Source organism: Lepidochelys kempii, chromosome 10 (genome assembly GCF_965140285.1).
Source record: "Lepidochelys kempii isolate rLepKem1 chromosome 10, rLepKem1.hap1, whole genome shotgun sequence".
Taxonomy (NCBI): Eukaryota; Metazoa; Chordata; order Testudines; family Cheloniidae; genus Lepidochelys; species Lepidochelys kempii.
Window position 1 is genome coordinate 43,710,249 of NC_136389.1, and position 962,827 is coordinate 44,673,075.

Consider the following 962,827-nt stretch of genomic DNA (forward strand, 5'->3'; position numbering starts at 1 on the left):
CCCCCAAAACAGACTGGCCCCCCACCCCCTCCCACTTCCCGCCCCCTGACTGCCTCCCTCAGAGCCCAGCCCACCCGCTCCTTGTCCCCTGATTGCCTCCTGCCAGGACCTCCCCCCCTGCTGTCCCCCCTTGGACCCCCCCCACCTGCCCCCCCCACTCCCTGACCCTGACTGCCCCGACCCCTATCCACACCCCCACCACCTGATAGGCCCCCGGGACGCCCACCCCCTATTCAACCTCCCCTTTCCCCATCCCCTGACCGCCCCACCCCCAAACCTCCACCCCATCCAACCGCCCCCCGACTGCCTCCCAGGACCCCCTGCCCCTTATCCAACCCCCCTGCTCTCTGCCCCTTACCATGCCACTCAGAGTGGCAGGACTGGCTTATTAGAAAGGTGGGAGGTGGGCGGGCGCCAGCCGCACTGCCCGGCAGGAGCGGCTGGCCAGAGTGGTCCCCGCACGGCGGTGTGGCTGCGGGGGAGGGGCCGGGGCGAGCCTCCCCGGCCGGGAGCTCAGGGGCCAGGCAGGACAGTCCCACGGGCCGTAGTTTGCCCACCTCTGCCTTAGTGGCTGCTGCTGTGCCATTCACTCTGTACAGCTGCCCACTGCCACCACTGCCCTGCCGGGCCCTGCGCTGTCAGCCGCTCCACAGCCACCGACTCCACCACTGCCCTCTAGTGCAACCTCTGGGATGTTCTGAGGTCCCACCGCTTAACACAGCTCTCAGTGATTTCAACAGTTAGAGGGGGAGCCTCACTGCAGACTGGGCAGTTTTTTTCACCAGATACTGTCCCCATAGCAGGCCTAAAGCTTAGCACTTAGACCTGACTAACACTGATTTCAGATTCAGTGATCCACAAGAGCTTCTCAATTAAATCTTAATCAGTTCTATTATTAAACAAGAAAAAATCAAATAGCAGATAGGACCCTTAAAGTAAAGTGAGTGCATGCATGCATGCGTACATGCATGCATACTCCCTGCCTCATCTCCACTGGCCTCTGGCACCCCGTCCCCTGCTTAGCAAGTGCAGTTCAGTTGGGGGTGAACCTCTGATTCAGGACATGCCAAGCTCAGTTCTGCTCCCCGTCATTCACAAAAGGATAACAACCCCTGAACCCAATAACAAAGGGACTTGCCATCCAACCCCAGCCAAAAGTGATCATTTGGGCCAAGCGGCTCCATCATGCTGCGCACCTAGGCAGAGTGGGCATGTCTATGCATACAAGGGTGGTTCCTGAGGTCTTCTCCCCCAGCTCATCACTAGATGTCAGGAGAAAGCTCATTCAGACCCTGCTTACAGAGCGAAATGCTGAGAGTGCATTCATAGGATGAAAATGCAGGACAGCAGCGTAGCCTTTTGGTGAATGACTCAGTTCTAAGAGCAAGGACTGTGCTGTGATTGGTTCCTGCAGTTCTTCACAAACCAGCTCCGCACTGCCCACAAAACCTTACTGCAGGGGAGGGGCTTTCCAAGGGCACATTTGGCCTACCCTGATCACAGTCTGTCCCTGCAATATCATAGAATCATAGAATCATAGAATATCAGGGTTGGAAGGGACCTCAGGAGGTCATCTAGTCCAACACCCTGCTCAAAGCAGGACCAATCCCCAATTAAATCATCCCAGCCAGGGCTTTGTCAAGCCTGACCTTAAAAACTTCTAAGGAAGGAGATTCTACCACCTCCCTAGGTAACGCATTCCAGTGTTTCACCACCCTCCTAGTGAAAAAGTTTTTCCTAATATCCAACCTAAACCTCCCCCACTGCAACTTGAGACCATTACTCCTTGTCCTGTCGTCTTCTACCAATGAGAATAGTCTAGAACCATCCTCTCTGGAACCACCTCTCAGGTAGTTGAAAGCAGCTATCAAATCCCCCCTCATTCTTCTCTTCTGCAGACTAAACAATCCCAGTTCCCTCAGCCTCTCCTCATAAGTCATGTGTTCCAAACCCCTAATCATTTTTGTTGCCCTTCGCTGGACTCTCTCCAATTTATCCACATCCTTCTTCTAGTGTGGGGCCCAAAACTGGACACAGTACTCCAGATGAGACCTCACCAATGTCGAATAGAGGGGGACGATCACGTCCCTCGATCTGCTCGCTATGCCCCTACTTATACATCCCAAAATGCCATTGGCCTTCTTGGCAACAAGGGCACACTGCTGGCTCATATCCAGCTTCTCGTCCACTGTCACCCCTAGGTCCTTTTCCGCAGAACTGCTGCCTAGCCGTTCGGTCCCTAGTCTGTAGCTGTGCATTGGGCTCTTCCGTCCTAAGTGCAGGACCCTGCACTTATCCTTATTGAACCTCATCAGATTTCTTTTGGCCCAATCCTCCAATTTGTCTAGGTCCCTCTGTATCCTATCCCTGCCCTCCAGCGTATTTACCACTCCTCCCAGTTTAGTATCATCCGCAAATTTGCTGAGAGTGCAATCCACACCATCCTCCAGATCATTTATGAAGATATTGAACAAAACCGGCCCCAGGACCGACCCTTGGGGCACTCCACTTGACACCGGCTGCCAACTAGACATGGAGCAATTGATCACTACCCGTTGAGCCAGACAATCTAACCAACTTACTACCCACCTTATAGTCCATTCATCCAGCCCATATGTCTTTAACTTGCTGACAAGAATACTGTGGGAGACCGTGTCAAAAGCTTTGCTAAAGTCAAGAAACAATACATCCACTGCTTTCCCTTCATCCACAGAACCAGTAATCTCATCATAGAAGGTGATTAGATTAGTCAGGCATGACCTTCCCTTGGTGAATCCATGCTGACTGTTCCTGATCACTTTCCTCTCATGTAAGTGCTTCAGGATTGATTCTTTGAGGACCTGCTCCATGATTTTTCTGGGGACTGAGGTGAGGCTGACTGGCCTGTTGTTCCCAGGATCCTCCTTCTTCCCTTTTTTAAAGATTGGCACTACATTAGCCTTTTTCCAGTCATCTGGGACTTCCGCCATTCGCCACGAGTTTTCAAAGATAATGGCCAATGGCTCTGCAATCACAGCCGCCAATTCCTTCAGCACTCTCGGATGCAACTCATCCGGCCCCATGGACTTGTGCACGTCCAGCTTTTCTAAATAGTCCCTAACCACCTCTTTCTCCACAGAGGGCTGGCCATCTATTCCCCATGTTATGATGCCCAGCGCAGCAGTCTGGGAGCTGACCTTGTTAGTGAAGACAGAGGCAAAAAAAGCATTGAGTACATTAGCTTTTTCCACATCCTCTGTCACTAGGTTGCCTCCCTCATTCATTAAGGGGCCCACACTTTCCTTGGCTTTCTTCTTGTTGCCAACATACCTGAAGAAACCCTTCTTGTTACTCTTGACATCTCTCACTAGCTGCAGCTCCAGGTGCGATTTGGCCCTCCTGATTTCATTCCTACATGCCCGAGCAATATTTTTATACTCTTCCCTGGACATATGTCCAACCTTCCACTTCTTGTAAGCTTCTTTTTTATGTTTAAGATCCGCTAGGATTTCACCGTTAAGCCAAGCTGGTCGCCTGCCATATTTACTATTCTTTCGACACATCGGGATGGTTTGTCCCTGTAACCTCAACAGGGATTCCTTGAAATACAGCCAGCTCTCCTGGACTCCTTTCCCCTTCATGTTAGTCCCCCAGGGGATCCTACCCATCCGTTCCCTGAGGGAGTCGAAGTCTGCTTTCCTGAAGTCCAGGGTCCGTATCCTGCTGCTTACCTTTCTTCCCTGTGTCAGGATCCTGAACTCAACCAACTCATGGTCACTGCCTCCCAGATTCCCATCCACTTTTGCTTCCCCTACTAATTCTTCCTGGTTTGTGAGCAGCAGGTCAAGAAAAGCTCCCCCCCTAGTTGGGCTACCCTGTCCTTTGGGCTGCACATTTCGACATAGGCCTGACAGACAGAGTTCTGGTTTTTAGTTTATACTTTTTCTATCTCCTTTAATTGGTGTTGGATCAGATTAGCAACAGGTACCAAAACTGTCCAGCAGTGATGGAAACATGCACAAGGTGTGAGCAGTCCACCAATGTCCCAAGCATTACAGCAGGGGCTCCCACTGCTTCTTCCACTGGGGGGGGTGAGGGCCAGCATGAGCAAGCAGCATCATAGAATCATCTAGTCCAATCCCCTGCTCAAAGCAGGACCAATCCCCAACTAAATCATCCCAGCCAGGGCTTTGTCAAGCCGGGCCTTAAAAACCTCTAAGGAAGGCGATTCCACCACCTCCCTAGGTAACGCATTCCAGTGTTTCACCACCCGCCTAGTGAAAATGTTTTTTCTAATATCCAACCTAAACCTCCCCCGCTGCAACTTGAGACCGTTACTCCTTGTCCTGTCATCTGCTTCCACTGAGAACAGTCTAGATCCATCCTCTTTGGAACCCCCTTTCAGATAGTTGAAAGCAGCTATCAAATCCCCCCTCATTCTTCTCTTCTGCAGACTAAACAATCCCAGTTCCCTCATCCTCTTCTCATAAGTCGTGCTCCAGCCCCCTAATAATTTTTCTTGCCCTCCACTAGACTCTTTTCAATTTTTCCACATCCTTCATGCAGTGTGGGACCCAAAACTGGACACAGTACTCCAGATGAGGCCTCACCAATGCCGAGTAGAGGGGAATGATCACATTCCTTGATCTGCTGGCAATGCTCCTATTTATACAGTCCAAAATACCGTTAGCCTTCTTGGCAACAAGGGCACACTGTTGACTCATAGCCAGCTTCTCATCCACTGTAACCCCTAGGTCCTTTTCTGCAGAACTGCTGCCTAGCCATTCGGTCCCTAGTCTGTAGCGGTGCATGGGATTCTTCCGTCCTAAGTGCAGGACTCTGCACTTGTCCTTGTTGAACCTCATCAGATTTCTTTTGGCCCAATCCTCTTTTTTGTCTAGGTCCCTCTGTATCCTATCCCTACCCTCCAGCGTATCTACCACTCCTCCCAGTTTAGTGTCATCTGCAAACTTGCTGAGGGTGCTATCCACACTGTCCTCCAGACCATTAATGAAGATATTGAACAAAACCGGCCCCAGGACCGACCCTTGGGGCACTCCGCTTGATACCGGCTGCCAACTAGACATCACCCCCGGAGCTGCCCTGTGTCTGCCCTGGCTGGGCACCACCCCCACACGGCAGGAAGGTGCAGGTGGGAATCCAATGCATCCAGCAATGAAGATGGCGCCTTGCAGCCAGTGGGGAGCAAGAAGCTGGAACTGCGGTGTCCAGCCGATACAGAGTCTGCCAGTCCAGGTGGATGTTATCCTCTCTCCTGGGTCGGATCAGCCACTCCTCGGGGGGCAGTTGGAGGTTAGCATCCATCACCACCCGAGCACCCACATGTAGTAGCGTGGGGGGGGGGTAGGCAGAAATGTGTAGGAGCAGGGGCTAAGGCTGCAGCAAGTGCCTACAGTCAAACCTGACTTTAAGGGGCTGGCTACACTGACGCCTTAGCCCCCGCTCCTACACATTTCTGCCTCCCCCACACACACACGCTACTACATGTGTGTGCACATGCCCATGGCCACCCCTGCCCGGCATGTGCTTACTTAGGGCGAGTCTACACTGGGAACATTAAAGTGCTGCCTTGTGTAGTCACGGCAGAGCGCTGGCAGAGCTCTCCCAGCACTCTAAAAACCACCTCCACGAGAGGCACGGCTCCCAGCGCCTGGGCACGGCTCCCAGCGCCCGGGCACGGCTCCCAGCGCCCGGGCACGGCTCCCAGTGCCCAGGCACGGCTCCCAGCGCCCGGGCACTGTCTACACTGGCGCTTGACAGCGCTGAAACTTGCTGCACTTGTGGGGGGGTGTTTTTTCATACCCCTAAGCGAGAAAATTGCAGCGCTGTAAAGTGCCCGTGTAGACAAGCCCTTATACTTTGAAGCCATGCATGTTTGGATGGGTGTAAGAACCCAGGCTCTGCTTCAGCTTGGGCTGCAACCCACCCACTCTGCAGTGAGGATGCAGGCAAAATCAGTGGAGTGATCACACTGTCACAGTGCCCCCAGGGCAGCCGGTTCTCCTGGAGATGGCAGGGAAAGGACCCTGGAGTGGTACAGCACAGAGACCCCTGGGCCAGGGGGAAACATAACCACCATTTCCACCACAGCCTTCAGCTGGTGATTCTTGAAGGCTGGTAGGGTAGGTGGTGTGGAAGGAGCCATGTTCCCTCGAGCAAAGGATGCTGTAGGGTACAGGTGGCCAAAGAGCAGCCTGCATGTGTCGCACCACTGTGCCCATCTGAGTGGCAGTGAAGTGAAGTGAGCTGTAGCTCACGAAAGCTTATGCTCAAATAAATTTGTTAGTCTCTAAGGTGCCACAAGTACTCCTTTTTTAGATTATCCTGAAAGCATTCCCAGGCACTCCAGTTAAAAGATAGGAAACAAAGTGTAGGAATAAATGGTCCATTTTCAGAATGGAGAGAAGTAAATAGTGGTGTTCTCCACCACCATCACTTGGCCCTGAAGGGCTTATACTGGTCTGGGACCAATGCTGTTCAGATTCATAAATCATCTGCAAAAAGGGTAAACAGTGAGGTGGCAAAGTTTGCAGATGATACAGAATTATTCAAGGTAGTTAAGTCCAAACCAGACTGCAAAGAGTTACAAAGGGATCTCACAAAACTGGGTGACTTGGCAACAGAATGGCAGATGAAATTCAATGTTAAATGCAAAGCAATGCACATGGCAAAATATAATCCCAACAACACATATAAAATGATGGTGCCTAAATAAGCTGTTACCCATCAAGAAAGAGATCTTGGAGTCATTTGTGGTACTCTGGAAGCGCTATGTTTCCAGAGCTCTGCAAATTCATAAGAATCCTTCTTACTCTGCCTGTATCACCCTGAATTGTAGCATGCTCACTCTCCTGCTTCAAAAGATTTAAAAATTCTCTCCAGTCATCAGGGAGACACACACAACTGAATAATGTAGCTGTCCTTAACGTGCACCAAAATAATACCAGGGAACCTAGATGTCAATAAGGTTGCTGAGAGTTTCATCCAGAAAACTACAGTGAGACATTATGTCTTTAAAGTGGGACGTTCGTGAAGACAGCTTGTGATTGCAATGATCTTAATATACTGTAATTCATGATAATGTAATTATGTAGTTCATATCAATTTAATCATTATTAAAATAGTAAAGATACCAGTGATAGACATATTCAATAACTAGAATATGAAAGAGGTATATAAATATGCTGAAAATAGCCTCCCCGCAAAACTGGCAGAGTGCCCCCCCAAACACACACACCTCTTCAAAAGCACCCACCAGCAAAAACAAAAGTCAACACCTATGAGCGGGATCCCTAGTGTGCGATGTGACTCGTGCCAGGGAATTTAATGGGACGGTTCAAGTGCTTAAAGCTTCACACGCCGGCTGAACTGGGACCCTAGGGAAGGCCTGGGCACAGGGCTGTGTGTTTGCCTAAGGTGGGGCAGGGGCTGAAGCTCTGGGACTTGCTGATGCTGCCAGGAGCTGACTAGTTTCAAAGCTGCCCGTGCCTCTGGCGGCCCGTGCGATGGGTGCATGTTAGAGCTTTGCAGACGAAAGCCATTCTTCCTCTCCTAGCCTGCAGGGCCATGCTAGCTCTGGAGAGGCCTTCCCACCGGGGACATCCTTGCCAGAGCAGGCAGCCCTCACTCAGTGCTGGTGGGCCTGAGTGGAAGAGTCCAGCTCGATGCTGCCCCAGTGCCTCTGCTTCTTGCGTCCGTCTCAACACCAGGGCAAAGCAGGGGCAAGCAGTCAACACTCTGCACTGACGTCAGTGGGGCAGTGGGGAAGCTGGCTGGTGGGGATTGTGGTTATGGCCCTCGCCAAAGTCACTGCAGGGTTTGTAAATGGAACACATTCTGTAGCACAGCCACAGAGCAAAGAGAGCCCCTGAGGCACCATTGCAGAGCCGCCTTGCGCTCCCATCAAAGTGCCTGGCTGCACTACCAAGGCACAGGCATTGCCCCAGGGATGTTCCCCTGGCGATTGCTTGGCCACTCTCCAAGCAGCATGGCCTGGGGCTTAGAGTCTCTGATGCTGGTGCTGCTGATATGGCTGGCACACGATCAGTGGCACTTTCCTCAATCATGACTGCCCCCTGGGAGGCTGACAGAGTCTGGCTGAATAACAAACAGCTCAGCCTTCCTGGCTATGGCTTGACCATTCTTGGTGCCCCTTGGGCAGAGAGCTGGGCTCACAGCTCATCATAACTTGTGGCTGGCACTGCTGTGCCACAGAAGTCTCACTGCACTGTCCCAGCAAGGCTCTGTTGAATGGATGAGCCACCGAGCAAAGCCACTGAACCTACTGCAGCTGTTCCTCTGATCAGACCAATCGGCACCGCACCACCCTGCTACTTACAGTGACACAACCAGCCCCTGGGTTCAAACGCCAGTGTAACCACCCCCGCTGCACTTCAGAAGCACAGGAGCTTCCACACTGAAGCTCAGCCTGCTACCACTGGAACTAAACCAGCAAAGCCACTAACTGGCTGCAGTAGTAGGCTGTTACCTCTGTATGGCCCAACCACTCATGGTGGCCACAACATTCACATCAGAGGCCCATTCACAAAGGCAGAGTCGGGGACAGTTTTTTAAAGAACTTTAATAAGCTAAAACCTTTTTTTTTTTTGCTTTGTTTTTATTGTTGTTAAAAATGTCATTGCTGTAAACTTGAGAACGGCCACGTGCCCAGGGGCAACGCCCAGGTCCAAGGGCAGGCACATGAGGCAGGACGTGCCCATGGCTCCTGCTCAGTGCTGGGATACAGGGAGATCAGGGCAGGGGGAGAATGGGAAAATATCAACAAACCCGCCCTGGCTGCGTCCTCTGCTATACATCTATGCACAGACAGGAGGGAACCAGCTGGGAAACCTGACCCACAGTCGCACCTCTGCTTCCCAGATGTGGCAACGGAGCCATTGTCCTCCAGATGTGGTGCTGGCTGAAGCGGCAGAGTCCTGCTCCCAGGAGGATGCTGAGGCCCTCACTCCACCCCCACACCTGTCTGTTTCCTTCCTGAAGCCAGTGTTTTCATTGCTCCTTTTGGCAGCCTCGGACACCCGGCTCCTCTCTGCCTGTGCCAGGGGGAGCGGCTCCCTGTGCGAATAGCGTGGGCTCCGCAGGTGCCCCTCAGTTTGTGTAGACCTGAGTTCCAATCACGCGCATGATTTCCTTCTGGATCTTGGGGTCCTGAGTGTTTATATTGGCGTCTCCTACTTGTCCATCTTCGTACCTGGGAGGGGCGAGGCAGGGAAAGCACTATGAGGGGGGACTCAGAGGTTACCCAGAGCTTCCCAGAGTGTCCATTGCCAGCATGTCCCTGCTCCAGCAATAACACCCCCACCCCCAGCTCTGTCCTCCCAGGGCCACGCCCCCATCAAGGGGAGCAGAGCTGGGGTCTCCAGGCCCTCGGACAGAGGGGGAGGTCTCTGATTGCAAAGATAGGCACTTCACTCTGTATCTGGGCGAGGGGCTGGCAGGAGGGAAATGGGCCCCTAGTCCCAGCGCTGGGAGCCCCAGCTAAACCACCCAGGTTTGCCAGTGGGGCCACAGACTGGGAGCCATTCCATTGCTAACACCCCTCCCAGAGCAGAGCCAGGCTGCAGGCACCAGCGGCCTGGGTGTCAGTGTCTGGCCGTAGCTCTCTGCTCTGAGACGGGTCTGTCTCGGCAGGGCTGGCCCCCTGGTGACAGAGTGCAGACCCCTCTACTGTGATGCTGGTGCTGAGCACTGGGCCAGGGGCTCTGCCTGCCAGCACCTTCCTACCCAGCGCCCCCTTGTGCTCCCGGCTGGCAGGCACCAGGCCCTGAGCTGTGCAGAGCCAAGGGGAGCAGGCTCTGGGGCTCACCTTCCTCCCACTGCTGATGGCTGCATGCCAGTGCCGCTCTGGCTGGCTGGGGCAGGGGATCCCATCGGGAGAGGAAACGGTAATGAACAGGGGGCCTGGCGTGGAAGGAGGGGGCAGTGGGGCTGGAGGCTGCACTCGAGCATCCATTTGGTGGCACACAAGATGCTGCTGGGCCCTGGCAACCTCCCTGGGGGGCAGGGGCAGTGAGGGGCACTGTGCTCTCCTCTCTTCTCCCCTCCCGCATGGGACTGAGTCGAGATGCTGACTAATGGTTCGCGATGCTCTTGCTGTTTGGGCTGTCCTGGTGCTGTTTGGGCCGTCCCATCCCCAAAGAGGGAGCTGCCCCCACCACATGAGCAGGGCCCCTCCCCACTCACGCCCCGGCACTCACACAAAGAAGAAGCGGGTGCAGACATGGTCCGAGACCGGGCACACCCAGATGTTCCCGTGCTTCTGGAGATCCTTCGAGGTGATCACTGCAAAGGGAGGAGGCGTCAGAAGGCGCCAGCGGCCCTTGCGGCTCACACACAAAGCTGGGGCCCTGCCTTGGGTGCCAGTCCCATGGGGCTGTCCCTGGGCATGTCTGTCCTGCCACACCAGGCTGTGGGGGGGGAAGGGCTGCTTCCCCAGGCCAGACAGGAGTGCTGGGAGAGGCACAGCCACCAAGGGATAATGGGGTGACCATGCCAAGGACACCCATGGTGCTGTGGAATGGCACAGGGAACTGCACCGTTATCTACCCACTGTCCTGTTAACACCTGTTACTGCAGCCTGGCTGCGCTCCCATCAGTCACCTCATTTAACTAAGCCATTGAAGTGGGCCCACTCAACAGGAGTAACGGGGTGAGATTTATTATGCAGGAGGTTCTCCATCTTTTTCATTCCACAACATGCTATAAAAACTCCACAGCCCACCTGTGCCACAACAACTGGTTTCCTGCATATCCAGTAGATTAAAAGCCAGGGCCAACATTACGGGGTAGCAAGCAGGGCAATTTCCCTAGGCCCCATGCCACACAGGGCCCCACAAAGCTAAGTTGTTCGGGCTTCAGCTTCAGCCCCGGGTAGCTCGGGCTTTGGCTCTCTGCCCTGAGCCCCAGCAAATCTAAAGCCGGCCCAGCTCTCTGGTTTATTTGGCAGACCCCACTGAAACCTGCTCAAGGCCCCCCAGGGGGCCCCAGGTCCCTGGTTGAGAACCGCTGGACAACATGATCTAATGGTCTGGCCTTAAAAACTCTAGGAATCATTAGGATCAAAACAAGGGACCTGCCTATACAATTATGTTTCAAAACACACAAAAAGGAGTTGACTAACATCAACTGAATATCGTAATTATTATTTGTACTGTTGGATCATCTAGGAGCCCACGCTGAGATCAAGACCCCGTTGTGCTAGGAACTGTATAAACACGCAGCAAGAGACAGGCCCTGCTCCAAAGAGAGTGCAGTCCAGCCAGACAAGCGAGGAAAGAGCTGATGGAAATGGAGTTAGGCTACAAGCAAAGAGCCTAGAGCTGGCTGGGATTGATTCAGTTCAACATTCTTTGTCAAAAATAAATAAATAAAATGCAGAATCATTGAAACCGAAACTTCTGGTGGGAAAGTTTGGACAAATGTTTCAACTCCAAAGCATATTTGGAAAAACCGTTTCTGAACGGTCAGAATGCCCATTTTGACATTTCTCAGAACAAAATATTCTGGTTCCTCCAGTTGGAAAGTCCTGTCCATTTCAAAACTCAAGCCAGCTAGAGTAAAAAATCAAAAAAGAAAAGTGGGCAAAATGGTTTGACTTAATGCAATGAAACGTTCGACTGAGTCAAACCAAAATGCTTTCGGATTTCTGATGCATAACTTTTTCGAGTTTTGACTTTTCATCCCAATTTAGAACTGGAAGACATTTCTAAGGCCAAAGTTTCACAGGACAAGAAAACTGTTTCCTGCCCAATGTGAAGATCAAAACCCTTCACCCCCACCCCCCATCCACCAACCCCAGGAGGGGACAGGCAGGCATCACACCAGCCCCAGGAGTCAGTGGGCTCAGACCCAGTAGAGGGCATAAGCCAATTCCAAAGCATAGGGGCCCAGCACTGGAAATGCCCAGGCAGGGTGTCTGGCTCTGGGGAGAGTTCACAAGAGCAAATCTGCTGATCTCAACTATTACATGGGGGCCTGGGGAGGAGGCAGGATCCCAGCCAGGCAGTCCCACCAGGCAGGGCTTTAAAAAGCCAGTATCAGCCACTGGAGCTGTGCCCAGAAGCCACCAGGGATCCACCCAGATCCCATGGGCAGGCCCCATCCATGCCAGAGCCCAACCATCAGCTGACCGAGAGTGAGCCCCAGCCAGAGCACCATTCCCCAAGCCCTTTCCCCAGCCAGGCTCTGAGAAAAGCAAAGACACTGAACCCACTGGGCTCAGCACAGAAGAGACCAAGACCTACCTGTCAGACGCAGCTCACGGTGGCTCACTGCCCCCTACAGCCTCACAGCCATGCTGAAAGGGGGGGATGTGATGTAGCAGAGCCCCTGCAACCCTCACTGCTACCGGGGAAAGCTGCTGGGGAGGAGCCAGGGCTAACACCATCCTTCTGGGTCTCCAGGAGAAGACGCCTGAGTGAGTGACGCCAGCTAAAGCTCCACCAGAGACAATGTGGTATGGGTCCCCTCCAGCCATGGACCAGCCCCCAGACCGGCCCAGATACTCCTACATAGAGGGAGGAACAATGCCCACCACAGCACAAGGCCTGGGACACACAGTGTCACAGCCATGTGTGTGGCAGAGAGGGGACACCAGCATATGGACAGCCAAGGTGGTGAATGGGCAGCGCATCCCACGAGGGCATGGAGCGAGCAGGCCACAAGCTGCAAAACCCAGCAGGAAGGGATGGCACACTGCGACAGTCTGAGCTCAGAGAACAGGCAATAGGCAGCCTGGTTTCTGGCACCCACCACTCCAACCCCACCTTGTTCCAGTGCCATTCCTGGGGTCCCAGGGCCCTCAAGGCGGTGCGTGAGGACACCCCTTCCTCTACCTCTTACCTTCACAAAGTGCTATACAGTTTAGATTCCGACTCTGCAGGAACCGGGACTGGATGGATCGAGTCTGCAAACAAACCACAAAGTCTGGGTTACCATGATCTGCCTGGCATCCCACTCAGGTTGTGTCACCACTCTGCCTTTGAAGGGGCCAGCCCTGTCCCTTTCATAGTCCAAACTCCGTAGGAGCAGCCAATCACAGTGAAGAATACTGACCATGTCAGAGGTATAAACACTGATAACCCAACCGAGGCTGGACCCCAGCCCTGCTTTCTTCATTTGTTGTTCTCAGTAATTTGTTGAGTTCTGGGCTCTGTGGCCCAGCCCACATCTGAGGGTGGGATCCCAAGAGCCCCTCAATGCCCCCTGGCAGAGGGCCCACTACACCGTAAATTGTATCAGGCCTGACACACTCACCACCCCAACATGCTGTTGTCCTAACATGTCTCTAAAAGGTATCACGTAAGGTATCATACGTAAACTGGTAACATGTTGGTCCTGAAAGTCATTACATGATGCATGTACAGGTAGGGTACAAAGAGTTGTATATGTGTGCTGGAAATGTGTTTGGGAGACAGAGCATGACCCCAGCCTGCCCTAGGCAAAGGAATGTTTGACCGGCTTGATGATCAGCAGAGGACAATGAAAGTACATTTACATATCAGGTGAACAAAGCCATCAAGCTAACAGGCAATGGAGGAAGGCGCTCAGTGAGTTCACCGGGGCTCCAAGTCTGCACACCCAGGAAGTCTTTCTGGCTCTTGAGACAAAGACAATAGACTTTGGAAATTGTAAGAGGCAGCACAAAGACATTATAAGTATCTATCACTTAAACGAGGACAGAGCCCTGGAAATCTGTGAAAGGTGGATCTTCAGCCATGGGGGTTGAAGTCTCTGAGAAGAGATTATAAGTGAGAAATTGCCTGAGACCAAGCTTGTGATCTGTTATGCTTTCAACCCTAGAAAGCGGGTTTTATTTTTGTTTCGCTTGTAACCAGACAAGCCTCTTGCTTAGTATCACTTAAATCTCTGTTCTGTATTAATCAACATATTCTTGTTTTCTTACCAAACCATCTCAGTGCTGTGCATGGAAGTGAAGGGCGAGTCTTCAGCTAAACTAACCAACTGGTGTGCACACTGTCTCTTTGGAGGCAGCAAATGCAAGTGTCCAGTGAGAGGGGCTGACACTGCAGGGAGATGACTCCAGGGAGCACGACAACTGGGGCTCACTGATGGGTCCCAGCAAGGCAAGGCTTACATGGGCAGAGCCTTGAGGAGTGTGTGGTGAGGTGGGCAGGCTGGGTGGCAGGGAGCTGACTCACAGTTTAAGCTCCAGCACAGTTCTCACTTGCGGAGGCAGCGGGTTAACACTTAGCTTTTTAGGACTGTAACCTACCTTTGCATAACTGTATTTTCATACTTTAATATTAGATGGCAAATCTTGAACTTCCTCTTTGAACAGAATGTTTCATGTTGCTGTAAAGTCTGCCGGATCTATTGCAGATCTCAAAAGGTCCACAGAAATAATGCTCCCAATGAAAAGTGAATGTAGTGTGCATGTGGGGCATTGATATTACAGTAACTCCTTTGGAATTCAAAGTGTCTTGGAGCGTAGATGTAGCAAAGGGCCTTGTGAGTTTACAGTTCTACCTGGCCCACAGTTCCTTCAGTGCCCTAGAGAGTTAAGAGCTAAGACCTTTGTCTCCTTTTGTTCCCCTGTGCCTTCTTATTGAAATGTATATTCTTGCTTGGTTGGTTTTTGGCCAATGAAACTTCCTGTCCATGGGGCTGGAAGTGTTTTGTGGAGCAGAACCAAGGAATCCTGTTACCACTGTTCTCCTGCTGTCATAGGAAACAGTTGTACAAACTGTTTGGAGAGAGTGCGTAAAATATGGAGTTTTATCCGGATAAAAGAAAAGTGTGTTGCATGCCTTCTAGTGGCTGGTCCTCAAAACTGAATATTTTCACTTGATTGCTGAAGGGCTACATATGGTCAGCTCTCCTGTATGGATGTGAGAGCTGGACACTTACAAAGGACACAGATCAAACTCAGAACATTTGAATTCTGGTTTTCTAGAAGAATGTTTAGTTAGTTGGATAATGAAACCTATGAACAAAGAGGTGATGAGAAAGATTAACTTAAAGGGAGCACAGTGACTTGAGATCCTAAGTAAAGGAACATCTTTTTGTGGACACATAGCTTGCTGATCCCCAAGTGACTCACTTCCAACACTCTGACTCTCATGCAAAATCGCAGGCAGAGGAAAAAGACAATTATATCAGAGATATCACCAGATGGACTGGCCACTCAAAAGAGGGTGGAAGGTAGATGAGGTAATATCTTTTATTGGACCAATTTCTGTTGGTGGAAGGGAGAAGCTTGTGTCTTTCATGTCCTGAGACCAACACGGCTACAACAACACTGCAAAGAAGAAAAATGGACAAGCAACAAGGAAGGGGCAGTGGCTCAGGAACACACCTATCTGCAGCTTAAAACAGAAAATGGAGATTTGTTGAGGGGTCTTGGGAGTGGAGGAAACTGAGGAGTTGCTGAAACAAGATGTGCTGTGTTTAAAACTTTTTTCCTGGGGGGAGAGTTTTATTGATACCCAGTGTATTTCTACTCAGGGCTTATCTACATTACCCATAGGATCGACGGGCAGCGATCGACCCAGCGGGGGTCAACTTATTGCATCTAGTCGTGATAAATCGACTGCCGAGCACTCTCCCGTCAACTCCGGTACTCCACCGAAGCAAGAGGTGCTGGTGGAGTCGACGGGAGAGTGTCAGCTGTTGACTCACTGCAGTGAAGACGCCAAGGTGAGTAGATCTAAGTACATCAACTTTAGCTACGTTATTCACGTAGCTGAAGTTGCATAACTTAGGTCGATTTCCCTCCCCCCGCCAGTGTAGACCAGGCCTCAGTGTTTCACAGGGATGAATTAGGTATTTGGGGCAAAGGGAGGTACAGATCTGTGTTGGGGGTGTGGATCCCCTCCCAGAGCCATGCTTGCACAGCTCTCAAGGCTTCCCTCCTATCTTAACGCAGGTCCAACCTGTGTAAAACACCACCCTGGACATGTGTCTGGGCCCACCCATATCCCCCAGCATGCAGGTGTGACATCAGGTACTTGTATATTACAGAAAAAGCTAGGTCCAACTCTACATGGCTTTTGGCCTTTCTCACTTTATCACTACATGTTCTGACCTCAATAAGGTAGCTTTCCTTGCAGATCCCTCCCATCTTCCACTCCTTGTAGGCTTTCTGCTTGTTCTTAATCACCTCTCTGAGATGCTTGCTCATCCAGCTTGGTCTACAACTCCTGCCTATGAATTTTTTCCCCTTTCTTGGGATGTAGGCTTCTGATAGTTTCTGCAACTTTGACTTGAAGTAATTCCAGGCCTCCTCCGCCTTTAGATCCACAAGTTCTTCAGTCCAATCCACTTCCCTAACTAATTTCCTTAATTTTTGAAAGTTAGCCCTTTTGAAATCAAAAACCCTAGTCACAGATCTATTTTTGTTTATCCTTCCATTTAGTTTGAACTGAATTAGCTCATGATCGCTCGAACCAAGTTTGTCCCCTACAACCATTTCTTCTATGAGGTCCTCACTACTCACCAAAACCAAATCTAAAATGGCAACCCCCCTGGCCGGTTCAGCAACTACTTGGTGAAGGAATCCATCAACTATCACATCCAGGAAAATCTGAGCCCTATTATTATTACTAGCACTTGTCTTCCAGTCTATATCCGGGAAGTTAAAGTCTCCCATGATCACACAATTCCCATTAGTATTTACTTCATTAAAAAAAATTAAAGAGGCCTCTATCCATATCCAAATCGGATCCCAGTGGAGCACACCCCAAGCACTATCCCAAGGGAGGCTCTAGTAGCTTTCTTCCCCAATGTGATTTTTGCACACACACACACACACACACACACACACACACGCTCACACGCACACAGCTCTGCCAATGCAGCCCAGCCTTGTCTCACAGCTCCTGCTGTCCCAAGCCTGGTCCTTCCCCCGGAGGCTGCTAATTAGGCCAAACACAAGCACCAACTTTTGTCAGGGCCGGAGAGTGCTTGCGCCCCCGCCCCCACTCCCTGCCCTTATTGGATCCCTCCCAAATCCCCGCCTCCTCCCCTAAGCTTGCCGCGTACCCCCTCCTCCCCCCTCGCTCCCAGGCTTGCTGCGCAAAACAGCTATTTTGCGGCACAAGCGCTGGGAGGAAAGGGGGAGAAGCAGGACCCAGCGGTGTACTCAGGGGAGGCGGCGGAGTGGAGGCAGAGGTGAGCTGGGGCGGGGTGGTGGGGTGGGGAGCTGCCAGTGAGTGCAGAGTACCCACCAATTTTTCCCAGTGGGTGCTCCAGGTCCAGAGCACCCACGGAGTCGGCACTTATGGGGCCAAATTGTCTCAGGACACATGATCAGCTTCATGCTTTGCGAAAATGGTCACTAGGAGCTAGAATAAATCCCACCAAACATCTGTGATAGATGTAGAAAGCCAGGTCTCCAGATGTGGAAGTCCAGGGAGGTAGGTGAGGCTGACTATACACATTTTATAGATGTGTACACATTTTATAGATGGGTAAACTGAGGCACAGAAGGTGGGGTTTTCAGAAGTTGACCGCCCATTGACATCAATGGGACCAGAGTTGGGCCAATACTAAGCAGTTATGGCCCTTACCAAAAGACCAACAGAACAGCAAACAAATCCTAGGAGCCCTGAGCCCCAGTCGCCTGCTCTAACCACTTGGCAACATTCCCTCCCCTCAGGCACAGAAAAACAGTGATTGCACAAACACATCTCAGATATGACACAAGCCAGTCTTGCACATACCCCTGTGGCTGATGTGAGGGTAGAAGGACAAACAGAGGCTGTGCATGGCTGGGGTTCCAGGGACAAGGCCCAGCAAGCAATACCGCCGGTTACCTGAGGGATGGTGTTCATTCGGTTATATCTCTGGACGAGCTCATCCTTTGAGGGCATCCTGTGCTGTCCTTTCCCCATCCCTGTTGGACAATAAAGGAAGAACAACAGCACAGGTCAGCAGTTACTGGGGAAAGGCCGCCCTCCTCTCACTAAATCCTGTGTCCAGGATGCTCCACAAGGCATAGCTGCTTGCTGAAGGAGGCGAAAGGATGAGGCCAGCTCTCCATGCAGATCAATACTGCCCTCATAGGCGCCGACTCTGTGGGTGCTCCAGGGCTGGAGCACCCACGGGGAAAAATTGGTGGGTGCTCTGCACCCACCGGCAGTCAAACTTCCCTACTCCCCTGCCCCACCTCCTCCTCCTCCACCTCCTCCCCTGAGTGCACCGCCTCCCCGCTCCTCCGCCTACCTCCCAGTGCTTCCTGCCCGGCTGCCATCAAACAGCTGTTTGGCCGCTCTGGGGGGGCGGGGAGAGGAGCAGGAATGTGGCACGCTCAGGAAAGGAGGCGGGGCCCGAGTGGGGATTTGGGGAAGGAGTCGGAATAGGGGCAGGGAGGGGGCAGAGTTGGGGCAGGGACTTTGGGGAAGCGGTCAGAATGGGGGCTGGGCAGGGCCGGGGCCTCATGGAAGGGGTGGAGCCGGGGCAGGGCCGGGGGTAGAGTGGGGTCGAGCACCCACCAGCGGGAGCAGAAGTTGGCGCCTATGATTGCCCTGGCAATGCACTGCCACACCCAAGGGTGTGCCATGACCCAAGCAGACATTCCCATGAAGAACATTCGATGGTGCAGAAACCCTCTCGTATACAGGAGCACAAACGGATGTGTGCACGTGGGAACTACCATGCAGTGGGCTAACTTGGATTTGGTGAGTGTAGCCACAAAGGGCCATGTGTCCCTGGAGATCATTTGGGCAAGAGCTGAGACGACCATCTTCAGTCTGCTGTCTACCTTTTAGGAGGCAAGGCTGAGCGAGGTATGTAACATGGCCCCACAGCACCACAGCCACTCATGGATTTAGCCCCAGTGGGAGGACTGGCCCCACTCTTTCAGCTCGGGAACTGGGAAACAGGGTAGATCACATGATTTGCCTAAAGCCACAGGCATTTGCAGCTGAGCTGGGAATTGACCCCATGTCTCCAGAGCTACAGCCCGGCACACAGCTCCACCAGGCCAGGTGTCTTACCCTGCGTATGTACCTCACTGGCTACATCAGCAGTTCTCGAATTTTGCTACTGGTGACTCCTTTCAAATAGCAAGCCTCCGAGTGTGACCCCCCCCTTATAAATTAAAAACACTTTTTTACCATATTTAACACCATTATAAATGCTGGATGCAAAGCAGGGTTTGGGCTGGAGGCTGACAGCTAGCGACCCCCCCATGTAATAACCTCCCAACCCCCCGTTTGAGAACCCCTGGGTTACATGATAGACCCTGTAGCTTAACAATCAGAGGTGTTCAGGGAGGAGGAGACTAATAATAATAATAGTAATAAAGTGCTCCTGAAAGGGCCATGCACTGTGGAACAACAGAGCCCCGCAGCTGCCACCACCTGGGGCCATTGTGAAGGACAAGGGTAGGGAGTGAGTGATGCTGCTGAAGGTGGGGTCTGAGTCTTGTTAACAGGAGTTGCTGTGGTTCCCTGTTAGTCTGGAGTTTAACAGGATCTGCAGCTCAAATTCTGTCTCCCCCCAGCCCCCTCAAACTGCCATGGGGCAGCTTCAATCCACAGAAACCAGATGAACCCCAGAGCAGCCAGTTGTCTCCCTAGGTGCTTGTGGCTGAAGCAGGGGCACCCTGACTTTCTCTGCCATCCCGCTGGCCTGGTCTGGGCCCCCCAGACGTGCATTGTCACTGAATGCTCCAGGTGAAGATCCAACCCGACTGGGAAGCATCCATGGCTCAGGGCCCTTGACAGACGACGTAGCAATGAGTCTGACTTTCCGGAGCTAAGGGGCAAGGCCTGCAGCAGTGTGATGTGTGTCAGGGATGCTCAAGCTGGAGGGGGGTTAAACAGACACGGCTTCTGCTGCCCTCGTTTGCTTCCTGATATGCCCTAAGAGACATCAGCCCACTGGCCCCAGATCCCCAGAGTGAGTAGTGTAAAAGGGCCCTGGGAATCAGAAAGCTCCCCACGTTCACCTCCCAGTGGACAGGGGAATAAATAGGGACCAGGAGTCTGCAAGTCCCCCAGCTCTCTGGCCTGGGTTAGACAGGAGGCCAGATTAGGGATCATGGCAGTCCCTTCTGGCCTTCGAATCTGTGAATCCATGGGACCAAGAGAAGGGCTAGCAGAAGCCCTGGAGGGGATCTGCGTGGACTCTCCCTCCAACCCCACTGGCCACGGCAGCACTGTCTGGCCAGTAGCCGTGATGCCGGCGACTGTGCTGAGACTGCTCCAGGAGGGAGATCTATGGCTTCCAGCAGCTTTGGCTGCAGCTCTTTAGCAATGCCTGGAGCTGCGATGACCTACCACTCAGGGCAGCTCCTCTGCTGGCCACATCCCTGCTGCTTGTGTGGCCAATGAGCCATGTGGAAGCTGTGCAGAGGGGACAGAGCTGGCTGCCTGGATGAGCGGCCAGGCTTTCCCTCCACATGGCCCTGCTGCAGCTCCCAGGCTAGCTGGCTTGGCTCCCCTTTGTGTCCCACTGCAGCAGGAAGGGGAGGCAAAGCATTTGCCAATGGAAACTCAAGAGGAAACATCCCCTGTTCACCAGGTGAGCGGAGTGGAGAGGAGAGAAGGAGGGCAAGGCAGGGAGGGCAAGTAACAGATCCACCATGCCAGTGCTTCACAGCCTTCCCCAGAGCAGGACACACACACCTCATCTACCAATGCAGCTTGGTCACTGACCCTGACACCGGCGTGTGACCCTCCCCAGAGCCATGACCCCAGGCTACCCCCGCTCTAGGTGTTCATACCATGCCTATCACCAAGACATGACAGCACCCTCGAGGCACTACAGTCATTCATTCCCCAGGCAGGACGGCTCTCTAGACAGTGCAGCCAGGGGCTTTCAAGAGGCACTGCTCTATAATGCACGGGCAGCAGCTGATATAATGCTAGGCTGGACTAGACACAAGGGACTTACCACAGGGGCCAATCTCACCAGGGCTCCTGGGAAATGCAGGGGGACAATCGACTGGCCTTTTCCCGCTTACCGGGGCTGGAAGGGTGCTCTGACCAGAATTTCCAACACCACTCCCAGGGAGGCACCAAAATGAGTGGCTTGATTTGCTTAAGGGCTCCGCCCACTGAGTACGGTCGGTGCAGGGCTCTCTGGGAAATCTGGCCCCAGTGAAGGGTGCCAAGCACTAGAAATCTAGGCCTGAGCTCTTTTGAAGAGATAAAGCCAGATTTTCAGAATTCCTATGGAGAGTCTTTTGCAGACCAAATAAACCAAGCCAGCCCCAGCATGGGAACGGCCTGAGAGGTGAGGGGCTAAGAGACGAGGGCCCTAGTCCTGGGTTCCTGGTGGAAGTAAAACTCCCTGAAGCCAATAAAAGCTTCAGATATGCAAGAGAGGCAGGAGTGGGCTCCCAGTTTGCGACAGGTTTCTCACTGTGCCGATTCAGTGGCTGAGGGAACTGGGCCAGCCAGGAAGCCGGGCGCCCTGGCAGACACATCGGGGGAAGTGTGTTAATTAAAGCTCGTTGGAAAGCAGGTTATTTTTCTATGGCAAATTTCTACACAAATTAAACAAGTCATTTTTGTCCAAATTTTCCATGGGAAATGTTGATATTTCTCTGAAAAATGGGAACCTGAAAACGAACAAGCTCAGTGTGGACATGCTGCGGTGGTGCCCATAGCAGCTGTAGTCCAGGTGCTCCACGTTCTCTCAAGCGGAGTACAGAGTCTGGTCCAAAAGGTGACCGCTGCTGAACCGCTCAGTGCTAGCGGCCCCAGTGTAATATCCTCAAAGTGCCTCAGAAACCCATCACAGTCGCCTTTCATGTCCAAAAGGGGAACCCCACACAAAAAGGAGGAGGTTCATTAAATGGACATTAAAAGGGACAGTCTCAAGGGGGGAAATTCCTGCAAACTTCATAGACACTATTTTAAAACACCACAACAGTGGTTCAAACTAAATGTACACCGCAGAGATAATACAACAGAACAGTGAGAGAACCAAAACACATGCTGTGATGGCTGAAGAGCTGAGTAAAAGAGGTGGTTAGAGGTAAAAAGGTATCTTTTAAAAACTGAAAGTCAAATCCTAGTGAGGAAAATAAAACAGAGCATAAACTCTGGCAAGCCAAGTGTAAAAGTGTACTAAGGCAGACCAAGAAAGACTGAAGAGCAACTAGCTAAAGACACAAAAACTAACAGCAATTGTTTTAAGCACCTCAGAAGCAGGAAGCCCATCTGCCAAATAATCAATGAGGGCACTGGATGTTTGAGGTCATGAATGAGCACTCAAGGAAGACAAGGCCATTATGGAGAAGCTACACGAATTCTTTGCATCAGTCTTCACTGCAGAGGATGTGAGGGAGATCCTCACACCTGAGCCATTCTGAGGAACCGTCTCAGACTGAGGTGTCAATAGAGGAGGTTTTGGAATAAATAGCTAAAACAAACAGTAATAAGTCACCAGGACCAGCTGGCATTCACCCAAGAGTTCTGAAAGGAACTCAAATGTGAAATCACAGAACTAATAACTGTGGTATGTAACCTATTGCTTAAATCAGCCTCTGTACCAGATGACTGGTGCATAGCTAATGTAATGCTGATTTTTTTTAAAAAGCCCCAGAGGTGATCCTGACAATTACAGGCTGGTAAGCTCAACTTCAGTACCAGACAAACTGGTTGAAACTGTAGTAAAGAAGAGAATTATCAGGTACATAAACATGATAAATTGGGGGAAAGTCAACACAATTTTTGTAGAAGGAAATCATGCCTCACCAATCTATTACAATTCTTTGAGGGGGGGTCAACAAGTATATGATCCAGTCGGTACAGTTTTCTTGGACTTTCAGAAAGTCTTTGACAAGGTCCCACACCAAAGGCTGTTAGGCAAACTAAGCAGTCATGGGATAAGAGGGAAGGTCCTTTCATGGATCAGTAACTGGTTAAAAGATAAGAAACAAAGGGTAGGAATAAATAGTCAGTTTTCAGAATGGAGAGAGTGGTGTCCCCCAGGGATCTGTACTGGGACCAGTGCTGTTCAACATATTCATAAATGATCTGGAAAAAGGGGTAAACAGTGAGGTGGCACAATTTGCAGATGATACAAAATTACTTGAGAGTTAAGTCCAAAGCTGATTGCAAAGAGTTACAAAAAGATCTCACAAAACTGGGGGATTGAGTAACAAAATGGCAGATGAAATTCAATATTGATAAGTGTGAAGTAATGTACATTGGAAAAAAATAATCCCAACTGTGGATACAAAAATGCCGGGGTCTAAATTAGTTGTTACCACTCAAGACAGATCTTGGCGTTATTGTGGACAGTTGTCTGAAAACATTTGTTCAACATGCAGTGGCAGTCACAAAAGCTAACCCAATGTTAGGAGCTATTACAAAAGGGAGAGATAAAAACAGAAAATATCATAATGCCACTATATAAATCCATGGTACACCCACACCGTGAATACTGCTTGCAGTTCTAGTCACCCCATCTCAAACAAGGGGTATTAGAATTGGGAATGGTACAGAGAAGGGCAACAAAAATTATTAGGGGTGTGGACAAGCTTCCATTTGAGGAGAGAGTAAAAAAACGGGACTCAAACTTAGAAAAGAGACTACTAAGGGAGGATATGATAGAGTCTACAAAATCATGACTGCTGTGGAGAAAGCGAATAGGGAAGTGTTATTTACCCCATCACATAACTCACAAACCAATGAAATTAATAGGTAGTAGGTTTAAAACAAACATAAGGAAGTATTTCTTCACGCAATGCACAGCCAGCCTGTGGATCTCATTACCAGGGGATGTTGTGAAGGCTAAAACAATAACTGGATTCAGAAAAGAATTAGACATGTTCATGGAGGACAGGTCTCTCAATGGCTATCAGCCAAGATGGCCAGAGACTCAACCCCACGCTCTGGGCATCCTTAAACCTCTGACTGCCAGAAGCTGGGACTGGACGACAGGGGATGGATCACTTGATAATTGCTCTGTTCTGTTCATTCCCTCTGGGGCACCTGGCACACAGTAAGACAGGATATTGGGTGAGATGGACATTTGGTCTGACCCAGTATGGTCATACTTATGTTCTATGGGCTAAACCCCCTGGTCAGACTACATCTCCCATTGTTCACCACGGTCTCCCCTCTTGGAGAGGTGGGTGATGCATCATGAGAAATAAAATCTGTCTGGGGAGCCTGGTCCAGAGAGGAGAAAGGGGACACGAGGTGCCTGAACTAGAGCTTCCAGGAGGTATTTGGGTTTTGGATGAAAAATCAAAGCTTTCCCCAGGAAGCAGACGCTTTGCAGAGAGCCATTCATTGTCCATCCGTTCCCGAGACACGGACGGCACCTTCCCATGGCAGACATGGGAGGCTGCTGCCCAAAATCAGTGCCATGCAATGCTGGAGAAGAACCAGGACCCCCCACAGGCTGGCAGAGTTGCCTTCCCGACTGTACCAGGCTGTGACAGCAGATACCCATGTAGCCAGGGACTTCCCATCAGAGAAGACCCATCACCCCGTCAGACCGAGGCAAGATCTGGCACTCCCAGCCAATGGCTGTGGGATATCCCAGAGCATGTTACAGAGGTGGGGAGGGGAGAATAAGGGAGCAGTGCGATGTGTGGGGACTGCCATGGCCGAGACGGGCACACACACAAACACACCACAAAGCAGGCATGCTGGCACCACCAAGCAGGCATGTCTCTGAGAAGGGAGGCCATGAGCAAGGGTTAATCCCAGGAGGCCACAGGACCAGCTCCCCCACAGGTTAAACCTGCCTCCATGCCACCAGCACACCCTGCCCAGCCACCCTGGACAGAGCTGCTCTTAGCAACAGCCCTGAGGGGGACAGCCTGGAGCACAGCGGTGATGGAGGAGCAGGGCCTGGGGGTACTCATGCCAATCACACACAGCTCTGGCTGGAAGCAACATGTGCAGATAGGCCTCGCATCAAGCAGATGCGACCAGAGACCAGACCAGACCAGAGTCCTGAAGGGCAGGCTGTGCAGGGTCACCCATCTGGGAAACCCCGCTCAGGTGTCCCTGGGAGCTGCATTCTCCTTCTCTAATACACATGGCTTCTGGAAAATGCTGTTTGCACGTGCTTCTCCCAGCCTGAGCGGTGTGCAAATGGCACGAGCCATTTACCCAGGGAGCCCAGAAGTGCCCCAGCCCAGCAGTGTCCCTCCCAGGCTGGGTTTGCAACAGGGCATGGAGGGGAACGTGTAGCTCTCCAGGGCCATTGGGTGCACAGACAGACAGGGAGAGAGGAGAGCCTCTTACCTGAGTATCCAAAGGAAATACTGGAGATGGGGCTCAGATAGATGCCTTTGCCATAGGCTGCTCCATGCAGCTTGCAGGAAAACACCAGCGTGAGCAACACAGGCAGACGGTGCGAGCCTGTACCCAGGAGGCGCTGCATCCGCCAGCCCAGGGCCAGGGCAGGGAGAAACCAACAGGGCACAGACTGGCTGGACTGCAGGCCCCTCCCCCGCTTGTCAGTCTGTCCATCCACCCCATGCTGCAGACCCCTCCCCTGCCTGTCGGTCTGTCCATCTGTCTCACGCTGCAGACTCCTCCCCCACCTGTCAGTCTGTCCATCTGCCTCATGCTGCAGGCCCTGCCCCCGCCTGTTGGTCTGTCCATCCACCCCACACTGCAGGTCCTTCCCACCGCTGTCAGTCTGTCCATCTGCCCCATGCTGCAGGCCCCTCCCCTGCATGTTGTCTATCCATCTTCCCACCCATCCCCCGCCAGTCAGTCTGTCCAACTACTTTTCTGTCTGCTTGTCCAACTCAGGAGCAGCTGAGCCTGCAGAGCCAGTGCCTGGGCACTGCTGGGAGCGGGGTGGGTTTGGGAGAGTTGGCTGCTGGGAGCTGAGCTGCAGTGGAAAGAGGAGAGGGCATGGCCTTGGGCATGGGACCCTCCCCATGAGGGCTGTGAGTGAAAATCCAGGTCTCCCCCAGGCACAACCCGCTAATGGGAGACTCTGCTGCTGGTGCTCACTGCAGCCCAGCACTGCTCTTGCCCCACAAAGCTGGGCTCTCTTCTAATGCCAGCCAGGCCAGAGCCCGGATCTCAGACCCACTGGCTCCCTCAATGCCCAGGACAGCCTAGGTCACCTGCACGTGGCCACACCCAGCCCATGAGGTCAGAGGGCTGGCAGAGGGTGGGCACCAGACCATTACCTGCAGTTTGGTGTAGGACGCATTGACCAGCCCGTTGCGTAGGATGGAATGCCAGTTCTCAATGTGAGATCCACTGTAAGAGCAAGGAACCAGCACATCAGGCACACAGCCCAGCCGAGTGCTGCCATCCTGCGTGCACACCCTGCTCATACCTGTCCCCTCACGCACCCGCCCTCCACTCCTTCACTGGCACCTAGCACACATACAGCCAGCCACTCCCTTGCTACCAGAGCAGCACCCGGGGCCTCCCTCTCTCCCATACACCCACATCCAGGATGGCAAAGCCAGAGGTGGAACTTCCAGCTGGAACAGATGCACCCATGAGAGCGCTAAACGGTGCCGTGTCTGCAGCGGTGCGGGCACCAAAAGAGGCTGGCCACCCCGAGGACAATCCCAGGGGATAGCCTAGCCTCATCCCCAAGGCAGCTAGCCCCTCCCGCTACGCCCGACTATGTCCATGCCAGCTGGGACTCACACCTCCTGCTCCAGGGCAGTCAGACCCACAGACACACCCTCCCCTAGGGCTGACACGGCTTTGTAAAGTCTCAAGAGCTCTCTCCTCTGCTGGGCCATGCCCAGCCTCCCCTTCTGAATGGCCCTGAGCCTTGGGCAGGATGGCGGGCCAGGCTGAATGGAGACAGAGCTTCGGCAGACCCAGCCATCAGCCTTCCCAAGGAGCTCCCTACTCACACACCCTGGGGATGCAGGCAGCCTCCCAGTGCTACCTCATCAGCCCCACAATGCCCCAGAATGCCCAGCTGTGCCATGCCACACAACACGGACTTAGCCGGGCAGCCACAGGAAGGTCCCACTTAGTGCAGGTAAGTTTGGATCCTTCTGCACCTCTGGGCTTTGAGGCAGCAGGCTGGGATTCTGAGAAGAGCAGCCCCCACTGTTCCATCTGGGCCTGGCCACGCCTCTGCCCACCCAGGGTAAGAAAATAATGCAAGTTAGCTGGTCCCTGTCAGCTGCCAGCTCCTTTGGGGCTGGAGTCCCTGTTCTGGCAATGGATCAAGCTGGTTCTGATCTGACACAGAGGGTCCTTCCCCTCCCTAGCACACAGCACCACCATTCCACTGCCAGGTGGGCTCACAGGGTCTGATCCAAAGCCCAATGGGGGTCTTTCCATTGACTCCAATGGACTTTGGATCAGGCCCTAAGTTTCCTTATCTAGAAGCAACCCCATTGCCCCAGCCTGCCTGTAGCCAGAGCTCTCCCCCAGGTACACTCAGACCCTCTTGCCTGGCTGGGTACCTTGCTCAGCTGCTGAAGCAAGGGCCTTGGATCGCTCTCTCTGGGCACTAGCTCTGCCAGGGCATCGCTACCAGAGCAGGGACAGGCCCCACTGCGGGGATTCTTCTGACATGCAGCAGCAAAGGGAAACCCAGGGGCAGCAGTGCCAGCCGGTCTGGAGCCCCCAGGAAGAAGCAGTGGGGAGCTGCCCCAAGGGGAAGGGCCCCGTCCCACCATGGACTCACTGAAAAGCGAAGGTGCTCCCGTAGAGTTTCTTGGCTGTGCGGAACCGGGCTTCCTTGGCCGGGGGGCTGCTCAGCAGAAGGAACTGGTGTGAGGTGTGCATGAATTTCAGCTGCTACCAAGGGAAACAGACCAGCAAAAAGGGGAGGGAGCAAGCGACCGAGCAGGAGAGAGATAAAAGAGAGAGATCATGCAGGGAAGTCCATCCCCGCGCTGAACCCCCATCCCAACCCCACCACCATCTCCAGGAGCCAGCACAGGGCCCAATGGTGCAGACCTCTCTACACCTCAGGGACACTGGGTGCCAAGCAGTGACTGGTGGGGTGGAAGCAAACCAAGGCTGCTCCCTGCATGGCTAGTGTCAGCAATGGCCACAGATGGAGCCTTTCACCTTCCCAGTCCTGCCCCTCTCGGCAGGGCCTGCAGGCTGTTACCAGTGACCTAGGAGTGAGTGAGCTATACTCAGAGTCCCACTGGATGGGATTCCCCACCCCAGAGCCCCAGCCCCCATGTGCAGGCAGAGCCTTAGGGAACAAGACACATTCGGGGCACGGGGACCTTGTATCAGAGGACTGCAGGCCCCAGGATGGGAAGGGAGCCCACCTGACGCAAGGCTGAGTCACACTCACGGTAAGGGCTGCTCATGGGCAGAGCTGGGGGGTTGCTGGTAGGTGAGGCTTCGGAGCGTCAAAGAGGCCGAGGAGCTCCCAGTGGTGGAGAGAGGGGAGGGGTTGGGTGGTTACAGGTCTGAGGACCAGCTGAGCTTGTAGAGGGAAGGGAACTTACGGCTTCCCATTGCTGAAGTTACCACTGAGGGGAAGTGGGAGGGGGGGGCTTCCTTTGCTTCCTGCCACATGGCAGATCTCCTGCCATCTGCACACAGGCTCCCTCTTGGGAAGCAGGCTCTGTGCATTCTGCATCATGCTTGGCCTTGGTCCTCTGAGCCCCACAGCAGGTGGCTCCAGCCACGTGGGCCGGGGAGCTGTGCTGGGAATGGGGGTTAGGGAAGCTCCGGCCCACTGTGGCAATACGGAGCAGGGCTGCGCTCACTGGGCATGCAGGAGGGAGCGGGATGGTGGCACGCAGCCAGCCTGACCCAAAAGGAAAGAGATCGTACCCTGAAAGGGGAGCGGCCACGTACCCTGCTGAGAGGCAGCTTGACAATGTGAGATCTGTTACTGGAGATTATCCTAGGGAGGAGAAAGAGGCCGTTAGAACTGCGGGGTTAGGACATGTTAGATCAGACCAGTCCACACTCTTCACATCACTTCATCAATGAAGTGAGCTGTAGCTCACGAAAACTTATGCTCAAATAAATTGGTTAGTCTCTAAGGTGCCACAAGTACTCCTTTTCTTTTTGCAAATACAGACTAACACGGCTGCTACTCTTCACATATTGAATCAGACCCCAGCTCATCCAGCATGGTGTACGGCCGCCTGCCCTGGCAAGTCAGATCCCAGCCCATCCAGCGTGGCGTCCCGCCCCCTGCCCCGACAGGTCAGACCCCCAGCCCATCCAGCGTGGCGCCCCTCCCCCTGCCCCGACAGGTCAGACCCCCAGCCCATCCAGCATGGCGTCCCACCCCCTGCCCTGGCAGGTCAGACCCCCGCCCATCCAGGATGGTGTCCCACCCCCTGCCCTGGCAGGTCAGACCCCCGCCCATCCAGTGGGGTATCCTGAAATCTTCAGAAAAAAGAAAAATGAACCAGCCATGCCACATGATCTCAGGGGGAACAGTGTTTCCTCTCAACTGTTGCCTTTCAAGGCTCACTAGCAATTCAAACCAGCACCCAACCCACAGATAGCATGGCTCCAGTCCTGCAGGATTGGTGCCTCTGTTTCTGGCAATGGGCCGGAGACGATGACAAATTTCCAGCCCATCTGCCCACCGTGGGACCCATGCTGCCCTAGTGGGCCAAGCAGGGGCTGTTTGTGTGAGAAGCAGCACAGCTTTTAGCCACTCATGGTGGCATGGGAGAACCAGAGGCTGGGCAGTACATCTGATATTGGCCCAGAGAGAGAGTCATGCTTCTACAACATCACTAACTATGGGGTCTGACGCTCCGTGCCCTGGGGACTTTGCCTCTATGCTGCCTGGGAAGCTCAAACCCTCATTGTTCCCAGATTGCTCATCCCAGGGGCAGTGTCACTGGGTCCCCTCGGTGAGCTGGTGCTTTTACCCCCTGGCATTTCATCCATCCTATGAGCCCCTCGCCGATCTCTGCCCACACTCTCCCACAGCCCAGCAGGACATGGAGCACTGACCATTGCAGGAGAGGGTGTGCCAGAGGGTCCAGTTTGTCCATCTGCTTCTTGATTTCCAGATACGAGCCCTGCAAAGAACAGGGCAGCGCTAACGCTGGGGCCTGGCACAGGACACCAAGGAGCGCATCTCAGTCAGAAAGTCACATAACTAAGTCGGAGCGCCAAGGCCACTGGGTTTTCTGTCACCAGCGTCTGCAGCCCACATCCTTCCATGGGGAGAGGAGGGTGACAAAGTAAAGTGAACCTGGCTCACCAGTAGTGCCCCGTGGCTAGGACACTGGCTCCCTAGGGGTTGGGACGCTGGCCTGGGGCTCAGGAGAAGCAGGCTGTACTCCCAGCCCTGCCCCTGACCTTGGAGAGGTCATGTCTCTTTGGGAAAGAGCCTAGTTCTTTCTCTGGGGCTGTGCATCGCATAGCACGCTGAGGCCTGGATCTCAGTTGGGACCTCTAGTGCTGCGGGCCTAGGAGTAATAATGAACATCAAGAATGTCACCTCCTCTGCAGCAAGGGGACACAAGCAGCCGCCCCGTTGGGTGAGGGTTGAGGGGCAGGATGGGCTGAGAGAATCAGAGAGGGGCCTGGATTTTGGGTCTATCCTGAGGCCAGGCCCAGTGTTGGTAGCACCAGCTACCATACCTGGGTCATTTCCCGGATTGACATCACGCTGTCCAGGGCCTTCTGCAGACGCTCATAGTTCTTCTTCTGCAGTGTGGGAAGGGAAAGAGACAGCTGTCAGGCACAGCACACACGGGCACGTACCCAGCCTGTCCTCCTTGCCCCCAGCCTGATGCCAGGGGTCAGAGCTCCCTGGGGACCCTGGAGTCCTGTCAAGGGAACCCCTGGCCTCATCGCCCAGTTGCACCAGTGCAAATCGTAGCTGCACTGCAGCCACAGGGTGAGTGGGAGGCGGATCAGACGCAATCCCCGCCCATTCACACGGGGATGCTCCGGAGTCTGGCTTTGGGCCACAGCAGGTTGGTAGCATGGATGCCGGTGGCTGTCAGCAGGAGCTTAGACTCTGTTGAGATCTGCTCTGGCAATTCCTACGTCCCTCTGTCCAACTCCTGCACCCGGGCAGAGTCGCCCCACTCCCTGAACCCAATGGGAGTGTGGGAGGAGGACCTCTGTCTCCTAGCTCTGGTAACATCTCCTCCCCCTGGAGCGTAGTCACACCTGGAAATGTCTGGGTATAAATGGCCTGTGGTCACCACTGCCTTCTTGACTGACAGCAAAACGAGGCCCTGCCGAGCCAGCCCAGCTCCAGGAGAGCGACTGGCATCTCCCCAGCCTCAGGCGGCAGCAGCTGGGTCTGTAGTGAGAAGGGACAGGCCGCCACACCCCGGCTCAGTGACCCTCCCAAGTGGGAGTCGCGCCCCCAGCTGGAGCTCGCCGCCGTGGTCTTAGGAGCAGCCCAGGGCCCCGCTCGCAGCGGTGGGATGAGGCGCTTACCTTGGGGTTAAAGGCAAGTGTTTTGGGGTCGCTGGGGTCCACCACGGAGGGATACGGTTCGAAGATGATGCTTTTGCGTGGGGACTCCAGGGCAGCCCGACACATAGCCACAAGCAGATCCACCACCTGGGCCGGGGAGAGCGCGACTGAGAGGAGGAGGAAGGTGGGAAGGAAGCACCACTGCCCCAGTGCGAGATCAGGCCCTGATGCGAGATCCAGCCCTGCCAGGAAGCAGGGCCCTGATCGGGTGCGGAGAGGTATCCGCTATAGCCGAGGCGGGGCGAGATGCTCAGCTCAGCACCCCTCTGGGCTGGGGTTGTCAGGGGAGCAGGCACGCCGAGGGACTCTCACCTGCCATGGCATTGCTGTGACACCATCACTCTGCTCCTTCCCTAACAGCTCTCCCCCGGGCGCAGGGCTCCCCGCCCCCCAACTCTCTGCCTGTGCCCTTGCTGATGTCCTCTGCTCAGTGCTGGTACCTCTGCTCCCGTGGCCACCTCCTCCGCTGCACCAGACATCACCCCCAGGGTGTAGAAGGAGAAGACGCACAGCTCCCGCGTGCACACAGCCGGCTGCAGGGAGACGAGAGCGACACGGGGGGTCAGAGAGAGCCCCATGCCCCAGCCTCCCACACTGAGCCCAGCACTGGAGTCATTCACCATTGGCCAGGAGCGGGTACCGCAGGGAGCAAGCCTGCCCCAGCCCCAGGCATCCTAGCAACCCAGATGGGTTGGCACTGCAGCATTTGCCCCCTGGAACCGGTTCCCATAGAGACCCTGGTGCATTTTGGGAATATTTTTTGTTTCTGTTAAAGCCGGCCATGCAGCTCCTGCACCGCTCCGAGGCTCCTGGACACAGAAGCAGCTACAGCTACATGTCACAACAACAGGCCACCTCCCTGCTCCAGCACCAGCCATCCAAGGCGCTCAGCACACATTCCCTCATTAGCACTCACACTCCCCGGGAGGCGCCATCCCCTTATGACAGGTGGGGAAACTGAGGCTTGGGTACAGTTGAGGCCAGCGTTCTCAAGAATGCCCTCTAACTTTGAGTGATCAGTTGCTAAGTCCTCAGGCTGAGGTTCTTTGGGCTGGATTTTCAGAGATACAGGGCAACCAATCTTTCAGTTCAGCTGGAGGTGGGGGTGCTCAGCACCCCAAGATGCAGGCCTAAGGGACGCAGGCTGGGCACCCAAAAACTGAAGCACCTAAACTCAGAGGCCACTTTTGAAAAGTCTGCTAGAAGAGACTGGCCCAGGTCACACAGCCATTTGCGGCAGAGACAGGATTAGAACCCAGGGCCCCGACTCCCCGTCCTACGCTCTGCCTTCTTGTCAGCTGGGTGGGGCCAAGTGGCATGTGGTTAATGCTCCCATGCTAGTTAGGAGTCAGCCAGCAGGGGGCAGCAGCAGAACAGGCTCTGCTCCCCCGCACACACATCACCACCACAATGCAGCTGCTGCACTCCAGGGGGGAGGGGCAGCAAAGCCCGCACACACACACCCCATAGCCTGGCTATTGGCGAAGAGGGTCCTGTGGGTGCGAGATGCTGGGCAGGGAGCAATGCTGAACTTACCCGCTAGAATCCCAGCATGTGGGGACAGTCTCTCTCTGACTGGGGGGTTTCCCAGGGGACAGTTGGGCTGGGCAGGGGAGGCCAATGAGGCCGGCCCAGCTGGCTCCTGGTAGCACCCCTGTGATCATAGACTGGGATCAAACCCACCTGCATCGCTGGTTGTGCCCCTGGCACATAGCAGCCCATGGAGTGAGGGAAGATAGCACTGCCAAAGGGCTGCCACCAGCTACAGCCACTCTGAACCATGGCAAACCTCCCTCAGTGGGGTGGGGTGCGTGTTGGCACAATTTAAAGGGCCCTGGCTCCTCCCACATCCCCTTCCACCAATCACTGCACTTCTCTTCGCCTGCCTCATTACCCCGCCTCCAAGTTACCAGTTTCCATCCTTTACTGGGGCAGGTTAGTAAAAGCCCCAGCTGCCAGGGCTTCACCCTTTGCTGCCTCCAGCAGCACAAAGGGGCAACGAGGAGCGCTCCCAGTGCCAGCCAATCCAAAGGACATCAGCACTTGACCTGCCTCCACCTGTCCGCATGGCCCCTCTTGGTGACCAGCCCTACCACAAACGTGCTCCAGGGGATGCTGGCCTGGAGGTCTCTGTACCTTGAGCATGGATCCATTCTGGAAGACGTGCTGCTCGTCGCATACCACGCAGTATTCGTTCAGGGTGGGGATCCGCTGCTCTGCATACTTCATTATCTGTGCAGCGAGGCCGTAGTGAGCCAGGACCATCCACGCACCCCAGCACAAGCCACCCTCTCCACACTGAGCCACAGGATGAGCATACTCCAAGCCAGGCAACACTTCCCATCCCGGGGCAAACGGCGGGTCCAGGCCATTTATTAGCACTGAGCTGTCTCTGTCCTGTCCCACCTGCTGACCTGGGCTCCTGCCTGGGCAGAATTCACCACCTCCCATGGAGCTACCCCCAGGATGTGCCTCTATCTGAGCTAGGACCAGACCACTTCTCAACTCAAGGGGCAGGATCAGAACAGGTGTGGGCGGGCGCAAAACAGCAGAGCTGGCCCTGCTTAGGCAGGGCCATGTCTCGGCTCCCTGGAGGTGTGTACCACACGGGGCAGGGCTGAACACGTGGCCAGCTCGCTCCCTGGAGGCTGCGTGTCAGGCCAGATACCTGTGTTAATGTGGGAACCATGGCTCAGGCGGAGAGTTCCCAGCAGCCAGCACTGGGTAGAAGAATGCTGACCAGTGCGCCCTTCCCCAGGCCTCAAACGGTCAGCTAGGAAATGCTCAGCTCTGCTGGCTCAGCTCCGAGGAACAAAGCCCCCCATGCTGCCAGCCCACAGCAGGGTGGAGAGCTGCCCTGCAACCCACAGATCTGGGGGGAGCGCTAGGGGTTCAGAGATGGGACCTTTGAGGATTCTGACCCAGCGCACTGGGAAGAGCCGCTCCAGGCTCTGGGGTCATGTTACCTAACGGGTCATGTTACCTAACGTGTTACAAACACCTCTTTTCTCCTGGTGAGACAAGGCCTGGCAGGGGAATCCCTTATTGGCTGAGGGAATCCTGTCCTGTGACGGTAACACCATCACAGACACCGGGGAGGAGTGCAAACAGACCACGCTATGGCCTTGCGGATGGGGCTCTGTCCCCAAAGACAGAAGCCTGTGGGCTGCCCATGTGCCAGGAACATCCATGAGAGTAGGACTGTAGCCTTGCAAAGCCAGGACTGGCCCCATGGAGGGGGGTTAATCAAAGATTTTTCCCTATTGACTGACACCCCGGAGGTTGAATTCCTCCACCAGAACAGACCCTTCCTCCACCGGAGAGGGCCCTCGCCCTCCAACCCAGCCTGAGGCCTGGTCTCACCTGGGAGCTCAGCTGAGTTTAGGTCGAGTGGAGAAATGGAGCTCAAGGCATTAACCTGCATCCACACAAGGGAAAGGCAATGAAGTGAGGCTGGCCCAGCTGGCTCCTGGTAGCTAAGCCTGACCCTGCTCCTAGCCAAGACAAGCGTCGAGAGCAAGAAGGCCCTGTCTCCAGGGCCTAGCACACCTGGGCCTCTCCCAGCAGGCAGCAGCCGCCTATGAAAGGGGCCAGGCTGGAGGGGGGCAAGCAGGAGGAGAGGCCAGGCGAGGAGTTCTCAGGGGCCCCCAGTTAGCGACCGTGGTTTACCTGGACGAGAAATCCATATTCCAGTGTGGGGATGTTCTTGCAATGGCCGCCGACCTGCAGAGGGCACACAAACCCGACCCAGCCACGTTACCCTCCATTCCTGGCCCATGGGCCATCGTGCCCCTCAGTGTAGGCTGGCAGAGGGGGGAGCAGCCCAGAGGGCTCTGCGCTCACCCTCCCCTTTGCCGCATGGGATCTCATGCAAGATGGCTGAGGATGTTGGGCTCTGCTCCTCATCTACCCCAGTACCTTACTGCACCCTTCCAAGGGGTGATATTCACCTGGGGTGGTTCAGCAGGCACTGTGCCAGGGTGCACTGAGACCCCATCCCGGGGCAGAGCTCTTCTGCTAACTGCCCCTGCTTCTCGCCACCCTCGGCAGAAAGGAGGGGGGAGTGGCTCCCGGGCCAAGGGAACTAGGGAGCTAAGCCAGAGGAGGTCCTGGCGCATAGGCACTAACTCTCTGGATGCTACGGAGCTGAAGCATCCAGAAAAAAAATTAGTGGGTGCTCAGCACTATCAGCACCGATCAGCTGTTTGGTGGGGCCTCCAACCAGCTGTTCAGCCGCTGGCAGAGGCCCTTGGGGGAGGGCAGAGAGCAGCAAGCAGCGGGGGCCTCGGGGGAAAGGATGGAGAGGGGGCAGGAAGACGTGGGGCGAGGGCAGGGCCTTGGGGAAAGGGGTGGAGTGGGGGCAGGGCCAGGGGCGAAGCAAGGGTGGAGCATCCCCCGGGGGAAAATAAAAGCCAGCGCCTGTGTCCCGGGGGAAGAAGGGCCACGCTCCAGGAGGCGGCTTCGGCTGAGGGGCCCGTCATATCATTGCTGCTGAGTTCCCAGTGAAGACATGCCCCAGGAAAAGGGTGCATTAGGACACTGACTCAGGGCCTGGCTGCTCCGCTGGCAAGAAGGGAGGGCTCCCAGCTCCCAGACGGCGGGGTGCTGACAAGCAATAGCACGTGCTATCACAGCCCGAGTGCAGCCACACGTCCCCAGGAGAGCAGCCCCATCCGGGAGAGATGGAGGAATGGTACGCATGGAATGAGGCGGCGCAGGTGCCAGGCCAAACCAGGTTGCTGTTATCCCTGTTGGCCCCAGGATCTGCTGGAGCTGCCAGGCTGCTTCCCAGCAGGGCCAGGAGCTCTGCTGCCACGCACAGTGTATTCTGAACAGGCCTCGTTTCAACAGGCTGCCTGGTGACCATGGCGGGGGAGCCGGCCTGTGCCCCGGGGAACCCCCCAGATGCTGAAGTGAGGAAGAGTGGGAGGCAAACCTGCATGACCATTAGCAGGGGGAGCACGCTCCAGATCAGTGTGAGCAAAACCCACCCAGAGCCAAGGCAGGGGGACGCAGAGGAAACCCACCAGGATGTTGAATGGGGCGACACCTGCCTGGGTGCTGGGGGGGTAGCCGAACACCTCCACCTTAGGGTTCTTCATGGTGCAGGAGATGGAACGGTTCATAAGGCGATTGACGCGGAGCTCTGGCACCCCCAGCTTGCCCTTCAGCATGGAGTCCTGGATGATGGGGAAGCTGGGAGACCTGGGGAGACAGAGGGAGCCATGAGCCAGCCAGGGGGCCAGCCAGCGCACAGGGAGAAGGCGGGGTGGGGAGTAACGCAGTATGGGCAAGGGGAGAGCAGCGCGGCGTCTGGAGGCCTGTGCCAGTCCGGCGCAGACAGAGCCAGCGGCACAGCTCAGGGGTCATAAAGTGCTGGCTCGGGGGGGAGAGCAGCAAGAAGGGGTGCCAGCCCCAGGGCCTGGTGATCAGTGCCCCCTGCATGCCTGTGGAGGCCTGAGCATGCTCCCAGTGTCAGTCACTTGCTCCCGGGCCAAGAGGAGCTGGGAGTGCTACCGAGGCAGCCTGTGCCTACCCCTCTTGCAAGACTCACCAGCTGCGGGGTCCGGAGAGCCACTGGTGAGCTCTACCCACCCCCCAGCAATAAGGAGGGGATGGCTGAGCATTGTCCACAGTTCGCTGGCCTTTAGCGCCCTGGCGCAGCCTGCCTGGCACAGGACATCCCAAAGAGCAGAGCAGAGGCAGGCCTGACACCGTCAGGGACAGCACCAACGAACGCACTGACACAGCACCAGCCCAGCCAGCACCCCGGCACAGGTGGGCAAACTGCAGCACAGAGCATGGCAGTGACTCCTGTCTGGCACAGCGCCCAGGGAGGCTCCTGGGCTGACGAGGCAGCAAATGAAATCTCCCCCGGCAGCCTGTGGGCGTGGCAGAGGGCCAGGCAGCATGTGAGTCCCACCACACGCACACTGACAGACTAAACGCAGAGTAGGAACTGACGGGGGTAGGGGACGACCCTGGGATCACAGTTCAGAGAGAGCCGTGCTCAGGGAGGGAGCTGGGCCGGAGACAGTCCCAGGTCAGCAGCGGGAGCCTTACTTGGGGATGGGAGAGAAGATGCTGAGGCCCGCTCGGAATTTCTTGATAGTGCCACTCGACTTGAACCAGCTGTGCCGCTTCTCCTGCTGGGTCTTCAGGAAATCGTTGCTGAGGTGTTTCCATTGCTGGGATGTGAACATTCCCAGGATCCTGGGGGGAAGAGCCAGAGGTGACTTCCCAGGCCGGATGAGGTCAGCCAGCCAGCGCTCGGATTATAGGGAAGGGCACGAACGCCACACCTGGAACATTACTAGGGGTCAGGTCTGATGGGGATCAGGGACCTCCTCTAATTCAGGGACCTCATTTAAAGCAGTGACTGGAGCTCACCAGCTCACTTTGCATGGCTCTCCACCAGATGGTGACAGTCTCCACTCAGCGTGGGCTGGAGCACGGACAGGTGCATGGCACCACAGCCCTTTGCCAATCCCCTGTGCCATCCATCCCCTGGCGAATCGCTCTGGTCACAGCACAGCGCCATGGTTCCCGCCCAGCAAACCCCTCAGCAATCCAAAGGAACCCTAGTGCCCTGGGCTTTGTGCTCATGTCTGTCTCCTGTGGAACATTCTGGCCTCAGGGAGTGTCATAAATATAAAGGGAAGGGTAAACCCCTTTAAAATCCCTCCTGGCCAGAGGAAAAATCCTCTCACCTGTAAAGGGTTAAGAAGCTAAAGGTAACCTCGCTGGCACCTGACCAAAATGACCAATGAGGAGACAAGATACTTTCAAAAGCTGGGAGGAGGGAGAGAAACAAAGGGTCTGTGTCTGTGTCTGTCTGTCTGCTGCTTTTGCTGGGGATAGACCAGGAATGGAGTCTTAGAACTTTAGTAAGTAATCTAGCTAGGTATGCGTTAGATTATGATTTCTTTAAATGGCTGAGAAAAGAATTGTGCTGAATAGAATGACTATTCCTGTCTGTGTGTCTTTTTTGTAACTTAAAGTTTTGCCTAGAGGGATTCTCTATGTTTTGAATCTAATTACCCTGTAAGGTATCTACCATCCTGATTTTACAGAGGTGATTCCTTTATTTCTATTTACTTCTATTAAAAGTCTTCTTGTAAGAAAACTGAATGCTTTTTCATTGTTCTCAGATCCAAGGGTTTGGGTCTGTGGTCACCTATGCAAATTGGTGAGGATTTTTATCAAACCTTTCCCAGGAAGTGGGGTGTAAGGGTTGGGAGGATTTTGGGGGGGAAAGACGTGTCCAAACTACGTTTCCCAGTAAACCCAGTTAGAGTTTGGTGGTGGCAGTGGATATTCCAGGGGCAAAGGATAAAATTAATTTGTACCTTGGGGAAGTTTTAACCTAAGCTGGTGAAAGTAAGCTTGGGAGGTTTTCATGCAGGTCCCCACATCTGTACCCTAGAGTTCAGAGTGGGGGAGGAAACTTGACAGGGAGTCATTGAGAGATGGGAGCCCAAGAGTCCAGATCCCATGGCATTTCAGCCCTGGCTAGGGCTCCTCACTGCATTAAAAAGGCCTGTGAGAAATTCAGACCAATAAACATAAATACAACCTGCCAACCCTGTATCCTGCCTGGCTGCCCCTTCTGCACTAACAGGCACTCACAGAGTCCAGCATCCTAAAGCCAGAAGGGACCGTTGTGATCATCTTGCCGGGTCTCCCTTACAACCCAGGCCAGGGGACATCCCTGATACCCCCTGTGTGAACCAGAGCAGGGCTGGTAGACAAACAGCCAGTCTTGGTTTACAAATGGCCAGGGATGGAGAATCCACCATGACCCTGGGTAAATTGTTCCAACAGTTCATTCCCTCACTGTTAGAAACGTACATCTTATTTCCAGGCTGTACCTGTCTGGCTTCAACTTCCAGCCATTGGATCTTGTTACACCTTTCTCTGCTCGACTGTAAAAGCCTTTAGCCAGTATTTGTTCCTGTGTAGGTCCTTTAGCCTGTCATCAAGTCACCCTTCAACATTCTCTTTATTAAGCTAAATCGATGGAGCTCTTGGAGTCTGTCACTATTATTTAATCCTTCTCGTGGCTCTTCTCTGACCCCTCTCCAATGTATCACCATCCTTCTTGAACTGTGGGCACAGAACTGGACACAGGATTCCAGCAGCACTCACACCAGTGCCAGATACAGAGGTAAGGTAACCTCTCTGCTCCTACTCGTGGTTCCCCTGTTTATACAGCCCAAGATCGTGTTAGCCCTTCTGGCCCCAGCATCGCACTGGCCTAGGGGAAGACGCCCCAACTGTATGTCCTGGTGACAAGCTCACTGGCCTTACTTTTTCAGCTGAAGACCCAATCCGAACCCCTCCTTATTAGACGGCTGGAAAACCTCGATCGATGGCTCTGCAGAGAGATCAGTCAGCTGACATCAATACCAAGCTCCCCTCCTCCCGGGGCACTTTACCCACAGGCAGGAATCCCTTCACCCGGCCCGTTGAGTAGAGCATGGCAGCTGCTTGACCATGCACACCCACACTGAGCCGTGTAGGGCACTTGCAGAACAGGCCATAAACACAAGTAGGCCCCCCACACCTCTGCAGGCAACTAGCCCAGGGCTGACTCAGGGAACAGAATGTTGCCCACTGAATCACCAGCAGCCCATGGCTCCTCCCAAGTGGTCTCCCAGTCAAAGGACTGGCTAAGGCACCCCTCTCCTTGATTTCAAACACTCTGATCGCTGAGCTACAGAGCTCCTGGAGTCCACACACCTTGGTAGCTGAGTGTTAACTAGGCCAGATCGCACTCTGTGGTGCCGCAAATAGGGAGGGGAAAGCCAAATCGCTGCCCAAGTTTAGACAGATTGAATGGATTCCCTCCACAAAGGCTCTGACCCTGTCCAACCTGTCATCCTGGAGGATACACCCACTGGCTGCTCCACATGAGGGCAATTTCCAGGTCAAGAACCCCCGCAACGCCTCGGAAGTGCTGCACAATTTCCAGGGGACTTGGAGGAGTGGAAGCACAGACACCCCCACCCCTAGGGAATCCAACCCCTGCGACTCCCAGGCCAGGGAGAAGGGCTGGCAGGTACCATGGGGGCTGTTTCTCATCATCCCCTTGGAGAGCCTGGGAACGGGGAAGTCCTGAAGCCCTGGATGGTCATTGCAAACCAGGGGATTGGGTCGATATCCATGCAATGGGTCCAGGTGCCTCTCCACAGAGTCCCAATAGCCACTGGGAATGCCATAGTCCAGGGAGGTTTGCAAAGGCCACCCCCACCACAGATGGACCACGCTACCCCTGGAGCCTGCAGAATTGTGCCAGGGATAATTGTGGCCCACAGATCACGTGGTTAATTATTCCCAGTGGATTCTGCAGTGTAGTGATAATAAAACTGAGCTCTTACAGAGCATCTTTCCTCAGTCAATCGCAAAGCACATTACAACGGAGGGCAGCCTCATTATCCCTGTTTTACAAGATGGGGAAACTGATGCACAGAACGAGGACGTGACCTGCCCAAGGTCACCCAGCAGGCCAGAGCTCAGAATAGAGCCCAGGTCTCCCAAGGCCCAGTCCAGTGCTCTAGTCACTAGCCCACACTGCCTCCAGAATACCCATTTCTTTGGCCGGGATGCTGGACAGGCTATTTGTGGCTGTTCATGTTGCCATGACTATTCAGCACATGATGCAAGGCTCCCTTTCCCTGAGCCAGTCTGACTCAGCATGCTCCATGCTTTTCCCTACAGAGCAGGGATGAAGGGGTGTCCGAACAATCACCCTCTGCCCTAGCTTGCCCTCTGCTTGTGGGCAGGGCAGGGGACAGAATCCTGGGCAGCAGATGAATTGCTGAGGCCAAGGTGTGGTGCTGCCCTGCTGTCGCTCTCTCTGTCCCCCCAGTGTAGGCTGGCACTCACCGGGTCCATCCAGGTACTGGGAGAGGGAGAACCGCAGCCTCAGGACAATGGGTTCGGTCCGTAGTACCTTCCAGGCCGTCGACACCTCCTCCTGCAGAGAGAGCAGAGCTGGGGAAGGGCAGTGAGAGCTGAGGGCTCCCGCTCTTTACTGGAGGGCAGCCGAAGGAGGGCCTGATCCTGGGAAGGGCTGAGTGCTCATAGCCCATCAGCACGATCACTCAGCAGCAGCATCGGCGTGCGTCCGGTATCTGGCCACAGTACTGGTGGCCACTGCCAGGGGCCTGCGACTGTTCCTGTCATTGCTCCAGGGCGATGGTTTGGCTTCTCTGGCAGGAGAGCTCCCACGTCTCCCTGCTGCTATGGCTGAGCGCTCCCCAGCAGCCCTTCTGCACTGAGCTATGTCAGACCTCAAAGCGTCCCCACCCCCACCTCTGGGATCCCACTTCTACGCGCCCCCAAACCTCCGGGTAACTCGCAAAACCTGCCACTAACTGCCCATTATCTACCTCTGCCTGCGCTGTGACCCTGAGCCAAGAGTGTCCACAGGGAACGGACATCTACACCCACCGAGTAAAGCAGGAGCAAACGCTGAGTAGGCACAGCTGGATTCAGCCCAGGAACTCTAACGATCTAAGACCGAGCGTGTTTGTATTTCCCAAGCTTTTTGCAAACACAAATCCTCTGGAGACGGGGCACTTTCATCCTGACCAGCGGGCAGGTTTGTACAGGGACAGGTAGAGCTTTATCAGATCTCTGCGGCCACGGGGGAATGCGAGACCCTCTTGGAACCCGAGAGGGAGCTGTCCGTCCGGCGGCAGCGGGTCTGACTGCCAGCTCCTACCCACACGGGAGGGTCGTGCATGGGACCGTCCAACTACTGGGAACGAGCCGCGGGAGCACATGTAACCGCCCGCGGAGAGCCCCAGCACCACTTACATCCAGGAAGCTGATATTGACATGGAGGTCGATGTCCACGTCATCAATGGTCCCATATTCTCTGCAAAGAGACACGGCAAGATTAGAGGCTGGGCCAGAGCCACACACTCAGCTCTGTTGGGATCAGCGTTTCCTTGGGGCGGATCCACCAGCCAGCGCCCAGGAGCATCGAGAGCCCGCCTCTCCTGGTAGGGGATTTATAAACCAGTTGTACAAATGTGGGTGTTCACAGGCATACCAAAAACACCCCACAGCTCCCCCATGGCACAGACACCCACCACAGAACCCCTACAGCACACACACACACCACAGCCCCTCATGGCACAACTCCCCCCCCCCCCCCAACAACCCCCCAATAGCACAGACACCCACCACAGCCCCACTACAGTACACATACTCCACAGTCCCACCACAGCACACACCCCACAGCCCCCCCATGGCGCACATGCCCTACTGCCCCCCACGGCACACACCCTCCCACAGCCCCACCATGGCAAACAGGCCCTGCAGCCCCCCCACAGAACACTCACACCACGTTTGGTATGTGGGAAAATGATGCAATGATCTCTCACTGAGATGAGCAGCAAACATCTGCACTCCGCGCCGAGGCCCAGCCTGACCCATGCAGCAGGAAATCACAAGTCATAGCTCTTTGGGGAAGAGTCTGTCCATTGGTTCTCTCTGTACAGCACCTAGCACCCTGGGGCTCTCTGCCAGGCCTGGGCCGCTAGGTGCTCCCAATAAGTAATAATGATCACAAAGCCCTTCCACTGATCCCTGATGCGAGCAACCAGTTACTCACCTCCATAGAGTGCCTGCTGGCCCACAACCCCCCACAATCCTCTCGGGCACAGCTGGCCAGGCCCCCGTTGGCTGATCCCGGCCATGCTCCCATGGGACACAATCCCATCCTGGATTGCTGGTGTTATTTGCATGGCAGTAGGACCTAGGAGCCCCACTCAGGGATCAGAGCCATCTTGCACTACAGACACGTCAGGAAAAGGCAGCTCCTGCTCCAGACAGCTCCCATGGGCAGGGGCATGTTCCTGGGCCAGGGGCTCTCCAGGCTAGACTGATACGGGAGAGTCAACCTCTCCCACCAGAGGCAAACACGTTCACTCAGGATGGAGGAGAACTGGAATGGTGGGTCCGAAACCCCCCTCCCCCTGCCAAGCTCCTAGATCTGGATCCAGATGGCTCTATTAGAGATGGGGGCAGGGTGCAAACTCCACAGCCACACCCGAAGAAAGCCCAGGTGTCTCAGTGCAGGCCCACCTCCAATCTCTATATTGGGAAAAACCACAACCCTCACCCAGGCACCCCAAACTCAGATCTGTGCTGGCCCCCAAACGTCCTGGCTGAGGCCCGGCCCTCCTCATGAAATCCCAGTCCAGCAGAGATGCCTGTTCCTGAAGGACCCATACCCCTTGGAGGTTTCCAGGTCTCAGACAAGGGGCTAGGGACAGCCACAGGACCAGAGCTTGCCTTGCCTTGATCATGCCTGCAGGGGGACCAAAGCACCTCCCTTCCTTACTGGCCCAGACAAGGGGCTTCACGCAATCAGGGCCCGGTGCCCCATGCTCCCCAAAGCCACCCAGCCAATTCCCAGGGGCAGGGGAGTGAGTCCGAGGGGATCGATGGCCGTTGGCGCTCCTGGGCCTCTGCGTTCGCCCAGCCCCCCAGCACATCAGTCACACTCGGCTAGACTCCCCAGCCTGGGTCAGGCGTAACGCCTGCCTCCCCAACACCCCAGCACAGAGCCAGGCCCCACCTGCGCCATGCGGCACTTAGGCCAGCAAAAGGTGTGGGAAGGTTCTAGGCAGAGACAGGACTGGCTCTTTGTAACGGCCGTTCCCCGGGGCACACAGCTTTCATCGCCTCTGCCCCCTCCCCCCACAGGGGAGACACGCCATGTATACTCTAGCAAGTCTGGAAGAAAATCTCGCAGAATCGGGGGCCTCTGGCCCAGCCACACATATCATAAAATCATAGAATATCCGGGTTGGAAGGGACCTCAGGGGGTCATCTAGTCCAACCCCCTGCTCAAAGCAGGACCAAGCCCCAACTAAATCACAGTCCTGACGGATCCCCCTGCTCGGCTCTGAGAGCCCAGCCCCTGGGTTAGATGCATTTGAGAAGCGTCTGGTCCTCTCCCCGGGTAAATGGCCCTGTCTTCCGTAGCTAACTGCTGTTCTGCTTCACCAGGGGAAGAACAGCAGGCTCCCCCAGGCCACCACAATGCCTCCCAAGTCTAGTCCCTCCCTCCTCCCCTTTTCCAGACTTCCCGGCTCCTGCTGCTCAGAGCAGGGGAGCAAGAGCCCCTGCATCTTTCCCTGTATTTAGGCAGGAGGCGAGTCGGGGGGGCCCCACTCAGCAGCTTTCCCATCTCCCCAGACGTGCTTGCCCCTCTCAGGGAGGGGGCTACACTCTGTTCTCAGGACCAGCTCCTGCCCACGCAGGCCCATGGCACCAGAGGGTGCTGGCTGATTCAGCCCCACTGCACAGCCAGGGACAGGATTCAGGCAGATGGCTCTGAGAATCACTGCCCTGGGAGTGAAATTCAGTTCAGGCAAACCTCGACCATCCCTGACGGGTTTCTCCAGCCTGGTCTTACAAAGCTCCAGCACTTAACTACCCTTAGAAAGCTCTTCCTAATATCTAACCTATATCTCGCTGCAGATTAAGCCCATTTCTTCTTGTCTTACCTTGAGCAGACACGAAGAACAACTGATCACCCTCCTCTTTATAACCTTCAACATATCTGAAGACTGTTCATGGCTGTGACTCTTTTCCCTCTGACTAGAGAGAGGTCCAGACCAACCCCGCATCCAAATGCAGCCTGGACCTGTCTCTACTTCTGATTGGGTCATTCATACCCTCACGAAGAGGACATGGTTCACAGCAAAGCTGGCACCATCTCCGCCCTTTGCAACAAGCTCCCACATAAGCCTGGGGTGCAGATCCCAGCGCCAATCAGCACTTTAGGTGGGTTTTCTGCACCTCCCCATCCTAGCAGCTCAGATTCTTGTCCCAGTGTGAATCCTCTTCCTCTCCCCATCTCTGACGCATAAGCAGGGGCTCTGGGTATTCCCCATCCTGGCATCCCAGTGAGGAGATGCAGGGAATGTGCTGCCCTCAATGGACAAGCTGTGATCTCCGCTCACCAGTGCAGGGAGGAGAGCGGCTCAGTCAGTGCAGCCCCCATGGGGCAACCAGGAGGAAGCTGCTGCCCGGGGCTGAGTCCCGTCCGCCCTACGCACCTGACAGACACAGAGTTCTCACTGTAGATCTCCTTCACCGCCTCAATGTCAGCATCCAGCTGTGGGTGTCGATACAGATCCGCCGCGCAGGTCCCCTGCAACACACCGCAAGAGCGAGGAGGGGAGGGAGTTCAGACAGGGGCTACAGCCAGCATCAGTGCACTGGGCCCCAGCTAGGCATATAGCAGTGGGGGCTGCAGGTCAGGACTGAGGTGCACTGACAAAGGTGGGGGCTGGGACAGGGGCCAGGGTTTAGCTCAGGCTTCAGATGCACTGGCAGAGGCCCAGGATTTCCTGGCAGTGGGAGCTGCGGGGGAGGACTGAGGGGCATCGCCACACCTGCCTCCCAGCCATGCAGTGAGACTGTCACAGCTCCAGACACTGACCTCCACTGCAATCAGAACAAGTTCCCCATGCCAATCCCACTGGATACGCTGCCCTGGCACACAGCAGAGGGCCTCGAACACCGCCACGCCAGTTTCAGCACCACACCGTGGCCCCCAGGGGCAGCCAGCCGATCACCCAGCTCCTTACCTGGACTCCATAGAGGAATTCTTCTGACTCATTGTCTCCATCCGAATCATCGTCAGTCCAGTACTGGCCTTTGATGTCCTGTGAGAAGAGGCTGTTAGTGTTTATAAGCCACAGCCAGAGCCTTGGGCCATGGCCACCTCACTCACACCCAGCTCAGAGCAGAAGGGTCAGTTTGCCAGGCCAGGGCAGAGGGGACCAAAGTGTCTGGTATGGCCTTCATCTCCAGAGCACCTCAGAGCCATTCATGGGGTCTCGCATCAGCCCCTTGGAGGAGGGGCTATTACCGCCAGGTTACAGTTCATAGACTAACAGACTTTAAGGTCAAAAAGAACCATCATGAATGATCATCTAGTCTGACCTCCTGCACAACACAGGCCCCAGCATCTCACCCACTCACTCCTGTGACAGACCTCTAACCTCTGGCTGAGTTACTGAAGTCCTCAAATCATGATATAAAGACTCCAAGTTAAAGAGAATCCACCATTTACACTAGTATAAACCTGCAAGTGACCCATGCTGCAGAGGAAGGCAAAAAAACTCCCGGGTCTCAGCCAATCTGACTGGGGGGAAATTCCTTCCTGACCCCAAACATGGTGATCAGCTGAAGCCTGAGCATGTGGTCAAGACCCACCAGCCAGACTTTAGTAACTCAGAGCCCTGCCCATCTAGTGTCCCATCACCAGCCATTGGGGATATTTGCTGCTAGCAGCCACCAATGGGCCACATGCCATTGTAGGCAGTCCCATCATACCAGCCCCTCCATAAACTTATCAAGCTCAGTCTTGAAGCCAGTTAGGTTTTTTGCCCCCATTGCTCCCCTTGGCAGGCTGTTCCAGAACTTCACTCCTCTGAGAGTTAGAAACCTTCATCTAATTTCAAGCCTAAACTTGTTGCTGGCCAGTTTATAGCCATTTGTTCTTGTGTCAGCACTGGCATTTAACTTAAATAACTCCTCCCTCCCTGGTATTTATCCTCTGATGTATTTATAGGGAGCAATCCTATCTCCCCTCAGCCTTCATTTGGTCAGGCTAAACAAGCCAAGCTCTTTGAGTCTCCTCTCCTAAGGTAAGTTTTCCATTCCTCACAACATCCTAGTAGCCCTTCTCTGCACCTGTTCCAGTTTGAATTCATCTTCCCTAAGCCTGAGAGACCAGAATTGCACACAGTATTCCAGATGAGGTCTCACCAGTGCCTTGTATAACAATACAGTACTAACACTTCCCTGTCTCTACTGGAAATACCTCGCCTGATGCGTCCTAGGACTGCATTAGCCTTTTTCACGGCTGCATCACATTGACAGCTCACAGTCATCCTGTGATCAACCAGTGCATCCAATGAAGTGGGTTTTAGCCCACGAAAGCTTATGCTCAAATAAATTTGTTAGTCCCTAAGGTGCCACAAGTACTCCTGTTCTTTTTGCGGATACAGACTAACATGGCTGCTACTCTGAAACAATACACCCAAGTATTTTTCCTCCTCTATCACTTCCAACTGATATATCCCCAGCTTCTAGCAAACCCCAGGATTGGGGAGAGGAAGAGGTTTGCCCAGTGTCACTTGTGGCTGAACAGGAAACTGAATGCAGGTCTGCTGAGTTCCCCTCCGGTGCCCTGCCCACTGGGCACAGCTCTGACCTGGTCCCACTGGCCAACCGGTGATAGCACTTCCCCTCCACACACTTGTCCAGACCAGATCAGTTACCAAGGGGCCTGTGCCCTTTCCTGACCCTTCTCAGTGGATACAGGCGGCCGGAATTGTGGCTTGTTTTCCATAAGGAGAGAGAGAGGGTCTCAGGAATGGCCTGCCGTATTTTCCCTATAGGGCAGGAGGTCCCTCTGTGTGGAGCCAGAGATGGGGACTGGGAACTCACTCAGCCCTTAGCTAGATGGGGCTGCTGGACCTTTAACAAAAGAGCTTTTCTCCCACCAGTTTGTCAGGTGTTTGAGTGAATTGAGAGTTAACAAAAGACCCAGCATTTGAAACCAAAGGTTCTCTCCAGTTTTCCCACTGTGGGCCAAATGCTAATACTGTTCCATTCTAGTTCTTCCACTGTGCTCATCCCTCATTATCCCCCATGAGACTATCACACAGACACTCCCCACAGCCCAGCCCAGCTCCCAGGCCCCTGGCAGCTACAACATTCACTAACATGGAAGAATGACATTAGGGAAGCATTCAATATATTTTTAGCTTCTTTTGATGCAATTTATCTGCTGGAAGTAGCAAGGAGGAACCAGCATCGTGGGACCAGCCAGCTCTCCACACACCACCAGCGAATGCTCAGCAAACTATTGGCATTAAATTAACTTCCCCTCTCCATTAATTGGGGGCAGGAGCAACATTTTTAAAGCATCTGTGTCACCTGAGAACCTACACCCCATTCAAATCAATGGAACTGAGGCTCCTAAGTCACCTAGGTGCATTTGAAAATGTTGCCAGGTGTCTGTAATGTCACCTGCCAGTCAAAGATTCCAAGCCCAGAACGGACCACTGTGATCAGCCAGTCTGACCTCCCGTATAGCACAAGCCAGAGAACTGCCCCCAAAATAATGCCTAGAATCCACTACGACCCTTATTCCTAGAATCCACCACGACCCCCAGTGGTTAATTCCCCTCACTGTTACAAATTTACCCTTTATTGCCAGTCTGAATTTGTCTCGCCTCAACTTCCAGCCATTGGATCGTGTTAGACCTACCTCTGCTAGACCAAAGAGCCCATTATTAAATATTTGTTCCCCATATAGGCTGTAATCAAGCCACCTTTTAACTTTCTCTTTGTTAAGCTATATGAGAGACAAGATGGGTGAGGTAATATCTTTCACTGTACCCACTTATTCTTTGTTATCCATAGACAAAGCTTTGAAAATAGCAAAACCAAGCAGCGAAAAAGTGTAAAAGAATAAAATGAACTTTGGGGCCATGTGGATGCACCACATAGGAGCCAAAAATGACACAAGCCACACTGCTTGTGCGAGTCTCCTTTAAAAAAATGGCTGCTTTGTTTTCCTTCTCAAGTACATACAACAATGACACCCTCCCGCACCTTGTGTCTACCCTGTTGACAGAGATTGTACACTCTCCATGGCTGGGACCACCTCTTACTCTCTGTACTTCAGTGCCAAGCACAATGGGGCCCTGCTCTCAGCTGCCATCTTTAGATGCTACTTATTAGAAATGTGTTATTAATTAACAATACAGTGATGGACCAGGGAAGCAGAAAAAAGCCATGCCAATTATTTTATTATTATTTCCCGAAGCCCCTAGAGCTCTAGGCATGAAGCATCATGCTAGGTCCCGTACAAACACAGAACAGACCAATTGTATTTAGAGGGGGGGAAAACAGGCTTGGGAGTAGTGCAGAGCAGAATCGGGCCCTTCATATCTTCAGAGCTAGGAGCCCCCGTCCAAGTGCTCTGGGACATTTGCAAACCCACCAGTCCCTCCCTACATTGGGGTACTCTTCTTCCCATGGCGACTGCTAGAGGCCCTGTGGTTAGGAGCCAGGTCTAAGCCCAGTTTCTCTAGGGAGAAATTCCAAGAGCCAGATTCCCAAAGCCACAGAGATAACAGTCAGTTTAGGAGAAAAGAAGGAAGGACAAAAAGGGGAAAGGAAAACAGAGTGGGGGACAGAGAACAGGTGGCAAGGGAGGAGTGAGATGGACCTGCTTTGGCCACTGAGCAACGAAAACAAGAAAGATGGAAAACAGTCAGAAAGATAAAGAGATAGGCAAGAAAAGACAGGATGGAAGAGGCCATGAGGGAGGAGGGAGGGAGGAACGAGAGGGAGCGAGTACAAAGAAGCCACACCCCAAATGGCAAGCCATGCCCATCTGTGTGACTGGTGTGCAGCCGGCCTGCTATCCTTTGCCAAGCTAGCCACTCTCTGGGAACCCCTGATCTCGTGCTCTGGACCCCGACAGCCTCACTTGTCCACACCACCCCTGACTGTGCCCCCCCCACTCCCCCACCTCAGCGCCATCTCTCCACGCTGGGAGGCTGGGGGAGCCAGAGCATCATGAGCCTTGGGTTGACCCCCTCCCCACATTCGCCCCTTGTTTCCCTCCATGCTGCTTTCCCACACCCCACGCCCGCACCCCTGGGCTTTCCCCCGTAGCAGCAGCCCGGTGGCCGTGGCTACGCTGGGCTGGGGCTCCTGCTTGCCTGCCCGTCCCTCTGCCACACCCCACTCACCATTTGCTTTGTGGTTCCCGGGCACTCCTCTGTCAGGCTAGGCCTCTCCCCTCCATGACACCAGGCGGCCTGGAAAGAGCGAGCCAGGCATCCAGGCAGCGTCAGGCCTTGACGTCAGGGCTGAGATCCGGGCTGGAGAGTATCTTCTGCTGTTTCCAGGCAACCGAGTCCCTGGCCTCTAAAAGGCAGCCAGCACCGTGGTTACGTCAGCGCTGTGCAGCAGGGGCTTGGGTGCTGCTCCAAACACTGCCGGCCCTGCACGGCAAACGCAGGTATTGCAGACAGAGAGGAGAGACCAGGGACATGGCATAGGTGCCTCGGCCCCCAGGCAGAACCACTGGCACCCCTCGCACCTGGGATCCTGCCTTCACCCTCCTGCGTCGCAAGCCAGGAACGAATCCTGCTTCACTCCCATGCCCGGGGGAGAGAGGGCTCGCTTTCACATGGCAGGAACATAGGCCCATGCCGCCCCACTGTGCCCGGGGAACACACACAGGGCAAAGCGGGTGCAGCAGGACAAGCGCCCAGCCCCTTGCAGGGCGCTGGGCTGGTACCTTGGGCAACTGGGAGGCAGGGGAACCTTTCCTCTGGAGTATTTAACCTTCCTCGTCCCCACGGAGTGAGTGTGACACATGGCATGGCCCAGGCGGCAGGGGTCAGGGGCCCTGCACTGGCCAGTCCACACGAGGGTGTGACAGCAGCTAGGGCAGCGGTTCTCAGCCTATCTGCAAACCTGGATGGCTTGTCATGCCCCAGAGACACCCCCCCCGAGATGCCCCCAGACCCGATGCACACCAGAGGTCCATCCAAGGGGGCTCGGAGGAAAGATTCTAGATGCTCTGGCCAGATATGAACAGGGGGACCACCCCACACATCTGCAACTGGAGAGAGAGGCAAGTCAAGACACCCCAAAACAAACAGCCCCCCAGCTCATGGAGGGCAGAGGATAAGGGCTAGGGGGGATTTGAGGGCCTGGAAGTGGAATGGAGAGATTGAGGGGTGCAGTGAGGAAGGAATTAAGGGTTCTGGGAAGGCTGGGGAAGGAACTGGGGGGCGGAGGGATATAGGGGTATGGTGAGGGACTGGGGGAAGGATCTGGGGGCAGAGGGGTGGCAAGCTGATTGTTCCCCAAAAAGCAGAACCTCCCACACATGGCTCCTGGGTTGGGGGCAGTTTAAGTCCTGGGGGAAAAGTGAGGGGCTGGGAGGAGTTGGGGGGCTGAAGAGGCTGGGGTGCAGTGGGGGAGGAGCCTGGCTGTGCAGCGGGGGGAACATCGGGGTGCCCAGGCTGGGGGGACAGGACAGCGCATATGGAAGATGGGGTGTCACCAAGCTGCAGGGCAGGGGGAACACCAAAGGGCCGATACATACTGGGGAACATGACACCAACCGCTCCCTCCTGGCCCAGCCCATGGAGCTGGCATAGCTCGGCTCCCCGCTCTGGGCGTGCGAGCTCCAAGGCCGCAGCACTGCTAAATTTTGGCTCAGCCGTGGGCGGCGTTGCAACCTGGCGAAGGGGTGGCAGTGGCACTCCCTCACACTTGGCCCAGATGGCCCTCCCCACCACCAGGACGGAGTGGTGGCCAGGCCAAACCTGAGCAGCCTTGTGACCCCGCGCACCAGGCTGCAAGGCCCAGAGTTGGGAGCCGAACCCAACCAGCCCCACAGCCCTGGGACGCTCTCTGGAGAGCTGATGTTGAGTGGTGAGGCCAGGGTAAGAACACCTGGGCGAGAGGCTGGCTGTATGTAGACGGGCCAGGCTGGTTCCACAGACCTGGAGGGAAGGGTTGGCCAGCCTATTGAGTGAGAGGCTGGAAAAGGGTGTTGGAACCCACCATTCGTTAGACCGCGACTAAGCAGGCCGCAATAGCCTCCTCCTGCTTTCCCCTGTAACACCCAGCCCAACCAGCAGGGGGCACACGCAGCCACTCCTCCCCAGGGGCAGTGGCCACTGCACCTGGACTATGGAGATTGCCCAGTTTAGCAGAGTGCAGGAGCACCCAGCCGCAGCAATGCTACAGCGCTGGGGTATTCCAGCCCCAGTGCTGCAGTAAGAGTCCTGACAATATGGTAATATTGGTAAACAATTCCAGTCCCATCTGCTGAAATGCAGCCACCTCTGGGGCAGAGCATGCCAGCTGTTTAATGGCACACAGTAACAGCACACAGCAGTTTGAAATCCCGCAGCCAGCTGAAACTACAGGACCAACCGGGAATCTAGACAAGGACCAATATTCCTTCCATGGCAAAGAATGCCCAAACAACAGGCCCACAAGCCACCTACTCCAACAGGCCCACACCCACCTATCACCCTACTACCCAACATGCCCAGTCACCCAACCACCCGACTCGCCCACACCTGCCAGTTACCCAATCACCTGACTTGCCCAAACCCACCAGTCACCCATCCACCTGACACACCCACACCTGCCAGTCACCCAACCACCCAACTCACCCGCAACTGCCAGTCACCCAAACACCCAACATAACTGCACCCACCAAAGGGCTCCCTTCATAGCCACTGCACCCCGAAGGCCCACGGCATCACCCCTGGGGACAGCTCCCATGGCACATCCTGCACTAGTGGCGTGCAGCTCCATGTCCCCCCCTAGTGGCCAGACCCCTGCAGCTCACCCAGACCCAAACACTGGGTTCCACACCGGTCCAAGACTGCTGCCACTTCACTCCTCTGGCCCCTGCCCCTAACCTGCCTCGTTGGCTCTCAGAACCCCGTCAGCAGCCTCCAGGCCAGATGGGTAGGGGAGAAATCCGTGGCCTTACAGCGTCAGGTACCTTTTCTCTTCGCGCGCCTGGCACCCTGTGTTATAGCATGCCAACAGGTGACCAGAATGTGGTCCCGGCAAGGCCCGTGGAGCTGGACTGAAAGTGTTGTCTCATCTCTGGCTCATGCCCCAGGTGAGACTGTCACCTGATCATATTGGCCCAAGAGCAAAGCCAGGGCTGTGTTGCTACGCTGTGAGCTTCTGGGAGAGGCTGGCAGCAGGGTAGCTGTGGGTGCTGCCCACAACCCATGCTCCTGCTATTGGAAGTGACAGCTGTGAATACCACAGAGCTGGGCCATAGATCAACCTCTGAGGGGGGGAGCCTGGAACTTAAGTCCAGCATTGTGTTGGGGACACTGGGGCATAGCCACTAGGTAACTCGAGGGGATGGAAGACCACGAGTGTCGATGAAGCCCCCTCGCACTAGGCCCAGGTGTCCTTGGCCCCCCACCCCCGCCTGCAGGCACTCGCAGCAGCTCTGCGTACTAGGCCCAAGTGTCCTTGGCCCCCCCGCCTGGAGGCACACACAGCAGTTATGCTGAGGATCTGCAACAATATGTTGCAGAGTCAGACTGCCTGAAACTAAGCAAGGCCAAACAGGGCAGATATGGAAGAACAATGCTGAATAAAGCAGCTTTATGTATAGTTTAACAAATGATACAGAGAATCAGGGAACTAGCTGGGAACTGGATTGGCTGGCTATATGGATACTTGGGGCAGCTTGCTATTGGATAAGTATGCTGGGAAAAAGGATGTATAAAAGCCTGTGTAACTTCCTGCTCTGTGTACAGGATTTGAGATTTTATTCTCCCTGTACCTTTTTGCAGCTGCAAATAAACTTTTCTGCTTCCCCACCCCGTTGTGATTATTGGGTGTAGCACACCGGGTCGCGAACCAACTCAAGCTGTTGTTCAGCCTCTCAACACCGGGTGCCAATAGAGGCTGCGAAGGCCGGGGTGGGAGACCCCTGGCCAGCGGGGGCAGGAGCAGCTCTGATGGCTCGTGGCAGGAGCTGTCGCACTGCACTCAGCTGGAGAGGCATGGCCCCTCAATGGAACAGTATGGCTGGGGGAATCTGCAGGGCCCTACCAGAGCAGTGGGGCTGGGCCGGGGGGTGAGAGCAAGGGACCAACCAGGATTTCTTCTAAATCCTTGGCAAGGCTGAGCCAAGCCCATGGGGACCCCCCCCCACCAGCAGGCGGGGCCTTTCACCCTTTCAGAACTCACGCAGCCAGCAGGTAGCAGCATATCCCCAGGGGCTCTTGCCACCTCCACGGGGGAGAGTTAAGGTGATGGGCGGGGGCTGGTGTGCCCCCGAACTCTGTCTCTCCACTTTGCAGAGGGTTAGGTTCATGGACACTCGGTGTCCTGGCAAGGCAGGAGCCACTGTCCGTCAGCCTCAGCTCTGCACCAACACAGCTTTGGGGCAGTGATGATGCAGAAAGCTCATGAGCGCTAACACCACCCTGAGAGCCCAGCTCCACGTACACATGGCTGAAAGCAGAGACCACAGTGAGCACCACTAGAGGGTTCACAGGCTATTTAAAGGGATACCACCCAAGTCCCATAAGGACACAGTGTCACTGGGTAAAGCCAGCTTGGCCCGCCCTGGGAGGAGCACACCAGCATGAGAGGGATCCTCCAGGGGCATGGAGCCTTTATGCCACACACCACACGACATGCAAACAGGGGCATGGCCGAGGGGGAGAGGGCAAGGCTTCGCATGCAGCCCCTTGTGGGTATGACAGCTCTCCAGTGGCTGGCCAGGGACTGGCCCGCCCAGAGCTGCAGCAGGATGGTGCTATATTGTCCCTCTCAACAGAGGAAAGATGGTGAGTGTATTAAAGGGGTTCTTTACTGGGGCTGCTCGGCACAGACCACTGCAGCTCCTAGTCAGCATGCTGCCATGGTACTGCACAGGGCCTGGTGTCTAAGTGCTGGCTGGGAGCATGTCATGAAGAAGGGCTCGCTGACTAGATACTTCCCCACCCACCCCAGCATTGGGGCTCCTTTCAGCCCAGCCCTAGGGAGGGGAGCCTGCTGCTGCTGTCCAGCCCTTCTCAAAACCCATTTCTCCCCGCTGTGGCTGGACAGAAGAAGAGGCCTTATTGGGAAGGGCGTTGACCAGGGCCTCCAGAGCAGTGCTGCCAACCCCCATGATTTTAGGGTGAGGCTCGGGATCTTTGGTGGTTTTCATAGAGCCCCAACTCCTGGCCTCACAGTTTGAGAATCTGGGCTTTCAGGTACATCCAAGAGTTTCTAGCCCTGGGGGTTGCTGAGAGAAGCTGGAAAACGTGTCCCAAGTGCAGGAACCAGGAGGCAAAGAGAGACCCCAGCATGGATTATTCTAAGACAATCTCCTGTCTTGGTGATGCTCCAAGAGACCTGGGCACAACTCCCAGCTCTGCCACAGATTCCCTGTGAGCCCCCGGGCATATCACTTCATCTTCATTTAAGTGTTTCCTAACAACCTGGGCCAGGAGCAGTTTCCCTGTGACAGGGGAGAGCCCCGGGCAGAGGATCCCCACCAGGCAGGGCAGAAGCAGACAGAGTGCGCACCCAGCCACCAGGAACTTAACTGGCCCCACCAGTCATTTCCCAGGAACCCAACCACCATCTGATGGGCACAATGGTCCGGCACCGCTGAGCAGCAATAGACAAATCCTGGTGACCTCATTTAGTCAAGAGATTGCACAGGGATTCCAGCTGCTCTCAGAACTGGGCTCCAGACCCTCTGCCTGTGGCTGGGGGCTAGCGCCACCCTGGCTACCCTGATGCAGGTGGGCTGGTTCCTTCCACTCCCTGTCCCACCCCCATAAGGCTGTCTTTCAACCAGGGTGGGCAAAGTGGGGCCTGGCCTATGGAGCAGCCTCCTCTTAACAGACCAGGGTGTGTGGAAACAACAAGTCCCGGGGCAATGCTCCAACTTGTTTTGCTCAGAGCGTGTTGGGACCTGGAATCTCTGCAGGGTGCCCCTCTGGTGTAAACATGAGGGCCCCTGCCATCCAAAAGGCAGTGTGGGCTGGTGGTCAAGGACCTGGGCTAGGAGACAAGTGACTCCCATCTCCCAGTGCAGTGCTCTAACCACCAGACCACAACATGTCTGATTGCAGGTGCCCTCATAGTTAATAGAGAAGCACAACCTGCAGAGACTTCATGACCCAGCATGCAATGCTGTGGCACCCTAGGAAACCCACTTCCTCTCTGTTTCCCGTCCCACCCTTTGTCTTGCCTATTCCGATTGGGCAGAGACTGTCTGTTGCTCTGTGTCTGTGCAGCTGGTAGCACAGATCCAGGAGAATCCCAACTTTCTGTTCAAATACAGGAAGTTTCTAGCCCTTATGGTTGCAGAGAAAAGCTTGAAAACATGAAGCAAGTGCAGCCTAAAGGCTCAGAATGGAGAAGGCAAACTAAAAAGAACCCCTGCTGTATTGTTTTAAAGGACTCGTGATTTTTAAGCTCATCTCATAATTTTTGGAGGTCTGACTTGTGATTTTTGAATGCTTAGAGCTCGCCAGACTGCAGCACTGCCCTTGGACAAGCAAAGGTTAAATCCTCAAAGGTCTTTTGCCACTTAATTCCCCATAAAGTCAATGCGAGTTTGGTGCCAAAATACCTTTACGGATCTAGGCCCAGGGCTTTAACTCCAGCACCAATGTGGGGTACAGCAGAGAAAACATATATGTATGTCAAGCTGCGTACAAGTCTCACAGACATATCTGAATCCTAAGGGAAACCCCTTCCTGTCTGACACCCAGGTGTAACCCCAGGACATCCTGCCCTCACCAAGCTATCAGTTAAGGCCTGGAGTGAATCCAAGGGACATTAGAATAAGCTGCCAGATTTTAGCAGCTATTTCTGTGTGAGGCCCAGGCTTTTCCTAGCTGAGAGAACTGCCCTCTGAGCTCCTGTGTGGCAGGGCAGCCAGGATGACAGTTACCTGGCCCAGCCTTCGCCGACCCCAAACACCATGCAGGATGGTACAGCAGGGCCAGCCGGAGGGAAGCACCCGCTTTTGTTCTCCAGAAGGCTGGTGTCTCCCTGGGGCTCTCCCCCTCTGCCCTGTCTGGGAGAAGGGAGAGGCTGGAAGAGTGAGATAACTGGCCTTTGATGGCCCACCAGTGGGCAGATAATTATACTGAGACTTCTTGACATCTTGGGATTTTAGCAAGGCTTTGACTCAGTCCCACATCACATTCTCATAAGCAAACTAGGGAAATGCGGCCATTATACTTTCCCCGGAAACCCCGAGATGAAGCCCAGAGACTTTAGTCTCCTGAGAGCTGAAATGCTTTAGTCCAGCTGACCTGTTTTGTGCCACAGGCAGAGAACAGGAGGAATGGAAGGGCCACCTCTGCCCCAGGCCCCTGCAATGGCAGGGTACTGATTAGGTGAGACATGCCCAGCTGATCGCAGCAGCCAACCAGCACCCCGTGCTATAGAGGAAGAGAAGACTCCCTCCCCAGGTTCCTGCTAATCAGCCCTGGGGAAAAAACCCTTTCTGACTCCAAATCTGGCAATCAGTTGGACCCTGAGCATGTCAGCAGGATGTACTAGCCCAGCATGTAAGACAGAGGCATCACACAGCAGTGGTCCACCCCAACCAGCACCCCATCTCGAGATGTGGCCAATCTCTGATGCTTCAGAAGGCAAAAGAACCCAAACAGAACACAATTGTTAAATTGCGCATCAGGGCGGGGGGAGGGGAGGAATCCTTCCTGACCTCTGCAGGCAGCCAGGCGTGAAGCATGAGATTTCATAGAATCATATAATATCAGGGTTGGAAGGGACCTCAGGAGATCATCTAGTCCAACCCCCTGCTCAAAGCAGGACCAATTCCCAAATTTGGTTATGCTCATCATCCTAATGCACAGCAGCAAGTGTTGGGAGCACGTTAAGGCCAGTATGGGCAATCCTATTCTCCCCGTGGCCCATGAAGGAAGGGGATGAACAGGAAATCACAGATTCCAACCAGAAGAGACCCCAGACCCTCCAGCCCCATGCTCACACATACAAGCCGCAGAATTTTGCCAAGAAGACGGATTAAAGCATGTCTTTTGAAAACACAGCTAATCTTGTCTGAACCACTCCAAGTCTACCACCATCCCAGGAAGTTGTTTAAAGCTGCAGCTACCAGGCCTTTCTTCTATTTCTGGGGGTGGGGGGAAGTTCCCTAGAATGACCCCTTCCTGCCCAGAGACACAGATGTTGCCCAGAGATGTACCAAGCCCTGTACCCCACAGCCCCTGGCTAGGAATCTCTGCAGTAGGAAAGCAGGCCTCTCCTGCCTCTCTCTCCCCTTTGTCAGCCTCTGAGTGTTTTTCCAAGAAGCCATTATGAAAAGCTCCGGCAGAAAGGGACACCTGGAAAAGCAGGAGCTGGATCTACTGCTCTGGCAGGATCCCAGGAAGGTGAGGGCAGCCCAGTGCAATGACCCAACCACCACTTCCAGGCTCTGGGCTGGGCGGAGGGAGTATAAAACTCTCCCACACACAAGGGTTGAAGGAGCAGGAAGTTGCTAAGGTGGTGAAGGGGCCCAAGCCCCAGCTCTGCCAGTGCTTTAATCCCCCCAGCATGGAACAATACAGTGCGTGGTATGAGGGGCCCTGGCAGAGGGGCCCAGCCCAATGCAAGTTCACTTCATTTTCCCTCAGCAGCCAGCGCAATCACTAACCCCTGATTAGTGCCGGACAGGTTGGCTCTGTAGGGGCAGCTCACCACTAAAGTGGGGCAAACTCTTGCCCAGTGGGCACTCCTGAGCCGCTGCCTGCTGGCATTAGGCAGGCAGGGCTGGCACATAACAGAAAGTAGGGCTCCCCTCGCTGAATCTCTGTCACGCAAGCCACAGCCAGGGCAACTCCACCTGTAGGCGAGGGGGACTCTGCTCACAACCCTTCACAGCCAGTGCTCCTGCACTGTGCCCTGCAGCGCCTCCTGCTGGGAGAGGCAGGGTTGGATAACTTCCCTCCAGCAGCTGGGATGCTTGCCCAGCAGAATCATGGATTTAGTGAAGTTTTGGCTCTCCTTTGCTCTGTAGGGTCTCTCCCTCTCCCCCTCCTTCCCCAGCCCGGAGCAGCGCAGCATCGCCCCACTGCGGTGAGGCAGGCAGTGGGGATCAAGACAAAACCAAAGAGGATGTCTCTGCACTTCCGTCAGACAGGAGTCACGCTCTGGCCTCAGCAGTGTCTCCGGCCTGCCTAGGGACATAACCCAGAAGGCTTTGGCCCTGCTCCAAACCCTGCCTCACTGGTACAATAGGACTCCATGGGAACAGATCCCCTCCTGGGATTATATCGCCAAGTGTGGCAGCGTCCCTTAAACAGCACCCAGGCAGTGCCACAGCAACTCTGTCTCAGACACTGACAGAGCTCAGTGAGGGACCTGGGCCTGCTCCCCACTGCCAGCAATGCCAGGGGCTGCAGGCTGTCCACCTTTGCTCCTGGGAATAGGCAGAATACCCGCACGGGATCCTTCTGCCTGTGCACGGCCTGCTCCGCTCTGAAACGCCCACCTCGGGCAGATCCTGGCCACAGGAACAGAAGACCCTGAATGGGGTTCCTGTGCCTGGGTGGAACAGCCCTAGGGTGGAACTGAACTTTCCAGGATCTCTGGGCCCACCTGGAACAGACCTGTGAGCAGGCGGCTGGGGGGAACAGAGCCTGAACAGGACTGCTGGGCCCGCCTGGACGCACCCCGCTGCAGCCCCTGGGAGCAGAAGAACCTGAGCTGAACCCCCATGCCCACCAGCAACAGCCTGGTGGCACAACACCGGCCCACCCCAGGCCTGCCGCCCCAAAGAGACACCCTGCTGGCAGGACTCTGATCACTTCCCCTGATCACAGCCCTGCCCCTTTGCTGCCCTTGGCTATACACCAGGGTCCCCCACAGCGTGACTAGGACTCAAGCGCCTCACAAAGGCCTATGTGGGCAGAAGGCGTTGAGGTGGGGGGGGAATGAGCAGGAAACCCCCCCCCCTTCCTCCCAGCTGGCTCCTGCCCCCTCCCAGCCCCAGCACAACAGGCAGTGTCCTGAGTGGAAGGGCTTGTCCATTTAGCAGCACCTGCCAGAGCCAGGAGGGCTGGGCAGGACCTTCCACACCTGTGGCTACTTCCCCCTCCTCCCTGCCCCGCTCAGTGACAGGCAGTGTGGCTCACTCTCCCACCTACCCAGCCCCAGCTCCGGCCACTGCCAGGCCTCGATACTCACGGTGATTCCTTTGGCCAAGTCCCCGCAACCACAAAGGCCCTGGGAGGCTGCCAGGCTGGTCCAGGCTGGGGAGGAAGTGCTGCTGGGTGCCAGGGATCAGGGCTAGGGATGGCTGGCCTCTCTCCACAGGGGAGCAGACAAAAAGGGGGACCAAGGATGCTCAGTGGAAAAAAACAAAAGGGTTGTCGGCTGGCTGCCCCTCCTGGCTTTGTTGTTTCATTTAGCACACAGCACAGTGAGCCAGATGGCTTCGCCCATGCTCAGTGCCACTCCAGGCTGGAGTCATGTGATGCTCTCGGCTCAGTGAGCAGGAGAGTGCTGCTGGGCTGGAGGCAGGGAAGCACAAAGCTCACACACGTACACACACGCGCGTCTAGTGCACCAGCCATCCATGCATCCGTAGGCCGAGCCCCCCACATACCATCTCGATGCAGCACAGAAAGCCCACAAGCTTTCTGACCCTGGTGCAGCATAAGACACAGGAGATGACCCAGATCGCTACCCCGAGGTCTGTCCTGCAGACCCACTGTGCTGCCTTGCCCTGGGGCTGGGTGTCAGATCTCTTGAGGGGAGAGCACTGCACTGCTGGCGGCAATTATACCCGTTTCTCACCCTTGAGGAGGATTCCTAAATGTCCTTTCCCTCTCTGCCACCCTCACAGTTCACCCGCCTGCCCAGCTGTGGCCTGGTGACTTTTGAAGGCCCTGTGCTGTGGTGATGATGATGAAGAAGGCAAAGAAAGTCTTTGTTTCTTCCACCCAACTACCACAAAGTTCCCAGTCAGAAGGCTTGTTCCAGGGGGTGAGGTGACCCAGCCCAGCCTGCCTCCCCTTGGGAACCAAGGCAGCATGTCCTCGCTTGGAGGAATTTCCTGATTGCTTTGTCGAGAAGGTTGCTCAGGTTCAGACCAGATTGTCCAATTTCTAGCAGAAAGCAAATGCTATTTCCCCCACCCTGGGCCAGTTTTATTGGGGCAGATCCAGGAGGTAATTGGAGGTCTACAGCCTCCAGCCTGTGGGATGGATAATTGCCCCCACTAGCTAGTTAAGTGGTGAGGCAAGGGCAGAGCAGATCTTTGCTGGTAAACACTTATCACCTCTGCCCAGGAGGGCCAGGTGTTAGGGGGCTTATTCCTTCACCCGCTTACTTCCCTGGTCCTTCTCGCATGAACAGAGAGCAACAATATCCAAAGTCCAAAGGTACAAACAATTCGATGTTTATTGGGGTGAACTTCCAGCAAGCATGATTCCAGTTTCCTTCCTTAGTGTCCCCCTTCCCAGCTCTGACACCACAGAGTCTTACTTGTGTCCCTATTCCCATTTCCCCCCTTAGCAAAAGGTGATTGCAATTGCCCCACCCCCATTACCTGTTTCTGTTCCTATTCCCCCCCACACACACACTTCCTGATTGACTGCAGACTATATAGTAAAACTTGAGTTCTGCTTAGCTAAACCTTAACCAATCATTTTACTGAAATTTAACTAACCAATCCTGACATAGTGTAACATGATTATTTAACCAATTATATCCCACCATGTTAATTAGTTTACACCCAGCAAACTTAATTATACAGCAGACAGAAACAATCACAGAACCAGACAGAGACCATGCAAATAAACAATAGCAAAGTGGGAACTATCATGACAAAACAATACAGAAGTGAGGATTTCACAACTACATCTATAAAGACATAAGGGTTTCCCAGCTGTGTCTATTGATAAGTGAGTTCTTACCGAACAGAAAACTATCAAACTAAATTTCCTTTTACATCCTGTAGGCTCTTCCCTTTCTCTGGAGGTGATAGATCAGATCACCTTTCTAACAGTCCCAGATTGCCTTATTTCAGTGTGACTAGTTTGGAATGTGAGGATGTGACAGGTCGCTTCCCAGCTATTTAGACCACACCTGAGGGGAATTCGGTGGCCTATCAGGTTAATCAACCTACTTTAACCTGCTTTACCTTGTGCAGGGGGGGACACCCCCTCACAAAGACCCTTCAGACACTTCCCCCACTCTTAGCCCAGTGGTGATGCCCAGCGTCAGTGGTGCTCTGCGCTCTTGATGCAGATTGCGCTAACTCCCTGTTTGTTTCTGGCAGTGTCAGCTTCAAGCTAGCTGGAGTTCCCTTCCCCCATTAGCCTGCCAAGACCTGTTTATTTCTGGTATGGTCTGGCCCCCAGACCTGTAGTTCTGAGCACTTCACAATCTTTAATGTAGAAGCTACGATCCTCATTTTACAGACTGGGAACTAAGACATGGAGAGGCTAGATGACTTGCCCCAGATCACACAGGGAGTCTGTGACTCACCAGAGACTTGAGCCCAGGTCTCCAAGTCCAAGGCTAGTGGCCTAACCACAGGTCCACCCAATCTGTGACTTTCAGGCCACGTGGCAAGGTTTTTCCTCTTCACGCCGGCTCATTTTCAAAAGCAGCCACTGAGTTTGGGTGCCAGCTTGAGACACCAGGAGCCTGATTGTCCAAGGGGCCGAGCACATCTGAAAATCAGAGCCAAGGAGTCACATGCTGCAATCCCAAAAATGAAGCAGTGACTGCTTTTGTAAATGGTGGCGTCTGGCTTTTGCCTGAGGGAGGCCAGGTGCCTCCTCTGGACTGGGAAGGCAGGTGGGGGATGCGCTTTTGGGGCTGACTTTTGCTGTCTTCTAATTTGGAAGTTTGGTGGGCTGAGATCCGTTACTGGCGGACAGGGGAGGCTCAGACTGCAGTGCAGTTCTGGAACCCCCCAGAGCCTAGCGAATGCACTGGATGATTCAATTAGAAATGCTCCTGCCTTCCTTTCCAGGAAGCGGTGACTGGCATTCAGACCCCCATAGCCCTGCATCAGCCCCCACTAACTCAGTGGGTAGGCTGCTGAGTCATGACAACAACATTTCAGGATGCCTGGGAAGGGAGAAGAGGACTAAGCCATATTTCCTCAAGGAGACGACTCCTTCCCACACCCACTGCTCCCCATCTCAGACTGATGAGGGAGGCATGACAGGAAATAATTGAGGGGAGGAATGTGGGGGGCAATGACGTTTCCAGCTGGTGACAGATGTCAGCCTATTTGGTGGGTGGAGCCAAAGAAAATGAAAGGCCCACCCCTATCAGGTGTGGGTGGGGCCACACAATATAGATAACAAGTGAGTACATTTTGACAGCCCTGGAGACCTCTTTATATGCAGAGTAGGAACAGCTCAGTGCAAGCTTCTCCAGCCACATGCCTCTGTCCTGAGCGGGAGTGTGGGAACCACCCCCATGGAAGAGAGGGCAGTGCAGCGCAGCCTCCATGGCCTCTCCAGTGCCTGACCTTGCTGCTGAGGATGCCAGCTAGTGCCAATCACAGTGAAGGTTTTGTCAAGTGTCCCCGGGAGCTGGACTGAGACCCAGCAAACTAATTTCACGCAGGCCACTGAATCACCCCCAGATGGGAACAGCTAGACAAGTTTGTGAGGGGGTGCTTGTGATGGTAGGGGCAGGGCTTGGCAGCCCTTGGATTCCCTTCTGGTGGATGTCTGATGTTCCATGCTTCAGAGCTTTAGCAGCTCACCTGCAGACATCAGGACTGGATTCCCCTCAGTGTATTCTGGCATTTTTTGGTCTCCTTCCTCTGAAACATGAGGGATGGCCACAGCTGCAGAGGGGACTTTGGGCGGGGTGGGCCAGGCTGTGAGGTGGCACTGAGCACTGTCTCTCTTGGGTGCTTGGCTGGCTGGTTCTTCCCACATGCTCAGGGTCTCACTGATCACCATATGGGGGTCAGGAAGGAATTTTTCCCCAGGGCCAGTAGGCACAGACCTGGGGGGCTTTCACCTTCCTCTGCAGCGTGTGAGTGCAGGTCACTTGCCAGGATTACCTGGGTATATCTCATTAACCATTTCCATGCCGCTCGGTCCCTCCTAGCACTCCCTGTGGCAAAGAACAGTCTAGGCTCCTGTGGGCTGACCCTTTACTCTCGGTTCTGTTGGTGGGTTTAGCATGCGGGTGCTGGTGACCTGTGATATACAGGAGGTCAGACTGGGTGATCTGAGCCTTTCTAGCCTTAAACTCTCTGACTCTTTGAGTTGTTGCACCCAACAGGGCAGCCTACAGTGTTGAGGATGAGCATGCAGGCGGGCAACTCCTCTGTCCGGGCATTACCAGGATGCTTCTTCAGACTCTGTGCCTTAGCCTGCATCCTGACCATGGGGATCCAAGAGGTGTTGTGGGAGCGGGGGGTAGCTGCAGGGGGCAGTAGGAATGTCCCACAGAATTTCTCCTGTGCTGGGGACTTCTTCAGGAGGCTGGGGAGTCTTCTTCTGGAGGCCTGGCAGCCTTCTGGCCACAGCACCCTGTGAGTTGCCCCTCTCGTCCAGTAATCTCCTTTGTCAGCAGGTTCAGGACTCAGTGTGTGTGACCCTGACAGCCTGGAGCGTTCCAGCCTCCCCATGGGCACAATTAACGCTCAGTTCCGCAGGAAGGGTGGCACAGCGAGATGTGGGCTGGCACTGGGAGCTGAGTCTGGCTCACAGCTCTTCAGTTATTCCAGACTTGCCCTGCGGTGGCTGGAAACAGCCTTGGCCACTTCCCCTCGCCACCCCTCCCAGAAGGAGCTCTCACCATGGCATTGGGCCCTCACAGACAGCCAAGAGGTGAAGGGCATCGCCTGACGCTGGGGCTTGTTAGGAGGGTGTTGATTAGGAACCCGAGTTGCAGAGGCCGTGGGTGGGTGAGGGGTGATGTAAACAATGGAGGGTGTGTGGCTGTAGCAGCGGCACTGCCTCCAGAGCACCCCCTCATGGCAGGAAAGTGCCCCTGCAGCCTCAGTTGCCCCCTCCCCAAAGACTCTTTTGGGCTGAGAACCCCCTTGTCACAGGGTAGTTTATTATTGTGCACATCTCAAATGTGTCAGCTTCCATCCCATCTCTGCTGCCTTTTGTCACCTCGATTCTTCTTCAGTGCCCAAGAAGGGGTGGGGTTCCTGGGCTTCTCCCCATCATCCCCAGCTCCCTGCCCCTTGCACAGGGCCATGGCCGCAGGGCACTCCCTGGACTTCCTTCACCCCAGCAATCTCAGAGACTGGCAGGACACTTCCCCTTGGCTTCCTTCAGCTGCCGTTCTCTCTGGGTTCCCTGCTCCTCACACCCAACAGGGGCACAGGGACCTCCCTGGACTGTCCTCTGGCTCCAGAGTCTCCACCCCCCAGGCCTCACCCTTATCTATCCCAGAGGCCTGGTGGGACATATGTCCCCTCTTTATTTTTCCCTACCTGGGAAGAGGAGTTCACCATGGCACAGGCAGGGTTGAGACCCATTTCCTGTGACCCACAACCACCCTGTGATGGTGTTACTGACAGCAGAGGTAGTGGACTCCTCCTACCACAGTCTGTCCCCAGAGCACACCAGCCAGACTTGGGTCAGCTGGAATACAGACACAACAATCATGAGTTTCAATTGACTTAATCACCAAAGAATCACACTCTGGCTCCAGGGATGGGTGTGTGCACATGTATGTTCACTGGGTAACAGAAGGTGGCCTTCCCCTGCTCACTGTCTTAGATGACCCCCCAGTGTCATGAGATGGGCATGACCACAGAGGAAGGGCTGGCTGTGAGGCTGGCTCTATGGCAGTAATGGAAGGTCACCATGCTGTGGGTCCTACCTCTGTTTCTGCTTTGTCAAGCATCCAAAAGTCCTGCCCTGAACACACACAACATGTACCAGAGAATAACACGGCCACCATGCCGGCTGCCAATCCACAGGGCCAGCTCTGCCTCCTATACCCCCTGCCTCCTCCTGGGGCACAAACTGTATCAAACTACCCCCAGCCCCTGAGGAGGAGCAACTGTGAAAGGAATGAAATAGGAAACCAAGGTGCTGGCCACCTGTGGGCATTAAAGATCCCAAGTCCCTTTCTATAAGTTCAGTAGTGTTAGCCAGATGCCCTGGTGTAGTGGAGTGCCCCCTGGTCAAGTGTGTGCATGCCTGCAGTTCTCAATTTCTCAGCTCATGGTGCCCCCAGGCAGCCACTGTGCTTGTCAGGTGGGTCTTCGGTGACACAGCACAGTCCATGTGCAAACAAACAAAACAAACCCCTTCTGGGGTAGGCTGTCCAACCAGGCCAATCTCAAAGACTTGGGTAATATCCTGTAGCCCTCCCCAGGCTCAGTTCCTTCACAGTTCAAGAGGACCCATCACAGCAGCCCACCTGCTGGCAACGTCTCTGTCACCCTCCCCAGGCTCTAGTCTTCAGTCTGACCAAGAGGGCCTATCTCAGTACCCTAGTTGGCCAGCTTGCGTGAGAAGGTGCCTGCTCTGGCATGGAGCAGCACCCCCCAGGGCTTTCTCCCTGGAGGCTCTTAGCCTGCCCTTTAGTCCTCTGACACCAACTCTCTAGCTGGGTCAGTCTCAGTTCAGACCCCTTCCAGGGGATAGCCGGTCCAAGTACAGTCCCTTTCCTGGGCCTGTCTAAACTCCTTTCTCTCAGGGCACACCACTACCCCAAATGGCTGCTGGTGGCAGAGGGAGACCCACACCCACCCACTACTCCAGGTCCCAGCCCAGGGACCCTCTAAGTAGCAGCCACACACCCCATGCCTTTAACAAACTGCTTTTCCCTGGGCCACTTCCCCGTAGCCCAGTGGTGAGCAACCCACGGGCTGCACGCAGCCTATCTGGGTAACCAAGCAGCTTGTGGCCACCAGAACCTTTGTTTACATTTGTACAGCTGCCCGCTGTTCCCAGTGGCCACAGTTTGCCATTCCTGGCCAACGGGAGCTGTGGAAATCGGTGTGGGCCTGATGAGCTGCAGGCAGCCATGCAAATATAAATAAATGCTCTGGTGGCCCACCAGCTGCTTGCTTACCCTGACGGGCCATGTGCAGCCTACAGGTTGCCCACCACTGCCATAGCCTGTCTTAATTGAGTCCTGGCAGCCAGCCAGAAGCTATTCCCTCACTTTCCCAGGCCCTGCCAACAACTACCAGCCTCAGCCCTTGCAATCCCTGCAGCCAGCCAGGAGCACCACTTGCTCACCAGTGCCTGCAAACAGACTGATCTAGCCAGTCCTTTCAGCTCCAGCAGCCAGCCAGGAGCACCTCTTACATCCCCAGGCCCTGCAAACAGACTGAACTCTGCCCCTGCAGCTCCTTTCATATGAGCCTGCTGGGCCCTCATTGGCTGCTCCCTGCAACCTCTCAGATTGGCGGCTTCCCCTGCAGCCACTCTAGCCTGCTTGGAGGACCTCTCCACTGCTCCTTTCCTGGGATGGGTGTGGCAGGACCCTGAGTCTCCAGTCCACTCTTTCACATCTGGACAATTTCTAACTCAGGTAACTACACTCAGCCAAGGAAACCCTCCAGAGATTCATTTTTCTCCTTCACTTCCTATCCTAAACCATGTTGCTGGGTGCTGTTAAACAGCTGTCAGGTTCTGCCCCAGAGGGGCTGCACTTCAGTGGTCGGTGAAATTATACATATAAAGGAGATTAATATTAGCCTTGGGATCCTTCTGGATAAAAGGTGCTATATATTTGTGCCACTAGCATTTAGACAGATTTGCCATAATCATAATTAATAATAACCACTTAGCTCCATTTCAATGCAGCAATGTTGGACACAGGATTCTCCTTCACTTCCTACCCTGATCTGTTCGGTAGCATTGCTGTGTGCTGGTAAACAGCTGCAAGGCTACTCCTCAGCTGCAGCTGCGTTTCGGAGGTATGTGAAGCACTGTATGTAGAGTCAGTACAAGTCATGTCGTCAAGGGCTTATGAATCTTTGGCATGCTGTGCAGCTGACAGTTGTTGTCACGATTATCCTCCACTTCACTTGTAGATGGGCACATGAGGTAAACCAAGTGGAAAGGAAATCTTGTTTGCCTGCAGAAGTGCTGCTGGGGCTGGCTCAGGGATTCAAAATACAGAGTGGGAAGCAAATTATCCTGTGCCATGATGAGCAAAGGTACTTGCCTTAAGAGACATCTTCCTGGATTATGCCGTACCAAGGAACAGCATGGGCTTAGTGCTCCTCTCAGTTACACTGGTATAAATCAGGAATAAGTGTTGCCAACTCTCCTGATTCTGTTGCGAGTCTCATGACCCTTGGGGTTTTGCTGAAAGCCCCAGCTCCTGGAGTCACATGAATACACCAGAATCTGAACTTCCAAATCAGTACAAAATTGAGTTCCTAACACCTATGATTCCAGAGAAAAGCTTGAAAAAGTAACCCCCTAAAGAATCAAAGGCCAGACAGCAAATAAAAAGCACTCTGAGTGTATCGTCATTAATATATTGTGATTTTTAAGACAATCTCATGATTTTGGGAAAGGGGGACATTAGGTAGGTATTTAAAGGGCCAGCAGCCAGTTGTTCCCACTGGGTGGCCCCAAGGAAATGAGTTGGAGGACTGTCATGCTTTTGGAAAGCGTGGGGTCAGCACTGACAACGCACTGCAGCCAGTGACATTCTGCCCGCAAGAAACCTGCTTACGCCCCAACAAGTTGCCTTCCAAGGGGCCCAGCCGGCAAGCTCCTGGTGTGGGGATCCCTAGGGTCAAGTGCTCCAACTCCTCCTTGGACCTATGGACTACAAGATTCTGTTTCAGACAGACTGAAACATAGACCAGTTTTTCATGACAATTTGCAGAAACCCCAGAGGGTCCAGCAGGGTCTTTTCATTCACCACAGGGACAGTGGGGCTGGTCCAGGACCCCAGGTTCCAGAACCTGTGGGCACTAGGAAAGTACCTCTGGGGACACAGCTAACTAGGACACAGGGAGGGCAAATGTTTTCCCCACTCCTGGGACAGATTTTCCTCATGACACACCAGCTCCAGCACGGGGCCAAGCTCATGCAGAAACCAGCAGCTCCTGAAAGAGATGAAGACAGTCCTGGTTCAGGAAGTTGAAGAAATGTTGATATGGGGGGTAATCGAGGAATCCCATAGCCCCGCGGTGTAGTCTTGGGTCCCAAACCCAAAGGGGCTGTCTGGGTCACTGTAGACTTCAGACAGGTCGATGCCAGTCCATGCCCCAGGTGGATGATTTACCACATTGCCTCAGCCAAGCCCAATATAGCACCATGTTGCTCTGACAAGGGCCTATTGGCAGGTTCCTCTTTCTCCCGACTCCCAGAAAAAAACAGCATTTGCTAGCCTGGTAGGCTTGTTCCACACCATCACAATGGCTTTGGGGTTACGTGGGGCCCTGGCTGCCTTCCATAGGTTGATGGACTGGGTGTTACGACCTCAGTATTGCTACATGGTGCCATGGCTCAAGGATGCTGTCATCTGCTGCCGAGACAGGTTTACTCACCGTCAGAATCTGGCTGCAGTCCTACAGTCCACACGAGAGACCCATCTCACAGCAAACCGTAGGGAGCCTCAGGAGGGCCAGGTAGGCAAGCGAGAAACAAAGGATTTGGGATCTCTAATGGGTACAATCCCTCATCAATAAGGCAGAGGCAAATAGAAAACAGTTGTGGGGTCTAGAAAGCTGTTACCTGTGGTCTGTGTCAGATTTTGTTTCCCTGGCAGCACCCCTCATGGACCCCATCAAAAAGTCAGCAAGTCCCCTGCTCCCACACAGTGTGACCAGGCCCTCCGAGAGCTAAAGCAGATTCTCTGTAGTAAGTCCCTTTGCCCAGCCCAGATTTCACATATTTTATGGACAGATGCTTCACACCAGGGAATCGGGAGGAACGCCGTTGAGATGAATGGCGCAGCACTGGGGTGCAACTGGGGCGGGGAGGCAGGGAGGGGAAACAGGTCTAGTGTCACTATTCAACCGGTAAACAGCAGCTTCCACGAGAGAGATGCTCGCTGTTCTGGAAAAATGGCAAGTGTAATAGATATTTCCTAAAAAACATTATTTGGGGATTTCAGTGAACTATCTGCCCATGGCCAGGTGCACCCCAGGATCCTTCAGGGGGTTAATTTATTTGTCATTTCTTTCTGTCTCTCCGCTGTGCTGTGCGTATTTGTTCCTGAAGCAAAGTCCGCAGAGCCTCTGCAGGAGCCATTGCGGGCCTGACGCTGCAGAAAGGGACAGCTCCTACACCTAACTACCAGCCATTGGCACAGACAAGAGTCCATCTGGGAGCAGCAATCCCATGCCCAGGGTCATTGTGTCATGGCAGGACACTGACTCTCCAGCCAGCCCAGCCCAGCGCATGCACTCACCTCTCACACAGACAGATGGACACAGAGCCAGACAGAAAAGGGCAAAAGCACATTAATAACTATACTTAACTGGGCTAATACTAGAGACAGCTCTTGCTAATAAGGAGAATTCTAATAATAAGTAGCTGAGACTAATAAATAGTTAATAGTAAATACAACTCATAGAGTCAAATAATAATTACTATTTAATGTACTTATCGGTAATAAATCATTATTAATCATAAAAATGCAGTAATCCTAAATAGTTAATAATAATAGATAACAATAAGAACTAGCTATTTCTAGTCGCTATTAAGAATCCAGTCTCTGAGCCCTATCGAATATCAACCCCAGCTCCAGTCCCTCTCTGTCCTGTCTCTCTCTGGAGGGCACTGGCTCTGTGCTCCATGGGGCGGGGGCTTGCTGCAGGGGCTCCTACCCTCCAGTGCGATCTCCCACAGACCTAGGTAGGAAGCAAAGCCAGACCCTGACTCAGATGCTCCGGGCAACCTTGGGCTCTCATCTCCCCCTCGCTACAGCCTGAGGAACTCATGCCCCAACATGCTGATTTAAAGGGACCCCAGAAACAGGCCCCTCTGCAGTTGCACTGGCCCCTAGGGGTAATGGGCCCTCAGGCATCAGGGCATAAGTCGATTCCCACAGGGGTCAGGAAAGGTCCCCCCCTCCTCACAGCTGCATCATGAGCTCCCCTCACCTGGCGCAGGGGGCTCAGCTAGGGGCAGGATCCCAGCCTGAGGGACCCTTGATCCAGCCTGTGATGGCCAATGCTGTGTCCCTGCAGCGGGCCGGCAACACCCCACTCCTCCCCCCTCCCCGTGATTTCCTTCCAAACACATCGCTCTCCCCAGGGCCCCCAGAGCCCAGCCCTGAGGGGCACACGAGTTCCAGCCCCACTCAGCACAGAGGAGCTGGGAGAGGCAGACTCAGGCTGGGCCTCCGTCCCCAGTTGTTCCAGCTCCCCCTCTGCTCACCATGGCTTGGGCCATGGGGGGAGCTGGGAGCCTTTATTTCTCCTCCATTACCATTTAAGGGGAAGGCATATGCTTCCACTCCCCATCCTGGTCTCTTTCCCACTGTCCTGCTTCTCCAGGGGGCTTTGGTGAAACAGGCCTGCCCCTCCCGCACATCCACAGCACCTTTGGGGGTGAGTTCCTGCCCCCACCCTATTCTGCAGCGGCAGACCCAGCCCCCCTGCTGCCTCGCCCGGACTCTTTTCCCCGCTTTCCCTCCCCCCCGAGGCCCCTTGCTAACCGCCTGGCATTGGGTATTTTAGGAAAGAGCCACCCAGCTCAAGCGATCGGCCAGAGCAGGCACAGTGAACAGAGAAACCCCCAGCTGGGAGCCAGGGATGAAATAACAAGGGTCCTGCTGGGGCCAGAGCCGCTACAGCTGGGGAGGATCCAGCTGAGGCTGGGGAGGTGGGGGACCAGGAGCAGAAGTAACCGCACCCCAGATGGTAGCCACACAAGGCCAGTGCGGCTGGGGGGCCAACACAGGGGCCTCCCATCATGTCTCCATAGGGCCCTGGGGAGAGCACTCCTGGGACACGGCACTTGGCTCTGGGCCCCCCACCCATGGATGATGGCGGCAAAGGGCTGGGGAGCAAAGAAGGGGATGGAGTGCCAGACTAACAAGGAGAGAGCAAATGAGCCCCTGGGTCTCTGAGGCTGAGCAATGGCTCAGTGGGGATTCCAAGGGGGAGAACTCAGAGGATGGGAATGAAGGAAGCAAAGGCAAAGTGACGGCTCTCCCTGCTGGTGAGATCTGTGGGCCTGTGGCAAAGTCTCTAGAGGGAGGCACCAGGAGCCATGGCAAGGGATTGAAAATGGGGCTGGAGGAACCAACGGCCAATCCCCTGTGTCAAGACCCTGGGGAGAGGGATCCCCCAGGGCCTGACAGGCCTTTGAAGTGTTCTGGCTCCCATTGAGTTCTTGGGAAATGGAGGCAGGATCTATGCGCTTCTTTATGGGTGTGACCCATGGCTAGAAAGGGTTAAACATCCTGCAAAATAAATAACCCTCAAAAGAAAATTTTTCCCTGGAAAAATCATGGAGCAGGTCCTCAAGGAATCAATTCTGAAGCACTTAGAGGAGAAGAAAGTAATCAGGAACAGTCAGCATGGATTCACCAAGGGCAAGTCATGCCTGACTAATCTAATTGCCTTCTATGATGAGATAACTGGCTCTGTGGATGAGGGGAAAGCGGTGGATGTGTTGTTCCTTGACTTTAGCAAAGCTTTTGACACGGTCTCCCACAGTATTCTTGCTAGCAAGTTAAAGAAGTATGGGCTGGATGAATGGACGATAAGGTGGATAGAAAGTTGGCTAGATTGTCGGGCTCAACAGGTAGTGATCAATGGCTCCATGTCTAGTTGGCAGCCGGTATCAAGTGGAGTGCCCCAAGGGTCGGTCCTCGGGCCGGTTTTGTTCAATATCTTCATAAATGATCTGGAGGATGGTGTGGATTGCACCCTCAGCAAGTTTGCAGATGACACTAAACTGGGAGGAGAGGTAGATATGCTGGAGGGCAGGGATAGGATACAGAGGGACCTAGACAAATTAGAGGATTGGGCCAAAAGAAATCTGATGAGGTTCAACAAGGACAAGTGCAGAGTCCTGCACTTAGGACGGAAGAATCCCATGCACCGCTACAGACTAGGGACCGAATGGCTAGGCAGCAGTTCAGCAGAAAAGGACCTAGGGGTTACAGTAGATGAGAAGCTGGATATGAGTCAACAGTGTGCCCTTGTTGCCAAGAAGGCCAATGGCATTTTGGGATGTATACGTAGGGGCATTGCCAGCAGATCGAGAGATGTGATCGTTCCCCTCTATTCGACATTGGTGAGGCCTCATCTGGAGTACTGTGTCCAGTTTTGGGGCCCACACTACAAGAAGGATGTGGAAAAATTGGAAAACGTCCAGCGGAGGGCAACAAAAATGATTAGGGGACTGGAACATATGACTTATGAGGAGAGGCTGAGGGAACTGGGATTGTTTAATCTGCGGAAGAGAAGAATGAGGGGGGATTTGATAGCTGCTTTCAACTACCTGAAAGGGGGTTCCTAAGAGGATGGATCTAGACTGTTCTCAGTGGTAGCAGATGACAGAACAAGGAGTAATGGTCTCAAGTTGCAGTGGGGGAGGTTTAGGTTGGATATTAGGAAAAACTTTTTCACTACGAGGGTGGTGAAACCCTGGAATGCGTTACCTAGGGAAGTGGTGGAATCTCCTTCCTTAGATATTTTTAAGGTCAGGCTTGACAAAGCCCTGGCTGGGATGATTTAGTTGGGGATTGGTCCTGCTTTGAGCAGGGGGTTGGACTAGATGACCTCCTGAGGTCCCTTCCAACCCTGAGATTCTATGATTCTATGACATGTGGGGAGATAATATCTGTGTTTTTGTGTATTTACATATGTATGAGTAGGGTCAACAATGTAATCAACAGTCCCTGTCTATGCTGTATTCTGATAGTTCAGAGATCAAAAGGACATCCTAGCATTTAGATGAATTGTAAAGATGGGATATCTCCATATTCATCTCTCTTTGACATGTACTGTGAATGGTGGAGGAACAAGCAAATGGCCTTATGTTAATTTGTATAGCTAAGTACCAGTGATGGACCTCCTTCAAAGTCATCCTAATTATCTTTTGTTCCATGAGGAACTCCCAACTTCTCAAAGAGAACATGAAACTGTATAAAAGATCCTTGAGTCCTGATTCTATCATCTCAGATCTGCTTAGGCTTCATCAGGGAAGTCTGAGTCGCAAGACTGAGGTCCCAGTTATTATGGTATGCCCTAAATACGAGATTTGGACATTGAACTATAACCTATGAACTATTTCTGAAAGAACTCTTTGCAATTACAGAGCTCACCATCTCTGCTATGAATCTGTACCTCAATGAATTGAACTCTATGTCTGTATGTATATTGATGTTTTAACCGTACTCCCTCTCTTTTATTTTTTAATAAATTTTAGTTTAGTTAATAAGAATTGGCTGTAGCGTGTATTTGGGTAAGATCTGAATCATTCATTAACCTGGGAGGTAATGTGTCCAGTCATATGGGACTGGTAGAACCTTTTCTTTTATATGATGAAATAAGATTTACAGAAATTTTCATCATATTTGATGTGGATACCTGGATGCGCACCTGAGTCTGGATCACTTTAAGGGAACTGTGTTGTTTGGACTTCTGAGTAACCAGTAAGGTAATAAAGAAGCTGGTTTGTGCTGGTTTGGTGAATCTAAGTACTGGAATATCCACCAGCTTTCTGGGGGTTGTCTGCCCCATTCTTTGCAGTTCACACTAATTGAGTGACCACAGCTGGCTCCCCACATGGACCTTAATCACAATGGGGTTTTCTGTGGGAGGGGGCCAGGACTGCACACTGATCCAATGTGACAGCTCCCCCCAGCCTCCCATTGTGACCCTGGGAGCCCCTGAGTGCCAACGGGCAGAGGGCACAATATACCGTAATGCACATCAGGCCTGACACACTCATTGCCCCAACACACTGTTGTTACAATCTGTATCTAGAGGGTATCGTGTGAGGTCTCATACACCAGCTGGTAACATGCTGGTCATTAATATCACCATGTGATGTACGGATGAGCAGTGTAGAAAGCATTAGATATGGGTGATGGAAATACATTCTTACAAGGTTTTTTGCAAGCAGGGCATAAGTCCAGCCTGTCCCAGACAAAGGAATGTTGTTTCACCTGTTTCCTGTGTCTCCAATGTAAATTGAGCCAGGTAATACCTCAGAAGACAATGAAAATAAATCTACATATAAGGTAAATAAACCCATCAAGCTAAATGAGCAGGGAAGATCCTTAATGATCATGGGGAGGGGTGGAGCCTGCACCCCCAGGAAGCGTTCCTGCTGCTTGAAACAAAGACAGACTTTGGGAGATACAAGCAAAGGGAGAAAGCTATTTTGGCCTCCATCACCTAGGAGGCAAAGGGGGAGTAGCATAGCCTAGAGTAGCTGGAACTGACTACAGGTGAGAAACCTGCTGAGATAATAATTGTAACTTGCTGAAGTTAAATTCTGGTCACTAGAAAGCTGGTTTGTTTTGTCTTAATCATAACCGTATCAGTGTCATCTAGTCTCACTTTTCATCACTGAACGAGCTGTTCTTCGTTAATGAACTTAGTCTTCTTTTCCTACACAACCCCTCAGTGCTACTGCTACTGTATTAAACTGAAGGGTGAAGTCCTCAGCTAACCTATCAGTCTGGTGTGGGCTCTGTCTCTTTGGAGGGAGCCACTTAACTTCTGTGAGGGACTGGGCATGGCTGGGGAGACAGTCTGGGGAGACTAAGGCTGGAAGGGCTTGGGGGGGTCACCCTGCAAGGAGTAACCTGGCTGCTGGAAGCCAGGGGGAGGCCATCGTGCTGTGAGCAGGCTGCTGGTGTCAGGGCGCTGAGCCACACCTGCACTCACTGATGTGCCCAGGGTTACAGGGCAGGTGGTGACGTGACCCCTCACTGGCCTGGGTGACCTACAGGCCTTTGTGTTCTTCTGGCTCCCCCTGAGTTCACCGGGAAATGGAAGCAGGGCCAGACCCTCTATGTGCGTCTTTGCGGTGGGTTCTGTGGGAGGGGCCGGGCCCACGCCCTGACCCAGGGTGAGAGCCACCATCCCCAGAGCTGCCAGCTCCCCTGATTCCTTCCCCAGCCACACCGTTAGGCAGGGTTGGAGGAGCCCATCTCCCTGCCAGGAGTGGGAGGGTCTAGCCCAATTGGGAATTTCATCTCTTTCCTAAGGGAAAAATCCCATCCAATTGGCTGCCTTCTCCACTGCCCCATCTCCTGGAGAAGAGCAGCCAATCAGCACCATTGTGGAAGCAAGCAGATCTCTCCTCCTATCACCTCCTGACCCTGCTTTTCCAGTGAGGAGCCCAGCAATTCAAGGTTTTCTGGTGTTCTGGTTTTCTGGAATTAGAAAGTTGGCAATCCTAGACCATCCTGATATTAGGGGATTTGTCTGATATAGGTAACTACCCCATCACCACCCCCAAAAAAGTGTCCTGATTTTTTATACTTCCTATCTGGTCACCCTATCCCCCACCCCCTGCAGCACCTGGCCTGGGAAGGGGCAGAGGGGGGGCGAAGGGCCCCTGGAGCTACCCCCACAGCCTGGAAGGGGAAAGGGGACCCTGCTGCAGTGCCCACCGCCCGCCCCCCCGGTACCTGGAAGATGGGGGTGAAGAGTCCCAGGAGGAGCAGGGATGGGACAAGAGGGACAGAATTAATTGCTAGGCAGAGGGAGGGTGGATGTAGGCTGAGAGCAGGGCCAGTTCTAGGGGCGGGTGAGCAAGGAAGTTGCTCTGGGTACCAGCTTCCAGGGGCTGCTGAACAGCTGTGCTGCTTTTTTTTATTTTGGTGTTTGCCCTGGCTGGCAAAACAGCTAGGGCTGCTCCTGGGGGAGCACTTCTGCAGGGGTCCCACATCCCCTTGCTGCATTTGGGACCACTGGCAGCACTGACTGTCACCCGCCCGGCGGGGTGGGGAGATGGGGGGAGTTCACAAAACAAAAGCCAGGCCAAACCACAGTCTAGTTTTTGTTCAAAGCTCTTGTGGTTTGCTGGGGTCTGATTCCTGCTTGGTGAACCACTGGGGTGGACAAGGCTGCAGTGCAACACGAGCGCTTGCTGTGGCTTCTCTTCTCCCACCTCCTTCTTGGAGCCTTTCTGAGAATCCAGGGCTAAGGCTGCTCTAGAAATGCCCTGCTTTCCCCCTTTAAACCTCTGCCCCGCCCCAGCCACCCTGGCTGGACAGCGCACCGTAGGAGCCCTTCATCCTCCCCCCCCCCCCCCTCGCTACCCCTTTTTGTTTTAAGGCCTCAGTGTACCAGCAGGATCCAGCTACCACAGCCTGACAAGAACTCAGGGCTCGGGGCCTGCAGGCAGCACATGCCTCCCCCATCTGTACATTATAGCACAGCAGCGCAACTGCGAAAGCATAGCACAGCGCCTCCTCTTTCCTCGCCTGGTAGAGAAATTAAAACCCCACGAAACTCAAACAGGAGGTGGTAGTTAAATCCGACGGACCGTATGGCAGGAACCAAACCGGTCCCACCTCCGACCGGGTCACAAGACGATCCAGGTGTAGAGCTGAGTCGTTCCAGTTGTTTGTATGCACTACAGAGTGGCTCTGCAGCCCTCATTTGAAACAAGTGACAAGCTGAAAGTTCCCCCAGGAACCGGTCACTGTGACATTTAAGGGACAGTGGCTTGGTTACTTCATAGATCAGCCTTGGTGGTGCCCTGTAACAAGCAATCCTGGCAACCCTCAGGGAAAAGTCCTGAGTCCCATGTTAAATGAATCAGGTCCCTCATCTCCTTTCAGCCTCCTCACAAAACCAGCAGGGTTTTGCCACAACTGGCATCTCTGCTTTCGAGAGCCCCAGGAGGCAGCAACCAGCGGGTCAGGCTTCAGGTGCAATCGCCAAGCTGTGTAGGGGTGCACAGGGCAGAACCCCACAGAGATCAGCAGGTACACCTTAATCCTGAATTGCAACCCCACTTGCTAGTCCATATAACAAAAATACCCCACCGCAGTACTATGGCCTGCTTCTCCTATGAACTCAGCACCTAGCAACTCCCATTGCACTCAGTGAAGAAGGAAATTGTCCATTCTTCTCAGTGGAAGCTGCATGCTGAGTGCCTGGGAAAATTGGGCCCTTGCTGGCAGCAAACTGAGCAGAGGGGCCAAAGACTGAGTGGAGAATTTCTTATTAGTTATGATTGCTGCCCCTTTTTGACCCAAATGGCTAGTCAAAGTTTGGGACCCTGTGCATGCTCCTGTTGGGAGTGGAAACTGGAGATAGCCAGGTATTTCTTTGACGTGGTTTTGTTTATTTACAAAGAATGTACCAAGTCTCTGAATGCGGAGGACTCAAACCACAGGAATTAGGAAATGGTTTCTTTTGCTCACAGCACCAAAAGCGCCCTGACCCAAAAACGTCTTCCCAGCTTTCTTGCAGGGTCAGCCACCATGCTTTCAGCTGCTCCTCCTTCAGGCTCTCTCTCTCTCTCCCTCAGTTTCTGTGAGACCTCTCTTCACGCTCACACACACAAAACAATATTCATCCAAAAGCTCTTGGGTGGGTTCACACACACCTTTGGTCTTAGGTGGGGCTTATGCTTACAGTTGTGTTAAATTAAAGAGTGAGTTGACACCTGCCAGTCTACATGGGGTTTTAACTCAAGCCATAATAATGACAGGTTTCAGAGTAACAGCCGTGTTAGTCTGTATTCGCAAAAAGAAAAGGAGTACTTGTGGCACCTTAGAGACTAACCAATTAAGCTCACGAAAGCTTATGCTCAATTAATTGGTTAGTCTCTAAGGTGCCACAAGTACTCCTTTTCTTCAAGCCATAATAATGTTTCACCCAGCTCATAATATTATTATTTATTTTTATTATTTAGCACTGGGAGCTCCAGTCATAGAATCACAGGACTGGAAGGGACCTCAAGAGGGCATCTAATCTAGTCCCCTGCACTCAAGGCAAGACTGGGATGATTTAGTTGGGGATTGGTCCTGCTTTAAGCAGGGGGTTGGACTAGATGACCTCCTGAGGTCCCTTCCAACCCTGATATTCTATGATTCTATGAAGACCAGTGCTCCTTTGCACTAGGCGCTGTACAGACACCGAACAGCCAGTTTCAGCTCCAGAGAGCTTACAATCTAAGTGCTCCTAGGCAGAGCAGTGTGGGAAGAGCTGATTTTGTGTGTGTGTCCCTCCTTCCATGTTGTTCTGAGGATAGAGGTCTTTGGCCATGCTAGTCTTGTACCTTTCCCACACAATGAAGTACCTAAAACCCACTGCCCAAAGGGACTCCATATGGAGGAGGCCCTGAAGCAAAGCAAGAGCTGCAGATGAGGCAGCAATCCTTCATTTTCTGGAGGCAGGTCTCTGTTCTAACCCCACACTCTCATTCAGCATTTCTGGTGTGAGTGAAGGATGATACTAAACCCAGAACACGCTGTTCAGGACAGACGGATACCTGAGTCCGTCCGTCAGGTTCTCACAATTCGATCACAGATGGAAGCGTTGAACCCTCTTGATCATGATGGGTTTCACATCCAGCCAGGAAGGGATTTTAACCTTTTCAGCAGAGTTAATATGAAGAGCAGAATAACTGGTGGGGGATGAAGCTGGACACTCTCCCTTCCAGCCCCCTTTCTGTCACCAGGGGTGTCTTCTGCTGCTGCTGGGCAGTGAAGTACGTCTGATGAGCAGGATCCAGAGACAGATCAGTTAATACACCCCCTATGGGATCAAAGGAGACGAACGCTCTTAATTCAGCACATGAGCCAGCCACTAACTGCTGAGAGTTAGGGAGAAGCTGCCTTTTGGGCAGTTTACACAATTGTCTTCTCCGGGGTTTCTTCCCACCACCTGCTCTGAAGGATCTGGCCCTGGGGCAAGGGGCTGGGTGGCTTTTAGATCTTTTCCTCAGCATCATGAAGATCAGTGGTGCCTTCCTCCCTATGGCCAATGCAGGTCTGTGGGTGTCAGCACTCACCTGCACACCTTGCCCCACAGCAAATGGCAGAGGCACATCCCACCCCGGCAGTACAACCCCCCTGACCCCACGCACAGCTCACAAACCCTGCCCATCCTATAGCCCCCACCCCTTACTGGCTCCTCCTACCTCCCTCTGAGCCTTGACCCACAAAATGGCCAAAAATATCATCCTTGTTAGCCCTTTTGTGAGTCATGAACTAGAAGGCTGAGAACCACTGGGCTGGAGGGCTGGGCTGTGGAGAAAGCTTTTTCCTAAAGATGCCTCCCCCCCCCCCGACTAGGCAGGAACTGGAGGGATTGTGTTTCGTGGTGTGCCCAAGTGCCTTTGGCATAGGCTGAGGGGGAACAGAATGAGGCTTTTGTTGTCGTCTCATTATGAATTTAGTGCCACTGCAAGGTGAGGTATGGCCCTGGAGGCAGGAATCTGGCATTCCTCCACCCAGCAGGGACATCAAGAGTAGCAGCAGGGCCAGTGTCCCCCCGACTAGAGGGGCTGCTTTCCTAGGAGAAGCAGACACAGGACCTCACAATGACTCAGCTCATCCAGAGTCTGCTGAAAAATAACTAAATAAATAAACTCTTCCTCAGCCCGTGTCCTCAGGCCGCAGCCCTGGCCTTAATGGAGAGATGAAGTCAATAAATAACAGCGGAGGGAGGGGGCAATGTAGAGGGATAAGCCAGGGAGGGAGAACACACTTTCTAATAGGATCTGAAAAGAGATGGAGTCAGGGAGGCCAACAATGACTGTTCAGTCCTGGCCCTGCCACCAAGGACTACTGGTCACTCGCAGCCTGCGGCTGGGTTTGCACCCTGGATAGACAGGTGAAAGGCTGCACATCCTGCCGTGCTGAGCCACCAATGTCCCCAGGTGCCCTGTGGGGGTGCTGTGTGCAGGGGTCCCACCGTCTCCTCTCCTTTGTACCTCACTGCCCCACCTCAAGATGCAATGCACAGTCAGAGCCACGCTCTGCCTGAGGTGCAGCCGGGTTTGATTTTCCTCGGCTACAAAACAACGAGGACAATACTCAATTAAATAATTGATTTGTATATCAGTAGCCCCTGCAGGCTGACCCATAATCGGGGCCCATTGTGCTAACACTACACAAAAAGTGAGACACAGCCCTGCCCTGAGGAGCTGCCAGTCTGAACACTCAAGGCAGACACGGGGTGGGAGGGGACACTGAGGCAGCAAGCAGGGAAGTTACTTTCTCAGGGTTTATGGCAGAGCCAGGACTAGACCCTGGCTCACCTGACTCCTGTTCATGCCCCTCTCTCACACCAACAAAGGGTTACATTATAAAAAGAAAATTGTTTGGAACAAGATTGATGCTGATTCCTCTGCAGCTCACAATCATTCCATGCCAAAGACTGGAGCTAGGAACCAAATCCTCAGCTGGTGTAAATCAGCAGAGTCCTATTGACTGATTTACACCAGCTGAGACAATCTGGCTTTAGAATTATAAGCATCCTTGGCACAAAGAGACCCATCTCAAACCCCATTTAGCTACTCTCCTGCCCTTTGGACGTCTCCTTTCCCATTATTGCTGTTTCTGTGTCCACTCTCCTTTCCTCTCAGCTTCCTCCTCCTGGGATGTCTCAGCTTCCTGCTCGCCCTCCAATATCCCCCCCACCCCCGCATTCAAATCAATAACAATATCTTTCTCTAGAGGAGAGGACCAGGCCTAGGATGTGCATGGGTTCAAATCTGGACTCTGCTGGCTCCATCCTAGGTTAATATACCTAAACCCTGACCTCCAGCAACCCTGCTATTCCAGACCTCGCCTCCCCTACAATGTGATTGAACCTGGGACAGCAATACTCCCTCTTATTCCAGTCCTGGGTCCCCCCACAGTTTTCTCAATATATCTCAGTCCTGTCCTGTCCTGTATCACTCCCTGCTACTCTCATTCTGTTGATTGAGAATCTCTTACTCATTTCACAAAGGCTACTGCACAGCCATCAGATGTCAGGTCGCTGCCGACTTGCACCGGATCCAGACACGTGACCTAAAGCCGCAGCACATCAAAACCCCTTGCCAGCCCCCCGAGCTATCTAGTCTCTCTGCGAGCATGCACTGCTGAACACTCTAGCAAGCTGCAGACTGTGGGCATTAATAAACAGACAATTATTCCAAATGTGCACAAACAAAGCCAGGATTTTGCAGGAAGCCCCATGCAGCAAGATGGGGGAGGACAATGCTGTCTGTGGAATGGAGTGGGAGGGGGTTATACAAAGCACACGGTCTCGGGAACCTACCGAATGTTCCACTGCAGAGACAACAGCTGATGAAAATGCAGAGTCCATCAGCCAGAGCGCTTCCACGCAGCTGACCTCAGCCGATGAGCCTCATATGAGGCTGGCATGTGATCCTGTAGAGCTGAGTGGAGGAGAGCCTGGAGAGTCACTCACCATCACGATCCCCTCTCAGGACACATACCCCATGGCCTGCAGCGGGCACCTGTCCAAGCAGCCCCTAAGATTCTCAGGTGCAGAGGGCTCATTAAGTTTGTGCCATTTGTGCCAGGCTTCAAGGCTGCCCTACAACACTTTCCCCTGGAATACGCCTGCCGTATTGCAGTGCACAGATAGCTCAGTGTAGGCAGCTGCTTCTGGTGGACACAAAATACCCAGTCAAGTTCTTCTGTTGTTTGTAAAAGTGGAAAAGTTTGAGGTGGGTTTGCTGATTGTCCTTTTCAAGTGAATGGTCACTGGTAGCCAACTGAGCCCTGGAGACCAGAGTAGAGCCCTCTGTTTACAAAGCCAAACAGGTGCAGCCTAGACAGCAGCAGTGCCAGCTGTCCCACATTGCCCGCCAATCTGCAGAGACTGCCTCTCGGTGGAGGAACTCAGCTGAGTCCCCACAGCCCATTCTGTCCATGCTGAGAAGAGGCCCGACTCTGCTGATGGGGTCACCTGTCCACTGGGCAATGAACTGAAGCCTCCAACTCACTTCACCCAATCAGCCATCGGATGGGAATGACTTCCAGTTACTACCGGCCTGCACTAGATCCAGGCCAGTGACCTAGGGGTAAAGGGCCTGCACCCCATCTGCACTGTCTCACCTAGACTCTAACTGTAATAACTAGGAAATGCCAGGTGGGCCCAAGCAGGGCAGTAGGTGCTTTGGCAATACCTCCGCTGTCACGGTTTCGATTTATAATTGTAACACACACTGCTGGGTAGGACACTGGCGCCAGGTTCAGTCCCTGAATCAAGCAGCATGAGCCCCTGTGGCCTGAGCTAAAAGCTCCACCTCTGTTAGCCAAGGCTGTAGCTGGCTCATCAGCCACTATAGAAGGCCTAGCCACCATCAGTGGTGATCAGAGTGCCACTCCAAGTGGGTGTGGGTGGCACAGTTATCAGGTGGGGCCTCCCAGGGTTAGACTAAGGGGTCCCAGGTCCCAGCCATGTGCCTCAGCACACACACCAACCCTTACTCCGAGGGGGTTGCAGTTAAGCCCTGGAACATGCCCCACACTTAACAAGAGAACAATTCATTTATCTAACCCAGGCAAAGCCAGGAGCAGACCCAGACTAGGATCTCTAGCAAGGATTGCACAGACTCCCGTGCCCCCGGCACAGCCTGTAGCAAAACAGCTTCCCCCCACCCCACGTCACACCTGGCTAGATATGCACAGGCTCTCTGCCCTATGCCCATGCACTCCTCCCTCCACGTGGGACGTCCTATTTATCCATGTGCTCTGCTCCACTGCTGGCATGTGATATGAGCTCAGAATGGTGTGTCAGTTACGTGGTCTCAGCTGTCCTGTCAGCTCCAGGCTGAGAGTTTACAAGAGTTCCCTTTTGCCAGCAGCTGGCTCTCCTCCCAGCAACTTTCTCTCTGCCCTAGCTCCAGGCTTCTTGCTTCTCCTTTGTTGCACAATCCAAGGGCAAAACCACCCCTGGCGCTGGTTTTGGATTCAGAGCCTAACCCCTTCCTAGCAGGGTAATACAAGTGAGGGTATTGGATTTCCAAGCAGCAGCAGCCACCAATGAAATGTAATTCAAGAAAGGGACTAGGAGGCAAAGTGTGAATTAAATACAACCAGAAGGGAGAAAAGAAACAGCAGATCCATAGACACTAACAGCCAAGGGTCTGGAATCAGTGCAGCTATCAGCAGCAGGACTAGTGGCAACCTAGACAGACCATTTTTGACAGATCCTTGTGGCCTCGGGGGTGGGGGTGGGGTGGGGGGAGAGACAAAGAAGTGGGTGGTGCAGAAGGGACAATGGAGCTGAATGACACTCAGTGGGCAGTGATGGTTGTGTAATCTTCAGTTTGATGGCTTAGTTCTACACCTGTGGGTCCATGCTTGGATGCTGTGAATTGCTTTTCAGCTCAAGGCAAGTCTTGCTTTTTCATTATCTCTGCATGGCGTCGCCAAGACAACCTTTGCTGCAATACACTTGCTGGTTGACGCCTGGTATTGGGTGCAGTAACCTGCAATATGCTGACAGAAGGCAGGAGCTATGTGGGCAGAAGAGAGAGCTGGATCTAGCCTAAATGGCTGCAGGATCAGTACATCTTGCTTCCAATAATCAAACTCACCCAGTGGGAAGGGAGTTCTTCCTTGGTACTTTTAAAGGAATCTGTAGTGGATTCTAGGGCACAGTTTCCAGGTCTGGCCAAGATTTTCAGAAGTGACCAGTGTCTCAATTTGAGGGCCCAACTGGAGACACATTAAAGGGGATCTGATCTTCAGAAAGTGCTGAGCTGCCACCCGCTGAAAATCAGGCCCCTTTAAAGTGTCAAGTCAGTCACCCAAAATCCCTGGTCACTTTTGAAAATCTTGGCTTAGGTATTTTGTGCTTGTTACGGAAAAATTCATCAGCATGAAGCCTCTGCACCACTTACACCTCCAAACCAGGCTTACACAGGCTTGAGGAGCATAGGTCTTGTGTGATCTCCCTGCTGAGCATGAAGATCATATAAAACAATGAGCATGGCCAGCATAGAACACAGCTCCCGGGCACATAAAACTGTGTGAAGGAGGGACTCTTCTCATAATCATTATTGTCTAGCCTGTGTCATCAGTCGATCTCAAAGCACACTTACAAAGAAGGCCAGCATCATTATCCCAATTTCATAGACAGGGAAACTGAGGCACTGAGTGGGGATGTGCCTTGTGCAAGGTCACCCAGCAGGCCCATGGCAGAGCCGGGACTACAGCCCAGCTCTACTGAGTACTAAGCTGGCACTCAATCCAACAGGCCACACTAGAGAATCAGACCCTAAGTATCCAGAAACCTTGTGCTTTGGAAACTCTCTACGTGGCTCATCTCACTGTCTTTCTTAGTGCTAGGGAACATTTTGTGAGTGTTCCTGCCAAAGGTCATAGCCACCTTTGGATGAGGATTTCCTTGTGCATTTGACTGGAGAGATATGAGATTGGGTTTTTTGCCTCCTTTTCCTCCCGTTGCATTTTTTTTATGCTGAGCTACATTTATTCCTGTCCTTGTTGGAGCATGTTGGCTAATGAAGCCGCTGCATTCCTGCCCAGACTAGGCACTTCAGCTCATAGAAACTGCACATGCATATACATTCTATGGCTGGATTTCACCTGCTCATGAACATACTTTCCAGGGTCATCACGGGGTCTGTGCTGGCTTCCACCCATGCAGAAAATCAGCAGAGGACCTCGTTGATAGAAAGTCCACAAAGGAGAGGTAACTGCACCAGCGAGCAGCTGCAACATCCTCTGGATGCCTACAAGTGGCCAGGGCTGACCCAGAAAAGGGTGATATTGGCTAGGAAGCAGGCAGTGGCGATAGCATGCAGTGACTCAATGGCTGGGGAAAGACTGGTAAAAAATGGGGCCCGCAGAATGTCTGTGAAGAGCAACATTATTATTACCATCCTGGGTAAAGAATCCCCAGCCAAAAAGCCCATCAGTAATGGGAACAGAGGGGTCAGATTCCATGGGTTGTTTGCATCCCCCATCCAGCATCCTCAACACCCACATCCTACTTCCCTCCAGCCTCCAACCCACCGCTCCAGATTTCCAGTTCTACCCCTTCCAAGCAATCCTTCCAGGCAGCTCCCCTGGCATTGGGCCCCCCACTTCATTTACCTGCTAGACCCTAATCCTTAAATCTACCCGCTTGCTATGCTGCAAAACCCCTCACCCAGAGCAACTGACGGTGGTCCTTCCTCTAGCCAGAGGGAGAGGACTGCCTTTTCCCCTGTTAACCAGGGTGGGAACACCCCTACGTTCGCAGGAGCAGACAGCAGGTGGCTTCACAGCTATTTTGACATCAGAAACAGGGGGTAAACAGGCCCAGTTCCTTTGCAATGTCTATTATCCAACACACCGAGGCTGGAAATGTACCTTCTGCTTTATAGAAAGGAGACAAGCTCCCTGCCAAACAGGTCTGCAGTCGAAGGCAAGTACTGCAGACATGTAGACTATTGATGATGGACTGAAAGACTGAACTGTTGTCCTATGTCTTTTATTTGGGGTATGTTTTGTCTTATCTGGTCTCTGTTACCAAGTGCCTCACAATCTTTAATGCATTTAAATTCACAACCCCCCTGTCAGGTAGGTTAATACTATTATCCCCCAGGCACTGAGAGATTATGTGACTTCAAGGCCACCCCATAAGTCTGTGGTTCCTCCTAGACCCAGCAATTGTTTTAAGTCACAGCCTAACTCTTGCTTCAGCACCTGCCCTCTCAAAGGCAAGGCTGGAAGTCTCATTCACTAATGGGACTAACGCTTCCCCCACTTGATTTTACCATCCGACAAAGGCATGGCCCCAAACTACAAATCCTAACCCAAAGCTCCCGCAAAGCTTCCAGAGTGAGTGACCCTGACCAAGCAGAGATGACACAGCCCTTTCCTCCACCAGTCACAGTTCTGCCACTGAGGGAACAGACAACCTGGTCCTGATCGGAGAAACCTTCTTGCCAAAGCAATTAAAAAATCCTCAGGTCATGAAAGGCTGCACTGTGCTGCCAATGGGTGTCACTAGGCTGCATCCCACCTGGAAGCACTGCACTGGCTGGAGTGCTGCACCGCCCAAACAGCAGCCCCATCAAATGTCACATTCTCTGTGCTGCAATCAGTCAGGCTTGGACTCTAGCCATCTTCTCTGACGGTTCAACTGTCACAGGCCGTCAGTATAGCACAGCAACCTGTGAGAAAGAAGCAGGGGCAGATGGGTCGACAGTTGATGACAGAAGATGACTCATCTGTCCTTCCAGGCCACTGATGGAGTTGGTCTGCCACTTGCTCACTGTTCATCCTGTGAGCCATCTGAAACTGCGTGTAAGAAACCATTTGTTTTCTTGTAACCAGGAAGGTCATTTGACACTACTCCACTCTGTCTCAGCTTTTCATATAGGGCCTATCACGATAACATATAAGGGCTGTGAAAGGCCATGGACATGTGCAATCTTATGGGCAGGGACTTGACTTCTGTTACTACCTGTCTGGAAAGTGCCGACCACACTACTGGGGTTGTAAAAATGAAATGTGATTAACTTCATCATGACGCACCCTACCCACGCAAAACACAACAGTCTCCTGCACTCCTTACCACCCTCCCTTCCCTGGCAATGCTGCTGATAATGCGCTCCACCATTCCAGAAGGCTTTCCCTTCCTTCTCCAACATACTGAAAAGCAATGAGTTCCCCACCTTCACCAAACACACACTACAGCACAAAAATTTAACTGCAATCTACCATATTCTTGCATCAACAGATCAGTACATCCTGATCTGACTGTCACAAATTCCATGAATTCAGGAAGTTATTCTGCCCTCACTTTACTTAGGTTGATGTTAAAGTTTTGGTATCGAAAGTGAGTTTGATGAGCCCTTAATCCTCCCTTTAGCTTAGTTGAAAAAGACTGTTCCTGTAAAAATGCTTAAAATATTGCAGGAGCGGGGGAAGTAGTCTGATTGAGGCAGCTGCGCCCTTTATTCGGCTGTGAGCTCTGGGTGACAGGATAGTGTCCACACAGCCAGGGGATGGTGATGTTATCTTTGTAACCAAGATTAAAGCAGGTACAGGCCTAGGTTGTGTCAATATCTGGCAGCAGAGATAAAGCCTGCCATCTGTGTGAAACACCCTGTGGGCCCTGTCTGTTGGTAAAGACCTGGGACCAGAAGGAAGGGTGGATCTGAGGATGGGTCTAATCAATGATAAGATGCTAGCATGGGCTACTTTCTAAATCTTCCCCTCCTGTCTCCCTCTTACTCCTCCACTCTTCCTCTCCTACTCTGCCTCCCAGTGCTTTCCCCTCTCCAGCTATGGGGACATAGAATTCTCCTCTTGAGGAGAGGAGGCAGGTGGGGACTTCCAGTCAGAATGTCTCTTCATTTCCTGCCAAGTACTGCTGCTGCTCTTCCACTTGCTGCAGGAAAGCTGGGAGACCCACAAAATCCCCACCCAGGCCAGGCTCCTCCTGCAGATCCCACTTCACAGCCTTCTGCCTGGAGAGTCCTCACTTCGCCAGAGAGGGAAGAGATGGCAGGAGGGTGAGCCCTCGGGGAAAGGCTCCCCCAAGCCAAGGAAAGAGAGATAAATATAAGAGGGGCCCTTCATTGGCTTTTAGCAGGGGAAGAGGGACCAGGCACCCATGTACTTTAATCCCTGCACATCAACTCCTCATAGGGGAAGCACCTTCCTGATCTCCCTTCCTGGTGGTTGGCTCATGCTCTATAGCAGGGGTGGGCAAACTTTTTGGCCCGAGGGCCACATCTGAGTGTGGAAATTGTATGGCGGGCCATAAATGCTCACAGTTCCCAGCCAATGGGAGCTGCGGGGGCGGCGCTTGGGGTGGAGCAGCGTGCAGAGCCCCCTGGCTGCCCCTACGTGTAGGAGCCAGAGGAGGAACATGCCCCTACTTCCGGGAGCCACGCAGAGTCATGGCACATGTGGAGCAGGGCAAGTCCTGGACCCCGCTCCCTGTTGGAAGCTCAAGGGCCAGATTAAAGCATCTGAAGGGCTGGATGCAGCCCCCAGGCCGTAGTTTTTCCACCCCTGCTCTATAGCACAAGGGTTCATATCTCTTATCCATTTTTATGCTATTTAAAGTAACTGCAGATGTTGTCAACATTGTAGTCTGAGGGATACTGGAATGAAAGGGGCAAGGCCACAGAGTCTTAAGAATCTAGCCGGACCCTGATTCCCCACCATTCCGATAAAGAAACATTTTGTCTCACTTTTCAGTCTCCCAGCCTCTCGCAAACCACGCCCAGCTGTAACCAACCCAGCTGCTGGGGGAAGGAAAGAATATTAACATAATCATATACATTTCTACATAACAAAATCATATGAATCATATAAATCAAGTGTTTTGATTGCTACCAAGTTCTTGGCTTCCATGAAATCCTGTAGCAGTGAGTTCCACTGGCTAATTATCTATTATATGAAAAACTATTCCTTTCTATCAGGTTTAAATATGTTATCCTTCCATTTCATTAGAGAGCCCTTTCTTCTTGTGTTATGAGGAAGAGGAATTAGAAGCACCCGATTCAAACTTCTCTGAACCATTCATCAGTTTCTACACTTTTGCCGTGTTCCTTTATGCACCAACAGACTGAGACGTAAGCCTTCTGTTCAACATGGAGTGATATTCAGGGCTCCTAGTCATGTAGGGCTTGATTATTTCTGACCAACAAATATTTATGGCTTAGGACACAGGGTCCACAGGGGCTCAGAGTACCAAGGTTTTTAAAAATAGGAGCCTAATGTTTCTAAATCCGTGTTCAGGCTCCTAAATAAGTGGCCTGATTTTAAGAAGTGCTGAGTACCTAGCAGCTACCACTGAAGTCAATAGTTGCTCAGCATTGTTGACAATCAGAGCATTTATTTAGGTGTCTAACATAAGACTCCTATTTTTGAAAATATCAACACAAGTCCTCAGTTTATGACCACAACTGGATAACCCCAAGAAAGCGGGAATTAGGAGGCAGTTAAATCACTAGTCTAGGACTGAGGAGATCTGGTATCTATTCCTGACTCTGCCAATGACCCGCTCGGTGATCTTGGGCATGTCACCTAACGGCTCCCCATCTGTAAAATGGAGATAATGATATTTCCCCCTCTTTGTGAAGCACTTTGAGATCTACTGATGTAAAGTGCTATATGATAGCTAGGTAAAATTATTGTTTAAGCATGTTGCTTTAAAATAATACCTAGAGCACTTTTTATCTATTGATACCATTATCCACATTTTTCAGATGGGGAAACAGAGGAAGGGATTTACCCAAGGTAACCCAGTATGTGTCACTTTCATTTCTCTAGTGAGGAACCTATGCTGCCCCAGGTGCTTTGTGGTCTAGAACCCCTGAGTTGTGGGGTGACTCATGTCAGCCCTTAACTGGGCACATGGGTTTATACTCTGAGAAAAAATAACCCATCTCTTCTTGCTCTCATAATGTGTCTTACTGTGGTATTCAGAGATCCCAGCCCAATGAATATGTGGTGATATGATGAACAGGAAGGAGCAGTCTGCTGTAGGAAGTGGGTGTGCTCCATTACTCAGCATGGTATGTGAATTATTTCCAGTTCAGGGAAAAGACAATGTGACCTTAAAACCAGAGCAGATGAGTCACAAGCTGCTGCTGCTGGGTGCTCCATCACTGCAAACTCATCCTCTGAGTCTGCTGGGCAGAATGACACACTCATTCTTGCTGATAACAGCCATTATCAGGGCTAGCCTCCCACCTGGCAGGGCCCGAAGCTCCTAGGACAAGGGGAAATTGGGGGATGCCCCTGGTAGTCTCAGCAACCCAGAGCCCAATTCCCCACTCTTTAGTCTTTGGGGAACCCTCAAAGGTAGCTTTTGGCTCAGCTTCCCGTCTCCTTGGAGCCCGGCTGTAACCACCTATGGGGAGGGAAACTGGCCATGCATGGGGACCTCAAGCGTTCATTTGTCATGCTTGGTTTTCAGCTTGCTCCCTCCTCCCTTTGTCACTAGAGTGAGAAAGCAACAATGGGGAACAGAAAGATCTTTGTAAACGGTTTCTAGGGCCCTGAAAGACAGGGGGAGGGGCAGGAGGTATTCAGGACAGGCTTCCAGCTGGGATGTAGGGCAGCCTAGCCTCTGAGCAGGCACATGGGGGATGGGCAATGGGGTGCTGTCCCGTGGCAATGAGGCATAGCACCGACGCTACCGGGAGCCCAGGCCGTGGCAGAATGCAGGGTCCCACATGGAGCTCTCTCTTGGCTGGCACACCCCGTGATAAGAGATTCTGCTGCTGCTGCTGCAGGGGAAGGGGAAGGGAAAGGGAAATGAAATGAGGCTGCTGCACGGGGAACTAAGGGGCGTGGACCCCTTTAACAGATGTTACAGCATGGGGGGGGTGAGGCCTGCAGTCCCCTTCAGAGCTCCTGCTGCATGGGGGTTGTAAGGGATGCGGCCCCTTTAAGAGATGATACTGCTGCATGGAGGGAGGTAAGGAATGCTGCCCCTTTAATTGCAGCCACCGCTGCCTCTGTCACTCGCAGCCCGTGTGCCGAGCGCCTTGGGCGCCTCTCCATTGGCCAGCTATCCGCGTGAAGTCGAACTACCTTTTCCCACCGCAGCTTGTGCCTCCGCTAGTGAAAAAAAATCCGTCCGCCCCGCCTCCCCTAGCGAGCCAGGCGCGGGCGGCGGAGGGATCCGTAGGGCGGCGGCATTCACCTTGAGGAGCGGCGGCTGGGGCTGCAGAGAAGCTGAGGCTCTTGGGGAGAACGGACGCGGCGAGGAGCAGCAGGTACCCGGGTGGGGGGAGGGAGATCGGTTGGCCAGCCAGCCAGCCAGCCAGCCAGGTGCCGCCACTCCCTGGGGCGGAGCGGGTCCTTCCCAGGGAGCCTCCTCCATCCCCCCGCGCTGAGGGGCCCAGGATGCCAGCCGATCCTGGCCGGCGTGGCCACTCTACTGAGGCCGAACGAAGGGCGCGCGCTGCTGCGAGTCGGGGATGCTCGGGCGGGGGCGCCGAAGCTCGTCCCTTCCCAGCGGAGCGCGCAGCCACCGCTGCCTCGCGCAGAGCGAGTCTGGCCGTTGGTGGCGCGCGGGGGCACGTGCGTGGTCCGAGCTCAAGCTGTCCCGTCGGGAGCACGTGGGGAGCCGTCCTCGCACGTGGGAGGCTGCCGAAGCTCCACTGCGCCAGGCTGTTACAGATGCGGCGGGGGTGCAACCCATTGCCCTAGCCTGTTGTTGGGAGGGGGGCTCCAAGAGCCAGATGAGACCATCTGATGCACCACACTAACATAGCAAAGAGCCGCGTCCTGAGGCGGGACAAGCCCAGCTTCTGTTGTCAGATTCTTGCTTGTACTAATTCTGTACAATTTGACCTATAGAAAATGCGATGTTACTCTTAAAGGCTCCGGTGAAACTCAATCCTTTTAACCTTCATTGCTTCAGTGATGCAGGGGAATCCACACCAGGGGTGACTTTCAGTAGAAGAGGAAAGGGCAGACTTAACATATGATGCAAAATAGAAAGTGAGGCAATTAAGTACCTTTCAAAAGGTTTTAAATCAAAGTTTAAACCTCTGTCCCTTCATCCTGTGTTCGAGATGTCTTCCTCCTACAGTGAGCTGTTAAACTAGGTTAGCTATCCTTAGGTTAACTTTTGAATGGCTCTTGTAGCATTGGTTAGCCTTGTGAGACAGGGATTATGTTGCATTGCATACCAAGTCTAGTCAAATGTGATCTGATTGCCAATAGGAAGGGTTCTTCCATCTGCTGCAGTCCTGTAATGATCTGCATTTCAGAGCTGATGCCATTTTGTGTAGTTGCAAGGGAGGATCTTTATAAAACATTGCTATTAAGTTAACTGTGAGGTCAGTGTAAGGGGGTGATGCTAGATCAGTAGTTCTCAAACTTTTGTACTGGTGACCCTTTTCACATAGCAAGCCTCTGAGTGTGATTTTCCCCCCTTTATAGATTAAAAACATGTTTTAATATATTTAACACCATTATAAATTCTGGAGGCAAAGTGGAGTTTCTGGTGGAGGCTGACAGCTCGTGACCCTTCCCCCCCCCCGCATGTAATAACCTCATGACCTCCTGAGGGGTCCTGACCCCCAGTTTGAGAATCCCTGTGCTAGATTCTATCCCAGCTTTCCCTTTTATAGGGAGGTCTGAATCACAAATGCCCCCAATGGTATCCTGAGACTGTATGTGTGAAACAAAACTGGCCCTCCCCCAAGCAGATCGCTTATGCATACTATTGTCAAAATGGCAAGGATCAAACTTTCCTACCCCTGGTGGGTCTGTTGGCCAAACATAACTGACAAGAAACTACTTTGTGGGCAAACCTGATGGGTCAGGTTGCTGCAGCACCATGCAGGGGGACACGTGTCTGCTGGGATTGTTCAATGGAGTGCGGGTACCACTGCTGTCGCAACCCCTTGTGATTGGCTCTGATGCTGCAGCCTCAGAGGTGGTCATCTAATGTGCCACAGCACAGGACTGCAATATAACCGCTGATGTATAGTGCAGGAAAAGAAATGTGGAAGAGAGTTGTTCCTAAATTGTTGCCCTGGATTGAACCTCCGCTTTTCATCTTAATATCTGTTTTTTAGGTGGGTGATGTGTAAAAGTAAACTGAACATGCAAGTATCCCTCAAAAGAGGGAATTAAATACACCCCAGCTAATGGTATTCTTTAAACAGAATTCCAGTGTTGGTAAATTTGAAACTATTACCCTATTGATGGATGCTGAACTTTGTAGTGTACTATGTCTCTAAGGTAGAATTAGCTAGAACACCGTACTATGTACTGCCTTATTCTATACTTCCTACTTTTATTCAGATTAATACCAAACACCTCTGGAAAACAATCCTTGGTTTTGGTTCAGATACATGGGTTTTAATATACTACTGTTAGAGCCATGTCTTAAGAGGTGTGGTTATTACTAGCTATTTCTCTGATCTTCTCCCCTCAAATGCAAGAGTAATTGAGTAATCAAACTGGGTTGATATGGCACTGAAGTAACTGAGCTACTAAAAGGGGGAAGTGATTAAGCAAATTACATTTATTTCTGGTTGCAGCTACATGCCATAGAATTTGCAGAAAGAAGCTTGGATTCAGAGTTGCAAGGTATTTCAGTTTAGTGTTTCCTGGGGTTCAGTGGGCCAATCAGACTGGGAGTATTTGCCACTTCCCCCTCCTCCCACGCCAAGAAAGCTGGCAGTATCCTAAAGGATGCTAACTTAGATCAGTATATGGCTCAATAAATTTGTTAGTGACTTAGTCATCTCTTCATCGCACAGGCAAGCGAAGGCCCCTTTTGAATGTCTCCTGTATTTTTTCCTGTATTATGTCTGTGCAAACATGTCCAATTTTGATGATCATCTGTACTTCACTAAAGACTGGTTTTCTTAAAAAAAAAAAAAAAAAAAATCTTTGAACTGCTCTTTTTAGAGTCAGATTTGCATGAATGGTGCTTTTGTTACTACGCAGTGGAAACTTAATTGCTGTCATCTCAGGTTAATAAAAGTAGAGTAGATTTTTTTTTTAAATGGTCATGGCTCTGGCATTTCAGCTATTTTGGGATGGAGCACAGCATAACAGAAAATGCTGCTTATGTTTGTACAGAGTTTTGAATCTGTTAAGTAATACAACCCACTAATGTTTGCACAATCCCTCAAGTATTTTGTGACTCCTTATTCACTGAAATTGCTCCTATAAACTGCAGCCTTATTTTTATTTGTATCACTGAAATCTAGCAGAACAATTATAACTTCATCCAGCTTCAAGAATCTTAGACTTGTATCTGGTTATCTACAGCTATACATCAAGGGAAATTGAAGTATAGTTAGCCTTTTGAAATCAAGAGCTTTTATAAACAGAGCTGGCCACTCCCCACCTTTCTTCCTGTTCCTCTAACTCCTCCCCCCCCAAATAGTGTCTGGGCCATGCTAGGGTTATCAAGATAATCCTTCACTAGAGAATTGGAAAGTTTTAGAAAGGTTCTAACATGGTTTGAGAACAGATTTGGGGGTGAGGCATAATGCATTTTGTGGCTAACAGTTATAACTCGTTTCAGAGTAGCAGCCATGTTAGTCTGTATTTGCAAAAAGAAAGGGAGGACTTGTGGCACCTCAGACTCACAAATTTGAGTATAAGCTTTCGTGAGCTACGGCTCATCCGATGAAGTGAGCTGTAGCTCACGAAAGCTTATTCTCAAATAAATTTGTTAGTCTCTAAGGTGCCACAAGTCCTCCTTTTCTTTTTAGTTATAACTAGTTCTCACTCCCACTCTTCTGTTGTGGCTAGATAACTGAAACAAACTCAAGTTCTTCCAGCAGAAAAGTAAACATACTGTGAAATCATAAGATACTTGGGGCTGAATGTTTTATGTCTAAAAAAGATCCTTCTGAATTTTCTAGAGATGAAATTACAAATTCTAGTGAAAAGCTGGTGGTAAATAAGGCAGTCAGTTTGATATTGCATTGACTGTACATTGAGGCGATCTAACATCTAAGAATGCAGTTAGTCTACATCTATGTGCCTCCACTCCTGGGTAAAACACTTAGAATTTTTATCACCTATTTAGTATATAAATAAGACCATCTGCTACCAGCAAGGTAGGAAAGAGGCCAATCTTGATTACATAAAATCCAAAGCTGAATCCATTTTGCTGAAGCTGTAAATGGCCAGGACAAATCACGTGGGTGTGTCCTCTTTCCTGTCCTCTGGCTTTAGACAGCAGCCTGTTCCTATTCCTAGGAGAGGCTATATAGCCCCACCTCCTCTGGCAGCAGAGCTTAGCTGCAGTGTTGTGTGATGGATAGCACGTAGGGAAAAAAATAGGACCGACAGCAGTAGCAGCTAACCGCCGCTACTGAATGATGTGTGCAGAAATGCTTTATCTAGGAGGTATTTCAGTTGTGTGCTGTTCTGACTCATCTATAAATCAAGGTAGGGCTCAAATCTTCACTCTACCAATGAATCTGCTTCCTTTCCTCCGAAAGAGATCACTAGCCTTGTTTGCTGATAGCACAGGGGAGAGAACTCTTGGATTTTTCTGGAATTTTGCTTAACTGTAGTTGCTTTGGTAACACATGCAATACAGATAAGTGTGGCTAGCATGTTATGCCTGCACCCTGATCTCTAATTCTTTTTGGAGGGGTTATATGATCTCGTTATCAGCATCAATCTGACTCCTTAATCAAACATGTGGTGAGCTTGATTTCTTCAGGGAGGTGCAGACTGAACTAGATCATGTTAATCTGACTGCTAATTCATTCTCATCTAGGAAAAGTATTGATGTCACAAACACAGCACCAGTGTGGCCCTCCCACCTATCCTTTCTAATCCAGTTAATTTGTGCTCTGAAAATCCAAGAAACATTAGCATCCCAAAAGCTGCTGTCTGAATGTCTGTCTCTGAAGATACAGGTTTAGAATCTGCAATTTGATGGTATCTGAGAGAGGTGTTCTAAATCAATTGGGTGAAGCAGAAATTGCCATGTGGTCCTGAATAATCTGCAGTATCTGTCATGCTGTCTGGAGTGGTTCATGACTGAGTGCCAACCTCAGGGTAGAATGTCAAAAAGTAGGACAGACACCCCAAACTGGTGCTGTGTTCTAGAATTAGATTTCACCAGTCCAATAACAAATGTGAATGCCTGGATCATTATAACAGTCTTACCATAGTCACAGACTAGAGTGCCCAAGCAGATTTTCTGTCTTGCCACCCAGGCAAGCTGGATAAATGGTCACTTACGGTTAAGATGACAAAATATTCAGGTTACTCCCAGTCACTTACCCTCAGATCAATTTGTACCTTAGATGTCACACCAAAGACAATCCTATAATTAACTAAGGATTTATTAGCAAGGAAAAAGATGAGGCTGTCTACGCTACAGCACTTAGTGGCGCAACTGCATCACTGTAGCGCTTGTGGTAGAGAAGCTCTAAGCCAATGGCCTGTCAGCTTAAAGCTCCCACCTCTTGCAGAGGCAGGACATGCCTGTGATCACTGTTTCTCTGACTTTTGAGTTGCATTGGAAAAGATGGTAGTTAATGGGATTTTGACTTCAAATGAAACTCTTTTAAAAAGCCGTGATCTTATCACAGAATGAGTGTGAAATACAGAAATTTAAATTAGAGTAGTTTGTAGATGACTGTTAGGGGTTTCTCCTCCCCCCCCCCTTTTTTTTTTTTGAAAAGCTTGTGACTCAGTAATAGCCTGATAGCCAGTGGACTGTCAGTTTCCATCTCAATTGCTCATCCCTTGTACAGAACCAAATGAGATGAGATGCTTCAAATAGTGCATGTTTTGACTTATTGATGTCAGTGGGCATGGGGAGAACTTTTGCTGCTACAGTTCCTTCTCATTCATTTATGAGAATATACATTATACTACTCCCTAATGCATTCAGCAATTTAGACTATACACGGTGCTACATAATATAAAGGTTTTGCTTGAACTCTTCAGAGGCTTTGCACCTGAAATCTAGGCTATGATGACTGGCTGTGGGAACTGTTCCCCTTCTGCAAAATCCATCTTTCTTCTTAGTAAGATCTGAGAATTGCTCCCCTCTCCAGAAGTTATTTCTTATTTTAAAGTCAGGCCAACCAGAAGGAAATAACTAAACAAATCCATCAGAGGACCAAAAGCAGCCTAATCGGTTGCAGGATCTGGAAGCCTGACACTGTGTTCATGTGTGAAATTGCCTTTTCAGGGAACTGCTTTGTTTTTAATATCTAAAAAACTCTTACGTAAGAATGGGGAGGAAGTGGCTTGATATGAAGGAGCTAAGGTCTCTCCTTCTGTACCACCGCCTCATGCTGCTGGGAAACATAAAGCTATGTATGCTGGAATAGCTATGTATCATAATGTAACCTTGCAATGTTTCTAATATGGGCAGACTTTCATGTGCCTTCATTTTTATGCATCCAGTGAAGTGAGCTGTAGCTCACAAAAACTTATGCTCAAATTTGTTAGTCTCTAAGGTGCCACAAGTCCTCCTTTTCTTATTTCTAACTCAGTGAGTCAGCACTTTCCTATGGGGCTGGATAAGAGACTACTTGCCAGGGTATACTGAGGTTTTCAGTAGCCTGTGTCATTGCAGTACTTCTCTATATCATAATGAGGATGTAGTGAGTCAGAGCTGCCTTGCATGAGAAACTGCACGTAGATGCAGAGAAATTGGAAGGCTTGACTGGCAGAGGTGGGTGAGGGAGGAGCTAAGCTTTCTGAGTGAACCATCTTAAAATAGCATGTGCTCTCCTGTGACAGCAATGCTTAATACGTTGTGGTTGGATCATAGTGGATATCTCTTCTGCAAAGGACTGTAGGTGAAGTCATAATGCCAATTGCAAAGTTGTTTTATGTCCATATTATCCAAACTCTTAACTGACAGTTGGGACTCTAAATCTCTTAGCCTTAATGACTGATAAAGCGGAATATCCTGATCTAGCTAACAGGTACAACTAACACTATCATTTGACTGTTACAGTAACTTTGATCTAACAAGCAATGTTACTGGTTTTACAGTAAGTTCTGCCTGCTTTTTCCCCAGTGTCCATGATGTAGGATAAGTTCAGGTTGCTGCTATAAATGCTAATTAGAGGGGGAAGTTGGGAATGTGTTTATCTTAGTTATTTTAATAGGCAATGGTTCAGAATAATCTATGAATCCAGATACACACAAGTACCATGTGGAGCAGTATGGTCTCAAATTCACCAGTAATATTTTTGGCTCTGCAGGAGTTAATAGGCAGAATTCACTGGCAGGCCTGTCTTATGCAGAAAATCAGACTAGATGATCATAATTGGTCCTCCTTCATTGGTTGAGCATGCTACATTCAACATGATTTTTGTCTTATGTAATGCAATAACACTGGAACATTGCATCCAACCAATTCCAACGCTTTGGGGAATGTTTTAGGCCTTAATGGCCAGAGCTTTACATTGGGGGGGGGGGGGGATAAATGGGAGACATGGGAATACCTGTTACCTTTTCAGCACAGCCACAAGCACTTCTGCAATAGTGTATCGATCAAACTGGTTGTCACCTACTAATGCCTTCTAGCATAACAATACCACCCCCCCCCGCTCATCCTTCTAATAGTTTGTTCACACACTGAAGGACTATCAATCTCCCAGACCGTTAATGGAATGGGGCAACCTGGAATGAGGGTGGTAGGCCTACATTGGGGGACCCTGGTGTTGCAGTATATGTAGGAGGCAAACAGCCCCTGTCAGGGAGGAAGATTGAGGGGAGTTACAGGAAGTCCCTGCCAGAGAGGGAGATGGGAGAATAGCACCCAGGAATTTCTGGCCTGGAAGGCAGGGAGTCCCTGGTGTGTGCAGGAAGTTCACCCTACAGACACTATGAAGTGTGATTTCTGCCACACCCCCCCAGATCTGATTAAAAAAAACAGATGGCCTAACTTGCTGTCAGACTGCATTCCAAAAAAGCTACTTATCTAGGTGAAGGTGGCAGATTACTCAAATTATATAAAGAAAAGGAGGATTTGTGGCACCTAGAGATTAACAAATTTATTTGAGCATAAACTTTCGTGAGCGACAGCTCACTTCATCAGATGCATTCAATGGAAAATATCTCCCCACTGTATTTTTCCACTGAATGCATCCGATGAAGTGAGCTGTAGCTCACAAAAGTTTATGCTCAAATAAATTTGTTAATCTCTAGGTGCCACAAATCCTCCTCCTTCTTTTTACTGTGTTCTTTGTGACTGTGGAGCGCATCCACATTAGCAGCTCTTGCAACTGTAAAGAGCAGTGAATTGTGGTGGCTATCCAACTGTGTAACTGACCACAGGCTGCTTTGGGAAGAGTTTGCAATGCCTCATGGGGCAGGCACAGCATCACATGATGCAGGTTTCCCAATCCCATTGTTCCATGGGCATCATGCTACATTGCCAGCTGCTTTTCAACTGAAATAGGCAGGGGAGGGCAGAGTGACAGGGAGTGTGTGTGTATGGGGTGGAGATGGTGTGTTTCGGGGTACAGTGTGTGTCAGCATGCGGTCTTGTAAGTTCAGACAGCATCAGGAAGCAACCAGTCCTGGGGGGAGGGGGAAACCCCGACATCCGCTCCCAGCTCTCTGCACAGCGGTCTCTCTCACACATGCACCACATGCACGCCTGTGTTCAACAGCAGGACCATTCCACATTAATGGTTTGCTTTGTATCCTGGAGCAGATCAGCACAGCATGCAATGTCTGTCAGAAATGGAGCTTTGAAAAGGAGGGGAGCACTTGTCTCCAGGGTAGTAGAGTTCAAAACAATGAGAAGAGCAGCCACTTGAGGGATTATGGATCACTTCCGGAGGCCAGTTGATTGCTTTCTGTGCTGTAAGATGTTTACACTGTCAATACAGTGCTGGAGCCCTCTATGCTTTAAGGCTTATGAGGTGTGGTGTTTTTGGGGGGGTTTTCTGCAACACTGCAGCTGAGGAGTTTCTGCGCACAAAGTGGCTTGGCTGTGTGTACAAGTCAGGAGTTACACTGCAGAAAGCTGCTTTACTGCACAGTAACTTGCCAGTATAGACAAGGCCTTGGCTCTTCTCTGAACCCTCTCCAATTTATCAACATCCTTCTTGAATTGTGAGCTCTGGAACTGGATGCAGTATTCCAGCAGCACTCACCCTAGTGCCAAATAGAGGTAAAATAACCTCTCTAATCCTACTTGAGAGTCCCTTTTTTATGCATCCCAGGATCTCACTAGCTCTTGGCCACTGCCTCTCACTGGGATCTCATGTTCAGCTGATTAGCCACAATGACCCCTGCATTCTTTTGTATCACTACTTCCCAGGATAGAATCCCCAATCATGTAGATATGGCCTACATTCTTTGGTTCTAGATGCATACATTTACATTAGCTGAATTAAAATGCATATTGTTTCTTGTACCCAGTCTACCAAGTGATCGAGTTTGCTCTGAATCAGTGACCTGCCCTCTTCCCTATTTATCACCCTCCCAATTGTTGTATTGTCTGCAGACTTTATAAGTGGTGGTTTTGTTGGCTTCCAGGTCACTGATAAAAACGTTAAATGACATAGGAATGAAAGTTGTTCCCTGTAAGACCCCTGTAGAAACACACGCTTGATGACTGTTGCCCTTCTACAATTAATTACATTTCGAAGCCAGTCAGTTAGCCAGTTTTTACCCATTTAATGTGTGCCATGCTAACTTTATATTTTTTTAAATCAAAATGTCTTTAATAGGAATCTTCTTGGGTTGCATATGAATTCAGTGGGGATGGGGAGGCTGGAGTGGTGCTGATATTGAAAGAGCTGAGGAATAAGCATTTCAGCTGGGAATATCTATTGACAAGCAAAGTGAAGTTTCTCAATTCAGTGTCCTTCACTGGCACCTTTCATACAACTTGGTGTTGCACATACCTGATTCCTTGTTTCTCTGTTCTTAGTAATGACTAGCTCCAGCATCAGGTGGAAGTGTTGCCTTCCAGCTCACCTTTGGCAGCCTTAGGCAGTAAACTGAACCCTTGCTTGAGACTAACCAGGCCCAGGCTTTTCTCTCAGACCTGTCTGATTAGAACCTCGTGGTAAAGCAATTCAAACAACTTGTGTCTTAAGGCTTGTCTACACTGGCACTTTACAGCACTGCAACGTTCTCGCTCAGGGGTATGAACACACACACATGCGCGCGCGCCCCTGAGCACAGCAAGTTTCAGTGCTGTGAAGTGCCAGTGTAAACAGTGCCCTGGCGCTGGGAGCCATGCCCCTCGTGGAGGTTTTTTGTTTGGTTTGTTTTGATTTTTTTTTTTTAAATCGAGCTCTTCCAGCACTCTGCCACGGCTGCACAAACCACGTTAAAGCCACGTTTAACATTGCCAGTGTAGACTAGTCCTTAGCTGGTGTTACGAAAAGGGTTAATCTGTTCTAGGATTATTAGTCTCAACATAGACTGGCTGGCCTCAAGAACTGAGGGGGGTGCAATTTCCTCTTATTTAGGTCTCCAGAAAAGATCAAAATCGGGAGATTTATCTGATTCCATAGTATAATTCTGTCCAAGTTTATTACAGTGCTATTCTAATGGTCAGGTAGTGTCTCCTTCAGACACCCTCAGCTTGAAGAGGTTTTATTCAAGTTTAAGCCTGTTGAGTTGTTCCGACTTAAAGGGTTGGTTTTAAACTTCTCCTACAGGATTAATCCATAATGTTGATTAGGCACTTGGGTATAGAAGAGACTTCAGCTCAGAAATGAACCTGTTAAATTGTACATCAGTGTGCATATTTTCTGTAACAAGACTTTGGTACTATAATGTTCACAATGGTATAACTACTATAGTCTGTAGATACTTCAGGGCAGAGAATGGAAACAGGTTAAGGGAGTAAGGATGAGGGAGCAGCACAAATTATGGATGTATTTTGGACTAACTGTAGGAAAACTACAGTAGTGGTCAGTTTTGCTGTTGCCTGAGTCCTCAACTGGTCACAACTGGAGGAAGTGTTCCTACGCTTAACCCCAAAGTGTAAGCATTCCTGGAACTCTGGAGTACGGTGACAATACCTGTGCACTTTCATAGTAGCACACTTGAAGACTGGCCTACAGGGAGGGGTGTGAATTGTAGAGTGCTCCAACTGCCGATGTAGACCCTGCTGGCATAAACTAAAAAGGTACCCAGTGCATGTTGATGTAGTCCACAGGACAACACACACTGGTACCTTTTTTGTTTACGCCAGCAGGGTCTACATGGGGCAGTTAGAGCACTCTACAGTACAGTTCAGACCCCTCTAGTATGGACTGGAGCATCATGTAGACAGGCCCTCAGGAAGTCCAGCGTTCTGAGATGATCGGTTCAGGCAGTGTTTGCTTATTATACAAGAGTCTGGCATATCTACCTGAGGTGCCATATAAACAAGCCCTTAAACAATCTTTACAATGGTATTAAGCAAATTTGGTTCCTGATCTGATCAGTTAGGGGCTTCCCTTGGGCCTATGTTACATTAAGGCCTACATTGGGCCTTGGGTTACATTAATATGTCTGCAAATCCATACACTTGTCCATTAAAAAATACCCTCTAAAATCACTACAAGGAGACCAAATAAACTAGCTGTAGAAGACATTAATATTTCACTTCATAACCACTACCTCCCAGCAATTTACCAGGCACTCTTCCTAATCTTTGGTTTCTAGTATTAGGGCTTCACATCAATAGTTTGATTCAATAACTAACACCAGTCTGTGCTGAGATTACCCAAGAAATGATGTAAAATGGAATGTATATAACTTAAACACTCATGCAGAGTTGCTTACTGAGATTTGTTTTTAATCTCAACCAGCTCAATTTTCAGTGTACTAGTGTATGAGAACTGCTAAACAAATAGATTTACCTGCCAGTCTAAAATAACTCTAACCTCTCTCCTAGGTAAAGAATCCCAGCAACCATGTCTAAGCACCACGATGCTTTCATCCAGACCCAGCAGCTACATGCTGCCATGGCAGACACTTTTCTGGAGCATATGTGCCGCCTGGACATTGATTCTGAGCCAATCACGGCACGAAACACCGGCATTATCTGCACTATTGGTATGTGACTCTTAACACGTTGGGGGAGGTGGGTAATTGCAGCTGTCTCCTAATATAAAATTTAAGAACAGCCCCAAAGACTTCAGTGTTCTCAAAGATCTGTAGAGTGGATTGAGGAAAAATGCAAATATTTAACTTCACTACCTCTCTGTAACATGAGGAGCATGGGTGAACTCATGAGTATTGCAACCGTATCCTTTTCTCAAGTTTGCATGAATCCTGGCTTCAGAAGTAAGAGAGCCTATCCACTACTACAAAATATAAAATTGTGATTAGCTACGAAGTACACCATTCCTACTTTGGAGACTGAAGCAAAAATAAACCGTTGATCTCTGCACCAGTCTTCCTGCATGCTGCACAATGATAGTTAAAGTAGCTTGAAATACAAACTTGTACCCAAAGTAAGAGATGGATAGGAGTTGCTTCTATTAATGGCAGAGAATTGTCTGCTTTCATGTGCAGCTAGGGAATTGACTGCTAGTTTGAATTTGTGTTTCAAAGTGAAATGCTCTTCTAGCTATTGCAGACAGTTTTCTTTGCAGCATCATTATCCCTTTTTCCCCACTAAATCTAAACTGGCAGATTGAAAATGCAGTAGTAAAGATCTAGTGTAATGCTGTATGCAGCAGACTTTGGCTATGGGAGTAACATACAGCCAGGGTTGAAGAATTCTTTTAATACTTGGGAATTGCATTTGTGAGTTACAAGGGCCCTTAATTGGAGTGCAGTCAGTCTTTACAGATATACAAACTAAGATATAGATGGAGACATCTGAACTAGTTTGAGGGCATGCACGCAATTTCCAGAAGCCCAGCAAGCAGAGACATGTCACTTCAGATATTCAAGTCCCTTTACGTCGTCTAGGGATATGTGGTTTACCCCTTCCTACCTTGTGAAATAGCCCACAAACCTAGAACAGTTTCTGGTTTTGCTATCTTTGCCTTTAAAAGTCTGTAACAAACTTAATCAATTGGTAATAACTGTGGTTCCTTCTAGGCCCAGCCTCCCGCTCAGTGGAAATGCTGAGAGAAATGATTAAATCTGGAATGAATGTTGCCCGTCTCAACTTCTCTCATGGAACTCATGAGGTAAGGGCAGAGAGTCTGCTGGATCAGGACAATGTTTAATCAAAAGCGCTTTCATGGGGCAAGATACTTGGTCCAAGGTGTGTGTGTGCTGCTTCAAGCTTCCAGCCGTAGGCAGTGGGAAGATGATACTTAATCACAAATTAACTTGTCTTTTGAAAGAATGCATAACATCCATATCCTGTATGTGCAGGTTCCTTAATGCACTTGGTAAGGTGTCTTGCCATCAGTAACTTTAGAGTCAAAACATGCACAACTGGCCATGCTAAGCAAAGGAACAATATTAGGGTGATCTCTCTCTCTCTCCCTGTACATGTCTCTGCCCTGCAAAAAATCTCATGCTAGAATCTTCTTTACCCAAACTGTCATCCTTAGACACTTGCAGGAGAGGTTTGTTCAGGCCTAATCTTAAAGTATGACCTGAGCCCACCCATCCTGAGGGGGTTGAGTTGTTTTCAGACCCAAACTGACACTTCCTCCTGAGCCTGGGTCAGTAGTGTCATCTGTAGCATATCCATTGGTCTGCACAGCCTCATTTCGGCTGGCTGCCGCCAGCTGGTCTCTGCTGTAGAGAGAGAGGTATGCTGCACTGAAACGCCTCAGCACGCTCAATCCAGCACAGCAAGGTGGCAGTGGCTGACAGGAGCAGGGCATGCAGCTGCTGCTGCACGTACCCCACAGGCAGGAGAAGGTGAGCAGAGATGATCTGAGCCATGCAAGTTGTTTTTTTCTTCACCTGAACCTGACACTTGTAGTTAGGTCCCATGGTGTTCAGGTCCCATTGCAGGTCTCAAGCTTACAGTTCACTGGAGGCTGATTAACCTTGGTATTTGCCACTTATGACAGTTTACTACACGTGGGCATACTTTCCTAGTTAAACAACTACTAAATCTCTCTGATTCTTCCCCAGCTTGTCATAAAGCACCACTATATCAAGAGGGCTCTGTTCTTGCACTCCACTGAAGGCGCTTCTAAGTATGCAGGAGTATGAGGTCCCCTGCTCTAAAGAATTTTCTGGCTAAATTGAATCAACCTATTTGAGCTGCAGCCTCTTGTAGTAATAGGCATAAATGAAAGCTGCTGGGAAAGCGGGTATGTGTATGTATGTGTGCACGCTTCCTTACGATCCCTTAAGTGTGTTAGCAAATGCTAGCCTGTAAAACCTTTTTCTAAGGGTATTCTGTTTGCTGCAGAGTCTGGATTTCACTACTAAACTAATAGGTCACTGACACAGCTGGCATACAGGTGACCAGTTTCAAGATCCTTGAAGCATGGACTTTGCCTCTTCGTTGCCTCTGAAGGAAGTCCTTTTTTGAAAAAAACAAACATGAAACCTAAATCATTTGACTCGTGTTACTATGTATCCTTTAAGTCCTTCCAACTACCATTTAGAATTAGGTTGGGTAGGAATAAAAACAAACATAGGAACAGCCATACTGGGTCAGACCAAGAGTCCATCTGGCCCAGTATCCTGTCTTCCGACAATAGCCAGAGCCAGATGCTTCAGAGGGAATGAACAGAACCAGCAATCACTGAGTGATCATCTCTTGTCATCCACTCCCCACTTCTGGTAGTCAGAGGTTTTGGACGCCCAGAGAATGGGGTTGGATTCCTGCCCATCTTGGCTAATAACTAGTGATGGACCTATCCTCCAGGAATTGATCTAATTCTTTTTTTGAACCCAGTTATAGTTTTGGCCTTCACAACATCCCCTGGCAAAGAGTTCCACAGGCTTACTGCATTGTATGAAGAAGTACTTACTCTTGTTTTTAAACCTGCTTCCTATTAATTTCATTAGGTGACCCGTGGTTCTTGTGATATGCAAAGGAGTAAATAACACTTCCTTATTCACTTTCTCCACACTATTCATGATTTTATAAACCTCTGTCATATTCCCCATAGTCCTCTCTCTTCCAAGCTGAGAAGTCCTAGTCTTTTTACTCTCTCCTCATGTGGAAGCTGTTCCATACCCCTAATTTTTGTTGCCTTTCTCTTCCAATTCTAATCTTTTTTTTTTTTTTTTGAGATGGGATGACCAGAACTGCATACAGTATTCAAGGTGTGGATGTACCATGGATTTATGTAGTGTTTTCATATTTTCTGTCTATCCCTTTCCTAATGGTTCCTAACATTCTCTTGGCTTTTTTGACTGCTTAGTTCTAATAACCTAACTACTTCCGAGTCAGTATAGAGGTCTGCTGGAGTGGAATGAAATTCCATTTCTTCCTCAGCCACTGGTTTGCTGTTAACATGTGAACTTTATTCAGCAAACACTGATCTACTACTACAGAAATAAACAGAGTGCTATTAAAGTTATACATTTTGTTGTAGGCCATGCAACTTGCTGACTAGTACAATTCCATGTCTCAGAAGCAAACTCTTAACTACTTCAAATAAGTCCTGGGTCTCTGTTGCTTGGCTTGCTAGTTTGCAGAGGTATGTTCCCTGACCGTTATGGACATCATGCTCTGGCATTTGAAAGCACTATGTTAAATTTATGTGAGGAATAAGATCATAAGAAATGCAAACCATTTGTTGTCAAAGACAAGCCCCCTCAGTTTATATAAATAGACTAGATTCCTCTTTGTGACCTGAGATGTGGAAGTGATCCCATTCCCAAATATGGCTTCCCTTGCAGTGATGCCCAGGGCCTCCATGTTGCCTGTCCTTTAGCCTTCAAAATGTCAGGGGCTGTAGTTTCTATAGGACACAAAGTAAGCACCTCAAGCTATGTTACAACTTGGCCTCTTGCCCTCCCCTGAACTTTAAAGGGCACAGGTCATTAAAATGAACGCACACACTGCAGAAACCACAAACATGCTGACCTTTAAAGTTACGGAAAACTGGAAAAATCTAACCATTGGAATAGTGTCAGTGGCTGGGCTTCTGACCGTGGCCAGAGCCAGAAGCTGCTCATGTGTATGGCAAGAAGTATGCCTTGACTTATTTTTCTCCTTTCATAATCTCAGCACTTTCAACTGTTATCTGTCCCTTGGGAATGCTGTACTCCTAACTTGGATGGATGAATATATAGGGTAATGCAGAGATTCCAGTCTTATGTATAGCAAAGTTTCTTGACCCCCTCAGGCCACAACAGGCTGTTCAACTTTAACTTCTCCCCACACTAATCCTTCAGCTATTTCCTGGACTCCCATTTAATGGTTCCCCCCCACTCTCCTGCTGGTAATAGCTCACTTTAAGTGATCACTCTCATTAGTGTGTATGGTAACACCCATTGTTTCTTGTTCTCTATGTATATAAATCTCCCCACTGTATTTTCCACTGAATGCATCCAATGAAGTGAGTTGTAGCTCACAAAAACTTATGCTCAAATAAACTTGTTAGTCCCTAAGGTGCCACAAGTACTCCTTTTCTTTTTACAATTGTCAGGAATATTCATTAGGTTTATATACCTCCGTTCCTGTGACCAACTTGACACCTTATGTGTGATTTGAGTTACTCCCAAAAACTGAGGTTCACAAGGTTTACATACTCCTGAAAACTTGATTGTATTGCTGCCTTCCAAGTTTGCCTACATACAGTCTAAAAACTGATGCTACTTTCCTGGCACTTTTTTCACTGCATAGTCTGCAGACCTGTTTCTGTTTCAATTCTTATTTAATCTGGAGGTCACTGATACTTGCTTGAATACTTAACCTTTTGCTTTCTCCATGCTTGTCTACCATATCTATTTTCAGGATCAAATGTCACACCCTTTCTAATTTGCATCTCTTTTCCTATCCCATTGTTTGTACAAGAGTGCAAGAAACTGTAACCATACTAGTGGCTGAAATAAAAATGAGTAGACCAAAAACCAGATCCCAGTTATACCAAACCATACATTGCAAAAGCATGATGAGTAAAAGGTCTAAAGCTTTATGGGATGTTGGATAGACTTCCTCCAGCAGCTTCCAATAAAAGCCTTTGATGGAGTGTGGAACTTCATATAAACTTGGTAGTAACATCACTGTTACAACAGTGATCAAATGAGCTGGATTGTGCCAGCTCAGGTTGTCCACCTCCTTTTTTAATTAACAAATTCGTTTCCCTCTAGTTCAGGGGTGGGCAAATAGTTTTGCACCCAATGTGGCCCTCGGGCCAAAAAGTGTATGGAGAGCTGGGTAGGGAGGGCTGTGCAACAGCCTGTCCCCCTCCCACTTCCAACCCTCCCCTGCTCCTCGTCACCTGACTGCCCCCGACAGGTTCCCCAAGACTCCCACGCCTATCCAACTGCCTCCTGCCCCTTATCCAACCCCCCCACCCCTTTACCATGCTGCTCAGAGCACCAGGACTGGCAACTGAGAGTAGCACATTCCTGCGGGGAGCAATTTAATACACTATACTAGCCCTCCATACACTTTCAGAACCCTGATGTGGCCCTCAGGCCAAAAATTTTGCCCACCCCTGGCCTATGTAATACTGTGCCAAGCTGGACCTGAATTCTGTAGCAGCAGCTTCAGACTCAACCTGCAGTTTTGTACAACGTGTTCTGTCCAGCTTTATGCTCTCCTAAACTGTCTCTTCAGACCTTGCCATTTTTGTTCTGGAGCACTGCTGAAATTGTCAGTAGAAAGCTGGAGGTTCTTACATGTGGGTAGGCAGCATCCAGATCTTTTGGCCTCCGGCTGGTGTGAAAAACAGTCTGGGGTTGTGGCACTCAGAAGGCAGTTTGGGCTTTTGGTACCAGAGAGTGAGTGTGTGTGTGTTTCCAGTGCTATGAGGAGGGGAGTGCTAGTTCTTCACCCTGGCAATTCTTGGCAGCTGAGCAGTCCACTGCATCCAAAGGTAAAGCATACTGGCTAAAAACTTCTGTTAAAAAAATTAATAACAAAATAATATTGATGCTTTAAACCAGCACTGGGCTTCCATGTTAGTACCCACTGAGAGAAAGTGAATTACTTGCACTTGCCTGCCATTGGTTTTGGCTGTCTTTGCACACTTGACAGAACTGAATTTACTTAGGCTGGTCTATAAACAGCTTTTGTATGAATATAGCTATATTTAGGGCTGTGACTTTGCCAAAATATTTCTACTAATACAATCCTAGTATGGACTGTTACCCACACCACACACAGCAAGGTGCCTCTTACCAGATAGCTTCCTGACTGGAAGGGAAATACTGGTATAAGTACCCAACATAACTGTACCCACCCTAAGGGAATTGTACCACTTGAACTATACTGATAGTTAACTCTTGTAAGACCTGGTCCATACACATGGCCTTCATAACAATGAGTAATCTTCATTAACTGAAAGCTTAAATTCTGCACTGTATTCCACTCTGATGGAGTAACTCGGCATGGGGGAAGGGGACAGCAGTCTTTTACTGTAGGCTCATAGTGTCCAGGACAGCAAATGAAAAGAAGTGGGCTGAAAGTACTTCCTTTTTTTTCTTCCCCCACCCCCTCCCTCCTTGCCAGTACCATGAAGGAACAATCCGGAATGTGCGAGAAGCTACAGAGAGCTTTGCTTCTGATCCCATCACCTACAGACCTGTGGCTGTAGCACTGGATACCAAGGGACCTGAAATCCGAACTGGACTTATCAAGGGAGTAAGTTTGTTCTATATGATCAGTAATTATACAAGCTTTCATTCTACATGGAAAAAATTCCTCTAAGGAACTAGATAGTCTTGTGGCTGTAATACTAGCTCTGCTTCTGGACCAAGGGTTAGTGTTAACAAACCTCTGAATGAAAGAATGAAGCTGGACCATTTTCAGCCACTTCAAGTTCAGGGGGCTGAGTATTGCACAGTGTGGATGAATTGAGTGTCCACTGTGCGAAACAGGAGTGTGACCATAATGAGCATGCTTACTGTGATGGAACACGTCACATGCAGGAAAGTAACCTTGCCAGTTTGACTATTCTTTTCCATTGTTGGCTCTGGGGTGGGGCTGTGTGCACAGAATACACTGTAGGTGTGAGAGACCTACTTCTAGCTTTGTGATGGCAACTTCTGCTATAAGTCACAACTGCTATCCTGAGGGAAGTGGATATTAAAGTCGTCTTAAAACCAGAAGGGACTACCAGATCATCTAGTCTGACCTCCTGTATATCACAGGCTATCAACACTTGCATGCTAATCCCAACACCCCACATGCTATTCTGTTACTAAAGTTTCCATTGTTGCACACAGAGTGGCACAGCAGAGGTGGAACTTAAGAAGGGAGGAACTCTCAAAGTGACCTTGGACAATGCCTTCATGGAGAAATGTGATGAAAATGTACTGTGGCTGGATTACAAGAACCTCCCCCATGTTGTGGATGTGGGCAGCAAAATCTATATAGATGATGGCCTCATCTCCCTGCAGGTTAAGGGGAAAGGTATGTAATAATCAAGGGATTCCAATACCGTGAACCCTGCACTCATGTTGATCTGTCCCTTCACATCTAAGTATTAACTTGTGGTAATGTTTCACTTTGCAATAACAATTCCATTTAGTCTATCTTCAATAGCTAGCTGAGCTTACTTGGTACTTTACTGGTGAGTGGCCACCCATTTTCACTTCCAGATTTGACCTAACATAATGGGGATGGACTTCTGATTTTGGTAAATGCAGTAAAACCACATCTAATTCCTTACCGTTAAAACCATGATTCCAGTAACTGAGTGATGACTTAAGCCAGATTTCACTAGGCTGTACATGTTATCCTAAACCAGGGGTAGGCAAACTACTGCCCGCAGGCCGCATCCAGCCCCTCAGACCTTTAACCACCCCTCCTTCTACCCCCCAGGAGCAGGGTCAGGGGCTTGCCCCACTCTGCCCGCCCGACACTCCCACATGTTCAGGTGGGACCTGCATGAGGACGCACATGTTTTTGGCTGCACAACCCAATTACCAAATGCACCTCATACGCTATCAAAGCCTGGAATGTGCAAGCCCGTGTGCCTGCTACTTGTTCTCTTAGCTGACTTTGCTGTTTTAGTAGTGTTAATTTTCCATTGCTGATAAAACAGAGTAGTTGGCCAGGACATGCCAACTGTATTGCTCACATTAAAGAGGGCATGGAAAGGAGGTAAGTTTGGTTTAATTATTGTAATACTTTATTATGATGTTTAATTTTTATTTCCACTAAAATGTATCTTTATTAAATAAAGCTTTATTTAAATCTCTGAAATTTTAATTTCATAAGCATTCATGGCCCTCCATACAATTTCCACACCCAGATGTGGCCCTCAGGCCAAAAAGTTTGCACATCCCTGTCCTAAACCCTTCATTGCTAGCTGCTCTGATAAAGCACAGGTCAAATTTTTGGTCATTAACTACTTGACAATTTCTGCCACTTACGGGGAAAGCTGGCTACCTCCAACTAGTTGAGTATCCCATGAACTTAGAGTATTAGCATGCCATGGTCTGTGCACAGACCAAGGCATATTAACTGAGTTCTGAAAGTGATGCAGAAACCAATGGGTAGGGAACTTTGAGTAAAAAACCTAACCATTTAAAAATCACTGGTTTCGGTATAAATAAACTGTTCTGGCAAATAGCGAGAACTATGCCTCCTGGCAAACTACTGTCTGCTCTCTAAATAGCTTCTCTGCAATCCTCAGATACCAGCACAATAAATCTGCATCAGTGGACAGAGTTGCTGATTCTTGTATAGAATACCTAATCTTTCTGATCTGGGGTGCTTATCTCCCTTCTGAAAGGGGAGTAGTATGGGACTGGGATAGGGAGACTTTGAGTACTCAACCTATCTGCCCTCTTGCTGCACCATGCCAATTCCTGTTTGTAAAATTAGATCATATAGCTAATGTGGGACTAGTCTTACTGGGAAGTGAAGTACCAACAGTTCTGTTCTGTGTTTTTTTTTTTTTTTTTTTTAAGCTATCTGCTTTCATGGTAGAATGCCCTGAACTGTGGCTGGTGAAATGCATCCTCCAGGGCTCCCCCTCTTTCAGTGGTACTTATACTTGCGAGTGTCCTGGAACAAGTGAACAGCCTGTCTCGAAGTCACCAAATTGCATTTCTGTAGTTCAGCAATCATACTCGCAAGTCTATAATGAATAGATATCTTCCCTTTTCAGGAATGGTGGTGGAGGTGAATCTAGACTGACAGAATTTATTCACAGGAGCAGGATTTATCAGACCAATGCAAAATGCGGGTGCTCCCAACCAGCCTGTGCCTAAGGGATTATCATAACATGATTGTCTATTGCAAAGGCAAAAGACAATCTAACTGTGCTGTCTGTTGGGCAAAGCAGCTCTGGTTGTGAAAGTGCTCAGTCACCTGCTCTTCTCCAGTAGAAAGAGGAGATTGTACTGGTCACTTCCTACTGAATAATGGTGAACTGGTGGGGAAGCAAGCAACAGACTATATGAAAGTAAGATGCTGACTTAAACTCATCCAATTTAATTCAGGTGCAGACTATGTTCTCACTGAAGTTGAGAATGGTGGTATGCTTGGTAGCAAGAAGGGTGTAAATCTGCCTGGTGCTGCAGTGGACCTTCCTGCAGTCTCTGAGAAGGACATTCAAGATCTGAAATTTGGTGTGGAGCAGGATGTGGACATGGTGTTTGCTTCCTTCATCCGCAAGGCAGCTGATGTCCATGCTGTCAGGCAAGTGCTGGGAGAAAAGGGGAAGAATATCAAGATCATCAGCAAGATTGAGAACCATGAGGGTGTGCGCAGGTGAGCTTTCCCAAGCATGGCTTGTACAAGTAACAGTAAAGACTCTCACAGGTATGGGGAGGGGGGGAAAAGACACTGGGAGCACAAATTTTATTTTGCTGAACTGCAGCTTGTCCTTTTGGTTCTTATCCCACTTCTCCGCAGAAATGAGTCACTACTATACTACTGCCTTCATTGCAAAACTGGTTAGCAGTTATTGCTGTATATCTATCAACATACTGTAACATACAAATGGGTACTTTTTTTTTTATTTTTTTTAATCCGTCTTATGTACCTCACCTCATCAGCTCAAACTTCAGTAATTTGCTGTGGATCGCCTGGTACTTAATGCTAATTAGCAAGGCCTCTACTTTTTTCCCTGTACAAAAACTTAATCTCCAATTCTAATAGCAGCCAGTGACACTAAAGTATTGACCATTTATTTATCAAGTGATTCAACAGATATGTCAACGCTGCACCCAAAAACAAAACAAAAAAACCCACCTGAAGCAGCAAGTCTCAGACCCCCAGGTCAGCTGACTTTGTCTGCGGCTAAAAATAGTGTAGATGTACCCAGTGTCACAATACTTGCTCCTTGTTCAATTTAGAAAACTGGAATCTGATTAGCTACCAAAATGATAATCTCTTCTCTCCTCCTTAGATACACCTGGTAGTGTAATTACCTTTCACATAACACAAGTAGGCTTTGAATGAGAGTAGATTTTTATCAGTGAATGTCAATTTCATCCTCTACACACTTTTTTATCAATAATTAAAATTTTCCAATAGGAGAAGTGAGAGAAACGCTGCTTGATAATTTAGTCAAAATCCAGTGATTTAGACTTGTTACAAATGGACTAATGAATGAATAGTAAAATGACTTGTACATTTTAAGGATAGTTGCTTTGTGTATTTTGACTTGTTGACAGCCTGTGTTTTAACATCTTGGAAAGCTTTTTGAATGCCATTATCTGTCATTAAATAACTGACCCCAGTTTCACACAATTGTGAAAATGTAAATTGATTTAAAAAGTTTAAAAATAAGCATCATACTATCCATTTAAATTATATATTAAGTGGAATAGCTTATGGGAACACAATATTTGTAACTATACACAATCTAAGCAATAAACTTGTACTAATAGAAAAGTATCTGGTGGAGAGAGTGACTTCCACCTTTTCCCTGTAGTTCCTAGAACTGAAAGGTGTCTTGCAGATGGAGGAAAGAATAAAACAAATGTTTTGTTTTTTGGCCATGAGGTTTGATGAGATTCTGGAGGCCAGTGATGGCATCATGGTGGCCCGTGGTGACTTGGGTATTGAGATCCCAGCTGAAAAAGTCTTTCTAGCCCAGAAGATGATGATTGGACGTTGCAACAGGGCTGGGAAGCCCATTATCTGTGCTACTCAGGTACTTCAAATATCATTAGCTTTCGTAATCGGAGTCTTTATCATATAACTTCTCTAGTAGTACTTGAGATTCACTATGTCCATTACACACTTAGGGATATCTTGAAACAATGTCTATCAGAGCATGAAGCTAACACACAGAGCAGGGCTGCAAAGTACAGTGACTCAGCAGCTTTTCTGTCTTCGTGAATAAGACGCAAGCAAACTGAGATTTCTATACTTGCTTATCCCAAGTTAGTCGTAAACACCTCGTACCTCTGTTCAAACAAAGAGTAATTTGGGTGTGGGAAGAGATGCCATCCAAACGTTCTTGTGACTGGACATCTTGCATGGTTTGGAATGAATTATATATAATATAAAAAAAGGTTAAGCCCTAAAATATAGGGCCTAGAAACATTTCATCCAAGTGAAGAAACCTTTTATGGATTGGCCAATCTCCCCTCATTTTCCTTTCCTCTTGTGTTCACTGGCCTGTCTCTCTGCATTTAATGGAGGCAGAAGGTTCAGTTTCCAACACAGAAGTTAAATTTCATTTTATAAGGGTAGCTGGCATTAGTGATAGTGGATTAACTCTCTCCCCATGTAAAGGAGTCCATTCTTCATTTCCTTTCTGTTATGACTTCAAAAGCAATTACAATTGTGCAGGGTTTTATGTAAACTATTCTGCAGAAGGGCTCTTGTCTGAGTATATTCAGATAGAGTTAAAGCAAGTAACTCAAAGCCCAGAGAATGGAGCAGTGCCTTGTATGGAAAATCTCCAGAACTCTGCAGCAGCACTACAGCCTCAGTTGTAGGGACTAGAGGAGGCGCACAAATAAAATTTCTAAGTTGTTACTAATGGCAACTGAGATCCTCTTCTTCCCCAATACTTCTCCTTTTGCTTCACTCTTGGAGAGTGAGCTTTAAATGAGTTGATGGTGAGTAGGCAGATTACTCCTGGGGACATTCTGCACCAAAAAAATTAAATTCTGCACACAACACTTCCAGTTCTGCGTATTTGTCAAATTAACACAGTATTATCACACTAGTTTCCATGATTTTTGGTCACTTATTTCAAAATATCTGTCAGCAAGTACGTCTGTAACAATACAGCAACAAAAAATTCAGGAAATGTTTTTTGACAAATTCCTTACAAGGCATATTAATACAGAACTCTGAGTAATACATTTAAACTACAATACCATATTTCCCACACCCCTCTGAAGCAGTGCAAAGGCTTGGGGGAGTCAGGGTAATGGAGGAGTTGAGGGAGAGAAGTGATTGCTGGGATGGAGCCTGGGTGTGAACTTGGAGGGTTGTTGGGTATGGGTCAGAAAAGTATATGGAACAGACTTTTTTGGGAGGGAGGCGGGGGGGATTGTTAGGGAGCTTCCCCCATGCTGACCCCTAGCATCCCATTCAGTCAGACACATCTGACTTGCACCCCTTGTCCACATGTCTCCCCCATTTCCATGTGGCCCTGCACGCCCTGCCCCGTCACCATGTGGCCCTGCACCTCCACTTCCATTCAGCCTCTGCCCCAGTCTGTCCTCCCCCACTAGCCCTTGTTTGACTCCCCAGCAGCCCCATGCTGTGTCTCCCCTTAGTCCCTGTCTCCTGACCTGGCCCAACAGGTGCTATGAAGATGGTAGGCTCTTTCTCTTCCCTAGTTGGCCAGGAGCTGCTGCTCTGTTCTAGCACCACAGCACCCTCTGGTGGGCAAAAAGCAGAGCAGCCGCAACTTTCAAGCCAAAGCTTTTTTCTGTGAAAAATTAAAAATATGCATGGCTCATTATGCCTGTGTGTAGTGGTGCAGAATTCCCACAGGAGTAACTTCTTGCAGGATTTTTATAAGCAGCCTTCTGGTACTGGAAGGATCATCTTCTTAGTATCTCTGCAGCTGGTGTTTCAAGAATAGCCTGGTTTCCATTAGTAGGATATTTAAAGGACCATATGGCTCTGGACACTAGCCAGTTGGGCCTCTTGGTGTTTACCACAATGCACACCAACTCCTGGCACTGTCCAACTGAGACCTCCTCACTGGAAAAGTCCCTAAATTTAAGTCACAGGTGGAGTAGTAAGTGGGGGAGACTGGGAGAAGGACCAAGACAAAACTATATTATGGGGACTGAAAGGTGGGAAAAGATGGTGCAGAAGGGATGAAGGAGAACATAAGTTGGTGGGTTTTGGTTTTTGTTGGCTGGTTGGTTTTTTTTTGTTTTGTGTTTTTAAAACACCCGCAGCCTCATTGGCAAAGTACTAAAATGCTACTTTGGCTGTAGTTTGTAGGCACTTCAGCCTCAACTTGCTTTCTGAACTGGTGTCTGTCAATTCTATTTCACATCTTCCTCTTCATAAAGAGTCAAAATAAACTGCTGAGAAGGCAGCGAAGCATTTTGGTGGGGAGGAAGGACTGTTTGAATAGTCAGCAAACAGTAGAAGTTTGAACTACCCAGTTCAAAATAGAGAAGGTGTTTGTACAACCTTTCCACCACTATTTTACTAAATGATTACATAAAGGAAAGATGTCATATAAACCTGAAAAGTCTCCTTTTTAAAAGGAAGTGGGCAACTAATGAGCCAGACTGTAATAGCAACAAGCCACAACGGTGTGCATTAGTTGGCTATTGATGTATTAATTTCTCTGATACATGCCTGGTTGTGGATTATGTGAACCTAAACCTCTCTCATCCTCATATTCAGCTCTTACCTTGCTGCTGATTAACTAGTAGTTGAATATTAATGGTACACGGCTGTCTTAAATAAATGCCAATTGTAGCATCAATTCATTTTTAATAATTTGTATGTAGCAGGTTTCTTGGTGAAATCTGCTGTAATGCTGTTCTAGAGTTCTGTCGCAAGGTTTGGCATATCAGCATTCATACTTCAGTATGTCATCAGCTCTGTTTCCATGCATAACACTCTTGTTCTGGTGGCCAGACAAAACATACTTGTTTCAAATAGTCTAGTCAGACTTACTGATACTTAACTTTGTGCTGTACCCTACAGTATAAAATGCTTTAAAACACATTCCAGTGCTTACATAGATGTACTAGAAAAGTAGTTGGTCTCCTTCATAGTAGGCTGAGTAAATTAACACCCCAACTTCTCCTTTTCCAGATGTTGGAGAGTATGATTAAGAAACCTCGGCCAACCCGTGCTGAGGGCAGTGACGTTGCTAATGCTGTCTTGGATGGAGCAGACTGCATCATGCTGTCTGGGGAGACTGCCAAAGGAGATTACCCTCTTGAGGCTGTCCGTATGCAGCACGCTGTGAGTAGTGCCTTTGCTTTAAAGGGTAGAATTACATAGTCCAAAATTGGAAATTTTCCAAAGAGGTAAAGGTAGCATATATCCCACTTCCTGCTTTTCACTTCATCCAGATGTCTGGTTGTCCAAATGCATTCAGAGTCAAGTAGCAATACCTAGCAGTTCTATAATGGCAGCTCCTTGTCCATGCTCCCACTAACCCCTGCTTTCTGAAAAAGTAAATCTGTTCTTCCTTCTATTTCTTCCTCCCATTCATCTTCCTAACCTACACTTACATGGAGCATGGACTTGTAAGCCCACTGTAGCCTGACAAGGAGCAGGTCAGTGTGGCACTGCCCTCTGCCACTAGATCATCTATGAGAAATGGTTTCCTTTACATGCCAGACATGCAAATGTCACTTGCCATGTGCTTTGTACTCATCACTTAGAGGCAGAGCCAAGAATTGAAGTGCAGTGCTGAGATGTCCACTTCAGTGGACTGTAAGAAACCGTAACTTATATTTATGTGGCAAGGTTGAGCTTTCTTCGTTACCCTGGTGTTGATTTCCTTGAGTCCACGGCTCTAACCTCTAACTCAAGCTGCGGAGCTGCTCCAAGGATCATTTTGGCCTTTGAGCTCAACTCCAGATACTGAAAAACCATTCAAATTTAAATAAATGAACTTGTGTGGTAAGGGAATGGGATGGTTTAATGGGGTGCTTGTTCCAGGTTTACTGTCCTGTTGCCTTCAACAGCTCTGCATTTGGCTACTGTTTATGGGGATGTTTCTTGCATGATGACTGACAGGACTTTTTTTTTTTTTTTTTTTTTTACATGTTTAAACTGCCAGAAACCTCTCTGCTCTGCCTTGAGTTCACCCAGCTCATCTTCCCATTAATTTAAGTTTAATGCTAAGTGTCTAGAAGTACTGATGATCTCCGGGTAACTGCTGTGAATTACAGCATTTACAATGCACTAGTTTGTCAGTTGCAGTTCAGGTTATATAGATTAATAAACATAGCTACTAATGTGCATTTACAATTCCTTACATAAGTATACTTTCTTCTCACTGTTAATTGTATTTGATTTATGTGCACTGGAACTTTTGTTCACTTAGGGAACAGATGATGAAACCAGACTGTGGGCCAATGATCTTAAAGCATGTGATAGCTCTGCACTGTAAACTACTCACTAACTGCCTGCCTAAAGCTTCTCCTACTAGGAAATCTTGAGGGTTGACCCTGATACCTAAATCTGGAAACTTGCTGCAGTAAAACTTAATTTCAGAAATGAACTCTTGTGATCCAGTTTAGTTTCAGATAATCTAGTTCGACTAGCAGAAGTTCTTTAGATCTGGCTACTAGATAGTATGTGGGTACTGGTGATCTCAAGTGTTTGACCTTCCTTTTTTTTTTTAGTTACTGTAGGTAGGTCAACAGATTAATACAAGTGGTTCTAGGCTGTATTTTTCACGTAAGGCAAAATACTGCCTTTCTTAATGGATGGTGGCTTTTATTGATGTAGTCTTGAACTTCCATATTATAGCTCATCGTACCTACACTGCATTTATGCAAGGTTCTTAATTACCAGGTTAAGTTCTGAACACTTGGTTTCATAGTGGCAAAACATATTGGAGAATTGAACCTCCAAGCATGAGGGGAAAATAAACCAGGGCACGCAGCTAAGGTGAAACTGAAGCTTCTGATGTAATGCAAAATGGATGTGCCTACTGGCTTCAGAATCATAACCATCAAAGGTTTTGTCCCCACCTTTCCTTAAACTTGGGCTATCCCCTAATCAAACCCTGCCTGTGGAGGCATTTAGTACCGCTGCAACGTTACTAGGAGTAGCTAGACACTTGTGGTTTTTTCCTAAAGTGAATGCTATTAGAATAGGCCAGGTTACAACCTCAGAGCACCAACTTCTGCTTATCCCTTTTTACCATGATGCAATGAGTAGTTAATATTGGCACACATGGACTAAGGCTTGTCTGCACAAAAGTGCACTAAATCCCCAGGCTCAGCCGAGGGCAGTTCAAAACATTGAGGCTTTCTGTTGCCTTTAGGGTGCGGGGAGGGGAAAATCTCACGAATCTCTCTAGAGTATCTGGGGTCAAAACCTCCAATTATGGAATCTGGCTTCTGTAAAATAAGGCCGTGAGGCTCAGTCTCTACCTTTCCAGACTAAGCCATATAAAATGGCAGTGTGACAGCTTACCAGCACTGCAAGCATTGACCACTGTAAAACTAACTGAAAGGAGCTGCTCTTCTTTCTAGAAGAAAACAGTTTATCCTAAACCTTACAGCGGGTAAGGAATCTGACATGACAGTGACACTATAGAAATGTCTAAACAGTTCAAACAAATTCAGGTTCCCCAAGCACTTACGCAGTCCCATTACCTGCAGCTCCATTTACCAGAACTGCTCTTCCTAGAAGTAGGGTCTTAATACTGGGTTGGTAAGTTTGTTTTTTCTCACTTCTAGAGCACAGTTTTCTCCCTTTCCAGGAGCATGAGGGTTTTACATGCAGGTGTATGGTGACTGCATAATCCTCCTGGGTTGCTCCTGCTTTCTTCCCAGGTAACTTTGCCAGTGGTAAGACTGCCCAATTGCAGTGACAGCAAAATGAGCATGGACCACTTTTATTGATGCTTTCTTGGTCTAAAAGTCAAGTCAGCTGATAAGAGTAGGACCCTTATGTTCCTGCTTTCCAGCTTCTGTTATGAAAAATGTATTTCACATTTTAGCATCTTTTATAAATGTGAAGACTGGTTCTTCACACCTAAGCTGAAAACAATGAGATGCTCTAGCTAGGTGCACTCCCTCCCTATAGCTTCTAGGAATGTTAGGGTGTTTCAGAATCTGGAAGTACTTTATGTACCAATCTAAAAGAATTTATCCTCTAGGAATGGGGGAGAAAGCCTGTTTAAACTTGGTGCCAGAAGTTTCTCCAGTATACTTGATACGTCCTTTCTACACCCAATGAATCTCTCTGACCTGACAGATGTGTTGGTAGAATGTAATAATTACCACTTGCTGACAACTCTCTAATTTCCACTGGATATCAAAAATTGACTCTAGTGGTAATCCTAATGTCCCCAAAAGATGAGGCACAGTCCTCTAGGAGTTCAGTAGCAAGTTTCCAGATGTTGGACAGGATACCTCTCCCTGGGAAGGAAGCAGCTCCCAAAATTTCCATTCGTCCTGTCAGTTTAAAAAGTTGGCAACTAATTTGACCGGTGGGAAAAGCAAGTCTTGAAACTCTGCCCTTGCCTGTTTGTCTAAAGAGCTGAATGAAATTCAAAGAAAGTAGGACATGTCTATACTCCACTGCAGTTTGGACTATAGGATGTTAATAGCACATACCAAAGTGCTTTGCAGTAACTCTACCATGTGTATGCTGCAGGTGCATACTAAGATTTCTAGTTCACGTTAATGTAATCCATTTTCCAAACTGAAGGGCAGTGTAGACAAACCCTAAGGGCAGGTCTACTCTACAGACTTGCATCAGCAAAGCTGCAGCACATCTGGTGAAGATACTCTAAGCTAACAGAGCTCTTTCCCGTTGGCTGAATTGTGACCGCTTCTCACAGAGGTGGAGTTACGTCAGTGGGAGAATTTCTGCTGCTGACATAGCGCTGCCTACACAGGGGGTTACTGTCAGTGTAGCTATGTCACTCAAGGGCAGGGGTCTCAAACACAAATGACCACAAGGGCCACATGAGGACTAGCTCATTGGCCTGAGGACCACATTACTGACCCCCCCCCACCCCTTTCAGAGGCTCCGCCCCTGCCCTGCCTCTTCCCACCCCTTCCCTGCCCCCAGGGGGTGGAGGAGGGGTGTGGGGTGTGGTGGGGATTTAGTGCACAGGGGGTTGGGGTGCGGCAGGGGGCTCAGGGCAGGGCATCAGGATGCAGGGTGCAGCAGCAGATTCAGGGCGGGGGTGTGGGGTGCAGCAGGGAGCTCAGGGCAGAGATGCAGGGGGACCGCAGGGAGCTGGCGGGCCACAGGAAATAGCACGTGGGCCATGTGTTTGAGACCCCTGCTCAAGGGTATGGATTTCTTTCACACCTCTGAGTGATGCAGCTATACCGAAGTAAGTATGTAGTTTAAACTAAGGGCTTGTCTACACTGGCAATTTACAGCACTGCAACTTTCTCACTCAGGGGTATGGAAAAACACCCCCCTGAGCACAGCAAATTTCAGTGCTGTAAAGCGCCAGTGTAAACAGCGCACCAGCGCTGGGAGCTGTGGCTCTGCCATGACTACACAAGCCATGTTAAAGCGCTGCCTTGGCTTTTATATGCAGACAAACAGTTGTTGCACAGGTGGGCCATGGCGTTTTCATAACATGTTGGGGGTGTGACAGGGGAGCCTCAGAAAGGTTAAGGTTGAGAACACCTGATTTAGGTGTCTCAGTCTGAATTATTGTTACAAAGGATCTGGTGGCTGGAGACCAGGAGTCAGAATTTCCGCATCCTCTGGGATATCTAGACAAGCTGCTGAACTTGTAACTTAAATAAAGAAAATTATAAGGTGGGCATAACAGTGACAATTCATTAACATTTGTAATATGCTTGTCCTCACCTGGAAAGTCCCATAGGGTGAAGTATCTCTATTTAGATGGATTTAGTCTGTCTGAAGCCTCCATTTGTCTTGCTTGCTATAAATAACTTCAGCTAGTAATCTCTTCAAGAGTATCAACTTTTCTGCATGCTTTTTTAGTAAACTCTGCAAGCCTTCTTTATGTGGTTGTGAAGGGCTAGCATTGCCTAGTCAGACAAGAATTCTTGTCCTAAAAATGCTTTGTTAGGCATACCTACTGATCTGTATAAAATTCCTAGATTCTATACAAACTCACTTGGAATATCCATGGACTGTCTGTAAGCTGGATGTTGAAGCTTCTCATGACGCCTTCATTCTATGAACAAAAACTAGAAGCATCTTCTGTAGTTGTACACTTGACTAAGTAGAGTAAATACAAATATTAAATGAGGATTTCTGTACACTACATTTTTTTGAGAAAACAACCATATAAGGAAGACTTGTAATACTGTTCACAGTATAGAAACTAAAGGGTAGGGTGGTGCAACTGTAAAGATTAAGTTTCTTGGCTTGTCTTTAAGGTAACAGCCAAACCATAAAATGAGCCCGCCTTCTTTGCTTGCAAAGAATGAGATGGAAGGTGGTGGCATTGTTAACAATTGGACTCTTCTTCTATAGAAGATTATTCTAACAGTGCTCTGGGCCATTAGAAGGATGGGGTGAACACATATGCATCCCTGAAGCAACATATACCTTGCATTCTACTACTATGTGTTCTCTGGCACACCTAAAAGTTGAGCCCCTGGTAGAGTGCAGAAGCAGGACCCACAGTAAGCTGACACTTTAAGGCTTGTCTACACACTATGGGAGTGTGATTTCTAAAGTGCACTGTTGTACATTAATTGGTGCACTTAACATAGTACTGGTTTAAAAAAAAACTACATAAAATTGCACCGAGGAACTTATAGTGTGCACCAGCAGTGTCTAATCGACCAATTAATGTGCCACACATAAATGTGCTTTAGAAATCCTACCCCATAAAGTGCATTACCCCACCATGTAGATATGCCCTTAGCATATAATTAGATGAGCAGTTTTCGTAAGGAAGTGAGGGGCCCCCCACCTTCCTTAGCCTAAACAAATACAGACAACTCAAAAAATTTAGCCTGACTTCAGGCCCTGGGGCGGCTTGACTGTAAAGCTATCTGTACTTGAGATTTTTTGAGAGCAGCTATCAGAATAATGTAGCAGAAAAGGTCCCATTCTGAAAACACATGATCTGATGTACAAACTAGCTGTAAGAAATGGCACTGAATGTCCACTAGCCTTGGCAATGTTAGAATTCTAACCGTGTTTGTCTATATTAAATCTTAACCTCCAAGCCAAAGGAAGTTTCACAACCCTACCTCTAATAATCTTTGCCTGCATGACTATGACAATTAAGCAAATTAACTCAATATCACATTACTCTCTGGTGTATCTTTCCTTCTTTCTGTCACTTCTTTCTTCTCCCTCCCTCTTACCCCGGCCTGCAGATCGCTCGCGAGGCTGAGGCCGCAATTTTTCACCGTCAGCTGTTTGAAGAACTTTTCCGCGTCACTGCTAACAACAGGGACCCTGCTGATGCCATGGCTGTAGGCGCTGTGGAGGCCTCTTTTAAGTGCTTAGCTCCAGCTCTGATAGTTCTGACCGAGTCTGGCAGGTAGGGCTCAGAAAGGGCAAGAAAGACTTAGGCTCTAAAGATAAATAAGCATTTTCACTCCACAGAGCGTGCGTTAGAGATGCTCTAACAAAGACAAACTTCTTGTGCTTCAGGCCATGTTTCGATGGGTAGAAACGCATTCCACTATAACACAATAGTACACACCGTGTGAGCAGCTCTTTGTAGTTCAAAACTTCAGCTTGGCATACACTAGCAGAATCTGAGTTTACATCATCCTTATAGTACAGCAGGATTGGAGGTAGGTAGAAGCAGAGCAAGAGTGCCTGGCAGTTGGGCATGGATGTGAAGAGTGTGCTGGCCAGGCAGGGTGGGGTGATTTGGCAGGTCTCACTTGAATTCAGAAGAGAAACCTCTTTATCAATTATCTGGTGGGTGAATGTTTATTAAATAGCATACCCTGATTGCTAATTTGAGGTTGCACAAGCAGTGTGCTTGGCTAAACAGATGACCGCCACCAGCATGGTACCATACATTAATCTGGACTTGCTAGTATAAAACTGATTGGTAAATCTTCTGAATATCAAAATAAAGGTTATGCTATTGGCATCCTGCTGGGCATGGCACCTCACCTTACCCTGTCACCTGAGCGCTGACTGACACGAATGTCGTCTTCCCCGAATGCGTGTTGCTCTTATAGATTGCTCGTGAGGCCGAAGCCGCCATCTTTCACAGGCAATTGTTTGAGGAACTACGTCGGCTGGCCCCTCTGAACCGTGACCCTACGGAGGCCGCCGCTGTTGGCGCTGTAGAAGCTTCCTTCAAGTGCTGCAGTGGGGCTATTATCGTCCTCACCAAGTCTGGAAGGTAGGAGGTGAAAGGTTCCCTCAAGTCAAATGGACTTCAGTGACCGGGGTGGGGGTAAAGGACACCTTCAAAAGTGTGTTTTTAAGAACGAATGAAATGGTGACACTGAAGCAGCTAGAAAACCAGGCAACTTCCAAGCTAAGGTCATCAGTCTGCAATACCCAGTTTCACTAAGAAGATGGACAAACATTTCAGAAATCTGCAGATATTTAGTCTTAATTCAGTTCTTCAGCGTTCCTCAACCATTTTGGCATCAGCACCAAGCATGTAGAATTTTTTTTTTCTGCTGATAAAATTGCATCTTTGTTGCCAGTAAAGCTGGCTGGAAAACTTTGACAGGAAACAACTTTTGAAAGTTTGTGTTTAGTCACTTTAACCAGAGAAATCTTGGATTTTGACAGTAGGTCTGAAGTTCACTGGATGCAGAATCTAGCTTTTTGAATAAGGCAGTACCTTTCAGCCTACATTTTCCAGCTGAGTTGACTACAGTAACAGCAAAAGTAAAGACCTGCCTGACATGGCATCACTGGCTAAACCATTATTAGAATATTGACTCCTCCTGTTTTCTAGTCCTATGACCATACAGCAGACTTCAAGCACAGGACTACTGGGCCTGGCTTAAAGAGAGGCTTGTTTAAACAGGAGGCTAAAAATACAGAAGTTTGTTCCCTTTTGTAGGTTAACACTTCTTAATGTCTGTCCTGCTTAGGTGTACAGTCTAAGATCAGTTATTGAAGACAATAAAGCAAGGCCTAAAGTATCCAACAGACAAATCTGTGGAATATGCCTCTAATACTAGGTTCACCCAATGCCTGTTTCCTGCACCAGCTTCCACTGCTTAGTGCCAACAGCGTGCAAGGCACTAGTTCATGGAACAACACCCTGGAGTGTTTTGGGATTATGACAAATGTTAATGCTATTATGGTCGCCTGTGGCTAGAAAATACAGGAAAGCACAGTAAGGGGCCTTAAACCAGCTCATCAGCTTCTAGTTTCTCCAAACTGAGAACTGAGTTGCTCCTCTCAAAGCAAGTTTTGGCTAACGATAAGTTGTAGGTGGTTTTTGTTTTGATTTGATTTTTTTGCTTGTTTTGTGCCTCCCTTCCTCCCCCATCCCCTCCCCCCAAAAAAAACAAACAAACCAACCTGATGAGCATTATGAATCTTCACCCTGAATCTGGACCCTGCAGGTAATGGTACAACTGACATGTCATTTAAACATACTCAGCACCTATTCTGGATGAAGAACTGTGCCAGTTGTGAATTCTTCACTTTAAAGAAATTTTCAAGCTGGTGCTTGCTTTATTGCTACAGAACAGGGAATAATAGCTGTAAGCATGAGAGCTTGTGTTCTTCTTGTGCTTGTGCTTCCAATGTTTCTGTATAAAGGGTTCCAGCCAGCCTTACACTTGACCTTTCTGAAGAGATCTGAACTTTGATATTTGAATATTTTTAGCTCTGGATTCTGTTACAGCCTCTGAATACCTGGATCTCCTTGAGCCACTGGAAGGCTTTTCTGACAGTAGAAAGGGTTTGTCAGAGTGGCTGGGTTGATGAAATTGGAACTGCTGTCTTTTAATCAACAAAAACTTTGACTGGAAATCTTTAGTATTAAGCATCTTTGAAGTTTGATTCATTAGAACTGGACCATAAGAATCTAGTTGAAACAAGTGTATAATTCTGTTCTATGATACATTTTGAGCAGTAAAATATAACTATAAATATCGTGGCCTTTTGCAGTTCCTGACAGAGTCTGTTTAATCCCTGAGCATGCACCACCTTCCAGAATTTAACTTCCCTCCCAGTAGGAAGGGGTGGCACCTGTACCAGTACTAGCTTCTGCTGCTAGAGACTTTGAGACTCTGAATAGGCATCATTTGTGCCTACCATCCCATATTCACTAGATGTCCCACGTAAATATTTCCATTTTACCATATTTGCTTCCAGACCCTTGCATAAAAACCAAGTTGGGCAACAGATCATAGCAGGATAGGCCTATTATGTTATCTGCATTCATCTTTAAGCAGGTGAAAAGGGGATTTCTCCCTATGTATCTGACCTGAGCTGTGTGTGGTTAATAAAAAAACAAAACACTGATTCAAAGAACCTTAGAGTTCCCTATGTTTTTCCCTACAGTTTCCCTCTAATAGTGGCTCCCAGTGACTGCCTTGAAAATAGCCTGCTCTAGCAAGTCTCCTGTTAACACTTCAGTGACTGCGCACAGGGTATGATGCAGCAGAGGTCATTCCTTCTACCTGCCCTCCCCGCCCCCCTTTTTCAAGGGAAAGGATTCTAGATCCTTCAGAAGAATTTGATTTCTTGTGACTGCAATTCTGCCACAACTCTCCCCGGCAAATTATTTGAACTTTGTGGATGCTCTGGAAATGCCAGTGACTCCCCCAAAATGGTGTGGGTTTTTTGGTTTTGTTGTGGCTTTTTGCAACATTGCATTCCTTCTCCCACACCAGGGACTGAATATTGCCTTTGCCAGCCATGGGAGCAAGGGACTCCACCTAACCCTGTGATCAGATATGCTTAAATGAAAAATAGACTGAAACCAGCAAGCAAACTCCGCACTCCTATCTGGCAAGCTGTCACCACTACTTACATCCCCTTGCACAGTTTATTTGCAGTGATTATTTTCTCCTTTCTCGCCCCCCCCCCCCCCAATAGCACAGTGGTGGTATTAGGAAATAAAGTCTTCCATTCTCCTGCCCATGAAAAGAGGAGCACTCAGGCCAAACCTTCACTGTTTTGCTCTGAAGAGAACAGGATTCATGCATGCTGCCTGAAGTACCAAAGGGTCAAAACCACATGACTATGACGCACAGAAGGGCAGCAAAATAAAAGCCACACAATATCTGCCCACCTTGACATTACTGCCAGCAGAGCTACAACACCCAATGCAGGAAACATCCACCTTAAGTGTAGAGTGAAGTTTCCTAAACTCTTTGGTTTCGAAAAACTGAAGTGGGATGACACCAGGTTTGTAGAGAAGGGGGAAGAGACTCCCTGTTCCAACAGATGGTTTGCTATGCCCTAAAGCAAGAGAGATCATGTGGACCTGAGGCAGTCCTTCCAGGAAAGGATGCTGTGTATCATGTCCTCTATTGTAGGTCGGGGGACAAAGGACCAGCCTGGCCTTCAAACTAAACTTGATGTAAACCTTGATTCTCTTGCATGATTTTTATTGCAAGTAGTCTTCCTGGCCAATGTGTGCAAAATATCCAAGCAGTGGTTACCATTAGCTGTTTCCACGCCACTCAGTCTCCACATAAGTGAAGATAGCACCTACTTATAAGAAGTGCCATGATCATTTCTCTGATCTTGTCTTCTGTTCACTGTGCTTGCTGTGAACACTTGAAGTTTCTCAAACTCTTGTTGGGCTGCCATATATGGGATGCTTTTGGAGGTTAATTCTACCTTCAATTTTGTTCTCCCTCCTATTAGATCTGCTCACCTGGTGTCCAGGTTCCGCCCACGTGCTCCTATCATTGCTGTGACTCGTAATGGACAGACAGCACGCCAGGCCCATCTGTACCGTGGCATCTTCCCTGTGTTGTGCAAAGAACCCACCCATGATGCATGGGCTGAGGATGTGGATCTCAGAGTTAACCTTGGCATGAATGTTGGTGAGTTATGTTGCTTTATCTTTACTCTGGTCAGGTAACTGATAGCTTATGGAAGAACCACCCCTTGGGGCATCTTTTGCCATCTGGCAGAGCCTTAAGGCTGTTAGTTAGAAGAAATACTGCTTGTGACCAACGAATGGGCCTCCTACAATCACACCTCCTTAGCCAGATCTGGTGCTCCGACTGATAACTTCATACTGAAAACCACTCCCCTTCACAACAGGCCTTGATTTTTAATAGCGCTAATGGAAAGTTGTACAGACAAATGCTTATTGGTCTGTCTGGTGAGTGGCCACCTTGTTTTTTTTTAAAAAAAAAACAAAAAAAAAACCAACCTTGGGCTGCGGTAAAGGGTACTCCTCCCACTGTTACGGTGCACTTTGCATTAACTGACAAAGGCCCAACACCAAAGTTCACTATGGGCTGTATGAACTGGAATTTCACCTAGCGGCGGCACCTGTAGCTGAGTTTAAGGTCTCAACATGGAACAAATGGTGTAGGACAGAGGTGAGGTGTCCTGTCTTTTTTTTGTGGTAGATCAAACCATGTTTGAAGTGCTCTTACTGCTAGGACAACCGAGTCCTTTAGCCTGGTGTAATGATGTCATCTCGTGGCATGAAGGGGGTATGGGAACAAGAACTAGGTGAAGCCCTTAGCCATAGTAGCTGCTCTTTACATTCTAAATGAGGTCCAAGAGAGCTACTAAATCCATGTGGTAGCTCTGGTAACCCCCCTCTATTACATTTGGACTTACAAGAAAGAAATGGTATTCCTTGTCTCTGGATGCAGACCTGTTGTGGAAGACATGCTAAAACCTAATAATACTGAGTCTACTGTATATTATGGCATCTAATGGAACAGTTGACATGAGCTTGGTTTGCAGATATTCACAAATCTTTCTCTTCCAGGCAAAGCACGTGGCTTCTTCAAGACTGGCGATCTTGTCATTGTACTTACAGGATGGCGCCCTGGGTCCGGCTACACCAACACCATGCGTGTGGTGCCAGTTCCATGAACACCATCTCTCAAACTCTCCCCAGCAACACCTTCCCTCTTCCCCCACTTTCTTCTCCTCTGCTCTACCCCCTTGCCTTAGGCTGGCAATTGCTTGCAGTGTTATCCGTGTGTAGAGTGGATATAGGTTGCTAAACACCATCAAATGCAGCAGCGGGGGAAGGAGGACCTTTGTCACTCTAAAAATACTTGAAATGTTTTAGTTTTTGAAAAGTAAATGACCTTTTTTTTTCCCTAAGGTGATTCTGCCCTGAGGTAGTTGGGAGTTGGTGTAGGAAATTCCTGAATGGTGACCGAACTTGTGCTGCTCATCCCCCTCTTTGTAGACTGGATACTGTCTTAAGGGTGAATACTGTGTCTTTCCCTGCACCTTTCTCAGGAGTGCAGGGGAAGGAGGCAATAACAAGGTGATCGTCTGAGTTCCAGTGTTAACACTCTGCAACAGGCAGAATACAGCTCTGTACCCTGTAGGTTCAGATAATCATCAGCTTAATTCAATGCCTCTCTTCTCTGCCATGTCCTCCTAATTACTCCCCCACTGCAAACTTGTACTGTCACCAATGCACTCCAGTTTAGGAGCTGTGGTAGATTAAGGCATGGATCTATGTAGCCACACTTGAACACACTTGCAGTATGTAAACTAGTCTTCTTGTCTCCCCCTCTGGATTTACAGTGGCTCTCTGCACTCCATAGTTTAAACTCCACTACAGATACATCCAGTATCTAACACACCAATGGATGTTGATGAAAGAGTAAGATGTGCTTAACCCTTTAAGTCCTAAAATGTCAACTTTCATGAGACAGATTACTGTGTATCCCCCTCCCAGTGCAAATGGAGATAACTACTTCAGGGTTCCAGTATACCTGGAAAGCAGTGATAGAAACCTCCAGCACAGACCAAAGTCTAAGATGCAGGGTTCCTTCTAAGTCAGTTAGTCATTTCTGGGCAGCAGGGAGAAATAGAACAAGGATAAAACCAGGGTTTTGCTCTTAAAGGGTTAAGTGTTGCATTTCCATTTCCTGTGCTGCTGAGCTCCTTGTGCTCCTCCTGCAATGTTGCATATCTGTCTGAGTTGAGTAGTCACGTTTCCTGAGAGCATTCTCCTATGTTGTAAATCTGGACAAGTTATTTACTGTAACAGGTGTATTGGGTGGTAGAGCACAACTATGTACATCAATAAAGAAAAGCTGAAGCACCCATCAGACTTCTGCTCTTGCTTGGTTTTTCCATTGGCAAGGTGGAGTCCTTTGCGAAGAAAAGGTGACTAAGCTGACCAGCTGAAACACATCAATGCTTACAAATAATATCTGAAAACTAAAGGAGGAAAAACCTATTTTCCATATTAGTTGAAAGCTATTTTATCCTTGGTTGTGGAAGGAATTCTCAATACTGTAGTTGTTGCATGGCAGCTAGATGGTAGAGCCCTCAGATGTGCCAAATCTATTGTAACTTCAGACATAGCTGTCTCTTGTGCAGACATAAAGATCACTTACCAGCTACATCACTTCCCAATCCAGTGTGGTAACTAGAGCAAAGCAGCTGTCATCTACCCACCAATTTGCATCACAGTGCAGCTGGATGCTACACATGTGGTAACTTACTCCAGTTTCTAAAACTTTCTAGTGTGAGTCTTCAAGTACCACATGTCTTGATACGGGAATGAGTCTTGCTCTGTGGGCTTCTGCTGTTCTGCCCTAACAAAACAAGGGCTGCCAAATTTTAAAAATAGTACATCAGAATGTGCCGCTAGTACTCCTTTTTACATCAGAATGTAGTAATTGGTATATCTAGTAATCTAGACTTCTGCTTCATTGTTCAGAAGCACCCTTTGATACAAAACCCAAACTTGCTGCTACTCAAGTTGCACTTGATTTGCCAGGGCTAAATGTGTTCGAGGGAGGAGGGGAGCATCAAAAAAAGAGGCCTTGCAGGGAAAACATGGCTAAATATTCTCTACACCAGTGGTTCTCAACCTGGGGTACACAAGTCTTCCAAGGGGTACATCAGCTCGTCTAGATATTTGCCTAGTTTTACAACAGGCTACATAAAAAGCACTGGAGAAGTCAGTTAAAACTAAAATTTCATATAGACAATCTTATATTGATCTAGATATTATGCACTGAAATGAAGTACAATATTTGTATGCCAATTGATTTTTTTATAATTTTATAGTAAAAATGAGAAAGTAAGCACTTATTCAGTAGTAATGTGCTGTGACACTTACAAAATCAGACAAAATACGTAAGCAAGTCGTTTGAGGTGCAATGTGGGGGTATGCAAGACCAATCAGACTCCTGAAGGGGTAGAGTAATCTGGAAAGGCTTAGAGCCACTAATCTACACTACTAGCTTATTCCTAGAAATAGACAACATGGAGCTGTTTCACTTAAATTCCCCTTTCCTCCTCACCCCTGCTCTTAATAAGCTGTGAACTTTGAATACTCTTCTTCTCTGGGCAAATGTTTCGTACCTGACTTAATACAAGCAATATATATGGAGAGCAAACAAATTTTTGTGGGTGTAGAGGGCTTAAGCATCTACAGATAAATAAGGCAAGGGGAGGAGTAGGTGTTCAGGGCCTTAATCAGACATCAAGGACCTCGCTTACAGCCTATGGCAGGATGGGATCAGTTGAGCTGGCCACCATAAAAAGGGTAGAGCTCTCCTGAAAGGGCTAGTGCTGGCCCGCACTTGGACTAGGGTAATAGAATGCTGCCCTTCCACTCCTTAATGCTTTCCAAGTGTAGGGAGAGGGAAGGGTGAACCAGCTGCCTTTGGGTTGCAAGGTTCCAGATTAAGGCGATAACTGTAGATGTGCAAAACTACTTAAGTGAGAAGTTTCACAAACCACTAGCTGGCATAGCTGTTTTGGTGTGAATAGTCTCTTGGGGCCAGACATAGTAGCCTCTTATATCTGAAAGGCATCCTTTTTGAAACCCACAGCCTGGTATATGACTAGGAGACAGGCTGTCTGCCTCAGAGGCTATCCATTAGAATCTTGCCTAGTCAAGCTGGAGCCCATGTCTGGCAAGTTTGTCTCTAGACTCTTCTTTCCCTTACTGAGCTGGAACTCTTATCTTGAGGCCTAGTCCTACATCTTTTGCATTCCATTCTCTGGCTATGCTAAGTGTGAGGGCTCTGGCTGGGGGTGAGGGCTGGGGCAGATGGTTGGAGAGGGTGAGGGGTCCACGGTGCAGGAGGGGTCTCAGGGCTGGATTGCGGGGGGGGGGGGGGGGGAAGAGGTCTACTACCCCTTCCCCCCCACCTACCCTCTTCCTGCAGCAGCACTGTGCCGGGGGAGAGGTGCACAGCTTAGCAGGAATTTGGGCCTAGAGTAACTTGCTGTGCTACAGCACACTTCACCACTTCTGAAGAAGCTTACAACAGCACTGGCCAAGGCATTTTTTTAAAGTGAAACAGTATTACAGAACATCCTTCTTTGCTGTTAGAAAATGACCAGTGGATAACCTGTATCCCTGTTCCTTTGGGAAGGGGTCATCACTAGAGACCAGCTCACTAACTCTGGGAAGTTGGGGTATGTCTACCTTGCAGTTAAGACACCTGAGGCTGGCCTGGGTCAGCTAACTTGGGCTTTGGGGCTGTTTAATTGCATTGTAGATATTTTGCCTCCTCTGAACTATGTGCCTCGCCCCACAGTTAAAAACTCTCTACAGTTCACGCAGAAAACTGAACTACACGCACAACAATGTGTGCAGACTAATGCTTGTTTATCTGCACTGGTCAGCTCAAGGGGAGGGGGTAGAAGAGAGTCCTCAAAAGCAACTGGAGGGTTCAGAAGACTGCTGGTGGATGACTGAAAATACCTCAGATCACTGCTTTGAGTCCACCTGTACTGACAAGTGAGATCATTAGCATGAGATGACCTCAAGAGTTGGTGGTCTTGGTTGGTAGGGAGTAGATGTCTCCAGTATGTTGACAGTCTCATCAGGGCTGAGGAGTGAATAGGTGCAAAGGCTGAACAGTGCCCCCCGCACCCCCATTCCTAGGCACTCTGTCTGCATGTGCATATACATGCAGAGTGCTGTATGTACCAGTGAGGCAGTATCCACAACACAGTTACACAGGCAATGTTTGGGCTTATCACTGCTGCAGTGTGAACAGGACTTTAGGAAAAGAGTGACTGATAGTGGGGACCCTCCCCTCACATTTCATGTCCCTGGCCCCATTCTAGGACAGTGGTTCGGCAGTGACAGGGAACAGTGTCACCTCTTAGAATGGCCCTGCCTGTTCCTTGAATGTCTCTGATCCAAACACTGAATAGGTTTGACCCTGCTTATCTTGAGAGCACAGTAGGAGACTGCCATAAAACAATGGATTCAATCGTAGGAGTTAAAATGTGGAAGCGCTGGATTTATAGTTCACAGGCCCTCAGGTGCTCATGGTGAATTGATTAGGATGGTCCTAATTTTAGATAACACTTTAACAACATAAAGGGGGGGGTCTATTCTGGGGCCAAAAATAGCTGAAATGTCAAGTCTCAAATTGTTTTATTTTGAAGAACCAAAAATGAGACAATAAAATGGGAGCATGCCCTTCTGAATTGTCCCAGCAGGTGGTGAGCTTTCACTGATGTTATCAAGTTAGACTGGAGCCAGATTTGTATTTGTCCCAGATTTAGCATCCTTCTGCTTTTTATTGCTATTCCTGTACTCTTTTTGTAATGCAAATTTATTAATTCATACAGTCCATGTGCCATGGCCATTACAGTAATGGTCAGCCTTTAAGTACATGTGTGGTTTTTATCTAATCTACAAAAAGCAAAGTCTTCAACCTTAGATTTAAAAAGAGACTAAATCTGTAGTCCAGTTCCACAGGGACGGGAAGTTAGGACCATCTGATAGCTATTTGCTAACCTAAATGAAATGTGTTTAATGGGGTTCAGATTAATTTCCTGGGTCTTGTCTACTCATACATCTATTCTTGAACAGTGATAAAGGTGCTAGATAGCACCTTTATAAATGTGCATTTTAGTGGTCGTATCATAACTATCACTAAAAATCACACCCCTAACCAATGTATTTATGGAGGCACAAAAAGTGTGTGTAATAGGCTTTAGGGGTCTACAGTACACAGGTCCTAGTCCTGCTGGCAGGCACAATAATGAGACAGAGCTTAACTACTCAGGCAGAGAATTGGCCATAAGAATGGCCATAGCGGGTCAGACTAATGGTCCATTTACCCCAGTATCCTGCCTTCTGACAGTGGACAGTGCCAGGTGCCCCAGAGGGAATGAACAGAACAGGTAATCATCAAGAAATCCATCCCCTGTTGCCTATTCCCAGTATCTGGTCCCTCTGGAACATGGCTATTTGGGGGATTGGTGGGGGGAGCTCACACTGTTAGAGCACCCCTAGCCCTGCAGAAAAGGAGTGGGCATTGCAGCTGCCCATCCAACTTTCACTCAAAAAATTAAACTTTTTTCCTTACAAAGAATAGGGGAGAAAATCAGCCAGGAGTGGGGGGGGTGTCAGAGGGAAGGCAAGCAGCAAAGGGATGGATTGCTGCTAAACACGCAGAGCTGGGCAGGGCTTATACCCATAGTTATTTGCTTCTGTGAGATGGTGGGATTAGAAGCCTGACGAACACATGGGCAAAAGGTTCTCTTCCCTTAAAGTTCCAGCAACTGCGTTTAAAGCCATTGAGATGAGCAGAGTAGGCTGTTCTTGTTTGTTTCCTCATGGGGTTACAAATTTGTCTTTGTGCCTTGCTTTCCCCATCTATAAGGTGGGGGTAATAATACCTACTTCCCACAAGGGGTGAGGCCAGCAGCTCTTCGAGATCCCCAGATGACAGGCATTTAGCATGATGATAATGATTTCAACTAACTAGGGTGTGGTTTCCTAGGAGTTTGACACAAATGACCAGAGGGCTGTGTGAGGTTGAAAGAGCTCTATCCACCTAGACTGGACTAGAGACAACAAAGCTGGGTACATGAGCACCCTCTACAAATAACCCCCAGCATAGGGAGCAATTGTTCTATCTGGAACAAAGAAAAGGGACCAGCAAGCGGCTGTTAGTATGGACTGCAGTGCAAACAATACATCAGAACAAAAGAGGGGCTAGGTTTTGTCTGACTAGCTGAATGTGATGCTGCATTTAGACCATTATGCTGAGAGTGCTAGGAGAATCAAATGCTGATTACACTTAACAAGGTTCAGGCCTGAGTCCATTTGGTTCTGGGGATTGTCACAATCCTGCTATCTATAACTTTCTTTTCAGGTACAGCTCAGAGGTATTGGTGCCTGTACTAGTGTGAATACAACTTGACAGAGCCGCACATTTAAATAAAGCAGCTCTGACTCCTCATCCCTTCCCTCGAGCTGTTCTCTCGCCTCCACTAGGTTGTTGCATTGGTGCTAATTAAAGAGCGTGTGTAAATAGCCTTCTGTGTGTGCCTCTCAATCTCTCTCTTGTTCCTCTGGAACTCAGTCCTTTAGCAGGATTAGTGGGCTGATTTCCCAAAGTACACAGTGGCTTGTACTTCTCACTAAAGCTGTGACCAGCTCAGTGCAGATGGGCTGGAATGTCTGGTAAAGCCCTTCAGTCACACACCCTCACCCTGTGTGCTGGTCTGAACCACACGCATTCTGCATCCCATTAGCCAGCTAAGTCTATTCATTAGCAGCACGGACAGACTCTACTGGGGCTTAGAGAGATCTCCGAAAAGAGCCAGGTTTCTCACTAAAAGCCCTGGGCTTTGGCCATGGCTGGGATGCTGAGGAGGAGAAGACAGTACCTCCATTTTGGAATTCTATAGACAAACTCTCACTGCAATTGCCATGCTAGTCAGGTATTTCACAAAGCAACAATCAGTAAAAGGCTTAGTTAGAAAGATCTAGACAGATGTACTGGGGAGACAGTGAATGAGTCGAGCTCTGAAGGACTTACTGTGAGAGACTAAAGAGGACTCAAAATATTTAGATTATCAGTGGCTCTCAACCTTTCCAGACTACTGTACGCCTTTCAGGAGCCTGATTTGTCTTGCATTACCCCCAAATTTCACTTAAGTTAAAAACTACTTGCTTACAAAATCAGACATAAAACTACAAAAGTGTTAGCACACTGTTACTGAAATACTGCTTTCTCATTTTTACCATATAATTATAAATCAATTGAAATACACTGTATTTGCACTTGTGTTCAGTACATAGAGCAGTATAAACAACTCATATGAAATTCTTGTTTGAACTGACTTTGCTAGTGCTTTTTATGTAGCCTGTTGTAAAACTAGGCAAATATCTAGATGAGTTGATGTACCCCTGGTAGACCTCTGTGTATTCCCAGGGGTATGCATACCCCTGCTTGAGAACCACTGATCTAAGGCAAGGTTAATAGGTGATTTGATTTCAGCTTACAAGTCCCTACATGGAGAAGCCATTTCTGTCAGTCTACTATCAGACTCTTTAAACTAGCAGAAAAAGGCATGAGATCCAGTGGTTGGAAGCTGAAGCTAGACAAATTCAGCTTAGAAATAAAGACTACAAAAATGGTGAGGCTAGTTCACCATTGGAACAACTAACCTAGGGATAGGATGGATTCTCCGTCACTGGAAGTGTTTTAGAAAGCTGCCCATCTAATCTTAAAGACCTGCTCTAGCTCAGCTGGAAGTGATGGGCTGGATGCAGGAATCACTAGAGGTAGTTCTCTAGCCTTTGTTATACAGGAGGTCAGACTAGGTCAGAGGTGGGCAAACTATGGCCTGTGGGACCATTCTGCCATGCCCCTGAGCTCCTGGCCTGGGAGGCTTGCCCCCAGCCCCTCCCCTGCTGTCCCCTCTCCCCCTCAGCCTCAGCTCACTGCGCCGCCGGTGCAATGCTCTGGGTGGTGAGCTCCTGGGGCAGCGCAGCTGCAGAGCCCAGCCTGACCCGGTGCTCTGTGCTGCGCGGCACATGGCTGGCTCCAGCCGGGCAGTGCGGCTGCCAGCCACTGGTGCTCCAGGAAGCACGGTACGGGAGCAGGGAGTGGGGTTGGATAGAGGGCAGGGGAGTTTGGGGGGTGGTCAGGGGTGTGGATAAGGGTCAGGGTGGTCAGAAGGCGGGGAACAGGGAGGTTGAATGTGAGGCAGGGGTTCCAGGGGCAGTCAGGAAGTAGAAAGGGGGTTGGATGGGTCAGCAGGAGGCAGTTGGGGCAGGGGGTAGTCAGGGGACAGAGAGCAAGGGGGGTGGATAGGGCAGGAGTCCTGGAGGGGTCTGTCAGGGAACAGGGGGATTGGATGGGACAGGAGTCCCAGCGGGGGGGGGGGGATATCAGGGGGTGAGAAGCAAGGGGGGTTGGATAGGGGGTGGGGGCCGGACCACACCTGGCTGTTTGGGGAGGCACAGCCTCTCATAACTGGCCCTCCATACAATTTCTGAAACCCTATACGGCCCTCAGGCCAAAAAGTTTGTCCATCCCTGAACTATGTGATCATTGGGGCTGCTGAAGCCTGAAGACATGATTTTGTGGTGAGCTACTCTGGATAGCCTTTTCCCTTCTGTCTCCCCAAGGTCCAGTGGGGACCTGTCCCTCCTAGTTCTTAAGAGCTCTAACTTACTGTCCCCTTCCTTTAAAAGGAGATGAATGAATGAGATTGATTACTTTATTGCTGCATGAAGTGTTCTCCAACTTCAATCTCTCTGGTCACTTGATTAGAGACCTAAAAGTGACAGTTCTTCCACCAAAAAACTTCAAAATCAGACTCCAACGAGAGACTGCTGAATTGGAATTAATTTGCAAACTGGATACAATTAACTTAGGCTTGAATAGAGACTGGGAGTGGATGGGTCATTACACAAAGTAAAACTATTTCCTCCCCCCACCCCCACTGTTCCTCAGACATTCTTGTCAACTGCTGGAAATGGCCCACCTTGATTGTCACTACAAAAGGTTTTCTTCCCCCCCCCCCCACCCCACCCCCGGCTCTCCTGCTGGTATTAGCTCATCTTAAGTGATCGCTCTCCTTACAGTGTGTATGGTAACACCCATTGTTTCATGTTCTCTGTGTATATAAATCTCCCCACTGTATTTTCCACTGAATGCATCCAATGAAGTGAGCTGTAGCTCACTAAAGCTTATGCTCAAATAAATTGGTTAGTCTCTAAGGTGCCACAAGTCCTCCTTTTCTTTTTGTGAATACAGACTAACATGGCTGCTACTCTGAAACCTGTCATTAACAGGCTAGAATCCAAGAGTCGTGGCTCCCAGTCCCCAGCTCTGGCCGTTAGCCCACCCTGAGAATACAGTAGCAGCAGCAGCAGAATTTGGAGCACTTTATAGTTTGCTTTTTCAAACAGGTTCTCGCTCACTCAAGCCCCCATCTCACACGCTCCACTCCCACTGGATGACACAAACAGTGACCACAGTGGTGCTAAGGGAGCCCATACGCGCTGCTCCCTGCAGCTTGTGGAAATTAGCACGCTCTGTTCGTTCTTCTGGCCTCCCTCCAAGCCATATTCTGGGAAGTTGTGGGGAGGGATAGCTCAGTGGTTTGAGCATTGGCCTGCTAAACCCAGGGTTGTGAGTTCAATCCTTGAGGGGGCCATTTAGGGATCTGGGGCAAAAATTGGGGATTGGTCCTGCTTTGAGCGGGGGGCTGGACTAGATGACCTCCTGAGGTCCCTTCCAACCCTGATATTCTATGATTCTAAGTCAGTCGAGCTAACGCTGTCCACGGTGGTGACCTCTTTGGCAGGAAGCAGCTGGGGATTTACTCTTCTAAGCTGAAATCCTCTTACCCAGACCAAAATGTTCTTGTAATGACCAAAAATCCTCAGTGCATGATAGTGGGCCTGATTTTCCACTCTAGCACCTTGTGGAGTTGTTTACAGCAGGGTAAAGTGGGTGTAAAAGGCTGCTCTACTGTGCTGATCGTGGAACATTTGACACCTGTTCACGATAGAGGGTGTAACGGTGATGGAAGGCGCAGGGGGAATCAGTGCCAAACCTGTATGAGTGTAGGTGACTAAGTACAATGCCCTGGGGAGTGTTACTAGTCCCTTGCTGTGCCTGATCCATAGAGGATATGAGGCTGTTGCAGCCTCATTGAAGTAGGGTTGGGATTTTACTTCAAGCTGCAACAGCTCATGCTCTTACCCCTGGACAGCCCTGGTTCAATCGCCAAGATGGCGGCTGTGACACAAGCTTGAAAACATTCACCATCATTCTGGATGCTCTCCTGGGCCTAGATCCACAGTGGGTGTAAACTGACACAGCTCCACCGAAATCAATGGACTGTGATTCACACTAACCAAGGATTTGGCCCAGCGTGTTCACCGGGATTCTGGGGGGCAACATACTGTGACTACACAGGGGTCATTGCATACAAGGACAGATGAGTGCTGCCCAATCCCCATCCTTTTCCTGCCTTTCTAATGGGGCAGACTTCAACATGGCGCCATTCCTTTGCTTCCTTGTTGGTGCCGTAGTTTGACAGCCAATGCCGTTGGGAACATGCCTGGCTCTCCAGGCTCTGTGTATACTTGTCACTGCACAGCCAGCGTGCACGTGGCTTTTTGGTGTCCCCAGCAGTGAAGGAAACAATTATTCACCATTTGAAGGTGCTGGAATACAGCACTTACATTGCATTTGGGATCAACAGTGCTTGTCAGCAGGTCTGATCTCAGCTTCACCAGTGTAAATCCAGAGTAACCCCAGTGCAGTCAGTGGAGCAACTCCAGGTTTACACCGGTATAAGGGAAATCACAATAGAAGTGATTCATTAAGAGGCAGCATGCCTCTTGTCACTCTGTCCTCTCTGAGAGAAGGGTGTCTTCTTTCTCCTTTGCCTCCTACCAGAACAACCCAATTACAGTGACACTGCTTATTGCATTAGCTCCCAGCACGCTTCTCTTCAGTGAATGTGGTTAGAACCATTGGGCCAGCTGACCTAAACTGGCAACTGGGGATCTGCCCCATTGACTCCGATGGTGTTATCCTGATTTACATCAATGTAAAGGAGAGGAGAATTATTATTTGTATGTCTGTAGTACCTCTGACTCATTGTCATGGACCAGGATTGCACCATGCTAGGAGCTGTACAGACACTTCAGAATGAGACCCGCAGATTTCATTGGAGTTACTCCTGATTCACAGTGGGGTAACGGAGAGCAGAATATGGCCGTTGCACAAAAGGGAACACCGTAAGGAGATCATCGTCTCCTCTTGCTGCAGAGAAGCCAAGGTGAGCTGAGCTGTTTGTTCTCACGCAGGGGTTCTCACAGAGGCTGATCCTGTAACTGTATCCCGAGTGTCTGTCACAGAGCTCTTGATGCAAATATGGGGAGCTCTTCACAGCTGTTTGTTAGTTGGTGTAAAGGTGACACCTTGTAATTCCATATGTTCACCCTCTCTCTCTCTCAAAGGAAAGATGGTCTGGTGCAGGGGTGGGCAAACCTTTTGGCCCTAGGGCCACATCGGGTACAGAAATTGTATGGAGGGCTGGGTAGGGAAAGCTGCAGGAAGCTATGCCTCCCCAAACAGTGAGGCGTGGCCTGGCTCCCGCCCCCATTCCAGCTCCCCGGAACTCCCACCCCCATCCAACCCCCCCTGCTCCCCACCCCTGACTGCCCCCGGGACTCCTGCATCCTGTCCAAACACTCCTGCTCTCTGCCCCCTGACCACCCCCAGGACCCCTGTCCCATCCAATCTCCCCTGCTTCCCACCCCCTTACTGTCCCCCTGGGGCGCCCCTGCCCCCTATCCAACCCTCCCTGTTCTCCCTGCCCCACATTACCTGTGGGGTGGGGGAAAGGGGGGCTCAGTCCTTTTCCTGTGTGTTTCCCCTGCTCATTTGGCTGCTCTCCCTGGCAGTCGGCCAGGGCTTGCTCCCTGTCTGGGCTTGGCTGCTGGGGACAGGGGCCAAGCATGCTGGAGGTGGAGGGGGGCCCTGGTTTGCTCTGTCCCTGTCCCCGGCAGCAGGGCCCAGGCCCCTTGACCACCCCTCTGCGATCCCCCCTGCTCCTCGCCTCCCCCCTGGAACTCCCCCTGACCGCGCCACAATGCCAGGTTTACAATGGCACCAGTGGCTCCATGCTCAGAAAGGGCCCTGGCCTGCTCTGCTTGGACTGCACCCCGAGACCCCGCCAGCCCCCTTGGCTCCCCCCCGCCCATCACTTGTTCCTCAGGCCAAGGGCTCCTCTCCACTCCCTGGCCCCACCTCCCTGGCCCTCTCCGCCCCCTGGCCAGACCCCAGTGCACCTCTCTGCTTCCCATCACCTGTGGGGCACCGTCTGTCTCCCCAGAGCTGAGCTGTCTGGGACTGGTGCAGAAGCCTGGCCAGTCTCAGACGGGGCAGGTGACAGTGTGGGGAGCTTGCCTGGGCCCCTCCAGGCAAGTGCGTCTTGAGAGAGCCCGGCTGGGGCAGGCCCTGGCCTGGCTTATCGTGCCACTCCCGAGGGGCCAGAATGATTCCCGGCCCTGGGATCAGCAGCCCAGCAGACACAGCCACCTCCCAGCAGGGCTGCTGAGTGTGGCCGGGAGTCAGGGGTTGGGGAGTGGGTCTCTGCGGGGTGATGGGCTGTGAGGCGGCAGGGAAGATCTGTGTGTTGAGGCACTAGGGAGTGGGGGTTCTGTGGGGGGTGCTGGGCAGTTGTGGTGGGGCTGTGGGCAGGGGGGCACTGGGCAAGGGTGGGGTTGTGCAGGGTGCTGTGGATATGTTGGGGGGTGCTGGGCATAGCAGGTCCGTGGGGGCTCTGGCCACAGGGAATCGGGGGGAGGGGTTCCGGTGTTGGGTGGGAGGGGGCTGTGTTGCATGGCATGGGCCCACCCCCTAGGGGAAGGAGCATGCTGGCAGCACAGGTCCGGCTGGGCCACTGTGTGTCTGGCAACTGCTGGTTTGTAAATAGTGCCCTCGCACTGGGCTGGGTGGAATGGGGCCGCCCCTGTCATGCCATGCCCCATTGCCTCTGGCTGGCCCCTCGCTCTGGGGACTGACGTCCCCATAACATGCTCCTTTGCCTTCATGGGGGCCCACAAATATATTTGGTGCCGGGCCCAGAAAAGGTTAATCTGGCCCTGCTGCGCCGCCCTGGAGCACCAGGTCTGGCCATGCTATAGCCGTGCCACGTGGCCGGAGAGGCAGCCACGCTGCCAGGTGCTGGGGGAACTGTGACTGCGAGGGAGGGAGGGGAGCAGAAGGGGAGGGGCCAGGGGCTAGCCTCCGCCCCACTCACTACGCTGCTGCCGGGGACTTGGGCTGGCTCCTCTACAAGCCTGTCCTGACCCAGCTCCCTGGCAGGAGCTCGGGGGCTGGAGGGAAGGGTCCTGCAGGCCAGATGTGGCCCGCGGGCCGCAGTTTGCCCCCCCTCTGGTCTGGTGGGCAGTGCAGCAGAGTGGAGTCAGGAGACCTGAGCTCAAGGTCTGGCTATGTCAGGGACTTGCAGTGTGGCTATAGATGAGCCATTTGGCTTCTCTGCCCCTCTATTCCTTGTCCATGAAATGAGGAGAGTAACATTTCTTGGGAGTGCAGCCTGAGGGTAAGACTCCTGCATCCATTTACACTGACAGCATTCTTTGAGACCCTTGGCTGGAAGGCAGCAGAGGCGGGTGCAAGGCTGTTGCCAAAGGTAGTTATCAGCTGGGTTCTGCTCTCAAGCCACAAAGGCCAATGTTGCAAACTGTGCCTGGGATCTGACAAACGGGCTGGGGTCTTGCTGCCTCCTCCACCGTCGCCAGTGGTAAAGATCCTATAGTCAGAACTCTGGTGACAACCACTCGGCCTGCCTGAGAGTCACTAACCATCAGAACAAATCACCAAGGGCTGAGGTGGGTTCTCCATTGACAGTTCTGCAACCAAGGCTGGATGTTTTTCTAAAAGGTCTCCTCCGGGAATTATTGTGGGGCCGTTCTCTGGGCTGGGGTAGACAGGAGGTCAGTCTAGAGCAGGGGGCGGCAACCTTCCAGAAGTGGTGGGCCGAGTCTTCATTTATTCACTTTAATTTAAGGTTTTGTGTGCCAGAAATACTTTTTAACGTTTTTTAGAGGGTCTCTCTCTGTAAGTCTATGTGTTATATAACTAAACTATTGTCGTATGTAAGGTAAACAAGGTTTTCAAAATGTTTAAGAAGCGTCATTTAAAATTAAATTAAAATGCTGATCTTACGCTGCCGGCCCGCTCAGCCCGCTGCCGGCCTGGGGTTCCGTTCGCCTAGGCCATCAGCAGGCTGAACAGTGCGGCCGGGACCCCGGCTGGCAAGGGGCCGGCAGCCAGAAGCCCAGACTGGCAGTGGGCTGAGCGGGGCCGGTGGCTGGGACCCCAGACCAGCAGTGGGCTGAGCGGCTCAGCCCACTGCCACTCAACTCGCTGCCTGTCTGGGGTTCCGTCCGCCGGCTCCTGCCAGCCAGGATCCCGGCTCCCGGCCCCGCTCAGCCCACTGCCGGTCTGGAGTCCCGGCCCTGTCCACATACAGTAGGTACCTACCTTCTCCCTGGTTCTAGCACACTCTCTTCCTCTCTCTGCACTGAGATGAGGGTGGGAGTATGCTGAGAACAGGGCTGGGGGTGAAGGAGCAGACTGGGGGTTGGGGTGCAGGGTTTGGCCAGGAGCTAGAATGAGGGAGGGGGCTCAGGGTTGGGGCAGGAGGTTTGGGTGTGGAGCGCTTACCTGGGCAGCTCCCATTTGGTGTGAGGGGTGCAGGTGGGAATGTGGGAGTGTGTGTGTGTGCAGGAGCTCCCATTTGGTGCTCAAGGTGGGAGTGGGGGGTGCAAGAGTTAGGGCATGGGGTGTGGGGGGGTGGGTATATGTGGGGGGCACAGGAGTCAGGGCAGGGGGTTGGGGGTGTGTGAGGGTGCAGGAGTCAGGGCATGGGTTGTGGGGGGGGGGTGCAGGGGTCAAGGCAGAGGGCTGGGGGTGTGGGCTGGGGTTGTAGGTGCTACCAGCCCCCTGCCCTGAGCAGCTCATGGCAGGAGGCTGGAGGGGATATGCCCTGATTCCACCCCCTTCCCCAAGGTCCCCGGAGCAGAGAGCGTGCTGCGGATCCGCTTTTCCCTTTCCCGCTCCGTAGCAAGGGCCATCAGCTGATCGGCCGCAGGGAGGGAGAGAAGGAGGGGCAGGAACCCAGTACCCTGGGGGAAGAGGCGGGGGAGGGGGAAGCTTGCCTGCCCTGCAAGGAGAGAGCGGTGGGCAGGGGGTGGAAAAGAGCGGGCCGGGCCAGGCAGGATTTTTAGTGGTATGCTGTGTCTGCCAGAGTCCGGCAGACAGCAGCCTGCCATTAAAAATTGGCTCGCGTGCCGTGTTTGGCACACGTGCCATAGGTTGCTGACCCCTGGTCTAGATGATCGCTATGGTCCATTCTGGCCTGGGAATCTCGGAATCCTGCTAATGATCCAGGGCAGAGCTGGGCTCCTGCATGGGCTGTGTCGTGCCAGGAAAAGGGAAATGAGTTTTGTGTTGGTAAAGTCGGCAGCTGCTCCCAGGGAACACACCAGGCGCAGAGATGGGGAGTACAAAGAGGCACTTGTATTGTACACAGTCACTTAACTGACCATAACTACAGTCCGAACAGATAGATTAATAGGAGGAGGGAGTCTAATAATCAGGGATCAAGATCTATAACTGTAACTGGCTGAAAGTGTTCTGTACTTTGGGGGCTGGTTTTTAGAGGCACCACATAGTCACAGCACAACATTTGGCTCAAGGGTGTCTCAAGATGCCAGAATTACTGACCACTTTGTAAAACTGCAGGCCCTTTTTATAAAAAATTGATTCCTGATTGACTTCAGCTCCATTCTTTGTAAAACTTTCCCCAGTAAGCATGGGTCAGCCAGCCAGTAATCAGAACCATCCAGTAATGTCGCTGGCTCAGAGCCACCCCTCTAGCAATCCTGTCCGCACAGATTCCATTTAATCCGGCTGAGCATTTTAGCAGCTTTGATAATATTTCCAGAATTCTTGCCTTTTCCAAACCAAACTTCCCTACTTCCATTCCTGATCCCCAAACAGAAACAAACAATGCAATCAAAGGAGAAGCTTGTTTGCAACGCACAGACTAACCCAGAGAAAAAGGAAAACATGATGGGTTACTTCCTGGTCTGTGAATCACAGGGTAATCATAAAAAGAAAAGGAGTACTTGTGGCACCTTAGAGACTAACCAATTTATTTGAGCATAAGCTTTCGTGAGCTACAGCTCACTTCATCGGTAATCATAGATGCAGTAGTAGCGAAGGCTGTAGCTATGATGAATACTATGATAAAGCAAGGATATGCCGTGTAGTTTATGCCCTGGGTTTGTTTACCAACCAAACAGGACCGGATAGAGAGCTGCCCTACAGAAAGAGACTCAGAGGAGAATGAAGCCTTAGCTGGGAGGACACATAAAGACCTTTACAAAGGAATCCAAGTAAGACACGGAGAGAGAGGGGATGTAGCTGCCGGGACCTCTACCTGATTCCACAGAAGCAGCTCTAGCTTCCCTGAGCACCTCCACGGAGGTGAAAGTCACTGTTGCTTTTTCACTGTGCTAGAATGCTGAGCTGAGAAGCCCACCCCCCCTTTCTCTCCTGAACATTCGTGTTACTATAATAATCCTGCTGAGCATGTGTATGTTGAGCTTAAGAACATAGAAGTGGAAGGGCCCTCCTGGACCAGAGACTCCAGTCCCTGGCTATTGCAAGCAGCCCTGTCACATGATCCCATTCATAAACTCATCACCTCCATCTTAAAACCAGGTAGGTGTCTTGCTCCAATTGCTCCTATTGGGAGGCTGTTCCAAAACTTCCCTCATCTGGTGTTAGAACCTTCTTTGCATTTCCAGCCTGAACTTACTCAGACTTCTCATCCACAGATCTGCGGGTGCTTTGCAAAGGGGGTTCAGCATCAGCACATGAGCAGGGACTGTGGGGAAATTGAGGCAGGGAATAATTACAGGCTTAATGTTCAGAGGATCTCTTTCTCCAGCTCTGGGTGCTGCAGGGAACCCAGGGCCTTAGGTGCTGAACCGGGCAGCTGCAGCAGCTCCTGTGCAGGTTCTGTGCAGGCGCTGAGAGCTGAGCTGGAGGCTGAAGTTGCTGGTGTCTGTCTGCTCCACTGCTGGGCATCGTGGAGCAGGGAGGGGCACTGTTCAGTGGGGATCCAGGAACAGAGGGGTGGACTGGCCAGGCAAAATTTGAGTGTTGTGATCCCGCGCTCTGGGTCCAGTTGTCAACCAGCAGCATTTTGCAAAGGGAAGTGCTGGAGCGCTACTCCATCCCGGATTTCGGGTGCCAGCAGCACTACACCCCGGTAGAAATGTGGGGAAAAGGCATATGGATTGAGTACAGAACAAGCAATTTCTTATTTAATCCTTGTAATACAGTACTGTTGGCGCGCTGCCCTGAATGTCAGTGACAGAGGGTGGAATAGAGCCCAGGGCTCCTGGTTCCCTGTCCTCCATTTCACCTGGGGCCCAGGACAGGTACCTGGGATTGGCTGCGGACTCTAAGCCCTGGTCTACACTAGGACTTTAGGTCGAATTTAGCAGCGTTAAATCGATTTAAACCTGCACCCGTCCACACAATGAAGCCCTTTATTTCGACTTAAAGGGCTCTTAAAATCGATTTCCTTACTCCACCCCTGACAAGTGGATTAGCACTTAAATCGACGTTGCCGGCTCGAATTTGGGGTACTGTGGACACAATTCGATGGTATTGGCCTCCGGGAGCTATCCCAGAGTGCTCCATTCTGACCGCTCTGGACAGCACTCTCAACTCAGATGCACTGGCCAGGTAGACAGGAAAAGAACCGCGAACTTTTGAATCTCATTTCCTGTTTGTCCAGCGTGGCAAGCTGCAGGTGACCATGCAGAGCTCATCAGCACAGGTGACCATGATGGAGTCCCAGAATCGCAAAAGAGCTCCAGCATGGACCGAACGGGAGGTACGGGATCTGATCGCTGTTTGGGGAGAGGAATCCGTGCTATCAGAACTCCGTTCCAGTTTTCGAAATGCCAAAACCTTTGTCAAAATCTCCCAGGGCATGAAGGACAGAGGCCATAACAGGGACCCGAAGCAGTGCCGCGTGAAACTGAAGGAGCTGAGGCAAGCCTACCAGAAAACCAGAGAGGCAAACAGTCACTCTGGGTCAGAGCCCCAAACATGCTGCTTCTATGATGAGCTGCATGCCATTTTAGGGGGTTCAGCCACCACTACCCCAGCCGTGTTGTTTGACTCCTTCAATGGAGATGGAGGCAATACGGAAGTAGGTTTTGGGGACGAAGAAGATGATGATGAGGAGGAGGTTGTAGATAGCTCACAGCAAGCAAGCGGAGAAACCGGTTTTCCCGACAGCCAGGAACTGTTTCTCACCCTAGACCTGGAGCCAGTACCCCCCGAACCCACCCAAGGCTGCCTCCTGGACCCAGCAGGCGGAGAAGGGACCTCTGGTGAGTGTACCTTTTAAAATGCTATACATGGTTTAAAAGCAAGCATGTGAAAGGATTACTTTGCCCTGACATTTGCGGTTCTCCTAGATGTAGTCCTAAAGCCTTTGCAAAAGGTTTCTGGGGAGGGCAGCCTTATTTCGTCCTTCATGGTAGGACACTTTACCACTCCAGGCCAGTAACACGTACTCGGGAATCACTGTAGAACAAAGCATTGCAGTGTATGTTTGCTGGCATTCAACCAAAATCCGTTCTTTATCTCTCTGTGTTATCCTCAGGAGAGTGAGATATAATTCATGGTCACCTGGTTGAAATAGAGTGCTTTTCTTCAGGGGACACTCAGAGGAGCCCATTCCTGCTGGGCTGTTTGCCTGTGGCTAAACAGAAATGTTCCCCGCTGTTAGCCACAGGGAGGGGGGAAGGTTGAGGGGGTAGTCACGCGGTGGGAGGAGGCAAAATGTGACCTTGTAACGAAAGCACATGTGCTATGTATGTAATGTTAACAGCAAGGTTTACCCTGAAAGAGTGTAGCCACTGTTTTATAAAATGTGTCTTTTTAAATACCGCTGTCCCTTTTTTTTCTCCACCAGCTGCATGTGTTTCAATGATCACAGGATCTTCTCCTTTCCAGAGGCTAGTGAAGCTTAGAAAGAAAAAAAAACGCACTCGCGATGAAATGTTCTCCGAGCTCATGCTGTCCTCCCACACTGACAGAGCACAGACGAATGCGTGGAGGCAAATAATGTCAGAGTGCAGGAAAGCACAAAATGACCGGGAGGAGAGGTGGAGGGCTGAAGAGAGTAAGTGGCGGGCTGAAGAGAGTAAGTGGCGGGCTGAAGACAGGGCTGAAGCTCAAATGTGGCGGCAGCGTGATGAGAGGAGGCAGGATTCAATGCTGAGGCTGCTGCAGGACCAAACCAGTATGCTCCAGTGTATGGTTGAGCTGCAGCAAAGGCAGCTGGAGCACAGACTGCCACTGCTGCCCCTCTGTAACCAACCGCCCTCCTCCCCAAGTTCCATAGTCTCCACACCCAGACGCCCAAGAACGCAGTGGGGGGGCCTCCGGCCAACCAGCCACTCCACCACAGAGGATTGCCCAAAAAAAAGAAGGCTGGCATTCAATAAATTTTAAAGTTGTAAACTTTTAAAGTGCTGTGCTTAAAGTGCTGTGTGGCATTTTCCTTCCCTCCTCCACCACCCCTCCTGGGATACCTTGGTAGTCATCTCCCTATTTGTGTGATGAATGAATAACGAATGCAGGACTGTGAAGCAGCAATGACTTTATTGCCTCTGCAAGCAATGATTAAAGGGAGGAGGGGAGGGTGGTTAGCTTACAGGGAAGTAGAGTGAACCAAGGGGCGGGGGGTTTCATCAAGGAGAAACAAACAGAACTTTCACACCGTAGCCTGGCCAGTCATGAAACTGGTTTTCAAAGCTTCTCTGATGCGTACCGCGCCCTCCTGTGCTCTTCTAACCGCCCTGGTGTCTGGCTGCGCGTAACCAGCAGCTAGGCGATTTGCCTCAGCCTCCCACCCCGCCATAAACGTCTCCCCCTTACTCTCACAGATATTGTGGAGCACACAGCAAGCAGTAATAACAGTGGGAATATTGGTTTCGCTGAGGTCTAAGCGAGTCAGTAAACTGCGCCAGCGCGCCTTTAAACGTCCAAATGCACATTCTACCACCATTCTGCACTTGCTCAGCCTGTAGTTGAACAGCTCCTGACTACTATCCAGGCTGCCTGTGTACGGCTTCATGAGCCATGGCATTAAGGGGTAGGCTGGGTCCCCAAGGATACATATAGGCATTTCAACATCCCCAACAGTTATTTTCTGGTCTGGGAATAAAGTCCCTTCCTGCAGCTTTTGAAACAGACCAGAGTTCCTGAAGATGCGAGCATCATGCACCTTTCCCGGCCATCCCACGTTGATGTTGGTGAAACGTCCCTTGTGATCCACCAGAGCTTGCAGCACTATCGAAAAGTACCCCTTGCGGTTTATGTACTCGGGGCTTGGTGCTCCGGTGCCAAGATAGGGATATGGGTTCGGTCTATAGCCCCACCACAGTTAGGGAATCCCATTGCAGCAAAGCCATCCACTATGACCTGCACATTTCCCAGGGTCACTACCCTTGATATCAGCAGATCTTTGATTGCGTGAGCTACTTGCATCACAGCAGCCCCCACAGTAGATTTGCCCACTCCAAATTGATTCCCAACTGACCGATAGCTGTCTGGCGTTGCAAGCTTCCACAGGGCTATCGCCACTCGCTTCTCAACTGTGAGGGCTGCTCTCATCTTGGTATTCATGTGCTTCAGGGCAGGGGAAAGCAAGTCACAAAGTTCCATGAAAGTGCCCCTACGCATGCGAAAGTTTCGCAGCCACTGGGAATCGTCCCAGACCTGCAACACTATACGGTCCCACCAGTCTGTGCTTGTTTCCCGAGCCCAGAATCGGCGTTCCACAGCATGAACCTGCCCCATTAGCACCATGATGCATGCATTGTCAGGGCCCATGCTTTCAGAGAAATCTGTGTCCATGTCCTGATCACTCACGGGACCGCGCTGACGTCGCCTCCTCGCCCGGTATCGCGTTGCCATGTTCTGGTGCTGCATATACTGCTGGATAATGTGTGTGGTGGTTAATGTGCTCCTAATTGCCAAAATGAGCTCAGCGGCCTCCATGCTTGCCTTGGTATGGCGTCCGCACAGAAAAAAGGCGCGGAACGATTGTCTGCCGTTGCTCTGACGGAGGGAGGGGCGACTGACGACACGGCTTACAGGGTTGGCTTCAGGGAGCTAAAATCAACAAAGGCTGTGCCTGTACATCAAGGAGTATTTCAGGCAGGACTGCACGGAGGGTTCCAATAAGAAATGGTGCACCTAAGTTATCGTTGTTATTGGAACAAGGAGGTTAGCCTGGCCTCTGATTGATACATGGCTAGATTTACCTCGCTGCACCTTCTCTGTGAGTGACTGCAGTGTGATCTAGACAGGGGAGGAGGCAAATGAGTACAAAACAAATCTGGTCTATTTCTTGTTCTGACCCACTCCATCTATCTTTTACATCTTTGGCTGGCAGCAGACGGTGCAGAAGGACTGCATGCCATCCACATCTCATGGCTGCTCGGCAGAAGATGGTACAATATGACTGCTAGCAATCCTCATCTCTTGCCTGCCTGGCAGAAGATGGTACAGTACGACTGCTAGCAGTCCGTATCGCCTGCCCGCTCACCATAAGACGGTTCAATAGGACTGACTGCAGGACTGAAGAAAATGACCTGGTCAGGTCACTCCAAATTTAGTCCCTGCGCCCATGTCTGCCCAGGCGCTCCCAGCCGACGTGGCCAGGAGCACCTCGGACACGACGAGGATGACTACCAATCGTATTGCACCATCTGCTACCAGAAGGCAATGGGTTGCTGCTACTGTGCAGCAAAGCCGTACCGCCTCTGCCAGCACCCAGGAGACATAGGGTGACGGTTACCTGAGCTGGCTCCATGCTTGCCGTGGTATGGCGTCTGCACAGGTAACTCATGAAAAAAGGTGCGAAATGATTGTCTGCCCTTGCTTTCACGGAGGGAGGGAGGGAACGGGGGCCTGACGATATGTACCCAGAACCACCCGCGACAATGTTTTAGCCCCATCAGAGTGCTCCATTGTGAGTGCTCTGGACAGCACTCTCAGATGCCCGATTGTTTGCCATTGCTCTGACGCTGGGAGGGGTGCTTACAGGGTTGGCTTCAGGGAGCTAAAATCAGCAAAGGGGGTGGCTTTACATCAAGGAGTATTTCAGGCAGGACTTCACGGAGGGTTCCAATAAGAAATGGTGCACCTAAGTTATTGTCCTTATTGGAACAAGTAGGTTAGCCTGGCCTCTGATTGATACATGGCTAGATTTACCTCGCTGCACCTTCTCTGTAAGTGACTGCAGTGTGATCTAGAAGAATGAGTCCCCTAGACAGGGGAGGGGGGGAAGCAAATGAGTACAAAACAAATCTGGTCTATTTCTTGTTTTGATCCACTCCATCTATCTTTTACATCTTTGGCTGGCAGCAGACGGTGCAGAAGGACTGCATGCCATCCACATCTCATGGCTGCTCGGCAGAAGATGGTACAGTACGACTGCTAGCAGTCCGTATCGCCTGCCCGCTCACCATAAGATGGTTCAATAGGACTGACTGCAGGACTAAAGAGAATGACCTGCTCAAGTCACTCCAAATTTAGTCCCTGCGCCCATGTCTGCCCAGGCGCTCCTGATCGACCTCACAGAGGCGACCAGGAGCACCTCAGACATGACGATGACGGCTACCAGTCGTACTGTACCGTCTGCTGCCACAAGGCAAGGGGTTGCTGCTACTGTGTAGCAATGCCGTACCGCATCTGCCAGCACCCAGGAGACATAGGGTGACGGTTACCTGAGCGGGCTCCATGCTTGCCGTGGTATGGCGTCTGCACAGGTAACTCAGGAAAAAAGGCGCGAAATGATTGTCTGCCCTTGCTTTCACGGAGGGAGGGAGGGAACGGGGGCCTGACGATATGTACCCAGAACCACCCGCGACAATGTTTTAGCCCCATCAGGCATTGGGATCTCAACCCAGAATTCCAATGGGCAGCGGAGACTGCGGGAACTGTGGGATAGCTACCCACAGTGCAACGCTCCGGAAGTCGACGCTTGCCTCGGTACTGTGGAAGCGCTCCGCCGAGTTAATGCACTTAATGCACTTAGAGCATTTTCTGTGGGGACACACACACTCGAATATATAAAACCGATTTCTAAAAAACCGACTTCTATAAATTCGACCTAATTTCGTAGTGTAGACATACCCTAAGTGATTTAAGAGGCTGAGATAAAGGAGCAGTTCCCCTGTCTGACAGCAGGGGCGGCTTTGGTAGCCAACACTTCACATGGGAAGCCTCTGATTGGATTTCTGCCCCTACCTCCCCACTTCCTCTTCCTTCATTGCCTTCTCCTGGCTAACCCAGCAGGTTGCACCTTGTCCTGGGAGGGGCCCACAGGCAGCGAATGTGGCTGCTGATCAGACTGGCAGCAGGTTGGAAATCTGTGAGCCAGACTCAGACTGTGAAAACAAAAGAGATGGAGTGGATTGAGCTGTTGTGTAACCTCAAGCTGTGGGGGGCTGGGTGTCTGACGGCACTTACACCTCTGTAACCCCCTGGCTCAAGGAGACCAGAGACCAACCCCACAGTGCTGACAGGCCAGGCAGTCTGGTCGGCAGCACTCGGCATACTGGGGCCCAGCTCAGGCTTGGGGGAAGCAGCTGCACCTCCTGTGGAGTTCTCTGGGCCATATTCACCAGGAACATAAATGGGGGTATCAGCCACACAGAGTGGGTAGGTGTGAAGGAGTGGGTGTGAGTCTATAGTATAACATGCACCCATTTGGGTTTGGCGGGTGTGCAGACTGGGTGTAACCTACACACTGAGGGGTGAAATGGAGGCTGAGTAGCAGGAAAAGCAGCTAACAGGAGAGATTCAGGGGGTGCTGCCCACTTCCTTACACATTACTGTAAGTTGCTTTCCCATCACCACCCTTTGCCTCCTGCACCCCCAAACATGTAAATAGCACTCACTATGCACAGGGCCTGTCGTAAAAATAAAGGGAAGGGTAACCACCTTTCCATATACAGTGCTATAAAATCTCTCCTGGCCAGAGGCAAAACCCTTTCACCTGTTGTCAAGGTTCCTTCCCCACTCTGAACTCTAGGGTACAGACATGGGGACCTGCATGAAAGACCCCCTAAGCTTATTCTTACCAGCTTAGGTTAAACACTGCCACCACTAAAGTGTTACACAAAGAACAGGGGAAGTGCCCACTTGGAAACGTCTCCCCCCCAAAATATCCCCCCAAGCCCTACACCCCCTTTCCTGGGGAAGGCTTGATAAAAATCCTCACCAATTTGCATACGTGAACACAGACCCAAACCCTTGGATCTTAAGAACAAAGTAAAGCAATCAGGTTCTTAAAAGAAGAATTTTATTAAAGAACAGTAAAAGAATCACCTCTGTAAAATCAGGATGGTAAATACCTTACAGGGTAATCCGATTCAAAACATAGACAATCCCTGTAGGCAAAACCTTAAATTACAAAAAGATACAAAAACAGGAATATACATTCCATTCAGCACAACTTATTTTATCAGCCATTTAAACAAAACAGAATCTAACGCATATCTAACTAGATTGCTTACTAACTCTTTACAAAAGGAAAAGGAGTACTTGTGGCACCTTAGAGACTAACAAATTTATTTGAGCATAAGCTTTCGCGAGCTACAGCTCACTTCATCGGATGCATTCAGTGGAAAATACAAGTGGGGAGGTTTATATACATAGAGAACATGAAACAATGAGTGTTACCATACACACTGTAATGAGAGCGATCACTTAAGGTGAGCTATTACCAGCAGGAGAGCTGGGGTGGGGGGGACCTTTTGTAGTGATAATCAAGGTGGGCCATTTCCAGCAGTTGACAAGAACGTCTGAGGAACGGTGGGGGGGAATAAACAAGGGAAACAGTTTTACTTTGTGTAATGACCCATCCACTCCCAGTCTCTATTCAAGCCTAAGTTAATTGTATCCAGTTTGCAAATTAATTCCAATTCAGCAGTCTCTCACTGGAGTCTGTTTTTGAAGTTTTTTTGTTGAAGAATTGCAACCTTTAGGTCTGTAATCGAGTGACCAAAGAGATCGAAATGTTCTCCGACTGGTTTTTGAATGTTATAATTCTTGACATCTGATTTGTGTCCATTTATTCTTTTACGTAGAGACTGTCCAGTTTGACCAATGTACATGGCAGAGGGGCACTGCTGGCACATGATGGCATATATGACATTGGTAGATGTGCAGGTGAACAAGCCTCTGATAGTGTGGCTGATATGATTAGGCCCTATGATGGTGTCCCCTGAATAGATATGTGGACACAGTTGGCAACGGGCTTTGTTGCAAGGATAGGTTCCTGGGTTAGTGGTTCTGTTGTGTGGTTTGTGGTTGCTGGTGAGTATTTGCTTCAGGTTAGGGGGCTGTCTGTAAGCAAGGACTGGCCTGTCTCCCAAGATCTGTGAGAGTGATGTATGGTAACACCCATTGTTTCATGTTCTCTATGTATATAAATCTCCCACTGTATTTTCCACTGAATGCATCGGATGAAGTGAGCTGTAGCTCACGAAAGCTTATGCTCAAATAAATGTGTTAGTCTCTAAGGTGCCACAAGTACTCCTTTTCTTTTTGCAAATACAGACTAACATGGCTGCTACTCTGAAACCTAACTCTTTACAGGAGTTCTGACCTGCATTCCTGCTCTGGTCCTGGCAAAAGCATCACACAGACAGAGAGAACCTTTGTTTCCCCCCACTCCAGCTTTGAAAGTATCTTGTCTCCTCATTGGTCATTTTGGTCAGGTGCCAGCGAGGTTATCTTAGCTTCTTAACCTTTACAGGTGAAAGGGTTTTTCCTCTGGCCAGGAGGATTTAAAGGTGTTTACCCTTCCTTTTATATTTATGACACCTGTAAAGGGTTAAGAAGCTAAGATAACCTCGCTGGCACCTGACCCAAAATGACCAATGAGGGGACAAGATACTTTCAAATCTGGAGAGGGGGGAACAAAGGGATCATCTGTCTGTGATGCTTTTGCTGGGAACAGATCAGGAACGCAGCCTTCCAACTCCTATTAAGGTAGTAAGTAATCTAGCTGGAAATGCATTAGATTTCCTTTTGTTTAATAGCTGGTAAAATAAGCTGTCCTGGATGGAATGTATATTCCTGTTTGTGTCTTTTTGTAACTTAAGGTTTTTCCTAGAGAGATTCTCTATGTTTTGAATCTGATTACCCAGTAAGGTATTTACCATCCTGATTTTACAGAGGTGATTCGTTTATCTTTTCTTTAATTAAAATTATTCTTTTAAGAACCTGATTGATTTTTTCATTGTTCTTAAGATCCAAGGGTTTGGGTCTGTGTTCACCTGTATAAATTGGTGAGGATTCTTATCAAGCCTTCCCCAGGAAAGGGGGTGTAGGGCTTGGGGGAAGACGTCTCTAAGTGGGCTCTTTCCCTGTTCTTTGTTTAAAATGCCTGGTGGTAGCAGCATACAGTTCAAGGACAAGGAAAAGTTTGTACCTTGGGGAAGTTTTTAACCTAAGCTGGTAAGAATAAGCTTAGGGGGTCTTTCATGCGGGTCCCCACATCTGTACCCTAGAGTTCAGAGTGGGGAAGGAACCTTGACATGGTGGCAGAGCGGTGGGATCATTTTGAACCAGAGATTATTTTGAACCAGAAGCACAGCAGGATTTTAAAAGGTTTTGAAAAGGTGATTGCAGCTGTAGATTCTGTCTCTCTGCCTGGGGGACAGAGCAGCAGGCATAACAAAAGGATTTTTCTGTAGGATGAGAACAGCTATCAGAAAAAGAGGTATCAGGTTATAGCACAGCAAAATTTTACAAGCCAGTTTTTTTTGTTTGTTTGTTTTTCTTTCTAACTCTCGGGTGTAAAGTTAGTTAAAAACAGAGAGGTTAGGATGACAGACTGCACTGTTCAACAGAAGCTGGAATTAGCCAGTTTTCAGGCTGAGGAAAAACAAAAGGAAAATGAAAGACGGGTAGAACTCAGACAGATGGAAATGGAGGCAAAAGAAAAAGAAATGGCAGCCACAGAAAAAGAAAGGGAGGCTGCCCACAGGAGAGAAATGGAGGCAAAGGAAAAAGAGAGGAAGCATGCTGAGGAGGCAAAGGCTAAAGAAATGGAGGAGAAGGAGAAAGAGAGGAAGCATGCTTTGGAGATGGAGAAGGCAAAGGCTCAGTAGAATACACCGAATAACCCTAACAATCCTTCCCCAACAATCCACAAATGGGTGACTATGTATGATGTATGGGAGTGACAGTATGATGAATCTAGTGACCACAGATGCGTCCGAGCGTGGTGTGGGAGCAGTCTTAATGCAGGAAAGACCGAATCAAGAGTTCCATCCTGTTGTGTTTCTCAGCAAGAAGCTGTATGAGAGGGAAAGCCACTGGTCAATCAGTGAAAAGGAATGTTATGCCATTGTCTATGCTCTGGAAAAGCTACGCCCATAAGTTTGGGGACGGCGTTTCCACCTGCAAACCTACCATGCTGTGCTACAGTGGCTTCATACCACCACGGGAAATAACAAAAGACTTATTCGGTGGAGTTTAGCTCTCTAAGACTTTGATTTCAACATCCAACACATCTCAGGAGCTTCTAACAAAGTGGCTGATGCACTCTCCCATGAAAGTTTCCCATAATCAACTGGTTAAAATCGTCCTTGAGATGTGGAAAATATTGTTAGTCTTTATACAGTTAGTAGTATATTTAGAGATGTATGTGTCTTATTAACTGTGTTTTCTCCTAGAGCTCCAGGAAGAAATCACAGCCAGTGTTCCACCCTATCTGTGATTTGGGGGGGCGTGTCATAAATATAAAGGGAAGGGTATCCACCTTTCTGTATACAGTGCTATAAAATCCCTCTTGGCCAGAGGCAAAACCTTTCACCTGTAAAGGGTTAAGAAGCTAAGATAACCTCGCTGGCACCTGACCCAAAATGACCAATGAGGGGACAAGATACTGTCAAAGCTGGAGGGGGGGAACAAAGGGTTCATCTGTCTGTGTGATGCTTTTGCCGGGAACAGATCAGGAATGCAGCCTTCCAACTCCTGTTAAGTTAATAAGTAATCTAGCTAGAAATGCGTTAAATTTCCTTTTGTTTAATGGCTGGTAAAATAAGCTGTCCTGGATGGAATGTATATTCCTGTTTTTGTGTCTTTTTGTAACTTAAGGTTTTTCCTAGAGGGATTCTCTATGTTTTGAATCTGATTACCCTGTAAGGTATTTACCATCCTGATTTTACAGAGGTGATTTTTTTTATCTTTTCTTTAATTAAAATTCTTCTTTTAAGAACCTGATTGATTTTTCATTGTTCTTAAGATCCAAGGGTTTGGGTCTGTGTTCACCTATGCCAATTGGTGAGGATTCTTATCAAGCCTTCCCCAGGAAAGGGGGTGTAGGGCTTGGGGGGGATATTTTGGGGGAAGATGTCTCCAAGTGGGCTCTTCCCCTGTTCTTTGTTTAAAACACTTGGTGGTGGCAGCATATGGTTCAAGGACAAGGCAAAAGTTTGTACCTTGGGGAAGCTTTTAACCTAAGCTGGTAAGAATAAGCTAAGGGGGTCTTTCATGCGGGTCCCCACATCTGTACCCCAGAGTTCAAAGGGGGGAAGGAACCTTGACAGGGCTGAATTAATACAGGGGCTTTAGGGGCTGCAGCCCAGGCCCACAGGTCAAGGGGAACCCTTTAGGCCCATGTATCGGATGTAGCCCACTGCTTCTTTTCATCCAGCCCATGGGCCAGACACTGGTCCCCGAGCCTCAGCACCACCCCAGCACTGGAGCTGTGAGTGCTGGCTCGCCAATGTGCTCCAGCAGCCCCTAGGCAAGAGGCATTCAGGGAATCTCTGTGCACTGCCCCTGCCCCCAGCACCAGCTCTGCAGCTCTCATTGGCCAGGTATCTTGGCCAATGGTTGCCTGTGCCCACAGACGCCACCCCTGCAGCTATGTACACCGCGCAGAGCTGCCCGGCTCCTCTGCCTAGGGGCCCGACATGACAGCCCCCTTGGGGAGCAGAGCAGTGCGGAGCCAGGGCAGGAAGGGATCCTGCCTTAGCCCTGCTGCGCCGCTGACCAGGAGCCACCTGAGGTAAGTGCCTCCTGGCTGGAACCAGCACCCCTCGTCCCCTCCTGCACCCAAATTCCCTCCCAGACTCTGCACTCCGACCTGCACCCCAACCCCCTGTCCCAGCCCTGAGCCCCCTGCTGCACGCAAACTCCCACCCAGAACCTGCATCCCGAACTGCCTGCTGCACCCCAACCCTCTCTCCCATCCCAGGCCCCACCCCAGAGCCCACCCCCCACGATGAAGCTGCACCCCCTCCTGCACCCCAATCACCTGCCCCATCCCTGAGCCCACTTCAAACCCCCAGGGGTCCCACAAAATTTAATAGCCCTGGGCCCAAAGGAGAGTTAGTCTAGCCCTGGTTATGCGCACCCACTAAATGCCACCTCAGTGAAACTGAAACTGTTGTGCCACTCACACCCAGCTGGCAGCCTAGCCCAGCAGGCCAGGGTGAGCCAGGCATTTGGGACCACTTCACTGGATCATTGAGATTTACAACTAGGGACGAAGCCAAACAGCCTGAAGAAGCTGCAACACAAGCTGGTCAAAAATCTTCTGAGAAACCATTTTTGTCAGAGAATGTGGTTTTGTCAAAGTTGAATTATTCCATGGGAAATGTCAGTTCTGATCACACATGCCACACCCTCTCACTCACACACACACACACACACACACACACACACACAAATTATCACCAGAAATGTTTCATTTTGAAATCACAATTTTGAAACCAAGTATTTTGGTTCAGATAAATAGTTTGTTTTGTCGTTTCCAAATGTTCAACGTTTTTGAGATATTTAATTCCATGGAAAATGTTGCTGTTTAATTATTTTGTCTGTATTGAGGATGAAAACAAACATTGAAATAGCAGAATATGCCCTAGGGTAGAAATTCCATTCCCCCCCTAGCTCCAGTCCAGCTAGTACAAAATGCAGCAGCTCTTCTGCTGAATACAGGTCACTGTGAACGCATCACCCTGGTGCCCTGCTTCCTGCATTGGCTCCCACTCAACAGAGTCCAATTCAAGGTCTCTGTCCTAGTACTCCAAGGCCCCTTGTGGTTAGCTCTATGGGTACCTGCAGCATTGTCTCTTCTGCCATGATCACAATCTCCTGAGATAGCTATGACACACTGGGACAGTAAAACTTTCCCCCATGAGCAGGACCTAGTCTGTGGAGCCTGCTGCAGGACCCACCAGCCTGGGAGAGGGGGATGAAGAGCCCCAGGGGAAGCAGAAGTGAGGTTGGAGGGCTGAACTTGGGTGAAGGGAGCGCGGCGGGCGGGGAGGGCAGACAGAACTGATTAACTGCTGAGCAGGTGTTGGGCAGACGTGGGGTGAGACTTCCAGCAGTGGCGGCCAATGTCACCTCACCCCATACATTTGGGAGCATTGGCAACATGAATCGTCACCCACACCCTGTGGAGGGGCAGGGGGAGCTCAACCACCTAAAGACAGACCAAAAACCCAGTGCAAACTCTGTACACACCTCTCCTGATGTTTGGGGTCTGACTCGTGATTTTTAGTCTCTTGAAGCTGGAAGTGCTCCTGGAGGCAGAGCAAGCACCAGGACAACATACAGACATGGAAACTACCCCTGTCATTTGCAAAGTGCTCCCTCAGGTGGAGATCCTGCCTGCATAATCACAGCAAGTGAGCTGCAGCATTAATGAAGTGGAGAATAATTCTACTAAGTGACAAGATCTGCTCTAGCTCAACCACAAGGCATGGGCTTGTGCAGGACTCCCTGGGTGGGTTCTATACCCTGTGTTCAGCGGAGGCTCAGGCGAGATGATCCTTTTGACCTTAACGTCTATAGATCTAGGAGTCTTTGCTTCTCTGGAGGGAGTCCTGGCTTCCTGCCCAGATCTGTGAACAGCCCTTATGCAGCTATCTCGCTAGCCATGCTGTGAAGAGTGACTGGCTGCGATGCTGAGGCTGTGACTCTATGGTTCAGTAATGGAACTGGGACCTCAGGGCTCATGGCTTGGCGAGAGAAAGGGAAGAGGCGAATTTGTGAGGAAGCAGTTCAGCCCGCCCCGAAGAGCGGCCTTGGCCAGGGTTTAGCTAACAAGAAGTATTCCTGAGATCTACGGCTGGACTGGACACTCCTTGGGCAGTGCGGGAGTGAGACTGGCTGGGGCTCATCTGAGCTGCCTGCCTTTAGTGCTTCATCCCCCCCCCCATGCCCTAGGGGCAGCGGATTCTTCTCACAGTCTGCCCAGCTGACTGGGCCCAACTTCCATAAGGGACACGCATAAGCAGCTGGGGCGCTCCAGAGGAGCCTGTGGGAATGAACCTCCTGCTGAGTGGTGCTGAGCACTCACAACTCCCACTACCCCAATGAGAGTCTTAAGCTGGAGGGGTGGAGTAAAGCAGATGCATCTTGGGTTCAGAGTGAGAGGCCCCGGATGCAGCCTTGGGGCACTGTCCTCAGCTGCACTGCAGCAGAGTCTGGCATGGCTGAATGAGGGGAGGAAAAGGGGGCTCTTAGCCTCGCCCAGTCCTGCCACCAGCCTGGGATCAAAGAGCTCCTGGGTGCTGAGGGCTGCTGTAACTTCCACCTGCTTGGACTAGCCCCTAGGGACCATGATCCACATGAAGCTTAGTGGAGCACCATCAAGAGAGTTCGCTATACCCCCTCCAAGCAGCTGCACAGACTGTTGGGGAGGGGGACTTAGAGGCTGCCACTCACCTATCCAATGCGATGCATCCAAGTCAGGGCACCAAGATGTTAGGGGGCTTATTCCTTCACCCACTTACTTCCCTGGTCCTTCCCACATGAACAGAGAGCAACAATACCCAAAGTCCAAAGGTGCAAACAATTCAATGTTTTTTGGGGTGAATTTCCAGCAAACATGATTCCAGTTTCCTTCCTTAGTGTCCCCCTTCCCAGCTGTGACACCACAGAGCCTTACCTGTGTCCCATTTTCCCCCACTTAGCAAAACATGATTCCAATTTCCCTTTCCCATTCCCATTCCCCTCCCTTACTTCATGATTGACTGCAGACTATATAGTAAAACTTGAGTTCCGCTTAAGTATACCTGAACCAATCATTTTACTGAAATTTAACTAACCAATCCTAACATATTGTAACATGATTATTTAACCAATTATATCCCACCACCTTAATTAGTTTACACCCAGCAAAATTAATTATACAGCAGACAGAAACAATCACAGAACCAGACAGAGATTATACAGACAAACAATAGGGAAATGGGGACTACAATGATAGAACAACACAAATGAGGACTTCACATCCCAGCTATTGGTAAGTGAGTTCTTGCCAGACAGGATGCTATCAGACTAAGTTTCCTTTTATATTTTCTAGGCAGTTCCCTTTCTCTGGAGGTGATAGGCATTATCAGGACAGGATTGTATTCCTAACAGCCTTATTTCAATGTGACTGGTTTGGAATGTGAGGATGTGACCGGTCGCTTCCCAGTTTATGGCTGCCTCTGCTGCTTAGCCAAAGGCCTTAGCCTAAGAACAGGGCCTCAAACTGTCACAGTGAGAGAAGGCCCTTACACCGGCAGACAGTGATTTTGATTCTTTCTTTCATACCTCTTTAACTAGCTAAGTGATAAGAATACACCTACATTCTTAGCGTATAGGCCTTTACAGACAGGCCTGAATATCTATATCCTAACAGTTTGCACAGCGGGCCTTGCTCTCAGTTGTATCGGCTTCACCCCTGTGTTACTCCACTTTGGCCTTAGGAGACACTCTGGATTTACACTAAGTGAGACTGGAATCAGGCCCAATAGAATTAGAACAGTGTGAGAACAGTGTGACCAGGTCAGAATCAGGCTGATTGACTCCTTACTGGCCCCGGTGTAAGAGAGAAAGGAGAGTTGGGCCCTGGTAGTTGTAAACTGGTAATTGAACCATGATTTTGGAGCTGATTAATCAGCAAAGGCAAGGTAAATGTGTGCGAACCAAGATTTTTAATCAGTTTACAGAGCTATGTAAACAGTCTAATCTCTGGCCGGAGTCACTAATGTTCATACAATCAGCACAACATTCACCTTGCCTTGTCTGGCAAGTCCTGAGCCGTGTCCAGCACTTGTGTCCGCACACAGGGCCACAGGAGTATTTATTCACTCAAAGGAGGAGTGTAAATTGGAGAGTGCTGTCCCATCCCCGCTAGTTTGCACAAGCAGGGAACCACAGGCCTGTCTGCTCTCCCAGCCCTCGGTCTGAGGCGAGCAGCACAGGTCAGTGGCTAACAGTACTTCTGTTATGGGTAGGTATTTTCAAGGCCTCAGCGCTGGCCTGGGAGACTCTGCTCTGGGCTGAAATATCCTGCAAGCTCTTCTCTCCCCAGCATGGCCCCCTTCTGGTCTGCACCCTTGATTTCTGATTGCTGCATAGGCAGATCACAGAGCTGGCTCAGAGCAGCCAGCAAGACCCAGCCATGCCCAGAGAAGAGCTTTTCTCTGCCTGACTAGTTTCAGAGTAACAGCCATGTTAGTCTGTATTCGCAAAAAGAAAAGGAGTACTTGTGGCACCTTAGAGACTAACCAATTTATTTGAGCATAAGCTTTCGTGAGCTACAGCTGTAGACTGGTTAGTCTCTAAAGTGCCACAAGTACTCCTTTTCTTTCTGCCTGACTAGTACATGCAGGGCTGGATCCTGCACAGTGCTGAGTCCCCAGGAGCGACTCTCTGCCCTTCTCAGGAGGAGTTTGGCAGCACACAGGCTTACGTTCCTGACAGAGGGAATGAATGGTTCTAGCAGGTGGCTGAGCCCCACAGTGAAGCTGAGGCATTTGCTTACTGCCCAGCCTGCGTGCTGGGAGGGTAACCACACGCCAGCCCTGTGATCGGATGAGACGCCAACACACTGCGTGCACCACAAGGTGCGGAAAGGCAAACGGGAGACTTTCCTGCTTTCAGAGGGTTTGAAAGTTCTGTGTGGCTGCTGGCTCAGACTTTCCATTGATGTCATGTGGAGGCGGGTGTGGTGGAACTGTTTGAGGGCTGGGCTTGGAAAGCAAAAGGGACAAAACCACCCCCAGACTAACTCCACCAACTTCCCCTAGGGGTGGGACTGGCCCAGGGGCCTCATCGCTTGGAGGGAGGGACCGGGGCGGGGGGGCATTCGGCACAGGACAGAGGCAATGACAGCATGGAGCACAGTACCACTTGCGAGAGGCTGAGGTTTGACTGGCTGCTGAATAAGTACCAATTCTCCCCTTAGAGCCTGAATCCTTTGGGATTGACAAGGGAACCTACAGGAGTTAAGTAACCAGAGACTCCAGTGACAGTCCATGGGAGTTGGGCACCTTGTTGCTTTTGGCTCCTTGAAAAATCCCAGCCTTCGTTATGTGCTACGATTAGCACAGAGGGCCAAGAGTAGTGACGTGGTTGAAACAGAACTGTCCAGGCAAATGAACCTGATCTCTGAGCGCCTGCCCTGGTCTTTGTGCGTATTTCACACTCTTAGCGACAGTGTGTGCCCATGCCACAGTCTGCCACGTGTGCAAAGGGGCAGGGGCAATGCCACAAAGGCACTTTATTGAGCTGTGGACCTTCCCAAATGTACTATTAGTCATCATGCTAATTATTACAGATTTGTATTATGATGGTACCTACATTCCCCAACTGAGACTGGGGTCTCATTGTGCTGGGTGCTGTACAAACACCTCGTGAGAGACAGTCCCTGCCCAGAAGAGCTGGCAGACAAGACAAGGTAGTGATAATAATCCCTAGTTCTTAGTGCGCATCTTTCCTCAGTTGATCTCAAAGCACTTCACAAAGGACGGCAGTATCATTAACCTCATTTTAGAGATGGGGAAACTGAGGCACGGGGCAAGGAAGTGACGTGCCTGAGGTCAGGCACAGTTTGGGGTGCTCAGTTCTTCTGAAGATCAGACCTGAGGCATCTCAAAATCGAGTGCCCAAAAATGGAGGCATTCAGACTCGGTGATCACTTTGGAAAACTTTGGCCTGAATGGTTTACTGCCCTTGGTGGCTGCCAGGCTTGCTGCAGCTAGCTCTATGCCAGCCACCAGGCGGCTCACTATTTTCCCTAGGATATCCCTGGTGGTTAAGTGCCAGCAGGTACCTGATTCCCTTGGATGGCGGGGATATACACCTAAGAGAGTGTGCTGGACCCTGAACGGGTGAGATGGGCATGCTCATTAGCCAGTATCAAACTTCAGGAAATCAGCCCCTCCCTGATGGAGGCTATATGGGTGAATTCTGCCCCCACTGCAGAAACCCCAGAGTGGCCAGGATTTCACCCTGCATGAGGGACTGGCTCCTCAGCGGAAATAATTCAGTGTAGCTCCAGGGTAGTCAATGGAGCTACACTGTATGGTGTTGGGGACTGTGCCTTTAAGGGCTGAGCTTCCCAGCTCTGGTTGTGGTTATGCCCAGCCAGTTGGAAGCTGGAACTGACTTAGCATAAAGCAGGGCCTGGATCCTCCAGGGTATTTAGGCACCAAACTCCCATTGATTTCAGGGAAAATTAGGAATAGAAATACCTTTGAGGATGTGGGCAATCACTGAGTGCCACACACTGATTCACACCAGAAGAGGAGTGGTGCAGATTCTTTTCCCCTAGTGCAACTGCCAGTGCTAGCTACAGTGATCAAAGCATGGGAAGATTTTCTTGCTCTTCAGTTTTGAGTGCATTGCTACAGCTCAGGAGCCATGAATTTGCTGCAGCGGTGCAGCCAGAACGCATTGTCTCAGCGCCTTTTTCCGCAAAGCCACCATCCGTTGTCAGCCTGAAGGCTCCCAAAGAACTCCTGTACAAAACCTCAGGGCTACAGCCTGCAGTCCCCACTTGGGCAAAATGCTGCAGCCATTTCTGAGGTGGAACGTGGCACCTATTGAACAGCACACAGTAACAAGTAATTTTTGCAGCAGAGTATTTTTGTTCCCTTTCTTAGGAAGAGACGGGATTATTAACTTCCTGATTTGAAACTCTAGGGAACGTCGACTGGCAGAGTGTTTCCAGGTTGGTACAACATAATTAGGCATGTTAGAAGTTGGCCAGGGCCGTAGGGACAGCACCTACTCTTGCAAAGAGTGCCAAGGGATCTTTTAATGATTCAGGTGTCTGCTTTGCTATTTCCTGCAATACTGCCAGGCTCTCACAAAGGCAGCTGCCTCTTGTAGCTTAGAAAGGACTTTGTGCTGCAAAATGAGGGATGGGGAAAGCATTCATGGCATGGACAGCTCCACTGTTTGGTTCTGGTGCAGTATTGTATGTTACTCCAGGCACTGGCTTGGGCCATGATATCACCTCAGGAAAAAACACAGAAGTTTATTGCCTCTACCTGTGAAGTGCCTCACATGGCTCCTCCATTACCTTGATAGGTGTGGTAGGCAGTGTGGCCTAGTGGCTAGTGCACTAGGCAGGGATTTAGGAGTCCTAGGTTCTAATCCCAGCTCTACTACTGGCTGGCTGAGTGACCAAGGGCAAATCATGTTCTTGCTCTGTCCCTCAGTTTCCCCACCTGTAAAAATGGGGATAATTGTACTGCCCTCCTTTGTGGAGAGTCAACCTGTGGAACTCCTTGCCTCAGGAGGTTGTGAAGGCTAGGACTATAACAGGGTTTAAAAGAGAACTAGATAAATTCACGGCAGTTAATTCCATTCATGGCTATTAGCCTGGATGGGTAAGGAATGGTGACCCTAGCCTCTGTTTGTCAGAGGGTGGAGATGGATGGCAGGAGAGAGATCACTTGATCATTACCTGTTAGGTTCACTCCCTCTGGGGCACCTGGCATTGGCCACTGTCAGCAGACAGGATACTGGGTTGGATGGACCTTTGATCTGACCCAATATGGCCATTCTTATGTTCTAGAGCTCTGAAATTGGCTGATGAAAAGCATTAGATAAGAGCCACGGATGGGGGGTGGTCTCTCCTATAATACCACCTATGCTGGGTATTTTCTGAAGGAGTGGCTGCTTTTCAGCCCTGCTACAGGCAAAGGGCCCAGAACCTGGGCTTTTGCTTGCAGTGTTGGAATCTGAGCTCCCCATGTGACAGGTTTGGTCACAGACACCCCCTTGGGACTGTCACCTGATGTGCTGACACTACCTCTGAGCCCGTTTTCTCTGATGGCTTGGGAGTCCAGAGCCCTGTCTTGTTGAGCCAGACATGCTCGCCTACTGCAACACAGACCCAGGGTTTGAACCACGCCCCCAAAGCTGCAGATTTAACTGAAAACAGCTCAGCAAGTACTCCTGTCTCCAGCACCCAGACACCCAGCTCCCACTGGGATCCAAACCCCAAATAAATCCGTTTTACTCTGTATAAAGCTTATACAGGGTAAACTCATATATTCTCCACCCTCTATAACACTGATAGAGAAATATGCACAGCTGTTTGCTCCCCCAGGTATTAATCACTTACTCCAGGTTAATTAATAAACAAAAGTGATTTTATTTAGTATAAAAAGTAGGATTTAAGTGGTTTCAAGTAATAACAGACAGAACAAAGTAAGTTACTGAGCAAAATAAAACAAAACATGCAAGTCTAAGCCTAATACATTAAGAAACTGAATACAGGTAAATCTCACCCTCAGAGATGTTCCAATAAGCTTCTTTCACAGACTAGACTCCTTCCTAGTCTGGGCCCAATCCTTTCCCCTGGTACAGTTCTTGTTAGTTCCAGCTCAGGTAGTTACTGGGGGATTTCTCATGACTGGCCCCTTTTGTTCTGTTCCACCCCCTTATATATCTTTGGCATAAGGCAGGAATCTTGTGTGTCTCTGGGTCCATACTCCTCCTTCTAAATGGAAAAGCACCCGGTTTAAGATGGATTCCAGTATCATGTGACATTCTTCCAGGGCTGGTCCGCACATACCCAGGAAGGTTTGCAAGTAAACAGAAAGAAAAGGAGGACTTGTGGCACCTTAGAGACTAACCAATTTATTTGCGCATAAGCTTTCGTGAGCTACAGCTCCCTTCATCGGATGCACCCCCCCCCCCCCAACACACAAAGAGCCCACCACTGGGCTGGGGAAGAAAGAGCTAAATTAAAGAGAGAGGCAGCCAGGCTGAGCTATTGCTGAGACACACTGGCCGGTTGTCTCGACCCCCACCACAAGCCAGATGTCTCCTCTCAGGGGGATCCTGGCACTCGGTACAAATCTGTGGAGGGCACTGCAAGATCCATGGAATAAGTAAGAAAATGAAAGTGATGCTGGTTCTCTGGCTTTATGAAAAGTTGTGCTACAGCATGTAATTTAGCGCCTGGGCCCTGTGCTGACTGGCATCCTATAAATAGCTTGCATGAGGGTGTTTCACAATCAGCCTGGATGTTGGCATGCTAAGTGCAAGGCTGATCTTTTCTGCCAGGCCTGTCGGGAGGCAGCTGGTTGAGGGGTGCAGGGGTTTCATTATGGTGGAGGGGGGTTACTGGATCCCCTGGGCCAGTGCACACCCAGGTAGATAGCATCAGAGCTAAGTGTACATCCTACCATGGGATGCTGTGGGCAGAATTCACTGATGCAAAGGGTGCCCAGAGCATAGGATGGGCACTTGTTTATGCTTTATTAATCAAAATAAATACCTTAATGACATATTGGAAAAGCGGGCCAGAGCCTCCACCCTGTGTCTTGTGTTCCTGAACTCAGAGGGTGTCAAACAGGGCCCAGTCCAGTTGGTATTGTTTGACACCCACAGTGAAAATGACTACACACAGAGTAAGGCAGTGAGGAATCGGGACTAGTGAATCTGACCCTGCTCTCATGATACCAGTGCTGCCATCCTGGTGGAAAGGAGAGACCCAATCTTCATTAATCTAATCAGCCCTGCTGGGCTCAGGTTAGAGAGTGTGGGGCAGCACACACCCCTTCGTGCAGGGACTTATTCTGCTCTTGGCTGGCCCCATGTCAGGCTTGGATCAGCCAGCCAACACCTCATGAAAAGGGGAGGGGGCTATGAGGGGAGGGGGAGCTGGGCAAGGGAAGGAGGAAGATATCTGTGGGGAGGGGGAGGGCTATGAGAGGAAGGGTGGGAAATGCCCAGGGCAGGGGAGGGGGAAGATGCATGGGGCTGGGCAAGGGGAGAGGGGAGATGCGAGAGGGAGATGCAGGGGGGGCTATGAGGTGAGGGGGGAGATGACTGGGGGGGCTATGAGGGGCGGGGTGAGAGATGCCCTTGAGGGGGGCTGGGCAAGGGGTGGGGGAGATGCGCGAGGCAGGGGGGGAGGTGCTGGGAGGGGCTAGGAAGGAGGAGGGGGAAGATGCCTGTGTCTGGGGCGGGAAATGCCCGGGGCGGGGGTCTGGGCAAGAGGAGCAGGGCTATCACCGGGGGGTCAGATGTCCCCGCCAGGCCCCGCCCCTCACCTGAGCACGGGGCGGTGCTCTGGGGACGAGGCCTGAAGCAGCCAATGAGCGAATCCGGAGGAAGTTGAGCGCTCTAGGGGCGGGGCTCCCGGCAGCCAATGGGAGGTCGCTGGGTGGGAACTGAGAGCGGGCGGCCGGCGCTGGAACTGGAGCGAGTCGCTGGGTGACGGCGCCGAGCCGGGGGCAGAGCGCGGGGCTGCCGCCGCCCAGGTACCGGGGCCGGGCAGGGGGCGGGACTGGGGGGCGGAGGGATCAGGCTGTGCAGGAGGATGGTGGGGGGGCCAGGCAGGCGGTACAGACTGGGGAGCAGAGGGGGTAGATGGGGCAGGGGCGCAGGCTGGTGGCTGGGTCCGGCAGGGAGCCCAGGGTGGGCCCTGGGGAGCAGAGGGGGTGGATCGGGCAGGGGCGCAGGCTGGGTGGCTGGGTCCGGCAGGGAGCCCAGGGTGGGCCCTGGGGAGCAGAGGGGGTGGATCGGGCAGGGGCGCAGGCTGGGTGGCTGAGTCCGGCAGGGAGCCCAGGGTGGGCCCTGGGGAGCAGAGGGGGTGGATCGGGCAGGGGCGCAGGCTGGGTGGCTGGGTCCGGCAGGGAGCCCAGGGTGGGCCCTGGGGAGCAGAGGGGGTGGATCGGGCAGGGGCGCAGGCTGGTGGCTGGGTCCGGCAGGGGGCTTAGGGTGGGCCCTGGGGAGCAGAGGGGGTGGATCAGGCAAGGGCGCAGGCTGGGTGTGATAAGAGGGAAGTGGGGAGATAGTATAGCCAGGCCTCAGGGAGCAGCATATTTGGGCTGCTGTGTTGTGTGCCAGGGGACTGAAGGGAAGTTTCCTCCAGGCAATGCCAGGAATGCTCCCTTTGTACTGTCAGACTCCACTTGGACTTCCTGGCACATGTCCCGGGGGGTTTGCTGGCAGGGACCCACTCTTCCATTTATGCTCCTTTTACAGCAGTGACAGAGATGGATCTTGTTACTGTGTAGGGGGCCTTCAGCCCAGATGGCATCTGCTGGCTTATGGGGGGGGGGGCCGTTGGATGGTGAGGTGGTGTCGGTTGTAGCTGATCTGTAGTGCGGACGGACTCTGCCATACCTAGCAGTGTGCCTGCTCGGTATGAGTTTGCTCCCTTCTACGGCAGAGTCTGTAGTTGAGTGTCCCCGATCCTCCTAGGTTGGAATCTCCAAGGCTGATCGCTCTGTCCACACGCACGAGGATACTGTGAGGTTAACTCAGGATCTGTAGCTCTCATGGCACATGTGTCACCTAGTTATTGCTGTGCTGGGGCAGGGAAGTGAGGTCACACCCTGCCACTGACTTGCTGTTGCTGTTTGATTTGAGGCTGAGGCGAAGGGCCTGTTTTCTTGGTTTGCTCTCTGAAATTAATGGAACGAGTCTGAGGAAGCCGGTACGCAGCCTGCTAGGACCATATCTTCCTCTCTTACCTGCTGCTATCCATACAGTAGCGGCTAAATACCCTGTTCACCCAGAGTGAGGTGGTGCTGACCTCTGACAGATGAAGCAGGAGGGAAGAGGCTCTTGTGCTAGTTGCAGAAGTGTCTCTCCAAGCCTGACTGAACACAGGGCTTTTGCAGTTCCAGCCCGGAGCTGTGCAGGAGGTGAAGAGGGGGGTTCCTCTGCTACAGCCTCTGGAGATTTCCGATCTCTAGAACTGCTCTGGGCTTCACAAGCTGGTTAATCTAGGCTCTTTGCAGCTGTAATAGAGATAAAGGTTGCCTGCAGCTAGGAGTTCTCCAAATGCTTTGCCATGAAGACTGCTTGAGGAGGACAGAGTTGTCTATCTGTCTGAGAGCAGAGTTGTGTCTCTGGCTGAGGGCCAAACAATGAATTTTTCTGCTTGAGTTTCAGCCAGGGGTTGCTTGCTGAGGTTCTGGAGGCCCTGTGGAACTGGGATGTAAACCACAAGTCCTAGGTCAATGTCCCTTCTGGCTGGTGAAAATCACTTGGAAAGCGTTGGGACCATTATTGGAGCTCATTGTCAACACCTCTTTTCAGGAGGAAGAGATGCCTGCTTCTCTTAAAGATCCTTCCTCACTGAACCCTTTTGATGGTGCCCAGCTCTCTAACTATTGCTGTGTCCTGAGTTCCCTGTTATTAATTAAGTGGTGGCAAGGCAGCTCTGTCAGGACCTGGATCCTCAGGTCTCCTGGACTCCAGTCAGTCTGGGGTTCGGAGATGGCAGTGATTGGTATTTAGGAGTGATTCCCCTCCTGGTGATCCCTTCCTTTAGAGTGATTAGCTACCTTCCCTATGTATGGTGACTCTAATAGGGGGCAGATGAAGTCACTGAGTGATTCTGCTCCTTTCTTACTGAGGGACCCCAGAGATTACTGGGCAATTGCTCCTATGCCCTAAGGGCTACTTCAGGCTTGGTTTCCTGTAGTTTAATTGTGAGTAGAATATTTACAGTAAGGTTGGGCCCTTTGACTTTGGAATTCACTTCCCTCTTGGTTCAGTGGCACACTCTGGGTATGCTGCAAGACTGGTCTTTTTTGCCAGTTTTTCAAACGGGGGAGATTAGTGTGGGTATAGGTAGGTTTGAAGTGGGGGCAATGGCTGCGACTCCTTGATAGGGTGGAGAGAGTCCACCATCTGTTGCTTTTATTTTCAAGATTTCCAGCCGCTTTAATGCAGGTGCCCCCTTGAATAACAGAGTGGGCACAAAACCCAGGCAGGTCTTAGAAAGGGCTGCATAGCACTGGGTTTTGGTGCAGCTGGTTCTGTAAATCCAGAGAGCAAGAGAGGGAATGAGGAGTTTTCCCTTGCCAGTGCAGATGGCCACGAGCAATTCCACACAGGTCTTGGTGCCAGCACCAAAGCTTGCATCAGACAGAAATGAATTACTGGGAAGGAGGAGGAGGGCAGTCAGTGAGAACTTGTGGTTTCTTCTAACTTCTCCCTACACAGTTCTTGCTTTGTGAGCAGCAGTTGAGCCTTAGTCCTGGAGAGCAGGACTGCGGAAGCCTGTCTCTGCCATGTTCGCAGCTCTGCAACTCTAAACAGGGCTGGACACGTTGGCAGATTAGCAGGCAGTATTCTGCTGCTGACACGTTCAGGCTTTTTGTGTGCGAATGTTTCCAGGCAGGTGTTAGAAACTCTGTTTTTGATGAGCTTCGTAGGTCCCTTTGTAAACTGGGTTGCGGAGCATAGGGTTATACGCTGGGAAAGCAGAGGGAAAAGCAGGCTTTTATTTAGCTGGGGCAAAAAGTTTTCCCCACACTTTCTCTTTTCTCCATTTTATTGCCTCTCATCAGCCATGCTACTGCATCGTTCGCCAGGCTGCTGGCGCTTTCTCCATATGCTAATGAACTAATGAAGCTCCGTACTGTTTCTTGTTGGGAAACGGGGTTGGTGTTTCCAGTAAAGCAAGGCCAGGCCTGCCTTTGAATCTCAGCACTAACAGGATCTGCACTGTTTGTTTTGCTTTATTACATTTCATTCTTTGTTTTTTAGTATGAGCATCTGAATAACGCCCTCCCCCCGCCCTGGTGCATGTTAATTCTTTCAGCAGGCTGAGCAGTCTCTTGGATTGGGAATGTTTATTTGCGTTGGTAGATATATATGTGTATATATATATGTACGTATATATATATGTACGTGTATATATATATGTACGTATATATATATGTACGTGTATATATATATGTACGTATATATATATGTACGTGTATATATATATGTACGTGTATATATATATGTACGTATATATATATGTATGTATAGGGATGCTGGTGCTGCTGCATTGGGCTTGGATTTCTGAGATGCGCTCTGACTGCCTGGCTTCACTTCTTCCAAACACGTGGCATCTTTCCTAGCTATCTAGACTTCACCTTTTTCAGTGCCTTTAATCCTACTGCCTGACACTTAGAACATGGCTAGCAGGGAAGATGAGAGCCCACTGTGCCTCACCCTGTTCACAGGGAACACAGGGAAGAGACGGCTTCATTCTGTATTGTTTGTGTGTCCTTGGTCTTGCTGCTTAGATTGCCAGTATGGACACGTGGCCACTAGGAACCGGACCCACAGCATGCAGGCTACCAAACAGCCAGCAGATGATAATTACTTGTGATTGTTACTGACCTTCTTGAGACTGTGGCCAACCAGCTAGAGCTGCCTGACTCAACCAGTCCCTAATCCAGGGCGTCTGCTGGATTCTTGTGATTTAAAGAAACAGGGCAGTGGGCTCAGCCCATAACCAGAGAGCTATCTCTGAAACACTGGGCTGAACAACTCCTGAGCATTCTCTTGTTTTTGGGATCTCCCTTCCTGAAATGTAACTTCCTTAACCCAGCCCCAAGCTGAGTGTTCACATCTTGGTGATTGTCATAGAAATGTCTAACCCTTACTGTTGGTGATTCTCACGTCCCCACTCCCTGGTGATTGTAGCAGCAATCTGGCTAGACGTGGCGCAATGAGCATGTGACGGAGCTTAGACATTTACGTTTTGTTTCCTATTTCTAGGCTGTTATATGGATGCCTGGGGACACTTGTTAAGTAAAGGGGGAGAAAGTAGGGTTGGCGTTTTGTTTGGCTGGTGAGTGAGGACACTGCATGGGGACCAGACAGGGGACTTGAGACCCTTTGCCAAAGGGAAAGGACCTGATTTCAGAATTGAGGTTTTGCTTTCCTGACTCCAGGTCAGCATGCTCCGCTGTTGTTTCTTGGAAGAGAAACACGGACACTGCACTCCTAATTATGCTCCTCTTTGGCACTGCGCCTTTGTCAGCTGGTTAGACTGAAGGCCTGGCGCATCTGAGCACCATGCAACCTGGTCCTGTAACCTAGTTTTCTGAGCACCTAGTGCTGTTTCAGGCAATCAGGGCAGAGGTTACAGTGGGGAACTGCATTTGATTGATTTACTCTTGCCCTGGTGTGTGTGTGTGTGGGGGAGCTGTGTTTTGGATGCTGTAGCCCCCTTTGGCTGGGTTTTTATGGTGTGGAAATCGGATTGGGGGGGGGTCCATTTGAGCAGAGCAACGAGGTGGAGAATTTAGAACAGCGCCTGCGCAGGACACGACATGAGGTGTGGGAAGAGCTGGTGGCAAATGACAAACTGAGCATGGAAATCGCGCTGGGTGAAACTTGCTCTGCTTTCATGAGCCTGAGTTCACCTGGCCTTCACTGGGAATCCAGCCACAGCTGCTGCCTGTGGGGTGCTTACACAGAGTTTGAGGGTCAGCAGCTCAGCCCAATCCCAAACCTTGTAGTACCACCCTTCAGTGGCCCACTTGGGGGCAGTGCAGAAGCTGTGGCAATTCCTCTCCAGCGTCCTCACCCATAGCCTTCCCCTCTCCCCAGAGGATAAATGGGCAGCCTTTACATTGTGCAAACCCTCTGTACTGGAATACACCTTATCTTCTGCATGGTGATCACCCAGAATCAGCCTGTCCTTGGGCTGGGGAGGCTATGTGACCAGGTGTACTGGTGTGAGGAGTGGGCAGTGTGTGCGTGGCTTTCCACAGGAACGCTGGCTCCTGGCAGGCGCCACAGTGCAGTGACTGTGAGACTGGCTGGAGCAAAGGCTGATGCACTGTCCCAGTGCTTCAGGAGAGCTAGGAGCTTTCTGACCTCCAGTGGTACATGGATGACCCGGGGACACTGGCTCTGCTGTTTTTGTGGGACAAGCCATGAGGAAACTGCCTCCCAAACTGTCCCCAGGATGCTTCTGCCTCAGAGCCGCATGCCAGTGTGTTTAACACACATAATAAAATCTCCATTTGGGCAGTGGGAGAAGGGAGCCCCGCTTTTGACCCGTCTCCTGGTGCTAGGGCTTTCATGGGGTCCAGAGATCTAGTATCTGTGGTGGCTGCAAACAGCCTGAGACAAATGTCCCAGCTTCACAATGGGCCATGCTCTTTCCCAGTGCTCACTCTTGATTTTCTTCTGCTCAGTCCGTGGGCTTCCCACCTGGGATGGCCACTTCCTCCAAATGGCAGGAATCTGGCTTTCTACCTGCACTGGCTCCTGGCATCCTCTGTACCTGTCTGGCTGCCCTGATGCTCCCATCGTGTGTGAGCCTCAGGATTGCCAGTCCCCCTGCAGGTCTAGAGCACGACATGTCTGTTGAAGGATGCATGGTGCAATCGCCACTGTGATGCCTTGTCTCCATCAGTGTGGGGTGTTTAGTGGCAGGATGGGTCTTTGATCAGGATGTGCCCCAGGAGAGCTAGGAGTTGAGCCTCCTGAACAGCAGTGGGGATAAATACCCCCCTAAACCGCCTTTGCTGAGCCCTACTTTCATGAGCGTTTGTGTTACTGTTGCCTGGGCTGGGTGAGCATGGCAGGCAACTCCTGCCTGGCCTCTGGCTTAATGTGGGTTGGCTCTCAGGGCAGAGTGTGTGGCCAGTGGTGCAAGAGTTCACGTAGCTGTGAGTTTTCCATCCTCCCCATGCATTCCCACCTCATGCTAATGAGCCTGATAAGGGCTTCCTGTTGCGTGCTGTCAGCGGCACTGGGGTCCCTGCAGCCAGCAGGTTGTGCGTTGTGATAGGCCTGCCCTTGGGTTACTCCTCACGCTGTGTGTGTTCTGCCCTGGCTGCAGCGTGTTTTTATGGCATGTTTCTCTCTAGTCATGAGGAACTAGCTGAAGCAACCTTGCAGTCCTTAGCAATTATCTTTGAGAACTACTGGAGGATGGGAGAGCTCCCAGAAGCCTGGAGAAGAGAAAACATATGCTGACTTTTTAAAGATAGGTACTAACTTCAGTTCCTGGAAAGATACTAGAGCAACTTATCAAACAATCAGTTTGTGAGCACCTGGAGGATAATAGGGTTATAAGGAATAGTCAGCATGGATTTGTCAAGAACAAATCATGCCAAAGTAACTGAATTTCCTCCTTTGATAGGATTGCTGACCTGCTGGGTAGCGGGGAAGAAGTAGATGTGATATACCTTGATTTTTGGTAAGGCTTTTGACTCAGTTCTGCACGACATTCTCCTAAGCAAACTAGGGAAATGTATGTAGTCTAAATAAAATTTCTATAAGGTGGATGCACAACTGGTTGAAAGACTATACTCAAAGTATAGTTCTCAATTGTACCTAGAGGGGATGAGCGAAATTCTGTCACGATCACTAATCTGGAGTATGACTAATACAGAGGTAGATCTCAGGTATTCATTATATTCACTGTTAATACTATGCGTGGCAGAATAGGATTTTGATCTTTTCATACTTCGATATCCAGAGACTGTTTGTTTATCGATTTTAAATTTACACAGTTGCACAAAATTCTGGGCTTTAGGCATTTTTCCTATTTTTATTAATTTTAAATTTTCACAGTTGCAGGAAACGAAGGGGCGGTGAGGCGATAACGATGTAATGACATTTGAAGTGTTCTCCTGGTTAACACACAAATTGTCAACATCCCATGTCAAAATACACAAAGTAAAGAGCCTTCAGTCAAACATTAACAGCTTCTCAAACAGCGTTTTTCTTTCTTTTCCTAGCTGTACATTTTGATTATTGATGCAAATATTTTCCTATTGGTTTGTGTGTGTATGGTGAAATTGACACTTACCGATTAAAAAATCGAATCCTTCCAAGCCTAGTTAACAGTGTGACTAGCCCTGGACTGAACATGGGCGTGGGTGCGGAAGAGAGGAGAAGTATCTTTGTGTAAGATACTACTTCTGCTGAGGTGGCCACATCCCTGCCCTGGGATGGTAGGAGCCCCCTATGCAAGCAGGAACTTGACAGCAGAACTGGAATTTGAGTGAGAGCCGACTGACATAAATTCCCTGGCTACTTGCCTGGTCTTGGTCAGTCAAGAGCCTCGGGGTAGAATTGGCTGAGCAGACTTGGGGCAGTGATGGTGCTCTGCTTCGCGGGCTGCTGGGCTCTGTTGACCGTGAGAGCGACATGCTGATGGGTTCCGAAGTACGAGGCGAACAGCTGTTGCCCTACTAATCTGGATGATATTTCAGTTCTTGGGAAATGTGGGGCTTAGTTTAAGCCTCATCCTTCCCTCTTCAGTGTTCTAGGAATACATGGCACTCAGTTCTGACTGGACTTGGGGACTGATGACATCAGATGGTGGTATGCTTAATTCTCAGGTTGGGAAAGCCTTCCTGCATATCTTTGTATGCAGTGTTGATGTAGCCATGTCAGTCCAGGATATGGAGGAAGACAAGGGGGGTAAGAGAATATCTTTTGTTGGAGCAACATCTGTTGCGGTAGAGAGACAAGCTTTTGAGCCATGCAGAGCTCAAGATATTCCCTCACCCCCCTTGTCTTTCTTCATATTGTAAGTATATCCTCCGAGTGGAGTGCCCCCCGCAGTGACCTGGCTTGTCCAAGCAGTGAATAGCTACATGCAATTGGTTTGGAGATCTGTGCCTCCTCTCTTGGGGGTAATGTGCTTCTGGATGGGGACAGGGAGAAGACAGAGCCTTAATGCAACTGTCCTACTCCAATGTATTCCACTTGTCCTGCCTTGGAGGCATCTCCAAGCCCAGGCACGAATCCTGCCCAGCTGAGGAGGGACCGTGACCCTTCTGTGGCATGGCCTCGTCTTGCTCCATGTCAGCTACCACGTGGGATCTAGAGTGGCTTGGCAGGTGTTGTATACAGAAGTGGAGCGCCTCTTTCCAGCAATGCCTGGAGTCCCTGGCTGAGTTTTCCCCTGCAAACAGCCAACTCAGGCCCAGCCTTATTGGAAACGGTGCCTGTATAAAGGGAGGTGGGAGGAGAAGGGATCTGAGGTCCTGCCTTTTACATGTTGTCATATTCGAGTGGAACCCCAGCTGTAAGGGTTTTTTCCTGCCGCCCTGGACGTGAGTGTTTGGGAGCAAAGGGTCCCTTGTAGGTTTCCCTGACACTGTGTTTCCGGTGGCTGTGGTACCCTGGATCCTGAAGAGGGGGGAATGCTGCAGAGGATGGGCCAGCTGAGTTAGTGGTGTAACTCCAGTGGGGCCAGCAAGGCCTTACACCACGTGGGCATGTGGCTGGGTGTATTCAGGATTAAAGCAAATTCCTGGCTGCTGCCACTGGTTGTGCTGAGGGAGGAGAGAGCCGTGGGTGAGGACAGCTGCCACCGGGCCCTCTGGGTGCTCCTGCTACCCAGGCACGTGGCGCTCGGCTGAAGGCAGTCTGCGCCTCTCTACCCATGTGTTTGGTGCTTGTTACCCCCGTTGGCCAGATCTTCCTGCCAAATCGACTGTCACGTGTGACAGGGAGGAGGGGGCTCAAAGCTGAGGGCTGGGCCAGTCATGTGTTACAGTAGCACCCAGAGGGCCTAAGTGAGAACAGGGCTCCACTGTGGTCACATTGCAAGAGACTGTCTCTGCCCCGGAGAGCTTGCAATCGAAAAAGCCAAGGCAGGCAAAGGGTGGGAGGGGAAACTGAAGCACAGTATGGGGCGGGGACTTGCCCAGTGCCACGCAGCAGGTCAGAAGCAGAGCTGGGACTAGAGGACATGGCTGCTGAGCAGTGCCCTCTCTCTGGATCGTGATGCCCCTTGAACATACGCACTAAGATCTAAGAGGAAAGCTCCGTTGCTGGCAAAATGTCAGGGGAATAGTTGGCTCAGCTGCTGCTTGCTGTGAACGTGGCAGCTGCTTTGTTAGACTCTTGTTTGCAGAATTACAAATAGTAAACCCAGAGCCAGTCTGGTCTCCTAACGAGACAAACACGCCAGGCTGCGCTCAGCGGCAGCCGGAGAGGGACCAGTGCACAGAGGGAGGCAGAGCGTAGGGGTGCCTGAGAGCAGCTCTGGAGGCTCGCTGTGCTTTTAACACCAGGATGCAGGTTCTCCCTTTGATACTGCCCCCTTGGCTGTCAGACAGGTGGCAAGGGACCCCCCCCCCTCTTGCTTCCATTCCTCTTCCTGAAGGACTATGGAGGCTGGGTGGGGTTGTGGTCTCTGAACTCATGTGAACGGAGAAGTCCTCCTGCCCCAGTAAAGTGTTGGCTGCCCCTCTCATTGCCTTACTTTACTGCCGTGGCAAAGACATGTGGAGCATAAGCTAGGGGGCGCGTTGATCGATTCCTGGCCCAGAGGCCCCATAGCTTTAGTGCTGTATCTCCAGGCATGTTACTGTCCTGGCAGGATGGATGCAGTAATCACCTGGAAATGACAATTAGTTACAGAGGTGGCCTGGGGCCATAATGAATTCTTAGCTGCTGCAGAAGTGCTGAAACAGATCTTTGGAAATTTGCAACCCTGCCCCCGAAGGCATAAGTGACTCGGCAATTCATCAGCTCTTTGCCTCCTGGCAGACCGTGGAAATTCTGGGAAGCTGGTTAACTCAGTTGCTGCCCCTGTGCAGTGCTTGGGGTGTCCATCCCTCCCCTGCTCCCCCACCCCCATGTAGGATTCTCCCACCTTATTGCAAGGTGTGGCTGAGCAGTTAGAGCAGGAACTGGGAGTCTCACTCTCTTCCTTTGCTCCATCACGGACTGGCTGTGTGGCCTTGGAGACGTCCCCTCCTGATTGTGTGTCTTGATTTCCTTACTGGTATGTTGTGGAGGATGGTCTCCAAAACCCCCTGTAGAATTGGGCCGAGGTTCCTCAGAGGGAGCGGGGCGACCCTCCCCTGACATTCCTTTTTTCAAATTTCAAAGCCAGAAGCTAGTGAGAGCCAGAGATGGGCATTCCTGGCTCCAGGGCCAAGGCCTTGGAACTTGGCGTTTAGCACCCAAGAAGCTAAGGGACCGCAAACCTGGCCCCTCTTCTGAACTCCATCACCTCTTCGGCCTGGCGCTCCACAGCCACAACAGGAAAGCTGAGGAGCAGGGAACTTTTTGTTTAAAGCCTTAATGGCCCTGAGGAAAGTGGGAAGTGAAATTCTGACCCCTGTCCTCTTGCGGGTTCATGGCTGATTCTTCTGGGAGGTGCCCAATGATGGCCCCATTGTCCAAATGGAGAGAGATGGTAGTGCCCTATTGCTGGGTGGGCTCCTGGGGTGGGGGACAAGTTGCATGTAACATGCTTGGTCACTCCTTCCTGGCTGAATCCCGGTCATTGCCTCTTGGCGAGGGCCACCTCATGCTTCTAACCGAGCTTTGTTCACGAGCCCAGTGGTGATCGCTCTAGGCAAAGGCAGCACAAGTTGCTGCTGGAGGGGGCTGCTGATCTCCTGGGGGTCAGCACCCTAGTTACTGGCCCCTGGGACTCTCAAATGACTCTTGAACTTGTCCAGGAGCTAAAAGGGCCTCATCAGTGAAAGAGTCGAGCATGGGATCCTGTTGCTGGCATGCAAGACCCAGTCTGGCAGCGAGAGCAACTGCTTCTCTGCCTGCTCCCCCCGCACATCACTGACTGCCTGGGAATCGGTTACCTGCCTTGTATGAAACCCGCCATGCCCGATGGCAGAGCTCCTCCAGATTGAAGGCTCTACCTGTGGATATGCCCACTCTGTAGCCCCAGTTCCCCTGGACTGGGATAACTTCCTGAAACCGCCTGGCCCGGCCTTGCTTTGAGTGACTGGGCTGAGGTGTGCAAAGGTTAACTCAGGCTGCGCTCTCCCACCAGACGGAGATTAGGGGCTTGCAGGACACGTTACTAGTTGAGGATGGCCTGTATTAGAGCAGGGCCCAGAGCCCTGGTCAGGATTGGGACCCCACTGTGCTGGGAAAGGGCCCTGCTCCAAGGAGTTTGCAATCAGTCCTCTCTCAGCATTTCGTCCTTTGCAGTGTGCGGCTTCCTTCCTCTCGCTGCCTTCAGAGATGTGCTTCCTGGCATTCAGGAATCGGGGCTCTGTGTCCGTCCGTTTCCCCCCCCCCCCCGACCCGGCCCTCCATCCCCATCTCTCGTGGCACTTACTGGCCGCTGACTGTGTCCGTGAGCTGCATCCGTGGCAGGGGAAGGGGTGTTTCCTGGCTGGAGAAGGGAAGTGACAATGAGGCACCTAGGGGAAGGGTGGGGGCTGCCACATGGGAGAGAGTTAAGACTTGGGCTTCCTCGGTCTGCAGAAGGGACCGATGTAGTACTGAGCTGTATCAAGCAGGCCGATGGCTGCCCCCTGCTGGCGATAGTGAGACCTGCTCCCTCTGTCGAGGGCACATCCATTGATTGTTAGCGACGTCTGCAGGTTGAGATGGGGACACTGTGACTATCCAGCTGCTCCTTGGTTCTCGGCAGTAGCCATAGATGCTTCCTTCCCCTCTTGCTGTCTGGAGGGCTCTGCTCACCACCGGGCTCCAGGCTATTGGAACTTACTCTGCTCGTGGCGGTCATGTGGTCTGTGCCATAGACTCTGCCCAGGCTGCAATTCCAGGTGTTGGCTTTGAGCTGGAAAGCCTTTAAGGCTCTGTCTATTTAAGACGTTTTCGCCTTGCGCTTCATCTCAGCAGCTGATTGTGCTCCGGTCCCGGGAGGAGGCATTCAGCAGCAGCACCCACCTACAGAATTCGGTCTATCAGGCTGGCTTAAAGAAAACGTTTCAATTCTAGCGTGTCTGCTCCAGCTGCAGCCAGTCCATGGAAGGCTGGTTGTGGTCTGTGGAGGTAGCAGCCGAGCTCCTTAAAGCCAGGAGAGGGAAGTACATGGAGCGCTCTAGCCCGTGGGAGAGACAAGTAAGATTAAAAAAAATCAACTTCCTTTCTTGCGAGAGTGCAAGAGAATGTGAGCCGTTTAGAGAGAGCCGGCCAAGGTTACTAGGCAGTAGACACTGGTCTACAAGGAACACTCCGCTTCCAATCCCCAGCATCCTGATTCCAAGAATGGTTCTTTTGTAACTGGCTCTGCTGCCATCTGAAACTTTTGGGCTAGAGAAAAACCAGTGAGTTTAAACTCTGGAGAACCAGGGCACGTCATTGGCAGTGGCATGCGACTCATCTTACCCCCCTGTAAGAGATACTCCAAAAGAACATGGCTGTATGGGGCAACTAGACAAGAACCATCAATCTGTGGCACTTGTAAGCTTGTCTGTAGTGTGTGAGATGCTGAGGGGCTCAGCAACTAGAGTGGCTGCTGCAGAGATGGTAGTAAGAGGGTGTTAAGTGTCCGTAGTAACAAAAATTATTTAAAAACAAGCCCAGTGTGTTGCTGAAAATGCAGCACTGGCTGCAAGGTGCTTCTCCGGTTATATTTTTATTGGAGTTGGTGAGAGACGGGACATAGGATCAAGATTCTAGGTAGCCTCTAAAATGGGTGGGCAAAGTTTTTGGCCTGAGGGCCACATCTGGATATGGAAATTGTATAGTGGGCCATGAATGCTCATGGAATTGGGGGTTAGAGTACAGGGGTGTGTGTGTGAGGGCTCCAGCTGGGGGTGAGGGCTTTGGGGTGGGGCTGAGGATAAGGGGTTGGAGGTGCAGGAGGACTGGGACCAAGAGGTTTGGAGGGTGGGAGGGGGATCAGGGCTGGGACAGGGGGTTGGGGTGCGGAAAGGGATCAGGGGTGCAGGCTCTGGGCGGTGCTTACCTCAAGGAGCTCCTGGAAGCAGCAGCATGTCCCCACCTCTGGCTCCTACGCAGAGGTGCGGCCAGGCGGCTCTGTGCACTGCCCCGTCTGCAGGCACTGCCCCTGCAGCTCCCATTGGCCATGGTTCCTGGCTAATAGGAGATGCGGGGGTGGCACTTGGGTGGGGGCATCATGCGGAGCTCCTTGGCCAGTGTTTTCCTCAGGAGTTGAAATGGGGGGGAAGGGGGGTCAGGACCGATGAGGGGTGAGAGTGGGCTGTTTGGCACCATAGTAAAAACTGAAAAATGTTTCATGACCATTCTGTTAGATTGAATTCATGTTTTAAAATCATCACACAAATTAAATTTGGTTTCAGAGTAGCAGCCGTGTTAGTCTGTATTTGTAAAAAGAAAAGGAGTACTTGTGGCACCTTAGAGACTAACACATTTATTTGAGCATAAGCTTTCATGAGCTACAGCTCACTTCATCAGATGCATTCAGTTGAAAATACAGTGGGAAGATTTTATATACACAGTCTTTTTATTCAAGCCTAACTTTACACAAAGTAAAACTAACTTAGGCTTGAATAAAGTCTGGGAGTGGATGTGTCATTACACAAAGTAAAACTATTTCCCCATGTTTATTCCCCCTTCCCTCTCCCCCCCCCCCCCACTGTTCCTCACACGTTCTTGTCAACTGCTGGAAACGGCCCACCTTGATTATCACTACAAAAGGTTTTTTTCTCTCCTGCTCGTAATAGTTCACCTTCCCTGATCACTCTCGGTACAGTGTGTATGGAAACACCCATTGTTTCATGTTCTCTGTGTATATAAAATCTCCCCACTGTATTTTCCACTGCATGCATCCGATGAAGTGAGCTGTAGCTCACAAAAGCTTATGCTCAAATAAATTTGTTAGTCTCTAAGGTGCCACAAGTTCTCCTCTTCTTTTTAAATTAAAGTTGGCTACTCAAGCCTTCTATGAAGCACTGCATCTACATCCTTCTTGGTTTCTTGTTATAATTTTGCACAACTCTGTTAATGAACTTCTTGAATGCAATGAATTCATCTTTGATGGCTTCTCATGTGTCCAGTGCTTCCATTCCTTCAATTGATATGCTCATTAGTTCATTCACATGATCAGGCAGAAGGCGACTTCTTTCAGAACACAAAATTCTGTTCAATGAGGAAAAAGAACGCTCAACTGTAGCTGTTGTGACTGGGAGTAGCAAGAGATGAATTCCTACTTCTTTCAGTCCAGGAAACATAGCACAAAGATCAGGTCGAGCCACTAGTGACAATAAAAAAAAGTAGTAGTGAAATCTTCATTCATTCGTCGTAGGATATTCCGCTCTGTGTTCGAATTTTCTATTCTGTCCTGATCCCATGGCAGCCCCATTGCTGGTAGTGTCTCACTCCGCTCAGCTGTTGGTGTTTTATAGGACAGGGATCTGTAAAAGCTACACAGAGGCTGAGTAGAATCTAGAAGTCACTGTTGTAGATTTTTAAGAATCAAGTCTGTGTATTTTTTCAGTTGCCTTAACAAACACTTCTTGTCCTCTTCACTTAAGGCATTTATATTGAATCCTTCATTAGTCAACTTCTGGACTGAAGTTTTTGCTTCTTCCAGTACTTTTTCAATGGATAGCTCTCTGACTGATCCAAATGTAGCTTCTATTGCTAGACAAAGATCTACTACTGTTGTAGCGGATGCCTGGATGACATTGTTTAATAACCCAAGTGGTTTCAATGGTAGACTTACGAGAGAGAGAATAGCAATAATTTTCTCTGAAGTAGTAGCAAAAGTAATCTACCAGCCTCACTACTTAGATCCATCCCATCTTAGTAGATACTTTCAAAAGCCAGTAATAATGGCTGGAGTAATTTTAAGACAACAGCCAAGGATTGCTCATGAGAGTGTGAGCAGGTTTTCCCAGGTTGGACTAATTTGAACTTCAGTTCCAGTGTGTCTTCTGTATTTTCCAAGATATTCAGTCTTTTTGGACTCTTGCTGAAAAAATATAATGAAGACATTAAATTTACAGCTTTTTAAAATGTTTTTTAAAGCGTCTTCAACTTGTACTAGTGCTAGTTGGAGTAGATGGCCTCTGCAGTGTGTATAGGAGAGATATTAGGGTTATACTTTTCTCTGAACAAAGCTTGTACTCCACCATGTCTTCCAGAGAAGTTTGCAGCTTCATCAAATGCACAAGCAGCCGTCTGTCTGGGGTCCAACTGAAAAGCATTTAACTCTTCTAAGATGTGGGTTGTCAGAAATGCAGCCAATGTGTCTTCTATAATTTGAACATCTAGAAATGCATCTACTGGCCTACCACTGACATCAAGATAATGTACACAATGACTTAATACTTGATGCCCATTTGCATTGATGCATTCATCAGCCGTGTATGCAAATTTTTTTGAATGTGGTGAGAGTTCTTCACTTTTTCAGCTGGTGAGTCTTTTTGTTGCACCACATACATCTAGCCAGTCAGAAAGGTAGTGAGCATTTGCTGGTCTTGTTCAGAACCAGTGTTCAACTTCAGCATGAACAAGTGACAATGCACTTAACATTGACCTCCAGTCTGTAGTGTGTGGTATCTCTTGCTTAAATAGAAAGTACGATGCCACAGCCATGTTTGTTTGCATGAACTGTGTTGTGTCTCCAGCATTCTTAACAGCCTCATTAAGTACTTCTAAAATTGGCTTTGAAAGTGGGCTTATAAGGCTTTCTGCATGCTGACGCAGTCCAGAGGTGTGGTGTTTTGCAGCCTTTCCCATAGTTTGTCAGTATTGGCTTTGCTGATTGGTCTGACAAACCAAGCTCCTCCGCTTTTACCAGTTATAGCATTGGAAAGCTTTTTTTCAAGAGGTACACCAGTAGCCATCTTTTATAACTTCAATAAATGGGAACACTTTGACCAACAAATATTGGGAACTGCCTTTAGGTTTTGGAGACACTGTTTCTTCAGTAAGTAGCTATATTTGTGCTTCGGGCTGGTTGGATGTAGATGCACCACTTGAACCTTCAGATGACATGTTGATATATTCTTGGATTTTGACGTGTTCTTCAACTTGGTTGGTTTTTGAGGCCTTTGAGTGGAAAAATTGTTGCATTGTTTTTTGTCTTTTCATTTTCACTTTGACCTGCAACGTATAAAAGGGATATGAATAAATTAAATGTTTTGTTAGGATAATGCAAATTTAACATAAGGATAATGCAAATTACACCAAAACACATAACGCGTTCTAGATTTCTAAAAGAAATATAATTTTTTAAAAATTTTTTATTTAATTTAAATTTACTTTTGAAAAGTAAGCCATCATGGGATAAGAGGAAAGGTTCTCTCCTGGATTAGTGACTGGTTAAAAGATGGGAAACAAAGGGTAGGAATAAATTATCAGTCTTCAGATTGGAGAGAGATAAATAGTGGTATCCCTGAGGGGTCGGTACTGGGACCATTAATGTTCAGCATATTCATGAATGATCTGGAAAAATGGGTAAACAGTGAGGTGGCAAGATTTGCAGATGATACAAAACTATTCAAGATAGTTAAGTCCAATGCAGACTGTGAAGAGTTGCAAAGGGATCTCACAAAACTGGGTGACTGGGCAACAAAATGGCAGATGAAATTCAATGTTGATAAATGCAAAGTAGTGTACATTGGAAAACAATCTCAACTATTCATATAAAATGATGGGGTCTAAATTTAGCTGTTAACACTCAAGAAAGAGAAGTTGGAGTCATTGAGTGGATATTTTCAGGGAACCATCCACAATGTGCAGCGGCAGCCAAAAAAGCAAACAGAATGTTGGGAATCATTAAGAAAGGGATAGATAAGACAGAAAATATCATATTGCTTCTATATAAATCCATGGTACGCTCACATCTTGAATACCGCGTGCAGATGTGGTCGCCCCATCTCAAAAAAGGTATATTGGACTTGGAAAAGGTACAGAGATGGGCAACTAAAATGCTTAGGGGTATGAAACAGGAGGAGAGATTAAAATGACTGGGAATTTTCAGCTTAGGAAAGAGGCGACTAAGGGGATATGATAGAGGTCTATAAAATCTTGACTGGTGTGAAGAAAGTGAATAAGGAAAGGTTATTTAATCCTTCACATAACACAAGAACTAGCAGTCACCCAATGAAATTAATAGACAGCAGGTTTAAAAAAAAAACCAAAAGGAAGTACTTCTTCACACAACATGGAACTCTTTGCCAGGGGATGCTGTGAAGACCAAAACTATAACAGGAATAAAAGAACTAAATACATTCCTGGAGAATAGGTCCATCAGTGGCTATTAGCCAGGATGGGGAGGGATGCAACACCATGCTCTGAGTGTCCCTAGCCTGTTTGCCAGAAGCCGGGAATGGGCAACAGGGGATGGATCACCTGTTGTGTTCATTCCCTCTGAAGCACCTTGCCTTGACCACTGTCGAAAGACAGGATACTGGGCTATATGGACCATTGGTCTGACCCAGTATGGCCACTCTTACAAAAAAATTAATTATAATAAAAATGTTTAGTACAGAAACTCCCCCAACATAATGACCTCTCAAGATAACAATGATGTGAGATAACAACCTTGGCAAATAATGCATTTTAAAACTCTTGGACTACTAGGAAACATATTTATATAAGGTTTCAGAGTAACAGCCGTGTTAGTCTGTATTCGCAAAAAGAAAAGGAGTACTTGTGGCACCTTAGAGACTAACCAATTTATTTGAGCATAAGCTTTCGTGAGCTACAGCTCACTTCATCGGTTTCCATTCCCAGTCACAAATCTAGCATTCTGGAGCAAAGTCACTAAAATATAGTCCAACAAACAAATGTTTATTTAACATGCCCATCACTTTTCCCTCCACCGCACCCCACTTCACTGGTGTTGTCCTTGGTCAGTGGAGTCTTAGAGTTCAGAGGTGCCTTCACATGAGTTCACCTCCCAGGTGGGGGACAAGAAGGCACCTTGCTCGTTCCTCCAGCTGCTCACTGTTCGCTCTGGCCACTGTTGTTCGTTGTGCCACCATTCACTCCATCGCTCTGTTGCCAATGACCCTGCACCATCACCTGCTGCTGCCACTGTGACCTCTGTGAGTTGCTCTCTTGAGGTTCCACCCAGCTCTCAGTGATTTTCAGCTGAGATTTCAGTGGGGGAACCTTGCTGCTAGTGTAGGCTGGGCTGTCTTTTCCACAGAAACACTGTCCCACAGCAGGTCTAAGCACTTAGACCTGATTATCCATGATTTCAGCTCTAGTGGTCACTTAACAAAACAAAAGACTGTGGAGCCTAATCAGCTCTGTCTTTAAACAGTGGAGAGGGGCAGTGCAGACCATTAAGCAAAACACCTGTCCCCACCCTCTCTCTTGATGCCCTCAATCAGCACAGACTAAGTATGGTTCTACTGCCCTTTACTCATACAATAAGAAAAGCAACATTTCATTACCCCCCTCATTCAAGTGATTTGTAACCCAGCCCCAGGCAAAATCTATCACTTGGGCAACGCAACTCTGTTTGCTGGATACCTATGTATATTAGGTGTGAGTGTAAATACAATCTGGTCCTGAAGCCTTTCCCCCCAGCTCATCATTGGCTGTCAGGGAGAGCTCATTTAGAGTTTGCTTATGAATCATAATTTGAAATTATTAGGTTGGCCAACATCACTGAAATGAAGGCACTGACATTTTCTTAAAAAACAACAGCTGTACAAGGAAGCTAGTCTATGTTCATACTTTTCAAATCTATTATACTTTTTCAGATACATGTATTTTATTTCATGTATATGCTTTTAAAGTGTGTATTAATGTTTCAATTTCAATTCAAATTTCCAATCACTAAATTGGCAACACTGCATGTAACTAGTTCACAAAACTGGGGAGAGTGTTGGGGAAATTCAGGGTGGGGTCTAGGGAAATCCCTGCCCTTGGCTGTCTCTGCGCGTAGGAGCCAGAGGGGGGACATGCTGCTGCTTTTGGGAGCCACGCAGAGCTATGGCACATGCAAAGCAGGGCAAGCCCCCATCCCCCTCCCTGGCTGGAGCGCTGGAACAGTGCAAGCCTCAGACCCCACTCCCCGGCAGGAGCTTGAGGGCTGGATTAAAACATCTGAAGGGCCAGATGCGGCCCCCGGCCCATAGTTTGCCCACCCCTGCTCTAAAAGCAGGTACAGATGCAAAGTCCACCCCAGGGTGCTCACACTGTCGTGTCTTCTCCTGCATGCGTGTAGAAGGTCGTGTTTGTTAGATGCTGGAGTGATAGAAATGACACAAGTGCAAGTTGTGTACCCTGAATGAGGGAGTGGGGAGCACCCACTGGGTGTAGCACTGAGCTGTTACTGCACCTCGCGTTCAGTTGCAAACCTATTCCCTGCAGGAGTCCCACAAATGACTGCTGTGAAATGCATCGTCTGGCTGGATAAGAAAATCTTCCTTTTTTATCCCCTTTTGAGACATCCCAGCTTAAAATGTGCTAAACCCAAGTTTGCCTTGTCTGAGGGAGGGAGAAATCCTCTTAAAAGATCCCATCTCCTGCTGCTGCTCACCAGGCATGGGGATTGTTTGGTAGCATCCAACCAGCACTAATAACTAGCTTCCAGACTAAGGGCTTGATTGTTTTTCAGAGGTGCTGAACAACCCCGACTCCCACTGAAAGCAGAGCAGCTGCAGGTGTAAGTCAGGCCACCCGTTCCTGGATTTCTTTAACACAAAAATATAGCCAAAATGCTGTAAGGGGCAGGACCTGACCAGATTTCACTACTCTGGGCCCCTCGTGCCCCCTTTGCCTTTGTGTTGGGCCCTGCAGAGTCAGTGCCATGCAGGATCACACTGAGCTCCTATGTCCGGCTCGCCAGAGCCACGGGACTTGGGGCTGGGTCAGGCTGCCTGGAGGAATAAGCCCAGTGCTGCGGGGGTCGAATACGTCAGGCTGTGAGGAGGCGAGGCTGGATTTGGCTCAGTCGGCTGCGGTGGTGTGTTGAGCTGTGGGGAATTACGGCTGGACTGGGTTTATGGTCCATGCCATCTGTAGGCCAGTGTCTGCCTGGTAACCATGCAGACAGTCAGTGGTTGGAGGGGGAGTTGCACGGAGCAAACACCCTGCATCGCTGGTGCAGTTGGAGAGTGCCAGAAAGGCAGGCTGGAGCCACTGGCCCTGGGAGATCATGAAGGCGGCTGTGAAACAATCGTATCAGGGAGCTGCTGTTCCAGGGAAGGATTGCCCATAGCATAGAGCAGACGTCAGACTCTTCTCCGTGCCAGTGCTTGGCATTTAGATCCCAGGCTTCGTCCTTCCCTTCCAGTGACCCTGCCTGCCTGCCATTGAGGGGTATGTTAGGACAGATGGCTGCTCAGTCTTCTCCCACTCTTCCCTCACCGGGAGTTCAGGGCAGGGTGTCTAAGTGCAGCTGCTGCAGTGTCGCGGTGGAGGCTTTTGCATATGATGCCCAGCTGCGCAATGGGGCCCGATCCTAATGGGAACCTTGGATCCTACTGTAACACAACCAATAATTCCAGACACACAAAATGGTGCATCCTTTGTAATGGCTATTGATTTCTCTTGTAGGGCAAGCTTCTTTGTGTCCTACCTAAATCTATTGCAATAGGGTCCCGTGTGTTCATAGAATCATAGAATATTAGGGTTGGAAGAGACCTCAGGAGGTCATCTAGTCCAACCCCCTGCTCAAAGCAGGACCAACCCCAACTAAATCATCCCTCCCAGCCAGGGCTTTGTCAAGCTGGGCCTTAAAAACCTCTAAGGATGGAGATTCCTCCCTAGGTAACCCATTTCAGTGCTTCGCCACCCTCCTAGTGAAACAGTATTTCCTAATATCCAACCTAGACCTCCCCCATTGCAACTTGAGACCATTGCTTCTTGTTCTGTCCTCTGTCACCACTGAGAACAGCTGAGCTCCATCCTCTTTGGAACCCTCCTTCAGGTAGTTAAAGGCTGCTATCAAATCCCCCCTCACTCTTCTCTTCTGGGGACTAAACAAGCTCAGTTCCCTCAGCCTTCCTTCGTACATCATGTGCCCCAGCCCCCTGATAATTTTTGTTGCCCTCTGCTGGACTCTCTCCCATTTGTCCACATCCCTTCTGTAGTAGGGAGACCAAAACCCCTGGATGCAATACTCCAGGTGTGGCCTCACCAGTGCTGAATAGAGGGAATAATCACTTCCCTCGATCTGTTGGCAACGCTCCCCCTAATGCAGCCCAACATGCCATTGGCCTTCTTGGCAACGAGGGCACACTGCTGACTCATATCCAGCTTCTCATCCACTGTAATCCCCAGGTCCTTTTCTGCAGAACTGCTGCTTAGCCAGTCGGTCCCCAGCCTGTAGCGGTGCATGGGATTCTTCCATCCTAAGTGCAGAACTCTGCACTTGTCCTTTTTTATCCTCATCAGATTTCTTTTGGCCCAATCCTCCAATTTGTCTAGGTCACTCTGGACCCTATCCCTACTCTCCAGAGTATCTACCTCTGCCCCCAGCTTAGTGTCATCTGCAAATTTGCTGAGGGTGCAATCCATCCCATCCTCCAGATCATTAAGGGGGTTCTGAGCTGGAGACGCGTTTTCCTTCTGCTTCATGCGTGTGTGAAACCGTCTGCGTTTTTAAACCCTTTTTTTGGTACATGTTCCTGTCCCAGCGATGACGCCCAGAGTGTAATCGTTTCCTTAAACAGTCCTTGCCTCTTGCTGTGCTCTAAAAATGCCTAATTATTTTCCAACAATAAATACAAAGTTGAAAAGACTTTGCAAGCAGAAAATAATGGTAATAAAAGGACCCTTCCTCCATCCCAGGACATCAGAGTGTTTTGCAAACATGAACCCTCTCATTCCCCTTCCAAGGTGGAGGTTAATGCTCACCCTGCTTTTACAGATGGGGAACTTGGGGCAGGGAGAGGTGCTGGGAATAGATCACAGGAGTCAGAGAGCTTAAGGCCAGAAGGCACTGCCAGAGTGGACAGATGGGGAAGGGGATCTGAGTAATTGTGTAAAGAGTTGTCACTTTGGATGGGCTATCACCAGCAGGAGAGTGAATTTGTGTGTGTGTGTGGGGGTGGAGGGTGAGAGAACCTGGATTTGTGCTGGAAATGGCCCAACCTGATGATCACTTTAGATAAGCTATTACCAGCAGGACAGTGGGGTGGGAGGAGGTATTGTTTCATATTCTCTGTGTGTATAGAACGTCTGCTGCAGTTTCCACGGTATGCATCCGATGAAGTGAGCTGTAGCTCACGAAAGCTCATGCTCAAATAAATTGGTTAGTCTCTAAGGTGCCACAAGTCCTCCTTTTCTTTTTGCGAATACAGACTAACACGGCTGCTACTCTGAAATGAGTAATAGCTGCGGCTCTTGGGGTTCGGGTCCATGGTGGTTCTGGTTCTGCTTGGGGGATACAGCAGTGCTCTTCATCCCATGGAATAGGTGTTGAGTCTGGCCAGCCTTCGCTGCTGTCTGCCCTGAAGTGTGAGAACTAAGTACTCTTTTTGTTCTGCTGAGCAGTCACTTGCAAACTTAGCCACATGCTCCCCTTCATGGAACCTAGGAATTGCCACGCTGGCTCAGACAGGTGCTTTGCCACCTACAGTGACCAAAGGAAGAAGATGCAAGAAACCCCACAGGGAGACATTTATGGGATAACCTGCACCAGGGAAATTTCCTCCTGACCCCTATAGATAGAAGCTGGCTTAAGCCCTGAAGCAGGAAGGTTTGTCCCTTCCAAAGCTGGGTAGATAAACTAGAATAACTCTGGACATTCTTGTTACGCATATAAATATCTAATCCCTTTCTGAAGCCTACTAAACGCTTGGCTTCAGCATCATCTTGTGGCATTGAGTTCCACATGCTAATCATGCATAATGTAAAAAGCCTTTCCTGTTCAGTTTTGAATTTGGCCTCTTTCCATTTCGTTCAGTGTCCCCTTGTTCTTGTGCTATGAGAGGGCATGATCTGCTTTCTGTGTGTAGGCTGTACCCAGCCCAGAGGGATGCCATTGTGTGGCTCACAGAGAACTTGTGTGAGTTTTACTAAATCCTTTCTAGATAGGCTGTGTGCGCTCTGGAGCTTGGCTTAAATAATCTCCGGTCTCACAAAGGTTTTGGACTCTAGAAACGAGTGATTTCCTCGGTGATGGAGAAATGAGGTGCCATGGATTCAGCATATCCTTTCTAAATCCTGCTGTTGCTTCGAGTGAGGTCCCTAAAAGTAACTACACAGCTACCACGGTCAGATCTACAAACACTCGCTCTGTGTCCAAGATCTCAGCTGTAATAAAGTGTGTGTGTGTGTGTGTGTGTGTGTGTGCGCACACACATCCCTTCTGTAACAATGTGTGTCTGGACTGTTGGTCGAACTCCAAGCCGGTGGTGCATGTCACTCCACTTGGTGGGCCTGATTCTCCGCAGCCCTGCAACTTGTGCCGTCATTTGCACGAATAACGGAGTAGAATGGTGACGTAAGTGACTATACAGGGTGCAAGGCCAGGAAGAATCCCATCCTGAATGTCATCTAGTGCTGGGCATGTGGGCTGCCAACCTCCGTCCAGCTGCTCCCCATCACAAAGGGAGTCCTTTTAGAATTCAGCTAACTTCCCTCTTAAGCACAAGTGCTGAAGCTTACTCCCATCAGCTGTTCTCCCTTAAACAGTGAGCCATTGAACCTCTTAACCTCGCCTGTTGATTCCCATTGTGGTCTTTGTTTCAGTAGCTTTATGGCTTTTGTGTCATTACCAGTCTTGCCTCACAAGGAATCAAGATACTTTTAAAATGCTGTATATTTCTGATGCAGAGAAAAGCGGTTTTAACTAGCAGTCCTGGCTGAGAATTTGGAGAATAATTGTAGTGGTTTAATATGGCAACCAGTCGACCTGAAATGTTCTCTGTCTGACCAAGAAGCTGCCCCCCTTACCCGTCCCCCCCGGGTGCCCTCGCAGCAGTATCCTGTACAGGGAGATTTTCTCACTGAGCTGTCCTGATAGGGCATGTAATTGAAATGATCAATTCATAAGGAGCCTCCATAGAGCTAAGAGGGGGTGAGGTTGGCCACCCAGCTGCTGTAGGATTGTAAGCCGGCTTCTGTTCTGTTGCAGTGTTGGCTTGGAGATCTCCAAGAAGAACTTGAGTGGTTAGTGTTTAAACAATAAAGCAAACCTCTTGTTGGTTAAACTAGAGCTATAGGTGGCTAGGAGCTGGCTTCACAGTAACTTTTTAAGACCAGGTTGGGCAAACACCTGTCAGGGCTGGTCTAGCTTTACTTGGTCCTGCCTCAGTCCAGGGGGCTGGACTAGATGACCTCCCAAGGTGCCTTCCCGCCCCACATTTCTACGATTACTTGACTCTGGACTTTCCAGTGTTGCCCCTTTCCAGGAGGGTTGGTGCAAGCAGGCTCAAATGTGCCTCTTTTTTAGTTCTCCTGAAAGACCAACTTCCATGGCAGGGCCACCAAACTCCAGCTACTTCTTTGCTGTTCAGTTTTGTACATGTCAAGTGTCAAATGAATGTGCATTAAGACTAGCAAAACTGGGGTGGGGGTCAGACAACTTTTTAGTGCAGCAGCTCCAATAGGTGAGGTACTTGGATACTAAAAGCCTCATCTGCCTTAGGATTACAGCTGTGCCAAGGGGCTCTGTTACAATGTGGCTGTCTCTGGCCTGGCTACAACACAGTTGCATTTTGTAGTGTAGATGAGACCTTACTGATATTCTGTGACCAGGCAAAGCCTTGGGCATGTCTAAGACAGGACCAACGTTTAGGGACACCACTAAAACATGGTTTGATCTATCGCTGGTCGAAAACCGATGACTTCTTTCATGACACTTTTTGTCAATCTTGAAAATTTGAAAAATGTATCCTAGCTTTATTTCGGTCCTGTCTATGCTGTCATAATCGTTCCTAGCTTTTCTCTAGTGCTTTTCATCAGTATGGCTCAAAGCACTATTACAACTGGATCGGGGAGATCAACTTTAGTTAGCGAGACTTCTGACGCTGTTGGGGAAAATGCAGATGCCCAGCGCATGGGAGATTGTCGCTCATGCACCTGTAAAAGGCTTGATCCAGGATGCCGGCTTTGGGTGTGCATGCAGGGTGTAGTTTAAAAGGGTCTTGACTTTTTTGGACTCATTTCAGAGTGTTCTGTTTTCTGATAGTGCCCCTCTTCTGGCCAAGTCAGGCCCAGATATGTGTGGGTTTGCAGATCCTTTAATGATCTGCATTGTTCTCTCTGCTCCCCCGTTGGGGATGTCTTTCCTCAGGGAGCCTGAGAACCACAAGAACAAACTAGAACATGTTAACGCTTCTCTGAGCAGGTGGTTGCAGCTAATAGGGTTTCTGGAAGAAGTCTGCAAGAGGATTCCAGGCATGGGGGCTGTGTGGAAGGCCAAGGCTGCTGGGGAAGGGCAGGAAGGGACAATTTTGCTCAAGGCCCCTTGTTTCAGAGGGCTCCCAAACTGAATGGCGTTGCAACCTGGTGCATGAGTACACAGTGCCATGCAGATTTGGCCTAACTGCTGCTCTGTCATGACTGCGGGCGGCTGGACCAAACCTGAGTAGCACTGTTACCCCATGCACCAGGTAGTCATGCCTGGAGTGGGGAGCTGGGCCCAGCCCCATGGGACAGGAGCCGCCACTGCGGGGTGAGTGCGATGCAGGGTCACTCTCCAGTCCTCCCCCACTCCCCTTGCTAGCCTCCCCTCGGGGTAAAATTCTTGGAAGCATGGGGGGGCCTCCGTTTCAGATTTTGCCCCAGGCCCCCCAAAACTCTGCACAGCTCTGTGGAAGGCAGCCAGCAGCAGAGCGAGAGCAGGGTGCACCAGGCCATCGAGTGCTGTGGCTTGTGGGATCGGAACGTGAAGAGACGTAGCAGGGAGTCGGTTTGCAGGGCCTTGAAGTAAGGGGCAGCCAACACCACAGAGACTCAAAAAGAAGCTAATAGATTTTGTGGAAGAAAGATGAACCCAGGCTGCTTATGCCTTAGTAAGGGTGTCTCTCCTAGTTCCTGGATCTTTGGCCTGCTTCTGCTGCTTCCCACCTTTAGCAGCATCCTGGTGGCAGTCCGTGAGATCCTTGTGTCTCCCCTGATTTGTAATGAATCAGGCTCATTGAGGAAGAGGTGCCTGTCTGGACACGCGAGATGGCTCGGACGAGTGTAGATAATACATCAGAAGAGAAAAAGCCACCGAGCGATCTGAAATAACTGGGCAGAACAAAGAAAAGACGCAATTTCACTGTATTGTGATGACATTGCAGAAAGGATTAGGGCTTCGAGTTGGAGGGGAGTGGAGGAGGGGAGGAAGCAAGAATGAGCCTGTTCCTGAGTGAATGCCAGAGGGGCTGGAGGATGAGCTCTGGGGACTGTGCGTGGGCGATTGGCTTAACATTAAATCTTCTGGGCAGCAGCTGCCGGTGGCTTGGTCAATGGTGCATCCGATGAAGTGAGCTGTAGCTCACGAAAGCTCATGCTCAAATAAATTTGTTAGTCTCTAAGGTGCCACAAGTACTCCTTTTTCTTTTTGCGAATACAGACTAACACGGCTGTTACTCTGAAACCAGGCATGTAGCACTTTCCCTTGTCCTCTTCTGCTCTGTTCTGGGGCAGACAGGGCCCTGTGCCCAAGCAGGATTCTTGCAGACTCTGGGGCTGTTCATGTGATCAGAGCTGAGGGACTGGAGGAGACTGGTCTAGGTAAGGGGTTATCCAGAGAAGGGGCAGAGATTGCTCCCTGGATTTCTGAAGAATCAGCTTCCCTCTCCCTGCTCAAGAAAAGAGAGATGGCGGCGGGAGCAATCTGTTCATTTCAGGTAACTTCTGGGTGCCTCAGACTTGGCAGTGTCCCTGAGTCAGTGGTGTAAGTTTCCCCCACTCTGAGCAGGTCTAGCTGGAGATCCTACTGTAGGCGGCTCGTCCCTGTTACTGCTTGTGTGCATGTCTCTCTGTAGCAGCATCGGGAACAAACCCGTACACCAGCTTTCCTGGTACATCTGATCAGAAACTAACCCCAGACTACTTCTACGAATCGCCTCTTGGGAGCAACCCTGTATCTCTGCAAAATCCGCCCTGCCAGAGGAAGCAGCACAGTGGCTTCAGCGCTTAAAGGGTCATGTGATGGTGGGAGGAAGTCAGGCGCATCCATGGCACCTTAACCATTCAGGGCCAGTGGTGGTACAAGCCATTAGCTTGTCTCTGCTTCAGCTTCTCTTGGGGTTGGAAGGCCTGTTTCTCGCTGAGACGTCTGACTGTTCTAACCACCAGGAATCCATGCTGCTCAAGGATTCTGCAGCTTGTAGGCTTGTTGTCTTGAGCTCCTCTTACCTCTTACCTCCTCTTACCCAGCCAGTCACTGGGTTATTGCCCCGGGTCTGGTGAGTGCCTGTCTTAGTCCTGATCCTATGCACAGGGACTGAGAGAATCTTGCCAACCGGTGACACCAATGTTATTACTTTGGCCAAATTGGGGGTTCCCCGGCAATGGGATTTCGTACAAGCTGCAAACCATGGAAGTGTAGATAGAGCTGCTCAGCCACACACCCACCCCCTTTGAATCACCGTCTTCCGTGTCCCCCAGACTGTGGACCAGGCCAGCTGGAGAGACCTAGGTCCGAAAACCTCCTTCCATCTTGAGCTGAGTTTAGCCGAGCACATTGTTAAATCACTCTACATTGATTGCAAGCTCAGAAGTTAACTGTAACCCTGAGGGGCTTTGTAACTCCTTTCATACTGCACATCTCGCTGAGCTGTTCGATTCTGGGTTTCAGTCAGCCTCTGCTTGCCAGTCTCATGGGGCACGTTTGCTGCAATGACAGGCCATTGCATTTACTGGCTTCACTGGCCGTTCTTGCTACTGAGTTTTTGCAGGGCAGGAGGCATTTTCTGAGGAGGTGTGCGGACTTCTAACCCATCCCAAACCACGTGTTGGTGGAATGTAGTTAAAAGTGTTTGTTTTTCTGTTGTCTAGGATTAGCAAGTGGTTTATTTTTTCTGTTCCAGTTTGCTTCCTGAAACGCCAGTCAGCTGGCTGCCTTGATTTCTCACCTAGCACAGAGCTGCGCTGCTTTGCTTTGTGGCAAGAGGCTGAGGTCTCCTGAGGGTCTGCAGCAAAACGTTTTGTAGGAGTTTGCAGGCAAAGTGAGAGGCTTCTAAGTGAAGCAGAAGAAGCTTTCATGCAACTCTTCTCTGTCTGAATTCCTGCTGTGGAGCTTGTGCTGTCCAGTTTTTGTAGCCTTGTGTAAAGTCCTTAAACGAGTGTATTGATTTAATTCTTTTTGAAGATTAATTCCTTTTCTTTTCCTGCCAGCAAATAATACTGACCTTAGAGGTAAGTGGCCTTCTTTTAAAGGTAATGTTAGCAATTTGAAAACCTCTGCATGGAAATGAGAAACATTCTTGGGATTTGTTTTTATCCGAGCATCCAGAAAGCAAAAACAGGGAAGTTCTGATTCTTACTGTGTGAGAACTCTGTTCCCTAGAGAGAGAATCTTAGATGCTCGTTACCCAGGGGTTCAAGGAGCTTGTTCTAAGAACGGGAGCCATCTGATTTGTGCTAGACATGGTTGCTGGTTCCTTTTATGTATTGAATGGGAGAGTAAAAGTGTGTGTGTGTGTATGTACCCATCCCCTCCCTCATCTATCACACACATTGATCAGACTCCTCTGCCACACACATTAAAGTCACCCTGAGACCTCACCTGGGGAATGCGAATCTGCCATACAGATGGCTGGAACTGCTGGAAAATCCAGCTGTGCTCCCTTGACCTGCAGCTAAGTGTAGGCTTGGCAGCCGAAGGAGAACACAGGCCTGATCAGCTCAGATGATAAATGGGATATTTGCATGGGAACACAGAGATTGCGGGTAGAGTGTGCCAAATGGCCCCCAGCCTATCTCTGCCCTGCCTTGCAGGAGCTGTGTGGACCCCTCTGCCCTGCAAACATGGTTGGCCCTTCCCCTGTGAGGTGCAGCCATCTTTAATGTTTAAGCGTTTTTAAAAAAACATGGCCAGGGTCGCTGTGGTGCTGCAGAACATGCAGTTCCCTACTGCTGCAGCCACAGGCCTGGAAAGGCTGAAAATGTGGGGTTCTCCGGGCCTAGCCCATCGCCTTAAATCAATTCATCCTACTCCCCAGCTCCCTCCTCCTGGGTACATGTGCCCCACCTGCCCGTGGGCCCAGCCAAAGACTCTCCTTTCTAGCACTAGTCCCTATTCTCGTGTGACCCCTTGAACTGTGCTAGGTGGACAGGACTTGCTAAACCTTGAAAAGGCTTGGAGGCCTGCATGCCCAAGCACTGCTCCGTGCTGCATAAAGTCCCTTTGGTTTCGATCCCACTCGGGGCAGATTTCGCCAAGCTGCGTGACAGCTCGGTTTCCCTGGATAGCAGCTACTAGACTTGCATGGAATGAGAGAGCTTTGGCACTGCTGTCTGCGTCTGTGCACTGCTCTGAGTTACCCTCTCCTGGGAGGCTGAAGGCTTCCCGTAAAGCTCCGGATGGGTGTCGGGGGAGGGAGTTTGTGCTGCGAGCCAGAGGAGGCAATAATCTTAGGGTCAGTCTTCAGAGCAGGGACAGCTTGGCTGATCGGCACTCAGGTTAACCTAGCCCAGCCTCTGCAGAGCCTTGCCCAAGTGACTGTGTCCTCGCCGTGCTGTGCTTGCCTGTGGACTTCTGGGGGCATAGCCCATGGTTCTTTGTGCTGCAGCGAACTGAACGGCTCTGTGGTTCTTTCCCAATGAATTGTGGGAGAACTTACCCAGAAGGATGGACATGTGCAGGAGGGGGGATTTTTGGAGGCATTGGAGGACTGTCAGCACTTGGGTAGTTTAGCCTGCATCCTCACAGCAAAGTGGGTGGGTTACCAGCCCAAGTTAAAGCAGCACCTGCTCTCTAACCCACCACCAGCCAGGCCAGATAGCCCAGGGTGAAAGTGGGTGTGGTGTTCTGTGCCATCTAGTGGCACCGAGACCACTTAGAGAGAGAGAGAGCTAAGGCTGTAGAGCAGACTCATTTTAACAACCAGTTGGCTTTTAGCTCATGGGGTAGAGGCTCATGCACTGAGCTCCAGAGGCCCCAGGTTCGATCCCACCTGCCAACGATCGGGGTCTGTCGGCATTACAAAAGCATCACTAACCTCAGGTGAGAGCGTTTCATGGGTGGACAGGAGGGTGGTTGGGTATAAGACCCTGGCTAACTCTGCGGGGTAAGACCTACCCTAAGACCCTACTGATCTCAGGCTCTTGTGACTGTGAGTAATCACTCTGAATCCGTTTTCTTCTGAACTCAGCTCCTGTGACTTTCCTTATTTAAAATCCCTAGGGGCTGGATTCTTTCAGCCAACTCTCTGGAAACTCTTTCCCTTCCCCGAGTTGGCAGGATGTAGTTATTTTGAGGCTGACCGTGGTATGGAGCCCGAGCTCAGCCATTTCCTTATGCGCTCGACCCACGCCAGTTACTTCCTTTCAGTTACAATGTGTGGGTGAATATAGTGCTGATTAAGGGCCCTGCAGATTGGAGGTGGCCGCATGTGCCCAGAGCGGCGTGTCACAGCCATGTTCCTCCAGCGACACGACACACCCCTGCTCTAGAGGGACCACGTGGAGGAGGGACCGAGAAATTCAGTCTTGTGGCAGTCCTAGCAGCCAATTAGTGCCAGTTGCAATGTGGGCAGCTGTTTGGTAGGAGGCATCCCAAAGTGCTGTTGACTGTATGTGGCGAAAGCTGTTTGCATTCATTACAGGCTTGAACTGTTTGTTTTCTGTAGACCTTTTATTCTGTTTCCATCCTTTGTTTGCTAGCAGAGCTATGTGATCTCAGCTGGCCGCCTTCTATAGAGCCTCCAGCAGAACTGCTCAGGCTATTGTATACCTTGTTAACTCAGAGTGCCTGCATGCCATCCAGCTGGCTAATGCCTTGTCATTTGCAGTTATACATTAAGGATCTGTGTGGGGTTACCCGTTGTCTCCATGTCAAAGAGAAGTGGCATGAAGGGGGGAGGGATAGCTCAGTGGTTTGAGCATTGGCCTGCTAAACCCAGGGTTGTGAGCTCAGTCCTTGAGGGATCCATTTAGGGATCGGGGCAAAAACTGGGGATTGGTCCTGCTTTGAGCGGGGGGGTTGGACTAGATGACCTCCTGAGGTCCCTTCCAACCCTGATATTCTATGATTCTATGACTCCCCGGGCAGTAAAAGTTTCCAGTCTGTGGCAGTGGCTCCTCTGAGGTTCTCTGGTTGTTTTCCTTTGCTGTGAGAGTAAGTATGACATTCCCCTGGTGTTATGTGGACAGGTGATCTGCTAAGTCACTCCAGTCCTTGACTCTGGGAGCCAGCCTTACCCAGCTCCACTGTGAGAACCCCCACTCCTGGGCTGTTCACGCACAGCCTCTAGCACACGGGTGAGCAAACTTTTTGGCCTGAGGGCCACATCAGGGTTGCAAAACTATATGGAGGGCCGGGTAGGGAAGGCTGTGCCTCCCCAAACAGCCTGGCCCCTGCTCCCTATCTGCCCCCTGCCACTTTCCACCCCCTGACTGCCCCCCCTCAGAATCCTTGACCCATCCAACCCCCCCCACTCCTTATCCCCTAACCGCCCTCTGGGACCCCACCCCCTATCCAATGCCCCCTTCTCCCTGTCCCCTGACTGCCCCAACCCCTATCCACACCCCTGACAGGCCCCCTGGGGCTCCCACGTTCTATCCAACCCCCCCGTTACCCATCCCCTGACCGCCCCCTGTCTCCTGACTGTCGCCCTGGGACACCCCTGCTCCCAACCCCCTTACCATGCTGGAGCTAGTTATGCTGCTGCACGGCACGCTCAGGCTGCAGGGGAGGGGGGATAGTGGGGGAGGGGTCAGGGGCGAGCCTCCCCGGATGGAGCTCAAGGGCTGGGCAGGACGGTCCTGTGGGCTGTAGTTTGCCCACATCTGCTCTAGCATGTAAGCTGCTCACAGAACATGAGTGAGAACTTTTGGCCAGCTGCTGCTTTGACTGTGTAACCGAATGACACTAGCTAACATCTCTGGTCCCAGACACAACCCTAGGAACCTCCATCTTGCAGTGTCCACTTATGCCTGCTGGACAACCTTGTGGGAAGGGATAGCTCAGTGGTTTGAGCATTGGCCTGCTAAACCCAGGGTTGTGAGTTCAATCCTTGAGGGGGCCGTTTAGGGATCTGGGCCAAAAATTGGGGATTGGTCTTGCTTTGAGGAGGGGGTTGGACTAGATGACCTCCTGAGGTCCCTTCCAACCTTGATATTCTATGATTCTATGAGTTTGTCAGTTTAACAAATTGATATGTACCAGGCTTGTCACCCCAAGGGCAGTCTCTGACAGGCTTCAAACCAAATGCACATCTTCAGGTAGAATAAACAAACACGTTTATTAACTACAAAAGATAGATTTTAAGTGATTATAAGTCAAAGCACAAGAAGTCAGATTTGGTCAAATGAAATAAAAGCAAAATGCATTCTAAACTGATCTTAACACTTTCAATGCCCTTACAGACTTAGTTGTTTTTCACCACAGGCTGGCTGGTTGCCCTTCAGCCAGGCTCTCCCCTTTGATCAGAGCTTCAGTCGCTTGGTGGTGGTGTCTGTAGATGGAGGTGGAGGAGAGGAGAGGAAGAGCATGGCAAATGTCTCTCCCTTTTATCATGTTCTTTCTTCCCTCTTGGCTTTGCCCCCCCCTTCAGGGTCAGGTGAGCATTACCTCATCGCAGTCCCAAAATGACCAAGAGAAGGGGGGTGACTTACTTGAGAGTCCAACAGATCCTTTGTTGCTGCCTAGGCCAGCGTCCTTTGTTCCTGTGGGGCTGGGCTGGGTTTGTCCCATACATGCCCTGATGAGGTGTGAACTGCCCCTCTGTTCCTGGAGAGTTTTGCCTGGGCTTGTTTAAGCCATGAGGACACATTTTCAGCCTCATAACTATATAAATTAAATTACAACCTATAACTGGGGTGGGCAAACTTTTTGGCCCAAGGGCCACATCGGGGTTGTGAAACTGTATGGAGGGCCCGGTAGGGAAGGCTGTGCCTCCCCAAACAGCCTAGCCCCTTCCCCCTATCCGCCCCCTCCCACCCCACCCACAGGACTGTCCTGCCCAGCCCTTGAGCTCCATCCGGGGAGGCTCGCCCCTGGCCCCTCCCCCACTATCCCCCCTCCCCTGCAGCCTGAGCGTGCCGTGCAGCAGCATAACTAGCTCCAGCATGGTAAGGGGGTTGGGAGCAGGGGTGTCCCAGGGCGACAGTCAGGAGACAGGGGGCGGTCAGGGGATGGGTAACGGGGGGTTGGATAGAACGTGGGAGCCCCAGGGGGCCTGTCAGGGGTGTGGATAGGGGTTGGGGCAGTCAGGGGACAGGGAGAAGGGGGCATTGGATAGGGGGTGGGGTCCCAGAGGGCGGTTAGGGGACAAGGAGTGGGGGGGGTTGGATGGGTCAAGGATTCTGAGGGGGGGCAGTCAGGGGGTGGAAAGTGGCAGGGGGCAGATAGGGAGCAGGGGCCAGGCTGTTTGGGGAGGCACAGCCTTCCCTACCCGGCCCTCCATATAGTTTTGCAACCCTGATGTGGCCCTCAGGCCAAAAAGTTTGCTCACCCGTGTGCTAGAGGCTGTGCGTGAACAGCCCAGGAGTGGGGGTTCTCACAGTGGAGCTGGGTAAGGCTGGCTCCCCGCCCCCTGACTGCCCCCCTCAGAATTCCCGACCCATCCAACCCCCCCTGCTCCTTGTCCCCTGACCGCCCCCTCCGGAACTCATCTGGCCTTTCCGGGCAGGGTCCTGCTGACATGTGACCTGAAGCGGGTGGGTTTTTTCCCACTTCTCGATGCAGTTAAAGCAACAAAACAAAAACAAACGAACAAAAAGGAGAAATTGAGCAATGTGGAATAAAAATCGGCCATTTTCGAAATGTTGAACTGTAAAGAGACTAATTCCTCATTATCCAGAAAGGGGAAAAATCCCTCTGTCATCTGTGTGTGATAGCTGGGTTGCCTGTCACATACATTCCCAGAAAAGATTAGGAACAGATGTTATTGAATGAACAAGCCACTCTTGTGCCCTAGTGTGAGAAGGTCTGCTGAGCGAGTTCAATGCTGCCCAGCTGGGTGACCAGTGGGTAGGTGGGGTCTCAGCACTGTCTGAGGCGCAGCCAGTCTCTCCAGAACAGGGCTATCCCTGCTCGGAGAGGAGACCTCACTCAGGACTCTTTGTGACAGTGCAGGAACTCAGGTAACTGCATCATGCAGACAATTGTAACCTTGCCCTGGCTCCCACTAACTCAGGGTTTGGAAGAGCGAGGTGGTGAATGAGAAGGTTATTTATCCTCTGAGACCAGCTTAGGGACCTAATGGCCTAATGACCTAATGACCTAATGGCCAGGGTCCACTTGACAAAAAACAAGGAAGAATCCAGGCTCTGCAGTGTATAATCCTGCAGCGTGTTCAGTGCTGTGTTGCATCAGAGGGGAAAGACTGGGAATCAGTCATGGTAATGGCCCCTAATAAGGGCTGCTGCCCCACCCAGAAGCTGATGTTTAATGCATCCATCTTCCCCCTCTCTCTCCTGCCCAGCACTCTCGCAGCAGACCAAGGTCTGGATCAGCTTCCAGTCCCAGGCTTTAATCTGCTGCCGTGTTCTCAGAGCTGTAAGCTGAATTGTTCAGAGCTTCCCTCGGCAACCTGCAAGCAGTGTTTCCTTTTGCTCACTGCTTACATGTTACTGAGTTTCCCAGTTCTCTGCTGCTAAGATCCTTAGCCCTTTGGGGTGAGTTCTCTTCTTTCCAAAGAAACCACTCCACTAGCTTTGTGTGTGTGTGTGTGTGTGGGGGGGGGCTTTAGAGCCACTCTAACCACCTCCTATCCAGCCTCTCTGACGCTCAGCTTTTCATCTTATCCCACTGTCAGCTGCTAAAATGATCTCCTCCCTCCTGCTGCTCTGGCCATGTCCCGTCCCCCTCCTGTAATCCCTTCGCTGGCTTTATCTGCAAACTCCTTGCCGTCCTTCCCGCAGGACTGCACTGCCTTGCCCCTGGTTTCTGCCTGCTTTACCAGTCCTCCCCACAGGGCTGTTCCCATTGGCTCATCTCTCTCATGCTTCTGCCTTTGCCTCCTGCTCCCTGGGAGCCTGGGTGACTGACGTCCCCTCCTTGTAGTCCTAGAGTTCAAGGGCACAAGGGACCACCTGATCTCCTGTATATCACAGGCACCAACACCAACCTGCACCCACACACCAAGCCAAGTAATCCGAATGAGACCACAGTATTCCAGCCTTCTGCAGACTACACAATGGAGTGCTTCTCTGCCACACCCCACCTTTCTTCTCCAGTGCTCGCTGCTTCTGCCCAGTCTGGTCTCCGATTCAGACTTAACGTGGATATTGGCCACTCACAAGCTTCATCCGCACCCTGCTGCGAATTGCCTTTTCCTTAGAACTCCTCCCCACGTGCCTGCCTCTCTCTGCCTCTTGACTGGAGAGTGCAAGCTCTGTGGGGCAGGGTGTAGGCAGTTGGGTTCAGTGGTTAGAGCTAGAGGCAGTCAGGCCTGAGGAATTAAGCCGGAATTGGTAGCCGCAGTCCAGAGCCCAGGGTTGGGCTAGAATCAGTAGCCAGGAACCGCAGGGCAGGGCAGGGTGCGGAAGTGGGGACCAGGAGCAAGGCAAGGGCCATCCTGGCACTCCCTCCAGGCTCACAAGGGGTCACAAGGTTATTGTGTGGGGTGGGGGGTCTGCGCTGTTGCTGCTGGCGGCACTGCCTCCGAGCCTGGCAGCTGGAGAACGGTGGCTGCTGGCCAGGAGCCCAGCTTTGAAGGCAGCACAGAAGGAAGGATGGCATGGTGTGGTATTGCCACCCTTCCTTCTGCCCTGCTGCCTGCAGAGCTGGGCCCTCAGTCAGCAGCTGCCCCTCTCCAGCTGCCCAGCTCTGGAGGCAGAGCAGAAGTAAGGGTGGCAATACCGCAACCTCCCCCTCAAATAACCTTGTGACTCCCCTGCAATCCCCTTTTCGGTCAGGACCAGACATGCCAACCCCGCGGAAAAAACACAGAAATTGGGCTTGTTTTTGGCTTAATTGGCTTGTGAGTTGCTTGTTGGCTAGTTTTTGGCTTGTTGTAGCTTGTTGCTGCTTTTATTTTGATCAGCTCCCGGCAAGGGGGGACAAGGGGGGCAAGCAGGAGCAAGGGGCAAGCAGGGGAGAGAGTCGGGTGCACAGCAGGCCCACCACAGTCCAACTGCACACTGGGGGGATCTAGTCCCATAGAGTGTTGAGGTTCTTAGGGATTGGCTTGTTTTGGCCTTGTTTTGAAATGGGATTAGCTTGAATTTTGGCTTATTGTGAAAGTCCGGGTGCTTATTTACTGCATGAAAGTTGACAACTGTGGTCAGGACCCCCAATTTGAGAAACGCTTGTGTCCCCTGTGAAATTTGTGTAGTGTAGGGGAAAAGCACACACATAACCAGATTTCACAGAGGGAGACCAGATTTTACAGTCCGTGACGTGTTTTTCCTGGCCATGAATTTGGTAGGGCCCTAATTATTGGCTGGCTTAGCTGCTGCGATGCCAACCACATCAGTGAAAATGAGGGCAAGTTTAGTCTGCCGTCAAGTCAGCCAGTCATCGTTAAACTCTGTGGGGACCTAATGATCACAACCGTGGGCAGTGGTGAACCCCTGTTTTGTGGAGGCTAGCCTGCCGGCCCCGCCCCTTTCCCCAAGGGCCCCCGCCCCACATGCCAGAGCCCTGAAATCCTACCTCCCTAACAGGAGAAGCCCTGAGGGGCCCCCCCACAACCAGAGGAGCCCTGGCCCAGCCACATGGGTCCAAGCCACCGGCCCCCCCAACATACTACTACCAGGCCGCCGGGCTGATCTGCCAGCCCCCCCAAGTGCCAGGCCGGCCTCAGCACCACACCGAGCCACCAGCCCCCATACCCCTGACGACCCACACAGCTGAGCCACCGGCCCCCCCACCAGCACTGGCCTGAGCCACCAACCCCCCAAGTGCCAGGCCAGCCCCCCCCACCCAGCGCCGGCCCAAGCCGCCAGCCCCCACCCCAAGCCACTGGGCCCCCGGCCAAACCACTGGCTCTCCGCGTCCCTCCTCACTCCCCCCGCCCTGAGGAGGAGGAGGGACATGACAAGAGCAGTGGGGACCTCCGGAGGTGGGGGTGGAGTGGAGGAGGTGCAGGCAGTGGAGGCCTCGGTGAAGGGGTGGGGCTACTGCAGCCCAGGTGTCTTGTGGCGGGTGGGCAGCAGTGCCAAGTCTTCCCTGGCCTATTCTACCCACTGCCTATGATCACAACTGGATTTTGTGGTGCAGACACACACCTAAATTGCCTGACAGCGTCCTTCCTCAGCATTGCCCCGAACCGAACCGCTGTCTCCCCAGCTCCACTTTGTTAGTCCTCGTCCCAATCTCGGTGTCTTTAATTAGTCATTCACTTCCGTGCTGCTTCCTTCTGTTCCCCTGTTGTGTGTGTGGTCCCTTTTAGCCTCTGTCTGGTTGATTTCCTTGTCGCAGCTAGGAACCCAGACTCCACTGTAGTATCCAGCCGTACAAAGAGGAAGTGTCATTTCTGTGGCCTCAGGTGATAACCCTCTGCGGGCAGCCCTGGGATCGTGTTTGCTTTTGGTTTGGTAACTGCTTCATGCTGCGGCACTTCTGCCTGATAAGCCTGGTTGTAGCAGATAAGAAACTTGAATGGGAGGCAGCTGCTGCTTCCGGCAGAGGGTGGGTGGTGTTGGAAAGGGTGTCTGGGAAATGGTGTCTGTTTTACTTTATGTTCGGCCTGAGGCCGGAGTCATGGAACAGTAGGTGGGGCTGATATCGCTAGTGGTTTGGGTGATTTATAGGAGCTCACACCTGGATGACAAACTCATCCCCAAAGGAAACCTTGCATTCAAGCAGAAATGTGTGCATCACAGCCACTCCTTATTGCATCAGAGTGTCCCTCAGTTCTCTGGTCAAACAGACGTGCTTCCTCCACCTCTGTCGTGTCAATAAAATGCAAAAAACCTTAAAAATAGGCAGTGGGAGGAGGGGTAAATCTCAGCCTTTCCTCTGCTACCAAGTGAATTGACCGCTTGGATAGCAGTTGGGCTGACTGGAAAGAGCTGTAAAAGTGACCCAGCTATCTGTGAAACAGGCTAGATCCTCAGCTGGCGTGAGCCAGCGTAGCTTCAGTGACTCCTGTTGAACAATGCTTGCTTATTGACACCTGGGGAGCTGGCCCATAGCATTTCTCTCAAATGTCATTTCCCTCCAATAAGAGCCAAATGTTAAGTCTCCACTGAGCTCCAAAGCAAGGTGCCTGGTGCGGTCTCTGTCGCCCTGAGCTGTTGTTTCATATTGTAGTTTTAAAGACCATCTCTACATAAGCTTTTCTACAAGTTCAAACACTCTCCTAACAGCCAGCTCGCTTCCTCCAGCCCTTTTCCCTCTCCTGCTATTTGTTTTAGCAAGCCAGCAGGAAGAAAAGGAGTACTTGTGGCACCTTAGAGACTAACAAATTTATTTGAGCATAAGCTTTCGTGAGCTACAGCTCAGGGTAAGAGATTTCACAGGCCTGCTGAAAATGTATAGAAAGTCCATGGCTTGGGTCTGTCAGCAGCCTTAATTCTTCTGCCTATAATTCCATCAGCAGCTGCATGCAGCAGAGCAAAATACTTCGGCTGCCAATGGAAGTGGTTCGAAATGCTGAGGATTTCAAAGCCATGGAATTAGAGGCCTGTCTGCCATAGCTAATGCCGCTGCCCCCCCAACCCCCCTCGCTGGTGAACTAACAGACTTCCTGTTTTATTGTATGTCTGCAGCACAAAGCCGGTGCATGAAAAAGCAGCTTCCCTGAAGAGCTCTGAGCTCATGCACAGCCAGGAGAAACTGGAGGCGCCTCATAAGGAGAAGAGCTTGGATGCCCTGGATGGCAGGTGAGCTCTGAAATGGTTTGGATTTGTAGGGTCTGATGACAGATTAAAGTCTGAAACCATGTTGGTTGTGATCAGCTAATTAGTTCTCTGACACGCACAGGGTGGGGTTTTATTTTAAGTACTGGTTGTGAACAGCTTCCCCTGAGATGTGCTGGCCCTCTCAGTGCAGCATACCTCCCAGGGTGTGACCACATAACCTCTTCTGATCTCTTCCTCTCCCAGGGATGCAGCCACGTTCCTGCATGTTACAGCAGCAGCAGGGTCAGTGAAGGAGCTTTCTCCTGACATTCATAACTGGAGTAGGGCCTTCTAAATACACTTTTTGCATGACTCCAGTGTGCTCTGTGGGAGATCAGTGAAGGGCTGAGAAATCCTATTAAACTAGGCCGGGCCTGGCGTTTCCTGCCAAACATTTGCCCTTCTCCTTGTGTGCCAAGTTCTATCAACAACCGTAGCTGGCCCTGGCATGTGAAATGAAACCCAGCAGGTAGGAAGCTCTTGCCAGCCTTTCACAGGAGAATCCCACATTAGCAGTTAAGGGTTGGATGCTAAACATACCAAGTAATTCGCTTGACCTGTTGCTGGGTCCCTTGCTGTGATCTAGAGTAGGGTCCCAAGGCCACTCGTAGTTTTCAGTCCCCGAAGTGGGGTGAATATAAAGATTTGTATCCCATCGCACAGAGGGTCCATCTACTCCAGTGTCCTGTCTGGCGGTGGCCAGTGCTGGATGGTTCATACCTGCTACCTGGCATAACACCTTAAATTGTCCACTACTTAACCATGAGAGGAAGATTCCTACCTGACTCCAGCTAGCGTTCAGCTTATATCCTGAAATGCAAGAATTTACACCCATTATATCTTTTACCCTGGCTAGCGTCACTGCAGATGACTCATATATATGTCCAATTCTATTCCCCTGAGCTACTTGTTTGTCTCCTGCAGCAGCTAGTTTCACAGGTTAATTATACTGTGTGCACAAGGGACCAGGGGCCTGGGGCGGGGGGGGGGGGGGTAGGAAGCTCCTATCGCACGGGTATTTCCTCACTTTTAATTTCAAGGGCTCTCTTATTAACTGCCCCAGGCTGAGTTCTCAGCACCATTCATTATGTTGTATACCTCTGTTGTATCTGCTCTGGGGAGAGGAGTGGGGGTGTCCAATGGATGGCTTTTCACTTAACTAGGATCTCTCTCTCTCTCTCTCTCTCTCTTGCAGTTTGCATCTGAATGAAGCTCTGAAGGATGAAGAAATAAAGAAATGTCTCAGAGAAGCGGTGAGTCGGGGGCGAAACACTGCCCGTGGTGCATTTGAACCATTACTTCAGCCTCCCAGGTGATGGCTGCCATGCGATGGGTGGCCATGTGAAGATAAGTGTTTACTGTCTTGTTGCCAGTCTGGGTCAGTGTTGGGCAAAGGCACCTTTGTGTGACTGACCAAGAGGCTCTGCAGTGCCTATAGCTGGGTGTTGACCGCTGAACAGGAACTCCTGCCCTGTGAGTGCCATACAGGGAGCAGGGTCTAGGGCCAATCCTGCTACGCATGGGGATGCTGTCTTTAGAGGTTTTGCTGCTCCCCTGAGGCCCAACCCTGCCATCTGCTGCACTTCCTGGATTCCATGGTCTCAGCCCCAGTTGGGACTCTCATCCTTCCACAACTTCTTTTGCTGCACCTGCCGCGTCCTTTCCCTTGGCATGAGCAGGATCAGGTGTATGTGCTCTTCTTCTCCCCCATGCCTGCTTGTATCTTCCGCCTTTACAAATCCAGGAGGCTATGTATTTACACTGCCAGTCCCTTTTCCTGCCACTACCAATTTCTGCACATGGGGAGAAGAGAGAATGAGGATTAGAGGCCTAAAAGTCATTCAAGTGGCTGCTCCGCTAGGGCATGCAGAATACTGTCTGACGATAAGACTGTGAGCTAGTCTGTGTGCACTGGCAGCCTTGTCTATCACAGAGCCCTCGTTGTGCCCATGATAGCCCAGTGCACCATAGCCCACTTCCGAGAGACCACAGCCATCTCTGGGCCTGGAGCTGGTGGACCTTCCTCTGCAGCCCCTGTCAGTAACGTGACCTCTCTCCAAGAGTGCGGGAGCTGCCTCCAGTCGGCTGGACACCCAGTTCAGTTTCATTGCAGCACAGTCTAACATTGGCAGTGTTACAGAGCACGAGAGCTGGAAAGTCAGAGACGCATTTCTGCCTGAATGAGAATATACTATGGAAAGCATCATCACTTGGCTGTCCATCTCTTAGCTATGGAATATGTGTCACACTGTAACACAGGGGTCTAACCCCTATCAAAACAGCAGTGTGACTGGCTCCTGAGGGGAAAAGCCTCTGGACAGAGGGTCTGTGTGTAGCCCCTGCCCTGTAATTAGCGGGTCTCCTGCTCGCATACAGCTGTCTGCCTTTCTCAGTGATGTCTGCTTTTTGACATGATGCTCACTTGTTAGCATGGAGTCACAGTATATTTAGTTTGTGATTTATAAGTTTACCCTGTATGGGGGGGGGTGTACGTGTACATACAGAGCCATTTGAGAAATTCTGTTGCCTGTGTAGGACGGGGAAACAAATCCCTACCAATGCCCTGAGCTACTCTGCTGTAGCTTAATGAGTCTAAAGACCTGCAGTAGCACTTCATCTCCATGCGCACAAATGGCCCTATACCTGAACCGTGGCTCAAGGTGGGGAATCCGCTCCATAAAGCATAGCTCCAGAACGTGAGTTATTTACATCCACAGCATTTGGACAGCACTTGGAACTCCTGTTGAGCAAGGTGGACGTTCGTAAGAGACCATGATGCTTTGATATCATTGAGGCATTGTATATATTGCCTCGGAGACCACAGGTGGTTCACCTTTGGCCTCTCCTCAGCCACATTTTAGCCACTCAAAGCAGGTTATTTCTGCATACTCAAGAAGAGGAAGCAATACACTCATATGTAGGGAAATCCCAGTGGGAGCAGGAAGTGTTTTAAGGCAGTGTGTCGGTCACAGCTCCTCCTTATGCCTTTTAATCTTCTTCCAGGCCCGGTCTGTGGTGGGTAAATGGCTGGGTGTATGTCTACACTGCAATAAAAAACCCACTGCACCAACTCTGAGCCCAGGTCAGCTGCTAAAAAGAGCAGTGTAAACGTTTGAGCGTGGGCTGGAGCCTGGGCTCTGAGACCCTCCCCCGCTTGAGGGGCTTTAGAGCCCAGACTCCAGCCCAAGGCTGAACGTCTCCACTGTGATTTTTAGCCCAATGGCTGGAGCCACACAAGCCACAGTCAGTTGACCCGAGCCAGCCATGCCGCTGGTCTTTTACTGCAACGTAGACACATTGTAAGTGTTAACTCCTCTCTCCCCAGTGCTCCATTTTAAGCCGGTATAGTATCCGTTGATTAAATAAAGTGGTGATAAAATTGCACTAAATCTGAGATAATTGTATTGGCTCAAAGGGCAATGAGACCTGGCGAGAGTCCATCTCAGACGGCTGCTTGGTAGGTTATATCCCGCCTCTGTGAACAGTCTAGTCTGTCCCATTAGAAAACATACATGATGGTGTGTCGCTGGCACAGTGTGTGGATAAACTTTGAGCCACGTCTTCCAAGGCAGAGTTGTTGGATCAAGCTAACCTAGGTTCCTGCTCTAGCTCACCCCACAGCACTGTGGGGTCAAACACCATGGGCCTCGTGGCTCCCCACCTATCCCTCATAACTTGCTGACCTCATTGCTGAACTTATCCTCCTCAATACTAAAGGGAATAGTTTAAAAAAGCTGCTCATTAGTCTGAACCCACAATGTATAGTGAATGTAACTGACACCAAGATGTTGCTTGATAGAGGAGAGATACCAGCTGATACAATGCTGTGATACGAATAGCTGAGTTAGCTAACAGGCTTGCATGTGGAGTTGTGAGAGAACAAGCAGGGGTGTTAAGTCACTGCAGGTAACGAAAGCATGTGAGGGTGATCTCTGCAGTTCGCCTCTCCTGTAGATTGGAGAGGAGAAGTAAAGGGATAAGAAGGAAGGTGGAGGGAAAGGTGTCAGCAGTTAATAGTACTGAGTCGTTCTTAAGAGTGTAATGTGGTAGGAGATTCGTGAAGCCAAGGTTCTATGGGATGTAAGCTTTCTCCAGCATCTCTAAAGGTAAAGGATTCTTTATATAAGCAGAGCTTTTGAACAGGAGTTGTAGCCAGAAATGGGTCAGGTCCCCTCCAGCGATGCATTGTGGCCTCTCTAGTCCAAAATAGAGATCCCCTAGTTAGCAGTTTGCCTCAGTCCCAGTCGAAGGAAGCTCATGGCAAGCGTACTGCAAGTCAGAATCTTCATGGCATGAGATGTTGCCAGACCACATGGCAGAAGGAACCTTGTGATAACTACATTTAGAGGCAGCCAGAGGCTGAGCTGGGAACTCTCCTGGCACACACGCTCAGCACTATATAGGCTCTATCTAATAGCAGACTTGGGCGTTGTGAAGAATGGTTAGCGTTCATTAGTGAGGCTGCTGAAATGCAGACAGTGCTGATGTAACTGTGCCTTAAAGTAGCATTGGAATGTTGTAGTATGTTAACTCCTTGATGGCGCTTTCCTCATCACCCTGGATATCTGGCAGTGTGGCCTGACAGTAGTGATCCTCTGGCTGAGAGCTGCCTTTTGTCTGCTGCAGGGCAGCTACCTTTCTTATGGAGAAGGCAGATGAATGTTGGGCCATACGTGTGCAGGTTAATGCTGCTGTCTTTCCATTGATGTGGGAACATGCCTTGTAACTGCTGGTGTTGGAATAGTGTTTGTTGACAGCTATTCCTTAGTGCTGCTAAATAATACATGACAAGTGAGGTCCTTGGAGTGCCACATTGCTCAGTAAATGTGTTACCAACGTTGGCTGACTGATTCCAAATGTGTTTGTTAATAAACTGCACATCTCAGCCTTGTGCCAACAGAGCAGGGAGCATGGCACGCACAGCCCTTAATCGCACCATTTTCTCTCCCCTTTTCGTTCAGTCTTATACTGAAGTGTCATTTTAGGACTTTTTTCCATATTGTTCAAGCTTCATAACCACCGGTGGTGTTTATTCTCTGAATTCTCTGGCCAAAAGCTTTTCTGGTTGAGGTGAGCCTGTATTGCCATTTTAACACAGTATGAATCAAATAATTGCTCTCCACTTTCTCATCTAGATCAGGTACAGCATGGTCTGTGATCTGGGCATCCTTATTTGTCAGAGGTAGTGCGCAGCTGAATGCTCACAAGACCACGTGAGGGACAGGTGATGCCTCCTTCCGGCAGGTTGTCTTACATGCCGCAGTGATTGACCTCTGGGACTGTATGTGAAAAGGAGCTTTCTTCAGGAAGATGGGAGTGTTTGTGTGTGTCGTGTCCACATTGGGTGCTCAATGGCACTTCAGGCTTGGCCATGAGTTACTGCTGTGGCTTTTCTTGTTCGCTTTTGTAAAGGCAGATGAATGCTGGACAGGGCAGGCAGAGGGAAGGAGTCCTGTGGTGGAAGGCATGTCCCAGGACATGACAAGGAAGAGAGAAGAGAAAGGAAGCCCCTCATCTGATGGAAGGAGGGGCCTCTCCTCCAGGCTAAGTTCAGCGCTGGTGTGGGCAGGTCTCAGGTGGTTGAAGTCGGCGGCATTGCACCAGCTGACTCTATGGGGACCCACCTGTCTGCCGGGGTGGAGCCTGCCTGAAGAGTGACCCTCCCTGGTGCCACTGCACTTTAATCCCTCTTTAGAAAGAGGAATTACGGGTGATTCCTCATTCTGAAATAAATCTGGTCTTGTTAAAAATTAACTCCTTTGGCCTCCCTCAGGACGTGTCCTGGTTTGAATGGGCTTTCCCACTCAAATGCCGCTCTGTGTTTGGCTGAGCGTGACGGCGTACCTGGGTTTGCTCAGCCCTTGGTAAGCACACAGGTTTTCTTGCTGCTTCTGCTTTCCAGTAACTATAGAACAGTCCCAACAACTATCTCAACAGCAGCTGAGAACGAGTGAATGGAATTCAGCAGTTTGCTGAGAGAGCTTTGCCTCTGTTCCCATGTGCATCTGCGCTCGGTTTTCTTTTTTATTGAAATTCTAGCTACTGTTTGACTTTTTCCCGGTTTTTTTGTTCTCTGGACCACTCAAGTCCATGGAAATACTGATTATATTAATAAAATCCAGTGTGTTACTTAAGGTAGAGGTGTTTTATGTAAACAATAAATTAGACTGAGTGTAAATGCGAGGCTGTCTGCTAGAGTAAGGCAATGTAATGAAAAAAGAAAAGGAGTACTTGTGGCACCTTAGAGACTAACCAGTTTATTTGAGCATGAGCTTTCGTGAGCTGAAGTGAGCTGTAGCTCACGAAAGCTTATGCTCAAATAAATTGGTTAGTCTCTAAGGTGCCACTAGTACTCCTTTTCTTTTTGCGAATACAGACTAACACGGCTGTTACTCTGAAACCTGTCAAAATGTAATGAAAGATACACCCGCACGGACCTGTACATCTGTGCTTGCGTCCTTACAGAAAAGTGCCAGAACTGCCTGGACGTGGCTCCCGGCTCTGGAAGGAGAGCTTGCGCTCATTGACCTGGCCGGGACAGGGAACCTAGCTGCCATCTCTCCCTCTAGAGTAGGCCCGGGAGCGGAAGAGATGGAGGAGGCAGCACAAGGAGCTGGTGCCTTTGCTCCTTCCACCTCTCTCATTTCTGGGCCCACTTCTCACGCGCGGTTGCTTTTCATTTTGTCCTCTCATCCCAAGTATTAACCCTGATATTTGCCCAGAAATCTAGGAACTTAATTTTTGGCACCAATTTTCACCATTTTTTCAAATGTTTGCAATAAACACAGATACATTCCTTGGAAATTTTAAACAAAATACAAACAGCAGAAGAAGGGCCTTGATTGCGGGAGGTTTTCATTACATGATCCTAGACCCCTGAGCAATGTGACCTCTGCAGACCTGATGCAGCTGGGCTGGCTTGTGGAGACAGAAATATTTATAAAAATAAGCTGAAGAGCATTCAGAGTATGCATCGGTGTCTAGAAGGGTTACAGGCAAGGGGCAGGGAAGGCATGCCGTTGGAACCTCCCACCCGTTGAGGTGGAACCATACAGGAAAATAATAAGATGACAGTAATAAGCAAGCAGTTTGCTTGGCATGGTAGCTCTCTGGGGCAGGGACTGTGGTTTTCCTGTTTCTGTGATGGACCTACCATGCCTTTTGTGGGGGAAAAAACAGACAGAATCTATCCTTAATTACAAGTAGTTCTACACTGGGGATGTGTAGCCAGGACTTGCTTAGTCTGACTTAGGGCCCTGGTGCTGCCTCAGTTTACCTTCCAATCACACTTTAAACCAGCCACCACATCAAAATACTGCTCCCCTTCTGGATGTGGTTAATTACTAAAGAATACCAGGCAGAACCCCCTTCCCCAGGCCCAGCAAGCCCTTCAGCAGCCATGTAGTCCTCCCTCTAGCTCAAAAGTCTTTCCAGTTGCTGATAGCCCCCTCTCCAGGTTCTCTGCCCTCTAGCTGGAGCTTCCTGCTCCTAACAGGTGTCTCTCACAGGCTGCCTGTCTGGAAGCTGTGGAGAGTTGTCGCCAGCCCTTGTCCCAGCAGCACCTCTCTGAGTGAACTCAGGCTGACCTCATATTCTCCAGCAGGCCTGATGTCTAGTCACATGCTCCTGTCCTGGTGTCATTTCCTTCACCTGGAGAGGTGAGCTAACCTTGGCACAGGCGATGCTGAGCCCCAGCTCTCTGAAAGGGCCAGCTTACCTTGTGTCTGGTGCCTGGGGTTAAGGTTGCTGTGGTCGTATGCCAAACCCAGGGCATGTAGAGCTCCTTGCAAGGGCTCCTTGTGAGTGGTTCCCAGGTCGGGTGGCTCTGGTTCAGACTCCTCTACCTGTCTCCGTGGTGGCAGGCTCTGTCAGAGGGCGTCTTCTCTGCTGGAATTCCAGCTGGTGCTACAGCCTGCCGCTTCGATCCAGGCATTCGTTGGCTGAGTGCAGATTAGCAAGGGCTGTTGGTGGAGGAGATGGCCCATGGCTGCCTGAGGGAGGGCAGGGTTCCCCCTGCGCCTTGACAAGCGAATATCATAGAATCATAGAATCATAGAATATCGGGGTTGGAAGGGACCCCAGAAGGTCATCTAGTCCAACCCCCTGCTCAAAGCAGGACCAATTCCCAGTTAAATCATCCCAGCCAGGGCTTTGTCAAGCCTGACCTTAAAAACCTCTAAGGAAGGAGATTCTACCACCTCCCTAGGTAACGCATTCCAGTGTTTCACCACCCTCTTAGTGAAAAAGTTTTTCCTAATATCCAATCTAAACCTCCCCCACTGCAACTTGAGACCATTACTCCTCGTTCTGTCATCTGCTACCATTGAGAACAGTCTAGAGCCATCCTCTTTGGAACCCCCTTTCAGGTAGTTGAAAGCAGCTATCAAATCCCCCCTCATTCTTCTCTTCTGCAGGCTAAACAATCCCAGCTCCCTCAGCCTCTCCTCATAACTCATGTGTTCCAGTCCCCTAATCATTTTTGTTGCCCTTCGCTGGACTCTCTCCAATTTATCCACATCCTTCTTGAAGTGTGGGGCCCAAAACTGGACACAGTACTCCAGATGAGGCCTCACCAATGTCGAGTAGAGGGGGACGATCACGTCCCTCGATCTGCTCGCTATGCCCCTACTTATACATCCCAAAATGCCATTGGCCTTCTTGGCAACAAGGGCACACTGCTGACTCATATCCAGCTTCTCGTCCACTGTCACCCCTAGGTCCTTTTCCGCAGAACTGCTGCCTAGCCATTCGGTCCCTAGTCTGTAGCTGTGCATTGGGTTCTTCCGTCCTAAGTGCAGGACCCTGCACTTATCCTTATTGAACCTCATCAGATTCCTTTTGGCCCAATCTTCCAATTGGTCTAGGTCCTTCTGTATCCTATCCCTCCCCTCCAGCGTATCTACCACTCCTCCCAGTTTAGTATCATCCGCAAATTTGCTGAGAGTGCAATCCACACCATCCTCCAGATCATTTATGAAGATATTGAATAAAACCAGCCCCAGGACCGACCCTTGGGGCACTCCACTTGATACCGGCTGCCAACTAGACATGGAGCCATTGATCACTACCCGTTGAGCCCGACAATCTAGCCAGCTTTCTACCCACCTTATAGTGCATTCATCCAGCCCATACTTCTTTAACTTGCTGACAAGAATACTATGGGAGACCGTGTCAAAAGCTTTGCTAAAGTCAAGAAACAATACATCCACTGCTTTCCCTTCATCCACAGAACCAGTAATCTCATCATAAAAGGCGATTAGATTAGTCAGGCATGACCTTCCCTTGGTGAATCCATGCTGGCTGTTCCTGATCACTTTCCTCTCATGCAAGTGCTTCAGGATTGATTCTTTGAGGACCTGCTCCATGATTTTTCCAGGGACTGAGGTGAGGCTGACTGGCCTGTAGTTCCCAGGATCTTCCTTCTTCCCTTTTTTAAAGATTGGCACTACATTAGCCTTTTTCCAGTCATCCGGGACTTCCCCGGTTCGCCACGAGTTTTCAAAGATAATGGCCAGTGGCTCTGCAATCACAGCCGCCAATTCCTTCAGCACTCTCCCTGCGCCTTGACAAGCGAATATCAGTCCCAGTGTGGAATGAAACAGGAAGTGAGGGGGAGCTGTTTCATTACATTGCCAAAGAGCCCATGGGGGAGCAATTCTGTTCACCAATCCAGGGAAAGAAGGGGGAGCTCCCCTCATCCTGTCACTTTAACCCTTGCTTGGACCCTTGCTGAAGACACCATATCTTGATGCAAACAGTGCGTCTGGGTCTTGCCACGTCTCATGTCTAATGTTCAGGGGTAGATCATTCTGGCAGGTTGCAGCGGCTCCTACAAAAGCTGGATTCCTTCCACTACTGCTGCCAGTCCGTGTGGCTGTAGGCCAGGGCCCGGTATGGGATGGTGGTGGTGGGTGTGTTCTCCTAGCAGTGGATGAAGGGCAGGTATTTCTGCAGATTCTTGGTTCTCTCTGCTGCCTTTGAGCCCATTGACCAGGAAGTGGCATTGGCCAACTATAGACCCTAGCCAGGCAGGTGGAGTTGCTTGTGAGTGGCTCAGTTTATTTCTTCTTAATAAATCCTAGAGGGTGGCATTGTGCAAATGGCTCATCTGCTTTGAGGGAGTTCCCATGGGTTACCACGTGGTTTCCCAGTTTCTGTATGTTGTGGTGGTGCCTAGGGATCCCAGTCATAGACTATGGCCCTGTTGTGCTTGGCTCAGTACAAACCCAACACAAAAGACAGCCCCTGCCCTGCGGAATTGACTGTCTAAGTAGTGTCCTGATGTCACTCCTCTTGTGTGTGGGTTATTGTGTCCCGGTATCTTGCTGCACCCAGCTCTGTATTTCTGTCAGGTTTGACCCTGTCAGTGCAGTGGAGCAATCTGCTCGGTTGACAGACATTGGCACATGGGTAAGATGCAGCCCAGACAAAACTGAGAGCCTGCTTCTCAGGTCTTCAAGGGATTTAATCTAAGGAGTAAAATCTTTTTTGTTGTACAGCCTCAGGAGGTTTTCTCTGCACCAGATTCACTAAGAGAGCAGTGAGCTACTTGCACATAGTTCCATTTTAAACTTTGGAATTGCATAAATATGGTGCCAGGGTGCTAATGGGCCCAGCTGTGTGATCCAGAGACATGGCCAGCACCTTTCCACCTTTGCTGCTGCTCTTCAATTCTGCTTCAATTGTCACATAGTGCTTAAAAAGCCACCAAAAATATATTGCTCAGTGTATGTCCTGAAGAGTTTAATTTTCTTGATTAATTGCCCATCACGTTGACCAATATTGTCTCACTGCATCCTTGTACTTCCCCGTGTCTCTGTAGCCAGCTCTCATCTCTAGTATGGGCTTGTCTACACATAGCCACTGTAGCGCTTAGTGAAGACACTGCTTAGATTGCTCTGCCCTGAGGAATTTACAATGTAGCTATAACAACATAAGCTTGCAGTGTAGACCAAGCTTACAACTGTCAGTTCTTTAAGGCAGGGCCCGTCTTTTTGTTCTGTGTTTGCACAGCGCCCAGCACGATGGGGTTCTGGTCTGTGTCTCCTACGCACTATGGAAATATAAATAATAAATACTATTCATTAATAATGGAGGAAGATAAAGTGTTGGGCCAAACATTTGCTTCCTGGTTGGCTTGGTGTCTAAATTGTTTCAACACACGAATGTTCAGACAGTCCTCTTCTAGATGAACTAAATATTATGGGGAACTTGCTAGTGTAAGTGTGCACCATTGCTCTCTACTGGCTGAAATTGGAACTGCCCCACTGTGTCATAGACCCTGTACCTCTCACCGCAATTCTTCTTTAGCTCTAGTGGCAGGGCCCCAGGCTTCTGGAGCAGGAGGATCTGGGTGGGTCCCATTCAGGGGTAGACAGGGAAGCTGAATCTCTGTTTACAGGATGTTTCTTGATGTCTGTGTATCTGTCAGGTCACCAGGTAGCTTTTCTGACCACCTGACTGTCTTTTTAATTTCTAGACACCAAATAAATACAACTCGCAGTACCACAAGCTGTTCAAGGACATCCCCACAGAGGAGAGTGTCTTGAAAGGTGAGTGGTGGAGACAGTCTTGAGGGAGTAAAGAGACACCCAGGCCTCTGTACAGAACCTCGGTGCTGCACTGGTGTCAGACCAGCGGCCCTCCCCGTTCCACCAATGACCAGACAGCGGCTGAGACCAGAGGCTGAGGAAGGCGACAAATGCAGAACCCAACGGGGTTCCCATATACTATAGTGGATTAACACACAAGCTTTTGCATGCTGGAGACCACAGTCTTTGAGTCCCGGCTGGAGGTCAGGAGCCAAGGAGTTTGATCGTCGTAACCTAGGCTCTGTTGGGAGTTTGTCAACCTCGTGCCACGCACTTTAATTGTGAGGGACAGTGCTTAGCACAGTGGGATTGGTTCCTTACTTTTATGAACATCAGATGTCCCTGGAAAGAGAAAATCTCTGTCTGGATGCCCAGGCCACTGTAACTAGCAGCATCTCAGGGCAGGTGACTGGCAACGTGCTGGAGTCCCCAGGCACGGCATCAGCACAGGGCTCTGTGGGTTTTGCTGTGGGGCTGGATCCGAGGTCTGTGGGTTCCTCTCCCCTCCCCATGCTACCTCTGTGTGTGTGTGTGTGTGTGTGTGTGTGTTTTACAGTCTGCTCCTGTGCGCTCCAGAGAGACATCCTCATCCAGGGGCGGCTCTACATCTCCCCCAACTGGCTCTGCTTCTATGCAAAACTCTTCGGGAAGGACATCAAGGTAACACAGCACAGTTGCTCTCCACCACACTTCGCTTTGGGAAGAGGCCTGACGTCTGATCCCAAAACACCAGCGCCAGCATACAGCGGTGATCTCCCTTCCCCGTCACTGCCTAGCACTGACCTCTGTCCCATGTGGGCCTAATGAACCCTTATCTCATTCTGTCACATACGCCAGCAGCGCTGACTCAGAGAGAGATTTTATTGTTCTTAGGATTTATTGCTCTTAGACAGGAGCCCCTGCACCATTCCTTTCCCCCTGGCCCAGGTTCTATCTTAGCAGGATGCAATGCGACTCCTAGCGCCCAGTGAAGGGTTACTTTGACGGATGTTCTCCTAAGTGATGCATTTTCCCTTCAGCCCTAAGCCGTTAAATAATGCTGTAGGGCCAAAATCAGCCCTCCATAAGCGGGGGGGGGATTTTCATGCACTGCTGGGGGAGCCATCTACGTATCTGGTAACCTCCGAGTCGTCTTAATAGAAATATTGTTTATTTGTGTTGCTTTTTTAATTCCACACTGCAATTATTTGTAGAGGCTCAAACTGTCAGTGCCTCAAGATCAAAGGCTCCTAGAGGATTCTGAAACAGATCTGAATCTTCCTTTCAACTCTCTGCTTGAGTTGTAATTTGACATTTTCCTATTAATGCTGTAGCTGACGGGTAGCTTTTTCGTGTGTAGGGTTTATGTTCTGTTTTTTTAAGAACTGACTTCCTTTAAAACCAGTGCTGAACCGCTGAATTATTTATACCAGCGGATAGTCCTATTTAAACAGATCTCTGATAGAAAGAATGCTAGTCAGCTCCCAAAGTTGAGCATGTTTCAGTGAAGTTATTCTGCTATGAAACCACATCCTGGTTTATTTTTAACTGTGCCCTTGAGTGCAAGGACTCTTATCTAGGTCCCTAGACAAAGATCTGCTCTGTAGGTATTGGACATTGGCCTCTTTTTGTGTTCATTATATTGAAAATGTATAAACTAAAAACCTTTTCAAACCAAGGTTAATACACAGAGTATGGTGATCCTGCTCGGTAAATATAAAGATGTCCCCAGCCAATGATTGCTACCCAGGTTACTATCATGTACAGGATGCAATTAGACATCTGTGTAATGGAGATTGGATCACCGTATTTCTAAAGAAATTCCACACAGAACTATGTTAAAAACCCATCACTAAGGTTGCAAAGTCAAGCATTCAGAAGTTAGGAAATGCGAGAACTAAGGTTTTCCATCACACACTGTTGTTTTCCCACAGCACCCATATCATTCAGTGCACTGGGTGCACAGAGCTCCGTTAACAGTTAGCTGTTTCGTATTATGTTTAATTCTCATTGGCCAGTGTGGGTATTGGCAGTCTACACTGAGGGGGTGGAGAAATACCCACAGCACTGAGTTTCAGAGCCTGTTTCAGCTGACTCGGGCTTGTGGGCTGCAGGGCCGTAAAATTGTAGTGTAGATGTTCAGGCTGGAGCCTCAGCTCTGACACCCTGCTCCCCTTGCAGATCTTTTATTGCAGCATAAATATACCCTGCATGACCCCATGCCTTACTGACTGCATAGTCTCCAGTTCCTGCATGGAACACAGAACTGCCAGCTCCCTCGTGGGCTTTTCTGTGGCGCTCGCTCCTCCCTGTTGGATCCCCATCTATAGTACGTGTGCGTTTACCTGGTGTTTGTTTTACATTTCAGGTGGTTATCCCGGTGGTCTCAGTTCAATTGATAAAAAAGCACAAAACGGCCCGGCTGCTGCCCAATGGGCTGGCTATCACCACCAATGCCAGCAGAAAGGTAACTGATTGGAGGTCTTATTTCTACTCAGCTGCTGTGCTGTGGTCTCATGTGTGAGTCTAATCCAACAGGAGGCCCCTAGGTGCTCCCCTGCATCTCACAGCTACCATTGTGATGTGACGGAGCATGCATGCTCTGCCCCACTCAGCCTCGGGGTAGCTGCTCTGTGTCACGTTGCTGAGATGACTGGCAACTCGTCTAGTATTCTAACCCCAAGTGTACATAGCCTCTCTCATTCCAGTCCATCCCCAAATGCTTAGCAAACATGGGCCCAATCGTGCACTTCATACTTAAGGGAAAACACCCATTAAAGGCAATGAGCATTGGTGTGAGTAAGGTATGAAGGATGGGCCTTAATTGGTGCAGCCACTTCTGTGGTGGAGCATGGCAGATGTTTAACTGCTTACAAAAACAACGAGGAGGTTTATGCCCGAATAAATCTGTTAGCCTTTAAGGTGCCATCGGACTCCTTGTTGTTTTTGTGGATACAGACTAACGGAGTTACCTCTCTGATACTTGGCACCATAACTGCTTACAGTAACACTGCACAATTTAGGCCAGGAAATGAAGAGAAGATTCGCATCCCTGACTGGAACCACAGGGGATGTGTGCGGAGGCAGAATGTCATTCGCATAGTGGAATTTGGCTAGGGCCTGAGGGCAGACACTACAGCTGGGAGAATCTTTGCTTTCAGTTCACCCCCTCTCCCCTGCCCGTGAACTATGTTTTGTTGTTGTGACGAACACAAAGTGAAACCCAGCTGAACCTGGTTACCTTCCTCTTGGCTTCCAGGCAACCCCATTAGCCCAACACCCAAGAGAAACGGGGAGACTTATCCAGGTTTGTCCCCAGCGTCTTGTGTTATGTGAGTTTTGTTCAGATCTAGCTAATGCTCCTTCTGCAAAGGATCCCATGGAATATTAAAGAGCGCAGATGATGAGGCCCTTGGTACGATGTCTCCTCTCAGCTGGCCCCTTGGCAGCCGTGGCCCCATGCTGGGATTTTGAAACACTGCTGAACTGAAGGGACAAGCACCATGTCCTATGCCCCAGCACTGCTTTAGCCAGCTCTTCCCCACGGCTTCCAAAGGCCCAAACCAGCACAACTTGAGAGCAGAGTTGTGCAAATGATTGACCTTTCAGTCCGGTGGCTGAATCGAAACAGTTAACAATGCTGGGGGTTGAACAGAACATTTTGCTTTCAAGTTTATCCTTTTCAAAATCAAACTGAAGTAAAATTCAAACCAAGCAATTGTTTTGAATTGAAAAATTGAAACCTTACGATGTTTTTAAATTTGATTTTGGGGTGGGGGTCTGGAAAGGATGGTGGAGAGCCATTGAACCAGGGGGATTCTTCTGCAGAACGGTTGAATCTGAACATTTAAAAAGAACGCTGTGTGCCAGCCCCTCTGGTTGTGAGTCCTTTCACACTGTCAAGTCTCTGTGTATTAGTCCTCTGAACTCGGCATCCTGAAATAATAACATCAAGAGGCATGTGACCTGCCCGCATGCTCAGCCAGTTCATCTGAACTTGTGAGCAGAATTCTCTAATGCTTCTGCTTAAATCCAGCCACTTCTCTTCTGAATGACCGATCAGATATAGCCTGCAGATGCTCTTGTCCTGGACACGGTATCCCATAGGGAATGGCAGCTGGAAGAGAATGGGAGGCTGAGACTTAAAAACCTGGTTTGGAATGTTAATGTGCTTCAAAAAATGAAATCCCCACTTAATCAGCAAACAAGTCGCTGTTTGTGCAAGGGATGCGGAGTGCAGAGGAGGACACATCTATAATAGAACAGACACTTTGAAGTGAGTGTTAGCTTCATCTGTAGCAAAACTCATCAGCTTGAAGGAACTTCTGGAGACAGCCAGCCTTCTGTACACCCCTCCTCCTAACACTAAAATGTGAGAGCAAAGCTAAGCAGCATGGAAAACAGCCCCTTGTTGGGAAATCCCAGCTTGGCAGTGACATCTTTAACAGTGGGAGATAAAAGACTTTAAGCTGGGCTCTCTGGGGGAAAATGGTATTGTCACTTACTTATTTTCCCACTGATTATGTGCACGCACCAGACACTTTTCCCCATCCATGCTCTGTTCTGCTGTGCAGTCGAGCAAACTTCGCAAGAACCCTGCTTTCTAAAAGGGTCGTGTAAATTTCCGTGCGCTGCTCTCTCACAGGAACAGGGCTCCTCACTTGGAGGGTAACCATGCAGAATACAAGCGGGTGGCCAGCGATGTGTCCTGCTGTTGATGGTAGGAAATAGTGAAGTAGATGGAACTCTTCCTATGCAGGCTGCAGTACTGCTAATGGCCCACACAACGCTGGGGCCTTGCGATGCTGGAGCCTCTGCCTTTGGGGAAAAATTTAACACCAAAACTCTGACTGTTCTGACCATAGGCGCCAACTCTGTGGGTGCTCCAGGGCTGGAGCACCCACGGAAAAAAATTAGCAGGTGCATAGCACCCACCGGCAGCCAGCTCCCCCCCTTACTCCCCATTCCCACCCACCTGCAGCCCCCGCTGATCAACTCCTCCCCCTCCCTCCCGATGCCTCCTGTACACCACAGAACAGCTGTTCAGCGGCATGCAGGAGGCGCTGGGAAGGAGGGGGAGGAGTGGGGATGAGGCGCGCTCAATGAAAAGGGCAGAACAGGGCGAGGGTGGAGTGAGGGTGGGAAGAGGCGGAGCAGAGGAAGGGCCTGGGAAAGAGGTGGATGGGGTCGGGGATGGGGGTAGAGCAGGGACGGGAAGAAGCGAGGCAAGAGTGGGAGTTTGGGAGAAGGGGTGGGGTGGGGTGGGGGGTGGGGTCTGGGGCTGAGTGGGGGTTGAGCACCTACAGGGAAAATTAGAAGCCCGCACTTGTGGTTCCAACTAATTAATTATCTCACTTTTCTCCTTGAGTTAGAGACCAGCCCCAGCGTCCTGGCTGGAGTCCCAGCTCTTACCTGTCTAATGTCCTCCCTAGTTGCAAGTGAAATAGTCATTCTTCATTTCCTTTCCTACATTATATTCAGTGCAATAAAGACAAATGCAAAGTACTTCACTTAGGAAGGAACAATCATTTGCACACATACAAAATGGGAAATGACTGCCTAGGAAGGAGTACTGCAGAAAGGAATCTGGAAGAAATAGCGGCTCACAAGCTAAATATGAGTCAACAGTGTAACACTGGTGCAAAAAAAGCAAACATCACTCTGGGATGTGTTAGGAGTGTTGTAAACAAGACACAAGAAGTAATTCTTCTACTCTGCACTGATCAGGCCTCAACTGGACTATTGTGTCCAGTTCTGGGCACCACATTTCAGGAAAGATGTGGATAAATTGGAGACAGTCCAGAGAAGAGAAACAAAAATGATTAAAGGTCTAGAAAACATGACCTATGAGAGAAGATTGAAAAAATTGGGTTTGTTTAGTCTGGAAAAGAGAAGACTGAGGGGGACACACTAACAGTTTTCAAGCACATAAAAGGTTGTTACAAGATGACGGAGAAAAATTGTTCTTCTTAACCTCTGAGGATAGGACAAGAAGCAATGGGCTTAAATCACAGCAAGGAAAAACTCCCTGTCAGGGTGGTTAAGCCCTGGAATAAATTGCTTAGGGAAGTTGTGGAATCTCCATCATTGACGATTTTTAAGAGCAGGTTAGACAAACACCTGTCATGGATGGTCTAGATAATACGTAGTCCTGCCATGAGTGCAGGGGACTGGATTAAAAGACCTCTCGAGGTCCCTTCCAGTTCAAATTCTATGATTAGTGAGTACTAGTACTGATAATCCAATATACCACCCCAGAGGTGGCTGCATTTTAGTGCTGGTTGAAGACACGCTCTCTAGAACCCATTAGAGTTGAGCACTTGCTGAAAGCCACTCTACAGTACATAGAAGCAAAGTCCTATGGGTCTTAAACCTTACATTTGCTTTGTTAGTGACCTGAAAGGTGGGTTTTTCAAGGTACCCACTGTTGGCCTAATTGCTCCCACTGAAGTCGGTGACAAAACTGCCTCTGGTGGGAGTGGGAGGAGAGTTTTGTCTCCCCTCTGGGAGTGGAATGTCGCTGGTCCTGGTGTTCTGCACGGAACCATAATGCCATTGCGGGTGGCTTTTCTGTTCGCAAAACGAGCTGTTGCCATGTCCATCAGCATGACGCTAAACTGAGTGTGCCACACGACAGGCTGCAGCACCAGCTCCTTGTAACCTGCCCCTGTGCATCTCAACAGAGCGCTTAGCGTGGTGGTGAGCATTTAAATGCTCACACTGTGAAACCGGAACCAGAACTCCAGTGTGCTCTTGGCTCTAACTGAGCATCCCAGCGGGGAGAGGAGCCTGTGTCTCCGGGCCGATGTCGTGTGTTGAACGGGGATCGCCTCTCACTGCTGCCTCTCTCTCTGTTTGTTTTCAGTACATCTTTGTGTCCTTGATCTCCCGAGACAGCGTGTACGATGTGCTGAGGAGAGTCTGCACGCACCTACAGGTACCCTTCTAGTTCATCACAAACCCAGTAGCTCCTGCCAGCTGGTTGGAGGGAGGCTGAGGTGTGTGCCCTGAGAGCACTGTGCTTGGACGGTGGCAGCACTGTTTCCGTTGCTCACATGCATTGTGTGACGTGTCCCCTCTCTGGGATGGTGGAAGGTTCTGCATTTTCCCTGTGTGTCCCCTGGGAACCGCTGTCCTGGACGCTGCTGCAGAGCGGACTCTGGAGGGTTTGCCTGACGGATCAAACATTGCAGCCTCATGTCTCAAAGTTGCATGGCTTTGTTTGTTCACCGGTCTGCGACTCCCCCGCCCAGTGGCGCAGATGCAGGCAGGGTGATCTGGACAACCACCGCCGGTGATGGAGGAGCAGCTCGAACGGGCACGGGAGCAAGAGCATCTTCCCCTGTGACTTTGTGCGACCCAGCTTCAAATGCCTGTTACTAATGGTTCCTGGATTAGCGATGAGAGAGGAGCATTGGGCTGTCCCTGCATGATAGGAACCAACGGATGCCCCCAACAGAGCCGTAGGGCTTAGATGCGTTGATAGTGCTGGAGGAGCTGTCTCAAATGCTGGACAGCGGGAGCAGAGGGGATGCCATGGTCCCCATTGGGGAGCATCATGGGCCAGCATCTGTGGCTGAGAGACTCCCCAGGGACAGGCCCTAAGGGAGGGACATGCGGGAGGCTGATCTACTGCCCTCTGCTGGCAAATGGCAGTACTGCCAAAGACAGGCATTCAGAAATCAGGGCCATAATAAATCCATGAGATTATCTCCACCTGGAAAGGCTTCCAGGACATCGGTCCCACGGCACAGGCCCCAGTGCCAGGCAGGCACTGCCCTCCCTGAATAGGGGGGGGAGCTGGCAGCACCCCTTTTCTGCAACCGTGCCTTGGAGCAAATGATCGTATCAAGCTGGGTCTATGCCCTAGCTATCAGTCAGCTCCTCGAACCTCCCCAAAGTTCTCCAGAATGCTCGTGTGGCTCCGACTATGCCTAGATACGGCCTAGGGTGAGAGAGCATGTTCCTGGCTGCTGAGGTTAGTTTCCTCTAGGTGGAATCTTCCGTTAGATCAACCAGCCCTCCCCAGCTACCTTAATTTAGATAGGCCCCATGCAGGGAATGCTAGTACCTCAATGTTTCCATTCATAATAAATGAGTCCAGGCCATTGGGGATAAACCTGCTGTTCAGATTCTCGTTCACAGTTCGGGGAGCAGAACGGCTGAGCTGTTCTTGCCCTTAACACAGACAAATCCCCTCTCCTATTAAGCCAGTGCCTACATAGATGGCTGCTGCGTAAACCTCTGTCTGAGTGCTGTGCGTTCTGCCGCAGTGCAGAGCTCACCAAATGTTTCATTCTTGGGCAGTCACTGAAGTGATTCCGCTGGAGAGTGGGATGATGTCTGAGCCAGATCATAGCCGTGGGCAGGATGTTCCAATAAGGCTTTTCCATCTGTCGCCCTCAAATAAACGAATACAGGAAACGTGACTTAACTCGGCCTCGGCACGTCTGTGGGGTCGGTCAGCAATATCGTACGGAGGAGGAAGCTGAGGTGTGGCAAGCCTAAGAGACTTGGGGTCATATGGGAATCTGTGGCAGCTGGGAATAAAAGCATCAGGCAGTCAGTCCTGCACTTCAGCAACAAGACCACCCTCCTTGGATCTAACACTGACATGAGCTTGCACTTCTCTGTGCCCGGTTCACCGTCTGTAAAATAGGGATCATGCATGGGGCGGGAGTGAGAATTTGTTAAAGTGCTTTGAAGATGGAAAGTTTTGTATGCTTAATATAAGGAAATACATGTGTCCGGGTAATTTGCCTCCTACCTGCACACACACACAGTAGTGCAGTGTTGCTACTGGACTTCTCAGTGGGAGTTAAATCACATATCCTAACTTGTGCTGTTAAACTGCCCATGGTTCTATACAGTGGTGGTGTAGCCATGTTGGTCCCAGCATATTAGACAGACAAGGTGATACCTTTTATTGCTATCATGCTGAGAGACGCAGCCTTTGGAGTAGACCGGAGGAAGAGCTCGAAAGCTTGTCTCTCTCACCAACAGCAGTTGGTCCAGTACACCCACCTTGTGTCTCTCTCATGTCATACACTGCATTTTATAAAGCACCCATTTGCCTTTCTTAACTTTAAAACATACTCACTTCTGGGGTTGGGTTTTAATTTTTTTTTATTCTTCTTTTGCAGGGGTGGGGGGGATAGGTTCAAACCCCACCTGGATGAACATTATGGATGCTGCATTTGCTTGAGCTGTCCGAGCCATCCTCTAACCTTGCCTTCACCGTCCCTAATTCAGTTTACACCTGGAGGTGAAGATGGTCTTTGTCAAGTGGCAGCTCACATTGTGGAAAATCCACTTGGCGGCTAATGTCATAACATTGGGATTGATCCTATTTCCATTGTCTTCTCCGGGAGCAGAATCTGGCCCGTGATACATAATTCACATGTCGCATCACAAGAGAGCCTGAATTTCTGCTGCCGCCAGTTACAGCAGTTTCTGGGTCACTGATAAATTAGGCTGAATCCAAGGGAATTTCTTTGCTCTAATGGTGTGCATGTGCATTATTTATAACCTCAGCATAAGAACACTGGCTCTGCCAGGATTTGTGTTCTTACACTCTCTTTACAGGGCTTTTAAATATTGGAATAAAAACCCTGGTACAAATTAGATCCTAGGGGAAATTTAAAAAAAAAAGTCTGAGGGGAAGAAATCCATCAGTCCTTAAGCTGGTGGTGAGGATAAACAGCCTCCAAAGAACCACCTTATTTTTGATGTCTTTATTCTGAGCCATCTGGGTGTGTAGTCTAATTCAGACATACACTTAATCCAGAAAAGTGCCTCTGGCATGTAACAGGCTGTAAGGAGCTAGGATCGTCCATGGACTTGCAGAGTTCTTCTGCTGATTCATCCTGACGGCCAAATTCGATGGAACCCAATAACTCTGCCTCAGGAGTTTTTGCTTCCCCCCCCAGACAGTGTTACCTGTTTTACAGGGAGGAGAAACTGAGGCACAGAGAGGGGAAATGACTTACCCAAAGCCTGGTCATGGGTCTGGCTCGCTGGGACTCAAAGCTGGGAGCTCCTGACATCCTCTCCAAGCCCAGACTGTTGCCAAAGTGTCTTTACATTATGTTGGTTTTGTTCAGTCTTGGAAATGAGAACAAACACTTGCATGCTGCTGACTCCTCATTCATCTCTTCTCCAGCCCAGTCTAGCCTGAGCACTCTGTCTCCATTGGAATAACCCATTGCCAGAAACCCTTCTCCAGAAGTCACATGTACAGGAGCGGCAACCCCTAAGGGTTTGCACATGGCAAGTTTGTCTGCAGGCAGTGTTCTTAACAGGCTCGCCAGCAGCTTTGGAACCCAGAGTTACTATAACTTTCTGCTGGGGGAGAGAGGGGCAGCGGAGTGTCCTAGTCAGGATGCTCCATTCAGTGCCTTCCAGCAGAGAAGTGGAGATCCCCTGGTGATGAGTCGGTAACATCTGCTCCTCCCTCTCTTCCAGGTTTCAAGTAAGAAGAGTTTGAGTTTGAAAGAATTCACAGACGAACCTGATTCTGTATCCCTGGTAAGAGCCATATTTGCAAACAAGGAATCAATAACAACAATAGAATATCACAGAATGCCCCTGGTAAAATGCCTCTGCAGTGACCATACGGGCACTAATGCTGCAGGCTGTGAAGCATCTGTTTGAAGTTTAATAAAATCCCCATGCACTTTGAACCTGCCAAAAGCAGCACTGGAGTGTGGTGAACACCAGCTCCTCTGCCTGCTTCCTCCCACAGCCAAAATCATGTTTAACGTTGGTTGTTAGGGAAGGTCATGGTTATGCTCCATTTTTTAGCATGGCCTGCAGGATCTTTTGACAGAATCCAGCGTGACTTGACAGAAATGGATATTAATGGTGTGAAGGGGATCATTTGGAAAACCTTGTGTTGATGCCTGAATTGAAGGCTCATGTTCAAGTGTCTAGTCCAGGTTAATAGACATAAAATCTGCTTGACATTCAAACAGCTTCTTCGTTGCTGGTTAGAGTGGAGATCTTCAAATTGAATAAAGCGGCCTGAGTCCTAAATACTCATAACGTGCGGGGAACATGATTAAATGAGCAAAAATCCCAATAGATTAAAAACTTCTTCTCTTCTTAAACTTTCTGTTCAACCATTTCACCAACGGATCAGACTCAAAGATCAGCTTTTATTTTTATTATTTGTATTTGCAGGGAAAATAACTCTACATGAAAATCCCAGCACACCAGAAAGCACAAAGATGTTGGCAGCAGTAGGGCTGGCTGGAAAATAAGAATTCCATTTTGTGACAAATTTTGTGGCTTCAAAATTTGACTTCATTCTGCATTGGAACAAAAACTGGAGCTTTTCAGATTTTTCATGGAAATAATGAGCGAGAGAGAGAGCGAGCAAATGAGAGCCACCCCATAATACCCCATAGCCTAGTGGCAAGGGCACTCCCCTGGGATGTCAGTGCTCTGCCCAGGATGCTATTGACTATTCTGGGGTGGTGGGTCTCTCTCTTTCACCTGGACCTGAAAAACCTTCCCAAAGAAAGTTTAGTTGCAACTGATCTTTTTCTGTGACATTTCCTTTCCACTAATTGGAATTTTCCAATGGAAAAAACATGGTGTTAAAAAATTCCCGACCAGCTCTGCCTTTAGGGCAGGTAACTGTGCTGCTCCCAGAGTGAAATCCCTATGGCAGCTGCACGGCTTGAGACCTTACAAGCACTGTTGGAACGTCCCAGTTGTTGCTGGTTGAACAGCAAGTGTCTTGTAGGAAATTGTCAAAGATGTGTCCCGAGTTTTGAAATAAATCAGTCTGGTCAAGACACGTTTTCACTGAGATGTATCAAGTTTTCGATACAGACACCTCCTGAGCCGTGGTGAGGAAAGTCGGAGAATGGTGGTAGAACACCCAGTAGTGTTCTAGGAAGACCAAAGGGCTTCCGATCTGTGTTACATTCGCGTGATGTTGATTAACTGCTGGAAGGACCTGGGGCTCAGCGAGCTGAGGGCTACAGCAGTACAAGCACAAGTTACTCCGATAAGGTGTGTGTACCACTTGGTGGTTGTACAGGTGTTTGTTTTAATCAGAGAGAGACTGACATACACGAACAATGCTGTTGGTATGCAAGTCACTGCAGAGGAAATGAGTCTCCAGCAGGGGTTAACTGGGGCTAGGACAACAGCTTTTAAGTGTTGGATTTTTTTGACCACTGGACTTCTCTTGTAATGGCCTGATTCTGAAGCTCGTGACCGCACGGTAGCTGTGTGCCCCAGAGAAGCTGTGTTTCTGCTTCTCTGTGTTGTGCAAGGAGCACTGAGATGCACCGGTCTCTCAGAAATCCTCGTTTTCTGCAGCTGCTGTCACACAAGGCTGCGTCACTTTCAGAAACAGCAGCTTCCGAAGTAAAGCTCTCACAGCCTTCATGAAATGGAGACCTGTCTCTCTGTGTGCACTGCGGGGGAATGGCTGCCCCGTGGAAGGGAGCAGTCAGATAATCTCTGCAGACTGCTAAAGGGGAAAGTATCCCATCTGCTCAGCCCAGGCTGGCGCCTTCCAAAGCCCTTCAGCTCCCCATCCTGCTGCAAAGTCTCTCTAGTGACCGGGAGAGTAAATGTCTGTCTATGGCCAGCTGAGTGCTCTAGCCCCTGGGGTCCCCACCTTAATGGGATCCTGTTGTAACAATGGGATGACTTTTCTCTCCTGGGGCCTTTTTTTAAAAAGCCTTGTCCCACAGTGAGGGCTCTGTGCCCTGAATGAGAAAACCTAGAGCCTTGGCTACTGTGATTCGTGGGCCCAAGCTGGCTCAGCTGTGTCTGCTTCATCCACTCAGAGCAGGATCCACGTACGTTTCCTTTCCATGCCTGCCCCTGTAGATGTAGCAAAGGGGACGTGCACTCTCGTTGCTGGCTGTGACAGTGTCAGGGAAGCCCTGGCGCGGTTGTCAGTGGCTCAAAATCCATTCTGAAAGCTGTTCCAGCATTGGGGTAGGTTTTCTCACCTGGATCTCAGGGAGGCAGCTCACTGAGGTGATCTAGCCAGTGTCTCTGTTCATGTGAGCAGACATTGCCCTGTTTCTGCTCACCTCTCCTTATGTTACATGGCCTGTCATGTGGTCTCATGCCACGCTGCAGAGGCCCTTTCAGTGATTAATAATCCTTTTGCAGCTCTTGTATTGGTTTTACAACTGTGTTGATAATCATCTTTTATCACGGCCAGTTATTTTCTACTTTGCCAAGTAACTGGTTATTATCTGTTAACCATTTCCCTAATGCACCATAAAGTGCTCAGAGTTTCCAGGAGTCAGGCCTCCCATGAGGGACAGCTGCTCTGGCCTATAGATAACGTTAATGGTGAGTGTGAACAAGGCAAGATTATGGGTAATAACATAGGAACTGCTGGTTAAAAGGTCCTATTGTAGCTGAAGCCCTTAACAGCCCGAGTGAAGCTACCTGCCTCCAACAAGGATCTGTAAGACCAATTGCACGCTTAGTATTTGCAATGCACCTTCTTGTGTGCCACAGAGATGCTTTGCTCCCCAGGCTGGAATTCCCAGAGCACAAATCCCACCTTGTTTTCTAGCCTGGGATTTGAAGTAGAGCAGCACATCCAGCAGAGCTTCCAGGGAGGCTGGGGGTTAAGGCGCCAACTTGAAGAAGCTGGCAGCATCTTACCTGAGACCATATTCTATGTTATGCTTTAGGGACAGCATATTTAGGGACAGCATATGTATTGTTGGCAGCTGGCCGGAAGTTCAGGTCGTGTAGTGCTGCTGAGCGTGAGGAATCCATCCTGACAGCTTTCTCCGCAACCCATTGTGGACATGGTTTCTGGGAATCACTCAGTGCTCATGTGTGAGTGCTTTGCACCAAGATGCCTCTCGTGTAGATCCTTCGAGTGGGGCTTTTGCTCCCTGGCCTAACGGAACAGCCGCCTCCTGCCATGGGGCAGGAAGGAAGGACTAACAGGAGCCGTGCTGGACTCTGCAGGGAGCACATCCAATCTCCAGGGCAGAGAGAAGCCCGGAGGCAGAGGACGATGAATCGGTGGGGTAGGAAGAGGAGTCTCCAGAGAAGACCCCTCGTTTGAAGACAATGATTTGATTCATCCTCCTAGAACACACACCAGTGCAGGGGTTGGTTGGCTTATTGGAAGCTGACCAGTGACCTGACCAGTTCAGGAGGAGGTGGAGGAAAGGACAAGCTATCCCATGAGTCCCTCTCCCTGCGGATCAGTCTATAGCTCTAACTGCTTGGTGCAGTTGCTACTCCCCCTCCTCACTACTGTGTCAAGGGGAATGCAGCAGACCTCTTGTCTGAGGAGCTGTTGGCAGGGCTCTGAGCGTCCCTCTCACCTCTGGATCTCTGGCACATGGAAGAAGCATTTGTAAAACCCTAGCCTGGGCTGACTTCACCCACACAGCTGCGTGAGCTCTGTATTCTCCAGTCTCGGCACAGAAAGGGGAGCCGAGAGGGGCTGGAAAACAAGGGAGCAGGGCTTGTGGTGTTTCCAGTTGGCTGCTGGGGTGAGGCACGGGGGTAGCTGGGCTGACACAGGGCACACACCAGGACCCTGCCTCTACCCTCCAGGTGCCCAGGGCAGTCGGATTTATGCTCAGCGCAGCTTGCTGTGGCTCAGCACACATCCGCAGTGAGGCCTAGACACTCGCCCCTCCCCACAAACACTCGCGGGAGCTGATGACCAGGATGGGGAGAGCGGAGCAGAACAGCCTCGTGTCCAAACCCCATTGTGTGGCACCTCGGAGTGGCTGTCAACCGCTCCACGTCAGGACTGGACAGGGGCCAGTTTATTCCTAGCAAGGAGCGGCTGTGTGAACTCCCCATCTCCCAGCCAGCACACACCAGGCACTGCAAGGGCCCAATCCTGCCAGTGCTTCACCCACCACCCACCCACTGGGGCCCCTACGTGGTTCAGCACAGAGATGGCTCTTTGCCTCTCCCAGCCACTGCATGGGGCTCCTCAAACCCAAAGGGGGTGGAGAGCAGACTTCCCAAGGAGGAAGGGCTGCCCTCCACATCTGAGAGCTACCAACTGGAAACAACGCAAGACCAGCATAGTTTCTCTTGTTTTCCAGCAGTGTGAGATTTGAATCTCCTTTTAAATTTCTACTTCCAGAATTAAGGAAGTAAAAGCAGTATTTTTAAGTTGGCTAGTGAGCATGAGAACTGGGAAGTGTTTTAGTCAGGTCCCCTCCATAGCCCCCAAATAGCAGAAATCTGCGTGGGGTGAAGGGAGGCCCACCTCTCCAGATGCTGATAGGCTACTGCAGCTGTAGAATTAATGTAAGCAAACCAAGCAGAAGGTACAGATCAGCAGCGCAGCCACTTAGCCAAAGAAAAACACGACACATTGGTCTGATCGCTGACCCTCTGCAGTACTTCTGGTTCTTGCTCACCATTCAACGCTGTACACTCAGCCTGACGTCTCGGTACCTCAGCTCCCCAGAGAGGCCTCCATAGGCTCCAGCATAAGGCCGTGCATCTGCCAAGGAAGGATTCAAAGGCGCACACTCACTGCAGGCGACTGGCAGGCAAGATGCAGAGTGTAGAGTTTGCAGTTGTGAAAAAGGGGGTGTGCGCTGATTTGATTGCTTGCACCTTGGTAGTGCAAGGCTGGGGTAACATCTGAAAGGGACAAAGCGTTTAAACCCCAGCAAGAAATCTGGCTCAGGCTCTAGCATTGTTTGACTAGGAAGAGTTTTATAGTGAGCTCCAGAAATAAGTTGTGCAATATATAATTTATCTGTCAAAATATTTATAAAACAACTGCATCTGCCCAGGGCTGCTGTAGCGTAGCTAGGTTTGAAATCGCATAGGAGGGGGTGGTAGCAGTGCTACAAATTGTACATGCTGAAAGATTTTTAAATTCACTCTTTTGTTTATGCTTCGTGGAGGCTGTAGGGGAGATTTTTAATGCTGAGGGTAATTAACTGTTGGGCAACTTTACCAGGGATATGGCAGATTCTCCGTCACTTGGGAGTCTTTTAAAGCAAGATTGGCCGTGTGCCTGAAAGATAAGCCCAGTAACTTGCAGCCGAGCTAGAGCGTGGCGGCCGTGGGGCTGAGCTGTGAGGGTTTGTGCCTCTTGTATCTGACCTGGTTATTGCGCTAGGAACTGCAGCGCTACCTGGGCTATTGGAATGGTCCCGGTAGTGGCCTAGCCACCTCGTCCCCGAATAGTCGAGAGACAGGGCGGGTGGGGCAAGATCTTTTACTGGACCAGCGTCTCTTGGTGAGAGAGACAGAGCGGCTTTGAGCTACGCAGAGCTCTTCTTCGCACTGTTGTTTTAAAACCCTGTTTCTCTTATGCATTGCTGTGTCCCTGCTGTTAAGATGGAACAATGCTCGAAGAGAACTCTCTGGTCCCTGCATTCACCCCGTCACAGGGCGACATGCAGGTGCCACGCCCAGTCAGACCTGCTGAGCACTCAAGGCTGGGGAACAGGGCGCTGCAGTCCAAGACCCAGGCTGAGAGCGGGAAACGAGTGGGAGTCCACCCCAGGGAGGTGCAGGCACAAGGCTTGAGACTGCAGGGGTGTCCTGGGAGAGAGTCGAGGGGGGTCAGAAGTGCTGCTAGCCAGGATGGAGAGTGCAACAAGGTATCCTGGGTCAGGTTCTCTGGCCTGTGTTGTGCAGCAGGTCAGACCCGCTGATCAGAATGGTCCCTTCCTTCCATTAAGATTAATGGAGATCTGTCTAAACCCTGAGGTTGCTCTGAAAATCTCACCGAGTATTTCCACCATGGACCTGCTCTCCGAGCCCTGCCTGCTCTGGGAAGGACGCCCTCCTGCCCCCCACCATGGTGCTTTTCTATCCTGGCACGAATCCAGCTCCAACACTTGATAAAGAATCTGTATTGTGCTTCTAGTGTCTCTGAGGCTGCTAATCCAAGCAATGAGAATGTGACTGGTAGTGGCAGCCCAGGCAGGCCCTTGAGGGGGCCTCGCAGCTGTGCAGAACAGGCTGGAGACAGCTGCCCAGCAGATACGAGCCTCACAGAGTGAGAACCCTGGGCTTAGATCCTCTCCTAGAAACTGCTTCCTGTGTTGGATGGTCTGTGCTGGAGGCCCAGGCTCTCTCGGATGCCTGCCGGCAGTGGGGGTGGCGGTGTGTGGTGCTAATGTTCAGTGTCTTCCACAGGAGGTGATCGTCCCAGAAGTGAAGTGGAGGAAGGTTTCCCCAGCATCTCTCTCCCTATCTCTCCCAGATGCAGACTACCAGTGCATCCACCGAGCGTCCATCAGCAGCCTCAGCACCAAGGAGAGCTCTTTTAATTCCGAGGAGCCCCTGGTATCAGGTGAGGGATGCTGGGGACAGAGGGTTAGAGCTAGTAACCACCTCCGGCAGTGTATTTACGTTCACTGCTGTGATTGGCCTTTGGGGACGTTTCTCTGGCCATTGTGCTCCTTTTGACTGTTTGCTTGGCTTATTGCACTGAAAACATTTTACAGATGGGGAAATAGAGGCACAAGAGCGACGTCATTTGGTTAAGGACACAACGAATACAGATCAGCGCTGGGATTAAAACTCAGCATTCCTAGATCTCACAGCCCAATAGAGCAAACCTCTGCCAGGTGCTGCATAACTGAGAATGCATTCCTCTGGCTCCTGTGTAGCCCTGGTGCCCGTCTGTGGGTGGAGGACACGAAAACAGTGTCCAGGAGATGGGAGCACTGACCTCCAAGGAAGGAGAAAGTAGTATCTGCTGCCTCTTGTGTGAAGAAATGTCCCTTTGGGAATCCTGGCCATGTGATGGAGGAATATTCCCACTGGAGCTCTGGAGAGAGTGTATACAAAGGGTGTGCTCAGGTCAGAGTGGTTTCGTGGGCTCTGTGGAACGTAACTCTCATTCACCAACGGCGAAGGTGCATGTGGGGCTGCTGTGCATTACTCTGCAGCTGTATCCCCTGTGGAGCACTCAGGGAGAGGACCCCATGACCTCTCCCTAGATCAGGAGGCCTAGCCAAGACCACAGCTGAAGTGGACTGTCCAACAGAGCCGCCTCCTTGGGAGAGGAGATCCCTGTTTGAATACAACTCTTGCCCTGTACGTGTCTGAGGCAGAAAGAGCACAGAAAGCTGCCAGCAGATTTCTTTGCAGACTCCTCAGATCCAGCTCTGATGAGAGAAGAGAAATGCTGAGCCTGGGGCGTAATTAGCATGTCTAAGAGCTTAGCTCTGGTTGGATTGCCCTGTTGAAGACCTTGCTGTGGAAGCCGTGTTCCCCTTGACTGTGAGAGGGGTTTGGCCAGTCCGTCCTGAAATGTGGGTCAGGAAATCTACAGAAGGTGCCCAGACAGCCTTGCTTTTGAAAGGGATGTTTCTCTCCTTGATGTGCATGGCTGCCATGAGTCTTAGCAGGATTTGCCCTTTGGGAAGGTACCTTCGTGCCTGAACCGGGTAGCAAAGGATTAAAGGCATTTACTTTGTAAGTATCATTTTCCTCTCGAAGGAGATATGCCCAGCACAACTGAGCTCCCTCAGGTGATGTGGTGAGTATCGAACAGGTTCTTAGTATAATGGAATTGAAGCAGAGAAACTCATTTAAAGGGTGGGGGATTAGAAATGCATTTCCCTAGGGACAGAGCTGTAGTGAATGATCAGGAGTGCAGGGTATATCAGGGTTTTGTAGCTGTTCAAGGCTGGTTCAGAGAATTGAATAGGGTCCTTAAGCTGGATTAACCATCAATCTGTCAGTTTCGTTTAGGCGTGTCTTTGCTTTTGTTTCAGAAAGTGCAATAAACACAGAAGAGGAGGAATTGGAGGAGGAACCAAACTATGTAGCAGAGCTGAGACCGTCTGATTATCAGCTCTTGAAAATCTTCATTGTACTGTAAGCATGCAGTCAGCATACAGATAGCTACGTGGGACCAGAGTGGGGAACCAAGTGCACTGGCTGCAATCTTTTTCCCTAGGGCTCACTGGTCCAGTCACACCCAAGTTAATAGCAACTGAAAGTCGTTACCATCTGACAGTCCTGTAGTGGTCTGTGAGAGATCATGTGGGCTCAGTCGAGTACCTAGACAAAGATCCACCTCACAGTTGGCATCAGCAGCGGAGAAGGCCTGGGATTGAGCCACCTTCTCGGCAACACAGCCACGTTGGCAGTGGAGGGGGAGAGAAAACCAGCGAGGAAGCTTCCTCCACTGTTAAAAAGGGATTGCAGGCAGTGGTGGATTAGCCAATGGGGCCCAGAAAAATGGGCACACCCACTTCCCCCATCTGCCCGGCGCTCCTGCAAGGGAGCAAGGGAAGTCCCCATGCCCCAACCCCACTCCCTGGCAGGAGTGCCAGGAGGGGCAGGGGGGACTGCAGGTGGAAGGGGTGGGGAGAGGCCCCCACTTGCTCTGGCCCAGGGCCCCATAAAATCCTAGTTTGCCTCTGATTGCAGGCATTCTGTTCCACACTGCACACGACCATATCCATGTTCTTTGCTGCTCTCTATCATGCCCTACTGAAAAGCTCTGTAGCTCAGGTTGGGTTCGGATGCAGATCCTCGCAGGAATTCTCAAAGCTGCTGCCTTTGCTGCATCCGCGGAGCTCTGCTGCCCCCAGCACAGCTCCAGTGTGTTGCGCTGGAGGGTCAGGCTAGCATCAGTGCGGGATGGGAGTGGCAGCGTTAGCCAGCTCCGCTGATTGCAAAGAGGAGAGGAGTAAAGGCGGGGCGGGGGAGAGGAGAAAGCACGTGGTCAGAGGAATTCAGCAGAAGGTTGGAAGTAGCCCTGTGGCTGCAGAGCCTAGCAGGGATGTTGAATACCTCACAGCTGAGCTAGCATGGCCTGTTTCAGGATTTATTATCTAAGCCACTCTGCAATCACACTGGGCTGAAACTTACGAGAGCAGGGTTGGCAAGGTGGCTGCATTGTGAAAATGATTTAGATCCGTAGAAGGTGAGAGGCCCCCAAAACGCTCCTCTTATCCATGGGCTGCTCAGCTTGCGTTAGCCACGCTCTGCCCTGGAACGACTTGGACTGTGGAGGGTGTTTGTGCTCCCCTCGCGAGTGCTGAGCCATCTGTACGAAGCTCTCTTACTAGCTTGTCCCATGCCCCAGGCCTGGGAACTCCGATCTTAATGCTTCCCCAGCTGGAAGGTGCCCACCCAGGGGTACTGGACCGTTAGCCATTTGTGCACTTCATGGGGATTGCTCTGTTAGCTTCCATTAGTCCAGTCTCCTCCAGCCTCTTGCTGCAGAGCGGCAAGGGGGCAGAGCCTGCACTGCTACTGCCTGTTCTGTGGCTTTAGAGAACTTCTGTTCTTTGGGGCTCCGCTTCCAGCCCCTTTTCACCTGCACTGATGCCGTTTAAGGGAAATCTCCATCACATCCCTGGCTGTATTCTGAGTCTGAACGGCTGGGTGCTGCGTTACGTAGCTGCTGCTTTATGGGCCTGATTCCCATTTACACTGAAGCTCCTTTACACCACTTTGGCACTGTAAAACGGGCCTTATGGTTGGTAGAAGTGATTTTGTGACCACTTTAAGGCCTATTGCTGCTGCCAGAAAGGGGCCTTGAGATCTTGGTACAACTGAGAATCGGTCCCTTGTGCCCACTGGAATTGCTAACACCTGTCTAGCCCCAGGTGCTGGCTTTCTGAGCACTGACTGTATATCCAGCATGCAGCCCAGGAGTTTAGACTCCCAGCTCTGGTGGGTAACGTGCTGCATATGGCGGCCCCGTGGAGAGATAGAGAGGTGCCGTATATCTCATGCTGTCTCAAGGAATGACGCTCTGTAAAGACACAAACTAAATAAAGAAATGTGTCTCCAATAGAGAAACCTCCCCCTTGGTTTTAGTCCCTTCCTCCTCTCTCGGGCCACATCCTCTGGCCAGGAAAACACAGCCTCTGCTATAGGCAAAGCTTTAGCCTCCAAGGCTTTCAGTCCTAACCCGCAGCTCCTGTCTGTCTTTGCTCCCAGGATCTGCCTCCTGGTTGTGTCTTCGTCATATCTGGCATTCCGGATCTTCCGTCTGGAGCAGCAACTCTGCTCTCTGAATCGGGACTACCTCTCACGCGGGCACCGGAGGTAGGGGAGTGCTCAGCTCTGGGACCCTTGGGTTACAAATAGGGGGTCCACAGGGCCATTTTTGTACAGACTTTGTTTTTGGGCAGTGCCTAAACAATAAAATCAAGGGCCCTGCTTATGGGCTGTGGACAGTAAAGATCCTATTGTGCATTACAGAATAGATGCAGTGTCCTGCCCACATCCCATATATCCCCCTGCCCACAACCTCCCTCTCTGGTGCGTCGTCAGCATGACAGTTGCCTTCCACCTGAAGCTGGTGGCATTTCCGCAGTGCTCTCTGTGGACCATCTGTAATGCACTTGGGCTCCTTCCCACCGTGCAGAGGTCACTTTATTCATTGCACGTCCATGTGGAAGTGCACCTGTGGTTTGTGCAGCGAGGCATCTGACTTCAGCTCCGCAGAATGGATTTTATTTCAAGGGACCCAGGGAAGGTCCCATTGCTGTCGCTGGGACTGGTTCTTTGGCAGTGGGACAGTTCTGAGGAGCAGCGGCTGCTGCTTCCCAGCCAAGGGAGCCAGTGAGAGGCATTCTTGCCATTGGCCTGAGGCTAGCACCAACCTCTGGGCTGGGTGCTGTTCCCAGCATTGGCAGGGAAACAAACGTGAGCAACCTTCTCACCCAGATCCAGCATATCTAATTACTCCTCAGGGCATTCTGTGCCAAAAAGTTATAAATTCTGCACACAATATTTTAAAATTCTGCAAGTTTTATTTGTCAATAAACAAATGCAGAGCTCCAGCATGGCAGTGGGGAGCACAGGCCACTGGCTGCACAGAGGTGGGAGATCACCCTGCAGCCTCCCCACCCCTGGGACACAGAGTCAGTGGTGAGGCTGCACCCAACCCTGACACAGCACAAGGCCTGGGCCTGCCCCAGAAACACTCTTGGGCCCTGCCCCTCTGCGCCAGGCACACCAGGTGTAAGGCAGGCAGGCTCATCCAGGCAGGATCCAAGTGTGAAGGGGCTCAGTATGGGTGGGATCCAGGTGTGGGGTGAGTCTGTGTGCAGGCAGCTCAGTGGGGGGGGGGGTCCCAGATGTGGGGGGATCTGGATGCACACAGACTCATTTGGGGGGGGGGTTCCAGGTGCAGGGGCAATGAGACTGCAGGGTGAAAGTGGTTGGGGCTCAGTGGAGGGGTCTGAGTGTGGGGGTCTCAGCAAGGAGGTCTGGGTGCTGGGGGTTTGGGGCTTGGTGGGGTGAGGGTCTGGGTGCAGCTAGTTGGGGGTCAGTGGCATGGGGATCTGGATGTGGTAGCTCAGGTTGGTGCAGGAGGGTGGGGGCTTATCAGGGTGTGGGGTTGAGTCCAGGGAGCTCAGTGGGGGATGGTCTGGGTGGAGGTCCTGAGGCAGGGGGTCTGGGTGCAGGGTGCTCCAGATGCAGGGGTTGAGGTTTAATGGGGTGGGGTTCAGGTATGGAGGACTAGGGGGTTTCTGGGTGAGGCTTGGCAGTGGTGTCTAAGTATGGGAGATCCGGATGCATGGGGGTTGGTTGGATGCAGGAGCAGCTCCCAGTACAGTGACCCCTCCCCCTGCAGCTGAGGCGCAATGGGGGCAGGACACAGGGGAGGATGCTGAGTTTCCTGCAGCTGGGGGCGGTTTCTGGGGGTGGGGTCTGACATAGCCCTAGCCATTCCCTGTAGGGGAAGAGGAAATCCCATCCTCTCCTGCCTCCAGCCCAGCTGGGATTAGCAGCTGATCCCAGCTTAGGGTAGGAGCCACTGGCTGCGGTGTCCCCAGCCCTGCAATGATGTACCTCTCTGGCGGCTGCTTCAGGTGCCTGAAACAATGTACCTGTGCAGCTAGGGAGTGGCACTTGACTGCTCTTGCAGCTTCCCTTTGCTTCTCCATCAGAAAGTCATTTTTCTGCTGGGAAGCAAAGAAATCTGTGGGGGACATGAATTCTGCACAAGTGCAGTGGTGCAAAATTCCCCCAGGAGTAGTATCTGGTGCTGCTTCCCCTGGTAGCATGAGACCAAGCACTGAAGAGCAGTCAGACTTGCACTGGCAGGAGATGCTGGATGGGTGAGAAGTAGATGGGTCATTCCCCCTGTAGCGCTCATGATTGTGGTCAGATATAGCATCGCTCCAAGTGCCTGTGTCATGCCTGCCCTCTCTTGTCCTCCAGCACAACACTAGTGGATCAGCATCTCCCTGGCTATGGGAGAACATTTCTAGTGCAGTTACAACACGTCCCTGCTGTTTGCTCCAGCGGACCCGTCAGGACTACCTTACGGTCTGATCTTCCTGCAGTGACTCCAGCGGGAGCAGGACCTGACCTGTAGTTTCCATGACTCCAGATCAGCGTCCTGGCAGCATAGAGTCAGTGGCGGAGTGCTGGACGGGGACCTGCTGCAGTGCAGGGAAATGGCACCTGTGGATTGCCCCCTACAGGATGTGATAGGTCTTTTAAGAGAGAGGATCAGCCCCCCATCACCCCTTCCTCGCACAATGCCAGGAATAAGTTCCTTGGGCGGTCTGGAGTGAAGGCAGGGCCCCGTATGGGGTTGCTTGCCTTCATCTTCCTCTGTGTGTCTGTTTGCAGGTGACTGTCGCCCTGGAGCTGTGGCTCACAATGGACCTTGACAGGAAAATAGCACTTTGTGTACAGATCTCCAGGGAGTCCTGCTGGTGAGCGTGGCTGCAATATCGAGAGAGTCTGAGCCAAGGATTGCTCAGTCTTTTATTCTGCGTTATTTCTGGCTCGCAACGCCTCCCTTTGCAATGGCAAACCCCCATGTCCCTCCCTCCCTTGGCCTGTTGCGCTGTGGGATTGGACTGGAGCCCAGCAGGCCATCCATGCAGTCACTTCTTCCAAACGACAGCCACCCGTTTGTACCAAACCCGCTCCCAAGCCTTGACTGTTTATCAGAGCCTTGGGTGCAGCTTCATTGGACAGCGGCTCGAGCTGCATCTGCAGTCGGATTCTGAGCAAGTAAGAACAGTTAGTAGCTTGATGGTCCAGGAATCGCCTCTGTTGAGCATAGAAGGTGCTGCGCCCTTGATCAGCACAATTAGGACCAAATACTGTTGTTTTCCTACCAGCAGAGACTCCTGCTCAAGCAGGGACAGACTGTCCGTATAACCCTAGCTGCTGCCAGCAGGACTCCCCTTCTTTTCATTTGGCGAGAGCCCGGTGCTAGTGAAGCTACATGTTCTTCCAGGGGCCTTGGCTTTGGCCTAGACGCACGGTCCCCAGAGCCGCGTCCCCACGGTAGCAGGAGACTCTAGCGCTATGACACCAGCATTGGGCCATCGTCGCATCCATCGAACGGTGGCACACCAGACTACAGGTGACTGGGCTGTTCTGGTGGGACACCGCTGGGCCAACTCCTATGATGACTCAGTGTTCAAGTTACCATCATTTTTATTCCTAATTCTGCTTTGTTTTCTTTTTCAAGGACAACCGTGGATCTCAGTAAGTGAGAAGCCCCGGAAGCAGAGACTGACCCTCCCTACGGAGCTCAGGATTGGGGACACAGCTGAGGCATGTTCTGTTCTCCCAGAACACACCTCCCACACTCAGCTAGTTCTCCTCAGGACGGATTTCCTCTTGCCCTTTGGGGTTTCCACATTACCCTTCCACACTGGGCCTTGGCCTAGCCGGGTCCTGAAATGCATCTCTGCTTAGGTGCCAGTGTTCATACGCGGGCAATAGTTCAGTTACAGTAGTTGTCATAACAACTTTCAGTGTAAAAGTTACAGCTCCAGCGAAATGCCAGACAGGAGTTAGTGCTCCTGGCCCGATACCTGCTGAAGTCAGGTTCTTTAGGTGGCAATAGCAGACTGTTAGTCACGGGGATTCTTGTGCAACTCTCATCCCCTGTGAGGCTAGTGTGCGCAGCATAGATCATGTTTAACTGCCCCATGTCCCTTCCAAAACGTACCCCGGTCCCTGTGCCAGCGTTCCTTCAGGGCAGAAGAGAGGTGAAAATAAAGGGATGAGGTGGCTCCCTAACCCCAAAGCCCAGCCCCACCCAGCGCTGTGCAGAGTACATGCCATGCTGTAATAATGCACTCTGCCGCGCTGGGCAATCCAGAGAAAGGGCAGCCCGCCTGTCCGCAAGCGGATGCAAAGCAAGGCCGACCTGCACTGGGTAGGGTTCGGCAGTGGGGAGATGAACAGGCTAGAATAAGACCCCCTCATTTGGCTCCTTGAGGAGGCCAGAGGAAAAGTTTTGAGCAAGATTCAGGAGGGCTGTTTGAAAGGCATCTGCACTTTACAGGCAATACGGAATTTGGCCAGCAACCAGCAGTGCTGAATCCGAACTTGGAGTGACAGTTGTCTGATGGCGGTGCCAGGCACACTATGCTCTCCACACGGGGCTCCTCAGCACCCCAAGTTTCTAACCACAGGAGAAGGCTGTATGGGAGCACCCCCAAAGGAGAGTTGAGAGCTGGGCCTGGTCTGTAGTAGGATGTAGCCCTGCTGCGATCAGGAGCCAGCGAACACCTTAGATGGAGCAGGAGGAATAGCTGTGTCTGTGTTCCCCTGGAAGCTCTGTGTCGTCAATATCTAAATGAAACTTCCAGTGCTCTTTGGCCTGACGCAGCGCCGTCCCTGGGGAGTGTGGGGACTGAGCAGAAACCCTGCTGCGCATGGGGGACAATGGAGCTGAGGGGGATGGGATGGGAGTCATGAGTGCAATGCTGGAAGAGGCTGAGCTCATGAATATTCAAAAGCCTGCCTGGGCTGATGCATATTAAGAGTCCAGCCTGCTTAGCGTTCTAGAAGCACCTCTCACACAGCCACTGTAACCGTGCACTTTAGGACCCTGATCCAAAGTCAGTGGAAAGATTCGCATTGGGTCCAGCAGGCTTTGGATCAGCCCCTCATTCCCCTCACACTAAATAAAGCTGTCTCTGTGTGTGAAGCGCTTTGGGATCACATGGAGCGAAAGGTGGGAGACAGACACAATACGGTGCAAGCAGCACCAGGATGCGGCACTCCCCTCACACCAGCAAGCAGCTCGTGTAACTCTGGCGTCAGGGTGCCCGGGACTCCCTCAGTGAGTCGTTCCAGAAGGGATGTGCCCAGCAGTTGTGCGTAGGCTGCTGGAGAGTGGCCGTGCTGCCGGCAATACTCACCAATCCCCTCTTCTCCGGTGTGTGTGTGTGCATCAGGCATCCGGTCTTTGGGTTGATTGTGTTTGAAAGCGCTGCTAAAACAAAGTGCCACGTCACCTGTGAGCTGTGCAGGGAGCTGTGTCCTGCCTTCGCTCTCCTCCCCTCTCCCCCCACTTCCCATCCTGCCCCGGCAGCCAATCTTACAGAGGAGAGGAACACAGCTAGCAAGGAGGGCGTGAGGACTGGCCGGAGCGCAACAAAGTGCCAGGAAATGCTGCTTTATGCCCGGGATCATTTCTGGGGGGTATGGTCTGACTCACTCTCTTGCACAAATGACAACTCAGCTTTTCGGAGTACGAATCTCTTTCAGTGTTTAACAAAGAAACCTCCAGTGACGTTAACCCACGCTCCTGGGGATGAGGTCCCAGCGAGCGGTGGGGAGTGGGCTCGCTTTGCAGATAGCACTCTGCTCCTCCATCGCTGGAACTTTTTGCCTGCGGATTGGCCATCACAGTTGTTCTTGCACATTTGCCTGGCTCAGGACTGCTCCCGGCTTTCACCCCATCCCCTATAAACACTGACATCGGGACCCCTGCAGCTGGCGGAGGTGCACATTGACCATGTTAGCCACAGCTCTTGAAATGCGTCGATAGTACTGGCAGCTTCCTGACAGCAGCAGGATGCCTGGGGGAGAGACAGGGCTGCAGTGGATGTAGCCGTGTCTGCTGTGTTGCATGGTGCCATGAGGGAGGAGAACTGTGATGCGGACTCCTGCTTCAAAGCACAGCGCTTGCAGAGCGGTGAAGGGGGCTTTGCAGGCGGCGGCAGGACTTGCAGAAAAAGAACGACATGCTCCATGGCCTAACCTCTGTGTGTCTGGGCTGAGCTCATTCAACTGCCATTAACCTCACAACTGCTGCAGGGTCAGCAGCTGCTTCTGCTCCATTGCCATCAGCTCCAGGGCTAAGCAGGGCTCCCGCAGCAGGATTCGAACACTCCCCTCTGGAGGGGTAGGACCATATGACGAGCTTATTGAAGACTTGGGATCTGTTTGAGTAGCATGCTCGTCCCAAGGCCTTTGTTAGGGGTGGGCAGTGCAGTGCAGAACTAGGGGTGCCATCATGTGTTCCTGTCACGGCTAGCTGGGGGCTAGCGTGATGGGTGGGGCTGGGACTCCACTCGTCACTGCGCAGAGAGAGGTTTCCAAGCACTAGCATTTGGAGGTAACTGAGGATTTGGGATCTCTCCTGATCCCCCTCCCATTGCAGCTGTTTTCCACTGAAAGCACCGATAATGTAGTATCCGATATAGGTTTTTATACCCCACTCCTCACCATAGTCTGTGGGCACCTTCCAGTTGGGCATTAAGCAATGTGACTATGCATCTGTCCCGTGTTTGTTCTCCTATCCTCGTCCCAGAGGGAGCGGCACGTGCAGGGGAGTGTCTTGTTTTGGTAGGGGTGTTTTTAATCTTATTTTTATTAAATAAAGTCACCATTGCAGAATGGACATCAAAGAAACGCACCTTGCACTTGGAGCAGAGAGTGGCGAGGTTTGTGGTAGCCCTTTGTCCCTGGCTGGGGGAGTTCATTGCACAGGCTCAGACTGCAAAGATGACCTTTACTCTTGTTATGGTTCCATTGTGACAGAGGAGCAAAGTTGTCAACCAAGGTCTTCATCCCAGAGCTTAAATGGTCTTTTAGATACCCTGGCACAGTCCGTGGAATGTTTTGAAGATAAGGACTCAGCCTTGAACTTGAGTGGAAATGCTAGGGGAGCCAGGGTAGAGAGGAGAGGAAAGGTGCTCGCAGCAGCTGTGGTGCTGAGATGTGCTGCAGTGTTCTGTACTTGTCGGAGTTCCCTAAGCACTGCAGGTTTCATGCCCAGGTGTATTGCATTGCTGCAGGCCAGCTGAGCGGTGACGAAGGGGTGAATAACTGAGGCCAGGACTGATGGGATGGTGTGTCCTAGCCAGCCGGAGGTGGTGGAAAGCGTTACAACCATTGTGACATGCGAGCTTGTTGTCCAGTGAGGAATCCAGGAGTACTCCTAAGTCGATGGACTGAAATTGACCAATTGTGGGTGTGAACTTCAGCCAAAGGAGACTCCACCATGGCTGAAAACTCTTCAAAATACATTCCCCCACCCTCCAGCATCACCTCTCTTTTTCTTGGGTTTAGCATCAACCAGCTGTTCTTCATCCATGAGCTGATTTCATCAAAGCATTGGGTCATCTTGGTGGTAGGCGTGTGGTCGTATGTACTGAACAATAGGTAGAGCTGTGTGCCATTGGCATATTGTTGGCACTTGAGTCCATGTCATCCGAGCAGTAGGATATAGATGCCAAAAGGGACCAGTGAGGGAATTGATCCTTGTGAAAACCCAAAGTGAGGAGTCTAGTGATAGAGGTGCAGTTGCCCATTTCTGCTCTTTGGGTGTGTTTGTACAGGAAGGACTCAGGCCATTTTACCTCATTACCCTGGACTACTGTCCTCTCTTTCAGGCCAGACAGCATATCTCATGGTCATCTGTGTTGAACACTGTAGAGAGGCCCAGGAGGAGGAGAATGGCTTTCTGCCCACTGACAGCAGGAGATCACCCATCAGTGCCACTAGGCCAGTTTCATTTCCGTGTCCTGGCCTGAATCCACATTGTGCAAGGTCTAGAATGTTAACTTCAGTTAGACGATCTTGTAATTTGGCCTTTTGCTAGCTTCTCTGCGAGCTCAGGAACAGGAGGTTTGACACTGGGCTGGGACTGAACTAAATTCAGACTGGAGACTTTTCTAGCTGCAATTTAGCCTTCAGTTGTCATCCAATCATTCCATTTTTTACTTTTGGCATTCATTTATTTTACTTTTCTAGGTGCAATTTTTTGTCCTTCTCCCCTCCAGTCTTGTTGTCACTAAAATGGAGAACTCTAAGCTGGGATGCCAGAGCTATTCCAGCAGGAGAACAGGACTTTATTTCCTCTTTTTACATCCCTTTCTGCAACCCGCTCCAGTATACCTCTGAATGCCACATGCTAGCTGCCAGTCACAAGTTTGCTCAGATCCTCTGGGAGATGGGATGTGAGCACACAATCCTTTAGAATTTTATAACGGTATTTATTATCTTTAAAGAGCCGGGAAATGTATCCCAAGGCAATAACCCAGAGATGAGCAAATATTAAAGCTCTCAGTGATGAGCCAGTAACTTCCCAAGACCTCATCTTCCTGAGCTGGGATGCAAGGAGGAGAATAGGGACCATCCCATGAGCTATGTGATTGGGAGACGAGAGAGCTCTGCTGGGGCCCTTTGAACAGTCCTCATAGCTGCATGTTCACGCCCTATCTCCTAGTGACTGGCTTGCACACTCAAGTAGCTAGTCTCTGAGGGTGTCTCTACACTGCAATTAATCCACAGCTGCCCTGTGACTCAGGCTTTGGGGCTGTTTAATTGTGGTGTAGATGTCCAGGCTCATGCTGCAGCCTGAGGGTCCAAGAGCCTGGGCTGCACCCTGAGCCTGAAGGTCTACATGGCAATTAAACAGGCCTGCAGCTGAGCCTCAGGAGCCCAAGTTGGCAGGCACAGGTCAGCTGCAGGTGTCGAATGGCAGTGTGGACACACCCTGAAAGGCTCAGCAGGCGGATCAGCCATTGTGTGGGGCAGCAATAGCTTTGTAGTGGATAAATAGGGTGTGGGCACTGAGGTGTTCACAGTGTGTGCGCTGGCTAACCGATTCTGCCACTTGCTTTAGCTTTGCACCAAGCAGCCGTTCTTCGCCCCTTTTCAGACTTGCTGAACCTGATCCTGTTTTGATGTCTACCCATTGCCGATGTTAAACACTCTGGTTAGTGAAGGACCCGTGCAAATTGGCCAGGTGCAATAGTAGGTGGGTTTGCCATCCTCTGACGCACAAGGAATCTTGGCTGCTCGTGGAGACAGGATACTGGACTCTGATCTAATCCTGTGTCCCTAAGGAAGCTCTTGGTCCTGCTGTTGCCCTCTGTGTCTTGGGTGTTTTGTTTTGGGGAGGAGGAGAATGTTTGCAAATGTTTCACACTAGTGAAATGAGTGTCCCTGATCTGCCATGATGCACTTCTTACCCTGAGTTGCGTCCTCTAACCAGCAGCTGCAAGGCATTGCAGACATAAGAGCAGCCTGGTTTCTGTAAGCTCCCAGATAGATCACAGTGAAATCACTCAAACAGGCATTTTACCTGCCTCCACCACCTGAGACTGGCCCTCTCCCACTGAAGTATTAATGTCAATGAGTGCAGCAGCAGGCAGTCAGACGGGCTGTAACCTCAGCCAAGGAGGAAATGCCCTTTAGCACTGCCAGCGTGGTCAGGCTGAAGTGAAAGTGACAAGACCTGGGGTAGGAATGGCCCAGTAGATGTCACAATCTTGTAGCATGGGGGAGGATTCCATTCAGACACACCATTCTCCCTCCTAGGAGGCTGGGGACAAAGGCTGGACCCACTCTTGGTCCTTGTGGCCAAAGGAAGGGGAGGAGCCAGGGCGGAGCTAATGATGCAGTCATGAAGCTCCTTTTGAGGAGCTGGGATCTGTCCCTGGTCTGGAGCCACATCTTGCTGCGCCAGTCACTTGTACAGTATTTTTGTGAGTCACGTGCAATCTCGGTGCGATTTTTACCCTTACTCTTCACTCCAGCCTGCCCGAGGAGTGTGTGCTGACGCAGCACCACAGCTGGGAACTCTAAGTACTGATGCATCAATGACTGGGGAAGGCAGCTGAAGTCGGTGCATGCACAGCCCAGCCTTGCTGCTTCTATCTTTATCTCTTTTGTAATCCAGAAGTCTTTATATAGATCCATGAATGGTTCATGTCCTTTCTGCCCCCACTCTCAGTTGTATAACTACACCTGTTGGCCAGCGGGTGACATCTGGGGCATAGATGCTGTCTTGCTGTAGCCTGTGAACATATTTTAAATAAAAACCAACATTTTCTAATGTGCCAGTGTCTGAGAAGTGGTTACTGTCTTTCTGCACATGGAGAACCCAAGCAGGGGAAAATACGTAGAAGCAAATCTGAGTTTCGCTGCCCTATTGTCTCATACTGTCATCCTGTAGGTTACAAACCAAGCAGGGCATGGGCAAAGCATGGATGGGAAGTCTCAAGGAAGACGCCGACATGGCAGGGAGTGGTGATGGTGGCTCAGTGAGTAGGGCCCTTCTTGCTCTGGGTCTGTACTGAACCACGGCTGGGCTGCTGCAGGAGGCCCTGGCCATTCATTACTGGAAGCCCTGCAGTGCTCATGTCTCATGGGTCGTGCCTGGGATCCTAGCTGCTACGGTGATGCCGATAATAACAATTAGCTCCCAGCGTAGCAGGCAGCACGGCTGGGGCCAGGGGCCCGGAACACACGAGTTCCAGTCCTGGCTCAGTCAGTGCTGTGCTGTGTGTCCAGTAGGCGTAGAGCCGGCAGTGTAGCTGGCCACTGTATCTCCCTCACTGCACCCCTGGGCTGATGGAGGAGGGGGTGGCTGCCACTGCGATCCTGAGCTTGGCTGGAGCACCTGGGAACTGCAACTGGTGGTTGATTCTTGGCTTCTTCTACCCCCTAGGCTACCCTCTCTTTTGGGCTGCCTGGACGTGAGCTAGGGTAGCCAACCTTGCCAGAGACTTCCCCAGGCTCAGGCAGAGCCAGAAGATCACCGGGGCTCCCACCATCCAGTAGGGAAGAAGGCAAAGGAGCAGAGCTCCTGTACTACAGCTGGTGGCTGCGGGGGAGCTGCTGAGCAGCAGCGGGGAAGAGAAGCAGCTGCTGGGAGTGCTCCTGGCTCACGTCCTGGGGCTGCAGTGGAGGTGGCAGCATCCCCTTCCTGGCTGCCAGGCCTGATTCTTCTGGTTAAGAACAACAGGTCACAGCTCAGGGACACATAGTCATAATCAACTGCACGTTTTCTTCTTAGCACGGTTGGCCAGACAGCCCCAGGCCGGGGCCGGAGAGGTGGTATGGCTATGGTGCTTTGGCTCTATAAATCCTCGCCCTTAATGGGAGGAGGTACAGGCGTGAGGGAACATTCATTGGAAGGAATGCAGCGTCCAGGCTCTGAGCGCAGAACCACCCTCCCATTGATAAGGAAAGGAAACTAGCTTATTTCTTGTAATGCAGACAAGAAAGGAAGTGTTTGTCGAATGCCTGGGAGATTTGCTGGTTAGCCATTGGCTTCTCCCCTGGTGCCATGATACTGAATAGCCCATGAAAGCTTATGCCCAAATAAATTTCTTAGTCTCTAAGGTGCCACAAGGACTTCTCATTGTTTTTGCTGATACAGACTAACACGGCTATCACTCTGAAACCAGTAGCTGAATAATAGCTGGGATGAGAGCAGAGGCAGGTTTGCAGGCAGTGAGGATGGGAACTCCCACAGTGTGGGGTGTAGTCTTTTATTTTAGTTCAAGTGTATTTCGTAATGGTGTGTTACACCACAGTGGGTTCGGCTCTGGTGGCTACTGGCTCAAGCTCAGTGGAGTGAAAGTCACCTCTGCTACTTGTTCCAGATCTAGAGCCTCAATGATCACATGAAGACCAGACAGTCACAAGAACAATGTCTAATATCCTTTATCAAGTTTATTAAAGTTACCAACAAAGTTATGATTATCCACGCATAGATAAATCCTACACATAATTATAGCAATCATAATACTCTCATCCTCCTAGATCAGGGGTGGACAAACTTTTTGGCCCGAGGGCCACATCTGGGTATAGAATTGTATGGCGGGCCATGAATGCTCATGAAATTGGGGTTGGGATGCAGGAGGGGGTGAGGGCTCTGGCTGGGGGTGCAGGCTTTTGGGTGTGGCTGAGGATGAGGGGTTTGGGGTGCAGGAGGGTGCTCCAGGCTGAGACCAAGGGGTTCAGAGGGTGGGAGGGGGATCAGGGGCATGGAGTGGTGTCTCAGGGGTGCAGGTTCTGGGCAGCACTTACCTCAAGCAGCTCCCGGAAGCATGTTCCCCCTCTGGCTCCTACGCAGAGGTGCGGCCAGGAGGCTCTGCTGCGCACTGCCCTGTCTGCAGGTGCCATCCCTGCAGCTCCCATTGGCCATGGTTCCTGGCCAATCAGAGTTGCAGGGGTGGCACTTGGGGCAGCGTGTGGGCTGGAGCCCCCTGGCTGCCTCTATGTGTAGGAGCCAGGGGGACATGCCTCTGCTTCGTGTGGAACAGCCATTCCCCCTCCCTCCCCCCCCGACCATGCTCCCCGGCTGGAGCACCAGGCAGGGCAAGCTCCAGACCCTGCTCCCCAGTGGGAGCTCAAGGGCTGGATTAAAACAGCTGGTGGGCCAGATGCGGCCCGTGAGCCATAGTTTGCCCACCCTGCTCCTAGATAGTCTTAGAGTCTGATGCGGCTCTTCTGGCATGATCATCAGTAGAGGGATGGTTCCTGGTGGAGGTTTTCCCATAGGGAACTCAGTTTTCCAAATCTGGGCACCCACTTTTATAATAAGAAAAGGAGTACTTGTGGCACCTTAGAGACTAACCAATTTATTTGAGCATGAGCTTTCGTGCTCATGCTCAAATAAATTGGTTAGTCTCTAAGGTGCCACAAGTACTCCTTTTCTTTTTGCGAATACAGACTAACACGGCTGTTACTCTGAAACCACTTTTATAATGTGATTCTGACTCTACCTCATACCCTGTGCCTGTGTGTGAAAGTGTCAACCCTCTTTTTTCTTATTTGTATTGTGCTCCCAAAGAAGATCGGGGTACTCCGTTTTCTTTGACTTGTGCCTAGTTCCTTATATTCTCATTAGCACTGATGCACAGCCTGTGTCCTGCAGTTAAGGCCCGTGTTAGAAAAAAATATACTTTTAGGGCATTTTGCGATCTAAAATTAATCTTACGGGCTAACTTTTCACAATACAGGAAAAGATGTACCAATGAATGGTAATCTTGGGTCATTCTTTGGTCACTTACTTATGTCAAGCATTTCTTAACTCTAAGGCCTAGTATGGCTAAGCTAAAATCTTACACGCCTCAGCCTGCAGGCCTTGCGTTTCAACCCTACTTAGATACTTATCCCTTCTAACCTACCCATCAGTCTTTTTCAGGATAGGCCCTGCATGGGGAGTGGCAGGAAATTAGGCATTTCTTAGGTGCTTTTTCATTTAATTTTTTAAAATGTCTGCCCCTGCACAACTCTAAATTTGCTCCTCTTTGCTTGCTGACAGACCTTGCACGCTGGATGCTGCAGGATTGTGTTTTTGTCCTCATCAGAGCCCTGAAGGTGCTTCATTTCCCTCACTTAATAAGCCAGACAAATAAACTGGCTGGAGGTCTGTTCCATGTCTTGATTGCATTAAAGACCATCTTATTAGTGCCAAAGCACGGGTAGCTATAGTAAAATGTCACTTTTGCTGGTTTATTGCTTGGATTCTCACTCACTGCTCTGCAGAGACAGTCCATGCCCATCCCTGCCAAGTGCCTGGGGAGGCAGAGTAAAACGAAACATTTGTCTCCGACATGCTTATTAAAAGACTAGTTTAAAATCCCAGGTTGACTCAGGGCCGTGTGAGAGCACTGAAGGAATCGGGGGAGCTGCAGGGCTGCACACAACATGGCATAGCCTTGGCTCCAGAGGAAATTTTACAGAGACAGATCCCTGCACCTCTTTCCCCGTGTGACCGCTGGCTCGGCTGAGCCGCTGCTCAGGGCATGAGTGCAGGTCCCATGTCTACACTACGAAATTAGGTCGATTTTATAGAAGTCAATTTTTAGAATTTGATTTTATACAGTCAATTGCGTATGTCCACATTAAGCGCATTAAGTCGGTGGAGTGCGTCCTCACTACTGTGGTTAGCATCGACTTACAGAGCGGTGCACTGTGGGTTACTATCCTACAGTTCCCACAGTCTCCGCTGCCCATTGGAATTCTGGGAATTAAGCTCCCAAATCCTGATGGGGCAAAAACTTTGTCGCGGGTGGTTTTGGGTACATGTCGTCAGGTCCCACTCCAACAAAAATGTTAATTTATCAGAGCAGCTGAAAGGGTAAGGAACCCAGGCCTATAACTTAGAGAGAGCTTCCATATTATTTAACTCATAATTGATATAATTCAAAGTAAAATTTCACAACGCGGTCTGTTCTAAGACTAAAAATGCAGGAGGGGAGTCAGAAAAGGGAACAGTGACCTGTTTCTGCCCAGTTTCAAACCGGGGACTTTTTGTGTGTTAGGTGAATGTGATAATCACTACCCTATGGAAACCCAGCTTGAATGTAGCCCTCACATGGTCCCTATTCTACTTTATGTAATGTGTGGTTATGTATTATTAATAGTTTGGTGTGTCACAGGGCTTCTCTTTTTTTGCCACGACTTTGCCGAATGCACAGGAATGTTTTCTCTAGCTACAGAAGCTACCTAATGCAATGTCTATATCTATGGCCTTCCTGCTCACAAAGCAGTCATGCCCCCGCCCAAGGCTGACACAGCACGGAGTGCATATGACACAGCGACCTGGCTCGGGCAGGATCGCTAGCAAGGCATGATACTTTTGCTGTTAAGCAAACGCAGCAATTCTTTCCTGGCCTCTGCCACTGAATGCCTCCATCCATTAAGCTGTGCGGGAGGACTGCATGACCTCAGAAAACACGTCAGCGTGAGTGCGTTTTTTCTGCCTTCTAATCTGCGATAACCTCAGGGATGGAGATGATAGGGGGAGCGTAGAAACATTCTGGGGGGACTGCATGGTCACCTGTGCTGCTGAGTTTGCCACGCTGGCCAAACAGAAAATTAAATTCAAAAGTTCCCGGGGCTTTTCCTGTGTACCTGGCTAGTGCATCGGAGTTCAAAGTGCTGTCCAGAGCGGTCACAATGGAGCTCCCGGAGGCCAATACTGTCGAATTGCGTCCACACTACCCCAGATTCGACCAAGCGATTCCCCGACTCCTCCTCGTCGGGGAGGAGTACAGAAATTGATTTTAAGAGCCCTTTGAGTCGACAGAAATGGCTTTGTCATGTGGATGGGTGCAGGGTTAAATTGATCTAATGCTGCTAAATTCGACCTAAACTCGTAGTGTAGACCAGGGCAAAGTCTTGCGATTCTTCTCTGCAACTGGCAGTGCTGTTTTGGCTGGAGCGTGGCTGGCAGTGACAGCGAATTTGATTCCCTCTGTTTGGCAGCCCACCTCGCTTGCCTGCCTCCTGGGGCTGTGCAACTAACCAGGGCTGCTCCAGCCAGAGCTTGCACTCTTTCTCGTCCTCCCTCAACAATCCAAAGCCGTTCTCCCAGGACGGGTGGGGGAGCTAAAGAGCCCAGTAGCTGCCCCCTCTTCTTCCTCCCTTGCAGCACCCGGGGGGGGAGGGGGGGGAGGGAAGAGCCCCTGGAGCAGAGGTGAGGCTGCTGCAGTGTTCCCACTTTCACAGTTTAAGTGATAACCGATCAAACCTGTTGTGAGTCACATGAGAGTACAGCGCGAGGCACAGTGACTAATGGGCGATCAGGGCGATGGTTCGAGTGATCCTACAACACCCTCCGAAAATAAAGCTCAATCAGAAACTGCACATTCAATAACCACTGGCTACATGAAACCAACTCCGAAGACTGGCTGGCAAAATGTGCTGATAAGACAAACAGCGGTTTATCAGTCTTATCTATTGGTGTTCTCTCTCTAGATCCTATAAGTGGCTATTGGGGGGGGGAGGGTTGCCTTGTGGTTGGGCTTTGGGGTTGCGGTAGGCTTGCCTTCTAGGGCTTTGCCTATTTTTTGAATGTCAAAGGTGGTAACCCTAGCCCTGGAGGAGGGGCTGGAGCAGCTGCCATATGGCTGGCTGCAGCCATCTGGGCTGGTGTGCAGGGCTGGTACAGGGGTAGCACATTCAAGGGCAGGATACTGTTCGTGTGACTCATTGGGAGCTGGGTCTGCCTTCCAGCCACCAGGAGACCCCCACCTGCAGGAGGGGCAGGAGCACTTGTGCCAGCCACCAACGTGAGGCAGGGGCGCCAGCTCACAGGGCGCCAGCCACCAATGATGTGCCATAGGAGTGGCAATAGGCCTAGCCAGGAATGCCCCTTGAGCTGGCTCCCCTCGAGTCTCAGTAGCTCCCCTCACTTCCTCGCCTATCCCGCTGCCCTGCCCATTCACTGTGAGCTTCCATCGCCCTACCCCACCTCAGATAACACCCTCCCATTCCTCTCAATGGGGCCCTTACTCTGCGGAGTGTAACTATAACCCTTCTGCCAGGTGGAGCCAGCAGCAACAAGGGCCAGGTTCAGTGTCTAGGGGTTCCTTTTCACTAACACAACACAAAACTGGCTCAAGCCCCCACCCAGTGACCTAGACAATTACACACCACCTTCTAGGAGCCTCTAAGAGGCAATACTTCCCCTCTTGCAAGCACAGCATCTGAGTGTAGCAAAAACTTTTAATAAAAGGAGGGAAGTAACTCAGCATTAATTTGGGAAAACACCGCAACTAGGGTTCATAAACATAAACCATGAGCAAAAGACACACACCCCCCCGCAAGTAAGTTGGGCAGTGTCCTTTTCCCCTCAGGTTCTTAAGTCCCGCAACTCAAAAGTCTCTTTAATGTGCTGCTGAACATTTTAGTGGCATAGCATAGCATCTCTTCCCCCTCTTCCCTCTGCACAAACCAAGGACACTGGCACTGTGTCCTGGCTGCAGAGCGGTGTGCACAGGGGAACATAGATCACATCCTCCCACCACCCTTTGTGGAGAAGGAAAAAGGGTCAGTCCCTAGCAAAGCAAACCACTCGGGAAAGTAACTGCACCTGAGTCATGATTTTGGAAGGCCTGGGAAGAACAGCTCCAGCAAGTCAAATGCCTGCTTGGCGGTCACCATGTGGTATGCTCCTGGCCTGCTTTGCAGCAGCCGGGCTGAGCAGCCCCAACCTTTGCTGAGCCAATGGGCCATTCATTGCAAGGGGGACACTGGACAGAGGCTCTGTCCACACTGGCAAAAAGAGGACCCTGTTATTTCTCCCTAGTTCCCTGGCAGTAGCAATTGTGTGGACTCTGGTATAGCTGGGCCTTGGGTGTTTTCACGATCCTGCCCTCTACACTCACTGGGTCCCCCCACAGCCCTGAGATGTTTGCATTGGGTCTTGCTTGAAAGAGGAGACCATGTATAAAAAGCCCACCACTTTCAGTGCTTTCTTTTATTAGTGGTTCAGAGTGGAGATGGGCCTGAATCAAACCCCTCAGGTCCAAGCACCCTCAGGTCCAATTCACCCTTTGGGGAACTTTCAGTCAGGGCCTGGAGCTTGCACCCTGGACCCATCTCTGGTCCCAGCGTTAGTGTTTGAGTGAGTGTGGCTCTCCTCCTAGGCTGGGACATCCAGCTCCTGCTGCGAGGCCTTCAGCCTCTTCTAACAGCAAGAACTAACGCCTCATTCACCACCAAATTAAATGGAGAGCGGTGGCACAGGCGGTTCCCTAAGTCCAGCCCTTTAACATTAAAGCGTTAGCACAGCTGGCAGCATACATTGTGGCAGGCCAGCGTGTCTGAATCTGATTTGTACAACGGTCCCATGTTAACTGTTCTTCCAAGTGATTGGTTATTGCTAACAACCGCTAACCTCACTGAGTCAGAGCCCTGGCTTCCCCACAATAGCAGCATCAGTCATTTAAAAGCAACCAACCAACCCTCCCCCCACAGGCCTGCTACTTGGGAGAAGAGAAGAATGTGCTTGGAGGTGCTCAGCTACCAGTGTGACAAGAGCCATATAAGTTTCTAGATGAATGGATGGATTTAAAAGAGAAATGTTCTTGATAAAACTATAGGTTTCTCTGCAGTGTCTTGGATTATTTGTTCACTAGTGACAAAAGCCTGAAAAGTAAGGAGGCTTTAGTGTCATGTAAACAGGAGATTTACACACTAGATGGCAGTAAAGAACACAAAATCCACAGGTTGACTTCAAAGAAAACAAGTTGCCCTAAATGGACCTGCTGGTGATTCTTTTATCTATCTAAACTGTTTTTTAATTGGTTTTCTTGTGTTAATTTAGTGCAGAGATGCAAAGAATAACAGTACTGGGATGGGTGTGTGGTTAAAACATTGGCTTGGGACCCAAGAGAACTGGGGTCTGTTCCTGACCGACTCTATGAGCTGTGCTTCTCTTTGCCTCAGTTTCTCATTCTACAAAACTGGGATAATATTTCTCTGGATGCAAGAGTCAATTCATTATTTGCAAAGTGCTCATACACTATGATTAGGGCCCTATCAAATTCACAGCCATGAAAAACATGTCAAGGACTGTGAAATCTGGTCTCCCCCGTGAAATCTGGTCATTTGTGTACTTTTACCCTATACTATACAGATTTCACGGGGGAGACCAGCGTTTCTCAAACTGGGGGTCCTGACCTAAAAGGGGGCTGTCGGGGGGATTGCAAGGTTATTGTAGGGGGTCATAGTATTGCCACCCTTATGTTTGTGCTGCCTTCAGGGCTGGGTGGCCGGAGAGCAGCAGCCGCTGGCCAGGCACCCAGCTCTGAAGGCAGTGCCCCACCAGCAGCAGCACAGAAGTAAAGGTGGCAGCACCCTACCATGCCACCCTTACTTCTGGACCTCTGCCTTCACAGCTGGGCGGCCAGAGAGCGGAGGCCCAGCTCTGAAGGTGGCAGCACACAAGTAAGGGTAGCAATACTGTGACCCCCCCTAAAATAACCTTGCAACCCCCACCCAGCCCCTTTTTGGATCAGGACCCCTACAGTTACACCATCATGAAATTTCAGATTTAAATATCTGAAATAATGAAATTTACGATTTTTTAAATCCTGCAGCTGTGAAATTGACCAAAATGGTCCCTGAATTTAGTAGAGCCCTAACTATGATTGTCATACAAAGGACAATTAACCAGTTATTTAGGAAATGTGCAGCAGGGGCAGAGGTAAAGCAAACTTCCTCACACACTGCATCCTGCCATCGTGCCTCAGCTATTTCATGACTGGACACCTGTTATGGTGTGGGAGTGATTTTATCTTTGTAGCCCATTCAGTTATTGGTGTCTGCTGAGACTGCCAGTAAGGGACTCAGCTGCCATGTGGACACTACTGTGGTATGTAGCCTACTGTTTAAATCTACCTCTGTACCAAATGACTGGAGGATAGCTAATGGAATGCCAATTTTTAAAAAAGGCTACAGAGTCAATTCCGGCAATTACAGACCGGTAAGCCTAACTTCAGTACCTGGTAAATTGGTTCAAACTATAGTAAAGAACAGCATTAACAGACACATAGATGAACATGATACTTTGGGAAAGAAATCATGCCTCACTAATATATTAGAATTCTTTGAGGGGGTCAACAGATATAGACAAGGTTGAGCCAGTGTACTTGGACTTTCAGAAAGCCTTTGACAAGATCCCTCACCAAAAGCTTTTAAGCAAAGTAAGCTGTCATGGGATAAGCAGAAAAATTCTCTCCTGGATCAGTAACTGGTTAAAAGATAGGAAACAAAGGGTAGGAATAAATGATCAGTTTTCACAATGGAGAAAGGTAAATAGCGGGGGACCTCAAGGCTCTGTACTGGGACCAGTGCTGTTCAACATATTCATAAATTATCTGGAAAAGGGGTAAACAGTGAGGTGGAAAAGTTTGCAGATGGTAAGAATTACTCAAGATAGTTAAGTTCAAAGCTGACTGTGAAGAGTCTCACAAAACTAGGTGACTGGACAACAAAATGGCAGATGAAATACATTGATAAATGCTAAGTAATGCACATTGGAAAACATAATCCCAAACATATGTACAAAATGATCGGGTCTAAATTAGCTGTTACCACTCAAAAAAGAGATCTTGGCTTCATTGTGGATATTTTTCTGAAAAGATCCACTCAGTGTGCAGTGGCAGTCAAAAAAACTAAGATAATGTTAAGAACGATTAGGAAAGAGACAGCAGAAAATAGCATAATGCCACTATTTAAATCCACGGTATGCACACACCTTGAATATTGCATGCAGTTCCAGTCACCCTATCTCAGAAAAGATACGTTAGAATTGGAAAAAGTACAGAGAAGGGCAATAAAAATTATTAAAGGGATGGAACAGCTTCCATATGAGGAGTGATTACAAAGATTGGCACTGTTCAGCTTGGAAAAGAGACAGCTAAGGGGGGGGATAGGATAGAGGTCTATAAAATCATGAATGGTATGGAAAAAGCGAATAAGTAAGTATTATTTACCCCTTCACATAACACATGAACCAGAGGGTCACTCAATTAAATTAATAGGCAGCAGGTTTAAAACAACAATAAGGAAGTATTTCTTCACGCAAAGCATAGTCAGTCTGTGGAACTCCTTGTCAAGGGATGCTGTAAATGTAGATCACGTTATCAAGAGGGAGAATCTGGAATGGACTCTACAAGCCCAGGCCCACCATTATAAAAAAGGAGCCTGGAAAAGAGTCTACCAAACAGGTGACCAAGTCTTGTTGCTGTTGCCAAGTAGTGACAATATGCCGTTGGTCAAGTGGCAGGAACCCTAGGAGATCATTTGCCAAAGGGGAAATGTGCACTATGACAGCAGTTCTCAACCAGGGGTCTGGGGTCTCCTGGGGGGCTGCGAGAAGGTTTCAGGGGGGTCCACCAAGCAGGGCCAGTGTTAGACTTGATGGGGCCCAGGGCAGAAAGCTGAAGCCCCACCACAGGAGGCTGAAGCCTGGAGCCCCAAGGCCTGCCACCCAGGGCTGAAGGTGAAGCCCGTGTAACTTAGCTTCACAGGCCCCCCTGTGGCATGGGGCCCTGGACAGTTGCCTTGCTTGCTACCCCATAATGCTGGTCCTGATTTTTATATGCAGAAAAACAGTTGTTGTGGCACAAGGGGGACGTGGAGTTTTAATAGGGTGTGGGGGGGCCTCAGAAAGAAAAATTTTGAGAACCCCTGGACTATGAGATCCGTTGCCTGGATAAGAAAAAGGAAAAACAAATTTTCCATGTGAACTAGTTAAAGGCTTGGAAAGCACAGGAGGGCCTATTTATAGATCCCGAGACCTGCCAGATGACTTGGGGCCAGAAGCGCAGCCTCCAACAGGACCTGCAGACATTCCCATAGCAGAGAGCCTCCCTACACTCCTGCGACGGCATGCTAGGAACCTGCTGGGATACTTTAGTGATCTCTTCTCTCTCAACTGCGTCAAACCCACCTCCTCACCCACCACATCCAGATAAACCTGGGGGGCCAAACCTAAACATAGGACCCACAGAGTTCCAGAGAAACTCTGAGTAGTTCTAGAACAGGAGGTTCGGGTAGTGCTAGAACTGGGCATCACTGAAGAGTCCCAAAGTCCTTGGTGCAGTGTGGTGCTACTGGTGCCCAGACCAGATGGCACAACCTGGTTCTGTGTGGATTTCAGGGCCTTGAGTGCAGCCTCACAATTTGATGCTTATCCTGTGCCCCAAGTTGATGAACTCTTGGATTGGCTTGGAAAAACCAAGTATATTATGACGTTGGATTTGACCCAGGGATACTGGCAAATACCCCTTAGAGCTGACTCCCTGCTTTGCCATCCCTTTAGGGCTGTTCTATTTTATAACCATGCCCTTTGGATTGCATAGGGTGCTGCCCACCTTTCAAAGCCTAATGGATCATATACTTCACCACAGGCACTCTGCAGCTGCCTATCTAGATAATGTAAGGGTCTTCAGTGAAGACTGGCAATCATATTTAGTGCATGAAACAATGGTTCTGCAATCACTGAAGAAGGCTGGGCTCCCCATGCCCCTGAAGAAATGTAAATTTTGCCTGCAGGAGACTTAATATCTGGGGGATCTTGTAGGGAATGGGAAAATGCAGCCCCTGCAAGATAAAACAGAGGCATTGGGAAAAACTCCCATCCCCCAAACAAAAAAATATGTGTGGGCCTTTTTAGACCTGGCCAACTATTATTGTCTGTTTATTCCCCATGTTGCAGAATTAGCCACACCATTGATGGATCTTACCAGGACGTCTGCACCGAAAAAAGTATGGCAGACATGGGACCATCACAGTGTTTTAAAAAATAAAAGACATTTTGGGGCAGCAACCTGTGCTCTGGTGCCAAGATTCTTTGCTACCTTTTATTTTATACACAGACGACTCCACCATAAGTTTGGGGGCCGTACTGCCTCAAAATTTTCAAAGAACAGAGCATCCAATCATCTGCTTAAGCAGGAAGCTTCAGCAACATGAAACTAAGTACTCCACCATAGAAAGGGAATGCTCGGCCATTTGCGGGGCAGTAGCAGCACTGCGCGGTTATCTCCTCGGAGTCCCGTTCAAACTACTAACAGCCCCTGCTCCCTTCAAATGGACACAAGCAATGAAAGATACTAACCCATGAATTACATGGGAATATCTGGCACTACAACTTTACACCTTTACAAAAAGGCAGTGCCCAGAGTCCCAGCATGAGAACGTCTACTTCTTTTCCCGAACAGAGGGAGATCTTGTTCTTGGGAAGAAGCCCTATCCTGAATCCTTTCTGGAGGGGGAGGTATGTGATGGGGCCCCATGCTGGAGGGGGTCCTACTACACCTCACCCCAGGAAAAGAGCAGTGAAGTGGGTCCTCCAGCCTGCCTAAAATGAGCCCAGCAGGCTCAGCTAAAAAGAGTTGCAGGGCCTTACCAGGTCAATTCCTGCCTGAGACCCGAAAGGTGAAGGAGGGTGTGCCTCTCTGGCCAAAGGAGCTCAATAGGCTGCATTTACTGGACCTGGAAGAGAGAGGACTTGAGAATTGTAACCCTAAGGTAATGGGTGAAGATAAAAGGACCAAGTGGAAACAGGCCCAGAGAAAACAGCAGCAACTAATTAAAGGAAGCTATTCATGATTGTTGTGGATAGGATCTGTTGATCACTTGTATTGTCAATTGCTTGACCACACTTTAGTTTGTTATTTTGTTACAAAATATACTCAAGAAGAGACCAAATAACCAGTGTCAGTCAGGAAACAGATTCCATATGATAGCAGTCTCCAAAGAGCAGTCCTGTGCAGCAATGTTACATTTACCTTAAGCAGAAGGTGTGCTTCCCCAAAGTTCCATCCCTAAAGCCATCTTTTTATACATCTCTTGTACATCAGTAAAAAGTCACCTGAAACTGGATTCAATTAATTAGTTTTTTACCATGTTTGTTTCTGGTACCATTGTGTAACCATTTATCTCTTGTTCTGAACCCATGCCTTCCGGGTCATGATCCACCCTTATCTTTGTTCTGGGTACATGCATTTCAGGTACGAAGGGGTGTGAGACACCTCCTTGGTCTGTACCAGGATAAATAAGTTTGTGAAGGTAACACCCTTTGTGTTGCTATGCAGAAACAATTATATGTCCTGATATTGACAGTTTTCCTTTCTACTTGAGCCTAAGCTTACTTCCTATAATGGTAGAGGTTATGGGATACTTAGGATAAGTGAACAGGCTTATGATAAAGGTATAGGCCACTTTGTGCTATATAACTGCTACATTAATCCTTAATAATATGTATACTTATTTTATGCTTGGAATGCATACATTACAGATATTATTATCAGCATAATATATATGTATGCTAGTCAGCACATATTAGTCAACAGGTCTCTGGGCTGGAACCTGGAGTAGCGAGTGGGCCTGGGTTCCCCCACCAGCCACTGGCAAAGCACCCTAAACCCTGAGCGAAGGTCTGGATTTAAAGGGGCCAGCGATGGGGCTGAAGACCCTGGCGGGGACAGACAATTTGGTAAACACTTTGCTATCCTGGAAGGGGTTCGTGTATGTGACTTGGCCAGAGGGCTAAGCCACTGAAGACCAACCTAGCGAGGTCTGCAACTTATAGGGACCGTTAGGAGTGGAGAACAGATTGCAGTATCTCACCAAGCCAGTAGGAAGTATTCAAGGGGTGAGTGCCACCCCGTCACACACAATCTTTCTTTTGGTGATTTTATCTCAAAGGATATGGAAGTAGCACATTACAATGCCTGGTGTAGCAGCAGCCACAGTTCTACTCATTTCACTCAGCAGAGGGCAATATTGACTAAGAAAAGCAAGCAGCAAGTATTTGATGTATAGCTGTGAATGCCCAAGTAAAATGTTTGAAAAGTTACTTCTTTGCGAACTGTGATTTTTAATTTGGCAGTGAATCTTTGTAACATAAAACAGACTGAGCAGTGAGCGGCCTCTTACTTTTTTTACTTTCTGGGCTCTCTGAGAATTAGATTAAGGATTCAATCCAGTTAACCTTGACACATGAGTAACCTTAGTTACATGATTAGTTCCACTCACTTCAGTGCACTCAATTACCCACATGCTTAAGTATTTGCAGAATCAGGCTCTACACGTGTTCAGTGATCTTAGCAAAATGATATGAGTTGTGGATATGCAAATCTAGGATAACTTCAACTGTATGCCTGGGCAGAATGCCATTAACATGCAGGCAGGGTTGTATTAGAATGGAGGTATCTTTCCTCAACACGTTTTTTCTTCAAGGTTAGGATGTTGATAGATGCAAGATGACTTGCATTCGGTGTATCTTACAAGTTTCTAGTAAGCCGCATGAACACTACTCTGATGTAGAAATTGGGCTGGAAATTCCATGGAAAAGACTTTCCTAGAAGCTAGCCCGTACTTTGTTTCAGAGTAGCAGCCATGTTAGTCTGTATCCGCAAAAAGAAAAGGAGGACTTGTGGCACCTTAGAGACTAACAAATTTATTTGAGCATAAGCTTTTGTGAGCTACAGCTCACTTCATCGGATGCAGGTGCCACAAGTCCTCCTTTTCTTTTTGCCAGTACTTTGTGTGTCAAGAAATACAGCACATATTTCAGAAATAGCCTCTCAGAATGCAGAGAAGCAGCTAAATTATTTTTAGAGAACATTATTCAGTAAGATTATTTCATCTTCAAAAGTGCGTGAGTTTAAGGTGAACTGTAGATCTAGAGTCTTTTGAACTGCACTTGCACACAATTCTATCTCTGTGGATACCTGAAATACACTCCCTAGATGCACCCACAATCTGATGGCTTCAGGCGTCTCCTACAGAGATAGCTAACCAAACTCTGACAAACTAAACCCTTGTATTCTTTATTTCTTTCTCTTCATTACTTAAGGGGTGTGTGTGGATACACACATGCTCACACAGATATTAGACAATCTCTCCTTTCAAGTGAGAGAACAGAAAAGACACTAGGTAAATCCTCCCCTGAGTGGAAGTCTGTCCTGAACTAACCTGAAATAGAAAACATGTACATAGGACCTAGGTGCCCTAGTCATGGACCAAAGTAATTGAATGTTCATGGACCTGGAATCTCTCTCCCTAAGCTCCATTTGCTGTCCTGAAAAACAAACTTCTGGAGGCCATTCTCGGTTAGTGGTTCTCACCCCTCCTTGTATCATTGACCCCTACCTAAGACAGCAATCCCCCCTGAACACTACCCTTGCTTAAACTCTACAATACTTACCCACGGTGGGAGGACAGGACAGGTTTTTCTTGTGCAGCAAGTATATTGTAATTGAGTGTTTGAGGCTAGACAAAGCATTATGTAAAGATCACAAGTGACACCATATCTGGTGTTGATTACAGATTGGGCCTTAACAACCTACTGAGAAAATCAGCACTGGGCAAGGGTTGGGTGAACCTCTCTGCAGTTTTCTGCAAGGAACTAATGCTTCACGAAACAGCTTCCTGCACAGATCAGAGAAAAGGTGGGAGAGCTTCTCCAGTAGGGGAACAGTTGCCATATGGTATGAGAGCTGACAAATGTTTACAAACTGAAGGAAGCTCTCAGTGCATTTATGAAACCCATCCACTGAGGAGTGGCTGCCAGGTTTTTAGGCCCCCAGTGACTCTATGCAAAATCAAATAGCTAAATTAACATATGGAGGCAAGAGATTCCAGGCTCCTCCCTAGGCTTCTCTGCATTAGGAAAGGTTTCCCTGCAGCGCTCATCTGCACTCCTGCCATCTACAAACCACGGGACAGAACTAGACGTTTTTTCAAACATATACTGGTGCACAGCAGGGCAGCCCTTTTAAAAATTAGATTTGTTCCACTAAAATTACCATCTTTACTCTATGTCCCATCTAAACCTGTGATTCATTGCTCCCTATAACTGCTTCTGCTCCCATCCATGGAGGGTAATCCATCATTACCCCATACACCATTAGGGAGCTCCCTACTTGTGCTGCTACAAATGCAGCTAATTTGGTAGGTGAACAAATCCTCTCAGAAAGCAGCCCAGGCCTGCAGCTCTCTCCTGCTGAGCTGAACTCTGCTGTAACCACATTGTTTTGCCTTGTTCAGAATTCTGGGCTGCCTCTCACAATTCAGGCAAGAGGTGCAGCTGCAAAGGCACCTTTGAATTTTTGGTAGAGGTTTGTGTGTGGGGGCAGGGTTGTTTAAATGGTTAAAAACAGCATTTGTATTTCTGATATAAAACAAGGCACAGACAGAAAGCTCAGATTAGACCCCTCCTGTCAGGTTGGGTGCCAGCTCATTGCCTACCTGGGGCTTGCAGGTTGCCAGCATGTTACACAGGAAGCTTTGAGGAAGATAAAGGGGCAAATAGCCCAAGGTGGGTTCATACCTTTCTTTGAGCTGTGACACAGTTACACTGCCTGTTAGGTTTGTTTATCAGCAGGGAAGTATTTGTCTAACTCCCCCTTCACACTGTTTATTCTTACTGAGCCTGTTGCCGCCCTTGGTACTTCAATGTATTTGCTTTTCCTTGTGTAAAGAAATTCCACCTTAAGGGCTTCAGTGCTTAACACTTCCTCCACTGCTCCCTTCCCACCAGCTCAGGCAGTCTGAGCAAGAGCCATGAAGCAATTTCAGTGCCTGAACTCCAGAGTTAGGTGCCTTCGTCTTCGACACGGCACCACTGCGAGGCATGCAACCCTGCTTAACTGCAGGCACCTAAACTCACCCGGTGCCTAACTTTTCACTGTAAAAGTTTCACAGGCACCAAATTTTAGACCCCAGGGCATGCATGTTACTACTTCCCTCTCTAGACATCCAGATGTCTCTCTCTCACCCCAGACTCATTGAGATTCATGAAGCAGGGGCAGGCAGCTAGGTGTTCAGCTGCCTAGATTGGGACCCAAGCCAATCGACAGCTTCTGAGCATGCTGACCACATCAGGTACCATTCAAAACCCATGAGGAAGAGGTGCCCACCTTATAACTTTTAGCCTAGTGGTTAGAGCAACTGCCTGGGGATGTGGGAGATCCACATTCAATTCCTCCTCTCTGCTAGAAGGAGAAAAAGGATTCAAACTGGACTCTCTCACTTCTCAGGAAAGCGCAATAACCAATGAGCTATGAGATACTTGAATGGGGGATGGGGGCCTCCCTCAGCTGAGGCTGTTTTAGTGTGGATAAATAATGAAAGCACAGCCAAATGACCATTCCACTGAAATACTTTTAGTGGAAATTGAGGGCACACAGAACCTTGTAGGATCGGGCCTTTATCCTGTAGAGCTGGGTTCAGCTGAACCACAAATCTAGGCCACCTAGCTATTTTATAGCTCTGCTAAATAACAAGTATTGACCAAAAACTTCTCCTCCCATCCCCAAGCAGCAATGCATCCCCCCTCCCATTTCAAACATTAGTTCGATCTCATGACCAATCTTTACTCATTTATGAGAAACTGTCCTGCAGCTGTCTTTTGCTGTGCAGCAGCCATTGAGCATAAGGGATGCAAAGAAGAGACAATAAAGCCTGAAAATATTTTCCCCCCTGCTATATCATACATGGTTTAACAGGAGTTAATTTCCATGCCTCCTGATTTTTGCTGGATTTTTTTTATGGCCATCCCCTTAATCTATTCCATTTACTAAACTTCAGGTCTGTTCCAACTTTCCGTGACACATGGCTCACCATCTCCTCATGGTGCCAAAACGTAGTATGAATCTGCTTGTGAATCATGCAGTCAACTGTAAAAGAGAAACTATCCAATAAACAGAAATTATGTTGCTTTTGGGCTGCTTAGCAAAGGGTGGCAACAGCAACTTCTCCTCTCTCTATGCTAAAAGAAAAGGAGTACTTGTGGCACCTTAGAGACTAACCAATTTATTTGAGCATAAGCTTTCGTGAGCTACAGCTCACTTCATCGCTTATGCTCAAATAAATTGGTTAGTCTCTAAGGTGCCACAAGTACTCCTTTTCTTTTTGCGAATACAGACTAACACGGCTGTTACTCTGAAATCTCTCTATGCTGTAATCCCATTACTCTGATGAAAAGAGCTAGATAAGAGGAAGGCATTATTATTACTGGATAACATGATGTAGGAACACCCTCCCTCCCCTTGCTCCTCACCCCAATCATTTTGAAAATGTAACCCATCAAACAACAAACCCCAATTCTACAAAACAGAAAACACTTGCTTTTTTAATTGGTATCTTTCTTTATTCTTGGTACTGGATTCTCCAAGTGACACATCTGCCTGGGAGGAGGGAGTCGGAGGTGGATTGATTTATTTCCCCCTTCTATCATATACTGTAATGATCAAAGCTGGAAAAGCATTCTCCCTGGCCTAATGCTGATATCACATCACAGACAGAAGTATTTCTCTGTATTAACTGAGCAGCTAATCTGCAATGGATATTAGAAGTAAGTGTCTGCACCTCAGTGCTGCAGGGCAAATGAGTGGGGATGTGTGTGTTAGTTACTTCTTGGTAGCAGCAGGGGCAACAAATAGGAATGGGGAGAAAAACAAGCAAATTACAGTACCTTATAGTGACCAACCCACTGTCCTGCCTCTGACCCACAGTGGGAGGCTGTCCAAGCAGTGCAGAATGTTGTGTTCAGCTGGGCAATGCACTTAGCATAAAGTGACTCAACAACCCTATTTTGTCAGACAGCTCCAAGGATTTCAGACACAGGTCAGTGGAACTGACTTTTCCCATGTACTCAAGAAGATAAAGAGAAAGCAGAGAGCCAGAGACAAATCCTCCCTTCTGTCAGCACTGGAAAGTCTAACAAGGATCATTACATTACGATCTTTAACTCCCCTCCTCCCAATCCCACAATCACTTCTGTTTATTTGACTGGGCATTTTGGAAGAATTGATTGGGCCAGATGCTCATTTGGTATGAATCAGGGTTGTGCTGTTGAAATCAATGGAGCTGTGCTGTTTTACAAAGGCTAAGGATCTGGCCCACTGTCTCCAGTGAGGCTGTTGGTTACATATTCATACTACTTCATTTTACACTGACATCTCACTCTTCCATCAACATCCCCTTCTCCTGACAATGGGCCCTACTTTCTTGGATCCAGATGTAATCCAGTGCTGCAGCAAAAGCTTTTCTATTTTGAATTCAGAGTCATAGAATATCATGGTTGGAAGGGACCCCAGGAGGTCATCTAGTCCAACCCTCTGTTCAAAGCAGGACCAATCCCCAACTAAATCATCCCAGCCAGGGCTTTGTCAAGCCTGACTTTAAAAATCTCTAAGGAAGGAGATTCCACCACCTTTCTAGGTAACCCATTCCAGTGCTTCGCCACTTTCCTAGTGAAAAAGTTTTTCCTAAACCTCCCAAACTGCAACTTGAGACCATTACTCCTTGTTCTGTCATCTACTACTGCTGAGAACAGTCTAGAGCCATCCTCTTTGGAACCTCCTTTCAGGTAGTTGAAAGCAGCTATCAAATCCCCCCTCGTTCTTAACCACTTATATTTGGTATGATAGACAAGTATACTAAGGATTAACAGCTTGATTTTTCAGAAGAGTTGCAGCTACCATTGATGTCAGCACCACTGAAAAATCAGACACTATACTTTTTTTCCCCCGTACTGATTTTTATTATATATGAGAAAGTCAAAGGCTTTTTTCTTTTTTACATTAGAAATATCAGAAATGTAAAGTCTGTTTTTGGGGGTTTTGCGAGAGAAGTTGTTGGCAGTCTCATGCGTATTCTGAGTTGTCTTAAAACTTGACTGGAAGGGTAGAGGTTTGGAATCGGAGGCTTTCCCCCAACTTTTTGTATGATATTTGTACAAAGTATGTGTTGATGAAAATAACCTTTATTCACTGTTTAAAACACTTTCCACCTCAATCAGGTTTCACGTTCTTAGTACTTGTTTTGTCATTCTTCTACTATCTTGAAAACTATCCAGTGGTTCAATCATCCAGGATATAAAAAAAAGTGTATTTCTAATATAAAAACAAGAAAAATTCAGGCCTTCGTTATACAGGATGTAAAGCAGCAAAAGAGAGCAAAAATAACTTTTCTGCGTCTTACCCTTTGAAGCACCTTTAAATAACCTACACCATTACTTCTGATTTTGCACTCTCAGATCACAAGATATGGATATCTCAATATCAAATTTTTGGGCAGAATTGTGTAGCTAGACCCCTAAATCCTATAACTTGGAACCACAATTAAAGGCAGGGACAAATCAGAGGTGTCTTTTTAAAATTAGGCCTGTGTATGTAAGATGGATATCACTGAACCAGATTAGATTTAGACTAGCAATGTCCATAGAAAATTAAAAATCATACAGTGAGGGCTCATTGCTTACTGTGGGGGTGAGAGGAATCTTCACCAACCTAGTTTGTTATAGCCAGAAAAGTGCTTGAAGTAATAAAACTTCCTTTAAGAAGGTTCTGCTGAACACAAAAAGTGATGTTACCAGTACTTAAGTCTGAAGGCTAGTGGGTTGTAGAGGAAACTAAGGCTTTTCAGCTGGGGTAGTGCAGGGTGTAGCCATGCTGGAGGGGTTACATTCTTTCTGTGGAGAAATCCTGTTCATGGATATCTTCCCTCAGGCACTGGGGGTGGAGACTAGAGGACTGGACAGGTAGTTGTTCGAAGCAGGGACAATTACATTTAAGTCATTTGCGTGCAAGTTTGGCAATGAGAGCTTTCCATTCTGCCCTCTTCCGTGTGATATAAGGAGGAGTGAGGAGCTGCAGTACTGGTTCCTGCTGTCCCCTAAAATATCCCTGACACAGAGCCTCTGTGTTACAGATCACATACATTCCACAGTCATAGCTGTTCTGCTGTGCAGGGGCCTTCTCCTCTATGAAGGCCACTTTGTCTCCGCTTTTTCCCAGAAATGCCTCTAGCTTTCCTGCCACCAGCTTGGCATGGGCAGAGTTGCTCTTACTGTGGGAGTCATAATGAGCAAAGCAGTTTTTGTCCCGGAAGTAAACCAAGAGGCTCCAATGGGTGCCCCCAGCAGCCTGGTTGGAGTTATCATTGATGGCCAGGAACACAACCTCCTTGTGCGGGAGGCCCAGCGGCTTCAGGAACATGGCTACCTCCTCCTGGCTGGTGGCACACTTGATGAACTGAGCCACTTCAGGGCTGACAAAGCATACTTGTTCGGAAAAGTCTTGGAACTGGTTACTAGAAAAGTACTCAAAGGCAAACCCAATGATGTGGTCATTAAGCCAGCTGGGGGGATCCAGCAAGGAAACATCCGACTGCCTCAGCAAACTGTCCACATAACTCAGAACAACAGGGTCCATTCTGCACAGGCAGGGGCCACAGCACTCCAAGAAAGGTCAAAAGCTAAGATAAACCAAAGGGGATAAGATAAGTTACTATGCAAATAGACTTCACATAGGCTTTTATACTGTGAAGAAGCAACTATATCTGACATTGAGTCGTGAAAACTAAGGGATTTTCCCCACCTGTAATTAAGGAACAAGGGTTAAACAATCTATCACATTTCAAGAAATGTAAAAAGGGAGAGAGAAGGGTGGTTTGCAAGTACATTCCCCCTACCCAGTGATGTGTGATGGAGACTGCATGGGGCCTCCTGGATCCCCAGGCTAATGCTAGAAACTGCATTGCTGTGTTCTCAATAATACATTGGAGAGGAAAGATGGTTCAATGGTTGGAATGCTAGTCTGGGCTGGGGGGGAAGTGGGTTCAATTCCTGCTTTGCCACAAGGACTCTGTGTAATCTTGGGCAAATCACTTGGTCGCTCTCTACCTCACCTGTAAAATGGGGATAAACAGTAATTCTCTACCTCCCAGGGCTGTTGTGAGAATAAACACATTCAAGATCATGAGGTGATTGGACACTATGGTGATGGGACCAGATAGGTACCTAAGATAGACAGATGGATGCATGGCTCATCATATCAGAAGAACCACTTGATCCACACAAAAATGCTGGTCTTCCAGCATGATGGAAAGGCAGCTGCCTATAATGGTAGGAATACACTAAAGAAAAACAAGATTACTAACATGATAAAACTCCCCCACATGAAAGCACTCCTTAGGACCCAATTTAGCAACTTTGTTAACTTCCTGGACTGTGTAAATCTATATCAAGTATGTATGTGCATTAACCCCAGCTGAAATCCTCGCTTGACAAACTTCTGCTCAAAGAGAAAGGATTTAGTAGTTATACTGTTTACTGGCCTCCTGACTAATCATAAGGAAGAGGTGTTGCAAAAAAAATTAAGGATGGTTGCTCTAAAGAGTGGCCTACCTCAACAGTTAGCTCATGTTGAGATTCTTCTCTGGACAGTTCTAGGTATCTATTTACCCCTCCTTGCTTCAGCAGGCAAATAAAAACAATTGAATAACCCTACACTGCCCCCAAATACCTGACCTAAAAAGAGATTCAGGTCCCAAATGAAGATTTTATTTAAAAAAAAATGGAATTCAACAGCTGTTTGGGGATTTAAATTTCCCCCGTAATGTTGGAAACCTAAACACAAAAGCATTGTGTACATGTATGTATTCTCACCATGGGGTGAATCACAACTGAGCAGGTAGTTATGACCACCCCACCCTTCCCTTATTGCAAAATAGGAAGGAGATACTGGGTTAGTCCTGGTACAGAAAAAGATTGAGAACCTCTGGGTTAGAGCATAAGAACTGAGGTGTGAAACTGACTAACAAAGGTGAAATTGACCAATCTAATGTCCAAGGTAAGTGAAATGCACATTAGACAGTATACTTAATAAAAATGAAGTCAGACTTTAAAATCAGATTTTTAAAACTCTGTATTTTTAAAAATATTTTTAAAAAAGTATCAAACACAAGGACGGAAAAGAGCTAGTTAATAGTAAATAAGCAGCACTGGCTGCACTTTCAAGCCCAGATTAGGATTTGCCCAGTAGAAGATTCCCCATGCTGAGGGAAATTGTTCAGTAGTATGGGGCTGACAGTGACTTCTATGCCTCTGTATTTCCTCCCCTGGCCCAAGCATCTCCATGCCTGGTGATCCTCAACTGCTGGAGGAAAACATGCTGGAGTCCACAGGCTGCTCTGAAGCTGCTCTACGTAATGCTGGGTACTAGGCTGACAGATTGATGGCCCCAGAATCAGGGAATTGTAAAGGTGACTTTAAATCTCTTTTGCCCCCACATGCTCCTGAGCCATGCCATGTGCAGCACGGAAGCAAGCCAGCATCTGGCCCTATACTTCCAATGTGCTGTGTAAAAATTAACAATAGGTTTCAGAGTAGCATCCCTGTTACTCTGTATTTGCAAAAAGAAAAGGAGGACTTGTGGCACCTTAGAGACTAACAAATTTATTTGAGCATAAACTTTCATGAGCTAAATTTGTTAGTCTCAAAAATTAGTAAGTATCACTTTAGTATGATTCACTGTAACCAAGGCAACACCTATCCATTATGATAGAAAACAGCTGGAGCATGGTTTGTTTACACATTAGGAAGGAATGGATTTGGACTCTTCCTCATGGCAACAAAACAAGCCTTTCCTAGGCTAGATACATGTAAATTAAGATAAGCCTAAAATTAATCTATCAAATCTTGGCAGGGTCCCTTTAACATGTGACTTTGCCAAAGAAAGCTTGTTAAATAGGATAACAATGACATGCATGTCAAATGTGTAATATACCGGAAGGAAGATCCAAGGTAACCTGTATGAAACAGGTTGGATGTGTAATATATAGGAAGGAAGGCCCAAGATGAAATATCTTACCTTTAAAAGCTCATAACTACTAATGTGCCACTGACAGCTCCAACACAGGTCAAATAGAAATAGTCATTAAAAAGGAAAGGGAGCAGCCATTATTATTTCTACCGAGCCAGACACAATGGTATCTGGGACCATTTCACATGTTAGTTTGGACTCAGATCCATTATTTCCAAATGTAAGGAGCAAGTACAATGGAACAACCTGGAGCTTAGGACAGTAGAGAAAACATGGAGAATGCATTAAGTCTCCAAAACTCCCAAACTCTCACTTAGCTGAAATTCTGGAAAAACAGGTTTATACCTCGCAATACAGTCTAAAAGTGGGATGTCTTGGGCCAGTCTCCTAATGAGAAACTTCTCAGATGTGTGCTTCATCTTTTCCCAGAGACATGCAGATTAGAACAGCAAACTTGCCAATCAAGCCTTGCAAGGATTAATGGTTGCATGATGAAGCTTGCATTCTGAACTTTGTTCTTTTTCCTCCCAGTGAAACTTGGCTTTCCTTTTTTTTTTTTAAAGTAAATAATTTGGTGGCTTCCCACAAGCACTCTCTCTTCCTGATTATAATGAACAACACTTAATTGCTACTAGCTACTACTTTTAATTTTATTGCCATCTGGAGCTGCTTGTAAGAGCTGCATGAAGACTCACCAGATGTATTGCAGAGCTTAAAGAACACTTCACAGACTCACATTCATTCCAGAGCCACTCAGCATAAGTGGTACATACTGCACCACAAATAGTAGAGCCAGATTGGAAAGTGCAGTTTTTCCTCTGTGAAACAGAACCTTCCAATTAAAACTAAAGATGAACTCTGTGTGAAGTTTGGATTTGGATTCAAACTTCTTCAAGTCCAAGTCACAAAATTCCAATCAGAACTTCCCCCATATCTTAAGGGGAGTCTTTTTGAACTCTCAGTTACAGATCTGACTTACTCTTTGTAGAGAATCTCTAGCACACCTCATCCAAAACCCCTAATATTTTAGAAGAAACACTGATTGGCTACAACGAGGACTACAGCAGTAATCAAGATTATGAACAAGAGTAATGCTATTTGTTTTTTTGTCAAGTAGCTGGCTGAACTTGTGAAAGCAAAATATACTTCTTTGCCTCCCTGCTGGATAAAGGAACTAGGTATTGGTTTTGAAACAATGGCAGATGGGCATGCCTTCTTTCTGAGTGGAAGTTGAAGATCCAGAGTATTTGGGGACAGAGGAAAGTAATTTAAATAGAAATTTGACTTTTATATTAGTACGTGGGTTTATTCTATCAAGTCCCACTTCTGAAGTTGTCCAGATGGTTCAGTAATTTAAAAGGTTACTGTGGTACCTTGCATTAAGATGACTGAATTACCACATTCATATGCTATGTTCTTTTTTTCTGTCACATCTCAGTTATTGCAATCTTAAGTGCTACTAATAACAAGTAAAAAACTAAGACAAAGTGTGATTCTTAAGTTAATGGTGTCCCTTTGAAGCCAAAATTTAGGGTGGTGGTGATGTTTTACTAACATTTTGCAAAACCTGAATTATTTTCATGAAACATAAATGAAGTCTTTTTGAAGTTGTGAACACAAACTGTGCCACACTGTGCTAGTGCATGAGAACCAGGAAGTGAAACTGACTACAAACTGACACAGAAAAAGTGAAAGTTTGTTTTTATCATCTAACCTCAGCAAAAAAGAACAAATGGTGAAGAGTGAATCAGATTTTGTTACACTTCTGTTTTAATAATATGTTAAGAACATATGGACAGAATATTTTAAAATATGTTGTTTATTGTGCCCCTTTAACAAATCTACAAAATTTGGAGAAAGCCCAAAAGCCAGCGGAGGAAGATATTATCCAAACATTAGAAACACTGAGGAACAGAGATGGAAAATGATTTGTCCAAGGTCGTATAGGAAGTCTTTGGCAGAGATGGGAATCTAAACCCTCCCCTCAGCCCCACAATTTAACCACAGTGCCATCCTTCTAAATGATGTAGTTTTTGATAGCGTGTCAGTGCTTTTTCATAGATTCCAGGCCCAGAAGAGACCATTGAGGGTCATCTACACTTCAGTACAAAACTTATGGCACTAAGCCCTGGTCTACACTGGAGGATCGGGGGGGGGGGGGGGAAATTGATCTAAGTTACCCAGCTTCAGCTACGTGAATAACATAGCTGAAGTCGACGTATTTAGATCAACTTACCATGCTGTCTTCACCACCGTGAGTAGACTGCTGCTGCTCCCCCGTCGACTCTGCCTGCGCCTCTTGCGGAGCTGGAGTACAGGAGTCAATGGGAGAGCGCTCAGGGATTGATTCATCGTGTCTAGACTAGATGTGATAAATTGATCCCGGCTGGATTGATCGCTACCCATCTATCTGACAGGTAGTGAAGACATACCCTAAGTCTCAGAGCTGAGGTCAACTGACTGGAGCTCATAGGGCTCAGACTGTGGGGCTAAAAATAGCAGTGTAGACACTAGGGCCTGGACTGGAGCCTGGGCTTTAAGACCTACTCCCCTCACAGGATTTAAGAGGCCAAGCTCCAGCCCACATCTGAATAACTACATTGCCATTTTTAACCCTGCTGCCTAAGTCCCACAAGGGCTAGCTATAGCCATGCCACAGGTCTTTTTATTGAGGTTTAGATGTACCCTGTGATCATTTAGTTCAGGGGTGGGCAAACTTTTTGGCCTGAGGGCCACATCTGGGTATGGAAACTGTATGGTGGGTCATGAATGCTCATGAAATTGGGGGTTGGGGTGTGGGAGGAGGTGAGGGTTCTGGCTGGGAGTACGGGCTCTGGGGTGGGGCCAGAAATGAGTTCAAGGTGCAGGAGGGGGCTCCAGGCAGGGGTGCAGGCAGTGGTGGTGTGAGGGATCCAGCTAGGGGTGTGAGTTTGTTTGGGGGTGGAGCTGGGGATGAGGAGTTGGGGATGCAGGAGGATGCTCCGGGCTGGGACCGAGGAGTGTGGAGGGGGGGGAATCAGGGCTGTGGCAGGGGGTTGGGTGCAGCCTCCGGCCGGTGCTTACTTCAAGCAGCTCCTGGAAGCAGCAGCATGTCCCCCCTCATAGAATCATAGGGTTGGAAGGGACCTCAGGAGGTCATCTAGTCCAACCCCCTGCTCAAAGCAGGACCAATCCCCAATTTTTGCCCCATATCCCTAAATGGCCCCCTCAAGGATTGAGCTCACTACCCTGGGTTTAGCAGGCCAAAGCTCAAACCACTGAGCTATCCCTCCCCCTCTCCATCTCCTACGCAGAGCACGGACAGGAGGCTATGCTGTGCACTCCCCCGTCCATGGGCACCACCCCTGCAGCTCCTATTGGCTGCAGTTCCTGGCCAATGGGAGCTGTGGGAGTGGCACTTAGGGTGGGAACAGTGGGCAGAGCCCCCCTGGCTGCCCCACTGTTTAGGAGCTTGAGGGTGGACATGCTGCTGCTTCCGGGAGCTGCACGGAGTGGGGCAAGCCCTGGACCCCGCTCCCCAGCAGGAGCTCAAGTGCCGGATTAAAATGTCTGAAAGGCTGGAAGCAGCCCCTGGGCCGTAGTTTGCCCACCCCGATCGAGTCTGACCTCTTATATGACTCAGGCCAGAAGACTTCCTCAAAATAATTCCTACATCAGATTTTTTAGAAAATCGTCCAATCTTGATTTAAAATGGAGATTCCACCACATTGTTCCAATGGTTAATTTATCTGTTAAAAATGTGCCTTATTTCCCATCTTAATTTGTCTAGCTTCATCTTTCAGCTATTGGATTGTGTTATACCTTTCTCTGCTAGACTGAGGAGCTCATCATTAACATTTGTTCACCATAAGTACTTATGGTCTGTAATCAAGTCACCCCTCAACCTTCTCTTTATGCTAGATAGACTCAAGGAGCTCAACCTATCACTATAAGGCGTGTGATTAGAGGATTAGAAAGCATTCTCGTGGCTCTTCTATGAACCCTCTCCAATCTGTCAACATCATTCTTGAACTGTTGGCACCAGAACTGGACAGTATTCCAGCAGCAGTCACACAAGTGCTTTACAGAAGTAAAGTAACCTCTCTAATCCCACTAAACATTTCCTTGTTTATACATCCAAGAATTGCATTCTCTCTTTTGGGCATAGCATCACACTGGGCTCTCATGTTCAACTGACTATCCACCATGACCCGCAAATCAAAGTCACTGCTTCCCTGGATGGAGTCCCCTAGCCTGTAAGTATGGCCTACATTCTTTGTTCCTTGATGTATACGCATTAAAATGCATATTGTTTTCCTGTGTCTGGTTTACCAGGCAATCCAGATCTCTCTGTATCAGTGACTTGTCTTCATTAATTATCACTCCCCCCAATTTCTGTGTCATCTGCAAACTTACAGTGATTGTTTTCTTCCAGGTCATTAACGTTAAATAGCATAGGACCAAGAACAAATCCCTGCAGGATTTCACCAGAGGAACACATCCATTCAATGATGATTCCTCATTTACAATTACATTTGATAAAATGGATTAAAAACTAGCTAACTGATGTAATTGTAATGTGTCATGTTCATTTGAGATCTCTTTCTGATTTTTTTAAATCTAAATGTCATGCACTACCAAGTCAAAGTCTAATTTTCAATGGTATTGAAATCTGATGGGATATTGATTTCTACTTTGTCATTGATTGTCCTGGACTACTAGCATGACTAACACCAAACTGTTGTTTGCAGAACACTGTTAATTTAATCTACATCTTCATATATGTCAGAGCTGCCTACTATGTTCTATTATTTAATTCCAGCACAATAAAACATCCTTCCAAAGTTATGAAAACTTACCAGCCGAAGCACAAGGTTTACTCATCCTCCCCTTACAAGAAGTATGATTATTATTTACCAAAAACTAATAACTAACTTGTCAATTAAAGGTTATGCACTGCAGGCTAAGTCGAATGTTGCAGGGCTTCAGTTAGGTTCTAGATGGTAGAAGTTGTGAGAACTGTTAAAATTTTTCTCATGCCTACATTCAGAAAAGACTGCATCCACAGACAATGCCTAAGCCTTCCAGTTTGTTATCAAAGCTCAGAGATCAGCCCACTCCAGCTGCAAGATGGAATAGCATTTTTGGTATTTACATATCAATTAAGCAAGCCTTAGAATTCTACTTCGCTTCAAAAGCTTATATGGCAATAAAAAGCCTTTGAACCTAAATAAAATTTACACAGGCTAGGACTGCAGCCATGGGCTTATATTTGACTCAAGGGTGGGGGGCAGGGAGAAGGATGTGAGATCAGCGGAGTACAGCAATCTGATCTGGTGGAGATGAAGCTTTGGGGAAAAAGGGGAAGAGAAGGGGGAAAAAAATCACTTCAGATAAAATAAGAATCTGGAACTTAAGTATAAAAATCAGAAAGCAAAGTGGATCACTATTCACTTATTTTTCAAGCAGCATTTATTCAAAAGGCCTAAATCAAGAACATACTTAAAACCAAAGTGTGCATCTTCCTCCTGAAAAAAAAATACCATTCCGTATGGTGGAATTCAGTCATAAGAATTGCTTTGGGCACTATGTTGTCTGATCTTTTAAAAATAGTATCCACTGTAACTGACATGATAACATAGCTATCAGGTGACATAGCTGATCTCAGTGTTTTTAGATGGTATACTCTGACCATTTACAAATGTAGTTATATAATATTAGACGATAAGAGACTGTCACAGGATTGCTGTACCTCTCTGACTGGGTATGCTGCTATGCCTCAGTTTCCCTTCTTTTGAAGAATCAAATGCCACACAATTGGTGTTTTAAATATGTCTCCTCTTCTGAGGTCTGAAGGCCATTCAGCTCTTCACCCTTGTGTGTGGAGTCCCCAAATCCTTTCTGGCCCTCTTCCTGGGGCTTCATAGATAAACTTGTATCACAGCTTTGCTATGCCTCCCTAACAAGACTTAAAAATAATCTTGTTTCTGCCCCAACTCCCTCTATAACAGGAGCTCTACTGATCCATCCCTTCCGTGAGGTGGCAAATTCCTGTTCACTTCTCCTTGTCAGGCAGAGGAGGGGCTTAAGCCTGGGGTCTACCACATGCATCCCCACGTGAATGCTCGAAGTTTAACCACTGCGCTAAAGATGATAAAACAGCTGCTCCTCCTCTCCCATCCAGCTGTTTTGTGGAGTTAAGTGTTGGGCTGCATAAGCGGCTTGTGTGGCCTTATCACAAGGCAGGTGTGGTCACAAGCTGCCTATATCCCCCTAGCTGGTAACTCACCAGCAGATAGGGGCCAAACCCTAAGAGAATGGGGTTCCTCACACTCCCCTCGCCCTACATCTCCTACGAGCTAACGCGGGCAGATCCCCCTTTGAACTGAAAGAACCCGAAGCTGTAGACTGCGGGCGGGTCATGCTGCAAAGCCCGCGGGGAAGGCTCAGGCAGGGCACACAGGGGTGTGGCAGGGCTAGCTAGTTTATGGGGTAACGGAGACGGGGGTGCTTCTCGCTCGAAGATGCTCCTGGGAGGACAGAAACACGCGCGGTCTGTCCAAGGCAGGCAGCTCTCCCCGCGGGGTGCAGCAGGCACCGGCCCCTCCTGCCCGCGCGGCCCGCACAAGCGCTTCTCCGCGAGGCAGCGTGGGGAACCCCCCACCCGGCTCAGCTGCTGCGGTGGCGAGCAGTGCGCAGACCCGAGGGGATGACGGGGGCTCCAGCAGGAGGGCGGGCTTTACCCCCTGAAGACAATGTGTGGGGCTCGAACCCCCGGTGAGGAGCCAGAGCGGGCCCGACCCACGCCAGGGAGGAACCCTCCCCACACCGCCGCGCCTCACCTGCCACCTCATAGCTCGGGCGCCAGCTAACCGAGACAGTCCCCCGCCAGCCGGCCCCTGTCAATTTGGTTGCTAATAACAGCCGCAAAGGTAGAAAATACACTGTCGTAAACCGGCATTGCGATGTACAACGCCCGAAGTGTGGACACGGGAAGGAGGGGTCAAACTAGCCCCGCCCCCAAAGGGTGCTAATTAGCATAGGGCTCCAAATGAGGTAACGAAAGCGACGCATTAAGCTACTGCGCAGGCGCAGAAAGAGAGCGCGGAAGCCGCAGATGGCTAGAGAGGAGCGTGACTGAAGAGCGGGACCTGAGCTGGTAGGGGGCGTGTTCTCTCGAGGCTCTGGGGGAGTGTCGGATCCAGTGGCCTCAGGGGAGTGTCGGGGGCGCGGCCGGGGGCGTGTCTGAGTAGCGTGGCCGCGCGGGCTGGGCGCGGGTCCGCGCATCTGCCGGGAACGCGCGCGGTGTGTATCGCGCGCAGGCCAGTTGGGCAGTGCGAGACGCGCAGTATCTGTGCGAGCCAGGGCGGGCGGGAGCCGGTGGCGGAGGAGCCGGGAGAGCGACCTCCCTGCCAGTGTCTCCGAGCGAGCGGCTAGGGCAGCGGGGAGCTGCCCGCTCGGCGGGGTGTGAGCTGAGGGATGCGCCGCGTCCCCGACACCCAGGTGAGAGATGGCCACCGTTGAGGGGACCTAAGAAACCTTCCCCCCCCCACATCCCGCGCGGGGCACGCCCCGCCGTTGCCCCCCCCGGGGCCCGCCCAGCTTTCTCTTTCCTGCGTCCCTGGCGGGGGGCAGCCCCGCCCCTGCATCCCACCCCCCCCGGGTGGGGGAGGACAGCCCCACCATGCCCCCTCCCCCGCAGCCCCTCCCCGGGTGGGGGAGGACAGCTCCGCTGCCGTCCCCTCGTCCCTGTGTCCCCCCGGGTGCGGGGATCTACCCCTGACACTGCCGTTCCTTTCGTCCCGTTCCTGCATCCCACAATGGGAGCGGGGAACCTGACCTACCACTGCGCCCCCTGTCTCTTTCTCCCTTAGGCGGGTTTTTCAGCTTCTGTGTTCCTCCTCTCTTCAGTCCTCTTTTATAATATCGACCATTGCCACACCGATAAGTGTAGTGTCTTTAGCTGCACCCTTGATGTTGCTGGGTCTCTTGCATGCATGCCTTGTGACTCCCCCAGACAGAGCAGACCAGTCTTTATTGGGGTGGAGTGAATAAGACTATGCATTTCAGAAGGGTGGGGTTATGCCCTGTGTGTTTTCTTTGCTCCCTTCTCCCCCACCCCATTGTCCTGTGTTGGTGGCATTGGCAGCTTTTATTAGGGGAGGAGTATGTTGGGGCTCAGGGCCTCTGATGGGGAAGGGAGTGTAAGATGCCTGAAAATAGTGAACTGGGCACAGAGGCCAAGATTTTTGAAGTTGGGTGTCTAAAGTTAGACACCTAAATCAATATTTAGCTAAGTAAATACTTTAGAAATAGGTACCTAAATAAATGTTCTGATTTTCAGAGGTTCTGAGTACCCTCACCTTCTGCTAACTGCAAAGCTTTCCATTGAAGACAGTGAGATTTGCAGGTGCTCAGCACCTGTAAAAATCTGCCGTTTATATAGGTGCAGATTTGCATCTTGTCTTAGGTATCTGTAGTGCTTGGTTTTGTGAGCACTAAATTGCTTTGTATTAAGTTTTTCTTAATGTATCTTTTCATTTGGTTATTGTTACAAAAGGTCGTATGGCCTTGTAAAGCAAAACACTCAGCGTTGTGGCACCATATGCACTATAAAATCCACCATATTAGACACCTGGTTACAACATTTTGATCTTCCAACACGGTTAATACAAGGTTTGGGCTTGCAACCTAGCTAAGACTGACAGATATTTTAACTGTTCCCAAATTGTGCTACAGCTTTAGACAAATCATACCTCTGTAAGAGGATGATAATGCTGCTGCTCAGTTGTGAATCTGTGCTGAAAAGAGCAAAATTAAAGAGTGAAGCGGGGAAGCTGTTTTCAACTGGTAATCTACAGAAGAGGTCTCATTGTTTTTCCATATGTCTTTTATTAGAGTTGGATAGATTTCTTGTTGCATTTAGGATTTTCTCAGAGCATTTGGTTTCTTTTATTATCATTTTATACTGGATAGGAAATAAGGTAAGTTCCTTTTTGAAATGTCAGAATAGTAGCAGGATTTGTTGTAATACCTAAACACCTATGATTCATGGTCAGTGTTGTGGTGATATATTTGTTTGTGCTGATGCTTCATTCTGTCTGTGTTGCTCAAAGGGGAAAGTGGAGAAGACTGCAGTGTAGACTACTATCTATTAGCAAGTTAGCAACATTAGTGTCCTCAGTACAAGGCTTGGAAATCACTCCAGGCAATAAATGCTTCAAATGATATTCCAAATGGTTATTAAAGGATGCAGTATCCTGATTAATTTTTCATAGGAATACTTTAAACTATTGCATAGTTTGCATAATATACAGTGGACAATATGTTACCTCTTTATTTATAATCAATTATTTTATTTTGAGTCTTCATTGAGTGTTGTAGTTTTTGTGAAGCAAGCTTATGTGATGTTTAAGGTAAAATGACTATGCAGACTGTAAAATAAGCTATCTTTTTGCCTTTAATGCCTTATCAAAATATTAGTCTTCTCAACCGTAATTAAGGGTGGGAGGAGGATTCAGTGTTTCTTTTTTTCTCTGACTTAACATTAGTGTTTACATAATGTATTTTCATTAGGGCATGGTTAGTATAGAGGTGTTCTGTGATTTAAACTTTTTTTAAGAGTAAATAGAGGTGTAGAATGTATTCTCAACGAAAAAAGAGTCGAGGACTTTTCAACACTAGTGTTTTTTTTTTTTTTTTTTTTGAGGTGTGTGTTGAGTAAGGAGAATTTCCCATGATTGATAACACTAATAGGAAAAAAGAAAAGGAGTACTTGTGGCACCTTAGAGACTAACAAATTTATTTGAGCATGAGCTTTCGTGAGCTACAGCCCACTTCACTTCACTGCCACTCAGATGGGCACAGTGGTGCGACACATGCAGGCTGCTCTTTGGCCACCTGTACCCTACAGCATCCTTTGCTCGAGGGAACATGGCTCCTTCCACACCACCTACCCTACCAGCCTTCAAGAATCACCAGCTGAAGGCTGTGGTGGAAATGGTGGTTATGTTTCCCCCTGGCCCTTCAGGCATCGCACTGTTGGACACAATTAGCCTCATGTGCTGGAACAGGCACCAAGGCTCCTTAGCGAGATGCAGACCAACTCTCAGCCACCCCAAACCCTTTGCTCACCGTCACGCACCGTAGAGCAATAGCGAGCAGCGGTGCTGTCTAAAGAAACCCACCACGCAGCGCTCGAATGGGAGCTCCTATTCCTAGAGTGTTTATGAAGGGGTGGAAGTCCCCAGCAGAGTTCTCCATCCCTGGAATCAATGCACCTCCCATCACCCAAAAAGGCTAAGCAGCTTGCAAGGTTATCGGTGGTTGGGCTCCTCCAGCCAGCCCCCAGCCCAACCGTATCTCCATCCATCCATATGGAAACACTCAAGTCTCTGCCCATGCTGCTTCCTCTAAAACAAGGAAGGCATCCGATGAAGTGGGCTGTAGCTCACGAAAGCTTATGCTCAAATAAATGTGTTAGTCTCTAAGGTGCCACAAGTCCTCCTTTTGTTTTTGAGAATACAGACTAACACAGCTGCTACTCTGAAACTAATAGGAAAGCTAGCATAGACAAGGAATCAGGTGAATGTTGGTATTGTAAATACTGTGTCAGAACTGTTTTGAATAGGGTTCGATAAGATATTAAACACTATTGCCTGTGGGGAGTCTTGTCCTAGGGTAGGGGTTCTCAAACTGGGGGTCAGGACCCCTCAGGGGGTCATGAGGTTATTACACGGTGTTGCGAGCTGTCATCCTCCACCCCAAACCCCGCTTTTCCTCCAGCATTTATAATGGTGTTAACTATATAAAAAAAGTGTTTTTAATTTCTCACTCAGAGGCTTGCTATGTGAAAGGGGTCACCAGTACGAAAGTTTGAGAACCACTGTCCTAGGGTTTCCAGTGTTGCTGCCACCAATAGATCTGTATAATAACAGCAATGGGGGAAATTTTTGTAAAACTTCTAGCATAGACATAGCTCTGGTGTCAAACTTAGATAGTACATATTGTGATGGCCTTTGCTATTATTCAGTTTAATTATTTAGCAATTGCAATAAAAATAGACTGTAATGCTAGTAAATAAGAGCTGCATGTAAACCTCTTTTAGCCTCTAATTTAGGTGAAATATCCTGATTTTCAATAAATGCAATATTCTTAATGTACAGTACTTAACTTCTAGCATGAAAGGTACCTTAATACTTCACCAGAGTTTTGAGTACTGTTCTTCTAGGTTAAAAAAAGCTATTTTCTTCATTATTCTAGCATGGGGTAGGCAACCTGTGGCACACATGTCAAAGGCGGCATGCCAGCTGATTTTCAGTGGCACTCACACTGCCTGGGTCCTGGCCACCAGACCGGGGGGCTCTGCATTTTAATTTAATTTTAAATGAAGCTTCTTAAACGTTTTAAAAACCTTATTTACTTTACATACAACAATAGTTTAGTTGTATATTAAAGACTTATAGAAAGAGACCTTCTAAAAACTTGAAAATTATTACTGGCGTGCAAAACCTTAAATTAGAGTGAATAAATGGTGTGCTGAGTCTTCACTTCTGAAAGGTTGCTGACCCCGTTCTAGAATTTTTCTTGTTTGTAGAAAAATGTCTACTTTGCTTTAGGAAAAAAAGAATCCCCAAACAAGTTAGACTGACACTACAGCAAATCCTAAGTGATATAGAGAAGTTTTTACAGTATCTAGCTGTCCTTGTCCTTTTATTGTTGGAACGGGCTTGCTTATGAATGTTTTGGCAGCCCTCATTTCATATAGTTACATTTCATACCCTGAGGTCATGTTGAGACTAGTAATTTAGAATATGACCACAAGTAATCATGGCTTTCGGATGGTTTGCTGTAGCGTATGTTATTGTGACTGTCAGACTAGCAGGCAGTGTCTGCTCTATACTGGTACTACACAATAGAGCAGGGGTGGCCAAACTTACTGACTCTCCAAGCCACATACAATAATCTTCAGAAGTTTGAGAGCAAGACATGCACAACCTGCCCCATGGAGCCTGGAGGCTCCCCTCCCTGCAGGGCAGAAGCCCTTATCTCCATCACCCTGCCGGAGGGCAGAAGGCCCAAGTTCCCCCACAAAGTCTGGTAGGTCGAGAATAGGGAAGAAGCATGGTGGGGATCCGCAAGCTACTCTTTAACTGTGAAAGAACCTCATGCGGCTCACAAGTCATGGTTTGGCCACACCTAGAGGATAGGAGCAAGCCTAGTGAAGAATTATTATGTAAAGATAAGTATTGGAGAAAGTGAATTGAAGCTCAGTTATAAGAAGAAAATTTAGTGCTCTACGTTGACTTGTGAAGTTGATTACTGAAAGTCACGGTCTACAGTTAAGTTCAGTGATGTAATTAGGAGATTGTAAAACTTTATATTTCAAAATATAGTTTAAACCTTTGTTTCAGCTTTCCCAGTGAAGTGCTAGGAATTGGATTGTGAATCTTTTCTTCCTCTCAACTCCAGCAAATTTTATATAGCAAAAGGGTTTTGCACAGCCTCAAGATGATGACTGGAGTAGACTAAGGCACCAATCCTGCAAACACTTAAACAGACTACGTGCCTGTAATTAAACAGGTGTGTATGTCAATGAGGCTGCACCATCACTCTGTACTCAACTGCAGAGCATCCCTCCTTTAGTGTTCGAGTATAGAGTTAGATAACTAAAATTTCCTTTAGAGATCATAAATGTATGTATTTATTAATCTTGCTTACCATGTCTTTTTTTTTTTTCACTTGAGAATTAAGTTTGCACTTATCCATAGGGACTATTGCTGTGTCAGGGTATATGAACCCTACTCTGGGCTGTCCTTCCACAGGTCCTATTGTAGAAGGCATGCAGAACAGCCTCTTCCAAGGTTTCTCCCAGTATTCTCTTCTCCAGACTAAACAAACCCAATTTTTAAAATCTTTCCTCAGAGGTCACGTTTTAATAATTTTTGTTGCTCTCCTCTGGATTCTCCAATTTGTCCACGTCTTTCTTGAAGTGTGGCGCCTGGTATTGGACACAGTGCTCCAGCTGAGACTTTACCAGTGCTGAGTAGAGTAGAAGAATTACTTCGTGTCTTGCCTATAAAACTCCTACTAATATATCCCAGACTGATGTTCACTTTTTTTTTGCAACAGTATTACATTACTGACCCATATTTACTTTGTGATCCACTATACCCCTTAGATCCTTTTCTGCACTACTCCTTCCACGCAGTCATTTCCCATTTTGTATTTGTGCAATCGATTATTCCTTCCTAAGTACAGTACTTTGCATTTGTCCTTATTGAATTTCAGACTATTTATTTCAGACCATTTCTCATTTGTTAAGATCAGGATTAGAATTCAAAATGTCCTCCAAAGCACTTGCAACCCCTCCCAGCTTGATATTATCTGCAAACTTTATAAGTGTACCCTCTATGCCATTATTCAAATCATTTATGAAGATATTGAATAGAACTGGACCCAGGACAGATTCTTGCGGGACCCCACTAGATATGCCCCTTGAACTTGATTGCGAACCATTAACAACTGCTCTGTGAGTACGGTTTTCCAGCCAGTTGTGTATCCACCTTATAGTAGGTTTGTCTAGGCCAGAGGTGGGCAAACTACGGCCTGATCCTGCTGGGCCCCTGAGCTCCCGGCCTGGGAGGCTAGCCCTGCTGTTCTCCCTCCCAGGCAGCGAGCTCCTGCCGCTCTGAGCGGCATGGTAAGGGGGCGGCGGTGGCGCGCGTGGCGGTGGGGGGATAGGGTCGAGAGTCCTGGGGGCCAGGCAGGGAGCAGGGGGCGGTTGGATGGGGTGGTCAGGGGTTGGGGAATGGGGGTGGGGGTTGGATATGGCATGGGAGTCCCGGGAGGCTTGTCAGGGGGCGGGGGTGTGGATAGGGGTCAGAGCAGTCAGGGAACAGGGAGCGGGGGGGGGTTGGATGGGTCAGGGGTTCAGAGGGAGGTGGGAAGTGGGAGGGGGTGAACAGGGGCGGGGGCCAGGCTGTTTGCGGGGCACAGTCTTCCCTACCCTCCATACAGTTTTGTACCCCGATGTGGCCCTCGGGCCAAAAAGCTTGCCCACCCCTGGTCTAGGCTATGTTTCTCCAGTTCATTTATGAAAAAGTCATGTGAGACCGTATCAAAAGCTTTACTAAAGTTGAGATGTATGACATCTACTGTGTCCCTCCATTCACAAGACTTGTTACCCTGTCAGAGAAGAATAGTAGTTAGTATCTTAATTCTTGGGCTTAAATATATTCTGTATGTACTAGTGTTTTCATAAATGTTTGTTGCTTATTTTCAGTAAGGGCAGGTGCATAATTTATGAACTTTGAGACCCAGCTAATAAACCTATATCCCTCTAGTTTTTTTCAGTGTTATAGTGATAGTGGTCACAATGGAAGTACAGTAAAATCTTTTTATCCAGCATGTTGAGGGAATGTGGGGGTGCCGGTAAGTGAAAACTTCTGGTTAACTAAGTTTTAACCAGAAGGGCTGGGGGTTAGGGCGTGGGAGGGAGTTTGGGTGAGGGCGGGGGGTTGGGGCGTGTAAGGGGTTTCTGGGTGCCGTATCCCAGGGGCGCACACCTTGGGTAGCTCCCCGCAAGGGGCAACCTGTCCCTGCTTCTCCTAGCTGGATGCACGGTTAGGAGGCTCTGCGTGCTGCCCCTCCCCTGAGTGCTGGCTCCACAGCTTCCATTGGTCGGGAACCACAGCCAGTGGGAGCTGTGGGGGCGGTGCCTGTGGGTGGAGGCAGTGCGCAGAGCTGCCTAGTCACACATCAGCCTAGGAGCAGCAGGGACAGATCATCGTTTGCGGGGAGCCTCCCGAGGTGAGGATTGCCTGGATCCGGCACCCTGAGCCCCCTCCTGTACCCCACCTCCCTGCCCCGAACCCCCTCCTGCACCCAAACTCCCTCCCAGAGCCCATGCCCGCATCCCCTCCCACGCCCGAACCCCCAGTCCTGCTTCCCCTCCTACACTCCAAACCACTTGTGGCTATTCCTCCACCTAGGAGCAGCAGGGACATGTTGCCACTTCCAGGGAGTCCCCTGGAGTCAGGTAGGGAGCCTGCTGGCTCAGCATCAACCGGATTATAATCTGGATTTTCTATGAAAATTAGAAATTTTGGTTTATAGAGCTTTCCGGTTGGTACAGAGCCAGATAACAGTTTTACTGTATAAGACTAAATTAATGCCATTTAATAAAGATGATTCATGTGTGAGGCCTGGATCCCATCAATCAAAAATAGCAACTTTGAAACAGCTTTCAAGTAAACTGAATCAAAACTCAGTTTCAGCATGGGTCATTTGAGTCTGTTATTAAAATAGATGATCAAAAATTTATATTATGTAATGTATAGTTAATTACGTTACTCATTATTGTATGTAATTAAAAAGTACAGTACATTTTAGTTGTTTTTCCCTTTGGAACAGTATTGCAATTATGGCTTATAGAGTTTTATTTTTCAGTCCTTCATTTACACCAAAAAAACAGCTCTTTGTAATTTGAAGAGGTCAGCAGGAAATTAATACAAACAATAGACCAGTTTCTGGTAAAATCTGAACGTGCTGACATCTATACGTACCAGCTAAAACTTCAGTAAGTAGGGATATTAGAAAAATTTTTGCTAAACTTTCCAGATTGGATTGACAAATATAATTGTTGTGCGTCTAAATTATTTTTTAGTCTAGGATAATTACGATAATTTTAGTCAATATAAATCATAATTACACACAAACTATTAAAAGAATGTTAAGGTTGCAAAGTCAAGCACTCAAAAGTTAAGAAATGTGAGAATTAAGGTAGCCTGTGCTATCTTAATTCATCTCCCTTGGGGGTATATGCATTATGATGTCATGTAATTAAAGACTCTCATACAATTTTTTTTTTTTACACAGGACCACTTTCCTTGCCCCAATCTGGATCTTGTTCCCTCTGCATTCAAGTCAGGGATGAGTCCTCCTCCATGCTAACGGGGTGCCAGCAGGGATAGCATTGAGAGCACAGGGGAGACAGTCTCCATGTCTGGCACCACAGCAGCTCCTGGCAGCTATGAGGAGTAATTGCAGAGAAAGTCCTGTTGAATCCTTACACCCCTGGGCTAGAACATACCCAGTACAGAATAATCTTCACGGACTTTAGCTGCTAAACTCTAACAATTCTTTGTTGGGCATATGTGAACTGAGACTTTTAACTTGGCCAACTTGGATTTTTTTTAATGGGAACAACAAAAGGCATGTCTTGATGCAAAGGCCATCCCTTGCGAAACTTCAAGTCCCTGCTGCAAAATATGGAGGCACAAGAATTTTTTAATGAAAGAGTCTTAAGAACTTGTTTTTAACATGGGCAAAGGAAAATAGTTTGCCTGAACTTGTTCTCAAAAACAGCTGAAATATTTTTGCTGAAATTCCCCCCCCCCCCCCCCCCCAAAAAAAAAAAAATCAGTCAGAGGCAGACACTGTGGCATGGAAAATTTCAGCTAAAATGGTAAGAATCTGGCAAAGTTAGAAGCAACTGAAATGAAAATTGGGTCTTATAGGATGAAAGTGTTAGGCGATCTTAACTGTCATCCCCTCTACCCAAGCTACCTATTATTCCCTTTCTAAATGAGCTGGAATTATAATTAAATATGAAATATTTTAAAGCATAAATAAATGAAGTCTTTTTTAGTGCTTTGGGAGAAACAGCTGTCTGATAAAACTATCGGAGAGAAATTTGTTTGCTCTTGCATGTGATTATGGTGTATCTAAGCATTGAAACACTTATTTGGTATATGGTTTGCGTGTCTTGCATGTTTCTTTCCAAAAGTTAATCTTCCAAATGGTGCAGATTTCAACCTCTGAAAGCCAGACCTTTATTTTGCTTAAAAATAAAAAGCCTTATTCCTGCAAACATGTATTTGCATAGCTTTGTGCATGTGACCACTTCCTCTGCAGTGAATGGGACTACTCCTGCGGCTAAAATAAATATGTGCATATGTATTTGAATTAGGGCTTAAAATTTCAATTTTGTGATTTCTCCTGGTTTTCCTCTAGGGAAAAACAAAATGATAGGTTCTGATTTTAAGCAGATGGTTAATGAACTCTGAGATAAAACTTGTTAATTGTGTGATCTTCCTGTTACATGTGGTTTAAAAATGCATAGTTGTAATTTTCAGGTTAGGTGACTCTGGGGTTATCACAGTTCATTACACTAGTGTCAGGGGTGAGTGAGTTTCTTATTGTGCTATTAGAGTAATACTTCTAAGCACACGTATATAGAATATCAGAAACAATGTGATGGAATTGTTTCCAGATTGAGCTAATTTTTATGGTCAGTCTTTTTTCTTATTTATGCTAGATTTTTTCCACAGACTTCATATATATTGTATTTTATAAGAACAAGTGTTCAGGATTTAGATTCCAATAAATAAATAAATTTTATTTATTTAAATAAAATAAACATGCACAGCTCATGCCAGATGATGAAGAGGGGAGGAAAAAAGGGAAATTGAATAGTCTTTTATAAAGGATCTCTGTATATCTTAATATTGACAAGTAATATAGTAATAAGATAGCTGAATATCTTGGTGTACTTATAAATTAAGCATTGTATTAATATTTCAAGTTTATATTTTAGGAATCTTTGATATAGGTCAAATTAAAATAAACTCAGATACTTCAGATGGGTGGCTTTGTTGAAAATATCAAATTATTAGATCTTATATGAATATTGAATTGTGACTGAGATTATTAGGAACAGATGTAATACTGCTGGTTTAATAAGTGTAAACACTTTTTAAGAGCTATGTTTCTCTATGTATTTGAAATGCAAATTATTCTGTTAAAATTTTTTGTAGTGGGGAGGGATTATCTGACAGGTAGCCATAAAGCAGTTTTATAAGTAAAATGAGAACTGGCTGTCCTTGCCACAGATACCTTTTAAAACAAACAAAACAAAACAAAAAAAATAGCTTATCCTTTATTACTATCCAGTATCAAAATTCCACCTCTGGTTTTTTTTTTTTTTACCTTAGGTTTTTTAATTTTATTTTCAGGGAAGATAGCTTTATTAAGACGACATTACTAGATTCAAACACCTAGTATAATGCTTATTTGCCTTTCAAGCAGGTTATCAGACTTCCTTTAGTCTCAGCAGGGTTGCATTCTCCCCCTTTAATCCTTTCCATCATGATTTTACCGTACAGGTACCATCATTCTGGCTGAAGATACCTCAGTGGGACTTCCTTTAGACTCTTGTTAATGCTGCTCCTTTGCCAGCCAGAGGTGTTGCTATGAACATTATGAGGCTCTCTTTCCCCTACAGGGACTAAGAGAGTTGCCTTTGTGCCAACCTCATCTCCTGCAGGCTTGAGGAGCAAGAGACAGAGACCGGAAACAGAATCCAAATTTCCCACATTTCTGGTAGTGCAGAACATTATAATTAATCATCAGGTCAGGCCCTTTTAATTAAGTGCATTTAACTTCAAAGGAATCTGAGGATGTACAATGTCTGTCATTAGCACCACACAGAACCTATTTTGGTAGTCCTTGTGACTCAGATACTGTTAATATATTTAACTATAGGGGAAGCTGTTAGTGAACTCTATATTTAGGTTGTCTGACACCTTCCATTATGAAAGATTCTTGTGAGATACTTTTTGAGAATCTGTAACATCTCCATTGTTTGCAGCAGGTCTTTGAGATTCAGCAGGGAGAAAACCGTAGGGTCAGCGAAATGCCTTTTCTTTGTCCCTTGAAATTTTATTGAGATTTAGGTGAATTATGAACTGTTAAAAATCACAGTTGTCCTGCTGTGATATGCATTTGTCAGGAAAACTGTACACTTAAATTCTAAAGAGCTGGGCCCCTGCTGCTGCCTCTACAGCAGCAGTGCATATTACACTGGGAATGCTTCGGAGGGTGTGTTGGAGCAAGCTACTCTTGCTCCAACGTGGCAGGACTGGGCCATGTTCTTCCCCTTGATCTGATGCATGGCCAAATGTCCTATCCCACCTCAGGGGACACCACCTCGGGTAAGAGCCCCCACCTCCTTCATGGTAGTGTGTGAAGAGGGGGGTGGTACTCTTGATCACCTCCTGCACCTAGCACACGGCACCAGCAGTTTATCTTCCCCCTCCTCTGGGATAACAGCTTTCTTCTGCCAGCTAATGTAATTAGTCCCTTAGTTCAAGTCGTAAAAGTCTCTTCTGCGGTCCTGAAGAAACAGGATTCAGATCCTGATAGTGCACGATGTGATCAGTGATCATGTAGTCCATCATTCCCTGTGAACTGGGGAAGACACACTTTATGTTCTCAGGTGTGTAGCTGTTGTATAAGAATGCAAATTAATAAATTGTATATAGATTACAATATAGTTACTTTATGTTGATTGTTATAAAAATTAAGCAAATGGTTCAGATGTTCTCTGTGCAACTTATCAGTAAAGTAAGGTTCTTGAAACATGAGGTTTGGAATGTGGGAAGGGAAAGGAAGGGAGGTGTGTGTGAGAGAAATAAGAAAGTCTTCCAAAGATTGCATTCAATTTTATTTCTAGCTCTGATATATAGGGAATACAGTTTTCAAAGAGAGATGCTTTCTGCTTACTCATTCCCTTTGTGTTGTGTTCTTCTTCACTGTCTGGCAATGGCTAAAAACCACAGTTTTTCAATGCACTGGATGTTACCAGTTAATATAGGCTGAGTAACAACCCCCATCTTTCAAACTGGGAAATAGCAACTGCAACTACAGGATTTTAGGGATGGTCAGGCCACCTCTCCTATTTGCCCCTCTTTCCGTCTCTCCCCAGTTTTACTTTCTGCCTTTGTAAACGGAAGGATGATGTTGCACTAACTGCATTCTTTGTCGCATTAATTCTTTAAAGCCAGATACTTTGAGCGTTAAGACCTCTATAATATTTTAATCTGTTTTGATTTATTTTCTTCTGTTCTGGAGATGGACCCGAAACCTTATAAAAGGAGAGTAATGACTGTAAATGCCCTTCTTAAAGGCACAGTGTTGCCTAGGTCTCAGGCTTTTTCTGCCCAACTTCCTCAAAACCCCCAAACTCATGTGAGCAGGTAGTGGCTTCCAGCAGTCCTTCAAAGTCTGAGAGTGGTTTCCTCTCTCTGCAGCTCCCTGCCAAGGTCTATACTGATGGACATTTATAATATTTTATTTTGATTTGTATAAAAGTATCCTTCCATTACTCAGTGTGCTTTCAAACAGTTAAAATACACTACAAAATATATAATCATATGTATAGCTCTCCACAATAATAATCATAACTTAATTGTGACTTATTTTCCATCCTACTTGCTTCATCACGACCTCTACCAAAATATGGAAAAAAGATGGTATTCACATTGTGTCTTGAAGGCTCACAATTCTAGGCTCTGGGCCAAAGAGAGGTAGGGATTGAGCTCAGAAGTCAAAGGTGTGCAACAGAAATGGTCCCTGTGGTTTAAAATAGAGAAGGTCAAGCTCCTCTGAGGATCACAAATGCAGAAGGAAAGATGTTATCTTGAAGATAACCTGGTCCCTTATTATTCATTGTTGTGTTGTATTAGTACTCAGAAACCCTAATCAGGATTGGGGCCCCTATTATGCTGGATGTTGTACACACACATTAAAAGACCCGAAGAACTTATCTAAATAAAGACATGCTGTAATAAGTGAGTATAATAGAGTGTAAAGGGGAGGGTGGATGAGGAGAGCAGTGATAGGAACATTTGGTTACATATACTAGCCAGGTGGTAATAAGCAGGTTTCAAATCCAATTTTTTTAAAATAGAGAAATTGAAGATATTGATGTCAGTAATCCCTACTGACCACCTGCCTCGTTGTTCTTTGCTGGCAACATAGTTTGCCTTTTGATATAAGTGCGACTCAAATAGAGGGTTGAAGGATGATTTTAGTAGCTTTATAAATTACTTCAGGTAGTGCATTCCACAAAGCATGGCAGGAAAAATTGTGAGGGTATTTGTTGGAGAAGTGGGCAGGTAGATGGTGCAGGTTGGTGGTGGTAGTGGGATAGTCAGGGTGAAGGGTCATGTATGGTTTTTATAGATTAAAACCAACATCTTAAATTCTGTCTGGAAACTAACAGGTTGTCAGGGCAGATAGTGGAGTCACCAAGGGAATATGGTCTTGGTCAATGCATTAGTCTTTAGTTTCAGCTTCCAAGGAGTATCAAATTCCAGGCCCACGGCAAACATGTTAATCACCTAATCTTTAGTTTGACTATGTTTTGATCACTCCACCAACATGAGTATGGAGGAACAGTCTAGCATCAACAGCCCATATTTCAAAGTGACTGCACTTCCTTAATCAGGGTTGCTGACCTAATTTTTCTGATTTTTTTTTTTCTTCCAGCCTATCAACGTTACCGTACTCTTATCTTGATTTGAGATTAAGTCTCACCCAAACTCTAGTCCTATACAGACACTCTTTCATTTGCTCTGCTGCACCCAGGGGATCAGACATAAGAGACATAGAGCAACGTATTGACATATTGAAGCCATTGCTCATGTTTCTTCACTAGCCCTTCCAATGGATTTATATACACACTGAATGGGCCTCTTCTAATTCCTTCTTCTGGAATAAGAATTATGGAAAAGAGTCCTAATTATAGTTTTTTCTCTCATTTCACTAATCTGGTAAAAGGGAGAATTTAATGTTTACTAGAAGTTTGGATTTTGAAAAAAATGACCATTGACTTCTCTGAATTCTGAAAGGAAGCTGTATTTCACAAAATGTTCCTTTCCCCTCACACAAACATAATTTTTTCAGTACCAGTCTTTAGAGAGAATTTTTTTTGCAAGTAGTGCATCTGCTCTTTTAGATGCGAGCCATCCTCAAAGTGCTAAAGGAACAGGAATTCTCAGAAGTGAACTCCCAACTGTTCCCTATCCCCCAAGAGATCAGAGAGCATTTAATTGTTCTTAGATCAGAAGTGGCTGTATCTATTCATTTTTACACTAAATTCAGCACAGGGTTATTCAAATCCATGCTTGCAATTATGACAAAAGTTGCCTTTTTAGCATCTGTGGACATGCAAGACACTTCACTATTTACCTGTGACATCAGAGGTGCTTATGTTTCCTGCTGGGCCCTCTTTATTTTCAATAATTTTTACTTCCTTTTAAGTCTACTTATTCAGGGATAAGAAGTTCATTCTGGTCTGATGAGGCTACATATAAATGTACATCACAGTTTTACAAAAAGAAAAGGAGTACTTGTGGCACCTTAGAGACTAACCAATTTATCAGAGCATAAGCTTTCGTGAGCTACAGCTCACTTCATCAGATGCATATCGTGGAAACTGCAGCAGACTTTATATATACACAGAGAATATGAAACAATACCTCCTCCCACCCCACTGTCCTGCTGGTAATAGCTTATCTAAAGTGATCATCAGGTGGGCTTAATAGTAAGATAGCGACCTTCATACAAATCAGATGTCAAGAATTATAACATTCATAAACCAGTCGGAGAACACTTCAATCTCTCTGGTCACGCAATCACAGACATGAAGGTCGCTATCTTAAAACAAAAAAACTTCAAATCCAGACTCCAGCGAGAAACTGCTGAATTGGAATTCATTTGCAAATTGGATACTATTAATTTAGGCTTAAATAGAGACTGGGAGTGGCTAAGTCATTATGCAAGGTAGCCTATTTCCTCTTGTTTTTTCCTACCCCCCCCCCCAAGATGTTCTGGTTTAACTTGGATTTAAACTCGAAGAGTGGTCAGTTTAGATGAGCTATTACCAGCAGGAGAGTGAGTTTGTGTGTGTATGGGGGTTGGGGGGGATGTGAGAGAACCTGGATTTGTGCAGGAAATAGCCCAACTTGATTGTCATGCACATTGTGTAAAGAGTTGTCACTTTGGATGGGCTATCGCCAGCAGGAGAGTGAATTTGTGTGGGGGGGTGGAGGGTGAGAAAACCTGGATTTGTGCTGGAAATGGCCCACCTGATGATCACTTTAGATAAGCTATTACCAGCAGGACAGTGGGGTGGGAGGAGGTATTGTTTCATATTCTCTGTGTATATATAAAGTCTGCTGCAGTTTCCATGATATGCATCTGATGAAGTGAGCTGTAGCTCACGAAAGCTTATGCTCAAATAAATTGGTTAGTCTCTAAGGTGCCACAAGTACTCCTTTTCTTTTTGCGAATACAGACTAACACGGCTGTTACTCTGAAACCTATCACAGTTTTAGAAATCCTTGTGTTCAGACCATCTTAACTGAATCTTCAGCTTCCAAACTTTTTTAAAATGAATTATTTTGGAGTGTTCAGCTTCTCAGAGGGCCATAATCTTTTTTTCCCCAAAGTGTATATGATGACTAGCTTGTTCAGTATCTCTGTTGCTTCTTTCTCTCCATTTCACTAGAGTTCTCAGGAACTTCTGCAGACATGTGGTAGAGATGATGTTTAAACAAACATTAGTTCTTTGACAAATGGTCTGCAAATTCCATTTTTGCCTATGAAGAGACATCATAAATTTAAATCTTTAAATCTTCTGCTTTTGAAGTATTTTTAACTTTCTAAACTTTCATATAACATCTAAGGTTACTGTAAGTGAAAGACCAGAGAACTCTCTCTTTTTCTAGTGTCCTCTATATGTGGGGATTTTTCATTCCTAAACAGAAGAGAGAAATGTTTTTAAAAATATGATTGTAAAACTACAAAAATTTGCAGGGAACTCAGGAGCAAGTATAATATCTAAAATCACTTCTAATTCAGCTGTGAACATGACTTGATTTCGAGTTGACGCCATACCTTAAAGTGAAAGCTTGATCTGGTAAAATTTCATGATGTACAGTCAACTGCTATTCAACATCTCTACCTTTCCACCTGTTTGGGCCTTTTATATAGGGTGCCAGCCTAAAGATCTTATGGTGATGTAGACAATCCGTGTTTGCTTGTGACTCAGTGGTACATTAATTAATATGAGAACTGATGTAATGTTTGACCAAACAAATGCATTCATTTTCACCAAACTTGGATTTTATTTGCTGATAACACACTTAACTTGAATCATTAACTGTGGATTTGCAATGCTATTGCTGTTTAGCAGGTCTGTGTGTGTGTTCAGGATCTGTTTGCTTTCATCCATCAAACCCTGGCTATTTAGAAAAAGTCCTTATTTTAAAAAAGCAACAAATAACCTATCTTCCCCCAAACCATCTGCAGTTATGTTAAGGCTCGTTTTTTAAAGGGGCCTAAGAGGGTTGGGTGCCCAGTTTCCATTGAACTTCAATGGAATTGAATCCCTACATTTGGAAAAAACCCATCCTCAGCATAAACAAGTGTTTGTTCTAAATGCTTTTTTGCATGTTGCCAATATTGTTAATTATATCCTGTATATACGCACATACTGCATGTGTGTGTATATACTGTTTTATATTGAACACTCATTTAAATTATTGTTTTATGAGTTCATTAGGAGTTGTGGTTGTAGATGTATCTATTCTTTGTAGATTTTTGTCTAGATATTCATATGAAGTATCTCAGAAACATTAATGATTTATCCTCAACAGTGCTATGAGGTAGGAAATATTTCAATGGTTTGTATGTATTGGGTGCATACCACAGGACTTCAACTGCAAGGAGTAGTGGATGATGTAATCATTAATGAATGTGGTCCCATTACTGCAGAAAAACTTAAAGTGCAAGTAGGATATGCAGCAAGTAATTAGAAATACATTATTAATACTTTTAAATGTTGGATATTATAGTACTAAGTGGCTTCCTATGGTTTCTTTTGACAGTTAACTGCAGTATTGAATTAAAAAAAAAACCAGTCTGCTAACAACTAAAATGTAGTTTCCACACAAATCAAGCATGTGTGGAAATATGAAACTTGCTATTATAATATGCAATTTTTAATCTTACACCTCTACCCCGAAATAATGCAACCTGATATAACACGAATTCGGACATAACGCAGTAAAGCAGCACTCCGGGGGGGCTGGAGCTGGAGCTGCGCGCTCTGGTGGATCAAAGCAAGTTCGATATAACGTGGTTTCACCTATAATGCGGTAAGATTTTTTGGCTCCCGGGGACAGTGTTATATTGGCTTAGAGGTGTGTGTGCAAAATTCAAAGCTGAAACCACTTGATAGAACCCTTCCCCAAAAGCAGATTTTATTTCATTTATACAAATTTGTCAGTAAGTTGGTATTCATACGAATGAACAAAATTTAAAATGCTGTGTTACTGGACAGTGCTGGGAATTGGTAATAAGGTACAGTGTCGTTTTCCTGCTGTTCTTTGAAGCTAGTAAATTTTCACCCATTTTACATGAGTTGAATTTTGCCCATTATCATTTGGATGTTTAGTGACCTGTGGGTAATGAATTGATATTAACAAGTGTAAGAGGCTGTTGTGAGGGCCACATCACAAAGAAAAAGGTACTTCTAGACAGCGATCAAGTAATTTTTTTAACCTTCTATTGAATAGTCTAAATCGACTGAACTTTTTTAGTCACTATAAGACAGGTTTTCCAGACCTTAAACCATTCTTGTAGTTCTTTTCTGAACCCTTTCCAGTATAACATCTTTTTTTAAAGTATGACTACAAGTACTGGACACAGAATACCAGTAATGGTCTCATCAATGTTGTATGCAGAAGTAATGATACTTCCTGCTCCTACTCAATATTCCCCTGTTTGTTCATACAAGGATCACATTAGTGCTGAACCACCACATCACACTGAGACCTCATGATTAGTTGGCTATCCACCCTGACCCTTAGGTCCCTTTCATAGTCGCTGCTTTCAGGAATATCGTTCCCCATCCTGTAAGTCTGACCTATGTTCTTTGTTCCTACATATACAGCCTTGCATTTGGCTGTATTAGAATGCACGTTGTTCAAATAAGTCTGCCTTACTAAGCAATCCAGATCACTCTGGAAACTGACCATTCCTTATAATTATTTGCCACTTTACCATTTTTTTGTCATTTGCAAACTTTACTAGAAAAGATTATAGTGGAGTGGCAGTTCTGTACAGTGAAGGTCGAGTGTTGCTTACTGTTTAAAAGATGACTATGGTAGGTGCTCTAAAATATATATGCTTACTCAGATTGTCTTGAAATTTGATGTGCTTCTTAAGGGTTTATAGTAGGGGGATTGGTACAATTTTGGGGGTCATTTAAGTTAACCTTTCCTGAGATGCAACCCTTCTAAAAATATAATTTGTTTCCTAAATCAGCTGGTTCTTACATTTTTGCACACACTTAGGGCTCAAACTATGGCTCTCATCCTCCACAAAATGATCTCACTGCTCAGGATTCATCTCAGCTAGTGTCACTTTGTGGAAGCAATATTTAAAATGCTACCAAGGGTTAAGTTTAAAACTCAGGCTCAGGTTGAATCAAACTCATGAGCCAAAGACTGTGAAATGCACATGTGTGGCAAGACAAGAGCTTTGCTGGTAGATGGATTGCAGGCAGGCAATAGCTGTTATAGCTTAGGTGGCTGGCTTAGGTGACATGTTGTGGCTGTTGAACCTGATCAACACCCATGTATTCCTATCCTTAGCAGCTTTCTGGGAATCTGTTCTCTCCCTGAATTACTCACGCCTTTTGGAAGTTTTGCCCTGAAACTAAAGGTTTTGGTTTGAGACAATATTTTAAAGTGCTCTAAAATCCACATACAGGCTCTGATTTTAATCTTATGGTATGGTCAATGACATTAAAGACTCTAGTAAGTAGTTAGGGTGATGTAATCATGACTCCTGCTCCTCAGTCATTTCCTAAACAATGGAACTGAGTGTGATTAAAGGAAAGCAAGTCACGGTGTCCTTAAGTTAACAGGTTAACTAAAACACAGCTACCTAACGTGAGTTGCTTATAACATCTTAAGATTGTTATAACTTCTGGTGCAGATATAGGGAATGTGGGTGGTGATGGAGCAGTACATAGGGTGTGGGGATTGGGAGGGTGCCGGGAAGGGGTTCTACCTCTTTGACAAACATCACCCTTTAGGACTGTATTCTGGTAGAACTACTTAGGGCTTAGCAAACCTCTAGATAGTCCTTATTAGTGTAAAGGATCATCCAAACACAGTTCTTGAAAACCCAGTGTGATGATTAGAGTTATAATGAAGAACTGCATTTCCAAAAATGTAGTTTTTCCTATGATCCCTCAACAAATAAGGGATTGTGATCAAGGGGACCTTTGCTCTCTGGTAGATCAGAGCCACTGACAGAGCAGAACAATTGGAGGGAGAGGGAAATCTGATATTATGGGGATGGTGTGTACTTGAATTCTGTATTTCCTAGTTTTCCAACATTTGAGTGTAGCTGAACTCATGTTCTGCAAAAGCATGAGGCACCACTAGGCAGCCTTAACTCTGTGTTAATGATATTTTTTGGCAGCCAAATTTATATTTTCTTCTGTCATTGGTAAAGGTTGAATAGCATTGGCCGAGAACTGATCTTTGTGGGATCCCAGTAGAAATACACATGCTGGATGATGGTTCCTCATTGACAATTACTTTTTATGATCCATTAGTTAGCCACTTTTTTATCCATTTAATATGTGCCACATTGAAAAATTATCACAACACAAAAATCAATCAAATGACGTGGTTCTAAGTGAGGTGCCTTACAGAAGTCTAAGTACATTATGACAACATAGTTTCCTTTAACAACCAAACTTGTGATGGCATCAAACCAATATCAGATATGACCAGACCTATTTTCCAGAAACCCCGGTTGATTGGCATTAAGTATATTGCCAATTATAATGCCATCTTTTAATTCTTTACTGATTCCATATTGTATCAGCCTTTCCATGATTTTTGTCCAGGACCAGTATTGGACTGACTAGCCTGTAGTTACCCGGGTCGTCCTATTTACCCTTTTAAAATATTGGCACAGTGTCCTTTTTTTCACATCCTCTGGAACATCCTTAGTATAGCAAGATTTTTTTTTTTTAAATTAACATACAGGATTCAGAGATCTCATTGGCCAGTTCTTTTAAAACTCCTGGATGCAGGTTATCCAATCCTGTAGATTTTAAATTTTTAACTTAGTGTAGTTACTGTTTAACATCCTCCTGGGTTACTGTTGGAATAGAAAGTAATGAACCTATATCATTGCTAGGATTTCTTTTTTCTAATTATATTAAAAAAAATCTGTCTGGTTATCCATATCCCCACTGATTATAGATTTTTTTTTTCCATTGACCACGTTAGCTTCTTTTATCAATTGGCTGCATTCCAAAGCTAATCATTTATAGTCATTGCTATCAATTTCCCCCTTTTTCTTTATATTTTATATATATATTATTACTGCTTTCTCTTCCCTCTGAGCCAGGAAAGATTTTAACCAAAAGTCTTCTTGCTCAGTTGTCGAACTGTTATTTTTTGGACATTTAGTAAAATATTCTTAAATGACTCCCAATTATCTTTCACATTTTTTTATTTTTTTCCCTCCCATTAAATTTTGGGCTAGTTACAACTTTGCTAGACCCTAAAAATCATGGTCTTAATGAAGCCACTGGATTTATGGGTTTATTACAACAATCTGTAATTCACTACCCCTCCAGCCCCTTTTGTCCTGTGACTACAGGCATGTTAACTGGCTACTTCACCTTGAATTGTCCTATGGAATATTTGCTAACTTCTTATGCTAAACTATCTGTTCAACCTTTTATTTAGCTGTGACACTCTTGAGTACCTTTCCCAGATCTGAGCAAGAGCTTTGTGTAGTTTGAAAGCCTCTCTCTCTCACCAACAGAATTTGATTCAAGAAAAGATACTACCTTATCCACCTTGTCTCTTTGATATTCTATAGGAGGAAGCCAATGGAAAGAGCAGAGGACAGGTCTGATATGCTTGCACTAGTTATGTGGCTGAAGAACGACAGTGCACTGTTTTGTACTAGTTGGAGTTTCCTAAGGGCTGATGTCTTCATTCTCAAGTATGTTGCACTGATGTAGTCCAGCTGTGAGGTGATAAAACCATGTATAATTGAGGCCAGGTCATCATTCACCAGGATGAGATGGAGTCTTGTAGCCAGCCAGAAATAGCAGAAAGTATTACTCATGGATGCTGCTATGTGAGTGCTTAGCATCAGCAAGAAATTCAGGAGCATTCTTAAGCTATGGACTGAATTGACCAACCGTGGGTGTGTACCTTCAGCCCAATGAGACAGTACCGTGATTGCAAACTCTTCATTTGCCCACCAGCATAAGTTTTGTGTTGCTTAGGTTCATTTTTACCCAGGTATTCTTCATTCCTGAGCTGATCTTGTCCAGACACAGGGGTCATATGCAGCAAAGGATAAATAGAACTGTGTATTTTCAGTGCTATATCCAGTCATTTGGATCAAGAAACTTCCATTAACACTGAGAGCTGAGCAGTAAAATATTTTTCACAGAATTGATATTGTCTCTCAGAAATTCAGTTATCAAGGAAGATAACTTGATAGTACCCCTCCACACCCCTTGCCAATTTCCCCCCTGCTTTCCTTTCTGATATGTTATGGAAAGGACATTATAGTGAACATTTACTTGTTTTACACTTAAATTTACTATTTTGTATTATAGTAAAATAGTTGAAAGTCATTCCCATTTAAAAAAAAAGTTTTAGTAGTATATTAAGAAATTATATACTTTCTGCTTTTTTCCTCATTCATAAATAGTGTACACTTAACTCCAGGGCAGTTGTTACTCAGCTGCAAGAAACAATTCAATAACTAATAAAGAAACAAACTGTTAAATTAACACTTCTGAGGATTGGGGAACATCATAATCATCTTTAACAAAAATGAATGCAGAAGTACCTTTGCTATAATACTGAGAAACTTTCATTGTGTCTAAAATTACTTGCCTCAGGTAAACGAGACTCAAACTGAAATTGAGGAAAGTGTTGCATAAGAAGTTTTTTCTTCTATCTTGTATACTTCTAAAAGAGTTCTGGATCAAACCGCTTTCTGGCACCTTCAGTGTACGAATTCATTGATAGTTTGTTCCAAGTGGCAGAGCCAATTATGACTTCGGTTTTTTGACAACTTTTCCTTCACTCTCTGTCTGTGATTTCATTTCTCTTATTGTTTTCTGCCTTAAAGCTAGGACAATTTGCAGTGAAGCAAAGTTCTTGCCACCTTCACTTTATCTTTAATTCAGGAACTTCTGTGACTTTTAAATTTAATGCTTCAAGAAAATGTATGCTTCCGGTATACTCTTCCTTCATGTTCTTTCTCAAAGAGGGATTGATATCTCTTCAAAAAGTATGGCCAATAACAAAACTGTGATGTGAGCCCTCTGGCTCTACAGCTGGGCTGAAACTTCTTCTGCTCAAGTTTTAAAAACTTTTTTTTCACGAGAAACTACTTGAACTCCCTAACCAAGTCCTCAGTGATACAGATTACAAGTCTTTGCTGTCTTCCTTTCAAAAGACCACCTCACCTCTTTGATTCCATACAGGGGACATAATTCTTTTCAGAAGTGTCTTTTGAGGACTTTTGGTCCAGGAATAAATAGAGCCAGCTGTTGGGCATATTTGCTATTAGTATTTGTGGATGGGCTGCATACCAGCGTAGGCAATTTAATCATATTCGTATTGATATTTAATCATATTCATATTGTGTTCGGTCAGTATTTCTGGTCTGTCTTTGGGGGGGGGGGAACATACGATGTAGTGATATATCCTATGATGATGCTCTTTCCATTTTACTAGTATCTCAGGAAGATGTTAAACAGCAGCTAGTAAAGTTAAACGCTTCTAAATCAGCATCCAAGAGTTTTAAAAGAGTTGGCAGATGAGTTCACTGGGTTGTTAATGTTGATATTTCAATAAGACTTAGAACACTGGGGAAGTTCCAAAAGACTAGAAGAAAGCTGCTGATGTGTCAATATTTTAAAAGGCTAAACAGGATGACCTGGGTAATTATAGGCCTATCAGTCTCACATTGATTCCAGGCAAGAAAATGGATGGCTAATTCAGGACTTGATAAATAAAGAATTCAAGAATGATAATGTAATTAATGCCAATCAGCATGGGTTTATGGCAAGTAGACTCTGTCAAACTAACGTGATTTTTTTGGGATGAGATTATAAGTTTGGGTGACAAATTTAATAGTGTTGAAGTAATATAGTTAGGGTTCTGTAAAGCATTTGGATTGGTATCACATGACATTTTGATTAAAACTGGGAAGATATAAAATGAACATGGCCCAGGTTAAATGGATTAAAAATTGGATAAGTAAGAGGTCTAAAAATTGTCACTGTAAACAGTAAATCATCATTGAATGGTGTGTTTCTAGTGGGGTTCCGTAGGATCAGTAGTTGGCCTTTGCTATTTAGTATCTTTATTAATGACTCTGGAAAAAATACATAAAATCATCACTGATAAAATTTGACACAAATGGGGAGTGTTAAATAATGAAGAGGACACGTCATTAATATAGAACAATCTGGTTTGCTTGGTAAATTGGGTGCAGGCAAACCATATACATTTTAATATGGTCAAATGTATACCTCTAGTAACAAAGAATGTAGGCCATATTTATAAGATGGGGGACCCTATCCCAGGAAGCAGTGACCCTGAAAAAGATTTGGGGGTCATGGTGGTTAATCAGCTCAGCATCAGCTCCCAGATCGTCCAAAATGACTAACACAGTCCATGGTTGCATAAACAGGGGAATCATGAGTATCAGTAAAGAGGTTATTTTGACTCTGTATTTGGCACTAGTGCAACTGCAGATGGGAATAGTGTCTAATTCTTGTGCCCTTAATTCAAGAAGGTTGTTAATAAATTGAAGAGTCTTCAGAGAAGAGCCATGAAAATGATTATGGATTAGAAAACATACCTTAGTGTTAGACTCAAGGAGCACCCTCTGTTTAGCTTAACAAAGAGTAGGTTAAGGGGTGACTTGATTACAGTCTATAAGTACCCACATGCAAACAAATGTTTAATAATGGGCTCTTCAGTGAAGCAGGGAAAAGTATAGTACAAGCCAACAGCTGGAAGTTTCCACTAGAGTGAATTGTACACAAGTGTAGTTATACCACTTATACATTTTCTTGACGTAGACAAGCTCTAAATATTTTTCTGTAATAATTCTTGTGAATAAACAGAAGCAAAATGTGAAATAGCTCAGTTTTCTAGATTTATATTTCACAAAATGTGTTATTGTCTACTCCATCCCCAGAAATAGCAGAAGAAACACATTTGCCTTTGACAATCCTCAGACTCTCAGTTACGAAGTAGTTAATCCTGAAGTACATGCTGATGTGGGGAAACAATATGAGCCAGTTGCTGTGGCTGGTAGGGTGTGGTTCAAAAAAGACCAGTTTCTGATGCTGTTTACTGGCTGAGCTAGAAAGGGCTAATTATAGAGACAAACTAGGGAAGGAAGAGAACAGGGTCAATTAGAGCATCCAGCACTGTTTCCTTTAAATTAGTAGTTGGGTTGAATAGATAAAAATAATAAAAAAGCAGTGAGTGAATTTTCAAATTTACTGACTTAGAATTGTGCCAGTGGCTATAGTAAATGAAATCTTGTAACTTGTTGCACATTGATTTTTAAGCAAATAGTGTTATCAAATTTGTAGTTTTATTTGCCAGTACATCCAAATTTAGTTTAAAAGAAGACAGCAAGGGTGTTATCGCTTCCCTTTTTCTTGTGATTCCTCTTTTTGAGTATCTTCTATTGAATGTCAGTAAGTCAAAGGAGTGTGGTCTATGACAAGAACCAACATAACATCCTTTGACATTATTTATCAAAATGGATCTTTGACACGAAAGAGTAATTGAGCAACTATTTTAAAACTTCATTGATATAAAGATATTAAAAGAAGCATCTTGAGTGTATAATCTATATGGTACATATTATATAAGTAGAAATATCAAACCATTTTGGCCATGTTTTTGTCCCTGTTTTGGGGATGATCATTTTCTTCAGTATATATAAAGGTTTGAAGTTAAGCTTTTCTGGATTTCTTTCCCCTACTTTGAATTAGCTAATGTTTTAAAACTCTATGAAGAGATGCTTAAGTGCAGAGTATTTCCGGATCTCAATTCCATTGAAATAGAAGTCAAAATAATAAACTCATATGCAGACAAGAGTGGTTAGCAGCCAATCATTTATTTGGTGCCAGTTGAGCTCCTCCTCTTATCTCAGTTTTTTGCCTGTCTTTCTGGTAAAAGGTAGCATTCTGCAGACTTTGCCTTTTTGGAAGTAAGTTTTTGATTTTCTTTTCTGTCTTCCAGAATGTCCATAACTTGGAAGCTTTTTGTACAAATGAAGGAGAAAAAGGAGAGGGGAGAAAGCCCACAGTTGCAGTCAACTGAGCCCATACTGGCAGGTTCCTTCTGCCAGTCCTGTGACTCAGCCCTAGGCTTGCTTGCTTCCTTGTGGCAGCTTCTGGCAGCGTATCAAAGGAGCGTCCTGTGCTTTCAAGCCATGGCTGAAAGAGGACTTTGCTAGAGTGCAAGCTGAATCTGTGGGATATTTTCTCCTTAGGAATCTTCCGTGTCCGCACCCCTGTAAAGTGCACCATTTCCCCTCACAAAATCTGCTACTCCTGTGGCAGAGAATGTTTTTTCTCCGTGTTATTTTAGCAAACCACCTATTCCTTTAAAGTAGTGGTTTTCAAACTAGGGGACGCGAGCTCTCGTCAGGGGCATGTGAGAAAAATCCTGTAATGGCAAATAACGCATTTTATTTAGTAAGACTTGGCAATGTAATCATAGGTATATTATGACCCTAACTCAGATGGGGTATGCAGTAGACTACATTATTTGGAACGGGTGCACAAGCTAAAAAGGTTGAAAACCACTGCTTTAAAGGATCATGCCTGTCTGGGGATAAATTAGATAGAGCCCTTGAAGATATTTCAGATCACAAAACTGTTCTGTTGGGGTGGTTCACCCTCTAGTTCTTTGTGCTACTGTATTTCTTCTAACGAAGGGTCTGCCCTTCCCTTCAGGTTTAGTATTTCAATTTTGGAAATCCCTGGTTAAATACTGAGAATTCCAGTCTGTCTATCAGAATTGGCTATTTTGTAATCAAACATCCAGACCGTGTCAGAATAAAGATCAGGATAAACCTTCCCTCTGATGGTGTCTGTTCTCCCTGCTTAATGGGGCAGGTTGGGATACAAGTGAGCTGTAGCTCACAAAAGCTTTATGCTCAAATAAATTGGTTAGTCTCTAAGGTGCCACAAGTACTCCTTTTCTTTTTGCAAATACAGACTAACACGGCTGTTACTCTGAAACATGGGAAGGGAGGATTTCCTTGTTTTTCTAAGGAGTGGACAGCAATTACTTGAGGTCTTGCTAGAAGACAGCTTGCTTCAGAAGATAGAACTGTCCTGTGGGGAAATGGGATGGGGGATGGAATTTTATAAAATCACCAGGTGACGTGACTCAAGTATCTCCTCTGTATATGATTTGTTTTGACCTGTTCTTTGTTTCATGTGCTTATCAGGACTCTGTTCACTTTTTTTTAACACAAACTCAAAAAAGCAAGTGAGGGAATGTGGCTCTTCCGTGTTACTAGTAGGGCTGTGAAGAAATTAAAAAAATTAATCTTGATTAATTGCACTGTTAAAACAATAGAATACCATTCATTTAAATATTTTTGGATGTTTTCTACATTTTCAAATATATTGATTTCAGGTACAACACATAATACCAAGTGTATGGGGGTGATTACTTTATATTTATTTTTTATTACAAATATTTACACTGTACAAAACAAAAGAAATAGTATTTTTCAATTCACCTAATACAAGTACCGTAGTGCAATCTCTTTATCATGAAAGTTGAACTTACAAATGTAGAATTATGTACAAAAATAACTGCATTCAAAGATAAAACAATGTAAAACTTTAGAGCCTACAAGTCCACTCAGACCTATTTTTTGTTCAGCCAATCGCTCAGACAGACGAGTTTGTTTATATTTGCAGGAGATAATGCTGCCTGCTTCTTGTTCAGTGTCAGCTGAAAGTGAGAACAGGGGTTCACATGGCACTGTTGTAGCCAGTGTCGCAAGATATTTACATGCCAGATATGCTAAAGATTCATATGTCCCTTCATGCTTCATCCACCATTCCAGAGGACATGCATCCATGCTGATGACGGGTTCTGCTTGATAACAATCTAAAGCAGTGCGGCCCGACATGTTCATTTTTATCATTTGAGTCAGATGCCACCAGCAGAAGGTTAATTTTCTTTTTTGGTGGTTTGGGTTCTGTAGTTTCTGCATCGGAATGTTGTGCTTTAAAGGCTTCTGAAAGTAGGCGCCACACCTCGTCCCTCTCAGATTTTGGAAGGCACTTCAGATTCTTAAACCTTGGGTCGAGTGCTGTAGCTATCCTTAGAAATCTCACATTGGTACCTTTTGTGTTTTGTCAAATCTGCAGCAAAGGTGTTCTTAAAATGAACAACATGTGCTGAGTCATCCGAGACTACTACAATATGAAGTATATGGCAGAATGCGGGTAAAATAGAGCCAGAGACATACAATTCTTCCTCAAGGAGTTGAGTCACAAATCTAACGCTACAAAAGTCCCATGCGAATACCTGTTCTCCCTCTCTGGTGACATTGTAAATAAGAAGTGGGCAGCATTATCTCCCATAAATGTAAACAAACTTGTTTGTCTTAGCGATTGGCTGAACGAGAAGTAGGATGGAGTGGACTTGTAGGCTCTAAAGTTTTGCATTGTTTTGTTTTTGAGTGCAGTTATGTAACCAAAAAAAAATAATAAATCTACATTTGTACTTGCATGATAGAGATTGCACTACAGTACTTGTATGAGGTGGCTTGAAAAATAGTTTCATTTTTACAGTGCAAGTATTTGTAATAAAAATTAATATAAAGTGAATAGTGTACACTTTGTATTCGGTGTTGTAATTGAAATCAATTTTTTTAAAAATGTAGAAAAACATCCAAAAATATTTAATACATTTCAATGGTATGCTATTGTTTAACAATGCGATTAAAACTGAGATTAATCGTGATTAATTTTTTTAATTGCAATTAATTTTTTTTAATTAGTCGTGTGAGTTAACTGCGATTAATCGACAGCCCTAGTTACTAGATTTAAAATGGTTGAGTTGTTCTCTCCAGTGTTCAATTCAAAATTAAATCCTTCAGGTCAACTATGGCAGCCCTCAGCCTGAGTGATTTTCTGGCATCAGTAAACATGCAGGCTGTTTGTGCATTCCCATGTACTCAAGTCAATAGAATTTTTCGAAATTTATAGTTGGATGCCACAGATTCCAACCAGTCCATGTCTTTGACTTGGCAAACCCACCAAGTTTTTTCAACAAAGGATTAATGATGGCAGCCCTCTGGAAGGAGGGGAATCACCGTCCATGATCCCCTTCCTTAACGACTGGGCTCAGGCTGCACAGAATAGTAGTTATTCCATTTTCTGGGATTGACTGCCAACAAAGAGAAAAGCTTTCTAGTTCTGGCTTAACACACTTCATATCTGGGAGCACTTGTGGACTGTCTGCACGGGTGGAGATCTCTCGAGGTATGAAACTGTGAAGGCTCTTATTCTGTTAGTATTCAGTCAGGAGACATTCCTGGCAAGAATTCTTGCATATTTCTGGTAGTCTTGTCAGGCTTTATTCCCCGGGCTTGAATACACCTGTGAACTTTGCAGCAGTTTCTTCTGACTTCAGGGAGCAATTCAGTAAGTTGGAGGAAATATTTTGATCCCTAGTTGCAGTAAAGGCTCTTCCCCTTCATTTGTGAATGATCAGGTAAAACCCTCTTAGGGGGGATGTCCTATCAACTTCTTAGTACTCTGAGAGTAATGGAATCTGGGGGCTTGTGTACACGGAGATGACAAAGATACCTACTTTGCATGACATGAATCCGAACTAGGTACATTTTAGAGTGCACCAACAGGATGTACATGGGACAGTTAGAGCACAACACATTAGTGAGCTTTACAGATCACACTCTTCTGGTGTGCTTTGCTGCACTGTGCAGACAAGCCCTGGGACCCAGAAAGTAAGGAAACAAAAAAGTTTTCCTTTCTTTCCAGATATTAATTGCACTTTCTCCTACATTTGGCTACCTTCATACATACCTGTTTATAGTGTGAAGTTAGAGAATGCTTATCTTAGTGCTATACAGGGTCACAGACAGTGATGTTCAGATGTTGCTGTGGTTTATTCCTGAAATATCTCTGTTCTGTCTGATTGTAAGTGAATGCATGTCATTTCTTAGTAAGAGAAGAGGAAACTTCCACTTTGTACATATTTGTAAGAGGCTCAGAAAGGCCAAAGTAGAATAGATTCAATTTCTAGAATTGGTAGGTATCTCCCTCGTCTCTCCAGCCCTTCCTCTTACTTTGTGGAGTACACCACCATCTTGCCACCCACCTAGGCCCATAATCTGAGTACCATCTTTGTTTGACTCAGCCTTTTCCTCAGACCTACACCCTCTAGGCTGTGTGTAAGTCTTGCCACAAGTACTCCTGTTCTTTTTGCGGATGCAGACTAACACGGCTGCTACTCTGAAACCAATTCTTCCTGTGCAACATCTCCAAAACCCAGGTTTTCCTCTTGTGCTCACCAGCAAGACCGTCCTCCAACCATCCATTTTGTACCTTAATTACTGTAACCTCATCTTTGGTTTTGCCTCCTCAAATGCATTCAAAATGCTGCTGCTGCTGCTGAACCATTTGTCGCTTTGCTTCTCCATGGCGTGAAACAAGTTTTTGTTCTTACCTTTTAAGGCTCACCTCCTGCAGTTGTTTCATCTATCTATTGCAGCGGTTCTCAAACTGTGGGTCGGGACCCCAAAGTGGGTCGCAACTCCATTTCAATGGAGTCACCAGGACTGGTGTTAGACTTGCTGGGCCTCCGGGGCCATGGCCTGAGCCCCACCACCTGGGGCCGAAGCCCAAGGGCTTCAGCCCTGTGTAGTAGGGCTCAGGCTTCGGCTTTACCTCTGGATGGCAGGTATCAGGTTACAGGCCACCTGCCCAGGGCTGAAGATCTTAAGCTTTGACTTTGCCCTCCTGCCCCGTCTGGGGCAGTGGGGCTTCGGCTTTGGACCCCCCCACCCGGGGCAGTAAGGCTCAGGCAAGCTCAGGCTTTAGTCCCCCCTTCTGGGGTCATGTAGTAATTTTTGTTGTCAAAAAAGGGTCGCCGTGCAATGAAGTTTGAGAACCGCTGACCTATTGTAACTTGGATCATAAGCTCTTTAAGGTAGAGATGGTCTCTTAAATATCTGAGAAGTGCTAAGCACAATGGGGCCCCAATATTCCTTGGAACTTTTGTGTGTGCACAAATAATAGGAATCAATTTTTGTAAACTGTTTGACAGAAATGAGGGATGAAAATTTGTTTATTCCTCAGGGATGTTTTAGAGTAGATAGGACTGTTTTTACACTAAGACACTAAATTATTTTCTATAAAGTCATTACCAGTTCAAGTATGTGCCTGCTGTCCATATAAAACAGCCTAATGCTTGGATTGGCTGATTTCTAAGAAAATTGGCAATGATGGCACTGTTTGATTATATTTATCTTGCATTTGTTGTAGATTTTGATCATTCAGCGCAACTGATGGACAGTATTTAAGCCAGTGAAATTTCACAGCATTGCTCTTAGTAAAATTATTTTTACACTGACTGTAGCAAGTGGTTAAGTACAGCATTCACGCTTATTTGTAAACTTTAAAATGGAACTCAGGGTTGCTTTCACCCTGATGCATGTGTGAGTTGATATATACACTTAAAACAAAATAAAAAACCAAAACACAAATTTTATAGAGTTCTGTTATAGAATACCACTTCCTAGAAGTAATTTGAATACTACCATATAATTCACTAATAAAGTGAATTAGAAAAGTACACACTTTCTGCCTTAAAGTTTTTGGCCCTTTTAAAATATCAGGTTAGAATTAGCCATTCAACTGCAAGTATTTCATTGAAAGTCATTGGGATCTGTAGGTGATAAGGACCTCTGAAAGTCAGACCAATTTCATCTGGGGATCTAAACAAGGATTTAGTTGCCTAACTCCAGACATTGTAAATATGAAGATTGTACCCAAGTGTGCAAAATGTCTATAACTAGATTCTGAACAGAGCACAGAATGGGGATAATTTTGATAAGGATTTGTCATTTTTACACGTTGATAAGGATTTGTCATATTTAGTTTATACAAGTTTAGCGTAATTTTGTGTAATCTTCACACAACTGTAATATTTAACCACAACTGACACGAAGATAGTTTCATCTACTATGTGTTTAGCCTAGTAAAAAATTTCAAAACCTGCTTTAACTTTCTCCACCACCTATAATTCTCAGTAAACTTTGTATTCAGGGAATTATGTTGGTTTCCTGTGGACTATTTCTAGTTTCTCTTGGCTGAGAAAATTGCAAAGATAACTGCATTGAAATAAAATAATAATGATTAAAAAGGCCCACCAAGTTGAAAAGATTAAATTTTCCTTCCCTAGGATCAGAATTAATTAATTGTGTTATAGTACCCTAAGGCCAATGTGAAGTAAGTAATTTTATTCTGATTCTTGCCACTGTTGCAGAGTGCTGTGGTTAGTCTTCTTTGGTTGACAATAATGCAGGTGGACTGGTGATCAATGGGATTGCACAGGTCCCATGATCTTCAGCTGATCAGATTCCTTTTTTACATGGAACAGGTTTGCTTCCTGCTCCTGACGAGGAAAGTCAGAACACAAGTGATAGTCTGTGTTGTTTAATTGCTAGGTTAGCTTATTTTGGTTCTCTTTTAAAATACCTGCTTTGATTCTTTTCTAGTTTAAGGAGCTAGAGATGGAACCAGAGAGGAAAAGCTTGTAATATTCTATCTGCGGCAGCTCTTAAGGTGTCCGCTGCCAAATCTATATGTGCAGCCTGTTCAGCCTGGGAACATGCTCATTGAGGCAGTAGCTTCTCTTATTCCTGCAGCTGACCTGCTAGCAGCAATCTGCACTTTGGCTGATGTTCAGCCACATGCCATCCTTCACTCAGCAGCATACTCTGGACAGGAAATAAAAGGATGAAGTATTTCAGGGCTCGTGGATTGATGCAAAAGGTAAAGAACGATAGCTATGTTAGTCACTAAATAAGGTACAAGTGTAAATGGAAGAAGACTGTCACAGTTCAGAGATAGCTGCCCCTTAATGTTCTAGTCTCTCTGGGCATTCCTGTTAGTGTGATTCTCCCAGTCTTAGCCAGGGACTGGGGCACTCTTAGACAGGACTCTGTGTGCCAACTATGAATGGTCATTATGTCCGACTGGGTTTGGCTACCTGCAAGTTTTCCCTTTGAGATCTTTAGCTAGTGGTGAATACAGTGACTCAAAACAGCCTTTTCAAAACAAAGTATTGTTTAATTTTAACAGCAGGAACACAGAATAATAAGAGAAAAGGTTTTTAACACTAACAGGTTTACACACACATGAGTCTTACTGTTTTAGCAGTCAGTAAGATGGACCTTGCGTAGGGTTAGTTTATCTGGTTGGCTTTCTGTGCTATGAAAAGAGTTCTATAACTTAAAGAAGTCGCCTGCAGTAAGGATCAGAGAGAATCTTTATAGCTAGCTCCATGTCTGAACAGCTTTTATAATTTAGGTTTTATTATTTATTTTGAGCACTAACAGTGTATTGAAGACTATGTAGAATGTAGGGTTTACATAGTTTCTGTACTTTGATGATAATAATAAAAACTCAATTTGATTCTTTTCAATCACCTTGACCTGTTTTGAAATTTTTTCCATGTTTTCTGAGAACTGAAGGTTTCTCAGTGTGTTTCACATATTGTCTGTTTGCAACAAACAAAAATGTTTTATGGTAAAAATATGGTAGTGTACTTGCACAAACTGATCATCTTTGGTCTGACCTATTTCTTCTGTTTAGTACCAGCTCAGATAAGGTTTTTAAAAATATTTTCAGGGACCTACAATTTGTTGTACAGCTTAGGAATGGTAACATGAATCGTATTTTGCTTTATTTGCCGCCTTATTTTTGAGGCTGCAGAAGTACAACTGTTAATTTGATACCAGTAAATAATTTTAGATTTTATTGTTGTCCCAGATAAAAATGACTTACTCTTGAACATATTTGTCTTTGGTAGGGATATGTTCTCATCTCAGTGGGAGGGGATTTATTTACCTAGTTTCCTTGACAATATATTATTTCTCTACATAGAGTGTCTATCCTGGGAAATGGAGACTCTGAAAACTGGATAATCAGCTGAACATGAGCTCCCTGTGTGACACTGTGGCCAAAACAGCTAATGTGATCCTTAGGTGTATAAACAAGGGAATCCCTGAGTAGGAGCAGGGAGGTTCTGTTACCCCTTTATTTGTCACAGGTGAGACTACTGCTGGAATATTGTGTCCGGTTCTTGTGTCAGTAATTCAAGAAGGATGTTGATAAATTGGAGAGAGTTCCGAGAAAAGCTTTGAGAACGATTAAAGGATAAGAAAATATGCCTTATAGCGATAAACTCAAGGAGCTCTATTTAGCTTAACAAAGAGGAGGTTATAGGGTGACTTGATAAGTCTATATAGTACTACATGGAGAATAAATATTTTGATAATGGCCTCTTCAATGTAGCAGAGAAAGGTATAAAAAAGATCCAGTGGTCAGATGTTGAAGCTAGACAAACTGACTAGAAATAGGGCACAAATGTTTCCAGCAGTGAGAGTAATTAACCATTTAAATACCTCACCCTGGATTGTGGTAGATTTTTCCATCACTGGCAATTTTAAATCAAGATTGGATCCACTCTAGTTCGAGCAGGAATTAATTAAAGGAAGTCCTATGGCCTGTGTCATACAGAAGGTCAGACTAGATGATCGGCGGTCCCTTCTGGCTTTATAATTTAATAATCTGTACATGCTCTTTTACGTTTTAGACTTACAGTGTAGACAGTCCACCCAACTTGCAGAATGGTGTACCAGAAATATTACCTCAGGTTTTCCTCCCCAGGTATCCTAGACACAAGCTGTCTCAAGTCTAAACTCAAATAAGGGGGGAGATAGTGGAAATAATTACAGACCCAAAAAAGTTTTAACTGATAACAGGAGCTGAAAAAGAAAATGGAAACATTTACAAGGGAAGAACATATTACTCCAAAAAGTATTTCCAAATGTTAAATCTCATCCTCAATTAATACATAACCATATTATAGTGTTCTCTATGTTGTGAATATGCCAAAGGAACATTATATAAAATGGTTGATAAAGCAACAATGTCTTGCTTAGAGTACCTTTCTGGGTCCTGGATCCTTGCGCTACCCCTGCTTTCAAATGCTGTATTGAGGTGTCTCAAAGTACTTCTGTTGTCAGTTGTAACCTACAGGTTTGATATTGATCGTCTGATTTAGAGTGGTTTCAGAGGAACAGCCGTGTTAGTCTGTATTCGCAAAAAGAAAAGGAGTACTTGTGGCACCTTAGAGACTAACCAATTTATTTGAGCATGAGCTTTCGTGAGCTACAGCTCACTTCATCAGATGTTTACCGTGGAACATCTGATGTTTCCACGGTAAACATCTGATGAAGTGAGCTGTAGCTCACGAAAGCTCATGCTCAAATAAATTGGTTAGTCTCTAAGGTGCCACAAGTACTCCTTTTCTTTTTGATTTAGAGTGGTGTGAGGACATTCCTGGAGGGCCCATCTAAGCAGTTCTGGAGCTGGTCTTACATTTTGCACTGGATCCTTTTATAAAACTGATTCTAAATGGGTTGTTTTATTTTACAGTAAATTACTTTTTGTAAATCTGCTTTTTGTGCACCTGTTAAGATTGTTGTGAGTAAAATACTGTTTTAGTATTTCACTATATTCTACCTCTAACTTGGTTCTCAGCAAACCCTTCTCTTCTTACATACTTTACTTGGATACATTTTCTTCACTGTTCTTCCTGGAAGCAGCACATCTGCTCTGACAGTCTGAGATCACCAACCCTTCAAAATTCCTCTCAATATAGAGCCTTCTCTTTTTCAGCCATTGATGTCTACGGCCACGTCTACACTAGAAAGTTTGGTCCATGCAAGTTACATTGGTGTATAGCCGATGAAGTTTGTGTATTGCTCAGGTGCATGCAACACTGGGATGCTTCTGTTGTTACTGTGCGCACTCACCAGGAGTACTTGCATCAATGTAACATGCAGTGCACCATGGGTAGTCTGACAGGTTGCACACCTTCAAGATGCCACCTGATGTACTGGGATACCACTGAGCCTGTCTGTTCTGCCATCCTGGGCACCCTTTTTACCTGTCTTGCTGAGTCAGGCTAATACACCTCCTCCAGCACACACACAGGCAGGGCCATACCCAACTGCAGAATGAAACAGACACTGAGATCAGTTCTGGGAAGACTCATCTTAAGGGACTTGCCCCAGCACTCGGGTGTCCACCTCCCTTGGAATGCAGACCCAAAGGTATATTGTCCGCCTCCTCCCTCAGTGTGGAGGAAGGTATGCATAGCCTCTCTTTTCCCCCTGCACCCCAATTATGAATTGCACAAATGGGGTTATATTTTAAACAAGAAATAAGTTTAACAACTACAAAAGGTGAATTTTAAGTGGTTAAAGAGAGCAAACAGAAGAAAGCAGATTACTAAGCAAATAAAACAAAACATGCAAACTAAGCTTGTTTAATTAAAGAAAATGGTTACAAATAGTAATTTCTTACCCTATATATTGTTGCAGCCAGATTACAGAAAGTCACCTGCACTAGTCTCCAGCTTGAGACCTCAGGTATTATTACTCACAAGCTAGATGCCCTTCCAGCTTGGGCTCAATCCTTCTCCCCCCAGTTCAGGTCTTGCTTCCAGGTGTTTTTCAGTGTCTCTTGGGGTGGAGAGGCAGAGGAGAACCTCAATGATGTCACTCCCTTGCCTTATATAGCTCTTGTGTAAGGTGGGAACTCTGTCTTCCAGTGGGAAAACACTGGCATTCCAAAAGGGGAAGAGGGGTGTCCAGTACCAGGTGACGCAGACCCATGTCTCTGCAAGGCTGTGGCAGCCATTATTCATAGGCTGTCTCCAGCTTCCACAGAAAGACTAAGCTCTTTTACAGTCCATTATCTTTGCTAATGGGCATTAGCCCTTTCTGGCTTTCTCAGTGTTGTATCTGAAGGGCTAGTTGGGGATGACCCCCAAAGTAACCCATTTGAAATACAGATACATAGTCAGTATTCTTAACTTCCGATACAGAAATAATACAGGCATATAAATTGGATAATCACATCCAGTAAACCATAACCTTTCCAAGACCCATCTTCCATAAAGTAAATCTCGGTTATGTCATATCCATATCATAAGCATATTTCCGTAAATAATATGGAGGTCACAGTTAGGTATCCCAGTGTGTTGCCATCTGGCTCTGTGTCTTGTGAGAGATTTTTGTAGTGTTTTGTGGGCTACTGCCTCATTCAGGATTCCAGTGAGGAAGAGACAGAGATATTAGAGCTCAACGGCTGGATGCTGATGGTCATAGTAAAGTCATTGCTGGTATTCACTGAACAACTCCCCATGGAGGATTGCTGTCTCTGGGCCTGAGAAACTAGCACTGATTGGTGTGATTTCATCGTAATGCGGGTTTGGGATTTTGGATGCAAAAAGCCATGCTCCTTGATCTGTGTGCCAAGCTCGGCTCAGAGCAGCAGTGCAGGGACATGAGAACAAGAGCTGCCCTGATGGTGGAAAAGCAAAGGGTGATTGCACTCTGGAAACCTGCAGTGCTGAATGGCTGTTGGTCAGTGGGCAATCAGTGGAAAATCCACTGGGGGTCATTGACATCCAAGAGTGTAAGGCCATTAAGTGTTTCCTGCTACACAGCACTCTAATGCTGGATAATGTACAGAACATTAGTGGATGAATTTGCAGCAGTGGGAGGCGATAGGGGGCATGCATATCCCTATTCTAACAATAGCTCACCTTGCCAGAGAGTAAATCAACAGAAAGGGATACTTTCTCTTGGTTATGCATGTGCTAGTTGATCACTGGGGACGCTTCACTGAGATCATGAGGGAAAGTGCATGATGCTTGCATCTTTAAGAATATGGGACTTTTCAAAAAGCTGCAAGCAAGGACATTCTTCCCCAACTGGTGGATAACTACTGGCAATGATGAAATGCCAGCAGTGATTCTGGTGGATTCAGACTATCCCTTGCTCCTCTGACTCGTGAAGCTGTAAACTGGAAACCTGGACAGCACTAAGGAAAGATTCAGTTACTGGCTCAGCAGGTGCAGAATGACTGTTGAATATGCTTTTGGTAAATTGAAGGGACGCTGGTAGTGTTTACTCACTGGATTAGATCTCAGCAAGAAAAACATTCCCATGGTTATAGCTGACTGTTATGTACTGCATAATATCTGTGAGGTGAAGGGGAGAAAAGCTGCCACCAGGGTTTAAGGGGTGAGGTGGACCAGCTGTCTGCTGACTTTGAGCAGCCAGATGTGAAGTCTATTAAAGAGTTAACTTGAAGGTGAGGGAAGGTGAGCAGCCAGATGCGAAGACTATTAGAAGAGCTAACTTGCAGGTGAGGGAAGCCTTAGAAGACCATTTTAACTATCATCCACAGTAGTGTTGTCTATTAAGTCTGGTTGGGTCTTTGTCTCCTACTTTGAATTCTGTAATGTTTCATGAAAACTGATAAATATATCCTGAGTTTCCAAAAATTGAACTTTATTGTGATCAAAGAAGCATGGAACAAAATTAAAATACAAACAAACACGCGGTTACAAACTTCTACCAACACTTACATATTGAACCATACTTTAAAATCCAGAATGAAAATGGAAGTAAACAGTCAACATTTATGCCCATATATCTAAAACCTACTACAGTGTAGTGGATTACATATCCACTGATCTGTAGCTTTTACAGATCTGTGCATATGTGGCTATTGTTCTCCTTGTCCAGTGTGGAGTGGTGGGGTAAGGATGCACACCATGGTTCCATGTGGTATATTTGGGGAGTAGCGGGTATGAAGCCGCGATCTTGGAGTTTTCCAAGAACTGGAGAAACTGCTGAGTCTGGGATCTTTGTGCATGCAGAACACCACTGCTCTACAACTTTTAAGTTTGTTACCTGAGCAAACCACTTGCGTCCTGGTGCATTTCCTGATGCACCTGTCCGTTCTTTTGTCTCTCCTGCAGTAACTGTTCTCTCCATCTGTAGTCCTTCTCTATGGCCATGTTCAGATGAGCCCATCAAGCCCTGTGTTTGTGGATCATGGCTGTAGTGGATTGGAGGATCTTACAGAACATATCTTCCCTAGTCCTCTTCTTACTGTTCCTGTTCAGGGTCAGATGTTCAGCAGATCTTCAGATTAAAATGGAGAGATACTCTTTTAGATTTACAGTCACAATGGAAAGGGAAAGATAAGTCTCAAAACTCCCTTACATTAGCCCCATATGTACCTTTTATTTAAAAAAAAAAAAAAAAAAAAAGGCTGACCCTTTAGTTTTGGGGCGCATCGCTACAGCACCACTGCACAGCTCAAATCATGGTCAGAAGGCCTAGCAAGGATGTGGGGCTTCTGTTCTGTTTCATGGAAGCATTAAACATTGGATGCCCCTCCCTGGGTATGGGTATAGGGAAAGTGCAGTGAATATTGGCACTATTTTCACAGGCAGTGGTGATTTTGACTAATATCTCACTCCTGAAGGTGACAAAGGCATAGAAGACCCAGTTACTGCTGCTATCCTGAGTCTGCCTGGGCCCCTATGCCACAATCCGGTATAGGGCAATGGTGACAGCTGAAATCACAGAGTGATGTGAGAATCTTCTATTGTGGTGGAAGAAATGAGGCAGGCTGACTTTTTTAGAAATCTGCATGAGAGGATTGCAGAGTACCTCCATGAAAGTTTCATCAAGATCTCTTGAGGACAAAAGGATCATCCCTATTCAGAAAAACAAAATTCTCTGTATGGCCCTCCCTGCCTACCCCAATAAACCAAAGAAATTAAAATTGGATGCTGACTCTACCTCTGTTTTCTCTCTCCATACCTGAGCACAGGACACGGATGTGGACTGTGTAATCAGACTTCCACTCTACACTTCTTTAATTTATTTCCTAACATTTTATTTTGTAAAATCATACCAGTAGAGCAGTCAAAACTCCAATACCTCTGTTCTCTAAACTTGCTGATGGAATGGACACCATTTTTTAAATGGGGAAGAAGGGAAGAGAGTGGGAGAAATGAGGTTTCAGGGAAATTAAGAAAGGGGGGGGGAACACCCCTATAAAGAGTAATTCATGTATACGCTTACCTGAGTGCCCTTTCCCTTCATTAGTTGGCTCATCTTCTGGGACTCGCTTGACACTGGCAGAGTTTCAGACAGTTCCTGATTTGTGGCATAGTTTGTCACCTGCTGCGTCTTGCCCTGCTTCCTCCTTGCTGTTCATGGCAGGGGTCTCCACTTGGGGTTCCTTCATAGTGTCGTCTGTGAAGTATGGCATGCAATATGTTGTAAAAGTGGCAGGTGTGTGAGGCAGCACCACATTTCTGGTTGCTCTCCCTCACCTTGTGGTATGCCTGGAAAGTTCTTCACTTTCATGTGGCACTGCTGTTCAGCCCTGTCGTGCCCCTGTTGCAGCATCCTCTATGGCTGTTCCATAACAGTGCTTGGACAACCCAGCCTCTTCACTCCACAGGGCGAGGCTATCCATGACTTCTTGCCTGCTCCAGGCAGAGTGCATCTAGTACAGAGGGGGGCAAATGATGCCCCCTGCCGTGCAGCTTTGGCTCACTGCTCCGCCTGCGCAGTGGTCTGGGCGGCGGGGCTGTGAGCTCTTGCCAGGCAGCGCAGCTCTGCTGTGCTGTGCGGTGGCGTGGCTGGCTGCAGCCGGGCGGCACAGCTGCCGGTCCTGGTGCTCTGGGCGGTGAGGCTGTAGCGCTGCCAGCCAGTGGTGCTCCAGGCAGCACGCTAAGGGGGCAGGGAGCAGTGGGGGTTGGATAGAGGGTAGGGGAGTTTGGGGTGGTGGTCAGGGGGCGGGAGTGTGGATAGGGGTTGGGACAGTCAGAGGGCGGGGAACAGGGGGGCTGAATGGGGGCAGGGGTCCCGGGAGGGCGGTCAGGAATGAGAGGAGGGGTTGGATGGGGTGGTGGCAGGCAGTCAGGGGTGGAGGATCTGGGGGCGGTCAGGGAACAGGGAGGTGTGGATGGGGCAGGGGTTCTAGAGGGGCCATCAGGGAACTGGGGGGTTGGATGGGGCAGGAGTTGGGGGGGGCTGTCAGGGAGTGAGAAGCAGTGGGGGTTGGATAGGGGGCGCGGGCCGGGCCACGCCTGGCTGTTTGGGGCGGCACAGCCCTCCATACAATTTCGGAAACCTGTTGTGGCTCTCAGGCCAAAAAGTTTGTCCGTCCTGATCTAGTAGTTCTGTGTGTGGAGATGTTCGGATGCACACAGCAAAGGTGAGCTGGTGCATATCCTTGTCAAGGTGGGAAATCAGAAAAAGGCATTTCAAAAACATGTGGAAGGCTTTCGGAGGGAGAAGGGAACAGTGAGCCTCTAGTCTCTGTGATCCCTGGGTAGTGGTGTTCAAAATTATGATTTGACCTGTCGTTGACACTGGGACCAGGGCATTGTGGGACAGATGCTACAGGACTGTTATGGTCATCACACCTATTACTCCTGAGGGCATTCTGCGCCAAAAAAAATAAAAATTCTGCACACTATTTTAAAATTCTGCAAATTTTGTGTGTCAAATAAATGTGGAGACTCCAGCCTGGCATTGGGGAACACAAACCACTGGCTGCAGAGGTGGGAGATTGCTTTGCAGCTTCCCCCTAGGATGTGGACTCAGCGGTGAGGCTGCACCCAACCATGACATAGTGCAAGGACCGGGCCTGCCCCAGAAACACCCCAGGGCCTTGCCCCTCTCTGCCAGGTGCACCAGATGTGGGCAAGCAGGCTCAGCAATGCAGGATCCAAGTGTGGAGGGGCTCTGTGTTGGACAATCTGGGTGTGGGTGGCTCAGTGGGGGATCTGGATGCACGGGGGCTTGTGGGGGGGATTCTGGGTGCACTGGTAATGGCAGGGGAGTCTAGGTGAACGTGGTTGGGGCTCAGCACAGGGGGGGTCTGGGTGTCGGGCGGTGGCTAGAACTCAGCGGGGAGGCTCCAGATGAGGGGGGAATGGGTCTTAGTGGCTTGGGGATCTGGGTGTGGGTGGCTTGTCGGGGTGGTTCAGGTGCATGGGGCTCTTCCGGGGTAGTGGGTGGGGGTGGGTTCTGGGTGCGTGGGAGTGAAGCTTGGCGGGAGGGTCTGAGTATGAGGGCGTCTGAATGCATGGCGGGGTTGCGTGGATGAGGGAGCAGCACCATGTGCAGTTGAATGATCCCTCCCTCTGCAGTTTAGAAGCAGTGGGTGCAGGAAGCGTGGCAGGGGGGTAGAGGATGGGAAGAGTTTGCAGACCTTCCTACAGCCTGGGGAGAAATTTGAAGGTGAGTCTGACACAGCCCCAGATGCTGTGCAGAGGAAGAGGAAGTCCCGTCCTCCCCACCCAACTGGGACTAGGAGCTGAGCCCGGCGCAGTGTAAGAGCCACCAGCTGGGTCTTCTCCAGTTGTGCCCCTTCCCCACCCCACAGTAATTTACCTCTTTGCTGTCTGCCCTGAGCGCCTGAAACATACTGCTGGGGAGGATTGTAGGACTGCTCTTGTGGCTTCCCTTTGCTTCCCCAAAAGTCATTTTTCTGCGGGGAAGTAAAGAAATCTATGGGGGACATAAATTCTGCGCAGGACTAGTGGCACAATTTCCCCAGGAGTAAACTATGCAGCATCTACCCTTGAACTGTGTTGAATTAGGTAACACAATTCTCTGGTTATGAATAAGGCAGTGTCTGTTATGTAATTTTCAAGCCTCCTATTTTTGATCAGATTTGGGAGCTGCCTTGCTGTCCCCTAGATCGGGAGTACAAATACGGTCTGCTGCCTGCTTTCCTCTAAGAGCGCCCCCCACCCCAGCCATTTCCTTTCCCTGTCTTGATGAGCCCTGCTGGAAACTTCATATCTGAGCAGGTTCTCGGGGGGTGGTACAGGCCCTATATCTGGCTCCTTCTGCAGGGAGTTAATCCCCTTGATTCCTTATGTAGTGCATTAAAAATATAAATAGTACTTGGGCTGAAGACACATAATAAATAACACAAATGTAAAGTGCTGTGGTTGGAGTGCTCTGAGTGCTTGCACTAGGAACTCTTTTTCTGACCAGTTGGACCACCAGTCTCCACATCTGGAGTTCTGTTTGGCTCATGTCCTATCATGGAATTGAGAGAGATGACTGACTAGGTCATTCTGTCCATCCTCTGACAAACAGATGGACAGAATTCAGGCTCTGACTGTCTGCTGAGAAACAGAGGAGGGAGTGCCAGAAGAAGCAGAAGGCAATACTGCCTTTTGAAATGATGAATTTTTGCTATATGTGGCACAAAACAGCACAAATAATATACTTTCATGAGAACAAGTCTTGAATACTTAAAAAGCATGTTAAAAATAATAATACTCAATGGTCTAAATTACAGCGGATAGCAAAATGGCCTTTTATGCCAAGATTTGCAAAAGTGGTTAGTGACTTTGGTTGCTTACAATTTTTCATGTCCAACTTGAAGTCCTTAGGTCTGTACACACCTGCCCTGATCAAGAAGCACTATCAGCCACAGCAGGTACACCGATATTTTGATCCTTGTTTTTGGCAGGACCTGTCAACAAAGAGATCCATGAGTTATAGGCATAGGACTTCCCCAGCTACTCCTTCGGCTCTGGCTCTTGGCCTCTCAAAGCACCTGGGAACTGTAAAACAGGAGTTTTGATGGGTCAGTCCAGGTCAACATACCAGTCTCCATCTCTCCAGACCCAAACCCCCTCATTTGTGCAAACTGTGTGCCCTTCTTTCTCATTGCTTGATCCTGGTTTACTTTGGACCAGTGGACCTTGAACACTGTGGGAGTGGAATATACTTTCCAGTGTGCTTCTACTCCTCCCTACTGCCTGTCCATCTTAAGGGACCACTGTCACAAGAAACTCTTGATCCAGGAAGTTCAATCAGTCTTTCACTTGGGAGCCACAGAAGAGGTTCCATTTGGTCTTAGAGGGAAGGGGTTTTATTCTCCATATTTCCTAATCCCAAAAGCAAAGGGGGTTTCAGACCAACTTTAGACCTGTGTCAACTCAACAAAATCTTAAAAAGGATAAAGTTTCACACCATCATCCTAGCTTCTGTTATCCCTTCCCTGGATCCTCGGGACTATTATGCTACCTTCGACTTAAAAGATGCCTACTTCAATGTGACAATCAAACAAGTTCACAGGAAGTATCTCTGATTTCTGTTAAGTCAAAATCATGACCAGTTCGCTGTACTACCTTTCAGCCTGTCAGCAGTTCCCAAGTTATTTAAAAAGGTTATGGTGGTGGTAGCTCAGGGATGCAAACTTTTTGGCCTGAAGGCCACATCTGGTTATGGAAATTGTATGGCAGGCCATGAATGCTCATGAAATTAACAATTCGGAGATATTCAAATAAACTTTATTTAATAAAGATACATTTTAGTGGAAATAAACATTAAACCTTACTTACTATTATAAATATACATCATAACAAAGTATTACAATTAAACTAAACTTACCTCCTTTCTACGCCCTCTTTGATTAATGTGGACAATGCAGCTGGCACTTTTTGGCCAACTACTCTGTTTTATCCTCAACAATGGAAAATTAACACTACTAAAACAGCAGAGTCACCTAAGAGAACAAACAGCAGGGACGTGGGCTTGCATGTTCCAGGCTCTGATGGCGTGTGAGGCACATTTGGTAATTGGGTTGTACAGCCACAGGAACATGTGTACCCTCACGCAGGTCCCACCTGAACATGTGGGAGCATCAGGCAGGCAGAGCAGGGCAAGCCCCCCACCCTGCTCCTCGGCCACAGCGGGGCAAGCTCCACACACCACTCCCTGGCTGGATCACTGCAGTGGGGTAAGCCGCCGACCCCGCTCCCAGGGGGCCGGTTAAAAGGTCTGAGGGGCCGGATGTGGCCCGCAGGCCGTAGTTTGCCTACCTCTGTAGTAGCTGCATTTCTTCAAAGGTCAAGAGTTCCAGTTTATCCTTACCTAGATGATTGGCTTGTCAAAGACCAGTCCAAACTTCAAGTGTAGAGCAGTGTTTTGATCCAGTCAATGTTCAGTGCTCTGGGACTGTTAATTAACCCAGAAAAATCTCTCCGGGCCCTGGTCCAAAGAGCAGGGTTTATAGGGGCTGTATTGGACTCGTCTCAAGACAGAACCTTTCTACTGCACTCCAGGTTCCAGGCAATTTGATCTATTGTTATTGATTTGAAGGCTTGCCCAATCACAACATTAAACTGTTTGAGGTTTCTGGGTCACATGGCCTCTTGTGCCCACATGGTTCAATACTCGAGACTGCAATTCAGAACTCTGCAGCGCTGGCTGACAGTCTACTTGCCAAGATGCTGTCAGTTAGATTCAGTGGTAAGAGTGCCCTCTTATGTCTCAGTGTATGTGTAGGCGTTCCGTTTGCCCACCCACAACTGACTCTCTCAGTAGTAACAGATGCTTTGGCTCTGGGACGGGGAACCCACCTGGGTTCTCTACAATGCGGGGTCTGTGGTCCTCAGAGGATTTAGCTTTACACATCAATATCAGAGAACTGAAAGCTGTCAGACTGGCATGCAAAGTATTCCTATTGCAGATTAGGGGAAGCAGCCTGTTAGTCTTCACAGACAACACAGTGGCAATATTTTACCTCAACAAGTGGGGGGAGACTGCTCTTCTCCTGTCTGTCAAGAAGTGTCTCGACTATGGGAGCTCCGTATTGCCAGCTCAATAGATATTGAAACATCTTACCTGCCAGGCGTATAGAACAACCTAGCAGACCACCTGAGTAGATTTATGGATCACTGCATGTGCAGATATAGCCAGATGCATCTTCCAGCCATGGGGGTTTCCCCAAGTGTAGCCATCTGCGACAAAGTCCAACAGAAAGTGTCAGCAGTTCCTCTCCTTGGCGGGGGGAGGGGAGTCACAGCCCAGGGTCTGTAACAGATGCCTTTTTACTGACATGGTCAGGCAGATTTCTCTAAGCTTTTCCACCAATCTTACTCATTCACAGGGTATTACTAAAGACAAGACAGGACCAGGCCAGAGTCATACTTACAGCCCCAGTATGGGCCCATCAGCACTGGTTCTCCAGTGTCCTGGTGCGGTCAGTGAAACCTCCATCTTCACTTCCACTAATTAGAATTCCACTAATTAGTCTGCCCTAATCTCCCAGGCTTATGGTCACTTACTCCATTCAAGCATACAATCTCTTCACTTAGCTGTATGGATGTGCCACGGCTAGATGCTAGAGCGCATGCTTGCTTGAAAAACATACAAGACATCTTGCTAAATAGCAAAAAGCCTTCTACAAGAGCTATTTCCCTTGCTAAATGGAGGAGTTTTTCTATCTGGTCTCACCAGTATGGGGTCTCACCAGCCAGTTCTTCAGTTCAATGTATTCTGGACTACTTATTATACCTGAAACACCAAGTTTGTCAGGTCCATTAAAGTACATCTGGCTGCTCCTGCAGCGTTCCATCTTAAAGTGAACAATTGTTCTATTTTCTCCGATGGTCCATAAGGTCTTTAAAGAGCTTAGTCAAATTATACCCTCCATTGCAAGACCCCGTTCCCCCATGGGATCTAAACTTAGTATTGTCAAGACTTTTGGGTCCGCATTTTAACCGTTGGCTACCTGCCTGCTGCTGCATCTGTCACGGAAAGTGGCATTATTGGTGGCCATTACCTCGTCCAGAAGAATAGGGGAACTGAGGGCATTAATGTTGGGACCTCCATATACAATTTTTTAAAGGATAAGGTTTAACCTGCGTCCTCATCTGAAGTTTGTCCCAAAGGTGGTTTCCTCTTTCCACATCAACAAGCCAATTTATTTGCCTGTATTCTATCCAAAACCACATACAACCAGGGAAGAAGAACTTTTGCATACCTTGGACGTCAGAGGAGCTTTGGTGTTTTGGACAGAACCAGACACTTTCAAAAATCCTCCCAGCTGTTTGTAGCAGAGGCAGAAAAAGTAAGAGGTCAATCCGTCTCCACCCAGATAATTTCTTCTTGGACGTATCCTGTATACCCATGTGCTATGACTTGGCTAATGTTGCTCCACCTGACAGTCACAGCTCATTCAACAAGGTCACAATCAGTGTTCATGCCTTACACCCCCATGCAGTGGTGCACAGCAGCAGTGGGAGCTCGAGCCACCCATGGGTACCACTGAGGAAAAAAATTTTCGATGGCTATAAGGTGGGGACACCAACACTGAGTGGAACTGACATGCAACACATGTCAAAGAACAACAGTTACAGACATGTTAGTAACCATTTTTTCCTGTGGTTCACTGGGGGAAGAAGACCCAAAGCCCTGAGGTAGGTGGGGAAGCAGGATACCGGGAGGGAGCAGGAGCGTGTGAGAGGGGAGGGCTCCTGCCTCATACTGAGAATGAGGGGCGATCAGTGGGTTATCTCAAGTGCCTATATACAAATGCACAAAGCCTGGGAAACAAGCAGGAAGAACTGGAGGTCCTGGCAAAGTCAGGGAATTATGATGTGATTGGAATAACAGAAACTTGGTGGGATAACTTACACGACTGGAGTACTGTCATGGATGGGTAAAAACTGTTTAAGAAGGACAGGGAGGCCAGAAAAGGTGGGGGAGTTCCACTGTATGTAAGGGAACAGTATGACTGCTCAGAGCTCAAGTATGAAACTGCAGAAAAACCTGAGAGTCTCTGGATTAAGTTTAGAAGCATGAGCAACAAGGGTCATGTCGTGGTGGGAGTCTGCTATAGACCACCGGACCAGGGGGATGAGGTGGACGAGGCTTTCTTCCGGCAACTCGCACAAGCTACTAGATCGCACGCCCTGGTTCTCATGGGCGACTTCAATCATCCTGATATCTGCTGGGAGAGGAATACAGCGGTGCACAGACAATCCAGGAAGTTTTTGGAAACTGTAGGGGACAATTTCCTGGTGCAAGTGCTGGAGGAGCCAACTGGGGGGGAGCTTTTCTTGACCTGCTGCTCACAAACCAGGAAGAATTAGTAGGGGAAGCAAAGGTGGATGGGAACCTGGGGGGCAGTGACCATGAGATGAAGGATCCTGACACAAGGAAGAAAGGAAAGCAGCAGAATATGGACCCAGGACTTCAGAAAAGCAGACTTTGACTCCCTCCGGGAACTGATGGACAGGATCCCCTGGGAGAATAACGTGAGGGGGAAAGGGAGTCCAGGAGAGCTGGCTGTATTTTAAAGAATCCTTATTGTGGTTACAGGGACAAACCATCCCGATGTGTAGAAAGAATAGTAAATATGGCAGGCGACCAGCTTGGCTTAACAGTGAAATCCTTGCTGATCTTAAACACAAAAAAGAGGCTCACAAGAAGTGGAAGACTGGACAAATGACCAGGGATGAGTATAAAAATATTGCGCGGGCATGTAGGAGTGAAATCTGGAAGGCTGAATCACACCTGGGGTTGCAGCTAGCGAGAGATGTTTAGAGTAACAAGAAGGGTTTCTTCAGGTATGTTGGCAAAAAGAAGAAAGTGAAGGAAAGTGTGGGCCCCTTACTGAATGAGGGAGGCAACCTAATGACAGAGGATGTGGAAAAAGCTAATGTTCTCAATGCTTTTTTTGCCTCTGTCTTCATGAACAAGGTCAGCTCCCAGACTACTGTACTGGGCAACACAGCATGGGGAGGAGGTGGCCAGCCCTCTGTGGAGAAAGAAGTGGTTAGGGACTATTTAGAAAAGCTGGACGTGCACAAGTCCATGGGGCCGGATATGTTGCATCCGAGAGTGCTAAAGGAATTGGCGGATGTGATTGCAGAGCCATTGGCCATTGTCTTTGAAAACTCATGGCGATCGGGGGAAGTCCCGGAAGACTGGAAAAAGGCTAATGTAGTGCCAATCTTTCAAAAAGGGAAGGAGGAGGATCCTGGGAACTGCAAGCCAGTCAGCCTCACCTCAGTCCCTGGAAAAATCATGGAGCAGGTCCTCAAGGAATCACTTGAAGCACTTAGAGGAGAGGAAAGTGATCAGGAACAGTCAGCATGGATTCACCAAGGGCAAGTCATGCCTGACTAATCTAATTGCCTTCTATGATGAGATAACTGGTTCTGTGGATGAAGGGAAAGCAGTGGATGTGTTATTCCTTGACTTTAGGAAAACTTTGATACGGTCTCCCACAGTATTCTTGTCAGCAAGTTAAAGTAGTATTGCCTGGATGGATGCACTACAAGGTGGGTAGAAAGTTGGCTAGATTGTCGGGCTCAACGGGTAGTGATCAATGGCTCCATGTCTAGTTGGCAGCCGGTATCTAGCGGAGTGCCCCAAGGGTCGGTCTTGGGGCTGGTTTTGTTCAATATCTTCATAAATGATCTGGAGGATGGTGTGGATTGCACCCTCAGCAAGTTTGCAGATGACACTAAACTGGGAGGAGTGGTAGATATGCTGGAGGGTAGGGATAGGATATAGAGGGCCCTAGACAAATTGGAGGATTGGGCCAAAAGAAATCTGATGAGGTTCAACAAGGACAAGTGCAGAGTCCTGCACTTAGGACGGAAGAATCCAATGCACCACTACAGACTAAGCACCGAATGGCTAGGCAGCAGTTCTGCAGAGAAGGACCTAGGGGTGATAGTGGACGAGAAGCTGGATATGAGTCAACAGTGTGCCCTTGTTGCCAAGAAGGCCAATGGCATTTTGGGATGTATAAGTAGGGGCATTGCCAGCAGATCGAGAGACGTGATCGTTCCCCTCTATTCAACATTGGTGAGGCCTCATCTGGAGCACTGTGTCCAGTTTTGGGCCCCACACTACAAGAAGGATGTGGAGAAATTGGAGAGAGTCCAGCAAAGGGCAACAAAAATGATTAGGGGTCTGGAACATATAACTTATGAGGAGAGGCTGAGGGAACTGGGATTGTTTAGTCTGCAGAAGAGAAGAATGAGGGGGCATTTGATAGCTGCTTTCAACTACCTGAAAGGTGGATCCAAAGAGGATGGATCTAGACTATTCTCAGTGATCGCAGATGACAGGACAAGGAGTAATGGTCTCAAGTTGCAGTGGGGGAGATTTAGGTTGGATATTAGGAAAAACTTTTTCACTGGGAGGGTGGTGAAACACTGGAATGCGTTACCTAGGGAGGTGGCGGAATCCCCTTCCTTAGAAGTTTTTAAGGTCAGGCTTGACAAAGGCTTGGTCGTGCTTTGAGCAGGGGGTTGGACTAGATGACCTCCAGAGGTCCCTTCCAATTCTGATATTCTATGATTCTATGATCTCATCTTTCATTTAAATACAAAATATACCAAATCTAGAGATGTAAATAACGTGTAAAAACAGTAACCGTGTAACCAATTAAAATTCTATCGGTTTCACAGTTAAACATTCAGCAGGTTGGCAGCCTGGAGGGACCCTGGGTGAGCTGGGATCCTGGGGGCCAGCAGTCCCAAACGACCCCGGGCATACTGGGATGCCGGATGGCAGCAGCGCCCCAGCACGGAATGGCAGCTGGGATGGCGAGTGTGCCGGGATGTTGGACGGCAGCAGAGCCCCAGGTGTGGCGGCAGCCTGGAGGGACCCTGGCCGCGTGGGGCTGGCAGCTGGGACTCTGGGCAGAGTTTAATCATTAACTGAAACCGATAAGCATCAAGCTTATTGGTTAACCGGTTAAACTCTTACATCCCTAGTATAATCCTCATGATGTGGAGAAATGCTGGAAAATAAGACCAGTGTGTGCTCTGAAGATCAAACCCCTGAAGAACAAAAACCAGATGGCAAACAATGAACCCCCTTTAAAAATAACAAAAAACCCTCATGATTTTTGAAGCCAATCCCATGACTTTTTGGAGCTGCACTCATGACTTTTAATTGCTGGGGATTTGGTGATGATGTGTTGCTAAATTTGACCATGTAAGTTTCAGTGAATTGTGTGTGGAAGCCTTATTGAAAGAATTCCAGGGGAGAGTAAAAAAGCAATTCTGCTGGGAACAATAAGAATTAAGTGAGATGTTCTCAAAGTTTCTGCTTGAATGGTTCAGAATTAACAGGAAAAACAAATCTATTATGCAGACTCCAAATTTGAAATACTCACAACTTTAAAACTACTAAACTAATTTTCTTAAATGAGTGTGATCATTTAGATCACTCTCGAAAGCCAGGTTTGAACTTTCTCCATGCAACTGAGTTTCAGATAACTAAAAAATGGTTGAAACATGTTTTCCAAAAAACCCCCACCTTTGTGCTGAGACCAAGCATAGAAAAATTCATCACCAAAGGATTTTATTTGTGAAAGTTGAGTGGAGCTGTTTTGCCATGTCAGATATTCCAGAATTTCCTGCTGTATTCAGGACTCAGATGACTTCTTTACGCTGCTAGGGCCTCTTGTGGAGGGGAGAGGAGGACAGAGAAATAGTAGAGCAGTACAGATTCTTTCTGAAAAAGTCATTTGAATCAGAAATCTAATGGTGCTCTTTCTCCATAAAGAGTCACTATATCCGGCTGCATATGTTTATAGTCATTTGTACAGGTGTGGAAATCTTTCATCTTTTCTCTTTCCTTGCCTTTTTGGAAAATTAACCAAACATGTAAATTGCAGCGTAAATTCAGAAGCAATCACATCTTAATCTAGAAGTATTTGAGAAATAGCATGTGTGTAATTTATTGGTACCTTTTGGATTATTTATTAGCATCTGTTTTTTAATACACTTACGCTCAGTAGAAAGTGGAAATATCTTGGATATGACAGTTACATTTCTTGGAAATAGTAATCCAAAGGTCTTTGGAGATACACAACTGCACAGTATTCCATCCTCCGTTTCAAATACCCTTGTTAGGAGCAATCTTTGAGCTTTTTTGTAAAACTGACAAATACCAAATAGTCGTGCATCTGATTGAAGCTGAGAGATAACATCTGCTCCGCGACTGACTTATTACTGTACTGTGACCTGAGCAGGCTGCAAGTTGAATGGATGGTTTGTTACATGTTATGGCCTCAGGCAGCTGCCTGTTGTGTCGAGTGCTGCTGTCCTAATGTTTCTAATTCTGCCAGTGAAATGGAGTACAAATAATTTAAAAAATCAATAGGTTAAATCTCTGAATGCCTTCTTTTTCTCCCCCATGCTGCTGTTTTCCCTATCATTTCATAATGAACTTGCTGTGCCTCAAGGGGCAAAAAATGAGCTAATTTTGTTTGCTCATCTTACTTAATACTTGTGTTGCTGGATGCCCCTGATATTTCTTGGACATGGAAGTTCTGTCACTTGTTTATCTGAATGGCTAATGTGGTCATATGTAATCTGAAAGTAGTTTTCAGTTTTAATTTTTAGGTACCCTTTTTTTCCTCACCCTTCCACTTAAATTCCATTTTAAAATGAAATGATTGTTTCAGATTAAAAGCAGGGATCTTGATTTAATTGAACAAGTAAATATTTAAAATGAGATTTGTATTACTGTAATGAATAGGAGCTCTACTCATGGACCAGCAACCCATTGTGGTAAGCGCTGTACAAATACAGAACAAAGATGGTCCTTGCCTGAAGGAGCTTGCAATGGAGGAGTACAACAAAGCAATGAGACATTAGTCACAGCACAGCAGCAGCCCCTAACTGTTGTAAAGCTTTCAGAGTAATAGCCGTGTTAGTCTGTATTCGCAAAAAGAAAAGGAGTACTTGTGGCACCTCAGAGACTAACCAATTTATTTGAGCATAAGCTTTCGTGAGCTACAGCTCACTTCATCGGATGCATACTGTGGAAACTGTTGTAAAGTACATTTTTGTAGGCATCGCCCCAAAGGAGGAGGCATTTGCAAATGGATGATGAGGGATTTTTGTGGTTGTTTATGGCAGCAGTTCTCAAGCCCGGGATCCGAGGCCCCCTGGGGGGTCACAAGCAGGTTTCAGGGGCTCTGCTAAGCTTGGATGGCATTAGACTCACTGAAGCCCACAGAAGAAAGCCGAAGTCCTGCTGACCCAAGCCCTGCCAGCTGGGACTGAAGCTGAAACCTGAGCAACATAGCTTTGCAGGGCCTGCTGTGATGTGGGGCCCTGGGCAATTGCCCTGCTTGCTATCCCGTAATGCCAGCCCTGACTTTTATACAGGGGTGCTGGAACAATTTGTGTAGTGGGGGTGCTGAGAGCTATTGAACCAAACTGTCAACCGTGTATACCACTTCAGGGTTGGAAACCACTTCAAGTCAGGGGGTGTGACTGCACCCCTACTTCTGGCACCTATGCTTTTATATGCAGAAAAACAACTGTTGTGGCACAGGTGGGCCATGGACTTTTTATAGCATGCTGGGGGGCAGTGGCTCGGAAAGAAAAAGGCTGAGAACCCCTGGCTTATGAGGAACACCTCCCAATCGTGAGGAACCTTGAATTTATATGCATTATTGAAACTTATGCTGCCGAAGGAAAAAAATTCTAAATATGTAACACTGAATGTGTATCTACATTAAATAGTGAACAGGACTCAAGCAACTAAAGAAATTTAAGTTATTTATCTAGGACCCTTGTGAAAAGTTGCTCTGTTTTATCTCTGATGGCTGTCCAGAAAATTTACAATCCTGTGACACTTATTGAAAATGACAAGGAATATATAATCCCTCTTTCATAGTGAATATTTCATCTTTATAAAACAAGTTCTAACATTTATAGGTGAATTTGAGCTATTCTGAAGAGAAAGATACTGTACTATTTTAGGTCCCATTCTTCAGATGGGCAAAATTATCTTTGTTGATACCCAGAGCTGGCCGACAGGATATCAGGGAATGGTTCATGACTCCCTTCTGAATTACGTTTTGCTCAAATCAAAATAGAAAAAGATTAATCCATTCTGCTATTCTATATAGGTTCTTATACCGCACTCATCAAGTACCTTCAATTAGTGCGTTCAGCAATGTGATTGACACCTATCATGGTGTTTGTTCCCTTTTCCTCTCTCCAAGGGGAGAAATGTGTGCAGTTGAGCATCTTGTTTTGGGAGGATTTTTAAAAATATAGATGTTGCTATGTATTAGAGAAGGCAGGTTAAAGAAATGACTTGCACTTGGACCGGAAGCTGGTGAGGTTTTTGATAGTCCTTAGTTCCTGGGGTATTCATTCCATAGCCTTGAACCAGACCTTGAGAAAGTACTGTTTCCCACGCAGATGAGCTTTACCCTTATTATAGGAAGTCGCACTGTGCCAGAGGAGTGAAGTTATTGACCATGGTCTTCATCCTGGAGCTTTAGGCAATCTTTTAGATAACCAGGACCTCAAAGCCTGTGCAACAGTATGTAACGATCAAGGTATCAGTCTTCGTATAGAAGATATTCAATGGGGGGACCAACTTAACAGGAAAGGGCTTGAATTACGTTCTGATGGTTGAAGGCCCAAACTTATCTTTACAGAGGTAGATTCAAGCAGAGAAATTAGAATAAAGGAGGAGTCTCTTTTACAGTGGCAGCCCCATGTTTCTGTAATGGCTGCACGTTCTTTCCCAAGCCCTTCTCTTGGGTACTTGGAAGTAGGAGAAATATGATCTGAACAGTTTCAAATTTATGGAAGATTTTTTAAAAATACACCTTAAAGAACAAACTAAAAACATTTTATTCTGATAATCAAAACTAAGCTACAATAGTTTGTCAGAAAGTTCACCTTTGGAGGAATATACTTGTTTTAGAAAAAAAATGTGATTTTAGTACAACTTTGTTACCCATTTAAGATTTTATCTGCAATTAATTGTAGCGCTTTCTCTATGATTATTAGGAATCATTGCTGTTATCTTTTATAAAGAAATGTGTTACCAAAGGGAAGCTTTTAATGGTCTCAGTGGATTTAGGAACTGGTGAATGCTGATCTTGTAACAGTCTTTTAGTAGAGTAGTCTGCCTTATTTACTTTGGCCAACAGCATATTTTACCTTTCTGATTCTACCTTTGATAGCAAAGCCTGCAGTCCAAAAATTTTTCTTTTCCCACAGGATATATAACAGTATTTGTTTAAAATGTGGAATATGTAAAGCTACACTCCTGTTAGTTCATCTGTGCAGCCAAATTCACAAAATGTAGTAAAACCTGCAGATTAAACAGGAAACGTGTAAGGACAACAGTCTATGCCTTCTCATTGGGAAATCCAGATAGAATAGGTATGTAATTTAAAAAAAAGTAATGTCAATATAAATTTAATTTTTATATCATTTGAATATGGCAAGAAATGCTGTTTTAGGAGCTACAAATTAAATTTTGTTCAGGTGTTTTTTCAAAACTGTTTTAGTAATGGGACCTGTATGCGATGGCTAAAATCAAGGTGTGACACAGATGTATTTCAACCTCTGTGAAAGTAGTAGTATTGATCACCTGTTGTACTGTTGCTGTGGAGGCACTGGGATAGTTTGTAATATACAACTCCTGGCATTGGAGTGGGGAAGGGGGGGATCCTGGTGTGAGTGAAGGGAGCAGTTGGGGGGCTACATGGAATTCCTAGCATGAGGGTTGTGTATGTTGCATAGGGTTCCTGAAATAGAAGGGGATGGGAATGTGGCTCAGAAGGATCTTGGGGTGGAGGGAGAAGGGAATGGAGGAATCCAATGTCCTCAGCCTAAGGAAGGAACAAAGTGCAGTAATTTTTCCTTACTAGACGACTGAAATAGAACACTAAAGTTGAGACTGCAGTCATGGATGTGGATTGAACTTGAGCTCACCTATCCGAGCTAACTTGGGTCCTGGAACAGTGAAGCAAGATGTGACAGCACAAACTTGAGCAAGGGCTAGCCCTATGAGTAACCAGCCTGGGTTCCAGGTGAGCTTTTACAGCTTGTGCTGCCAGGACTTCACTGTTCCGGGACCCAGGCTAGCTAGATTAAAGTTTAGCTCAGATATGATTTCTCAAGCTGCAGTCACACCCAGTGCATGCAATCTAGATGTACCCTAAGACTTCTGATGATGAAATACCCTTGCCTATAATGGTCTAATAATTTTTCGGCCTTGATTTGAAGGCTTCAGAAATAGTTGACACTATGCTTCAATAACTGTTAACAAATAACTTCTTAAAATCCATGGCAACCTGAACAAACTGAGGACTCTTCACTGAAATGTTCTGTAATAAGACAGACACCCAAATCTTACATGGAGAATGTTTGGACTTGTGTGGAAGATCTCAAAGAAAAAAATTAACAGATAAGGAAAAATTCTTGTATACAGTTCAAAAGTTGGCACCTACCAAAGAAATGAGTCGCTGTAGTATGGGCATCCATACTACTGCCTGAAGTACTTTCTGCAAATGTCTCAGCTGAATATTCTTGTGCAAATCTATCCTTCAGTGGTTAACAAATGCACGAGCAGAAGCCCAGGAAGTGGCTTTGAAAATATCATTTAAAGATGCTTCTCTTCTTTCTGCCCTTGAAGGTCCTATTGAGCATACAGAGTGAGCTTAATAGTTTCTATTTTTTTTTTCTTTTGCTGCAACATAAACCTCTCTGACCACTTCCTGAAGCCATCTAACAATGGCGGATCTAGAGGCTGTTTGACCTTTAAGTAAAGTAATGGTGCTGGCTGAAAAGTCTTACTGCCTAAACTGATATCTTTGTATGCAAAGTCTGTAGGGCCCTGTGGACATCCAGGCAATGTAGGCTTCTTGGGTTTGAGACAGAATATGGATAGTGTGATTTCTAGGTTCAGGTAAAAGACCATTTTGGGGGCCCTGAATTCTAGCACAATCCTTAGCCTGACCTTCCTCTGGGAAAAAATCATATGTCTGGGTATGGGAAAGGACTTATAATTCTCCTATTCTCGTTGCTGAATATACTCCACTAGAAGATCCAGGGCAACTTTTTTCTCTGAAGTTCAAATGAGGGAACTATAAGAACATTCAGCATCAAGTTCAAGGCCCGTTTGTGAACCAGGGAACTAGTTATAGTCTCCGCTTAACTTCTGCTTCTAGAGGCCTGGAAACATCAGGCTGCCAGTCTGAGACTGTCCGTGGAGCCTCTGAATGCTGCAATTGTTGCTGCTTGAACTTTAATAGAACTAGCACTCAGGTCTAAGATGAGATCATCTTGCTGAAAATCTGGTATGACTTGCACCATGTCCTTGATCAGCTTTATCCTCACTTTGTCACACCAGCTTACAAAGGTTTTCGAAACCCTAAAGTTTGCTTTGGAAGTGATTGGCTTACTTGACAACAGCATCATAATAGAGATCCTTTCATCTGGTAAGCCTCTTTTCAGGCTCATGCACTTTACCGCAAGGCCAAGAACATGCAAGCCATGCTGGATCCTACCTTGTATGAACAGGTATCAACTTAATAGCCTGAGACCTGGGGCCACAGGCTATGATCACTAGTTCTGGGTACCATGGCCGCCTTGGCGAGTCTGGAGGTATAAGTATGAAGGCTCCTTTTGACTAGGGAGGTGGTGTGGATAGACCACTGAACTGGGACTCAAAAAACCTGGGTTCTATTCATGGTTCAGCCCCTGCTGGGTGACTTTGGGCAAGTTACTTCACCTCTCTGTGCCTCTACTTCCCCATCTATACGTTAGGAATATTAAATCTGACTTCCCTTTGTAAAGTAAAGGTCTGCTGATAAAAAGCCTTATAAAAGAGCTGTTGGTATTATTATTTGGCAGTGTTCTTTAGAATATGGATGGGAGTGAGCGTACATGAATTTGGATGCTCTAGAAATTCTATAGATCTTGTTCTGCATGTAGCTGCTGAAGAATTTTGATTTTCTTTAATGCCTGGTTAGATGGCAACCTTAATTCTGGCACTTCCTGAAAGTTGGGTGCACTTAAGGATTCACGGCTACTCATGCTTTGAACAGAAGAAAGACCACTTGTGCAAAGCAAAGCAGTCTCACTGACCCATAGTGTCTTGTCTTAATCCTTGTCTCTAGTGCTCTAGTCTAGGGTATGTCTACACAGGGATTAAAGCCCTCTAGCATCGCTGTGGCTGGCCTCGGTCAGCTGACTCAGGCTGCAGGGCTAAAAATTGCTGGGTAGATCTTTCGGCTTGGGCTGGAGTCCGAGTTATGGGACATTCCACCCTTAAAGTCGTCTTTACAGCCGTTCTATCAGGACTTAACAGCCATCCCCAGCTGAGGCTTTTCCCTAGCTGTCTTCTGGTCCCTGCAAGTGTCTACCTCTCATGCCTTCTGCTGGACAGGTGTTGAGAGTGCCTTCCTCACCCTACTCCCGTCTGCTTTTCTGCCTAAGAGTGTGTTGACAGAGTAAAGAAAACACAGCAAAGGGTCAGCTGACTCAAGGTGTGGGTCTGTTTCACTGCTCTGTAGACATCTTGGCTCAGGCTGGAGCCTAGGATCCTGCAGAGTGGGAGGGTCCCAGAGCCCAAGCCTGAAAGTCTATACAGCAATGGAACAGCCCCACAGCTCAAGCCCTGTGAGCCTGAGTTGGTTAGCATGGGCCAACCACGGGTGTCTAGGTGCGGTGTAGACCAGTGTTTCCCAAATTTTTCCTCTCGCACCTCTGCTTACCGGTAATGGAATGTGCCCACGTGCTTCCCCCCTTCCCCGCCACCCCAAGCCAGGAGCTGGGCTTGGGCAGGGACCAAGTCGGGAGCGGGGCTGCAGAGCAGTGCTGTGGGCCAGGGCCAGAGTCAGGAGCAGGGCTGGGTGATACTCCTGGACGTTTCTCCACGCCCCCTAGGGGCAGAGGTGGATTAGCCACTGGGCCAACTGGGCCCATGCCCAGAGGCCCCAGCCAGTTGGGGGCCCCCTGGAAAAATGGGCACCCTGGTGCTCCGAACCCATTCCGCCTGCCCGGTGCTTCTGCCAGGGAGCGGGCTCGGGGCATGGGGGCTTCCCGCACTCCCCAGCAGGAGTGGTTGATGGGGCAAGGCAAGCCCCCGTGCCCTGACCCCATTTTCCCGGTAGGAGTGGGGGGAAGGGAAGGATTGCAGGCGGAAGGGTTGGGGATGGGCCCCCGCTTCCCCTGCCCCAAGGCCCCACAAATCCCTAATCAGTCTCTGCCTAGGGGGTGCACCCCAGTTTGGAGTCCCCACCGGAGTCCCGGTACTGAGGAAGGTCTCCTCCAAGGAGCACTGGCGCCGCTCTCCAGCCCATAAGGCCAGTGCCACCAGGTGACACTGTTGGGAGTCCCTGGTGCCGCATAAGCGAAAGGCAGACAGGGGACGTTTCCCTGTCAAGAAGCTGCGAGGGGATTCCAGTGGGGTGTGTCGTCTGGTGGGACACCCACCGTCTGGACCTCAAGAACTGGTGCCGTTGACTCCGGCCCTAAGTAGACACACACACAGAGAGTCAGGAGGCTTTATTTACAATTTCCTGTAGAGACATGACTGGTAGCAGGCATGTGACCTACTATTACAGCTCCTTGTTTTAAATGCCCAAAAGACCTGGGACAAGCACATGTACCCTAAAGCCCAGTGCCCGTTACAGGCCCCCTTGTACATATGCATTACGATACAGCCTTCAGTTACATGATCACATGCTCTTTTTCCAGAAGAACACGCAGATGAAGTGTCAGGGGGTCCTTCTGACCCCACATAGCAATTTACTAGCGTCAGCCTGTCCAGACATTGGTCAGCGTATGAAGCTTCACCAAGAAAGGTAATGACAAATAACATAACAGATGACTAGTAGGAGAGAGAGGAAGTATTGCCCATTGGTTACTGCACTGATTTAGAATGTGAGAGACCTGGGTTCAATTATCTGTTCCACACTGGAATTCCTGTGTGACCTTGAGCAAGTCACTTAGTCTCTCTGTGCCTTAGGTCCCCATCTGTAAAATGAGGATAATAATGGTTCTCTATCTCTCAGAGGTGTTATGAGGATAAATACATTAAAGATTGTGAAGTGCTTTGAGATCTACTGATGAGAAGCCCACCTTGATTATCACTACAAAAGGTTTTTTTCTCTTTTGCTGGTAATAGCTCACCTTACCTGATCACTCTCGTTACAGTGTGTATGGTAACACCCATTGTTTCATGTTCTCTGTGTATATAAAATCTCCCCAGTGTATTTTCCACTGCATGCATCCGATGAAGTGAGCTGTAGCTCACGAAAGCTTATGCTCAAATAAATTTGTTAGTCTCTAAGGTGCCACAAGTACTCCTTTTTTTTTTTTTTTTTTGCAGATACAGACTAACTCGGCTGCTACTCTGAAAGCTATATAAGAAGTAGGCATTGTTGTTGTTTACTAAATTCAGTGGGAGTTGGGTGCCTAACTCCTCGAAAATCCCAGTCTTCATTATTTGTGACAGTATTCACATAACATGAAAAGACTATCAGAGATTATTTTGGGATGTTGTCACTGATCTTCTATAAGATTTTCTAGAACTCCTCTCAAAAACCACCTGGGGATTTTTCTTGCTCTTTTCACCTACTCTTCTCTAGAGGGCAACCATTGCTATGGTATATTGGTGTCTCAAAATCAGTTTTAAATTAAACAAATCCAAAAATGAGTCATCCAAAGGGATGACCCAATAACTATATGCGACCTAGGCTTTGCTGCATGTAATGAACTAGTTAATTAAAAGTGTAAGAGGTGAGCCTTTCATAGGGCCCTGAAGATGGTCAAGCTCTAACAGAGCATTGGATTGAGTTGGCTTCCCAAGCAAGAGCAGTCTGGTAAAAATTCCGAATCATAATCTGGAAAATTCAGTTTCTAGAAGTGAAAGCGTGCCCCAGCTGTCATGATGGTTGTGAGAGAGTGTAAGGCAATGTCTCAAACAGCAGACCACCTCGTCCATATAATCCCAGACATGTGCAATGATATTCATACCTAAAGTGGAGAGGGCTTTTGATAAGGGCTTTTTCTTTTCATTCTCCAGATAATTTCAACCTTTATGATGTGCTGGGGGTCGTCATGCTGGATGACAAATCCCACGGTCATTTAATCTCCTACCTAAAAGCATTGCTTAAAGGATTAGGATGTTTGTATTTTGAGCAATGTGTCTCTGAATGCATCCGATGAAGTGAGCTGTAGCTCACGAAAGCTTATGCTCAAATAAATTTGTTAGTCTCTATGGTGCCACAAGTACTCCTTTTCTTTCTTCTGTGTCAGTTTCCCCCAGTGTGTTCTTTGAGATTCAGTTTCTAAACATTAGATACTACGCTGCTTTATGGCTTTTTGTGTGCATGTGTCAAATATCATTCATCAAACAATCTACTGTTTCCGTGCTTTCTATTCTACTGTGTATGTACACATACCACTCCTATGAGAACTAGCTAAACATTCTCAGTGCAAGTGTTCTGTAAAGCTATTAGAATGTTAGTGTAGATATGAGTCAGATACCTTTTCTTCCATTTTTTTATGTAACCGTCCCATGTCTTTCCCTTTTTCTTCTCTCTTCATTTCCTGTCTGAAAGGGGTGCCTTTGAAGAATAGCAGCAGCAGTAGCTTTGATAGCAAGTAGATTTTAAAAAATGTGTGCATTTTATGACTACGCACATCTTAAGTGTCTTTATCAAGGATGTATTCTGGATGGCCGACTGCCTTTCCCTGCTGCTGGTTGGCATCCACTAATCTGTGGTTTCACTAGTGAGCGCTAGTCCTATTCTGTTTTACACTTTGCAGACAATGTGCATAAAGTGTGTCAGTAAAAAGGCATAGCACTATTCTCTTTCTCTAAGTCCTGATATGAACAGATATGTGTATTTTTATGGTGAAATATGTTTAACTCCCTTTATTGGATTATAGTAATGCCATTAATGTTATTCAAACCATACAAAATACGTTATTTGTTAGAAAGAAACAGAAAACATTAAACAGGTTGTAATTAAATTGTAATTCATATGAATATAGAGGAATGGAGGAAAGAGAAAGGTGATGGTCCAAAAACATTTTCCCTTAACTTTTGTATGCATTCTGGCAAACAGAAACTACATTTAGTGGCAGTTAAGGTTGTGACAGCACACAGTGCATCCACCCAAAACCTTAAACAAATGGAAATAAGTCAGGAGGATTTATGCATTCCTTTCCACCTTCATGCTGCCTGTAAAGCTATAGATAATGTATGCCACGACCCCATAAGGCTTTTATTTCCAACTACAACAGCTCCCAACACCCCCCGCTCCCCCAAAAAACCAACATACCAGAACTTCATCAAACTTGCACTCTAATGCAAAACTTTAAAGCGTGTGCACTGATTTTTTTTATCCTTGTGAGTGATGGTGTTCCTACTGCAACAGAGAGATCATCAAATTTGGTGGGTTTGCCTTGATGTACATGTTTTCTGTGCCATTATGGGAAACATTTTATAAAATGCTCTGTAGACAAACACTACCTGTTGTGTACAGCCAATATTGTTGCTTCTCATGTGCTGATTTCTAGAATATCAAGATACCCCAAAAGGTGTTAGATTTTTTCCAAAAGGGGTATAAAGAAAAGGTTTTGCTTATCTGGGACTGGGCAGTTGGTGCTGTAGTACAGGGGGTTTGCAAGATAATTAGTATTTATAGAATGAACATAGCTGGATCAGGAATGAAATTAGCAATATTAACATTTAAATTGTCACCTGTAGATTTCAGACTCAACCCTCTATTGAAATCAGTGGAGCAACACATCTCTGTTATTGTTTCAGACTCTGAGCAGACCCAGGAAGTCAATGCTGCATCAGTTTGCACTCAGGTCACATTGTCAATTTTCTAGAATTAGCTAGTAATTTTTTTTAATGAAAGCAAAGATACTGGAGCAGATTCCTGTTGCAAGTTGTGAATTCTGGAGTTAAGTGGCTCTGGTTACAACCATTTCTATTATGCACTATATGGTATATAATAAAGTTTGTGTGGTTGCAGTCTATACTCATGCTTTTATGCTCAATTTCCACATGCAGGATAGCTCAAAGATAGATAGATCTTTTATTGTGTTACTACTACTAATAGAAGTGAGTGAAGTGTAGCAGGAGGAGGGTCTTTTCTCATTTTTGAGATCAGATTGTTCTTTCTACTAGATGATTGTGTATTGCTATAACAATTATATTTAATATTTTTCCATATGCAAACATAAAAAGGGGAGATGGGGGCAAGTATTACATTTTCCTTTCATATTTTGCCTACCTGTCCAGCTTAATAATAGTGACAATTTACTTATTATTCTCTGAGACTGAATGCTTTCCAGGAAGACTTGATTTTTAATTTGTTTTGTTTTTTGTTTTTATATCATTGCTGTAGGATGAGTTAATACATAAAAAGGTAAATAAACCCAGTCATGCAGGGCAAATATTAAATAAGCATAAATAAACATAAGCCGTTTCCACCCTATGAATGACATTTTAAAGTAGGAACTTGTTTTTCTAAATCTGTCTGTCTATCTATCTCTGAGTTCTCAGTCTAATGTTTTGTTGGATTTAGTGTTAATCTTTATAGGTATTTGAATATTTCCCTAGTCAAATTTCTCAACTAGACTTGTAACTTAAAGATAATGTAGGCTTCTTTCTGTCAAGTCATCTGTTACCTATTTTATGAGTGCTAAAGAACCTTCTTAGATGTTTGTTTTTGTTCACCCTGGAGCTCTTTGCATGAGTAAGGATCGCATCTATGTTTATAATGCCACTTTCAGAAAATATTCCTACCAATTTTATTTCTCAGAATTAGCATAGATCAATTAAAAGAAAAAAAACTTTAATTGACTGTAATGATGCACTTGATTTTTGCTGAGGTGCAAAAAGCATTTCCCCCCTCTTCCAGGTAAAATTTAGTGCTTGTGTAATATGCTAGAATGACATCACTATACCTCGAAGTCTGTGCTTTACATAGTAGGTGCAGGTGAGCAGTGGAAGTTCCCAGTACTGTCCTACCAGTCTGCCTCCACTCAGTTCTGGGAGGACCACTAATGATTGAGAGTAATGGAATATTCATGGCCTATGCAATCCTTGGCCGCTCTGCTAAAACAGCTAACAAGGCCATTTTGCTCTGGCAATAATGATTTTTAGCGAGGTTGGCATCTGTGGTACTTCAGGGAGTTTCTAGCTTTTTGGGGTGCTAGAAAAAGTCTGACTTTAGCCTCATACTTTACCATGCATCAAGGCACAGTACTTCAGAGTTTAATAGACACCATGTTGTGGCATGGTGCTTGCTTACTTGACAGTGTCTTTTTAAGGTTGCACGGTTTTTCCTTGACATGCTTGGATTTATCACAAAAGATGTATTTAATCCACTGTTTGTGCCACTCATTGTATATCATCATACAACCCTGTATTTAGAAGATTTTTTTTTCCTGCAAGTGCCAGATTTAGCAAAAGTATCTGGCTTCTGTGCCACACTGCCAACTTTTTTTCCAGTGTCTTCAGCCATATGGGTTAGCTAGATGCATTATTTTTTGCTGAATTGGGCCATAAGTGCATAGAATGTTTTGGCAATAAATTCTAAATGATTTTTTCTTAAGTTTGACAGTTTAATATCTTAAAACATTCAGACTCGTTCATAGTAGAGAGATTGACTTGAAAACCCTTCCTTCTGATCTGGTTTATTATATTCTAGTCTAGAAGCTCCCTCCCACTCTTACAAGAATGTGGAATAGTTACTGTTCTCAATCATGGACTAGATGCTGCCCTGGGATTTCTTGAAGTGAGCTTCATACTGGTCCTCATAGTGGGCTAGGTACCTCTCCCCTCTTCTCACTGTAATAATGAGCTGGTTACTGTTGTACTATCTGAAGTACCTGTGTTGCAATTTTAGCTAAACAAGAACTTTTCTACATGGTCAGTGAAAGCATGAGCCATTCAGTGTGGTTCTACTCTGAATAGAGACTGTAAAAATGATATTGTGAGATTCCATGTTTGTGTGTGCTCAGTTTACAAGTAGCAGTATGTTTTGTTATGTTTTTAAATTGCCTGCTAATGTTTTATTACCAGTCAAAAAGATTCTGCAGGCCAGATTCTGTCCTCAGCTCTTCACAACTGTGTTTTCTTCATTGAGGTAGTACAGCTATAAAATAGGCTAGAATTTGACTTTCAACTGGAATTTAGTTAACTATTTTTAATTTATGTGTAATAAGGAAATTAGAATCCAGATTGCTTTGTTGGCTGTCTAGTCCATTCAGGGAAAACTTATTTTTGTCTTTAAAGTTAGCATATATGGCTGAATATAATCAGGGATCAGAATTAATTACTAAGAAATTGCTATTTCTACATAGTTACTTTCCAGAATAGAAATATACTTTAAATTTGTATTAATTTTCAAGGTTTGATGGTTTTTGTAAACTTTTGTTTTGGAGGAAAAGGTTAGAAGGTAGAACCTGCCTCTATTTCTCAATGCATTTTATGTTGTCCCTCTATGTAGATTATAATCTCCTTGGTGAAGTCCCAGATTGTTTTGTGTCTTGTACAGCACTAAACTCAATGTCTTTCAATAAATAACCTTTTTCAAGTGCATTTTTTAAAGTTGCCTTTGGTTTGTAAAAAATTAAAACAAACTGTGGGCTCTTAACCAGGAAGATGTTGGTTTTTTTTTATTTGAATTCATATCTGAGAAATTTTGGGGGATAAACTCTCTAAAATGTAAATAACTGGTGCTATGCCTTAATTTATAGGTTAACTGATCATCTGATATGTTTAATCCATTCCAGAATTAACTAGTTGTGAAATCTGCCATGAAGTAAACTACAATTTAAAGCATTTTGAAAGCCCCTCTCAAAAAGGAGGTAGATTCTGTTGGACGGCTTGCTGAAACAGATAATCTGTTCTAAGAGGATGAGTAACGTTGCAATTTGTTTGCATTTGATTACGAATTGTAACCAACGTTTGTTCCATTTGTTCACTTGGCATAAAGGGAGCTGTGGAAAGCATGCAACCATGTGTATCATACCCCACTTAATAGCCTTTGTGTGGAGCTATGCAAAAGTTAAGGGTGAGGTTTTGGGAAATAAAAGAGAATTACCAGTTTAAAAGTTTCCAGGAAAGCTTGGCTCATGATAGTGAGTGAACCTCTGGAATCTTTTTTTATAAGCCACCTTCCCCATCCCCCCATATAACAAACTGCTTTGGGATTGTTGCTTTTCCTTATTCTTTAGGGGTTTGAAGTTGCTTAATAAGTATTTAAAAGTGGTTAAATTAAGACTTGTAGGTTGGGAGGTATTGAGCACATGTAGTTTTGCAGAAACGTCTTAGGTATATATGTTTAATGTTAAGAAAATTGTTCTAATTCACTTAATACACTAAAATTTAGAGCATCACCTGGGTGTTTCCTTGCAAAGCAATTTTCTATAATTTTTTTAAATCTTATTTTATTGTACACTGTCAACGGTGTAGAAATACACTATGCGATTTATGGTACTGAGCTCGGGTGAAGTGGGTGGATCTTGCTAGGAAGAAAGGATAGTGCATGATGTCATCTCCTCCTTCCTTTCAGTATAAGATTCTACTACAGCCTTGAGCAGCTGGCAAGGCTGCGCAGCTATTTAATGGAACACGCTGCTGAGCGCTGATTTGCCTTTGTTTTTTTTTCTGTGATACTGTTTCATGAAATAATTTGCCTTCCTATTTCGATCTACAGCACAAGCTAGAGAGAGCAGAAAGTGATAGTGAGACTGGGGCAAAAACGCACGTTTGTTTCACAGTTAATTGAGAGCTGCCTTCAGTGGTAATGTGCAGATGTTGAAATCTATATGAACAGCTGAAGGATTTAAAAAAAAAAAAGCTGCATTGTGCTGTAGCTGAGTTGGTGCATGTTGTGGAAGTAAGAAGTGTCATAACAGAGGCCGAACTTGGAACTGGCATTTGCAAAGAAGTTGAAAAGAAGAAAAGCTTTATACACAAAATTGCTGCTGGGGTTGCTGATCCTGCGCTTTTTTTTTTTTTTTGGGGTGAAAGTTATCAGTGTCTGAGAGTCCACAAGGAAAATATAGCTGCATCTTCATTGATGGGAGTGGAGCGAATTTCACTGCATGGTGAAGACTGGGAAATGATCAGGACAGAGACAGAAGACTTGGAGGGTACTGTAAGAGTATACATTCATTTAACTGATTATTTTTACCATACAGATGTTAAAGAAATAGGAAAGTGGCACTCAGAGAATATGGTACAAGAAAAGTGTTTTGTAGAGCTAGCTGTTTTGTAAGCTAGATACGCAGAATGATGTGTTAACGTGTCCGTATTGCGAGCCCCAAATGTTCAAAAAAACGTGAGTCAGGCTCCAAAAAATTACAATTGACTTAAAAATAATGTGTTTTTTAAATTACATTTGGGATGTTTTTATTTGCTTTGTGGTGTTCTAGCCTTTGGGGGTACAGGTTTTCATGCTTTTATCCACATCCATGAGGGCTAGAAACATACTTTAAGAATGAAAGCTGAGATTTTCATGTATTCACATAACTCCAGGGAGCTGGGGGTTTAAAAATAGCACCAATTATTGCAAGATGCAATAAAATCACGAGTTGGGAGCACTGAAATATTTTATTCAAATCTAGTAATGATTGTAACAAAGATGCAGTTTAGAGAACTTTATCATTAGAGAGGTTTGAAAATGTTCCCTTTTCACAATTGGATTATAATTGAGAAACATTTGTATTACCAGGGTAAATGAGAGAGCACCTATTTTACAGTGAAATAGTTTGATCTTGTCCAAGCACTGCCCAATTCCACTGGTGAATTTTTCAGTTATATCAAAGATCCTAGTTAAAGGATTTGAAATTAACAAGAGATCACGTGACCTGATTTCTTAAATCTCAGTAACCTTTTGTGGAGTAAATTTTGTGTAGCAGTTTATGTATAGTTTCACCATTTGTAGGGTTGTTTGATTATTTTTTTTTAATAATTATTGCTATAGTTCTTTGCGGACAATACAAGAAAACCAATAGGTTGTTTATTTGTGTATATAAAATAGATTGAATTATCCTAGGACAGTAACCTGCATACTGAGAATCAGGCTAATGAAAAAATGTAAATAATAGAAATTTTGGAACTGAGTAAAATTGTTGTAGAAAAGACTCACTTCATCGGATGCTGTAGCTCACGAAAGCTTATGCTCAAATAAATTTGTTAGTCTCTAAGGTGCCACAAGTACTCCTTTTCTTTTTGTGAATACAGATTAACACGGCTGCTACTCTGAAACCTGTCAGTATTTGCCTAGTATGTTAATTCTTAACATACACATTAGGGGCTTGTCTTCACTTAAAATGCTGCAGTGGCTCCACTGTAGCACTTCAGTTGAAAACATTACCTACACTGACAGGAGGGGTTCTTCCATCAACATAGGTATTCCACCTCCCCAAGAGAGGGTAGGTAGGTTGATGGGAGAATCATAGAATATCAGGGTTGGAAGGGACCTCAGGAGGTCATCTAGTCCAACCCCCTGCTCAAAGCAGGACCAATCCCCAATTAAATCATCCCAGCCAGGGCTTTGTCAAGCCTGACCTTAAAAACTTCTAAGGAAGGAGATTCCACCACCTCCCTAGGTAACGCATTCCAGTGTTTCACCACCCTCCTAGTGAAAAAGTTTTTCCTAATATCCAACCTAAACCTCCCCACTGCAACTTGAGACCATTACTCCTTGTCCTGTCCTCTTCTACCACTGAGAATAGTCTAGAACCATCCTCTCTGGAACCACATCTCAGGTAGTTGAAAGCAGCTATCAAATCCCCCCTCATTCTTCTCTTCTGCAGACTAAAGAATCCCAGTTCCCTCAGCCTCTCCTCATAAGTCATGTGTTCCAGACCCCTAATCATTTTTGTTGCCCTTCGCTGGACTCTCTCCAATTTCTCCACATCCTTCTTGTAGTGTGGGGCCCAAAACTGGACACAGTACTCCAGATGAGGCCTCACCAATGTCGAATAGAGGGGAACGATCACGTCCCTATTGACCTAGTCTCCTTTTGACCTAGTACTCTCTATGCCCGGGGGCTAGGTCATTTTAAACATGTGCTTTGAATAGGAATGGACTGTGGAATAAGGCCCAAATAGATTTGTAAAGGTTGTTGTACTGCCAAGAGGGTGAGCTGAAGATCGTTTAGAAAGATTCTTCAAAACACAATAGAGAACATTCATTTTTATAAAGATCCTTCACTCTGACTATAGATGAGAGGTACTGTTATCAAAAAGCAGATTCTACTTTAGTTACCAGCAGCTGTTCAATTAGTCAGAGGGTTGAAATTCACATTGCAGAAATAAACAAAATTAAAATTCCATTAAGTCATTACTTCATTGAAAAACTACATGTAGCACCAACCTTATAGTACAAAAATATAATGTTGAATGTGTAAGATTTATTTTAAACCCTTTACTTTTTCAGGCAATAAGTAGTATGGATTTGTGTGGAGTCCATGATTCTGAAGTAAAATGACAGTAGACATTTATAAGATAATAGGGAAGTATCCTTTCAGACTACTAATTTTACCACTGAATCAGAAATATTTCTGAAGTGTGATTATGGAAACCATTAAATGGGAGATATTTTCTGGAACTACTGTAGCTTCCTTCACAATGCATTCTTCCTTTCAGTCTGTGTGAGCTCTTTTATTAGACCCATTTTGTCCTGCCCTGGAGGTGAAGATAAAGGAAAGGTGTATATATAGTTGTCTTTAACTTTAAAATAAGTATCTCCACTCTCCACCCATGGCTGGGATCTCTCTTCCCACTTTTGAAGTCATCTGCTGGAGAGGTTCATACAGAGGACTCTGTCTTATTTCATTCTTTGAGGTTCACAGGTCTCAATTCTTAAATGTTTATGCAAGGAGTTTTTCCTCCATAATTTTTTTTTATCCTCTGTGGAACTGAACATCCGTATCAGACACTGGGATAAACCTTCTTCATTACAATTATATATCGCCTAAACTACATTAAAAGAACATTAAGGTTATAAAGTCAAGCACTCAAAAGTTAGAAAACATCAAAATTTTTTTCCATTGAATGCATCCGATGAAGTGAGTTGTAGCTCACAAAAGCTTATGCTCAAATAAATTTGTTAGTCTCTAAGGTGCCACAAGTACTCCTTTTCTTTTATCAAAATTAAGGTGGCCATGCAACTTAATTCATCCCCTTGTGTGTGTATATATTGTAAATCTAAAATGACATGATCATATTCAGTTTTTTCCACAGGACCTCTGCCTCATTAAGTATACGAGATGGGCAGTGTTCACTGAATGAGCAGCTATTCAATATTTTATGTTATCCTCATCATTCCGTGTTTGTGGTCCCATGCGTTATTCACTGCACACCATCCAAATCCTGCCTGCACTGAATAAAGAATTATTAATTTTCTCTTTGGCTTTTTTTATGCATCTTACTTCACTGCAAACGTTAATGATTTCATCATCTCTACACCCTGGTGGGGCAAGATGATTGTGTTATCCTCCTTTTACGTAGGCAAATGGAGGCACAGAGATTAAAACCAACATTGATTCAAATTGGGCACCCAAAATTAGTTAACACTTTTGACATTTTGGCCCTGATTTTTCAGAGTACTTGGGATTTACAGCACTTACATGTTTTAGAGCAGAGCTCCCATTGATCTCTATTGCATTTGTGATTTCTCAGAACTTCTGAGGTCTGATTTGCATGTATCTCTCACGCTAATACCGAGAAAATGAGGAAGACACAGTGGCCACTTGAGCACATTTTGGTTTGTGACTTGCCCAGCATCACACAGGAACTCTGGCAGAGGCAAGGATAGAAACCAGTAATCTCTGATGGCATTCAAACTACCCTGATCACAAAACCAGCCTTTCTCCTCCTGCAATCCCCTGCCTCATTCATCACACACCTTCCAACTTTGAGTCAGGAGTCCTACAGATAAATGACATTCACTACACAATCCTGATTCATTCCCAGAGCACCATCCATCCTGTGCACTTTTTGAAGCAGGGAAAAAAAGTTTGTGATTGTCTGATTAAAGATTGTATCACAATTTATATGCGCAGGGAGGCTGAATTAAGATTGCACAGCCAATCCAAAAAGCCTCTGACTTTTTTTTTGAAAAGTGAGAGAGTGTAATACTTTGACTTCCCCTCAGTGGGGGAAAAATAGTGAGAGTAGACTTTTTTCTTCTGCTTCCTCTTACTTTTTGTCCACTGGAAAAAGTGTAGGATAGGAAGTGAAATGGTAGGGCTTTTTCCAGTTTGCTTTTTTAAAATTTTTTTTTAAACATACATGCATCCTCCTTTCTCTTCTCCTGCCCCCTCCCCCCCCACGGGGAAAACTTTTATCAAACTATTACGAATATGGTTAAAAAACTGAAGAAAATCAAAACATTTGCGCAAACATTTTCACATATAAAAAAAGACCAGTTTTGTACACCTCTACTGGAGACCAATTTGGAACAGGCCAAGACAGAGTGGTCAGTCTCTCTCGGGGCAGGAAAAAGGGCTTCTTACAGTAAAGCCCATGGCTGCTCACTGGGAGGCTATAGAAACTTTTAGTTACAGTTTTCAGGGGGTGATTCCATCACCCTTTGCTAACTAGATCCTTGCTGATCAGCCAGTGTTAGGAACTCAGGATTTTTTTGTGCTCTCTTCATGCTCAGGGCAGATAGCATGTTTTTTCGTCTCTTGAGCCCTACTACTGTGACCCTACTCTCATCAGCACTCTCTCTGCAGATTTGGTGGGCTTTGGGAGGGGGAAGGGTGAGGGGGCTGTGCTGTTGGGCAGCGTGTTAGACTTCAGCACTCTGCCTGTTCAGGGTGATGGGGGCTAAAGAAGTGATCAGAAAAATCTATGTTGGAACGCCACAGCACTCAGCAGTGGGAAACCCATTGGTCCAGATGAATGCTTTGTTGTACAAACCTGATTGATTTACATGTATGGAAAATCTCTTCTCAGTCCCTTACTATGGGCAAAGTTGGTGCAGATGTTACTGCTCTTATCAGTGATGTTGCTAGCTGTGCTGTGAAACAGTCTAAAAATGTAACTCTTTTGAGGGATGATATTATGACCTTTAAATTATGCTCACAAGTTTTTATGTATTTCTAGTCAGTTACGTGCACTATTTGCAGGGTTTTGGATTCTGTGTGATATCTCAGTGGTTAGACTCAATGCCATATCTCATTTCTGCCATATCTCACTTCACTCTCAAAGCTGTGTTTGAAAGCAGTGAAATAGGTGTTTTTAAATAAAACCAAATACAAGTCCAACATGGATTAGTTGGAGTAGTATTTTAAAGTATTGAGAAAGAGATGTGCTATATGTTTTGTGTTTTTTTTAAAGTTAAGCAAGTAATGAGTATACTAGACTGAAATCCCACAAACAAACACAAATTTCACTGAAAGTAAGAATAAACGGACCCATTGAGGGTTCTCCTGACAAATTATGAGTAACACAAGCATTTAAACACTTTTTTTATGGTTTGACATGGTTTGGGTCCTGCAATGGAATTTCAGCCTTAGTACATACTGTTGAGGGTGCATAATTCTATATATTCTTAGGGTCCCAAAGTGATTGATGTGTTACTCTTGCTGTTATATTTTTAAAGGTCAAATATTTTAGTCATTTGTTTACATCATCAATGGGACTATTGTGTTCATATGGAGCATTTTTTCAAGAGACAATGCTGAAGTCTTCAAGAGGAATTAATATGGCAAAAATGTATTTGCTGCTTATATTAGCATACATTGTGTTAGATTTGGAATACAGAAAATACCATACTGTTGTCCTTCCATACCCCACCCCCAATCATTAATTACTTTTAAAAGGCCTAATCCTGCCTCTCTACAAGGGGATCGACTAGATGAACTCTTGAGATCCCTTTGTTTCTGTGATTTTTACATAGGCAGTCTTTCTGGTTACATTTTCACAGCAGGACACTGGATTTTATGTGCATTGCTTTAATTGATGTTAATAATAGTAATTCTTCTTTGAGTGCTGGTCCCTATGTATATTCCATTGTGGAGTATGCACGTGCCCAAAGCTGGAGAATTTTGAAAGCAGCGTCCTGTGGTCTGCACATGTGTGCTTGTTCACCTCGTGCCTCCAACTGAGGAGATAAAAGGTGGGGTAGACCGACCACATTTCTAGTTCCTTCTCACCGCCAGATAGTCCAGGTAGGAACCTTCAGTGTCCAAAGCGTTGGCTTTCTTCCGTTATCTGTGAACATATATTTAGGTCTGTGTAAATAGTTTGTAAAAGTTTTTGAGTTAAAATTTTTTTATCTAATTGTTTTTTAGTGTTTTATAGTTAGCCTCCTCGGCATGGGGAGCCCTCCCTCATTCCCACTACATGCCCCGTTTTGGGGACTATGCCCAGGACTTTGGGCTTCAAGTTTGTGTTTACTACTTGAGATCCTTCTTGGTCAGCAATGACCACCGGTGCTGCCTGTATCGCCTCAGGGATTCCCACGTGTGGTAAGGGGCAGTATCTGCTATTTGTTCCCTGGTAGTATCTGGGAAGGGTGGGAACTTCACCTTAGGAAACACCTAATGGAATAGGCCTTGAGGTTGCAATCAGACCTGGGCTGGGAGACTTCCATGACTCAGCAAGGATTGTGCCATCCCAAAAGGTCCAACTCGGGAGCAAGAGACAGTACCTCCACAGATCCCTCGGTAGCGTCTGGTCTGGAGAGCAAGGAACATGCTCATAAGCATGAGACTAAATCTTCCTCCAAATCCACTTTGTAGAATATGGATTCAAGCCCTGCCTAAATTGAACAAGTCTCTAACATCAGACATAGTATGTTCTAAGTCTCAGCTGCGTGATAAAAAAGCTCACAAGTCTAGGGCTCCACCAGCACTGGATATCAATTCGCCAGCACATGTGCTTCTAGTTCAGGGGTCGGCAACCTTTCAGAAGTGGTGTGCCGAGTCCTCATTTATTCACTCTAATTTAAGGTTTCGCTTGCCAGTAATATGTTTTAACATTTTTAGAAGGTCTCTTTCTATAAGTTTATAATATATAACTAAACTATTGTATGTAAAGTAAATAAGGTTTTTTAAAATGTTTAAGAAGCTTCATTTAAAATTAAAGTGCAGAGCCCCCCAGACGGGTGGCCAGGATCCGGGCAGCATGAGTGCCACTGGCAATCAGCTCACGTGCTGCCTTTGGCATGCATGCCACAGGTTTCCTACCCCTGTTCTAGTTCATCCCAAACACAAACCTTGGGATCTGCCATCACCAACGAAGACCGATCACTGAGAGCCTCTGTTATCCCCAGTATTGTCTTTGTCTTCAGTGGCTGTTGCTCACAGGCTGTCTCGACTGAGGGTTGGGTGGACAGAATCCCTCTCACTTCAGGATGAGCCAAGACATGTGCTCTACCTGAGGACATCTTTGCTGTCCCAGATCTGGAGTTCTTACTCAGTTGGATCCCTCCCTCTACCAGGAGAGCCAGCCTTTGGGAGGAGTCTGTCTCCCATTCTACTCCCCTCCAATGGCATTGTCGATGTCGCTACTGGACCCAGAATCAGTTTTCTCCTTATTGGGAGATTTTGAACTGCCCAATGAACCATTACTACCTCCTCCAAGACACACCTTCCTGGTCAGAAGGCCTGAACCAGCTTGGGACCAACCTACACCTCGGTACCTTGGAACTGTTGGTCCCCATGGAATGGGGACCTCCACAACCACCATTCAGTTCATTCTGTTGGCCATATTGGGGGCCATGGAACCAGTTCCATCCTCAAAGTTGGTCCAGTCTGCTAGGGAGTTGCCCATTCCCATGCATTTAAGAGAGTAACTGGAACTGCTCCTTGATCCAACTGAGGAGGAGAAGGAATACACACTGGATCCAGTGGTTTCATTAGAACCGATGATGTTGCCATCTTTGTCTCCAGATAAGACATTGACTCCAGTATCTCCACCCATGCTCCTCCACCCCCCCCATGACGACAAGCAATTCCAAGAATGTCTTAGCAGAATTGCAGGGGAACTGCAGATTCCTCTTGAAGAGATTCAGGATCCTCATAACAAGCTCCTGGACATACTTCAGTCTAATAGCGCTCCCTGTTAACGAAGCCATCCTGGAGCCAGCTAGAGCATTCTGGCATACTGCAGCTTACCTGTGCCCGTACCCATAAGAGGGCAGAGAATTGGTACTATGTCCTAGCCAAAGGGGTGGGATTTCTGTTGTCTCACTCTGTCCCTAACTCTTTAGTGGTCCAGGCTGTCATGGAAAGCTCTAGCCAACAATACTCTCTATCTACCATGACTGATAAGGAGGGCAAGTGTCTCGATTTATTGGGAAGGGAAGGTCTTTTCTTCTAATTTCTAGTTCAGAATAGCCAACTACGTATGACTTCCTGAACTATTCAAAATTCATGGTGGGCTCCAACCACTTTCAATATAGAGTATTCCCTTTTGGCATTGTTACTATGCCCCAAGTCTTTATCCAGGTGTTCTCTGTAGTAGCAGCTTCTATCCGATTCTGTGGTTTCATCATTTTCCCCTACATTGATGATTGGTCATCTGGTCATACCAAGAGGCCTATGCATCGACTTTGACAATGGTGCAACTCCTCTCTTTTTTGGGGATCAGCATAAATGCTGAAAAATCCATCCTTACCCTGACACAGGCTTTAAACTTCATGGGGGAGTCTTTAAATTCACTCATGGCAAGGGCTTACCTACTGACGGAAAGGTTTCGGAGTATGAACAATCTCCGAGATCAGGTCATAAGCAGCCCCAGAGTACCTGTCAACATTTGTCTCTCTCTCCTCAGTCATATGGCTCCATGCACTTACGTCATGCCATTCCAAGACGCCACCTTCATTGCCTACAAGTGTGGCTTCAAACAGTGTACTTGCCAAACTGGCAGTCCACGAAAACACTAGTGACTGTTCCTGCCAAAGAGGTATCATCCCTGTTATGGTGGAAGAATCTCCATGTGTCAACATTCCCTTTCTCACCTCTGCTTCAGACAGTGTTAGGTTGGGGAACTCACAAGGACAACCATACAGCACAGGGCATCTGGACATCGGAGTTGGGAGCAGTTTGAAGGGCTTGTGAAACCTTTTCTCCCATTCATTCAAGGTCCCCCTGTCCTCATAATGTCAGACAACATCATGACTATCTCTTACATCAGCAAACAGGGAGGAGCGAGTTCTGTCCCCCTGTGTGCAGAAGCAGTCAGTCAGTAGAACTGGTGAATTGGCAATCAATTGCCCTGTTGGCAGACAATCTCCTAGGAAACCAGAATGTGCTAGTCGACTCAGCAAACGCTTCTCTGTCTATTAAAAGTGGGAACTACACAGTGAACTGTTTTTGCTCTCTGGGGGACCCACTACCACTGTTTGCCTCCCAAACAAGCAGGAAATGCTACATACACTGTTCCAGAGGAGCCCTAGGTTGCCACGCACAGAGCCACACTCTACTTTTTACATAGTCAGCCCACCTGAACTGCATCTTCCCTCCACTCCCACTCCTGCCTCAAGTTTTACACAAGACTTGGCAGGACAGAACACTAATCATTCTCATTGCTCCAGTACAGTTTTGGTTCCTCAACCTCCTATGCATGTCATCTTGAACATAGATTGTTATTCAATGTTTCCCAATCTCCTGACCCAGGAAAATGCCAAGATCAAGCATCCCAACCCACAGCCGCTTCATCTCAGAGCTTGGTTTTTGGATGGGCATTGTCCTTTGACCGATCATGTTCTGAAGCTGTACAGAACCTCCTTTCTAATAGTATGATGGATTCCACTAGAAAATGTTACCTAGCCAAGTGATTTGTTTTTCTCTGTTGGCTCATCAAAGACGTATACCCCCAGAAGCTGCTGATATTCCTCTCACTCTTGACTATATTCTTTCCTTAAAGACAGCAGTTTTGTCTGTCAGTGTCTTATGGGTCCATTTGGCAGCAGTCAGTGCATACCATCCACCTTCACAGGGCTATTCAGTCTTCACACACCCACCAACTGACAGATTCTGATTATGCCTTTCCAGAATTTTTCCACCTCTGAAAAAGCTTGCTCCTCAATGGGACTTGAGTCTTGTTATCTCTGTACTCACTGAGCCTCCTTTTGAATCGTTAGCTTCTTGCTCCATGTCTCTCCTATCCACATTCCTCGTAGCCATCGCCTCAGAAAGGTTGTTGAGCTTGGAGTGCTGATGGCAGATCCTCCTTAAGCTATATTCCATAAGGACAAAGTTTCATTACGTTAATGCCCTAAATTCACCCCCAAAATAGTCTGTTCCACCTGAACCAGTCAGTTCACTTACCTGTGTTCTTCTTCAAACCACATGCATCCTCAGAAGAAAGGCGGTTCCATTCCCTCAGTGTTTGGTTAGCCTTGACCTTTTTACCTGCGGAGAATGGCAACAAACAGTCTGGGAGATTTTCTGATTGGTTTTGAAGTGGAAAGAGTCAGGGGTCAGGCTCTATCCTCTCAAAGAATTTCAAATTGGATCTCTGGCTGTATTTTGCTCTCAGCTGTCTAATTTCCCCACTTCTCATAGATAAGAACTCGTTCCACAAGAGCTCAAGCAATGTATATGGCATTAAGTTACTGCAATCTTTATGTATAGAAAGCTCAAATTGATATTACTGTGTCCTGATATTTCAATGCAGGGTGGAGGTGGGCAATTTTCTACCTAAACCCTGCTGTGGTAGACTTGAGGTAGAATTGAGCAGTCTTGGTCTCGTTGTGGGGCACAGATCACTTGTAGGTTTAAACTAGGGTAAATGGTGGATTCTCTGAAATTTGAAGTGTTTTAATCCAGGGCCCCGCTGCCGCAGGGGAGAGGAAGTGACTTCCATGACCTCAGTGAATGATTCACAGCCTTACTTATGAGGTGCTTGAGTTTGAAACAGTAAGAGATGAAAATAATAAATACAAGTATATAAAAATATGTTGTACAAATATAATTGATACCTGCTTGGCTCAGTTGTAATAAGCAGAAGTTTGAAATCCAAATGGTGCCATCAGTCATCTAGAAAAGGTGGATAGAAGTATAATTATTTTATTTTGAAGTTCCTTTTGTTAAAAGCTTTTCATTTTTATTACGTTAGTTATAATTGTGGGAATCCTGACCCCAAGCAGTTATAGTGAATACTACCAGAATAGGAACTTTTTGTATTAAGCTTGTTGCTTTCATTATGCCTGTTTTCTTACACAATGAAAACAGTCATAATGGACCCAAATGAAAGCTTTTGTGCATGTGAATGAATCATCAGCAGTGAGTTACAAGGAAACAATTCCTTCAGGGGAATGCTAGGTAACTTTATATATCACCAGAGTAAAATTTGGTTGCTCTGTCTCACCAGAACCTCGAGATGGAATTAATTCTTTGTAGCCCTCTGCAGATGCTTTGTAGCTTAGCGTCGAAGGCTATTTTTAAAGTTTGTGAAGACTTCTAAATAACCAAAACTTATGTCAGTGCAGCAACTGTTAGAAATCACTAGAACTGTCGAGCAAAAAGACGATACAGTATGGATTGTATTAAAATTAATTCATTGCCTTGTGCTGGCAATATTAGCTGAGAATTAATGCAATACTTTTTCCTCTCTGGAGTCTTAGTGGAATTATATAAATGTTTAAAAGTTCTATTGTGGTTAGTTAGCATTTGGAATTCACTGTTAAATTATTCAAATTCATATCTGCAGATGATGCAATATTCATGGCTGAGATTTCTTTTCCTCCTGGCTTCTCACCTGACTTATGCGTTGTAATCAAATAGTTATTGGAAGAAGTAAAACAACTTTTGTCACTCACATCAGTTTTTTTTAACTAAAAAAAACCCCAGCCACCTACCACTTAGACCATAATATTTGTACTTTACAATTTATATTAAGAAATCACATTATCTTCCATTGGAAATGCAGCATTCTAGGATGAAGCACAGCAGCTGCTTTAAAAGTGCTTTATGTAAATTGAGAAAAGCAAGTGATGACCTATTTGTATGCATTTGAAACTGCAGTAGTTCATAGATTCCAAGGCAAGAAGGGACCACTGTGATAATCTTATCTGATCTCTTGTATAACACAGGCCATAGAACTTCCCCAAAATATCCAATTTTGATTTAAAAATGGTCAGTGATAGAGAATCCACCACAAACTTTGGTAAATTGTTCCAATGGTTAATTATTCTCACTGTCAAAAATGTACGCCTTATTTCTAGTCTAAATTTGTCTATCTTCAACTTCCAGCCATTTAATCATATTATACCTTTCTCTACTCAGTTGAAGAGCCCAGTATTAAATATTTGTTCCTCAGTGTTTAAAGTTAAAATGTAAAACTGAGATTGAGAATTATAACTAATGTATCAAAATTAATTTTAAAAACCCCATCAATTTTCACCTTCTGAAGAGCAAAAAAATTCTCAGGATTAAAAGAAAAAGTTTACTTGAGGATTAGATTACCAGTACTGCCTTTAAAACAAACATCCCTGCTCTGGATTATTATATTGCTATTCACAGTTGACATGTTGTTCAACAAAACTCCAATAAGCATGTGAGTCTGTGGTCACCAATAAAATGCAACATGAATTCAGATTCATATGCTATGGCAAAAAGTAACAAATTGGCTTAGTCAGCACTACCTGTTAACTGTCATGATTATCCTAGAACCAGGGGTGAAAGTAAGTAAAAGGATTTACTGGTATGCTGGAGTTCTGAGCATGGGGCGTGGCCTCAACCGGAATAGGTGTGGCCTCAACCGGAAGAGGCAGGCCCTTAAATCCCTGGGCCCTTTAAATCCCTGGGCCCTTTAAATCTCGATTTAAAGGGCCCGGGGCTCCAGCTGTGGTAGTGGCAGCTGGGAGCCCCAGGCCCTTTAAATCACCCGCAAGCTACCAGCTGCAGAGGCGGCTGGGAGCCCTGGGGCTTGGGGGTGATCGGGGGGGAGGGATAGCTCAGTGGTTTGAGCATTGGCCTGCTAAACCCAGGGTTGTGAGTTCAATCCTTGAGGGGGCCATTTAGGGATCTGGGGCAAAAATTGGGGATTGGTCCTGCTTCAAGCAGGGGGTTGGACTAGATGACCTCCTGAGGTCCCTTCCAACCCTAGCCTTCTTATGATTCTATGATTTAAAGGGCCCAGGCTCAAGCTGCCGCTACTGCAGTGGAGCCCCGGACTCTTTAAATCACTGAGGAGCCTTGGGGACTCCTGGCTGCCACTGTTACCCCGGGGCACTGGGCTCTGGCAGAGCTTTAAAAGACCTAGGGCTCCGCTGTGGTAGCAGCTGCCGGAGCTCCAAGCCCATAAAATCCCCGTCTGAGCCCTGCTGCCCGAGCCCTGGGGTAGTGGCGGTGGGGCTCCGGCAGCAATTTAAAGGGACCTCAGGTGGTAGCAGGGGCTGAAGCCTCGGGGCCCTTTAAATGCCCGCTGGAGCCCCGCCACTGGTACCCCAGGGCTCGGGCAGCAGGGCTCAGGCAGGGATTTAAAGGGCTCGGGGCTCTAGCAGCCGCTACTGCTCCGGCCCTTTAAATTCCCGCCAGAGCCCCGCTGCCACTACCCCAGGGCTTTGGCGGGGATTTAAACGGCCTTGGGGCAGTAGCGGCAGCTAGAGCTCCGGAGCCCTTTAAATCCCCACTGGAGCCCTGCTGCCGCTACCCCAGGGCTTTAAATTGCTGTCTGGGAAAGCCGGTCCCGGTACGGCGCACTGGCTCTTTCTGGTACACCGTACCGGGGCGTACCGACTTACTTTCACCTCTGCCTAGAACTAATATGTTTTCCCACATGACTATGCTTGCCCACTTAAGGGAAAAATAGTGTTTAACATGGTTTTAGTTAGCGTGTAACTTTATGCATTTTCCTTGTGTAGACATTCTCCAAATGAACTGTAACAGTTTATAGCAGATCTTGGAAGGAGAGAGAGGTAAAATATGTAGTATCTGAAGATTCATGAGGAAAGTACCAATGTTTTGTTTTCCTGAAGTCTAGATTTTTTTTTTCCCTCCTGCATTAGCAAATGAGCAAGGAGATGAATCCCATGATCTGTGAGGACTGTTAGGAGCCACTAGCATTAGCAATCCTCAAACTGTCTTTACCTTTCTCAGAACCCTTGGAGAAACCAGGAGAAAGGGGAACAAAGTATAAAATGGTGCCCTGATCATCGGATAGACCATGTATCTGCTGCCCAGGCATGGAGGTTTCTGAATATGGTGCAGATTTTCTGGCAAATTTTTGGTCCTTTGAAAAGGCAGCAGAGATTCACTTCAAGGCTCCCTCAGATTGAGCCATGACTGTCCTGGTCAGGGACCACTGACTGGGACTGATGGTTTCACTCAGCAGTTTGCCTGTAAATTGAAGATTCTTGCCATGTGAGTTACTTTTTAGGCCCAAATCCTTTTCCACCCATTCTAAAAGAGCACTCAATTGTGTAGTGCTGTATGTGGACTCCTCTTTTTCCTCCTGGTCATTGGTATGAGACCACAACTGCTTTCTCACTGCTCTGGGCTTGAGGATGTTGATATGCTTTCTTTTCTTTTTCTGGACCATGTCTCTTGAGGATTTCTGGAGAAAAATAGTGGTCTCTACATCCCCAAGGCTGCTGCTATTGAGGACTTTTCATAGTTATTCTTGCAAAGTCATGTCATTCAGTAGATTTGGTTGGAATTTCTATCCACTGAGGAGCCTGTCTAATAGCTGCACTGAGAAGAATGGATGCCTGAAGCTCATCTCTGAGGCTCAGTTAAGTCCGGAAAGCTCTTGTGATGATGGGAGTGCTCTCTGGTCCACTGCACAACTCATTCATACAGGTTGTGATTTTCAGTAGCTGAAGCACTTGTCTGGCTGAGGTCTGCATTTCCCTGAGCTGCTTCAGAAGGTTGATTGGCTTCTTCCACACTCTAAAAAGGGTAAGATTCACCCAATGATGGTGTGAAAGCAGGCTCATGGATTAATAATTTGGTTGTTTGGAATTAATTCACTTTTGTCCTGGTTGAAAAAGCAGACGAGGTGCTGCTGCTTATCTTCAAACAGGAGACACATACACCATTTTATATCAAGAGTTCACATAGCAATATTGAAATTTTATATTTTTCATTGGTGGTTTTAGTGATTGGTGTTTCTCCTGTTACACACACAAGAAATATTAAAAAAAAATAGTACATATCTCTGATGCTAAAGAACTATAATTCCAGTGACCTCTTAGCTCTCTCTAATTTAGCCAAGACTGGTACTGTTCAACATTTTCATTACTGTTAGTTTAAACCAATTGAAAAGGAGATTTAGTTGAAATGGTAATAAATGCTACCAGCCAAGGAAATCTTATTTATATTACAGCTCCCACTGTTGCTAACACTGGTTCAACCAATAGGATTTTAAAAAAATTCCTATTGTAGACAAGGTTGCATTCTTGCTACAGTCCTCCAACAAAGAGATGAATATAAAATGTAAACAAATAAAAATGGAAATGTCTGAGACCATCACACACTGTAAAGGACAAAACCCCAAATATTTCACTTTTTTACGGTTCACATAACTCCTGCAGTTATCAGAAATAACATGTAGGCAACTGCTGCATTTATGAACAAAACTTTCAATATCAAATTTCAGTGTGTCTGAATGTTTAGATCTTAATTCATGTTTTCTTGTTATACATAAATAGCTATCTTTTAAATTACTTGAGTTGAGTAAGCCTTCAGAAAAAGGGGTACATCTTATTCTAATAATGCAGCTTTGTTAATTATTTAAGAAGTTAAAGTGTCTTGATAGTAGAATTGATATTAATAGGATGTATTACCTAAGAAGCTCTTAAATGCTGTATTAAATTAGCACAGCTTTTTAAAAGCTCTTTTTGAGTCTGGGTTTTTTGTCTTAGATATTATAATGTAGTTAATAGTTAATAGCTTCATACAAATTGGTCCGCTTAGTTGCATTTGTCAACATGTCAGTCCTCTTCTGGAAACTGTAGACAAGATTCTGGAACAAGGCTGTTGTTATAATGGCCCAGAACAGTTGCTTCTGGTTAAAAAGCTAACAGGCTAGAAAGTGGTGCTTTGTTGCTCCCTAACAAGAAGCAGCAGCCCAGATTCCATTGTAATTGTGGTTTTTGTAAAAAACCAAAACAAAAAAACCCACAATGCAATTTACAAAACACAACCAAAATCTCCTTTTCTGTTACTGTAGGAAATCAGGAGCATGATTATTTGAGTAGACTACTGCCCCATTTCTTTTTGAAAAAAAAGTACTGTCCTATTAAATGGTGCAGATCATCCATAGAAGTATTTATATGAAAAAACAATAAGTATTAACTTGGGTTAAGATATTTTTAAAGTTATTAGTTTTGAGTGGCTTAGATCTTGGGAGTGCAAATCTTGATGCATGTTGAAAGCACCTGACTTTGAATGATTGTCTATACTTCGGAAAGTCAGACCCCTTCAAGGTAGTTACTTTTAGAAGTCTTAGTTTTTTAGGTTAAGTTATTAAAAGTTTGTCTGTCACATTAATGTACATCTTATTCATGGATGTGTGGTTAGATTGAAAGTTTAGTTTTTGGCTATAAAACTGAGCAAAACTGTTCCTGGAATAGAGCATGTGTTAGACCAGGGGTGGGCAAACTACAGCCTGAGGGTCACATCTGGCCCTTCAGATGTTTTAATCTGGCCCTCGAGCTCCAGCCAGGTGTGGGGTCTGGGGCTTGCTGCACTCCGCACAACTCCTGGAATCAGTGGCATGTCCTCTGGCTCCTATGTGTTGGGGCAGCCAAATGGCTCTGTACGCTGCACCTGCACCAAATGCAGCCCCTGCAGCTCCCATTGGCTGGGAACCGCGGCCAATAGGAGCTGCAGGAGTGTTGCCCATAGGAGCTGGAAGGGGGACATGCTGCTGCTTCCGGGAGCGGCTTAAAGTAAGTGCCACCCGGAGCCTGCAGCTGACCCCCTCGGACGCCCTGATCCCCCTGCCACAGCCCTGATCCCCCTCCTGCTCTCCACACTCCTCGGTCCCAGCCCAGAGCTCCCTCCTGCACCCCCAACCCTTCATCCTGAGCCCCACCCCAGAGCTCGCACCCCCAGCTGGATCCCTCACTCTCCCCAACCCTGTCCCCCTGCCCCAGCCCCCTCCTGCACCCTGAACTCCTCATTTCTGGCCCCACCCCAGGGCCCGTACCCGCAGCCAGAGCTCTCACCCCCTCCCACACCTCAGCCCCCAATTCCATGAGCATTCATGGCCCACCATACCATTTCCATACTCAGATGTAGCCCTCGGGCCAAAAAGTTTGCCCACCCCTGTGTTAGACAAAACTTGGCATGAGACCTGTAATAAGACCATGATGCCTTTCTCTGCTTTCATCATTGGTGGGAAATAGCTGAGGGGACTGAAATAATGGCTAATTGGAGATTAATAATAAATTGAGAAAGGATTGGTCTGATTATTTTTGCATTCAAAAACACTCATTGCGGCATTTGTTTTCATCTTAAGGATTCCTCTCAAGAACAAACTCTGCAACATTTCTGAATTAGCATTTGCATAATTACTGAATGGTAAACATTTTAAAAGGCTTTGATATGGCTTTGTTTCTCTGTTTTACTGATTTTGTATTATGTAGTCACGGTTTTTATATTGTTTCAGAAATATATAACTTGGGTATAAAATTCACTCTTTTTGAAGGGAAAAGATTGACTTATTTTGTTAAGAATGTAGCCTTTTAAAATGTGAATGTACTAAATGGCTAGACTGTTTTCTAGTGAGTTGTTCTTGTACAAAACTTGATCTGAGGGCTTGTTTTGGTGCATTGGCTTGCACCAGATGGAGTGTAAATCCTAGTGTGCACCAGTGTGATATGCACTAATTGTGCAGACCCTGCTGCCCCACATTAAAAGTTCCTGATTGCGCATTAACATAGGACTGTTTGAAATGGCACTATGTCTGTGTGTACTTGGGAATGTAAGAACTTTTAGTGTGCATCAGCAGTGTCCACACAGACAATTAGCGCATGACACTCTGGTGTCCACTAGAATTTATACCCTGCTGGTGTGCGCTAACGCACCATGTAGACAAGCCCTAGATATTCCATGTTCTTGCCCAGACTCTAGCGAGAAGGGAATACCTCAGACTTATGAACACCTTGGAAATGGACGTTGTTCATAACTCTGAACAAAACATTATGGTGGTCGTTTCAAAAGTTTTCAGCTGAATGTTGACTTAATACAGCTTTGAAACTTTACTATGCGGAAGAAAAATGTTGCTTTTAACCATCTTAATTTAAATGAAACAAGCACAGAAACAGTTTCCTTACCTGGTGAAATCGTTTTTAAATTTTCCTTTATTTTTTAATAGTTTACACTGAACACAGTAATGTGCTATATTTGCTTTTGTGTGTGTGTGTGTCTGCTGCTGCCTAATTGCAAACTTCTGGTTCCAAATGAGTTGCGTGGTTGACCGGTCAGTTCATAACTCTGAGGTGCTACTGTAAATTAGCCTCTGACTTCTAGAAGCTGGTACTGGATGATAGGGGATGGATGGATCACTGAAAAATTGCCCTGTTCTGTTTGTTCCCTCTGAAGCCTCTGGCTCTGGGTGATGTTGGAAGACAGGTTACTGGGTTCGATGGATAATTGGTTTGACCCAGTATAGCCATTCTTATGTTACCAATTAAGCCGAGTAATCTGGCATTAGTAGTAGGCTATTATCCTTATGTGGACCAGTCACTAGAACTGAAAGGGATACACATTTTTGGCAATGGTATTCACAGCTATTGACTGGACAACAGAGGAATATTGAAACTCTAGAATCCTGGGTTTGGTTCATCGTTCTGGAATTGAGTATGCTATAGTGGTATAGCTCCTTCTACCTAGATGTAGATAGAAATATTACCTTGGACTTTTCTTTGTCATTTGTGTGGCAGCAGAATGGTTGTGTCAACACAGAGTGCAAGTGTTGGATTACTGATTTTATTGGCATGTTACACAGTTCAAATAAACTGTATATTCTACATACTCATCTTATCACACTCATTGTTTTCTGTAGGACATGTCAGAATGTAAACACATTGTGATGCAGTTTTAGATTATTCAGTTAACTGTTGAAAGGTATATACAGGTGCATCTGGCACACCTGTCCTGTTCTGTTCCTTTTAACACGTTTGGTCCCAGCCCATCTATTTTTTGTATTTCTTTGATTTTATTCCATCAGAAATTGTTGCTGAAGCCTACGCTCTGAACAGATGCAAGCGATTTGACATAAACTAGACTTAAAGTAATTGATTTCACTCTTTTTGAGGATGGGATTATTTATTAGCAGTTTCAAGATACATTACTGACTTTGAAATACCTTTCCACTTTAAAGTTGTATCTGCAAACAATACATTATGTGTAAGTACAGCAATAACATTTATGTATTCCTGGGCTTTTTAAACAGAAGAAACTTGAGATGTACAAAATATAGATTGATGTACGAATGTATGCCCTCACCTTGAATGCAATATTCAGTTCTGTTCACTGCATCTCACAAAGGACATAGAAATGGGAAAAAGTCCATAGAAGGACAACAGAAATTAAAGTAATAAAAAAACTTCCAATGAGAAGAGATAAAAACTTGGTCTAAAATATATGTTTATCCAGCTTACTGTGGACTTGAATAGGTGCGAACATGTTATAGAGAAAGTAAATTAGAATAATAGAAATGTAGGGTTGGAAGGGACCTCAGTAAGTCATGTAATCCAGTCTTCGGTGCTGAGGCAGGACTAAGTGTTATCTAGACAAGCGTTTCTCAACCTTTTTGGTAACAGGGTCTAGTTTGCTGCTTTCCTAAACTGTTCCAGGGAGATTTCAGGGACCGGTGCTGGTTCACGGGCCAATCGTTGAGAAACACTGATCTAGACCATCCCTGACAGATGTTTCTCTAACCTGTTCTTACAAACAAACATTGGGTGCTTTTTTTACTTGTAATTCTAGAGTAAAGGTGAGTCCAGAGAAATTAAAAAGAACAGTTTTAAAATGAATAAAAGGTAATACCCAAAGTGAACCATTTCAAATTAGATTAATTTTAGGAGAAGTGTTGCCAGTTGTAAATTTCTGAAAACAAAGGTTGTAATGAAAACCCTGACAGATGCTTAATTTCAATAGTATTAGTGCCGTTAGAATAATAGGTTAAGGAGAACAACATGGTGAACACTAGGAAAAAAAATGGGTACACAACAAAAACATGAGTACACCCAAAAAATATGGATACACAACAAAAACAGCATGCAAATTATTAAACTAAGTGTCTTGTAAGCAAGGCTGTGCATAATCATACTCTAGTATATTGAAACCTGACACTTGCTAGTTCTCATGGGCTTCCTTGTGGATAGAGTAAGTAACCTTTCCTTGCCTAAAGAAGAGAGAAACAATGACACAGGAAAAGCTATGCTATTTACCAGCAAACGGCTCAATCTAGCAACAGCTTTGATAGTAAAAGGTTGGGTTTTTTCCTCCTTAGACTTGAGGCAACAGCAGAGATGGGTTCAGCAATGTTTGCATTTGTGTTATATTATATCACAAAATATTGGGGGGGGAAATTTCCTAAACTAATGTAAAGTAGAGCAGCAAAATTTGTTTATGGTAACAAATTTCTTTCTTGGTTTTTATAAGTGTTTGTTTGAATTTTCATGGCAACCATGTAACATTTTCTATTAAGCTTTAAGGAATTATTTATCCTAACCTATTCCTGTTCTATCAGTCAGAGCAGCTGGTGTAACATATTGGTGGATAAGTGTTCTGGACTCCCATTAAATTTAATGTAGGTGAGAGGTTCAATAATGGGAGGATTTTATATTTTTTCTTCGAGGGAAGTTGTTTTACTAGTTTCTTTGCTTAATTGACCCTTCCTCCCTTTTGTCACGTCATATATTTTAAGCACTGTCTACGCTGGGTCTTAGGCTGGCATAGCTACATCTTTCAGGGGGTGTGGATTTTTCACACCCCTGAGAGACGTAGCTATTCCAATGTAAGTTTTCAGTGTAGACCAGCCCTAAGTTAATCGAGTAAAGAGAGCTTCTCTTCCAGCACTCTTCCTTCATCAGCCTCAATCTTTACATTAGTCTCTTCTACTTTTTTAGCCATCCAGTGTTTGTCAACCTAGCTACCACCTCTCGAGGAGGTGGATTTGCTACAGTACTGCAGCTGTGCTACAGTTTTAAGTGTAGATGTAGCCTAGCTCTGGTGACTTGAAGCTGCAGCTGTCAAAATTGAAGAGGAAAGGGGTCCCTCATGAACGAACATGGAATGGTGTCTTCAGTGGCCAGCTCTTTTTGTTATTTGTGCCATTTGAAGCCCTCTTCATCCCTGGAGAAAAGTCTGAAACTTCTCTTTCTGGCTGGGCAGTAGGCAGGCAGCGTGAAAAAAGGGTGATATCTGGGCCTCAGCCTTAAGCCTGGTGGAAGCTACAGTGCAGCAAGGGTAATCAGAAGTCTCCTAGAATCTTCACCATCCTATTTATCTCCTTTTGGGAGGGGGGGTGTCTTCCTGCAATTTCCCCACATCTGGGGAGGATTTTAATGTGGCTTCCTTTGGAGCCCATCAGTGCTGCTCTGTTGAATAGCTAAAGTGGTCTTTGCAGAGTGATGAGTGAGAGACTTCCCCTGAGGGTCAAGCATACTACCGCTGCAATGCTCCCACCCCATGGTGTGTGAGGGATATAACTTATAATGTCCAGTTAATGCTAATTAGTAACAGGGCTTGGCTTACCATCTTCAGAAAATTATGTAGCTCTGGGGTGTAACTTAAAATTTTAACCAAGCCATATTTAGCTTACAACAGGTAATGGTCAAAATAATGAGTGTCCTACATCACTCTTTTTTTAAGAATACTTGATTAAAAATTTTGCTCTTCCTACAACAGAAACATTTAGTACATACATTCAGTAATGTCAGCATTTTTATTGTTTGAAAAATTTCATTGCCTACCAGGGTTTAAAAATGGAAAAGCTTGTCAGCTATTAAAGCTTATGGTAGAATATGTCTGTAAACTCCGATACTATTTACATACCAAAATAGATGCATCTAATAGATATGCATTCCTGTCTGAAAAAAGAACTCTCATACATGGAGAAACTTTCACAGATTCTAAAGCCAGAAGGGACCATTGTGATCATCTAGTCTAACCTCCTGTATAAACGAGGCCATAGAACTTTTCTAAAATAATTCCAAGAGCATATCTTAAAAAAAAAAAAATCTAATCTTCAAGTCTAATCTTTAAGTGTGGGAGGGAGGCTCTGGGCTGGGCCTGGGGCAGTGGATTGGGGTGCAGGAGGGGGTGAGGGGTGTAAGCTCTGGGAGGGAGTTTGAGTGCAGGAGGGAGCTCCGGGCTGGGTCAGGGTGTTGGGGTGCAGGAGGGAGTATGGGGTGCTGGGTCTGGGCGGTGGGGGCAGGGGGTACAGGGTGTAGGAGGGGGCTGGGGGTTGGGGTGTGGGCTCCTGCCGGGCGGCACTTACCTTGGGCGGCTCCCAGTCGTCGTCGTCGCCGCAGGGCTACTCGCTGCCTGCCCTGGCCCCACGCCGCTCCTGGAAGGGGCCAACGCACCCCAGCGGCCCCTGGGGGCACACATGACTCTGCGCACTGCCCCTCTCTGCAGGCACCACCCCCACAGCTCCCATTGGCCACAGTTCCCCATTCCTGGGAAATGGGAGCTGCAGGGGCAGTGCTTGCAGGCAGGAGTAGCCTGTGGAGACCTCTGCCCCACCCCCTTTCCTGGGGCAGTGCTGGCTGCTTCTGGGAGCGACGTGGAGCTGGGGCAGGCAGGGATCCTGCCTTAGTGGCAGCCACGCTGCAGCTGGAGATCGTGATCGACGGGGATAGTCTCCAGGATTGACCAGTAGATCGATTGGTTGGTGACCACTGCTCTAGAGGATTACTGCTATGCCTTTAAACTTGGGAAAGTAATTACTATTTTCCTTTGCATGGATTACTCACATTTTATCATAGTATTCCTTCTAGTATACTTTGGAAAAATGGTGTTTTTAAAATCCAGAGACCAAACATTGAGAGGTATTTTGCACGGTATAGTTAAACTTCATTGATGTTATAATAATAATAATAATATATATTAATATTAATATATATATTAATAATATAATAATAACTTAATATTGCAAACAGTCCACTGACCTAAAATGATACATCCCTAAAACATTTCTGGCACTATTTCCAAATATTAAACTCACTCATCTGATAGAACATGAGTGCATATATCTGATGTTACTTCTGAGGTTTGTGCAGTTCTGTCACTTTAAAAGTGTTGCAAACCAGTTGGCTTTTCTCTGGTATTTTCCTAAATTAGAATTTCATTGGATGCTTCTAGCTTTAAAAGTAGCACAGTGAAATGGACTGTGCTAAGGTACAATTCCAAGGTTACTGGTATTATTGCAGTCCACAAGATCAGTTCTTTTCTCTGTAGTCTGCCAAACTTCTCAGGTTCTGATACTGTAGCTCAGTTATGCAGCTCTTTGTTGTGACATGCTACTGTGTCAAAATAACACAGGTTCCTAAATTCATTCATGGATTCCAAGGGACCACTGTGATCTAGTCTGACCTCTTGTATAACAGAAGTCATAAAACTTCCCCAAAATAATTTCTTTTGAGCTAGAGCATATTTTTTTAAAAAAATCCAATCTTGATTTAATAATGGCCAGTGATGGAATAACGCATATCTAAAAGTGGACAAAAGTTGTCTGGGGCCAGCAAGGGGAGGATGAGACCTCTTACAGACTTTTACAGATTATGTGGAATTTGTCAAGCTTCTAAGGTCTTGTCTTCATTAAGAAGAAAGGTGTGTTAACTTGAGGTAAAATCCTAGTGAAGACAAGTCAGTTTGTTTTCACATGAGTTAACAAGTCAAGTTAAACCCTAGGCTTCCCCACCCTTAACATGACCTGCTAGCTGGTGTGGAAACAATAGCTGCCTTGTCTTCACTAGGATTTTAGCTTGATTTACTTATCTTGAGTTAGGTAATGTAAAAACACACTCTCCCCCCAACCCCCCAGTAGCAGATATTACAGTCAGTGGAGAGTTTAAAAACAAACTATTTACAAAGTTACCACTGGCTAGTGTGTGTGTGTGTGTATATATATATATATATATTTTTAAATTAGCGCTAGCCAAGGAATCCAGCAGTGTGTACTTTCTAGTTCAGAGTGTGTCCTGAAGCAATGTGTACAGCTCTCATAGCATATTGTTTGATTCCTTGCCAAGTATGTTTCATGGGAACAAACTGATTTATTCTGTTCTTCAAGCACATATCTAGGAGTGTACACTTGTTGAAATATTTGACTAGAGATGAATAAGTAGATACAGCATAAAATACTTTGCATTTCATAAAATACTTTGCATTTCATAAAATACTTTGCATTTCATAAAATACTTTCCATCAGAGGATCTCAAAAACCTTTCACAAACTTTAGTACATTAAACACCCAAACACCAATGCGAGCTAGGTGATTTCCCTGTTTTACACAGTGATAAACTGAGGCATAGGTTGTAACTTGCCCAAGCTCATAGGTCAAGTCATTGGCAAAGTTGGAAATAGACACTGTGGTTGATATTCTCACCTCTGCTTTGGCCTCTTCATACTGGGTAAAAGGGCTGGAGTGGTGTAGAGAGGCTCTTTTTAGCTTCAAATCCAATAGGTTAGGATTCCCCTGGTGCAGGAATGGAGGAAGACAGTCATAGAAATGTCTTCTTAAGAACCTTTACGAATCCTGATGTAGAGGGTATGCCAGGAGCAGGTATATGAGTGGGAGTGGCATGTCATGGCAGGGCTGCAGCACATAGGACTGTGGAAGTTCTGAGCAGTGCTGCAACCCAGAGGCAGTGAGGTGTACAGGCTGATGTAGTTCGGACAAGCCCCTAAGGTCATCTGTTATACCAGGACCTGCAGAGCAGCCCAGAATTGGGAGGGCACAAAGGTTGCTTAAAGCTACCATCCTCCCACCAGCGCCTGGGTTGTGATTTTTGTATTGCACCTCTTTAGAAGTGCAGAACAAAATCTCAGTCTGTGTCATCTGGCTGACTATGGCCCATATCACATAACATTGTGACTATCTTGGGTGGTGCTGAAAGGAAATGTAGGAATGAGTAGATGACTTGATTACGCTTCCGGTAGTATGCCACAAACTCAGGAATTATTTTTATCTTTGGCAATATTTTGTTTTCCTTGAAATCAGCTAGTGTGTACAATACATAAATTCCCATAGAATTAGAATCTGCACAGCACATAGTACTTAGAGTTAAGCTCTGTTAATACTGTAAATAAATTGGAGAATGAAAGGATTTTAGAATGCATTTTATAGATAATTAAAATCTCTAACATACACCCACTCAACCGCTGTCAGCTTGCAATCTCACCCATTTTCTGTCTGGAAAAAGTCACAATAAGAAATTGTCAGTATCTATGCTGTCGGTGCGAATAATTTGGTTGTATATCCAGTGCGCAGTAAAAGGGTTGAGCTAGCTTTATGAACTTTGGTAACTCTCTGCACTGTTTGAAGCAATTTATGAGGGAAAATGGACACCATGATGAGAGTGCTCAGGGCTAGAACTTTAAAAAAACAAACATTTTACATGATAGTGAAACTGTTCGTGGTCTGGATTTTTACTCAGTTTACATGAGTCCCTTCTGCCCCCCCCCCTTTTTTTGTTTTGTTTTTGTTTTAAAGGGTGTGGCAGTGAGGTAGGCTGAGAACTGGATTCTAGCTGTAATTGGCCCCAGCTGAGAATTCCATGTGGGAATTGCTTTGAAGATGTAGCACAGCTGTCTGAAGCTGCCTCCTGCACCAGCCACTGGCTACCTCACCTGGGAATAGGTGTATCAAGGGCAGGGAGGGGGTATGGTGAATTCTTCTCCACTGACAGTCTTACCTGTTTGTAAAGCACCTAGCATACTGTTGGCTACTATATACAAATTAATATAATTGGATTTTTAACCAAAATCAGCATTTCTGGGCATCTTATGGCAAGTCACTGTATTGCTAAACTGACACCATTTGCCGTAGTAGCGGTGTATTTGCATAATGTCAGAAATAGTAAGCTAGCTTTCATTTTGCTTTGGTACTGCATTAATAGTCTCAACTGTAAAAATTTCAGTATTTGTTTTTGAGTGAAATTAGACCTCATGAAAAATGCGGAATTAAATTCTTTTAAATAATCTTATGAACAACCCATCAGTGTCCAGAATACCTAAACATTATGAAATACTCTTATTTTGCTTTGAATGCTGCCTTGTGAATTGTGGGTTGGGGAAAACCTCTGTACTGATGAGGAAAATGGTTTCTTTTCTGGTTAGAATATTCCTTTATTGCGGATATTTGAAGGCATTGTTTAATTTTTAAAATAATAATAATGCTGTGTTATAGTGACAGTTGCCCAAAATCTCAAGGCTTAACAGATATTAAGTGTCATAACGAGGCAGATATTTTTATGAGGCAGATATTTTTAAATGCATTTTACGTATGGGTAAACTGATGCACAGATAGTTGTGAGCTGGAAAAAACATTAAATGACATTGCCTCTGTTTGCTTTAAATATCTAAAAATGAAAATGCAGGAAGTACAAACTCTCAAAAGCAAATTAATCTGTAAAATTAAACTCTTTTATAGAATGAGTTGTTTTGGGCATGAGTGCATCACAGTTGCTCAGGTTAATTCAGTAGCTATACCACTCAAAATACACAACTTTCTTCACTGACTACATAATAGAATGCATTAATTTAAAACTAGAGATCTAATTTCAAATCCCTGATACCTTAGAATCGTGGTAGTTACTGCAAAAGTCTGAAATGATCGATCCCTGAATTTATCAGATTAGAATGGAGTCTGAAATTGTTACCGTTAACACAGTAAAGGTCTTCTAGCTGTAGTTTTCTTGAAAGCATCATATTTAAAACTGCTTTCTTTCCAAATGTCAAACTTCGAAATAATCAGTTACCTTTTGCAAACTTTTAATATGATTGAGGGTGGCATTTAGCTGTTAGATTGCTTTACCTTTTCATATAGTATGCGTAAATATTTTTAAAATACCTGTTACTAAAAGGAACCCTGAGTCTAAAATGTTTCTGTCTTTGATTTTTGTAGTGTTGATGTCATGACGGCATACTGGACCATTCTAAAGATGCACTGCAGGTACTGATGGGAAGGGGTTCAATATGAATATAAATGATGTTGGAGGAAGACGACGCTTTGAGGACAGCGAGTTTACACTACACGTATACCCTGGGAGCATTGCTGAAGGGACCATCTATTGCCCCATTACTGCCAGAAAAACATCAACAGCTGCTGAGGTAATAGACTCTCTCATTAATAAACTCCAACTAGACAAAACAAAATGTTATGTCCTAGCAGAGGTGAAGGAGTTTGGTGGGGAGGAATGGATTCTCAACCCTACAGACTGCCCTGTCCAGCGCATGATGTTGTGGCCCCGCATGGCCCTCGAGAACCGATTGAGTGGGGAAGACTATCGCTTTCTTCTGAGGGAGAAGAATCTAGATGGGTCTATTCATTATGGAAGTCTCCAGTCCTGGTTACAGGTGACAGAAGAGCGTCGCAGGATGATGGAACGTGGATTCCTTCCTCAGCCACAGCAGAAGGACTACGATGATTTGTGCAGTTTACCAGATTTAAATGAGAAAACACTCCTGGAAAATCTCAGAAACCGCTTTAAGCAGGAAAAAATTTATACCTATGTAGGCAGCATTCTGATAGTCATTAATCCATTCAAATTTCTCCCCATTTACAATCCTAAGTATGTCAAAATGTATGATAATCATCAGCTGGGAAAGCTGGAGCCCCATATTTATGCTGTGGCTGATGTGGCCTACCATGCTATGCTTCAGCGCAGGAAGAACCAGTGCATTGTGATTTCAGGAGAAAGTGGGTCAGGGAAAACACAGAGCACAAACTTTCTGATTCATCACCTCACTGCTCTCAGCCAGAAGGGATTTGTTAGTGGAGTGGAACAGATTATTCTTGGAGCTGGACCAGTGCTTGAGGTAAGATTAAAATGATAGTAGCGATGCTACTATTTTCTGATGTGTAATAAAACAAATAGTCCTGATTTTATATTGCCAGTCTGGGGGTATCTGCTAAATGATAATAGTAAGCAAGACTATAATATTAACAATAATATGATTTAGGTGTGTGTCGTCTTAAAGACAATACAATTTTAACTTCCTTGAAAAAATTCAGTGAACAGTTATTTTATGAATTTATTAATAACATGCTTTTTCACTTTGGCATGCTTTAGCAGTGCTATAAAATAGTGAATTTTATTTTATAAAACACCTTAGAGATCCCAAAATAATTTCTTTGAATTAACAAACTTAACTACTAGAAAATTTAAAAATGGAGTTTACTGCACCTAGTGCATTGGTATTGTTGCTTTCAAAATACTGTCCGTGTTAGTTAACTTTATTGGGGTTTTTTGATTTAAAAAAAAAAGCTAATTTGTACTAAGATTTTGACAAGCTTTAGGTTGGAAACCTTGCTCCTCCTTTCCCATCTGTCAGAAAAAATAACGTATACTAGAAAATCTGCACGTGTAGTCGGTTGCCAGATGAGAATTTGTGTAAAGAAAAAAGTTAGGTGAGCTGGTCAAGTAGTTCTTCAGGTGATTGCACATGTCCCCGTTCCACTTCAGGTGTGTGCATGACCATAGATGGAAATTCATCCCTAAGGTCTGGACTACAGAGTTAGGTTGACATAAGGTAGTTTACGTTGACCTAACTATGGAAGTGTCTACGCTTAAATTTCACTCCCATTGAAGTAACTGCCTGTGACATTACCCAAGATACAATCTGGACAGCTGAACAACTGTGACCGCTCAATTCTCCAGCTTGGGGTGCCTCTTACACTGCTTTGCAGTGAGAGCTACCACGCCTGGTCTGCTCTCACACAGCCTCCAGCATGTAAATCACTCCCAGCTATATTGTATGAGTGCTATAGCCACCCACCCATGAATTACATTACATGCAGCACCAGCAGTTTCCAGTCCCAGACTTTCCCCTAGAAATGTTCGTCTTGTACTGCCCAGCACCCTCCTGGACAGCACAAGCTCATATAAACTCTGTCATTTCATGAACAGAAAATATGTACAAAACTTGTTACCCCAAATGAAGTTTCCCAAACACTTCAATCCAAACACACATTGGTTTAGATAAAATAATAAAACAAGTTTAACAACTATGGAAAAATAGATTTTAATTAGTTACAAGTAACAAGCCATAAAGGTCAGAATTGGTTACAAAGAAATAAAAGGTAAAACACAACTAATATCTAACTTAATGAGCTAAATGCATTCTAGGAAAGGTTTCTTTCACCACATACTTATAGCAATCTGGATACCTTTCAGCCAGGACCCGTCCCCAAGTTAGGCCTAGAATCTCCAACCGTTTCTTTGACAAAATGTAAATTTCTCGCTCACACTTTTTCCTGCCAAAGAATGGCCACTTAACCAGGTGATAGTCCATTTGATTTTGTTAATACCTGACTGAGGCATCAGTTTGCCTTTTGTCTCTGAGGAACTGGTTTTTGTGTGCTTTCCTAGACTTGGAGCATGCCTCAGTAAAGTCAGACAGTAGAATCTTAACTTTACATACAAAGTTGCCACACACATCTTACCAGGACAGTAATGATCAGCAAATTATGAGTTTTCAAATGATACCTCACAAGGCAAATTTTGTACAAAATACATTATAATTTTGTAAAAAGGGTGAACATGAGGATACAGACTGTCACACTTCCTCACTACAATGACTTTATAACTCCATCTCTACAAGTGGTGTAGAGTCTAGGTCAATGCAGTCTCAGTGTAGATACTGCGTTTCTTACATGAACTTTTACTGGCTTTCAGGAGCGATCCAGCTATGCCCCACACTAACAGTACAATTGATACAAGTGCTCCTGGTGAGGATGCAAACTGCTGACACAAGGAACACAAAGCGTAGATACGCACAAGTGATATAATTACTGTGGCGGCTGTATGCCAATGTAAATTAGGTTGACTTAATTTTGTAGCATACGCATGGCTTAAGCGTTATCCATTGGAGCGTGAGTGCCCTCTCCAGTCTTGTGCTTCTGCACAGTGCTGTCAAGGGAGGAGCCAACCTGGAACCCCGTAGTTCCTTCTTACTCCTGTGATCTGTAGTCAGAGTCTCGGTAGGTCTGGATAGGTTATATCCCCAGGTCATGGATCCCATTTCTCCCTAGGACTTGAATCTTGTGCTGGCAGTGTTCATGAGTTGATTTTCTGAGCCAATAGCTACCTCCCTTACTGCACCTGTTTATAGAAGTAGCATTTTTGGTAGCTATTACATCCATGAAAAGGGTGGAGGAGTAACAGGCATTTGTAGCTGACCATCCTGCCATGATTTTTTTCTAAGGACAATCCTTAATATCCACATCCTATATTCCTGTCTAAAGTAGTACTGGAATTCCACCTCAAGAGAGCCATATACTTACTGATATTCTTTCTTAAGCCCCATTCTCATAATGATAAAGAGAGACTCTCCATAAATTGGATGTTTGATGGGCTTTGGCCTTTTACTTGGATAGAAGTAGGCAGTTTAGATCATCATCCCAGCTGTGCATTTCATTTGTCAACGGGCCTTCCATTCTCGATGTAGGGCATTTGTCCTGGATTTTATCCTGCACATGTCTATGCCATGACATTGCCAAGAAACCACCTCTGACTGGGTTATAGCACACGCTACAAGATGTCAAGTAGCTTCTGCATCTTTTTTGGCCCACATGTCTACAACAGACATTTGTAGAGCTGCAGCTTAGTCATTGGTGCATACCTTTTCAACTCATCATGCTATGTTTCAGCATTCCAGAGATGATGCAAAGTCACTGTTCAGGTAGACTTAGAAATCCAACTCCTGTTTGAACTGCTTGAGGATCACTTGAAGTGGAATGGATGTGTGCAGCCACTTGAAGAAAAAAAGGTTACTGATCTGTTCTGTAACTTTTCTTTGAGATGTTTTGCACATGTCCATTCCATGACCCACCCCTCCTTCCCTTCTATATCAGAGGTTGTCCTGTAAGAAGAAACCGAGGAGGGTCCAAGGTGGCTCCACCATTTATACCATTGTGTAGCAGCACGAATGTGCTGCTGTGACAGGTATCGCTCTAGGAAAAATCTCCAATTCTGGTGCGCAGTGCATGCACACACCTGAAGTGGAATGGACATGTGCAACACATCTTTAAGAATTATTGCTATAGGGCATATTAGTAACCGTTTTTCCCCCACAGAAATTGAACTGAGAACATGGAATACAATTGTTCACTTTTTGAAAAGTGTCCTGATGCTTTTTTGTCATATCGAATTTTAAAAACAGCCTTCCTTACAAACTTGAATTTTGTTTGTGTGATAGGAGGATAGGAATTTTGTTTCTGTAAAAACCTTCTGGACCCAAGGGGCCTGCATCCGAGTTTTCATAATAAAGGGAAGAGATAACATCTCCCTGGGAGTTGGGAAGCTAGGACTCAGAAGTGTTCCTTCAGGAGCTCAAGAGAAGGCAGGATACTACACCCAAGTTTTCAAATATGTTTGTTTGCTAGGAAGAGTGCTACTTCTGGGTGGAGAAAACTGGCTTCAAGTCCTTGAAAGAGTACTTCAAAATGTATTACTTCTGTTTGCTTTTGTGAACTGTTTTGAATGTGTATCCAGATTGCTGTTTTTTCTGTCACAGCGTCTTGTACTGCCTCCAATCACAGTGCAAGATTGGCAATAATGAAGTGACTAGTGGATTTCATGGAGTCCTTGTCTCTTCTCCTTTTTCAGATTATAAAAAGCTCTGTTTGGAGTAAGGTTTTTCCTTAAGAGGAAAAAATGGGGGTGACTATGTTGTTTGTTTAGTTCTAGTTTTTTCAAGTTAGGGAGATTTTGTAGTGTTTCCCAAAGGCTATTCTAGATTCACCCCCCCCCCCCCACTTTGGAAACTTGTTCTGTAGCTGGTCCCTTCATCTCTTCATCTGAGAATGCTTGGTTCCTGGTTGTCATGGGCTTCAGATCAGGTTTTGTGATCTGTCTCTTCCCTGAATAGAGCAACAGTTTTGGCATTTGGCTGTATTTCAAGGAATCCCTGTTGAGGTTACAGGGACAAACCATCCCAATGAGTCGAAAGAATAGTAAATATGGCAGGCGACCAGCTTGGCTTAATGATGAAATCCTAGCGGATCTTGAACATAAAAAAGAAGCTTACAAGAAGTGGAAGGTTGGACATATGACCAGGGAAGAGTATAAAAATATTGCTCGGGCATGTAGGAATGATATCAGGAGGGCCAAATCGCACCTGGAGCTGCAGCTAGCCAGAGATGTTAAGAGTAACAAGAAGGGTTTCTTCAGGTATGTTGGCAACAAGAAGAAAGCCAAGGAAAATGTGGGCCCCTTACTGAATGAGGGAGGCAACCTAGTGACAGAGGATGTGGAAAAAGCTAATGTACTCAATGCTTTTTTTGCCTCTGTTTTCACTAACAAGGTCAGCTCCCAGACTGCTGCGCTGGGCATCACAAAATGGGGAAGAGATGGCCAGCCCTCTGTGGAGATAGAGGTGGTTAGGGACTATTTAGAAAAGCTGGACGTGCACAAGTCCATGGGGCCGGACGAGTTGCATCCGAGAGTGCTAAAGGAATTGGCGGCTGTGATTGCAGAGCCATTGGCCATTATCTTTGAAAACTCGTGGCGAACCGGGGAAGTCCCGGATGACTGGAAAAAGGCTAATGTAGTGCCAATCTTTAAAAAAGGGAAGAAGGAGGATCCTGGGAACTACAGGCCAGTCAGCCTCACCTCAGTCCCCAGAAAAATCATGGAGCAGGTCCTCAAACAATCAATCCTGAAGCACTTGCATGAGAGGAAAGTGATCAGGAACAGCCAGCATGGATTCACCAAGGGAAGGTCATGCCTGACTAATCTAATCGCCTTTTATGATGAGATTATTGGTTCTGTGGATGAAGGGAAAGCAGTGGATGTATTGTTTCTTGACTTTAGCAAAGCTTTTGACACGGTCTCCCACAGTATTCTTGTCAGCAAGTTAAGGAAGTATGGGCTGGATGAATGCACTATAAAGTGGGTAGAAAGCTGGCTAGATTGTCGGGCTCAATGGGTAGTGATCAATGGCTCCATGTCTAGTTGGCAGCCGGTATCAAGTGGAGTGCCCCAAGGGTCGGTCCTGGGGCCGGTTTTGTTCAATATCTTCATAAATGATCTGGAGGATGGTGTGGATTTCACTCTCAGCAAATTTGCGGATGATACTAAACTGGGAGGAGTGGTAGATATGCTGGAGGGGAGGGATAGGATACAGAAGGACCTAGACAAATTGGAGGATTGGGCCAAAAGAAATCTGATGAGGTTCAATAAGGATAAGTGCAGGGTCCTGCACTTAGGATGGAAGAACCCAATGCACAGCTACAGACTAGGGACCGAATGGCTAGGCAACAGTTCTGCGGAAAAGGACCTAGGGGTGACAGTGGACGAGAAGCTGGATATGAGTCAGCAGTGTGCCCTTGTTGCCAAGAAGGCCAATGGCATTTTGGGATGTATAAGTAGGGGCATAGCAAGCAGATCGAGGGACGTGATCGTTCCCCTCTATTCAACATTGGTGAGGCCTCATCTGGAGTACTGTGTCCAGTTTTGGGCCCCACACTACAAGAAGGATGTGGATAAATTAGAGAGAGTCCAGCGAAGGGCAACAAAAATGATTAGGGGACTGGAACACATGAGTTATGAGGAGAGGCTGAGGGAGCTGGGATTGTTTAGCCTGCAGAAGAGAAGAATGAGGGGGGATTTGATAGCTGCTTTCAACTACCTGAAAGGGGGTTCCAAAGAGGATGGCTCTAGACTGTTCTCAATGGTAGCAGATGACAGAACGAGGAGTAATGGTCTCAAGTTGCAGTGGGGGAGGTTTAGATTGGATATTAGGAAAAACTTTTTCACTACGAGGGTGGTGAAACACTGGAATGCGTTACCTAGGGAGGTGGTAGAATCTCCTTCCTTAGAGGTTTTTAAGGTCAGGCTTGACAAAGCCCTGGCTGGGATGATTTAACTGGGAATTGGTCCTGCTTCGAGCAGGGGGTTGGACTAGATGACCTTCTGGGGTCCCTTCCAACCCTGATATCCTATGATTTCATAGGAGATATTTACCAATGTAGCTGGGACCTGTTCTATTAATGACTTCAAGAATTAGGATCAAGGCAACAAGTTGGTAACAAAGGAGGACTAGGAGTCTGAGGGACTGGAGCACCGGCTTTATGTGCTCATAGCTGCCTAAATAATGGAGGAGAAAAACAGCTGCATTTTCAAGTAGCTGATGTCTTTGCTTTCTGTTCATATTCAGCTTCAGATTCTTAGTATTGGAGTAATCTGGTCTGGAGGTGAAAAATTCATGCATCGCTTTGGACCAGTCTTCCTCTGGGAAGAAGGGGCAAAGTTTCCAACTATCTGGACTTGAAGGAAGACATCTCACTGATGTGGGGGTCTTTATGCAGATGCAACCTTCACAGAAAAATGAATAAGAATAAATAACCAGGAGTTTTCACAAATTGTTATTTATTCTAAAGTGTTTGTTGCTGCTTATGGGAAGGACTGTGGAATTGGGCTCTCCGTGAAGTCCAGTACATATTGTCACATTTACCAAGCTAACTGCACCTTTGGCTCCCTTCTGATCTCTTCAAGTACACCCTGTTCAGCCTCAAGCTGTCATCTCTTTTGGGGTGGAATCACACAATTCTCCCACTCTCAGATCAGGCCCTGGGCTGCCAGGCCCCTGTGTTCAACTGAGAGTAACTTAGTAGGCCTGACTTATCTTGAAGTGTCTGCAGTTCTGTTCCCACTGGGAACAATGTCAGTGGTGACCAGACAAACTTCTTAAAGGAAAGTATGAGCCAAGGCATTTTAAGAGAAACCAGATAATAAAACAATAAACCAGTCTGTATACATGCCTGCCTCTCCCTATGGCTTACCATTCCCTGGGGAAGGCCCAACTTTTTCAGACTCACTCCTTCCAGAATCTGTTTCTGTGCGCTGTTCTCCTGGACAGCTTCTGAAAATTGACCATCCCCTTTCCTCCCTTCTGACTTTTAACTGTTTCAAAAACATTTAATCAATTAATTCCCATCCTGACAAAACAGCTGTCACTTCAGGCTGGAGCCTGGAAGTATTCCACTGCCCTGTAATTGGCCTCCAGTGCTGGTTGGGAAGGTTTGTTTATCCATAGCTATTAGTTTTCCCCATAACACCCTTATTAAGCAAGATCAGTTCATTTTTACAGGAAAGTCTTATAACCCAATATGCAATAACTTCACCTCACTGACCAGGTTGCACACAATGTTCATAAAATGATTACATGTCAATATTCTTAGATTATTACAAAGTAGCTCCATGTCAGTCACATGTAGGATTAATTCTGAGAAGTTAGGGTGCCTATTTTTGAAGTTACTGATCTTATATGTTTACTCTCAGTTCCTATTGGACTCTGTAAACTTCACCAGACCTCTGGTGGACTTCATAAAGTTTATCAGATCCTATGTATGCTTTATATTGTCTGTCACACCTTGTAGGACCAAAGCTTCACTTATAGTTCATAGAATCATAGAATATCAGGGTTGGAAGGGACCTCAGGAGGTCATCTAGTCCAACCCTCTGCTCAAAGCAGGACCAATCCCCAATTGTTTAAGCAGTGCAGGAGCAGAGGTTTAGGTGATCCTGAGAGCTTGGATCTCCAAAGGATGGTAGAAGAGCGAGACTGTGGGAGAGGTAGCTTCTGGGATAGGTTGTCTCTAAAATTCCATTTTTGCGGCGTGTAGGTGCAATGGAAGTGCACAGCTGCAGAATGCATGAGCATCATGGACTGAAAGTCCACTAATCCAGTGCTCTTAAATCTTGCAGGAGTAGAGTTTCTGGCCCCCACACGATAACTATTTAATCTTTCAAATGTTTATTTTTTCAAATATAACCTTCCCTAAGGGTACATCTACAGTATGAAATTATTTAGAAATTATTCTATTCAAATTTTTGGAAGATATTTTATACGTTCGATCTTCTGTGTCCCCACTAAAGTACGTGAATTCGGCAGATTACGTCCACAGTACCAAGGCTAGCATCGAATGTCGGAGCGATGCACTGTGAGTAGCTTTCCCGCAGTCCCTGCCGCCCATTGAAATTCTGGGTTAAGCTCCCAGTGCATGATGGGGCAAAAACATTCTCGTGGGTGTTTCTGTGTGTGTGTGTCAGGAAGCTACGGCAGACAGTCGTTTCGCTCCTTTTTGGCGTGCAGATGCCATACTGCTTTCAGCAGATGGTGCACCGGTGCTCTCCTGATACTATGAATCCACTTCTCCAACTCAACTCTGCTCTGCCATTGTGAACTGAGCAGCACAGCTTCCGCTGCCAACTCTGCTCTCCCACTATTGCCATGCTTCCGAGCTTCTCCATGTTGTCTGTCCTGGGCTCCCACCTCCGTGAAAGCCACAGAAGACAACCGTTTTCAGCCGTTGTTTGGCTACCATGAACCAAATAGCACAGCTTCCGCTGCTACTCCTACGTTTCGCGCCCTTTTTCCAGGATTACCTGTGCAGGTGCCATAGCCATGGAGCCTGATCAGATCTCTGCTGCCGTTTTGACCATTGTAAATACCTTGTGCGTTATTCAGCAGTATGTGCAGTACCTACAAAACTGGGTGAGGAAGCGACGACAGCGCGATTACTATACTGATGAGGACATGGACACAGACGGCACGGCATGTGGCGATTGGGAGATCATGGTGCTGTTGGGCCAGGTTCATGCTGTGAAACGCTGATTCTGGGCCTGGGAAACAAGCACAGACTGGTGGGACCGCATAGTGTTGCAGGTATGGGATGATTCCAAGTGGCTGAGAAACTTTCGTACATGTAGAGCCACTTTCATGGAACTTTGTGACTTGCTGTCCCCTGCCCTGAAGCGCAAAGACATCAAAATGAGAGCAGCCCTCACAGTTGAGAAGCAAGTGGCCATAGCCCTGTGGAAGCTTGCAGTGCCTGACAGCTACAGGTCAGTTGGGAATCGGTTTGGAGTGGGGAAATCTACTGTGGGGGCTGCTGTGCTGCAAGTAGCCAATGCAATCATTGACCAGCTGCTATCAAGGGTAGTGACTTTGGGAAATGTGCAGACCATTGTGGATGGCTTTAATGCGCTGGGGTTCCCTAACTGCAGCAGGGTGATAGACGGAACACATATCCCTATCTTGGCCCTGAAACACCAGGGTGGCCAGTACATAAACTGCAAGGGGTACTTTTCCATGATGCTGCAAGCACTGGTGGATCACAAGGGACGTTTCACCAATATCAACTTGGGATGGTTGGGAAAGGTGCATGACGCTCGCATCTTCAGGAACTCTGGCCTGTTTGAACAGCTGCAGGAAGGAACTTACTTCTGAGACCAGAAAATTTCTGTTGGGGATGTTGAAATGCCTATAGTTATCCTCGAGGACCCAGCCTACCCCTTAATGCCATGGCTCATGAAGCCGTACACAGGCACCCTGGACAGTAGTAAGGAGCAGTTCAACTATAGGCTGAGCAAGTGCAGAATAGTGGTAGAATGTGCGTTTGGACGTTTGAAAGCGCGCTGGCGCAGTTTACTGACTCAGTTAGATCTCAGCACAACCAATATTCCAACTGTAATTGCTGCTTGTTGTGTGCTCCACAATATCTGTAAGAGTAAGGGGGAGATGTTTATGGCGGGTGGGAGGTTGAGGCAAATCGCCTGGCGGCCAGTTTCGCACAGCCAGACAACAGGGCGATTAGAAGAGCGCAGCAGGGCGTGCTGCACATCAGAGAAGCTTTGAAAGCCAGTTTCATGATTGGCCAGGGTATGGTGTGAGAGTTGTTTGCTTCTCTTAGTTACTATCGATCTATCGGAAATAAAGTCACAATTGTTTAAAAACTGTTCTTTATTATTTGTTGCACAAAACATTGAGAGAAATCAGAAGCTAGATGGGGGAGGGGGAGTATTGGGTTAGGGAGGTGGAGGAGGAGGGAAGGGCAAGTCCAGAAACCAAATCAGAATTTAGGATATGCCAGCTTTCTGCTGCTTGTGCAATCCTCTGGGGTTGACTGTGTGGGTCCCTGTAGCCTCCCTTCCACCCCATGTTCTTGGGTGTTTGGGTGAGGAGGCTATGGAACTTGGGGAGGAGGGAGGGCGGTTATTCAGGGGCTGCAGTGGCAGTCTGTGGTCTTGCTGCTTTTCCCGCATTAGATCCACCATACAGCGGAGCATGTCAGTTTGCTCCCCCATGAGCTTGACCATAGCATCCTAGTTGCTCTCATCGCGCATGTCCCTCCTCTCTTCGTATTTATGTAACGCTTTACGTGACTCCACAATTGTTTGCCTCCACACATCAACTGGGCCCTATCAGTGTGGGAGGACTGCATGAGCTTGGCAAACATGTCATCCCGAGTTCGTTTTTTCCACCTTCTAATCTGGACCAGCCTCTGGGACGGAGTAGATAGGGGCCGCATTGAAACATTTGCACATGCTGCAGGAGGAGAAAAAGGGAGGGGGTAGTATTTTAAAAGATACATTTTAGAGAACAAAGGGGACACTGTTTCTCAGTGAAAAAGGCAATTCATAGTACACGGCACATGTTCTTTCTGTACAAGGTCTCATTTTGCCTCTTATACTGAAGTGCCTGCCACTTTGGTGTGAGTAAGCCATCACATGCGGCCAAGCAACAGAATTCAGCTTGCAGGCAGCCTGGGATGATCGCTTCACACAACATCATTCTCCTCCCCCCCCCACCCAGCCACACACACGCACACCGTGGGGCTCCAATGAGGCTCTGAGCAGGGATGAGCCCTTTAAGCTAAACGCGAACAGCCCAGTGTGGCTGGGTTTCTACCCACCACGTGGCTCTGATCAAGCTCTTACTCACCAGAAGTGCCTTCTCCAGGGTCATGGTCTGGGAGCATGCTTTGGGAGTAGGGGGAGGCTATTGGCTCCAGCGTTAATAGTTCCTGGCTTGCGGGGAAACAGATTCCACACTTGCCGCCTGTGCACTGTCCTCCTCTTCCTCCTCCTCCAAAAACTCCTCCTCCATGCTCCGTGATACTCCCCCCTTGCAGGTGTCCACGAACAGTGGTGGGGTAGTGGTGTTGTCACCCCCCATAATTGCATGCAGCTCACAGTAGAAGTGGCATGTATGGGGCTTGTGACCGAGTGCCTGTTCGCCTCCCTGGCTTTTTGGTATGCTTGCCTGAGCTCCTTGATTTTTGTACGACACTGTTCTGTGTCCCTGGAGTAGCCTCTTTCTGTCATGGCCCTGGAGACTTTAGCGGACGTATTTGCGTTCCTTTTTTTTTTTTTTGGAACATAGTTCTGCCATAACAGATTCGTCTTCCCAACATGCAATGAGATCCAGTACCTCTCGTTCGGACCATGCTGGAGCTTGTCTGTGAATCCGGGACTGCGTGGTCTCTTGAGATGGTGGACTCTGCATGGTCGCCTGTGCTGATGGTGACCAAACAGGAAATTCAAAAGTTCCCTGGGCTTTTACTGCCTACCTGGCTAGTGCATTGGAGTTCAGAGTGTTGTCCAGAGTGGTCACAAGGGAGCATTCTGCGATAGCTCCCGGAGGCCAGTATCGTTGAATTGCATCCACAGTACCTGTAACCCGGAACTGCGATCTCGATTTTAGTGCTACTCGCTGAGGTGGAGTACAGAAATTGGAGTAAAGAGCCCTTTAAATAAAAAAACTGGTTTGGTCTTCTGGACGGAACTAGTTTTATTTCGAGGTAACTCAGCTAATTCTGAAATAACTGCGTACTGTAGACGAGGCCTTAGAATTTCCTGGTTTTAAGAGTTGGCTGTTTTTAAGCTATTTTAATTCTAGCTTAATCACATTTTGTGTGTGGGGTATAAATGTTCGAATCCCCCTCCCAAGTGTGTGTGTGCGTGCATGTGTGCACACACTCTCTCTCTCTCTAATATAAAACCTATCAAAATACGTACAACAGAACCAAGATGCAAACCGTGTCCATATTACCCAACATAAAACATATACAAGGATTTACAAAGTCCACGCAAGCACATGCTAGCCATATTTTTAAAAAATATAGAGAAATACTTTCCAACATATTCCAGACCCTTAAATTGTGCACACAGAGTATAAATAATGGATCTCTGAATCTCAATTGCTGCTTTTCCTTATCCCTTTGCTCTTTCTGCTGATAAATAAGTGGTTTATATTACTGTATAAGCAGGGAACACACAAACCATTTTAGTGTTGCTGTGATCTAGAGGCTCTTTATTTACAGGGGTTATGGTGGTATCTCAGGATCTAGCTTCTCAGACCTATCCTCTTTGCTGTTAGTGTCTCCATAAATAAACTATTTAAGGAAATTATTACTGTAGAAACTGAAGAATTTGTCATCTGTTTTCATGCTGCTTCACTCTAGGGTCTCTTCCATGTGTTGGGATTAAAAATAGAGTTGCCGGGTGTCCGGTTTTCGACCAGAATACCCAGTCGAAAAGGGACCCTGGTGGTTTCAGTCTGCACCGCTGACCAGGCTGTTAAAAGTCCGGTTGGTGCGAGGTTGGCAGGCTCCCCTCACGGCTTCTGGGAAGTGGTTGGCATGTCCCTTTGGCTCCTATGCGTAGGGGCGGCCACAGGGGCTTTGCTTGCTACCCCTTCCCCGAGCGCTGGCTCTGCAGCTTCCATTGGCTGGGAGCTGCGGGAGCAGGGCCTGCGGGCAGGGGCAGTGCACAAAGCCTCCTGGCTGTCCCTTCCCCTAGGAGCTTGAGGGGCATGCTGGCTGCTTCCTGGGAGCTCCCTGAGGTAAGCACCACATGGAGCCTGCATCCCTCACCCCCTCCTGGACACCGACCCCCTGCCCCAGCCCTGAGCTCCTTCCCCTACCCAAACTCCCTCTCGCAACCCGCACCTCCTCCCACGCCCCAACCCCCTGCCCCATCCCGGAGCCCCCACCCACACTCTGAACCCCTCAGCCCCAGCCCAGAGCTCCCTCCTGCATCCCAGCCCTACCCCAGAGCTTGCACCCCCAGCTGGAGCACTTACCCCATTCTGCACCCTGAATCCCTCATTTTTGGCCCCAACCTGGAGCCCACACCCCCAGCCCAGTGTCCATACTCACCCACACCTCAACCCCCTGCCTCAGCCTGGAGCCCCCTGCTGCACCCCAAACCCCTTGGAGCCCCTACCCCCAGCCACAGCCCTCAGTGCCCTGCGCGCCACCTCCCCCCCTCCCTGCGTACACTCCGAACCTCTCATCCCCAGCCTGGAGCTCACTCCTGAATCCCAAACCCCTCATCCCCAATCCTACCCCAGAGCCTGCACCCCCAGCCAGAGCACGCACCCACTCCCGTACCCCTGCCCCACCCTAGAGCTCCCTCCTGCACCCTGAACCCCTCATTTCTGGCCCCTACCCCTTTCCTCAGCCCGGAGCCCCCTCCCACACTCCAAACCCCTTGGCCCCACCCCCCAGCCTGTAACCCCGTCCTGCAGTCCAAACCCCTCATCCCACACTCTGCACCCCCAGCCGGAGCCCTTATCCCCTCCCTCACTCCAACCCCCTGCTCCAGCCCAGATCTCCCTCCCACATCCTGAACCGCTCATTTCTGGCTGCACCCCCAGCCGGAGCCTGCACCTCAACCTAGAGCCCCAGCCTAGAGAAGATGTGCAAGTGAGGGTGGGGGAGAGTGCGCGACGGAGGGAGGGGGAATGGAGTGAGCAGGGGCGGGGCCTCAGAGAAGGGGTGGGGCGGGGCCTTGGGGCAGCAGGCACGCGCAAGGGTGTTCAGTTTTCTGCAGTTAGAAAGTTGGCAAAATCCTAAAAGTACAGGGGAGAGGGAATGGTGCTCTGTCCAATCTCACCTCACTGGATTTGCTGGTGTCTCAAACTATTTCATGTGAGGCATTGTGAATTTCACAGAATCATGTACTCCCCTGCCCCCACCAGCAGCAGCTTTTGGCAGGAGTGTGTGTTCCATGTTTTGGCAGCCCTGTGGCTGTGCATGCACTTTTCTAACTGCCTTTAGATCTCTCTCCCATAGTGTAGTTACTCCAGAATTTCTTCTGGCCACCAATCCAATTCATAATCACAAAAACAAACCATGCTAAATTTAAGAGGTGCACACCTCTGTTTCTCTCATTCATTCTTAGAATTTGTGGGACAAGATCATCAGCTGGAGTTAATTTATTGTAGTCGGAGTTAAACTGATATCCATTTAGGATCTGATCTTTGTTTGTTTCCCTGTATTTTTACCAGTTTACATTTTTGCTATTTTTACTTATTTGGCCTAGTCTTTCTCATTCATTTTTCTGTGAAGCTTGCTTCCTCACTTATGCATTTCTCTCCCCTATTCCTTCTTTTGTTCCCATCTTTCCCTCTTATCCTTTACTGCTAAACACCCGTGTCCTGAATTATGATCACGCTCCTCTTCACCAAAAGGCAAGGGATGGAGGGTTTGCTGGTCACAACTTGCTTTGGAGTTCAACCTTGTCCCTTTAGTCAGCCATAGGAGATACTAGACTGTGATGTATTTCTTTTGTTTCAACCTTTGCATTAGGGGAATGTTGCTGGATTTGCTCCACACTAGATCACTAGGACACCCATTCTTTCTGTATTTATATCTTCCTTTCCATCCTCTCACCTCTCTGCAAAGTCCTTCAAATAGCAGGGAAAAATGGAGCTATCTGTTTGCAAGTGATGCATTCGCAATGATGCCAGCATGGGTCGAGTGAAAGTGCAGAATACTAAGATTTTATGCAGTTTCATAAGACTCCTGTGCAGGGACGGCTCCAGGCACCAGCGAAGGAAGCAGGTGCCTGGGGCGGCCAATAGAAAGGGGCAGCACGTCTGGGTCTTCGGTGGCAAGTCCTTCATTCCCTCTCTTCCTTTTCCGCGGCACTTCGGCGGCGGCTCAATCAGGTTTTTCTTTTTTTTCTTCGCTGCTTGGGGTGGCAAAAAAGCTGGAGCCGGCCCTGCTCCTGAGACACCTTTATAATGCACTTTGCGCAACAGCACACAGCAACCATCTCCATGAGATTCCCCCTCAGGGATAAGTCTGCTGCTAACCTCACAGTCCACCCACCTTATCTTGGAGGGAAGTTTTGATGCAAATATCCAAGGGACTGGTACTCTTCTCCCAAAGTCCACAAGAAGGCAGAAAATATAGCTGGTAGGAGGCTCGGGCATCAGCAGGATTAGGGGAGAAGAACCTCCATAGCCTTCCTACTAATCCCTAGGTCCCATGTAGGGAATTGGAGTGAGTGAAGAACCCTTCCTTGCTTCCCCTGTTGTCTCCTACTGCTTTCTGGGCCTCCTGTAAGTTTTCCTGGTAAGTAAGGGTTCCCTTTCTTCACCCCCAACACCTTTCTCTCCCCGCTAGCCTTAGAAGGCTCCTCAGCTCCCTGACATCCATCAGCCTCTACCTCTTGTGAGCCTTAGGCTTGTCAGAGCCTCGCAAACTCCAGCCACTTCAAGCTTTAGGAAGCTCAACGTAGTGCCCCTTGTGAACCTTAGAAGGTTTGTGGCATTCCCCAGTCCCATGCGTTTTGAAGTCCATCTTAGCTTCCCCTAACTTAAATAGTGTTATGGGTTAGGTAAACCTCATAAAAACTGGTGGGTTTAACAGCTGCCCTTTATTGATAAAAGGAAGAAACAAGCTTCTTTATGAAACCAAATAGTTGAAACAAAGGTGCATGTGGGCAGAGGGGTTTGGCTGGATACTGTTTTGTGAGGGCGAGTGTGTGAGTGTTTGTCTGTTTCTTTCTCTCCATGAAAGAAGTGAGAGAGAGCAGAAAGCTAAGGGCACAGCCTGAATAAGAATTGGGAATGTAGCCCTGAGAATAGCCTGAAGAGAACTTTTGAGGCTGAGGGCTGGCTGAAAGAGGCTTGGAACTGTGAGCAATTAGACAATCTTCTCTTTGATGTTCCAAAACTGGCTCCTGGAACTCTAAAGAGCCAAAAAAGGGTTATTTGTCTCGGAAATGCCTAAGTGTTGGGAAGTGGGGCAGCCATTAAACTTATAAGGGGCACTGGGAGTTCTCCATTCTGTAAGATTTCAGTAAGTCTCCCTGATATTTCTCCAGCCCTCTTTTCTCTCTCTCTCCTTCTGTCTAGATATCTTATGATTTGCAGGAACCAGAGTTCCTTCCTGTGGAGCTCACCAGGTCCACAGAGTGGGGAGAAACTTTACAATTTGGATGTGGAATTCTCAATTTCCCAATTTTTCATTATTTATTCCTTTAGAGATTGAGTTGGCTGACATATCCTGGTATTTTTCACGTACACCAGCATAGGGACATTGTCATGCTGTACACAGCTGTAGAAGTCATGTCCACTTTACTCAATCTGCTATATAGACTTATGCTTGGAAGGATTAGATTTTTATCAGTAAATGTTGATTTCATTGTATACACACAAACTGATGAAAAATATTTACATGGATAATCAAAATTTACAGATAGGCAAAGTAAGAAAAATGCTGCTTGAACTTATTAGAGTTTAAGGATATTTATTTTGTATGTTTTGTCATGTGATATTGACAATTTGTGTTTTAAAGCTTATAAAGCTGTAACTTTGAGTCTCAACATCTACTGTCATAATTATTGCCTGACTTCCCTGTAGTTTTACGCACCTGTGAAACTATAGATACAAATAAAAAAGCTTAAAAATAAACATTGATAACTGTCAAAATTATATAAAAAGATTCTACAAAGACAATATAGAGGAATGGGATATGAGAAACTTTTTCATTCTTTGTAACAGAGGCAAATGTGAGTACATGTATTAGACTTCATTATGTTGATGCTAAATTGTTTCCTTTTATTTATTCCTGTTTGTATCTCACTATATTGCTGTCTCTCAGCAAGTAACCAATACCTCTTTTTAAAAAGGAAAAACAGTGATTTTCTACTTTAAGAGTTGTCCCAAATCTCCCCACAAAGATACTATGTGTGCATATATTTGGAGGAGCGCCCCCAAGCTGCCCCCCAGACAAGAGGATTTGGAGGGCTCATATGTGTGGAATTCTTAAGGGTTTGCTTCAGGTCTTCTGACTCTCCATAATGTCCTCCATGTCCTGGCCTTGTTAGGAAGCCCTGTAATGGCAGCAGTCCATTTTCAGACAGCCAGTCTATGATGTTTACTTACTAAAACATAAACTTTGAATCCAGATAAATGTAAAATACAGGCAGAAAGTTTCAGTGGTGGTAGCTGATGGAGGCTGCTGTTCCTGCCAGTCAGAGCTGATATGAAGACCTAAATTTGCATACTGATGTACAAAAAATTAGTCACCATGGTTCTTGTCGCAGTTCAGGACAACTGCACTTGTACCTCCTCTCAGTGGTCCAGCAAGGGTACCCACTCTCAGGGACCTCATCCAGTTCCTTAGCCATGGCCTTTTTTGAATGGAGACCCATGTCTCTCTCCCTTCTGAACAGGGTACAGTAGAACCTCAGGTTTCAGAGTGGCAGCCGTGTTAGTCTGTATCAGCAAAAAGAACGAGGAGTACTAGTGGCACCTTAGAGACTAACAAATTTATTTGAGCCTAAGCTTTAGTGAGCTAAAACCCACTTCATCGGATGCATGCAGTGGAAAATACAGTAGGTAGGTAGATAGATAAATAGATATACACACACACAAAGAACCTCCGTTCCAAACACCTTGGGAATGGAGGTTGTTCATAGGTCTGAACTGTTTTTACTCTGAACAAAGCGTAATGGTTGTTCTTACAACTGAACATTGGCTTAATACAACTTTGAAACTTTACTATACAGCTTTTAACAATCTTCATTTAATTGAAACAAGCACAGAAACATCTTTCCTTACCTTGTCATATCTTTTTTTAAACCTCCCCTTTGTTTTTTAGTAGTTTATATTTAACACAGTACTGTACTATGTTTACTTCTTTTTTTTTTTGTCTGCTGCTGCTGCCTGATTGCGTACTTCCGGTTCCAAAAGAGATGTGCGGTTGACTGATCAGTTTGTAACTCTGGTGTTCGTAACTCTGAGGTTCTGTTGTGTTTCCAGGCTGCACAGTTCTCTGCATTCACTGTATTATTCTCAGCAGACTGCCAGGATGGATAAAAATCAATGATTTAAAAAATAAATAAATAAATTTGGATTTTTTTAATTTAAATAGCATTTTTTTGGTAAAATGCTTTTTGAGGGAAAAAACCTATCTAAAGATAGTTTTAATTAAGATACATTATAGCTCAAAGATATCTCATCATGGAACAGGGATTATAAATTCTAATTCTATAGTATGAGACAAATGTATTCATGTTCTGTTTTAGAAATGAGTTCCAATAGTTCATGGATTAGGGACCCAGTCTTATGGGGTTCCAGGGGCTTCTGTATAGATTATTTAGGTTTATCTTTCTATCTACCCAATGGGACTCAGTGCTCAGTCTAGAAGATACCATCAGAGGTGCTTAGTTTTGCAGTTCTCAAACCGTGGATTTGTGTCTCCAGAGATAACATGCTTGTTAACAGCAATTTTTTTTAAAATAAATATATAGAAGTGATAAATAACAGACCTCAACCCTTTTGTCTCTCTGCACATTTGTATACACAGTCAATCCCTTACCTCTCTCTACAAGTGAAAAGTTTCAAAAAGTTCAATGAATAGAAGATTGTTGGGGGTGGAATAGATCTGGACAAGAAGAAGAAGTCTGGAGATAAATGTGAGAAGGGTGGGACAGGCATTAGAAACGAAAGTGAAACGGTTTGAGCAGCATATTCCAAAGTCTTGAGGTCTTTCTGAGTGTAACCTTCATTGATTTGAGATCTACCATACCATTCTCTTACTAGAAGGGGAAACCTATAATGGCAGCAGGCTGTAAAAGAGACCCAGTTGGGGAATAAGAACCATTCAAGAAATATACGTTTGCTGACGATGTTTTAAAGAAAGTGACACCAGTGAACTGGTGGAAGTCACTTAAGCACTTGGATTCAGAGACTGTTGAAGTGATGATCTCACTTTTAACAACAGTAGCTTCTTCTGCCGGCGTAGAAAGAATATTTTCTTCCTTTGGACTAATTCATCCCAAACTGAGAAATTGTCTGGGACCTGAAAAAGCAGGAAAGCTTGTTTTTCTTTTCCAGATTATGAACAAACAGGAAAACGAAGGTGAAGACGACAGCGTTAGCTGCAGAAGCCAATATTTTAAGTTTCTCATTTTGACCTGGCTGACTTAGTCAATTTAATTTTTTTTTAAATATTTCATTTAACTACTTTAGTTAAAACAATTTTAACAAAAACAAACCTGATTTTAAAAAACTTGAATATTTAACTAAATTCAAATTTCATATGCTTGTTTTGTTAAATTATTATATGCTTGCTGTTGAAGAAAATCCAGAATACAGAACGTTGTTGTTTTAACTAAAACAATTTAAATGTCTGTCTGTCTGATGTTCTCCTCCTAATACAGCATGGCAAGAAAATCCTCCAAATATTAATGATTAACCTGTTGAATTGGAGATAGTTCACCTCCCCATGACTTCATAAATATCTGCTTCAATTACCTTTGGTAAATGAAATGACCAAACAATCATTCATTTTGTGATATAGCTGTAAAACTAATCTGAAAAATTTTCAAAATAAATCACTTAAAAATGTATAGTGTGTACCTTCTAAAAATGAAACCTACATCTGTCTCTGAGTTGTGAAGAATATGTATTAAGGTTATAACAACCAACAAAAATGCACTTTTATGTAGAAATCCATGATTAAATCAAGTCTTCCTGACTAGTGATTTCAACATTTTATAGTAGCTGAGATACTTCACTATTTCCCAATTGACACCTACTTAGGCAATCTTACAACCAGCTACAACAGTACTGGAATGATCTGTCTGCAGATTCAGAAAGAATATCACTTCAGCAGTGTATATTTAGTTCACATTTGGAACTTATTGTTTCAACCATAAGGACTAGAAATTGTTAAATTTTCCCGAGAAAGTTTCCTACTCATTACTGGCAAGTGGATTTGTCATGCCCTTTGAAGAAATGCAAAAGGAACACCGAAGAGAGATTTTATTTGAACGCTCAAGACAACTGTCATAGTAATTAGGGCACTGTTGCCTGTCTTTTTACAGTAAGTTGAACTGGAAGGACTGCTTGAGATTTCAGAAGGTAGGGAATCTGACTGCTCTTATGCATAAGAGGAAACAAAAAGTTTCACTGTTTGTATTTTTTATAGTAGGTGCTGCCCAGTGCTTTAAAGTTAAATGACGAGCTGCTGACCTGGGGCTAGGGGTCAATTAACTGGAATAATTAGACATGTATGGGGCTTTCAATACATAAGTGGCATAAACAATATGAAGTTTTCATTTTAAGCTAAATATGCATACCTTTTTATAGAAAAAGTCAGCCATCTGTAGCACTTTGTTGAAGCCGTCTGGGATGGTGAACACCCACATCCCCATCCAAGTATTTCCAGGTAGGGTGTAATTCTCTTGCTAAATTCCGTTGTGTTAACTCTTTTGATGCTTAGACCAATTGACAGAATGTCCTTTTCTGTTGGCAGATTAATGATATTATAACTTTCCTTTTGGAATATAAAGTTCAAATAAAAGCCAATTGTGCTCATAGAACATACATACTTGAAACAGAAAAACTTCAAAACCAGACTCCAGCGAGAGACTGTTGAATTGGAATTCATTTGCAAATTGGATACAATTAACTTAGGCTTGAATAGAGACTGGGAGTGGCTAAGTCATTATGCAAGGTAACCTATTTCCCCTTGTTTTTTCCTACACCGCCCCCCCCCCCCAGATGTTCTTGTTAAACCCTGGATTTGTGCTGGAAATGGCCCACCTTGATTATCATACACATTGTAAGGAGAGTGATCACTTTAGATAAGCTATTACCAGCAGGAGAGTGGGGTGGGGGGAGAGAAAACCTTTTGTAGTGGTAAACACCCATTTTTTCATGCTTTGTGTATATAAAAAGATCTTCTGTACTTTCCACAGTATGTATCCGATGAAGTGAGCTATAGCTCACGAAAGCTTATGCTCAAATAAATTGGTTAGTCTCTAACGTGCCACAAGTACTCCTTTTCTTTATACATGTGTACTTCCATGTATGTTTGAACAATACCACTTGGCAATAAACTTAAGGAATGCTGAGCTATGTTCTGTTATACACGCATCAACTATGCATGTTAACTTGGCAACAGTATTTAAAATATGCTGTATGAGCATTTAAACTATAGATGGACTTGGACCTTCCCTTCAGGTACTAACCTAATCTGCTTCTAAACTTTTGGGCTCAGGATCCAAATCTTGAGCACATCTCTGGTATTTTAGTGTCCCATTATTGAAACAACTTTTACTGCACTCTTTTGAGACTATATTTTGGGACTTCTAAATATGAAATCTCAGTGGGAAATTTATCATTGAGGAAATCATTGCTGCTGGTATCATGTGCATTTGAAATCAGTTGCTACCTTCTGACAAATTTGAGTGTGTAATATACACACCCATGCTGATATATTATAAGTGTGTGTGTGTTTTATACTTAAACCCCAAGATGTCTTAGATGTTTTCCAATCTTTGCTCATCAGCATGTTTGTGTGAAAATAGGAACCATCAACTTTGTAATTTGCCTGCTCTTTTTGCCTGTTTTATTCATCCTAGAAGTGATGGTGATTTTAAAAAGACTAGATTTTAATGTTGTTGAATGATTCAAGCAGGCTCACTGGAGAGCAGAAGAGTGCATTATCACACGAAGGGATATAATTTTTCAAGATGGATTTTCTTTCTAATTTTGGACGCAGAATCAGGTGTGGTCATGGGCTGAGTCTTACTTACCCCTGTTTTGAAAAGCCACCAAATTGTGTTCTTGCCGCCAGAGTGCAAAAGAACACGATCCAGGCCATAAGAGCATAGGAATTGCCATAATATCTCAGACCAGTGGTCCATTTAGTCTAAGTTTGTCTCCAACAGTGTCTAGTACTTGATTCTTTATTGGAAGGTGCAAGAATCCAGGTGATGGGCAGTTGTGAAATAATCTGCCCATCGGGAAATTTGCTTCCTAACCCTTACCAATTAGCAGTTGACTTATTCCCGGAGGCATATCGATTTATATCTTAAACTTGATCAGTCTTTCTTTTTTTCATCTAATATAGCTCAGAGAACTTATCTGAGTAGAGATGCCTCAAAAACTTTGTCCCCTATGTTAGTGCTGTATGAAAATTTAATTAACTTTAAAATACATTAAAATGATTTCCCCCCTGAAAATCTTATTTTTAAATTTAAATCGACTTTAAAATGTTGGATTTCAAATGCTTTGTGATTTGTGATATTGCCAGTAATTTAGTTTGCAGATCAAAACCTGGTTGAAAGTCTGGGAATACTTTACATAGGAGAAGTCAATGCAATAGAACTGTGCTTATCTAATTTGCTTGTAAAAGAAAAGAGTTAATTAAATTTCCTTAGTAAAATTCGTTAAGGACTGTTACACTTTTAACTGAGGCAGTCTGTTCTGTATATAAACATAGCTATACAAAATAAGAGGAGCTGTTTCATGTTATAAACTCAGTAAAATATATTCTGGGTAAATTAAATGATCAATATATTTTTTCTTAAAAAAGAATCATAGAATCATAGAATATCAGGGTTGGAAGGGACCTCAGGAGGTCATCTAGTCCAACCCCCTGCTCAAAGCAGGACCAATCCCCAATTAAATCATCCCAGCCAGGGCTTTGTCAAGCCTGACCTTAAAAACTTCTAAGGAAGGAGATTCCACCACCTCCCTAGGCAACGCATTTCAGTGTTTCACCACCCTCCTAGTGAAAAAGTTTTTCCTAATATCCAACCTAAACCTCCCCCACTGCAACTTGAGACCATTACTCCTTGTCCTGTCCTCTTCTACCACTGAGAATAGTCTAGAACCATCCTCTCTGGAACCACCTCTCAGGTAGTTGAAAGCAGCTATCAAATCCCCCCTCATTCTTCTTTTGTGCAGACTAAATAATTCTAGTTCCCTCAGCCTCTCCTCATAAGTCATGTGTTCCAGACCCCTAATCATTTTTGTTGCCCTTCGCTGGACTCTTTCCAATTTCTCCACATCCTTCTTGTAGTGTGGGGCCCAAAACTGGACACAGTACTCCAGATGAGGCCTCACCAATGTCGAATAGAGGGGGACAATCACGTCCCTCGATCTGCTCGCTATGCCCCTACTTATACATCCCAAAATGCCATTGGCCTTCTTGGCAACAAGGGCACACTGCTGACTCATATCCAGCTTCTCGTCCACTGTCACCCCTAGGTTCTTTTCCGCAGAACTGCTGCCTAGCCATTCGGTCCCTAGTCTGTAGTTGTGCATTGGGTTCTTCCATCCTAAGTGCAGGACCCTGCACTTATCCTTATTGAACCTCATCAGATTTCTTTTGGCCCAATCCTCCAAGAAGCAGGTTACACTCAAAGAGAATAAGGGAATAGGATTCTCCGTACCTGAGGAAAGATGATGCACGTTTAACAGTCGAATTGGTGCAGTGCTCTGGGTCCCTTTACACAGAAAAATGGAGGGATTTTCCACACCCCTGAGTGATGTAATTATACAGACATAAGTTTGTAGTGTAGCCCAAGCCAGTGTTCCCAATCGCTTGTATGTTGTATCTCTTTGCCGATATTGTCTAATTAGATTGTAAACATTCTGTGCAGGGTTTGTCTGTTACTGGGTGTTTGTTTCTGCCGTTATGTGTGGAATGGGGTCCTGATTTCAGCTGCAGTCTTTTGGTTCTACTATAATGCAATTAAGTAGGGGGTTCGCTGCATTATTCTGTGTTGCATTCATTCGCTCAAAGTTCTCAGAATGCTGTGATTCTGTAGCTTGTCTATATTAATTTATTTCAAATCAGTATCAGACTACATGCCAAAATATTAAGAAATGTTTGTTACTCCTAGCTTTAAAATATTCAGTCTGTTTCCTTTGCAAGTTCATAAGTGTATTTGGTATCTCCCCAGAATATTAGCAAATGATAAAATCAATCTGGAGTCTGAGACATTTTTTTGCATTGTAATAAACACGAATAAGACTATTAAATTTTTGGCAGCTCTAATAAACATTCCATTACACTACTTTTAAATTCCAGTTTCCTTATAACATCTGAATGTGAGAAATTGTCTATGCTTCTGACCCAAGACTATTTTCTGTGGAGAAAAAAAAAAATACAAAAAGTTTTAAAAATAGATTTACCAGTAGCTGATACTTTTTTCCACTGTAAAACATAAGCAACCATCATATTTCCATTGTGGAAAGGCTGACTGAAGGCCCACCCTTATTTCTTCGACAGTGCTACTCCCAGTAAGAAAGGATACAGGGCTAATGAAGTGAAATGAAGAACTTCCGCTTTTAACTTAGTATTTGGGTTCTCCATAGTTGAATACCTGGCCTCTTGTCTGAGCTTTTTTTCTCATTCTCCCCCTCCGTCCCCACACTCCTAAATCTTAGACTTCTCTTGTTCACCCCTGCCCGTATCTCCGTTGTTGTTGTTATCCATCACCAGATCTCTGACCATTTCTTTTCTTTCCATGCCCCATATCCCCCAGTGTTTTGGATATATGTATCAGTTGCCTCATGTCTGCAACTTCACTCAAAGATACTTTTAACATTGCTGGAATATCGTTGTATGTACTAGTAAGTCAACATGTGGTCCCACTATTTATGTAGAGAATTATTTTGGAGATTTTGAGTTTCCTGGACCGTTGAAGTCAACATTGCTGTATCATTTTTTTTTAAAAAAAATTTGTCTACTTTGGTGAGAATGAACATCTAGGTTGACAAGAAATTCTATTGAAATTATTGTGCAAGTATAGCAGCTCTCAGTTCACTTTAAATGTGTCTACACCCTCAGGGTTTTTCCAGTGCTCTATGAAGTAAAGGTTGACTCTTAAGTGGTTCATAATATAAAGCTAAAGTCCTATACTGAAATGTTCATAATGCTTTCTGCAGCTTGGAAATGCTAAATGGTTACAGAAGCAAGAGATGTACCTTCTCTCTCTCCAACCCCCCCCCCCCCCCCGGACTCATCAAACTCTATAAACATACATGTTTCGTTGATAGTCAAGTCTGTGTCAAAACCCTTCTTATGAGGGTGATGCAGGGGAGGATTTGCACCCCACACAGCGGTGTAGCTTGCCAATGCAACAGGAGCGATAGGTGCAAACGGTGTCCTTTTTTACATTTATTTGGGTGTATTTTGCTGCCTCCTACTATATCATGATCTTGTCTTTATTTTCTATTTAATATCTCTTCTCTCCCTCCCACTTTTTTCCTTTTGGTTTGTTCTTTTTCTCCATGTTCTTTCATGATGATTCTTTCATATTTTCAGTCACATCCTCCTCACCTTCATAAATTTTTCTATATTCTGTTCCTTCCAATTTTAACCTCATTTGGTTTTTCTCATTCTTTTTGTAACTTTTCTTCTCTCAATATCTTGCTCCACTTTCTCCATTGACATACGTGTCTGCACAGCTGTCACTAACTCCAGCTACAAATCCACATGCAACCACACTCATAGTCTGTCCATACAGATTATAGTGTATAGATCTCTCCATCAGAATATTAATCTCACAAGCTACTTTAGAATTGTTTAGGTATAGTGCTACTTCCCTACCTTTGCAGCATAAACTGACGTTCTTGTATAGTTTATAGCCAGGTATTGGAGCATCCTGTTGATTTTTGTCATTCATTCTTCCATTTTTATATCTATTATATCAAGGTACTCTTCCGTTGCTAAGCATTTTAGTTCCCCTGTTTTTGCCTTTAAGCTTCTTGCATTTATATATATTGTCTGAAGCCAAAGATGACACCTTGTCAGAAAAAAGGAGCTATGCTTTTATTTATTTTTATCCACACCAGTTACACAGGTATCAAACAGAATGACAATTAGGGTTGTCAAGCGATTAAAAAAAATTAACCGCGATTAATTGTGCAATTAATCACGCTGTTAAACAATAATAGAATGCCATTTATTTAAATATTTTTGGATGTTTTCTACATTTTCAAATATATTGATTTCAATTACAAAACAGAATACAAAATGTACAGTGCTCACTTTATATTTTTGATTACAAATATTTGCACTGTAAAAAACAAAGTATTTTTCAATTCCCCCATTACAAGTACTGTAGTGCAATCTCTTTATCATGAAAGTTGAACTTGCAAATGTAGAATTGTGTACCAAAAACCCTGCATTAAAAACCAAAACAATGTAAAACTTTAGAGCTTTCAAGTCCCCTCGGTTCTACTTCTTGTTCAGCCAATCACTCAGACAAACAAGTTTGTTTACATTTGCAGGAGATAATAATTTCCGCTTCTTGTTTGTCATCACCTGAAAGTGAGAACAGGTGTTCGCATTGCGCTGTCATAGCTGGCGTCGCAAATTATTTATGTGCCAGATGCACTAAATAGTCATGTCCCATCATGCTTCAGCCACCATTTCAGAGGATGTGTCCATGCTGATGAGTGGTTCTGCTCAATAACGATTCAAAACAGTGTGGTCCAGTGTATGTTCATTTTCATCATCTGAGTCAGATGCCACCAGCAGAAAACTGATTTTTCTTTTTTGGTGGTTCGAATTCTGTAGTTTCCGCATCGGAGTGTTGCTCTTTTAAGACTTCTGAAAGCATGCGCCACACCTCGTCCCTCTCAGAGTTTGGAAGCCAGTTCAGATTTTTACAGCACTCGACCCAAGCTATATCTATCCTTAGAAATCTCACATTGGTACCTTCTTTGTGTTTTGTCAAATCTGCAGTGAAAGCATTCTTAAAATGAACAACATGTGCTGGGTCATCATCCGAGACTGCTATAACATGAAATATATGGCAAAATGCGGGTAAAACAGAGCAGGAGGCATGCAATTCTCCTACCTGTTCAGTCACAAATTTAATTGACATTTATTTTTTAATGAGCATCATCAGCATGGAAGCATGTCCTCTGGAATGTGGCCGAAGCATGAAGGGGCATATGGATATTTATCGTATCTGGCATGTAAATATCTTGCAATGGCTACAAAAGTGCCATGCAACCACCTGTTCTCACTTCCAGGTGACACTGTAAATAAGAAGTGGGCAGCATTATTTCCTGCAAATATAAACAAACTTGTTTGTCTTAGCGGTTGGCTGAACAAGAAGTAGGACTAAGTGGATTTGTAGGCGCTAAAGTTTTACACTGTTTTGTTTTTGAGTACAGTTATGTAACCCCAAAAAAATCTAGATTTGTAAATTGCACTTTAACAATAAAGAGATTGCACTACCGTATTTGTATGAGGTGAATTGAAAAATACTATTTCTTTTGTTAATCATTTTTACAGTGCAAGTATTTGTAATAAAAATTAAAAAATAATAGTGAGCACTGTACACTTTGTATATGTGCTGTAATTGAAGTCAATATATTTGAAAATGTAGAAAATATTAAATTTCAATTGGGATTCTATTGTTTAACAGTGTAATTAAAACTGCGATTAATCGCGATTCAATTGTTTTGAGTGGGAGTTAACTGTGATTAATTGCCAGGCCTAATGACAGTGCATGAATCTGATTATTATAATCAACATTTTAGTTCCAGGGCTTGATGGGGTTAGCCACTGCTCTACCAGGGGGCTTCTATAGAGAGTTGATGTTGATAGCTGAAGGGCAATAACCCTTCATCCTGCCGTGATGATTTGTGCAGTGACAATGTGGATTTTGAAAGAATAGTATTTTGTGGCTGTACAGAATGAGAAATTGGTGCTTTTTTTGGCAATTACTCTTGCAAAATATCTCCTGAAAAGAAAATAAACAACGTATAGTAAGGTCAGTGTGGAATTGTGCTTTATAAATCATTTTAGTGAGACTTTAGAATACCTTTAGGAAGTGTTGCATCTATTAAATATCACATTTTCATAATTTTAACATACTGTATCAAAATTATAGTTTTGAAACCTAAATCCAAATCCTAACAAGATACTGTTCTTTACATTAAAAACTCAGGAGTTGTCATCAATTATGAAACAGTAGTATCTCAGGTTAGCTGAGTTTTTCTCTGTATGTAGAATAGGACAGTGGTTCTCAACCTTTCCAGAATACTGTACCCCTTTCAGGAGTTTGATTTGTCTTGTGCACCCCAAGTTTCATCTCACTTAAAAACTACTTGCTTTCAAAATCAGACATAAAATATCCAAAAGTATAGCAGCACACTATTGCTGAAAAATTGCTTGCTTTCTCATTTTTACAATAAAATTATAATATAAATCAATTGGAATATAAATATTGTAGTTACATTTCAGTGTATTGTATATAGAGCAGCAGAAACAAGTTGTATGAAATTTTAGTTTGCACTGAGCTAGTGCTTTTTATGCAGCCTGTTGTAAAACTAGGCAAATATCTAGATGAGCTGATGTACATTCTCAAAGACCTCTGTGTACCCTCAGGGGTACGCGTACTCCTGATTCAGAACCACTGGAATAAGATGTATCTGTAGTAATTATGGCAACAATTGACAATTTTTACTTTTTAATGGCTTCTGCTGTATAAATCTGTCATGTTAGACAGCATTGCAAGAGTGTTGCCCAGGGATGTTTTAGAATGAATTGTTTTTTGTATGCTAGATATTAATCTTCTCAGAAAGATAATGTAGAATTTGAAACTGCTTACAGTTCATTCAGTCAGTTTTTTCAAGGACTTAAGCTACAAAATCCTAAAATTCTGCATTTAATTCTGGTAACTTAAGAACTAGTATTCTTTCTTGTCCACATAATTATTTGGAGTTTCTATCTTGGTGAACTGTGAGAACTGGAACAAATTGCCCTCTGAGACAGCAAATCTAGTTTTTGAATATCTGACTTCCTTTAAATAACTTTCTTTAAATGTGGATAGCGTTCCCTATTGATATCTGTTATATAAAGTTTCTGCTATTCTATTTAGGTGCTGCTACCACTTTATAGAATGGAGGTATTGAAAGCAGTAAGCTAGTCTTTTAAAATTATTCTAAGATTATGGTGACATTTATAAGCATTTTAAAGTCAGAGAGAGGCTGGCACTTGGGAAACCTGAGTTCAGTTCACTTTCTGCCACTCTTTCCTGTGTCCATGAACAAGTCACTAAGGGCTTGTCTACACTATTGCTTAAGTCAATGTAAGTTACGTTACTCAGGGGTGTGAAAAAGCCACCCCCCTGGGTGACTTAAATTACATAGATTTAGCACGTGGTGTGGACACTGCTTTATGTCAGTGAGAAATGCTCTCCCGCTGACATAGCATAAGCCTTTTGGTGAGGTGGAGTAATTATGTCGACAGGAGAGTGCTTTTCTGTTGGCATAGTGCATCGTCACCACACACACCACAGTGGTCTACAGTGCCATTGTAGTGCGATAGTGCAGACTAGCTGTTAGTCTCTCTGTGCTTTGGCTCCCCATCTGTAAAATGGGGATTATAGCACTTCCTTGCCTCCTAGTGTGGTGTGAGGATAAATACATAGCATATTGTGGGATGCCCATTAGTATTGTAATGGGGGGTGAGGCGCATAGAAGTACTTGAGAGAGCGAGAGAGATAATAAACGCCATTTCAGCAAGCATTACCAGGATAGATGGCGTTTATTGTACAGGGTGTACAAATCTAAAGACACTATATATGTCCATTATTGCTGGTGCAGAATACTCAAAAGTTCGATGTAGAAGCTCTCTGCACTATAGAGAAGAGGTAGAGCTGTAAAGGGAGTTTTTATATTCATAACTCCTACACAATGAAACCTGTTTTAATCCACTGCACCAAAGACTGACATAAAGTATTTGCTTAATGGAGGTAGTTGCCTTATCAAGATGGAACAAGATTGTACTCTGTGCATTTGGAGATCCTTTTAGTTAACTTCTTAAAATAGGACGTGGTCTAATAAGGGGTCTCCTGTACCAGTTTTGGTGTAACCGTTCATTTTTAATTTAAAATTAGATTTTATGTAAATTGAAAATGTATCCTATGCTCACATACTCCGAGCAATAATGGGTCACGCAAGGAAATTAATTATAAATCGTGTGTAGATTAGTTTGAAATGTTAAAACTGAGAATAAAGTTAAGTATGCTACAAATGTTTGAGCACAACTGTGTTCCTGCAGAATGAATGTGAGAGAGTGGGTCCCTTTTAGTATTAGTATTGGCAAACATTATACCGATACTATAGAACGGAAGTGTTGTTACACTATCCTTTTGGATAGTCATACATCTACCAAGTGTCATTTTTTTGGCAACAGTATTTTATTTGCTGTTGTTGAAATGTAATATATCCATTGTTCAGATTGGTGCTATGTCTGTGATGATGCTGCAGTTTTCCTCTCAGTGAAAAGCGTATTCCTGTTTAACTGCACTCCACATTTGTAGGTCAGAATGGTCCTGCTATTTGGAGGCCCCTAGCATAGATGTAAACTTGCCAGCAGTTTGTAAATTTTAGCCAGACTTTTTAACTTAATCAGAAAATGTGCGTTTGAATTTTATATAGGGGATCAGTCTAGGATGGGGTCGGCAACCTTTCAGAAGTGGTGTGCTGAATCTTCATTTATTCACTCTAATTGAAGGTTTCCTGTGCCAGTAATACATTTTAACATTTTTAGAAGGTCTCTTTCTATAAGTCTTTAATAAAATACTAAACTATTGTTGTATGTAAAATAAAAGGTTTTAAAAATGTTTAAGAAGCTTCATTTAAAATTAAATTAAAATGCAGAGCCCCCCGGACCAGTGGCCAGGACCCAGGCAGTGAGAGTGCCACTGAAAATCAGCTGGTGTGCCGCCTTTGGCACATGTGCCCTAGGTTGCCTACCCTGGTCTAGGATTTACAGTGATCTAATACCAGTGCACTGCCAACTGTAACATGTACTTTTACTTTTTTTATTGCTCTTATATTTTAATGTTCTTTGCTTCAGATACGTCTTTTTCTGTATCATTCTTAGCACTGTTAATCACTAGTGGATAAATGCATTCAGCAATCCTGTGAAATGGCCCTCAGCTGTAATACATTAAATTGAATAACAGTAACAAGCAGCACAGTAAGTAGAAGGAAAGCAGTTCCCGAGCTCTAGTGTGGAAACACAAAGTTGCTCTTCCTATATATATTACATAATTGATATGCGGTTTGGAAGAATTTACTTTTGAGGAAAAATTAAAAGGAGTAAATAGTTTTAACTTGCCCAAATGATGACCAGAGGGGAGTGCAATAATGTTCTAGAAGTATTTAAAGGTTGTATATACCAAGTAAGAAGAGTTGGCGTTAAAGGTGGCATCAGGGAGGAATAAAAAAGTAATAGGATACAATTGAATAAAGGAAAACTTGGCTAGGATATCAGGAAACATTTCATAAGTGATATCTGTAAGTGAAATGGTCGGAGTCCATTTACAAATAGCCTGGCCAGGTAATTGAAGAATATACTGTAGGTAGGGCCCTTCGTTTTTGGTTTTTATTTAATTTAATTTTTCCTAGGAAACAACAAATAGGTGAAAATCGATGGAAAAAACTTTTTTTCTGGTAATTATAGCGGTTTATTTTGGTGGGCAGAAGGATGGGAAAAAAATGTTCAATAGATGAATGCATTGATTAATGGAATTCAGTGTGGTTTGCTGCAGAACTAAAACAGAACTCAAAATAAATGCCACCTCTGAGTTATTTTGAATATATTTGAATGATACAAAAGTAGGATGAGAATTGGGGGGGAAAAACAAATACTTTTTGTAAACCCAGAATTTTTTTGGTAAAAATTGGTTTAAATTGAAAACGAAAGGGGCTTAACTGCAAATTTCTATTGAATAACCCTGTTCTTATTGATTCAACAGCCTCAAACAGACTTTTCTCCATGCTTCATTTTGTGAACTATATGAATTAACACACTGTAATTTATGTTCAGTGACATTTCCTGAAAGTGCACATACTTGTGTATGTGTATACCTTGATGTTCTAACTATAGCAAGTGGGCATCCAAGGACCAGTAAGCCTGGAATAATGCTGGGCTTGGGCTCTTGCAAAAGGTATTGCAAACCATAATGTTGGCATTAATGCTACAGGATCTAAGTCAAGCTATCTAGACTGCTTGTGCAGCAGAATGAAAACTTAGCTAAAACCTTTAACTCGTATGCTTTTTACTCTACTAGCTTATGAAAGGGAAAACTACATTTTCTAGTATTACATCACAATTATAATATTTGTAATAATACAGATGCAATATACAAAACTTTATGGCACAAGTAAAATATATGCTTAATGAATGGGTGTAACCAGGTTATTGGTTTCTTGGTTTTTCATTCTAGCTCATGTAACCTCTTCTCTATGTAACATCTGGTTTTCATTATTGATAGGAAAACTGAGTAAGTCCAATAAAATGGATAGAAAGCATAGCGATTTGCAACAAATACAAATTGATATACATTTCAGCATTTGTTCATTGAACTGGGGGTTTTATGGGAGGTTCTTATGGAAGAGAAATGTGACAACTGAATGATTTTCTGTATTAGTACCATATATGTGCTGTTGACAGATTGGCCAGTTATCTGGAAGGGTAAATGTCTTCAAATGTGCTATGAGCTTTGCATTTCATGATTCACATATCTTTAAATACGCTTACAGCTACAGAAGTGAACAGATAGCTTAGATTTTGAATATTTAGAATTTTGGTGAACCCCACATGGCTTTGATTGAGCAAAGTACTTGAGCACATTTATAACTTAAACAGGCAAGTAGTCTTATGTGGACTACTACAATTTATCAAGTTTATTTGTTTGATTCTTCCACTTATACTAGTGTTTAGAGCATGCAATATATTTACAATTAGGGATCAATTACCTTCTCGTGTTTTTAAAACTAGCAAAAAGTATGGAAAAACTGTGTAAATAGGTATTCTCATTAAAATATCTAGATTCTCTATCCCTGTTAGGTATCCTCCACCTATATCATTGGAAAATATTCAGTTTGAACCATACATTAATTGACATGATTGAAAGAATTGGCACAGCATCCAGGAGGCTTCATAGGCTATTAGCCAGAACTCCAAACACTATTCATTATGAAAAGTTATGAGTGTCTGTTCCCAGACCGTAATGTTGTTTAAAAGTTATTATTAACTGACAGGTTATTTACAGTTTATTAACAACTGTTCTGTTAGCCACCTAGATACTGTGATGATCACTCTAGAAATATCTAGATCAAAAATTTCCAAATGGTAGTCCACAATGCCTTTGCTGGTGGTCCTTAGAGAGGTATCAGGTCACACTGAGCTTGTTCCTCCTCCTTTAGCTGTTAGATTTCATTAAAAGACAACTAAAATTTCACAATATTTTTACTTCTCCATGTAAACAATTACGGCTTTTCAACAGGGATATTACGCAATTGTGAATGGGAGGGGTGGTGGTCAATGAAACCATCTCTGAATGAAAAGATGACTAGCACTATGAAAGTTTGAAACCAATTTTAGGTAGTTAGATTGTTAGAATTGTTAGCATTTTATGACAGTAGTTGCAGTGTAACCAGGGTTTTGACTTCTGTGCAATTTAGAAATTACCACTATAATGTTGTATTAATAGTTTTTAAAAATAATTTTCTGGTTTTAAATAAGAAACAGAAAAGTGAAAACTGGTATTTTTCATTATAGCGAGACATTATCAGATTTATAATAGAAAAGTTTGACCCTTTCCTTCCCCAGTTCCACCAAAACTATTCAGCTTCATATTAAATTTTCCTTGTGAGCTGTTGCAAGATTAGAATTTGTTTGGAAATTTGTATATAAAGTAGACAAGGTAGTTGAGATGGATACAAGTTTTAAAAATTATATGTATTCACTTCTAGTAAAGTTTCCTTTTTGGGTTCATATTTTATTCCTCAAAATCATTTCGCTAGAAACTTCAGTTCTGTTTCATTCTGTTATCCTCACTGAGAACTGGTGTTTTAATCTAGTTTAGGAAAGTTAATAGCTTGCTTAATTCATGCATAAACCTATGGGATGATCCAATAAAAAGTATTTTAATGCCTGCTTTCACCTTTTTTCCTAACCTAAGAATTTATTAAAGTTTCTATTACTGTAGTAATTGTAAGGGAAATTTCATGTACAATTTGAGAGCTGCTTCTAGAGGTAGCATCAGTTATACTTAACTTTCATTAACAACGTTCAGCAAAAGAATTTTAAGAAAAATATCCTTAGTACCCCTTCTTCTGTATGTCCCAGAGGAATATGGAAGCTGAAAGCAATTGGCAATGTTCTCTGTTCACTCAATCTTTTCTCCAAGAAGTGAGGAGAAAACTGGCTATACAAATAATCAGTTGTCTAATTCAAAAGCTTAAATTCATCTTCATGTTTTAAAATCCAAGAGATTTGTTAATAATCAAACTCACCTTTTTGCCAATTCATTTTGTTTCTTGATACAGGATGTCTAGCAATAACACCAGCCTTCTTTATGAATATCTTTAAATGATTAACAAGGAATATAAAATAGTCTGTAAAGCCCTCACTACTGTTACACTAGCTCCACTAGCCTTTTAATTTGATTCTTGGCAGAAACCTTCTGATAGGTTGAGAAACATTTTCATCTCGATTTTATAATCTGAACCTCTTTTTGCATAAATCAACAGAGGTATATCAGACCTCTCTTCTCATGATGCCTGCAAAAAAAGTAACAACAGTTAAGCTGTTGGTGTGCTGAGACCTCTGCCTATCATGCTGACCAATTTGTCTTATTGTTTACTTGTAGTCCCCCATCTGTTGTCTCTTATGTAGATTGTAGCTCCTTAGGGCAGGGACCATCTTTTTGTCCTGTTTGAATGCACCTAGCACAGTGGGGTCCTGGTACATTGCTAGGGCTCCTAGGCACTAATAATAATATCAGGTGAAGCTACTCTTGTGAACATCATCTCAAAACTTTTGAACCTTGTTACTGATGACTGTGCTGGCAGTTTAGGCTAGTTGCCTTTTGTTTCCTCCGATTTATCAAAGCAAAATGATTTTTTTGATATTTCAGTTCAGGTGCTATGTAAGAATTTGGGCTCAAAGTTGTGTTTGGACTCTCCTCCTGTGTATATAGTTCACTTCCACCTCCACCCACTAATGAGGTTTAACAAAAGTTTCTTAAATAAAATTTAGCTTTAAAACATCGTGGGAGCAATATCTTTGTTTATCTTTTTTTCCTTTCTTTAGCCATAAGGTGTAATTATTCTTTTAAAAAAATTAGTTGTAACTTTTTTTTTGGAAGACAGTAAAGTGAGCTTCACCACTAAAGAGGTATACTGTATGAGGGTGCTTAGCTTAAGCTAAAAAAAAGTTTGCTAGCAGACTGAGGACAATGGTTCTCCTTTGTACTGGACTTCAGGAGCCAGATTCATTTTAGTTATGTTTTTGAAAACGATCAAAATAAACAAAAAAAATCTGTTATGTTTCCAACTGCTGAAGAATGGATCACCTGGGTGATTTGCTAGGGAAAAAAATGTTTTCCCATCTGCCGGAAGTGAACACCATTTCCTGCGCTCAATAAAGGTACGCACAGGCAGCAAACATGCCACTTTTTTCTTAACCGCTTTGCCTTAGAATTTAAGGAATAATTTTTTTGGCAACAGTATCCTTACTCAATACAAGCAATTGATATGCAATATACTTATATGTAAAACTGTCTCTAAGACAGGAGTACTTAATATGGGGGGGAAACACAGTTCTACTTTAATTTAAAAATAATTCCATCTCAGGTGAAGGCTGATATTGTTAATTTTTCATATAAAAGCTTGAAGACACTTGAGTTAAAACTAGGGCTGTTGATTAATCACAGTTAACTCAAGTGATTAACTTAAAAAAATTGATGGCGATTAATCGCAGTTTTAATCATACTGTTAAACAATAGACTACCAATTGAAAGTTATTAAATATTTTTGATGTTTTTCTACATTTTCAAGTATATTGATTTCAATTACAACACAGAATATAAAGTGTCCACTGCTCACTTTATATTAATTACAAATATTTGCACTGTAAAATTGATAAAATAAATAGTTCACCTCATACAAGTACTGTATTGCAATCTCTTTATTGTGAAAGTGCAACTTACAAATGTAGATTTTTTTTGTTTTGTTACATACCTGCACTCAAAAACAAAACCAATGTAAAACTGTAGAGCATACACGTCCACTCAGTCCTACTTCTTGTTCAACCAATCACTCAGACAGACACGTTTGTTTACATTTACAGGAGATAATGCTGCCCACTCCTTATTTACAATGTCGCCAGAAAGTGAGAACAGGTGTTCGCATGGCACTTTTGTAGCCGGCATTGCAAGGTATTTACATGCCAGATGTGCTAAACCATCATATGCCCCTTCAGGCTTCAGCCACCATTCCAGAGGACATGCTTCCATGCTGATGACACTTGTTAAAAAAATGTGTGACTTATAAAAATAAATTTATAAAAATAAATTTGTGACTGAACTCCTTGTGGGAGAATTGTATGTCTCTGGCTCTGTTTTTCCCACATTGTACCATTTATTTCATGTGCTGAGTCATCATCCGAGACTACTATAACCAGTAGCTTAGCTAGCGGGGGGAGTGGGAAGCAGCCGCTCCCCCACCGAGCACAAGTGGTGCCTTTTTAATGTATTGGCGCCTTTTTAATTTTTACTCACCCAGCGGCGCTCCGGGTCTTCAGTGGCGGGTGAGGCGGCACTCTGGGTTTTCAGCGATCCTTCGGCATCGGGTCCTTCGCTCGCTCCAGTCTTCGGTGGCACTTTGGTGGGGGGTGGGGAGAGAGTCCTTCAGTGCTGCCGAAGACCGGAGTGAGTGAAGGACGCGACGCCGAAGTGCCTCTGAAGACCCGGAGCGCCGCCGGGTGAGTACAAGTGGGTGGCGCCTTTTCTAATCTCCGCTCCCCCTGTTTTCTCCACCTGGCTACGCCACTGACTATAACATGTTCATTTTAAGAACACTTTTGCTGCAGATTTGACAAAACATAATGAGATTTCTAAAGATAGCTACAGCCCTCGACACAAGGTTTAAGAATCTGAAGTGCCTTCCAAAATCTGAGAGGGATGAGGTGTGGCGCAGGCTTTCAGAAGTCTCAAAAGAGCAACACTCCAATGGAGAAATTACAAAACCTGAACTACCAAAAAAGAAAATCAACCTTCTGCTGGTGGCTTCTGATTCAGATAATGAAAATGAACATGCGTTGGGCCACGCTGCTTTGGATTGTTGTTGAGCATGTCATCAGCATGGACTCATGTCCTCTGGAGTGGTGGTTGAAGCATGAAGGGACATATGAATCTTTAGCGCATCTGGCATGTAAATATCGTGTGATGCCAGCTGCAACAGTGCCATGTGAACTCCTGTTCTCACGTTCAGGTGACATTTGTGAACAAGAAGTAGTCAGCATTATCTCCTGCAAATGTAAACAAGCTTGTTTGTCTGGGTGATTGGTTGAACAAGAAATAGGACTGAGTGTACTTGTAGACTCTAAAGTTTTACATTGTTTTGTTTTTTAATGCAGTTATTTTTATACGTAATTTTACATTTGGAGATTCAACTTTCATGATAGAGATTGCACTACAGTACTTGTTATAGGTGAATTGAAAAATACTATTTTGTTTTTTACAGTGCAAATATTTATAATAAAAAAAATAAAGTGAGCACTGTACACTTCGTATTCTGTGTTGTAATTGAAATCATTATGTTAAAAAATGTAGAAAACATCCCAAATTATTTAAATAAATGGTATTCTATTATTGTTTAACACTGCGATTAATTCCGCAATTAATCGCGGTTAATTTTTTAATCACTTGACAGCCCTAGTTAAAACCTATATCCAGTAAAACTTCACAAATTCACATTAATAACTGTGACCTATTGCACATCACGGAATTTTATGAAATAGTAAATGAACAAGCAAAATAACAAATACTGACTTTAAAAAATGCTTGTAGAGGTCACTTCCCCTTTCTGAAACATGGAAGTGAAAGAGATTTTAAAAACACCCCCCCCCCCCAAGGTTGGAATTATTTAACATTAGCAAAACTACCTATTTCCCCCAACCTTATTTTCAAAAACAGCTAAGCATTTTGCTGATATTTTATTTAAAAATAAAGAAGGAATTAAGCTTGAAAAATTTGTCTGAATTGTAAGTTTCGCATAGTTATAAGCATCTTAAACAGAAGCTCGTAATCAGAAGTGTTACGCAACCTTATCTATAGGTATCACTGCCAGCTTTGCTTTATAAAGGACGTTATGATTGATTGGTGAAACTTGACATTTAAAAGTACTGTGATGCTTATTTGCATCTTTCCATCAAAAGACATTTGTTGGGCACCCTAAAGATCAAATGGTGATGCACCATGTCGGGTTGGCAGTTGGGGTACTAGTTTAGTACCTTGCTCTAGGGCCAACAGAGACTGAGAATGGTGATAGGCAACTTATTAGGCCCTTTGGGAGATGAGTGCCTTGTATGGGCTGCAGTGGGAGTCATTTTCAGCCCTCCTGTGCTGGAGTAAAGGATGGCATTAAGCAGAGTTTGGCAGAGTGGGAGTCTGGCTGGTACGGGAGGGGGTTGCTAGTACTCAGTCAAGTAATTGTAATTACTATTGGCTTTTCATTATTTCTAATGGTATGTGAAAGCTGATAAAATAATCTGTGTTTAATTTGTCACAAGAATGAGGAATATCATGGGAACATGAAAATTGCTGATGACAAACACAAGGTAGTATACATCAGAAGGAATAATTTGAACAACTCATATTCTGGTTTTAAATTAACCTGAACAACTCAGGGAAAAGATGTGGACAACATTGTGTGGAAATCTTCATTGCACTTGAATGCAGCAGCAGTCAAAAAAAAGCAAACAAAATAATGCAATCATAGAAACGTAGGGCTGGAAGGACCTTGAAAGGTCATCTAGTCTAGCCCCCGCGCTGAGTCAGGACCAAGTAAACCTAGACCTCCCCTGACAGGTGTTTGTCCAACCTGTTCTTAAATACCTCCAGTGACAGGGATTCCACAACCTCCCTTGGAAGCCTATTCCAGCATTTAACTTTCTAACTACGTTTTTCCGAATGCCTAATCTAAATCTCTCTTGCTGCAGATTGAGCCTATTGTTGTTTGCCCTACCTTCAGTGGACATAGAGAACAATTGATCACTGTCCTCTTTATGACAGCCCTTAACATATTTGAAGACAGTTATCAGATTCCCCCTCAATTCTTCTTTTCTCAAGATTAAACATACCCATTTTTTAAAATCTTTCCCCATAGGCCAGGTTTTCTAAATCTTTTATCATTTTTGTTGCTCTTCTCTGAATTCTTCCTTGTTTGTTCATATCTTTCTTAAAATGGTGCTCAGAACTGAACAAAGTAATCCACCTGAGGCTTCAGCAATGTCTAGTAGAGCGGGACAATTACCACCTGCGTCATATGACACTACTGTTAATACACCCCAGAATAACATTAGCCTTTTTCACAACTGTATCACATCGTTGACTCTCGTTCAATTTGTGATCCACTATAACTCCCAGATCTTTTCCAGCAGTATTGCTGCCTAGCCAGTTATTCCTCTTTTGTGGTTGTGATTTGATTTTTAACTTCCTAAGTGCAGTACTTTGCTCTTGTCTTTATTATATTTCATCATGTTGATTTCAGACCAATTCTTCAGTCTGTCAGTCATTTTGAATTCTAATCCTATCCTCCAAATTGCTACAACTCCTCCCATCTTGATGTCATCCACAAATTTTATAAACACGCTCTCCACTCTGTCGTTAATGAAAATGTTGAATAATTGCAGACCTGTGCAAGACTCCCCCTACATGTCCCCCCCAGTTTGACAGTGAAACATGGATAACTGCTCTTTGAGTATGATCTTTAAACCAGTTGTGCACTCACCTTATCGTAATTTCAGCCAGACCACATTTCCTTAATTTTTTTGAGAATGTCACATGTCATGGTGTTAAAAGCCTTACTAAAATCAAGATACATCATGTTTACTGCTACTCCCCATCCAGTAAATGAAATAAATTAGATTGGTTTGGCATGATTTGTTCTTGACAGATCCATGGGTTATAACTAAGGCTACGTTTTAGTCACTGGTATTTTTAGTAAAAGTGATTGACGGGTCATGGGCAGTAAACAAAAATTCATGGCCCGTGACCTGTCCATGACTTCTACTATATACCCCTGACTAAATCTTGGCGGGGGGCGGCCTGGGACCCCTGCTGGTGCTGGGGGAGGGGTGGCAGGGCTAGCAGGCACCCTACCTGGCTCTGCACCTCCCTGGAAGCTGCGAAATCCCCCTCACTCAGCTCCTAGGTGGAGGTGTGGCCAGGCAGCTCTGCATGCTGCCTCCACCTGAAGACACCGCCCCCGCAGCTCCCATTGGCCATGGTTCACAGACAATTGGAGCTGCGCAACTGGCGCTCAGGGCGGAGCTGAGTGAGGGGGGTTGTCACTGCTTCTGGGAACCTCCCCCACCCCCAGAGGTAAGTGCTGCCCAGAGCCCACCTCACCCTGTCCCATGCCCCAACCCACTGCCTCCTCCCACACCCAAACTCCTGCTGCTGCTGCTGGGGAGGGAGGAGTGCTGTGGCCCGAGACTGCCCCAGCAGCGGCTGGTGTGACTGGCCCAGGGGCTGCCTGAGGTGCTCAGGAAGCCCCTGAGCTAGGCACACCAGTCGCTGCAGAAGTCACGGAGGTTACAGAAGGTCACAGAATTCAGGACCTCCATGACAAACTCGCAGCCTTACTTATAACCCTATTATCTTCTAAGTGCTTAGAAATTGTTTAATAGTTTGTTCCAATATCCTTCCAGGTATTGAAGTTAGGCTGACTGGTCTATAAGTCCCCAGGTTCTCTTTGTTACCTTTTTAAAAGATAGGTATTATGTGTTAGTCTCCCCTCTTCTGGGATCTCACCCATTCTCCATGAGTTCTCAAAGATAATTGCTTCAGCTAGTTCCTTAGTTACCCTAGGGTGAATGAGTAACAGCCGTGTTAGTCTGTATTCGCAAAAAGAAAAGGAGTACTTGTGGCACCTTAGAGACTAACCAATTTATTTGAGCATGAGCTTTCGTGAGCTACAGCTCACTTATCATAGAATCATAGAATATGAGGGTTGGAAGGGACCCCAGAAGGTCATCTAGTCCAACCCCCTGCTCGAAGCAGGACCAATTCCCAGTTAAATCATCCCAGCCAGGGCTTTGTCAAGCCTGACCTTTAAAAACCTCTAAGGAAGGAGATTCTACCACCTCCCTAGGTAACGCATTCCAGTGTTTCACCACCCTCATAGTGAAAAAGTTTTTCCTAATATCCAATCTAAACCTCCCCCCCTGCAACTTGAGACCATTACTCCTCGTTCTGTCATCTGCTACCATTGAGAACAGTCTAGAGCCATTCACCCTAGGAATGAGCTTTCGTGAGCTACAGCTCACTTCATCGGATGCATACCGTGGAAACTGCAGAAGACATTATATACACACAGAGACCATGAAACAATGTCTCCTCCCGTCCCACTGTCCTGCTGGTAATAGCTTATCTAAAGTGATCATCAAGTTGGGCCATTTCCAGCACAAATCCAGGTTTTCTCACCCTCCCCCCCCCACACACACAAACTCACTCTCCTGCTGGTAATGATCCTTCTTGATTATCATACACATTGTGAAGAGAGTGGTCCCTTTGGATGGGCTATTACCAGCAGGAGAGTGAGTTTGTGTGTGTGGGGGGGGGGCGGAGGGTGAGAAAACCTGGATTTGTGCTGGAAATGGCCCAACTTGATGATCACTTTAGATAAGCTATTACCAGCAGGACAGTGGGACGGGAGGAGGTATTGTTTCATGGTCTCTGTGTGTATATAATGTCTTCTGCAGTTTCCACGGTATGCATCCGATGAAGTGAGCTGTAGCTCACGAAAGCTCATGCTCAAATAAATTGGTTAGTTTCTAAGGTGCCACAAGTACTCCTTTTCTTTTTCCTAGGGTGAATGTCATCAGGGCCTGCCAACTTGAATACGTCTAACTTATCTAAATATTCTTTAATCTATTCTTTCTCTCTTCTGGGTTGTGTTCCTGCCCCTTGTTGTTAATGTTAATTTTGTTAAGCATCTGGTCACAATTAACCCTGTTAATGAAGACTATGGCAAAACAGGCATTAAACACCTCAGCCTTCTTGATGTCATGCATTATTAGAGCTCTTTCCCTACTAAGTAGTAAACTGACACCTTCCTTCATCTTCCTCTTGTTCCTAATGTATTTATAGAACCTCTTCTTATTGCCTTTTATGTCCCTTGCCAGGTGTAACTCATTTTGTGCCTCAGCCATTCAGGTTTTGTCCTGACAGCTTCTGCTATTCTTTTGTACTCTCCTCAGCAATTTGTCCATATTTCCAGGTTTTGTTGGATTCCTTTTGATTTTCAGGTAATGAAAGAGCTCCTGATGAAGCCATGTTGACTCTTCTTCCTGTCTTTCTTTCATGTTGGGATAGTTTGCTGTTGTGCCTTTTATATTGTCTCATTGAAAAACTGCCAACTCTTCTTCTTCTCACAGATTTTCCTCCCATGGGACATTACCTATCAGTTGTCTGAGTTTGTTAAAGTCTGCTTTTTTGAAATCCATTGTTCTTATTCTGCTGCTCTCACTCCTTCCTGTCCTTAGAAATCACGAAATCTATCATTTCATGATCACTTACACCCAAATTGTCTTCTGCCTTCAGGTCCACTACCAATTTCTCCATTAGTCAGAAAAAAGTCTAAAATAGCTGCCTCTTGGGGTTAGTTCCTCCACCTTCTGATCCAAGAAGTTGTACCCAATACATTCAAAGAATTTATTGGAGATTTTGTATTTTGCCATATTTTCCAACAAATGTCTGGGTAGCTAAAGTTGCCTGTTACTATCAGATCTTTTGTTTTGGAGGTTTATGATTGTTCTGGAAATGCTTTATCCACCACCAGCTCCCCTGATTTGGTGGTCTTAGGTAGACCCCCTAGCATGACATGACCCCTGTTACCCGCGCCCCCCTCCTTTGACCTTCATTCAGAAACTATCAACAGGGTCTGCCTCTCATCTCCTTCTGATCGTCACAACAAGTGTATATATTCTTGATGTATAATGCCACACCTCCTCACTTTCCCCCTGCCTGTCCTTCCTGAAGAAACTACCCCTCTATACCAATATGCCAATCATGAGAGTTATCCACCAAGTCTTTGTGAATAAGTAGAATGAAGAGGGAATGGGATAGATAATCCTGAAAATATTATAATACGGTTTAGAGGTTTATATAATGGCTAATCAGCATAGGGGGAATCCACAGCTATTTAAAACTTGCAACAGGTTTCTCCACAGCTCCATTTATGCATACAGTCTCTATCTCTTTAGCAAGGTATACCTCTGCCTTCTTAGGGCAGCCAGCTGCTGATAGAGTGCCCTTCACTATCTTGCACTGTGTGCTCCCTTCACTTGCCTGCTGTTGCTGAAATGAGTTGCATTAATGCCAACAGCTGGAACAGGTCATTGTTCTGAGCTGGATCCATGCCTTGCTACTTGCTGGAATGGAGAGTGTGGACAGAAGTGTAGAACATTGCAAAGCCAGAAGCTCTTTGCTGTACTGAGCTGGCAGGCTAAGAAAAGTTCTGCATAGGAACTTGGGTAGGATAGACAAGTTCTCCCACAATACTCTGCACACAATTTATAAAGCAGCAAAGCTTAGTGTGGCACTTAGGTTGATGAAGTACCAGTGTGGATGTGGCTATATGGGGTATGACTTGAATATGGCTTAGAAATGTAGATGCTCACACCTTGGCTAGGCTAGAGCAGGTACCTGGATCTGGGTTAACAGCAGTGAAAACATATGATATAAAATTAATGGGAAAAGCTTCCAAATGACCAGTTTTCACCTTTCTTGGCTCAAGGTTTCATTATTTTCAAAATTTGAATTCAAGCAAGTACTTGGATTATAAACTGTTTAGGGCAGGGACAGTCATTTTGTTGTTTGTACAGTGCCTAGCACAATGGAGTACTGGTCCAAGACTGGGACGACTTATGTACTACCTAAATCCAAAAATAATAGAAATAGACCTGAGGAGAGCAAATAACTTTACTAAATCATTAGGGAAAAAGTACTTCATCTGTCTGAATTTTGGTGGTTGTGTTTGAAAGACTTACCAAAATGTAAACAAATAAACATTTTCTAACTATGGCTGAATTATTGTAATTGGTCATTTTTGGAGTGTGTTGTATTTAGACGTTGAGGTTGTCAACTAATGCCTTTTACATACTGTGTTCTCAAGTGCTACGTTGTGTTCTAGAGATTATTCCCATACTGTGGTTTAGTGGAACACTTTGAATTCAACAATAATTTTGCTGTCACCATATGCTTAAATTTAACATGATAATGGAGTCTGTAATTCTTATAACAGTAACAGTTTTGTGGCAGTTGTATTAAACCTGAAGAAGAGCTCTATGTAAGCTTGAAAGCTTGTCTCTCTCACCAACAGAAGTTGGTCCAATAAAAGATATTACCTCACCTTGTTTCTGGATTAAACACTACTGAAGCAAGTGTTCAAATGGAAAATTTAACTCCCGTGTCTAATCAAAGTAATGTTTTCCGTTTTTCATGGGTGTTTGGTCTTATTTTTTTCAGCTGCTGGTGTATAAAATGTATCTCACTGGAGGCTGAGAGTTTGGGACTGAAAACAGAATAATTTAAAAGGGGTGCTGTCAAGATTCTTAAGTCTTATCTCCCCTGCCCCCTTTTCCTTTCTGGTCCATGGATACTTCAGATGGAATTTTACAGTGCAAAGCAAGGTCCCTTTTACTATTTTAGTATGGTAATGCAGTTGGAGGACTACATGAATTTTTTTCTTTTTTTCCTGACCCTTACACACCAGAATGCTTTTGTGTGGCATTTTTCATATGTCTCATTTCCTCTCTGTGAGGAACAATTGAGCAATACAAATTTACAAGCTACAACTACATCTCAGATGGACAGCCACTTGCCTTAATTAATCTTGTAATGTTCTGGCACCCTAGATTTCAGCAGCCAGATCTGAAAACCAAACCAAACCCCTAATACCTCATGTCCCTAAGGAAAATATGCTTCTAGGATGGCTGTGTTAGTGTTTTTTCTTCTTCTTCTTTGTAGCTTCATTTCCTCTTCTTTTTATTTCTGAGTAAATATTTTCTTCTTTGAAGGTTAAAGAACTGATAGTTCTGGAAACTTTAATATGTTTATCCTTTAATGAAGGACAATTTGAATGGTATCTGGTATAGGCTTCTCTGTTGTGCTTCCTGGTTACATAGGTTGTGTGTATATGAGACATGCTTCTTAGAACTTTTGAGAGGGGAATATTCACATTTTGTTTAAACAAGGCAACTTCTCAGGAATCCAAAGCTTACATCTACTTTGCTTTAAATGGAACAGACTGCCACCTCCTTCATCATTAGAGAAATTACTCCTGGAGATTGCAAACCTGTCATAGTTCATCCTTATCTGAGCATCCAAGGAGGGCAGATTTGAACTGAATCTTGTACTGAATGGAAAGTCAGTAGACTTGTTTCAGTGTTTCAGGAGAGGGTTGACGCAATCCATTGTGGTTCAAACAAAGAAGTAGTCAGGATTTATGAGTAGGGCCCTAGCAAATTCATGGTGCATTTTGCTCAATTTCCTGCTTGTAGGATTTAAAAAATCATAAATTTTTCATGATTTCAGCTATTTAAATCTGAAATTTCAGAGTGTTGTAATTGTAGTGGTCCTTGCCAAAAAAAGGAATTGTGGGAGGGTTTGCAAGGTCATTGTAAGGGGGGCTGCAGTACTGCTATCCTTACTTCTGTGCTGCTGCTGGCAGCCGTGTTGCCTTCAGAGCTGGGCAGCTGGAGAGCGGTGGCTGCTGGCCAGGAGCCCAGCTCTGAAGGCAGAGCAGCTGCCAGCAGTAGTGCAAAAGTAAGGATGACATGGTATGGTATTGCCACCCTTAATTCTGTGCTGCTGCTGGTAGGTTGATAGATGAGGTTAAATGCAGAGAGAACTTGACCAAGAGGGAGCAGAAAAGAGCAGAAGGTCGAGAGTTGGATTCTCTGTTCAGAGAGAAGGATCTACCATTAGAAAGACATTGATTCCTTCTCAGTGACTAATGGGAGATGAATTGCTTCACTGTCTAAAAAAGGAATGTATTACTTTTGTGTGTTTAGTATTGAAAAACTTTAGGTTTCAATTTCTTCTCAAATAATTAGGGGTAAAAAGAAGGCAGTATATTATTCAGAGATATGTCTAGATGACTCATTACTTTATCATTCTAAGTTAGCATCTAAATTAGTACATGATCTTTTTTAACACTAACAATCATTAATAACGAACCATTAAGAGAAGGTGTTGTATTTTCCACTCTTGTTCATTGTAGCCTAGGATAAGAGCATTTACATAAATGCCCAAAGTGGAATTTTACTGCACTTGGGTTACAAAGCATATGATCATATGGAGGTATTTCATACTGGTGAGTTCTTGTTTAGCAGTTCACAGATTTAATTCAGGTTCCAGCCCATCAACCACAACAAAGTCCTTGCACTGCTCTTCACTTCTGATATAGACTTTAATGGACTTCATGTGTGGTGGTCCCCCATTGCAAGTTGTGGGCTCTGTAGCATGAGGGAATGGACCTGGCGTGTCTGGTGTCAGAAGCAGAATGCCTACTGGAGGAGACCTGTTGATACAGTGTAGAAAGAGGTGACATTCAGCAGGATAGTTTTTCTGCTGGTTTTTGTTGTTGTTTATCATTACAGATAAAGGGACCCGTCAGTCCTGAATAGGGAATCTAAATCAACCACACACTCCATTTGACATTAGGAAAAATTTTCCTTCTGGTATTTCTCATGTTTATCTTTTTTCTACTTCTTGAACCCCAAGTGATGTTATTTAAAATAAATAGTTTTAAATCAAGCCGAGGCTGTGTAAAACAAAATTTGAAACTTTGTGATATTGCAACTTTAGATTAAAACTGATAATGAACTAAATTTTAAACACTGTAGTATTTTTAAAATTGTCACTCTGGTGGGATAGCATATTTGAATTTTGCAAAACCTGCTATAGGCAAAAATTTGAAAACTGTGGCCTTACCCCACAAAAGCTGAAGGGAAAATTTCTTGTAAGTGTATGAATAGGCCTTCTGACTTGAATGAGACTATTCATGTGCTTAAAGTTAAGCATGTGCTTAAATGTTTGCAGCATAAGGGGCTAAGTTGTATTTTCATTTAATACTTTTCTTAGCGGCATAAATCATGAAATGAATAGTTATTTCGACACTCAGTAAGTAACACAATTGTGAACTTTTTTAAATGCACAGGGCAAAAATTAAAAAAAAGATGCCAAAAGTTAGGCTCCTAAAAACATGTTTAGGCACGTATGGTGGCAAGTTTCAAAAGGATGTGATTTAGGAGTACAAGTCCCATTAACTTCAAACTAGCAAATGTGGAAGGTGAGGAGTATAACTCGGTTAAAGCACTTCATCTTTCTTATCTTGTTAGAAGTTCAGTAGATCAGAAGATGGTATTATTTACAAATGTAGGACGGGACATTTCCTTATGAATTTTGTGTTGGAATTTGTGGTATTGTCACGGTAAGGATGCTAGTGAGGCCCTGAGCTTGTATGTTTGAGCACTGATAAACATTTTAAGTATGAAACTTCTAGGTGGCAAAAATACATACAATCTGAAATTCTAGTAATGGGAAATGAATTAAAGGAAAAAGTACAAAGCATCAAATCTAGCAATTTAAGACTATACAATGGGAAGAAAATAAAGAACTAGCAACATGTAAATATAATAAAATTAACAATGATTTAAATTAAAATTATTCAGATAAGAATGATTATTCTTTTAATTTATTAAAAATAGCAGGACTTTTATCCACTTGGCTTTAATCCCTCATATTATAAAAGGGGGAAATCATTGGTGCTATTGTACAAGAGTAAAGTTCCAATTATTCTGGGTCCTGATTTTGATTTAGAAGAATCACTTTTTGTTTACCTTTATAGGTAATCTAGTCACAAAGCATTTCCCCACCCTTCTCATTTCCTTTGTTTTCCTGGTGCTTAACTGGTGAAGTTTATAAATTTGCTGTCATTTGTTCTTCATCTATAGCTCTGCATCAGGAGTCAATTTTCCTTTGAGTGTTTTTTTTAATAATAATATGCTCATAGGGAAATATTTTTGGAGGAATATTTTTCCTATAATAATTTGGATGACATAGTGTGGGTATTTTTGCTGACCAGGGAGGTAAACTTGAATATCTATTCTCCTCCTTACTATGTGGAGGAATTTTACAAGTTCCCAGTGGATAACACTGAAAAGTAACATCTCTAGAGAGAGCCCAGTATGTAAAATCCATTTCCTTCCTATCCATCAGTCCAGTCTATCTGACCTATCTACTTACGGCCCCCCTGACAGTAGTATCTGAGTGCCTCACTTTCTTTTAATGTAGTCATCCTTATAATACCCCTGTAAGGTGGATACTTACTGTTATCACCATTTCAAAGATGAGGAAATGAGACATGGAGTGACTAAATGCATTTGCCCAAGATCACATAGGATATCTACGGTGGAGCATGGAATTGAACCTGATTCCCACAGGTTAATGTCCTAACCCCACCGGGCCATCCTTCCTCTGTGTCCCCTTCTCATAGGCTTTTCAGGTTGGATGGAAATTCCACATTGATAAAACATACTAGAAGCTAGTTAAACTGAAAATCTACATTTCTGTAACACAATTTATAGATTTAATATATTCCATTCTCTTCCAGGGTTCTGCTGTTTTCTGATGTGCTTTGCCTTTGGTGCACAGAAAATTGTTCTCTGAAACAGTTATATTTTTTCTCCTTTTGAGATACTGCAAAGGTAATCTTGAATAGGGGTCCCCTTTTATGATTTTGGAGAAATTACTAAACTAGCCCTTTATTTACCGGTACGCTGATTTAGGATTTCCACTACTTGAGAGAACCAGTGGTATTTCTTTTTCTTTTGCATTAGCTATTTAGCTTAACTATAGTCTTGATTTCCAGAGCTTCCATGAATACAGAAAATGGTATATACTGAGTATTTTTTGACTACTACTAGTATGCTTGTACTGTACAAACCACTCAAAAAGAAATGGCCCCTGCCCTCTGGCATGTATGCTTTTAGTACAGAAAGTATCTGATGTATCAGCTTCCCTCCCATTGGCAAATGCATAAATTGTCTCAGAACTCCTCTGTGTGTATTTGTGTTTTTGTGTCAGGGATTTCCATATCCACTTAAGCAAAGAAGGTCTATACCTGACCTGAAGAGAAGTAGGTGCGGGCATGCTGCCTTAGGACATCTAAGTAGTAGTTAGTTTTGTCCACTGCAGAAAAAGGGGGATGGGATTGGTATAGTATTTATAGCTATCTTTTAATGCATTTTGGGAGGTGGAAGTGAGGAGAGCCAGCAGCATGTGACCAGACAGCTCCATGTGGAGTACATGTAAAAAGCATGGGGGAAACTATGTACAGCTGATACTACCTCCACTTCCCTGCACCTCAGCTAAGTCTTTGCTGAAGCATGGGCCAAGGGTTTGTCTTTTCAAGGATGTAGGAAAACATTGCACCATTACCTCAGGGCTGTTGTATTCAAGACCCTGAATGTAGGTGTTACTGTCAGCTTCAATCCAAAGTACTACGCAATTCTTAGTAAACAAAAATTTAACACAAACAAAACCACTGTAAACAATATTTGAAATACTTCTTAAATAACTTTAAAAACAAAAATGATTAGAGAGTAAAGCTACCAGTATTCCTTCGTATACAGACTCCACAGTTCTTCTGCTGGTAAACATTACAGTGTTTCAGTGCAACATTTATGTATACTTGAGCACAAATGCATTCTTTCCTTCTGATTTTTTTTCATAGATGACTTTCTTAGTCTGTAGTTCAACCTAAGGTTAGTGTTTGTCACCTGGATTTCTTCAGAGTATAAAATGAATTGCAGCATCACTGAGTTCTTTCCAAACACTTGTCTTGTCAGCAAACAAAAGTCTGGCATCTCCTCATAGCTAACAGTTTCCCAGTTCTTTCATTTATAGTTGATTGGTTCATCAACTTGTGAAACAGGAAAATCTTTTCTGCATTCAAAATGGTATAGGAATTGGGATCAGCATATCAAATATCCATTCCCTTGAATGTTGCCCTGCTCTGCCTTTGCTCCAATCCATAGGGCACTCTTCCCCAGTAAGCCTAGTTTGAGTCTGAAAAATGTACAAACCCTCATCTCACCGAGTTCTGCCTTGTTCTCTTGTTAACTGAGACAAAATCCCAGTTAAAAGCAGTTGATAGCCATATGTAGTTTTCATAGTCTCTAAGGGTGACAAACACTCCCCTCTTGGCTCTATAAAACGTACTGTGATGCACCATACGTTATTCTAATAAGTAAAGATGGAATTATTCATCTGTATCGAAAATGCTACAGGTGTTGAGACTCAGCCTTGACATCAGACACATCTCTTGGGGCTGCATGGTTCATCTGCTAAATCCATAAGGATGTCTTTAACTCTTATATTTACAGCCTTCCTTCCCTTCCTCCACTCCTCGGGCTCTGTGATTGGCTTCACTCATAGACTGGAGATTTGTCGGACATGCAAAACTCTGCCCTTAGTGAAGACATCCTATACAGCTTCAGAAAAACCTAATGAATATGCCTAATAACCTCCACGCCCTTCTTTGAGATGTTTCTGGGCCCTTTTAGTGAGTTGTCATGTTCAGGAGATTCAAACAAAGCCATGTTTCCTCCTCACTGCTTCTCTCCTCCTTCTCTGGAGGAAAAAAATAAAGCTGCAGTATAAAGCATGTGCGTCTCACAGTTTAAGAAATTCTGATTTATATTATAATTATTGTACATGATTTTAACCTCCTCTTATGAAGTCTTGCTTTTTAAAATACATAGTCTATAACTCCCCATTACTCTGTTCTAAATTGATAGATCTTTTTGGTAACAAATTTCCAAATAGGAACTAACGCACAAAAGTGCAGAGGTGAACTCACACTTTGTTGTAAAACTGTACTGCAAAATATAATTTGAAAGAAGAAACCATAAAATATAATTAATGATCCATGTTTTACTCTCCTTTGGAATATAACAACTGCAGACAACTGTTGTGCAACTCTGATTGCTAAAACATAAAACAAAATTTAATTTTATGTAGCTTATTTGACTTTTGTGCATTATATTCCAATGAAAAGTACAAACTGTGAGTTAGGTACCTGTTGCGGAAAGCGTATGTGAGTAATTGTAGCAGTTTTTAAGCGCACTGCTGTAATTCATTGAACCTTCAAAAAGGGTTTATTGCTCTGGATGTCAGAGTTGTCTTTCTCACTGTTTTCTAAAAAAGCAATGAGATCTTTACTAGTCATTTTTGTAGTTGATAGTGATGGCAAGAGAGGATCTTGAGAATTCAGAATATAATTCTAATATATACATAGTTGATTGAGAGTCTACTGACAAAACTGATTATTTTAGGCATGCATATTCTAGTCAAACTGTCTTTGAAATGGTATTGTTACATGTTAATGTAAAACTTTTTGATGTACAAAAGTAATCTGTTTTTACCCTTACTTATCTTGTTGACTAAGTAAAAATTATTTATTGAATGTCTAGTTTGATACCAGCAGTATTACTCTTACATCAGATATACCAGTGTAGCAGTTTGCATGCAGTATACACTTATCATTTATTTGTATTGCATGTAGGGGCCCCACTCCATTTTACTAAGCAACTGTTAAACACACACAAAATCCTTCCCAGAAGATCTGATAGTCTAAGCACAATACTGTACATACAGTACATTATTGTATGTGGCACAGTACAGCATATGGTAAAGTACTTCCTGCTATTTTTTTAAATAGAAGAAAGGCTTAAAAAGGGGCAAAGCTTTTCACCCAAAGTTAGTGACTTATTTTTATTAGTGTGTGTGTGTGAAAAGAAAATTATTATGGCTGTCAAGCGATGAAAAAAGTTAATCGCGATTAATCACTTCGTTAAACAATAATAGAATACCATTTATTTAAATGTTTTTATGTTGTCTATATTTTCAAATATATTGATTTCAATTACAACACAGAATACAAAGTGTACGATGCTCACTTTGTATTCATTTTTTATTACAAGTATTTGCGCTGTAAAAAAAAACCAAACAAACCCAAAGGAAATAGTATTTTTCAGTTCACCTGATACAAGTACTGTAGTGCAATCTCTTTATCATGAAAGTTGAACTTACAAATGTAGAATTATGTACAAAAAATTGCATTCAAAAATAAATTTAAAATTTTAGAGTCCGCAAGTCCACTCAGTCCTACTTCTTGTTCAGTCACTCAGACAAACAAGTTTGTTTACATTTGCAGGAGATAATGCTGCCTGCTTCTTGTTCACAATGTCACCTGAAAGTGAGAACAGGTGTTCTCATGGCACTGTTGTAGACAGCATCGCAAGATATTTACATGCCAGATGCACAAAAGATTCACATGTCCCGTCATGTTTCAACCACCATTACAGGGGACATGCATCCGTGCTGATGATGGGTTCTGCTCAATAACAATCCAAAGCAGTGTGGACCAACACATGTTCATTTTCATCATCTGAATCAGATGCCACCAAAAGAAGTTTGATTTTCCTTTTTGGTGGTTCTGGTTCTGTAGTTTCCTCATCGGAGTGTTGCTTGTTTTAAGACATCTGAAAGCATGCGCCACACCTCGTCCCTCTCAGATTTTGGAACGCACCTCAGATTCTTAAACCTTGCGTTGAGTCCTGTAGCCCTCTTTAGAAATCTCACATTGGTACCTTCTTTGCATTTTGTCAAATCTGCAGTGAAAGTGTTCTTAAAACGATCATGTGCTGGGTCATCATCCGAGACTGCTATATCTGAACATGAAATATATGGCAGAATGTGGGTAAAACAGAGCAGGGGACATACAATTCTCCCACAAGGAGTTCAGTCACAAATTTAATTAACGACCATCATCAGTATGAAAGCATGTCCTCTGGAATGGTGGCCAAAGCTTGAAGGGGCATACAAGTGTTTAACATATCTGGCACATAAATACCTTGCGACGCCGGCTACAAAATTGCCATTGAAATGCCTGTTCTTGCTTTCTGGTGACATTGTAAATAAGAAGAGGGCAGTGTTATCTCCTGTAAATGTAAACAAATTTATTTGTCTTAGCGATTGGCTGGACAAGGAGTGGACTTGTAGGCTCTGAAGATTTAAACTGTTTTGTTTTTGAGTGCAGTCATTATCTAGAAAGAGATTAGGGAACAATACATTTTGCCCATAGTTTAAAATAAATAATCTTACAATAATTTCAAGGACCTCCATAATTTGGAACAGGGACTTGAAATTCAGAAGCAGGAGGGTGTCACCCTAATGTCAGAGATGTATGTCTTTTGTTGGTCCTGTGAAAATCTGCCCAAATTTGGCCAAGTTAGAGGCTCTGAAATATCAGTTTGGACATGCTCAGTAAAGGTTTTTTAGATGCAGACAGCATTACTCTCTGAAGATTCTGCCTGCACTGATACTTCCCTCCTCCCCTCATGGCTCCTACAGACTGGCTGGGGCTGCTCATGTGCCATCCCCACAGAGCAACTGAGCTTGCTCCATCCCAATGCTGCAGTGGCTGAGCAGAATTTTTCCTGCAGTTGCTCCTCCCCTTTGTCAGGGGCCACTGTGGGTGCCATACACTAGAACTGAGAGCAGGGAGATTGTGCTCAATGCCTTCCCCACTAGTGCTGAGTCAGGGTGGAGGATTATCAGGAAGCAGCTTGAGTATAATGCTGATGGATGAGTAGCTGAGGTGGGGACAAGGGTAGGCAGGGAAAAAGGGAGTTGTCAACAGGCAAGAGGGTGAGCATGGAGGACAGAGGTAGAATGGTCTGCTAGAAACACTCTGCTCCAGAATGTGGTATTGAAGAAGTGTATTGCATCTGAAGAAGTGAGGTTTTTACCCACGAAAGCTTATGCTCAAATAAATCTGTTAGTCTTTAAGGTGCCACCGGACTCCTTGTTGTTTTTGTGGATGTATTGAACCCAAGATTCTTGAGTTTCAAAAAATATTTTATGGAGTATTATATAGCATGCTTCTTAAAAACTGCTATACATATTTAATTTCTTTCTGGGGACAAAAAACTCATGACTGCTCTCAAATCATTTATATACGACAGTCATTTTGTGTATTAAATATTTAAAAAAAGAAGATTGTTGTATAAACTAGCTTCAGATTTAATGATTACATAGTGTCTTCCAGAAGATACTATGTTGTAGTCTTAGAGTTTCAAACTCTCTTGTGATGAGATTAATTTTATTATAAGATTATTTTTTGTTGACCGTAACTGTTGGGGTGTCTTTCACTGCATTCACAGGCATTTAATTTATAGAATTTATGGATTTGTCTTGGCAGTAGGTTCCTTCTATTTATTTTTCCAGTTTACTTTTAGACGGCTAATGCTCTTATGCTGTAGTATTGAAATGATGTCAGATGCTGAATTGAAAGGACTATTATATAAGGTAGTGGTTTTCAAACATTTTTTTTCACGGACCACTTGAAAATTGCTGACGGTCTCAGCGGACCATTTAATGATCTTTCCAAATGTTCTTTGTACCGTTAGCTAACTATTGTAAAGCACTTTGGATAAAAGCACTATATTAAAAAAACACTTTGTAATAATTAAAAATTTTTTTGTTCTACAAATAAAAGCAAACAACTCATATTTTAATATCAGCAGTCTTACCTTTCTAATGAGGTTGATGTGCCCTTTCTCCCACGCCGCAGCAGCCCCTGAGCTGGGGCTAGGAAGGAGGGGGGGTCTCTGGAGCAGCCCTGGAGCTGGGGAAAGTCGCCTCTTTCTCTGGCTGCCACAGCCCTGCACATCCCAAATTCCCCCCGACCCCCTCTTCTCACCCCACTGCCCCCTCCCACCTACCCTCTATTACTCCCAAGGCCACCACCTCACCTTACATATACTTCTTCTCCAGGGTTCAGGCACCTAATTAGTGGAGCCACACAGGCTAATTAGGTGGGTGGTCCTTCATTCTCTCGTGTGCGGCTGCCCAGGCACGCACCTTAGAGGGAACTATCTGCGGACCACCTGAATGGAGCTTGCGGACCATCACAGTTTGAGAACCTCTGATATAAGGTGGTGGTCATGATATTTACAAGGATGTTGTTGATTTCAATTAATCTTTTGTAACAACTGGGGGCAAAAGAGTTACCAAAGCCAGCATCTGGCTGCTATTGTATGTATTCATTGACCATGCTGACTTTAGTTTTGATATAATTTTTCAAGTGCATTTAGATTGTAAAAGTTTAGATAGCTATTCTTCAGCACAAGGAGCTTACACTCATCTGTCTGTAGCGCACATTCCACATTTGTCAGAATATAAATGGTCAGTAATTTACTGTAAATAACTGCATTTTCTGCTGTGTTGTGTATTTAGAATGTTAAACATCTCCAGTTATACTAACTCACTATAGGAAAAACTTTCACATAAATGAATATGCTCAGTACAGTTACCTTTGGCTAACTGTATCTGTATGCAAGATGCAGATATATTTGTCTTCCCACTAAAGCCAGTCTTCATTTGAAAATCCTTTTGAATTCAGCAGGAATTCTATGTGCAGCCTCAGGCCTGTGATCACAAGTTAGTGTTGGCACTGTTAGGCAGCTGAAATGTTGATTTATCAAGTTCAGTTTTCAACTAATTCAAGCTACTAATCTTCAACACCATGTCAGGCTACGTAGGCAAAAAATACATGTGCCATTTCATGCCTTCTTGTTTCTTCCCAACTGTCATGTAACCATGAATGAACATATAGAATAAAAACGAATATAGCTTATGATCCATTGGTTTGCTTACTCTTTCTCACAGAAAGGCATGTTGTGTAAGTGTTTTGTCCTGTGGTTTTCAAATAGAGAGGGTAGATGAGACTACTCTAGAGGTAGATAACACTGGCATAATTTGGGTCCTATTAATTCCATTGGTGTCCTTTTAATACAATATGTTTCATTGGATTTATCATCTCCTTGGTCTTTGGGTTAATTTAGAAAATACATGACCTAAATGCTGGATATCATTGTTCCATATCCTTTACTAAATAGTAGAGAATTGAGATGACACAAGAATTGAAATAGGGGTTTGCTAACTGTAAGGATGCAGAATGTTAAAGAATGAGTTGGCAAGAATGCAGTGAAACAACAATTCATCAGCAGGTGGGATGTTCTCTTAGTTAAAATTTTTTTTAAGTCATCTGCAGCAAATTATACTCCCTGAAGGGAAAAGTGTTGCAGTACTGCAGCATCCAGAGCATCCACAGAAGTGCTGTGACTTACTAAAAACTTTCTTCTGTCAAAACTGGTTTGCCTTGTTTTATCAAGATGTCCAGTAACATTATTAAGTTGTCCAGTGTTGTTCTGGAAGTCTGGAGACTGACGCTGGGAAGACTGGTAGTGGACAAATTTGTTTATCAGTCCCAGGAAAAAACAAATATTAAAATAAACTATTTTTCAAAGTTAAGGCTCTTCGCTCAAGATTCATCACATTACATCTAAGATCTGTTGAACTTTGAGAAGATCAGTAGATGACTGTACATATGTTGTTGGGACAATAGAGTAAGTTGAAAGAACTGGTTTAATTTGGAAATTTTGATCTCATTATTCTGCTTTTTTAATAGCTTTCTCTCTCTTTCTCTCTGGAGTTACTTTGGCTGCTAGAAATAAACAAAAGAAAGTAAAAGTTCACAAAACACAAGAAAATGGCCCTTATAGCTACCCTCTGATACAGCAGTCATTTGAATCAGAAAACATGCAAAGCTCTTTATTTAAAGCAAAATGATAAATAACATGCAGCATTGGTAGATAGTGTCTAGTGGGTGTCATAGGGATCGGTCTGAGGTTGAATCTTCAATAACTTACTTAGTAATGATCTGGAAGTTGGGCAGGCTGGCCTGCTAATCCGTTTATCATGCTGTACTAAACTGGGAGATTATAGAAACCAGAATAGAAAACCTATTTAGGGAGTTGGGGATGAGTGGGTAGAAATGCGCAGAAAATAATACAATGAGATATAAACTTGAAAAAATGCCACTTAATACATGTGGTGGGAAAACACCAAAAACATAAACAATCAATGGGAGGGAAAAACACAGAAAACAGTAAAGACAGGCCTAGAGGAGATGATAAAAACCCAACAAATTTGACATGTATTTGGAATGCATTTTTGAGCACCATGTGCAAAGGCTATACGTCCTGGAGCAGGCATTTAGTTGTAGGAACCTCAGTGTCAGAAAGACCTAGACAAATAAGAGGGGGGTTAGAGAGGAACAAACAATGTTGGGGAACATGTATTTGGGTAGGAAGGGTGCAAAGAATGGGCAGAGCCTTGGCCCCTCCCACTCTCAATGCATTGATCAGCTCAGGTACAGTGGCTTGAAGGGGGATATATGCTGCACCAAGTAAAGGGGCTGGCTTAGCACATGTCCACTTCTTCCCCTCCCCTTTTTGTAGCAGGGAAGGAGAACTGCAGGGACGGCAGGTATAATAGGCCAGGAGAGGGTAAGCCTGGTGCAACTGCTGCCGAATGTTTGGACCGCGGTGGCTCCACCTCTTCTCCTCCCTGCTGGGAGTGGGCTTCTGGGGGAAATTTTTGCTTATTTACAATGCACCATGCAGGTTCCTGGGCAGCTGAGGAAGCAGTATCTGCTACTTAGCTTCCTGAATCCCTGGGAGTCCCCAGGGAGATTACTGATGAACCCGGGAAACTGAGTGACAGATACGACCTCCTCAGCTGCCTGGGAACCTGCATGGCGCATATAAAAGCGCAGTGTTCTGTGCCTGGCTGCTCCTCTCCATCACTTTCTGCCCCCGTCTGAAGGTTCCCACTGCCGCTCATGAGTTCCTCCTCTCCTCCCCATTCATCCCCCTCCCCGGTTGGCCCCCATGGCCATCACTTGCCTGTCCTTCTTGCCCTCTCCTGCCACTCGCCGCTCCCTCCTCTGGTGGGAGCAGGGATGCAGTGAGTGGCAGAGTGGGGGGAGGAGAGGGGAGATGCATGCGGCGGAGGGGAGGGAGGAGGGACCAGCGAGCTGCAGCAGGGGGAAGGAAAGGAGGGTTGCCTGTGGCAAATGGGGAAAGGTGTGGGGACTGGGGTAGGGTGAGAGGTGGAGTGTGGGCAAAAGAGGCGGGACAGGGTATTCAAAGGTGACAGGTTGAGAATTTGTCTAAACTGAGTTATAAGTCTTAACCATGACTTTCACTAATGTACAACATGCTGAATGCGGAGGACTTGTGGCACCTTAGAGACTAACAAATTTATTTGAGCATAAGCTTTTGTGGGCTAAAACTCACTTCATCGGATGCATGCAGTGGAAAATACAGTAGGAAGATATAGATATACACAGAGAACATGAAAAAATGGGTGGTGCCATACCCACTATAACGAGAGTGATCAGGTAAGGTGGGCTATTATCAGCAGGAGAAAAGAAACCTTTTGTAGTGATAATCAGGATGGCCCATTTCCAACAGTGGACAAGAAGGTGTGAGTAACAGTAGGGGGGAAAATAAGCATGGGGAAATAGTTTTACTTTGTGTAATGACCCATCCACTCCCAGTCTTTATTCAAGCCTAATTTAATGGTGTCCAGTTTGCAAATTAATTCCAATTCAGCAGTTTCTCGTTGGGGTCTGTTTTTGAAGTTTTTGTTGTTGTTGTTTTGCCACTTTTAGGTCTTTAATTGAGTGTCCAGTGAGGTTGAAGTGTTCTCCGACTGGTTTTTGAATGTTATAATTCTGGATGTCTGATTTGTGTCCATTTATTCTTTTACATAGAGACTATCTGGTTTGGCCAAAGTACATGGCAGAGGGGCATTGCTGGCACATGGTGGCATACATTACATTGGTAGATGTGCTGGTGAATGAGCCTCTGATAGTGTGGCTGATGTGATTAGGTCCTATGATGGTGTCCCCTGAATAGATATGTGGACAGAGTTGGCAGCAGGTTTTATTGCAAGGATAAGTTCCTGGGTTAGTGCTTTTGTTGTGTACCTGTAAGCTTACAGACAACCCCCCAACCTGAAGCAAATACTCACCAGCAACCACACACCACACAACAAAAACACTCCGTATATTCCTACTGTATTTTCCACTGCATGCATCCGATGAAGTGGGTTTTAGCCCATGAAAGCTTGTGCTCAGATAAATTTGTTAGTCTCTAAGGTGCCACAAGTCCTCCGCATTCAGCATGTTGTACATTAGTGAAAGTCATGGTTAAGACTTGTAACTCAGTTTAGACAAATTCAAGTGCCACAAGTACTCCGCGTTCTTTTTGCTGATACAGACTAACTCAGCTACCAGTCTGAAACATGCTGAATGTTACTTAGCTCAGCCTGGCAAAATTGTCACAAAAATTTACCAGACAGGCACAAAATCTAGACCTTGGCGTTTTGCCTCATGACTGATTAATGATAAAGTAGCTAGTGTTACAGTTGCCTTTCAAAAAGAGTTACTGACCCAGGATAGCAGGCAAAGAGTGTTTTGTAAAGCTGATTAAAGTGGTTTTTGGGCTGGTGTATATTATGAAATTAGGTCTGCTTAACTACATAGGTCAGGGCTGTGAAAAAATTAACACTCTGTGCAATGTAATTAAGCCAATGTAAGCCTTGATGTAGACACCCCTAAGTCGAAGGAAGAATTTTTCTTTCAACTGAGCTACAACCTCTCAGAGAGGTCAATTTATTATAAGGCGGAGTTCTTCAGTTGTAGTGTTGTCTACCCTACATCAGTGCAGCTATAATGTTTCTACTGTAGAGGTATCTACAGTGTATTTTGTTTTGAAATAGTGATACATGTCAGTCATGGATAGAAACAAGAGGTCCCTTCAGGTTATTGCCTTTGGTTTAAAAGAAATTTCAATCCATAGTACAGGGATAGCCAAACTTACTGATCCTCTCAGCTGCATATGATAATCTTCAGAATTTTGAGAGATGGGGTGCACCTGCTGGGACTTGGGGCTTCAGCCCTGTGGGGAGGGGAGTCTCGAGGCTTCAGCCCCACGGGACACACCTGCTGGGGCTTGGGGCTTCAGCTGCTTTTGCTGCTGCCTTTGCAATGGCCTGTGCCTGCAGCTCCCATGTGTTTGCTGTTGCCTGTCCCCGGGGAGCTAACACCTGGGAGCTGCAGGGAGGGGTCGCTGAGGGAAGGGCTGTATGCCTGGGGTATGTGTGACTCAAGCTGTAGAGAGGGGCGAACCTTTAAATTGTGCCTCCCCGCCCGCGCCCAGCAGGCACAAGTCATCTCAGAAGCCCCATCCCCCCCACATCAGGGCAGAAGCCCCACGTCTCTCCTCCTCCCCCACCCCTCCCCCGCAGTCTGGTAGGCGGAGAATGGGGTAGGGGTGCTAAACAAGCTGCACTTTACCCGTAAAAGACCCGCATGCAACTTGTGAGCTGCAGTTTGGCTATCCCTGCTATAGTACCAGGTATTAGATCTACATCAAGTTGCAGGATTTTAATTGCTCTTGAACTTTGTTGCATCTGTCCGGTACTCTAGAGATAGATAAATACGCCAACGTGTGTCATTAACTAACACAGCGATTCTCAAATTGATCCGCAAGCTCCATTCATGTGGGCTGCAGATAGTTCCCTCTGAGGTGTGTGCCTGGGCGGCCACACACAAGAGAATGACGGGCCACCCACCTAATTAGTGGAGCTACGCAGGCGAGACTCTACTAATTAGGTGCCTGGACCCTGGAGAAGATGCACATGTAAGGTGAGGTGGTGGTCTTGGGAGGAATAGAGGGTAGGTAGGAGCCCCAGCTCTGTGGCTGCTCTGGTGGGAGAGATTCCCCTCATTCCCAGCCCCAGCTCTGTGGCTGCTGTGGCGGGAGAGACCCCCTCCTTCCCAGCACCAGCTCAGGAGCTGCTGCGGCAGGGGAGATAGGGCACATCCACCTCATTGAAAGGTAAGACTACTGATATGAAAATATGAGTTGTGTGCTTTTATTTGTGGAATAGAAAAAGTTAATTAAGTGTTTTTTTAATACAGTGCTTTTATCCAATACACACGTTTGCATTGTTGTAACCATGTTGTTCTTTCTTTTATTGGACCGTTTTCTGTTGATGAAAGAGACAAGCTTTTGAGCTACACAGTGCTTTTCCAGATCTGGTAAGGAACACAGAATGTCACAGCTAAATACAAGGTGGAACAGATTTAGTTTAAGTAGTTAATATACATTCTAAGGGACCATTCAAGGTGAAGTGGCCCATTAAAACCCTTGCAGTCATAGGACAAAACCGGGGAGTTAGTGTGTTACATATTGTAGTAGTAAGCCATAAATCCAGCATCTTATAGACTGTGATTTTTAGCGTCTAGCAAAGTTATGAATTAAAGCTCCCAGGCTCATCTTTTGAAGGTGTTGTTCAGGTTTCCTTTGAGGATGAGGACTGAGATCAGATGTGGAGTGATCATTTTGTGAAAAGTGTTTGTCCATGCACAGGCACCAATTCCGTGAGTGCTCTGCGGCTGGAGTACCCATGGGAAAAAATGGTGGGTGCTGAGCACCTATTGACAGCCCGCCTGTAGAATATTCCCCTCCCCGTAGCGCCTCCTGCTGGCCGACGGGCCCTCCCCATCAGCGCCTCCCATGGATCAGCTGTTTTGTGGTGTCAGAAGGCACGGGGGGGAAGGAGCAAGGGTGCAGCATTCTTGGGGGAAGGGGTGGGGGTGGGGATCACTCCCCAGCAGATTAGAAACTCGGTGCCTATGTGTCCATGGATGATATGATATTTTTGTCCTTTGTCGTTTTTCTGTGAGAGTTAATTTGAGAACATAGCAATTGTCTGGTTTCACCCACATAGTTGTTGGGATTTAGAGCATTGGATGAGGTGCATGACATGTTGATAGGCATATGTAGGACCTTGAAGGGTGTATTGTGGGGGATGTGGATCTTTGTGGCAGTAGAGATATGTCTGCAGGTTTTACATCTGTTGTTATAGCAGTGTCTGGTGCTGTTTTGAGTAGGTAGGTACTGATCTGTTTCTGACGATGAGGTTGGGGAGTTGTTTGAAGGCCGGAACAGGGGATTCAGGAAAGATTTTTTTCAGGATGTGGTCTCCATCGAGTATGGGTTGTGATTGTTTAATGATATCTGGTATGGGTTCCAGTGTGGGGTAGTGGGTGACAGTTAGTGGTGTGCTGTTGGAAGGGTTATTTTTCTGTATTTGAAGCAGGGGTATTTGGGTGGCCCATTCCATGATGCAATCTGCTTCTCTGAATGTCGTCATTTGGTGAAGGCAGTTTTAAGTGTGTTAAGGTGTGTGTGCTGGATTTTCTCCTCAGAGCATATTCTATGGCATCTGAGGGCCTGGCTGTAGATAACAGATTTCTTGATGTGTTTAGAGTGGTTACTGTATCTGTGAAGGTAAGTGTGGTGATCCATGGGTTTCTTGTATATACTTGTCTGTAGAGTTCTACAGTAGAAGCTGATTGTGGTTGTGAGGTTACACTGCATAGTCTTCATAGAAATATTGTTATGGTATGAATATGGCATAACTAAGATATGTTTTATACAAGATGGGTCATGTGAAATATCTTTGGAAAGGTTATGATTTACTGGATGTGTTTATCCAATTTGTATGCATGTATTATTTCTGTATCTAAAGTTAGTAATATTGGCTATGTAACAATTACAACTGTAGTTACATACCAGACAGCAGGTCATCAGCCTTGATGGGCCATTAGGAAGAAACCATAAGATTTGATTATACTAATCTCTCTCCTTCCTGAGAAGCATCCTGGGTCGTTGCTTTGACACTACAAGATCACGTGGTCCATGTCACCTGGTACTACACACCATCTTGGACTTCTAGTGATTTTCCACTAAAAGGAGGGGGAGGTCAAGACTGGGAAACAAAAGCTTCCTGCCTTATGTAAATTCTATTTAAGTCTGGGGAGTAAGTTGATCAGGGTTCACTCTTCACTGAATCCCCACCCAGGATGACAGCTGGAAACAAATACATGGGGGAAGAGTTGAGCCCAGGCTGGAAAGGAGATCTGGTCTATGAATATGGTGTCTGAAGATTTAAGCTGCAAGCAGGGTAGCTAACCTTCAAGAATTTCTGTAACCGGCCAAAAGCAACATTTAGGGTGAGAAATTACTTCTTGAAACCAGTATCTTTAAGATCTTACGCTTAGTGTATGGCTGTTTTGTTTTATTTGCTTAGTAGTCTGCTTTGTTCTGTTTGCTATCCCTTATAATCACTTAATCTGCCTTTTGTAGTCAATAAACTTGTTTTTGTTTGTTATAAAACCCAGTTTGCCCAATTTATAACTGGGGCGGGGGGCAAGAAGTTGTGCATATCTTCCTCCGCATTGAGGGAGGGGGTGAATTTATGAGCTTACGTTGTATAGATTTCTCTACAGCACAAGACAATTGTTATTTTGGGTGTACTTTCCAGAGGAGAGCTGCACTTGAGCACTTGGGCAATTTCCTAGCTGAGTCTTCTCATAAAGAGCTGTTTGCAGACTATGTGATTCTACAGCTGGTTAGTCCCTACCTGTGTGTGTGCGTGTGCTGCCAAAGTGGCCAGAGAGCCTGATTCAGCAAAATAGGGAGAGGGAGCCCAGGCTAGTGGAGCAGGCAGGCTCAGTGAAACCGCAGTACATCAGGTGGCATCCTAGATGAGGGGGTCTAACCTGTCACAGTGGTGTCCAGGAAGTCGATGCTGGTGTGGGGCTGTTCTTGAGAGAGTTTGATGGATGGGTGGTGGTTGTTGACATTGTGGTGAAAACCTGTGAGGGTGTTTAGGTTGTCTATCCAGAGTGTGAAGAAGAAGAGCTCTGTGTAAGCCTTAAAGCTGGTCTCTCTCACCAACAGAAGTTGGTTCAATAAAAGATATTACTTCACCCACCTTGTCTTTCTAAAAATCATGGTCTTATTAAAGACACTTGATTTATAGCTTATTACATTTGCAACTCATGGCACCTGTCCTCTGAGTGCAGGGGTGTTAGTGGGCCACTTCACCTTGAATGTCCCTTAGAACATGTGTTAACTACTTGTGCTAAACAATCTGTTCCATACTGTATTTAGCTGTGACACTCTGTGTATCTTACGAGACCTGCATGTAGCTCGAAAGCTTGTCTCTTTCACCTGCAGGAAGTTGGTCCAATAAAAGATATTACCTCACGCATCTGGTCTCGCTCATATATATGTCTGTTATACATTATCTTTATTTGCACGTCTTCATTTTACACAAAATGCTTGCCTGGAATACTAGCCTTTTTGAGAGAATGCACCTTTTTATTGTAAACTTTTAACTGTTTACAGAGATTTTTTTTCTTATTACAGACAAACATAATATACAGAAAGTAGCCAAGTCCTAAAAAGGATAGCTTAAGCAGAAGCCAAGTTGGGTTTCAGGTTACAGTGTCATGTTTTTGTTGCTGTTAACCTGGTTGTTTTTGTTTTACTCATTACATGTGTCTTAGGAAAATCATGAATGTATTGTGTATAAAATAAACCTAAATATTATTAAGTGTGTATCCATGCACTCAACTAGAAAGTTCCAAATGGAAGATTGCATATTAGGGGTGTTTAACTTCTGGGGTTTGTTTTTAAGAGTAATGGGTTTCTTGGAGACAAACTGCAGAATAATTTTTACCAGTATCCTGCAGTACAAAAAGTTCAGTTAAATACCTGTAGTAAGTAAAATATCCAGAGCCAACTGATTATGCAGAAGGAGAGTTGAAACTTGGTTTGTAAATGATTGGACCCCCGTGGAGAAATGCAATTTACAGATAGTACCAACCTTTCTCTTATTGTCACTAGTGCTGTCAAGAAATAGAGGATAGAAGAGTTCAGAAAGTTGTAAAAGTAGCTCATCATACAGAGAAATCCAAGAAGGGCTTCCATATAGATTTTTTTTTCTCAGTGGGACTAATAGAAGTAGTTAGGAGAAAAAAGTACTGTATAGTCGGGTGCACAGTCCTTTCCTGAGCAGAAAGTCTAACAGCATTACTTCTAGCAACATTAGAAGAAATCATCTGGGTGGGTTTGTATACTGTTAGCAAGTGCCTACAGTTATAACAGTAGGGTATTGCAGACAGCTGTGGGTCTGATTCACCTTCTTTTCTGCAGAATACTGAAAAGTATTTCACTCCATGCATCTGAAGAAGTGGGTTTTTTACCCACGAAAGCTTATGCCCAGATACATCTGTTAATCTTTAAGGTGCCACCGGACTCCTCCTTGTTTTAATGTATCAGCTAGACCGAGCCTCGTTTCTTGACATTTATAAAGAGAATCAGTTGTCCAGACATATTCTCCAGGGTAATTTATAGCAGTTAAGTGAGTGTCTTTTTGAACTCTGGGTAGGCAGGCTACTTATGGTGTTCCTCTGTGAATAATATAGAATAGTAAAAATGGTGTCTTGGTACAAAAAATCAGGTGAATGGTAGAAATTGAACACACACTATCTACTTCACAATCTGTTTAAAATTGTATTGCCTATCCATGTGTATTTCATTGCTAGCTGCTTCTGTTCATTCCAGTTTTGTCATTTGGTTGAGTGATAAGGTATATTTATTATGCTGTAAGCTCTGTCACTTTATCTTCAACTGGGTTCCAGTTAATTTTATCCTGCTCTGATTATCTGCTGTTATCACTACCAATATCACTAGTTGTGGAATCAAAACTGTTTGAACAACGAAGCATCCTTGTGGCACCTTAGCTAACAAATGTATTTGGGCATAAGCTTTCATGGGCTAAAACCCACTTCATCAGATGCATGGAGTGGAAAATACAGTAGGCAGGTATAAATACACAGTACATGAAAAGATGAAAGTTGCCTTACCAAGTGGGGGTGGGGGAGCAGTGCTAATGTGCCAATTCAATTAAGGTGGAAGTGGCCTATTCTCAACAGTTGACAAGAAGGGGCAAATACCAAGGGAGGGAAAAATCATTTTTGAAGTGCTAATGAGGCCAATGCAATCAAGGTGGCCCATTTCAAACAGTTGACAAGAAGGTGTGAGTATCAGCAGAGGGAATTAGTTTTTGTAGTCTGATTAGGGAATGTTTTAGTTCAGTCACAGCAATCCCATCAAAAACTGGAAGATACTTATTGTGAAATGAAAAGGAGTACTTGTGGCACCTTAGAGACTAACCAATTTATTTGAGCATAAGCTTTCATGAGCTACAACTCACTTATGCATCCGATGAAGTGAGCTGTAGCTCACGAAAGCTTATGCTCAAATAAATTGGTTAGTCTCTAAGGTGCCACAAGTACTCCTTTTCTTTTTGCGAATACAGACTAACACGGCTGTTACTCTGAAACCTGTTATTGTGAAATGTGAATATGAATCTATATCATCAGCCATTTAATTTACAGTAATGCAATGTGTGGTGGTTTTTTTAGAATAAAAATGGTAATCTGATGAGGTAAACCTAAACATCTGCCAGGATGAGCAGATTATTTTCATTAGTGAACTGCCAAATACCAAATTGGAGTACCACCTACCTGTATATCAGATAAGGGAAAGATAAATAAGGCAGTATTGACATGCTCGTTCGTGATTTAGAATGCTTTAAAATTTATTTCAGATATTCATACAGCTTCATTCTGTACATCATTTTGTATTTGTGCATTTATATTAGAGTTGTCAAGCGACTAAAAAAATTAATCACGATTAATCACTGTTAATAATAGAATACCATTTATTTAAATATTTGTTGATGTTTTGTACATTTTCAAATATATTGATTTTAATTACAACACAGAACACAGTGTACAGTGCTCATTTTATATTTATTTTTGATTACAAATATTTGCTGTAAAATCAAATGAAATAGTTCGTTTTAATTCACCTCATACAAGTACTGTAATAGTCTTTCATGAAAGTTGAACTTACAAATGTAGAATTATGTAAAAAAACAAACAAAAAAACCCCCCCAAAACCCTTTTGCATTCAAAAATAAAACAATGTAAAACTTCAGAGCCTGTAAGTCCATCCTATAAGTCTACTTCTTGTTCAGTCAGTCACTCAAACAAACAAGTTTGTTTACATTTGCAGGAGATAATGCCTGCCTGCCTGAAAGTGGAAACAGGTGTTCTCATGGCACAGCTGTAGCCAGTGTCACAAGATATTTATGTGCCAGATGCATTAAAGATTCATGTGTCCCTTTATGCTTCAACCAGCATTCTAGAGGACGTGAGTTCATGCTAATGAGGGGTTCTGCTCGACAATGATCCAAGGCATTGCAGACTGACACTTTGTATTCTGTTATAATTGAAATCAATATATTTTAAAATGTAGAAAAACATCCAAAAATATTTACTATATTTCAATTGGGATTCTATTGTTTAACAGTGTGATTAAAACTGTGATTAATCACAATTTTTTAAATCACGATTAATTTTTTTGGGTTAATCGCATGAGTTAACTGCAATTAATCAAGAACCCTAATGTATAAATATGAATATGTATGTATAGGGAAGTTTTTTCTGGATATGAAGTTTTGTAAGTATTATGCAATGATCTTGGAGGGAGGAAGAATGATTTTGTTGCTAAAGCACAAGTTTGATGCGCCAGATATTTGGGTTCTGTTTCTTGCTCTTCCACAGACTTCCTGTGTGACTTCAAGCAAGATGCTTAACCTCTCTGCCTCAGTTTTCCTATCTGTAGAGTGGGAATAATATTTTACTATCTCACAAGGTTATTGACACTAAATTAATACTTGTCAAGTGCTTAGATACTGTGGTGATGAGCACCATAAAATAATCAATAGATAAACCAGGATTATTGTAATTTTAAGTATCTTTTGTTACAAGAGTGGAGCAGGAAGCCACTGTGGATCTGCGAGTTTGTGGTGATTATTAGTACCCCACAGAGAGGGTGGAATGCAGTCTTTGTATTCGCAGTACTAATAGACTCTCTTCCCCCATTTTCAAGTGAAAAGTAAAAGATATTAGGGTAGGTTAGGCTCTAAATTTGTAGAGCTTGGCATTGTCTCTTCACAATAATTATAATAATTTCTAATCATTTGAAAGTCAGAGCTGTAGCTCACTTCTGCAGATCTGCATGACGGCATAGTGTAAGAGTTCAGATGCAGCCTTTTTAGGTGTAGAGATGGGTGGTAGTGCCTGAGCCCTGGTCTACACTAGGACTTTAGGTCGAATTTAGCAGCGTTAAATCGATGTAAACCTGCACCCGTCCACACAATGAAGCCCTTTATTTCGACTTAAAGGGCTCTTAAAATCGATTTCCTTACTCCACCCCTGACAAGTGGATTAGCGTTTAAATCGACGTTGCCGGGTCGAATTTGGGGTACTGTGGACACAATTTGATGGTATTGGCCTCTGGGAGCTATCCCAGAGTGCTCCATTGTGACCGCTCTGGACAGCACTCTCAACTCAGATGCACTAGCCAGGTAGACAGGAAAAGAACCGCGAACTTTTGAATCTCATTTCCTGTTTGGCCAGTGTGGCAAGCTGCAGGTGACCATGCAGAGCTCATCAGCACAGGTGACCATGATGGAGTCCCAGAATCGCAAAAGAGCTCCAGCATGGACTGAACGGGAGGTACGGGATCTGACTGCTGATTGGGGAGAGGAATCCGTGCTATCAGAACTCCGTTCCAGTTTTCGAAATGCCAAAACCTTTGTCAAAATCTCCCAGGGCATGAAGGACAGAGGCCATAACAGGGACCCGAAGCAGTGCCACGTGAAACTGAAGGAGCTGAGGCAAGCCTACCAGAAAACCAGAGAGGCGAACGGCCGCTCCGGGTCAGAGCCCCAAACATGCCGCTTCTGTGATGAGCTGCATGCCATTTGAGGGGGTTCAGCCACCACTACCCCAGCCGTGTTGTTTGACTCCTTCAATGGAGATGGAGGCAATACGGAAGCAGGTTTTGGGGATGAAGATGATGATGATGATGATGAGGTTGTAGCTAGCTCACAGCAAGCAAGCGGAGAAACCGGTTTTCCCGACAGCCAGGAACTGTTTCTCACCCTGGACCTGGAGCCAGTACCCCCCGAACCCACCCAAGGCTGCCTCCTGGACCCAGCAGGCGGAGAAGGGACCTCCGGTGAGTGTACCTTTTAAAATACTATACATGGTTTAAAAGCAAGCATGTGAAAGGATTACTTTGCCCTGGCATTCGCGGTTCTCCTAGATGTAGTCCTAAAGCCTTTGCAAAAGGTTTCTGGGGAGGGCAGCCTTATTGCGTCCTTCATTGTAGGACACTTTACCACTCCAGGCCAGTAACACGTACTCGGGAATCATTGTAGAACAAAGCATTGCAGTGTATGTTTGCTGGCATTCAAACAACATCCGTTCTTTATCTCTGTGTTATCCTCAGGAGAGTGAGATATAATTCATGGTCACCTGGTTGAAATAGAGTGCTTTTCTTCAGAGGACGCTCAGAGGAGCCCATTCCTGCTGGGCTGTTTGCCTGTGGCTAAACAGAAATGTTCCCCGCTGTTAGCCACAGGGAGGGGGGAAGGTTGAGGGGGTAGTCACGCGGTGGGAGGAGGCAAAATGCGACCTTGTAACGAAAGCACATGTGCTATGTATGTAATGTTAACAGCAAGGTTTACCCTGAAAGAGTGTAGCCATTGTTTTATAAAATGTGTCTTTTTAAATACCGCTGTCCCTTTTTTTTCTTCACCAGCTGCATGTGTTTCAATGATCACAGGATCTTCTCCTTCCCAGAGGCTAGTGAAGCTTAGAAAGAAAAAAAGAAAACGCACTCGCGATGAAATGTTCTCCGAGCTCATGCTGTCCTCCCACACTGACAGAGCACAGACGAATGCGTGGAGGCAAATAATGTCAGAGTGCAGGAAAGCACAAAATGACCAGGAGGAGAGGTGGCGGGCTGAAGAGAGTAAGTGGCGGGCTGAAGATAGGGCTGAAGCTCAAATGTGGCGGCAGCGTGATGAGAGGAGGCAGGATTCAATGCTGAGGCTGCTGGAGGACCAAACCAGTATGCTCCAGTGTATGGCTGAGCTGCAGCAAAGGCAGCTGGAGCACAGACTGCCACTGCAGCCCCTCTGTAACCAACCGCCCTCCTCCCCAAGTTCCATAGCCTCCACACCCAGACGCCCAAGAACGCGGAGGGGGGGCCTCCAGCCAACCAGCCACTCCACCACAGAGGATTGCCCAAAAAAAAGAAGGCTGTCATTCAATAAATTTTAAAGTTGTAAACTTTTAAAGTGCTGTGCTTAAAGTGCTGTGTGGCATTTTCCTTCCCTCCTCCACCACCCCTCCTGGGCTACCTTGGTAGTCATCCCCCTATTTGTGTGATGAATGAATAAAGAATGCATGAATGTGAAGCAACAATGACTTTATTGCATCTGCAAGTGGTGATTGAAGGGAGAAGGGGGGGTGGTTAGCTTACAGGGAAGTAGAGTGAACCAAGGGGCGGGGGTTTTCGTCAAGGAGAAACAAAGAGAACTTTCACACCGTAGCCTGGCCAGTCATGAAACTGGTTTTCAAAGCTTCTCTGATGCGTACCGCGCCCTCCTGTGCTCTTCTAACCGCCCTGGTGTCTGGCTGCGCGTAACCAGCAGCCAGGCGATTTGCCTCAACCTCCCACCCCGCCATAAACGTCTCCCCCTTACTCTCACAGATATTGTGGAGTGCACAGCAAGCAGTAATAACAGTGGGAATATTGGTTTCGCTGAGGTCTAAGCGAGTCAGTAAACTGCGCCAGCGCGCCTTTAAACGTCCAAATGCACATTCTACCACCATTCTGCACTTGCTCAGCCTGTAGTTGAACAGCTCCTGACTACTGTCCAGGCTGCCTGTGTACGGCTTCATGAGCCATGGCATTAAGGGGTAGGCTGGGTCCCCAAGGATACATATAGGCATTTCAACATCCCCAACAGTTATTTTCTGGTCTGGGAATAAAGTCCCTTCCTGCAGCTTTTGAAACAGACCAGAGTTCCTGAAGATGCGAGCATCATGCACCTTTCCCGGCCATCCCACGTTGATGTTGGTGAAACGTCCCTTGTGATCCACCAGAGCTTGCAGCACTATTGAAAAGTACCCCTTGCGGTTTATGTACTCAGCGGCTTGGTGCTCTGGTGCCAAGATAGAGATATGGGTTCCGTCTATGGCCCCACCACAGTTACGGAATCCCATTGCAGCAGAGCCATCCACTATGACCTGCACATTTCCCAGGGTCACTACCCTTGATATCAGCAGATCTTTGATTGCGTGGGCTACTTGCATCACAGTAGCCCCCACAGTAGATTTGCCCACTCCAAATTGATTCCCAACTGACCGGTAGCTGTCTGGCGTTGCAAGCTTCCACAGGGCTATCGCCACTCGCTTCTCAACTGTGAGGGCTGCTCTCATCTTGGTGGTATTGTGCCTCAGGGCAGGGGAAAACAAGTCACAAAGTTCCATGAAAGTGCCCTTACGCATGCGAAAGTTTCGCAGCCACTGGGAATCGTCCCAGACCTGCAACACTATGCGGTCCCACCAGTCTGTGCTTGTTTCCCGAACCCAGAATTGACGTTCCACCGCATGAACCTGCCCCATTAGCACCATGATGCATGCATTGGCAGGGCCCATGCTTTCAGAGAAATCTGTGTCCATGTCCTGATCACTCACGTGACCGCGCTGATGTCGCCTCCTCACCCGGTATCGCTTTGCCAGGTTCCAGTGCTGCATATACAGCTGGATAATGCGTGTGGTGTTTAATGTGCTCCTAATTGCCAAAGTGAGCTGTGCGGCCTCCATGCTTGCCTTGGTATGGCGTCCGCACAGAAAAAAGTTGCGGAATGATTGTCTGCCGTTGCTCTGACGGAGGGAGGGGCGACTGACGACACGGCTTACAGGGTTGGCTTCAGGGAGCTAAAATCAACAAAGGGGGTGTCTTTACATCAAGGAGTATTTCAGGCAGGACTTCACGGAGGGTTCCAATAGGAAATGGTGCACCTAAGTTATCGTTCTTATTGGAACAAGGAGGTTAGCCTGGCCTCTGATTGATACATGGCTAGATTTACCTCGCTGCACCTTCTCTGTGAGTGACTGCAGTGTGACCTAGAGGAATGAGTCCCCTAGACAGTGGAGGAGACAAATGAGTACAAAACAAATCTGGTCTATTTCTTGTTTTGACCCACTCCATCTATCTTTTACATCTTTGGCTGGCAGCAGACGGTGCAGAAGGACTGCATGCCATCCACATCTCATGGCTGCTCAGCAGAAGATGGTACAGTACGACTGCTAGCCATCCTCATCTCTTGCCTGCCTGGCAGAAGATGGTACAATACAACTGCTAGCAATCCTCATCTCCTGCCTGCCTGGCAGAAGATGGTACAGTACGACTGTTAGCAGTCCGTATCGCCTGCCCGCTCACCATAAGACGGTTCAATAGGACTGACTGCAGGACTAAAGAGAATGACCTGGTCAAGTCACTCCAAATTTAGTCCCTGCGCCCATGTCTGTCCAGGCACTCCCAGCCGACGTGGCCAGGAGCACCTCGGACATGACGATGACGGCTACCAGTCGTACTGTACCGTCTGCTGCCACAAGGCAAGGGGTTGCTGCTACTATGTAGCAATGCCGTACCGCGTCTGCCAGCACCCAGGAGTCATAGGGTGACGGTTACCTGAGCGGGCTCCATGCTTGTCGTGGTATGGCGTCTGCACAGGTAACTCAGGAAAAAAGGCGCGAAACGATTGTCTGCCCTTGCTTTCACGGAGGGAGGGAGGGAACGGGGGCCTGACGATATGTACCCAGAACCACCCGCGACAATGTTTTAGCCCCATCAGGCATTGGGATCTCAACCCAGAATTCCAATGGGCAGCGGAGACTGCGGGAACTGTGGGACAGCTACCCACAGTGCAACACTCCGGAAGTCGACTCTAGCGTCGGTACTGTGGAAGCGCTCCGCCGAGATAATGCACTTACTGCCCTTAGAGCATTTTCTGTGGGGGGGACACACACTCGAATATATAAAACCGATTTCTAAAAAACCGACTTCTATAAATTCAACCTTATTCCGTAGTGTAGACATACCCTGAGAAGTGAGTGAGCAGGAAAACTAGGCGGAGGAAGTGTATACCTGAGAAGTATATGATGCATCTGACTTTCAGGCTCACCTCTCTTTCGCTGTGGAGTTCCCTCAGTCCAGAGCTGTTTGATTGTATGTTACTGTGCAGGGGTTAGCTGCACCTGTGATCTCTCTCTGAGCTCTTTCCAAATGACAGGCTGTACCTGTGCTTTTCCCAGAGTCAAACTCTGCAGTTTTCCCCATTTTAGACTGGATCACCAGGCGACAGCACCCTACAACATCCCTTATTTACCAGTATACCCTCAGCTTACCCAAAGAGTTATACAATCTTCTTTGGGAACTTATGACCAGTATGAAATGCAGTGACTCAGAACAGCTCTCATAAAAAACAAGTATGCTTTATTTGTCATATAAACTTGATAAGGAGAGAGAAACAGAGTTAAAACACTGAACACCTATACATATTTCCTGTTACCTAATGCTTAATCTTTCCTTGCAAGTTTAGGTAGCCCTTAGCTTATCCTAGGACCCTTTTTCTGAGTGTCATCTTGCATTTCTCCAGAACCCACTTGCGTGTCTTCCTCCATCTTATCTGTAGTGATTGTTTTGTTTCCTGCTTGTTTTTTGTAACAGCCACTTATTATTTAAAGCCTTACAGCAATTGGACGATCATCTAGTACATACAATATTCATAAAGGTAAAACAGATATGTCCCTTGTTTGTCACAATATTAAATAAGACACAAAAAGAGGGCAGAAACATATTCTTTCTCCCAGCAGCTATCTCAGGCCTGGAACTTTATGTCCCTGATTCAGGAAAGTATCACTGTTTAGGAAGGGTTCTTGAACACGTGATTAAGTTAAGCATATGATTCAGTGCTTTATTGAATTGGGGCCCACATGAGTAGTCTCCCCTCAGCTTACGTTAAAGGGAAACCTTTTAAGTGGATAAAGGATTCCCACAAGTACAAAATTGATCAGTGGTTACCACGGAGGAGGGAGATTCTGACAGAACTAAAATGCTTTTTGCTGGTAAGAGATCTGCACACAAGATCAAACAGTCCTATTTAGTTGATAGAACTGATTTACCTGAATCAGCTGAGTTGCAAATCTCCTCAAAGATCATGTATTTTGTAATGATTTTTGTTGCTATCAGTTTATCTAGGGTACTTTAATTGATTTATTTAATGGAGAGGGTTTTTTATGGTTGACTGACTGAGGCCATGTAAATTTGAGGTTCTTTATTCAAGTGAGTCATTTGAAGTGAAGCCCAAATTGACATCAGCTCTAATTCTTTGTCCTACCATTAGACCTCATTTCATCCATATTTAAAGCAATTAATCTGCTTTGAATGTTTATAAAGACTATCAGTCATAACTGACCATATATTTTAGCTTAATTGTTACGAAAGCTTCATTTGGTAGCTGTTTTACAGCCCCAGAAAAACTGATTTTTTTTTTTAAAAGTGTGTGGTGGCCTGGAATAGGGTTTGTGCCGCTGTTACCAAGCAGGTTTTTTTGGTATGTGGATTTTAAAGTTGACTTAAAATGCTAGCTTAGTTAAATAATACAAAGTAAAAGAGAAAACATTGCTTGAAAGACCTGCAGTCTCGGTCTTCCTCGTGATGACTCAGACAATGTTTATATTTTACAGTTGTTTTAACTTAATATTTTTCCTGTAACAGGATGTTGCATATTTGAATGTCACATAATGGCCATCTTTCTCTGATCATTTATTTTATCAGTCTGAAACTTGCTTAAAATATTTGAAATGTTTTATATTAAGAAGAATACTGGCTTTCTCTCATAATGGTGCAAACACATTGTTAAGGCTACCCTGATGCTGAGAATAGGATGAAGTGCATAATTTTAGCCTACAGAACTCAACAAACTACACGGTTCAACCATTTTTTCCACTTTGTCCAACCCCATAAATATTAATTTGGGATTTTGATCTGACTTTATGTCTATAAGAACACAGGTAAAACCAATCACATTATTATAAGGACACCAGTATGCATGTTGTGAAAATTCAGAAAAATTTTTCAGGAAAAAAAAATCCCATCTATAAGTTTTCATTATTGGTCGTTCTTTTAATTTCACTGCCACTCTGAAGTATTTATGTCAACATAACACATATTTAAACATTTTTTATGCTAAAAATATTAGGGTCTAATTTCAGACTGTGAATGAAAGCCCTAACATCAAAGTTCTTAAAAAGAAAAGGAGTACTTGTGGCACCTTAGAGACTACCCAATTTATTTGAGCATAACACGGGTGCTACTCTGAAACCTATCAAAGTTCTTGTTATACCTATTAGGAATCTTGGGTTTCACTGCTCTGTAACACTGTCCACATGAGACGTTTCTGCACGGCAAGCTGGTATATTGTAGTTTCAAACCCTGGCTTGTGGAGCAGTAACTTCCTGTGTACACAAGCCTTAAAAAGGATTGGAATTGTGTAGAAGGGGAATGATTAGAGTGATCGGTGATTTAGACAGAATAACCTGTTTAATGGGAACAATCATTAGATATTGGAGGGGGGAATGTGTGGACTTGTGAACTGTTAGAGGATTTGGTTTGCTAAAATCTAGGAACTCTGGAATGCTGAGCAAGGCATCTGATAACGTGGTTCTGCATAAAGTTAGCTTGCTCATCTTATTTTTCTTAGTGTTGAATCATTAGGTGATTGTAGTTTTTGTCAGCAGAATATAATTACAGAATTGGAATATGGCCAGGATTAAGATAAAGTCTCTTACAAAAAGTCCCGTGGTGTCTTTATTGACCAGAAGTGAACCTCTGTTCTTCTCTGAAAGATGGCATCTGCAGCAGCACTGCACTAGTGTAGTATTGTGGCAGACCGATAGTCCTGAACAGCTCTCCGGTCTTCAATTCATTTTAATGGGATTTCTCATGGAACTTGCACAGCTTTAGTGAAAAAAGAGAGCTAGCTAATATTTGAAAAAAGAAATTCACATTGAGTAGAATTTATTCCTTGAAAGCAGTATAGATGAGATTGGACACTTTTTCAGTACCATACTGCTTTGTGTTCTTGAAACATGGATTGACATTTACATTACTTGTTTTATTGTGATGTGATTTTGTCATACTTTCAGGAAAGAGAATATAGCAGTTTGATGTTACAGAAAACAAATAACTGAGAGATACCTTAAAAGTTCTCTTCAAAGAGGGGGATTGATATAGAATTGTCTTTTGTTGCTGGCAGGATGTTAACCAGATGGCTGGCTCCCTATCATTCCTGTAGGCCCTTTTCCAGTGAATTAAACTGTAGCTGCCTGCCCTCAGGAATAGGTGATGTGATGGAATATGAACCCTTCAGGAACATGAAAGAGAATAGTTAGGAAAAAATCCAGAGCTAAACCATCTTTTCCATGATGCTACCACTATAAACATTAAGCTACAACACTAATGAATAATTAGTGAATAAATAATGAATAATAAACTAATGAATAGTTTATCCATTTAAAGTGTTTCATTCTGTAACTTCCATGTGTTCTCACTTGCACGGAAGCATTCATACAAGTGTGTCAGTACTTTAGGGTAAAAAACATTACAGGTATATTGTAATTATCCCCCAAAACAAGCATTTATAAACCCAGAAAATTCAGGTGTTCAAAATTGAAGCTAAATTTAAAAGAAATCCAAACGTGCTGAGGTGTGGAATTGCATAGTGAAGGGACCCAAGCAACTTTAACTGCCCTGTAGTGATGTCATGCAGTAATCATACAATTATGTTTAATACATATTAGTTCTTGTGGTCTCATATTAGACTGAACTGATTATTAAAGACACATTCTTTTTTTATTTTTCTCCCTTCATTATGTCACTACAGGGAAAATTTAACATGTCTTCATGAGTAAATTTCACTTTCTGTAGAGCAGAAAAACACAGGGACTGATTCTTAAGAGTGCTGCTACAGAAGTATCAGCTTCCTCACGTACACCCCTCGTTGTTTAGTGGTCGGGCACAGAGAGGAGAAGCTGTGCCCTCCTCTATAGTAGTATAGTGCATCCTCCCTCTCTGAACATGAGTGCGTGGCGTGTGTACACATGTCTGCAAGAGCACCTTACCAGCCGTTGCTTTGTCTGCAGATGCTTAACAGGCACAGTCAGATCAGAGATCCTGGTCCTCTTAGGGCAGGAAGGAGATTAAGGGCTCAAAGTTCCAGTTAACGCTCTGGGTTCCTCCTTAGAGTGGAGAGGGGAGAACAAAAGAGAGGATGCTGGAGAAAGAGGCAGCCCTTTTCACTCAGAATGGCCAAACAGTCAGGGCCCCCCTAAAAGGGTTACTTATATGTAGGGCACTACCAAATTCTTGGTCCATTTTGGTCAATTTCACGATCATAGGATTTTAAAAATCTGACATTTCATGTTTTCAGATATTTAAATCTGAAATTTCATGGTGCTGTAATTGTAAAGGTCCTGACCACTCTCTGGCCACCCAGCTCTGAGGGCAGCAGTGCAGAAGTAGGGATGACATGGTATGGTATTGCCACCCTTACCTCTGCACTGCTGCTGGCTGGGTTCTGCCTTCAGAGTTCAGCACCCAGCTCTGAAGGCAGCGCAGAGGTAAAAGTGACAATACCACAATCCCCCAAAAATAACCTTGCAACCCTCCTACAACTCCCTTTTGGGTCAGGACCCCCAATTTGAGAAATGCTGGTCTCCCCTATGAAATCTGTATAGTATAGGGTAAAAGTGCACACAAGACCAGATTTCACAGTCTGTGACACATTTTTCATGTCTGTGAATTTGGTAAGGCCCTACTTAAAGGGTCCTTTAGTATCTGCATTCAAGAAAGTAAAGAAATCTGGTAGCTGAATTACACCACTTGTTCCAGTGTAAAAACTTAACTTGTTCTTCAAAGACTGTTTCTCTGAGCCTTTATCCATGGTCTCACTCTCTTAGTTGTCTGCAAAATAGCCTTTCTGGTGGCTATTACCTATTACCTCTGTCAAAAGGGTTAAGGAATTGGCTGCTCTTTCTTGTCAGGATCGTTTTCTGATCTTTGCATGCAGATAAGGTAAAACTTAAAGAATGCTGCCTAATATTTCAAGAAAAGTTAATTTAGAATCTCACAGGATCCAGCTGACTAAACTCTTGGCTTTTGTCCCAACCCTCCCTCTCATACGGAGACTCTTCAGCATGCACTGGACATAATATGGGCACTGAATTCCTATTTGCATATTGCTGACAACCTTTGGCCCTTTTCAAGGGAGGGGAAAAAAACGGGAGAGGATGACGCTTCTAGGTTAAAACTAGTAGTGTGGCTAGGTTCTTGAAAATTATTTAGTAGAGGGTATGTCCATGCAATCCAGAGACGGGGCTAACTCCAGTAGGGTCGTGGCTACTTCTTAGACTGAGAGGGAGTCAGCATCCATGGATGAAATCTAGCAGGCAACACCTTCACTTGCTATTCGCAAGTAGATGGCCTTAAATTCTTTTATTTCTAATTAAAATACTAAAGTTTAAGATCAAAAGGGACCACCAAACCATCTAGTCTCACCTCCTGTGTATCACAGGCCACCAGCACCCACATGCTGAACCCAACAGTCAAAATTAAATCAAAATATTGTAGTAGCCCACAGGAGACTAGACTATTATGTACAACTGGAAGAGCTTATCGGGGGAGCGAGGTGCACGAATGCCTGAGGCTCCTGCAGTGGTAGGAAAAATTAAGTGAGATATACCCAGATAATCCTGGCATATGACCTTTATCCCCACACTGCAGAGGAAGACAAAAAACCCCAGGATCACAGCCAATCTGACTTGGTGGAAAATTCCTTCTTCCTTGATGAGCTGGCTTTGAATTATCCTTCCATTTAATTTAAACTGAATCAACATGTGATGATTCAATCCAAGGTTATTTTGTGCAACCAGTTCTTCTATGACGTTCTTACTGATAACTTGCAAAACTGAGTGTAATTTTGGAAGTGGAAGTGGAAAGGAGCAGCCCATTCCTCATGTGTGGTGGTCCTACACAGAGTCAATTTATAAGGTCAGGCCAAAATTTTTCTTTGTAAGTGTTGTGTACCAGTAGCATAGAATCAATCAGACTCTTATGCCTTTGTGATAACATACAGGAAGTTTGCCATGATAAAGTTGCATAAAGGATTTCCCTGTTAACTGAGTGTTTTTCAGTATCGTACTATAACTCTAATGAAGAATGCTGTCACAACAAGAGGAATAGAAATGTATAGGGGTGCTCTGTGCTGATTGTTACCAAGAGGCAATTTATCTTGTATTATATAGCAACCTTTATAGCAGATATTGTTTTTAAAATGTAGCCATTTTATTTATTGTAATATTGTATATTGTTAGAGATATTGGCAAAGCAGAACCAGTGAATATTAGAATATACTCTACCAAACATCCCCTTTCTCTGTGCTGGTAGATATTGTGACAGGGTTGGGTCAGATGGCTACAGGAGAGTGATAGAAGGCAGATATATTAGCCCCAGGTTAAGTAGGTCCCTTTTCTCTGGGTAAGGTAACATAGACCGTTCCAGAACAATCAAGAACTTGCTGGAACCAATTAAGGCAGACAGGCTAATTAGGACACCTGGAGCCAATTAAGAAGCTGCTAGAATCCATTAAGGCAGGCTAATCAGGGCACCTGGTTTAAAAAGGACCTCACTTTAGTCAGTGAGGGGCGTGCAAGGAGCTGAGAGTGAGAGGGTGTGGTGTTGGAGGACTGAGGAGAAGTGTTGATTTAAAAAAAATTCCATGGAAGTTCAGATTTCACCAGGCCATTAGAAAGCATGCGTTCAATCTGAGGATTCTCTTCATGCTAAAGTTCATGTTCCAACACACTGAAGTGCTCGAACTGGTCCAACAGGGTTGTTAAACAAGAGTTAGTATTAACACAGTCCTTTTTCCTTCCATCAATGCCCCCCTCTCTATCATTCTCTCCCACAAAGATGCTCCTCCCAACTAGCTGGAAGCCTCTGCCTTCTTACCCCTCTTGGTCATTGATCACCCAGGACTTGGCTGCCCGCACTTAAGTGCCATCTACTGGCTTATGACCATACTATAGAGAACAGTATTGTACTGACCCAATGTATAATGGCTCTGCAATCACATCAACCAACTCCTTTAGCACCCTTGGATGCAGCGCATCTGGCGCCATGGACTTGTGCTCATCCAGCTTTTCTAAATAGTCCTGAACCACTTCTTTCTCCACAGAGGGCTGATCACCTCCTCCCCATACTGTGCTGCCCAGTATAGTAGTTTGGGATCTGACCTTGTTCGTGAAGACAGAGGCAAAAAAAGCATTGAGTATATTAGCTTTTTCCACATCCTCTGTCACTAGGTTGCCTCCCTCATTCAGTAAGGAGCCCACACTTTCCTTGACTTTCTTCTTGTTGCTAACATACCTGAAGAAACCCTTCTTGTTACTCTTCACATCTCTTACTAGCTGCAACTCCAGGTGTGATTTGGCCTTCCTGATTTCACTGCTGCAAGCCCGAGCAATATTTTTATACTCCTCCCTGGTCATTTGTCCAATCTTCCACTTCTTGTAAGCTTCTTTTTTGTGTTTAAGATCAGCAAGGATTTCAATGTGAAGCCAAGGTGGTCACCTACCATATTTACTATTCTTTCTACATATCGGGATGGTTTGTTCCTGCAACCTCAATAAGGATTCTTTAAAATACAGCCGGCCCTCCTGGACTCCTTTCCCCCTCATGTTGTTCTCCCAGGGGATCCTGTCCATCAGTTCCCTGAGGGAGTCAGTCTGCTTTACTGAGGTCCAGGGTTTGTATTCTGCTGCTCTCCTTTCATCCTTTTGTCAGGATCCTGAACTCGACCATCTCATGGTCACTGCCTCCCGGGTTCCCATCTATTTTTGCTTCCCCTACTAATTCCTCCCTGTTTGTGAGCAGCAGGTCAAGAAGAGCTCTGCCCCTAGTTGGTTCCTCCAGCACTTGCACCAGGAAATTGTCCCCTTCATTTTTCAAAAACTTCCTGGATTGTCTGTGTGAGCCATGAAATTGACAAGAATGACAGCAGACAGGCAACAGCCTATGTAAGGGGGACAGTGTCTACATGGACACTGCGTCAGCCTAACTACACTGACATAAGCCCTACGCCTCTCGTGGAGGTGGAGTTACATTAGTGTACTAGGGTACTGACATCGGCGGGAGCAAGGCTGTAGTCTGTACGCTGACATAATTAGGTTGATGTAAGCTGCCTTATGTTGACCTAACTCTGTAGTGTAGACCAAGCCATAATATCTTTCAGCCACTGTCCTTGGTACACAAAATCATCAGCTGCTGAGAGAGATAAAACATCTTAGCACATAAGAGTAAGGAATGACGTTTCAGCCTTCGAACTAAGTCGGTCAGTATGAACTAGATGCTCACTGTTATTTCTTGACCACGCAACATTTTTAGGTTATGCTTTTTAGTTTTCCTTAAAAAGAAATACTGGCTTAACTAAGCATTGGATAACCCATTGAGATTCTGTCTCAAATGACCTAAATTTTACTGAATATTTCAGTTGTGTGTATATATAAGTGGCTCATGAATCTTGTGAGTCCTGGGACATAGTTTAAAGTCTCTAAATGATTTTAACAAGATATGCCTCACAATAATAGGTATAATCTACTAGGATAGATACCAAAAGTGTGTTTGTACCATGACACATGTACTTTACCATATACAAGTCTGAAAGGGCCACAGGAAGTGCCTCTGAATAACATGCTGTTCATGGCGAGAATAATGTAAAGGCTGTTTTGATTTGGAAGGAATTCTGTTGACTTAGTACAGGAAGTGAAAGGGGTGATCGTGCTGACCTAACGTGAATTTCTTTAAAAGCTATGCTAAAGGCCTCTTACTACATTTTCCTCTTCAACAATTACAATTTTTCATCTCAACGTAGGGTTTGTGGGGTTTTTGTTAAATGCTGTTATGGAGAATGCTACAATTACATGAATTTAGACTTCTTTATTTAAATAATTAAAAACTATAATATATATTTCTAGAGATTTATGTCTAATTCCTATAATAACTTGAATAAATGTTCAGGAATTTGTACTAGTATAGGGATAGGAAAGAGCCCAATAATCTGTTTGTGAATCAGTAGAAGACAGATTGAAATTTAAGATCTTGCAGTACAATTGCAAACTTTACAATTTGAAGTTTGAAAACTGCTATAATGTTATATTTGAATTGGAGAGTCTGTAACAGTACAAAAGTTCCTTGTTAGCCTGAGCCTGAGCTCTGGGACCCTTCCATCTCGCAGGGTCCTAGAGCCTGTACTCCAGCCCAAGTCCAAATGTCTAAACTGCAATTAAACAGTCCTTTAGGCCAAGTCTGCTGGCATGGGCCATCCACAGGTTTTTAATTGCAGTGTAGACATACCCTTAAAGCCATGACTAAGCTGGTCCCCCAGTAACCTCAGTGACACCGTCTGTACACAATCAGGTATACTTTTTGGGACACTTTTATGAAGCCCAGATTTAATCTTGTGAGAGGCAGAAGTAAGGGTGTTTTCAGTTAAATGCCCACACTAATGGGACAAATTTGTTTAGGTCTCACCCACCACTTTCAGAGTGCTGCAAGATATGTTGGTTTAAACATGTATTTTCCCAAACAATGTCAAAATGACATCAGACACAAAATGAATAAATCATCAGCTTCTATTGTAAAGAATCATCTTAGAAGGAGAAGGAAGACAGAAGACCTGCCTTTAAGAGGCAATTTTCATGCATTTTGAATTATGGAGTGGTCGGATACTTCAGTGATCAACAAAGTAATCCCTATTTAAAAAAACCCAACAATATTGGGGTAGATAGGTAACAGGAGAAGGAGAATGTTGTAAACCACCTTCATGTCATACAAAATGAAAAAGCAATAAAACGATATGATTTACATCCTAAAACGTGCTTCAGGGTCTAGGGATGAGGGGAGGAATTCTTGTGTAGCTAGGATAATGTTAGAAAACAGTGCATTCTCTGAATGTCAGGTCTCCTAAAACCAATCAATAAGAGTACTAACGTGGCTGTATATCAAGGTATTGGAAGATTGTCTGTTGTTTGTTTGTTCTGTGTGATAAAAATTAGTGTGAAAATTGCTAAAATGCATATTCAGTATAAAACACTTTACAGAATAATGGAAAAAGTCTGTGTAATGTATACAAATCTTTACAAATACAGTAGGAATCGGTAGTAAAATTTGAAATAGGTGTTACAATGGAAATAGACCCTTAGATTACTCTCTCAGAACCCTGAGAGTATGTTTTTGAAGAATAGTAACAAATGCGAATAGCAAATCATCAGTTTACAGTTTGCTGGTAAAATTGAAGGAGTAAATTCTTTTTGGAGAACAAATATTGTTGATATCCAATGACATGTTGTACAAGTATCATTGCTGTACATACCTTTACATAATGCTTCGGTGTGTTTGTATCATTGTGTTTAAAAGCTATTGTCAGAGACCAGCTTACAATCTATGAGTAATCGTTTAATGACAGGCTAAGAATACAACTTTGATCCACTAGTAGATACTTTTTATTTACGTTTTACAGATACAAACTTAATTAGTTTCATTTATGCAACTAAAGGACATGTAGCTTTCACTACTTCGTCTACCTCAGAAGACAAAAAGTCACCTTAGCTGCTGTTATGCACTGGAAACCAGGCTTGAGCTCTAGCATTATTAGAGTATTTTTCTAGCTCAATAGGACTAAGTGTAGAAGTTACGAAAATAAGAAAACACACACACACACACACACAGAGTAGCTGTCTGACTCTGGACCTCATTTCAATGATACAAGGAACTGGAGGGTAAGAGGTAGTATTCAGTATTGAAGCCAAAAAAAACCCCAAACAAACTTCTGCATGGGTAAACCACTTGGTGTGTCAGCATGCAAAAATGGGTTGAAAAGCAAAGCAATAGTTTTGAATGTTAAAAATCATTTGAGTGTCTGTCATAAATATAAAGGGAGGGGTAACCACCTTTCTGTATACAGTGCTATAAAATCCCTCCTGGCCAGAGGCAAAATCCTTTCACCTGTAAAGGGTTAAGAAGCTAAGGTAACCCTGCTGGCACCTGACCCAAAATGGCTAATGAGGGGACAAGATTCTTTCAAATCTGGAGTGGGGTGGGGGACACAAAGGGTTTGGTCTGCCTGTGTGATGCTTTTGCCAGGAACAGATCGGGAATGCAAGCCTTACAACTCCTGTAAAGTTAGTAAGTAATCTAGCTAGAAAATGTTAGATTTTCTTTTGTTTAATGGCTTGTAAAATAAGATGTGCTGGAGGGAATGTGTATTCCTGTTTTTGTGTCTTTTTGTAACTTAAGGTTTTTCCTAGAGGGATTCTCTGTTTTGAATCTGATTACCCTGTAAGATATTTACCATCCTGATTTTACAGAGGTGATTCTTTTACCTTTTTTTTAATTAAAATTCTTCTTTTAAGAACCTGATTGATTTTTCATTGTTCTTAAGATCCAAGTGTTTGGGTCTGTGTTCACCTGTACCAATTGGTGAGGATGCTTATCAAGCCTTCCCCAGGAAACGGCGTGTAGGGTTTGGGGGGGAGATATTTTGGGGGAAGACATCTCCAAGTGGGTTTTTTCCCTGTTCTTTGTTTAAAACACTTGGTGGTGGCAGCATACTGTTCAAGGACAAGGTAAAGTTTATACCTTGGGGAAGTTTTTAACCTAAGCTGGTAAGAATAAGATTAGGGGGTCTTTCATGCAGATCCCCACATATGTACTCTAGAGTTCAGAATGGGGAAGGAACCTTGACAGTGTCTTAAGATACTTGCTAATTTTCCTTTTGTAGAGATAGTGGTAGCAGGTCAGTATCTGTTCTTTTTGATCCTTGGACTTGAGAGGCACTAACAGTCTTACAGTTGTCATCTTTCTTTTACAGAATTAATTGTATGTTTTGCTCCAAGCAATATTTTAATGCTAAGGTAGCCGTGTAATACTTCAGAAGGTGTGTTAACAAGTCTGTGTCCATCGGCTCTGTTCCCTTTGGGAATGATCTTGACCATTACACTAATATTCAGAACTGATGCTTGTTAGTAAATAGCTGTCATATTAAAAGGGATGCTGAACTTTATTAATTTGTGCGGCTAGGAAAATCATGGTCCAGCATAAAAAGTGTGTAATTCTCACTTATTGACTTTCCTCACAGAGCCTTCACACTCTTAGCAAATGTTATGAAATACCTGTAGACTCATTTCTAAGGCAAGATAGTTTAACGGACAGCCCTGAGAAAGAAAAGTGCATAGTTGTGTTGTCCCTGGAGCAGATCAGTGATCCAGGTCCCCCAACTCCCCCGCCTCAGCTCCAGAGGAAGTAGTCTGCTACTGACCTATAACCATAATAGATTATTTCCCTGGCTTTGCATGGAGCCGAGTCAGTGCTTCATGCATTCCTACCCAGTTGCACAGAAGGAGATGTAGTGGCCTCACAAACACTCTACTCCTGTCCACTCACTCATACTGTGGGTAGCCTATGCAGGAAATAAGAGTGTGTGTGTGTGTGTGTGTGTGTGTGAGAGAGAGAATACAATAAATGTTGTAATGCATTGTCTTGTGGACAGCCATGTATTTTATGGAAATATATTTTAGAATTTTTACACTTACATATGTAGTTGTGATAGCCTTGTTACATTGCATAAAGTATACACAAACTGTGTGTGCATATATATTAGAGCTGTTGAGCGATTAAAAGAATTAATCGAGCGATTAAAAAAATTAATCATGATTAATCGCACTATTAATATTTAAATATTTTGGATATTTTCTACATTTTCAAATATATTAATTTCAATTACAACACAGAATACGAAGTGAACAGTGGTCACTTTATATTTATTTTTATTACAAATATTTGCACTGTAAAAAACAAAAGAGATTGCATTTTTCAATTAACCTAATACAAGTACTGTAGTGCAATCTCTTTATCATGAAAGTTGAACTGAAAAATGTAGAAGAATGTACAAAAAAAAACTTCATTCAAAAATAAAACAATGTAGAAGCGTACAAGCCCACTCAGTACTACTTCAGCCAGTTGCTCAGACAAACAAGTTTGGTTACAATTTGCAGGAGATGCTGCTGCCTGCATCTTATTTCCAAAGACACCTGAAAGTGAGAACACTGTTTTATGGCACTGTTTTAGCCGGCGTCACAAGATATTTATGAGCCAGATGTGCTGAAGATTCATATGTCCCTTCCTGCTTCAATCACCATTCCAGATGACAGGTGTCCATGCTGATGATGGGTTCTGCTCGATAACGATCCAAAGCAGGGGGGACTGACGCATGTTCATTTTCATCATCTGAGTCAAATGCCACCAGCAGAAGGTTGATTTTCTTTTTTGGTGGTTCAGGCTCTATAGTTTCCACATTGGACTATTGTTCTTTGAAGACTTCGGAAAGCATGCTCCACGCCTCATCCCTCTCAGGTTTTGGAAGGCACTTCAGATTCTTAAACCTTGGGTTGAGTGTTGTAGCTATTTTTAGATATCTCACATTGGTACATTTTTTGTGTTTTGTCAAATCTGCTGTTAAAACTATCTTAAAACGAACATATGCTGGGTCATCATCCGAGACTGCTATAACATGAAATATATGGCAGAATGCGGGTAAAACAGAACAGGAGACATACAATTCTCCCCCAAGGAGTTCAGTCACAAATTTAATTAATGCATTAATTTTTTAATGAGCATCATCAGCATGGAAGCATGTTCTCTGGAATTGTGGCCGAAGCATGAAGGGGCATACAATGTTTAGCATATCTGGCATATCTGGTAAATACCTTGCAACACCAGCTACAAAAGTGCCATGCGAACGCCTGTTCTCACTTTCAGGTGATAGTGTAAATGAGAAACAGGCAGCAGTATCTCCTGTAAATGTAAACAAACTTGTTTGTCTTAGCGATTGGCTGAACAAGAAGTAGGACTGAGTGGCCTTGTAAGCTCTAAAGTTTTACATTGTTTTGTTTTTGAGTGCAGTTATGTTAAAAAAAATCTACATTTGTAAGTTACACTTTCATAATAAAGAGATTGCACTATAGTACTTGTATGAGGTGAATTGAAAAATACTACCTTTTGTTTATAATTTTTACAGTGCAAATATTTGTAATCAAAAATATAAAGTGAGCACTGTGCACTTTGTAGTCTATGTTGTAATAAAATCAATATATTTGAAAATGTAGAAAAACATCCAAAAATATTGAATACATTTCATTTGGTATTCTGTTAACAGTGCGATTAATCACGATTAATTTTTTTGAGTTAATCGCATGAGTTAATTGTGATTAATCAACATCCCTTATACACACACACACACACACACACACACACACATACACACACACACACACACACACACAAAATTTGAAACTAAAGGACGTCCTGTTCTCTGCCTGTGGCAGATAATAGTCCAGTCTTCTGTCAGCTAATTTGAATGATTGGGTTTAGTGTGCGGGTGGTGGTGGTGGCCTGTCATATAAAGGAAATCAGACTGGATCAATGGTTCTCAACCGGGGGTATGCAGAGGTCTTCCAGGGGTTACATTAACCCATCTAGATATTTGCCTAGTTTTTCAACAGGTTACGTAAAAAGCACTAGTGAAGTCACTACAAACTAAAATTTCATACAGACAATGACTTGTTTATACTGCTCTAGATACTATACACTGAAATGTAAGTACAATATTTATATTCCAATTGATTTATAATTAGACAGTAAAAATGAGAAAGTCAGCAATTTTTCAGTAACCATGTACTGTGACACTTCTGTATTTTTGTCTGATTTTGTAAGCAAGTAGTTTTTAAGTGAGGTGAAACTTGGGGATATGCAAGACAAATCAGATCCTGAAAGGGTTACAGTAGTTTGAAAAGGTTGAGATCCACTGGGCTAGATTATTTGGTGGTCTCTTTTGGCCTTAAATTCTGACTCTGTGTGAATTAATTCAGGGGTCTTGATGTGGGAGTCCCAAAACTTCAGACCTTTTTCATAAAAGGTCTTGATCCGAGCTTGTATGTTGCTGAATACTTTCTGCAGTTATACGTTCTTTGGAAATGTCACCTCATTGCTTAGAATGGCACTTTTTTAAACAAAATTTTTTGAAAGAAGCAGAGGAGTATAAAACCCTTTCTAATATGTGTTAAGAGTTCTTTAACATTTTGTAAATTCAGCATGAACTTTTTAGAGTCAGAGAATAACTGTTGGATTATCTACATGCAACACATGAAATGAACGTTTGCATAATTGTCAATTATGAACATTCATGTGTCCTGGAAAAAGTATATATAATCTCCTTCAGGCTTTCTCCAACTATGGGGCAAGGCTACACCGGTTGGGCCTGAAATTCTGATCTTACTTTTTTACTTACATTCTTGAAAATAAGAACATGCAAATGGCTGTAAAAGATTTTCTTTTAGGTCTTTGTGTGCTTTTTCCAGCTTCAATTAAAGCCTCTCTCAAGACATCCATCAGGGCTGCAGAGACTAAGGGTATGTCTACACTACGAAATTAGGTCGAATTTATAGAAGTCATTTTTTTAGAAATCGTTTTTATATTTTCGAGTATGTCCCAACAGAAAATGCTCTAAGTGCATTAACTCAGCGGAGTGCTTCCACAGTACCGAGGCAAGCATCGACTTCCAGAGTGTTACACTGTTGGTAGCTATCCCACAGTTCCCGCAGTCTCCGCTGCCCATTGGAATCCTGGGTTGAGATCCCAATGCCTGATGGAGCTAAAACATTGTTGCAGGTGGTTCTGGGTACATATTGTCAGGCCCCCGTTCCCTCCCTCCCTCCGTGAAAGCAGCAGCAGACAATTGTTTCGCCCCTTTTTTCTTGAGTTACCTGTGCAGACGCCATACCGCGGCAAGCATGGAGCCCGCTCAGGTAACCGTAACCGTATGTCTCCTGGGTGCTGGCAGACATGGTACTGCATTGCTACACAGCAGCAGCAACCCATTGCCTTGTGGCAGCAGACAGTACAGTAGGACTGGTAGCTGTCATCGTCATGTCCGAGGTGCTCCTGGTCGCCTGTGTGAGGTCGATCAGGAGCGCCTGGGCAGACATGGGCGCAGGGACTAAATTTGGAGTGACTTGACCAGATCATTCTCTTTAGTCCTGCAGTCAGTCCTATTGAACCATCTTATGGTGAGCAGGCAGGCGATATGGATTGTTAGCAGTCCTACTGTACCATCTTCTGCCAGGCAGGCAAGAGATGAGGATGGCTAGCAGTCCTACTGCACCATCTTCTGCTGAGCAGCCATGAGATGTGGATGGCTTGTAGTCCTTCTGCACCGTCTGCTGCCAGCCAAAGATGTAAAAGATAGATGGAGTGGATCAAAACAAGAAATAGACCAGATTTGTTTTGTACTCATTTGCTTCCCCTCCTCCCCCGTCTAGGGGACTCATTCCTCTAGATCACACTACAGTCACTCACAGAGAAGGTGCAGCGAGGTAAATCTAGCCATGTATCAATCAGAGGCCAGACCAACCTGCTTGTTCCAATAACAACAATTACTTAGGTGCACCATTTCTTATTGGAACCCTCCGTGAAGTCCTGCCTGAAATACTCATTGATGTAAAGCCACCCCCTTTGTTAATTTTAATTCCCTGTAAGCCAACCCTGTAAGCCAAGTCGTCAGTCGCCCCTCCCTGCGTCAGAGCAATGGCAGACAATCGTTCCGCACCTTTTTTCTGTGCGGACGCCATACCAAGGCAAGCATGGATGCCGCTCAGCTCACTTTGGCAATTAGGAGCACATTAAACCCCACATGCATTATCCAGCTGTATATGCAGCACCAGAACCTGGCAGAGCGATACCGGGTGAGGAGGCGACATCAGCGTGGTCACGTGAGTGATCAGGACATGGACACAGATTTCTCTGAAAGCATGGGCCCTGCCAATGCATGCATCATGGTGCTAATGGGGCAGGTTCATGCGGTGGAACGCCGATTCTGGGTTCGGGAAACAAGCACAGACTGGTGGGACCGTATAGTGTTGCAGGTCTGGGACGATTCCGAGTGGCTGCGAAACTTTCGCATGCGTAAGGACACTTTCATGGAACTTTGTGACTTGCTTTCCCCTGCCCTGAGGCACAATACCACCAAGATGAGAGCAGCCCTCACAGTTGAGAAGCGAGTGGCAATAGCCCTCTGGAAGCTTGCAACGCCAGACAGCTACCGGTCAGTTGGGAATCAAATTGGAGTGGGCAAATCTACTGTGAGGGCTCCTGTGATGCAAGTAGCCCACGCAATCAAAGATCTGCTGATATCAAGGGTAGTGACCCTGGGAAATGTGCAGGTCATAGTGGATGGCTTTGCTGCAAGGGATTCCCTAACTGTGGTGGGGCCATAGACGGAACCCATATCCCTATCTTGGCACCGGAGCACCAAGCCGGCAGGTACATAAACCGCAAGGGGTACTTTTCAATAGTGCTGCAAGCACTGGTGGATCACAAGGGACGTTTCACCAACATCAATGTGGGATGGCCGGGAAGGGTACATGACGCTCGCATCTTCAGGAACTCTGGTCTGTTTCAAAAGCTGCAGGAAGGGACTTTATTCCCAGACCAGAAAATAACTGTTGGGGATGTTGAAATGCCTATATGTATCCTTGGGGACCCAGCCTACGCCTTAATGCCATGGCTCATGAAGCCGTATACAGGCAGCCAGGACAGTAGTCAGGAGCTGTTCAACTACAGGCTGAGCAAGTGCAGAATGGTGGTAGAATGTGCATTTGGATGTTTAAAGGGGTGCTGGCGCAGTTTACTGACTCGCTTAGACCTCAGCGAAACCAATATTCCCACTGTTATTACTGCTTGCTGTGCGCTCCACAATATCTGTGAGACTAAGGGGGAGACATTTATGGCGGGGTGGGAGGTTGAGGCAAATCGCCTGGCTGCTGGTTACGCGCAGCCAGACACCAGGGCGTTTAGAAGAGCACAGGAGGGTGCGGTACGCATCAGAGAAGCTTTGAAAACCAGTTTCATGACTGGCCAGGCTACGGTGTGAAAGTTCTCTTTGTTTCTCCTTGATGAAACCCCCTTGCGGCCCTTGGTTCACTCTACTTCCCTGTAAGCTAACCACCCTCCCCATCTCTCTTCAATCACCGCTTGCAGATGCAATAAAGTCATTGTTGCTTCATATTCATGCATTCTTTATTCATTCATCACACAAATCGGGGGATGACTACCAAGGTAGCCCAGGAGGGGTGGTGGAGGAGGGAAGGAAAATGCCACACAGCACTTTAAAAGTTTACAACTTTAAAATGTATTGAATGCCAGCCTTCTGTTTTTTGGGCAATCCTCTGTGGTGGAGTGGCTGGTTGGCTGGAGGCCCCCCCCACCGCGTTCTTGGGCATCTGGGTGAGGAGGCTATGGAACTTGGGGAGGAGGGCAGTTGGTTACACAGGGGCTGTAGCGGCAGTCTGCGCTCCAGCTGCCTTTGCTGCAGCTCAACCATACACTGGAGCATACTGGTTTGAGCTTCAGCCCGCCACTTATTCTCTTGAGCCCGCCACCTCTCCTCCTGGTCATTCTGTGCTTTCCTGCACTCTGACATTATTTGCCTCCACGCATTCGTCTGTGCTCTATCAGTGTGGGAGGACAGCATGAGCTAAGAGAACATTTCATCACAAGGTGCGGTTTTTTTTCTTTCTAATCTTCACTAGCCTCTGGGAAGGAGAAGATCCTGTGATCATTGAAACACTTGCAGCTGGTGGAGAAAAAAAAAGGGACAGCGGTATTTAAAAAGACACATTTTATAAAACAGTCGCTACACTCTTTCAGGGTAAACCTTGCTGTTAACAATACATACATAGCACATGTGCTTTCATTACAAGGTCGCATTTTGCCTCCCTCCACCGCGTGGCTACCCCCTCAACCATCCTCCCTCCCCGTGGCTAACAGCAGGGAACATTTCTGTTCAGCCACAAACAAACAGCCCAGCAGGAACGGGCACCTCTGAGTGTCCCCTGAAGAAAAGCACCCTATTTCAACCAGGTGACCATGAATGATATCTCACTCTCCTGAGGATAACACAGAGATAAAGAACGGATGTTGTTTGAATGCCAGCAAACATACAGTGCAATGCTTTGTTGTACAATGATTCCCGAGTACATGTTACTGGCCTGGAGTGGCAAAGTATCCTACCATGGAGGACACAATAAGGCTGCCCTCCCCAGAAACCTTTTGCAAAGGTTTGGGAGTACATCCAGGAGAGCCGCGAATGCCAGGGCAAATTAATCCTTTCACATGCTTGCTTTTAAACCATGTATAGTATTTTAAAAGGTACACTCACCGGAGGTCCCTTCTCCGCCTGCCGGGTCCAGGAGGCAGCCTTGGGTGGGTTCGTGGGGTACTGGCTTCAGGTCCAGGGTGAGAAACAGTTCCTGGCAGTCGGGAAAACCGGTTTCTCCACTTGCTTGCTCTGAGCTATCTACAACCTCCTCCTCATCGTCATCTTCTTTGTCCCCAAAACCTGCTTCCGTGTTGCCTCCATCTCCATTGAAGGAGTCAAACAACACGGCTGGAGTAGTGGTGGCTGAACCCCCTCAAATGGCATGCAGCTCATCACAGAAGCGGCATGTTTGGGGCTCTGACCCGGAGCGGCCGTTCGCCTCTCTGGTTTTCTGGTAGGCTTGCCTCAGCTCCTTCAGTTTCACGTGGCACTGCTTCGGGTCCCTGTTATGGCCTCTGTCCTTCATGCCCTGGGAGATTTTGACAAAGGTTTTGGCATTTCGAAAACTGGAACGGAGTTCTGATAGCACGGATTCCTCTCCCCATACAGCAATCAGATCCCGTACCTCCCGTTCAGTCCATGCTGGAGCTCTTTTGCGATTCTGGGATCCATCATGGTCACCTGTGCTGATGGGCTCTGCATGGTCACCTGCAGCTGGCCAAACAGGAAATGAGATTCAAAAGTTCGCGGTTCTTTTCCTGTCTACCTGGCTAGTGCATCTGAGTTGAGAGTGCTGTCCAGAGCGGTCACAATGGAGCACTCTGGGATAGCTCCCGGAGGCCAATACCATCTAATTTTGTCCACAGTACCCCAAATTCGACCCGGCAAGGCCAATCTAAGCGCTAATCCACTTGTCAGAGGTGGAGTAAGGAAATCGATTTTAAGAGCCCAATAAGTCGAAAAAAAGGGCTTAATCGTGTGGACAGGTGCAGGTTTACATCGATTTAACGCTGCTAAATTCGACCTAAAGTCCTAGTGTAGACCAGGGCATAGGCTATGTCTACACTACACTGCACTTGCATCACTAAAATTTTTGTCACTCAGGGGTGTGAAAAAAACACAGCCCTGAATGGCAAAAGTTTTAATGACAAAAAGTGCTGGTGTGGACAGTGCTTCATTGGCAAGAGACGCTCTCCTGGCGATGAAGCTACCACCCTTCGTTGGGGGTGGTTTTCTTTTGTCATCAGGAGAGCTCTCTCCTGGTGACAAAGAGCAGCTACACTGCATACCTTACAATGGAGTGGCTGTAGCTGTACCGATGCTGCTGTGCCGCTGTAAGATCTCTTGAATAGCCGCTCTGTGCCGAGAGGAGAGAGCTCTATAGCACAACAGGGTCCTGGTTTAGGGCCCGGAGGACCTATATTATATTATAAATCAGGAGTGGGGAAACTTTTTGCCCCGAGGGCCACATCTGGGAATAGAAATTGTATGGCGGGCCATGACTGCTCACAAAATTGGGGTTGGGGTGCAGGAGGGGGTGAGGGCTCTGTTGTGGGGTGCAGGCTGTGGTGCGGGAGGGGGCTCTGGGCTGGGACGGAGGACTGGGGTAGGGTGGGGGCTCTGGGTTGGGGCTGGGGATGAGGGGTTTGGAGTGCAGGAGGGGGCTCTGGGCTGGGATCGAGGGGTTCGGAGGGTTGGAGGGGGATCAGGGCTGGGGCAGGGGGTTGGAACGTGAGGAGAGGCTCAGGGGTGCAGGCTCTGGGCAGCACTTACCTCAAGCAGTTCCTGGAAGCAGTGGCATTTCCCTGCTCTGGCTCCTATGCAGAGGCGTGGCCAGGCAGCTCAGCACGCTGCCCCATCCGCAGGCACCGCCCCTGGAATCCCCATTGGAATGCCAGATGGGGCCATTGGAGTGGGGTCATTAGAGCACATAGGAGCCAGAGGGGGGCCAGGCCCCTGCTTCTTGGAGTCACGTGGAGCTGCCCCATATCCTGTTCCCCAGCTGGAGTGCCGAAGGGAGGCCATGCCGCGGCCCCCAGCCCTGCTCCCCCGCTAGAGCGGGGCAAGCCCCAGACCCCGTTCCACAGTGGGAGCTCAAGGGACAGCTTAAAATGGCCCACAGGACCGATCCAGCCCGTGGGCTGTAGTTTGCCCACCCCTGCTATAAATAATAATGATAATAATTCTAGTATACAAGCTTTATTCATTCTCATAAGTTAATAGTGTGAACAGTATATTTTGTGTTTCAGTACATTATATTTTTGAGTTTCATGTGCTGTGATGATAGCTAGGTAAGTCAGTGCTGGCACTTGTGCTAGTATATGAAAAACTTTACATTTTCACTGATGTCTTAGTGCACCCACACTGTGTGCAAAAAAGAACTTATGATACAAGATTCAGCCTCAGAAATAGCTTCACATAATATAATAAAGCCTCCTTCAGCTTTCTTCTTCTTTGTCTCCAGTCTGGCATCCACCCTCTCTACAAAATTGTCTTAATAAAAGTCATTAATAACATGTTTTCAAGCCAAAAGGTTTCTACATAGTCTTTTCAATATCTCCTAGCAGAGACATTGTTGATCAGCTGCTTCACTTTGGCTCTTTTTACTGGACTTGTTCTTTTCTTGCTGACCATTCCTTTAATGTTATATTAGGTGGAATTCTTCTCTTCTCCCTTTCTCTTTCTCCCTTCTTTATTCCCCCCTACACTTGCTTCTGGGAGACTGGGTCCATTCCCATAGTTCGTTCCCTTTTCCCACGCAAATTTCACTGTTCTCGGGCTCCGAATGGACAAAATATAGTTCTGATATTTTGCAACCTGTAATTCATAAAAATGAATGCTGTTAGGGAAAGGAGATATTCCAAAGGTCTCTTCTAGTGCTTGGAGGTCTTGGGATTTCAGATGAGATACAGAACTGAAGTCCTGAGCACATGGGAAAGGGGTCAGTGACAGAATTCTGGGTTATCCCAGGTTGGAGCAGGGTGATGGTCCCATTGAAAGAGTTGCTGAAGGATAGTGAGAGAGGTAGAAGAAAAACCAAGAGAGAACAGTATTTCAGAAGCCCAGGAAGAGTCATATGTCAAGAAGAGGATAGATGTTGTCAAGAACAACATAGGGGTGGGGAGTGGGAAATGAGGGTTGAGTAGAGGCTTTGAGATTTAGCCAGAGAGAGGTCACTAGAGAATTTAGCAAGAGTGGTTTCAGTAGAGTTGAGGTGGGCAGAAGCCAGATTGGAAGGAATTAAAGGCAGAGTTGAATGGGAGGAAATCTATGTAAATAAAATAAGTTTGAAGAGTAAGGGGTGGGTCTGTAGTTGGAGAAGCAGGTAGGGTGGAAGGAAAAGGTAACTTATTTTTTTTGCAAGTCCAACTCTTGAAATTTTTAGTGCAAGTTCCCAAAGGTCTACACTGCACTTGTATCATTAAAACTTTTGTTGCTCAGGGTTTTTTTCCTTAAAGTCCCAGCTTCTGGAATCATGTGATTATATGAGAATCTCAGCTTTTATTTAAAATAGCAATATTTTACTCCTGGTTGTGGGGAAAAAGGTTATAAAACATGAACACAACCCCAAAAGCAATAAAAAAGAACCCCAAACATTTTTTAAAAATCTCATGCTATTTAATATTAATTTAATGCTTTTTTGTGACCAGACTCGTGATTTTTGAGCATTTCAGATTGACAGCATTGAATTTTTTGTAAACCTTTTCAAATGACCTAATGTAGCTTTTAAGATTAATGTACTTTTAAAGTCAATGCTAGCCCAATCAAAATATCTTTTCTGTTTAAAAATGTGGTCAGAACTTACAAGAGCGGAACCATTACTTGTCTGGAGCTAAATTTTTTGAATTCTTGAATCAATGTCTAGTACAGACTGGATGTATTTGCTAGTACAGAGGAGTATTAATTTTTTTTTTCTTCAAAATGTTGAGCCTTGGCCAGTAAAAGCTCTGGCCTTGCCTAGAATTTTAGGAATGCTCTTTATGGAGTTTTGCCAATAAGCATTTGCAGCCTTGCACCAATCAGTTAGCAGAGGGAAATAATATAGACAGAACAGAATTTGTTTTATTGAAATAGTTTATTCACAGTTTTCCAAGGCTGTACTGTTACATTACATATAATCTTACTGGCTTTACAAGAACACAGTGTACAGTTCAAATATATCTAGACTTGTTCATGTATAAAGTGCCTTAATAGGACTTTTCATAACAGAGGTGGGCAAACTACGGCCTGTAGGACCTTCCTGCCCAGCCCCTGAGCTCCTGGCCCTGGAGGCTCGCCCCCGGCCCCTCCCACATAGGTACGCTGCCTTGCGGGCAGCGGGGCTGCGAGCTCCTGCCGCTCTGAGCAGCATGGTAAGGGGGAGGCAGTGGCGGCACATGCGGCAGTGAGGGGGTTGTGTAGGAGGTCCCAGGGAGCGGTTGGGGCGGGGGGTCCCAGGGGACAGTCAGGGGACAGGGAGCAGTTGGATGGGGTGGAGGTTGTGGGGCGGTTGGGGAACAGGGGGGTTGGGTAGGGCGTGGGAGTCTCGGGGGGCCTGTCAGGGGGCGGAGATGTGGATAGGTTGGGGCAGTCAGGGGACAGTGAGCAGGGGGGTTGGATAGGGGGCGGGGGTGTGGATAGGCTGGGGCAGTCAGGGGACAAGGAGCAGGGGGGTTGGATGGGTCAGGGGTTCTGAGGCAGACAGTCGGGGCAGGAAGTGGGGGGGGCTTAATAGGGGGCAAGGCCAGGCTGTTTGGGGAGGCACAGCCTTCCCTACCTGGCCCTCAATACAGTTTCGTACCCCGATGTGGCCCTCGGGCCAAAAAGTTTGCCCACTCTATTTTATAACCTAGTCACTCTTTTAAAAAGACCTCATAAATGAAACAAACAAAATATATTAAATCGCCTCAAGTTAACTCTGAACTTTTAAGCTAGTTGGTAACTGTATTTTCACGAAAGCTTATGCCCAAATAAATGTGTTAATCTCTAAGGTGCCACAAGGACTCCTCATTGTTTTTGCTGATACAGACTAACATGGCTACCACTCTGAAACCTGTATTTTCAGAATGCCTCTGCCATATGGTTAATCTTGTGAAATTATAGGAAGACATGTCCCGAAGACCTCTCATATATAAAGGAGTAATAAAGAAAATATGAAAAATTGGTATAACCTATTATGGGACCTGTGATATTACATATAATAGCTTCCATGGATTCTCAGGTCATAAGACAGGTTGGCCTGCTGTGTAAAGCCAAAAGAAAAATGTCATGAATCATAGAATATCAGGGTTGGAAGGGACCTCAGGAGGTCATCTCGTCCAGCCCCTGCTCAAAGCAGGACCAATCCCCAACTAAATCATCCCAGACAGGGCTTTGTCAAGCCTGACCTTAAAAACCTCAAAAGAAGGAGATTCCACCACCTCCCTAGGTAATGCATTCCAGTGCTTTACCACCCTCTTAGTGAAAAAGTTTTTCCTCATATCCAACCTAAACCTCCCCCACTGCAACTTGAGACCATTACTCCTTGTTCTGTGATCTGCTACCACTGAGAACAGTCTAGATTCATCCTCTTTGGAACCTTCTTTCAGGTAGTTGAAAGCAACTATCAAATCCCCCCTCATTCTTCTCTTCTGCAGACTAAACATCCCCAGTTCCCTCAGCCTCTCCTCATAAGTCATGTGTTCCAGTCCCCTAAAAATTTTTGTTGCCCTCTGCTGGATGCTCTCCAATTTTTCCAGCTCCTTCTTGTAGTGTGGGGCCCAAAACTGGACACAGTACTCCAGATGAGGCCTCACCAATGTCGAATAGAGGGGAATGATCACATCCCTCGATCTGCTGGCAATGCCCCTACTTATACATCCCAAAATGCCATTAGCCTTCGTGGCAACAAGGACACACCATTGACTCATAGCCAGCTTCTCGTCCACTATAACCCCTAGGTCCTTTTCTGCAGAACTGCTGCCTAGCCATTCGGTCCCTAGTCTGTAGCGGTGCATGAGATTCTTCCGTCCTAAGTGCAGGACTCTGCACTTGTCCTTGTTGAACTTCATCAGATTTCTTTTGGCCCAATCCTCTAATTTGTCTAGGTCCCTCTGTATCCTATCCCTACCCTCCAGTGTATTTACCGCTCCTCCCAGTTGAGTGTCATCTGCAAACTTGCTGAGCGTGCAATCCACGCCATCCTCCAGATCATTAATGAAGATATTGAACAAAACCGGCCCCAGGACCGACCCTTGGGGCACTCTGCTTGATACCGGTTGCCAACTAGACATGGAGCTATTGATCACTACCCTTTGAGCCCGACAATCTAGCTAGCTTTCTATCCACCTTGTAGTCCATTCATCCACCCCATACTTTAACTTGCTGGCAAGAATACTGTGGGAGACCATGTCAAAAGCTTTGCTAAAGTTAAGGAACAACACGTCCACCGCTTTCCCCTCATCCACAGAGCCAGTTATCTCGTCCTAGAAGGCAATTAGATTAGTCAGGATGAATGGTGAATCCATGCTGACTGTTCTTCTACTCTAAGTGCTTCAGAATTGATTCCTTGAGGACCTGCCCCCAGCTTATGAAGGTGGAGAATTCATGCAGCTCACAACTCCAACTCTTGCAATTCCCTATACTTAGTCAATACCTCTATTCCCTACATGAGAACACATGACCTAAGGAAGCTTACTGCATTCCTAATGACTGTGACTGCTACATCTGCCTATGAGGAGGTGGGTGGGCTTCTGCCCAACATATGGGATTTTTTTTGTAAAGAAAATAACCTGCAGAGGTGGTGGGTTGTAAGGGGAAGTGAAGAGATCTCTCATCTTCACTCTAATAATGGGCTTACCTCCTCTGCAAATGTCCGCTTTTGTATATGAGGTGGTTAATTTTTTCCTATTGACCATTCTCAGAAATGAGGCTCTCAGCTTTTGAGACCTGCTGATCTTTGAGAATTTTTCTCTGACTTCCAAACAGAATGGAAATTTCTGCCCTTAAGATACTGGAGAACTTGCTGAGCTGTTCAGTGCACCTCTCAACGTAATTTCCTTGCTTCTGATTTGGCATGCACTGAGAATATATGACAAGGCTTGTGGGAAGGGGACAGAAATAAGTACTGTACCCTGTCTGACTGGGGGAGCAGCTCCTATAATTGTAGTTTCCTTGAGCCAGTAGATTGACTGACTTCTGAATAGGACCCTTCCTAAATAACAATTCTGATAAATAGACTTCATTTCTCTCTCTGAAACAATGATCTCATCATCTCAATACAGTACAGCACAGAGAACTAGACAGCCAACTGATCATAAAACCTCAATAGTATTGATATTTGGTTAATTTTTTAAAGAAACATGAAAGGGTGATTGAGTACAACTGGCTTGCCTTGTAGCTGGTTTTTTTATATTGTTGCTTGCTAATGCAAACTCACTTACGTGAATAATATCAATTTGTTTTAAATAAAGTTTCTCAGTCACTTAGCATATGGGTTTTGTGGTCTTTAATTTCAATCCTATTCCAGAAAAGATTTAAAAAATTAAATGAATATTATTAATAATACATATGTAAGTACAAGCCATGTTCCAAACACAGAATTATTGTTCCAAGTTTATTGGTTTTATTCAGAGGACATTTGGGGCAATGTGCTGATTGACATGGAATATAAACACATGCTGCTTATTAGATTGGTACTGTTGCTCTGCACTGCTGAACTGCTGTAGCTTTTGTCTGAGCTATTAGGGTAAGACAAATTGAAGAACACAGGTAAATCCTTCAACTCATGTATATAATAGCTTAAGTAAAGGAGAATTTCTGCACTATAACCTTGGAATATCCATTTCTGATGAGTATTCTTTCAAATGGTTTATCTCTAGCTTCATTTAGATAAGAAACAACCAAGCAGTAAATTCCATTGTTGAAAAATTGGTATAGTATTTCGGTTTTGTTCCTTATTCTTAATATAAGTATTTGTGTAAATGCAAAACTTAGCTTAACTGTGGAGTGGTGGTGACTGGTATGTTTGTAGTTACATTCTGAACCCTGTTGTGCTAGACCAAGGGTTCTCAAACAGGGGGTCGTGAGGTTATTGCACGGAGGGTCGCAAGCTATCAGTCTCCATCCCAAACCCTGCTTTTCCTCTAGCATTTATAATGGTGTTAAATATATTAAAAAGTGTTTTTAATTTATAAGGGGGATCACACTCAGAGGCTTGCTACATGAAAGGGGTCACCAGTACAAAACTTTGAGAACCCTTTGCTAGACACTGTACAAAAACAGAGGGAGAGTCGATCCCTGCCCCGATGAGTTTATAGTGTGAATAGACAAAACAGACACAGGGTGGGAGAGGACACAGGACTAGAGCACTGATGTGACTTGTCCAAGGTCACATAAAGGTCATTGACAGGGCCAAAAATAGAAACCAGATTTCCGGATTCCCAGTGCAGTGTGCTATCCACTCTAGACCATGTTGCTGTCTCTTTTTGTGTTGCTGTTTGTACTACATCAAGCAAACACTGGTCTACATGTTCTTAGAAAGACAAGAAAAGCTATTCATTGGTAGATTCATGAACTGCTGCAAAAAGAAATAGTGTGTATTATTGTGTAACTCACTGCTGCTCATAACATTAATTAGACATGCATTTCTCTCCCTCCTCTCTATTACGGTCCTTGTTCAAAGCATCCTTCACTGATTGTTTGGGTAGTGGTATTTGTTTAGCATGCTTCTTAAAATTCAGTTTGTCTTCGGATTTTTCCATCTACACCAGTGAAAAGTATGTTCAGAATCACAATTTTCTTTATTTCAGGTGGGAGTTCTCTTTCTGTCCCAAATTCTAGACTAAAAAAAAATCCCATTGTTTTATTTAGAACTGCAAGGCAGGCTGGATACGGTATAGCTTTTAATACAGTGCTTAAGGTAATGAAAGTTAGGGAATACTGAGTCAACTTGCCATTGAGGCAATGTTTTAAAATCCTGCATTTATAGCTATTCATCTCACACATTTTTCTTACTAGTTTCAATCATAAACCTTGGCAGAGGATTGTATTGAAGTGATCAGCTCTGAACCAAAAGAGCATTCCTTGAAAATCTAAGCTTATGTTACCAAGTAACCTAAAAAAGTAAATTAGTAGCTTGTTGATTCATGAGATGGAAGTAAAGTTACCTTCTGTGCATTCTGAGATTGGTTGCTTCAGCATTTGGTAGAAAAGGTAGAAAATGTATACAGTGTTTTATTCTTTGAGGCGAAAATGTATGTGGAACTTTCATTTGATCATTTTAAAGGGACTGTATATACAAAATACTGCAGTGGTGTCATTTTTGTGTCAGGACTGTTTGGAGCAATCTAAGATGACCTTGTGTGTAAAAGGAGGGAGGTGACCTCTCACTCTCTCGCACTCACTCTCATTCTCTCACTCTCACACTGGGTATTTTTCTAAAAGATCTACTCTAGGAATTCTTTTTGGGAAATTCTATGGCTTGTATTATACAGGAGGTCAGACTAGGTAATCACAATGTTCCCTTGTGGCTGTGGAGTCTATGAATCTATGAAACACAGTGTGCAAGTGTTCACCAGATCACACATAAAATTGATTCCCATGTATATACTAGCACAACTTGCTATTCTGATGGTTTTCTGTAATTGTAGAACTTTGTTTTAGTGACCTGTGGAAAACTAACATGGATCAAATTGAATTTTAACATCTTCCATGTGTTCACATTTGAAAAAAAAAATCAGCCAGTTATAACTTTAATAAATAAGCCTCATAGTGGACTTACTGGATTTAATACTTCATGTCATAATTGGCATTCATGTTTCTTGCTTCAGTGATTTGATTAGAACCAAAATATATGCAAAAGATAACTGCAGACTTAAGAGGATTGTTTTGTTGCAATATGTGATTTTGAGCCAGTACTCGCAGTCAGAGAATTATTTGTTTCTATTTATTGAGACTCATCCCGCTCCCTCTTGCTTTGAACAGTCATGGTTTAACTCCAAGCTTCGCTTGTCAGGATAATCCTGCATTACTAGAGTCAAGAGGCCAACTCTACTGTTCCCCCTGGCCTAATAACTCGGGAACAGCTGCACTGGTTAGAAACAGCTTTGTTTTCTGATCATATTGGCTGGGGAGTCTTTACTGAACCAGAACTACTCTCGTTAGTATGTATCACCAAATTAATGTTTCAGTAAATATGTCAGTATTTCACGAAAATAGGTGGGAGAGATGCACTAGATGTAGGTGAAGTCCTGTAACGTCAAGCATTTTGCAACCTAAGAGGGAAAATAGAAGCATAACAAAGCTTAACTTTTAAAATCTAGATAGTGATAGATTAGTGTAGACTATTGCTAATGAATTGCGTATGAGTAAAAGTCTATCCAGAAACTGAATTCCTATTTATTCAAAGGGTATTTTAGGAAGCATCCATGCAAACATCTGTGTGTGGACCTTCTAAATGATTTCAGCCAATACTTTTGGGACTGATCTCTATGGCATTAGGAAAGTAATCAGTTTCATTCTAGCTGAGCATTGATTTTTCTCACAGCAGAGGTTTATAATGGCATATGATGGTTTTGTTGTATGAAACTGTCATACGGCCCTTTCTACTTAAGACCTTAAGTTGGATGTAAACATGGTTCTCTGAGGTTCAGTGAGAAGCATTAGATCTATTAAATCATTCAGCCACCTTTCCCCAGGTTTTTATCATCATTTGTGCAATGACAGCCAAGTCCCAAAAGCAAGCCTGTGATGTGCATGTAAGCAGGCTATATGCAGCTTCTATCTTCTGAAACACAACGGTAACATCTTCTCTTTATTATGACAGGCTTTTGGAAATGCAAAGACAGCACATAATAACAACTCAAGTCGCTTTGGCAAGTTTATTCAAGTGAATTACCAGGAAACAGGCACTGTGCGAGGGTAAGTGGCAATCAGCAGCAGTTTAGGGTTTTGAACCTGGGTGTATTGTATGTAGTGATATTCTTACCTGCACAACAGGAATGTAAACAGACTGAAAATATCCATATAATATATGGCCTACAAGGTTCATTATCTACTTTATTTTATATATAATCGGCTTTCTTATTTTACAACTACTTCTGTGGGGATATATGCAGAATTTACCTGTTATGAACAGATGTTTATTGGTAAAAAAGCTTAAGTGTACATTTTCAACAGTGTCCCCTTTTAGCCTCATGACTCTCAGGGATTTAGTCTATGGGAATTGCATGAGTAAACCCTTGTGATGAAAATGTAACCATATTCCTTCTCTTTATTCTTATAAGAAAATGTATTGGTTTGTTTTATCATTCATTTTGTGTACATACTATATCACTGTATTGTTTTGTTTTTGTTTCTCAGCAAAATAATGTCACACTTTATTGCCTGATTTTCAGAGGGGCTGAGAATCCACAGCTCCAACTTATTTCAGAGACCGTTGTGGGCAGTCAACACATCTGAAAGTCAAGTCACGGCTTTCCAACCTTTTTAGGCAATTTTTCACGTCACTCCCAACTTGCTCACTTTCTTTATTATTTATTTTTGTTTTAAACAAGCAGTTCAGCAATAAATCTATTCTTTTAATGTTGAGATTCTTCTATTTTAAAATATCCATTTAAATTAAACCCAGCATCCTTCTCTATTATAATTAGAGGGTTGCAGTGTGAGGAAAAGGATAAATTCCCCCTTTTATTTTGAATAAAGCTAAAAGAAACATGGACACTTCCTTAACTACACCATCAATTTATGTAGCACCTTTTCATGACACCTATTTGCTGTGCACTAGTGGCATCTGTTGATTAAGAGTAAAGCTTTGAGAATAGCAATTTCTTCTTTGAGTGATAGTCCTTAGGTGTATTCCACATGTGAGAAACACATGTGCACCATGTGACTCAGTCCAGAATTTTTTGCAAGCAGTATCGTTGGCTCACATATGTGCTGTAGGTCTTCCCGTGCTCCAAACCGAGGGCATAAAAGGTGGTGTGGGCTGACGCCTCTTTAGTTCCTTCTTACCATTGCATGGTCTGAGTTGGAATCTTTGGTGTCCTCAGCTTCTTTCTTACTGCGTCATTGCTGTAAGATATTATATATAGTTAACTGTAATAGTTGTAGTAGTTTTTGTAGTTTAGTCTACACAGGCAGATAGTGTAGTTAGTGTTCCCCCTCCACCCCATTTCTTTCCCACACAGAGACACTCCCCACCCCACCAAGTTTGGAATTATGCCCAGGGTCCTGGGGTTCAAAAGCAGTGTTTCCTGCCCTTGCTTCGTTTCAGTGAGTGACAAACATCAACACTACCTTGAGGCTCATATTTCTACTAAGTACAGCATCTGCCACACTTTCCACCAGAACTCATGAGTGTCAGGAACTGAGACTCAGAAAACATCTCATGGAGAAGGCGATGAATCCCCAGTCAGACGCGGGCCAGGGACCGCCCCCTATACATAGGTTTCACCAAGCAGGCAGCACCTCTCTGAACTCGAGCTCGGAAACAGAAGCCAAGATGTTAAGCCTAAGGAGAAGTCTTCACATGAGAGAAAACGGCACTTTCATAGACATAAGGACAAGCCATCTTCATCTAAAACTGCCCCAAAGAGAATGGATCCCTCCCTGATCCCGTTAAAGTTGGGAGAGCTAGCGCACATGGGTGCTAAGGACTTAGGCCCAAGTACATTTTCTGACAGGAGAAGGAGGCATGCAAGGATATGTTTCTGACTGTTCTGACAGTGGCTCTCATGGTGAAGGTTTGGGATAAATCGCTCTTGGTGCTCCCATCCACTTCCAGAGCTGATGCAGTACTAGTAGTGACACCCATGGGGCAAGCTTATTGTCACAATGACCAGGGAAGCTCTGGTTCCAACAGCTCTGCCAATGGACTCTTCTGGTATCCCAGAGTCATTAGAGTGTTACCTCTCACCAGAGGACATCTTTGCTCTTATCTGCATTCACCACTCCTATCAGGACCATCTCTATTCCAGTACATGGCTATACCAGAGAAAGAGACTATCCTGACAAGGCAGGGTCTTTTTCCTGTCCCACCTGCCAGCCTTGACGTGCAAACATCAGTACTATCAGTTCTCTATGAGATAAGGTATCCGTCTTTCTCTTTGGATGAGTCTGAGGCCTCTCAGGAGTCTCTGTGGCATTGGATGGTGGTGGCATAAGTCAAGTGTCCCCAAAGATCAGGGTTCTGACCTCCCACCATATATGATTGCCCAAGAGACAGGTAGTACCCTATGCCATGTGGTCCTCCTCTGCCATTTGATCCTTCGAACTGACAACATTGGGGGCCATGGGAACCCTACACTAGACACCTGGAATCAGTTCAGGAGTCCTATTTGCCATTGCCCAGACACCCACAATCAGCCCCATCAGAATATTCAGAAGTGGAAGATGAACTGATTCTGACAGTTTCAAGAGCCAAGCTCATTGTCTTCACTGGGTGAGGTGGTTACTCCACGTTCTCAGTCTCCATCAGATGACTTTAAACAATATCAAGAGCTTGTGCACAGGTGAGTTCAGAGCTACAGATTCAGCTTGAGGAAGTCCAGGAGCCTCAGCACAGTTTACTAGACATTTTACAATCTTCCGGTCCCATTGGAGTGGCCCTCCCCATTAATGAGGCCAGCATGGACCCAGCAAAAACAGTTTGGCACACTCCTGCTTCTTGTGCTCCCACCCCTAAGAGGGATGAGAAGTGCTGCTTTGTTTCATCGGGGGGAGAGGGGGGAGGAGAGGAGGGTTCTCTCATCCACCGCCGAACTCTTGGTGCTGAAGGTGGCCACAGCATGGTCCAAGCAACAGGACCTAAAGGCTACTTCCATAAAGGTTGAGTTGCTTGTGTCCTTTTAGGGAAAAAGGTCTTCTCTTCCACCTCCCTTCAGTTCAGGATTTCAAATTATCCTGCCTTCTTGGCCAAATAAGATTTTACTAATAAGATTTTGGAATTTAAGGACAAGCTCCCTGAGGTGGATAGGGCCCCTTCCAGGCCTTAGATTAGGATGAGGGCAGATTAGTGCCCAAAACTTTCCTCCAAGCTGCAGTGGACGTGGCAGATACTCTGTCTAAGGGGGTTATTTCCATTATTATGGGGAGAGATTCGTGATTATAACCCTTCCTTTGTCTTCCCTTCCTATTTGATGACTCTGTTTACTGCTTTAATGCAAATTAAGCAAAGCACACATTCCTTTGTTTAGGACAGACCTGTTTGCCAGCTTTTGCTTGTGCAGGGCTGGGAGGTTTGGAACATGTGTTATAAGATTTCCCTGTATGGTGTTATTAATTTCACATACAATGTTGTCTCATGCATTTTACTGGGACAACACCAACCAGAAAATTAAGAATTTTCAAATGATACCTTAGAAGGCATACTTTGTATAAAGGTTATTACAATAGTGTGTAGGATATGACTGCAGGGGTGTATTCTGTCACAAGGGATGATGTTGGACTCAACTATAGCAGGAATGTATCTACTTTTCAAGGGGTTTCAGGCCATGAGCACGCTCATACATCAGACCCAGGACGTTAAACAAAACTTTCCTTTCCCTCCTCAAACACATGGCACGCATGATGCTGTTTGTCAAGTTTCATCTTTGCTGCCTACAGACTGACTTTTCTCTGTGTGCTCACCAGAGAAAGGCAACATAAATTGCAAAGCCATTCCACCAAAGTTTTAGATCCTTTCCCCTGGTGGACAAAACTGGAGAATGGTTCAGGTAGGGATCCCTTTCCTAATACTGACTCCTGATGCAACCATTGTTACCAGCTTGGTTTGGGGCACTCACATGAGGGTGATCATATGACATAAGGTGTCTGGAGTCCAGAATACATGTCAATTTACCAGAACTCAGGGCGGTCCCTTGAGTCTGCAATGCCTTCCTCCGACTCATCCAATCCAGTTGTGTCCAAATAATGTCGGACAACACGACAATGGTGTTTTATATAAACAAGCGGAGGGGAGCAAGTTATCTCTCCCTTTTTGCATAAGGTAGTTGCTCTCTGCAGTGGGTGCATCAGCCATCACATAACCCTATCAGCAGCATATTTACGAGGGGTGCAGAACTACCTAGCTGACAGCCTGAGCAGACATTTTGCCATGAATTGTGAATAGGAGGTTCATAATTTGGTTTTCAACAATATCTTCCTCCAATGGGGAATGTCTTGTGGGAGAAAAGGAAACTTCCTCTGTGCTGCTACAGAGCAGCCTTGGTCAAGGTCTCAGTGGTAGATGCCTCTCCTAATGTCATGGAAGGAATCACCTGGGGTATGTCTTCCCTCCCAACTCATTAGTACTACAAGTTCTATGGAAGATCCACCAAGACAGAGCTCAGGTCATCCTGATAGTACTCAACTGTTCTGGTTTATGGATCTGCTGAAGCTCTCAGTTCACCCACAAACATCCCCACATTACCTGGAAGGTTCAAGCACCTCACTCTGGGCCGCTGCAACTCAGGGCCTAGTATTTGAATGGACATCGGAAATAGAGCACTTATGTTCTTAAAGGTGCAATTCATCCTTAACCAAAGCAGAAGAGACTCTACGAGAAGCTGTTACTCAGCAAAATAGAAGCATTTCTCCTGTTTGGCTCACCTATTCAATTTGTATCCAAAATCTGCCAGGATCCCTGCTATTTTAGAATATCTACTTACCCTTAAATCATTGGGTCTTGCACTCAGTTCTCTGTGAGTACATTTAGCAGTGATCAGTGGTTTCCATCCTCCGGTGGATAACCGTACAATATTCACTCATCCTGTCACAACTAGATTAATGAAGGGGATTCTCATATACTTTCCATCACTGGTGAAGATTGCACCTCATTGGGACCTCAATTTTGTTTTATCATTGCTCCCTAACCTCTTCCCCTTTAAGCCTGGCCACATGTGTTCTGGCCCATTTGTCCAGGAAGGTGGACTTTCTAATAGCCACAACGTCAGTCAGAAGAGTCAGTTAGCTCCGAGCACTCGTGGCAGACTCACCATATACTACCCTCTATAAAGAAAAGGTCTCATTACAACCCCACCCTAGATTTGTTCCTAAAGTAGTTTGAGTTTCAAATGAGTCAAGTAATCTACCTACCAGTATTTTTTCCTCAGATGAAGAGAAATGGCTGTATTCTCTAGACTTCCAAAGGGCTAAGCCTTTTATCTACAAAGAACAAAGTATGTTAGTAAGACACCTAAACTATTTCCATAGCAGAGCAATCAAGGGATCGGGATATATTGGTACAGAGACTTTCAAAATGAATCTTGGGTTGTATTGCCCTTTGTTACCAATTAGCTCATCTTCCCTCTCCGGAGTATGTGTGTGAGCTCATTCAACTAGACGGCAAACTTCTTCTGCTGCCTCGCTAAGACATGTACTCCTCCTAAAGATACTTAGGGCAGCTACTTGGAGGTCTTTGCATATCTTCATGCTCTGGTGTAGTCAACAGCAACTGATACAGCTGTGGGGACAGCAGTATTACATTCAGCTGTCACTTCTGTGTCCATCCCATGTCTGATTACTGCTTGTTAATCTCCCACATGCATAATATGCATGGGATTATCTCTCAAAGAAAAAATTGAGGTTGCTTACCTATAACTGAAGGGTTCTTTGAGGTATATGGTCCCTATCTGTATTCCACTATCGACCCTCCACCCCCTCTGCTGGGGATTGTTAGAACTGAGGTAAGAATGGGAAACTGGAAAGATGTCGGTCCGCACCACCGCTTATGCCCTCTGCTCAGAGCATGAGAGCTATGACGTGTGTGCAGGCCAATGGACACTGTCTGTGAAAAATTCCGGACTCAGGCACATGGTGTGCATGTGTATCCTATGTGTGGACTACAGATAGGGACCACACTAGGGTGACCCAGACAGCAAGTGTGAAAAATCGGGACGGGGGTGGGAGGTAATAGGTGCCTATAGAAGAAAATGCCACAAATATCGGGACTGTCCCTATAAAATAGGGACATCTGGTCACCCTAGACCACACATCTTCAAGAACCTCCAGTTATAGGTAAGTAACACCCATTTTTAGTATAATCCAACTACGAAAAAGTAGGAGGAAACCTCTTGCTTCCCTTAGAAATTGTACTTCTCTGTCTCTGGCCATCTGGTATATTACGTTTCTACACTTCTTTGTAAGCTCCTTGGGTGCTGCCCCAAGCACAGTAATAGTGTTTGAAAAAATAATTAGCTGCCTTTGTTGTAGTATGAAATATTGTTTTTCCATGAACCTCTCTCAAATGTTTTTATATAATTTCCTAACTCTATTTTAAAAAAATAGATTTAATAGATGTCTAGAGCCAAGCTTTCAGAACCTGTGCAAAATTTGTGTCTGTCTTATACATGCTGTTTGTTTATCAATCATGTTTATTATGGTGGTGCCTAAGAGCCACCCAACAATGGGCACCTATTGTGTAGCCACTGTACAACCACAGTAGTATAGCCCTGCCTCAGAGATTACAATTTCTGATGTTTCTAATTGCATTTACACATGTACATTTGATGTGCAAACAACTTGCACACAGTTCTGAAAATCACTGTCCGATATTTGGTTAAAGAATCGCATATGTTTAATTGCCAAAACAAGAAGAGCTTGTAAACTTGAGAGGCTTAGTAGCAAGATATTTAGCACCAACAGAAGACCCCTATTCAGCAAAATACTTGAATATATAGTTAGATGTGAATGACTGGAGTGACCATAATATAGGAGGGCTTTAAAATGTAGACCTGAACTTGCAATGAAATCTCGATGGGCAGATGGATTTCATTGCGGGATCAGGACCTAAATGGGCTCTGATCTCAGTTTGGGATGTAGAGGGTTAGTCAGTCAATTTTATCTTGCTGAATTTAGGTTTAATAGGTATCTTAGATTCTTTAGTTTCTGTCAAGGTTTCCCTGTACACGCCTTGCCCATAGGTTAACTCATCAGAGATTTTGTATAGATGTTAGTTCTGGCTTCATATCACACTAAACCCTCAAAAGTCAAACATAATTTTGGGCTTGTTCTGCCTAGGAGGAAATTTATATAACTAAATGAAATAAGAATGAAATATAAATGTATCTTTTCTGTATAGTAAAAAAATCACAATAAAGTTCTCCATTTAAGCTGAACATTGGATGGATGAATGACTGACTTTTTTTTTCTTCCAGAGCTTATGTTGAAAAGTATTTACTGGAGAAATCCAGGCTAGTCTATCAGGAACACAATGAACGGTAGGAGCCTGTTTTTTACTTATGTATATCCGTATATTTTTAATGATCTATTTATTCGGTGCATGACAGTTTTAATATCCTATTTTCACTGGACTCTAGGATATCCATTTCACCATTCTAAGTATGTATTGCTAATCAATTTGCAGGCAAGCTACTTAGGGTTTATCTACACAGTGACATTCAGGAAAGTTAATTTGTAAAACGTGAATTAGTTAAAGTGCATTAAACCCCTGCGTGAACACTCATTCAGAATTAAAATGGCTTTAATTCAGTTAAGCTAAGGGCTTGTCTACACTTGAAATTCTACAGTGGCACAGCTACAATACTGCAGTTGTACTGCTGTAGTATGTAGACACTCACTACAGCGATTGGTGGTGTTCTCCTATTCGTGTAGGACAGGTAATCCACCTCCCCAAGTGGCAGCAGCTAGGTCAACTGGAGAATTCTTTGGTTGACATAGCCCTATCTGCATTGAGGGTTAGGTCAGCTTAACTCTCTTGCTTAGAGGTGTGGATTTTTCACAGCCTGAGTCGACCTAACTTTTGAGTGTAGACCTGGCCAAACCTGTTTTGCAGTATTTGTTTAATAGCAAATTTCATTTGGGGAGTGAAGTCTAGAAGGGAGGAAAATCCAGCTCTCCATTTCATCCTTACAGTCCCTGTGTTCGCAAAAAGAAAAGGAGTACTTGTGGCACCTTAGAGACTAACCAATTTATTTGAGCATAAGCTTTCGTGAGCTACAGCTCACTTCATCGGATGCATACTGTGGAAACTGCAGAAGACATTATATACACAGAGACCATGAAACAATACCTCCTCCCACCCCACTCTCCTGCTGGTAATAGCTTATTTAAAGTGATCACTCTCCTTACAATGTGTATGATAATCAAGTTGGGCCATTTCCAGCACAAATCCAGGTTTTCTCACCCTCCGCACCCCACCCCCCCCGGGAAATGGCCCACCTTGATTATCATACACATTGTAAGGAGAGTGGTCAGTTTGGATGAGCTATTACCACCAGGAGAGTGAGTTTGTGTGTGTATGGGGGTCGGGGGGTGAGAAAACCTGGATTTGTGCTGGAAATGGCTCACCTAGTCCCTGTGTTATATTTTCCACTGTCTTTGTGACTAATGGATAAATCAAATGTTATAGCATGGTTATTATGTGACTTCTGATTTATTTGTAATCTATTTAAAACTTAATTTTGGGGCATGGGCTGTCTTTTTGCTCTTTGAGCAGCACCTTGCATAATGGACTAGGGCTCCAAGCCACAATGGTGATCCTAATAATTAATAATGAAAATGATTTATTTTGCCTTCTTATGGCCTTTTATTTCCCTATTGCAGACTTCTCTTTTAATTTCAGTGATTAATTATTTCCTCTATTTTAAACAAATTTTCCACTGTCTCATAGTTTATTCCAAAAAACAAATAAAAAAACTACAAACCCCACATGGCCCTTATTAGGGGGTAGAGAAAGTCAAACATTATCTTCCATTGATTATGTCAACTACTGGCACTTTCTTCTGTGTTGCTCTTTGAGGGCATGTCTACAGTGCAATAAAACATCCATGTCTGGCCCGTATCAGCTGAGTTGGGCTCCAGGGCTATAAAATTGCTGTGTAGAAGTTTGGGCTTGGACTGGAGCCCTGGCTGTGGGACCCTTCTGCCTTGCGGAATCCCAGAGCCTAGCTCCAGCCAGTGCCCAAACGTCAGTATTGCAGTTTTATAGCCCCACAGGCCAACCCTCTTGAGTCTGAGTCAGCTGACAAGGTCCAGCTAAGAGTGTTTTATTGCAGTGTGGACATAACTTGAGACTGTTGTTCTTGTACAGTTTTACATTAATTAGTTTTACATTAATACGTGTCCTTTGGTGTAATAAATAAGATGCTCTTGGTGCGAAAATTATCCTATTAAGTTAGATGAAGGAGGAAACCTAAATAGTTTTGCAGTCTGAGTCTCATCCATGTGGAATTGGTACATCCATTGTTATAATGCTAATGTACTGCTCTCAAGGTTAAATTGCATGCACACTGAAACTTGAAAAATCTAATCGAGGTTGTTATGACTTCATCTTTTTCCCCCTCAGGAAAACTTTTGATAAGACTCCTGAAGAGCAGAATTCTTAATTTTAGATATAGTACTGTGCTGTCAATACTCTTCTGTTGTGAAGTCATGCTTAAGTAAAAGTAATTGTCATCTTAGCCATTTCAGCTCTTTTAACATTAATAGTGTATTTCAAGCATTTAGGATGTGTTTGATATCAAAGTGAAATAAGAGGATTTCAAATCCCCTTCTGCAGAGCCACAGTGGCAGAGTTCTTGCCCTGTTTACCACTTTGTAAGGAAGAATGTTGACAATTTGGGATCTCGCCTAATGTATTACTATTACACATGTTCCTAAGCTCTTTCATAAATTTATTCTTGGACAATGAGTGTACTAAGTGGGACGAAGGGTCTAATTCTCTGTTACTCTGAGCTTTGTGCCATCATTAATATCAGTGTGAAGTGGTGTAAACGGTTCTGATTTAGTAGCTTTTTTTTGCACTCACTTTATGTTCACTTTGTACTGGTGTAAATGACTACACATGGTGCAAGGCAACAATCAGGCAGAAGGTTTTCCCTTTTCTCCTTCATAGCCTCCTTTTATAAGGGACTTTACTAGGTGTATGACAGATATCCTTTATATGTATCCAAGCATGAAAACATGCCTCATGCAACACATTCTGAAGATGGTAAGTTTCAGCTGCATCCTAATTTCCGGCAGAAGCTGGCTCCACAATCCTGGACCCTCCACCAAGAAGGTTCTGCCCTGGTTGTGGAGAGATACTTCCTAAGTGCTCTCTGTCAGTCTGTCCATTGAATGTTGCTGCTGTTGCAAGGTTTAGAGTTTAGAGATCTCTGTTGGATAAGGACTCCCTAGAACTCGTAAAGGGGTGATATCTGGTCACCCATTCTTGGAATAGTTGCTTGGCCATTGCTGCTAACTTGAAGGCCAAGTCGAGCTATAATGTAGAGGACTCCAAGTTTGTGCACTACCTTGACTAATGGGGTGGTGTTGCTCTCATTTGATTGGGGTAGTTACACATTCTACCAGTTCTGCAAAGTGTTTCTCTGTCAACTAGTATGGCCTCTGCTTTGTGAGCTAGTTGCTTTTCTCTCATATCTCTTTCATGCAAGTACTGGGACATCTGAGTTACTATACTAATTATACCAAGTGAAAAAAGAGGCATAGAGGAGGGGCTCATCAGCATATTAGTGGCATCTTCGCTCATAGAGCCCTTTGACATCTTTCAGTCTCTCATATATATATATATATATATGCTGAACAAAAGCAATGACTGCAATGACATCCTCAGTCTGGTGAAACTCTGCAGCAGAGGATCCTGAAGAGGGTGAGCTGCTCATCACCTCTTTAAGATCTCAGAGGAAAAAGGGCAAGTTAATACAATTCTGATACACAGTTCATACACCAGCCCAAGTTCATACTGGCAAGAAAGTCATACCTTCTTGCTGGAATCAAGGCAGAACATTTAGGTTCCCAAGACTTCCTTGTACATAACAGGTAAGCACCGAAACCACTTAGTAATTTTCCTCCATTTTGCAGCTCACTCTCCTGTCAAAGACTGAAGACTAAATCTTTCTAAAATAAATTAGAAGTTCTACAGGTCGTCTTGTTGTTCATTTAGAATGCATCTTGTCAAGTCACTCATTTTTGTTCCCAGACTCTTTTCTGGTCTGTAGTAGCCAGTAGAAATCTATGGCTCTGAACTTGGCAAGAGTATAGAGATGTCAGGATTCATCTAGCACTAGACTGTCTTTGGTAGTCAAAAATTATTTGGGGAGGTCTGCGAACAGTTTCCAAGAAATCTTAGACCTTAGTTATTCCTCAGTGGAAGTGCATGGGCAGCAAAAAAAAAAAAGAAAAGAGGAATGCTTTCTAAGCAAAGTGGGTCATTCTGCTGCCAGAAGCAAGATTGCCAAGAAGGTCCAAAGGGCTACCAGGCTGAAGCACTCAGCCCAAACCCAGGACTCATAAGGGTGGTGAGGTCATACTGTGTAAGAGTAAAGCTACGTTTATGTCACGGAATTTGTGACTTCCACAGACCTCTGTGACATTTTTGGCTTCAGCTCCTGGCCGCCAGTGGGGCCCCAACAGGTTTCCAACAATGGGTGACAGCCTCCTCAGGGGGCCCCCTGCAGGGTTCCAGCAACAGCCTCCTGAGGGGACCCTCCTCAGAGTTCCAATGACGGGTGACAGCCTCACGGGGGGTGTCGGGCGAGCAACTGGGGTGTCCTGTTTTCTCTTTGGGAAATATGGTCATCCTGAAGTTCCCAGCTGGCATGGGCGGAGGGGCGGCCCGCCCTGTAGCTTCTAGCCACCATGATGGCAGAGGAAACCATGGAGCCACAGCAGCAAAAGTCACAGATAGGTCATGGCTTCCGTGAATTTTTGTTTAATGGCCAGAATTTTTGTTTACTGTCTTTGACTTTTACTAAAAATAACCATGACAAAATCTTAGCCTTAGCTGAGAGTAAGGTATGTATGGATAAGAAATTCCTTTCAGTCTATATCCTTTGCTTTACCAGGATGTATCCTTTGCTTTACCAGGGTTGTCCCAGAAGGGGTTAATTAGAAAACCAGAGCTACTGGAGCCAGGTGGGAGGAGGGGGTGTAGAGTAGTGAGCAGTGGGCAGAGCCTTGGGGGGGAAGAGGCTGGCTGGGGGCGGGGCTTTGGGGTGGAGGTTTAAGAGGACAAGTGGTGGCTGGGTCTCAGGACAGAATGAGGGCGGAGTGGAGGCCACGGCCACAGTCGGGAGGCGGGCCCTTTCTGAGTGTGGGCCCGGCACCATTGATGCCATTGTAAACCCGGTACTGGACACAGATGCGATTGTGCCACTGCCTGCTTCCCAGGGGGACCTGAGTACAGATTGGGTGTTTGCACACACATTAGCCAATTATACATTGAACTGGCCATTTGCACATGCTCTTGGTATTAATGTCTGGAATGTTAAAAGTCAGCTAAAGAAGTGAGGTCCCTAATCTCATTTGAAAGTCAATGGATATTGGGTACCTACTACCCTTTATGCCTTTGAAAATCCCGGTCTCAATTTGTATGCTCAATTGCATGTGCAGCTGCAGTTCCACAACTTTGAAAATCAGGTTCTTAGCGTGAACACAGAAGTATATGTACAATGCTGATATTGATTTTCAAGTTTAACATAATTTTTATTTGTTACCAGGAACTACCATGTATTTTATTACCTTCTGGCAGGAGCAAGTGAGGAAGAAAGATCAGCATTCCATCTTAAACAACCCGAGGAGTATCATTACCTCAATCAGGTGGGAATAAACAGGCAGCTTTGGGGATGTGACAGCGTTTTATAAAAAGGGGTTGCAGAATGTATATATCTCTAGAATGCTGGACCGTTCTTTCCTGATGACATACTTCTTCTCTATTGATTTGACTTAATGCTAATAAAGAAAATAAGCTGAGAGGTGAAATTTATTGTCTGTGGCCTTTGCGTTCAGGGTTTCATGATGAAAAATTCATCAGTGTTGGCACTTCAGCTATTGAGAAGGGCAATGATTTTGATGCTATTTGAAAGCTTAAGTGGAGTACAGAAGAATAAAAATATAAGCCATTGTTAATAATTATCTGTCTTCTACCTAGGTCTGTTTAGCTAGAGATGTGTCCACTTGTTAGCTGTGGGCCTGTAGGATATAACAGATTGCATGATGATGTCATAATTCTGTAGCTTTATGGATTGGCTGCCTGATAGCATGACTTTTGTACTTTAACAATGTAACAAGCCTAATATAAACAAAATGTAGAAACCATCAATCACAAACAAATGAGATATTTCTGTGGGACTGTTCAGTTTGCATTGCAGAAAATTTATGAAGTAGAAATGTTGTGCCCACTGCAACATTTATATGAGCGGGTCTTTGTCCAGCAAGCTGGCCTCCCTTACAGCAGGTAGGGAGAAGGGGAAAAGTTTACAGGGATAAGCAGGAAGCAGTTCAAGCTAGGTCAGGACAAAGTCAACGCATAGCCCTGTAGAGGTTCTTTTTACCAGGTCTGTGCACGGTTCTCCTCTGCCATTAATGTATGTTAAGAGGAAAAAGGTATTGGCTCCAATAAATGTTAATGGGATTTGGACATGTGGAACCCTTTGTGACGGGTTGGACCCCTTGGGAAGCCACCTGATGTCCTGAGATACCACTGAGTCTACCTGTTCTGCCAGCATGGGCCCCCTTTAATCTATCTTGCTGAACTAGGCTCTTAAAACTCCTCTAACACACACACACACACAGGCAGGGACACAGCCAGCTGCAGATCAGCTCTGGGAAGACTCAGCTTAAGAGACTTGCTCCAGCACTCAGATGTTCACCTCCCTGGGAGTGCAGACCCAAAGATATATAATAAAATTTGTCCTCTCCCTCAATGTGGAGGGAGCTGTGCTTCTTGCCCCCCCAGTTAGAAATTACAGAAACTGTCATATTCATATCACAAGCATGTTTTCATAAAGAATACGGAATAACACATCACATCCTTGCTTGTCTTTCATTTCATGAAGTTGAAATCACATGCAATATAAAACTAAAAAATAAAGAATCCCTAGTTATGTTATATGTGGATTTTTAAAATTAAATGCCTTTTTTACTTTGGAATGATAGATCTGAGAACAGTTTAGTATATATTTAAAAGAAAAATGTTTTTTCATTGGCTAGCAGTAAATAATTTGCCATTCTTAGATTACAAGTTAAAGCTTCAATTATGTAAACACAGTGCATTGCAAATAACTTTTTAGTCTTTCTTAAAATTGTGAAAGGTTGACTCCTTAAGAGGGCTAAATTCTTCAGAAAGTAAGAACTTTTAAAAACCTTTAAAGCAGTATATTAAAGCTACAATTCAATGTAATAATAATGATTACCACCCATATTTAAAGACATTAAGAATTTCACATAAGCTAGTGAACTAATAGAGTTTAAGGCTTTTGCTCTTAAACACTGTGTAAGTATTGGAGATGTCTGAGAACATAGTGTGTTCTTTATGTAACATCTGTTGTGTAATTTTGAAGCATGGCAGGACCAAGATAATTTTCAAATGAATTTTTTGTTTGGTTGTTTCGTAATCTTAATTTTGTTTTAAAAACAGCTGATTTTATTATGTTTCCTTTATTTTTTCAAGGTTGTAAAAAAGGTCAACTGTATTTAAAAAACAACAACAAAGTAGTATAATGTACTAGATAAGGAGAGGGTTGACATGTTTTAGAGTAAAACATTGGTTTTAGTCTAAATCATGGTTTGTTGAGGATGGTTGGAGGCGCATAGAATTTCTAAGCGCCCCTCAGTGCATCTTCAAAGCAGATTCTGGATTTAGCTGAGGATCACGATGACGGTCTGGAGTTTTTAACGTGATTACTGTATTGTATCCAGGCCTATTTGTTAGAGAAAGAGAGCTTTATCCATGTGGACCAACACAAATTGCTTTCTTTAGAAGTGTTAAGTGTGTCATTTCATGTCAGTACCTTCCATTAGTGAAGTAACAACATTCTTCCCATCGCCTACATCCAGTGCGGACAATGAAAGATAAGGAGGAAGAGGAAATGGAAACATGAAAAGGCAAAAATATTAAGTTACCTTTGAACAGTCTCATACTAATTAAATGGATTTGTTAAAGGTGCCTTAGAAATACCTAAAATAAAGAGAGATTAGAGAGGGATAAGAAGAGATAAAGGGATGGTCAGTTACTGTTCACTGAAAAGACAAAAAAATTAGGGAACAAAGTAAAACTTTTTTCTTTCCATTTTCACCAACGCTGTGGTCCACGTTTAGGTGTACAAAACAAAATTCTATTTTATATTGAGAGTGAGAATTAAAGCATCTATTGTTTAAACCCCTCCAGTTTTTATAAAAAGTGTGTGGTATTTGAGCAAGCCTTCAGTGTAAGAAAAGAGCTGAAATAATTTTTTTAAAAATATTTTTTAATAAAACAACCTTATTTGTAATTTCTGCTCAGGTCAGGCTATTTGGCCTATCAAATAGATTTACAGTTGAAATGCTAAAGGTCCAATCATGCATGGTGCTAAATACTTCCTGAGTTGTGCAGGCTGGCCACCACTCCTACTGCAGTCAACACCATGCAGGACTGGATCTGTAATTAGTTTAATTACTGCAATATAAACAGTTGTGCCATAATGTTTTCCCACTAAGGCTACGTTCTGCCTTATTTTTTTTAGCCCTGAGAATCCTTATATTTTGTCCACCTGAGCTATACCTTTTTTAACCCCATCTCTGTCTTTCTGGCTGAGAAAGACTAGATGGCACTTCCGTAGAAGCCCCTTGGTGCTGTTCCTTGATTGGTCATATGAATCACTGTTTACCAAAATATGTAGCTCCCCAGAACAGGGTTTAAGAGAGTAGAAACTAGACCTTGTTCTCCAGCATGGCTGTGCAGATCACGATCACTAGGTAAGCCCATGGCTCAACTTAAAATAGTCCTAGATAAATCTGTCTTAGAAGTATATTATCCTTGTTAACATGCAGAATTATCATTATACATGTTATTAAAACACCATACGTAGAGATCAAAATATTGACAAATGTGGTAAATAATTCCTAAAACCTAAATTCTTCCTTACATATTTTAAATTTCATAACTCCATGCAAAATGAATTCTGACTTTGCAAGTAATATAATTGCATTGCTGCCCTGTCTCAAAGGCCTGGGGAAGAGAGTTACGTTTGACTTGGATGCTGTTTAACCTGATCTGCCTTGCTTTCAGATGACAAAGAAACCCCTCAGACAGAGCTGGGATGATTATTACTATGACTCTGAGCCGGTCAGTACAAGTACATATGCATTCTGTGTTGCTGGTGTAGGGTGCTACTTTGCTTATTTGAATCTTTATTCTACACCAAGACACAGAGAAAAATTAGTTAATTTAAAATAGAACCACCAAAGCCATAGGTTTTCTTCTGAGTGCGGTTGCTTAGATATTTAGCCGGTGAAGGTGTAAATATTTTTTTTTCCCCGTCCCTTTTTTGGTCATTTTCCTTTACTAAGCCTTCTCTCTTAATTTGGATTGAATATGCTCATCTAATTGAACCAAGTATCAATTATCTAATGATAATGTTATCCTAAGTATAGTGCATATATGTTGACATTGTATACATTGTGCAGATTGTATAATTATGGTTTCATGATATAGCAATAATTATATTTCTCTCTTGTGAAAATAAACTACTCCTTTCAGTGATATTTCAAAGTACAACAAACCGAGATTTTTAATTGAACAGGCACTGAAAGATTTGTTCTCCATGTTCCTTCAGAATGACTGCAGTAGTGAATTTCCTATCCAATTTGTTATATAAAAATACTGCACCATGTATGTGAGAAAATGGAGACACCAATATTATTTAGAATAAAAACAGTTCCTTGGTTAAAATAGTTTCTCTTGTCGTGTTATCTGAAAAGACAGCTTAACAGCAAGACCCTTCCAAATACATATGACCAAAAAAGGAAACGTGAAGCTCTTTTTTACACCCCCCCCCTTGCAATTCAGTCAAGCGACACTGGCCCAGATTAGAGATGTGCTTTTGGTTTGTGTTGCCTGCAGATGATGTGTACATGTTCTTTTTTTGTCAGTTTTGTCTTGAACCTAAAAAAGCATGCTTGTAAATCTAATTGCATGTTGTTATTGCTATCAATGTGCTTTATACTAACAGAGTATGGTAATCTTAAGGAATAAAAGGTAATCTGTAAGGATATCCTTTTACTGTATGGGTAAATAGGCAAAAATAAAAGTAAGACTTTCATCAGTGAGAATATTTAATCTCAGACCCACAAAAGGGACAGGTTATAATTACCTAAAGTTTAAAATACTGAATATTGAATCATTCAGTGCTTTTGGGGGTGGGGAATCTCTGATTAATATACTAACAGTTTCAAATAACTAATTTGGATTGTAGTAATCCATTTTTCAGATGTATTAAAAAAAAACCCACGTAATAGGAGGTAGATAATACAAATCTTCCTTACATCTGAGAGAGGCTAATCAGGGTGTGCAGATTTTTTTTTTTTACTAAAACCAGCTTGGGATGATGTAAGAAAAATAGAGTTGCTTTGCCCATTTCTTAGCAGAGAGTTGCTTTGCCCATTTCTTAGCAGAGAGTTGCTTTGCCCATTTCTTAGCAGCAAAGTCTGTAAATATTTTTTTAGTTTGTTGAATCTGGTATTTTGAGAGGTTTGGCTATTTATTTACTTGTACTACCAGGTTAGTAGACCATGAAATCACCTATAATGCTTCGACTGTGAAGTTCCTTTTTGTTTATTGCGTGGGGTGGTCCTGAATGTTTGGTTTTTCTTTGTGAATTTCTCAGAGATAAAAAAAAATTGGTTTATGAACAGAGAGGCAACACAGAATCAGGGTGGATTTGATTTAAATCAAATTGATTTAAATCATGATTTAAATCACTAGTTAGGAAGACTCGATTTAATCATGGATTTCTACATAAAAGTGCATTCTTGTTGGTTGTTATAACCTTAATACATGTTCTTCACAACTCCAAGGTAGATGTAGGTTTCTTTTTTAGAAGGTACATGCTATACATTTTTGAAGTGATTTATTTTGAAAACTTTTCAGATTAGTTTTACAGCTATATCAGAAAATGAATGATAGTTTGGTTTCATTTACCAAAGGTAATTGAAGCAGATATTTATAAAGTCATTGGGAGATGAACTATCTCCAATTCAACAGGTTAATCATTAATATTTGGAGGATATTCTTGCTGTGCTGTATTAGGAGGAGAACATCACCAGGCATTTAAATCTTTTTATTTAACTAAAACAACAGCATTCTGTATTCTGGATTTTTTTTCTTCAACAGCAAACATATAATGTTTTAACAAAACAAGCATATGAATTTTTGAATTTAGTTAAACATTCAAGTTTTTTAAAATCAGGTTTGTTTTTGTTAAAATTGTTTTTAACTAAATTAGTTAAATGAAATATTTCTTAAAAAATACCCCAAATTAAATTGACTATGTCAGCCAGGTCAACATGAGAAACTTAAAATATTGGCTTCTGCAGCTAACTCAGTTGTCTTCACCTTCATTTTCCTGTTTGTTCATAATCTGGGAAAGAAAAACAAGTTTTCCTGCTTTTTCAGGTCCCAAACGATTTCTCAATTTGGAATGAATTAGACCAAAGGAAGAAAATATTCTTTCTACACTGGCAGAAGGTTACAAGTGAGATGATCACTTCTACAGTCTCTGAATCCAAGTTCTTAAGTGACTTCCACCAGTTCACTGGTGTGACTTTCTTTAAAACATCAGCAAACATATATTTCTTGAATGGTTCACCCTTAGCTCTGAAGTTTATTATAATTGGCATTATGGAGGGATGATTGCTGGATGTCCATATCACAGCCAACAACTCCTCTTCAGCAGTTAAGGTTTGACCCTGGTACCGAATATGGAGAATATTTGCAAGAAAATGAGCTGGGATAGTGCTTGTCCCATTCGTTTTTTTTAATGCTTGTAATTTAACTCTGTCATTGCATATTTCTCTTTTTAAGATCTCACGCAGTTCTTTCCAAATTTTGACAGTGTCAGCAATAAAACAGCTGTTTCCCTGCATTTTGTTCAAGGCTACAGAAATAGGCTTCAGGGTGCTCAGCATGTGTTCAACATTTCTCTTAAGCCCAATGTTGAGAACTTTGGCTGTGACAGTGCCAGCTATTTTTTCACAATTTTGTTCACAAACTGTCATCAGCTTAGGCCAGTTCTCGATATAGTGCTCAAAACAGTCCACTACTGAGTTCCGTCACACATCTTGTGGGGGAGTTAGCTTGGTTCCTCCCACTTTTTTCAGAGCAGCTGCTGCAAAGTGGTTGTTACGGAAGTATTTTGCAATTTCAACAACATTAGCCTTTATTTCTGGAACACTGAAGTCTTTGGCTAGGAGGCTCATCAAATGAGCACTGCAACCATATGTTATTAGCTTGGGACTCTCTTCTAATTAATTTTGTCTCATCTTGGATACATTTGCAGCATTGTCTGTGACCACACTGTGTACTAGTCATTGGAATTTTTTTTCACAGTTTGTTATAGCTTTTACTGCTACTTCTTGTAAGTATTCTGCTGTGTGTGCATTTCCTGATGTATCAATTGTTGCTTTAAGGAAGACATTCCCTTCTTCTGTTGTCACACAAGCACAAACAACAGGATCATTGTGGACATTGCTCCACCCATCAAGACTCAGGTTAACAATTTCAACCTCTAGACCTTTTGCACACTGCTCAATTTCTCTTTCAAATACTTTATATCCAGCAATTTTCCTGCAACATCTGATGTGTTGGGTGGACTGTATCCTGATCTTAATGACTGAACCATTTTAATGAAGTGTGGGTTCTCAATCATTCGGAAAGGAAAGTTTGTTGCATAAACAAACCGGGCAATTTTTTCATCAATTATCTCTTTTTGTAATCTACTGGTTCTTATCACAAATTTATGTATGGTTGTTTCTGGATGATGGAGATTTTTTTTTCTTTTTGCTACATGTGATATATTGTGGCTAGGTGACATACATGATGTGACTGAAACACTATCATTGGCAGGTAACTCTGAAACTATAGAAAATGATGGTGATCTTGAAGGTGGATAGTCTTCAGAATCCTGTGTGTTGAGGATGGATTCTCCTAAACAAAATAAGTCAATGCAGTTATTTAATTATTATTACCATACTGCTCATTTAGTATTCCTCATTGCATTCACTGACACTTGTACTTTAAAGGTGAAATTGTAAAAGGAAGATCTGCCTATTTCAGCTATTTATTTTTTACCACAACTGCATCTAAAATGATAGTTCCATAGAGTAACAACTATATTTTCTGCTCAAACATGAGAATTCAAGAATAGTTCAGAAGAAAGACAGGCTGTCCTTAAGAAAGAATATGAAATAAAAAAGTTTACCAACCTGAAGATCCTGCATGTTCACACACGTTCCTTTCATCATCTTCAACGCAGTTTTCTCCTGAGAAGGAACACTTCTGATGATGTTGTTTCATTGTGGCAACCAGGCCTTGCATTTCTTTGTTGCACTGTTTGCATTTTTCATGCATGCTTGTCTTACCCACAGGTAGAGGAACTTCATTAAAATATTCCCAAACTGCGTCTCTTTTACGGCCTGCTGCTATTATAGGTTTTCCCTTCTGATAAGAGAATGGTGTGATAGATCTCAAATCAATGACGACTGCACTCAGAAAGACCTCAAGACTTCTGGAATATGCTGCTCAAACGGTTTCACTTTCGTTTTTACTGCCTGTCCCTCCCTTCTCACAGACTTCTTCTCCTTGTCCAGATCTATTCTGCCCCCAACAATCTTCTATTCATTGAACTTTTTGAAACTTTTCACTTTTAGAGAGAGGTAACGGATTGACTCTGTGTACACAAAGTTCAGAGGGACAATAGGGTTGAGGTCTGCTTCTCACCTCTATATATTTATTTATTTAAAAACAATTTTGCTGTTAACAAGCATGTTATCTCTGGAGACACAAATCCCACAGTTTGAGAACTGCAAAACTAATAATCTCTGATGGTATCTTCTAGACTGAGCACTGAGTCCCATTGGGTAGATAGAAAGATTAACCTAAATAATCTATACAGAAGCTCCTGGAACCCTGTAAAATTGGGTCCCTAATCTATGAACTATTGGAACTCATTTACAAAACTTTTCTTAAACATTACATGAATATATTGTCTCATACTATAGAATTAGAATTTATAATCCCTATTCCATGATGAGATATCTTTGAGCTATAATGTTTCTTAATTAAAACTATCTTTAGCTAGATTTTTCCCCTCAAAGCATTTTATAAAAAAAAATCCCATTCAAATAAAAATAAAATCGGATTTTTTTTAAATCATTGATTTTTATCCACCCTGCACTGAATAGAGATTAAAAGGATGGATTTCCCTTTTATTCAGTGCTGTGTCATTATTAGATACATAGGATAGGGTCCAGAATATGATCATACTAGGGCTATGCAGGGAATTAAAAACAAATTGTTCACCATCATATGATATTCAGGGGTGGCAGGTTTGTATAATTTTTGGTGGTGCCCAGAATGGGTCCAAGTCTCCCTCCCTCCCCCCCACCACCTTGTAAGCCGATATATATTTTTTAAAATACAGTAAAAATGTACTGGGAACAGTTTAACAATATTCCTATATTGCACAATGTGGGACAGCTGAGGACTCTGGGGTGGGGCTGGGGATGAGGAGTTTGGGGGGTTGGAGGAGGCTCAGGGCTAGGTTAGAGGGTTGGGGTGCGGGCGTGGATGAGGAGTTCATGGTGCAGGAGGGGGCTCAGGGCTGGGGCAGAGGGTTGGAGTGCAGGGGTGGGGGGGGGTGAGGTCTCTGGCTGGGGGTTGCAGGCTCTGGGGTGGTTTAGGGCTGGGGATGAGGCATCTGGGTGCAGGTAGGCTGCCCCGGGGGCTTTGGCCAGAGAGGAGGACTCCACAGCCCCCCAGGCAGCACACTCACCCAGCACTGTCACTGCACGTGCTCCTAGGGGCCAGGCCCCACTCAGCCCCCTCGCCTCCCCTGTGGTGGGTGCCAGAAGCGGGGACGGCTGCCATCATATGTGTGCGCCTCCTCCCTCCGCAGATGGCGGCTGCACCACTGCCTCAGCCTGCCGCCGGCGCCGCTCCCCGCGGCAAGGGAGCGCAACATGGAGCAGCAGGGCAGCCACCCGCTGTTCAGGGCCCAGGCAGGGATACTCAGGGAGAGGCACATGGGGGCACCAGGTGGGACTGGGGGAGGCGCGAGGGGCGGTAGGCGGGGCTGGGGGTAGCGACCCAGCCTTGAACATTGGTGGAGCCGGGCCCCCATGCCCTGAATTTGCTGGAGAACGGCCACCACGGGCCTATATAACTCACCCTCCCCCCGATGATATTTTCGTCTCTGAACAAGCATATCTTTCAGCTTTGAGAGTGGAGATGCTTAAATTGCTTCAGTTTAGTGTTAGTAAGCAGGGTTCTTGCTTTTGTATGACAAGGCTGAAAAGGCTGGGAGATGACTCATTGCTTAAGCAGAATACTGATGACCAGTTTGATCAGTCTGCTAATGTTGGCTCTTTTCGCAGTTGTTTGCCATTACAGCATGAATGTTCTAAATTTATGACTGTCCATTTTGATAAAAGAAAATAAAGTATAGGGACTTACTGCTGATGAAATAGTGTGCAGAGCATCTGCTTTGACATAAATGATTTACAAGAAACCTTTCCATACGGGTTAATGAGCTTGGCAATTGTTATATAAATCGTTAACCACATTGCCTTTGGCTTTGAATGTATTGCTTCTGAGTCAGCTGTAGTAGTTTCACTATTAACTTATAATCTAATTTCAAGTGGGTAAAATCCTGTAAGGAGAGTTGTCACAGGAATGTAGGCACAGTTTCTTCATTTTTATTTTTAAATGAGATTTTTAGTGTCCTTGACAGATCCCAGCCCTTGATACTAAATGCAGGCACAATGCATTTATTTGCCTGTGCTGTCCAAGTTCAGCAAGGGTCAGAGTACAAGCTACCCCATATTGTCCTAACACTGTGTGTCGACCATAACTTGGAGAGGGGAGTTTAGTCTCATTGGCCCTTTCCTTCCTTGAAACCTTTCTGCATCTGCCAATAAGGAAGCCAGTTTTGATAGTATTTTTTCTGACGTAGACAAGTTGTTTTAAGAGTTGGTTTGAGATTAACAATGTATTTCATACTGCTTGCCAATTAGCCATCAGTTAGTAATGACTTTTGACAGGTTTCAGAGTAACAACCATGTTAGCCTGTATCCGCAAAAAGAAAAGGAGTACTTGTGGCACCTTAGAGACTAACAAATTTATTTGAGCATAAACTTTTGTGAGCTACAGCTCACTTCATCGGATGCATGCAGTGGAAAATACAGTGGGGAGATTATTTAAGCTTTCGTGAGATTATCTCCCCACTGTATTTTCCACTGCATGCATCCGAAGAAGTGAGCTGTAGCTCACGAAAGCTTATGCTCAAATAAATTTGTTAGCCTCTAAGGTGCCACAAGTACTCCTTTTCTTTTTAATGGCTTTTGGTCACTAAAATCTGGGCCAAAGTGGAACCACTGACCTACACATGAAAGGCTTTGTTTCTTGTCATCAGTTTATGGAATAAAATTAATTTGTCTCATTGCTGTATTAGATGGTTTCTCTATTTTGAGCTATAGCTGTCCCATTGGGTACATGATATGATGTATAAATTTATTCAGAGTGTAAAAGTAGTTTATGGGGCTATTTCCAGTTAAAGCAGGCATATTTCTACAGCATTATGAATTCAATTTAGCACAACTGATGAAAATGCCCCCTTTTTAACAAGTCTTATTTTAATAGAATGCAAATATATTCATTTCTAATTTAAATTCAGATTCTGCCTACAATTGGTATTACAGCTGATTTTAAAAACCACGTATAAGTCCACTTCCAGTTAAACAGTTTTTAGTTGGGGGAATTGGATACCGCCAGTGAATATTGTCTAATATTCCTGTATGTTTGTGTTCTTTATTGATGCTAATGTTTGAAATTAAAGTGTTTTATCTTAGGATCAGCAAGTGGACATTACTCTAAAGTAAACCATCTTAGGGAAAGGAAAAAAAAATCTTCCCCCTTAGAGGAGAAGATTTGTATCAATGAGTTAACTGTGAAGATTTATCCACATATATACAGTGGGATACGGAATGGAGAGACAGCTTTGCGCTATTTATTGAAAGTGAGAGCGAGTGTACATGAGAGTCCAGGCAGTAGTCAGTATTCTGTGATTTTTTTAGTGCCTGGTCTCTGTAGCATGCAAGTAGCCCTGTATGGTGTGGATTTTCAAAACTGTTCTTACAAATATGTGTTCAGTTAATACAGTTATCATGATTTCCATGCAAATGACCAGAGTGGATCATATAATATGTACACTCAATTACCTGATTTGTGATTGTAGGTGCAGTTTTGAAAATGGGCTGTTATTTTATTTATATGTGTAACAATATTTTCTTTCTGTACAACTGTCAAGAAAATAGTCTGTGGTTTAACACATCCTGACTTTGATTTGGAGACTGATACTTTGTGCTATAGCTGGGTGGCTCACATAGAAAGAAACAAAATAATCTGGTTTATCAAGAGAGGAAACCCATGGTGTGGGCATGGGGTGAACCAAATCACATGAAAGGTATTGGGTTTACTAGTTTATAAACCAGTTTAAGTGAGTTTAGTTTTAAGGCATATAGTTTTAACTAAGGTTCTTAAACATAGCTGTGAGGCCAATATAGATGGGCCTCAATATATTTGAAGTGTGAAAACTCTGGAACTCTGTTACCATTAACGATTAGTTTTGTAGTATTAGTGGGTTATAGAAAACATAAGAGTTCAGTATCTAAATCATTTGAAAGTATCCATGTAACCTCAAAATGTAAAGTTCAGTAGATTTTGAATTTTCTCTGAGTTAGCATTTTCAGAACATTAGTTAATGTTTAGAATAAAAAAACCTGTTAAATATAAAAGCCTCCCATGTGCAGCATTCCAAAATTCATGATTTTAACCCCAGAAAATTAATCTATTGATGTATGTTGCAGTTAATTTTCTTTTTAAAAAGAATGTAAAAGAATCAATTTTTAATTTAAAAAATGGAATTCTTTACATTCCTTAGGAGTGTCTGAGAGTTAGAATCCTGGGGCTCATTTTTTCTAAAGATTAATACTTAGAGCAGACTGGAAATAAGTTACAGCTTGATCTCCTTGGAAAGTTCTGTGCACATACTTCTTCTAGCAAGTTTTTTTTAACAGTACTCAAAAGCCCATATTAGCTCTCCTCATTCCTTATTTGACTGAGTCTCCATCCCTCACCCGCAATAGGTATAGTTCACAATTCATATTGTGCATGCTCTTTACATTCTGCACTGGACTTTCAGAATGGTGCCAGAGCAGGGAGAGTGTGAATATGATGTCAAAGTGTGAATATGATGTCATATGATGTGTGTTGCTGGTAACTAACTAAGCTGTTCCTTATTAATGTTAAGGGGGTCTGTGTCTGTCACTCCTCAGGCAGCAGACTGGAAATGTACTTGTCATTGATAAAGGGCATGGAAAGCTCTGATTAAGATTTGTGTAGTGCTGAACTGACCAGCTAGATACATTCTGGTCTTCTTTTCTTTTAACACTCAATCTTTGTGTTTGAACCAAACAGGATTGCTTCTCTGTTGAAGGGGAAGACCTGAAGCATGATTTTGAGCGCTTACAGCTGGCCATGGAGATGGTGGGATTTCTTCCCAAGACTCGCAGACAGTGAGTTTATCTTCCACATTAATATCTGGCATAATGAGCAGGACAGTGCTGAATGTACTTGACTGTGACTCTATTGTGCCCTATATAATTTGTCAGACTGCTGATGTGACAACGTGTAAGAACACTTGATAATGTATATGTTAAAGGAGTAAAGAACATTTAAAGATATAAACAAGATATACTTCCTGTCAGTTGAGGTATTTTTGAATTGTTCATGAATATTAATGCCTCATTCTGCATGACTTTAATTCAAATGATGATTCAGTCAGATATCCTACGCAATGTCCACAAGATTGAACATTCAAAAATTTTGGGAAATGGTATGGTTAGGAACCCATGGTTTTCAGTGCACCAGATCCAAAATGGTGGCGGAGATATTTATTACTTATTTTTAACCCTTGGATCCATTTTGCATGCAGTTGCTGATACCAAATATTCTAGAAGCCTTAAAAACACCTTTTTGTGTAACATCTCATTCAGTGGTATCGCTAGTTGAGAAATAGGGTTGATCAATCTTGTTAAAATACAGAATGAGAATAGCAGTGTCACTCTCAGAGACTAATAATAACAACCTTCATGATGATGCCAGGCGATCCGGGGGTTAGAGAGGGTGAGAGTGGGGGGAAATACAACAAAAAAGAAAAGTAACCACACAACACAAGTGTTTGGATAGAGATTTTGTTTTAGTCCAGCAAAAACTGCAAAATAATTCTTTATCAATACAGTACCTTCAAGTTCTATCAAGCTACATTATCACTGAAAGTTCTTAAGTCTTAAGGCTATGAATAAATTATTAGATGGAGTTATGAATATCTTTTTCCATAAACAATTACTTCTATAATGTGTTGGTCTAACAGACATGTTTGTATTTATACGAAATAGAAAAAAATGACAACAGGATAGCAGTATTATTGTCAACAACAAAAACATCAGATTCACAAATCGATAATTTAATAATGATTTAGTTGGGGATTGGTCCTGCTTGAGCAGGGGGTTGGACTAGATGACCTCCTGAGGTCCCTTCCAACCCTGAGATTCTATGATTCTATGATAACTTGAACACCACTAAGGCTATGTCTACGCTACACAGCTTTCAGCGACATAATGGCATATTGGGCTGCATTAGTTGGAACATTGCCAGCAGATCGAGGGAAGTGATTATTCCCCTCTATTCGGCACTGGTGAGGATGGAGCTTTGGTGTTCTCAGTGGTGACAGATGACAGAACAAGGTTTAATGGTCTCAAGTTGCAGTGAGGGAGGTCTAGGTTGGGTATTAGGAAACACTATTTCACGAGGAAGGTGGTGAAGCACTGGAATGGGTTACCTAGGGAGGTGGTGGAACCTCCATCCTTAGAGGTTTTTAAGGCCCGGCTTGACAAAGCCCTAGCTGGGATGATTTAGTTGGTGTTGGTCCTGGTTTGAGCAGGGGGTTAGACTAGATGACCTCCTGAGGTCTCGTCCAACCCTAATCTTCTATGATTCTATTACATGGCTGTGTCGCTACAGTCGTGCCACTAAAAGTTGTGCAGTGTAGCTGCTGTTTGTCAGCTCTCCTGCCAACAAAAAACTTCCGCCCCCACTGTGACGCAGCAGGGAGATGACCCTTTAGTAGATCTATTCCCTGGGACCAGAACTGGTTCCCCCCTGGAAACAATTCCTCTCTCGGATCAGCTAACCCCTGCCCAGCAAGCTGAGATCAGGGGGGTGCTGCGTCCGTACCAACAGCTGTTTTCCAAACAGCCTGGACGTTCTAATCTGACTGTCCACCGGGTACAGACAGGGTCGCAGCTGCCGATAAGATGCTCCCCCTTCCGAGTCACAGGGAAAACTGCTCCGGACCTGGAAAGAGAGATCCGGGACATGCTGGCTTTGGGGGTGATCCAGCCATCTGCCAGCCCTTGGGCCTCGCCCGTGGTGCTGGTCCCCAAAAGGACGGGTCGGTCTGGTTCTGTGTGGACTATCAGAAACTCAATGCCATTACTGTATCTGACGCCTATACCATGCCCAGGCCTGATGAGCTCCTATACAAGCTGGGAGGAGCTCGATACCTTACCACTATGGACCTTACAAAGGGCTACTGGCAAGTGCCGCTGGATGCAGATGCCCGGCTGAAATTGGCCTTTATCACCCCTCTGGGGCTCTGTGAGTTCCTGACCCTGCCTTTCGGCCTGAAGGGAGCACTGGCCACCTTCCAGCGCCTGGTGGACCAGCTACTGAGGGGGATGGAGAGTTTTGCTGTGGCGTATATTGAAGACATCTGTGTCTTTAGCCAGACCTGGGAGGACCATGTGTCCCAGGTTAGACAAGTGCTGGACCAACTCCAGGGGCCTAGGCTGACTGTAAAAGCGGAGAAGTGCAAGGTGGGGATGGCTGAAGTATCTTACCTGGGCCATCGGGTGGGGAGTGGCCGCCTAAAGCCAGAACCAGCTAAGGTGGAGGTGATCAGAGACTGGCCTGCTCCCCACACCAGAAAGCAGGTCCAAGCCTTTATTGGGATGGCAGGATACTATCGAAGGTTTGTGCCCCGCTTTAGCGCCATAGCCACCCCCATCACTGAGCTATGCAAGAAGGGGAAGCCAGACAAGGTGGTCTGGACCGAGCAGTGCCAGGAAGCTTTCTGGGCACTGAAGGAGGCTCTGGTCAGTGGCCCAGTTCTGGCAAACCCAGACTTTGACAAGCCCTTTATGGTGTTCACCGATGCCTCAGACATGGGACTGGGGGCAGTGTTAATGTAGGAGGATGAAAAGGGGGAGAGACACCCCATCTTGGACCTGAGCAAGAAGTTGCTACCCCGGGAGCAACACTACACGGCCATCGAGAAGGAATGCCTGGCCATGGTGTGGGCCCTCAAGAAACTAGAGCCATATCTCTTTGGGCGATGCTTCACCGTGTACACCAACCACTCTCCCCTGACCTGGCTGCACCAGATGAAAGGAGCCAACGCCAAACTCCTGAGGTGGAGCCTGCTCCTGCAGGATTACAACATGGACGTGGTCCACATGAAGGGAAGTGCCAATATGATACCGGATGCGTTGTCCCGGAGAGGGGGCCCTGAACTTCCCCAGGTCACTAGTCAAAGTGACCCTGCTCAGTTCAGTCTCGAAGAGGGGAGAGATGTGACACAGCAGGGAGGGGGGAATGTTGACCTGGGAATGTGGCAGGGGAGTTTCAGTGGGAGACCTGAGAGCCTGTAACGTGAGCCAGGAGGGGGAGGGAGAGGTAACACCTCTGCCCAGGAATGTGAACAGAGGCTGCAGGAGGGAGCCTGCTGGGGGGGGAGGGGGGGGTTTAGGTTCAGTTTGGTGTTGGGTGGTGGAACGCAGGGAACCCCAAGGCTGGGGTCTAAGCTCCCTGATCCCTCAGAAGGACTTGACTGAGGGGTCCTGGTTGTACCCACAAGCTCTGTTTTAGACTGTGTTCCTGTTGTCCAATAAACCTTCCGTTTTACTGGCTGGCTGAGAGTCTCAGTGAATCCCAGTATCCATTGGCTTTCCTCCCATCCACATCCAGGGGAACAAGGCACTCGCTCTGGAGGACAGCCCCGCGCCCACCCTGTAAACCGAGAACCCTGAGTCCAGAGCCTCCAGCCCTCTGGCAGAGCTGGCCTGGGGTACTCTTCCCTCCTGAGCATGTGGTAAGCTGGCAGCCCCCCTTGCCTGGGTCATCTGCCCCTCGTTCAGTCAGTTAACCCTGGGTGGGTTGGGTCTGTTCAGTCTGTCCCTGAGCCTGGGGCACTGGGTCCTTATGTGGCCTCTCTGGCCACAGTGATAGCAGCTCAGGTCACGTTGGTCCCCTCGAGCAGGTCGGAGGGTCCTGATGCCAGGCGTCCCTCTTGGGAGGGGGTTCTCCACATTTCCCCGCTGGGAGGTCCCATGGTGTCTCTCTTTCTGCATTGGGGGGGGGGGCTGTTCTTTTGGGACTCCTCCCTGCTACCCCTGACCAACTGTTCACAAACTTGTCGGCCAGCTGCCCTGCATGATGTGGGTTCTCTAGCTTTTTGTCCACCAACCATAGCCTCAGGTCAGAAGGGCACTGTTCATACAGTTGCTTCAGTACAATTAGGTCAAGCAGGTCTTCTTTAGCTTGGGCCCCGGCTGTCCACTTGCAGGCATATCCCTGCATCCGGTTGACCAGCTGTAGGTGTGTGACCACAGGCGTTTTTCGCTGACTCCGGAACCTTTTCCGGTACATCTCAGGGGTCAGCCCAAACTCACGGAGCAGGGCCTGTTTGAACAGTTCATAGTCCCCTGCCTCCGGCCCTTTCATTCGGCTGTACACCTCCACGGCTTTGGGGTCCAGTAAGGGGGTGAGAAACTGGAGCCTGTCGACAGGGTCAACCCTGTGCATCTCGCAGGCATTCTCAAAGGCCGTCAGGAAGCTATCTATGTCCTCCCCCTCCTTATGCTGGGCCAGGAAGCACTTATCAAAGCTCCTTGCAGTCTTGTGTGCCCCCGCACTCACCGCAGCCGGGGCCCCACTGCTCCTCAGCCTGGCCAGCTCGAGTTCATGCTGTCTTTGTTTCTCCTTCTGCTCATGCCTACGTTCCCTCTCCTCCTCCTGCTCATGCTTACGTTGTTTCTCCTTCTCCTCCTGCTCATGTTGACGTTGTTTTTCATGATCCTCCAGCTCCCTCATTTTCATCTCCCTCTCCCATTCCAGCCGCCTCCCTCCAGGGATGGGGAGCTCCGCCGGGAGGATCCCCTGCTGGCTGCCTGGGTCAGGGTGCCCTCAGTATTCGCTGAGCTTCCCCCAACCCCTTCTCCAGGCATAGGTAGGAAGGGTCTTGGGATGTCCTCGGCAGCAGTCTGACCCCTCCCAGCCTGGTCAGGCCCCAGGGCCCACGCTGCGTCCACCGGGTGGCTTCCCTCAGGGTCAGGGATCGGGTCATCCAAGTGATCCCCCTCCTCCAACTGGGCAATCAGCTGTTCCTTGGTGGACCTCCCAATGCGCAGCCCCCTCTGCCTGCACAGCTCCACCAGGTCACTCTTAAGGCGTTTAGCATACATCTCCCTGCTGGCCACTCGCAGGCCTGGGCAGCTTTCCACGGTTTCCAGGAAAAAACGCTAGGGTGTCAGTCCTTCTTGAGGTCACCACCTTTTTGCCAGGGTCGAGCTGCAGACTCCTCCGCCCCTGGGACCACTCGCTGCAATCCCCCAGGGAACCCTGTAACTGCAAAAGTCCTTCTCTCTGGTCACACACTCCCAGGGGTTAACCACCCCCTGAAACCGTCTCTCTCTGAATCTTCAGCACACCTGGTCCCCGTCAATCCCCCTTTGTTTTACTGCTCCCCAATCACTTACTGCAGGAAGTGCCGTCCACGGGGTGCAGTAGATCCCACGGCTGCAACCAGTTGTCATGGAGTGTGGGGGAGTCCAGGCCCTGCACCCCTCTTCCTGGGATTCACTGAGATTCTCAGCCAGCCAGTAAAACGGAAGGTTTATTGGATAACAGGAACACAGTCTAAAACAGAGCTTGTGGGTACAACCAGGACCCCTCAGTCAAGTCCTTCTGGGGGATCAGGGAGCTTAGACTCCAGCCTTGGGGTTCCCTGCATTCCAGCACCAAACTGAACCTAACCCCCCCCCACCCCCCCAGCAGGCTCCCTCCTGCAGCCTCTGTTCACATTCCTGGGCAGAGGTGTTACCTCCCCCTTTCCCTCCCCCTCCTGGCTCACGTTACAGGCTCTCAGGTCTCCCATTGAAACTCCGCTGCCACATTCCCAGGTCAACACTCCCCCCTCCCTGCTGCGTCCCATCTTTTGCGTTGTCGGCAGGAGAGCAGTCCTGCCGACGATGCGCTGTTTACACTGGCACTTCTTGTTGCCAAAACTTTTGTCTTTCAGGGTTTTTTTCCCCCAACACCTCTGAAAGACAAATGTTTTGTCATTCAATTGCCAGTGTAGACATAGCCCAAGTCCCTACATATATATATATATTTTTAAGTGTAAAAATGTGTTTAAATTATTTTTATCCAAACAATTGGATTCATTTTCTCAGTGAAGTACCCTGGTCACTGGATTATAATGTGGGAAGCAGGAGATGACTGCTTCATTGTTTTTTTAAAAATTGAATTAAATAATCCATTTGAAACATCATCAGCACCTAGTGTAGATAGTTTTACATCTCAAAAATGTTAGTTGGTCATAGTCTACCTTAGTGTGACCTAATCCAGTTTTTAAAAAAGCACCTTTTTTTCTTAATCTAGATAAGGCCAAGGAGACAGAAAGCTTAAAAGCCCTGGATAATGTGATGTACAGCCTGGACCTCCAACATCCCCTGCCCCGCCATATTCACCCTACTCCTATTCAGTCTTTCCACTTTCTCAACCCCCGCCCCCTCACAAATCCTACTCCAGTTAAACAAAGAAACTCCTTGCCCAGCAGAAAAGAATTGGTGCTGCAACTATGCTTTCTTCAAGTGCTTTTTGCATGTGTATGCAAACCTCAGCCTTGTCAAACAAACAGAGAAGATACTAACACATTCCTTACCCATGCATATGCCGAGAAACTCCTCGTGTGTACTTGCATGCTTAATCTCCCTGACCCCAATGTTCAAACCCCAACTCCGCAAGTAAGCGGAAAAGACACACACTTTACTAGCAATGATTTTACATTTTCTTCTACATTACATTCACTTGTGCTACATGAACAAATGCCATTGCCTCTCAGTCCAGACAATACTATTTTACTAAATACTGCAGCAGAAATTAATTGTTACTGTATGGCTAGATTGCTCGCTATATTCTGCCACCACTCCATTTTTGGGCATCAGGCAGCAGAGCTCAGTGTCAAGGGTTTCCTTTTATTTCTCTGGCTTTGTCTGTGTACATTGACAAATGCTTTGTCTTCTACTGTTTTGAAAAAGAAAAATTAGTGAATTCTTCAATGTAAGTGGCTAAGTATGTGAAATTTGCTTTTTACAACAATAACAAAAAAGGGTAACCTGTTTAGGTTGAGACATAGACATACAAAGAAAAGAGAACCACAGAGGAACGTTGACGAGTGGGTGTATTCTATAAACGTGACTATTAAAATAGTGTGTGGTTCCATCTTTGTCTCAGTGCTTTCCAGATTAAATACGCCTAATTTTACAACTAAAAAGACGTGTCCCCAACTGTCAGCCCTGCAAACCCAGCCTGGGATCTGAAAGGCAGCCTGGATTCTCTCCTCAATAAGCATCATCACCAAGAAAAAACAACACTCTCCAAAAATAGTGTAGCACATTAAATGGATTAAAAATTGGCTCATGGGTCTTGAAAGGTAATTATTAATGGAGAATCATCATCAGATGGAGAGTTTTCTCATGATATTCTACAGGGTTGTGTTCTTAGTCCAATGTCTTTATAAATTAAGTAGAAGAAAAAGTAAAATCATTGTGAGTAAAGTTTGCCATTGACATAAAGATTGGTGGGATGGTAAATAACAAGGAAGTGTCAGTTATACAGGGTGATCTGGATTGTTTGGTAAACTGGGTTTATTCAAATATGCATTTTAATCCAGTCGATGTAAGGTCACACATGTAAGAACAAACAGTGTAGGACATGCGTAGAGGAATGGAGATTGTGAATATATCTAAAGTTATGCTGTAGCTCATCCAAAATTTAATGTCTTAATGCAAAAATTACAAGGTAAAATTTTATGGCATGTGTTATGCAGTTAGTCAGACTAAATGATCATAATGGTCCCTTCTGGCCTTAACATCTGAATCAATAATAAAGGTTCTACAAGCCAAATTCTGCTCTAAGCATATGGCTGTCAATGTGGTTGCTTTGATGCAACTAGTTGGACCTTACAACTGGAACCTAGTGAACAATTCTGATGATGCACACAAAAAAAATAGAATTAAATTCCATTCCTTTTTACTGTGTTTGCAGGGCTAATAGGTTTGAAAAGTAGTACAAATGTATTTTATTGCTGACGTCAGCCATGACTGAATACTCACAAGGAGCAGATATTCTAGGATTAAGAAAATGCCATTGAAAAAGAACCCTGTTTATTTTGACAGTCACTTGTCAGGATAAATGGCAATAACTGTTACGCCAGTGTACTTAGTGATGAAAACGAGTGCCTGTGCTATAGTGCGTGGTTCTCAATCCGGGAGTTATGGCGAGGTCCAGTCGGGTGGTGACTGCCTTCTATTGCTCTGAGGTCTGAGCTGCCGGACATTTTTTCTGTTGTAACATGGGATCACAGTATGGAACCGATGGGTTAGTAGATTGAACTGAGAGCTGGGATTCAGGTGACCTGTGTTCTTTTCTCAGCTGTGCTACTACTTTCTGTTGTGTCTTTGATTAAGTGACTTAGTTACAAAATTTTCAAAAGTATGCACAAATACTGAGAGTGTCAGTATTTGAGTGTTCAGTGAAAAATGGGCCTTGGATGACTCAAGTTGGATGCTAATTTTGAGGGTCTCAATTTTCCAGTGGACAGTTTTGAAACTGTAGGGCATAACCTATCTGTGCCTCAGTTTCCCTCATTTGCAAAATGGGAATTATAATACTTAATAAATGGCTTTGAGATCTTGGGATGAAAAGTGCTGTGTCACTGCAAAGTATTCATATTAAGTATTGCAGCAAATAGGGTTCATAACATTACACTGTTTTCAAGCAGCTTTCTAATCAGAATACTTTTAAGGGGTAATAGATGATTTGTGGCAGGTTTTTCTTTTCGTTCTTATTGTAGTGGGATTCTAATAACAAATGTCATTCCAGGATTGTTGACACTGATGTTTGCTCCAAGATTCTGACAGTGATTTTTTTCTCTTGGTATTATGAAAAAAAACAATAAAACAAAAATATTTCTTGTTTCTTTAGAATTTTCTCTCTCTTATCTGCAATACTACACTTGGGTAACATCCGTTACAAAAAGAAAACATACCGGGATGATTCTATAGATATTTGTAACTCTGAAGTACTACCTATTGTCTCAGAATTGCTGGAGGTGAGCATTAATTTTTCTTTATACTATCTACAGTTAGTCTCCTGTTCTCCTTGTTTGGTGTATCTTTCTTTTAGAAGACAACTTATTTCATATATTGTAGGGGAAAACGTCATATTGAGCTAAAACTTAATACTGGCAATTCTAGTTTTCACTTATTGAATGGCTGTAGCAATTGACTGTTGGTGGCGTGTTTCCCTTTTCTTCCCATCTTTATTTTGAATACTAAGGCATCTGCATATTATTTATTCCTGTTTGGTCTATATCACTGGCTGCGACTTTAGACATTCTGACAAGATATTAAAAGTACTACCCATATCAATGAAATTAAAATGATGACATAATAGCAGCAGGAGAGAAAGAGCCTTTGTGCAGCAGAATGTGTCTCAAATCCCCAACTCTTAGTTCTGTCACTAACAATTCCACCCATCTCAGCCCTACCTACATACTCAAATAGGCTGGTCCCTAGCTATATATGATTTTTTTAGGTCAAAACCAACATTTTAAGCCAATCTAAAAGTCATCAGGCAGCCAGAGCAGATTATGAAGCATTGGTGGTGTTTGCTCATAGTGAAATATTTAACAACTGGGCCACCACGTTCTTTACTTACCTTCTGTATTCAAGAGCAAAAGTCAGCATGTCCTGGCCCAAATGCAGATGGCAAAAAGCTGTCCTGGTTATTTTTTTGCTATTTGCTTATCTAAAAGCAGCTGGAATTCAACAAATCCCCCAAATTGCACACTTGAGTAACAGATGGGAAACACTCACTCTAAATCAGTTCATAATCTTTGCCCCCCCCGCCCCCCAGTTGGTCCCACAAACTACCATTATCACCCTAACCTTATCTTGATTGAACCTTAACCAACTGATTCCCATCCATATCCGAGTGTCACCCAGACATTGAGAGAGAGACTCTGTGATGCTTCCTGGATTGAATGAGATAGAAAGTTAGGTGTCATCAGCGAACTGAAGGCACTTCAACCCATATCTCTGCGCTAATCTAGCCTAACAGCATCATGTGTGTGTTGACCAGAAGTGGTGACAGAATAGCAAACTGCGGCACCCCACATGAGAACCATTAGAGCAGACAGCTGTCCAGCACTACCTGAGAGCTCTCTCGAAGTGAAATTTCCTCGGTTAGCAGTCCTGTCCACCCCCACTAGAATGTGCTGGTGATTCACCATCTTGTGATCAAAAGCATCCGGTAGATCCAGTAATATCAGCTTGGGATATATAGGGGAAATTTTTCAAAGGCATAAAGGGGTCTTACATGCTCAACTCCCATTGAAAGTCAGTGGGAGTTGGGCACTTAACTCCCTTTTGTGCCTTTCAAAATCTCCCTCTTGATGTGTATGCATCAGAGAGAGGAGATAATCATCAAATGGAACAAGAATAGCATATATGCCTACCATAACCAAGTGAGAATCCAGGTTCACAAGGGTCAGGGAACCTGTGGCATCAAGATATTGTAAAAGTTGTCTTGCCACAACCTTTTTGCAAAATCTCAACCAAAAATGAGAGGTTAAATATAGGTCAAGATAAAGAAAAAAGACTGTGCTCTCTGTCCAATTTAGCATGATGGTCAAGCAGCCACAAAATATTGCATTACTGCTTCCATATTGAAGACCCCACACCCAATTATCTTGCCAGAATAAGGCAAAAGGATCTATTCACCACTCTCCTTAGAGTGAACTGGAAATTTCACCATACCCCCCCTGTTTATACTCCCAGTGTAAATCACAGATCCCATCTTCCAGATACTGATCATATATTCAGCTTTACCTGATCCACACCACACAGGTAAGTCCTAAACCTCACAGTATCCCATTTATCAGACTATGCTAGTACTTTGCTTATTTTTCATGGAGGAGAAAATGAAGTTGACGTGTATGGAATGTGCTGCATCTTGTTGGTCAGTAATGATTTCACAAACTTCTGAATTAGTTACGAATAAACGGTGAACTAGTAAAAGGGGATGGAGTTAAAGTAGTTCTTTTCATGTGTAATGTGATATTTTACATTTACTTATGAGATTTATGAACTTTCAGAGGATTTGAATCTTTATATACATTACCTTTCCGTATCACTGGCATACTTTTAGATGTTTAGATATTTTAATGTGACGTTAATGATTTTACTTTTTAAAACATTTGTTACTTAATATAGCAGACTGAATTCTAAGTTTACAAAGGATTTTTTGAGGATTTTTTTTAAAGAAATAAAAGGTATATTAAAAGTATAAATTAGACAGGACTTACACCATTTGTATAGTGCTCTGCAAATGTTAGACAGAAGTATATGAATCAAAGAAGTGGTAGGACTGGAAGGCACTTCAATAGGTCATCTAGTTCAGTCTTCTGTATTCAAGGCAGGACTACCTAATAACTAGACCATTCCTGACAGGTGTTTGCCTAACGTGTTCTTAAACACCTCCAATGACAGAGATTCCACAACCTCCCTAGGCTATTTGTTCGAGTGCTTAACTACCCTGACAGTTAGGAAGTTTTTCCTAATGTCCATCCTAAACCTCCCTTGCTGCAATTAAGCCCATTGCTTCTTGTTCTATCCCCAGATGTTAAGAACAGTTTTTCTCTCTCCTCCTTGTGACAACCTTTTATGTACTTGAAAACTGTTATCATGTCCTCCCCTCAGTCTTCTCTTCTCCAGACTAAACAAACCCAATTTTTTCAATGTTTCTTCAGAAACATTCTTCAATGTTATGTTTTTGAGACCTTTAATAATTTTTGTTGCTCTCCTCTGGACTTTCTCCAATTTGTCCACATCTTTCCTGAAATGTGGCACCCAGAACTTGACACAATACTCCAGTTGAGGCCTTATCAGCATGGAGTAGAGTGGAAAAATTACTTCTTGTGTCTTGCGTACAACACTCCTACTAACACATCCCAGAATGATGTTTGCTTTTTTGCAACAGTGTTACACTGTTGACTCATATTTAGTTTGTGATCCATTATAACCCCCAGAACCCGTTCCATACTAGTCCTTCCTAGGCAGTCATTTCCCGTTTTGAATTTGTGCAATTGATTATTTCTTCTTAAGTGGAGTACTTTGTATTTGTCCTTTTTGAATGTTATCCTATTTACTTCAGATCATTTCTCAAGTTTATCCAGATCATTTTGAATTTTAATCCTATCCTTCAAAGCACTTGCAACCTCTCCCAGCTTGGTATTGCCTATAAACTTTATAAGTGTGCTCTCTGTGCCATTGTCTAAATCATTTATGAAGATATTGAACAGAACTGGACCCGGGACTTGTGGGACCCCACTCATTATGCCCTTCCAGTTTGACTGTGAACCACTGATAACTACTCTCTGGGAATGGTTTTCCAACCGCTTATGCGCCCACCTTATAGTAGCTCCATCTAGACTACATCTCCCTAGTTTGTTTAAACTTAATGCATTCATGAATTCAGTATTGATCTTACTCCAATATCATTAAGATTTTTCAAGTTTTCACATTTTAAAATTTTGCAGACTAATTTTAACTGGTTGTAATGTAGAATGATTTCATGAAATTGCTTTAAATGTAAGGAGGAAAAATCTCCCTCCAGCCTCAGAGTAATCACACACAATTTGAATCAGTTTTTTTCCTGATCTAAAAGAATGAAGGAAATTGGCTAATAATGGAAGCCTGATTACAGCCTCAACTATGGAGGTTCTCTCTCTTTAATCTTATTCTGTTGAAAGTAATACATGCCTCCCCTTGACTCTCAGAAAAGCCTTGCAGCACATTCTCATTGTTAGAATTGACATAACTGGTACTTTCATTGATATTATTATTAATATATAAATCGGTACCAGGAATAGTTTCTCTTTGAGAAAACACTCCATTTTTTGTCCTGGCAAAAGCAAATGATATGAATTATAACCATAAAATTATATGGTTATTCTAAAATTGTCAATCACATGGTGTGAAGAGGTGCTGTCAACCCTAAATATATCATCTTTAAATGAAGTGTCCCTCCTTGCAGTCTCCCTCCTTGAAGGTTGTCTTTATATATATGTGCATTAAGAGAGTTTTTTAGGAAAATTGTGTTGTCTACATGTTGAATGGGATGTGCCTTCCTTTAATGACAGTACCTTTGGGGCCCTAAAGACATTTGCAGTGCCCCAAATTAAAAATAGCAAAGAATATGTAATGAAGAGACATTGTATTGTTTGATGAAGTCAACATAAGAGATGGAACTAGAAATGTAATGTCATGTCCAAATGAATATTTTCTGAATGGTTCTGTGTAGAAAGCTTTCCACAAGATTGTGGGATAAATGTATTATACTGTAGTAGCCATATAGCAGTGCTACAGGTATTGTTAAGAGAACATCTCCATTAGAAATCCCTACTTTCAGGAGATTCTAACTTCTGTTAGGTCATTTCTGAGAGATGAAAATATAGGGGAAAAGTTGTTTTTCAGTAGTCTAATTAGTTTTTAAGAATTTGCCATGGACTGGATTATCTTAATTTTACTTCTCTAGAGTATCTGTCCAATGGCCAGGTATTCCTCCCACTGAATTTTCCCTACTTTCTTTGAATATGTAACCCTCTTTGTACCCTGTGGGAAGGTTAAATTTGAGAGATGGCCAGTGGGGAAGTAGGGGTAGAGGTAGGAGAGAGGCTGCTAGGCTCCTTCTAATGCTATCTTGAAGGTGAAGAGGGATTAAGACTTTTCTCCAGATTTTGCAGTAGCATTTGGAGACATCCTGTTGTCTCTGTCTTTTGAGATGCCCCCCTCTCTTTTCTTTCCCAGGCTACAAATGTAATACTCTCTAGGGTATATTGTACTCTTGATGCCCATGAAACTGATTTGAATGATTGCACTGGGATGTTGTTTGAGTGTACGGTGGCAGCCCAGTTGCACCAGCACACTTTGTTGTTAAGAACATTTTTTTTCTTCCTTTGCCTTCCTTTCTATTTAATTTGGGAAACAAATCCGAAGAAAAATAAAGTGAATTCATTAAATTCAAGCTATCCAAATTCATTAAATTCATTAAATTCAAGCTATTCCCAACAGCCATAGTTCTTTTAATCTACATTATAGGAAAAATGTAACAGTTTATGTAGTACTTCCAAAAAAAAAAAAAAAAAAAAAAAGCTACATAAGTGGAAAGTCACTGAGTTTAGGTTGCTGGAGGAATAATGACAGGTTTCTTTGAACATCTTTATTTTCACATTTAAATTCTCATCCACAAGCTTGTGCTAATGTTCTGATATTTGTGTGGGGAGGTTTATTCTTCAGAGCTTTATTCAGGACTGAATTGTAGAGAACTCTGGGGAAGTTGCTGTAAAGGGAAGCTAGTGTTGAAAGCTGTGAGGGAATATGAAGAGTGATAAAGTGCTGAGATGGTCTTTATTATTCGTAAGCATTGACAATGCGTTCCAAAATACTGTACTACTTTGATTTGTTAAAACATTCAGACTAAGTAATTTGTTGTAAAAGCAAACTGCTGCATAGGATTTTGCCCGGACTCTATGGATCGTTTCATTTACAGCAAAACTTGAATTACTTTTTTAAAAATAATAGACAGTGTATGGGTTACGTGAGGGGCTTGGCAGCTATTTCTTGGCCTTTGTTTAAACTTCACTGAAAATCCATGTTGTAGGATGAAGTCAATGTTGCCTGATGGATTGACCAGATGTGGAATTCTGTAGAAGTAGTGAAGCTATTACAGAGGGAGGGAGAATTTCTGTGACAACAGGTTTCACTAGAAGTCCAGATGATCTTTTTAAAAAATAAAATGTTTGTGGTGAAGAGCCTGTAAGTACTCAATTGTGAGCTCACTGGTCCCCCCTGTTTCTATCTGTCTTATGCCTTCCAAGGAAGAAGGTCTCACAACTTAGGACTTACCAATAATAGAGCAGTTTTTCTTATTTGCATGTGTAATTTAGAATACGTTAAGAGTGTTTGAGTATGATGGGAACAGCTTAATCAGAACTCATAGCTGAAATAAATCTTTTGGGAGCAGATAAGCAAGTCTATTTGTTTTTCTGATACTATTTTCCCTGTGTAAAAAGCAGATAATATTTTCCTATCTTTGTAAGGGGCTTTTAGCTGTTTGGGTAAAAAGTGCTACATGAACGTTAAGTGGCAGCTCCCTGCTCCTGGAGTTCTTCCCCGCCACAGGGAAAGACTCAAGCAGAGGAGATAGGGTCTGGATGGGGGAGGCTGCCTCTCCCCTGTCAGGGCCTTTCCTCATCGCAGTGAAAGGCTCCGGCAGTGTGGAGCTGCTGAAGCCTTTCCCAGCTGCCTCCCCACTGCCAGAGCCTTTCACTGACGTGTAGCTACAAGCTGCACTGTGGGTGCACTGTGTACGTAATGTACACGTAGCCTATGTGATGTTGGGCCTGGGTAATCAGAAGAAATTTTGTCCTGTGCAAATAAAAGCAACTCAGTTATAAAATAGCTGTGTAATAAATTATACTTACTGAATCCACCATTCTATACTGATGAGTGTTCCCTTCCAGCAGCTTATAGCCACGTATATGGATAAATGTGTGCTAAGAATTTTTCGACTGAAAAGCTCTTTAGCTCTCCCAGAGGAATTCCCCATCCTCTCTCTTACAGGACAGGCATATGAGAGAGAGAATAAAAAAGGAGGGTAGGAATACCATGACTGTCATTGCCTTCTCCTGTCAACTATGGCAGTCCACAGTGCAATACAGACCCTCCTCGTTGATGGACATATCCATCAATGGGGTCCAAGGATCTTATGGACCCTTCTTCTCCATTTGAAATCTGGGCAGGTGGCTCTCTGGTCCACTATTCAAGAATAGGTTTCTTATGGCTAGTCTTTTATCCAGCCCTTCCTTTGACTTCTTCCCACAGATAGAGGCTCACCTTAAAAAAAGGCTTGAAGGCACACAAGGCAGTTTAATAACTCCCCATGACAATGGCAGTACTGTCCTTCATGAAAATGGGTGCAAGGGTCCCAGCTACACCATTTTCTCTACACCTGATGAACTCTCATTCCAGCTAGGTAGGTGTCTGGGTTTGGCCATTGAAATGCACAGACCAGCAACAAATGAACTCCTTGTATTCTTGCAGATCTTTTTTTGTTTCCCATTATAATAAAGCTGTGTTCTTGGATTTGTTCCTAGGTTGCTGTCTGCAAATCACAATAACCAGGAGATGTACCTTCCTTGTGTGTAGCTAAACAATTTATGTGAAAGAGAGATTACTTCTTAACTTGGCTGCTAAAATCTTATTTTGGAAAAAAAATATTTAGGATGCCTGCATGCATGTTTGTGTCATGGTGAGTTCACACACAGGAATGGTATGAAGTTAAGTGCCTAGGTGTCCTATTGACTGACATAGTAAATGTATTCATGAAATTTATTATGTACAAAAAGCATCTTACTCTGACTTACAAGCCCATTGCATATTGCCTATATTATTGATGCCCGCTAGGAAAAGAAAGAATTGACCTCCACCAGAAAAATCTGCTGAGTAGCATCTTGGAAGTCATTTAATTCCATTTTGCTGCGCTAAACAATTGATTGGACTGTTTCTGCAAAGGCTTCATTAATATGGTATTTTCTAAGTGTAGTGGTCTACAATAACTTGTCTCAATATTAGTCAAGTATGGACTACTGCTACTTAGGGTATGTCTACACAGGAATAAAAGCACTCATGGCTAGCCTGGGTCAGCTGATTCAGGCTCGCGGGTTTTGGACTGCTAGGCTAAAAATTGCTGTATAGGCATTCAGGCTTGGGCCAGAGCCTGGGCTCAGGAACCCTCCACCCTCGCAGGGTCCTAGAGCTAAGGCTCCAACCTACGTCTGAATGACTACATAGAAATTTTTCAGCCCTGGAACCCGAGCACTGTGACGCTGAACCAGCTGACCTGGGCCAGCTGCGGGTTTTTTTTTATCCCTGCATAGACATGCACTTGGATTCCATTAGTCCATTTTAGTGGCCTCAAAAGGGAAATTTCCTTGCCTGTGAAATGTTTTTTGTATCCGATACCAAAAGCTGGAAATACCCTCCTGCCCCACCTCTGACTTTATCAATTAACTGAAAATAATTTTGGGGGGGGGGGGAATTCCTGAGTGAAAGCTAATTATCTAGAGGAAAATTCAATTGCATAATTCTTAGAACTGTTAGAGAGTAATGTGTGGCCCAAAGAATTATTTGATTTCACTGGGGAGCAGAGGGGGGGACATGCATTGACCTCATTGCTCTGTTAGTTAATATGACCCAATTGTTAGATCAGGGTAAAAGTTGTACTTCTGTTTTCAAAAATGAAGGGCACTAAAACAAATTAGTCAGAGAGATCCAAGTTAATACAAGTTCAGGTTTCAGAGTAACAGCCGTGTTAGTCTGTATTCGCAAAAAGAAAAGGAGTACTTGTGGCACCTTAGAGACTAACCAGTTTATTTGAGCATGAGCTTTCGTGAGCTACAGCTCACTTCATCGGATGCATAAAAAAACTTCAAATCCAGACTCCAGCGAGAAACTGCTGAATTGGAATTCATTTGCAAATTGGATACTATTAATTTAGGCTTAAATAGAGACTGGGAGTGGCTATTTCCCCTTGTTTTTTCCTACCCTCCCCCCTCCCCTCCGATGTTCTGGTTAAACTTGGATTTAAACTTGGAGAGTGGTCAGTTTGGATGAGCTATTGCCAGCAGGAGAGTGAGTTTGTGTGTGTGTGTCCGGGGAAAAAAGGGGGGGCGGTGAGAGAGCCTGGATTTGTGCTGGACATGGCCCACCTTGATTACCATGCACATTGTAGGGAGAGTGGTCACTTTGGATGAGCTATTACCAGCAGGAGAGTGAGTTTGTGTGTGTGTGTGTTTTGGAGGGGGGTGAGAGAACCTGGATTTGTGCAGGAAATGGCCCACCTTGATTATGATGCACATTGTGTAGAGAGTTGTCACTTTGGATGAGCTATTACCAGCAGGAGAGTGAGTTTGTGTGTGGGGGGGTGGAGGGTGAGAAAACCTGGATTTGTGCTGGAAATGGCCCAACTTGATGATCACTTTAGATAAGCTATTACCAGCAGAACAGTGGGGTGGGAGGAGGTATTGTTTCATGATCTCTGTGTGTATCTAAAGTCTGCTGCAGTTTCCACAGTATGCATCCGATGAAGTGAGCTGTAGCTCACGAAAGCCCATGCTCAAATAAATTGGTTAGTCTCTAAGGTGCCACAAGTACTCCTTTTCTTTTTGCGAATACAAGTTCAGTTTTCTTCAGCTGCCAGATCATAATAGCCCTGCATTACATGAGAAGCAATCTTAGCCTGTCTTGGGAGTCTGACTAGCCCTCTGGCTGTCTGTATATTGCCACCTCCCTCATTTAGCTGTGTTGACATTTTTAGCAAAGGAGAAGTTGCCTGTCACAATTCACTGGTTTTTAGAGATCCAGTCGCCCAACCACTTCAGTGTTAGTTTAACTTACATCTGGCAGACAGCAAGATCTGAAATCTACATCAATTTTATGAAACAATTACTTCATTTCCCTTGGGAATTGTGTCCCTATAAACAAGACATGGAACCTTATAAGCTTTGCCATTTTTTTAAACAGCTCATGACTTCCTTGATTTAACATCAGGAAACAGACAAGGAAATAACAAGCACAATGTATAAGTGTGACATGTGATACATAAACTAAAGAAACAGGTTATTCTGTCCCCTTGGCTCCATCAATCTTGATAGGCTGGTTAATCTACCTCATCCACTTGCATTCAGAAAGCAGCAACAAACAGGGATCGACTCTTCTGAAATCTTTGAGTCCCCCTTCCTCTTTTTCTACACAACTTTCACTACCAGTTTTCATTCTGCATCATTGCTCAACAGTTGCAGTAATTTTCATTCACTTGGCCACTTTTGTCAAAGAATTTCTTTCAGCTGACCACGGCAGGCTTTTTTGTGCAAACTAAATAGCAGAAATGTGCCTGGAATCTTTTCTTCTGGGGAACCTTCCCAAGCTGTTCGGGAATGCTTAGGAAAGGTGTTTTGTCTATGTGGTCTTTTACTTCCTCACAATTCTGTGTATAGCAAATACTATTTATTGGCTACCAGTGATTGGTTGAAAGAAATGCACTTTGCTTCTGAGGCAAGCTCCCATGTTTCCCAGTTATTGATAAGTCTCGATGACTGTCCGTAGCCTTGCTACTAGTTTTATCTATTCTGCAACTCAAACAATGTTCCCACACTCGTAGCTAGGAATCTGGACTAAATTGGAGTTCCAAAATGAGCCTTGTCTATGCATTTGTGACAGATTTCAGCGGTAAAGATTATAGCTCTATCCTTTTGAGGAAAGTTGCTTGTATGGACAAGCCTTGAGTTAAATGTACAGTGATGTGGCAGAAGATGAAAGGTCTTTCTGTACATTACTCAGAGCCAGGGCCTCAACTAAGTTCCCTATTGGGAATGGTTAGTCTGCTAGACATTGCATTTCTCATATAATGGTTTTTCATATTTTGTAAGGAATGGGGTCACTATTCCCACAGACAAGTGGGTATACCATCCTGGAAAGAGGTTATAGATAATTGCAAGCGTGTACGCCTTGATTCTCTTTTCAGTCTAAATTTCTCTCAAGTTAATCATTTAATATTTACTTCATTATTTATGTACCATCCAGAGTGCTAGGTACTTTACAAACAAATAAGAAAGGGTCCTACAGAAGAGAGCTAACTGGCTGAAGTTCAGTTACTGAGGTAATGGTAGGCTGAGGAAGCAACTGGAAGAATCTGCAAGGATGGTATCTGTGCTCTTTATTGAGGGAGTGTATCTGTTATTTGGTACACAGATGCATAATTCAGAGGTCTTTTAGATCTAGGTCTGCTCCTGGGTCTTGATAGCACAGTTGTGGCCCAGAGTGCTTTTTCTGTGTATTAGTACACCATTTTGGGAGCAGACCTTGCTATTGTGTCCTTCACCTTTGCTGTTTCAAAATTATGCGGCTGTTATAATGGAGGTATATTGGGCTATATCTTCAGATCATTCAGAAACTGAGGCAGGTATACAATACGTTGGCCTCTTATTAAGCAGAGGTAACACAGAAAGCATATTATACTACTGCTCATTGATCTGCATGGGCTGCCTATTAGGTGAGTATCTTCTATGATAGTTATATTAGCTGAATTACATATATAGGCCATATCTAAGCTCACCTTTTTTTCTTACATATCTCTAAAATTGGCCTTTTCTCTGTCAATGCAACCAAAATTCATCCAAGCCCTCATCTTTTCACATGTTGACTATTTTCTGTTCTTGATTACTGTAACTTGGCTCCCTTCAAGTGTATTCAGAATATTGCTGCTAAAATCATCATGTTTGCCCACCACTCCTACCACATCAAACCCCATCTTTGAGTCTCTTCTCTGGCTCCCTTTACCTCTGCATTAAATACAAGCTTCTTTTGTTTACCTTTCCAGTCCTTCATAATTTAACACCACACTACCAACTTGATCTAGTAACATATCCCTGCTTTCTCTCTGCCAATATTCCCAGCCTTTACTGCCAACCAGTTTGTTTCTCCCTTAAATGCCTCCTATGCTTTATACCCCGCAATCCCTTACACATGAGAAACTCTCTGATACAATCTGTCACTACTGTATCTCCCTTCAAATCCTTCCCTAAGACTCATTTCTGCCATGATACCTACAAAACCCCGCCTGCTGATGAACAGACATTTGACAAGCTGTGTCTATTCCTCTTTGCCTCTTTCATTTTCCTTCTCTCTATCTCTAACCTCAGTTAAAAAATAACGCTGGGCCAATCCTATACCACATTGTTTGTTCGGTATGTCATATCCACATCCCCTGTTTTTGATCTATTGGTGTAATCCTTCATGGCAGGATTTATCTTTTTCTGTGTTTCTACAGCACCTGACACAATGGGGCCCTACTTTTGATTGGGGCCTATGGATTCTACCATAGTATATATAATATTTTCCTCCTCTTTGAATTTGGGGTATTGGCTTTGATATACAGCCCTAAGTGGGTAGGGAGCTGCCTAGTTGAGAGGCTCTGGGTGAGATTCTCACATCTGCTCCAGCCATTTTACACCCCAGTTCTGGCTGAAGGAGGACCCCCTCCTAAACCCTGGAGTAGGGTTTCAGGGGTGGGGCTGTAGCACATAGCATGGGGATGGTTCTGGACAATGTTGTGGCCCAAAAGGCATCTTTCAGAGGCTGCTGTAACTTAGGCCACAGGGATAACAATCAGGAAAGTGAAAGGGCAGTTTAGAGCCACATTAGCCCTGACACATTGTCTGGAGTGGCTCAAGACCGTGTGTGCCAACCTCTGTGCAGATTGTCAAGAAGCAGGGCAGAGATCCAAAACTGGTTGAATGTTCTATAATTAGATTTCATCAACCCAGTAAGAAGAGTGAGCTCCTTAAGCACTATAACAGTATTATCATAGAGTCACAGACAGTCCCCTTAGATATTCCAGTCTATCATGCCACCCAGGCAAGCTGGACTTTGATAGTTGGTTGCTATACACCAAGGATCACAAAATATTCAGGTTGCTCCCAGTCCCAAGAGACCAGTCACTTACCCCAGTCAATTTGTACCTCAGATATCACACCAAAGACCACACTTGCGGCCAGTCTTATGATAAGCTAACTAAGGATTTTTTAATTAAGAAAAGAAATGAGTTATTACAACGTTAAAGCAATAAAACATATATACACAGATGAGTTACAGTCTATGGTTTCCAAAAGGTGACAGAGTTGTAGTAATCTGTCAGCTCTGAGTGTCTTTTAGGGCTAATCCAGGATGACCATGGGAATCTCTTCTTCTGTTTTGTAGCTCTGACCCTGTGAGAGTCCAAACAGTAAAAGAGATTAATTTTTTTCTTGCTAGCTATTTTTATTTCCTTCTACCAGAATTCAAGACGATGGGATGAGCCCTTTTGCACATAGTATCTTCATGGGTGTGAAGGGGCAGCTAACAAAGTCTAATGAGCCAATTCAATTAAGGAGGAAGTGGCCTATTCTCAACAGTTGACAAGAAGGGGTGAATATAGAGTAGGCCACTTCCACCTTAATTGAATTGGCTCGTTAGCACTGACCCCCCACTTGGTAAGGCAACTCCCATCTTTTCATGTGCTGTGTATTTATATCTGCCTACTGTATTTTCCAGTCCATGCATCTGATGAAGTGGGTTTTAGCCCACGAAAGCTTATGCCCAAATAAATTTGTTAGTCTCTAAGGTGCCACACAGACTCGTCGTCGTTTTTGCTCTTACAGACTAACACGGCTACCACTCTGAAATCTTTTAATTTCTGTTTAACATTTTTGTGTAGTTCTGAGATTTGACCTTTCTGAAATTAAATGCTACAGTGTTGGGCCACTGTAGTGTTTTCCCCACCACAGGGATGTTATGTTTAATTATAATATGGTCACTATTACCAAGCAGTCCTGCTATATTCACCTCTTGGACCTGATCCTGTGTATGTATTTCCTGTCATAGTCTAGTGTTAGATTTATTATCTCCGATATCTTTGGGGCAAACTCTGCTCTGCAGTGTTTGTGGGGCAAGGGGCTGGGGATAAATGAGAATTGCACCTGCTTACTTCAGGGCTGAATTTCTCATCCCTCACTAAGTATATTTCTTACATGAAAAGAGCAGCTCAGTGACTCTGGCCGTCCTGGAGGGAAGTCAGATTTGAAATCAGCCTAGCACCTCTGCTGGTCTGATTTTAAAAACAGCAGGATAATTTAAAAAAAAAAAAAAGCCATAAAGAGACGAAAGAGGGAAATGGAGAAATAGGACAATTAAAGGGAATGGCTTATAGGTAACACAATCTTACAGGGTTTAGAATTGTTTGGTTTATTGGGTAGTCTTGGAGGTGGAAACGTTCACAATATTTTATAAGGGCAGCTAGCTGGAATTCCATATCTGAATGTCTTTAGCAATGCCATCCAGTATTCTGGTGCCTGTTGTCTTGGTAATCAGAAAGACAGGGTACCAGCTGATTGTAACTGAGACCTGCATTGTTCCTACTGCTGCATGTTTGCTATTTAATGTGGGATAATGACAGCCTGAAACCTCCTTTTGTTCCAAGCCTTTCTGTTTGCTTACAATTCCTGGAGGTTAATTGACTGTTTTGCAGTTGTGAACTGCTGAAAACGTGTATTTTGTTTTTTGGCTGGCTGGCTAAACCAGCAAATGACCCTGTACATTTGCCCTGTATTTGCTGAGGCAGGAACTTGGAATTGCACAGGAACTTGGATGTGAAGAGATGCATAATGTTGATTCAGAAAGTCATACTTCCTCCAGTTCCTAAATAAAATTGTCAATCATATTGACTTTCTAAACTAAATTGATTGCTTTTTTTGCTTAGCTTTGGGGAATGGAAACAAACTATGAGGAACTGCTTATTAGTTTCTGAACAACCAGAATAATTTTTTTTTTAGAATTGCAAAACAAGACAATAACAACTGTAGTCTGTCTCTAGTGATCTGATGGGGGCAATGACATTAATTCTGTGGTGTTGGCATTTGACTTTTCATTACTCAGGCACCATATGCTGGTTGCTGGGAGTTGCACAGGGATGTTTTACTATTTCTTGCTCTTCACAGATTTTTTTAAAAAGTGCTAATTTGGTTGGAGGGGGTGTCAGTCATCCACACAAAAACGCATTAGTTGACCAGTGTGGTGCTGGTAAGGCAGGAGTGGGCAAACTTTTTGGCCCAAGGGCCACATCTGGGTGGGGAAATTGCATGCATGGCCATGAATGTAGGGTTGGGGTGCGGGAGGTAGTGGAGGGTGTCAGAGGGGGTGCGGTGTGTAGGAAGGGGCTCCGGTCAAGGGGTTAGAGCGGAGGAGGGGTGTGCGGTGTACAAGGGGCTCAGGGCAGGGGGTTGGGGTGTATGGGGGGGTGCGGAGTGCAGGGGGGGCTCAGGACAGGGGTGCAGGGAGGGGTGCGGCATGCAGGAGGGGGCTTAGGGCAGGGGGTTGGGATGCAGGAAGGGTGCGGAAGGGGGCTCAGGGCAGGGGTTGAGGTACAGGAGGGGTGTGGCAGGGTGCTCAGGACAGGGTCTTGGAGTGCAGTATAGAATCATAGAATATCAGGGTTGGAAGGGACCCCAGAAGGTCATCTAGTCCAACCCCCTGCTCGAAGCAGGACCAATTCCCAGTTAAATCATCCCAGCCAGGGCTTTGTCAAGCCTGACCTTAAAAACCTCTAAGGAAGGAGATTCTACCACCTCCCTAGGTAACGCATTCCAGTGTTTCACCACCCTCTTAGTGAAAAAGTTTTTCCTAATATCCAATCTAAACCTCCCCCACTGCAACTTGAGACCATTACTCCTCGTTCTGTCATCTGCTACCATTGAGAACAGTCTAGAGCCATCCTCTTTGGAACCCCCTTTCAGGTAGTTGAAAGCAGCTATCAAATCCCCCCTCATTCTTCTCTTCTGCAGGCTAAACAATCCCAGCTCCCTCAGCCTCTCCTCATAACTCATGTGTTCCAGTCCCCTAATCATTTTTGTTGCCCTTCGCTGGACTCTCTCCAATTTATCCACATCCTTCTTGAAGTGTGGGGCCCAAAACTGGACACAGTACTCCAGATGAGGCCTCACCAATGTCGAATAGAGGGGAACGATCACGTCCCTCGATCTGCTGGCTATGCCCCTACTTATACATCCCAAAATGCCATTGGCCTTCTTGGCAACAAGGGCACACTGCTGACTCATATCCAGCTTCTCGTCCACTGTCACCCCTAGGTCCTTTTCCGCAGAACTGCTGCCTAGCCATTCGGTCCCTAGTCTGTAGCTGTGCATTGGGTTCTTCCGTCCTAAGTGCAGGACCCTGCACTTATCCTTATTGAACCTCATCAGATTCCTTTTGGCCCAATCCTCCAATTTGTTTAGGTTCTTCTGTATCCTATCCCTCCCCTCCAGCGTATCTACCACTCCTCCCAGTTTAGTATCATCCGCAAATTTGCTGAGAGTGCAATCCACACCATCCTCCAGATCATTTATGAAGATATTGAACAAAACCGGCCCCAGGACCGGCCCTTGGGGCACTCCACTTGATACCGGCTGCCAACTAGATATGGAGCCATTGATCACTACCCGTTGAGCCCGACAATCTAGGGGTGCTCAAGGCAGGGGGTTGGTGTGCATGGTGCAGGAGGGGTTCGGGCTGTGGGCTCCGGCCCGGCACCACTTACCTTGAAGTGGCTCTGGGGTGGAAGCAGTGCGCAGCAGGGCTCAGGTAGGCCTGCCCTGGCCCCTCTCCGCTCCTGGAAGCGGCCAGCACCGGGTCCCTGTGGCCCCGGTGGAGGGCGGGGCAGAGGGCTCCGTGCGCTGCCCTCGCCTGCGGGTACCTCCCGCAAAGCTCCCATTAGCCGCAGTTCTCTGTTTCCAGCCAATGGGAGTTGCGGGGGGCGGTGCCTGCAGGCGAGCGCAGTGCATGGAGCCCTTTGCCCCCTCCCTCCCCCCGGGGCCGCAAGGACATGGTGCTGCCTGCTTCCGGGAGCAGCGCAATGCCCGCGGTGCCATGAGGGTGGCAATCCTGCGGGCCAGATTCAAAGCCCTAAGGGGCCGGATCCAGCCCATGAACTGTAGTTTGCCCACCCCTGTTGTAAGGAGTGGCCTCTTTAGGGATAGAAACAAAGCTGTAGAAGCCAAATGTCCCCAAATAAAAGTAAAACTGTGTCCAAAATTGCCCCATTATTTCAGAGCTTTCAGGAATTCTTTGGGTTCATAAGCGATGTGTTCATACACAGTGGATTAGTGGTAATCTTTCAGATTGCATGGCTTTTGGGATGCTTCGTGTGGAGTGTGTGTCTGGGACCCCCACTTATTTTGCATTTGAGACAGATTTTAATACAGCAGGATGCTCAGATGCTGTTCCAGGGGCTATCCAGCACCATATGCTAATGCTTATCCGCAAATACAATACCTCTTTGAAATCCTACCACTGTGGCCAGAACCGATTGAAGCATCGTATCCTTAAAAAGAACAGGAGTACCTGTGGCACCTTAGAGACTAACAAATTTATTTGAGCATAAGCTTTCTTGGGCTACGGCCCACTTCATCGGATGCATAGAATAGAACATATAGTAAGAAAATATATATATATATGTTCTGTGTGTGTGTGTGTGTGTGTGTATATATATAGAGATATATATACAGAGAACATGAAAAGATGGAGAAGGAGGCTAATTAATTAAGATGAGTTATTATCAGGAGAAAAAAAAACTTTTGTAGTGATAATCAAGATGGCCCATTTAGACAGTTGACAAGAAGGTGTGAGGATACTTAACATGGGGAAATAGATTCAACATGTGTAATGACCCAGCCACTCCCAATCTCTATTCAAACCCAAGTTAATGGTATCTAGTTTGCATATTAATTCAAGCTCAGCAGTTTCTCGTTGGAGTCTGTTTTTGAAGCTTTTCTGTTGCAAAATTGCCACCTTTAAATCTGTTACTGAGTGGCCAGAGAGGTTGAAGTGTTCTCCTACCGGTTTTTGAATGTTATGATTCTTGATGTCAGATTTGTGTCCATTTATTCTTTTGCGTAGAGACTGTCTGGTTTGACCAATGTACATGGCAGAGGCGCATTGCTGGCACATGATGAGATATATCACATTGGTAGATGTGCAGGTGAACGAGCCCCTGATGGCGTGGCTAATGCATATCTTCTTACTATATGTTCCATTCTGTGCATCCAGTGAAGTGGGCTGTAAAGTTTATGCTCAGATAAATTTGTTAGCCTCTAAGGTGCCACAAGTACTCCTGTTCGTTTTGCGGATACAGACTAGGACAACTGCTACTCTGAAACCATCTTATTCTTAGTGGCTCCTCCTAACTGATTAGGGACATCCAAACTTCACATCAGAAAATTGTCCTCAGTTAATGTGCTATTTAAACTCCTATATTATGTCTTAATTTAATTGTTTTAAATTAAGTGACAGAGTATATTTATCAGTCAGAGTGGTGTATGTCGTTTGTGAAGCCAGGAATTTGGTAAGTGGCTTGAAAATTGGTGAAGCGCTGAGTCGTGCATGGGTTCTTTACTGCTGATAAAAATTTAAAGCACTTTCTTTTGAGGAAGTCCCAGGTTCCAAAGGATTAACCAATTTTGCTTAATCTAGGTCAAAAAGGCATTTATAAAAATATTCAGATTAATCAGGTCTGACTGTACCAAAGCAATGATCTGAAACAAGCTGCCAAACTGTTTAGTAACCTTAATATCTATGCATCTATGAGATCATACATTTGTAGCTGGCATGAAAATAACATGACAGTCACAGTAAAGTAGATGTCATTAGCATACTCTTATCACAGTAGCTAGTCTCATTACTTGAAATTCCTTTGTCAGCATAAAAATCTTTGAGCAGCTGAAACTGTATTTTCTGATGAAATAATAAATCCTTGAAATTGCCTATCTTTGATAGGCAGATCGATCTCTTAGTGGAGTATAGAGGGGAAAAGAATTGGACTTCCTCTGAGCATTTGAGGCCAGGAACCATCTTTTTGTTCTGTGTTTGTACAGCGCCTAGCTGTCCATGACTAGGGCTCATATGGTGATACAAATAAATTAATAATAATCTAAATGTCTTTGGTCAGACTGCCTTCACTACAAGTTAAGAAAATAAATCTTGACTTTTCAGGAAAGGTCATATTATATTTTTTAACGCATACTGCATGCATTTTGCATCATATGTGCTGTTATGGACGTATAGGCATGATTTTTAATTATACTATTCCTGTGACTTTTATGAAGAATGATATTGCCTGCTGTTTGCTGTTTGTTACTAAGCATTTATCTTAACAGTAGCACTTATGGCATCTCTCATCTCTCCATCTCCAAGCTCACAGTGAATCATGCTGTAAAAGTGAAAGGATTCTAACCCACTTTCATATTGTATTAAAATGAATACATATGTCAAATACTGAATTTGAACTTTATTTTAAGCAAAACATGAGTTTTGCCTTTTTTGTAGTGTTTCTACTCAAGGGAAGGTCATGGAAACTATCAGAGGCTATACCAGTTGTGAATCATGATAATAAGATAATAATTTTAGGTGAGAAGGCTACATTAGCATGCCAGATGACCCTTGAGGCATAAGGCTCTTTTGTTAGGATTTGCTATAGGTATTTCCTTTGGGAATCTTGGTGCACATTAAAAATATAAGAAACCAGCTAATTAATTTTCACCACACCCTTGTGAGGAAAGTAGTATTATCCCTCTTCTACAGATTTTGAAACTGAGGCAGAGAGGAGAACTGAGTAGCCAAAGTCATATATAGTAAAATAGGTGTTAGTGTGGGGATAGAACCCAAATCTCAGAACTCTCAGCCTTTTACTCTACTCATAAGACTGTGCTTCCTCCTTAATCTTTAATTACTCAGTCCATCAAAAAGACATAAACTCCAACAGCTCGGTGCCCCGTGGACTCTGATAGGGGCTTTGGAATGCCAGCATGTCTAGTAGTTAGAACAGATGACTCAGAGTTAGGATTTCTGGGGTCTATTCCCAGCTTTACCACTGATTCAGTGTGGAAGTTAGGCAGGTCTCTAAACATCAGTGACTAAGCTGATCCACATATAAATATGCATTGTTAATTCACAGGGGAGTCAAGGTTTAACTGATGCCAAATTCTAGTGTTAGATACACACATGCAGCTCTCATTGAGATCAGTGTGACCTTGTACATCAGGGAAGAAGTAGACCTGTTTTTTCAATTTAATGTTTCTTTATTGAAATGACTATACCAGGAATTTCATGCAGATTCTTGCAACATCTAGCAGGGCTTTGATTTTACCTATTGTGACATTACCCAGGGTACAATCTGGACCAACGAACAGCTGTGTCCCGTCAGTTCTCCAACCTGTGGTGCCTTTTACACTGCTTTGCTGTGAGAGCTACCACTTCTGATCTGCTCATACATAGCCTCCAGCATGTAAGTTACTCCTGGTTATATTGTTTGAGTGCTGTAGCCAGCACCTCATGAATTACACTGCAGAGCAACACTAGTAAATTCCCAGTCCCAGACTTTCCCCAGAAACGTGCACATTTTTCTGCCCAGCTACCTCCTGGATAATACAAGCTCATATAAAATCCATAATTTTATTAATAGAAAAACATATGCACAAATCCTGTTATCCCAGATGGAGTTTCCCAAACCAAAGACACTGGTTTAGATAAAACAATAAAACAAATTAACTACAGAAAGATTTTAAGTGACTACAAGTAAGTGACAACAAGTAACTTAGGCTTGAATAGAGACTGGGAGTGGCTAAGTCACAATGCAAGGTAACCTATTTCCCCTTGTTTTTCCTCCCCTCCCGCCCCCCGTTCCTCAGACGTTCTTGTTAAACCCTGGATTTGTGCTGGAGATGGCCCACCTTGTTTATCATACACATTGTAAGGAGAGTGATCACTTTAGATAAGCTGTTACCAGCAGGAGAGTAGGGTGGGGGGAGAGAAAACCTTTTGTAGTGATAAACACCCATTTTTTCATGGTTTGTGTGTATAAAAACATCTGCTGTAATTTCCACAGTGTGCATCCGATGAAGTGAGCTGTAGCTCACGAAAGCTTATGCTCAAATAAATTGGTTAGTCTCTAAGGTGCCACAAGTACTCCTTTTCTTTTTGCGAATACAGACTAACACGGCTGTTACTCTGAAACCTACAAGTAATGAGGCATAAGAATGAGAATTGGTTACAAGAAAATAAAAATAAAACGCAACTAATGCCTAACTTAAAAAACCAAGTGAATTCAAAGCAAAGGTCTCTCTCAGCACATTACAGCAGTCTTACTGGATGAATTCCTTTCAGTCAGAATCCTTAACTTAAAGGATGTATTAGCATTGTTCTTCAGGTGTTGTGGATGCTGTGGGTAGCGAGAAAGGGAGGAATGATTTGGGGCCTGCTCTCTCTCCTCTTACAGTTTTCTCGTCTTTGAGAATCATCTCCAGCTGAGATTCAGGAGACAAAGTCTGTGTGGACGGGAACCCCCAACTGTTGCTTTGTCAAGATATAAATTTTTTGCCCACACCCTGTTTCCTGCCAAAAAATGGCCACTTAAGCAGGTGATAGTCCATTTGATTTTGTTGACACCTGGATGAGACGTTGGCTAGTCTTTTGTCTCTGGGGAACTGGTTTGTGACTGCTCCCCAATTGGAACATGTCTTAGGGTATGTCTACACTACGAAATTAGGTTGAATTTATAGAAGTCAGTTTCGTAGAAAGCGTTTTTATACAGTTGATTGTGTGTGTCCCCACTCAAAAGCTCTAAGTGCATGTAGTCATAGAATCATAGAATATCAGGGTTGGAAGGGACCTCAGGAGGTCATCTAGTCCAACCCCCTGCTCAAAGCAGGACCAATCCCCAACTAAATCATCCCAGCCAGGGCTTTGTCGAGCCTGACCGTAAAAACTTCTAAGGAAGGAGATTCTACCACCTTCCTAGGTAATGCATTCCAGTGTTTCACCACCCTCGTAGTGAAAAAGTTTTTCCTAATATCCAACCTAAACTTCCCCCACTGCAACTTGAGACCATTACTCCTTGTCCTGTCCTCTTCTACTACTGAGAATAGTCTAGAACCATCCTCTTTGGAACCACCTCTCAGGTAGTTGAAAGCAGCTATCAACTCCCCCCTCATTCTTCTCTTCTGCAGACTAAACAATCCCAGTTCCCTCAGCCTCTCCTCATAAGTCATGTGTTCCAGACCCCTAATCATTTTTGTTGCCCTTCGCTGGACTCTCTCCAATTTTTCCACATCCTTCTTGTAGTGTGAGGCCCAAAACTGGACACAGTACTCCAGATGAGGCCTCACCAATGTCGAATAGAGGGGAACGATCACGTTCCTCGATCTGCTGGCTATGCCCCTACTTATACATCCCAAAATGCCATTGGCCGCCTTGGCAACAAGGGCACACTGTTGACTCATATCCAGCTTTTCGTCAACTGTCACCCCTAGGTCCTTTTCCGCAGAACTGCTGCCTAGCCATTCGGTCCCTAGTCTGTAGCGGTGCATTTGATTCTTCTGTCCTAAGTGCAGGACCCTGCACTTATCCTTGTTGAACCTTGTCAAGGTTCCTCCCCCACTCTGAACTCTAGGGTACAGATGAGGGGACCTGCATGAAAACCACCTAAGCTTACTTTTACCAGCTTAGGTTAAAACTTCCCCAAGGTACAAATTAATTTTATCCTTTGTCCTTGGAATATCCACTGCCACCACCAAACTCTAACTGGGTTTACTGGGAAACGTAGTTTGGACACGTCTTTGCCCCCAAAATCCTCCCAACCCTTGCACCCCACTTCCTGGACAAGGTTTGATAAAAATCCTCACTAATTTGCATAGGTGACCACAGACCCAAACCCTTGGATCTGAGAACAATGAAAAAGCATTCAGTTTTCTTACAAGAAGACTTTTAATAGAAATAGAAGTAAAGAAATCACCTGTAAAATCAGGATGGTAGATACCTTACAGGGTAATTAGATACAAAACATAGAGAATCCCTCTAGGCAAAACCTTAAGTTACAAAAAAGACGCACAGACAGAAATAGTCATTCTATTATACATACAATTCTTTTCTCAGCCATTTAAAGAAATCATAATCTAACACATACCTAGCTAGATTACTTACTGAAGTTCTAAGACTCCATTCCTGGTCTATCCCCGGCAAAAGCAGCATATAGACAGACAGACACAGGCCCTTTGTTTCTCTCCCTCCTCCCAGCTTTTGAAAGTATCTTGTCTCCTCATTGGTCATTTTGGTCAGGTGCCAGCAAGGTTACCTTTAGCTTCTTAACCCTTTACAGGTGAGAGGATTTTTCCTCTGGCCAGGAGGTATTTTAAAGGAGTTTACCCTTCCCTTTATATTTATGACACGCCCCCCAAATCTCAGCTAGTGTGAAACACTGGCTGGGATTTCTTCCTGGAGCTCTAGGAAAAACAGTTAATAAGACACATGCATCTCTAAATATACTACCAAGTACATAAAGACTAACAATATTTTCCACATCTCAAGGAGGATTTTAACCAGTCGATTCTGGGAAACTTTCATGGGAGAGTGCATCAGCCACTTTGTTAGAAGCTCCTGAGATGTGTTGGATGTCGAAATCAAAATCTTGGGGAGCTAAACTCCACCGAAGAAGTTTTTTGTTATTTTCTTTGACGGTGTGAAGCCACTTCAGTGCAACATGGCCGGTTTGCAGGTGGAAAAGCCGTCCCCAAACATAGGGGCGTAGCTTTTCCAGAGCATAGACAATGGCGTAACATTCTTTTTCACCAACTAACCAGTTGCTTTCCCCCTCAGACAGTTTTTTGCTGAGAAACGCTACAGGGTGGAATTCTTTATCAGGTCCTTTCTGCATTAAAACTGCTCCCACACCACGCTCGGACGCATCTGTGGTTACTAGGAATGGTTTGTCAAAGTCTGGGGCCCTTAGTTCAGGGTCAGACATGAGTGTCGCTTTAAGCTTGTTAAAGGCCTTCTGACAATTTTCGGTCCACTGAACGGCATTTGGCTGTTTCTTTTTGGTTAGGTCTGTCAGTGGAGCAGCGATTTGGCTGTATTACGGTACAAATCGTCTGTAATAACCGGCCAAGCCTAAGAAGGACTGAACCTGTTTCTTTGACTTTGGGACAGGCGACTGCATATTCTCCTAATCCCGCTAGGAGACCATCTACAAGTCTTTGGAAGGTGGCGGGTGCATTTTGCAGCCCGAAAGGGAGTACATTAAATTCATACAGCCCGAGATGTGTGGTGAAGGATGATCTTTCCTTGGCAGATTCATCTAGCGGTACCTACCAGTACCCCTTGGTTAAGTCCAAGGTAGAGATGAACTGGGCCCGTCCCAGTTTCTCTAATAGTTCATCTGTGCGTGGCATTGGATAGTTGTCTGGGCGAGTTACAGCATTTAGCTTGCGGTAGTCCAAGCAAAAACGTATTTCCCCATCTGATTTGGGAACTAGAACCACTGGAGATGCCCATGCACTTCCAGAGGGGCAGATTACACCCATCTGTAACATATCCTGGATCTCCCGTTCTATAGCAGTTTTAGCTTGAGGAGACACCCGGTAAGGTTGGACTTTAATTGGGTGAGCATTACATATGTCAATGGAGTGGTATGCCCGTTCAGTCAGTCCTGGGGTGGCTGAGAACGTTGGCGCGTAGCTAGTGCACAGCTCCTTGATCTGCTGTCGCTGCATACGCCCAAGGGTCATGGAGAGGTTCACCTCTTCCACGCCATCGTCACTTTTCCCTTCGTAGTAGACACCTTCAGGCCACTCAGCGTCGTCTCCTCCCTGGGCTGTAAACTGACAAACCTTGAATTCTCTGGAATAAAAGGGCTTTAGAGAATTAATATGGTACACCTTAGGCTTTCGGTTGGAGGTGGGGAATGCTATGAGATAATTAACAGCTCCCAGGCGCTCCTGGACCGTGAATGGCCCTTCCCATGATGCTTCCATTTTATGGACCTGGAGCGCCTTTAAGACCATGACCTGGTCTCCTACTTTGAAGGAAAGCTGTCTGGCGTGTTTATCATACCAAGCTTTTTGCTCTTTTTGAGCATCCTGTAAGTTTTCTTTAGCAAGGGCTAAAGAGGTTTGGAGGGTGTTTTGTAGGTTGGTTACAAAGTCCAGAATGTTAGTCCCTGGAGAAGGTGTAAATCCCTCCCATTGCTGCTTCACCAACTGCAATGGCCCCTTAATCTCACGGCCATGTACAAGTTCAAATGGGGAAAACCCTAAACTGGGATGTGGTACAGCTCTGTAGGCAAAGAGCAACTGCTGCAACATTAGGTCCCAATCATTGGAGTGCTCATTTACGAATTTACGTATCATGGCCCCCAAAGTTCCATTAAACTTCTCCACCATGCCATTTGTTTAATGGTGGTAAGGAGTGGCAACCAAGTGATTTACCGCATGAGCTTCCCAAAGGTTTTCCATAGTTCCTGCCAGGAAATTAGTCCCTGCATCTGTGAGGATGTCGGAGGGCCAACCTACCCTGGCAAAAATGTCTGCTAGTGCCTGGCACACATTTTTAGCCCTGGTGTTGCTTAGAGCTACTGCTTCCGGCCATCGGGTGGCAAAATCCATGAAAGTCAGTATGTATTGCTTTCCTCTGGGTGTCTTTTTCGGAAAAGGTCCCAGAATATCCACAGCTACTCGCTGAAATGGAACTTCAATGATGGGGAGTGGCTGGAGAGGGGCTTTGACCTGGTCTTGGGGCTTTCCCACTCTTTGGCATACTTCACAAGACCGTACATAGGTAGAAACATCCTTGCCCATTCCCTCCCAGTGGAATGGCCCCCCCAAACGGTCTTTGGTTCTGTTCACCCCAGCATGGCCACTAGGGTGATCGTGGGCTCAGCTCAAGAGCTTGGCCCGGTATTTAGTTGGAACTACCAACTGTCTCTGAGGATTCCAGTCTTCCAGTCTACCAGAAAGAGTTTCCTTGTATAAAAGTCCTCTTTCTACAACAAACCTGGATTGATTAGAAGAGTTGAGAGGCGATGGGTTGTTTCGTGCCGCCGTCCAAGCTCTCTGGAGGCTTTCATCTGCTTCCTGTTTGGTCTGGAACTGTTCCCTTGATGCTGGAGACATCAGTTCCTCATTGGATTGTGGACCTATGCTTGGTCCCTCTGGAAGCGATGTAGGGGATGGGGCTGTTTCCGTTGACTGTGAACTGCTTTCCGCTGGTGCACTATGTTGGGATTCAGGCTCCGGCTGAGCCTCTTGTGTAGGGTTATCGGCTGCTGCCGGTTCAGGTTCGTTGGGGCCCTCTGGTGTTGAGGTTGCAAGTACTGGATTCAGTGCTGGCAAATGGTCTGGTGCTGGTTGTTCCACTGGTTCCAGTTCTGGGACTGGTTCCGTCTGGGTCTCCGGGACTGGATCCACTACTGCTGTTGCAGACATTGGCCTGGGGTCCGGGTCCATCACCTCTGACTGGGTCCTGATAGAAGTTTCCAGAACAGAGCTAGGCCTCATGGCTTGTTTAGCCTGGCTACGGGTGACCATTCCCACCCTCTTGGCCCGCTTCACATGATTGGCCAAGTCTTCCCCCAACAGCATGGGGATGGGATAATCATCATAGACTGCAAAAGTCCACGTTCCTGACCAGCCCTGGTACTGGACAGGCAACTTGGCTGTAGGCAAATTGAAACAGTTGGACTTGAAGGGTTGAATCGTCACTTGGATCTCTGGGTTGATTAAATTGGGGTCCACTAAGGAAGCATGGATAGCTGACACTTGTGCTCCGGTGTCCCTCCACGCGGTGACCTTCTTCCCGCCCACACTCACAGTTTCCCTCCGCTCCAAGGGTATCTGGGAGGTATCTGGCCCTGCGGACCTCTGGTGTGATTCTGGTGCAATGAACTGTAATCTGTTGGGGTTCTTGGGGCAGTTGGCCTTTACATGCCCCAGCTCGTTACATTTAAAACATCGTCCAGCTGACGGGTCACTGGGACGAGGTGGGTTGCTGGAGAACGGGGTGGTGGGACGATAAGGGGTCTGGAGGGTTCTTTGGGAGGTAGGTGGGGCTTTGGGCGGCCCCTGGTAATAGGGTGTGGTCTGGGGTTGTCCCTTCTGGTCTCCGCTCCAACTGCGACCAGTTTTCTTCTCTGCCACCTCCACCCATCTGGCTCCAATCTCTCCTGCCTCGATTACAGTTTTGGGCTTCCCATCTAGGATGTATCTTTCTATTTCCTCAGGAACCCCCTCTAAGAATTGTTCCATTTGCATTAGGAAGGGCAAATTTACTGGAGATTCAACACTTTCTCCTGATATCCAGTCTCCGCTCCAACTGCGACCAGTTTTCTTCAACACTTGCTCCTGTTATCCAGGCATCCCAATGTTTCACAATGTGGTAGGCATGTCGGGTAAATGACACGTCTGGTTTCTACCTTTGGGCTCTGAACCTCCGACGAGACTGCTTGGGTGTTATCCCCATTCTGACTCTCGCCTTGGATTTAAACAGTTCATACTTGTTCATGTGTTCTTTAGGCATTTCAGCTGCCACCTCAGCTAAGGGTCCACTGAGCTGCGGCCTCAGCTCTACCATGTATTGGTCAGTAGAGATGTTGTACCCAAGGCAGGCCCTTTCGAAGTTTTCTAGGAAGGCCTCAGTATCATCGCCTGCCTTGTAGGTGGGGAACTTTCTGGGATGGGGAGTGGTACCTGGAGAAGGATTGCTAGGGTTTGTTGGTATATTCTGCTGAGCCTTTACCTTCTCCATCTCCAGTGCATGCTTCCTCTTTTTTTCCCTCTCCTCCTCCTTCAGCCCCATTAGTTCTATCTGTCTTTCATGTTCCCTTTGTTTTTTCCTCAGCCTGAAATCTGGCTAATTCCAGCTTTTGTCGAGCCGTGGATTTTGTCATCCTAACCTCTCTGTTTTTAACTAACTTTACACCCGAGGTTTAGAAATAAACAAACAAAACTTGGCTGTAAAATTTTGCTGTGCTGGAATAGAATACCTATTCTCTGATAGTGATTGTCAGCCTACAGAAAAAGACAATTCCCTTTGTCTCTGCTCTGGCCCCAAATCAAAGCAAAAAACCTCCAACTACTTGGAAATCTGCTTACCAGCAGCCCAAAGGGAAAAAAAATTCCTTTTCAAACTTGTGCTCCTTGTAAAAAAAAATCAAAATCCTAAAAAAAAAAAGCCCCTGCCACTTTTGTCTCCAGGCAAATGGGTAGAACACCGCCCCTATTTACTTTTAGGAAAAAAAACCTTCTGGTTTACCAAGACTGTGAATTTCCCTGCAGGAGGTTAAGTACCCTGCCTCCAGGCAAAGAAACCTGCAATTCACAAAGATAATCCCCTTTTGTCTCTCCTCTGGCCCCAAAGCAGAGAAAAAACTAGCTGCTTTCAGTTTCAGGTGCTTTCTGGACCTCCTTTCCAGCAGCCCCAAAGGAAAAAAAAATTTCCTTTTTAAAATCTGTATTTCTGGTTCAAAAAATCTCAAATTGATCTCAAAATGATTTCAGGTTAATCCCACTACTCTGCCACCATGTCAAGGTTCCTCCCCCACTCTGAACTCTAGGATACAGATGTGGGGACCTGCATGAAAACCTCCTAAGCTTACTTTTACCAGCTTAGGTTAAAACTTCCCCAAGGTACAAATTAATTTTATCCTTTGTTCTTGGAATATCCACTGCCACCACCAAACTCTAACTGGATTTACTGGGAAACGTAGTTTGGACACGTCTTCCCCCCCCCCCCCCAATCCTCCCAACCCTTGCACCCCACTTTCTGGGAAAGGTTTGATAAAAATCCTCACCAATTTGCATAGGTGACCACAGACCCAAACCCTTGGATCTGAGAACAATGAAAAAGCATTCAGTTTTCTTACAAGAAGACTTTTAATAGAAATAGAAGTAAATAGAAGTAAAGAATCACCTCTGTAAAATCAGGATGGTAGATACCTTACAGGGTAATTAGATTCAAAACATAAAGAATCCCTCTAGGCAAAACCTTAAGTTACAAAAAAGACACACAGACAGAAATAGTCATTCTATTCAGCACAATTCTTTTCTCAGCCATTTAAAGAAATCATAATCTAACACATACCTAGCTAGATTACTTACTGAAGTTCTAAGACTCCATTCCTGGTCTATCCCCGACAGACACAGACCCTTCGTTTCTCTCCCACCTCCCAGCTTTTGAAAGTATCTTGTCTCGTCATTGGTCATTTTGGTCAGGTGCCAGCGAGGTTACCTTTAGCTTCTTAACCCTTTACAGGTGAGAGGATTTTTCCTCTGGCCAAGAGGTATTTTAAAGGGGTTTACCCTTCCCTTTATATTTATGACAAACCTCATCAGATTTCTTTTGGCCTAATCCTCCAATTTGTCTAGGTCTCTCTGTATCCTATCCCTACCTGCCACCGTATCTACCACTCCTCCTAGTTTAGTATCATCCGCAAATTTGCTGAGAGTGCAATCCACACCATCCTCCAGATCATTTATGAAGCTATTGAACAAAACCGGCCCCAGGACCGAACCTTGGGGCACTCCACTTGATACCGGCTGCCATCTAGACATGGAGCCATTGATCACTACCCGTTGAGCCCGACAATCTAGCCAACTTTCTACCCACCTTATAGTGCATTTATCCAGCCCATACTTCTTTAACTTGCTGACAAGAATACTGTGGGAGACTGTGTCAAAAGCTTTGCTAAAGTCAAGATACAGTACATCCACTGCTTTCCCTTCATCCACAGAACCAGTAATCTCATCATAGAAGGCGATTAGATTAGTCAGGCGTGACCTTCCCTTGATGAATCCATGCTGACTGTTCCTGATCACTTTCCTCTCGTGTAAGTGCTTCAGGATTGATTCCTTGAGGACCTGCTCCATGATTTTTCCGGGGACTGAGGTGAGGCTGACTGGCCTGTAGCTCCCAGGATCCTCCTTCTTCCCTTTTTTAAAGATGGGCACTAGATTAGCCTTTTTCCAGTCGTCCGGGACTTCCCCCGATCACCATGAGTTTTCAAAGATAATGGCCAATGGCTCTGTAATCACAGTGCCAACTCCTTTAGTACTCTCGGATGCAACACATCCGGCCCCAGGGACTTGTGCACGTCCAGCTTTTCTAAATAGTCCCTAACCACTTCTTTCTCCACAGAGGGCTGGCCACCTACTCCCATTGCTGTGTTGCCCAGCGCAGCAGTCTGGGAGCTGACCTTGTTCGTGAAGACAGAGGCAAAAAAAGCATTGAGTACATTAGCTTTTTCCACATCCTCTGTCACTCGGTTGCCTCCCTCATTCATTAAGGGGCCCACACTTTCCTTGGCTTTCTTCTTGTTGCCAACATACCTGAAGAAACCCTTCTTGTTACTCTTGACATCTCTCACTAGTTGCAGCTGCAGGTGCGATTTGGCCCTCCTGATTTCATTCCTACATGCCCAAGCAACTTTTTTATACTCTTCCTTGGTTATTTGTCCAATCTTCCACATCTTGTAAGCTTCTTTTTTATGTTTAAGATCCGCAAGGATTTCACTGTTAAGCTAAGCTGGTTGCCTACCATATTTACTATTCTTTTGACACATCGGGATGGTTTGTTCCTGTAACCTCAATAGGGATTCTTTGAAATACAGCCAGCTCTCCTGAACTCCTTTCCCCCTCATGTTATTCCCCCAGGGGATCCTACCCATCCGTTCCCTGAGGGAGTCGAAGTCTGCTTTCCTGAAGTCCAGGGTCCGTATTCTGCTGCTTACCTTTCTTCCCTGTGTCAGGATCCTGAACTCGACCAACTCATGGTCACTGCCTCCCAGATTCCCATCCACTTTTGCTTCCCCTACTAATTCTTCCTGGTTTGTGAGCAGCAGGTCAAGAAAAGCTCTCCCCCTGGTTGGCTCCTCCAGCACTTGCACCAGGAAATTGTCCCCTACAGTTTCCAAAAACTTCCTGGATTGTCTGTGCACCACTGTGGTGCTCTCCCAGCAGATATCAGGGTGATTGGAGTCGCCCATGAGAACCAGGGCGTGCGATCTAGTAGCTTCTGCGAGTTGCTGGAAGAAAGCCTCGTCCACCTCATCCCCCTGGTCCGGTGGTCTATAGCAGACTCCCACCACTATATCACTCTTGTTGCTCACACTTCTAAACTTAATCCAGAGACACTCTAGTTTTTCTGCAGTTTCATACCGGAGCTCGGCGGATGCAGCGGAGTGTGTTCACAGTACTTGCGGAGCATTGCACTGTGGGTAGCTATCCCACAGTTCCCGCAGTCTCCGCCACTCATTTGAATTCTGGGTAGAAATCCCAGTGCCTCTTGGGGTTAAAACATTGTCGCGGGTGGTTCTGGGTACATATTGTTAGGCTTCCCTCCCTCCTTCCGTGAAAGCAGGGGCAGACAATTGTTTTGTGCCTTTTTTCTTGAGTTACCTGTGCAGATGCCATAGCACGGCAAGCATGGAGCCCGCTCAGCTCACTGTCACCGTATGTCTCCTGGGTGCTGGCAGATGTGGTACTGCATTGCCAAACAGCAGCAGTTTTTTGCCTTTTGGCAGCAGACAGTGCAGTATGACTGGTAGCTGTCGTCGACGTAGACCGTCCTGGGTGCTCTTTTAACCGACCTCAATGAGGTCAGGGGCACCTGGGCAAACATGGGAGTGATTCAGCTAGGTCACTTCCTTTTTAAGTTTTGTTTCATGGCAATGCAGTCCTACCAGCAGTCTTTTAATCTGCAGCCGGCAGAAGACTATGGCCAGCAGTCATACTGCACCGTCTTCTGCCGAGCACCCAGGAGATGATGATGGCTAGCAGTTGTACTGCACAGTCTGCTGCCAGCAAGATGTATAAAGATAGATGAAGTGGATCAAAACAAGAAATAGACCAGATTTGTTTTGTATTCATTTTCTCCCTCCCTCCCTCCCTCCATGAAATCAACGGCCTGCTAAACCCAGTTTTGAGTTCTATCCTTGAGGGAGCCATTCTGTTTCTCGCAAAGCCACCCCCTTTGTTGATTTTAATTCCCTGTAACCATGTCATCAGTCGCCCCTCCCTCCGTCAGGGCCACGGCAGACAATCGTTCCGCGCCTTTTTTCTGTGCAGACGCCATACGCCAGCAAGCATGGAGCCCACTCAGATCACTTCGGTAATTAGGAGCACATTAAACAACACACGCGTTATCCAGCAGTATATGCAGCACCAGAACCTGGCAAAGCGAAACCAGGCGAGTAGGCGACGTCAGCACTGTGACAAGAGTGATGAGGACATGGACACAGACTTCTCTCAAAGCACGGGCCCTGGCAATGTGGGCATCATGGGGCTAATGGGGCAGGTTCATGCGGTGGAACCCCAATTCTGGGCTCGGGAAACCAAGCACAGACTGGTGGGACCGCATAGTGTTGCAGGTCTGGGACGATTCCCAGTGGCTGCAAAACTTTCGCATGCGTAAGGGCACTTTCATGGAACTTTGTGACTTGCTTTCCCCTGCCCTGAGGTGCAATACCACCAAGATGAGAGCAGCCCTCACAGTTGAGAAGCGAGTGGCAATAGCCCTCTGGAAGCTTGCAACGCCAGACAGCTACCAGTCAGTTGGGAATCAATTTGGAATGGTCAAATCTACTGTGGGGGCTGCTGTGATGCAAGTAGCCAATGCAATCAAAGATCCCACAGTATTCTTGTCAGCAAGTTAAGGAAGTATGGGCTGGATGAATGCACCATAAGGTGGGTAGAAAGTTGGCTAGATTGTCGGGCTCAACTGGTAGTGATCAATGGCTCCATGTCTAGTTGGCAGCTGGTGTCAAGTGGAGTGCCCCAGGGGTCGGTCCTGGGGCCAGTTTTGTTCAATATCTTCATAAATGATCTGGAGGATGGTGTGGATTGCACTCTCAGCAAATTTGCGGATGATACTAAACTGGGAGGAGTGGTAGATACGCTGGAGGGCAGGGATAGGATACAGAGGGACCTAGACAAATTGGAGGATTGGGCCAAAAGAAATCTGATGAGGTTCAATAAGGATAAGTGCAGGGTCCTGCACTTAGGACGGAAGAACCCAATGCACAGCTACAGACTGGGGACCGAATGGCTAGGCAGCAGTTCTGCGGAAAAGGACCTAGGGGTGACAGTGGACGAGAAGCTGGATATGAGCCAGCAGTGTGCCCTTGTTGCCAAGAAGGCCAATGGCATTTTGGGATGTATAAGTAGGGGCGTGATCGTCCCCCTCTGTTCGACATTGATGAGGCCTCATCTGGAGTACTGTGTCCAGTTTTGGGCCCCACACTACAAGAAGGATGTGGATAAATTGGAGAGAGTCCAGCAAAGAGCAACAAAAATGATTAGGGGTCTGGAACACATGAGTTATGAGGAGAGGCTGAGGGAACTGGGATTGTTTAGTCTGCAGAAAAGAAGAATGAGGGGGCATTTGATAGCTGCTTTCAACTACCTGAGAGGTAGTTCCAGAGTGGATGGTTCTAGACTATTCTCAGTGGTGGAAGAGGACAGGACAAGGAGTAATGGTCTCAAGTTGCAGTGGGGGAGGTTCAGGTTGGATATTAGGAAAAACTTTTTCACTAGGAGGGTGGTGAAACACTGGAATGCATTGCCTAGGGAGGTGGTGGTGGAATCTCCTTCCTTAGACATTTTTATGGTCAGGCTTGACAAAGCTCTGGCTGGGATGATTTAATTGGGTATGGGTCCTGCTTTTGAGCAGGGGGTTGGACTAGATGACCTCCTGAGGTCCCTTCCAACCCTGATATTCTATGATCTGCTGATATCAAGGGTAGTGACCCTGGGAAATGTGCAGGTCATAGTGGATGGCTTTGCTGCAATGGGATTCCCTAACTGTGGTGGGGCCATAGATGGAACCCATATCCCTATCTTGGCACCGGAGCACCAAGCCGGCGAGTACATAAACCGCAAGGAGTACTTTTCAATAGTGCTGCAAGCACTGGTGGATCACAAGGGACGTTTCACCAACATCAACGTGGGATGGCCGGGAAAGGTACATGACGCTCGCATCTTTAGGAACTCTGGTCTGTTTCAAAAGCTGCAGGAAGGGACTTTATTCCCAGACCAGAAAATAACTGTTGGGGATGTTGAAATGCCTATAGTTATCCTTGGGGACCCAGCCTACCCCTTAATGCCATGGCTCATGAAGCCATACACAGGCAGCCTGGACAGTAGTCAGGAGCTGTTCAACTATAGGCTGAGCAAGTGCAGAATGGTGGTAGAATGTGCATTTGGACATTTAAAAGCGTGCTGGCGCAGTTTACTGACTCACTTAGACCTCAGCGAAACCAATATTCCCACTGTTATTACTGCTTGCTGTGCGCTCCACAATATCTGTGAGAGTAAGGGGGAGACGTTTATGGGAGGGTGGGAGGTTGAGGCAAATCGCCTGGCTGCTGGTTACGTCCAGCCAGACACCAGGGCGTTTAGAAGAGCACAGGAGGGCGAGGTTCGCATCAGAGAAGCTTTGAAAACCAGTTTCATGACTGGACAGGCTACGATGTGAAAGTTCTGTTTGTTTCTCCTTGATGAAAACCCCCGCCCTTTAGTTCACTCTACTTCCCTGTAAGCTAACCACACTCCCCTCCTCCTTTTGATCACCGCTTGCAGAGGCAATAAACTCATTGTTGCTTCACATTCATACATTCTTTATTAATTCATCACACAGATAGGGGGATAACTACCAAGGTAGCCCAGGAGGAGTGGTGGAGGAGAGAAGCACCAGGAGAGGTGGTGGAGGAGGGAAGGACAAGGCCATACAGCACTTTAAAAGTTTAAAACTTCAAAACTTATTGAATTCTAGCCTTATGTTGCTTGGGCAATCCTTTGGGGTGGAGTGGCTGGGTGGTCGGAGGCCCCCCCCACCACGTTCTTGGGTGTCTAGGTGAGGAGGCTATGGAACTTGGGGAGGAGGGCGGTTGGTTACACAGGGGCTGTAGCGGCGGTCTGTGCTCCTGCTGCCTTTCCTGCAGCTCAACCATATGCTGGAGCATATTAGTTTGATCCTCCAGCAGCCTCAGCATTGAATCCTGCCTCCTCTCATCGCTGCCGCCACCTTTCAGCTTCAGCCTTCTCTTCAGCCCGCCACCTCTCCTCCCGGTCATTTTGTGCTTTCCTGCACTCTGACATTATTTGCCTCCACGCATTTGTCTGTGCTCTATCAGTGTGGGAGAACAGCATGAGCTCAGAGAACATTTCATCGCGAGTGCGTTTTTTTCGCCTTCTAATCTTCACTAGCCTCTGGCAAGGAGAAGATCCTGTGATCATTGAAACGCATGTAGCTGGTAGAGGGAAAAAAAAGGGCAGTGGTATTTAAAAAGACATTTTATAGAACAATGGGTACTCTCTTTCACAATAAACCTTGCTGTTAACATTGCATACATAGCATGTGCTTTCATTCCAAGGTCACATTTTGCCTCCCCCCAGCGCGTGGCTAGCCCTTCCCACCTCCCTGTGGCTAACAGCAGGGAACATTTCTGTTCAGCTATAGGCAAACAGCCCAGCAGGAACGGGCACCTCTGAATGTGCCCTTAAGAAAAGCACCCTATTATAACCAGGTGACCGTGAATGATATCACTCTCCTGAGGATAACACAGAGAGATAAAGAACGGATGTTGTTCGAACGCCAGCAAACATACACTGCAATGCTTTGTTCTACAGTGGTTCCCAAGTATGTGCTACTGGCCTGGAGTGATAAAGTGTCCTACCATGGTGGATGGAATAAGGCTGTCCTCCCCTGAAACCTTTTGCAAAGGCTTTGGGAGTACATCCAGGAGAGCCGCGAATGCCAGGGCAAATTATTCATTAAACATGCTTGCTTTTAAACCATGTATAGTATTTTAAAAGGTGCACTCACCAGAGGTCCCTTCTCCACCTGCTTTGTCATGTGGACGGGTGCAAGGTTAAATCGGTTTAACGCTGCTAAATTCGACCTCAACTCCTTGAGTAGACCAAGGCTTAGTCATATCACACAGTAGCAGTAGAATCTTATAACTTCACGTACAATGTTGACACACATTTTACCAGTACAATAATGATCAGCAAATTGAATTTTCAAAAGAGTCTCACAAGGCATATGCGGCGGGGTTACGACTCACCACCGCTGGCGCCTCCCCCTGGTTGCTCCAGGAATTAGCTCTTGTCAGCTGAGGAGTGCCCTTGGTGCATGGTTTATTGCCCGTTGTCTGTTCTGCTGCCCTGGGACTCATGTTGCTCCCCGCTCGGCAGCGTCCTCTTCAGGACACTGCTCTCCAGCAGTGCCCACTACTCCAGGCTCACCCCCTTCCGGGGGCGGGGGGTTAACAACAGCCTTTCGGCTTACACTTGCCTCATTGGCCAACCAAACCCCAAAGTCTAGCCCCTCAGCTCAGGGGCAAGTTGCAGTCTGTGTCGCCACACGGTGGCCAGATGCAGTATAATGGGGGAAGGAGGGGACCCAGGCCCAACTGCTACTCTGAGTCCCAACCCAGGGACCCTCTAGTGGCAGACTCTCTCGGCCCTCCTCTCCCCCCTCTTATTCGCCTGTCTTCCCTGGGCCACTTCCCCTTTGGCCCTGTGTACCTTCTCGACCCTTCTTGGCAGGGGCGCAGCCTGGCAGGTAACCAGGCTGGAGCTCTCGTCTGCTCCCTGGATCCTGCCCAGCACTGCTCTGTCCAAGGTGCTAGCTCCTTCCCTCAGGAGCCAGGGAGAGATTGCCCTCTCCTCTGCTAGGCAGCCTTTATATAAGACCCAGCCCGGCCCGGCTCTCTGTAGGCCTTTGTTGATTGGCTGCTGGTCTGCGCAGCCTCTCTGGCCTGTTCCAGCCCTTTTTCTCATGGGGTGGGGCAGCTGCCCTTTTTCTCATGGGGTGGGGCAGCTGCCCCACCACAGGATACTTTGTACAAAACTTATCATAGTCCTATAGACGGGGTGAACGTATGGGTACAGTGTGTGTCACATACCTATGAAAAATGATGATAGATTTATTTTCATTGTATTATGTACACTACTTTTATTTAGCCAAAGCTTAACTTTTTTTTTAAATTGTGTTATTTTTCAGTCCTCAAATAATTAGTCATCGGTGGCACTCTGTAAAACTTCTTAAGTCCATTCATGGGCAATTGGAATCTTTTGTGATTTCCACTGTAAGCTGATACATAAGATTGCACAAAAGTTAAAGAAAATGCCAAAATTCCTGCTTATGAGAGAGAGAGAGAGAGAGAGAATTCTCAGTAGGGATACCCTGGAGAACCATGTTTGGATGTAGTGTGGAATTTCATGCCTTTTGTTTTAAAGCATTGTAAAAATATTGAATAAAAGATGCTGTAGAAATTCAAAACAGTAGCATCAGAAGTATAGTATCTGCACAGACTGCCACCTGCTAGATCACCAACACCATTTGTCATAGCACCTTTGGATTTTTTCTGTCCAAGAACACGTCTTGAGGTTCTCTATAGATTATAGCCATTTAAGAACATAAGAATGGCCCTACTGGATCAGACCAAAGGTTCATCTAGCACAGTATCCTGTCTTCTGACAGTGGCCCGTGCCAGGTGCCCCAGAGGGAATGAACGGAACAGGCAATCATCAAGTGATCCATCCCGTCACTCATTCCCAGCTTCTGAAAAACAGAGGCTAGGGACACCGTTCCTGCCCATCGTGGCTAACAGCCATTGATGGACCTATCCTCCATGAATTTATCTAGTTCTTTTTGGAACCCTATTATGGTCTTGGCCTTCACAACATCCTCTGGCAAGGAGTTCTACAGGTTGACTATATGTTGTGTGAAGAAATATTTCCTTTTATTTGTTTTGCCTATTAATTTCACTTGGTGACCCCTAGTTCTTGTGTTATGAGAAGTAGTAAACAACACTTCCTTATCTACTTTCTCTACACCAGTCATTATTTTATAGACCTCTATCATATCTCCCCTTAGCTGTCTCTTTTCCAACCTGAAAAGTCCCAGTCTTATTAATCTCTCCTAGTATGGCAGCCGTTCCATATCTCTAATATTTTTGTTGCCCTTTTCCAATTCCAATATATCTTTTTTGAGATGGGGTGACCACATCTGCACACAGTATTCAAGATGTGGGTGTACCAATGATTTATATAGAGGTATGATATTTTCTGTCCTATTATATCCCTTTCTTAATTATTCCCAGCATTCTGTTTGCTTTTTTGACTGCCGCTGGACATTGAGTGGATGTTTTCAGAGAACTATCCATAATGACTCCAAGATCTCTTTCCTGAGTGGTAACAGCCAATTTAGTCCCCATCATTTTATATGTATAATTGGGATTATGCTTTCCAATGTGCATTACTTTGCATTTATCAACATTAAATTTCATCTGCCATTTTGTTGCCCAGTCACCCAGTTTTGAGAGATCCTTTTTTAGCTCTTCGCAGTCTGCCTGGGAGTTAACTATCCTTAGTAATTTTGTATCATCTGCAAATTTTGCCACCTCACTGTTTACCCCTTTTTATGAATATGTTGACTAGGACTGGTCCTAGTACAGACCCCTGGGGGACACCACTATTTACCTCTCTCCATTTTGAAAACTCACCATTTATTCCTACCCTTTGTTTCCTATCTTTTAACCAGTTACCAATCCATGAGAGAACCTTCCCTCTTATCCCATGACAGCTTACTTTGTGTAAGAGCCTTTGGAGAGGGACCTTGTCAAAGGCTTTCTGAAAATCTAAGTACACTATATCCACTGGATCCCCTTGGGTCCACGTGCTTGTTGACCCCCCTCAAAGAATTCTAGTAGATAGGTGAGGCATGATTTCCCTTTACTAAAACCATGTTGACTCTTCCTCAACAACTTATGTTCATGTATATGTCTGACAATATTGTTCTTTGTTATAGTTTGAACCAGTTTGCCTAGTACTGAAGTCAGGCTTACAGGCCTGTAATTGCTGGGATCACCAATGGAGCTCTTTTAAAAAATTGGTGTCACATTAGCTATCTTCCAGTCATCTGGTACGGAAGCTGATTTAAATGATAGGTTACAGACTACAGTCCTGCAATTTCACATTTGAGTTCCTTCAGAACTCTTGGATGAATATCATCTGGTCCTGGTGACTTATTGCTGCTTAATTTATCCATTTGTTCCCAAACCTCCTCTAATGATACCTCAATCTGGGACAGTTCCTCAGATCTGTCACCTAAAAAAAAGGCTCAGGTTTGGGAATCTCCCTCACATCCTCAGCTGTGAAGACAGATATAAAGAATTCATTTAGTTTCTCTACAATGGCCATATCATCCTCGAGTGCTCCTTTAGCATCTCCATCATCCGGTGGCCCCACTGGTTGATTAGCAGGCTTCCTGCTGCCGATGTACTTAAAAAAAAAAAATTTACTACTTTTTGAGTCTTTGGCTAACTGTTCCTCAAATTCTTTTTTGGCCTTCCTGATTGTATTTTTATACTTCATTTGCCAGTGTTTATGCTCCTTCCTATTTTCTTCACCAGGATTTTATTTCCACTTTTTAAAGGATGCCTTTTTGCCTCTCACTGCTTCTTTTACTTTGTTTAGCCAGGGTGGCTCTTTTTTGGTTCTCTTACTATGTATTTTCATTTAGGGTATACATTTAAGTTGAGCCTCTATTATGGTATCTTAAAAAAGTTTCCACGCAGCTTGCAGAGATTTCACTTTTAGCACTGTTCTCTTTAATTTCTGTTTAACTAACCTCCTCATTTTTGTATAGTTCCTCTTTCTGAAATTAAATGCCACAGGGATATTAAATTTAATTATATTATGCTCACTATTACCAAACGGTCCAGCTATGTTCACCTCTTGGACCAGATCCTATGCTCCACTTAAGACTAAATCAAGAATTGCCTATCCTCTGGTGGGTTCCAGGGCCAGCTGCTCCAAGAAGCAGTCATTTAAGGTGTCAAGAAACTTTATCTCTGCATCCCGTCTTGAGGTGACATGTACATTTAAAAATGGATGGCTTCAAAAAACAAATGAAGTTCCATGCTGATGGATCCCTGAGGGGAGAATGAGTGTTCAAATAATGTGGATTGGGGATGTGTTACAAATGAATAATGATGATTTGCACTGCACTGCGCCATAACTAAGAGCTGTATATAGCTGAGTGTTTAACCCTGAAAATCAGTATTGTGAAATCATGAAAACGAAACTCGGTAACTCAAAAGAAAATTCAGTTTAAATCATCAGTCGGCATAGTTTCCACCCAAAACCATAATTTTGCCTAGGAACACTCAAAACTTGATCTGGGCTTAGTTGAAACTCATTCAGATCTTGCTGAAAGCTTCCCAGACCTAGAACTGGGACTTCCAATTTTCATTACGGGTGTTTTGCGCAGGTCCAGTGTACATTATATACCTGAACAACTAATCAGGTATGTTAACAACCTGAACAGTGCTGGTAAAATATTCAGCTGTTCAAAACAGACCATGTTAATATTCACCTGTGAATATGAATCCGGGTTAAAAGGCTCTCAGGAGTGAAATCCACATGAAACTGTTCTTATTTCTTATCTGACTTTGGAATGAGATTATGGTCATGAGAAAATGATTGACTATATTTTTCATGCCTATTTTTCATTTTATTCTAGTAGCCTGAGGGATTGTTCTTTTAACAGGATACAAATGGAATCTTGTACAGGTGCTATCGTAGGGGGAGGTGGACTGTACCCAAATAGAATGAAATCAAGGTGGATTTAAATCAGATTGATTTAAACACTAGTCAGGAAGACTCAATTTAATCATGGATTTCTACATAAAAGTGCATTTTTGTTGGTTATAACCTTAATACATATTCTTCACAACTCGGAGATAGATGAGACCCAAATTTAGGTCTCTTATGACCTGCTGTCATTATAGGTTTTCCCTTCTAGTGAGAGAATGGTATGATAGATCTCAAATCAATGAAGGCTACACTCGGAAAAACCTCAAGACTTCTGGAATATGCTACTCAAACAGTGTCACTTCTGTTTCTACTGTCTGTCCCTTCCTTCCCACAGTTATCTCCAGACTTCTTCTCGTTGTCCAGATCTATTCTCTCGCGGTCCCCACCCCCACCTCCCCCCAACAATCTTCTATTCATTGAACTTTTTGAAACTTTGCACTTTTAGAGTGAGGTAAGGTATTGACTCTGTGAACACAAATGTGCAGAGGGATAATAGGGTTGAGGTCTGTTCTTTCTCACCTCTATATATCATTCATTTATTTAAAAATAATTTTTGCTGTTGACAAGCATGTTCTCTCTGGAGACACAAATCCACAGTTTGAGAACTGCAAAACTAAGCATCTCTGATGGTATCTTCTAGAATTAGCACTGAGTCCCATTGAGTAGATAGAAAGATTAACCTAAATAATCTGTATAGAAGCCCCTGGAACCCCATAAAATTGGGTCCCTAATCCATGAACTATTGGAACTCATTTACAAAACTTTTCTTAAAAGGTTACATGAATATGTTGTCTCATACTATAGTATTAGAATTTATAATCCCTATTCCATGATGAGATACATTATAGCTGAAAGATATCTTAATTAAAACTATATTTTTCCTCAAAAAGCATTTTATCAAAAAAACTTATTTAAATTTTAAAAATCCTATTTTTAATTTTTTTTTAAAAAAAAAACATTGATTTTTATCCACAACCTGAATGAAATGCCTTCAGAGAATATTAATGCAACAGGGATTTTAATTTTGCAGAACGTGGCCCTTTTCCCTAACAGTTGATATGATGTAAGTATAGTGGAGTATTGTAAGACTGTGGTGGGGATAAGGCTCCTGGCACCCTGAGAGCCCACCATAGGGCTGTGTCCATGCTGGCAGCTGTAGTAGTTCTTCATTGGGAGTAATCACTCATTTGCCATAGTGTCTGGTTTATAGATGTAATTTTATTTCAAACCAGTTTCTAATGTTGCTGATTGGCAGAATGATTGTCACCTTGTTTAAAATATGCTCCTCCTGTGAATACCTGCTGTTCTTTTGCAGTTGAAAAGGATCTCTCTGTTTTCCCTTCTTCTTCCAAGCCTTCTCTCCCCCATCAAAAACTGCCTAGGTTCAGATGTTTGTTCAGTCTGTACAGTAGCGGGCATTCTCAGTCATTACTTTCTCTCTGTATGTAACATTCATGCTATCTCTATGGGAGCTTGTCAAATCCAATGCATTGTACTAAGTGCCTGTCTTTTAAAGTGTGATTGCTAGTTTGCTACTTTTTAGGGTAATTGTGACCCATCCTGATCATACTAGAAAGCTGTGGAGTTTTTTACTAAACAAGCTGGGGAGAAAAAAGGGGGGCGGGGCGGGGGGAGGAGGAAACCATCCAGGCTACAAACACTGACAAGTTGAACCACTGGAAAAGCACTGGAAATTACTAGATGTAATGTAGAAAATTGGGCTCTCAGACATGTTGTTGTGCCACTTTTCTAATACTGGCTTTGTGTACAGAGTTATATTGGCCTTGTAATATCTCATGGAGCACATGCTGGGTTTTCAATGGCTGCCAGACTTGTGCCCCTTTTAGTTTTCTCCTAGAATTATGAACACTAGTATTTTTGTTTTATTAGGTAAAAGAAGAGATGCTGTTTGAAGCTCTGGTTACCAGAAAGACAGTGACGGTGGGAGAGAAGCTTATTTTACCATACAAACTTTCAGAGGTACCTGATGTTTTATATTAAACTGGAGGAATATTAACATGGGTTTCAGTGCTCTGGTGTGACAGCATGAAATATACGTCACTGTGCCAGGAGTGGCTCACAGCTAAGAATGGCAAACTCAGGTCTGACTGTTAGAAACCAGGGCAGACACCCCAGATGGGTGGTATATTCTATCATTAGATTTCGCCAAGCCAGTAACAAAAGTATACCCATGGATCACTATATTAGATTTACCGTGGAGTCACAGATAGTCCCCTTATGCTCTCTAGCTTCTCTTTACCATACAGACAAACTAGACTTTATGGTGAAAGGTTATTAAAACAAAAATTTACCACATATTAGGTTACTTCCAGCCCCAAAGGGCCAGTCACTTACCCCAGGTCAAAATATACTCCAGATCTCACCAAAGACAACGCTGTAGCCAATCCTTTAGTAAACTAAAAATTAGGATCTATTAATTGAGAAAAAGTTATGAGAGTTATAGGAAGGTTAAAACAGGTAAAATACATTACAGGTGAATTAGAATTTATTGGTTCAAAATAAAAGCAGAGATATAGCAATCTGCCAGTGTCATGGAGTCATATAAATTCTCTCAGGGCTTCCCAAAAATGGCTTTTGGGGACCTCTGTCTGGCATCTGGAACCTCCCTGTTAATGTTCAGATGAATAAGAGGTAAGGATCACTCCCAAGGCTTCCCTTTTATAGTTGAAACAGGCTAGCAAAATGACAGGGGTCTTAACCACGTGGGCTTTGATGAATAGCAAATGCAGACCGTCTGATCTTCGTTGCTTAACATTCAATTGGCCATTCAAAAATAATGCATTTACTAACAACCATTCAGACTAAGATGGTCTATAGGTAGTTTACAATGTAAATCAACAAGTTTCAGATAGTGTGACAAAGCTCTGTCCTTGCCTCCGTGGGTCCCGTGTTTCCTGGCGGATTTCGCTAGCCTCAGAGGCTCACTGTGACCCTCCATGTAACCCTTCTCTCTCTAGAGACAAGGGTCACAGTCTACTGAGCCATTTTCATCATAAGCCAGCGAGGGAGGTGAGGAGAAGTTATCCTTCCTTGCGTAGTCTCTGTTGTCTCCCAGTCTCAGTGATTAATCAGGGGGCAAAGTCAGGGGAGCCCACGCCCACCCTCTACTCCGGACTCCAGCCCAGGGACCCTAATAGTATCAGCTATGGTAGCTGACCTTTTAGAAACATGACATGTACAATTCCCTGGGCTACTTCCCCCACAGCAGCCCTCACTTCCTCAAGCTCCACTTCACCCTTACCTCAGGGCCTCCTTTCTTGTGCCTGATATGGTGTGTACTACTCAGCTGCTCCAACAGCACAACTTCCTCCCACTGTTCCTGATGTGCACACCCACCTGACTGACTGGGAGGCTTTTAACTAGTTTCAGTCAGCCCCTGATTGGCTTCAGGTGTCCCAATCAACCTAGCATTCTCTCTGCCTTCTGGAAAGTTCTTAATTGGGCCCAGGTGTCTTAATTGATCTGGAGCAGCTGCCATTTCACTTATCCTGGTACCAGGGATTTGTTTAGCCTGGAGCTAGTATATCTATCTCCCACTACTTTTCTATAGCCATCTGGCCTTGCCCCGTCACAATAGATAAAGACTAACATTAGCATTTCACTAGTTTTCATGCATTAAGTAAATCTTCATCTAAATGCTAAAATATACTTTGATTTAAGGTTAATTAAGCAGAGGATACAGACATGAAAAGGACATTGCTGTAACAAGTTAATTTAGTTACACTAGTACACATCAAACAGGATATATATACAATGTAAATAACATTCAGCCAGTTCCAGACAAATGTAGGCAATAACCTTAACATTTAACAGACAAGTGAATTGGGACACTTAACACTGTCTTGAGATTGTGGCTGAGTTCAGCTAGCTGCTAACGCCACAATACACTTAGCTTTGATGAGTACTGACTCTTAGATCCTTTAAATATAAATATAGGAAAAGTTGGTGTGGAAGATTGTCTCCTGGTGACTGACTGACAGCTTGTTCATCCTACCACAGCCTTTACACTGTCCACATTCTTGCAGATATTACAAATGGTTTTGTGGGTATGGTGAGCATTTTAATGGCTTATGGATAATGGCATGCTACATGTTGTCATATCAAAATCATATGGCACTGAGTGTTGTAGGTGCAGTGCTTAATGATTTAAGTGGTAGTCTATACTTGTTCATCTCAGAGTATCATTCTATATAGACTCCTGTTGAAGGCTATCAATGAGATTCTAAGCAACTGTATCAACCTTGGAATAATTTGTTTTTGAGACGAGTGGAAGATCCCCCCCATAGAGGATTCCTATGAGTCATTTCTTCAGTTTGTTTGCATCCTGACTGCTTCTTTTATGCTTTGACGTAACCAGGAATGAATGGGTTTCCCTTCACATCCCATCTTTCTTCTCTTTGGCTGGCCCAGAAGTTACTTCCAATGTGCTGTCTGCTACCCTTTGGAAAGACACTGCCCCAAGGAATGACATCTAGGACTTTTGCATAATAATGCAGGTCAGGGATACTGGATGGGCATGAATGACTTTTTAAGTAAGTAATTTCGAGAAATTGATAAAAACTGTGCAGCTGGTGAACAGAAATACATAGTTCAAGTTCTTGTCTCTATATATTCCACTGTTGATGTGCATGCACCCTATAAACTTGAGTTTGGATTCTTTTGGCCACCAGTGTCTACTGGACCATACCTGTTCCTTGAGTGTCCTCATGCCTCCCACCAAAGGGCATAAAGAGTGGGACAAATCTGTTGGGATTCCAACCTTCCCTCAGTTCCTTCTCTCTGCCGGTGGCTAGGAGTCCGAACTCAGTGTCTGAGCTTCACTTGCTCTGTGGTCTATTCTTATAAATAGAGAAGTACCTAGCAGTCAGTCAGTCATTAGGGTTAGCTCTGATAGCATTTCCTTTCTTCATATTAGAAGAAGAAACATTTTCTTTCTTGCTTTTGAGAGTGCCCAGGTACTGGGACCAGTTGTTATGACCAAACATAAATATCCAGGCTTTAAAAATTGTCTGTTGTGCAAGGCAGTAATGCTTCTTAAAGATGGACACACCAGGTGGATATTGTGTCTTGGTGAAGGTCACTTAAAGATATTTGTGCCATATGTAAATCTCTTAAAGAAAACTTAGAGCTAGGGAGTCTTGTTTGAAGATGTTTCTTCTGGATAGGTCAGTGCATCCCTCTTCAGACACTGGAGTGTCTGGGACTGAAATTCCTGAGCACTCATACCCAAAAACATGCTCTGTTGGCTCCTCCATTGAAGATCTGAGGCTGCGGCTTCTAAAGATTCCATGTACTTGTCTAGTAGACTTTCAAGGCGTGGGGGAGAAAATACCACCGAACTCCTCAAAGGAAGAGATCCGAGTCTCCTTCAGTGGGTCCTATCCTCAAACTGCCTCAGAGGTAGTAGTAGTGCTAACTAGGCCAATGCAATCAAGGTGGCCCATTTCCAACAGTTGACAAGAAGGTGTGAGTATCAGCAGAGGGAAAATTACTTCTTGTAGTGACCCATCCACTCCCTGAATTAGGCCTGAATAAAGACTGGGAGTGGGTGGGTCACTACAAAAAGTAATTTTCCCTCTGCTGATACTCACACCTTCTTATCAACTGTTGGAAATGGGCCACCTTGATTGCATTGGCCTCGTTCGCATTACAAAACGCTCCCTTGGTATTCACCCCTTCTTGTCAACTGTTGAGAATAGGCCACTTCCACCTTAATTGAATTGGCTCATTAGCACTGACCCCCACACTTCGTAAGATCACTCCCATCTTTTCATGTGCTATAATATATATTCTGCTTACTGTATTTTTCACTCCACGCATATGATGAAGTGGGTTTTAGCCCACGAAAGCTTATGCCCAAATAAATTTGTTAGTCTCTAAGGTGCCACAAGATACAGCTCATTGTTTTTGCTGATACAGACTAACACGGCTACCACTCTGAAACCCTCCATCCAGAGTGAGCTTCTAAGATGAGATGGCTAATCAGAGCTAATGGATTAATGGGAAAAATCAGAGCGTGGTGCATTCAGAGGGTTGGAATTTGATGAGGATGAACTGTCTTATACTAGTGCATTAAGAAAATAAAATGCTGCACTAAATCTCCTGTTCTAGAGGGAGCTTGGGTATGGGAGCAGGAAGAAGGAACAGTCATTGGAGTCAGTGACACACACAAATCCCCAGAGGCTCAGGGTTTCTCCTTTATCTGTGGTCGTTCCATTTGTATGTATGTCTTGTCACCTTGTGAGGGGGAAAGTACTATAGACTGGAGGTAGCTGTGGGCAAGCATGCAATTTACCTATTTGCCCAGTGTAAAGCGAGCTATGACTTCAAATACTGAGCTCTCTGAATATCTATGGCTACCTTTATTTGTTTTCTATGATGCGCCTCACTCCCGTATCTGAGCAATTTGCATATATTAATGAATATATCCACTCACCCCTCCCCAGGAAGTAGGGAAGTATTTCGCCCATTTTATAGATAAGGAACTGAGGCACAGACAAATTAAGTGACTTTCCCAAGGTTCCATAAAAAGTGTGTGGCAGAATCAGGAATAGACTACGGCCCTCTTACATCCCAGGTCAGAACTCAAACATCCTTGAAATCGTGTCCACTGTTTATGCCTGTAATCTGGGCATCATCTTGGAATTGGCCTTCTCTCTAGACACACAATTCTGGGTTATATGCAAGTCTTGGTTCTTCTAACTAAATAATTCAAAGATTCAGGGTTTTCTGGCCATCCCGCAAGCTAAAACTTTTGTGCAGGCCATCCTCTCACACCTTGACTAATGCAATGTGTCTTGCCTTGACATCAGCCACATTGCCCCCCTTGAGTCCATTCAGCTTGCTGCTCTGAACTACATCAGTACTCTTTTTGCATCCCTTCGCAGGCTTCCCCTCCTCCACTGCATCAAAGACAAACTTCTTGTCTTGGCATTCAAAGCCCTTCACCATTTAGCACTACCTTGTCTATCAGATCTAATTTATCAAGCTGTCAATTCCCAACTTTGTTCTGCCAGTGATGGCAGCCCCAGTCATCTGCACCTCCATTTCTCACTGATGCACTTCTGCATTTTCTCCAGGGTGCCCACTACACATGGGAAAATCTGTTAAAATGTGTAAAACTGCTGTTACCCTCCTTTAAATCCCTCCTTAAAACTTACCTTTGCCACAATGCCAATGAATCATTGCCTTCTGGCATTGGTTAAGCAAGTGAACTGTGACTTCTGCTTTTCTACTTTGCTTAATTCATTTTATTGTTACCGCGTCCTCCCAATGTATATTCTATGTAGTCTGAGCTATTTAATCCTTAAAGTTTAGGTAATGAATGAATTCACACTTTAGAAAAAAGCTCAACTTTAAAACACTGCTGCTTTTTTCAGGAGCAGCACATCACCTGATCTCTCAATCCCTTTAGAAAACCGCTAGCAGATGGTTATTTTAATGTTTTCTGTATGCTTATTTACATATGCCATACAGTTAATTTTATGCATATTCATAATTAGAAGTAAAGGGCAGGAAAGCAGTTCTTGTTGCCAGCTCAATTAATTGAGGGTGTCCTAAACTAGATTCTCAGACATTTTCTCTGTCTTCTTGTATTGGGAGAAAAACCTCTAAAGATGGCCAGCTGTTCACTGCATTGCTCTGAAAGTGACTTCTGGGATCTGACCAAGAAGCAGCACTTTTGAGTTTTGAAGACAATCCCATTTGCAATAAGAGCCTTTGGGGGGAACTTCCATTCAGTTCATTATTCATAGACTCCGGGGCCAGAAAGGACCATTGTGATTGTCTAGTCTGACCTCCTGTATAACACAGGCCATAGAACTTCCCCACAACAATTCTAAGAGTAGGTCTTTTAGAAAAACGTCCAATCTTGTTTTAATAATGGCCAGTTTAATAATGGCTCCATATCTAGTTGGCAGCCGGTATCAAGTGGAGTACCCCAAGGGTCGGTCCTGGGGCCGGTTTTGTTCAATATCTTCATAAATGATCTGGAGGATGGTGTGGATTGCACTCTCCGCAAATTTGCGGATGATACTAAACTGGGAGGAGTGGTAGATACGCTGGAGGGGAGGGATAGGATACAGAAAGACCTAGACAAATTGGAGGATTGGGCCAAAAGAAATCTGATGAGGTTCAATAAGGATAAGTGCAGGGTCCTGCACTTAGGACGGAAGAACCCAATGCACAGCTACAGACTAGGGACCGAATGGCTAGGCAGCAGTTCTGCGGAAAAGGACCTAGGGGTGACAGTGGACGAGAAGCTGGATATGAGTCAGCAGTGTGCCCTTGTTGCCAAGAAGGCCAATGGCATTTTGGGATGTATAAGTAGGGGCATAGCGAGCAGATCGAGGGACGTGATCGTTCCCCTCTATTCGACATTGGTGAGGCCTCATCTGGAGTACTGTGTCCAGTTTTGGGCCCCACACTTCAAGAAGGATGTGGATAAATTGGAGAGAGTCCAGCGAAGGGCAACAAAAATGATTAGGGGACTGGAACACATGAGTTATGAGGAGAGGCTGAGGGAGCTGGGATTGTTTAGCCTGCAGAAGAGAAGAATGAGGGGGGATTTGATAGCTGCTTTCAACTACCTGAAAGGGGGTTCCAAAGAGGATAGCTCTAGACTGTTCTCAATGGTAGCAGATGACAGAACGAGGAGTAATGGTCTCAAGTTGCAGTGGGGGAGGTTTAGATTGGATATTAGGAAAAACTTTTTCACTAAGAGGGTGGTGAAACACTGGAATGTGTTACCTAGGGAGGTGGTAGAATCTCCTTCCTTAGAGGTTTTTAAGGTCAGGCTTGACAAAGCCCTGGCTGGGATGATTTAACTGGGAATTGGTCCTGCTTTGAGCAGGGGGTTGGACTAGATGACCTTCTGGGGTCCCTTCCAACCCTGATATTCTATGATTCTATGATTCAGTGATGCCTCATGACCCTTAGTAAATTGTTCCAATGGTTAATTACTCACTGTTAACAATTTATGCATTATTTCCAGTCTGAATTTGGCTTCCAATTCAACTTGGATCATGTTATACCTTTCTCTGCTCAACCGAACAGCCTATTAAATATTTGTTTCCCATCTACATACCTATAAACTAGTCAAGTCACCACTTAACGAAGAGTGGGTTAAGCTAAATAGAGTGAGCTCTTTCAGCCTATCACTATAAAGTATGTTTCTAATCCTCTAATCATTCTTGTGACTATTCTCTGAACCTGTTCCAATTTATCAACATCCTTCTTGACCTGTGGACAGTAGAACTGGACACAGTATTCCAGCATGGGTCTCACCAATTTGCACCACCAAATCTTTTTCTGAGTCCTTGCTTATCATAGAATCATAATCTGGGTTGGAAGGAACCTCAGGAGGTCATCTAGTCCAACCCCCTGCTCAAAGCAGGACCAATCCCCAACTAAATCATCCCAGCCAGGGCTTTGTCAAACCTTAAAAACCTCTAAGGAAGGAGATTCCACCACCTCCCTAGGTAATGCATTCCAGTGCTTTACTACTCTCCTTGTGAAAACGTTTTTCCTAATATTCAACCTAAACCTCCCCTACTGCAACTTGAGACATTACTCCTTGTTCTGTCATCTGCTACCACTGAGAACAGTCTAGATCCATCCTCTTTGGAACCCCCTTTCAGGTAGTTGAAAGCAGCTATCAAATCCCCCCTCATTCTTCTCTTCTGCAGACTTAAATAATCTCAGTTCCCTCAGCCTCTCCTTATAAATCACATGCTTCAGCCCCCTAATAATTTTTGTTGCCCTTCTCTGGACTCTCTCCAATTTTTCCACATCCTTCTTGTAGTGTGAGGCCCAAAACTGGACACAGTACTCCAGATGAGGCCTCACCAATGTCGAATAGAGGGGAACGATCACGTTCCTCGATCTGCTGGCTATGCCCCTACTTATACATCCCAAAATGCCATTGGCCGCCTTGGCAACAAGGGCACACTGTTGACTCATATCCAGCTTTTCGTCAACTGTCACCCCTAGGTCCTTTTCCGCAGAACTGCTGCCTAGCCATTCGGTCCCTAGTCTGTAGCGGTGCATTTGATTCTTCTGTCCTAAGTGCAGGACCCTGCACTTATCCTTGTTGAACCTTGTCAAGGTTCCTCCCCCACTCTGAACTCTAGGGTACAGATGAGGGGACCTGCATGAAAACCTCCTAAGCTTACTTTTACCAGCTTAGGTTAAAACTTCCCCAAGGTACAAATTAATTTTATCCTTTGTCCTTGGAATATCCACTGCCACCACCAAACTCTAACTGGGTTTACTGGGAAACGTAGTTTGGACACGTCTTTGCCCCCAAAATCCTCCCAACCCTTGCACCCCACTTCCTGGACAAGGTTTGATAAAAATCCTCACCAATTTGCATAGGTGACCACAGACCCAAACCCTTGGATCTGAGAACAATGAAAAAGCATTCAGTTTTCTTACAAGAAGACTTTTAATAGAAATAGAAGTAAAGAAATCACCTGTAAAATCAGGATGGTAGATACCTTACAGGGTAATTAGATTCAAAACATAGAGAATCCCTCTAGGCAAAACCTTAAGTTATAAAAAAGACGCACAGACAGAAATAGTCATTCTATTATACATACAAATCCCCCCTCATTCTTCTCTTCTGCAGACTTAAATAATCCCAGTTCCCTCAGCCTCTCCTTATAAATCACATGTTTCAGCCCCCTAATCATTTTTGTTGCCCTTCTCTGGACTCTCTCCAATTTTTCCACATCCTTCTTGTAGTGTGAGGCCCAAAAGTGGACATAGTACTCCAGATGAGGCCTCACCAATGTCGAATAGAGGGGAGTGATCACGTCCCTTCATCTGCTGACAGTGCTCCTACTTATAGAGCCCAAAATGCCGTTAGCCTTCTTGGCAAGAAGGGCACGCTGTTGACTCATATCCAGCTTCTCGTCCACTGTAATCTCTAGGTCCTTTTCTGCAGAACTGCTGCCTAGCCACTCGGTCCCTAGTCTGTAGCAGTGCATGGGATTCTTCCATCCTAAGTTCAGGACTTTGCACGTGTCCTTGTTGAACCTCATCAGATTTCTTTTGGCTCAATCCTCTAATTTGTCTAGGTCCCTCTGTATCCTATCCCTACCCTCCAGTTTGTCATCTGAAAACTTTGTCAGTGATGATTTTATATTTTCTTCCAGGTATTAATAAAAATGTTAAATAACGTAGGGCCAAGAACCAATACCAGCAGGACCTCACTGGAAACACATCCCTTTGATAAAGATTCCCCACTTAGTTGCATTTTGAGACTTTCAGTCAGCCATCTTTTAATCCATTTTATATCTTCCTAGTTTTTTAATCAAAGTGTTGTGCAGTACTAAGTCAAATGCCTTACAGAAGTCTAAATATGTTACATCACCGCTATTATCTTTTTCAGCAAAACTCGTAATCCATAAAAAAAAAAATCAACTTAGTTTGACAGGAGCTGTTTTCCAGAAACCTAAGTTTATTGGCATTAATTGTATTGCCTTCCTTTAATACTTTATTAATTGAGTCCCCATACAGCTGCTGTTACCTTGCCTGGGATCAATGTGAGACTGACAGGCCTGTCATTACCTGTGACATTCCATTTGCCCTCTCTAAATATTGGCACAATATTAGTTTTCTTGCAGTCTTCTGGAACTTTCCTGGTGTTCCAAGACTGATTGAAAAACAACATTAACGGTCCAGCGAGTTTCCTAGCCAGCTCTTTTAAAACTGCTGCTGATTAACATCCTCCTGAGATGCTACTGGCATGTAAAAAGTATTATCGTATGATATGAATACATTATCTGTTCCCCTTCCCCCCAAATACAGAACAGAAATATTTATTCAACACTTCTGCCTTTTCAGCATTACTATTATTGATAAATGTGCCTTTTCATTTAGTAATGGACCAATACTGTTAGGATTCGTTTTATTCATAATATTCTTTAAAAAATCCTCCCTATAGTCCTTAACTGTAGTGGCAATAGATTTCTTCATGTCCTTTTGCTTCTCTTATTAGTTTTCTGCAATTCCTTGCTTCTGATTTGTATTCATTACTATCAACTTCCCCTTTTTTACATTGTTTATATATTCTTTTTTTTATAGCTGCCTTCACTTCCCCTCCAAACCAGTTTGTTTTTAAAACCAGCATGACTTTCTTCCTCAATTGTGGCATTTTGGTTATCTAGTGAAGTGTTCTTAACCAATTCCCATTCACATTGTCTCATTAAATTCTTCCTCTCAGCTGATTTGGCTCATAATTGTTTTCAGCTCTGTGAAATTGGCCCTTTTAAAAGACCAAGTATATATGTCACTGATCTGGACTTTATTCTGTTTACACATTATAAATATGATCCAGTCGTGATCACTTGTACCCGAGCTACCATTATTTTTTAGTTCTGTGGTTCGTTCCTCTTTTTCTGTCAAGATGAGGTCTAATGTATATTTCCCCCAAGTTGAATGCAACACTTTGTGAGAGAGAAAATTGCCACCTATAATATTTAGAAATTCCAAGGATGTTTTAGTACTGCCAGCATACATCACTCATGAAGTCCCCCATGATATTGCAGCTTTTTTCCCTACACATTACACATAGGTGCATTAAGAGTTGGTTGTCCTGTTCCTAGTGTGATTTGGTGGTCTGTAGTGTACCAACTAATACCCCACTCAATTTAGGTTCTTAAACCATGCCCCATTGTTGTGGTATCTGAAAAAGCAGTTTTGAAAGATGTGAGCAGCAGCAGCTTGTGATGGTCTGCCTTGTGTCATTTTATTTTCATTGTGCAGACTTAAATTTCTGCTGACAATATGCTAGTCAGTTGAAGACTTTCTTTCAAAAGAGGATCTATGCCCAGATAAATGCTGTTGTGGCATGTGGGGTTGGCAGTAGGTTTGGTCTTGACCTACTGCTCTGTTACTAGATTTTGTCCTGTGATTCCTTTGCTGTACTGCAGTTTGTTTTCCTAGTTGCTGTACTCCTGTAGCTGGTTTCATGCCCTAGAATGGCAGAGCAGCACTGCAAACTTTTTCTGGCATAGCTATGTTGCTTAAGGGTGTGAATAGGTGTAATTTGTGACTGAGGCAGCTGTGCAGCTTTACTGGTATAAGTTGTATCTGCACCAGGATGGTGCTGTGTGGTGTAGCAGTATACCTGTAGAGGCAAAGCCCTCCAGACGGAGACCTGACCTGGCTATATGACTGCATAGTATGTTCCTGCTGCAGGGGAGAAGAAGGAACCACTTTCAGGCAGTGATGAAGATTGCACCTTTTTTGTTGTCTTCTGTCCAAGGTCTCAGCAGACTCCTTCCCCCTGCGGTGCTTTTTCACTGCATCTAGTTTTCAGTCATTCTGCTTCCTGGACTCATCATGACCTGCTAATTTTTCACATATAAAAATTGCTGGGATGCACAAGGAAGTCAGAATAGGTTTTCAGTTTTTGCTCTTGGCATGTTTGGCACAATGGAGACTGGATGGACACACGAGAAAAAACAATAAAATAGAATTAACTTTGGCTAAGTGACCATCAGTTTGACACCCACGCCCATTCTTAAATTTATGTTCAGTCCAGAAATTCTGATGTCAAATTAGCTTATCTCTCTGCTTTCAATATCTTTCTTCTGCCATTTACATAGAAAAAAAACAGAACAAACCTGCAAACCATATCAATGACAACTAAGTGTACGCTGTGTCCTTAAGTGGGAGAATTTTGGATATATAAAAGCAAAATAGGGAACTGATGACAATGTGGTACAGAATCTTTCACTTTTATGTGGCCATATTGAATCCAGCCTGGGTCAACAGTATTTCTAACCCCAAGCATTAAAAAAAATCGCAAGTCAGGCCCTTAAAAAAAGAGAGAGGGAGAGAGAGACTTTTAAAAAATGAGATTTTTTTAAAATAATACATTTGGATTTTATTTTTATTTTTTTTGCTTTCTGGTTTCTGAGCTGTTATAAGTCATGCTTTCAAGCTTTTCTCTGCAACTTGGAGGACTAGAAAACTTATTTTTATTTAAGTGAAAGCTTAGATTCGTGTGTAATCACATCTGCATGTGGCTAAAAATTGAAGAACAACATCAGACATTACAATTCTTGTGATAAAATTGCAAGAGGTGACAACTCGGGGTTGGTGGTCACAGAATTTTACCCTTTGGGTGCTTTGATCTACAATGCAAGTCGGTGATCTGAGTTGCATTCCTAGAGTAGAGGTTTTAAAAAAAACGTTTTTTTTAAAAAAAAAAAAAAAGCTAAAATCACACTTCATAAATGGTATGAATTTTGAATTCTAGTTCTCTACCTTGGTAGAGAGGCCAAGGATTAGATGGTTTATGAAGGCTGAACCTCTCACCCTTGGAGATTGATGCACATGAATAAGGGGCATTGTAGGGAAGTCTTCACTGGTGTTATCTGTGCTACATTTTGGCTGTAGTAAGAGGAAACATTAATAAGTGGAAACTTTTATTATCCCAGATGTGCCTCAACTTGCTGTATTGCCTCAGGGAAGTCAGTTAGCCTGTCTGGATGTGTTTCCCCATCTATAAGTTGGGAGATGATAATCTTTACATATTTCACAAAGTCATTGGGAGGATGAATTTGTTTACAAAAATGTAAGAATTTTTTCCACAGAAAAGGTTTTATTTTGGGAGGTTTCTGAAAATACACTGTTACCAGAGCGTGTTACAGAGGTTCAAGCACAGTACGACTAGTTCAGAAAAGGGATCTTTAAAAGCAGCTATAAAAATAGGTAACAACCAAGACTATTTTTAGGTCTCCCATTTGTCCTTTCTGGGTTCTGAAATATCACCAAACAGTAAGTGTGGTGGTTTGCAAGTCCTTCCCATACTAAAGCAGTGTTCCTGTTAGAATATTAAGTTGCAGACTTTTCCATTGAATTTTCCTGTTAAAATTTAATGAAAGGAGTATGAATAGGAACGCTCCTGGCTGAGGGGCTAATCAAATACGATAAAGGTTTCTAGGGTGTCTGTAGTTCTGAAACTTTCCATCTTATGTTTGCTTATTAGAAGCTGTGTTCATTCATGGATGGTTTTGCTATAATAGAGGGTGAAAAAGAGTATACAAGGTGGATGAGGTAACCCATTATAAAAGGATAGAGTAGCATTTTTATGGTAATTTAGGAATAATGAATGCGGGGGCATCTCCAGAAGAAGAGGCAGACTGTTCCCATTTTGATGAATTGTTATAGTGGTAGTTAAATAAGTTAGTAACACTAAAGATCTTTCTCATTATTCAATGTAATATCTTGAGACATGAAAGAATTGTCTTATTAAATATTAAAAGATAACTTTACTTTTCATGTTGAGGTTTGGATTTTGGGGAGGGGAAGTGTTGGAGAGGTCTGGTAAAGCCTGTAGGAATATCTATTGTGAGTAGATACGGATGGTACTGTTTGAGAATCAGGCATGTTGGGTCTCCATGTGACTTAAAAGATTGCTGTTGGCGTGGACTTCTTCCACCATGTCATGAACATACAGCTACGTGTAGCATAAAATCCCTCCTTTACCTGAAAAAGGTTAAGAAGCTCAGATAACCTGGTTGGCACTTGACCAAAAGGACCAATAAGGGGAGAAGATACTTTCAGATCTGTGGGGGAAGGTTTTTGTTGTGTGCTTTTGTTGTTCTCTCTGGAGACAAAGAGAGAGACCAAGCAAGTAATCCAGCTCCTACTGAATGATACTTCTAAAATTACTGAAATAGTAAGTAATAGCAAGGAAATGCGTTGGAGTATCTTTTGTTTTAGCTTGTGAATTTTCCCTATGCTAAGAGGAAAGTTTATTCCTGGTTTTTTGTAACTTTAAAGTTTTGCCTAGAGGGGAATCCTCTGTGTTTTTAAATCTTATTACCCTGTAAAATTACCTTCCATCCTGATTTTACAGAGGTGTTTCTTTTACTTTTTTTTCTTTATAATAAAAGTTCAGTTTTTAGAATCTGATTGGGGTTTTTAGTGTCCTAAAAACCCACGGGTCTGGTCTGTGCTCACCTTGTTTACTCTCAAGCTTCCCCACGAAAGGGGGTGAAGGGGCTTGGGGGGATATTTTGGGGAAACAGGAACTCCAAGTGGTCCTTTTCCTAAATCTTTGTCTAACTCACTTGGTGGTGGCAGCACTACCATTCCAAGGACAAGGAAGAATTTGTGCCTTGGGGAAGTTTTTAACCTAAGCTGGTAGAGATAAGCTTAGGGGGGTCTTTCATGCGGCTCCCACATCTGTACCCTAGAGTTCAGAGTGGGGAGGGAACCCTGACACACCACATAGATGAAAGAGAGATGGAGAATCAGAGGGGACACTGGAAAGGGAGGTACAAGGCACAGGGAAAGGTAGTTTCAGACTTTGCAGATCAAGCAATATAAAAACATTAAAGTTATTACTGTATATACTTGTTCATTAGCCCATTTGTTTATAAGCCGACCCCCCAAGATGGATAGGTTAAAAATAGTAAAAACTGTATGACCCTTTCATAAGCCAACCCTATATTTCAGGGGTTGGCAAACTTTGGCACCCAGCGCCACTTCCCGCAGTTCCCACTGGCTGGGAACGGCAAACCGCGGCCACAGGGAACTGAAGGGCTCCATGCCTGCAGACACTCCAGGTAAACAAAGTGACAATGTATTAGATATTCAATTCAGTCATTTCATAGAGTTTAAAATCCTCAAATTTTGGTGTAAACCCATTTAGAAGCAGGCCCCCGCTCTTTGATGCGTCATTTTTTTACCAAAACTATTTTGCTTATGAACGAGTATATACAGTAATTTTATAACTTGAATAGCAATAAAAAGGAGTCACACTGACAATAACTATACCCAGTCTTATTCCAGCAACTGCTAGTGCTCTAATGTAACAATGATTTTTCTACATATCTTTCAAAATCCACAAAATACAAATAAGTGTTTGAAAAGATAATGAAAATCAACATTTTTGTCCGTTCCTTAAAATTACTAGTTGGATAGTACCTCACTGCCCCCTAGTTTAGCTAGAGATTCAGGGAAGGTGTATGGCTACTTCGTGTACTAATAAGCTAATAATGCAAAGCAGTTAACTCACTTCAAGGTCTTAATTTTTTGCATGAGATGCATTGTTTATAGATAAGTTAGAAAAAGAAAACCTTAAAAAAAGAATCTTTTGTGTGAAACATACTATGCTCAAATAAATTTGTTAGTCTCTAAGGTGCCACAAGTACTCTTATTCTTTTAGCATTTCTCAGTGGACTTAGGAACAAGCTACCTGATCTTTGTCTGCAACAATGTTCTGATGTTTGTCATTCTTTTTTGCCTTCTTCAGTGGTCCTTTTAAAGGGGGTTTAAATTTTTTTTAATGTTCATGATCAATTTTAAATATAAAAGTACAGCCAGCAAAGAGCATAATATCTAATGCTCCATTTTACTGAATAGAGCTGTCTTTGGGAAAGTAAGAATGAATACAAGATTCTAATGTAATTGTAAGATAAAGTACGAGTATGGAAAATTACATCATGCTTATTAAGTCTAAATATGATATAATATAATACTCAGTGTTGCCAACATAGGGATTAAGCTACAGTCTGGTATCCTGCAGTAGTATTTTTCTCTGGGTGTTAAGCCAATGTTTAAAAAACTAAGCCAGCCTGTCTCAGCCTATGGTCTGTGACCCAAAGGGGAACCACTAGAGCTGCTTAATCTGTCTCTCACCACAGGACATGTCTGTGAATGTAAACCAGACACACAGTGTATTAGGTAACAAATAGAATGCTAGAAAAACAGCAAGAAACCATAATTCTCTGTGCACACTCGCTCACACAGACAAAACCCAGGATCACTGAATAGGTCTTAACTCTTAATGTTACAAAGGAGTAAAGTGCTGGTCTGAAACCTATAGATTCACACTGAAAGAGAAGGATTTATTTCCCATACAAACAGTTCTAGTGACAGGCATATTACAATGCTCTGTTTCTCAGATCCAACTATCTCGAATGAAAGATTCTCTCAGGCCTGGTAAACATGCAACCAATGTACAATCAGGATTTTTGTGTGCACCCTCCCATAATTTATTAATGTCCTCTTCCCTCTCAGCTTTCATTACTGTTCTGCCTAGCAACAAGGTTCTTGCTGCATCTTTAGCTCTATTTCATCTACATTTCTTTGATGTCTTTGGAAGTTCCTGCCCAGGATAAGAGAGAGATGCAATCAAAAGTTAGTTAATTTCAAGCACTAGTTTTCCTGTCCATCCTGGTGCAAGGACAGTCCTAATCAGCCCCACAAAATTCCCTTCCTAGTGTGCCAGGGAGCAGCAGTAGGGGGCCTTGATTAGGGTTAGTGCAGAGGGAGTCCATTTCTCCCACACCAGAGTAACAGCAGCACCATCTTCGCCCACCTGGGCACTATAGCAATACAATGATACATGTTTTGAAGGGTCCATTTTTATTTTTTTAATTTCATAATCTCCCTTTAAAGTATCTAATTTAAGCAGATTAATTGTATACACACACACTTTACAACAGGCTGAATATTCAAGATTGTCAAGGACGTGTCTGGCCTTGTTCTTGTGGACTTGACCCCTTCATGAGACAGAAGATTGGTTCATTATGGGAGTCTGATGTGCTCTCTCTTCTGCCTGTTCCAGTGTCAAGTGAGGTATATCAGTAGTGGTAAAGCATCTTTGTGCACTGATTGATTGATTCCATTTCAGTATAATAGATAATGAAATTAGTTTTTGTACACCAGAAACTGATTAGCTTTGTCATTCACTCATATGTACAGTGATGTCTTGTAGAAATAGGAAGAACACTGACTTACCCAGTGAATTTAAATAATAGAATTATAACAAGCGTATATCAACTTTAAAATGTAAGCGGAACTACAGAAGCATTTAAAGGAATCTTTACTGAACAATTTAGATAAATGCCAATGGGAAAGTGCTAATAGGTATTAGAATGTGCTCTTTCTCTGACCTCATCCTTGAAGAGGACACCTATACCGTAGCATGTACAAATGTATGGAAGAAGCTGAATTTCTCTTAAGAGGATTTACGGGAAACATGATAGGAATTTAAAACTGGCACCAAATTAAAAGAAAAATCAAGTAACCTATCTATAATCCAAAGATGTTTGCTCATTAGATTTCTACATAATACTGCAGCTAGTTGTCTCCAGCTTCTCAAAGGAGGAGATATTACAGCTTGTTATAATGGGAGCAGTTTGAATTTACTGAGAGTAATAGCCCTTAGATGCATGAATAAACATTGCCGATCTCTGGTGTTTTGTGCACTGCTCTTTCTAATAGTAATTCAAATGAATTCCTTGAACACTACACTGAAAATGTATCTTATACTTTTTTTTAAAAGGGGGCTGGGAGGGCACTGTAAAGCCCTATTTTGATATTTGAGTGTTAAGGGATTTCCTGAGGGGAGAGAATCCTAGTGGTTTGTGTGCTTGTGCTTCCACTGTTGAGTATTTCATTAGAAGTACCTTCCATCCTTGTATAGAAATTATAGGAAGTAAATCAAAGGCATTGTGGCAGAAGGGGATATTTTCTTTCTTCCTGTGTTCCTATCTGATTTCCTGAAGGGAATAGAAATCTCCATTTCTGCTGTACTCAAATAGAATGTGTAAATTAACTTTGGGGGAGTAGTTAGGTTATTTAGAGAGCACAGTTTTAGAGTGCACTGTGTTTATATAAACCATTCAGATTCCAGAAAGCTGTTTTTCCAGCAGTCATGGAACTTCTGTTTTCTTATGAAATTGTATGAAATACTGAACTGAAGAGAAAGCATGAGGTCTTTTGTTTTCTTCCTGGAGGGAAGGGAAATGAGTGTGTGTGCGCGCACACACAGGCTTATTGGTTTAAACTGTCAAACAGTGTCTCAGAAACTCATAGGTGAATTCTGCAGCCAAATGGTTGGATCATTCAAGATAATAATGCTAATTCATATTTTCACAAATCAGTGCTAGGAGACTGAATATAGAAATTTGAGGAGGAGACATTTGTATAGGCCTGACTCCTTGCACATCCAGAGTTCCCATTGTGGTCAGTGGGGAAGTTTGTATGTGTACAGAATGTAGGATCATTTAGCTTTAGCTGCTGTGGGCATATGCCACAGATGAAGTTATTAGAAATAACAGAGAAATAATTAGTCAAGTAAAGGAGATTCTCAGGAAGAGGAGAATATTAGTAAACACTGAATAATATTTCTAACTTGATGGGCAGTGTGCAGTTGGATATCAGAAATACAAATTCTCTCATCTCTCTTATACCTCCATTTAAAGTCTCTGTTTTCAAGCACTTTTCACATTCTGCTAAATTTGCAGGGGAAAGTTCTTTCTTACCCCCCGTCCCTTTCTGTCCAATGCTGAAAATTGGGGGAAAGTTTAGTAAAATTCTTTGTCCATCTACATTATTATGAGTTATTTCATAACTACACCTGCCAGGTGGTGGGGAATGGCAGAATATAAAATAATAACTCAATTCTGTATATGTGCAGTCCACCACTTACTCTACAGATTTTAGTGTTCATCATGGCCCTGATTCAGCACATGCTTTACTTAAAGTGCATGCTTAAGCCCCTCCTTGTTCAGTAAAGTATGTGCTTAAGAATCATGGTAAAAAAATCTAACATATCTATATACAAGGTAAATTGTCTCTTGTAAATTGCATTTTATGAGACACTTCCATAGTTTGGGAGTAATGAGGTACCCCTCTCTCCATACAAGTAGGTGCTCAGATACCATCATGATGGGTTGCAATTCTAAGAACCCAGATAGATACAGGCACATGAACTGCTCTGTAGCTGGAGTTTGGATCCAAGATGGCCCTCTCTAGCCACAGTGTTCTTAGCTAAGCTCTTTGGTTTAGTGAAGATTATATTTTAATGTCTCTTCCCCCTCCCCCCATACATACATACACACACACACATCTAAGGAGTGGAACTGCCTCTCTTTAGGAGACTACAGTTAGGATAAAAAAATGGAAAGTTCCGGTTCCTATAGAATTCTGACTCTGTCCTGGGTTTGACAATGGGTTGCCAAGTTACCCCTGCCTAGCAGCATGAATGGGGTCAAAGAAAGTGGCTTATACCTCAGTCTCATTTGTATGCTGAGGATCAAATTTCCATATCTCCTCAGACATACAGATTTGCTGCCTGCTGCTCTTGTAGGCTTGGTCTACACTACAAAGTTCGGTCAATGTACATTACCTTGCATTGACCTATTTGTGTATGTCTATCCTGAAATTTGTGTCTAGCCGACAGAAATGACCAGTTATGGTGACACAGTAAAACCACTTCCTCAAACAGCTTGGCGCCATGGTTGATGCAGTGCAAGTGGAGACACTCTATGATCTGAGGCCTGATCTACCTTGGGGCAGGGGTGTTGATCTAAGATACCCAACTTCAGCTACATGAATAACAGCTTCTCGCTTCGGTAGAGTACCAGAGTTGATGGGAGAGCGCTGGGCAGTTGATTTATCCTGTCTAGAGTAGACTAGACGTGATAAATCGACCCCCGCTGGATCGATCGCTGCCTGTTGATCCAGCAGGTAATGTAGACAAGCCTAACAAGAGTCAACCCTAACAGACCTCAAGCAGCTGGCCCACAGCACCCCATTTTCTATGACAGTGACTGCTCTGGTTTCAATCTGCCCCCTGTCCAAGGGTCACAGAGACCAGAAGCCCCCCATCCCTAAAATCCTTCTGTTTAGTTTTGAAACACCTTTTTCCTGATTGCCCAGCTTGGCAAGCACTCCTACTAGTGCTTCCTTATAGTGTGTAACTGCCCAACCAACCATGCCAGCTCCACACACTAAATGTGCTCCTGCCTTGAGTGGACAGGAGGTGTTGGATCTCTTGGGTCTGTGCGGAGAAGAGGCTGTGCAAGCATAGCTATGGAGCAGCCATAGAAATGTGGGCATTTACGAACAGATTGCATGGGGGATGCAGGCAAAGGGGTACAACAGGGATCAGCAGCAGTGCTGCATGAAAGTGAAGAAACTTCAGGCATGCAACCAGGCCCAAGGTCAGGACAATCAATCTGGTTTCAAGCCACAGACCTGTTGCTTTTACCATGGGCTGCATGCCATACTGGGCGGTGATCCCACCAGCACCCACTAAATCTGTATTTAATCACCATTATATAAGTGGTCTGGTTGTTCAGAGGTGCAGGATCACTCCAGCTCCCATTGTCATCAATGAGACTGCCCCTCAGGAAATTTTGGTCTTAATTTTTATTAAGCCTTACTGAGGTTAAGGAACAGCCTCCAGTACAAGAGCACCCCAATCCAAATTGGGCCCTTTGGGCACTGACATAATATAAATATTTACTAATACTAAGGTTCTGTTCGCTTTTCAGTACCCACAATATATAGCCATACTGAGGTCCTGTTGTCACTATGCATGATACCCTGTTGCTCTTTAACCTTCAAAATAAATAGTTGCATGAACTCCCCCCACACAAACACCTCATTTGTCAAGCTTATTTTTCCCAACGTGAGTTGGAAAAAGTTCTAGATTCTTTTTTATCTTAAGACTTGACATACAGTAAGCTGTTTCTCATGTATTGAGTTAGTAAACAATATAAGCACTGAATCTAATAGGGCTAACAGACTGCACACTTGGAAACTTTTTTCTCCCAGTAGATCATGTGAAAATATCTATAAAAGGTTAGCTGGGCCTCTGCCAAGAAGGCAGGTCACTGAATAAGAGCTCTGAGAATGCTGTTGTTTTAAATGGCATTTCAGCAACAATGATGCTGTTTGAAATGGCACTTGAGGGGGAGAAAACCGAATCAGCAGGATGAAAAGCAAGGGTTTCTTTCAGATATGAGGGCGTCCCTCACCGCTCATCTTGCAAAATCATCTGTGTACAGAAGCAGGGTTGCAGATTTTATAAAATACCATGTGTGGCAACAAAGGAGGTCTGAATGTCTGAGAGCAGAACTGAATTGAAAGATTGGACCTTCATTTTATTTAGCGAGAGAATGTATTTAACAAGCATGTTTTCCTCCCATGGCTTTCCTCTTCGGCTTTATTTATGGCCCAGGAAAGAAGTTATATTTAGCAACAGACCGTTTACTTAATTCCCCACGGAGAACCCCCTGCTTCTGACAACAGTTACTACATGACTGGGGGCGGGGCGGGGCTGCAGCCTGAGTCCTGCTGCCCCAGATGGGGAAAGAGGGGACTGCAGCCTGAACCCTGCCACCCTGGCTGGGGGTGGGGCTCGGGCTTCAGCTCCGGGTCCCAGCAAATCTAATGCTGGTCCTGGTGACCCCATTAAAATGGAGTCATGACCCACTTTGGGGTCTCGACCCACAGTTTGAGAACTGCTGCATTAGAGTTATAAGAATGTGTTTAATGTTTAGACTTTATGAAATGCTTGTAAATTGCTGCATGCATTAATCTCACTTATAATATCTGTATCTCTTTGTCATGGGATAGATGTACTCTGTTGCAGGATGCTGGGTTGTAAGGAAGCAAATTGGGGGGTTGACTACTCAAATGGCCTAGTAGCTATCGTTGTTATAGCTGCCTCTGCTCTCAGGGCAGCACGGCCTAGCGGCTGGAGCCCTCAGGGCTGTCGTTGGGCAGTCATGTCCACCCTACAATGCCCACACCTAGCAGTAGGTGCAGGGCTTGTAGGAGGTCCCAGGCCCACCCCCCTCCACTGAGTCCTAACCCAGGCCCCTGTGAAACCAGTAGTCCTGGATTCAGGTTCAGTTTCCCATTTCAACCTTCACTTTCCCTTGGCCACTTCCTACCTTTAATTCCTGCTCAGTCAGTTCCCTTGGTAGTAGTGACCTCCCGCTCCTCTCATTCTCCACAATCAAGGGGAGTTCTAGCTTGGATTCTGCATCTTCAGCCTTCGCAGTCTGGAGTTCCAGGAGCTCTCTGATAGGAACCTGCAGCATATATCTGCTCTCCTCCTCAGCTAGACTGAGCTGGGCTCCTCCCTTTTATATCCTGTTTCCAATTAGAGTATGCCCAGCAGCAGCGAGGGGGCATGGCCTGTTCAGCCCACAGTGGGTGATCAATCCCAGTGGGCCAGTGCAGGGTAGATACACCCTGTCACACCCATGCTATAAAGTAATATTTAAATGTGTGCTCTGAAACTGTAAACCCCCACAGTCAGGAGAGAAGCATTACGAAGTATAAAATACTAGTTTGCCACAGCAAGTGTTATCTCCTGACCAACAAAAGGCCCATGAACACCAGACAACCATTGTGGAACATTAGAGGATAATAGCCTTTGATTGCTCCACCACCACATATGCATGAAGAGAAGATGTGTATGAAGATTTGTTCCATCAGCTTGAACTCTGGGGGAAGGGAATAAAAATTTCTGGTAGGAAGAAACTGGATCTCTGTGCTGTTTGGACTTGGAGAGAGCAAGATTTCTAAACATCAGCAGGAGATCCCCAAGGCTTGGCCTGGGTTAATCCTAAAGGATTTATAAAGCTTTCATATTACAGCAGCTTCTGTTACCTTTTGGAACCAAGACTGTAACTCATTTGTGTGTGTATATTTACTTGCTTTAACCTTGTAAAAAACACTTTTTTCTTAGTTAATACATCTTTACTTAATTTTTTATAAGATTAACTACAAGCATTATATTTGGTGTAAGATCTAAGGTACAATTGACCTGGGATAAGTAACTAGTCCTTTGAGACTGGGGGTAACCAGAATGTTGTTGTAATTTTTGGCGTAATGGACTATCTGTTACAAAGGCACGCAAGATAGACCGGAGTGCCCCAGGGGATTGTCTGTGGCTGCATGGTTAAGCTTTTATAGTGTCTGAGGAGTTCACACTTGGTACGTGGGTTGTTGAGGTGTAAATATAGAACTGACAACCAGTTTGGGGTTTGTGTCCTGCTTCTAAACAGCCTGCCCTGAGGTTGGTACTCTTGCTCCTGAGCCACTCCAGGCAACATGGCAGTATTGATATCAGTGGAGCTCAGTACAAGGATTTACCTGAGCTCATCTCATTTCAGAGGAAGGGCCAGAATCTGGAAAGTTAAGGAGATATCAGCAGTTAGTGCTATTATAGAAGAGGAAGTGTCAGTTTTGTTTGAGCAAAAGATGCTCATATACAAGTTCAAATATAAGCCAGAATTTTACTGTTTACAATTGAGGGAAAATTTATGACAGGATGATGGCACAGGCGAAAGCTGAGGTTAAAAAAAACAAACGGGCTTGCTTCCCTAGTCTATTTCTAAAAGTTACTGAATACAGACCAGGTACTTTCTGGGGCATATTCACATGTTCAGGTGTAGATTAATGGAGACAAGACTCTTATGGAAATATGGGAATCCACTTTTTTGGCATTCAAAGGAGTAAAATTTAAGAGACTAAATTGCTGCGTGAAATAGTCTATCTCTTTGGGTAGATTTACAAAAGGAGTGTTGGAAGGGTGAGAAAAAGCTGGGTATTTGACTAGGAAGTTATCAGGGATTTAGAGGGGATGTTGTAAGGCTCCTGTAACCTTGCTTCCAAATAGATTTGACTTCTTATAATATTACGCATGAAACCCTATGTTAAAGGAATATGAAGGTTGCAAAGTCAAGCACTCGGAAGTTAGGAAATGTCAGAATTCAGGTTACTTGTGCAGTCTTAATTTGGCCCCCTTGTTCATATATAGTGTTAGTCTCTAATTACATGTTTATGTAATATATTTCCCCAAGAACCCTTGTCTCATTCAGTGCATAGAAGGGGTGGTATGAAGTTAATGAACAGGTATGCAAAATTTTGTTTTATCCTCGTTGGTCTACGTGTAGTCTTGGGCCTTATTTACTGTACACCATTCAAACCCTGCTCTGAAGACCAACTTATTAATTTCCACATGGGCTTTTCTATCACATGGTTGTTATTATTGAGTGTCACAAACATTAATTTATCATATAGAACTCCGGTGGGGTGAGGGAATGGTGTTATCACCAATTACAGATGGGGGCAGAGGAAGAGATTAAGGGCTTGTCTATACAGTGGGGTTACATGCTGTACAGGGATGTGATTTCTAAAGCTTGAGTTGCATGTTAATTGGTCCATATAGATCCTGCTGGTGCACACTACAGGTTCCCTAATGGTCTTAAAATAGTACTGTTTCAGACGGCACAACATTAAAACTCATCATTAGGGTCTATGTGGACCAATTAATGCACAACACATTAGTGCACTTTAGAAATCACACCCCTATTGGTGCATTACCCCACTATGCAGACAAGCCCTTAGGTCAGAAGAAACCACTAATTTTGGATGCCTAATTTGAGATGCCTAGGACCTGATTTTTCAGAGTACTTAGCATTATATAGCAGATTATAATATTCAAGCTGTGAGTTCTCAGTCATTCCGCAGTTTAGGCCCCAGGGACTCAAGTTGGGCACCCAGAAAATGAGGAACACACAATTAATGACCACTTCTGAAAAATATGGTTTAAGTGACTTGCTTAGCATCATATATGAACTCTGTGGCAGAGGCAGGGATAGAATCTAGTTCTCCAGGGCAGAGTTCAACTGTCTTTACCATGAGATCCTTTCTCTTCCTGCAATTCCCTGCTTTGTTCATTACCCATCTGTCAACTTCTGCAACAATGAGACAGGGATCCTACAGACAAGTCTCTTTCGTTATACAACCCTTATTCATCCCCACATCAGGTCAATCTGTGCACTGAATGAGGCAGAGGCTCTGTGGAAAAAATAGGTGGTCATGTAATTAAATACTGTATCATAACGTTGCATATGCCATCTCAATTATGATGTTTCCTGTTTAATGCTTGACTTTTCCACATTAATATTCTTTTAACATAGTTTTTTATGTGTACAATTTCCTAATTTAAAAAAAAAGACTGAAAAAAGAAATTCCATCTGTAGCTAGATCTGCAACTGCTAGCAGCAAATATCTCTAACAGTTGGTGATGGGATGTTGGATGAGCCGGGCTCTCAGTTACTACAGAGCATTGTTTCCCAGGTGTCTGGCTGGTGGGTCTTCCCCACATGCTCAGGGTCTAACTGATTGCCATATTTGGGGTTAGGAAGAAATTTCCCCCCAGGTCAGATGGGCAGAGACCCAGGGGTTTTTTCATCTCCCCCTGCAGCATGGGGCACAGATTGCTTGCAGATTTAAACTAGTGTGAATGGTGAATTCTGTGCAACTTGAAATCTTTAAATCATGATTTGTGGTCTTCAGTAACTCAGCCAGAGGTTAAGGGGTCTATTACAGGAATGGGTGGGTGAAGTGGAGGAGTTCAGACTAGATGATCATGATGGTCCCTTCTGACCTTAAAGTCTGAGTTTTTGAGCTTCATATTGACATCTACCTGGATCATCAGCAGGGTTGGAACATTATATCCACCATACAGACTTCTTCCATGTCCACTAATAGAGTAGCTGATAGCAGTAGCAGGTTATCATACTCTGTGTGGGCCAGCACTAAAGGAAGATGGGACATTGTGCCAGTGGGTTTCACAAATATTTGCTAACAGCAGAGGTATGGTGAGATTCGGGAATCTTGGGTTCCATTCCAGGCTCTGGAGGGGAGTGTGCACTATTGGGCACAGACTCATCTGCTCATTTTCCCCAAACTTGACCCCTTATGCTCCCTCCTCTTCAACTTGTCCCTGTCCCAGTCCTATCTCTTCTCTATCTCTGGCTCCTTGTCTCAGTCCCATTCTCCTTGCTTACCTAGTCCCAATTTCTTACGGCTGACTTCTTGTCCAATCTGCATTTCCCCTCCCACCACTGGCTCCAAGTTTCCTTCCATGGCATCCTCATCTAATCCGTTTCCCTCCCCACTAGTTTCTAGTTCATCTCCTTGTCCTCCCATTTCCCTGGTCCAGCCAGTCCCAGTCTCCACCTCTCCCTCCAGCTTCTTTTCCAATCTGTGTCCCGCCTCCAGCCAATTGGATCCCAGTCCCTGCCTCTTCCATTGCCACCAGAACCATCCTCCCTACCCCCCAGCTTTGAGTCTCCTTCCCCAGCCACTTCCAGTCATCCCCCTCAAACTCCTTGTCAGTTTCTCTTCTCCTCTGCCACCCACCATTCCCAGTCTTATCAGACTCAGCCCAATCTACTACCTTCCCTCGCCAATGATTTAGCTCCTGTCTTCTCTTCATTCAGATTGGATAGCCACCTACTCTCAGATCCAGTGCCTGCTCCAGCCCCAAGCATTTGGGAACAGTCTGTACAGGGATCTCCAGCTTCATCTCTGTAGCCATAGGCTGGAGTCATGCTCGGACTCAGTCACTCTGCGGGGATTGTGCATGTACAGCTCAGCTGCTCTGTGGGGATGGCACATGTTGTCCGGTCAGGATTAGAAGCTTTGAGAGGCTTGAGCTTGCTCAGTTAGGACAGAGTCTTCTAAGATTTTAAGTATTAAGCTCTAGCAAGTCTCTACTGAGCATGTGTGAATCACAATTCTTCAGAAGCTTATAACTTGGCCAAAATTGGGTACTTTTTTTTCTAGAATGGAAAAGGAATATCCCTCACATAAAGGCCACCCCTCTGCCAAATTTCAAATCCCTGCTCCAAACTATGGCGGTACTAGAGCATTTCAAAGAACACTCAAGAGTTTAACATGGGCAAAACAATGTATTTTTCCCTAGCCTCATTCTCAGAAACAAGTAGACTGTTTTGGCTGAAATTTTCAAAAGAAACAAGCCCAAACCCTTCAGCCGAAAGGGAGACACCTATCATGAAAAATCTGAGCCCAAATGGTTAGTTTGGCAACATTTATAAGCAACTAAAAACAAGGTCTTATCATGGGATGTGTTGGGCAACCTTAATAAGAAGTACTACCAGCCCTGCCAGTAATAAAAAAAAATTTCTCCACAAATTTAGTCTGTAAATGTAGGAAACCTATTGATTAAAGCATGTCTCTTTAGCATGTCTCATGAATCACTGAATTACAATGTGTTTAATCTACACTGCTTTTTGAATCAATAAGCAGTTGCTATGCTTTCTTGATCCCAGAAGGATTACTTTGGCACTGTATGTACTATTTTCATTTTACTAATTTATTTTTTTACATAGTTTTCTAAGTGACATTACATTACACATTTTGTGTAGGAATCCCATAGCAAGACATCCAAAACAGACAAGAGGCTGTGGATTACAAAAGCTGACTCATAACATGAAGCAGAACTTTTTTAATGAAACATTCACTGGCAGACTCAAACAGAATTGCCTGTTTTGGTGGATGCATTAACCTCAAATAAAGAAGCTAGATTAAGAACCCAATAAGAGTCCATTTGTTTTTGTGCAAGGGAGAGTGGTAGCTGCAAGCAGAGTTCTTTGGTTTTCCGGTTGTGGGTTTGAGAAAAGTGGCAAAGAGATGTGATGGAGTTAAAGACTGGCAGAAACATTTGTCCTCAAGCAACAGGGCTAAAAATCAGTTAAATGAAGGGAAAAGAGAGAACTTGGGCAACAAGCCATGCACAAATAATATCATCTGCATGTAACATACAGCATTGTCATGTAACACACAACCCTTCATGCACGCACCCTCACCATGTCACATTAATTCATTTATCAAGGGGTATGATTGTTAGAACTTCCATATTGTAAATGTGTTTCTCTTTTAGATAATTAAAACATGCCATTCGCTGTAATATCAAGGCAGTATATTAATCTAGATGTGAACATGTACCCCATCCTTTGGATATCACAAAGGTAGTTACTTTCTCTAGTCTATGCATGTCTGTAGCACAGAGAAACCAATCTTTTGTGTCATTAGCAACATTCATTTGCACCACCAATTTAAATGGAATCATGTCAGGGAGAAGTTCAGTTATTAATTCAGCTAGAAAAGAATGTTGAAATTTGTAATGCCTATAGTCAAAGATTGATTAAGAATGTGGAGTCAATAGGAATTAAGTATATGCTTCAACTTAAGTGTGTATTTTAAATGCTTTACTTCATGGGGAAGGACTTACACACTTAGTTCTCTGCTTTCCTGAATAGGAGGCCTATAATTGTAATGAGACAAACCTAAATGTGACACATAACTTGTGTAGTTGAAATAAAGAACTTCTTCTGACTCATTGAACTTCCTTGACTCTACCATCCTTTGATTATGTTGTTACCCCTAATACGTAAATGGCTGTGATGAATAGATTAAAAACAATAATAGGACTGGCAAAAGGTCATGAATTGTAGTACAGTTTTACTTTTAGTCCTTCTGGATTTCAGAGACCTTGTGGAGTAAAACGGAATCTTTCATCTGTCTCCACTGTAGCATATAGTAATGCATTGAGAACATCTGACATTAATAAGTGATAAAGTAAAAAAAAGAAATGGAAACTTGTTCTCCAAGCAAATTTAAAAAATCCTGTAGGCAAGTCTTGTTTAATCACACTGCTCAAAGAGCAGCAACAATCTTTCCTTCTTTTAAATAAAAGCCTCATTATATTATATAGTTTGCTATCTAATTATGGGGAAGAGGGAAAGTTTGTTCTAAATGACATTACTCTCTTTACATGAACTGAATGAAATTGAGTGAGGTATTATGCATTAGGACTGATCCCAAAGGCAGTTATGTAAACAAAGAGCCTGATTCATAAAAAATGTACTCATTTCTATTCTGATACTTTTGAGCCTGTACTGTATCTAAGAGTTAAAGTGCTTTCTCTCATATTGCAAGCCACTTGAGATTTTCCTGTTAAAAAAGCTACCGCTGTGTGATGTACCCATACGGGTCACGACCACAGTTAGTAATCCATCTGGGTTTGTTGTGGTTCTCCGTCTTTTGACACTTGATTAATTTTTCATATACAGTGGGGAAAACTGAAATGGAAAGAGGAGTGTGTATGGGAAAACAAAACAGTGGCTCTAAAATGGAAGACTTTCCTAGCGAAGTTATGAGGCCTAGTAGATTTAAGTCAGAGGTTCTCCACTAAGAGGTTGGTTATCCTTCTAAAGACTCACAGGACATATCTTCCATAAAATTTAGAGATAGCTGTAACTTCAGTACTAAGGGGCAAATATAAGGCTACATCCCATTTTTATGTAAAATATATGCAGTTCTTTCTAATAGACTTGTGTGCATGTGTGTGTCTACAGACAAAAGTAACCTCTATTCCAAAAATTGGCAGTGGAGCCTGTAAATTACATCATTTACAACTATTTGTCTTCCCACTACAGGACTTCCTTTACCCATGCATCATCGATGCTCTGTAGGAGGGCGTCCCTCTGTGTGCTTTATCCTCGGCATACTTTAGAAAAGTGTGTAGGAACTTTTCTTCAATCTCTTGCATCTCACAAGGCCCACAGAGGACAAATCAGAAATTTCTGCAAAACCCCAGCCTCCACCTTCTTCTATGAGAAATATATATGGCCAAATCTGCTCTCATTTACACCAGTAGAAATCTAATGTAACTGCATTGCTGTCGATGGAGTTATTCTTGATTTAAGACAGTATAATTGAGAACAAAATTTGTCTGATAAGGAGCAATAAAATTGAAAATGAAATCCTTGTTTCATTTTCCACTAACACATTTTCTGACATATTTACACTTGTCTGTGCCAGGAGCTTTCTACCAGTTCACTTATAAACCTGTAGAACCCAAGGCTCCTAGAAATTCAGGTAGAAAACTTCATGATCTAGGTCCACAAATTATTTTATGTTGCCTAGGTCCTAGAAGTTAGCAAAGAGGCAGTACTCTCCTATATGCCTGCTAAGCTGCACTGTAACAGGGCTAATCTTGGGAGAAAAGGAGCAGCCTTCTTGTGCCCTTTCTCTACCCCTTTTCATGGGACTTAGGTACCATGGCTGTGGTGGGGTTACTGCATACTTAACTATGCCATTATTAGGTTTGCCAGGAAGGGAAAAGGTGGGCGAAGGAAGAGGAGTTGTTCTGTGCACCTCATATGGCCTGCACTAGGAGGAAACTTCACCTTTCATAACGTCACACTGTAAAATAGACAGGGCTGAAGTAAGGCTATTCCAGAACAAATCCTTATAACAGTAAGAAATGTTATCACATCTTGGTCACCATCTCTGATTTCCTCCATCAATTTGTCTTGGGTGGGGCATGATACGATGTAGTTCAGCATTAGGGAATTGGCTTGCAACGTTAGCAGATTCAATAAAATGAGGCAAAGACAGGGTTACCAAAATCTATCTCGAAAACACTTAAATTTGTTTAAATATTTCTGAGTAATGTTTGGAAAATGCATGGCCAGAAAAAAAAAAAGGTACTAAACCGAATTTTCAGGAAAGAGTATACATTTTGCTCAGAAAATGTAAAGCTCTGTTTATAAGATTCTTGATAAACTAACTGTTAAACCAATCAGGTTCCAAAACAAATATTAAACTACTGGATTTAGTTAGGAGCATAGAAAGAGCTGTTCTTCAGTACAACAAATTTCCTTCACTTTCATTGCTTGTATTTTTTTTTGTCGCACACAAGGTTTTTGGAAATGAGCAATCATTTGTTTTGGCATTGGCAAGTCATTCTTTTTTTTTTCTTTGACATTTTATAGCTTTATTTTGTTTGCTTATCAGAGAGTTGTGGTATATTGCCATTTAGCAAAAGATAGCCAAGGCAGGGTTAGTTACTTGCGGCATTGTACAGACTCTCACACATTTGTATGTTTGGGGCCATCCTCAGATTTACCCATTTTGAGTATGTGGAGGTGATGTTCTTGGTTTCATAAATGCCATCTGGTCGGCGAGAGAGAGGCCCTGGCTGACTGCAAGTAAGAGTTCACAGTTGGCCCAAGAGCACATGGCTGTGGTGAAAGAAGTTGGTATAAAGTACTCAAGGAAAAAAGAGGCAGCTTCCATTGAAACAGTAGTGAAAATCCAGTGATCCCACAATGTGATCTTTTTTCTTCTTTTGATTACTGCCTTGGTGAAATGAGGCCACTCTTGTAATGCACCCTGGCTGGAGTTGGGTTGAGTGAGGGTGAGTTTTTATCCTTGAAAACTTTTTGGATATAGATCTCCGTGTAGAGAACAGGAGGAAGGTAGGAAGGATGACATGGACAAAGAGTAAATTCTTTGAATAACTTCTCTCTCCTGTCTGTTAAATTGAGACAGAAGTTTCATTGCCTGCTTGAAAAGAAATATACCCCATTTATGCTCAGTGCTGTATTCTGAAAGTTCACTCAGTGTGAAGCATTGCAGTGCTGTGTATAATAGCTGGCAATTACGGTTGTAGTTTAAGGCTTTTGATTAAAATGGGTGTTTCTGAATCTCCTGATGTGAGAGACTATATCCATCACCAGAAGGGCTTGATATTCTTTCTTACTTGCACCATAGCTAAAAACAGCTCTGAGTTAATGCCACAGTCACCAATCGCTTCATAACATTTTAAGTAATTAACATATACAGCAGCCTTTGTATAAATGGCAAGGTAATAATTCAAGCCAGGGAATGGTAAACTGAGGGCCAAAATAGCTTCAGCAGGTTGTTAATGTCAGTAGGACCTCAAAGTATGAATTATCAACTCCTTCCTGCCCAGTACCTAAGTATCTGTTTCAGACAGCATATGTTTTTGGAAAAAACAAACTGCATATTGATATCTTAGTTCTTCCTTGCTTTTTAACCATTGTCAATCAAATGAAATCTCTTGCGACGCAGATGAAAGAGCATCACGACTTGGATGGTATTTCTAAAAAAGTATTATTCTTTATTCTGTGATGGCTGTTTGAAGAGCAGTAAATCTGCATATGGCTATGTCTACTCTGCAGGCCAATGTTGGTAGCATGTAGAGTATGTATAACTAGATGCCGCAGTGAAAAGCAAAGCCCCCTGTGTCCACACTGGCTCCCCACTGCTGGAGTCTCTCCCAGTGGTGGGGAAAGGCTTCTGCAGCAGGGAGGCAGCGGGATGCAACAGGGCTAAAAATAGAAATGTAGATGGGGGAGGCAGTGCTTGGGCTGTAGAGAGCCATGTAGGGTATATACCTGGGTAGATACTCATAGGCTTCAGGCACGTCTTTACTCACCTAAGCAGTATCTCACCATCTGTGCTGTTTTTAGCTGTGCTAGCAGTGCTAACCGTGTATGTACTTTACATACCACCACAAGAAGTATGCAGTGTAGATGGACCTTATAAGTGTGATTTGCAACTCCCAGGGTTGGAGCCAGCAGGTTTTAAGTATTCAGGAAGCCGAGTGATTCCATAGAGGCTCAGATCTCATCTGTGTCATTTATTGTATTCTCTGAGCTGGACTCCTGCATCATCCACCAGAGTAAAACCAGCCAAATTCAGGCGGAATAGTTCAGGCTTGGTTGAATAGACTGGTAATGAAGACAAATCACTAAGTGCTTCAGGAGCAGTGGAGCACATAATGAAGATAAAAGTTTTCTCTAAACTAAAGATGGATGTTGGACACACAACTTCTTTATTATTACGTAAACCAGTTTTAATGCAGGTAATTAATTATTTCTAATCCGTATTTTCATTTTTTCTAGGCTGTGACTGTGCGGAATTCCATGGCTAAATCACTGTACAGCGCGCTGTTTGATTGGATAGTTTTTCGAATTAATCATGCACTTTTGAATACAAAGGATGTGGAGGAAAGCACCAAGGTAACACCTGGATTCTCCTGCCAGCTTGTCAGGTTGAAAACTTCCTCTTGTAAAATGTATAACTTCAGGGTAAAACATTACCCAAACAATTGATGGCAAGTTGCCTGGCAAAGGGAGTAAAAGTTTCCTTGTGCAGCATTACCATTAACATTTTAAGAATGAGAACATAATTTTGATTTTTTAAAAGTGATGTTTTGTGAGTCGGGGCAGATCTTAACCTGTCATGAATTGTGTCGAAAACTGTAGGCCTTGAAGTGACTTGTGACTGGGAGCGGTTTTGTATTGGACACAAAAAGACACATGTGCCCCTGAAAAGGAATGCCAATCTCCATGTATTTAAAAGAATGTTAATGTAATGTTAATGCAGAATGTTAGCAACCTACACTGTTGAGAAGAAAATCAAACGAGGCTAGATGTGTGAATACTACTTGAAGGCATTATTAATGTGGTTGCTCTACTTTATTGATTTAAAGAACAGTACACAAATATTTTCTTCTGCCCTAAAGAGGCCCTGACTCTTGAATATTTATTTATTGAAAGCTAAGGGTATGGGTGGGTGTATTTTTAACTATTTATTTATTTATTTATTTATTTAGGAAGTTTTAACATTTTTAAGGATCCTTACCATGTAAACATTAGAGACAATACAATAATTACAATGATGAGCTTCTGTTTAGAGAAACATTATACAGTAATACAATCATAGCTCTCTTTAATAGCATGTTACTATGTTAGAGTGAACGTCTTTAACCATGACATTGTCATTTCTAATTATTTTATTAAATCAAGTGAAATCTCTGATTACACATCTAACAAACCAGTCATATCAATTGAATGTTAATATTAAAAAAAAAAATTGGACAGGATGCAAGTGTGTGTGTGCATGCATGTGTGTGTAAATAATATATATATATATACACACACGCGGCTAGTCCAGTTCCCTTGGTTTTTATGTTTTTGGCACAGGCCAGCAGAAGTACTCAGTCAGATGTTTTAGCTGACACCATGGATGCCAAAGAATGATTGTTTAGCTAAATGCTAACATTGTGTTTGAATTACTGTACAATTGGTTGAAATTACAGATCTTAACATAAGTCTGACCCTTTATTTTACTGCATTGAAATGCTTGTAATTTATATAGGAAAATAATTATGGTCTGTGTGCACAAATCTTTGTTTTTTGTAAAAATGAATGTTTAATATGTGGTGATGACTGTGTTGGCATGCAAGTTTGTTAAAATGGATAACATACTATGTTTCTTCTGGCTGCTCTCTCACTTTGGTATTTTACTGTAAATTTTACATTCTGTACAATTTCCAAGGGTCTGAAAGCTTTTCTTGGGGCTGTCTGAAGAGGGAATTTATGTATTTGGAGAGCATATAAGTTTGCTTTATTGTCAAGGGAATGTATATCTAAAATATTAACCAGATTAATTCACTACTACTTTCAAAAGTACATTTAAAAACACTAGCTATTCTTCAATATCTGTACGCATACTTGGGCTAGAACATTGTTACTTGTCTTACTGAACCTAGCTAGAATACTGTAAAAGAATTACCTGTTTGTTTATGGCAGCACATCAGGATGAAGAATAGAAATACATAAAAATAAGTTGATACATAACACTTTACAACTTCAAAGCATTTTCCAAACCTTTATTTATTAAGGTTAACTTTCACAACTCCCCAGAGAGGTAAGTAGAACTATGTATTATGTCCATTTTATAAGTAGTGGAACTGAAGCACAGAGCTTAAGGCCTTGTCTTCGTGGGAAAGTTAGCACAAAATAGCTAGAAGGCACTCAAAGGGCTTGTCTATATGGCAAGCCAGGATGTGAATGAATAGCACACCAGCTTGCTGCACAGCAATGTCCCGTGTGGATCCTGCTACAGCTCAGTGCAAGTAGAGGAGGTGCCCTCAAATATGTTCTTACCCCACGTTAGCTAACTTGGATTAAAACAGCAATGAAGACATGGCAGCTCGGCTTTTAACTTTAGTTAAAGCCTATAGGGGTGCTGGGTTGAACCGAAGCTGCTAACCCAAGTTAAAAGCCGAATTGCTGTGTTAGCTAAACCGAATTAAGACCACACCTTTGTTTGCAATGTAGACATACCCTAGATGTCCATCCCTCCCTCACCTGCTCATGTCTGTGCCTAACTGTCCTGAAAATCCAACTTTACTGGCTACAAAGACCTGAACATCCACCTCGGCTAGGATTGGGCCTGTTGCGCTGCTGTGGTAGCTGGAGATTTTGAGTGCCTCATGCTGGAGGCTGCAGAAGGAAGCAATCACCTAATTAAAAGTTCAGTTTTAGTGTAGCATAAAATAAGGACAAAAACACTGCTTTACTCACTCTGCCATACGAAGACACATGCAGCTACCAATAGGGAACAAAATGTTCTGGGATATTACTGAAATCAGGACAAACCCCCATTTTCAGTAAAATCAGCTGGGAAATCCCTATAAACCAAAACTTCTGGTCAACCTAATCAGAGTCTTTCTAAAATTCCCTGCGGTTTTCTCCTACTTTTACCGCTGGGTGTCTAATTTATGGTATTTAAAACAAAAACAAACCCTTTGGATAAGCTGTGTGATTTTGTTGGTTAGAAAAGCTGCACCTTCATTCCCTGTGCTAGACCTCATTTGCTGGTATTTCCCATCATCTGGCCTGAGTCAGCAGGCCAGTGAAAAGGGGGAAGAGAAGAGAATATTCATATCCTAAGAGGTAGGTTTATACTGTATATTGCACTGGCTCCTTTTTTGGACCTTCTCAGTCCAAATACACAATCTTTGTCCCACCAATGCTTTTCAAATCCCATATTGGAAGGATTTAGATCAGACCTTTGATTCATTTTTAGTAAATGTACAATAAATTATTCTGTATATTAAAAAAAAAAAGTAGGATTTCGCTTCTCTTGCTTGCTGGCAGTTAGAATTTGTAGTTTGCTGTTCCTGACCTGAGTCTTGAGTTGCTGTAAGCTCTGTCCTTGTTCTGTAGTAATGTTGCTTTTTATCAGTTTTAGTGTGAGTCACTTGGTCTTATTGTGTATTCCTCATTTCCTGTGTTCCTGCTTCTATATCTTTTAGCTGTTTTACCATTGCTGATACGATTATCACCTTTTCTGTTCTTCAAGTCCCCACTCCTGTCCTTTATTAATGAGGTCATAGATTTTCCTTCTGGTATCAGCTATAGTATTAAAGCTTTCAGATAGCTCTTATTAATTTCTCTTTACCTTTTAACATATGTTAGGCTTTGTATGAGTCTCATCCTTAATGGTTAGCTAAAATAGTTTTGATGCTAATAATGCACTTGTACACCATGTGTTAAGGGGACCATTTTCCAGCTTGCTTTTAATCTTTGGCTTTTATCATTATTAATAGTAAATGGACTTTTCTCAGGTCCCCCAGTTTCTGCTAAAATGTGTTGTTGTAGTTTTCAGATGATTTTGAAAGTATGACATTTTTCAGATGAACAGATCAGCCTCTGCCCATAATGTTGTATGCCAATATATGGTATGGCTTGTAAATAATTTAAATAAACCAATCAGTTTAGGATTATCAGAGATTGACCTCAAAACAAGGTAAGATATGTTCCACACACAGACTTAAAATGTGTGTCTATTTATTGTTTTGCAGATCCCAATCTTCAGACACATGGCTCACTGACTCCCACTCAGGGTGACATCCCAGCATCTATTATGTGTGACATCACACGGTGTGGAATGCTGCTGTAGATTGGAGTCATCCTGTTAGGGAAAGTAAGGTCTGTTTTGTTTTGTTTTTTTACAATATCACACATTTGTGAAGTATTGTAAAACAAACAATTCTCCTCTAGAACTTAATTTATAGACCACTGCCAATTTGAAGTGGAATTCTGTGGCATTTTACATCATCAACATGAATGTTGAAGCGTCACACAAAGTGGGAGCCAACAATCTGTTACAGGTTTCAGAGTGGTAGCCGTGTTAGTCTGTACCAGCAAAAAGAACAAGGAGTACTTGTGGCACCTTAGAGACTAAGAATTTTATTTGGGCATAAGCTTTCGTAGGCTAAAACCCACTTCATCAGATGCATGCAGTGGAAAATACAATAGGAAAATATATATAGATATTGTGACAGGGTCAGGCCAGATGGCTACAGGAGAGTAATTGAAGGCAGATATATTAGTCCCAGGTTAAGTAGGTCCCTTTTCCCTGGGTAAGGTAACAGGGAAGGTTCCAGAACAATCAGGAACCTTCTGGAGACAATTAAGACAGACAGGCTGATTAGAACACCTGCAGCCCATCAAGAAGCTTCTAGAATCAATTAAGGCAGGCTAATCAGGGCACCTGGGTTTAAAACAAGCTCACTTCAGTTTGTGGTGCGTGTGTGAGGAGCTGGGAGCAAGAGGTAGTAGGAGCTGAGAGTGAGAAAGCGTACTGTTGGAGGACTGAGGAGTACAAGCATTATCAGACACCAGGAGGAAGGTCCTATGGTGAGAATAAAAAAGGGGTTGGGAGGAGGCCATGGGGAAGTAGCCCAGGGCGTTGTAGCTGTCACTCAGCTGTTCCAGGAGGCACTCTAGACAGCTGCATTCCACAGGGCCCTGGTCTGGAACCCAGAGTAAAGGGCAGGCCCGGGTTCCCCCCAAACCTCCCAACTCTGGTCAGACACAGGAGGAGTTGACCTGGACTGTGGGTTCATGAAAACGGCCAAACTGAGGGCTGCCGTGAAGCTCCAAGGCGAGCAAATCTTCCAATAAGCACAAGACCCACCAAGGTAGAGGAGGAACTTTGTCACAATATATATAGATACACACACAGAGAGAACATGAAAACATGGGGGTTGCCATACCAACTCTAACAAGACTAATCAATTAAGGTGGGCTATTATTAGCAGGAGAAAAAGCTGTTGTAGTGATAATCAGGATGGCCCATTTCAAACAGTTGACAAGAAGGTGTAAGTAACAGTAGGGGAAAAATTAGCATGGGGAAATAGTTTTTAGTTTCTGTAATGACCCATCCACTTCCAGTCTTTATTCAAGCCTAGTTTAATGGTGTCCAGTTTGCAGATTAATTCCAGTTCTGCAGTTTCTCATTGGAGTCTGTTTTTGAAGGTTTTTTTGGTTGAAGAATTGCGACTTTTAGGTCTGTAATTAAGTGTCCAGAGAGGTTGAAGTGTTCTCTGACTGGTTTTTGAATGTTATAATTCTTAAAGTCTGATTTGTGTCCATTTATTCTTTTGCATAGCGACTGTCTGGTTTGGCCAATGTACTTGTCAGAGGGACACTGCTGGTACATGATGGCATATATCACATTGGTAGATGTGCAGGTGAATGAGCCCCTGATGGTGTGGCTGATGTGATTAGGTCCTATGATGGTGTCCCTTGAACAGATATGTGGGCAGAGTTGGCAACGGGCTTTGTTACAAGGATAAGTTCCTGGGTTAGTTTTTTTGTTGTTTGGTGTGTGGTTGTTGGTGAGTATTTGCTTCAGGTTGGGGGACTATCTGAGTGAGGACTGGCCTGTCTCCCAAGATCTGTGACAGTGAGAGATCATCATTCAGGATAGGTTGTAGATCCTTGATGATGCTCTGGAGAGGTTTTAGTTGGCATACTGTGGGGCATAGCCATCCCATTTTTCTAAGTACAATGTTTCTAAGTCAGCCAACATTTTTATGGCTGACTTAGAACAACGCTTCCTCAGCTCTCATCCCCTAACACCGCTACTCTACTTGCGCTCCATTCATGACATATTCCTCTCCTGGACCCATGGAAAAGAAGCCCTTGAGGAATTCCACCATGATTTCAACAATTTCCATCCCAACATCAACCTCAGCGTGGACCAGTCCACACAAGAGATCCACTTCCTGGACACTACAGTGCTAATAAGTGATAGTCACATAAACACCACCCTATACCAGAAACCTGTGGACCGCTATTCTTACCTACATGCCTCCAGCTTTCATCCAGACCACATCACATGATCCATTGTCTACAGCCAAGCTCTAAGATACAATCACATTTGCGCCAATCCTTCAGACAGAGAAAAACACCTACAAGATCTATATCAAACGTTCTTAAAACTACAGTACCCACCTGCTGAAGTGAAGAAGCAGATTGACAGAGCCAGAAGAGTACCCAGAAGTCACCTACTATAGGACAGGCCCAAAAAGAAAGTAACAGAACGCCACTAGCTGTCACCTTCAGCCCCCAACTAAAACCTCTCCAGAGCATCATCAGGGATCTACAACCTATCCTGAAGGACGATCCCTCACTCTCACAGATCTTGGGAGACAGGCCAGTCCTCACTTACAGACAGCCCGCCAACTTGAAGCAAATACTCGCCAGCAACCACACAACAAAAACACTAACCCAGGAACTTGTCCTTGTAACAAAGCCCATTGCCAACGCTTTCCACATATCTATTCAGGGGACACCATCATAGGATCTAATCACATCAGCCACGCTGTCAGAGGCTCATTCACCTGCACATGTACCAATGTGATATATGCCATCATGTGCCAGCAATGCCCCTCTGCCATGTACATTGGCCAAACCGGACAGTCGCTATGTAAAAGAATAAATGGACACAAGTCAGACTTTAAGAATTATAACATTCAAAAACCAGCTGGAGAACACTTCAATCTCACTGGACACTCAATTACAGACCTAAAAGTTGCAATTCTTCAACCAAAAAAACTTCAAAAACAGACTCCAATGCGAAACTGCAGAACTGGAATTTATTTGCAAACTGGACACCATTTAATTAGGCTTGAATAAAAGACTGGGAATGGATGGGTCATTACAGAAACTAAAAACTATTTCCCCATGCTAATTTTTCCCCTACTGTTACTCTCACCTTCTTGTCAACTGTTTGAAATGGGCCATCCTGATTATCACTACAACAGCTTTTTCTCCTGCTAATAATAGCCCACCTTAATTGATTAGTCTTGTTAGAGTTGGTATGGCAACCCCCATTTTTTCATGTTCTCTGTGTATATATTTCTTCCTACTATATTTTCCACTGCATGCATCTGATGAAGTGGGTTTTAGCCCATGAAAGCTTATGTCCAAATAAATTTTAGTCTCTAAGGTGCCACAAGTACTCAGCAATCTGAGAGTGATCTGTACTTTGGGACCTGCACAGCAGTCAAACCAAGGTGAGCTGTAAGTTACTTATTTGCTGAAGGCTTTTTACAGTTTTTATTCATTGCATTTGATACATTATTCTAAATGTGGGGGGGGGTTAAAGTAATGTCAGGTCACCTAAAAAAAATCTCAAATTAGATGTGATTCATAAATTGGGATTCTACATCTTCCTTGTATGCATACTTCTTTATAGTGAATTGTGCTATTAAGTAATAAAGGTTGTCTGATGCTAATTTTATTTCATGCTTGCGCCTTAATTTCATATTGAGTGACTTACCGGACACTTATTTGCTTACTAGAATTCAGGTATTTGTTTTCTGTCTGTGACCAACCAATTTCATTTATTTAAATTAAACCCCAAGAGTCTGCTACAGACATATGAAACCATATAGTGACATCAGACTGTTTTGAGCAATTGATTTCTAAACCAGGGGAGCCCCAATCAAAAAATGAGTTGTGTACAGAAATTAGGTTTTATTTGTAAAATCTAGCCTTGTGTTACTGGGCTAGTCATTTTCTTCATATTCATGTGTTGAGCTTATGTTGCTTTTTTGTTTCTTTATTGAAAATTGAACTTAAAAATAAGATAAAGGCTAGACTTGCATGCAAAAGGTCATATTATTTCTGTGATGCTTTCTGCATTGCAATCTTATGCTGAAGTGAAGACTGCAGTTAGCAAAGTTGAAACAGAAACTTTAGAAGTTTTAAGAGACACAAATTAAAATAATTTGTATTTCATTATTTAAATATTGTACTGCAAACTGAATTTTCGGTTCATCTGTTTAAAAAAGAAGTATGTATATGTATATAAAGGAACATGCAAAGTGAAGTCCATACAAGGAAATGTTAAGCATATTCCAGTGATGTTGGGGACGCTTCCTGAGCTGTAGGATGTAAGATCAGAGAGCAAATTCAAACTAACGAGAAAGTCTTTCATTATACCTGCTATCAGTGTTGCACTCATCACAGAGATGAGTGAGAGAGCTTTTTGTCTTTGCACCTGAATACATTCTTATTAGAAGAACTGTTTTTTGTTAACAGAAGAGAAGTTATTTGATTGTTTACTCAGTAAATGCACATTTGGGGTTGGGGTACTTGACAAACTGTCCCTGATAGGACGATACAACTCATGCCGACCCCTCTGGAGTACTTTTTGGGGGGACAGACACAATAGTATATATGTGAAGTGCTGGTTTAATCAATAGAAAAGTTTTTTTAAACCATTCTGAGTACCTACAGTAGGGCTTGTTGAGGACAGGATATATTCCCCTTTTTGGACCAGAAAACAGGGAAGTGGTCATGAAACTCACAGGTGTTATTTCAGATGTTTAGTCAAATCCAAGACTAACTTAGGCAGAACTGCATTTCTTTTGGGAGAGGCTTAATGTGGTGATGCATTTACATCCTGAAAGAGCATTTTCGTTAGCGATTTGGAACATGAACTTGTTGACTGAAGAGCTCTGCTCTAGTCTCCATTGCATGAAATTGTAAAAGTAAAGGATTATTTTAAAATCTGAGTGTCTTGGCTCAGCTACAGAATTCCTCACACAAAAAAACAGTTTGGAGCCAATTTTAAAACTATAAACAACATGCACGCTGAAGCGTCTCACCAAGTGGGAGCCAGCAATCTGTGGCTATATTGTTTGATCCATTTGATGTGTGAAAAATTTTCTCAGATCTCTTCTGTCTTGTCCGGTGCAACAATCACTGTAGCATACTGCATTGCTCATTCTGTGTGCTCAACCTGATATTTGTATTGATTTTGTTAAAAAGGAGGATTTTTGGATATTAACTTTACGTTGTTGTTTCTTTACTTCACAAGTTGGAGATTCATGGGGTGCTCTGAGTAGGGAGGTATGACTGATCATGGGAGCCCTTAGTAGTAATGCAAGATCAAAAAAGAATATTTTAAATACATTTTTTTCATTTATAGCTGGAATAGCCATAATAACTATTTTATTGGCAGTCCAGCTCGGGTAAATTAACAGGCATTAGAAATAGGGGAATGATGATCATACTTAAATGTTTCATATTAAATTATTTTTGGAAGGTGACTTAAAGGGTCCATTTGTATTTAAAGTGAATTGTATTCGCACAACAGTGGTTTAATTTAATCCAAACGGTTGTGACATGCTGCTCATGAAAAGAGTGAGTTGGCAATTTACCATGAATTCTTTCCTTTAAAAATTCTTGCCATTCTTTAACACACACACTCCTATGTGCATGTGTTGTGTGTGCGTGCATGGTTACTTTACATGAAAATAAGAGACTTATCACCTGTTTTAAAGAACTACATGAAATATTTCACAATGTAGCCCTAAAAGCATGCATCACGCTAGAATCTTTCCTTACTTAAACAGGAGGAAGTGCAAGTGGCATTTGGAAGATTGGTCTTGTATTTGAAACATTGACTTTTGTCTCACGTTTCTGTTATCTCATTTACATATGCATAATATATGTAAACATTTTTTATTTAAGCTGTTATATTTATTACACAGAATATTCAAAATATGTTGTATTAAGGTGTCTGTATGTGTAAAAAAGTAAATAAAAATAGTGCTAAGAGCATTATTCATTGTATAGTCTATTGTTCAGCTGTAATAAGCTTTCCAGGACTGTGTGTATAGATATACTTCATAGAGAATAAAGGGACTGCTATATCTGAGTAGAACAATGGCAGGAAGATTTATAATTCTTTAGGAGGAGTGAATATATGTGTGTTCAGTCATTCTGTCTGTTGTTGTTTGGTCCAGAGACTGCAAATTTTAGTCCTTTGGTCAAAACTATTGTTTCATATGAATGTTTGGCCAAATGACTAAAACTTTCAGGCATTTGGTCAAATTACTGAAAATATCAGTAACAGATACAGATTGAGGCATGTAATCTATTTGGTAATGCTGGAATGCGGGGAGGAGGAATGATAGCAGGAAAGTTGGAATGCCAACAGAGGCATGGGATGGCAGAGGAAAGGGACTAGAGGTGGACTAGGAATAACCAGGAGTTCTTTGAATGATTGCTCATGTGTATTCCATTATAGGTGTGCATGCTCGCCACATGCACCAGTGCCAGAAGTTTTTGCCCTAGCAGTACCCGTAGGGGGAGCACCCCAGCGACCCCTGGAGTGGTGCCTACATGGCATGGTATAAAGGGAGCTGCGTGCTCCCCCCACCCTCAGTTCCTCCTTGCTGCCAAGTGAAGGTGCATTGGAACTGTGCTGCTCCAGCTTTGATATAGCTCGTCCCCAGAAATTTTCGTTTGTTCAGTGCTAGTACCTGTAGTTAGTTAGCTGTTACAGTTAGTTCATTTAGTTACAGTACCCGGGCCGGGGCATGCCCCGTGCCCCGGGTTTTAAGGCATGCGACACTTGTAGGCGATCTATGCCAAGGAGTGATCCACATGCAGACTGTCTACGCTGTTTGGGTGAGACCCATATCAGTGATCGTTGCAAAATTTGCAAGTCATTTAAACCTCAGACTAAGAGAGAAAGAGACATTAGGCTCTGGGCCATTCTCATGGAGACGGCACTGACCCCGGCTCCGGTGCACCACTCTGAGTCGGCACCAGGCAACGCGGCATCCGTGCCTTCGACTAAGCGGCACTGCTCCCTGTCTATGGGGCAGAAGAAGGTTAAGAAAGTGCCTTCTTCGCAGCAGCACTGTGGTAAACCAGGGGCAGAGACTAGACCCATGTAGGGCAGTCCTTGATCCCCTCCGGCCTCTAGGCTTCCGACTCACGTTGAGCGGAGTAGCCTGGCCGCATCGGACCAGGCCTCCCTGGATGTCCAGATGCCGTCCACGCCGGAGGCCCTGCAGGCGGCCAGAGACGTCATGACCATGCTGGTACCAGGAGCGCCGCCGGTGTCGGCCCCCTACTCCAGAGGCAAGCCACCACTGGGTTCTCCACCGTCACCCCCGGTGCAGCACCGGTCTCGGTCACGGGAACGTTCCCAACGCTGTTCTCCGCCCAGCGACCGTTCAGGACGCAGTCCATGTGTCTCGTCCTCGACTTCCACCAGATTGTCTGCTTGGGTACCGTTGACTGGGACTCTTGGCACCTCTCCACGCCACAGAGCGATTACCCATGGGACCGAGGCAGACATCACCAGAGGTCCTCATCTTGCAGGCGTTACCACAGCCGGTCACGGCACGGATGTCATTGCTGTGCCCGCTTGGAATCCCACTCCAAGTCTCTGCCAAGGCACCATCTCCGCAGCCCGGGGCGTAGATCGCCGGCATTGCGCTGTCGCTGGTCTGCCTGTCGGATCAGATCGTGGAGCAGCAGCTACAGGCAGAACTGGTCCTCCTTTTTGAGATCACAGTCCCATGGGCGATGCCGCTCCTGGCACCGCCCAGTCCCGTGGCAACGGCAGGTCATTCGTCAGCCCAGGCTCCGCTCGTAGTCGCCCTTCCATGGGCCAGGCCAGCCAAGCCGAACAGCCGGGGCCGTTGGTGCCACAGCAGGTGCAGTGGCACCGGGCCTAGTGGTTGGCACAGTGGTACCCGTGGGCACCGTGGCCTCTGACACAGCCCCTGATGGGGGCCCACTTGGTGGCCGGAGCCTCAGAGGCACTGTCAGCCTCTCTCTCCAGACCCCCAAGGAGAGAGTCAGTGGGACATACGTCCTCAGCACCGTGCCTGGAGACTGACCGAGTGGTGGACCCTCCGGTGCCGGCAGATACCCAGAGCACTGTACTGGCTTCCTCGCCTTCCCCGGATGAGGTGATAGTGGTCCCGCCCCGCCTCCGTCCCACAGGAGGACTTTAGGGCCCATCAAGAACTTTTAAAACGGGTGGCATCAAACCTTCACCTCCAGTCAGAAGAGCTGGAGGAGCCCTCGGACTCCATGTTCAATGCACTGTCATCTTCAGCACCGGGTAGGGTGGCTTTGCTCCTCCATGAGGGGATGGCAAGGATTTCAAATGCCCTGTGGCAAACACCGGCTTCCCTGGCCCCCATATCGAAGAAGGCGGAACACAAGTACTTTGTACCCACCAAGGGGCATGAGTACCTTTACACCCACCCAATGCCCTACTCCCTGGTGGTCGAGTTGGTCAACCACAGGGAACAGCAGGGCCAACCAGCCCCGACTCCGAAAAATAAATACTCAAGGAGGCTGGACTCTTCTGGCAAAAAGGTTTATTCATCCTTGAGTTTCCAGTTGCGGTTGGAAAGCCACCAGGCTCTCCTGGGCAGATACTAATTCAACTTGTGGGGTTTGCTGCCCAAATTTGAGGACTCCCTCCAGGAGCACTATAAGAGAGAGTTCAAGGTGCTGGTGGAGGAGGGTGCAGATGCTCCCAGGGCATCCCTGCAGGTGGCGTCAGATGCGGTGGACACGGCAGCTCGATCCATGGCCTCGGCGGTGTCAATGAGAAGGGCATCGTGGTTCCTGCAGTCTGGGCTGTCCAGTGAGGCGCAGTCGGCCATGCAGGATCTCCCATTTGACGGCAAGGCTCTGTTTGCAGAACAAATGGATACACAGATGGCATGAAGGACTCCTGCATGACCCTGCAGACCCTGGGTCTTTATGTTCCAGCTCCAGCCAGGCCCCTGTTCTGGCTGCCCTGCCTAAGTCCGAGGCTGCCTATAAAAAGTCGAGAAGCTATAAGAAGCGCCCTCAGCGGCAGTCAAGGCCTGCCCCACAGCCTGGGTCCTCCAAGGGCAAGCAGGTGGGAAAAAGGTGGTTTTGATGGGACGCCAGAGGGCACCTTGACAGTCCCCAAAGGGGATCCCCCCTCAAGAAAGCTTCCCTTCTGCAATCAGTTGTGTGTTTTCCTCTCGGAGTGGTTGCGACTAACCTCGGACTGCTGGGTCCTCAACACGGTCTCCCAGGGCTACACGCTGCAATTTGTTTCGACCCCGTCCAACCATCCCCTACCCCCGTTCTTTCTGGGGGATCCTTCGAACAAAGCCCTGCTAGAGCAGGAGGTGGGGCAGCTCCTAGACCTGGGAGCAGTGGAAATGGTCCCTGGGGAGTTCAGAGGCAAGGGGTCTACTCCTGCTATTTCCTTATCCCAAAGGCCAAAGAGGGACTCAGGCCCATCCTGGACCTTTGGGAACTGAACCAGTTTATGGTCAAACTCTAGTTCCGCATGGTCTCCCTGGCCTCCATCATCCCCTCCCTGGATCCAAGGGATTGGCATGCCGCCCTGGATCTGCAGGATGCGTATTTCCACATCCACATATTCGAGGGACACAGACGCTTCCTCCGTTTCCTGGTGGGACAGAATCACTCCCAATTTACAGTCCTCCCATTTGGCCTATCCACTGCCCCAAGGATGTTCACAAAATGTATGTCAGTGGTAGCAGCCTACCTCAGGTGCCGGGGGGTCCAGATCTTTCCCTACCTGGATGATTGGCTGGTCAAGGGCAGCTCCCAGTTGCAGATGCAGGATCACGTGATGCTTCTACTGTCCACGTGTGCGGCCTTGGACCTGTTAGTAAACAACACCAAGTCCATGTTAGTCCCAGTTCAGCACATAGAGTTTATCGGGGCGCTCCTGGACACCTCGTCAGCCATGGCTTCCCTCCCACCGGGCAGATTCGAGACCCTAAAAGGGCTCATTGACACGGTCACAAAGTTCCCTGTGACAACGGCCAGAATGTGCCTCCAGCTCCTGGAGCATATGTCGGTGTCCATGTATGTGGTCCGCCACGTCAGGCTCCGAATGAGGCCCCTCCGGCTTTGGCTGGCCTCGGAGTTCTCCCAGGCCCGGAACAGGATGGACAAGGTCCTCACCGTGCCCGACCTGGTGATCGCCTCCCTTCGGCGGTGGTCCACCCCGAACAACATGCTCCAAGGGGTCCCTTTTCGAGACAGGGCACTGTCATTGGAGCTGGGGTTCGATGTGTCGGACCTGTGTTGGGGGGCCCATGTGGGGATGGTTCAGATCCAAGGGCTGTGGTTGGCCCCGGAGCTATTCCTACACATAAATGTTAAGGAACTCAGGGTCGTGTGTCTGGCATGCGTGGCCTTCTGCTTGCACTTACAGGGCAAGGTGGTCAGGGTCCTTACGGACAATACAGCGTCGATGTTCTATATCAACAGTCAAGGCGCGACCCGATCCGCCGCCCTTTGCCGCGAAGCCCTCAGACTGTGGGACTTCTGCATAGCCCACGACATCTTTCTGAGGGCCTTCCACCTGCTGGGCGCCCGCAACATGTGGGCAGATCGCTTGAGCAAGGACTCCTCCTCCCAGCACAAGTGGTCTCTCCACTCAGAAGTGGCTTACCAGCTGTTCCGAGTTGTGGGGAATTCCCCAGGTGGACCTGTTCGTGACAAGACAGAACCAGCACTGCCCCCAGTTCTGCTCCGGGGCGGGGGAGGGAGGGTGTCCTGGTCGGACCACTTTCACTATGCCTTCCCCCTGTTCCCTCTCATCAGCAGGGTCCTGGAGGAAGTAAAAATGGACAAGGCATGGGTTCTCCTGATTTCCCCGGCATGGCCCCAGCAGCATTGGTACAGGATGTTCATGGACTTGACAGTGGCTCCACCACAGCCGTTGCCGCTCCACCCAGACCTGCTCTCCCAGGACTGGGGCTGCCTCCTCCATCCCAACTTAGTGACTCTCCACCTCACGGTGTGGCTGCTCAATGGCTAGGCAGGGAGGCGCGGACGTGTTCGGAGGGGGTCCAGTGCATCCTTCTGGAATTTAGGCGGCCCTCCACACGCCACGCCTACTCAGTGAAGTGGTCCCAGTTCTCCAGATGGGCTGCCGAGCAGGGTGTTTCCCCAGTGGCTGTCCCAATCCAGCTTATCCTGGACTACCTCCTTCACCTTAGAGCCCAGGGCCTGGTGCTCTCGTTGGTCAGGGTGCACCTGGTGGCCATATCGGCCTTCCATCCGCCGGTGCAGGGACACACTGTGTTCTCCCATGCTATGACTGGACGATTCCTTAAGGGATTGGACTGTCTTTTTCCATATATTAGGCCCCCTGTCCCTCCGTGGGACCTGAACATGGTGTTATCCTGTCTCACAGGGCCCCCATTTGAACCTCTGGCCATGTGCTCCTGGTCTCACCTCTCGTGGAAGGTAGCCTTCCTGGTTGCTGTCATGTAGTCCAGGTGGGTCTCGGAGCTCAAGGCCCTGACCTCCGAATCCCGGTACACGGTTTTTCATAAGGATAAGGTTCAGCTCCGCCCACACCCCACATTCCTCCCCAAGGTGGTCTTCGCCTATCACTTGGGCCAGGACATTTTCCTGCCTGTCCTCTGCCCCAAGCCAGATGTGTCCAGTGAGGAACACTGCCTCCACAAGCTTTACGTGCGTGGGGCACTTGCCTTCTACATGGAATGGACTAAGCCCTTCAGGAAGTCCTCTCAACTGTTTGTTGCCTCAGCTGAACGCATGCGGGGTCGGTTGATTTCCACCCAGCGCCTCTCCCACTGGATCACCACGTGCATTTGCACCTGTGATTATCTGGCGGGTGTTCCCCTGCCACCATTTATAAAGGCATATTCAGCTCTGACCCAGGCCTCATCAGCTGCCTTTGTGGCCCATGTCCCTATCCAAGATATTTGTGGGGCCGCCATTTGGTCTTCGGTTCACACGTTTACCTCGCACTATGCGATTGTCTCCCGAACCAGGGATGACGCTGGGTTCGGCAGGGCCGTACTCCGTCCCGGGGATCTGTGAACTCCTCCCACCTCCAACAGATATAGCTTGGAATCACCTATTGTGGAGTACACATAAGGAATCACTCAAAGAAGAAAAGACAGTTACCTTTTCCGTAACTGGTGTTCTTCGAGATGTGTTGCTCATGTCTATTCCACATCCCGCCCTCCTTTCCCTCTGTCGGAGTTGTCTGGCAAGAAGGAACTGAGGGTGGGGGGAACACACAGCTCCCCTTATACCGCGCCATGGAGGCGCCAAACCAGGGTTCACTGGGGTGTTCCCCCTACGGGTACTGCTAGGGGAAGAACTTCTGGCACTGGTGCACGTGGCGAGCACGCACACCTATTGTGGAATAGGCATGAGCAACACATCTCGAAAAACACCAGTTACGGAAAAGGTAACTGTCTTATTTTGCTTAATGTTTTTTCAAAAAATCGATTTGCACTGCAATGAGATGACTTTATTTACACAACCACTAATTTAGTTCATTGGAATCTAAGGCCATTTCCATGCTACAATTAGTGGCATGATTGGCTCTAAATATGGTTTTATATCTGTGCATAACAATTGTATCTACCCTGATATTTTAGTGTTCTTCCGCCATGGCAGCTAATGAAGAAGCATTTTACCACTGTGTCATTTGACCCTGGTGGGATCTGGTCAGACCACAGTGATATAAAAAAAGTTTGTGGTCAATCTGTTCCATTACCCACTGTTGTTAGCACTGCTGGAGCTGTGCTGGTGCTAGAGTAATGATGGGAGAATTTCCTAAAATTCTGCATGTGGGTAAGAGCAGCAATACAGGTATTTGGTTACGAACTATGACAGGTGGTGATGTATTTTTCCCCTGCCAGAGGCTTAGGCTTGGCCCATGGTTCTTATTCTGGAAAGAGTTCTACCCATTCTTTTTGTTGTGTGACCAGGGCCCCCTTCCTGTAACGGTTTAGCCAGGCTTTCTTCTTTCCATCTGTCTTTGTAATAGGTCATTCCAGTGTGCAATTCACCATGAACTGCTGGTGCTGCTCTCTTTCCACGTGTACTTTTATGCCCTGATATGGTGCAATAGGGATAGGTGTTTTTTGTTTGGTTTTTCATTTATTTTATAAAAAGAAATGCATCAGAAGAGTTGCCCAGAAAGACCTATCATAAACACACAGCAAAAATGTTAAATTGCTTTTCTTGTATATACTTTCTGATCTGTTGTGTCATGCAGGTTTGATATTATAGAGAGTTGCTCTGTGGCATTTCCTAAGTGGGTCCTTTCCCCACTCTCGCTTATTGTAGTGCATTATTTATTTATAAACCCTTCCAGTGTGTATTTTACTTTGAAATGTTCACAGCTGGAGTGTAACCATTTACAAAATTAATTCAGGGAGTCCAAATAAGCACATTCCTTTGGTTTACCCTTTATGGTACAAGTCATTTTTTTCCATTGGGTGAAAACTTTTAAGTCTTCGATCCAATGGAGTAGGTTGGAACTGTATTCAGATTTCCCCTAAGAGGTGATAATTCAGTTAGCTATAAGTAAAAACCAGATGAGCACATTATTATTTAGACCAAAAAGTGTGCTGTCAGCTCAGTATGGGATGCAGTACCACAAGCAGGAGGGAATTTAGTGTATCTCTCCAAAATAAAGTACATTGAAGTATTTCCTTCTAGTAAATCACAACTAAACTGGTACCTAAAATTACATGTTGTCTCCTTGATTTATGTACAGCGCTAACAGTGGAATAATATTAATAGTTACAGCAGTGATTACAGATCATTATACTCAATAGATTTGATTCTGTTTGTATGCTTTCTATCATGGATGATGTTCTGAGAGTACATAAATTGGTCTGATTTTTCTAAGTAACATACTTTGTTTTGTTTTACAGACTTTGTCCATTGGAGTACTTGATATCTTTGGGTTTGAAGATTATGAAAATAACAGCTTTGAACAATTCTGCATTAACTTTGCTAATGAACGCTTACAGCACTACTTTAACCAACACATCTTTAAACTAGAGCAGGTAGGTCTGAATATTCACTGCATGACGCAAATGACAATTTGCATAGACATATTATACCTTATTGACTTGGAGTTTTTGTTTTTTATGTATGAATTTGTGCTTTAATGGATTTAGTCATACTTAAAATCTAAGGTGTTTTTTACTAGTCATTATCTGTAAAAGCCATCATGCTCTAGATCTCCTATGTCAAATGACTCCTCCATTCTGGGCCAGCTCTGAACTTAGAACTACACATAGTTTATGTGAGGATCCTGAAGACCTCAACTGTTGTACATTTGTCTCCCATGTGTGCAGTCTGAGGTTCCCCAAATGAGAAATATTCTCTTACCTTTGTGGACTCGCTGCCATGCTATCTAGATGCCACATTTATTCAAAGTTCACACTCTCCCTTCCTCCAGTGTCTTTACTGCTTCCCAGTGTAGGTGGGGTTACTCTCACTTGTTGTTTTTTTTTTTTTTAAGGCAAAACGTAGGCAGCCATTACATTACTTTATTACAGGAGGGCTCGTACAAATCACTTGGTCATGTGTTGTATCCAAAAGGTCCCAAGGCTCTGGCTCGTTCTAATTTCTGATGGTCAAGTTCCTACAGCCAAGAATGTTCAGACTCCGGAGAGTTTTGTCATGGCTGATCCAGAGCTGTCAAGGTGTGTCTTGGAGGAAAAATGGTTCTTTAAGATACCTTGGCCCTAATCCATTGAGGGCTTTAAAAATGAGGGGGAAAAAACAAGAAGCAGTTTTGCTACTGAATGGGGAGCCATAAAACTCAGACACCCAATATGTTGTGTTCTTGTGTGACTGTATTGTGTGGTAGGTAGGCTCCTTCATAAGTTTCTGGGTGGATGTCTCCTGCAATCCGAGGTAGAATATACTGCATTAGAAGTGGCAAGACATGGACCACTTTTGCTACATCCACATTTGATAGGAAAGAGTATAGCCTCCTAGCTAGCCAAAGGTGGGAAAAGACATTTTCAATCACCTATTGTTGGTATCCAGCAGCCCTACACAGGTGTATCAAGAACACATTTATTAAGAACCAGTTATTTCAAGTTGTGAAGTTAACAATTCATGAGCAGAGTCTTGGTTTATGGCCAATAGGGAGCACACACTCTCTATGTGATTTTGCACAGATTTTAGCTAAACCAGAGCAGTGCAAAATTCAGTACATGGGGACATTATGTAGATCCTTGACCCTTTCTAAGGGACTTTGGGTCCCTAAACTTGTTAATGAATCATTATGCTCACACCTACATTGCTAGGTAGTATGTTCATTGGTGGTATTTAATCAAGTATAATGAAAGCTCATTACATAACTTTAAAATATTAATTTTCCTATGCGTGCAGGTCCACAGGTCCTCACTATGGTTGAAATCTTGACTGTTGAGATTAATGGGAATTTTGCCACTGACTTCAGTGGAGCCAGGTTTTTGCCCAGTGTGTCTTCAGTGTACTTGCAGCTTTGGGGACAGAACCAAACCTGTGCATACCAGGCAGAGCAGACCAGTTTAGTTCTATGCCTCTGCAGCACTACAAGAGGCCCTGAAATGCCAGACAAGCCTGGTGAGAAGGGGAAGACACAGATGTGCTTTTCTTGCTTGCACCCCAAGAAGAGGAGACTTAAAATAAGCTATGTAGCACTGAATAATTTGAGGCAATAATTTGCCTTCTGAGGCAGTTTGCTGCAAGTTCTACAGCTTCCTCTGGACACTCTTGTCCTTGCTGAAGGGGCTTTTTGCTGAAGGATTCCCCAGAATTGATACCTCATTGAGGTGGAATTTCAAGGCAGCCTCTGTAGCCCCGAAAGCCACAGAAGCTTCTGCCTGTTTCATAAGAGAGATCCTAGATGTGGTCATCACACTGGGAATTCCTACATTTTGCTATGTGGCTCTCAACACCTCAGTATTCCTCCCTCCGCCCATGATATATGCAAAGGTCCTGATTGCTGTACTCAGACAGGAAGGGATGCTCTTGAAACCCTTCCTGGGCTAGCTTCTGAGCATTGCCCTTAGTCCATTTTCCAAGGGAAGGGAGGCTTTTAAAGCATCCTCTTCTGGATCAATAAGCTGGGCAATTTCAGAGGCCTACAAGTCCAAATGCCTTGTACCACTTTGCAAGTTTAGGACACACTGGCTGAGAGCAGAGGGATCCTTTGCAAGCTCTCCTAGCAAAAGATTTGCAGGATGGCTACGTGGTCATCAGTTCACATCTTCAGAAATTCAACAAGTATCAGTGGATGCTGCATTCTGCTGAAAGGTTCCTGCAAGAAGTCACTCGTCAGTGAGGAGAGACTGACTATAAGTGTTGTATATAGACAGGCTTAACTTTTCCTCTTGCCCTCCCTGAAGCCACACTACTAAAAAGAATCTCACTTTAGACTCCGTGGACCTGACTGCACAGAAAAATGGAAACATGTATCCATGTTTTTATACTTAGCTGAGAATTTCTTTCCGTCCAGTAGAAAGGTCCACAAATCCAATTCACCCTTGGGGAATTAGTTCCCAGATTATGGATTAAGATCGGGCAGATGAGGATATTGGAAGATGTGATAATATTTGCTTGATCTGTAGTAGGACATTTGTCAGCAAGGTATTTGTAGCCTCACAGTTATTTGATTCCTTTTATGCTGAACCATAAGTAGTTTTGGCTGTGATAATTACCTCGGTTTGAAACATTCTTTGTGGAGTAGCAGTGGGCACTCCCCTCTGCCTCTGACAGATGGGTTTGGTTCTATCTTCATAGTGTGATGCAGGTGGAAAATCCCAAGCAATGGGGTATGCTCGGGTGTTTGGACCATTGCTAGGGTATTTAGAGCTTCCCATGAGAAGAAAGGACATTTTCTGGTAAGCAGTGAGAAATTTTCTTGTAATTGTTTCAGAATCCCATGTGTGAGAATGCTGTTTCACAGTGACATATTATGGCCATTTGCTGTACCTTATTCTTTAGTACCATGCATGCTACATTCCACAAGGTGATAGAACTCTGATTTTTACAGAACACTTTCATGGCAGCAAATAGACTTGGGTGAGAGTCCAGCACAAGAGTGATATGATATTTAGCCTTACAGTGTTATGTGGTGATGTCCTGTATGACCCATCACAAAGTGTAGATTGTCCAGTGGGAATCTGTTGTTTACTATAAACCCTTATTCTACCTAAAGAAAATGCTGCTTCCAACTGTTTGTAGCCAGCCTCTCCTGGTAGAGACGGCAGGTATATCCCCTCTTATCACTACAGATTTCATTGTACTGTATATCAAGAGAGTCTGTTTAAGACTGAATCAGATTCAAAAATCTTCTCACTAACAGGCTCTCAACTCTGAGCCAAATAAGTATAACTGGAAAGAATGCCAATCAGGATATTGTTGACAGTAAAGTAAGGGAATGGGGCAGAAAGGGTTAAGTGTTAGATTTCTGCCTTGCACAAAGCCTTTCTAGTTAAGCTTGCTTGCTTGCTATATTTATTTATTTATTTTTAAACCAACTGTTCCAAATTACTGAAGAAGACTTAGCTCATGATGATTCATGATAGCCTTGAAGTATGCTTTACCAGACGATAAGCATGAGTGAAATATACTAACCGGGCTGTAAAACACAGGCACATAAATCCTGTTGCCAAAAGCCTTAGATTCAGAACTATAATGACCTTATTTCTGGCAGTATGCCCTTGCCCAAGAACATAAACTAAGCCTGTGCTATCATTCAGGAGGAGACTTTTTACTCCCATCTCCCCAATTATTTCACCCAGAGTGATTCTCATCCTACCACCAAGCAGGCTGGACACAGCCTCCACCATTGCATCCTCTAATCTCTTTCAGTAATTAGCTACTCTTGGAATGTGCTGCTCACCCATCTGACCAGAATTCTCTCCGCCCCATGTGATTAAGCATGTTAAACTCCACGTTCTGCCTTTGTCCTGTTCAAATGGGTTCTTCTCCATGACAGATAAGCATATTGTTGCTGTGCCGGCACTGAGGGTGTTTCTACACTAGGAAAAATGGTTGCTCTGTGCTATAGCTTACTATTGGTAGCACTGGTACTATTGCACCAGTGCACAGAATAATTATAATTTTTTTTAGTATGGATAAGGTCTCAGAAAGAGTCTGCTGTTAATAATAAAACCATTTATGACTTTATTCTGCTTGTGGATTTTAAAAAATTGATTCTTTTTTACACTCTGATCAAAAATCTTTCTTCTTGCATGACTCATTCATGTGACAATGAATAATACTGTGAGTAAGGAGCTTTCAAAGCTGTTCATTCCTTTTTTATACTACAACTTTCAGGTATTCTTCCTTTAGCTGAAAGGATCATGATATAGCTAAACTTAGATGAGTGTTTGGTGGTAGTGGTAGGGTTAAATTTGAAAATAGGTTCTGCAATTTCCATTTTAAAAATGTATTGCCCTCCAGTTCACATCTCATTTTGTACACTGGTAACATTGAAATTTGGTAAATAAACAATGTTCATTCTGGAGAGCATGCATGTATCACTCTTTAAAAAACTGGTTGAATAAATAGGGTCTGAGATTGCAAAATCAGTTTTCAATATGCTCAGTAGCCATTGGCTAAGATGTTTAGCAGAGACTAGTGAAACCCTGTTATAATATAAAACACATGGTTGCTGATGAGCCTGACGTGGTGTTTTGCCCTCAAGCTGCTGCTGGGTCAGTTGGCATGAGGAGTGATTACAAAAATCTTACTGAAATATCTGCAGCAGAGTAAAAAAAAAAACAAAAACAACAACAACAAAAAAAACACACTGCTTTAATCTCAGCAGCACAAGTCATGGCTGTGAGAGGAAAAAAAGTGGATCCCATAATTACAATTCTCCAAAATTGTTCCATGCTTTATTGAGCATGGTGTTCCTGATCATCTTGGCTAATAGCCATTGATGGACATATTCTTCATAAACTTATCTAATTCTTGTTTGAACCCAATTACACTTTTGATCTTCACAACATCCCTGGCAATGAGTTCCACAGGTTGACTCTGCGTTGTGTGAAGAAGTACTTCCTTATGTTTGTTTTAAACCTACTTGGCTTTAAACCAATGCCTGGTTCTTGTGCTGTGTGAAGTGGTAAATAACTCTCTTATTCACTTTCTTCCCATCATTCTTGATTTTTATAGCCCTCTTATCATATCCATTCTTAGTCGTCTCTTTTCTAAACTGAACAGTCCCAGTCTATTTAATCTCTCCTCACATGGAAGCTGTTCCATACTCCTAATAGTTTTTCTTGCCTGTCTATGTACTTTTCCATTTCTAATACATATTGTTTGAAATGGAGTGACCAGAACTGCATGCAATATTCAAGGCGGGGGTGTATGATTGGTTTATATAGTGGCATTATAATATTTTCTGTTTTATTATCAATCACTTTCCTAATGGTTCCTAACATTCTGTTAGTTTTTTTGACTGCTGCTGCACATTGAGCAGATGTTTTCAGAGAACTAAATACACTGACTCCAAGATCTGTTTCTCGTCATCCAGTATGTTAAGATTTTATCCAAAAGTATGTATTACTATTCCTATATCCTAGATGGAGAAATGTAGCAATCTGAAAAACCAGCACAGAAATCCTAAAATCATAAATTTTGTGACCGTCTGTGCATCACAGTACAAAATAATTTAAAAAGCAAGTTACATTGTGTCTGCATCACAGTGATAAAGAATAGTAAAATGCAGTTCACTAACATGATGTGAATTGACTGAAGCCCTAGTTGTTACTTGCAGTACTTTAAAGGACCACAAATGTTCAGTATTCTTCACCACAATACTGCTCTGGTGTGAACAGCCCTTCACATATGACTAGGGCCCTACCAAATTCATGGTCCATTTTGGTCAATTTCATGGTCATAGGATTTAAAAAATAATAAATGTCATGATTTCAGCTATTTAAATCTGAAATCTCATAGTGTTATAATTGTAGGGGTCCTGACCCAAAAAGGACTTGTGAAGGGGTTGCAAGGTTATTGGGGGGGGGGGGGGGGGTTGTGGTACTGCCACCCTTATTTCTGTGCTGTTGCTGGTGGCAGTGCTGCCTTCAGAGCTGTGCGCCCAGCCACCAGCCACCACTCTCCAGCCGCCCAACTCTGAAGGCAGCGCCAGAAGTAAGGGTGGTATGGTAGGGTATTGCCACCCTTAGTTCTTCACTGCTGCTGGTAGGGCACTGCCTTCAAAGCTGAGTGCCCAGCCAACAGCTGCCACTCTCCAGCTGCCCAGCTCTGAAGGCAGCACAGCCATAAGGATGGCAATACCGTGACCACTCCCCCACCTAAAATAACCTTGCGACCCTCCTTGTAACTCCCTTTTGGGTCTGGATCCCCAATTTGAGAAATACTGGTCTCCCCTGTGAAATCTGAATCGAATAGGGTAAAAGCACACAAAAGACCAGATTTCACGGATGGAGACCAGATTTCACAGTCCATGATGTGTTTTTCATGGCTATGAATTTGGTAGGGCCCTACATATGACATTTAGAGAAAAACTGCATGATCAAAAAAGATATTTCTTCCCTCATATGGAACATCTTTCTCTGGTGAGGTCGCCTTTATAGGCTGGCAGTACATTTTAGGTATGTGCATATTTTACCTTTATCACTGTGAAGGAGGAAAAAAAACCATTAGCAATCAACCATTGAGTATTCAGTTCAAGTTTCTATTTTAGTTGGACCTGGGAATAGCATGGGGGTGCTTTTTGAAAAATGCTTTAATCAGCTGTATTCCATGTGACATGCAGAGAAATAACAAACTGCAGAAGCTATTGATTTGCTATTTGGCAACATGCCCACCATACATAGCACTTTTTTAAAAAGTGAAGTCTTGTAGATACTAAAACTCTATCTTAGAATAGGAAGATTTCAAATTGAAAACGTTGAAGGAAAATGTGACTCCAGGAATTACCAGACCAAATACTTTTTGTTTTTGGCTGCATTGTGTTTGGGGATGGGGATTTTAATGCGTAGGACTGGATTCCAATCTCAGAGCAATGAGATTCAGCACCATTTGCCACAAGCATGTTACTAGATTTTTAAAACTATCAGTTAACTTCTGACATTTCAGTTTTGCTCCAGGTAACTAAATTGTTAACTCACTGTTTTCAGTTCTCAGTGGACCAAGGAGAGAGAGGGATTTTTTAGGGTAGTATTAGAAGATGCAGCTAATAGAAATTAAATGAAAAGTTAGAAAGAAAAAAAAAAAAGAAGAAGCAATATTTAACCTGAATATTAGGGAAAATTTATAGTCAGCAAGATCTATTAAGCTGTGGAATAATCTCCCAAGAAGAACTGTATTGCTTGGCCCATATAAAACTAGGCTGGAGAAAGCACTAGAATATGTACATAGAGAACAATCCTGATCTGTTGAGGTGATGGTATAATAGTTTGAGGTTTTTTTCATCTTCGATAACTAATTAGATTCATCTACCCATAAGAAGTGAATGAGAAATATGAGCTGATTATTTTGGATTCTGTTTTGCGTTTCATTTAAAGCGTAATTCATCTGAGTAATACATCCATGAAGTCCTAGGGATGTCACTTTTCAGAGTAACAGCCGTGTTAGTCTGTATTCGCAAAAAGAAAAGGAGGACTTGTGGCACCTTAGAGACTAACCAATTTATTAGAGCATAAGCTTTCGTGAGCTACAGCTCACTGTCACTATGGCTGTTGATTTTATGTGGAAGGCATTCAGATACTGTGGTGGTGGATGCCAGTATGGAACCCAAAGATAGATTTATTCTCCATTGTGAAAGCTACCTTGAAAAGATGAGAGGAATAACTGATAGTTTTGTTCAGGGCTTGGTCTGACCAGGGGCCTGGGGCCCAAACCTTGGTAGCAGTGGTTGAGTGGGATGGGGCTTTTTCCCAAAGAACTGGCTGCTAACTCAGTAGTGATTGCATTCAACAGCAGTTTATTGGCGCCTTCTCTTCTTCACTATCTACATCTACCAGTTCAGCTGTTGCATATTATTTCTTGTCAACAACAAATTGCCAGAACTGGGGTTTGGAGGAGGGGAGACCAAAGCAGCTGCATTTCTGTAGAAGGTTGAGCTTATGTGGACTCTTCCTCCTGTGTCCTCTCAGGTAGGGGTGTGTGTGTGTGTGTGTGTACACACACATGTGCACACAGATACAGGCAAGGGGTGAACGAGAGCAGTTCTGGAACAAGACCAATCATCACCTTAGGGAGGAAACGTTAAAGGGAATCCAAGCAGAATGAATGAAGCCAAAGGATGTGATATTGAAGAGAGGGAGAAAGAGAAGTTAATTAGAGGGAAAGCTATGAGGTGTCTTAGTATCATGAAATCACCTGTGCAGGACTCAGAGAATTATAACAAAATGTTTAGATGCCTTTTAAAATGGCCTAAAATACTTTGACCTAAAATACCTCTTCAGCACATAATGATGTTATGATTTTAAGGTTTGATTTCCTGGGACCTTTCAGGGCTAGAAGCAGGTGCAATATCTTGGAAAGGTGGGATTCTGCTTGCGAATGGTGGATAGCTCCCATTTTCAGTCTTTGTGTCACATGATATGAATCATCCTCAGGGCAGTGTAATTTAAGAGGCAATTCCCCATTATAGTAGGGAAGGTAACATTTCTAGTTGTATTTAAACATAACAAATCTCCGGCAGCTCAGTTAAAAAATGTGAATAGTCGCAGCAGAGATGAATTATTTTGACAAAGTACAAGTGAGGTGGTCAGAGGTGCAATTTTATCACGTATGTACAGCATATGGCCCCTGGTGAATTGTGTGATGTGGTGTTAGAGGAATCTATAGGTCAATATTCAGTTTTGTGAAGAATGTGGTATGTGTATTATGTTCTTGTATACATTTGAGGTGTGTTAGAATTATTTATAGAGGAGTGGAGCTAGTCGGTGACAAGTGTGGTGCATGAGGACATTATTAAGGTTGCAAAGTTAGGAAATTTCACAATTAGATTGTTGGTGCAACCTTAATTTGCACCTTTTTTGCACATGCGTTATGACAGACTTCAGTTACATGGTCACATACAGGCAGATGCCCGCCTTGTAAAATTTCAGCCTGAATGGTTAGTTTTCAAAGTTATAAGCAACAGAAAACAGGATCTTATTATGGGAAATGTCAGACCACTTTAACAGGCTGTGCTACTAGCCCCACTTACTGTGTGTGGGGTGAGAGAAAGAGTATACATGTGATGATATGGGTGTAACTGTGCCTCTGGGGGGTCACAACTGAGAATACCAAATTCAGGACAAGCTGCTGGGAAAAAGGGCAGACATACCCCAAAACTGGTGGTTTTTCTTCCATGAGATATACCAGACCAGCAACAAAAGTAAACTTCTGTCTCACCACACTGTCTCACCTAAGAAGAAGTCAGAAATGTAGCCTCGTTGGGTATTTCAGACCTGAATTCAACACCCAGACACTAGACTTAGTGACAAGTGGTTATTTAAAACCAATTTCATTAAACAAAAGGTTTCTCCTGATCCCAAAGGACCAGCCACATACCGAGGTCAATATACAACTCAGATCTTACCCAATAATCACGTTGTTGCCAATCCTTTAGTATCTAATATGTAAAGGTTTATTTATAAAAAGAAAGAAAGGTGAGAGTTAAAATTGGCTAAAGGAATCAAATACATACAACAATTGCAAAATTCTTGGATCAGGCTTGTAGCAGGGATGGAATAAGCTGCTGGCTTGTTAAATCTCTGGTTGCTTACAAATCATTGGAATGTCCTCAGTCCTTTGGTTAGAATGCTCCCATTAGTATAAATTCATAGTCCAGAGGTTTGAGCAGGAAAGAAGCCAAATGGAGATGTTTCCAGGGCCTTTTATAGCTTCTGCCAAGTGAAGGGAATCCCATTGTTCTAACTGTGGAAAATCACAGGTAACAAGATGGTATTTGGAGTCATGTGCGAGTCACATGTCCATGCATGATTTCGCTTAGTCATAGCAGAGGCCATCACAGGAAAGTCCATTAAGTGTAGATAGGCATCTTCCATGGTCCATTGTGAGTTAAATGTTCCTTGATGAGCCATTTAACTTGAATAGTCCCTTCAAGATGTTCAGGCTAAATACCATGTGGGTGTTACCACAGGAACAAACATTTGAAATACAGGTACACAGTTAATATTCATAACTTCAAATACAAAAATGATACATGCATACAAATAGCAAAATCATATTCAGCAAAATATAACCTTTCCATAGACACCTTACTTGATGTATTTTGTACAAGATTTGTTGCAATTTTATAACAGTGGTAGTAACAATGATCTACATGGTCATATTTTATTAGATAACGTCACGATGGGGCATAAAGATATTATTGCCATGAGTTTGGGGTTATTGTTCACTAATGGGACGAGAAGGGAGCATACCTATTTTTTCTGGGGACGAGAGGACTGGTATGGGCAGGCATCATTAGGAATTTCCTAGTCAATCCCTTTAAACTGAATTAAGTCAGACGGGGTTTAGTGATGGAAGGAGAGGACCAGGGTGTTGGAGGAAAGAGATTTCCTCTTAGAGAATTGCTGATTCCTTTGGCTGTTTGTGGATAATCTATTGTGCAGTTTATTTGAATGTTTTCTCTTACATCTGTGAAGTTTATTACTGACAGAGTATATGGTAACTCTTCAGAGCTGTTAGCTGTCTGAGCACAGGAGCTGAGTTCTGGGAGAAAATGTGGGTCCTATTGGAGGTGGGGAAGAAACAGTGATGCTGTTGTCACATAAGCTAATTCATGCAGCAATTATTTTGTTGGCTTTGAACAGAAATATATAATTTATAAACAAAAAACACAATTGTCATTGAAGTTTAGTGGCTATTTGAGCTCACAGGTGTGATGTGATATGGATTCTGGAAGAGCCAATATTTTCCACTCTTACAGAATGCTGCTGCACCAGATATCAATGTACAAAATAACATTTGTGTGGGCTTTGAAATATATTGTTTAATTGCATTTCCGTCTATATATAGGATAAACAACTCGGAGATTCCACTGCAAGCATCTCTTTAGTCTAATGAGCATTCAGGCTGTAACATTTTTAACTAATAATAGAGGGGGCCAGCCCATAGTATGAGTTTAAATTGTGTGTGAGGGAGAAGAGTCTCTATTATTATTCTCATCTATTATTTTTGTTAAAGTTTAGGAGATCTATATTTCAGCGTTGTTCTGGGTCAGTCCTAGAAAATAACATTTGCTTTAATTTAAAACCCTTGCAACCCTGTAATAGTTTATTTACATGGCCAACTATGTAGCCACATCTCTCCTGTTTATGGGTCTGAGGAAAAAGCCCGTTGTAGTCAGTGGGAGTCTTTCAGTTGACTTCAGTGGGCTTTGGATCAGCTCCTAAATACTGTCAAATCCTGTTAATTGAAACAACTGTTATAAATTGCATTGAGCTGCTGTCCTTTGAATGGTCACTAAAATAGTAACCTCTGATGTGAAGGAAATCTAGCTGAGTGCTTTTGTTTCTCAGTCAGCTGCCAACATTCAGTAACTGTTTTGAAAGTCTATCTAATTAGGTGCATACATGGTATTTGTCACCCACAGGAGAAAGCTGCTGGCTGATTTACTCCCACTTGAAAAATTATATACAACCAAGTGGTTTCTGTAAAATTCTTTACACTAATTCTAATGACTTTCACTTGCTGCTTCTCTCTGTTCCAAGAGTGATTTAATGACAGAAGAATGGTTACTTCAGATGTTTCAGAGAGGGCCTTAAAATGGGAATTCCCTACTTTTTCACATAGGACTGCCTGTTTCCATAGACAGATTTAATGGGGACCCCACAGCCCCAAAATGAGAAACTACTAGCATGCTGTTCTGGGCTTAATTTGTTTTCACTTTTCTTAGAATGCAAAACCATGATCTTCCCTATTAGTTCTCCTAGAGACAAGCCTGTAGGCCACAGCCTTGGAGCTGAAAACGCCTGCCATTGAATGATGTGATGAACAACTCCAAGCCAATTTAGTGATGAGAGAAACAGAACTGCTCTCAAGAGCTAAGCATTTTTCTTGCCAAAGAGAGAGAGGTGGCTAGTGATAAAGTGGGTGAGTTAAAGGAAGCCAGTCAGTTTATAACTAGAATGGAACATAAAAGAAATGTGCATGAAGGCTGTTTATCAGAAAGTGCTCATTACCAGGTGGTATAATTAACAAACTGATTTATAAAACCTGTTTGTAGATTGTATGTATTTATACCGTGTATGTGTATGTCTACGTGTATATTTTGCAGGTGGAGGTTGTAAAAAAAATAGAAATTAAATGGTCATGTATATAAATATGTTTTCTACTTACTCACTTAAAATAAACAACAAATAGTTGATGACCTCATAAATGAAAGTATTGGCTTCTTCAGCTCTGGCACTCTCCTCTGGAGTGGTTTCAAGAACTTAAGGCATGTGTATCATCTGTGGCCCATAAACGTACAGGATAAAGCCAGCAATTGCAAGGATAGACATTGACCACATTTGTGCAGGAGTAAGAGCTCTGTGATGTTTTTTCCATTTTTGGAATTCATCATATTAAGAGAATTTTCTTAATTGCACAATTGTGGAAGGATGTTAGGAGGATTCCATTTCATTGGCTAACTCAAAATGCCTATCTAAGGATATTTGACAAAAGCATTCCATAATGTTAACTGTCTGTGATGCTGGCAAGCCAGGTGCCAGCTCATGCCAAGGGCCCCCATGTCTCAACTGAACGCTGACAAATGCGTAGCTGGAATTAGTCTGTTTCATCTGTGTATTAGTGTTGTTAAACTAAGTATTAGAACTCTAAAAATGTACTTCATGTTTAGACTTTTGAAAGCTTGTAAGTTGCTACATACATTAATCTCCCTTGTAAGATCTGTATCCCATACTATAAGTTAATATTTAAGTGTTTGCATTATGAGTCCCTAAGACTATGTAAATCACCAGACGAGAGAAGTATTAACAAGTGTGAAATATAGAAGATATGCATAAGTGAGGGATCCTCAGCCGCTTAGCCTGGGTTAGCCCTAAAGGTCATATATTGCTTGCTATTACAGAAGCTTCTATTAGCTTTTGAAACTTAAGACTGTAACTCATTTGTTTGTGTATGTTTATCTGCTTTAACCTTCAAAATAACTCTTATTTCCTTTTCCTAGTTAATAAATCCTTAGATAGTTTATTATAAGATTGGCTATAAGCGTTGTCTTTGGTGTAAGATTTAAGTGCAGTTGACCTTGTGTAAGTTATTGGTCCTGTGGGACTGGGAGTTACCTAAATATTATTGTAATTTTTGGTACAAAGACCATGTATCACAAAGGCAAGCTTATCTGGATGGGGAGATAGATCAGAGTACTCATGGGGGACTGTCTGTGACTCCATGGTGACAGGTGGTTCCATAGCACAGTGTTGTGTATCTCCTTTCTCCCAGTGTCAGGCACAACTTTTTCTTGCTGCTTTTGGTGAGATGTCTTTTATTATTCCTGACAGATTGAAGACACTCTCTCTTGTGCTTCCTTCTGTTTGGGAAATAGGGGTGGAAATTAGTCTGTCTCATCTCTCCTCTGTCACATTGACTACATATTTCAGAGTAGCAGCCGTGTCCGTCCGTATTCGCAAAAAAGATTTGTTAGTCTCTAAGGTGCCACAAGTACTCCTTTTCTATTGACTACATAGTCACCTTCTCTGGGTTTAGACTGCTTCGTGCCACCCAATGTCCACCAATAGCCTGTGATCTCTGATTCTGTCTTTTGTCAGAATCTGATTGCATATTTTGCTGTGGTGAGGTATCTGCTAGTGTGGTTATTCTGTCCTGGGTTCTATAACACTCTCTCTTGTTGCTCCTTTTGTAGCATCTTGGGCATTTTATGTTTTTATTTTTTTGGTGTTAAGCAGGGTTGTTTGCTCCATTGGTCCAGAGATGGGAGGAGTTGAGCCTGGAGAGCAATTGTATATACTGTATATTGGAGAGGATCCTAACTTCATTTGGATTCAATTTTTATCCTTCGGTGTTTTGAGGTGAAGGGAGTGTTTGCTGAAGATGGCACCAGAAGTTGAATATTCTTTGGTATATGATGATCAGAAGAACAGTGTTCATTTTGCTGGGATTTTTGATCAAGTTCATATTGAGGGGCTATTTGTACATTTTTGGCTGGCTGATTGAATTTGAAGGCTTGGCAGTAAGCTGCTATCCAAGCCTCAGGAAACATAATCTGTGTCTAACTTCAAAAAGAGAAACAATTTATATATTTTGGTTTATGGAGCCTAAGCTTTCATTTGTGGCTATTTATAGCTTTATAGGTATTTAAGTTGGTTTTAAGCACTTGGGTTTTTAAATTTTTAAATCCCAAAGCAGGAAAAGCTGGGGAAATAGGCTACAGGATGGAAAGAGAATTAAAGGAGATTTATTTCAGAGTAACAGCCGTGTTAGTCTGTATTCGCAAAAAGAAAAGGAGTACTTGTGGCACCTCAGAGACTAACCAATTTATTTGAGCATAAGCTTTCGTGAGCTACAGCTCACTGCATCCAATGAAGTGAGCTGTAGCTCACGAAAGCTTATGCTCAAATAAATTGGTTAGTCTCTAAGGTGCCACAAGTACTCCTTTTCTTAAAGGAGATTTATTTACTAGTCCCTTCCGTTGTGAATGATAGAACTGGAAAGGACCTCAAGAGGTCATCTAGTCCAGTCCCCTGCACTCATGGCAGGACTAAGTATTATCTAGACCATTCCTAACATGTGTTCAGAGATTTTTAAGAGCAGGCTAGACAATGATGGAGATTCCACAACCTCCCTAGGCAATTTATTCCCGTGCTTAACCACCCTGACAGTTAAAGTTTTTTCTAATGTCCAAGCTAAACCTCCCTTGTTGCAATTTAAGCCCATTGCTTCTTGTCCTATTCTTAGAGGTTAAGAAAAACAATTTTTCTTCCTCCTCCTTGTAACCACCTTTTTTGCAGACTTGAAAACTGTTATCATGTCCCCTCTGTCTTCTTTTTTCCAGACTAAACAAGCCCAGTTTTTTCCATCTTCCCTCGTAGGTCATGTTTTCTAGACCTTTAATCATTTTTGTTGCTCTTCTCTGGACTTCTTCCAATTTGTCCACATCCTTCCTAAAATATGGCACCCAGAACTGGACACAATACTCCAGTTGAGGCCGAATCAAAGCGGAGTAGAGAGGAAGAATTATTTCTCGTGTCTTGCTTACAACACTCCTGCTAGTACATCCAAGAATGATGTTCGCTTTTTTTGCAACAGTGTTACACTGTTGACTCAGATTTAGCTTGTGATCCACTATGACTCCCAGATCCCTTTCTGCAGTACTCCTTCCTAGGCAGTCATTTCCCATTTTGTATGTGTACAACTGATTGGTTCTTCCTAAGTGGAGTACTTTGCATCTGTCCTTATTGAATTTCATCCTATTTACTTCAGACCATTTCTCCAGTTTGTCCAGATCAAATGCTGTCTGAGAGTAAAGCAGAGGTGTCACGGCAGGGAGGGGAAGAGGGTCCTACTCTTTGGAAGTTACTGTTGAATTTTCAGGAAAGAAAGAGATATCTGAAGGGATCTGGCTTCTGTGTTCTGAAGCAATAAATGATCTTCACCAAACACAGATACTGCAGCTAACGTTTTAGGACTTGTCTACACATGAGTTATTCTTTGGAGGTAGATTAAACTAATCAAGTAGAAGTGATTCTGGAGTAAAACTGTCTACACGTGGTGTTTTTCCAGAATAGCGGTTTCACCCTTAAATTGCACCCTTAATATTATCTGGAATAACTTTCATGCGTAGACAAGCCCTTAGTGCTACAAGTGTGAGATGATAAACTCTGCCATGTAAACTGTGATGACTTATGCAGGGAAGGATGTGAATAACTGACTGATTTTTTTACTCTACCTTTTGATCTATTCAAGCAGCTCTGGAATAATATATATTTTATATTCCGTGTTTGTAGAAAACAAAGCATGCTCTGCTTTGAAAATCATTCTGTACAAAGATTTTTTTTATTTCACTGTATTTTCACTGTCTTTTTATGTGCTTTTACAAAGTTAAAATATACAATACAAAAGTAAATGTCTCCATATATTACATAATGAACTGCTCACACCATCGTGCACTTGCCCATAATAATCAGTAAACTATAACTCCTCATTATAACCACCCGCTCACCCCTAACTGGGTATGGGGAGGAGGAGAAGGAAGATCATTCTTGCAGCATGCCTGAGAAGCTAGCATGCCTCAGAGTTTAGGATTCTTCAGGGAGAATGCTCTGCCAGCAGCCTCCTCCTCTTTAAGCCTGGGGGCTCTAACTGGTTGCTCCTACATCTGTATTACCTAAAGGCGAATTTTCAAATGACAATGAAGCCCCAAGCCATACCAATCTGTATAGATTAATAACAGCACCAGAAAGTCTAAAACTTAAGTGTTGTTTCAAAGAAAGCTGAAAAATACCCTGTTTAGAGAGAACATAGGAGTTGTCGTACTGTATCACCATCTAGTCCAGTATCCTGTCTCTCTTAGGGTTCTCAATCAGCTTTAGATGCCAGTTTAAGGCCTTGGTCCAAATCTTCAAAGCAATTAATGGCTCATGCCCCAGGTAATATTAAAGATTGAATGCCACTCTGTAAATTGCTGAGATAGTTTCAGTTCACGAACCTTTAGAGAAAGTGCGTTAGAACAAAGTTTCTTAGGCAAGGGGCACTGGCTGCAAAATGAACTTCCAGAGGAGATGGGTGAGTCCAGCAGTCTTCAGGAAATGCTGAAAAACTTTCCTCTTTGAAAAAGCCTTTTCACCATAGCAAGGATGACATTCAGAACATTGACTCCATCTTCTACTCACCCTCCTCCACCTGCTCAAACACCATCCCCAAAAAATAAAAGCTGTAACAAGCTAACCAACCAAAACAAAATATCTCAACTGGTATTTTACCCTGAAAAGGGAGAAGAGCCAGAGAATCAGTGAAGTCCTCTCTTACTATTGATTTTACATGGAAGACACTCAGGCTAGGTTGATGGAAGAATTCTTAACTCTTCGTTAATTTTTTATTTGCAGTCCATTTTTAATTGACACACAGTCAAGAACTGAGTTTTATATCTCATTCAAAAGGCTGTATTGGATTTTTAAAAAAATATGTAGTGATATGTTCCACTCATCTGAGATTAGAAAAGTGACCAGATTAAAGCACAATCAAACAGATAAGCACAGTCAGACAGATAAAACTATCTGGACCCTGCACTCTGTAAAGTAGTTTTAACACTTCACCTTCTGCCCCAAATGCACACATGTGCTTGTGTACACCAAGTTTGTTTTCCAGCATCAGACCACTTCCTCAGAGGAGTTGTTGGTTTCGTGTTTTTTGCTAATCCAGAATATATGTTCCCTTAATTATTCTGTGGATTAGGGAATACTTCTATCTGTGTTTAAAAAACTAAATCAAAGTCTGACTACTAATATCATAGATAGAACTGATCCCGCTGTTCCATCAAGGTAGTGGAGTTGATTTCTTCAAGTTATGAATCATAACAATTACAGATAGAAAAGACCTATTAGGTTACATCCACTGTGATGGGTCTTCTGTCACTTCTCACTTCCCTGCCAGGAAGACTTTATATATATATATATATATATTCAGCCTATGTTTTCTAAAATGCACCTGATACTTCTCATTATATCTGCTCCTACCACCTGAAAATATTTGTCTTCTCCTAGGTGTTTGCACTCTACAATCACTTACAGACAGTTATTATTTTTCTTTAGTAGACATTTGGCCAAGATATTTTTCTTTATTGTAGTTCTTTTAATTTTGACTTGGAAGTAAAATGACTAGAAATTTTTACCCCAGATTCTGCATAACATTTTTGGGTAAAATGATTCTTTCCTCAGTGAAATTCACTGAACATATGAAAACACTCCATTGTTTAAAGTGAATGAATGTTAGTTTTGTTGTTTTGTTTTTAGTCAGGCTTGCTTTTAAATCCTTCTGTACCATGATGGAATCATTTCCACCTAAAGTTCCCTGCAGAGATGGTCCAGTCCCGTCTTCCCAAAAAAAAAAAAAGTCTCATGTTCAAAACCATACAAAATCAAAACCCACATTTTCAAACTTATATGGGTGCTCAGTGTAGTCACACAGATCCCTGGTGTGTGCATGCCTACCTATGTGGGTCCTGCAACCCCAGCTGGCAGCCATGATAGATTTGCATGCCTAAATCAGCATTGCACACTTAGATGCACACATGTCAAAATTTGGTGCAAATATTACAGGGCTTTCAATTATTTGTTAAGGCCTTACACCTGTATTCCTGCAGCACAACATTCAGATAAATCTGGTGATTTGAGAGTTTGGCTTGATCAGAGCTTTTAAGGCTGCCGCTTGTCAGGCAGGCAAAACCCAGTCAAGGTCCTGTCCTCCTTAATGCTATAAATCAACCCATGCTCCCCTGCTTAGGCCATATCTTTCTCCAACTACTGAATTAAATCAAGATTTTTTTCCCCCCACTTAGTAGTGAGAGCAAGGCACTAACCCACTCCCTTGTAAATGCTGGATGAGTGAGTGAACTGGGAGGCATTGATCTCATGGCTGCTTTGTGGGTTATCTGGGGAATGGTCAGTAGTTTCTGTCACTGCATGGTTATAGTAAAATAGCAGATACCCTAGCAATATTGAGCGCTAGACTCTGAAAAAGCTGATTAGGCTATTTTGACTCTGCACTGAGCTCTCTTTGCCCAATTCCAAACTTGGGTGCTGAGTGCAGAGCCAAAGCACACCTGTTCTTCAGCAGACCTGCAGTGCAGGACCTTCTGTGTCTCACATTGTGGGCCAGGTCAGGTTTCTGTCAAATTTAAAAACAAAACGTGGAAAAAGCATCAGGAATCCAAAAACCAGAATCCAACACCAGTAATTTTTGCAGGTATAATAATGTGAATTAGGGGTATGATTCTGTATGACAGTTTTATTCTGGAAAAAAGCCTTAGTATGGATGTAGTTATACCAGCTTTAAAAAGCCCTTATGTTGGTATAAGCTGCATCTCCTCTAGGGGAATTTTCTGGTGCAGCTATACTGGCCTAAGGGGGGGACTCCTCTTTTCAAGCAGGCTAGTGTTAGCGAGCTGACATTTCAATAGGTGTGCAGTGTAGTTGTGTCCAAGGATATTATAGAGAGAAAGTGGGTGGGGTAATGTGTTTTATTCAATTGGTGAGAGTGACAAGCTTTCAGGTTACACAGAGCTGAAGAAGAGCTCTGTGAAGCTCAAAAGCTTGTCTCTCTCACCAACAGAAGTTGGTCCAATAAAAGAGATTTCTTCATCCACCTTGTTTATAGGTAGTTAATTGGCATTACCTTTTCCATTGAAGTGAATGGGGGCATAATATGTCTATTAAAGATATCTTTTATCTGTTAAGGCAGAGGGTGCTGCATTCCAGAGGATTCCTTTACATCTATAAATGCTGAAATATGTTTTTCTGTATGCAGCATTTAATTAAAAGTATGAATTTTAAAGGATTTAATTAAACCTGGATAAATACCTCTGTGGACGCTTATACTTAGGTTTTAAGAATGCGTTTTGGGTTTTTTTCAGTTTACCTTAAATCTTTTCCCAATCAACTTAAGCTTGATCTTATTTGAATTCTTCAGAAATAATTTTCTAGTATAAAAGATCTCTGGAGATCTTAATCCGGCCAATCCTGGGTATGTGGGTTTCTGTTGTCCTCTGCAGACATCAGGCAGGACACTATGTGGTCTAGAAATTATTTTTGGGTACAGCACATACAATGAAGGCAGAAAAATAAACTCTGCCGTACCTGAGCCAAGTAACTGAAAATTAGACGGAACAAACCAACCCAGATAATATTGTCTACAAGAAAGGGGAAAAGGTAGACAATGAAAAATAACCTAAAGTCTCTAATATAACGATTACTGTATAATATAAAGGTTGTTTTTATACCAGTGATTCTCAGACAGTGATCCAAGAAATACTTGTTGGTCACATGGTTGTGGCTCCTGCTTGGTTCTGTTTCTAAAGACATCCAATCACCAGGAAAAGCAGCTAGAAAAAAGGAGAGGGAGCTTTTTCCAGTATGAGGGTCCGCTATTAAAGAAACAAGAGTCACCCTCATGAACCGAACCACCAGTGGAACTGGGGCTGCCAGCAAAAGAGGGGACGGGGCTGCCAATAGGTCTGGAGCAACCTGCTGAGGAGGAATGTCCAGGAGATAAGGAAACAATCAACTGGACAAAAAATGTCTAGAGTGAGAGGAGAGCTATTTGGTAGGATAGTGGGAGTAGATGAGAAATGGACCAGGAGGTAGAAAGTCCAACACACTGTGTGTGCAGGAGAGAGATTAATAAAACAGATGAGAATGGGAGATTACATGAAGAGAAAATCACAAGTGGGATTATTTTCCTCAAGAAATGCAAATCACTGATTGCATAGAGCACTGTTAAAAATTACAGAAACATGCTTCTAATAACATATCTTCATATAAACAATAGCTGTAGTTGCCACAAGATCACTGGGTGATCATGAGTGGGAGAGAAAGTGATCTGCATGGTTGTAGATGGGAGGAGAGGTGATCTGTGAGACATTGGGCTCAGTGTTCTGTTTGGTCACCACAGCAGAAGTTGGGCACTTGGTTGCAGGTCCTGAATCTTGCAGACAGCCAGTCACTCATTTAGCTGCTGGAGTAATTTTAGAGGAACTTGAACTTTGCTCTATGCTATATCCCAGATGCAGTGACTACCAAGAAGCCATTCAATAGGTAAGGCTCACCAGAGTGCAGTGCATACTGCCCACACCCCTTCCTCCATCTTGCCCCCATTCTGCGAGCTGATGAAAATGAAGGGGCGATGAGGTAGGTCTGGCTTTATGGGGAAGTCCCAGCTGGCTGTTAAAGCCAGCAATTCAAATCCTTTGCACAACCTGAGTTGCTCAAAAGGGCTGTAGCAAGCTAATGAGCTGCAATATTTCTCTGAAGAATGTATTTCACACTATGAAAAAGTTTGAGTAAATTTGATCTATACTGTTACCCGAAATTGGGCCAGCTACTAAGCTTAGGGAGGACTAATGACCCACCAGAGTTAGGCAGAAAGCAGCATATTTATTACACTGAAAGCTAAGCTCCAAAGAAGAAAAGGGAGTGTGTGGGGGGGCGGGGGGCGGGTCTCACTCACATCCACATACTCACGCTCCCAGGACAGGCACAGCACTGGCGATGTCAGGATCCTTTAGGGTAAGTGTCCCACAGCACAGCAATGGATGGTGTAATGAAGGTCAGTCTTCCCAAGGCACAATGGAGTGCAACACAGCGGACCACTGGCCAGGTGGTCCGGGCGAAGGGCCTTCACGGGGGGTACAAGCTTATTAGTGCACTCTTGAGCACATGGCCACTTCCCCTTTTAAAGACCTGCTCCTCATGGCCTGCGACTAGAGATGACTTGGCCGCATCTGGTTGGTCACACTCCACCGCAGGCGGTGTCCATGCATTGGATGTGTGATCACTGCCTAATTAGAGTCCCAGACACCTTGTCTACCTTGGAGCTCTTCTGAAGCAGCCCATTCATCCCACAAGCATTCCAGGAGGGAGAGGGAGGGGAAAAGCCATTTCCCAGGTACTCAAAGAGGGAGAGGAGACAAAAGGAGGGGGGGTGGTAGCAGACCTTTTGAGCATAGAGGTTATACATAGCATAGTGATACAGATCACTGCTGCTCCTACAACATATACCATTGACAAAAACAAACAATATCCCCTGCCCCCAGGAAATAATCATCAATCTCTTGAATCTTTTCATTCAGTTATGAAGCAGTCTGAGATAGTGGATTTTTAACTTGCCTGACTATGCTGCTTTGTGATTTTTCTTCTGCAATCATGTATTTGCTGCAGGGTCAGGGTCCAAAAGGATGACTCAGGGTTTGTTGGAAATTTATCGAAGTAGCTGCTCTGGAATAGTTATTTCAGTATAAGACCACACATATGGACACTTTTATTCTGGAATAAAATGGTCCATATAGGAAGTTATTCTGGAATAAATTTTTTAAATATGAAAACTGAAATTCTTGCCTAACCACTTGTCTCCAAGAATAATAATTCCATAATAACTCTTTTTGTACATTTTCAAGTGTAGACAAACCCTTGTGCACAGAGCAGTACTATATACTCAGCATTTACTTGCTGTTTATCAAGTTAAGTTTGACTTTGAGGGACATATTTTGAAGACAGAGCACAGTGGGGGCCATCTGCCAGCATACACAACCTGCATCCACCAACTTTTCACAGATAGATTGGATAATCACATTTTGTTGGTGAAAGTATGGGCATTCCTGTTACATCCACATTTAAAGAATTTGACCCTTAAAGTTTTTAACATTTGGGTTTTTAATTGCATTTTGATTTTTCAAGTACAAAAATGTATTAATAAAATTAAGCTGAAAAATTGAAATACCTGGCCAACTATCAGATCAGCAGCTTTTTTTGACCCGAAACAGTGTTGCTGATCCCAACCATTCAGAAATCATGAGTCAACACCCCACCCCCATCAAGAGATTTGATTAAAAATCGGGAAATTTAAAAATAAATAAGTTTTGGATTCTTTTTATTTGCCTTTATATTTGGGTTTCTGAGCACTGAGGGTAGAGTTGGTTCATGCTTTGGGCTTTTCTCGGCAACCATGAAAACTAAAAAAAATAAAATTAAGTATCAAAGCTGGGATACTTGCCTCCAAGAGCTGGGACTCTTGGATACCATGCCATTAAGTCATGTGTTTGTCAACACATGGAAACATGACAATTCATGTGTTGTATGAGACACTCCCTCTTATAATGCACATATGATGTAGCTGGAAATGTACAAGAACGTTCCATGGGTGAAACAAGGCTCTTCAGACACACTAATATACAGTGTGAATGGGACTGGTGGTATTGTCATTTGCAGCCCACATAAAGACTCTAAGCAAAGTACAATACCTGCTGTGAGTGCATAATGCCTGGTTTTCAAATAATACTGCCCTTTATTTAAAAGAAAAATGAGTGTAATAGTTAATGAATAACTTGGAAAATTTCAGGTTCAAAATTAAGCAGTCTTAGTAGGCTAACTGGAGACTTTTTATTGTGCACTCATAGAATCATAGAAGATTAGGGTTGGAAGAGACCTCAGGAGGTCATCTAGTCCAACCCCCTGCTCAAAGCAGGACCAACCCCAACTAAATCATCCCAGCCAGGGCTCTGTCAAGCCGGGCCTTAAAAAACTCTTAAAGATGGAGATTCCACCACCTCCCTAGGTAACCCATTCCAGTGCTTCACGACTCTCCTAGTGAAATCGTTTTTCCTAATATCCAATCTAGACCTCCCCCACTGCAACTTGAGATCATTGCTTCTTATTCTGTCATCTGCCACCTCTGAGAACAGCTGAGCTCCATCCTCTTTGGAACCCCCCTTCAGCTAGCTGAAAGCAGCTATCAAATCCCCCCTCACTCTTCTCTTCTGCAGACTAAATAATCCCAGTTCCCTCTCCTCTACTTGGATATTATTTTTACCATGCTGGTAGTGCCTAGAAGCCTGAACTGAGATCAGTACATACACCAGTATTGCCAACTCTCACGATTTTATCAGGAATCTACTGATTTTGGGGGTGGTTTTTTTTAGCAAATCTGCTAGCTCATGAATTTTCCCTTATTCAAAATGCCCCATGCTTCCTTACAGTCTATCTGCACATGGAAGTGAGGCTGTCCTTAAATAAAGTTGGCTGCCACTTCCCACTATTTTCAGTGAGATTGAAGTCATGTCCAACAGCAAAATGGCTGCCATGCTATGATCCATGGGACTGGACAGAACACAGACACTGTGAGGAACAGCAGAGACTCTGTAACAGGGGAATGGAGAGAGTGAGGGGTAGCAGGTGGCAGATTTAGAAGTTGCAAGAGAATGGGGTCCAAATGGATGGGAAGGAGGGGGCCCAGAGCAGCTGGAGGAAGGGGAGATGTGTGTGGGGGGGTGCTCCCCAATTTTGGGCACAAAAGAGATGTAGGGGGGAGACAGGGAAATGTTTCTTGCAAAAGGCTAATCCAACCCCACAGTGTTTTTATTGTGACATTATCACTTATATCAATGATTGACATGAGTTTAAAGTTCTTTAATATCTGTATCTGTAACTCATCAACCCTAAACAGTAATATAAACTCTGTATGCAAGTGTGAATCATAATGTAGTAATTAGGTCAGTGGTTCTCAAATGATTGACCGTCCAGGCCTCCTTTTATCAAAGGAAATAAAATAGGAGGGCAGAGAGTTGAGGCAGGTTAGGAAATGGATGGCAGTTGCCATGTCTTAGGGTTGAGGAGAGGATAAGTGGGGTCTCCTCCCGATCAGCTAAGAGAGATGTTCATTTTATGTATTGGAGGTTGACTTTTCAGGTTCACTAGCAGAGGAATAGAGGGGAGTGAAAAAGTCAGAAGAGAGACAAAATAACAATTCGATGGGGAGAGTTAAATTGTATGCTATTTGGGGCCAGTCTCATGATATGGGGAGTCTCACTCATGATTTTTGATCTCTTGCGGTTGGCAATACTGCATACACATAGTAAAAGACAAAGAACTACTTATATAAATAACAAATGGTAGGAAAAGGAAGAATTATCATCCACAATTCTATGGATGGGAAACTGAGGCCCATATAAATGAAATGACATGACTGTGGTTACACAGGGAGTCTGTGTGGCAGAACTGAGGCTTGAACCAAGATTAGTGGAGTCCCAGTTTAGTATTTTAACCACAAAGCTCATCCTTCCACATCCACTGCAGGTATTACTATGATGAGTGCTCTGCAAAACCTCATAAATAAAATGCGTAAGTAAACTCCCTACTCATCTCGGTCATCCCTCCAGGTCAGCGGGTGAGGCATACTGGAAATGAAGAGCATGAGGCAGCTTGCATTAGTCTTACATGTGCTGTGGATAATGAGGACTTAAGTTGTCAATGCAGGTGTTAAAGGTTCAAGCTTGAAAAACTAAGCTGTTTATTTTAGTTAGTCTGAAACCACTGAATAACCATTCTGATCTGGTCTATGCTTAAATTTAGGTCATCCTAGCTGCCTCGCTTAGGATTGTGAAAAACTTCACACCCTGTGTGACATAATTACATAGACTTAACCCCTACTGTAAACACAGCTAAAATTCATGTGTCGGCCTAGCTACTGCCTCTCAAGGGGATAGATTTACTACAGGGCTGGAAAAACTCTGTTGCTGTAGTAAGTCTCTACGGTAGAGCAGTGTATCTTCAGCTGTGCTACTGCACTACCGGCGGTAGTGTAGACATACCCTCAGTTTCTGAAGAATTTAAACTATAGGAATTTACTTTCCAATATCAAAAAGAAAATCTGAACAAAGGCTCTTTTCTAGAAGACATTTATGTTTGGGCTGACACTTGATATACCAAGTTTGAGACCTGTGCAAATTTAAATATCTGTATTATAAATTTTGCTCAGGGCCATGCAGAAGCTGTTAAAATTGTCACAATAATAAATAGATGAAGTAGGTAAAAACCCATAGGGGGATTAATGGGAATAGTCAGCTGACCATGGCAGCGCAAGGACTGTTATAAAGCTGTTAGCTCATCTGAGTTTTCATTGCTGCTTCATTCAATATTACAAAGATCAAGAAAAATTATCTACTTTCTCAATATTTTTTTCTCCCCTTCTCTATACACAGCTAAAAACATTTAAAGAGAAGGTGGAAATGTAATGAATACTTTCCATATTATTAAGCCTCAGAGTAACTTCACTTCTTCAGTAAGGAAGGTTGTTCCAGATGAACATGAAAAACACATTTCAGAGCTGTTGTTCTGCTATCTTGGCTGCCTTCCAAAAAGACTTTGGCAACAATTTCAAACCCTATAGGAGCCAGGACTGCATTTTTGAAAGTGAAGTCATAAATGGCAACTCTTTCTGTTCCCCTCACCAGGCCTCCTCCTCCTCCTGCAGAAATGGACAGCGTGGTAGGTGAAGAGGATCTCTGCTCTTTTATTTGACTTGTGGCCTTATGGTTTTTTAAGTAGTTGTGTTTAAAAGTCCTGTGTTTCTTAACAATCAGTGGGAAAGTAGTACTCAGGGTCTGTATGTTGTAACCTGTATGGAGGTAACTTCATTTTTATTTGAAAGGGATCTGCCCTAAGCGTTGTATTGAATTCATTTTGGCTATGTCTACCCTACAAGTGGTATAGCAGCACAATCGCAGCTCTGTTGCTGTAGTGTGGACAGAAGGGTTTTTTCTGTCACTGTAGTAAATTCACCCCCTTAAGAGGCGGCAGCTAAGTTGACAGAAGAATTTTTCCATTTACCTAGGCTGTGTCTATGCTAGGTAACTTTTAGTGACACAGCCGTGCCGCTACAGCCATGCTGCTAAAAGGTGCGCAGTGTAGCTGCTGTTTGTCGGTAGGAGAGAGCACTCTTGCCGACAAAGCATTGTTCACACCAGCTCTTGTCACCGACAAAACTTTTGTCTTTCGGGGGCGGGGGGGTGTCATTTCTGAATGACAAAAGTTTTGGCTTTCATTTGCAAGTGTAGACAAAGCCCTAGTGGTGTCTATACTGGGGCCTGGGTTGTCTTAACTACATCTCTCAGGGCACACCCTGAGCAACATAGCTTAATCGACCTATGTTTTAGTAGAAGACCACACCTTTGACTCTTTAACACACACACTTGTGATATAACCTTGTTAGGTCTAGATCCGTGGCCTGGCTTAACAGAGGTTTCTGAACTTGATTATGTACTTTATATCCTTTTGGGTTCATAGAATCATAGAATATCAGGGTTGGAAGGGACCTCAGGAGGTCATCTAGTCCAACCCCCTGCTCAAAGCAGGACCAATCCCCAATTAAATCATCCCAGCCAGGGCTTTGTCAAGCCTGACCTTAAAAACTTCTAAGGAAGGAGGTTCTACCACCTCCCTAGGTAACGCATTCCAGTGTTTCACCACCCTCCTAGTGAAAAAGTTTTTCCTAATATCCAACCTAAACCTCCCCCACTGCAACTTGAGACCATTACTCCTTGACCTGTCCTCTTCTACCACTGAGAATAGTCTAGATCCATCCTCTTTGGAACCACCTCTCAGGTAGTTGAAAGCAGCTATCAAATCCCCCCTCATTCTTCTCTTCTGCAGACTAAACAATCCCAGTTCCCTCAGCCTCTCCTCATAAGTCATGTGTTCCAGACCCCTAATCATTTTTGTTGCCCTTCGCTGGACTGTCTCCAATTTCTCCACATCCTTCTTGTAGTGTGGGGCCCAAAACTGGACACAGTACTCCAAATGAGGCCTCACCAATGTCGAATAGAGGGGAACGATCACGTTCCTCGATCTGCTGGCTATGCCCCTACTTATACATCCCAAAATGCCATTGGCCTTCTTGGCAACAAGGGCACGCTGTTGACTCATATCCAGCTTCTCGTCCACTGTCACCCCTAGGTCCTTTTCCGCAGAACTGCTGCCTAGCCATTCGGTCCCTAGTCTGTAGCGGTGCATTGGATTCTTCCATCCTAAGTGCAGGACCCTGCACCTATCCTTGTTGAACCTCATCAGATTTCTTTTGGCCCAATCCTCCAATTTGTCTAGGTCCCTCTGTATCCTATCCCTACCTGCCACCGTATCTACCACTCCTCCTAGTTTAGTATCATCCGCAAATTTGCTGAGAGTGCAATCCACACCATCCTCCAGATCATTTATGAAGATATTGAACAAAACCGGCCTCAGGACCGACCCTTGGGGCACTCCACTTGATACCAGCTGCCATCTAGACATGGAGCCATTGAGCCCGACAATCTAGCCAACTTTCTACCCACCTTATAGTGCATTCATCCAGCCCATACTTCTTTAACTTGCTGACAAGAATACTGTGGGAGACCGTGTCAAAAGCTTTGCTAAAGTCAAGAAACAATACATCCACTGCTTTCCCTTCATCCACAGAACCAGTAATCTCATCATAGAAGGCGATTAGATTAGTCAGGCATGACCTTCCCTTGGTGAATCCATGCTGACTGTTCCTGATCACTCTCCTCTCGTGTAAGTGCTTCAGGATTGATTCCTTGAGGACCTGCGCCATGATTTTTCCGGGGACTGAGGTGAGGCTGACTGGCCTGTAGCTCCCAGGATCCTCCTCCTTCCCTTTTTTAAAGATGGGCACTAGATTAGCCTTTTTCCAGTCGTCCGGGACTTCCCCCGATCGCCATGAGTTTTGAAAGATAATGGCCAATGGCTCTGCAATCACAGCTGCCAAATCCTTTAGCACTCTCGGATGCAACGCATCTGGCCCCATGGACTTGTGCACGTCCAGCTTTTCTAAATAGTCCCTAACCACTTCTTTCTCCACAGAGGGCTGGCCACCAAGGAAAACACATTTTAATAGTTAATAGCTAGGGGAGGGGCAAGGAAGGAGATGGGAACATTGTCCCCTGCACATAGAATTGGAAACCAGAAACCACCTGACTTCTAATCTTTATTCTTAAAATGACTTTGATTTTGGGTAAATCAGTCTTTCTGCTTCAGTTTCCCTTCTTATAAAATAGAGAGTGTACTTATTCAAATTGCACAGACATTGTGAGAACTAATTACTTAATGTTTGCAAAGTAGTTTGGAGATGGGAAGTGCTGAATAAGTATTCTTATTTTTTATTAGGATTAAACACGTGGCTAGGCATGCAGTCATTTTCACTGAGATCTATTTCATGGTTATGTAACTTGCACCACTCACACACAGTCATAGCTAAAAAGCCTCTTCTTTTATAATTAAATGCTGCTGCACCAGTAGTTCCTAATATTTGAGCTCCGAGTATAGTAGAGAGAAATAACCCTGAATGAATTAAATTGTCTGAGGGAAAGCCATATGTGCTGCTTCTGATTAAGTTGCTGTCAGAAGCAGGCAGTTGATGGATGATGCCCATTCTTGCTAATGTTTCATGCACAGACATACAAGAAGAACTTGTACTTACTGAAGAAGTGTGTGTCCCCTCAAGGTTGGCAGGATTTTTTCTGCCTTACTGTCCTGCAGGATTCACTGATTTACTAGTGCAAATGTAAAAACCAAAAGATTTGTCTATAGTTTAGCAGCAATTTGTATTTGATTTCCGACTTCTCTGCTATAATGTGATTCCATTGCTCATTGTATAGAGATCTTCAAATACTAAAATTCTTTCATTCTAATGCAACATTTTTCAGGGATTTTTTCTTTATTATATGTTTTGTACATTAAACGTTATCCTTCAGACTTTATTCCCATTGCTTAGGTGATCTGGTTTAGTTACATTGCAGTTATTATTGTATCAACAATGCACAGCTAGAGTTGGGTGGGAATATTCTGATGGAACTTCTGTGGAAAATGCAGATTCATCAAAAGCAAAACATTTGGCATAACTGTTGATTTCAGTGAATTTGCATTTAGGAAAAGAGAGAAAGCATTTTTGGAATAAAACATTTTGATTTTACTTTTGAAATTACTTTTTTGTTACAAAATATCTTTTATTTCATATTATAAAACACATTGAAAAAAATGAAATGTCAAAATGGAACATTTAAATCTTTCGTTCATTCTTGGAATTTTGAAATGCATGGTTTTTTGTTCCACTCTGGAATGAAAACAAAAATTGTCATGGAATTTCCCACAAAATGGAAAATCCAGTTCCCACCCAGCTCTTGGTACAGCATTGTTAATAGGAAACCAGATATCCGTTCATGTGAGAGCTGAGTTGCCCAGTGATTGACTGAAAGTTGTGGGGAAGTCTGCCAGTTCTCGCTATTTGCTCAGGGAACCTCCATTTTTAAACCAAAACAATATATAAAGAGACTTAATCTTATGAGCTTCTATTGAATACAAAACAAAACAACCTCATGCCTGTATGCTCTTAGAATCATAGAATATCAGGATTGGAAGGGACCTCAGAAGGTCATCTAGTCCAACCCCCTGCTCAAAGCAGGACCAATCCCCAATTTTTGCCCCAGATCCCTGAATGGTCCCCTCAAGGATTGAACTCACAACCCCCTTGCGATGTCATCGTTAAAAACTATTGAGAAATGTCCCAAAGCACTTGACAAAATCTCTTGCACACCTCACACTCGTTCATTCTCACATACACAGACTCTCTTATATAAAGTAATCATCCCTGTCAATTCTGTATCAAGAGCTATTGGCAGACCACAGATGTTTTTTAAGAGTGGTGTGCTCTTAAGAAACAGGACTAGAGGTTAAGTTTCCTGATCTCAAGTACGTTCATGCATATTACTCTTCAGCAAATAATACTACAGCCTTTGGACTTCACAGAGTGGCTTCCAGTAAAAATGCTCATATGCATTGTTTGCTGGACAGAAATGAAATGGCTGACATTGCCTCTCAGGTAGATTAATATTGTGGAGTGCCCTTCCCCTGCTTACGAGGGGCTTTAGTTAGTGGAAAAAACTATAAAGTTATTCTTTTTTTAAATATGTACAGATCATGCTTAAGAAAATGTTTAAAGAACACATTTAGCTTGTATACTTAAGTTAAAAATGTTGCTAACAATATGAAAAACACAGTAATAGTGGATTGGGAACCTGTAAAATACATATTACGTGCTACTTAGGGAGCTTTGTAATAATTGTTCCTTCATCTAACCCAGGGGTGGGCAAACTACGGCTTGGGGGCCGCATCCAGCCCTTCAAATGTTTAAATCTGGCCCTCAAGCTCCTGCCGGGGAGTGGGGTCCGGGGCTTGCCCCGCTCCACGTGTGCCGTGGCTCCGCGCAGCTTGTAGAAGCAGCAGCATGTCCCCCCTCGGGTTCCTATGTGTAGGGGTAGCCAGGGGGCTCTGCACGCTGCCCCCCTCAGCTTCCATTGGCCAGCACTCCTGACCCTGTCCAGTGCCCCAACTCCCTGCCCCATCCCTGAACCCCTCGGGGTCACTCTCCTACACCCCCAGCCAGAGCCCTCACTCCCACCCGCATCAGACCCCTCCTACATCCTGAACTCCTCATTTCTGGCCCCACCCCAGAGCCCGCACCCCCAGCTGGGGCCCTCATGCACACCAACCCCCAATTTCATGAGCATTCATGGCTTGCCATACAATTTCCATAACCAGATGTGGCCCTCAGGCCAAAAAGTTTGCCCACCCCGATCTAACCCAATCAACAAAAGTCACACTGCTTTACAGAAATATAGTAGAAACTTGGCTGGGTTCCAGTCTACTGTTTAAATACATGCTGCTTTATACACAACACTGTATAGTTTAAAAAATATGTCTACTATGGAGACAAAACTCAAAAGTGTTTACGCATAAGCATATTCTGGAGATTACCCTTTATGAACGGACTACATTTATTTCCAAATGTGTTATAATTATTTATACAACTAGTGTCTCTAAATGGTTTTAAACCTTTCTATATTTTATTTTAAGAGAAGACATCTTATTTTCAAAAGATGGAGGGTCAGATCTTCGTTGATGTCCATCAGTTGAGGATCTGGCCCATAAAAGACAGAGTCTTTAGTCCCAAAAGGAAGTTAGGGGGCAGATCCTCAGCTGGAATAAATCAGATATATAAAGATATAAATAAAATTACAAATAGTGACTGGTTATCAAAACAAAGCAGTAAAGTATTGTCCAAGGCACAGATTAGCTACCAAGATTGTGCTATAATGTCTCAAATGAAATCAAAAGTGTTGGATGTTGTTTCTTATTTGTGTTACTTTTCAATCCTAAAGACAATATTTCCTAGCTGCTGGGGCCCAGTGAAACAGTAAGGTTTTTATTGTTTTCTTTTATAAATAAATAAATTTAGATAAAAGCAACCCACATCTAATCCATATTTCCTACTGGATGTGTGTTCTGTGACTTTTGTTTTAGGATTGCATCGTGAGTCTGAGTGTGGACAGTAAACTATTGCATGATTTTCATGGCAGCATTGCAAACTTACCACATAATTTTGGGGCAACCAGGCAGAACTGAGAAAACATGGAAGAGTGATGGGTGTATCGTATTATACATATTTTTATGCACAGTAGGTAAAGTGTTGGATACTGTAAACACACAGTATAGAGGAGAGAAAATAGGGAGAAGAATTGTTTCTCTCAGGAAAAAATGACAAATAGAATCTTTCTAAAAGTGTCTTGGTTCCATTAAAATAATTTTAAGGATCGATGTGGTTGAATATGTAAGATGCTTTAGTTTTCTCTGATATTTAAATAAAGAACTGTTTTACTCTCATTCTTCTGCAAACCAAAAAATAATGACATGGCCTCATCCCAAGAACTAGCTCCATCATGTTATAAATGTTTATATTAATTTCCAACAAAACCATTGGTACTTCTCTTTTTTCAGCTTTTGCTCTTGGCTTTGAAGTACATCCCTTGGCATTACCTACAAGTTCTCCCATGGAGCACCTGTGAAAGACATGGCATGTTCAGGGTCCTTAACTTCCTCCACATCTTCATTTTGAGGGACATCCTTTTGCTTCATTACCATCTAAACTAACTGTTCTCTGTTCTTTTGAAAAGGAGAACTTCTGAGTTTTGTAAGCTCAGAACCCAACTTTATTTTAATCAATTTCTCTGTTCTTATTGCCTTTGATTTTTCCCCAGGAGGAGTACAGAGCAGAAGGCATCAGCTGGCACAACATAGACTATATAGATAACTCTGGCTGTATAAATCTTATCAGCAAGAAACCAACAGGACTGCTCCACCTGCTGGATGAGGAAAGCAAGTGAGTATGAACCATCCGATGAAGGGAGCTGTAGCTCATGAAAGCTCATGCTCAAATAAATTGGTTAGTCTCTAAGGTGCCACAAGTACTCCTTTTCTTTTTGAACCATTTCTGAAAGTCACAATGACTGCGGTCATGTGTTCACCAAACTCCAAAGGCTCACACTGCCTTACCCAAATTATGTGTGCACCAGGCAAAAGGAGAAAACAGTCTGGAAAAAACAAGAGGAAACAGGCTACCTTGCATAATGACTTAGCCACTCCCAGTCTCTATTTAAGCCTAAATTAATAGTATCCAATTTGCACATGAATTCCAATTCAGCAGTTTCTCGCTGGAGTCTGGATTTGAAGTTTTTTTGTTTTAAGATAGCGACCTTCATGTCTGTGATTGCGTGACCAGAGAGATTGAAGTGTTCTCCGACTGGTTTATGAATGTTATAATTCTTGACATCTGATTTGTGTCCATTTATTCTTTTACGTAGAGACTGTCCAGTTTGACCAATGTACATGGCAGAGGGGCATTGCTGGCACATGATGGCATATATCACATTGGTGGATGTGCAGGTGAACGAGCCTCTGATAGTGTGGCTGATGTTATTAGGCCCTGTGATGGTGTCCCCTGAATAGATATGTGGGCACAATTGGCAACGGGCTTTGTTGCAAGGATAAGTTCCTGGGTTAGTGGTTCTGTTGTGTGGTATGTGGTTGTTGGTGAGTATTTGCTTCAGGTTGCGGGGCTGTCTGTAGGCAAGGACTGGCCTGTCTCCCAAGATTTGTGAGAGTGTTGGGTCATCCTTTAGGATAGGTTGTAGATCCTTAATAATGCTTTGGAGGGGTTTTAGTTGGGGGCTGAAGGTGACGGCTAGTGGCGTTCTGTTATTTTCTTTGTTAGGCCTGTCCTGTAGTAGGTAACTTCTGGGAACTCTTCTGGCTCTATCAATCTGTTTCTTTACTTCTGCAGGTGGGTATTGTAGTTGTAAGAAAGCTTGACAGAGATCTTGTAGGTGTTTGTCTCTGTCTGAGGGGTTGGAGCAAATGCGGTTGTATCGCAGAGCTTGGCTGTAGACGATGGATCGTGTGGTGTGGTCAGGGTGAAAGTTGGAGGCATGCAGGTAGGAATAGCGGTCAGTAGGTTTCCGGTATAGGGTGGTGTTTATGTGACCATTGTTTATTAGCACTGTAGTGTCCAGGAAGTGGATCTCTTGTGTGGACTGGACCAGGCTGAGGTTGGTGGTGGGATGGAAATTGTTGAAATCATGGTGGAATTCCTCAAGGGCTTCTTTTCCATGGGTTCAGATGATGAAGATGTCATCAATATAGCGCAAGTAGAGTAGGGGCTTTAGGGGACGAGAGCTGAGGAAGCGTTGTTCTAAATCAGCCATAAAAATGTTGGCATACTGTGGGGCCATGCGGGTACCCATAGCAGTGCCGCTGATCTGAAGGTATACATTGTCCCCAAATGTGAAATAGTTATGGGTAAGGACAAAGTCACAAAGTTCAGCCACCAGGTTAGCCGTGACATTATCGGGGATAGTGTTCTTGACGGCTTGTAGTCCATCTTTGTGTGGAATGTTGGTGTAGAGGGCTTCTACATCCATAGTGGCCAGGATGGTGTTATCAGGAAGATCACCGATGGATTGAAGTTTCCTCAGGAAGTCAGTGGTGTCTCGAAGGTAGCTGGGAGTGCTGGTAGCGTAGGGCCTGAGGAGGGAGTCTACATAGCCAGACAATCCTGCTGTCAGGGTGCCAATGCCTGAGATGATGGGGCGCCCAGGATTTCCAGGTTTATGGATCTTGGGTAGTAGATAGAATATCCCAGGTCGGGGTTCCAGGGGTGTGTCTGTGCGGATTTGATCTTGTGCTTTTTCAGGAAGTTTCTTGAGCAAATGTTGTAGTTGCTTTTGGTAACTCTCAGTGGGATCAGAGGGTAATGGCTTGTAGAAACTCGTGTTGGAGAGCTGCCGAGCAGCCTCTTGTTCATATTCCGACCTATTCATGATGACAACAGCACCTCCTTTGTCAGCCTTTTTGATTATGATGTCAGAGTTGTTTCTGAGGCTGTGGATGGCATTGCGTTCCGCATGGCTGAGGTTATGGGGCGAGTGATGCTGCTTTTCCACAATTTCAGCCCGTGCACGTCGGCGGAAGCACTCTATGTAGAAGTCCAGTCTGCTGTTTCGACCTTCAGGAGGAGTCCACCTAGAATCCCTCTTTCTGTAGTGTTGGTAGGGAGACCTCTGTGGATTAGTATGCTGTTCAGAGGTATTTTGGAAATATTCCTTGAGTCGGAGATATCGAAAATAGGATTCTAGGTCACCACAGAACTGTATCATGTTCGTGGGGGTGGAGGGGCAGAAGGAGAGGCCCCGAGATAGAACAGCTGCTTCTGCTGGGCTGAGAGTATAGTTGGATAGGTTAACAATATTGCTAGGTGGGTTGAGGGAACCATTGCTGTGTCCCCTTGTAGCATGTAGTAGTTTAGAAAGTTTAGTGTCCTTTTTCTTTTGTAGAGAAGCAAAGTGTGCGTTGTAAATGGCTTGTCTAGTTTTAGTAAAATCCAGCCACGAGGAAGCTTGTGTGGAAGGTTGGTTTTTTATGAGAGTATCCATTTTTGAGAGCTCATTCTTAATCTGTGTGGATGTGCTCATTCAGAAGTAAAGTAAAGTAAAGTGGCCTTAGTTTGCTTCTAAAGTTAATTAAGCTATGTCTACATTGAAACAGCTACAGCAGCACAGCTTCAGTGTTCTCTCATCACTGTAGTTAATCCATCTCCCCCAGAGGCAGTAGCTAGGTCAACAGATGAATTGCTCCATCGACCTAGTGCAGTCTACATGGGTGTTAGGTTGGCTTAACTGCGTTGCATAGGGGTGTAGATTTTTCACACTCCTGAGCGACGATAGTTGGGTCAACTTAACTTTTTAGAGCAGATCTGGCCTTAGTTTGCTACAGACTAAGGTCCCTTACTTTTGAATGAGAGCATCCAGACAGGGATGTAATGTGTTTGCATTAGTGCTCAGTAAATGCATACTCTTAGGCTAGGTCTATACTTAAACCACTACAGTGGCACACCTGCAGAACTTCAGTGTAGACACTCACTACAGCGACAGGAGGGGTTCTCCCATCACTCTCGTTAATCCGCCTCCCCAGGAGGCAATATCTAGAAGAATTCTTCTATCGACTTAACGCTGTCTATGCTGGTGGTTAGGTTGGCTTAGTGATATCTTTCAGATTTGTCCACACCCCTGAGAGACGTAGGTATGCCAATGTAACTTTTCAGTGTCGACCAGCCATTAGTTAATTCGGCTCAACTTCCCAGGTAGACAAGCTCTCAGATTTGTGGGAATTTTGGCCTAAATCCTCTAAATGTAACTTTCTAGGCTCATGGGCAAGAAGTCTCTAGTAGGATTCACTGACAGTCTCTCCTTGATAATTCTGTTGGTAGCGGGTGGGGAGGGTTTATTCCCTTCTCTAGAATAAACCACAAGCCTGCTCTCAAACCTGGTGGCTCACTAGCGACCTACAGTGGGCCCCCCAGTACCAGGGCAGTGCAGCTCCATTGCATGTGTGCTTTCAAGGACCTCCCCCAATCCTCTTTCCCTAGTGACCCTAGGGAGTCCCGCAGTAAAAGTGAATACAGCAGTAGGCTTGTATTAACTTTTCCAATGACTTTCCTCAGAGCCTCAGAGGGTACGAATGGTTTCCCAGCCTGCCCACTGTTTGCAGCCTCTCTCAGAATGGAACCCCAGACCCACAGAGCACCACCAGAGGTCCCAGAAAGTCAGGGAGACAGTACTGCAAAGACAAATGATTCCCTCCATGTAAGAAATGAAAGATCTGCCTGCTGAGGGTTCCACCATACAGAGATATGGAGGAGAGCAGTCCAGGGCAGTATTTTTTGAACCGCAGATTAACTTGAATTTTATTTTTTTAAAAGATAGAATTTTAATTAAATTTTTGATAAAGCTTTAAAATATGGACAAAGGCCATTTCAACTGCAAGCAAATAATACACAAAGTTCAAGGGGCAGTGAATTGACATTTTGCTGTGAAAAAGCCATGGCCTTGATTTTTCTATCCATTTATACCAGTGTACATCAAGAGTAACTTCACTGAAATCAGTAACATTGGTGTAGAACTGGTGTGGGGTGAAATCAGGCCTTGTGATTTTATTTACACACCTCTGTGAACTTTTTTAAAAATGCCCTCTTACTGAGACCTGTAAAAAACTTAAATACTGAAATTATGTATGCAGCTAAAATAGCCCATTTCTAGATGTGTGAATATTCCATATACTCATGTGTTGTGCATTTTGAGTCACAAGGCTGAAGACAAATATATCTGACCTCTAGATAATGGCAGGTATCTAAAATAATCATGCTACTATGAATATATTACTACAAATAGTTACGTGCATGACTACACTTTTGCAATTGATTCATTCTAGACCCAGTTAGCTGTACTAGATAATCTGCAGTTGGAAGCTTCATCGAATGTATATAGTGTGTATTTATATACAGGTGTACGTTAGCATACATATATTGCCAAATGCAGCTCAGTCCTGGGCATAATATCTGTAAGCACAGAAAAGAGAAAAGCAGAATGTTCCCCATTACAATTTATGGTCTGTCAACAGGGTGTGTGGTTTTCTTCTTTGACTTCACAGCTGCCTTCATTTTTTCCCCTTTTTATCCAGTTTTCCACAAGCCACAAACCAAACACTGCTGGACAAGTTCAAGCGTCAGCATGAGGGGAATTCTTACATTGAATTTCCAGCCGTGATGGAGCCTGCTTTTATCATAAAGCACTATGCTGGAAAAGTGAAATACGGAGTGAAGGTCAGTCACAACAGCTGTTTACTAACACTTATGTCAGTTAAAATGCATAATAGCTATGACTGGGTACCCGTGTACCCAAGGCTGCAGTGTGGATGAATAAAAATTAACTCCATTTTATTGTCTGCTAGAGTTCAGATAAGATTTTTTGTATAGCAGCAGTGGTCTGAATGTAAAACCACTGCACGTTGCTGAACTGGGTGTTGGTGTGAAGGAGGTAGGCACAAATAGGGAATGTCAGGCTGCCTGGAGTGGCTCCCAAGCATGGGTGCCAACCTCAAGGCAGATTGTCAGGAAATAGGGCACAAACCCCAAATTGGTTGTGTGTTCTATAATTAGATTTCACTAGCCAAGTGTGTACTTCTCAGGCACTGTAACAGCCTTACCATGGAATCGCGGACAGTCCCCTAGGCTAGGACATTTTGATCTAACCTTAGCACCCCAGGCAAGCCTGCCTCTGTGATTAGATGGTCCCTTATACCAAAAATCACAATATTCAGGTTACTCCCAGTCCCAAAGGACTAGTCACTTGCCCCTGGTCAATTGTACCTAGGGTTGCCGAGTCTCCAGGAATTGAAGATTAATCTTTAATTAAAGATTGTCATGGGATGAAACCTCCAGGAATACATCCAACCAAAAGTGGCAGCCCTCATTGTACCCTAGATCTCTCACCGGAGAAAACACTTGTAGCCAGTCGTTTAATAAAGCTAACAATTTATTAACTAGGAAAAGGAAATAAGAGTTCTTTACAAGCTTAAAGCGGGTAACACCCACAAATGAGTTTCAGCCTTAGATTCAAAAAGATAATAGAAACTTTAGTAATAAGCAAACTCCATATGTCCTGTAGGGCTAACCCAGGCAAAACAGCTTGGGGGAAGGGGAGGGTGTCCTTTTGCTTATGCCTCGTGATTCTGGACCCTTTAGAATCCAAGCAGCAAGAAGAACCCAGTTTCTCCTTGTCAGGGATTTTTATGCCCTTCTCCCTAGAACCCAAGTTGATGGGAGGAGTTAATGCACAGGTCTCTTCTTCCTGGAGGGGGTGAAGAGTTCAGTTAACAAAGTCTTTGTTCTTTTAATGTCTCACCATGGCTCATTTGGTTTCAATAGGAAGCCAGCATTTGAATTAGAGAAGGCATCTTTCCTGTGTGATGAATGGTTACAAAGGTTTACAATGCAAACATTTGCTATTGCTTTATAACATGGGGTATGGATAAGGGAGACTAATGCACGCAGAATCCTACAAATTATTCATAAAGTCTAAACGTTAAACACATCCTTACAACTCTAATATCTAGCTCAACAATACTAACATACAGGTGAGCCAGACTGGTTTCCAGCTGTGCATTTTGTCAGTGTTCAGTGAGGACTGGGGCCTTGGCATGAGCTGGCACCTGGTCTGCCAGCATCTCAGGGGGCAAAGGATTTATACAGTTTATTGTGGATTAAAGTGTAAAGTTTCAAACTATGTTTTTAAAAAAATTAAAATGACAATAATCAGAACCTTTTAAACATAAGCATAGCCAAACAGAGCAGCCACACCTTCTTTCTGTATGGTCGCCCTCCTTGTACTGCTTCTTCCCACCCATACTCTTGGTTGTCTTCCATTTTGTGTTGTGGGTAGCTTTCCACTCCAAACTTGCAAGGACTTATATACATGCTTAGCTGTACACACTCTCTCTCATTGGGGCCTAAGATTGCACATTCAACAGGATTACTCAGTGCATAAAACTAAGCAGGTGCATAAATCTTCACAGATTTGGGGCTGTAGATTATAAATTCTTTGGGACAATAACTGGGATTTGTATTTTTCTGTATAGTGCCCACCTTGCTTGGCATTAAATACATCAGCAGTTCTAAACCTTTTCCATACTGGGACTCATCCTTGCTAGCCAGGATCCCTCCCCCCTTACTAACTGGTAATCTGTTCACTAGCCCCAGATTGAGAACTTCTGGAATAGATTATAATAATCAAAATTGCCTAACAGTATTATGGCACTGCAGGGGAAACACCTTTGGATTCTTGCAAAGAAACCCAGGTATACAGTGCAGTGTGGACACGGAAGCATGGGCTTGGATACACTGAGTCCACAAGCCCAGATCCCACAGACCTGCACTTATTGTATAGTGCAGACATACCCACAGACATCCTTTGAAACACCAAAAGATACAATTTGCAATATGCTTCTTGTTGCAACTTCCTCTTCATGTTCCTTGTCTGAAGCTCTAAATTGATCGCTGCCAAGTTAAAATGATTATTCTGCTGGAGGAAGGCCTTGTAAACTTAATTAACTGACACAAACTCGATGCAAATTGAGTGCCTGTGTGTAGAATTAACTTGGATTTGCATGGCATCACCAGAGTTTTGGGGTCATGGTTTCTCCAGATTACAGACAGTATATTGTTTATGGTTCATATACTAGCAATACAAGACCAGGTGCATTTTCTTTGCCTTCAGCCATTTTACTATTAAATAACTACGACTGGGATTTTCGCAGGTGTCTAAGGGAGTTAGGAGTCCAGCTCCCTGAGGCATATTTAAAAATCTCATGCTAATTATTTTAAACTTGACCCCATTGACATTCATGTCACTAAAAATATTGGGCCAGATCCTCCTGACAGCTGTTCGGCACCTGGCCCGGCTTGTGTGGGAGACTACGTAGGTGCTATAGTGTTTAACTATGTACCAAAAAATCACATTAAAAGAGTATTAAGTTTGTGGTGTCAAGCACCAGTTTTTAAAATGTCTGTTTTATTAGACGTGTGTTGGACTGAGACGTTTCAGTAAATTGTCTTGCTTTTGAAAGCTATCACATGCAGAAGAACAGTGAGGACAGTATTAATAAACAGTTGTCATATTACAGGAAGAGTCAAGCCCTCCTTTTGTCTTTCTTGCTAGGATTTCCGGGAGAAAAACACAGATCATATGCGGCCGGACATTGTAGCTCTCCTAAGAAGCAGCAAGAATGCCTTTATCTGTGGGATGATAGGGATTGATCCAGTGGCTGTGTTCCGCTGGGCAGTCCTCAGAGCTTTTTTCAGGGCGATGGTTGGTTTTAGGGAGGCTGGAAAACGATACACGGAGAAGAAAACTGGTGAGTAACAGATATTGGCATCCCATCTCTGTACATCTTTGAATCTTAACTATATATAATAAATACACTATATGTTTCAGAATGATTAAAATGTTATCCTATCTAATTTACACACATGCTCCTCTTCCTAATAATGTGTTCAAAAACTGGTGAATTGAATGGCTAGATTTCTGAGTAAAGAAAAGTGTGTTACTTTACATGTTGAATAACAAATGCAATGGAGCCTTAGCAATTTGTGATGATGGATTTTCATTCTGATGTTGTTTTACCTTTTCTGTAGGATTTATTCTTATGGAAATGTGCATGATTTAAATGGAAGCTTAAAATTATGAAGCAAAAAAGGGAATACTTCGATTCTTTAACTCATAGTTCTTTCACTTTTAGCATAAAGTCTGAAAACACAGAAAATAGGACTGTAATTTTTCAGACTGTTCACCCTTTAAGCCGAAAGAGAGAGTGTTCTCCTGTCTAGCACAAGTTCATAGCTGTGCGGTCAGCTAGAACGACCTACTCGCCCTCATGCGGAACAGGGAGGGTAGTAAATTAAATGAAAGTAATGGTGCATCATCATGCTGTGGCAGGCAATACTTGGCTGTGCTTGTAGAACATTTCTCCGCATAAAGGTATTCCTGAACGACAGGTACAAGCTGCTATTACTAATTTGTGGGCACAAGAGGGCTTGAAATTCATGACAAAGCTAGAACATCAGCAGGGAAATGTCAGTACAAAGTTAAAATTAAGTATAGAATCATTCTGTTGATTTCTAGCTTGAAATGTTAATAGATTTGCATTAATAGAGTGAAAGAATCAAGGAAAAATCATATAATTATGAAAATCCACCCATTTAGAATAAGTTTCTCTGCTCACTGAGAATACCATCAGACCCTTGGGTCAAATCCCAAGAATAGCAAGAAACAAAACCAGCCTTCAACTCTTCAGAAGAGTGAGAAAAAGATAGCCCTAGACAGAATAATTGGAAAGACACTTCTGACAAATGACCCTGAGACTTTTCTTATATATCAATACAGGGGTTGAGATAGTGAAAGTTCCATGATGACCACTGTAATGCTGGGAGGTAGAGGGGAGAGAAGTTTCACTTGAAAAGCTCCCATTACGCATTGCATGAGAGCTGCAGCTTTCTTGAGACCTTGTGCTAGGGGAGGGGGGAAAAATCCCTAGAAATCTAGTTCTTTGAAGAGATGTTCCTGCCTTTCCCTCATATGTTGTGGGGTGTGGTTTGTTGTTTCTTTTTTAAATCTTGCTGATTCACAAATCCCAACTGGATAGCTGGCTGGGCTATAGAGTACACTCCAAGGAAGAAAAAAAATAAAAATGCTATCTCGCTGGCAGCAAGAGCTATTGCCAACCCTGCCCTGCTAATTTCAAGCCCTACTTCACCCTCTGTCTTCTGTAATCACATCTGCCATGTTAGTGTCCCTAGCAGTTAGCTTTCTGATTTCTCACTCTTTTTAGATTGGATCAGCAACTGGCTAAAATTAGATACATCAAAGAAAATCTGTGAGGTTTTCAGACAACTCTGGGATTTTTAATTTTTTTTCTTATATCAGGATTAATTAGTATATGGTTTCATTTGAAACAGCTTCTTAACCTCTTTCGGGATACAGTCCTATAGTCCAATCCATCCTGTGCCCTTTGCATGATCGCTCAAAAATGTCTCACTCCATTTTGTTTTGTCCCTTGTAACATTTATTCTTCAGATAAAATAATTCCACTGATCTCAAGACGACAAGTATGAGCCTTAAATTCCTTGACTGCCCAAAATCATTTGCATCTTAATTTTTCAAATGGACACATTTAAAAAATGTTATCAAATAATGACTGAAGTAGTTGAGAAATAATGATGACAAATGTGCCACCTTTTAATAAAGCAGATCTAAAGAAAGAGTTCACCTAAAGCCAGATTATTTCCAGTATTAACAATAAGATGTGGTTTAAAGCATCTGTGTGGAGAAAAGTCACAATCCGTTATCTTATCATACATATGTAGTCAATAAATTCTCCAATATACACTAGCATTGCTATCACTTCTTACATAGGGTAGCAAAGAACTTTCACCTGGCAGCAGAAGCAGCACCAGTTATTCAGTTTATATTGAATAGATGGTTAGTTTGAAGAATATATGATAATGTGGGTTAGTGCATTTTACATTTTTATCCATTTTTTTTGGAGTTACATTATTTAGGTATGTAACTATTGCTAATAGAAAAATATATTGCAAATAGGGACAGCATGTTATGGGACCCTGATCTCAGCTGGGGCCTATAGGCATTGTCCTAATATGAAGTGATGCTAGACCCTACAGTTAAACTGTAGTGTCAACGTTCTTTCCTGCGGAGGGAGTGGTTGCCTAGTATCCATGTGCCCATTTTTACAATTGCTAACACTAGGATCTAATAAATGTCTTTCCTTCCATATGTGAAGTAAATCTCCCTTTGCCAAGAATACTTTTATGCATAGAAGTTTTCTTATCTAAAAACAAAGTTCTGTTTTTCTCTTTTTAACAAATTAACTTTTAAAAATTATTCCCGTATAGAGCATGTCAGTGGCATGTGTCTCTGTTACGGTGGCCACTTAAGGTCCTTAGAATGATAGACTAGATAAGCTTTGTGGCTGCCACCTTGAGAACCCACTCGTGTTGGTCCCTAGGGACTGATTTACATGATGGTATGGATATTCGAAGCTTTTGTAACTAGCACTCTAGGTTTCCCTTTCTTCCTTAATGATGATCCCCTGTGCCCACCTCCCATTCAATTATCCAAACTCTAGCTACAGTGTAGCTTGAACTTCTCCATAACTCAGTCGGTGTCTCAAAAAAGTATCCCAAATGGCATTGTGTGTTAGAACAGGCATAACTGAATGTGTGGCATGGGGTATTGGCTTTTGTACATTAGGCCCCAGAAGATTGAGAACTTTGTTCTGAGGCATACTTGATTAGCGGATGTTGGTGCCTATCGGCTGCTATGTGACATAACACACAAGAATCACAATCTGATAATCTAATGAACATAGCTACAGCAACTATTCTCTGGGAATTGTTCAAGGATCCACTCAAATTTTAGGCCCTAAAGTTTACCTATCTTGATAGTCATCCTATAAAATAGCACGAATTGCTAAGGATTGCATATGTTTTGGGGGTTTTTTTAACCAACCCTTTCTAGATTTTAATTAGCATGAGCTGAATGCATCTGGTGCAGCTGGAGTTGGAACTCATGCTATAATAAAGATTTGCTAATAACACCCCTCCCCCCCCACACACACATACATTAATACCTAATAACACCTCCACACTAGCACACATACTGCTCAGTTTTAAACATTGTTAAAAAGGGCTAGGTGTCTTAAGGTTTGTCTACACTTACCGGAGGATCAACGCTGTGGTGATTGATGCATCGGCGGCCAATTTAGCGGGTCTAGTGAAGACCCGCTAAATCGACCGCTGATTGCTCTCCTGTCAACTCCTGTACTCCACCTGATGGAGAAGAGTAAGGGGAGTCGATCGAAGTGTGTCTCCCGTTGACGTCATATAGTGTGGCCCCTGCGGTAAGTAGATCTAAGCTAGGTTGATTTGAGTTACGCTATTCACGTAACTCAGATCATAGAATATCAGGGTTGGAAGGGACCTCAGGAGGTCATCTAGTCCAACCCCCTGCTCAAAGCAGGACCAATCCCCAATTTTTGCCCCAGATCCCTAAATGGCCCCCTCAAGGATTGAACTCACAACCCTGGGTTTAGAAGGCCAATGCTCAAACCACTGAGCTATCCCTCCCCCCAATTACATAGCTTAGATTAGGGTGACCAGATGAAACGAAGAAAATATCAGGACACATGGGGGAAGCACACAGAAAAAGCGGCCGGAGTTGACGAAGCAAAAACAAAACAAAAAATGCTGGAGCGGCCAAAGCCGCAATATTGGGACAAATGGTGTCCCGACAAAGACCTAAAAATCGGCATAGTCCCAATTTTATCGGGACATCTGGTCACCCTAGTTTAGATTGACTTCCCTTAGTGTAGACAAGGCCTTATAAACTCCCTGGTAGCCCTATCGGACCCTGTTGTGATCGATCAGAAGGTACAGTTGCAAAGCAGTTTTAAAGGATGTCTGAAAAAGCTGCATTTTTTCTTTGGAGCTTATTTTTTTTTCAGTGTTTTTAGGCCAACAGTCTATACACTTTCCTTTTCCCTGTCTGAAAGCCTATTTGAGTTGTGCTAGCCATACAAAACTCTCAACCCTATGTGTAGTAGGCTTTCCAAAACCCAGTTTTTTTTTCTTTCCTTCATTCTATATCTATCTTTCTTTGTGCCAGTGGTGTCCAGAAGCAGTGTGAACACTTCTGTGTTCTGCTTTCAATAGAATTAGTGTTGGATAAATGAATATAGTCTTCACTGCTACCCTTAGGAGCTTTTCTTTTCTTGCTGCACTTATTATATTCTTGTAGTGTAGCTTTTAGTGACGTTGTGTTTATAACTGTGAGATATGTAGAAGCAGAGCAATGTAACTGTCTGAATTTTGTTGGATATGTTTCTCTTCTGGCCCAGTAGCTGTTTCTTACAGTGCTGCCAACTCTTTTCAAATTAAAAACTTAAAGATATCAGACTGGGTAAAATATCGATAGTTGAGGGGGGAGCTCTTTCAATTACTTGTTTTATAATTGCGCTTTCTGTGTGGGAGAACAAGAAACTGAAGTTAAATTCTAAAAGAAAAGCTCACATTTGGGTTTGATTTTCTTGAAGGAAAATGAACTTGATTAAAGGGACATTGTCAAGTTTTTAGGAAGCAAATTTGTCTGATTTTTTTTGTAATCTGATAGCAAATATCATCTAGATCAGTGGTTCTCAGCTCGTGGCCCAATCAGCACACATCTGTGGCCCATGTGACATCCTCAGGGCCATAGGAGGAGTATTGGATGTGGCCTACAATGGTAAATACGTTGAGAACTACTGCTCTAGATTAATGTATTCCACATAAAACATAATAAGGAACGCCTTGTTGCTGACAAATTTAAAAAGAAAAGTCTCTGTTTTGAGATGACTTACGCAAATCCAGTGATGGAAGCCAGTCATCCACAGCTTCCTCTTTGGTTTTCTCTGTTTTGAGCAAGTTGGATGTGAACATAGACCTGATAAAGGATTTATGTTTCTGACTTTATACTCTCATCCTCCCTCTGCTGGCTCTGCAATAGTATTCAACTAACAAGCACTATTCGCAGTGCTGTGCCCATTGCTGCTGACATAAATGATGATGCTGGTTTGCAAGCAGTGAAGCAAGCAAAAGAAAGCCATTCTGACTTTTATTGAATTAGCAGTGCTATAAACCAAAAAAGAAGAAAATGAATGTTTGCTGAATAGAAAAAGGCAAAAATGGTGGTAAAAAAAATTGGTCTTCAGGCTTCCAAATGGGCAGTACAAAAATGGTGTTACTAACATTAGAAAAACAATAGTTGACAGTGTTCCTCTAAAGTGTTCAGATCAGTCTTTGCTGATAGTTTAAAGCATCAGCCTTGAATGGTAGGCATAATATATCATGCTGATATATGGTAACTTCAGTGTCTCATTACTCCTCAAATGGAAGCATGACCTATCCCACAGTAATTCCCTTTTGCTCAGCCATTTAGATGGTAACTGGAGGGAGCTTCCTGTTTACAACGTAATACCTGTATAACTTTTATTCCAGGTTACATTTATTACGCAATTATCAGAGAACATACTGTATGCCCACACACAGATGTCCACCGTAAATTCTGACACCAACTCCCAGATTCTGTCTGCCACGTAAACTCAGTATGTCTGAAATCTCCCCATTTCTCAGCCCGAAGGAAGGCTAAGCGTACCCCCTCTCCTCTTCCCTATGTCGAGTAATTCCTGTTTCAATTTAAATTGCAAATATCTGGATAACCTAGGGGTATAAGTGTGTGGAGTTGGTCAGAATTTGTGGTGGCCGTGTTTGTGAACATATGGGTGAGGAGTTCTGAAATCAGTAGCCAACCTCAGCTGAACTGAAGCAGAAGGATTTATCGTACTGTAGCTAATAAAAGTAGAGATTTGCATAATCACTTCTTTTTAAAGGTTACCTTGCATTGATTATCCAGATGATTGTGCTCTGGCCAATCGAAGTGCTGGAATTTAACTACTATTTAGTTCACAAGAAATAACTGTATAGTCACCGTGCAAATCAACCCCCACCCCCACCCCCCCAGTCAGAGTACAACGAAATGTGTAACTGAGTAGATGCCTGCAGAGATGTGGGTAGGTACATTTGCAGTGTCCTTGGACTCTGGACTGAGAGAATTATTTCCATGACTGTGTGTGATATGTCATGATACCGTGTCATGAGGGAACTGAAGTTAACCTTTGTCAGTGCTATACATTTTCATAACTGCTGCAAATAGCCTAGTTGTGGTCCATAAACAGAAAGAAAGTGCGAATTTTGAACAATTCTTGTATCACATGGGCAGTTGGCAGCATTGTTCTTTACTCTCTCCTGATTTCTGCTTATATAATCTTTCTCTTCTCTCCATTTTTTGTTTTTATTTTGCTTCCCAAGGGCATGATGATGCAGTGCCATGTGCGGTTTTGAAAAGTGTGGATAGTTTTAGCTTTCTACATCACCCAGTCCATCAGAGGAGCTTAGAGATCCTGCAGAGATGCAAGGAGGAGAAGTACAGTAAGGCTCCATATCCCACCATCCTCTCTGACATGACACTCACACATCAGGAAATGGAAACCAGGAGCATTCTGGGTAGCAAGGGGAAAAAGAAACATGCAAAGAAACTTCCAGTGCAGCCCACTGAGAGCATCATAAGCAATTGCCGGATACCTTAAGGAAAGGATTTTAACCCTTTCCTGCTAGAAATTCTTAGCTAGGGTTTTGTTCTGCAGAGGTCTGGAATAGACTCGCTGGCTCTCTTGTTCTTGTTAACGAGTTGTACAAAAAAAATCCAGTATATGTCCATGTTTGTTTAATTATACGTGGAACCATTTTGCTAATGGCTTCACAGGTTGCTCTCCTAAATAAGACAGTATTCTGAAGTTAGTAACGCTTTTCATGCCATTAATTTTTAGTGTTACTAAAATCACTAAAAAAAAAAAAAAGTAAAAATCACACCTAAAGCAAGTTTAGAGAACTTCAGAACCAGTAGGAATACTTCTAGTTTGAGTTAATATAGCTAGTATTTTACTTCAAGCTTTCTTCAGGATTCAGTCCCTTTCTTTTTTTATTACAGCTTTATTTATATGTCATACTTTAAAAATAACTTTGTTTAGAGAAATTGCCTGTCTTTTCAAAGGCTTTCATTTAAATGTGAGGAATTGTTATGCTAGAGGACCCCTTTACAGAACGGGTGGGCAGAGATGCACTTGGTCTCCATTTCCTTGTCCTTACGCCTCTGTTTGTTACATAATAAACTAGTCCTGCATGAACAAACAGGCATTTCTGCCTGTGTTACTAATTACTATGGCTGGACTCCTATTGTAGGAGGAGAAGGGAGTCCAGCAGCATGGAACATAACATCACCTGCCACAAAGAATAGCGCATGGAGATTCAGTGTTATAACAATGTAAAGGGCCTGCTGCAAGATGCCACAATACTAGTTCACTCTTTAAACTGCTCTGTATATCATTTCACTTTAAAGTTCAGATGCGCATACAGTTGCAAGCCCTTCAAAAAAGGAACATGCAATAGAGTGTAATATCGAGTTTTGCCTTGTTGCCTGTGGAGAGGTGATCAAGCTTTATAGGTGAATTAAAAAAATTAAATATTTTTGGTGTCTATATCTACAGAAGGCTTAAGTCTTGTGCCATCGTATTCCTTCTTCATTTTGTATAAATCAAGTTTACAGAGATGGAGCATTACTGTAAACGAGTCTTAATAAAGGCACACTTTCCATCTAAAACATAGACTTTAAAACTCCTGTAAGATGTGCCTAAGCAGAACATCAAAAGGCTTGTTTCCACATTGTAGAAATATGCATGGTAAGTACAGTACATTTTTGTTAGCACTTCAGAAAGATGTGCTTGTCTTTAGAAGTCTCTAAACAGACTTATTCCATGTGCTCCCTGCAATGTCTAGCACTGGGAAAGTTAAGGAAGGGTTTTCATTCTTAACGGAGGCCTTGTCTACACTAGACTAGTTTCCTTAATTTTCCACTATTTCCACCAATGGGAAATCTTAACAAAAAGTCTACTATAGACATAGCCTCTAGAATTTCGCAGTCAATATACTTCTAAGCAACACTTACAGATAATTACATAGCTCTCAATAGTTAGCACCTAATAGTTTATTTCTAGTGTAAGTAAAGCAATTGGAATCCAGTTTAAGATTTTCAAGTTAGTTTAGCTATATGAACAGGTTGTTTATGGTTTGTTAAAAAATGGGGAGGGAAACCCATACAGCACAGAATATTTTTTAACTATGTCCTATAATTCAGTGTAAAAAAAAATGTAAGTTTATTATGGTCAAGCCCAACAGTGTTAAACTTAAATTCACTCTTGCCACTGGCAAAGCCTTGTCATCCTTTTCCCTGTAAGAAATCCATCTTTGGTTGAGAAGGTGGAACATGGGATCTCTGTTACAGTTGCTGCTATTTTATGACTTGGCCAAGAGCAGATGGTCTGGCAAACAAGTACTGTAGTTCATGCAGATTAGCTGCTTCTGTATTCTGGTCTCTTGCATTTCCCTCTACAGTGTGTGCTGCCATTGGTCAGTTCCTAAAACTTTTTCTTTAAAATAGGTAGAGTCCAAACCCATTTAATTATTTGATGCTTGGGAGTTACATTTTGCTGGATTCATTCAGTTGCTAGCCTTGAGGTATGTATTCCCAAGTTTTAGAAGAGCCTGTATGCTCACCAATGGTACTACTTGGACTTGGCTTTTCCTGGAAGTTGAATAAAGTTACATCCTCTCGATTTCTGAAAAATAGATTGTTTGGTAGAAATGTCTTTGTTTTGAAATGTAAGCATCAGTTCCAATCACAAGTGTAAATTAAAAAAGTTATTTAACCAGTGGATTAGTTAGTGAATCCAAATTCCCCTAGGGTGGTAATATTACTTACTGTTCTAGCTATTTGGCCAAGTTACTAATGGTCACCTTTTCATTGGTTACTTAATCACTTCAGTGATTATACCTAGTACATTTGTGTTATTTTGTCAGTATTCCATAACAGAAAAGCAGGGATGCTTCAATGTCTTAACAAGTTAAGCACAATTAATAATAGGGCTTCATGCTCTGTATTAACTGGAATTATGTAACAAAAAATATTGCACAGTGTGACATGCACTGGGCTTAGCTGTCTGAGTCAAAGGCAGGAGCTCTGTTGGTTAATGTTCCTATATAGTGGGTAGAAAGTATATTGTTCACAATTCTTCCCAAAATCATAATAGTGTAGACATTAGACATAGAAAAGACCAGTTAGACAAATCAGTCTAGCCCTGGAAAGGACTAGCGTTGAACTCGGGGAAACGAGCCCTTAGAGGGAAGAGAGTTTTAGAGAATAGTCATATTTATGACCACAGTTTAGCTTAACTGTTCAATCTGCATCTACCCTGTAAATGGAGAAGCACCCAAGTTCCTGATCCTTTGTGTGGAGAGTAATTGTTTATACAATTCATGAATAAATTTTCCTTTGTCAGAGTATTTGGTGGCAGGGGGACGGGAGCACAAGCAAATCAAAAGGGGTTAAATTAAAAATAACTACCCTTTGTTCCCAAAAGCCTCTCAGTCCCCTCCCCCCCCCCCCCCAGTAGAAACAGCACTGCATTAAGACTTCAGCTTTACCTAGTGTTTGGAGGGGATGTAGAGCTCTTTAAGCATTTGCTCTTCATCTGGTAATATGTAGACAAGTTTTTAATGAATTACTGCAGCAGTCATTTCTTAACTCAGCTTGCACTCATCTCATACGTAATTTATTTTTACAGTTGCAAGTGACAAATCTTTGAATTAAGACTGCCTGGAGTACCTGACACTTACTAGTGTTATATACACCTATTATATAAGCTCCAGTGTAGTTTTAAGTTGATCCTGGAATAAAAATGTTTCTTTTCCTGATTTATGTAAGACCAAGCTACAGCAATATTTTGGTACAATCTTATCTTAATAATTTCAGCATCTCATAAAATATTCCCCCCCTGTGGATATTACATTTCTGGTGATTGTAATCTTATCATTCTCATTTTAAGTTCACACTGCAGTCATAGGATAAACAAGTCACTAAAAAGAACAAAATCAGTATTCCAATGAAAGGTCACTGTTCAAAAGAGACCCACTGGTTATGAAAGATTCCAACCAAAATGAAATATAATAGATTAAAGATTTTCTCCATATGTTTATGGGGGGAAATCAAGACATTAATGCCATACATCAAGTCAGAACCCAGTCAGTGGACATCAAGATATTATCCGCTTAATTAATAAAGTCAATAAATAATTTAAAGTTGATCTATGGGCCTTCAGTACTGTAAACATGGTAACATACGCAGCCTGCTGCACTACAGGGTTGACACTGACCTTAGACAAATTTCCATCTACTGGGCAGTTATTTTATTGATAGTTCCTTGTCAGTTTTGGACAGTGTAAAATCATAGTAAATCTGTAAACATCTTTGGATATTTAGGAACGTGTTGCAATCAATGGCCAACTTAGAATAAAGATACCTACAGGAAAAGGGTGAGGTGCACTCATAATTGATTTAAAAGGCCATTTGTATTGCATCACTTTTTCCAGTATCCTACACGTAAACACCTTGTTAGACAATAGGATTCAGTCACGTAGCAGGAATCTGGGAGAGAAAAAGACCTGTGTATCATGTTCTAATATAAAAGTACCTGTCCACCCATTTCCAATGTCTCCTATCATTTCGTACTGGAAGCAAGGCATAGATGCGTGGGTTGTCTTCCAGCTATGTCTCTTCCAGCCCTTCTCTGCAGAAGTGAGAAGAACCTCAAGAGAGAAGAAAAAAAGTCGAGGAAGGCTCTGTGTCCCAGATGTTGGGGTGTGTGTGTGTGTGTGTGTTTGAAGGCCTCTGGCAGAATTCCCTCCCCTTTGCCTGCCTCTCAGATCTTGGGTTTGCTCTGGAAGCCAGAACCAGAGCTCCATTTCTTAGGAGGAAGTTGCTGTTGCTGAGCATCCCTGCAAATTTGCAGTTTTGATGATTTAATTGGGGATTGGTCCTGCTTTGAGCAGGGGGTTGGACTAGATGACCTCCTGAGGTCCCTTCCAACTCTGATATTCTATGATTCTATGATTCTCCGATGCTGATCTATCATTGCTTTCCATCCCCTACCCATTTCACAGCAAGACAAGCTACAGTGTGACATGTTTTCTTTGCCTTGTGCTGAAGAGGCTTATTCCACATATCACTACTGATAATAGCTGCAATTTAGGCCCTTGCACTTAGTCTGGTTGGAGCAAGATGGGGTCCTGTAGGCAGGAACTTGTGAATCTGAGGCCTTCTGGAGCACTGCCAGGGGAACCCTGCATCTCTGATTTCTGCTCTAAGGGAATGGAGCTAGATCTTCCTTGCCCCGGAAATCACTCTTTCTCGTGTTTCTTTATGGGGAGAAGTCTGCAGAGTTTGCTTCCCATGGCACAACTGGAACTGTTCATTCTGTCTTCCAGTCCGTGTTCTTTAACCCTTTGGTGCCCCACTGCAAGTGGATTTACTAAAAAGCAACCTCTGGGCCCAAGCCCTGCAATCTCAGACAGGAACTGGACAGCCAGTTCTATCTCTGGGGAATCCCCTCCTGGAAGGAGGCTGTGTATCTGTACATCAACCTCAATTCTGAAAAGGGGGACCCTGAGCCAGAGGGTAACTTCCTGTCTCTCATAGTAGCTGAATTCCCCAATCTCCTCACCTCTCTGAATCTAAATGCCATACTGAGAATAATGCTTTTGGGAGTGCACTAAATAAATGTCTCCTCCATTCTGTCATGTTGGGTTTGACCAAAGGGAATGGGGAAAAAGTGGGCTGGCATTTGACTGTTCCCAGAGCTGCAGTGAAACAGGGTCTTTTCAGGTGGTTGCAGTGTTGTTGTAGCCGTGTGGTCCCAGGCTATGAGAGCGACAAGGTGGATGAGGTAATAGCCTTTTCCCCCTGAATATATGCCCCTGTGGGTGCTCCACCTGGGATGTGGGTTCGCCCATTAGCTAACGATCACAGACTACAAAGTAGTGCTTGCAGGCTCACGCCTGTATGAAGTAACACCTCATGCTCCAAATAAGTGGATATAGGGAGGCGTGGGCCTACTGCCACTTAGTTACTTTTCAGCCCGCCTGTGGCTTGGGAAGGAGTCTTCTGCAGTTAGCTGTATTCAGCTTCCCACCTGTCTTTGACCTCATGAAAGTTTTTAATTTCTCAATTATATACTTTACCTTTATTTTATTTTCGCTATATTTCATTGAGCATGATTTTTGTGCTCCTGGAGTGGGGCTTCCCCCCCTACTTGACCTTTGTGCTGGAGCACAATCTGTTTTGCCTAAGACCTCAGGGTTTAAGTCCCGCCAGACCTGCCACAGGTCTTTTCCCCACAGTCAGACATTCAAGTTGTCTGTGGTGTCTGGGGGACTCCCACATCCCCTCAAAGTGTAAGATCTATCTGGAGTTTAAGGGTAGGTCCAAAGAAGATAGGGACATTAGACCAAAACACCTGTTAATGGAATATGCTCTAGCTCTGGAAGGGTCCACTTCCCATCCTGTCCCTCCATCGATACATCGGCCTCAACATCACAGGCTGCTTCAGTCACCGTCCAGCATTATCTGCACCACGGAGACAAAGGCATCAAAGAGAAGAAAGCATTCCTCCCCGACCAGAGAAACGATGAAAAGGTCTCTCCGGAGACTTCACATCCCTTAAAGGGTACCATAGACCAGTGCTTCTCAAGCTATCTGATGTGGGGGACTGGCAGGTTTTTTTCCAATGTGCGCGCAGACCAGCAGCCGATGGCTTGGACCACCACTTTGAGTAGCACTGCCGTAGAGGCTCCAACTGAGTCTGGTACTGAGGCATTGGTATCATGTAAGGAGCCTTGTATTGATAAGCCCTTTTCCAGAACACCTACTGCAGCAGCACCACCTGATCCCTCACGGCATACATCCCTCAGTACAGGTTTCTTACCCTAGCTCTGAAGTAAGACAGGACCCTGCATCCAACTCAGTACTGCAGTAGTCTCCATCTCGCTAGTCCACAGTTCCACCTCCAGTACCAACCCAAGCCTCGACTATAGACTACAAGAGCCCTCTGGCTCCTTCCAGATTTTTGTCTTCTGAGGATCTCATCATTTTGGATGAGCCTGAATCTCCATTGCTAAGGAGATTTATCAGAGCCTCTGCACTGGTACCATCCAGGCTAAATAAAAGGCTAATATAGTGCCAATCTTTAAAAAAGGGAAGAAGGAGGATCCTGGGAACTACAGGCCAGTCAGCCTCACCTCAGTCCCTGGAAAAATCATGGAGCAGGTCCTCAAAGAATCAATCCTGAAGCACTTGCATGAGAGGAAAGTGATCAGGAACAGCCAGCATGGATTCACCAAGGGAAGGTCATGCCTGACTAATCTAATCGCCTTTTATGATGAGATTACTGGTTCTGTGGATGAAGGGAAAGCAGTGGATGTATTGTTTCTAGACTTTAGCAAAGCTTTTGACACGGTCTCCCACAGTATTCTTGTCAGCAAGTTAAGGAAGTATGGGCTGGATGAATGCACTATAAGGTGGGTAGAAAGCTGGCTAGATTGTCGGGCTCAACGGGTAGTGATCAATGGCTCCATGTCTAGTTGGCAGCCGGTGTCAAGTGGAGTGCCCCAGGGGTCGGTCCTGGGGCCGGTTTTGTTCAATATCTTCATAAATGATCTGGAGGATGGTGTGGATTGCACTCTCAGCAAATTTGCGGATGATACTAAACTGGGAAGAGTGGTAGATACGCTGGAGGGGAGGGATAGGATACAGAGGGACCTAGACAAATTAGAGGATTGGGCCAAAAGAAATCTGATGAGGTTCAACAAGGATAGGTGCAGGGTCCTGCACTTAGGACGGAAGAATCCAATGCACCGCTACAGACTAGGGACCGAATGGCTAGGCAGCAGTTCTGCGGAAAAGGACCTAGGGGTGACAGTGGACGAGAAGCTGGATATGAGTCAACAGCGTGCCCTTGTTGCCAAGAAGGCCAATGGCATTTTGGGATGTATAAGTAGGGGCATAGCCAGCAGATCGAGGAACGTGATCGTTCCCCTCTATTCGACATTGGTGAGGCCTCATCTGGAGTACTGTGTCCAGTTTTGGGCCCCACACTTCAAGAAGGATGTGGATAAATTGGAGAGAGTCCAGCGAAGGGCAACAAAAATGATTAGGGGACTGGAACACATGAGTTATGAGGAGAGGCTGAGGGAGCTGGGATTGTTTAGCCTGCAGAAGAGAAGAATGAGGGGGGATTTGATAGCTGCTTTCAACTACCTGAAAGGGGGTTCCAAAGAGGATGGCTCTAGACTGTTCTCAATGGTAGCAGATGACAGAACGAGGAGTAATGGTCTCAAGTTGCAGTGGGGGAGGTTTAGATTGGATATTAGGAAAAACTTTTTCACTACAAGGGTGGTGAAACACTGGAATGCGTTACCTAGGGAGGTGGTAGAATCTCCTTCCTTAGAGGTTTTTAAAGTCAGGCTTGACAAAGCCCTGGCTGGGATGATTTAACTGGGAATTGGTCCTGCTTCAAGCAGGGGGTTGGACTAGATGACCTTCTGGAGTCCCTTCCAACCCTAATATTCTATGATTCTATGATTCATCCAGACAGCTGCAAGCCAACACCTGCCTAAGCCTTCAGGTGGCAGCACCAGCCATGTTACTTGGGGCATCTCAACTTAGCTCCCAAGACGATTTATTGGACTCTGAGTTCTCGGTATGAGAATCCATTTCTGTACCATACCATCAAGCTCCCATGAGTTTTTTAACGAGGCAGACCCTAGAGAACCTACTGGGCACCACAGAGACTAGCACTATCATTGTGGACCCTTCCCCAGTTCTCCTCCTCAGAGTGATTATTGGGATCCCGGGGGCCATTTTGGTGACCAGTTCTGTAGGATACCAAGAAGATACTACAGGTATCGTCCCATTCAATGTCACCAATTGTTTGTCCCCCAGTACTCTGCCCTTCTTCGGTACTGGGCAATGCACAGTAGGAGCCAGAACCTCAACTTGAGGAGATCTCACCTCCTTCAGTTAAGTCCACTTCATCTCCAGATGAGGTAGTAATGCCTACCACCCTCCTATGCTGATGATTTCAGGACATTCCAGAACCTCATGAAGAGGCTGATAAACTTTCTCCAGATCCTACTAGAGGAACTCCAAGAGTCACACCAAACATTCTTTGGTGGACAGTTTTGAATATCAATCCAAAAGAAAAAATTGCTTTACCCAGTAGAGAGGCATTGCTATCCCCTACGCTTAAACTGTGGCAAACACTGGCCACAATGCCACCCACCCTGTAAGAGATCTGATAAAAAGTACTACATCCTGCCAAAGGGAATGGACCACTTTTTTTCCCATCCTATCTCTAATTCCTTAATGGTGGGTGCAGCCAATGAAAGGAGCCATCAGACTTGATCTAGACCCTCTTCAATAGACAAGGAATCCAAGAGGCTGGACTTACTGGGCAGAAACAGCTACTCATCAGCTGCTCTTCAATTTCTTATTGCAAATTAAAAGGCCTTGATGGCAAAATACATCTTTACCACATACTCAACATTTACACACTTAACTGAACATCTCTCACAAGACCAGAGAGAGAAGTTTCAGTCCATCATCACAGAGACCAAGTTAGTCCCAAAAACCTCCCACCAATCTGCCCTAGATTCTGCTGACAAAGCCTCCAGATTCATGGTCACACCAGTGGTCATGAGGACAGTATTCTGGCTCCAGTCCTTGGGTCTTCCAGGAGAAGTACAGAACATGGTGGAGGATCTCCCTTTTGAAGGACCCAAGCTCTTCAGTGAGCATAAGGACTTCTCTCTCCAGAGCAACCCTGGGGTCACTGAGAATCTATGTGCCTCAATGAAAAGATAATTTTGTAGAATACAAACTGCTCAAAGATCTGGGCCATTCCTGTGCTATCAGCACACCTTCCCCAGGCCTCAGGAGTCCTTCAGGAGATGAGTCAAACAGCAAAAATGAGGACTGCCCATCCCTTCTTCTGCTCAGTCAGACCCTTCTTCTAAGAAGCAGTTTGACACTTCAGATGAGGGCAGCAATCAACCAGTTTCCTGCAGTTTTCCCCCTGCTTTGGAGATTGACTATCCCACAGAAGTTCGTCCAAAAAGGCTATTACCTCACTCACTTTGTTTCTCTTCAGGTGAGTCATCAAAGTTAACACTTCCATCCATGTTCTCCCTTTGCCCTTCTTATGAACATTGTTGTGTTTCCTTGGGTTACACATAAGCTGCACTAACAAGAGGGCTGATTTAGCTATCTTAGGGCTTGCAAACTGGCTACCCATTCTGGTTTTGTGCCCAGGCACAGAACATAGATCTGAGAAGATTCCCAAATAGGTAGCCACTGACCTAAATCAGTATCTAAGTTATCTGTACATTTTTAGTCTCCACCCAGTTCACTCCCTGTCTTTTGGGAGACATCATGTGATAGTTCCTGATTTGCAGTGCAGTAAATGGCATTGACAGCATCAGTGTCTTTGATGGAATACCAAACCACATGTAAAAATCAAGTTGGCTGCTTTCTTCTTCACAGGAATTAACCTCTTTCGAGAAGATCTGACGAAAGCCAATATGCAGCTTTCTGAAACCTGAAAATGCCCCCCAAACATCCCAGATCTGACCCTTTGGCTGTACATCAGTTTGTAAGTGGAAGTTTTTCTTTTGACCAGCACCACCCTACAGGGGCAGTGAGTTATGTGGTGGTGTCCCCGTGCTCCAGCAAATTCAGGGGCTGGGGGCCTGGCTCCACCAATGTTCGGGGCTGGGTCTCTCCCCCGGCCCCACCTGCCACCCTGTGCGGCTCCCCCCCGGAGTGCCCCTGCCTGCGCCCTGGGCGGCTGCCGTGCAGCTCTACGCTGTGCTCCCTTGCTGGCCTTAACCCAAACTCCTCATCCCCAGAGCCTTCACCCCCCCTGCACCCCAACCTTCTGCTCCAGCCCTGAGCCCCCTCCTGCACCGTGATCCCCTCGTCCCTGGCCTCACCCCACAGCCCAACCCCCTACCCTAGCCCTGAGCCCCTCCCACATCCCAAACCCCTCATCCCCGGCCCCACCCCAGAGCCCTCGTTTCCCCCCACACACAAACACACACACACTGTGCAATATAGGGAAACTGTTAAACGCTTACTGTTTTCAGTCCATTTTTACATTACAAAAAAAATATATCGGCTACAAGGCAGGTGAGGGTGCAGGGCGGGGCAGGACTTGGACCCGTTCTGGGCACCACCAAAAATTATACAAACCTGCCACCCCTGCCAACCTAGCTGATCTCTTCATTTTATCATAGGACTTTCTTTTGTCCCAGAAGGTCTCTCTCTCATGCTTTTTCTTCCAGACATTCAATCCAAGAGGAATTAGAGATGATATGTTTTGTGGGGCATGAGGAAGGAATTTGGGGACAGTGTCATCTCCTTTTTCCTTTTATTCACTTGATTCTGTGAAAACTCTGGGAGTAGACAAAAATTAGTTTCTGAGGTGATGGTTGTTCTCAACCTGTAGACCTAACTGCAGGACAGTTTTGCATGCATCCAGAGTGGCTGGATCTGTTCCATCAAAGTACCCCCTTTGCCAATTCTGACAGCCTCAAACTGAGAGGCTGAACATATCTGAGAGTGGGGTGCACCAGGGCGGTTGTGACCTGTTTTGAGGAACGTTGGAAGCTATCGACTTCAAAGACTCACAATCAGATTTGGATTGTTTAAAAAAAAAAAAAAAAGTGTTCCAAGAGGATTACAGGAGGACATTGTTACACGTCAGTACGTTTTAAAATGTCTATGGGTTGACTTTAATTAGAACCTCCAAGTGAGCCCCTTGAGGGTCCCAGAACTCTTTTAGCATAGCTGTATTGGCTCCATCAGGATCTGTGAGGTAGGATCTCAGAGCTTGTTACTTAGGTAGTTTCTTTTGCAAAGCCCAAAGTAAAAGCTATACAGGCTTCCCTAACTGGCCTCGAATGTGGTATGCTACTACAGGTTTTAACAAGTTTCCCCCTCTCTCTCATAAGAGAAGTATTCCTTCCACATGCTCACCTTTTAAGAGGACATATTTAGTATGATTGTTATCTCAGCCAGCCAGGGAGTATGAGACTTCATTCCACTGACCCCAGGGTAACTCTCTTTTTTTTTTTTTAAGAGAAGGTAGTGTTGCATTTCCTCCTATGTTTTATTACAAAAGACAATTTAGACTTCCTTTTTTCCTAGAGTTTCCCATTCCCCTCCCCATCATTTTGGAGAATTCAGGGCAAAGGAATATACACTTGCTGGATGTTACGTGTATTCTAAAAAATTTCTTGGTTCACACAAGATTTTAGACAGCTAAGAAATTACTTGTTTTCATGATCAGATGAAAAGGTTGTAAATTCTCTAAATATCAGTTGCTGGATGGATACAAACAATGTTTCATTGCCTGCAAACAGTTATATCTTTCCTTTATTTCTGTTAATTTCGTTGCACCCAAAACATTTCCACTTTTTGGGCAGACACAGTTGAACCATCTGCCATTAAAATCTACAAAGCTGTTACAACATACTCTCCTCACACGTTGATCAGGCCTTGAAAATTGAACCTATAAGTTTCAGAGGATTCCATTTTGGTAGAAGATAAGATTACCCCCAACAGCATACTGCTTACTATGTCAGTGTATATTCATTTGTTAGGAAGGGGAAGAAGCAGTGGCATACAACAAGAAACAATTATTGGTAATTGTAGTAATCTAGCTATTTCTCTCTCTCTATCCCAACCAATTCCCTTCTTGATGGAGTGATTGACTATTATATTTCTATGTTTTTCATGTTACTGCTTTGAAGTGTTTTGACTGACAGGAAGCAGGTAAACTGGTATCTTTATATCCGTCGTGACTGATTGGTAGTTTTCCTCCCATCTTGCTTTCTAATAGTGGAAAGTACACCATTGACAAATTGTTCACGTGTTGTATTGGCGGGTGCTGGGGGAAGAGGCAGACTAGAGCGAGCAGAATTGCTAGTAAGTTATGTCTCCTTGTCAAAGAACATGAGACGTCAGTAGTCAGTTGATATTTCAGCAGCCATGGCTCCTTCATAAACCCCTTACTTTGTATACCCAGCATGTGCCATGACAAATACATATTGCTCTTTTTCATTTGCAGCCAACAAAAAGCTGTTGCTGCTCTAATTTTCTCCTTGTGAAGAGGGGTGTAAAAACTCTTGTTGATATGCTTCCATAGGTATTACCCGGAAAAGCCCAAGAACGCCCCTTTCAGATCTTCAGGGAGTTAACACCATCAATGAGAAAACCCAGCGGTAAGTCTACTCTTCACATTAGCAGGTAAAGATCATTTCAGAGGGGAGAATTTTTTTGTTCTGTTGCAGAACCACCCTGTGAATGTTTCTCCCAGGCTAACTTTGTCTTTTGCCCTTGGTTCGTTCTTGCTTTGCCCTTGTCACATAATCATATCCAACTCAGCAACCGAAACCTGTAATTGAAGTGGCAAGGATTTTAGAAGTTGATTTATAAAGAGGCGTGTGCTATAAACTGAAGTAATATTATAGGGAAATAGTCAAGGTTGTCCACCCTTAACATTCACATAAGTGTGTTTCTCATAGGTATAGAGGTCAGAATTCATCCACAGTTCTTCTTTGGACAAAAAAGTACTTGCATGTTTTATAATACACAGAACTATGCATCTGTGATGTGATGGGAAGAAGGTCCCATGGCACACTTTTGTTTGTGCTCCCAAAGAATTGTGGGGGGCGTAGTGTTGAGTTTCAAATATTTGCAGATATGTTTGCAGATACATTTGTTCAGGGAATGTCAAAGGAATCCTAACTGCTAAAATGAAGATATCACTAATGATTGAAACCCTTAAAATACAGGTCACCTACATCTCTCTCTTATTACAGATCTGGGTCTGAAGTAATTCTACTTCTGGTGTTAGATTTCAGAATAGCAGGCATATTAGTCTGTATTCTCAAAAAGAAAAGGAGTACTTGTGGCACCTTGGAGACTAACCAATTTATTTGAGCATAAGCTTTCGTGAGCTACAGCCCACTTCATCGGAGTGGCTAAGTCATGAAGTGAGCTGTAGCTCACGAAAGCTTATGCTCAAATAAATTGGTTAGTCTCAGGTGCCACAAGTACTCCTTTTCTTTCTGGTGTTAGAGAGATTCTTTACGATTATAAAACATCCTTACAGTTCAATCCTGGATTTTTCCATCAAGGTTTCAGTGAGGATATAGCTCATGCAGGGTGTCACGTCTACTACACCTCAGGAGCCAGTAAGGGGTACATAAGAGGCCAGCACCCCTTTCCAAACAGTTTTTCTGGCCCATATTCAGAATTAAGTCTCCTGTTAAACAGACTGCTCCTACCTTGAAGACAGATCTAGGCCTCCTCTGTACTCCAGCTGCTCTATTCCAGTGATGCAAATGTGTCAGGAAACCTGCTTAACCAGACCCCTCAGGATTCCCCTTGCCTAGGGGCTACTCTGCTTCACCCCTGCTCCTGGCCCTTGGCATAGGGGTTTGACCAGGGTGCTCCAGCAATCTTCAGCTGCTGAAACAACTACTTGGGTTTGTGGGCAGCTGAGTGTAATTTATAGCAGCCCTGAATTCCTTTGTTTCACCGGCGAACTGGACCAGCACCAGGACAAACCAAGATCAGGAGGAATCAGTGTGATCTGAAGCCACTATTTTTCCTTCTGGCCTGCCCCAAGCACAGTTATAGTGAGACCCAGAATCTTTTCTCTAGTGTTGTGGACTCTGTGTAAACCTCCCTATCAATCCATGTAAAGTGTTCCTTTAAACATATAATATTCTCCCATCCCAGTGCTCTTTTCCTCTGATAAAGTTGAGGTAGCATGACTTTTTTAATATCAGGAAGGCCCTGAAGTTCTGTTGAAAGAGACTTAAAGAATCTGAAGATGAATGAGTTTATTTTGATGTACCGAAGAACAACATTGTTCCCACAAAACTGCGTTCTTCAATTAGAAGCAATGCCATTCCTGGGGTGAGAAAAGGAATAGGTCTGCAAAGTCACTGTGTGATCCTCCAGGCACAATTTCACTAGAGGTTATAGAGTAGATACATTTTCAGTTACAGCATTCTGCCCAACTCTAGCTTCTGTTCTTGAAAAGTAATCCCACTCTGTTGTGTGAAGCGAATGCAATGGCTGTCTCTATAGTAGACTTTTTATTTCCTTAACCTTACCTACTAGTACTATAACTGATCCTGCTCTAACCAGTTTAACTCCAATCATGATGTGTAATTGTGTGTGCGGTGTAATTGCACTGGAATCCCTACTTCTCCATCAGAGGAGCAGAGGGAACAAAAAAGATGGACCTTATTGTTCTTTGCTATTTGCAGTCATATGCTCAACTGCATTTATTTGGATCAAAACAAAACAGCAGATAAATTCCCTGAAAGTGAAAGAACCCAGGATATCAGGATAAGAGCTAAAGCTTAGAAAAAATAGAGTGAAACACATCAGACTTGGTGGAACATGTAAACTTTTGAATGCCTGAATATTTTCTCTAACTTTATTTAATAAATAATAATAATTTTTAAAACTCATAACAACAAATGTCACCTTCATCCCGGAACCAAACAAACACTCTGCTAAAAAACCTGATGTCAGGAGAAACCTTACAGAAGATGTTATCCTAGCATAGTTCACTCAGGATTTGCATTTGTTTCAAAATCAATTTTGCAGTATTGTTAGCGTTGGAGCTGATCAGAAAATGTTCCATCTTTTCACTTGGCACTGGACCAGCTAATACAAAAAGGTTCCATTTTCCTCCTCATCTGTAGTGTTTATTCTCCACTTGCTACCATAAGCTCTTGTGAAACAGCAACTATGTTACAGGTCAGAGGTGACGACATTTCATTGATGGTTGAGTGATCCTTTACCCAGGGGTCTGGAATCCTTCAGAATGCAAGGCTACTTAAGTCTCTCCCCCTTGTCTTTTGAAGTCAATGACATTTTAAGAGGAGTAATGTACTATTCAATGTAAACAAGGGTACCAGAATCTGGCCGTTAATGTGGAGACTGGTGTCATTGGCTATAAATAGTGTAAGTGGTGAATTTGGCTCTGCACTTACAATTTTACCAGTACATCTGAAGCCTGACCTGCACCACCCTCAGTTACTCCAGTCATGAGCAAAAACTGTCAGCCATACCAGAATGTGTGGGAGTTTGAAAAGAGCCCCACTATGAGACCACTGAACCTTTCCCATTTGTCCTAAATGACATTTCAACCCAAGACTTCAAAGATAAAAGGGGTAGTGACTATCTTACTGTCATCCGACTTTTCTTCTTTCCCTTATCCACAAAGGTTGTGGGCTGGTCTCCACTATGGGGAGATTGACACTGCTGCAATTGATGCAGCAGGGATAAATTTAGTGGGTCTAGTGAAGACCCGCTAAATGGATAGCAGAGTGCTCTCTGATTGACCCTGGTACTCCAGCTCTCTGAGAAGAATAAGGGAAGTCGACTGGAGAGCGTCTCCCCTCGACTCAGTGCCATGAAGACACCGGGGTAAGTCGAACTAAGCTACGTCAACCAGTAGCTGGAGTAGTGTAACTTAGGTCGGCTTACTCCCGTAGTGAAGACAAGTCCTTTTTCATCACTGAGTAACAAAGCTGCCTGTAAGAGTCCTAGTATTGCTTTAACAACTGTGCTGGAATTTGTTCAGTGACTGGGCAAGAATGCATTTATTCAAGGTATCCTAACTAGTGCATGCCTCTCTATCCCAGTACTGTGTCTTAAGTAGCCACAATCTGTGGTTCCACAATACATAGTAAACTACTGAGCCATTAAATATTTTCTGTCCCCCATAACCCCAAAAGTAAAAAACAAAACAAAACACCCTTCAACATCTCATAAGGTGTTTAAATCCAAAATGCAATGACTGAATATGCATAGGCTTGAAAGGATTACATTTTTACTGGTAATTATCGGTAAATGTCAATTTCACCATACACACACAGACTGACAAAAATATGTTCATGTATAATTATGAAAATTTTCAGATAGGCAAAGTAGGAAAAAAGCCACTTTTATTAAAGTCAAAATCTTAGTATTTAGATTTTTGAATTAGGCTTATTACAAATGTACTAGTGAATGCATATTAAAAACTGGGTGTAAGGATATTTACTTTTGTATTTTGATGTGATGCTGACAATTTGTTTTAGAAGTTTATAAAGCTTTATCTTTCTGAATCTGTGTCTACTCTCATTAAATAATTGTTTGCCCACACCCATAATTTCCCAAACTGTGAAAATTTAAATAGATTAAAATAAAAAAACTGCTTAAAAATAAACATTGGTATTATCTGTCCCACTTATGAATGGAAATAAAAATAGAATTCTTCCAAGCCTAAATATGCATTTGATTTTAATATCACTCACAGCGGTTGATTTTATGTTGAAGACAAATATCTATTATTTCATTAATAATATACATTTTAATTAAGTTGTACAGGTTTTTAATGTAATTTTAACAATTACCACATACAAAACTGTCTACAAAAATAAAGATAATGATCCACCAAACACTATAATAAATCAAACACTGTACTTGGGGGGTGGGGGAGTGTAACATGATTAATTAGAAATCTATTTTTAACTAAGATGTACAAACTTAAAACAATCATTCTTCCCTTCAGATTCTCATGTCAATGCTTTCTGATACTTAATGTCTGAGCCATTAAACATTTTTCTGGAGTTAAATTAAAACCAGGAGTTTCCTCTTAAGTACAGTGTGTTATCATATGGATTGAGCCCTGCAGTGTAGCCGGAGACATTTTGAATGCAAGTCTAAGCAATGACATCATGCAAGAAGTAGCTGCAGAGGAGCTCTCTGATGAATCCACATCCTTCAGCTCTCCTCCAAAGAAGTGGTTTTGTGGTTTCTAGGAGTACTATGGCAGCTAGAGGGAAAACGGCTTCACTAAAGCAGAAACAAGGCAGCATATCTGAAAACCGCCTGAAGCAGCCACTAAATAATTAAAAACATGGTCTCACTAACCAAAGTCTGTCAGGGTGGCTTTATTTTCAGTTCAACAGATACTGTTTTATGTTCATTAATGGTTTACGAAATGTGAAAAGAACAGCTGTAGATCACTCTTTTAAAACGGTCTGTTTTGCTCTGTGAAATCATTAACCCCCAATTGACAGAGGTTGCTGCTATTCATGCTATTGTTAATGTTTTCACCCTAGAAAATATAAGTACAGAGTATTAAAATTCCCATAAAATCTTTTTAAAACCCCCCAGGAAATTTTAGTTTCTTCTTTGAGTCGAGGTAGCCATGTATTCACGTGGGTGTATGCACACCCAGCACAATGGAGCTGGAGAATTTTGCCTAGCAGTGGTGGCACTTGCACATCATGACCATAGCCTCTCCCTGGCTATCTGAGGTAGCACCACCTCCCCTCAGTTCCTTCTTCCCACCCATGGCTGGAGTTGGAGCTCTGTGTGTTGCTTAACCTCACAATCCTTTAGCTTTGACTTAATTGTTCTAGTTGTATATGGATAGTATCCTTAGTATTCGCGTTAGTTATTTTCCCTGGTGATGTCCTCACCAGGGTTCAAAACTGTCCGTTGTGTGTGCGGATGATTTCTAACAACGACCCTCACACAAGGTCTTTGCTCTGCTTAGGCAAGCCTCACATCACAGAGTAGTGTTTTAATTGTAAGTTGTTCACAAAAGGGAGTCAAGTGGCTAGAGATCTTCACCTAAAGCTGTACCTTCTCGAGCAGGCCACCACCGCGCCTCCGTCGGATTGGAGGCTGCCATTGATCTCAGTGAGTGGTACTGGCTTGTGCTCTGGAACTGGCGCCTCTCTGAAGAGGTGAAGAACCCACTCCCCACTGAGTACACTGATGAAAAGTTCTTATAAGACTAGTCGAGACCATTCCCTTTCTCGTGGAGACTCTTCTTTCTCCTCCATGAAGAGTACAGCTATTATCGGCATCCGGGATGGAGCAGGTCCTTCCAACTATTCCCCCACACTGTGTAGAGGTATGGGAGACCCAGTATTGTTGACTCTGATTCCAGCTCTTGGGCGTCCATTGAGTCCAGTACCAGTGAGGGCAATGCCAGTACCTGCTATTTTTCTGCACCGGTGACATATCAGGTGGCAGTGGACCTCCTCTGCCTTTCCATACCGAGGTCCAAGACTTCACAAGGACTATGGCATCCTCGGTCTTGCTGCCTGAATGGGCTTCTGAACCTTCTGGTCTGTTGGCACCGCATCTTGATAATCCCTTGCTGCAGACTGTGGAAGTGAGGCCATTGCCAGGCTGAGCACAAGGGACCTCCTCAGCACTAGGAGACTCCTCTGCACGGCTGCACTTTGCAGCACTGATGTTATTGTGGCAGCTTTCCCTGCTCTCCATCTAGGCACCATTGGCCGCATCAGTACCACTGCTGACTTCGGTACTGACAGAGCTCCCAGCAGCTGAGATAACTTAGGCATATTCAGTGCTGGCTGTGCCATTTCCACCAACAACGCTGGTCCCTTCCTCACTGTGGGCAACAGATGAGTCAAACCAGTTCGCACGTTCAAGGCTGGCTCCACCTTTATCCCCTGAAACTCCAGATTCCTTGACATCCAGGTCGGGTTCCTCCTCCTGCTCTCCATCACCTGACCTGTATCCAGGACTTTCTGGCCACCAATGCCTTACCCTTGTGCCCAGTGGTCCCCTTGGAACACTCCTTGATCACAGATGTTGCTATCCTCATCCTGCTCTAAGACGAGATCACTGGGCATATTGGTGGCTGGGACTGTTGACCCGCCCCAAGCTCAGACATCGGTTGTTCTTCCCCTTGTGGAGCTTCTGGAGCTGTCCCGTACAGGTCCACCTGTTCTGGACTGAGACCTGTTGTCGGTGCACCTAATGGCCTCTTCATTGTCCCTGGACAACTCAGCAGTGCCTGGTTCCTCCTTCAGTGTCTGAGGATTTCAAGGCCTACCAGGACCTTTTGTGATGTGTGGCTGCTTCCGTGGGCATCCAGGTAGAGCTCCTGCAGGAGAACACCCATAAACACCCTGCAGCCTTTTGCCCCAGAGAAAGTGGCTCTCCCCATTAATGATGTGCTGCTGGAGCATGCAAATGTTCTTTGGAGAACACCAGCTTTGGTGCCACCTATGGCAAAGCATTTGGAAAAATGTTACTTTGTCCAAATGCAGGGATTTGAGGTGTTTTACTCCCAACCGGCCCCTAATTCCCTGGTTGCAACTTCAGCAAACAACAGAGCTTAGTAGTGCAGATTTAAGTCTGCTATTAAGGACAAAGACTCTAAATGGATGGACTTAATGGGTAGAAAGATCTACACTACCTCTTCCCTACAAATGTGAATGGCAAACCAGCTGGCACTGTTGTCCAGATACAACTTTGTAAATTGGATAACTATGTCTAAATTTACAGAACAGCTGCCCGAAGCCTCCAAGGTGGAATTTCAGAGGTTTATTACCAAACATTGCTTGGCAGCCAAGACATCGCTGCAGTCCGTGCTTGTTGTAGCATATACTTCAGGCAGAGTGAAGGCCTCGGTGGTGCCTATGAAAAGCGCATCCTAGCTAGAAAATTTGGGTGTTGCTTCCAACATGCAGCAGGCTATAGAGGACTTGCTCTTCAATGGTTGGGTGCTTTTTTTTTTTTTGACAAACCTGATGAAAATTTGCACTCCTTCAAGGATTTTAGGGCTACCTGTACAGGCTCAACAAATATATCAGATATGTGAGGTTCCGAATGGTCACCCTATCGGCTGTCCTCCCCTCATTGACTCAGAATGACTGATTTGCTGGTCTGGACCTTTAGGATGCTTATTTTCATGTGGTGATCCTCCCAAGCCACAGAAGAGTCTACTGGAAACGGTGGTTCACTACGATGAGCCAGAAAACATCCTTACTGTGTCTGTCTTCTGTCCCCCAGGTTTTTATAAAAAAAGGACAGCATACCTCAAGAAGAAGAGAATCCATGTCTTCCTGTATCTGGACCACTGGTTACTAAGGAGCAGGTCCAGAGAAGAGGTTCTTTCTCATGTATGCTTTATGCTGTGCTTATTCGACTGTCTGGGTCTCATCCTAAACACTGGGAAGTCAACATTGGTTCCCACTCAGAAAATTGAGTTCATGGGGCCCTAATAGCCTCTACAAGTTTTTGTCTCAGTCTGTAGTCTCAGCCTTACACGACAGTTCACATGTGCCTGAGGCTTTTGGGAATCATAGAATATCAGGGTTGGAAGGGACCTCAGGAGGTCATCTAGTCCAGCCCCTGCTCAAAGCAGGACCAATCCCCAACTAAATATGCATGCAGTTTGGTTCAATTTTCCAGGCTGCACCTTTGCCCTCTTGAAGTGTGGCTCAGGACAGTTTACAGTCCAATCCTTCGCCCCCTGGATAGGTTGGTCTCCTCCCTTTGCTAATCCTGGACTCCTTACAGTGGTGGACAGCTCAGGGGAATGAATATGAGAGTTCCCTTAATCCGGTCCTTACCAGCCAAGACTGTGGTCACCGACGCCTCCCTCATGGGTTGGGGAATACATCTGAGGTCACTGAAGTTTGAGTCCGTGGTTGGAGCAGGAAGCTTCACTGCATATCCATGTGCTGGAGCACTGGGCCATCCACAATGCCTGTCACACTTTTCTAGACCACATCAGCAGCTTAGCTGTTCACATAGTTAACAACAATGCCACCCCAAGATATTATTTGAACAGGCAAGGGGGAGCACACTCCAGGGTGCTCCATGAAGAGGCAATCAGGCTGTGGCAGTTCTGCATCGAGGGCAGTATCTCTCCCAGAGCCGATCCCTTGCCCAGGGCCCAGAATCACCTTATGGACCATCTCGGCAGGAGTTTTCCCTGAGTCACGAGTGGTCCCTGAAGCCCAGCATTCTGCGAATCATTTTCGTGGCTTGGAGCATCCCAATGATCAACCTATTTGCTACAAGGGACAAAAGAAAATGCTGGCTCTTCTGTTCTCGGGGGGGAGAGGGGAGGGGGCTTAGTCTGCGCTCCCTGACCAATGCCTTCTATCTCAGCTGCCAGTTGACGCTCCTATGTGCTTTTCATCTGATCCTCATTGTTCCACGGGTCATCCTCAAGTTGAAAGTGGATTGGGCCAAGCTCATCCTCATTGCCCTGGCGTGGCCGTGACGGTGGTGTTTCTTTTTACCTTCTTGCGTTGTCGATTCAGCCTCCCCTATCACTTCCTCCCCATCCTGACCTGTTCACACAGAATCACAGTGGTACTTCGCATCCCACTCTCATCTCCCTGCATGGCTGCCCTGTGGTTGAATGAGGAGGAAGAGTGATATGCAGTGGCTGTTCGGCTCATCATATTCAATAGTAGAAAGCCTTCTACCAGAATGGAGTATTTGGCAAAATGGAAGCCATTTTCAGTGTGGTCACTGGCTTGCAGAGTTCAACTAACAATGGCTTGCATCCAGGACATCTTGGAGTACTTGCTGCATCTTCAGTCAACAGGCTTTATGCTTAGCTCGTTGAAAGTGCAGCTAGCAGCGATCTCAGTGTTTCATCTGTCCGTTAGTGGGAGATCAGTATTTTCCAATGCTGGAGTAGCAAGATTCTAAGCCCTGGTCTACACTACAGAGTTAGGTCAAATTTAGCCGCGTTAGGTCGATTTAAAAATGACTTCGTCCACACAACCAATCTCATTCCGTCGACCTAAAGGGCTCTTAAAATCGACTTCTGTACTCATCCCCAACGAGGGGTGTAGCGCTAAAATCGACCTTGCTGGGTCGAATTTGGGGTAGTGCAGATGCAAATCGGCAGTATTGGCCTCCAGGAGCTATAGAATCATAGAATATCAGGGCTGGAAGGGACCTCGGGAGGTCATCTAGTCGAACCCCCTGCTCAAAGCAGGACCAATCCCCAACTAAATCATCCCAGCCAGGGCTTTGTCAAGCCTGACCTTAAAAACTTCTAAGGAAGGAGATTCCACCACCTGCCTAGGTAACGCATTCCAGTGTTTCACCACCCTCCTAGTGAAAAAGTTTTTCCTAATATCCAACCTAAACCTCCCCCATTGCAACTTGAGACTATTACTCCTCGTTCTGTCATCTGCTACCACTGAGAACAGTCTAGATCCATCCTCTTTGGAACCGCCTTTCAGGGAGTTGAAAGCAGCTATCAAATCCCCCCTCATTCTTCTCTTCCGCAGACTAAACAATCCCAGTTCCCTCAGCCTTTCCCTCAGCGCTCCATTGTGACTGCTCTGGACAGCACTTTGAACTCGAATGCACTAGCCAGGTACACAGGAAAAGCCCCAGGAACTTTTGAATTTCATTTCCTGTTTGGTCAGCATGGCAAACTCATCCGCACAGGTGACCATGCAGTCCCCTCAGAATCGTAGAGCATAGAATGTTTCTACGCTCCCCCTATCATCTGCGTCCCTGAGGTTATCACAGATTAGAAGGTGGAAAAAACGCACTCGCGATGACATGTTTTCCGAGCTCATGCAGTCTTCCCGCACTGATAGGGCACAGCTTAATGCATAGAGGCATTCAGTGGCAGAGGCCAGGAAAGAATTAAATGAGTGCGAAGAGCGGAGGCAGGATGCGATGCTAAGGCTAATGGGGGAGCAAATGGACATGATGAAGCGTCTGTTGGGGGAGCAAATGGACAGGATGAAGCGTCTGTTGGAGCTGCAGGAAAGCCAACAAGAGCACAGACCCCAGCTGCATCCACTGTATAACGCCTACCCTCCTCCCTATGTTCCATAGCCTCCTCACCCAGACTCCCAAGAATGCGCAGGGGAAGGCTCCGGGCACCCAGCCACTCCACTCCAGAGGATGGCCCAAGCAACAAAAGGCTGTCATTCAGTTTGATTTTTAGTGTGGCTACAATAACCTACGTGGCCTTGTCCTCCTCCCCCCCCCAGGCTACCTTGTCCGTTATCTCTTTTTTTAAAAAAAAATTAATAAAGAAAGAATGCATGGTTTCAAAACAATAGTTACTTTATTTTGAATGGGGGAGGGTGGTTAGCTTACAGGGAATTAAAATCAACAAAGGGGGCTGGTTTGCATCAAGGAGGAACACATCAAGGAGGAACTGTCGCACTGAAGCCTGGCCAGTCATGAAACTGGTTTTCAAAGCCTCTCTGATGCGCTGCGTGCCTTGCTGTGCTCTGCTAATCGCCCTGGTGTCTGGCTGCTCAAAATCGGACACCAGGTGATTTGCCTCAACCTCCCACCCCGCCATAAACGTCTCCCCCTTACTCTCACAGATATTGTGGAGCACACAGCAAGCAGCAATAACAATGGGAATGTTGGATGCACTGAGGTCTGACCAACAGTACCAGCAAGCTTTTAAACATCCAAAGGCACATTCTACCACCATTCTGCACTTGCTCAGCCTATAGTTGAACTGCTCCTTACTACTGTCCAGGCTTCATGAGCCATGGGAGCAAGGGGTAGGCTGAGGTAGGTGCAACCATGTGGTGCTGCCGGCTGGGAGAGCAGCCTGAGGCAGAAGCCTCCAGCTCGCAGGAGAGCAGAGTTGCAGTGGAAGCAGTGGAGCTGTACACAATGCCCTGGAGGTTGCTAGGAGCTGGGCAGGGAAGACGTTCCCAGAACCCCCGGCCAAGCTACATGTCTGACGAGGACGGCACCGTCTGCTGCAGAGTTACAGGAGAGCAGAGTTGCAGCGGAAGTGGTGAAGCCACACACCATGGACGAGGATGGCTAGCAGTCCTACTGCACTGTGTGCTGCGAAGGCACCCAGGAGCTGCTGCTGTGTAGCAATGCCAGGTGCTGCAGCTGCTTCTGTGTCAAATGCTTTGAGGTCCTGGTAGGGCAAGGTACCTCAGCCAAGGCAAAAGAGCAAGAGCCCTGGAGCTGTTACACGTGTCAACCACAGAAGTGCTACGAGGTGTTACAGCGCCAACCGGACTGGAATGTACGGCTGCAAGACTTCTTCAACAGCGACAAAGGACAGGAAAATGATGCACCTAAAATCTAAAAAGACCCGCACGTTTCCCAGAGTCACTACCTTTGATAACAGAACATCTATGATTCCATTGACTACTTGGATCACAGCAGCCCCTACAGTAGACTTGTCCACAACAGCAGCGTTGATGGTGAGCTGAGCGGGCTCCATGCTTGCCATGGTATGGCGTCTGCACCGGTAACCAAGGAAAAAAGTCATGAAACGATTGTCTGCGGTTGCTTTCATGGAGGGAGGGGCGACTGACGACATGTAGCCAAAACCACCCGCAACAATGTTTTTGCCCCATCAGGGATTGAGAGCTTAACCCAGAATTCCAGTGGGCAGTGGAGACTGCGGGAACTGTGGGATAGCTACCCACAGTGCACTGCTCTGTAAGTCGATGCTAGCCACGGTAGTGAGGATGCACTCTGCCGACTTAATGCGTTTAGTGTGGACATACGCAATTGACTGTATAAAATGGAATTCTAAAAATCGACTTCTATAAAATGGAGCTAATTTCGTAGTGTAGACATACCCTTAAAAGAAATTCTTCATCTCCATCTGCCAGTTCGGGTACTGGTTCCTTTGTGGGACTTTGACACGGTCTTAGCAGTTCTGATGGGACCTCCATTGGAGCCTCTGGCATCTTGACCCTTTCCTCTCTTGTGTCAAAAAAACTGCATTCCTGATGGTGAGAACATCCTCAAGGAGAGTCTGTGGGTTGCAGGCTTTGATGGCAGCGCCTCCTTATATGCAGCTCTCCAAAGACACAGTGACATTGCGGCCGCACCCAAAATTTGTGTCTAAAGTGGTCTCTGTCATTTGAACCAGGCGGTATAATTACCCGTGTTCTTTTCTAAGCCACATTTGTCCCCTGAGAAGCAGCGCCTTCGCAGGTTAGATGTCAGATGATGTCTAGCTTTCTTCTTGGACAGGATTACCTTTTTGTGCTTTGCCTCATCTGTTTATCTTGTATGTGGATGGGAGAGGCAGTCTCTCCAGACGATTACTAAGTGGATAACACCCTTTATTAAGGCTGCATGTGAAATAGCTTCGACCCTGCCCTTCGGTGGGTGTAAGCTCATTCTACGAGAGTGCAAGCTACATCAATGTTATTCTTAAGTGATGTCTCCAATATTGGACATTTGCAGGGCTGCCACATGGTCATCCGTACATACGTTTAGGAACCATTATGGCATTACTACAGTGGCATCCAGAGCAGATGCAAACTTTGGGAATGCAGCCTTCCAGTCCTTTGTTTAAGTAGTCTCCAAGCTCGACTGCTGTGGGTACTGATTGTGAGTCACCTAAGTGGAATACAGGGCTGCATCTACTCAAAGAAGAAACAAACAAAATTCTCCAGCTCCTGTGCAGTGGGCATTCACCCACCTAAGTGGAATACATGTCTGCATCACATCTTGAAGAGCCACCGTTACAGTGAATAACCATTTCTCTTCTCTTTTAATGCAATTTAAAATTCTATTCACAGACTTCATGGAGAGTCTCTTTGTAACCATGTGCTGTCTCAATCTAAAGGGTTCAAAGGCCAGATACTATGATGAGCCATAGAGTTTAAGGTTAGAAGGGAGCACCAGATTGGCTAGTCTGACCACCTGTATATAGAAAAGGAGTACTTGTGGCACCTTAGAGACTACCAATTTATTTGATTAGTCTCTAAGGTGCCACAAGTACTCCTTTTCTTTTTGCGAATACAGACTAACACAGCTGTTACTCTGAAAACTGTCACCTGTATATGACAGGCCACCAGCGCCACCTAGCACCCGCACACTAAACCCAACCAATAAAATTAGACTAAAGAATCCCAGCACTCAGGAGACTAGACTGTTATGTACCACGGGCAGACAACAGGAGGGACTGAGGTGCACAAGTGCCGAGGGCCCTTGCAATGGTAGGAAAATGGTTACGTTGAATGGTGATCGATAGGACTGTAGTAAATATAGGTTGAACCATTTAAGTACAAAATGAAGAAGAAAAAGGCCCGGAGTAATAGTTTGCAATTCCATGTTCAGGCACCTGGGCTTCATTCCCAGTATCACTCTCTTGCACTGCCTGCTGGAGAGACTGAGTCGTTCTGCTTCGCAATAAATGGGCTAAGTCTTCTTCTAAGCTGCTCTTAGAGCTTGTCTAGATGAATAATTAGTGCACAGCAAGCTGGGGTGTAAATCCACAGTGCACTAACAGTCCATGTGGATCCTGTTACCATGTACTAAAAGTTCCCAAGTTCACATTGACATACTCTGCTTTGAAACAGGAGTACGTCCATGCACACTAGGGAGCTTTTAGGGTGCAGTAGCTGGGTCCACATGAACAGTTAGTGGTAGCAGGCTAGCGCACTGTACGTTTGCATCTCTGCTTGCCATGCCCTAACTGTTCATCTAGATAAGCCATAAGATGGTTTTGGTTCCCTGCTCCAATTGCCCCTATTCTGTTTTCCACCTCAAATTCCCCATGTCTCATTATCAGCTTCAGTATGGTGGATCTCCTTTCAAGGGGCATAGGGAAGCGGGTGCCCATTCTCAATTTTGCTCTGATTTCCTAGGTTGTCCTCCTGCCTGGATCCATGTTTTTGTAGTAGCATAAGGATCTGCCAGGCTCACCTTCCCCAGCCAGGATCTGGAAAGGATGCATTGCAGCCAGTGAATCCAAGAGTTCCTCTCATATACACCACTCCTCCCCTGACAGCTAGGGACCATGCACTTTTCCTTAGGTAAATCCCATTCTGGCAAGCTTCTGAACAAACCCTGTAGGAACTAGACAGCAGCATGGAGAGGTGATCTCTTTGCATACAGGTCAATTGCTGCTGCCACATACATTCATCTATCTGCCCCTCCCACTGGTGTCCATTCAACATTTCCATTCCCCACCAATCTCTTCTGGCACTTGCTGTGAAGTTCTCTCACTGCATGCTCAAAAGAGGCCCCGCTAACCTCTCCTATCACCAAGTGGTCAAGAGCAGAACATGGGCTCTTTCAAAGAATTTTGGTGGAAAGGGGAGTAGGGGAGTTCTCATTAGACCTGGATATGCCTACTCCTTTCTTGCCCAGATAAGTCCAAGTAACTTGCCTGAGTGGAGGCATCACTCGGCTCAAGATCCTGCACTTTGGATCTCTCCCAGGACCCTGCCCAGCAATTGGGAGACTTTTTAAGGCTGAGAGCCCATCTGTGAAGGCACAGAAGATGGAATTCTGGGAGCAACTGACGATTAAACCCTTTCTGCCTAAGCTGTTTGTAAATTACACACACTGGTCAAAGAATGAGTCATAGCTCCCAGGCCAGAATTGATTCTGTGGTGATTGACTTTTGAGAAGTTGTTCTTTCTCTAGAACAAAAATCTCTGTGACAGGAAACTAGTGGCTGGTTTTAAAAGGAACCATGATTTGATGACAAGGCAATTGTATTCAGTAGTTTGGTGGCATATTGCTCCATGGTCCAAGCTGTGGGCCTTCAGGACTTGGGGGAAGAGACAACTGACACCACTCTACTTTCTTCTCTAATTACCCTTTTGATGTGTCACTTCATCGGTTTTCCTTTCTCATTAGCAAGAATCTGGCTCTGGTAGTTGACTTCCAAACATAACAATACCTGATTGCCACTTATTTAAAGGGGAGAGACTTTAGGTCACGTCTTCCAGAACCTTAAAGGCACATATGTCTGGCAGTAGAACATTTTTCTGGAACACTTTCTGCTCTGTAACAGAGTAGGAAAAATTGGATAGGTAATCCTTTGTTTGCCAGGTTAGACCAGATGCAATGTGGTGATTCTCTTTGTGACAGACTGGTCGTGTTGGGGTTAAGGTCTTGAGTTCATAGCACCTCCTTTCCCCAAGATGTTCTTAGGCATTTTGCTTTCTTCCCCTTCATCTTCCATGACGGAAATGACTGTGAAGCATGGGACACCAGACTACACTCTGATTTTGTGGCATCACCAGAAGTCTTAAACTATATCATTCTAGGTAGCAGAGAACTAGCTGAGTTCTAAGCTCTTAACCAAAGTGCTTCTAGGGATATATAATTATCTACTGATCAGAAGTATCACTTTGTGAATGAAAGAACTATAGGCTATTGTGCTCCTGCTCACCCAAATAAATATTTTATTCTAAAAATACTTCAAAATACAGCTAGGTGACTAGATGACATCTAGGTTTTGTGTATGGTACTGAACTTGTGTAGGAGTGGATGATTGGTGAAGGGGGAAAATTGGTGATTGGTGTTTTCTAATCACACGATTTTATACTCTGTTAATTTAGAACCTTTCAGCAATTGTAATAACTATTTTCAAAGCCTTTTGTTAAAGAACCAGGTAATAGATGTGTTTTTAAAATGCACATTGTGACTGACCTGTCTCTCATTACAGTGATACCTATGGAGTTGGCTGGACTGGCAGGATGGGAATCCGACAAGGCCGACTCTCTAGTCCTAGCTCCTTCCTAGACAAAGATGGGATATTTGTTAATTCAACCAACAGCAAGCTGCTGGAGAGGGCCCACGGCATTCTCATGTTAGTACAAAAGGCGTGGATTTTGGCCTCATTCCTAGAGTGTGCTGAGTTGCATGGGTAATAACAAAAATGTGAACAGCCAGGGCAAGAGACCTACAGCAGCACAACATGGTGCTAGTCCAAAAAGTCTGAGTTCCAAGTGGACTTGGATGTCCCAAGGCTTGGATATATTGTATAAATATACTGTAAACATGATTAGTTCAGTCTCTTAGCATTCCATGTTGATAGCTCCTCTTCTCTCCACTGTGGTCTCTTCCCACTGGAAGAGCAGGCCTACATTTGTAGAGACAAGAATAGGGAAGGGGTAAGAAGAGCTAAGGTCAAGTGATATGACAGTGGTGCTATATAGTGACACTAGAGGGAAGAGGCTTCCACTAAATGAATCACTGAAACAAGATGTGGAGATGATCTACTTCAATTGGAGAGGCCTGGGTGGCCCTTTCTTAACCCATGTTGTTGATTTATAGTCCAACTTCATCATAGGTTTCAGAAGAGGCTGCCAGATTAGCCATAGGTAAGGTACTACGTGTGGTGTGTTAAAGCAGATGGGTGAATCTGTTCCCTACATATCCCCTCTTGCTGTTCTTCACAAACAGCCAACTACCCCATTATTCACGATCTGTAACAATCCAGATTTTTGAATGGATTCACCTTCCCTTTTGTCCCACCCTCTCCTCTCACAGACACACATAGGCAAAGAAATGGAGAAAACGGGTATGTGGAATGCATACTAAACCTGGCTATTATGCAGCTTACAGGAAAACATTGCTATAAGTGGTTTGAAGGGTCTTTTTCATTAACTCGTGTGTATCCATTCTACTAAATATGTTTTTTCTTCTCAATTTGTACGATCTCAAATAGTGTCAATTCTTTCTGACGTGGGTATTTTGACTATTGGCACTGATGCTAAAGATATTGGGGCTTCCGAATGGGAAATCTCAGCTTCTGCCATGAGAGGGTTAAAATGATAACTCAGCAGTAAATACATAATCCCATGCCGTAACCTTATGCCTGTTTTAATATGGCCCTTTTATTGTTTCCTTAGGCGAAACAAGAACTTCAAAGCCAAACCCAATCTTCCAAAGGTGAGTGAACAAACACATTTACCTCTCTTGTTCCTGGAGTATATAAGGCAGCACATATACTGTATGCACTGCCGTTAAATGTTAACTTCTGTTTAATGTATACTTTGTCAATTTGGGGGGAGCCAATTCAAAGTGAATTGTTCATCTCTAAAGTGTGGTTTACCAAGTTTCTGTTGTAATATGAAAGCTGTGCATATCAACTCCAGCCTGATCTGTTTGAGGTTATTCTTTATTTTATCGCAATGAAAGTTAGCAGAGTTCTCGGGGACAGTTGTGTTCATTTGTCCTGGAAGAGAGCTGTGCAGACATTGGACTCCTTCCTGCTCAGATGCTGCTAGCTATTTTTTTTTTTTAACCTTCATTTTGTGAAGTTAAAGAGAGCCAACAGAGGAAATATCGCCACAAGGGTTGAGGGAGGTCTGCATGTTCATTGCTGGGCCCACTTCAGTTTAAGTCTATAAACTGAAAGAAATGTCCAGGGATCACTCAAAAAATTTTGTACTTGATATATACAGAACACTTTTCAGGCCATCTACCTTCATGGTGGAGATTTCCTTTCCTAGGAAAATGTTTATAATTAGTTAATTACAATATTAGAGTGCTGTATTATATTGGTAACTTCCATTCTATTTAAAGTGCATTTTAAACATTCCTGCTGTTTCCTTTATTTTCTGACAGTACTTACTGTGCCTGATGGCATAAGATGAGAAGAGATCCGCCATCTATCACTGGCATAATTATAGCATTTTATGGTCATTATTGACACTGCTTTGATTAAAGAATGTCTGGTTTGTGCTGTGTGCCTTCCAATAAGAATTATATTTAATTAAAAACGAACCACAAAATGTAAGCACAGAATACTTTTGAGGGTGCAAGATTTTTAAACACAAAGACTTCTCCTTTCATTTTGTTGACTTCTATTCTAGACAGATTGTGGAATTAAATGGTTTCACTTCATCTCAAGTGGCTAGTAGACCAAATCACAAACCCATCAAGTATCATTCTGTATAGTGAGCAGTGTCTATTCATAAAATGTATGGTACTCAATTACAATAATGTGGAGAGAGAACAAACTTTTTCTGATGGCAAGGGTTGGGTTAGAATGTGGTAGGGTGGTATTCTGATGCAGAGATCTTATCAGAAGCTTCAGTGTGAGTGCTGTAATTTGAGGAGGGCAATCCATATTTGTACATTAAACAGTAGAGAACAAATAATCAAGTGCTGCTTCTCCTATAGGAACAAAAGGAAAAATTTGTACGGATGCATAACACATTATACCTAAATAAGTATAGAAATAAGCGTAGGAGGTTAGCAAATTGAGTTAATTGAAGTAGCCATTACATATTTGGTTTGGGGACAGTATACTTCAAGGGGATGGACTTGAACTACTTTTTTTCCATCTCTAACTAAACTAACTCACTCTAACTAAAATCCACTACTTTCTTTTTTACTTGTGTATTTCAAGCAAAGAAAAAAGTCATCTGAGGATTTCTTGCTCTCACTTTCTCTCTCTCGCTCTGTCAGTCAAAGCTCTGACCAAAACCAGTAGAAAACTCTTGTCTTCCATCAACAATTTCCTGTTCAAAGGAATGAAACCAAGGCTTGCTACTTATGTTTAAGTGCACAACTCACATTCATTTGCTGTATGCATGTAATACATTTTGCAATGGTCATACGTTGTGATTAATACCTCCTTAAGATAATTGGTGATAGTTACAAGTCCTTGTGTGCATGTTTCAGTTTATCTGCAGATGCAAGAGACAGCTGTGTATTAGGGGTAGACCAAGCTCCCAAAATTTACCTAGTTACAGAACCCATTAGCAACTTCCCAGACACATGGGGGCTGCATCTCTATTCCAGTAGGAGAGTCTGGCTGCTGCAGAAGGCAGAGCTGTGCTGTTTGAGTTGAGTAAGCTGAGCATTGTAGGTTTAGTAGCCTGTCCTTGTTGCCTATTTGCAATATAATATGTAATCTCAGCAGAACATCAGATTGTGCAATACAGTGTACATGCCAGTGGGGGATTTTATTGATCAAGATGGAGCAAAGCAAGTTGGAGCACATAGTTTCCACAAGCCACACCTGTGACAATGATGGAGGATTTCCATAGGGCACATTTTGGGAGTCTGTGATTTCTGAACTGCATTATAAAGTTATTGTTGCTCCCAAAAAGGCTAGAAAGGTGCTTTAACTGCAACATAATTGTTCGAATTTTATGCCTTGAATTAGCTACTAAATTGTATTGGTTATAATTCTTATTTTTTAATAATGCTTTACACTTGCTATATGCCATACTGTCCTGCAGCGGCTCAGGAGCATGAGTACCAACCACAAGGCAGACTGTTAAGAGCCAGGCCGCAAATGCCAAACTGGCTTTGAGTTCTATACTTAGATTTCACCAACCAATTATTAACTGTAAACTCCTCAGGCACTGTAACAGCATTAACATGAAGTAAAACAGGCCCCTTGGGTACCCTGACCTGTCTTGCCACTCAGGTAAGCATACCTTTGTGATAATGGTCCCTTACACCAAGAATCACATCAATAGTCCAGTTACTCCCAGTTCCAAAAGAACAGTCACTTACCCCAGGTCAATTGCATCTTACATCTCACAAAGACAACTCTTGTAGCCAATTCTATAACAAACTATATACAGATTTATTAAAAAATGAAATGAGCTATTTTCACAGTTAAAGCAGGTAAACATACACACAAATGAGTTGCAGTCTTAAATTTCAAAAGGTAATAGAATATTCTATATAAACTATAACAAGCTTTATATGTCCTTTAGGGCTAACTGGCATTCTGTTGCTTATGCCTAGAAAACCTTGCGTCCCAAAGTCCGAACAGCATAGAGGTCCAGTTCCTCCTTGTTAGTGGGTTTTATTCCCTTCTCCCATGAGCTGTGGGCTGCGAACTCAGCTGATGAAGGAATCCACTTGCATGATTCATCTTCATGGGGTGGGAGAGCAGAGCACCACAATCTTTTGTCCTCTTTAATGTTCCACAATAGTCCATCTGGTGACGATGGGCCTTTCTTGTTGGCCAGGATGTAACAACTTCTGTTGGAGACTAGCACTTCACACTAGTTAATGTCTCTCTCCTGTCTGGTGATTTATACAGTGTCAGAGGCTCACAATACAAATGCTTATGCATTACCTTACAATATGGGATACAGATTTTATAAGTGAGATTAATGCGTGCAGCAACTCACAAGCATTCAGTAAAGTCTAAACACTTTCTGATAATCCAAATACCTATTTTAATAATACTAACACAGTTGAGCCAGACTGATTCCAGCTCTGTAGTTCTCACTGTTCAGTTGAGACAAGGGGTCCTTCGCATGAGATGGCATCTGGTTTGCCAGCATCATACCATATATGAACACACAGCATGCATTAAATCTAAATAGACTCTTCTAAGCTTTTGCTAACTTGGAGCATCAAAGAGGCCTGAAAATTATGCATATACAGGAGCAAATCTACAAAGCCACATGCTCCTATGACTGTCACTCATCAGCCCCCTCCCACAACCCTTTCCTGTGATCTACACAAACCTGCTGTGTTATGTGCATGTTTCGATTGTAAGCTGTTTGGAGCAGGGATTTTATATATAGTCTGTACAGTGACCAGCCTAGTGGCTACCATAAAAATTCCCAGTTGTGAATATTGCAGGGGGCTTTGCATAGGATCATTACCCTAAGGGGAGAGGGATTGGGGATACAGTGGGAGAAGGTAGACCATATGTAGTCAAAGTTCTTTTTGTATAAAAACTCTCTTCGTTTGTTTTGGGTTTTTTGGCAGCACTTGTTGGAGGTGAAATCTCTTAAGCACCTAACTAACCTGACACTGCACGATCGCATTACAAAGTCTCTTCTCCACCTCCATAAGAAGAAGAAACCACCCAGCATCAGTGCACAATTCCAGGTAATTTACAGTGTTTACTCTAAATGTGAAGATGCGCAAGAGAAAAAAAAGTTGGTCGTGGGTGCACTCAAAACAAACACCTGCATGGGTCCTCAAGATACAAAGTATGGTTCTCACAGGCACAGAACTCTCCTCTTTAACCCTATTCAGAACATGAAAACAGCTAAGTATGTGTAGCTTGGCTAAGCAATTATGTTTAGGGGACATATGTCTACTGATACTTAAAGGATGTAAATACTAAAAAAGAGAGGGATTACTTAGGGCGAGTATAACAAAAAGCAGTGGGATGAAAATAAGAAATGTAAGATTGAGGCAGCCTATCAGGAAAAACTTCCAGACATTGGGGTTTTAGACTAGCGTAATCTTCCAAGGGACATGGTGGAAACCCTTTTGCTCAGGGATTATAAACTAGAGTGGACAAAATAATCAGCCAAGTATTGTAGGGAGCAATCTTATATTGACCATGGGATGGACTAGTCCCTGGTCTTTTCAATCTCTAACATGATTTTTGAGGGGTCTGTCCTTGCCTTTCCCAGTTCCCTAATTTTTCTTACACACATACCCATACATGGCCTAGCTCCTTCTCTGGCCCTATCACTATGCCAATTTCATTTTGTGTTGGGGGAAAAAAGGCAAATAGTGTCCCTGATTCTATTTTCAAATGCAACATGACAGTTTTGGGGGGAGGAACTGTAAACCCCCAGAATGCAGCAGTGGTAATTACACATGCACAAATGAGGCACAGGTTTTTATACATGTCTTATTGCTTGGCACCTAATTCTGAAAACAGGCCCCTTTGTGGGGGTTTCTCTGGGGAATCCATCAATAAAAGAATTCGGAAAATGATGGTATTTAAAAGTGTAATTATTGGTATGATGTGTATCTCAAGTTCAGTTTGTGTTCATGCCAGTTAGAATGTAATTCCTTGGAAGAGCCCCAAAGGGAAAACACTGCTGCTTTAGCTCCAGAAACGCATGTGAATTTTGTTGAGGCCAGCATTTGTTGTGCTGTCACTATTCTGCACCAGTTAAGCTGCCATTTTGGGTAACTGAAGCTAAAAAAACTTCTCCACCCTAGTCACTGTGGATGCAGACTTGGAAACTGCAGCTGTCAAGTCTCAAGACACATGCACAAGTGTGTGGTAGTATTAGAGAGCAAATTTCATTTAAAATCAGGCATGTGGTCTAGTTTATAGAAAATATTTTCTAGTTAGCCTGTTAATTTCAAAAATGTTTCTCTGGGAATTAGTTAATTTCTGGAAACGTGTTATACAAAACATGAATGCAACAAGTGCCCTTGTCTCTCTCATCCGAGAGAAAGAGGGAGTGCTACAAAAAGGTAAGCCTCAGCTGGCTTTCATGCTCACAGCTTCACTCCCTGGAGTGTTCTTTTGTGCAAGAAGTAGATCTAAAATATTTACCAGTAGAACCGCACTAATAGATAATAAATAGCTACGTAAGTTGGTCCAAGTGGTTCTGTGACACAGAATCACAATAGTGTTCTCCCCGTTCGTGCTGTCTTTCCCAAACAGTGCACCAGCCAATTGTTTGCAATGATAGGAGCAGTCATTTTCTAACTGCAGTCACATACATGGTCACCAGGAATCCTTAAAATGCTCCAATGACAGCAAGTTAAATAAACTCCATATCCTGTTTCTATGTGTATTCTGCTGGAAAAGTTATCATAATCACTTGAGTATCTTGTAATTGTTAGTTCTAAGTAAACAAAAATGCACTGCATATTTCACCTCACTAATCCAGTTTGGAATTTAATATTCCCCTTGAGAGACTAAATCATTCCACATTTATACTGTGATAGAAATGACAGGCTCATTGTCATTGTAGCATGAAATCCTCTGTAAATAGAAGAAAGGGAAAAAAGGAGCATAGCATCATTTTCTTTTGATTTTTTTTATTATGTTTACTCTTCTGCCCCACTTTAAGATTTCTGTTCAAAGAAGTTGCTGCTCTTACAATAGGCTGTGATAATGACAGCTGTGACTTGAAACCATTTGAGCCAGTGCAGGGCAATAGCATTCTTCCTTACAGCTTTTTCCTCCTCCCTCTGATTGGATGCATCTGTGCTACTCTGTCCTTGACTTTAGGAGTCTTTTTTAAAAAAAAAATCCATGAGTGATAGAGCAGCTGTAAAGCTGGCTGTTTGGGTAGCAGCCACAAAGCAGACTCTGTCACCCAAAATGTGACACAGTAAACATCTGTGTTTCCTCTGTGTGACCCAAGCCCATGCCCTCTTGGGTTTATTGCAGTGTTCTTGATAAAAAGTTTCACAGGTTTGCACCAGACTATTTTCATAAGCAAATACTTGTGTCTTATGAAAGTTAAATGAAATTAGAGTTGTGACGCCCAGCATTTTCCAAGGGCAAGAACCAGAGGGGAAGAGGGAGGCAGCCAGTATGTTGTGCTCATTCTGAGAAATAAACAAGCTTTTTTGGTTGTTTTTAAGAGTTACTTTACAGGCACATAATCATGTAGAGCTGCATATAGCTCCAAAGATGCAGAAGGACCACAGGTGCATTTTAGAAAATTGTGGGGAAATCTAAGGGTATGTCTACATAGCAAAGAAAAACCAGCGGCAGGCCCGTGTCAGCCGACTCAGGCCCGAACTCTGGGACTCTTCAACTGCACATGGTCCTACAGCCCAGGCTCCAGCTCACACCCAGAAGCCTACATAGAAGTGAAACAGCTCTTTAGCCTCTGGTTGACTAGTTGCTGTGTAGATGTATCCTCAGTCTTTGAAATAACTGAATGGGTTGGGTCCTTCTCTATTAGGGGGCGGGGGGAGGGAATGTTATAATGCCTAGTGGCCCTTTGAATATATATTATGCATATAATATATACAATAAATACACAGCAGAATATCTTTTAGAATCAAATCATCCCCATAATTAACTGATGTTAGGATGTATCGTTACTTAGATCATGCCAGTAGTGTGCTAGGCACTTTGCATATACATGTGAAGACAAGGCCACAGTTTCAATGAGCTTGCAGTCTGAATAGCCAAAGTGCAGATGAAGGCTATGAAGATGGAATTCAACAAAAAGCAAAATGATTGCGTGTCTGTCCTTAGCTTCATGTAAACTTTTTTGGAGGGTGGGGGGATTAACACTTCATTACAGATAGTACTTAGGAAATGTAGCGAGTTTAGAGGGATTAGGAATGACATTTTATTGAGAGACTCTTTTAAATAAATAAATAATCCAGTTATATATTGTACATATATTAAGTAAATTGTTCAAATAATGCAAAAATAAGAGATAATTTCGGCACAGTTAGTGCTCCACGTTTGTTACAAATTGCAACATAAAAGCAGAGCCAACTTCAATCTGTCTACCTGGAATTTCCATGCAAACAGTCACTCTTCTCCACACAACATGAGGAGGTCATACATTTTCCACAGATGAGTGGCAAGAGCAATGAGATGGAGTTTGTCTGGGACCCTTCCAAATGGCCTGCTAGAGCATTAATGTCACCAGGCTGTGCCTCTAGGAGAATGAATCTAGAGGGCGCTCTAGATGGAATCTGTCTCACTCAACCCAAGCCCAGAATAGATCTGAAAGCCTCTGCATGATGGGTTAATACTGATGTTCCATTGGGTAGTTATTTAGAAAAATGTTTTTGAAGTCTAGAGACAGTACAGGAAGAAATGGGAATCTAGGAAATCCTAACCGCCCAGTATCCGCAGCTTTTTGCATCTCAGTTGAGAAAAGAATATGGTAGAAAATCTATCCGGTTCAAAACAGTTCTGACCAGGAGCATTCTATGAAAAGGCCAATGCTCGTAGTCTAAGGAATTCACTATAAATTGAGCTATATGAAAGAATGGGAGGCTAGTCTGGATAAAGGGATATCAGACAAACTGCGAGAATTGATTTGAAAGAAACCAGCCAACTCCATTTTAAGACCATGCACCAATGATAACTTCCTCTGATTCCAGTACAAGAAAACCCTGTGAGGCAGAGTCAGATGTTTATGGAGATTTTGGAGGAAAGGGGGTGTTCATTTTCATTGGAATGTCCTCCAAATAATGGATTTCTGAAAATGAGCAAAGCAGATCAGTGGTTATGCTGTCCCCCACGGCCCTCTGATAATTCTCTTGGGCCTCCCAGTAAAATATATATCATTGCAAAGTGAAATTCAAAGCTCATTTCCCTTTTGTACTAAAAACCTGATGTCTAATTGTACGAGGTGGGACTGGAAACTATCCTATCTCAAAATGCAGTATGTACAGTATAGGTCACATGAGCTGCCATTGCTATTCCTGAAGGCAACTATTCATGTGAAAAAAGAACATTTGTGTCTTTATAGCTGCATGTTGGATACGAAGACATTAATGTTCAAGTTTAACATGTTTAGCATATCTAGAGATGTCTGTGGAGCTGGTGCTGAATTGAATGACCCTGGAATAAAATGTACTTCTCTTTGGTGTTTTAGTTGACTTCTGCTCTGTCAGAAACAGTTCTTAAGTTGTGTGACAAAGTTCCTCCTCTACCTTGGTGGGTCTTGTGCTTATTGGCGGATTTGCTCGCCTTGGAGCTTCAAGGCAGCCCTCAGTTTGGCTGTTTTCATGAACCCACAGTCCAGGTCAACTCCTCCTGTGTCTGACCAGAGTTGGGAGGTTTGGGGGGAACCCGGGCCTGTCCTCTACTCCGGGTTCCAGCCCAGGGCCCTGTGGAATGAAGCTGTCCAGAGTACCTCCTGGAACAGCTGTGCAACAGCTACAACTCCCTGGGCTACTTCCCCATGGCCTCCTCCCAACACCTTCTTTATCCTCACCATAGGACCTTTCTCCTGGTGTCTGATAATGCTTGTACTCCTCAGTCCTCCAACAGTACGCGTTCTCACGCTCAGCTCCTAGTGCCTCTTGCTCCCAGCTCCTTACACGCGCACCACAAACTGAAGTGCGCTCCTTTTTAAACCCAGGTGCCCTGATTAGCCTGCCTTAATTGATTTTAGCAGCTTCTCGATTGGCTGCAGGTGTTCTAATCAGCCTGTCTGCTTTATTGTCTCCAGATGGTTCCTGATTGTTCTGGAACCTTCCCTGTTACCTTACCCAGGGAAAAGGGACCTGCTTAACCTGGGGCTAATATATCTGCTTTCTGTTACTCTCCTGTAGCCATCTGGCCTGACCCTGTCACAGTTAATAATTTCCTCAGTTTCCTCTCATGGGTGAAATGTATGAAACTTCAGTGTAGGTCACATCTAGCTTTTTTCCAGCTTTTAATTTTTATTTTCTGCTGCAGGCATCCCTCAACAAGTTGATGGAGACTCTTGGTCAAGCAGAGCCTTATTTTGTCAAGTGCATTCGATCTAATGCTGAAAAGGTAAAGATCTATCATTGCCAAATGCTTGGTAACAAAAACACCATTCCCCGTTTTTGCATTAACCACCCACCACACCCTCACTGAAGAGAATAAAATTGGAGATAAAGGTCAAACTCTGTCTTGCTCTCACTATGTTGTTTCCAGATACTGTGGTGTATGATTTCATTGTTTGGATGGTTCATTAACATGAACCCTGGCAGTTGTGGTGCTTAGGTACACTGTAACTAATCATTGCTGCTTCAGATACCACAAACAACAAACACTGTCCCCTTCCAACATACAGATGTGTCACAATGTCCCACTGGAGTTTCATTGGAATCCCAGAACTTGATAAGAAAGGTGCTCTCACAGAACAGCTGCCTGACTGCAGCATGAGTGGTTTATTAGGATGCACTTTCACCCTTAATTCTTAAGTGTCTGGGTAAAACCCACAATAACTTGGAAATACTTTGGGGTGTGAATTTGTTATGCTTGACTGAAAAGAAGAAAAAGGACCTCCTGGATGAGTCAGTGTGTGCAGAGACCATTGTTAAACATGTATGGTGGTACAATACAATATGGTGTAATATTATTCTTTCTTGATAAACCACAATGACCCTTCTGGTCATCATGTAAATAATAATTTGAGCTGTCTCCTTTGAAGTTCTACAAGTCTGGAATTCATGTCTGCCATGAATGAGCACTAGGGCTTCCAGCTTTAATTTAAAAAAAATCCATATGAAATTTTAATTGAAAAAAGGAAGATACTTTCATAATAAACCTCATTATTCAAATTAACTTAGTTGTACATAACATTTTTCCTTTACATTTTTTAGAAGATGAATTGGTATCATGGACTATAAATTTATAAACAGAGCTGGAACGAAGCTGGCTGGCTTGTGGGATAATGGAGTCTATCCACTAGATCACCATTTTAAATCCAGCCCGATCAGTAATGCTTTGAAGCCATTTTCTTCCAATGGAGTACTTGTGGCACCTCAGAGACTAACCAATTTATTTGAGCATAAGCTTTCGTGAGCTATAGCTCACTTCATCGGATGCATACTGTGGAAAATACAGAAGATGTTCTTATACATACAAACCATGAAAAAATGGGAGTTTACCACTACAAAAGGTTTTCTCTCCCCCCCACCCCACTCTCCTGCTGGTAATAGCTTATGTAAAGTGATCACTCTCCTTACAATGTGTATGATAATCAAGTTGGGCCATTTCCAGCATAAATAAAGCGGGGGTGGGGGGGAGAAATCCTGGATTTGTGCTGGAAATGGCCCACCTTGATTATCATACACATTGTAAGGAGAGTGATCACTTTACATAAGCTATTACCAACAGGAGAGTGGGTTTGTGCGGGGGGGGGGGGGGGGAGAAAACCTGGATTTATGCTGGAAATGGCCCAACTTGATTATCATACACATTGTAAGGAGAGTGATCACTTTAGATAAGCTATTACCAGCAGGAGAGTGGGGTGGGGGGAGAGAAAACCTTTTGTAGTGGTAAACACCCATTTTTTCATGGTTTGTATGTATAAGAACATCTTCTGTATTTTCCACAGTATGCATCTGATGAAGTGAGCTATAGCTCACGAAAGCTTATGCTCAAATAAATTGGTTAGTCTCTGAGGTGCCACAAGTACTCCTTTTCTTTTTGCGAATACAGACTAACACGGCTTACTCTGAAACCTTTCTTCCAATGGGTGTTCAGTAATAAACAAGTTGGTGGTCTTGGACTAGTTACTGGGAGTCCATATCATACTATTGGCAACATGTGTGTCATACAAAAACATGTCATGTTCTCAATCAACTTCCATGTCTAGGTACTCATGAGTTTATGAAGTGTTTGTGGTTGGGTGAAGTAACATTGTCTGTCTGTTTTTCTCTTTCAGCTCCCTCTGAGGTTCAGTGACAACCTGGTGCTTAGGCAGCTGCGATACACAGGAATGCTGGAGACAGTTCGAATTCGGCAGTCTGGGTACAGCTGCAAATATTCCTTCCAGGTTAGACGAAGTGCTTTTAGTTTTTATTCATTTCTGATAAAACATCATATCCTGGTAGATTGAGGTGGCCCATTTTTTACACACACTCTTATTTCTAAATGCAGGTGAATTTAGAGTTCATAAAAGTGAGTGAATAATATCGCTGACTGGAGCCAGGCATGGAGGGTGGTCATGTGCTAGGCCAGCTTTGCCAATGCACCTAAGTTCTAACTTGCAAAGCCTCAGCTATTCTAGTTCTGAACCAAAACCACCAGTCATGCAGTTGTTTGCACAGAAATGTGTACCTAATTTTCATGCATAATTGCACACACACATCTAAAATCAAGACCATAATGTGCATTAGACTCTAGAATGAATTCACTCAGCCACATTGTGACCTAAGAGGAGTCAAGTCCATGTTTCCAGAAATGAAATTATAGTGCGCTAGGCCCACTGAACCTCCTAAAGGTAGATATCTCTATCAGAGGTTACAGCCAACTGCAGAACTGAGCCTGTTCCTAAACCAAGCAGAATTCTGCCTAAACTGTAGTTGGGCCATATCAACAAAGTGGAATAGTTATGGGTCGATTTTATTTTAAGTAAACCTTTTTTCAATCACATTTTCTTAATTTAATATTTTATTATTGAGCTCTCTATAAAGAAGTTTTTTCATAGTAACTGTGAGCCAGATAATCTCTTCCGTTTAGGAATGAGCTCATATGGCAGCCTCCTGTTACTTGTTTCTGTTTTTGTTTCCTTTCGATGAAGATAATTTGCTCAGGCCAGTCAGCCCTAACTCAGGGAGCTGGCATTTCCTGCCATAATCTGCCAGTGTTAAATGCATTTAGCCATCATGCAGAGGTTCCCAAACCTCACAGCTCCGGGGAGGCTGCCTTGGTTCACACAGACTTGCTTATTCAAAGGAAATATTTCTTTTTACCTGGTGGTTTTATCACATTTTATTCTGTGTGTGTGTGGTTCTTTCATCAGCAGCTACCACCCAGTTTGTTTCCTGTAGTAAGACGAATGGATAGCAGCTATTTATGGCATTGAGAATACTGCCATGGCTGTTACAAAAGCTGTTAGAAGGAAGGACTATCATTTCCTCTGTAGGGAACCTGAACCCCTTCTTTCTTTGGGGTATCTATCTTCAAGGACTCTAGCAAGTCTGATGTTTGAACCATCAAAATGGTAATGTTGTGAAGCTCTGTGTTTTCTGAGATACTCTGCAGGTTCTGGTAAATCCCTCCGGTAATGATTGTTTCTCAGGATTCACTGCACATTTTCACAGAATCTCTTGAGTGTTCCTCTGCAGGCAGACACTGCAGTATCTCCTATTTGTCTTTCATACAATTCTGAAAGTCACCAGTACTATAATTTACCCAGGGTCATGGTAGATTCTCCAGCGCTGACAATTTTAAATCAAGATTGGATGTTTTTCCAAAAAATCTGCTCTAGGAATTATTGTGGGGAAGTTCCATGGCCTGTATTATACAGGAAGTCAAACTAGATGATCACAATGGTTTCTTCTGGCCTTGGAATCTATGCATCTATAATAATGAAGGAATCTTTGAATACTGCAGTTCTTGAATGTCAGTTATGTTTCTGCTAATTTACTAAAACATACCTCATTTGGCCAGCAAATAGTTATGTAACAGTGACATAGCACTGCCCTTAGAATTTAACTTTGGTGGCTTCTAATTTTACAGGACTTTGTGGACCATTTCCATGTTCTTCTGCCACAAGGAATCAGCCCATCTAAGCACAACATCCATGATTTCTTCAGGAAAATAAAGCTCAGTCCAGACAATTATCAAGTTGGGAGAACAATGGTAAATACTTACCCACGGCTCAGACTCTGCACTGACAAATAAAGTCTGCCTGTATGTGGTAACTTGGTTTTCATACACGTTTGCATTGACACGACTGTTGTCCCACTTTACCAAAAGGAAATGGATTAAGTGAGAAGGGTTTTAATCATGTCATACACAACACAAACTACTAGAGATTGTTGCTTTCTGTGAAGCCAGGATGGTCTGATCATGCTATTTAAAACAAGTTAGCCTCCAATAATCACTCCACGCTTTGTCACATAACTTACTATTCTATGCTGTGTTGTTATAGCTGTGTCGGTCCCAGAGTATTAGAGAGACAAGGTGGGTGCGTTAATATCTTTTATTGGACCAACTTCTGCTGCGGAGAGAGGCAAGCTTTTCAGCTTACACAGAGCTGCTCTTCTTGTCTCTCTAACTCACTGTTATGAGTTACTCCTCACTCTAGAAAGGGAATTTACTTGTCGGCTGCTATATCTTGTGATACACATCCAACATTTCACAGCCACATACTGTAGGTAACTGTCCAGAAGCCTTTCATAGGTATCCCAAAGTAAAGTCAAATGCTAAGCTCTTTACTTGAGAGCATTCCAGATACAGATGTCTGTGGCATTAACTCGTGTCTCCTGTGGCTGGGGAAGCATGACACACATTGTCTTCATTCCTCATGTGCTGCCTGTTAGGTTTTCATGAAGGAGCGGGAGCGCCAGCTTTTGCAGGATTTGCTGCATCAGGAGGTGCTCCGGAGGATTATTCTCCTGCAGCGTTGGTTCCATGCTATACTGGAGAGAAGGCACTTCTTGAACTTGAGGCAGGCAGCAGTGATCATACAGGTAGGTGATAATACTGTTATTCACTATGTATAGCATCATTATTGGGGGGAGGGATAGCTCAGTGGTTTGAGTATTGGCCTGCTAAACCCAGGGTTGTGAGTTCAATCCTCAAGGGGGCCATTTAGGGATCTGAGGAAAAAATTGGGGATTGGCCCTGCTTTTGAGCAGGGGGTTGGACTAGATGATCTCCTGAGGTCCCTTCCAACCTGGATATTCTATGATTCTATGATTATTGTGCCTGGCACTTTGCAGACACAAAAGACCAGGTTCCTGCCTGAGGAGCTTACAATCCTATTATAATGAATAATGACAATGTACTTCTACGGCAGGGAAAGGCAGATTAGAAAAGGAAAGCTTGTGACACTGGAATCCTTAAATCCATTTAAAGCTCTGCTGCAAAAATCATCTTCCTGGCTCCTCGCTCTGACCACATCACCCCATCTTTATATGCTTCCTCTAACTCCACCTTAGTCCAACACAGCCTATTTGTCTTCACTTTTAAGGCCCTTTATGGCCTATCCCTGCCTAGTCTATCATCTCTTACATGCTATAGACATAGACTCCACCAGTGACACCACCCTTGATTGCCCACGTGTGAAACTTTCCAGCATGCACCATCTTGCTTTCTCCCATGCTGCCCAACGTGTGTGGAAGTTGCTCCCTGTAAAACCCCTCAAAGCCGAAACGTTATCCTCCTTTAAACTTCTTCGTAAAACCCATCTATGCTGTGATGCCTGCAAAACTCAATGGTGGGTAAGCAGCTGGTGCATTGTGACCCATTGCTTATGACACTGATCACAAATAAGGCTAAGAATTTTATCACGGCTATTTTAGTAAAAGTCAGACAGGTCATGGGCAATAAGCAAAAATTCACGGAGCCTGTGATCTGTCCGTGACTTTACTAAAAATAACTGGAGGGGTAGGGGTAGGTAGCGGGGAGGAACTGACAGGCCGAGCCTCCTACCATGGCAGGGGGCACAGCCCCGGCTCCAGTGGCCACAGCAGCAGGCGCAGCTCTGGGATGCCACGAGGAGGGCGCGCAGCCCTGGCTTCAGCCCCCTGGGGAAGCTGCAGGGCTGGGGTGCACGGCCCCGGCTGCAGCCCCCTGGGGAAGCCGCTGGGCTGGGGCACACGACCCTGGCTGCAATCCCCACCAAGCCCAGGACGCTGCAGTGCTGGGGCATATGGTCCCAGCTGCAGTCCCCTGCAGAAGCGCCGGGTTGGGGCACACAGCCCCAGCTGCAGCCCCAGGTGGAAGCTGCAGGACTGGGGTGCACAGCCACTGCCAAGCCCAGGATGCCGCAGGGCTGGGGCACACAGCCCTAGCTGCAGCCCCCAGCAGAAACTGCAGGGCTGGGACTGCAGGGTCCTAGTTCCAGCCAGCCCCAGTTGCAGGGCAGGGCACACAGTTCCACCTCCTGAAGCTGTAGAACTCACAGAGGTCCGGTAAACTCACGGAATCTGTGACTGCTGTGACCAAATCGTAGCCTTAATTATAATTCTCTCACTGTGAACCTGTGCTTCTCTCATTTGTTTGTCATGTCAACCAAGTGACTCTCATTTTAAATTTTGTAAGCTCTTTTGGGCAGAGACAGTCTTTGTTATATTTTTGTACAGAGCCTAGCACAATGGAGTCCATTTCCTAGGTGCTATTGCAATATAAGTTATATGAATCCTATCATTGGTGGTATCATTTTTTGTTTAATTTGTTTCTTCTCCAGGGTAATTGGGATAGCATATTTTATGAGCAGAGATGAGAGAGGGAGTTCTGTACTGTATTGTTCAGCTATTGATTTCATATTAAGAAGGGAACAGTTTTTCAGAACTGGATGGGAAGACATTAGCGATTGAAGTATCTGGTTTGAAAAACCTACCTGTATAACTCCCTTGAAACACAGGGTCACATCCTGGCAAAATCAGCCTAGTCCTTCATCCTTCCCAGTTAGGCACAGCAAGCAGTTGACTTTGGATCTGACTTTTAGATGCACTCTTAAACTGAGGCCTTGTTACTTATCCAAGTGGCTATTAAAGATTCCAGGAAACTTTTCCTACCAATAGTGGTCTGACCTGGTGTCCTGGGCAAAGTTTACTGTGCCCTCTTTCACAGATCCATAGGATCTGTTCTATGCCCCAGCTTTTAAACCCTCCCTTGGAGGAACCCCATCACTGTGTCAGACCCGCCAAGGTGTCCCACTCTTCCTTAGGGGTAGGCCATACAGCCTGAATGCCCGGCACATGTTTATTAGGAGAATGGGTTTATTTCATGAGTCTTGCTCTCTAAATGAATCTGGTACCAGACACATTACCAAGAAATGTTATCTGTTTTTTTCTGCAGAGGTACTGGCGTAGTTATCAGAGTAGAAAGCAAGCTGAAGATTCCCTAGTTGATCCTCTTCTTCTCAGCAATGCAGCACTCGTTCTCCAGGCCTACTGGCGAGGTTTTGTGGAGAGGCGAAGGTTCCTGCAGATGCGGGTTGCAGCCTTCATTATTCAGAACTATTGGCGGGAATGTTCTAGACGTAGGCATGCCGCAGCCATGTGTATACAGGGAGGCTGGCGAGGATACTGCGCAAAGAGACTCTGCAGGGCCAAGAGAAATAAAGTCATCCTATTGCAAGCAGCATGCAGAGGATACATAGCACGGCAAAGGTAACGTGATCAACCTCGGTGGACACAAAAGTGAAATGTTGAATAAAGATGACTGTGTAGCATGAAGGCTGTGTGTTTTGGAGCAATGACTCCCAGCAATTGGCATGAATACTAGCATTTTTCAGGCTTTTGTTACTAGAACATCATGTTCCCCTTCCTTGGTGTGCTTGGGCCCCTGTGCTGCCGCTACATGCCTCCCACTCAGTTGTCCACTCTCTCTGTAACCCACAGTGGAGCTTAGTCTGCTCCAAACACCAGTCTCCTGATCAGCAGAGCCTTCAGTTGAAAGCACACAGCTGAGGCTTTACTCTGCTGAGGTGGTATAACTGTCTGAAAGGGTTGGGGCTCACTAGTCTACTGTAAATGAGATGAGAGCCAGAATAATGACTCTAAATACACTGCAAGTCACTAGTACCTGATTGTACCTCAATCAACCCAGCTAGAAAGCTGGTATAGAACATGACCAAAACACTAGATGTTGCATTTGAACTGTGCTTCCCTGGGTATATTAATTTACAAAAGAAAACAAAAACAAAATACTGAGAAAGTTTAGAGCCACCATTGTCAGGAAAGCAGCAGTTCTCACTAATAGACACCAGTGTCATTCACAACTGGGGAAAGAATGAAGCAGGTGAAAATTCAAAAATCATGTTATGTAGAATACCCATGTACAGTGTCTCAGTTGATTTATAAATGTGTGTTTAGCTAAGGTATTAAAACCAAACACAGGCACTTTCTCTTAAACGTCTCTTCAGAATCAATACAATGTATCCAAGCAATGGAAGAGGAAACACTCTAAAAATCTGCTGTTTTCTCATTCTTGCAGATTTACAGCTTTAAAAGAGGAGAGACTAAAAGAGAGAGAGCTGGAGAATGGAGTGTCAGTCAGAGAAGAGGATGGACTGGAGGCAGATGCTATGAAAATTAGGGGCTCAGACCCATCTAAGTGGGAGGATGGCTCGTTTGAACAGCGGGTGAGAGCTGTAGAGGAACATAAATCAGTAATAGAGAATAGTCGGGTGAATCATGCTGATCCAGTAGATGGCTCTGGAGACTTACTGTACAAAAGACACGAGAGAGCCAGCAGCCAAAGTGGCATGGACATTGAAGAGGAAGTAGTTGTGAGAGAGAGGCCCAAATCACTGGAGGATCTCAACCAGAAAAAAGTGGTCCGCGCGAAAAGAGAAAGCCGGAGAATGCGTGAATTGGAACAGGCAATATTTAGCTTGGAATTGCTTAAGGTCCGGTCCACTGGGGGGGTGTCTCCCTCAGAGGAGCGTCGGTGGTCCACAGAGCTGGTGTCGGAGGTCCTTCATTCTCCACAGGGAACCCCAGAGAGTGAAAGCTCTCAGGGGAGCTTAGAAATGTTAAGCTGTGAGGATACTCAGAAGAGTAAACTTGATTCTCCAGTTTTAGAAGAGCAAGACATGCAGTCTGTCTCCACTGAGACCCAGGACTCTTTACCTCACAGTCCTAAGCCTGATTTGCAGGACACAACCTTCTTCTCAGCAGATGTGAACAGCAACTTATCTAACAGAAAAAGGACACCATCAAGTTCTGAGTTACCAGAGAGTCCTGCTACTAAGGAGCGGGTGGTCTGTGATACCCAGAATGTTATCTACAAGATGCATCCAGGAGAGACCTTCATTTCTAGAAATCTGCCTACTTTCTACATTCCACCACAGGACACTCAGAAAGCAAATCAATCACTGGTGGAGAATAACTTGAAGAACAAACTAATGGAAAAGGAAGAAAGACCAGTTATGTTTCCTGGGGTTCAGAAAGATACGGAGCCAGGCAAGCAGGGCCCGGGCAAAGCCCTGGACAGAGAGAGAGGAGAAAACCCTCCTGTCAAGCAAGAGGAAAGCCTAGCTGCTTTTACATCAGATGCACATTCTTCAGACTCTGTTATCAGGAGACTTGAGAAGCTGAATGTCGAGAAGGAGGAGCGACAAAAGCAGCTGCAGCAGCAAAACGAGAGGGAGATGATGGAGCAGATCCGCCAGCAGAAGGAAATTCTGGAGAAACAACGCAAAGCTTTTGAGCAGTTTGAGAGACAAGGGAAGGGAGAGACCTTGCAAAGGACTGAGCACAGCAGAATCAAGGAGCCCTCACAAGAAGTGTCTCTCAGACCCTCCAAAAAAAAAGACAACAGGCCTCAATCTCTCCTCATCCTGAATCCCCAGAGCAAAGGGGAAAATTGCCAGACTGTGAATACTACACCAACCTCATCAGTGGATATTAAAGGGCTCACTGTTGCAAAGAAAGGGAGCCCCCCAGCCCACATAGCACAAAAGAACAGGCCCGTCAGCATGTTCCTGGAGCGAAAAGAGGGTCAACCTGGAATGACACAGGAATCAACCAGAACAGATCGGTGGAATTCAAAACTGGCTGTAGAATCTGGGGACTTCTCTAGCAGCCAAGCTGCAAGGACAGAGCGCCTCAGGCAACCCCGAATTCCCAACCAGAGCACCGATGGCTCTTCTAGTGAGCCGCGGGCTAGTGCTATTTTCTTCACACCGAAAGACAGTCATTTCAGCCTCCTGTGAGTAGAGCATTTGTTTCTTTGCTTGCTTTATACCATGAGAGGTGACTATTGAATGATCTTTCCTGAAAATAGTATTGATTTCGACAGGTTTGCAATGAAACAAAGAGCCACATGATCAGTTTTGGGCACCTCATTACCAGAAAGATGCTGATAAAATGGGGAGGATTCAGAGAAAAATATCAGTAATTATTAGGAAGCTGGAGGGATTGACTTAAAAGGAAAATTAAAAGAACTCTCATGCAGTGCACACCATACAGCCTGTGTCAGGTGACTATGGAGAGCCATGCTAACCATCTACAGCAAACATCTGAAAAGTGTTAACAGCAAGAAAGGAAAGAAATTACAGTAGCTAGGGCAGTACAAAGTGGTGTGAGTAAGAGGGATAGGATGAAAGTAAGAAACAGATTGAAGAGAAGTATCAGAAAAAAACTTAGTTTTATTATCTGGTAGAATAAATTATTATAATTATTATCTGGTAGAATAGATTCCCAAGGGAAGTGGTAGAATCTCCAATAATTCACACATTTAAAATTACAGTGGGCAAAATAGTAGTGAATGGTCAACTAGGGAACAATCTTGCACTGTCAGGGAAAGGGAGTAAATGCAGATCTTGTATGCACTATGGTTGTAGCCATGGCTGTCCCAGGATATTAGAGAGGGAAGGTGGGTGTGGTAATGTCTTTTACTGGACCAGCTTCGGTTGGTGAGAGAGACAAGCTTTCCAGCTATACAGAGCTCTTCTTCTTAAGCAATCTGTTCCAGCTTGCATTTAGCTGTGATGCTGGGAGAACCTTCCCCCGATCTGAAGAAAAGCTCTGCGTGTCTCGAAAGCTTCTCTCTCTCACCAGCAGAAGTTGGTCCAGTAAAAAAAAAAAAATTTCCTCACCCACCTTCGTGTCTCTCTAGAGCAGATCTTCTCCCTATGGAGAGTGGAAGTGCTCAAGCTTTTGAAAAAGTCCTGCTGTGGATAAAGTTATACATTTAACAGTCTTAACAGTATTAGAAACAACTGCATGGAGTATGGGCAGTTCTTTGCAGGTTAAATGGTGGGTTCATTCCAAGCGCAAGTCATGGCAGCATTTTGATCCTGTGCTCATGTTTCTTCCCTCGCAAATCTGCAGGTCAGACTGATCTGAGATATGTCTACACAGCCGACATTAAAGCGCTGTGTAGAGACCCCTCCCGCCCGCCCCCACACACACACTCTAAATAAGAATGGTCACTATAGGCAGCATGGCAGAATTAGTCAGTGGTCAGGCAGATGATATCTGGAATCGTACATTGTGGCCCATGTGAAAGAAGGCACAGAGGTGACTGAGAGACCAGCAGACAAAGGTGGAACTTAGCTGCAATCTCTAAACTAGGGCTGTCAATTAATCACAGTTAACTCATGCGATTAATTCAAAAAATTAATGGCAATTAATCCCACTGTTAAACTATAGAATACCCATCAAAGTTTATTAAATATTTTTTGATGTTTTTCTACATTTTCAAATATATTGATTTCTATTACAACATAGAATACAAAGTGCACAGTGCTCACTTTATATTATTTTTGGTTACAAATATTTGCACTGTAAAAAATGATAAACAAAAGAAATAGTATTTTTCAGTTCACCTCATACAAGTACTGTAGTGCAATCTCTTTATATTGAAAGTGCAACTTACAAATGTGGATTTTTTTTGTTACGTAACTACACTCAAAAAAACAAAATAATGTAAAACTTTAGAGCCTACAAGTCCACTCAGTCCTACTTCTTGTTCAGCCAATCGCTCAGACAAACAAGTTTGTTTACATTTACAGGAGATAATGTTCACTTCTTAATTACAATGTCACCTGTAAGTGAGAATAGGTATTCACGTGGCACTGTTGTAGCTGGCATCACAAGGTATTTACGTGCTAGATGCACTAAAGATTCATATGCCTCTTCATGCTTCAGCCATCATTCCAGAGGACATGCTTCCACACTGATGATGCTCATTAAAAAAATAATGCGTTAATTACATTTGTGACTGAACTTCGGGGAGAATTGTATGTCTCCTGCTCTGTTTTACCCGCATTCTGCCATATATTTCATGTTATAGCAGTCTTGGATGATGACCCAGACATGTTGTTCATTTTAAGAACACTTTCACTGCAAATTTGACAAAATGCAAAGAAGATACCAATGTGAAATTTCTAAAGATAGCTACAGCACTCGATCCAAAATTTAAGAATCTGAAGTGCCTTCCAAAATCTGAGAGGGACGAGGTGTGGCGCATGCTTTCAGAAGGCTTAAAAGAGCAACATTCCGATGCGGAAACTACAGAACATGGACCACCAAAAAAGAAAATCAACCTTCTGCTGGTGGCATCTGACTCAGATGATGAAAATGAACATGCGTCGGTCCGCGCTGCTTTGGATCATTATTGAGAAGAATCCATCATCAGCATGGACGCATGTCCTCTGGAATGGTGGGTGAAACAGAAAGGGTTATATGAATCTTTAGCGCATCTGGCATGTAAATATCTTGCAACACAGGCTACAACAGTGTCATGTGAACACCTGTTTTCCTGGTGACATTGTAAACAAGAAGCAGGCAGCTTTATTTCCTGCAAATGTAAACAAACTTGTTTATCTGAGTGATTGGCTGGAGTAGGACTGATGGGACTTGTAAACTCTAAAGTTTTACATTGTTTTATTTTTGAATGCAGTTATTTTTTGTACATAATTCTACTTTTGTAAATTCAACTTTCATGGTAAAGAGATTGCACTACAGTACTTGTATTAGATGAAATCAAAAATAGTATTTCTTTTGTTTTTTTACAGTACAAATATTTGTAATAAAAATAAATATTAAGTGAGCCCTGTCCACTTTGTATTCTGTGTTGTAATTGAAATCAATATATTTGAAAATGTAGAAAATATCCAAAAATATTTAAATGATATTCTATTTTTGTTTAACAGCGCGATTAATCGCGATTAATTTTTTTAATCGCTTGACAACCCTAGTCTAAACTATTATTTTTTATTATTTATTTCATTTAAATCAGTGCAACAATTAACTTGATGCTGTATAAGATACAAAATGAAGACTATTCTTGCTCTAAAGATCTTGCAGTTTAGTAGATAAAACCCTGTGGCAGGCCCAGAAGAAGGAATAACAAAGGAAATAGAAGTTCTTCTTTTAGACAGTAGCATGGCAATGAACATTTTTAATATGATTTTCTTTCTCTTGTCACTTAATTTTTTTTCCATTCCGCAATTTTACTTCCCAACACAAAGCACTAAAGTTAACCTGTATAAGAGCTACTGGCAAATGTGCAGCAAAGATGATGGTTCAAAGTTTAACGAAGGACAGGAGATCTGTTCATTCGTGCTTTTTATCCTCACTACGGTGTTTATTGGTACTAAGTGTATGCTGAATAACTAAAGATGGCATCCCTTAAAACACATGAAATCAAATTGCAGTTTATTCTTGATCTGTTGAGTTGTACATACTCGAATGTTTCTGGAATCTGGACTGATGTTATGGGTGAACCTGGGCGAGGAATTTAAATGTCTTTTTGTTGTTGTTGTTGTTGAGTTTCAACAAGGAATCTTCAAATCATCAGATCCTTTCGAAAGATGAGCTACCTAGAAAGCCACTAAAGTTCCCTGGGCCAGGCAGAGGGGGGGTAAGTTACAGCTTTCTTATTTCATCTTTCAATTGAACAAAACTTATTCTGCAAGTTTCCTCTCAAGTGTTTGAAGAGAAAACAGAAGGGTGGGTGATGTTAAATTACGAGTCTGTGAGAAGGACGGGGGGATACTAATGGTATGGAAACATTAAAGCCTTCTCTTCAGGATACCCCAGTTAACACGGGAACATACCAGTGCAGAATTGCCAGACATTTTCTGCCATGAATGCCCTAGTGATAAACACTGTAGAATGCTGGCATGTCTTGTTTTGTTTAACATATGTTTTGATAGCATCCATGACTGTCCATTTTCCCAGTGCTCTCTTTCATTTTTGTTTTCCCCAATCCCCTCCACTGTCTGTGATACTTGTGTGTTATGTGTGGATTAGCATATTGTTCATGGAGTTCTTAAGGCTGTACTTGACCTACCCTGTGATGTCAAACATCAGCAGAATCACCTTTTCTTTTAAAACATTTTTGTGTTATCTGTTTTATCATTTGGTCAAGCAGGTTGCCAGACCGGCCCATAAAAAGAAAGCCCGCATGGCGCGGACGCGCTCCGATTTCTTGACTAGAGGTACTTTTGCTGATGGGGAGGGGGATACGGAGGAAGATGATTACGATGACAATTTTGAGTTCCTTCTCTTCCCTGACCAACCTCCTCACCTTGAGCCAGGGCCTACAGCCAGACTTGGGCAGGCCTGTCACAGTGACTCCGAAATGGTAATTTTCCGACATGCGGGAAAACAAAGGGAGCAAGCAGCTGTGCGGGAGCATTTCTTTGCTAACCCTTAGCTGTACTGACACCCTACACCGCTTCTTCTCCCACTGATAATGATGCTGTAGTTGGGTAATCTCAGTGAACACAGCAGAAGCAACCTCAACAAATTGGGGGGGAGCACTATTGTGTTTATATCAAACCTTGGCGTTGCCTTCAGGATGGATTTGACAAAGACACCTAATGAAAGTAGTGCTTCTAGCTTTCCATCAAGCCAGAGAGCTACAGTATGTACCTAGTACAAATGCTAAGGATCACCCTGCCAGCAATCATGAAAAAGACTAGGGCATAGGGAAGGCTTGCAGGACTTATGTAGTTTCTCTGTAGACTTACAAAGACTGTTTATCACATTCTACTAGTTTACAGCAATAGCCATAGCCTGTCTAATCTCCCTCTCCTTTGACAAGATTCATTGTACAGGTGATCAGAAAAGATCTAACCAAACAAATTGTCCCACATACAAACAATTCTTTGATTAAGCAACAAAAACTCTATCTGTATCTTACATTTTCCCTATTAGTTTTGATTGTTTATCTTTCATTACACTTTCTGGCCATTTATTTCCCTTTTAAAATAGTGCTTCACTTATTATTTGAGGCCTGTAACTTCAAAGAAACTAGTTTCTGGCATCAATTTTTTTTCCAAGCTAAAAGAAAATGGGAGCGAGACCACATGTGAAAATGCAGATATCTGCACAGGAAATGTCTCATGTTTCCTACCCACTCGTTCAGATGGTTTAGACCATCTCTGTCTTACACATACACACACAAAATATTTTAATTAATGCTAAAGTTGTGGCAGAAAACTGACCAAAACTGTGAACTCCATAGTTCAGGTAGGCATTTCATTTTGGAGCTGTGTTTCTCTGGCTAGGGATTGGAGATCATATGGCATGTTACCCCACAGGTGATATGAACATCCTGCCACACACACTATAGATACAGAAGAATCATCTTTATCACCACCCCATGCCTTTACTGGGAATTTCTACAAGACTACCTGAAATGAGGTGGCACTTCTTTGTTAAACTCCTTTTTTGTTTTTAACAATAGCTGTAAAAAAAAATCCTTAGGGTGAATATTCTTTGCGGAGGGGAGGAGAAGAAAGTGGATTTTTGATCCAGTTGACTCTTAAGATTTCTCTTGTTACATAAAAATGGCCATACTGGGTCAGACCAAAGGTCCGTCTAGCCCAGTATCCTGTCTTAGGACAGTGGCCAATGCCAGGTGCCCCGGAGGGAATGAACAGAACACGTAATCATCAAGTGACCCATCCCCTATCCCCCATTGCCAGCTTCTAGCAAACAAGAGGCTAGAGACACCATCCCTGCCCATCCTGGCTAATAGCCATTGATGGATCTATCCTCCATGAATTTATCTAGTTCTTTTTTGAATCCTGTTCTAGTTTTGGCCTTTACAACATCCTCTGGCAAGGAGTTCCACAGATTGACTATGTTGTGTGAAGAAATACTTCCTTTTGTTTGTTTTAAATCCTCCTTAGTTTTTGAATTAGATATACCATCATTACTGTCTGTCAGAAACACTGTTACAGTCTGTCAGTAATATTACTTTACAGGCCCAGTGCCACTCTTTTGATGAAAGTCATGGGTGGTTGATTTGCAGTTCCTCTCTATTTCCTGCTTTAGTCACAGTAAAGGAAACTGGGAAATTATTTTCAAGTAATTTTATAAATGACCAAACTGATTTTTTTCTTAAGAAATTGGATCAAAAAAACAAACTCTCTCTGTCAGATCTTGAGAGTTACATTTCACCTATAGCTGAGCTGCTGCAGTTTGTAGTATAAACGCCCGAACTGTTGAAATTCTCACTGCCTCCGTTACGGCAAAATAAAACCACTATTGTAAAATAAAAAGGGGTGGGGGGATGAGGAAAGAAGTAATATTTGCATGCATGGACTTTAAAAACATCTGTGAATGTTTGGAGGAAAGTTCCCCCTGGAGAAGGTGCACTCATATTGGGTCTGTTTGACTGAAAATAAGGAGTGCTGCTGAAGACAGGACTAGGCTGTGGTAAAGGATTGAGTACAATGACCAAAGGAACTGACACTGAATAGGCTCTTTGGAAACTAAATTCGTGAGACTCCAAAATATTTTCCTCAAAGTTCACCTTGCTGCAGTTCTGTTGGCTCCTGTGTTCTTTAGATTATTTACAGACCAAACATCTAAAAAGAGATTTTTAAAAGCTATTTTAGATAAACTGATTTAAGGGATTCTGCACTGTGTAGGTAAGCAGTGCCCTAAGCTAAGTGCATGCTGTGTTCCTGGAGGTTTACCCTGTTACAAAGCATTAGTTCTTTTAGCAGTAGAAATCTTTCACACTGGAAAACTCTGCTGAGATGCAAAAGGGTGCTGGGTTCACTGTTAGGATGGATGACACTATCCTTGGAAGGGTTTTAGTTCATGCCTCTTATTGGAAATGGTCCTATGATTTTGCTCACTGGGTTTAACAACAGTCATTGCATGCAAATAGTCCTAGGCCTGTCTCATCAGTTCACACTGTGTATCATCTCTCCTTCTGTATCACTTACCCTCTGTACTACTCCGTCACTCTCTCTAACTGGTGGTTGGGCATGCACAGTGGTATCATCTGGGAGCAGTCACTTGCACGACCAGGCTCTGCTTTCTAGCATATGCTGAATAGATACATTGTTGCATAAAAGTACTGTATATCTGTATGTTTTGTAAATATATGCAGCATTTCCATCTGTGTTCTATATTGCAGGACTAGGTTTGAGACCAGCTCTTTGGAAGCGACAGCTTTTGCCTTCTGTATTTCAGAACCACCTTGCCTTTGTCTCAGTGCTATTTTAGAACAGCAAAATTTATGGACTGTTCAAGTGATGCAGTTACCAGAAGCTGATTAGCATTTAGATGTTAATAGCATAGCCCTTGCAGTGCCTGAGAGACTGTTACATGTGATAAAGCAACTTAACAATACAGCAGTAGGGATGTGAGTTGGTTTCAGTACAAACCGGAGAGTACATGAATGTGGGTGTGTATTTGTTGTTTGCCTTAAGATTTCAATACAATAGGAAGGACAGCCAAGCAATCTTCCTTTGAATGGTGGTGGTTATTTTAATGAGAAAAACAAATTAGTTTATCATACATGCACAACAGCTGCTAATTATCAAAAGTCAGTTTTTAGTAAATGTTTTTGGTGTGCTGTTCATAAGCCAGTGGTTGCTGAATACATGAAAGAAAAACAGCGTGTGTGACACTGATAAGTAAAGTACTTTTTGATTCAGCTGCTGCTGTTATTACTAGCCTGCCTGTTTGAAGTCCTAGTACGGTAAAACCTGCTGATGTCCTGTGTGCAAAATCAATTTATTTGTGTAGCCTGTTGGTAGGTAAAGGTGCAATAGATGGTGTTTCTCGCTGGCACTGTGGTATGCACATATCTGCAAAGAGAGTCTTCAACCAGAGGTGAAGTTGAAGGTGCAAATGTTGAATCTGATTGCTTAATACAAAGTAGACTTTGGTGACAATAGTGTGCTTGACAATGAGTCCATCTCTTCAAAGGTTGCTTGGATTTTCTAGTCAGCAAATTTCTAGTTATCAAACAGTATGACAAGTACAGATGTCATGTACAGCTTATCTTAAAGGATTAATAGAGCTTGTTTTTACTTTTAAACAGAGAGCTTGCAATCTCTTTTATCATGTATGTAAGAGAGCTTGGCTAGAGAATCAGTTAAAGCCACATTTGAGATGTCCTGTGAAGCATTTATCATTTTGCAATGATTTGTTTAGATAATTTGTGAGGGGAGTGGGTGAAAGTCTTTAAATGCCATTTACCCTTTTTCCCCAAGGCGTTTGAGGTCATATTGAAAATGAGAGAATAATGAGGATACTCTCACTATACCTTTCTTAATGAAGCAGTGACGTGAATTTTGAATTAAAAAAATGAAAGTTCTGAGTAACTCCAGAATTTTGTCACCCATTGTCCAACTCATAAAACAGACAATCCATGAACTTGAGGGTTATGACTTCAATAAAGATCCATGAAATTAGAACCCTTCTCATAAGCTATCACTAATCAGTGGGAAATGCATCTTATGAAAATCCTTCAATCCAGCATGATGGAACAAAGCACCATCTGCATCTGTCACAGTCACATATATTTGTGCAGCGTGCACATACTAAATCTAAACTCAGCCCATATTATTGCAGAGGAAATTAATTCCCTCCTCTACCCTGCCAGACCCATTAAAGTCCACCCCCTGCAGCCTGCACAAATAGATGCACCTTGCAGTGTGCTCTAAAGGTCAACAAACCAGCCCTGTTCTAAATCCGGGGATAAAGCCCCCTGACAGAGAACACTTTGCTGCCAGCCACCTCTCTTTTTAAGGGCAATCCAGCTTGAATGTCTCTGTCAATTGCAACTATGGCAGTATGGCAGGGAGGGAGACAGTCTCTCAGGTCAGACAGTCCGAAGCTATTCAGGGCATTATAAGTTAAAACGAACACATTGTATTCAAAAATATAGTCAGTTGTTAAAGTAGTTGTTTATATTTTTAATAAAAAACAATCCCAAAGTTATGGAAGAGCTGAAGAGGAGGATAGCAGAGTAGCGATTGCAACCTCAATGGTGCCAAGAAAAAATAATTTAAATAAAACATATCTAATAGTTTAATGATGATCTCATATACCCCTTATATCTGTTTCACTATGCAATGTGCATCAGGAGACCTTTCCTCTTTACACTGTATATCCACACACAAGAAAGATGGCTTTTTTTCAGTCCCCACATTGTTAATATCCAACAAGCAAGATGGCAATGATCTCCCTGCTGCATTTTGTCCTCATACAAAAAGCCCATTCAGTAGAGCTGATTATTTCCCTATCTATAATACTTGTTGGTGTTGCTCACATAAACAACTACACTATGCAAAGTATCTGAATTCTTTTTATATTTCTGGAAGTTTTATGCAGTGTAATCATGATGACCACTAGAAGAAGCACTTTGTCCTTGCATATTCCAACAATTTATTACCAAGAAAATTACATCAGCTTTGATCATCACATCTGCACCATGTTCTTTCTTTGAAGAATCTGATTTCATGTCGTGCTCTTGATGTAAAAAGCATACACAGATCCTTTCATCAGACTTGTCGAAAAAAACACACTACCAGCACCATTGTATGTAAAGCCTCTGTGGGTATGTCTGCACAGCAAAGGAAAGTCCGCGGCTGGCCCGTGCCAGCCGACTTGGGCTTGGGCTGTGGGGCTGTTTCACTGCTGTGTAGAATTCCGAGCTTGGGCTGGAGCCCAGGCTCTAGGACCCTGCTACGTGGAAGGGTCCCAGAGTTCAGGCTCGGGCTCCAGCCTCAGCCTGGAAGTCTACACAGCAGTGAAAAAGCCCCGTGAGCCTGAGTCGGCTGGCATCGGCTAGCCGTGGGTTTTTCTTTGCTGTGTAGACATACCTTGTGTGCACACAAGCTTTTGGTTGTTTTGATTTGCAAGATCAGATGTGAGGACTGCTATAGACCAGCTGTGAGCTGGAAGGACATTGTCATATTGGCCTGCAGACCAGCACAACAAACCTTCCACACTACTTTTGGAATTCCCACAGCCATTGTTGCCAGAACCAACATGGAGCTTGTTTTAAGCTGAAGCAGAGCATAACTAGGCCAAGAGGACAGCAAACATGAACATATTTCTTTCCCCTTTACCGCTTACAGTAGTAACCAAGCTTAATGTGTCTAATCCTGCGCACTCAGACCACATAGATTCATAGATATTTAGGTCAGAAGGGACCATTATGATCATCTAGTCTGATGAACCATACAGTATCAGAAAGATCCCCAAACACAGAAGTGCACTTCTGAGAAATTTCCCTATAAAGTCTTATTTTTACACGTATCAGAGCTAAGACGTTTCTGTGGATAAGGATAAGTTATCACAAAATAGGGTTGAATCCACTGCAATCATTGAGACAAATATTTTAACAGGTTTATTTTTAAACTGAGAGGTTTGTACAAACTGTACCTGCTTTCATGAGCGTCTGAGGTATCAGTTACTGAAATAGGTATTTCATTGTATCCATATATTGTATCTATGTTAACAGCTACTGTTGTTTCGGTATGATAGAATTTTTTTCTTGTTTCTTGAGGGTATTTAAAATATATCTTTAACGCAACATAAATAGACTAATCAAAATACTGGAAGAAGATTGGAATCCTATTCTGAGCCTCAGTGCTGCACAGCTGACCTTGTTGGAGAAAATCCACGAGCTTCAATTCAAAGGGGAAGAAGTTTTATTTATATTATTATGCGGCTTCTTATTTCAGTATTAGTAGTGCTTTGCGTATGCTGCCATCTGCTGGCTGACAGGGTTAAAACACTTTAAATGTCTGGAAAACAACGTCCATAAAACAAATAAAATAAGCTCTTAGACAGTAACAGCTTTTTCATTACATGGTGAATGTTGTTCTCCTGGAATCCATATTTTATGTAATTTTGGTTAAAACCTTTTTTATATATAGATTACTCATGGATACAATGGAAAAAATGGCTATATTGAAAGAAATGCGTTAAATATAAGTCAGCATGTTCAGCTGATCATAGTGTTTTCATTTTTAAAAAACAGTTGTATAGAACAGAAAGAGATCACACTCCTTGAAATGCATGAGAGTGCCTCATAACACTCATCTTGCTGGAGAAGGTGACACTCCTGTAAGCATGAACCCTCAATGTCTTTTTGATTGTAACATACAATCTGGTTTTACAAAGTCTGACTTTCAGCTCCCATGATGTTTGTGCCAAATGTGATGTTTTCAGTAAGATGGTCACAACCAGGAGTCAGGTTCAGAAACCCCAGTTTTAGCTGACAGTAGTTGCATAATGACCTGTCATTTTTAACATGTCAAGAAATGTTTCTCACCCCGTGATCTTTTGGGCTGCTCTACTGAGACAAATGGCTGCAGTTTTCTTTCAGTAGTCACATTGATGTAGTCACCAAATGTTTGCAGTGTTTGCAGAAGGTGGATGATTAAACAGACCCTCTTCAGCTAATCCTCTTGTTTAATATGGCCAAATCTCTTCTCCATGCTGCTTCAGGAATATCATGCATGTATAGCTTCGCATGCCAAATGAAAAAGGATCTACTCAAAGTCACAACTTTCACCAGGCCTTTTTCTTTTAGGAGAGAAGAAACAAACAAAAAATACTATCAACTAATCAAACCATTTCCTCCTATAGGCTGGGCAGGGAAAAAAGATTTATTATTTATTTATAATTTTTAATTATCTGTGCTTGGACACTACAGTAATGGGGCTATCAAAGTACATAGATTAGAATTAAATTACCAACCTCAGCTGGCTGCCTCAAGACATGTTTTTGGACAACTTTTTAGAACCATAACTATTGCTCTTTCAAACCAAATTTGACATAACATTGTGAAAACAGCCTCTCTATTATAACACGCTAGGGAGATTAAGAAACTACCATCTCTGTAATATTGTTTTCCCCTGAATGAGAAATAATCAAAATAAGGCAACACTTAAAATCAAATAGACTTAATCCAAAAAAGCATATATTTTCAACACTTTGCATACAGTATTGTTCATGGAATTCTTTTTGAATGTAATGAGCTGTGCGATTTAAATCCATTCACACTTCAAAAATGTACCCACAGCATTTTAAGCTATTGAGAAAACTATGAATTGTGCTATTAGTGATTGAACATGGCATATGTAATTGCTTTATATTACCTCCTCCTAAATGGTGTGTCTTCATTTTAGCAGGCCAGTGCACTAGCACTTTGAACAAATCAATTTTTTTTTTAGTCTTCTACAGAGTTGAAGACTAAAAATCAAAACTTGAATACTGAGGAGGATGTATTAATATCTTATAGGGTACCCTGATACATTGATACTCTTACCAATTTCATTGTTAGCTGGGAGTATCTGTTGGAAATTCTGTTGCAGACATCCCTTTTCTAAAATGAAGAGTTGGATTGATCAGTCAATTGAGTGTTCCAACTGGCTGAACATTCTTGGTTGCTTTGTAATGTGGACAACAATGTGGGTTTATGTGAAGCAGTTTAAAATATCCATTGCTAAATCTAATTTAAGAGATGCTTCTTTGGGAAGGAGTTGTTTTGTTAATTCTGTGTGAAAATATGTAGTTAAATACAATGCTGAAGCCAGTATGTTTTGCTGTACTTGAAATGTTCTGCTCTTCTAGGAGGCATTAAGGTTTCTTGTTGCCTGTAAGTGGATCATCGATAGGTTGGACCAAGCCTATCCATTTAGGTTTCACCCAATTGTTAACTTTTTGACAGCCAAACAGAAATCAGGACATGTTTTAATGATAGCATATAACATTTTCAATTTTTTGTGTGTAGCAGATGAAATCTCAAATTGTTCTAGGAGGTCTGTGTCACCTGCAATGCTAACCAGTCTCTTGATTTTAAAGTATTTTTATACTTGTAATTGTTGCAGACATTGCAGCGTTTCACATCAAGTGAAGGCCAAGCAAAGCTTCATAAAACAATGTCTCAGGGTGAGATTGGGAAGCTAGCAACTGTTCAGAAGAATCTATCTACCGACAGAAGGTATGAAATATATACTTGATGGGGGAAGAGCTGAAATGATGGGAGAGAATGAGTCCAATCCATGTCATATTTGATGCCCTTCAGATATTAGGGCAACTGGCTCAGTCACTGGATTTGCAATCTATCTTTTCAAGAATTTTTGTTAGATTAAAAAGTTTTATTTCATATTACAAAAGAATGGGATAATGCAACCAGGAACTTTTATGTAACAAGATATATAGGCCTTAATTTTCAAAAATTTTCAAATTTCCTGTGCAAAACTATCCAGTTGTCAATGCAACTTGTAGTTTCCCTGTATTTCATTTGTGATGGTTCATGGCACTTAAGTGTGTGTGTTTGAAAACGTGGCCCTTAAAGCTAACTGCAAGAATCAGAACAAATCACAGGCCTGGGTAGAAATAGAAAACTGTGTGAGAATCACTGTGTTGTGTCAATCAAGCAGGTAGGGAAGAATGCACAATGAAATGGAATAAACATTACAGTGTAAAACCCACATCTCACTAAAGAAGTACAATTTAATCACTCTGTACAGAATTTTTTCCAAACTCACTTTAACACTGAATGAAAATACATATTTAATGTAAGTTCAGTATCCAATATTAAGTTAAGCAATGTAGACTTATCTAAGGATAAATTATCATTGAGAAACAGTGGCAGATAGAATTCTGAAGTGTTAACTGTAGTGCTGGAATCAAAGACACACAGTTCCAGAGTCAGTTGCAGCCTGGATTACAGAGTCATTCTGAGTGGGCCTTATGTTAACTTTATCCTTTTCCCCATCTGAGAAAGCCCAGCTCCATCCAGACTAGACATCTGCATTTTAGTCTGCAGAAGAGAAGAATTTGATAGCTGCTTTCAGCTACCTGAGAGGTAGTTCCAGAGAGGATGGTTCTAGACTTTTCTCAGTGGTGGAAGAGGACAGGACAAGGAGTAATGGTCTCAAGTTGCAGTGGGGGAGGTTTAGGTTGGATATTAGGAAAAACTTTTTCACTAGGAGGGTGGTGAAACACTGGAATGCGTTGCCTAGGGAGGTGGTGGAATCTCCTTCCTTAGAGGTTTTTAAGGTCAGGCTTGATAAAGCCCTGGCTGGGATGATTTAATTGCGTATGGGTCCTGCTTTTGAGCAGGGGGTTGGACTAGATGACCTCCTGAGGTCCCTTCCAACCCTGATATTCTATGATTCTATGATCTGCTAGGATGAATACCTAGTGCTTTTCTTTTTTTGCCTAGATTTCCCAGCAGTGAAATAGATCCATGTTCCAAAATACAGTTGTACAGTTTGTTTGTTACTCTTAGAAGGAAGGAAGGTGCATGGGAATCAGTTAGATTTGGAAAAAAAATGGAAATCATCTTAATTAAAGCAATTTCTCTTTTCCCACCTATTTACAGGCCTCAGAGAGCCAAGATGAGATTCTGGGTGAAAGGGAAACAGGGAGACAAGAAAACACCCAGAGAGAAGCTTACGACCCAGTCTGAGCTGCTTGAGCTGTATGCAGAGCAAGAAGAACCAGGCATAGAGATGATTCCTGGCCTCCAGCTTGATGAAGGTAAATGTGGGGGAGGGATATGTGGCAGTTTTGCCAAGCTACTTTCAGGTATTTTGGGGGTCTGCAAAGTTGTACTTGATGTAGTCGCTTGGAGACACAGACCGTAACCATTTTGAAACTGAACGGTAAGAGTTAAACAATGATGTAGTAATATTAAGTTCATTTATTTGGGGTAAAATACATCTAGAGACTGTTATAATCAAGCAGAGATTTTACAGCTTCCATGTTGACATTTTGTAGCAGGGTTGGACAAGCTCTCCTTTAATTATACATTTTGAAGTTTTTCTTGATAAATTCTTGATAGTGAGTGAATGAGGCTATATATTAGAGTGATGGAATGAGAGTGGATGCTAGTTTTCACTGCAGAATTAGAGAATTTCCCTGAGTAGGTCAGGTGAGTGCATAGGGTGCAGGGTTGAAGACTTGAAACACATTGATTACTTCAAAAAAATTAGGATAAATAGTCAAAACAGTGTCATATTCCCAAACAAGAAACTTTGGTTTGTAAATAAGTGTATCAATAATTTAAGGAAAGAAAACTATAAATGTGGTGGTGTTGTTTTAAGATAAATTCAAGCAGCTGAAAGCAAAGAAATTCAGCTCTACCTAGCTTTGGACCTGTGGCTCTAGAAAGGTCACACACTTCAAATTTGATGTCTAGTTCACCACTAAGCCTTCCATTCCAGCTGAGCCTAAAAGCTGCATTATTGCTCTGAGTGCCTTCTCTCTCATTTTCTTATTTAATGTGCTGGGATCTCTGCAGAAAATGCTTCTGAAAAATATTTTCTCTACTCTTGAGAATCTCCCACCTCCTTCTGGACTTTGTGGGAGGCAGCAGAATTAGGATACAGAGATGGTTATTTGTTTTCTCTTGTGTAGGGCTGCTGTCTTCTCCATAAGTTGCAGGAAATGCCTGTCTAATAATACTTGGCACATTCCATTTTGAAAGTACTGTACAACCATTAAATAACTAATTCTCATTGCACCACTTTGAGGTAGTCAGGTGTTCTCCCCCTTGGACAGAGGAGGAAACAGGCAGAGAGGCTAGGTTGATTCCACTCTGATAAGTGATGTACAGATATGACACTTTCCTACTCTACTCCCTGTGAATATTCAGAGTAATATCTGCTAACTTTAGTAATATTTTGTTTCCTCCTTATTACCCTATCATGACCATCAGTACAGCTCAGAGAGAGAGACCTGGGTTCTCTTCTGGTTTACACTTTATCAGCAGAATTGTTCTCTAAGTTACCATCACAGAATTGGTGGTGGTGATGAAAGAGAGACTCCAGCTTGATATTCAGGTCCAGGGTGGAACTTGCAGTACTGGCATTTGGGAAAATCATCTTTATTATTTGTGCACTGAGCATATTTGAGAAGAAGTTTCTGAAAGTAAATATTGCAGCATTTTATGTTTTAATAATGAAAAGTGATAAGAAATTAACAACATGATGGCGCTTCTGAGAACTCAAAAAATAATCATAATCTGCTTTTCTCTTTCCTAACTTTTAATTGTAGAGTTGGGTCCACATCACCTGACACCCCCAAGGAGTCCAGAGCTGTCAGGCATCTACAGAAGGGAATTTAAGGAGAACAAGGAACCATCTCCTAAAGTGAAGCGTAAGCGCAGCGTGAAGATCAGCAGCTTGGCACTGGAGCCTGTGCAGTGGCAGAATGACTCTCTGCAGATCATAACCAGTGCTGGTGACTTGAAAAGCATGGATGAGTTTCTCCTGAAAAAGGTACGCTCGGCCATTTTCACTTCAGCATAACCACAGTAGAGAAAAGACAGAATTCTGCTGCCTCGTACATTACATAATCAGGGTCACCTCTTAAAAGAGCTGCAGTGGCAACGTTTATATCACAACTGAGACGACAGTTTTAGATCAAAAGCTGCAATCTTGACTATGGCCATTCTAAATAATTTTCCAGAGTTAGGAGTTACCCATATTATTGTGTTATCCACAGTAAATATGGTGGGCAGGGTTTACTTAATCAATACATTTTTTAATACTGGGAGAAAGAGAAAACACTCCTCTTTGGTCTCCAAAGGAAAACAACTTATCAGCTAATTGGCTATTTTAGTTCCACACCATCAGAACAAAATGAAAGGTCTCCAGGAAGTCATGGAACTGATTGGCTAACTGGCTGGCAAGGAAATAATGTCTAAATGCAAAAATCAAAGTGTATTCTCATAACCTTTCAATATCGAACAATTGAATCTGCTTATAAGAGGGCAGTTTCTCCTTAATAAGTGGTGCTGGTGCATAAAATGGAATGTTGTAATTCTTTCTGTCATTCCCAGATGAATGATCTGGATAATGAAGATAGTAAGAAGGACACACTTGTGGATGTGGTGTTTAAGAAAGCATTAAAAGAATTCCGGCAAAACATCTTCAGCTTTTACTCATCAGCTTTGGCAGTAAGTAAAGGTGCTGTCATGTCAAGTACAAGTTTAGAAGAGTAGCACATAGAAAACTTCACACCAAGGAAGAATGAAGGAAAGGTGCCCTAGCTTCCCACCACAAAACCAAATTATAGCATCTTAAATGCACCATAAAATAGTGGAGGAGACTCAAAGGAGGTCAGAAACTTTATGGATTTAAAAAGTTTATTCAGTGAAATACACATGCTCCTCTCGTGGTAAGCTGTGTGCTGTGTCTGGGTGCCTTGAAAGTGAGATGCTTGTACAATCTGCTCAAATGCTCTTGATTCTGTAAAATTGTAAATCTGGTGTAATGACTCCCTGATAAACCCTTCCGTCAGCAGCATGTAACCCCTATCATAGTAGTGTAAGTAGTATTCTAACCTACAGTGAGTCTTGTACTGCTCCAAACCTCAATCATATGCTGCTGAGAAGCTCAAGCTACATTGTAGGTTAGAATGTGTGCGATTAAATGGAAGGTAGTAAACTGTTACAGCTACCCAAAATACTGGAAACATTTATGTTAAAATTCCAGTGATAGAACTTCTACAAACTTGGAACTCTTTGCCCTTTGAGTGTCTGTATAGATCTACGTTGTACGTTATAAGATAAGGCTTGTTATTTCCCAAAACTAACAAAAATTCTCTTGCACTTTCATGCGATTCAGCACTTCGTGTAGCTGATAGCCTGCTCAGTTGATCTCTCTTTTGCTGTTCAATCCACCAACAAGCCATTGTACTGTACAGTGTGTTCTATGAAATAACAATGGACAAACTAGCTTTTTCATCACACTTTTGTACTTACCCACATTAAAGGCCCAAGAGTACCAGTCAGGGCTGGAACAAGTCTCTGAAGATATGGAAATCTGTCATATTAAAGTCCTTTTTCTGATCCTCTTGTCTCTTTATAAGATGGATGATGGGAAGAGCATCCGGTATAAAGACCTATATGCCCTGTTCGAGCAGATTCTGGAGAAGACCATGAGGCAAGAGCAGAGGGATTGGAGTGAATCGCCCGTCAAAGTCTGGGTCAACACCTTTAAAGTATTCCTTGATGAATACATGACCGAATACAAACCTCTGGATTACACTGCTGCAAAGGTATGCCTCCTTCTCTTTGCTTATTGAAATGGTGCTGTGCCGCTTCACACACCACATCTCTGGGATGATGTTGTAGACTGCCAAAGTGGGCAGCCACGTTGCTGTGAAGCCTTGGGGATAAGGCAGGCTGCAGGCCTCCGTAAAAATAATTGTAATGCTTTGCACCTCCAGTTGTTCAGCTGGCAACCTCTGAAAAATGGGACAGTTATTCTGCCCATCTGGAAGTGTGAGGGTAGTAGAGGGCCATGTGCACTTTCTGGTGGATTTGAGATTATTTTCATCACCTAAGGGTGAGAAAAGGCAGAGGAACGTAGTATAGAGTTTACCAGACCTCACCAAGAGCCTTCTAGTACCTCCCACTTCTGGGCGCAATGATGCCTTAAAAATAAATGTGTTCCTTCATTCTGCCTCTCTGCCCCCCCCCCAGTGACCACCTGCCCAACTCCCTCTCAGCCCCGGCTGCCACTGAAGAGCCTCTGCAGGAGAAGGAATGGGGAGGTGAGGGTCTCCAGGTTGCAGATCAGTATGGCAACCAGCTGATGGTCACAGAGTAGCTGGAACCTACCACAGTGCACACCCTGCTCTCCCATCCATGCTGCCATTCACACAAACAGGTTCCTCGCTCCCTACTCCTTCCACCCTGCAATTAAAACCACTAATGGATCTTAGGCCAGGCTGGTGGGGGTCACCAGTTGTTCTGGAGAGGAGAGCCAACCCTCTCCTCTGGCTCCCATGTGCAGCTCATCCACAGTCCTCAGGACAAGTTTCTTGTGGGCCACAATCCTTGGACAGGATGTGAGCTCTGTAGGGCAGTTTTTCAAAGCCTGGGGCTCTCAGCTGAAGCACGGCACTTGGCAGATATGCAGTTAGGGTTGAATTTTCAAAATCACCCAACTGACTTTTGAAAATGGGATTTTGGCTCCTAAGTCACTGACACGCTTTTGAAATGTTTCCCATAATGCCTGTCTGCAAGTCAAAGAGAGCACTGGCCGAACTGTGTGAGTGGCCGAGGACGTGGACTGTCCAGGCTTGCTACAGGTCTGGATTGAAGAGAACTGGCAGAGCTGTGGAGGGGGATGCTCGGGCCTGGAATGCAGGGGTTGTTGCAGGTCAGGATTGATAGTGCTGTGCAGCCACTTGCTTTCTGCACTGTTGTTTTATCCAAGATGGCTGGGATTGAATATGGATTTGAGGATGAAGAATAAGATGAGAAGGAAGTAAAATAAATTTGAGAGAATTCAGCGGACTTTAACTTGAACTATTACTCTTTGATTTAATTATTATCTTTAAATCTCTTTTAAATACACCTTAGGTGCCAAAAACAGAGAGAAAAAAGAGAAGAAAAAAAGAAGCAGATGTGGTAAGTTGAAATCTCTGTGTCTTAGTGTTAAAGAATTAAAGTCTGCATGGTCAGAAATGAATCATGCTGATAGCAATCTCTGTGCCTACATTTGAGCATTGTAACTTACTAAGAACAAATCTCAATGGAAGAGAGATTTGACAATGTGTTAGGAAAACTAATGAGATAAACTAGTTTTGCTTTTCTCTCTCTCTCTCTCTCTCTTTTGGCTTTGCTTTTTATTTCAACCTAATTCCAATTTCATTGGCTGGTAGCAGGGACAATATAATTTATAGTTAAGGCTGCGATTTAGTCATGGAAGTCATGGAATTCATAACTTCCAAAGACCCCTGTGACTTCAGCCAGCACCGGCTGGAGCTACAAGGTCCCCTGCTGCCTGTGGAGCCTGGAAGCTGCAGGGTACCCCTGCAGCTCCAGGATGTCAGGTGGACCCCCACCTTCCCACTCCCCCCTGCAGCTCCTGGCCACTGTGGGTGGCAGGGGGACCCTCACCATTCCCAGCTGCTGCAGGCAGCAGAGGGGCACCCCGCCGCTCCCCACCACTGCGGGCAGCAGGGGGAACCCTTGCAGCCGCCAGCGGAGAGGGACCCTGGAACTCCAAGCCCCCAGGAGTGGTGGGGGCCCCTGAAGCTTCCAGCCTGCCTGCAGCTGCGCAGGCTCCCCATTTTGTCATGGATATTTTTAGTAAAAGTCAGGGACAGGTCACAGGCTTCTGTGACTTTTTCATTATTGTCCATGACCTGTCCCTGACTTTTACTAAAAATATGCGTGACAAAATCTTAGCCTTATAACAAATAATGGAATGTATCAATTTGTAGTATGCAGCAGAGCTTGTGTTTGCCTAGATGTCCATAGTGTAAAATTCAGAAAGTTGCATTCTGTTCCTGTGACATCAGGTCAAAGGAATATGATGTTTTTATTGGATTTAGAAATGGAGTCATCTGCCTTAAAGATGCTCTGCCATCTGCTGGACAAGGAACTGATCTGCAGTTTAGTAACTAAAAGAGCCCAATTTACAGAAGTGGGTAAATGTATGACATATCTGTATCCCAGCTGCAGATGTTCAGATTGGCAGTCAGTTGTTTAGGAATTTGAATGCTGATTTCAGAGTCCAAATACAGTTTTCTGATGTCCATTCAGGTTGCTAATGTTTGAAGATTAGGCTCATCAAAGTAAAAAGAGCAAGGAACAAGGAGATCTTTCCATATTGGTGCTCTGGTAATACACTTAAATCCTTGGAGTTTCATTCTCACAGCTTGACATGTCACCAGAACTCAAGGGAAATATTCCCTTGTGCATTATATCTCTGTAGCTCGATATACACCAATTTGTGTATCAGTTTGATTTTATGCAGGCACAGACCTAGTCTGCTAGTTGTGAAAGATCTACAAGTAAATTGCTTCAGAAAAGAAAATGCAAATAATACACTGGCTCAGACAGAAACACACATCTCTTTTGGGAGATTCTGTGGCAAAGGTGGTCTGTCCCGTATTCATTCCAAACAAAGAAGATGTGGCTGTCCAAAGGCTCCAAGTATTGACAGTTAATTCACCCATTCTGCAGCAGGCTGTGCATCCAGCTCCGTGTCACATGAGCCACTGAATTTTCAATCTTGTATTTTGTCCTAGGTGGAAGAGCATAATGGTCACATTTTTAAGGCAACCCAGTACAGCATCCCCACATACTGCGAGTACTGCTCCTCCTTGATCTGGATAATGGACAGGGCTTCTGTTTGTAAATGTAAGCCTGGACTGTTCAGCTTGTCTTGTGTTCATTTCCTGGTGATGCCCATTGTGCTCCTAAGGATCCCCAGTATATTTCCCTCTTCCTTCCCATGACATCCTGAGGCCATGAGAACAGAGAACCCATCTAGGGTGCTCCCGAAATCGGCCAGTAAGGTCACTGTACAGCACACAGTGCAAAAGGGAAACACCAGCTGTGGGAATTGTGTCTGGGCCTCTCACACAAAACTGAAAATCCACTGCTGGCTCTTGAAGCTACTCATGTAGCGGTTAATTCGATCTTTGTAAACACAGTGAAAGGAGTAAGAAAAATATTATCAGGCAGAAAAACTGAGCTACAGTTACATAGTCTTGGCACGTGGGATACGTGGTCCTTTTCAGTCTGCAGAATTTTTGATGCCCTGATGTGCCTGACAGCAATTAATTCAGTTTAGAATACTTAAATTGGAGTCAATTGGACTTCTGTGGGCATGAGAAAAAGTTGACAGCTCTGAAAATCGAGAGTGGCTTTTTGATGGGAGAGGAAGGGCTGAAGTACTGTTTTCATGTTATTTTAATACAAAATTGGATACAGGGAGAACAGAAATCAAATGATATTTCCAACCCAGTCAAGCAGATCCAAATCTAATAGTTCAGAGAGGCTTCAGAGAAGAATCTAAACTTGTGGAATCTCTTCTGAACCAATCCTCCAAACCTGGGAATTGTGCCAAAAAATGTTAACTGTCGTACCTTTTAAAAATAAAGGCTTTGATTTTCATTTATTAGGGCTGTGAATGTAAATAACGTATTTTGGGGCCCAAGTGGTGTATTGAGTGCAGAAGTGGCCATTTGTGAATGCATTTTATGTGTATTGCTGGCATCTAGCTGTAAAAATCAGGTCTAAAATGTCAAGCAGAAGGCTGTAAAATGTGCACAACAACAAATCTCTGCACAAACGTTAGCTAATTAACTTGTATTGTGGCTTTACTAACTGTGACATTTTGAGTCCACCCAGTCCAGGAAGGGGTAGTATCACCACTTGCCCTGTATCTTTGGGAACCTTTGTGCTGTGCAGCAATGGCTCAATTCCCTGACCCCAAGTAGCCTGCCCACAAACATAAGGTCTCACCTTGGCTCTCACCAGCCTAATTCCACTTTGTAGGGTGACACCAAAAGCAGACCTTCAGTCCAAAATATGTCTTTCCCAAAGTCTTAATTCCCAGATACCTGAACTATTCCCCTCTGGTTCATCACTCCCAAAGGTGTGAAATCAGCACCCCAGTTAACAGCTCTGTTTGGCACGCACACTCCACGCAGTTTGCACATCAGAGAGTTGCTTGGGATAAAAATAAACAAAAAGTCTGTGAAATAGAAACCCCCCAGATTCAAAGATGAAATTGTAAGGGGAAAGCAAACCTATACAAGTTACATGGAAAATAAATGGAAAGATGCAACCTCAGGCTGCACATTTTCATATCCGATAAAATCCCTTTTCAAATAAGAGGTACCTATTGCTTTAAAACAGTTTCCCGGCTATAGGAGGGATCCTGTGTTTGTGGACAACCATCTGCCTTGAGACAACTATCCCCCAAATTCTGAATGATCTTCAGTTCAAACCCCTTCCATTTGAAAAGGATTTGCAGTTTGGTTTTTCAGTTACCAGAGACATTCGAATTAGGGAAAACTCCCTGCTTTCTTCCTTTCTGTAGAATGGGGTTTTCCTTTCAGTTTCAAGTCGTTCCCATTTGCTTTGATGGTTCCCCATTGTTTTTTCATGGGCTGGACAATGTCTAGGTGCTTGAAGCCAGTCTCATGGGACTGGGGAAGTAGCTCCTCTCTGCCTGATTACTTCATCGCCCTGCTGTGAGGTGAAGCTGAAGTACAGTTACAGTTTTGTATATACACCCCTCCTTCATAACCCTAACCTGTACCCATAGCTCAGAATGACTGTTACACTGCTATGACAAGCTTTCTTAAATGACCTTACGTGATGCACTCTTACAGTAGAATAACAGTATGCAATCACTTGGTTTAACTGATTCTTTTTGCTGGGTTAAACCGTCTGTTTTCCCCTTGGGGTGTCTGGAGTCTGATTATCACACGAACACGCCAGGAGAGACTGTAAAGTGCTAAGTATAATTTTTTCTCATTGTTACAGTATGTAAGTATGCTTGTCACAAGAAGTGCTGTCTTAAAACCACAACCAAGTGCTCCAAAAAGGTAAGATTTTGTCAATCCATTCATTCATTTAAATACCTTTTCTCTCCTGTGAGCATAGCTTTAATCAGTGATTTTAAGGAGGTGTTTACAGGTACAATAGTGGAATTATACTAGCTGGAAACTGGGTTGCAGTCCTGTGCATGTGTGCCAACTGCAGAGGTGAGCTTGCTCCTCGAGGATGGTGCAGAGCTGAATGGTTTTTTGTACCACCTGCCACTCCACTGATCTGCTCCGAGGCCTTAAATATTCTTGCCAGCAGGAGGAGCCTTCCTCATTTTACAGCATTTATGGGATTTCAGAGTAGAGAAATGAGTAGATGTAATTTATGGCACATGGCATGGTATATATCATACCAGGTACCTAGTCGAGGCCAAGGGTATCTAGTATCACTTATATTTCCTGATCTGTGGTGGTGGTTTTTCTTTTCCATTTTACATCTTGTTACATTTTTATAACAATTAACTTGTATTATCCTAGATACTCCAGCACCCAGTGAAGTCCACATAGTACCCACTTAATAAAACCTTGCATGTTCTCTTAGCTGTTATTTACCAGGCAGTCAGGATGTATAGACAACAGGGAATAAATTCAGCAGGTTGTTAGAGATGCTAATGAACCATTAAACTATTATCTTTTCATTTTCTCCTGTGTTTATTGCACTCAGTAAGTAGCTGGTATGGCTCTTGGTAATGTATGAGGAGTATAGCATGTGCAAAGCTTTATCAGCTTCCAAGGTGTAAGTCCCAGAGGGCAACATAGTTCAACTCTTCCCTGTGTGTAACTAGAGATATTCTTTGTTAAAGCTTGGAAGGACATTTGAATGTATTTACTTTAACATCATTTTTCAGCCATCCCCCACTCCCTACCCCGACAGTGCATGTACTGAGTCTCTGCAGTGTAACTGAGGGAGCTGGATCCATGATGATATACAAATAGCAGCCTGTGATACTCTTACAGCGATAAATGCATCTCTCTGGTGTTTCCAAGAGAATGGAGTTGCTTTACATGTTTAAGCATTTTGTATCCTTATGATCTCAGACCTGAACCTGTGTGTTTTATGCTAATATGGAGGAGAATTGATATCTTTGCTACATGGCACCTCCCTCCCCTTCTGCCCAGGAAAACAAAAAGTTTATCCTAATGCTGTTGGTTCACCAAACCAGGCCTACTGCATGGCACACAGCCAGAAATGTAGCAAACAGGAAATGAAAGAATTCAGTCCAAGAAAACTCTGCTGATGTGAATTCATTTCCTGAACTCTAGTGAAGTGACATTAATGTGTTCGCCAAGTTCATCTTTAAAAATCTTGTTTGCTAATGCCCAGGAAAATTTGGAGTCTGAAAAATAAATACCAGTCCAAGGTACTGATTGGAAATAGTTAGATCATTTGCATTTGTTAATTTGTTTATGCTGGATGGATTCAGGATGCTAAGGGTTAAATTTTCACAGTGCATCAGCTGAGAAAGTTGGTGCCATTCTCAGGGAAGTGTGCATTTGATATATTTTGAGAAGGTGCCCTTTATCCAAAAGGTAACAGCAGATTTCCTAGGTTTTTTTTAACTTTATGCAGTACTTTCATTTAGGCTTATGATGGAACGAATAGAGCATCAAGCTTATCTTAGTGTATTTGCTTTGATGGTCCTTGTAGTTTGCACTAATGCATTTTATGCTAATGTTGGCAGTTCTTTGTTTCTTTTAACACAATAACAGCAAAAGTTAGAGTTTTTGTTATAGTACTTGATGTTATCTATAGGAACAGCCCAGTCCTGGCACTAAAAGATTAAGAGATGATAGTATGATAGCTTGTGAATTTTACACACAAGATCAAAACCAGTTGCTTTCACCATTTCTTCCTGGTGTGTTCTTGCATGGAGGTCTATCCAGTGTAGAAACCTCCCCTGGGCATTCCCCTCTTGTTGTTTTCATTTGTGCCGTGGTAACAGTGAATGAGAAGAAGCAGACATGGAAGAGTGGCACTGGTCCGAGGTCTAACCCAAGCCACGCATCTACTTTCTCATTCATTGTTCTGGTTGGATCACTACCCATGCTGTGTTTGAACATACAGTCCATATGTTCAAAGCCTCCTATGTGCATTATTGCTTGAAAAGTTTCTCTCAGTCTTTTGACTTTATCCAACCAGAATCTCACGTTCAGGTTGAATGTGATCTAATTGTTTGCTGAATGTTGAGTCTCTAAAGTGCAGTTCTAGTCAGGAAAGTGACTCTGTAAAAACAGAGAACGTCAGGGTCTTTTACTGATTCTCTTTCTCTCTCAATGACTTCTATGTCACACTTGCTCAAAACCATTTTTTTTTTTTTACTGTCAGCACGGTAAGTTCATCTAGGGATCTCAGAATCAAGCCCAAATGTGTTCTCCTTCGTGTATCATCACCAGGCAATTTTCTCAGTGAGGCATGAAGCAGACTAGAATATAGCTCACTGTTGCATAGCTATGTTGGTTCTACAGGCACAGTAAAAATGTCAGTAAATGAAGCAAACAATGACTCTGAAGACACAAGGAGAGTACCAATGAGCCATTTTACAGAGCCATTTTTCTGAGCACAGCCCCATTGCAAGCCTTAACTATGAACATTTGCTGGTCTTTGTAGCAGTGTGCAGTGCTGCAGACACAGCAGAGTGAACGCAGGGATAGCTACAATGACCAAGACAGCCCATGGGAAAGATTGGATTTGTGGGGCAGTATACAGGCCTTTTCCCTCTTCCCTTGCGCTCAGTTAGATTTACTAGATTAATTTGCAAATAATTCAGTTAACTTTGTTTAAAAATGTGAACGGCAGTCAAATTGCATTGTATACATTGCAAGGATCAGTCCCAAGACATCCCTAGGTTTACCACGCTATGAGCAGCATTGCATTGAGACCTTTGAAAAGGAATTGAGACATTAATCTCTTTCTCCACATCAGTATGATCCCGAGCTTTCGTCACGGCAGTTTGGGGTTGAGCTCTCCCGACTGACCAATGAGGAGCGAGCGGTGCCACTGGTGGTGGAGAAGCTCATAAACTACATTGAAATGCATGGGTTGTACACCGAGGGCATTTACAGGAAGTCAGGCTCAACCAATAAGATAAAGGAGCTCCGACAGGGTCTTGACACAGGTAAGACGAAAAAGAGAGAGTCTCAGAAGGGGAGCTAAAGGGGCAGCTGAGAGCCTCCGTGAAAAGGGAATTCATGTCATCCCTTCCCCCACCACAGACTCTGGCTTTTGGTACCATGGAAGTACAGACTTTTCTCGAATACCAGCCTTCACCAAAAGTCTGCTCTGTGTTAGAGTCCTCCCGTCTTGTGGAACTGTTTAATTCTTTCTTGTTTTATTCCTTCTCTTGTGCACAAATGTGCAAAAAAAAATCATTAAAAAGAAATTGCGGGAAAAATCTACGTTAGCCAGACTTCATATTTATCAACATCACCTAGACTTCCAAAGTGCTTTACAAACTCTGTCTAAAGACTTTCACCCCTGGAAAATTGGCTCCTTTCACGACAAGGGTTTTAACATGGTCATATTAAAAACCAGGTGCCAAGGTTGTGCTGTTGTGCACTGTGTGATCTGTGGTTGTTACAGTATTAATACCTGTTTTTCGTATGACAGTAGTTAGTACTATGCAGTGTTGTTGTAGCTGTGCCCACTGTAGTAGGAAGAGAGCCTGAGACGTAAGCCCTTGTATCAGAGGCCTGGTATGAGGCCTGAGGCCTGGGCTAAAGTAGCGGTCAAAACTTTGCTGATATAAAGCAAAATCAGGCTGTGAGCTAGAGGCAGGCCCTGCTCACAGAATCCGGCAAGACCAGGGCTAATATTGCAGAAACATACATTCCTAAGTGCTAAGCACAAAACATGCAAACACATTCCAGAAGGGTGGTGCCAGAACACCCCATACCAAGAATCATACAAACACATTCCCCAAAGATAACAGGAACACACTGACCCTGCCTAAATATATGGTCAGGGTGACAATGTGATGGATAGAAATGTACAAGGTGATGGGTGGTGACATCAGAGGGTGTCAACTATCAGAAGAGCAATACGTAACTTGTTTGTATATGTGTATAAAAATGTATCTCAGAGACAATGTCTTTATCTAGCCTAGGGAGGAACTGAAAGTCCTGCCGTTCACTGAGCTGGTCCATTGTTATGGGTATACATGTATTCGTGCGGGATACTAGTACCATGCTTCATTGACAATAAACCTGGCTGGGTGCCTTCGTACCTTAACAGATCTTGTGGTCATTGGGTGGTTCGCTCGAGGTCTGCCATGCCAGCTGTCTGCGCAGGGCTGGAGCAGCACACAGAGGGAACACACATGCAGCCAAACATCTGACCACACCCACAATAGTAGAGAGACGGCGAGTAAGGTAATAGTTTTTATTGGACTGACTTCTGTTGGTGAGAGACAAGCTTTTGAGCTATACGGAGTTCTTCCTCAGGACCTCTCTCGCTCACAGAAGTTGATCCAATAACAGTGGTTAGGTAATAGCCAGTGCTAGGACTGACATGAAAATACTGGCTTGTTTACTGGATCAAAACTGATCATTTTCTTTTTCCTTTTCCACTCCCCCCACTCACTTGCCTCTGTGAACAGATATCGACAATGTGAATCTAGATGACTACAACATTCATGTCATTGCCAGTGTGTTCAAACAGTGGCTGAGAGATTTGCCCAATCCCCTCATGACCTTCGAACTCTACGAGGAATTTCTGCGAGCTATGGGTAAGGAAGGTCCATACAAATCCTATACAATCACACACAAAACCCAAGACGGGGAAGAATCAGTTAGCTTCAGGAACCAAACCCAGTTTCTGCTTGCCCAGAGCAAGCAGTCTTTTTTTACTTTAGTTTTATCATCACCATTGTCATGACAAGCAGCAAGCAAGTAGATTGTGTGCATGTACAATTGTACAAGTGCCAATTGTACTGAGTGTTTGAGTCCAAAAAGTCATTTGGGTGATATGTCATCTTTTATGTTGTTACTGGCAACACAGTGCTGGAGCCTCTCCCACCTGCCTCCCTCTTAGAGTCTTTTCCCACTGCCGGGGTCTTTCCCTGCAGCAGGGAAAGACTTCATCAGTGGATGATGCCACTGCTAAAAATAGCAGTGTAGCCGGGAAGAACGACTTCAGCATTTATAGAGCCGTGTAGACAATGCTTAATTTGTGCCAAGGCTTGCCAGGGCTGAGCTCCAGCACATCTGCTTCAGCAACTCTCTGCTGTTGAAGCCTTTCTTTGCTGCCTCCCCCTGCCAGATCTTTTCACTGACGTGTAGGTATGCACTGCAGTGTGGACACAGCCTGCTTTTCACTTTGCCATGTAGCCACAGACAGCACTGTGACACCAACTAATCCCTTACAGTCTTATAGTAGTCAAAGCCTTTGCAGTTCACAGCCCTGGCACCTCTGGGCTAGCCATGTGAAAGTTTAAAAAAAAAAAAAATCCTTGAGCCCCAGCACCTCTTTCGTTACAAATTAAGCAGTGTCTGTAGGGTATACCTCCACAGCCTTCAGGCATGTCTTTACTCACCTAAGCAGTGCCTTGCCATCTACATTGCTATTTCTACCTGTGCTAGGGGGCTTGCTTGTATAGGCAGGGAGAGGAGGGAGTTGTCATGCATGTCTCTGTGCGCTGGCTTCCTGCACAGCTCCCCTGTACTGGGCCATTCACACTGCCTTCACAAGTGAAGATGGCAGAAGACACTAAAAGGGGAAGTTACCTGTAGTGTGTGTAACTGTGTGTGCTCTCTCCAGGCCTGCAGGAGAGGAAGGAGACCATCCGAGGCGTGTACTCTGTCATTGATCAGCTTTCTCGCACCCACCTCAGTACCCTGGAACGCCTCATCTTTCACCTTGTGAGGTAATGGCAGACCTCAGCATGGGATCATCATACTGCAGCCAGTCTTCCTCTTTTCCTTCCTCACTAGAGGCCTGATTCTGATACACTTACTCCCCATGAGTACCACCTTACTCCATGAGTAGTTCCACTGGAGCAACGTACTGTTCTACATGAGTAAGAGTACCTGAACATGGGCCTATGTGATCCAAGTATTTTTGTAGGAAAAAAGGGGAGTGAAACTTCACAAAGGAGTGCTTTAAATTCTGAAATGGCTTTAACACTCTGGACCCAAGAGTTCTTTCTTCAGACAATGCTCTCATGGACAGCTTAATGACAATAATGTTCTTCTTTTTATATACACGTTCCCTTTCATAATAGCTACAAATGTTGCAGACTTGATGGGAAGGCAACCACTGTAGGTCTCAGCTGGTTACAACCACATGGTTCCATTCCATAGCCCTAACCCACTGAGTCATGCAGTAAGATTGCAGTGGATCACAGTACTGCCACATGTTGCACCCTTTAGCTTGAACATTGAGGCTCTAGCGATTGTGTGTGATGCTTTTGCATGAGCTTAGACAATATTTAGTTCAGGCTATAGTCACTGTGTTACAATCTGCGAAGATTCCTGCCATGTACATGCATTTAGACACATCTGTGCTGTGCCTAAGGGATAGCTAATGATGGCTAAGTGAGCAGCTTGCTACTGTAATAAACATGCACTGTATCTATTACTTTTTGGAAAATAGGTTAAGTAAATCAAAACAAAAGACTTCCTAGAGAGCATGATGGCATGTTGCATGGTTCACTCAGTGTCCATTGTTTTACCTTTTTGCCCTTGTCTGGTATAATATTTACATCCTTGTAGAGCTACCTGTTGGTCTAGTTCCTTACCAGATATAACAAATTGAAGCTCTTCACTTCAAAGATATATAATATTGTGGAAAAGCTTCTCCTAGCAATGGCCTCCAGATCTCATGTGTATATACAGCACTCCTCTCCCTGCTTTACTCTGAATTTGTATTTTGTGCTCTTTTCTGTTTCTCTACATTGGTATTTCCTGCCAGTGCTAGGTGAATTGGAGTTACCTTTAACCCTTGCTGCTTTGTTGTTTATTGTTTAGGATTGCCCTGCAGGAAGAGACCAATCGAATGTCAGCTAATGCCCTGGCCATTGTATTTGCTCCCTGTATTCTCCGCTGTCCTGACACAACAGACCCACTGCAGAGCGTTCAGGACATCAGTAAAACAACCACGTAAGAATACAGCATCATAACTTCTAGCGTAAATCCTGTAATGAGGTCATGTCAGGACAGTCAAATGATCCCTGAGTAATGCACTTAAATGTGTGCTAGAATGACAGCTACAAACACATCATTGGTTTGCAAAGGAATTGCCTTAATGAAATACTGTCTGTTCCATCAGTAACTAGCAGCTACTAAAGTTAAACCTTTTAAAATCTGCAGGACTGGCTAACCTGCACCCAGGAGCTTTTAAAGAATAGGCCAGTGAGCTCTCTGAGCCATTGATGTTGATATTTAACAAATCCTGGAGTAACAAATCCAGAGGACTGTACAAAAAGCTAATGTGCCAGTGTCTAAAAAGGATTAACAGGATGACCTGGGTAACTATAGGCCAGTTAGCTCAATATCCGTCCCAGGCAAAATCATGGGAAGGCTGATGTGGAATGTAGTCAGTAAAGAATTGAAGTATGGCAGTGTAATTAGTGCCAGTCAACGCAGTTTTTTTATGGAAAATATATCTTGTCAAACATATTTGATATTGTTTTTTGATTGGATGCCAGGTTTGGTTGACACAGGTAACAACGCTGACATCGTAGATTTGGATTCCAATCAGGCAGTTGATTTAGTACCACAAGTCATCCTGATTAAAAAAATTAACACCATACAAATTCAGTGCAGCAAATTTTAAAAGGATTGAAAATTGGCTAACTGATATCTCCAAAGTAATTGTAAATAGGGAATCATCATCCAGTGGGTGGGGAGGGTTTGTAATGGAGCCCCACGGGGATATTTTTGACTTCAACTGGAGTTTTAAGAATAAAGAGGTTAGATTGTGAGAAGCTCAGATACTAGGGCACTGGGAGTTAGATAAGTACCTAGGATGGATAGTTGATGCAGGAATCATTTGATGAAATTGTATGGGCATTGTTATACAGGAGACCAGACTACATGAACATAATGGTCCCTCCTGGCCTTCAAATCTATGACTTTCTCCTAGAAGCAACTCTTCTGCCAACAGATGTGAACGTTACTTTGAATCACTCTTCTAAAGGTTCCTTGTAAGAAGGAGTTTCTTTGTAACTTGACTCATATACAGCGTCTTGTATCATTACAGCTCTAAAAGGATTTCTTCCAGAAAACAATACTGATGGTATTAAACAAAATATCTGTCCCAGACACCTAATCATTGTCATTGCCAGGCAACTACCTGTCCAGCTTGGATGCAAACAAGCACAAGTGTGTGTGTCTACAAATAGATATAGGTAGATAGCGCAGCATATCAGAAATGGCCATTCTTTCAGCCTTTCATTTGAATGTGCTGTGCTTTCCTAACTTTGGTGGGTATTTTCCTTTCCAGGGAAGGACCTGTTTCCCTGGTGGAGCCCTTTGGGAGCCCTCCCTTTATTCCTCTAGTTTAGCTCCCCTGCCTACCACTATTAGGGGCATTTCAACCACACCATTCATTTCTAGCCCACGGAGCTAGAGAATTGGAGCACACGTCCCTTCCCCTCTCTGGCATTGTAGGGCTCTAGTACTTAGGTGACGTGTCCAGCTCAAACACAGCCAGAGGTTTATGCTCCCATTTTACCACTTCCTTTTTTCCCTTTTGCAGCTGTGTGGAGTTAATTGTCGTAGAGCAGATGAATAAATACAGGGCTCGTCTCAAGGACATCAACAGCCTGGAGTTTGCTGAGAACAAAGCAAAAAGCAGGCTGTCTTTGATCCGCAGATCAATGGTAAGATTCGTGGTGGGGAGGTGTTGTGCTGGTAGTTGGTTCTGTTCCTGTGTCAGGAAAAAATGGAGCAGACCTTTCTTTTATTTTAGGAGGACAGGTTTCTCCAGCCATGTTATTGATCATAACTTCCTTTTTTACATAAAATTCGGAGGAAAATCTTGTGTCCATGCTGCTATTGCGTATTTGCATAGTTTATTCACTGTGTCTGTTGTAACTGAGAAGAATGTGCATGGTACTAAATTGAAAGTCAGAGAATAATTTGGTACTGACAAGCCAGCCCCATTCTTTCCCCTCCTTTTCACTCAGACTAATCTCCTCCTGCCTATTTCAACCTCCCTAGCCTCTTACACCTCCCAAAGCATCATATCCAGGGCCGAGAGAGAGACTGAACCTCAGCCCTGCACTTGGCTCCCTGCATTTCCCTAGCCACACATTTATACCAAAGAAAAGCCCAAAGGAAATGGGAATGGTGCCTGTCGAGTTCTAAAGGAAAGTGCCACAGAAACGTGGTCTCTGGATTTCACAGGCTCATTCATACATTTTTGGGATGTGTTTTGCAAATTTGGACTAATTTATCCTATGTTAGTCAACTCTTTGCTGGCTCTGTTTATGACCTCCTCACTCCTGCACTAAAGTCTCCTAATCCCACAGTGTCCTGCTGTCTGATACTGCCCACTGTGTTAAAACCCTGCACTTGTTTCCCTCCCACATAACATCAGGGGGAATCTGGGGTGAAGCTGCCCTTAACCAAGCCCTTGCTTTGACTCCCTGTATGCAAGTCACTTCATTAGTAATGGCTTCAGCAGCGAGGACTGAACTGAGCTGCCTATAAAGGGTCACTTTCTTTTCTCCCACTGCCTTTGGAATTTGGAGTTTGGAATACCATCTCGTTTAGCTTTCACACACCCAACTGGGTTGATGAATGAGAGACAAAGTCTGGGAATTGAAATGACCTGTGTCCCCCTTTGCTGTAAGTCGAACAAGCAACAGGCTGTTCGTGTGCTGTGTTCTGCTTATAGAATGAGAGAGAATGGCTGATTCATCACAGGACAGTCAACCCAGATCTGTGCTGCTGAAAGGAAGAGCAGGCTCTCCATTTATAAAGACCCAGTATCCCCTGTGGCATGTCCTATCAGGAATCCTGCTTTGTGAACTGCAGCCAATGCTAAATCTGCTCCAAACAAGCGCTTCAACAGTTACTTTGCGAAGCTTGTGGCTCAGCTGTGCATTGTTGCTGATGCAGTAGAGAGCTGACTCACTCATGACATTAAAAGACTCTAGAAGTTCTTTTAAGGGGGCAATGGCATGTGCACTCTAACCTTCTGCTTTCCTTTTCATGTCCTCTCTAATCCAGAAACCTGTACTAATTGCAGTTAGATTTATGAGCATAACCCGCAATTCAATCCCGGTATGTATTAATTGCATTGCGCTCCATGACAGCTGCATCCCATCATTGTGTGTAACCCTCCACTCATTGAAGAACCATGCCACAGACCGTTGTTTGACTCTGCCCATTCATCCCTCTGCAGGACCCATCCCAGTGACTGGCTTTTCATTTCTCTCTCAGTAGGGAGCACCCGAAAGTCCCTCTCTCCGGGAGGAGGCACTAGAGCAGGAGTAGAAACTGATGCCAAATGGTTGATGAAATAGCCCTCAGCAACTGCAATTGGTTACTGCAATCCACTGGTCTGCTTCTCCAAAGGCTGCTCTTGTACTCTGCCTGTGTGCACTCTCCTAGTCACGCCACTGCTCGTGCATGCGGCTCCTCGGAGGTGTGATTTGAACTGGCAAATCACAGAAACCTTCTCAAAGAGGGTGGAGGGTCAGCCCTAACAAATGAAAATAGCAGGGGGAATCCTCATCACTTAGCCAGCAGAGGCTTCTGTTTGTTGCAGAGTTCTCTCCTGAGTCTCTAATTAACCCTGCTTCAGTCAGCTTTGCCATTTTTGTCCTTTCTATTGTGTTCCTCGTTCCATTCATTTTCTCTTTACCTGCTACTTCTGTTCTTTTCTTCCCTCCCTTCTGTTTTCATCCAAGCCCTTCTTTTGCCTTCTCTTTCCTCCCTCACACATCTTCCTTTACTCATGTGTGTCTGTTTATATACAGTACCCCTCCGAGTTCTTCCAGCTGCTTCAGTTCTGCCACCATTTCACACCACAGTGGATGGATGCCCCTCAGACGCCTGCCCCCAGCTAATGCAGCCTGGCTAAAGCAGGGTAGTGCAGTGCTAGGAGCAATCTAGGAGAACTGAGCAGGAAAAGAGACCCCACTTTTCCTCTTGCCCCTCCCTACACCTCAAGCCAAATGCACTGTGATGTTCAGAACTCGGCACTTCCAACCTTCAGCTTTTAATTTATGGATCCAATTGATGGATCTTTTATTTTTTCTCACTCCTGCTACAGTGTGTAACCCATCAGAAGCACCTACTGCCTGCCTCTTGCTTGGCGGGATGGTCACGTTGTGATGGATGAGGAGAGCAGTCTTTGAAACCGTACTTTAATGTGAAAGATAACACACCTGTTTACTCACAGCCACAGTATCGCCACGCCCTTTTACATACTTAGCCGTGCTGAGCATTTGGGGACTGATTAGAAGATCAGAATCTGAGCTATGCTGCCATTAATTTCTTGTGTTGGTCGATGTATTCTGTAATTCCTTCATTCATGTTCATGTCAGTGCTGCAGCATTCTCATTAAGGATCTGTCTGTAAGAGCCTGTATTCTGCTATCCATCTTTAAAACACACACACACACACACACACAAAAGGGCGGCTGTGTCCTTTGCCTTTCTCAGCAAAGGCAAAGCGATAGATTGATTCAGGTGAATAACAGAGGTATTAAGCCAAGGCACACTTATGTTGACTACAAAGCTTTTAGCTTTTGATTTTAATGTACATGATATAGTTAAAGTAACTTTTACCCTAGAGCATCTTTTCCAGAAAGGCATCCCACTCTTGTTTTAAAGACAATAAATGCTGAAGAATTTACCACATCCCTCGGTAGTTTGTTTCAATGGTTAATCACCCTCACTGTTTTAAAAAAAAAAAAAATGCCTTGTGGCATGGATGGAATGACTACTACATGGGTGACTACTGGAACTGTTACTACCTTTACAAATGAGGACAGGTGGTGATGCTTTATCTTCAGAATTGAGGTGATATGATGGTAGTTGAGCCTCTCCTGGACTATGACCATGACCATGATCCTGTGGTAGTTGAGCCTCTCCTGGAGGCTAACCTTGGAACAGCATTGGCCCCAGCCCTAGAGCAGGTTGCTCTGCTGCTGGAGAATATCATAGAATCATGGAAGTGTAGGGCTAGATGGAACTTCAAGAGGTCATCTCCCCATGCTGAGGCAGGACCAAGTAAACCTAGAGCATCCGTGGCAGATGTTTGTCGAAACTGTTCTTAAGAACTCCCAATTTCAGGGATTCCACAACCTCCCTAGCTAACCTGTGCCAGTGCTTAACCATCCTTCAAAGTTGGAAAGTTTTTCCTAATATCTTACCTCAATCTCCCTTGCTGCTGACTAAGCCAATAACTTCTTGTCCAAGCCTCAGTGGACATGGAGAACAATTGATCACCCTCCTCATTATAACAACCTTTTACTTATTTGAAGACTGTTATCTCCCCTCTCAGCCTTCTCTTCTGTGGACTAAATATGCCCAACCTTTGTTCACAGGTCATGTTTTCTAACCCTCTTACCATTTTTCTAGCTCTCTGGAATCTCTCCAATAGTCCATATGTTTCCTAAAATGTGGTCCCCAGAACTGGACACAGTACTCCAGATGAGGCCTCACCAGTGCTGGGAGGATTGGGATAGTCACTTCCCATGTCTTAGCAATGACAGATACAACAAAATGCCCCAATCTGACATCCAACTCAAAAGAGAAGGGGGAGAATAAAAAAGAGTCTGCAAAATCCCATCTGGATCTGCTCACTCTGTCCCTAAAATACATGATGAGGAGCAGCAGAAAGTGCAGCGTGTAGGGAAAGGTGCTGGGGTTGTGATTGGGGCACCAGATTCTGTAGATTCAGGAATCATTAAGTGGTACAAAGCAGCATCTGAAGTTCTAGCAGTAAATTTGCATTGACATGAATGAGATTTGGGCAACTCAAAACCTGTTCATCACTTAGGGAAAAATAACAACCTTTCCCCACATTCTCGTTCAAAACAGTCTGTTTTTTGCTTTCAGAGCAAAAGGGAGGAACCATTACAAAGAGACTTAGAACAAAATCTGTTTAGTTTATCAAGAAGAAGATCAATAGGTGACTTGATTGTATAATTATATTTACAGGGAGAAAATCCCAGAAATTGAAGGGCTCTTTAATCTAGCAGAGAAAGGCAAAACAAGAAACAATGACCAGAAGCTGAAGTCAGACAAATTCAAATTAGAAAAAAGGCATATTTTTGCTAACAGTAACAGTGATTAACCATTGGAACAAACTACCAAGGCATGTTTTAAATTCTCCAGAATTTGATGTCTTCAAACCAAGACTAGGGTGTCTTTCTGGAAGAGATGCTCTAGCGAAACACATGTTACTGGACTCAATACAGGGACAAGTGGGTGAAATGTAATGTCTTATGTTATACAGAAGGTCAGACTAAATGATGTAATGATCCCTTCTGGCCTAAAACTCTATGAATCCAAAGAGTGAAATGCAAAGTGTTTCTCATAATGGTAAAATTTCCCATATTCATGTGGAACCTGAGAGGAGATTAGTCTCTTCAATGTGTCTTATGTCCAAAGAAACCTGTTATTTCTCTGTCCCCATGAGGCAAACCGAGGCATCTGGTACTAGGAAAGGTAAAATATAGCCCAGCTCTACATACAGTATCTTTGTTGCTCTTTTTTCCTAATTCCTTTTCAATGGATTGGAGTTCCAGCCCTGGTAGGGAAAGAAACCACTGGTTCACATGAGTCATGCATGTAGAACTGCAGCATCCTCAGTATATGGGGTGTGAAGATTGGCACAGTAATTCTCACACTAATGGAAGACAGCAAACATACTATAGTAACATTTATGATGCCCTAGGAATTAACAGAACATTGCAGTTAATGTTCTAATATTGAAAGTGGGCGTATTTATATACTGGGCTGCTGATCAAGTTGTAGTTAATATAATGAGCCAGCAGCTGTAATGTGAGTTACAGTGCACTGAGTGAGTCTGTGAAGATCTGAAGATACTGAGCTTGCTCACTAGGTGGGGCTTTCCAAAGAAACTAAGTTGATTTAGGAATACAGGTCTCATTGCAAATCCAAAGGACTTCTGCTCTGAAGTCTCTTATCTACTTCTGAAAATTCCTCCCAAAAATTACAGCAAGGGAGAATCCTCTTACATAACTAGCTGGCAGTTTTCAAACTGTTATAGTTGAAATAATAGAGCCTCTGCTTACATCGTATCAGAATAGTTACCCAGTCTGCTGGAGCTGTGCACTGCTTCATCAGCAGTCTAGTCGTTATTCATAGCTCTGAAGGATGCTTAAAGATTTTCTATTGAATAGTTTCCCTGCTCTGCCATCTTTCCCCTCACCTTGTTTCATACAGTGGCACCTCTGCCTCCTCATTCCCTTTCCCTGATATAAGGAGCTAGTGTGTGCTTTAACTGGCCTCTCTGCTTGCTTTATTATTGGACCTCTCATTTCCATGGACAGTGCGAGGACTAAAAGTGTAGCCATGGCTTTGTAGCTGGCTTTTCCAGTTACCATCATTTGAGCTCCCTAGTGTTTGTTGTGTACGGAGAGCAACTTCCCAGCCCACTAAGCTGAATGTTCACCTTGGATAGTGTTATCCATATCCTTTTGTGTGCATAGTGGGATTGTTTTTCGCAAAGAATGGGATGGTTTAGGACTGTGCACACCAACGTCTTGCGTGTAATGTTCAGGATGTTCTCACCCCGAGCCAGCATTGTGATTTGGCAGACTGAAGGCTTCCCGTCTTACAGCCTGGGCTTCTAAAAATACATTCTGCTGTGTCTTTAATTGACTTTGGAAGTCCAGTGTGCATGTCACTAAAAAGTTTCATCTGTCCTCCTCTGAACACACAAACCATTTATGTCCCCCAGCCAGCCTTCTGTGAGCTTTGAGGTGTCCTTGGATGTCATGCACTGTAACTGGTGTTGTGGACTGTGTACATGTACAAAGTACCTGTTGCTGAAGTTGTTTCCTCCACTCTTGGTACTGGGGATAAAGGAGGGGAAGAACGCCATCAGTCTAAAATGTACCATGAGATGCCTGCAAGGTTTGGCGATAATGGCATGAAGTTTGTTGATACGGGTTTTGACCTGCAGGGCAAAGGACGTCTAAGGCGTGGAACCTTCCCCAGTCCAACATCTCCTGTTTCAGTGCGATTACCCTCCGTGTCTGATGTCTCTGAGGAGACCGTGAGTAGTGAGGAGGCTATGGAGATGGATGTCACAGATCAGCAGCAGGCAGCCATGCAGCAAGAGGAGAGGGTGCTGACTGAGCAGATCGAGAGCTTGCAGAAGGAAAAGTGAGTCACGGGCAATGGAGGGGTGGAAAGGCACAGTGCTCCGGAGGTGGACAATTAATGCTGGGAATCTGGAATCTTAAATTCAGATCCTCTTAGAGCCACAGGTGAACACAAATTTGGTCCCACTCTGATAGCTGTTGAAAAATGTTCTCCACTTCACAAAATTTTGTACAATTAGCACTAGGCACCGACTTCCCCTCTGCCCAGTGAGTGCTCGACCCTCCCTGACTCTGACCCCACCCCTGTCCCGCCTCTTCCCACCCCTGCCTTGCCTGCTGCCATTTCGCCCCCTTCCCCCAAGTCCCCGCCCCTGCCCCACCTTTTCTCCACCTCCTCTCCTAAGCGTGCCACATCCCTACTCCTCCCCCTCCCTCGCAGAAAGTCCTAAGCCCCGCCAAACAGCTGTTAGGTGGGAAGTGCTGGGAGGGAGCGGGAGGAGCAGAGACATGGCGCACACAGCGAAGGAGGAGTTGAGGGCGGGGCGAGGGAGCTTGGCTGCCGGTGGGTACGCAGCACCTGCTAATTTTTCCCCGTGGGTGCTCTAGCCCCAGAGCACTATGTGGGGACACAAAACTGAAGGCAAGTAGTGTTGCAGGTCGGGATTGAGGTGCATTTGTGCTGAAGGGTAGGGGTGCATTTGCAAGGAATTCCAGGTCAAGACTGAGGCCTGCTGCCAGAAAGAGTTTTAGAACTGGTATGGAATAAAGACTACATGGATGTCAGTTAGCAATGGGGAAAGGTGATGTGTCTGTGCTGATCATTAGAAGATCAACGGTGGTTCCTGTCGTTGAATGTGAAGTATTGTTGAACTGACTGGAATTGGCAGTGTAGTCCTTGGTTTCGTTCCTTCCTATGCAAGAGGAGCCAGAGGCTACTGCTAAGTAAATGCTCTTCTTCCTGAAGAGCCCTGACATACATTTCCGTCAGGATTCCATCCAGTCACCCCTCCTGCCCAGTGTGTGTGGGGAGCCACTAGGGGAGATGGTGACACGTTCTGAGCTGCGGCGACATCAGTCTGCTGCTGACGCTCAGCTCTGATTCCTTCTCCTCTAATGGAGATTCTACAGCCTCGTTACTGCTGCTGTCTGGCTGATCGGGTTCTGGGTGAAAGACTCAGCCCAGATGCAGTGAGAGAGATGCTAGCTGGCAGGCAGCGGCACTCAGAGTAATCAGCACATCAGCAGTCTGCATCAGCTGTTGAGGGTGTACAGCCCTTCCCTCCTCCCCATGCTAACCTGGCTCTCCAGCCTTTGGGGCCTATTAGATGAATCACAGCTCCTGGTTTCTTTAGATGGCCCATGCGCCTCCATGACTGGCCAGGAGTCTGAGATTGATCTTTTCTAATGTGGACCTTGCAGTGCTCATCCTTGCCTTTCTCACCCCCAAGCCAGACTGCTGTCATGTGCTCTGTCCAGGCCTGGTGAGCACAGAACACCTACACTGAATTCTGTACTGCCTTTTTGTTCACCTCAGCAATGGTGCATTTCAAGGCACTGGTGATGACCATTAAGACTCTGGTCTGGGGATGGGATGGCTGAGAAGCTGCCCCTTGCCAGATGTCCAGCCACAGCCCTTGGATTGGCTGGGATGTTCTTGCTGATGGTTCCTTTAGTGGAAGCCTCCATGACCACTGGTGGACTGATTCCAGTGTGGACTCCAGCTCTGACATTTTCAATATCCTCCCAGTGTGATACCCCAATATCCGTGTTTGGTTCTGCAAGTTGTTTGTTGTTGTGTTCTGTTTTTGACACTGTGTTTGCATGGCCTCCCTTGAGCTCTCCAGACAATGCCCTTCTGAATCTCCCTGCTTACACAGCACTGGTTACTTCCTCTCCACCTTTTCCTGGTTCACCAACTAGGGTTATTTTCTGCAGGGAGGAACTGACTTTTGAGATGCTTGCACTGGAGCCCCGAGCCTCTGATGACGAAACTCTGGAGTCTGAAGCTTCCATCGGCACTGCGGATAGCTCCGAAAATTTGAACTTTGACTCTGAAGGGGCTATCTCTGATCGATCGGGTAATCACAGTCCTCTTCTAGCAGGTTTTCTGACTAGATTGATTCAGTGCAGCAGAACAGGGCCTACTGATATATGCAACAGCATCAGCACTCCAAGCTTTAGGCTGGTGCTTAGACTTCCCCCGCTTCCTTCCCATTCTGTGCTGCTGCGACACTGCGTGTCCTGCTCATGCGTGTGCAAACTCTGTCCCACAACCAAGCTGAGACTCCTCCAGTCCCAAATCATAGAACTGTGAGCAGCCTAATCCTAGAGCAGGCTGAAGCATTTGCTTGGGAGGTGGCATTCCCTGGTGGGACACCCTCCATCTTCACCCCAGAGGGAGCATAGTATATTGAGTACAACACAGGCCTGAGAGGCAGGTTGTAGACCTAGCTTTGCTACTGACTTGTGAATGGACTTCAGCAAATCACATAATCATTTTCTGCCTGCAATCGGGTCAGACCCTTGCTTGTCCCAGACACTGTGGGTAACCAGTTCACATGTTAACCTATAGGCACCGTGGGTTGGTCACTTCTCTTTTCCAGTTTAATTGCATATGTTCCCCCTGACATGCCCAGCAAATTCACTCTCAGATAGTAAGGGTTGCATGCAAATCCATTACTGTATATGCAGCCGTGTGTGTATCTGTTCTCATTCCCCTCTCCTCTCTTTCTATCAGAGAGAAGTTTAGCACTTAGTTCGTTGAGGCCTGTCAAGATCGAATCCACGAGCAGGTTGCGAAGGCACCTGAGGAAGCAGCAAGACTCTCTGGACTCAATGGACTCTTCGGTTTCTTCTCCATCTTCATCCTCCTCGTCCTGCTTACCTCATGTGACTAGGAAACGATTCCAAATGTACTCCAAGTCGCCCTTCTACCGAGCAGTTGCTCCTGGAGATATCACTGAGCAGAGGTTGGGACTTGAAGGGTTACCAGGGCAGCTTAGGGGTCTGGATGATAGGCCCCAGTTCACCAGCAGAGGGACTTTCAGCCCTGAGAAAGGCAAACAGAAACTGAAGAATGTGAAAAACTCACCCCAGAAAACCAAAGAGCTCCCAGAGGGGGCAGCTGGGGCAGGCCGGAAAAGAAACACTGAAGCAGACTGCAGCAGCACCCAGCAGCTGGTGCTTTTCGGGAACAATGAGTTCATGGTGTGAACCAGTTGCCCAAAATCTCATCATTGCTGCAGACAAGTGATAGCATCTCACCTTTGGTATCTTCCCTCCCATCATCACCACCACCACCACCATTGTAGAGTTGCTGCCCGCTGCCCATGCAAAGCATTTATTCACTAATTGCTGGGGCTTCCAACCTTGTGTTGCCAGTGCTACAGGGAGCAGGAGACTAACTCTTAACAAAAGCCTGTTGAGGACAGTTTCAGCCGTGGCCTTAGCTCTTTTTAATATTTTGGAACTCAAAACCTGCCAGATTTTTCAGACTGGGGACTCAGAACAAAAGAAAATAAATTGGGGGAAGAATTGCTGGTGAGCTCTGTTTTACTTCCCATCAGCCCCGGCTTTCTCTTTCTGAGCAGAGGAAATAGGGAGAGGGAAAATCAAGCCACCAGGTAATGCCAACAGGATCTTGGAGTTGGGGAGCTGGTCCGTGCCTGTCTTGACCTTGATGTGAAAGCTGCAGACTGTGTGTTTGTGCTGGGATGAAGCATAAACTCCTTACAAGGAACCACAGCAAAGAGTAGACCAAGCCCTTTGTTCAGAGCTATTTATAATGCACTCCATGTTGTTGTCAGGTGATAATAAAAAGCTATCATTTCCATTCAAGCAATCAGAGCATGTCTCAAAACCCCCACCACACTGACCTGCAATGAAAAGAGAGTGATTTTATTTTTGTTGTTGTTGATAGGTCAGGAAAACTAATGCCAGTTTGACTCCTGGTTAGTTCAAGCCAAATACTTGTGCCGAATTTTCAATAGCCATAACTAATCCTGTGATTGAGGCGCAAAGAAACGTTTCTAAAAAGCAAAGGAACCTTTAGAAATATAAACCTAAAACATTACAACCACATCACAACCTTGCAGTGCTGCCTACTTGTATACACTGACCAAGTGAACAATGGCTAACAGTTCCAGTGAAGGACAGGAACTTCTCAGCCAAGCAGCAAACTCATGCAGACAAAACAGCACTATTTTAATTGCATTGTTAAATCAAAAGGAAATGCATGGAAAAGTGTTAAGGAAGTAATCTGTTTTTAAAATGTGACCTAACCAACTTTCTCCCCTTTTCTCAGATCATCAGTATTAAAAGAAAAAAGAAAAAAAATCAAGGACTACTTTTTGTTAATATTCTGGTTACTGAAGTTCACTCTGTGTGTGTGTGTTTGTGTATATATATATATATATATATATATATATTTTAATGGTTTTTATTTTCCCCCTAGATGGAACATTTTTGCCAGGAAAAGAAAGGGAGAAGTGAGGGAAGGTAGAATTAGCCCCTAAGAGTATTGCAGGGAAAGAAATGGCACCATTTTTCACCACAGTGCATCACCATTCACCATGTCTCAGCCCACTGAACATTTGTGAGATTAGCAACCTGCCTAAACTGCTCAGACTATGTGAGAAGCTGATGCATGTGCACCTCTCGCTGTAAATATGACACCTTTGTCAAAGCAAGTATGTGACAAATGTTTGTTTAACAAGTTCTCACTAGATCTCGTTAGGGTAAGACTAGCAGTGTCATTCTGTCATGACCATGTGGCAGGGTAGTCAGATCAAGGCTAGATTTGTCATTCATGGTGTCATGCTGTGACTTGCCACCAGCACAGATGTTGCTGTTACACATTTTTAAAACAGATTTGTAGGAATCTAATTAGTAAGCTTAGAGGCAGTAGTCCAGGAGGTCACTTAGTAACTTGGAACTTTATGGGGATGTCCCTACGTGTTAGTCTGCATCCACAGTCACGTGGATGAAGACCAGCAATCCCAAAGCATCATTCAGAGAAATTACAGGTGCCAGTCCATTTCCCTAAGCGGCCAGAACTTTGCTGATGCTGAGAGGAGGAGTTGAATAGAAGGGGCTTCAGGACCCCAGTTAGAATAATTAGCTGAATAAATGCTGGATTGGACCTGCCAGCTAACCCTGCTAGTTCTGTCCTGGGTAATGTTCTGAAGCCAAATGTGGTTCTAACCTTGATCCTCCTAATCAAAAATCTAGAACAGCAGTGTCAGAATAGCACTGGTTTGTGTACCTGGCTGTTCTCTCTCTCGCATCCAAGAACAATGGGAAAAGATATTTGCATTTCATAATTTTGCTGGGTAATGGTTTTGTTATTTTACCTCCATAATATGGAACTAGAAGTATCATGCAACTCCCAGGAACCCCTTCCCTTGCCTCCCTTCAATAGCGTTCCAGTACAGAACCAAGTCTACATCCTGGCTTCACAACAGTATATCTCAGTTCAGAAAGGGCCCGTCCTGAGCTTGCAGCTCTTATGGACAATGTACACCTGGTTTCGTACATGGGTGAGCACCCTGGGAATGAGTCAGTCTGCTGGAGTTCCCTGTAATAGTAGTCGGTTTAGTGATTCCTTCCTCTCAGTGGGTGGGGAGCAATACTTTGGCATGTTCCTCGGCGGGTTGAACCTGCATTTCTTTAGAGGGATTCCCCCCCCCCCCCAGTGGAAAAAAATATAATTTAGGCCACTTTTACCAGAGTGGTGATGACATGGAGCAGGGACAGGGATTTACAGGTTCTGCTTTGACCTCTGTGGATTTAATTATGTCCAACTCTTTAGTTCTAAAATTGCTAGGTTAATAGGTCTCTAGCTGTTTTACAGATCAACCAAGAAACCGTGGGCAAGGTAGGTGGTGGTTATGAAGGTGGAAAGTAACTAAGGAAACGCTACAGGGCACCCAAACTCTTCAGAAGCCAATTATAAGATTATCAAAAAAATGCATATGAAGTGGATAGAATATGTTGTTGTTTCAACCGGAATTAAATGAACTGATGCCATGCAGAGTCATAATTTTTAACTTTGAAAATCAAGTTTTAAACACAAATACAGACCAGCTAACTACAGATTTTGCAACTAGAACTTAGTCAATCATTCTGATGGTGCACAAGCCAGAAGAGATTCCAGCGCATACAACCTTAGAGTGGGTTGGCTCTGCACAGCTTATAGTATAAGTTTTGACACCTTTATATTTAGTCAGTGGAGTCAGAGGAGGCTGAATACTCGCAGTGAGCAGATTTGTTGAGGAAGGATGTGCTGTTTTTACATAGCCTTTGTTTAAAAAAACCATAACTGCACTTGAAGATCAGAAAAGTCGCTCTGTAAGAATCTCCTCTTAGTGGATTCATATTGTTCTTTCAGTGATTTCCATATGGAATTTGCTGTGTTTAAAAGTCCAAGCACAAGCTGTCGAACGGCCAGCACATGGGTTCAACCTGTTATTTCGAAATCAGGCTTCGTTCTTTGTGCTTCGCACTGTGTATCCCCTCCCATGCGGAATCAGAATGCTGCTGGCACTTTTGCTGAGGCTCCTTCAGGCAGAATAGCACACAGCTTGCTTTTCTTAAGCTGTACTGGGTTCTGCAAGACTGATTCAGAGCATACTTTGTGAAGGAGACACTTTTACAGAGTTACTTTTGGGATCATCATCTGATAGAGAGAGAATCCCTGTTATGATGGCCCTGCAGATGGAATCCTTAGAAATAGGACAGGACTCAGTTTTCAGCAGGAATTATTCCAACTTACCTTCTTTTGAAGGTTTTTGCACCCATTGACTTGCAGGTTCGTCAATAATGTTGATTATTGAGCTACAAATTTCTGCAGAAGCAATGGGTCAGGATGGGGAGGGACATCATGAAGTTTTCACAAAAGGGTACAGGTTGCTGTCCCCTGCAGAGTCGTACTTAATATTGCCATGCAAGGAATTAAGTTTGGGATCCTCCCCATCCCTCCCAGTGTCCACACCTGCAGAAGCAACATTCATCTGCCCATGTACGATAGCAGAGGCTGCAAGTCATACCATTGTTAACAGCCTTTTCAGTTGGGCTGAGTGGAGGATATGCAAGGAGCTGTGGATACTGCCTCTGCTCAAGGGGTGAGATTTAACATTAGCTGAAGACTGTTAATACTGGAAAAGCATCAGGGGATCCAACATTGATTTATCAAGTCCTGCTCTGTTTAGATTAAGGAAGGTCTGTGTGTCCCTCTCCCCCATGGTATTGGTGAAGAGGAATTACATAAACCCTTGTAATTAAGATGTTAAGCAGCAAACAGTCTGAACACAGCTTCCCATTAGAAATCAAATGTGTATGGTTCAAAAGGTGATATACACACAGGGAGCCCTGAATGAAAACGTGGCTTTCAACACACCCGCCTCTGCTGTTCTCAGGGTTTCTGACCCTCCACAACGAATCCACTTAAGTTCTGCAACCGTAACTCTAGGCTTCAGATACACTCCGGGGGTGTCCTAGCTTTCCTTTCTTCCAATCCAAGAGCGTTCATTTCAGCCAGAACCCTCCCACCCACCACTTTCCTTTTATCTTGTCTTGAAGTGGGGGGTGGGGGGGACGACAGTGAAAAGGTTTTAGTGGGTCCAGACTGTGTGTTCTGTTTTTGTTGTCATTTAATTATTATTTTGAATATAGGCACGGGTTAGACCAATCCTTTGTTTTGTTCCCCGTCCGCGTTTAAGCCTGATGCCTGTCTTCCAGTCCTGTCACGCAGTAGGTAAGCGGTAGGTTCTCAGATATGATACACTCCTTGTACCAAGTGAATGTACTTACCACTGGAAAGGATAGGGGCTGCATATTATTATTAATTATTATTATTTGTAATGGAAATTTTAAAAGTAATTTATAAGTATGCTGAGTGTAAATTTAAAAAGCAAAGTCTGTATTGTAAAAGGATATATTATCCTGTGTCATACGCTCTATACATTTTACCTGTTTAGGGAAAAAGAATATATAAGGGGGAATGATTTCTCTTACCCACAGAGCCAGATTGCATGCCGCTGTGCAGTCAACTGGCACTTTGTAATTTCATGTCAGTAGGTTTTCTTCAATTTTTTTTAATTGTTTTTTTTCCTTCTGGAACAAGGCCGTCATATGTATAAAGTGCAATTTGTGTAATATTTCTTAAATATATACTGTATGGCTGTACAAAACCAACTTTATGAACAAATAACCCCCCAGCTTATTAAAGAACAAAGCTATTAGAAAGCAAAGAATGACAGTGATTGATGTGGTTTGTATGACTTGGGAATGTTGCTCTCAACCTCTCCAGATTCACTTTTGACTCGTGGCTTTCAAGTATTGGCAGGGATCAGGAGGACAGCCAAGAGTAGCACTGAGGTAAGACCGGTAAAGCTTGACAGAGGAGCAGGAACAGGGTGTGTGTGTTCTGCTTGCTCCTCCAGGACAGACTTCAATCTAATGTGGCCCAGATGTATTCTAAAGACATTATGCAAGGTCCCAGCATACAGCCCCTGAGACAGATCTCAGCTATTGAGAACTGCATTTCCATGAAGCCCCAGTGTGCACTAAAGACATGGGTGGCTACAGTCTACTCCAGTTGTGCACAGTAGGGGCAGCCCTTAGACTCGGTGACAAATTTCAATTGCATCCCTTGACTGGGCAAAATTTGAGCTCCCTGTCTGAAATGGTATGCCCCTGGATCTCAGAGTTGGGACTCATGATCCTGGGGGAGAAAGAGGGAAACCATTCCTCCAGGTTTAGTGGCATGTCTCCCTTCAGCATGGTGGTTGAACTAGTCACAAGTGATCGTGTAACAATTACCAGCACTGGATAACGTCGTCAGAAGACCATGAGTCCCAACTTCTGATCGTCACCAGCAGTTTCCCTGTGGGGACAGAGAGAAAAGCTGCAAGTTTTACTGCATGCTGGAAGTGTCATGAGCATGCAGAGCCACCCTCCCATCCCAAGCAATGGAGCTGCAATGGGCCTAGCTGCATGAGTCCAGAAGAAGTAGTGCTCGCTGGCACCTTTGGTCCCTACCATCAGGATTCTGTGATTCGGTAATGCAAAATAAAGCGTCTTATCTTTAAGTCACTGGTCCAAACTCAGCTGCGGTAGGTAGTGACCTGAAGTTGTACGGCTCTTTGATCCCCTTTGTGGAATGAGGTAGTAAGCTCAGTCCAGTATCCATGTCACTAAAACCGCTACACAGTTGCCACTAATTGGCTCTGCTATTGACTGTGTCAGTAGAAAGGCTTAAGACTGAGGGCCGAGGTGAGCAAACACCCCTCTCCTCTAGCAGTAGGTGGTCCCTCCAGGTCAGAGTTGAAGCCCACTGACCAGGTAATGCATGAAGGCTTTTCTTGCTGTACCCGATGGCTGGATGGATAGGAGTTTCATCTCCAGAACTATTCATTTGGCATCTCATGAGCTTCCCATTCACATACAAATAAAGATGAGGGCCCTCTTTCTACATTGAGCTCTGGCCGGTGGCATGCTGCCATTGTGGCCCTGGCTTTGGGGACTGCTCTGGGCTGAGCACACCAGAAACCCTCAAGGATTCTTACCTCAAGTTGTGGTTAGCAATACGCTGCAATGCAACTGACCTGCGAGAGGAAGGGTCTCATCCAGTAGTGTTAGGTCAGGAAGAGACTGGCTGCTACTGCCCAGGGAGGTGAGTGGGATGCACACAGGAAGTAGGGCTAAACTGAGAGAGAACTGAACCATTCCAAAGAGCACACTTTATTAGTTACACCAAGCCAGTAGACCGCACACATTCCTCTGGCAACTGCAGGGCGAGAGAGGCACTCTGGAAATACAGTGTGTGTTTGTACAATTACAAAGGAGCTGGACTATGTAAAAAATTGCCCCGCACTCCTTGCTGCACACCTCCCCTTTTGGCTGAAGTGCATTGACTCAACATCAGCATGGCTGGGCCATGATGCCTTTCTGAGGCAACACTGTCCTTGGTGCTCCCTTTGTTGCTCACCAATACGAGTTTTAACCCTTTAACCTCAGAAACCTAGCATTTGCCAGCCAAGTGAGTGCTTGGGACATAGAGTGTCACTGTAGTCTCCAAAGAGAGGCGTTTATGGCCAGGTAACAGTTCTACTCATGCAAATATGCCTATCAAGCATTCTTGACATGGCAACAGAGCCCATTACAGTTGTCCTTCCTGCATGAGAACAACATCCATTGCTCTCTTCTGCAAGGCACTGCAAAACCCTGCCTCTATCAGAACTTGATGTCCCATTTGACTGCTGGGATAGACCTGCTCAGAGGGTGTCATGCTGCCGGAACACACTCAAGGTCCAGGAGTGCGATATATGTGTCATTACACGCAGGTCACAGCCTCCCACAATGCAGCTTTTCCACATCAGCAGCCTTCTTCCTTTACCTCACAAAAAGGCTCTCCAGTTCAGAAGACACGGTAGCAGAGATCACATCAGCCTCTCCAGGTCTCTGACTCCGAGCTGTACTCTCCTAGCTGCAATTAAGGTTTCAAAACAGAGGCTACAAGTCCAGGGCATGTTTCAACTTTTCTGCAAACTCCACCTACATTTCTCAGTTCAAATGCAATACTAGATGTTCTGCCATCACCAGGTGTTCCTAGTCCAAGAGAGAATGCAAGGTGCCATATAGCATTGTTTCAAGACAACAGACCATGCATCCCGTGTTAAACGTCATAGTCTTCCTTAAATTCAGCATCTGGATCACTTGTTGGAGCCTGGTGTGTGGTGGGAAATCCCAGTGAAAAAGTAATCTTAAAAACACGTCTTGCACAGATGATGTTCTGCTGCTGGTGATCTCCCATTTAGGGTTCAGCCAATACCAAAGGCAAGTTCACTTCTTCCCCCTTCAACTGACAGTCACCTTTTCCTTGACCCTCCTAGGCCACCATCTGGGCCATGCCAGGACATGTGTGAAGATTTCCAGGACCAGACCTTCCCTCCATGTGATACAGGTTCTGAGCCTGGACCTCTTTCAGACTAATTTTTGTCATGAATTTTGCTGACATTCATCCCTCACTTTGCATCAGGAGCTGCATTTGCCCACCCCCATTGGGGTGGTGTTTGTTAGTACAGTGTCCTGGCTTTCCACCATGAGTTTGTGTTCTTCACATATGTAACATTAGTTTCATCTTGGTAGGTAGGTACCAGGTGATTCTTGTGGTTCTACTAATGGAGCCTGTAAACTTCTGTTCAATTCTGAGTCCAAGCATCTGCTGTGTGAGCTTCCCAGGGGTGACTGAAACCCCCAATGGGTTACAATGGCCTGAAGGTTGATAGGAAACAATTTCCAGTTGGCTGCAGCTGTTTGTGAACAGAGATTAATCCTGGGCCATGCTGTGTCAGGATTGGTAGATATGCAGTTGATCTGGACAACTCACTCAGGACTGAGCGGGATCTCCACATTCCTTTCACCTGCTTTTTGGCTCAGTGCTTTGGAAACCAGGTGCTTGGAACTACAGTGTTCATGCCGCTCCAGGAAGACCTCAACCCCCACATCAAGGGATCCTGGTCGCAAGGGGGACAGGTCAGTTTTTGAACATGTCGCAGAGCAGCTTCTCCATGGGAGTGTTCCCGATAGTTCTGCGGAAGAAGAGGAGCTCTATCTGGTCTGAGGAAATAAACCTCAAAGAGGGAAGGAGCAGGAGCAGTTTCCCAAACCTGGAGGAAAGCAGAGAAGTGTCAGTGTGGGTTTGGTTAGCTATTAAGTCGAGGGAGAGTCTCGGGAAGGATTTTGATTTTACCCTGCTGTGTCAGAGGTCAAAGGGCTAACAATATCACAATGAGTTGGTAATTCCCTGACGAGAGGTGCTGCCCAAACAAAGCTTGGAGAGAGAAAAAATGTTCTGATATGGGTTATTTCCCCTTGATTTATTCCCATCAAATTTCCCTTTTGGGTTATGTGCTTGGGCTATCAAAGCGTGTGTGGCCAAGTGTCCATGAAAACACAGAGCAATTTGCCAACCTACCTACCCCTGGGCTGTTGAGTGTAATGCTAAGGTTCAAGCTAGAAAGTAGGGACCTACCACTACAATGTTTTGTGCTCTTCACAAGTACAACATGGTCCATCAGGATGAACTGACTGTAGGCTCTTGCCAGATCTTCCCAACCATGCCTGGAGGAGCCACTGTGTAGCCACTGTTCTAAACCAGTGACACATTGGCCTGTGCTCAATCCAGAAGCTCAGTGATGCTGTCATCTGTTTCATGCCGTGGCTGCCTGCCCTTGATGGTTTCACTCCACAGGAGGAACGAGATTCAGTAGGTACAAGCCTGGGTGAGGGGAACAGCTCAAGAGAGGAGCTGTTTGTGCGTCATGGTGCTAAAGACGTGGAAAAGAGCAAGTCCTGCCTTGATAAGCTCACAATCAATCTAAGACCGATTCCATCGTCGGGGAGGGCCAGAAGGGATTGATGGAAGAGGCCTCCCGGCCCAGGGAAGTCAGCACACGTTTAGGTTTAATCTTCTAAGTATTTGGGGGTTTTGTTGTAAATAACCATGGGATGTGGGTGCAGGAAGCCCCAGATGGAGATGTAGGGCTACCAGGAAGAAGGAACATCCTCCTTTGAGGGAGGATGTGGAGAGGGGGGGGGGGGTACTTCGTGCACAGGAAGGAGGATGGTGGGTGGCATTGCATGGCAGAGAAGACCTTGAAGAGAGTAGTGGACAGGGGAGCAGGCAGACTGTAGGGGATGAGCTGTAGGCAAGTGCAGAGCCCAGGATGCCTTGATGGGGAGGGCAGGAATCCCACAAAGCTGAGTCACCTGGCACCCAATCCCTAAAGGAGGTGACACCCCGCATCACCAGCAGAGGGCACAAGCCCAACATGGATGAATCCACCTGTGCTTTAGCGTTCTGCCTACACAGGAAAGGCTGCTAAAGGAAGGAAGGACAGTCCAGCCCTTCCTCAGCTCTCAGAGCAGCACAAGGCAAACCGAGGGCTTCAGCATCACGGAGACTAACTTGCGCAGTAGGAAGAAGAGTGATTTCTAATGGACTTGCCCAGGGGGCGGGCAGTTGCTAGACAGCTCAGAAGGGAGGAGAGGCAGGAAGGCAAGGAGCTGGACAGGAAGCCAGCAGTGAAGAGTGCTGTGTAGTCAATGGCAAGTCTGTAGCATGAGCCCTGTTACCTGACAGGCTGGCTGGAGTAGTGTGTCCGGTTGTGTTGGTCCAGCATCACCTGCGACTGATCTTGCAAGTTCTCCACCTGCTCTGGATCCTTCAGGCCTCGTGTCTCTGTAACAAGATCAGGGCTGTTGTGTGGCACCCGCATTTAGAGAGGCTTCTCGCACACAGCAGGAGCACACACAACTCCGATACCGTGGGTAGGCCGGCGGGTCCCATTGGCAAGGAGCAAAGCCCAGGCCCAGAGCGCTGCTCAGGAGCCCCTCTGCACAGATGAACTTGGTGAGGGCGTGCCCGTCAGATGGGATCACAGGCTGAACCAGCTCAGCTGAGCTGTAATTGTGCCTGGCTTGGCTCTGAGTGCGATGCTGGTATTCCAGTGACACTCCCCCTGGGGAGCCCAGGCTGGGGGGCAGTGTCTCTGCTGCTGTTTGAGATGGTTCGCAGGTCATGAGACCTGACACCCGCTTGCTCTGGGACAGGTCTTTTAGCACCTCCGGTCTCCTCCCCCCCTTCCCACCCCCTAAACACAGTGGGAGGGGAGGGGTAGCTAAGCTGCGGCACTGAAAGTCACGCTAGGTGTGGGCTGTACAGTTGGGTATTGGGTTTCTTTTTAATCCGTTCACAGGGCTGTTTCCTTTAGGGGAAGGACGTTTGCTGACGACATTCACCCTGGAAACATCGTTAATACGGTGAGAGAGATCCCACCATCTTCAGAAACCATGTGCAGAAGCTGGACATGGCCTGGGCAACGCGGATGCACCCTTCTGTATTAACTCCCAGTAGCTGGGGATGGACACGCGGAAGGAGATAAGGTTGCCAGGCGTTTTCGAGCGGAACACCTAGTCGAAAAGAGGCTCTGGCAGCTCCGGGCAGCACTGTTGACCAGGCCATTAAAAGTCCGGTTGGCAGCACAGTGGGGTAAGGCAGGCTCCCTGTGGCTCTTGGAAGCAGCAGCATGACCCTGCTTGGGCTCCTAGTCCTAAGGGCAGCCAGGGGACTCCGTGTGCTTCCCCCGCCCCAAGCACTGGCTACACAGCTCTCGTTGGCCAGGAACCGCCTGGCCGTGTCTCCGCATAGGAGCTGGAGATGGGACATGCCGCTGCTTTCAGGAGCTGCTTGAGGTAAGCATCGCCCTGCCCCAGCCCTGATCCCCCTCCTGCCCTCCGAACCCCTCGGTCCCAGCCTGAAGCACCCCTGTGCACCCTAAACTCCTCATCCCTGGCCCCACCCCAGAGTCTGCACCCCCAGCTAGAGCCCTCACACACACCCCCACCCCAGCCCAGAGCACCCTCCTGCACTCCGAACCCCTCAGGCCCAGCCCGGAGCACCCTCCTGCACTCCGAACCCCTCAGGCCCAGCCAGGAGCACCCTCTTACACCCCAAATCCCTCATCCTGGCCCCACACTGGAGCCCTCACAGCCCCCTCCCGCAACCTGAACCCCTCATTTCTGGCCCCACCCCAGAGCCCATACCCCCTCCCACATCCCAACCCCCTGCCTCAGCCTGGAGCCCCCTCCCATACTTCAAACCCCTTGGTTCCATCCCGGAGCCCCCTCCTGCACCCCAAACCCCTCATTCCTGGCCCCAACCTAGAGCCCTCAGCCCAGAGCCCCCAGCCACACCCCCAGCCGGAGCCCGCACCCCAATCCCATGAGCGAGTGAGTGAGGGTGGGGAGAGGGATGGGGGATGGAGTGAGCAGGGGTGTGAGGTAAGGGTGTTCAGTTTTCTGCAAGTAGAAACTTGGCACCCCTAGGTAATTGGGTTCCTGGGCAGAGCAGCAGCGTGTGCTGGCAATGCCAAAGGAGGTAGGGCTCAGAGGATTATTATAAATGAGACACAAAACTGATCTATTTCCTGGCACTGCAGGAGGAAAGGGAATGGCTTAGACCATCCTCCCTTCTGTTTCCAAACTAAGTATTGGAAAGCCACTGGCGCAGCTGTTGTGAGAGAGCAGCACACACTCCCTGAGAGCCGGCTCCCAGGGCATAGCCTGGTCTACTGGGCAACGATGAAAGTCGTTCCCCGGATCACCTCCAGTTAGAGGAAGCAGGAAGCATGTGGGAGGGTCCTGGCCTGGCAGCCAGTTTAGCCTCCTGTGAGGGATGGAGAGGAAGGTAGCCGAGCTCCGTCCATGACCACAGTGAGATCGTCCAGAATACTGCCTCCACCGAGCCAAATGGGGGTCGCAGGCCTCACCAGGTGGCCAGGGAGCCATTGTGAATAATGACAGCCACAGAGGGAGGGGCACAGAGTTCCCAGGAGCTCACCGAGCAAGGGTGCGAAGATCCTGCGCCCAACCCCCTCAGCCACTGCTGCCCAGTCCCCTCCCGGTTCACTCTCCCCCCCCCACTGGCTAGATCTAGGAGTCTCACTGCTGGTGGTTTGGGGGGACTCGCAGTGCCAGCGTCTCTCTCTGTCTGAATCTTTGTCTGAGCTCCACAATGGGATTCAGACAGCCCAGGAGGGACCCAGAGATGTTCTGCTAACCCTAGACAGATATAAGCAGTGTCTCCAGGGCTGGGAGTTGCTTCTCCAAGGTCCCGATGGCTCAGATGGCCTCCTTGCCCTGGGCTGGGCAGGAAGGAGCTGGGATACTAGGGGGGGGAGAGAGCTGTGGAGGTGAGGGGAGGATAGAGCTGGGATACGAGGGGGGAGGCAGGGGCTGCAGGTCAGGACTGAGGGGCATTGGCAGAGATGTGCAAGCGAGGCCTGCCGGCCTTATGGCTGTCCGTAGCCACTGTCCTGCAGCACCAGCTGGGCTCACCTGGTTTGAAGAGCACAATAGCCTTCATGCATGCGAACTCCGTGGGGTCTATGGTCAGGGCCTTGAAGCGGCTGATGGTTTCCTGCAGGATGCGGATGTCCACGCTGGCAGACACCAGTTTCCCGTGGATGTTGGGGGAGAGCTCAGGCACAGAGAGCAGCGGGCAGCTTTCCAAGGGCATGGACCATTGGATGGCGCAGAGCAGGAACAGCTCGCTCCAGGCTTCCTCCAGCAAAATCACCTGGCAAGGTTTAAGAGGAAGGAACATGTGAGCTATGGGATGGGGCTGTGTGTAGGCGGGTGTGCAGGTGTAGGTGTACATGTACGTACAGTACCTAGCACCCTGGGGCCTTGAGGCCTGATTGGGGCCTGTTGCTGCTACTATCATACAGACATTAGATCCCCTTTTATGTCATCCCCCACGGGTTCTGGAAATGAGTTGCACAGCAGCAGCCACCACCCATGTGCCTGCCTTTCGGTCTGAGTGCGACTGGCCCAGTTGCCCATCACCACCTCACACATGGTCTCGTCGTAGCACCGCTCCACCAGGGCCTGCTGTCCCCTAAACCCCACGTTCCCAGCCACCGACTTAGTAACCTGGTCATAAAGTGAAAGCCACCAGCATGCTCCAAGCGCGTCTGATCTCTTTGGCCATTCCTGGCAGCTATGGCTCAGGAGGAAACATCAGGAGAGCTGGGTTCTGCTGTGATAACTGGGCCTCCAACTTTGCCCCAACTGTGAGCTCAGCTGGGAACAGGGTGTGTGGGTGCCGGGGGTGGGGGGGGCTTTTAAAAATACTCTCCAGCTGAAGGGAAAGGCAACAAGGGTGGCTGTTCACATGAAAGCTTCACTTAGCACTTTACATTTCAGAGGCTTTCACTAGTTTCCCTTCTTTGCTGTATCTTTAATAAAAGGTTACAAAGGGTGTTTGCCATAGTGCTAAGCAGGCTGAGGTTTCTCCAAACCAAACCTTGTGTAATTTGCATGGGGACTAGGTTCTGTTAACGCTTTCCATCTGAATTAATACAATAATTCTAGTCCCAGTCCTGCCACCAACTCCCCATGTGAGCTGAGACAAATCACTTCCCCCTCGGGGCCTGTTATCTGGGATGATGATTAGCCCTGCAGCCCCAAAGGATGGGAGGTGAGTTCATCCCTGTTTGCAAAGCGCTTGGGAAGGGGCGTGCCCAGAGCTGTGTTGTCTGCTGCCTAGTCAGAGCCCTGCTGTCTGGTCCTGGGGTCGCCTCTGCATGTGAATCACACCAGCCCGGAGGCCACTAAACGGCAACCCAGTTAGTTCAGACGGGACCCTGCCTCACCTGGTCCCTGAAGGGCAGATTGGAGAAGACGGGCAGGTTTTTTGCCCACTTCACTGCCATGAAGAGGAGGCGGGCAGAGGTTTCGTAGACACTCTCAGGGCTGGCGGATGGGTAGGGGGACATCTGGTACTCTGTCCTCTCGGGCTCGTTACCTGTCACGTCGATGTTCTCGTCGGCTGGAGGGAGGAGAACAGCTGGGTCACTGACAGCAGCAGAGCTCACAGAAACTACCCCAACTACTTCAGGGACCAAGCCAGGGCTGGTCTGAGTCTTGCTGCTCATGGGCAGACACATGGGCAGCCCAAATTGGAAGGGGGAGGAACCAACCCATTTTCCCCTCAAAACCCCTCTAACATTAGCCAGGTTTCCCTGATTTCTGTTTGCCCGTTAGCCGGGCTCTGCAGCCCTCCGAATGCAGCATCGGGCCCCAGCTCGAGACTATGAGAGAGCGGGACCATAAGCCGTGTGACACGGTGCCTCTTGTGGTCCGAGCTGCACAGAGAGCAAAGGGTGAGCACAAGGCAGGAAGGCAGTACTTAATTTGTGCCAGCCAGAGGGAGGGGCAGCTGGTCTTTCATTACAAGTTAAGCACTGCAGGAAGGGAAACAGTTGGGTGCCAGCATGGGGAGGGGCGGCTGGTTGCTTAAGCGCTGCTGATGTGCGAGGCGTGTCGCAGGACCTTCGCAGCTTCGCAGGCACAGGGAATCGCCACTGAGGACTCATCACCCAGGGCCTTTAGCGGCTGTGTGGGAGCAGCCTGGGCTCTATAGGAGAGGTTTGCATGGTGGCGACAAGGCCTGTGTGGCCCTTAGCTGGGACAGGCCAATTTCCCTGGCAGCAGCTGCAGTCTGACAGCAGAGGGGCCAGATGCCTCTACAGCTGAGGCCAGGCAGCATTGTGAACTCCGGTCCCCCGGGGGCCGCTCTCTGAATCCCAAGGAGCGCAGCCCCAGCCCCAGGCAGGGACATGGAGTTGATGCTGCTGGTGCGTCACTCTGGGAAGGAGCTTCTCCCCCCCCCCCACTTCAGCTGGGTCTGTGCCACTTGCCATTGCCGATGCCCCAGGCTGGCACTGGTATTGCCACAGCCTCTCCTCCCACCCTGCCCCTGCAACCCACCGTCCTCGGGCTCCAGCTTGGCGCAGGTCTCGGCTGTCATCAGGCTGGCCATGAAGCGGTGGTTACTCGGAGGAGTGGGCTCCCGGGGTCCCAGGGTGCCCGGCACGGAGGAGCCGGGGCCCCTGAGGCTCGGCAGTGGGGGACAGGGGGGCGGAGGGGCCTCCCGCGTGGTGGCCAGGTGTGCAGGCTTGAGGTCTGTGTCCAGTGGGATGCTGTCAAGTCTGACCTGGGCAGTACTGCGGGGCTGGCGCTCGTTCTGTACAGCTGGGGACGCAGAGCAGGGGGGTTAGGATGGGGGGGCTGAGCGCTGACACACACAGCAAAGAGCATCAGGCCCTGTCTGCCCCCTGAGCAGCCGCCCCCAGCCTCCCTGCACCACGGTTGTGGAGTGAGATGGGCACTGACCCTCTGCCCCCTCCTTCTAGCTGAGGGTGGCAAAAGCCCTCCGAGCCATTTATCTGGAATCTGGCAGCCCTGGTACTGTCGTCCCCAATAAACAGCCGTGGGGACCTAGTCACAGCAAGGCTAGGGGCCAGCCCTGTCACCTACTGTGTGCTCTGGCCAGCAGCCTCTCCACCTGTCCCGAGCAGCATCTGGGCTCAGCTGTCCTGAGCTCTCTGCCCAGCCCCACGGTGTAGGCATCCGGTATTCCCCAGAGAGCACCGGCCCCAGGCCCCCGCCCAGAAGCTCTCACAGTCGAAGGGCTGCAGGTGTGGCCTCTCCGGCCCCACACCCTCTGGCACCCCCCCACACTCACCATCCTTGTTCATGCCCGCTTGCAGGCACTTCTTCAGTCTGCAGGCCTGGCATTGGTTCCTGTGGGCTTTATCCACGGGGCACATCCCTGTCCCAGCCTGGCACCTGAAGGGCAGACGAATGCAGGCCCAGTTATGTCCGCCCTCCTTGCGTGGCACCTGTGGGAGGAGGTGTTTCCCCCAGCCCAGGATGCTGCATCTGCCCCATAACTAACTGACTAGCTGGGACAAGGTGCTGACACCCTGGGGTCAAACCCATGACAGGGGATTGAAGCATAACCTACTAGGAGTCCTGCAGTGCCCACCCCGCTCAGCCCCACTGCACCCATCCCCCCAGCACCCATCTCCCCAACACAACAGCCCTACAGTGTCAGCCCACCCCTACTCCCCAGCCCAACAGCCCCATGGTGCCCACTCCCCAGCCCAGCAGTGACCCCCTCCCCCCCCGCCCAATGGCCCCATGGTGCCCACCCTGTGGTGCCTCCCCTGAAAGCCCAGCAACCCTGCACTACCTGCCCCACAGACTGGCTGGATAGGGGGCTCAGCAGGGCTGACTTTTGGGGCGCGGTGGCTCCATCAGTCTCTGCTGGAGTCTGCTGCTGAAGACCTCATCAGTCTGTGATGAAGTGGGACTGTTCTTAATGTTTCCTCTGAATATTGTGGGGGTGCCTCAGTTTCCCCTGTGAAGTTCTTAAGTATCTAGGTGGTGGGATAAGGGTGTATGATCCTTGCAGAGCCCTAGAGGGCAGGTGTGTGCAGGGGTCTGGACGCAGAGAATGGCCCACACCCTGTTTCCTGGCAACTGATGGCCGGGCCCTTCCCCCTGCAAGGTGAGAGCTAAAGGGTTGAAGACAAAGAGATCAGGTGACCTCCTGGCCCGAGAAAGGGACAAAGAGGAGGAAGGGCTGGAGGGAGTTTCAGTTTGGGGCTGGCTGGGGACATGGAGTGAAGTGCAGACGTGGTTGTCTGGCTCATTGTCCCTCAAAATGGACCCGGCTGAGGGGTCCTATTCTCTGCACCTACAAGCTCTGGTTTAGCCCATGTTCCTGTCATCTAATAAACCTCTGTTTTACTGGCTGGCTAAGAGTCACGTCTGACTGCGAAGTTGGGGTGCAAGACCCTGCCTGGGCGGACTCGCTGTGGGAAGCACATGGAGGCGCAGAGGATGCTGAATGCTTCGAGGTCAGACCCAGGAAGGTGGAAGCTGTGTGAGCTTTTTGCCCTGTAGACAGGCTGCTCAGAGAGGAGACATCACCCGAGTCCTGACTGGCTTCGTAGGGAGCAGTTCCAGAGCATCGCCCCAGTGACACAGGCCTGTCCCAGAGCCATGCTCCAGGGCTCCGTGTAGCACCAGGGCGTGACCAAGTGCACTGGGTGCAGTGGGGGCCCAGCCAGGATGCTAACGGGCCCTGTGGCTGACCCACCTGCTGGCTGGGGTTTGTGGTTTCCTGTCTGAGTCCTGGCAGAGGGGTGCCAGCCTGGCATGGGGCCTAGAGCGCATGGTCTGTGCTGCGCTGGCGAGGAGGGGAACGAGTGGCCATCCGTCAGCCCGGCACGGACTGGGCCCTTCTCCCCACGCTGGTCTGAGCCTCGTCTCCTGGGGGAAGGGGAGGAGATGGCTCCAGTACAGTCCAGCTCTGCAGCCATGGCACAGCCCCTCTGAGGGCTCACTGCTGGCTGGGGTGAAGTGGCTGTGGATTGGGCAGTGCCCACATGGCAGCATCTATCTGGGGAGCCATGGAGACCGACCTGGGCAGGGCTGGTGGGTGGGGGGAGCTGGCTCTGCCCTGGTTGGCTCCAGGGCCATCAGGCCAGGACTGAACTCAGAGACGTTTGCAAAGTTTGGAGGGGGGTGGGGGGAAATCTCCTGAGATGGGCTCCCAGCACCACTGCACTCCTGCTGCAATGTCGGGGGATGCTGGTGTGCACCCCACACGGAGACCAGGGCGCCTTTACCTGTGGCCACATGGGGCTTTGCAGCTGGCCGCCTGCAGCTCCCTGAACCCCCTGTGCCAGGGCTCAGAGGGACCAGCCCGCTCTTACGGGCTCTTAGACACCTGCCCCCAGGTGCCAAGGCTCAGGCAAGGGCAGCCCCACAGCCAGCAGGGGGCGGCCTGGCAGAGCTGACACGGCCTCCCCTGGCCCTTTGCCCGCTCTGCAGGGCCGCCCCCGTGAGTCCGGGCCGCAGCGCTCTCCTCTCACCTGTAAATGAGTTTCCTCCGCACACTCCGCTTGAAGAAGCCGCTGCAGCCATTGCAGGCATAGATGCCGTAGTGCTTCCCGCTGCTGGTGTCGCCGCACACCCGGCATGTGAGCACCGGGCTCAGGGCTTTGCCAGGGGCTGGGCTGAGCTCTGCAGGGCGAGAGCAGGCAATCAGCACCTGGGCACCATGGCCTGGAGATGACCCCAGCCCCTCAGATCTCAGGGCTTGGCTATCGGAGTGGGGGGCCAGCCCAACACACCCACCCCAGCGGGACCCAGGCGTGAGCAAGCAGCACAGGCTGGGGAGATTCAGGATGGATAGGCCTGAGTGCTGGAACGGTGCGACTGGCCAGATGTAGTAGAAAACAGCCCTATGGCCCATAAAGCCAGGGCTCAGGGCTGGTCCCCACAACTCAGAGAGGTGGCACAGAAGGAATGCGGCCTCCAGGAACAATCAAATGCTTGGAGAGAGCCTGGGACTGTTTAGAGAGGGGTAGAAAATAAGGATTGGGATGGGGCCCAGCACTCCCCCCTCCTTATAACACAGGAACAAGGGGACACTAGCAGCACTGGGCAAAGGCAGTGAATCTAATATGATTAAAAGGAATTCCTTCTTTATACAATGTGCAGTTCGCTGGTGGAACTCACTGCCACTAGATATCACGAAGGCTTAGGAGGGCTCAGGAAAGGATTGTGCATTGATGTGGGTAATGTGAGTGTTCCCATTGCATTAGATGGAGTCTGAGGGACTACGGGTTATAAACCAGGAGGGCATGAGCCAACCTCTGTCTGGTGGGGGTTGGGAAGAAACTCTGCTATGGCAGGTTTTTGCGTCACTGCCCAGAATGGAGATGCCTGCACCTTCCTCTGAAGAGCCCGGTGCTGGCTGCTGTCAGTGATGGGGATGGGGACCTGGTGGGATCCCACATGGCACTCCCTGTTGTTACTGATATTTGTTATCTGCATTGCAGTAACACCTGCACCCCAGCTGTGCCCCAGGATCTCATTGTGCTAGGTGCTGCCCAGAGAGAGCAAGAAGCCAGACCCTGCCCTGGAGAGCTGTGTCCCCGCAGAGGCCAGCGCTGAGCAAGGCAGGTCCCTTGGGGAGGACGCAGGGCCTAGGGCCCAGGGGATAGGACGGCCGGTGGAACATTCCTAACCATTTCTTTGGCCGGGAGAGTCCTGTGTTGATCCGGGAACTAAGGGGAGGGAGGTGCATTAGAGCAGGTTTGGCTGGGCTACAACAGCTTTCCACTCTAAATCTTCACAGGCCCAGAGCTCTTGGCCACACTGGACTTCGGGGGCTGAAATTCTCCCCACAGGCCACGCTGCTCTAACCACCAGACCCCACTTCCCTCCCAGACCTGGGGCCTGAGCCCAGGAGTCCTGGCTCCCAGCCCTGTGGGAAGCACCCTGCCTGCGGAGGCGTGGGTTGTCAGTCTCGCGGCAGTGCTGAGTGGCCAGGGCTGTTGCTGGCTGTGTTTGCTGCCATCTCCAAGCCTGCTGGGTGCCATGAGGCCCCTCTGACACGCGGGCCTGTCCGGGCGCCGCAGCACATACCCTCCGCTGGGACACTCAGCGGATCCGGCCCCAACTCTCGCCCACTGCAAGCTGAGACATCGCTGCAGAAGGACTCTGTCCTGTGTGCCTGGGATTCCCTCTCAGATCTTCCCCCAGCATCCCCACCCCAGGCCCAGGCCGTGTGAGTTGAATGGGGGCCAGCCTACGGGTGGGAGTGGCACAGCCCCTGTGAAAGCCCCACTCCACACACCCCCGGCGGTGCTGCCCACTGCCTGCCAGCTGAGCAGCCATCTCGAGTGTGGGATGCCCAGTGCTGGGCACTGAGCATCTCCCACGTGCTGATGCTGGGTATGGGGCTGCTAAGCTTTCCCTGGGCACGTGGAGAGGCTCAGTCAGGGCCAGGAGAAAATGCTCATTAGCCAGCCCTGTAAGCACCAAGCAGCTCGGCCCCCGTTCAATGGGGAACTGGGGCTTTGTGCTCCTTGTGAACCTTCCCCCACATTGGACAAGGCCCCTCCTCCTTCTCAACCTCCCCATATCCTCCCGGTCAATAACAACACACAGGTTTCCGAGCCCATTACAAATTATTAACCTCGTGGAATGGGTGGGTAAAGTGAGGCATCGCAAAGGGCCCTCCTCCCCTATCACATCTGTGCCTGCCCCAGGAGTATCACAGACTCACGTCTCTCCTCCTTCTAGCTATGGGAAGAGTCAGCATCCGGGGGAAGGGGATGGAGGGAGGGCACAGCCAGACCCTAGAAAAGGGAGTTGGAGGGTGGGGGCAGCCAGCATGCTGGCTCTCTGGGGCAGAGGAGAGGGGAGTGAGTGTCAGTGGTGTGATTGGCTTCTGGGGCACAGTGCTCTCGGAGTAGCAGGAGGTGGAGGACAAGCCTGGCCAGACTCTGGGGAGAGGAGAGGAAGGGAGGTGGCTGGGGGCAGGCTCTGGGGGCTTGGAGAAGAGCCCGAGGAGTGTGTGAGGGGATTCCCCATCCTGCTGCCAGCTTGCTCTGCCCCCGTGGGGGGTGCTTGCCAAGTCCTCTACCACCTGCTACCGGAACACCCAGAGGGGCTCAGCCCAAAGAGGTAGGAATCAGGAGTCCCGGTTGCTACTCTCAACTCTGTCCCTGATTTGCTGTATGGCCTGGGCCCAGCTCCTTCCCTTGCTCTGTGCCTCCGTTTCCCCACCTAGAAAATAGGGTTATTGGTCCCAATTGGGCTTTGGAAAACACCTTCAGCTCAGGCGTGGATCCCATCTTGCTCAGGAAGCTGGGCTTAGCAAACCAAAATTGCTCCTTAGTTTTCAACTTTTAAATACACTCTCAAGGCTGGGGGAGAACGGATCTGCTAACACAGTCACTCTGTGGGCTCCAGGGACCACAGGCTGAGGATTTCATTAGGCCTGTGTCACTTTCCTGGAGCAGAATTCCCTACATTTCCTGAAAGCTCCAGGATGTACTGACATTTTGCCTGGCCCTGTGTTTTGCTTGGGTCTGGGTGTTTTCTCAAAGCTCCAGCTCCTGGAGTCAGGGGACTCAGTGCTAATCTCAGCTTGCAATTCTTTTAATAGTACATCTCTAGAAAAAAGCTAGAAACTCATGATCCCTGCAGGCTCAAAATCCAAAATGACAAGTAAAAAGAACCTGACATTTATCATTTTTAAGCCAATCTCAGAATTCTGGGAGGCCTGAGTCAGGATTTTTGAACACTTGGGGTTGGCAGCATGGCTTTGGGAAATCACTAGCTGAGCTGGTCTTCTGCATCCCTGGCTCCAGCCGCAGAAATGCAGTAGCCCCCTCGCACCGTTACGCAGCGGTACCCCGGTCGCTCTGTTTGCTGAGAAGATGGCGCCTTGCTCCCAGCACTAATTCACCTCCCACCAGCGCTAACGAGCACCGATCATTAGTGCTCACCCATCAGCCAATGAGTATAGATGCGCTAAAGCAGGTTCTCTGCAACTGTCTGTCTGTCTAGTTTCAATCCCCACATTGCTGCAGTGTCTGGGCATCTCCATATGTCCCAGGTGCCAATCCACGCCCACCCTCATGACCTTTACTGCATCCCATGGTGGCACTGGCCCCTTACCAGGGGAGCATGGGTACATGACTCAGGATTGCCCCTTACCTGACTGACTGTCCTCCAGGCCAGCGCTCACGGTGGACTCAGCGGGGGACGTGGACATGCTGGGGGGCTGTGGCTGGAGCGCAGGTGGCCAACAGGCAAGCTTGCGGGTGTGTGGGGGGCCTGGAGCCCTCTCTCTCTCTGCTTTATCCTTCAGCTTCTCCTCTGCTGGGATGGACCCTCACACATGGGCTAATGGATCTGGTTGCTCCCTGCTCCCCAGCAGTTAGCACGAGGTGTCCGGAACAAGGGGAGGTCCTGGTTTCCTGTCACCCGAATCGGTGCTGCTGCATGGGCAGAGAGCAGACGTGAAGCTCAGCCTGATAGTCTATGAGCTGCTCCCCATGGTCGGCTGTGGGGCTGGGGAGCCAGGGTGCCACTCGCAGCCCCTCTGGCTCTGCGGGCTGGTTCTGTGTGTGTGTGTATATGTGCCTCACGCTCTCTTCAAGGCTCCTAAAGCAGAGCTGGGAAGATTAGTTCTTAACGCTGTGTAAGCAGATGCCTGTTTGTCATCCTCTTAATCTTTAGTGTCTCTGCAAAGGTGGATCAATCAACCACGCCATGAAGAATTAAAAAGGAGCTGGGACCCATCAGCGAGCCCTGGATGGAACCAGCTCACTGTAACCCTAGACCCAGTGACATCAAACCCGCTGGGCCTATGGGGACTTAACAAATCGAACCCCCCAGTCGCTCTCTCAATGCTCCTTTCTGTTCCCCTTGAACAATGATTACAGCTCATTTCTTCAGCCTTCGCTCTGGATGGTAGAGATGAACCTTGGCTCCCGTTCCCCATCGGACATTCGATCTATCTAGCTCCCTGCCCCCTGGCTGCTAGCAGGCCCAGGGCGTCAGTTGAGGGTTTGTGGAAAGGGGGCGGGGATCAGCCTTTATCCAAGGCACTAGCTAATCATAATTCAATATTTCACGAGGCAGGTTTTCTTGGGCACCAGGTTCCCTGTGCTGGCTGGGAGAGTGGCCCGTGCATTACTGAGGAGGGGGAAAGGGAGGAGCCCGGGGAGGATAAGTACAGGGTTTTTAGGAGAAGGGGCCTCTGTTAACACAGTGATCTCCTGGCAGGGGTTAGGAACATCAGGGCCTGCCAAGAGAGTTCAGGGCAAGCTCCGAGCAAGGGAGCCTGGGCCGCTCCCCGCCTCCGCTCAATTGCAGTGGGTTGTGCTGGAATGTGGCAGGGTCTGTGTGCTTCCCAGGGTAAGGTTGTGGGGAAGCTATTGAGGGATGGGCCCAACCATGCTGCCAGCTTCTCAACCCTAGGCCAAATTTAAGCCCTGAGCTGATCACCCCCTGATGTGGGGGAGCTGAAATCCAGACCTGATGGCTCCCAGCTTGGGATTCAGGCTCAGCCCTTATAGGCCCCAGGCCCCACTGCTAGAGGCTTGTCTACATGGGGAAATTGTCCAGAGCAGCTACTGCGGACCAGCACCCAGGGCGGCTGCACTGTTCTGGGACTAGGGATTGTCCACATCCTGAGCTATTCCAGAGTTGCTGCTGGCCTTTCAGTTCACAGCCCGGCTGACTCTGGAATAACTTCGCCATATAGACAAGCCTTCTCTCCTGGCGCTTCAGGCTGCCAGCACAGGACATAGTGCAGCCTGTGGGGGCGTCTGCCTTTCCTGTAGCAGCCAGGGCACATGCAGCCGGTACCACCAGGAGATATACATGAGTGAAACACATTACCATGGCTCCCTGGCTGTTACTTGCTTGGGGACCTTGTCCCATCTACCTGGCAGCCCCTCACCTGGTTGCTGCCCACTGCTTGAGTGCCTTGCCCACCTCTCTGCAGAACAATGAAGAGCGTTGAGGAAGGGCATTTAGAACTGGGAGCTGGGAAGACAGATGAGAGAACATCTAGGGAATCAGGGAACCATGAGCATCGAGAGAGGGAGCAGGTTTGCATCTCAGTTTTACCAATCCCATGTCTTCAAAAATCATGAGTCAGGCCCAGAACATCACAAGATTGTAGAAAATAAGAAACCCTGCATTCTTTTTATTTTCTTTCTGGGCTTTCAGCTGTGAAGGGTCACGTCTTTCTCTTTTCTCTACAATCATGAGGGCAAGAAACTTACTTTTTTTCCTAAATGAAAGCCAGGAGTATATTCACAGGACTCCAGGAGCTGGGGCTTTAAGAAAAACACTGAATATTATGACACTTGCACTGAAAGTCATGTACATTTTGGTAACACTGCCAGCTGCACTTGCAAACTGGCTATTTACTGAAACACGGTTATTTCAATTATTATTTGTATTATAGGAGCAGTATAGAGCAGTATAGGAGAAGCTAGAGATCTATACTGGGTGCTGCAGAGACACAGTGAGAAACCGAGCCTCCCCCTAAAGCCTAACTAGACCAAGGGGTGAAATAAGAAGTGATTTGCCCAAGGTTCACAGCAGGCCCGTGGCAGAGTCAGAAATAGAAACAGGGCTCCTGAGCCCCTGCCCATCCCCCTGCCCACTAGGCCATGTTGCCACTTCTACAGAGCTTTTGAAAACAGAGTGGAAGAATGTGCAAACTAATCTAAAATTAGAAGCATTTATCGAAACAAAGAATCCAGAGCCAAACCATGAGTCATTAACACAGGGAGCAGCTTCCCCTGAAACTAACTCTTGAGTGGAGATCATTCCCTTCCTAGCACACTCTGGGTGACTTGGGTCAGTGGCCATTATCTGGAGCCTATGGTCCGTCATTCGGCCAGCCAGAGTAATATCTAGTACACAGCTTACTCTGTGCTGCCTGTGTTATCCCCTAAACTACGGTAATTACTGGGCGCGCTCACACACTCCCTGCAATCCCTCTGAACTAATCCATTTATTCTGTATAAGTAAAAAAAGCGGGGGAGGGAAGATGATAAAACTGGTTTAATGGAGTCTGCTAGTTTAACAAAAAACAATTAGCCCTGGGATTGAAATAGCAGCTCTGAGTCAATCAATCCCTAGGCGTAGTCAGAGGCCATATGGTGGTGGATGCTTCATCGACTATTAGTAACAAGGTCCTAATTAGTCTCCTTCCCTGATCTCTCTCCCGGAACCCAGTCCACAGCTCAGAGCCGGCCAGTCACAGGCTACTTTCTCCCTCCTCCTGTCCTTTGCAGCTGGGAGTGTGCCCTGGGCGAGCACGCCAGGTTTAAAACGCCACTGTGAGGAAAGGCTTCCCTTCAGGAGGAACATAACCCATAGCGCTGGGCAAAAATTTTCCTGTGAAACCTTTTTTTTGCTAAAAAAAAGAAAAAAAGCATTGCAGATTTGGTTCTATCAAAACAATTCCCACATTCTGCTCGATTTTGGTGTCAATTGTTTTGGCCAGAAAAAAATTGGTTGTGTTGAAATGGTTGATTTTGGCATTTCCAAAATGAAATGTTTTGACTTTTTGGTTCCGAGCCATGCTTCAGTTCGGACAGTCCTTCCATTTTAAAAATACTTTACAATGTTTTACCCTCCCCAAAATGAATCCAAGTGTTTTATTTGACCCCAAACTAGTTTTTTAACCAACCTTTTCACCTAGCCAAAGCAACCCTTCTGCCAGGTGGAGCCAGCAGCAACAAGGGCCGGGGTCAGTATCTAGCGGTTCCTTTTCACCAATACAACACAAAACCGGCTCGAGCCCACACACAGTGACCTGGGACAATTACACACCACCCCCTGGGCGCCTCTTGCAAGCACAGAGTCTGAGTGTAGCAAAAACTTTTCATAAAAGGAGGGATGTCACTCAGCGTTAATTTGGGAAAACACCACAACTAGGGTTCATAAACATAAACCATGAACAAAAGACACACCCCCAAGTAAGTTGGGCAGTGTCCTTTTCCCCTCAAGTCCAGCAACCCAAAAGTCCCTTTAATGTGCCCATCCCTTCTTTGCACCCCACTCACAGTTGTTGTCCTTGGCCAGTGCAGCCCCAGAGTTCAGAGGTTCATCCGTAGAGTTCACTTCCCACCCTGTGGGGGGGGGGGAAGGAGGCACCTTACACACTCCCCTGCTTGGGTAGTTGCTCATCACTGCAACAGTCAATTGCCATACCTCTCTACAGGGCTCTGCTCTGGCCCTTTCCACCAACCACCCTGCTGGCCGCCTGCCACACCTCTCCAGCAGCCACCCTGGTGGCCACTGACCACGACGTCTTCAAGACCCCCCACTTAACACAGCTCTCTGATTTCAGCTGTTAGTAGGGGAGCCTCACTGCTAATGCATACTGGGCAGTCTCTTACAATAGAGACACTGTCCTAAACTAAACCTAAGTATCAGTGATTTCAGCTGTGTAGCATGTAATAAGACTCTCAATTGAATCTCAGTTACCTCTTTTATTATACTATAGAAAATAGTGCCTAGGCTCCCTAAAAAGCACCCATACCACTAAGCACAAATACCCATCCCCTCTCTGCCTATTAGGCTTTGGAACCCATGTCCCCTGCCTAGTGAGTGCTGTTCAGTTGAGGGTGAGTCCCTCCATCAGGGTGTTCTGGGTACAGTTCTTCTGCCCTCAGTTCACGCAACAAGGATAACAACCTTTCATTACTCCTGCCCCAGTGACAAGGAGACCGGGGCTCCACCACCAGGCACAGGTGATCATTCGGGCGAGCAATCCCATCACGATGAGCACCAAGGCAGGCTGGGTGTGTCCATGGAAATGAGATCAGATCCTGACGTCTTTCTCTACAGCTCACCACTAGATGTCAGGGGAGAGCTCATTCAGACTCTGTTTACACCAAAATGACAAATTTTGGCAATTCTCAATTTTTCAGTGTGCCCAGCGAACCAACAAATGGGCTATGTACACAGCTCCAGTGACTGACATGCTCACACTTCCTGGCTTTTTGATGGCCCACGTGCTTCAGCCCATCCATGCTGAAAATGTCACCATCCGCCCCCCCCCACCACCCCCATAGGCGCCTTTCTGGGTGAATCAGCAGAGCGCCCTGGGTTAGGCTGGGTTATGAAGCCTGAACTGACCTCTTGCTCCAGATGCGGATAAGGGCAGCTTGCCCTGTCGCAGCCCGTGCTGTCCCTGTTGTGTGGATACACAGGGGCCATCAGCATATGGCCACCCTGAAAGGTTCCAAAATCACAAGTCAGATTCCCCAAATCATGAGATTGGCCTAAGCCCAGAAGATTTGAAAAAAGAGATTCTCGCTTGTTTTTTGTCCTGGCTTCTGAGTTTTGCACATAGGGTGACCAGGTGTCCTGATATTATAGGGACAGTCCCAATATTCAGGGCTTTGTCTTATATAGGCGCATATTCCCCCCCCCCACACACACACACATCCCTGTCCCAATTCTTCACACCGTGCTATTGGGTCCCCTATTTGCACCCCCCCTGCACATGTGACAATTGCCACATTGCCAACTCACAAGTGTACAGTGAGTCCGGTGGTTTCTGGCCCCTGCTACAGGAGCGCACGTTAGAGAACCCAGCCAAGATCAAGGCTACATTGTGCAAGGTGCAGTACAAATGCAGAGTAAGAGACAGCCTCAGAGAGCTCACAGTCTAGTGCAAAGCCTCATGCTGAGTTTGTGACATGGGTGCTGGAACTGAGACTGAGCAAACTCATCTTATATGGGGGCCACCGAAAATCCATTAGACGGGAACAACTTTAACCCCCATTGGGCTGAGCTGGATTCAAACAGGTGCCCTACTGGTGAAAGGTTTTGTAGTTGTATAGCGCTCACCTGAAGCAGCCCATCCCCAAGGAACACTAATGATTCGCGCTACCGGAAATTTTTAAGCCAAAACTTTTTTCCAACTTCAGTGATCCCAAACAGTTTATGAATTCGTGTCAGTTTTGCTGAATTATTTGTGTCAAAAATAAACCCTGTAACCAAAAAAAAAGGTCTGACAAAGGTGGACATTTTGTGACATTTCATTTCAGGAGTGACTTCATTTTTATTTTTAAAATAATGCAAAAACATTTTTAAAAGTGCTTGAAATTGAAACAGTTCATTTTGGGGTGACCTCAAAGGATTTGTTTTTTCAACCACTGAAATAATTTTTTTAAAATTTTGACCCAACATGATTTTTTTTTTCAGAAATGCCAGTGAAGCGAACAATCCATTAGTCACCAACTCTGCTAATGATCCAATTTTAAGACTAAGGCTGCCTTCTGGCAAGGTAAGTTTATTAGCTCAAGTTTAGCCTTTATGCAGCTTGCATGGGCAGGTTCTTGCCTCTGCAAGAAACTAAAGCAAACTCCCCTACCCCCCCAACCCCATTGCGCGGCTCTCAGGCTCAAACTCACTCTCAGTTGGTCACACTCTCTTCTTAAAGGGCCAGTTTTCGCTAAGCAAATACAAATGATAAAAATGTAACAGTACAATGAACAGCAGCATAGCATCCAAACAGTGTAAAATTGACTGAACAATAATTACTCCATGCACTTTACACTAACATAAGAACAGCTACACTGGCTAAGACTAAAGGTCCATCTAGCCCAGTATCCTGTCTTCTGACAGTGGCCAGTGCCAGGTGCCCCAGAGGGAATGAACAGACCAGGTAATCATCAAGTGATCCATCCCCTGTTGCCCATTCCCAGCTTCTGGCAAACAGAGGCTAGGGACACTTCAGAGCATAGTTTTGTTCCTATACGTTTCCTAGCCCTGTGGGTCATGAGAAAGGTTTGAACCTACAATTTTTATATTCAGAGCACAGACTTTTCCAGTTCAGCTAGAACGCTGATGGTGGTGGGATTGGACGCCTGCTGCTAGCCCCTGTGCGGACCAGCTCATGCATGGATTCCCACCACACACATTGGCAGTGGCTCATTTGCGGGACAATGGTGGAACACGGAGCATCAGGATTCTTGGTTTCTAAATGCAACAATGCCTCCGTGTCAGCTGCTGGGCCCAAGCCTGGGCTCTCCAGATGTAAAAGCACATCGCGCTACCCCTGAACTAAAGAGCCAGCTCTCTCAGGATGGAAGCAGTCAAAGTCATAGACCTCTGTATGGGGTCTTCTAGAGCAGGCGTTTTCAACCTTTTTCTTTTTGAGCCCCCACCCCACCCCCTACTATAAAAACGCCACTGCCCACCTGGTCCACAACAACTGGTTTTCTGCATATAAAAGCCTGGTGTTAGGGGGTAGAAGCAGGGCAATTGCCCGGGCCCCCACTCCACAGGGGGGCCTGTGAAGCTAAGTTGCTCAAGCTTCGGCTTCAGCCAGAGGTGGCAGGGCCCTGGGCTTAAGTCCTGCGCAGCGGGGCTTTGGCTTTCTGCCCTGAGCCCCAGCAAGTCTAACACTGCCTCTGCTTGGAGGACCCCTTGAAACCTGCTCGTGCCCCCTCCCCGCAGGGGATCCCAGACCCCTGGTTGAGAAGCACTGGTCTAGAGCACCTATGTCCCACGAAAGAGCCAAGGGGCTGGAAGTCCAGGGCATAGCCTCTGGCTGAGATCAGCCAGGGAGAGTTTGTTGTGATGTTGTGTTGCTTGTAATCTTGCATGCAGCTGGGGAGCACTGGCAGGTGGAGTTTCTGTGGGGCCAGGCACACTCTGAGCACTCTGCACTGAAGCTGGGAGGTGTAATTCCCAGCTCGGGTAGACGTACACACACTACTTCTGCTTGCGAGAGTGCACTACAGATAGCGGCAGTGTGGGTAGAGGCTCAGGCTGGCCACCAGAGAACGTACCTAAGACCTGAGAGGGGATTGTACTCTGGTGGCCAGCCAGAGCCCTGCCGCTACACTGCCTCCAGCAGGGCTAGAGCACACCCATCTACCCAGACGGGAAATCATGCCTCCAGCCCCAGTGTAGATGCTCCCTCTGAGTCCTGTCTCCGCAGCTGCTCCTGCTGCTTCAGGAAAACTCATGGCAAAGCATCGCCGCTCTCCATAAAATGAGTGGCTGTTCTTTGTCTCTTCAAAACTTTTCATATGAACACAACGTGCAGTAAATTTCTGAAAAACCCTTCCCTGTTCCATCTGAACTCCTTTTCTCCCAGTCACCCCCATACAGAGCCCTCCATCTCTGTCTCTCTCTCCCAGTCACCCCCATACATAGCCCTACATCTCTGTCTCTCTCTCCCTGTCATCCCCATACATAGCCCTCCATCTCTATCTATCATCACCATACCGAGCCCTCCCTATCTAATCTATCTATCTAATCATCACTGTACATAGCCCTCTGTATCTATCTAGCTCTCTATCTGTCATCACCATAACTACTTCTCTGTCTCCATCTCAGTAGTTCCCAGTGGCACCTAGTTTCATGTCTTGGTGGCCTCACCGCCCTGGCTAAGGGCTGATTGAGTGGGAACTCCATTTCCTACAGCGCTCAGTATCTGCTCTCTCGGGATTCTGGCTGCCTGACTGGAGAGAGGAGCCCAGTGCCTGGGCTGACTGTCTCGTAACACCGTGGCACAAGAACAGATGGTCTGATGCTTGTGGGGCTTGACTGGGGACTGGAAGATCTGGATTTTGTTCCTTGTTGTGACTTGCTATGTGATCCTGGGCAAGTCACTAGATCGCTCTGTGCCTCCGTTCCCTGTCTGTAAAGCCGTCAACTGGCTTGTCTGCTTTCCCTACCTGTGCGTTCAGCGCCAACTCAATGGGGCACTGACCCCAGCTGGGGACCTCTGCAAGCTACCATAATACTACTGGGACAGGCATACAGGCCCACACTGGCAGGGAAGGGGTTAATGAGGGTCTGGGGCCCAGATGGCCTTGCCCTGCTTCCCCTGCAGCCCATGTCAGAGGTGGAGAGGGGGACTAGAAGCGGGAGGCCCAGGGCTGCCGAGGAAGGAGAGCTGAGTTCTGCTGCTCCCTCGGGGAGGGAAGCCAAGAGCTGGAGATGGAGCGCTGCCTGGGCGAGCCTCCGCTGGAGGGGATGGCCAGGGCCAGGAGTCCGGCCAGGGCACTGCTGAATGAGGACAGGCGCTAAGTGGATTTCCAGCAGCCGTCCTTGTTTTTGAGTTTGTAGAGTCCATTATTTTGGGGTGTTAGTACCCTGGAAGGGGTGGGACTCCAGCCTGCCATAGGCGGAGGGCTACAGCCTCTGCACAGCGGACCCTGTGAGAGGTGGCCCCCTTGACTGTCGCAGACCCCCAATCATGTGAGGGGGGCCCGCTTGGGGCTGTCATGGCTGCTACTGATTTTGGTTTTTCAATGGATTCATTGACTAAACCAAACTTTGAAAAAGCAAAATTTCCAGCAAGCCCTGGGGTTTGGCAGCTCTGTTGTTAAACACACGTCGCTGGCTGAGGATCTCAAAGCGCTTGCCAAACCCTGAGGGCAGGTGGTGTTCTCAACTCCATTTCACAGCCAAGGAAAGTGACATGCACAATGCCAGCAGCAGAACCCAGGGGTCCTGGTTCTTCAAAGGGCTGGTGCTGGCTGTTTGTAGGCCCAGGCCCATCGCACCCTTCCTGCCTTTGCTAGGAGTCCTAGATCCAGCCTTTCCCTGCCAGGATCTTGTAAGGCCCGGGCTAGGGGACCCCTCTGGTTCTCGGCATCTCTGCCTGCTGGAGAGGAAGTGGGGAGTCCTGAGTGAGCAGCCAGGCCAAGCAGACTCTTGTGTGAGGTGCTCCTCTGAGAAGCCTGAAGCCCACTGACTCAGAGAGCGAGTCTCCAGGGGACGAGGCTGGTCTGGGTTACTCTGGGGGACACTTCATACCTAGGCTGGAGGAGGCTGTTAGGAAGCAATGTCCAGTGGGAATCTGCAACTCAGTGCCCTGGTTGTGTTTGTCTTATCTGAGGTGTCACCCAGGAACACCCTCAGCCCTGAGATCAGGCTGTTCAGGGCATGGATTTGCCGCTTCTCTCAGTGCTTTGCTTGGGCTCCTCTCTCCTGGGGATGGGGTAAGAGCCCAGCTCTCCGATTTAACCCGTGGCAATTGCTTAGCAAAGCGTTGGTTACTCCCAAGGGCCTGGAGACGTGGGCAGGTGCGCCCGTGTGTCTGTGCGTGTGTACGCCTGTGTGTGTGTGGGTGGGTGTCTGTGTGTCCATGGGTGGGGGGGTGTGCACGGGTGTGTGTCTGTGTGTGCGTATCTCTGTGTACGAGTGTCTCTGTGTGCGTGCGTGTGTGTCTCTGTGTATGCCGGGGGGTCTCTGTGTGCCCGTGCGTGTCAGTGGAGATGTGTCTGTGTATGCGCACGTGTCTGTGTGTACGTAGGGTGTGTCTGTGTGTGTGCATCCATGTGCGTGTCTGACTCATTTTCTTGGCAGAGATTAGCAAATGTGATTAGCAGAACTGAGGGCATGTGCGTGTGCCTCTGATTTTTCTCTCTTGTCTCCCCCTCCCCCTGGTTCCAGACAGATGCCCGGAGCCAGTACTTGGATGTTAGCAAGACACTTAGCTCAATGAGTACTTTAATGGGACAGGGCCTCCCGGCCCTGGTGTCCAGTGCATGTCGGGCTGAGCCCAGGAAAGGGTGTCACACTGGGGAGGGCTCCCTCCTGGCTCTGCTGACCCCCATGGAGCATGGGACAGGGCACGAAGGCATAAGGAGTCCAAGGGGGACTCCTACACCACTGATTATGCAGCTCTCTGGCCTGCTGCCTCCATCCATCTGTCCCTGCCCTGCTGCACTGGTTGTCTCTCATCTCTGCAGGGTGGGACCCTTCAAGAAAACAAACCCCAGAGAGACCCAGGAAAGATGTCGTCCCTGGATCAAGAGCCCTGTGAGCACGTAAGCCCTTCGCTAAGGAGGTGAAGGAAGGGTAACAAAAAGTGGTAATTAAAGAACAAGACCCCTCCCTCCCCCAAGCAATTAATAATGAACCCTTTGGATGGAGGGGGAAGCTAATAACGTCTGTGCAAGGGATTAATCCACTCCTTCTACCCTGTCACACACACAATTGTATACACACCCGCTCAGTCTCTCTCTCTCTCTCTCTCACACACACACACACACATGTATACACCCCCCCTCGAACATAGTCACATGCACATAGCTGACAGAACAAGGAGCAATGGTCTCAAGTTGCAGTGGGGGAGGTCTAGGTTGGATATTAGGAAACACTATTTCACTAGGAGGGTGGTGAACCACTGGAATGGGTTCCCTAGGGAGGTGGTGTAATCTCTATCCTTAGAGGTTTTTAAGGCCCGGCTTGACAAAGCCCTGGCTGGGATGATTTAGAATCAATAGTTGGGGTTGGTCCTGCTTTGAGCAGGGGGTTGGACTAGATGACCTCCTGAGGACTCTTCCAACCCTGATCTTCTATGATTCTATGATACACACCTGCTCAAAGTCTCTCTCTCTCACACAGACACACACCCACCCACTTGAACTCAGTCACATACACCCAGCTGTATACACACCCACACAGTCTCTTTCACACACACACATACACACACACACACACATGCTCGAACACAGTCACACACATGTACACACATTCACACACAATCTCACTCTCACACTTTACACATGCACACATGCACAGTCATGCACACACGGACACATTCACACAGTCTCACACATGCTCATGCACATACAATCTCCGACACACTCTTACATCCATGTGCGTGTGTACACAACTATCTCTAGTCTTTCTTTGCCGTGGCCACGTAGTGCATATGAGGCCCTTCCAGAGCTAGTCTGCAAACCCACCATCCTCCTTTCATTTCACTCTCTCCTGGAGACCCATGTCTGCTCCCCGATGTGGAGAGGGGATTGATTGAGTGTTGGGGAACAGGATGTCTGGACACAAGAACCAAAGCTGGGCATTGGCAAGGGGTATGGGTTGTGGGGAGCTGAATGTGACAGAATGACCCATAAGCCGGGTGCCTCTTTTCCCCTGGTCACTGTGCTTTTTCTGAGATGTTTTCGTGACAAGCAACTGACCCCTTCCCACGAACACCTTCAGTTTCAACAAACTGGCATTTTCTGAGGGCCTCAACCAGCTGATGTTCCAAATTCAGTGGATTTGGGCAGTGGGTCCCAGCAGAATTTCCCATGGGCCTAAGCCCACCACACAACACAGATCTCACAGAGTCCCTAAAAGATGTTCTCAGCAAGGGTGAGCTAGCCTCTCCCATCTAGCATGGGCCTGCAGGCCAGGACGGAGTTACTGGTGGGACTCCTTGCAGTCTAGCAGCTGCCCTACAGTCATTCCTCTCCCTGGCTAGTCCCATACCTTTCTTCCCCAGGTGGGGAGCCATCAGGTGAGGCAATGTGAAAGAAATGAATGGAGCTCCTGGAAATAGGGATTATTTTAGGAGATGGGCTGCTAAGAGGTCTCTTCTCTATGGCCTGCTGAGCAGCGATCAGCGTTCCAGGGTAGCACAAGCATACTGTGAGGTGTTCACTATTAAATTAACTGAGCACAGTTGAGCCTCCTGCCACGGGCATCATGTGTCACACTAGCTGGATGTGGGCTTGGTAGAGACTGGAAATGTTGCCTAGTGGGGAGAGCAGTGGGCTAGGAGTCTGGAGACCTGGCTTCTGTTCTCAGCTCTGCCACTGGATTACTCTGTGCCTCTGTTTCCCCTTGCAGCCTTTGTCTTTCTTCTCTCCTTAGCCCAGGGGTGGGAAAAATTTTTGACCCAAGGGGCACACTGGAGAATAGAAATTGTATGGCAGGCCATGAATGCTCACAAAATTGGGGTTGGAGTGTGGGAGGGGGTGAGGGCTGTGGTTGGGAGTGTGGGCTCTGGGGTGGGGATGAGAGGTTTGGGGTGCAGGAGGGTGCTCCAGGCTAGGATTGAAGGGTTTGGGGAGTGGGAAGGGGATCAGGGCTGGGGCAGGGGGTTGAGGCATGGGGAGAGGCTCAGGGGTGCAGGCTCCGAGCGGTGCTTACCTCAAGCGGCTCCCAGAACCAGTGGCATGTCCCTTCTCCAGCTCCTATGTGGAGGTGCGGTCAGATGGCTCTGCATACTGCCCCATCCGCAGGCACCACCCCTGCAGCTCCCATTGGAGCGCTGGAGGGTGCCATTGGAGCGCGTAGGAACCGGAGCAGGGCCATGCCGTGGCTTCCAGGAGCCAGGTGGTATGGTCCCCCGACCCAGCACCCCAGCCAGAACACCAGAGCGGGGCCAAGCCGCGTGGTCTGGCCCCTGATCCACCGCCCTGGCCAGAGCGGGGCCGAGCCACATGGTGCGGACCCTGACCCCGCTCCCCAGCGGGAGTTTGCGGGCCAGCTTAAAATGGCTGTCGTAGTTTGCCCACCCCTGCCTTAGCCTGTAGGCCCTTCCGAGCAGGGACCGCCTCTCACGTCCCGCACCGAGCACAACGAGGCCATGATCTCTGGGTGGGCTCGAGGTGCTAAGGAGTACATGTGCTACCTGTGGATATCCATTCCCATTGGGTGGGAATGCTGGCTGTGCAGACAGAAGCAGAGGGCAGTGTGTAAACGTTCATCACTTCGCATACCAGTTCGAAAGCTTGGGGTTCTGGATGGCTATGGGGACTGGTAAAGGAGTCAGGGGGCTGCTAGGGGGCTGCCCCAAGGTGGGAGTGAGTTATTCCCATAGGATGACAGGGTTGGCTAGTCCTGACCCCCCTCACAGCTAGCATGCGACCAGCATTGCTGTGAGCCTGAGCAGAGCAGGGGCACTGACTGGGCCACGGAGACTGGACTCTCCTCTCACCCCAAGAGGTGGGTCAGCACTGAAACGCCTCAGAGGCCGGCTGTGCTGTACCTGGTCTGTGGATCCATATGGAAGCGTGATCTCCACAGCCAGCCCCTTCCATACACAGTAATGTTGTTCTCAAATCTCCCCCTCTGCTTATGGGGAGTGAGCAACTCTCCTCCTTGCCCAGTGCCACTCTGTAGCTTGTCTCAAGAGCTAAGGGCCTGATCCAAAGTCCAGCCAATCCAGTGAATTGTGGCTTAGTCCCTTGGGGACGGCTTTCTCTGTATACCAGCCTTTAGGCCATCCAACCCAACCCCCAAACACCACCTCCAGAGCCTGTTCCTAGCCCCTGGCTCACCCAGGGCACTCCAGCCCCCACTGCTGGTTCGTTCCATGGTACTTCCTGTTAATTGCTCCTAGCACATGTGGTGCACGGATCCTTTATGGACTTTTCCTTTCTACTCTTAGGGTTCATGCTGCAGGGGTCATGACCTCCAGGGGTGGGACTTACGCCCTCGGTGCCCAATCAACTTGCCAGCACCCGGTCAACTGGCATAAAGTGGACCCAGCTGGAACCACCTTCCTCTTTAACATGGAGATGGAGACTACAGCTCCCACCATGCAGTGCGCCTTCCCGATCCAGGCAGAGGCTGCTCCTAGCTGCACACCGGCAGTGAAGTACTTACCCATTCTCCTTTGAGGATGGTATATTATTTGTTTCAGGTCATGGTCCCCATGTGGCACTTTCCAAACATAAGGAAGGCACAGCCCCTGTCCCAGAGAGCTTACAACCCAAAAGACACAGCAAAGAGACACAGGGGAGGGGGCAGGGGTGTACAACGTGAGGAGAAAAGTGGTCTGGGGGTGAATAATGGAATGGTTTGATTGCACAATGAATTGTTTTACGTGCATCTCCAAGTTCTCAGAGTCTTCCCTTGATCAGCTGGCTGGTTGGTTTCTTGTCAGCAGCATGGTAGAGGTGGAAGAAACTAGAACATGGAGAGAGAGACTTGATCAGTCCTGTTTTCATGGAAAGCCAGATCCTCGTTGGTGTGAATCAGCTTGGCTCCAATGAGATCAATAGGCCTGTGCCAATGACACCAGCTGGGGGTCTGGCCCCTAGACCGGAAATGACTACGACCTGCTGGGGTCTCCTGGAATGACGATGGCTCACGGTTAGATCTGTATTGGAGATCTCGCTCTCTCTCTGTCATTCCCTTGCCCTCTCCCTTTTGTTCTCAGCTTAGGGGCTGAATGCTCCCATTGTCCTGAGCTGAAGACATTACGTTGTCCATAAAGCCTCTTGCTGATTAGACTCAGGGAGATCACGGAAGACAGCGCACGTTCTCACACACCTGCCACAGAGCACAAGGCTTGGAGATGGTAAGAGCCCATGGGGCTTGCAGGGGGTTAGAAGAAGCCCACCTGCCGCTAACTATGCCAGGGAAATCCCATGCTCTGAAACTGGTTTGAAATACTGATCCGGACTGTCAGTCTCTGTAAGAGTCTCAGGTGGAAGATACTCTGCACATACAAAGGACTGCGAGTACTAATGTCTTTCGCCTGTTTTGAGCACTGGTGATGGGCTGACAGATTGATTGACAGCTCTGGAGACTCAAGGTCACCAGTTAGACATAGAGGGTGAGCTGCTCACGCTGCCCTGTGAGTAGTAATGGATTTATACTGTGCCCATGACTGTGGTTTCTGACATGCTGCTTCAGCCCAGCCCTGCAGTGCTCACGTAGAGGGTATTGGTTCATTCTCCAAGACCCAGCCAGTTCTCTGAGGTCGACAGAGTATATGCCTGTCTACCTGTATATGCCTGTCCACCAGCAGTGTGACCGAGACTCACTTCACGTACACCAGTCAGTCAGTCACTGCTTACCTGGGCTGGATTTGAATCAGTGACTCAGGTGCAGATCCACAGAGGTATTTAGGCTCCTAACTTCCATTGAAATCTGCAGGAGTTTGGAGCCTAAATCTGGGCATCAGAGCTGTGTATCCCATTACCAGGCCCCAGTGCCAAACTTCCTTCACTGTGCAGGAGAGAGAATCTGTCTCGGTCTCTGTAGCTCACTTTGCACCAAGGTGAATAAGGGAACGCCCTAAATACACAGAACTAAAGCAAAAGTCCCTGTCACTACGGACTCCACTGAGAGCTCTGTGACTGTGGCATTCTAGGTGGAAGTGCACTGAGTAAAGATCAGTGGCTGCTAGAGACTTTGTCTCCAGGCCAGATCCCACCGGAGCTCCACTGGCTTCCATCAGCTGAGGCTCTGGCCCTTGGTTTCTAACACTCTTAGGACATGGTTTTAAAACCAGTCATCATTTTCACAGTTGAAAGCGTTCGCCTGTTTGCATCAGGATGTCGGAGTAGCAATATCCACTGAGAACATAAAGCAGAGCCAGCTCTCAGCATGAAGAAGGAACTTCCTGTGTAAAATAGGAGCTTGTCTCCTTAGAGGTGCTGCTTTAAATGGGCCATGGGACCTTGGGCAAGTTGCTGCCCCCTCTGTGCTTCAGTTTCCCCATCTGTAAAGCAGGACTAATGATAGGCAGCCTGTCTCACTGCACGAGGCTGAGCTCTTGAGTGTTTATCAGATACTTTGAGATCCTCAGAGGGAAGGTCAAAGTCTGTTAGAGATGGTCTCTTCTGCTCTTAGATCCTGGGTCTCTGCTCACTTGTTCCTGCTCTCCTGTGCAGAATCAGGGCCAGGACATCTACGGTATTAATTCTTAGCACCCAGAGACCTCCAAGCCCTTTACAAAGATGGGTGAGCACCATTGCCCCCAGGCACCGATGGGGACACAGACACAGAGAGGTGCTAGCGTCCCACCCCAGCTAGCTGCAGAGTTAGACCAAGACCACAGGTCTCCTGGCTCCTTTGCAAGCAGTCAGCCCACCCGACCAGCCTACGTCCCTCTGCACCAGCAGGAGTCGCTGGGATTTGCCCAGGTGAGGGGCGCTGTGCAGAGCTGGAGATACCCCCTTTCCCAAACAGAACTTCCCCCTCCCCAGCTATCCATGCCGGCTTCACAGCAGGATCCCAAGGGCGCAGTGTGATGCCTGTTAGTCGTGGTTCCTCGCGGTGGAAGGAGAATCCGTGGGAATTGGGGAGCAGAGAAAGTGGACGGGATCCAAATGAGGGCCATGGAAAGAGAGCTCTGAAAAGCAAGGGGCCTCATGTATCCATAGACTGTGCTCCCCCCAGCTTGTGGGTGATGTCCCTCTGAGGACGGGAGCCCAGCCAGCAGGGACCCTGCTGGGCTCCAGATTCCTCCTGTCCATCAAAACTGCTTTACAACAGGCTCTGAGCTGTAAATATGATGGTTACATAAGCAAATCCCAGGAGCTCCTTCCCAGGGGCTTGACATACTGGGTTTATGTACATGGGGCCCAATCCTACAAGGTGCTGAGTGCTCCCAATTGCCGTTCACGTAAATGGGGGCTGAGGGCTCTGCGTGCCGCACAGGATTGGGCCCGGTGAAGGAAGCGGGGTGGAGTGCCGAGGGGATCAGAGCGTGTTAGCCTTTAAAACGTGGCTGCTGATTCTTTCAAGTGCTGACACGGTCACTTTCGTGGCTGCCACCAGCCCCTGATCTCCGCCCCCCCGCCACCCAGCCAGGTGCTTCTGCTGGTTGTGTAACCCACCGATAAACCCTTGCTCTGACAGGGCAGCACAATTTGGGATTTGAGGGCTTTAGCCTTTAAACCGGGGCTATTGGAAATTACAGGGCTGCTGTTCACAGGTGGCTGGGGGGCTTTGGATTAGAATGGGACCAAGTCTAAGATGTCATAAATTCCCTGGGGCTCAGGATGCCTATTTCATCCCTGCATCCTGCTGCTTAATTAATCCTTTCCCTGTCCCTGGCACCAACAGTGAGGATCTCAAAGCGCTGAACCAACTGGAATGTGTTTAGTCTCCTCACATTATCATCTCTAGTCTACAGATGGGGAAACTGAGGCACAGAGGGGGGAGGGATTGGCCCAGGGTCACGTGGCAAGTCTGTAGCAGAGCTGGGGACAGAACCCAGATCTCCTGGCTGCCAGTCCCTGGTGCTAACCACTAGAGAACACTACTCCTATGTGGGACTTGGCAGGGCATCCAGCCATCTTGCCTTGAGAATGCTGGGGCCTTTGCTTCCATGCAGACTGGATCGGGAGGGGTCTGCTCAGCAAGGAGATGGTGTGGGTCAGGGTCCTGTGGGAGGGAATCCTGGCCCACTTCACCATTGCCAGGAGCCCATTCCTAGCAATTAGTTTCTACCCTGGATGCTGGGTAGCAGCAGGTGGCTGGGGTGGAGGGCTGGCCCTGGAGGACAGAGCAGGGGACATGGTGGGGGGTTGCTATGAATGCAGCCCAGGCCTGAATCTAACCCCAAGTCTTGTCCTCCAGTAGCTCTCATTAGACTTAGCTTGTCTTGTAGGCACCTCCCAAATCCACCTCCCAACCCAGCCTCCCCGTGGGGAACCCTCCCTGCAGCAGCTCCTGAGCTCGGGTCCCTGGAGAAGCCCTGCTAAGGGGTCCTAAGGAGACAAGATGGGAGAGACTCTCTGTAGTGTCTGCCCTGCCAGGGCCTTCTCCCAACCATGCTGCATCTCAGCTCTTTTCTCTCCTTTTCCTGCTGGTCACTGGGTCTGACTCTCCCCTGCTGGGCCGATCGCACCAGGTCACTGCAGGGCAGGGTTCACTCCACGCCAGTTTGATCCCAGCTAAATTTACCCAAAGAAACAGGTGGCCACGGGATCTGGCGCAGCTGCCCACAGTGCTGGGCTGGAGAGGAGTTGATCTGGACACCTCTAAAGAGCCCTGGGATGAGCTGCCCCAGCAGGAAGCACCACTGACTTACCCTGACGGAGGCTTCGTGGGATGGACAGGAGCAGCTTCAGAGATCCCCTGGAAAAAGCCCCAGGGCCATGGGGAGTGAGCAGCAGCTTGAGGCTGACGTGGAGCTTGTGCAGACAGACTGGCCCCAGATCAGACCCTTCGCTGCCTGGTGCGCTGCACCCCGGCACAGTCTGGCAGAACATGGTCTTGGCCAGACCACTCCGAGCACAGACTGGGCCGCGCCAGAGCTGAAATCACATGGGATTTGCAGAGCAGCCATGGACTCTAACGAGATGAACACATTAACGAGACCCGGAGAGAAGCGACTGCTGTGTTCATCTCTGTTGTACTGCCCGAGTCCCACCTCGGGCCCTGCGGCTCCATTCCACCGAAGTGCTGATGCTGGCACTGTGTAAAGTGCCCATTGCTTCCCACTTTAGAGCTCCCCTCATTAGGGTACGTCTACATGGCAATAAAACCCCTGCTGCACCGTGTCTCAGAGCCCGGGTCAACTGACCCAGGCTCGCAGGGCTCAGGCTGGAGCACGGGCTCTGAGACCCTCCCCTGCAGCCCAAGACCCATGAGCTTGAGTCGTTTGATCCAGGCCAGCCGGGGGCGTGCCTGGGGTCTGTTGTTGCAGTGTAGACGTGCCCTTAGAGGCTCAGAGCCAGGCACGGTGCAGGCATGGATGCCTGGGGCCCGCTCCTCCATCCGGCTCTGCCCGTGTGCCCAGGGCCTGACACCGTGCCCTCAGCCCTGGCGATTCCACCCCAGATCCCTCATGCACAGCTCTGCCTGTGCATCTGGATCCTTCCCTGCCAGTCCACTCCAGAGCCCCCTCCACAGCTCTGCCAGTGCCCCTCCTTCCTGACCTGTTGCTGCCCCTGCTTGTCCAGCCCCGGGTCACCCCACATACACCCCTGCCGATGCTCCACAGTGCTGCCCTATAGCTTTTGGGGCTGCCCCCAGTGCAGGGGCCTTACAAGGCTTTGCTGATGCCACCTCTTGGTCCTGCACCAGCCCTTCTGGTCCAATCTTTCTGCTAAGCAGAAAATGCCAGCTGCCTCTGAGCTGCGGGGCGATCGCATGAGGCAGGCTAATAGCCACGCAGGCCATTTCATTTGTGACCTAAATCAGGTTTGAAACCTGGTCTGAAGAGATCAAAGACTAGTAACTGAACCCTATAAACCCCTTAGCTCCAGCAGATCCAAGCTATTTCTGACTCCGAGTGTGGGCCTGTTCAAACCGCCCCCGTTTGCTTCCCAGGGAATTAAAGTGCACATGAGCTTTAGCATATGCCCTGGTGATTCCATTAGCAATCACCCTGCTCTTCCTGGACACCCTGTTTGGTCTCTGCCATTGGCTGGTGGCATGTCAAAGCCAAAGACGCTTTTAGAACGTAGCAATCCTGAGAAAAGCGTTTGCTGCATTTTGGAGAATGATGCCACCTTGCCAAGGGCTTTCAAACCGTTTGCACACAGTGGGTTGGTAATGATGTCCCTGAGGCTGATGTTTGGGGTGAGCCAGACCCGCAGGGCTGAGCACGCAGCGTGGTCTGTGCTGCAGCCGCCCTGAGGAAAAATGGCAGCCCCAGTTTCCGGTGCGGTTAATCTAGCTAACTTGCTTCTGTGGCCCCTGTTACCAAATATCCGAGCCCCTCACAATCCTGCCATCACAGCTGTGAGGTAGGACACTGCTGTTGTCCCCCTTGTACAGATGGGGAGCAGCTACATTGCAGTTGGAGGTGTGATGGCAAAATGGGTAGCACCCAGAGCCAGCTTTGAGTAACAGCCGCAGCGAGGGCTGGCTGCTCGAGTACATAGTCTTGGGTGTCCGTGCTGCTGCTGCGTTTTGAGCTCGCTCAAGGCTAATGTGGCTATATCTGCCCATGCTGCAGACACACCACCGATTGCAGGGGAGATGTCGCCTCGGTGACTTAACCACAGTCGTACAGAAGGTCTGGGGAATCTAACCTGTGTCTTCGGGGTCCTCAGCTGGGGTCCTAACCACGGACCCGCCCTTCCTGCCACAGTAAAACCCCTTCCAAACAGACCCAGGAATGTGGCTGTGGTGAGGCCAGTCTGGGCCGTGCTTTCATTGAATGGTGGCGAAGCTTTGTGGCACTCAAAGCGACAGGCCAAGCCAGGCTGTTTGGCTGGGGCAAACCCTTCAGTTGGCAGGAAATGTACCGCTTGGCGAGAATTCAATACACCAAGCCATGCTGCACCCCTGTCACAGGCTGGCCAGCCTCAGCCAATGCCTCCAAGAGTTTGCTCCAGTGTATCCATGACATGGTAATGCTGAACTTGCTGAACACTTAGATGCAAGTCACAGATAATGACAAACGCTGGCGTACTAACGCCGCACAGTTAAACTTATTGACTTCTTTGCTGTCCGCAGGATTAGACTCATAAGTTGGGGATTCTCAACAGATACTGGGAATTAGGCACCCCTGAATGTGAGCTGGGCACCCAACTTCCTTGGGCTCTGTTGACAATCCCAGCCATTGGGCTAAGGGACCTGGAAGGTTCTGCTGCAGATTTTCAGCCAGGTGTGGAAGGGACTTACCCTTCCCATGCTGAGGGGGTGAGGCCAGCTACCTTCATGGTGCCACCTCCCTCTAATAGCCCTTGGAGGGATGGAGAGGGTCCAATGCATGGAAGATGGTGAGGGGCTGGGGGACAGTCAGGGAAGACATTCATTCCCGCATAGGTCCCAGTCGGGACGATAGCCAGAGGCTGCATGGACTGTTCTGCAGAGCCTCCTCCATGGTGGGGGCTAGAAGGGTTTGCAGGAGAAGTCACAGATAAGGCAGTTCTTGGCAGTATGGCTCCAGTGGAGCCAGGCTACCAGGGACCTGGAGGGGAGGGAGAGGGCTCCTGGGGCTGGTGTGGAGAGACAGAATCTCCATTAAGTTGCCCCGGTCTCCCATAGATCTCAGGGGATCTGTAGATTCTGGGCCCAAGCCCTCTGCCTGTGCCATATCAGAATGGGGGAGTTCAACCTCCACAACTAGTAAGGAAAACTCCCACAATGGAAGCTTATAGAGTTCTTCTGGCCCCCTTCTGTGGGTTTTCATTGGGTGGGAGTGATCATGCCCCGTATCAGGCAATTGGCTGCTCATTTCTGCTTCTGGGAGTGGCCACGTCCTAAGCCATGGAGCATGGGGATTTGACTTGCTTATCTTAGCATGAGTGGGTAGAACTGTGCTCTTGTTTATACCCATGCAACCTCCATTGACAACCTTGGGGTTGGATGCTCAGAGATGAGAGCAGAAATCAAGGGATTGTGCCAAACTAAATGCATCACTTTGGACCAGGCTGCAGCTGCACAGGTGTAACTGAGAGCAGAAACGTAGCCCATTAACTACTTGTGTCATGATTGATCATAAAATAGCCGAGCCTTTGTAAAAAAATCCAGCTGCAATATCTAGCTTAGATACTTCTCTGGCTCCCGTGAATGTAATATCTGAGCACGTCACAATCTTTAATATGTTCCCTTAGCAGCCCCCTGTGAGGTAGGGCACTGCTGTTAGCTCCATCGCACAGAGAGGGAACTAGGGCACAAAGAGACTAAGTTGCCCAGCATCACACAGAAAGCCTATGGAAGAGCCGGAAATTTAACCCTGGTCTCCCAAGATCCAGGCAAGTGCCCAAATGCTTGGCCTACATACTGCTCCGTAATGCTAACCTAAAAAAAGGAATCACATTTGTCTGGCAAGTTCTGTTCTCTAGAGTCCCACCCAATATTTGTTGTGGTCTCATTCTCCTCTAGGGGCGGTGTGTGTGTGTGTGTGTGTGTTCCATTATTTCACTAGGGTTAGCAGTTAGGCCTTCAGGATGGTAATTCCCAGGCTCACTCTTTACCTTTTGGAAGCTCTGCGCTGTTTGCTTCTCTCCAATCTCCTGATGCATCCATCCCTTTGCAGATGGTTAATACTCCGCAATGTATGTCAAGTGGGTGGCTGATTTGCACATGTCCAGATTTTCCAGATATTAAGTGCTGTCAATAACTATTTTTCTAAGATCTTCCGCATTCCCTGATCATCCACATTCCTTTTATTTCTTGTTCTTGCTGAAGACTCTTTCCAAAAAGGAGCTCAGCGTCTCAGCCATCAGCAGCTGATGTGACGGTCAGCTCATGAAATGCAAAGTTTGCCACTTTTGTAAACATTAGCCCCAGTCGCTCTCTCAATCTCGTTAGTGGCCAGTGAATTTAAAACGAAAACAAGAAAAAACTTCTGCACGCAGGACAAGCAGCCTATGGAACTGCCTGCAACAGGAGAGTAGTACAGAGGGAGGAATGATTATCCAGGGGTTAGGGCACTAGCCTAGGGTTTAGAAGACCCAGCTTTAATCCATGGGGTTAATAGCATGCCCTGCCTCACAGGGGTGGTGCTCAGATACTATGGGGAGGGGTTCTTAGTACCTATCCCAATACCTTACATAGTTAAGGTGGCAACAGTGGTCCCCCTCCTCTACCAGAGGGAATTATCCTGCCTCCCCCGTTAAAGCTTGGACAGCACAGCGGTTGTACCAGGTCACTTCTAACAGAACTTGGAATAGAGCCCTGGTCTCGGCAGAGTCCAGCCTCTGCCACGCTACCTGTCTGCCCAAGTGACATCACCCTAAGCACCAGCTACACATGCAGCCAGGCAAACTCAGGCTAGACCTAAGTGAGGGTAACTAATCATTGGAACAGCTTCCGTAGGGACGTGGTGGATTCACTGTGACTTGCGGGCAGGTCTGGGTGTCTCTTTACTGGATCTGCTCCAGCTGAAGCAGACGTTATGGGCTTGACTCCGAAACGCCTGGGAGAGGTTCTCTGACGTGTGTTATGCGGGAGGTCAGACGAGATGATCTAACGATCCCGCCTGGCTGTGCAAGCGAAAGAACTGCGGAGTTTCAGGGGAGTGATTGTGTGCAGGGAGAGAGGCAGAGGCTGTAGGAAGGCAAAATCATAGAATATAGAATATCTGGGTTGGAAGGGACCTCAGGAGGTCATCTAGTCCAACCCCCTGCTCAAAGCAGGACCAATCCCCAACTAAATCATCCTAGCCAGGGCTTTGTCAAGCCTGACCTTAAAAATTTCTAAGAAAGGAGATTCCACCACCTCCCTAGGTAATGCATTCCAGTGTTTCACCACCCTCCTAGTGAAAAAGTTTTTCCTAATATCCAATCTAAACCTCCCCCATTGCAACTTGAGACCATTACTCCTTGTTCTGTCATCAGTTACCACTGAGAACAGTCTAGATCCATCCTCTTTGGAACCCACTTTCAGGTAGTTGAAAGCAGCTATCAAATCCCCCCTTATTCTTCTCTTCCGCAGACTAAACAATCCCAGTTCCCTCAGCCTCTCCTCATAAGTCATGTGTTCCAGTCCCCTAATCGTTTTTGTTGCCCTCCGTGGGATGTTTTCCAATTTTTCCACATCCTTCTTGTAGTGTGGGGCCCAAAACTGGACACAGTACTCCAGATGAGGCCTCACCAGTGTCGAATAGAGGGGGACAATCACGTCCCTCGATCTGCTGGCAATGCCCCTGCTTATACATCCCAAAATGCCATTGGCCTTCTTGGCAACAAGGGCACACTGTGACTCATATCCAGCTTCTCGTCCACTGTAACCCCTAGGTCCTTTTCTGCAGAACTGCTGCCGAGCCATTCGGTCCCTAGTCTGTAGCAGTGCATGGGATTCTTCCGTCCTAAGTGCAGGACTCTGCACTTGTCCTTGTTGAACCTCATCAGATTTCTTTTGGCCCAATCCTCTAATTTGTCTAGGTCCCTCTGTATCCTATCCCTACCCTCCAGGGTATCTACCTCTCCTCCCAGTTGAGTGTCATCTGCAAACTTGCTGAGGGTGCAATCCACACCATCCTCCAGATCATTTATGAAGATATTGAACAAAACCGGCCCCAGGACCGACCCTTGGGGCACTCCACTTGATACCGGCTGCTAACTAGACATGGAGCCATTGATCACTACCCGTTGAGCCCGACAATCTAGCCAGCTTTCTATCCACCTTATAGTCCATTCATCCAGCCCATACTTCTTTAACTTGCTGGCAAGAATACTGTGGGAGACCGTGTCAAAAGCTTTGTTAAAGTCAAGGAACAACACGTCCACCGCTTTCCCCTCATCCACAGAGCCAGTTATGTCATCATAGAAGGCAATTAGATTAGTCAGGCATGACTTGCCCTTGGTGAATCCATGCTGACTGTTCCTGATCACTTTCCTCTCCTCTAAGTGCTTCAGAATTGATTCCTTGAGGACCTGCTCCATGATTTTTCCGGGGACTGAGGTGAGGCTGACTGGCCTGTAGTTCCCCAGATCCTCCTTCTTCCCTTTTTTAAAGATTGGCACTACATTAGCCTTTTTCCAGTCATCAGGGACCTCCCCCAATTGCCATGAGTTTTCAAAGATAATGGCCAATGGCTCTGCAACCACATCCGCCAACTCCTTTAGCACTCCCGGATGCAGTGCATCTGGCTCCATGGACTTGTGCTCGTCCAGCTTTGCTAAATAGTCCCGAACCACTTCTTTCTCCACAGAGGGCTGGTCACCTCCTCCCCCTGCTGTGCTGCCCAGCGCAGCAGTCTGGGTGCTGACCTTGTTCGTGAAGACAGAGGCAAAAAAAGTGTTGAGTACATTCACATCCTCTGTCACTAGGTTGACTGTGGTACGGCAACGGGCTGCCCTGCGCTTCACCACAGACTTCTGATGTTGGGTGAGCCATTGCAAACCAACCCTTCGGGGGGTGGCGCACCTTCCGAGGGCCACCTGGAGACGACCCCTCGTAAGTGAGGACAGAGAAATACTACAGACGGACCTGCGCTCTGGTAAGCAGAACTCCCATGCCGGGGACGTCTCGCCCCTGCACACACAGCTTTCCCCTGGGGAAAGCAGGGAAAGAACAAACCCCCTGTGACGAACAGTGCTGTGCCCCAGGTTATTCATTGCACCCGAACTCAAGGCCTGTGGGACTTGACTCTGAGCCTTGCTGATTGGCTTGCACTGCAGAAGACACCACACAGCCCCAGCCAGTTCCCACAGTCCTGCCCCTGCATTGCTGGGACAGACTCTGTGGGACCAGTCTCTTTTCTGGTTGCTCCAAAATCCAGGTCAAGGACCTGGAGAGGACTTTGGCAGAGCCTGTTCCAGTGTTTGTCAAGCTCAGTGTAAAGGCGTGCAGTGCAGGGCAGGGCAGAGTGAGCAGCCAGCTTGGGACCCGTTTAGGTCCCTGACTTCCTGGATCAGCACTGAGGGCTCAGCCACTGGCTAGGAAGGAAAGGGAAGGGCTCACACCCGGCTTGAAGTGAGCCCAGTGTGGAACAGCAGTGAGTCTCCAAGGCACAGCTCCATGCTGGGGGGACATGGCTGCAGGGCCATGGGGCTGGGGAAGGAGAAAGGGCTGTAGAAACAGGGATATCCCAGGAGATCAAATAAAAAACAGCAGGGCAAAGTACAGAAAAACCCTTCTGTCTCCCACACCCTCAGCCATGCACAGGGAGCGGGAGGTGGTGTTGGCTAGGTAGCTCTTGCCTGGCCAGGCTTCAGTGCTCTCAGCTCTGGGTAGCTGGGCCAGGGTCATGGGCAATGCTCCTGGAAACTTGACAGGAACCAACCCCCCTTCCTTGGCATTCAGCCTGAATTGCCTTACCCTTCCCCAGCTACCAACTTCTGCAAACCACGACCCCCCAGCTGGAACCTGGACTGGCCACCCCTTACTGTAGCCCCTCCTGCTTCCCCCCACACTCCAGTGACAATTAGACCCTCTCCGTGGTCTCAAATCCTGACCTAGATCTCTGACAGCCGCCATCTGTAGCGGCAGCCATCCCCCTGCCCTCAGCAGAATTATGACGCTGGGCTAATGCGGAGAGGAGCTAGCTGTCAGATTGCTCTCCCCCGATCCCCTTGATGGGGCTTAGGCACGTTGAGATCATTTAGAACAGCCAAAGCCCCGGGGCCTCTCTTCCCCCCACCCCGCCCCACCAGCGCACGCACCGCTTGTCAAAAATAGCCCCTTCCGCCTGGGCTGGCCAAGGGGGGGTAGGAAGGCCCAGCCCTTTCCTACATGCCTTCACTCCGTGAGAGTCCTTTCTCTTGCCCGCTTCAGTCCTGCAGGGGTTTCCCGGGGTCCTGGCTACCAAGAGGCAGAGTGAGGGCCCAGCTGGGGATCACGGGACAAAGGATGCTGCATCTCATCCTGCCCAAGCTCTGGAGTCTCCGCCCCATCCCTCTACCCCTGAGCCCACTGTTAGACCTGCTCCTTCTGGAAAACCCTGAGACAAGTGATGAGTAAATGGCATGAGGCACAGGAGGCCTTTCACCTGTGGATCTCAAAGCTCGTTACAGTCAGTCACTAATTACACCTCCCAGTGCCCCTGCCAATCGCTGTAGATAAGCTTCACTGTCCCCGTTGTACAGGTGGGGAAACTGAGGCACAGAGCGGCGACTTGCCCAGAGTCACTTCGCAGGTGGCAAAGCTAGGACTCGAGCCAACTCAGAGATTCCCCATGAAGGTGGCACTTGTGTGATTCTGGCTTTCGGGCCTAAGTCCAAGCCTTTGCTCTCACTCAGCAGGCTTTGGACTAGACCCTCAGAGGGTAAGGTCTTTGGAGTACAGCACCTAGCACAATGGGCCCTGACTGGGGCCTGAGATGAGGATAATTAATAATAGTGCTAGCGACAGATCGGGTATCAGCAGAGAGAAAACTGCCAATGCCACAATAGTCCTGCCGCTCCTCCCGCTCCTCTCTGGCTGGGGCAGCGAGGGGTCCCCCGGGGTGTCACTAGAGCTCCCAGGGCTCTGTTCACATGAGCAGAGGGGCTCGTCCCGGGCCCTGGCCACACGGCGCATTGGAGAACTGCCTGCCTAACCCCTCCGTATTGTTCCCTCCCCGCCCACAAGCTGGGCCTGAATAATCGAGTTGGCGCATTTACCTTTCAGGGGATGGGTGGGTGATCCCTGCTGCAAGGTCCGCGTGACTCTCCCTGGTGCTCCAGCCCAGCACTTTCTGAGCAGCCAGAGAAGAGGCCGCCCCTTGGGACTTCATGCCATGTGCTACGCCCAGCCCAGCCACTCCCTGCCATGGACCTGCCCTGATCTTCCCAGGACAAAGGACGGGGCCCGCGCCAGGAACATCTCAGCCCACGTGGGTGAAAACGATGTCAAGAATGTGAAGCCCAAATGCACTTAACCTCAAGTTGGAGCTGCTTGAACCCTGAGGAAAGGTGCCCCGAGTGTCGCCTGCTAAGCCCCCCAGCACATCCATGATGCCAGCCTCACTCTAGAAGGCCGTACAGAACAAGTAGTGCCCCAGACCTTACACAGCTGCCATGTGCTTGGTCTGTCTTGATGTCTAGCCCCTCTGTGCTGAGTCTGGCCCGCTAGCGTTTGTTGTCCCAGTGTAGATGATGACGAAGGGGCAGGGCAGGGGAGAATCAGACCCACCGTGTGGATTTGTGCTTCTAGTTGCTCCTTGCTTGCCAGGGAAGCTGGCTGCATGAGCAGTGGGCATGCTCACTCCACACAGGCTTGGCCTCGCCCTCCTGCAGCATTGCTGTTTGGTCCCACGGTAACTCGCTGTTCTGCAGCCCTGGAGGTGGATGGGCAGCCCCTGGCCTCATGGTACCAGAAGCAGGTCTCTGCTACGTCTCCCCTGGGGGCCTCCCCAGCCCTTGCCCTGGTCTGCTTGCCAGGCTCCTGCCCGCTAGAACATGCCTTCTGCCTGTCTCCCGCTGTTGCCTCCTTCCACCATAACCATCCAACTACAGCCCAGACCAATCCACTGGCGGCACTGCTGTCTCCATGCTGGTCCTCTGAGCCAACGCTCAGCATGCGCTGCTCTGGAGACGCAGACTCCTGCTGCTCGTGCTACAGGGGAGACTCCCAACGCTGTCAGTAGTAGGGGAGCTTTTATCTCCTCCAGGCCCACCACCGCAAACCCGTGAACAACACTGACATCCCGTGTGGTGACGATGCATGCGCTTCCATGCCCAGATACACACTCAGCGTGCACATAGGCACACATACCTCCTGTGCACGCACACACACGCTGGTAATCACATTCCACAGTGCTCAGCATCAGTAAAGACCTGAACTGAAGGTGAACTGGCCCCTAGGGCCCCAGCCGCTTAGGGTCTATCTACACTGCAGTCGGGAGCGAGCCTCCCAGCCCAGACAGACAGACTTGTGCTAGTCCACGTTGGTGTGGACATTGCAGTGCTGGCAGCCCCAGGGGTCTGGGTGGGCTTGGACTCGGGCAGCTTGCTCCCATGCTGCTACTGTTAGCTCAAGCAGAGTTAGCAGAAGTCTGTCTGCCGGGGCTGGGAGGCCTTACAGACGTTTTCCAGCTCCCCTTGTGGCCGGCGCCAGAAGGCAATGTGGACAAGAGAGAGGCCTCGTATTTTGGCCCCCTCACCCCCATTGCTCTCTGATACAGACCCACTGGTGAGCGGATGTCCCTGGTCCACAGAGGGTGTGTGGCTATTGTAGCTGCTAGCTACAGGGCTTGCTCGTTTAGCTCCAGCTGTGGAGGTCCCCCATCCAATCCCTGTTTGCAGTGATGATGGTGGTTGTCACACCCACATCCCTCTCCCTCGCACACAGCACAGCTGTGCTGCAATACCCCATCCCCAGGGCAGTGGGACAGTCTGATAAAAGCCCCCGAGGCAGCAAGTCTCAGAGCTGGGTCATCAGCTGGCTTGGGCTTGTGCTACAGGGCTAAGGGTACATCTACACTACATTGTAAACCCAGGTTCAGACCCACATTTGAGCCCAAACCCCTCTACTGTCCACCCTCAGATCAGTCTAACTTGAGTCAGCAAACGCTCAGGACCTGGGACTTACAATGGGGCTGGGGCTGAACACAAATCTTGCTGTGTCTCGGGTCCAGGCCCTGTCATTTTGCAGGGTGGACACAGTCAAGCCCGGATCCCTAGAAGCAGAAGATTTGACTCGTGTTTGCATAGTGCAGCGCGGATGCACCAGGATGGCTGGAAACCTGGGTTTACAATGCGGGATGGACGCATAAGCAAGGGCTTGGAAACACTAAGCTGCAGGTCCCACAGACCTGGGTTTACAATGCCGTGTAGATGTACCCTACTTGTCAGATGCCCATAGCGCATCAAAGCCCCAGTACTACTAACCAGTGGGCCCTGCCCCCATCACATTCTCTTTTAGCTCATGAGGCCTGTGGCTTTGAAGCCTAGATGCTGGGGTCTGGCCCCGTGCTTTATCTACTCCCTGTAATATCTCTAGCCAGGCAGCCATGAAGCTGTTATAACAGCCGCAGCCTATCCATGCTAATGACTGCGCAAAGCCGTCAGTGACACCTGGGAGCTGCTGCCCAGAGGGCAGAGCACTTGGTAGTACGGAACCCGGCAGGCTTTGCTGGGCTCTGCTCTCGCTCGCCTGGCAGGGTGACACAGGGAGGAATGGAGCAATAGATTTGCACGCCCCTTCAGAAGTCAGGCCTGCAATGCCCCGGTACAGGGCCCATCCAGCCCCATGGACCTTTAGCCTGTGTTCAGGATGGGACAAATAGTTGTTATTTCACCCCATGACAGCCCCCAGCCTGCGAGGCAGGGAAATTTCATCACTCCCATTGGACAGATGGGGTACCTGGGGACCAGCCAGGCTAAGTGCTGAAGGACACACGGTGAATCTGTGGCAAAGCCAGGACTAGGCACCAGATCTACAGCCTTCTTGTCCCCTGCGCAGTGCCACTGGGCAGTGCTCCCACAGCCCCACCAGGTGACAGTGTCACGGAGACACACACACCACGCTTGCCTTGCCTCCCCTGTGAAGTCAAATTCAGTTCATTTGGATAGAGCCAAGCCCAGATGTGTTTGTTTAAAATCTGCACCAGCCTCCCCACCCCCAAGCGAGACAAAGGTGGGATGTGCCTAGAGCTGCGATCTGTTGCCTCCATCCTCGTCTCTCTGAGGCCAGCTGGAGAGCTGGGATTTCACCAGCTGTGGGAGGAGCTGAAATGGGTCCGTGCTTCCAGAACATACCATTCTGCCCGTCTTTCCCAGCCTCGCTCTCCCCAGACACTTGGAGCCAAACTCCTCTCCTGCAGTCACGCAGCGTGAGCCTTTTCCAGCTCATGCATGTTGCAGCCTCTCCAGAGGAAGCCCTGGAATGGGGGTTGGTGGCCAGCAAAGGGAGGGGATATTTTGGCCAAGGAGAGTGGGGCAAAGGTGGGAAATGTGAGGTGGGGCTGGAGGGTGCAATGGCTGGGGGTGCCTGTGGATAGGGGGGGGGCCTAGCACTTGTGTACAAGTGAATGCCTGGGGATCTGGACTAATGGCGTAGAACCCAAACCTATTCTTAGCTGAGAAGGTTCAAGGTCATTGGGGAAGTTTTTGCACAGCGCTGATTGTCAGAGGTACTCCTGTGTGTGTGTGTTCGCACGCCCCACCCCTGGTCCCCCGATACAGCTGTGCGGACTCTAACCTGCAGTGGAACCTCAGAGCCTAGCCCCAAGCTGACCCCAGTGCAGGACAGAGATGCCAGCAGGTAGGGAGAGGAGCCCAGAGCAGCAGCCACAGCAGCCTGGAGTTCCCATGTTGGCACACGGCTCTCCAGCACTGAGTGTTGACTTGGCTAATTTATTGCCTGGTTGATCTAACCTGCGCTCAGTCAGTGCAAAGCCAGCTCTGGAGTGAGGATGGGGGGGGCAGTTATGAGGGTAGGGGGGATTAACTTGGCTAACCATCTGTTACCAGGCCAATCATCATCACACAGAGCAAATCCAATAATTAAAAAATATTGTCAGCCCCAGCCCTTCTCCAAGCATTTAGCTAACGCCATTAAAGGGGGCTTGAACTGCTGCAGTCTGGTGGCACAGAAGAGGAGAGGGTCTGTGGGGGGTGGGTAAGCCAGACTGGGGACAGAACATGAATTGTGCAATGTGCGGGAGTAGGGACCGGGGGAGTCATGCTCACCCATGCAGTTCTGGCTTGGGGTTTATTCTCACCCATGCAATGTCATTGGGCAGAAGTCTCTGACCTACACATGGATTGTGCTGCTTTGTGGCCAGCTATGTTCGGCACTGAGATGGATTTTTCCGTATGAACCTTGCCCATGTTTAGGAAGGTGTGGGGCCCATGGGGCTAGGAGTCAAGAGTGCTGGGTTCTCCTCCTGTCCCTTTCAAAGAGTCCAAGCCCAGAGGGAACCATTGTAATCACCTAGTCTGACCTTCTGCATAACACAGGTCAGAGACCTTCCCCCAGATAACTCCTGGATCCTAGCTTGTAAACAAATATCCTTGATTTAAAAATTGTCAGTGATGGAGAATCCACCATGACTCTTGGTAAGTTGTTCCAAGGATCAATTACCTTCACTGTTAAAATGTTACACCTTATTTCCAGTCTGAATTTGTGTAGCTTCACCACCCAGCCAGTGGATCATGGTAGACCTTTCTCTGCTAGGTTGAAGAGCCCATTATTAAATATTTGTTTCTTGCCACTGTTGTGCTGTGTAGCAGACGTTGGAGGTTTATAAGAACCTGTCAGGGATGGTCTAGGTATACTTAATTCTGCCTCAGCATGGGCACGTCTAGATGACCCCTTGAGGTATGTTAGGACTTGAGGGTTGGATCCTCAGCTGGTGTGACTTGGCATTGCTGCATGGACCAGCTATCAGTGGAAGGTTTGTTTCCAGTGCCCTTGCTCAGTCCCAGAGGATAAGTTCCCTGTGTATCCTGGAGTGCCTCACAGTCCTTAACATAGTTAGCTCTGGTCAGCCATTCCTGATGGGTTGGTGTGGTCATTAGCACTGATTGGCTGAGGCCAATATCCCCATGGTATCTATGGGAAGCTGATGCACAGAGAGACAAAGGCCTGAATCTGCCCAAGGAGTGAGGTGTTGTGAGACCACACCAAACCTTTAGGCACCTACAAAATCAAAGGGCCACACTGTGAGTTTTAAGGCCTGCTTTAGGCACCAGGGGTCCTGTAGAAGGAATGGGGAGAGACAGGCATCTTAGGACACCATCTGCAAAAGCTAACCCTCGCTAGGCAGCGCCTCACTTTGCTAGCCAAGGGGGATGCCACGGAGATGGCTGTGTGCTAAGACCCGCCTCCCCACAGAGACAGAGACCTGCATCCAGGCAAGCTCTGCTAGCAGATCATAGCCAGGAACCCACTCTGGAGTTAGCCCCCTGTCAGGGTTCCTTCCCCACTCTGAACTCTAGGGTACAGATGTGGGGACCCGAATGAAAGACCCCCCTAAGTTTATTCTTACCAGCTTAGGTTAAAAACTTCCCCAAGGTACAAACTTTGCCTTGGCCTTGAACAGTATGCTGCCACCACCAAGCGTGTTAACAAAGAACAGGGAAAGAGCCCACTTGGAGATGTCTTCCCCTCCCAAAATATCCCCCCAAGCCCTACACCCCCTTTCCTGGGGAGGCTTGAGAATAATCCTCACCAATTTGTTACAAAATCATCAAAAAATCATCACTGGATCTTGGAACAATGGAAAAATCAGTCAGTTTCTTAAAAGAAGGATTTTATTTAAAAAAAAAGGAAAGGTAAAAATCATCTCTGTAAAATCAGGATGGAAAATACTTTACAGGGTATTCAGATTCAAAACACAGAGGATCCCCCTCTGGGCAAAACCTTAAAGTTACAGAAAACAGGAATAAACCTCCCTCTTAACACAGGGAAAATTCACATAAAACAAAAGATAAACTAATCCGCCTTGCCTGGCTTACCTATACTGGTTTCAAGATTGGAGACTTGGATTAGGATGGGTTGGAGAAGATGGATTTCTGTCTGGCCTCTCTCAGAGAGAGAACAACCATGTAAACAAAGAGCACAAAACAAAAGCCTCCCCCCTCCCAAGATTTGAAAGTATCTTGTCCCCTTATTGGTCCTTTGGGTCAGGTGCCAGCCAGGTTAGCTGAGCTTCTTAACCCTTTACAGGTAACAAGATGTTGCCTCTGGCCAGGAGGGATTTTATAGCACTGTGTACAGAAAGGTGGTTACCCTTCCCTTTATATTTATGACACCACCAAAGCCTTTTTGCGAGAAGCCGGAGGATTCAGGGTGGGGTTGTTAAATGCCAGGCGTGTGCAAGGTAACTCCGCTCAGTCCCGTGACGTTTCCATGGACTCAGCCCTGACCCAGTGCGTACCACAGACACCTGGATCGGGGAGGCAGAGGACCCAGGTCTCTCTGTGCTGGGTCTAATCACGTTTTCCATTTTCCACCACCCAGCTCCCAGCAGAGGCATCATTGTGCTGATTGAAAAGGAGTACTTGTGGCACCTTAGAGACTAACCAATTACTCCTTTTCTTTTTGCGAATACAGACTAACACGGCTGTTACTCTGAAACCTGTCATTGTGCTGATTGCATCTAAGTGCGACTGCTCCATGCTTCCAGTGCAGGATTTAGGATCCAGTGAATGTCTGGCTCGAACCTGCTCCTCCTGAAAAGGCTCCTATACAAAGATTCTCTTGGTTTGCTGCCCTGGCCAGGCACAGCAAGGAATTTGAGCTGGGTGAGCCCTTCCTCTTGTTGCTAGCAGGATCCCCAAGGCCGTTGCTCCTGGGGGTTTTCTACCCCAGCAATGGTGATCACTCATGCAGGTTTGCCAAGCACTTTGTGGGATCCCATGAGCTGCACCCAGTTTGTTCAGTCTAGATGGTGGATCTGAACTGGGGGGCAGGGCGCTATGGCTGGAAGGTTACTTGCTGCAGTCCGTGGTTAGTGTTCTCTAGTAATGCTTGGGTTAAATCTGTATGGGTACGTCTACGCTGCAATCAAAAATCCGCCACAGCGCATCCCAGAGGCCAGGGTTACTGACTCCGGCTCATAAGGCTTGCGTTACAGGGCTAGCAGTGTAGATATTCGGGCTGGAGCTGGGAGTGCGGGTGGGTCTCAGAGCCCCGGGTCCAGCCTGAGTGTCTTCACTGCTATGAGCCCCACCAGCCCATGTCAGTTGACTCAGTCTCTGAGACTCGCTGCTGTGGGTCTTTTTTTTGCAGTGTAGATGTAACCAGAGACTCCTGGGCCCAGAGTTGCAAAGAGCTTTAGGCATTTCATAGCCTAACTCTCATTGACAGCCAATGGGATTTTGACTCCTAGAAGTGAGATTTCAAATCCTAAATCAGTAAGAGATGTTGTAGGGCCGAGAACAGCACCACTGAACGCCTTTACAGATCTGGGCTCGGTTTTCATTTTGTTGCTGATGATGGACCTTGCTTGGGCTGGTCTCAGACTTCCCAACTAAGGCTCCGACCTGGCTGGCTCCATGTTCTCCCAGCGCTGTGACTGACCTGGGGATGGGACAGCCCATAGCCATGCTTCTCGAAGGCCAGTGCATCGCCATAATGCTCTGGGCATTCCCAAAGGGAGCACGACCTGCTCGGGAAGGTGGCTGGCAGCCAGAGAGCAGCGAGCCAGAACCTGCCTGCAGCAAGGTGAAGAAGCAAATGTTAAAGCCAGCAGCGGGGTCGTAACTAAGATCTGTGACAGACGCTGGGGCAGATGCCATGGGATTATTTGGCCTAAAACCTCAGAATCTGCTCCCCCAGCAGGCAGAGGACATTTAATTACTAATTTACTAATTACCCGGCGATGCTGCTGAGAGTCTCAAAAATCATTGCCTGGGAGGCAGCCACCTTCCCAAGGCCAGACTTTGTCAGCCTGTAATCTTGGGGGGGGCAGGGCCATGCTGAGGTGCTCCTGTGCTTCAGAATGGCCTTTTGGCCCCAGTGGTGTCTAGCTTGAGGACACTTCAAATTAATCCAGAGCCTGTAGACTCCTGAATGTTTGTTCCCCGTGAGGGAATGAGACCCCAGAAGCTCCTGCCTTAGGGACATGTTCCCAAAGAGCTCAGCTCCGATTTAGGCACCAAAACAGATTATTATAGAATACCAGGGTTGGAAGGGACCTCAGGAGGTCATCTAGTCCAACCCCCTGCTCAAAGCAGGATCAATCCCCAATTTTTGCCCCAGATCCCTAAATGACCCCCTCAAGGATTGACCTCACAACCCTGGGTTTAGCAGCAGGCCAATGCTCAAACCACTGAGCTATCCCTCCCCCACCCAGTTATCCAGGTTTTCAAATGAGCCTTTCCCCCAGCACCTCCCGTTATTCTCAGCAGGGGGAGGGGGATTCTTGCAATGCTTTGGAACCCCAGCTAGCTGAAAGTCTCAGCTCACCAGCCCTCCCAGTTACCCCAGGGACATCCCCATGTGACCACCACCCTTCCCATCTGTGCTCCCATCACACCTTGAGCGGGTTGCTATTACCTTGGGCAGAAAGTTTTCCCATTAAAAAAAAAAAAAGTTTTGATGAAACCAACATTTTTTGCAGGAAAATATCAATTCTGATAAAGGTCCATTGTTGTGTGCAGTGTTGTAGCCGTGTCAGTCCTGGGATATTAGCGAGGCCAGGTGGGCAAGGTGACCTCTTCTCTAGGAGCAACTTCTGTTGGTGAGCGGCACAAAGAGCTCTGTGCAAAGTCGAAACAGACGTTGGTCCAAGAAAAGATATAACCTCACCCACCTTGTCTCTAATAGCGACCAACTCAATTTTCTGGCAAGAAATATCGACCCGGATGCTGCTGTTTCCTATTGATGTTTTCAAAGCAAATGACAAATTTAGTTTCATTTTGACTTGGAATGTTGTTTAGTTGTTTTTCATTTAAAAACCCGAAATGCCGGGTTAGGATGAAATGTCCGTTCCAAGGGAAGATTTTCCTCGCAGTTTTTCATTTTGACGTTTCTGATTCGAAACTTTTCAAAATGTTCCTTTTGCCAAATTTTTTGACTTTCCGATTCAGAACAGAAGCAGCTTTTGAAATGTCAGCGTTTCCCATGGAACGAAACCTCTGTCTCTGACCGGCTCAACCCACAGCCTGCCTGTAGTGCAGCCTTGGTGCACATGGAGAGTTGTGTCAGGGAAGGATTGTGTGTTCCCAGCTCTGTTCAGGACGAGGAGTGTTTGCTCCACTCTCTCCCACTCCTGCTTGAAAGCCTTTCTCAGCTGGACACACGCAAGAGGAGCCAGTGCCATGTGGCTGGCTCACTGACCCCCATCAAGTGATCTGGCCGGGGACCCCAGTCTGAGCAGCTGTGATCTCATTTCTGGTTGTACATACCCCTCTCTCCGTCTGGTGTCTGGGCACGGGTTACTCTAGGTGTCACCAGCTGCAAGGATGAAATGGGAAGCCAGAACCTGGTGCCGACAAGGTTTCCTTTCTTGAGATGTCAGAAAAGGGATGAGGGCACAGGGCTGGATGACCTGGGCATGGCAGCCTGTGCTTTCTGGGCCTGATGCGATCACTCAGGGTATTAGTCCCAGTGTGAACGCCACCTCCTCCCGTCCCGTCTATGGGCGCAGAGTGCCCTACCTGGGCAGTTCTGCTGAGCACAAAGAGGGGGCAGGACTCTAGGATCCTGGGGGAGAGGAGAATCAGGGCTGGCTGGAGCCCCCCAGTTTTCAGATGCAGCTGGACCCAGTGAGGGTTTCCAATGGGGGAAGGGGCCTGAAGGCTGCACATGGCAATACCTGACTTCCTGGACCATTGTCAGCCGCCTTAGCCCATGGATCAGTACAGAGGTGATTTTGCAGGGGGTTATTTCAGCCACAGGCCAGGACATGAGCCCTGGGAGCTCCTGCCCTCTCTGAGTATTGTGCCAGGACAGCTCCCACTGGGCACTCAGCTCCCTCTGCTTGCTGTGCCAGGATTCAGCTCCTGGAAACTCCCCCATCCTATGAGGGCTCTGCCAGGACTTGGCTTCCATGAGCTCTCACCCCCCTCCCCCTCAGCCTGGGCTCCCACCTAGCTCCTGAATGGGTCTCTGCAAGGACCAGGCCAGAACCTTGCTCCTGGGCACTATCATCCGTTCTGAGCACTGTCCCTGGGACCAGCTCCAAGGAGCCCTTGCTCACTTTGAACCCTGAGCAAAGTGTGTTGGAGATGGCCAGGAGAGAAGTCACCTGACTGGTCATTAGTGCCTCCTGACAAGTCCTGCCACAGTGGTAGAAGGAACACTGGGCCTTGAGGAACATGACATTTCCCAGCAACCATGTAACTTCACGCTCTCCTGTCAGATCCAGGAATCTGGGCAGGTTTTGGAGAGGCCAGTGTTAGGACAGGAGACTCCAAAGGGAAATCCAGGTGCTCCAGGGGACAGTGCTGGTTGTTCAGCAGGTGGGGTTCTTCCCTCTGATTTAGTGCTGAGCCAATGGTCTCGTGTCCCTGATGAGATGTAAGACCAAGGCCCTTAGTACTCAGGGTCATCACAGACCCATTGGCACTTTCCCTGAGAAGTGTCCTGGGTAAATTCCATCCCAGGTAAGTACATTCTGCCTCCTGGAATTCTCCCTGCAGGGTCATTTGGACACAGGAGTCCGGTTCACTTGCTGTCCTAAACCATTGTGTCTAGTTGCTGCAGCCTGTGTCCCACACAGATGGTGGCTCTGTTCTGGTGCTGAGAGCATCTCTTGGCCAGCACTCTGGGCCATAACAATAATGAAGAGTCTTACAAGCACTCTTGCTATAAGGGAGCAAAATGCAGCCACCTCTCAGGTGGAGTGAGTCAGCAGTTTGGCACAATAGTCCATATGACGCTACCCACTGGCTCAGGGCAGGATGGGGAGGGTACGAACTACATGGGGATATGTTAGCAGGCAGAATGTATTCACCTGGGTTGGAATTTGGTCAGGACCCCTGGCTGACAATCCAGGCCCCAATGACGATGGGTGGTCAGCCCCCGGCTTGCCATCTCCTCTGAAATGCAGTTGACTGGTACTCCAGAGAGCTGCCTTGTCCTTTGGTGAGAGCAGGGCTGTGGGGTCTTTGGCTCCAGGCTTGGGGAGATTAGCTCCCCCACACTGTCAGGATCCTTTTCTCCAGCAGCTTACTCCCCTGTCATGACAAACGATGCCTCCTGCTCTGTGGACGCTGGCTGACAGTCTAGCTCAGCTGCTCCCGGAGTCACCTGCTGCAGGGCCAGACAAAGGCTGCGTTGACACCCCAGGCATGGGGGATTAAAGTTTAATATGACTCTGGGCATGACCCGTCCCTGCGAACCCCGGCTGTGAAGGGAGGCATCAGCAGCCTTCCTTCATCTTGCTGACCGGGCTGACCTGAGCCAGGCTGGCTTGGGGCCATACTCCTAGCAAGGAGTGTGACCGTGTGCTGATCTGGTGGGAAACCTTATCTGGGCACCCGGCAGAGCTTTGCAGGGCAGCGCACCCAGCCACGGCACTCGAACCCATGCGTTCCCTACACACAGTGCACAGCACACCGACCGCTGCATGCACACGCATTCTGTACACACCCCGCACCAGCCCTGCACCCACACACAGCTACTGCGCGCTCACACACACATTTCTCCACACATACAACACACAGTGCTTCAGCAGTGCCCTCTGCTGAGGGCTGATACATACACATTGCATAGCCACGTGAGCATGCTGTACTTATCCACACATTCATATATATGCACCTTGTATCACCTAGGCCAGCAGTCCCCAAACTTCAGAGGGTTGCACCCACCCTTACCCCCCTCCACACCCCCCACCAGTGCTGGAAGTGGGGCCATGGCTCTGGGGAGAAGGATGCGGATGGGGGCAAGGGGACCAAGGCTGGGACTGCAGCTGGGGGTGGGTCTGGGAGTGATGCCAAGGGCAGAGGCTGAGGCTGGGGGCAGGAGCGAAACCGCAGTCGGGCTGTGGTGGGGGCTGGCAGCTGGGCCCATGGCCAGGTGCGGCTCAGCTCCCAGCTTTGCCCCCAATCTCGGCCTGGGCCAGGAATGGAGCTGCTGCCAGCGGCCGAGGCTGGAGGTTGGCACGGGGCTGGGAGCGGAGATGCACCGAGGCTGGGGATAGGGCCAGGCACAGGGCCAGGAATGCAGCTGGGGGCTGGGTGGCACTCCCTCCCGCTCCCATGGGAGCTGGCCCTGGCCCCACCATGTACCCCCCCCCGGACATTCCTCCACACCCCCCATGGGGGGGGGGGCGCCCGACAGTTTGGGGCCCTCTGACCCAAGCATATACAAACACTGCAGATAACTTTGTGAACATGCACAGATCACCTAGGCATATACACACATACACTGTAGACATCTGTGTATACACATGCACACATCCACAAATCCAGCCCACACAACACCCACATTGTAACCTCATGTAACGGAAAGACTGAGAAAATACTGGAGAAGTGCATCCATTAGATTTTAAATTCTTTGGGGCATGGTCCTGGGGGAAAACCTGGTTCAGCTGCCTTCAGTGGAAGTTTTGCCACTGAGTTCACTGGGGTCAGGATTACACCCCGTGGGCATCTTGTGCAGCGCGGCCAAACTCTCTAGACTTCCCAAATAATTCCTGGAGTTAAGGCCAGAAGGGACCATCTAGCTCTAGCCCTGCACATCACAGGCCTGAGCATTTCACCCGGTGACGCAGCATCAGGCCCAGCAACTTGTGATGATAATAAATGCTTGTGAACAGTGCCAATCACAACATTCTCGTTTGTCTCCTGGTCTGCTGGGCAATGGTGGGCAATGTACATTCCGTTGGATTGCTGGGAGATTTTGTACACATGATCAGGATCATGGGACATTTAGAACCAGACCAAGCGTTCGAGTTTTTCTATTCCCATTTGTATTACTCTGCCCTGGGTTTGCAATAGGCTTCCATTGTATTATTAATAAAACAATTTGGGGGCTCTCTTGTGCCCAACCCTTCCCTTTAAATCCACACAGCTAGTAAGCAAGGGTGCGATAGTCTAGTGGCTGCTTCCCGTTGTGAAAGGGGTGAGTTCAGAGCCTGCTACTGTTTAATTCAGATTCGGGAGCAGGCGAAGTGAAAGAGGCAGTGAGGTGCTAGTAGCCAGTGATTGTGGGTGGTGTGGAGCACAGCTGCCCCCTGTAGGTCAATCTGCAAATTACCTCAACGGAGGCTTGGTCTCAGAGTAGCAGCCGTGTTAGTCTGTATTCGCAAATAATACTCAAATAAATTGGTTAGTCTCTAAGATGCCACAAGTACTCCTTTTCCTTTTGAGGCTTGGTCTGTATATCTGAGCCCTTTGGAAAACCCAGCTTTCCTTTGTATTCCTTGGTTTGCCAAGAAATGGCAACTATCTACTGAAAATACCTGTCAGTCCTAAAATCCTTTGGGGTCACTAATAACTGAGATCGCTGGGCCAGCTAAGAGAATGTGAGGATTAGATTTAAAAAATCTCTTTTCACCTCTGTAAATTAACTCATGAACCCCCACTCCTCCTTGGCCAAAAGGTTTGCTCAGCCGAGGAGTTGTTTAAAACATGGTCAACGTCCCCAGTCAGTAAAGTCAAAGTGTCGAGTTAAGTGAACAAAGAGCTGAACAAGCTGATCTTGGCTCCCCGTGTGAGATGATTGTTTTGGTTCATTGAGTTCGGCTAGGTCCTCAGCTGGTGGAAATTGTTCCATAGCAACAGAGGTGTGCCAGAGTGTGTAATCACCACAGACTAGGAAGGGGTTAACTGTGGCTAGTGGAGGAATTTGGGCGCACCTGAGGGTCCATGCACCTTCCCTACTGCACCTGGAGGGGTGTGTTTGGCTGAGCCAGGAGGTGATGCATAGAGAGTTCAGGGCAGGCAGCAAGAGAAGCCCTGGGGAAGAGGAGGCGCTGGATCTCTCCAGGGAGGAGTGAGCTGGTAAGAGCCGGAAGTAAGGGGACTACAACGAGACACATCAGGGTTTGAAGGAAGACCCCAGCAGGGGTAGGAGACATTTAACTGGTTCCCTGGTCATGGTGTCTTTGAAGAGGAGGCCAGAAGACATCCTGTTGATGGCTGGGATTGTGTAGGGCATAGGCTATAGTTGACCTGGTCTGCAGGCCAGCTCCCCACACCAGCCTGAGGACTCGAGGAGGCAGAAGTGCTGTATTGGTGAGGGGGCTCTGGGAGGGTGAGCCTATCACCATGGGACATTGGCTGGAGGTACCCAGTGCCTCTGCCATGTGTCCCTGGACCCTGCCAAGAGCCCCGCACCGAACACCCTGCACCCACCCCCAGCCTATGCTCTGCACCCCTGCAGCCAGCTCAGTGAGGGCTCAGGCAGGATTTGCCTCATGTCAGCATGGCAGGAGCAGAAATCCCATCCTGGCCCTGCCCTGCATGGCCACCAGCCCATCCAGGGCTGCCCCGGCCCAGAAGATGGAGCCGCCAGCTCTCGGCCAGCTACCCAGGAGACAGCTCCCACTCCCTAATGTGAAAGCCCCTCTGATTGGCTGCCTACCCCAGTGCCCCGCTTGCTGGGGAAGAGCAGCCAATCGACTGCCGCAGGCAGAACTGCCCCTCCACAGCTGAGAGGAGCGTCTGGGTAAGGGGGTGTCAGGGAGCAGCTGACGCCATTCTCGCAGGAGGGCTGGGTGGGGGAGGGGAGGAGGAAGAAGCTGAAGAGCCCTGCAGCTCAAGGGGCTCCATCCCCTCCCCTCCTGTGAACAATGGATCCATCTGCTTCCTGCTCCCCCTCCTCTTCTGGGAGCCATGGGTCAGTCTGCTCCCTGCTACCCTTCCCATATGTGAGAAATGGGTCTGTCTGCCCCTGCTTCCCCTCCTGTCTGGTGGGTCAGTCTGCTCCCCCTCCCGCACAACAATGGCTCAGTCTGCTTCCTGCTCTCCCTCCTGTCCTGTGAGCCATGATGTGGGGAAGGCACACAGTGAATGAGAGCGTTGGGGCTGGGGAGACATTGGAGGCTGTGAGCCTCAGGCAGGCGTGAGAGCCCCTGCAGCTGGGCCAGAGGCACCTGGCTTGGTGCATGTGGGAACGCTGGCAGGAGCGAGTTTCACCCACACACTGGGGATGGGCAGGGAGAGCAAACATCACCAGACAGAGCAAAACCCCCAACATAAGCCTTTGATCAATCTCCTGACTGGGGGGGGGTCTGGCTGATGACTGTGAACTTGAGGCTGTGGAGGTGGGGGTGATTCTGTTCCAGGCCGTTCCCAGGGCTGCGAGCACAGCGAAATTCTGCCTGGCTTTGAAACAGTAGAAAACCAAAAGAAATCTGATGAGGTTCAATAAGGATAAGTGCAGGGTCCTGCACTTAGGACGGAAGAACCCAATGCACAGCTACAGACTAGGGACCGAATGGCTAGGCAGCAGTTCTGCGGAAAAGGACCTAGGGGTGACAGTGGACGAGAAGCTGGATATGAGTCAGCAGTGTGCCCTTGTTGCCAAGAAGGCCAATGGCATTTTGGGATGTATAAGTAGGGGCATAGTGAGCAGATCGAGGGACGTGATCGTCCCCCTCTATTCGACATTGGTGAGGCCTCATCTGGAGTACTGTGTCCAGTTTTGGGCCCCACACTACAAGAAGGATGTGGATAAATTGGAGAGAGTCCAGCGAAGGGCAACAAAAATGATTAGGGGACTGGAACACATGAGTTATGAGGAGAGGCTGAGGGAGCTGGGATTGTTTAGCCTGCAGAAGAGAAGAATGAGGGGGGATTTGATAGTTGCTTTCAACTACCTGAAAGGGGGTTCCAAAGAGGATGGCTCTAGACTGTTCTCAATGGTAGCAGATGACAGAACGAGGAGTAATGGTCTCAAGTTGCAGTGGGGGAGGTTTAGATTGGATATTAGGAAAAACTTTTTCACTAGGAGGGTGGTGAAACACTGGAATGCGTTACCTAGGGAGGTGGTAGAATCTCTTTCCTTAGAGGTTTTTAAGGTCAGGCTTGACAAAGCCCTGGCTGGGATGATTTAACTGGGAATTGGTCCTGCTTTGAGCAGGGGGTTGGACTAGATGACCTTCTGGGGTCCCTTCCAACCCTGATATTCTATGATTCTAAAACGGGGAGGAAGATCTGGGGTCTGGAGACCTGTTCCTGCTCAAACTGTCCTCCCCCAGTGTGGGCCCCACGTGGACATGTTACTGCATGTGACGTTATTGACATAAACTATGACAGAATTGATCATTGTTGCAAGACAATATTATATTTGCAACAAATATTGTACAAAGGTGGTCATGTGTGATGTCTGTGAAAAGGCTATGATTTGCTGGTTATGATTATGCTCTCTGTATGCATGTATCATTTTTGTATTTAAAGTTATAAGTATTGGCTCTATACATCTGTATTTCAAACTTGTGCTATGCTTCTGGGTGACACCCCAGACAATGTGGCATCAGCTCTGCCTAGCCTGCTTGATCGCCCGTTAAACTATACAACTGACCCACTGAGAGAAGGCAGATACACCTTGGGACTCAGCAAGGCTTGCAGGGACATGCCTATGGACAGAGCTCTGAGGTTTTTCCAGGCCATGTGCTGGATGGCTTGTGGCTGGAACAAAGACAGCACAAGCCACATGGCAAAAGCACTATAAAAGGCAGCAGCAACTCCTCCATTTTGTCTTCAGTCCTGCTGCAAACCTCTGGAGGAACTTTGCTACACACTGAAGCTCTGAACAAAGGACTGATGACCCATCCCAGCTGTGGATGTACTCCAGAGACTTGATTTGAACCTGCAATTTATTCCATCACTGCTGCAAGCCTGAACCAAGAACTTTGCCATTACTGTAAGTAATTGATTCTATTTAACCAGTTTTAGCTCTCATCTATATTTCTTTCTTTTTATGAATAAACCTTTAGATTTTAGATTCTAAAGGACTGGCAACAGCGTGATTTCTGGGTAAGATCTGATTTGTATATTGACCTGGGTCTCGGGCTTGGTCTTTTGGGATTGGGAGAACCTTTTTTCTTTTCCTGGGGTATTGGTTTTCATAACCATTCGTCCCCATAACAAGTGGCACTGGTGGTGATACTGGGAAATTGGAGTGTCTGAGGGAATTGCTTATATGACTTATGGTTAGCCAGTGGGGTGAGACAGAAGTCCTCTGTTTGGCTGGTTTGGTGTGCCTTAGAAGTGGAGAACCACCAGCCTGGGGCTGTGACTGCCCTGCTCTAAGTGATTTGTCCTGAATTGATACTCTCAGTTGTGTCCTACCAAAGGCAGCATCGTTACGCTGAGGGAATGGGGAAATCAGTCACTTGGCAGGTAAGTGGGAAACCAAGGACATATCTGGGCATAAATCCCATGCATGTGTAACCCTTCTGCAAGGTGGAGCCAGCAGCAACAAGGGCCAGGTTCACTATCCAGGGGTTCCTTTTCAACAAGACAACACAAAACCGTCTCGAGCCCCCACCCAGTGACCTGGGACAATTACACATCACCCCCTGGGCATCTCTAAGAGGCAATACTTCCCCTCTCGGAAGCACAGAGTCTGAATGTAGCAAAAACTTTTAATAAAAGGAGGGAAGTAGCTCAGCATTAATTTGGGAAAACACCACAACTAGGGTTCATAAACATAAACCGTGAGCAAAAGACCCACCCCCAAGTCAGTTGGACAGTGTCCTTTTCCCCTCAGGTTCTTAAGTCCAGCAACCCAAAAGTTCCTTTAATGTGCCCATCCCTTCTCTGTACCCCATCACAGTTGCTGTCCTTGGCCAGTGCAGACCCAGAGTTCAGAGGTTCATCTGCAGAGTTCACCTCCCACCCTGTGTGGGAAGGGAGGTAAGAAGGCACCTTACACGCTCCGCTGCTTGGGCACTCGCTCATCACCCCAACAGCTAATTGCCACACCTCTCTGCAGGACACTGCTCTGGCCCTCTCTGCCAGTTGCCCTGCTGGCTGCTTGCTACACCTCACCACCACCCACCGTGCTGGCCACTCATCAAGATGCCCCCCACTTAACACAGCTCTCAGTGATTTCAGCTATTAGTAGGCGGAGTGTCACTGCTAAAAGGGGGACTTGGAATTTGGCAAGAGGGTCGCCCAGCTACCCAAGGGGAACTAAGCAACTTGGGCCAACAAATAACTACCCATTCTGGACCCTAGCCCACTAAAAAAAACAAACAAAGCTGCCTATGTAGCTGCATTAGAACCAGCAGGTACATACACCAATAAGAGCAGCACAAAGGGAGTCGCGGGATCCAGAGGAGGATATACTAGAGGCCGCTCTTGTGGATGGGGAAACCGGGGGAGGTTGGGTGGGGGGTGACAAGGAAATTGGTTATACCCAGACCTCCAGCAATATCAGATAGCCTCCTCTCAGCAATCCAAGGAGGGAGATAGGCACATGGAAAATCAGGTTCGCAGGATAGTCTGGCGAACACTAATGCAGCACGGGGCAAACCAACAACAGTGGAATGGGGCCCCCACACTAGAACTAGTCAGGGAAGCCATAAGGTTGCAAAAGCCACCAAAAGAGGTGGCTAGCATAATTCCTAGTGCACCACCCTCTTCTTCCTTGATGCAATGCTTTCTGGACACACTCCCTTTTCCGGGGCAAAAATAGAGGGGTCCGCTGAATGAGGAACCCCCACCACCAGTAGGGGCACAGAGGTGAAGGTTCAGAGGCAAAGTCTCCTGGGATTCTGGGGGACAGCCATGTGTGTACGTTCAGCAGCGTGGATATACCCCTACATTAGCTTTAATAGATACAGAAGCCGCTGTATCCTTAATCAAAACAACGCCAAAAGCAAAAAAAAAAAACACCCCAAAAAACAAAAATCAGGTAGCTTTAAAATCCTTTCAAGGAAAACCTAGTTTCGGGTGGGAATGGACCCAAGTCCCCTTTTTGGTACAAGGGTTTGAGACATTAGGGGATTTGATCCAGACTCCTGCTATGGTTAATGAAATTATTCTGGGATCTGATTGTTTTTGAACAACCAATGTGGTAATTAATATGCCTAGAGGTACTCTTTGAAAGTTAGAAATTCCTCCTCCCCATTCAGGAAAAATCGGGCAGAATGTTATATTAACAAAAGGGGGAGATAGACCAGTAGCCGCACTTATGGCTCAACAAGCTGAAAAGTGAAGCTTAAAATTCCCCTCAATATGGACTCAAAAAAACCCAAATTGCAGTAAAATTAATGCTTGCGTTAAGATTGTTGCGGAATTTGTGCCTCCCCAAAAACAATACTCTTACCCGAGAGAGGCAAAGGCCCAATTGGTACAAACCATCCAGGAATTAAAACAACAAGGGGTCATTCAAAAAACGAATTCACCCTTTAACTCCCCTGTGTGGCTAGTGCTAAAGGCAAATGGCCAATCCTGGCGTTTAACAATTAATTGTAAAAGAATCAATAAGGGCACCATTCCTATTGTGGCTGATATGACATAGGTCATACAAAAAGAGCAAGCCACATCGAAATATTTCTCAGTTATTGATTTGGCGAACTGTTTCTTTGCCATACCGTACATCTGGACTCACAAAATCGGTTTGCATTTACAGTAAAGGAGCAACAGTGGACCATTTGTCAGTTGCCCCAGGGATATCACAACAGCCTGGCTATTGCCCAGCAGCATGTTGCAGATATGCTAGACCAGTTGAGTCCACAAGAAAGGCCTTTTGTGTTTTCATATGTAGATGACATTTTGATATTTGGGGAAACTGAGGCACAAACTCAAACACTAACAAAAAAAGTTTGGGCACTAATTCAGGAAACGGGGTTCAAAGTAGCCTTAGACAAGGCTCAGTTGGTGCTACTTCAGGTTACATACCTGAGCATAGTCGTTGAACAAAAAGGAAGACAGGTAGATCAAAGGAAGGTAAGGGGACTAGTAGAAATGCTGGCCCCTGCCGACACCTACTCTTTAAGAGTGCTGCTAGGAGGATTCAATTTTCTTAGACCACACATTTATAAATATGCTGAAATAACTCACCCATTGTAAAAACTGCTAAAAAAAAAAAAAAAAAAAGACAAAATGGAAATGGGGTAAAGAACAGAACTCGGCTTTACCCTACTAAAACAGAAGGCTCTCACAGCCCCAGCCCTGTGTTTCCCTGATGACTCACAGCCTTTTGTTATTCGTTTGATGGCTCATAACATGGTCTTGGCTGCCACACTATTACAAAATAATGAAAAGGAAAAGCTAGTGCTCGTAGCATATGAATCCAAAAAATTACAAGGAGCAAAAATAAATTTTGATCCTGTGAAAGTGAGTGTCTAGCAGCTGTCTGGGCAGTACAATCTTTCGAGCCACTCACAAGAACAGCCCCTATTACTATCCAAAGTACCCACACTCCTCTCAAGTACATTTTGTCAGAAAGATTGTTGGGAGGTAAAGTCTCAAACACCCGAATGGCTCAATGGACGCTTATTTTAGTTAACAGAGGGGTAACCGCAGAAATTGTGTCCAAGCCAGACATGCTAACACATACACTAATTAAAAAAGGGAACCGACAAAAATGTCCAGAGGTTACTCTGGAGCAAAGAATTGCCTTGGTAGAGGCACCCCCACTGGAAGAATTAAATTCCGTGGGTCAAGAAAAGCATGTCTGGTTTACTGACGGGAGTACAATGGTAGTAAAAGGAATAAGATATGTAAAATACGCTGCTTTTAACTTAGAAGAGGAAGTCGTTCAGAGATGTGTAGACCATGGATAGGCTCAGAATGCCGAGCTCCACGCAACTTATCAGGTTTTAAGGCAATATTAAAATTCCCCACGGCCCGGGTATATTTATGCTGACAGTGACTTTTGTGTTAAGGGGATACAGTTTTGAATACATGATTGATATAGGAACGGGTGAAAAGTGGCAAATGGAAAGGATATTGCATATTCAAAGGTTTCAGAGTAGCAGCCGTGTTAGTCTGTATTCGCAAAAAGAAAAGAAGTACTTGTGGCACCTTAGAGACTAACCAATTTATTAACTAAACTGTATTAACTAAATTGGTTAGTCTCTAAGGTGCCACAAGTACTCCTTTTCTTTTTGCATATTCAAAGAAATGGAAATGAATTTACTGGTGGGTAACAAGGAACCCTAAACAGTTAAAGGTGCGACATGTAAAGGCACGCGGTAAAGGAAGGGTATGGAGGCCAGCTGGAACAATCGGGTAGCTACAATAGCCCAACAGCATGACAGCAGTCGTAACCAAAGGTCAAAAAAGGAATATCTGTGCTGACACATCTGAGTCAACAAATGGCACTACAGACTGCCCTAACCGAGTTTTAAAAAAAATTAAAAAACCAGGAGTTACTTAATGTAGCCCGTCAGTTTATACATGAAGGAGTGAAAGGGACTTCAAGAAGGCGAAAGCAAGCAGCAGAATGGGAGTGTATGGAGGATGATGTTAAAACATGGGTGCGGAATTGTGTGTGGAGCGCTCAGGACAAGGCTCGTCCTCCGCATTAGCAACCCAGGATGCACCAACGGAGGCTTGGGCTGGGGCACAGGGCTCAGATTGATTTTATTAATAAATTGCCAAGGAGTAAGGAAGGGTTCCAGTACTTATTGGTGATAATTGATTCCTTTTTGGGATGGGTGAAAGCATTTCCCACTAAAAATAACAGCACCAGGGTGGTGGCCAAAAAGTTCTTTCATAGTATCTAAGTATGTAAATATGTAAATATGGCACCCCTGAAATAATAGATTCTGACAATGGGGGTTCAGCTTCAAGGTTACAAGCCAACAAAAGCATCTGGGGTTAGCACAGAGTCCACAAGCCAATAAGAAATAAAAGAAATAACCCTAATCGCATCTTTTTAGATATTCCCTAATTTTACTTACATATCTGAGGCTCTGGGATGGGGATATCTGGGATGGGTGAAAGCATTTCCCACTAAAAATAACAGCACCAGGGTGGTGGCCAAAAAGTTCTTTCATAGTATCTAAGTATGTAAATATGGCACCCCTGAAATAATAGATTCTGACAATGGGGGTTCAGCTTCAAGGTTACAAGCCAACAAAAGCATCTGGGGTTAGCACAGAGTCCACAAGCCAATAAGAAATAAAAGAAATAACCCTAATCGCATCTTTTTAGATATTCCCTAATTTTACTTACATATCTGAGGCTCCAGATAAGTAGGTTCGAGGTATGAATTGATAATCTATAATCATACCTGGCTTAAAGCTGCTTACAGCATTACTGCTCCGTTTCCCTGCAGCCCAGAGAACAACAGACAAAGGGAAAGTTTCTTCCCAATTTTAAAAAGTTATACATTCCCAGTGGCTCTTTTGGTCAGATGCCCACTCCTTTTCTTTTACCTGTGGGCTTGTTAATCCTTTATAGGTAAAGCAAGTAGAGAACAGACCAAGAGGGATTTTACAGCTAACGGGCTGGCTGGGTGTCCATCAAAGGGAGCTACTCCCACCACTTCATGTATTACAGCCGCGTTTATTGAAGATACAACAATTAGCATAGACATTCAATCACACACACACACTGTCCCGCCAGTCGATGTTATAGTACCAGTCCAGAGTCTGGATCAATCTAGTGGCCAGCTAGGTTGAGCACAGGTAGGTAAGAGCCGGATTCTGTCGGTCGTGACACGATGCTCCGGGGAAATCTTGGCAGGACAAACCCAAAGTTTCATGGCAAGGCACACTGTTTATATAGTGATTTTCCTTCACTGGGAAACAATGAGTTTTGCACCAGCGTGCTGTAATCAATTGTTGTTTGACGAGTGCTTGTTTTCTTAAATTGTTTTACTCATCCTTTATCTTGTTCTTTCATCAAGTCTCTCAAGGAGTTATCCCATGCTGGTTTTGATCACAGCTATCTTGTCCCCATTGATAGGTGCCTGTCTCATCTTTGGAGTCATTCATCTGGCCTCCTCTGACATTTCAATAGGGGTGTGTTGAAACCTCCTGATGCCTTTGCGTCTGTTTTTGGTTCCTCCCTAGAACATCTGGTTTGGTGATGGCCTTCACACTTATCTTCTAACACACACATTCCTCATTCACACACAAAACAGAACTGATTTACACAGAACATTTGAACAGGTACATCAAATTGCAATGCAAGAGAAAAATAATCATTGCATTCTTTTATTTATTTTAAAATGCTAAACCTACAACAAAGTGGCCCTAAAAGGTCTGTTACTGCCTTGAAATCAGCTCAGATACAAATTCTGGCTGAAGCATTTTTACCAATTTCTGCTTTCAGAAACGGTGGCTGGCAGGATATAGTCAAATCATACATCAATACATTTAATACATGCTACATTATTATTTTTTATTCTTCATTTTAAATATAGAAAATACAAACATAAAATCCTACTACTACACCCGGACACAGGCATCAAAACCTGGACCAAAGACTATGCATTCAAAAAAGGTACCCCAATTAAAATAAAGAAACCAAAATTGTTTGTAACTCAAAGTAATCCAGTAAAAGTCTTATTAAATCCACTACTGGTAAAAATAAAAATTGGTATGAATTAAACTCAGTTGAAGGTTTCTAAATTAGAACCCAAATGTTCACCCTACTCCCTTCCTATTGTAACGGCCTAAATAAAAACACATCAATACTCCAATGGCCAAGCAAAACGAAGTGTAGTAGACACTGTATTAGGAGGAATTGGTTTTGGAGCAGAAATTATGAATACTGTAGACCTGAAGGTAAGTTAAGTTCCTTGTCACAACTGCAAAATAGTCTCATTCACAAGCAGGCAAATACTACTGTGAACTTGGTACAAATAAGTCTAAAAAACCTAAAAGCAGCATGAAGTATGTAGCGGTGGCTAACCACCACCTCCTAGCTGCTGTATAAACAACAAATAAATTTAGGAAATAAAACTGCCTTGGCCATAGGATGTACTAAAATGCATATTCTTAGTTTAGCATCACTTAAACCCGAAATGTTCTGGGTAATATCTGGGAATGTTAGGGTATTAACTCATCTTTTAAAACAATGGAAAAGGTCATTGTTTAACACCTACAAATATGAATTAATGCAATATGTTGCCAGTGTGGTTAAACCTAATTAGTTATTAGGTGAAATTATTGTTAAAATTGCTCACCAACCGTCTGTGGAGACAAAAATATAAAAAGTGAGCCCACTCCCAAAACTGACAACAGGATCGTTTTGTCTACCCCAGGTTATGGGTCAGTGACCTAGAAAAGAGGAGAAATTATTGGATACCTAAGGGTGTATGGAGTGGAGCCCTCAGAAATGGGTATGCTTGTCCTTACCTGTCACCACAGAACCATGTAGCAGGGACACCTCACTGAGAACATGTGTATTGGACGAATTAGAAAATGTGACATGTTTTGTACAACGAACAATGTGTATGTGTTACATCATGGGAAACAGTATTTTGGAAAAATGCAAATATCAGCCAACCCGCAGTGAATGAATGTAGCGGTAATGCCAGTGTATTGTATACTAGCAATCACACGGACTATTTACCAAAAATAAAAGCAGCACAGAGCACTATAACCGCCACCCCGGTTAATTTCTCTGTTACCCTTGACCTGGATTGATACAATCTAACTAATCACTTGTTATAAAAAAACAAAGGTGACTCAGTTTTTACAACAGACACAGAGGGATAAAGGGAAGCGTGGCATTCAAATATTGCATGCAAATAAAGCCATGCTAAAAATTGCTAGGTCTAAAAAAAGACTGACAGCCTATCATTGGTTTGACGTTTTTACAGGCTGGTCTCCTACTTCTAAGGGCATATTGTCTATCATGTTCCACCCATTGCTAGTTGTGTTAATATTGTCCTGTGTTTGTTTGCTAGGAATCTGTTGTATGTGCTGTTGAACAAAAAAAAAAAATTATTACATGACAACCACAAGCTCAAATGGCCTCTCAATATATTGCTATGAAAAAGTTGTATAAAATATGACCCACTCGAGAATTGTTCTTGAGGGGTCAAAAGGGGGACATGTAGTAGTAGGATTTTATATTTGTATTTTGTATAATTTAAAATAAAAAATAATAATGTAGCATGCATTAAATGTATTGGTGTATGATTTGACCATATCCTGCCAATCATCCTTTCTAAAAGCAGAAAAGAATGGCCTAATGGGCCATTGGTAAAAACGCATCAGCCAGAATCTGTGTCTGTGCTGAATTCAAGACAGAAACAGACCTTTTAGAAAAAACAACGAGGAGTCCTTTTGGCACCTTAGAGACTAACAAATTTATTTGGGCTTAAGCTTTTGTGGGCTAACACCCACTTCATCAGATGCATGGAGTGGAAAATACAGTAAGCAGGTATAAATATACAGCACATGAAAAGATGGGAGTTGCCTTACCAAGGGGGATGGGGGGGTCAGTGCTAACGAGGCTAATTCAATCAAGGTGGATGTGACCTATTCCCAACAGTTGACAAGAAGGGGTGAGTATCAACGGAGGGAAAGTCATTTTTTGTAGTGACCCAGCCACTCCCAGTCTTTTTTCAGGCCTAATTTGATGGTGTCAAGTTTGCAAATTAATTCCAGTTCTGCAGTTTCTTGTTGAAGTCTGTTTCTGAAGTTTTTTGTTGAATAATGGTGACTTTTAAGTCTGTTATTGAGTGACCAGGGAGGCTGAAGTGTTCTCCTACTGGTTTTTGAATGTTACAATTCTTGATGTATGATTTGTGCCATTCTTTTATGTAGAGACTGACCGGTTTGGCCAGTCATGGCAGAGGAACATTGCTGGCACAAGTTGGCGTATATCACATTGGTAGATATGCAGGTGAACGAGGCCTTGATGGTGTGGCTGAGGTGGTTGGGTCCTATGATGGTGTCCCTTGAATAGATATGTGGACAGAGTTGGCAATGGGGTTTGTTACAGGGATTGGTTCCTGGGTTAGTGTTTCTGTTGTGTGGTGTGTATTTGCTGGTGAGTATTTACTTCAGGTTCAGGGGCTGTCTGTAAGTGAGCACTGGCCTGTCTCCCAAGGTCTGTGAGAGTGAGGGATCGTCCTTCAGGATAGGTTGTAGATCCTTGATGATGGGCTGGAAAGGTTTTAGCTGGGGGCTGTAGGTGATGGTCAGTGGCGTTCTGTTACTTTCTTTGTTGGGCCTGTCCTGTAGTAGGTGACTTCTGGGTACCCTTCTGGCTCTGTCAATCTATTTCGTCACTTCCCCAGTGGGTATTGTAGTTTTAAGAACACTTGATAGAGATTCTTTTAGGGTCACCACTTAGTTGTAGGTTTAGCATTTTAAAATAAGTAAAAGAATGCAATGGTTATTTTTCTCTTGCATTGCAATTTAATGTTTCTGTTCAAATGTTTTGTGTAAATCAATTCTGCTTTGTGTGTAAATAAGAAATGTGTGTGTTAACAAATAAGTGTTAAGGCCATCACCTGACCAATTGTTCTAAAAAAAAACCCCCAAAACAAACACAAGGGTGCAAGAAGGTTGCAACATGCCCCTATTAAAATGTCAAAGGAGGGCAAATTAACAACTCTAAAAATAAAACAGGCACCTATCAATGAGAACAAAATAGCCATAATAAAAACCAGCATGGGGTGATTTCCTAAAAAAAGTAATAAAAAAACAAAATAAAAAATAAAAAACCAATTTAAAAAAAACAAGCACTTGTCAAACAACAATTAATTACAGCATAATGGTGCAAAACTCGTTGGTCCTAATAAAAAAAATCATTATATAAACAGGGTGCCTTGCCATGAAACTTTGGCTTCATCCTGCCAAGACTTCCCCAGAGCATCATGTCGTGACCTATGGAACCGTGCTCCTACCTACCCATGATCAACCTAGCTGGCCACCAGATTGATCCAGACTCTGGACTGGTAACTATAACATCGACTGGCGGGACAGTGTGTGTGTGTGTGTGTGTAATTGAATGCATTTGTTAATTGTTGTATCTTCAATAAACGTGGTGTATTGCCTTTACCCCTGAAAAAGATCCTGTGTGCTTCTTATCCACTGAAATTCAAACACTATACACTGAAATTCATCCATTAAAAAAAAAAAATCACACCCTCTGAGCCTAAATCTGTTGAACAATTAACGCCCCCGGGCCAACTTTTGTTGCTTTGAATTGTTGCAACAGGGGTATGCACAGTTTCAATGTTTTATAGACCGTCCTAACTAAGACAAAAAGAAAAGGAGGACTTGTGGCACCTTAGAGACTAACAAGGTGCCACTAGTACTCCTTTTCTTTTTGCGAATACAGACTAACATAGCTGCTACTCTGAAACCGAACTAAGACAGTTGTTTGAGACAGACACAGGTCATGGCAACAGCCGGGCCTCCCCCTGCTGCCCTCACACTGGTTCACTGAGCAGTTAGGCAGCTCACTTCTCCCATCAGCACTTTTGCAAGTGGCATGTTCTAGACACATAAATGTCTCCATTCAGTGCATATAGTATGCTGTTGTATGAATTCAGTTGGAATACATGGTCCAGAGAGTCAAAGGTGTTAATGTGACCCTGTCACTGTCCAGTGCTAAACAAGGTTTGGGGTTTGCTACACAGTGATCTCAGCCTGCTCAGTACCATGGCAAACACACCATTGAAAATCCTTTTTAAGCTTTTATGAAAGACACAGAAAAAGAAGGAAAAACAGTGAAAGCCTTTGAAAAGTAAAGTGGTAAGTTAGGCTTTCATTTAAACAACAGCCCTTGTTCTCTTTCCCTTTAGCCACAGAGAGTTTTTTTAAAAAGTCCATCCCCTCTTTTTCCCCCAAATTTGACAGTCTCTTAGATGGTATTAGAGATGGCAATAACTGGCCTTTTGGGGGAAAAGAAAGGTTAGTTGGGCAGGGCTGGCTTGAGCTTTTTTGCCACCCCAAGCAAAAAAAAACCCCACCGCCCAGACTGCCAAAGCAAAAAAAAAAAAAAAAAAAAAAAATGGTGGCTGGCGAGCCGCAGAAGCGCAGCCCCAAGATTGGCCGAAATGCCGCCCCAGGCACGTGCTTCCTTAGCTGGTGCCTGGAGCCGGCCCTGTAGTTGGGCTGGGCTGGAGCAGTTGTTAAAGTCTGATGCTGTTTCCTAGAAGACCAAACAAATACAAGATAAACACACACAAAATGTGGGGAGGGGAGGAAAGAACAGCAAAGGTAGAAATAAGAAAAGGAGTACTTGTGGCACCTTAGAGACTAACCAATTTATTTGAGCATAAGCTTTCGTGAGCGACAGCTCAGCTTCTTTCTCTCCTGCTGACTCTCACTTGCAGCGCAGCCTCACTGGTGGAGAAACAGAGGCCCAGCACACGGTTCTATCAGCCACTCTGGTACCTGTAAACTTGTACCAGGATCAGGCTGTTCAGGGAATTGCTTTTTTGGTCACAGGCTTATAACAATGTTGCAAAATGTGCAGTCCTATTGGACAGACAGAAAAGGGAGATGGATAGGAGAGAGAAGTAATAAGGTGGGGAAGGAAAAGGACACGTGGGGTGGGACAACGTTTCACATCGTAGGTGGTGGTCGTGATTCATTCGGCACCAGCGGAGGTGGTGACGTCATCTGGGTCCCGCTCTTGGCCTGGTTGGGGCAGGACATCTCTGAGGATCAGGGCTACGAAGGACCAGTGATGTCATGGTGGATCCCAGGGTCTTAGGAGACGTTGGTCCGGTGGCTGCCAGGATGGTGAAGCTAACTCTTTCCCTTTCTTTCAGTCAGCAATTATTGTATTTGCTAATTTCCCCCCACAGTCTCTTTCTGGGAACCCCAAAAGGGGAGTGATGGGTGGAATAGCCTGTCTCCTCACTATTTTGTTCACCAATTAAGTCTAATAGCCAACACACCAAGTTTGATTAATTAATTTCCAGTCCCACACTGTTCTGGTTTACCAGGCATGATCTTAACACAGTCCCTGAGTTACATCAGGAGGCCTTTTTGTTTGGATTAATGCAGTCTGTCTCCCTTTTGTACCTTTTCCAAGTAACATCTATTATCATAGGTGTCAAGGTTCCTTCCCCACTCTGAACTCTAGGGTACAGATGTGGGGACCTGCATGAAAACCTCCTAAACTTACTTTCACCAGCTTAGGTTAAAACTTCCCCAAGGTACAAATTAATTTTATCCTTTGCCCCTGGATCCACTGCCACCACCAAACTTTAACTGGGTAACGTAGTTTGGACATGTCTTTCCCCCCAAAATCCTCCCAACCCTTGCACCCCACTTAACCCTTTACAGGTGAGAGGATTTTTCCTCTGGCCAGGAGGGATTTTAAAGGGGTTTACCCTTCCCTTTATATTTATGACAATAGGTTATTGTGATATGTTTTGAACTTCCTCAAAATTGAGCTCAGAATTAGAGTAAAGATGTAAGCCCAATTAGTACAACAGTACGTAGGTGTCACTACTCCAAATCACGTTCTTAGTATAAAGAAAAGGAGTACTTGTGGCACCTTAGAGACTAACCAATTTATTAGAGCATAAGCTTTCGTGAGCTACAGCTCACTTCATCAGATGCATATCGTGGAAACTGCAGCAGACTTTATATATACAGAGAGAATATGAACCAATACCTTCTCCCACCCCACTGTCCTGCTGGTAATAGCTTATCTAAAGTGATCATCAGGTGGGCCATTTCCAGCACAAATCCAGGTTTTCTCACCCTCCACCCCCCCACACAAATTCACTCTCCTGCTGGTGATAGCCCATCCAAAGTGACAACTCTTTACACAATGTGCATGACAATCAAGTTGGGCTATTTCCTGCACAAATCCAGGTTTTCTCACATCCCCCCCACCCCCATACACACACAAACTCACTCTCCTGCTGGTAATAGCTCATCCAAACTGACCACTCTTCAAGTTTAAATCCAAGTTAAACCAGAACATCGGGGGGGGGTAGGAAAAAACAAGAGGAAACAGGCTACCCTGCATAATGACGTAGCCACTCCCAGTCTCTATTTAAGCCTAAATTAACACGGTTGTTACTCTGAAACCTGTTCTTAGTATAGTAGCAGGTTTCAGAGTAACAGCCGTGTTAGTCTGTATTCGCAAAAAGAAAAGGAGGACTTGTGGCACCTTAGAGACTAACCAATTTATTAGAGCATAAGCTTTCGTGAGCTACAGCTCACTTCCTCAGATGAGGAAGTGAGCTGTAGCTCACGAAAGCTTATGCTCTAATAAATTGGTTAGTCTCTAAGGTGCCACAAGTCCTCCTTTTCTTTTTAGTATAGTAGCTACTTCCTGTAGAATGGTAAAGGCTGCAGATATTACATCACTTCCTTTTCCATTTATTTATGCTTTCTTTTCTCAGACAGTCTGCAAGAAGAGCTCAAGCCAGTCACAACTAACAATCTACAACTTTAAACAAGGTAATTAAATTCCTTCTTTCTAGTCTGATTTGAATGCCTCACAATGCTCACTTGATCTTCTGAACCACAGTGTTACACTTTTGTTATTTTAACACCCAGGGGACCAGGTCCTGATCCTACTTACACTGGCATAAATCTAGAGTAACTCCCATGAATTCAGTTGAGTTACTGTGGATTTCCCATATGTTAGTGCAAGGGAGAGTGGGTGCTGGCTCAAGAAGGGTGGTGGTGACTGTGAGAGGAGAGAGGAGAGGCTTGAACGCCAGACCCCTGTGAAAGTAAGAGAATTGGGGACTCTCTCTAAGGGCCCTTGGTCTGGTTTAATCTGTTCCTCCCCATTGTTCAAAAATAGAGCCAAATGGGCTCCATTAGAAGTCTGTTGTTATTTTAAATATTTGATAAAGCTAAACTCACTTGTGGTAGGACAGTGTTTCTTCCTAGCTTGCTTCTGGGTCCCCTACTTAAACCTAAGAATCACTAAGAGTTGGGTAAAATCTCAAAAGACTGACCTGCAGAGAGGCAGTTAGAAGTGGCGAGCAGGTAGCTAGTGAGCAGGAGGCTGGCAGGGCCAGAGAGGAATGAACAGCTGGTGGGGCAGCTAGCAAGCAAGATGTCTTCTTCCCTGGGTGGGAGTGAACTCACACAGATGCACCTCTGACCCCTGCAACCTTACTGACCAAGGACAACCACTGTGAGTGGGGTGTGGTGAGGGAGCACAGAGGGGCACAGTAAAGGAACTTTTGGTTGTAGAACTCAGAAATGTGAGGCAGAAGGCAGTGCCCCATGCCCTCTGGGGTGGGTGTCCTGCTCACCGTTTTATGATTATGAATCCCGATTGTGGCATTTTTCCTAATTAATGTCCGGTGATTTCCCTCCTTTCATAAAAAGTTTTTTTTCTATACTCAGACTCTGTGCTTGTGAGTGGGGAAATATTGCCTCTCAGAGGTGCCCAGGAGGCGGTGTGTAATTGTCCCAGGTTCCTGGGTGGGGGCTCATGCGGGTTCTCTGTTGTATTATTGAAAAGGAACCCCTAGATATTGAACCCAGCCCTGGTTGCTGCCGGTTCCACCTGGCAGAAAGTTTACACTAGAAAGGTCTGTTAAATCAGGATGCAGGAAAAAGATAATCAAACCATTTAAAGCATCTCACAATTCCATTGATGGTAACTTGGCCTAAAATCAGGCCTTTGCTAGATTTTAATGCAAGAATACATGATTGAAGTGTGAGCTATTTCGTTGTATCATTACCTTATAACTTCTAAGCAAAAGAATATCAAAATTGCATATTCAGGGACCATAATCGGACCTTGGGGCACCCTAAGGGGCTTGTAATCTAAGTATAAGACAAGAGACAACAGAGGGAAACAGATAGACAAGGAAACAATGAGACAATACTGGTCAGCATGACTGGCAGTGGTCTCAGCGCGTTAGCAGCCTAACCATAGTCAGGTTTGTTATAGGGATCATGGCTGTCATAAATATAAAGGGAAGGGTAAACACCTTTAAAATCCCTCCTGGCCAGAGGAAAAACCCTTTCACCTGTAAAGGGTTAAGAAGCTAGGATAACCTTGCTGGCACCTGACCAAAATGACCAATGAGGAGACAAGATACTTTCAAAGCTGGAGGGGGGAGAAACAAAGGTTCTCTCTGTCTGTGTATTATTTTTGCCAGGAACAGAAAAGGAATGGAGTCTTAGAACTTAGTAAGTAATCTAGTTAGGTATGCGTTAGATTCTGTTTTGTTTAAATGGCTGATAAAATAAACTGTGCTGAATGGAATGTATAGTCCTATTTTTGTGTCTTTTTGTAACTTATGGTTTTGCCTAGAGGGATTCTCTATGTTTTGAATCTGATTACCCTGTAGGGTATTTACCATCCTGATTTTACAGCGGTGATTCTTTTACTTTTTCTTCAGTTAAAATTCTTCTTTTAAGAACCTGATTGCTTTTTCATTGTTCTTAAGATCCAAGGGTTTGGGTCTGTGTTCACCTATGCAAATTGGTGAGGATTTTTATCAAGCCTTCCCCAGGAAAGGGGGTGTAGGGTTTGGGAGGATTTGGGGGGGAAAGCCGTTTCCAAGCAGGCTCTTTCCCTGTTATATATTTGTTAGATGCCTGGTGGTGGCAGCAATAAAGTCCAAGGGCAAAAGGTAAAATAGTTTGTACCTTGGGGAAGTTTTAACCTAAGCTGGTAAAAATAAGCTTAGGGGGTTTTCATGCAGGTCCCCACATCTGTACCCTAGAGTTCAGAGTGGGGAAGGAACCTTGACAATGGTGAAGGAGAGTTTTGCAGAGGGATTTGAAGGAGGATAATGAGTGACTTTTGCAGATGTTTATGGGGAGCACTGCCCAGGCATAAGGGAGTGGTATGGGAGAAAGCACAGAAGTGCTTGTTTGAAAACGTGGCAAGTGGGCAGTGGAGGCTGGGATCATGGTCCAATCAGAGGTGAACATCAGCAGCTTGATAGTGAATGAGAGATGATAGATAAAGGTGAGGATTCACCATAAAGGACCTTGAAAGTGAAGATAAGCAGCTATGTTTGATGTGACAGAGAAGGAGGAGCCAGTGGAGGGACCCCTATCTATGATGCACACTAGTATTGTTTCATTATCTGCTTATACTGCCCTGGTCTGTCTGTAGCCATCTGTTATCTCTTGTCTCATATTTAGATTGTATCTCTTTGGGGCAGGGACTGTCTTGTTCTGTGTCTGTTCAGCGCCTAGCACAATGAGGTTCTGGTCCACAACTAGGGCTCCTAGGTGCTATGTTAATACAAGTAAATTATAATGATGATGAAGAGAGAAAGATGTTATGCAGACAAAACTACACAGCATCATTTCAGGGGACAAGGCAAAGATGCCACGTTTATTATGATAACAATTTATGATGATAACAATAGCCAATAGTTAATACCTATATACACACACATGCACACCCCAAATGTTCTGCAGCTGCTCTATAGTTACCAGTCCTGAATGTAGCTTGAGTCTGTGGCTTGATTTCGCAGCTTGGGTTCTTTGCTTGTGGCGGCTAACTGGCCAGGAAAGCTGGGCACAAGGAAGGGCTGGGTCTCTTTCAGGCACACCCTGATGCCCCTCGATGTTGGCAGCAGAACATCACCCAAAGTCTTTCATCTCACCCAGCCTTTTTTATAGGCTTTTAGTTTGAATCAATAGTCTATAGGTCTTGCTGTATCATGCTGTCTCTGGGTTTGGTGTGATTGATCACCTGTCAATTGCAGATGTGACTTTCAGCCTCAGACTTGGCTTTGATCTTCCTTCAGTTGCACCTTTGTTCTTTTCTTTTAGGATGGACTCTTCTTATTTTGTCAGGGCTGTTGTCTGCATCTTCAGCCATTGGTGTTTGCACTTAACTTTATCAGGACAGGCTGGGGCTGGAGGTTGATTCCATCATCCATGCATACCTCATTCACACATCTGAACTAAACTAATAAGGTTACCGTAGGGTTTTGCAAAATGAAGGTTACAGCAGGGTTTACAAAATGGAGTGAGCATTTTAAAATGGAGTTTGAATTACAATATGGAGTCTTATTAATAATAGTAATTAAAGAAAAGAAACGATTTCAGTGTGGGGCATACAGCCCGGGAATGGCCGAGACACACTCCAACCCCGATGGGCTGCATGTATTTGGGGAAATTAGGTCATAGACAAAAGAAACAGGTTACTCAGAGCTTTGAAAAGAAATGGAAAGGCCCCTAAACCTCTTGTGGCTTAAATTACAAGAAAGAGTATATGAGTCATCCTGAAACCAGGAAATAATACACTAGAGTAGCATGTGATTGCTCTAAAAACATTTGTTAAAAGGTTTCAGAGGGGTAGCGATGTTAGTCTGTATCAGCAAAAACAACTAGGAGTCCTTGTGGCACCTTAAAGACTAACACATTTATTTGGGTATAAGCTTTTGTGGGGTATAACCCACTTCATCAGATGCATGGAGTGAAAATACAGTAGGCAGGTATAAATATAAAGCACATGAAAAGATGGGAGTTGCCTTACCAATTGGGGGGGGGGTCAGTGCTAACGAGGCTAATTCAATCAAGGTGGATGTGACCTATTCCCAACAGTTGACAAGAAAGGGTGAGTATCAACAGAGGGGAAATTACTTTTTGTAGTGACCCAGCCACTCCCAGTCTTTATTCAGGCCTAATTTGATGGTGTCAAGTTTACAAATTAATTCCAGTTCTACAGTTTCTAGCTGAAGTCTGTTTTTGAAGTTTTTTTGTTGAAGAATGGCCACTTTTAAGTCTGCTATTGAGTGTCCAGGTAGATTGAAGTGCTCTCCTACTGGTTTTTGAATGTTACAATTCTTGATGTCTGATTTGTGCCATTTATTCTTTTGCTTAGAGAATGGCCAATGTACATGGCAGAAGGGCATTGCTGGCACATGATGGCATATATCACATTGGTAGGTGTGCAGGTGAACGAGCCTCTGATGGTGTGGCTGATGTGGTTATGTCCTATGTCCATGTGGTTATGTCCCTTGAATAGATATGCGGACAGAGTTGGCAATGGGGTCTGTTACAGGGATTGGTTCCTGGGTTAGTGTTTTTGTTGTATGATGCGTAGTTGTGGGTGAGTATCTGCTTCAGGTTGGGGGGCTGTCTGTAAGTGAGGACTGGCCTGTCTCCCAAGGTCTGTGAGAATGAGGGATTGTCCTTCAGATCCTTGATGATGCGCTGGAGAGGTTTTAGTTGGGGGCTGTAGGTGATGGCTAGTGGCGTTCTGTTACTTTCTTTGTAGGGCCTGTCCTGTAGTAGGTGGCTTCTGGGTACCCTTCTGGCTCTGTCAATCTGTTTCTTCAGTTCCCCAGGTGGGTATTGTAGTTTTAAGATGCTTGATAGAGATCCTGTAGGTGTTCGCCTCTGTCTGAGGGATTGGAGCAAATGCGGTTGTATTTTAGGGCTTGGCTCTAGACAATGGATTGTGTGATGTGGTCTGGATGAAAGCTGGAGGCATGTAGGTAAGTATAGTGGTTGGTAGGTTTCCGGTATAGGGTGGTGTTTATGTGACCATCTCTTATTTGCACTGTAGTGTCCAGATAGTGGATCTCTTGTGTGGATTGGTCCAGGCTGAGGTTGATGGTGGGGTGGAAATTTTTGAAATCCTGGTGGAATTCCTCAAGGGCCTCCTTCCCCTTGGTCCAGATGATGATGTCACCAATGTAGCGCAAGTAGAGTAGGGGCGCTAGGGGACGAGAGTTGAGGAAGCGTTGTTCTAAGCCAGCTATAAAAATGTTGGCATATTGTGGGGCCATGCGGGTACCCATAGCAGTGCCACTGACTTGAAGGTATAAATCGTCCCCAAATCTGAAATGTGTCTTCACCCACTTGGTAAGGCAACTCCCATCTTTTCATGTGCTTTATATTTATACCTGCCTACTGTATTTCCACTCCATGCATCTGATGAAGTGGGTTATACCCCACGAAAGCTTTTGCCAAAATAAATTTGTTAGTCTTTAGGGTGCCACAAGGACTGCTACATGTTTTCGTTGTTAAAAGGTAAGTTTTATGGCAGCACTAGCTCACACGGGTTAAGTGATCCATTAATCTGTCAATTTGGGATCTATTAGAAATCAAACTACAATTAGGATTCTCCTGCCCCTACTTACATCCAGCTGATACATGCTCTCCTCACAGCCACCCTCCCCAAAACCCCTCCAAGCTTATCAGTGGCATGGAGTGGCAGGGTGGAGTGGGGGTGTGTGGGTCAGAGCAGTATGTATTTTCCTGACCGGGAAAACCGAGAAGTCTGCTGCTTGCCGGGGGCTAAGATTCGCGATGTGACGGAGAGACTGCCGAGACTCATCAAGCCCTCGGATCGCTACCCCTTCCTGCTTCTCCATGTGGGCACCAATGATACTGCCAAGAATGACCTTGAGCGGATCACTGCGGAGTACGTGGCTCTGGGAAGAAGGATAAAGGAGTTTGAGGCGCAAGTGGTGTTCTCGTCCATCCTCCCCGTGGAAGGAAAAGGCCTGGGTAGGGACCGTCGAATCGTGAAAGTCAACGAATGGCTACGCAGGTGGTGTCGGAGAGAAGGCTTTGGATTCTTTGACCATGGGATGGTGTTCAATGAAGGAGGAGTGCTGGGCAGAGACGGGCTCCACCTTACGAAGAGAGGGAAGAGCATCTTTGCGAGCAGGCTGGCTAACCTAGTGAGGAGGGCTTTAAACTAGGTTCACCGGGGGAAGGAGACCAAATCCCTGAGGTAAGTGGGAAAGCGGGATACTGGGAGGAAACGCAGGCAGGAATGTCTGTGAGGGGAGGGCTCCTGCCTCATACTGAGAATGAGGGGCGATCAGCAGGTTATCTCAAGTGCTTATATACGAATGCACAAAGCCTTGGAAACAAGCAGGGAGAACTGGAGGTCCTGGTGATGTCAAGGAATTATGACATGATTGGAATAACAGAGACTTGGTGGGATAACTCACATGACTGGAGTACTGTCATGGATGGTTATAAACTGTTCAGGAAGGACAGGCAGGGCAGAAAAGGTGGGGGAGTAGCACTGTATGTAAGGGAGCAGTATGACTGCTCAGAGCTCCGGTACAAAACTGCAGAAAAACCTGAGTGTCTCTGGATTAAGTTTAGAAGTGTTAGCAACAAGAGTGATGTAGTGGTGGGAGTCTGCTATAGACCACCGGACCAGGGGGATGAGGTGGACGAGGCTTTCTTCCGGCAGCTTGCAGAAGCTACTAGATCGCACGCCCTGGTTCTCATGGGTGACTTTAATTTTCCTGATATCTGCTGGGAGAGCAATACAGCGGTGCATAGACAATCCAGGAAGTTTTTGGAAAGCGTAGGGGACAATTTCCTGGTGCAAGTGCTAGAGGAGCCAACTGGGGGGGAGCTTTTCTTGACCTGCTGCTCACAAACCGGGAAGAATTAGTAGGGGAAGCAAAAGTGGATGGGAATCTGGGAGGCAGTGACCATGAGTTGGTTGAGTTCAGGATCCTGACACAGGGAAGGAAGGTAAGCAGCAGGATATGGACCCTGGACTTCAGGAAAGCAGACTTCGACTCCCTCAGGGAATGGATGGGTAGGATCCCCTGGGGGACTAACATGAAGGGGAAAGGAGTCCAGGAGAGCTGGCTGTATTTCAAGGAATCCCTGTTGAGGTTACAGGGACAAACCATCCCGATGTGTCGAAAGAATAGTAAATATGGCAGGTGACCAGCTTGGCTTAACAGTGAAATCCTAGCGGATCTTAAACATAAAAAAGAAGCTTACAAGAAGTGGAAGGTTGGACATATGACCAGGGAAGAGTATAAAAATATTGCTCGGGCATGTAGGAATGAAATCAGGAGGGCCAAATCACACCTGGAGTTGCAGCTAGCGAGAGATGTTAAGAGTAACAAGAAGGGTTTCTTCAGGTATGTTGGCAACAAGAAGAAAGCCAAGGAAAGTGTGGGCCCCTTAATGAATGAGGGAGGCAACCTAATGACGGAGGATGTAGAAAAAGCTAATGTACTCAATGCTTTTTTTGCCTCTGTCTTCACTAACAAGGTCAGCTCCCAGACTGCTGCGCTGGGCATCACAACATGGGGAATAGATGACCAGCCCTCTGTGCAGAAAGAGGTGGTTAGGGACTATTTAGAAAAACTGGACGTGCACAAGTCCATGGGGCCGGACGAGTTGCATCCGAGAGTGCTAAAGGAATTGACGGCTGTGATTGCAGAGCCATTGGCCATTATCTTTGAAAGCTCGTGGTGAATGGGGGAAGTCCCGGATGACTGGAAAAAGGCTAATGTAGTGCCAATCTTTAAAAAAGGGAAGAAGGAGGATCCTGGGAACTACAGGCCAGTCAGCCTCACCTCAGTCCCCGGAAAAATCATGGAGCAGGTCCTCAAAGAATCAATCCTGAAGCACTTACATGAGAGGAAAGTGATCAGGAACAGTCAGCATGGATTCACCAAGGGAAGGTCATGCCTGACTAATCTAATCGCCTTCTGTGATGAGATTACTGGTTCTGTGGATGAAGGGAAAGCAGTGGATGTATTGTTTCTTGACTTTAGCAAAGCTTTTGACACGGTCTCCCACAGTATTCTTGTCAGCAAGTTAAAGAAGTATGGGCTGGATGAATGCACTATAAGGTGGGTAGAAAGTTGGCTAGATTGTCGGGCTCAACGGGTAGTGATCAATGGCTCCATGTCTAGTTGGCAGCCAGTGTCAAGTGGAGTGCCCCAGGGGTCGGTCCTGGGGCTGGTTTTGTTCAATATCTTCATAAATGATCTGGAGGATGGTGTGTATTGCACTCTCAGCAAATTTGCGGGTGATACTAAACTGGGAGGAGTGGTAGATACGTTGAAGGGCAGGGATAGGATACAGAGGGACCTAGACAAATTGGAGGATTGGGCCAAAAGAAATCTGATGAGGTTCAATAAGGATAAATGCAGGGTCCTGCGCTTAGGATGGAAGAACCCAATGCACAGCTACAGACTAGGGACCGAATGGCTAGGCAGCAGTTCTGCGGAAAAGGACCTAGGGGTGACAGTGGGCGAGAAGCTGGATATGAGTCAGCAATGTGCCCTTGTTGCCAAGAAGGCCAATGGCATTTTGGGATGTATAAGTAGGGGCATAGCGAGCAGATCGAGGGATGTGATCGTCCCCCTCTATTCGACATTGGTGAGGCCTCATCTGGAGTACTGTGTCCAGTTTTGGGTCCCACGCTACAAGAAGGATGTGGATAAATTGGAGAGAGTCCAGCGAAGGGCAACAAAAATGATGAGGGGTCTGGAACACATGGCTTATGAGGAGAGGCTGAGGGAACTGGGATTGTTTAGTCTGCAGAAGAGAAGAATGAGGGGGGATTTGATAGCTGCTTTCAACTACCTAAGAGGTGGTTCCAGAGAGGATGGTTCTAGACTATTCTCAGTGGTAACTGATGACAGGACAAGGAGTAACGGTCTCAAGTTGCAGTGGGGGAGGTTTAGGTTGGATATTAGGAAAAACTTTTTCACTAGGAGGGTGGTGAAACACTGGAATGCGTTACCTAGGGAGGTGGTAGAATCTCCTTCCTTAGAAGTTTTTAAGGTCAGGCTTGACAAAGCCCTGGCTGGGATGATTTAATTGGGGATTGGTCCTGCTTTGAACAGGGGGTTGGACTAGATGACCTCTTGAGGTCCCTTCCAACCCTGATATTCTATGATTCTATGTGGGCAGGGGGCTTGGGGAAGCCACGAGGTGGTTAGGGTGGGATTGATTAAAGCAATGGGTGTGATGGAGGGAATGCTGAAGGAGTTGAAGCAGTGGTGGGGAAAGGGAGGAAGTTGGGGGATTGGAGCAATGAAGGGGAATACTGGGGGTGCTGGAGATGGGCAAGGAAGAGTGGGGTGGAAGGACTGGGTCAGAACTGTGTAATGAGGGATGTTGGGGGGTTCCAGCTCTGCCTCCCCCAGGTGCAATGCATCCAGACTTGTCATTTCTGTCCCCCCTTCAACGCATGTCCCTGCATCCTCTCTCTAGTTCCTTAGCTTGCAGAGCGCACTCCCATGTCCACCCCTGCGGGTGGGGGATGACGACTGGGGAGTGAGGACCAGGCTGTGCTGGACAGACAGACAGGAGAGGAGGAGATGGTGCAGAGGCAGTGAAGGGACTAACATGGTTAAGGTTGCAGTCTGGGGGTGGCATGCACCTTACTCTTCGTTTCCTGGTTTTCAGAGTTTTGAGTGTCACTGAATTTAATGTTCTGGAGAGGCACCACTGGACAACCTTAACTCTGCATTGACCAAGTTTTTGGGCAGTTCATATAGTGCAATGGAAGCTGGGCTGTATCGTACCCAGGACCCTTCCCATGGACGCAGTGTACTTAGTGGGCCTTACAGTTTCTGTTAATTTAATGTTGTGGTTCACTGGATTTAATAAACAAAGTTTATGACTGTTTAACAGGGGACCCAGCTGTCTAGTGAAGTAAGCTTGATTTTAGAGCTATAAATACTGGAATGTTTGTGTCAGCCCTGGAAAGGGTCACTTAGGGTGCAAAAAGTAAGAATAAGGAACCTCGGGGTTACAGAACAATCTTAGAATAGCCTGTGCTATGAGAATGTTTGACAAGGCTTGTTTTTTCTCAAGTATATACCCCACTTCCCAGCAGGAAACCAGCCCCGCCCCGAAGAAGAAAGGAGAACCTAGGGGGAAACAGCAGATAGTAAGAGAGAGAATGTAGGATGGGAGTCAAGGGGTGGGAACTGGGGAAAAGGGAACAGAAACAGTTAGTAAATAATGTTGTATGTTTCAATAGAGAAGTTTATTTGGCATAGTTGACCTATAAACATAATCCAGTATATCACATCAGTTGTGAGATGAAGGAACAGAAGTCTGTCTCAGCCTAAACTGGTGCAGCAATTAGAAGAGGGAACAGCAAGAGGCAACAGCGATACACAGTGCGAAAATTAAGTGGTGAGACTGAACGTTAAAGCACGCTCCATTGATGTGCATGGTGTGTTAATGTCCAACGCAAAGAAAGTAAGTGAATTGTCAAAGGCAAGGCCAGACATTGTATTTGTCCAGAAAACCCATTATTAAAAAAAAAAAAGTTAAGACTCTAAACTAGAATCCAATAATTCTTTCCCTCAGATAAAATAAAGGTAGTAATTTTAATATCAAAGAATCTGCCAGCGCTTAAAAAAGGGAATTAGGTCATTTGTAGATTTATATTTGTCAGGGGCACGGTCTCCAGCGAAGGTTCTACGCTAGCCCCAGTCTATTCCTCTAAATCCTGGCAGGAATTGTTTGCTGATGAATTTTTGGCTAATATTGTAAACTTTGCAATAAGCAAAATCATAACTGGAGAAGACCTCAATATGCCAATAAATCACTTCATGGATAAATCAGCTAATAAAAATTGGAAAAGCCATTACAGAAGAGCAAAAGTCAAGGGAAAATGTAATTAAGCTGGGCTTCCTGACACCTGAAGGCACCAGCACCCATCTCAGAGAAATTATGTCTTTTTTTCTAACTCTGTAAATTAATGCACCAAGATCAGTTACATCCTGGTCTCCCCATCTTTAGTAACAGACATTATGGAGTCAGATACCATGCCCCCAAGTATGGATATTTCAGATCAATTATGGTGATGCTATAGGAAAGCCTTGGAAGCAAAATTACTGCTTAATGAAAGACTGTTATTTTGGATACTATCAAAAGAGAAACTAAGTCCTATTTTGATACTAATCATAATGGTTAAACATCTAAAAATATTGTTGGGGATGCATGAAAGCAGTAATAAGAAGCAAATTAATTAGCCTGCTGTCCCAGAAAGGAAGCAGAAAAAGTAAAATTAACATAGAAGACTGAAAACCTGTGAACCTTGCATAAAAGAAGTCTATATTAAATGCCTCTCCTTCCTCGAGGGCAACTAACTGCCATACAGAGAAAACTGAAAGGGCTGTCAGCCAGCTGAAATAGAGATATTATTAAGGGAATAAGGCTAATAAACTCCTTGCCTATCAATTATGAGACGAAAAGAATCAAATACAGGTAATAAATGCATCTGCCCTCCTCCCTCCCCTACATAAACACAGTAAAATTTAAGACCAGACAGATTGTTGAAGAATCTAGGAAACTTTTATATAAATCTTCAGGCCTCCAATTATAAAGAGGCTCTGGAGAAAATGAGGGAATGTATTAATGAGGCAGCATGCCCAGGTTAGCTCAGGAACAGTTGATAGGCTTAGAAAGACCAATGCAGGAAGAGGATTTCGGGGGGGGCAAATAAATCAATGCCATCACAAAAATCCCTAAGACTAGATGAGCTCTCAATAGGGTTTTATAAGATGACATGAGATATCACTGCAGGTAAACTAGCCACTCTAATGAATTTGTTAGAGAGTAAAGACAGATTCCCCATACAGTGAAAGACATAGCAGTAATAGCCAATTCACAAAACGACAAGATACTATGTCTCATACAGGCCAATCTTCTTTCTTAATGTATAGATGAAAATATTTTCAAAGACCCTGCCAGAAGAATAAAAGCAGGCAGTTAATACACGTTGGTCAAACAGGTTTCAGACATAATACACAGAACGATAACACTAGACAAATCATAGAAACAATTCATAACATGCAGATAATAATAACGATAATAAGTCTACTGCTGTCCCTAGACACTGAGAAGGGCTTTGATAGAGAAGCGTGGACTTCTATAAAAAGGACTTCCTTGGGTGGGTTTTGAAGACAATATGAAGATTTGGATGAATATATTATATGATTGCTAGGATGAAAGTGAATGGGATACACGTAAGTGAATTTCAGCTACAAAGAGGAACCAGAGCAGGCTGTCCTCTACCCTGCCTCTTTATGGCATTCTGGGCCCGCACACACACAAGTCAGAACAGTAGCATAACAGGTGTTACAATGAATAAAACAGAATATAAAATTGTGCTGTGTGTAGATGATGTGATATGAATGTTACCAATCCGGTGTGATCTATGAGGTGCATTCTGATATCAATTAATGAATTCAGTAGTATGTCTGGCTATGCAATTAATTATATGAAATCTGAAATATTAAATCTAGGGTTGGCAGAATCTATGATTAAGCTGCTGCAAGAGATGTTTGAATTTGCAAGGTCTGGTACTTTGAGGTTAGGAGAAATATTAACTCCTGTCAGTTATATGAAATTAATTTTCCTCCCATATTTCAGAACTGAAAACTTGTATGTTTGATTGAAATAAAGTACATGTGTCTTGGGTGTCTAGCTGCGGTTAAAATGAATTTGTTCCAAAATCTTAGTTTCAGGCCCTATCAATGTAGTTACCAAGAAGAATGAGGTCATTCAAAGAGGAATTATTAAGTTGGTATGAGACAAGAAGTTCCTTAGAGTAAAGAAGAAAACTCTCCATAGACCCGCTGTGGGTTTATAAAGTATAAAAAAGGAATATTAAATTCTAGAGAGGATGTACAGGAATAGGGAAAAGAAATAAAAACACTAAGTGTAATTTTCATTCAGGATTGATATTAGTTTTTCATTTTTGTCTTTACAGATGGGCAGCAGTTCATCTAAGGTAAGCAGAAGAGGATTCACTTGGCTTTCCTTCTGTCCATCTAACCTGATTAAGAGTGCCATCTACTAGCTTTTAAGAATATATAGAATGATTTGTAAGTTTGTAGGTTCTATAAAGTTGTTGATCTGCACGGCAAAAGGCTTTCTGAATGCAGCTCTTAACATGGGGTTAGTTGTAAGCAGTGTTGCCAATGCCTGTATTTTTATTGTGATAGTTGGAGTTTTACTTAAACCCCCATCTTCTGGAAGCAAATGGTTATTTGGGAATTTCAGCTCTTTTTTTTTTATTTATTTTTAAAGCAAGTTTCTAACTCTTGCAAGTCTGGAGAAAAGCATGAAAAGATGACTTAAGTGCCCCAAAGGCAAATAAAAAGAATCAAAAATCTATTATTTAAATCTCAGTCTCATGATTTTTTAATGCTTGGAGTTGGCAATACTGAAATACTTACTGCTGTAATTCTTTGTTGATCAGAGGCATTGAGTCATTTCAGCAACGGCTGGGAGCAACATTCCCCTCCTTGCTAAAATGCAAATGTATGGTGGTGGAGAGGTGAAAACTGGAGCTGCTTCAGGGTTGCATGGGCAGACTAGAAGTGGCTGCCATTATCAGGTAAAGAAAGCATGGCAACCAGAGGGGGCCCATTGTTTCCTGGGTTGTCACCATTGACAGTGAGCAGAAGTAGAAAGGAAATTCTAACCAAAATCTTAGTCATTAGAAAAATATGCTGCACCTAAAAGAAATGTAATATAAGAGATGTGTTAAATCTATCGCCCACTGTGCTGTGGTCTCTCTCCATCTCCCTGCTTCTAACTTTGAGATCTTTGGACTGTAAAATAATTTCTCAAGAGAAGTGATAGGAATCCCATTGCCTGAATAATTTAAAACTAGACAGGTCAAAGCCCTGGAAAATACAGCATAAGGTAAGGAGCAATGCCAGGCTAATTCTACAAATAGAGTATCAGGGGGCCCAGCTGGCAGAGCATTCTGGGAGCTCAGCAGCAAAAGAACAGAGCCTGTGATTGTAAACGCTAGGTCTAATCCAAAGTAAAAGAGAAGAATATTCATTGCAGTGGGGAGGAGTAATCATAATGCAAATGGAAAGTCCTCCACCCCAACACCAGTACCCAAACGATCATCACTGGTGATTTTCATGAAAATACAAACACTGTAACATGACCACCATAGTATGTCGTGTCAGAAGAGAACAGTGCAATATTCAATGGAGCTAGATCTCTGCTAGGAACATAGGACCCACAAGACTGGATAACAACCAATGTCCATGTAGCCCAGTGTCCTGTCTCTGGCAGTGGCCAGCACCAAATGCTTTAGGGGCAGGAAAGAATCCTGGAGTAGCAGATGTGGGAAATCTCTGCACCCCCCCCCCTATTGATCTCTACTATTTAGAGATTGGCTTTAAGCCTTACAGCAAAAGATTTAATGTCCCTTCCAAAAAAATTTTAGTATTAACTATGACTCTGTATAGCCTTGTTGTTGATAGAAATGTCCAGTCCCTTTTTGAATCTTGTTAAGTTCTTGGCCTTAGTAGCTTCCTATGGCAGTGAGTTCTACAGTTAAATTGCACACTGCACGATAAAGTTTCCTTTTAGCTGTTATAAATTTGCCACCTTTTAATTTCATTGAATGCCCCTATTTCTTGTGTTAGGAGACAGGGAGAACAGAAGCTCCCACTCTACCCTTCTCTAGACCAGTGAGTATTTTATAGACTTTCTTCATGTCCCTGCTTTTTCATCTACTTTCTAAGGTAACAATCTCAGTCTTTTCAATCTCTTTCCCTAGGAGAGCATTTCTAGGCCTCTGACCATTATCAGCCTTCTCTGAACCCCACTAGCTCTGCATTATCCTTCTGGAGATGGCATGCCCCATGTTGCACACAGTATCTAGATGAGGCCAGACCATTTATATAAAGGCATTTGAATATTTACTATGTTATTCTCCATCCCATTCCTTATGCATCTTAACATTATGTTTGCTCTTTTGATGGCAGCTGCGCATTGCAAAGAGGTTTTCATTGAGCTGTCCACAGTGACGCCCAGAGCTTTCTTGGGTTCATACTGTTAACTCAGAACCCGGAAAGGTGTATGTGGAGAGAAAAATGTGAGCTACCCAATGTCCATTACTTTGCATCAATTAACACTGAATTTCATCTGCCATCATGTCACCCATTCACTTAAGTGGGTTAAGTCTCTCTGAAATTCCTCACAGACTTCCATGGTCTTTACTAACCTAAACAATTGTGTGTCTTCTGCAAACTTTGTCACCCCACTTCACATTCAATTTCCAGATCATTAGTAAATATAAAAATTTTATTAAAGCTAATGTTAAAGTTATATAATACACAGGTTAAGGAAAGAGTGTCTGCACATCTGAGTATAGTGCTTAGGTTATCCACAAATACAACGTTTGTTTTAAAAGTCATAAGAGACGACCTAGCCCAGAACTTTGAGGAGACTAGGAGCATCCTAGCCACACACCGAAGGAGGTAATTGTCTCACCACAAGAGCATGCTCCTCAGCCACCCCTCAATTTCCAAACCCAACTCAAAAGTATGATCTAAAGTATGATCTCCAAGCAATAAACCTACAGTAATCCCAGAAAAGAGAGAGAGGTAGATAGCTGCATCTCAATGAACTCATACCATCCGACAATGACTTCAGCTCTGCTTGTGGCTTGAGCACATGCACAGCCTGACTATAGATTGCCCCCTAGTGTGCAGTTTCTTCCATTGCTAATGCTTCATCTGGTATGTGCAGGCCAGATGCTGACTGGAGCTTGGCAAATGCTGCTGCAAATATTTACTGTATTTTTAAAAACAACTTCAATTTGCAGTCTTAGCTCTTCACTTTTCATGAACTTTTGGGCAGGAACTTTACTGACAAGAATGATAGACTCAAGGAGTGCAAGCTATTTAGCTTCACAGAGAGAAAGTTAAGGGGTAATTTGATCAGTCTGTAAGCGCCTACGTAGGGAACAAATATTTGAAAATGGGCTCTTCAGTGTATCAGACAAAGGTAGAACAAGATCCAGTGGCTAGAAACTGAAGTCAGACAAATTCAGACTGAAAATAAAACAAATCTGTGAGGGTAATTCACATTGGAGCAGTTTACCAAGGTTGTGATAGATTGGTCACTGGCAATTTTAAAACCAAGATTGGATGTTTTTCTAAATGATCTGCTGTAGTTCAAACAAAAATTATTTTGGGGAAGTTCTCAGGCCTGTGTTATGCAGGAGACCAGAGTAGATGATCACAATGGTTCCTACTGTCCTTGGAATTTATGAATCTGCTAATATTTGCTGCTTACAAGGATATTAATAAATATTTGAGGCAGGCAAAAAACACTGCCTGAAAATCTCCAGCTAATGGGGTGTGAGCCTTTATTTCTTCTAATTTTCATTTCAATTTTTTCTATTTTAGAAAAGCCAGAGAGTGATGTCACCAATATCATTTACCCTGAAAGCTACATTAAATTATTTGTTTTGCTTCTTTGAAACTGTGCCTAAAGAAAACATACAGCTGGGAGATATCATCTTATTTCCTATGGCCACCTCCCTACAGTCTAGCATCTGGAAGCACGTTGGTGTTTACTGTGGAAACAAGGAAGTTGTACACTTTGACGGTAAGTTAGTAGAGTATTATTACTATCAGTTATTTCTTAGCACGCAAAAGTGTGCTAGATGCATCAGAAAAACATTTAGACAGCTGGACCATGCCCCAAAAAGCTTTCAGACTAAATTAAAATGTGACAAAACAAGTGAAGATGACAAACAAACTAAGGGGATGGTTAGGACAAAGATTACAGTAATACAGAGTTAGTCAGTTAAACTGCTTCTTAAAAAGACTGTTCCAGGGACTCCAAAGTTATCTTCAACCCTAACACCATGAAGTACTGTGTGCTGTAGAAAGCACTTGGAATGACAGTTAGATATGATAAATTGTGTTGTAGGTGGAAGATTCACTTCAGTTGTCAGCACAGTTCAGATATGTCCTTCCCTGTTGGCTTGGTGAGTTCTGAGCTGGGTATGCCACTTCTGGTCTTCCAGGTGATTTCTAGATTTGGGATTCCCCTGCAAATCTACTGGTTACTTTGGGTTTTTCATTAGCTGAACAGTTCATTTGGAAAGAGCCACCACAGGGATGAGTGTTATAAATACCTTTTAATAACAATTAGCACCAAATATGTTTTTTTTAAATATAACAAATGGAAAATGGGGATGATGGTAGCAATGAGTACAAATTGGCAGTTAGGCAATGCAGACAATTGATAAGGGAAGCTGAAGGTATGAATGAAAAAAGTCTACGGCCAGTAGGGTTAAGGACAAGAAGAAGGAATTATTTAAATATATCAAGTCCAAGTGAAATCCTAGTATAGGATTTTGGTATAGATCCGATTCTAGACAAAGCTGATAAAATTCCCAGTCATGATACAAAAGAGGCAAAAGTATTCCCTAAATATTTCTGTTCTGTGTTTTGCAAAAAGCAGGATGATGTGTTCATATCTTAAAGTAATAAGATGTACTTTCTATTCCATCAGTAACTAAGGAAAATGTTAAACAGCAACTACTAAAGTTTTATTTAAAAAATGCTAACTCAGCAAGACCCACTAACGTGCACTCGAGTATTAAAAGAAATTGTTTCAGGGGCTCTCTGAACCAGTCATGGTGATTTTTAACAAATCTTGGAACACCTGGGAAATTCCAGAGGACTGGAGGGAAAAAAAGCTAACTGTGCCAGTATTTTGAAAGGTAAATAGGATGACTTGGGTAACTATAGGCTTGCTAGCCTGACATTGATCCTGGACAAAAGTCATGGAAAGGCCTGCACATGATGCAATCTGTAGAGAATTAAAGGATGGCAGCATAATTAAGCCAATCAAAAAAGTTTTATGGAAAATAGAACTTATCAAGTAAACATGAGACAGTTTGTTTGTTTTTAATGAGACTACAAGTTTGGCTGATAAAAGTAACTGTGTGGACATAATATACCATGACAAAGTTGCTCCTCTGCCTTGGTGGGTCCTGCGCTTATTGGCGGATTTGCTCGCCTCAGAGATTCATGGCAGCCCTCACTTTGGCCACTTTTGCTAGTGGCTCAAACCTGTTAACCTCATTCAGCTAACCTCATCACTGGCCAGCATGGGGAAAAGGAAGGAGAACAATCCCCGCAGTCTCTGCTTATCCACCTAGTGGGTTGGGGGACAGGCCAGGGACCTTCCCCTCTAGTGGGACCCACAGTCCAGGTCAACTCCTCCTGTATCCAATATGGAGTTGGGGGAATGTGGGGAACCCGGGCCAGCCCTCTACTCCAGGTTCCAGCCTAGGGCCCTGTGGATCACAGCTGTCTACAGTGCTTTGAGTAACACCTGTGTGGCAGCTACAACTCCCTGGGCTACTTCCCCATAGTCTCCTCCCAACACCTTCTTTATCCTCACCACAGGACCTTCCTCCTGATGCCAGATAGCATTTGTACTCCTCAGTCCTCCAGCAGCATGCCCTCTCGCTCTCAGCTCCTTGCATGCCCCTCACTGACTGGAGTGAGGTCCTTTTTTAAACCAGGTGCCCTGATTAGCCTGCCTGTCTTAATGGATTCTAGCAGCTTCTTAATTGGCTCCAGGTATCCTAATTAGCCTGCCTGCCTTAATTGGTTCCAGCAAGTTCCTGATTGTTCTGGAACCGCCCAGGGGAAAGGAACCTGCTTAATCTGGGGCTAATATATCTCCCTTTTATCACTTTCCTCTAGCCATCTGGGCCGACCCTGTCACAATACTTAAACTTCTATAAGACATTTCATAGTGGTTAAGGCCAGAAGGGACCACGAGAGCATCCATTCTGACCTCCGATATATCACAAGCCACTAAATACCACCCAGCCACTCCCATCCCAAGCCCAACAACCAGAATTAGAGCAAACTATTTTAGCCCTCTAGAGACTAGACTATGATGTTCCCCAAGCAGAGAATAGGAGGGACCAAGATGCACCAATGCACAAAAAATATTGGTGGAGTAGTAAATAATGATGATCACTTGGTAAAATGGGCTCATTTGAACAAGTGTTTTTAATACAGCCAAATGCTAAGTCCGATATCTAGGAACAAAGAATGAGGGGTTTCACAGACTAGGGGACAGTATCCTGGAAAGACATGACACTGAAAATGACTAAGGGGTCAGGACAGAAAACCAATTCACCAAGTTCAAGTGTGATGCTGTAGCTAAGAGGGCAGATGGGCCTTAATCTCTAGTTTTGCTTGGCTCGATAGAGAGCCTTGAGCCCAAATTCCAAGGCTTCTTTGGTTTGATTGACGATCTTAATTTATTTTTCAAGAAAGATATTGAGACTAGCCAGATATATAATACAGGGTGAGAGTTTCAAAGCTGCGTTGGGCATCCAAATCCCCTAAGGTAATGGGATCTGGGCATCCAAATCCCTTAAGCAGCTTTGGAAATTTCAGCCATAATGCATGCTAGGTTTTATTTTAAGGAGGATCCCTATTGTCTAGACACAGTTTTGAACAGATAAAGGTGGGAGGATGGGGAAAGGCCAAGTGAGCAATCAGGATGGCTTTTCTCTAGGTTGGCATCATGTGACTCACCACAACAATGGAAATAGGAGAGGTCCAGAGTTATGTAGTGTCCCACTTTGTCCTGCAGGCCATCTGCTGGGTTTTACTTACTGGATTTCATATTTTGTTTCAGAAGTGCGGTTTTGTTGTGCACATTGAGCGCCAATCCTGCCAGTGATCCTATCTCTCCTATTAGAGTTACGAGATAGCAACTGTGAAAAAACGGGACAGGGGCGGAGGGTAATAGGTGCCTATATAAGAAAAATTCCCCCCCCCCCCCCCCCAAAAACCTGTCCCTTTAAAAACGGGGACAGATGGTCACTCTACCTCATATGATATTGGATCTGTACCTCTTAGGAAGGCAAATGCACACATTTCCGTCTCTCTCATATTTGTCTCCTGTCACGTCACAGAGAATGTTAACAGGCCACTGAATGCTATTGGTTCTTTTAAAGGAATCGTCCACAAACAAGGAATCAAAGCTATGGAAAGAGAGAGGGGGGAATATCAGATTTTGAGACTTAAACGAAGAATCAATAAAGACGCTTTCCAGAAGAAGGTAGAGGACATGCTGAATGCTGAGACAACATACCACTGTCTCACAAACAACTGCATCCATTTTGCATTTTCCCTTTTGGATATGGAAAAGTTTTACCATAAAATAGTAAGTACATGAATGGGGCAAACCAAGTGGAGTCGGAGGGGTTGTGAGCTTCATCCACTTTTCTGTTGAAGTGCTGCTGGGAGCCTCTGCAGTCCAGAGAGCAGACTGACATTCAGAGGGCACAAAGTGGTTTAAGACTGCCTTAGGACCCCATCTGCCTGGGCTGAGGGGTCTGAGCTGCACCCCTTGTAGGCACAGCACAGCAACCCCTCTCTAGCATTTAGCCTCTCTCATAATATTTAGTCGTCCTGATGAATTCTCAGGCTCAAGCTTAGAAACAGCCTCCTGAAAACAGCCTCTGGTTGGTGTGGGGATGAGTGGGATTGAGTTTATTCTCTTTGCTTTGTGTCTTACTAGCTAATGCTGATGGCACATGACTGTACCTCTGTGTGATCTCTTTTAGCATCATAAGCACAGGCACCGACTCCATGGGTGCTCCAGAGCTGGAGCACCCACAGGGAAAAAATAGTAGGTGCTCAGCACCCACCAGCAGCCCTCCCATCAGCTCCTCCCCTCTCCCCAGGGCCGCCCACCCCCTGCAGATCAGCTGTTCAGCATGCAGGAGGCACTGGAGGGTGGGGGAGAAGCGAAGGCAGGGCACACTTGGGGGAGTGGGTGGCAGTGGAACGGGATGGGAAGAGGCAGGGCAGAGCGGCAGCAGGAAGAGGTAGGGTGGGGATGGGGGCTTAAAGGAAGGGGTGGAGTGGGGACGGGGCCTGGGGCGGAGTGGGGGTTGAGCACTCCCCGGCAACTCAAAGATGGCGCCTCTGGTCATAAGCACATTGTGAGGACCAACCTAAGATATTGCTTCCCACTCCCACTGCTGAGCAGCAGCCATTTGCACTTTGGTGAGCACTACACAAGGACTTGCATGAACCAAGTCACCATCGCCGTGTGCGTTGTGGGCTGGCCGCTGTATACCTTCTCACTAGCAGCTTGTTCTGTCTCATTCTTTAACACTGGAGCTTGCCCAGCTTCCATGGGGGGAGTCAATCTCAGTGTGAGACATCTATAAATACAACTAGAGCTGGTCATTGTTCTAGCACATCCTTACCAGAACTGCCCTGTACAGGAGTTTGGCCAGGGCTCGTCCCTCTCTGGGGTGGCAGGGAACCACACCGCCTCGGTACTTCCTTTCGGTTGTTGACAGGGAATTAGCCTGGCCGCAGGAGTCTCTCACCGTGGCAGCAGTAGAGGCAAACACAAACAGTTATTCACGCCCGGCCCGCGATCGGCAGGCAATAGTGAGTCACGAGCTCAGGACCTCAGGCAGGAGCCGAGCAACTATTATATAATTAGCAGGCCCCGTTCCTGGGTCAGGGCAGGGCAACAGAGCGTCAGTAGCTCAGAGTCTCAGGCAGGGGCTGAGCAAAGGCAGGTAAACAGCAAGCCCAGGCCCTTGGCTCAGAGGGGCCTGGGAGAGGGGGAGACTGCCACCCACAAGTTGGGTGGCGGGGGGATGTAGGCCCACCCACTCCACTGCGTTCCAGCCCGGGGCCTTAGCAGCGGCAGAAGGCCTGCTGCTGAGTCGGTGGGGATCCTGGCCACAACACACTGACATAGGCTCTGGCAGTGCTGCAGCCAGACTAGGGTCAGCTGCCCCTGGGCTACTTCCTAACTCCCTCTCTAGAGGTACCTGGGTCCGGACAATGTCCTCCGGGGGGTCAAATACCATGGGCTCCTCAGGGTAACTGGCAAGGGAGGCTTGACAGCTCCTCCGGGCTCTGGTCAGTGTCAGGTGTCACCAGGTCAGGCCAGTCTTTGGGTCCACCACCGGTTCTCGGGGTCTCCCAACCAAGAGCTAGGCCGCAGGCATCTGGCCTTTCAGGCGGCTGCTCCTCTAGTGAGCTCTGGAGTTAGGCTTTTATACTTCCTGTCCTGTGCCTTGACCTCTGGGGAGCAGGTGCAGGATTCGCTGGCTCTGCCCACTTTGGTATCCAGAGAGACTCATCCCTCTCCGGGGCGGTGGGGAACCACACAGGCTCGCTAAACGCCCCCATGCAGCAATATGCAGTGTTTTATCTCGTTTGTCTGTTTGCAGTCTCCAATACACAGTTATCAGAGAGTAATTTCATAATTTCACCTACAGAGTTGTTACAAACATTTCACAGTGAAATTAATGACCAGTGTGTCAGTAGATTTCAAACAATGTTACATGTCACCTTTTAAATAAGTATCTTGACACCAGTGCAAGCCTGCCTGGGGGGGGCAAGCGGGGCAATTTGCCCCAGGTCCCACAGAGTACAATAGTATTGCAACTTTTTTTTATGGAAGGGGCCCCCGAAATTGCTTTGTCCCAGCCCCCCTGAATCCTCTGGGTGGCACTGCACCAGTGTGAGGTGTAGTGAGTATGTCAGCCCTGACAAGAGGAGTGCACTGCAAAAAATAGCCTTTGTGTCACACCCCACTGGTCTTAGTTCCTTGACAGTCCTGGTTCCCCTTCCCTATGGAATTACAGACAAACCCTGGCCCATGGTGGTACATAAATACAGTGAGACTTAACTTAATTCAATCAGGTTTGCCCAGGATATTTAGGAAATGGGCATCTGTCGCAACCAGCCCTAAACAAAATGCCGAAAAAGAAAGATTCCCCCATGGCACCCAGTTAACAAGCGTCTTTCTTTTGCAGTTTACTCCTATAAAAGATGGCAATGGAAATGATGCAGGAGAACAGGTGAGTATTCCCCACTACCCTACATGCTACCAACCTAGAAAGAGTTACCATTAAATACAACATCACCACCAGTTAAGGCTACCTAAGTGACATAGATTCATAGATTTTAAGGTCAGAAGGGACCATTATGATCATCTAGTCTGACCTCCTGCACAATGCAGGCCACATAATCTTACCCACCCACTCCTGCAATAAATCTCCCACCTATGTCTGAGCTATTGAAGTCCTCAAATCATGGTTTAAAGACTTCAAGGTGCAGAGAATCCTCCAGCAAGTGACCCGTGCCCCATGCTACGGAGGAAGGTGAAAAACCCTCAGGGCCTTTTCCAATCTGCCTGGAGGAAAATTCCTTCCCGACCCCAAATATGGCGATCAGCTGAACTCTGAGCATGTGGGCAAGATTCACCAGCCAGATACCCAGGAAAGAATTCTCCATAGTAACTCAGATCCCACCCCATCTAACATCCCATCACAGGCCATTGGGCCTATTTACCATGAATAGTCAAAGATCAATTAATTGCCAAACTCATGTTATCCCATCATACCATCTCCTCCATAAACTTATTGAGTTTAATCTTGAAGCCAGATAGGTCTTTTGCCCCCACTGCTTCCCGTGGAAGGCTATTCCAGAACTTCACTCCTCTGATGGTTAGAAACCTTTGTCTAATTTCAAGTCTAAACTTCCCGATGGCCAGTTTATGTCCATTTGTTCTTGTGTCCACATTGGTACTGAGCTTAAATAATTCCTCTCCCTCTCCAGTATTTATCCCTCTGATATATTCATAGAGACCAATCATATCTCCCCTCAACCTTCTTTTGGTTAGGCTAAACGAGCCAAGCTCCTTGAGTCTCCATTCATAAGACAGGTTTTCCATTCCTCGGGTCATCCTAGTAGCCCTTCTCTGTACCTGTTCCAGTTTGAATTCATCCTTCTTAAACATGGGAGACCAGAACTGCACACAGTACTCCAGATGAGATCATAGAATCATAGAATATCAGGGTTGGAAGGGACCTCAAGAGGTCATCTAGTCCAACCCCCTGCTCAAAGCAGGACCGATCCCCAATTAAATCATCCCAGCCAGGGCTTTGTCAAGCCTGACCTTAAAAACTTCTAAGGAAGGAGATTCCATCACCTCCCTAGGTAACGCATTCCAGTGTTTCACCACCCTCCTAGTGAAAAAGTTTTTCCTAATATCCAACCGAAATCTCCCCCACTGCAACTTGAGACCATTACTCCTTGTTCTGTCATCTGCTACCACTGAGAACAGTCTAGAGCCATCCTCTTTGGAACCCCCTTTCAGGTAGTTGAAAGCAGCTATCAAATACCCCCTCATTCTTCCGTAGACTAAACATCCCCAGTTCCCTCAGCCTCTCCTCATAAGTCATGTGTTCCAGTCCCCTAATCATTTTTGTTGCCCTCCACTGGACTCCCTCCAATTTTTCCACATCCTTCTTGTAGTGTGGGGCCCAAAACTGGACACAGTACTCCAGATGAGGCCTCACCAGTGTCGAATAGAGGGGGACGATCACGTCCCTCGATCTGCTGGCAATGCCCCTACTTATACATCCCAAAATGCCATTGGCCTTCTTGGCAACAAGGGCACACTGTTGACTCATATCCAGCTTCTCGTCCACTGTAACCCCTAGGTCCTTTTCTGCAGAACTGCTGCCGAGCCATTCGGTCCCTAGTCTGTAGCGGTGCATGGGATTCTTCTGTCCTAAGTGCAGGACTCTGCACTTGTCCTTGTTGAACCTCATCAGATTTCCTTTGGCCCAATCCTCCAATTTGTCTAGGTCCCTCTGTATCCTTTCCCTACCCTTCAGCGTATTTACCTCTCCTCCCAGTGCCTTGTATAACAGTACTAACACCTCCTTATCTCTACTGGAAATACCTTGCCTGATGCATCCCAAGACCGCATTAGCTTTTTTCAAGGCCATATCACATTGGCAGCTCATAGTCATCCTGTGGTCAACCAATACTCCAAGGTCCTTCTCCTCCTCCGTTACTTCTAATTGATGCGTCCCCAGCTTATAACTAAAATTCTTGTTGTTAATCCCTAAATGCATGACCTGACACTCCTCACTGTTAATTTTCATCCTATTACTATTACTCCAGTTTACAAGGTCATCCAAATCCTCCTGTATGATATCCCGGTCCTTCTCTAAATTGGCAATACCTCCCAGCTTTGTATCATCCGCAAACTTTATTAGCACACTCCCACTTTTTGTGTCGAGGTCAGTAATAAAAAGATTGGTCTCAAAACCAATCCCTGAGGAACTCCACTGGTAACCTCCCTCCAGCCTGACAGTTCACCTTTCAGTATGACCCGCTGTAGCCTCCCTTTTAACCAATTCCTTATCCACCTTTCAATTTTCATATTGATCACCATCTTTTCCAACTTAACTAATAATTCCCCATGTGGCACTGTATCAAACGCCTTACTGAAATCCAGGTAAATTAGATCCACTGGGTTTCCTTTGTCTAAAAAATCTGTTACTTTCTCAAAGAAGGGGATCAGGTTGGTTTGGCACAATCTAACTTTTTGTAAAACCATGTTGTATTTTGTCCCATTTACCATTGACCTCAATGTCCTTAACTACTTTCTCCTTCAAAATTTTTTCCAAGACCTTGCATACTACAGATGTCAAATTAACAGGACTGTAGTTACCCGGATCATGTTTTTTTTCCTTTCTTAAAAATAGGAACTATGTTAGCAATTCTCCAGTCATATGGTACAACCCCTGAGTTTACAGATTCATTAAAAATTCTTGCTAATGGGCTTGCAATTTCATGTGCGAATTCCTTTAATATTCTTGGATGAAGATTATCTTGGCCCCCTGATTTAGTCCCATTAAGCTGTTCAAGTTTTTTGCTTCTACCTCAGATATGGTAATATCTACCTGCATATCCTCATTCCCATTTGTCATGCTACCATTATCCCTAAGATTCTCACTAGCCTTATTAAAGACTGAGGCAAAGTATTTGTTTAGATATTGGGCCATGCCTAGATTATCTTTAACCTCCACTCCATCCTCAGTGTTTAGCGGTCCCACTTATTCTTTCTTTGTTTTCTTCTTATTTATATGGCTATAGAACCTTTTACTATTGGTTTTAATTCCCTTTGCAAGGTCCAACTCTACTTGACTTTTAGCCCTTCTCACTTTATCCCTACATGTTCTGACCTCAGTAAGGTAGCTTTCCTTGCTGATCCCTCATGTACAAGTCCTTAGAAGCAGGCAAACAACCAGTGAAGGGAAACGTTGTTCACTTGTCATAAGAATCATCATTGCACTAACCTCTCTCACTGAGACTCCAGCCATCCACCGGGAAACTGGTGCACACACCAGTCCCGCAACTCACACTCTAATGCAGACTTTTTCAGACTTTCTCTTATGTGTTGGAGAGAAATCACATATTCTGATGCTCAAGTCATTATATATTCAAATTACTGCAGTTGGCCTCAGGGTTCTGTGTTAGGGTGTCAGTTACAGGAATGGTGTGTGTTTGTCTAAACTGGGAGTTTCCTGGTGGACAGCTGGAATCTGTCAGTGAGAGTGGTTAGTGCAGTGATGGATGCTATGGACAGTGAACAATTTTTTCCCTGCCTTTAAGGGCTTGCATGTGTGGAGGTGTCATTTAGGCAGCCTTAACTGATGGCTGTGGATGTGTTTTGGTGGTAATTTCCTTGGTTTTTGGCATGCATGTGGCAGGGGGTGAGCGGGACTGTTCAGAAGATTTTGGAGAAGAGGGGTGGACTGGTTACACTTTTGTGGAAGGGGCTCACCTCACCAAGACAGATCCACAGCATCTGAGTGCCCGGGCTTGAAGGGAACAAAGTCCGACAGCGATAAAGAACTAGATCTTCATCGCTCAGAGGTGCCTCTCTTGGGGCATGGTAGCTCCACCTGCACTAAACAGAAGGCGGGGAAGGTTCCTGCGGTTCCTAGGGTTTGGGACAGGGATCATCAGGTAGGTAAATTGCTAAATCCTGTAACTTGCAGCCACAGATAAATGCTGGCACCGATTACAGTGTCCTTTCAAACTTGGGCCCTAATTGTTGTAGTAGAAATCACTGAAACTGACTAGCTTTAGATCAGCAGTGTCCATAGAAAATGAAAACCAGATAGCCAGGGCACATTGCTTAATGGGGTTGGTGGGGGTGGGGAATCTCATAGGCAGGTCCCAGCCTGTGAATGGCAGCTGGTTTTTCATTAGGGCCAGTTGTCAGAGGAGTTGGGCTGGGCTGGGAATGCAGTTCCTGGGGTAGCCTGAGAGTCAAAGCTTTGAAGGCCAGAATGGACTCTTATGACAATGTACCTGGACGTCCTACATCAGAGGCCAGAGAACCTCTCCTAGAGAACTTCCTCCCTCTGGTTTCCTGTTACCTTGACAACAGGGCAGGCAGTGTCTCTGAAGGGGCCTGAGGAGTCCAGTTTTCAATGTAGCCCCTCATGGTGTGTCTACACCACAATAAGACACCGGCAGCTGGCCTGTGCCAGTTGGGTTGGGCTAAGGAGCCATTTAACTGTGGTGTTGACATTCTGGCTCGGATTGGAGCCACAGCTCTAGCAGCCTGCGAGGGGGGAGGGCATAAAAGCAAATACAGTACAGTGCTGTGTTAAACGTAAACTACTAAAAAAATAAAGGGAATGTTTAAAAAAAAAAAAGATTTGACAAAGTAAAGAAACCCTTTCTGTGTGTGTTTCCTTTTAAATTAAGATGGTTAAAAGCATCATTTTTCTTCTTCATAGTAAAGTCTCAACGCTGTATTAAGTCAACGTTGAGTTGTAAACTTTTGAAAGAACCATAATGTTTTGTTCAGAGTTACGAACATTCTCCATTCCCGAGGTATCTGTAACTCTGAGGTGCTACTGGAGAGCATCCTGTGTCAGATGCACAACCAACAACTATAATTTGGCTGCTCATGCTGGGTACAGCACATATCATAGATATGATTAACCACTTGTGCTGTACCCAGCATGAGCAGCCAAATTAATCAAGTGGCAGCAGTTAAAGCTGCAGCAGTGCTAGCAACCCCAAAGTGGGCTTGTTTCTAGCAGAACTGTGCACCTCACGGTTTTATACTGCTGTCCCTCACCACAGCATCTGACCACCTTCCATGGAAAATCAATAGAAATAATGAAGTTTCTGGTGGACTTCACAGAATCTCTCATACTTCTCCTTTTGGGGTGAAAAAATAAACCCCAAAAAAGGGTATTTTAATTTTTAAATCTTATTCTTTTCCCTCTCTGCATACCAGCAAGAGAGCAGTGAGCGGGGCACGGGCTTCATCTTTTCCAAGGTGCAGAAAGGCCCTCTTCTCCCCCTAACATGTCTGGAGTATTCTGCCTCCAGGCACCCCAACATGGGCAATTCACCGCCTTATCCCCTCTGCTGTGCTGGTGTCCCTGAAGAAGCACTGTTGATGCCATAGTTTGTAAGGCACATGGGGAGCTTTCAGTACGAAAACTCTATACACAGCGATATTTTGCAGTATGCTGTACTTAATGTATTTTACTTATTGCATCAGTACTGCATGATGGGTAGTGGTCTGCAGAGTGAAGCCTCAGGCTTGGTTGGCCACTGCTTGTCCCTTGCATAGAGGTTATATCTTTTATTGGACCAACTTTGGTTGGTGAGAGAGACAAGCTTTCGATCTACACAGAGCTCATCCTTATGTCTGGGAAACGTACTTAGAGTGTCATAGCTAAATACAGGGTGGAACAGATTGTTTCGGATAAGTAGTTAATACATATTTCATGGGACCATTCAAGGTGAAGTGGCCCATTAACAAGTGAAGTGGCTGGTGAAGTGTCCCCTCCAGTCATAAGGAGGAAAGTAAAGGGGAGGAAACAGATGGGGAGTTGTTAATGGGTTATAGGTTGTTGTAATAAGCCATGAATGGACCAGTGTCTGTGTTCAGTCCATGGTTTTTAGTGTCTAGCAGAGTTATGAATTTAAGCTCCCAGGCTCCTCTTTCGAAAGTGGTGTGCAGGTTTCCTTTGAAGATGAGGCATGATAGGACAGATATGGAGTTATCGTTGTGTGAAAAGTGTTCACCCACAGGTGATAGGTTGTTGTCTTTTATCATTTTCCTGTGTGAGTTCATTCGAGAGCTTAGTGATTGTCCAGTTTCACCCACATAGTTGTTATTGGGGCATTTAATGCATTGGATGAGGTATGCTATATGTTGTGATAGGTATGTGTAGGACCCATAGATCTTGAACGTTGCATTGTGGGGGGTGTTGAACACTGTAGCAGTGGAGATATATTTGCAGGTTTTGCATCTGTTGTTCTGGCAGGTTTTGATGCTGCTTTGAGTTGATACGTCCTGGTCTGTGGGGAGCTTGCTTCTGCTGATGAGCTTGCAGAGGTTGTGAGGGGGTGTTTGAAGGCCAGAAGAGGGGGTTCAGGAAAAATTTATTTCAGGATGGGGTCCCCATTGAGGATGGGTTGTTGTTGTTTCATGATACCCTATATGGGCTCCACTGTGGGGTGGTAGGTGACAACTAGGGGTATGCAGTCAGAGCAGGTTTTATTTCTGTATTGAAGCAGGTTCTCTCGAGGCATTTGAGTGGCCAGTCCCATGTTGCAATCTACTTCTCTGGTGGTGTGTCCTTGTTTGGTGAAGGTGGTTTTGAGTTTAAGGTTTATATCCCAGACTTTCTCCTTGGCGCATAGTCTGAGGTATCTGAGTGGCTGGCTGAAGAAAACAGACTTCTTGGTGTGTTTGGGGTGGTTACTGGATCTATGAAGGTTGGTGTGGTGATCCAGGGGTTTCTTATATGTATATGGTTGTCTGTTTGGATTCCATTGTTGAAGCTGATCGTGGTATCCAGGAAGTTGATGCTGGTGTGGGAGTATTCCAGAGAGAGTTTAATGGATGGGTAATGATTGTTGAAATTGTGGTGGAAATCTACAAGGGAGTTTAAGTCATCTGTCCAGAGGATGAAAATGTCATCAATAAATTTCAGGTATTTCATTGGATTTGTGGTGCTTTTGTCAAGAAATTCTTCTTCAAGGTGGCCCATGAAGAGGTTGGTGTATTGGGGAGCTATCCTATGCCTCTTGCATAGTCATTCAGACAAGTGCAAAGTGGACATAAAAACTAGCAGTCTGACTTGTCAACAATTTACATCCACTTTACACTCAAGGAAAATACAGTGGAGATTCAGGACCATTATTCTGAGGTACAAGATGCTGGGAGAAGTTAGATATCTGAAGACTGTTCTACACTTAAAAGCTAAGTCAATCTAAAGTCACATCCTACAGTGCTGCAGTTAAAATGATCTAATCCCGAGTGTCGACATGGCTAGGTTGACAGAAGAATTCTATGCCCCACAGAGAGGTGGATTACCTACAAAAGCAGAAAAACCCTGTCTTTTGCTGTAGGGAGTGTCTATACCATGGCACTACAGTTGTATAGCACAGACAGAGGTGATGCGTGTGTTGGGGCACATGGAGTCATGTGTTTCCCCCCAGATTTCTGCCCTGGGGAGAGGCAGGAGCAGCTGGGAGATGGAGGGAGAGGAGACTGAGGGTAAGGGAGGACATGACTTGAGCTGTTCTGGGGGGCGGCCAAACCTTTAAATTGTGTCCCCCCACTATCAGCAGGTACAGGTCACCTCTGAGCACAGACATGACTCTAGAGAAGATTTCTATTACAAAGCAGCCCAGAGAATGAAAGCAGGGGAGAGCCACGAGTCCACTGCATTAGTGCTTCCCCTACAGCCATGGGGTTTCTTCTTCATAAATTTGTTGTTTTTTTTTAATTCTATTCTCTTCTAGGTGCCCCTGAACATGACAGGACAAATGGATCAGAATGAGTACAACAGAGCCGGAGAATTTCAGAACAACATGCCACAGAGAGAAATTCCCTTACGCAATATTTCATAAGGACATAAAAAATAATGTTTGGTGGGATATAGATATTCAGCTCTGTCTGTAAAGGCCTATACTTTAAGAATTTACATATATGTTTATCATTTAGCTAGTTATAGAGGTATAATCTGAGGCCCTCTTCTTACGCTAAGATCTCTGGCTAAGCAGCAGAGGTAGCCATAAGCTGGGAAGCAAATGGTCACATCCCCACATTCCAAACCAGTCATATTGAAATAAGGTGCTATTGGGCTGTTAGGCATTATCAGGACAGGATTGTATTCCTATCACCACCAGATAAAGAAAGTTAAAGAAAACTTAATTTGATAGCATCCTGTCTGGCAAAAAATCGTTTCTCAATAGTTGAGGTTGTGAAACCCTCATTTCTGTATATTTTATCTTTATGGCACCCACTTTTCTATTGTTAATTGTTTCTGTCTGCTGTATAATTAATTTTGCTAGGTGTAAGTTAATTAGGGTGGTGGGATATAATTGGTTAGAAAATTATGTTACAATATGATAGGATTGGTTAGGTAGATTTCAGTAAAATGATTGGTTGAGGTATAGCTGAGAATATTACTATATAAATTAGGGGCAAACAGGAAGTAAGTTGGGATTTGAAAATAAGGAAAAAGGAACTTGGATTTAAGCTTGCTGGAAATTCATCCCAATAAACATCTAATTGTTTGCACCTTCGGACTTCGGGTATTGTTGCTCTCTGTTTACGTGAGAAGGACCACAGAAGTGAGAAGGTGAAGGAATAAGCCCTCTAACAATGCTGTACAAAACAGTGTCTGAAGCAGAGGTTGCATGATAGGCTGCATGGTGTAGTAGGCAAGGCACAGTATGCCTAGGCAGTGGTGAGCTGGTTTGCACCGGTTCACTAGAACCGGTTGTTAAATTTAGAAGCCCTTTTAGAACCGGTTGTTCCACGAGGGACAACCAGTTCTAAAAGGGCTTCTAAATTTAACCGGCCAAAAGTGGCAACTTAGGCGCCAACTCCATGGGTGCTCCAGGGCTGGAGCACCCGAGGGGAAAACTTGGTTGGTGCAGAGCACCCACCGGCAGCTCCCCGCCCCACCCCTGGCCCCAGCTCACCTCCGCTCCACCTCCACCTCCTCCCATGAACACGCCGTCCCGCTCTGCTTCTCCGCGCGCCCCCCCCCAAGGCTTCCCGTGAATCAGCTGTTCGCGTGGGAAGCCGGGGCGAGCTGAGAAGCAGGCGGTGGCTTCGCACTCAGGCCCAGGGAGGTGGAGGTGAGCTGGGGAGGGGGGTGAGGAGGGCCGCCCACACCGCAGCAGGTAACTTGGAGGGGGAAGGGGGAGCACGTAGGGGAACTGCTCCTTGCCTCAGCTCACCTCTGCCACCCTCGGCCTGAGTGTGAAGCCGCCGCCTGCTTCTCAGCACTCCCAGGCTTCCCGCCGAACAGCTGATTCACGGGAAGCTGGGGTGGGCGGAGAAGCAGAGGGGGACGGTGCGTTCAGGGGAGGAGGCGGAGCAGAGGTGAGTTGGGGCCGGGCGTGGGGTGGGGAGCTGCCGGTGGGGGCTCTGCACCCACCAAATTTTCCCCGTGGGTGCTCCAGCCCTGGAGCACCCATGGAGTCGGTGCCTAAGACACCACTTTTGATGTGATCAGTGCGGGGAGCGGCCATTCCCCCTGCTCCCCCACTAGCTACGCTCCCCCACCCCAGGAGCCAGAGGGACCTGCCAGATGCTTCCTGGGAGCTGCCCCAGGTAAGCACCTCTGGGACTCCCCACCTTGCCCCCTGAAAGGCGCCTCTGGCTCTTAAAGGTGAGGTGGGGTGGGCACCCACTACGGTGGCCCACGAGACCCTCCTGTCCAGTTCTGGGGGCAGTCAGGGGAGGGGGTGGATGGGGCAGGGGTCCTGGGGGGGCGGCACCAAGGAACATGGGGAGTTGGATGGGGCAGGAGTCCCGGGGGGCGGGGGTGGGCAATGACTCCCTCGTGTGGTGAGGAGGGAACCAGTTGTTAAGATTTTGGCAGCTCATCACTGTGCCTTGGTCTCTTCCCAACTCTGCCACTGAACCTGTTTGGAGCCTCTAGGTGCTGCTTAACTCAATAAACAAACAAATAATAAATAACCTAGTGTTTCTCAGGAAACCTTGGCCTACGTGTAGTAGTTTGGGGCATTCCAGGGATTTTGTGTTGTGCTTTGTTTACAGTAAGTTGGACGGTGCTGGCTTTTTGTAGATTTAAAAGCCATACATAAATATTTAAAATCCTAATAACAAATTACATCTTGTAGCACCACCTACAATAAAAAAAAACAAAACTGTGTTACAGGTGGCAATTTTCTAAATATTTCACTATCCCTGCAGCCTCTGTGCTCAAGACAGTTCTATAATAATCTTTCCATTTTAGTAGCTTGTGCATCCATTGTCCACACTAAGGTTGAACTTCTCCGTAGTAATTCCCGTAACGGTTCAATGACAGAAGCATAAGTGTGAATAAATTTTGCATACCAGGAGGTAAGAACCAAGAAGGAATGTAAGGTTTGCAAATCTGTTGGAGGAGGAGCATTTGAAATTGCCAGGATATGATCTGGATCAGGTTTTAGTCCAGCCTGTGAAATTGTATGCCCCAGAAAGGAGAGTTCAGTTTGTCTAAATTTGTATTTGGACCTATTGAGCTGGAGGCCCGCTGTGCTGATACAGTTTAGTACAGACAGCAGGTTATTGTCATGCTCCTCAGAAGTATTTCCAAACACGATAATATCATCCAGATAACACTATACTCCATGTTGATTCTTCAGAATCAATGACATCATTTTTGAAAGGCACTTGGGGCAGATGCGAGACCGTATGGAACACGCTTAAAACGAAATAGTCCCTCATGTGTAATAAATGCTATGAGGTCTCTGCTATCTTCTTGCAACATAACCTGGTGGTATGCGCTCTAAAAATCAAGAGTAGAAAACATCTTTGCTCCACGGAGTTCTGCAAATACTTCTTCTATGTGAGGAAAAGGATGGCTGTCAATCACAATAGCTTTATTTGGCTCCCTTAAGTCCACACAAAGACAAATGCCTCCACCCTTCTTCTGCATCACTACTATATGTGAAACCCATTCTGAGGAGTCGATCTCTTCAATAATGTCCTTTTGAACAAGTTTTCTAAGTTTCTCTGAAACAGCTTCCCTGACTGAAAATGGTAAGCGCCGTAACTTCCGTCGTATAGGCATCACATTATTCTGCATTTTAACTTTATGCAGAAATCCATAAGCACAGCCAAGTTTCTCCTCAACTTGGTGTTGGGTCCCAGCTGAAACTGGTGTGTACCGCAAGAGTGCTTTGCTGAGGAAGATCAATTCATCCATTAACTACCCTGAGATTTAAAGCAGCCAATAAATCTCTGCCAAGGATAGGAGTGCCTTTGTGGACAATAAATCTCACCACTGTATTTTCCACTGAATGCATCCGATGAAGTGAGCTGTAGCTCATGAAAGCTTATGCTCAAATAAATTTGTTAGTCTCTAAGGTGCCACAAGTACTTCTTTTCTTTTCTTTTTGCAAATACAGACTAACACGGCTGCTACTCTGAAATTTGTGGACAATGTAGAACTCTGCAGTTACACAGCAATCACCAAAAGTAACTCTTACTGGTAGGTAGCCATGTACTGGAATATGTTTTTTCAAATAGCATACCAAGTGAAGTTTGGGTTCAGTAAGAGGCACATGTTTAAAGTAATGCAGATAGATAGAATCGGGTAGTATAGATACTGCTGAGCCAGTGTCCAACATTAGCTGAATAGAGTGTGGTTTTGCCTGAGGGTACGGCGGAAATGTTTACAGTGCACTTTATCTGTTCTAGAATATGTGCAGTAGTAATTTTGTCCATGCTCAGCACAGTAACATCTGGTATTGTAACTGCATGCACCTGTTGATTGAACTGGCTACTGCAACATACTTTAGGAAAATGTCCAATCTTTTTGTAATGATTGCACTGAGCTACTTTTGCTGGACATCCTGTGTAGCTTGCAAGGTGTTGTGGGGATCCACAGTGAAAACGTGCTTTTACTGTATTTTGAATTTGCTGATTTGGTGGGTTTTCATTAGTTTTCCTCTTGCAATTGTGTGTCTGCAGTGGTAATGAACTTTTCTGCAAAGGAGTCACAGCCTGGACTGTGCCTCCTGTATCCATGCTCATTTTGGCTTCAGCTGTAGCTGACTCAATCTGAGTAGTAATGGTTATTGCTTTTTCTAGTGTAAATTGTGGTTCTAGAAGTAAGCATTCTCTTACATGAAGCATGGTTGTTTTCTCAATGAGCTGGTCTCTAATCATCTCATCTGCCATATTCCCAAAGTCACAAATTACAATCAGACTCCTCAGGGAAGCAATATACTGCATTATAGTTTCCCCTGGTTTCTGCTCATGCTGGCGAAATCTGTAGCGATTAGCTACTACATTCACTTTTGGCACAAAAATTCTTTAGTGCAGTCTCATATTTATCATCTGCAAGGGGAAAAATGTAAAATATACACTGCCCTTCTGCTCCAAGGCAGTGGATTAGCAGAGCATGCTTTCTTACTTCAGAAATCTCTGTAGCACTGATTGCAAGCAGATAAATCTCACACACATGGATCCAGGTAGTGAAAGTAATTGGAGGCTCACCTGGGCTTTGCAGAAAGGGTGCAGGTGGGTTCAGAGGCAGAAGATCCATCCTCGTCGCCAAAATGTTGTATCAACCAGGCAAGGTACTAATAAGCTTCAACAGGACTTTATTTTCAAAGTGGAAACCTCTTTACCAAGCTGCTGCTGCACCCTCTGTAGCTCTCTCCCAGCCTCTCAACTCCTCCCCGCTCCTTCCTGTTTCCTGTCCTTTCAGACTCCCAACAGCGAGTGCTCCCAATTCTAATAATTACAAGCAAGATCTAAACACCACAGGGAGCTTGAAGAGGGCCTCTTCCCTCAGGGACATGGAAGAGAAAAATTGTTGGCAATTGTGTGGGCTGAAATGTCACAGGAATTTCAGGCCAAGCAGTAAAAATCCTCTCTGGTGCTTCTGGGGTGGGGAGTGAGGAGGGGAGGAATGGGGAGTGTGGGGGACAAATGGTGTGTGTGTGTGTGTGTGTGTGTGTGTGAGAGAGAGAGAGAGAGAGAGAGAGAGAGAGTGAGTGTATGGGGCAGTGTATGTAGTTAAAGGGTTTCTTTAAATTCTGTCTGTCTGGTTACTCATCTCCTCTAGCAGCTATTCCAGCAGCAAGGAGTAGCCAGAGTACAACAGTGTTCCAGCCACACCTCCTTCTGCTGGGAACACCCCCCAGGAGTCATCTATGGTGGGGCAATCCCAGGCCGCTATGTTCCCTTTGCTCCCCAGGGCATTCCAGAGGGGCTGTAGCAGATCCCATGATCTAACTTCTAGACAATAAAGGAAACAAAAAGGGGAAAAAAAGAATCTGCCCCATTCTATCCCCATCCCTCCATGAAAAAAAAATCTTGGAAAGAACAAAGGAAAAGCAGTCCTGCAGGGACCTGGGCCTGCTGAGACAGCCTCCAGTTGGTTCCCTGCGGCAGCAGGAACTGCATGGTGAGAGGGTCTTTTAACTGTGCTCTCTCAGGGTGTCTCTACACTGTTCTTAGATCAGGTTAGCTAACCTGTGTCAGCTATCTCAGGTTAAAATAGCCAAAGACATGGCAAGTCGTCTTTTGGGTTGGCAGCTTGAGTCAAAGCCTCTAGGGGAATCTGGGATTGAATTTGAGTAGCTCTGCAGTTAAAAGCAAAGTTGCTGGATCTTCACTGCTATTTTAAGTGTTAATAACGTAGCCTCATTTGTGTAGGTGGGGGAATGGTCCTGCTGTTGTGGGGACAGGTGGGCTGGAACAATTTTTATAGTGGGGGTGCTGAGAGCCATTTAACCAAGCTGTAAACCCTGTATATAATGGAAACCACCTCATAGAATATCAGGATTGGAAGGGACCTCAGGAGGTCATCTAGTCCAATCCCCTCCTCAAAGCAGGACCAATCCCCAATTAAATCATCCCAGCCAGGGCTTTGTCAAGCCTGACCTTAAAAACTTCTAAGGAAGGAGATTCCACCACCTCCCTAGGTAACGCATTCCAGTATTTCACCACCCTCATAGTGAAAAAGTGTTTCCTAATATCCAACCTAAATCTCCCCCACTGCAACTTGAGACCATTATTCCTTGTTCTGTCATCTGCTACCACTGAGAACAGTCTAGAGCCATCCTCTTTGGAACCACCTTTCAGGTAGATGAAAGCAGCTATCAAATCCTCCCTCATTCTTCTCTTCTGAAGACTAAACATCCCCAGTTCCCTCAGCCTCTCCTCATAAGTCATGTGTTCCAGTCCCCTAATCATTTTTGTTGCCCTCCACTGGACTCCCTCCAATTTTTCCACATCCTTCTTGTAGTGTGGGGCCCAAAACTGGACACAGTACTCCAGATGAGGCCTCACCAGTGTCGAATAGAGGGGAACGATAACATCCCTCGATCTGCTGGCAATGCCCCTACGTATACATCCCAAAATGCCATTGGCCTTCTTGGCTACAAGGGCACACTGTTGACTCATATCCAGCTTCTCGTCCACTGTAACCCCTAGGTCCTTTTCTGCAGAACTGCTGCCGAGCCATTCGGTCCCTAGTCTGTAGCTGTGCATTGGATTCTTCCGTCGTAAGTGCAGGACTCTGCACTTGTCCTTGTTGAACCTCATCAGATTTCTTTTGGCCCAATCCTCCAATTTGTCTAGGTCCCTCTGTATCCTATCCCTACCCTCCAGGGTATCTACCTCTCCTCCCAGTTTAGTGTCATCTGCAAACTTGCTGAGGGTGCAATCCACACCATCCTCCAGATCATTTATGAAGATATTGAACAAAACCGGCCCCAGGACCGACCCCTGGGGCACTCCACTTGATACCGGCTGCCAACTAGACATGGAGCCATTGATCACTACCCGTTGAGCCCAACAATCTAGCCAGCTTTCTATCTACCTTATAGTCCATTCATCCAGCCCATACTTCTTTAACTTGCTGGCAAGAATACTGTGGGAGACAGTGTCGAAAGCTTTGCTAAAGTCAAGGAACAACACGTCCACTGCTTTCCCTTCATCCACAGAGCCAGTTATGTCATCATAGAAGGCAATTAGATTAGTCAGGCATGACTTGCCCTTGGTGAATCCATGCTGACTGTTCCTGATCACTTTCCTCTCCTCTAAGTGCTTCAGAATTGATTCCTTGAGGACCTGCTCCATGATTTTTCTAGGGACTGAGGTGAGGCTGACTGGCCTGTAGTTCCCCGGATCCTCCTCCTTCCCTTTTTTAAAGATGGGCACTACATTAGCCTTTTTCCAGTCATCTGGGACCTCCCCCGATCGCAATGAGTTTTCAAAGATAATGGCCAATGGCTCTGCAATCACATCCGCCAACTTCTTTAGCACTCTCGGGTGCAACCCATCCAGCCCCATGGACTTGTGCACGTCCAGCTTTTCTAAATAGTCCCGAACCACTTCTTTCTCCACAGAGGGCTGGTCACCTTCTCCCCATGCTGTGCTGCCCAGTGCAGTAGTCTGGAAGCTGACCTTGTTCGTGAAGACAGAGGCGAAAAAAGCATTGAGTACATTAGCTTTTTCCACATCCTCTGTCATTAGGTTGCCTCCCTCATTCAGTAAGGGGCCCACACTTTCCTTGACTTTCTTCTTGTTGCTAACATACCTGAAGAAACCCTTCTTGTTACTCTTAACATCTCTTGCTAGCTGCAACTACAGGTGTGATTTGGCCTTCCTGATTTCACTGCTGCAAGCCCGAGCAATATTTTTATACTCCTCCCTGGTCATTTGTCCAATCTTCCACTTCTTGTAAGCTTCTTTTTTGTATTTAAGATCAGCAAGGATTTCACTGTTAAGCCAAGCTGGTCGGCTGCCATATTTACTATTCTTTCTACACATCGGGATGGTTTGTCCCTGTAACCTCAATAAGGATTCTTTAAAATACAGCCAGCTCTCCTGGACTCCTTTCCCCCTCATGTTATTCTCCCAGGGGATCTTGCCCATCAGTTCCCTGAGGGAGTCGAAGTCTGCTTTTCTGAAGTCCTGGGTCCGTATTCTGCTACTTTCCTTTCTTCCTTGTGTCAGGATCCTGAACTCGACCATCTCATGGTCACTGCCTCCCAGGTTCCCATCCACTTTAGCTTCCCCTACTAATTCTTCCCGGTTTGTGAGCAGCAGGTCAAGAAGAGCTCTGTCCCTAGTTGGTTCCTCCAGCACTTGCACGAGGAAATTGTCCCCTACATATTCCAAGAACTTCCTGGATTGCCTGTGCACCGCTGTATTGCTCTCCCAGCAGATATCAGGGTGATAGAAGTCTCCCATGAGAACCAGGGCGTGCGATCTAGTAACTTCAGCGAGTTGCCGGAAGAAAGCCTCATCCCCCTGGTCCAGTGGTCTATAGTAGACTCCCACGACGACATCACCCTTGTTGCTCACACTTCTAAACTTAATCCAGAGACTCAGGTTTTTCTGCAGTTTCATACTTGAGCTCTGAGCAGTCATACTGATCTCTTACATACAGTACAACTCCCCCACCTTTTCTGCCCTGCCTGTCCTTCCTGAACAGCTTATATCTATCCATGACAGTACTCCAGTCATGTGAGTTATCCCACCAAGTCTCTGTTATTCCAATGACATCATAATTCCTTGACTGTGCCAGGACTTCCAGTTCTCCCTGCTTGTTTCCCAGGCTTCGTGCATTTGTGTAGAGGCACTTGAGATAACCTGCTGATCGCCCCTCTTTCTCAGTATGAGGCAGGAGCCCTCCCCTCTCATGCGCTCCTGCTCGTGCTTCTTCCTGGTATCTCACTTCCCCACTTACCTCAGGGCTTTGGTCTCCTTCCCCCGGTGAACCTAGTTTAAAGCCCTCCTCACTAGGTTAGCCAGCCTGCTTGCGAAGATGCTCTTCCCTCTCTTCGTTAGGTGGAGCCCGTCTCTGCCTAGCACTCCTCCTTCTTGGAACACCATCCCAAGGTCAAAGAATCCAAAGCCTTCTCTCCGACACCACCTGCGTAGCCATTCGTTGACCTCAAGCCAGGGTGTGCAGCAACACCCCCAGCACCCTTAGTTCCAGCACCTATGTGTGGGGAACTTTCCTGGCTTCCGCACTACCCTGGAGAAATTGGCTAGTGACAGGATCTGAGTCCTCGCTCCCGCTCCCTTTTCCCAGAGGCGTGCCTGGCCTCAAGGACTCCCCTTCCACTCTGCCATGAGGTGGGGCCCTCGTCACCCCCACAAGGCTGGGCCCAGGATTCCTGGGGGGCTGAACCCCCGGCCTTGCTGTGGTCACTTAAGACAGGGGCTGGGGTGTCCCCACAGCAGGGTGCTCTCTCACAGCAGCTGCTTCCCTGGCCCAAACAGCTAAGAAAAATTAGGACAAACATGGGAAAGATGAAAGGAACAGGGACCCTGCCCTGTGGGTACAGGGACACCGCACACAGCTGGTTCCTCACCCGCCCCAGGCTGTGGTGACACCACGGGTCAGACCCTGCTCTGGCCACATGCCCTAAGGAGCTAGGGGACAGGACGCTTCTCCCCATCACCTCCCCACCCTTCATCGGGGCCACAATCCCACTCTGAGTCCGGCCTGCAAAGCTCTTGTCTGGCGATGTGTCCCTGCACTGAGCTTCTGCCCAGGGCCCCCTTGCTCTCCCCAGCCACTCACCGCACTTGGCTGCAGGGTTGTGTGTGGCACAGCCGGCGCCCGCTGTCACGGTTCTGGCCCCATAGCTCCCCACTGCAGGACAGCCCTGGCTCCCTGTCAGAGCGGCTGGTCTGTGCTGCCCTGCCTCCAGAATAATCCAGCTTCCCAGCTCTACCTCTGGGCTGCTCCTCAGGCCCCTCTGCTTCGGACTGCTGCTGCTCTCCCCTTAGCTCTGCCCAGCTCTGGCTCCCCTCACATGGAGGATGGGACCCCGGGCTCCTGACTCCCTTATTGGTCTGCCTATCCTGTCAATTGGGATAGCCTACAGTGTTGGCTCCTCCTCATTGACCTCTGGGACAGTCTCAGGATCTTGACTTCTCTTCGGCCCTTCCCCTTTCTTTTGGTATTGGGAGAGGGCCAACCAAAAACTCAACTAAGTTTCAGTGAGGGGCCAACAGCCCTCTGGCATATGCAGCGTTGACATCCCTGGAAAATTTGGGGGGAGGCTTGTGGTTTGATCCTGATGGAAATGGCCCCCAGCGGGTCTCATGCAGCAGCCAACACTTCAGATCTCTACAAGTGTTGTACATATACCTACACAGAAAAAAAGCTGGCTTGAGATTCAAAGAAATGCATCAGTGCAATTTACCAATGGCTAGAAGTTGAAGCTAGACAAAAATGTATGTTATTTCCAGTCTGAATTAACAGTGCGGGGTAATTCAGCACTGGAACAATTTACCAAGGCTCATGATAGATTTGCCATCAATAGAGATTTTTAAATCACAATCGGATGTTTTTCCAAAAAGATCTGCTCTGGGATCATCCCCCCCCCCCCATTGTCTACAGTTGAAACACTGCAGTGCTTCAGTGAGGATGCTAACTACACCGATATGAGGGGTTCTCCCATTGGCACAGGTAATCCATCTCCCCAAGAGTCAGTAGCTTGGAGAATTCTCCCCCATTAACCTAGCACTCTCTGCACCAGGGTGAGGTTGGTGTAATTGTGTCACGCAGTTGTGTGGATTTTTCATACCCCTGAGCAATGTAGTTATACCAACCTAACTTCCTAGTGTAGACCAGGCCGTTATACATTCTGGGGGTGAAGGAAGGTGTGTGGGGATGGCAGGAAGGGATGAGTTAGCTGCCCTAGGAGAACAGGAAGTGGAGGGAAAGGGTAGGGGAAGAAAACGTTACAGGAGCACTCATCTCTAACAAGCGCATCTCTGTCAGTCTTAGGATCCTGCCTCCAAGTCCTGTTAAACTGTCCCCATTTTACAAACCAGCTCCCCAGTCCTCAACACAGGGAAAATACATCAGTGGTGAGACACTGAAACCCTCCTCTGGCTGGGCCGACTCTTGCAGATGATACTTCTTTCTCTCCCTGGCCTGGCTGGGGGTACCGAGGGTTCCTCAGTGATGTGCATGTGCACACACACACACAGTGACAGCAGACTCATGGCGTGTCAAGAACAGGCTTACACTCAATGTGCATCAGACTCTTCATCCTTCTCTTAAGGGCCCCTGACAACTAAAAGCCAAGTCAGTTTTTAAAAACTGAATTCAAAGTCATGTCGAGAGCTACACCCACCCGAGCCTCCCAGACAATCTTTGTGGTTCTCTTCCTATTTTTTAAATGTTTTTCTATCTATGTTCTTATCTGGCACCTGTCACTGCAGTATCAGAGACCCTTTGCGTGAAAGGCCCACACGAATGAGGGGGAATGGCGGACTAGCTGAACACTAAAACTGACTGTGCAAAAAGTTCTAGCACACTGAAAAGGAGAAAATGATTTCCTTCTCTCATCTCCTTCAGTTACACTCATCTAGGGCGTGTTTGGGACAACAGCCGGGATAACGTAACTCAGAAATGTGGCTTTGAAGGTGATGGAGCCTCTTGAAAATTGCAGATGATTTTGTCAAGGCAAAAGGTCAACTGAGATTAAACGTTGCATTGTCAATGAGGGCCTCAAGGTGGCAGCATCGTCTCACTTTGCAGGCAGCCTCTGGAGAGACAATACTGGCTGTCACTAACACAGGTTATTGCTCAAATGTGACATTCACAGCTCCCCTGTCCTGGCCACTAAACTCACATTGCTGCACAGCTCCTCCTTGGCACTCACACAAGCTGTGAAACTTGCAGTGCAGTGAAACAACAGTGACTGACAGGTGACACGGATACAGAGGACTGAGCAACCCTTCCGCTCTCATCCTCTTACAGTCACATACACTTGCTGGATTTCCAGGGTTTGCTAATGCTCAGGGACCTAGGCTCCCCAGAGCTGCCCTGAGGATGGGGCTGTGCATAGATGGACACAGGATACACATTGGGTTGCATCCTGACTCACACCCACTGCCATGGAAATGGGGACTTCTGGCTTTCCCATGGGGCAAGAGCTATTCATAGCATTCCAGGCACTGCCTGTGTCCCAAAATCACCAGAAGAACCGCTGATAGGAAGGACTCTGAGATGAGGCAGGGATGGGAGCATCTTTTTGTTCTGTTTGTGCAGCTCTTAGCACTGTTGGATCCTGCTCCCTGGCTCCAAGGTGCTACCACAATACAAATCATAAGCAATTCTGGAGGTGCTGATGGCAAGTCCAGGATTCAGGTGATGTTAGAAGTTGCCAGTTTAACAAGAGCTTCAACCCTTTATTTTGTAAAAACCTGCTTAAAGTAACAAAACAAAACCCCACAACCACCAAACCCTCAAACTGTGAACTTTGAGCACTATTAGAAATTTTCATGGTGTTTTGGTGAAAGCAGGGGTGATACAGAATAGGGATGTAAATATCATTTTTAAAAGTACCTGTTTAAACTATTAAAATTATATCAGTTAACCGTTTAATCTTTAACAAGTTCACAATCTACCCCACCTGGCGGGGTCGGGGTCCAGGGTCTGGGGCTGCCACCTGGCCCCCAGAGTGGGGGTCAGGGTCCTGGGCTGCTGCCCGGCCCCACACAGTGGGGTCCAGGGTCAGGGTTGCTGCCAATCTTTTTTAAACATTAACTGCAATATATTATTGGTAAGACTAATACTTATCGGTTAACTGTTTGTTTAATATTTTACATCCCTAATACAGAAAGAGCACTAAGGGTCCCAAATCACCCCGTTTTGAAGCCTCTCTCTAGATTGACTCACCTTTTCTCAGTCCCGTTTTGCAAGCGCTAGAAAAACACTCGCACTCCAGCACAAAACCATCACAGCAGCCTCAACACTTTTAAGTCAGACTAACTCCCCCAGTGCATGGACTGTGGGACAGGCAGATGTGCTGATCTGTTGATACAAGAGCACCTGGGGTCTCTGTCAAGGATTTGTGCTCCGGTGTGTGTCTGGTGAGGTTGGGGTAACATGTTGCTTTTCAGAATCTGCTGGAGGTAGAAGTGAAAGCCGTGTGGAGTGAATTATGGACCCATTTTGTGAAAGCATGTGAAAGCAGCAAGGAGTGTAGGACACTCCTCCTTTCATTTAGTTCCCTGCTTTGAAGATTTTGCATGGGTAGGTGTGTTCTGATTCAGCCCTCACTCTCACTGAATTTGTGTGTTTATCACAGGTAGAGTTAAGGGTGCTGTGTGTCACTAGAGGGCACACTTTCCCAGAGAAAAAGCTTCTGGATGCTCCTTACAGGGCCCAGATCTGGCAGTAGCTTTGTCACTGACCTCAGTGCATATGGGAACAAGCCCCAGGCTGGGTTATAACCTTCACTGCAGGGACTGGACTGCAGGGGAGCCCAGCTCCCTGTGGCTCACTACATGGAGAAATTGGGAAGCAGGTATCCCAAAGAGCTGCGTGTTCCTGCCTGGACCATCCTGCAGATCTGAGCGGCGCTGCTGAGTTTCTCTGTATGGAGAGTCAGCTGGGAACTCCTGGCGCTGCTCCTGTTATGGGCATGGTTGTCTGTAGCTGGTGCAGGCTGAGCTGTGTTAGAGGTGACTGTGGAGGTGATGCTCACCAGCAGCAGTGCCCAGAGGCAGTCTCCTGTTCCCAGTGACCCTTTGGCAGAGTGGGGCACAAACGCCCATCATTGCAGCCAATAGTAAGCCCTAGGAAGTCACCTCTTTTAAACATCGCAAGCAGTGGATCCCTCACCCCACATGCTGGTGCTGTCAGGAAGGGGAAGCAGGTGCCGGTGGGCAGGCCTCCAGGGGGTTGGACTAGTCCCCATTTGGCTGTCTCCATATCAGCAAAGCATCCGCTAGTCTGACAGACATGCTGGTGTCAGCACCTCTCTTGTGGTAGCCTATGGCCTGATGCTCTTCCCTGCAGGTGAAGAGCGCTGTGTCCAGCTGCCGCAGCGACCAATGCAGAGACTTCAGCCTGCATAAGAAGTCCAATTAACATACAATCCCCAGGCCTCTCTGGTAACTGGGCTATGGAGATGGCTGGTGCTGTTTCAGCCCCATGACCAGGTGTCCTCAAAGCACCCTAGAGATTGGGAGTAGGTCTCACCCCTCTTATCCTGCTTCTGTGCTTGCCAGCCTGCTTCTGGGCTTACAGATGTACTGATCGCCAGTGTCAATAAGTATGAGTGGCTGGCCGGCCAAGGAGGTATTGAGGAAGGTCCTCCGTGTTCTGGTCCTAACGCTGGGGCCTTCCTGGGGTGTGAATCGGTGAGAAAGTCTCAGCCCTGGGTTCCTGCTGTACACTTTTTCAAACAAGGATTCAGGGCAGATTTCCTTGTCACTCCGGAGGCCTCGCTCAAGGGCAGCTGGGTTAGGCTGGGGTGGCTCTAGGCAAGTGTAATGACACCCCGGCTGGCTGACCTGTGGGGATCCAAGCCTGAGTCTCCTCTCCCTTCTCCACTGGCCTCCCTGAGTGACTCCTGCCTCACATCCATGTGAGTGTGAACACAGGCCCACGGTCACTATTTACATGACCACATATTAACATGGTTTTGCCTACATCGGAAGGGCTGTTGAAGTGGGACTGTTCTTAATGTTTCCTCTCAATAGTGTGGGGGCGCCTCAGTTTCCCCTATGCAGTTCTTAAGTATCTAGGTGGTGGGATAAGGATGTATGATCCTTGCAGAGCCCTAGAGGGCAGGTGTGTGCAGGGGTCTGGACGCAGAGAATGGCCGACACCCTGTTTCCTGGCAACTGATGGCCGGGCCCTTCCCCCCTGCAAGGTGAGAGCTAAAGGGGTTGGAGAACAAAGGAATCAGGTGACCTCCTGGCCCGGGAAAGGAACAAAGCCCAGAGGAGGAGGGGCTGGAGGGAGTTTCAGTTTGATGCTGGCTGGGGATATGGAGTGAAGTGCAGACGGGGCTGTCTGGCTCACTGGCCCCCAAAATGGACCCAGCTGAGGGGTCCTGTTCTCTGCACCTACAAGTTCTGTGTTAGACCATGTTCCTGTCGTCTAATAAACCTTCTGTTTTACCGGCTGGCTGAGAGTCATGTCTGACTGTGGAGTTGGGGTGCAGGACCCTCTGGCTTCCCCAGGAGCCTGCCTGGGCGGACTCGCTGTGGGAAGCGCACGGAGGGGCAGAGGATGCTGAATGCTCCGAGGTCAGACCCAGGAAGGTGGAAGCTGTGTGAGCTGTGTGTCCTGCAAACAGTCTGCTCACAGAAAGAAGACTTCCCCAGAGTCCTGCCTGGCTTCGTAGGGAGCAGTTCCAGAGCATCGGCCGGGGACTCCGTGTCAGAGGGGGCCCTGGAGTGTGTCCGATATATTAGTGTCTGTTACCATAATCTTACAGTATAGTGTGCCTGTAGTAACCCAGGATCAGATGCTGCCTAGCAAAGGGGCGCCTCTAACACTGGTTGTCTTCTTCTGCTTTTGCTTTTTAGTTGTGTATCCACTAGACATCTCTCCCTCACCTCCTACCTCCTAGCTTGTTAATAAAGGACAAATAATACTTTGTCTTCGGATATGAAAACAAGGCTTCTGCCCCCAAAAGCTTAAATCTAAGAGTCCAAACATGCAGCTACCTACCCGCGTCACTCATGTCAGGCGTCTCATTGGGGCCAGTTCTCAACTCACATAAAGCAGGAGTGACTCCACTTAAATCACTGGTGTTACACTGCCATGAAACTGGCGAGAGGAGAGAATTGGACCCAACAGGACTAACTCATGAGTAAAATTACTCGTGGGTAAGAGGTTGCAAAACTGGGCCCTAATTGGAGAAAGGGGCAGAGGTGGGAGGTTATAGAAACTGTGAATGGCCTCCTCTCCTGTTCTCCTCAACTATGTTCATGTGGTTTGATTTTTAGACATCTATTTGCCTTTGTAACCCTTGGCCATTTTTCTGGCCACTGTTTTATTTCCCATAACTAGTGAACATGCATTTTTGGCACTCAGGTTTTTATACAAGGTGTGTTGGAAAATGATCTCTCTCCCCCCCCCCCCCCCCCCACACAGAAAAGTTAGGTGTTTTGTCAAACACCCTTCAACCCCAAAGGAGAAGTTTTCAGGTTTGGGGGGCCAAAAATCAAGAACCTTCCTGTGGGAAATGGCTGAAAACGGGACTCCCTAGTTTGTCACCCAGGCATCAGACAGGGTGGGGTATGCACACACACCCTGGGGACTGTCAGATTGGGGCAAAAGCCCCTTTTTTAACTGGGAAAAGAAACTTGGCTGGAAAACTTGTGCCCTGCCTATGTATCGGAAAAGGGCCTAGCCTGATCCTCTGATCTGCCCTCTTCCAAAGACACTGGGTCCCTCCAGGGGGTGAGGATGGCTCTGATCCTGCATCTCCCCCTGGAGCCTTTCTATAGCCCCCTGCCCTGAGTCCCTTTGCCCCATCAGCCCCACCCCGGCATCCTCCATCCTGTGCTGGACAGCAGTCCAGCGCCAGCCACCTCCTGCCTCTTTAAGAGGAGGCTCCCCCCTCCTACCCTGCCTCTCCCGGCCGGGTGGGGGTTGGGGTTTCCCAGCCTACGTAAGCTGCGGCCACATGATGCTGACATCAGCTGCAGCATCCAGCCCTGCTGCAACCCGACCAGCGCATCCCTGATTTACAGGCGTGTGTGGCTTTAAGAGGCTCAGCATCGCCTTCCCCTGGTCGAATCCCCTGCTCCCAGCCATGTCGGCCAGCCCAGCCTACAGCGAGGAGAAAGGGGGCTCCTCCAGCCTGGGGGAGCCGGAGTATGGCCACGATCCGGCCAGCGGCGGCATCTTCTCCTCGGATTACAAACGGTAAGGGGCGGCTGGGCTGAGCAGGGTCTGGGAGGGTGCCGGTGCCCAGGCTGCGGGGGCTAGAAGGGCCAGCTCGGGCCATCCTCTGCCCTGATTCCCAGGGCATGAGCTATTGGATGCATTTTCCCTTGTGCCCCCCCCCCCACACACACACACACCTCCCATTTGGGGCAGCATTTGTTGGCGCTGAGAAAAGCACCAGCCAGGAGGGGCCTGTGGGGGAGGCCATTGCAGTGGCAGGGGCCTATAGCTTCCCTCGGAGAGGACTGGGGTAAAACGGGGACGCCTGGATTGTCTCTAGCCCCTGGGGTGGGGTGGCTGATTTCAGGGAGGCTTTGGCTGAAGGCTAAGAGCAGGGTGAGAATTAAAAATAAATTTTAAAAGATTCCCAGCCACCCTCCGCTAAGCGTGTGATCGCACCTGGGGTTTGTTTGTTCTCAGCTACCAGATGATGTTTGTCTGAGACGCTTTGTGGCTAAACCTACAGCAGAAGGGCTCCTGGGGGGATGCTGGGGGCAGGGAGACACTCATGTTTCTGGCTCAGATTTCCCGTGTACCCTGTGCACTAGAGACGCACAGCGACTCTATAAATCTAGCCCTGCAGACACGCAGCAGCAGCAAATCTTTGGGCTGTATGTGACATCCACACGCAGGTGGAAGCTGGATTCCTAGAGCCCTCTGAACAGATTGCTGTATTTCTCTTACAAAGGCCAAACATCCCATCTTTGCTGCCCTGGTTTTTGCGTGGCATATTTAAGCCCCAGGGAGCTGAATTCACTGGCCAAGTCTTAAATTAAAGGAGAACGCTTCCAGCCCCTGATCTGAAACTGTGTTAAGCCATAAGCATATTTCATGGTTTTTCACCAACCCAAAGTGCACTTTGCAGTGTTTTGCAAGGACACAGTCAGGGCCCCCTGTGTGCTGCTGGGAGCATGATGAGATGATAAAATACACTGCTGGGCGTTGGTGGGAAGACACTCACCTTTAGAAATGAATTCTCTCTGCAAGCTGAGTTTTTTCTAGGAAATCCACAAAAGAACCATGCATATGGTATGCCTGCTTGTGTGTCGCTGTAACTGGAGACCACCAATATCTCATGAGACGGAGAGAAATTGCAAGGTTTTATTGCAAATCTAGTTTATGTGACATGACTTTAAACTCCTAGGGGGAAGTCTGGGCCACACAGAAGTCAAAGGCAAAACTGCCATTGACTGCAGTGGGGCCAGGATTTCACCCCAACTATGTTAGACGTTCCCGTGCAATCTATTCATTCCCACACATGGGGACTCATGAGGCTGCCTATAGCTAGGGTTAGAAGGTAAGAACAATCTGTGCTAAGAAGTAAACTGGAAACACTACTCTGAACAAGGAATGAAATTAAAACCTTCAGGTGTCAGGATACCCTTACCTCCCCTTCTTGTGTCTAGTCATTGCAGCACATACAGGCCTTTATCATAGTGCTTTGCAATGGCATATCCCTAGGAAAGCAACATTAGCAAGCAAAGGCTGTTTGTAGATTGCTGTCCATATCTGAGGCATCATCTCAAATCTAGAATTCCTATAGATAGGGTTGTTATTGAGTATGTTATACTGTTAGTGGCTCCGGGGGCCATTTCCTGTGTACTGGATCTGTATAGGGATCCAGTGAAACCGTTTGAAATGACCCCATGAGAAAAGACTAGAGGTCTGAGTCTCATCTCACTGTAAATCTGGATTAACTCCACTGGCTTCCTTGGAGGGATTGGATTTCTGCTGCTATGGCTAAGACTGGAATCTGGCTGTCTGCCTGGGGAAGAGGGGAAGGTGCCAATGGGACAAAGAAGGATTATGATAGAAATCTGGCTTGCCAAAGGAGAGGTATTCTTACGTACTGCATCAAGGGCTGAATCAGCCAGAATTCCTACTGGGATTCCCACTGTACACTGGGCCTTAAAGCCATAGGCGCCGACTTCCCCGTTTTCCGCTGGGTGCTTGACCCCCCGCCTCTGCTCCCAGCCCTGCCCCCATTCCACCCCTTCCACGTGGCCCTGCCTCTTCCCACTCTGCCCCGCCCCCATTCCAACCCCTTCCCCAAAGTCCGCACCCCAACTCCACCCCCTCCCTGCCCCTATTCCAACCCCTTCCCCAAATCCCCGCGCCGCCCCTGCCTCTTCCCTGCTTCCCTCCCCTGAGCGCACCCCCTCCCTCCCAGCATGCCGCCAAACAGCTGTTTGGTGTCTGCCGGGGGGAAGCGCTGGGAGGAAGGCAAAGGAGTGGGGACGTGGCATGCTTGGGTGGGGAGGAGGAGGTGGGGCGGGGGAAGAGTGGAGCTTGGCTGCACCCACTGATTTTTCCCCATGGATGCTCCAGCCCCAGAGCACCCACAGAGTTGTCGCCTATGCTTAAAGCCACAGTATGACCTAGATGCAGATTGCAGAAAGCTGCAGAGGCCTCTAAGGTAACATCCGTTGGAGGGAAGATGATCATATGTGTGCAGAAATACAAGTTCTGAGGACCTGGGTCCTGCTGTGACTAGCAAACTGCAGGGAATGTGATCATGGATGTTTGGGCCCCTACCCTTCTCCCTTATATGTTGGTGTAAATTGGGAGGAGCTCCATTAAAGTCAGGGGCACATTTACACTGATGTCAAATTGGTGTGAGTGAGAGAGCAATAGGGCCCATACGGTGTCATGAAGTACTTTCTCTTGGAGCGGGTGAGTGGATGTCTCGTCCCCAGCAGCCAAAGGATCCCTTTAGTTAAAGGGGTTTACAAATCCCAACACCAATGACTAGAGAAGCATGGTCAGAGACTTTCTAAACAGCTGTTTGCTTGTTTATTACTCAAACTTTCCCGGGCAGTGTTGGGAACTCAAACAGCACAGCCCGTGGCTAGGCGTTAGAACCAGGAAGTGGAATTAGCTCAGGCTGTAGTCCTGCCTTTGGATCCGTCCGTGCAGACCCCTGCATGGCTACTGGGCTCTGAACGGACACCAGGGTCTCCCCAGGCAGATCTGATTGTGCATGTTGTTGTAGGAACCACAGAGTCACAGTTTTCCACTGAATGCATCCAATGAAGTGAGCTGTAGCTCACAAAAGCTCATGCTCAAATAAATTTGTTAGTCTCTAAGGTACCACAAGTCCTCCTTTTCTTTTTGAGAGTCACAGCTGGGTCTCAACCAACCATGTTACTAAGTCTACACAGACATGCCTGGCCTAGCTACACACACCCTGCTGCTCTGACGGGTGCTTGTTGGCTTCTTAAACCTAGAACATGGAGCAGGCTACTAGAGGGCTCACAAACTATTTAAAGGGACACTGCCTTATTCCTATGTACTACAGTAGGATTGGGACCTCTCAGTGAAACCCAGACATAACACATAGAAGAAGTGATGGGAGGCAAACGAGATGTGAAAAATCCTTTGCCATTAATAATGTATGGCAGCCTTGGAAAACACTGCAAATGTTTACTAGCCCAGGCACAAAATCAGCACTCTCTTGGGTATTTGTATGGCCCCCATTCCTTAGGATCAGAGAACCTCACAGGCCTGGATATAGTTAGTCTCACCACGTCCCTGTGAGGGAGGGAAGAGCTGTTATCCTGCGGCCCAGAGAGACTAAGGCCCAAATGAACTTCAGTGGGAGTGAGGCTTCTAAATCCCTTTGAGGATCTGGGACTCGTCTTGGACACTCAGGAAGCCTGTGTGGAGCCGGGAATTGAATGTAGGTTCCAGGCTGGCGCCATAACTACTGGGCCATCCTTCCTATCTGTTCTTCACCATGAGTCGGGAGAATGAAAAGCTAAGGAGATTTTCTCTTCATCTCAAAAACGTTACCTCAGGCCAATGGTTAAAATGGTGCCAGGCTGATCTAAAGGATAGGTTTGTTGTTTTTTTTTTAACCGGAGTGAAATGTTGGTAGCAGCTGTCTGAGTGCAACCCACGGTGCTGTTAGTTGGCTTGGTAAAGATGGATTTCTCCCCTGTGCAGAGGAATAGAATCCTGGGCACTACTGGGCGCCTGCATGGGGCTGGATTTCACCCTACCCAAATTTGAAGATACAGCTGCTCACCTTAAAAACCCTCCAGGAATGAGAGCCACGGACTCTCAGCCGAACTCACCAGCACTAGCCCGCTGCTAGCTCTGATCTTTCCAGTGCTGTTTTAACAAAGATCTTGATTTTATTTCCTTGTTTACTGGTAGCCCAGAGTGACAGACTAGCCCTTAAAAGCATGTGTGTGTGTGTGTGTGTAAATATTAATGAAAATAAAGTGCTGAGCCATCACACTTCCCGCAACACAAAGGTGCGGCAGGAGTTTTACCATCCCTGATTGTGTTGTGTCAGATCTTGGAAGACGACTAGGGCTGTGCTGGGGCAGGAGACCTGCGAGGGGACAATCTGGGTGCCAGCTACGGTCTTGCTGGTGACTCAGTAGGCAGCAATCTTCCTTATGAGTCAGTGCTGCAGTTAGGTGGCAGGGGTGCTGGAGGTGCCCCTTTTGGAATTAGCTGTTAAAGACAGGCTGGGAGCACCTCTGGTTTTTAAATTGTGGGTTCTAGGATGGGAGAGTTGATCCCTGGGTTCTGTCAGATTCCAGTGGAGGGGTTTACATTCTGCCTCCCTCAGTTCCCTCAGCAGGATCAGTTGGACAGGATGGTGCTCTTTGCTTACTGCCCTGAACTTTCCTGGGATGTTCAGCTTCTGTGTCCTGCTCCAGAGGTGGCTGCATTTCAGTAGTTAGTGATAGGATTTTGGGGTATATTCTCTAGGTTTAGTACAGTGGGCTCCAGTAGAGCTCACTGCAGTTAAGGGTGGGGCTGTGAGATGTCTGGGTTAGAATGAGGAGCCAGGATCGACACGACTGAATGCCCTTGTCAGGGAATTAAATATAAGCCCCGGGCTTTGGGGTGAAAGCATGGAACTCAGATGCACAAAGCCATCCTCAGTCTGCCACTGGCTGGAGGCAGGGGGGCTAGAGGGGTCTGCCTGAATGCAGGGCAGGAGGCAAGAGGCTGCCCGGGCACTGGAAGAAGACATGTCAATAGGAGGTGGTCTGTGTAGAATGCCAGGCAGCCTGTGCAGTGGGTGTGTGGTGCATACCCCAGTATGGAAGGGGAATGGGTGAATGCGGCTCACTGCTAATGCCGAAGGGGGATGTTTGTCTCAGGGCAGGGGGTGGCAGTACTGGGGCAGAGTTAACTGGGAGAGGCCTTTTGTTTGGGAATGTGTCTGATTTGATACAGCCAGCACCGCTTGTAACTGAGAAGGTGGCTGTCTTGCCATCTGCTGTTCGTTTTCTCACTGGAGGGAGAGCAGTGCTTCTGCTGTTTATCATGCTCCCTAGAATAAGTAACGGGAAGTACCCAAGGGTCCATCTCTGGCCTTTCGGAGGCCAACAATCTCCATGAGTTACATGTCCCAAATCCTCAGGGAGGAGGCTGCTCCCTGCTCCTCTGCTCACCTTGCCTTAGCTCAGCTGGTCTGGCTGCTTCTAACGCTCGGTGGCTCGCTCCTGATAGCTTGGATGCCATCAGCACTGACTCAGCGTTAGCATCTGACAAACCTTCTCATCAGGCAGGCAGGCAGCTCACCATGGGCTGGGGGTATGTTGCCGTTTATAAGTGAGGTGCCATTGATTAGGGGCAGAGTGTGGATGGGAATCCCCATCGGAGAACCAGGTGTCAAGGTTCCATATGTTAAGATTCAGCAGGTGGGATTCTCTCCTTTCCATGGCAAACCCCATTTTTCTTTGCATTTTTCTTTTCCCTGCTTGCAATCCAGGTGGGTTCTTACACTATCTCGTCACCGTGGTATCTGAGCACCTTCCAGTCGAGCATTAAACAGCCAGACGCGTGGTTTGTACTTTCTCATCCTCTCCCCAGGGAGAGGGCTGTGTGTGAAGCTGATTTTGTTTTGGTAGGATTTTGGTTTGTGTCCGTGTTGCTCAGTGTGGAGTTAGAGAAGGCAGAACTATGTTTTGCCCTTGGAGTGCGAGTGGTATGTTTGGGATGGCCCTTGGTTCCTGGGGGAGGTCGGTCCGCGATCTGGTACTGGCCCCCCGAGAAGCTCTGTCTCTTGCACAGAGTTATTGGAGAGAGCTCCATGGTGCCAGAGATGTTGATCACAATCTTTGCCCTGGAGCATTAGAGGGTCTTTTAGATATGCTGGTTCCAGGCCATTGAGCGCTCTGAAGATCAGGATTGAGACCTGGAACTTGACTCTGTTCTCTATGGGAGACTGGTGTGGAGAGCAGAGGACAGGTTTGGTGTGTGCAGGGTAACTGGCCCAGGTTCCTTAGCATTGCTGGGGATTGCTACAGGCTGGCACCTGGCCTGAATGAACTCATGCGCCTCCCTCTGATTGCCCTGATCTCTTCAGTGGGAAGAGCGCCCTACTAGGATCGGCTTTCTCCCATCCCTGGGCATGGATCCATCGGTCCTCCCCAGCCCTGCTGGAGGGAACTGCTCCGGTACATTGGACAGCTCACTCCTGACCGCAGCCCCAGTGGTGTAGGCGCAGATTTGACTTCCTGACAGACGCCTGCTCAGATGGAAGCTGAGTTCCTAATACTGCTGCAGCCTGGTGCCGGGGTGGGACTGCAGGGACTGCCCCATCTGCCCGATTCCTTCCTCTCTGAGGGGTGTAACTCCCTGCGGGGACGTTGCTGACCCACCACTCGCCTGCCACCTGTCAGCAGCTGCCTGTCTGCCTGCCTGCAGCCAGCCGGTGTGAAATGGCTGGACAGCAGCACTCTGCCAGTACCGGTTGGGACAGAGATGGTGCTGAGGATTCAGCAGGAGGTGCTGTTTCCCCAGCAGCGCAACGCTGATGCTAATAGCTGGAAGGCGCCTTGCTGCTGGAGGTGCCAATTCTTGGATGAGACGTAAAACCGAGATCCTGCCCACTCATGTTCCTGTGCCACTCTTTGCTATGTCCTACAGCTGCTAACTCCCCCTACAGTCCCAGCTGTACATAGTGGTGTTCTTCACTTCCGGTCCTAAACTGTTGTGCAGAGTAGCTGTGTGCTTTATAACAGCAGCTGCATTCTACCCCAGAGGTGGCTGCATTTCAGTGGTGGGTGAAACAATCTCTGTGTATAGCAGCTTATTGGAATCCCCTGAGATGAAAGGGGATAGAGAGGGTTGGAGAAGCAGGATCCTGGCTGCCTGCTAGTTATCATGCTCCCACCAGAGCTTCCTGCTACCTTTGCCTCCCGCATGTGCAGGGCTCTGCTGTGTTTGGATTTTACATGCTGGCTGGCTGTTCTGCTGGAGAAGGTGGGTGTGGGGAGGACTCAGGGCTGGGGCTGCATCGCTCCAGCATTTGAATCACACAGCTGGGTCGTGTGTGTGTCTGGTGAGGGAAAGCATCCATGCCTTTCTCTCCCAGTTAGACCACTCCTACGCACTATACGTAGGGCTGTCCTTGAAGGGCATCTGGCAGCTACATCTGGGGCAGGCTGCTGGGTCCCAGCCCCACTCAGCCCCGGTGTACTTCAAGGAGTCAGTTGCCATCCTCTGAGCAGGCTGGGGATGGCTTCTTCCCCCACGTACTATGGAGCACAGCTGAGTTCTGCCCAGGCTTCTCCTCTGCCAGCTTTCCAGACTTGCAGGCAGGGACCAGACCAATGTCCAGGGCTCTATGTAAGGTTTTGGGGCTTCAGAAGGCTTTTGCCCGTTCCCATGGGAGTCTCAACGCAGGTGGAAGGGGTTAGAGGGACTGGCACTGGGGAGGCTGAAATGATGGATCCTCAGAGCCTGCACAGCTGGGCAGCGACTGGCGAGCTCCTGCCCACCGCACCCACCAATAGGCCTCGGTCTGAGCGAGGAGAGGGGTAATTGGAGCCCCAGAGGCTGCCAAGCAGGGTGTAGATTGGTGCCTCTTGTGGTCCCCAGGCCTGTTTCACACAGGTCCCACAGGGAACTGCTCCGAGCCTGTCCTGCTGGGCTCCCTGTGGTGGGCTTTGTGCCCCCACACTCTCACTGACTGTACCATGCCCGCTGGGCATGCTCGCTTGGGCAGACTATTTTGAATGGCTCTGTGGGAGTCAGACACTCCCGGTGATGGTCCAGCCGGGCGAGGCCTGTGAACCCAAAACTGATGCCTGAGTCTTCTTGCTATGGCCACAGGCCTGCAACCATGGCAGGGGGTGGGAATAACGAGGGAACCCCAGCATGAGGGGTCTGGGACAGCCCCTCCGGGCTGACGCCACCAGGGTCTGTGCAGAGCTGCTGGGGCTGTAAATGAGCCACGTTGCCAGGCTGCCCACAGCAGAGGGGTAGGTACAGTGGGGACTGTGCTCTGCCCCATGCCTGCCTGAGCCCTATTGGGGGTATGGTGCCCCCCTGCTCACTCATCTCCGCTGCCCATCAGATCTAGGGCTGAGTGCTCTCCAGCGCCCCCTGCACTGGGACTGTGGCAAGGCAACCCAGCCAGCATCACTTCCAGGTCTGGAGGGGAGATGATTGGTGGGCCTCTGTCACGTGGATGTTTTAGGCCCCAGGCCCACACCTTGGCCATCCACCATCACAGTTGAGCTGAGGCTCAGCTGGGAACGTGGGGCTCTCCCTGAAACAGTCACGGCCTCCCGCTCCCACTGAGTCTTATTCCCAAATCCTGCACGTCTTCTAACAGGTGCCCCAGCCCCAGGAGGACACCGGATCCCCAGTATCGTTGGGAAAGCAGGGAATGGAGACTCTGCATGTTCCAGGCCCTTCTCCCAAACGGGAGCTTGCCCTGCCCAGGGCTCTGAGATAAACTTCAGGGTAAATGTAAGGGCTGGGAGCGTGGGGAGAGCCTGGCACGGTGCAGATAGGAGCTGGGCCAGCTTCCAGTCAGCTCTGCCAGTGCCCCTCAATCCTGACCTGCAGCCCCCTGCTACTGCAGTCCTGCCCCCATTCCCAAACAGCTCCACACAAGAATCCTGTCGCTTTCACACTGCTGCTGCACCAGGGGCTTGATCAGTAGGGCAGGGATGGGAGCTATTCATGAGGCAGGGGACCCCTGGAAGCTGTGGGGTAGGTGGAATGGCAGAGAGACCCCCTACACACACCCTTTTAGGGGGGAGAATAGCAAAGATCCCAGTAACGCTCCAGAGGGGTATGGGGGGCTAAAGTGTCATCTGCCCATTAGCCTTACAGCAGGATAGCTGCAGCCACTTAGTGCAGGCCCAGGATTAACCTTTGTGCAGAGCAATGCTGGGGATCTACGCAGTTCCCCGCTGTCCAGCAATGCTATCGATCAGCCCGTTCTACAGGGGCTGGGCTACGGGGATCTGCGGGAATCCTCACTGCTCAGAGACGGGAGCCAAACTAGCCATGGGCTCAGGGTGAGCTTGTAAATGCTCCCAGTGTCACCCCTGCATTGACTCCAGTGGGGATTCCACTTACAGGGTCGGGCCCAGGAACTACCAGGGTGAGTATTCCCCGCACCAACCACCCCCATGATTGGCACCTGAGTCGAGGGGCTGCTTGCTGGCAGCCCTGATGGGGACCAAGGACTAGCCTGGCCATGGAGACTGAGTGCCCATCTCGCCCCTACTAGCGGGCTCCCTACAGAAGGGGGGGGAAGGGGGGCAGTACCTGCCCTGAGGATTTCCTTCTCCAACACTGTCAAGCTGACAGCTGTCACCAGAATTTGGCTCCTCTTTCCACAGTTTCCCCTTCTGACGCCGTCTCTGAACTTTTCCTTCCCTGCTCTCTGTGAGTAACGTGAACCCGAAGGCAGGTTGGATTTCACTGGAGACGTTCTGATACCAGCCCAGAGGTACTGGGAGCGCCATCTACCCTGGTGTCAGGACAGCTTGGGTCCCCCGCACTCAATGGCCCTGTGGGCTAAGAAGGAGTCTGGATGAGTTGGCCTGGCCCTGGCTCAGCAGCACTTGCTGTGGCGCTGTGTGTACAGCGCAGACATGGCAGCCTGGGAAGGAGCTCGGCCGTCCATGGGGCTCCAGCTTCAGTGAAGCACTTTGGGCCTGCTCCTCCTGTCGAGTGCCCTGGGTAAGCCAGGAGGAACCCCACGGAAGCCAGTGCTGCTGCCCCAGGGTAAACCTGGTGTGAGATCACAATCCGGTCTGAACAGCCATCCACGTTTGGAATTTAGCACCTTAGTGCAAAATTCTGGGCTGGGGGAAGGGAGGCACAGGAATTGCCTGGCAGGGGGAGGGTGGGCTTCTGGTTGAGTTGCTGTGCTGGGATTCGGGAGTTAGGTTCTGGGCCTGACTCTGCCATAGACTCCCGGTGTGACCGGGGCAAATCCCTCAGCCCCCCATCCATAAAATAGGGCTAGTGATGCTTTCTGTGTCTTAGTTATATTGTAAACACAGGGGCAGCCACTGCCTCTTAATACGTGTGTCTGTAACAAGCCCAGCACAACGGGGCACTACGGGCTCTCCTGGAATGCAAACAGAGCTACAGACACAAACAAGGGGGTAAAGCCCGGCTGGGAGGGCGATCATGCACAGAGGCTACTGGATGATGCCGTTTCCCCCCCCCCAACAGAACCAACCCCACTGGCATCTAAGTGGGGCTCTTGCCCCTCTGTCCCTCCCCTGGGCTGGTTCTGGGGCGCGGCTCCAGAGGCTGTGACAGCTCCCCAGATGTGTGGTGTGTCCAGGCAGTCTGGGTCCGGGGGCGTCAAACGCCCACACGTCAGCTCAGCTCCCCGTGTCTGTGCTGCAGCCCAGCGTGAAGCTGCATGATGCGCTGGCTGTCGCAGACCCCAGCTCTGGTGACTCATCTGCAGTGCTGGCTGCCCTGACGCCTGTGTGCACGGCTCTGTCCCTGTGTGGCGCTGGCAGGGATGCACCAGGGGAGCACTGCACGGGACAGGGCCATGGATCCGGGCTTGTCCTCTCTCAGGGGTGTCCTGGATGTGATTACGCCTGCCAGAGGCCCCATGAGCCAGGCACTGTCCTCTCTCACTCCTTCACCCAGCCCCCTCTCACCTAGCAGCTTCCTGGGCTGCCTTTCCCTCTGGCCAGCACCTGGGAACAGCACCACAGCTGGCTCCTTCCCTGCCCTGCTTCCTCCTCCCGGAGCGGCTCCATGGCTCCCTTCTGTCCTAGTGCTGTGCCCACCTGCCTCGCAGCCCTTCCGTCTGGGGTGGCTGCCGTGCGTCGGGCCCTCGTGCACAGCGTGGGGAGCGGGAATCACTCCCCGTGACCCCAGCCTGCCCCTGCTGAAATGAATGGAAAATGAGAACAGTGAATTCCCTGCCTGCTCTCGGACAGCTTCGAGCCTGCAGCAAGGGGTTCTTGCTCTCGAAAACTCCTGTCGGGGGTGGCTCTCTGTGGGCTTAATGTATGATGTTCAGCTCTCTGTGCAGGGGATGTCGCTCTGGACCACTCCACAGGCTCCCCCCTAGCTCTGGTGAGGTCGTGGCTGGGTCTTTAGCCAAGAACAGCATCCCTGGCACTGAAGGGTTAAAGGCCAGTGGGTAGCTCAGGCCTCTTTGTCCTACAAAAGAGCTGACCAGGGCTGGAACAACTCTCTGGATGCCTGGAATGAGATCCTCTGGCAGCAGTGGGCATCCCTGTTAAATCCTCTGGGGGCTGCCTCAGTCCATGGCATATGCACAGCGGCATCGCTTGGCTGGAGCAGAACCAAGGTCCGTCTAGCCCAGTGTCTCATCTCTGCCAGTGGCCAGCACCAGATGCCTTAGGGAAAGGTGTAGGAACCCTGCAGTGGCAGATGTGGGGTGATCAGCCCCCATGAATGTCTCCCCTGAGCCCCTAAGACAGAGTAGCTGAAGCTCTGAAGCATGAGGGTTTATCTCACTTCCATTCTCCTTGGTAGCATGACTCTAGATATCCTCGATATCCCTCTCTGTGAGTCCCTCCCTGCACCTAGCTGAGTGCTTGCCAGCCCTGTCCTGCCTGTGCCCTGTGGATGGGAGCTGGTAGCCTGCAAGTGCCCACGGATGGCAGGTACAGTCACCCTCTGGGCCTGATGCTTGGAGGTGCTGAGCACTGGCAGCTAGCATGGACTTAGCTGGGGTCTGCCCTATGTCCCTGCGGGGCAGGGGATGGGTGGCGATCCCCAGGGGCAGAGGGGGGTGGTCGGGCTGGCTCACTCTGAGTGGCAGTTTGTGTGTGGCCAGCAGGAGGCGCTGCAAGCCAGGCGAGGAGCAAGGGCTCCTCTTCAGCTGCCTTCCAGCTGCTGCAGCATCAGATTTCAGTCCAGGGACAGGAGGGCGGGGGCTGTCAGGCGGAGGGGAGCTCGGAGAGGAGGGGAGCTGAGTCATAGAGCTGAGCCAGCTGACCTGCAAACGTGGCTGGGCTGTGCTGAGCGTCTGGCCGGGGGCAGGAGCTGGGGTGGTTGGGGCAGCGCAGTGTGGGCACGAGGAGCCTCTCTAGCCTGCTGTGCCAGGGCCAGCCAAGCCCTCCAGGGAGCTCAGAAGCTGCTCCCCCATAGCCATGTGGGTGCTCCCCTCACAGGCAGCCAGCCCTAGCTCCTCGCTGCTGCCTTCCTTCCTCATGCCTTGAATTGCACCCACCAGCTCGGGATCTGGGATTCAGGATCAGAGACGACAACCCTGGGGGGTCCAGAGGGGGTGCCAGTGAGAGAGGGGGGCAGGAAGCCCCCCAGCTGTGCTGGAACCCCACTGGGGAGCTGGCCGGGGGGAGCTTGGCAGAGCCAGGTTAACCCTTTGAGGGCTGGCACACTGACTGCAGAAGAATCAGTGTCCCTGTTGCTGAGGGGCCATCACCTCTCTCTACCTGTCGGCAACCCTTGCTCCCCTCCGCAGCTGCGATGAATCCGATGCAGAAGCTGCTGCAGCTGCCGGCCAGCGCAGTGAACCTGGTGAGGTTCCAGCAGGGGATGGCAAGTGAAGAGGCCAAGAGCCCAGTGCTGACACCTGACGGAGGGCAGCAGGTCTGGTACAATGCTATGCAGGCTGACGAGCTCCGTCTGCTCAAGTCGCCAGAGCAGGTGGCTGCCCCGGAAAACAGCACCAGTGGCAGCCAGACACAGCCACTACGGTAGGGCCACTGGTGGGGAGGGGGGCTCTTGTGAGTTTGGGAGGCAGGGAAGGGACGGGAGTGCTTGGAGGACACAAAACCATTCTCCCCTTAGGAATAAAATGCTAGCAACTTGGTCCTCTTAAGATCTCAACTGGATGGTGGCAGTAGTGGGATGAGATGGGAGGAGCCTCTTCCCAGAGAGACTCTGTCCCTGGGCTCCCCATTGTCAAATTGGGAGTGGGTTTCCTGGTCCTACAAGACCCTGATCCCCACTGAAAGGGAGGGAGAAGGGGAGTGGGTTCTCCACAACACTGCCCCATCACACACCCCATCAGAGTGATGTTAGGAGAGCTCTAGCCCCTTGGCTTTCCCTTCAAAACTCCACCCTGCATAACTCTTCCACTGTCCCCAGCATGGCCCATGGGGAATCTGGCCCTACTGGACTGTAACAGGAGTTGCTGGGTCTGTGTCTGAGACAGAGTCTCTCTAGGACACAAGGGCCTGCATTTCAGTGAGTGTCAAGCATGCTTTAAGTGGTGCTTGCTGGGTGATGGGGGCATGGGGAGGAGGCACAAGGGGCTGCAGGGGGCCATATGGCTACCTATGAGGTGAGCTTGGGATGCTGGGGTAATAGACAAGGGTACAGCTTTAATGACAGCTAGTAAAGCACCTCTGAGCCTTGAGGGCCCAGTGCCACCCTGCTGTGTCCATGGAGCTGTCCAAAGGGCCCATCTCTTTGAGGGTGCGGGTGAAGCTGGCCCAGTGGAATCTGTTTTCTGTGTCCCTCTTCGTCCAGCCCTGCCCCTGCATCCTCAGAGTCTCTCCGTACCAGTTGAGTGGCAACCCTGCCGCACCTTGTCTGCCTGGTGTTCCTGAAGTGGTGCCATCATTCTGTGAGTCCTTCGCTCACCCAGGCCTGGCTCTGGGGGCAAGGGAAGGAGAGGACACTGAGGATACTATAGCAGAACCTCAATACATAGTGCCTTGCTTCATGCTGGAGCTGTGAATCTCCCGCGCTGGGGGCTCCATGTCCGCTGAGCTCTTGACAGCACAAAATGGCAGTTTTGCTGTTCGTTGGAAAGGATTTAGCTCTGGCTTTCCCCAAATCTGCTCCCTTGGAGCCAGGATGAGTCCCTCCAAGTCCTGGAGCCCGGAACCTGTGACTGGGAATAGGGCGTTAGGAGGGAAAGCGGCCAGCTCAGCCTCACCTGTCGCCTGAGCATGGGGGTCCCCTAGGGATAGCCTCACACTCTGTGACATGGTCCCAGCTTCAATCGAAGTTTGGGGTTGCATCAGACGACCCCACAGCACGGGAGGTTTGGATGGAGGATTCCAGTTCGGCCTGCTCTAGAGACACTTGGGTCTGGACCAGTCTTCCTGTGCTGTGGGGGCTTGTCTCAGCCCCAACTGCAGATCTCATTGTTCCATTTCCGTCCTTAATACCTCTGTTCCTGGCCCTCTGGGAGCTGGGTACTCCTCCCCCACTGATTACCAGGGCAAGGGCTCCCATGTTGCTGCATGGGCCTTCCCTGTCCATGCTGTGGTGCTACGTTTTGGACAAGCTAGTATCTGTGGTGTGTTTATGGTTAATGGGGGGCCCCCCTCCCTATTTGCGGGGAGGTGCATCCTAGCTAGAAGGTGTGACTTCTTGTCCCCCCACTCCCAGCCCCAGCCCACCCTCCTCCCACTTAGCTCTGACTCAGCCCGGTCCTGCTCTGCAAGTCTTGAGGCTCGAACCTCAGAACACACTGAGAGAGTTCGCGCCAGCTCAGAGGCATCTGCCCTTGAATTGGAGATGTACTATTCCCTGGAAACTCTGGGGCTGCTTTTGGAAATGGTTTGGATTGTTTTGTCCCCATGTCACTTCTGTGCATTTAGGGAGCCTCAGGTGTGCCAACAAAGGGGCTGAACTCTTATAGGAAAGCCCCAGAGAATTGAATCGAGAGTTATACGCTACCTATAGCAGGGGTGGACAAACTTTTTGGCCCGAGGGCCACATCAGGGAATAGAAATTGTATGACAGGCTATGAATGCTCACAAAATTGGGGTTGGGGTGCGGGATGGGGTGTGGGCTCTGGGGTGGGGCTGGGGATGAGGAGTTTGGGGGGCAGGAGGGTATTCCGGGCTGGGATCGAAGGGTTTGGAGAGCGGGAGGGGGATCAGGGCTGGGACAGGGGGTGGGGGCATGGGGAGAGGCTCAGGGGCTGCAGGCTCCAAGCGGTGCTTACTTCAAGCAGTTCCCGGAAGCAGTGGCATGTCCCTTCTCCGGCTCCTACATGGAGGTGCAGCCAGGTGGGTCTGCACGCTGCCCCATCTGCAGATACCGCCCCTGCAGCTCCCATTGGAGCACGTAGGAGCTGGAGTGGGGCCATGCCGCAGCTTCCGGGAGCTGCGCCCCGGCCGCAGCACAGCTAAGCTGCATGGTGCAGCCCCAACCCAGAGCCCCAGCCAGAGCACCGGAGCGGGGCTAAGCCGCGTGGTGCGGCCCCGCCCAGCACCCCGGCCAGAGTGCCAGAGCAGGGCCGAGCCATGCGGTGCGGCCCCGACCCAGCAACCCCGCTGGAGCGGGGCCGAGCTGCATGGTCTGGGCCCCGACCCAGTGCCCCAGCTGGTCCGGGGCCAAGCCATGTAGTGCGGCTCATGGGCCGGCTTAAAACAGCTTGCGGGCAGTAGTTTGCCCACCCCTGATCTTTAGGGTTTTGTTTAAAAGCACCCTCTAGAATGGAATATAGAATTCTATCCCTGCTACAGAAGTCTATGGAAAGGACGCTATCAAAAGCTGTGACCAGATTCTCAGCTGGTGTTAATTATTCGATCCATTGGAGCTCCACTGATTTACCCCAGCTGAGGCGCTGGCTGGTTTTTGTCCCTATGAAATGCCATCCAACTGGGGACGTGCACGTGGAGCTTCCAGTGACTCACAAGGAGCCCCCTGTGTGATGAGCTCAGACCCCGGAGTGCCCCCTTGCCATCACCGCCATGCATTTGGGTCGCGTTTGGGAGTTTCTGCCCTCGGGGCGGGGTGAAAGTGAGCCGGTACGGGCTGGTATGGCATACCAGTAAGAACCCGCACCAGCCTGGACCCAGCCCAGAGCTTTAATGTCCCTGCCCCTTTTGCCTCCCTTGTTGGCGGCCCTGCTGGTAGGGTCCGTACCGGCAGGGCCGCTGACGGGGCGTGGGGGGGAAGGGGCAGCAACGTTAAAGCGCTGCCGCGGCAAATGACCCTGCACCGTTTTAACGTCCCTGCCCCTTTTGTCCCCTCTCGGCCACCCGGGCCGGGGTGGGGAATTTAAAAGGGCTTGGGGCTCCAGACGCTGCTGCCGATTCTGCAGCAGCGGCATCCGGAGCCCTGGGTCCTTTAAATTGCCCCAGGTGGCACGGGCCAGGCGGCCTGGAAGGGCTGGATGGGGGATGCTGACCCCCCAATGCCGCCCCTTCCACCTGAGGCCCCATCCCTTCCAGGGGCTGGAGCCGGCCCCCGCCCCATACCGGTAAGTGTCCTGAGTTAATTTCACCCCTGCTCAGGGGTCACATTGTGAATGGGAGTTTTGCCCCAGGTGAAACTGAAAAAGAGACGTAGGGACTGGGTCAGTTCCTATTGATCGCCACGTCAGGGACAGCCCAGGGGGCTGCAGGCTGGGCAGCCCGTACGCTAACCGGTGCTGATGTGTCCCAGCCCAGCTGAGGGTCGGGGGGGCTCTGCCTCTAATTGGCAAGAGTCTCAGTGGGGGCCTGAGTGTCCATTACAGAGAGCTCCTGCCCACTGTACTCAGACCCCCAGTATCCAGGTGGGGGGCGACAGGCCTGGGGGCATCCAGCTGGGGGCAGGAGGGGGATGTTCAGAAGAGATTTCATGTAGCAGAAGCTGGGGGCTTAGCTGAGGACCAGCAAACTCAGCCCATAAGGGACTCAGTGTCCTCCTGGCCCCAGAGGCTGCTGCGAGGAAGGCACCTTGCCTCCCCCCGCCGCCCCCCCGTAAGCGCCCCCACTGTGTGTGTAACCCCAGCTGCCCAGGGCCTGTGAATGGAATAGGTGTAAGAGAAGCCTGGCGTTGAGGTTGCCATGGTGCTGTCAGTGGATTCCTGACGGGATGAATATTTCACAGGTGGCTGCGGGTTGGGTTCCCTGGCCAAGGCAGGCAGCTCTGCAGCCTCCTGGGCCCTGCTCCTTGCAGACTCTGCAAGGGGGGTAGACCCCCCTGTCCACCTCCTCCTGGGCCCCTCAGCCTCTGTGGCTCGTGCTAAGCTGCCCAGCTGCGCCAGGTTCTGCAGCGTGGTGGCGGGGGGAGGGTGTGAGGGGTCTGCCCCACTGTCGGATGCAGAGCTGGGGCTGGGGGCTACTGGGGCTCAGTGAGAAGGGACAGGTTGGGAGGTGAGGGTGGAGGCTGGCCTTGTGTTTGGCACAGGCCTGGGCAGTTCTGACCCATTTCTGCCCCTTATTCACCATGTAGCCTTGGACAGAGGCCCTCCCACCATGCCTTAGCACACCCAGGTAGGGAACCTCACCATGGGCACCTCACCATGGGCAGCAAGACACTGCTGAGCTCCAGTAAGTGCCCCGAGCATCCCCCTGCCCTCCACAACCAAATGATCAACCAAGGCCTCCCCTCCCCCACCACAGCTGGGCCCTGTGCAGAGCCAGAGGTTACAACCAGGAGCCTCTCTTGTTTCCTGGGGTCTCCGGTTTCATTGCAGACTGAATTCATTAACAGAGCTGCGGGGCTGGCTTCCCCCTCCCCCCATTCCTCTCCCTGTGGGGTTGGCTCCTGGCCAGCCCCCTCCCCTGGCCTGGGCCCAGCTCTCTGGGAGCTGAGGGGGGGGGCACACTGAAAGTCAGCCACCTCATCCATTCCCATGTGAGACTTGGCACTTGGGCCCTGAGTCCAGTGGTGAACTTCAGGGTTCAAAACTGAACCCCCGAGTGAAGTTCCTGGGGGACGAGGGATGCCAATCAAATCAAGACCCAGGGAATGGCTTTGCAGAGATGCTGTAAAACCAAGCAAACATGGTCTGTGCAGGAATAAGTTGCTCAGATATCTCTGGAAGTTTGTGCAATGTTTTTTATTTGCCTAGTTTAATCACACAACACCAGCCTGTTGTTTATTGCTGACAAGCGGGTAGGGGGGTGGGGGAGATGACTTGCTGCTATTTCCCTGGTGTGGCTGCTGTGCTGAATTATCTGAATGCCTCACTGATATCTACAGACTAGGGTGAAGGGCTCAAATGTGTCCTAGGCCCCACTCTGCTAATAGCAAAGGAAGATTCTCCTCTAGCACTGGCACTGGGCTTTTAAATCAACCGAAGGTAGGAGCCTAAATACCTTTGAGGATCTGGGCTTAGGAGCCTATGCGTTTGGAGCAGGGGGCTCTAGGCTGTGTGACCAGGGACATGGTGGAAGTCCCATAGGATTGGAGTCCATCTGTGGCTGTATGTCAGGTGGGTCCTTGTTGCACCTGATCCATAGCACCTGTTGCCCTGTGTCTAGAGGATAATAGGGTTATAAAGAATAGCCAGCATGGATTTGTCAAGAACAAATCATGCCAAAACAACCTAATTTCCTTCTTTAACAGGGTTACTGGTCTAGTGGATGGGGGAAGCAGTGGATGTAATATATCTTGATTTTAGCAAGGCTTTTGATACGGTTCCACATGACATTCTCATAAATAAATTAGGGAAAAGTGGTCTAGATGAACTTACTGTCAGGTGGGTTCAGAACTGGTTGAAAGACCTTATTCAACGACTGGTTATCAATGGTTCACTGTCAAACTTGGGGGATGTATCAGGTCTGTACTAGTCAATATTTTCATTAATGACTTCGATAATGGAGTGGGGAGTATGCTTATAAAACTTGCAGATGACACCAAGCTGGGAGGGGTTGCAAGCACTTTGGTGGGCAGGATTAGAGTTCAAAATGACCTTGATAAATTGGAGGATTGGTCTGAAATCAACAAGATGAAATTCAATAAAGACAAGTGTAGAGTACTACACATAGGAAAGAAAAATCAAATGCACAACCATAAAATGAGAAATAACTGACTAGGCAGCAGTACTGCTGGAGAGGATCCGGGGGTTATAGTGGATCACAAATTGAATATGAGTCAACAATGTGATGCAGTTGTGAAAAAAGGCTAATAGTATTCTGTGGTGTGCTAACAGGAATGTTGTATGTAAGACACAGGAGATAATTATCCTGCTCTACTCAGCACTGGTGAGGCCTCAGCTGGAGTATTTTGTCCAGTTCTGGGCCCACATTTTAAGAAAGTTTTAGACGTCCGGAGAAGAGCGACCAAAATGATAACAAGTTTGGAAAACCTGACCTATGAGGAAAGGTGAAAAAACTGGGTATGTTTAGTCTTGAGAAAAAGACTGCGGGGGACCTGATAACAGTCTTCCAATATGTTAAAGGCTGTTATAAGGAGGACGATGATCAATTGTTCTCCATGTCCACTGAATGTAGGCCAAGAAGTGATGGGCATAATTTGCAGAAGAGGAGATTTAGCTTAGATATTAGGAAAAGCTTTCTAACTTTAAGGATAGTTAAATACCAGAACAGGCTTCCAAGGAAGGTGTGGAATCCCCATCACTGAAGGATTTTAAGAATGGACAAATACCTATTAGGGATCATCTAGGTTTACCTGGTTTGGCCTCAGAGCAGGGGCTGGACTTGATGCCCTCTCGAGGTCCCTTCCGGGCCCACATTTCTATGATTATATGTTCTGAGCCGTGGGAACCTGTTGTATCCTGACTGAAGCAAGTGGTAGTTATGACTGAACTGGATTCTTTAGCCAAATTAACTTGCAAACTATAACCTGCTCTGTCGGCCTGTTGCTTTCCTGGTTCTGCCCCTCTGATCCCCTGATTGTTCCCAGACATGTATTGCATCTACTCACTGCTGCTCTGTTCACAGATTATAAGGCCAGAAGAAATCATTGTGATCATCTTATCTGACCCCCCTGTACAACACAGGCCATGAGGCTTCCCTGTATTACTCCCTGCTTCAAGTACAGTATCTGTGCTTGAACTAGAGCAGATCTTTTTTAGAAAGACATCCAGTCTTGATTTAAAAATTACCAGTGATGGAGTATCCACCATGGCCCTTGGTAAATTGTTCCAACAGTTAATTACCTCATTGTTAAAAATTCACGCCTTATTTCCCATCTGAATTTGTCTAGTTTCAACTTCCAGCCATTGGATCTTGTTAGACCTTTGTCTGCTAGATCAAAGAGCCTGGTGTCAAATATTTGTTCGCCGTGTAGGGCAAAGGAAGAGAAATGATGCTTGAGAACTTACTAGAGTTTGATTTTTTTTATGCCTATTTCCTTTGTCTATTTTGACATGTGACGCTGACAATTTATGTTTTAAAGGTTATAAAGCTTTAACTTTCTGACTCTTGACCTCTACTGTCATTAAATAATTGTCTGACCCCCTCTCCCCGTATAAGTTTCCACAAACCCGAACAATTAAATAGATAAAAATAGACAGATATGCTTAAAAATGAACATCGATTTTGTCAGTTGAAATTATAAAAATACAAATTGCGCTACTTTCAGACTGTGACCAACTCGGCCCTTCCCCTTCTCTTGCACAGCTCCTTGCGTCTCTCCCTGTGAGGCCTGTTCCGTTAGCGCCTGTCTCCTGCAGAGAAGAACAGCGTGTGTAATTCCATCTCTCTCGCAGTTTGAATCAGGTCCATTGTGAGCAGTCCCTGCTGCTGGGAAGTGGCTCTGAGGGGCACCTCTCTGTGACCTGGGGCAGCCTCCTTGCTGTGGCATTGGCAGTGGGGTTCCTGTTCTAGAAGGGAGGAGGAGAGCTTTGGGTGCTGGCCTCCTTAGGCCAGGTCCCAGGACTAACCCCCATCAGGGCTCAGGGGCAGCTGGAAGGACGGATGAAATCCCAGAGCTGGAGGGAAAGGGGTAGTGGAAACTGCTTACAGCTGTGAGCCTAAATACAGGAGAGGCAGGGGGATGGGAGACATTCCCTCTCCTTCCTTCCCCCCCAATAATCCCACCACAAACTCGGCATCCACAGCACATATAGCAGCTGCCATGCTGTGGGCTGGGCCAAATCCCTGCTGTGACAGCCAGCGATCGGTATGTGGCATGGCCCTGCCCAGGATGAGCCAGGCGCTGTGACCCACTGCTCTGAGCTGGCCCCCTTTCTTTGCAGGGGCCAGTGCTGAGAGATAAAATGGCTGCTGTGTGCTGTACATGCTGCCTGTGCCTGGCCCCATGCCACAGGTGGGTGGAGTGCCAGCTGCAGGAAAGGTTTCCCTGGGCAGAGTTTATGGCTGCAGCACTGAGCTCTTCAGCTCAGTTTAACTGCTCTGAGGGAGTCTGAACCCAGCCATGCTTTTGGGGTACAGCGTGTGATTGGAATGGGGGGCAGTACTGGCAGGCTTCCATGGATCCTGGATCCAAGAGCAGGGCTGGCCCAGCTCCTTACCCTGGACAAGTGACTTCCCCCAGAGGATCTGGCCTGATCCTTCACCCCACCCAGGCTAAGGTTCGAAAGATCTCCTGACCTCGCTGTCTGTTAATTCCCTGGCTTCCCCAGGACAGAGAGTGGAACCCCAGCTCCCCCAAGGGCTAGAGCAGAACCCAGCAGGCTGGGCGCTCTCTCTTCAACCACAGAGTGCACAGAGCAGCCTGCTGCAGCCAGCGTCAGGGAAAGGAGTGAATTGGCCTGGCTAATGCACGTTGTTAGCTGACTCACCCCAGGCCTGAGCACTCTGGGAGGTGGGGGGTGCTCATCCTACCAGCTGGCGAATGCAGTATTCCCACTTCAGCTGTCCAAAAGCTAGGAGTTTGGGCCCCAGAATCATGAGATTTTAAAACCAGTGCATTTGGGGCGGGGGCGGGGGGTTCTTTGCCTTCTTGGTTCTGAGCCTTTCAGTTATGCTTGGATCATGTCCAGCTTTTCTGCACGTCCAGGAGGGCTGCTAACATAACCCTTTCTCTAAATGAAAGCTGAGATTGTCCCGTATTCACAGGAATTAGGCGCTGGGGCTTTGAATCAAATACCAAATATCCTGAAACTCCCAATCAAACTGTGAGAGCTAGCAGCCAGCGAATGGCTCTTCGGTGCCCTGGATCAGGGAACCAGCCAGCAGGCATCCCCAGAATCTCCCTCTGCTGAGCCTTCATGGTCTGACAGTGGATCACATCCCCAGCTATCACTGGGGGGCCAGGACCTTGTGTCAGATATGGGGTATTTCAGATACCCACCAGCTGCTGCCGGGATGTACCAGAAATGAGCCACCCAGAGCCAAGAGGATCCATCAAAGCATCCAGCCTCTGAGGGGCTCGCCAACCCCTGTCCCTGGACAGGAACACTTTCCAGTCTGCCTGTTGCTAGATCGTCCTTGCTATTCCACTGGTACTCTAGTCAGTTGATGGGCCAGAGACCCATAAAGCTTTGGAAGGTGGCAGCATGTCAGATCTGTGGCATGTATACGTCCATGCTGTGGGATGGGGGGCAGAGGGTATGGCCCGTCAGCCTACTAGCAGGGCATGGTCTTCTCTCTGCGGCTGTGTGCATAAGAACATAAAAATGGCCATACTGGGTCAGACCAATGGTCCATCCAGCCCAGTATCCTGTCTTCTGACAGCGGCCAGGTGCTCCAGAGGGAATGAACAGAACAGGGCAATCATCAAGTGATCCATCCCTTGTCGTCCAGTCCCAGCAACTGGCTATCAGAAATTTAGGGACACCCAGAGCATGGGGTTGTATCCCTGACCATCTTGGCTAATAGCCATTGATGGATGTATCCCCCCATGAACTTATCTCATTCTTTTTTGAACCCGGTTATAGTTTTAGCCTTTTGTTTGTTTTAAACCTGCTGTCTATTAATTTCATCTGCGTGACCCCAGGTTCTTGTGTTATGTGAAGGGGTAAATAACCTTTCCTTATTCACTTTCTCCAACCATTCATGATTTTATAGACCTCTATCATATCCCCCCTTAGTCATCTCTTTTATAAACTGAACAGTTCCAGTCTTTCAAATATCTCTTCATATGGAAGATGTTCCAGACACCTAATAATTTTTGTTGCCCTTTTCTGAACCTTTTCCAATTCCAATATATCTTTTTTGAGATGGGGCCACCAGAACTGCACACAGTATTCAGGGTATGGGCATACCATGGATTTATGTAGTGGCATTGTGATATTTTCTGTTTTATCATCTATCCCTTTCCAAATGGTTTCTAACATTCTATTCGCTTTTTTGACAGCCACTGCACATGGAGCGGATGTTTTCAGAAAACTATCCATAATGATCTTTCTTGAGTGGTAACAGTTAATTTAGACCCCATCATTTTGTATGTCTGGTTGGGATTATGTTTTCCAATGGGCATTACTTTGCATTTATCAACATTGAATTTCATCTGACGTTTTGTTGCCCAGTTACCCAGTTTTGTGAGATCCCTTTGTAACTCTTCGCAGTCAGCTTTGGACTTAACTATCTTGAGTAATTTTGTAGCATCTCCAACCTTTGCCACCTCACTGTTTACCCCTTTTTCCAGATCATTTATGAATATGTTGAACAGCACTGGTCCCAGTACAGACCCCTGGGGGACACCACTATTTACCTCTCTCCTTTCTGAAAACTGACCATTTATTCCTACCCTTTGTTTCCTGTCTTTTAACTAGTTACTGGTCCATGAGAGGACCTTCCCTCTTATCCCATGACAGCTTATTTTGCTTAAGTGCCTCAAAGGCTTTCTGAAAGTCCAAGGACACTACATCCACTGGATCCCCCTTGTCCATGTATTTGTTGACCCCCCTCCAAGAATTCTAAGAGATTGGTGAGACACGATTTCCCTTTACAAAAGCTGTGTTGGCTCTTCTCCATCAGATTTTGTTCATCTATGTGTCAGAATTTATCAGACGCAGTCATGCACCCAGCATTGGGGCACTGGGGAGGGCTACACCTCTGGTGATGGGGACTTCCTAGGGGGTCATTAACAGCCTGGCTTTGCACAGTGATCACAGTGCCACTTGGAATCATGTGGGGCATTATCACACGCATCTGGAAAAAGAGACCGCTTTCTCCTGGCAGTGTGCTAGAACCCAGGAGTCCGGGCTCCTATTGCCAGCTCTGGCCTGGGCTGAGTCACTGCCCTCTCTGCCTCTGTTTCCCCGTCTGTGAAAGGTGGGTGATGTAGACAATGAATTGTCAAGTGCTGCCAGCTCCTCCATTGGAAGGGGCCAGGCAGAGGGGTATCTGCTTCAGCTGCAGCATTGGGGGGAGGGGTTCCTGCTTTTCCAGGGTCCCCCAGAGAGCATGTGGTCTGAACTCCCTTGTGGGGCAGTGACTCAGCCTGAGTAGCACACGGCTGTGGCTGCAGTTACTGCTCAGTGGTGCCTGTGATGGAGCCCTTGAGCGGTCAGCCTCATCAGCTACCCCCACCCCCACTGGCTGGGGCAGGACTGGGGGCAGTGGCTGTGATGATGCTCACTTGTGGGCTGGTGTATGTGGCGTACGCCATGGCTGTGCATGGCTGAGAGCTGCTAAACCTCGTTGCATCTGTGCCTGCTCGGCTGGTGACAAGGCTCCCTGTGACTTGCAGACACGATGACCTGAAGGAGATGCTGGACAGTAACAAGGACTCACTGAAGCTGGAGGCCATGAAGAGGATTGTGGCTGTGAGTGTCTCCCGCAGGGCGGGGTGGGGGTGGGGCACTGAGGCATGGCCTGAGTGCCAGGAGCTCCTGAGTCCCAGCCCCAGCAGTGATAGCGTCACTGTGCAACCTGAGCCAGTCGCTGCCCTGCTGTGCCTCAGTGTCCCCTCTGTGGAGTTTCCCTCCCCACTGTCTTTTGTTCCCAAAGCTCATGTTTCAGGGCTTCACACAGCTACCTGCAGGGGTCAGGAAGGGTCTCTCCCCCACACATTGTAGTCTGGGTTTAGGAGGTTTTTTGGTCTCCTTCCTCTTAAACATGAGGGATGGCCACAGCTGCAGAGGGGACTCTGGGCGGGGTGGGCCAGGCTATGAGGTGGCACTGAGCACTGTCTCTCTCGGGTGCTTGGCTGCCTGGTTCTTCTCACATGCTCAGGGTCTCACTGATCACCATATGAGGGGTCAGGAAGGAATTTCCCCCCAGATCCGATTGGCAGGGACCTTGGGGGTTTCACCTTCCTCTGCAGCATGGGGGTGCGGGTCACTTGCCAGGATTATCTGGGTGTATCTAATTAACCATTTCCCTGCCATTGAGGGGGCCTCGGGCACTGGTGCCCCTTGGTCGCTCCTGTTCTCTGCCTGTGGCACGTACTATCTAGGCGCCTGTGGACTGTGAATCCTTGGTCAAATTTCAGAGGGTGGGTTTAGTGTGCAGGTGGGGGGTGGTGTATGTGTGAGATGCAGGAGAGCAGACTGGAGGATCTGGTGGTCCCTTCTGGCCTTAAACCCTCGCCACGTATGAATCATCCTCCCCGTTCCCAGATGGGGAGACTGAGGCACAGAGAGAAAAAACCTCCCTGAGATCATGCAGTGAGTCGATCTCAGAGCTAGGAATAGAACTTGATCCCTCCTGGCTCCCAGCCCTGGGCTCGTTTCCCCAGACTGCACTGTTCTGCTATCCCTCCCGCCATGTTAGTAACCCCCCACCCCTCCGACTTTCTAGAGCTGGACAGCAGCCAGCTCCTCTGGCTGTAGCCTGTTGGCTGTGCCCCATTGTTCTCTGCTAAAGGGACTCGGAGCGGATCAGGTGTCTGGGCGCTCATGCCCTCTAGTGGTGGGAGTCCTAGAGTGGGGCTCTGAGACCACATACTGCTGTTATTATCATGTGTATTGTGATGGAGCCTCAGGGCCCCAATCATGGATCAGGGCCCCATTGTGCTATGTGTTGTAAACACACACACCCCAAGCTAGTGGGGTTCTGCTTTCTAGCCCAGGTGCTGGGCACAGGGGCTGTGACGCCTGCAGATGTGTTGTCGGGTCACAGTCTTCTTTCTCATGTCCCCAGATGATCGCCAGGGGGAAGAATGCGTCCGACCTCTTCCCAGCTGTCGTCAAAAATGTGGCTTGCAAGAACATTGAGGTGAGCCTCTCCTTCGGGGTCATAGCAACTTGCGAGCCAGCAGGGGACAGCGTTTGGGGGGGGCGGTATCTGCTGTGGGGTTGCTTGCGGCTTGCATGGGTCTGATCTGCACACATATGCCAGGCAGGAAACTGCTCCCATATGGGGGCATCCGCTCCCTGTCCTAAGTGGCAAGCTGGCTTTGAGGGGCCCCCATAACAGCCAGTGGGATCCTGCTGCCCTCTGTGGCAGCAATGGCCAGGTGGGGTTGCCTGGAGGGCTATGGGCTTGTGGCACCCTGAGACTTGGCAGCAGGGTGGCCATGTGGTGAGAGATGGACGTGGGACGGCATCCCAGCCCAGGATTGCAGGAGGCGCCAGAATCCGGCCCAGACCCCGCCGCAGCAAAGAGGATTCTGGGAGAAGCAGCTGGTGTGATGCACTCGGCTTGCTTAACAGAACTTCCCTGTGACATCCCTCATACCCAATCCCTCTGAGCTCAAGCCCACCTGCCTCTGCCCCCCGCCCCGATACCCTGGGCCTCTAGATGTGGGGGCAATCGCCCCTCTTCGCTGGCACGGGTGGCAGTGGAGGAAGCCATGGGGGTGGGGAGCAGACAGGATGGGAGGATTTGGAGCCTGGTTGACAAGGTTCGGTCTCTGCCCGCGTGTCTGGCAGGTGAAGAAGCTGGTTTATGTCTACCTGGTCCGCTACGCGGAAGAACAGCAGGACCTGGCCCTGCTCTCCATCTCCACTTTCCAGCGTGGACTAAAGGTCAGGGGTCACGGACGGAGGCGGGGACTGGAGTGTGGGCGCCTCGGGGGCTTATGGTGGGCTGGGGGATGGTGCCACCTGTTTTCCAGCAAGGACAGAAGTAGATGGCTCTGCTGGTGCTCACTGCTGGGATTGGGGTGGTCTTGCTTGGCCTTAGCTTACAGAGCTGGCTTTTGTACGCCCCCCACTCGCCTGCGCCCCCACACACCTGCACCCCCCCACACCCAAGCCTAGACTGAAGGCAATCGAGAAACAGACACCTCGGGCATCCTGCTGTGGCCCTGTAGCTATAAGCCCTCCCCAGCGCGGGGCCCTCCCCGGAGCAAGACTCGGACACACTTCTCTGGCTCCTATCGTCCAGCTGACCTGAGAGTTGCCCTCTGGAATCTCCCCGGCGCAGCTCCCCCAAGAGACAGGCAGGCAGGGGGGAAGTGAGGAAGCGAGCGGGCTGGGAGGCCAAACGGGGCCTCTGCTGGAAAGTTAGCAATGCCCTAACTGAGCAGCAGCTGCTGCAGCCCTGACATTTGGGGTTACCCAGTGCCCCAGGGAGCAGCCCCGACTCTGTCCCTAATGAGACACCCCCACGGTGTTGCAGTCTGGACTCATCCATGCACTCCACACATACAGGCCCAGGGGCTGTCAGCTCAATCTGCTGCAGGTGAGGTAAGGCACAGGTCTCCCAGGGGGCAAATTCTGGCCCTGGCCCCACCTGCCGACATTGGACCACGACTCCTGACGCCCAAGCTGCACTCCAGCCTCTCCCAGTTGGACTGACAGAGAACGAGAGATGTAGTGGGGCGCTCTCGCTGAGGATCCTCCCTAGCAGGCACCCGCCCGTCTCATGCCCATGTGTTACCGTCCCAGTGCCACCCCAGTACAACCTGCTGCCCCTTCGCCCTTGGCACAGCCTGGCGCGGGCTCTGCATGTCACTACAGCACCACAGAGTGAGCCCGGGCAGTGCCTAATCCCTAAGTGCTTTGCTGAGGCTGGCCCCAGGGGATGGCTGGCTCTGCTGGGTTCTGGTGCACAGGCATGTTCGAAGCAATTCCTTGCCTTTCTCCCCTCCATACCAGGTGCCCTTTTGGTGCCCAGCTCCCAAGGGTGCTGCTGTGGAGGAGGAGAGAGCACTGCCCCCGCAGTACCTGTCCACATCTCCGCTTCCCCTCTTGGAGGTGCAGATTGCTCAGAATGAAGCGATAGGCACAAGGGGAGGAACCAGATGGCCCCATGGTGAGGGGCTGTGGGTCTTTCAGGGTGTGTCTACACTGCAGTTAAAACCTGCTGCTGGCCTGTGCCAGCTGCCTCAAGCTCAGGCTGGAGCCCAGACTCTAGGACCCTGCAAGGTGGGAGGGTCCCAGAGCCCGAACACCTCCACCCCATAAACAGCCCCTTAGCCCAAGCCCGAGTCGGCTGGCACAGGCCCTTAGAAGTCCAGTCCCTGAGAGCTGATGGTGGGGGGCCCTGCTGTGGATGGTGTGTGCTTCTGTCATGTGGATCCGGGGCTCCAGTGCTACCCTGGGGACTAGTGGGTAGAAAAACTCAAAGGGGCCCCTGGCAGAGAGGTCACTGCACCCCAGCCGGGCCTTTCCAGGCAGTGGGCAGAGCTCGGCATGTGGGGTTATTGGGCTCTGGGACAGGTGTGAGGCTGTGATGTAGCCGGGGGGAGGCAGGCTGGAGGCAGAGCCAAAGCAGTGGGTTGCATAGGTTGAATGCGCTCGCTCCCTCCCCCTCCCAGCTGCTCACACCTTCCCCAAAGGGTCCCGGTATAAAGCCCTATGTGGGTGGGGGGCCCTACTGGGACTCCTGCCTCTGAGAAGCTATGGGGAAGGCCCAGCTTCTGGCACTGGGAGGCCTGGGGCTCCCATGGGATAGGGCAGGGGTTAGAGAATGGGGTGATGTCAAAAGAGCCAATGCCGGGTTTGTGTCCCTAGCAGATCTGCTACGGAGCCCTTGTGCCCCACTGCTCAGACTGCTGCAGGGACCCCCAGCCATTTACTTCTCCCCACCCCATGGGGCCATCATAATCCTGGTTCCTGGAGGTGCTGAGCAGCACCCACAACTCCAGCTAAATTCCCCAGCACCCCCAGGAGCGAGGCCGGGGATCCGAAGTGGGCACTGGCCAGAGGGATTGCAGATCTGTGTTAAGGAGCGAGAGCCTCGCCTCACAGAGAATCAACTTCCAAGTGCTCAGTGCAGTGCCAAGCGAGTCCCTGGATTCCCTCTGGCAGCCCTGGGTGCTGCTGGGCCCTCACCCTGCCCTAACTGTGTCAGGAAGAGCGATCTGCTGCGAAGCCTTCCTGGAGCTGCCTCCGTGTCCCCCCACTGCAGGATCCCAACCAGCTGATCCGGGCCAGCGCCCTGCGGGTTCTCTCCAGCATCCGGGTGCCCATCATAGTGCCCATCATGATGCTGGCCATCAAGGAGGCGGCGTCAGACATGTCTCCGTACGTGCGCAAGACGGCTGCTCACGCCATCCCCAAGCTGTACAGGTAACTGGGACAATGGGCTGTGTCCCCACCCTTCACACACCGCCCCCCCTCCTGAAATAGCAAAGCTTTTGACACTGTCTCCCACAGTATTCTTGTCAGCAAGTTAAAGAAGTATGGGCTGGATGAATGCACTATAAGGTGGGTACAAAATTGGCTAGATTGTTGGGCTCAACGGGTAGTGATCAATGGCTCCATGTCTAGTTGGCAGCCAGTATCAAGCAGAGTGCCCAAGGGTTGGTCCTGGGGCCGGTTTTGTTCAATATCTTTATTAATGATCTGGAGGACGGTGTGGATTGCACCCTCAGCAAGTTTGCAGACGATACTAAACTGGGAGGAGTGGTAGATACGCTGGAGGGTAGAGATAGGATACAGAGGGACCTAGACAAATTGGAGGATTGGGCCAAAAGAAATCTGATGAGGTTCAACAAGGACAAGTGCAGAGTCCTGCACTTACGACGGAAGAATCCCATGCACCACTAAAGACTAGGAACCGAATGGCTAGGCAGCAGTTCTGCAGAAAAAGACCTAGGGATTACAGTGGACGAGAAGCTGGATATGAGTCAACAGTGTGCCCTTGTAGCCAAGAAGGCCAATGGCATTTTGGGATGTATCAGTAGGGGCATTGCCAGCAGATCGAGGGACGTGATCATTCCCCTCTATCGACATTGGTGAGGGCTCATCTGGAGTACTGTGTCCAGTTTTGGGCCCCACGGTACAAGAAGCATGTGGAAAAATTGGAGAGAGAGTCCAGCGAAGGGCAACAAAAATGATTAGGGGACTGGAACACATGACTTACGAGGAGAGGCTGAGGGAACTGGGATTGTTTAGTCTACAGAAGAGAAGAATGAGGGGAGATTTGATAGCTGCTTTCAACTACCTGAAAGGTGGTTCCAAAGAGGATGGATCTAGACTATTTTCAGTGGTAGTGGATGACAGGACAAGGAGTAATGGTCTCAAGTTGCAGTGGGGGAGATTTAGGTTGGATATTAGGAAAAACTTTTTCACTAGGAGGGTGGTGAAATGCTGGAATGCGTTACCTAGGGAGGTGGTGGAATCTCCTTCCTTAGAAGTTTTTAAGGTCAGGCTTGACAAAGCCCTGGCTGGGGTGATTTAATTGGGGATCGGTCCTGCTTTGAGCAGGGGGTTGGACTAGATGACCTCCTGAGGTCCCTTCCAACCCTGATATTTTATGATTCTAAATACATGCTGGACTCACTTTGCCCACACGTTGCACCTTGCGCCATCATTTACACCGGTGCACGGTGGGGACTCACACCGTCAAATCTCAGCCACCCACTTTTTATGGAGGAAGGCATGGGACACAGGGTGATGGTGCCCTGGGGCCTCTTGTGACTTGGTCAGATTGCACGGAATCAGAATTCTGGAATGTGCATGGAGGAATGTGACGTTTTGGGGATCACCCAGACCAGTATGGGGTTCTGTCACCGCCTGCCTTGTGACTTTGGATGCCTTAATGCTGGACTGCTATGACTCAGAGTTCTGAGCCCCTTAGCCAGCCTGCCAGCATAAAGGTCTCACCCTGGCTTCCATCAGCCTAGTTACTCCTGGCAGGGTGACCCCAACAAGCCCTTCTGGTCCTGACTCCCCCCAGATCCATCTGCCTGAGTTCTTAAGTGCCAGACACTGGGACTTTCCTCTCTGGCTCAGCACCCCTGCAGGGGTGAAACCTGGCCCCCGGTTATCAGCTCACTTTGCCACAAACAGGGTGCCCCCTGGAGACCTGCATGGGGCATAGATCAACAAGAAGTTTGTTTAATAGAAAAATCATAGATTCAAAGATAGAATAGTCAGGAAGCAAACAGCCAAGTTACACAGAAAATAAACATAAAGGCACGGCCCTGTCTGTACACTTCTCTAGGAGCTAACTTCCCTTCTCTAATACCACTACCTATTGCCTCTGAACAGTCTCCCCACATGCCCCCTGTCGGGGATCCTGTGTTCCATGGACAACACCCCTCTTAGATGCTGGCCCTTCACTTCAACCCCCTTCCCTCTTAACAGGGTTTCCTTTCTCTCAGACTATGGTCGTTCATGGTTACACAAAGAGGGGAAACTCTCCTGCCTTAGTGTTCCAAGACTTGGGTTTTCTTCTCAGTTTCAATGGCTTTCTATTCACTTTAAAGTTGTAAAGCCGTTGTCTTTCCCTCGGTCGTAGGATGCTACGTGCATGGACAGACAGTGGGTGAGGCAATATCTGTTCTTGGACCAGCTGCTGTTGGGAAGAGAGACAAGCTTTTGAACCACCCAGAACTCGTCGTCAGAGCTGGTGTGGAGTTAGTTTTGTGTGAACAGCTAGCTTGGGAGGCGCGCCTCCCTGCCCTATTGCATCTCCACTCTGCTGTGAGGAGATGCTGCCGTAGCACCCTGGTTACAAGTACAGTGTTCTACATATACAGCCCTGCCTACATTCACAGCCAGAACCTGCATACAGATCTCCTACTGACCATCCAGGTCAGAGCATTACCAGCTTTCAGAAAAGACCCTACCTGACATATATTAATACACAAGAACTTGGTATACAGCCAGTAGATTCAACTGCCTATTCTTTGGGGGTCAGACTCCCTGTTCTCTCTCTGGGGACGCAGACGTGCGAGCCCAGGAGCTCCTGTCCCCTGCTGCTCAATGCCAATACAGAGATGCAGCAGGGCATCCTACTGACCACCCCCCCCCCCAAACACACACACACAAAAACCCTTATGAACTGCTCCCCCCAGCACCATGGGCAGGAACCGCAGGCACCAGCAGGGGCTGTGGGTGAGACGTTTCTCCCATCACACCAACAGCAACAAGGAAATGAATAGTAACTGGAAACGAGACCAGCAGCCAAATGCTTCTGTTTGCTAGGTCAAGCACTGACTGCCCAGATAATGCAGCTATGGTAACTGACAAGCCATCTGGATCCTACTGATACATGGCTGGCATGGAAAACGTCTGGAAGAGCCACTATTGGGCCACTGATGGCCAAGATGTAGGGCTTTGAGCGTGTAGGGATTTGTTTACAGTTTTACAAACCCTCCTATTTAATAGGAATGTTTGGACGGATTTCTTAAAAAAATATATTTTTCAAGGAGATCAGATTTGCGCTATTTCTGGGTTTTGGCTTGGATCTAAACCCTAAAGATACATTCTGGTTCAACCACAGACTCTGGGCCTAGTGCAGGGTAAGATTCTCTGGCTCCTGTGATGCAGGAGCTTGGCCTAGCCAATCCTAATGCAGTCTGGCCTTCCAATCCATGGATCTAGAAGCACTCCCAGGACTGTTTTTGCAAACTTTGCGGCCTTGTGCTGGCATAAGCAAACCCGTGGGGGTTAAACTAGCAAGAAACTGGCTACGGTCTGTTTTTGTTCTTCCAGCAGAGAGTAAAACAGCGGAAGCAAATAAACGGGCGGAATAAGAGTGAAAAGTCAATTTGAATTTTTTTTTTTAAATTCTGTTTGTTTTAGCCACTGAGACAGTGTGTGTGATATAGACCAGGAATCCTTGGGCTGAAATCTGGGTGTTTTTGCCCCCTTGTTCATGGTGTAACAGCCCAGAATTTAGCTGTTGGATTTTGTTTCCTGGACATTTCCTTGTCAAAGCCCAGCACTCAAGCCTGCCCCGGGCTATTGGCTCTTTCATAGTCCATAGAATGAATGGACCCAGAAAGCACATGTGGCCTCACAGCATGGATCAATACAGGGCGTAATGAACCAGAGTGGGCAGGACATGACTGTACAATAGGATAGGCTGCTGCAGAAAGGTGACAGAGTGTCTGGTGCTGTCCTAAACTCCAGACAAGAAGGTGCATGTGGGTCAGAGGCAGAGGAATGGAAAGGATAAAGCAGGAGTGACCCAGAATGAACAGTGAATGAACATTCACTGAACCTGGTGTGAAAATCACTGAGTGATTATGTGCCTGCATCTCCCGTGTTAAATGTTTAACCTTTAGCTATTGTTAGAAGGAACCGAACCGCATTAGCTAAGAAAATTAGAATGGCCAAACAGGGTCAGACCAAAGGTCCATCTAGCCCAGTGTCCTGTCTTCTGACAGTGGCCAATGCCAGGTGCCCCAGAGGGAATGAACAGAACAGGTAATCATGAAGTGATCCACCCGCTGTCACTCATTCCCAGCTTCTGGCAAACAGAGGCTAGGGACACCATCCCTGCCCATCCTCGCTAATAGCCATTGATGGACCTATCCTTCATGGATTTATCTAGTTCATTACTTCACCAAATGAAATTAATAGGCATCCCTGTTAGTGTCTTGGCCTTCACAACATCCTGATGCCTATTAATTTCGTTTAGTGACCCCTAGTTCTTGTGTTATGAGAAGGCGTAAATAACATGTCCTTATTCACTTTCTCCACACCAGTCATGATTCTATAGACCTCTATTGTGTCCCCCATTAGTCGTCTCTTTTCCAAGCTGAAAAGTCTCAGTCTTATTAATCGCTCCTCATATGGAAGATGTTCCATATGCCTAAACATTTTTGTTGCCCTTTTCTGAACCTTTTCCAATTCCAATATATCTTTTTTGAGATGGGGCCACCACATCTGTATGTACCAAGATGTGGGCGTACCATGGATTTATATAGTAGCAATATGATATTTTCTGTCTTATTATCTATCCCTTTCTTATTGATTCCCAACATTCTCTCTGCTTTTTTGACTGCTGCTGCACACTGAGTGGTTGTTTTCAGCTGATACCTAGAGGAGGGAGAAATAAGACCAGCAGCCAAACGCTTCATAGGGACCCCTCTCTAATTGGGATCAAGCTGTTTGCTCTGCAGGGAAGCTCAAAGGCCATCTATTTACTGCTTCTGTGAGAGGGGATGGAATTGGGACTGCTCAGCTATGGATCATTGGCCCAACACTGCTAACAACTGATGGAGATTCTCCTTAGCTCATGGGCTAGCAGCAGGGGGATCTGGGGCCTAGCTGCGCTGTTGCAGAGCTGCAAAGATCTGTGCGGGGCAGCACAGCGGATCCTGCCTCATTCTCTTCCAATTCACCACAGTCCTGCCTGCTTCACTTGTCTCCCCTTTCGCTCAGTGGGGCGGGGGATAGGGCTCTCCCAGTACCTCTCCCCTCCCCCTGCTGGTAGCATCATCATCTGACTCTCCCTTGCAGCTTGGATTCAGATCAGAAGGACCAGCTGATTGAAGTGATTGAGAAGCTGCTGGCAGATAAGACCACAGTGAGTGGGGGTGGTGTTCCGGGGTAGCCACATTAACCCCATGGGGTGGGGGCAGAGGGGCACTGTATTATTAAAGGATCCCCTTCCCAAATTTCAGGCAAAGGCCCATCAAATGTACAACTCCAGGGCTCTCAGGAAGATAACTGGGGAGCTGGATTCTTAAAGGGCCAGCATCTGGCCACCCTGGGATAGGGTGCTATTAAACTGTAACCTCACTGACCCTGCTTTCCTGTTGGCTGATCCCAGTCTCCTACCCATGTGCCCTACTGGCAGTGCCTTCAGAGCAGAGTCCTGATAGAAACGCTGCCCTGGGGCTGTCCTTCCATGTCAGGGCTGAGATGGAGCCCTCCCCAGAGCTCCCTGGGGAGAGATCCAGAGACTGCTCCAGTCGGTGGGAAGTGTGAGTAGTGCCCCTCAGTGCAAATCACATCACTCTCCCTCCTGCCTTGCCCACCTTGCTACTGCTCTCTCCCCTCTGTCCCAGCTGGTGGCGGGCAGCGTGGTGATGGCCTTCGAGGAGGTTTGCCCCGAGCGCATCGACCTGATCCACAAGAACTACCGGAAGCTGTGCAACCTGCTGATCGACGTGGAGGAGTGGGGCCAAGTGGTGATCATCAACATGCTGACCCGCTACGCGCGCACCCAGTTCCTCAGCCCCAACCAGAACGTGAGTCAGACCAGGGCAGGGGACGCATGACCCCAGCGAGGCAGGGAGGGGAGTTCATACCGGAACAGAGTGCTGAGAGGGAAAAGACTGACTCAGGGGCCTACAGCGTCTCTGTGATAGTGCCAGGCCTCCTAGCCCTGACACACGTGGCTGCACTGCCCATCTCAGAGCCACGGGACCTGAAGCAGCGATGCTCAGTCTGAGGTGACCGGGCAGCATCTGGCTCAGGGTGCCCACGAGCCCCTGCGGCTGTGGCTCCTTGGTGGTGCGCCATACGGTGCTGTCGTGTGGTGGCAACACAGCATCCCCCCTTAGCTTGGACTAGAAACAAGGCACACGCTGGAGCACGTGAGCTAGGGAAGGGATCCTGCATCCCACGGAGACTGTACACAGAGATGGTGTTTTTCCAAAGCTCTGTTCTACTTCAGCCACAAACTGTGCAGAATCCCTGGATGTGGGTCTCCAGTCTGTGCTATGCAGGAGGTCAGCCTGGGTGATTACCACTCCCCTCTGGATCTGTGTCCCCTCTGGATCATGAAACAACCCCCCTGAAGCTGTCCTGGGGCTTGCACAGGCTGGCCCTGATTTCCCTCCCACATCTTGTCCTCACCGATGCAGGGACCCCCTCAGGGTCTTGTCGCTGCTCTGGGCTTGGCTGGGAGACTAGTCCGAGTGGCTGCCAATGGGGCCTGAGAGGAAAAGCCTGAGTTGTAGCAGCTCCTAGTTAGTGTCTCTGGGGTGGGTTTACTGGACTGGGAGCTCTGCCTGGCTGAGGGGGCTGCTGAGCAGGAGTTAGTGCTACATCCCCGCCCATACCCCCCCCCCCAACTGTGCCTGGCAGGAGTCCCTGCTGGAGGAGAACCCGGAGAAGGCCTTCTACGGCTCCGACGAGGAGGACTCCAAGGACGACAAGCCAGACGCAGCCTCTCTGGTGAAGCGCAAGCCCTATGTGATGGACCCTGACCACCGGCTGCTGCTGCGCAACACAAAGCCCCTGCTGCAGAGCCGCAATGCCGCAGTGAGCTACATGGCCCCCTGCCTCACCCTGCCCCCCCCCACAGAGCCGCAACCCCCCAGTGAGCTACATGCCCCCCCTCACCCTGCCCCCCGCCACAGAGCTGCAACACCACAGTGAGCCCCTCGCTTCTCTCCTTCGCCCTGCCCCCCGAGCCCTATGCCCCCCCCCAAGCCCTTCTCCTCCCACCCTGCCACAGAGCCGCAACACCGTGGGAGCCCCACGACCTCCTGCCACAGAGCTGTAATGACATGGTGAGCCCCTCCACTGCCCTGCGTCCAGGATCCCGTCGGTGTGACGCTTCCCCTCGTGCCTGAGGAGTGACAGGCGGGTTTGCCGGCGCGTGGGGCTCTCCAAGGAAGGAGACACAATTCACAGTGTCCCTGCAGGAGCATGCGCCCGGTGACTCGCTCTGCATCTGAATGGGGACGCGTAGGCCCCAAGCTCAGCAAGCCCCCTGCCCCGACACCGCCGGAGCTCCAGCGCTCTGCCCAGCTGGCCATTGACAGGGGTCTCGCTGGGAGCGGTGCTCTCCCACTGGCTGCCCTGCACTGGCTGCTGCCCAGGGAAACCCGACACGTGAAGGGGCAGTACACAGAAAACGGGATGCCTGTCTCTGCAGTCAGGTGCTTTAAACCCAGCCCTGGGCAGCACTCAGCCTGTAATGGCTGGCCCATTGCTCGGCGCCCTCCCATGACCTCCTGTCTCTCTCCTCCCCCTCCCACACAGGTGGTGATGGCCGTATCTCAGCTGTACTTCCACCTGGCACCCAAGGCCGAGGTCGGGGTCATTGCCAAGGCACTGGTGCGTCTCCTGAGGAGCCACAGGTCTGCAACTGCTGCAGCTTCTCCTCCTTTCTCCCTTTTCTCCTTCTGTCTTCTGCTCACCCCCCCTCCCCACACCCCCCTTTCTTTCTCTCAAGCAACCACCTGAACTTTCTTCCATGACTTGTTCCAAAGAGGCTGAAGTCTGTGTCACAGGCTGTCAGGGCTCGGGCCCTGCACAGAGCTGCACAGCTCTTCTGATGACTCACCCTGGCAGCCTGACCAGGTGGTTCCTATTGGCTCCATCTTGGGAATATTAAAGTTTCTGAGATGGAACCAGTGAGGTCCTGGAGGGAGAAACCCCTGAAACATCTCGGGGCAGAATATGAAGCTGGGGCTTGTTATTTCAGTGTGGCGGGGGGGAATTTGACCCAGATTGGGTCAAGCGGAGGAATTGTGTAAGAGCAGCCTGTTGCATGGATTCTCCTTGCTGCCTCGCTTCTCCGGGGCCAGCTGATGGATCTCTTTCTCTCCCGGTAGTGAGGTACAGTGGGTGGTGCTGCAGAACGTGGCCACGATGTCCATTAAGCGGCGGGTGAGTCCCGGTTCCCTGCACTTGAGAAATCACCTTTCTTTTCTCTAGAGGCTGGGGCGAGGCTGCAGCATGGGGGCATTTGGGGCTGAGCCCCCACAAGCCTGGGGCTTGGGTCTGACCCATTCCTGAGCTGTATGCAGGGACTCTGGGATGTCAGATCAGTCCAGTCCATGGGGGCCTGTCTCCAATAGGGGCCAGTGCTAGATGCTGCAGAGAAATCCCCCATCATGCACTTGGCCCGTTGCCCTGTCCCCTGACTGACCCCCAGCTGGCACCCAGCAGGGTAACTGGGCTGCTGCTAAAGCTGCTTTGTCCATGCAGGGGATGTTTGAGCCATATCTGAAGAGCTTCTACATCAGATCCACAGACCCCACCCAGATTAAGATCCTCAAGGTGAGTCAAATGCGCAGGACGGCCTGATGCATGTTCACATCGCGGCATCCCCTACATGCCTCCTGGACATAGCCTGGGCACCGAGCTACCCAAACTCCCCTGCCATAGGTGATCTGCCCCCACCATCCCTGGGAGCTTGTAGGTACTGCCTTCCCTTCTAAACACCGTCTGATCCTCTGGACCCCACGGGGAGCTCCATGCGGCCATGTGTCACCTTCTCCCCGAGCCTGGACATGCACAGTCTGCTGCACCCGGAGTCTGGCTCCTCTCACTCTCCCCGCATGCAGGATCCTTGGAGATACCTCTGTCTCTAGGCACGTGGGGGTAAATCTTTCCATCTCTCTCTCACGCGCACGCTCTTGTGCTGCTCTCTCTCCCCCCCCTTCAGCTGGAAGTTCTCACCAATCTCGCTAACGAAACCAACATCTCCACCATCCTGCGGGAGTTCCAGGTACTCAGGGCAGGGGGCTGGCGGGAGAGCCGGGTGGGGGCGGCATGGGGCAGAGCTGGAAGCATTTCAGCGGTGATGCTGTCAGCATGGGGGTAAAAGAGAGGGGCTTTGGGTGCAGTGTGAGCTCACCTCGATTGCTACCCCCCCCCAGCCATGAGCAAGAAAAGAACCATTCACAGCCTGGGAGGAGCTACCTGCTGTGGCGAGTGCCCACTATAGAGAGAGAGGAGACCGGGGCTTCTCCCGAGAGCTCAGGGCTTTCAATGCTGCTGCCCTGCAGGCTCACTCTCACAATCTCATCTCCACCCGCCATTGGGAGCTGTCCCCGTTGCCAGAGCTGGGCAGAAAATGGGCTTTTGGGTGGGGGAAGGAAATGGAAAATGGAATGTTTCAATTTGGGAATGCTGCCGTGGTGCCTCATGGGAGTTGGAGTTTGGCTGTTCATGCTCCCATTCTCCTCCATGGGCTGGTCTCCCTGTGGAGACTACATCTCCCAGGATGCACCCCAATAGTGGACGTTCCTGCATGCATCATGGGAGATGGCTGGGGAGCCTGGCCCTACAGTTCCCAAGGGGCTCCATGACAGCTTAGTGCAATCCAAATACTTTGGTTTTCAGCTGCTTGGTTATTCAATGAAAAAATCTACATTTTTCATGAAAAGTAGAGACAGTTTTGATGGAAAATTTGTGGCCAGCCCTACGTGGTCCTGGAGTCGGCTGGCTCTGTTGGGCTTGGCGGTGGCTGTTTCATAGTTAAACACCAAGACTCTGGGTGTAGGTTTCTGGAGGCCCAAATCCTTCCCACTTTATTAGCAAAACCCCTTTTTGTTTTTACCCTGGCCTTGGCCCAGCCCCTGCTCCTCACTGGGTTTGGAGAATGGGCGTGGAACTACAGCCCTGGAGGAAGAAGCCAGGTTGTTCTGCAATACATGTGGGGGAAAGCATGTGTATTGGGTCTCATGTAGACTCTTTGGGGCAGAGGCTGAGGTGTCTGTACATGCCCACACAGTGGGCCCGATCCTCATCGGGGCCTCTACGTGCTACTGGAATATAAGTAAATTACTACTTCTGCTGGATGGATTTCCCTAAAATGGGGTGGAAAAGAGAAACGTCCAGCCCTGCCAGGGCCTGTTCCCAAACAAGGGGACTACGGGAGAACCGGGCATTACAGACAGCCGTGTGACCTTCGCTACAGCAGCTGCTAGGAACCCTGAGCAAGTGCAGCTGCTGGGAGCCACCCTGCATGTCGTCTGAGGCCGCACCATCAGCTCTCAGATGGGGCTGCTCCAGCATGGTGTCCTGACTCCCGGTGCATGCTGGGAAAGCTGCCATGCCTCTTGTCCCACAGACCTACATCCGGAGCATGGACAAGGACTTTGTAGCTGCCACCATCCAGGCCATCGGGCGCTGTGCCACAAACATCGGGAAGGTCCGAGACACCTGCCTGAACGGCCTTGTTCAGCTTCTCTCTAACAGGGATGGTGAGAGCCTGGGGGCAGAGAGGGGCTAGGGGGAGCTGTCCAGGAACTTCCTACGGGAGATATTGCTTTTCAGAGCTTGCAGTGGAAGATCCAGCAATGAGTGATAGTCAGAACCATTCACAGCCTGGGAGGAGCTATCTGCTCCTCCTGTGTCTCGGACCTTCCCGTCACCAGCCCGGGACGATCCGACTGGGTGTGAGGAGGCCATGGGCTGGGGAGAGCTGGCGGAAGGGGCGCCCTGTGCTGGGACATTCTTCTGGGAGTTAAATGTCTGATTGAGCAAATTTCCACAGCTGCATGTTGTCAGCATCCCAGTGTTCGGTAGCACACCCCTGGCTGAGGCCCCTCACCCACTGACATCCTGCACAGCCTCAACAGGGTGGGGAGAGGAACCACCCCGAGCTGGCCATGGCTGAGTCCTGGCAGTGCGGGGGACGGAGACGTCTCTGCGCTCATTGGCGGGTGGGGATCTCTGTTGCCCGCAGAGCTGGTGGTGGCTGAGTCCGTGGTCGTCATTAAGAAGCTGCTGCAGATGCAGCCCTCTCAGCACAGCGAGATCATCAAGCACATGGCCAAGCTCACCGACAACATCCAGGTACGTCTGGGCTCGGGGCCCAGCTGTTCCCACCGCCAGAGGGGCTGGGGGCTCCAGCTGTATGGGGGCGAGTGTGGAGGGGGCTGTGCTCACACGGAGGAGGAGGGGTTAGTTCAGGGGGGTCCTTGGTGTCCTAAGCTGCCCTCCTTGTGGAAGTGCTGCCGCCTGTTGCCCCCTTTCTCCCCAAGGGGTGCTGCACTCCGTGTCTGGGTCCCCTGAGTTCGAATCCCCTGTGCCACCAGGGCTGGGACTCCCGTGCCAGCGCTTGCCCCGCGAGGCCGCCTGACTCCAGGAGGGACTGGCTGAGCTCTTCAAACTGCCAGCTCAGCCCCGGCAGGACCCGCTTGCTTCCTGGTGTGGCTGGTGCAGTGGGTGGGCATTGCCAGGCTCCCAGCTGTGTGTGTCCTGGAAGGGGCAGCACTGTGCAGGCCTGCCGCTGTGCTTCCCCAGATGGGCACGGGCAGGCACCCACCTAGGACGCAACCTCGGGGGGCATCGCTGGAATGGAGTGGGGCCATCTTGTCCTCTCAGACCTCTCTCTGCCCTGTCCCCATCCCCCCAGGGTCTCTGTGCTTGGGTCCCAGAATTCCCTGTGCTGGGTGCCCCAGTGCAAAGGATCCTGGATGCGCTAGGCAATGCAGCAGCTGGGCCCTGACTGGGAGAAGGAACTGGCTGGGTTGATGGGACTGGGGAGCAGTGGGGGCATTGGGCAGGACCAGCAAATCCTGGCCTAGGGACTCCAGAGCATAGTGGCTGCAGGGTGTGGGCAGGTCTCCCATGGACTGTACTGCACTTGCACCAGCTCTGGGTGACGCTCCTGGCCCCAGCCCGTCCCTCTGGAGCTTGCCCTGGCTGGGTGCAAGGGATTTTGGCAGAGCTGGGGCACTGCCATGTGCCTGTCTGCAGGTGCCCATGGCCCGGGCCAGTATCCTCTGGCTGATTGGCGAGTACTGCGAGCACGTGCCCAAGATCGCGCCTGACGTGCTCCGCAAGATGGCCAAGTCCTTCACCGGCGAGGAGGACATCGTCAAGCTGCAGGTCATCAACCTGGCAGCCAAGCTCTACCTGACCAACTCCAAGCAGGTAAGCACCATCTGGGTGGGCGGGACAGGGAGCGAGTGGCAGCATCGGCAGCTTCCCAGACTGGCTCCAAGACCCTGCTCTCACCATGCAGCTGGCTCTGCCGCGGCAGGCTCCGTGCAAAGCGGGCATTGCACACGCAATTAGTGCAGGGCTGGCTGAGCCTGTGCCCCCTGCAGTGGCTTCCCCCAACCGCTGCAAGGAAACTGTGACCATCGCAGCTGTGTCTTGCTCCACCCTACACTGCAGGGCCACCTAGCTGGCCAGTCCCCACGGTGACAGTGCTGGGCGCTCTGGGATAGAGGCACAGCTGTCTCCAAGTGTCTTGGCCCCTGCCAGACAGTGGGGTGCTGTGGGGACACTTCCGTCTGAAACAGCCTGGCCGGCCAGCTGAGCCTGCAACCCGTGGGCCCAATCCTGCAAGTAGCTCTGTGCCAGCTGAAGCTGGGGGATGTGGAGGGCACTCGGCACCTTGCTGGATTGGGCCCACAGTCCCTGCACTTAGGGTTGCCCTGCCCAGTGGGTGATGTTTGGGCTGGGCTCAGGGAATCAGCAGAGCTGGGGTGGGTGCCCTTGGGCAAGTCCCTTCCCCTCCCTGTGCCTCTGTTTCCCCATCTGTGGGGTGGGGAAAGGGTCTGCTCAGCGCGGTAGCCCTGTAAAGTCCCAGCTGCCAAGTGTCGCCATAGAGCAAGCTGCTGACCCAGTACGTGCTGAACCTGGCCAAGTACGACCAGAACTACGACATCCGGGACCGGGCCCGCTTCATCCGCCAGCTCATCGTGCCCACTGAGAAGAGCGGGGCCCTTAACAAATACGCCAAGAAGCTCTTCCTGGCGCAGAAGCCCGCCCCCATCTTGGAGTCCTCCTTCAAAGGTATGGCAAGGTGCACTGGACCCTGGGGTCCCTGTCTGACTATGAGAGGGGAGCCAGTTCCTCCCAGTAAGGGCTGGGTGATGTCGGACATGGGGCCTGCTGGGCTGTGAGGCTGGAAGCCCCTAGGGTGGGGAGTGGGGCCAGGAGGGCTGTGCTCTGAACTCTCCCTTTCTGCTGCAGATCGGGACCATTTCCAGCTTGGCTCGCTCTCACACCTCCTCAATGCCAAGGCAGTGGGCTACCAGGAGCTCCCCGACTGGCCGGACGAGGCCCCCGACCCATCCGTGCGCAATGTGGAGGTACGATGATAGCCGGGCTCTGGGAATGGGGCCTCGTGTTGTGCTCCATTTGTGTAATCCCGGGGAACGGGTGCTCACCGCACTACTCGCAGCCTTGGTCTCAGGGGACCCTGGGCTCTGGTGCGAAGCTCTGGGCAGCTGCTGAACCTCCCAGGTGTCCAGAGACATGGGTGGTTCCTGTCCTGATGCTTAGGGCAGGAGGAGTGGGGTACGGGGTGGCAGTGTCGCCCTGCAGCGTCGCTCTGCTCCTGTGACAGCAATCTCCCTCGTTTGCAGGAAGAAACCGCCTTCCCCATTGAAAGCCACATCGGGTTGCTGGGAGAGCTCAGAGAGGTGGCTCGTGTGTGTTTGTTATGGTGTCTTTCCCCTCTCTCTTGCTTTTAACGTCCAGCTCTTGGGAATTGTGTGTGCGTGCATGTGTTGGCTTTTTTCTATAACACACAAAAAGGATCTGACATCTCAGCAGAGAGTAAAAGACAGACCCACATCCCCATCCTCCACACAAACATGTGTGTAGATTAAACTCCTTTTAATCTCTCGGAGCTAAACTTGAGCCGGGCTGAGCGTGCATTGCACGTGCACAAGCACACACCTGTTCAGGAGCGTAGCCCCCAGCCAGAGTCCTGCCATGCCTGTCTCTGGATCTGCCCCCAGCGCTCGCTGCTGGGTGATCCACCTGTCAAGGAGAAGGCTGGCCAGCTTCATGCAGTGAGGGTGCTGAGAAGAGGGATGGGAGCATGGTCCGTGCATCGCTGTGTGGTCTCCACACCCCCTCCAGGACAGAGTCCCCATGGTACTGACCCTAGGGACATTTTTTTGGGAATCAGCCTGTCCATCACTGCAGAATCCCTTTGGAAGGGCCTGGCCTCTGCGATCTCCTCTCCTTGGGTCAGCTCTCTGCTGTGGGAGGTTCACAGGGGATTGGCATGGTCCTCCCCACGGCTGGCACATGCCTCACCTCCTTTTCTGCTCCCGCGCAGGTTCCGGAATGGACCAAGTGCACCAGCCGGGAGAAGAGGAAAGAGAAGGTGGAGAAGCCATTCTACTCGGATTCGGAGGGAGAGTCCGGGCCCACAGAATCAGCAGACAGCGGTGAGGGACCTGGCCGTCTCCGTGCCGGGCAGCAGGGTGGCACTGCCTGGCCCTGACAGTATTCCCACGGCCAGAGGGCAGCAGGCTCCTGCATTACCTACCTGTGCAGTGCTGAGCGCAGGCGTCTGCTGCATGGGGATGGCAGTGCAATCTGCTCTCATCTGCTAGTGTTGTGAGCTGTGGGCTCTGTCATATTCCTGATGGGGGAAGCATCTGCAGCACCCCTGGGTGGGGGTGGATAAGATGTGTCTGAGAGGCAAAGGGCCAGCCCTTCCAAAGCTTCTCCGCTGTGCATCCCCCACCTTCCCTGCTGGCCCAGGCTGGGCTGCCAGCAGCCTGACTGGAAAGGGCTGTGAGCCCTTGGCCAGCACCCAGATGACAGGGGCTACAGAGCCCTTCTCACTCAATGCCTAGGAGCATTCAGGGTCCTCGAATTGGACTGACCCTCGCTCAGGAGCCCTTCCTCCCTGGGAAAGGCCCAGGACACAATGTGTTGTCTGAAGGGCCCATCCACCCCTGCCTCCTGGCTATTTGTGGGGAGCGGGCACAGCCAGCGTCGCCCACACGGGACAGGGCGCATCTCTGTGCATGTATGGGAATGACATGATGACTCCCTTCCTGCCTGCTCCCCAGCGCACCAGCTGGGGGAACCCCGGCCCAGCGACCATGGCAGTGTAAGGGCCCTGGAGGGAAGGGTCAAGTGCATGGGATGGCAGTGTGGCGTAGCAGCCAGCGGCAGGCTGGGCGGGGCAGTTGTTGGCATGGAGCCAGTGGGTGGGCCAGCCTTGCAGACGGTGCCATGGCAAGGGCTGTGAACCCTGAGATTTTCTCTCTCTCTCCCAGAACCGGAATCGGTCAGCGAGTTGGAGAGTGAGAGCAGCAGCAGCAGCAGTGAGAGCAGCTCTGACTCGGGAAGCCGGGGCGAGGAGAGTGGAGACCAGTCGGAGGAGGAGGAGAAGAAGAAGAAGAAGAAAAAGAAGGGAAAGGAAGGGCCCCGGAAAGCCTGCCTGGAGATCGCCGGGAGGTATCACAGGCTGTGGAGGGGAGACGGGGCAGGAGGTGCCACCGGATAGGGACTGAGGAACACCCCCGGGGATATGGGGGGACTACAGCCCATCCCACCATGTCTGTTTCTCATGCCTTTAACACCCAGCACCTTTGCCCATGTGCCAGGCAGTGATCCCAGGCTGAAAGGCTGGGCCCAGCTACTCCAGTGCCAGCAGGGGGATATGCAGGAGTGTTGGTGGAGGGGATGTCAGTCACTCAACCAGCAGGGGACAGCTCAGGAGTGCTGGGTGTGGGGAGAATGTCAGCCACCCAGGGTGTGTCACAGCTTGGGGTGACATCACCCCAACATTGGCACAATGTGATTGTCCTGCCAGATAAATCTGCCGGAGAGTGTGAGCCTAGCTCAGACGCGTGGTCCCCAGCCGTGGCTCTTACCCATGATATCAAAGTATATAAATTAGCCACTGGTAGCAGGCACCCCCTGGCAGTCCTCCTGTTCGAGGGGCATGCGAGGTGTGGTGGTGCCCTGTGCCTGACCCTCTCCTTCCCGTAGCGACCCCAGCGAGGAGGAGGAGCAGGGGAAGAAGGGGAAGAAGAAGAAGCCGCAGCACGAAGGGAAAGGGGGTTCCGAGTCCTCTTGGGAGGAGGGCAGCGTCTCGGAGAGCAGCTCATCTGAGTCGGACTCAGGCTCCGAGGCAGAGGAATCCCAGTCAGAGCCGGAGAGCAAGAGGAGAACCAAGGTGAGGGGACGGGCTGGGCGTCCAGGGAGGGGCTTGCTGCCGCTGAGCCCTGGCACCACCCATCTGCCCTGCAGAGGTGGGCCGGGGCTCCCATGCACTGGGATGGGACTCAGCTCTTGCCCCTCCCTGAGCATCCTGCACCAAAGGCTCCCCGTGCCAGTGCTGAGCTGGGCCCAGCGATGAGCTGCCAAAATCTTAACAACGGGTTCCCTCCTCACCCCACGAGGGGGTAGTTGCCCACCCCCGCCCCCCAGGACTCCTGCCCCACCCAACCCCCCCGCATTCCTTGAGGCCCCCCCAGGACCCCTGCCCCATCCACCCCTGTCCCCTGGCTGCCCCCAGAACTGGGCAGGAGGATCTCATGGGCCACCGTAGTGGGTGCCCACCCCGCTCCGCCCCTAAGAGCCAGAGGCACCTGCCAGGGGGCAAGGTGGGGAGTCCCAGAGGTGCTTACCTGGGGCAGCTCCCAGGAAGCATCTGGCAGGTCCCTCTGGCTCCTAGGAGCGGGGGAGCATAGCTAGTGGGGAGCAGGGGAAGCAGCCGCTCCCCCACTGATCACATCAAAAGTGGCGCCTTAGGCGCCGACTCCCTGGGTGCTCCGGAGCTGGAGCACCCACTGGGAAAATTTGGTGGTGCAGAGCATGCACCGGCAGCTCCCTGCCCCACACCCGGCTCCAGATCACCTCACCTCTGCTGCCCCCCCCACCGCCCCAGCTTCCCGCGAATCAGCTGTTTGGCGGGAAGCCTGGGAGGGCTGAGAAGCAGGCGGCGGCTTCCCGCTCAGGCTGAGGGTGGCGGAGGTGAGCTGGGGTGGGGAGCAGTTCCCCTGCGCGCCCCCCCCTTGGTTACCTGCTGCCACGCAGGCAGCCCTCCTCACCCCCCCACCTCCCTCCCCAGCTCACTTCCGCCTCCCTGGGCCTGAGCAGGAAGCCGCCACTTGCTTCTCAGCCCGCCCCAGCTTCCAGCGCAAACAGCTGATTTGCCGGAAGCCTAGGGGCGGTGGCGAAGCGGAGCAGGGAGGAGGTGGAGGCAAGCTGGGGCCGGGGGTGGGGCAGGGAGCTGCCAGTGGGTGCTCTACACCCACCATATTTTCCCTTTGGATGCTCCAGGGCTGGAACACCCATGGAGTCGGTGCCTAAGGTGCCACTTTTGGCCAGTTAATTTAGAAGCCCTTTTAGAACCGGTTGGACAACCGGTTCTAAAAGGGCTTCTAAATTTAACAACCGGTTCTAGCAAACCGGTGCAAACTGGCTCCAGCTCACCACTGGCTGGGCCTCTCAGGGTCCTGTGCTCCTTTCCCAGCCCTCTGCCCGCACCCCGCCTGCTGACAGTCATACTGCCCCGGCTCTGTCCTCTCTTGCAGCCTCCCAGCAGCAAACCAACTCCAAAGGACGCCAGGAAAGGGACCAAGGAGATCTCCTTGCTGGACCTGGATGACTGTGAGTGTCGCTGCCCCATGGCTTATCCCCACTGCACTATGGGCTGGAAGGCTGGGGCGGGGGAGAGAGTCAGGGAGACTTCTCTTGATACCTTCCCTCCATCTCCCCATCTCTCCTCTGCTTTGCTACCATTTCTCCTCCTCCCTGTTTGGAACTGTAGCTTCCCTGCCTGCCTGCTGCCTGGCTCTCATGGGAGTCAGTGGTGGCATTTGCCCATGGGGGCCTGTAACGATGCTGGTTCTGGTGGGACCCAACTGAGAGTGCCAATTCAGGACAAACTGCTTAAAGCAGGGCAGTTACAGCCCAAGGCTGGGGTTTCTATGCACACCAAGGCAAACCAAACCAGACAGACAGAGAGGACTTTGGTCTCACCCCACTGGCTAACCACAAGTCACACAAGCAATTCCCTCAGACACTCCAGTTTCCCAGTATCACCACCAGTGCCACTCATTATGGGGACAGATAGTTATGAAAACCAATACCCCAGGAAAAGAAAAGAGGTTCTCTCGATCCCAAAGGACCAAGCCCTAGACCCAGGTCAATATACAAATCAGATCTTACCCAGAAATCACGCTGTTGCCAATCCTTTAGCATCTAAAATCTAAAGGTTTATTCATAAAAGGAAAAAGATACAGATGAGAGCTAGAATTGGTTAAATGGAATCGATTACACACAGTCATGGCAAAGTTCTTGGTTCAGGTTTGCAGCAGTGATAGAATAAACTGCAGGTTCAAATCAAGTCTCTGGAGTATGTCCACAGCTGGGATGGGTCTTTCAGTACTTGGTTCAAGGCTTTAGTGTAGCAAAGTCCCTCCAGAGGTGAGAAGCAGGATTGAAGACCAGATGGAGGAGCTGCAGCAGCTTTTTATGTTCTCTTGCCAAGTGGTCTTTCTTTCTTTGTCCCAAAGACAAGCCGTCCATCACATGGCCTGGAAAAACCTCAGAGTTCGGTCCATCGGCATGTCCCTGCATACCTTGCTGAGTCCCAAGGCGTGTCTGCCTTCTCTCAGTGGGTCAGTTGTATAGCTGATGGTCCTTAATGGGCCATCAAGCAAGCTAGGCAGAGCTGACACCAACTTGTCCGGGGTGTCACCCAGAAGCATAGCACAAGTCTGAACTACAGACAGTATAGAGCCAATATTCATAACTACAAAAATGATACACACACGTAGACAGCATAATCATAACCAGCAAACCATAACCTTGTCTGAGACACCTTATTTGACCCCCTTTATACAAGATTTGGTGCCACTACAGGACCTTGGTTGCAACCATGTTCTATATGGTCCCAGTTCAAGTCAATAATTTGACAGGGCTCCCTGAAAAGCTCAATTCTGGGGGCCCTATCTGGGAGGAAGATGGGGACAGTGGGGGACACAGGAGGTAGCTCCCCCCAGAGCCTGTCCTATCCCCACCTCCTCCTGCCTGTGCCTGGCTTGTGCTCCCAGCTGGGGGCTCTGCTGTCCAGGAGGTCCTGCTACTCAGGTCTGGCTCCACCTCTGTGTCCTCCCTGTGCTCCCCTGCCTGCTCCTAGGCTGTAGCATCCCTGCACTGACCCACCTCTGAGCACCCCTCACCGAGGCCTGGGACTGGCACGTGGCAACCTGGAGGCTGCTCTGTAGGGGAGGGAAAGGAGCAACCTGGCACTGCAGGGGAGCACAGGGACTGGAGCCGCTGGCGAAGGCCTTCTGTTTGGCCCGCCAGGCATCAACTGTTCCTTCCTGCTCCCCATTGGGGTTTCTGCTGCTATGTGGCTCCAGCTGGCCCTAGGCAGAGTTGGAGCCAGGCAGCGGGGCCATCCTTACAGCGGACCCCCAGCAGGGAGCGAGGGGGAGCATCTGATGCCCAGTGAGCCAAATAGAAGGCCCTTGTGGGCCAAATCTATCTTTCAGGGAGCTCCCTGGGACTGCAAAGGGGGAATGTGCCTAATGCCACCGGTGCAGTGGGTTAGTCTGTTCTCACTGCCATGCTGGGGAGAGGGGTGTGCAGCAAAGACACAGGGACTCTCCTTGGGACAGACTTTGAGGACGGGGGCAGTGTCACACTCAATGTGTGCACAGGACCCCAGGTGTCCCTTATGGCCTGAGAGCCCTTTAAGAGCAGATGTCCTGGGAAACGTGGCTTCTCGGGGAAGGAATGAGCAAAGGATGAGACAACCCCCTTCAGGAACAGCCTGAGCTCCGTGTGGGGAAGTTGGAGGCTGAGACAAGACTCTGAGGGGTGCCCTAGAGGCTGTGGAGCAGATTGGCTCTGTTATGGGGTCCTGCGTTTGGTGACAGAGTGAGGCCCGGGGAAGGAGACCAGAAGAGGCTGGATGAGTATGACTAGATTTTGTAGTAGCATAGTCTAGTGGTTAGAGAGGGACAGGGAGCCAGGACTCCTGGGTTCCAATTTCTGCCTGTCCTTATGACTTAGAGTGCAACCAGTTGTTGTTGTTGTAGTAACCCTTCATCCTAATACAGCACTTTCCATCCCTAGATCGCAAAGGGCTTCACAGAGGAGGGCAGTATCATTATCCCCTTTTACAGATGGGGAAACTGAGGCACAGGTCAGGGAAGTGACTTCCCAAGGTTGCCCAGCAGGCCAGCGGCTGAGCTGGGAATAGACCTCTGCTCTTCTTAGTCCACTGTGAGATGTAACTAATGTCTCCCTGGCCCTGGCCTAATCATCATTGCCTGCAAAGCACTCTGGGACCTTTGCATGCTCTAAAGGGGTAGCGCCCATGTCATTGGACGGGGAGGGAGTGCTTATGCATATAGTTCTGATATCCCGCCCACTGGGCTCACGAGCTGCCTGCTGATTGGTTCTTCATAGCTGTGTGATCTGTCCATGGTGCTGAGGGAGCCTTGACGTTTCACGGCTACAGATGCTGGGAGCGTGTTCTTCTTCAGGTGCCTAGGCCTTGCCCAGCCCTCTGTACAGGGGGGGAATTTCACCTAGTGTCCCTAGTTCCCACCCTCCTTTTTCTCAGTTTTTGAGTGGGCACCTGGGATCCAGGCAGGAGAGAAACTCCCCCATGGGAATTCACCCTCCAGGACCTTGGGAAACCTTTCTCTAGTTAAGGAGAAAAGAGCCACGTTCTAAGACGAGTGAGCCCATCCCACATAAATAGCACAAGAGCCTACCCCGGCCCCATAATTGTGCTGTGTGGTGCTGGCCCATGTAGGTCAGGTTGGGTTTGTCCCTGGGTGTCCAGGGTGATGGAGAGTGGCCTGTGGAAAGTCTGACTAATAAGCTAAAGACTCTGACATTGCAGCCCTGTGGGCCAGGGGCCAGCTTTTGGTTCTGTATTTGTGCAGCACCTAGCACTCCCAGGCTACCAGAGTACAACTAAACGACTGGGATTCTGATCTATGAAAAATGTTGGCACAAATAATTTTTGGTTTGGATTTAATCTAAGTTGACCAAAACCTGAACAATTTTTTTGTGTTTTGGTTGCTGAGAATTGAAATTTCTGTGTAAAAACAAAAAAAAATTGGTTGCCAGAAACTTGACACATTAAGTTGTTTAGGGTTTGTTACAAAACCCTACAGTTCTGATGGAAGTGGATTTTTTGTGTGTGAAAATATCTGGTTCTGACATCAAAGAAAAAGCTGTTTTCTGTCAAACAAATTATTTCAGTGGAAAGTTTTCAGCCAGTTCGAATTAACGATCCCCTGCTTCTCTCTGGCCAAGAATCTCAAACCACGTTACAAATACTAATAAATCCTTCCCCAACCCCCCAGGGAGGCCTACAGGCAGCATTGCCTAGTGGCTAGGCCTGGGTTCTAGTCCTGGTTCTACACTGCTTTGCTGGGTGACCTTGGACAAGTCTCGTTGCTCTGTGCCTCAGTTTTCCCATCTGTAAAATGGGGGTGATGCTACTGATCACCTTTGTTAAGTGCTTGGATGAAAAGTGCCCCATTGAACTGATGGGGAAACAGAGGCACTGAGGAAAACCTGATTTGCCCATGGTCACCAGCAGAGCTGGGAATAGAGTCTCTTGCTTCCCCTGCTAGAGCTTCACCCACAGAGCCACCCTCACTCTCAATGGGGTGGTGAATTGGGTCTCCGCCCTCTCTGTGTTCCCGTCACAAAACCACTCTCCCAGCTGGCCTCGAACTCCGTTGTCAGGCAAGGGAGCGGGGCTGAGGAGCGAGCGCACCCTGGAGACGGAGCTGCCCTCTCAGTCCTAACGCCCCATCCAAGGCAGGGCTGGGTGGTTCAGCGGGCACTAACCTTGCCACCTACTGTGCTGTGGCTGCTGGGCTGGGCCTGGCACCTTTCAGCACCACTGAGGTGGCTTAAAGCAAAACCAAAGGCTCTGGGAAGCAGCAGAGCGAGCAGTGCCCCTGGGGCTGGGCTTGGGCCTGGATGAGACCTGCCCGAGGGGGCACCACGCTCAGCTCTGCTCTGCAGCTCGTTGTCAGTTTCATAGTCTGTATTCAGGGCAGTGCCCCACCCCCATGCCCAGCGGTTCCCAGACTCCCTGCTACTTCCTGCAGTCTCATCAGGCGGCTGCCAGCCCAACCGGGCTGCTAACAGGGGCAGCAGAGGGCTCTGCTGGGCGTTCCTGGGTGTCCCGCTTTCCAAGCCACTGAGGGTGGGGTCGTGTCCCCCCCAGGCTCTGGGCGATACCTGCACAATCCCCTCCACCACCAACACTGACGGGGCGGGAGAACAAACCCCAGGCGTCAGGAGACTCGTAACCCATAACACCCTTCCCGCCCCCATTTGTCCGGTTCTGCCAGGCTGCGCTGGGCTTTCGACAGTCCGGGCTACCGCTGGTTCTTAACCCTTTGTTCCCCACTTGTCTCTGCCTTGCAGTCACCCCCGCTCCACCGCAGCCAGCCTCCTCCCCTGCTATCGTCTCCAGCAGCCTGGTGACTGACCTGGAGGGACTCACGCTGACCGACACCTCGCTGGTTCCTACTGTGAGTGACCCCGGTTCTTCATGCTGGGACGGCGGCCCTGTCGCTGGATCCCTCCTTCCAGAGCACCGCGTAAGGAGGCCTAGAAAGCCGCAGTGAGGTCTCCCCTGCACTACACTCTGCTGGGGGATTCCCCCACTTGAGGGGAACTGGGAGTTAGAGATGGGGCAGCAGGTAGGCCCTGGGGTCCCTTCAGGAGAACTAGGCCACCCCAAGAGCATAGGCATGGGAAGTAGGGGTGTGGGGGTGCTGCAGCACCCCCAGGTTTCACGTTCTGCTTCCTGGTCACTGGCCCTGCTCCCCTGCTGCCCAGAGTCCTGGCTGCCTGCCCCGCTGCTGGCCCTCGCTGCCACTCAGCTGCCAGTCCTGTGCCTGGGGGCTCTGCTGCCAGCCCAGGCTCCCGCTCGGCCCCTGCCCCCCAGGGCTCCACTGCTGGCTCCAGAGTCCCGGCCGCCAGCCCCGCACCCAGGGCTCCGCACCCGCCCCTAGCTGTGGCCCTAGCCTCCACCACCTTAGCCCTGTCCGCGTCCCCCCCTCCCAGAGCCATGACCCTGCTCCCAGCCCCAGCTCTAGGGGGCGGTGAGGGGCATGGACAGGGGTAAGAGGGGTGCAGCTCAGCACCCCCACTCCAAAAACTGTTCCAGCACCATGGCTCAAGAGGGGGAAGAACTTGCAAGCCCAGCCAGCCATCCAGAGTCCTGCTCCCCCAGCCCAGGGCCTCAGGCATCTGCAGGTAGCAATGGAGGTAGGACCAGCTCCTGAAGTGATTCCTTCACTTCCCCTGCCTCGGAGCATAGGGATTGGCTCATCGCTGCTCCCCAGCCTGCGTCTCGCCCGTGGCATGTGCCATCGGCCTTTTTCCCTCCACCCAGATGCTCAGCCCCACATTCAGCACTGTGAAGACCTACGAGCTGCTGCACCGCATGGCGGGCGAGGGGCTCTCGGTGGAGTACTACTTCAACCGGCAGCCCTTCCCCCCCGACCCCCACATGGTGGCCGTGCAGATCCAGTTCTCCAACAATACAGAGTCGGAGGTGAAGAACCTGCGGGTCAGCGATCCCAAGCTGCTGTCCGGGATGCGAATCCAGGAGTTCCAGGAGATCGGTAAAGCCGGCTGGCCTTGAACTGGGATGATGGGGCTCCCAAAGGCAGGCTCACTCTCTCAGGGCTGCAGCCAGGGGTGCTCATGCAGCGAGTTAGTGGCGAAGCCTGGCTCTGCCCACTGAGTGAGGCTTCCTGGCGTGGTGCACGTTCTGGGCTTTGCAGGACGCGGGCTTCACACTGACCAGCGGGAGCCCAGGTGGCCAGCCCCTCCCGCTGCCAGGGCCAGGCTGCAAGCCCCTCAGCTAGGCTGTTGCCACCAAACACTCTGTGTTGGGCAGGGGGGCCCAGCTGCTCAGTTGTGGACTGAAATCAGGGGGGTAGGGCAGAGAAGATGCCCCACGAAGCTTCCTGCCTGGGACACGATCCTGGGCCCCTCTGTCTGCATGTGCTGCAGCTGCTGTCTCCTAGGGGCCATTTCGGGGAGGACTAGAATGGGGCCCTAATTGTCACCCGGGCACACTGTATGGGAGGGAGGGGCGGTCAGGGGTAGTGGTGTCTTTACCTGCACCCCAGTTTGTCATGGGATGGGGGATGGATCCTCACCCCACTGGCACTGGCCTTTCCCAGGCTGACCACCTGGGAGGTCCCAGCCGGAAGCCCCCGGTCAGCCGTGCTGGCCTGAGCGCTTCTAGGTGGCTGAACCCTCCCCCAAAGTGAGCAGCTTTCCTCCCCTGGGGCCCTGTGGGCGGAGTTACAGGCTGGGGGCTGCACATGCTTCCTCAGGACACCTCCCCACCAACCTCGTAGGCTTTCTGGAAGGACCTGGCCTGAGGTGTATGTGCAGCAGGGAGCTGGCTAAGGCCATTGCAGTTCATGCATCACAGGCGGGGATTCCCCTTGGCTCCCTTCCGGAGACCGAGGGGATTCCATGACTGTGTGCATTGCCAGCCTGGCCCAGCCCAGGTGGAGACCGCTATGTCTGGAGTCACGCACTGTCCCTGTGTTTAGAGTCCTTAGCGCCCGGCGACACCGCCAACGTAATCATGGGCATCGACTTCTGCGACTCCACCCAGGCAGCCAACTTCCAGCTGTGGTGAGTTCCCCTCCCTGCCCCCCATGGGTACAGGCAGGAGTTACCCCTCTTAGCATGGCTCCAGGACCCTGGTCAGCGCTCGGCTGGGCTGGTGTCGGCTGGCCACAGATCCGGCCCACCAGACACATCACCTTGGGACCCTGGGGCAGGGCTGTCTGCAGTGGCTCTGCCCCATTCATCTCAGTGGGGTGGTGGCTGTAGAGCCTAGTGGAGCTGTAATGCCAGGCGTTCAGGTGTTACCAGCGCAGGGTGGCTTTGATTCCCCACGTGAGTCCACAGCAGAGCTATTCCAGCCCAAGTGCAGCTGCTTTGATCAGAGAGGGGGCTCGCAAATGGGCCCTACAGAGAGCAGAGAAGGGTTCTTGTTCCTGGCCCCATCAGTCAGTGACTCCCACACCACCGGGGATTTGCTCCCTGGCGCAGCTTGGGAGTCCTCCCCCCCACACCTTAGAAGGGAACTAAGGCAGGGCCTACCTTCTCTTAGGCAGCAGTGGGCACATAGCCTGTCACATGGCACCGCCTGGCACTGAGCTGTTGGGCTGCCCCACTGCCTGACATGGGAGAGCATCTGCTTTGGAACAGGGTGTCTAGTCCCATTCCCCAACTCCCCACTGGCACTAGTGTCTGTCCGGGGTGGATGAGCTCCTTCCTCCCTGCTGTCCAGAGAGCATCAAGGGCTGGGTCATAACAAGCTGCTGCGTTGGCTGCTGAGCGCTGGTGGGGTCTCCTTCTGACCCTCCCTCTGTGCCTCAGTTTCCCCACCCCTATAGTGGGGCAGTGGCACCTTCCCCCTTTGCACAGGGCTTTGGAGCGCTCTTGGAGGAGTGGCTGCCGCTGTTGATGAGCTGGGCCTGGCATGCAGGGCAGAGCATGGTGGGGATTGACAGTTGCCCTCAACTCCCCGGGTTCAACCAGGCTGGGTCCTTCTCACTGTGGTGTGTTTCCTCCAGCACCCACTCACGCCAGTTCTACGTCTCCATCCAGCCACCGGTGGGAGAGCTCATGGCCCCAGTGTTCATGAGTGAGAACGAGTTCAAGAAGGAGCAAGGTGAGTGCTGATCGAGCGTGTTGATTGCCTTTAGAGCGTCTGCAAAGCTCACCCTGCCGTGGGCACCCAGAGCCCACTGGACAGCCCTCCTGGCCTTCCTCCCTGCCCTGCCCAGCCCAAGCAGGGAGGTCTCCAGAGTCCAGTGTCCCTGGCACACGGAGCAGGGTGAAAGACCTCGTGACCCCTTCCCTCCCCACCTGGCCAATGACAGGTCCAGGCCTCACTGGCTCACCTGGCCTGATCCCACACCAGGAGGTGCTGAGTGGCTGAAGCCAGCTCCCCTTCTGCCTAGACTGAAAAAGGGGTTTGGTGGCTGACAAGACTTCTGGCCCCTAGGCCAGTGCCCCAGGGCTGTGCACTGCACATGGGCATCACTGCTTCCCCAGGAGAGCACAGCTGGGATCTCTGAACCTGTGCTGGGTGTGCTGGCTCCAAGTCAATCTACTTCCATTGTTGCCCGCTCCCTGGCTTTGATGAGCAGCGTTCCCCTGGGTACCACTTGACAGCCGTAGGCTCTGGATGCCACAGATCTACCCCTGGTCAACAGGGGGAGCCAGATATGAGAGCCCAGACCAGCTGGGCGCATCCAAGAGGAGCATTTGCTCAAGTCTCATTTTCTGCCATCACAGCAGGGCCCCTATGGTAGCAGAGGCGGATTAAGGTTTCCTGGGGCCCTGGGCCAGAGCAAGTGGGGAGGCCCCTCCCTTCCCCTCCCCTCTCCTTTCACTTCCTTTGCATGTGAACCTGCCTGTGCCCCACCCCTTTCTGCCCTTTCCCCAAGGCCCTGCCCCTCTTCCACCCAGGGTACCTCCCCATTCTGCCCCCGCACTGCGGCCCCAAGACTGGAGAAGCTCTGTCCCCCAGCCACAGCCACAGTCTGCCGCAGAGAGTGAGAGTTCTCCTAGCCCGGGGCCGCAGCGGGGAGTGAGAGCTCCTCCAGCCCCGGGGCCGCAGCGGGGGTCTTGGTGCTGGGGCTTCCCCTGCTGCCCCCCAGCTTCTGCTGGGGATGGGGTCAGGAGGGCGCGGGGGGCTTACCTTGCCCCTGCACCTGCCCAGCGCTACTGGGGAGCGGGGTCAGGGGTGCAGGGGGCTTCCCCCAGTGCGGACACCAAGTAGTGGGGGCGGGCGGAAGTTTCCCTCAACCGGCCGTCTGTCGGGGAGCGGGGTCAAGAGGCACAGGGGTTTCCCCTACAGCCCCGCCTGCCCAGCGCTGCTGCCCAGGAGCGGGGTCATGGCGCGGGGGCTTTCCCAACCTTTCCGGGGCTCCAGGGTCCCCCAATTGGCCAGGACCTCTGGGCACAGGCCCCGTAGGCCCAGTGGCTACTCCGCCGCTGCCTGGTAGCACCTCTCAGTTAATGCTTGTGTGACTTCTAGCCCCCGCCCCCGCAGCAACTTAGCACAGGGGGGGCTCCCTGCACTGCACTTGGCGGGACTGTGCCAGTGGCTGATGTTAACACCAGTTTTATCCCCCTCTGCATCCTTGCTTTCCTTAGCACAGCTGTTAAGGACGGGTGCAGGTAAGTCGCAGCTCCAGGAGCTCCCAGAGGAGGAGGTGCTGCTGCCCCCCTTACCTCCCCCACTACCCACCAGCTGTAGCATTAGCTCTGCTGCCAGCCCCATAGTGAGTCCATGGCAGGGAGCTGCTCTCTAGATCAGCAAGCTAGCACTGTTTTAGCCCCCATCCCCAGCCTACGGCCTGGCCTTGGAGATCGGGGCAGGACGGGGAGGAGGTGGTGCAGCACTGCCAGAGGGCTCAGGAGGAGACTGGTTCCCAGGGCACCATGGAGCTCCCCCGGCAGTAAGGAGCATCAGGCAGAATCCAGAGGCCCACATCAACCAGGTCACGGCGTGGGCCCGCCGTATTGGCGGTCTCTTCCCCGGGGGGCTGGCTGGGATCAGACAATACGCTCCCAGCATCCAATGGGCCACCCTGCTACGAGCAGAGGGTGCCCAGAGCCAAGCAGAGCCTTGTATGCTGGGCTGTGTCTCTGCGGGTGCAGGGCTCCTGTCGGCTCCGCAGGCTGCTCTGCCGCATTAGACCAGGGCAGCTGCAGCCTACATTGCAGTATCCCCGGTAAGCATGGCATTGCAGCTCCTCGGGGGGGCTACGGGTGGGTGCCCTCAGCCAGCTCCTGTCCCGCCCCCATCTTCCTCTGCTCAGTGCACATGCCAGGCTGCTCAGGTCACCTCCCCCTGCCCTGCCGTTCTCACCATGCATCACCCTCTCACCCCCTTGCCCTACACGCACTGCTCCTTCTCCTCGAGGTGGAGCACCTAGCCACCGCTCTGCCTCCTCCCCTCCCTCCACAGGGCTCACACCTTCCTCCCGTGCCGGCCTAGGATAGCTCCCCGTTACTGTGAAGCCTGCCCCCACTCCCCACTGTGCCTGGTCTGGGCGCTGGCCCGTCTCTCGACCTCACTGTCCCTCGTGGCTCTGGACTCTCCTGGTGACTCTCCTGGGTCCGTACGGGAGTGGCTGTGTGTGGTCACAGCTTGCCCTCTGGGCTGAGCCTAGTGGAGTCACGCCTCTAGGCCAGTGGTTCCCAAACTGGGGTTCGCAGAACGTTACAAGGGGTTCGCCAGAAACATTTCACTCATGGCGGCCAGAGGACTCCGGGCATTGGCGGCAGCAGGTGGGACCCGGTTGCAGGGCTGGCAGCCCGAGCCCCAGGGAGAGCGGGGCCGGGCGGTTGCAGGGCTGGCAGCCCGAGCCCCAGGGAGAGCGGGGCCGGGCGGTTGCAGGGCTGGCAGCCCGAGCCCCAGGGAGAGCGGGGCCAGGCGGTTGCAGGGCTGGCAGCCCGAGCCCCAGGGAGAGCGGGGCCGGGCGGTTGCAGGGCTGGCAGCCCGAGCCCCAGGGAGAGCGGGGCCGGGCGGTTGCAGGGCTGGCAGCCCGAGCCCCAGCAGTCAGTAGGACCTGCAGCCCGAGCTCAGTGGAGATCAGTTGACCAGGGCAGTCAACGGGGTCCAGCAGCAGGAGGAATGCGGAGGAAATTTAAACTTAAATCCCTGGAAATATTCATTTTTAGGAGGGGGTTCACGAGATTTCACAATTTAGTGAAAGGGGTTCGCGGGCTGTTAAACTTTAGGTACCACTGCTCTAGGCCAAGGCCTGACTCTTGGTGCTCAGGTGCCAGGTTCAGCCCCTGGCCCCGGTATTGGTATGTAAATGGCTGGGAAAGCAGACATGCTCAGATACCACAGAGACGCTGCCCTGGTAGCATTCCCAATTCCCACCATCTCCCCCCTGAGCCTGCACTGGGGATGCTTGCAGCCACACTCTGCAGCCCCCCCGAGGTTCAGAGGACCAGCCAGCATCCGGCACGAATGTTTGACCAGCTGCCCTCCTGCATTGCAGCGTTCGGAGCTGTGCTCAGGAGCTGGGTCCCTGGTGTCCAAGTGGGGGCTTCCTGGCAGCATCTTTACCGTAAACATGAGCCCACAGTGCTGTGAGCAGGCCGCACTAGGCCGGAGCCTGCATTGACCCGTGACTGTGGCTTGCACGTGCTCCTGTTCTGAGTGCCGTAACACACCTCAGGCCCAACCATCCCCAGAGCCTGGCTCAGAGAGGGTGGGGAAGGTGGAGGAATTCTCCCCAGTGTGATCCCAAGGGCTACTCCTGTCTAATAGCTCACCTGGAAACAGGTTACAGATCAGGTGGGAGGTGTGATCCAAACTGGGCCATGGACAGAGCTCCAGAGCAGCTGGTGTTGTGGGTACAGGGGTGCAGAGAGAAGTGTGGGGAGCTAGAGGAGATTCATTTAATTGGTGCTGAGGTTCTGGGCGGGCAGCAACTCAGAGAGCCATGGTGGGACATGGAGGGGTTTCCATCCTCCGTGTATAGTTCTGCATCCGTGGGTATGTGTGCCCAGGCTCAGTGCAGCCTCTACCAGAGCTGAGTCTCATGGTTCCTGAGGCCATTGCTGGAGGCAGCTTTACAGCAATGCCCCCTAACAGTCAATCACCCACCAGCCTTGGCGCTGCAAGCATCACCCCCTCAGGCCTGCCCCAGTCGAACAAGCTGGAGCTGGACCCCCTGGGCTGTTTGGCAGCTCCCGCGTGGGGCTGGCTGCCTGCGCTGTTCCACTGGCCCACTGGGCTCGTTAGCCCCTCTCATTCCCACCCCCTCACTGGGAAGGGGTTTGCCTCTTTCTCCAAAAGCAGGACTTGCTGGGTGATGTCAGAATCCTGGTCGAATGCGATGGAAAAGGCCTGCTGCCCTGTCCAGCCCCTCTTCTGGGGCCAGTGCCAGATTGGTCCCTAGCATTAGTGTTGGACTAGGTGAAATGAGCAAGGGGGCTCCTGCCAGTTCCCCTAGGCTGCCCCATACGTCTCCCTAGGGCAAGTCCAGCCTCATGTCACCCCAATGTGCCAGCTAGGCCCCGCCTGTCCTGTCAGGAAGCCCCCCCCACACACACACACACACCCCATAGCTGGCTGTAGCTGTGCTCGGGATATATAACTACTTTACTTCTTTTTCTGCTCTGCTAGCTTTTTCTCCTGAACCAAATGGGTTTGTGGCCAATAGTGCCATGGCTGGCTCTGCTGCCGGCAGGCTAAGGTCAGACCTCCTGCAGCGGCAGGGGCTAAGCCGGGCGCTGAGCAGCCAGGACAGAACTCCTGTCCTGCTGGACAACAGCGGGAGCTGGCTCGGTGTGGGGGGGGTTGCCTTCCTTGTGAGGAGCTGCTGGTGGCTATTGCAGGAGGCTGGACAAGAAGGACCCATGGTACAACGCTGCTCACTTGGAACGGGAGCGTTTCACAGCCACCCTGTGCTGGTTTAATGATGATTGTGTGACTTGGGCCTAGGCTAGAGAGCCCTGTTAGCACAGGGCGAAGGAGGGAATTCCCACTTGTGTCCCCCCATGGACAGTGCCTGCAGGACATGGCTGCACAAGATCCAGTAAAGCTAATGGCCTTTGAGCCATTTCTTGTGCAGCGTCAGAGCAATCTATGAGGAGCAGTTACAGTTCAGTGGGATCGGAGCCTGCAGCAAAGTTCCCCACTACGAACACTGCACTGTGGGGACTGGAACTCTGGACCCAGACCCGGCCTTGGGGGTCTGGGATTCAACCGTCCCAGAGATGAGCTCACGCGGGGAGCCCCAGACAGGGTTCAACTCTCTGACTTCATTCAATAACAGGTTGTGGCCAGCCAGTGCAGGAGGCCCAGCCCAGTGTCAGAACCAACATGGGCAGGGCATGGGGAGCTGGCCTGCCCTAGGGAGGGCATGACACCCCCAGCCAGTGCATGAAGTGCTCCTGGGCTCACCGCCACTCCTTCTCAGCCGCTGTGGGGGTTTTCAGGCCTTTTAAGACCCCAGGGCTTGGGGTGAATTGGGAGGAGCCCCCAAGGGACTATCTCTCCCAGCCCCTGTGAACAGAGACTCTGTGGCCCTCCTGGTTCTCGTTCCATTGACGTAGTACATAGGTAGTATCCCTTTAAATAGTTTGTGGACCTTCTCGTGGCACTCACTGTGTTGTGTGTTTGAAATCAGCTGGAGCAGCAGGGTGTGCCCTTAGGCCTGGCGCATGTATAGTTAGCACGCACTATTCCTGGGGCCCCACATGCCGGCTGGCTCCTTCCTCTGATGTTTGACATAAGCTGCAAGGCACAACCGGAGCTTGTTACAGTGCCGCTGGAGTCGGCCCATTGGCCCTGCCCAGCACTGCTCGGCAGGCTTGGAGAGCCTGGGGCTGACACAGACAGCTACCCCGCCTGACTCCGGCCCACGTCATCGCCTGACCCGCCAGCCATGTTCTCGCTGGAGAATCCATTGGGGCGGTGCTGGCCCAGGCAGAAGGAGCCCACCTGGGTCCTCAGATGCTGGGTGGAGCTGGTGTCTGGAAGAGTCATGTGTGGACTGGTCCCTGGCATCGGTTTGTTACCCGCACACTCTAGGGTGCCCCACCTTTACCGTTCTGTGACCTCGAGGCATCACCCAGTTCATTTAGGCACCGCCACCCTTTCCCAATTCCTAGGGCCTGGGCTGAAAGGCATGCACCCTGACCCAGTTCCTAGGGCTCAGGGCGTACTCATCTGCAGGTTTGTGGGGCCTTTTACCAGGGAAAGAGCTTTACACAGTAATATCCTTAACCTCTATTTATTAACAGTTCCCAAAACAGAACGCACATGCTAAGCATACTATGCTCACCACTGCCAATAAGGCAGGCAGATTTTTCCTGCTGGCCAGTCAATATCAGGTCATCTGGGGTTCCAGTTTCTGCAAGGTGTCGTTGGCAGGCTGTTGAGGTCTGGCAGCTCTGATCGTGGGCTGCGCCCTGAAGTTAGGTTCCAAAGAATTTCCCTTTGGACCCCAGTATATATAGTTAAAATGTGGGTCCTACTTAACTGTACCTCAACCAATCATTTTAAACTAAAGTCCACAAAACCGAATTTTTCACCCATCCTAGCCCATTATGAAACAATTCTTTAACCAATTAGACCCCACCGCATTAGTCAATTTATACCTTGCAAAATCAGTTGTGTATCAAATACAATCGAAGAACCAGACGGAGACCCTACAGATAAACAATAGCGAAGTAGAGACCATAAAGGCCAAACCATAGAAGTAGAGAGTTCACAGTCGGAATTGTTGAGAAGTGGCTCCTTGCCACCAGACAGTTTTCTTTAGCCACCTGAAGATCTGTTTCTCTGGCGATAGCGGGTGCTATTAGGACAGGAGTGCCTTCTGAACAGCCACCTGTTACACTGGTGTGATGCACTGTAGATGGAACGTGAGGATGTGACTCTGTGTCAGCTCTGCTTACTGCAGGAAAAGACCTCAGCCCTGGGAGCACAGGGAGGGACGGAGCCGTCCCACCCCGCTGGGGCAGTCTGCTGGAGCCCCACTGATCCCTCTGACACCAGGCATCCCAAAGAGAGGGAGCTGGTGCCCTCTGCTGGACACACAAAAGTGCACGAAGTTGTCCTCTGCTCCCTGCGTGGTTTTCGTCCTTGTTGCCAAAGGCGCAGCCCTGCCTCCTCCAGCCGCTGCAGGGAGGGTCCTCGGGCAGCTCAGCCCTGCCATTCGAATCAGGGAAGGTGCCTGTCTCGGGGGGCTGGACGCAGCCCTGGCCACATCCATCCTTTAAACCGGATCAGCCACACAGACGGCTCCGCCCTTTGCGGAGCTGCCCCAGGCTGACCCCCCCCAATCCCCTTTCCAGGCAAGCTGACAGGAATGAGTGAGATCATGGAGAAGCTGACGCTGCCGGACAAATGCCAGAGCGACCACACGATCGTCCAGCGAGTGACAGCGGCCGCCAACGTCAGCCGCGTGCCCTGCGGAGCAGACAATGAGTACAGGTGGGGGGACCCCAATCTACACACACAAGTCCCAACTGCTGGAGCTGAAAGGAGCAGCCCTGGTAGCCCAGGCTGGAGCAGGTTCCCTCTCTGAGCCGGCCACCCCTAGGGGAAGACAGCACCACACCGAGGAGCTGTGGTTACAGAGGGGCTGTGGCCAGAGCCCCTGTTGCCCCATTGGGAAACAGGCAGGCACTGGCTGGGGCAGGTCCATGTTCTACTCATTCGCCCTCCCTGATCCTGCCGGTGCCACTCTGGGACCCGCCAGCTCCTGGTGCCTTTGGCTGCCGGTTCCTGGGCTAGATTAGTACCAGGGGACACTGTTGTAAAGTGGATGTGATGCTGGCATGCTGCTTGTGGCAGTCCCTTGTCCGGACAGGGGCTCCAGGCTGCGGCCCAGCTCCCCCGTGGTTTGCAAGGCAGCTCTGTGGTCCGCGGGTCTGGCCGCACCAGGTGGGTGAACGGAGCAGCCGTCGGCGGGAAGTCTCTGCCCCCAGTGTGCCCCTTCCGGCGCTATGCAGGCGCAAGGGCTGGCTAAGGCCCAGTGCAGAGGCACAGGCTGTGGCTGCCTCAGGGCCGCCTCTTCTGGCACTGGGCTGCAGCCCCGGGGATGAGCGAGAGCGGCACAGCTGGGTGTTGCCCTAGGCCAGCGCTTTCACACCCCCTCCTTTCCCATGGGCAGGTTCGCTGCCAAGACGGTGACCAGCGGGAGCCTCGTCCTCATCACCTTGGAGCAGAAGGAAGGAGCCAGGGCCCACCTAACTGTCAACAGTGAGAAGATGGTGATTGGCACCATGCTGGTGCAGGACATTAGCCAGGCCTTGGCACAGTGACCAGGAGGCTGCTGCTCCTCCCCATCCCCCCACAGCCTGTGAACAGCACCCTGCCCATTTCCACCGAGATCCCCCCTCCGCACTTTCCGTTGTCCACATCTCAGCCCCCCTCCACTGGCTGGCAGCAGTGACAGACAGACCTGCTCCTCCCACCCCTTTCTGCGGCCTGGGAACCGGGACGGGATGCTCCCGGCTGTCCGTAGCCCCCCTCTTCCCGTCCCACCCACCCACCCCGCCCCTGGTGCACAGTCACTGCCCTGGAGGTTTTTGCTCCCCCCCGAGACCTGGCTGCATCCCTAAGGAGCAGGGGATGAGGGAGGGGAGCAGATGAAGGCTGCTGAGCTTGGGGGTGGGTACCGGAGCAGCAGCCAACGGAGGGCGAGCCCTGCTGGTGCCCTAGCAGTGTGCCATGGTCCCTGTGCCGTGAAGTCACTCTGTGCCGGTCTCGCTGTAGCTCTATTTATTATGACCAGGAACCTCAATACAATCCCTTGGAAACTGCCCCGTTCCCCAGCTCTGCCTTGTGTGTGGAATCATTCCTCCAGCCCCCAGTGGGTCTGCCCAGGTGCCCATCCCACTCAGGCTCGGCAGCCTCTCCAGTCCCAGCCAGCTGGCAGCCGGCCCTGTAACGTAGGCCCCAGTCTAAGGGGGTGGCGAGGCTGTCACCTCTTGGCACAGCCTTGCTATGGGAGCGGGTGGGGGCCTTAGCGTCCTGATCTGCAAGATCCAGCGCCTGGGGCCCTGCTGGCAAAAACCCTGGAGGAGAGATGCCATGGAAATATCATGCTGCTTGGAGTGAGCCTAGCACAGGAAGGGAGGGGAGGGGAGGTCCAGAGAGCCCCTCTGCCACCTCCTCTGGGCTTGGAGAGGGTAGGAAGGGGGCAGCCAGCCCTGGATCAGTGCTCCCCATGGATGATGCTGCTTTGGGGCGGTATTAGCCCCTCTGCCAGAAGGAGATGGGAGAGTCCGCAGGCCCCTCTGCGCCTAGGGAAGGGTTCTCTGCGCTTTCCGCTCTGAAGAGCCCTGCCCTGGCCTTGGCCCAGCCCCGCCCTCCAGCCAGTGCAGCCATCAGGCCTGCAGAGGGGGGCCCTGGGAGGGAGGGGCAGGAATGCAGTGGGGAAGTGGGGCCTTGGCACTGCAGAGCTCAGGGCAGGGGGGTGGGGAGAGCCCCTGTGTTCGCTAGCCCCCCTCACTGACATAGCCACTCAACACGCCAGCCATACACCAAGTGCACCTCCCCCAACACTGCAGCTGCCTCTGGGGCGCAGGCTAGTGGCCTGTAAGCACCACACGGTGACCCTACATGGCAGCTCTGCACAGGGAGAGGGGAATCCCCATTAACAGCAAGCTGCAGCAAGGGCCCCACTCTTCACCAGGGAGCAGCCCCCCGCTGCAGGGATCTCCATGGGTCCAAGTGAACGGCCCAGCTCAACCAAATTCCAGCTCATCCTGCCCAGGCCCTGCTCAGCAGCCGGGCCTCAGTCCCTCCTGGGACTCTGGGGCAGCTTGTGGGCCAGTCCCTCTGGAGGCCACTCAGTGGCGTGATGCCTGTTGCCCAGCTGCAGCCAAGAGACGAGGCTAATCACCCTGCAGGTGGGGCAGGAGGACTGCCCCCTGGAGGGCGCGGATTTTTGGATCTGCTGCTACAGTCTTCTTCGGCGCCATGTATGGGAGTATGATGGTGCAGTGCAGGGAGAGGCTGGGCAGTCAGCACTCATGGTGAGGTGCCACCCAACTTGGGCCCAGCCCAGCACCTCGACCCAACCCTGCCCCATGAAGCTGGGGGGAGCCTGGGCCCTTTCTTAGGGGTTCTCAAGTGTGGGCACCAGGTTGGCGTGGGTTACAGTGCCCACAGCATGTTCCCAGGAGGTTGGCAGTGGGACAGGGAATCTTTCACCCCAGGTCAGCGCTGAATGTCCACATCACAGGCCTCCCCACTGCCTTGGGCCCTCCCTGGCTGGCTCAGGAGAAAGGCCAAGAACTGACGCTCTGGCACTGGGCTGAGGTGCACTGCAGGAAGAGATGCCCTGCTGGGCTGCAGCCAAGGGCATCCTTCTCCACAGCAGCTTCTGGCCACCTCCAGGATAGTACTGCCACTGCCCAGATGCAGAAATCGGCCACCCCCTGCCACCAACAAACACTGGCACAGACCAGTCAGGCTCCTGGCGCTGGCCCAGGCTCCCTGCCCATCTCACACCTGGGGACAGGCAGGCTGTGGGAGCAGTGCCCCTGCGAGAAATCTCCTGCTTCCCTCACAGCCTGCCAGGCCAGGTGGCCCCTTTGGCCATGACACCAACCCGTGGGCTGGTCTTGGGCCCTGAGGAAGAAGCAAGGCCCAAGCCCATTAGCATCCAGACTAACACGTGCTGGGACCCTGAACTCAGCTACAGCCCTTGCTGTGTTATAACAACACCCACGTTTGGCTTCTCCCACTGAGGGAACCCAAGCCCTTTACAAAGGTAGGGAAATTGAGGCACAGATGGGCTGGGACTCACCATGGCCACAGAGCCCAGTTCCCTGCTCTAACCACTAGACCATACCCTATAGGTGCCCTTGCAGCAACTTTCAACCAGACTCTAGCAAGGGACTGCATTCCCCAGAGCACCCAGGATCTCACCCATCCCAGGGCCTGGATGGTAGCTCCCTTCGTCTGTTCCCTCTGCAGCAGGCCCATTCTGCTGCCCCCAAGCCAGCCTGGAAACACACTGCACCTCCCCCCCGCCCCATACCTGCAGTTGTTCTCCGGGACGCTGTGTCTGTGGGTCCTGGGGCTGATGCCCTTAGTTCTTCCGGGGGACGGTTCGGCTGAGCATAGGCAGGTTTCTTTGGTGCACCCTGCGGCATTTGAGTAATGCCTAGTGCGCCTGTTGCTCCTCTCCCCACCTCTTGTGGTTTCATGGCACAGCAGCTCCGCTGGGTGGGAGGACCGGCCTGGGCTGGGGGAACGTGGGGTGTAGTGTTCAGTCACCCCGGGGTGGTACTGTGAAACAGTCAGTTGGCTTGAAGGGCCCGGAGGGTCTCCCAGCCCCAGCTGGTGTCTGTGCCAGGAACACGACCCCCTGCAGCGCAGCGACGTTCCCCCTCGTCAGACAGGGGTCTGCGCCACACGGCTCCCTGCCCCCCACAGGTGAAAACTGGCATCTGGACACTGCCCGGAGCTGTGGCTGCCAGAGCTGCGATGGCCAGCTCTGGCAAGCCGCCAGGGGACAGCGGAAGTCATTTGATTGCACGCGTGGCCACAGTACCTCGGAGCCCCATCCTGGAGCAGGTTATTATTATTTGTATTACCGAAGTGGCCGCAACAGCTCAGGCGCCTCCTGTGTCAGGTGTGCCCTGAAGGGCTCACGATCTAATACGGGTGCCAGGCACAGGGTGGGGGAGACCCGGAGAAGGGCAGAGGCAGCATGTCCCAGGCTGATGGGGCCCTTTCTGGTCCAGGACCACCTGTGCCTGGCTCAGCTCTCGGCCACAGCTCGGGACAGTTAGCACAGCCACATGACAGGGAGCTCCCACAGCTGAATCAGGCCCAGGCCGAGGGCTGAGCCAGAAATCTGCAGGGAGCCCAAGGCAGCGAAGGATTATCCAGCTTGAAGGAGGCCTGCCCGCCCCCCAGCCAGGTCAGGATTAGAGTGGATGCTCAGAGAAGCCGAGTGGTGGCTGCAGCCAGCTGGAATGATCAGCACAGACTCTGCAGGGCTGAGAGACTCTGGGTGCAGGCGGGGCCGCTTACCGGAGTCATCAGCCTCTCCCAGTCACGCTAAGGACTAAGCCGAGACGCTGTAAGAAACGAGAGCCCTCACAGCCGAATCTTGTCTAGCGTGCTCGGATCTGGGTGCCCAGCAGGGGAGGAGGGGGCAGTGCATCTGCAGGGCCATACTGTGCCCCCAGGGGTGCGGGTCACACAGGGCCCACCCCTGCACCCAGGATCCAGCCCAGCCCACCAGACCAGATGGCTTTCAGAGCCAGCTCCCTGGGCCGGCCAACGTGGCCATGTGGCCCGCAACCAGGCCAGAGATTTGGTTTGAAACCCTTTATTTCAAGAACCTGGCTAATTCCCTGGTGTACATGGCGCTCCTGACAAGGGGCTTAGCTCCCCCCAAGCCAGGGTGCCATGGAGCCAGCCTGCTTTGGGCTTTCACTGGCTCAAGGGAGCTGTTTATTCCCTATTAATGATCATGACTGTTGGTTTATATTCCAGTAACAGCGAGAGGCCCCTGCTGTGATCAGGGCCTTGTTGCAAACACCCAGGCAGAAGTTGTGCCTGCCCCAAGCAGCAATTCTTTAGACGAAGGAAGGATTATTAGCCCTGCTTCACAGATGGGAAACTGAGGCACAGAGAGATTGTGACTTTCCCAAGCTCACACAGGCAGCAAATCTGAAGCAAAGCAGGGCAGTGATCCCTGGCGGCCCAAGCCCCAGGCGGGTGCCAAACCACCAGACACCACACAAGCCTTTTTCCCCAAGGAAGGACTGTGGTAGGCACCCTGAGGAATGGAGTCATACTACAGGGGGATGAGCATGGCTATTTCCCAGAGGCACAGGGTTGACCCCCAGTGGAGAGCACACAATTTCAGGTAGCTCAGTGCTGGCCAAGTGCACACACAGAACAGGTTTAATGCTGTTTCCTTGTAGAAACCTGGCAGCCTTCAGCACTTTTGTACACTAGTATCCCTTAGCTGCGATCTAGGGGGTCTTGAATTCGTCAGCCGCACCCCATACATTCCTCTGCAAATTTGAAAGTCCCCTTCCTGTTTGCTCGGTGATGCGTGCAGTGGTCTTTCCAGATGGCCATGCCAGCTCCATACACCAGGTGATCCCCCGCTTGGAGCAATGTCGAGCTGCTGAACCTCATCAGCATTTGGGGAAAGGAGGCTGTGCAGCCCCAACTGCACTCCAACCATAGGTATTATGATACCTACGGACAGATTTCTAGATGCATGATAGAAAAGGGCCATGACCGGGACACGCTGCGGTGCAGGGTCAAAGTGAAGGAGCTGCAGAACACCTACCACAAGGCACACGAGGCAAACCACCACTCCGGTGCTGCACCCACGAGCTGCCAGTTCTACAAAGAGCTGGACGCGATACTCAGCGGCGACCCCACCTCCACTGCGAAGACCAATATGGATACGTTGTTCGCTTCGTTGCCAGTCAAGAGTGGACCGAGCCAGGAGGAGGCAATCTTGGACGAAGAGGGGGCGGGGGACCCAGAGGCAGAGGATGACTCGGAGGCCAGAGATGCATGCAGTCAGGAGCTCTTTTCTACCACGGAGGAGCCTAGCCAGTCACAGCTGTCGGAGCTTGGTGAAGCGCAAACAGGAGAGGAGGACCCAGGTAAGTGGATCTGATTTTGGGAATTGCTGAAGCGCGTTGTTGGGGGCAGAAGGGCTGCAGAAAGCAGGCGTCTCCCACCTCATCCCTAGCCTGAGCTGCAGAACAGGCTGTTGATAGACTCCCTCATTCATGGGAATCTCCCTCAGAGATCTCCAGGAAACTCTCGTGGAGATACTGGGCAATCCGCTGCCGCAGGTTCCTCGGCAGAGCTGCTTTGTTTCTTGCCCCATTAGTGGTAACTTTCCTGCGCCACTGTGCCATCATGGGGGTGGGCCGGGGGAGGGACCATTGCTGCACACAGGCGAGCCGCATAGGGGCCAGGACGGAAGCTGCAGGCTTGGAGAAGACCCTCCCTTGATTCCCTGCTCACCCTCAGCAGCGAGGTATCTTCCAAAATGATCATCTCCTGTGGAAAGTGTGGAGACAGGAATGATTATCAGGCCCACCCTACAGTGCTGGCTCTCCCCAAGTGCCCAAGAGCCCTGTGCCCAGTGTACAGCAGGGTCCGGGAACAGTGATTTACTCTGCCCCTGCGGCTACTCACCATTCTGGGGGTCTTGTGGTTCATGTGTGCTTGCCTGGGGTCAGCCAGTTAGTTAGTGACAGGTGTGTGAGTACTGGCTGTGTTTTAAAGCACTGAAACAGTGTTATCTGTGTTTCAGACAACACTGTTTCTGTAAAATGTTGCATTTTAACTTCACAGAGATGACCTTGGGAGCCCAGCCTCCCTTATTGGCAGCAGAACGGCTGTGCAGAATTAGAAAGCAGCCACAAAGAACTAAGGAGGACTTTATGCGTGAGGTTATGTTGCCAGAGAAAAAAGAATAGAAGGAGTGGCGGGACAGTGAGAAGAGGGACCGAAAGGAGAACGCAGCACACGAGAAAGAAACCACGGAGCAACTCTTAACAGTTATGGAGCGCCAAGTGGACGTGCTCCAGGTGATACTAGCTCTTCAAACCGAGCAGCCCCACGCCTGCCCTACCCTGCAGCCTCTGTCGCAAAACTCTTTCCCATGTGCCCACCCCCCCCACACACACACCAACACACTGTTATCAACCTTCTGACTCCACTCTCTACCTGCAGCATTCCACTCCTCCCTCCTCACAGTCCAGCACTGAGGACTCCCACCACCCACTGCACTCAACACCCATCCCTCTGCAGTTTGGCCCTGCTGAAGTCCAGCACCCGCTGCATCGTACTCCAGAGGAGAAGGCTGGTGTGATCCCTGGACATAAACAAATCTGTAGCCGTCCCGGGACCCCTCCTCCTCCTCTGGAGACCTTCCCTTCCTCCATCCCCCATCACCCTCCCTGTTGATGATTTTTTTCATTTGACTCTCTCCTCTTGTTGCTGTCTTTCAATAAAAGAATTGGGTTGGTTTGAAAGCAATCTTTATTCTGTTAAGTGAAAGCAAAAAGAGCCCTGCAAAGCAACATGCAATTATGTTAAGGTCCCTTCTTGCATCATATGCACCAATCACCTCCTAGCATTACGAGCATAGCAACAAATATTCGTGACTTTCAGCTTCAAATTGCTGCCTCAAAGCATCCATGATCCTTATGGCTCCGCGCTGTGCCCCTCTAACAGCCCTGGTCTCTGGCTGTTCAAACTCAGCCTCCAGCTGTTGAGCCTCTGCGGTCCAGCCCTGAGTGAAGCTTTCACCCTTCCCTTCACAAATATTATGGAGCGTACAGCACGCGGCTATAAGCATAGGAATATTGTCATTGGCCAGGTCCAGCTTCCCATACAGGCATTGCCAGCAGGCTTTTAAACGGCCAAATGCACACTCAACTGTCATTCTGCACTTGCTCAGCCTGTTTTTGAACCGCTCCTTGTTGCTGTCAAGTTGCCCCGTGTATGGCTTCATAAGCCACGGCATTAAGGGGTAGGCGGGGTCTCCCAGGATCACAATGGGCATTTTGACTTCCCCTACTGTGATCTTCTGGTCAGGGAAGAAAGTCCCTGCTTGCAGCTTCTTGGATAGGCCATTGTTCCAAAAGATACATGTGTCATGCACCTTTCCGGACCAGCCTACATTAATGTCTGTGAAATGCCCACGGTGATCCACAAGTGCCTGGAGAACCATTGAGAAATACCCCCTGTGATTAATGTACTCGGTGGCTAGGTGGTCTGATGCCAGAATTGGAATATGCGTGCCATCGATCGCCCCTCTGCAGTTAGGGAAGCCCATTTGTGCAAAGCCATCCACAATCTCACGCACGGTGCCCAGAGTCACGGCCTTTCAAAGCAGGATGCGATTAATGGCCCTGCACACTTCCATCAACATGAGTCCAATGGTTGACTTTCCCACTCCAAACTGGTTAGCGACCAATCGGTAGCAGTCTGGAGTAGCCAGCTTCCACAGTGCAATCGCCACATGCTTCTCCAACGGCGGGGCAGCTCTCATTCTCATGGTCTTGTGCCACAGGGCTGGGGCGAGCTCATCACACAGTCCCATGAATGTGGCTTTCCTCATGCGAAAGTTCTGCAGCCACTGCTCGTCATCCCAGGCGTGCATGACGATGTGATCCCACCACTCAGTGCTTGTTTCCCGAGCCCACAGCAGCGTTCCACTGTGGTCAGCACCTCCGTGAATGCCACAAGCAATCTTGTGTCTTAGCTACTACATGTGGCAAGATCAACGTCACACTCCTCTTGCCTTTGTAGTTTAAGGAATAACTCCACTGCCACTCGTGAGCAGCATACTGGTCAGCAGCTCAGGATCCATTCCTGCAGCCAGAACGAGGCAAGGCAGGGCACGCAATACACAAACTGTTGAAAGATGGCGCCAAATGTGTAGGGAAGCACAGGGATTGCTGGGATGCAAAGCAATGCATCTTGGGACAGGACCCAGGATGCCCTGCAACCCCTTCCGCCTTCCCACAAGTCTTAGCAACAAAAGAGAAAGAGGTGCTCTGTGGGACAGCTGCCCAGAGTGCACTGCTCCGAATAGTGCCGCAAGTGTGAACATGCTATTGCACAGGCCGCTATCAGTGTGAACACACAACAGTGGTTTTCCTTCGGCGCTCTCTGAGCGGCGCTGCAACTCCCGGCGCCGTAACATTGCAAGTGTAGACGTGCCCAGAGAAATCTCAAGCCACTCCCTGGTTTTGCTGGAGGGCATCCAGGGGCTGTGTCTTGGAGTCCTTTCACTCCTAAACGGAAAGTAAGGTGTGTTAACGCCTTAACAAAGAGACCCATTCTCCCCACATTGCCTAGGCATTGGTGTTAAATAGGCATTGAAGCTATTGCAAAGCGGGTGGACTACAATCCTCCTGATGGTGTGCAAGTGCCCAATGGCACCATTTCTTGTGTAACCCTGCACAATATGATACTATGGGGAGCTTATCTGGTGGAGGATGTGCTATGGGTGGGGGGAAGCCTGAAAATGTGGTGGTCTTCTAAGGACTGGTCTGCCCACAAACATGTACCATAATAACAAAGTCTTGTTAACACCCTACCTTAATTAAACTGGTTTAGTTAAACCACAGCACACTCCGGTATGGCTGATCTGATTTAAGAGGGGCTAGTTTTGGTTTAGTTTACACCTGTTCTTAATCAGCTGAAGCTAATCCAAGAGAAATCTGGTTAAACTGAAATACAAGCATCCATACAACCTTTTGCACTGGTTTCATCTTAAAAGCCCACCTGACGGGAAACTAGGGCAGCTCTGTCTGTAGACACATCCTCAGCCAGTTTTATGTCACACCTTTTGTTATTTGGGGGCAGGTCCCTGGGTGGACTGGATACCTATTTTGGACTAAGAGTGGCCTATTTCAGTCGGTATATAAAAAAGAAAGATTAAAGTCAAACAGGACAGTCTTCATCCAAAATAAGCGTGTCCACACAGAGAGACTTTCACTGAAACAACAAAAGATGTGAAATAAAATGGATTTAGTTACTTCACTTCCAGTGGGGTGTAGCCCAGCCCTAGTTATCTCCTTGCAAGTGTACGTGTAATCAGGCCCTAAGTGTGCCTGGCAATTAACCAGCAGGAGAGAAGAGACAGCCTCACTGTCTCTGTGGCCCGCCTCCCAACAGACTCAGGCCAGCAGAGAATACTGCATGCTAAAGCTAAAGGATGCAAAACACCCTCCATGCATGCGCCGAAGTACTTGATACAAAGCGTGGGTGGGCAGCTTAGCGCTGAGCTTGATATGCTTGAAAAAGCCAGCAATGGAAAATTCCTGGAGAAGAGAGAACAGAATGGCAACTCACTCCATTACTCCAATAGGGAAAGGATGCTACTGAGAGGAGAGATCATCTCTTAAAGGAAGCTGGAGTGAAGACCCCTGGATCCTGGGGCCACAAGTGGGGCCATGGAATGGGTGGGAGGGATTGAGAGTGTATGAGCCCCACCAAGATCTTAGGCCAGTGCCGCAGGGAATTAATGGAGTTAAAGGGACTTTATTCCTGAGGGCACCCAACCAGCACTTCTTCGTCCTGCAGAACAAATACCAACAAAGCACAGTGCTTTGGAACATGCCCCTTTGCTCCGTAGCCTCAAACAGCAGAATTCAGGGGAGGCTTCTAATGAGCACAGGCCAACAGTCTGGTACCATTACATGCTCTGTGGGATAAACTAGTAACATGTGGGGTCTGCCTTTCAAGGAGCTCAGCACCCGGGTAGGCCCCCAAATAAGGGACAGATCTCCCATGTGCTCAGCTCCCAATGTCACACTAATGGCCTGATTTTCAAAATTGTTCACCACACAAAGTGCTCTTTGAAAGGCCGGCCCCTTATTTTGGTGCTCAGATAGATGCTGAGCTTTCCTATGTCACTGATTGTCTTGTCTAATCTCAGAGGACGTCTGACTTAATTCTGAGATAGCTGCTCCACATAGCTATGTTTGCTTATCTGGGCTTGGTATTTATTACCCACTGGCTTTTGAGCAGGCTGGTCTAATACGCTTTGGATTGTCTGCTCTGTACCAACAATTGGTAGGTGTTAAGTCTAAGAGGCAGCCGGCTACAACCTGGCTAAGACAGGGGTAGAATTATGATGGAATAGAGAAAGAAATTAAAGGGTTTGTTGTCCAAAAGAGAGAGAAATCCTAGCTTGGAATAATTCAGTAATGTCCCCAACACCCCTGAAGAGTTATCTAGGAAAGAAAATGGAACAAACTAAAATGGACAAGATCTTTGACAACTGGTTTTTCTGAAAGCTGAGAAAATGCTGGAATGCCTGCAGTTCAGGAAGAATAATCTTTCAAGCTGTTTGATGGCTTGTAATTTTTTTTAAAGGTTTAAAAAAAAGTTAAAAAGGAAAATGAGGGGTGAGAGTTGGAAGATCAGGATAATAACCATGTTTTCCATCCCTCTGGTCAATTCCACAGTGCACACAACACCACAGTTTAGGACAGGAAGTGAAGAATCCCACATTCTAACTGAAACTGAAGAGGGAATTTTAGGAAAGAGGAATGTGAATTAGGCTAGAACATCGCTGTCTCCCAAGATCTATAATGACTACATCATAGTCTCAGGCTCACCTTTTTGTCAAATACAAAGTATAAGTTCTTTCCACGGCACAGTGCCCCCTAGCCTCACCCTGGGGCATTAGCCCAGTACTGACACAGAGAAAACAGTGCCACCTATTGAATCAGCAATTGCTAACAGAACCTGAGTTTTCTCACCCAAGAGCTGACCTATCCTGCTCTTGCTTCTCTTGCAAAATGCCCCGAGCTCTGAGCAGGCACAGCCCAGGGGAACACAGCTGCTGGCCCCATGCACATCTCCTTCTCTCACGTGACAGGGGTGGGACTCTGTGCTCTGCAGTGATTCATCAGCATCCTCTGGGTGATCCAGCAGCAGAGGTGGGAAAAGAGCAGATTGGGCTCTGCCCAGCAAAGGATTAGCTCAGAGGAAAAGACTCCACAATGAACCAGATACCAAAAGCTGCACTGTGACCATGGCCCCCACGGTTCTGTGATCAGCTCCTCTCCTGTGGAAGATGTAGCTGCCGCATAGGCTGGCAGAAGCCCCTTTGCACTGTGACTGCCCCGTGCGTTTAAAAATGTGATTGTTGCCCCTTTGGCCCAAGCCCTTTGCCGGGATTTGGGGGCTGCAGGTTTGTCTTCCAGTCCTTCTGCTACTCACTTCCCACTTACCTTCTATGCACTGGATGCCAATGTATATACACCCAGTTAGCATTTAACACCTCATTCCACATGACCTGCTTAATTTCTGCCCAGCTCAGTTCAGCCAGAGTGAGAAGATCCTGGAGTCACTTTCCCCAGCGTGCAGCATACTGTCTAGAGGAGCCCACCAGGGCTCTGCTTGCTGTCCAGTGTGAGTACAGCCAGGAGCATGCTTTGGGAAGTTGCCCCCAAAACCACCATTTGGCCGAGAGCATCTCCAAGAGGCTGGAGGAGGAGGGGAACATGCAGACAGCAGTTCAGTGCTGGAAAAGAACTACAAACCTCACAGGTTTCAGAGGGGTAGCCGTGTTAGTCTGTATCAGCAAAAACAACGAGGAGTCCTTGTGGCACCTTAGAGACTAACAAATTTATTTGGGCATAAGCTTTTGTGGGCTAAAACCCACTTCATCAGATGAACAGAGTGAAAAATACAGTAGGGAGGTATAAATATACAGCACATGGAAAGATGGAAGTTGCCTTACCAAGTGAGGGGCCAGTGCTAACGAGGCCGTCAATTAGGGTGGATGTGGCCCATTCCCAACAGTTGACAAGAAGGTGTGAGCATCAACAGAGGGAAAATTATTTTTTGTTGTGACCCAGCCACTCCTAGCACAGGTGCCGACTCTGTAGGTGCTCCGGGGCTGGAGCACCAATGGGGAAAAATTGGTGGGTGCTCTGCACCCACCAGCAGCCAAGCTTCCCGCCCCACCCCACGTGCCCCAGCTCACCTCACCTCCACCTCTGCCTCCTCCCCTGAGCACACCGAGTCCCTGCTTTTCCTTCCAGCGCTTGCCGCCACAAAACAGCTGTTTTGCTGAGTAACAAGCTATGGGAGGGAGTGGGGAGGAGCAGGAACGCGTGCGCTCAGGGGAGGAGGCAGGGCCGGGGAGGGGATTTGGGGAAGGAGTCCAATAGGGGCAGGGAGGGAGCAGAGTTGGGGCAGGGAATTTGGGGAAGGGGTTGGAATGGGGGCAGGGCGGGGGCGGGGGTTGAGCGCTCTCCGGTGCCAGGAGAAGTTGGCGCCTACAACTCCCAGTCTTTATTCAGGCCTAATTTGATGGTGTAAAGTTTGCAAATTAATTCCAGTTCTGCAGTTTCTCTTTGAAGTCTGTTTTTGAAGTTTTTTTGTTGACGAATGGCCACTTTTAAGTCTGTTATTGAGTGTCCAGGGAGATTGAAGTGTTCTCCGACTGGTTTTTGAATATTGCAGTTCTTGATCTCTAATTTGTGTCCATTTATTCTTTTGCATAGAGACTGTCTGGTTTGGCCAAGGTACATGGCAGAGGGGCATTGCTGGCACATGATGGCATATCTCACATTGGTAGATGTGCAGGTGAACGAGCCCCTGATGGTGTGGCTGATGTGGTTAGGTCCTATGATGGTGTCCCTTGAATAGATATGCGGACAGAGTTGGCAACGGGGTTTGTTGCAGGGATTGGTATCTGGGTTAGTGTTTCTGTGTGGTTTGTAGTTGCTGATGAGTATTTGCTCACTTTCTTGTCAACTGTTGGGAATGGGCCACATCCCCCATGACTGAATTGGCCTCGTTAGCACTACAAAAAGTAACTTTCCCTTTGTTGATATTCATGCCTTCTTGTCAACTGTTGGGAATGGGCCACATCCACCCTAATTGATGGCCTTGTTAGCACTGACCCCCCACTTGGTAAGGCAACTCCCATCTTTCCATGTGCTGTACATTTATACCTGCTTGCTGTATTTTTCACTCCATGCATCTGATAAAGTGGGTTATAGCCCACGAAAGCTTATGCTCAAATAAATTTGTTAGTCTCTAAGGTGCCACAAGGGTTCCTCGTTGTTTTTACAACCCTCGTGGGTGCCTACCACAAGGAAAAAGGGGCCAGGCATACATCCAGCAACACCCTGCTCACCTGTGCTTATTTTGAGGAGTTTGGCTGGGTGCTTGGCACCACCCCGACTACAGATTCCAGTGCTGGACATGATGGGGTTTTGAGGCAAACCGGTCTGGTTTTTAGATTGGGGGCAGCGGGGCATTGCCAAAGGATCCCCGAGAGGAGAGGAGCCGGGTCAGATCTCAGGCCTTGAACAGACCGTGCTGCCAAAGCAACTGGCTGGAGTCCATGGCCCTATTTGGGGGGATGTGCCCCAGGAATGGGCAGGAGAAGAAGGGGCATCAGAGCCAGAGACTCAGCTGAGTAAGATGCAGCTGCCATCTTTGTTATTGTTATGAGCGAAATCGGAGCATAAGTGGGAGGGTCACAAAGGAATTACTGTCCTGGAGGAGACAGCATGCTAAACTGAGGGTGGAAACTGTGCCATTGCCCAGCCCCCTTCCTCCACCCCACCCCCAAGATGGCTTCCAAAACGGGGTGGGGTGGGATTTAAACGTGCAGCTAGTGAGTTATTCTAATTAGGATGCATCTGGTTGTACTAGGATGTAATTCAGTCAAACCTGGGACGACAAGCCTAGCAAACACAAATGCATAGCTAAATACACACACAGAGGCTGCATTCCATTTATAACACCGCCATGACTGTGATGACCCAGAGAGAACATCTGTCCCCCTGGCTGTATTAAGTGGCAAAGTCCCTTGGTGCCGGTGGTGCTTGGCCTCCTGGCATGGCGCGCTGTGCGGGTGAGGGGGGTGAAAAGGCAGATCTGTGGTTCACAAGCTTTGCATCCTAGTTCAGCATCCTGTTTACATTTCCCTGGGGTTTTTTCCCCCTAGTCCTGGCTTATGATGCTTGAGAAGTTTTCATACCAGAGAAACTCAAGTGATAGTGAGATTCCTGGGTAGGGCAAACTTCCCATGCCCACCCTTGTGGTTTACACGCCCTCTCCAGTCATTGCTTTGTTGATCAGTCACCGGGTGACAGAACAGCTTCTTGCAGACAGTCTTCTTCCTCTTCCAATAGGGAATCTCCAGCGATTATCATCTTCCAATGCTGCTGCTGCCTGAAACAGAGTTAAGCCTATAACTGGTAACAGGCCCCTGGTCCAGTGGCCCTAACGGCCCCCTCATGAGGCTCACAGAGCCCTTCTCTGATTTTTGTTTTTAATAAATTAAATATGAAAACCCGCTGTAGTTTCTGTGGGCTGCTAACGTGGGCTGCAGCTGCCCCTGACCAAGCAGATGGTAGAAATGAAATAAAGGCATGCACCGAAGAGATGAAAGTATCCACCTGTGGCCTTGCCATGACAAAGAACGGAGAAGGGAAGATACTTTTCCTTCTTCTTCTCTCTCTTTGACCTCCTGCACCCTCCAGTGCATAGGGCCTCCCCCATTTCTGACAGTTAGTCCGGTCTTGTGCTGGTCTGTCCCGGGTTCTGAGGATCAAATTGGTGGATTTGGCTTCTTTATTGCTCTGCATAATCCTGATCAAGCTATAATACGAGCTGTCATTGTCTTGGCAGGACCTCCCACCTCTGCCAGGCTGACTCAGCCACCAGGGCTCTTGGGGAGAGGAACCTGAATCAGCCGGGGCAAAGAAAAAGGATCAGGGACAACCAGCTGCAAGAAATGCGTAATGGCTTTAGATGGAGCTCAGCCAGGCACCTTGAGTGCCAGACCGAACAGCTGGAGGGGGCAGGGAGAGGGAGGAAAATCTGGTCATGGACTTTGGTGAGGGGGCAGGACCAAGAGCAGCAAAGGAAGCTGTTTGTACAGGTTTATTCCCTGACGGCAAGAAAGCTGCAGACCCCAGCATCAGTGGACTCTCCTCCACCCTGTTGCATCCTGCAGCCAATGCAGGCACTGGCCATTTCCAGGGTGGGCTGAGTTATGAGTCAGTGATTACATGCCTGGCATGGCAGCGTGCCCAAGCAGACGTGCCCTGTTCATGCCACGCCACCCCTGTGCGGCCAGGAGGCAAGGAGGCCAGGGACGCTGCCAACGTGCAGCTCTGTTATCAGTGAGATCGCACCCATTGCTGTCACTGGTGGTTTTCACTGCACATGACACCGTCCAGTTTTGTTGCCATTTGCACACTGCGCTTGTTGGCTGTTGGGCTACCTGTATGGGTTCTTAGGAGGGGATTTATTGTTTGTTTGATTTTTTAAAATCATGTTTGGTTGTTGTACATTCCCTTGGTGTGTGAGTGCTTGGAAAACAAGGGAGAGGCAGGAAGTTTTATCCAAGGGTGTACACACACACACACACACACATTTTAATCGTGAAACTAACATGACACTTGCCACCACCCCATGGCATCAGGAGCACCCCATACTCCTGCTAATGCAACCCAAAAACCATTAGCCTTCTTGGCAACAAGGGCACATTGTTGACTCATATCCAGCTTCTCGTCCACTGTAACCCCTAGGTCCTTTTCTGCAGAACTGCTGCTTAGTCAGTCGGTTCAACAAGAACAAGTGCAGACTCCTGCACTGAGGATGGAAAAATCCCATGCACTGCTACAGGCTGGGGCATTGCCAGCAGATCGAGGGAAGTGATTATTCCCCTCTATTTAGCAATGGTGAGGCCACATCTGGAATATTGCGTCCAGTTTTGGGGCCCCCACTACAGAAAGGATGTGGACAAACTGGAGAGAGTCCAGCAAAGGGCAACGAAAATAATCAGAGGGCTGGGGCACATGACTTATGAGGAGAGGCTGAGGGAACTGGGGTTATTTAGTCTGCAGAAGAGAGGAGTGAGGGGGGATTTGATAGCAGTCTTCAACTACCTAAGGGGGGTTCCAAAGAGGATGGAATGAGGCTGTTCTCAGTGGTGGCAGATGATGACAGAACAAGGAGCTCTGAAGTTGCAGTGGGGGATGTCTAGGTTGGATATTAGGAAAAACTATTTCACTAGGAGGGTGGTAAAGCATTGGAATGGGTTATCTAGGGAGATGGTGGAATCTCCATCTTCAGAGGTTTTTAAGGCCCGGCTTGACAAAACCCTGGCTGGGATGATTTAGTTGGGATTGCTCCTGCTTTCAGCAGGGGTTTGGACTTGATGGTCCTGAGGTCTCTTCCAACCCTAATCTTCTATGATTCCCCAGCCTTCAGCAGTGCATGGGATTCTTCTATCCTCAGTGCAGGAATCTGCACTTCTCCTTGTTGAACCTCATCAGATTTCTTTTGGCCCAATCCTCCAATTTATCTAGGTCACTCTGGACCCTACCCTCCAGTGTATCTATTACACCCTACCCTCTGGCATATCTGTCTCTCCCCCCAGCTTACTGTCATCCGCAAACTTGCTGAGGGTGCAATCCACCCCATCATCCAGATCATTAATGAAGATGTTGAACAAAACCAGCCCCAGGACTGACCCCTGGGGCACTCCGCTTGCTACCAGCTGTCAACTAGACATAGAGTCGTCACTATCCATTGAGCCTGACGATCCAACCAGTTTTCTCTCAACCTTACTATCCATTCATTCAATCCATACTTTTTTAACTTGTTGGAAAGAATACTGTGGGAAACCATATCAAAAGCTTTGCTAAAGTCAAGATATATAGTGTCCACCACTTTTCCCATATCCACAGAACCAGTTACCTCATCATAGAAGGCAATCAGGTTGGTCAGGCATGACTTGCCCTTGGTGAATCCATGTTGACTGTTCCTGATCACCTTCCTCTCCTCCAAGTGCTTCAAAGTGGTTTCCTTGAGGACCTGCTCCATGATTTTTCCTGGGTCTGAGGTGAGGCAGGTCTGTAGTTTCCCAGGTTCTCCTTCTTCCCTTTTTTAAAGATGGACACTATATTTTCCTTTTTCCAGTCATCTGGGACCTCCCCCAGTTGTCACGAGTTTTCAAAGATAGTGGCTAATGGCTCTGCAATCACATCAGCCAACTCCCTCAGCACCCTCGGATGCATTAGATTTGGACCCATGTGTCACGGAGTGTGGGGGAGTCCAGGCCCTGCACCCCTCTTCCCGGGATTCACTGAGACTCTCAGCCAGCCAGTAAAACAGAAGGTTTATTGGACAACAGGAACACAGTCCAAAACAGAGCTTGTGGGTACACCCAGGACCCCTCAGTCAAGTCCTTCTGGGGGAGCAGGGAGCTTAGACCCCAGCCCTGGGGTTCCCTGTGTTCCTCCACCCAGCCCCAAACTGAAACTAAACCCACCCAGCAGGTTCCCTGCTGCAGCCTCCGTCCACATTCCTGGGCAGAGGTGTTACCTCCCCCTCCCGCTCCTGGCTCAGGTTACAGGCTCTCAGGTCTCCCATCTCCAGGGCACATTCCCAGGTCAAAACTCCCCCCTCCCTGCTGCGTCACATCGTCACACCATGGACTTGTGCATGTCCAGCTTTTCTAAACAGTCCTTAACCTGTTCTTTCAGCACTGAGAGCTGCTCACCTCCTCCCCATACTGTGCTGCCCAGTGCAGCGGTCTGGGAGCTGACTTTGTGAAGACCAAGGCAAAAAAAGCATTGAGTACTTCAGCTTTTTCTACATCATCCGTCACTATGTTGCCTCCCCCATTCAGTAAGGTTCCCACACTTTCCCGGACCTTCTTCTTGTTGCTAATATACTTGTAGAAACCTTTCTTGTTACCCTTCACATCCCTTGCTAGCTGCAACTCCAATTGTGCTTTGGCCTTCCTGATTACACCTCTGCATGCTTGAGCAATATCTTTATACTCTTCCCTAGTCATCTGTTCAAGTTTCCACTTCTTGTAAGCTTCCTTTTTGTGTTTAAGCTCACCGAAGATTTCTCTGTTAAGCCAAGCTGGTCACCTGCCATATTTGCTATTCTTTCTGCACATCAGGATGGTTTGTTCCTGCGCCCTCAATAAGGCTTCTTTAAAATACAGCCAGCTCTGCTGGACTCCTTTCCCCCTCATATTAGCCTGCCATGGGATCCTGCCCATCAGTTCCCTAAGGGAGTCCAAGTCTGCTTTTCTGAAGTCCAGGGTCCATATTCTGCTGCTCTCCTTTCTTCCTTTTGTCAGGATCCTGAACTCGACCATCTCATGGTCACTGCTGCCCAGGTTGCCACCCACTTCTACTTCCCCTACCAATTCTTCCCTGTGTGTGAGCAGCAGGTCAAGAGAAGCACGGCCCCTAGTTGGTTCCTCCAGCGCTTGCACCAGGAAGTTGTCCCCAACACTCTCCAAAAGCTTCCTGTCTTGTCTGTGCACTGCTGTATTGCTCTCCCAGCAGATGTCAGGGTGACTGAAGACCCCCATGAGAACCAGGGCCAACTTTCTACTCACACAAAACTAAACACCCTTGTCCCGCCCCTCCTCCAAAGCCCTGTCCCTTCTCAGAGGCCCCGCCCCTGCTCACTCCATCCCTCCTCCCTCTGTCACTCGCTCTCCCCACCCTCACTCACTCGCTCATTTTCCCCGGACTGGCTCAAGGGGTTGGGGTACAGGAGGGGGTGAGGGCTCCGGTTGGGGGTGCAGGCTCTGGGGCGGGGCCAGAAATTTGGAGTTCAGGGTGCAGGAAAGGGTTCTGGGGTGAGGCATAGGTGCCAACTCCGTGAGTGCTCCAGGGCTGGAGCACCCATGGGGAAAAACTGGTGGATGCTCTACACCCACCGGCAGCTCACTGCCCCAGCTCACCTCTGCATCTGCCTCCTCTCCTGAGCTCAACTTCCCCGCTTCTCCTCCCAGCCCTTGATGCCGCGAAACAGCTGTTTTGTGGTGTAACAAGCTGTGGGAGGGAGGGGGGAGGAGTGGGAATGCAGTGTGCTCAGAGGAGGAGGCAGGGAAGAGGCGGAGCCAGGGCAGGGATTTGTGGAAGGAGTCCTATAGGGGTGGGGGGGCAGAGTTGGGGCGGGGACTTTGGGGAAGGGGTTGGAATGGGGGCGGGGAAGGGGTGGAGTTGGGGCTGGGCTGGGGGCAGGGGGGTGCGAGCACCCACCAGCGCCAGGAGAAGTTGGCACCTATGGGCTGAGGCAGTGGGTTGGGATGCGGGAGTGGGTGAGGGCTCTGGCTGGGGGTGCGGGCTGTGGGGTGGGGCTGGGGATGAGGACTTTGAGGTGCAGGAGGGGGCTCCAGGCTGGTGCAGAGGGGTTGGGGTGGATGGGGGGTGAGGGGTGTAGGCTCTGGGGTGGGGCTGTGCATGACAGGTTTGGGATGTAGGAGGGTGCTCCAGGCTGGGACCGAGGGGTTTGGAGGGCAGGAGGGGGATCAGGGCTGGGGCAAGGGGTTGGAGCACAGGGGGAGTGTGGGCTCTGGGGTGGGGCTGGGGATGAAGAGTTTGAGGTGCAGGAGGGGGCTCTGCGCTGGGGTGCAGGGGGGTGAGGGCTCCAGCTGGGGGTGGAGCCAAGGGGTTTGGAGTATGGGAGTGGGCTCTGGGCTGTGGCAAGGGGTTGGGATGTGGGAGGGGGTACCAGCTCTGGGCTGGGGGTGCAGGTTCCAGGGTGGGGCCAGAAATGAAGGGTTCAGGGTGCAGGAGGGGGCTCTGCACTGGGGCAGGGGGTTGAGGTGCAGAGGGGTGAGGGCTCCGGCTGGGGGTGCAGGCTCTGGGGTGGGGCTGGGATGAGGGGCTTGTGGTGCAGGAGGGTGCTCCAGGCTGGGGATGAGGGGTTCAGAGGTCGGGAGGGGGATCAGGGTTGGAGCAGGGGGTTATGGGGCAGGAGGGGGTCAGGGGTGCAGGCTCTGGATGGCATTTACCTCAGGCAGCTCCTGGAAGCTGTGGTATGACCCCCTCTCCGGCTCCTATGCATAGATGTGGCCAGGCGCATGCGCCAACACAGGTGTGTTAAATCCCATTGAAGGACACCATCACCTTACAACAACCCAGCCAGAACTTCCTTGCGTCCCAACAGCTGCCGTCCCCGGCTGCTAGGGCCTGCCCAGAAGCAACTGGCAGGTAGCTGCAGCAAGGGCTGGGACATGGGGCGTACCTGACATGGAGCCCAGAGCTCTGTTAAAGAGCGGGTAGCTGCAACGAAGGAGGGTGGGGAGAGGGAACCAGGTCCCCTGCTTGGGAGTATCTTCAAACAGCTACTTGAGGGCTGGGAAGGTGGGAGTGAGCTCATGGGCCGAGGGAGGGGAGGAACTGTGCTGGAGATGGAGTGAGCCACACATGAGGGGCAGCTGGCTCCATGGTGCTCAGTCAGTGCTATGTTCTCAGAACATGAGAGGCCCAGTGGCAAAGGATCCATGAGGGCTATGAACAGATGGACACTACAGTGGGGCAGCGAATCTCAGCCCTGGCACATGCCCCTCATGCCCAGGTTAGTTGTTTCCTATCCACCCTAACAGGAATTTATAAAACAGAGCCAGGATGGTCTTGTGACTAAATCACAGGCTTTGGATTCAGGAAACTGGGTTCTGTCTCCAGCTCCATCAGTTAGTCTCTTTGTGGCCTTGGACAAGTCCTTTTCTCTCTCTACTCCTCAGTTTCCCCATACATACAATGAGGATGACAATATCTCACATGGGGAAGAGATATGAGGTGAAGCTCAATGGCGCTTTGAGATCTTCAGACAGAAGGTGCTATAGTTGGGCAAAGTATTATTATTAATTATTATTAAATGCCCAGCATAAAAATCTGCATATAAGTTTAAGAGTGTATGTGTGGACATGATAATATTAGAATCTTACATTCATACAACACTGTTCAACTGAAAGGTCTTCACAAACAGGTAAACTAGCCAAGGATCTCTTTGTCCACAGGTGACGTGCTGCCTGAAGTACAGACCTGCTTACTGTTGCTCAGCAGGAAGCAGAGGAGAACGCTATCTCCCCCAGGCACCAGGGGGATGGAATTAGCAAGCTCAAATTTGTTCACAGCACCCAGACTCTTTCTGAAAGGGCTGGATACAATATAATGAGCTCATATAGTCGGGACCTCAGTTTTATAGCTCACTCAATGCCCCCTGACACCAGGCTGGGGGCATTCCTCCCTGCCCCCCCCCCCCAAAATAAAATAAAATAAATAGTGTGCTCCCTCCTAAAACAGCAGCACCTTCCTGCAGCTACTAAAGTGTTCCCTCCAAGCACTGACCCAGTTCGATGTCACTGAGTTTATAAGATTTCAGTAGATCTCAGCACCAAGTGGCATGTACAAACAGAACACTGAGCATGAGGGATTACAGGGCAATGTTTTTAATCTGTGTTTTGATGCCATCAGTTCTTACATTGCACTGCATTTCATGAGCGGCTCTTTGGTACTGCTCTGGAGTAAGCTCTGGGGAGACTCCTCTCCCCAGTGAATTCAGGGGGTTGGACCATGCTAGAGTGGCCTCGTTAGCATGAACTGTGGTGAGAATTCTCCTCTCTCTCCTCCTGGCAGCTGTTGACATGGCAGCAGACGGGCTCTGCCCCCAAAATGATGCTCTTTCGCTAATGCCAATGAATGCTGTGCTCCTTCCAGGTGCTCCTACGATGAGTTTCCTGAGGCAGAGCGGACAACTCTTCGCTAACTTAGAGGGACTTTCACATCTGGACAACCTTGATATTAGAAACCATTCAGACATTCTGCTGCTGAGTTCCTGGTTTTCCCCTGCAGCCTCTGTGCTTGTAAAAGAGCCAGCCCCTCTCTCTCCCCAACTCAGCTTCTCCTTCTGCATCACTGCTTTGTGAAATCACAGGCCCTGTATTCAGGACATCACAGTTTGTGGCCATGAAACTAGGCTACTGGCATTTCCAGTCCTTGCAGCTGCAGGATCAAGCAGGCTATGAAGATGGGCTGCTCCCTTCTTCACACAACTGCCTTGGAACATTAGCAAAAGCACAAAGGGAGTTATTAGAAACAGGGAAAGTAAACAGCCCTTGGTTCTAGGAGATTAGGGAATTCTCTCCAGTGCAGCTTTGAGACCAAGTGCATCTTTCCACTTGGGGCCCTTTCCTGCTCCCATTGAAGTCAATGGCAAAGGATCAAGTTAAGTCTCTTTGGAGCTTTGCTTCATCAGCGCCCCCTAAGAGAGCTGCAGCCTAGAAACCCCACTTGGTAATGTAGAGGGCTCAGATTTGTAGATTCCAAGGCCAGAAGGGATCACTGTGATCTTCTAAAAAAAGAAAAGGAGTACTTGTGACACCTTAGAGACTAACAAATTTATTTGAGCATAAGCTTTTGTGAGCTACATCCGATGCATCCGATGAAGTGAGCTGTAGCTCACGAAAGCTTATGCTCAAATAAATTTGTTAGTCTCTAAGGTGCCCCAAGTACTCCTTTTCTTTTTGCGGATACAGACTAACACGGCTGCTACTCTGAAACCTGTGATCTTCTAGTCTGATCTCCTGCATAACACAGGCCAGACACCTGCCCTGAAATAATTCCTGTTTGAACTAGAGCAGATCTTTTACACAAACACACAGTCCTGTTTTACAAATTGCCAGTGATGGAGAATGCACCACAACCTTTGGTAAGTTGTTCCAATGACTAATTACCCTCACTGGTAAACATTTACACATTAGGCTTGTTTCCAGACTAAATTTGTCCAGCTCCAACTTCCGGCCATTGGATTTTGTTATACCTTTGTCTGCTAGATTAAAAAGCCCATTAACAAATAGTTGTTTCCCACCTAGGTACTTATAAGAACATAAGAACAGCCATACTGGGTCAGACCAAAGGTCCATCTAGCCCAGTACCTTGTCTTCCGACAGTGGCCAATGCCAGGTGCCCCAGAGGGAATGAACAGAACGGGTAATCATCAAGTGATCCATCCTCTGTTGCCCATTCCCAGCTTCTGGCAAACAGAGGCTAGAAACCCCATCCCTGTCCATCCTGGCTAATAGCCATTGATGGACCTACCCTCCATAGATTTATCTAGTTCTTTTTTGAACCCTGTTATAGTCTTGGCCTTCACAACATCCTCTGGCAAGGAGTTCCACAGACTGATTGTGCGTTGTGTGAAGAAATACTTCCCTTTGTTTGTTTTAAACCTGCTGCCTATTTCGTTTCGTGACCCCTAGTTCTTGTGTTATGAGAAGGAGTAAATAATACTTCCTTATTTACTTTCTCCATACCAGTCATGATTTTATAGACCTCTATATCATCTTATCATTTTATAGACCCCTTAATCATCTCTTGTCCAAGCTGAAGAGTCCCAGTCTTATTAATCTCTCCTCATACAGAAGCCGTTCCATACCACTAATCATTTTTGTTGCCCTTTTCTGAACCTTTTCCAATTCCAATATATCTTTTTTGAGATGGGGCGACCACATCTGCATGCAGTATTCAAGATGTGGGAGTACCATGGATTTATATAGAGGCAATATGATATTTTCTGTCTTATAATCTATCCATTTCTTAATGATTCCCAACATTCTGTTTGCTTTTTTGGCTGCCACTGCACATTGAGTGGATGGTTTCAGAGAACTATTCACAATGACTCCAAGATCTCTTGAGTGGTAACAGCTAATTTAGCCCCCATCATTTTATATGTATAGTTGGGATTATGTTTTCCAATGTGCATTACTTTGCATTTATCAACATTGAATTTTAATTATAGACTGTGATCAAGTCACCCCTTAACCTTCTCTTTGCTATGCTAAATAGATTGAGCTCCTTGAGTTATCACTAAAAAGCACATTTTCTAATCCTTTAATCATTCTCCTGGCTCTTCTCTGAACCCTCTCCAATTATTCCACATCCTTCTTGAATTGTGGACATCAGAACTGGACACATTATTCCAGCAGCCACATCAGTGCCAAATATAGAAGTGAAATAACCTCTCCGCTCCTACTCAAGATTCCCGTTTATGTACCAAGGATCACATTAGCCCTTTTGGCTGCAGTGTTGTACAGTAGGACAGTGGGGTGGGAGGAGGTATTGTTTCATATTCTCTGTGTGTATATAAAGTCTGCTGCAGTTTCCACGGTATGCATCCGATGAAGTGAGCTGTAGCTCATGAAAGCTCATGCTCAAATAAATTGGTTAGTCTCTAAGGTGCCACAAGTACTCCTTTTCTTTTTGCGAATACAGACTAACACGGCTGTTACTCTGAAGAGTGTTGTACTTGGAGCTCATGTTCAGCTGATTGTCTTCAATGACCTCAAAATCTTTTTCAGTCACTGCTTCCCAGGATAGAGTCACCCATCTTGTAAGTATGGCCAACATTCTTTGTTGCTAGATATATGACTTACATTTGTCTGTATTAAATGCATATTGTTTGCTTGCCTTACCTAGTGATCCAGATCTCTCTGCCCTCTTCATTATCTACCACTCCTGGACAGCAAATTTTATCAGGGATGATTTTATGTTTTCTTCCAGGTTATTAACAAAAATGTTAAATACATAGGGCCAAGAACTGATCCTGCGGATCCTCACTACAAACACACTCACTCAGTGATGACTCCGTTTACAATTACATGTTGAGACCTGGCAGTTAGCCAGCTTTTAATCCATTTATATCTGCCATGTCAGTTTTGTATTGTTCTAGTTTTGTCATCAAAATGTCATGCAGTACAAAGACAAATGTCTTACAGAAGTCTATTATAGCAACACTATACCTTTATCAACCAAATTTGTAATCTATGGGAAAAAATTGAGTTAAGTTGATGGGGTCTATTTCCATAAATCCATGTTGATTGGAATTAATCATATTATCCTCTTAATTCTTTATTAATCAAGTTCTGTATTAGCTGTTTCATTATCTTCCCCAGGATCTACAGGGCTGACAAGCCTAAAATTATCCATGTTGTTCCATTTACCCTTTTTAAATATTGGTATGACATTAGCTTTCTTCCAGTTTTTTGTAACTTCCCCAGTGTTCCAAGAGTTATTGAAAATCAACATTAATGGTATAGCTGCTGAGCCAGCTCTTTTAAAACTCTTCAATGCAAATTAGCCAGACCTCCCGATTTAAAAATGTCCAACACTGGTAGCTGCTGTTTAACATCCTTCTGAGTTACTACTGGAGTGGAAAGTGTTTCATCATCATCATCATCACCATAGGACATGACTATGTCATCTGTTTTTTCACCATATACTGAGCAGAAATATTATTGAACACTTCAGCCTTTTCTGCATTATTATTGATAATTCATAGAATCATAGAATATCAGGGTTGGAAGGGACCTCAGGAGGTCATCTAGTCCAACCCCCTGCTCAAAAGCAGGACCCATACCCAATTAAATCATCCCAGCCAGGGCTTTGTCAAGCCTGACCTTAAAAACTTCTAAGGAAGGAGATTCCACCACCTCCCTAGGCAACGCATTCCAGTGTTTCACCACCCTCCTAGTGAAAAAGTTTTTCCTAATATCCAACCTGAACCTCCCCCACTGCAACTTGAGACCATTACTCCTTGTCCTGTCCTCTTCCACCACTGAGAATAGTCTAGAACCATCCTCTCTGGAACTACCTCTCAAGTAGTTGAAAGCAGCTATCAAATCCCCCCTCATTCTTCTCTTCTGCAGTCTAAACAATCCCAGTTCCCTCAGCCTCTCCTCATAAGTCATGTGTTCCAGACCCCTAATCATTTTTGTTGCCCTTCGCTGGACTCTCTCCAATTTATCCACATCCTTCTTGTAGTGTGGGGCCCAAAACTGGACACAGTACTCCAGATGAGGCCTCACCAATGTCGAATAGAGGGGGACGATCACGTCCTTCAATCTGCTCGCTATGCCCCTACTTATACATCCCAAAATGCCATTGGCCTTCTTGGCAACAAGGGCACACTGCTGGCTCATATCCAGCTTCTCGTCCACTGTCACCCCTAGGTCCTTTTCCGCAGAACTGCTGCCTAGCCGTTCGGTCCCTAGTCTGTAGCTGTGCATTGGGTTCTTCCGTCCTAAGTGCAGGACCCTGCACTTATCCTTATTGAACCTCATCAGATTTCTTTTGGCCCAATCCTCCAATTTGTCTAGGTCCCTCTGTATCCTATCCCTGCCCTCCAGCGTATCTACCACTCCTCCCAGTTTAGTATCATCCGCAAATTTGCTGAGAGTGCAATCCACACCATCCTCCAGATCATTTATGAAGATATTGAACAAAACCGGCCCCAGGACCGACCCCTGGGGCACTCCACTTGACACCGGCTGCCAACTAGACATGGAGCCATTCCATCATTTCCAGCTAGTAACAGACCATTACCATTGTCAGGATTAGTTTATATAAATACATTTAAATACTCTCTTACTTCCCTTAAATCTGCTGGCCATAGAGTTCTCCTTTGAGTCAGTATGTGGTAGTGTGGCATACATGTTTGTGATGCTTTAAGTTCTTGCTTTCCAGAATCTAAGAAGTCTTCATTGCCCTCTGCCTAACCTCCCCAAATTCCCCCACATCTCTAGCTGATCAGGTTGCTGAGAGCCTTGAAAACCTGAACCAAGTGAAAGTGATGCAGTGAAGTCTGCCTGGGGAACCAGAAATAATTCTGAGAGATGTGAACTGCCTCTTTCATTTCACTGATGGCTAACTCATTCACCCAGTGATATATGTTGAATGTCAACATTGTGGACTATTTCACCACTCATTAAGGCATGGCAGAAATGAGACACAGGATGATAGTATGAAGATCTGCACAACCTCCTATGAATGACAGCTCAGCCCCCCTTGCCTATGGGGAAACCAAGGTCAAGAAGCCCAGTGGGTTGGGGTATACCTGCCCCACCGAGCCCAAGATGGTGTTCTTGGATCTGAGTGAGGAAGAGCTGAGTTCATGGAGACCAGACAGCCTGCAGGCATAATTGTAATTTGAACATCTGTACAAACTACAATGAGCAGCATCTCATGTGGGCAGAGTTTATTTTATGGGCAGAGCTTGGAAAAGCACCTGTTTTTCTCCTCAGTCTGACCCCTGCCTACACCATTCTCATTTCAGACAGGTCTTGTTCATATGAAGAATTTTTTCCTAAAATTTGCTAGTGTTTGTAGCAAAACTAGGAATGCTAGGGAACCAATGGCTTTTTAAGCAGCATATTATGCAGATATGCTCCTAGCCGAGTTGAATAGCATGGTACTTAAAATGCCTGTCTATACTGTTCTTGATGTTATAACCACCAGTGTTAGCAGTGATAAGAAATTTTAAAGAAAAGGGCTAAAAACAACCAGTGAACTTACAGTTAAATAGTGGGTTATATTAGGCATCTCCAGAAAGGCCCAAACAATCAAAACCAAATAAAAAAATATTTTCAACAAACCAGACAAGAATAGTCAGTTAACTAACAAAGTCAATGCACAGACACAATAGAGCACAGTATTATAACCTGGGCCCCAATCCTGCAGATTTATTAACATGGTGCCAGACTCTCAGCTGGTGTGAATTGGCATTAGCTCCAGTGAAGTCTGTTCCAGCTGAGATCCAGACTCTGAGTAATTTGATGCACGACTACCCGCAATGGGTTACTTTTGTGCTTAAGACTTTAGAGGATTAGGGGATTGATGTCAATGCTTGCTAGATATGCACAGGTTGGACTTTGAACACTTAACTGGTCATTTTCAGAGTCCAGCGAAGGGCAACAAAAATTATTAGGGGTCTGGAACACATGACTTATGAGGAGAGGCTGAGGGAACTGGGATTGTTTAGTCTGCAGAAGAGAAGAATGAGAGGGGATTTGATAGCTGCTTTCAACTACCTGAGAGGTGGTTCCAGAGAGTATGGTTCTAGATTATTCTCAGTGGTAGAAGAGGACAGGACAAGGAGTAATGGTCTCAAGTTGCAGTGGGGGAGGTTTAGGTTGGATATTAGGAAAAACTTCTTCACTAGGAGGGTGGTGAAACACTGGAATGCGTTACCTAGGGAGGTGGTGGAATCTCCTTCCTTAGAAGTTTTTAAGGTCAGGCTTGACAAAGCCCTGGCTGGGATGATTTAATTGGGGATGGGTCCTGCTTTGAGCAGGGGGTTGGACTAGATGACCTCCTGAGGTCCCTTCCAACCCTGATATTCTATGATTCTCCTTAAACTTAAAAATATGTTTCAGAGACCAGTCTACACTACACACCTATATCAGTACAACTACATTGACTGGGCGTGTGAAAAATCCACACCCCTGACTGACATAGTTGTACTGACCTAACCCCTCGTGTAGACAGTGCTATGTCCACAGGAGAGCTACCGCCTTCCAGGGAGGTGGATTAACTATGCTGATGGGAGAAACTCTCCCATCTCCATAGTAGCATCTGCACTAAAGTGCTACAGTAGCACAGCAGCAGGGGTGCAGTTGCATTGCTATAGCACTGTATGTGAAGAAAAGCCCATAGTTACTGAGGGCTGAATCCTGCTATGGATCCATGCACAATTCTCCTGCCTGCCCATTGGTTCGGGGGGATTACCTGCTGGTACCTGGCGCCTGTGCAGGCTGCACTGTCATGTTAAAGATGAGAGAGGGTCATTGCAACTTGGCTACATTTTACCAAAATGGCCTTGTGATGCCGTGCTTAGATTTCTAAGCCATACATGCAAATTTCTAGCAATCCTGGTGCTTCATGAGTACCCAGTGCCTTATTCAGCCTTGCCATCTGACTGCACACCTCGCCCAGGCCATGGAGTGAAGAGCAAAGCACAGTGAGGGGTGAGAGGGAATGGATTATAGAAGTCCTGGCTCCCAGCCCCCTCTGGAGCTGGCACAGAA

The 962,827-nt window shown here is 46.6% G+C and overlaps 10 protein-coding genes across 44 annotated transcripts; 7 read left to right on the plus strand and 3 right to left on the minus strand.

Annotated features, from left to right (window-relative positions):
• Positions 1-8,574: 8,574 nt before the first annotated feature.
• Positions 8,575-60,398, minus strand: PARP6 (poly(ADP-ribose) polymerase family member 6). Of its 14 annotated transcripts, none has more exons than XM_073363149.2 (23): positions 60,135-60,398; positions 50,147-50,324; positions 45,956-46,033; positions 45,422-45,516; positions 42,162-42,222; positions 41,226-41,316; positions 39,648-39,714; positions 37,401-37,550; positions 36,365-36,542; positions 35,007-35,060; positions 33,474-33,569; positions 31,778-31,870; positions 31,299-31,424; positions 30,486-30,551; positions 29,850-29,917; positions 28,701-28,773; positions 27,586-27,698; positions 26,108-26,180; positions 25,203-25,272; positions 17,796-17,875; positions 12,862-12,925; positions 10,218-10,302; positions 8,577-9,211 (listed from the first exon to the last, which is right to left on the minus strand). In XM_073363149.2, exons 2-23 carry the CDS (start codon positions 50,147-50,149, stop codon positions 9,109-9,111), a joined length of 1,887 nt encoding a protein of 628 aa, XP_073219250.1. In that variant the 5' UTR covers positions 50,150-50,324; positions 60,135-60,398; the 3' UTR covers positions 8,577-9,108. The 14 variants fall into 14 exon arrangements, 12 of the variants coding, with proteins under 12 accessions (XP_073219261.1, XP_073219250.1, XP_073219254.1 ...); XM_073363153.2 differs by having other exon boundaries at positions 36,392-36,542; positions 50,147-50,401; XM_073363150.2 differs by having other exon boundaries at positions 27,586-27,695; positions 50,147-50,401.
• A 31,016-nt stretch (positions 60,399-91,414) lies between these two features.
• PKM (pyruvate kinase M1/2) lies at positions 91,415-130,550 on the plus strand. 2 transcript variants are annotated; one of them, XM_073363161.2, is made up of 11 exons: positions 91,415-91,531; positions 103,135-103,295; positions 104,292-104,383; positions 109,801-109,932; positions 110,517-110,703; positions 112,743-113,013; positions 114,253-114,403; positions 117,502-117,654; positions 123,711-123,877; positions 128,152-128,333; positions 129,242-130,550. In XM_073363161.2, the coding sequence occupies exons 2-11, from the start codon at positions 103,154-103,156 to the stop codon at positions 129,346-129,348; spliced, it is 1,584 nt and encodes a 527-aa protein (XP_073219262.1). In that variant the 5' UTR covers positions 91,415-91,531; positions 103,135-103,153; the 3' UTR covers positions 129,349-130,550. The 2 variants fall into 2 exon arrangements, with proteins under 2 accessions (XP_073219262.1, XP_073219263.1); XM_073363162.2 differs by lacking the exon at positions 123,711-123,877 and adding an exon at positions 124,536-124,702.
• Positions 130,551-146,835: 16,285 nt separating this feature from the next.
• LOC140918012 (uncharacterized) lies at positions 146,836-181,103 on the plus strand. Its single transcript, XM_073361538.1, has 3 exons — positions 146,836-147,700; positions 148,288-148,718; positions 181,002-181,103. The coding sequence occupies exons 1-3, from the start codon at positions 147,118-147,120 to the stop codon at positions 181,101-181,103; spliced, it is 1,116 nt and encodes a 371-aa protein (XP_073217639.1). The 5' UTR covers positions 146,836-147,117.
• Positions 168,838-250,572, plus strand: GRAMD2A (GRAM domain containing 2A). Of its 4 annotated transcripts, XM_073363163.2 has the most exons (11): positions 168,838-168,919; positions 207,831-207,944; positions 209,158-209,215; positions 219,442-219,514; positions 220,110-220,213; positions 221,901-221,999; positions 226,398-226,469; positions 229,997-230,059; positions 236,669-236,825; positions 238,258-238,360; positions 240,443-240,554. In XM_073363163.2, exons 2-11 carry the CDS (start codon positions 207,880-207,882, stop codon positions 240,552-240,554), a joined length of 906 nt encoding a protein of 301 aa, XP_073219264.1. In that variant the 5' UTR covers positions 168,838-168,919; positions 207,831-207,879. The 4 variants fall into 4 exon arrangements, 1 of the variants encoding a protein (XP_073219264.1); XR_012161218.2 differs by lacking the exons at positions 168,838-168,919; positions 207,831-207,944; positions 209,158-209,215 and adding exons at positions 243,095-243,842; positions 243,951-250,572 and having other exon boundaries at positions 219,447-220,213; positions 240,443-240,550; XR_012161220.2 differs by lacking the exons at positions 168,838-168,919; positions 207,831-207,944; positions 209,158-209,215; positions 240,443-240,554 and adding exons at positions 243,095-243,842; positions 243,951-250,572 and having other exon boundaries at positions 219,447-220,213.
• Positions 250,573-268,906: 18,334 nt separating this feature from the next.
• On the minus strand, positions 268,907-281,346 carry SENP8 (SUMO peptidase family member, NEDD8 specific). 9 transcript variants are annotated; one of them, XM_073363171.2, is made up of 3 exons: positions 281,208-281,346; positions 276,623-276,693; positions 268,907-272,038 (listed from the first exon to the last, which is right to left on the minus strand). In XM_073363171.2, the coding sequence occupies exon 3, from the start codon at positions 271,993-271,995 to the stop codon at positions 271,357-271,359; it is 639 nt and encodes a 212-aa protein (XP_073219272.1). In that variant the 5' UTR covers positions 271,996-272,038; positions 276,623-276,693; positions 281,208-281,346; the 3' UTR covers positions 268,907-271,356. The 9 variants fall into 9 exon arrangements, with proteins under 9 accessions (XP_073219272.1, XP_073219271.1, XP_073219268.1 ...); XM_073363170.2 differs by having other exon boundaries at positions 276,623-276,748; XM_073363167.2 differs by having other exon boundaries at positions 276,623-279,713.
• A 273-nt stretch (positions 281,347-281,619) lies between these two features.
• On the plus strand, positions 281,620-749,293 carry MYO9A (myosin IXA). Of its 4 annotated transcripts, XM_073363174.2 has the most exons (45): positions 281,620-281,868; positions 290,245-290,833; positions 375,135-376,048; positions 479,003-479,097; positions 486,312-486,374; positions 491,616-491,715; positions 495,164-495,220; positions 504,626-504,723; positions 513,536-513,662; positions 555,576-555,665; positions 588,074-588,190; positions 605,809-605,943; positions 638,472-638,593; positions 643,285-643,426; positions 646,320-646,515; positions 653,078-653,197; positions 665,919-665,994; positions 682,017-682,160; positions 683,206-683,245; positions 687,047-687,169; positions 692,430-692,510; positions 694,393-694,503; positions 696,192-696,314; positions 696,998-697,147; positions 699,483-699,796; positions 700,623-702,341; positions 705,911-706,001; positions 706,512-706,727; positions 715,243-715,355; positions 716,745-716,902; positions 718,421-718,644; positions 719,208-719,324; positions 720,239-720,427; positions 721,740-721,787; positions 723,416-723,527; positions 725,667-725,728; positions 728,652-728,844; positions 730,324-730,452; positions 731,484-731,589; positions 732,692-732,823; positions 734,424-734,547; positions 735,902-735,955; positions 740,837-741,039; positions 742,914-743,056; positions 743,716-749,293. In XM_073363174.2, exons 3-45 carry the CDS (start codon positions 375,206-375,208, stop codon positions 744,189-744,191), a joined length of 8,076 nt encoding a protein of 2,691 aa, XP_073219275.1. In that variant the 5' UTR covers positions 281,620-281,868; positions 290,245-290,833; positions 375,135-375,205; the 3' UTR covers positions 744,192-749,293. The 4 variants fall into 4 exon arrangements, with proteins under 4 accessions (XP_073219275.1, XP_073219276.1, XP_073219277.1 ...); XM_073363175.2 differs by lacking the exon at positions 290,245-290,833 and having other exon boundaries at positions 706,515-706,727; XM_073363176.2 differs by lacking the exons at positions 290,245-290,833; positions 735,902-735,955.
• A 3,221-nt stretch (positions 749,294-752,514) lies between these two features.
• NR2E3 (nuclear receptor subfamily 2 group E member 3) lies at positions 752,515-765,972 on the minus strand. Its single transcript, XM_073361427.1, has 8 exons — positions 765,915-765,972; positions 762,272-762,422; positions 760,072-760,175; positions 759,315-759,578; positions 758,198-758,373; positions 756,879-757,119; positions 754,116-754,221; positions 752,515-752,647 (listed from the first exon to the last, which is right to left on the minus strand). The coding sequence occupies exons 1-8, from the start codon at positions 765,970-765,972 to the stop codon at positions 752,515-752,517; spliced, it is 1,233 nt and encodes a 410-aa protein (XP_073217528.1).
• Positions 765,973-823,123: 57,151 nt separating this feature from the next.
• LOC140917905 (uncharacterized) lies at positions 823,124-854,715 on the plus strand. 2 transcript variants are annotated; one of them, XM_073361428.1, is made up of 7 exons: positions 823,124-823,212; positions 836,216-836,236; positions 837,900-837,944; positions 839,670-839,871; positions 843,266-843,474; positions 846,104-846,148; positions 853,938-854,715. In XM_073361428.1, the coding sequence occupies exons 2-7, from the start codon at positions 836,216-836,218 to the stop codon at positions 854,043-854,045; spliced, it is 630 nt and encodes a 209-aa protein (XP_073217529.1). In that variant the 5' UTR covers positions 823,124-823,212; the 3' UTR covers positions 854,046-854,715. The 2 variants fall into 2 exon arrangements, with proteins under 2 accessions (XP_073217529.1, XP_073217530.1); XM_073361429.1 differs by lacking the exon at positions 837,900-837,944.
• Positions 854,716-870,586: 15,871 nt separating this feature from the next.
• On the plus strand, positions 870,587-934,475 carry AP3B2 (adaptor related protein complex 3 subunit beta 2). 6 transcript variants are annotated; one of them, XM_073363181.1, is made up of 28 exons: positions 870,587-870,823; positions 895,331-895,406; positions 896,725-896,799; positions 897,456-897,551; positions 899,881-900,041; positions 905,172-905,238; positions 905,723-905,905; positions 906,747-906,923; positions 907,650-907,747; positions 908,225-908,279; positions 908,601-908,672; positions 909,061-909,123; positions 910,471-910,603; positions 911,089-911,198; positions 912,105-912,281; positions 912,965-913,151; positions 913,332-913,450; positions 913,727-913,783; positions 914,431-914,542; positions 915,386-915,566; positions 916,104-916,290; positions 917,654-917,729; positions 922,536-922,642; positions 923,512-923,743; positions 924,692-924,776; positions 925,727-925,824; positions 932,991-933,129; positions 933,812-934,475. In XM_073363181.1, the coding sequence occupies exons 1-28, from the start codon at positions 870,711-870,713 to the stop codon at positions 933,960-933,962; spliced, it is 3,387 nt and encodes a 1,128-aa protein (XP_073219282.1). In that variant the 5' UTR covers positions 870,587-870,710; the 3' UTR covers positions 933,963-934,475. The 6 variants fall into 6 exon arrangements, with proteins under 6 accessions (XP_073219282.1, XP_073219283.1, XP_073219284.1 ...); XM_073363178.2 differs by lacking the exon at positions 870,587-870,823 and adding an exon at positions 883,531-883,782; XM_073363182.1 differs by lacking the exon at positions 913,727-913,783.
• Positions 934,476-935,116: 641 nt separating this feature from the next.
• Positions 935,117-940,647, plus strand: LOC144930917 (uncharacterized). The gene is made up of 2 exons (XM_078854632.1): positions 935,117-939,296; positions 940,000-940,647. The coding sequence occupies exons 1-2, from the start codon at positions 938,900-938,902 to the stop codon at positions 940,122-940,124; spliced, it is 522 nt and encodes a 173-aa protein (XP_078710758.1). The 5' UTR covers positions 935,117-938,899; the 3' UTR covers positions 940,125-940,647.
• Positions 940,648-962,827: the final 22,180 nt, after the last annotated feature.

What these genes read in the sequence shown, in the direction of transcription:
- MYO9A (XM_073363174.2), top strand. Translation starts at nt 375,206, where the DNA reads ATGAATATAAATGATGTTGGAGGAAGACGACGCTTTGAGGACAGCGAG. An exon ending in GAAACAGGCACTGTGCGAGG is followed by an intron (nt 479,098 to 486,311) that starts GTAAGTGGCAAT and finishes TTTTTCTTCCAG; the next exon opens with AGCTTATGTTGAAAAGTATT. An exon ending in ATCAAGTTGGGAGAACAATG is followed by an intron (nt 696,315 to 696,997) that starts GTAAATACTTAC and finishes GCTGCCTGTTAG; the next exon opens with GTTTTCATGAAGGAGCGGGA.
- AP3B2 (XM_073363178.2), top strand. Translation starts at nt 883,553, where the DNA reads ATGAATCCGATGCAGAAGCTGCTGCAGCTGCCGGCCAGCGCAGTGAAC. An exon ending in CTTGCTGGACCTGGATGACT is followed by an intron (nt 917,730 to 922,535) that starts GTGAGTGTCGCT and finishes TCTGCCTTGCAG; the next exon opens with TCACCCCCGCTCCACCGCAG. An exon ending in ACACCTCGCTGGTTCCTACT is followed by an intron (nt 922,643 to 923,511) that starts GTGAGTGACCCC and finishes CCCTCCACCCAG; the next exon opens with ATGCTCAGCCCCACATTCAG.
- PKM (XM_073363161.2), top strand. Translation starts at nt 103,154, where the DNA reads ATGTCTAAGCACCACGATGCTTTCATCCAGACCCAGCAGCTACATGCT. An exon ending in CCATTATCTGTGCTACTCAG is followed by an intron (nt 114,404 to 117,501) that starts GTACTTCAAATA and finishes CTCCTTTTCCAG; the next exon opens with ATGTTGGAGAGTATGATTAA. An exon ending in TAACCTTGGCATGAATGTTG is followed by an intron (nt 128,334 to 129,241) that starts GTGAGTTATGTT and finishes TTTCTCTTCCAG; the next exon opens with GCAAAGCACGTGGCTTCTTC.
- NR2E3 (XM_073361427.1), bottom strand. Translation starts at nt 765,972, where the DNA reads ATGTCCACGTCCCCCGCTGAGTCCACCGTGAGCGCTGGCCTGGAGGAC. An exon ending in ATCTGCCCTTCAGGGACCAG is followed by an intron (nt 757,120 to 758,197) that starts GTGAGGCAGGGT and finishes AAACCTTGCCAG; the next exon opens with GTGATTTTGCTGGAGGAAGC. An exon ending in TATTGTGCTCTTCAAACCAG is followed by an intron (nt 754,222 to 756,878) that starts GTGAGCCCAGCT and finishes ATCTTGTTACAG; the next exon opens with AGACACGAGGCCTGAAGGAT.
- GRAMD2A (XM_073363163.2), top strand. Translation starts at nt 207,880, where the DNA reads ATGCACAGCCAGGAGAAACTGGAGGCGCCTCATAAGGAGAAGAGCTTG. An exon ending in TTGGATGCCCTGGATGGCAG is followed by an intron (nt 207,945 to 209,157) that starts GTGAGCTCTGAA and finishes TCTCTCTTGCAG; the next exon opens with TTTGCATCTGAATGAAGCTC. An exon ending in AGAGGAGAGTGTCTTGAAAG is followed by an intron (nt 219,515 to 220,109) that starts GTGAGTGGTGGA and finishes TGTGTTTTACAG; the next exon opens with TCTGCTCCTGTGCGCTCCAG.
- SENP8 (XM_073363172.2), bottom strand. Translation starts at nt 271,995, where the DNA reads ATGGACCCTGTTGTTCTGAGTTATGTGGACAGTTTGCTGAGGCAGTCG.
- PARP6 (XM_073363149.2), bottom strand. An exon ending in AATATGGATTTCTCGTCCAG is followed by an intron (nt 33,570 to 35,006) that starts GTAAACCACGGT and finishes CTCGCTGCACAG; the next exon opens with ATAATGAAGTATGCAGAGCA. An exon ending in GGGAGCACCTTCGCTTTTCA is followed by an intron (nt 26,181 to 27,585) that starts GTGAGTCCATGG and finishes TTGCTCTTACAG; the next exon opens with TGGATCTCACATTGAGAACT.
- LOC140918012 (XM_073361538.1), top strand. Translation starts at nt 147,118, where the DNA reads ATGCAGAGCTCATCAGCACAGGTGACCATGATGGAGTCCCAGAATCGC. An exon ending in AGGCGGAGAAGGGACCTCTG is followed by an intron (nt 147,701 to 148,287) that starts GTGAGTGTACCT and finishes TTTCTCCACCAG; the next exon opens with CTGCATGTGTTTCAATGATC. An exon ending in CCTCCTCCCCAAGTTCCATA is followed by an intron (nt 148,719 to 181,001) that starts GTCTCCACACCC and finishes GCTTCATCTCAG; the next exon opens with CAGCTGATTGTGCTCCGGTC.
- LOC140917905 (XM_073361428.1), top strand. Translation starts at nt 836,216, where the DNA reads ATGGGCAGCAGTTCATCTAAG. An exon ending in CTCTACCCTTCTCTAGACCA is followed by an intron (nt 837,945 to 839,669) that starts GTGAGTATTTTA and finishes TTTCTATTTTAG; the next exon opens with AAAAGCCAGAGAGTGATGTC. An exon ending in AAAAGTTTTACCATAAAATA is followed by an intron (nt 843,475 to 846,103) that starts GTAAGTACATGA and finishes TTTCTTTTGCAG; the next exon opens with TTTACTCCTATAAAAGATGG.
- LOC144930917 (XM_078854632.1), top strand. Translation starts at nt 938,900, where the DNA reads ATGATAGAAAAGGGCCATGACCGGGACACGCTGCGGTGCAGGGTCAAA. An exon ending in AACAGGAGAGGAGGACCCAG is followed by an intron (nt 939,297 to 939,999) that starts GTAAGTGGATCT and finishes TTAACTTCACAG; the next exon opens with AGATGACCTTGGGAGCCCAG.